The sequence below is a fragment of the Castor canadensis genome, chromosome 10 (genome assembly GCF_047511655.1).
Source record: "Castor canadensis chromosome 10, mCasCan1.hap1v2, whole genome shotgun sequence".
Taxonomy (NCBI): domain Eukaryota; kingdom Metazoa; phylum Chordata; class Mammalia; order Rodentia; family Castoridae; genus Castor; species Castor canadensis.
This window is the reverse complement of record NC_133395.1, coordinates 41,269,685-42,423,117: the sequence shown is the minus strand read 5'-3', so window position 1 is coordinate 42,423,117 and position 1,153,433 is coordinate 41,269,685. Positions and strand designations below refer to the sequence as shown.

Below are 1,153,433 nucleotides of genomic sequence, written 5' to 3'. Positions count from 1 at the left end.
TTTCACTTTGATACAAGGTTCTAATTAAGTTCTGTCCCTGGTCTGGGTGCTATTTAGTATTAACTAATTCACAGGTTTAATACTTGACTAGTAGTTTATGCATTATATAAAAGATCCCCTGGTGGTAAAATCTGTAAACAGTGGGATTTGGGGGTGGGGAGTTAACATTTGTAATGTTAGCTGTAGAGATTTGAGGCATTGGATAGGGTGGCACTAAAGGTGGAGATGGGATGCGAGGTGGGTGAATGGGGAAAGTCATGTGGGGACTGCTGTTACTGTGGTCCTTGTGTATGTTTGGGTATATATCTGTCATAGAAGAGGGTGTTTGTGCTAGGGATTGCAGGGGTTGGGGTTGTGTAAAGTTGGTATAGTAGGTTGTTCATTGGGTGATGAGTGTGAAGGAGGGAGCAGTAGTCTGGTGACAGGTTTGGGAAGAGTGGGAGGGGAAGGTGAGGGCTCGGGGAAGAAAGTGGGTGAGGGGGGCAGAATGAGTTGTTGGAGAAGGGAGCAATGGGTTTTAGCACAGGAGAAGGATGGAGAGTGAAGGAGGTAAGAGTCACGATGAGAATATGATGATGTTAAAGTTGAAAGTATAGAAAGAGAAAAGAAAAAAAATACGAGTAAAACTAAAAATAGAAAACCCACAATAATAAAACTAACAAAAACAAAAAACAAAACAAAACCAAGGAAATCAACAGGGAGAGATAAGCAAACAAGAAACAAACAAACAAAAAAACCTCCAGGTTCAGGAACAATAGAATTTCAGTCTTAGTTTAAGTTCTGGTGTTATTCCTCCAGCATCCAGTCCTGGTGTTGGCATTTAAGCAGAAGGTCTGTTGTAGTCTTACTGGGTGGTTTGTTTGTGGGTAATGTCTTGTTTTTCTGTCTTTCAGCTGCAGCTGCTTGGTCAGCTCTTCTCCAGTGAGGTATGGCAGTTTAAGTTTGCATGCTGTCCTCAGGTTCAGGAGATCAGTTCTGTAGTCTACTACTTGTCCTGCTTTGGAAGTGGCTTCTCACTGTGCTTGTATCTGGGGGTTTGTTTCTTTTCCTTGCCCTCTTTCTCTGAGGGAGGGTCAGTGTTCTGTAAGCCACCCCATGCTGTCAGCTTGTTGTTGATGGTTTGCTGCTTGTTTTTCAGTTTTGAGAAGCAGTTTGACTTTGGGCACTGCTCACTGGCTCAGGAGATGAGTTTTGTGATCGACTACTTGCCCTGCTTCAGGGAGTAGTTATCACCCATCCTCTCTTGGCCTTCATGCTTTTCCAGCATTTGTTTACTGATACTTCATGTAGATTAGTTCCTTGCCCCTTCCCCCTTCTCCAGTGCACTTTCAGCAATCCCCCACTTCTGCTGTGTGCTAGATTTCAGTTTTCTGTTTATTTTTCAGTTTGGGGTTTTTTTTGGGGGGAGTCAGTCTGCCCAGGGGGCTATGTTGGTTTATCCCAGGGGCTGCTGGGGGAATTCTCCTTGATGCTTGGTGCTCACCTATTTGATCTGCCAAATGTTTCACAGGCAGGTTTGGAGCCTGAGGCAGCAGTGATGACAATGGTGGCAGCACCAGCCCACCTATTTTCTCAGTGTAATGTGGCATGGAGAAGCTTTCTACAGGCTAGGGGGTCAGGGTGTAGAAGTTTTGATTCTGCTTGGTGCTTTATATCCACCAAGTGTGGCTCCAGCGTCTCAGCAGGGTTTTGGAGTCATGGAGCTCACGCTGCCTGGCTGTCTGGTTCTGCATTTTGGATATCCTCCTCTGAATTCATTTTAATTATGAAATTAGAATGGTAGGATAAAACACATATACTAAGCAAAATATAAAGGAAATATGATGGCTCCACATTACCAAATTAACATTTGATAGACCTAAGCAAAATATTTATTAGTCTAAAACCTAGAATTGCTTTAAGGTGACATTATGATAGACAGTGTTACTCTGATTTTAAAAAGTAAGTGTGCAGGAGAAAGAGCTTCGAATAATTGTCAAGACACTGAGGGAATGCTTTTCCCATATGTTTAAAAAATCCAGTTCCATTGATGATGAAATTCCTATGGTGAAATAGATGCACTTGGCTATTATAGATGTTAAATATTCAACTTATCTCAAGCAGTTTTGAGATTTCAAATTCATCAAGTTAATGCTTTATTGTGAAATGCTTCCTTGCAAAGGTTTTCTAGAGAAAAAGACTCAAAATTGAGTATTACATGTAAACAATTAAGAAAAAAATCCTAATATTCATGAGTTTAAGTCACAATGTTACTAGAAATTGGAAAATATTAAGAAACTGAAATTAATTAAATGTGTCTTATAACTTGTTAGCTAAGAGTATATCACTTGGAAACTTAGGAATAACCAAGGGTCAGAAATCTATGGCTTATTGATCATATCCAGCTTGTTGGTGTTTTTCATTTCCAATATGATAGTGATTTTAGTATTTTTTAAAGTGTTTAAAAATATTAAAGTTTTCACATAGTCCATATGTGGTCCATATAACTTAAAATATTTCCTATCTGCTCATTATTGAAAATGTTCGGTAATCCCTCCCTTTGACCATTATACTAGAACAGAAAAAGAATATGCTGGATCAGAGCATATTTCCTAAGAAATTAATAAAATGCCAATAAGACAAAATAACTTAAATGAAAACAATCATGGTATGAGTAGAAAGTAATAAAATGGATAGCAAACATACGGTTCCTGTCATCAAAACCAATGCTGTTTCTTTGAATGTCTCATAAAACTGACAAGCTTCTGGTAAGACTGATCAAGAGAAAAAGTGAGTAGGCACACATAAACAATGTCAAGAATAAAATAAGAGATATGATTACAGATTCTCCATTGCATTATAAGGATGCAATGAGCAAAAAGGGATGCAATCAAATACTCAGAATGTTATATATTAATGATACAATATCATGAAAAAATATGATAGTACCTTAAGACACTCATGACACTGCATATAAAAATTTTAAAGAAAATATGAGCAAATAAAACCCAGTATTGTACATGAAAAATAATACATGATAACTTAGTTGAGTTTATTCCTAGAACAGGTGGTTGGATAAATATTAGGAAAAAAATAACTAAATAGAATTCCTCATCATAACAAATGAAAGAAGAAATGAGTTATTATTTCAATACATACCAAGAAATCACTTAGTATAGTTACATTTGTGTATTTGTTATTTTAAGTAATTTTATGAAGCTAAAAGTATTAAAAGGGAACTTTTTTTATCCTGTAGAAATTAAAACTATGAACAAAAATAGACAACCTGAAACTCATACATATACTGATGTGAATTCTACTTAACATTAGAAATAAGCAGGACTGGTGGAATGGCACAAGTGGTAGAGCACCTGCCTAGCAAGCATGAGGTCCTGAGTTCACAAGAAGCCTACTCTTAGTACTCCTAACTTGTGTTCAATATGGTTCTAACATGCTTTACCAGTGAAATAAGGAAATAAACAGAAAAAGAAGGGATAAGCAGTAGAAAGAAATACACAGAAATCATTATTAATGAGTACTATAACAGCATACATAGAAAATTCATAGTATTTTTATAAATAATTATTAAATTTACAAATAAAATCAATAACTTTTCATGTATCATTGATAACAAATTAGGTAAAGACAAAATATAACGTATGAGTAAAGGTAAATAATTTTAACTTCAGTAAAAAATAGCTTTCCAAACCACTGGCTTAATACAGTAATGGTTTCATAGGAATAATTCAATCAGATATTCCTTGGGTAGTCATGCAAATTGTATTGTAGTTCCTGTCTCTTTTTTCATAATACACCGTCATCTTCTAGGACTTCCTCAGAATTCTCTGCCTAATTTCTATATTCACTCACCTAATGAGCAAAAAGGAAAGGTACAAATTGCTGTGATAGTTTAAGAACAAGCCTGGAAGTGGCATATATCACACTACAGGCATTCTGGGAATTAAATATTCCTGAGTGCCCAGAATTATATAACAGATTTCTTTCTTTTTCTTTTTTTGTTCTTTTCTGGTTCTCAGAACCTCACACTTATCAGACAAGTTCTCTACCACTTAAGCCACTTAGACAGCTGATGAAATGGATTTCTATAGATTTCTGATCATATTAAAGGTGTACACTTACAATAGTTGCGTGTGTTTCTTTGTGTGTGTGTGTGTGTGTGTGTGTGTGTGTGTGTGTGTGTGTAGAGATGGGATGACACAATCATCAGGTTATACAACTTCTTGTTTCTCGTGTAAGGATGATGCTTGTTGTGGTCCACACAGATTATCTGTCTCAATCCACCCCAGTCCCCTATGTTTTCAATACCTTGATAAACTTGGGACAAGGTCATCACAATAAACCTTCCCTTTTGTGAAGTAGTGAATAATGGATACTCAGAGTTGCCCATGTCCTAATTCCTGGAACCTGTGAGTACGTTATCATATATTGTAAACAAAATTATATATTTTTGCAATGCTGACGATTAAACCCAAGTATCACAAAAGCTAGGTAAGTGTGTGCTCTACTATGCAGATACACACCAGTCAAACTACTTAATGGGATTGAATTAATAATACTGACATGGATATACTCAATGTTACCAGAAGAAAACTTAATAAAAGGATATCAGTGGTTCAGAAAAACAGGGAAGGAGATGAGATAATGGATGCCTTGAGAGAAAAAGGATACTGAGCTTCTGGTTTTGAGAGGCCAGTAGTCAAACAATGGAAACTGCCTTTAGAAGATGGAAAAGGCAAGAAAGAAATCCTGGAAACTCTATAAGGAATGCCTGCATCTAGGAAACACCAATTTAGGTTCCCAACTTTTAATAGGATCATGAATTTGTTTGCTTTTGTGCCACAATTTGTGGTAATGTGTTACAACAGCAATAGGAAACACACACCAATTTCCGGTACCTAAGTTGAAGTGGTACTGTAAAAAAGACCTAAAAATTCAGAGAAGACTTTAGAATTCAGTACTGCATAGAAATTGCAGGAGTTTTATAAGGGCAATAATTGAACAAACTGTAAGTAGCAATACAGATATTAAACACTCCACTATCTTTAAAGGTCCTATGAAGAAACTTCCTATGTAATGGAGTAGATCCTTGTGTTTTATACAAGAGACCCAGAACTTTCTTTGAATGTTATACCAGGATAAATGCTGTCAGTTTTGACTCAGAGAAGCAGGGAAAAGATAAAATGAAGAATGCTGTTGGTCTCTGTAAACTTCAAAATCATGAGATAGACTGATAAAACGACTCACTTATGAGTCCATATTTCCATTTCATGGAAATGGAAGGATGTCTCAGAGGAGGGAGTATCTGGTCCAGAGGGTGAAGCATTTTTTAAGAAAAATATAAAATATGTTATTTGCCATGTATTTAAATATAGTAAAGTGTATACATCAAAAATAGGGAGAAATTAACAAAACTCTGCTTATAAGGAAAAGATAAAAGATTTGAGTATGATTTTTGGATGGGTATTTTTGTTATTTTTCTTTATCTGATCCAAACATATTTCAAACATAATTTGTTTGTGCTTCTGTGTGTGTAAGTGTGGCATGTCAGAGTATATTCAAGGAAAGCACAAAAGACGAATACAAATGTGTGAACTATGAATTCATTAATGTAAAAAAAGATTCAGATTTATGATCAGAATTCAACCAAAAATTACTTAACATAAAAGGGAAAAAAAAAGAGTAGACAGAAATAGGATGGGGAGAAACAAAAAAATACTGCAAATAGAACAACAAATATATACAAAAAATAAGAAAATAAAGGGGATCAAAAGGATAAATAATGATCACAGGATTTTCTTTTAATTTTGCAAAAATAAATTAAAACCCTGTACTATATTAGTAGGTTTTCTTTACAAGAACTGCAGATAACTAGAATTTACCCAAGAAATATGTTACAGTCCCAAACTAACAATTACTATATAAGGAAATACAAATATTTTCAAAGAATTATTTCTATCCATTCCACAAATAAGATACAAAAAATAATGTTTTGGATAAATTTTGTCATGGCTTGAGAAATAAGAAATGCTAATATTATTGACTAATATTCCAAATCAAGGACATAAAAGTTAATTTTCTAATTACTTTTTACAAAAGTATATTATTCCTGATAGTGTTCATATATTCACAGTTACATACACACACAACCCAGTAACTCATTTCTTTATGAATATCAACCCCAAAAATTCAAGTAAAAATTAGAAATTTAGAGTCTTTTAATACATTGCAAAGTAATATGCTATGACAAAGTAAAATAATACTTGTATGGTTCAATACCCAAAACCCTATCATGACAATTTAACACATATATAAGTTAATCATCACAAAATATTCTATACGTCTTTAGAAATAGTACTTTTTTTAATCTAAGATTATACTGAAACCCTTCAAATGTTTTCTTCCTTTTATGTACAATTTTTTCATTGTTGTGCTGGGTGAGGGTACATTGTGGCATTTACAAATGTTCTTACAATACATTAAATATATCATACACTCCTCTATCACTCTGCTTTATCCCCCTTCTCCAACCACTCCTGGAATAGTTTCAACAGGTATCTTGTTTCCATTTACATATTGTGTACACAGTATTTGCACTATATTCACCCTCCATGTACTTTCCTACCTCTCCCCCCCTCCTACTGGAACCAATCACCTCAGACAGGACCTATTCCACCCTTCTGTTCTCTTACTTTATAAATGAAAAAAATGACATTTTTTGTTTGTTTCAGGTGGCTACAAAGGGAATTTCCTTGTGCTGTTTCCATGTATGCATGTATTATAATCCAAATTGTCTCAACTCCTCTATTTTTCTTCTTTCTATCTTAGTGCCCTATTATGGTGGTTTCAAGAGGTTTAAAAATCCTATATTCATTTTTGTATGGAGAGTACATTAACCATATTCACTTTCTTAATCTCCTTTTCAGATGTTTTCATAGAACTTCATCAAATAAATAATTCCTAACATAATTTAAAACCACAGCATCATTTTAATGATAAAGCAGTTACATTCAATCAGGAATGCAAAAGGAAAAAGAAAAAAGTTAGAAGTGTAAGGCTTATCTAGTACCTGAAGATTATGTACATTTGAAACACAAGAGAATAAATAAGATCTGTAAAAAATCAAATGTACTCAGTAGTACGGCTAATTTCAAAATTATTATTTATAGCATTTATACTCAGTAAAAATTTATTTTAAACAATATACTAATTATACAATTAGTACATTTTATACTCTCAATTACTAGTTTGTACTTTATATTATCAATATTTTTAAATTTTCTATACATAAACAATAACAATACAGGAGAAAATAAAAGATGATATACACATAAAGAAGATCACGGACAAAAGCCACATTGTTATCTCAACAGATACAAAAAAAAAACCTTCAACACAATTCAACACCCTTTCATCATAAAAGCTCTGAAGAAATTAGGAACAAAAGGAACATTCATCAACATTATAAAGGTTCATTGTGACAAACTTATAGACAACATCATACTAAATAGGGAAAACTGAAAACTTTCCCCCTATAATTAGGAACAAGAAAGGGTGTCTACTTACCCACTTATGCTCATTATATTAATGGAATTCCTAGCCAGAGAAATAAGAAAGGGAAAAGAAAGAAAAGTTATTCAAATAGGAAAGGCAGAAGTCAACTATCTCTATATGAAGATGATACTATCTTATACCTAACAATCCTAAAAACCCAACCAAAAAAACTCTTACACATTATAAAAACATTCAGCAAAGTAGCACAGGATACAAAATCAATACACAAAAATCAATAGCATTTTTATATACCAACAATGAACAGACTGATAACGAAATCATGAAAACAATACCATTCACAATAGCATCGAAAATTAAAATGACTAGGAATAAATTTAATGATCAAAGTGAAAGAACTATATGATGCAAATTATGAATCAATAAAGAAAGAAATCAAAGAAGGCATTAGAAGATAGAATGACAGCCATAGCTCAGGAACTGGCTATACTACCAATTTGATGGAGATTATATTATTGAATATAACATATTATATTATTCAATATAATCTCCATCAAATTCCAAGGGTATTCTTCATAGAGATAGATGAAGCATTCTGAAGTATTTCTACAGTTTATATTAGAAGCACAAAATACCTTGAACAGCCAAAGAAATCTTGAACAAAAGAGTAATTATGGAGGTATCACAATATCTTACAGAATTGTAGCCATAAAAACAGCATAGTACTGGCACCAAAACAAACATGAAAATCAATGGAATAGATAGAAGTCACAGACACAAACCCACACAACTACAACCATTTGATTTTTGATAAAGAAGCCTAAAATATGCATTGGAGAAAAGATAGCCTCTTTAACAAATGTGTTGGGAAGACTAGATATCACCTGCAGAAGACTGAAACTAGATCCCAGTCTGTTACCCTGTACTAATATCAATTCAGAGTGGATCAAAGATCTTAATGTAAGGCACAGTAATGTCTTTTAAAATCATCTAGATCTGCCATTTGATATTTTTAAGTCCTCTGTCAACAGCTGCAACAAGTGAAAACCCAGAGGATTAACTCAGTATTTTTCCTAATATTCTGTTATATTATTGGATCTTTTGGACAATTCTGACTTACTAAAATGTCATTGTAGCAAATGTCAGGAGATTTACACTGTTACTCCTTTTTTTGTGTCATTGATGATTAGCTTTTTTTTCCTTTCCAAACTTTACCCTCAAAACTACCTAAAAAATATGTGTTTATCCTACTTGTACATTAGGTTACATTTGGGTAACATTGGCATTAGCTTCCATTCAAATAGCATATATAAATAATTAAGCTACAGAAAAAAGACATATTAATTAGTGTTGATTTATGATGGTGTAATGAATGGTCATTATTTCATTAAGAAGAAATTTATACTTTCTTCAGAAAACATTTAGGTAAAACTAATGACAGAATGAGCCTCCTTTAGGTAACTCAAACCTTGTTTAACCTTGTTATATGAATTTATATGGACGAGAAAGTCCAAAATGCCTTAAGGAAAGAATATTAAAAGAACATAATTTTAAGCTGTTAGAAATAGAACTGCTTAATTTGTATTATAATTACAATCACACACACAACATTGTGAAGAACATTATTTGAGTAAGTAAAATGTATTTGTACAATGGGAATAAGTTTATTAACAATATAGTAGTAGAGATCATTTAAATAAATACTTATCTCTGAAACCAAACTTTAAAAGATATAAAGGCTTATCACTTCTTTTTGAATTCTGCAATTGAGATACACATACACACATACCAATGAACTAAGTGTATGACTACTTCTGCATTATGTTAGAAACTTCTAAGTGTTCATGGCATCATTTATACCTAATAATGTTGACCATCCTACTGCTATGATTTTCCCTATAGCAATTCTTTAGCATATACCACATAGAAATATTATTAATAATCAATTATACTGGTACTTGTGAATAATTCTTCAAAAATAGTTTTTTTCTAATTTAGTACCTAAAGTATTCCCATGGGATAGAAATTGTATAAATCAGAATTTTAGTTTTTAGGAGTTAAAACTATCCAAAGTAGATAAATAGAACTACAAAAAAATCAAATCCAATTCTTTAAATTTCAAATCCCAATTTGTTAATGACTGTGCTATATTTCCTGTGTTAATAGAAAGCAAGATCACTATAAATAGCATTTCATAGTCTCTGTTTTTGTTTTACATGCATAGTCTCATTCTTCTTAGGCAATTGAAATAGAACCCACAGGTGTCAATCTTGATGTTACCTTGTCAGTAATTAGAAAATGTTCTTATGGAGATGATATCTGGTTTAATTGATGATAGCTGTAAAGATTACTGCACAAAATCAATTTCTGAATTTATTCTTAATATAAAAATGCTACCCATATACATTTGGATTCCTTGGTATGTATATGTTTCCAATATCAAATTTTATTTTATAAAAAATTATTCTTTTAAAAAACATTGAATCTGAAAAAAGTATGCAAGAACAAGTGTTTTTATTCATTTAGTTATCAAGAAACTTAACAGAGAATTTTGGTTTGCTTGAGAAAATACCAAGTTTGTGAAACTGCGTATTTTTGTTCTTTTGGTAAATCTCTTTGTCTTTGTCATGTTCCTTATACTTTTCCTAACAAATAAATCTTTCCTTCTTTAAGTCATTTGTTTCAGGCACTTTGTTAGAGCAATGATAAAAATGAATAATACAGAAAATGCGTATTAAAGAATTGGAGTTATTGATGTGACTAAATCTGGCCACATGGTGCTTAGTTAAGCCTTTGGAACTGGTTTGTTGGGGGAATGTGGATAACTTTAGAGATGTGGCTAGAAAACTTAAAATACTACAGAGTGTAACAGGTGATTCCTGTGGGAGCCCAGAACACCAGAATGCTCAAAGGAATGCAGGGAAGTCTAGGCTCCTGGGGTTTCAGATGGGAAGGAAGACACTTTTGGTAACTGGACTCAAGGCTATTCATGTTACATTTTGGCAAAGAATTTATCTACGTTTTGAGTGCATCCTGGTACTTTGATAGAGGCTCAATTTAAAAGCATGGATGAATTAATTTGGTAAGAATATTTCAAGACAGAATTTTAGTCTGACTTGTTTATTCCTGGCTGCTTTTAAGCAGATTCACAATGAAAATTAGAAATAAAAAGCAGGGCAGAATGATTTAAATAATGTGTAGTCTAATGTGTAGGCCAGAAAAGAAACAAGTTGTAAGTTGTGGATAGGGAGGATGTGATTGTTAGAAATGAGTGCCATTAAAAAGAAGCCAATCACTGCATTGGAGCAACAGGAAGGTGATTTGTGTCCATCCAAGGAATTGGTCAGAACATGCCCATTGCAGATTCTAGTGTGCAAAATTGTAAACTCACAAGCTCTGGATGCTGGACATGGAGTTGCAGGATTCAATGTGTGCCCTGTTCAATTTTTGTTTTCTTTGTCTGAGCTTTTCTTTCTATACTATTCTACTCCTCCAACTGAGTCTTTGAATTTGGGCATTTGAAAAATGATGGAATTGTTTAGACTATGAGGACTCATGGGATGGAATGAATGAGTGAATTTTGCATTTTGAGATGGGCATGAAACTTTTTTGGAGGGAAAGTGGTGGGATGTTATGGTTTAAGGAAATGTGTTGTGTGGATTTGTGATGGTTAATTTTGATTTTCAACCTGATTGGATTAAAAATGCCTAGGAGATTAAAAATATACTCCTGAATATATCTGTGATGATGTTTCCAGAGGTGATTAGATGATAGGGTCTGTGGGAATGTAAACTAGTACAACCACTCTGGAAAAAAATTTGGAGGCTACTTAAAAAGCTAGACATTGATCTACCATTTGATCCAGCAATACCACTCTTGGGGATATACCCAAAAGACTGTGACACAGGTTACTCCAGAGGCACCGGCACACCCATGTTTATTGCGGCACTACTCACAATAGCCAAGTTATGGAAACAGCCAAGATGCCCCACCACTGATGAATGGACTAAGAAAATTGGTATCTATACACAATGGAATTTTATGCAGCCATGAAGAAGAACAAAATGTTATCATTCGCTGGTAAATGGATGGAATTGGAGAACATAATTCTGAGTGCGGTTAGCCTGGCCCAAAAGACCAAAAATCGTATGCTCTCCCTCATATGTGGACATTAGATCAAGGGCAAACACAACAATGGGATTGAACTTTGAGCACATGATAAAAACGAGAGTACACAAGGGAGGTATGAGGATAGGTAAGACACCTAAAAAACTAGCTAGAATTTGTTGCCCTTAACACAGAGAAACTAAAGCAGATGCCTTAAAAGCAACTGAGGCCAATAGGAAAAGGGGACCAGGAACTAGAGAAAAGGTTAGATCAAAAAGAATTAACCTAGAAGGTAACACCCATGCACAGAAAATCAATGTGAGTCAATGCCCTGTATAGCTATCCTTATCTCAACCAGCAAAACCCCTTGTTCCTTCCTATTATTGCTTATACTCTCTCTACAACAAAATTAGAAATAAGGGCAAAATAGTTTCTGCTGGGTATTGAGGGGGTAGGGGGGAGAGGGAGGGGGCGGAATGGGTGGTAAGGGAGGGGGTGGGGGCAGGGGGGAGAAATGACCCAAGCCTTGTATGCACATATGAATAATAAAATTTTAAATAAAAGATGATAGGGTTCTGAACTAATAAACAGAATAATCCCTTGATGGATTTATAATATGATGTTATTATAGGGAGGTAGTAAAAAGTAGGAAGAAGGAGCTACTAAGTAAATCACTAAGGGCATGTCCTTGGAATCTACATCTTTCCCTGGTCTCTTCCTTTATGCCTTTCTTTTGTCTAATTCCTGCTCAGTAGTTTGTAAACTGTTATGTTCCACCACACCCTTCCTGCTGTAATAGGCTGACACCTCAGAAACTATCACTCAAAATATACATTTCTGTCTGATATTATATCACAGCAATGAGAAAAGTAACTAATATGATGACTATATAATTTTAATTAAAAAGTATATAGTATGTTGTAGAAGAATACATGATGAATAGGGTATGCAGGAGAACTAAAATTGTTTTCGTGTGTCATTTAAGGACAAATCATAATCCACATAAAATTCATTCTTATGGGCAGGATTAACACTACCCACAAAAGGGAAAAAAAAGAGTAACTGAGAAATAAAGAATAGTAAAGCCATGTAAGCTGAAAATTTCTGAATAAATTACTTTTGGGATCCAATTTTTGTTAAATATTTAATGTTTCTAGTCCTGCTTATACATCTGTCTTCTTGCTTTCTCTATAGAGAAAGTGGAGCAGATGGGGACAGTGAGACAATATAAAGAAAATTCTTCTTCCTGAATATGAATTCACTAAATATTTAGTATCTTGGCAGCAACAGTCATATGCCATACACAGAATGACAGTCCTATAATCTCACCATCCATACACAACAGCTGTTTTATATATTGACATTTTGTCATCCAATGTTTTTAAATATACACATTGTAAACTAGAGGCATATATGTGAATGTGTGTATGTGTGTGTACAGATGTATATTTCTATGTATGTGCTTATACAAATTTTTAAAATTAATATTGTTTTACAAATACCTTTTATATACAAAAGTCTATTGTACCAATATCCATAACATATTTAACTATGAATTGTTGAACACATCTTCAATTTCTTTGCTATTTAACTGGAAGATGAATATTAATTTTTGTATCATACCTAATAACATTCTTAATACAAATAGCTAATAATCAATTAGGGCATGAAAATAATCTGTTTTCTTACTGAAAAAAATGAAATTTTTTTCTTACTGAAATTTGGCGTACAGGCATAAGGCATGCATATGAAAACAATAGTCAAAAACTATACATCTCAGAAACCAGTATATTTTTGAATTTTTTATTTTAGTTTATGAGCTAAAATTAGCTGATGATTCAGAATATTTGTATCGATCAATCTAATAATATTTGTTAGTTATATCAGTAAATAGACAAAGTCTTAAAAGATAAAAAATAAAGTCAATTTCATAATTAAATATAAGCAATCACTAAGAGAAATAATGCATACTACAGAAGTTTCTATTTATATAATGGAATTCAGCTTCCTTAGTTATGACATGCTCCTTATTTTTAAATGTCCCATCAGGTGACATTAAAAATTATATCATAGTCCATAGAAAATAAAATGTTAAAATGGATATCAAAAACTATTATAAAATTGAATAGAAATTAAGAAGGAGGCATAGTTTAAATACAGGTACAATAATACACTTATTTGGAGCAAAACTGGAAGAATTCCTGTACCTGTTTGTTCTCCCACAGAGAAGTAAAAAGACATATCTAGAAATTTTGAACATTTGTTTATATAAATATTCATTCTAACAAGATTAGCAATTATCCATCAGGATAGGAAATAATTCAAAATTTCAGAATATGTTTATACTCTTTTGCACACATATTTCAAAGTTGCCTAATATTTCATATTATTTTACAGATATTTGAAATGCAAAAATTGCAACAGAAATAAAACATTCTTTTCAAGAGGGGGAGGGATTATTTACATTCATGTAAACTTTCTTTGTGACCCATAGTAAGCACTAAATTCCTATTACTAATAATACTTTTTAAAAGTATGTTTTTCAATAATAATTACCAGATATCATTCACTTCTTTGAACATGTGTGCTGGTTGAAACAATATTTTGAGGTATAGATCCTTCTGAAATATCTACAACACAAAATGCATACCTCCACTATTCAGAGAGGAGTCTTCTCATGTTGGGGTAAAAGTAACATACCACACATACACACACACTCACACACATACACACACACACACCCCAAGTTATTATTCTCCCTAAAATTCTTACCAGTATTCTCTTGTATTTTTCGTCAAGATGCAATAACTTGCCAGCTACTTGTAGTTGGCTGCAACCAGCTAATGAAATATTACATAGGTGTTCATCTGCATTAATAGTAATTCTGCACAAATGCATCCACAGAGCCAAGCAAAGGGAAAAAGAAATGCATGATACTCTGTGATTTCTTTTTTTTTTTCCCTTTATTGTTTTGATGGGTAGGGGTACATGATGGTATTTACATAGGTTCTTACAATGTATCAAATATATCATAAACAAGTCACTTCCTCAACCATTCTCCTTTATCCCCTCCTCCCCCGATTCCTAAAGTAGTTTCAGTAGGTATCATTTTTTGCATTTACTTACATGTGTACAAATTTTTTGTACCACATTTACCCTCCTACCCTCTTTCCCCAATACCTTCCCTCTCCTACTGTTGCCATCTCTGTGACTTCTTGACTCAAGGATCAGTTAACATGTTTTATCTTGGTGAGGAAAACTACACATGGCCCTCATTTACACAGGGTACAAGAGAGACCCCATCCATTCAAAGTAAAAATGTGACAGCATTTTAGGGAGCATTTGACTACCATCCTACTGCCTCCTTCAGAAGTCTTCTATGAGAGTCTAATTATCAGAGCTTTAAATCCATTTTTATCATAGGGGAATTTCTTCTGAAAAGTCAAATTACATCAATTTCTGAATTCAACAAATATTATTAGTTTCCTATTTTGTAGAGGCACTTTATGTAAGCACAAACATTAATAAACCGTTGTACCTTCCCTAAAGGAATTCAACATAGAACTGGGTAAAATAACACATAATTATCAAAGTAGAAATGCTCTGTATCCGTTAGCTAACCAGAGATAAGAAGCAGACCTGACCACGCAGAAGGAAGGCCACTTAATGGTCATGACCTGAAAGCATTTGTATTGGTAGAATTATTTGATATATTTTTTATAAACCCTCATAAAACACAATAACATTTCAGTTACTACCTTTTCGAATCTCCTTACTTTAGAAACATCTGTATATAAATGGTGTGCTGGGAAATATATTTTATTCTCTTTTCACAATTTGAAGTAGTTATTCATCGTTCATATGACTACTCCAGGGTTCAAGTTCTCTTAACTGAAAATGAGATTGAAAATCATTTCACAGATATTAAAGTCTGGCATCAACATTACTTTTTAAAACTTGTGATTCATTAAAACACTTCATAGCCACTGTACCCCAAATCTCTATTAGGTACTTAAGTGCCACAAAAGTACTTAACAACAAGTACTCACACAGTATTTACCAGAAGTACTCACACTGTGAAGTGCCTGTGCTCATGTAGTAGATACCAAATGTACAGTTTTCAATAACTACAACATGCACACTTAAAACAGATCCCCATTGTCAGATTTACCTAGGTACTGTCTATTTTTGAAAAAGCACTTAGCAACTATGCACATATTTTACCTGCAAAGCTGACATAATTTCTAAATCACTGAGAGAGAACTACAACAGAAAACTTAAAAAAGCAGTAAGAATGCAATAGCATATTAAAAAATTCATTTAAATATTGGACCTAATATCATGGATATCCTAGATGTACATGAGATTGTTTTCACTGATACATGGAATACTTGAACTAAGAAAAAACTACTACATTGGCACAAAAGCATTGCTAGAAGTCAATAAAAAGCATAAGATGAAACTAATTGGACTATATCTAATACATGAGAAAGGACTGATCAAACTTTGTTAAAACTTTAAAAGTCCACTTCAAAATGAGTTTGAACTTTTCATGAATTTTAGTCACATGTACTGCTAATTCTGCTATAGAGCTTTTCCAGTTCCTAAGCAAGACGATTTTACTTTTAAGCTATAATGAACTAAAATAGAAGAACTACTTAAACGATGAATCAATATGCTCCGATAGTGTTAAAAATAGTCCAGTGCTTTTTTCCAAATGTTAGCATGTATTAAAGAAGTATAGTACATTGGGCAAAAATTTTCTGCTCTGTATGTGAAGAGAAGATTCAGTTAGCCTCATTCCCCTACCATTAGGTGATAGAGGTTCACACGTGGGTAACATGAACTGCAGAAGTTATTGGTGTTTGCAGCATGTCAGTCATTTAGGGAAAGAGAAAATTGTGATTTACAATCACAGAGAATTGATATACAAAGCCTTTCTTAATTTTATGAAAATTGATGACACTGAATTCTCCAAAATATGTGTGTGGATGGAATATGAGGATGTTATTTTTAGAGTATAAACTGTTTAATACTTCCATGGTGGTCATTCTAGCCCAACATATAATGTTTTTGTCACTGCAAAACCCATAGTATCAATTTGAATATGCATTAAAATTGGAATTACAATGCTAACCACTGAAATGGTCATCTGCTTTTTATACATTTCTCAATATCATCTTCTTACATAAATGATGAAAGTATAATTTTGTAAGATTTGAAACTGAAAATGATTGGTAAATTTAGAATCTGAGGAAAAAAAACTAAGCAATTATTGCATACTACTTAAACATATATTCTTCTTTTCTCTTTGAATGCCCTTTCCAGAAACTATGCTACAGAGTCAGCCAGCTTAATATTAGATATCTCACATTTTTAGAGGTTTTACTAGTCAATTAAACTACCATTACAAATCAAAACACTATGAAAAGCAGGTTGTGGTTGTTCATGCCTGTAATCCCAGTTACTTGGGAGGCAGAGATCACAAGGACTGCAGTTCCTGACCACCTTGACAACACCAGGCCCCAACTGTAAATAAGCCAGGTGTGGTGGTATGTGCCTGTCATCCCAACTATGTGAAAGCATAAATAGGATGGTCATGGAACAGGTCACCGTTGTCAAAAACTTGAGAACTTATTAGAAAAGTAACCTTAAAAAGGCAAAAAAGAAATCAAGGAAAGGGCTAGTCTGGGTACATGGCTCAAGTAGCAGGGAGCCTACCTCGCAAGCACAACACCCTAGGTTCAAACCCAAGTACGGTCAAAAAACAAAAAAAAACTATGAAAAATAGAAAACAAAAATCTTATAAAATGCTAGATAATCTTAGACTAATAAACCCTGAATTCTACTGGGAAATCACAGATTCAACTGGGAGTATTTTGAAACATTTAATAAAAAACAAATATACAGTTATTATTGCCATAAGTAATGATTTTGAAAATGTAGTAATTCCTTAATTATGCAGGTAAAATGTATTTTAAAAACATTTGTGAAAGTCTCATTGGCTTGAATTATGTTTATTGTCCTTTACTATTGAAATCATCAAATATGACCATGCACCTTGAGAGGCACAGTCAAAAGCTGTCAAATACTAAACAAACCCTTCATCCCTTCACATTCAATGTATATTTTTCTGTTAAAAGAAGTCTTAAGTTCTTATTAATTATACAACTATTTTCTGTTCATACAATTTTTCCTCTGAAATCATTCTATAAGAAGATTCAATTAAGTTGTGTTGGTACAATTTAAGGGAGACAGCAAAGTAAATTTCACACTCAAGATCATTCATTATAGGTACAAAAATATCTCTTCTGCTTTTCTACCTCACCTTACTACTTCTCCACATGGCATTTGTCATTGTTCAGGTACATCAGACCCTTTCATATTGTCTTACTTTTGCCCATAAGGAATGCTCTGCCAAGAATAATAACCCGTTCTCAACGTCTTTCTCCCCATTCCTCAGTTTGGAAATGTCATCATCATCTTATAAGACATAAATCGAATAAAAATGTATGCACCTTTTCTCATCTATCAAGATCAATGTCCTCTGTGTTGCTTTATAGAGATTTTAGTATGTATTGCTATTATAGGATTTAACTTATTATAGGGCTATAACAATTTATATTCCTGCTTCTCTCACTAACCCAGGCATTGCTCCAACATAGACAATCTAGTATCTATTCTAGCACTCCATTAGTGCTGTGCTTAATACACAGCATGTTTGCAGCAGTGCTTTTGGAATGAAGGAATGAATTTTTCATTTATTACACATTAAGATAAATTCATCCATGTAAAGTCTTCCTTTTATTATTATTTTTAACCTTATGCCTTGTAGCAACCACAATAGCAACAAAAACAGCAGACATTTATTGAGGACTTATCTACAGTGAGACATTGGCTAATAGCTTTACATCCATTATTTATCTCATATAATGTTCACAACATTATTGTGTCCTCATTTTAGAATAAGGAAACTGAACAGAGATCATACATTTAACAAATGGTGTTGAGGAGTTAAAACCTAACCTAACTCCAGCATCTGCCTTCCTTGAAGACATACCAAAAAAAAAAAAAAAAAACCCTCTTATATGATTAATATGAGGGATAATAAAATGCTTTAGTTAGTGGCATAACTAACAAAACATTTGTTTTGTCAATCTCCTCTTAAATATGAAAATAAATGATTCCTCATCTGAAAATTACCACCACGTGCATCTCTTTACATAACACTATATTTATTAATGCCTGATTTTTGTTATAAAGAGAATCCATTATTTACTATAGTATTATTCTATCTATATACCTAATTCATGATATATAGTTCTAATTATAGTCCTAATTATCTAACTTCCTACTCTTAAATATATCTTCAATTAATGTATCTCACATTGCTTTTAAAAAATTTTTGTATTCATTTTATAAGGTGATGAGATATAAAAATGATTGATATTTTAGAATGAGTCCTTAAATAACCACAGTGACATTATTCTTTACTTTTAAACAGTACATTGGTTAATTATCATAAACTTTAATTCAAAATTCACAAAAAGAATATTCTTTGCATAAACCCAACTACCAAAAAAGTTCACCATGTCCTAAAACTCAACTTTATCTTTATAAAATGCATATATAATTTAGTCATTCCAATATTATGGCTTGAATGTATCTAAATGAATAGGAGAGACAAATTGAGATAAAAATTCAATAATTCAAACAAATTACACTATTTACCTATGATGAATGGAGATTGACTTGAATGAAGAATGAGAGAACTTTTGAGGTGAAGAATAGGCAGATTCTATATCTTGATTGTTTTCTTTCTTTTTGGGAGGCATTCTTTTCTTTTTGGGAGGCATTCCTTTGTTTTGTTTTATGTGTTTTGAGGCAAGTTCTCACTATGTTACAAAGGCTGGACAGAACTCATGATCTTCCTGCCTTGGCCTCCTGAGAGCTGAGGTTAGGTGACATGCAGTTGCCACCACACCCAGCTTGATTTGTGTCTTGGTCATATTTTATTTCTCATTCTCCTGGTACTAGACTTTCCTCACTTCACAGGTTGTTTATAGTACAACATTACTCACCCTGTATTATCTACTATGATTTGGCTAATACTTTTAGAGCCAAAATTGAATTTATCTTAGTGAATTACCTGATAGGAATACTAAAAACAAATATTACATGCATGTCATGGAAGATATAAACCAGGAATTCCCTATGGGAAAGAACAAATTGTGTTCTTATGCTTTTCAAACCATTTTCTTATATCAAGGTTATATATAGAGAGAATAGTATTTTGTTAGTTTTGATAAAACTAAAAAGCTGCTGTGATTTTTTATATGAACTATTCATAATACTAACATTATCTTGCTATGCTGCTTTGGGATATTTAGGGATGCATTTTTACCAGACAAATATGATGTAGAATATTCATGGTAGGAAAGAATCTGAAAAACCTTATGCTTTCCTCCTTCCTAGTGGGGAAAATTCTATTTTTTTAACCCAGGCATAACAGAATGCACTTATTAATTCATTAATACTCTCAGAGGCACAAGTAGACAACTATGAGGTTATTCTAGGAATAGAAGTTTTCTAAACACATTCCACCTAGCCCTAGTCCTCAAGGAAGTCAAGACTAATGAGGAAAATAATAATAATAATCCTGGAAAAGCTTGTAGCATTTTTTAAAAAACTAAGGTTAATTTACTTACCAGAAATCTTTAACAGTAACTCTTTGACTTATACCAAATAGAATTTAGACTATTATTTTTATCTCTCATTTATAATGACATTGCTCCTGCCATTAATAAAGGTACAGTTTTGTGGGGACATAAGTACAAACCAATTAACTTGTTATAACTTGATCAACTCTAAAATAGGGCTATGTGTTACATTGATTTTCTCATATACAGAATAATTTTAATGCATCATTTCCTATAAAAGATTACTGGAAAGATTGCATTTCAGCTGTTTAAACTTTATTGACTTTTTTACAGACTATTTTTCAAATATTTAAAATTATACTTCAAAAAATCTCTCATTTTACCTTTTTTTCAACAATCATCTCTCTTCCATCTCATATGACCTGAACATACTTATTTTAAATTATACTAAGATAAAATGGAATATTAACTTGTAATTCAGAATGCGATGTGCCTGGTTTCATGCTAACACTGCCTCAAATTATTTTTAAGTGCTTTTAGACTGTTAAAATGGAAAACATCCATTCTGGCATGAATTCTGTTACAACCAGGGGATGCCAAGCAGCAGTGTCCTGTGCAACAGCATGGGGTTCTACCTAACAAATCATATTTTTCTAAATTTCAGCTAAGACTAATAAGAAGGAAGTACTCTTCTTCTTGGAATCACTTATGTTGAACACCTTGTAATATTCTTACAGTTTCCTCAAATGTTGTCATCTGATTTGCAGACATGTTATTCTGTTTTGGTGTATTTGATTTGATTTGGACTGTTGTTCTTCTTTGTTTTTATTGTCCCTGAGATATATTTATTGTCTCAATCTGATATTTTCATGAATAGAATATTGTTTATTAGTTTGGAAAACAATCTAAAATTTGGTGGCTTTTATTAAGGAGCTCAAGTTCCTCAGATGTCAAATTAATGGAATGAAATCAGATATTCTACAGGACTACAATAAATGCATGAAAGAAACTGGTAACATTCTCTGGTGGATTCTCTAATGTGCTGCCTCTATGACTAAAGAACTTATTCCTCCAGCTGGTGGAATGTTACTGTCAAACAGCTGATATTCCCCTTCAGAATTATCTCACTGAACAGCATCAAAGTTACACTTGTTCCCGGGGTAATCTGTATCCAAGGACTGACTCATGTGCAGGTACAGCAACAGTCCACTTTCACCCCATGCTTCTCTTTGGAACATTACAAAGGTTCTATGCAGCTTCAGAGCTATTGTGGGTTATCTAAACTCTTCACTGAGACTGTATCATAGCCAAAGTCCACCCTCAGCCTAATCCTGCTACTTTTCTTTCCAGTATTACAGTGCTAATCTCTAGAATGCAGCATAACATTCCTTATTCTTAGTGTTGATTTATGTATGCAAACAACTTGACACAAGTCATGTCCAGAAAACTCTAATTAATGATCAATGGGCTTCAATCTTGACTAGAAAAGTCTAACTGTGTCTGTGCTCTAACATATTACTAGATAAACAAGCTCCACTATCTACCAAAAATCCCATACAATCTAATATCTGCTTGAGTATGTGAAAGAAGTCGGTCTTCTTTATTCCCTACTTATACTAATCAAACAGTGCAAAAGAGATTTACTTAGACTCCTTTGCCTAAAGCAGTAATGTAAAAGGGACCACCATTCAAATGAATGATCACCTTTAGAGCTCAAGAGAGTTGGCGTGCCTATAGTAGGAAAACTGCAGACCCACAGAATGATCTCTTTTACAATGGACGAAGTTCCCAAGTGGTTGATGCTTCTTTCTTCTCCTTCTTTTTAAAAATATTAAATTTATTCTTATGTATCTCTTTCATGTTTACTTCATAAAGAGGGGAAAGTCAGAACTAGAGTAGAATCAAGGATCATGAAAATTAATTAGGTTATTTTGTTTAGCTTCTCAATTCTTAAATATGAATTGTTTCATAGTCGACATCATATAGAATGGGGAAAAATTGAAAGCATTTCCTGTAAGACCAGGAACAAGAGAAGGGTGTATACTCTTACTGCTCCTATTCAGTATAATACTAAGAAAGTTAGCCAGAACAGTAAGGCAGGAGAAAGAAGTTAAAGGCAAACATTTAGGAAAGGAGAAACTCAAATGCAGGTGATATGAATCTATACTTAGAAAAACCTAAAGATTCCACCAAAATACTATTAGAACTGACAAATAAATTCAGTAGTAAAGGTGCAAGATACAAAATCAATATACAAAAATTAGCTTTAAAAATATCACAGTGAATACCATTAATTTATGTAGTTAATATGTGTTAGTTATAAAAAAGAAAAAGTAAATAGAGACAAAGAGTTTGATAGTATACGTAAAGTTTTAAGAAGTTTCTAGAAATTAATTTTTACAGAGACATTGTGCTACATCTTGTCAGTTTTTGTACCCAAAACTTGTGTGCTTTTATAAACTTCCCTAGAGTATTACATTCTATACTTTAGTGATGGTACACACTAATAAGTAAATAGTTACATAGTAATATGACAAGTTATAAAAAAAGAAGTGCAAATTTACCTTTTATAGGAGCAACTAAAGTCTGCAATAGTTTTCATGTTCATGTACACATGTTTCAGCTTAACATTCTATCACTCTTATCATTTACAAGTTTGGAGGTTAACCCTGACTTCATGTAACCCATGTAATTCTTGAATTACATATATTAGAACTTTCTAATTTAGGTAAATAGATGTACTGCTTAATAATGTATTTATTACACATTTAAGTGTCAAATTCAGTTTTAACAATGAAACACAAATAATATTTAGAAATACTAATAGTAAATAATCATTTTATAATTGAAGTCAGGCATAGCAAACTGAGTAGCAAATTAACACCCTTCTGATATCTATTGGAAGAACTGAAGAAGTACATTAATCAGAACTATTGCATTGCTCCTCACATTCTGGTGCTTAAGTAAAGTATTCCACAGATTACTCCAGTCACTAAATTCTAAATGAATCTAAATAACATATTGCATTAGTTTAATTTATACCTAAAGAAATAAATTAAATAAATATTAATTATAAGTCTGAAAACTGAAAATATACTTGCCTCAGACTTGTAACCAATTACAACTCAGTCCATACTTACATTGTCTACTTTGGGTCTGCTACAAATCATGCAATCCGCACTTTTTCGGAATAGAACACTGTTTTATGAAACTAGATTCTACAAATCATTTAAACCTCAGAGGGGGTGACGCAGTTCATCTTCTCAGTGACTACTGTTGTGGTTTTGTAATGAGTCAACATGACTACACTAGAACTCCTTTCCCTGTGTGTTTCTGATTAGCATGGACCACAAGAGAGATTCGTGTGCAATACGTGGAGTGTAGAAATGAAATAGCAGTCACTTTGTAGCTCAGACACATTGCTCTTCTGCTTCACTTCATTGATGAGGGTAAGCATGTGGCCTGTGAATGCTTGACCTTCCTCTGGATTTGTCTTCAGCTTCTCAGACTCTAGGACAAGTTTAGCAAAATGTCAAAGGGCACCTGCTTCTTCCACAGAACACCCATATCATTAATGTTAGAGGCAATGAGACTGCTTTGCTTGTGAGTTCCAGCTTATCCTTGCCGCTCTTCACTGTGTGGTCCTCTTCCCTTCCAATTACCTGTTAAAGTTCAGCATTACATGTGGGGAGAGTCACCCCAGAGATACTGCTCATCAGGTCACACACTTGCTTAAGGCCAAATTTCTATAAAGTGCTTGTACATCTAATCTGAGTTCACGTGTTCTCTCTCTATCTCTCTTTACACACACACACAAACACACACAACATTTTGCTTTTCTCACTGAACCTACAACTATCAGTGAAGAAATCAAGCAAAAGGGATTTGACCTACAGAAAAGAAAAAGACACTGAGGAAGAAACATCTAAAAATCCAAATATTTATTGGTTCCTTCATCCTAAAGACAATCAAAGAAATGTAGCAATACTGATACTGGTGAGGTATGCCCATTATCAAATATAATTTGATAAGTATGTGCTTTTCTAAAACAGGGGTTGTCAAATACTCTTTCACTGAATTATTTTATTTTATTGAAAATTTCCATTGTAAATTTGAAGTCACAGTACCATAATGCATATTTAGTTAGGTTATGAATCACTTTCATATAATCATATTAATCTGCAAATTAACATTATGAAGCTTATTTTTCCATTTTTGACATATAAGAAACTATCAGTAATAGACAAGAATTTTCTCTGTATCAATTTTTCTTTTTCATCACTAGTATTTATTTGCCATTATTTGGGATGGAATGATTTTTCATTGTGTATACTGTATGGTAAATCTAGACCACACTTTCCATTACATCCCATCTGTTCTCTTGTTGCAGGAGTTTGCTAGCTGAGATATGGGACTCCTGAGGCAATTAGCAGGAAGCAATGTTTTATTGTGCCAGCACAGACTCAGTGGACTCATGTCCAAAGGCTGAGCCATGAGAACAAAGGGGTCTCACCTTATATACCCTTGCAGGCAGGTTACAGAAGCAAAAAGCAAGGTCTAATCCATATATGGTTATATTTAATTTTATTGGCTGCTTTATTCTGTGCTACATGACTTTCCCCTCCCTGGTGCTACATGACCTTCATCATGTTCAGATTTGTCAGGTTTTATCTCTCTGCTATGCCATCCCTACCTCCCTGCTACTTTCTCTGGACTCAGGCCTAGTGTGTTTTCTTTTGATCCTTTTCTCTGCTACATTATTCCCCCTTTGATGTTCAGACCCACTTAGGGTCAAAAAGTATCATCTTAATTTAGGGGCTTGTATTTTCATAGCATCATTACAATTAAGTCCATTTGTCATCTTTTTCCCAAGCCCAGTGGTCTTCCCTGTTGGTCTCCCTGACAAACATAGCATAAAGTGACATTTAGTGTCTGGGCTATAGACTCAGCTAGTGAGGGGAACAAATTTTTAGCTTTGGCACTGATGGAAAATTCCTTTCTCATATCCTTATAAAAAGAGTAAAAACTTGGTGTGAGGAACTCTCAAGGGTAACAGTTACTAATTTGAGTGTATCAGACTCTATTTTTACATTAATTTTTTAATATATTTTATCTATTTTTATATTAATTACTTTTTTGTCATGTTTAAACATGGAAATTTACAGGGGTACAGGTGCCACAGGTGTAGCTAGGGGCAGCTTTCCCTGGTGAAGGAAGGCTGCATATTTTGTCCTTTGTTAAACCAGATCAGTAACCATACATGGTAATTATGCATCTTGCTCAAAACATATAGAAGAGACCAAATAAAAACCTTCCAGCATGAGACCAATCAGCAGGGGTGGTTTCTGCCAAGCTTGTGGCAAAGACTAGGGTGAGAACTGTAGCAACAGATACAGACAAGGGGTGACAGTGCATTATAGTGAAATAACTGGTGTGAAAAACAACCCATTTGTCCTGTTGAAGAGTCAACTCTCAAGCTTCTGAAATGCATAGACTAGTCAGCTTGGGTGGGGGGGAGGGTGACTAGAGCAGGCCTGTCATCCTATTGTTCTTAGCTCCCTGTTGTTTCCTGGAAAGCGAACTCCTGCCAAGGGAGGGTGCTCAGGTTTCCGAGGCTGATCCTGCACAGTGGAGCTGGATCAAGGATGCACTCCCACTTGAGAGAAGCTGGCTTGACTTGACTATGGTGGATCCAAGGAGCAATCACTGATATTTTAACTGCGGTGGGAATAATAGACAAGATAACAACAAAAGGGCCCCTCCAACAGGATTTTAATGGTTGGACACTTTACTTATTTTTTATTTAGACAGTATTTTTTTAACTGAGTAAATTACCTTGGCAACCATAAACTGTTAGATATATGTCCAAGAAAACTCATTTCTTAAAAAAGTTAAAACCACCATCTTTAAGTATTAATGGACATGTTTAGAGCCAATTAAAATAGTTATTTTGTCTCTATTTCAGCAGAAGACCCTGTCTAAAAATATGAACTTGTGTCTGGAAAGGCTTTAATGCCAGATAGCCACACATGTATAAGAACCATTTCCTTCATCCTCTCTGCCTTTGTTATTTTTGAGAGGTCTGGCACCAATGACTCCATTTGAACTTTGATGGCATTCCGTACTTTGTCTCTAAACTGCCTGTCTCTCAGCAGTCTCTACTGAAGATCTGTCTTCCATCCAAGTACTAACCAGGCCTGACCCTGTTTAGCTTCTGAGATCAGTATCACTAACTTTTTGTTACCATGCTTATCCAGATTTTGTATTGTAGAAGGCTTGATATACTTGAAAAACAATTTTTTATATACCTATTAGTGTAATTGTTTCTCTTGAAGTAAAACCTTAGATTTTTTTCATCATTTGGGGAGGCAACAGTGTCAGTGACCCCAAATAGCCCAGTCACAAACTCATATAGGGTACCAACTGTATTAGAATCACACAAGACAACAGTTGTTTAACCATGAGGTCATCTACAAAGATTTATATATAAACTGTTAGAAAATAAGAGGTATGGAAGAGGCAGAGAGATGGCTCAAACACCAGTACAGGGTTTATTGTTTAGGCAGGAGCCTTGTGGAGGGAGACCCCAGCAAGAGAGCTAGAGCCCATTGCCATACACAGGCTTGGGCTAGATATAGGGGGCTAGTGGAAAAGTACCAGGAAGGTCAATAAGGGATATTATTGCTGGGTAACCAAGAAAGGTAAGTTGTAGTTAGGTCACTGTCTGCCCAACTTTCCTTGGCATCTATCCAGGGAGATAAAGGTAACCCATCTGCAAGGGGGAGGGGGTCTCGTACTAACATGGCTGTCCTTATAGTTAACCCCAACATAAACCAACTCTTCAATGAACATGACTTAGTTACCTTAGCATTCAAAACCTTAACAAAAATCACCACAGAACACAAAATATTTGTGAGGATTAAGTGTGGAGTTAGGAAATACAGTGGCCAAGAATCATAGCTCAGATGTTGATAAGGGATCACATCCCAAATTGTTGACATTAACATATGACTCATGACATACAGCAGGATCCCACCAATGTGTAGTCAATGGAGTCCTCCTAAAATAACAGGCTCAATCTGCCCATCCCAGAGCAAAAATTCCCTCCACCTGCCATGTGAAAGGAGTAGGACTAACATCTCCATTCTGCTGAGTCCAATAGAAACTGGAGGTCTTGACTTCCAGTGTAGTGCTCCTTTTTGAGTTGTTCTTATTTTTTTAATCCTATCTGGAGAGTGCACTTTGGCTTTACATAAGTAAATTTGTCATAACCCTTATATCAGTGCAGCAGTGTTCCCTGTGCTCAGCTGCCTTCTTTTCTCTGTGCTTTATTAGACTCTTGTTGTCTTGACAAATTTGTGGGTCAACATGTTGCACCAAAAATTCCTGACAATCATCTTGATAAAACAAAAAACATTTTAAAACAAGTTTTTGTCAATGTTATCAAGAACAATACAATATTTTAAAGATAGCCTTGTTGTTATGAGCTTAGAGAATTAAGTTTGTAGTTTAACATTAGTACATTAAATTTTGATCTTACAAAACCTTTAATGTAACTCTTAGATCTTAGTTAACTTAATCACTTACATAAGTTCCATCTTTTTATGACAACTTACACTGTACCTTTATGACAACTTATTTTGTATCCCCTGGAGGAGCTTGTCTTTATCCTTTTTTTAAAGTATTTTTTATCCTTTTACTTTAAAAAATATTGTATCTTTAATCATGTTACTTGTTGAAATTAATTTATAAAAGCTTTTAAATTAGAACTTTATATTGGTATGGAAAGAAAAAAACAGAAAGCAACCTTAAAATTATTTTTTGTATAAAAACAATTTATGGAAAGCTCATTTGTTAATAGACCTATGTATTATAAGAGAGAATTAAATTCCAGATTGTATTTATGACACAATGAAACATGCGAAGGTCATTTCTTTAATTACCCAAATTCCAAGACTCTTGCTGCAGGCTGTGGCCCCCCTTTTCTTCTTCTTTTTTATTTTTTTCTCCTCTGGTCTGAGCTGGAGTGTTAACCCCTGAATGCCTGCATCTTAGAGAGACCTGATGGAAATGAGTTTGATAACCTGTTTTCTTAAAAGTAGCAGCAGAACAGAGTAATAATTTTTACATTGACTCTATAATAAGAACTGTTTTCAAGATGTTTACATATTTATGTGTAAAAGGCATAAGAAGTTTATAACACAGATCTTTAAAGTAAATACCCTGTTTTTGTTGTTAACTTGAGTATCATATTAACCTTATACCAGCAGTTTAAGAACCATTTTGAAGATGCTTACACATACGTACATACTGTGAGTACACTATTAGATAGATGCATAATCAGACCAGCCATTAACAAGGGACACATAGGCATCTCATGACTTTCTCAGTAACAGACCAAGCTTACTACTTCAACCTTTTGGAACAATTTTTTTTTTTACCAGCCACAGTCAAAGTTGTTCTTTTTCTCACCCTTTTAGGTATGTTCTCCCTGTTTATGCTCCCTAGAAGTAAAGGTGCCAGCAAATTTAACATTTCTGGCATATTTTAATAATCCTAAATTATTTTTTATTTACTTGTTATTTTTAAGACATAAAAAATCAACTGAAGGAATGTATTAAACCTTTCATCCCTTTCTGTCTCCAAATATGTTATGACATTTCTTTTTTCTTCTCTCTCTCTCCTCTCTTTTACCCTCCTCTCTCTCTTTTTCTCCCCCTCTTCTTTTTTCTTCTCTCCTCTCTCTCTTTACTTTATCCATGAAGACCTTGCCCCAATTTTATTTTCATTCTTCCACTTCTCTCTCTCTACAATCACAACCTTTCTGAAACATTCTTTTTCTTTCAAGTCAGACCAAATCTTATGTATCAGTGTAAGTCCATCCTTCATGTGTTAATTTTTGTAAGAGCTCAATTAGTGCTGAGCCTCGGTCCTCCTTCAGTATGCCCCTTTTGGGTGAAGATGTGCAAACTGGGGCATTAAAGTTACCCATCAAGACTGAAAGACTCTGATTTCTCCTCAGTCTGCCCAATACATTGCTACCTGAATTTAAATAAATAACAAAGTCTGGTTTTTGAAAACCATTCTCTTGGATTTTCCCATTCTCCTGGGTGTTATTCTTTTTTTTTTTTTTTTTTTACAATTACTCTGCAGACTTCATTAATCACAGTTTTATCTAGTGACCCTACACTAAAAACAGGCCAATCTACTTCACAAAGGATGTTAGGAGTTAATTTAACTCCATAGTCTCCATTAAATCCCTTTTTAAAGTTATTAATCGTACACTACAAGGAAGTGTTTTGACTCTGATTTCTACCTATCTCCTCTGGTTAACAGACTGCCAGACAGACACAGAGTGGGAGGGAACTCCTCACTCACTTTGCAGCTGGGCTGCATCTCAGCTCACATTTTCATATATTCTTACACAGCACACCACTTCCATACTGCTCCCTGAAACTGAGAGACATGGTTTCATCCCCAAAAAGGTGTTTAGTAGGGTGTCTCTTTGGGAGGTGATCAGTCTCCCCTTCTGCCTCCTGGGGGAGGCCTGAATTTGAACCCAGGTTCTTGCCAGTCTGCTAAGGGGTGCTTCCCTCCCTTTTCTGGTTCCTGTGCCTCACTGGGTTCTGTTGTGCCTCTTAGGCCCTCACCCCAACTTGCTGGGAGGTTGAATCCTACTCTGGATCAAGCTGCCTGTTGGTGCCTAGTGGGATCTCCTCTTGGCAGTCACGGAGGATGCACCCCAGTGACAAGAGAGGTGACAACTCACCATCTCTGCAATCCCAGATAACAAGCCCCTAAGAAATGTTACGGGAGTTTGCTACCTGAGATATGGGACTCTTGAGGCAATTATCAGGAAGCAACATTTTATTGTGCTAGCACAGACTTAGTAGACTCATGTCCAAAAGCTGAGCCCCAAGAACAAAGGGGTCTCACCTTAAATACCCTTGCAAGCAGGTCACAGAAGCAAAAAGCAAGGTTTAATCCATATATGGTTATATTTAATTTTGTTGGCTACTTTAATCTAGTGCTATGTGACCCTCCTCATGTTCAGATTTCTCAGGTTTTATCTTTCTGCTATGCCATCCCTACCTCCCTGCTACTTTCTCTGGACTCAGGCCTAGTCTGTTTTCTTTTGATCCTCCTCTTTGCTACACTCTAACTTTGCATTGAAACAACCAAAATCATCACCAATGCCTACTTGCCCTCAACAGTACTTTGAACAAAATTCTAACACTGATGTAGGAATCTGGACAATAGCAGGCTGAGGAGGGGCAGTCGACCACACATTTGCTGTGGAATTGTTTTTCCAGATGTAGAACACTCAGTTCATGGTATTGTTTTTGTTGATTAAAAAAAAGACATTTTTCCTAAATTTACTGAGATCTTCAAAAATTAATTAAAGTATGGTATTCAGTAATATTCTACAAATTAAAGGAAATAAAAAAGAATATTGAAAAGGGATTGAAAGTAAGAAACACAGAATGTTCCTGTTTAAAATTGCAAAAATACAGATAAAATGTTCAGTATAGCAAGGAAAGCCTTCATTTTCCAATCCATTGTTATAGAATTATATGAGCACATCAATTTCATTTCCAGTGTTACAAGTAAGCTAATTCTTTTCATAAGTCAACCTACACCTGAGGGCAGCTTGGCAAGGTTACAATGCAAACAACTTATCACAACCCACATTCAGATCCATCAGTATAATGTGATCAAATTTTATGTTAAAACACACAAAAAAATTGCAACTATGTTTATGAATAGTTTATTGTTAAATTATGTTTATAAAATTAACCAATGATTAATTAATATGAACAAAGATTCAAATAATCAGTATGATTATTTTCCAATGTAGCAGAAATAGCATATATAATTATTCTTGATAATCACTTTTAAAAACCACTGTGTGTGTTGTCCGAAGAGGTGAATCTAATAAAGTCTACTATTATTCAACTAACTTAAACTCCTCCTGTGTAAATTTCTTCTTTCAAGTGAGATTTTATGTGCTTTATAGAGGAGAAACAAAAGATGGTGACAAAGACTTTCAAATTTGTGACTAAAAGTTATTTTCAAACTATATTATCACTGTGAGGGTTTATCACAATTTCCATAATTGATGTTTCATATATAATACCATAACTTTTTCTATACAATACAGATAATTAGCTAGTTCTCACTTCCTGCTGATTATTTCTGTCCTCAGAGGAGCCTTATGGCATAATGGACAAAGTGTTAAGAATAATTAAGAATAATGATGGTAGCAAGTATGCTATCAAACAATGTGCACTAGAACTGATTCTTTTATGCTTTCACTTTGAAGACTATATTTAGCCTATTTAAATATATCTCCTAGGCTTTAATTTTCTTTATTTAAAAAATAAAAACATTATGAAAAATAAAAGAAGACCTTTATGTTCAAATATGGCAAAGAAATCCTGGGGTTATTCAGTAATTTTCATATTAAAGAAGGAAAAATAAATCAAGTCTCCATCTCTTTAAAATGTTAATAATCACAGCATTTCTGCTACATGATCATTTGGGTATCTTCCATATATGATATTTTGAAAGCTAATGGAATTTTTAGGATGCTATATAAAGTCAGCATAAGTAGTAGTTTTCTTATGCTTGATCCAGTAGTTCATACCTTTGTCTTTAATGATATCAAAATAAATAATTTAATTTCTGAGTTAACCTAATATGTTGCTAATCCAGTACATTTTTCAATAGTGGTTTCTCAAGGCAATTTAGCTGAGGCAAGGAAAGCAGTCTATAGTTTTCTGTTTTCATATGCAGTCCAGTTTGCAAAGTGTCACTTCCACCAAATTATATAAAAAACATTTATGCTAATACTATCATACTCTGTTGACCATGAACAAATCAGCAACTGTTTTCATTTCAGACTACTAAAGTAATTAAATATCTACAAATGCATTTCCTAATGTCATATGTATCAGATCTCAATCTCATAGCCTCTGGTATAATAACACTTTTGTACTCATTTCCCTATATTTTTAAAGATATTACAGTAGCCTCTTTGGTCCACTCATTGTCTCTGCAAGGAAATGAAAATATTTGTCTATGTTATATGTAAAAGTTATGAAATTAGATGATAAATGATTTATCTAGCATCAGACAATTGATAAATAAATGCTATTAAAAAATAGTCTTTCTTGTATTTCTGATTTCTGTTATGGTATCCAAACCCTACTATAACTTCCTTTACATCACATTTTTCTTGCATGAAAGCCTGATTGATAAAGTTCAAGTTTTCTCACTAGTTCAAATTATAAAAGGTATTTCTTAAAATGTAACTATTAAATTTTAAAAATTAAACATAAAGTGAAGCTTAAAAAGAGCATATTTAGTTCTTTTGTATACTATTCATTTCCAAAGTGCTCTATCACCTTACTTGCCAACCAAAGTCAAGTAGTGCTGAACTTCTAAAGTCAATATCCACTTTCACATTCAGATAAAAGAGCAAGACTGCATCAGGAAAATAATATGTAAGAAGGTAGCTCTTAATTGGCTTCCTAGATCCCTGAAAGATTTGTCATGAAAAGTAAACTCAAAGATATGAACTCATTGGGAGGGACTGCTGCTCTGGGATGCTCAACTCCTGCTATCATGCTGCCTGGAAAATCCTGAGGAGTGATGCTGCTGTAGGATAGCATCAACATCCCTGCAAATAAAGTCACTCTCTGTCATCCTCTAAATCTATGCCAATCTTATGTAGAGGGGAGTGAGTTTGCGGGAAAGAGAACCTGCTATCTCATTACTGTGATTATTCTCACCAATCAGGTTATTTCAAGCAGCATAAGAGAAAGGGTAGTTTTGGATTGTGTCTGATGCCACAAAACAAGTTGATAAGATTACTAAGATCCTAAGCACTTAGAATCATTCCAGGAGTCTGAGAATAATATAAATCCCTTTCTGTATATATATTTAGGAGAAAAACAAAGATACCAAAAACATAACATGTTCCCACATGATATACATGCTTATGAGCGACTATGAGGAAATTTTAGAAGACAAAAAATTTCTCTTAGATGAGAGTGCTTCCTTGATTTTGACAATTCAATTCATGAATCAAACTGAAAGCTATTCCTATTATACTAGAGTAGGTTTTTCAAATCATTGATAGTTATAAATAAGAAATGCTGAAGATGAATGCTTTCCAGTCCCCTAAAATAATATTTTAAAACAATTTATATATTTTGAATAACTCCTTTGCTTACATACAAATGTATGTGTCCACAAAAGCTAGTTTGATGCTACATATAGTAAAGTTAATAATTTACGAAGACTGTTTTGTAGTGTAATGGCTGTACTTGGCTTTTGCTACTGATTGAGGAATGGCAACTTTGATGTTCCTGTCTTAAATTAAGAGAAAAGAATCTAGTATCTGTTCTTGTTCAGTTACTTTTTGAGGGATTCTTTTTAACTGAGTTCCATGAAGCCATAATGTCTTTTAACAGGAATATTGATTGCAAAATAAATCCTACTTCCATTACCTTCATAGAGGAAGCTCAGATAGAAGTGTTTTAAAAGTTAGAGTAACATTTCTTCTTGGCTGAATATAAGTGTAGTGTTAACTCTCTAGAACACATAAAAAGGAAGGTTTTAGAGGGATTTGCTATATAAGCAAATCTTCCTCAGCCATTCAGAATAAAAGAATGTTATTGCATCTAATTTCCACTGACTGGGAGTGTGTGTATGTAGGTTTTAATTTAGAGAAACTCTCTAAACCTCTAGATTTTCTTAGTAGTTTGATAACAACTGTGTAGAACATACACTATTGCTGTTATATTGAGACCTAGGAATTGACAACTAATGGGTCTAAAGGTAACCAGCAGTGCCAATTATACAGCCCCAATGTCCAGTGTAGCTGGCAGACTTCAGCTCTGGCAGTTGAATGATTGCATACTGAGTATGCTTAGAAAAACTCAGAGGGTCTCCTTATCCAGTGGACATTATCTTTTGTTATTTATCATCACTGCAGTTGGTTATTCTCAAATTCCAAGCATGCTATTAGAATTCAGCAGCTCTGCCATTTTATATTATAATAAAGCCTACAGATAAAGCTTGAAATGTAGTTACTTTAATAGACTGTCAAGTAATAACTGAAAATTTTACTAAACAATTCAAATAATGAAAAGTTACTATGAAGCACTGCTATATGGGAAGTGATTTTTTTGATTTAGATCAAATATAAACTAGAACTAATTAAAATGTTTTCAATTCATCACCTGAGGGCTTCTATATTGCAGGCTATGTTACAATTTAAGCACATATGAAATGAGAAAAAAAATAGCAATGAAGAAATTTCTGACAGCAGAAATGACAATGCCCTGAATTTATCTAATTACACTATTAAATTGTAAACAGGTTTATTTAAAAAGTTCTCAAGATAGATCAGGACAATTTCTAATTAATCCATAAGTTTCTATTATCTTTGCTGGTGCCTGAAATGTTTACATTTCCTCTTCTATTTTCCATCATAAAGGTTTCTTCTCAAGGGAGCAAAGAGGTGTTACCTTCTAGGCTTTCCTGGAGACAACCATGGAGCAAGAGCTGTTCCATCCTATGAGTACCTGTAAAAAGGAAGAGGCAGGATGGGATGTTATAGGACTGGAAGGGATTTATTACTATTTTAACTTCTGTGAGCTTTAGCCTTATTTTTAAAATGACATTGAACTAAATATTTTTACAGATCTAAGTCTCTGTGATTACCATTGGTTTTTTATTGCCTTTTAAAGGCTCTACCTGAAAACCAGGTTATAAAATGAAATACGAAGCGTGTTAAACATTTAGAATGGCACAGTAAAGAATGTTAAATAAGCTTTATTTTCTTTTTTCATTTTCCCCAAATTTTGTATATCTCCATTGAACGCAGAAAAAAAAGGTCCCTTTTCTTCTGTTTGAAACAGATCCTGCTACTTAGCCCAAGGCTGGCCTGGAACTTGCTATGTAGCTCAGGCTGACCTCAAATTCATGATACTACGTCAGCCCCCCAATTACTGAGATTACAGGAGTAATCTCAGTAATTCTTATGATAATATGAGTAATCCTAAACATCAGGCTTCATTTTTTTAACTTTTCCTTATTGACCTGCCCTCTGGGGAACAGTAGTCACCAAGGAATGCACTTTATAATCTTTAACACTTAATAGAGATTAAAGCTGGATGGTGGAGGTTTTATAATGAGAAAAGCACTATTGAGAAACTCATGAGCAGTATGAATACATCAAAACAGGTGGCTACAAGAGACTCCAGAGAGAAATGATCTTTGTTTTTACTTCCTCCCAGAATCATAGTTTCCTGATTTTCTTTGGAATCAAATCAATCAAAATCTGTAAATCACATGAAACTCACCCTTGCTATCATTGGCTCAACAGGAAAAAAATTACCACACTTCAATAGATATTTTTGCAATCACTATATTGTATTACTTTATTACCATGCAAATAAAAAGAAAATTACTAAAATGAAGTTTGTGAAATTGCAGGAGATTTGTTTCTGGTAGTCATAGGAGTCCTGGCATTTCACTGTGTCTAGCTTAGCATTATATATAGCACTTAAAGAAAATTGCAAAACAATCTACCCTAAGGTTGTATTTTATAAGCAAAATAATTTTTGATGATTACATAATTTGTAATTCAAGCACAGTGAGTTTAAAGTTATATTATACAGTTTTTATAACAGCATAATGATTTAGCAGGGCACTGCTAAATAGTCTAGAATTTTAGTTCCAGCATTCTAATTATTGAGTAAATTTGAAGGACTCACATTGCCACCTGGTCTGTTTCCTTGTATATAAAATGAGGCAATTGGCTTAAACTATGATAATGTTTCTTTCATCTAATAATTTGCGTTTACCTCAATTTTTACTTCACTTTAGCTTCTAAATCATAGTCTTTAAATTCCTGCTATTTTAATTATCTTTGAAAGTGTTTACAAATTTACAAATGCCAGCACCTTAATTAAATCTATTTTTTTAAAGGATGTATGTTAACCAGGCATGATGAAGCAAACCTATAACCCAGCACTCAGCCCCAGTCTGAGGCACAAGAATCACAAATTTCAGAACAGCCTTAGCTACATATACATAGTAAGACCTTGTCTCTAAAAATAAGTATATTTCTGTATATGTTTGTGAGTTTGTGCAAGACATTAACTTTGAACAGAATTACTTATTGAAAGTATATATAAAAGCAAGAAAACAATGCAAATATCCATTTAAATTGATTAATTTAAAGGAAAGACTGAAGGCAATATTATCCTGACAGATTATAGCTTTGAGGGCTAAACATGAACTGACTTTTAAGTGAATGAAATGAGAAAGTAGTTTTTAAACAGGGTTAATCTACACATTGGTGTTTCTGTTGTGAGAAGTAAATGCTTATTCTAATGCATTTAAGCAAGATGTATTAATGATTGATGACTTTTTTGATCCTGTAAGGAGACGTACAAATTCTTGAATAATTAACGTGGTACTCAATACAATACAGGATATGCATCTGCTAAGAATGTTTTTGTGTCTGTGCCAGCTATTAGTACTGAAAAACCTTGCATAAGACTTGAGGGGGAGATTTGGGCCTCAAGTGATAATCTAGTAAAGTATTCAATGATCTTATTTCTAATGTTATAATGAAGGTAACTACAATCTAATAGAAATGACAATGGAAAACATTTCTTTATTACTACATGACAACCACAAATATTTGTTGAGAAATTGCTAGATTGTGGAATCATGGTGTGTTTTAAGAATAATATGAAATATAAGAAACATAAGATTGAAGAAATATTATAAGAATCCATATGACATTGAATCTGAGATTGAGAGAAAATCATGACAGTAGACCATTTTTCCACTTGTGGTGGCATACTCCTGTAATCTCAGTAATTGGGGGGCTGACGTAGTATCATGAATTTGAGGTCAGCCTGAGCTACATAGCAAGTTCCAGGCCAGCCTTGGGCTAAGTAGCAGGATCTGTTTCAAACAGAAGAAAAGGGACCTTTTTTTTCTGCGTTCAATGGAGATATACAAAATTTGGGGAAAATGAAAAAAGAAAATAAAGCTTATTTAACATTCTTTACTGTGCCATTCTAAATGTTTAACACGCTTCGTATTTCATTTTATAACCTGGTTTTCAGGTAGAGCCTTTAAAAGGCAATAAAAAACCAATGGTAATCACAGAGACTTAGATCTGTAAAAATATTTAGTTCAATGTCATTTTAAAAATAAGGCTAAAGCTCACAGAAGTTAAAATAGTAATAAATCCCTTCCAGTCCTATAACATCCCATCCTGCCTCTTCCTTTTTACAGGTACTCATAGGATGGAACAGCTCTTGCTCCATGGTTGTCTCCAGGAAAGCCTAGAAGGTAACAACTCTTTGCTCCCTTGAGAAGAAACCTTTATGATGGAAAATAGAAGAGGAAATGTAAACATTTCAGGTGTCATTCGATTTAGCTATAAATTATTTTCAAGCAAAAATGATAAAAATATTATAAAACTGCTGTGTTTGGGATCTGAAATGTTCCCCAAAAGTCACATACTAGAGGAGGAGCTGCCAGGCTATAGCACTATTGGGAAGTGGTACGAACTTTAGGAGACAAGCCTAGGGAAAGGAAGAAAGGTCACCCTAGTGACCTTACTTGATGGGAATTTGGGGATCTTGGTCCCTCTTCCTGATCTTTTTGCTTCATGACTGCTATGCACTCCTGTCATCATGATGCTCTTCCTTTCCACAGGACAAAGGCAATGGGGAATAGCAACCATGGCTTCAGTCTTTGAAACAGTGAGCCAAAATAAATCTTTCCTCCTTTAAAGTTGTTTATTTCAGATATTTTGTCATAATGGTGGAAAGCTGAATGCACAAATACTAAGGCATATGCTAGTAACAAAATGTTTTTAAACTAAGAATATAATTTTCTGCAATTTTTACACTATTATGAATATAGTCCAGCTGCATTAATGCACAGGCATTGTGCATAGCTATGCTGACCACTGTACAGTCACAATACTGTGAATGTTTCACTCTTTTGGAAACAAGAGCCTTTTGAAACTAAATCAGAGGACATTTATGGTGTCCTACTTTCTAAATAAATTTTTGACAATTCAAATGTCTTTTTAAACTTTTAAGAAAGAATTGTAAGAATCTTACAATTTGTTTTTATTTAAAAATATTTTTAGCATGAATAATTATAGGTCAGACAGGAATACATACTGATAAACAAGATAAGTACAACCACTGTCTTCTAAACATGAAGAGAACAAAGTAAATATTATAACTATAGTATTTTATATGGACAATAAAAATATACATTAAAAATAAACAAATATATAGAAATATTTTCACAGCCAAAAATAATTGAATGATAAATTAAATGGATCCATACTGAATTTTAATTTTAGTTCAATTAATTAAGGCATAATTTATATATTTACATTTGTATATTAAAATGTACTTATGGCTGGGTATATACACTCATGACTATTTAATCAACATCATAAGCACTACATTTCTTTCACCCAAAACAATTCTCTCAATTCCTTTCCAGATAATCTTTTCCTAAACTATCCACCAAGCAATATGGCTCTGATTTAAATAATAATAGATTCATTTTGCCTGTTATGAAACTTCATTTAATATAATCATATTCTCCACTTGCAACCACAAATCTAGAATTTAAATTCTGAGACTAAAACTGCTAGGGAAAATACAGTTACAAAATCAAGCTAGGTCATACATTGAAGAATGCTATGATAAGCAAGAATAGCAATTTCTCACCAGGTCTTGGTATAGTATTCCTTACCCTTCACAAACATGAGTTTATTTTTCTGTACTGTATTTGAATATTATGCTTTAATATACTTCTGAATTTTACATTTCCAATATTGTCATAGGTATAAGAACATTGACTTTAATGTATCACTTTCTATGTTTTTTAATCAGAAATATGTTTCATTCCCTAAACAACTCTTCTGTTCTTCCCTTCAAAACTTTGTAGATTTTGTAAATAACTAGGTTTTTCTTTTCTTGTTCACCAATTAATGTCAAAGTTTTGGCCCACTCATGACAGAAGTATAAGATTTATGGCATCTATTTTTATAATAACCTCATTTCTAGCTCTACTTTGTTTTTAACCTTGTTGAGTTTCTTCAGCCTAATTTTTTTAATTGTCTGATTTTATACCATATATAACTGTGAAAATATGAGCTAAATTCAGTCAATTAAATCAAGTAAGTTGAAGATCTAAATTACTTTTTTCAAATTCATCTAAACTTTTTATTATATAATAATTAGCTTAGAAAAGTCTAAGAAATTATTTTTACCTAAATTTCATCTTTTTTTGCAAAACAATGTCTTTCAAAGTAATGAACTTTGGCTGGGAAAAATCTGCTCTCTAAAACTGAGATGACAGAAAAAGAAGTCTTACAAATAAAATGAATTGGAAAGATGCGAAATACATATGTTCCTTTGTTTCTGTGCCCTGCTCAACTAGAATCCAGGTCTAAATCCTATCAGCTGTTAGTTATAGCAACTCATTCTTAGCCTATTACTCTAATTAATCTAAGCTTATTATCAGTGATTCCATCTTTTTTGCAAATAGAAAGTCAAAGAAGATACATAATCATTTAACTTTCTGAGATTAATTAGGAGAAAAAGAGGACTCTAAATATTTCTAACATAGTAAAATTCTTTGATCTATAACAATACCAAGCCTATCCCCAATTATACATTTGAAATAAAAGCTTTGAAAGCATGAAAATGTCTACTCATAATGGAAATTAATGTTGAAGCTAACCAGCTGCTTTCTCATTCATAATTAATGGATAAATTATACCATACCCATATGGCTTTTTAGTTATTCAAATAGTATTAAAATATAAAATTTGGAGCTCCTTTTCTCTTAGTAAAGATACTAAGATCTCTGACCACAAGGGAAAAACAAGTACTTAACATTCAACTATAATGTAGCTTGATCATCTAAAGACAAGAGTATGGCTGAGACATATTCTGACATAAGGTATTTTTTCAGAATGAATATATTGCTTCATAATATGAATACCAACACATGTCTTTAAATGAAACCTGTGCAAGACCACAAAAATGAAGTAAATATTGTATGCTATTGAATTTGTGTTTATTTTCAACTTCTAAACACAGAATTTGAAAACTTAGGAAATTCAACTGAATCTGTTTGTAAACGTAGAAAACAAGACCGTTTTGTATCTCCTGAAGACTGTTTCTTACCCTCTAAAGGAAATTTTCTAAGCCTAACTTAAATAAATCAATTAAATCCTCTTAATGCAGGTTGGTTAGCCTTAGAGTTTTATTTTTACAGCATTGGCCCCAAGGATAGCTTCCAGAGTGTTAAAAATACAGGTAGGCTTATGACATGGCAAATATTTGAGATACTGGCAGTGTTCTAGCAGGCTTTTCTGGCATTTTATTCCACCCAGCAGCTAACTTTAGTTTTAATGTGAAACAGATACTGAACTCTGATCTGATACCAGTTCTACTTAGCCCACTGCACACAATCACTTTAATTTATTGTTTGGAAAATGAGTGCAATCACACTGGTATTTACAAAAATGTGTTTTGCAGAGTTCTTATATTAGAATCACTCTGAAGTTGCTAAAAATGAAGAATCCTAAATTCTACTACATAAAAATATTATTGGACAGTCCAAAGAGATTACAGTTTTCATACACTGCCCAGAAATATACTTATATAACAAACAATAGCAGGGTAAGGGACATATTCGAATCAGAATTCTAGGTTCTTTTCTCCATGAGGAATGAAAAAGGACTTCTCCTTCCTAAATCATTGTATAGGTTTGGGATAGAGACAAGAGAGAGCTGAGGTGTCCCAGTAATCCTCCTGGGACTTTAGCTCTTTGGTATTGGTATCTACATATGCAAATATAAAAAGTCCACTTCCTTCTCTTCTCAAATCCACAGAATTATCAATATGTCCATTAATATTGATCTTATATGTCCTTTACTTCTGTTTCTATCACTCAAAAGAATTCCATATCTTCTCTGTAGGATGCTTAAACATCATCATATGATTTCTATTCCCTAATATATTTTTTTCTTGATAGTAGTATCAGTATCTGACAAATAATATGAAATTTACTTCTTTATTTTTAGCCATATTGTCTTCACTAGAGTTTATCTTCTAAGACAGAAGGCACTACTTGTCAATAAGTATTTTATAAATGAATAAGCTACTTAAATGTTTGCATGTATCATTACTCTTATTCATCTATGGAGGAAATGATTTTTGTTTCCTGATATGGAATGCCCTCTCCTACAACCTCACATTCCCAATTTATTAATCTGATAAATTGATCCTGATGTTTAGATATCATTAATAAAATTCCAGCAGGGATTCTAAAAGTGATCTAAATATGAAAAATAGCAATAAATTTCATAGTTAATGTTGTATTATTCATTTTAAAAAATCAGGAGCCTATCACTGAGATCTATTTGCTATTCTTTAAAAACACTCATTTGTCCTGAAACTTCACACCTTCATTTCACCCTTCATAGACATTCCTTTATCTGTTGACAGCACTCATAAATGATGCCTATCTGATGACTCATTTATTCCATATTCAAACCTGGCTCACCTATTGCCCAAATGTACTTTCTAAAATAAATATCTAATTGTATCACATAAGCACTTAATCAATTCTGTGTTTCCAGGTCACCCATTGGATAAAATCCTTAGTCATTTTTCCATAGGACACCTCCATTTTCTGGCCCTTAACTATTATTACAAATGCTTACTAGCAGCTTCCCTATTTTTGCCTTCTGCAGAAGATAAAACCATTTTTCTCTGCCTTGGCATATGGTCCCTTCCCATTAAAAACAAAAAGAAAACAAAGCTCCACTCCCTTCTTTTGTTATTCTTTCTTTTTCTTAATGACCTGCCAGTGACTACTCAACTAAATCAAGTTTGTTCTCCATGAAAATCTTTCTTTGTGTTCTCATCATTGACAGTCTTTACACTGTTCTGAAACTGTTTTTCTGTCCCCCCAGACCTTTTCACGCATGGAAAATTAGACAGTGGGCGAATACTAAATTTAAGAATAACTGAAATGGACTGGCCAGAAAACACAAAGATGGTGATCATATTTTATCTTTCAAGAATTTGAATTGCAAAATGTGAGGAGAATAAAGAAGATTTCATCAGAAAATAGCTGGAAAGATCCATGTAGGAAACCTTTGAATTAGCTCATGAAAGGTTAAGGAAGAGCAAGGTTCATAAATAATTGTCACATGACACAGTTATGAGGACGCAAAAGTTATGTGTAAACAGAAGCTATATAGCAAATAAAATGTGCATGCACAGTGGAAAGATAAATTAGCTTGAAGCAAAAGGGAAAAAAATGAACAAATTTGAGAGTCCATGTGTCACACTGCAGAAGATCATGTAATCATTAACTATTCTTTCTAGCCTTCTACAGCTACAGTTTTCAGTACTGTCATAGATCCCCAAAGAGCTTAGGTTTTCTTCTAAATTTTCTCATTGGTCTTCTATACTATAGCCACTATCTATTACCTAATTTTGCAATTTTTTTATGAGTAACTACCTTTAAAATAAATTCTTAATTACTGAAAGTAACTTAAATGAATCTCTTCCTTTTAGCCATAAAAGTTTAACTGTAATATATTTTTCCACATCATGTAAATTTTACACTGTATAAGATACACTCATTTTTTTTCTCACAAAATCTCTGATACATAATAAGCACTTTGGATTCCTCCATTTATAGAGGCCACCATCATCATCTGTCTGTCCTCAAAATTGTACTGCTTACCCCACAAATCCCCAGTTTAATCCAATCAATATAATCACATTTTAAAATCTCTTATAGTAATCACTATGAGGGAGGAGGGAAAGGGCCAAGCTACATTATGTTTGAAAAAAGATTATAAAAAACTTTCCAGACTCACATAATGAACAAATAATTCAGAACACATTTAATCTAACAGAGACAACAGTGGAAAGCACTAGAGATGGTATAAGTAGCTGACCATGAGCCAGGAGGACAATATAACTCAAGATCATCTACTATGTCTAAAAATGAGCACCCTTACAAGGGCACAAAACCTTCTCATTCTTCCAAACTCTCCCATTCAAACCCCTGAGCTGGCCCTGAAATATGATTTCTTCAGGAACCACTATTTCTTGGATCCAAAATCTGAATCAAACACATTTATTTTTATATCCTCCATTCGCTTCTCAAGCTGGAAGCTTCTCATTTTAGATTCTCAAAATACAAAATGTCTCAGATGATGGAAAGCCTATTCGTCATCTCAAGACCTTCTATCAGGATTTTTTGTGGTCCTTTATACCGCCCTCAACCCAACAGGAATGTTAGGTAATACAAAGATGATTTACTCCTTTATGGGTAATAAAGTTAACCTTAATTTTTTTTTTTTTGCAGAACTCTTGAAAGAGGTATGAGGAAAAAACACATGCAAAATTAAATTTATAGCACAGAATGCTAATGCCGTAATGAAGAATTAATCAATGTACAGTAACTGTATGAAACAAATGGCTTGAGACCATATGGTCTTATATATTTTTTTCATGCTTAAAAAGAGTATGTGAAATAAGACCATTAATGCTAAAGTCAAATTATTTGGTAGTCATCACAGATGAAGGCAAAGTGTTATTAACCAATTCTGAGCCCATCAACCACAGTGAAGTGGTTCAGCTTCACTGTCTATTGGAAAAAAGGCCTTATAAACTTTATTAGGTGACATTACATATCACATTGAAAAAAACTTCATGCATTTAAGTCTTATGACCACTTATTTTGTTTTTTCTGGAAAAGTTTAAACATCTTCAAAATGTACATTTAGAAAAATTATTAAATATTTTTTAAATATATAACATTTTATAACTGTAGGAGTAGATTGATGGTTATAAAATTTTCCTTTAGAATTAAAAACTTCTTAATTAAGAAAATAAAACTAGTAGCTCTTATGCTTACAAATGTTCCATATTCTCATGAATAAAATAATATGACATGAGGTGAATGATATGAACAGGTGAGATAAAAGAGCTTCTAAATTCAGAGAATAAAAGCACCACTAATTTTTCAGTTTGTTAAAGTAAAATTATTAGTGTAAAGTTTCCAGTGAATCATGGAAACCTAAATAAATTCAGAGTATTTATATTTTTATTTTACAGGATTATTAATTAGTATGTGAATTCCCTAGCTGTTTTTCCTTCACTTAAGAAAATTGTTAGTTGTGGTTTTAGCTGTACCCATTGTTTCACTCTTTCCTTCTTTATTTTTTAGTGCTTGAGATTGAAGCCAGGGCCTTGCACATGCTAGGCAAGGCCTCTAACAGTAAGCTACATTCCCAGCCCTGATGTTTTTGTTTTTAGTAGTGAAAGCACAAATCTCAACACTTCAACCAAAACTATTATGCCATTTAGCAAAGCTATAGCTATGTTAACAGGGCAGACATAAAAATTATTCTTCATAGGGTTTTATATGTTTAATGTAGTTTTCAGTTTAATGCAGTTTTCTGAATAATCCAGAAGATAAATGAAGTAGCTAGCTAAACCTAAAGATCAATGAAAAGAGGAAGGCCACTGAGAAAAACCTAGATTCAGTAACTTTTCGCTATGATAGGGATGTCTGTTCATATTGTATGATATTCACACTAGGGAAAATTATTTTTCTTATATGTAAAACCAAGGAATATTTTATATAAACCCTGTAGGCCACTAAAACAAAGCCTTAATTTAAAGCAGACAAAAATTTAGCAATGTTTTCTCTAGCTCCTTCTTGCATGTTCTAACTCATTGCATTCATATGAAAATTGGGGAAAACTTGTAGAATAACATTAGATTTGTCTGGAGATACAGATTTAACAATTACCTGTACTGAATTATATTCTGCAACTTACCGCATATGAAAAACGTAAGGGTAAGAAAACTCCCTACATCCAGTGGCCAGCATGTATCTTAGATTTTAGAGATAAATCTTCTTACTCAGAATAAATATGAGGTCCTGAATGACATACCTTCTGGAGGTGAAGATGTTTCTCTAATTCTAAGTAAAAGATAAATAATTCAGTCTTAGCTCTAATTCATAAAGAAATTTCACCTATTTTGGATAATACTAAACACTCAAAGCTTACAAAATTGCCTGTAACATGTTCCACATATAAAATTACAAAACATTTGTTGAATGAGTAAATACATAAGCATAAACAAATTTAAAACAAAACAAATTCAGTGCTAGTAAGGACTGTGGACATAGGCTCTCAAAAGATCCTGTTAGTAAGAGTATGAACTCATGAAGTTCTTGAAAAGAAGTATGACAATATCTCTCAAATTTGAATAACACATATTCTTTAATGGCTTGAATGATATTTCTAATTAAAAATTATTCTTATGAAGAAAAGAAAACACCCTTCAAAGAAAAAAGAAAGAGAAATGAAAGGATCCAGGACCTAGCTAGCTTTGTCTATGCTTCATGCTGATAATGTACCACAGAAATGTGGGCTTCTCAAAATCACCAGTCTGATGAATAGCATACTTAAAACCAAATACAAGGCTCTCAAGAATAATAGCAATTCCATGATATTACACATTCCCATTGTAATTTTAGTCAAATTTCTCTAGCATTATTGTTTAATTACATGATGGAATCACATTTCCAATATGTCAAAATAGTCCAAAATCAGCAATTTCATATGCTGAGCATATGTACATAAATATATATCATATATGTATATATATACACACACATAGACTCTTGATAGAAAGAAGGGAGGAGCTACCTAGACATAATATATAATACAGATATATTTATATGTGTACAGATATAGGTACAGGTATTTCTATGTAAATAGCTTCTATGTAGCTATATATATTTATATAAGGTTATACTTATACATATTTGTAAATTTATGTATATACATCATAGAAGTATTATTTCCATCTGAATTACAAAAAAATAGAGAATAAAAATGAAGCATTCTCTGTACTTCCAAAGATTTTTTCTAATATGTGAATATTGGGCAATCTGAGAAATACCAAGCTCTATATATTACATTTAGTGTCTGCCTGCTAGAATTTTCCTCTTTTCAAAGTAATGTCCTTTTCTCTGCCTTTTCCCCAAATCCTTCCTCTTTCTTAAGCAATTATGTCCTTCCTTAGAAATTTTCCTCTCCTGTCTCTCCTGCTATAACACTCATATTTCAATTTTTGTCTTTATGAGCCCAGATTTGAAGGTCAGGCACAGCGGTGCATAACTGTAATTCCAGCTAAGTGTGAGACAGAGTTGGCAGCCAATCTAGACAAAAGTTAGCATTCTGGGTGTGGTGATCTATGCTTGACATCCCACCTAGCTAGAGTCAAAAAACAGAAGGATCACAGTCCAAAGCAGGTCCAGGAAAAAATTTCAAGACCCTATCTTCTAAAAGTAAGTAACACAAAAAGGACTGGACATTTGGCTCAGTTGGTAGAACAATTGCCTAGTGAGCCCAAGGCCCTGAATTCATACCCCATTACCACCAGAAAAAAAAAAAAAATTAACCCAAATTTGAAAATATGAATCTTCATTATTTTCATATGCCATAGTTTCTTTACCACTCTTTCATACCTAAGGGAAGTGCTGTGATTTAATACAAGAAGCAACACTAAGAAATTATGTTACTGTTTTTAGGTATCTTATAACCATTGGAATGGCAAATTGGGTCACTAATGTGTTGGAAAGTTCCTCAGCTGCATTGAAAAATGTAGAAGGAGGAATTGAATTAATATGGAAAACCTTCTTCAGTTTTATACTCCTTAACTCTGCTCTGAAAATGAACCATGCTTCTTTTCTGTTTCCTCAGAGTTAGGAAAGGATGAGTAAAGGCATTTTCTGGCAAATAGCTGATTTATATTTGAAAGGCTGTAAAGAGTGTGATTTTTTTCAGGACATAGACTTCCTTAGGACATGTAATAAAGTTACTGAAAGATATATAAAAGTGAAATCTGTTCTAACAGATTTCCTAAGTAATCTTCAAGAAAAATAAAAACATATGTAAAATATATAAATAAAATGTGGCCTAAAGAATAGAAAAACATGATCTACTAATTTTTTTCTTTTAATCTATGATTTCAAGAAGAATAGAAAAGCCTAATCAAATTTATATTGAAGTTTTCTAGAAGAGTAGCCAAATATATTAAGTAGCAGTAGAAAGTCCATAGCTATAATACAAGCATACTTTCAGACTTATTATCTAAGCTCGATCATAAAAATGCAAGAATCTCAAAAACTGCACAAATTATTAAACTATAATTTGGAATACATATTCACTCATAAGTGGTAATTCCTCAGGGCAGAAAACTGCATTATTTGTAACTTAATTTCCTATAATCACCACATTGCTTCATAGAATGTTATGAAGTATGACTAATTAATGATTATAAAGCATTTTGAAAATTTCAGTGTGCTAATATTATTACTAAGTAATAATGATAATAGTAGTGTCAGATGTGTAGTACACCAATGGCCCCTTGCAAATGATCAGCGAAGTAAGTAAACATGCAATTTTGTCACTGCATGGACTATTATTTGTCCTAATTGGCTTATATTCTATAAATCTAAAGATAGACAATAGTAACTTAATAATACTAATTATTTCTGCAAGTTCAAATCTAGAAATCATACATTAGAAAATATTTTACAAACTGAACATAGGGAAGCCATTAGTTAGATTTGCATTACTATAACAATTATGTGAGATAAAAAATCATAAAAAGAAAAGGTTGACTTTGGTTCCCAGTTTTAGAGGTTCCAGTCCGTGATCAGTTGGTTCTGTTGTTTTGGGCTTCTGGTGAGGCAGCATATCATGGAGGGAAAGTTTGGTGGACTAAACTCACTTACTTCATGAACAGGAAACAAAAGAAAAGTAAGGGGGAGGATCTCATAATTCGCTTTACGATCACACGCTGTAATCACCTAAGGAGATCCCACCAGGCCTTATCTCTTAAAGGTTTTGTCACCTCCCAATAGAAGTATGTTAGAAAACCAGCCCTTAAATACATGGACCTTTGGAAGACACTTAAGATCCAAACTGAAGCAGAAAATAATTACCAAAATGTGATTTAGGTTTCGTATTCAAGCTTAGAACATTTTCAGTAGAAAAAAGTTACATGTTTGATTAGAAACGTATACCCATGCATGTATGCATTGGCTTAATCCTAATGATACCTCTATTATTGATAATATCAGAATCAAACTTGTGATTCCCTTAATATTTCTGCAATGGTTGCATCAACCTTATTATGGAATCATGTGAACTACTGATCATATAATTATAGTTAAGCATATGTATCATAATCATAATCTCTGTGTAATAAGATGAATAGATATATATTAATTCTTCTGTTAATTAACAATATATTAGCACAGGCAAAATATATACTCCCTAATATGCCAGGACACAGAAGGTTGCAATGTTTGACCACTATGTCTCCTTCTTCCTAAGATCCTCCATGTATAGCTGTAGCACTGAGCCTCTGTGTTTTAGGACCAAACTCACCATCAGATAGAAGTGGGAAATTTGATGTTGAGAGCAGAAGAAGTTTGATAGAAAATTTCTTTCCTGTTTAACCAACCATCATTTTCATTACCCTAGTCACAATACAGTTATTCTTGCTGGTTGATTCCTACTTATTCGTCTGTTTGGGATTTATTATCCAATATTTATTATCAATTGTATGTAACTCCTAATATAGTTTCTTTTATATCTCTTTGACAAAGAGCACTTCAGTGTAGAAAATCATCCCTGCTCCTGTTCGCCTTCATTCAATGTGTTGTAGTGTTCTTTCTTTTTCAGTCTATCTTGTTGCTTCTGCAATATTACTGACTTACCAAATGATGGAATTGTTTGGAAACTAATAGCCTTTTATATGTCAATAGTTGATAGATAGATAGATGATAAATAGATAGAATAAGGGAGATTAGATAAATGTTTGCAAACATGTATTATATGTATATGCCAATGTGTCTGTATTACCACTATATCTTTTTACTGTAGTCTTAATAAGGATTCTACCCTGATACCTACTACTGTTTAAACAATATAAGAAATTCAGCATTCCATAAGTGTGAATTACATAATCACTTGCTTCCAAAAAGAACACTTTGGAAAGAAGAAAAAAAGTCAAGTAAAACCTCACAGTGGAGAAAACTGGCAAACATAGACACAGAGACTGACCATGTTTAATATCAATGAAATAAGTCACACTGATTCAAGTACTGTTGATACAATGTGATGAGAATTGTACTTCCTTCTGCACTCTTCCAACCAACTAAACAAACTTCAGTTGGATCATGAGAAAAAACATCAGACAATTGCCAATTGAGGAACACTACAAAACTGACCAGTATACCTTAAAACCCTAAAGGTCATCAAAATAAGAGGTGTCTGTAAAGACTTTTAGCCAAAAATAGCCTAAAAAATATGACAACTAACTACAACGCAGTATTCTGGATATGATCCTGCCACAGAAAAAAGAAGTAGGATATCAGCAAAACTAAGAAATCTGAGAAAAAGTATGAGATTTAGTTAGTAACAATGTAACAATGTTCATTAATTGTGACAATGCATTAGTGTAAGATTTACATGACATGGGAAATTGGGTTTAGAGTACAGGGAAGTTCTCTGTTTTGTGTTCACACTTTTTGTCAAATCAAAAAGAACTTTAAAATAAAAAGGTTATTTTTAAAAGTTATATAATAGGACTCTTAAATTGGCTTAGCTTACATAGTTTCTACCTTTGAACATCTCAATTAAGGCTGAAACTAAAAACACACTGGTGACAAGCCTGGGATGTTTTTCCTATGTCCACGTCATTAAGCTCTTATACCATTAAACTCTTCCTTTAAGGAGGGAAACAAAACATAAAGAATGAAAAGAGAAACAAAGGAAAAGAAGTCTCGCTGCCAGGACTTGTGTTTGTCTCTGAGCCTGGCAGGCTTATCACTGCCAGAACTGTACAAGTGTGAAGGGCCCAGGTATACAATGATTTTAGATTCCCTTCATTCCTTCTCCCTTGTTTTCTACTTCCCACTATGGGTAGAAAGGGAAATATTTAATACCCACACCAGACCTACTATGTATCCCTAAAATAATGAATAAATTTGAAAATAACATATATATATACACTATATATATATATAAAAGTTGAAAGTTAAAATACACTTTAAAGATCTAATAGATTGTGGTTGTGGTTAGATACACTTCATATAATCTTTAACAACAGATCCACCTTTTGACATTAGGACAGTTTCATTGAAAGTCCTATGAGATGTATTGTCTCTTGCTTATAACTTCATTACCATCAAACAATGATATTTATATAAGAATGACCATATTATAGCAATTCAGATTTAGGAAGTGTATCTTGTGACCATTTCTTCTATGATGGCGTTTTGTTTCATTGTGAAATACAATCTAAAAACCTCTGGTTAATATCTTCTCCCATATTAATCCACTCTTGTCTTCATTTTGCACTTTCATCTAGTCACATTGTTTTTAAACATAGCCAAATCTTTAAATATGAACTTACAGTTATCTATTGCTGTGTAACAAATCACTGCAAATTGAGAGGTTTAAAATGACATACATTTATCACCTCATAGTTTGTATGATTAAGAATCTAGTTTCATTTTAGAGGGATCCTTTGCTACAGTCTCAAAAGGCTTTAATCAAGGTGTTTGACAGGCTGTGTTCTCATCTGGTAGTCTAATGGGGAAATATTTCATGTCCAAGTCCTTTCAAATTGTTGACAGTAGGACGTGCCTTCTTGCTGGCTCTTAATGAGAGGTTGTCCTCAACTTTGAGAAGCTGCCTATAATTTCTAGAGGCAATATCGCAAAGTATTTATGTTGAAAACAATCCTAACTTCTCCAATCATTAGTGATACATAAAATAGAAATATCTAGCTGAACAGCCAGAAAAGCACTGCTAAGAAAGTAAGAGCTATTAAACACTGACAGTTTAAAATATTTTAAGTTTATACATTGTTTTGTGTTGGTCCACAAGACATCTGAAGAAAAAGAAAGTGCAGAACACATACATATAATCAGAGATGTTAGCAGTTAAAGAAATTTGCTTGTGTGATCCAGATGGGAAAACTCAGTGACAAATGTAAAGATCTCCACTGCATCACAAAATCTTGACATCTTTTAAGTAATATAAATATCTATTTTTATAAAAGACAGATTCATTTTTAATGAAATGGTTCCTGCATATCAAAGGAGGATTGCGGTCTAGGCTAAAACCAATCTTGTTTCCTTCCATTTTTCACCACTGAAACTAATACTGTAGAGCTGAAAAAGAAAGAAACAGAAAGAATTGTGTTTGTAAGCTAACAATTTTTGAGATGAGTGCCTTTAAGAGTCCAGAATGAAGTCACTGAGCAATATTACAACCATATTTTGAAAACCTTTAAATGAGCTGTTTGCAATACTCTCATAAATGCTCTCATCTTAGCTCAACCATCCCTGTTTTGTTTTGTTTCTGCCCATGCATTTGAATGTTGCCCTAGAGGCTAAGGGATATCAGTTATAAGTACTAGAGTCAGAATGCAGCCAGTATAGATACAGATGTACAAATCCATCTTTCTCCATTTGAACAGTCTGCTAAATTCTGCAGGCAGCAGCTGACTCGGAATGGTTGTTTTTCTGTGATATATAGTGTGAAAATATTAAGGACATATTATTTTTATTCTATTGTTCTGTTTTTTTTTTCTGTCCTCTCATTCCAATGTACAATTTAGATTTAGTGAATCTGATGATTGAGTTCCCATTCTCATAAAGTGAATATCTCCAGTAATATCATGGCTCCAAGATATTTTTGTCTGATTTTCTGCAATTACACAATGACTCACAATATAGTAAAGTAATACAGCAAACAATTAACAATTTGATTTTTAGAATAAAACTATTGCCAAAGTTCTTCTACTACCAGTATTTAAGCAATAGCTTTAAAGCACAATGTAAGTAGCCATATACAATAGAAAATACTTGGAATTTGAGCACTGGGAAGGCTGAGGCAGGAGGATGGAGAACTTACGGCCAACGTGGGCTACACAGTGAGTTCAAGCCAGCTTGGGTCATATCGTGAGACCATGTCTAAAATAAATAAATAAAATAAAATATAAGTAACAAGGAGATAAAAACACAAGATGGAACATAGATCTAGAGTACAGAATGAAACTCTCTCAAACCCTTTGGCTTAAAATAAACAAAAGAACAACATGGAGTGATGTGGCTGACCTTTCCCCTTTCTCTTCTGTTTGTCCACTGATGAGGCTTCTCCATTCTAGTATCTCTTAATCATAGAGGAATAATGTAGCTGTTATAAATGAGCATATACAGTAGACTCTGGATTTATTTATTCATTTCATTATTTATTATTATTATTATTTGGTGGTCTGAGTTTGAGCTCCGGGCCTATGCTTGCTAAGCAAGCACTCTACCACTTAAAACACAACCATTAGTTTTTCAGTTATTGTTCAGCTAAAGTCTCCTATTTTTGCTCAGGGCCAGCCTCAAACTGAGATTCTCCTACCTATGCCTCTTCTGTTAGCTGATTATAGACATGTGCCACCATACTCAGCTTGTTTGTTTTCACCCAGGCTGAACTTGAGCTTTGATCTTCCTGATCTCCACTTGAGCCACCAGGTCTGGGCAAGATTCAGTTTCTAACAGAAAGCTAAAATTGTCTAATTTTCATACTCAGGTTCACCCACAATTGTTAAAGTATTCATGAAATAACTGTTTATTAACTCCTTGCTGTAACTGAGAATCTTCTAGAAATGTCCTGCTAAAGGCAGGTTGCTTCTATACTTTATTTAAAAAGCAACCTATTCATCAATGTAAAAATCTGTTTTTCTTTATGTGAGATACAGACCATTACCATTCATGAACTTGGAACTGCAACCACATTCAGAAAACAAAAACAGTCATAATTTTTCTACTAAGAAACCAACTACACAATATAAATTCACTTTCATGGCATGGATTTGGCATCTGCCATCTGTAGCACATAGGCAAATTCTCCTAATTACTGACATCTCTCCATGAAGGCCTATACTCTGTGTGTGCGTGTGTGTCTCACTTTGTTTTTCATAAGTTCCCTTGTGAGCCAATGGTAACAATTCTTCCAGGTGAGCACAACAGATGCCACAGTCTGACCTCACCAGTAAAAGATCAGTTTCTTTGTTTTTAATTGAAAGTATTTCTCGTTTGATTGTATAATATTTGTGCTGTTCAGAGCCACCAGCTCATAGACTGTGTTCTATCTTGCAACCCTTATCAGAATAATAAATTATATTCCCAGAACATGTATGGTACACCAATCAAAGTTATATAATGCATGTTAAAAATCTAAACAATGAAAACAAGGATTAGTGAGGGATACAGGGAAATCAGATACTGATAAATCATAGCAGGCAGTACTCAATCTTAGTGTGCATATGGGAGACATTTATGGGCAAATTCAATGTCAAGGTCAACTGACATGACTAAGAAAGCAAAATATGTGAGTTTGAATGATGATAAAGTACGTTTATTTCTGGCAAGGTTTCACTGAAAATACCAGGCTCCCTCTCTGTGTTTATGCTTCATTTTTAAAGGTCCTAACACCTGAGGCCATTATTTCTGTCCCCTAGACTGTGTTTCATTATATACCATTGTACACACCTCAACTCACACCAACCCTTTGACATCTAGCTATCATATTACTTCCATCTTCTTCCTACAATATTCATTGATTTCCTTCATTTCAACATCACCATTGTGCTTATGATCTTTATCTTACAAGGTTAAACTTTGCTCAGTCATTCCACAAATATTTACAAAGATTACAGCATGTCCTAGTTGTCCTTGACTTACATTTGGGATTTTTCTCTAGTTAGATATCAGCACATCAGAATAGATATTATGTGATGCAAGCTTGCTTTTTTTGGGTTATCTCCACTGTATTCTTATAGCACACAAAATAAGAATTTATTGAGAACTTCAGAATTAATGTAAAGAGGGAAATGCACATAGATAAAATGGAGATAACTATTATAGCCTCAGATATGTATTATGCATATTTGTTATATGAATAGTACACTTTTATAAAAAATCAACAGCAAATTTCTTGATGAAATTGCAAATTATGGCTTGGAATTGGGGCCGTAGTGTTTGATGAGTTAAGGAAAGGGGCAGATTTAAAAATCTGTCAAGAGTACAACTGTCGTGATTATGATTGATTGGAAACAAGCAATAAAATTATGGTAAGCATTTATACATGATTTCTAGTTTTAAGCATTAATGAATGAGCAAAAAGTAACATCATAAATCAAGTTTATTTTTATTATAAATTAGGATTTTTGTTATCCTGTATCCTCCACACTAAATTTTCTTTCAGTAACTATCACTGAGTCTGATTTCCTGTCAACTTTACTACCCACAATGGATGAACTTGTCATTTAGCAACATTTTTGTATTAATAATAGCAGCAGAAACCACATGAGCACAGAGATGCATAAGACCCAAAGAAGAACTTAGCCAGATAGTATACAGAGGAGGGAAACTGACATCTGAATGGAGTATTGAAGAACATGTAGATTGGACTTGGGTGGTAGTTGTTCTACCTAGAGAAAACCGCCTATGAATACATGTAGAAATCCAAAAGTACAGGTTACAAGTCCAGCCTCCTCTAATTGCTCCATCCTTCTGAAAGCAACTGGCAACGATCCACTACGTCTTCAGGTAAGCTGCGCTGCATATAGAAATTAATCCAATAAATATTAAATTTAAAAAATCGTCTTCAACTACCAAATTCCAAAGGTCAAGAAGATAAGTCAGATTTGGGCTTGAGGTTTAGTTGGTTTTTTGTTTTGTTTTTTTCTCTTTTTTTAACTGTGCATGGAGATAAAATCACAATAATGTCATGTCTTTTGAGAAAATATACTGTCAAGATAGGTCAGAGCAGTTGTTACAGATTATGCAGTTTCTGCAAATACAGTTTACTGCTTCCCAATGCAGTGTTTGAATAGCTATTTTTAAGTTTTAGTGGTTGTCAATTATCATAGTTACACTACATTAGCTCAATGTCTTAATAGCTTATGGTTTTATATGATTGTGATACCAGGAAGGTATTTGGAAAAGAAGAAATTTCTCAGACAGAAAAGGGGAATTCTCTACTGGAATTCCCAAGCCCACAAGTGACCCTCAGGTACTTGGAAGAACAAGGAAATACACAAAGAAGGTACATAGGGAAGCAGAGCAGCCAAGATTTATCTAGTGTATGAGGACAAAGCAAGATGCACGGCAAGAGGGAAAACCAGATAGCAGCACTTGTGACAAGCTGTTAGAAAGTGGGAGTTGAGGGATCAAAGGCAGACCTCTTTTCTAAACACTTGCTGGTGACTGTGACACTCCCTCAAAACTGTGAATTTACATGGACAATGATGACATTGATGTATACACAAAACAAGATGTCTATCTTACCGATAGATTTAATTTTGAAAGGATTTTATTTCAACAAGATAAAAAGTAAAAATTATTTCCAAAGACTAATAGCATCTTACTATATTTCTGTTTTAACATTCTTTCCATGTAAGATGAAGGTAGAGAAATGGCTATGTTTAAACTTGAGCTATAGCACCTTGAATTCTTCAAATTGTGAAGAAAGTCTTAAGATAGAAGAAAGGGGTAATCATGTTGCCTTTTCTGTTTGCAGAGCTCCTTCTGATTCTCAGATCTCAAAAAGAGATGAAATAGCCTAATCTTTGTGCCTGAGTGTTGGATTGCATAACTGAAGGTAAATTGAGAGATAATTAGGAAGATTGAAATGTAAATAAGATGTCACTCTCTTTATTTCTACTTGCAAAACTCTCTAAAGTGTAAACTGCATAGGGAAATTTCTTAAGTATGTCATTTCGTTTCTTTTACATTTCCCCATGAAGTACTCTCAATTGTCCTAGCACCGAGACTTTTAAGATGAGTTCTTGATACCAAGGAAAACTCTACACAGGTGTTAAGAAGAAAGGAGAGTACGAAAACTTTCCACTTGACATCCCCTCCCAGATTCCATGCTTATTATCTACCTTCTTATCAATGTCTTGCCAGCTAAGCAGAAAGGGGAAAGTTTGTAACCCAAGGGCCATTGATCCTACTTAGCACAATGCAAAAATGTCTCTGTAACCTTCTGAAGCAGGAAGAAGTTCTCTGGTTAACAATCCGTGCTCTGGTGCTACTTGTGCAACCAGAATCAATACAGCTGTCAGACAGAATTGTGAGAAGTTGTTTCCTTAGCACTCCTCCTGTGTTCATGTGGTCGGTTGTGTCCACTTAGGTTCATCTGTTGCTATTTTAACAACACTTGGTGGAGATCCTTTCACTGGATTGTAGAAAATTAGCTAATTGAGAGTCACCAAAACATTTACTAGAAAATTAAATTATATTCTTTATGTTGATAATTTCATTATGTATGGCAATCCTGAATTTTATTTAACTGTTATTTCTAAATCAAAGGAACTCTGCATCTTGTGTGATTGGAGTAAATCTTTCAGTACAGACTCTGCTTGTCTGTTTTATGTTATCCCATTCCTTAATTCTCTCCAATTATCATCTGATGAAATAGAAAGCGCCTCAGAAGTAGGCTGCCTGCAGGGCTGTATGGAGCATCATCCCAGCTATGCAGGTAGCATTCACTAAATCCAATGTGTATCTTTCATCAATTAAAAATGTATTCCCTAACTTTAGTTAAGTACCAACATTAATGTTCTTCCACGAGTTTTTTCTTTAGTGAGTAGTAAATCTCTCTCCAGTCTTTGACTTTACATGTTTCCACTCTGTTCCTCTGCATGCTGGAGGAAGTTTTGTGATCTTTTTTGTTTGTTTGTTTTTGGCAGTACTGGGGTTTGTACTCAGGGATTCACACTTACTAGACAGGCATTCTTCACTTGATCAATACCTCTGGTCCTTTTTGCTTTGGTTATTTTTGAGATAGGGTCTTACACTTATGCTAATCTGGGCTGTGATTCTCCTGTTTATCCTGCCAGTGAAGCTGGGTTGAAAAGTGTGAATGATCATGTCCAGCTATTGGTTTAGATGGGATCCGGCAAACCTTTTGTCTGGCCTGGCCTCTAACTCCAATCCTCCCAGTCTCAGGTAGGATTACAGGTGTGAGCCATTACAACCAGTTTATGATTATTTTTATTACATCATCCTTGTAAGCTTGCTAAGTAAACAACTGGGTAGCTTTCACTTCATTTTCTGAGGTCCCGAATAGTCCCTCTGATCTCCGCTGATCCCAGAATGTCAATAATCACTCTGCTTTGTGCCCTGAACACATCGTGAATAGGTACTTATCCTGTAGTTATCATTTTGAGTATGAATTAGAATAATGACTGTAATTTCTTTAGTGCTTCCTATATGCCAGATACTGTGATATGTACTTGACACACATTATCTAATGCAATCTGCAAAAATAAAAATGTATGAGGGAGGTACTAACATAAGCCTCGTACAGAGGGAGAAAACAAGATCAAAGAGAATTTTTATATTAAATACAGTTACAGAACTAATAAGTGACTGACACCTGTTTGACACCAGAAGCAATAACCTCAATTGCATGAGAAATGGCTTCCAGGCAACATGAAATGAGGAAAATAGACCCTTTCTCTGACCATGTTCTGATCTCTTTCAAAAATTTGCTTTTCTATTCCATTTGTAAGGAAATAAAGTCTGCTTAATAAGCAAAATATAGCCTTAAAACAAATAATTATTGTAGGGAAAAGTAAAGTGTATATTTTAGTCTATTTAACTCTGTAACACTGCCATAATAGATTTATATTTCGATGCATTTGTAGTTATGTTTCTTCAAAAAGGTGAACAACCACACTCATTTGTATTCTCCATAATTAAAAAATTGTAGAAGGCCAATACTCTTTCAAAGTTTGGACCATTTAAAGAGACATTAGAGTTACACAAATGGAAGTAAGTTGCCAGCTCTGTTATTGCCAGAATAGAATCTGATTTAGGTCTGTAGAATTAGGCTGAGTCATACATTCAATTTCAGGCAACCTTCCCTGGCAAAGTTACCCTCAAAACACGGGTCCTCAATTGGGGTGAACCCTTCATGTCCAAGGGATATTTTACATTACCTGGAGAAACTTTTGGATGTCACAAGTAAGGCAGAGAAACTTGCATCTGTAGCAGGTATTCAAAAGCTACTTTTGCTAAAAAGCACAACTTCTTGTTTGGACTTATGAATTAACTAAAAGTAGGAAAAAACTTTGGTATCTCTGTCTCTATTTTGCAAAAAGCTATTTACCTTTCAGTCACCTTGGAATCCATGAAGGAAGGACTGATCCACAGCATCTTTACAAGGAGGGATAGAGGAAACTGCCCTCAAGCAAATAAACAGCAAAGCCTCCTCAAGACAAACCACCTACCAAGCAAAAATGTCATGTGTGTCCTGACCAGGTTGCTCACCTCAAGTGATGACAATGATAACAATTTCTCCCAAGCCCCTCCCTAAACCAGGACTAAGATATGATCAACCAAGGCATGCTGTGAATAAGACTGTTTAACTATCCTTACTTCTCAATCCCCTGCCATAATTCTTTCTCTTTATACCTAAAAGCTGACATCTATACCCCAAAGATAGGCTGCAGTGCTTACTTTGCCTCTTCCAATGGTGCACCCATGCTGTGTAAGAAACCTCTTTTCACTGTCCTTTAACTTTACTCTCTATTTATTTGGTCAGTTGGGGTGAGTGGCCCAACCTGATATGTGGAACCTTAGAATTATATTATATGTGGGCCCTGAAACTCTGGCTTCACTAAGCCATGATGCTGTTAAATATTCTACAATGCATGGAACAACATACCCAATGAAGAATTATCTGGTCCAAAATGTCAATACTGCATGGTTGACAAGTTTAAGGAAGAGTTCAGAACAGAGCAGAATGTATTTTCTCTGGAGAGAGGCCAGTCCCAAAGAGAAAGAAGATAGATGATGCTAGCTACATTTACACAGTTACTGCTTCTAAATTTATCAGTTTGATAATTCACTTGTCTTGCTCTGTTGAGGAATGAGGAAGAAGATAAGAAGGCCAACCTTAGGTTACACTAATTACTGTCCTTAAACAAAAACATGAGGTGAGGGGAAAGGATGTTCTTAATGCTCATTTACATAATGTGATGTGTTCACATTTTCTAAATTGGTTCTCATAGCATAGAACCATGGTAATATGAGAGTAGATTAACTTTGTACCATACATTTATTTAATTAGTGCCCAGAAGCATAATAAACCTTTTATTTGCATTTAGGTCTATTACACAGAAAGGAGTGATCAATTGCAATGTGCTGTTTCATCTCTGCTTCCTTTTTAAGCTCTACTTGAATACACACATATGCTTTTCTTAGAGGAAAAAAGCAAAACTAATATAGTTTGCCAAAGACATATTAGCTTTATTGATTAAACAATTCAAATGGGGTTTGACTAGTTACTACAATGTCTCATATGCACTTAATTAGCCTTGTTGTTAAAATTAAGCAGGAGAAAGAGGCAGAAAAAAAAGGGCAGATAGGCATTTATTTGAATCACCACAATAATTTAGGTTCATATGCTGGAGCAAAACTAAAAGTGGATTGAAAAATAGCCATCTAAATTGAACACTTTCCTCTATATTTTGACTCTTCTTTCTACTTTTACACTCTGAAATATGTTAGCTTTCCCTCTCCTATCTTTTCTCAGCCTGAAGAGAAGATTAATCACCAGAGGTTTTAATCTATAACAAGATGGGAGGCAGGTTTTGATTCTCCATTATTTTGATGTCTATATAAGATAATCAAGAAATTAGACAGAACTATTAAGCATTCAAGTGGGAATCTGACCTCCCTGCTACCACCAGGCCCTTCACACGGAAATGTATGCTATTCTCAATGAAGTAAGAATTAATAATGTATTCCTCTTTTGAAAGCTGCAACAAAGAAATAAGGTCAAATCTCACAGCAAAGGAAATTTCTGAAAATAATGTACTAATGTTTTCTATTAATTGAACGTACACCTTATATTTATTATTTATCCTGACATTGTGCTTATGAAAGCAGTTCTGTAATTATCTCCATCTTATAGATAAAGAGTGGGTCTAATGAGAGATATGGCTTAATAGGCTAGAATCCAGACACATGTTTATCAGACTCTAGACCACATTATCTTAAACCAATGTGAAAATGACTTCTGATTAAAGAACGATCATAGTAATTGACCAATCACTACTATAATATCTTGATAGTATTTGAATACAGAAGTTTCTTGATTTATGATAGGATTATGTCTCCAAACACCCATCCTAAGTTGAAATATCATAAGTCAAAAGTGCACTTAATGTATCCACCCTACCCAGTGTCATACCTTGTAATAGCATGTCCTATAGAATATCAGCTGCTTCCCTTTATGACCTTGTGGAAGCTCTCATGGAGCTGTTCAACATCATAGACAGGATCTTGCTGCATAATGCTTCCTGGGAAAGGATTAAAATTAAAAATTTAAACAATGGTTTCCACTGAATATGTATCACTTTTGCACCATTGTGAAGATTTTAGATCTAAGTAGAACCCTCATAATTTGGGGAAAAACTAATTTTCCTCCCTTTGTTGTGTGTAGTGGCTCACACCTTTAATCCTAGCTTCTCAGGAGGTGGAGATTAGGAAGATAATGGATAGAAGTCAGCTCAGGTAAAAAGTTAGGAAGCCCCCATCTCAGTCAATAACATGGTGTGGAATTGACTTTTTATTGATAAAATTACTTCATATTTTTCTAGAACACTTTTTATACCATCCCACTGTGTTCTTTACAAAACAAAGCCAGCTATTTGCAAAAGATAGGAACTTTAAAGAAATGTTCTTTTTCCTAGATTAGCTGCTTAAAAAAAAATCAGATTAAAAAATTCACTATTTGTTGCAAGGAAGTGAACAAAGAGCAGATGAAGCTATTTTATTTGATTAAAATATTAGGTCAACCTATCATAGAGATGAAAGAATATCTCAGTGAGTTTTAATAAACATATTTTTAGGTAATGCTATTTTCAAAGAGGTAGTAATGCTGTTTATTTTTAAACACCCTTATTTTTCATTACTATAGTTTAATAAAAATCTCTCTGCTAATATATTTAATACATCATAGTTAACTTAAATAGCACATGGAATTTTAGACAGACGTTACACTATAAATATCCAGAGTATAAATATCAAAATTGTGCTTAAAAATATAGAAAAACTTTATTTTTATTTTGAGAAATTATCATATTTATGGAATGAATTATAGAGAATTTTCAACTATAAGAGAAGAGCCACATGGATTATCCAAACTATGACTTATCTCTGGAAAGATGAGTTCTAAGTACATTTGACATTAACAAGAAGTGGGCCCCACTAGATTAGGGTGACATGGAGTGGAAGTGAAGGTTTGCAAGCAGTTATACATTCCTAGTAAGAATATCTGCATTTGGGGCTGGCACAGTGGCTCAAGTGATAGAACCTCTGCCTAGAAAGCATGAGGACCTGAGTTTAAATCCTAGCACCACCTAAATAAATAAGTGTAGAATACCTGCAGTTTCTTATGGTATTAACAAACAGCAATGTTAATTTTTTTTATTTTTTAAATTATTTTTAACAAAATACTTTTTTAATAAAAATATCAAAGTAGTTATGGCATATGTCCAATATTTCTGACTTTTTAACAATTAGATTTTTACAATTATAAATAAGGAAAGGACTTAAATTTCCAAGCTTTATTTGCTTATAATGATATTATACTAGCTATTGCTATATATGAGTATGTGTTTTGAGTAGAACACATCCCTATGGTACTGGCTCAAAAGATAACTATTGTATTGTTTCATTAAAGGTTGAAGTAAGTGTTACTTTTTAAATAAAATTTATATCTACTGCGCCAGGCCACAGCCCCGTGCCAGATCCCACATGGTGGGATCCCTGCCTCTCCGGCTGTGCCAGATACACACACCACCAGGATACCCACCTCCCGGCTGCACCAGATGAAGCTCAGGGCCAGTCCCACAGCTCGCTGGGATACCTGCTCCCACCCGAGCCCACCATCCTTCAGGCCCTGCTAAACCCCAGCTATGCTTGGGGAGACTGGACCACCACCACTCAGACTCTGTGCCCATCAGGCCTTCCTGGACTCCAGCTCTATGTGGAATGACTAGAGCCCCACCCAGCTAGGACAGGCTTTCCAGAGACTGCTCCTCCAGGCCCTGCTCAGGCTGCCAGTAGAAGGCTCCCAAGTGTGGCTAAAAGACACATACAGACTGGACTGGACACTAAAGGAGTAACAACAACTAACCCTGAAATTCTGCTCCAGAATTAGTGAATTTTTTTTCTTTTTCTCCCTTCTTTAAGGGTTTAGCAGCCTGGTTTGCTGTTTGATCACCCACCATCTCTCCTACTTTTTTTCCTTTTTTCTTCTCTTCTCTCTTCCTTTTATCTTTCCTTCACATTCTCTTTTTTATCCTTCTCTAATGATTTTGTTAGTATTAATACTGTAACCCAACTAATACTAAATTACACATACTTCAGGGACAGAAATGGTACCTAGGGGAAATATGGGAAGAAGAAAAAGGGATGGAAACATTCACCCCTAAAAATAAAGTAGTACAGGATTTAGAGTGAAATACAGAAAACAGATACCCAGATCTAGACTCCAACAAAACAAAGATAAACTATACCAAGGAACCCAATGAAGAACAAAATAACATGCTGAAAGAAGAAATTATACAAGTAATTAATGAGAATTTCATAGACATGCTACTAGATATGATCAACCAAAACATACAGGAGGCACTCAAGAAATTCCAAGACAACAAAAAACTAAAGAATATGAGAAAACACAGAAATGAATAAATGAGATCACAGGAGCCCTAAACAAACAACAAACTGAAATAAAAATCACCATAAACAGAGAAATAAAGGAATTAATGGCAAAAATTGACAATATTAGAGAAGTAACCCATGATATGGAAAACCTCAGAAAAAAAAAGAATCAGAAATACGAAACAAAATGGAAGGCCATTCCAGCAGAATAGAACAAACAGAAGACAGAATCTCAGAACTTGAAGGTGAAATAGCAATTCAAGGAAAAACTGAAGAACTATTAGTTAAACAACTCAACACCTGTGAAAAGAAAATGCAACAATGCACTGACTTCATCAAAAGACCAAACCAGAGACTCATGGGCATTGAAGAAGGAGAAGAGGTGCAAGCAAAAGGAATGTGCAATATGTTCAACAAAATCATAACAGAAAACTTTCCAAATGGAGAGAAAACTATGTCCAATCAGGTACAGGAAGCCTTCAGAACACTGAACAGACCTGACCAAAACAGAACTACCCCACAACATATTATCATTAAAACAACAAATACAGAGACCAGAAAAAGAATACTGAAGGCTGTAAGAGAGAAAAAACAAATAACATACAAAGGTAAACCCATCAAAATCACAGCAAGTTTATGGGTTAGGTCTTCCAAGCACTGAATGAAAATAACTTCAATACAAGGATACTTTACCCAGCAAAACTATCATTCAAAACAGATGGAGCAATAAAAGTCTTCCATGATAAGCATAAAATAAAAGAATATATGACCACCAAGCCACCACTACAACACGATTTTCCAAGGAATTCTGCACACAGAAAATGAAAGCAAACAAACCCACGAAAGGGCAGGCAAAACCAAACCACAGGAAAAGAAGAGGCAAAAAGTAAAGAGTAACACTGATTCAGCTATACACAATCAAACCTTAATCAACAAAGTCAACTACATGACAGGAATCACCACGTACTTATCAATACTAACACTGAATGTTAATGGCCTAAATTCCCCCATCAAAAGACACTGATTGGCAAACAGGATTAAAAAGGATGATCCAACAAGCTGCTGCCTACAGGAGACCCACCTCATGGACAGAAATAAGCACTGGCTGAGAGTGAAAAGCTGGAAGAAGATTTACCAAGCCAATGGTCCCCGAAAACAGGCAGGGAGACCAATACTTATCTTGGACAAAGTAGACTTCACACCTACATTGATCAAATGAGATAAAGAAGGACACTCCATATTAAAAAAAGGGGAAATACACTAAAAGGAAATAACAATTATCAACCTTTATGCACCAAATGTCAATGCACCAAATTCATCAAACATACTCTGAAGGACCCAAAAACACACATAAACTCCAACACAGTGATAGAGGGAGACATTAATACCCACCCTATCACAATAGATTGCTCATCAAAACAAAAAAATCAATAAAGAATTCCTAGAACTGAATCACACCATAGATCAAATGGACCTAGCTGATATCTACAAAATATCGCATCCAACTTCTGCACAATACACATTCTTCTCATGTAGCCCATGGAAACTTCTCAAAAATTGATCATATCTTACGGCACAAAACAAGCCTCAGCAAATATAAGAAAATAGAAATAATCCCATGCATTCTATCTGACCACAATGCATTAAAACTAGAAATCAACAACAAAAACAGAAGTAAAAAACATGCAAACAATTGGAAACTGAGCAACACATTGCTCAATGACAAATTGGTCATTGATTAAATAAAAGAGGAAATTAAAACATTCCTGGAAGTTAATAAAAATGAAAACACAATCTACCAGAACCTATGGGACACACCAAGGCAGTCCTAAGAGGAAAGTTTATAGCCATGAGTGCATATATTAAAAGGACAGAAAGATGTCAAATCAATGACCTAATGATACATCTCAAACTCCTAGAAAAACAAGAACAAGCAAATCCCAAAACAAGTAGAAGGAGAAAAATAATAAAAATAAGAGCTGAAATCAATGAAATGGAAACCAAAAAAACCACACAAAGAATTAATGAAACAAAAAGTTGGTTCTTTGAAAAAATAAACAAGATTGACAGAACCCTGGCAAACCTGACTAAAATGAGGAGAGAAAAAAACCCAAATTAGTAGAATCAGGAATGCAAAAGGGGAGAAAACAACAAGCACCATGGAAGTCCAGGAAATCATCAGAGAGTACTTCAAGAACCTATATTCACACAACTATGAGCAACTTATCTTTGACAAAGGAGCTAAAAATATACGATGGAGAAATAGCAGCCTCTTCAACAAAAACTGCTGGGAAAACTGGTTAGCAGTCTGCAAAAAACTGAAACTAGATCCATGTATATCACCCTATACCAAGATTAACTCAAAATGGATCAAGGATCTTAATATCAGACCCCAAACTCTTAAGTTGATACAAGAAAGAATAGGAAATACTCTGGAGTTAGTAGGTATAGGTAAGAACTTTCTCAATGAAACCCCAGCAGCACAGCAACTAAGAGATAGCATAGATAAATGGGACCTCATAAAACTAAAAAGCTTCTGTTCATCAAAAGAAATGGTCTCTAAACTGAAGAGAACACCCACAGAGTGGGAGAAAATATTTGCCAATTATACATCAGACAAAGGACTGATAACCAGAATATATAGGGAACTAAAAAACTAAATTCTCCCAAAACTAATGAACCAATAAAGAAATGGGCATGTGAACTAAACAGAACTTTCTCAAAAGAAGAAATTCAAATGGCCAGAAAACACATGAAAAAATGCTCACCATCTCTAGCAATAAAGGAAATGCAAATTAAAACCACACTAAGATTCCACCTCACCCCTGTTAGAATAGCCATCATCAGCAACACCAGGAACAACAGGTGTTGGCGAGGATGCGGGGAAAAAGGAACCCTCTTACACTGTTGGTGGGAATGTAGACTAGTACAACCACTCTGGAAAAAAATTTGGAGGCTACTTAAAAAGCTGGACATCGATCTACCATTTGATCCAGCAATACCACTCTTGGGGATATACCCAAAAGACTGTTACTTCAGAGGCACCTGCACATCCATGTTTATTGCGGCACTATTCACAATAGCCAAGTTATGGAAACAGCCAAGATGCCCCAGCACAGACGAATGGATTAAGAAAATGTGGTATCTATACACAATGGAATTCTATGCAGCCATGAAGAAGAACGAAATGTTATCATTCGCTGGTAAATGGATGGAACTGGAGAACATCATTCTGAGTGAGGTTAGCCTGGCCCAAAAGACCAAAAATTGTATGTTCTCCCTCATATGTGGACATTAGATCAAGGGCAAACACAACAAGGGGATTGGACTATGAGCACATGATAAAAGCGAGAGCACACAAGGGAGGGGTGAGGATAGGTAAGACACCTAAAAAACTAGCTAGAGAAACTAAAGCAGATACCTTAAAGCAACTGAGGCCAATAGGAGAAGGGGACCAGGAACTAGAGAAAAGGTTAGATCAAAAAGAATTAACCTAGAAGGTAACACCCATGCACAGAAAATCAATGTGAGTCAATGCCCTGTATAGCTATCCTTATCTCAACCAGCAAAACCCCTTGTTCCTTCCTATTATTGCTTATACTCTCTGTACAACAAAATTAGAGATAAGGGCAAAATAGTTTCTGCTGGGTATTGAGGGGAGGGAGTGGGAGGGGGTGGAGTGGGTGGTAAGGGAGGGGGTGGGGGCAGGGGGGAGAAATGAACCAAGCCTTGTATGCACATATGAATAATAAAAGAAAAAGGAAAAAAAAAAAAAGAACCTATATTCAAATAAATTTGAAAATCTTAAAGAAATGGACAGATTTCTAGATACATATGATCATCCAAAACTGAACCAAGAGGAAATTAATCACCTGAATAGATCTATAACACAAAATGAAATTGAAGCAGCAATCAAGAGTCTCCCCAAAAAGAAAAGTCCAGAACCTGATGGATTCTCTGCTGAATTCTATCAGACCCTTAAAGAACTGATACCAACCCTCCTTAAACTGTTCCATGAAATAAAAAGGGAAGGAAAACTGCCAAAAACATTTTATGAAGCCGGTATTACACTTATCCCAAAACCAGGCAAAGTCACCTATAAAAAGGAGAACTATAGGCCAATCTCCTTAATGAACATTGATGCAAAAATCCTCAACAAAATAATGGCAAACCAAATTCAACAATACATCAAAAAGATTATTCACCACGACCAAGTAGGCTTCATCCCAGGGATGCAGGAGTGGTTCAACATACGAAAATCAATAAACGTAATAAACCACATTAACAGAAGTAAAGACAAAAACCACTTGATCATCTCAATAGATGCAGAAAAAGCCTTTGATAAGATCCAACACCAGTTCATGATAAAAGCTCTAAGAAAACTAGGATTAGAAGGAAAGTACCTCAACATTATAAAAGCTATATATGACAAACCTACAGCCAGCATTATACTTAACGGAGAAAAACTGAAATCATTCCCTCTAAAATCAGGAACCAGACAAGGATGCCCACTAGCTCCACTCCTATTCAACATAGTACTGGAATTGCTAGTCAGAGCAATTAGGCAAGAAGAAGGAATAAAAGGAATACAAATAGGTAAAGAAACTGTCAAAATATCCCTATTTGCAGATGACATGATCCTATACCTTAAAGACCCAAAAAATTCTACTCAGAAGCTTCTAGACATCATAGCTATAGCAAGGTAGCAGGATATAAAATCAACGTAGGAAAATTATTAGCATTTCTATACACTAACAATGAGCGAACAGAAAAAGAATGTATGAAAACAATTCCATTTACAATAGCCTCAAAAAAAATCAAATACCTAGGTGTAAACCTAACAAAAGATGTGAATGACCTCTACAAGGAAAACTTTAAACTTCTGAAGAAAGAGATTGAGGAAGACTATAGAAAGTGGAGAGATCTCCCATGCTCATGGATTGGTAGAATCAACATAGTAAAAATGTCAATACTCCCAAAAATAATCTACATGTTTAATGCAATTCCCATCAAAATTCCAATGACATTCATTAAAGAGATTGAAAAGCTACTGTGAAATTTATATGGAAACACAAGAGACCACCAATAGCCAAGTCAATACTCAGTCAAAAGAACAATGCTGGAGGTATCACAATACCTGACTTCAAACTATATTACAAAGCAATAATGATAAAAAGCATGGTACTGGCACAAAAACAGACATGAAGACCAGTGGAACAGAATAGAGGACCCAGATATGAAGCCAGACAACTGTAACCAACTTGTCTTTGACATAGGAGCTAAAAATATACAATGGAGAAATAGCAGCTTCTTCAACAAAAACTGCTGGGAAAACTGGTTAGCAGTCTGCAAAAAACTGAAACTAGATCCATGCATATCACCCTATACCAATGTTAACTCAAAATGGATCAAGGATCTTAATATCAGACCACAAACTCTAAAGTTGATACAAGAGAGAGTACGAAATACTCTGGAGTTAGTAGGTATAGGTAAGAATTTTCTCAACGAAACCCCAGCAGCACAGCAACTAAGAACATAGATAAATAGGACCTCATAAAACTAAAAAGCTTCTGTTCATCAAAAGAAATGGTCTCTAAACTGAAGAGAACACCCACAGAGTGGGAGAAAATGTTTGCCAGCTACACATCAGACAAAGGACTGATAACCAGAATACATAGGGAAGTTTAAAAACTAAATTCTCCCTTAACTAATGAACCAATAAAGAAATGGGCAAGAGAACTAAACAGAACTTTCTCAAAAGAAGAAATTCAAATGGCCAAAAAACACATGAAAAAATGCTCACCATCTCTAGCAATAAAGGAAATGCAAATTAAAACCACACTAAGATTCCACCTCACCCCTGTTAGAATAGCCATCATTAGCAACACCAGGAACAACAGGTGTTGGCGAGGATGCAGGGAAAAAGGAACCCTCTTACACTGTTGGTGGGAATGTAAACTAGTAAAACCACACTGGAAAAAAATTTGGAGGCTACTTAAAAAGCTAAACATTGGTCTACCATTTGATCCAGCAATACCACTCTTGGGGATATACCCAAAAGACTGTGACACAGGTTACTCCAGAGGCACCTGCACACCCATGTTTATTGCAGCACCATTCACAATAGCCAAGTTATGGAAACAGCCAAGATGCCCCAGCACAGACGAATGGATTAAGAAAATGTGGTATCTATACACAATGGAATTTTATGCAGCCATGAAGAAGAACAAAATGTTATCATTCGCTGGTAAATGGATGGAATTGGAGAACATCATTCTGAGTGAGGTTAGCCTTGCCCAAAAGACCAAAAATCGTATGTTCTCCCTCATATGTGGACATTAGATCAAGGGCAAGCACAACAAGGGAATTGGACTTTGAGCACATGATAAAAGCTTTAGCACACAAGGGAAGGGTGAGGATAGTTAAGACACCTAAACAATTAGCTAGCATTTGTTGCCCTTAACGCAGAGAAACTAAAGCATATATCTTAAAAGCAACTGACGCCAATAGGAAAAGGGGACCAGGAACTAGAGAAAAGGTTAGATCAAAAAGAATTAACCTAGAAGGTAACACACACGCACAGGAAATTAATGTGAGTCAATGCCCTGTATAGCTATCCTTATCTCAACCAGTTAAAACCTTTGTTCCTTCCTATTATTGCTTATATTCTCTCTACAACAAAATTAGAAGTAAGGGCAAAATAGTTCCTGCTGGGTATTGAGGGGGTGAGGGGGAGAGGGAGGGGGCGGCATGGGTGGTAAGGGAGGGGGTGGGGACAAGGGGGAGAAATGACCCAAGCCTTGTATGCACTTATGAATAATAAAAGAAAAAAAAACAGTGAAATGAGTTTATAAAACTAGTATTTAATAAGATAATCTACTAAAATGTCTACTTTCCTTTGAGAGTAAGTATTTTTTGCTCTTCTTGAAGCACATCCTTTTATCAGAGTCTGTGAAGCTATGTGGTTCCTTAGTTCAGAATGCTGGACCCATGAGTCTGATATTGTATTTACTGCATGAACAACTTAATTAAGTGTTGCTTTAGAAACATCACCAGAGCTTTGTTTCTGGTATTGCACACAGGCATGTACCACATTGTTTTGACACATGCATTGGGACATTTGCTTTGTAGTTAGTCATGTTTTTGGAACACTAGTAGTAAAGACTGAAGAATAATCCTATTTGGATATCAGGGAAAATGCTCTCACTTCTAAAAAAATGACTACATGAGATGGAGTGAAGAGCAAAATTTTCTTGTGAGAACATTTTCTGTGAACCTATATTCTTCCTCTTGACATTTAATGGCTCTAAGTGTTTTTCCTACTACTTTAAAGATTAATAAAATCATCTCTAAAAAGACTTTTTTTTCAGATTTCCATATTTGTCTCCCTAAATGATATATTTTATATATCTAAATAAATTTGATATTTTAAATTGAGGTTGTGATTTATAATAAGACAATCTTTTAAACAATATCTTTTTGTTATTATAAATTAGGTAGGATTTGGAGAAGGAGGATAATGTATGAACACATTTTCACAGTCTTCTGCAAAGAGGTAAACACATTTCCCTTCCTATTATGCTCTGAAAATTGAAAGGAATTAAATGCACCAGTCTCAAAACACTAAAACTTTATCTCTACTAGCATGGACATCATATTGAAGATTTAAAATTTAATTTAATTGTTCAACAAAATCCCAAAACCTTGAATAAGGGAAGCTGCTAACTAAAAAGGAAGGAGAAATTTCTTCAAAGGCAGCTTAGCCTAGAATCTAAGACAAAATGGCACAAATGATTTGTTAAGAAAAGTGCCCTACAGGAGACACAGTACTAAAGATCTAAGAGATGAAGAAAGGAAACTAATTATTTTCAAAAATTCTCTCATACTTTTTTCATCTCAGTCATAGTCTCTTCATCTCAGTCATACTCTCTATGCAAGTCTAGTAGTAAATGCCAGTGCCTAAACAAAGTCTAACAAGATTTTGTTTACCTCAAAGCTAGGTTAATGTTGGGCCTCAAGTCTTAATTAAGGCACCCAACTTTAGCAAGCTTCCAAAGCTCCTGCTAGAGAGAGACTCACATAGACAAGCCTATGTCAAGTGTTCCTTGGGATTTAGCAACTGATCAAATATCCTTAATTAAATAATTGAATCGACTCTATTCTAAAAGCCCATATTTATTAAGAACGGTATATTTACATTAAGATTTTATTATTCAATGTGTGATTGTCTGGGTAAATATGTGAGCATGTTTAATTCTCTATATGTGTGTTTATTATTGCATTGTAAAACATCTCTGTGTTTTAAATTAGTACATTCTCTCATAATTTTAAAGGTCACTATAACATTATCTAGTATGTGAATGTTTGCCTGAAAAATACTGGAGAATCAGCAGAAAGCTTATGGACAGTCTACATTCCAGGATAGCAACAACAAATCTTGCACATGTGCTAATTCTCCACCAAATCAGTTTATAAATGCAAAGCCATTCAAGTAGACTATCAGTGATGCTCTTAAAGATTTAGCCAAATAATGCTTATAATAATTCTGGATTAGTTTGGGAAAGACAAATGGATATGTATTATGTATTTAAAAGAACAGTAATAATGGGTGTGCGTTTATTGTCCACAAATAAAACATATTTTTAAAGCTCTAATTATTTAAACGCTCTATACTGGCTCCCTAAGAAAAGGAAAGGTCATTGGAGCACTTTAGGGCTGGAGTTGTGGCTCAAGTGGTAGAGTGCCTACCTAGCAAGTATGAGGCCCTGAGTTCAAAACCATCAAAAAGAAAAAAAAGATTGTAATACTTTAGAAAAATACTTCTTAAGACAAAAGTGGCAAGTGACACTTCATAGCAGTGACAAAGTGGTGATTTTATATTCACTATATAGGAAGCTCCATAATTTTTGAAAATTAAAATTGCATAGTACTCTCATGACATATTAATTAATATTATTTTATTAACAATAGCCTTACTAATATATACTTATTTTAGTGATAACGAAGTAAATAATTAACTTCAAAATGGCATTTAAGATAATATATCTTTCTGTTAATTAAAAAAACAAGTATTCAGGTACTATAAAAATTGATTTAAATTGGAAATGGAATAAGGTTTGGAAATATATATGTATATATGTGTATATGCCTGTGTATACATATATATATACATATATGAGGAAAATAAATATCTAAAACAAATAATTATGAAAAGACCTATCTTGCCTTTAAATATACAAAAGACATAAAAAGACAGGTCCCAACAGAAATAGAGCATAATTAATGTAGCATAGAGAAATTACATAAGCTATGGCTCAAAATAACTCTAAAATTGCAAAGACTGAAGCAATAGGGCTTACTTCTTGCTTATCTCACATGCAATAGGGGAAAGCAAAGGGAAATGATCCCTTGAATTAATGTCAGATGAGGGTCTGTGCTGTATCCTCTCCTTTGACAACTGGTACTCAAGGCTTAGATCTACTGCAGCTCTCATCTCCTCTCCTTTCATTGGTCAAAGCAACTCACATGACTACTCACATATGTATTCCTATCAACTGGTTCTGAGTGAATGAAACAAAGTTTAGAAATTATCCTGAAATAGATTAACAATAATCAACCCTCTCCAGGAGTATTTGACTAGGGATTAATTGTCACTAGACAAAATTCCAGGAAGAAGAATGTAATTTTCTGTTAGATCTTTGTGTTATCACACCTTAATGTTCTCTCCTTTTAAATGACCAAAGTTGTCAGGTACAGGCAGTTCAGCTGCTTGATTGACAGCTGTCAGGCCCTTCCCCACTGCCTGGCTACTGCAACAACTGCTAGGATCAAAATGGAAGCTGGTACCCTAAGTATTATAAGGATGGAGACCAGATTAGAACTGTCTAGGCTGATTGTAAACAATATTACTGAAATTCTTGAAAATCTGCTGTGGAGGTGACAATAGCTACTTCAGCTCCACCATTTCTGAAGAGATCATGGGAACTGTCAATCAATTGTTTATTCTACAATTCCTGGGACTTTCTTCATGAGAGCCACAGTTGCCTTAAACACCTCAGGGATGATCAAGGAGGCTCTGATGCAGCCAAGACAGTTGTGGATGCACCCCAACTGTCACAGTTGTCACTGAAACTTTCAGCTTCTGTTTCAGGAGACTTTCTTCCAGTGCCCTGCCATGACATGTGAACCATGACAGTTTCAAATGACCCCACCTACAGCTGCTCTGACCTTACCCACTGAAGCTAACCATCAGGTTAGGAAGAACACCCCTGACCCATGACAGCTGGAGCACGCAGGCCTAGTGTACCTTTGCAGACTGGTGCGACTGAACAGATAACTGTGGTTAGCAGAAAGGAAGTAATTTAAATAGCCTTTCTCTCACTTTTCTAGAGCAGTCCAGAAAACCTCCATTCTGTGCACCGCCTTCCTGTTCTTGCACCCTGGGACACAATAAAGCCTCATCTGGATGTTTTATTTTCTACTTCTTGTCTTTATCACAAATACAATGGGCTGAGTTGTTAACACAAACACCCTGTCAGCCCCAGGCACACCCAGCAACATGTAGAAGGCACTTGAAAAGTTCCAGATAGTTCCCCAGAGCAGAGACTGGAGGGTTGAGACTACAAAGAACTGAGATCTTAGGCTAAGGAAAATCAAGGGCTGAAAAGATCTTGGTCTGTGAAAGAGCTTAAGGTCCCTGTTGCTCGAAAAGTTGCGGAAGGCCTCTGAAAGTTACTGCATCTGTGTGCCAAGGAGTGTAGCGCAAAAAGCTAAGGGTTCCTACACCTGAGTCTGGGAGCTGCGGCACTGGCTGCTGGGTGCTGGGTCAGTGGCACTTAAAATCCAGACCTGTAACACTGAGAGCTGAAGGTCCTGACACGAGAAGATCGGAGTTGTTAACATTAAGGAAGCTGCACTTTGCCCAATCTTAATTTGCATCAGAATGGAGCTAAAGAAACTTGGACTGATCTGTAACAATTACACTGTATCTTAAATCAAATCTCATTAAAATTAGATTGAACAGAACCAAGAAAATTTCAGAAAGAAGTAAAGCAGCTATATTTTACCTTTCATTTTGATAAATTTATTATAGAAGTAGAAGCATGACAAAATTTTAAAAAATATATCTTACCAATATCCACAGTAGACTAAAATAAATTAACTGACAGGAGGCAAAAATTAGCCACTGAAGTTAGAAGTTCCTAAAGAATAAAAAGTTAGGTGACAAAATAAAATAGAAAACCTTTTTTGCTTAAATGATCTGTTTAATTTGAGCATGTAAGTCAATACTTTAATGTTTTTAAGAAATAGTATAAAATTTATTGATGAAATCATAAATATTAGGAAGAAAAGGTTCTTGCTTAGAAATGTAATTTTTCAAGACATTGCTGTAAAGATTAGTTCATAAATTATTATTTCTACTTATAATGTATCACTAATAATTTTAATATTATTAAAAGAATAGATTTTGAATCTCTTCTTTAAAGTATGGAAACTTTTAGGAGACAGCATTCACCTTTCATGTGTGTGTTTTTAATATCCACATCATTTTTTAATGGCTTCTTCTTTAAGATGACTTCAGTTTCTCAAAATATCAGGATGTCTACTTCCTACACTGGTATTTTATCTCCCTGCTAATAGGTAACACTGTCCATAGAACAGAAAAGAAAATTATAGTAAAGGAAAGAACAACTTGAAAAGTTGTTATTTGCATCTAAAATTGATGTGTGATTATGTGATATAATTTTAACTCAAATGTCATTTGCCACAGGAAGTCATATGGCCTCATCTATCTCCAATTGAGTAGGAACAATTCACCTGTTTGCCCAGAAAAGGAAAACTGAGTATCACTGAATAGTACAAATATACAAGAATGCTTTGAAACTATTTCAATAAAAATAATCTAAATCAGAAAATCATTAACATTACCAGTAGCATTCCATATACATCATACAAATAAAAACACATCCCCACACAGCTTGGTAAATTACCCATGATCATGGCAGTGTAGTGTCTTAGTTAGCCAAACTTCTTAAGCATAAATGATAAAGCTGTAAAATGCAAAGGTGTTTTATACTTTTATGATTTTTAATAAATAAAGTATAGATATATTAAATAAAGATTTAAAATATCTTTAAGAAAGAATGATCTTAAGAAAGAAGGCCCAAAATATTGTTTAAACTGGATTATTCTTTTTGAGTGATAATCTTTCATTTATATGTGAAAGTACGTGCTTTTGACATTCATTTACAAAAGATCAATGTATCCCTGTGCAAGGCATCTATACACAGTTCCATGAATTCCTTCCAATCACAGAATTCTGTGACACATTTTGTCTTTCACTTAACCTGCTCCCCCATCCATCACTACCCTGAGACCTATTCCATTAGACACAGGTATTTGGAGAACTTCACACTGGATACTCAACAACTTTCTCCTTATTTTTACAGCCTGTACTTCTGTCAACCCACTCTATTTATCTAAATTCTATGTTTCTAATAATTTTCTGATTCCTCATTGCTTCTGACTTCAGTTTACTTATGAATTCTTCTAACAATTACTTTTATTTACTCATCGCTTTTGCTGAATCACAAAGGTCCTGTGTGTCTCCTCAGGTGGAATTCCCACAATCATATGCTGATGTTTCTCCATATTATAGAGTAAGATTTCTGAGAAAAGCTCTGATTTAACCAGCTTACTCCATTATCCCTATTAAGAAGGAATGTCAATTTTAAACATCTTCATAAAAAACCATCTATTAATTGATTTCCCTTGAATCCGTTATTCACATCAGGCCCGTTATATTTTTCTGAGAAGACAAGTCATATAAAAACAAACAAAATCCTCTGCACTAAAGGAACTCTTTAGGTTCTCTACCAAGAGCAGAAATCATAATTCATGATCATCTCCAAAAAAAGAAAAAACATTTAGTCATTTGAACAAAGTAATATCTGTTAGACTTTACAGTAAATTATATATGTTGGAAATAAAGGAAATGTTCAAGAGATAGACACATATTTACATCAATAATATCATTTATAATATTCTTAGAAAAATAATCTTCAATGATTAATGTCAAAAATTCTCTAAGATGTTTATATATCTGCATTAATTCCTAATCTTTCTTAAATTTATTATCTGTTGCTCTAAGCCTGTACTCATTGTGCATATGCCTCATACTTTTCAATTGACAACCACTTTTCTTATACTCTTTACAACCTGAACGAGCTCCTCAGAGGCCATAGATTATGTTGGATCCAGGAATAAAATCCCACTGGGTAATGCTTGTTTATAAGTTCTAAAGTGTAGTTTATTAGCATATAAATTGAAAATAGCAACTTTGATCAGGTTATTTAATGAAAACCACCTTTTAGTACGAGTGAAAAACTATTTTCTTAATCCAGGTTGCTTAAAAAACAACAACAAAAACTACTTATGTGATTACTGCAAAAGGTGGCAGGAGACAGGAAATCAAAATGATGACTGAACCAATCAACCTTTGGAAAAAGTCTTATGTTCACCCTGGGAGGGTAAATAGCTGGATACATGTGTAGACAGAAACCCTTTGAATACTGCTCCTGATGTCAAGGTCTCCTGGGCAATAAAGACTTCCCTGCGATGAAGTCCATTAGGCAGCAACCTTATTAAATACAGCACATACAATTAGCTCTGGGTGACTACTTCTAGGCATCTCTTCACTGACAATGCCACAAATTTTCATTTTTCCAATAGGGAGTTATATGGCTTTGATCAAACCTTCTAACTTCAATTTCTCTGGGTTAAAAACATTCCTATGAAGCCTTTTTTTTAATTTAAAACAAAATGAACTAATATAGATGTATAAAATATTTCAGTTTTCTTGCCATATATGTCACTTTTACTCTTGTTCTAAACACTGTTAGTGAAGATTGAATTACTTCATTATGGGTTGTTGTGGAGTGCTTTAATTTTTATAATTAGATCAGGAAGAATATAACAAATTCATATTACTATGTACACCTTTAGTCATTCATTTGGGGAGTATACATTACATTAAACAGTAAATCTTAGTGTGAGTGCAAAGGATATCTTGTTCGTATTAGAATTCAAATTCTAAGAATAAAGAGTTATAAAATGCTAAAAGATAAGGAACCAGTGAGTATTGAGCAACCAAAAAATCTTCCAGAGAGAGAAATAGTACATAGTAATCTAAAGAAATTTTGTGTCTAAAAACCAATGTATATTTGGGAGAAAAACATCCACTATTAATTAAATATTAAGAAATAGTAGAGATGTGGGAGTCAAATTTTTCTTGTGTTAGGTGAGTGTACATTGTGGCATTTACAAAAGTTATTGAAATGTATCAAATATATCATACTTGAATTCACATCCTCCACCACTCTTCTTTATCCCTCCTCCCCTCATTCTTGGAATAGTTTCAATAGGTATCATTTTTGCATTTATATACATGTGTACACATAAGCAGGTATCACAAACCATGCTTCAAATGAGCACTAAAATATGAAGGTCTTAAAAACTAATCAGAAGTGCTAGTATTTTTAGGGCATTCTGCTATAAAGATCATTATTCTAGATGTTACTATTTTATTTGTTTAAACATAATGGTTGCTAAGGAGCCAGAGGCAGGGGAAATTCACAGTAAAAGAAAGTTTTTGACTTGATGATAGCAAGACTGTTGGTCTTTTCCCTTAAATCTCACTTTCTCAAGATTTAATTCATCTAAATCTTTATTACTATGTGCTTTCCATATCCTCTTGCAAAAAGTGTATTATAAAATGATCACTCAATCTAATGGATAGAGGATCAACAAATCATAAAATATTGGAGCTTACATCATACTTAGTTATGTTCCAATTATGCATAGAAGTAAAATAATGTTTATTAATTTTAAAGTATGTTCCCAGGGTCATGTTTCTCTCTATGGAAGTCACATTAAACATATTATAATATATTTAAATCCAACTACACTCTCCAGTTGGATTTTTATTCCTCAAATTGGCTGATAATTTGTGAGCTCTTTCTAAAAGTTGATTCATATTTGAAAAGACTGCCTCCCTTCCAAAATCCAATGGGAAATTTTAAGGTATTTCATTGAAGAAATATAAACCTGCTCTGTTCATAATGCATAGCTCAGGATGTACTCTGTTATAATCATGCAATTTAGCAGTTCTTTATCAATATTACACATAAGAACTATCCTCTTAGGAAATTAGCCAAAGTAAAAGTGCCAAGACTTCTTCCAGGATTCAATTCTTTTTTTTGTAGGCTGTTGACTTGAAGAAAAAAAAAAGAAAGAAAAAAGAAAAGAAAAGGGAAGGAAAGGAAAGGAGATAGGAAAGACTCAGAGCAATGCGTGTATTTCAACTTAACAATGTGTAAAATACTAAGTATCTTATGTGGTGAGTAAAGAAGTAAAAATTAAATAAATAAAATTAAAACCTCATTCTTAATCAAAGAAACCATAAAGTTGGTGGATTTTACTATGTTGTCTTCATATGTACAGAATCCTCTATTTTCATCCAGACATTTCTGAATATTTAAATAATTTTAATTTGATTATACCATATCAAATTCTTAGTTGAATAATAAATGAGAAGACAAATATACCAACCATAATCAAAATAAGCTTATATCATATGAAATCTAAAATGTGATAATGATATTCTCTAAAGGTCAAATAAAGCTCTAATATATGTGCAATCCCAACTGGGTTTATTTGCATTTCTAATCCCAAGTGGATATATTTGCTTATTTTTCCAGAGCCTTGCAACTTTGGCTAGGGATCTATCCAACATGCCCTGTGTGACCAAATTCGTAATCTACTTAATTAGTGTGATTCACAAAATGAGATGTAGAAATGGAAATGAATAGCAATAATATTTTATGTAGTTATTTTCATTTTCTATCACTGTCAAAATAATAATATATACATGGATAAACAAGCAGGAGATAAATAAATTAATAAATTTGGATTATAATACCATCATAAAAATTACTAAAATGATGAAAAATTCATTTTCTTTGTTTGGATAAATGTGGTAGTTATATTAAAATATACACTAGGGAACAGTTTCAAAGCTTTATGGTGTCTTTTATGTTGCTTCACATTCTGGTTTTGAGAGGAAAAATTGCCCTGGAGGAGAAATCCTTCAGAAAGAAGAAGAGAGGGAACACAAGGACTCAGGAAAAAAAAAGTTTGTAACTGCAGAGAATGATTAGTACAAGGAAAAGGAGGAGGAGACATCTGTTGGTGAAATGATTTTTAGAGATAATTAAGTGCATTCATCCAGAAATAACACATATTATACATCGTTTGCAGGCACACATGGCATTACTAAAAACAAGAGAGACTTTGAAAGGCCCTCAAAAATAATCAGCAGCATTGATCTGATGTCACTAGAATGTCAGCACTTACTGAGTGCCCCTCCTCAGCCTCCATAAATCCCTTTCACACTCCATATGAATGTTTACTGCATGAAATACACACTATTTACAGAGATAGGCTAACTTGAAAAGTATTGCCAGGAAAGTGCTGCTCAGTCCTCAGGTTTTTTAAGTATCTGAGATTAATATGTGATTTCAATCTTCGGGAACTTAATTGGATTTCTGAGCATCTATGATGGGCCCAGTGGAAAAAAAAATATTAGTGTTCAAAAGAAATAGATGCAGATGTTTTTAGTCACAGAATAAAGTAAATGACCAGACAGTAATTATTATTTTAGAGACAATAAAAATTAACATCAGAAACTAAGTTTAGATTTTGCTTAATTTTTGCTATTTAATCCTCCTCCATGTGGAATTTATGCTTCATATCCTGGTATCTACTGTCTTCTTGTGCACAATTTTGGGTGCATGCTGTAAAGCCCTGAATGATGAGCCTTCAAATATAGCTAAGCAAGTAAGAAAGCCAAGTTAAAAGACAGAAGAGTTTATATTGTATACAATAAAAAGAATATGTATAACATTATTCTTGGTTTTTACACCAATTTGAATTTAAAACTTTAGATTGAAGAGTAAATATATACATGAAAGTAGAAAACAATAATTCTTTCATAATAATTGAGATTAACCATACAATTAAAATGGATGGTATTCCTAGATTAAAAAAAATCATTTGATGTTTAGAGGCTTTTTAAAATATGTCCAGAATAGACTTTTGCCTTTCCTACTTCAGTTCTTCTTCCCATGCTATCATTTCACCATGTATTGAGCTCATAATACCTTGAACAGCTAATGCAATCTTGAGTAAAAAGTGCAGGGCTGGAGACATCATTCTACCTGACTTCAAAATATACCACAAAGCTATAGTACTCAAAAGGCACAGGATGCTGTAAAAATAGACACCTATGCACCACCCCCGGGAAATCAGTCCTAAGTCAGGTCCCATCCCACTGGACGGAAGGGGAGCTTGATCCACTCCCAGGAACCTCCAAGAGGAGCTCCACAGGTCTGCAGTCAGGTCCCGTCCTACTGGATGGAAGGGGAGCTTAATCCACTCCCAGGAACCTCCAAGAGGAGTTCCACAGGTCAGGCGCTTCTCCCAGAGGAGGGGAAGGAAGGTGTTTTAACTTTGGTGTGAATGTGTGTGTTTGTGTGTGTGTGTGTGTGTGTGTGTGTGTGTGTGAATTTGTTTAAAGCATGGGCAAATTTTAATTTGCTCCTGGAATTCCAGCTCATTTTATGCGTGCTTAAATTGACAGTTTTTCTGGCATGCTTAATTTTAAAACTTTTTGTGTGTGCATGTAAACATCTTAAAAATGGTTCTTAAATTGATACTATAAGGTTAATATGATATCAAGGAAAAAAAACAGGATATTTGTTTTAAAGATCTTTGTTATAAACTGCTTAGACTTTTACATTTAAATATGTAAACACCTTAAGGACGATTCTTATTGTAGAGTAAACGTAAAAGTTATTACTCTGTTCTACTGCTACCTTAAACAACAACAACAACAAAAAAAAAAACAAGCTTTCAAACTTATTTCAGTCAGGTCTCACTAGGATGCAGACACTCAGGGGTTAACACTCTGGCTTAGCTAGGAAGGAAAAAAAAGATGCTACAGTCTACAACAAAGTCTTGGAATTTAGGTAGTTAAAATGACCTTAGCCTGTTTCATTCTGTCAAAAATAAAATCTGGGATTTAATTCTCTCTTATTATATATGGGTCTATTAACAAATGAGTTTTCTATAAATTGCTTTTATACAAAAAAATAATTTCAGAGTTGCTTTCTTTCTTGTTTTTTTTTTCATGCAAATATAAGGCTCTAAGTTAAAAGATTTTATGAGTTATTTTCAACAAGTAACAAAATATATAAAAGGTATTAAGGATATGGTATTTTTCAAAATAAATAAAGGGTTAAAAAAATACTTTTAGATAAAAAAGAGGATAAAGACCAGCTCCCCAGAGGATACAAAATAAATTGTCACAAAGATACAGAGTAAATTGTCATAAAATGATACAGCTTATAGATGGTATATAACTAGTTAAAGTTAACTAAAATCCAGTTACATTAAAGGTTTTATAACTTCAAAGTTTAATGTACTGATGTTAAACTAAAATTTAATTCTCTAAGCTCATAACAACAAGGCTACCTTAAAAATATTATATTGGTCTAGATAACATTTACAAAAATTGTCTTATAATTGTTTTGTTTTGTCAAGATAACTCAAAAATTTTTGATACTCCAGGTTAATCCATAAATTTGTCAAGATAACAAGAGTTTATTAAAACACAGAGAGACAAGAGGCAGCTGAACACAGGGAGTACTGCTGCACTGATATGAGGGTTAAGACAGATTTATTTATGTAAAGCCAAAGTGCACCTTCCAGATAGGATAAAAATAAATAAATAAATAAGTAAAAACTCCAAGAGGAACACTACACTGGAAGTCAAGATCTCCAGTTTTTATTAGACATAACAGAGTGAAGATGTTAGTCCTACTCCTTCCACATGACAGGTGGAGGAAATTTTTCCCTGAGATGACCAGATTGGGGCTGTTATTTTAGGGGGGGTTCCATTGACTGCAGGTGATGGGATTCTGCTATATGTCAAGAGCCATCTGTTAATGTCAACAATCTGGGATATGATTTCTTATCAACATCTGAGCCATGGTTCTTGGCCACTATGTTTCCTAACTTCACACTTAGTCCCCATAAATATTTACCTGTGTTCTCTGGTGATTTTTGTCAGGGTTTTAACTACTAAGGTAACTGAGTCATGTTCACTTAAGAGTTGGTTTATGTTGGGGTTAACAATGAAGACAGCCATGTTAGGACTAGACCCCCCCCCCCCTTGCAGCTGGCTCACCTTTGTCATCCTGGATATATGCCAGGGACAGCTGGGCAGACAGTGACTTTCCTGGTACTTTTCCACTAGCCCCCTATGTCTAGCCCAAGCCTGTATATGGCAAGGGGCTCTTGCTGTCTTGCTGGGGTCCCCCTCCACAAGGCTCCTGCTAAATAATAAACCCTGTACCAGTGTTTCAGCTGTCTCTGTGCCTATTCCATGCCTCTTATTTTCTAACAGTTATGTAAAACTTTCTAGATGACCTCATGGTTAAACAACTGTTGTCTTAGATGATTCTAATACAGTTTGTACCCTATGCTAGTTTGTAACTGGGCTGTTTGGGTTTGCTAAAACTGTTCTTTCCCCCTACAACTGATAAAAATCTAAAGTTTTACTTCAAGAGCAACAACTAAATTAATATGTGTATTAACCTCTATAGAGTTGTGATGCTGTTGCTGGTTCCTGTGTATTAAGTATATTTGTATTTTCAAGTATATCAAGTCTTCTACAATACAAAATTTAGATAAACATGGTAACAAAAAGCTAGTGGTACTGATGTACTGTTCTGTTGGTTGCTAAATTGTCCATCAAAATTTTAACCATGGCTCTTTTAAGTTTTTGTCATTTCAGTTCTGATCCTCCTGGGACATTTATAATCAAGTCCATAAAAATGACTAATGAGTGCCCATGTGTCAACCAAGGTAACTACTTAGACATCTACTTTTGTTAGGTTTTGTTTTGTATTGTCCTTGTCTAAAAGTGCACTGCCTAAGAGCCGTTCCTTCTAAGCCTCTTTGTTGCTTAAATTTGGCCAAAAGGGTCTAGTTGGCACTGACTCCCACCTGATCTGCTCATTATTCCCTTCCAACGTGGGACTGAAACCAAAGAAACAGAATCCAGGAAAAAGCAGCCAATCAAGAAAGATCTTCAGTCTGCAGCCATACCACCCTGAATGCACCCGATCTTGTCTGATCTTGGAAGCTAAACAGGGTCAGGCCTGGTTAGTACTTGGATGGAAGACAGCTCTTCAGAAGAGACTGTTCGGAGACTAACAATTTGGAGACAAAGGGGGGAATGCCATCAAAGTTCCAATGGAGTCATTGGTGCCAGACCTCTCAAAGATAACCAAGGCCAAGAGGATTAAAGAAATGGTTCTTATGCATGTGTGGCTATCTGACATTAAAGCTTTTCCAGACACAAACTCACATTTTTAGACAGGGTCTTCTACTTAAATAGAGACAAAATAACTATTTTTACTGGATCTAAACATGTCCTTTAATACTTAAAGATGGTGTTTTTAATTTTAAAAAAAAAAGTTTTATTGGACATATATACTGACAGTATATTGTTGCCAAGGTAATTCTACTCAGTTAAAAAAAAAAAAAGGAGACATATGATATATAAAAAAATTAAAAAGAAACTACTCCAACCCAGTTGTATGCATCCCCATCTAGTAATGTTGGCAACTCTTAGGACTGTTGAAGTTACAGGAGTCACTCCCGGGACTCATCACTCCTGGATAAAAGGACAGCTGCCCCTGCAGAGCCCAACGTCTGACAGGCTCTCCATGATTCAACTAACACCCCTCAGATTAAGGTTCCAGAGAACTTCACAACAGCATGCCATCACTGTTGAGATCTCCAGCCCTGCCCCAGCCATATCCCGGAAGCTGGTTGGTCAATGCATGGCAGAAGCCTGAGGATTCATTCACCAGGACACAGATGTATCCTCTTCTCTGTCACCCATACCTTATCCTGCTGATTAGCATTGTGCAATCTGTTTACACGAGGACTGGCTGTCACTGCTCCCTAAGATTGAAATGTAAGCCAGAGATTACTGCTGGCCTTCTGTTACCTCCTCATAGTAGGAAGCCTTACTGCTGTTTGGTGTCGTCTGTAGCCCAGACTCCAGTCTCAGGCATGAGGTCTCTGATGTGTTATTGCCTTCTGACTCTGCTACATTTTGAGGTTGTCCAATTGGGAGGCTGGGATGACTGCTCAGCCTGCATAAGGCAGCCTTCCTTCCAGGGAAAACTGAGGTATGCCTTCACCTTTTATCAGTATCTGTCACCCGTGTGCAGCATATCAATCTCTGAATGCACCAGGAGAGGGATGATTTACTATAAAGAAAGCTGATAGCCTAACTGGGTTACAAAAAAAAAAAGACATTATAGGGCATATGGATTGCTGGGAGAAAGACAGGGACACCTTAAAGTCATAAAACAGTGGAGGAAATAAACCTCCTTGTGCCACCCTACCCTTCTACCCCACTCCCATATCAGTTTACTACTAAAGGAAGAGCCACAGATCTAGAGAGGCCACCCAGAGGTGATTACCTAGGTGGACCTCGGCCAATAAAAGACATTGATCTGCCACTACCATGACCCCCATTAAGGCTTCCTTCTAGGACAGGAAACCTTAACTTGGAATCTCAACTGTACAGCTACCGCCATTAGATGTACAGTTGACAGGCTATGGTGCACCAGCCTGGGATTCTTTCTTGTCTGAGGGACCCTTGCTTACCAGTACTTGCCAGCTGACTGGAAGGGCATTTGCACATTAGCATTCCTCACCCCAGATAAACATAGTGCCTAACAATCAGACACCCCCACCTTTAATGGCTCATGTGCGGTCGAAGAGAGCTACCCAATTCGTACCCTTATTAATCGGACTGGGGATAATCACTGGGAAAGGAACAGGCATAGGAGGGACTGCCTCATCAGTCGCCTACTATAATTAATTATCTGTGGACCTAACAAATGACATAGAACAAGTGGCTAGGTCTATAGTGACCATGCAGGACCAGCTAAACTCTCTACCATCAGTGATCCTCCAAAACGAGAGTGGGTTGGATTTACTCACTGCCAAGAAGAAGGGCTTTGACTTTTCTCAAACACAGAGTGTTGTTTATGTAAAGCAGATAGAAATGGTCAGAGATATGGCTCATTCCATTATCTGGCCCTCTCCTTATGCTTGTGTTGACACTTGTGTTTGTATGTGCCGTCTTAACGCTATAACTAACTTCATTAGCTCGCAATTGGAGGTGATAAAGTTGCAGCTCCTGGTAACACAATATAGGTCTTTGGGACAAAAAAAAAAAACCTTATAAGATTTCTAAAGTCTAGTGTTGATGCTTGTCCACAAGTGGAAAAAACATCAAAAGGGGGGAATGAAGAGGAAGATAGCCTTGAAACAGGGTTGTAAAACATGGTAAACTGTCAATTAAAAGCTGTAACCTTGGACAGAGCTGTAAGGAGTTGCCCATTAGAGCCATGCAAAAGTTTGGGACCAAGATGAAAGGCACCATGCAGAGATAAGCACCCATTCCTGCCTTCCTTTGTCTCCACTTGTAAATAAACTTTCCAAAGCAGGCCTCCCCCGCTGCTCTTATCTAAACCTTAGGTCTCTAACCCACTACTAGCCCTACTTTATGGGAGAACACATTCCTTGTAACCTGATACCCTGCACTGCCTTTTAAATATCCTGTGAATCCTTTGTTCAGGGCTCAGACACTGGTACACATCTGGTCCCGCTAGCGTAAAAATTAAAATCTGAGTTCTCCACTCCTCCGAGTGTTGCTTGGTTTCTCCTCTGACTATATTGCCACATCAAGAGAACTCAGAAATTAACCCATGCACTTATAGTCAACTCATTTTCAACAAAGGTGCCAAGAAGATACATTGGAAAAAGGACAGACCCTTCAATAAATGCTTCTGAGAAAACTATTATTCACACACAGAAAATACAAATTTGACCTTCATTCCTTACCATATACAAAAATCAACTCAAAATGGACCAAAGACTTAAATGTAAGGTCCCAAATTATAAAATTGCTGGGTGAAAACATAGGAATACTTTCTTATAACATTAGTAGTACCAGGAAATTTTTTGTTTTAAACCAAAAGTGCAAGCAGCAAAAGCAAAAATAAACAAATGGGAATTCATCAACCCTAAAAGCTTCTGCATAACAAAGGAAACAATCTACAAAGTGAGGAAACACTCAAGAGGATGAAAGAAAAGATTTGCAAACAATTCATCTGTCTGTCGAGGATTAACAGTCAGAATACAACTGAAGAGCAACAACAATAACAGCAATAACAAAAATAACAAAAACCCTAGTAGTCAGATTGAAAAGTGGGCAGAAGAATTGCATAGATAAAAACAAAAGATATATGAATGGCCAACAGGTATATGGAAAAGTGTTCAGCATTGCTACTACCAGGGCAGTACAAATCAAAACTATAATGATATATCACTTCACTCCATTAGAATGACTATTATCCAGGTATGTGCTCTACCACTTGAGCCATGCCTCAGCCATATCCAAAAGTCATAAAAATAAAATCCTGGTGTGGATGTGGAGAAATGAGAACTCTTACTGTTGTTGGTAATGTAAATTAGTACTGATATTATAGAAAAATAAGTATGGAGCTTTATCAAAAACTTAGAATTATTTTATGATCTAGTATATCTACTTTGTATACACCCAAATGAAAGGAAATCAGCATATCACCTGCACTAATCATCTTTGTTGCAGCATGGAATCAAACTAAAAGTCCATCTGTGTAATGGATGAACTTATAATTATATAATTCTAAATAATTTGAACAGAGGACTTTGAATGTTCTCACAACTAAAAATAAAAGAACTAGCCCCAAGGCCATTAATTTTTAATTCCTCTTTAGTTCTAATGCTTTCAGCTCCACATTGACTCCTCCTATGAAACAGAATTAGTTTTCAATGATAGAAATTAATATTGCAAAGAATGAGAAATCTCTTAGTAGGATGCTCCTGTAATTAATTAATTCATTATATCATATTAGGGATCTAGTTTTTTCCCATCTTTCCAGTCTGTTATCATTGCAATGTTGGTAAGTCTTAAAATTTCAAAATGGCTGCCATGGTTCCAGACACAAGAGGATGGCCCCTCTGAAAATATTATGTATTTGGTACTTTGTAAGAACTTTTGTAAATGCCCCAATGGACCCCTCCCCAACACAACAATAAAACGTGAAAAAAAGAGAAAATTTAGAGGGATGAAAGAAGGAATTCTCCTTCCTTTGTTACTTTTTAAGAAACAGGGCAATTTGGGGGAAAATGTGTCACAGAAGCCTATAACATTTGCTAGAATAATATCACATGGCCATTCAAATGACAAAGTAAATAAAACTATCATGAGTGGTTGGCCTTAGCTAAATCAACGTTAAACAGCACATGGGTTTGTGATAACTGAATAATATTGGGATTGTAATGTCACAAAGGACAGGTTGGTGTGCTGTTGAGTTAGCACCACAGTTCGTGGCACAAACACCTTTATTATTTATATCACATCTATTGCAATGATCACCTTCAATAATATTTATTTCTGTAAGGGCATTATGTTTAATTATAAAATAAAAGCAATGTTAAAGAAGAGACTGCATTAGGAAGCTTTTTATAAAGTCACAATTTTAATGTTGCAGTTTAATTATTATAGATATTCAATAAAACCTTTTTAAATGAATGAAAATTTTTGTAAGGTGTTATTTGTCTACCATTTGGTTCTCATTTGCAGTTTTATTCTTAGCTGTGACTAAATATATTTTCCTTGATTTGATAAATTCTCCCCCTTGACAATATTTTTGAAATGCTTGTTCCTGAGAAGAAATCCTTTAGGTGTAGGAAAAGTAAAATTACAATTTTCTCCTTATGAATATCATAAAAAGTTATTTTTAAATAGTGACTTTTACAAAATGAAATATAACAATATAAACAAAGATGGGACTTAGTTATTTCTAATAATGTAATATCTAAATAAAGTAAATCTGCAATAATTTTAAATTATCTGCTTTGACGCAAATCTTTCCTGAGTAATATAAACACCAAATGTCAGAAAAAGACTTTTGAATTTTGTCTTTTGCCATTAACCAGAGAAAGAAAATGTGTTTGGAATAAAAATGAATTTTATGTTTCATGTCAATTCTATTGCAAAGAAAATCAAACATGTGTTTAAAAACATCCAGCACTTATTCATTCTCATTTCTTTCACTCTATTCCAGAGTTATCATCGCTCTAGCTTGGACTTGTACTCTAGCTCCCTAAACTCTCTTCTAATCTAGCTAATCAAATTCTACTGTGTTTTTCTTGAACATACACATCAAGTCATGTGAGCCTCTGAGGCAGAATATTTTAATAACACATTGTCTAGAGAACTGAACATAAACTAATTGATCTATAACTACAACTCTTTATAAAATAGACCTAATCAAGTCTTATACCATTTTCTTGTTGATATCCCAGCATAACTTATATTCTAATTGTATTATTCACAGTTTCCCAAACAAAATCTACACTTGCTCTGTCAATACTCTTACTTTTTGTCAAGAAATACCTAAATGCTTTTACTCATTTGAGAAATTTTTCTTTTTTTTAGTAAAAATAACAGTAGAGTTTATTAGGAGAGAAGAACAGGGGAGAAAAGAGAGACAGAAACATTTCCTGTTCTCTATGCAGGAAATGGGAGCAAAGACTACAGTTAATACATTTGTATTAATATTTCCCATAAACCAGTCATAGCTGAAATTTGAATCCCGCCCCCACCGCCAAAAAAAAAAGGTGTTTATAAGTCCTAGATCCCAATATCTCAGAATTTGTCTTTACTTGGGAATAGGATCTTAGCAGATGTAGTTAAAATCAAAATGAGGTGATACTAGAATAGTACAGGCATTAATCCAACATGCCTTGTACCCTGAAAAGCGACACAAGGAACACAAATTCGGCTGAAATCAGAGTGATACAATTGCAAGCTCCAGAATGCTAAGAATACCTCTGCAGCTTTCAGGATGGCCCTGCTAGCAACTTGATTTGGGGCTTTTAGCTTCCATAGTCACAAAGCAGCAGCTAATATCTGCTGCTTTGTCAAGGAAACTCATAGAACTATTGAAGCCAATGAGGAGATTCTTGTTAATTTACAGGTATTTATAGAAATCCATTCCCTTTTTCTCTTTCCACTCCCCATTCTTCTGTTTCAGCAAAGTAATATAAAGTTTATCTTCCTCTGACTGTAAACAAGGTGGAAGGTAAGAATTTTATCTTACCGTTAAATATCTTATTCATTTTCAAAACATCTTTAGTGTCTTACTAATAATTGTTGCAGATGAAAAATAAATTAAAAATACTCTGAGACAATATTATGACTTCACGCCCCTCTTGAGATTTGGAAATGCTTTAGGCAAAGACCTAAAAATATTTTCAAAATGATCTTGATTTCTTAAATTTCTTCTACATATCATAGAGCAAGCAAGGTCATATGCATCCTGAAAAATCGTGAGTTTTGAGGCCTATGCAACTTAAATCATTCAAATGTAAAGACAAATATCAACATGCAGTCAATTGTATAGATGTAAGTAAGCATGCAACAATATTAAAGAACTTCTATCTAACATAAACATGTCTTCACATGTCTTCACATGTCTTCACAAAGTAAGTGGAAAACAGTCTGGCTAATTGTGTATGTGTGTGTGTATATATCTCTGTGTATATATATATATATATATATATATATATATACATATAATACTTTATTGTAATTTATACATATAAAGCATATATATGTATTTTATTCACATAAAAAAGTAGAGGAAATAAAATATTAAACTTTCATATATCTACTACTAAACTTCAGGAATTATCTCATAAGCAGCCTTTTCTGTGTATGTCCCCACAATTTCCTTTACACACTAATGGAGTATAAAAACATAATGTCTTTTATGTCCTCTTATCAATCTCTCATCCTGTACCTGGCACTTTCTCTACCTGTTAGATATCTAGATAAATATTGTGGTAGGTTAATTAGCATAGCTGTTTAAGAATATTTCTGATATTGGGATATTCTAGAATGACAGAGAATATTGAGAAAGCTTGAAAGGCAGCAACTGCTTAAGTAAGGGCATTTTGGATGTTAACTAAACTCAATATATTCTTTGTTGTGGAGACACAGTTAGTCAAAGTGTGTTGGATTTTTACTTAATCAAAATTTTACAAATAGTACTCAGTATGTATAAAATGAAAAATTCAAAGTTTTTAAAAATCTGGTACCAATTTTATTGAAAGGACATCAGAATAAGTATAGAAGAATGACATGGGTTGGTACAAGTGAGTGGTGCCAAATGAGAATGAAGAAAATGAACACAACAGGATAGCACTTTGTGTATCTACTTTGTCAGGGTCAAGGGTTTTCTTGGTTGTGGGAGAGTGTTGTGGGATTAGGGTTTCAACTCAGGGCCTCTCACTTTCTAGGCAGACACTCTTTTGAAGTATACCTCCAAATTTTTGTTGCTTTCAGTATTTTTCAGAGAAAGACTTGCATTTTATCTTGCTTAGGGAAGACTTGCTCAGGGAAGCAGCTTTGACCACAATCCTCCTACTATAGTCTCTTGCTTGACTGGGGTCACAGCAGCTTGTCAGCACGTCCAGCCTCAAATGTTGCTCTTAAACAAGAAAATTAATGCAGAATGGACAAGAGGGCTTCAGACAGATTAGTCAATTCAGGCACTGTGAAAGTGGTGAGTAATATTTTGGAAAAGAAGTAATGTATAACATTCTATACTTCCATTTCATTCATTTCAAAAATTTTTTTGTGTAACATAAAGAGCACATGACCTTCCAGCAATATTTAAAAAAAAATGGCTTTCTGGTATATTCTTACAGGAGGAAAACAAATTTTAAGTAAGTAATCAGGAAACATGTAATTTAGGTAATGAAAAGAGTAATAAAACCAAGTGAGCCAAATAAAGCATTCTGTAGTAAGTCAAGGGTCTCTATTTTACTAAGAATGGATTATAACCTTACTAATCAGTAAATTTAATCAGAGATATAAATAACAAGAGGAAGTAATAAACAACAATATTTGTAGAAATTGTATTCCAGACAGGGAGAAAATTGAGAACCAGGACCCTCAGTCAAAGTTTGCCTGCAGAAGGAACAGCAGGAGGGAGGAGAGTGTGAAAGAGTAAGTTTGAGGACCATGATAGTGTAGATTCAATAAGGTCAAGTAGACCATGAAAGAAGTTTCACTTTATTTTAAATAGTTTTTGGAAGCCTTTTCCAGAGTTTACAACAGTGGAGTGACATGAAATAATTGCAAATTTTATAAAATCACATGGGCAACTGCTAAAATATGTACCTTTAGGGAAGTGGGAGGTAGAAATAGGAATAGTCTATTGCAGCCATCCAGAGAAAGAGAAGGACACTTCAGGATAGAATAGTGAGTCAAATGACTGCATTCTGGGTATTTTGAAAAGAAAATAAATTAAGATCCTGATGAATTGGATATAGATTTGAGGGACAAAGAAATCAAGGTTGACAACTTATTTTTTGTCCTAAATAAATGACCAAAATGAGGAAGACTCAGACTGAAATAATTTTTTAAGAAAAAAACCTTTTTGCTGTATTAATATTGAAAAGCTCATCCAAATAGAATTATCACCTGATCCCTGAGGAAGAGAGGAATGGAATTCAGGGAAAAAGGCGGACTCAATGTCAGAATCTGGATTAATGAGCACATGACTTTATTTAAAGCTAATCCATAATTTTTCCTTTTAAAAGGAAAAGGGACTCACAGTTGAATATTTAGAGAAAAATTTAACACATTTTACAAATACGAGTTTTTATTTTTTACATAACAGGTATTTTGTAAACACTTTTGTGTTAGGTTAAATTTATAAGCAAAGGCTTAGTTTAGCATTATTAGTTGAAAAAACATTAGCAAATTTAGATGATTAACTAAATGAATCCTCTTAAAGGACACTCAACCCACCCCGACAATATAAGTACTTTAAGTGATTAATTTTGTCAAGTGTGAATATCAGAATCACTTAGAAGCTTATTTAAAAAGGTCCACACTTGTGTGCCCAAAATTCTGGTTCAGTGTATGTGTGTAGGACTCTGGCATATGTGTTTGGATAGACTGGAGCACACTAATTCAAATGATCAGCGCTGCTGAATTTAATCCTTCTGAATCACTTTTCTTCTTCCTTGTAACAAAGTTTAAAACTTCTACAGATAAATCATCTCATCCATTAAGGTGTTTACCCTATACAGAGACAGTCTTTTTGAAGTGATTTTGGATAATTTTGATTGTATCATTATGAATATATTTTGTAGATAAATTTGTTAGGAGAAATTTTCCTTGAATTTTAAATAAACTGACTTCTTATTGTCATTGCATAAGAAAGCTATAGTTTTTTTGTTTTTTTTTTAGTTTTTTTTTTTAATTATTTGCTGGTCTTGATTCATCATTCAGATAATTTACAAAATTCGTTGAACCCAAAGCCTTGGACGTGCTAGGCAAATTCTCTACCATTTAGCTACATCTATAACCTAGAGTTTCAATTTTTTTTTTAAAGAAGTTTGCTCTTAAGGAGCATGATGTATCAATTAATTATTTTCTAAAATTCTGCCCCTCTGGTGTTTATAACTTCATCTGAAACTCTCAGTGTCACTTGAAAAACATTTTTGTTTCAGGACACACACATGGCATACATACATTTACATATATGGTCAAAATTACTTTTTATACTTTCTGAACAGAAAGTCTCATTTTACAAACATAATACTAAAATTTTTTGTATATACTTAGGATTTTAATTTATTTTGAAGTTCTGTTCTGGATCACACAAAAGCTTTTGTACACTTGTCTCCTGGGCAAACCTGATATTGAATTCCCTGCATTGATCATCTAAAGGTTGTCTATGAAACAAATTCTGACTCTGTGATGGAGTCAGTATACAGTGAGGTTAATTTGACACTGGATCTATGGTGTCATTTTCTTGGCAAGTGTAAATTTTTTCAATGCCAAATCTATAAACATGTTAATTTGCCCAAGTTTTGGAACATGAATATATTGTTAATGAACATCTATATTTATTAAAATTCTTTTCCATATCCAAATGATTATTTCCATCATCCTGAAAAATGGAAAGACACACTAAAAAACCACTTTTGGAAAGTAAATGGTAACCTATTAAATATGTACATGCTGAAAATCAAAATGTTCTTTGTTAGAGGAAATTTAGTGGAAAGAGCCAATTGAAGCCAGTTGGAATTCTGGCTTCTGCTGCACCTATGAGACATATCAGATGGCCACAACTTTAAAGCCTAACCCTTTGTGTGGTACTATCCTCATATGAACAAAACTTCTGTAGCCGATCTAATTTTTTTCTAATTTACTTAGTTCCAATAACAAAATGATTTAGTCAAATGAATCAGTTTCAACTGCAAACTAAATAGGTGATGGATTTAAATCATTGGTGTAGTTAAATTTTTTCAAGTAAATATTAAATTGAAAAACTCTTCTCAAGTATATATAGATATTTTCTTCCTGTACTAGTCAGGGTGTTGGTTGCAACTAATAAAAGTTCAACTTTGCTTAATGGAAGAAGAAAGAAAAACAATTAGTTTTGTGTCTAAAAGGTAATGTGTTCAACAGTGGGAGACTAAAAAACCAAGGAGGGGCAAAAAAAAAAAAAATGGCTACCGGAAAATCTTTGAGATCCCTCTGTATCATTATGTCTTAACAACAGCTATTGTGATTTTATGGCTGTTTTTCTGCAGTGGTTATCAAGTTTTGAACACTACAGTGACCAAATGTAATATCTAACTAAAATTACATATTGCAAATTTGTACATTTGTAGTGGAAGACATGGCTGTTAAAATGCTTGACAATACCATGGATATTTAAATATGGGAAGAATATAATTATAAAGGTATCTGTTAGGATCTAGTCAAGAGAGAGAAAGCACACCAATTATCTGAAAAAGATGTTATCAGTGAAAAACATGCCCTATTACTAAAAGTTGTGAAAGAGAACTCCAAAGAATACATAAACACTGTGTACATAAAAGGACAACTATATCTAAGTTTGAGAGTATACAAAGAAAAATTAATCTTAGAAGAAAGTTCACTCTCAACCAAAGCTGAGATACAGGTTTGATAAAGAGGGTGTAGCTATGGTCTTCTGAATATTTGAGAAATGAACTGAGTTAGCGTAGTGCTGACAAGCAAAGGCTTGTAGTAAGGAATTGCCCACCATGCTGCTGATGGAGCTCACTGGAAAGGAATGAAACCCTGGCTCACCTAGACATCAAAGGAGCCATGTGCTAGGGTGCTGGCAAAACTGAATTGAGGGTAAAAAACCACCAAGTTGGTAGCATATTACTCCCAAGGAAGTCAGCTGCTGAGGCACCATCCAGACTCACCAGGAAACCTCCTTTGCAGTGCCAGTGACACTTGCTGAAGGTTGAACACCATTGCATCTTTCACCCAAGCTAATAAGGAAGATACTCATTCAGAACCAAGAAATACTTTGGAGGGTGAGAACCACAGTGTCTCTTTATACAAAGTGCAGACTTCTAGGAGTTCCCTTTGGTGGTGGGTCTAGAAGCAGAAAGGGGTAGTTGTGATGGATTTCAAGCAGAATGTGCATCCCGCTTTCAAGGCGTCTATCAAAGTGAGGTTGTCAAATGCTTTCAAGTAAAGTGTAGCTGTTCTCAGGCATAAGAGAAAAGACTCTTCTACTAAAAAAAGAAGCTCAGGCTGACTTGGGTATTTAACAGCTGTTCCTAGTCAATTCCAAATTCCATAAGAAACATGGTGTCACTGAGAATTTGCTCAATATTATTTAGCAATTCATGCACTTAATTTTGTTTGTTTGTTTGTTTTGAGAAATATCAACTTATGGTTAAAAGCATAAAGAGATTCTTTGGAAGCTCTCTGATTTTCAGAACATGATTTGAACTGAGGGTGAAAGACCCGAATTTATCATTTAGGGTTTTGTTATATTTTTACTCTAGTGTATGCAGCAGACTACTCTTACACCACAATCCTTATAAATTTCATCATGTCATAATGCCACTTAAGTTCCCAAGGCATTGCTTCATTTGGAACTTCACATAGACAAATGAAGGTGGTAGCTTGAATAGTTGTGATGCTACTGAACACCTTGAATTATTAGTATCTTTTTTCCCAACGGTCAGGATATCAGAACCATGCTTACCCTCATGGGTATGACCATGTTAATCTCCAACATCCATCTTTTGAGGTTTACTTACAGTAGCCACTTCTTATAACAATTTTATATCAGTCAGGATCCAGTTAGGAGACAGAAGCTATGCTATGAATTGGCACAGGGAAAATTTAAAACAAAGAATTACTGACTAAAGTTTACTAACTATTAAATAGAAGAAAATTAGAAAAATATAGATTCAGCAAATACAGGCAACAGTTTGTGTATCTATGGTTAAGACAGAATATGCAGGTAAGAAAGAAGCTCTGAAGAACCATCCCACACTCCAACTATATTAAAACTTAGACTTTGTTAAAGAAGGTGGTCCACTATAGGAACATTTGGAGAGGTACTGCCACCCAGAGCTGCTGACCAGGGAGTTGCCAAACAGGTTGCCAACTGTCCAGACATGACAAAAAGAAAACTGTCACTGGATGTAAAAGTGTCCAGAAAAACTTGAATGTCAGACAAGGAAAATGTTTAGTATGCGGATATCCTAAATGTTTTGGAATAAAAAGAGTTTATATGAAATTCAAATTTAAATGTGTGTGTGTGTCTTGTATCTTTATTGATAAGTACAACTGTCCTCCTAGGCAGTATAGGGAACTTGCTGAGAGGTATACACTGCTCAGCAAGGAAGCTACCATTGAGGTGCTGGTGAGTCTTGTGGAAGAGTTGTGTGAGAATTCAATTCGTTTTCTTCAAATTCTCACCATCAGATGCAGGAAGAATAAAACACATCAGAACCAAAAAGTAAAGCTCCTTCTACTTGGATTTCTAGACTCCTTTAAATGTCATTTAATGACAAACGTTGCATAAGGAATCAAAGAAAAAAATATTTGGATGTGATGCAGCTCCAATATCACAAGTCAGAATAAGATTAAGTGGACTCAGAGCTGAAAAACAATGAATTGATAACTGGCATGATAAGTATTCACTATACATAACTTAAAAGTGTGGTTTGATGCTTCATTTGAACTAAATTATACAAGTAATTTTAAAACTGCTTAAGTCATCAATCCTATATTTGCAAATTTAATTTTGAATCAAGTAAGCATTTTTTTCATTTCAAGGATTTTGGCACATTATTTTATGCATATGTACTATGTTTCTCAAATTTTTAGAGATTATTTTTAAATGGTGGATACAATCATTGGTTATAGTGAATGAATCCAAGTCCTATGTAGTAAATAATTTCGTTATAACTATGTAATTCATTGCTGTAGTTATACTTAAAATCTATCAAATTTTAGGGTTGATAAGCTGGTGAAATGAGCTAAACATAGTGTTTCTCTGATTATATGAGTGTATTTTTTTCCTATACTGGTGACATTTTGCAATGATGGAGATTCAGTAAACTGCTATTAGATGCATTTTTCTGGAGTAGAAAAATAGCAACTGCTAATTTTGGTTGTATATAAAGGCCTACAATTATGTTCCCTTCTACCAGTAAAGCTATTGAAGATTTCCATGGTCTGTAGTAACTTGCTTTTTTAGGGATCTGCATATCAAATACATTGTGTCTTCCTGCTATGCAGAAATATATGATTAAGATGTTTTTGTTTTTTTCCCATACAGGGTAGAAAATGAAGCACTTTAAGATGTTATTCCATTGAATATTAAGAAATGAATGAATTCTGATCTCATCATTCAAAGTTTAAGTTTAAAAAGTATTCTGAATACCCTTCAGTGTGCATGCTAAAAATAAATTATCCAGAGAACTATAGCTGAGGATGGCTTTTATCAAAAAGATAAGAGATAACAAGTATTTGTAAACCTGTGGAGAAAAGAGAACTTTTCTAGTGTTGGTGGGAATGTTAACTGATGTGGTAGTCATTACACAGTGTTTGGATTCCTTGAAAATTAAAAATTGAGCTAGCAAATAATCCAGCAATCCCCTTCTGGATACATATCTAACAGAAATGAAATCAATATGATAGAGAAAAATACCTGCACTTCATGTTCATTGCAGCATTACCCACAACAGCCAAGAAATGTAACCAACTTAAGCAATCATTACTGACTAAATGGATAAGAAAGTGTGGAACAGCAGACCTTGGCGTTTGTAGGTGTATGATTCCAAGGAGATTGCCACCAAGGAAGAACTATGAATGCTCACAATGTCAAGAGCTCAGTATGTGCTGTGTTTTTTTCCCATTACATCATCACTTTTCTGCTAGAAACATGTTGCCTTTCAACACATCAAAAATTTTTACTTTATCATTGAAATTAAGAGCATTCACTTTCTCTTGCTTTGGGGTTCGATTTGCTTATTTTGAAAGGCATATTTTCACTAAATTAAGGACAGAAAAAGGTACATCCATGAATTAAATTTTCTGCTTTTTAAATTTTCTATTTCTTTTGATTTTTAAAATTTTATTATTTTTTATTGTGCTTGTTCAAAACTGTATAAAAGATGGACTTATTGTAGATACACACAATGAAGTACTAATCAGCCATTAAAAAGAAGGAAATCCTGTCATTCAAACAGCATGGATAAACTTGGATCACATTAAGTGAAATAAACCAGACAGAGAAAAAATAAATACTGGGTAATATTGCTTATATGTGACATCTAAAGGAGTTGATCTCATAGAAGACAAAAGTAGAATGTGCACGTGAGAGGCAGCGGGTAATTGGAGGTACTGGGGTTGGAGGGGAAGATGTTTGGCAAAGGATACAAAATTTCAGTTAGGAGGAATAAGTTCAAGAAATCTATTTATACAACATGGTAGTTATAGTTAATAATATACTTTATTCTTAAAATAAAAACACTGAGAGAGTGGATGTAAAGTAGCCTTGCCAAAAAGTAACGGTATGAGATGATACATATGTTAATTATTTAAATTTAACTATTCTACAATGCATATGTACTTCAAGGCATTGTATGGGACATGGCAAACACATACAGTTTAATTGATCAATTAAAAATAAATCAATAAGTAAATCTGAACAAAAAAAGAACTACCTTATGACCCAGCAATCACTATTCTGGGTATATACTAAAAAAAAAAATGAAATTAAAACCACGTAGAGATATCCCCCTTCTCACTTTTACTGTAGCATTATTCATGATAGCCTTTGATGGATGAGTAGATAAAGAAATGGCTAGAAATTTATACATATATAGATAGCTAGATAGCAATACATGTATGATATAATGGAATGTAAATGAGAAATATTGCTAGCTGACCAAGATTCTTCTTTGTTTCCTTTTTCCCTCTTGAATAACATTGGGTCTCATCTATCATCCCATCATACAGATTAGTCTGTTTTCTCATATAACTATACTTTTAAGTTTTCTTCTTTATTTTTCACCCTTGAAGATGTACATTTCCAGAAAACCAGACATTTTTATTGTTTGTACCTAAAGTTTGTAAATGTTTTAATGTACTCATACTAACTTTTGAATGCATAGTATATCCAAGCAGATTAACATATTCCTCACCCCACATATTTGCTTCCCTCAGTAACGAGTTCATAACACTTAAACGTACTATTAGCAAACTTCTAATGTACAATAAAATGAGAACAGACTAATTTGTAGCCTAATACATAAAAGCATCTTTACAAACTCTGATCAACATCTGATATCCCCCTGTCCCATAACCATACTCCCTACTTCCATGTAAGTTACTTTTTAAGTTTCCATATATAAGTGAGATCATTTAGTAGATTTCTCTCTGTGTCTAGACAGTTATATGTAGCATAATGTCTTCCATAATCATCCATGTTCTTGCTAATGGAAAATCTCTCTTTTTTGTGGATGAATAATATTCACCACAATTTCATTATCCATTCATGTATCAATGGACACTTTGGTTTTCTCCATATTGTGGCAATAGTGAATAACAGCTTTTAATTTCATTTCCCTTGGACACATACCCAGTAAACAGACTTCTGAGTTACATGATAGTTAGTTTTTTTTGAGAAACTTCCACACTGGTTTCTATTTAATGCAGCATTTTTCATTCAGAGTTTTCATTTCCCATAATAGCTCGTATCTATTGAGTCAGAAGTATTTAAAGTATTATTTAATGCATTTCATGCATATAAATAGAAATAACAGAAGAATTAAGCTTCTCTAGGAAGCTCACAAACTTATGATTGAACAATGTGATAATTTTATAGGAGTATTTTAATCAGAAAAATATTAGAAGTGATTATTTGAGTTTAACTGAAATATTGGATTGCCATCAAAAAAAAAGAAACATTTGGTGGGTTTCATATGTTTATAATTAATTAGAGGTTATGTTCTTCACCTTAAGAATAGTTTATTTATCAGGAATTCACCCCGATTTTTCACTGAGAGACTTCAGATACATTCAAATTTTTCTCTTATTCTATTTTTTGCTATAGTTGCATATGCACTGACAAGCAGCTACTACTTTTGAGAATTTTATGAGTTAAAACTACTTTTGCAGGGATTTTAGCAGTAGTGTAATGGTTACCAAATTAAAGACAGAATTTTCTCTGTTGCCCTTGGGAGGGATTTTTTAAAATGAATTTCTCAATGTGTCTCTCTTCTATTTACATAAGTACATATGTGCATATATATGCACACGTTTTTAAAAGTATATAAATGTATTTTATTGATTGTACATATATTATATAGCTAATTTTATATGAGTATATTGGTGAATCAGTTCTATATCACACCACAATACAGTGTTTTAAAATTACAGGATTTTTTAGTTTTCCTGGGTTTATGGATCAGTCACATAAATCTGCTGTTGCAATACAAGCTTTGCTGATATTGTCTTATTTGGCTCAAGTTTCTGCCATCAACTGGTAATTCACTTGGGAAATTTTCTGTTGTTGTGATAAACTGGCTGTTACCTGGTATAGTTCACACATCTATAATCATTCATCAGTTTACATTGAGTTTTATCTCAAGGTAGTATCAGGATTCTGAAAGAAAAAAGTCCTGGAAGTTACTAGAGGTTAAGGCTAGGAACTAACACACATGACTTTTACACATTTTTTTGGCAAAATTAAGTATCAAGGATATCACAAGTGAGAAACAGGCTTTGTCCTCTGGTTGAGAAGTCACATTTGAAGGTTTATGGGATACAGAAAAGATTAAAGAATTGGTTCTGTTTTAATTAATGTGCTTTATTCAATGTGCTATAGTATTATTACATGATCAATTTTTATATCTAGATGCATTATGATGTATTGATTTGAAGAGAAACAGGGTGAATTTTATGTAACTTTTCAAATATGATCTTATAATTATTACCCACTTGATGAAAGCAGATAAGATTAACATACAGAGCTTAAGAAGCATCATGATGCAAAATCGGGATGATGGGGGAGTCAGCAAGAGGGGAAAGAGTAAAGAAAGGATGCTCAGGGGTGAAGAGATGGAAGTATGCTATAGTAGTAAAAATATCTAATTAATTTGGACAATATATGGTGTTGAGGGCTTCATTTGGACCATCTTATTTATTTTTTAAACTGATTGACTATGTCTATTATAGTACTCATTTTAACAAATGATAAGACTGTGAATTAGCAGAGTACAATAATTTTTTAAAAACCATCAGCCTATGCCAGGTGTCGGTGGCTAATATAATCATAGGTACTTGGGTGGCTGAGATCTGAAAGATCTAGGTTTGAGGCCAGCAAAACAAAATAGTTGAAGAGACCCTAGCTCCAAAATAAGCAGAGCAAAATGGACAGGATGAGTAATTCAAGTAGTAGAACATCTACTTTGCCAGCATGAATCCCTGAGTTCAAACCCCAGTTCCACCAAAAAAAACAAACAAGCAAACAAAAAAATCCACCAGCCTATAAGTGACAGAGCTGGAATTCAAACTCAGGCTTCCAGATTCTTGAAATCCTTCTGACAACACCCAGCTCTTCTGATCCTTCCTTGCTGAACTGATTGCTATATATTCACAGGAGCTGTAGCTTTCTATATTTGCTCAAATACCCACAAAAACAGTGGTTATTACAAAGAAGGAAAGGCTTCGGTCTTGTTTCTGATCTTTATTTAAACCTCTGACTCTTGTTCCTTTCCTAGCCATTAAAATTAACTTCTGCTACATAAATTATATCCATTTGCAAGGGGGAAACACCTAAAAAATAGATTTGAGTTATAAATTAAGCTTATTCAAAGTCATGGAAAAGAACATGTACAGGAATTAAGAACGTAATGTTATTTTAAAATTCAACACTGTTTCCTTCATAGCTCTTATTTTGAAATTTACATGATACTTAATGGGTTTTAGTCTGATTCTAGAACTAGTTTTAATTTTCTAACAATAGGACTTTTTTCAACTTTCCTTCCAGCTGTCAAGGGCCTCCAGTTAGTACTTGATAGCAATTTCTTTCTCTAGAATCTGTGTCCAAGCAATTTTGTGCAGTGTTTCAGGGATCCAGAACCAAAGACTGAGAAATGAATACAAAATTAAATAAGAGCTTCGTCCATGAGATCAAAGAGCAGTGCAAAGTGAGAAAGCACTGCTCCAGCAATTGCCTGAAGCCAGCTGCTGTTTTTTTATGTAGACACTGTCCAAACTATCTTTCAGATTTGGTCAGATTTCTTGTTCTAAAAAGATTACACCTTTAATATTGAAATGACTTTTTTTTTGTCTGTGTCCTCAAGACAAAGAGGAATTATAAAGGCAGTATGCAGTATGTAATTGTTGACAGGATGACCTCCAGAATGCCAATTAAACTTGGCAATTAAACCAGCAGAAGCGTGCTCTCTCTTCTGATTATATCAAGGAAACTTTGTTCTGGGATGCCCAACACAAATCATCCTGAAATGTTGTTCAAGAAAAAAAAAGTACATGTGAAAGTACATGTGATTTTATATGTATACATACACATACAGATATACAATACATACACAGACATATATACATATATAATATACATGTATATATGTCTGTGTATATGTATTTATGCATTCTTATGTATATACCTATATATATGTATAAATATATTTATATATGCATACAGAATCAATTTATCATAAAAACATTTTGTACACATTTTCACTACTCACTTCTTTTTGGACTAAATATATTTGAAGAGTGTTCACATACTTAAAGAACTTTTGGATATTTTGCATCCCCAACTGCATTTTCTCCCTGCTATGAATTTACTCAGACATGGAACAGAAAATAAAATGAGACAATACAAACACAAATACCTCTAAAGAATTCTTAAACTGAAGAGACCACCCACAGGGTGGGAGAAAATATTTCCCAGCTATACATCAGATAAAGGACTGTAACCAGAATATACAGGGTGCTAAGAAACTAAACTCTCCTAAAATCAATGAACCAATTAAAAAATGGGCAACTGAACTAAGCAGAACTTTCTCAAAAGATGAAATTCAAATGGCAAGAAAGCACATGAAAAAAAGCTCACCAAGTCTAGCCATAAAGGAAATGCAAATCAAAACCACACAAAGATTCCACCTCACCCCTGTTAGAATAGCCATCATCAAAAACACCACCAACATGTGTTGGTGAGGATGGGGGGAGAAAGGAACCCTCGTATACTGCTGGTGGGAATGCAAACTGGTGCAACCACTCTGGAAAAAATTTGGAGACTTCCTAAAAATTTGAACATAGATCTGCCATATAATCCAGCAATCCCACTCAAGGGGATATACCCAAAGGAAAGCAACACAGATTACTTCAGAGGTACCTGCACACCTATGTTTATTGCAGCACTATTTACAATAGCCAAGTTATGGAAACAACCAAGATGCCCCACTACTGATGAATGGATCAAGAAAATGTGGTGCTGGTACACAATGGAATTTCACTCAGCCATGAAGAAGAATGAAATCTTATTATTTGCAGGTAAATGGATAGAACTGGAGAACGTCATTCTGAGCGAGGTCAGCCAGGCTCAGAAGACCAAAAATCGTATGTTCTCCCTTGCATATATGGACTTTAGATCTAGGGCAAATGCAGCAATGTGGTTGGACTGGGATCACATGACAAGGGGAGAGCACATATGAGTGATATGGAAATAGGTAGAAAACCCAAAACATGAAAGCATTTCATGTCCCCACTCCAGAGGAGTTAATACAGAAACCTTAAAGCGACAGAGGTTATCATGAGAAGGGGATCAGTAACCAGTGTAAAGATCAGTTAGAGATGAATTAACATGGGTCATAACACATGTGTGCACGAAAGCAATGCTAGGAATATTTCTGAATAGCTATCCTCAACTCAACTAGGAAAGATGCTTTGTCTTCCTTATTAAGCTTGTGTCTTTTCTTCAACAAAATTAGTGATAAAGGCAGAACAAGATATGCCTGGAACTGAGGGAGGGAGAGGGGGAGAGAGGAGGGGAGGGGGTAGGGAGGACAAATGACCCAAACAATGTATGCACATGTGAATAAATGAATTAAATAAATAAAAATTAAATACTGTATTTTTTATAAGGTATAAATTTAAACTTCTCTATCACATGACATAACTGATGCTCCATGAAGAAATATCTATTCACCAAGATGACTGTGTGCTTGTAAAGTTTTACTTTTCTGCTGTTGGGAGAAATGAAAGAGGGAGAGAGTCAGCCAATTCATCAAGACCTCTTGTATGCTACATATTGTACTTGCTATTTCTTGAGCATAATTTTAGTTAAAATATTAATAGCCATCCCATTTTATTAAATTAATAAACTGCCCCTAAGAGACACAATTTGAAGTCTGTTCCTCATCACAAAGTTAATAATAAGAAACTCAAGGATTTAAACTCAGGCCTTTTTTTTTTTTTTCTGACTCCAACATCTGGAAACTTTTCTTATGATTCTTTCCAAAATTTTTCTATCAAAGTATTTATTCAAGAGCTATTATTTACACAGTCATACTCTAAAGAGAGATTTCTAAGCTGTTTCTAAAACAAGTTGATCTTTTCTAGATAAGCCACAAGTTATGTATATTGAAGGGAAGGGATGAGGATCAAACTTCAAATTATTCATGTCTTTCTATGACAAAGAATAAGGGAGGTATTAATTCTATCACAACAACTCTGTCAACTTAGTCTTTACAGATAAACTGAATAAATCTTCTTTACTGCTGATTCTCTCACACAAAAAAAAAATGGATAGGGAGTACTTAAAGTAAGATAATTATGGGAAGTTTAAGTATCTTATTAAAATCAAAAGGTTTAAAATGAGGAAATCATTTTCACCCAAATAAGGATTATAAACACATAACCCTGATATTATTTTCTCTTCTAAAATATATAAGAAATGAAAAAAAAAAGTTCTGTAACAAGATGGGAAAGTATGATTGACAAAGAAAAGACCAATTTAAAAAACCAAAAGTACAATAAATAGGCTTACCAAACAGAAAAATAATAGGAAAAAAGTTAAGTTGCCTAGGTATCCTTTAAATATCATTGATTAACATTCAAGGCCAATATATTGGCTGCTCCATACTTTTATAGGACACCTTCATCCTCCTATTTCCCTCTTGTTGTCAGTAGAAAGAAGCCAAAAAGAAGAAAGAGGCTTTGAAAATCTGAGTAATTATTTGCCTTTTAAAGGGGACCAGGACATGGAGCAGAAGAGCAATCAAGACAGGAAGAGAAGTAAACTCAAAGGAATTACTTTGTGAGAGGGCTTGGGGTGCTTGGAAGCTTACCAGCAGTTATAAGTGGTATTAAATGGAACTTAAGGTCAGAAATAGGGACAGAGATAAGAGAGAAAGCTACAAGCAAACCTAAATTAGACTTTAGAGAGTCTTATATGTCATACTGAGTTTAGAATATATGACAAAGAAAATGAGGAAAAACCGAAGTGCGAGACCATAAGTTTCAGCATAATTTACTTTGTAACAGATCACCAAATTTTAGAGACTTAAAACAATAAATGCTTATCATTTTGAAGATTTTGTCCCCTGGGACTGTTCTTGTCTGGTCTGATTTAGTTAATCCATATAGTCAGCTGTGGCTCAGCTCAAACTGAATGGCCTCAAATAAACCCACTCATATATCTCAAGGTAGGCCTGATGTCAGCTAGAGTAACAGGATAACATGGTCATATGTCTCTGAGCATTTAAGAGGCTAGCTCAAGCTTTTTCACATATTCAAAATCTCAGAGTAGCAAAAATAGAAAATCATTGATGCAAAAGCACTGCTTAAGTTGCTGCTCATATTACATTCATACTGTCTTATTAATCAAAGCAATTCACATGTGTAGAGTCAGAATCGGTGAAGGAAGGAATTACCTAACATCATGGACATAAGTCAAGGTAAAATTGTAGTCATCTATTACAAAGTATCAGAACCAGGAAGTAGAAATAACTGATTAGAAAGAATTATTGTATTATCCCCCATCCCCTGAAGTACATAATCTGTCCATAATGAGACCAAAGTGGAAGCATAGGTCTATGGATATCATACATTTATATATTTGCATATTACATAGCAAGTCAACAAATTAAATAAATTGCAGACTAGTCTACTTTGACAAATATTTATTCATGCTTACTTAGAAGATCAGCTTAAAATTTCTTGGTCTCCTTTCTGTTTCTTGCTGGAATGTAGAGACCAAGGAGAACCCATCCACATGATCCTTTGAGCTTTCTTCCAATGTCCAGCATTGTAAGAAGTTTCACACCCATGCATGTGTAAACCAATGTCCACATTTCTGAATTCCTTTTTTGTTTCCCACCATGCTGGGCCTAAGGTTTAAATAACTATAGTGTGCTTTTCCACTAGGGAATCAACATAGTGGAGAAAACTTCACCAGTACTGGAAATGGATTAAAGGCCATACAGGCAGGAAACTAGGATGCAATCTAGAAACTGAAGTGTGACCACTAATACATCAATACATCCTGGAGAGGACTTGGATATAGGTTGCAGCTGGAGAACACAAGACCAAGACAGAACCTCTTGTCCCCATCTAAAGATACTATTTTAGGTAAGAAAGTAAGAATGAATTGAGATTGTCTTTTTACATTGCTATGTACTTCTGTAAGAGCTGAATCATAATTGAAAGTCAGACAACCCTGGTCAGAGACTCACTGATGAATTTCTCTTTAAGAAACAGTTTCAGGAGCCATGTCATTGTGAAAGAGACATGAAATATTCATCATTACCCTCTTTTATTTAGACTTAAACCACTGTACTCATGCTTTTGCATAATCCACCCTATTTGTATCTCCCTCTACCTAAAAACTCTGGCACCAATGATCTATTGATTGTCAAAAACAGTAGGGTATCTCTCAGCTCTTGCCTCACTGACAATGAGACCAGTCAGTCTTTCCTATACTTCTGCAAAGTAGACACATAACCCAGGCTATCAGGTAGAAACATTTCACCCTCTTGGAGTAGTGATGTGATCCAAATTAGGCCAATCAAAATCATTTTCCAAAATCTATATAGATGCTGGAGGAAAGAAAGAAATGTCTTCTTCCCCTCTTCTACCAAGAATAAAAGATTAACCTGGAATCAACACATCAAAAAGAAAAAGAATGTAAGCAGAGAGAAAGACATTCATTCCTGATAACCTATTTTAACAACCTGGACCCAACTGTGTTGCTGATCGGAGCCAGGAAAGAACAGACCAATTCGATAGCTCTCAGATTTACACTTAGAGATCTCACCTGAGGAAAGGTTTTCATTTACAACTCTACTCCTCTGCTCCCTTGTAATAAATATTCTCCTTAAAAGTAGCTACCATTCAATGTAGCAATCACAATGAGTTATTTCTTCTTTTCCCATCTATTATGTAAGAGCAAAATGAAAGGCTAATCTCATGTGACATTCCTAATAAATAGTTTATAATGCATAAACAATTACACATAAATTATAGTCACAATTACATAAAGACAAGTAATAATAATTTCATGAGACCCATTATGCTTAAGAAATCAAATCTGTATATTTTGCTGATAAGAAATTCATAATGACTCTTTTCAATTAAAATATGTACAGATTTCACAAACCTTCCTTCTTATAAAAAGAATTTTAATTGAAAAACATAAAATAGAAAAAGATCATATTACCTGTATGTACAAAATTCTGTCCCTTAGAATTTCATATGCTAGCTGGACATAGTTGTGCATACCCATAATTTGAGTTACTGGGGAAATGGAAGCAGGAGGATAGCCAGTTTGAGGCCAGCTTGGGCAAATTTAGGGAGATCTTATTTCAAAAGAAAATAAAAGGGCTGATGGCAGTGTTGGGCACAGAGCCCAAGTGAAAGAACACAAATTTGAGGCCCTGGATTCAATCCCTAGTGTTAAAGAGTAGGCAAACAAATTCATATGCTGAAGAAGATTGATATGTTGAAGGCTTAACCCCCAGTATCTTAGAATGTGAGTATATTTAGAGATAGGGTCTTTGAGATAATTAAGTTTAAATGAGTCATTACAGTGGGCCTTGATGCAATCTGAGTGAAATCCTGTAAAGAGATAGGACACTACTGAGACCTATTAGGGATACATGCACAAGAAAAGACTATGTGAGAACATAGAACAAGACAATCATCTGTAAATCAGAGAGAGATGACTCTAATAGACTGCATACTTGCCTTCACCTTAATCTTTGCCTCTAGAAGTGTGAGAAAATAACTGTCCATTGAAGTCACCCAATCTGTGATATTTTGTTATTACAGCCCGAAAAACCTAGTACTCTGTCAAGTCCTTTTTTAGCACCAACAAAGGCATGATGATAGCAGTGACAAAACAGAAAATAATATATCTTATCCTTTGAAAAATGAAAGAAAATTATCTTATCATGCTAAAACTATTTTTGAGAAGCTGTTTTATGAATGTTGTATAAATTTAGGTTTATCCTTGGTGATACTGGTATATTTTTTCTTTTTCTTTTTCTCCTTTTATCTTTTACACTTTTTTTTTTTCAGTACTAGGGTTCAAACTCAGGGCCTCTTGCTTGCTAGGCAGGCAATCTGCAACTTTAGCCACAAATCCAGCCTTTTCTTTTGCTTTAGTTATTTTTCAGGTAAGGTAACATGATTTTGCCAGGGCCCAGCTTCAGATTGCAATCTTTCTATCTACAGCCTCTATGTAACTGAGATCATGGCATGTACCACCATGAACAGCTTATTTGTTGACATCTCAACAAATAAGTTAGCATTGGGGTCTCACTAACTTTTTTGCACAGGCTGGTCTTGAACTGTGATCCTTCTGATCTCTGCTTCCCTAGTTGCCAATATTTCAGATGTCAGTCACTGAGCATGCACCTCCTTAAGTCTGCTCCATCCTGTGTCTTGAAGAAAAACTGTTCTCAGTGTATACACTAAAAGTAGGCGGGGGAAATGATAACCATATTTAACATATCCCTGAAGTATTTAGTATTTTTATTTAGCAATGAAATTTCACAATGATTGAAGGATATGTTTTCATTCTAAAACCTATAACAAAATAGTACAAATTTTTAAAATTGCTTTGCTAAATACTTCTGTAAAGACAGCTTGACATTTGGTTTTTATAATTAAAATGGTAAGTACAAGGTTCAAAACCCTTGAAGTACCTTCTGTTTTATAAACAAGTTTGAAATTTAACAGTTGAAAAAAATGTCTTTACCTTGGGAGCCTATATTATGCCTGGCATGATTTAATTAATGTGAAATGAAAAATACATGATTCTAGTTATTGTTATTGAATAGCTTTTTCTTGGCTTATGAGATAACTCACAAAATATGTAATTATTATTCAGATTAAAAAAAGACTACATTGTTATCTATTAATATAACACAATGCTAAAGCCCTTTGTTATACTCTTCAATTCTCTCTGAATGAAAAAGTCATGATTTTTTTCTTATTATACTCTTAATAGAAAGGAACAGTATTTTATGATCATTATTATATAAGAAGACACCTGTTCTATACAAAATTTAATTCTAGTAGTCACAGATCATTTTTAAGGTACTTAGGCTACTGTGGTAGAAGGTATTATATCTTGAAGTCATTGAACACATACCAGCTGACAAGCTAAAAGAAAATTGAAAGACAATTTTCAATACGATGCTCCAACTAAATGCCAATTTAGAAACTAAATATAACTCCTGGATTCTGTTTGCACTTTGAAAATTGCATTCCGAAGTTTAATAGTGGAATGAAATTTTTTCTAACTTCTACATTCCGAAGCCTTGAGGCTTAGGCAAAGTATGTTCCAAAAGAATAGATACTGGTATTTAAAATGCAAAAAGAAAAATTCTAATGTTATATGTAGCTGTTATACTTCTTAAGTTAGAAAAAAGAAAAAACACTTGGAATACTGAATTTCCCATAAAGAGGGTAATTGGGAACAGATAAGATTACAAAATTTTGGCTTCTACTACTAGGAAAGAATGACCAGTGATTGCACAGAACCTTAGGTAATTCATTCAACACACATCTGTGGATTACCAAGACACAGCCTCCAAACTCAAAGAGCTTACAAACTATTGGAGAAGCAGGAGGAACAATGACTACCCAGTGTGGTGAGAGATAAGCAAGTGATAAATGAAAAGTACTACCACAGACAAGTTACGAGGGTGAGAGCAGGTACTTTTTGGTTTCATGCCAGCAGTGATAACATTATGACCTTCAGGGAATGAGTAGAAAGTTGGCTGCATAAGGAATCAACTCCAAAGGCACAGAGACATACATGTTATAACTTATATATTCATGAACAGAATGGCCACAGGAAGAGTCAAGTAGTCAATAAAAGAAATTACAGAGGGATATATTTGCAAAAACAGTGGGAATCCAGTAAAAAGTACTATTGAAATTATTGTTTACTCTATATCCAGGAGTTTCTTCATTCCAGCACTAATTTAAGTTATTTTTCCCAACTTTACTGTCCTATGAAATGGTAATAGTAGTATTTCCTTACCAACCATGTTACAAGTAAATTACATCATTTATGTATAAAAAGGCCAGAACACAGAAATTGGCATATACTAAGTAAGGAATTGAACCCATACCTAAGAAGCAGGTAATCCAATTTGTTCTATAGAAAGATAACCCTAAAAGCAAGCAGATAATGGTTCAGAAAGGGGAAAAATAAGAGATGGCAAGTTTTCTAGAGGCCAGCATAGTAACTCAAATTAGGGACATGAAATATCAAAAACAGGTGACTTAAAACTCAAACACTTCTCATAGTTCCAAAGGCTGCTAGAGATCAAGTTGCCAAGAATGGTCAAGTGCATGGGGAAACAGATTCCTGGATATGACTTCACATTGACTTTCTTCTTCGGTGTGTGTATGTAAAAAAAAAAAAGAATCACTTGTCTCGGCTTTTCTTATCAGTGAATTTGTAACATCCTGAAGCTTAACCCTCATGATCACATCTAAACCTAATTAATTACTTCCCAAGTGCTAGGATTCCAAGACTATCACCTTGGTAATTAGGCACTCAACATAAGAGTGTGAGAAGTGGGACATAAATATTCAGTCCATAACACCAAGGGAAAATTAAAATTGTATGCGAGAGGTACAGGAGGCGTGATGAGTTGGAAAGAGACTTGCAAACTATTTTTTTTATTTGTTTACTTATTTGTGTGTGTGTGTGTGTGTGTGTGTAGTACTGGGGTTTGAACTCAGGGCCTTCACCTGAAGCCATTTCGCCAGCCCTATTTTTGTGATGGGTTCTTTCGAGATAGGGTCTCACGAACTATTTGCCCAGGCTGGCCTTGAACCTCGATCCTCCTGATCTCTATCTCCTGGCTAGCTAGGATTACAGGTGCCTGGCCCTGCAAACTATTAAGAAATAGAAACTACACAGTCTGATGACCTGATACAGGAAATGAATGGGAACTTGGATGACTCCCAGATGTGTTAAGGTGCTATTGAATAATAAAAAATATTGGAGGAAATGAGTAATTATGAGTTCAGTTTGGTGAATGTTATTTACTGTTAGTAGTGTTAAGTGTAGGAGCAACACCTAGGCTGTGATAAAAATTAAAATTATGACTAAATTCTTCATGACTTCCTGAATTAGCATTCCCTTTAATATTCAAAAATATTTCTAGAGCCAGTCCTTCATAATATCACAAAACTTGCTAAAATTTGCTTAGGCTTAATGATGGTCATTTTAAAATTTATGTTTCCCCCAAATTTTGGTTCCAAATGCATTATTGGTACATATTTATTTCACTTCCATTAGTGACTGTTCTTTCTTTCTTATCTATTCACCTGTGGATGCCTTATCTTCACACCCACCCCCTATTTCCCAAAGCTACATCAACCAAAGTTTGTACCTTATCAACTTCTAATGACTGTTTTTAATAAGCAAAAACAATGACAACACAACTCAAAGAGAAGTCAATTGTTTTCAAAATGAATGTTTGAAATTATCTCAAACATCTTTATCTCAGGAAACTTCTTCCCTGGCTGTATTTTTCCTTTCCTATCATTAAACATTTTATTTAATTCATTCTCTTTTAAGGCTTCCTTCTGTTTCATTTTTGGTTTTATCATTCTAAGGATCTAAAATGTCTTTCTTTTTAGTAACTAAAACAATGTAGGAAGATGTTTCCTATTGTATCACCTTGTGGAACAATTATATTCTCAATCCTATCTTATTCTTGATTGGTATAACAGCAAAACTAACAACACCACTTTTTTAAACTAAAAATTTCATCAACTTTAGATTCCAAATCTGTAATAGCAAGAATTGAGAAAACATTTTGTTTGTTTTTAACTCTAGGCAATTGAAGTTCTTAGAATTGTCTTTGTTCCCTACCAACTTAGATTTTTCTTGATAGTAATGTGTATAGTATACATAAGAGAGTAAATAAGACAATGCATAGTGATCTGATAATTTAAAAATTCTCACTGATGTGTGCAGAAACAAAAGAAGTGATTCATCAGACCCTGGAACATAGGAAGAAATACTGCAGAAAAAAAAATCCAATTCCACTAATAAGATTTCTATGCCATCGACAAATAAATTGTTGACTTGAACCAAGTAAATCTTTGACTATATGAAGAGTGAGCATCTGTGAGGTCAGAGGTAATTAGATTGTAAATAGAGAAGAAAAGTAAAAGGAAACCAACATGAAAGAATCTCTGACAGACCCTGATTTTTTTTTCTTTCTATAACTTTGGACCTTTTTGGAGGAGTTCTAATGATGTGTTAAATCACAAGGAATGCATTAAACTTCTTTAACAATAGTAAAAATCCCTATAGGGCCATGAGTTTGTCACAATTGGCTGAGAAGACATCAGCTAGGATTAAAGATTGAATGTGCTGCCAACAATAGTTTGCTAAGTTAGTGCACATCAGATTGTAGGTAAGAAAAAAAGACAATGTTAGAGCTCAAGGGTTTTACATTTTGCTACATTTCAGGTAGCAATGCTGTCTGTCAGAAGAAAATGAAAGTATTAAAGCAGTTGGAGTTTTAAGAAAGTATAAATTATTGAAATAAGGGTCACAAGAGATGAAACCAATTGTTTATATGAATTGGTTTGCTGATCAGTGTTGAAGGCTCAGATAAAACAGGAATCCATAAATTCTTTACTGCCTGCAATTTGGTCCTTTGTTTTTCTTGTCATAAAGGAGTACCTTAACTGCAGCATGTAGCAAGCAAATGTTTAAAGATATGACATGGTGGAAGAAAGGAAATTAAACATTGAGAATTGATTTGGTGACAAGAATATTATCCCTAAGTAATATTCTTCCTATGGACTTAGAAAAGGTCCATAGGAATTTCAATAATACTTACTAGAATCTCTTATGATTACTTGATAAATGTTCTCACTAATGTTCCTACCAACCAATGATGCATGTGTTTGAGAGATTTATGTCTCTGTTCTATAAGATTTCTGTCTGAATCTTTAAAACTGGAACCCAGAAAATTGGGACATTTTCATCAACTGTTCTTAATCTTTCTTTATTTTTTTGCTGTCCTGGGTTTGAACTCAGGGCCTACACTTGATAGGCAGGTGCTCTTAAAACTTGAGCCACTCCATCAGCCCATTATCAACTGTTCTTGAACATCCCTGAGTTCAAGCATTTAACATATTTGGAAAAGAAGCTGATAAGGCTGAGAAAGACATTGAATTTGCAACTCTAATACCAAATTATATCATAGTGAAGCACTCTTTTACTTTTATCCATATTAAATTGATTAATCTTCAAAACATTCCTAAGAAGTTCATACTGTTATTATTATCATCCTACACATGAGGAAATGGAGATACAGTTATATTGAAGATCATGCTAAAAATTACATAGTGAGCAAATGGTACAGCTTGGACCTGAGAGATCTGGCCTAGATCTGTTTCCATGCGCTCAATGCTAATTTGGGATTTTTCTCTAATTTGGGATTACTTTATGGATGTTTCTATTTGTTATTTTCTACCTTCTGTGTTTATACCTTTGTTTTCATCTTATAGTTGAGAAAAAATTGGCTTCTCATTATCTATTGCTGTGTAACAAATCACCCTATCATAGTACCTTAAAACAATAACTGTACTTTATTTTGTTTGTGAATTTTTTTTTCTGGTCTCAGGAAATAGTCATTCTTAGATCTTTCCCATGGTTGTAGTCGGATGGGGCCTAGGACTAACCATCATCTAAATGCTTTCCTAAATCCCTCAAGTTCTAGTGTATAAAATGGGAAAACCCAAACCATTGGAAAGCCAGAATAACTGCTGCTGCTTAGGTATCTCTGTGTGTGTGTATCTTCTCCAAATAGCCCCTCTAGTACAGTTACTTCAGTACAATTAGACCACTTGTGCAATTAGACCACTTGTATTGTAACATGAAGTTTCAAAACCCAAGGGAGAAAAAGCCAGTTAGAAACTTTGTTGACTCCTAAGATAGCGTGGAGAATCCTGTAGTGTCATTCCATTCATTGTATTCTTGGGGACAAGTAACCAAATCAAGGTTCAAGGGTAAAGAGAGTTAGACTCAACGTTTCGTGAAGAGTGATAAGATAAGTAATGCTCCCACACAAAATACCACTTCCTGAACACTGGAGGTGTATGACTATTGCCTTACTTCTCAAAGGAGTTTATCTTGCAAATATGATTAAGGATCTTGAGAGAGGAAGTTCATCTGGGATAATCCAGGTAGGCTAAAGTAATCTCAGAGGTCTTCATGAAGAATCATCAGACTCAGAGAAATAAACGTGATGATGAGAGCAAAGATGAGAGAAAAAAGGCTTTTCGTCTAGAGGTTTGAAAAGGCAAATAAACAGGTCCTTAACTACAGCAAATGAGAATTCTAGAGTTCTATCTAGATTTTCAAACTATTTTGTACTTTTGGCCTCCAGAACTGTTAGATGGCACATTTCTGTTACTGTTAAACTACTATCTGTATTGTAATTTGTTACAGCAGCAATAGAAAAGTATTACAAGGAGGGTCAAAGAATTTGTGGGCCATTGTAAGATAATAGTGTCTATCATTTCCTTTGACTTGTTTAGAGACTCAAATGAATTCATTAAAAACTACATTATATAGCTACCATATGCTAGTGTTGGATTAGATGCTAATCATATAAAGACTAATTAAACATTATTTGTTTCCCAAATATGCTCACACACAGCATTCATGGAGGGACTTTGTGAAACTCTAAATATAATATATTGTGAGCCACTTCTGAAATTTAGTATGTAATTCAATCATTCCTTAATTTACTAAATCATAAATCAAAACCAATATTTCAACAGATTGGAATTACACATATCATGAGTAAATTCCAAGTGAATACAGAAGACAATTTTAAAGTTAAATGTTAATAGAATTAAAATAGATATGTGTCATGCCTTCCTTAAAGTAAGAAAAGCTGTTAGGACAAATATACTGTGGTCAATCTCTGTGCAAAAGTTGTATTAATGAACCACTAGTAAACTAAAGGATGTCCCTGGAGATCAAAGTTTAGGACAGTTCATTTTCTCACTGAAATCTTAACTGAGGCAGCTAACAAGATGCCCAACTGTGATTTGGACACATATCCAGTAAAAACTGATAGAGATTGTTAATTTATTTTGTACAGATCACTAAGCTGATTCCATCAGGTGACAACATATGGTGAATACTGATAGGAGCACAGATAAAAACTTGAAGCCTAAAAGAAAAAAAAAAAGGGTAGAAATCCTTGAACTGTCTCACCAGATAAAAGCAACGAGAAATAAGAAAACACTCAACTGAGATACATACCTTTATAGTTATGATATTTAAGTCTTGGAACACCTTTGTACACTGGGGAATTACTAAAATTCCCTAACATGTGACTAGAACACAAAAACAAGGCCATTAAAAGAAAGTTGATATGAATTAATCATTTCTTTGAGAACTACATCCACTTTAATTACTAAAGAAGGTTGACTATTCAAATGATAACTAACTTAATGTTTAGATGCTAAAGAATAGATTTTATCAGGAAAGCTTAAAGGAGTGATGTTCAATGGCCTAACTTCTGTACTGGGGGAGCCCTCTTTCCACCAGCACAGCTATTGGCAGTAAGCCAGCATCTCAAGCAGGCAGCTGGCAGGGAAGGAGTGGGCTCTGCCAGCTGGCGCTAAAAAATTAAAATTAAAATTAAGAAAAAAACCCTGAGGCGCACATGCATAGCAATCAACCCTTCAGTTTCTGGTGTTCTACCTCATTGTTAAGTCCTTAGGGAAGCCCTGAATTAAGGCAGCTCTTTATTGCCCATCCCATGATCCTGGGTTGTTCTTCTCTGGTTCTTGCTCCCTTTTTAGAACTTTTTTGCATTTGCTCATCCAAGACTCATTTCTTAAATCATAGTGTGTGCCAAGCAATGTGCTGAGGGCTGAGGATAAAGATATAAATATTAGATGCCTAGAAATATGCAAATTAAGAAGAGTTATGATGTAAAGAAGCCACACATCATGAAAGAGAAAGAGTTGACCAAATTGCTTACAATACAAAGAAGTGAGCCTGGAGTAGATAAAGGAAGGCAATGATGATATAGGAAGTGAAGAATAATTAAGGATCTCTCAGCTTGATAAGTTGGAATAACTACTTCAAAAAGGAATGAACACTAGGAAATGGAGGTAGATACAAAATGGAAGTTGAATCTTAAAATATTAGTATACTGTTAGGGAATAGTCTGAAGTGCTATAACAAAAAGACTAAACATTTTAGAAGCTTTAAATTGTCATATATTTCTCTTTTATGTTATATTTGGGCAGACTGGCTATTAAAGTGACTCTGCCATACTCAGTATGCAGCTTGTAACTTCTGGATCTGAGGAAGTTATAGCTCTTGCTATCATCTCCGTAGCTCAGGAGGAAGGAGAAAAGGGAGATATCCCTCTGTAAGGCAGTAACATTGAATTTGTTCACATCTTCACCACTCACAGAGAGCCCATGAGCCTGGAAAGTGTAGTAATTTGCTGAGCAGCCTTGTGCCAAGTTAAAATTTAAAGATTCTATTAAAAATAAAAAGGAATAATAAAAATATTGCTAGAAAACTTGCCCTGGTCAGGAATAAACAGTGAATCCATTAAAGTATAGTTCTAATTGTTAGTGCATAATTTAGTTTGGTAGCTTTGTCAGTAAATTCATTCATTTAAGATTAATATTCTCTATTGCCAGTATTAAAATATAAATCATTTAAAGAGCAAGATATATTAGTGACATTATTGTGTAAAGCACTGTAATCATAAAATTATGTTTAAGTGAATGAAAATAAAGTCCAATTTTAAAATGACAAATATGTTCATGGAAAATGGAACAGAATGAGATGAACATACATTATTAGAGCTATAGAGTAGTAAGATGATCATCTGCTTTCCTGACTAATGCATGATGTTCACTACAAAATACACCAAATACTCAGAAAACCTTTATTCTGTCAAGGAAGAAACTTCAACTAAAAATAATTTTGCTCAACCTGCATTTTATCCTATCTCTCAATCTAGCCATCAGATTTTGATCTATGTGAGCCTCAAGGTAATACATTATTGCTCCTGAAGTCATGGTATATTCCATATAGTCACATTTCATGCACAATGGCAATGGCAGTGAACTACAAAGATTTTTATCAACAGGAATACAAATGCTGTCTAAGAGCAATTTATGTTGTGCTGTATATTTTTAAAGAGTTTTAAAAAGAGAAGTTTTTAGGTCAACTCAGATATCTTTAAAGAAAACCATGTCATTTAAAGACATTATAAATGTTGGAATTGATAACCCTCCAGTGCCGAAAACAGACACACAAGAGACAGAAACTCTTGACAAGGCAATTTTCTCTTGATCAATAGGGTGCAAGTGTGTGCTCACTCCTGCTAAGCAATCATGCAGGCACAAAATGGCTGACAGTGGCTCTTCTTTATATCCCTGATGCAGTCGTACCTGCCTGTCACCTGGGATTTGTCCAGGTCAAAGATTCACAGTCTTTCCCCATTGGCTAAAAGGCTTGGGGGATGGGTTAGGGCATGCAGTTTCATGGGCAATGGAGTTGTACAGAAATCCAGAAGAAGAAGCAAGGACCCTTTAAACATGCAAGTCACCTAAGATGGCGAACTGATGAATTTTTAAGTAATCTAAGAAAGTAATAAATACTTTAATAGAAAAAATCATTTTTCTTACACAAAGAAGAGAAAAATTTAACTTTAAAGGGTTTTAAGATTTTTTTCCCCATTTTATTCATTTTTTTCTTCAATATCCATATATTTTGAATAGTGGTATTGACAATTCAAACAAAAACTTACAGGAAAAGAAATTTTTATGGATAATCTCATTTTAGATATTTAATTGCCTCATGTGCAAGGCACTTTGTTAGACAATGAGATACAAAATAGTTTGTGCCATTTCTCTTAATTTGGATAATCTTCCTAGAAAGATGAAAGAGTCAAAACAAACAGAGAGAGTGTATTGGTCAAAGGTGATAAGAAACAGTCCACAAACATTTAAGGATTAAATTTTGACCAAAGGTAGGGCTTTCTCAAGACCAACCGGAGGAATATTTCTAGCCTTTCGCCAAGTCCTGGGACCTAAGCAACTGTTTTGGACTTTGTCTTTATGTTCTGACCTCAACTGTGAGTCAGGTGCATATCAGAAGTCAGGCGCATATCAGAAGTCTGTGTGTTTGTTTTTTGTTTTGTTTCACTTTGTTTTTCAGTTGTTGTTTTCTTTTTATGCTTCTCTACCAACTGACAAATTCCTTCTAATATTCTTAGTTCAAATGTATAAAAATGGAAACTGATTTATACAAATCAATCACTGTGCCTCACTATAAACAACACCTCCAAATCCCTAGTTAAATACCTAGGTGGATTCACAAAAGTCTTAAAAGTCATCATTTAAAGCAGATAAACATTGGAGAATTAAAGAGGACTATGATAAGATTTTAATATAATAGTGTACTTGCATATTCTTTAAAATTAAAAATTGACAAAATACTTCCTGGATAAACATTGCTGTCATTCATATAATGTTTTATAACACAATTTAGTAGAAATCATCTGATCATACACTCACGTAAAAACCTATGATGTAAGCAGAGATGATATTCAAAATGGTAACTGTTTCAGTATTTACATGAGTCAAACAGAATGAATGTCAAAAATATCAGAGTAAATATTGTCACAAATAGTCAGGATAATGAACCAATACCTGCTGCCTGAACAGTTAGCCTTAGATCCAGATCCAGTCTTTATTTATTAATACCAGTTTATGGACTGAAAAAAAAAAAGAATTTCAAGAAAAGTAACATGATATGTTTGTACTAGAATGTAGGTCTTCTTACTGAAAATTCATGCAGTTTGCAGACTTCACCTCTATCTCTACCCTTGTACCTCTTTAGACTCATAACATGCCCAAGGTCACGTTTGTAACCTTTATAACTGGCAGTTATTTTTTCCTTTCTATGTTTTTTAAAGAGCTCTGTAAAATTGTGTCTCCATTTTACTTCCTGTGAAATTTGCTTTCTGCTCTCCTCTTTCCATTTTCTGTAGAACATATTCTCTGAATGTAAACCTATTTGTATCTATTCTTCATATCCTATGCATTCTATATATCCTGTATCAGCATTCAGCAAATATATATTTTTAATTTATTGCAGAGTGGAATAATTTCATCTGTGTTTGTTCATGGGCTTAAAGAAGGAAGTAGAGTGTAGTAATAGTGAGCACCAACTCAGCAACGAAACTCTTTAGGTATTAATGCAGTCTCTACAACATTTTGTCATATTACTTTGGAGAAAGTAATTATGCCTAGTTTCTGTGTCTTCTTCATAGAGAGACTGGAGATGATAAACTTGTACTTATTTTTAAAATTTTTGAAGTACAAATTCACGTAAAGGGCTTAGCACAGTATAAGACACACAATAGAGCACAATCACTCTTGGCTGTTACACAGTCTGTGATAAGACTCCTGTGTCTATTACATGTGCTGCACATGTATTCCTGGAGGGAGAAAAGTCTAAAGTGACTGAATATAGCAAAACTTGCAAACTATTCAGGAGTAATTTCCAAAATGACTCTTGTAAATCTCTTATTTATCCATAAATTTATGTCCATACAGATCTAAATTATCTCAGTATATATAAATGTGTAGTGTGCTTACAATATTCCTTAGAAGTACCATATCTAGAAATTAATTTATTCTAGACTCTCAATGTTTAGAATTCTTAGGAAAAATTGTCAAGCTTCCACCTATTCACTATTTGTTGTTGTGCACTGGTCTCCCACTTGCAACTTACTTTCTGCTGGCAATGTTTACTTTGGTCCTTAATTAGTTCTTCAATACATTTCTCCAGGAGGTCCAGAAAACCTATCATCACCTGCTTCCATTCAGTTCTACTGAATGTTCTCAGCCTCCCTCGCTCAGGTGTTAGTTGAAATAGGAGAAAGCATATGCACTGTGATAGTACTGTCCAATTTCCTTATAAATTTCTAGAATAATATATGTTTGGATAGTGTATAAATCACATGAAGGGTGGGTACCATTATTATGCTTTTATACAAAACAGATAAATAAATCTGAGAGTGTTTAAGCAGGTTTCTCAATATTGCATACATGTAAATGGTATGGAAACAGGTTATATAATCTGTTTCTCAAATCTCAGAAACTAAAACTTTAAATCTGTGCTTCTCCAGGGAATTGTAGCATGTACAGATGGAATTTTGAAAAAATGGTGTAGGACATTTTTAGTTTTACTATAAACTGGAAGATGTTGCTGTCATTTAGTGTGCAAGGGTCTGGGATGTGGGTCTAAGAATAAATTTACCAGACAAGATAAAGGAGATTTACAGGCAAGGGAAGATTTTGTTCAATACTTTTACAATAGGGAGAAAGAGATTGCAAACTCAGAACAAAAGATTGCAAACACAGTATTCTACTCTGGAAGCAAATGTTGGGAGTGATTTTTAAAATCTTTAAGCATAGTTCCTCATGTGATTAGGCCCTCTCTGTTGCTAACTGGTTCATCTAAGTTAGCTTTCCTACCCTTCCACAAAGACTAGGAAGCAGAGGCGTTATCTTTCTTGACTACCCAAGACATTCTTGGTTTGTAAAACTGGCTGGAGCTTGGAAGATTTACACCTTAAAGAGCTACAGAAGGCAATAGAAACTTTCTAGAATAGATACTTTAAGAGAAGGGAAAATCAGGGACCTAGCATCTGGAAAAATCTTCTCTAAAGTTTAGGAGAGCTGAGAAGAACGTTAAGGCCATCTTGTAAAAAGGTCTCACACCAGAAAAAAATTTACCCATCCTATCATTTTTGCATAAGGTTTTCTTAACATTGTGAGAGTTTGTCAAGTATTTCATATATGACCACAAATATTTTGGCATGGTTTCAACACAAATGCATTTTCCAGGAATGTAGTAAGCTTTGTAAAGTTAGGAAAGATTATTAATTGTGGAATATCACCATGGTTTGTCCCTCATTATACAAAATCACATCACTAATTTGTACACTGATAACAGATGTTGAGTCACCAAAGAAATACCTGTTTAAGCCTGCTTTTTGTAGCTCTTCCATTCTGGGTTATTCTAAATTCAGATGCGAGAATCTCATGTACTTCATGAGTAAATTTGTGTCTACTTATATTTTAAAGTACCTATTGTTTTACTATAAATTAAATTATCTCATAGTTTTATTTCTCCTTTAAATTACAGTTAGAGCACCTTTTGAAAATTGCTAGTGTTATTTAAAACCTTTATAAATCATATGTCCTGAACTGGGCTTGGTGGTGCAAGGCTGAGTCAGGAAGACTTTGAGTTTGAAGACAGCCTTGGCTACAAAGAAGACCTTGTCGCAAAAAATGAAATGAGAAAATTTTGTATTTCTCTTTGATTTACTTATAACAATGCCAGACACAGATCCTAAAAATTACCATATTTGTTTTATAAATGTTTGGCTGTCCTGCTTCCAGTTCCTTGAACTCTGTTCCACCTCCAGTAGGAGGTGAAAATTGATGGGAGACTTTTTTAGCTCATTAATGTGAATCCTTAGCATTCTTAGACTTTACTGTCAGCCAAAAGATTATTGCTCCTTTTTTTCCTTTATTTTTCTTCAACTAATCACTCATCAATGTGTCAAAGCTGTTTAATACCTGAAAAGTCTGACCAGAGCTCTCACTGGTGGTACTATGGCAGGTCTGCTCTGGGTTTTGGGAGGTCAGATCAAGCCCTAACAAAGAGAAAAGAAGTATGAATGTCAGTGGTAGTGATTGTTAAACAGACTGTGGAAAATGGAGAAAAGATTAAGGGAAGTTTAGATGACCTTCGTGTGCATTTAAGTCATAATGGTTCTTCTTCACAGAACACTAAGCCAGGCAGCAATTTAACAACGTGGCTGATTTCCTTACTTAGGATGGCAGCAGTTTAAGGCTAGATGTGGAGAAAAGATAAATAATCAACTAAGATTTACAACCTATATTATTCTACAATTTTTATTGCCTTGAAACCTTCTATTTTGACTGGACAACAAAAAGATAAAAATCGTATAATGTAAAGTTATATTAAAAACTTATAAAACCAAAATTTAATTGAGTGTTCTAATAACAAAGGTAGTGTTTGACCCTACATTCAATTTTCAAATCAACTTTCATCTACTCTTTTATTCAGTCAAAATCCCAGCTGTGGAACAATGGCTGTTTGCCAGGAGCGGAAGTGAGAGTATCACACAGCAGTACTGCTGCAGCTTGCAGAGGTCAACAACCATGATCACTGTTGGAAGAAAGATAAATGAAAGGCAAACTTCATTTTCCAATTAGTAAAATGCTAATGAGTTTGGAGGTTGAAGATGACATTTTCTAAGTTTAATTTTTTTTAAAGGGCATAATATTTTATGTCAGTATAAGTATTAATTAAATCTCGCTTTTGTAAGGAATACATGTTTCTTCATTAGTATAAAAGCATATATTCTAAATAATGATTTAAATATCTGTTAAATAGTTATTCTATCTCCTTGTTTATAGCTTGGGAAGAATTGTCATTCCAAAAAATAAGATTATTGTTACCTAAATAGAAATTTATTTAAACACTAATTCATTATTTAATTTGTGCTTTGAAGATAAAAACAAATTCTAGTATGATTCTTTTAAAGCAATTTAATTCCTACATGTTATTTAATTTAAATATTATATAATTTCTTATTGCATTTTTGAGGGAGAAAATTTCAGAGGTGAAATTTTTAAAAGTATTTTCTAGTTCATGCATTTTCTTCCAGAATGTTTTTGTGTTGCCACTTCTTTTCATATTTTATAAAGTCATAAGAATGTCCTTTCAAATATATGATCAATATTCTATGCTTCTTTTTTTTTTAACTTAAAACCAGAAACCAAGAGATTCAGTGAAAATTTTTTTGTTTCTGAATGACAGAGGAAGAAGAGAAATAGAGAAACAGAAGAGAATGAAATAAAATAAATACTCTTTATGAGCTACCTAAACCTAGAAGATTATTGTGGCAACAGATTCCCCACCTCCATACCTCCCCAGTATTTTTCTCCTGTGAAACTGGGCATCTATTTCTTAGTGAGGGTTTAAGGAAGGTGAAAAACATAATCACAAGATGCTCATTTTGTTCTGATATATAAAGAAATAAGGTCTGGGCATTGTTCTGTGTCAAACAGAGATGTCATTAACTATCATGTAATGGTGATCTGATTGTGTTTATAATATTTTTGACCTGAATTATTCTAGGAAGATGAAATAACATATCTTTCAATACCAAGTAGAATCAATCAAGATCTTCATTAATAGAAGGGACCAGTACATCTCTTGGAGCTGTCATTCATTTCAGACAACTGCCTACTTTAAATGGTCCAGTTTGGAGAAATGTAATGAATAATCATTTTATTTTTAATTTTTTTCCATTATTAATATTGATTGTTATGGCTTCTCAATCTTCAATAGTCACTTATTTCATTTATTTGGGATCACTAAAAACTTTGATGATTTGTACTTCATTTCACACTACTGTCTGCCCCATCTTTTTCAGTCTTGTGTGGTTGTGTGTGTATGTGTGTATGTCAGTGTGAGCACACACATTTCCTTACCTGTGGTCTTAGAACTGAGTATGGGAGCAGTACCTGATGTATCACTTTGCCAGTTTCACATATCTAATCCTGCTATAACAAGCATGAACATTTCAATTTTTCAAATTTAAAATTTTTAGAATTTTGACCTTAATCCTCTACTCACAGTTACTGGAGTGAGGATCAGTATTAATCAGTTTTCATGTTTCTCTCATTTTCCCTTGAGTTTTTACCAGAAAGAAATAGCTACAGTTCAGGAAAAATGGAATCCTTTGGTTAATAGTTGCGCTCATGCTCTTCATAATGCTTCCTGACTAGAAAATAACATAAGTGCAATTGATTTCCCCTCAGTAGGGAGAAGCTTCTACAATCTGTGCTCAAAGCCCTGCCACATGGACTTTACCATCTCAAGATTTCAGCCTTTGGGATTTAAATCATCCCATCCAAGCATCTTAGCCTTTCATGTACTAGTGCCGAGTCTGTTATAAACCTGTCACTTTGAGAAACTAGCATTATATTAACTCTAGTTGGAGTAAATAATCTTCACTTCTCTCAGCCACAAACTACCCATTTCAATAATTTCCATTCTGTAGGAAATTTCCAACCCCTCTTCCTCATGAGCTTGGATATAAGTGGTAAACTAATAGTCTAAGGAGCACAAATCAACTCAGAAATATTTTGACTTAGCCTCATGTTTATAATTTTGTGGCACAATTTATGTTTCATGCTGATTTTGAAATACAGAGTGCTCTAATCAGAACTAGGCTAGTGAATTCATGATTAAAAGAACATTATAAACTAGATGTGATAGTGCAAGCCTATAATTAAAGCACTCAGGAGGCAGAGGTAAAAGGATTGAAGTTGGAGGGCAGCCTGGACTACATAGCAAGTTCCAGCTTAGCCTGGGCTATATAACAAGATTCTATCTTGAAAAACAAAACAAACAACAAAAAATAACAACAACAAAGAAGAATACTATATTAGACTAAAAAAATCAAAATACAGTAATAGGATATTTTTTACCTCAAAGAGTTAATATGTTACGTCACAAATGAAAGTTGTCCTTTGGATGTAGTGGGCGTTTATTGGTTAAACTTGTTTGGCACATAAAAGTACTTGACTTTCTTGGGACTCTCCCATTATCATTATCTCCTAGGTGGTTCTGATATACTTAAAATATGTCTCTTGACTGCAGATGGACATGTGACCTAGACATCAGTAGTCAGAAATGCCAAATGGTAAAGGTGGTTTTGGATAATAATAAGGGAAGTAGTATTATTAAGCTGCTCTTGATACTTGAAATTGTATTCCTGGCACTACTGGGGGCAACCATAACCAAAGTTTCTCTGAGAGTAAAGACAACAAGGAAGAAAGCTCTTTGTTCAGGGACAGATGAGAATACATGATATTCTTTGAGCCCTGTTTTCAGTCATGAATGAAGCTGATCTATTCCTGAACATTTTAGAACCAATATTCAATAAATATATCTCTTTCTTCTCAGAATTTTGAGTGAGGTCTCTGTCATCTGAAATCAATGATCTTAAAGTATATACATATATTATTATCAGTGAATACTGTTGTTATTAATTTTCTTTTATATTGTCTAAGTTTTATCAATGACCTTTTAAATACACACCTTCTTATGTTACACCCCATCCAATTGACTGACCTTGTCAACATTTTGGAAACACAATTGTGGCTTATGGCAGCCTAGGATCCCAAACAAGGAGCAGACATGATTTTTCCAAGCAAAATATAACTTAATTTTAGGAGACCATTTAACCTACCATCACTAATTGGTAAGCACATTTTATAACTCAAATTTAGCTGGTGGCCTTGTTAATGATTCACACAGAATATGAAAATTCAAATAGAATACTACTAATTTTTTGAGAGCAGTATCATTCTAATTATTTAAAATGTGTATTACATTTAAACTCTATTAAATGTTGGATGTTGAAGACTGTTTTTTCACAGTCTAAATATATTTAAAACGAATTATCAGAGTAGAGAAGATAAATATCTGGTAAATTAATTTGTGTTTCAATTTTGGTTCAATCCACTACAAATTACTTAATTTAAAATGATGAGAGTGTTAAGTGAAATTACTTTTATGGATTAAGAAGAAATTGCATAACAAACAAATTGAAAAAAATTAGAGGACAGAGAGGTCACATATTAAAGCAAAATCATCCTTCTTTTTCCAATAATTTAAATTTTCACTCTTGCGGCATTTGACCAGTATTCATAAAATCCACCCCAGGACTAGAATTATTAGTGAATGGTTGGAAACTGAGGTGAGCAGGCATTTAGCAATTGTTCAGTGGTCTGTAAAATGAATTTCTGATCTCAGTCCAGTCATAAAACCTATCATCACAATTGATGCAAGTCAATGCCTTTTCTATCAGTCTCATCAGGGAAGCTTGGAGCTGCCTGAACACAGACACAGAAATGTCTCCTATAGAACCAAAATCTGTAAGTCAAAATTAAGGATTACCCGTAAGGGAGTTGCTGTCTCTGCTTGAATCATTCTGTAGCTAAGTGTAAAGCTTTAAGGATGATTCTAGTTCCTTTAGGAAGATTTACATTCTCTCTAAAGTTAGACTTGAATGGATACCATGAAAATATTGCATCCTTCATAAGAGGAAAATTAAGATAAATGCCTTATCCCAGGGCAGGAAGGTAGATTACCTGTGGTCCTGCTTAACATGACAAACACTCTGCCTTAGAAATTCTCCTGAGGATTTTTTTTTAAATGTCCAAGTAGACCTATATCATTCACTGCTTCAGCAGATTGAAATTCCACATATATTTAAACTAATTGGCTTTGTGTCTTTCTGAAATGACTCAATAATCTTCTATTTGCAAATTTTTACGTGTCCCTTAGGACTTTTTCATAAACCTTAAAACAACTTTTCTCTGTCAGTCAGTGCCACCTTTGTCTTTTGACAATTTCTAACTTCTGGTTTCTTTCATAAAGTTATGCTTTTTCTTCTGTTAGGTTTTGTTTAAGTGAAACTTGAGGGAACAATCAAAAAGACTTAAAATACACTATACTTGACACCTGGTGGCAAATTCTACAGTTCAACCAGAATTTGCCCTTGTTCTAGTTCTTAAATTTCTGAAAAATGCTGCCCCTTTGAAATCATGAATATTCTTTTATCTTATCACCCTTCTGTGATTTCAGAATTAGATAAAGCTTAGATCTCTGAATGTTTATAATCTTTTTAAAGGTCTGATCTTAGATATTGGGAAGGTGACATTTTGGAGTCAATATTCATCTGCCTAATTTTCCAGGTAAGAAATAGGTGCTATACATAACAGGATCCCAAGAACTTGGAAGATTTACATCAGGTCACCAAATGAAAATAAATATAACCTTGAATATAAATGTCTCTAAATTAAATATGAATTTCCAATTTTGAAACCTTTTTATTTTCTTTTCTCCTTATAAACCTCTGAATTTTATGAACTATGAAGGGATTGCTTACCTGAGAGGAAGTTTTGTAACTAAAAAGGAAAATATATTCTACACAAACATTGTTGAAGATTTATGCCTTTGACTTAGGCATAAATCAAAGTATCATGCACTGATTACTGGCAGTCATTATTATGAGTATATAAATTGAGTCCTTAAACTTTAACATATAAATATACCTGTTCTTTTTCTCCTGTATCCTGTTTTTTTGTATGTTTGTTTTGTATTCTGTATTGTGTTGGTTGCAAAGGTTGAGAAGAAGGCTCTGAACTATTAAGTATTTCACTCATAAAAAAACTGCTTACCTTTAAAATTCTGAAGCTGTGTATGGCACACAGTTCTGGATTGTGTGAAGTTAATTAGGCAGAGGCCAGGAAATATTTTCCCAGAAATTCCTACTTTATAAGATCCTAATTTATAACTGACCAAAAGAGACTTGGGAAGAAAAATGGAAAAAGAAAGCCTTTCTCTCAGATTGTCATTGCAATCAAATACAGTGACAAAAAGAGAGTTGGCAGAGGCCACCAGCTGGTCATTGCTTTCCTCTACTCCTCTTTCCAATTCAGGTCCTGCTGGCCAAAGCAGCCCCAGGTTTACCACCAGGTACTTGGGTGCAGCTGCAAAAAGGGGACAGTTTCTCTAGAGCCTTCAGTTCTTACAGGCTTTTTTAGAGCTTCCTCTTCATAATCTAACTTTAATTGCCAGATATATTTGCTTTTTCTGAGCCTCTTATAAGCATCACTGATCCAAGTACCCTAGATTTCAGATTTTACTGATTATAACTTGTATTTGTATTTCTTGGTATCTCAGGTGCTTACTCACAGAACAACTGCAATATAGCTTAGGAGAGTTGATTCCTCAATTGTTAATCTTTCTATCCTTTTCTCAGTTTTACTGATTACTAGACATTTAATTATTATATAGTTACTAGATTACTAGAAATTTAATTAGTATTATATTATAAGTAAGGCATAGACATATTCTCAAATTGGGGCCACCATCATCAGAGTACAGTTTATTTCTCAAGTCTAACAAAAACCTTCAATGAATAGGGAAGGGAAAGAGAAATAAGTTGTGTTTGTTATATTGTTTCAGCATACACTGAACATGTGGTAAGAAATATTTTGCTATCAGATCAAACTCCCAAGAGAAATCCCTAACTATGGGCTTTTTTTACTTCTGTCATCACTGTTATTGGAGTGCTGTTGAGCTCCTACCTGCTCTCAGTTCAGGATATTCTTAATTGGGCCAAGGCATGTACATTCCATGCCTGATATTCCATTTCCATCTGCAAACTTTCTTTCATTGAATTGGTAGAAGATTGAATCATTCACATTGTTCACAATTTTTTTATTCTTCTTGAAATTGTTTAGGATAAGAAAATAAACTTGATGAGACCTTCTAGCTGTTTATTGCACCACAAAACCTTGGTTGCTAAAAAACAAGCAACCAAATTGTTCATGATTTGAAAGTGAGAAATGCAGTCCCAGCTTAGCTAGATGGTACTGTCCTCTGTAGTGTGGGGTTTCTGAGTGGTATTCAGCTGGATCCTAAGCTGGTCTTAAGGATCCAAGATGGATTCACTCATGTACCTCGACTGTTGTCAGGAATAGTGTAAGACTGTGCCCAGTAGAGCCACTCTTTCTCTCTGGGCCCCTCCACATGGTCAATCCAATAATTTAGTCAAACTTTTATTATGGCAACTTAGAGATGTAGGAATGAGTGCTCTAAAAAATAGAAAGAGGTAAAATGTCATTTTTGACATAAGTGTTGTTCATAGTGTTCATAGTGTCTACCCAGATTCAAGAAGCAGGCACATAACTACCATTTCAAGGGTTGAAACCTCAAATATTATCTGGTTATCTTTTCTTCATCACATAACCAGAAATGGATCGATACATACAGTCATTAAACATCTTAATATGTAACTGAGCATGGTAGCTCAAACCTGTAATCCTAGCTAACCTGGAGGAGATGGGGAAGATCGTGGTTTGAGGTCAGCCCTAGCAAAGAGTTATCAAGATCCTCAGCTAACAAAAAGCTAGGCTTGATGGTTTGTGCCTGTCATCTCAGTTATCTGGAAAGTGTAAATAAGAGGATGGAAGCCCAGGCTGGCCTGGCATAAAGCAAGACCCTACTCTCAAAAATAATCAATACCAAAAAGGCTGGTGAAATGGCAAAGTACATTCCAAGCAAGCATAAAGCCCCAAGTTCAAACATCAGTACTGCCAAAAAAAGTCTTAGTGTGTTAAGGTTACTGCTCCATATACTTTATTTTTTTAAAAAAAATTGTACCCTAAGCCCTGGTGCCAATAATTAAATAAAACAGTTGATTGGATTCAGAGCAGAGGTTAGAAGACTGATCTGCTAACAAACCCATGTGGGTACTAGTTACTATTTTCTGGTATAATTGTTATTATCCACAGTGCCACATCCACAGTGAAGCACATAGCAGTTTCTGAGTAGATTCCATAAAACACACAGATACACACAAGCCTGTGAATCTCACCTTGCAGTTTGGAACCAGCATTATTTTAGAGTATGGGATATGAGTTCTAGAGTTAGACCACTTGGGTTTGATTCCAGGCTTCAGTGCAATTTCAGATAGGCACTACTCTCCTTGTTCCTCAGTTTCCTCATCTATAATATAGGCAGAAACTACCACATAGATTTGTTGTAATGGTAAAAAAGAGATGGTATATGAAATGCCAGGCACATAGTCAGTGTTTTGTAACTCCAAGGTATTGTTTCTACATTTGGGTTAAGAATATAATATAATTCTTTTCTGAGGATATTTATCATCTCACTATTTTTTGGATAAAGTTATCAGCTTGAAACTGTGGAAGAGGAGGATGTAGCAGTGATGAGCTAAAAGTAGAAGCTATAAACATGTTTTCTTAGAGACTAGAAACATTATAGAATTTTGCAGAATTATAGAGCACTTGAGTGACGCTTTGAAGGTAGAGGTAATGAATATATAGTTAATACAGGTTGTTTGATGATTTTCTAAACCAACATTCAGTTGTTTGGTCAAGAAGATTTTGGATCTCGTAAGGAATGTATGATAGAGAAGTAAGAGAGTTTAAAAGTTTTTTCAAGAAAATGATAATAAAGAGCTTTGAAATGTGGGCAGGATTAGAAGGAAAATTTGTGTGATTTTTCTAATACAACAAAGTAATTTTTGCATACCATTTGCAGAGGTATAATCATTTTGAATAATACCAAAGTCCAGTTGTATTCGTGAAAGAGAGATTAAAAAGTCTGGAGATAAAAGTCATTGAAATTGAGGTTGAACAATGCTACTGAGGAATCATGTTCAACTGTCAGTGAAGACAGAGGTTGGGCTTAAAAGCCTTAGAAGAATAAGAAATGGTGACAGGAAAGGAAAGAGATAACAGTAATGCTGAATAGAAGGATTGATTGAAGAGGCTAGTGTCATAAATCTCAAAAGACCAGTGCCCTTTCTATGAGAATGGAAAAATAGTTTTCTAAAAATTATATTTTAGGGCAAACACATTTTAATGAAGCTAATTTTCAAGATCCTGAGGTATACCAAGTGGAGTAGAATTAGCTATAGGAAAGGTATGTCTCTGAAGAATTGGAATAGTGTTTCTTAAGTCACAGATGTTGGACGAAGCATTCTATCATCATCATTACTTTATTATTAAATTAGTGCAATTAGTCTGAACAAGGACCAAAAGAAAAGATTGAGTGAGGAAACAGGGAAAGGGAGTTCAGAGGAGGAAGGCAAAACAGATGAGTGGTTTCGTGGAAGTGCTCTTTATACTGCTCAGAGACAGAGAGTAACATGACTGAGAAGTGTGGTAATCTCAGTGTTTTCAGACCTAGTTTAATTAAGACTGAATTTAATTCTAAAACAGTATTTCTCAAAACTTAACATGTATATGCATCACCTGAACATCTTATTCAACTGCTGATTTTGATTCATTGCATTCTGGGAGAGACAGTTTGTGCTTTGATTATTTTCATTCGTATTAACTGACCACCACTGGCAACAGAAAACAGGAAGAGTACTAAATGAACAAAAACCTTCAATTTTCATCTACTAGGACCCATAAAAAGCAATCAGAAGAATGAAATTTAAGTGGCTTAGACAAAATTTATTCCCAATTTAGTTGCTTAATATTTATTACAGATTTTCTCTCAATCACCTGCTACCCCAAATATGTTTAAATTATGCTTATTAAATATCTAGGCTTTTTGAATAAGTGCTCAATATTGTAGCAGGAGAGAAAAAGTAAAGCTTAGAAGGTAGGAGACTATTAAAAAAAGTTTCATTGGATGAAGCTAACTGAAGGTAATTTTTAAAAAGTAGAATACCATAAATATACATTTAATTTAATTTGTCAGTAAATATAAGGAAAATTAAACTGATATAGTCCTTATACAAAAAAAATCTGTATATTGTGGTAATGTCACTGAACTAGAAGGAGAACACTAGCAGTTTGATCATCTCAGTATATTTATCGATTATTTTTACAAATATCCTAATGAGGAAATTAAATTTAGAAACCTAATTTAAGTATTTTCTTAGATTTTTGAGGAAAATTTCTATGAAACTTAAAGAAAGTGTTTACATTGAAAAGTCAACTTCTAGTGAATGTTATTAACAATAAATCAGCAAAAAAATCCAAATTTTCTGACTCAAGAGGTCTGAAGCAACACAGAGAGGTTTCATGCAGAGTGGCAGATACAGATATAAAATGTATCCTGACTTGGAATGACTTTCAGAAATGTCCAAGAAAAGTTGAAGGAAGAAAGGATATTCATTTTGTGGCATAACTTCTCTTGGTATTTTCTCTTATCATTTCTATCAGAAGTGTCTCTTCTCTTTGCCCCCACCTCAAGATAGTATAGCAGTGCTTTACCAATATAGGTAAAAACAATTTTTACTGTAGCACAGTTTGACTCTTATGGTTTCTAAGTATTTAAGGGCATTTTAGGAACTCATCTTGAGAGGTTAGGTGAAGGTTTGGTGTGGAAACTCAAACCCTGGCAGCGTTGAACTTATGCCTAAAAGAGTAGAAAGCAATGTTTACAGAGCAGTCCCTAGAGAGTCAGAAGTAAGATCCTAAGTGACAAGCAACATCACTTCTGCACATCAGTGACAGCAAGAATTGTGGTCAGTCCTCTGCCCCAGCATAGTCCTGGTCTTCAGGGTGACTCCCAGATCTTTACATTAGTCAGTGACATTTTTATTGAATAGGTGCTCATTGAAACCCCACTCAGGAATGTAGTGAAGTCATCTAAACATTAGACACATTACTCAACTATCTGCACGGCCAGAGTCTAGGGACTAGGGATTAAACAGTGAATGGTGTAGTAAGTGTACTCTAGGACCTTAAATTAATTAAACCAATATTGGTAGGGAGAAGGCAAAAGTATAATTTCACCCCTCTTCCCATTGTATTATTAGGTTTCTATTGGTCTGTAACAAATTACTTAAATTTATTATTCTGTAGAAGTCTGACATGATGTCCTTGCTCTAAAGTCACAGTGTCATAACAGCTATGTTCTGTTTTGGATGCTGTAGGGAAGAATACAGTCCTTTGTTTTTTCAGCTTTGAGAGGGTAGGAGTATTTCGTGTTTTATAACCCCCTTCCTATATCTTCAACCTAACAATATTTCTTGTTTCTAATCAAGAATGCTTTGGTAGCCATATCTTCCTGAGCTGACTATCACTGAGAAAATCTCTCTACTTTGTGAGGGCCTATGTGATTGGCCCACAGAGATAATTCAAGCTAATTTGTTCATCTCAAGGTCTTTAATTTAATCACATCTAAAAAACTTTCTCAAATGCTAGGGATTAAGGCCAGAATATCTTTGTGGAGTTATTATTCTGCATACCACACCCATTTTACACTTTTCATCTCCTTTTTAAACTTGATAAGAATCACTTAGAGATTTCTCTGAAATTTCTTCTTAATCAACTCAGAGGCTCTTATCGCTAATGAATGGTTGCAAGCCTCAGCAACACTGCCAATTCAATTGTTAAGTGAGGTCTTCATTGCAGCCCTGTGATAAACATCTCACATAGAATTTATCTGTCTATCTATAAAAGTGTGAATTAAATATCGGCTCATTTTATCATTGTATCATGCAGCTTGGTTTAACCAGACCCCTAAGAGATTTTTAAAGTGGAAAGGACACTATCAACATGACATAAAGACACATTGATAGAAAAAGACCGGAACAATGTAGGACAACCTATGTAAATGAAGGTTATCCCAAGCAATCTATAAATATTCCTTATTTGCAGACCAGCTAAGGAATTTTAATTTAATTTTGCTTATTGCCGTGTGATCTTATAGCTGTTATAAATAGTTCTGGCTATAATATAGAGCATAGAGTGTGGAAGGGGAAGACAAAAATAAGGAAACTAGAACACAGCGTATTGGATATAGCAGTGGAAGTGATAACAAATGGTTTGATGTACATTACAAATAGAAGGTGTTGTGACTGTCCTTGAAGATGGAAGTGAGGAAGAGAACAGAATGAAGCATGATTCCTAAGATATTGACTTTCCAGAGTGCATAGATAGCAGATCCATTGTCTGAATAATTCAGGATAAAAGGGTTGGTGTCCTTCAGGGCAGGAGGGACTGTATGATGGAATTTATATTTCAGAATTATCATCATAAAAGGAATATTTAAAATCTTGTGATTGGTTGACTTTGCATCACTATAGTGTAGAGGATGGGCAAGTTTTGGAACACTTTAAATTACAGTGATCAGAAGGAACAGGAAAAGCAAGCAAAGGAGATTGGCAAATGAGCAGTGTGGGAAAATGTGAAGAGAAAATATTCAAGCAGGAAGAAGGTGTCCACAAGACTACTACTTTTTTTTTTTTTGCCTTTGCTATTTATTTATTTATTTATTTATTTATTTATTTATTTATTTTCTTTTATTATTCATATGTGCATACAAGGCTTGGGTCATTTCACCCCCTTGCCCCCACCCCCTCCCTTACCACCCACTCCACCCCCTCCCTCTCCCCCCACCCCCTCAATACCCAGCAGAAACTATTTTGCCCTTATTTCTAATTTTGTTGTAGAGAGAGTATAAGCAATAATAGGAAGGAACAAGGGTTTTTGCTGGTTGAGATAAGGATAGCTATACAGGGCATTGACTCACATTGATTTCTTGTGCGTGTGTGTTACCTTCTAGGTTAATTCTTTTTGATCTAACCTTTTCTCTAGTTCCTGGTCCCCTTTTTCATTGGCCTCAGTTGCTTTTAAGGTATCTGCTTTAGTTTCTCTGAGTTAAGGGCAACAAATGCTACCTAATTTTTTAGGTGTCTTACCTATCCTCACCTCTCCCTTATGTGCTCTCGCTTTTATCATGTGCTCAAAGTCCAATTCCCTTGTTGTGCTTGCCCTTGATCTAATGTCCACATATGAGGGAGAACATACAATTTTTGGTCTTTTGGGCCAGGCTAACCTCACTCACAATGATGTTCTCCAATTCCATCCATTTACCAGCGAATGATAACATTTCGTTCTTCTTCATGGCTGCATAAAATTCCATTGTGTATAGATACCACATTTTCTTAATCCATTCATCAGTGCTGGGGCATCTGGGCTGTTTCCATAGCTTGGCTATTGTGAATAGTGCCGCAATAAATATGGGTGTGCAGGTGTCTCTGGAGTAACCTGTGTCACAGACAAGACTACTACTGTGTCAGTTTTAATGGCACATTGAGAGCTGGTTACTGGATTTGACAATGTTAGGATTTTGTTATGTAAAAACAACCTCTTCATTACATTCATAAGGATCAAAGCCCAGTTGAATGCTGGAGATGAGTAAGAGACAATGGGATAGTGGTTAACACAATTCTGGAATTTATTTTTGATTGAAAATAAAAAATGATGATTATAAAACCTACTTCTTTTCTCAATCTTTTCCTTAGATTTCTATCATTATAGTCTACTTCCTTACATTTCATTGTAAGGTGAAATGCATTTTGGTGTGACTTCAGACCTAACCTCTCTGTCCTGAAAGTCCTCATATTAAAAATAGGGATAAAAAGAGTTGCTCATAAAAGGCCAGGGAAGTTTTAAATTGTAAAATACCTGTAAAATGCCAAGAACAGCACCAGTAGTGCTCTATTACTTTTAAAATTACCATTATTATTATTACTACACAAACTATCAAACAAGTATTTGTTTATCCTTTCTCTTTTTCATTTTATTGTTGTGCTGTATAGGGGTACAATATGTCAAATATATCATTCTTGAATTCACTCCCTCCATCATTCTTCTTTATCTCCACCTCCCCCAATTCCTGGAATAGTTTCAACAGGTATCTATTTTTTCATTTATACTCATGTGTACACAGTATTTGTACCATATTCACCCTCTTATACCTTTTACCCATCTCCTCCCCACTCACACTGGTATCATCCCCCCCAGGCAGGATCTAGTCTGCCCTTATGTTCTCAAATTTTGCAAGAGAAAGAAAAAAATGATATTTTTCTTCTTTAAAATAGCTACACAGAGATTTCCTTGTGGCATTTCCATATATATCTCCTCTATTTTTTTTCCTTATGCCTTAGTTCTTTTCTTATGGTTGTTTCAACCAGTTCAAAAATTCTATATTCATTCTTGTATAGAGTGTACATCAATCATACTCACCTTAACTTCCTTGTTTTAACCTCTTCCTCTTGTGTGTCACCTCCCCTTAGCATGATCTGTTTTTCATATTACTGCATTTGTATTAGGTGTGTAAATTCCACATACAAGAGAAAACCTGTGGCTTTTAGTCATCTGAGCCTGGCTAACTGATCTCCAGTTCCATCCATTTACCTGCAAATGACAAAATTTCCCTCTTCTTTGTGGCTGAATAGAATTCCATTGTATATAAATACCACGTTTTCTTAATCCATTCATCAATAGTGGGGCAGCTTGGCTTTTCCATAGCTTAGGTGTTGTGAATAATACTGCAATAAAAATGGGTATGCAGGTGCCTTTGTTGTAACCAGACTTACATTCCTGAGGGTATGTCCCTAAGAGTGGAATTTCTGGATTGTATGGCAGTTCTGTTTTTAGTTTTTTGAGGAGACTCCATACTGTTTTCCATAGTGGTTGTACTATTCTGCATTCCCACCAGCAGTGTATAAGGGTTTTTTATCATTTCTTTTTGTCTGTGTTCTTGCTGGTAGCCATTCTAACAGGAGTGAGGTAGAATCTTTGATTTGCATTTCCTTTATGGACAGGGATGTTAAACATTTCTTCATTTGTTCCTTACCCATTTGAATTTTTTCCTTTGAGAAAGCTCTGACCAGTTCTTTTGCCTATTTTTTCTTTGGGCCACTGAATTTTTGGAAGTTTAGTTTTTTGAGCTACTTGTATATTCTGGTTGTCAAACCCTTATCAGATGTATAGCTGGCAAAGATTTTCTCCCATACTGTGGGTGGCCTCATTAATTTAGAGACCAATTCTTTCATTGTGCAGAAGCTTTTTAATTTCATACAGTCCTACTTGTCAATTCTTTCTCTTAGTTGCTGAGCCATTTGAGTTTTATTGAGGAAGTCATTTCCTGTGCTTATCAATTCCAGTGTATTCCCTGTTCTTTCCTGCACTAGCTTCAAGTTTTCTGTTCTTATATTAAGATCCTTAATCCACTTTGAGTTGATACTTGTACCAGGTGACAGACATGGATGTAGTTTCAGTTTTCTGCATGCAGATAACCAGTTTTTCCAGCAGCATGTGTGAAAGAGGCCGTCTTTTCTCCATCATATGTTTTTGGCACTTACATGTCTACAATTTTTAAAAGCAGAAGTTAGATTCTTAAAATATTTAAGTTTACTTTTAAAACCATGCAAGAGTTTCTACTAGGTAGCTTAATCACAAGATTAGCTACAAACTAATGAAAGTCTATTGTGTCAAGTAGGTAGTTTACACACATTATCTTATTTAATACCCACTGTACTTTTTTCTATGTGATTTCTAATTATGCCTTTATTACAAATTAGTTGAACTGAAGTTTAGGGTTTCCTGAGGCTAGTGGAATAGTATGAAGTCAAAAAAACAAAATAAAAAGATTTAATTGGCTCTACAGTTCTTTGTTCACTGCACCAAAATGGATCAACTGTGTAGTAGATAGCTCTAAAATATCTACTTGCTCTTATTCTGTACAAAAACCTTCAATTACAGAAGACCTGTGGGAACATGGACCATAATCCTTATTATACTAATTGGGAGGGAGAAACTCTGATGGATCATGGTCATTTGTTCTAAACTGCGTTATTAGAAGTGCTTGAAATAGGTTTTAAATTCCCAGGTTTTCAGATAGCTGGTCAGAGCTCTTCCACTTCTACCAAATGGTTTGCTTGTAGTGTTGCTAGAAATGGAAAACTGGAAATAGGATGAGGCAAATTATTTTTTATTCCTTTTATTTTAGCATAATTACTATTACATAAAATAATATGCTGCAATCCCAAAATTTAAAAGAAAAATATTACATTGCAAACTTCAATTTAGACAAGTTATATATTAAGTTAGTTCATGAGAGCCTAAACTTCCAATCTAACTGTTTTGTATTTGATTTCTATTTAAAATATGATTCCTGTATTTCAATTTTACTCTCTTGGCAAATAACTAATTTATGTGAAAGTCTGTTTTCTTGGACTTCTGTACTGTACAGGTCATTTTTAATGCATTGTGTACTGTGATGCCAAGGAATCAGTCACTGGACCACTCTGAGATTCATTTCAATGAACAATATTTTTATTTAAGTCTTTCCGGGATAGTTGTCTTTATACAATTTTTATGAGGCAAAGTCTTCACTTGCCTCACGTTTTAACACAGTCTTCAACTTTCCCCTTCTTACTACTTGTTCCATATTCAAGATACATTACAGTAGACATATTCCAAAATAATACAGTATTCTTGATATTCTCAGTACCATTTTTGCTTTTCTGGACTTTTAATGAAATTAACAAGTGTCTCTGCGAATAAACTTCTGGGCTTTTTTTAAGTTCTGAGAAGCTGCAGTAATGGCATTACTTCATAAAAATCACATATATTTATGATTTACTTATTCTCCCCAAATAACACTTAAAATAGCCTCTATACCAACTTAAAATGACACAGTACCCTCCAAAACGAATTTCTCTGACTTCAGCCTCATTCAAATGAATGTAATAAGTATATTTCACTGGCAAACATTAGCAATTTCAGTCTGTTTTTATTTCAAAAACTTTAATAAAAGAACTAATACTATTAAGTGACTATTACATGCCAGATACACTTGTAAGTTCTTTTTTTGCTCTGATTATTTTATTAAACATTATAACAACACTATTCTTTTGTTATTATACCTTCATTTTTACATATGGAGAAACTGAGGTGTCTAAAGGCTAAGCAATTTCTCCAAAGGAGAAGAATTAAGGAAGAATTTCAAGTCAATCCAGTGATTAACAAATTACTACTTTTTGTTTTCTCAAGTGGACAATGAGCAGATCATAAACCACATTTCACATCTTGTTTTTGAAATCCCAGGAGGGAGCCATTGAATAAGATTTTGTTATTATTTCTCTTACAAAAGTGTTTTGAGGATTAAATAACATTTGCTTGACAGCATATATTTAACATGGAACACATTTTACGAATATCAGTAGAATTTAAAATAACAGATCCTTTCATCAAAGTCATTCTATAGTTTTTGAAATGTCATTATCAAGTTCAGGGTTTTGTTCTACTTGTTTTTAATCTAAGCTGATTCTGAACATTTTGAATAAAAATTGCTTGAAGGTATGTACTATAATTTGAAAATAGAATTAGTTATTTCCTTTTTATTTCCCAATGAATATCTTCATATTTCTAAAAATGTTGAGTATTGAAATAAAGGATTAAAATAAATAAGGAAAAATCAAAGCAATATAAAAAGAAGTAAATGTTGCCTAAGAAAGGAATATAGCTACCATCATTATACACTCAACTTTAGTTGTAAATTCTAAGCTTTTTTATACAGTCCAGAGTTGTACAATTTGTTTTATGTGATACAGAAAATGTTACCAGTTTTCATGAGATAAGAATAGTTTCAAAGCATTAAATTCTAAAATAAATGTATCATGTGGCATCCAGTTTGTGGATATTGAGTTATGAAATAAATATTTTTACTGTAAAGGCTATTGTGAATAAAGATTCAGTGTTCATAAAGCAGCCATTTACCTACGTGGATTGTTATGAAAAATATACTAAATGGAAGGGAAGACAAAAGTCAGCTTTTTGTGATAGGACTTTTCAACAAGGATAAACTTATCTAGTGACACTGTGCATAACATGTCCATTAACTGTACAACTTAATTCTTGCTACCATACCACAAAAAACTCAACACATATGATGACATGTGTTTTGTAGCAATACAAGATTTATAGATATTAAGGAGTATGTTTAAGGTAAATAGACAAGTGGATCCCAGTGGGGCTAGTTTCAAAAACATGCTCTTTCTAATAAATTTTTTTTTCTATCTGAAAAGTAAAAATTATTGAAATTCAAGAGATACTGAAATCAATTTGGAAGCATTAGTAAACCTGTACTATGTTGAAAGAGAGGAAAAGTACAATCTAAATGCAAAAAAGTATTTGCAAAGCTTCAACACACAACAGACTATCCCTCATTCGGGATTGTATTACTGAGGTATGATTTGACATGTATTAAGGAGGCAGATCACACATGAAGTTAACCATCCTAAGAAATCCATATTTCATCTTGAAAGTCTTGGGTATAGATTAATAAGTTTTGTAGAGAGGGAAAGAAAAGGAATTGGCAATAAGATATGTAAAATTGTGAGTGCAAGACATGAGGGAAAAAGAAGAGAAATCAGACCATGGATGACATATTGTGTACAATTTAGTAATGTGGGAGTGTGGTGAGAAATGCTGACCAAACATAGGTACATGGTAAATGCATCACTAAAAATTTTCAATGTTTAAGACCAAAAATCTAAAAGGGAACTCTAACAACCCTTTCTCCATATTTGCCTCAAAGGGATATATTACCATATTACCTTCTAATATAAGTAAGTCTCCTCTGAGGAGAAGACTTTAACACAATGCAATGTTTTCAAAAAGGGAATGGAAGCCAATCTCGCTCCCAATACAGAGAGATAAAAATCTCAAAGCTATATTTCCTATTAAAAAATCTTTGACAAAGTCAAAATGATATGTGCAAATTCCACTCAATAATCTTACAATTAGATTGTTTTTAGGTTACAAATTGAGTTGTGTACATTTAAATGGATTGCTAATCAATAATATTGTTATAAATAATTACAAAGAAATAGACAGGAATAAGATCAACAAATCTTTTAATGAGTTGTAGAGAATAATCTGAATTTGAAGATAAGTGAAGGGAGGATCCAAGATGGCAACTGTAACACAGCCACAGACCTTCTGACCTCCATGATCCAGGGACTTTGATGAGAAGCTGGAGACACACTTGACTGAAATAAAGCACCAGGGAGAGCTGAAACATCAGCACTCTGAACCCCTAGATCATGGAAGACCTCTCCACACCACCATAAACTAAACGAATTGCCAGCTCCACAGGCTAAGCCCCACCCCATAGGCCTGCAGAGCTGCTGCTCCATACACTGTGGGATTGCTGATCCTCCAGCCCTGCTCCTTTGCCCCACCAGGGCTATTATACCCCAAACTCCCAACCCCTCAGACCTGCACAATCTCTGCTGGACGAGCTCTTAAAGCTGGGGATCCGCAGACATTCACAATCTCTGCCAGGCCATGCCCTCAGGCCTACACAGGCCAACACGATCTTTGTTTCACTGGGCTGTGCCCTCCAGGCCTTCACAGGCCTGCAGAATCTCTGATCTGCTGGCCACAACCTCAAGGCGTACCATGTGGGAGATACAAACACACGTGATCTCCGTTCTTCTGGGCCACACCCCTCAGGAATGCACAGGCCTGCTCTGCTGTCCACAACCCAAGGCCTGCCGTGCTGGAGATATAAACACGCATGATCTCTGTTCAGCTGGGCAGGGCCCTCCAGGCCTGCATAAGTATGCACAATATCCACTCTGCAAGCTTGCGCTCCTAAGGCCTGCCAAACCAGGGAACCACACACGCACAATCTCCATTCTGCTGAGCCATGCCCCCCAGGCCTGTCAAAGCAGGTATCCACATCCACCTGCCACTCACAACAGGAAGTCTCCAAACCTACCTAGGAGACACACACAGACAGGTCTGGATGCCAAAGAACTAACATAACAACAAATAAGACTGCAGTCTATTCCAGAACTGGTGGGGGTTTTTGTGTTCTTTTTTATTTTCCCTTCTTTGAGGGATTTGCTGCCTGGTTTGCTGTTTGATCATCCACCATCGCTCCTATTTCTTTTTTTTCCTTTTTTTTCTCTTTTCCTCTCTTCCCTATTCCTTTTATTTTTCCACTGCTCTTTCTTTTTTATCCTTCATTCTTGGTTTTGTTAGTATTAATATTATTACCCAGGTAATACTAAATTACACATAGTCCAAGGATAGAAATGGTACCTAGTGGAAATATGGGAAGAAGAAAAAGGGAAAGAAACCATTTTCCCCTCAAAAATAAGTAGTAAAGGATTTAGAGTGAAATGAAGAAAACAGATACCGAGATCCAGACTCCAACAAAACAAAGATAAACTATACCAAGGAACCCAACGAAGACCACAAGAACATTCTAAAAGAAGAAATCTTACAAGTAATTAATGAGAATTTCATAGAGATGTTACTAGACATGGTCAACCAAAATGAAAAGGAGGCACTCAAGAAATTCTAAGATAACAAAAACAAAGAATATGAGAAAACCCAGAAACAAATAAATGAAATCATAGAAGCCCTAAAAAAATGCCAAAATGAAGCTGAGACCACCATAAACAGAGAGATAAATGAATTAAGGGTAAAAATGACAATATTAAAGAGGAAGTAACCCATGATATGGAAAACCTCAGAAAAAAAGAATTAAACAGAAATATAAAACAAAATGGAAGGCCATTCCAGCAGAATAGAACAAACAGAAGACAGAATCTCAGAACTTGAAGATAAAATGGCAATTCAAGGAAAAACTGAAGAACTATTAGTTAAACAACTCAAGACCTGTGAAAAGACAATGCAAGAAATCACTGAGCCCATCATAAGACCAAACCTGAGAATCATGGGCATTGGATAAGGAGAACAGGTGCCAGCAAAAGGAATTAGTAATATGTTCAACAAAATAATAACACAAAATTTCCCAAATCTACAGAAAACTATACCCATTCAGGTACAGCCTTCAGAACACCAAACAGACCTGACTAAAATAGAACTACCCCATAACATATTATCATTAAAACAACAAGTACAGAAACTAGAGAAAGAATATTGAAGGCTGTAAGAGAGAAAAACAAATAACATACAAAGGTAAAACCATCAAAATCACAGCAGACTTCTCAACAGAAACATTAAAAGCAAGAAGAGCATGGAGTGAGATCTTCTAAGCACTGAATGAAATAACTTCAATCGTAGGATACTCTACCCTGCAAAACTATCATTCAAAGTAGACTGAACAATAAAATTCTTCCATGATAAGCAGAAACTAAAACAATATATGATCACCAAGCCACCACTACAAAAGATTCTCCAAGGAATTCTGCACACAGAAAATGAAAGGAAACAAAACCACGAAAGGGCAGGCAATACCAAACCACAGGAGAAGAAAAGGCAAGAAAGTAAAGAGTAACACTGATTCAGCTACACACAATCAAACCCTTAATCAACAAAGACAACTGCATAACATGTATTTATTAATACCATGTATTTATTAATACTAGCACTGAATGTTAATGGACTAAATTCCCCCATTAAAGGACATTGATTAGCAAACTGGATTAAAAAGGAAGAGCTAACAATCTGCTGGGCAACTGAACTAAACAGAACTTTTTCAAAGAAGAAATTCAAATGGCCAAAAAAACACATGAAAAAATGTTCACCATCTCTGGCCATAAAGGAAATGCAAATCAAAACCACAGTAAGATTCCACCTCACCCCTGTTAGACAAGCCATCATCAAAAACACCAACAACAACATGTGTTGGCAAGGATGTGGGGAAAAAGAACCCTTGTATACTGCTGGTAGGAATGCAAAGTGGTACAACCACTCTGGAAAAAGATTTGGAGACTCCTTAAAAATCTAAACATAGACCTGCCATATGATCCAGCAATCCCACTCCTGGGGATATACCCAAAGGAATGCAACACAGGTTACTCCAGAGGCACCTGCACACCCATGTTTATTGCAGCATTATTCACAATAGCCAAGTTATGGAAACAACCAAGATGCCCCACTATTGATGAATGGATCAAGAAAATGTGGTACTTGTACACAGTGGAATTTTACTCAGCCATGAAGAAGAATGAAATCTTCCCATTTGCAGGTAAATGAATGGAACTAGAGAACATTATTCTGAGTGAGGTCAACCAAGCTCAGAAGACTAAAAATAGTATGCTCTCCCTCTTATGCAGACTTTAGATCTAGAGCAAATGCAACAATGTGGTTGGACTTGGATCACATGATAAGGGGAGAGCACATATGGGTGATATAGGAATAGGCAGAAAACCCAAAACATGAAGGTGTTTGATGTCCCCACTCCAGAGGAGCTAATACAGAAAACTTAAAGCAACAGAGGTTATCATGAGAAGGGGATCAGTAACCAGGGTAAAGATCAGTTAGAGATGAATCAACATAGGTCCTAACACATGTTCACAAAAGCAATGCTAGGAATCTTTCTGTATAGCTATCCTCAACTCAACTAGCAAAAATGCTTTGTCTTCCTTATTAGGCTTGTCTCTTTTCTTTAACAAAACTAGTGATAAAGGCAGAACAGGACCTGCCTGGAACTGAGGGGGGAAGGCAGGATAGAGTAGGGATTGGCAGAAGGTTAGACAAATGACCCAAACAATGTATGCACATGTGAATAAATGAAAAACAAAAAAAAGGTAATTGAAGAAATTCCAAACAGAGAATCATTTTGAGGTACTTTTTTGGGGAAAAAAAAAATCAACATAAGATTCATATTGCACAGAAATAAAAAAGTAAAATTGCTATAATGGTCTTTGTCTCCAAAATCATATACATTATCTCTAGTTTTACTGCTATGCATGCTAAATACTTAGGGAAAAGTAGACTTTGAAATGGATGAAAAATAAGAGTGTGGATGATAAATAAATAGAGATGTGTTAAGAAAATATGGTAAAATAGTGAAACAGCAAAATAGTATTTGTACAGATAGTCACTAAAATTTTTTACTTTTTCTGTATGCTTGCAAAGTTTCCTTTACCATGTTGAACCAAAAGCAAACCAGAACATCAAGTGATGGTGGAGATTTTGTTTTCTTGTTTGCTGTACTTCAGACTTTCTGGGACATTGTCCACTAATGGAATTAGTACATTAGATCCTAACATTGTTCAGTACTATAAGACATTCCAGCTGTCATGTCAATGGTCTGGGCATCATTTTGGTTCAGATTAGCTTCCTTCAGCATGATAAGCTCAGTGCAGATGTCATCAGACATTGCAGGTATACTTTCATGCAAAACTGTGGCTTTTGATAACAGCCATGACTATATACGGAGTAATAGCAAACCGATCTGAGAGGAGCTATCTCAGATCTCAGGAGACAAAGGATTAATCTCAAGACCATCTTTGTTAAATATCTTTAAAGATTCTCAGGTATTTTCTGGCAGAATCCAATGATATCCTAAATTCCTAATGAGTTCAGAAAGGAATCATAGAACTACTAATTTACGTATGAATATGTCTTTTTACCAAATTTGATTTCAATGCAAACTTATTTATTGAGTTGGAAGAAAGCTCATGGTTCTATTTCTTAGTAGTCTTCAGTAGACAGTGGTGTAAAGTTACCCACAAATAAAGAGATGACAAATTATGTTAGGTTCTAATGAAGGTTAAAGTGGCAATGAATGACATGTATTATGATGAGAAAGTAAGAAATTTTAACACAATGAGATGGGTATCCACAAGACACAGTGTACAGAACCAGGGAGTAATAAGATGGGAGAAACAGAATAAGTAGGAAGATCACCCAGAATAGAAGAGGAACAAAAATTTTGATTGAACATGAGATTTCTTTATATGTTTTCATCTTGAATATAAATTAGTACAACTATTGTAGAAAACAACGTGGAGGTTCCTCAAAAAATTAAAAATAGAACTACCACAGGATCCATCAATCTCACTCCTCAGAATGTCCAAATTTAATTAAGTCAATATGTGAAAGAGTCATATGAACTCCCATGTTCATTACAGCACTGTTCACAGTAACTAACAAACGGAAGCAACTGAAGTGCCCATCAACTGAGAACAGATAAAGTAAATGTGGTAAATACGCACAGCAAATGCCATTTTTTTCAGAGATTATTATATTCTAATAAATATGCCTCAAATAGAAAGAAAATACAAAATTTTATCACACATATGTGGAATCTATAAAAGCTACTATCATAAATGTTGAGAATACATGGTGGTTGCGAGGATGGAGAGAGGAGAAGGAAAGGGAAGATGGGCAAATGTTGATCATTGGGTAAGAAATTATAGTTATGAGAAAAAATTCTGGTGTTCTTCACAGTACAGTGATGATATTTAATAACAATGTGCCACATATGTCATTTTTTTAAGCTGGAGGACAAGATTTTGAACATTTGAAATATACATTAATGTTTGGAGAAAGAGCTCAAGAGGAGAAATAACAGAGAAGAATAAATGCTTTAACCACTCTCTCCCTCTCCCTAAAACACACACAAGAGCCAATATTTTTAAATAAAACAAAAAGATTAGACTGAAAATACTGGGCTTTTTAAAAAGCATAATATCCAATGGGGCATACATATTTTACTTTCTCTCATAGCTATCAAGAACAGCCTTAGGCAACTGGTTTTAATTCCAAAACAGATTTTTAGAAGAAAGCGGGCGACCACAGGAGAAATAAAATAGTAATACATAAATTTTCAAAATATTTCTATAAAATGATAAACTATGATAATTGAGAAAGCTAGCAAAATAATTAGGATGCCTTTAGAGAGATTTTTGAACAAATTAGTTAAGGAATTCTGTAAATATTTGTGATTATCCAGATGAAGAAATTGAGACACACCATATTTGAAAGTCTGCACTAAACATTACACTTCATTTTTAAATAAAGAGAAAGGAAGAATATGATAGAGTTGTAATCTTATTTGTAATGGTCATGTTAAGAAAAACTGTATTAGGCATATTAATGTGTTTGCTTCTCCTCTAATTTATGATTCCTTTCTTTCTTTAATGAGATCTGCTCTACAGCCCATAAAATAATTGTTATGGTAAACTGACTTTTTAAAATTAGCTACACACCAGTTGGTCCAGAAACCTATTCCTCTAGACCATTCATGCACAAAATACCTTTGTGTGGAACCCTTTCCAAATGTGTAATGACTGGAGCTAGTCCAGAAGTTTGCCTGCAGAGTCTCTCTGCATGCTTGTCAGTGGCAGCAGTCTTACAATTTCCTCTCCTCAGAAGTGTTACCATGAGACTCTGTCATGCGGACTTGCTCAGGCCACTTGCAGGCCAATACTGAAAATACGTTCAATGTGAACACTATTTCCCAAGAACTTGTTTTCTTTAACCTACAGAGATGCTACCTGACCCATTGTCTGCCTGTACATCACAGTGTTGGAGAGACGAGCTTTTCAAACACTCTCAGAAGAGCTGGAGGGAGATTTACATGGAATGATGCAGCCTGTCCTTAGAATCTTCAGCTCATTTCATTTTTCACGCTCTTACCAACTGTTTTCCCTGCATTACCTCTCACACTGTAATAATTGTTCCACCACAGTGGTTCCTCGTGGAAGAAGGGAGACTGTAAGGAGAGCTTGGCTCCTTCCTTGCCTCAAAGGTGGAAAGCAGAAAGATCTGTGAGACACACCAGCTCCCAAGGATGTAGACACAACAAAGTACCAATAGTGTTTCAAAGAAACTGCATCACAGTAACATGAACAGGGAAGGCTGAGGTGGAGCATGCAAGCTCATTTTCTCCTTACTAACCTTTCCTAAATCAAAGGGGCTCTCAGGGAGGAATATGTTCCAAAGCAGTTACTGATTAGCATAAATATTTTTGAAGTGTTCCAATTTGTGTTCATGGAAGCATCCTGAATATCTGGAAGAAAAAAGAAGCCTTACTTTAGAACAATTAATATCAGTATCTTTCGTAAAACTTAAAAACTCTAAGGGAAAATAAATTCTACTGAATTATATTTTTCCTCTCTTTTTTTCTTTTCTTGAGAGCATGATAGTTCATTGTGTAAAAGAAGATTATGAGTTCTTTTATGAACAATGACAAATTATTTTTATGTCTATTTTACATTACTTAAATTGAAGACATGAGTGTCAGTTTCATTAATTAATTTTCCAAATATATTTTAAAAACTTTTTAATATAGGCTTTATACTAGGTAGTAGAAACTGAGTCCTGAACAAGGTTGCTATATATTGGAAGTTCTCAGAACTCATATATTACTTTTTTTTTTTTTTTAATTTTTTTGGGAGGTGTAACTAAGGTTTGAACCTAGGGCTTCATGCTTGCAAAGCAGGTACTCTTGAGCAGCACCTCCAGTCCCATATATTACTTTTTTTCAATAAGTTCTTTATGTAGGTAGAGCTGTGAGAGTGGTAAATTTGTCACTTTATTTCATGTTAATCTAATATTTGAAATTTAATAAGTAAGATAATTTTCTGGGAACAATAAAAAATTGTGTCAGAATCTGAAATGTCTGGGAGATCAAAGTATATAGCCACAAACATATGTGATCAGCAAAATGTAATTGCACATTATATTTTCCAGTAAGTAATTGGAAAGCAATGAACTGTTTGTTTTTTCATTTTTTTCAGCTGAGACTTTTTCTTCAAAGGAACATATCAATTCATTTTGAATATTGCTCAAAGGGAAGTTATGACTGCTAAAGAGGAAGATGGGTAGTGAACAATCCATAGAGCGGAATTGCAGAGAAGACATAGAGGAGGAAATGAGATAGAGCATAAGCCAGGTCAATAGTTGGAGCCTTTTTTAAGTAGAGGAAAGTACAAACAGGTAAGAAATGGTTGAAGCAAGCAGCAACTCTCATAAATCTACCAGGCACTTTCTACTCACTTTGTGCAGTGGTGGAGAACAAGAGACTAAAACTGTCACCTAGAGCCATATATTGAAATATAATAGCTATTGGGAGAATGGGGTCAGTCACAAATGCTAAAAACCATGGATAAAATGCAGGATCATGAAAATGAAAATAAAGATGGAGATAGATACAGATACAGATATCAAATCATTGAGAATAGGTGAACTGAACAAACTTCAGGTAAAATAGCATCCTGGAAAGTGAGAGAGTATATGTGTGTGTATATGTGTAAACAGTGGGAAGGGACTCAAAAGGGGAGCTGAGATGCTAGATAACAGGCATCAGTCTGGCACCAGGTTGCATTTGTTGCAGGCAAGAAAGCTGCACATGCACAGCTATTCTGAAAAACTTTGCCAAATCTAGTCACTGGTTAGCTTCAGCTAATTTAAGATCAGAGATGATCTTTAAGAGTGAAACCATTTCTTAGGAAATGAGAAGAAAAGAAAGGAGTAAGAGATAATTAATAGTTTTATCCTGTTCCTTACCAAATGTCACAAGCAGTGCATTCTTATGCACTTTTTCCATTTTTACTGGGATATGTTCGTTGTACAGGGAGGAGTTGTGACAATTCCAAATAGCCTTATATTATACATTCATTTGATGATCGCTCCACCTCCCCCACCTCCTGCAACCCTTCCCCATCTCACTTAAAGCAATTGCATGAAGAGTACCACTCTATTTCGTATATGTGTATGAAGCCCATCAAATATATTCCCTCACCTTCATCTCCTCTTTTCCCCTTCACCTTCTCACAAATACCCCCACACACTGTATATCTATTTTAGAGTCCTGTCTTTCATTATTAATTCCAAAGTCAATCTTCAAAGGGTTTTCTTGATGTATTTCCATTGTGAATAAACTTTACATTGGTCAGTTCAACCCCTTCCATGACTCTCTCTTAGTGTCTCCCTCCCACCCCCCATTATTCAACAGCTTTCAATACATATCGCTATATCCTCTAACTGCACAGATATAATTTATTTCCATGTTGTTGACTATCATTCTCTTTTCCTTCTCCTCCTCCCTTGAGTTCCACAGAGTAGTTCCACTATTGCAAACATGTTTTACATATAAGTATGCATATGACCAATGTTTGTTTTTGTGTTTATGTTTATCTTTCAGATCTATCTTCCACATATGGGAAAAAATTTGGCCTTTGTCTATTCTGAACCTGGCTTACTTCACTTAACATGATGTCCTCCAGTTGCATCCATTGACCTTAAAAACACTCGTGATTCATTTTTCCTTATGGTTGAATAAAAGTCCATCGTACATATATATATATGTATATATATACCACATTTTCTTAATCCACCCATCAGTTGTTGGGCACCTCAGTTGTTTCATAGTTTGGCTATTGTGAACAGTGCTGTGATAAACATCAGTGTTCAAATGTCTTTATTGCATACTGACTTATATTACTTCCAGTATATGCCCACAGTGATATCACTGGATCATATGGCAATTCTGCTTTTAGTTTTTTAAGGAGTCTCCATACTGCTTTCTTTTTTTAAAATTTATTAATTAAAAAAATTTTCGCATTTACAAAAGTTCTTACAATATGTCAAATATAGCATATTTGAATTCTCCTTTATTCCCTTCTTTTCCCATTCCTGGAGTAGTTTCAGCTGGTCTCATTTTTCCATTTATATACATGTATACACAGTATTTGCATCATATTCACTCTCCTACACCTTTCATGGTTATAGTAATTTCCATTGCCACCAGCAGTGTATAAGGGATCCTGTTTCGCTGCATCCTTGCCAATATTTGTTGTTTTTTTCTTGATGACAGCCATTCTAACTGGATCATTTTGAAATGATCCAAAATTGTAGTTACAGCTTTATTGCAGCTACAGGAATGGTTAGTAATGGTGTAGGCTAGGCATAAAGGGTTAGGAAAGGCCAATCTTCCCTTTGAAACAACTGTTGAGTCCCAGGTTACCTGGATGAAAATATTAATATCCTTCATTCATCTTTTCAGGTCTTCATTTTTTACCTCAGCAAAGATGGTATGAAAGTTTATTAACAGACAGCAGGATTACGAAAATGTGAACTAAATTGTGTGCATTAGCACAGGCCTTATTTAATCAAATGCATACACACATACACAGGAATATTTCCACCTTCTTGTGAATACGTGCATTGGTACATCATTGATCACCAAATCTGGCAAAATACTGGTTTCAGAAATCACTCTTAGAGACCAGTTTCAAAGACCAACTTCACAAAACTACTGGAGCTATCTGTTCCATAAACCAATACACACTTTAGAGTCATCTCTGATTTCTGACCAAGAAAAAAAATTTTTTTTTGGCTTCATATCCTCTGAGCAAAAGGGTAGCTAGTTGCCAGTGAAGTTGTGATTGACTGCAGGTTGTGAGCAGAACTCCCAAGCAGAATTTTCTTAGCAACTGAGAAACTATTGTCTTACAGGATGACAAGGACTAGCCTTAAATGACAAAGAAACATTCAGAACAGGAAGGATCCTGTAATGTGAGTGTGTATTTGCATTTCAGTACCTCTAGAACATGAAGAGAACTTTCAGAACCTAACCCTTTGAAGAAAATTCACCTCCAGTCCACATTTTCATTTACAGCCCAAAGGCAGTTGCAGAACTGCAATCTCTGAAGAACTGCAATCAAAAGCCTACAACCTCATCTGGTTTTGACACCCATGAGATGCTAACTCCATTGCATATGGGCACAACTTTTGTCATTCCTGCAACCAATAGCTGTGGATAGAGCAAAAGAATAGGTTCTCTTGATGTACATTTAATCTCAAATGCCCAATGAGGGTATTTCAAGAACAACATTCATCTGGGAAGGATGTTTGAAATCTTCAAGCTACTGCACATCACCAGGAGTCAAAAGAAAAGGTAATTATGTTTCTAGAAGAGGTAACACCAGATCTTGACTCTTCTGTGAAGAAGACTTAGTGGTGTTGTGCCTTGTAGCTAACCAATTCAGAAAACCATTAGAATGGAAAGAAAAGATAGAAAACTTGGGATGAAATTTTTGTCCTGAAACTTCAGTGCCTGCATGAGTTTGTAGAACATAAATGAGGGGTTTATCATCAACAAAAACTCAATGTAAACAAAATTTTAATGTTCAGAGTGGATTTCTGTACGCCAAAGTCTACAAAAGCAGGTAGCAGAGAAGATTGTGATGTAAGAAGTGAAATTTGTGATAAATATCAAGAGTACCTGAGTCAAGTGTAAAGTCTGCAAATTCCAGCTCTCTATTCTTTTAAGTTAGGCAAAGAAAATTGTCTTCAAACATCTCCGCAGAAAATGATATAGAAGTATAAAAATCTCTGGACCCTGAAATAACACAATAATTTGCTTGTCTCTGAGGAGAAAAAATATGTGACAATTGAGAATAAAGATTTCATCAGAATCCAAAGAGATGTAAGGTTTACCCAGTTGTCCAGACTGTGAAGGATTTTATTCCATCTGACATTATTGGGAGGTTCAAGTGGATGATAAACCTGAATAGACTCTAATGCTTTGTAAATATCCCCTTCCCAGAAAGGAAGGGACCTTCCTCAAGGCAGAACAGATACCATTCATATATGTGATGGTGACTATCTTGCCAGACATGCTGTTCTAATCATTATTCTGCTAAAGCAGAAGACCAGATGGTCTGACATTTATCTGAACTATGAATTGGGTGAGGTTTCGTTTTACATTTTGAATGACAGGTTTCACATCAATTCCTCACTAATAAGTTTTCTGCAGTAGGAAAGCCTTATTTCTGTAGTGAAAATCAAAACCTCTTGCAATCTGTGCAGTAACAGGTTATGAAGGATAGACTGTGAGAGAGTTTCATTTTCTTCTTGTGATTTATGGCCAATAGCCAGAATGTTATATAATTGTTAGAGCATCTAGCAAGTTAAAAATATTTCTACAAATCAAGGACACAGATAATTCTATTTTTCTACTTTGTTATCCCATTTTTTGTTTTCATTTTGTTTCAAAGCAACAGAAATGTAGGAACTAACAGAGATATAGGGATTACTCTAATCTATTTCTGGAATTCTAGGATTAGAGTATGAAAAATGTACTTTCCCTGCTCTATATGTGTGTATTTAACAGAAACAACAAAAAAGACTTGACTTGTGGATCATGAAGTTCAATTAGTTATGATTAATATTTTGTTTTAAATGAAATGAAATGTGGTAAATAAAACAGAAAATATAAGTAGAGTAGACTACATGTAGTATTTCACAAAACTTTTCACTTGTACATTTGGATATGTGTGGTAAATAACAGCATTATATGTATCGTTTATTAAAGTTTAGATCAAACATGGTTGATATAACTGCTCTAGAAATGAGGATGGGGAAGTCATAATCCTACCCATTGCCATACATTGTTCTTTAGGCTACAAATTATGATATTTTTCTTTATTTAAATATTTTATAAACATTGCTTATATCTTATTTCATGTGCATGGAACATTGGGAGAAAAATATGGGAAACCTTTTTTTTTTTTCAATGTAAACTTCTCTAGGGGGAATTTAACTAATATGCTTTTGACCTTTACTTTTTTAAAACCTTAGCTTATAGACAATGTTCAAAAATTAAAAACTAGCCAAAATATTGCTGTTTCAATAGCATTCATTTTACTGGTTTTACAGTTAACCATGTTACTAAACCTTAATACTCCTAACATATAAACACTTCTTGATTACAAATTTAAAACAGCTTTAAAAAGTAGAACTCAAATGAGTCAGACATTTTTTTTCTTTATCTGCCTCTGGCAATGAAGGAATTTGCTGTATCTCAATGAGACATTTGAAATTTCCCTTATTTAAATTGTATCAACTTCAAAGCATTCAAAATACAAATCCATCTTCTTTTGGCAGTCTCAATGTCAAAGAGTTATCAAGAGAACAAAGCCCACCTTCAGCTTAATAAAATGATACATTTTACAAAAGACATTTCCATTATCTAGAGCCAAACTAACTCTATAAACAATCACCTTAATACTGAATTCAAATCACTCTATTTATAAAAAATTGTCAAAAATAAGGAATATTAAAAACTCCAAAGAGACATAAAATCAGAAGACTCAACTCACAGTTAACAATACAGCCCACAGAAATGTAAGATAAAACCACAAAAGCTGTTGCAATAATAGGAGAGAGATTGACAATCCTTCCTTTTTTCTTTTTCACATAATGAAGTATCATTGCACATACTTCACACATTTTGAGTCTTGGTTTAGAAAAAATAACTTCAAAAACTTAAATGATATCTTCTTGCAATCTAGGTAAGGGATCAATTGGATGAAAACTGATCTTATTTTTAGATTAATAATTAGTTATAATTAGTTAACGTTTAGTAAATTATATTTTTTATTTTTTGAGCCAAACTATTCACTGAGTTCATAACAGGATGGTTGGGTGATATTCCACAAATTAAATATTTTCAACCTGAATTTTCTCCTCTATGGAATGTGATAATAGTCCTATTTTATAAGGATCCATAAATTAGCAGATATGAACTACTTAATGCAGTACATGGCACATAGGAAAGACTCAACAATGATTTGATACAAGCCAGGTGTGGAGATCTGCATCTATAATCCCTGTTACATGGCAGGACAGAAAGTTCAAGGCCAGCTTGGGCAATTTAGGGAGACCCTGTATCAAGATGAAAAATTTTAAAATCTGGGGGTACAGCTCAAAGCCAAGTGCTTGCCCAGCATTCATTGTGCCCAGGGTTCAATCCTGAGTATAGAGAGGGAGGAAGGAGAGACAGAGAGTAAGAGAGAGAGAGAGAGAGATTGAGAGAAACAGTGATTTGCTACAATTACCATTTGCTTAATTTTGCCATATTCACATACTGATTTCCCTGTGAAACTGTTAGGATTAATGAGGTAACACATTTCCCTGTTTCCTCAGGGAAAAAGAGTTAGGTAAACACTAGATCCATATTTTCACAGACCACACCTTGATACATTTATTAACACTCTTATAGATGTATTATAGAATATTAATGGCATGCATTTACAATCCTAGAAGTTCAGTTTACTTATGTCCTGAAGCATAGGAGCTATGAGGAAACAATATACCCCAAAAACAAACAAAATTTTTTCAACTAAATTTGGTTTCTATATTTCTTGTGAACTTCACTTTAAACCAACATAACTACATTAAGGTCATTCTAAGCAAAAATACTTGATTTTCTTTGATAAAGCAGAAGAAAGTTACATACACAGTATCTCTCTGTTTACTTTACTACCAAAAGGAAGCCCACACACACAGTGTCAACTCAACACTCAGACACACTTGTCTCTCACCTGTTTTTCTTATTTTATGTTTTTCTATTCACTTCTTCACAGACTACACGGTTCTTAAAGAAAACAGACCACATTGAATGGTTTGCATATTATCATTGAAGGAAAAGTGAAACAAAGGGAGAGATTTGCTGGAATGAAAGAGTACAAGCTAGGAAACAGAAGTCTTATTTCCTTAACAGTTTTGTGATTGGGTAAAAGCCTTGGCTGGACTGTATAAGGAGATTCTCTAAGGTATCTATTTAAGTGAAATAGTTATGGCTCCAGGTCCTAACCTACTGTGTCTCTGTAATTGCATAAAGTGCATACCCCCGTTAATGTATATTTTCTCATTTAACATAACAGAAACCCCATAAGATCAATATATTAATCATCATCACAATGGAGGCACATAATTAGATGTTTTAAAAGGTTGAAGAATTTCTGAATGATTGGTAGTGAGTTAGAATTTGGATGTATTTCTTCTGAATTCAGAGTCTATGCCTTTTTACTATGCCAACTATCACTTACATATGCTCTTTCAGTGAATGTAAATCATATTCTATTTCCCACTAATAAATTTATAGTTTCACATTTGAAGGTTTTAGTTTGACATAGAAATAAGGGGAGCTAAGTGACTTCTATGAACATTGCTAATGTTTTCTGAATGAAAATACTCTGAATGAAATTATATGGCATAATGTCTCAGGTGAAACAACAAACAAGATTAATATTAATACTTATATTAATGCCTGAGGAGGAGAAACAAAATTTAGAAGAAGTATAAAAATGCATCAAATTTCATAGATGAAAATTATATCATATTGTTTTCATTAGTATTTTTATCTCTAATGAAGATAGAAACTTGGTGGTAAATCAGCAGGGGTTTCCTAAGCATCTATTATTTATCAAATATTATACATAGCATAGAGAATAAAAGAAAGCAAAGCTACTATTTCAAAAAGATAGAGAGATTTAAATAAAAAGTTTATAATCATCACAACTGAGGGAAAGTAAATATATTTTCTTCATGGCCTAGTTTCACTCATTTGGTCACAGGAGTATGGTTGTTCAATGTCAACACAAAGGGAGAAAGGACATTCTGGACCACTGCATTGTTGCTACTTTTTGAAATAAGCTTAATAAAATTAACTATGATTTTATTCCTGTATGTGGCTAAAATTTAAGGTAGCTCCTAACTTAAATGCAAACAATAGCTGTGAGATAAAGGTTGAAATTATTGTAGAATATAGAGAATAGCTATAATTAATCTGAATATAGAGCTTTTTTAAATACACTTCTAAACTAAGTTTTGTATTTGATAATATACATTAACTATAGTATACTTTTGATGTAGTTTAAAGGAAATTGCTCTTGAAAAATCAGAATGGAAGCAGTACCACACACGTTTCTGGTATCTCAGCTTTCAGTCTATATTCTTTTAGTCAGATTGTACTGATTTCTCAACCTCCTACTTGACAGTAAGTGAAATTACCATAGGCAAGGATTATCAGAGTATGAAAGTAAGCTATAATGATAAAGATACCGCATATTCATTACAACCACATGGCATATTCATTTTTATAGTTTCCTCCTTGGTTTGGAGAATAACCTGATTTATCCTATTAGTTTTGCTTATCTGTATTTAAAATCTATAAACTGTCAGAGTTGGAGGTATATCTATTTGGCAACGAAAATTACTTTCTGTGATTAACCAAATATTTACGCATCTATGGTTTAATACATAGAATGTTGATTGTTCACTGTTTAGGAAGTCTTGAGATAGGTAGTTGCTGGACATAAACTCAATGTGCTCAGGGCTGTGGTGAACACACTGGCAATTCCTCCCCATCTCTTGAAAAAAGGAAAGACAGCTGCAATTAAGATAAAGTAGAAAACAAAAATAACTCCTAAAGGTCCCTAGAAGCCTTTGTGTTCCATGCTCTTAGCTAGAATTTTGATACATACCTACTACTATACCAGTGACTAGTCCTATCTTTAGTGAGATTAAATAAAAATTATATTATATACATGTATGAAAATGTCATAATTAAGCACCTTATTTTTTACAATTAATACATTATATAAAAATTTTACAAAAAGAATACCTGATCCATTCCTGAACATAATCAAACTTATAAAGGAAATCTGAGAAATTGTCTTCTACAAAAATCAAGTATATTTGAGAGAAAATGTTTTAAATCATAGTAGGTGATCAAATCTAATCACTTCTTAAAATCATTTTTAAAACAAATTAATTTCAATTAAAATAGCATAAAATCTGAGTATTTAAGACTATTATAAACATCATCTATACTAAAACCAAAGAAAGTTTTTTTTCTTATTGAACCAATGTATAAGTACCCTAATATAATTTAATTAATATATTTTAGAATCATGGCTTGATTCTATTGTGTAACAAAGAATCTAAAATTTATTCACCTTGTTTGGCCTCAGTAATAAAAAGGACCGTACATTTAGTGAATTAACAAAAATAGTTATAGTTCTGTAACAAAGAAGGTGTGTTCTATGCCCAACATTGTCAAGAAGACAGCTTGTTTGAACTTATGATAATAAGACTTAAGTTTGTTAAAAGGCAGAACATTCACCTTTTTATAATTGAATGGTAACATCGAAGGATATTATGCACAGAGAAAAGTAATAGCAAATTATGACAACATTTTGGGGATGAAAAAATGTAATTTGTTGCTTTTCTTATCAGCATCGTTTAGATAAAAGCATTATAATTTAAACAAAAAATAGCTTCATATTTTATTAATCTCACTTAAATTTTTTAATACAGATTAATCAAGTGGCTATATAAAATTAATAAATCAAAGCATATTTTATTTTTGTGGTATAGATTTCTTCATAATGATTTAGCAAATATAGAATACGAAATCTAATGTAAACTACTGTAAGGTGGAATTCTCAGCTGTGTGTATACTTCATATGATTAGGTAGGCATCTGTAACCTTAACTTTGAATTACTGAGAATTTTCTTTTACATAAAATAATCTTTACCTAATAGTCCCCTATTTCTACTTTACTTTTAGAGATTTAAAACCACAAGGTGGTTAGTAATTACAGATGATCTTTGTCATACTTTTTTTTATTGTTTTATTATTCATATGTGCATACAAAGCTTGGGTCATTTCTCCCCCCTGCCCCCATCCCCTCCCTTACCACCCACTCCACCCCCTCCCTCCCCCCCCACCCCCTCAATACCCAGCATAAACTATTTTGCCCTTATCTCTAATTTTGTTGAAGAGAGAGTATAGGCAATAATAGGAAGGAACAAGTGTTCCTGGTTGAGATAAGGATAGCTATACAGGGAGTTGACTCATATTAATTTCCTGTGCATGTGTGTTACCTTCTAGGTTAATTCTTTTTGATCTAACCTTTTCTCTAGTTCCTGGTCCCCTTTCCCTATTGGCCTCAGTTGCTTTTAATGTATCTGCTTTAGTTTTTCTGCATTAAGGGCAACAAATGCTAGCTTTGTATGCAGCTGCACCTAAAAGATAAGGTTATATTTTCATAGGATGGGTGCAGCATAGGTTTGAAACATTAACTGCAATGAACATGTAAATATTCAATATCATAGAGATAAGATATAGTATTAATTTTTCAAAGAAAATAAATTGCACAAATTGAAGTTAGTTACTGCATTTTTTTCATTCCCATTCTAAAGTAGGTTTCTAGGAGAAACAATGGAAGTTATACTTGACAAAAAAAGTATGATTAATGTGGACTGGAGGAGTGGCTCAAGTGGTAGAGCACCTGCCTAGCAAGCATGAGGCCCGAGTTCAAATGCCAGTAACAGCAAGAGAGAGAGAGGAAGAGAGAAACTGATTAACGAATTAAATTTGGTGGGAATATTTTTCACCTTAGGATGTACAAAACAAGCATTAAGAGCAAGAAATAACAAATATTTCTTGCCAGATGACAAAACTAAGTCTATTGTATCAATTGGTGACTATATGAAGACAAATTGCACAGAAGAGTTTCTTAGGATTTTCTGTATACCATCAAATCAAATGCAAGGAAAGCTAGTGTCTGTTGCAGATGCTGCTTTCAATATACAATGTTCTTCCACTGGCATTTCTCCATCATTTTTTATGTTCCTACAAAGCTGATGTTAAAACAATAATGTAAGGAGGAGGAAGGGAAGGAAGATATGTGACATGATAGAAGTGAGTCATAGAAAACACCTTTCACCAATTCTATCAATAAACACTTTAAATTCAGAACAGCTGTTGGGGGCAAGGGTCATGCCTCAAGTTCTGCCTAGCAGGTGTAAGGTCCTGAATTCAAACTCCAATACTGCCAGAGAGAGAGAGAGAGAGAAGGGACAGGGAGAGAAAGAGAGTCTCACAACAGAGAAGATGGTTTGCAATCAAGACTGTGTCTTGATCCATGTTTTGTTAATAGCTTCATATGGAATCAGTAGACACTATGGCCAGAGAAAAGATTGCAATGTGTTATCCATGAATACAGGCCTGGATATTGTTACCTGCTGGTTTAAAGTGTTGTGTGCTGATGTTGAGAGTCCTTGACTTCACAGGCCAGAGCACTGGCTTGTGAGGCAGCTGATTGATGAGCCAAAGCTAGTATATGAAGTAGGATTTATTAGAGAGAAAGGAAAGGCTGCAGCTAGAACAGTACAGTGGAGCCCAGACACCAGTAGCTTGGTGCTCAGGTGAAGTCTGGGTTTTTCATGGATGTTTTAATTCTGGGTTTGGGTAAGGTTTATGTGGGTTCCTTTCATGGACCGTGGATTTGCGGGTTTTCTTAGATAAGCTGGTCTGTTTGCCCCTTATTGGGGGAGGGGAAACAGTAATGAGAGCATTTTGCTCATCAGCTCTGTGGCAGACCTATCAGACCTGGTATCTCTCCTTCAGGATTCAGGCATGCAGATTTACAACTCCTCAGGATTGCATCCGTAGTGTTCCCCTGGGGGGGATGGGATACTCACTCTTCTGCCGTAGGTCTCCAGACCCAACATATAAATTAATAGAGTAAAGAACTCTTGAGCCATCTAATAACATATATAACTAGCTACCACATGACTCTCTCCTTAAGAAAATTAATCCAGTTTTCTAACATTGAATATCTCAGCAAACATTTTGAATATAATCTACTTAGTGTGCATAAATTTTTTTGACTGTAAATTGAGTCAATCTATACTGTACATAGATCTGGTTGTTATACTTCTCAAGTTCATTAGCAGGCATAGTTTATTTTCCATTAGTATAAAAATAACATAATTCAAACCCCAAATCATATTTATTGGAAGAAAATGTGTCTTTTATTGGTTTACCTTCCTAAACTATTTCTAAGGATTTCCAGGGAATGCTTCTTAGTCCAACAAGTTTATCACAGTTTCATCTTGCCAAATCTTGTTCCACAATTCTTCCAAGATTCTCTTTGCTTTTTTCCTCCCTTTTTTTGTCTTTTTTGGTGGGACTGGGGTTTGACTCAGGGTTTCGTGCTTACAAAGCAGATTCTCTATGCTTGAGCAACAACACCTCCAGTCTACTTTGCTCTGGTTGTTTTGAAAATGGGGTCTCATGAACTATTTGCCTGGGCTGACCTCAAACAACAGTTCTACCAATTTCAACCTCCCAAGTAGCTAGGATTATGGGCCTGAGCCACCAGTGCCCACTCTTTGCTACTTATCTGATGATTACTTCTCCAATTGCTGCCATTTACCAGAAAAGGAGCAATTTTACATTAATTCCTGCAGAGTACAATTAGTACAGAGTTGTACAACACTGATAAAATTGTACTATAACATTGATAATTATAATGCAAAAAAGGAAACCATTAAAAATGGTACCAGGTAATATAGTCTTAGCATCTAGAAGTCTTTTTAGTTCCAGGACCAATCATTGTCTTGAACCATTTTGCCTGGGGTCAACTCTCCTCATCCTTGAAGTAAAATTCCCAATATCTCTTGTGGAAGTGGAAGAAAGAGAAAATCATAATGATCTCTTCAAACTCTAACTGAGTCTTAATGACATCATAACCACCCCATGTGAGGGTGTCCTTAAGACTTCGTTTAAATTGTCTCATATGTGCATGAGTCAACTGGTCAGTGAGTCAGGTTGACCTCACAAGAGTAAAGTGACAGTATTTACCAAGCACAAATCAAATGTCAAACCTGAAATTCAGAATCTGTTTATAAGTCCCATGTTTGCCATCTTGATAACTTCAATAATTTTAAAGTCCACATTACATTTTGAACAGTAGGAAAAAACTCTTGGTAAATTTAAAATAGTAGTTTATCCCCTGCATAAGCATTACTGCTTCTATGTATTGGAGCATTAAGTAAGTGCAAATTACTGTCTCTTATGGACTATCTTTTAGTATTTCAAATAAAATGCACTTTTTAAGAATGACTGATAACTCATAATTCAGTATTAATGCATAAAACTTTGAACAACTGTATTTGAGTATCTTTTTTTCACATTCACAGCTCTACCATTTTATTTTATAGTGCCATTTAGCAATTGCTGAAAAATTCTTGAGTAGTTCATACTTGAATTTGAAAATTTGAAATGTTTTTGAATTATTTATACTATAATATAAAGTTGAAGAAGGATAAATCAACAAAACGGAACTTTAAGCAGGTTTCTTTTTAACTTTAGGTGGAATAAACTAGTCCAATGTCTGCTTTATTATCATGCTAATGACGTACCCTTCCAATGGAATTATCACATTTACAAGAAACTGACTGACACTGGGTCTCTATTTTAGACTTTAATTTCTAGATTTTTTATTATCAAACTCTACATTATCTTTTATACTTTATATTTCTCTCTCTCTCATATATATATATATATATATATATATATATATCCTATATATGTTAGTATTTTACAACATCAAGTTGAATGCTGATACCTAAAGACTACTTAATCAAACCTGTATCTGATGTATATCTCTTCTTAAGAATTCTGACAAGGCAAGCACAGGTGACTGCAGAGATCAGGGTGGAAGCAGAGATAAGGAGGATAATGGTTTGAATCTAGCTCAGGCAAATAGTTCACAAGACACTATCTTAAAAATACTCAACACAAAAAAGGGCAGCCAGAGTGGCTCAAGTGGTGGAATGCCTGCCTAACAAGCTTCAAACCCTAGTACTACCAAAAGAAATTATGACAAACAATTATCAAATTTATGGGAAATATACCTTGCTACTTATAGAATCAGAAGAAATTTAGTACATATTTCACAGTACACATTTATTAAATGTCTGCACATAAGTCCACACTTAAGCAGTGCATTTTCTAATATATTATTATTCCATAGAGGTAGAGTCAGCTTCTTTTCTTTTTTTTCCATTCTCCTTTTATCATTTTTACATTTACTTACATGTGTATACATCCTTTGTCCTCCCTCCTGCCCTTCCAGGCAGAAAGTCAGTTTCTTTTCTTCAGGTGCAGATAACTGGCTTAGAACAGAAGTGCTTGCCTATGCTAAACAGGTGCTTTAATAGTTAACTATATCCTCAACTTGAGAGTTTCTACGTTCAGATAGTTCCCAGTTAGTGAGGGAAGCCAACAAATACATTGACAAGTAGATTTTAATTTGATTATCCAAGAAAAGAATGCAACACATGTGACAAAGGAAAACCCTGTCAGTTTCTCTACAGCAGTGGTTTTCTAAAGGAGTGATCACTTTTGTTTCTACCTTTGTTTGAGAACTCAAGCCTGGCAAAGGGAGTAAAGTCCAATTGGCTTCTAGCAAAAACTGTAGATGATCTACTTTTCCTCCAGACAGAAGGAAGGAAATGAAGAAAAACAAACAGGAAATAAAACCCTAAAGCACCTAGGATATCAGAGAAGAAAGCAGAACAGTTCTCTTCAATTGGTTTAATAACACCTTTAATATCTTCATAATACCTTATAAAACCTGTACAACAAGCACTGGAGTTGTCATTTAAGAACTATTAATAGCACAATGTGCACTTGTAAGGACTCAAATACTTCCCTTTGCATAGGACTCCACAATTAGATTACAGTAAATCAATTCCACAAACATTTATTGAACCTCTACTATGTCAATGACTCAGTGAACTCAATGATGAAATAACAGGCATAATGCTTATTCTCAAGGAGTTTGGAGTCTACTAATGGATTCTGACAAGTAAATAGACAATTAAAATACAGTGTAAGTGTTATGATAAGAAAAACTTTTCTAATGGAAGTCATATTTCAAGCTCTGGCCTGAAGAGTGAGAAGGCATTTGTGACTCAGAGAATGAAAAGAAAGCATGTACCAGCTGAGTGAAGAGCACATACAAAGGCTGAGAATTAAAACAAAGCATGGCAAGGAACTTAAAGGAGTTCAATTTGACTAGATCAGGGAGTGATCCATGTTTTGAAGTGTTAGGGTCCGAGAATCCTATTCCTATGAGAGACAGAGAGTCACGCGTGAATGCAATCAACAAAGCAGAGTTTATTGGCTGGCAAGCCAGGGTCAAGCTCCCACACAGACACACAGGTCCAATTGGGCAGACAAGACCCCGAGCCTCTTTGGGGAAGATCTTATGTAGGCCCTCTCTGGCCGTTACAGCAAAGCCCGCACAGTACATAGCCAATGAGTTTGTAACACCACATACATTTCCAGCTTATCCATTTAAGAGTACATTACTTCTTAGCCTATAGATTCAAAGGTCAGCATTTGCGTGAGGTTACACTTAGCAAGCAGGCAGGGCACATCTTGCAGGTACATCTGGTCGTCTTTCGCAACCCACTCACATTCCTCACATTCCATATGCCCCCATCCTGTTTATTTGGTCCTGCATCTGCATCCGGGGTGGAGGGGCCTCTTGTACTGGTTTTACTGATCTCTGCTAGGGGAATCTGCTGGGACAAAGGGCACATCTTTTCAGAAGTAGCTTGAGCAAAGGCTGACAAGTAATCAAAGGACTGGGCATGCTGGAGTTTGCAAGTTGCTTTAAGACACATTGAAAGTCAAAGAAAAGCATATCCCAGAGTGATGTGACCAGATTTCATTCTAGACAAACTGCCCTGGCTACTTGTACAGAATACATTTTTAGGAATTCAAGTCAAAACGTAGAGAAACATATGTTAGCACTTACTACTTGCCATGGTTTCTGGATCAGATGCAATTTAAACAATGCTCTGTATTTACTCAGCACCAATTAACTCCTAGACCTTTAATGCTTATTGAATAGTCTGTCACCCCATCCCACCCATCCTTTAGAATGATTCACTCTCTGATTTCACCTTAATATGCTTCATTCATCATACCAATGATGGCAGCATCCACAGCAGCTTTGGTGACCAGGTACAACCAGACCAGACATACAGAGATACTGTTTCCTACTTCACTTGTACATTGAGTCATAATTTCAAAGTGTAAGATTTTACTTCCATAAAAGCTGTATAGGGTATATAAATGGAATTGACTTTTAGCTATTTGTGTGGTATTTAATTGGTCAATTATTTATACAGATTTGGAGTATAGGAGAAACAGCTGAACAAATTTATAGATATGGGATGCTTGGAACTTGACTATTTGTTTGAATGGAATAATATACAGTGTGTAGAATGAGAGAAGACAGAATCTTGGGAAAAGGTAATAGTCAAAACATAAAAAGAGAGAAGTTCTTAAAAAATTATTAAGAAGGATTGCCCTGAGAAAATGCTTGAGGAAACCTAGCTGCATTCAACATTGCATGTTTGTGATGCTGAAGATGAATTCAGGAGCTTGCACAAGCTGGGCAAATGCTCTACCACTGACTTACACCTCCACCAAAATTTCTTGCTTCAAAAATAAAGGCATAGTATATACTAAGATGTAAAAATGCAGCTAAGAGGTTCTGGGAAGTAAAACCATAGCAAAAGTCTTAGATTCAAAAATAAATTCAAGCAAATAATTTTGAGAATTTATCAAGAAAATGTTGATGAGTGATTAGAGGTGAAAAGAAATATGACGTTGGGATATAGGCTTTCAAAGAAGATTGTAAAGCAGATGAAATAACAGGTAGAGTTGATCAATGAATGGAGTGAAAGAAAAATTTTCTATGTATTTGGTTATTATTATTTAAATTTACAGAGTCAATGTTAAACACTTATGAAAAAAAGAAGAGATTGACCTTACAGGAAAAAGAAGAGAGAATTTCTGACAACTAATAATCTGTCTACCCTCAGCCATGATTGGCCTGGAAATTTGTTAGTTTCAAGCCTTTAAAATATTCTTCAAAGGGAGAGATTTTCAAGTAACATGGTAGAATGTAGGCGTCGCTTGAAAAATTGGAAGCTTTTTGCTTGTGCTAGGCAAACATTTCTGTGGTGGTTAATAGCAAGATGTCCCTTTGAAAGGACAAAAGTGTGATTCCCTGTCCAATTAATTTATCTATCCAAAATTGACCCTATGCAATCATTTCAATTTGTGCAAGCTGAAATAGAGAATACTAATAGAATATTTATAGAATATGATGACAAACTCAATAATAAAGATTCTAAAACTGGAAGAATTTCCACAGAAGTGAAGAGAATAAGCAAGAGGATTGAGCCACATCACCACCTGTCTTGGTAAGAATTGAGGAACTTCTCATTTGATATCATTTGAACTTTTGAAGTTAGATCCCAAAGAGTAGAGACAAGTTCATTACTGAAAATCTTGGTGAACACTTAGTATATATGAACAAGACTAAAGAAAATTAGATTTGAAATGCTGTGTCTAATTACTGTGTTTTAAATTTTTTGTAATTGGAAGTGATTTAGAATTTATTATGACTACTAGTGTTACTATTACTAAATGCACTTTCAGGCACTCAGGATATTCCAGATACCTCCTGAGCTCTGTCAATGAACAATCCCATTTAATCTTCACAATAAGCCCATCAGTTCAGCATTATTATTCTCCTCATTTTACTTCATTAAAAGATGATTGTGTCAATTATATAAAATCCCAGGTTTTATACCTAATATAGGAATTTCTCAATTTAATGAGAATCTGGACTATTAACTTCCTTGAATTTTTATACTTAAGTAGGATTTATAGGCTAAATCACCTTTTTTCTCATTTCATTATTAATTTTAATAAATGTTAAAGTATTATAAGGAACTCCACTATCAATAAATATCCCTGAAGGCATCGACCATGAGCTAAATAGTTAAGCATTTCACTTTGTACCATCTGAGTTTAAATTAATTCATGAGCTCCTAGAATGCATAACCAAAGCAATCTCTTTTCTAGTAATATTTTATCTGTACAAAGTAGTTTAAATGTCATTTCACTGGGAAATGGATATTTGGGCTACATGAACTTCTTTGCTTAGAATTTTCAAATTATTATATAAGGCATAATGATTTAACACAAAAATAATTGTGTAAGTTATTAGAAGTAAATACCAAAAATACACAGTAGTATACAGAACTCTAAAGCTCTCTTCCCAGGCATTTATATATAGATATAAATATATAATACTAGTTTAATACTAGTTGTTTTATTTTCATACTGATTACTGTGTGTTCATAAAGAAGCAGGTATTTTCTATGAATTTTATCTGCAATTATTATCAAAAATAAATATCAAAATACAACATAAAAAAATTAAAATATGTCCTTCAAAAGTAACTTAATATAGTAATGGCTTATTGAATAATATTATTAAGTTACTATTAATTGAATTTTTGCATTTAATACTTTATGTCATTTGCGATTACATTTTGTAAAAAAAGAGTGTGCTATAGTCTGTGAATTATAGAGTTGACATTTAGGATATATGAAGAATGAAGTACTACTCCATGCTGTGATCTTAGCATTGTAAGCAATTTGATTCACAAGTGTTTGTCGATGAAGAGGTCCCCCTCCATTTGGACAATAAGCCAAATCATCGATGTAAGAACGGTTGATTAAAATTGATGATGCAGCAAGAGAGGGCGTTTATGCTTTGAAGCTTAACTTCCAGCTTTCTACATGATGCTTGGGGAATCCATTCTCCTCTCCATGTGAGCAGTAGCTCCCCTTGATATAAATGGGAGCTGCATTTCCATGACGAGAAGAAAATAGCCTTGCTAAAGTTAATTATCAGACTGATTTTGGTCTCATTTTAATGCCCTGTTTATTGGCAATAGAAGTCTGATGTGTGACTCACTTTGTTCCTCACCTGATTTTCTAAAGTAGGGAACAGAGGCATGTGTAAAAAGGAGGATACATAAAAGGAACAGAACATTTTTATTTAGCAACAGGGACTTTGGGTAGATTTCCCAGCAACACAGTTTAGGTGATATTCACTATAAATGTGTTATTTTACACTATGTTATTTTGTTCCAAACCCAAAAAAGCACATTTCTTAGAAATATATATAGTTTTATAAATTATGTATATATAATAAATTTTATTAATTTAATTTTATATTTTATTTAGTCATATATAATTATTTAAAAACCTAACTCAAATCATAATTTAAGTGCATCATCCATTGTGCACAATAAACTGTAATTGAAAAGAGGATATTCACTTCAATAACAAATTCTTTTATGTCTATTATCTAAAACATGGCAATTTACCATTCAGTCCCAGAATCAAATAAAATATTTATGCTTTTGATAGGATATGATTCACACCCTACAGTCATCCTAGCAGACTGTCATTACTGCTTACTAATTTTAGGGTCTCAAGCAGATTCATTTAATCTCCCAGTATCTTAGTTTTCTCATCTATAAAATGGTGAGACAGGTGATACATATCTATTATAAAAAAGGACATGAGAATTTTAAGTAAGTTAATACATTTAAATCCTTAGAACTGTGCTGCAAAGAATGAATGCTTTACAAGTGTTAGTTCTTACATTTTTTCATGAATAAGGAAATCCACATCTAAGAATATTTATGTGACATAAAAAAATAAAAGAGAGTGAACAAGTTTCCTATATACTCATGTTTCAGTCTAAAAATTGTTCAGCTAGGCAGATTTTCCTAGGAAACTATACTTTTTCTCATGATATATATGTCTGAACTCTCTGTCAGTTATTTAAAAATTGTTAAGCCCTCATGAAGCCTCAATTCAATGTAAATAAGTCTCTAATGTTAAAAAAAATTATTCTAATCTAGGTGTCATATTGTAGAACTTAAACTGATGCTTATCTATCCCACAAGCATTGGGCAGTGAAGAGTTCAACTATCTTTAAAAATATCTCCCATAGTCAGGACAGTGGTCCTTAGATCTTAAACAGAATTTCATTAGAGATGCTTTAAACAAGGATGAGGGGAGTGAGGATACAGCACTGAGGCTGGATCTGTATTTGTTTTACTTCACAGGGATATGGTTCTCCTGGTTATGGCAGACATAGAAATTGTTTTCCCCTTTGAAACTTGAAGCTGTCCTCATGCATACAGAACTTTCCATAGAGCAAAGCCAGGACTGGAGGATAATATGGATCCTGGTGATGTGAGTGGACTGCAGATCAAAGATACCATTATTACAATGGCTTCCAAAGTGTGGAATTTGTAGGAAGATTACTTAAGAAATGTGTAATTTAACATTTTAAAAATGTTAATATTATAAGTAAAGTTAAATACATTTCATATAGAATTTTATATAACATATAGTGATATTCAGGATTTCTAAAATCTAGCATTTGAATTCATTAAAAGTATTAAGATACTAATGAGACTGTAAAGAGAATTTGGAATAAATCGTAAAGATGTTACATCATCAACTGAAATTTATTATTTTATTTTTTGTTTTTCTTTGTTTCATTTTGTTTTGAGACAAGGTCTCCTTATATAGCCCAAGCAGGCCTTGAACTCATGATCCTCCTGCCTCCACATACCAAGTGCTGGGATTATAGGTGCATACCACCACAGCTGACTACAATTTTAAAATATATTTTACCTTTCTACTAGCAAATGGAGTGTTTTGATTATTTGTTTGTTTTCAATAACCTCAGAGTCAAACACATGTCCTGTTCCTGGAAATTATTCAGAATTTGTGATGAGTATACTATCTTGTACACATGTATATTCTCTTTGTCTTAATGTTTTCTTTTATTTTTCTGTTTTATGTTTTATTGAAAGAATAATTTATAAACTGATTGTGGTAGAAATGAGATGTGGTTTAATGCTTTCACCTTAGCCTCTTCTGTAAGACTGATGGCCACAAATAACATCTCTGTGGTGGAAGCGGGTGGCACTGCAGTGAGGATGTACATGATTTCAGCACAGTTGACACCCTCAAGTTATGAAACAATTGCCTGTGAAAGTAGCAGTCACATGTCACTGTCAATGGAGTGCACGGATTTCAAGAAGCATATGGGAAAAATGAATTCCATGAACTTAAGAGAGTAACATAAATGTGAAAATGAATTGTTATTTTTGAAATCATTGAGTTCCTGGAAATAAAATAATTTAAATGTTAAGTTATTGCAAAATAATCTGTAGTTCTCTTGGGGAAAACTGGCTTTTTCCAACAAGTAGATAGAAGGGAACAGAAGATGAAAAATGTGAAAAGCAATTCAGGTATTCACATACAATGACTTTGACCATTTACCCATCAACTTAACCTAAAAGGACACAAGTTTATCTTTATGATAATTAGGACCTTGTTATATATGGGAAAGCTAGGCTGTTGTCCCTACTACATATGTACAATTAGTAGAAATGAAAAGACTGGAAAATAGTGTAGCAATTCATTTATTGTCACACTCATCAAGTACATACTAAGCATCTCCTTAATGCCAGGCATAATTCAAGGCTTGGATCCTCTTCTTGAATCATTGGTAGTTAAGCCAGAGCATGACCATGTTCTTTCTAACATATTCTCTTGGTTGCTCCTCTAAACACCTAGAGACTCCTGAATTTCTGCTTTTCCCATAAAGTTTTCCTCAGAACCCAAATGTGACTTCCCCTCCCTGCCTACGGATTATATCTGACTTCTCCCACCTTACTAACAGAAACCTCAACTTGCCTCCCAGAGAAACCCACTGAATGTCATAGTCACATGTCTTGCCCTAGCTTCTCATTTTCCCTCCCACATTACTTCAAGTTTCTTTTCCTATCCTTCTCACTTCCTCGCATCTGGCCTGTTTGCTTTCGGCCTCAGCAAATCTCTTGCAGCAAAAGGAGCTTTAGACTGAACTCCTACATGGGAAACCTGCATTAAATTGAAAAGATCACATCAGCACCACAGCTTGTTTCCTTATATGCAAAATGATTGGACTGAAAAAAATTCAATATTCTCTAATATTGAGGCAGGAGAGATAGATGAAGAGATAGAGAAATTATATTATTTTAATAATACTTAAAGGGCCAGCTTCTGACATTGGAAATAGGAAGTAAAATGTTGGGGAGCCAGAGCAGCTAGCCTCCTTACATCTCCTTTGAAATGCTAAGTTACAGGAATAAGGAGACACAGAGAAGCTATCTGCTTCTGCTTTCCTCTTTGAGATGTTAACAAGCTGCAAGGACGATAATCACCAAAGGAAATGTGGAGAATAATCACCAAAGGGAAGATCTAAAGCACATCTATTGTCTCTGTGTATTGGGTGAGACAGGACCACTCTTCCCTGTTCTAACAACCATCTCAGCCACTCAGACCCATTATCTTTGACCACCACATATATTACCCCAGCTTTTGAGTACAAGATTAAGTGACAGGGGACACCATTTGGAGTTTTTCTTCCCATTTCCTGCATGAAGAATAGGAAACGTTTCTCTCTTTCTCTTTCCCCCAACCTTGTCTATACTTTATCCAGTTGTACTAAAAGAAATCCTTGTTAAAAGTTCCAAAAAAAAAAAAGAGACTTGGATCATATCCGTACACAAAAGTTTGAAAATTCAGCCATAAAAAGGAATACAGTTCTCTTACTTGTAATCACATGGGAAATTTTAAGAATATCATTCTAAGTGAACAGAATTCCAAAGCACAATATAATCCAAGGTTTTAATTTAAATAACAGTGTAATATAATTTGAAGAATCATTATAATTCAACATAGTTCTAATGTGGACCTTAAATATCTGGTATTGAATGAATCCACTAAGAATGGTATTGTATATGTTAGGGTACAAATGTTAGGGTACCTTTGAGACTTGCAGCCCACTCAGCCTGAAATTGGCCATGGCTAACATGACCCAAGCCACCACTTACTGGAACAAAGGGAGGTGGGATGGTTTCTGGGAACAGGGACTGTTTCTGGTTAATCTTGCTAGAACAGTATGTGAGTCAATGAGTTAAGGCACCTGGTGTTTATCAAATTCCTGATAAATAATCTTCAAGTAATCTTGCCCCACCACCAGGATATGGATGATATCAGAAATATGTGACCCCAGGGACCACAAAAATTGCTGTGTGACCATGACTAATGTCTAAAAAATATAAAAGCAGCCTGAACTTTGTATTCGGGGTCCTTGTTGAAACCCGCTGCATCGGGAAGATACCCGGACCCCAGCTGGCTGGAAATAAACCTCACTTTGTGGCTTACATTATCGTGAGTGTCTTTTGTTCCTCTGAGGGGTGGTCAACTTCGGACCCCAACATCTGGAGGTCCCACTGAGATCTCAGCCCCTCCCTGAGAGAAACAAATGGCCTCCGATACTGAGGTTTAATTGGGAAAGACCGCGGAAGGAGGATTGGCCACCTCCATTTGGAGGGACTTAGAGTCCCTGTCTGAATTTGGTTGAGAATTCTCATTGAGTGGAAGGAAAGGGTTACAGCCCTGGAGGCTTCACTATTGGAAGTCATGGGAGACATCCCTGATGGTCAGGAACCGCACTGGCATCCTCAGTGGATGCCGTTTGGGCAGTCTTTGGGTAAGGATCCTGAATCTGGTGTGAATGGAATTATGCCTGTGAGAGTAGTCTAGTTGACCGGCCAGTACTTGTGTATGTTAGAGAGTCCTGTGCGAATTTGTTTTTCTTCTGGAATTGTCTCTCTTATTCTTTGCTGTCTCCTCTGTCCATCTCTCCTGATCATCATGGGACAGGCTCAGGTAACTCCTAAGACCCTTCTTCTGAGTCATTTTTCAGAAATTCACTCTAAGGGACACAATTATGGCATGAAAATTAAGAAAGGTAAGTTTGACACCCTTTGCTCAGTGGAATGGCCAACCTTTAATGTAGGCTGGCCTCCTCAAGGTACCTTCTCCTTGGACACGATTAAGAAAGTCCGAGATGTCATTAATAGACCTGGTCTTCATGGCCACCCTGATCAATATCCCTACATCCTTATGTGGCTGACTTTAGTAGAAGACCCCCCTTCCTGGCTGTGGCCATTTATCCATAGGGCACCTACAGACCGGCCCGCAATACTGGCCTTGTCAGGGAACACCCCCACTCCCATTAATTCCCCTAAGAAGCCTATTCTGCAGGAAGACCCAACTCTCCATCCATCCTTGATAGACATAGATTGTGAAGTAAATCCCCCACCATATGCTGCTGCCGCGCCACTCCAGCCAGAGGCAGATGGCTCTCCTGAGCCTCCCCACTTGTCAGCTTCCCCGTCTGCACCCCCTGCCCCGGTCTCTGGACCGGCGAGGGGACTCAGGCCCCGTAGGCAGTGAGAAGAAGCCCCAGGGGAGGAGCTCGTCCACTTCCACCGGGCCCCCCATCCTCCCAGTGCGGGCCCTGGGTGGTGCTGGTCCTGATGGGGGACGCACCTATCAGTATTGGCCTTTTTCAAGTAGTGACCTGTACAACTGGAAAGCCCAGAATCCTCCTTTTTCTGAGGACATTAGAGGCCTGACTGATCTGTTCAAGTCCATTTGCATACTCACAGTCCCACATGGGATGACTGTCAGCAGCTCCTTAAGACTCTATTCACCACCGAGGAATGGGAGCGGATTCTCACTGAAGCCAGAAAGAATGTCCCCGGTGACAATGGGCAACCGACAACCCTGCCAAACCTGATTGATGATTGTTTTCCTTTAAACAGACCCGACTGGGACTATGGGACCACAGAAGGTAGGGAGCATCTCTGGGTCTACCGCCAGACTCTTATGGCAGGCTTTCAGGCGGCAGCCCGCCACCCTACCAATTTGGCTAAGGTAAAGGCAATAATGCAGGGGAAAAATGAAAGCCCGGCCACATTCCTTGAGCGTCTTTATGATGCATACAGACAGTATACCCCCCTAGACCCACTAGCGGAGGTGAATCAGTCAGCTGTGATAATGTCCTTTATAAATCAGGCTGCCCCTGATATTAGGAAGAAACTATATAAGCAGGAAGGGCTTGGGGAGATGACTACCTGGGATCTGATGAAAGTAGCTGAAAGGGTTTTTAACACCCAAGAAACCCCAGAAGAATGAGAGGATAGAATCAGGAAGGAGAATCAGGAACTACAAGAAAGGATTCAGAAGGAGGACAGGGAACACCAGAGTAAGGAAAACAAGAAACAGCAAAAAGAGATGGCTAAGATATTGCTAGCAGGAGTCTAGGGTCTGGCCGGACCGAGTTCTGGATGGACCGGCCCAACACGTCCCCTAAGAGATCGACCCAGGCTAGACCAGGGACAATGTGCCTATTGTAAGGAATATGGACACTGGAAGAAGGAATGTCCCAAACTCCAGGGTCACCCGGGACCAAATAGCAGGCCCAATAAGGACGCCCAGGTCCTGTTACCTGGAATGGACAGTGACTAGAGGGCATGGGACTCGGACCCCCTCCCCAAGTCTTGGGTAACCATATATGGTGGAGGGGAAGCCTGTGAGATGCATGGTGGACACAGGGGCCCAATATTCAGTCCTTAATAAACCTACTGAGCCACTGTCCCAGAAAATTAGCCTCGTGCAGGGAGCCACTGGATCCAAGGCATATCAATGGACTAGCAAACGTCAGGTGGATTTGGGCCAACATCAGGTGACCCATTCCTTTCTGGTCATTCCTGAGTGTCCTGCCCCCCTTCTGGGATGCGATCTGCTAACTAAGGTGAGGGCTCACATTCACTTTGAGCCGGACGGTATCAAAGTGACAGATGGACAAGGACAGCCCCTCCAAGTCTTGACCATGTCTCTCGAGGATGAACATCACTTGTTCTCCTTGTGGGACCCTCCCCCGAAACCTATTGAGTGGTCCCCTGAAATGGCTTATTGGATTCAAACCTACCCCCAGGCTTGGGCAGAAATAGCAGGTGTGGGGCTGGCGGAACATCGAGCCCCGGTAATAGTAGAGATCAAGGCTTCAGCTCAGCCCATCTGAGTCCGTCAGTATCCCATGTCTTCTGAGGCATGGAGGGGGATTGCCTCTCACATAAACCGTCTCCTGGAGGCCAGAATATTATGGCCCTGCCGTTCTGCTTGGAACACTCCACTTCTCCCCATTAAGAAACCCAGGGGAAAAGACTATGGGCCAGTCCAAGATTTAAGGGAAGTAAACAAGAGGGTCGAGGACATCCACCCCACAATCCCCAACCCCTATACCTTGCTGAGCCATTTGCCCCCCTACCATGTTTGGTATACCACTTTGGACTTGAAAGATGCTTTTTTTATCATAGCCCTGGCACCCAACAGTCAACACATTTTTGCCTTCGAATGGCATGATGAAAATACAGGAACCCCCAGACAGCTAACATGGACTAGACTTCCACAAGGTTTCAAAAACTCCCCTACTCTGTTCAATGAGGCTCTTAATCAGGATCTGGACTCATATCACCAGAGCCACAGTTCTGTCACACTTTTGCAGTATGTAGATGACTTGCTTCTGGCAGCTGCATCTGAAGCTGAGTGCTGGCAAGCCACTGGAGACCTCCTCTAGGAGCTGAGGAAGTTTGGCTATTGGGCCAGTGCAAAGAAGGCTCAAATTTGTAGACAGTCACCTACCTGGGGTATGACCTAAAAGAGGGAACCAGATGGTTAACAAATTCTATGAAAGAAACCACTCTCAGACTCCCCATCCCCACCTAGCTCAAGAAGTCCACGAGTTCACTGCCGGCTGTGGATATTGGGGTATGCTGAACTGGCAAAACCCTTATATGAGGCAACTAAGGACAAGGCCCCTTGGGCCTGGGGGCCAGATCAACAAAAGGCCTTTGAGGAGCTCAAGACTGCCCTCCTGAGAGCACTGGCCCTGGCGCTGCCAGACCCTCTAAAGCCCTTCACCCTCTTTGTAAACGAAAGAAGGAGGATAGCAAAAGGGGTACTAATGTAGCACATAGGGCTCTGGAAGAGGCCAGTTGCTTATCTATCCAAAAGGTTAGACCCAGTTGCAGCGGGCTGGCCCCCATGCCTGCGGATCATAGTGGCAGTTGCCCTAATGGTAAAGGATGCAGATAAGCTCACTTTTGGGCAACATCTGAAGGTGGTAACTCCCCATGAGTTACAGGGGGTCCTAAAGCACCCTCCAGGTAGATGGATGACCAACGTCCAACTGACTTATTACCAAGGGCTCTTGCTGGATGCTCCCCGAATCCTCTTCTCCAATCCAGACCTGGAAGCCCTTCTACATGACTGTCAGGAGATTATAGCTGAAATCACCCAAGTGTGCCCCGATCTCCAGGATTCAGCCCTACCCAACAGTAAGCTGGTATGGTATACATATGGGAGTATCTTCGTCTCAGATGGGGTGTGTTAAGGCGGGCGCAGCGGTGGTGTACCAAGGTGGGAACATAATTTGGAGTGCCCCGCTGCCCCCAGGGACCTCAGCCCAGAAGGCCAAACTGATCGCGCTGGCAGAGGCACTCGAGTGGGCTGAGGGAAAACAAGTGAGTGTTTATACCGACAGCCATTATGCTTTCGGCACCGTCCATGTACATGGCTCCATCTATCGGGAAAGGGGTTTCATTACAGTGGAAGGAAAGGAGCTACATAACCTCCGGAGATCCAGAGACTACTGACTGTGGTGCAGAAGCCCCAAGCTGTTGCAGTAGTACATGTTCCTGGTCACCAATCTGCCCAGACTCCGGAAGCTACAGGGAACTGGCCCGCGGACAAAGCAGCGCAAAATGCTGCTTTGGCCTCCATGACCCTAGCGCTGACCTTACCCGTGCCTGAGCTTTCACGCTTGCCACTGTGACCCAAGTACACCCTGGGAGACAAACAGTGGATCCAAGATCACCGATGCCCAGAGCCCAATCAGCAAGGCTGGTATCGTGATATCGAAGGGCGGCTGATTCTTCCTGAAAAGTTAGGACTGTTTCTCCTCTCCAATTTACATCGAGCCAACCATTTAGGCAAGAAGAAACTACTCGTCCTCCTTGAGTCGTCCCGCCTCCGGTTCCCGCATCAAACAGCCCAGCTTCAAAGGATTGTGGACCAATGTGCCGGGTGCCAGGCTATGAAACCCAGCAAAAAGGGACTCCTACATACAGGTACACGGGTACGGGGGAGGGTGCCAGGACAAAGCTGGGAAGTGGATTTCACTGAGGTGAAGCCAGGAAGGTATGGGTATAAGTATTTGTTGGTTCTGATAGACACCTTCTCAGGCTGGGTGGAAGCTTTTCCTACAAAATGAGAGACTGCCCAAGTTGTAGCTAAGGTTTTGCTGGAGGAAATGATACCCAGTTATGGCATCCCTGAAACTCTAGGCTCTGATAACAGACCGGCTTTCATCACTAACATCCTACAAGGTCTGGCCCAGGCAGTGGGGACTAATTGGAAACTGCATTGTGAATATAACCCCCAGAGCTCAGGGCAGGTAGAAAGAATGAATCGGACCCTGAAGGAGAACTTATCTAAATTAGTCATCGAGACTGGTGGAGACTGGGTGGCCCTCCTACCCTATGCCTTCTTCCGGGTTCAAAATTCACCATATGTACATGGATTGACACCTTTTGAAATTCTATACGGGGCTCTGCCCCCCATTATTGTCCAAACCCTACTGGACCAAGACCCCAGTATGGCCCCAAATTACTTGGCCAGCTTAAAAGCCCTAAAGGAGGTCCAACGTGAAATCTAGCCCATAGTGCGCACCTTGTATGAGACAAAGGACACATTGAACCCGGAACATGGCATCATCCCAGGGGATTGGGTATGGGTAAAGAGGCACAGAGCCCGCACTCTGGAAGAAAGATGGAAAGGCCCTTACCTGGTCATTCTGGTTACCCCCACTGCTGTTAAGGTTGACGGCATCAGGCCTTGGGTCCATCACTCCCACGTGCATCAAGCCAATCAGCAGGAACAGAAAGAGGCTAGAGAGTGGACCGCGTGGTGGCACCCAGATAACCCATTGAAGCTGAAGCTTTTGTGACCTCAGGAACATGCAGAGTCTTCAGGAGCAGCCACGGATGGGTTGGCTGGTTGCTCTGATCTTGCTCAACGCCCAGAGCAGGAGCCTCACAGAAACCAACCCTCACCAGCCCTATAAGCAAACCTGGATACTCACCGATCGGGAGACTCATACCACCCTTAACGAGACTACTTGCACTGCCCCTATAGGAACTTGGTGGCCGGAGCTTCAATTCTGCTTCAGAGACATCAATCCTGCCTACAAGTCTACTGCCCCAGAGTCAGCCTGACATTATGGTTTTTATGCTTGCCCCGGCCACAAAAAGAACAAGGACTGTGGGGGGATACAAAACTCCTTCTGTAAGTCATGGGCATGTGTCACATCCAACGATGGTGAATGGAAGTGGGGGATATCAAAACTGGACCTAGTCAAATTTGCCTTTGTAAACAGGGTACCCTGGGGGTGCAGAATTCTGTCACCTGCCCATGAATGCCAGCCCACAGATACAGATAGAATCAAGGTCACCTTCACTGACAGTGGCAAAGAAGACACCCCCGGGTGGATACAAGGCAAGATGTGGGGACTTGTGTTTTATAAATATGGTGGACATTCTGGCTCGACCGTAGTAATCAGATTAAAAGTTGAGCCCATGGGGCCACCATCCAAAACAGTAGGCCCCAATAAAGTACTCAAGCCGCCCTATGTAGAGCCACCTCTCTGACCTCGCACAACCCCAGTCTCTACCCGGCCTCACACGAAGGCTAGTATTAAAACTCCAGGACCATTAGGCACCGGCCCTCCCTTGGTGAAGCCCAGTCTCATGAACAGATCCACAGACCCCCTCTGGAATTTGGTAAATGCTGCATTCCTAACATTGAACCACACCAACCCTAATATGACTACCTCCTGCTGGCTGTGCTATGATGTGAGGCCCCCATTCTATGAGGCAATAGGGCTAAATGTCACCTGCAATATCTCGAATAGTGAAAACCCCACTCAATGTTCCTGGGGAGACCGTAAGAGAGGTCTGACCATACAACAAGTGAGCAGCCAAGGAACCTGCTTAGGAAAGGTGCCAGTGGAAAAACAAGACCTATGTGCTGTTGTAAAAAACAACCTCACCTGGGGCGATGGTATTAAGTGGGTAATTCCAAAAGGCAATGTATGGTGGATATGCTCACAGTCCGGGCTCACCCCTTGCCTATCAACTAATGTGTTTAATGGCTCTAAAGAATTCTGTGTCCTAGTGGCTGTGCTGCCCTGCATCATCTATCATTCTGAGGAGAGCCTATATTCATACTGGAATACAGGAACAGGTGAGAGAAAGAAGAGAGAGCCTATTTCTGCATTAACCATTGCTACCCTACTTAGCCTAGGGGTGGCTGGGGCAGGAACTGGCATAGCCTCCCTGGCTATTCAACATAAAGGGATGTCCTCGCTGCGCATGGCCATAGATGAGAATATAGAGAGGATAGAAGCCTCCATTAGTCACCTAGAAAAATCCCTTACCTCCCTGTCTGAGGTAGTGCTTCAGAACCGATGGGGCCTAGACTTATTGTTCCTTCAGCAGGGGGGAATATGTGCTGCCTTAGGGAGGAATGTTGTTTTTATGCTGACCATTCAGGGGTAGTTAGGGAGTCTATGTCTAAAGTGAGGGAAGGACTGGCAAAAAGGAAATGGGAAAGGGAAGCCCAAGAAAATTGGTTCAAAGCTTGGTTCAATAGGTCCCCCTGGTTCACTACCTTGGTCTCTACCCTGGTGGGCCCTCTGGTCATACTACTGCTTATCTTAACCTTTGGTCCTTGTATTCTGAATAAGCTAGTGACCTTCATGAAAAATCGAATTAGTACAGTCCAACTAATGGTCCTGAGGCAGCAATACGAACAATTACCTAGCCCTGAGGATGTTTACGCTCGTCGCCCAGATGAGCATGATTCCTCATTATGAACAACTAAAGGGGGGAATGTTAGGGTACAAACGTTAGGGTACAAATGTTAGGGTACCTTTGAGGCTTGCAGCCCACTCAGCCTGAAATCAGCCATGGCTAACATGACCCAAGCCACCACTTACTGGAACTAAGGGAGGTGGGATGGTTTCTGGGAATAGGGACTGTTTCTGGTTAATCTTGCTAGAACGGTATGTGAGTCAATGAGTTAAGACACCTGGTATTTACCAAATTCCTGATAAATAATCTTCAAGTAATCTTACCCTACCACCAGGATGTGGGTAATATCAGAAATATGTGACCCCAGGGACCATAAAAATTGCTGTGTGACCGTGACTAATGCCTAAAAAATACGAAAGCAGCCTGAACTTTGTATTCGGGGTCCTTGTTGAAACCCGCTGCATCAGGCAGATACCCAGACCCCAGCTGGCTGGAAATAAACCTCGCCTTGTGTGGCTTACATTATCGTGAGTGTCTTTTGTTCCTCTGAGGGGTAGTCAACTTCAGACCCCAAAATACATATGTTATAAGAACACAACCATAGGGCATTAAAAAGGAAAAAAATTAAAACTAAAATGAAAGACTATTTAAGACATATTTTATCATAAAGCTTTAAGAACAATGTAATTTCTAAGATAATAAAAACATGGACAGAACTTATTCCAATATGGCCCACCATTTAAGACTTTTAAGAAATAAAAAAATAAAATGCACATATAAAAGCTGAAATTATAGTCTTTTTCAATGTCTGAAAATTGATTATGGTGGCATGAGGATAATAGAAAATCAGTATCTTTGGAATACTCATTAATTTATACTTTCAGTAACCTAAATATAAATGAAATAGTATCATGATAACCATATTTTAGTGCTAAGAGATCAGTTTTACTTTTTATGAACATTGAAAAGTTTAGTTGATATCTACGAAAATTTAGTAGTGAAATTTAGTTGTGAAAGAGAAAGAACAGTGCTTAGAGAATTTATTATCCAATCACTGTGCCTTTAAGATTATAGAAGTGCTCTAAAGCTTTCTCTCTCTCAAAGGAACCAATGAAGGATATTCCTTTAGGGAAGGAAGGTCAACTCTATTTAAAACAAAAGCAGAACAATGAAGGATTTTTAGACTCACAACACCACTCCTCCTTTTCATAGTTTGGTTCCTCCTTATACAAAGTAACATGCTGGCATCCACATTAGAATTGAGATTGACAAGGCATCCCTTTCATCTGCACTGCCAAAACTCCTCACTAATAACAATTAGCCATTCCTGGCTTCTGTACAACAGTTAAATAAATACTGGAATAGCTCTAAGCTTCAGCTGCATTTCTAGCTTTAGCTAGGGAAAGATTGGATTCTGCATGAGATTTGCTAAATAGCATCAATGCAGCAAAATGACTACTTAATTGTCCATTAATGAATGACCAGCATTTATATATATTTTATGTTAGGATGTATGTAGAAATGATTATTAAATAGGTCATATTCAGCCTTAGAGAATTTATTTCTATATCTGCCTCAGAAAACTGTTATTATATGGAATCATATTTGGTAATTATTCTGAATATAATTAATTTCTAAATTTCTCACAGGTATATGCTCCTAGGTAAATTATGATTCTTAATATTCAATGTCTACACAAAAAAGAAACATGGAAGATGTTGGCAATAACGGCCCTGATAAGTTTCAGTTCTTACTGCACCCTTAAGCTTCTGTTTTCCAGAGTCACGGTCCTGCCTCCCAGGGTCACAGTCCTGCCTCAAGTCTAGCTTGAATCCTCCTTCTGCACCAACCTCCAATCAGCATGAACCATAAGATACTAACCAATCAGATCATGCTGAGTCCCACTGAGGGGTATTTAAGCCCCTGTCCCTCTCTTTCTCTCTCTCTTGGCTCTCTCTGCTCTCTCCCTCTCCCACCCAGCAATAAAGAATCTCTTGGCCAGCTCACTCCTCTCCACGTGGTCATTTTGGGGCCCACATTTCCTTACATTATGTGCCATGACTTGGGGTGGGTTTCCCTACTAATCCTGGTGGGACCCTGATTCCGACTTGGCCCACGACTACCCTGAGAACATGACTGGCCAGGACTCATCCTCCTGATCGCCTTCACTCACCTCCAAGCTCCCTCTGCGGTCTCTCCCTTTGGTGTCTCTGGGTTTTAGAACACTTCCCATGCTTTGGGCTATCTCTGGGCAGCTCAGATGGTAGAGGAATCCCCTTCTCCACAGGGTTTGGATTTTACAGGGTCCGGGACCCTACAAAACCTAGGCCTAGGTAATCCAAGCTGCCGGCCTCTGTCCTGCAAATCACCTGAGCTCAGTGATGGCTGGGTCATGTGCACTTTGCGTTTTCTCGGATATTTGTGCTGCACGAGGACTCTCCACAGTACATAATATCTTCCTCTCCCATTCCGGGACTGGGTCCCTCATAATGGGTGCCTCTACGTCTTCTCTGCTGTCTGACTCCCCATTGAGATGCCTTCTCAATAATTTAGACAACTTGGGTTTGACCCCAGATATAAAACCAAAAATTTGATCCACTTTTGCACTCAAGTCTGGCCCGCTTATCCTTTAGACAACCAAAATCACTGGCCCCTTTTCAGGTCTTTAAATCCCAACCTTTTTCAGGACATATAACTACTGTGAGCGATTGGGATGATGGGGAGAGATTCCATTATGTCCAAGCCTTTTCATACCTCCGTCTAAATCCAGTTCTCTGACTTCAAATCCTCCCTCTGTACTTTCTGTTCCCCTGGACAGATTCTATCAGCCTGTAAAACAGTTTCTAAATCAGCCAATTCCTCTCCAAACCTCCTCCTTCCCCATGTAAACAGACCGTACCTATCTCCTCCTATCTTCCTGAAAAACTTTCCCTGTCATGGAGTTAGGCAAGCCACTCCTTGCCAATTCTGACCTCAAGGCGATTCCAGCTCTGAGAGAATTCATGCTTTATTCGGTGACCTGAGAATGGAGGTTTCATTTTGCTGAAAGCCTGCCAGAACCAATCAATGCCAGCAACCTGGAGGCACAGGTGATGGCTAATCCCTCAGGCGTGTGTCATGCCTCCAGGCTCTGCTTCCCCTCCCTTACCTAAGATGTCAGCACACCTTTTCTGCCTCCTCCATGGTCTCACCATGTGTCCTCTGTCCCTGTCTGCCTTCCCCTCCCTGGGCTTACTGGGACCCTGCCTCCCATGAAAAACCTGTAGCATGGTACCTTATGACTTAAGTTATTCTAACTAGTTTGCCAGGCCTCTCAGTCTAACGTAACTTTAAATCAGCCACTTTACAAAAGCACTTACAAAAACCTGCAGCTGCTACGCTTAAGCTCTAACTTCGCCCCCTCAACAGGAGGAGGGAAAGCAAACAGGTGCACCTGTGCACAGGATGCTGGCTCCTGGACACAGCAAAAAAGCCTGCCATAGCTAGGAAAATCCATAGAGAGGACCCAGCAAATCCTGGGCCGCCAGCCACACATGGTGATGACTGCAGCCCGCCGCCACTTCCCCTAGAATAAACGCGCGCAGAGTACACAGGAAGGGGGGAGGGGCGACAGGCCACAGGATCAGGCCTAGGCAGTCAGGGTCATTTGTCCCAGGTGTGTGTGGAGGGAGTGGCGCCTTGCACAAGTACTGCTCCGAGCCCCACCTCACACCTCAGGGCATCAGGCCCTTAGAAGTCAATTGTTAGCTCAAGGTTATAGTTCCAGAAATAACAAAATAGACATTACTGTGGTCTCTAAATTTCTCATTTAGAATTTTCTATACCTTTGGCCTCAGCATAAATTTTTACCTCCAAATATTAACACTAGTTGTCCCATATGGCACTGTTATTGGCCTGAAATGCCCTCTGAATGCCCTTCTCCAACTTTACAAATGATTTATTTCTTTGTTAAAAAGATAGGCTTTATTAAAGAGGCTGCCTGCTTTTAGCTAAAAGACAGGATCTTAACATATTGTTCTTTCTAGATGGGACCTGCATCTTCCAGTCTTTGGCTGGTAGATGTTGGAAGCTTTGTACTGAGGCCTTGGGTGACTAAGAGAAGTGGCCTTCACAGGGTTGCTTAAACTACAATACCATACTACAATTAGACCTTTTCTATAAAAGTAAAAAAAAAAAAAAAGTAAACTGAGGTCCCCTATACAAATTTCTCTCATTAGAAAAGCAATGGGTTCTGGCCCAGGCCACTCAGGTTGGAAATGATTATATGGCTCAAGCAGTAGAGTGCCGTTTTACAAGCATAAAGTCTTGAGTTCAAGCCCAGTACAGCCAAAGTAAGAAGTAATAATAATAATATTTGGGGCTGAGGAAGTAGCTCAGTGGGAGAATGTCTGCCCAGTATGTGCAAAGCCCTGGGTTCAATTCCCCAGCATTACTAAAAAAAAATAAAATAAAAAATGGTAAAGAAGGAAAGTGGCATTAATGTCACTTCAGCCATCTCATAGTAGAAAACATAGTTTAACTTAGCACAGGTCCCTCATTCTTCAAGCGAGGAAACTGAGGCCCAGAACAATTCAGAGATTTGCTCTACAGAGTGTCAGGTGTCAATGTAAAATAACAACTTTACAGCAACAACCTATCAGAAAGCATACCACAGTGGACTCAGAGTCACAGGTGAGAAAGGTTCTCCTCAAAGATAAATTTCTAACAGTCAGTCCCAGATATTTGTAAAAACTCAGACTGTGGCTGAAGGGAAAAGTCACTGAACCAAATAATACAGCTAGCCATGTCTGTATTTATGGCTACGTCTGTATGTCCAGGACCTTACTAACAGGAGAGAAAAAGATAAGAGACACCATGGCCTCATTGCTGCTCTCAGAGAGGGCCCCACCCGACTGGGGCCTGTATTCTGAACTTGCTACTGTGGTGGGCAGGAGGGGCACTTCTGCAGAGAATGCTTAAAGGGGGACAGCCTGGGAGACAGCCCCGCCCCCAACCGGGACCCTGCCCTCTGCAAGGGTAACCACTGGAGGTCTAAGTGCCCCTGTCACCAGATGGAAGACGAGGTGCCACCTTCTGTGGATTGATGGATCCAAGCCTCCTGTCCACACTCCACTTCTTGGCATCAATGTTGAGGAGCCATAATGGCAGGAAAACAAAAGGTCATTTTCCTCCTAGACAGTGGAGCCCATTTCTCTGTTTTACCTTTTTCTCCTGGTCCCCAGGCCAATGACAAAAGTTATCATTCTGGGCAAATCTGGCTAGCCCCTAGAGCACTAGGGGAATAGGGGAATAAGAAGGGATTTTGCAAAGAAGGGTGTATCCTAAAAATTGTTTCAAATAAGAGGGATAAAAACAAACTATCCTCCAAATTATGAGGATAGTTGGCTGATACCCACCATGTGGAGGTCAGAGGATTGGCTCGAGACTCTTTATGACCTATGGCTACAAGGGACCTTCATCAACTTCAGGGAGGAGGAAATTTTCACCTTTGGAGCCTGGGTGTACACCATTATGAGACTCACTACCCCAACGCCATTTGCCAACTAACCCTCCCTTCCCCTATGCTGCCCCTTGCCAGCTCGAAGAAGCCAGAGTGAACACAATGCCCCTCTTCCTTAACAAACAGAGAAAGGAGGAATGTTGGCAATAATGGCGCTGATAGGTTTCAATTCTTACTGCACCTTTAAGCTTCTGTTTTCCAGGGTCATGGTCCTGTCTCCCAGGGTCACAGTCCAGCCTCAAGTCTAGCTTGAACCCTCCTTCTGCCCCAACCTCCAATCAGCATGAACCATAAGATACTAACCAATCAGATCATGCTGAGTCCCACTGAGGGGTATTTAAGCCCCTGTCCCTCTCTTTCTCTCTCTCTTGGCTCTCTCTGCTGTCTCCCTCTCCCACCCAGCAATAAAGAATCTCTTGGCCAGCTCACTCCTCTCCATGTGGTCATTTTGGGGCCCACATTTCCTTACAGAAGATCTTTAATATATACTCATTGTGATTTTATTGTTTATTTACTTGAAAAGTAAATCTTCAGTTTGATTTGTGATTTTTATTGCTTCTAAAATGTCACAGAGCTGAATTCCTTGATAAGAGATGACTTTCTTGCATTTATTGGAGGAAATATTGTTTCTGGATGAAGGAGAGGATTTCCTTTTCCATCTTCTAGTTTATTCATAGAGAAAAGAGGGTGTTTGTAGTCTATTCTTCATGGGAAGGAAAATATAAAGAAAAACTGTTTTTGTTGCTTTCCCTCTTCTTCTAGGTAGAGTGACTTACTTTATCAAGCAAAAAAAATTGAAGGAAGTGACTATGTAGTCACAGATCCTATTTGTTTCTTTAAAGTGCTGTCTTTTCAGGATTCATTCAGTCTGTGTTCTGGTGAAGGAAAAAAAAGATCAATCAGGTAGATAGGGCTAGTTTATCAAGTGGTGAAGTTAGGATCTCTCACCCAAGAAGTGACTCAAGCAAATGTCTACCTGTACTCCTGCAACACTTTTTCTTTTTATGGTTATGCTTGGTGGGGGTACATTATGGCATTTACAAAAGTTCTTACAATATATCAAATATATGATATTTGAATTTACCTCCTCATCATCCTCCTTTAACCACCCTTCCCAAAATTCCTGGAATAATTTCAACAGATATCATTTTTCCATTTATATACATGTATACATAGTATTAGCATCAAATTCACCCTCCTACACCTGTAACTCTTGATTCTTGATTTCACAACTCTTCAGAAAGGTCTAGTGGAAGAGTCAAAGCCCAGTGTGAGTAAACTTTGATCAGATGCTTCCTGGTGAGTACAAACACATATTATATAATTGCATGTGTCTAATTATAGCTTCATAGACTTCTTTGCCTGCTTCCTAATATGAAAGAACTTTACATGAAATTTTTGTCCCCATGTTTAAGGCCACAATCCCAAATGGTCTTCTACTTTAGGCAATAATGAAATAAGTGAGAATTTATTTCAAGAAATCTACTTTAGGAGACAAAGAGTCAAGAAGATAACGTCACTCACTGATGAGTGCTGCCTGCCCAGTTTCTAACTTGGGATTTCACCTTGATGAAACTTACGTGAATCTTGACTAGAAGATGAATTAATTTTCTCCAATAATTGACCAAGAAAATGATCTAGCAGTCATGAGAGAACTTTAACTTTTAACTTGGAACCATAATTTCAGAATATAGTTCTCAAACCCCAGCAAATCTTCCTTAATTTATATATATAAGTTAAGTTTTATCATTATATATTCGTCTAACAATTAGAGTATAAAATAATCATTTTGGATGTTGTCCAAGAATTAACACATTACAATCAGGAATTCAGAACATTTATTGCAAGAGCTGAATAATTGTAAATAATGTAGAACTGGCAAAGCAGTAACAAGGATAATTGTTTAGATATTTATTCTGTCAAAGTCATCAAACACCCCTCACAAACCAACAAAAATGTACTTCAATAAGCAATGCACCCCTACCCAGTATTTTCCATTATACTGTGGAAAAATGTGAACTGCTATTTACAAAGTAATTTTATTTTTGGTAAGAACAAATTAACTATCAGATTAGCAAACTTTTTTAAAATTTTTAATTTTTTATTTTTAAAGTGATGGTGAATCGTGGCATTAAGATAACTTTCACTTCTTTCAATAAAGACATTTTGTTGCATGCTATTTATTTGTTTAAATCATCTGTCATGCCTTAACAAAAACCTCCTAAGAATGTTCAAATTTGGATTCGTTTGCACGTGCAACTGAGATCTTATTAACATTAGCTGTCACTCTGTTGGTTTGACCTAAGTGACAAAATGCTGGTACCTGCCAGGCATTGACCAACTATGATAACAAACAGTTAAACAGCAATAATTAGAAATTTATCCCTTTATTTCCCCCAACTACCCTACCTGGAGAATGTTCTGTTACATCATGAAGGCACAACACATTAAATATTTTGTGGCTATGGTCTAATAACACTTGTGTTACAACAGTATTGCATATGAGGATCAACACAAACTCTGCCATTTCAACAAAGTTGTAGACACACATTTGCCCAATTGAAGCTATTTTTGAATATTGATTTTTCTTTAATATTTGCTAATTTTGATACATTAGTTTTGCATGAGTGACAAGTACAGGATATTATATCACTTTTGATGGATAATACTTTTCCATTATCACTTAATGGTACTAATTAAGTGATTTTTGCTTTTACCTACTTTAAAAATAAGGATATGAAAAAATAGGTTCTGAATTTCCAAGCATTTGCAGTTTTCTTTTTCTTCATATAAAGTTTTCATTTTTCTTTCATCTTTACTTTTTTATGGAATTCCAACACCATAAGTTATCATATAAGATTTCAGAACCCTTTTTAAACACAAGTGTTTAAGATCCCTTGAACAATGTGTGTCAAGACAGACAACTAACGCAGAAACACCTCACTAAAGGAAACAAGAAAAATAAGAACAAAGAGGTAAATTGAAATAAAGGAAAGAAGTAATCATAAATACAGAATTATGCTACAACATTTTAGGTGAATGCTATAAGTACACAAAGGTTGTTAATAATAATTTGCTTATATTTACAAATACTTTAACACTGATTGACTTACAAGTGTCCACTAATGTTGTTAACAGCACAATAGGTTTAATGCTTATCTTTTTAAGTTTTGTTTGAGATATAATGTCAAGTATAGCGGTCCCAGCATAAGTCATTGACAAAAAGAGCACAATTTTCTAACTGGATATGTTTGTCAGTCATTCTAATCCATGGAACTTTCTTACTCTCCAAATGCATATTCTATTATTCATAGCAGCAGTCCAGGGTCAAAAGAAAATGCAATAATAAAAATAAATTGCACAATGGAGAGATCTCTGGAGAGTTTACTCAATTCTAGTAAACAAGATCACATGGCTAGTAGAACTATCTTCTTTTTTATGTTGCAAAATAGTGAATCCTCCATGGTGCTAACACAAAGTTATGGATATCCCTGCTATAAGGGGCATAGTTGTAGAGATCTATTGAATACATAAAGCTCTGACACACATGATATTAGCATGTCTATTTAAAATTATTAGGTCCCACATAGCCTTATCTTAGAGTTGGTGCTCCTTAGGACTCTCAATAGCACCTCCTGCTTGCTTATATGACTTCAGATTTGCCAGAGGAATGTCTGTCATGTGGCTGCCATTGTTGAAATGGCCTTCATTGCTGCCATACTGCTTACGGTCATTGAAGTGGTTCCTGCTGCTGTCTTCTTTCCAGGCTCTTGTCAGGGTGTGCCCATTCACAAGCTTGTCTTTCTTGACCCATTCTTTCTGGGGTGCAAAGGTTGAGAGAGGAGATTTTGGGTGTTGATATGGACCCAAGCCAGGAGGCATCCAGCAATTATCAGAGTGACCCAAGACCAAGCACTCTTGAGTGCACATCTCTGTAGCTTCAGCTAATCCTCGAGGACCCAGAGGTCCATCTGTAGAAGACAAAAGACAGATAAAAAGTGGTTAGAATTCTCACTTAAAATGATCTCTTTAGAGAAAGAATACATTGTTGATGTCATTTTTTCATAAAGTTATAATATTCCTCTCTGTTATTTTAAGATTAATGTGAAAGCAAAAAAATTCCTTTTTAAAAATAAAAAATTTATCTTTTTTTCCTTCAGTCTTTGTTTATATATAGAATATGTAGATGGATGTATGGATAGATAAATATGAAGATAGGTTGACATATGGATAAATAGACAAAAGAATATATGTGGGTTAGCAAATATAACCATATTTCATAAATTCTTCTATAGCTTGTGAATCATTAGTTGAAGTTTAAATTTATGAAGTTATAGAAAGCAAAATTAGAATATGTAAATGTTGGAACTGCTCATAAAATAAAAAGCAAACCCATTATTTGAAAAATAACATTATTTAAAATAAATACTTGGATTCTTCAAGATGGTGACTGAGACAGAGCCAAAGACCTTGTGAGCTCCTGAACCAGAGACCCTGGAGAGATGCTAGAGACACCTTGGCTGAGGTAAAGCACCAGAGAGAGCCAAAAATATGGCAGTCTAAACCCTTAGATCGTGGAAGGCTTCTCTGTGTCACAATCTAATAAAAAAACAGCTGGCCTTCCAACTCCCCACCCCATAGGCCTACAGAACTGTTGCTCCACTCCACCAGGCTCTCTGCCCTTTGGGCTGTGCTCTGCGCTGGATCAACATACCACCACCACAAGATCCCTGCCCTTCAAACCATGCCAGGCCCTAGCCCTGCACCAGATCCACACCCCACCAAGCCCCTGCCTCTTGGGTTGTGCCAGATCCACACCCTGCCAGAAGCCCTGCCCCTCAAGCCCCAAGCACCTCAGGCTCTGTTAGGCCCCAGACCTGCATGGCATGAACAGAACCATGCCCCACTGGCATCCCCACCTCTCAGGGCCAGGCACCAGCTTGGCATGAGACAACAGCCTCCCCCAGCCCACTAGGATCCCCACCACTTGGGGAGAGCCAGGACCCAGCTCTACAGACTTTCCAGATACCCACTCCATAAGGATCCCTCTCAGGCCACCAGGAGAGGGCTCCAAATGTGCCTAAGAGACACACAGACAGGACTGGATGCTAAAAGAGTAACAGAACAACTAAGAATGCCTGCAATTCTACTGCTCCACAACTGGTGATTATTATTTTTTTTTTCTCCTTTCTTTAAGAGTTTGGCTGCCTTGTTTGCTATTTGATCACCCACCATCTCTCCCATTTTTCTTTTCTTTCTTTCTTTTTTCCTCTCTGCTCTCTTCCTTCTATCTTTCCTTCTCTTTCTCTTTTTTATCCTTATATCTTGTGTTGTTAGTGTTATATCTTGTGTTGTGTTAGTATTAATATTGCAACACAGCTAAAACTAAATAACACATAGTCCAGGGACAGAAATGGTACCTTGTGGAAATATGGGAAGAAGAAAAAGGGATAGAAAACATTCTCGCCCCCAAAATGAAGTAGTACAGGATTTAGAACAAAAGGAAGAAAATGGATACCCAGATCCAGACTCCAACAAAACAAAGATAAACTATACCAAGGAACCCAACGAAGACCACAAGAACAACCTTAAAGAAGAAATCTGCAAGTAATTAATGAGAATTTCACAGATTGTTACTAGACATGGTCAACCAAAACATACAGGAGGCACTCAAGAAATTCCAAGACAACAAAAACAAAGAATATGAGAAAACCTGGAAACAAATAAATGAAATCATAGAAGCCCTAAATAAACACTAAACTGAAACTGAGACCACCATAAACAGAGAGATAAATGAATTTTATTCATTTTTAAGGACAAAAATTGACAATATTAAGGAGAAAGTAACCCACAATATGGAAAACATAAGAAAAAAGAATGAACAAGAAATACAAAACAAAATGAAAGGCCATTCCAGCAGAATAGAACAAACAGAAGACAGAATCTCACAACTTGAAGATGAAATGGAAATTCAAGGAAAAACTGAAGAACTTTTAGTTAAACATCTCAAGACCTGTGAAAAGAAAATGCAAGAACTCACAGACTCCATCAAAAAACCAACCTGAGAATCATAGGCATTGAAGAAGGAGATGAGGTGCAAGCAAAAGGAATGCATAATATATTCAACAAAATAATAACAGAAAATTTCCCAAATCTAGAGAAAACTATGCCCATTCAGGTACAGAAAGCCTCCAGAACACCAAACAGACCTGACCAAAGTAGAACTATCTCACAAAATATTATCATTAAAACAACAAATACAGCAACCAAAGAAAGAATATTGAAGACTGTAAGAGAGAAAAAACAAATAACATACAAAGGTAAACCCATCAAAATCACAGCAGACTTCTCAACAGAAACATTAAAAGCAAGAAGAGCATGGGGTGAGATCTTCCGGGCACCAAATGAAAATAACTTCAACCCCAGGATACTCTACCCAGCAAAACTATCATTCAAAATAGATGGAGCAATAAAGGTCTTCCATGATAAGCAGAAACTAAAACAATATGTGAACACAAAGCTACAACTACAAAAGATCCTTCAAGGGATTCTGCACACAGAAAATGAAAGCAAACAAAACCATGAAAGTAAACAGTAACATACAATCAAACCGTTAATCAACAAAGACAACTGCATGACAGGGATCACCAGGTATTTATCAATACTAACACTGAATGTTAATGGACTAAATTCCACCATCAAAAGACACTGATTGGCAAACTGGATTAAAAAGGAACAAACAATAATCTGCTGCCTACAGGAGACCCACCTCATCGACAGATAAAAGCACTGGCTGAAAGTGAAAGGCTGGAAGAATATTTACCAAGCCAATGGGACACAGCAAAAGCAGTCCTAAGGAGAAAGTTTATAGCCATGAGTGCATACATTAAAAGGACAGAAAGATCTCAAATCAATGACCTAATACTACAGCTGAAACTCCTAGAAAAACAAAAACAAGGAAATCCCAAAACAAGCAGAAGGAAAGAAATAATTAAAATAAGGGTAGAAATCAATGAAATAGAAACAAACAAACAAAAAAAATTACAAAGAATCAATGAAACAAAAAGCTGGTTGTTTGAAAAAATAAGTTAAGATTGACAGAACCCTGGCAAACCTCACTAAAATGAGAGAAAAAACCCAAACTAGTGAAATCAGAAATGCAAAAGGGGAGATAACAACAAACACCACAGGAATCCAGGAAATCCTCAGAGACTATTTTGAGAGACTACACTCTAACAAATTTGAAAATCTTGAAGAAATAGAGAGACTTCTAGAAACTTAAAACCACCCAAAACTAAACCAGGAAGATGTTAATCACCTGAATAGATCTATAACACAGAAAGAAATTGAAGCAACAATAAGGAGTCTCCCAAAAAAGAAAACTCCAGGACTTGATGGATTCAGTGCTGAATTCTATGAACATTTAAAGAAGAACTAATACTAACTCTCCTTAAACTGTTCCACAAAATTGAAAAGGAAAGAACACTGCCTAACTCTTTTTATGAAGCCAATATAACTCTCATGCCAAAACCAGACAAAGACCCCTCCAAAAAGGAGAACTGCAAGCCAATTTCCTTAATGAATCTCAACACAAAAATCCTTAATAACATAATGGCAAACTGAATCTAGCAACACATCAGAAGGATCATAACCCATGACCAAGTTGGATTCATTCCAGGGATACAAGGGTTATTCCACATACGAAAATCTATAAATGTAATACAGCACATCAATAGAAGCAAGGACAAAAACCACTTGATCATCTCAATAGATGCAGAAAAAGCCTTCAACAAGATCCAACACCACTTCGTGATAAAAGCTCTAAGAAAACTAAGAATAGAAGAAATGTACCTTAGCATTGTAAAGTCTATATATGACAAACCTACAGCCAACATCATACTTAATGGTGAAAAACTGAAACCATTCCCTCTAAAATCAGGAATGAGACAAGGGTGCCCACCATTCCCACTCCTATTCAACATAGTACTAAAATTTCTAGCCAGAGCAATTAGGCAAGAAGAAGAAATAAAAGGAATACAAATAGGTAAAGAAACTGTCAAAATAGCCTTATTTGCAGAGGATATGATCCTATACCTTAAAGACCCAAAAAACTCTATCCAAAACCTCTTAGACACCAGGAACAGCTACAGTAAGGTGGCAGATACAATATCAACTTACAAAAATCTTTAGCTTTTTTATACACCAACAACGAACAAACTGAGAAGGAATAAATGGAAACAATCCTATTCACAATAGCACCCAAAAAAATCAAACATCTAGGGGTAAATTTAGCAAAGGATGTGAATGATCTCTGCAAGGAGAATTACAAACCACTGAAGAAAGAGATAGAGGAAGATTACAGACGATTGAAAGATCTCCTGTGCTAATGGATTGGAAGAATCAAAATAGTAAAAATGGCTATACTACTGAAAGAAATCTACATGTTTAAAGTAATTCCCATCAAAATCCCAATGACTTTCATCACAGAGATTGAAAAATCTACCCTAAAGTTCATTTGGAAACACAAGAGACTGTGAATAGCCAAGGGAATATGCAGAAAAAAAGAGCAATGCTGGAGATATCACAATACCTGACTTCAAACTATATTAAAAGCAACAGCAATAAAAAAACAGCAAGGTACTGGCACAACAGACATGAAGACCAGTGGAACAGAATAGAGGACCCAGATATGAATCCACACAACTATACCCACCTCATTTTTGAGAAAGTTTCCAAAAACATACAACGGAGAAAAGACAACCTCTTTAACAAATGTTGCTGTGAAAAGTGGTTAACCATCTGCAAGAAGCTGAAACTAGATCCTTGTCTATCACCCTGTACTAGTATGAACTCAAAATGGTTGAAGGATCTAAATATAAGACCTGAAACTCTGAAGTTACTACAAGAAGGAGCAGGAACACCCTGGAAATAATAGGTATAGGCAAAGACTTCCTCAATAGAACCCCAGCAGCCCAGCAACCAAGAGAAAGGATGGACAAATGGAACTTCATAAAATTAAAAAGCTACTGTACAACAAAATAAATCATCTCTAAACTGAAGAGGCCACCCACAGAGTAGGAGAAAATATTTGCCAGCTGCATATCAGACAAGGCACTGATAACCAGAATATACAGGGAACTTAAGAAGCTAAACTCTCCCAAAATCAATGAACCAATTAAAAAATGGGCAACTGAACTAAACAGAACTTTCTCAAAAGAAGAAATTCGTATCACAAAAAAGCACATGAAAAATGTACACCACCTCTAGCCATAAAGGAAATGCAAATCAAAACCACACTAAGATTCCTTCTCACCCCTGTTAGAATAGCCATCATCAAAAACACCACCAACAACATGTGTTGGTGAGGATGTGGGGAAAAAGGAACCCTCATACACTGCTGGAAACATACTGCTTTTTTTGGGTGGAGGGTGGGCCTGTGGTTTGAACTCAGGGCTTCATACTTGCAAAGCAGGCACTCTACTGCTTGAGCCACACCTCCAGGCCAACACTGCTGGTGGGAATGTAAGCTGATGCAACCACTGTGGAAAAAATTTTGGAAACTTCTTAAAAAATCTAAACATAGACCTGCCATATGATCCAGCAATCCCACTCCTGGGGATATACCCAAAGTGACGCAACACAGGTTACTCCAGAGGCACCTGCACACCCATGTTTATTGCAGAGCTATTCACAATAGCCAAGTTATGGAAACAACCAAGATGCCCCACTACTGATGAATGGATCAAGAAAATATGGCAAATGTACACAATGGAATTTTACTCAGCCATGAAGAGGAATGAAATCTTATCATTTGCAGGTAAATAGGTGGAACTGGAGAACATCATTCTGAGCGAGGTCAGCCAGGTTCAGAAGACCAAAAATCATATGTTTTCCCTCATATGTAGACTTTAGATCTAGGGCAAATGCAGTAATATGGTTGAACTTGGACCACAAGACAAGGGGAGCACACATGTGGGAGATATAGGAATAGACAGAAAACCCAAAACAAGAAAGCACTTGAAGTCCCCACTCCAGAGGAAGTAATACAGAAACCTTAAAATGACAGGTTATAATGAGCAAGGGATCAGGAACCAACGTAAATATCAGTTAGAGTTGAATCAACATGGATCGTAACACATGGGTACATGAAAACAATAGTAGGAATCTCTGTGCTATCTTTAACTCAACTAGCAAAAATGCTTTGTCTTCCTTATTATGCTTATGTCTTTTCTTCAACAAAATCAGGGATAAGGGCAGAACAGGACCTGCCTGAAACTGAGGGGAGGAGGGGAAGAAGGGGAGTGGAGGGGGTCTTGGTGGAGAAATGACCCAAACAATGTATACATATGTGAATAAATGAATAATTTTTTTAAAAAAGAGATTTATAAAAATTAAAAAAAATATATAGCAAATACCGATGTCACTGAAAAAATAAAATAAAATAAATACTCCATTATGTAAAATATTGTTTTTTCCTGTGTTGGCACTTAATGTTCTTGCCTGTTGAAGTCAAATCAAAATCTTTTTGAAAACATTTTTAAATTAAATATTTATTTTATAAAACATGTTTCTCAAACTATAACATATAAACATCAACTTGATCAACTGCAAACATTCTTAAATATTAGACAGTAAAAAAGCCATTTTCACACAAAAGTTAAGTTTGATTCCTTCAAACTTAACTCATTTCTAGATTGATAAGTACAAAACTGAAGCTAAGCTGGGTGTGATGTTGCAAGCCTGTTGTCCCAGTTGCTCAGGAGGCTGAAATGCGAGGATCAGTTGTGCCTGGAAGTTTAATACAAGCTTGGGTGATATAAGTGAGACCCATCTCAAAACAAGAAGAGTACACAAACACCTGAAATTAGGTTGCTAAATATTACAATTTCTGACATTTGGGGAAAAAGTGCCATAGTATTTATCTTTTTTTTTTTCACCAGCAGGCTATCTGGAACATACATTTTAATCAGGATAGTACAAGTAGACAGTCTTGATTGTGAAAAGAAGAAATCAGCTCTTTTCTGAAAAATAATAACCAAATGGCTAAGAAATAAGTTGGACATTGTTGTTGTTGTTTGTTTCCCCTCTTGATTAAATAGTCAAGTGATAAGTGATAGCTTAGAAATTAGAAATTGATTTTATGAATGAAGTTCAATGGATATGCGAGAATTCCTGAGGCATAAAGCATTTTCAAAAGCCTAGCGTCATCAGGAAAAAAAAATAATATAGACCAAAACATACATGCAAGTTTTCCTAGACAACAATCAAAATAACTAGCAAATAATTGCATGTAAGTCTTTGCTAAAATCCATGTTAACAAAACTAGTATTTTAAGTGCCTAATAATTATGGGTTGTTTACATTTATGTCTATTTGATTTACTAATATCCTAATTATTGCTTGCATCTGATAAAGTACCTGCTGAGACAGGCGACAGTTGATAGCAAAGACTGAGGAAGCAAACCACAGGCAACATCACAATAGAACCAGACATGAAAAATATGTGGATAAAATTCACTGTTTCTTAGAAACTCAAATGTGAGTCATTTTTTAGATTTAAAAGTCTACTCTTAAAAATAACCTTAAAATTCCTTCCCATCTGACCTGTAGTCCCAGCACGTCAAAAGCAAACACTTTAATATTGTTTAAAAACACATTCATTACTTTAAACTATTTCTCTCTCCAATCTCCAGTGATTACTGACTTCTTTGAATATTTAATTTAAAATTCTCCATGAGCCATTTTTTGCCCTCTATCATCCCACCACACTTTAAAAGTTCAAACTAATTTTTCACTTTTAGGTTGACTCTGGTGTACTTACTGAATCTGCTTCTGCAAAGCTAACACATTTTGCTCAAGCCAATCCATGCTCCTTGCCTTTGGATCACAGGCTTTGGAGGAGACTTTTTGCCCAGCCTGTTTTCATTTAATTACTGACTCAGTCAAGGGTCAGATTCTCTTCCACAAACCTTAAGCAAGCTTCCATAACTGCACTAATCCATATGTCATAGACCCCTTGAAGATTCTCACCATTCTTATTGAAGAATAACAAATTCTTTAAACCAAGATCCTTTAGTTTTTGCCTTAATTCCATTTTGGTGTTTGGGGAGAGGTTCTGTACATTTTAAGTTTTTAGTTTTGTTTTCTCTCAAGGAGGTTGAAAACATATTGATGGAAAAGAAAATGGCTTTTCAGTCTTCCAACTCCTCATAGTGCTAAGCAACAGTGATGATCTATGAGCAATGTTAATTGTTAATTAAAATTTTATGGGGTTGAAAATGTTCTGAGAATTATTTAAGAAATCCCTCACTTAAAAACAGACCTTAAGTAATTATGTAACTGGTAACTCCTGAGATTCCATATGCCAGGTCCTGCCACCCACCCCTAAATGCCCAATAAAGAGGCATGGTGAAGACAGAGAAAGGTGGTATATTACACAGCTCCGGATATGTCATGGGAAGAGGCAGAGTAAGCACTCAGCTCATCTTCAGCCATCTTCCAGGCACAGACATGAGCTATAGGTTTAAGTAGACAAAAGAACTGGGACAGGGGACAAAGTTATGTAATGTTCAACTGTCACAGTCACAGGTGTGTTCAGGTTGACCATTATCACATTCCAAGGGTTCCCAGAGGGGTTCTGGAGATGTTATCACTTATCACTTGAGGAGAGCAATCTGGTTTTATGAGATGATTACTTCTGCTCCAGGATGCAAACTCATCATTATAGGCAATTGTCCTCATTTGGAGGGTGACAGCTCCAGGTGGCTCCAGTTCATTGTCATAAAGATATTAGTTTTGTCCTTTTTGGAATCCAAGGTGATTGTAAAGTGACTGTAAAGAGACTGGCTTAGAGCAAAGCCAGATCCCAAATGGAGGCAGAAGTGCCAAGCTTTTCCTGGTTTCAGTTAATTTGTGGGCTCAAGTAAGGTGTCAGTGCTTTTCATCAAAAGCAACTTGAACACCTCTTAAAATTATAAGTTGCTCATTTCACAAACCTCACACTCAAAACTCCTCAACAGCAAATTCTTTTGCTCAGCAATACTTTGTGACACTTAATAAATGAATTATTTAACTTCTGCTAAAATATTCACCCCTGTCTGATGATCAGCAATTTGATGTGTAACATATCTTGAAACCTTATAAAACAACTCTTGATCTTTGTTTTTCCAGCATCATTTTATAAGTTTTTCTTATTAAAATTTCCAAAAGAAAAAAATGATATGAACTACCTCAGAAACATCAACAGAATCAGGTATTTTTTGAACTCATTAAAAAAAAAGAATACACAAGATTATTTTTACATTAGGCTTATACAATATACTGTGTCTATAAGAATATATGGACCTTAAGTTTCAGCTGAGTGATACATTTTAACAGAGTATAATATTTTTTCTCTCTTAGAATCAATAACATGTAATTATTCCACAAAAAATTATTGCACATACACTATGACAATGTGACAAGCACCAAGAATATAGCAGTTAACAAAATAGATGCCAACACTGTACTCATGGGACTGCGATCTGTCCTGCCAATAACTGCCTTGAGTTCAGTAAACAGAGAACGGAGGGAAAGGTGTCCTTGTGAAGAAGTAGGGGGAGTTACCTGAATTGTGAGCATTTTCTCTTTACAAAATAACACAAAGACTTTGTTCTAGCTAATTTCATTTCTCCCACTTCTTTGAAGTCCTTCTTAAAGGTAATTGATGTATTAAAATATTTGAGTGAAAACAGACAAAATATATAACTTGCAAACATTTTTCTTTCCTTTAAATATTACTAATTGTTCTTCATGTTGTACTTACCAGAATTCAGTCTTATAAGTGAATTTGAAGGATTTTTATACTCTTTAAAAAATTTATGTAAGTTTTACAGATTCTTAAGCCAATTTTTGAATACCTTATTGTTACACAAAATTTAAAGTTCCATCTTCAGGTCTGACACAAAATGGTACTTGGATAAGATAGGCAGTAATTTTTGCAACAGCATCAGGTAAGAGAAAAATTCCAGGCAAAGTCATGAGAAGGAAGGAACCCAGAAATAGAAGAAAAAAAAAAAAAAGCCAGAGCTCTTGGGGGTTATAATGAAGAGGGATGAGGGGTTAGCTAAGTTTTTAGGACTCTCTGGACAAAAGATAACTGAAACAGCTTCTCAAGTAGTAGGTTGTTGGGCTATCTCAAATTACCTAGTAGCTTCTTCCCAGCACTCCTCAGGGGAATTCGGGCAGATGCTTGGTGTTGCATTAGTGTGAGAGCTCTAGTAGAGAAGAGGGAGTATATGGACTTAATTGCTTTTTGGGGGGAAACTGACAGGTAATGGCTAGGACCTCATAACTAGCGTAAGAGAGCATGGAAACAATCAATCAAATAAAAACAAACAAAATACTATACAGATCAATTGGCTTATGTACTTTATAGTGTGATCTGCCTTGCCAGAAAATATAATTTGTTTCATAGAAAGTTTTTATTTTGGGTATGACATCAAATAGAGAAAATTTTACTGTTTATTTTGGGCCTATGTATAATTCCCAGTAGTTATTGTAATAGTTGGAGGAAAAGTGGAACAAAACAAAACAGAAAGCACAAGGAATCATACATATAGCACTAAGCTGGATTCGTAGTGCATGTTTTGAAATTTTATGTCCATGTGAATGCTGCTTTAGGTGTATGTGTGCATGCAGGCTCATGGGTGTGTATGTTTTCCCTCTGTCTCAGTTTTTTTCTTTAATTTTGTAGTATCTTAGTTTTACTACACAGGAAATAGTTGTTTATAGCACTGATTAGGATTTTAAACTGATATAAATATTTTCTATAATTATTACACTATAATCATTCCTTCCTCTTAAAAATACAACAAGAAAGATCCAAGATGGAGACTAGGGCACAGAAACAGACAGTGTAAGCTGTGAGACTATAAAACCTCAATGAGAGGTGAGACACTGCAGCCACACTTGGCAGAATAAAAGCAGCAAGGAGGAGGGATCCAAGATGGCAACTAGAGTGCAGAAGTAGACAGCGTGAGCTCCATAAATCAAAAATCTTGCTGAAACGCTGGAGCCACCCTTCACAGAAAAAAAGCACCAAGAAGAATCGAAACTTCAACACCCTGAATCCCCAACCTAAAGCTTCTCCACACCACATTACAGTGATAGAACAGGAGGGCTCCTGTGCCACCAAACACCAGCTCCAAACCTGCATGGGAGACATCTGGAAGACCAACAGGTGAGCAAAAAAATGTCATATGGTATTCCCACAACCATCTCTGGGATTAACCAGCATAGCCTCCTGGACAGACTGAAAGAAAAAGAAAAAAAAATCAAAAACTGAATAATAAACAGGTAACTGAAAAGGAACATGGAGCAGAGGGAGCGGGGTGCTGTAAGTGCACCAGAGAAGGGTAGAGGAGCAAGAAGCTGATCTCTAATAGAACTTTCAGTAAACAAAGGCTGGAAAGGCATAAGGGCCAAAGTGGGCAGGTGATAAGCTGCAGTCAGAAATAGGGCAGATAGCCTATTTCAAAGCTAATCTCCTGAGCCAGTGAGCAACCTGCAAAGTCAAATGATGATGCAAAATTGAAAACAATCAGCAAACCAGCAGAACAAGCTGACAGCAGAGAGCAGGTGACAGATCTCAGATGTTGCCCCAGAGAAAGGGGGACAGGTAAAGAAACAAGCACCCAATAAGCCAACACAGTGAAAACCCAACAAAAAAAACCAGGATGGTTAGTGGGTTACAAAGCTGATCTCTGGAACCTGAGAACAAGACACACCTTACTGAGGGAGGAGCTGACTAAGCAGCTGCCGATTAAAGATGGGAAAAAAACCCCAACCATCTGGCTAGACTAAGACAGAGCTTCTGCTTAAATACCAACACTAGGACTGGATGCTGAAGGAATATGACTAAGACTGAAATTCTACAGTTCATGAAACTAGAATTTTTTTATGTGTTTGTTTTGTTCCCTGTTTGTTTGTTCACTTCTCCCTGTTGATTTCTTTTGTTTTCTTTCTTTCTTAGTTTTGTTAGTTTTACTATTGTGAGTTAGCTAATACTAAATTATACACATACCAGGGACAGAAACTGCACACATACACTAACCTAATACCCAACACACCCACAAAACAAAATTAAACCAAGGGAAAGAAAACAGGTGACTGAAGCCACCAATAGCCTATCAAGAGCATAGTTACACAGTACCACATAGAGAGATGAAAAGACGAAAAAGGGATGGAAACCATTATCCCCCAAAAATAAATTAATACAGTATTCATAGGAAAATGAAAAAAAATGGATACCCAGTTCCATACTGCAAAAAAAACATAGACTATGCCAAGGAACCCAAGAAAGCTCAAAAGAACATTCTGAAAGAAGAAATCCTGCAAGTAATCACTGAGAAGTTCATGGAGATGTTAGTAGACATGGTCAACCAAAATGTACAAGAGGCAATCAAGAATTTCCAAGACAACAAAAACAAAGAATATGAGAAGACACAAAAACAAATAAATGAATTCATAGGAGCCCTAAATAAACAAGAAAGTGAAACAGAAAACACTATCAATACAGAGATAAACTAATTAAAGACAAAAATTGATAATATTAAAGAGGAAGTGACCCATGATATGGAAAAAATCAGAAAAAAGAATGAAACAGAAATAGAAAACACAGTGCAAGGCCACTCCAGCAACCTAGAAGAAGCAGAAAACAGAATCTCAGAACTTGAAGATGAAATGGAAAATAAAGGAAAAACTGAAGAGGTATTAGTCAAACAACTCAAGACTTGTGAAAAGAATATGAGAGAACTCACCAACTCCATCAAAAGACTAAACCTGAGAATCATGGGCATTGAAGAAGGAGAAGAGGTGAAAGCAAAAGGAATTAGTAATATGTTCAACAAAATAATTACAGAGAATTTCCTAAATCTAAAGAAAACTATGCCTACTCAGGTACAGGAAGCCTCCAGGACACCAAACAGACTTGCCCAAAATAGAACTACCCACAACATATTATCATTAAGACAACAAGAACAAATAATAGAGAAAGAATATTGAAGTCTGTAAGAGAGAAAAAACAAATAGCATAAAAAGGTAAACCCATTAAAATCATAGATTTCTCAATGGAAAACTTAAAAGCAAGAAGAGCAAAGAATGAGGTATTCCAGGCACTGAATGAAAATAAATTCACCCTAGGATACTCTACCCACCAAAACTATCATTCAAAATAGATGGAACTTTAGAAGGTAACACACATGCACAGGAAAGCAATGCAAGTCAACTCCCTGTATAGCTATCCTTATCTCAACTAGCAAAAACCCTTGGTCCTTCCTATTATTGCTTATGCTCTCTCTTCAACAAAATTAGAGATAAGGGCAAAATAGTTTCTGCCTGGTAGCAAGGGGGTGGGGGGGAGAGGGAGGGAGCAGGGTAGTTAAGGGAGGGGGCTGGTGGAAGGGGGGAGAAATGACCCAAACATTGTATGCACATATGAATAAAAGTACAAAACAATCACAAAAAAGAAATGTTCAAATAAACAAAACAAAAAAATAAGAAAAAATAAAATTAAAAAATGAAAAAGAAAGAACTAGTAGTCCTCCTCTGTAACTTTTATTCATTCATAATCATTTTACAAACAAAATTAGTTTGTCTTTCTGTACAAACATTAGCCCACTTTGATCACAATGTCCAAGCTGTTCAGGTGATTCCTGTGCAAGCATGTATATATTTACATATTCATATGTAATACATATGGACAAAACCACATTTATCTGTATAAGCTATACGTATGCACTGAAGTGGGAATCAGCAAGTATTTTTATTATTCCCTTTCCTGACTCTGTGTGCCCATGAATGTGGGAGGACCTGTTTCACAGGGATATTCCCAACAACAGAAAAGGTTTGATTTGGAGAACCATCAGAAATACCTTACCCCTCATTTTCAAAACTGTGATTCATCCTGTATATCATGTTGGTGCAAAGGGTCTATAAACATGAATGACAGTAAATGAACACATGACTATTACCATCAAAAAAAAAATAGATGGAGCAATAAAAGTCTTTCATGATAAGCAGAAACTAAAACAATGTATGACCACCAAGCCACCACTACAAAAGATTTTTCAAGGATTTCTGCACACAGAAAGTGAAAGAAAACAAAACCATGAAAGGGCAGGCAATACCAAACCACAGGAGAAGAAAAGAGAAGGAAGTAGAGAGTAACAATGATTTAGCTGCACACAATCAAACCCTTAAAAAACAAATACAACTAAATGACAGGAATCACCACATACTATATACCAACAACGAACAAACTGAGAAGGAATATATGGAAACAGTTCCATTCACAATAGCCTCAAAAAAATCAAATACCTAGGAGTAAATTTAACAAAAGATGAACTCTACAAGGAATCCAGAAGAAAGAGATTGAAGAAGACTACAGAAAATGGAAAGATCACAGGTGCTCATGGATCAGTACAATCAACATAGCAAAAATGGGTATACTACTAAAGCAATGTACATGTTTAATGCAATTCCCATCAAAATCCCAATGACTTTCATCACAGAGATTGAAAAATCTACCCTAAAGTTCGTTTGGAAACACAAGAGACTGCGAATAGCCAAGGCAATACTGAGCAAAAAAGAGCAATGCTGGAGGTATCACAATACCCGAATTCAAAGTATATTACAAAGCAATAGCAATAAAAACAGCATGGTACTGGCATAAAAACAGACATGAAGCCCAGTGGAACAGAATAGAAGATCCAGATATGAATCTACACAAGTATGCCCACCTTATTTTTGACAAAGGTGCCAAAAACATACAATGGAGAAAAGACAACCTCTTCAACAAATGTTGCTGTGAAAAGTGGTTAACCATCTGTAAGGAACTGAAACTAGATCCATGTCTATCACCCTGTACTAGTATCAACTCAAAATGGATCAAGGACCTAAATATCAGACCTGAAACTCTGAAGTTACTACAGGAAGGAGCAGGAAACACTCTGGAAGTAATAGGTATAGGCAAGGAGTTCCTCAATAGAACCCCAGCAGCCCAGCAACTAAGAGAAAGGATGGCCAAATGGGACTTCATAAAATTAAAAAGCTTCTGCACAACAAAAGAAATGGTCCCTAAACTGAAGAGACCACCCACAGAGTGGGAGAAAATGTTTGTCAGCTACAAATCAGACAAGGGACTGATAACCAGAATATACAGGGAGCTCAAAAAACTAAATTTTCCCAAAATCAATGAACCAATAAAGAAATGGGCAATTGAACTAAACAGAACTTTTTCAAGAGAAGAAAGTCAAATGGCTAAACACATGAAAAAATGCTCACCATCTCTGGCCATAAAGGAAATGCAAATCAAAACCACACTAAGATTCCACCTCATCCCTTCCAGAATAGCCATAATCAAAACCACCACCACCAACAGGTGTTGGCGAGGATGTGGGGAGAAAGGAACCCTCGTACACTGCTTGTGGGAATGCAAGCTGGTGCAACCACTCTGGAAAAAAATTTCGAGACTTCTTAAAAATCTAAACATAGACCTGCCATATGATCGAGGAATCCCACTCTTGGGGATATACCCAAAGGAATGCCGCACAGGTTACTCCAGAGGCACCTGCACACCCATGTATTGCAGCACTATTCACAATAGCCAAGTTATGGAAACAGCCAAGATGCCCCACTACTGACAAATGGATTAAGAAAATGTTGTGTTTATACACAATGGAATTTACCCAGCCATGAAGTGGAATGAAATCTTATCATTTGCAAGTAAATGGATGGAACTGGAGAACATCATCCTGAGCAAGGTTAGCTAGGCTCAGAAGAACAAAAATCATTTGTTCTCCCTCATATGCGGACTTTAGATCTAGTGCAAAGACAGTAATGTTGTTGAACTTGGGTCACACACTAAGGGGAGAGCATATATAAGGGGTGAATGGGGATAGGTAGGAAACCCAAAACTTGAAAGTGTCTGATGTCCCCACTGCAGAGGAGCTAATACAGTAACCTTAAAGCGACAGAGGTCAGTATGGGAATGTGACTGAGAAGTAGTGAAGAGGTCAGGTAGAGATGAATCAATTTGGGTTTTAATACAGTTGTGCATGGAAACAATGCTAGAAAGCTCTCTGTATAGCTATCCTCATCTCAACTTGCAAAAACGCTTTGACTTTATTGTTTTTGCTTATGCCTTCTATTCAACAAAATTGGAGAAAAAGGAAGCGCAGGTTCTGCCTGGAAGTTAGGGAGGATAGAGGGGAGAGGTAGGGAGGGGAATGGGGAGGGGGGAGTAATGGCCCAATGTATGTACATATGAATATATGAATAAAGAGAAAAAAATACAGCAACTGACATCTTCCTTAATAATTTTTAACAATGAAATATTTATTGGTCTTTTAAACTCTTTTAATATTGATTGTTCTTTTCCATAGTCTTCAACCTGAGTTTAGTTAGCTTTCTTGGATTTATGAGTATAAAGATGCAAGTGCTGATATAGCTGTACAAGCATCTGTCTCTGCCTTTAAATTTTTAAAACAAAAACAAAAGCACTTAAAAAGGAGCTTCTTGAAATTTGTCTCAGTTATTATTTAAATTGATAAGCTGGGATTCTTGAGTGGTGAGGGTCCTTTTCTGTGCTTAGATTGAAATCAAAGGCAGAAACTCAAAAGCAAGAATCAGAGAAGTTTTATTTGCAGAGATGTGAAAGGAAAGGCTGCATGGTGGGCGTGCAGCCTGACTGGAAACCAGTAGTCCCCCAGTTGAGTTGGACATCAGGTTTTATAGTTTTTTATTGTCAGTGGGAAGAGCATATTTCAGCAAGAATAGGTGTTTCTTGGTAAGGAGAAGGGACATTTCTCCCTGGCTAATCACCATCTTTGGGGAAAATGTGGACCTCCCACAGTCTGACTTTCAGTATCAGATCTCAAAGTTTTTCTTTTTTCATCTTTGCACAAGTCACCTTCTCCCTAAAAGCAAAGAGTTTCCAAAAGTTGAAGCATTAATAGCTGTTAGAAAACTGCCTGTGTTGCTGATTTTTAAAGACACTGTTTTCAAAATGAAACAATACAAGTCCATACTTAATTCTGCTATACTTAAGTGGAAGGAACTCGAGTGGTCTTTGATCTCACTTCATTATGCTCAGAAGCAGAACTGGTTACTTCTTTGAATAACTTACTTCTGTAATTAACAAGTAGCCCCTGGCTTATGGGCCAGCAGTTTTTCAAACTGGTTATATAAAACCTTTAACTGCAATGTTTGAACCTAATAACAATAAAAAATCATGAGATCTTCTTCACTCCAGCTTAAATTTCATACTATATAAAGCTTAGACTTTTCTGTGAATGAATTTTCCTCAGAATTTTTTACTGTTAGGTAAAATACATCTAAACAGACTGCCAAAATTGAATTGTAAAATAGATAAATCATTTTCATATGGGTTTGGATCAAATTCATCACATCTCACTGAATTTTTCATTATGTTCAATTTTTATAATAGCAAAATTCCTTTTTAATGCAATACACATCTGATTGTCATATTTCAGTGTCTTTTGTGGTAGAGCGTACATAACTACCTTTATGAAATATATTTGTTCCTAAGTTCCAGTTTTGCTGTATTTCCCCAAGACTTGATATTAGCTTGAATATATAGACTTGTGCATCACTAAACTCCTTAGAATGAAAGATACATCAACTGATTTGGATATGTAAAACTGTTTCCCTAAAGTTTAGGCACACTGATGTTCCAAAGAAATTTCCATTTTATGTAAACCTTTATCCTATACTTTTCCTTTGCACTTGCTGTTATTAACATGCTGAGAAAAATCTTAATTTTTGTACTTGCTCCTTACTGCAATCCTTCCTATAATAAAATTTCAGGGAAACAAATATTCTCACCCACTTATTTCAAGTTAACTTTAGTAGCTCTAGAAGACTAATGCAGCAAAATTTAGTATTTTTTACTACCTAGTTTGCACTCTGTTTCTTTCTTTTCTTTTTTTTTTTTTTGAAAAAATGCATGACAGCTTAAAGATTTTTTTTGTGGATTACATCAAATGAAAAGCTAAAGGTAAAGGCTTATGTAATTCTGGGAGAAACCAAAAGAAATGTCAGAAACAAATTTACTTCAGAGACACCCTAGTATCCAGTATTTCAACATCATGTACTGATTTATTGAGTTGCTATGAAAATCAAATCAGTTAATTTGATTACAACTAAACATGATAAAAAAAAAAAAGTCATTTCAAAAAAGGAGAGAAACTGAGGAATTGTCCAGAATTGCTCTCATTCCCTTTGGAAAGTTCATTTCTACTTCAGACAACTTTACCCCAACAGTACTTTCAAATCATGCCACATGGGAATCAATAGTCACATAGTTTTTATTTTGCTCTTGTAGAAAAACAAGAGGTTGTGAATGTCATTGTCATTTTGACTCAGAGTTTATATGGAATAGCATAGCATTGTTATGAGATGGGTTAAACTGAAACTCAGATACGGCAAATTTGAATCTATACTTGGCACTTCATATCTAAGCATTAAACCAACTTTAGAATTAAAAAAAATACATTTTGAAAAATATTGTGTCTGGCCAGGCTTGTTGACCCATGCCTGTAATCTCAACTTCTAGGGATGCAGAGGCAGGAAGATTGTGTGTCTGTGGTCAGTTTGGGCAAAGTTAGCAAGACCCTATTTCAAAAACAAAATGGGTTTGGGTTATAACTCAAGTTGTACTACAATTTCTTAGCAAGCCAAAACATACTGAGTTCAATCCTAAATAATGTACACACACAGAGTAATAAAATAAGTGAATAAATTCAAAAAAAGTGTTTATTATGAGCATTTCAGAGATTTTTTTTCTTGTTATTATTCCCTAAATGAAACAGTAATACAAATATTTGCACGGCCTTTGCACTGTATTAGATATTATAAATGTTATACTTTGGATTTAGATTGTCCCCCAAAAGCTCCCGTGTTAAAGGCTTAGGTATCAGCCAGTGACTTTACTGGTAGCTGGTAGAACCTTTAGGATGTTGGGCTACTGGAATGAAGTTAGATCATGGGAGTGTGCCTTTGAAGGAACAATGGGACCCTTCCTAGCTCTCGCTCTGTTCTTCTGGCTGCCATGAGGTGGGCAGCCCCCGCTCCCACGTACCATGCATTTCCAAAAGAATATTATGCCGTCAGAGGCCCAAAGCAACCTGGCCAACCAACTATGAGCTGAAACCTAAGAAATTGTGAGCTAAAATAACTTCTCCTTTTAAGTTGTTCATCTCAGGTATTTGTCGGAGTGACAGAAAGCTTACCAACAAAACAAGCAATCTATGGATGATTTAAGATACATGGGAGGATGTACATAATTTATACACAAATGTACCCATTTTATATAAGGAATTTGTGCATGCACAGATGTTTGCATTGGGTAGGGCTTTCCTGGAATAATTTTTCTGCAGATACTGAGGCACAGCTGTACTTTTGAGAAATGTTTCCCATTCATTCATTCCTTCACTCAGTAATTTTTGATTCAATTCATCTTCAAATCAAAATGTTGTATAGAATATCTAAAATCAAACCAGTCCTTAAATCTCAAGTCATAAGAAAAAAACCTCACAACCCAAGAAAATGGAGAATCTGACTTTACTCCTGGTAGAACAACAAATTAGTATGGATTTTGAGAAAGTAATTTTAGATTTGCTAGCTTCAAGACATTTATCTGTAAATTAAGAGAGGAAGACTGAGTTTTCATGCATGAGCTCTACACATTCTTTTTATTCCTTAAATATCACTGTGGTTTGTCATCCATATAACCAGATATCTAGCTCTTCAAAGTTATTCTTTTTTTCACTAATGAAAAGTCTAAGACAGGACAAAAAAATTATAAATCTATTGTTCTGTTAGATTACTCCTCTACTATAATGCATTTAGGTTTTGGAATGTGAAATTATATTTAGAATATCTAAACATATTTCTAAATCTAAGTAAAGTGACCAGTTTTATCAATGCTTTATCTTGTAGCTTATGTTTAAGCACAGCATTGTGAATAAGTCTATAGTCACCTTGAGAAATAAACACAAAAACCCATACCAGCAGGATTTAACAAAACCTGCAGTTAACAAGTAAACAAGGATTAAATGTTTTACACGTTCCTCACACAGATTTTTTTCCTTGGTCACAGATGAAAAGTCAACATTTGCAGATGGAGACAGTCCAAATACAATAACACATGGCCACCCCAAGAAGCAGGTTCTCTGCCAGAGAGGATATTGCTATTTGGACAGATTTTTTAGCTCACAAGGAATGATGAGTATTTTCTTATACATATTCTCTCATAAGCATTGCATTAATATCAGTAAACTTTTTTCTTCTCTGCTGAAGCTAAGCGCTGAAGACAAAAGTTTCCCTGATAATTTCATGTATTCACCATTTATTTGCCACTAATATTTTACATTGCAATCAATTGAATGACAACAGCCTAATGAGACAGACTATTTAACCTGACTTTCAAATTTTGACCAAATTGCTTGATTTGAACTACTTATTTACATTATTGCAGATGATAGTCACTTCCCTCTGTGATTCACCATTTTTGTTAATGGCAGTTGATGTCTTTCATTTAAAAAAATCATCCATATGTTTGAATTACTCTCCATTTCTTGCAAATCAATTTGTTTCTCAGAAAAATATATGTAAATCTTATTTTCTCTGAAACACCTTTTAAAGAACTCATCTAAGTTGTGAAATAATGAAACAATTAATTCTTTAGAGATTGATTTCCAGCTGAAGTTCAAGTTAAAAATGGCAAAACAACTAACTTATATAATTTTTCTGTTCCCTCACAGAAGTTGTTTGTCTAAATTCCAGCCACTGGTACACAATGTTACGAAGTGATTTCCCTTTACACAGTGTCCTCTGCTTGCCATATTTCTTGTATATTCAATCAGATTGGGGGTGGGGCCTGCTGAAGTTCATTTTCATGCCCATTTTTTTCTGATGATTTTCACCTGGGGAGTTTATCACAACAGTCTTGTTTCTCTCCTAGTCTCTGGGCTTCAGGCTGTACCTCTTAGTCTTCAGAGGGCATACTTCCAGGTGATATCAGCGTATCAGGTAAATTAGGTGAAATTCTTCATTAGATTATAAATGATTTGAAGATATTATAATTTCTATGCTTTAAAAGATGTCGGAAGTATTTTTTTTAATGGCATGAAACAGCAATTATGATTCATGTGATCTGTAGGTATATGCATGCATATGTTTATACTCTTACTATCACTATGAATTAAAATATCATAGCTCAGTGCTTCTCAAGTGTTAATATGCATAAGAGTTACTTAGGGAGATCATTAGCATGCAGATATGTGTCAGTAAGTATGGAGTAGGTCCTGAGTTCCTGTGTTTTATGGAAATTCCTTAAATAATGCTGCTGCTGAAGGTCAAGCATCACACTTTGAAAGCCAAGGACATTGAGGATATATGTCTTTCCTTTCTGTCCTTTCCCAATATTACAAACAACTAAAATTCTCAGCCTTTGTCAGGTATCAGAGTTAATTGGCAGGCTTTTAAATATTAAGATTGCTTGGTCCCATACAGGTTTCCAATTCAGTATGTTTTGAGATGGTGCCCAAGAATTTTCAATCTCTAGGACTTCCACACTGATTCCTCCAACCTATCCTGTGTCTCACTGATTCATTCTCCTCTGATGGCTCCACAGCCTTCTCAGGATAACTGAGTGTTGGAATGCTCAGTTCTCCAGGTGCACTCTTCCTAATTGATCCTTCACAATTACAATGCCTTATACATCATATACATGCTGATGATTCCCCAATGTATATGCCAAGCTCTTTTTCTTTCTCCAAGGCACCTTTGTCAGTAGATCTGACTCCTTACATACACCTCACCATCATTTGATTTCTAATTGGCATTTCCAAATTACATAAATCATATGCCTTTTTATCCATCCTCCAAACCTGCTAGTCTCCCTGAATTTATTATTCTTGTATATGACACCCTAATCACCTAGTTGTTGGATTCAGATTAAAAAAAGTGAATCACCCTTAAAGTCTGTTAGACAGAAATATAAATATGCCTTCTCTCAATATCCCCCCAACTCCCTGAGATTATTAATATGATATCAAACTAGTAATTATGGTGAATTATATGGAAAAGGTTTTTTTTGTTTTTTTTTTACCAGTGTAATAAATTTATTTGTCAGTTGATTTTTAGTTGACAAGAGATTATAGGTAGGCCCAATCTAGCTTTAAAGATGAAGGGACCAAATGGAAAGAGTCTGAGAGCAGCTTCTAACAGCACAGAACCACCTCCACTCTTCAGTCAGAAAGAGATGTCAGTCCTATAACCACAAGAAACTGGATTCTACCAACAAAATGAAGGGCAGAAAGCAAATTCTTCCTTACAGCCTACAGATCAGAGTCTGTCCCAGTTGAAACCTTGATTTCTGCTGTGGCAGCCCCTATGTATGACAGGCCTACCTGGACTCCTATGATAATAAATGCGTATAAACTGAGATTATAAATTTATTTTATGAAAAGCTGCTAAACTAGTGGTAATTTGTTCCTAAGTAATAGAACATTTATGTAACAGTTGTCTTTTTCTCAAATCACATAGCCACTCACCTAGAAGGAAATCCTTTAGTCTACCAACTGTCTTGCAAATTAAGCAGCCCTAACTATTCTCATTTCTTCACTCTTAACTAGAAGCAGCACATGCATATTAGTTTTCTTCTGGGCTTTTAAAAATTAACATAACTAAGTGCGTTAAACAACATGCATTTATTCACCCATAGTCAAGAATCTGGAATTAGTTTCCCTGGGGAAAAGTCAAGGTATTGACAGGGCTAGTTTCTTCCAGAAAATTCTGAGGGGAATATCAGTTTTCTTTTTTCCTTCCTTCCTTCCTTCCTTCCTTTCTTCCTTCCTTTCTTTTCCTTTCCTCTCTCTCTCTCTCAATCTCTTTCTCTCTCACTTACAAAGACCATTGTGATTACACTGGAATATCCAGCATAACCTCCTCATCTTAAAGTGAAATCCTGAACCACATCTTCATTTGGAATGTCACAAGGGTATTAACAAAGGTAAAATACCTGCATTCAAAAAACACAAATTCTACCTTACTTTGGAGGTGAAGCAACAGAACTTCCAGAGTCAAACATAACTAGGATGCTTCCTATATTCCATCTAACCAATGATTTATGCAAGACAGTTCATGATCCTTTTATCAACATAGCTCTTTAGATGTCTCCAGAAATCCTATTCACAGGATATATAACACACATTTGTTTAAAACCCAAGGACACCAATGTGATTATTAGCAATTATTCTGGGACAGACCTCTAATTAGATGAAGATAACTACAGGACTTAGGCCATTGGTACAGATGCATTCAAGAAAAAGAAAAGTATATAGAGAAAATTAAGTTGATTAACAAACATATTAAAAGCTTAAAAAAACCTTAGACACTCTATAAATATAATATATTGTTATGATAAAGGATTTAATTACTTTTCATAAACATTAGGGAAAAATGATTTTAAAAGAGGCTAATATGCCATATTATAATACCTATAGAATATAAGTATAAAACTTCTTAAACTCAATTGTACATAAAGAAAACTACCCTAAAAATGATGAAAATAAGATATGATATTTTAAAAGAATTTCTGAAGGGAATTGTTAAAAAATGCCATTAAAAATAAAATGTTATATCTAAAAAGCATTTCCTTAGGGAATAGTTAAAAATGCCATTATTCTATTATTGCAAATGACCTATACAAAAAAGTAGAAAGAAATCCTGCCCTCTCATATGAATCATAGGATTGCCTATTCCAATCTAAAATGTATAATTATTTCTTGAGACACCTTGCAGATTCAGAGAAATTGCTTCATTAATACAGTTCTTTGGGCTGAGTATGGTGATAATGTTGGTAATCCCAGCTACTCCAAAGATAGAGCTGGGAGGATTGAAATTTGAGGCTGGCCTTGACTAAAAATTAGCAAGACTCCATATTAACAAACAAATTGAAGTTGGAAGTTCACACCTATAATTCTAAGCTATTTGGATGCTGTTTATAAGAGGACACATTTCCAGGCCAACCAGAACAAAAAATGCAGACACAATCTGAAAGATAGCTAAAGGAAAAAAAGTCTGGGGTTGTATCTCATGTGGTAGAGCCCCTGCCTAGCAAGTTTAAGGCCCTGCATTCAATCCCCAGTATCACCAAGAAAAAAAATAAGCCTTTGAAAGATAAATTGATCCTTGTAATAAATAATACTACATGTACATTTTGTAACATCTATGCAAATTTGGCTAAGATTTTCTATAATATTTTCTATTCTGCTTATTACAAACCATTGACTGCCTTTTTTTTTTTTGATGGAAGAGCTGTTATGCCTCTTTAGCAGCTTACTATTTTATTGGTAGTTTGACCATTAATTCCAAATATTCAATTGATATTATATTGTGATATTTATCATAGAAAATAAAACTTTCATATAATAAGACATAATGCTTATTTCTCCAAGACAAAAATTTAATGCAACCTTACTGTGCTTTAACATTTAATTAAAAATCTTATAAATCTCTCAAGAAGATGAAATTTGTATTCAGTCTTACGAAAACCTGTATTATTCTCAGAATGAAGTATCTTAGTAAATGTAGGAAAACAAAGTGGAAAGGGAGACTTATATTAAGTTTTACAACTGAGAGTAAATTACATGGTAAGCACATTTTGACCTTGTCTTCTGAATGGCTGTCTATTTGCTTCTTCTTGGTTATTTTAGCGACTTCTTCAGAGGAGGTATAATTAATCACATTTGCTTCCTAACTAAACCTGTTCTCCCATTTGCAATTGAATATATTTTATCATTTTCCAATCTGTCTTATTAAAATGACCCATCCCTTGGGCATAATTAGTGATTGACTACTCTGATTATTTCATTAATATTACAATGCTATTGACCAAAATGATATGTGTTATGCTTTGGAAGAATAGCTACCCTTCAATGAAAGTCTTATAGAGATATTTAAACTCAAATACATTGATGCTTGAAGAAGGTGAATGTAATTTTTGAGATAGACAAAACTTTGAGGCATCCCTGAAATAACCAAGTGAAAATATTACTCTCCATGAGTTGACATAGTCTAGGTAATTTACAGTGTCCTTGAGTGAAAGAGATGACACTCAAAGGGATTAACTGAAAGGAGTTCGATGAAGGGACCGTTTACCAAGCGTGTACCTTGGAAATTGAACTATTAAGGAGTGGTGAGGGAGGCAAGGACCTGTCAAAGTAAGCTGGTGTCACAATCACTGGACCTGACAGTGCAAGGGTGAATGAGATGTGCCTACATCCTCCACCGAGCTAAAGAATCTATTCAGGAATCCAGAGAATAAAGAAGCAATTTAACTTATAATATAAAAGACACCCATGATGCCAAACTCATTCTACCCCCTCTTCTGTCTTTCCCAGCCTCTAATGTCACTATTCTGGAGTTGCAGAGCTCCAAACATATTGTAATGATAAGATAGAAATGCTAATAACCCTGATTTGATCAGCACACATTGTATACATGTATTCTAATATTACACTGTACCCAATAAAAATGCACACATAAATAGTAATAATTAACTTTTAAAAAGATAAGAAAAATGTGATAATGTTTTTGTTTTTGATATTTAGGAAGTTAGATTTAAAATTGTTAATAGCCTTGTGTGTGGAGGGGCATGGGGAATTGAACCTAGGAACTCTCTATCACTTACCAGTACCACCAACCTAACAAGCTTAAACACAAGTTGAAAATCCTTTATAATCATCCAACAGTAATCCAATCCAAACAGGCATTAGTTGTTCAGAAGCAATAATGTTTATTAAATACAGATAGAATGAACACAAATTATTAATATAATAAGCTAGAACAAAAAATCATCTGAAAATTCAGTATATATTTTTGAATTGATGAAAGTATGCTAGTAAAAAGGAATGAAAAATCTCATTGTCTTTTTAAATATTTTATTAAAACTTCTTGAAATGCCATGTTCAAATGTTCAACAAACATCACATTTGTTGTTTCCATAAAACTTTAGAAAATAACTTAATTGGGCTTATATTCACTGAAAGTAAAGTCATTTACTAAATTTAAAAGTCACACTTGTCTATATCTGTTTGACTTTAATGCAGCAAAGCATCATTAAAGCTCTTGATTCCATTTGTGAACTCTTGCATTATACTCAATGCCTTAGTCTACCACATCGATAACAACACAAGATAGCTGGCTCTTTCTAAATGTTATCAATAGTGCTTAGGATGTCAGTTTGTTTCTCTTTAATAGAAATGAACTCTAAAGTGAACCTTTATTTTTTAATCTAGATGACAGTCAAAGGTTCTGAGATCTGTGAACCTTTGGCAAGATTTATAAAGTTAAGCTGTTGTCTAGAACAATGGGCATGGCTTTGGTTCAAAATTAATCACTAGGAGTAGTTTTTATCTGACTCAAATACGCCAAAATGTTCTGTCAGTATGGAATGTAATGAGAACTCTGACATCATATATCATGACCATGTTATAACTGATAAATTACTTGGGGACATATTACTTGGAGAGAGAGAGTAGCCGCTTATCTATCCATAAATTAGCTATCTTAGAACTACCCTGTTGACAGTAGCATTACTTCAGTTCATATAATTATATTATGCAGGTATTAATCATAATCTCCAAGCCTCATTTTACTAAAATATGACACAGTTGATAGAAGATGAAATTATGTTATTGGATTGAATAGATGACTTAAGATCATCAGACATGGCTTGAGTATTCTCCCTTTAAACACTACAGAACAAAGTTTCTTTCCCTTTCAGAACCTTGTTCACTAAATGAAAAGCATGGCTTCTTGTTAATTACTGTAATATCCACTAAAATGTATTCTCCTACGAACTGGATATGCTGCACATACCTTAGAATACTAGACATATATCTGGCATTGCTGGACAAGTTTTCCTGAAGCAAATGGGAAGTATATACCAATTACAACCTGTTAATTATCTATACCATAGGTTGAACAAAGTCAAAGTCGTGAGGTAGGAAAAATATCCAAGATTTCCCTCAAAAGCTGGATGATATTTTGCCATTAGGTTGTTCTACATGTTTAATGTTTTTTTTTTTTTTTTTTAATCTGCTTTTTTGCATGGCTGCTTACTTTTGAATCCCAAAAGTGATCAGTCAATACATGAAATTCAAACCTATTTTCACTTGTTTGATTAAAATGGTCACTATTTGTTTAACAAAAACAAAAGAAAATAAACATAACCCATGTTCTCTATAATAGTTTGGGACAAAAGTTGAGCAAACCCTTGTGTTTTCTGAAGTCCTATGAAATTTGAAATTACTTTTTAGTGTTTCCTCTCCTAGGCTGCCTGAAATTTCCTCATTGTAGCTCAGTATGGAGAAGGAAGGTACAACAGGGCCTTTGTACTTAACTACAGTAGCAACAGACTAGACAGCTTAGCCCCATGATGTGTCTGTCTCACCAACTTTACTAAATTTAAATCACGAGTGAGAGTGGAAAATTTATCCAAATTACATTAACAGGACCATATATTATATATTGGGGCAGCATGGAAGATGTGATTACGATTATTAATTGGGACTGATATCAAATCAGTATTTTTGCTATTTTCCCGAAAAGCATACTAGATATTTGTTTTGTTGTGTTTTTAAAATTTCTTTCTACGAGAAAACATTCTGAGATCAGAATATTGAAGTTCCGAACAAAATATACCAAATGAAAAAAGAGAAACACAGCCACCTAACCCTCTTTGGTTATTTCAGTGGCAGACGTAAAGCAACCTAGGATCATTTTGCCTGGGAGGATCAATATTGGTTGTAAAAATGGCCACAGCTCAGTCTGTCACACATTGACACTGCATAAATGCTTAAACATGTTAATCAAGAATCTGACAGAGTTAAGTTGAATTTGAGTGGCAGCACTTAGAGAGCTTTAGAGAGTGGAAAGCAGGCTGGATTCGAGGTGGGCTGGCAATCTATGCCTCTTTATGATTTACCACCTTGCATAGACACTTCTCTTTTCAAGCCATCTGTTTCCTTCATATCATTAGAGAACAAGGTACAGGCCATGTTTCCTGTTTATTTAGCAGTATTCTTGCTGGTGAGCATGACAGAGTCCTTATTAAGTCAGGAACTTGTATTTTCACAGAGAAAAAGTGGTGATGTGAACATTGGAAATTATATAGTCCAGGAACCAATAACACAAAATTTTCTGAAGTAGATCCAATGATTTCATAATTAGCAGTTACTGGACATTTTAGTTTCATTGCTACATGCATATGTTTATTCTAAGCTTTGTTACCTTTACTAGACATGTGAAAAATTCCTGGGTATTTCATATGCAGATAGATTACAAAAACCTGTGTGCTAGGAAAGCTTTCTGGCTTTTAATTCTTCCAATCATCCTTAGGAGAAAAATTCCTTCACTATGAGTTGTGATTCATTATGAATTGCCATTTTTAAATGGAAAGCAAAAATATAGTTTTAACCGAACTATTAAGTAAGATCAGGAGAAAAAGAATAACTGCATTTCCAAGCGTTAACATATTCAGCGTTTCCCTTTCTTGACAAGAATAGCAGTGCAGATGTTAATTATGATATATAGAATGACTTGTCAAGACACTTAAAATCCTTGGTCTTTGTGCCCTCTGGTCCTCTGTTGGGTTTGATGACTAGCTTATGTAGAAAAGTAAGGAAATGGATCTTTAAAAATCTTTTGAAATACATTTCCAGAATATTTGATTTTGCTTCAAAAATGAACTTTGGGAAGGAACTATAATAACATTTTCTTTAAGGGGAGATTTGCAGTTGCACTTAAAACAGATACTTCCACTCTGCCTTGGTGAATTGAGTTAAGAAATAATGCCAGAACAGTGAGTCACTTATAAGCAATAGCAGCCAATGGAAATGTGTGTGTGTACCACCCACTCCCCCCTCCCAAAGAACACCAGCAATAAGATTAAAAATAAAACATTGTATTGCTGAAGAAGAGAATTGCTTAGTTTCCTGCTGAGGGGTTGAAGAGATTTATTTCTTTGGCTTCTCTCTTGTAATTTGAAATATTATTTCCAAAGCACAGATTTTATGGGAAGTATGAAGGATTCTTTTATGATAAGCTTATTTTTTATTTTTGTCTTTTTATTGATTTTGTTTTTTTTTTTTTTGGAACTTATTCTTTTAAACCTATGGTGGTATCACACATTGAATAGGCTTTAAAGTGAATGCTTAAGGTGAAACTCAGGTATATTCAAAATTGCCCTTGAAATTCACTCAGCATGTCAAGATGCTCACATTCTACATGTGAGACTCTGAAAGAAGATGCATTCATGTGCCCACAGCAATTTATTCAGGGACATTGCTCATTATCCCTGAGAGGAGGTCTGCAGGATCACCTGGACTGTTTTTACTGCCTCTCTCCTCTGTCTCACAATCTTAGTCCAGCAAATATAGCTGGAGTTCTACCACTGAAGTGTACATATATATCATGATTCAACCTCTCTGTCTGGAATAGTAGTTAACCTGTGGCCGCCATTATGCCCTAGCTTTGCCTTCCTCTCTTTTTTATTTTCTTCTAAAGAAGGATGGTAAAGGAGGCACAACAGACAGCAATGGGTAAAGTACTGCAAAATACGATGGCAAACTCTGAAAGACCATGGGAAACCTGTGAGACTTGGTTGTCCTTTTGTCATCTGAGAGAATACCACTGGGGCTCTGATAGGAACCAACCCACTCTACCATGCTATCTGTCATGTTATCTACTTCACAATGGGGAAAAGGTAGCTATGTAGATGAATATTGTAAATACGACAAGTTGTGTTAGAACTACCTAAGAGAGACATTAAAGAGCATTTCACTAGGAAAGATGGTTCAGGGAGATAAAAAGCCTTGTCAAAGGTTACACACCTGTTTAGAACATCTAGGCCAGGATTTAGAGCTTCTAAATTGAAAACACAAGCTGCATGCTGCTGCATCTCTGTTGCTGACAGAGGACATTAATTTTAAATTAATACAGGGAGATAAAATAAGCATTCTCAGAATAAAATGAAATCTATGTGTCAAGTGTAATGGCCTCAAGTGCAACTGCAGCCATTGGTCATTCTATGTAATGGAAACACTTGTAAAGGTAAAGTAATAGACAATGTAAGAAGGGCACAGAAATGCTCACTGAAAAGCAAACTATTATAGAAAGTTAATTTTCCTAAGCAGGCAGAATAATCAAAATAACTTTACTAACACAGAAATATGTTATCTGGAAAATGGAATTATCCATAAACTTAGATTAATATAATTTACCAAGGGCCTGACAAGGCAGGATTACTCCAGTAGAACATTGTATCAATATTTTCTCATGCTAAAATGAGAAAATACTTGTCCGGAGTAGTGATTCACCCTGCAATCCCAGTTACTTGGAAGGTAGAGATAGGATAATCTTAGTTTGAAGAAAATGCTGACAAAAATTAGTGAGACCCCTTATCTCAACAAGTAAGAGAAGCTAGCTGTGGTGGTACATATCTGTTATCCCATCTATATTGGAGAGGTAGGTAGGAGGATCCAGGTCTGAAGCCCATGCAGAGGGAGGGGAGGAAGCATAAGATCTTATCTGAAAAATAACTAAAAGAAAGAGGGCTGGAAGTATGGCTCAAGTGGAACAAGGCTTGCCTAGCAAGTGCAAGGTACTGAGTCCAAACCCCAGTGCTGCCAAAAAATACACAAATTAAATTAAATAAGAATATCTAAATATATGCAAGCATAGAGCATTAGGAACTCTTACTACCATTCTGGGAACTAGACATCACTATCAACCATTAGAATAAGTTATAAATACTGTACCCTTTCATATCTTATAGGAATGGAATTTATTAATATGATAGAAATAACTTTTCATTGGAAATCTGCTATATTGCTTAAATCCTGCACAATAGGGCATGTAAATTAGCTCTGTAAGACAAACTTGATGTGTATTTTTATAACGTGTCCCCAAATTATTTTAAATTTTACATAAAAATTGTCACTGCATTTCAGCATTTGATATTGTGGTGTTTGTTGAGGAGAAATAATTATTCAGAAAGCTATTCTACTCACATTAGAAAAATAAGTTCTAGTTTTCCGATAACAGATTTTTTTCCCACTCCATGGGAGAAATTTAAAGTACACTAAGCAGGTCTGCGGGACTTGTGTTGAATTGTCTTTCGGTTATGAGATGAAGAAAAAAAGTTACCTGAAGCCATAATTATTTTAAGGACAGAAATAACATTTATGTTGAGTTAAGCTATGTCAGTATTACACAATCAGAGCTGACAAGGTTAACTTTCTGATTTTTTTTTATTCTTTTGAGTAAGCCAGTCTTCAGAGAGATAAACGGCTGTCTTCCTTTTCAGTATTCCAGAATTTACTTAGAGAAATGGCACTTAACTGTGATCATTGTGTACCTACATTTACACACAGTATGTGTTTCCTGTAGGTCCGCTGTGCCTGTTATATATGTTTATACAACCATGGGAGGTCGTTCTGATCTTATTCACAATTATTAACATTAATGCTTCTGGTTGCTACTAATGAATACAAGTATTTTTAAAGGATACCAAGGAGAAAAAGTCACAAAATTGTATTATCAATGTGATCTTGTGTCCATGGAGTTGGAGTGAATTAGAATGAAATAGCACTGAAGCAGAGGTTCCTTACAATCATAATGAAGCAAAATTGGCAGATCATCCCCTCCTCCAATTCAGAAAACTGACAGAAACGGTGGCTTATTTTTCTCTTGTAATGTATCTCAGGTACATTATTCCTTTCATTACTCTATGAAGCCTCTGTCCAGCTTCTGGTTCTTACACATCTTGAAAACTCCAATAGCCTTGTTTTTGCAAGCTCCTGCTTCTCACACTTATAGCTATTTTTTCTAAATACCAAGAATACAAGAAAAGTATATTCATCCTTTTCCACCTTGATTATATCTTTGCATGGTTCAAACAGAACATGAATGGATAAAACTTAAGTAAGTATTGATTGTTTTTAATTTACACATATGTAACCCCACAGTGTTCTTTTGATGTGGATTCTCCAGTTATCCATCTTTCCCAATTATGAATCATTTCAGATTAACAGTCATTTCTTCTTCATTATGTTATAAACATGGACATTGATAAAAAGGCATTTTCTTAGATGCATAACACATTTTAAATAATGATCACTATACTTCTGTCACTGAACTTATTGACAAAAACACATTGGGATTTTATTCATTTAGAAACTTTATAGATCAAGAATAAATGTACTAGATGTAAGTAAAAATAAGCTATTAAATTTACAAAACAGCAAGTCTCCTCTCCTCTGTTCAACTTAAGCTCAGTGCTTTAGTTTTCAATCTGTCATTTCTCTCACAAACAAACACAATACCTTCACACTGGAACTCTTGTCTCATATGTATGTTTTTTTTCTTTTATTTTTTCTCTAAAACAGACACTTTTATCTTCCCTAATATAATTTTCTCTCCAAAGATTAGTACTCTCTTCCGTATGAAATGTCTTAGAAATATCCTTAACAGCTTCCTTCACCAAACTTTGATATAATCACACCAACTCACAGTTCTAACAAGGCAATGTGTGCTAGTTTGCTTTAGATGCTAAGCAAAAACTTCCATATCAACCCTTTTGGCAGACTGACAAGTTAATTTTGGTGTCAGAGATATTTTTGTTGTTTTGGTTAACACAAATCCTTCATGCTATAATTTTTTTAAAAGGAATTTATTTGTTTTATTATTATTATTACTTTTTCTTTTCTGTTATTCATATGTGCATACAATGTTTGGGTCCCCCCTTCCCCCTGTCCCCTCCTTTACCCTCTACCCCCTCCTTCCCCAGACCCCCTTGCTACCAGGCAGAAACTATTCTGCCCTTATCTCTAATTTTGTTGAAGAGAGAGTATAAGCAATAATAGGAGGGGCCAAAGGTTTATGCTAGTTGAGATAAGGATAGCTATACAGGGAATTGACTTGTTGCTTTCCTGTGCATATGTGTTACCTTTTAAATTAATTCTTCTTGAGCTAACTTTTTCTCTAGTTCCTGGTTCCCTTCTCCTATTGCTTTATGCCATATCTTTAAGCTATAATGTTGTATCATATTTTTGGTTGAAAGTCAAGTAACAGACTACTATTTCTTAAATACTGTCTCTTAAATTTTCTTTCACTTCCTTTGACTTTGGGGAGCTCAGCTCCATGAAAAGGAGAATGTAAGAGCGCTTGCTACAGAACATTGAAAAGTCGAAGAAATTGTTTTATCTTGAAATACATACTTATCAACCCTTCCCATTTTGCTAACGCATAATATGTCACTCTTTAAAATTATTAGCATAGAGGTAACACAAAATTGAATAACGTAAATATGTGAAGTTTGTCCTTATAGTGGGGGGGAGCAGGGGCATGGTGTATGCTAAAGGGATCTGTACTTATTTCTGAGCACCAAAGGTCAAACACCTGTGCAGTCATAGGAAATGGACATTGAGGGCCTTATCTAGCTTCTCTTCACATCCAAAATTATGAAAACAATACATGATTAATTATAAGGCTAATATGAGCATCAAAAATCAACTAGATAATGTATTAGCTGACAATTGTGTATGATCACTTTAAAAATCCAAATGTTTATACTCTATCTTCTCCAGCTGTGAAATTAAGAATGAACTTCATTTAATATTATTCTTAACTATATCTGTAATCTCACCAAAACTGTATGTTTCCTTAAACCTTGGGACTTATTTGGCATCATCTAACATCTAATTATGAAACTTTTAGTTACTTATTAAAGATCAATGTTGAAAACAACTAAAATAACACTGCCTTATCAAAGATCCAGTAGGTATCAAAAATGGAGGTAGGATATTTTATAATTAGTGGTTTCATAAAAGTCATTAGTCAGCCTTTAATCTTATCAAAGATTTTAATCTAATCACTTTTATCAAAACCAGAAATATTTTACTACTCCAAAATAATTTTTACAGCATTGAAAAAATGATTTACCAAATATCATTTATTAGCCTTCTACCCTATTTTTTAAATATAGAAATGATGCTAAGGATATTTTTTCAGATATAAACAATATAATCTTTGGTCTATGATTCAAAAGCCTCATGTCATTTAAACTCATGAGCACATTGTCAGTATCAGAAAAAAAATATGAAAATAAGAAGTATCTTAGAAATATGGTATGGTCAATTATGGTAAATGAGTCAATAGTTAAGGAAGGAAACGGGTCTATTATTTTTTAATTACTTTATTTTATTTTTCACATCAAATGCAGAAAATTCACCAGGTGGTATTGAGACGGAGCCCCACTGTTTATCAGAAGCATCCTGGCTGCTTTCTTTTCCATTGAGTGTTGCACTATGTGATAGTTGACGTCTGTATGTCTGAAGAAGAGTGGAGTGGTTTATATTCTTTCCAACTGATTCATGTTAACTGAGAATGGGTTTTCTGCCTGGATTGAGGATAGTCACCAGGTGTGACGAGTATGACTGACAGCAGCAGCACAAATAAGCACTTTGGTGTTTCAATATGATTTCTACAGTCAAGATGTAATTTTTTTCCCCTTAGACAAAGATATTGAATTGATCTTCAAAGAAATATCAAAGCACATTTTTTTGGAAACTATCCCTAAAAGTTGAACATTCATTTTTTAAACTAAATTCTACCTTCAAGAAGAAATTCTTAAACCTTTTTTGGTCCCTAACTATAAAAAGATTAGTTGATATTTTAATATCGATTTTCAGTTAACCATCCCAAGATGTCATATCCTAATGACAATGCTTTCATTTTTCTTCCCATTCTTAAAAGAATAAGCTTAAAAATAATTTTTGAAGGCAGTCTGTATTTTCAGTTTATGTTAACTATAGATATTTAGGAATTTACAAAGTTATTGCAGAAGATAAGAGAACAGTAAGTAACATCATAAGGCATACATCACAAAGCCAAGATAGATTTTATTGCAAATGAAACCTATGCAATTCCAGTACTTTTAGAATTGTAACTTTGAGTCAAAGCCCTAAGTCACAGTTGCTTATGTGACTGCATGATTGGCAGACTTAACAATCATTCTGAGTTTTACTGAGATGTGTAAAAACTAGATGAAACAGTTTGAAAAAAAGTTACTATCTACTGACTCTGGGCGCTGCTCAGTCACTGAAGGTGCAGATTCAATTCAAGTACATAATTTCAACTAATTATGTCACCTTCCTTGAAGCAATCCCCCATTTTTCAGTCTGTGTTTTTTACACTACTTCTTCCTTGAGAGAGTATAGCACACTAAAGAGAATTTCCTCAGTTGATAAAGGACACCATAATTCATGATGCTCTCTAACAACTTTCCCTGTGGCTAACACAAAGAATGGACTTTTAAAAAAATGTTCACTGTCACTTTTTTCTCACCTCTTAACAGAGTAGTATGTGTCTGTGTGTGGGCACGTGTGTGTTGTGGAGGTGGTATAGGGATGTAAACATACATGGTTAGGCTGATTACAGAATATTAAAACAGAGATCTTTACAAAATCAAAGAGAAAACACGTAAACATGAATTTTCTTTTCGGAGCTTAGCCAAGATCTACTGAAGCAAAACAGGTACTTCTTACTATATGAAAGTACTGCCTTTCTAGAAAAAAAATGCATAACTTTGCAAAATTTACAATGAAAAACATCTGCTAGCTGTTCTGAATATAAACGTTTTATTAAACACTTAAACTGCATCTTTTCAGTGCTAATTAAATGAATTTAACCCAATTAGAGGATTAAAAACACTTTGTAAGTACTCGATAGCAGGGCCATCTGAGAAACATTGCACTCCATCACTTCATTCTCTCACACACTGCTTGTACATGATATGAATCATGTAGAAGCCTGCTCAGTACTTATGTTGATAGGTTCTCTCAGTTTTGCTTTACTCTTTAAAATTCTCTAGTCCAATAGCTTGGCAAGGGAAAGTTATTCAGGATGCTTGCTAATTCACCAAGTACTTGCTCAGAGGGTACTATTTTTCTGAATTGAAAAATAGAAGTGTGGAGATCTTCTATTTCCTGCTGATACAGTGACATATTTAGAAGTTGTCTGTACAAGTGTCTGCCTCAGCATGTCCTGAAGCAAAATTCAGCATCCACCAGAAGCTCTTGCCCATGGTGGATATTTACCATATTTTAGACACTCATCTTATCTATCCAAACTTACTGTGCTTCAGTTATAGCCCACTGGACAAATTTGTTGCCAGTCCTTTATTTGTTTTTCTTTCCTACTCTCTGCTAAGACAAAAGGAAGAACGTGATGCTGGAAAAGAAGAAAAAAAAGGAAGACAAAGCCTGGCCTTAAAGGAAAAGATCAAAGACAAAATAACTTCCAAAAAAATTATTTAAAATTCTTCTAGTGTTGTACAGTATAGATCTTAAAGGCTTTCAAGGTTTATTTTTTACTTCAGAAAAAAAAAAGTTCACATAATAACACAATTCTGTATAAAACAAATGCCTGTAGTATGTTATATATGTTCAAGCATAAATGGCCTATATTCATCATATCCACCTTTAGCATAAGATAGTTACTGAACTAGCTACTAGATTTTAAGTGAAGAGCATACTGTTAGAAAAAATTAGACACAAATCTGAAGGCCATGTAGTTTGTTGAAAATAAATAAATGTTGTAGTATATTATATTCATGTAAGATAATGTCTCATAAATGCACTTCTCTGTTTTAAGAGAAATTATTACTGGAAGGATCCTGATTAGGCATAGGTTGGATCACTCTCAGCAAATAATTAATGGGCATGAAATTTAAATTGTGCTATGAAAAGAAATTTGTGTATATGTGTATGTGCTTCATGGAACATACTCAGTTATTAAAAAGAAGAGTTTATACTGTATGCAAAGTGTAGGGTAAATAACACCTTATGATTTCCAGATAACTCAAGAGAGTTTTCAAATTAGAGACATATCTGATTGTCACTGGGAAAAGTCCAGCCTTGGCAAATCCATTAATGAAAGGGATAAAGCTCAGCCAACACGTACTGAAATACTATTATGGGAGCTCTTTGGCCCCAAACTACATGAATGCCAGAGGAAAAGTAAATGATTTTAACAAATCTCTTCATTTGGTTTAATATTTGCTGGAATCTCTCACTGGGCATGACTATTGCACTAAGAAACTGCCATGCAAGTGCAAGTGATCCTAAGGATTTGCAGAAATAAATTTTGAAAATAGCATAAAATGCTTTAAAATGTTTTATGGCTTAATGAAAAACTCTTTTAAACTGGTGACCAACCCAAATGAGTTGGCAGAAAGTTTATTATTCGGCAAATCCTTATTGATCCCCTGTTGTTTCAGACAGTCTGCTAGGTACAGAGGACACTGCTAGAAACAAGACAGCATATCCCCATGTGGGTTATAGTTTAGTGGCAATAAAAGAGTAAACAAGCCAGGCTTTCACTGTGTAGGAACTTTGGAACAGCAAGCTTCTTGCAAGAAAGATAACGAACTTCACTTGAAGCACTATGTATTTATTTGATTTCTATGGGTTTCCCCCACTCACCCCCTGAGGGTAAGATTTTAATGGCATAATGAAAATGGAGACGTGGAGGAGGGAAGATTCTGTGTTGCATCCTTGGCACTGCAGCAAAATAAGCAAACACTTAAGGTAATTGCAGATTGTTATAAGTGCTATAAGGTAAAGGAAGGGTGTGCAGTCAGGGAGGATAACAGAGAATCAAAGTTGCCAGCAGGTGTTTTCTAAAAAGCAAAGAGAAGGCTGCACTCAGTGGTTCCACTAAGAAGAGGATTCAAAAGCTCTACATGCTCCTTGGATCACCTAGGAAAGAAGTACCTTCCAAATTTCTGAGGCATTTCCAAGTGCTAAATAACTTTCCACTATGAAGTGGTGCCACTCTGCTCACTCAAGGGATCCAGAAGTAAAAAGAACTAAGGTGTGTGGGAAGGACAGTATACCATGTTAGAATGAGGCCTTTTGTCAACTCTTCACCAGTCACTGCAGTGACTTGTTCATGACAATTTTCATTTTGTCAAAAGAGAATGCCCCCAGGCCTTTTTTATTAATACAACCTATCAAGTTTTGTTACAATTATTGAATCAACAGAGCTCACTCATTGTTTACTCATTTATCATTTTATGCTAATTTACTTGTTCAACAAATACTAATTGTATAGATCCCAGTCCCAGGTTCTGGGGAAGCACAAACCATCAAGAAACCCAAATCTCAGGGTTGAAGAACACAAATCAATAGTCAACATGACAAATCCTATGATAAAGAATGCGTATGTGTTATAAGCCAAAGAGGGCTGTCCTCTGAAGGGAGGGGTAGTCAGAAGAAGCTTCCTGGGAGACAAGGCTCCTGGGATCACCTTATGGGAAGGATCTTGGGCAAGAGGAGCTATGTATGCCCCTTAGCATGACTCTTAAATAAGGTTTATGCATCACTATATGTGAAAATATATGTACTTATTAGCTCTGCTCTTTTGCATACTGAAGAGGGGTGTGTTTGTCACCATTCATTGAGATGACAACCTTATTTCCATGCAGTTTACTCTCTTAGCATTTATAGAGTTGTTTCCCTTCTTATGTTGATGCTGACAGATGCTTGGTTTATATTTAACCTAAAGATGGCATTTACAATCACAAACACTGTGAAAAAATTAGAAACATAAGATACCCATTTCAAGGAAGATTTTCTTACTTGTAAATGCTTCTATATAATATTAATAATGAAAGATAAGACTGTGAAATAGATGCAGTGTGTAAGGGGGTATTTGTGTGAGGGGTAAGGGTGAATGAAGGAGATTAAGGTGAGGGTACATGGTGGATGGACTTCATATAATTACATGACATAGAACAAAGAAATCTCTTGCAATTTCTTTAAGCCAGGTGGGGAGAGGGTTGAGGGGGAGAGTAGGGAAGATCTGATCAATTTACAGTATAAGCCTACTTGGACTTGTCATAATGAATCCCCCCTTACAACAAGTATATCATAATAAAAAAGTAACAAATGCAAGGTAAAATAAAAAGCAAAAATCAGAAGCTGGTATTTTAGTTAGGAGAAATAAGTATATATCATGTATAGATACTGAAGAGCAAAAATAGAGTAATAGTCACAGAAGAATTGTCAAGAAATAAGATGGAGATTTTATTTTTAACATGTCCCAAATGTTAACTACAGAAGGCATGTGAAATCTGAAACTCCTTTTGTTTCCTTACATCACTGAGATAGACATGATGGAGTAGGAGTCCATAGTGAAGATAAAAGCAGCAGGGGTGCCATGCTACATCCACATAGCCACAAGCAGGTCTTTCCCCTCTGTCCTTAAAGTAAACAGTGGGGACCCCAAGGATCAGCTACTTCTGTGAAGAAGAGAAATTGTTCTGGACAAAGACTTAAAAATGGAATGACCTAAGCACAGAGAGCTTTACTTCTAATTTTCTTCTTTCTCTTTCTCTCTCTTTTGTGTCAAAATTTAAGGCTTAAAACTTGAAAGAGAAAACAAAATGAGCATTGTTCATTAAAATTTTTATTTATTTATTTATTTTTCCTGTGCTAGGGATTATACCTAGTGAGTCCCACTATGCTGAACAAGTGCTCTGCCATTGAGCTGTTCTCCAAGTCACAGTAAAAGGTTTAGAAGAATTATTTTCTTTAATTAGATTAAGCACTGAGGAAACGTTTGTTAAACAGTGATGGCCGGGGTCCATGTAATATTTATTGATGGTTTGTTAATAATAGGATGATTTATATTTAATTCTGAATAAAAGTATATTCAATCTAATTTCATATTTCAACTTGGTAACTAAACTCTGAAGCAGGTATTTTGTCAAATAACCAGCATAAAGTCACTATGAAGGTATTTTGTAGATAGGATTAACATTTAAATCAGTAGACTTCAAATAAAGTGGATTATCTCTGTAATGTAGGTGTGACTCATGATTAATTGAAATCCTTAAGAGAAAATAGATGGAGGTCCCTCATGTAAATGGAAATTCTGTCTCCAGACTGCAGCAGCAACAGTGCCCTCCAGCCTATTCTCTTCTTAGGCAGCCTTTGGACCTGTCATCCTCCACAATTGTGGGAGACATCACCCCAAAGAAGATTTCTCTTTCTCTCTCCCCAAGTATATATATGTCCATATTATTGATTTTTTATAAAAAGTACATAGTACACCTTCATAATCAGTATGTCTTCAATTATTTTTAAAATTACTGAATTAGATTATACTACACAAGTCTTTTTCCTTATGATTTATTTTTATGTTCATTTAGGGAAATGATTGTGACTTGATATAAAACCCTATTATTCTTAACACGACTTTTTTCTTCTAATTTCTGTTTTACAGAGAACAGATAATGACAGAGCTCCTCATATTTGAACCTGTAATTATGTACTAAAAGGATTACCCTATCATCCTAGCAACTAGCTAAATAACAACTTAGTGTTTCTCAGCACACTTATATTCATTAAGTTCATATTACTGAGTTTCATAGCACAAACTATGCATTTATCCACCTATCTATCTAATTGATGATGAAAGAGGATAAAAAAGAGTCTTGTCCAAAGCTTCATAAAAAATAGCTGGCATAGTTAGAACTGAAATTCATTTTGGTGGGTTTCAGGACCTCATATGCTTGTTTGGGGAAATTTATTTTCTTTTTTTTTTTTATGGTTTGTTGTTGTCTTGCTTTGTTTTTATCATATCACCGTAGCCTAAGTAAAAAACACACACTATGGAAGTTCTTACTATTTGCTTCAGGCAGCTATCACATTTTAGTGTGGCAGAACATATGAAAGAGAGCATTGCATAGTCACTAATACAATGAGCACACTCCTTTCTATTTACATCAAAGCACTAAATTTCTGGATTTTGTTTTTCTTTCCCATTTGAGAAGTTTTTCATCTCCTTGTATTATTTAACACAGGACCTTGTCTGACCTTCTGTACATGCTTAATTTACTTAACATTATCTGTTCCTAGCTTGTCACCTTGCTTAGATAATAACATTGGTTACAATTAAAATGAACAGCAACATAAAACAAATAAAATAATAAGTATAAAATGTGAACAGTTTTAAGTATGCATGAACTAGACATCATTTCAAGTATCTATATGCATTATGTTATTGAACTATAGTAAGAATTAATAAGCTTGTGAGGTGGGATATTTTATTCTCATTTTAATAGAAACTCAGAGACATTAGTTTGCACAAAAGAACAGAGCTAGTAAGTGGCCATGGCAGTATTTAAACCAAGGGATGTCTAATTCCAAAACTTAAACTTTTAGTAAAAGTGGTGGGCTGGATGAAATATTCTGACTGTGAAATGTGGTTTTGACCTTACAACCTCTTGTTTTGCCAGCTTTTTCCTAATGGTTTTTAATAACAAGAACTTTACCTTTCATAAGGCAGTAAAGTATTAGTATTAATTACAAGGGTCTTCCATGTATTTGAAAACAAGGCTTCTGAAGGACTATACTGCCAATTTTTGATGTAGAAGAGCAATGGGGCAATGATGTAGCTTTAGGCAGAATACACACTGGAAATCCTATGAGAATAGATTGTCTGAATCCATCCCTGTACAGCCTTTAGATTGTGGTCCTTCTGAAGATAAGCACTCATGTGTGGTAATGGGTCCACAATGGAGAGACTTCTTCCAAACAAAGGCAGATATGAAAGGCCCCGGCTAAGGCTTCTATGGAATCCATTCCCTACACACAGGGGTGAGAGGACTATTCGGGACCATATTAGCTTTGTAAATTTAAAGTGCATTTTATACATGTGTGAAACAATTTCTACTATAGTCCAACATCATATTCAAGAACTTCAATTTATAGGATTTTTTTGGGTTCAATCTCTATAGTACTGAACTAAGAGAGAACGCGTTTGGATTGCTAAAAGTGGGGTGAGATTTGGTGATAAATGCAAAACCATAGTAAAGACCTATGTTATTTTTTTTATCCTCACAGGAAAATCAATAGATTGTATTTGTTAGTTGTTTTGTTAACTTCAGCCCAGAATATTTTCTCTTGGATCTCATAAGGATAATTTTCTCCATAACTCCAAATACTCTAGAACTCTTGGCCAATGAATATAGTTTGACAATTTTAAATTGTATGAAAAGTATCTCAAATTTAAAAATAAAACAAAAAGTACAATAAATAACAAGTCTCATTTGCAACTATGTTTCTCCCACTTTGGGAATGTTCCTTTCCCTAAAGTAAACCTTCAAGAGCACTTGAATAGAAGTAAAAATAACATACAAAGTAAAGGTGAAATGATTACACATAAGAAATCCTAAGAACACCATAATATTAAGCATTATTTGGTATATTTCTCATAATGAAACAAAAAAAATCAATTAATTAAAACATACCAAAAATGGCAAGAGGTCAAAATTCGGCTCAATCATAATTATGATTTTCCATTCAATTTACATATACTTATAAACTTAAGATTGCCCTGAAAATTATTTCCTGATCTTTAATTCAGTCTTTGAAGAGAAATCCAAACATGAGAAAGTATCACTACTCTTGGAAGAATTAAAGTGCCTGATACAGATGAATTTTCCATCCTGCAGGGTCCTGAGTGATTGAAGTCTGAGGCTAGCAAGTCTGACATTTAGAATGACCACATCCTATTTTATAATTTGGGTTCATGCCAAGTCTCATGCTGATAGATTATAATCCTGTAATTATATGTTAAGTTATCTAGAGTTGCAAAATATAGGATAATCAACTACAAATATACCACAATGACTTACATTTCTGAGTCTAGGTCAAACATTTCTCAGGTAACTTAGGGATATCTGAAGTTTCACAAGGTGAGGTTCTAGTTATAGTAAGCCTTTTGTTTTATATAAGTGCAAAAAGTAAATAAAAAGGCAGTGAGCTCTCAAGTAGTTTGAGAAATATTCCTTTAAAATGAAAAGTAATTTAATTAAATAAATCTATTGGATGACTTCTGGTAGGAAATCTATGCTCTTGATTTCAAAGCACTTTTAGAAATATGAAGAGTTAGATAATGTATACAACGAGAGTGCACAAAGGCAATGTCCACGTGCTGCATGATTTTCTTTTCTCCATTGGATTCAGATGCGCATTATTCCAGACAAACTGTATATTTTACATCTCAGCCTTGGGAGACCTTGGGTGTATTAATTAAGTGCCAAAATTTCAATTTCCAACTCTGTAAAATTTGGGGTATAAATGTCTACCCTGCAAAATTGTTGCAAAGCTTATTAAAACACATATATGTAATAGCATGGCACCCAGAATACAGTAGGTGCCGAATTCATATTTCCATGCTATCATTCTTTTTTTTTTCTGCCTCCCTGACAATTTTCCTCCTTATGCCACTTAGTCTGTGGATAAAATTATGACATTCCTTATTAAATTCTATGCAGTTAAGCATAGATCTGACATGTTAAAGACATTTGTCACAGTATCACTAGTGTGTATTAACTTCAACATTTTTAAAAATGAAGGATTTCACTGATCCCAATGTGCCAAGAAATGGAAGCAACAGAATCAAATGAATATTCTGGGTGTGATAAAGTCAGTCAGTCTATTCTGAAGTATTTTAATGTTTGATTTTATATTTATGTAGGCTAATTTATAAACTTAATTAACAATATTCTTAAATAGGAAAATAGCTTTTGTAGGTCATTATACTCAATGGCATATGAGTGCTTTGTCTTCTCAGCATAATTTATTGTGAAAGGTGTGTGTAGGGGTTTCTCTGTGTTAGAAATTCTATCTGCCCTCTAGCTAAGTTTGCTTCAGTGGAAATGAGATCCTGACCACTGGGCTGATAGATGTACACATAACTGACTTGTTCAATTCTAATTTAATTCTAGAAATCTATCTCCTTTATGACTTTAATTTTTCTGACATGAAAACATTGTCTCTTTTTAGGCCTCCATTGCTCCTGCAGAACAGAAGTATCCCTTGGTGAAGGCAAAAAAAAAAAAAAAAAAAAAAAAAAGCAGTAAAGAAGCAGCAATAAACAATCTCACAAAACCAATTTTCATATTGGCAGAAAAACATGAAAACTTCAAATAGCCATAACTTGAAACAGTGGCAGATACTTGGCAGCCTGGGACTCGGGATTATTAATGAAAACTTTCAGCACAAACATGCACATCTTTTAGTTTCAGAAGACTTGAGTTTTTCGCATACACAGGAGTGTAAAAGCATAATAGACCAGAAGAGAGAAAACATGATTTCTATTCTCAGCATGAACAGGGTTATAGCTTTTGTGATCACAGGTGAGCTGAAACAGGCCATTTCAAATTCATCTATAGGGATGAGAACAATGAAAGAATAAGATGGTCTTTAGGAACTCTTTCAACACGACTTTCATTAACCAGTCTTACAGATGACCACTATTCTCTGGCACTTGGGAAGAATTATTAATTAGCATTTTTATAAAAGAAATATTTGTACTGGCTTCTCACATCACAGATATTTTGTTGAAAATTATTAATATATCTAAAGTAGAATGAGGAGACACTCATAATTGTGTTATAAGCAAATCCACTGTCACAACTATTTTTCTAGATATACATTGCTTTATTTTATATGAAGAAGCAAGCAAGCTATATCCATTCATTTTTCTTATAATTTTAATATTATGGAACATTATAACAGTGATTATAGTGATATTTGACTGAATCAAATATCAAAATGGAGAAAAAATACCCACTACTCCAGCAACATGGAGCTTTTTCCAGTACACTTCTTTGGTTTCCTTTATCCCTTTTATCATATAAAATATCCTTTATTCGTTTTTTCTTCCTTTAGGCACATTATTTTAATTCTCTTTGAAACTGACTCTCTAAATAGCTAGTAAAAAATCTAGTTTCTTAAGCTTAGCAATGTATTGATAGCAGGCTCTTCCTTTGCTATCCCTATATACCTGTCATTAAAGGAAAAGGTGAGAAGTGATAAGCTTTCTTAAACCAGAGCTTCTCCACTGTTTTCTTCAATTAAAAACTCTAAAATAATTATAAATATCCAGTCACATAAGTGAATAAATGATGCAACATCATATTATTTTCAAATATTTCAAATTAAAATCTATAGACATGAAATCAAAATTCACTTGGGGAACTATAGCTTCTGTTTTAAAAGTCCTGGGGATCTTTTCTTTTTTGTCTTCAACTAGTTTGATCCTAGCAAATTTTTGCAGCTAGGAGAAATATAGAATTGGGAGACATGAAAGATCCTGCATTTTTTCTTGAGGGGATAGCTTTCATAGTGACATTTTTCTGCTATTCAGCTTGTTTTTATGCCCCAAACCAATGGACTTCATATAAATCTAAACGATATGAAATGCTGTCAGAGTAAGACCTAGATTCTTAGTCACAAAGGAAACTTAGCTCTGTTCACATCTTAGCCATTGTTCATAAAATGACAAATTAACAGTGACAGCTGAACTTTCTCTTGAAGATGTTCTTCAATAAGGACCTGCCAAATATATGCCAGTTCATACCTGGCATTCTTAAAATTTCTTGAAATGAGTTTATCTTTAATTTAGGCTTTCTTTCTGAATTGTAGTTATGCCTCACATAACAACGTTTTGGTCAAGGATGGACCCTATGTACATGAGTGGTCCCATAACATTCCTGTCATCTAGGGGTGTTACAGCTATCTTAGTTTCTCTGCATACATTCTGTGATAATTATGCAATGACGGAATTGCCAAACATTGTATTTTTAGAGATGTCCCCATGGTTAAACAACATGTGATTGCATTACAGTGGTATTTCTTTACATAAAAACTCTAGTCACACATAATCCAATATTCCCTACTACAAACAGTTGAGATGACCTGATCAAGATCACCTGTAAGGCTAGCCAACTTAGTATGAGTAGTTAAAAAGATATATTTTTTTAAAATACGAATTGCTAGAGATTATTTTATTCCCAGGTTTTCTGCATGTATTAATGCTAAAGTTCAAACACTAATTTTTTGCAGGATTTTACTTTCATTTCAAGGGAAATAGTTTAACATAGAAAGCTTTTTCTTGTGGCACTGAGTGGGGTTTGAACTCAGGGCCTCACACTTGCTAGGCTGGTTCTCTACCACTTGAGCCACCACCCCAGCCCAAAAGCTTTTTCTTGATTGAAGTTTTCTTTCCATAACAGCAGACACAAAACCTATATTCCCATTATAAAGTTCAAGTAATTTGAAATATTTAAGAATTAGAGTGCATAGTCAAACACATTCATAGATGACAATGATTTGCTTCAAAAGAAGAAAATTACTTAACTTTTTAACAGCGTTCTGAATTTTTGCTATACAGTGTGGTATAAGTAGCTGTAACAATGACATCACTGGGGAAATGATGAGAACTGTTTTCTGAGTCTAACTTCAGATCTCTTGAATAAGAATCTGCATTTTAACAAGCCAGCAAATGATTCCCGTGAACGTTAGAGCTTAAAAACCATGGACCTAATTACTGACACTGTTGATTTTTTTTGGTGCACAAGTGACCCGGAGAAAAACAAACATCTTATATGTCTGCATGTTCTGTGGTACAAGGCGTAGGATTGCACTGAGTTGGCCTGCCAGAACCTGTGTACACTAACAGGTCCAGGATTTTTTTTTATAGCCATGGCCATAAATCTCTAGAATGAGGGCACGGTCAGGGCAGAACAGAGGCGGAATGGAGGAGAGCTTGTGGCTCCACGGCACTCAAGGGACACATAAATATGCACACTTGAAGACTGTGTTTACATACGGTTTGCTAGCAGCTGTATGAGCTGCAAGCTGTAACAGGGCAAGTGCCCACCACAGTTAAATTGAAGTCTCAGTAAAACTGAAAATGGAAATGTTTGCATTGGGCAGGACTGCAGCCACATTAATAATGTCTTCATCAAGTTCATTATTTTTCAAAAGAAAAGTTTTATTAAAACTGTCAACTCATACTTCACTGGAGTTAAAACTTATCTGAACATAGAGACTTTTTTTTTTAAGTATTATGGAGCCATTTCCATCTCAAAGTTGGCTCAATATTGCTTAAGGACAGACCTCATCTTTAAAAGAACCTGATGTTCTGATTCACAATTTTAAGTACAAATATTGTTACTATTATATTTTTAAACATACTAGAAAGTTAAGGAAATACGACAATTCCCACTTTAAATAATTTCAACTGAAATGAATTTTACAGCTTTATTGATGGACTACTAGAGTTATCAAAATAACATTTGTAAAGGTTTTTACTACATTGTGGACATGAACATCCAGACTTAATTCATTCTTCACAACAAGACATGTACTATTATTAGTCTCCTTTTACAGATAAAGAAAATTAGTGACAGAAAGATTAAAGAAGTTGGCTGATGTCACACCAATAGTAAGTGTGAGAGTGAGGACTCAAACACTTTTAGTTCATTTTCCAAGTCCACTTACCAAGAATTTATACTACTGTTTCTGGTGTGTTATGCTTTATGGGCAGGAATGCCTTTTCATAATCACTTTCCAAATAAGCAAGCAATAAATAAATAAGTAAAATGATAAGTAAACAAAAAACATCTTTACTGGAATCTGTAATTGCACTGACCAGTGACAAGTATTTAATTCCATTTTTAAAAATAATGTCTACAATGAAGGTGGTTGCCAGGAAAGGGTAAACTTGTGAGAATGCTAGAGGACAGGTGTATTAATTTTCTACAGCTACCATAACAAATTGCCCCAAGTCCAGTGCTTTCCATTATCCATTTATTAGCATGCAGTCCTATCAGTCAGAAGTCTAGGTTCACAGTGACTCAGCTGTGTGTCAGCTGCTCAGTCTTACAAAGCCAAATTCAACCCGTGGGCAGCATACCATACCTCCCTTGAGGATGTGGGGATGAATCCTGTGAGGAGAACCTTCACGGTGTTAACTGACTTTAGTGTGTGTTGTTGGTATAAGCTCCCTGTTCCTTGCTGGCTGTGAGCTGGAAGATACATCAGTATCTTAAAATCATCTGCTTTCCTCAACTTACTGTTCCCTCCATCTTCAAACCAGCAAGAACATGGCAGTCTCTCTGCCACATTGAATCTGACTCGTACCTGTATCTTTTTCTCCAGCTGGAGAAACTTATCTGCTTTTAATGACTCGTGTAACTAGAATGGATCTACTTGCATAGCCCAGGGAAACCTCCACATGTCCATAACTAAATTAGATCCATAACCTAATTGCAAAGTCTCTATCATAGTGTATAGTAACAGATCAGCCATCCCAGGGTTTAGAAAATGAGCATCATTGCCTACACTACTACATTAGGTTCAGAAGAGGTAGAGAATCATACCTCTGAGTTTTCTGAGAGAAACTCAGAAAACCCAGACTGGAGGACCAAAAATAAACTATAAACTTTGAAGTCAGCTACATCATGTCTAATATAAAGTCCACCTCTCCCACATCTTTCTTTCTTTTAAGTAGGAGAATGTCTAACATCAAGGTGTTCCTCAAAGACGAATTGTCCAACTGTAATTTGACCATGCCATGCCATTTAGCTAAAATATCTGATACAAAATGTCAGTATGCTCATTAACTTTATTCAAAATATAAAATGGGTGAAAAATAAAATCTTTCCATTTAACCTAGTAGCAGTCCAAAAATGCACTTATATATTAACACAACCAAGTGAATGCTTATGTAAGCTTTGCTAGTATAGTCAAAGAAAGTGAATGGTATTAAAACAAAATAAGCCAAATGTGCAACCAAATAAACCATATTCAGGTCTCAAGTCAACTAGTGAGTATGTATCACTATTTGCGAAAATGGAAAAATCCTATAAAAGGGGCAAAAATAATTTTAGAATTCTGCCCTTTACCTCTTTACTTCTTCAAACTAGCAATAACATGAAATGGTATTAATTTTATATCTTTATTTTTTAGATGCTAAATATTGTGATTACTAGTTCTCTAAATACAGTAGGCCCACTGTTGCTGTTATTAGTGTTTCTTAAGAGTCCCATCTGTAAATACGGGCAGCTTAAACCAAAACACACATGCATGTTTCCAAAGAAGAAGACTGACATGGGACTGCTGACACATGAATGGGATGCTTTGTCTAACTGACACAAAAATGCAAATGAATTGCAGAGAAAGAAAACTAAGGAATTCAAAGGCTTTCTTGATTGCCTTCTTTAAAATGCCAAGAACTTAAGCTGGCCTTTCTTATCTTACACTACATGCATGTGACACTTTAGGAGGTCTTTCTTATTGTACTATAATTCAGGGATTGTTCCAGCTCTGTGCTCCATGCTTTTTTCCAAAGGGCAGCCTGAGATGTATAATTCGGGTAATGAACAGCTGCATAATTTAAGGGTTGAGCTACTAGGGCACTATTCCTTATTTGTGTTGCCAAGATGTTCCAGGCCTATTTAGGAATACAATTTTTTGACTGCTTTATTTCTCTCAGATAATATATGCTGGGGTTTGGTTGTGTTCCAGAAAGAGAATTTTATCAGCAGAAGTACCAGAGCAAGCTTTTCTCTCATTTTACTCCAAAGGGCAAAAGAACTAAGCTATAATGAGGTAATTTTTTTCAGCCATGCACACACTGTGTTCTGTCAGGCAGGGTTGTTGAAACCAAGTCCTGTCCCTTTCCAAAGTATGATGGACTCAATCACTGAACCATCAAAGACAGTTCCACAACACATCACTCTCACGCAAGGTCAATCTCCTGAATGTTCAAAAGGACCAGGCAAAGAGGCCATTCAAGATGAAGACTGCATGCTGATTAATCAGTTGCTTTTTTATTCTGTCTTGGCAAGTATTTCCTGTTTGTAAATAAAAGGTTTACCCTGAATTTCCTGTAAACTAAGGTGCATAAAGCTGATTTGGACCTCATTCACAGAGGAAGAAATCTGTCTTGGAAGCCAGGGAGATGTGCAATGTCCTCTGTCATTAATACCTTTTCAGGTGTCTTGAAACAGACCATCAGTATAAGCTAATCACATTCCATCATGACAAAACAGAACAGGAAAAATTAAAAAACATAGTTTCCATCTCTTTAACTACAACACTCTGTTTGAGGAAAGATCCCAGTGAACAATTTGCAAATGCATTAGAGTGTATACCACACAGCAGAAAGCTGGTAGGGGAAGAACTGCCAATAAAACAGGGTATCTTTTTTCAAGAAATAAATTAGTGTACTCTTTCACTCATCAGATGGTAAATAGCTAATGAAAAAGAGATGTGACAGACCACAAGGACTAGGAATTGTCTGCAAACTGGCAGGCACAGTGATTTGCTGATGACCCAAATTATTTTCAGGCAGTTTGGCACATCTCTATTTGTCACACTTACACAACCAAGCCAAATGCATTTAATTAATATGGAGCATTTTCCTTTCCTTGAAGTAGGAACAAAACAGCGAGCATTTCTTGATTGCTCTCAAACACCCCAAACGGCAAGAATTATAAGCCTCTTGTCATCATTCATCTTTGGTTATCTTCCATGAAGATCATCAAACCACTAACAACATTCCTTCTTGCTGAGATATTGTGCCTACAAAAACATCTCCATGCATACAGGATGTGTGCACATGAGGAAAGCTTAGAAATGTGGTTGCTGAAATACTCTTTGCATTAAAGTTTGAAAACAAGGTAAAGTCATTATTTTATGAGAGGTGAGCACTGGTATGTCAACACTAAGGTTTGTCACTACTACATAACTCATGCATCATAATGGTGCAATTACAGCAATGTCCAATTTATGGCCTATGGTTGGAGGAGCAACCTTGGTTTTAAGGAAAGTACTTACAGAAATGCAGGAAGTAGAAAGGTTTTCTAAATCCTCTTTGTTAATGTGATAGAGAGCATGACCTATATGATCTACATGATTCAGAAAGCACTGTTTAGGGGCCTTTGGCATTTGCTTCAAGTCACAGCTCTTTTCTTAGTTAGTTCTATGTCAGATAACCCTGTAGCTATATTTTCTGCAATTGTAAACTAAAATAAAATATCCCAGGTGGATGCCAATGGTCCCTACCCACTCTAGAAATGGATGAATCACAAACACTCTAAGCAATGTTTTTATTAATTTTAAACAAATGCATAGCAGTCAGAAAGATTCATAAAAAGTCAAAAGCAATTGTGAAAATAAAAATGCTAATTTTCATCCAAATAAAATCTTTCTATTGTGTTAAGTTTGGGATTAAGGTGTACATTAACTCCTGAGGGGCTTTGTGTCAAAAGAACGCATTTTTATAACTAAACATGTACTATGTATTACAATTATAAGTTACAGCCAACTATATAAATTTTATACACCAATATAAAATATACCTAGCATAGAAAATGCAAGAACGTCTCTGAAGAAAAATATATTAAAGTTCTGTTTCAATTGCATACCAAGTGCATTTTAATGTATTCATGTTTCTTAACATATGTAATACACAAATAGAATGCAATAGTATATTTCATTTACATATTAGAATTTTAATAGTTTTAGATGAAAAAAATATTTTTAAAGTTACAATTCCCTTATCATTCAGTGTACTTAAAATGTATGACAGTTTCAGGCCTTTGGCTATTGAACAGACTACAAGTTAACAAAATGAAAACAAATGTCAGAATAGGAATAAATGATTATATCATTCATAATTGCACCACTCCCCAAAAGCTTGGCTTATGGAATTATCTACAGGCAAAATTCATCTTGTCTTCCTTCTGTGTTTATGAACAATAGTTTTCTTCATTCTAATTGAGACCCACAATACCTTAGTCACTTCCTATTCCCTAGTTTATTAACCCATCTCTTGCCCCACTGCCCCTTGCCCAGCCTTTACCCTCTTGTAATCCATTTTTGATGGTCTTGAAAGGACCTTACACGACCATCACTGATGACCTTCGACTTTGCCCACCTGGCTAATTCTCCACTCTGCAAAAGCCTCACCCCATGTGCTTTCTTTGCTTCTCCTCTGAGCTGCCAGCTATTGCTGGAGCAACTCTGAAACTGGTGTTGACAGGCTCTTCTACTAATCTGTGCTGTTCAACCTCAACTTGACCCAGACTGTTGTTCAACAATTCCTTTAATCATTGCTTATTGACTCATGGGACACTTCAACCTGGTTGCTTTTCTCATGCCTCAGTCCAGGCCTAAACACCACATCTTCAGCAAATGTCACTACCTGATATTTAACTAAAAATACTAAAGCCCTGATATTCTTTATCACTTCTCAACTATGCTTATTTCTTTATTATTCCCTCAGAGGAAGAATATATCCCCTGTTTCTTTTCTGAACTTTAGCCTGTTTTACTTTACCCCATTTTTGTCGCAATCCTGAGGTCCTACTTGCTTGCCACAGCACACTCAACATTTCCACCATACAGACATACTTCTATTCAGTTTGCCCTGTCTGCAAGCTCTTACCACTGTAGAAATGTTCAATAACCATCCTTTATTGAAAATAATAAATAAAATGTAATAATAAAAAAATACTGTACACTAACCTAGTGTTCGATCTCTCAAGTACTTATAGAGTGACAATTTTTTTGTCACTTTCTTTTTTTCTACTAATGATTAATAACCTAATGCCTAATCAATTCTACTTCCATATCATCCTTTAAATCTTTGCAATCAGGCTCCCTTCTATGACTGAAATCATTTTTCTCAAGGTCATATTTGATTTCTACATCAACAATTATATTTTGTTTCCTGACAGCTGTGTCCTTCCTCTTTGAAGAACTCATGTACCATGTCATACACCAGCTTTCTCTTCTCTTGTTTAGTGGGAGTTTCAGCCTGGGATTTAAGCTGTGTGTACACATATGACTCAGCTATAAAGCAGATGCCAAAGGTAGTTGCCAAACATATCTGTACATTAGAACTGTCTAGAAAATAGATTCCTAGTCTAATATCAGATCTTTTCCTCAGAAGTTCCAAGATGCAATTCTGAGAAAGTTTTACAAGTATAGGGATTAGGAGGTCTACAAGTATCAGATTAATCTAGTGAGAAAAAGCATCTCTTTGTCTGTCAACCAGGTGGCAGTGTTTGCTAGAAGAGGGATGCTTGCACATACAAGGCTCTCAATAAATATTTGTTGGGTAACTGAATTCATGAACGAATGCCTTAGTTGTTGGAAAAAAGGGATAATTTACAGGATAAGCCTATATTTTTCACATTTTTTGTCTTGTGTTTCAGTTTGTATCAAATCATCGATGACAAGTTATCATGGTTAAATATTTGTTATGCCTAGCACAAATGGTTATGACCAATGCATACAATGTGAGAGACAGTTTCCTCCTACTTTGTATCAGATGATAGCATTGCACTTTGGAGGAGGCAGAAAATATGTCATAGCATTGGCACATAGGGAGCTCTTTGCACAGCAGCAGTGCTTACAGCCCTGGCAGGTTTCCTAGCATTTGATGTGCCAGGGGTATCAACTGCCAGAATCTTCAATAGCAGCTGATGAGAACACCAGTGGCTTCTGAAGCAGCAGGAGACAGTGTTGCTGATAATAGTCCCCAATACCAGTGCTCCTATCTTTACCTGGCTTCCTGAGTAGTGGAAGCTTTGCCAAGTGGATAAACAGAAGAAGGTAACAGAAGGAAAACTTAGACACCACTACAAGCTGAATGAATGGAGCCCATGGAAGTTGAACGTCTTACAAGGTCGAGAGGGTTAGTGCTAGGGAATGTTTGCTCCTTATACTAATACGATTATATTTTGGCTACTCATTTTTACAGTCAAAAGACATTCTTAGTTTAAAACTACTACACATTCCTGGTTCTTTTCACAATGTCCAATTTGTATCTCTCTCTCTTTTTGCCTATTTTCTTTATTGTACCCTTAAATATTAGGCATTCTCAAGATATTTCCACAGGTCACTTCCCACTGTAAATGCTCATTGATATTATCTACTCCCATAGCTTTGATGTTATATTCTCTATTCATATGATCATCTTTAGATTCCAGCCCTGATTAGTCACCAGATTCCAGACCCATGTTTGCAGCAAAAAGTATCACAATTCATGTCTCATTCTATGAATTCCAGCCCTAAAGTAAACTCATTAGCATCTGTCAGAAACCTTTTCTTTCAGTGAATGTTAAAAGCAGCATTATTTTCCCAATCATGCAGGCTGGAAAACTTCAATAAATTCCCTTTCTCTACACCACAACATTGGACATAGGTGGTAATTTCTTCCTTTCTGAAATACTGTACTTTCTTCATTTGACTTGGAGAAAACACTGTTTGGGGTTTTTTTGTAACATCATGGTCCAGTTTTCTGTTCTTTGTCCTGAGACTGCTATTATAACTACATTCATTGCAGAGATAATCTCATAATCTCAGCTCTTCTTTTTCTGTTTCTCAGTCAATGAAAAATCAATTCTGGTGTCTCAGGACAAAAGTCTTGTAGTTATTTTATATGACTATCATTTATTCCTCTCTCTATTCAATTCTGTAAATATTGAATATTCTGTAAATCCTTAAAATAAATCCAAAATCTGACATTTCTCATCACTTCCATTTCTTGCCCAAATTTTCATCATTTCGTACCTGAATTATTCCACTAATCTAGTCTGCCTGCTTCATGTTTTCTACACCTATGCCTCAAATACAGAGTGAATCTTTCAGTATTTTCCAGGAATCATTCTTTGCTTCACAACTCTCCTATAACTTCAGTTTCACTTTAATCATTAGATCATGAATAATATATATGCTACTCAACAGATCTAGAAAATTTTATAGATCAAAATGTGATTCTCCTTCTTACTGAACATAATTGCCAGTCTTCTTTTCCAGGTACATTGTTCTAAAGAATATGATACCAGATGGACAAAACCAAGTTGATGGACTGTGTAGCTCATAAAGTAAAATTTCTGATATTAATAATGACGTTATCAGCACTAATTATTTATTAAGCTCATGCTCTATGCCAGACACCTTACTAATCCTTTTCAGGTATTCTTTTACTGAATCCACTGCACAACCTCATAATTTAGGTATCAAATTTATTATTTTTGATGAGTCAATTTTTATAGATGAGCCCATCTAGGTTAGGTGTATTGTGAGTAAGTTCACTTAAAGACGCTAGAAGAAAATGATGTCATGATAGGAGCTAATAATGGAAAGATTTGACTCATTTATTTATATCTTTTATACCAGTAGTCTCCTAATGCTAAAAATATCCAAAACAACAAAGCATGAGGCTACTTTTTTCCTTTAAAAGAAATTGGTTATTTATAGTGTATCTAAAGTAGGCAATTGGTGAATGGAAAGGCATATGTTTGATTTATCTTTAAAGAAAAAATACATTTTCTTTAACCAGGTCAATATTTATGAAACTTTGGAAAATGGTAACAACATTTCAAATATTTTGGATTGACAACTAGGTTCAAACACTAAGTTAAGTTAGGTTGCCTCATTTAATTCTCACAAAAATATTTTTCTAGATTGTACATAGGAAGAAACTGCCTTCTAAAGTGATTAATTGACGTGCCCAAGGTCATAAGGCCAAACAGGTAAAGATACTATTTCAAGTTATATCCCAATTTTGGTTCATTGCAAGTGACCACTCTAACAAAACTTAAAATAGAAAACAACTTCATCTGGCACTTTCCTTTTCTATGTTGCATTTTCATTTTTTCTTTTAAACTTGTATTAGCTATATAATGAAACAGTCTTAATAGAATTTCTTAAATTCAATCACAAAGTAATTGATATTCAAACCAGAAATATTCCCTCTATCTCTTTGTAAATCATCTAATTCAGGTTTCTTTGACATTTTCTGTGCTTCTGCATCCTCTTAATCTTTTGTACACTCTATATAATCTATTCCTCACTCATACTTCCCTAAGGGATACTACCACAGACTGGTGACTCAAGCAACACAAATTCATCTCTCACATTTCAGGAAGCTGAGATTTCCAAGATCAAGGAGCCAACAGGGTAATTTTAATTCTGTGACCTGTTTTTATGTCTTGCAGGTGATACAATCTTCCTCTTTGCTCACAGAATCTGCTCTTTGTGCTCCAAAGGAAATGGATGACAAGTGAGTATTCTGAGATCTCTTTTTAAAAGGACTCTAATGAGATCAGTTGCACTACCCTTAAGCCCTCATTTAACCTAATTACTTCCTTATAGGCCCCTTCTCCAAATATAGCCACACTGAAAGTTGTGAGACCATACAAATATTCAGTACATAATACTGACTCATCTTGTCACTGGTCCTGTACAATATGGGTTATAAACAATAACTGAAAATGTTTTCAGGAGATTGCAGTTCCAAAATAAAAGTGCTAGTTGACACTTATTGTCGTAAACATCTGGCAACTTACAGACAGATCACAGCTCTGTGAAACACTAAAATGAATTCTTCCATTCTGACCTATCCATTAAATGATAAACATGACCTAATGCAGTTATGATCAATACAAATGTACATAGTGGCTGTAAAACAGCCTCTCTAACTAGGGAGTATAATCCTCCATTTTACAGATTTGAAGAACCGATCAATTAAATGCTGGATAAGGTCAAATAGAATTGATCCATGATTCAGTGAAATCCCATCCTTTACCTTCCCCTCTTTTGATTTTTCTTGTGATCTAAATATGGTTTCTTTAAAGTACATTTTTCCAGCACTTACATACTAGTAGAAAGATAGTGGTCCACAAAAAACATAATGATTCACTGGCACTGAAATCAATAGTGTTATAAAATCTTGAAGGCAGAAAAAGGTTGAAAAATAAAAATATTAATACCTAGACTTCAAGAGTATACTTTAAAAAGTTGAATTTAAGAGATGCTCATTGGTAATGAGAGATAGTATATACATCCATGTGGACAAACAACTTCCACAGTGTATCTATGAGTGTTGAAATAAAACAGCACAAAGATACTGTTAATGTTTTTTCTGTCACTTTTCATTCAACTGTGACTTTTAACATAGTTCTGGATTACTTCTTTAAAAATATAATTGGTATTCATAGGGAAAATTGAATATAACTGTATTTTACTATTTATTCTATATCCCTTTTCATTACCTATATATCTGATAACCATTAAATTTTAATCAACAATCTAAAGTAAATTCAATCCTATGGTCACTTAATACACTGATCTTTTTCATCTTTGTACAAACATAATACAATGTTTTCTGTATGTAAAACCAGGCATTTCTTGTCTCTGAATTTCAGCCTCAAATACTTATGTACATTCTTTTATTTGGAAGATAGAACTATTATTTGCTGCTGTATTTTTATCTAACTGTCTCTAGGAACTAGAAAATAGAGAATTGTAAATATCGCACGCTTGGAAAAATTCCATTTGGCACAATCCTGTCACTAGGTGGCTAAATATTGTGAATGGAAACAATTGGCAAGGAAGGAAATTTTCTTGTCAAAATCTAGTAGCTACCTGTTAAGTGAAAAGACCAAAACCTTACTTTTCCATAGTTTTCATGTTACTTTAAGGACAAGAATACTCCTACCACTCTCTTACACTTTATTTTGGACCTTAATGCATTATGAACTTGTTTTAAGAGGGTTTTATTTTAGTTTTTGTTTTGAATGTTACCCAAAGACAATCTGTAAAATATAAAGTTAAGTATAAAGTTCCCTCTGATTTTCCTAGAGTTTTATTCTGCATTTGTAAGTCTATTTGACATATTTAAGGAAAAGAAATATTACTTCAATTATTTTAAAGGCAAAAATAAAACAGAATGCTATTTAACATTGCAATCCATTAAATAAGGTTGTAACAGTGGATCTATCTGAGGGGACTAGGGAGTTGGGAGAGAGAAAAAAAATGTTAGACAGGAAAAAACATTGAAACATCCCATCTATATAATATAACATAATGCACTATAAGTATTTGCAAAATAGGAGGGCATAGTGTTAGAGTAAGAGTAAGGAATGAGGGTGCTAATCTGATCAAAGCACATGTGTACATCCCTAAAATGCCACGGTGAAATGCCTATGGACAATTGATATACATTTTAAAAAAACAATGAAGGACAGGAGGGTGAAACAGGTCTTTCTGGGGGCAGGAACCAGTGCGAAGAGGCGACATGAGGGAAGGGTGAATGAGAGTGAATATGGTGGATGTATTTTGTATTCACATATGAAAATAGAACAATGATAGCTGCTGCAATTTGTCTAAGAAGGGGAAAGGGGAGGAGGGAGAAAATTGGAGGGAGTAAATCTAAGATATGTTGTAAGCTTATATGTAAATATCACAATGTGTTCCCCTGTACAACTATAATGTTAATAAAAAAAGAAAATCAGTTTTTCATCTTTTGTGTTTCAGAGAGGAAAGTGACTTATTTTTTTCTATTTGCTTGTTTTATTTTGTTTTTAATCAGAAAAATGTTGTCTAAAAAGTAACTTTTAAATCTAATTTCCCCTCTCAGTTGCAAAGTGTTCTGAAAAATTGTCACATATCTTTTTTTATAAGTATAATTAAAGTAGGCAATAGTAGAAAGTAACAAATATTTTAAGATAGAAGAAAAATAATGGAAAAGTTCTATAGCAGCAAAAATCGATTTTAAAAACTTACACATAAAACAAGATGAAATGTGGAAAAGATTTCACTTTTGATAAGACTGATTTAGCTCTGTAATAAATATTCTTCTTCTTCTTCCCACCACACTTAGAGGACATGGTTCCCCTCTCTACATATTTATGGCATATAAGAGTGTATCTAGAATTTTCATGTAAGGTTAATTCACTCAATTTTTGCCTAGAGAGACCAAAAAGACATTATTATCATAAATTTTCCAATTAGATATTAATTCACTGTATCCAATAACTCTTACTCTTAAAACTCTATTATGCAGAGAAATGAATAAATGTATATTCTAGTTGTGTAAGTCTGGGTGAAAAGGGAACTGACAACCTGCATTTCTGACAAACTCCTGGTGATGTTATTGCTCTCTGTCCATGGGCTACAAAGAATGACAAGGCAAGAACACAAGTGGAACGTGTTACCAGTCTAGTAGCATAAAGTTATGTCATGTTTAACTACACATATGTGGTTTTTCACATTGGTAACCACTTCAAGACAAGTGGTTACTGTTTAGCTTTTGTTGTTTTAATGCCCAGCCTTGATTTAGAAGCAAGTACATTTGATCTTCTTTATTCATGGATTCTGTATTTGTAAATTCACCCACTTGCTAAAATTTTTCTTCCAGTACAATCAATAACTACTCTTTTTTGGTCTGTCATGAACACCCACGTGCACAGAACAGAAAATATAAGATGTCTGATGTCCACGTTCACAGTTTAAGTTCAACAAAGGTGCTTTCTGTCTTTGTGCTTCAGCTCTTTCACTTTAAACAGTGTCCTCTTCTTGGGTTACTTGGTGCTAGTTTTTGTTCGGGTTTTGTTTTTTGCATATTTGTGTTTTTTGTTGGTGATTTTGTTGCTTAAAATGGCTCCCAAGCATAGGGTTAAAATGCTATCTAGTGTTGTTAACAATAGGAAGTCTGGGGAGTGCCTTACTGACAACAAGCAGGCATGTGTTAGAGGAGCTCTGTTCAGGCTTGAGTTATGGTGCAATTGGCCTCCACTTCAATGTTAATGAATCAACAGTATATATTAAATAAGGTGCCTTTAAATACAAACATGCATAAAACAAGGTTATATATTGATTGTTTGGTAAAAATAATGTGACCAGAGGCTCATAGGATTCTAACCTTGTGTTTCCCCAAGGAGCAATGATTTAGTATTGGCTAATTCAGTGTTCCTGGTGACTTTATAGAACATAACTACTGAAAATAATGAGAATTAACTATATTTCCTGCACTATTCTTAGGACCAAATGTCAATGGAAACACAGACTCCAGATTGATGACAATTCTGACTAATAATATACCCTTTCGGGTGTCTACACCAAATAACTAAAAAATCTGATATTTTCAAAATTTTTAAGCAGTAAAAAATTACATTATTAAATGAAAAAATGTAAAAATAACATATTGTGGGCAAAGTAAAATCTTATTAGAATAAATGTACTATATGCATTAAAAATAAAAATAAATACTAACAAAAATCAGTTTATTATCATAATACAAGTTAAAGTATTAGAGTTATGCTATGTAATACTGATTTGAAAATAGAATATATTTAGTGAATACTTTTAAAGTTGCAGCCTTAAAACCATAAAAAAACATTTGAAACTGAAATATCAATTAAATTTTTATAGAATTCCTGAAGCACTTTCATAGAAACCATGTATTTGAAAAGTTAGCTTGAAAATCACTCTTTCAAATGAATCTGCCTCTTTGGGAATTTGACAAAGCATCAATTTCTTGAATTTTCTTCCTTTCTTAACTTCTGTATTTGATAAAACAAAATTTTTTGTCTTCAAATTTGTTCTAGGTACCCTTCATACAGTTTCATACCTCTCAATCTACAATTATAATGCCCTTTTTTTGTCTTTCCCACTAATATGTTCTGTTTTCATTGTCAATCTTTTTCACTCCAAAAAATAGGAAGATTTGAAAACCGTTTTAAGGATAGTAAGGTTGCTCAGTTCTCCACGAAAGGCAAGTGAGACAAACTGAGATAGCAGAAAGAATGCACTGGAATTGTAATAATTACACAGGGTCCAGTTAGAGAAAACTGGGGACAATTTCCTAAAAGAAACAGATACTATAGTAGTAAGTGAGCCAAACTGCTTCTGCATTGAACAAATATATGCTAAGCAACTGCTAGGTGACATAAAGCTTTTTGCATGAACAAGCCATGTGTCCTATTTAATTGTCCACATTCCCTCAATGGCAGCACTGTCATTATGTACTATTTACACTCCTGGAGACTGATGTACAGTTTTGGATAATCTTCACAAGATCACAAGGTTAGTGTATCATAGAGATGGAACACAAGACTGGCAGTGTATTCTATGTTCCATCTGCACTCTTCCAGCACAGTGTGTAGGAAGAAAAAAAAGTGATTTAGAAACACGTGTAAGTTACATTCGTCCTCACTACAGAACTTTGTGCCTTCAGATGAGAAGTATAAGCTATGAATAACCCAAGAATGAGCACAATTTCAGAAGAATCAAGACAGATAAATAAACTTACAATTTCCACCTTAACTATCATAAGGCAGTTGCATGGAAATGGAACTTTAAGATATTAGAATTTCAAAACTTTTTTTTTCTTTTTTTTTTAATACAGTAAAGAGTGCAAACGCAATCTCCCACTACTACAAATTATACAGTCAAATTTCCCACATTTTGGGAGATCGCAGGGGTCAGCACATTGAGAATGCAATGAATAAGCCTAGCCTTGGGAAAACCACCTTCATGATAGTATCTGCCAGGTAAGAATCAAACCTCAAATATTGTACATTCACTTTTAAAACTCTTCCTAGAAAGTAGATCATAAACATAAGGGCATATTTATCTGCATGTATTAAAATTCTTAGCTGCTGAATTATATATTAAGATTTAACATGATTAAGTTCTCTCATATGTCTGTTTCTAACGCTCTGTCACCATGAAGAATAGCAATTATCTCATGATCAATGCTTATTAAATCACTGAGGACATGCTTTGATTAAAATCTATTTCTATGGTCTCCTAACAATTTATCCACAACCAGGAAAACAAAATTTTTATAGGTAGGAACAACTTTAGCATGGGACACACATCCATATTTATATAGTACAAACACACTTGAAATATATTATATACTTTTAAGGTATTTTAATATCGCCAACAGTTTTATCAATGCAGAAAGCTCACAAGATTTCTAAAATTTTATTGTCATAGTAAATTGTGTAACTAGAATAAAAATGTTAATTAGCAATATACTCAGAGCAATGCAACATGAGTTATAATTCTAATTAAAATTAAAATTTGATACAGTGCAAGAAATGTAATTAAGTTACTTAGCAAAATTCAGTTTAAGTTTATGATCATAGAATAATGCTTTGACATAGTTTTATCTTTAATCTAATATGCAGGAAATTATTCATAATTTTAATTTAAGCAAAACTAATTGAAGTAAAATATCAGTTTTAGCAAATGTTGAAAGAATGATCACTTTTATTTTACTATGGCACCTTTGAGACAATTTAATTTTTTTGTTTTGCATTTTGTGGTCCTTTCTCTAGAAAGAAACTACTTAAAATATTAGAATTAGTTTACTAGCTATCTTATAGCTACTGTTACATAGAAGTAACAACAAAAAATCCTCATTATATTGAAGTGTAGATACAAACTATTAATATCTTATGTGGTGGAAAAATGTACTTCAACAATTTAAAAATAAGTTAAAGTAATTAACTTCACTCTTCTGTACTATATAATTTAAACTTTCATTTTAAAAATAGTACTAAATACATACAGAAAACTATCTTTCAGGATGTGAATTATGTTTATGAATGTTGATTGACATTAAATTTGTTATTGTATAGTATTGAAAATAGCTAATTGGCACCTGGATTTTTTTTTTTTTTTACTATTTCAAATGTTTTTATTAGTGTAAGTTACTCATAGAAAAGGGTTTTATGTGGTATTTACATATGTGCATATAATTCTTTTTTTTGGTACTGGGGCTTGAACTCAGGGTGTTGCACTTACTAGCACTACAGGTGGCACCTGGATTTTAATATTAATGTACAAATTGATTGTGCAGGAGAATAACTGTACAAATCTGTCTCTTCTACACAAAGTAGGTGTATTCCAAAATCTCCAATCTAATCATTAGTTCAGTGTGTGTGTGTGCGTGTTTTGTGTGTTTGTTTGCCTATGTTATTTTTCATAAAAGGAGAAATTGCTTCTCGCAAGGTGGTATATAGATAGAAGGTCTTAAAGTTTTAACAAGATACCGCATTCGTTTTCAAACTATATTGCTTCTTCGCTTCTTTTTTGACTACTTTCCAGTATAATTTGGCCTAAGGAATTTTATAGGAGTAAAATAAATTATTTAAGGTAAATAGTTCCTTCAGAACATAGAGTGATAAAATTCCGTAGTTTTGTTATAAAATTCACTTGCTTTTTAATTCCTTTAAGTTTTAACTCAATAGTGCAGGAAAAACATTATACTCCATCTTGCAGCATTTTCTTTTTCCATCTGAAAGACATTTGAGCCATGCTGAAGGTTTCTTAGTTTGATGCAATGTCAGCACTCCACAAGAGCTGTTTGTATACTTCATTAGCTATAACATAGTTAAAATGTAGCACCTGCAATAAATCAAAGTATTGGAAGATTTCATTAAAACTTGTGACAGTTACAGAATTTGGTGGGTGTTGGTTGTTTTTTCTTTTCCAGAATTCTAGGGTCATCACTCATAATAGTGAAAAGTATAGCATAAAGGGGGAAAGATTCAGAATGTTCCTAAAAATAAAATAGAAAGCCCTCAGGAGCCCTTTCAGAACAACAATAAAAAGTATTGCTAGCTGTAAAATTTGTAAGCAGGTTCCATCCTGTCGGCACAGAAACAATGAAGATGAATTACATCCTAGCAGAAACATTGAGACAGTCTAGTAACAGTGGCAAATCTACTACAGTTAGGACAAAGCAAAACTATTTCTTCTGTGTCATGAGTTGAAGTTGTCAGAACAGGAAAATTTGAAAGAAATGGAAACCAAAGACCATCTTTAGCAATTATCTCTAAGCTAATCCATTCTATTTGATCACTTGGGTACCGTTTGGGGCATCCAGTTTTCAGAATCTCTATATTACCTCTGAGTCCCAAGAACACAAGTATATATTTACATGTGCTAAAAGTATAAGTAAATATATCTTGGAAACATGTCAGATGAATATGAGTTCAGGGAATGGCAGCTATTTATATAACTTACATATCTTTAGGTATGATAGAAGAACAAGTTTGTGTTTGGTTAGTCTAGGGAAAGGTGCTTTTTCATTATTAAAGACATGTGGTCTACATGGGAGATGCTGTCAGCTAGTATGAAATGCTGGGAGGGTGGCATGCAATCCTGCAAAGCAAGTCTACTACATAGTCCCCTTTGCACAAGAACTAAGAGGCCTGTTTTGCATATGCCCTTGTTTTATGCCCTGGATATTAGTGTGATATCTGAAAAGGCGTGCTACTAAAATGAGAAATGTATCAATAGGGATTGTTTTGCAAAAGTTGACATCCACCTTGATAGCAAGTTGTAAGTTTAATGACAAAGTTCCATATTCTAAACCAAGGTCACCCTACGCTAAATGAAACTCACAATAGCAGCAGAAGTGGGAAAAGGGTTTATTAAGCCTTAACTGTGATTCTGAAAGCATGTTTGGTGAGCACCATGCTTATCCTCTACTAAAACAGCTTGACTTTTAACTTAATTTAAAACTCTATAGATTTTTTTTTCCTTATGTGTTTGTGAATGTTAGAGACATAAAATAGTTCGAACAATTATTTACTGTCTTTATTTAACAATATTTAAAAGTTACTTTTCTTTTACACTGATATTCAAATTTTCTATCCATAACCAATGAATGTGACTTGAATCAATTGTACATTAAAAAAATGAATATTAGGTTAGCTGAAAATCACTGAAATTTGACATAATTCATGCTCCAGTCTCAATGATTGATTGCATCAAGCTGTGGTGGAATTTGAGATGAATTGAAATAAATGTTAAATGGAGGTTCTTTTTAACCTCATAAGTACCTTTCTAGTGTATCAAAATTTTGAGTTTGGGGGAGCAACTAACAGGAACTAAATAAGAAGCTATTACCTCATACTAGACACGGTATTTGTTTGAGTACCTAATTATCTCTTATGCCCTTGCTTCATCCAGCTGAGCTAATTTTTGATGGAAAACCATTGAGAACAATGGGTCACGGAAAGCAAATGAAGTGAGGTGACCACCGTGTTTCCTCAAGTGCTCTCATATACCCCAGTGCGGGACGGCTGATGAGGTAATCTGCATAATAGCATAGCCCTAGTGTGCTTCTGTTAGGTCAATGGGGCATTGACTATACACAACAGTGCCACTGGCATCTATTAGGCAGACTGCATCTGCAGACCCTCAGTGACTTTACTCACCCGACAGGAAGAGTTGTGCACTAATCTCATAATTATACCTCTTTACTCCTTCACTGAGCTAAAATTTTGTCTTTTGGCAGTACAATACGTATCATTCCAAGTAAAATTCTAATTAAGCAACTTTAAATGTACTTCCCTAATTATTTGTGTATGTTTGCTATATGGATTAAATGTGTGTAAATAATTATTAATTCAGATCAATGAATTTTAATGCAAATGTATCCAGAACAACACAAAGACAGTATTCACATGGAGCTAGTAATATGTGAAAATACCATTTAATTAGGTAGTAATAAAAACATTAATCTTTTTAGTTTTCCTTGTCTGAACAGAATTCTCTTTCTTTCTTTTTAAAGGTGTTACTCATTTATTACATCCAGTGTGAATAATCATAGTAAAGATGATTCAAATTCAAATTTGAATTCCTGGAATAATTTTAAAGCATGTAGTTTAGGAGACTTTCTATACACAAGAAAGGAAAAAATAAAAATATCCAGTACGTAAAGTTATAAATCTGTTGATTACCAGGATGTACATTTTAAATTAAAATAATTTAAATGTTAAATGACTTAAGGTGCTGCATTTTTTAAAAGGCCCAGCATATTAACAAAGTGTAGGTTTATGTGAAGTGATACCTCATGTAGTGTTTGAGCAATTATCCACAATTCCTCAGTGAGCTGGCTAATGAGACACAAACTCTTAAAAGATACTATTTTTATATTTAGAAGAAATGCCTTCTTAAATTTCTAGTATCACCTTAAATGAATAAAATCTTCATCAAATTAGAGAAATTTTAATTTTAAGTTATCTCTGGTTAAGGTTTTCAGTTTACCTTCTTTTTTATCCTGACATTGTTTGGGAAAAATATCACATTTCTATTAGAATTGCTAAATGTCATAGGAAAACAATTTAAATGCAATCAGTATTTCCTGCATTAGTTTTTCATAAATTAATCAGCAAAGTTTTCAGGTAGATAAAGTACATTTGTGTTTTAACAGTAATTTAATAACTCTTATGTGAGTTTAAACTCAATTACTAATTTAAAGCAAGCTATTTGTCCAATGATATGTATATATAGTGAAAATCTATGAGTTAACATTATTTAATTTAGTATATTCTGTGTGAGAGCTACATGTCAAGAATACCCAGTTTAAGTACTAGCCAAATTTGGACTCTGCCATCAAGGAGCTATTCTTAAATTCGTTGTCATGAGAAAATCACATCACAGGTATCTGACTGGGATTTTGGGAGTGAAACTCATCACTGAAAACGTGTCCTGATGAAAACCCTATCCATTTTGAAGGACTCTATTCATAGACATGTCCTTTGAAACATTTGTTTATTTATTTTATTGCAATACTAGGATTTGAACTCAGGGTTTACACCTTGAGCCACTCCATCAGCCCTTTTTTTGTGAAGGGTTTTCTTGAGACAGAGTCTTGAAAACTATTTGCTTAGGCAGGTTTCGCACCACCATCCTCCTGATCTCTGCCTCCTGAGTAGTTAGGATTACAGGTTTGAGCCACTGGCACCCAACTGGAACATTTATTTTTACGTGATAATTTGATCACTATCTTAGAAGAGCCTAGATCTGAGGGATGTGTGTAGGTATTGTCTCCTTCCTCTGTCTCTGTTTCTCTGTTCCTGCCTATATGTGACTTTGGTCATAGTTATGCCTAAAGTGTGTGTGTGTCTGTGTCATCTTGAAAGCTGACCAACATTAAACAATTGTACACAGTGTATAATAAAAAGGCTTCTACATCATGTTGCAATTATAGCCTTTGTGAGCAACAATGAGTAACATCTTACACAAGTCACATACTTTATCTAGCTTATATCTGCCTTCATTTAGAAAGAAAAATATTTGGGAAAACATCTTACTTTTTGGTGACTCTTTGGATGACTAAACTGAACATCTTTTAGATTTATTTCACTTATTCTAATAGAATTTTTTATTTTTCATGATTGGTTAACAAAAAATATAGTATCTACTTTTTGATATTTTAAGTCCTTTAGAAAAATAAAGAGGGGTGGAGGAATGAAGATAAACATATCTAGTAGAAGATTTTTAGCTTAAGTATTTTGCCAGAAATCATGTAAGAGCTATTATATATCAGGTTCAATGGAAATAAAAATATGGTGAATCATGAAATTATGACAAGGAAATTTATAACCCAAAAGTTTGACATTAAAATAATATTTTCCAGGATTTGCCATAAAAGGTACACACTGAAAATTTAAGGGGAAGCTTTGTAGAACAGTATTTCAAATCTTTTTAGCTAATTTTATAGATTCAATACCAGTCTAAAGAAAAATTCTATCAGCAAGATATGTAACACCCAGATGGCAGAGATCAATTTCTACTGAATTTCATATGAGAAAATGTCGTTCAGTGCCTATATTTGTACATGTGAACATCTTCTGTTCATGCATAATGCAGTCATTTTCCCGTGTCAGTGTGGAGCTTCCATGAACACACATTGGCGTCATAATGTTAGGCTTACTAACTCTTGAAGTTTGTAAAGAAACAAAGTTTGTTTTCCTATTTCTTGTATACTTTTGTGCTTGGTTTATTTAAGCATATATTCATATAGTGGCTAGATGATAAGTTATTCTTAATTCCATTGTCTGCAAATATCCGATATATTTAACTATAGAGTTGGACAGAAATTGTGGCCCTAAACCTTCAACCATGGTCTACTACATAGTCAACCAAAAGTCTCAGTAAGTCTTTCTCTCTTGGAACTTTGATACTGACTGTAATTAGTAAAGTTTTAAATGTTTTTATAGAAAAAGATTCATTGAGGCAACTGTCTGAAACAGGATCTTACCCACCTGACAATAAGTTTATTTTTTAAAATTCTTCCTTACAGAAGCATATGTGGAAATGATTAGGAATATCTCCTTTCTATCCACTGCATTAAATTGCCTAATTTTCTGACAGCTTACATGTCTTACATTACCAGTGTACATAGAAAATGAAATGAAATAGAGAATGAAACCCCATTGCAGAATAAGGAAGGAAGAAAAAAAGATCTTTCTATTAAAAAAAAAAGCCTTGGAGAGAAAAAAATCACTAGATACTGCTGCATCCTTCAAATATGTTAGGCACAAATTGATTTTCTTGCATTTTCTGCAAAGTAGAAGCAAAGATTATGCTGAAAACAGGAGCAGACATAATTGTACAACTGCCAGTGTGAATGGAAGACTTGGTCAAATTGGGACTCTTACACTAACAAATGCAAAACTGGAGAAAGGCTCAAGAGATGTTTCTCACAAACCCTTCTATTCCTTAATTCTGTGCCTCTGCATTTCAAAACTGTGGTGCATGATTTCTCATAAAAGGGAAGAATGCAATGGAACTTAATTTCTTTTCTTTTATCTGCACAAGCTGGGGTTAAGATTCTGCTCCCTCTAACATTTGTTCAATAACTTCTTTCCTACATGCTATTTTCTGGCTTATCCCATGGTAGAAGTGAAGCCCCTACAGCAGACAGGTTGCAGAATGACAAGATTCCCTCTTGGAGAAATGTCACTTAATGGCTCTTGTAGTCCAAGTGATGTGCCACCTCTGGAGAACATGGTCGTTTGACAGTTATTTCTGAGTCATCTTGGTGTGTTTGAAACAGTTGGTACTCTCCCTTAGACACTTATCAACATGTGCAGATGATGTTTTAACTGGCACATTGTCACCAGCTACCTCAAATCAGGAAAAGCTGAGTAACTGTGAAAAATGTGACTCCAATTCTAACAGGAATTAGAGTACTAGCAATAGAAACACACCCCTTTAGATTTCATGTTATTTTTGTTCTTTTAAATGTGTGACTACTGTTTTAACTGACACTGTTATATAATCCATTTATATATTTGCTTGGAAATACTTTAAAAGAAATGGATTTGTAAAGCTGGAAAGTAGAAAAAAATCATCAAGTGGTATTGTTTAGATATGTGGATCAGAAGTGGAAATAATTTGTAATGCCTCTCAATTAGAAAATTACCTGTGACTTTTGTACTTGTAGTAAAATTTCTTCTTTGAATTCTCAATGCCTAAAATGTTTCTTAATAAATAATAAAGTTCCAGTAAATGTTTATTGAAAATGACTTAATTAATTATCAAATAAATTAATATCTATATAAATCATATACTCATTTAGATATTTTTATGGCTTGCATTTGAAATGTTCTCCAAAGCTTCATGTTTTAAAGATCTGGTTTCCAATGCAAGCAAAGTCCAGAGACTTTGAGAGATTGGATTATGAGGGCTTTGACCTTGTCAATGGTTTAAGATCTTGATAGATTCATAATTTGATGGGTTACTGGGAGGTGATGGAATTTGGGACTACCTTTGGGTGCTGTGTCTTGTTCTTGTTCCCTTTCTCTTACTTCTCTGCTTCCACTCAGTCCTAAGGAGGGCAGCATTGCTTGACCACATGCTTTCTGCCATGACGCTCTGCCTTATCACAGTCTAGAAACAATGAAGCCAGGTAAACATGGACCAAAACCTTTGAAACCATGACCTAAGATACATTTTTCCTCTTTTATGTCAGCTTTCTCAAGTATTTTGCCACAGCAATTGAAAACTGACAAACAAGGGTGTAATGGGAAGATTATCATAAAATTTGCAAATCTGAAAAGTATCACTTTGTGATTATAAGTTTTTAAATCACCTAAAATGTACATGTAGGAAAAATTTCTCTCTATCATATTGTATTAATATAAATAGTCACCAAATCAAAATGTGGGAATAAAGCAATAGTAAAGAAAGTTTATTTTTTCTTTCTTGGGTATCAAAATGAACCTGGGTAATGTATAAGGTTTCTTTTTTTTTTTTATTGGCACATAAAAGTTGTACAGAGTTTTGGTTTCTTATTAATTGGTATGGTCGTATTTAAAATCTATGAATAACTAAGAGAGGAACCTGAAGGGTCTGGTACAAAGTAATGATAAAGAAATGAAAATATTAATTGCCCTGATTTGATCAGTAAATTTATGTACATGTATCAAAGAAAATATCATGCTGTATCTTGTAAATCTGTACAAAGTTTATGTGTTAATCAAAAATTTAAGATGTTTAAAAAAGATGAAAATGTTACCACCCCATTTTGGTCATTACACACTACAAATGTAACAAATTATCACACTGTACCACCATATATTTGTACAATTAAAACAATAAATTTAAAAAATCCTACCACACTTGTCATTTTTGTTTCAATTTTGACCTTTCCAGAATTAAAAAGTTTATTTCCTAATCATAATATTCTTTCATTACATTCTGGTACCACCAATGGCAACAGAGTATTTCCATAAAATTTGCATATTATCTAAATTTATTGATTAAAATAGTCTTCTCAAGAATCTTTGCTATTTTTCTTTCCCATTATAACATGTTCTAACTCTTCCTAAATCAGACTCCATATTCTCCTTAAAAACACCAATACTAGTTCATTTCTAGCTCTTTTTAAATCTCCAGATAACATTTATATTTATAAAATTAGTCATGAGCTCTTAGACATACAGTAAGCATTCAAAAAATATTAGCTGATAAAATAATGAACTAGTGAAAAAATAGTGAAATCTCAATGAATAATTAATTTCATTGTATTTCAAAGTACTGAAATAATATTTGTAATTATAATTAAATTAGGTGGGTTCACCTGAATTATTTTAAAGTATATGGTAGAAAGAGCACAACACACAACCCATCCATCATTCTAATTTACCTCAAGTATTACATGCCCAGTAAGTCCAAGCAGTTCTCATCAACTGTGCTTAACAGAGAACATCACTAATCATAATACCATTTTCTTTTTTTGTATGATTTGGCGGTACCACACTTTGAACTCAAGGCATCATGCTTGGTAGGCAGGTGTTCTACCACTTGAGCCACAACACCCATCTACTCTTTTCCACTTCTGATATTACATGTAATGTATAAAGAACTAATTTTTTGCATTTCTGTATGCAAATGCAGTTTTTAAAATTTATTTCACTTATTGGTACAAGTTATTTTCTTCAGTATCAGTCATTCTTATGTCCACTCAAACCAAACCAACATTAAACATTCTCATTTAGATTTATTTTCACTTTCAAGAACATTTTCTTTCTCTAACATTTTCTCAAATCATTTCTAAAAATATCAAAAATATGGAATCATTAAAAATATCACTTTCAAATAAAAGTGCATTCAGACTGAAAAATAAAATAGAGCTTGAGTTTTCATTAACTTAGAGTAGAGGCTACAATATATAAAATTTAAGAAATAATTCATTTAATTATACATACATTTCTTTATTAGCAAAAATATTGCTTTCAGTTCTTGATATTTTCTTGGCATTGCAGCTGTAGTTTCCATCTTAAAATTCAAGTTCTACTTTCCAGCGCAACAGTCTAAAAAGCTTTTCTTTTTCCTTTTTTTTGTAGCACTGGCATTTGAATTCAGGGCCTCACAGTTGCTCATCAGGCACTCTAAAACTTTAGCCACTCTGCCAGCCCCTAAAATGCACTCTTGACAGATTAATTGCAATATCACATCAAGACTGAAAAGTTCTGGTTTCAAAGTGGCCAGCTAAAGGGTAAAGCTTTCATGCGAACTTGTTGAACTAAATAAAATGGCAAGCATGGGGAAATGTAACGTATGATAGAGTCCCAAGTGTTTAGAGGACAGATACTAGTAGATACTGGGAAAGTAAGAGAATTGACCATTCAAGGTTTTTGCCTTGGTCAGGTGTTTGTATTACATCATGATGATAAGGAAAAGCCACTGAATTATTTTTGAAGAGAATGTAATAAAATATGTTTTAGAAGATTTTCTGGGAACTCTGTAAAGCCTAGAAAAGATGGAATAATTACCTTCGATAAATAAAACAAGAAATGAAATCTATTTATACACAGCTTCTTTGGAATTCTTAAAAAAATCATAAAATTCAAAATCTCTGCTCATTATAATCAAGGTGTCAAGGTATAAATACATTTATGAAATACAAGTTGAACATTTAAATCAGGACACACTGAGTCATTTAAATGACAAATGAAATATTTGAAGGAAATTAATTGAAAGTGTACAAAACTAAATTTAAAAATGGAAACAATAAACTATAAGAATAACAAATTTAATAACAAATTTATTTTAATAATTTAAGATAGTGATCATTTTTAAATGTACTTAATTAAAACAACAAAATGAGTTAAAGTTTTCATGTAAAATTTTTTTCATGTAACTTGAAAGTCTATAGGTTTATGTTAATTTCATGAATGTATATACCTGGAATTATTTTCCAGCATATTCAGGGCAATTTTAAAAATGTGTCCAAATTGGCGAACATATTACTAATGAAAATATTAAGATAGTCTTCCTCTTTGCTTCAACAAGTGTTGGTTAATTTATTATAGTGTTCAAATAACTAAAGTCAGTAATACCTGTATTTTGATATTGCACAAGAGTGACATAAATCTTCCTGATAAATTTCAGAAACAATGTTAAAAAAAATTACATATTCTGAATTTAAGTTCAATGAAATCTGTAAAATATATATGACTAGGTAGCAAATGTTATATTAAATAAATAGCCACATATTTATGGGATTAGCATTCTTATTTTGTTTTTCTTGTGAAATAAAATTAGGAAAGTTCAAAAATATTTTCCTTTAGCTTGGGTGTGTTTACAAGTATATTTGGTAGTCTTTACAAGTGACTGCATCTGCAAAGCATAAATGTGTCTTAATTACAGGTTTTTTAAGGGTGAACATCTGTGCCCTTTTCCGCAGCTATGTAGATACTGGGGTGATTATTTGAGAAGACGGTGTGGTTAAATTTGTACAGAGTACTTGCTAATTCACTTTATTTAGTATAAATCAGGAATATTTAAAGGTTTATCTGTACCACTTTGACGTACCATCTCATACTTTCATAATTTTGTTTTCTATAATTACTTTACAAAATAAAATTAGAATCTGATTGGTTTTTCTTCTTTAATCCAATTTTGAGTTGAGAAGAAGAATGTGAGATGATCTGTATTTCTCTTTTCTTTATGAAATGACGGGTTTTGTTGCTGTTGTTTTGTTTTTTTTGTTTTTGAGCAATGAGTTCCCTACATTCTCATATGCTTGATAATCTCTTTGACATTAAAATAACACACTGCCTTGGAAAGTATAATGTCACATATATTTTGGAAAATATTTATTTCATGTCATGTTCATTATTCTATAAATAATTCTAAAATGTGTCAAAGAAGACAGTAATCCTTTTTAGTCATAAGATATGAATCTAAGCATCCTAAAAGTAACCAAATTTAAAAATAGCAGTGAATCTTCTTGAATCAGCAAACAAGCATGGTGCATGGTGGTGGCAGGCTGAGAATGACCCAGCAAGAAATTTCTTTCATTGAAAGACTAATATTGAAATTTGTTTACAGAATTGTTTAAAAATCATGTGATCCATTAGAGATGACATTTTGTCAAAAACTCAGAAATGAACTTTCTCTAAAGAGCAGTGGTGATACCTTCTCTGAGAATCTGTATCACATACTGGGCCAGGATTCCTGTGGTGAGAAATGCAGTAGTGGACAAGTTGGAAGGTTTTGCTAAGTACCTGGTGGTTGATACCATATTATCTAGCTGGGTTTCTCAGTGTTACTCATTGGTAGGGCACATGCATAGCATCCAAGGCGCTGAATTTGATCCCCAGCACTCAAAATATTATTCCTCTTAATTTGGTAAAGTTATAAACTGGTTTATTTCTGACTCTACGCCCTTGGCCTTCTATTTTCCAGAGCATTTACTTTTGAAAACTTGCAATTGAAAATCTTTTCTTTGATTCTTTGAGATGTAAATCTTCTATTACCAAGTACGTTTTTCTTAAGGAACTAGCAGCCATGTTTTTCAAATATAATCATCAAGAAAAATAGGTCCCCTATCTTTCGGGTTGTGTGGGAGAGAGGAGTTTCCTAAATAACATTTAGCAAGCACAGATGGCCTAATTACATAAACCATTCTCCTCCTGAAGTTCTCCAGTATTTTCTTTTGGTTTACTCCCTTTTGTTTCAGCAGAGTGAGTGCAATAATGATGAATAAAATCTTCATTGCTATTTTTGACTAAGGTATGCTGTAACTTTTATACCTTTTATTATTTCTTTAAACTAAAAAATTAGAATCATGTAATTCAACTGCATTTTGAACTCCTTGTCATCATTAAACTCACAAAATAATATTTTCTGTATGTATTAGAAAGTTATAGCACTGTTCTCCACACAGAATTAGTTGTTTTAAAGCTTAATGCATATTCTATTTTTATTTATAACATCATCATTTCTGCTGGCAAGATTCTTTTTAAAAAATAACCTTATGAATTCAAAAGTTACACAGATGGTTAAAAGGTTTGCTATATTTGAAAAAATCTTTCATGAATCAAATTTTTCCAAATCCTTTCCATGGCATTAATTTTAAAACAGGTTCTACAATGAATAAATTCAATTAATAAGGGGAGAATGAACAAATTAGGTCAGTCTCTTGTCAGTTAATGTGTCTTTACAACATTATATGAATATTTTATCAATGCTTAGAAATCACATATTCTTACCTTTCAAACATATATACAATTTAGCAGAATATTTACTTGACATTCTCTACTTTCTGGCTTTAAAGAAAAAGGTATATCTATATTTCAAGGGAGAGATCTATTTTTTCAATTAATTAAAGTGTTGACTTTTTTTGGAGGGATGGCTATTCAGATATATTTTGTAATGGCCTTAGGGCAAAATTCAAGTGTGTTCAAAATAATATGTGCTCTTGAACCTATTAACTACAGTAAAACTTTTTAGATTTTTTTCCTTTAATTTTTTAAATACTCTTGAAATAAAAGAGATGTAACTTGAAGAATTAGAATAAAGTAGCTCTTAAATTAATTATACACTGATGTAAGTTTTAGCTTTCAAGCTAAAAAACAAAAAATAACTGCAAACATGATGCCAACTGCTAAATTAATTGCCATTACTAACAATTTTTCTTCAAAGACATATTTCAGAAGCCAAACTTTTTGATTTATTTGTTTGTTTCTTCTCTTGTAAAAGACATTTGGTATTCAGACTCCAGTATGTGCCCCATTTTAACACCTTTCCTCTAGTTTCTCTCTTTTTAGCAAATATAAATCTATTACAGCCTTTAAAAATCCTTCATTAATTTGTTTGTTGATTGATTCCCCAAAAACATATGTATCGATTACTAATGTGGAAAGTGTTACATTATATACTCAAGAAAATGAAAAGATAAAAACACATGTGCAATCTGCCCTCAAATTGTGGTTTGAATGCAAAACCTTATATGAAATTTAAGATTTAAAATAACTATTGTACAAGATAGAAAGTGGTAAGTGCCATACAATAGAAATGAGTAACATACTCTTAGGGTCCTGATTTTAGAGAAGTTGAATAAAATCCACGGAATCATGGATGGTTTCAGAATTTTAACTGGGGCCTGAAGAATATGAAGGATTTAGTTGAGAAACAAAGAATGCTTAAAATATCCAGGAAGCCAGGCTCACACCTGTAATCCTCGCAATCAGAAGGCAGAGATAGGTAAGATCCCAGTTCCAAAACCAGTCTAAGCAAATACCCTATCTTGAAATACTCAACACAAAAAAGGGCTAGCAGTGTAGCTCAAGTGGTAGAGTACCTGCCTAGCAAGTGGGCGGCCCTGAGTTCAAACTCCAGTACAAACAAAAAAGAAACAAAAAAAATTCAGATAGCAAGTTTCCTATAGATGGAGGCAAAAAATCAGAAAAACTGTGAAGGAAATATGTCTTGTAAGCAATTCAAACAGGGTAGAGGCCAGGCATGGTAAAGAAAAATAATCTAGGCTAGATTGGTGAAGAAGATAAAATTATAATAAATCTTGATCATTAAATTACTAAGCACTTTTGATTTTATACCCTCTCGAACAAATGAGGATGCACTTCAATAGCAAGTAAAAGAATGACAGCATCAGAGTTATAGTGAAAAAACAAGATTCCTGGCAGGAATTAAAAAACATATTGGAGGGGGGAACTATCCATTGGCAAGACAAGTTCCTAAGGACTTACTTCTGACAGTTTGGTATGGAGTAATTTGTTCTGTAAGCATGATTACATGCTGGAGATGTAGAAGGTATAAAACATGATTACTGATTTGATGTTAAAAGTAAGGCAGAGAGCAGACAAAAACATCAGGTGATTCTAATTTAGACAGGTATTTATGATGCCATGTAAGAAAGATTGCTGGCAAAAGTGCTAGGTCAAAGTGTTTGATGACAATTTTTAAAAAATCAAGTGAATAAATAAACAAATAACAGAATTGTCATCCAATCTAGCACTATCAATTCTGAGTACATACTCGAGAGACTTGAGAGCAGAGTCTTGTAGCGCTGTCAATTCTACACCCATATTCATAGCAGCATTATTTGTAGTATACAAAAGGCGGAAAAAGTCACATGTCTAGTAGTGGTTGATTAGATAAATGTTGCCTGCATTACAATGGAATTATTCATATGCAATACTATGATAGAACTTTGAGGACATTAGGTTAAGCAAAAGAAACCAGTCACAAAATAACAAATATTACATGGCTCGCTTACATGATGTGTCAAGAATACTCAAACTCATAGAAACAGAAAATAGAATGTTGGCTGCCTATAGATACGGCAAGTGATGACTGGGGGGATTGATATTTAATGGGTTTTAGAGTTTCAGTTTTAAAAAATATGAAAATTCTGGAGATTGGTCAACAATGTGAGCATAATTAAAATTATTGAACCATGTACTTAAATGGCTGAGATGGTAAATTTCATGTTATATGTGCTTTATGGCTAATAATTTATGACTAAAGGAACAGGAAGGAAGCATATGGCTGCACATATATTTATTCAGAACCACATCTTCAACAAAGCACATAGTAGACAGAAAATGTCAAACAGAAATGACCTTTAAAAATGACCAGTATCTACCTATGATCAACATAAACAAGACAGAAAAACCTGCTGTATGAAAGAGTAGGTTGTAGTATTTATCAGATGGATAAAATTAATTATTTGTCCTGCCAAACAAAGGTTTTCAGAGCCCTTCTGTATAGGTACAAGCACAGTACAAAGGAGGGTTAACTTCCAGTTATGGCTTCTGATGCTTTATATTTGGATAATCTTAGAAAACTCACTTAATGAGCCAATTTAAATAAACAATTCATAAATAAGAATGCTACTTATCTCATAGGATTATCAAGAATTTCAAATAATGAATTTATTAGTGCTGTGCATACACAAAAGGTAAATATTATTATCCGCTGATCTCCTTGATGAGTTCTGTATAAACTAGGATAATAATTTCTAGGTTAAATGCTGCATAGCAGATTGCCAGACATTGTCAAAAGCAGGTAGAGGACATTTTTAGCCACCAGTGTCATAAGGGCCATTGTGATCACTGCTGGGAAGAAACTAAATAATTTAGACTGAAAAGTTTAGACTCCTTTATCAAATTTGCATATTTACATGAACATAATTTACTTAAAAATCAGCATTTATTTTCTTTTTGCTATGCATTGTTAAGTATTGATCTTTTAGGTAAATCCTCTGCATAGCTTTAGAGGGGAAAGAATAGGAAGAGAACAGGGGGTACATGTGAATTTGACAGAATTCAAAAAGGATCTAGGAAAAATGAGCATCAAGAAGAAAATAAAAATGAAGGAATATTACTACTTTTAGAAATTTGACTAGGGAATTCTTGTTCATTTGGATTGCAAGAAGCTGGGAGGACATGGAATAGCAGTTTGCATCACTGAGCTTGGCACTTTTTACACATTATTTTATTCAAGTCTCATGACAATTCAAAGCTATAGACTTTTATTCTCATTTGTTAGATGAGGACACTAAGTAATTTGTCCCAAAACACATAAGTAGTAAATGGGGGACAGGTTTCCAGTCAATGCTCTCAGGCTCCTTTACCCGAGCATTTTCCATGGCACCATTTGATCAAACTATCATCTCTCAAAATGCACACAGGTGTACAATCAAAAAGATTGTAACTCTCAAAGGTATTTCTTCTTCTAAGTTTAAACTGTCTCTAACTGGAGACAGAGTGTATCCTTTTGCTGAGCAACTTACATTGGTATGTCTTTGATGAAGACGGACTGGTCAGAGTAGTTTAGAAGCAAAAGAATGCTCAGCAAACATCACCCTTAATGTTTACATTGAGGGCAATTAAACTAGGAAATATGAAGGACTTCATCCAAAGGAACTCAATTACTTGATACTCTTTCCCATTACTATGCTGCCAATCCTACAAAGTATAATTTAAGATAAAAATGTTGAAGTTGCTAAATATTACTTATGAAAGATTCTTAACTACACTGCTTAATCATGATTAACTATTAAAACTTCTAAGCTCTTACTAAAAGATAATAGTGAGCGGGGGAGGTGGTCCAAACAATGTATACACATGTGAATAAATGTAAAAATGATAAAAAAAAGATAACAGAAATGTCATTGTTAGCAGTGTTGTTATTTAATCAAAGTTGTCAGATGGAGTTAGACTAGTTTTTTTGTAATTCCATATTGTTATTCAGGTGCCTACTGATAAGATATTCTTAAATCTGTCACAGAATTTATTGGAAGCAATACCACACTATTTATTGAATCAGTAAAACTCAGATTTGCTCAACAACTTTGATGCTTTTTAATTCCCATCCTTGCAGTGAATTAGATGTTTTCATACAAAGTCCATGATCTTTTAACTAAATCATAAGGCCAGGATATAATTGTGTTTTGGTCAATATAAGTAGAAAATGTGCACTACATTTGCCGTTTCATGACAAATAATATACCCCCATTTTAATTTGATTTTAATAAAAAACACCAGGATAAGTAACAGAAATGTGCTTTTTCAATATTTAGTGCCTCTGACTTCTAAGGTTTTAAAGTTCATCTTGCAACATTTTCTTATTGACTTGTAAGGTGAATACAGTCATACTGAAAAACACTTGTTAAATTGTAGGCAAAGTTAAGAAAGTACAGGTGACAAATTCAGAATTGTTCACTACAGCAGGGATAAATATTACTTAGGGTGAAATGTGAAGTGACTAAATTCAATATTTACAATTCAAATACTTTATATCTGAGTAAGGAATGTATCCCTACTCAACTAGTCCATCATTCCACAGTATAAATTGAGCCCCCCTTAGGGTCACAGTGCTGTATGAGATACTTAAAAATAAAATCATTGTTTAGTTCTCCTCTGTGAGTATTGTGCAGCTAATGAGTAACAGATGTTCAACTTACAAACAAAACCCAAACATAAATAAATGCAGCTCATCCTCCTAACTGACTTCCTATCATGTTAGACAATTTGAAGTTTACAGAAAATTAAGATCACTCATGCATCAGTGTAGAAAAAAGTCCATGCTCAAAATTTACCAACACCAAAAATAGAGAAAATCTAACAGGGTCGAGTTAGAAAATCTAGCACATTAGCACATATCTTAGTATAGGACAATCACACATCACCCCTGACTTCAGCCAACTCACCAGATAAAACAAGGGTATCCACTGTAGGCTAAACTCCAAAGACTGAAGCTAAAATTCTTAAGCCTTTCATATTCTGAATGCTGAAAATAAGCAAGCTATTATCCAGGTCATGAATTCCTGTACCTTAGTTCTCAACAATGAGTTGCCTATTTAACAAGAATAACTTTTGATTGTTGTCAAATTCAAACTTAACATTGTAATTTTTCTTTTTAAATCATATTAAATAATTGTTTCATTTATTGTGATCTTTTTATAGTTATTATCTTGTTTTCATAAAATTTATAGATTGCAATTTTATTATATATACATCATTAACATTGATGTGTAAAATAGAAATTTTTTTTCATGAAAACTACATGGATTTTTCTTGAAAGGCAAAATGAAAGCAAGTTAGCTGAATAAAAACAAAAGTATTTTTAAATTTTATGTGAGCAATACATTTGGAAGTTGAGCAGAAATGTCATGAAAATCCAGAAGAATTCTATCAAATCTTTCCTAACGTGTCCTTTAAGTTCTAGATTGACTTAAAAGATGGAAAAAAATAGATCAATTATGAATCAAAATAGATCAATCAGTATCATTAGGGAAGAAAAAAAGCTTCACTAAAGAAACTACTAGCAAAGGATGGGCCTGACATTGCATAAAAATTATTGCCAAATGGCTACACATTTACATGCTTTATATTACACAGGTTTTGTTATTCTTATGTTAGGCAACATTTAAATAATTAACTAACTAGCTGGGTCAATAGCATCAGTTATGAGGTCTTCCGTTAAACTTAATTGCAAATAATAATAAAATAATGCAAAATGGTTATGCTAACTCCACCACTAGAAATCAGTTTAACATAGGAGACCAGCACTGAATGCAAGAGGTACAGACAGGATATAGTGCTTTGCAAAGTCATACTGTCATGTGATCACCAGGATTCAGAATAAAGTATAAATGAGCATGAATTGTTAGTTTTCCATGCACATGGATGGAAGTGGGGCAATCATGTCATATTTGTGGGAGACCCACCCAGTACGATGCACTGTGTAATAAGCATGTTTTATACCGTGATTTTGAATTCTCAAAAAGATCAGAACCACTTAGGCAGCTTAAAATTTGATTATGCAATTTACGGTGAACTGATAAGGTTCTTGTCATTGATCATCTCATATTTACCTATCCATCATTCATTCACCTAAACTTTTCTTGTCTTGTTTTCTCTTTTCTATTCCTGGTGATTTTTTATTTTTCTGCATCTTTCAGTGTATTCACTATCACAAATGAGGTTTTTAAAAGTTGATGTTTTAGTAATAGCTCCAATTCCATTACAGTCTGAATCTAAAGGTACAATTCTGTTCATTATTGTGGTTGATTAAATCTATTCGGAAAACATTTTTCAAAGATATTTAAATTATGGAGAAAAAGTTTAAAGTCATCCAAAGAGAGACCCTAGGTTACATTTTCAATTCCTCTTTCGTACAAACTGTGTGCTTAAATGAAAATAGATCTAATCACATGAACTGTGCTGGAATTATTTTCATTCAAAATTTCAAAGATGTAGTAATATTTTACACCATCTTGCCTGAGCCCCAGTTTCTGTGAGAAGTAATCTATCCTGAGTTTTACAGTTGTTAGCTCCTTAACTGGAGATGGAGAAGTGCTTGCTGGTACCTGGAGATAGGCTCTTTATAAAATAGTACTTCTGAGATAGGGACAATAAGTCATCTTTATGTATGTGTGTGTTTTCTTTACTATAACTACTAACACTGATCCCATCAGAAAATGCCATTCAGTCATTGGGAGGAGAGCATTTTTTCAAAGCTAAATGACAAACTAGAAAATAGCTAAAGAGCTATGATTCTACAATGATTTTTCGAACTTTTTCCAATACACTTGAGACTTCTTGAGGTTAGTGCTATTTGGTACCCTTATTTATTGCTCATAAATGAATATTTATTAAATGTTATTGAAGAAAGTTATAAGAATACTATTATATCTGTAGCACTTGGGTCTTGAAATAACTGTATATCCATTAACCAGTTCAGTGTTTACAAATGAAAGGATTAGGTCTAGATTTTGTCTTATTCATCATTAGGAATAATATGCATGGTTTTTAGAAATTTAGCAAATAAGAAAAATAGTGTAGGTCATTTAGTTCTGTGAACGTGCAGTTTGCTGCCAATTTAGGAAAACAACAGAAACTCATCTGGCAAGTCACCTTCAAACTGTCAATAGATGGCCATTGCTTCTTAAGGGAAACCAGACACTTGGAATTTTCCACTGTATAGGCAATCCCTACCTAATTGTTTAGCAGGAAGTATCCCAACAGTCTATGCAACAGATGTGACTACTTCACTTAACACTAGCAGATGAAGAAAATAAGGGCAGAAGAGTCATATGCTAATAGTGAAGATGCACAGAGAAACTGCTGCCTGAGCATAGATGACACAGCTCTCTCTGGCCATCTGTCCCACCATGTGTGCTTCACATCACAAGAGGAAGTGCGAAGGGGTGGACAGCTGAGTGCAACTTAGAAAGATGGCTTTTAGAGTTCAAAATATGATGGTTTTCAACAGCCATCTAACACTAGAGGATAAGAGTTTTTATTAATATGTTACTAATATGAGTTAGACTAAAGCCTTTAAGCATTATATATTTTTAAAACTATAAATTAAAGCCACATAATACTTTATTTTTTTCTCATAATATTCTGATATTCTTTCTTGAGTGGCAGGAGAAGATATACAGGGAAGTTGAGAAGCAGGAATTGCACATGGACATTTCTGTGCATGCGGCCATTCTGCATATATGGATGGAACAAAGGTTGTCAGACTTCTGATATCAGCAAAGATCAAGCGAAGGCTTATAAAGTTCTAAGCATGGAAGTATGGTATATAGTGCTAGATTACCCTACCATTTGGGTTAAAACAGGTCAGAACTCAGCATCATATTTTACATTTCAGGCATCATATAAACTAGTCCTTAATGTAAAGCTTTAAAATGATAAGATGTGAAGAATTTTGCTCCTGGCACACATGACTTGATTAAACCCTGGTGGAATGATTGAGGAAAGTATTACTTCATTGATAAATAAGGTAGCAACACAGTGTGCAGGATGGGGTGACCAATGCGGCCAGGAAGGACTGTCATAAGCCATGGAAGAACTGAAAGTTATCCCTGGTGATTAGAGAACTCAGTACAGGGGTAGGGCACAATTCACTTTCTTCTGTACCACAAGAAGAAACACGAGAAGAGGAAGAGGTGGCACAAAAAATGGGCAAGCACATGTTCTTCTTGAAGAAATAGAATGTGATGAATAAATAATATAAACTATTGCCTCTGAATTACATTTGTGAATATAATTCACAAATTTATATTTGTGAATATAAATATGAATAAACTTGATGCTGTCAGTCAGCTTTCCAGAATTATTTTTTTTAAAAGTAGCAACTACTTTTAGTTATTTGATGTTAAAATATTCTAAATACCTAGTTGGGGAAAGTGGTCTGTGGACTAAAATAAGCAAATAAAAACCAAAATTCAAATTTTCCAGGTAAAGAAAGAAAAAGATTATTTAAGTAGGATTACACTTAAAATATATAAACACCTAGTGAAATAAAAAGATCATTAAAATATAGTTGAAATCAGGAATTAATATATTGCCTATATAAAAATACCTAATTTCTTTCAGGACAAACTGGCTCTTTGATCATAAGCAACTTGGTAGCAGCCATAAAGGTTTTAATCTTTAGCAATATATTGGGCTTCTTTAATTAATAATCATATGATAAGTCACTTTCTAATACTGGGATAATAAGACAGTCAAATTAGATAAAATGATAACATTGGATCTAGAATTTCAAGACATAACTTTAAAAATCTTGTTTATTCTCCTATGGAATCTGAAAATGTTACATATCCTTTTCCTGATTCACAGATTTCAGTAACCACTCTGAAACAACTCTAAGCAATATTAGGAACCTACACAGTGACAAGACAACATAAACCTTCTGGCATACCACACTAGAATAAAGTATGCTAGATAGCATGTGTAACAGTACAGAAGATAGAAGACAGATTTTGGTGACTTAAAGAGAGAAAAATCACATTTCCTCTGTGGTCTGAAAGACATGATGTAATCTTTCCTCTTGTGGGACCCAGAAATTTGACTCTCATTTAAGTTGAGAAAGAAATATTTATGTCAAACACCAGTCAGAGAAATACCAAAGTGATTAGTGTTCACAATGCTAGCAAAACTACTTACACCATCTCTACCCTTGCTAAAAGAAGGTAGCTTTCTATCTTTAAAGAGTTTGAAAATGTTTTTTAAGAAATAGGGGTGAAATTATTTTTCTTTCCCAAGAGCATAATCTTGGTGATAGCCTTTCTCTTAGGATTATTTTCATTCCTGGACTCAGTAACTTTAACTTTCAAAAGTCTTTAACTTTCATCTATGAAGAGACAGACTTACATTTTATAATTTACAAAGAACTAGAATCGGCTATGGAGAGGAATAGAGCTTCTGCATTTGAAAATAAATACTTTACTGGGCAAGTATTTAGGAATCCATTCATTCATTTTATATTGTTATATTTTATTTTATTAACATTCATTACTGCTTTCAAATAATAAGAAAAAAGTTAGGTGTATAAAACCTACCAAAAGTCTTTGCTGTAGCTTCCATATGTCTTATAAATAATATTCTTCCTATCAGATTGTGTAAGGTTTAATTTTAGAACTAAAACTAAATGATATTACTTTTATGATTTAAAATATTTTCGCTCAAAAACTACAACAACGAAAAGCATCCTACATCAGAAGTGTAGTAAAGGGCACTGGATGGTCATCTCAGAAAATTTAAACATATGGGTTAGGGCACAGCTTAAATGGCAAAGTGCCTTCTTCATAGATGTGAGGCCCTGAGTTCAAGTTCCAGAACTTCCAAAATGAATAAATAAAGGAAAAAACAAAAAATGAAGATAAGCATAAAACTTGTGAATTAAACTAATTTAATATAAGCTTCACTTCAAACATTAAGTCACATAAAAGAGTGAAAATTCTGAGCTGGGTCTGCTCATGTGATCTAAATTATGAAAAAGTCTTTTCATTCTTTCATTTCCCCTTGAAAAACTGTACAAAGCTCCCTGTAAGCATCTTACCTATCAGGAATTTTAAAAATCTCACCCAAACCCTACTTTAACTGCAGTAAATTAGACAGGAGTTTTTAAGTTGTCTCTAAATGGCTGTAATTAAACCCTCACTTAGAGCTTTGCCATCTATTCCAAGGGCAAACTCAATGTGATAAAGGATGCATAAAAGTGGAATTATTAAAAGGAAAAAGAAAAAAAAAGAATAAAAGAAAACCTGGGACTTGGCATAGATTCTTGTATAAAGGGTTGAGGTTAGACATTCCGATAATTTCTTCTAAAAAGAAGTTGTTATATGAAGATCTAAAAGAGTAGGTGAATAGAAGAAAAATAGTGCAACCTTTCTTTTTACAGCTATGATTAAAAGTGAACTCTTACCCAGGAAACTTATTAATTAATTGTTAAAATTTTCATATTCTAAGTTCACTGTGAAAACAAATGTACTTCTTTAAAATGACCCTAATTCAAATCCAATGTGTACTGATAGGTCAAATTCTTTGAAGTGAATCTAATTAGCAAGAATAGGCCACATAGCCCATGGGTAAAGAAAGATAACTGATGAGACCCAGAAATGGAAATGATATTAATGTCAAGGAAGGCAGGATTGGTAGATACTGATACAATACAGTTGCTGAGTTGAGCAGGACTAAAAAAAAAGAATCTGTCCTATTTGAGATAAGGAAGAATTACCAATCAGTGTTTTCTAGCAACTAAAAAAAATAAAAAGTACATTCCTGTGGTGTCAATTATGATGAGCTGGAACATTGTTTTTGAACTTACTTGTATATTGCATCTTTTTAGGATAAAAATTATTTTTAGAGATCAAGTGAACAATTATAAGGCAACTGCAGTTCAAGAGTAAGTGAGGATTTTTGGGTTTTCTATCACTAAATGACAATCTTCAACTGTGATCTAAGGATAATAAAATATGAGTAATTATTTTGAATATAGAGGAGAGTGTACCTTGCATTTGAAAAACACAGTATAGCTCACATTAAATGTCATCATGCATTTATTTCTGATGATCAACAAAACAGTGTGAGTAGGCAGAAAATTACATTGTGAACATTTATTTGATAAGAAAAATGAGATCTAATGAGTAAAAATAAAAATGAAATGCTTCAATATGCTTGCTTCACTAACATGAAAATTCAAAAGACCTTTTGACTCCTGTTTCATTCATTTTCCCCCCACAAGGTTGATTTAAAAACATTGTATCTCATTGCCTCTTTTCTAAGAAAATATGAATCTTTGGTGTTCATGTTTCATTTGAAATGCTCAGGAAACATTGTATCTCCTCAGTAACAATGCAATGTAATTTTTAAGGATGGCAAACATGAAAGTAAACTTGATAATTGGTTTAAGTTGTTTTCCAAGAACTTTGAATGCTACCTAGTACTTCAACTACAGTTCTAGGGCAGAAAATCTAGTCATTTGACCTCCAATTATTAGCAAAAATGACAAAAAGGCAGTGTCACTGTGCATTTTTTAAAATATGAAGACAATAAAATATACATTTTGAGCTTGGGTTTCATTTATGAGCCAAAATCAGTCTTTTCAGGTTCTAAAAATTACTAACAATTTCACTAATTTTCCAAATTTTCATGTTCTCTTATGTAACATACTAGATTGATGTTAGGTATAAGCACTATAAAAGTTTTCTAAGCATTTTTTTCATGTGTTTTTTGGCCATTTGAATTTCTTCTTTTGAGAAAGTTCTGTTTAGTTCACTTGCCCATTTCTTTATTGGTTCATTAGTTTTGGGAGAATTTAGTTTTTTAAGTTCCCTATATATTCTGGTTATCAGTCCTTTGTCTAATGTATAGTTGGCAAATATTTTCTCCCACTCTGTGGGTGTTCTCTTCAGTTTAGAGACCATTTCTTTTGATGAACAGAAGCTTTTTAGCTTTATGAGGTCCCATTTACCTATGCTATCTCTTAGTTGCTGTGCTGCTGGGGTTTCATTGAGAAAGTTCTTACCTATACCTACTAACTCCAGAGTATTTCCTACTCTTTCCTGTATCAACTTAAGAGTTTGGGGTCTGACATTAAGATCCTTGATCCATTTTGAGTTAATCTTGGTATAGGGTGATATACATGGATCTAGTTTCAGTTATTTGCAGACTGCTAACCAGTTTTCCCAGCAGATTTTGTTGAAGAGGCTGCTATTTCTCCATCGTATATTTTTAGCTCCTTTGTCAAAGACAAGTTGGTTATAGTTGTGTGGCTTCATATCTGGGTCCTCTATTCTGTTCCATTGGTCTTCATGTCTGTTTTTATGCCAGTACTATACTGTTTTTATTGTTATTGCTTTGTAATATAGTTTGAAGTCAGGTATTGTGATACCTCCTGCATTGTTCTTTTGACTGAGTATTGCCTTGGCTATTCGTGGCCTCTTGTGTTTCCATATAAATTTAACAGTAGATTTTTCAATCTCTTTAATGAATGTCATTGGAATTTTGATGGGAATTGCATTAAACATGTAGATTACTTTTGGGAGTATCGACATTTTTACTATGTTGATTCTACCAATCCATGAGCATGGGAGATCTCTCCACTTTCTATAGTCTTCCTCAATCTCTTTCTTCAGAAGTGTATAGTTTTCCTTGTAGAGGTCTTTCACATCTTTTGTTAGGTTTACACCTAGGTATTTGATTTTTTTTGAGGCTATTGTACATGGAATTGTTTTTCTACATTCTTTTTCTGTTTGCTCATTGTTAGTGTATAGAAATGCTAATGATTTTTCTATGTTGATTTTATATCCTGCTACCTTGCAAAAATACTAAAATTCCTTAGTAAGCAAATCGAATGGTAAGACAAAATAATATTTCAAGACTGTAATGTTTATTGAAATGTGTTGATTTTTTATGTTAATATGTGATTAGTACCTTTTTTTTTTTTTTTTTTTGCAATACTGGAGTTTGAACTCAGGACCTACAACATAAGCCACACCACCAGCCCTTTTTTGTGATAGGTTTTTTTTGTTTGTTTGTTTTTGAGATAGGGTCTTGTGAACCATTTTTTCCCAGGCTAGCTTCAAACTGCTATCCTCCTAATCTCTGCCTCCTGAGTAGCATTGATTACAAGCATGAGCCACTGGTACCCAGCTAGCTACTATTATTAAAAAGAGCTGCTTGGTTTTTTTTCCCCTTAAACATGTTCCTGAGAATTTAGATTTCATACAAAATACAAATGAAATCATTATATTTAGCTAGAAATATCTCTTGCAAAACATGTATGGCTATTAAAAAAATTACGAACATATAACGCATCATACATAAAAGATTTCCTACTTGTGTATTTGAACCATGGACATTAAATCATTTGGTTGTGGTTTTTAACATATATTTTGTTTATGTTTTTATCTTGAACATACACTTTTACATATTGTTAAAAGTTGAATGCATCTAATGTTATAATTCTGCAGAAATTTGATTATATTTTTCAAAGAGTAACCTTAGCTTTAAGAAGCTAAATAGTCAAAATTTACAACCATTGTAAATTTATATTGGGATGATACAATGGTGAGTATTACACTGTTTTGTTGTCTTATCTCTTTTTATTATATATATTTGTTCTGTAAAATATGGTTTTGAAATGCATATATTTAATAGTTATTGCATCAAATTATATATTCATCATATCACATGTTACTCTTTTGTGTATGTGTACATGTGTGGTAAGAGTACAAAAAAATACTGACTTTGCAAATTTCCAGTATATAACACATAACTATAGTTCTCAACTTGTAACTTAGATTTTTTGACTTGTTCCTACTACATATCTCCAACTTTATATCTTTTGTCTTACGTTCCCCATTTTCTCTCCCTCCCCCCTGCCAGTCAGTGCTAATAAACATTTTATTGTGTATGAATTCAACATTTTTTCTTAAGCTTCCATGTGTAAATGATACCATGCATTATTATTCTATTTCTGGCTTATTTCACTTAGAATTAGTAAAGTGCATCTTTGGTGTCATAGTAGATGACAGGATTTCCTTCATTCTTAAAGGCCAGTAATATTACATTGTTTTAAACTGATTTTAGTATCCTGTTTTTAAATTTCATGAAATTAAATATCAATTGTCTACATGGTAGGGTGAAAAAAAGAGGGTTTAAATATATTTTGTGGGAAAGGAACATGAAAAATATCTACATGGGGATTTTAGAAATGTTTAAAAAGCTGATAAATATAAATTGAATCCATTTAGCAATTTTTCCTCATGCTTCCTTCCACTAAAAGAAAAGGGCTTCTAAGCATTAATTCAACCATTGTCCCATGCCAACAGCTCCTTTTTTCCCATTCCAACTTAGGGAATTGCCAGGGGAAGTTTAGCTAATCTAATAAGGTATTTGCCGGTATAATACAACTAATCAGATTTATGATGTTTTCAACAGCCTCTCTGATATCTTTGTGGGTGTTTTTTTCATTATTCTTACTCATAATTTAAATTTACACTTTGTGTTGAAGCAGTTACGGATTTTTAGAGTAAGATTAAAGGGAGCAGTTAGATATCATTGTAATAAGAGTTAAATTTGGGCCACTTACATACTTACATTTTAAATCTAACAGTGGTATCAAATATTGTCTTTCTGGTGGGATTTAATAGAAACCAAAGTCAGGTTTAAACTCTGGGGAATAATATGTCAATCTTGAGAGAAATCATAGAACATGAAAATTGTTGGTGGACAGACTTTTCAGTGTGTCTAATGTAGCAAATGAAAGATGTTATACTGCGTTTTCTGTTTTGTTCTTAAAAACATGTCTGATAAAGAAAGTGAATAAAAGGTGTCTTTTAACTAGAGTCAAAAAATGTTGGTAATACACCAGCTTAATGGTCCATAAGATTCTTTTCTTGCACATATACAAGTTCTATGTTTTGCAGTGATGTTGCATAGTATCCATTAGTCCAAAACAGCACTCTAGCTGCACTGTTCAAGGGATAATATTCCATTATGCTTTTTCTCTTAACATTATAATTCACTATTTTATGAACCTAACATTAAAATCTGTCTCTATACAATACAGTGTGAAATGAATTCTCCTCTCCATTACTGAAGATTAGATTTTTGTTTTATTTCTGAAAGACTTTAGCTGTTTTTTTTCTTATCCCTACTCCACTCCACCACATAGAGACTCAGACAGATGTATAGCAAATATGCATTAGTTGTTTTGGAAAAAATGAATAAATTGGGTGAATGTTTATGAGATCAAAGAATACATACTTAATAAATATTACTTTAGATATAATGATTTATTTCTTGGTACTCACAAAGCATAGCCTTACTAATAGTGGAAAAATTATGTGTAGTTATTTATTAATCATAATAATCCATTTTAATTATACTATACTTTCTACTTTGCAAATACATTCCAAAAATTTTGTTTTCATAAAATTATCCTAGTAGTGATAAGTGAAAGTAAAGAACTACTTAATTCTGAATCAAAGACAAAATAAAGTAGTCTGCAACATCATATGCAATGTTATATGTCAGCATCAATGATTTTTATTACCATTAACTAATTTGAAACAAAATACTGGGGACCTGACAAATAGGGAAAAATAAAAAGGTTTTAGTAAATGTCAATTTTGCTACATGATATCACAATTTCCCAGTTAGTCAATTTATGTAATAATAGCAAGATAGTTGTAATTATAACAATTCTTAAATGCTATACCAAGAAAAGCTATAACTCACCAATTTAATGACCTTTGAGACACAAAAAATGATGTCTGTAATTATTACTTACTATTGGAAAAAAATCAACTGCTATTTTGAATTCTAAGAATAATATGCTATGTTTGAGAAGTTTCTGCTAGTGTGAAAATTCTCATAAAATTAGAAAGAACTTGGAGCTTCTTCTGAGCTCCCTGAATATGTTTAGAGACAAATTCTCCTTTAATAATTTTTTATGATTTTGACAGGGAACTTCTCAAACATCATGTTCTGGTCTATTTAAACCTACATCTCTGAGCCTACTATGTGCTTGGTCCACTGTTATATCAATTATTTGATAAATAAATAATTCCATGAATTAAATAGGTACAAATATTGCTTTCCCCTAAGCACTGTTTAAAATTCAGTCTGTTCTTATCTGAATTTCAGTAAATTTTCCTGGAATCTATCTCTAGAGAGAAAGGGATTATTGACAGCATATTTTCTTCTTTTTCTCTTTTATTTATTTTTTAAACTTTTTTATTGTTTTTGCTGGGAGTACATTGTGGCATTTACAAAAGTTATTTTAATTAGCATACTAGTAGAGAATTTCATTAATTTATAGTTGCCTCGATTTTTAATCCTCGACCACTCAAAGTAAAGGTATTTTTCCTTTAAACAATTGTGCAACAGAATGAACTCTTCCATACAAAAAAATGGTGGAAATATCATTTATATTTATGGAACTGTGACTGCTTACACTCATAAGAATGATATTCCCTACTCACTAGAAATAGAATTAGTCTATGTTGAATAATGATTTTTACCTTCTATGAACTGATTTTATTTTTTCCATTTATTGAATTAATATAGATTTCCCAGTGACTGTTACCAATGTTTGATGATAGCCAATGAAGTATTTATGATTTTACCAGGCAATTTTTTCTTCTACTCCTTTCCCCACCACTTCACAGGATATTTTTCATTAATGTTTAATGGATATATGAGGTAGCTTAGAAGCATTACAGGTTTTCCTTCTGACCTTGAGATGTTTATATGGTTTACATAATTTTTTTCATGAATTAAAAGAAAACTTTTCATGGATTTTGATCAAAGAGAGGTAATTTAATATTTGCAAAAGTTATAAAAGTTCATTATAATCTTATGAAGAAACATTTCCATTTTACATGACACTGTTATGTTTGCTGAATGTCTTAGGTACTTGTGACTCGTACATAGATATTGTGAATACTTATTTCAAAACTGATAACCAGAGAATATTTTCAAGTACATGTGATCATGCAGGACCCTTGAAAAAAAAAGCCATTCTTCATAAATATGTGAAGATAGAGCACCTCAGTTACCAGAACTAATATACATACTCAAATTACATTTCCAAGAAATGAATAATAACCACATAAATACTCTATATTGCATTAATGATATTAGTTTATTTTCTTAAAGCATTCAAGACCAGTGTTTCTATTTAAATTGTTAATACACATATCTCATTTCTCTTGTCTATGTGTTTTCTTTAGTCATTCTTCCTTACTTTTTGGGAAGGGGCTCTGTATTGGAGTTTTGAACTCAAGGCTTTGCACTTGCTAGGCAGGCACTCTCCTTACTGAACCATGCCACCAGCTGCTTTTGCTCTGGTTATTTTGGAGATAGGGTCTCACTTTTTGCCCAGGCCTACTGGGGCCATGATCCTACTATTTTACTCTTCCTCAGCTGGGATGATAGGCTATGACACCATGCCAAGTTTTTTTCTGTTGAGATGAAGGTCTCATCACCCTATATGCCTGGGCTGTCTTGGAACTGGAATTCTCCTTATGCAGCTTCCTTTGTTGTTTGGAATGACAGGAACACAACACTGCATCCAGCTATTAACTGAGATGGGGCCTTGACAACTCTTTGTCAGGGCTGGACCAGAAATCCTCCCCATTTCAGCCTCTTACATAGCTAGGATTACAGGTGCAATGCCTAGCTTCCTCACATTTTTAAAACATGCATTTGTCAAGTCACTATAGTCACAGAAATTTCTACATGAAGAAAACTTTATTTTATGAATAAAATAATTGGCTTAAAATTATCCATTTGGAAAGTTAGCATCTAGCCATTGTCCTTATAATATCTTTTGATTATGTTCTTTTTGTTTGTTTGTATTTTTTGTGGGGTTGAGGGTTGGAAAGAACCCAGGGCCTTGAACATTGTAGCTAAGCACTACATCACTGAGTTACACATATGGCCCTATGATAGCTTTTAAAGTATCATTATGAGATCCATTCATCAATTTGAATTCCCAAACACTCAACTTCCTTCATTTTCCGTACTGTTTCAAGATGTAAAAGATCTTTAAAAAACTGAGATCTGTTCCTTCAATTGGATGTAGATGGGAGTTGGTTCATGAAAAGTGATTTCTAAAATCATATGAACAAATAACATCTGCCATTATGCATAGGTCAGTTAAGAATAATGGTAACTATTTTAAACTATAATAATTCTTTAAAAATTATTTAATTCTGGAGGAACTTAAGAGAAAGAATTTTAAACAAATGACTTCGAAATTTATGTATAATCTATAATAGCATATCAATTTACTTCAACTGCATTTTTTTGTACATGAAAACAGGATCCACAAAGAGGCTTTAAAAGTTGGTATTTATGTGTATCTTATGTGGCTTCAAGTTGGCCAGTAAAGGGACTTCAATTTCCTTGACTAGTTAAAGGGGTCTAAATGTAATATCAGATAAACAGAGACATATTGATCTGTTTTTGCTTCCTAGAAGCTAATCTTCCAGTTTCATACAGACTCAAAAAAGAAGTCAATGACTTTAGTCATGAAAGTTTTGCTATTCTAGATAGCTATTTTTATCTCAACTAAAAATGCATTTTCTAAGACCATCATTAGAATTTTGTACAGAAATACTCATCTATTTCAACTTAAATGTTATCTCCTTAATGTCTGTTTTGGAAGAAAATGCTGCCACCCACACACTCACAGAATTATTTTTCTTCCTAGACTTTTTATAATCAAGAAGATTGAGAGAAACAGAGAGATAAAGCAAGACAGAAATACCTTACAAGTATACATCTTTAAATGTGTTTTTTTATATCATTCTCCATTTAAAAAGAAACAGCTTTGCTAATATTCAATCACTGTTTAAAATGCACATAGTTTGTTTTGCAAATACTGACCCAAAAGAGAATGCATCCTCCATGGGTACGGGGGTAATTTATTTACCTCTCAGATGCTGTGGATGGATGACAAACATGGTAGACTGAGTTAGCTTTAATCTGAGAAACCAGCTTGGGCTACTTGGTTGGTCTCATGGTACTCCATCTTTTTGTTTCGCTTTCACCTTAAAAAGTCAACATGTGACTTCACAATTACATAACATCCTCATATCTCTTGAATAATTAACAATTCCTAGGAAAAGAACAGCCACAAACAAATGGGACACCCTACCTAGTGCTTGTCTAAAGCCTGGGCAAGACCATCCCACAAACAGCATTGCTTTAGATATCCTGGCTGTCTCATGCCAGGAAATAGTCCATATGATAAGAATAGAAGCTGTGATCATGGAGAAGTAACACTAGCTGTGCAAGTCATCAGTCTGTCCATACCTCCACTTATGTAATGCCTTAGATGCATTTGTTTTGGTTTTTTTCTTTCATGACTCCATATATTGCTATGTAATGTATTATTCATCTCTAATAAGTTGTAGTATAGTATACTAAATTAGCATTTCTAGCTCTATAATGTCTATCCCAACCCAGCATCTTACCAATAGGCAAAGATCAAATCAGAAAACAACTGCTTTTTGTTTGTTTGTTTGTTTGCAGTCACAGATGACAGCTTTGTTTTGCTTGCATATTCACTCATTGTAAAGCAGCATGTAAAATGTCATGACTTGGATACCATCCCTTACTTTAAGAATCATCTGTAGCTCATCAATTCCTTTTTATGTTATTTCAGTCTAATGCTATGATATAAAATAAACCACTGCCAGTGAGATGGCAAATAATAATAATAATAACATTCACTAGCAACCAACAATTTCATGAGGAGAAATTACGTGCTGCCGGAAGTGATCAGAACCTATTTAAAGTTTAAGCCCTGCAAATGTACTATCTGCTGACAAGCTGTGCAACTATGAGTATATTCTTCATGTCAGTGTCTCCAAAGTTCCTAATGAGAGATGCATAATGTAACAGGAGGTTCCAAACACTGTTGAACTCCACAAATGCTGTGTCTGTTTTGTCATTTTCTTCAGTGAAAAGGTAAGTTTTTAAGGCCCCCATGTGTCAACAAGTATATCTAATAGAGTCTTGAGCTTCAGTGATTTAATAAAAGAGGAACTTGCCGACGAATTTAGGAAACTCACATTATATATTCAGGTTAAATTCACAAATGCAGTGTTGCATGACAAGAAGTCTATGCTCATTTCTTGGTATCATGAATTACAATTTTTTTCCAGAATTCAGAGAACCAAACCTAAACCTTCATAAATGAATGAACAACTTGAAGGTAGCTTATACTGTAGAAATCTTAGAGAAAGAATTTATCATGTATTCAGTCTAAAGGGCTCAGTTTATGACTGTCATGAAAGTGATCCATGCCCAGTATGTCTTGATATTAAGTCAGGTTGCTCAAAATAAATCCTACATACAATTTGTAGTAAAACTAACTTCAATCTCTCTGTCTGCACACACACAAACACATAAGTATTTTTACAAATTCCTATGATGACGTCTGTAAGAAAGTAATACATTAACAGACACACTTTCAACATTCTTAAAACACACTGTTTCAAACATGCTGCTAAAAGCTAGGAATTAGAGATAAATTTTGATATGTAAAGAATAAGAAATACTGTACTGTGTTTTATGTACCAGTAACCTGGGTACTACATGATACAGGCCAGGAATCACATATAAATTTGTCAAATAAAGCTGAATTCAAATGCTAAGATTAAGATGGATTTATGCCTGTAATCCTAGCTACTTGGGAGGCTAAGTTCAGGAGGAATGAAGTAAATAGTTTTGGAAACCCTATCTTCAAAATAGCAGAGCTAATCGCTCAAGTAATAGAGTGCCTGCTTCATAGGCCCCTGATTTTCAGACAGAAAGTCCTGAGTTCAAATCTCAGTCCACTAAAAAATTTAAAATAAATAAATAATGAAATAATAAGATTAAGAACTCCCTGGCTCCCTACATTTGATCCCCAGCATTCAAAAAAGTAAAACAAACTGAATTCACTAGAGAAAAAAATAAGTGTTTTTCCAAGGTAGATTAATTTACTTTAGCTAATAATTTATGGAAACCATTTGTTAAGCCAATTTAGACATTGAAGATGAAAATACTGAATATATTTAACATTTCTCTTAATAGAAGAAAAATATTGCAGTACAAAAGAATTGCTATGCACAGAATTTTCAAAAACTATCTTGCATAACTTTCAAAATATTTATTATATTATTTCTTGCAAATTTTATGTGGTTGGATATAATTCCGAATGCATCCAGTATAGTAAATCCTAAACATATTTCATTACTCACTGAACTAAAAGGGTAATTGTCCCATGGTACTGTTTTCCAACCAGAATTAATACTTTATTCCTTCAGTTATTCTTTCCATTTAAAATGGTGTTGTTTTCCACTGTTCCTAGAAACTAAAGTCTCCAGACTACAAAGTGAGGCAAAGATGGGTCAGTGGATTCAATACACTTTCCTTTAAAATTGCACTTTAATTTCTTATACAGATAAAATTAGCCAGTGATAATTTGGATTAAACTACATCAAAAATGCTCTCAGTGTAGCATCTTTTTCTTTCTTATTTATCCCAGCTAAAAGCAGGTTATCTCTTTAAGCAGCACACTGCTCTTATTTTCATAGATTAGAGTAATAAAGTAGAGTAGAGTAAAAAAAAATAGTTTTTTCTAAAATAAAAAATTTAAAAAGTCACTTGAAAAGGAATGATTCTTTTATTCCTGTGCAAACAGTGTTATTATATGGATAGATCTTTAAATCTTGCATATTGATTTGAATGAAAGTTAAAACCCTGCTCAATATCATTACTTTTATGGTGTTCTGAATATTAATCTGAATTCTTATGTGACCTTATGTAGAACTCTGGACTTGATACTTCAAAATTTTCACTTGCTCTTAGTCTTAAAATGATATAATTCCTCTTTGTTGATGTTAAAATCCTGAATCTAAGAAATGTGCATTCTTTTAAAAACAAGTTTGCATACTGATAATAGAAAAGTCTGAAAACAGCATTTCATGTGTGCAAATAACCATTTGCCCACTCAGACAAGAAATGATTTATGTTGTAAGAATAGGTATGAAAAACTTGGTGTTATGTTTTGAGAACTCTGGCACAACAGTTGGTCGAGATTGCTGACACTAGGGACCCAACAATATTGAACTAATGCACACTATGGGATGGCTGAAAGAAATGCTGGGAGGAATCTAAAGTTGATTTTGGCAACAGCCATTCATGAACACATAACACATAATTAATGCTGAATAAATATTAATCAAGTGAGAAAATAATTTTAAAGATACATTGTGCAGGAAAATCCCATAAATAACTAAAATAGACTTTAAATGTTCTAGAATTATAAAGTTGTGGGTTGATATAGTAGGAAAAGTAGGATCAAGGTTAACTGAAGACAATGTCATGTAAGCTGAATTGTCATTAAAATGAAGAATGTCCTAGATAACACATTACTGATGGCAGTGCTGAGGTTACTTATTTATGGCTCATTACTCATGCTTAGCACCTTTTGGACACTTAGGAAATACTCAAATAAATGAGAAAGGAAGGGCTGAAGTAACAAATGTGTTAAGTCTGTAATTTGTTAGGACTGAATTTGTGTAATGGTAAGACATTTAATATTACACTGTGGCTGATGACAGTAATAGATGTTGTGAAATTGAAGAAGAAAATACTCTTCCACTCTCCACCATCATGGAAGATGGTTCAGTAGGATGGAATCTGGTGGCAGTTGGTCAAGTTAGAAAACTAGCATGGCTATTTCGACAAATAATGAGAAACTTATAACCAAGTGAATGAGTCCTCTCAGATTCAGGGGTCACTGGCCTAAATGATAAGCTGTAAAGTCTCCTCTTCATAACTTTCTGTGAATAGGATTTTCTTTGGTGAATTATAAAGGCAGTTATTTTAGTTTAAGACATATTGATACCCAGATATTTTCTATAGAAAGAATTTAGTATTTGCTTGTATTATGGACTACTTATGTACTAATCTACTAGTGGAAGAGCAGAAAAGAGAAGAAAGCCTGACAAAATTTTGGACAAGTAAGTAATTCCATGTTTTGTGGCCCTTTTCTTTATAATTAGGCACAAATAATCAATTACACAACAATCTACAATGTGGCTAGATGTAGTGATGCATATGTGTAATCTCAGCTTCTTGGGAGGCAAAAGCCGGAGGACAGCAATTTTAAAGCCAATCTGGGCAAAGTTAGGGAGACTTTATATTAAAAACAAAATAAAAACAAAGTTGACAAGAGTCTGGTTAAAGGAACAGAGTATTTTCCTAGCATACGCACAGCCCTTGGTTCAATCCTCAGTAACAACAATGCCAAAAACAACAACCTACGATGTCACTATGTGTCCATAAAAGAATTAAAGATACTTATTTTTGGAAATGAGAATCTCCAAACAATGAAAAAAGGAGTGAGAATTTTCAAACTTTCCCCTCGTTTAAAAATATCTTAAGGAGCCATTATCTTTACAATGTCAACCACTCTCTAATTTGACATTTTAAATGGAAAATGTTATAATTATTATATAACTTCTAGAAATGAGCCAGAAAGAGAGTGGAATAGTTGATGTCATTCCCATAACGAGCATATGCTACTTTTAAGATGAATAAAAGTACAATTATGTGCAGTAGAAGTCATAATCTAGTTAATAAATACAGTGGCGTGACAACCAGAAAATAAAGAGACTATTTTATACTGAATGCAAACACATTGTTACAATTTACATCAATGATAAGATTACAACTACATTCTGCTGGTCTCCTAATAAAAGAGAAACTCCACAAGTGGCAGGGCTCAGGGAATATCCTCACAAAAAATATTGGTCATAAACTATGTTTCCTTGTTTGCACAATTCTTAGTCTTGGGAAAGAGAAACATATATTCCTCTGCATATATGAAAACAACTTCAAACAACAATGAAAAGTTCAATAAAAACTCTAAATTTCAGTGATGAATCTCAAGGGGTATAAGAAGGATACCTCTTTAATCTATCCATTTAATACACAATTCATGAGGTTTCTCAAAGACTATTGATGTATTCAAGAATCTCATGCTTCCATATGAACAAATAAATATCTGTGGGAATTTTGAAATAACTAGGACTGAGTTCATAAAGCACCCAAAGAACATACTCATGTAAATAACATGACAAAGGCACAGTAACTTCTCTCGATTAAGTGACGAACTGACTTAATATATGCCTGTTTCATTCTAGAGACATGAATAAAGACTCATTTTACATAGACTGTCAAATGCCATTCAATATATCTCAAAAATGATTTCAAATGTTGCAAATACCAGCATTGGTCCTTAAAACCAACATTTATTTAACTTATTCTTATTCATAAAAATAAATGGACAAATGAGAGAGAGATGGGCCAGGAGACAGTTCTGTTTCAATGGAACATAAGACTTGCAATGACAGCCTCACAAAAATTCTTCACCTTGCTACATACTAAATTCATAGATTTGGACAGTGGTATCTTCATTAACCTTTATTCATATGATTGTTAAGCAATAAATAATGAATATGAACAGTCAATCATGGGGCCAGGTACATACAAGCTTTCAGTTGAGTAGGAGATTGTAAATTTTTAACTTGGAAATCAAAAAAGGGAAGTTAGTGGTTTAGCACTGAGTATAAAAAAATAAAGAGAGAAAAATTAACACAATTGTTGAACAAAAAAAAGGTAAGTCACTCTTAGAGAATATGTTTTGTTATCATTCTATGACAAGCTGAAGCATACCATTCTTGCTTTAAAATGTAAATGTAACTGTAATTGGAGGCTCATATAAATGTGCATCCTTCGTTTGAATTATATTAAAAGCAAAATTGTTTGGTTCAATAATTTCTATATTCTGTCTCAATGCATGCTTTTGGAATCATGAACATGCTCTGAAATCAGGCTGGGCATATATTCTATAAGATGCTAGTAGACAATATTACAGTATTGCATCATCACTGACTGTAATATATTCAAGGAATATTCAGTCCTGTTTCTAAACACAATAATAACAAACCAAAAAATTGTTTTAAAAATGTTTTATTTTAAATGTCTGTAAAATTTTGATCTGTATTATTTCTTATTATCATGCACTGATCAAATAGTTCTGAACTAACTAATGAACTAACTTTTTTTCTCTGAACAACTTACTTTTCTCCATGTCAGAGGAAGATATGAGAACAACTTCTCATCTAAATATATTATAACAAAATTTATTACTTTGTAATACCTGTTTTTGCTCCCAGCAACCTTTACAATTATTGTTGCCGTGTGAAATAATGAAGATTTCTGAAAAAGGTGAGATATATTCTAATTATAGAATTAATAGTGGCGATATACTTAGTTTCACATAGTCCTATTCATAACTGAAAAATACCTTGGCTTAAAATATTTATTTTATAAAGCAGAACAAAGAGATTCCAAAATGTCGTGTGATTTGTCCAATGTTATAATACTTTATGGCAGGCAAAGGTAGGCCTGGAAGAAATGAGGCCACCAGATATTCCATACTATACTTTATGGAAAATCAGGAGTAAGAAGAAAACAACAAAGAAGAAGATATCCTTGAGGAGTCGGAGGTATAGCTCAGTTGTTCAGCACAAGTGTGCTAAACATTCAGTCCTCACCACCCAACAATAACAAAATTACTTTTCAGATTAGATAATATAGAGAAATTAACAGCAATATTTTCAGTTAAGAATGCAGATTTTTTTGGTTGATATTTTTTGGGCTATGATAAATGTCTTCATTGAGTATATCTAAAAATTCTGCTGTTGCAGTGATTATGATTTCATTTTGTAAATAATGTGCTCCTGAGTTATGTTAACATCAGTGAAAAGAATAAAAGACCTTGGAGAATTAGATGCATTTTAATTAATTTAGGTCTTGATTTGACTACTTAAAACTTCTATATCCCCATTAGATTTTTCTTAGTTTTGCTTTTGTTGATTCTCACAAATACGCTCAATTGGGGTTTCTCATTAAATGTGAAAAACTTAATAGGTAACATTAAAGTAAATTTTTAATTGACTTGGAAAATTAACACAGATAATTCTAAATATGTAAAAATAACACTTTAGTACCTACCTAGAAAATTTCAAAATTAACACCAGTGTGTTATCTATGTACATTATCAGGGTATAGCTAATATGTATTGAAATACATAAGGGTAATTTTTTACTTCAAATGAAAATGTGATTTTCATCCACTGAACACAACAGAACTTACAAGAAGAAAACAAAACAAATAATAAAGGTGATGCATAGTGTTTAGATAGCATGAATCTAGACAAAATAATTTTAATTGCATGCTGTGAGATTTGTTGATTATGCTGCCAATGGGTAAGGCAAGACTGAATCCCACTGTTCATTAAGACTGTAGCTTTGAACTGAACTGTGGAGAGGGAAACACTTTGTAGCTGGAATTGGACATATCTATAACTGAATCCTGGTTCATGCAAATAGTGGACCCTGGGTAAGTTATTATGCTTTCTGGAACCTTAGTTTTTTCTTCTTTTCCTTCTTTTCTAAAAAGTAGAATAATAATGTGTATCCTGTGCAACTATCATGGGTTCTAAATTAGAATGTGTTTGAAGGCTCCTGGAGAGATCTGGCTCCATGAGTGTTTAATTATTTTTCTTTTCTGAATAATCAGCTGAGGTCTCTTCCTAAAGTCTTACACTGATCTAAACTGAGCATGTCCATAAACTCACCCAATGTGGGACTGTGCCATTTCCTGTGCTAGAAAAGAACTTCTAAAATGTGTATATTAAGCCTGGGGTCAGACTGGATCTTTCTATCTCTTGCCAGAAGCTTATTTTTGATGTTCAAGTGGTTTAGACAGGAGTGAAGATTTCCTTCTCTCTTCTTTTGACAGTGCTTAAAATAGGAAGCTGAGAAAAGAGATTTGGTGATGCTACTGATACTTGTTTGGAATTAGAATGGGAAACTCAGAGTAAGTAAATATGAAAACACATCTGACTCTTCTCCTAAGGTGAGGTGTGTATGTGAACCTACAGAATATTTTCACATTTTATTCTGAGGCATGCTAATAGAAACATTTAAAATTTAAACAGCCAAAACAGAATTGTCATTCTCCTTATATATTTACTCCAAAGAATGGATTTTTTTAAAGAAAGAATAAAGCAAAAAAAGCAAAAAATAAAACCAAGTTAGGTTCTTTAGGAAAATGCCACCCACAGCAAATTTTAAGCACATATTTGTTCAGACACATACAAGTCTATAATTTTTGTAGCAAAGTGAGGGAAAAAGTGAGCACCAGGGTCTGGGTTTTGATAAATTGTTTTATATCTTATTTTCTTACTTCCCATTCCATTTAAAAGAAGAAAGGTAGGATTTGGAAGGCAAAGCTATCCCAGTGCGGTCTAACAGCGTTGTTAATCCCAATGGACTCTGTGCTCCCGCACATTCATCCACTTCAGGCTAGCAATAGAGACATTCTTGCCTCTCACTGCAAAAAGTTGGATTTAGAGGAAACAATATTCTTCTTTCATGTTTCTGGTATGAAATCTATATACTTTATTTCTAATAATCTACTAAATGTAATATTCTCTTAAGATATAGCTCTGCTGATCAATGGTAGGATGAAAACCATTCATATTTATGAGCATCATTCCTCAGAAAGGAATTGTTATTATGTGTAGAAGAGAAAATAGTGTATATACCTTTGAAATGTTAATAAAAGGCAATGCAAAAGTAATGTCACACCTTTATAATAAATCTCAAACCACAAAAATAAGTGATCATCAGTTATCCATACTTAGCAGTTGCTCTGCAATTCTGAATTTCCCAATAGAAATGTGTACTATATCCACATAACTTTACAAATTTTCATTTTCTGCAAGAAATAGGAGTATCAGACACAGCTTAGTTACTATTATTGGGTTTCTACCTCCACTCTAGGCAAAGTCATAGAATATCTCTTTTATAGGTAGGCTGAAGTGGGACTATGTAGCTACTGAAGAATTTGGCAAATTAATTAAATACAAAGTAAATTTTTATGGCAAAATTAAGTCTTAACAATGATTATACAACAAATATATTTAAAGAAATGTGTTAAGATTTTAACTGCTCAACTTTCCAGGGTCATTTCTACAGAAAAAAAAATGATCTAGTGAAACCCAAGACTCTGTACTTTATTTGCAATTCATTGGGATTTTAAGTAATTAAGAGTCCACCAGGGATTAACAAAACATGGTTATCTATCATAACACTGTAAAGAATCTTGCCTCACTGGACAGCATACAAGAAAGTAACAAAAGACAAAATTGGCTTGGCTTCCTGACACCATCCTAAATGTTCAGGGAAATCATAACCTTGTGAATATTCTTTGTTGTACTTGTGTGCTGATATAACTGTGGACAAATGTCATACCAATTTAATCTTAGCACTATTTATATCTTGAAACATACCCATGTAAAAGTGGAGAAATGCATTGCAGTTGTTTTCTAACAGTGCAAAGTAAGGGAGGTTGAATGTAGTGGAAATAGTGTATACTCATGTATGAAAATGGAAAAATGAGACATGTTGAAACTATTCCAGGAATGGGGGAGGGGGACTAAAGGAAAATGATGGAGGGGGTGAATTCACTATAATATATTGTAAGAACTTTTGTAAATGTCACAGTTTATCCATAGTACAACAATAATACAATAAAAAAGAAGAGGAAGTATAATTCATGAAATAAAACACAGTCTAGATTATTGAAATCACTTTAGACTTTTCATGTCACTTGTAACTTCCAATTCACTGTTTCATTTGCCTTGCTCTGACCAGCTCTCTTACTTTGCCTTCTAGATTGAAACAGTGCTCTCTCTTCCAGTGTGTCTAGTCTTCTCCCAACTACTGAAATTGGGCTCTTAGTTCTCTCAGTTTGTGGGTTCCCTGTGCAAGCCATTCTTTTAAAATCATTACTTGGAACAAAAGCTGTTGGTTTCCCAGTCAACAGAAATGACTCCCTCCCTTCTGAATAATATTTTTCTGAATTCTAAAGTATTCAGCCCAGATGACTGAGAAATACACATTCGTTTTTCAATACATAATTTTCAACCTGAAATTCACTTTCTGGACTTTGGGTTAGGAAATAGTCATGTGTCCATGTGACTTCTGGGCATGTAGAAATTAGGATAGGTTGGTTGAAAGATGCTGAGGAAGTCATCAATCCTAGAGGGATGTTGACACTGGGGGAGACAATGCATGCTGGGAACAGGAGTATATGGGAAATCTCTGTATCTGCCATTTCAAGTTTTATAGAACCTAAAATTTCTTGAAAAATGTAAAGCCTTGTTTAAATTGTTAAAGAATGTAAATGAATAGTTCTGCTTTGACATTATTACAGCCATATTGCAGCCAAGAGGCAACAAGATTAAAAAATGGAACAGAATAGTAGAATAAAATCAGTTCAGCCTCTGATAACATAATTAAACTTCATTAAACCAAGTAAATAAGAAACATCTTTATGCCTCAGAGAGATCTGATTTCTTATTTGTATATATTTCTGTAATAAGAGAAGTAGTAAATTCAAAAGCTTGAATGAGAAATGTTTATTAACCAGAATATCCATGATATTATAATCATTATGCATTACTTTTGGTTACATAAAGGCAATGTCAATATTACTTACATTAAAGATTTATATTCATCCTCCTAATTTAAGTATTTGAAACCATAATGATCACAATCTGATGGTCAATTGACTTGGATCTTTGATTTATTAAATAGTCTTAATAATGGAGCAGAGATGTCACTATAAATTTTAGTATAAAAATGAATTCTTATTAATTCTGACAGGCCATAAAATATGTAATATGTTACATTTATCTCTTGTGGAAACTTCTGTTTCTCAGCATTTTCAACAAAAATAATGTTGATTCTTATCATGCAAAATGCACTCCACATAATAGTAAACAACAGAAAAGTAAAAGTTATTTTACACATGGATACAATAATGACAGAGACAATAAGCAAATGTCAATCTGTATTATGCTTTTAAATGTTTTAAATTCCCTTTCCAATTATTATACTCTGTAAATTTTATCAAAAGTTGATGGAAATTAACTAAAATCATTACAGGAAATTATTGTTATTGTTATATTTACATATGTGTATATATATATATATATATATATATATATATATATATATATAACAAATGTTATATATACATATATATAAAATGTCTTTAATGAAATAAATACAACTATCTTTTTCTTTAATACTGCTTTAAAACAAAGACTGTGCACAAGCACAAGGACTTCTATAGGCCCCACAGATGTATTAGATAAAGAAAAAAAAAACAGGTGGAGAAGTACTGGTAACTTGTGAGAGAAAATAACAGAAAGTGAGAATATAACCATTTGTAATCATTTAAGATGTACAATTATAATTTCACAATGATGAATAAATATGTGCATGACTTTAAACAGATATATTTTACAGTTATTTCTCAGATTTGGTAAAAAACAATACCCATGTCTGGACTATACCAATGGTTCACAAATATTTTAGTCTTAGGAGATACTTGTACTATAAATATGATACCAGTGACCCTACAAAGCTTTTGTTTATGCTTGTTGTATCTATCAACATCTACCATATTAGATATTAATCAAATAGTTTAAAAACAGAAGAATATAAGGCACACGTCACATTAATGATAAAAGAAATGAAGCCATCACCCATGATGTAGCCTTAGGAAATCACCATTCATACACGAGGGAAGAAAAACAAAAGAAAGAAAAGGTAAAGAACATTTTAGTATTAGTTTGAAAAGTTTTGACTTCCAGCCTCCCAGGAGTTCCCAGACTTTACTTTGAAAATTATTGGGCTATCATAATAGGAAGAATTACTTAGAACACAATGAATTAGACCAAGTTTGCTTGGATGTACATAATATGCAGTTTTTTTGGCAAGTATAAAAAGAGAATTGATTAGTGAAAAAAATGAAAGAAGCAGATATTTTACCAAAATGGCTACAACATGGGAAATTTTTTTCTAATTTGGTTTAAAGCTGGCAATGCTTTTGGGTCAATGAACTATCATGAAAACTGTAAGATGATTCAGTTATCTAAAGGTAGAATATAAGATAAGATTTAAGACTTACCTTGAAGTCAATTTTTATCTCTTAGAAAGTAAGCATAAATGGAGGTGGTGCTTCATTCTGACTTAATTTTGATACATAAAGAAAAACTGATGCTTCTTTATGTATAAGTGATAGGAATCCTCAGAAGACATGAGATACTCATATTTAAATGATAAAGAAAAGAAGCTATAGTCAGGCAGAAATTTGGATGAGCAGAGACCAACATTTCCATGACTGGTAACATGGTTTTATTGCCAGAATTTCTTTGAAGTAGGGATAATAAGAAATAGGGGAAGTGCCTAAAAATGAAATGTACTGACATAATTTAAAGCTAATAATAATGAAGTGGCATAAATCTCTTGTAAGACAAATTGGTTCACAAGAATATATGATTTTAGAACTTTGAGTAAATTTTAAAAAATTAAAAAAGAACAAAACAAATAGCAAATAAATAATGAAAAAGAATAAAGCAGGTGATCCAAAATGGTACTTAGGGTAGGGAATCTGAAATCCTAAGCTCCATGACACCAGAAACCTCCATGAGACAGACATTGGAGCTATATGTGGATAATTCTGATTGCTTCTAGCCAAAAGAATAACCACCATCACTTTAGGTGCACATAAAATTCAAAGAATGACCCTTAATTCAGCCTTTAATTTCACCTAACAGTCGCAAAAATCCCACATGGCACTGCCAGAAAGACATGTCCAGTCATGGTAAAAAAAACCAAAAACCAAAAAACAAAAACCTGGCCATTTCTCCTTTTTATTTTTTAAATTTTTTTCTCTTTTTTTTTTCCCCAAGAAGCAGAAGATAGAATATAAATCAAAATCAAACTCTGTGACATCCTGGACCCCTAGCTCATGGAAAGCCTCCCATGCTTTGCCACACTGAAAAAAGCAACTCCTTTTCTCCCCTCCAGAAGAAACTGTAGAATGAACAAATGAGCACCACACACCATGTGTGACTCCCCTACCCAACCTGGGAAAATAGTCCAGCACAGCCCCTGGGCAGAATGAGCTCCTCCCCCACCCCCAGCAAAACTCTAAAATATAAACAGCAAACTGTGATCTAAAACTGACTCTGGACATGGGGTTGGAATGCTGAATGTGACCTGAACAATAGAGATGGGGCAAGGAGCTGAGTTCTGAGTGCTGAACTCAGTGAAATGTGGGAATAGCAAAGGCTGAAAGCAGGGGCAGCATGACAATTCAAACTCTCAGAGGAGTCACTAGTACCCAGCAGAGATCAGGAGAGCATAAGGCTTACAGCAGGAATGGGGTGACAGCCAAATTTCCAGAGGAACCACTAGAACCCAAGAGAGGTCAGGAAAAGCACAAAGTCTGAGAGCCAAGGAGGGGCGACAGACCAATCTCCCAAAGCAGGGCTGATGGTGAATCCCGGAGCTGATCTCTGGGATAGAGGCCAGCATTCAAAACTGAATTGCCTCACTTTGCTTGAAGAGGAGTTGACCAAACAGAGCTGCAGTTGAAGGGCAACACAGCTACTGCTTGGTGAAAACAACAGCTCTGACCACCCTGCATGAGCTGGAATTATTACCTCACTTCACAACTCCAACTAATCTTGAGTATAGAAAGACGAAATAATACTCACAAGTCAGTCACTGACCACATCAGAGCACCTGCTTGTATGCCAATACCTGGATTGGACAGCAAAGACATAACTCCAGAATTTTTACCAAACGACTGAACTTTTTATGCTTCCTAAACCCAATGTTTTTTATTATGTTTCTTTTGGTTTTCCCCTTGCATTATTAACTGCACCATCACTATTCTCTTATTGCTATTCATACTCTCTTCAGTTTCCTTTCTTCTCCTGTGCTATAATCCATTATTCTACTTCTCAAGTACTCTTTCTGCCCCTTTTCATCCTCTCTTTTCACCACCTTCACCACCCCCTCCTACCCTCCCCCAATCTATCACGACACTACCCTTCTCTCCTACACATTTACCACCCACTAATTAGCCAACTATACCAACCGTACATAACCCCAGCCCCTAAGCAACCTCTACTAAAAAAACAAATACACACAAACACACACAAGGGCCACAAAACCCAGCAGCCCCATACCTCTTCCTCTACCTACCCACTCCTTTTCCCACCCCCCACTCTAGTGCCACCTTTACCAATTCCCCAAAATCTATAACTAGCCTAGCAACCATTACCCCACCCCCAGTGCCCACTGTTTATAGATATTATCATCAAGGGATTTTCTATATAATATGTAAACAACTGGTCTGGCATTGAATCTGTGAATTTATTATTGTAAATTACACCTCCAGGCCAGGGACAAAAAGGGCACATCAACCTAATTAACAACCAAATCAGTCAAACACAGAAATTAAATCAGGGAAAAAAAACAGGCAATCAAAACCACCAAATAGCTTATCAAGAACATACTTGCACAGCACTATGTAGCAATGAGAAGAAGAAAGGATGGAAACTGCTCTCCTTAAAAAAATAATTCAATACAGAATTCAGTGGGAAATGAACAAAACGGATGCCCAGTTCTGGAACTCAACAAAACAATAATAAATGTCACTAAGAAGCCCAGTGACATCCACATAAAAACCCTCAAACCAGAAATCCTGGAAGAGATCACTGAGAAGTTCATGGAGAAGATACTAGACATGGTTAACCAGAACTTACAAAATGCACTCAAGAAATTTCAAGACACCAAAGATAAAGAATATGAGAAGACACAGAAACAAATAAATGAACTCAAGAGATGACCTCAACAAACACCAAAGTGAAACAAAGAGCAATATAAAATGAGAGATATCTGAATTAAAGATGACAACCCAAAATATAAAAAAAGGAGTTGAGCAAAGATATAGAAAACCTCAGAAAAAAGAATCAAACAGAAATTGTGCAAATAAAAAGTCCCTTTAGTCAAACAGAAAACAGCAGACTAGAACAAGTAGAAGACAGAATCTCAGAGCTCAAAGACAAAATAGAAGAAATCTCAGTCACACATCTCAAGACCTGAGAAAGGAATATGCAAGAACTCAGGGACTCCATCAAAAGATCAAACCTGAGATTCGTGGGCATTGAAGAAGGAGAAGAGGTGCAAGCTAAGGGGACACACAATATATTCAATAAAATAATAACAGAAAGTTTCACCCATTCAGGTACAGGATGTTTCCTGGACACCAAACAGGCATGACAAAAATAGAACCACCCCATGACGTATCAGAAAGATCAGAAAGATCTTTCACCATGACCAAGTTGGCTTCATCTCAGGGATGGTTTAACATATGCAAATCTATAAATGTAATATAGCACATTCACAGAAGCAAAGACACAAAGCACTTGATCATCTCAATAGATGCAGAAAAAGTGTTTGATAACATTTGACACCACTTCATGATAAAAGCTCTAAGAAAACAAGGAATAGAAGGAATGTATGTCAACATTATAAAGGCTATATATCACAAATCTATAGCCAACATCATACTTAATGGGGAAAAACTTAAATTATTTTCCCTAAAGTCAGGAATGAGACAAGGATGCCCACTCTCCCCACTCTGATTCAACACAATCCTGGAATTCCTAGCCTGAGTAATAAAGCAAGAAGAAGAAATAATAGGAATACAAATAGGTCAAGAAATAGTCAAACTATCTCTGTTTCCAGACAACATGATCCTATACCTCAAAGACCCAAAAACTCTAGCCAAAAACTCCTGGACACCATAAATAGCAAGATACAAAATCAACTTAGAAAATAAGAAGACTTTATATACACCAACAATGAACAAATTTAGAAAGAACATCAGAAAACAGTTCCATTTACAACAGCTTCAAAAAAAATCAAATACCTAGGAATAAACTTAACAAAGGATGTGAATGACCTCTACAAGGAGAACTAAACTGAAGAAAGAGATCAAGGAAGACTACAGAAGGTGGAAAGATCTCCCATGCTCATGGATTAGAAGAATCAACATAGTAAAAATGGTTATACTACCAAAGACAATCTACATGTTCAACGCAATTCTCATCAAAAATCCCAGTGGCATTCATCACAGAGATTAAAAATCTATCCTAAAGTTCATTTAGAAACACAAAAGACCATGAATAGCCAAGGCAATACTGAACAAAAAGAGCAATGCTGCAGGTATCACAATACCCAACTTCAAACTGTACTACAGAGCCATAGCAATAAAAACAGCATGGTACTGGCACGAAAACAGATATGAAGACTAGTAGAACAGAATAGAGGACTCAGATATGAATCCACACAGCTATGCCCACCTTATTTTTGACAAAGGCATTAAAAACATATGATGGAGAAAAGACTGTCTCTTCAACAAATGTTCATGGGAAAAGTGGCTATCTGTCTGCAGAAACTAGATCCCTGCCTGTCACCCTGTACTAGTATCAACTTGAAGTGGATTAAGGACCTTAATGTCAGAACCAAAACCTTCCAGTTAGTACACAAAAGAGTAAGGAATACTCTGGAAGTAATAAGTATAGGCAAGGACTTCCTCAGTAGAACTCCAACAGCTCAGCAACTAAGAGAAAGGATGGACAAATGGGACTACAGAAAATTAAAAATCTTCTGCACAACAAAAGAAATGGTTTCTAAATTGAAGAGACCACCCACAGAGTGGGTAAAAATATTTGCTAGCTATACATCAGACAAAGGACTGATAACCAGAATATACAGTGAGTTCAAAAAAACTAAACTCCCCAAAAATTAATGAAGCAAAAATAGTGGGCAACTGAACTTAACAGAACTGTTCCAAAAGAAGTCCAAATGGCAAAAAAAAAAAAAAAAAACACATGAAGACATGCTTACCATCCCTGGCCATAAAGCAAATGCAAATCAAAACCACACTAAGGTTCCACCTCACTCCTGTTAGAATAGCTCTCATCAAGAACACAACCAACAACAAACGTTGGTGAGGATGCAGGGAAAAAGGAACATTCATACACTGCTGGTGGAAATGTAAGCTAGTATAACCACTTTTGAGAACAGTATTGAAGCTTCTTAAAAAAATAAGCATAGATCTGCCATATTATCTAGCTATACCACTCCCAGGTATAAACCCAAAAGGATGTGACTCAGGTTACTACAAAGGCACCTGCATATCCATGTTTATTGCAGCACTATTTACAATAGCCAAGGTATGGAAACAGCCAAGATGCCCTACAACTAATGAATGGATTAAGAAAATGTGGCATTTATACACAACGGAATTTTACTCAGCCACAAAGAAGAATGATTCACAAGTCAATGATGGAACTGGAGAACATCATCTTAATCAAAGTTAATCAGGCTCAGATGGACAAAATTCACATGTTCTCCCTCATATGCAAATTATAGACTTAAAATAAATGCACAAATACTCTTGGACATGGGTCACATACTAAGGGGAAATCATGCATGGGAGGAATAGGGAAAGGGAAGGAAACCTAAAACTTGGATGTGGGTGATGTGACCACTGTAGAGGAATGAATATAGTAATCTTAAACTGTCAGAGGCCACTATGGGCAGGGGACCAGGGAGTAGCAAAGATTTCTGCCAGAGATGAACCAATGTGGGTTGCAATACACAAGTGAATGAAGAAATGCTAGGATTCTCTCTGTATATCTATCTTTACCCCAAACTAGGAAAAACGCTATGTCTTTCTTATTATCTCTTATTTTTCTTTTCAACAAAATCAATGAACAAGAGGGTGGAACAGGTTCTGTCTGGAAATGGTATGTGTGGACCTAAGCAATGTATACACATGTATGTAAATATAAAAATGATGAAATAAAAGAAAGAGGAAAAAAGAAAAAAGCAAACACGACAGGTGAGAGAAAAAGAAGAAAAGACAATAAATGAAATTATGGTACAGTACATGATACTGAAATATATAATGTAATTATAACCACTATGATTTTCCCATCTATTTTATGTAATTGGGGGGATGAAAACAATCCTTTCATATTTTTACTTGAATCTTCAGTGACCTTTTATTTTTCCTTTGTGCTATGAGTTAGCTTCAGTTTCTGTCGTGTTAAGATACATATTCTTCAGTTATGAATTTTATGTACTTTTAAGGTAAATTATAGATAATTCCTGCTTATACTAATATTGTAAAATCAGATTTTTAGTCCATTCTTTCATTTTTTAAAGTTGTCATGCAATTTAAATGTAATAGCCATATGATAAAATTGTTTTTAAAGCAATCAGCCATATTAGCTTTCCTCCTAGACACCTGGTAAGGATGGGAAACCTATTCAGTGAATTCACTCACCATAAATACATCTAAAAACTCACTAAAATCTGAGCAAGTCAAAAAAGCTACTTATTGTCATATTCTGTTTTTGCTCTATTTTCCCCTTTCTCTGGGATAAATCACTGTGCCAAATACTGTACCTATGATCTTCTCATTTCTCTTTATTATTCTCTTATAAAAGATTACGCATAGCAGTTTCCAAGATGTTGGTTGCAATAAGATACTAATGAAATAACTGGTGATTGTCCTGATGGCAGAATTTTCATTACCATTTACGAATGCACCTTCCTTTGCAGAGATACTTAATTATGCTTGAACAAACCATTTTATACAGCACTTTTCCTCCCAAATACATAGGTTGCGTTATAGGCATTGAACAGAGGATTTGAAGGAAAATATAAAATGTTTTTATCCATAGATGGCCTGAACATAAAATAGATTACATAAACATCATAAGGAGAAGGTGCCAGTTATTTATTTCCCTTCGGTCTGAAGGAGCAAGGAGAGGTGGAAGTTGTTATTATACAGGCATACAGGGTGACTAAGCATGGACTGAAGGCTACATTAATAATAAGAGTGACTTTACTCTGACCTTAGGAGGAAAATATTTATGTGCCTATACATAAAGGTAACGAGTATTTCTCCCTTTGATGATCAATATGGTCCTAATCTAGCACATTGGCATACTACAAGTAGGATGTCTGTATATTTTATTCTCTTTGGGATGGAGCTAGTTTACAACTGTTAACCCAGAGTAATTATTATCAGTGGATTTTTTTACTGGCCAAAATATCCTCATTGGGAAGTTATATTTTATGGAGATTTTATGAACAGGTTTGGAACAGAATGAGTTTTGATTTTATGATAGTTATTTTAACAATAGTTAGCCCAAGTCTGCTCCATGGTTATGTTGCCACACTGCTGTTTTTGAGAGTACGTTAACTGACTGTCTTGCTGCTTTCAGAATGCAGGCTTGGGATAGGAAAAGGTATAATTTCTCAACTAGGAAGAAAGAAAAATGACCTCTTCCAATAGTACAAGCCTTGGATTGAGTATTGGATTAATGAAGTAGAAACACATGGGCTATGGCATCAGATGAATGTGGTTCCTCTTTGTTCTGACAAGTAGCAGCTGCAATACTTGGGTTAATTTTAATTAGACTCTTGCCTTAAGCCCCATATTCTTCAGATATGAAACAAGATGCCTACATACAACTTACAGGATTGCTAGAGCATTTGATGACACTTGAACTAAACCCTGAAAAGAGGACCTGGTATTTTTATTTACCACTGAATCACTGACCATTTAATCAATGAATTACAAAGATAAAAAAACAAAACCAAAACAAATAGATAGCATAACCATAGAAATTAAGCCTTAATGATGGTAAAATATTGGCCTGTTTTATCTAAAAGTGCCAAGAAGATTTAGATTCTACTATCATATTTTCATCTTACATTGCCATTTTGTCACAAATATATAGAAAATATTTCTAGCTAGAAAAAGTTTCTATTTTCCATGATTCAGCAAAACTATATATAGAGGTTTACAAAAAAGCACCCAAGAGGCAACTAAAGAAAGCAATGCCTTACTCAGAGTTTATGTGCTCATCTGGGAAACAGGGCACAGATCTCACTTATAGCCCAAAAGACACACTTAGAAAACATTAGAGTGTAAACCCTTTCCACTGGAGCAATGTCCTTCTACTAAACGACTTTCATCATTTCTCCTCAGAGGTGGGAAACTTCTCAAGTGCTAGTAATACTAACAAAGCAATGAAAAAGGTAGCTATAAATATACTCAAGCAGAAATATATGTGAATAAGAAGAAAACAGCCCAGGAAGAGGCTTAGGAATTCTTTATGACAGAATCTTTCTTCTAATCTGTGCTCACTCTTGCATGCTAAATACTGTGTTCAATAAAAGAGACCTGTTTAGACTCACTAATAGGAAGACCTTTATTATTCTATGTTTATTCTACATCACAGTGGCAGAGGGGAGCCAATTGTGTGACCTGCCCTTAGTCAGCATTCATCTCATCCTAGCCATCCTAGATTTTGTTCTTTAACGTTGTTTCTGAGGTTGTTATTTCTCATGTAGATAAAACTTAATTTGAAACATTCCAATGCAGCACATCTTAACATCTCACAGAATCACTTACAACATTGAAGGGAAGATTTTTTTTCCCATTTTCTCTCATTACAAAATATGAATAACCCAAAAAATCACTAATTTTTAATATTAGGGCTTAGTATGCTTAACATTTAACATGAAGAAGTGTATTTCTCAGATCTCTGTTTAAAATAAAAAAAAGAATGCTTTTTTTTGCCATTGAGGCAAAAACAATCCTTAGAGGCTCTCTTAACACACTTAAATTATATGTACTTACTTAATGAAATCTTATCCAAGTAGTCTATCACATTTCAGTATTTTGAATATTGTTAAAGAATATAAAGTCAGGCTTAGTAAACCACAGTGGATTGCATAATAGAGATAGACAATTCAAATTTTAAACAAAGTTCAAATGAAATGTCCGTAAATCAAACCAAAACTTTACCGGCAAGAGTCATTTCTGAAGGTCAAAGAGGCAGCAAGGACTAGGTTCTGAGCATTTCACTATTTTCTTATAGAGACTACAGAATTTGATATATTGGTAAATGTTGCATAAAATAACAATTCTTTTTCTAGATTCACATTGGCATACATGGGCTTAATAAATTTACAACATGAAATAATGAGAAAACATGTGGAAGTACTTTTGGTTTATATTCTATAATAATCTGAAAAAATAAAAATAGCTATGACCTTTTAATTTGTTTTACTTTCATTAAATAATAGAATCTAACATACACATTTAGATAGCTCTTTGTGAACGTCTAATTGCTTTGAGTCTTGAATATACACAATACATGTATTTTTCTCTTCTTTCCTCTCTCAACTTTTCTTCTCCTCTCCCTTTTTCTCCTCTTTCTACTTTTTCTCTTTTTTCCAAATAGTAATTATGACGGTCATGCATACTAAACAATTGAATAGTTTAGTATTCAGGAAAAGAGGACCCTGAAACAATATATTCACCACTGAATCATTGAATTAATAAAGGTACAAAGCCAAAACCAAAACAAACAAGTAGCTAGTATAACCACAGAAGTTAAGCACTAGTTATGGTGAAATATTGGTCATCATCGAATAGGTTTAACATGAATGACATTAAGTAGTACACATTTTCTTGCTTCAAAATTACTATTTCTGTTTCACTTGATAAGTTTTAGCTTTTGGGTTTTCTGTGGGGGAAAAAAAGACTTCTGTACTGATATATAAGGGTGAAAATCTTCCCAAATTTCCAAAGTTATAGAAATATATTTAAGAGATACTGTGAAGTATAGCAGACAGTATAGAAATTCTCTATATGAAAGGATCAGGCAAAATAATGGAAAAAGAAAGGAATAGAATGGGAGGGAAAGAGGAGATTAAAATGTGGATGAGTGTATGTGTGACTAGATCTGGTAAAAGCAGAGAGATTTAATGCTGGAATACCACATAGACTTTGATAAATGAAGATGTGGAGTCAGGCATCCAGGGAAATATCCATAAATATAAGAAAATAAAAGCAAGATTTAAAAAAATTTATATTTTAATGGAAAATACCTTTAATACGATATTCCCTATGAATTCCTCAATCATATGAAACATGATTTTAGTATCTGTAAGTATTTCAAACTCTAGCTTCATATATTAGATTTTACTATTGTGCCAATTATTTCACTTTTTCTCATTAAAGCATATCTCACAATGGCAAGTTAGCAGACTCTACACGTCCAGGAATTCTCTTCTACACTGGATTCATCATGAACATTACAAAGTTTTCGATGAGTTCTATATCTCAATGTTATCACAAATTCTTAGCTTCATATTACCTCTTTTTTCCTAGCTATTCCTTTAATTTATAAGTAGCACCCAATTTATATAGGCATCCTGAACATGGAAATCCACTGAATTAAGAAATCCAGTTATTGTAATAACATTTAAGTCTAGACATAGTCTCCCAAATGATCCACATATTTAGTATTGTCATGTTTTTTAGTGGTGAGTCACAAATTTGAGATGGAAAACAGAAGCATATATAGCAAGCACTTAGCAACCTTGGTACCTAATGTTAGTCACTCCCACAGGTTTCAGTAAAGCTCTCCCTGCCCCAAATCCCAACTAAACACATATGCTTACACTATATTCTGAAAACTTAAACCTGGCAATCCTATTTTAAGTTCCCAGCAGTCACCTAACAGCAGTGAGAAGCAGCAGTAGAAAAGAATGAGCTTTGTCTGCCTTTCCCCTCTCCTGAGCAGATGGTTGGCTAAAACTTGTTTCACCTGGGAAATCAATTTTAGATTTTTAACTTGGCTTTCAAGTAATAAACTATGACTGCCAAGGAAAATAAAAGTAGCCTTTAAATTTATTGTCATATATAATAATAATATAGCAAATATGAAAATGAGAATTGTATTTCTGAAGTCTTTTTTTAAAGAAAGAAGCATTTTGGTATCAGTTTTAGAAATGACATATTTAGGAGGGCTACAATGTAAAATGTGGTTATGCACAAAAGGATAACCTAACATTCAGAAACCAATCCTATGGCATGTTCATGTTTTGACATAGTATAGAATAGGAAATTATACAACTAATGAATGATTAGATATAATCCTACCCATAATACTAAATATTCCTGAGTGGCACCTAGAAAATACATTTTTTGCCAATGTCACTTTCTGGTTATTTTGATTAATTATGTTGACCATTTTTAGGCGAAGTTGTTACAGTTTAAAATGGATGATTGCTCATATTCCAGAAAGTGGAAGATAAAATATTTGCAAATTCTCCAGCTACTGCAGTCTTACTTAAACTTCTTGCTGAGAAGGTTAGCTCCTGTAGGACAGAAATGTTGCTGCATATGAGGAAGAAAAGAAAGAAGTGAGAAATCTGTTATCACTCGCGGAAGTAAGTGCATTCTGAAAGGATTATGAGTTGGATTCACACAATTCTTCTCAGCCAACAAGCTTAGTGTCAGCTATCCTATTAGAAGATAAAATCCTGATTACTATTCTCCTAAGAAAAATGAAAGACTTTTAGTCTTCTTCCTTTTTTTCCTGTTTCTCTGTTAGCACTGATTTTGAAAACATCTGACTAAGAAACAGACTATAGTAGAAGTAAGACAGGTTAAAACTTATGAAGTTCCAAAAAGCAATGAAATATCTAACTACTGACAGTGTTCTTCAAGCAAATTTAATATTTGCTTCTGTTATTTCTTGAAGTGATAATTTTAAAAGAAATGGTGCTCATCAATATTAGATTTCGTGTTTTTCCCCCTTTGGATTTTGTTTCATGACTGCAGAGTTCTACGTGATGGGTGACATCTCATATCATTAGACATTTTTTTTAAATGAGATGAATTGGATAATCACTGCTCTGTGCTGTGGTTAAAGAAATGTCTTTGGAGTAGAACATTGCTCTTCGTGTCTATAATCTCAGCTATGCAGGAAAAAGAGGTGCAAGGGCAGCCAAGGCAAAAGAAAGCTAGACCATATCTCAAAAAACAAGCCCGGTATGGTGGCTAATTTCAATGACCCCTGCTACACGGGAGCCATAGGTAGGAGGAGGCTCATGGTCTGAGGGCAGCCCAGGGCAAAAACCACAAGACCCTATATGAAAACTAAAACTAAAAGTAAAAGGATTTGCTCAAGTGGTAGAGTACTTGCCTGGCAGGCAAAAGGCCCTGAATTCAAACCCTGTAGTACCTAAATAAATAGAAAATGCCTTTTATCTTCTATCTTTGCCTTAAAAGTTACAGAACATTTCCTAACCATCAGACTACCATAATTTTGAAGAACTGGCTGATATGCTTGAATTTGGTCAATGAAAATGAATAGATAAATAGATCTCTTGAAATAAGTTCATTGATGTCAGTGAGGAATGCAAATTCAGTATGTCATTTATAAGAAATGGATTTGTTTTGTGAAATGTTTACAAGCTTTACCACAGGTTAACTTTCACAGAATGTTTTTATTGCAATATTATTCTAAACAGTTACTTATAAATATTGGGATAGGTACCAGAGTCCACTATTATTCACTAGAATAGGGGCAGCTCCCATAGAAACAGAAACAGCAGAACAATCACCCTAGAGAACATTTTTGAAACGGTTATTTCTTTCTTCAAAACCACAAAGTAATTCTGTGATCTACACAGAGAATATAAGAATATATATACATCTAATAATTCAATTCTCTGCTGCTTAGCTCTTCATGGGAGAATACACATATAGAACATCCAAGCCCAGTTTGTTAGAATATATTAACAATAGGAAAATTTCCATTTAAAATTCAGAGTTATAGTTATATGAAGAGAGACATTGCCTAATAGACTTTCCTTACTGATCCTAGTATCTCAAAACTTGCAGTCACATTTGGTATTTTAGTCACTTCCCTTTGGCCCCTCCCTATTTTTATCCTTTGTTAATTGAGTAAAATAATCGGGTGTAAAGTCAAGTGGACTGGTCTGGCTGTAGTAAATTGTCCTAGATACCTAAAGCATTTCAGAGAAAAGGTGAAGGCACTTACCTGAGCTAAACAAACATGCACAGGAAATAGGTTCATTATTTGCTGCACCTATGCACAAAAGGATATTTTCAGCAAGGTCTGAAGAGATTTGGATTAACAAGCCTTGTTACTGTTAACAAGCATCATGTGCCTAATTCCAAGTACATTGTTCTGCAAGTTGACACCTACATGCTTGATTTAAACTGTTACAAAAAGTCTGAGGAGGAAAAAAATGCAAGTGGTTCTAACTCATTCCCTCTCTTTCCATATTTTACTATCTTTCAATATGCCCACTGTCCTTATAATCCCTATAATACAGTTTCTTCATTTTAAATGAATTTGTACTTAAATAATTGTACAAATATATAAAAATCATTAAATCATTATGATTTTAATAGCTTTACCATTAACTCATGTATTTTCCATAAGTCTGTATACATCTATATGCTACAAATTTAACATAAAAACAACAGAAAAGGAAGATATTCACTTAAAGTTAAATTGCCTATTCCAAAAATCCTCAGACTTTTGATTCTTTTTTGATCAGATTAAGCTGCAGTAAGTTCAATTAAAAAATGAAATAGATTTGTCTGTCTAAACTAGCTACTCTCCTATGACATGGGGCAGACCAGCAAGAAGCAAAGGGTTTCTAAACAGTGTGACCCCAGTAGATCCTGATGTAGCTTCAGAGGCTCACTATAGTCTCTTTGTTGCATACCTTAAAATGTCTGTGTGTGCATGTGTGTGTTTGTGTGTGTGTGTTTCTTCCCTATATAAAATGCTTGTCTAGACTAATGGGTTAAAAAAAAGAGCCATTTTTCATACAAGTATCTGAAAATTCAAAGAAATGATACTTTTCTATCTTAAAAGATTTTAAAAAATCAAAGATTTTAGGTACTTCATTTATTTTCCTAGCACTTTGAATTTCACTCTGTAATTTGGAACAGATTTGGTCAACTTACTATCATGTGTCAGTGTTTTTCAACTGCAATAAAAAAAAACAAATGGACTGGATTTTCTACAAAATTGTGGAGATGCTGACTTCACTATAAAATGTATTTACTGTGGCATATAGTTTGCACAGTTCCTACAGAATAGTGTCTGATCTCAAATTTACATGAAACTCTTGAGTCTGCTTCAGATTCCACATATCAATAAACTCCCTTTTGGAAAGAAAGGATGGTGGCTCTCTACAACTACTTCCTTTCTTTTTAGAGGATACGGAGAATGAAAAAAGCTGCCAAGGGGTATGGATTATTTTATGACCGATTCCAAAGTGGATTCTATTTTAAGTTTTCTAAAACATAAAATCTATTTGCTTTGTGTAGTTGAGTTCGATATGGCCTTTGAAAATTGTTAGCCAAGAGTGTTGGATGAGAAAAGATAGATAGATGAGGAGACAGGGAAATTATATTATTTTAATAAATATTAAAAGGGCTAGACTCAACATGGAAACTAGCAAATAAAAACTAGAAAGCTAGAGCAACTAGCCACCCCTCCTTATCTCCTTTTACATGTATAATATAAAAGAAAAAGGGCTGTTTACAATACAGGGCTATCAGCATTAGCCATGGGTAGAGGGACAAAAGAATAAAAGACATGTTTAGCAAATGGAAGTCTTAAAGCACACTTTTTGTCCCTGTGATATGAGTAGGCTTGGATGATGCCTCGCTGTTTAAACCCCCATCTTAGCCCCCCAGATCCAGTATCTTAATGAACACATGTATTTGAGCAAGTGGGCTATGCCCCTGTTAGCTAAAATTTGTATAGCTAGGACAGAAGGTCCCCTGGAAAACTCCATTTTCACTTCCCAGCAACTTTAAAGGGCAGAAAGAAAAAAAAAAAGCAAGAAAGACCAATATGAAACACTAGATGGAATAGCAGGAATTTCAAACCTCCACAATTTAAAGGGTACAACCAATTAGAACGTTATGGCCACAGCCAACCAGAATGCTGCTTTCTGCACACTTCATTCACATCAAGATGGGACAATACCCAAGAGCAGACAGGTTAAAACCAGTAGACCCTGTCACTTCACTGTCAGCTTGTTGTGATCCCTCCCTATCCCAGGTGGGAGCTGTGTCCTTTCTTTTAATAAACTTCTTCCCTGTAAGCTCATCCTCCATTGTCTGAGGACTGTACTCTTTTCATTCGTGAGACAAAGAATTTGGTGTGAAACAGGAATCCTCTGCCACTGTGCTAAAAAAAGCTGTGACTTAGCCAGTGCGGCAGACCCTGATCTCAGAAGATTTATCCTCCAACTCAGAAATTATAAGACTACTAGATGAGAACCATAATTCTGAGTCTTTATTCCCATTTCTTGCATGGGAAGCAGGACATGTTTCTCCCCCCCCATCACTTCTATCCTGTTACACTAAATTCCTTTCTTTATAAACTTTATTCTTACTTTCATGCCTATTTCCTGAATTCTCTTGCTGGATGAAGAACCAAGGTATTCAACAGCGCTAAACTTTCTGGTAACAAAAAAATAACTAATGAAGTCCAGGAATTAAATAAGTTTAATGGCTTAGGGTTCTTATAAGATGCTATTAAGTACTGCTGAAAATATGTAACATATTTTATTTCTGAGCGATAAGACTTCCCCATGTGCTTAAATTACTGGCATTGTTCTTCTCACTATGACTTGTGGTTAGCTTTGGAAATGTAGTATTTCACTACAAAAACTATTGTGTCATACTTTTAATTTTGCACCCCCAGAAAATAAACAGATTTGAATTTCAAAATACTAAAAATACCTTTGATGCATGAACAAAGCCAAATGGCTATCTATTTGCCCTTATGAATGAACAGACTTACAAATATAGGACAAAAAAAAAACACCTAAAAGCATAAACATAATGTACTGTTAAAGGAACTAAAATAGCTCAGTTAGATGCCCCTTACTTCTCAGCTATCTAATGGTATTACTGTAAAGGGAGTTCTAAGCATGAGGATTCCTCTAGGAAATTCCATGCTGAGAGTGAGGATGGACCACCTACAGGAGCCCAGAAGTCAAAAGAAAAACTAATTATTTATACATATTTTGTAGCATTTGTTTCATCTTTTCTGTAAGTTGGGGCAGTATTATAGGCAAGAGGAAGACAAACAGAATTTTTCTCCCAATAGTTTTAGCCAAAACTTTAAATATGGCTTCAGTAACATTAATAGATGAAAACTGATTTTAAAAATATAAATGAAAGAAATTGATGAGATTGCAATGGAGGCAAATGTAATGCCTGGGTTTAAATTTTTTAAAAAGGTCTGATAAATAATTTTCAGCCAGTCATTTAAATATAAATCCTAGAATTTGGAATTGAAGTATCCTTAAATATTAAACCAAATTCAGTCATCCTCCAACATTCTCTTCTCCTCTAATTCACTTCCTATATTTTTCTTATGGAAATAAATAGCTGTGCTATGAATTAAAAGCCCAGGAGTGTGCTTGTAGTGGAGCAGTGTCAGCAAAAATGTCTCCCTATAATCCATCTGTTCCAGAAAACATTTAAGATTCATTGACCACCTACTCTACATTTACACATTTCTAATTCTTTCTACATTATAATAAATGTCATCTTTTCATGGATAGAACCCAGTACATATCAATTCCCAACACCTAGGAACAAATTCTACTACAATTGGCTAAGTACATCCCAATAACATAACAATTGTCAAAGTTGTTTTGCTACAGAATACTCTATTTTTTGCTGAACTGCTCTCCTACATTCCCTTTCTCTATCTGTCTTCTGTCTTCTTGGGAAACCACTCCTTTTTCCATGAAGAATGAAAGACATATTACATAAAAGACAGATAGATAAGAATATGAAGAAAACAAAGCAGAGACATGTAGAAAAGAGATGTAAAATATTAGAAAAAACAAAGAGAAGTGAAAGAAGCATCATTCTATTACCTCACCTTATGCCTCTAAAAGACAATGTAAAAATAGCATTAAAAATATAAGATTATTACATTAATACTAAAAGGTTGTAAATTATTCAAAATCACAGAATATATCCCCATTTTTAGAAAAATAAAAAAAAAATTAAGAATAAACTTCTAGTATGTCAGCTCTTCAAAATATTTCATGATTACTGTTGAGAATTTTTATTGGTTTCCCTTCAAATCTTAAGACTACAGCAAAAACGTCAACAGATGTGAAGCAAAAGGAATGCCTCATTACTAAATTCTAAGTGTTGTTGCTTCAGTGAATCCCAAGCTGTTTAAATTGAAATGCTATTTTGGGAATGGGAGCTGTAGAAGAAGGGATTTTTGTTTTGTTTAGCATTTCTGGACACTGAAAGAAGTATGACTGTATTCTAACCTTCAGTGTTAGGAGTCAAAGTTGAAAGGAGGCAATATATGGATACCATTAGTAACTCATGTGTTCCAGATAGAGTATATTACCAGTTCATGGACAAAAGCTATGGAGGAAAAAGGAAGAAATTAATCTTAGAAAGGAATTACATTGCTACTCAGGCTTTGGCTAAGATCAAGAGTAAAAGAAATCACAAAAATTCTTACAAATTCTGCTTCAGATAATGTCCAGGACCTTAAGAGTCTATTAAATGGTCAGAAAACCTCAAGATGCAATATCATATAGATCTTCTTCCAAATAGCTAATTAAATATTTTTATAAATGTCTAAAATTTGAATAATTAATTCCTTAAAGGAAAGTATTATTTTCAAAAATCAATTACAATGCATATTGTTCTGAATCTGTTTTAGTTTATCCAATTTGGCAAGCAAGGCTTTTCAGAAGAAAGTGATCATGGCGGTGCACTTAGTGTATGTTCAGACATACAAGAAGTCCAAAGGCAGTGTGACCCAGATCACAAAAGTAACGTGCATTAACAAAGTTGCAGGGTTTATACTTAGAATTATGTTTGCAACAATGAGGTGAATAGTCCAGATATTTTTGCCTTGGTCAGAAGCCATTGGGATAACTTTGCTCAGTTATGAGTACCAAAGTGAGAACACTGAGAAGTTGGGAGACAAATTTTGTTATTCTGGCATCAGAAATATGAGGTACACATCAAATGTTAGAATGTGGAAGAAGCATGATTCTGAGTAGGGTAAATGGATGATGATGATAAGATGAAATTTTATTCAAATTTTGTAAAAAAACAAAATTTTAATCTGAGAGATCCTAAGAGTAAACAGATTGTTTCAGAAGGAATAAATTCATTCAAACATGACCTGGAAGAGGTAAAGAAAGAATATAAAAATCAGGTCATCTGCCTCATGGTATCCTTGAACTTTAAGACTTGCTCTATATGAGCAAAATACAAGAAAATGTAGATTTAGGCAATATTTGGAACTATATCAACCAGTCTTTAGTTTCTTTGTATTATACTTAAAAGTAAAGGTTTAGCTTCTTGAAAACTTTATTAGTGATACTTGTAAATTATATATTAAAGCAACACCTTCAATCACAGTTCATTTGGTAGCAAAAGGAATGTTTATAGCAAGAATGTATGTAGTGTCAGTGTGGTAAAAAAAGAATGATAATATTTAGTGTACATTAACTGTTATATACAATTTAAATGAAAAATTAAAACTCTAAAGTTCTGTTATGTTCACCATTTTATGGCATTTGTTGTTAGATGCAAAGGAATTGCAAATATTGTGCTTTATATCTTATTTGATATATTATGCTGTCAAATAATAATACTTGATTTCTCTTCCTAAAGAGCTTTGTGAAAGATATTACAGAGAAAGACCATTAAGTTTTGACAAGCTTGACCAGAGCCAACTTTTTAATTACAATGTCTTCTGAAGTTTCAACCTTAAATGAGGCAACAGTTATATAATCTGGAGAGATTTGGTCATCTCCCATTATGCTGAATATTTAACTCAGTTTCCCATGGCTTACTAAAAGCAAGAATATAGCCAATAGAATTTCATTTAAAATTTTTTTTCAATCTCATCAGAGATCCTTGTATTCTCTGTGTGTGTGTGTGTGTGTGTGTGTGTGTGTGTGTATGTGTGTATACACATGTCAGGAATGGGGATCCACCCCAAAGATTGTAGAAGTTTTGTTATTTTCAGAAAATGGAAAAAAATGTCTGTGACTGGGTTTTTTCCTTGCAGTTCTCTTTTGAAATCTCCAAAGTAAGTTAAATTTTAAGAATTAAGGAGGCAATGTATTTTCAGGTCACCAGTACTATCTATCACAACATTCTACATTGCACATGTCCAGGTCAAACTTTTGAAGAAACAGTTTTTAAAAAGAGTCTTTCCAATCAAAAGGATTGGTACTTACCAAAAACATAATGAATGTGAATATCTGTGCATGGTTTATCAGAGATTAAAACCTATTTTAAGAAAAGGCTGGTAAAGGTGCTCTATGCTGAAGGGACATTGGGTGACTCCTAAAGCTCATTAAGAATTCTAATCTATATCACATCTCATCAGCAACAAGGAATGAAGACATCCATTCATTTAAAATACAATCAATAAAAGATAAGTTGAAGTCTAATAAATTATAAACATGTCCATCATGACATAGTGTTTCAGTGGCAGAGGCTGATAAGGACATGATAAACAATAAAAAAAAAAAAAACAGAGAGCGGGTAGAAAGATCCTTTAGTAAATACTGGTCACAGAGTAAGTGATCAGTCTGGCCACATGGACCCATTAGTCTGTTCACTGGGTGTTTAGGATGATTATTCTTTCTATCAAACTCATCACAGAAATGAAATAAAAGCCAATTTTCAACAGAGAATCAGAACCCAAGCATGTCAATGTAGCATGATGAGAGCAGAAGTCTTAGTTCTACTAATCACTTACAATCAAGGAAGATATACAGTACCTTCCAAACTGAAACCACAATACGAGAGAGAACCTCTGTAGAAGTGTTAAGGTCTTAAATATTCTTTATTGGTGTATCTACTTAAATGCATTTTATTTTCCATAGTTTTATGTGACCTTTGACCAATGAAAATTTGCTCTTTTTGCTATTATTTCTAAACAGAGGGAAAATGAGAAGATTATGCACATAAGTCCTATTATTCACAGAAAATATGTGGAAACTAATAAACTTATAAAACTGTAACTGGAAATTTATAGTACCAACTTTATAAAATAGAACTCCAACTGACTGAATTCAGATAATCTGAAATTCATTAAAGGCTAAAATAATGCTAAGTAATATTATGTATTTTTCTATCATCTTAGTAAAATGTTACCACATTTAAAGAAATCACATGTATTTTAATATGAATTATCCCTTTAATATTTATTAAAATGTGTATGTATTTTTAATAATACAGGTGGAATTAAACATCAAAAAATTCTGAACATTACCTATAACTGGAGCTTTTACTCATAGCATCTGGTATTAAAAATAACTACTATCTAGTATATGTGATAAATTCTGATCTCATATGTTAAGTTTGAAATCAAGAATATATGTGTTGTCATTTTTATGTTATATTAGCAAGTGGCAAAAACAAAAAGGTAAGAAGATTGTTTACACTTTTAGCATCAGAAAATTTGACACTGTTCCTTTGAAAGACTAATTAAATATTTTCTACATAACTAAAACAACACTGAGAGTGTCTCAGGATACTAAATTTTTAAATTTATAAAAATAAATATGGTCAGAATAATTTAAGCCATGAACTTATGAGGAATAATTATCTAATACAACTGCTAAATATTTCAATGTGATTACCACATTGAATTATTACAATCACAGTTAAATATGATCTATGAGATTTTGGATTACCTACAGTACGTCTTGACTTCATATTCATCGACATAATGAGCAGAAACCTTTTAGTCACTTGTCTTATTGATATTATGCACATAAATATGTATATCCATTTCTTTTCATTCTTTGCATTTATTCTCACATAAATGCATGTCCTCTCAAATCTAGGTTTACTAAGACATGTGTTTTGTATTAGTTCAAGAAATGAAAGCTTCTCTTGTGACAACTGTAAGTTGGAAATCAGAAGCCAAGATTTGAGTAACTGTTCCATTTCGATTTGAATTTCTTCCTTATAGGATGGTCTCCTTTCTTCAACATGGGTTTTCAGGAGAGAAAAATATGTTGTTCAGCTCCTGGTCACCTTTATTTTCTAACATGTCACTCATTAAGGATTAAATAAGGTCTGAAGTACTCTGGTGAAGTATACTCAGAGAATTGCTTCAATAAAATTTTGACTCTTTGCTTCATATCTTATTCACAGTAAATTTTGTCATCACAAAAGGTGGTCAATATTTCATGTCAGTAATGATGAAAGAATATTAACTGAGCTTAATAAAATGCCAATATTTGTAAATGATTTAAGTATAAATTTAACATTGTGTATTTTGACATAATCAAATAGTATTAAGTAAGCTTGCAAACTAAAGCTTTGATATTTTCTTCTGTATTATATTTTTAAAAAACTTTTATTTAAAGAAATGGACTAGCAATTAATGGATGTTGCTACAAATAACATTTTGGGCAGCAATCAATAGTCTTCTTTGTGGCATTCTGGAAAATTCAAAACAAGTTTTGCACACAATCTAATAGAAAAGTGGTTTCTACAAATATCTTTTTCTTTCTTTAAAGTACTTGATTTAGTTCTATACTACACAATGTAAAAAAGGTAGAAAATACATGACATTCAATGGGTATAAAAATGTCAGGAAAATTCTTTCAATTAAATAAAGACTATAATGGATAGGTTACCAAAAGTTAGAGAACTAATATGCTTTTTTGCAAAACCTCTATACAAATGATTGCTAAGACTTGTGCAGTCACCTCAACTTATAGCCCAAAGGACTAGATTAAGGTTCTGGCAAAAGTTTATACACAAAAAATATAATAATAGCATTCTGAACTCCCTCAGGACAGACATTAGAACTGTGCCATCATTTAATAGGTCACCCTTAATCTGCATGTATAGTGACATGCATCTTACCATTTCAAAGAAAGCTACTTATTCTCTGCCTCCTTAGGTATAAAGCAGAAAAAACAATGTAGGGTTTTTTTTCTTTTTTAATAAAGATTGAATGAGTGTGTGTATGTGTGTGTTTGTATCTTTACATGTATACACTCATGTAATGCAACTGAATAAATGGTGAGTGGTTGAGTGTATGGGATTTTTAGGGTTAAGAGTTTAGATCATTCTCAGATATTTTTCTTTACTTTTCTTACATTGGACAATTAAATTTGCTCCTGGTTTATCAATCACTTAAATGAAAGAGAATGGAATATTAGTTCAAACCAAACAGTAAGTGCATATTAAACCTTTTAAAATGATATGCCATGACATAAAAAAAGTTATGTTTGGTAAAACTAATATAACTCTATAAATAACCAAGTGATGGACTATTTAGTGGATTAATGGGCATATTTTCTTGGTGTACAACAGTATCTCAATTTAAAAGCAGGTATTGAAGAGAAGGAAGAGAATTTTTGCTTCATTTTAACAAGTATATTATTCAATTAATTCTAGTACATGCAGTATTACAATAGCAAGCTGATATAAGAAAGAGTACAGACTGTTTCCTATTTGCTTTGTGTCAAAATACACTTGTACAGTAAATTCACTGTGATGCTGACTACTGCAATTTAACAAAATATAAGACTATCTCAGACTGTAGGTAAACAAAGCGCTTAAAGAATAATGCATCTGAGAAAAGCAAGAGAGATTAATAAGAACGAACACAAAAGAATCCAGTGCATAGGAAAAGCAAGCCAATGTCATTTCCTGAAGAACAAGCAATACGAATAGGGAGGGAAAAACTCATGTAAATGATGACTACCTGAACAACAAAAACCTCTGGTGGGAGTTTAGTTTTTTCATTTGTCATTACCTCTTTAAGTATTTATATTTTGCATCTGCAGTGAGTAAGAAGAAAACACAAAGATGTTTCCTAATACAGAACATTTTTGCTAGAATAAATATGTTAGTAAATGAAGTTTGGAAAAAAAGCAAGAAAGAAAAAACTGAGTTTGAAAATTATACACAGAAGAGCTCCTTGAGAGGAATCAGAACCTGGACTATAAATATCTTCAAGGTAACCATGACATTAAGGGAAGGACATCATTCATAATGTCATAAGATAGGACATAGAACAATAGCCTGCAGCTAAAAGAAAAACAAAACAAAACAAAAATCTTTGGTTGGTTATTTTAAAAGTTCTTAAGACTGCAGTCAACTGGTTTGAATCGCTAACAACCAAGGACACAGCAGTGATTACAGTTGACAGTCAAGGACAGTTTCTTCAAGATAGGTGAGAATGGTAACTTAGGGTTTGGGTGATTCTCGGTATTATAGACTCCATTAATGAGAGCATACCTTCATTGAATTGGTCCTTTCACCCACAGAGTAAGTGTATCAGGGGATAAGATCCTAGGAATGCTACCTTACACATACATGGACTCAGAACTGACACCTCAGTCATTTTATATTTTATTTCAGTCAAAATTCATTCTGTTTTAAAAATAGTTTCCCCTCCTCTATTTATAAAAGCAGTACTTGCTTAACAAACATTCATATAAGTAAAGATTTTCCCCTTTATTCAATCACAAAAAGACAGCTACTAGAAACATTCTGGGTTATATTTACCTATATTTTTACTAATGAATGATACACTCATACATTACTCAAAACTGGGATCATGTTTCACATTACATTCAACTTAAGCTATTTCACTTAATATGTTAAGGGTATGTTTCCACATCAATAAAGTAACAAATTTTGTTAGGAATAAGGAGAAACTATGCTAAAAGTAGAGCAAGAATGATCACTCTTAACTCTGCTATTTGCCTCAGAGCTGCAAATATTGGCTCTGGGTACTGTGTGATGAAGAGTAGAGAATGCATTTTTAAAATGTTGCTTAAAACTTCCAGTGAAGCCATAACAGAGCATTTTCAAATTTTTCCCCATTCAGCAAGCACATATTGAGTGTGTTGGCCTTGTGTCAGTAGATGAAGAATACCAATACAGTGGCAGGGTCCTGCCATCAAGGCTTTGTCCCTGCCTCCTCACCTTCCTCTTGACTCTGGTATAGCAGCAAACATGTTTTATTCTTCTTTATCACTGGCATATAGCAGAGTTTTGGCATGTTGCTGAGTAAACTGAATTAAAGGAGACAACCACATAAGCAATTGTTTGAAATGTGGTTTTGTGATGAGTACTACAAGGGGGACTGACTCAAACTGCAGCAGAGACTGTAGTGTAGGTATAAAAGAGCCTGGTCTACCAAACTTGGAGAAATATTTGAATTGTTAATTCCTGAGTCAAAAGGAGATTGCATGCAGCAACTTGTATATTCACAAATTAATGTGAGTCAACTCCCTGTATAGTTATTCTTATCTCAACCAGCAAAAGCCCTTGTTCCTTCCTATTATTGCTTAAACTCTCTCTACAACAAAATTAGAAATAAGGTCAAAATAGTTTCTGCTGGGTATTGAGGGGGTTGGGGGGAGAGGGAGGGGTCAGCGTGGGTGGTAAGGGAGGGAGTGGGGGCAGGGGGAAGAAATGACCCAAGCCTTGTATGCACATATGAATAATAAAATAATTAAAAAAAAAAATCTGCAGTTTAGCTATGAGGCTTATCGAGGATATCCATCCATTTGCTAACAATCTTTGAACACTCTTTTTCAATAAAATTGAGTTCCCATGCATCTTGAAAATGCTCCCTTTTCAAGCAATGTTATGATAGGTCTTAGGGAATAGGCAGTGATTTTCAGGGTAGGTCTGTGTCTATAATATTTCAAAATATCTATTACTATATACTTTATTCAAAGATGTAAAAGTTGAATTTTTATTCATTATTGAGATATTAAAATATATTTAACACTTCATACGTGTGAGGAAAAATATAGCTATTTCCTGTATATAAGCTTAACCAATTAGAATATTCGATTCTATGAGTTAACTATTAATATCTCAGTTTTACAAGGTAAGAAATTGGCATACAAAAACATCAAATAAATTAAATAAGTCAGAAAAGCCAGTAAATGGCAAAGTTGACAGTGAAACTCTTATTCCCCACTGTTCCCTGATCTTATTTAAAGTGTCACTGTTTATGTTGGCTTAACAACAATATAGTCAATGAGAGGATATGAATCAACTCTTACATTAATGTACTTTAAGGCTCTTGCTACATTTCTACCCACGTGCCAGTTTTCTCCTACATACTGCATACCAGAAACATAAAAGTTTAACAATATGTGTTGACATAATCTTTATTGGAATCAAAGTATACCTAAAAGGTATTCATTCAAGTGTCTTATATTTCAAAATCAAGACACCAACAGATATATTTAGTGATTATTTTAAAAGCACTGACACTATGGGAAAAGGCTCTAAAAGCAAAGCTTTGTAAGACCATGATGATTATATTTTGATGACTTCTAAGACTCATAAAGGTTTGTGTTTTGTCATAGATCTCTGGCAAAAGACAAGTGGAATGACTAGACCATATATATAGTCAGTGAGCAGACTTCTAACTTGTTGGTTTTGTTTATTAACAACACTGTTGATTGTATTCAATTTGGTACTTTAAAGCAGATTCTTGGAAGATGCTTAAAATGGAAGTATTATTTTATTGGCTGTGTTTTCAATGACTTGGTGCTATCAATTCTTCTTGTGTGCAAAGTTCTCTTTCCATCTAACCAAAAGTAGGTTTATGTAAGCATGTAATTGCCGGTTATTTTAAATAAGAATATGTTATAAAATACAGTAAAGCACATTTATTATCCAAATTTTGTATTTAGATAAACTTTAGCTACAAAAACCCCCTCTAATTAAGTGGAATATATAATTATGGTGGGCCGAAAATACACAATTAATAAAACAATCTAACAGGTTCAGTAAAAGAATATGAGAGACCAAGGTTGTCTAAAGCCACCTTGGGAAATTTGTAGCAATACTATGTATGAGTCTTGAGAGAATTTCCCTGAGGCAAATACAGTATGGAACCTTCAAAGTAATAATTACTTATCCACATATTTCTTACCATAAATATGATAGTGTGCTATCTTAAATAAAATTCATTTTATTTTTCAATATAGAATATTTTAAAAGATTTAAAAAATTAGCATTTCATCATGAAAAGTTAGTGAAAAGAGATCTGTTTATGTATCAGGGTGTAGCAGGAAGAAACAATGCACCTTATTGAAGACATGACTAGTGAGTGATTGTGGTAGGAAACCTATGATTTTTCATCAGACCTTACAGAAAATCAGGAAAGAGGGAAAAAAGAACATTCTGGGTAAAGGAAATAAAGTGAGAAGAGAAGAAATCATAAAGAAGAAATTTCTAGACAGGCTCTGAGAACAAGAAATGATCAATACCAGTTAGTCTAAGTAGTTATTTACTAAATAGCATCCCACTGGTCTTTAGGAGCTCAAGTGGGTCCCAATGTGCTTCAGTTGCTCCCAAGGCATAGGTTGTGCACACACTAGGAAAACGTGTCTCAAAGTCCTCAGGGAATGATCAACTTACTACAAGAAAGTAAGTTCTGAACTGCAAAATCTTATGTAGTGTAAATTATATAAATGAAAGTCTCAGGTCTAGAGGAATATTAAAACACTGTTGTTCTTATTAATCTGTGAAATGAAAGGGATGTTTAAGCAGGTAACTGTCATTTGAAATGGAAGAGAAAACAACATATATTTTGATCAACATACTTATTAAATGTCAATTAGAAGTTACGTCAACAACATTATATCAGGCTAACTTGCAAAATCACACTTGCCAAATTTTAATTAAAAGAATAAATATTAATTAGTGATTTACTTTTGGTGCCTTTGGAGTTTTCAAAATTTTATACTTATGATTACTAACCAATTAATCTTCTCTTACAATTTCATTTGTTTTATTTTAATCTAGGTAACTTTAATATATAAAAAAACCTTCACAAAAATTATCTTAATTAAATTGTAATTGACAAGTAATGAAAAATCTTCCTCATTTTTCAAGCTATTTATCTTGAAACCATAGAATAATATCTTCATGCTAATATGAGGATTTTATGTGCTACAGAAATAGATTTGTTCTAACATCCATTTAGACACATGAAAAATTTGATAACTTGTATCATTTAGGTTTAAAGTAGCTAATAAACTAAGCTACAACCTATTACAATTTTTAAATTTTTACTATCTGATATACATTATTATGCCAGGTATTGAATACATAGCTTAAACATTGGTTCCATTCAAGTTTCATTCATTTATTTTACATAAAAGATATTATATTGTTTGTAAGTACTCTCAAATTAGAAGCCTCCCATTGGAAATATAGCATTAAACTCAATGCTGTGCTAATCAAATATGCATTTTTTCTCTTATAAAATTTGAATAAAGAGTGCTAATTAGACTTTCACAAGTGGGTTTTTATTTCAAAGATGTTAAATGACCTTTTATTTAGATCATTTTGCTCAAAACCAATAGTGCAAACAGATATTACTCATGGTCAAGATGCAATAATTAATTTTCTTGACCTAAAAATTAAATACAGTAAGACTGTTAGAGTCTTACTTATTGTATCCACAATGCTCCTTTACAGTGGATATGAAATTTATATTATATATTAAAATACACAGATCGAAAATATCAAATTATCAAGAGTTCTGTAAGTGATGGTTGAAAATTTAAGAATTCTGTCAAAATCTATAAGGAAGTCATCTTGATCAGAGGTGATGCCAGTTCATGTTTTTTGGTTTTTTTTCATGATCTTCACTTGAATCACTCCAATTCTCTTAAGAAATATCTAGGACATGTGAGCATCCATAATCACAAGGATTTTAGTCAGAAAATTCAGGATTCAGGTAATTTTTGTCCTCACCTTCAGCAAAATCTCAGCCATTGGAAGGCAAATTCAAATGAAGTGCCAATTAAGCTTAATCAAAGAGGATATGAATTTCTTGGGTTGAAATTATGAAATTGCATATTCATTTGTTTATGTTCTGGCCTTAAAATAAAGCACGTTAAAGTAAAGCATTCCCTAGCTTTTCAGGGCTGTGGAATGCAGTATTTGGCATGTAATAGGTGACCAATAATTGTCGAGCACATAAGAGTATAACTAAGTCCACGAAACTGGAATTGCAATAATAGAAATTGTCATTAAATATTTTAAAACCATGAACCTAGAATATATGAAGATTTTAAAATAGCACACACATATACTGAAAATAATTTTTAAACACTTTTAAATAACTATGTGTAAGGTATTTTCTAAAAATTAACTATAGTAAATGTGCTCATTCACTCATAGAAAACATTTGTGGAAATTTCTATGGCATCCAAGCCATAATGCTAGAAGTGTGTGAGTCACTCTCGGTGACTTTGAAATGAGAATGATATTATTTGATAATGTTGTAAAAGTGTTATGTTCCAATGGAGCATGAAAATATATTCTGGGAAGATCCAAAGAAAGAAAAGCCTGACTGTCTAGCAATCAGTAGAAGCTGCAGTGGAAATATGGTTTAACGTAATGATGAAAGGATAAATCAGAGAAATCACAAGTCAGGAAAAGTCCTTCCAAGGAGACCAAATTAGTTCAAAGAAATTCATTGTATGACTTGGGAAAATACTAATGTTTCAATACATTGTGATGCAATGTATAGTGGAGGGAATGAAAGAAACCATGCCTGGAAGTGTGGATGGTAAACTAATTCAGTATTTGAAATTGAAGAATTAAATGAGACTATGAGTTCTTGTGTTTTTGGCAAGCACCTATGTCTATATCTAGTTCCTTTTAAGTAGAAAGTTATTTTGAAAAAAGTAAAATACGATCTATGACTCCTTAATATCATGTCAATTGTGACTATTCATGCTTTTTCTAGAGCATATAAATCAGTTATTAAACGGAAACCACTAGGGTTTATCAAAGCTGGTAATTCATATAAAAGTCTTATCATAATATGTGCATTGGTATCATACTAATTGCTTTCTTATCACATGAACCAATTTGTTATAAGAAAGACACCAATATGCTAAAGCAATGATAATATTTTAAGATGTATTAATAACTCATGTAAGATGAACTAATCTCATATTCGCTCACATGCTAAATCTTTAATATATATAGCAAAGCAACTTTCATAATCACATTCATTAACATTCAATTCATTAAGAGAAGGAAGGACTAGAGATATTACATATTTTCTGAGACTAATAAAATGTGAGCTTTAATGGTGAGCTACAAAAGTTTTCTGTGTTAATTACTGACAGATATTCATAAACAACTAAACTGCTAAGACAGGAAATCTATTAGGATCCCAGCGTTGCAGACACATCCATGCTTGAAGATTTTAATGGGACACAGGTTCTTGTAAGAGGAAATGGTTTTCTCTAGTCCTTCATATCTTTAGTTCCATAGTGGAGCTCTGAGTGCCAGGATCCTCCCTTACTGTTCATTACCTTGACTCATGGATTTTGCAAGGTTACAATGTTATAAAAGTAAAGAAATCATTTAAAAACTATTTTGATATAAAAATCATTATCTAGTAATCATGCAACATAATTTACTGTATTTTCTTACATTTGTCTTATGATTTAATAGTGTTTTTTAATGTAAATTATATAGGTAGAGTCACTTATATGGTCTGAATATTTGTCCCCTGCAAAACTCATGTTGAAATTTGATTACTCTTTGGTGTTGTAAGGAGGTGGCACCTGTGGATAGTTATTGGACCATAAGGGCTCCATCTTCATGTTTGGTATTTATGCCAACAGAAAGGATGAATTTAGCCCCCTTTCACCTCTTTCCATTCCACCTTCAGTCATTTGACAACACAAAAGAAGGTCCTTGCCAGATGTTTGCACATTGATCTTGAACATCACTGTCTCCAGAACTGGGAGATATACTATAAATTACAAGTATTTATTAATAGCAGCATGAACTGGACTGAGAGTGTCATCATAATTTTGTAGGGTTGGAGATTCCTAAGGATTTCAGCCTGTGTTTAATTCCAAAAAAGCAATTCTTGTTTCCCCAACTTTGTTTTTTGATTGTTCAATTCTACTTCCTATGTCACTTTTTCTGAATACAGTGAAGCATACCAACTTTATCAACTTTATTTCTGTAGCAGTCTTTATATATTGAATTAACATTGGAAAACTAGAGTATGTCTTAATATGAAGCAAATTGTCACAGTTAGAATAAAGATAATACAGGCCTAAACTCTATCCCTTTAATTTGCCTAAAGTTATACATAACAGAATTCCAATCTCTTTTGAAGTCAAAGAAAAAGTTTTAGAGAGGCATCTTAGAAAGTTTCACTTAATTGTGATAGGACTTTATGTTTCCTTCAGAATCAATATGAACTCAGAAACTACAAACTTTGTGACTTGCAAAAAAAATCATAATTTTTTAAAACCAAGTTCAGCTGAAAGCAGAACTAAGAAATTCTGTTTAGTGTATGGTAAAGGATCAGGGTCCCTTTACATTTGTCTTCTGTCATCCAGGAGAATTGGTTTCGGGCTTCACATGTATACAAAAATCCACAAATGCACAAGTCTCTTATATAAAGTAGTATAGTATTTGCATGTAACCTATGCACATCTTCCAATATACTTTAGATTACTTGTAAAATCTAGTACAAGGTAAGTGCTATGTAAATAGTTGTTATGCTGTATTATTTAGAGAATATTACCATGAAAAACAGTTTTTATATGTTCAGTGCAGAGACACTTATTTTTCAAATATTTTTTATGTGCAGTTGTCTGAAAGTATAGATGTTAAACCTGCTGCTACAGAGGGAGACTTACTCACTTTACCCCTTGATGAGAAAAGATGGAATCTAAGATGCAGGTCTAAGCTTTGTGGATAATTCTTGTGGTTTCAAATTGTTGAAAACAAGGAGAGAAAACGAAGGTAGCTTTTGAAATGTCAAGAAACATTTTGAAGCTGGGTATGATACTGCATGCCTATAATCCCAAATCTGGGACAGCTGAAAGAGGAGGATTGTGAGTTCAAGGCCAGCATGGCTATATAGGAAGACCTTGCCTGTCTCAAAAATAAATGAATAAATAACATTTGAAAATTTGGGATTTTATTACATAAATAAAAACTTCGGTGGTTAAAATGATGTTCAGCAATATTAGCCATTCAGGAAATAATAATAAAATCATGATGAAATGGTTTGAATGCTAAGAGAAATAGCTAAAATGTAGTGGAAAGCAAATAGTGATTATTGGTGAGGATGTGACACACCCAGAATCCCTTATACTGTGTATGGAAGCAAAAACTGGCATAACATCTTTGGAGTGGTGCCTGGCTAAGAAGTATCTGCTAAAATTGCAAAAAAAGGAAAAACATGTCATATGCACCACAATCCCACTTCTATGTATATACCTAAAATAATTCCATACATATGTTCACTAAAATACCTATCCAAAAGGGAACAGGGAGGGAGACCTTGGGGATTTCTGGAGACTCTGGATGTTCCTTTCTTAATCTGAATGCAGTTAGTATGATTGCTTTCACTTTGTGAATGCTCACTTGGTATGAATACTTTAAAAAAAAAACTATATTATAATTACCAAAAAGTTTGCTTTTACTTTAAAGTGTTCTGGAAGTTTGATGACATTGCCGGCAAAATATTTTATCTGGACAAATTGGGAATTCCCACAATGCTTCACACATATTAAGGTACTTGCAAAGGAAGGAATACTAATTGACAAGCAATTGCTGGTTCTTATTTAATAGTAAATAATTTGAGGGAAAACTAGCAGTAACTGGTTATTCACAGAACAACTTCTCTCTTTCTTCTGTGCATTCAAGAAGAGAATATTTCTCCTTCCTTGGAGGATATCCAGTATGTGATTATTGGCCACATAATTGTGTGTGGCCAGAGATTGCATGAATGAGTGTTATGTGTTACCTGTAAGCCCAAGTCATAAAGGCCCACACTGAACTTTTTTACTTCTCTTCCCTTGCCTGACAAATTCAAAGGCTCAGGGGTAGAACCTTAAACATCAAATATGTAGCAGCTGAAAATCTCAAATCTGATTCAAGATGGACAATAGTAGATAAAAAAATTAATTGGATTATATTCAGCAATGACAGTTTGAGTTGTAACAGTAACAAACTGATCCAATACTAGCACTGAAGCCAATTCAGTAATGTTGAAATACTTCACCCCAAATATCAACATGATTTCAATATAGACAATCTCACAAAACCTAAATGGATCTTATGGATATCCAAGATCATGAAGAAACATTTATGCAGATAAATTTGTACAAAGATTGTGATTCAGAATAGGATGAAAAAATCATTCCCTCCTGGATTTTAAGTATGTAATTGTCCTTCATCTTTGGTAATATCCCTGTTTTTGATTCTTGGTCAAATCTTATACCTTCAAATCAGGGATCACCTTAATTGTTTTCCCTTAAATCAGCTGAGTTTTTATCTGAAATAGCATGAGGACATCAATGGTTAATAGCATTGTGGTGTACATCTCTAAGACTAGATTTTAGGTTCTCTTGCAACATTAAACAAAAACAAAAACTAGCAAGATAACTGACATGTTAATTGGGTTAACTGTGATAATCATTTCACCATATGTATGTATACAAATGCATTACATGCATTAACTATGAACCAGTGAAGACACAAGCATGCTAGTGCTTGCCATGCAGTAGAACACTTAATAAATGATGGCTGTCACCGTTCTTATTATTGGTAATTTTATTGTTATTGACAGATCCTAGGTAGGTCTTTCCTTTAAAACAAAAGCTTGTTGTTCATGTTATTGTTTTATGTAATTTATTTACAGCTTTAAGCCACAAGGCATTTTATAAATTATAAAAATGTTTGTACCCACATTCCTTCTCATTTCTCGCTATACACCCCAATGTGGTCAACTGCTTTCATGAGGATCAAATTGGTTTTGTTTTCCTAAAATAGTGGACACAACTCTTGTGTAAGATAAGTTAGTCAAGGATTAGAAGAAACAATTTTTAACATTTAGTTCCTCAATTAATTTCAGTTTATGTTAATGGGAATCCATACCTTAGCCTTAATTTCTCAAATACACAGCTTAAAGTTTACCTTAAACTAACATGCATCACTAAATGGGTAAATTGCCTAGTCATATTGAGAAAAAATAATGTGTCCTTTAACCTATGATACAATTGATAAAGATATCTGTACAGTGAACAAATGATAGGAAGATTTCTCTCCTCAGGAGGAGAGTTCTGTTGGTATACAAACTGAAAGTATGCACTTTCATGTGCCAATCCAGCCACAACTGAATGGGGACATTTTGCAAGTGACTCTCAAAAGAATGTCTCAGTCATTCCTTCACGTTTTTTTTTTCTAACCAGGAGGTATGTAGATTGACACTGAAGTCATTGCCACCATTATTTATAGGAGAAAATGTGTAGCTATTGCCAAAAGAAATTAGGCCATTGCTTAATTTGTTATTAATTTCCCATGCTTGATGTCTGAAAGTGCCTTTTCAATTTTTGGGTGGAATTAAATACAGTGCTATAACAAATATTAAAAATAGTACATCTACTGATAATGATTTTTATAAGTGTTTTGATTTTATCATGCATATGATTCTGTAATTTCTTCAATCCGATTTATCTAAAAGAGATATCATTAGCTAAATTTATACATGATAAAATAAGTTCAGAAAGGTATGAAGTCAAGTCTAAAGGCACATGGCTACTGAATGCAAAGAGCTGGAACTCAGATACACAGAGCTTTCTTTAAGCTTGGTAATCAACTCTGCTGCATTTCATCTTCCTTTTGTGAGACTCACAGATATTTCTAACAATAGTATTTTCTTTTTTTCTGCAAGAAAACTCATACATATTTATTCTTATTTTCAATGCCTCCTTTCTTCTGTTTTTCTTATTTGTCCACATCCTGCTCTACAGAGTCGTTTATAGAAACTTTGTTTCTCTTGTTTTCATAATATGGTTTCATGGAAACATACATACTCTGCATTACATATATCAGCCACACAGCCACGAGATCAACCACAAGCATAATTAACTTTAAAATGACTCAACTTCCTTCAACAATGATCATTCTGTCTTTATTGAGTTTTAATGTCTTTTATTTTAATCAAACAATATCCCTTCACAGGATATACACCAAGAAATGAGTTTTCCTAAATGAAATTGCTTTTTTATTGCCATTCTACCATACACTCCATTTACATCTCTAGAACATTAAAACTACTTGTTGGATGTTCACCAGCAAGTAAAGTGTATTATCTGGAAACGGGCATGGGCAGACAAGTTGCATTAACAAGTCTGAATACCGCCAGTGTTTTCAAAAGTTATTCACTGAAACTGTAGATAAATTTTGTATTCTCAAAGCAAGAGAAAATGATGAGACCAGTACTGGGATTTTGCTTGTAAGTTTTCTATGTGTTAAAGAAAGGGAGGAAAATTATTAGGAAAACCACTTGAACATATATTGAAATGGAAAATTATGTTGTGTTCTTAGGGAACAAGCTTGCAAAACAAGATACATACTAAATGAAGTAGTCTATTGATTCATCTTAAATAATTTTTTAAAGATATTTCAAAAACGTGCATAAAAAGTTTTAATGTCAGTGATAGATTTTGAAATTCTTAAATGTGAAGAGAAAGCAACTAAATTATCTTACCATAATAACTTTAGGAAAAAAAGACTCATTAAGCTGATACTTTTATATTTATGTTTCATTATTCTATATTTTTATTCAATTTACTCTGACTCTTATTTTTATAAATTGAGAAAGGAAAAGAATAATAATTGATGAATAATGAGAAATATTTAAGATATCTGTAAAACAGAGTAAAAACAGTACATGTTTTATGACTTCTCAGTACTACATTTCTTCTCTACTGTATAGTTTCCGGGTTTCTCTGTTATAAATCTTAAAACCATTTCTTTATACACTCTGAGATTACATCTCACTGCCAGGTTATGTATGCAAATAGCAAATTGGAAACCCATTATTCCAGAAGAATAAGCTCTTTGAGTTCTTAATCTAACCTGAATGACTTTTTGATAAATTTACCTGGTTGTATAGACATCATAACTTTATATATAATGTTTGGAACCACATAAAGGGATGGGGGAAGATCTACTTTTGTTAATAAAAGCATTCTTGGGCAATGCACAAATCATGACTATCAAAAACTGGCTGCTGCATAAGTCAATTGACTTTGAATCTATCATGAGTACTTTGAAGAGTGCATTATTTACACATCATAATATTATTTCTTTTTCAATTTTGATATTAAATTCTGATCCCCCCACACACCCCCAAAAAAACAGAAAAGGAAAGAAAAACACATATTAAAGGCATAATTTACCTTCCCAACTAACTTTATGAAGTTAACAGAAAGTGGAAATGGTAGCTCTTAATTCCAGGCATAGCTACAGGATATTTCCTTTTTCAGTTTACACAGCTGCAAAAACCAACACATTTCATCAGGACCAGCCAAAAATCATGGCACATATGCCAACTAAAGCCTTGACTCTTTATGAATGCCAAGACAAGAAAAAAACAAGGGGCTCACTACACATTGGAAAACTAAAACAGATAGAAAATATATTAAGTAACATATAAAGTAAGGGTGTCCATGAAATAATTCAGAAAATATTGGCTTGTTTTTATCTTATCATCCTTAAATAAATAGGTTTTTTTTAATAAATAGGTTAACACAAAGACATATACTTCATGAATACTTTAAAACAAATTTTCATTTATTCGTAGGCCAAGAAGCTGCAAAAAGAATTTAGTTGGCATTGACAGTATGCTTTAACAGTTAACAAGGGTCCAGTTTTTTAAATTCTGAAATAATCTTTAGTGCAAAGTGACATTGTTCAAGATTTTAAATTAACATTGCTCTGAATAGATTAGTCCCTATGTTGCTGTTTATCTTGTTTGATTTTCTGAATTCTCAATATAATATCAAAAACTAGTCTATTGAAAAGGAATTTTTAAAATATTTGTGATTAATAAGCACAAAATTCTAACACGACTAATACTGATGATTTTCATGTATTTCTTAATTCCTGAAACTTTAACTGGAAGTTTGAAAAACAACTCTACAAGGATTGTCATTCTATGATGATTGTTCTAGTTAAAGATTTGATTTCAGTGGCTGGCATGTCGCCCTGCTTAGCACGTACAAAGTACTGGCCTCCTTCTCTAATGTGCATGTATACGGACACAGGCACACACACACACAGACACACAGACACACACACACACACACACACACACACACACACAGTTTGTCTTCAGTCCTTAGTTTTAAGCAATAGCTTTAATAAATACAGAAATAAGAAGGAAAGACCTTTGAACCACAGTATCTTTTCCATCACAAATAGTTGGCTACCACCTCCCACATCTCACAGTAATACATATGCAAAGGCAAAAAATAAGCGTTCAATGTGACCATCTGATTTCTTGGAACTTACTACAGATGTTGTTCAACAAATTTCAAGTTCCTTGCATATTCTTTTTTTCTTATTTAAAGTTCAATTTGACCAGGCAATGACTTGGTTAAGTCAGCTTTAGGAATTATTTTCCTCTTCTACAAATTCACCTGTTTATCTCTAATCCCTGGGTAGTGCAAGGCTGATCCTATAATCTGTTAATATCTGATTTGCTGAGAGCAAGTTGTGCCCCACAGAGACTAAGCCATTCTTGCTCTCCAGCACATTAAGAATTAATATTTACCCTTACTGGACCTTTCAGCTTCCACAAGAAACTTTAACAAAAGCTGTGCAAATCCCTACCCAACATATACTAGGAGGATTAATTATAATTCCTTTTGATCAGAATTACTTGGTTGGCCAGCAATGGTTTCCATGGTAATCAGGTGGTAGACAAGACTGAGACTGATTTCATCAGTTGTAAGACATCATTAGAATTATCCTACATGTCTAATTATAACTTACCAAGACTGACTTCTACGTACTGTGGCTCAGAGGCGCAGGAAATGAAGTTATGAGTTTAAACTGCTAGCAAGCTTTCACAAGGAAATTATTTTGCTTTCTCCTAATAAGACTTTTTTTCCTGCCACAAATGTCACAGTTTAGAGAGAAGATGTTTTGAAATGATTTTGTGAGAACTGTAGTCAAGTGTGGTATATCTATAATGAGAATTTCACTGAAAACTTATTGTACAAACAGATGAAACAAAAAAATCTTAATAGTGGAGATCTTAAACTTCAGAAAATATCAGCATATTAGAAAAAATTATATTACTCAACAATTGGCATAATCATTTCACAATGTATATGTATAACAAAATAGTATCTTCTGCAACTTTAAATACATTCAATTTCCATTTGCCAATTGTATGTCAATTGAGTGGAGAGAAGATTGTTTCACTTACAAAGAAAAGACTATGAGTGTCTTCTTTATCCTCTTAAGATTCTTAACCTGGTTTTTAAATAGGATGGTTTACTTTATTGCAGAAATTTACTTGAAAACTGATATTAGACCATGTTTGTGTATATATTTATACATATGGCTTTAATAGCTGTCTATATAAGTAGATATAAATGTATGTGCATGTGTACATATAAATGTTCATATACGAAGGAAAACATGTATGTATGTTTTTCTTTCTATTTCGTGTTTATTGCAAAGATTTGGTAAGTTCTCTAATGCCAAATTCTAAGCATGGCTGCCCACAAAAAGTAATAACGTAATAAATCAGATAATAAACACTCTTGAGATTTTATATTGCTTTGTTCTTCTGAACAATTATAGAAAAAACATTTATCCAATAGTGAAAAACTGAATTATGCCACAAAAAAACGAATATCTATTAAGAGATAAACTCTCAGAGTGCATATGTGGTGTGTATATATGTGTCTGGGTGTTGGACTTGCGTGCATGTGTTGCAGATGATTCATCTTAATCTAACTAAATATTGAAATAGGAAGCCTATTAGTAGAGTTTTATTCCATTGTCTAGCTTATATCTTTCAAAACAAAGGTAATGAACATTGATAAATTTGTCTGTTCAGCACATAATCTTTATATTAAAGGCAAAACTCATACTTGGAAATCAAAGTAAGGAGTGGAAGACATCTAGAAATTATGTTGTAAAATAAGTACTATCGATTTGCCAGTTTATTCCAATATATAGGTCTTTAATTAAAAATAAGAATTATAGAAATTTCTGAAAAATATGTATAATAACAAGGACCATAAATGAAGTACAGCTAGAAGAAGTTAGAATTAACAAAAGATTGGAAGCCAAATTTTATAAGACACATTAAAACATCCATGTAACATTCAACTTCTGACACAGTCCTTGGCTAGTAATGGTGGCAGATACCTATAATCCTAAGTACTTGAGAGATAGATTGTGAGGATTGTGGTTTGAGGCCAGCCTGGGCAAGAAAGTTACTGAGATCCCCCTTCTCCACTAATAAGCTGGGAATGATGGCATGTACCTGTAATTCCAGCTACAACGGAGGTGTGGATAGGAGGATCACGGTCCCAGGCTGGATCAGGCAAAGAATGCAAGACTCTATCAGAAACTAAAGGAAAAAGGGCAGAGAGCCTGGCTCAAATAATAATGCGCCTGCCTAACAAGCGCCAAGTCCTCAGTTCAAATCCAAAAAAAAAAAAAGAAAAGGAAAGAATGATGCATGCTATGTATGACAAGAATGTTACCAGCTCTGTGTGTTAGAAGCTGAGGCAGAAAAATAAATTTCATTGTGATCTTGGCCAATATATGATTTCTTCATTGAAGATCAAGAAATCATATGTTCTTACTTATGATAAGCTATTTCTGTTGTCTCTCCTAGTCAGAAATCTTCAAATTGTCAATCAGCTAATTGTTAGAACATTTTTATCTAATAAAGCCATAGACTATAGGAAATAAAATTATTTAATTTTTATTCTAACATTCTGACAAAATAATTTTTAAATACACGTAATGACATATGTATAAATCAATAACACATTCTATAAATAAAGCAGTTGGGGATAAAAATCCAAAATGCCTAAAATAGACTTTAGACTTCAAAATCGTAATGTCAATATTTCTTTACTAAATTTTAGATTATTAATAAGATTATGACTATAAAATTAATAAAAAGCTTTTCTTCTTATTCAGGAACAAGTATTTTCAATAAAAATTAGGGTTATAAAAGTTATACTCACCTACTTATACATATGTACTTAATTTTATGAAGAATTATTTTCCTGAGTCTTACAAAATTGTTAAAGAGGCTCTAATATATTTTTTAAGTTGCAAGATAAATTTCATTCATCAACTAGAGCCTTCATTTCATGGCAGTTTTTCATACAATTCTGTTTGAACATGTGTACTCAGAGGGATCTCACTTTTAGGTTGAGATACTTGCAAATAACATTAGGTGCGTAAACTCTACTGTGTTCATAATAAACTGCTCATGAGAACTGTAACTGGAAATACTTGACACATTCTGTTCTGTGTTGAGGAATCTGCCCATGTTAATGTAGTTTTGTCCAAGAACTTACTTACATCTTTTTAAAAGTTTTTGCAAATAAAAGCTAATTGCATTCCTGGCTCCTTAATGTTTTAATATTTGTGCCCAATTACAACTGAATGTCATGATCAGGATTGAGTTACTTTTTATTAGTTTGCCACTTGCTGCATTTCTTTAAAATATACATGGATTATAAATTTAAGTGAAAGTAAAACAAAAAACATGGTCAGCTAGGAAAATACTAATCAATTTACTAGAATTTCTTGAATTAATAATAGTTGAAATAAAGTGAATGAAAGTTCTTTTATGATTTATGAAAGCTGGAGCATCAACAAATTTTTATTTTGCAAAGACAACTTAAAGCACAATTAGATCCTGATCTTAAATTCAGGCCAACGTACATTCAAGTACTGAAAAATTATTATGTAGTGACATTGTTATTTAAATTGTTAAATGGTCTATCAGGTATGGGTACTACAAAAATATCTTACCATTTTTAATAATGGGAATCTCATCAGAGTCATTCATTTATACTTTAATCATTTAGATATCATGCTATAATTAATTCTTAATGAGCAATACTCAGCTGAATAGATTCCTTTCTTTTCTTTCCTAAGCCAGTAGAAAACAAAGAGGTAGCAGAAAGTTTAGGTATTGGCTCATTAGAAAGAAATGGCTCAGTCCCAAACAGACCCAAACTCAAGCTCTAGAAAATGCTGTGTTTGAGATGTGAAGGTCTATATTTTGCAGTATTTTTGGATGACCTAATGTTGGAAATTCTCATAGCTTTGTGAGAAGCCATTATTAGAAGTATATTTTTTAATGGGTCAGACAGAACCACAGTACTCCAAACACATCCCCAGAAAATTGCTGCTCGATGTGTGCAGTGAATGTGTTTGTCCAGTCTATGTGGAAATGTGAGGTTGCCTGAATGAATTCCACATTTCCCACTGTAAGGGTCAGGCCTTAATTGGAGTCCTGTGTTAGTTTCTTTCATGATATGACAGAAAAGACACTGCAACAGTTTAATGTAAAGATCTGTAAAACTGTAGCTAGGCTAATCCTAGGATTAAAGAGACTGAGTTATGAAGACAGGTTAAATTCTTACTGTGGAAAGAAAATCTTTGAAATTCTATATACAGACCTGTCTTGGTAATATGGATAAAATCCCATGCAGTTTTGGTAATAACACATCAAAGAAAGTAAGGCAGAGACGTAATTGTGGGCTCACAAAAGCAAATTAGACCATATATTAAAAGTATATTAATGAAAGGAAAACACTCACAAAAACAGCTGAGGAGAAAATCTATTTGCTTACAAGAGAACTAAAGCATTTGCTGCCTACTATTTTTAAGTTTCAGATAAGATTTTTTATAGTCATATAGAAGAAATGTTTCATGAAATTAAAAAAAAAGTTAAATATGCTGAAAGTATTTTTGAAATCATAAAACAATCCTAGCTGCACAACTGGTTATCATGGAAACTTAGCCAAATTTTGGTACTTTTGTTTAGTGCAATTCATTCTTTATTTCAATTAACACTTCAATCTTCAGCAGAAATGAGAAGCCTTTGACAAAGACAAATGCAGTAGGACAGACGGTCCTCCAACTGCAGCTCAGCAAGAGACAGGGGATAACATCATATGCTCCTCTTAGTAAGTTTGCACAGTCTTCTATAAAACACCGGCTAGAACTGAAAAAGAAAAACAATTCAAGCGATTTCTTCAGGTATTTTTTATTAAATACACAGTCAGCCACTAATATTTCCACATGTAAAAGACGTACTACAGAATGATTCAAACCGAAAAATTAAGGACGAACTTGAAAAACAAAGCAACAGTGATGTTGGATATCATTTCACAATTGAATTTGCCATGTAATAAGATACAATTTCAAAGTAATTACTTTATCTTCCTTGTGTTTCTCGTTATTTTGTTTTCCTGTTTGAATTCTTCTCTTTTCTTTTTCTACTATATTTAGTTAAGAATTCAGATTCAGTCTATAGCCATACTATCTTTAACATGCCCAATCTCATCTGATCTGGAAGCTAAACAGGGTCAGGCCCGGTTAGTACTTGGATGGGAGACCACCTGGGAATACCAGGTACTGTAGGCTCCTCTTCAAGAACGCAGATTCATTTCGAAAGAAAACATTACTATGATTTGCTTTTGATTTTTGGTCTGGCAATCTTGGCTTTAGAACTATGGACTTCTTAACTGAACTCTAACGTGTTTCAGTGTCTTCTGAGGATACAGACTATAGCCACTTTTTATTATTTGTTTATTTCTTACTTATTTTTGTGTATGTGGTGTTAGGGACCATACACAGTTCCTTGTGCATGTTAAGCAAGCACTCTGCCACTGAGCTATATCCTCAGTCCTTCATCTCCTATTTTGATGATCGGGTTTATAATTTTATGATTTTACAACAGACCAAAAGGGACAAGCACTCAGTACAAACTATACTTTCAATTTCAATTTTTTCCCATGCTAGCTATATGAAGTATAATATTCTTTCCCGATTTTGGGCAAAGGCAGCAAGCTGCAGCTTGCCATGGTGAGTCACAAGATCATGAGGGTGAATAGTCAATACTATAGAGTAGGTCCACTGAAGATATTAATACTGCCATGCCAAACCTGACTGAGTGTTTAGAAAATCATCTCTTATAAATGTATTTAAGTTTGAATAGAAAGCTTAAGGATATCTGTACATATTTATAAATAAACAAGATAAAAACCAAGTTTTCCAAATAAGTGAAATAATCAAAACATTTACATTTGTCTATGATTCCTTTGTAACATTTTATCAAGCTCCTATACTCCAATAGTACATTAAGGTAAGTATAATATTATAATTGCTTTACCAATGATATTACTCACGTGTGTATAGTTCTACTTGAGTTAGAAAAAAGTTTTCCTATACATACAAAATAAATTGATTTGTATATAAATGACTTTTGTTAGTCCTAGATTGTAAAAAAACTGAATAGTCCATCAGTTATTCTTTACAAATGTTACTTCATTTACACAATAGACAGGAATATTGCTCTGGAAATTGCCATCATAAAATATGAAGAAAGCAATGGGATGCTTCCAATATGGAGGTTTTATTTTAAGGAATGAAGAAATATTAAATATGCAGAAAACCAAACTAGATCCTAGAATTTTTCAATAGTTATCATTTTTTTATTTTTCAAATATTGAACTAAATCTAAATTATGTACAACTAGCTAATCACACAATAAACAAACTGATATTTTGCAACAGTTCAACAAAATGTAGTAGCACCTTTCATGTCTATGCTATCATACAATATGCTATAAGAATTAAAGATCATTAAGAGACCCTGCCTTGAGCCTTTTATTCTTATGAATTTGAGAAAATAAATGTCAAAATAATGGTAATAATAATATAGTATCTAGAGAAATATGACCAAATAGCAACTGAAAGTGAGATGATGGAAAGCACTTTGTCCTTGATTAATGGAGTCTGAAGAAGCTTTCAAAGAAATTAAATTGGTCTGTTAAAATTGCATAGAAGAATCTATAATATTTTAATAGGAAGAGGGCAGGGTCCAAAAGAGGTGAAAAGAGCAAGAATTTGAACATAAAAGACCATGTTTGAGTAATACGAAGTAGTGACCAATGGTGTTTCAACCAAAGTTATCACTGTCAGTGTCATTAAACAGTAATCTTTATTGTATGTAATTCTTTTGACAAAATTTGTGATAGTTTAGGAATACAATGGTTATTAAAATTCCCTCAAAAATAAGATTCCTTATGCTAGGTCTACGCTGTACAAAACCAATGAAATAAATTACTTCTGCAGAATAGAATTTAAGGAATATAAATCTAATTTAGACAACAACCCCCTACTTCCAATATTTTTCTGAACTAACTCTGCAAAACATGCTTTGATATAATTTACCTAATCTGTTTATTGTGAAATAATAGGTAGGTTCTATTATTTCAAGCTGTAATTTCCAAACCAGCTGTTATGATGACATTTTAAAATAAATCTAAGCATAAGAACAACTTAGATTCATTTTAATATAGTCTTCTCTTTTACATTACTATTTACTTAATATTTTGAGATATTTTTAGTTATCTTAAAAAAATACTTATAATAATTATTTATATGAATAATATTAGTAATTTTTGTACTAATATAATACAATTTCTATTCAATATACTAGGGTATCCAAAAAATTGTTTACAAATGAAGGATCAAAAGTTTAGAAAGAGTAAGTCAATTCCCAAAAGCCACAAACTTAGGGAGTTTAGCTTTGGCTTATGCGAGGCTAAAGACCATGTGTATTGATATCTAGTTATCTTATAACTACAGTGTTAAAAAAAAACACATAAAAATTTAAAGTACTTTGTTAACATATGGAAAATTCATCCAGAATTGTAAGTTGGAGATCTTGTGTTATTCTCTTTTCACTAAACTGTTCAGCAACTAAGAATGAATTTGCATATGACTAGTGCTCAAAGTAATAATAAAAAACTAGTTTACAATAATTTGTTGAAAATATTACAATATTGCCTTCAGTATATTTGTTTCTTTAAGCATGGACAAAGGTCTAACCTGTCACGGGCCCCTAAATTCTGAAATATTCCTATAAATCCTGCTGATTCTTGTGTGTTTTGGTAATCCTTTGAAGTATGTGACCATGTCAATGTAACATGTAGTAGATAAACTATGTGTTCACTTTATCCATTAATATATGGTATAAAATCATTTCATAGTATAGCTGAGAACAATACTTTAAAGGACGGACTTGCAGGTAAACTGTGAAAAAGAAAAAAAAATGTTTTCTAAGGTGGGAATAAAGACATCTAAATGCTCTAATAAAGTGTACCATATCTGCCCTTTGTAAAGAACCTCACTACTACTCAACAAACATGAACCACTTTAGACAGGGCATTTCCCTCACAGTTAATTGCCACTCCTCACTGGCATTCTGTCTTATGTGACTTGACCAAGCTAACCTTTTCATGTAGAATATGTTTAGACAGCCAGCCCATCAATCAGCCAATCAGGCAACCAACCACCTTGTTAGGAATAGGTGCATTGCACAGTGTGAGTCATTAAAAAAAAGACAAAACAAACATTTATCTCTCCTTAGAACACTTTTAGTCAAATTGGCCAGAGAAATTATCTAACCGCCTGGTAGTGTATATTAACAGGTAGAAAATGTGTTATGGGAGAATTTGAATGGACTTTTAACCCAGCCTGTAAGAGTCAGTGAAAGGAGGTGAGATGATTTTCTGCATCTATTAAAGTGATCATGGGATTTTTATGAGGTGATATATTACATGTATTGATATGTTTATTTTGATCCACTCTTATATCTATGGATTAAATCCCACATAATCATGGTAAATGACCTTTATTGATATGCTAGTATATTCAGTTTGTTAATATTTTGCTTAGAATTTTTGCATCTATGTTCATCAGGAATATTGGCATGTAGTTTACTTTTGTAGTTGTTATGTCATTATCTAGTTTTGATAACAGCCTAAAACTGGCCTCATAAAGTTATTTTGAATGGGTTCCTTCCTTTACAATTCTTTGGAACAGTTTGAGAAGAAGTGGCATTAATTCTTTAAAGATTTGATAGAATTTCAGCAATGAAGTCCTTTGGACTAGGACTTTACTTGGTTGGTAGGCTTTTTAGTACTGATTTAATCTGACTACTCATGTCTATTTAGTGTTCTGTCTCCATGGTTCAATTTTGGTAGTTCTAAGTGTTCAGAAATGTATCTATGTAAATTTTCTAATTTGTTGGCATATAGTTGTTCATAATAATCCCTAACGATACTTTGTATTTGCATAGTATCAGTTGCAATGTCTCCTTCTCATTTTTGATTTTATTCATTTGAGCCTTTTCTCATTTTTCTTTCTTAGTCTAGCTAATGCTTTTCTGATTAAGTTAATTTTTTTTAAAAAATCAACTCCTTATTTTATTAATATTTTCTAGTTTTTATCTCTCATTTATTTCTGCTCTGACCTTTTTTTTTCAAATCATCAATGCTTCATGATAAAAACTCTAAACAAAGTAAGTATAGAAGGATATTATCTGAACATATCAAATGCACACCTAACACCATATTGAATGAGAAAGAGCTGGATACATTTCTTCTAAAATCAATAAGATGAGGCTATCCACTCTTAGGACTCTTATTCAGCCTGATACTGGAATTTTTAGCTAAAGAAACAACAAGAAAAGAAATAAAATGCATACAAATAGGAAAAGAGGATGTCAAATTATCCAAGTTTATATATAATATAATACTAGATACAGAAAAAGCTACAGATTCTACCAAAAGATTGTTAGAACTGATGAATGAATTCAGGATACAAAATCAACATGCAAAAATTATAGAATTTTATATACCATATATTTTTATATTCTGAGAAAGAAATCATGGAAACAATCCCATCCATAATAACTATAGAAATATTTAAATACCATTTACAATATGTATAAAATAACTAAACAAAATAGTTAAGAAATTTAAGCAAGGAAGTGGAAGATGTTTACAATTAAAATTTTAAAACATTGATGAAAGAAATTGAAGACTCACAAATACATACTCCTACCCCCCAAAAACAGAAAGATCTCCCACATTCTGGATTGGAAGAATTAATATGTACCTGACTTCTAAGGCAATTTATAGATGCAAAGCAATCCCCATGAAAATATCAATGTCTTTCTTCACAAAATCAGAAAGAGTCCTTACATTTTTATAGAAGAACAAAAACCATGAATAGACAAAGTTGAGGGCATCATAATACTGATTAACACGATTTAAATAGCAGGTTACTGGCATTAAAACAGACTGTAAGCCAATGGAACAGAAGAGATCTAGAAATAAACCCCTATAATGATTGTCAACCAATTCTCAAAGGACAGCCTTTTCAATAAATGTTGCTATGAAAACTGGATATTCATACAAAGAAGACTGATACTTTGTCCTTAACTCTCATCTTGTAAAAAAATCAACTCAAAATGCATAAAATATATGCATTATGACTGGAAACTATAAATTTATTACAGAAAACATAAGGGAAACATTTCAAGAATTTGGTACAGTCAATGATTTTCTGGATACGACAACAAAAGAACAGAAATCAAAGCAAAAGTTTACAAGTGGTATTGCATAAAACAAACAAAAAGAAATTCTGTAAAGCTAAGGAAAGAACCTACAGAATAGGAGAAAATATTTGGCAACTTGAAATCTGACATAGAATTAATATCCAGAATAGATAAGCATCTCGAAAAACTAAATAATTCAATTTAAAAATGGGCAAATGATCTGAATAGATACTTCACAAAACAACAAATATAAATTACAATCAATGTATGAAGGGGAAAGGAGGGTAGATAAAAGGAGGTTTCATTTGATCATTGAATCTTGCATGCGTATATAAAATTATCATACTGAACTACATTAACATACAATTAATATGTGTTAATAAAAATTTTAAAAAGTAGGTGATAACTCAGGTAAATCTCAAAATGTTCTTTACTTTTATCTCTGCCAATAGAAAATCCTATCTTCAAATATGTATATCTGCCTCTACTCCTTTCAAAGATAAACTCAAATTTAAGTTTCTAAATGAAGCTGTCTTCAACAAAATGAGGTGATCTGGAGAGCTATTTTTCCCACTAGCAGTTCAATGCATTTTTAAACATTGTGATAGCCTATATGATAATACTCTCTCATATTTCATTTTTGCAAGTCTCCAGCACTATGATCAATCCCCATGAAATCACTAGCTTCTTTAAAGGCAGACTCTGGTTCTTCCTCTTTGTTCCTCCCAGTGCATATTATAATGATGAATTACTTTTAACTGTGCTAACATAAACACTCTTGAAGTTAATTAAATCAGTGTCTCTTCATGGTAATCCTCCAATCATTGTGGACACCCATGGGGACATTTGTGGAAATGTCATTTTGGAAACTCCCGGCAGCCATGTTTCTGCAGTGGTAGAAGACCCAAGCTGGGCTAATCAAGTTCCTTCTGAGAATTTGAAATTAGGACATTAGTGGATTCTACATTGGTCAAAGCTGTTTTTTATAGCATTACTTTTCCTGAATTACTACTGAGGTACATATCCATTATCCAAATTTTTTAAAAATAATAAATGTCTTAATTAAAATTCATCTCTTGGTCATATTCAGACCAAAAAGAATGAAGAATGTTTAAAAAAGCAGAAAATACATTTTTCTTTAGAATAATAGTTAAGATTTTAAAGCATAATTAATAACATTTTATATATAAATATAATGCTTGAAACCCCTTCTAAGACTTCTTTTTTAATGCTACCCTCTTTCATTTTGTTAATTCTTTTGGACAAGATTAGGTTAATAATTGCTATGCAAGCCAAAATATTCCCACTGCTGTGGAAATAAAATCGCCAAATAAAGATTTGGTTTTTTAAAGGTCTTTTAAAACATTTTTATTAGCATATAGTAACTATATGGAGGCTTTCTAGTGACATTTCCATATGGGCTGACAAAGTACCTAGGTAAGATTCATGCCCCCCACCATTCTCTATCATCTTCCCTCTCTTATTTTTAAAACAGTTTTGACAGGTTTCATTGTTCTATTTTCATACAAATACATGAAATATATATTTCATATATATAGACCATATTCTCCCTCCTTCACTTTCTCCATTCACTCTCCCTCCTCCGACTAGTAAAACGCCCTAAACAAGACCTCTTTTATATTAAAGATATTTTTTAATGCAGCAAGTTTATGAGAAGTTATAAAAATCTCTAACTTTTAATGCTACCTAGTGTTAATATCCAAGCAAATAAAACATGAGGAGTCATAATAACTTAAAAAATAAGCCAGGTGCCAGGGGTCATGCCTGTAATCCTATCTACTCAGGAGGCAGGATCAGGAGGACCACTCTTTGAAGTCAGCCTGGGCAAATAGTTCCTGAGACCCTATCTCAAGAAACCCTTCACGAACACAAGGGCTGATGGAGTGGCTCAAGATGTAGGCCTTGAGTTCAAGCCCCAGTACCATAATAAATAAATAAATAAATTAATTAATTAATTAAAACAAAAAAGTAACAAATTTGAATTTCCCACTATAGAATTTTGAAGAACATTCACAAATGCTCACATCATACAAATCATATTACATAAATGAAAAGGTCCTCTGTTTTCTTTCTATGATTTCTACAAGGATGTTGGATGTGCAAAGGTGGCATGACTGGCCAGGGAACCAACCTTCCGTACTTGCCAGTGCAAGTTCATGGAAAAGAGCTGGGGGTTGTGGGGAGGCAGTTCTTCTCTTCATTCCGTAAAGATTCATCACATGTAGTCATGGAGGGTTTGAAGGGAAGGTCAGCTTATCCCTTTTCTTGAGGGAAGAGAAATGATGTAAAGGTCATTCTTCTTTCTTCATAGAAAACAACCTTTGCAAACCACATTTAGGATGATCCAAGTTTTGGGCATTTTAAGAATATAAAGTAATCCTAAAACCATATTAGTTGATTTTCTTGAATATATAGTTGTAAAAATTAACAGGTGTCTATATTACTGTGAATCAATTTCAGAAACAATGAGAATCATTTTGTATGTAGGCAAGTATTTTAGAATAAAATTTATTTGATTTTCTTAGCTTTAAAATAATTCTTCAAAGGTATTTGCTAAACTTCTTTCCATATATTTTTGAATTTATCCAAAAAAGCAAAGATATTACCATCACTCAGCTAATTCAAGCAAAAGTTTACTAATTCAATTATAAAATAATATACTATACTTTTGCTTATGTTTACCTTCAGCTCACTTTACTCTAGACTAAAATATCATTTTTGTTTTGACATTGATTCATATTGGCCATGAACTCTTTGCCTGTTCATTCATGTGCTGCTTGTCCTTATTTTACAAGAGTTACATCCCACTGACTTACGGAAAGTTGAAGGTATCATGAGTTGTCTGGGGGTGAAGCTCAGTGGTAAGATCTTGTGTTTATCCCAAGTACCCCTCCAAATTTATATAAATAATAAGCTGAAAATGCATTTAATTACTTAGTCTACCAAATTTCATGACTCAGCAACATAGTACACTGTACAGTATCTCTTGTTTACCCATCGTCTTGTAGCTACAAGGGACTACTGCTCCTTGCTGAGTCCTAGTATTGAAAAAGAATACGAATATGACTTATCACTAATTTGAGAAAATTTTAAAATTCAAAATTTGAAATATGACATCCATTGTTTTCATGTTGCTTTCACAACATAGCAAATTTGAAAAATTATTAAGTCCTTCTTTCCCTTCTGTTTTAGTGTCTATACATTTATTTAAGTTCTTCTATTGACAGGACAGTTTTGCTAAAGATTAATAATAATGTCACTGAACCAGATCCTATTTTGCCCACTGTTCAGTATACTAATCACTGAAATGACTAGTTTTTTTAAGAGGAAGAGTTTGTTCATGATGTTCCCATCTATGGAAACAGGAGAGCAAGTCTCTAACTCTCCTTCCTGATAGGGTTTGGGATATTTATGGACTGAGCCATGGAGGTTGGGAAGTAATCTGTTCTCTATACATATATAATCAAATGTCATAAGCTGTTAGTATCATGACCCAAATTTCAGAGATGTAATGATCTATACTTCTAAAATTGATTATTTTTAAATTCAAACAAAAGCAGAAACTAAGAACAGGTAAGATGTATAAATGGGTTCAGGAACTAAGCATAGGTGTTTTGATATTGTTCACTAGGAAGAGAGTATAAAAGACTTGAAAAGCAATATTATACCTCTTTAGTAGTTGAAATAAAGGAAAAATATGAACAAAACTAAGTTTCATTTCCCTATAAGAACACTACAGAATTCCACCTTTTTCAGTCTCTTAACTTTATAAATTGCTAATAAAATAGTCAAACCTATGCATTTTAGATTTTTGTCTCTCCTTTTCTTCCAATTCTGAGCAACTAATTCCTTATTGTGCAGTTTAAATACCAGTAGAATTAGGAAAAAAATCTTTTGTTTGGTAAGGAATTTCTTGAGTACACAGAAAGCTACATGACAGATGTGTTCTATCATCAGCTTTGTCAAATGTTATCATTGTTGCCATACTTGATTTGGATATTATTTGAAGAAATAAACCCAGAACTGTGTACCTTTTCCTAATCTTGTGCCTTACACCACTTCCCAGCAGTAATTACTGTCTTGAATTTAATTAAGAGTATGCTGATACATGCTTGTAATTTTTATTACATGGTCATAAACAATTTTAGCTTTTAAACTTTTTATGAATGATGTCATGCTTAAGAATACTTCCTTTTTCTAAAATATATAATTTGTTATTTTGATATATTTCCTTATTAACATGTAAGACTTCAATATGTTCATTTTCATTATTACATAGATCTACTGAACACATCTGCAAGCTGTCGACAACTCAAATATTTCTCAAATATTGCTTTTTAAGTCCAAGTAGTTAGAGTATTTCTATTTTAAAAATAAAATTGTTTGCCTTTATACTCAATTAAGAAAAAACACAAATATGAAAAGCAATGTTTTATCAAAAATGAAATAGCTTCCCTCATGTACTTAGTATTTTTATTATTTTTGCTGGAGGTACTGAAGTTTGAACTTGGGGCTTCATGCTTGCTAGGCATGCACATCTCTTGCCCCTGTGTGCTTAATTGTTATAGGGTGTCATATTTATGCTAGTGATCCCTAAGTATGTTAAAATTGCCTAGAAATTTTTTTTTCTGATTTCAATGCCTGTATCACACAGCATAATAATTTAGTTGAATGTTGTGAGAGTCAGGTATTATTTTTAAAAGATCCTCAGGTTGTTGCAACTTATAGCAAAACTGACAAACACTGAGCTATGATGAGCCATTTTTATTTAAAGTATTGAGTTTTCAATGCCTTTCTTATAACTGCAAGAATAATGGTGTAAATCAAATCAACTCCCTCTAGGAAATTCTCCCTAACAAAAAGATGGCAAACATTTTGGGCTCAATTTCTATATACATGTTACTACTATAACTAACTACACTGTCCACTTGATTCTATTACAAAATCTTGATCAAGATAGATCTTGTTACTATCCTGAAGGCAAGTAGTGACATTCAAAAGGGACAAACCTGTTACGAACTAAAATTTTGACCTTCCTGAATATTCTCATGAGAAAATGCACCATAAGATTACTGTAATAAAGTGGACCTAATCACTTAGTTTAAAAATTAATTAACACTAATGCAAATTATGACAGCTATATATTGTGGTATTAAACCTGTCCCTTAGATGACATTCTGCAGGAGATGGCACAATTTTTGTGACAGAAAATTCCAAAGCAAATGAGTGACAAATATTTCATAGCCATTAAATGAAATAAAAATAACATGTTTTTTGATTTTTTTTTTTTTCTTTTGGTCGTGGTGATGGTGATGGTGATAGGGTAACTCTAGAAGGAAAAAAACATTCCACTCTGGTTCTTGTAAATAATAATTTGTAAATCATTGCTGTTTGTTTATAGTTGAAACTACAGGGACAACTTTGAGAAGCTTGTCTTTCAGGTGGAAAACATTAAGCCTTCTATAAATTGTTGCCTGTGGAGAGCTGGACCCAGAGGAAAGGAATTCAACCTGCTGAGTCACAGAAGCATTCATATTCATCACGCCTTTCAGCTTCAGGGTTGTTTATAGTGTAGGAGGGTCCACTTCCTAACCACAGCTGTCACCTAGTGCAACAGTGCAGACAAAAGTAGATTGACAGTATTTGTAACATTGGGTATGTTCTCTCCATGGAAAATATACCAGGTAGATGTCCATTTCTATCTGCAAGGTGGAAGCTAATGATTGCAATGACTTTTGCATTAAAAAAAAATAACTTGTTTTTCAGTTTGAGTTGATAGATTGAAAGCATATACATCAAAGTGAATTTCTGCAGTGCTTAAGAGAGATGACAACTACAAAAAAAAAATGTGAGAAGTTTGACTAAGAGTTGCACTAGAAACTGGGTTTGAAGATTACTGTTCCAGTTTCCAACTGCTTTTGTGCCAATTTACCTTACTTTCCTAACAAACAGGACAATGAAGTGTATTATCACTATTGTGCTTAAAACCACACATTAATGTTTGGTGATTTAGCATCTAATAAAAACCTACATATTGCATCAGATTCTAGGTTCAATATAGTTAGTTCTGGGCTTGCTTTTAAATCCTATAAAGTTTATATGGATTATGTAAATCACACATAGCCCAGGAAAATACAGTGAGGAGGTGTGCAACTGTTTTTCTCATTTAAAATATGATTACCTAAACCCCCATATCCATTTTACAGCTAGTTTGTTTATTTAAAGAGCATCTGTGTCCTAGATAAAAGGAGTGAAGAGAAAACAAGAAAAGTAACATGAAAATTCAATAGTGTTGTTTTAATTTCTTTATCATATACTATTTAGTTTTTTAGGCTTTGTGATAGATAAATGACTTCCAGCTTGAAATATAAAATATCAACACTGTGGATATTGTTTAAAATATACAGTGGAAATTCGCATGACAGAAAACTAATATCACTATCAATCAAAGTATATTAAATTATAGACAAATAATAGGACAGATGAAGAGAGAGGAAAGCAGTTTTATCATTTATAAACATATGAAAAAAACCTAAATGCAGAACTGCTCTCTTTTTCATTTGAAAAACTGTATCAGCCTTCATTTACTTTAACAACACACAGGACACCATGGGGTAGTGCACTCTATACACAATATGGCTTACTGTAGGAATTAGCTACATGATAATGTTAGAATATAAGCAATGGTGGAGATAAATGGTAAAAATTCTGAAATCTGCCAACTTAGGTGAAACTCAGACATAAAAAATGGAAGTATAAGTAACAGATAGGAACAACTTACAAAAAGCCTGAAACTTTTCTCACAGAGACTGCAAAGATGGAATGGATGTTTTACCAATGCTAGTATAAAATAGTTAAATTTAAACCATCTTCCTGTTTTAAATGTATTGAAATAAAGATACCGAGAGTTGTAAGTGACTTTTTCCAAGGTCACATAGATGATTCGGTGAGAGAGACAAGTATTGCTGTGAGTGACAGAGACAGGAGGAGCTGTAGACTCAGAACTGTCTCACTCAACACCTGCAGAATTCCCTAAACTCCTCCAGCATGTAGACTCTTCACTGGTGACACCCCATCCTAATCATTATAGAATCTCAACAGAGGTGGCAATACTGGAAGCTTCTACCTACATTCTGGTTGTTTCTTCACTTTTTAAAAATAATACTGATATGATTAGTGACATTTCTGGAAAGAGCACTGCAAGAGGAATTGGCCAAAGGTTTTTCATAACTGTTCAAACAAATTATTACAAGCTGGAAACAGGAAGGCTAATGCTGGTCAACAAATGAAACTGTCCATCCTCTCCTCCTTTCCTTTACTAAGTACAGCCTCAGGAGATTGCCTTCAAAATGCTAAAATAAATTAATCGGAGTCAGTTCCCAAGATATCACTAGCATATTAAGCCTTCTTAAGAGATTATGCCTGACTCATATATTCCTTTAGTGATTCATTCATGTAGAATAGGAGACTACAAATCACATTTGTTACATTTTAGAAAATTCCCTTTGCATACTTTCAGTTATATCAAAACTAAATAAATCATCTTTAGCCAAAAATACTTTTTAATCTTCAAGTTCTTCTGGGATACTGTACGTTTCTATTCTTCTCAGACTTCACTGAATTAAAATTACTGCTTTGTGTTGAATGCAGAAAATTGTTAAGAAGTAGTATTGATCTTGAAAAAATTAGCTCAGCATAATAATGTTTTTAGTATAATAGCTTACATTTTTAATTCATTTATCTTCTCCTCCTCCATTAAAAAACTGAGTGTCCATATAATTAGGCCTGCCAAAAAAATGCTATTATATTTTATGTAGATTGTAATTTTGTATAACTTGGAAAAAATATGTATGATTAAATACATGTGTGTATGAATATACACAAAATGTGAGCATTGCAATTTTACAAGTTTATTCTTTTATGTGAATATAGTCCTTTAGTTTTCATTTTTGAGAAATATATTGTGCCTTTTTCTTTTTTAATTTTTAAATTTTAACTAGCATAAATTAATTTACAAATGTGTTTTATTGTGATATTTACAACATGTGTGTGATGCGCTTTGATCAAATTCATCTCTATTACTCTGTCTTAACACCCCTTGTGTCTTGAGAACTAACAATTTGCTTGCTGCTTTAGAAACAACAGTTGCACCGAGCTGTATGTGGTTGCCAAGTAAATTGTGAAGTAAAGTATGAATATAAAACTGCTAACTTTTCTTGTGTTATTAAATAAGTAAAACTGCTAACTTTTCTTGTGTTATAAATTACATTAATATATTGGATTATGAAGTAGAACAAGTTATTGTACAAGTGAGTAAATGCTAATGGCAAAATGTATATGAACTCAGAGGCCTTATCTTAGCATTTTTAATCCTCTTTTAGTAACTTGTACTTAGGGAGTGCATGGTGCAGTGAGGTACTGAAGCCAGTTTGTACCAGTTTGCAAGGGCTGATTGCCAAGTATCCACTAATTTTGCAGACAATGGCTAATGTGAAATCAGCCACAGTGGGAGCATTTACACCATGGAAATTGGCAAGCCTCCCCTAACACACTACTCTTAGTATGTAGGAGTATCTTCCTGTGCAGAGTGCTACAGGCAGTAAACCATAATAGCTATGATCTAGACTCAATTCTCAACATACTTACTTGAAACCATAGGATTAGGGAGACAAGTAAAGGCTAAAACTGAAAAGAGTTAGAGTTAAAGCTAATTTTGACAGTTTAAACCTTTATAGTGTGAAAATGGAAGGTCTATTATTAGAAAAAAAAAGAAATCAGGAATGAATATTCATTTGGAAAGTTTGATTGAATCAAGAGTTATTTGCATAGGGATGAAATTAAACAGAAACTTAAAGAAAGCTAAATATTGGAATTCAAATTATCCATGATCACATCTTTATCTCTGACAATGTTTCCCAAATTGTGTTCATATTAGAAATGCAAACATTATCAAAGGTTGTGTCATGACTTAAGATATTGTGGCTTGGCTGGGCACAGTATCTCATGCCTGTAATTCCAGCAACTCAGGAGTTGGAGATCAGGAGGACAGAGGTCGGAGGTCAGCCCATCTCAACAAACAAACCAAACATGGTAGCAAATACCCACTATGTCAGAGATGTAGGTAGGAGGATCATGGTCTGAGGCCAGAAACCGATCCAAAAAATACATGAAATGAAAAAGAGCTAGGAACATGGCTCAAGTGGTACATTACTTACCTGGCAAGGATGAGGCCTTGAGTTCAATTTTAATAACACACACACACACACACACACATACACACACAAAGAAACAACAAAACAAGTTGACTTAATTGATTTGGATAGACTATTTTAAAGATCCCCAAGAGACTCTAGCACAAAGACTAGTTTGAGAAATGCTGGTGTAGCATTTGAACATTGTAAAACATTTTAATGCTTCCCATTCCTGATTCAGAGAGAAAGGAATACATGACAAGTGTTTAGGGCTGTGCAAGACAGTGCCTGAAAGAATTTTTCATTATATGTGGCTGATGGAAAAAGACATTCTGATTTTTTTCTGTCTAAGAACAGTTCAGTAAAGTCAATTTAGTTGTTTTCTACTACCTAAAGCAGAAAATATACTCATTATTCTTGAAATGAACTAAGTTATGATAATGCTACTCAAGTAAAGTGTCTTACACACATATACGTATATTTACACACTATAACATATATTTATATGTACATGTGTATACAACTCATACTTATATTTGTTAATTGTGGTGAAAGAAGCAGCTTAATCACATCCTAAGTGATCATTTGTAAGGAAGAAACCTCCCAAGGCACATGCTCTCCCATTGGGGGAATGCATTAAGATTATAAACAATCAGCTTGATTCTCTCCTTTGCATTCCAGTGGATAAAAATGCTCTCTCTCAGGACTCAAAGGTCCCCAGTTCTTCTGAGTAGCAGACATGATATGATTCCAGGTGGTTTTTAAAAAATAGAATTGGAACATGTTACATTTAATTTGACTGATACGCTTTCTTCACTGCCACAATATTTATGCTGTGCATCAAATAAAAAACAAGGAGAGTCAGAAAAGGAGAGAAGAGAAAGAGAGAGAGAGAGAAAGGGACAACAAAAATAGATTCTGATTCAGAATGGTCTGTGCTTCCACATATTTTACCAGGCTTCCAGATAAATCTGATATTCTGTGATTTGCTACTCTGTGGGCCCCAATTTGAGTAATAAAGCAATAAATACCTGGAATAAAAGTTAGTTGAGTCCATTTGTTTCATTCCCTACCTTTGCATCTTTCTCGGCTCCATGGAAATACAGCTTTTAACATAGCAATATCACATACACAGTAGGGCATCTTCTCTTCCTCCTCAAACTGTTCTGCCCTCCTCAAAAGTGCAATTAGTCATTGTTAGCAAGGGATGTTTTACTTGGGCATTGGCGTGAACAAGCCATGAATCTACATGTGATTCTGTACTATTTATTAACATCTGAGAAGTTGTCTAGGGAACAAACAGGCAAAACGATCCATCAGCATTAACAACTTAAATTTAACCGATGCCAGAATTAGAGTATGTCTCCTTTACAGTATGCACCTGAAATGGATCAATGCCATTGCTTCTGCTCAAATATTTATTTTGCAAATATGAATTCAAAATCTCTTCTCATTAAGTGTATTTGCACACACCAGTAAGCAGGTTCAAATGGTTAAGTCAGGGAAGGCCTCAGTATATAATGCAAATCAGCCCATTAAGACAAATGCAGCCACTGTCTTATGAAGCAAAGTGAATGATAAAAAAAAGGTGCTCCTGCCATAACTGCATAGTGTGATCAGTGGCATTCACCTTCCTTTCTCAGTGTAACTGGAACGCCTATCAAAACCAGAAAACGGAAGGCTTCAGAAGCATTATGTAGCTAAAAAAGGAGACAATTTTACCCATTAGTAATAAATGTACCTGCTGAGCAGAACACAGCTATCCCTGAAATGGTTCCACGATTCTCTTTTGCTTGGCTCTGCCTGCTAGGAGAGGACCAATGTGCTAAAGAGCATTTTGTAAAAGCAAAGAGTTTATATAATTGACTTTGCTGGAATTAGAAGACAGAGTACAGTGTGATCAACCTGAAGCAGCCCAAGTCTATGATGAAGGAAAATTGCATGATTTAATAGCCAGATATAGAGACTGTGCAGTTAAAGAAGTAATCAAAGACTCGGACATGCTTAAAGGAACAAATCTGTGAGCTCCCCATTTACTCCTAAGAGAGAACTGCAAGTGGACTATTTGCAGGAAAGTACTTGGCCATAGCTTCCTAAGTTTGATTAGTACTCTTAGAAAAGGAAGACTTTAGAAAGAGAAAAGTGAGAACATCTTAATGTTGAGGAGTCTTCTGGAAATTCGATCCTGTTGTTCAAAGTTCTAACTTCTATTTCTTTTGAAACAGTTGCCAAAGATACAATTTGCAATTTTTTTATCCTCTTCTTTTCAGTCTCAGCAAACTTTTCCTTCACTAGGGTAACTATCTTTTCTATCTAATACATATTTTCCATGGAAAGGGAACAACAAAGCCATATTTAGGGTGAAAACAAATTAACCTTTCTTAACTAACTGATAGAAAGTGAAATCCCAGCAGTAGCCATTTATATATCTGTACCATCTTGGAGGAAATGTGACTTGAATGATTTAATAACAAGAAGAAACACTGATTTACACTGGCACATCCACAGTACTCAACCTGTGAAAACCAAATGTATTGGGACCATAACCTAGGAGGATCTTAAAAAAAATCTTGATGTCCCTAGAAGTCAAGTGAGGAAACACATTTTATAAGAGGTGAAAATATATAATACATCTAATGTAGATAAAGAAATGTTTATGCATTAGAGATCATTTAAATCTTGTCATGGCCTAACTGTAACAGTGTTTATAATGATTCAGAATAAGTATTTGAGCTTTGGATTACAACTAAATTGCCAGTTAAACACATCTAAAAATAATTTTAGTATAATATCAGTATGTGTGACAACTCAGTAAGATTTATATACCTCAAAATAATTATACTATTAAGGTAGGCAGAATGCTATCTAGTTTTATTCACATAGGAAACTTTTCATACTTTGATTATCTTAAACTAATTAAAACATTTTAGAAAAAAAGAAGCCTTAAACCTAAGAAAATAATAGTATTTGACTTTTTTGTAAAGCCCTTACAATCTGGTTAATATGGAAAACTGCTGTTAAGTCCAATGTCAATGTTTTTCAAGAAGCACCAAGTTCATCAAAAGAAATAAAGAATTAACACAAATATATAGAATCTATATTCTGAAGTAACTACTTTTTCTAATGTTGGTAGATTCTTCTTTTTTTTTTTCTCACAGTCATGCCCAATTTTTATTCCATAATAAAATTATAGGAGTTAATAGAAATTTACTTCTATAAATTTTGCTTTTTTAATTTTCTCTCTCTTTTTTCTCCTCCTTCCTCATTCCTCCTTAGCCCCCAACTACAGACAAGTAATAATGAAAAAATGCTCATATTTACTTTGTCCTATCTAGTGATGGCTTCCTACTTCCAGTTCAACAAATCAGACTGAGTTCTTTCTCCTTCATGTCTCCCACTTCCTTCATTTCATCAATGCCTCTGCTTATGCCATGAATCCATTATCTTGGTTCATTTGAGCAAGCCAGTAAAGAAGACTCTTTTTTCTTTCCCTTGCTCTCCAAATACACATTGAATCTTCATTTCCTTAAGAGTCTAAGATCTAAATATTCCTGAGATTATACTTGTGCTTTCTATTTTCTTTCTGTTGCCTTAGCAAAGTGTCCCAAATTAGGACAGGTAAATTTGCTTCCAAAAACTCCCTCTCCCTTAGAGTGAGTTCATTCTCCATGTCACTTCAAAGGTGATCTTTCAAAAAACATACCTGGTCACAGTACTTTTTCTTTAATGTCATCCTATTACCTGCAAATATGAGTCTCAAACTTTAAATTTTGAGAAGATAATATTTTAATGTATGTCTCAGGTGTTCTTAAAACAGGGGGTTAGGAAACACATGTTAGAAAAACTGTTTTAGACCCAGAGGTCTAACAGTACATAATAGTCCTGTAAATTATTCACAATTTTGTTTAAATATGTTACTGAGATGACTTAAAAAACCAACACATTACACAAAGGGGCTCTCTCTCCCTCTAACTCACCCTCTCATTCACTCAGCACTTTTTACTGACTGTTTCAGTCATTGCAGAGGGGTTGATGGCAAAACAGTTTAATAACCTGAAAAATTTCCTAATATTATGCAGAAGTAGATATGTGGTATTTCAAAAGGAAATTAGCATAAAATAGAGTAAAATACCAAGAAAATATAGCCATGCAATTCACAAAGGAGGTAATGCTTAAGCTCATTTTTTCTCTTAAGTGTTTATGTATATTTTAATTTGAACACATAAAAAAGCAATTCAAGCAGCATGAACAGATACACTAAACAGAAAGAAAAGTTGATTTTTCCTCACCCCACCCTGCAGATTCATGAGTTTCCTACATAAAGTCAGTCACTGCTGCTGACTTCTGGTGGATTCTTAGAGAGATCTTCCACATAGAAATAAGTACTCAACTTTACTCACTAGGAGTACATTTTTTCTCTGCTCAGACCTCCAATCCCCTCTCAACCTCACCTGTGGATGAAGACTTTGTTATCTGCTTCATTGAAAAAGCATAGACGCCCTGACATCTGTGTTCATCTCCTTAGACTTCCCTCTTGTTCCTATGATTTACTTGGCTGTTTCTTCATCTAAGAGAATAGAGCTCATTCTTTGTAAGTCAAAAACATAATTCTAACAATTATACTCTTGAATAGACTATATCAGTCAGCACATTAAAACTAAACAAAACAAAACAAACGTCTATTTTGATTCCAATTTTACTCACTCAGTTATTCTATTTCTTGGTTTTTATTTATTTATTTTTGCATCATAAGTTGTGACCATTTCTTTTTTTTTCTTTTATTGTTTTGCTGGGAGTACATTATGGCATTCACAAAAGTTCTTGCAATTTATCAAATATATCATACTTGAATTCACCTCCTCTATCATTCTCCTTCATTACTGACCCCCCATACCTGGAATAGTTTTAACAGGTGTCATTTTTCCATTTACATACATGTGTACACAGTATTTGTACTACAGTCACCCTGCCCCAGGGAGGACCTGTTCTGCACTTATGTTCTCAGTTTTTGTAAAAAAAAAGAAAGAAAGAAAAAAAAGACATTTTTGTTTAAGATAACTCTACATTCCTTTTCTTGTGACTTTTCCATATATATATATATATATATATATATATATATATATAATAACCTGAATTGGTTCATCTCCTCTATTTTTCTCCTTCCTACCATAGTCCCCTTCTTATGGTGATTTCAACAGGTTTAAAAATTCTATATTCATTCTTGTATAGGAAGTACATCAACTGTATTCACCTTCTTAACTTCCCTCCTCTACCCTCCCTTTCTTGTATGTGATCTCCCCTTAGGATGACCTGGTTTTTATAAAGTTGCTTGTATTTGTATTTAGTCTGTATTCCACATGTGAAACAAAACATGTGGCCTTTGGCTTTCTGAACTTGGCTAACTGCCCTTAAGATGATGTTCTCCAGTTTCTTTCACGTACCTACAAACGAGTTTCATTCTTCTTTATGGCTGAATCAAATTCTGGCCACAAAGGAATGTAAATCAAAACAACATTAAGATTCCACCTCACTCTTGTTAGAATGATTACCAGCAAGAAGACAAACAAAAACAAATGTTGGTGAGAATGCGGGGAAAAAGAAACCCTCATACACTGTTGTTGAGAATGTAAATTAGTATAACCACTATGGAAAGCAGTATGGAGGATCCCCAAAACACTGAAAGTAGAACTGCCATATGATCCAGCAATTCCACTCCTAGGAATATACCAGAAGGAATGTAAGACTAGTTACAATAAAAGAACCTGCACACCCATGTTTATTGCAGCATTATTCATACTAGCTAAGCTGTGGAAGCAGTCAAGATGCATTAAGAAAATCTTAGCAAAAAAATTCTTCAGAGTAAGTTTTATTTCTTTCTCTAATTTATCTGTTTCTATTCAATTGAGAACCTATTCCAGGAAGATTCTTGCTTTCTATTCTTCACTGAAACCTCTCTTGTCTACAACAATAATGATCTTCCTGTTGTTCAATTCAATAGTCAGATCAGAGTCTTATTCATACTTTAACTGTTTTTTTCTTTTGAAATCTCAATTTTTATTGCTATCCTGTTCCTTCCAGATTTTTTTATCCAACTTCCCTGTCCACATTTCTAACTGAATATCTATTGGGCTTGTTAAATTTAAAATATCCAGAACTTGTCTATGACTTCTTCCACAAGTATTAACCTGTCTACACTCTACTATATCTCATCCTGGGAAATGATACCATTATTATAAGAACATAAGTCAAGAAAGGATGCTTCTAAAAGATTGATTTATGAATTAACATACAGGTGTGGTTTTTGTATATGTATGTGTTTCCTAAAAATAATCTGGTTCATTGATTTAAGAAGAGAAAAGTTAAAAGCCTTCAGTTCATTCTTGACTTATTTTGTTTTTCTCACAGATCCCCTCCAACCTGTGAATAAACTGCCTACCTTAAAAATCAGTTGAGAAGCAGTCTAGTTCCCAATACCTCACTGGCACGAGCCTGATCGAATCTCCCATTGCCTCACATGCTCCTCTACTGGCCTAGTCTAATCTCAACACAGAATTCAGATTAAGCACTTTAAAATATGGGACAGATAATTCTCATTTCTTTGAGTCAGATAATACTGAAATTGTTAGCATTGCCCAATTTTGTTAATCCTTTCTCATACTCTAATTTTTCAAAGGAATATTCATCATGATTTATTCATAATGACAATATATACTCTGTTCCAAATGTGATGATAGCAATCACCAATTAAATGTCTCCCAAACACCAAACATATAACCAGTCACATATATTTTGGACTTGTTTATTCATGAAGAAAACATGGATGAAAACCTAGTCTTCTGTTCAATGGCTATATACTTCATCTTTACACGTGCTAACTAGTAGGAAGGACATACAGATATACACTTGGTGTTCATGTCAAAAACTACCTCACAATGGCAATGAGTTAACAAAACTGAGTATACCCATTCTATGGAGAAATTTTGTAAGCTTTCTATGTACTTTCTGAAGAGGCTTAAATATCTGAAGTTACAAGGAGGTCTACCAAGACCTGATTGCTATGTACCCAAGGAAATGTGATTAAGGATAAAATTGGTCAAAATATATAAAAAAGTATTATTATAGGAACATAATTCAAGAAGGGATGCTTCTAAAAGATTCATTTATGCTTTCACACATAAGTATGATTTTTTCATAGATTTGTATGTGTGTTCTAAAAAGAATTTGGTTCAAAATCAAAATATTGCAGTTGTAAGAATAATATCTTTCTCATCCCCATTCTCATTGTAAGCCCATTTTATACCTAGTTTATAAAAATCCACTTACAAATTCTTTTCATATTGCTTCAAAGCTGCTTGTAAATTAAATAATTGATATGCTATTATAGTTGACAGTTTAATTTCCTTTAATGAGGATAGTAACATACCTGTTTGCACAAAGAAGAAACATTTTGCTATAACAAAGTCACATATGTCATCTTATCAGATACCGTCTTAAATATATATAGTGTATCAATACTGACTTAACGTAAGTAATAATTGTAGGAAGGAAGGAAGGAAAGAAGGGAGGTAAGGAGGGATAGAGCTAGGGAGAGACAAGGAGCCAGAGAAGGAGAGAGGGGAGAAAATAATTGCTCAAATTATAATCAAATACTTCAAATTGGGTTTATTTTCTCTTTTATCCTACAAGCTATCCATCACCAAGCAGTTACTGATATTATTCCTTCTACACCACTACTTATTTTTATTATGTTTTATTTTTTAAATTATAAAATATTCCCTAAAGGTATGATGATAGGACATTGAAAATATATAAATCCTTGTATTTAGATCACCTATTCATGAAGCTATGCATTAGGCTCCTCATTCCCTAATGGCTTACTTGCTCTCTCTCTTTCATTTCACCCCTTCTTTTTTTATCCTTCTATCATGGACATTTTATCAGCTGTGTCTGTATCTGATAAAGAAAGCCACAGAATTTCATGGGCAGGGGCCACTTTAATCGTCCTTCAAGCTAATGGCAGAGCGGGGTGATACTGTGAATTACACTTTCTGCCTGTCTTGCTAGACTTCATTCCTTTCTACAGTGGTATCTAGTGAATTCCTGAACCATAATGCCAGCTCTATCTTTCTCTCCTTTTCCTTTCTGTTTTTATTTCCTTCTGGGTGTTGTTGTTGTTTGTTTGTTTGTTTCACAGAGAAGCTTCTTCTTGATTGGTGATTGAGCAAATATTAATCGATACCTCTATATTAGTGTAATTGCTTCCTTGATTAAAAAGATATGACATTACGTTCCTTGCTAGTTTCAGTTGCATCATCTGTAGGTATGAATACATAAGCATCTGAGAAAGAGAAAATAATTAAAAAAAAAAATCCAAACGGGAACAGTCTGACTTGGTACTTCTAAACCCAGAATGACATGACCTTCAGTTGAGTTTTATGCATACCCAACACATACCTTGTCATATTTATAGCATATTGGACTCCCTATAAAATGTACAGACTGTTATAAGGTGCATTAACTCAGTGCTCCAAGTACATTATTATCACTAGTCACTAACATACTCTAGAAATCTGAAAGTGTTAATGCATCTTTGAAAAGCACAATATTCCTGGAGAGAACTGGCAACTTATAAGAATCTGGGTCAATTTAACTGTGAAGGAAAGCTCAACTAAACAGGGCCTCACTCAAAGGCATTTACAAACACTTCCCAATTCTCTATGATGAGGTACTAAAAAATTAAAATATGAAATGTTATAGAAATCTAGAGAAAAAGCTGTAGGGGATGTATGTGGCTTTGCACAGACATGGGTCTTGAAATACAAAATGTTTTGGAAGGTAATGTAGGAGCGGACACATAATGGGCTCAATCCTGACATTTTGCAGAGGGAACTTGGATTAGTATTTTGTCTCAGTCTAAACATTTACAGCTACAAAATGGAGGCATATAATATCTGTGGAAAGATTATTTTTTAATCAAATGTACAGAGGTATGCAAAATGCAGTGATTGGTCAATAATAGGCACACAACAAAAGACAGCCTTTATTAATGTTTAACTGCTATTCTCTGAGATGAAGAAATTAGTTCTACTGGGCACCCAAGAGAAATGGTTCCTTATCTTGTAAAACAGAACCATAGAACCCTTGCCTAGAGCCTTTAAAAAAAATTGCTGCTTGCACATAAAATCAATTTGTGTTTTCTACTTCATATTTTTAGCTGAGGTTTTAAAAAGACTGATCAGTTTGTACGTGCTTTTTTTTGGAGGCAGTGAGAAAAGGTGATTGTTAAATCGTTACCTTGACAACAAAGAAAACCAATTGTGAAATAAGCAAAAAAGACATCCCTAGCAGTTACTCAGCTTCCACAAGTTTAGCTAAAAGCAGTCAATTCAATTTAATTGATCTTATAGAGAGACTGTGTTTTTTTTTTCTTTCAAATTATTGCTACACAGATTTACTAAAGGAATTGTCAAAAACAAAAGTTGGGCATAATTTTAATTCCATTTTGACAGATCCCAATTTCCTCAGACTGTGAATGGATGTGTGATTCTGCCATATGACTGAAATACTGACATACAGTACTTGTAATTTATTAAAATCCCTAACATATATGATTAATTCTATTTGCCTGACACTATTTCAAATAGCTTACTCATTATTAATGTATTTATTCTTGATAACAACATTAAAAATTTCTATTATCCTCTTTTACATTTGAGAAAACTGAGTCAAAAAGAGTAAAGAACTTGCCCAAATTTACATAGCAACTAACAGGCAAAGTTAAAATTTGAGTCATGGCAATTTAGATCCAAATAAGCCTCCTTCTAAATATCATCATAAGCAGCTTAGCATTTTCAGAGGACTATGTAAAATGACAGAAGAGAAAGGGTACTGATGTAACAATTTAATTCATTAAAAATGTTACCTTTGTGGCTGATTGAATGGCTCCGGTGGAAGTGCTTGCCCAGCAAAAGCCAGCCCTGAGTTCAAATCCAAGTACTGCCAAAAATGCTTTATATGTATGGTACTAGCACAAAGAAGCCCACAAAATATTGTTTTTTAAGGAGGCGGAAGAAAGAGGTGTGTTAAGGGAATATAATAGAGGGAGTGAATTTGTTCAAAATACACTGTAAAAATATATGGCATTTTCACATGAAACCTCCTTGTATTATTAATGAATTCTCAATTTAACAAAAAAAAAATGAAGTCACATTTCTCAGAAAAACATGCATATATTATAATAGTATTGTTTTCTTGATTGTTCTACTTTAAGTAACCAACTGGGGACATTGTTGGCTATGTTTAATGTAAATTTTCTACTTTGTTGATTTGCATGTAATATTCATATATCTTTATAGGATATGATACGATGTTGCAATTCATGTGCACAATGGGTAGCGATCTGCTCAAGGTAATTTGTAGATACCTCACTTTAAACCTTTATCATTTCTTTATTGATAAAATTCTCTTTATTAATAGTACTCTCATAATTACTTTAAGACATATGATGCATTATTGTTAATCACATTTATCCTGCTCTCCTGCTCTTTCATAGTACATGAGAACTTATTTTTCTTAGCAATAGCTTTCTTTTTTTTGTCCTTTCTCCTCTCTCCTACACTCTCCAATTTCATATGACTATTGTCTTGTTCTAAATTTCTATGCAATAAAAAACATTGGTTCTACTTATAGATGCAATCATGCAGTATTTGTTTCCCTTTGCTTAACTTATTTCACTTTGTCTTCTGTGTCTGTCCATCTTTCAAATGAAAAACTTTCGTGCTTTCTTATGGCTAAGTATTACTCCATTGTGCATATTTATTTTTGTTTATCTGTTGATACACATTTAGTCTGATTTCATATCCTAACTGTTGTCAACAGTGCACAATAAACATGAGACTGAACATATCTTTTCAACGTGTTGATTTCATTTCCTTTGCTTATAAACACAATAGTGAGACTGATGGATCCTACAGCAGTTCTACTTTTAGTTTCCAAGGAACACCACACTGTTTTCCATAATAACTGCACTGACTTACACTCCCACTAACAGTGCACAATATTTCCTCTTTCTCCACATTCTCTGCACCTGTTACTTTTTGGTTTTTGTATTTTTGATAATTGCCATTGTAGATGGGATGAGGTGCTAACTCATTGTGATTATCATTTGCATTTCTCCAATGAACTGAGTATATGTCTTAATGAAATGAGTGTATGCCTTAATATTGACAATAATTCTACATCATTCATCTTTAAAAATACTTTTCCAGTTAAGAAAATCTTCCAGATGTGTTTTATACTAAAAACATTCATATCAGTCTTATTATTCAAATCTTTTCAAGTTTAGAACTTAGTAGAGGAGAGAGAGAATATGAGAGCGAGTCATTTGTACAATGCTATTTTAACTATCTAATTGTCTGATTCACATTTGCTATACTGAGGATTGAATCCAGGACCTCACACATGCTTTGTTTGTTTGTTTGTTTTTGAGACTGGGTCTTACTAACTTTGCTAGAGCTGGCATCAAACTTTTGAAACTCCTGCCTTGCCTCCCAGGTAGCTGGGATTAAAGATGTGGCCTCCTAGACCAGCTGCATTACATTTTCAAAGAATTATCATAGGTGTTGCTAATACATTATAGTACCCAGCCGTTTCTTAAGCTATGAAATATCAGTGTATTATTTTTATTATAGTCATTATAGTTATATTTATAGCCTAGTTATATTTATTGTACTTAAGCACTACAAATACAGAAACTTCATAGTATATTATGTACACTTTAAGTTTTGGGGGGATTTTTTATTTGTAATAAGTATCCTAACATTTTATTTGTAACAAGTGCCCCAGGATCTTCAACCGAAAGTAGTCATTTCACATACAATTTGGGATATTAATCTATGGAACTTTTAAAATTTTTCTTTACACTTCACAAAATGTAAGTAGTACAGAAGAAATAAATTTTAAATTAACATCTTTGTGGCAAATTTTTATAATCTTGGTCAAGATTTATTTTAAAAGCCAAATCAGGCACATACAATAATCAGAAATATAACATTCAGGAAACAAAAATTGAAGTATGGTTATTTGACAATTTTACTTTGAGTAATATGTCTAACATAATCACGAATGATAACTGAAATTTTATTTCATTGATACATATACACACATGCACATACACAAACCCTTTAATAACACATATTAGAATTACTGAAATGAGTATCACTAACAGATGCATACTGAATCTAAACTTATATATCCCTATGAAAATTCTATCAATAACTTCTGAGTAATGCACTTATTAGGATTCATGTTACAATGTAACTAGACATTTGCTGCACACAATGAGATAAATGACCTAAGATGAGCCCTCTAAAATCATTTTGTATGTGTCATTAGCAATTCAATTCACATTCTTACCTATACAAAGTATCTAAAACCACTTAACAGCTTCCTGAAGAGAGTCCTAGCTCAAGTTATTAATATCTTTATTTAAATGTACATCTTGGAGGATCCAAGATGGTGAATGGGACACAGCCTTGGATTGCATGAGCTCCGTGAACCAGGGACTTTGCTGATATGCTGAGACCATACTAAGAATCAATGAAACAAAAAGCTAGTTCTTTGAAAAAGTAAATAAGATTGACAGAGCCCTGGCAAACCTGACTAAAATGAAATAAAAAACTCAAATCAGTAAAATCAGAAATGCAAAAGGGGAGAGAACAACAAACACCACAGAAATCCAGGAAATCATCAGAGACTACTTTGAGAACCTATACTCTAATAAATTTGAAAATTTTGAAGATATGGACAGATTTCTAGAAACTTACAACCACCCAAAACTGAACCAAGAGGATATAATCACCTGAATAGATCTATAACACAAAATGAAATTGAAGCAGCCATCAAGAGGCTCCCCAAAAAGAAAAGTCCAGGACCTGTTGGATTCTCTGCTGAATTCTATCAGACATTTAAAGAAGAACTAATACCTACTCTCCTTAAACTGTTCCATGAAATAGAAAGGGAAGGAACACTGCCTAACTCATTTTATGAAGCCAACATTATTCTCATTCCAAAACTAGACAAAGACACCTCCAAAAAGGAGAACTATAGGCCAGTTTCCTTAATGAATATCTATGCAAAAATCCTCAATAAAGTAATGGCAAACTGAATCCAACAACACATCAGAAAGATCATTCACCATGACAAAGTCGGCTTCATTCCAGGGATGCAGGGGTGGTTCAACATATGCAAATCCATAAATGTAATACAGTACATCAATAGAAGCAAAGACAAAAACCACTTGATCATCTCAATAGGTGCAGACAAAGCCTTCGACAAGATCCAACACCACTTCATGATAAAAGCTCTAAGAAAACTAGGAATAGAAGGAATGTACCTCAACATTGTAAAGGGTATATATGACAAACTTACAGCCAACATCATAATTAACGGTGAAAAACTGAAACCATTTCCCCTAAAATCAGGAACGAGACAAGGGTCCCCACTATCCCCACTCCTTTTCAACATAGTATTGGAATTTCTAGCCAGAGCAATTAGGCAAGAAGAAAAAATAAAAGGAATACAAATAGGTAAAGAAACTGTCAAAATATCCTTATTTCAGATGATATGTTCCTATACCTTAAAGACCCACAAAACTCTACCCAAAACTCTTAGAACCATAAACAGCTATAGCAAGGTGACAGGATACAAATCAACTTACAAACATCATTGGCTTTTCTATACACCAACAATGAACAAACTGAGAAGGAATTCATGGAAACAATTCCACTTACAATAGCCTCAAAAAAAAAAAAAATCAAATACCTAGGAGTTAACTTAACAAAAGATGTAAATGATCTCTACAAGGAAAATTACAAACCCCTAAAGAGAGAGATCGAGGAAGACTACAGAAGATGGAAAGATCTCTCATGTTCATGGATTGGAGGAACCAACATAGTAAAAATGGCTATACTACCAAAAGCAACCTAAATGTTTAATGTAATTACCATCAAAATCCCAATGACTTTAATCACAGAGATTGAAAAATCTACCCTAAAGTTCATTTGGAAACACAAGAGACCGTGAATAGCCAAGAAATACTCAGCAAAATGAGCAATGCTGGAGGTATCACAATACCCGCCTTATATTACAAAGCAATAGCAATGAAATCACCAGGGTACTGGCACAAAAACATATTACAAAGCAATAGCAATGAAAACACCAGGGTACTGGCACAAAAAAAGATATAAGGACCAGTGGAACAGAATAGAGGACCCGGATATGAATCCACACAACTATACCCACCTTATGTTTTACAAAGGGGCCAAAAACATACAATGGAGAAAAGACAGCCTCTTCAACAAATGCTGCTGGAAAAAGTGGTTATCCATCCACAAGAAACTGAAACTAGATCCATATCTATCACCCTGTACTAGTATCAATTTAATATCAGACCTGAAACTGATGTTCATACAGGAAGGAGCAGGAAACACTCTGGAAGTAATAGATATAGGCAAGGACTTCCTCAATAGAAACCCAGCAGCCCAGCAACTAAGAGAAAGGATGGACCAATGGGACTTCATAAAATTAAAAACGTTCTATACAACAAAAGAAATGGTCTCTAAACTGAAGAGACCACCCACAGAGTAGGAGAAAATATTTGCCAGCTATACATCAGACAAGGAACTGATAAACAGAATATATAAGGATCTTAGGAAACTAAACTCTCCTAAAATCAATGAACTAATTAAAAAATGGGCAACAGAACTAAACAGAACTTTCTCAAAAGAAGAAATTTAAGAGGCCAAAAAACACATGAAAAAATGCTCACCATCTTTAGCCATAAAGGAAATGCAATGAAAACCACACTAAAATTTCACCTCACCCCTGTTAGACAAGCCATCATCAAAACACCGCCAACAACATGTGTTGGCAAGGATGTGGGGAAAAAGGAACCCTCACACACTGCTGGTAGGAATGCAAGCTGATGCAACCACTCTGGAAAAAAATTTGGAAACTTTTTAAAAATCTAAACATAGACCTGCCATATGATCCAGCAATCCCACTCCTGGGGATATACCCAAAGGAATGCAACACAGGTTACTCCAGAGGCACCTGCACACCCATGTTTATTGCAGCGTTATTCACAATAGCCAAGTTATGGAAACAACCAAGATGCCCCACTATTGATGAATGAATCAAGAAAATGTGGTACTTTTACACAGTGGAATTTACTCACCCATGAAGAAGAATGAAATCTTATCATTTGCAGGTAAATGGATGGAACTGAAGAACAACATTCTGAGTGAGGTCAGCCAGACTCAGAAGACCAAAAATTCTATGTTCTTCTTCATATGAAGACTTTAGATCTAGGGCAAATGCAGCAATGTGGTTGGACTTGGATCACATGACAAGGGGAGAGCACATACAGGAGATATAGGAATAGGCAGAAAAGCCAAAACATAAAAGCATTTGATGTCCCCACTCCAGAAGAACTAATACAGAAACCTTAAAGCAACAGAGGTTATCATGAGAAGGGGATCAGTAACCAGTGTAAAGATCAGTTAGAGAGGAATTAACATGGATCATAACACGTGTACACAAAAGCAATGTTAGGAATATTTCTGTATAGCTATCCTCAACTCAACTAGCAAAAACGCTTTTATCTTCCTTATTAGGCTTGTGTATTTTCTTCAACAAAATTAGTGATAAGGGCAGAACAGGACCTGCCTGGAACTGAGTGGGGGAGGAGGGGAGAAGGAAGAGGAGGGGGGCGGGGAGAGAAATGACCCAAACAATGTATGCATATGTGAATAAATGAAAAATTAAAAAAAAAGAAAGAAAGAAGGAAGAAAAAAGAAGAAAGGGAGGGAGGGAGAGAGAGAGGGAGGGAGGGAGGGAGGAAGGAATCTTGTCTTTTCCTAAAATAGTAGTGTTTCAGAGCTCAAGGACATTATAGCTGAACACTTCTCTCTTATAGATGAAGCTCAGTGAGGTAATTGCCTTTTGAAGATCACACAGGTTGTTAATGGTAGACCTGGAACTGAATGTGGGTCTTTGCGACTCCATCAATTTACCTCCTCCCCTCCACCTATGACCACGAAAATGTAGTGTGGTTTCACAGAGAAGGATGAAACTGCCTACTATCCAAAGTTGTCAAATACTTCTAGTCTCCAGATAAGAAGTGAAGCAATAATCATGTTTATGCTTCAAAATAAATAAATAAATAAATAAATACATAAAATATAAACAATTTTTTAAAAATGTGTATCTTGACTTTTCCTTAGGGACTAGTAAAGCTTATTTTGCAATGCTGTGAATAGAAAAGCAAATTTTGGTTCTGGTAATATTCACAAAAGAAACATACCTGGCTCTGTTTCATCTGTGGATATGTAGGTCTCATATGTTTTTATATTTTCACAATTACCAATCATTGTTATGAAGGGTTGTATTAATAAATGACTCAAAATTCTTAAGTCTTTAATTTTGATATTCACATATAAGCAAAAAACATTTGCAGTCCATCAAAAGCTTCAGAAGGGGCTGGGTTTGGTGGCTCAGGTGGTGGAGACTGGGAGCATCCTGGTTTGTGGACAACTCCAGGCAGACAAAGAGAGAGTCCCCACCTCAATATGGTGGCATGCACCTGTCATCCCAGCTATGTGGGTAGCATAAATAGGAAAGGTCCATACTGGGTCTCGACAAAAATGCAAGATGCTGTCTCAAAAACAACCAAAGCAAAAAAGACCAGAGGCATGGATCAAGTGAAACAGTACATGCCAAGCAAGCACGATGTGTAGAGTTCAAACCTCAAATCATCATTAAAAAAAAAATAAAAGAAAAGCACTCTATTGCTTAAGCCACCCCTCTACCCCAAGCCAGTAAGGATCTTGATTCTCCTATTTTAAACTTTGAGATATTGCTGGGATGATAGATGTGCTATATTATGCTCAGCTTTTTTTTTGGTTCAGGTTGGCCTAGAACTGTGAGCATACCAAACAGCTAGGATTACAGGTATGAGACATCAGTGATACCCTTTCCATTCTTTAACTTTGTTTTACAACAGCATTTAAGGAAATTGAATGTGACAACAATTGTATTCAACATATGAATGCAAACCTGAGTATAGATAACCTATGGATAATTTTATCATAAGAACTATATTTATTCAACCCACTGGTTTACAGTTCATCCATGTCTTATTTTAACTTATCTGTCTGATTGGCCAAACCACAGGGTAAATCTAGAAATATAACTTCCCAACATACAGTAGGTAAAGTCTGTTCCCAGAGCATGAGGTGGCTCTTATTTCATGGAGTTCATACAGTTGCCATCTACTTTGAAGGAGTAATTTCAATGGATAAAATAAACCACAGAAAAACTAGTAGAGTCATTGTTTCCACACAACATACTGATCCAGAGCAGTATACAATAGACCAAATTGTAGCTAATAATTCCAAGTATGGTAAGTATTTAGTAAATATTTCCAGAGTTGGAATTTTGCAAGTTATATGTCATCAGTATTTTAAAGGCTTTACTGTACATATAAGAAAATAGCTATGCTAAAATATCACAAAATTATAATGTAAATATAATATAAATATAATATACAAATACCAATATAAACATATTGAAAATGCTTAATGAGTAGGATTTTTATTTGGATCACTTATTATAATTTTCAAACATAAAATCACTAATATACAAACATTGTATTTTAATAGATTTAGATATTTGTGATCGGAAGAAAATAGATTTGCTCTGTCATAGCTCATATCATTGTACGTTATTGAAACATCATGTGTTTCTTAGATTGAGAGTCACCACAATCAGCCCTCTATCTTTTTAATCCAAATTTGAAATTTTCTTAAATTTTAGATGCTAAAGTTTCTGCCCTTAGTGCTAATGAATTCCTAGGGGGAGTTGAAGACATTACCAAAGGTCTCCTTGAATGAGTTTTATTGTCATCCAAAGAAGAATTGAGACTGTCTACATCCACAAGATCTTTTCTATGAGTTAATGTCATCTTGGGAGTCTAATGCCATAGCAGAGAGTAAAAAATATAACCAATCATATGTATGATGTGTGAAGACTTCCAAGAGGATCGAAGTGATGAGTGCTATAACATTTCTAAGAAAAAGAAATCACTGAATATAAAATGATGCTTTTTTCACTGCACAGTTACTATATGCTTATAGCATAGAGAAAAGCATTTGTTGTTAGTTGTAGAGACTATCTAGATACAAGATTAGCAAATATGTGCTGCTTTTGTGAAAAAAGACCATATGTATGAAGCACACTTGCTGGCACATAGTAGATGCACAAAATATGTTAATTATCTTCTTACAACCCTGCTGTCACTATGACTTGAAAATAGCTTGGCAGAAAAAGTATGCTTCCTTATAAGGATTTTAGCATGGTATTTTATTACATATTATTTATTTCATTAACCTATAATTTCTATATTCTCCTATGTAAGTGCCATAGTTTAATATATAAGAATTTATCTAGGTTGTGAATGTAGCTCACTGGTAGAGTGCTTGCCTAGCATGCTCAATGCCCTGGGTTTGATTCCCAGCACTGCAAGAAAACAACAAAAAAAGGATTTTTCCATTCTGAGATCAATCATTTGGAATTAACATAGTTTTCTGCAGCTTTTCCCATTTTCATGCATGAATATATTCCTTTTCCAGTTGCCTTTCCCCTTTCTCATTTTCAGTGTATTTTACTTTTTTTTCAAAAGTCTACACAATGCAGATGAAGGAGAATGCAGTAAATATATTTTGTGACCAATTCTACTTAGTAATGTGCCCTCAAACCGATCTCCTGTCAACAGAGAATAACACAGAGATGACCAAAGAAACTGTAGTCTTATGCCCAGAGAGTCAGATTTAAGACCTACTTTTCACTAATGAGTTGGAAACATTTGTTCAACTTTGAGTATTCCCACAAAGTATTTGTAGCCAAATGGTCTTTAGCTATCTCTTTTCTCTCTGTGTCCAATTCTCTTCTCTAACTAAGCCACTGTCTCTGACTTACCTCCTGTCCTTCATCTTTCATTGCACTGGAGTTAACTCTGCTTTTCCAACATTTTAGGTTAATGTTGTTTCTTCTGTTCTCAACCCTCAGCCAACTCTAGTGTGTTCCTTTTATGGTGAGAATGGTTCTCTTTCTTTATTTAAAGGTCCTTAAATGACTTTTTAAGAGACAAATCCCCTAGAATCTTACCTGACGTTGCTTATCATACCCAAATATCTTTATAGAGGTAACCAATTCACTGTTCATATTTTCCTGATATATTCTTATAGTTTGTTTTGTTTATGTTCATTATAGTAAAACTATAAGTGTACGAACTATGTTATAGTAAAACTACAAACTACAAAACTGTCAGCACTTATATAAAAGCCCCTTTTCTTAATTGAAAATTTATAATTTTCAAAAAAATTCATTATAATATTATTTAGCATTAGTATTTTACATATTATTAAGATTTATTGCATTAAAATAGATAAAATATAATTTTTATATAGTTTATAATTGTAAGAATAATTTTCTGTATGTGAAATGTTCTAATCTTATTATGTCTGATGATTTGCAATCTAATTAACTATAACTATATTAAACTAGTACTATGTTAAGTACAAAAGTTAATGCAGAGAGATAAATAAAACTCCTCAAAACCTCAGATAGGTTATACTTCTAATTTATTCAAAATTTTTCATGCTAGCTGTTGCACAATGAATATATGTTAATCCTTTAAAGCCCTGCAAAGTGGATGCTTACCTCTTTTCCGTATCACCTGAGAAGGCAAACATCTTAGTATGAATTGATAACATTGTTTTATCTTCAAAACCCAGGAGTTTCCTCAGGAGGCTAATCCTCAAAATATTGTCAAAGAAGGAAGGCATAATGTTACTTCATGATGCTGATGTTATTTCAACCTCAGTTTATCACATAATAGCTTTACAAAACATTACTTCTTAAGACTTAAAGATCCTTAGGCCATATCTACTTATAAGTAGATGAAATATTGGTTTATATATTTCATTTTTCTTAACTTCACAATGATACAAATTTTACAGTGAAAAATCCCATAGTCCTTTTACTTAAATAATTAAATAAATCCATTTTACTTATTTTAGTCATTAGGAAGAATGCCTAATAGCATTTTGACATAAGAAAACGTAGTAGTGTGTGCTTATCTCTGTGCGTGTCTATGTATCTATGTCTATGTTGTGGGGTACATGTGTGTGTCTATGTGTGTGTGTGTGTGTGTGTGTGTGTATCTGTGTGTGTATGTCTGTGTGTGTGTCTGTGTGTGTCTGTGTGTCTGTGTCTGTGTGTGTGTATGTCTGCATGTGTGTGTTTGTGTGTGTGTGTGTGTGTATGTGTGTGAAATAAGACAGTATGTGCCGGGTCCCAGAGACTTACACCTGCAATCCTATCTACTCTAGAGGCAGAGATAAAGAGTATGGTGGTTTGAACCTATAACATAAATAGTTCAAGGGACCATATCTCAAAAACATTAAAAAAATGGTGGAATGGCTCAAGTGGTAGAGTGGTTGGCTAAGTAACCATAAAGCCATAAGTTCAAACCCCAGAACCACCAAAAAAAAAAGACAGTATGACAAGACTATGTATTTCATTAGGAAGGGTTTGCTCAAGAACTTATATTCATAGTCACACACCTGAAAAAAATCTAGAGGCCACTTATTTGTAAACTATATGCCTCAACTTATTCTCCAAGCCTTAGTTTGTTACCTATAAAACAGTCTAGTAATAATAATACTTCATTAAGAGGATTACTGTGGGGACAAATTCAAATACTTAACACAATGGATTTCGTGAATATCAATCTCATTATTAGCTATATTATAATCTGATTTCCATGGTATTTTATGCTTACCTGAATTTTATGAGATAGCTACACAACAGAAATCTTGGGTTTCAAATGTTTCAAACTATTGGCTTTCTGGCAATTGGCAAATGTTTTATTTCTCTGAGCCTTTGAAAAACAGTGATAATTGTGATATGTCTATCCAAGGATATTTGTGAAGAATAAAAGATTAATGTGTAAAATAGTCATAATGCCTGACATGTAATATAAAATTATAATCAGTATATGCAAACCATATGAATCTACATTCCATAGGACTTATATATAGACATACATATATATTTGTATATGTCTTTATAATTAGCTTCAAGAAAAGAAGAGGTGATAAAAATCGTACTCTATTCATTCTCTTAAATTTCAAAATCTTGGCTTATTTTACATAAACTCATCATTCTCTCTAGGATGACCATACATGATTATGAGACTCTACAAAGGGGTTATTATGAATAACTATATTGTCATTTAAAATATCTGTGTTGTTAAATCCACTTAAATAGCACAGCACAATGTTGAATTATTCAAAGTTAATTGTAGATCTAATTACAAATATTCTATCTCTGAAAAAGTAATTGACAATCATAACCTACCTCCTCTGACTCTATTAAATTAAACAAAATCTAAAATCTCTACTTCTTTACAAAGTTTGAAAAATATCCAAAGCAAAAATCATTAACAAAGACACTTCTGGAAATATTGAATAAATGTCACAGGTCATTAAAAGGAACACACAGAGACACACAATTAATAATTAAACACAAATTCAAAATTCTTAACCCATGTGCTAGCCATAAACTATGAATTATTGACAACTTTCACCTATTTGTATTTGAAAGGGCAGGTTTATTAGTTTGGAATGTTGTAGGGTACAAGCAATAGGAAGGATTGAGTTCTAACTATAGCCTAAAAATGGAAACATTAATATCCCACATAATAAGATGGCTGCAGATAGGAAATACAATGATGGAGCATCAGCTCAGGATGTCCTGTAGTCTCCTTCTACTTTTCTCTGACATTCTTGGAAGTTGGTCTTTTAGTTTAGTGATTGTCATCTTTGCCTAGAAACCACATCTGAAAACAGCCATGGCTGTCCTCTGTATCAGGAAAGCAGCCTTTCTCAGACACACAGGCCCCCTTTCCAGTATACCTGCACTCATTCTTCAGGTGGTTACTTTTAGCACACTTAGTTGTAGGAACTCTTACAAATTCAGTGTCTGGCAAAATAAAGCTAAGTTTTCATGATGGATTTAGCTGAATGAATCACCATTTGTCACATGATGCTGGGCATGCTGCCATCTCAAGTCTAGTCAGGTTCTGAGGGCAAGGAAGAGAGGCATGTTGTGGGATGCATAATGGTTAGAAAACTCCAAAGGTCTGTTAAAAATATAGTTATGTTTCAGCACCACAGCACTTTTATTGCTATGACATGATTTACTTTTGTGTTAACTTTTCTTCTACTTTTAATCTCCCATATATTGGATTAATTCTGAGCATTTTCTATTATGTTTGGACTAAGCATCATTTTTACTTCTGAACAAAGACAAACTATAAACTCCAGCCCCTATTACTGAGAGAAGCAATGTAAAATAAGGTTGAAAATTCTTTTCATGTTGTTAACAAAGTGAATGGTTCTGTGATAACTTTTTTCTAAAGATATCCAGCTCTGTTACTTCGCCTGTGGTGCTGCATTCCTCCTATACATACTGGGTCCCATTGTGCATCCTAGAATTTGTGGACACGTCAGAGGGTTTGTTTTGGGGAACAGGTAAACAATATGATGGATGATGACTCATGCTGAAGAGTGTATAATGTATTTTAGAAGTCATTAGTTCATCTTAAGTACACAGAAGATACATGCTGTTGCATCTGTACATTTGCTGTCAAGGTGCTCATTAGCTTCTCTTATTGGAGAAACTACAGGGAATTGTCTCGTTCTGCTTTATCTGCACTTTTGTCACTTTTGTCCTATGTAAAACAAGTATATGCCAACATAGGAATTTCGGATTTGAATATACTATAGCCAAACAAGGGATATTTTTGTTATTACTTTCATTTATAGAAATAACTGAAGCAGCGAGGCTAGAAAGTCACATTTATCACTAGGGTACCTTCACCAACACAACAAACTTTTCAAATGTGATGAGAAGGAAGGTTACCATCAGCCTAGAGGCGACAAAAAGTGAATGTGAAAAGTGGAAAAATTCTTATCACAAGTAGATGCCAATACTCATATACACATACACAAGCAGAGGAAAAACTCATCTTTTCCCTAAAAATCCCTCTGTTGTAAAAGTAAATAGGAAACAGCAACATGAGGTACTGTTTTCCACCTAACGTTCTCTTTATAATGTACCCCACATTGGAGATGGAAAAATAAATTCTAGAAGAGAGTGTTTCTGGGCAGTCTTTGGGATCACATATGTAATTGGAATAGGCTTTATGATTAAACTATAATTATCTCCTAGCTTTTTTGCCATCAATATTTGTTGCCATCAGTATTACAGATAACTATGTGGAATAGTTATTCAACACCAGAAAATTTTTATTTTATACCACACATACAGTTATGTACAATGAGAGAACACCAGCTTCATGTCCCAGGAAGAGTGAGGGATATGACTTTGGATTCAGACTCTGCCCTGGGAATGTCACTTAATTCCTCTGAGGTTTTGTTTCCTTATCTCAGAACAAAGGTAATTATGTTAATATCTCACTCACTTGTAAAAATCAAATAGAATAAAACATGTACTAGTGCTTTGTATAATGAGATAAACTCTACAGATATTTGTTGCATATTGAATAAAAGATGTCTGGATATACACATGTAACATTTAAAGATCTGCTCTGGTATTAAAAATAAAATGTACCTGCAATTTGGGTTATTTATGTGTTCACAAAATCAATTTTGAAACACTGATCTCTGTCACTATGTTATCCCATTCCGCTAGAAAGTGAAATAGAAAGACAGGTGATAAATTCAAAGGTATTCACTCCTGACAGTTAAATAGCATTCTTGAGAACATGAAACATTGCTTCGGAAAAATTTGAAACTACTTTTGTTTTCTGTATTTTTTTAAATAAAATGATATGACATAAAAACGTCTGAAGATGATAGAATTACTTTATTAATTTTAATTCTGTGAATAATTTCTTCTTATACTAATATCTACAAAATCTATGTTAAAAGCTTATATATTATTATTTAAAATTTATAATTATTCTTGTCAAATAATGTCTAGTCTTGAGATTATGAGCCACTAAATGTTCAAAATAATATGCTGTGCTATTCAAAACAAATTAGTAAACTTCTCCATTCAGCAAAAGTTTCCTATGTGTCTGTCCTGTGCATAGGTTAGTCAGTGATGTCTGAAGTATTATTTACCAAAATTAAGTAGGATTTGGTACTCCGTACTTGAGAATTGATAATAGCTGATGGAGAAATAGTGAAGGAAGTAGAGAATGAATATATGTACGCCTATATATATATATGAAAAAGTATACACATACAAACTATACATATCTGGTATAGAAAAAGTACTGTAGATCACAGAATTATTCAAAATTTATTTTACTTGATAAAATCTTTACTCTTAAAATTTTTAGTGACAAAAATAATATTATATACAACACTAGTCCAGTTTTAAATAACAAAATTTCTCAACTAATGAGCATCTTAAAAGAAGACTATAAAGAGTTTGAATTTCAGAACTTATTTGGAATTAGACACCTGATATACATGTTCCCATAAATTTAACAATTGCCTATTTTTAATGTTCCTCATTTAGGGATAACCACACTAAATGTTCTATTGTTTGTTCCAAAGATTGACAAGACAACTTGGCTAGTAAGGTTGATACTTGCAATATTTGATTGGACAAACAAAACTAATAATGTACTGCTGACTTTCACCCAGTAGTGCAATTTCAGAGTGAGCCAAAGACTGCGTACATCCGTCACTCGCACTTCATTAAGAAATTCTTCCAAACCATTAATGGCGTACATAAAAGCTTTTCATAAGATTAATGGATTTAACAATTAATTACACTGACTATATCTGTATTATATATTTTAAATTTAACATATTATGATTTAACATATCATAATGTGTTTTAATAGCAATAAATAAAATTAATATTAAATATACACATTATCAAAAACTTTGACAAATACTTTCTTATTTTACCAGATGCAATATTGGAGATTTCTTTTGTGGATCAAGTTGTACTTGAAATATTTAGTCAATAGTTACATGTTGTCAATATTTATGAAATAAGCATATAATTGATATTAGTGTATAAACTACAGTGAACATATATAATCATACAGCAATAATTCCTCAAAGTTTTTCCTTTAATTTTATAATATATACATTTATAATTCCCGTTTATATAGAAATGCTTAGTTATATAGCTATTGAGGTGTATATATATATATATATATATCACTAAATTTCTTACTTTTGGACAATTCTAATTGTGCCTATAAGTTAAATAAAGTGCTGCATATTTATAGAATTGACAAACTAACATTTTTTCATGATTTGCTAAGTTGGAATTCATTTCATAAAATATTTAGGAAAGTATGCAAAGTGAAATGGCTTGTTTTGTGAATATTCAAAAATAGTCTACCACTATAAAAAATAAGCTACTGTTTCAAATCTATGTCAAAGATAGTTTTATTGGGTGAATTCTAGGACTATACTATTTTCCTCTATTACCAAATCCAGTTTTTGTCTCTCTCAACGTAAATTGATGGATTACCTTGATGCCAATGACGATTTACGACTAATGGAGAAAACATGACTAGATAAACATATATGCCAGGATAAGCGATTCCCTTATAATAGTCAGAAACTTCCTCAGACATGGAAGATCTTGGTTAGCAGAAAGCTGTGTTGCAGAGTTTATCATGAAAGCTGAGTCCTCGAGTGGATGAGACAATGGAGGAGAGGCACAGCTGCCCCTGTGCACAGCAACAGCATCCAACATGTTTCATGACTGAGAACTGATTATTTGTTTGAAAACCATTGAGATTTGGGGGATGATTTATACTTAACCAAACTGCTGACACTAGGGAACTCCAACAACTATTCCTGAGGTAGAAGGAGCCAACATTGAGCAATAAACATCAAGCTAACATAGCTCAATATCTGGAGAGAAATAAATTTAGAGAAATACAAAGCTAGACCCAAAGATATAGGATTGCTTAAGGGGAGTGATGGCCTTTACTGGTCCAAATGCAATTCCAGGGATAATTCAGGTGCTAAAAAAACCTGATTTCCTAATGAACAATTCAGTGCATGAATTGAGGAAGTGATGGTCACAATTGAAGAACAAATGAATTTCCTTGAATGCCAAATGCAAGATCTATTACAAAGCACAAATAAAACATTTTTTAAAACAGTGATAAATCATGAGGAAAAATTATGGGACATTTAGAAATAGTTATATGACACAAATATAAAAACTCAGAAGATGAGATGTAAACATCAATGTTCAACATAGCTAATAACAGTAAAAGAAAAGACATATCCAAAACTTCTGCAATAAAATTAATATGATATTGGTAGAGAAAAAAATTATGTAAATAAAATAGAGCATGTATACATATCTATGGAGATGAAAATTTATGTATTCATACATATGTGAGAATTTGACATTAGTGATAGCTCAATTTTGTAAGAAAGATCAATTACTTAATAAAAGTTTCTGGCATAAAAAGTGCGGGTAATCCATCTTGAAAATAAAATTGAGTCCTTGCATTGCATTACATAAAATATATTTCCGATGGATTAAGCAATTAAATGAAACAAAACAGCCAATAAAAAGAGTTTTATTAATTAGTTCCTACAGGCAAGCACACCAGAATATATACAAAATATAAAATATAAACTACATAGACTAAATTATGTGTGCATATACACACAAGCAGATGCATCTTAGATGCAAATTTTGTCTGTGTACTAAATAGTACTATAATTTTAAAAAACTTACAAAATTTTTAATCTATAGAATTGTCTTGTAAATTAACATTTTTGAAACTAAATTTTTATGCCACTTAACTTAATATTGCCTTTTGTAGTCTTTTTAATTAGCCACATATTTCTTCACTTGGTGATGGTGTTGCTGATATTTATTTACTAAAGTAGCATTCTTCTGAGTGGGGATTTGGCCTTTTATTATTATTTCCTAAGACTTCCAGAATATTTTTACTAATATGCAATTACATATTCACTGTCTATTTATATATTTGTCTCCTGTATTCTAAATCCCATAAAGAAATTTCAATCTATGGCCAATTTGAGGAATAATTTTGGTGATCCCATTGAACACACACAGAAAATCAGTGAAGAATCTTCATCAATTATTTATTAATATTTTTACATTCAATTTCTGTTATAAGAACACAAAGAGCTACAGCCTTCACACTTTCTCAAACAGGAAAACTACTTCAATTGCAAACCTCTCTGTAACAGAATAAGCTAGAGAGTGATTCCTCCCATTCTTCTTGATTCCTCTAAACACAGACTGAGTACTGAGCAGAAGTATTTTGAATCTTATATTCTCCTTCCAGAATTCTTAAGGAGACTATTCTTATATAGTGGATAACCCAGGGTTATCGTTAAGAGATAGAAAAACCTGTCCTTTGCAGAAGGATGTCAGTACCATTAAGACCTCCTGAGATCTTTGGAGATTTTTCTTTTTATCAAAAGTCCTGAGAAGGTTTTGTTTCCTTTAAGTGAATGTTTTCTCTGTAAGTTTTCTGGGTGGTGAACACTGTCATGCTGAGAGAGTGTATTTGGTGCTGCTTTCAATGTGTCAGCCTATAACTCTCTTTTTAATTTGCAACCAAACTAATAAATGATAACTAGATAAATTAGGTGTCAAGAATATGAGAGGATCATGGTTGTATAATTAATGGGACTTAGCAGAAGGTTTTTTAAAATTTCTTACATCTATTCTATCTATTGTGGTTTGCACTTTGTTTTTTCTCTTTGTTTTGCTTTGTCAACTTGTGATGTTAAAGTTTTTTAATAGATGGAAGTAGTCATCTAGTAGATTGTTTTAAAGAATGCTGTTGTCACTGTGTAAATCCATAATTTGCATAACTATTGCTTAATTGATAAACCAAAGCATATAAAATTCAGAAAACTTTTCCTGTTGCAAAAAATGAAAGCAAAGCAAAAACAAAATAAAACTATGAATAAAGCTAGAGCAATTATCTTCCTAGCATCTACTCTAAGTAAGCTTTGTCTCATAGGAAAAAGTTAAATCTGAATAAAGTTACTGTTTTGGTCAGAACCTTCTGCAACTATTCTTTTCCCAGCATGTACAGACAAGCTGCCCCTGCTTCAAGCTACCCTGTAGAAAACCATAGCTTGTCTTAGAGTTAGCCTACAGATTTTTTTAGTTAATTAAGTCCTCAGTTGATATAAATGAAATAGTCTTTCACTTTGGGATATTAATTTTACAGGCTTCTTAGCTTCTCCTCAACATTTATTTTAAACTTAAAGTGAACCTCATTAAATGCTTTTACTTGTTTCTTACAAGCCAGACACTTCCTTTGCCTTTTGTTTATATTTCTGTTTAATGAAAGGAAACATGGATAGGACTCAGGCAAATAGATTGTGTTTGATTAGTCCATGGTTTTTTTTTTTTAAACAGTAGTTGAGAATAATTTGGCTTTGAATACAATAGGCAAACTTAATGAGAACCTGGCTTTTGCTGAAATTCTTAGGTAAATTTTGCAGTCTAGAACTAAATAGGTTTTGGCAAAAGAAATGTGGGGAAGTGTGTAGTGTGTGTGTGTGTGTGTGTGTGTGTGTGCATGGGTGTGTGTTCAGCGAGTGAATATTGAGTGAGAACCTGCTAAAATTCAGTAGATAATGCAATTACTGATTATAAATGAATGAAGTTACTTGTTGGTTTCTAAATTCCACACTTGGAAAGGGAATGTATTATCTCCTTTTTAGTTGCTGTACTTTAAATAGAATAGGACACTAGGAAAATATGGTTTCCTCTTGAGGAACTGGCATATTTTGGATTATTTGTCTTAACACCTAAGTACTTAGGGGCTTAACTCATATACAGTATCATGCAAATACTTTTTTTTAATCACCTTATGGCTTTCGTCAGTTAGTTTTATCATAAGATATTTGCTTCACTTGTATTGCTATTTTTTCTCATAATGTAAAAAGTAAATTGTTATCATGGCATCTTTAGAACAATTGTTGATAACATACCAGCATCCATTTCCTTCTCCTTCCTTCCTATGGACATATGTTCTGTAATTGACACCTTTCCTCGAGGCTCAGGTTCTATGAGTTGTGCTGATCCCACATTATGAACACATGTACTAATAGGTCAGAAAACCCATAACTAAGCTATACGTGCATGGCATTTTTCTGGCCACAAAGTTCCATTCTCAAAAGGACATGTGTGACTTAATTTTGGTCAATAAATGAGGGAGAAGATTCATGTGAGGGTGTCCTAAGAAACATGTTCCCTTTAAAAAGAGGTTCAAAGGAGAAACTTTCCAGAAGAGACACTTCCTGTGTGTTAGCTATTGTGATACTGCCTTCTCATGATATTTAGTATAAGTTATCTTGATTTGTAGCCATATGCATTCATGATTATATTCCTCTATAATATAAGAAAGTCCTTGGATCTACAAGCCTTTTATCTACAGCCCGTTTCTCTAGCCACATATCTCTATACCATTCAGATTTCTTCAAATCAATAAAGAGAATGCATTAAAGGTTCCTGAAGATAGAGAGATATGTTGAACCTTCTGTACTTAGCATTAAATAGCTCATGTATATACATATATATATTATATATATAAAATATTTGTTTTAGAAATGGGCTAAGTAAAATAATGACGAGTAGATATGGGTGGATGTTTTGCACGTAGTGTTAGAGGAAAACATGATGCTGGGTTAGTAACACTGCAAGCTGTCAGAGACGATAGATGGTTTTGAGGGTCATGCTATAAATAACTACCAGGTGCCACTCAGAGCTGGTGGAAGCCTCATTCTGCATGACAGTCATTGATCTGCGTGACTCAGTAACAACCTTTTGTGACACCACTTGAGGAGAAAAGGTTATGCTGCACACTTAAGCTTTGAATAATAAGGTCATGATCAAATTAAATGAATTTCTCTGGTGAATACATGAAATATACACAAATTAATACAACAAATTAGATACATTGTTACAAAGAAAAGGTGAGCATGCCAGAGCTAAGGGTGATTCTGGACTCAGTCTTTCTGAATGTTTTATTAATGAAGTGAAAATCCTGCCTCATTAAAAATATCCTAAGAATGAAATTTCACCATCTCTTTGATGACTCTAGACTGCAACTTAGACAAGAATATTACAGAATAAATAAACTAAATAATAGATATGTTTCCTAAGTGACTACAGACTTATTATAGCATATTCCAGAGAAAAGTGAAATATTCAGACAAAAATTAGATGAAGGAATATTTATCATTAATATTTTTGCAAACTTAAGTAAATCTAATATTTAATTTGGAGGAAAAGCTCAATTGTGTTTTATGTTAGTCTGGCAAATTTATTCCTTTAAGGCTCATATTCTAGATAGTAAGTCCTCCTTTATGACACAAAGCAACAAATTAAGCTAAAACTTCTAGAGCTACTGGATACTGTTCTCATCACAATAACCATGCCATTACAATTATGCTTGTATTAATGAATGTAGCACATATGTATACATTATATGATATGTAGGAGCAAATGATAAAAATCTAGATGATTTCACTCTTCTATTTAAAAATTGTTTTTTTTGTGGCAAAGGGGTTTGAACTCAAGGCCTCACGCTTGCTAGGCAGGCATACTACCATTTAAGCTATGCCTCCAGTACTTTTCATTTCAGTTCTTTTTCAGATAAGATCTTGTATTTTTTGACTGGCTAGCATGGACTGCTGTCCTACTTATGCCTCCTGGGTAGTTGAGATGACAGACACCTACCACGACACCCAGCTTTTTTGTTGAGATGGGGTGTTTTGCTAACATTTTGCCAGGGCTAGCCTGGAACTATGATCCTCCTGATCTCCACCTCCTGAGTAGCTGGTATTATAAGAATGAGTCACAGTACCTGGCCCATTTCAAACATTGTTAACATCAAAATTATGTACTTATTTGTCCAACAATATTTATTAATTTCCTGCCCTGTGCTTGGCACTGATATAGGCAAAGCTTAGAAAATTACCTTATTTATTAAAGAATAACTTACTGTGTCAGGATACCTGCTTTTCATATATTCACACCAAGATATGTGCATATGCTCAATGCGCTCAATGCTTGTGATACCATGTGTCACAGGATTAGTGATGCAGTGCAGCAATGGCATGACCACTTAGAATAATTGCTTTAATTTCAGTTTTATCAGGCATGAATGAAAATGACTTCGTGTTAGTTTATCACTGAGGGAGGGCATTATAATAGACGAAAAGAAATGGAATAGAATGTTCTACAGAGATGTACAGCATTACTAGAAACTTAAACTGGCTGGCTAAAGAACAAGATAAGTAAGTTATGCATCCAGTGAATTTTCTGTTTAGAAACTTGCATGTGTTTAAAGAGGCAGATCTTGAGAAAATAATAAACTGTCAGGTTTCAGGGCATGAAGTTATATTAACTGATATAACTGACAATATACTGAGAGATTCCATCATAGCATGGAATACTAGGAATAGACGATAGTTACACAGACAAATAGTGAAATACACATATAGTGGAGATGGTTTTTTGACTTTGTAAATAAATAATTAAATACTTTACAAAGCTTTCAGGACCTTTCCTTAACTTGAGGGAATAAATATATCATGACTGCATATCCGAGTTACATGACTTGAGTGGGGGCATGTACGTTTGTCTTTGTACCTATGTATCTATTTATGCATCTTTTCATCTTTCTCTTATCTATCTCTCTCTCTCAATCATCATTCCCATCATTCGTCCTCTTCCAACAGTTGGAGCCTAAACCAGAAACTCTGGCATTTGCAGACTTTAAGAGGCATACACATTAAAAACTTTATAACGAGAAACTGTTAAAATTTAAGGCATGTTCAGGCTGTGATACATTCTGCATTCCACAGGAGAACTGACCTGGTTTCATCAAAATATCCATCACATGAAAAAATTTAAATGAGTTGGCCAGGATGATTTATGACAGATCTAAAAATGTATCTTTCATATTTAATCAAAGACAATGTCTAAATCTTGTTAGAAAACAAAATATAACTATATAGTCTTCTTGAGAAAATTGTGAACATTAAATATGAGTGAAAGTGTGGTCAATGGAACCCCATTATAGGACTGAGGGAGCAATGGAAAAAAGGAAAGAGAAAAATAGAAACGAAGGAAGGAAGGTGTGAAAAATGAAGTAAATTTTATTTTTTATAATCATTGAATTTAGCAGCTATATATATATATATAGGAAGATTCATTATACAATTTTCTCTATAGTTATGACTAGAAATTTTCGTAATTAAGGGAAAGCAAAAACAAGAAATGAGTTTTGTGCAACAATTAGAGATTATTGTTTCTTCCCCATTAGTGTTCTGACTTCCAGTTCTAGTTTGGGCCTAGAAAACTGTATTTCAAAATTACTCCAGGTGCTTTACATGCAGGTGTTCAGCAGATGACACTTTGAGAAACACAAGAGAGAAAATATATTTGTTCATTCTTGGATAAATCATCTGAGATCTAGCACTAAACACTGGTAAGTACTTTCAGCTGTCATCCTATTCAGTGGCGCCTCCTTCAAGGCCAGATGGTAACTGAAAGGGAGTTAGCCTTCCTCAGGTTGGTATTGAGGTAACTCTTCTGTTCAACATGTGCTTTGGAAACAGTAGGCATTCAATCAATGTTTGTTTGCTGAAAAATCTCTTGGTCCATTGGAGCTTAGTCTAAAACCTTCCTTCTTGAAATACAGCATTCTAAAAAGACAGAGGCATTTAATTTGGCTCTGGCTGGAAAGCACACTACTGATACTTTCCTCTCTGTTGGCTGCATTCCTATCTCCCAGTCCCAAACTGTGTGTGTCACTCAAAGCTTAGCCCTCGATCTCATCAGGAGTCATTACACACAAATTCTTCCAAGTAATTAACAGTACAAACTCTGCAATCAGATTGATTGAGTCCAAATCCTGGCTCTGCCATATACTGAATATTCTTGGGGAAAATTACTCATCTTCTGTGTGACTCAGTTTCTTCTTCTATTATACATGAGTAATTATAATAACCATTGACTTGCTGAGATAATTATATGGTTTATTTGTTTAAACTGTATAAGATTGTGCTTGACTCCCAGCAAATGCATGTAAAAGTTGAGCCTTGTCATTGTAGCTACCTTTCTTGCTGTTTACACTCAAATGCCTATCCACAGTACTACTTTCATTCATTCCTACCACTAAGAAAATAGCTAACGTAGTTTCCCATACTGAATATATTAAAAAATAGCTCTTTATTTCCTATGCAAACTAGGTCATGTTTTTTAAAACTGACACTTTTTCAAGTGAACTAAATAAAATTTAGGTATCCTGTACTCTATTTCACTCTTGGTTCATGATATCTAAACTATCCTTTTGCCTTCTATATTGTGTTCCCCAAGTTTGTTTTTCCATTTCTATCTCTCCAAGTGCCCAAGCACATTTCCTTGTAGATAATAATTTTATTAAAGTCTCATTCTTTCATCCTTTAAAGATTTCTTGCATTTCCTACTCATTGCTGACACAAAGCTACCAGTATATGCTATTATTTCAACCATGACATACATTTATAACCCTCTTAGTGCTATGAATTCTAAAATAAATTGGTTAAATAAATAAATATTCAGTCAGTTATCTAATGTAAACATTTGTCTTATGATGGCCTATACAGATTTATACAAGTTAGTTATGAGGCAAACGATATGGAGCATAATGTCAATAATTCCTCAGTGAGTTACAATTACATACTTGTAGCAACAATTAACTACTTGTCCCTTATTTAATAGTGAACATGGCCTCATATCACAAGCAATTAAGTTCTTAATAGTGCAATTAGTGGCAAGACCAAATGCAAGCCAAAAAATGAGGTTTTTATTTTAAAATTCCAAAGCAATGGGGAATTATTTATCTAGTATAGTCTTTGAAGTCTCTTAGATCCATTTCATTATTGACTGCGATCAGTTGTCTCACAATGCCACATAATTCAATTATTATTGTTCATTTCTCCCCTCTTGACACATGAAAAATCGCAAATTTGCCTTTTGTTTCAACAATTTTACATTGGCAATTGATGTCTTTTATTCACATCAGAAGCATACTAAGAAAAGAGTGGTGCTCATAAATCACCTGTTTTTCATGCACTATGCTTTTTTTTTGCATTACACTAAATCCTACTCTCTTTGCCTCATTGCATATAATTTCAACTGTATTTCACATTTGTTCAAAAGTCACATGGATAATATAAATCTGATTTTATACTAAACAATGAACTATCTATCTTTTCTTTTTCAAACTATCATGTTACAATGAGAAAGATATTAGAGTTTATGTTTCAAAAGCCACATGAGCAATTTCACATTAACAACGAGAAATAAGAGAACAAAAGAAATTAGACATTTTCGACATTGGTGATGATTAGAGGGGTGGTAATTCAAGTCCTCAGACTTGTAAGCAGGTGTTCCATACCAGGCACTAATTTGTTCCCCATGAGATTATAGCAGCTGAGAAAGTTTACACAGAGGAGAAAAACTACATATGCACTTTCCTGTTTTTGACACCCTTCTCTCTCCAAATTGCAACCTCATATTCTCAATATAATGTCCTTTTCCAAACTGAAAATGCACAGACAAGAACACAACAACTATCCGTTGACTACTAACCTACTCACGTGCTCAACATCCTTGTGAGCCAAAACATATTTCATATGTTTTCAAAATTGTCATCTTTTTATAATAACAACATAAAATATTCCCAATGACACAACTATTCACATTTTCATATTTCAAAGAAATATCTCCACAGTATCAAATAAATTTTCCATGTTCCAAACACATGAAAAGTAAGAACAAATTTAATGCTAGGATATTATCCTACTGAATGCAGGAAAAGATAACAACTAAAAAAAAGTAGAAAAACATTTGTAATTTTGCCTTTATAAAAATTACTTCTTACATTTGAGCCTTGGGTTTGGATCTTAAGTTCCTTGGCAGCTGCACTGAAAGTTGTTCTCCATCAATAGAATCAAAATAAGAGACCAGAGCAATTTTTAGATTTAAACATCTAGGATATCATTCTCAAATGTCAATGGCAAGAGTTCACTTAAAGAACAACAAACAGCATTAAGTGTAGAAGGCACACTTTACTTTCCACCATTGTTTACTTTTATTCTGATGGATATGTCAGACCCAAATGCCTAACAGCAAATGTGAAAGAGAAAATAGATGCTTATTAGTTTAGGGATAACAAAATCTTAATACCATTCATATTTTGACTTATTATTATATTTACTGTACTTAAAACATACTACTACTATGAATTTAAAGAAAGGCCCTATTTAGTGGAACTAAAAGAAAGTAATATTTAAATGATTTGTTTTATTAATTCTTTGTTTTATACTTAATCATTGAAGCAGACTTTTTCTTTATTTAATGCAAGAAAGGTCAACATGTGAAAAAAATCAGTTTATAAACTTGATATATTTGAATATTGATGAAAAAATGCACATAAATTAGCACATAAATTTTAAATGTGTTCCTTAAAAGTATGGTAAAATGTAAAGAACACTGTTGTTTCATCTAACTAGCTAAGTGACCTGAGTACGTCTTGTCCTTGCTAGAACTCATAATTGCCAAGTATACTGTAGGCAGTATCGTTGAGGTACATGTAAAAAATCTCCCAAAGATATTTTCAAGCAGGTAGCCCTTGGAAATGGGTGATGAATCAGTTCCCTTGAAACTTATTGAGCATAATAGTACCAATGAAAATATGTTGTTTATATGAATACTATAGTGACCAATAAAGGGTAGTAGGCTAAGATCTCCTTGTCTTCTACTTCCATTAGAGTGTGCAAGATTGATAAACTATTGAATGGGTGACATAAAAGAAAGTAATTACATTGCTACTATAATTGTTTCTTAGGAGCTGTTAATATAGCTCAGTGGTCTCAAGACTTGTATAACATGTGCAAAGTTTTGAGTTTGCTCCTCAGTTTCATACACAAAAAATTGCCTTTTCTGACTTTAATTTCTGAGCATGTCTCAAGTTTTCTGTCATATGATCTAGCAACTCCACTCTAGGTTATATATCCAAACAAAGGAAATGAAATCAGTATACATCCATAAGAAGGTGAATCACCAGGAACTTTAAAGTTTAGTATAAAATATCTTAAGTGCCAAATGTATGAACTGCTAAAAATAAAAATCACTTTTAATATGAAAATGTTTAAAGGCACATTTTATTAATATTCCATTTGGAATTAATGGCATTTTTGAAATTAATACCTATGCAATTTACTTGTCCAGGTTTTCCTCTGCCCTTCTATGAGAGGCTTTCTCTTCCACTAGGATACTCCTCGAGATCAAAGTTTACATACTATTTTCTTCCTCAGGAATGAAGCAAGTATTTCAGCAGATCATGAGACATCATTAACCATTTTGCTGTCAAATACTCTCTTGTGTCATAAAGAATTTCATTAAATGACATAAGGGGAAAGAAAAAAGTGAGTTTTAACAAATTTTCTTCTGTGTTCATGGTGAGCTTTATTAACTCTCTCCCATCTTATTTTCTTCCAGCAACTGTGAGGCATCTCTTCTTCATCCAAATGGTTCTATCGCAATGGAGGGTTTCTATACTTAAGCAAATTTCACTTAGTATTAATGAGTCACTTTCTCAAAAGTGACAAAAATCATACCAGTATCTCCAAACATATTAAAAATTAAGATAAATGAAAGTATCAGTAGCTTAATTAATATAATAAGGGTGAGAACCACTACCTTCTTTGCAATTGTTTCTAGCAGTTTTGGAGATAGGTTTCACTTTTTGCTAAGGCTAGCCTGTATCAAAATCCGCCGGTTTTCAATTCTTGTCATTGGGATAAAAGACATGCACCACTGCAGCAGCCTATGGTGGCAGCGGCTGCACACAAGTGGCTATGAGAGAGTTTGCAATGTGCACAGTGCCTAAATTTAATCAAATATAAATTTAAAAGCTAAAGCAAGGTAAAATATCCTTTACAGAAACAGACTTTATTGTTTTAGTACAACTTAATTTTACATTAACTGTCACATCAAATTGGTATTATTGTAGTTCGGTTAATTTTTTTAACATGCCTACTTGAAAATTTTCAATTATATACTTAGTGTACAAACTTTTATTGAACAAGGCTATTCTATACAATGGCTACTTTTAAAAACATTGCCTAGAGTCTATGATGAAAATATTTTTAGATTTTTTTTCTTCTTTTTATTTTCTTGTCATTATGTTTTGTTTTGTTTTTATTGTGCTAGTTGGAGGTACATTGTGGCATTTACAAGTGTTCTTACAATATGTTAAATATATCATATTTGAATTTACCACCTCCACCTTTCTCCTATATTCCACCCTCCCACCATTCCTGGACTAGTTTCCAGAGGTATCATATTTCCATTTGCATACATATGTACACAGTATTTACACTACATTTAACCTCTATGCCCTTCTCCCACCTCCTCCTCCTTCCACTAGTACAAACTACCAACCACCCCTCCCAGGGAAGACCTTCTACTCTTCTGTTCTCTGTTTTTGTAAATGAAAAAAAAAATGACATTATTGTTTGTTTAAGATAGCTGTACAGGGAGTTTCATTATGACATCACCATATGTATATATTATAAACTGAATTGGTTCATCGCCTCTGTTTTACTTCTTTTTACCTTAACTTCCTTTTTATGTGTCTTCAATAGAGTTAAAAATTCTGTATTCATTCTTGAATAGAGTGCATATATTTTAGTTAAATTTTTTGATAGATTAAAAAAAACAGAAGTGATTCAATATGTTTTAAATATTTAAATAGTCTCCTGAAGTGAACAATGTTGTCAAAACTGACACAACTTTCCCTAGCATCACAAAAGCGTGTAAAAAACATGAGTGCATATGTTTATGCAGAAAGAACACATAGCTTGCTGTGCACTGGGTGCTGACACCTGCACTTAGCTAGTTGGGAGGCAGACAGCTGAAGGACAGTGCTCTGAGGACAACCCAGGAAGGGAGTTCCTGAGCCCCATCTCAACCAATAGCTGCAGCAGTGGTGCATGCCTGTTACCCAGTGATGCCAGGAGTTAAAAGTAGAAGGAGAGCAATCCAAGCCAGGCAAAAAGTGAAGCCGTATCTCCAAAATAACCAGAGCAAAGGGAGCTGCCAGTGTGCCTGAAGCAGCACAGTGCTTAGCAAGCAATCATGACACCCCGAGTTCAATCCCTGCTACTGCTAAATAAGAAGGCATAGTCAAATATGGGCTCATGTAAAACAAAACATTGTCGAATCACTGGTAAGGTGAAAGTTCCACTTATAAAATGATCTTTTGAAAAGCAGTCAATTCCTTCCACAAACATGCTTACAATCCCTGATTTGGAATTGCATTGAATCTTATTGTAAATTTAGCTTCAGAAATGTATGCTTGTTATCTAATATCACAGAACTTTTAAGTAATGCAATATTTGCAAGGTTTTCAGGATAAATACCCTTACCTGAATGAGAACCACTGAGATATTGCTGTTGTCTTGTTTGCTTACTTTTTAATAAATCCGTCTTGGAGAGTGAAGAGGCAATTCAGGCAATGTTCAGATTGCTCATCAAGACAGTTTGATTTGGAAATATGATCCGCATTTTACCAAATACACATGATTCTCTTCTGATGTAAGTATATATGATATTATTGAAATATTACTTTAAGAAAATTCTAGTGTGATAGTTTCCTCTCTTAATTGACACAATGTCTTTAGGAGAAGGAATATGATAAGATATTTTGGAGTTTTGATAAAGATAATTAGATACATCAATAATGTCTGGGGAATTTAAGCAAGTAACTTGATTTAGTTAAGCTTCATTTTCCTCATCTTGACAAAGGGGATAAAAATATGTATTCTTTCTTATTATAAGAGCTAGAAGACAGTAAAGTGAACTAGTCTTTAAAGCATTGTTCAATGGCTGATTCAAATCTCAATGTTTGCAAGTTCTGTTAATGATCCTTTCTTTTCAACCCCTTCACTCAGATTGCAAACATTTGTTGACCATTCATTATGTTAAAATTATAGTGGCCTTTGTCATATGAAGAGACACAAGATATCAACACATCTGCAAAAATCTCCTAAATTAGAGCTGGATCTGTAGTTCAGTGGTAGAGAGCTTGCCTAGCTGTGTGTTGCCCTGGGTTTGATTCCCAGCATTGAAAAGAAAGAAAAACAAAAACTATCAAGTTAAAAGAAAACACAGATTGCTTGCAGAGTGGCTCAAGTGATAAGAATGTGTGCGTTCTCCTAGCAGGAGTGAGGTCCTGAGTTTAAACCTCAGTGCCACCAAAACAAAAGAAGACATAGATAAAGATAAGATTGGGAGTCAGAAGTTTCAAAAAAGAAGCTTAAACTTATTGTTGCAGTCCAGATGACCCAGAATTTGAAATGGATCCCAAGTACAAATCCAAGTTCATTCCATGTCATCTGCTCCCTAGTTTATACTTCAGACGATTGTCCCTGAACACTGACATTGCTTCTTTCCTCCCTTTCAAGCTGAGCTCTTTTACTTGCTGTATAGATTTCTCTTTTAAGTTATAGGTAACTACCAGCATGCAAAAGTAATGCATGTAAGCCAAAACACTGAGGAAATACCCATTCCCACAATTTTCTTCTCCTAGATAGTTTTTACAACTTCATCAATAGCTGCTAATTGCTTCAGCATAAATTTAAAGTTCTTATTAGAGAAAGCATGACCCTTAAAAATTCCATTCCAGGTTTATCTTCAGAAATTCCATCATCACATCCATTACCATTCCTTCAACATCATATTATGTATAATTTCCTGGCATACTGCATTTTGAGATTGATACACTTCTGCTAATGATATTTTATATATCTATAGACTATCCTTCCTACCTTTCTTAGCCTGAAATAATTCTACTCATCATTCAAAGCTTATTTCTGTTTTTATCTCCCACACTATGCATTCAGTAGAGTACAGCCTGTACTTTCACATAATTCTTGTACATATGTAAAGTCAATCCCCTAACTATTTTCTTATAGTAACTTTTTAACACTTCTTATTTTTCTTTTTCTAGATTATGCATTTCTGGAGGGTAGTCCTCATGCTTCATTGTCTTTCCTATTCTTGGCAAGTAGAAATTCACTATAAATCTTTGTGAAGAGAACAAATAATGCCAGAAGGTATTTGGTGGAAGGGAGGCATCCAATTTTCACATTGTTTTTTGTGGGCCTGTAAGTTTGTATGTAGACAGAATTAAATCATCCTGTAAAACAATCCTGGAAAAATTCTATGACCATAATTCCCTAATTCAAAATTTAAAAAGCTGAAAATTACTGCTATTTCATCTTCTTTCCTCCCACCCTGGAAGATGGACAGAGTAACAGTTTATTTCAGTATTCCCTAGAAAGAGAAATACATGTCAGAAATAAGAAAATGCTTGTGGATATAAGGAAGATCAATTTATAAATAACATTAATAGAAAAGATCAAATCCTCACAGTCATTATTCTTTAATTCAGTCAGTAAAGACACTGCGTGGTCAGCAATCAATTGTGCGGTCACTGATCGGGTTATAGGCCATACTATTCTAATGGACAGAGACCATGTCTGTCTTAAATCCTGATTATACCATTATGGTGCCACACAATGAGAAAGCTTAATAAATGCTTAATGATTATAAGATAGCATCTATTGCATTTGAAGCTATTGGAATTTAAAATAAAAATGTGAATTAGTTCTAGAGGCTAATGTAAAAAAGTGTTCTGCAAAATCTTCTTTGCTTTAATAAATAATAGCCAAGAGGAAGAAATACTTTTTCAATAGTTTTAAATGTCTATGCCTTGCTTTATAACACCAGATTAAATGCATTGAAAATACATTGTTGTATAGGAAAACCTAGAAGATTGTAACAAATGATGGACAAGTTCTCATTCTTAGGCATTGCCTATAGCTAGAGACTTGCATATTTTTATTGTTATGATGGTATTGATTGTTAAGTCAACAGAAAGCTATCACAAGGGATTGCAAATTTCTATACCAATACTCTGTTCTGTAACATTAAAATGTCATTACTGAATCACCAACTTTTCCCCTGCCGTAATATTATTCTCTGTTGATTGCCTGCCTGAGCTGAAATTTGAAACTGTCACCCTCAGACTTGCAAAAGTGATTCAACTTCACTTATAAGGAAAGTGAAATTAAATATTCATTCACAGGCTGCATTTCAAGTTCAAACTGTCTGAAGCTCCTTAAGGCAAAATGTATTTAAGTTGAAACACATTTTTTCATCATTTTTATGCAGCAAAAATTCAGAATGTGTATCAAGGTGGAAAAATCACAAAATAATGAATTATTTTGCATGTTCTACGGAAGGAGGATTGGGCTTTCCTTCTTTCTGAGACCCCCACTACTGCTTCTGGCCTACCCCATTTATCTCCTTTGTCAGGAAACCCACATGTGTATGTATGTGGCTGTTGTTTATTATTTGATGTTTTCTGTATGTGTCATGTTCTGGTATTAACCAAGTTGTAAAACATCTAAGGTTTCAATGAAAGCATATTGATGTTGTCTCCCCCAGAAATGGAATATTGCCTACTGATAACTTCATAGTCTAAATAAGGTCGACCTTCCTCTGCCTTTTCTTACTTGTATGTTGTTTCATAAGCCCTTTTACCTTTCTAACTCAGTCTGTTCATAAGGTTGTCATAAAGATCAAATGAATTATTGAATATATATATCTAAGAGTTCCTTGAATAAATATTGTTCTAAATTAGTGTTACCTATTACATGTAGCTTTGAATTTGCATTTGAAAAAGACTCGATGTTAGGAATCCAAAACAGATTTTTAGAGACCAGGAACTATGGGAGGAGGGAATGGGGAATAGATGCTTAATGGATATGGACTGTTATTTAGAGTGATGAAAATGTTTTGGAATTAGTTCAAGGTGGTGTTTATATGGTACTGCTAAGGTAATAAATGCCCCTAAATTTTTGAATTGATTTAAAGCAAATTTTATGTTATATGAATTTCACTTTATTAAGTAAAATGTATAATCTAATAAATGAGCTAATCAGATAACACATATTTGATTCTTCACTTTTGTGTTTGATGATAGTAATCACAAAATGAAATGTGGGCAAGTATGTGCATACAAAGAACTTTGTAGCAAACTAATCAACTTTCCCAAGCACTTTGACCATCATTAGAAAGTGTATTTTGATACTCCAGAGATATTCACAAAAATTCTCAACCAAATAAATTTGCTCAGTGCCATCCATCATATCAGTCTACTGGGTTATCATTTTATTTATTTCTACTATCTTGCACAGTATGGCAAGATTAGTAGCAGATGTACTGACATCCAGTCTATTTTGTGACAATGTGCTTCTGCTTGCAATGAAGAATTGGGAAGCTAGTTTCCTTTGGGAAACTTGGAAAAATAGTAAAATATAATCGTTATCGAGAGTAAGACAAAGCCCCATCCTCCTCCATTTGCTCTAAGTTTCTCGTCTTCATAAGTACACTAGTGATCTGAGAAAGACTCCTCAGTATATTGTGAAAATTGAATAAGATAGTGAACATAATGATGTTTTAATTATGTTGGGCACATAGTAAGTACTTATATATTTACCTTTTGAAAAGGATTATAACACAATACTAGGTGTAAAGTAGGTTTTATGTTGTAGGAAACAATATCATGATTCTCAACTAGATTACATATATCTATATATGCTATGAATGAAGTCTGACCACATCTACCAGCTCCCAACACCCAGCTGCACTAAACTTTAGACAGGTTTCTTCCCGACTCTAGGCATCTGATCAGTCTTTTCTTTGATCACGTACTTTAGAGAACTTGAAATTATGAATTCTTTCTCTGACTCTTTGAAATGTATGTAAATCTTCTTCCAGCCTGTTGTCTTTCTCAAGGACCCAGGGACATCTCTTTAAAATGTAGGAGATAATACCCCCTTTACACAGTGCTTTCTTAGAAGAGTGGCACTTAGCAAACACCAATGACCTAATCAAAGAAGAAAAATTGTGAAGACAAAAATAACACAATAACTAAATGAGCTTCACGCAATCCATTTATCAAACTCCCTTCATCAACGCCCGTGCTTCTGTTGGCATCCTCAATCCTTAAACTCCTCTCACCTTTGGTTTGGCATCACAGTCTACTTCTCTATTACAATAGTTTTACATTAGGCTTTCCTTGCCTAATTTTTCCAGTGCAAATTTTGTTTTGATAATTCACACAGAGTACATTGATATCTTTGTGAAGATTCTATTTTATATTAAGATTTAGAAAGGAAAATAAATGTAACTGGAAAGTGAAAACAATTTTTATGAAGAAAATGCATGGAAATATGAGGTATAATTAAATTTTCATATGTACTTTCAAAGTAGAGAAGAAATCTTGAATGCATTTCCAAATACATTGACTAAAATGCCAACCCACAATGATTTCTAATGTCCATTCTTTTCTTCTTGAACGTAATTAAGCAGAAAATTTTGAAAAGCACAATCTCAAAGCATATTTCAGATTTATAAATTGAGGAGTCTGACTTAACACTTACACTGAGTCGTAAGTTATGGATATACATTATTATTGCTATAATTTTTAAAAAGATTTGCTTAATCAGTTTAGCAAGTGGTTATCATCTTAATGTGCTTCATTTTTAAAATAAATTAGATACTGTACAATGATTTATCAACTTTGGTTTTAAATTTGTAAGCCTCAAACCCTGAATTGTGTACTTTGACTTGAAAAACACTTTTAACATCTTCTTCTTATAGAGTGGTTATGTTTGAATTTTTTAGGGGATAAACTATAGGTCAAACTAGACCTTTAAGATGAACTCTAAAATATTTTTTTACAGAAGTGGTATTAAAATTTAGTTAGCTGTAAACAACTAGATAAAATTTGGAAGCCAAGAGACTTAGTGTGGTGAAGCGTCCTCTGCTCATTAAAGAAAAATACTCTTTCCATAAACATGCAGGATAAATGGTGTCAATGAGGCTTGAAATTGTGATAAGCTTTGAATGTTCCAGTGCTCCTCAGCATTAATATCCAGAAAGACAATGATATTAAATCTGTCACGTTAAAAATCTCAAGTATTTATGAAACACAATAATCATAAAATTAAGCCTTCCTTTGTATGAATGTAAAAATGTTTACATTAGTTTTGCATTGTAGTTCTTGTTTTTCATTTTAGGATAGCCTTATATTTAATTTCATTGTCTCTAAATCCCTGTGAACTTGGATTCGAATTTTTGCTTATTCATTTATTAGCCTGCCTGCCTGGGGCATGTTACTTAACCTCCTTGACTGATAATCGCCTCATCTCCAAAATGCAGATTAAAAAAATCACACAAACCCAGCAGGGTTGATATGAGAATTAAATTGTAGGATAATTAATGCAAAGTCTTAACAAAGTGCCTGGCTTGTTGTAAATGTTCAATAAATGATGACGCTGATGATGATGGTGGTGTTAGTTGTGGTGGTGGTGGTGGTGGCGGGGTTGGTGGTGGATGTGGTGGTTTTGATTGATCAGTACATCATAGCTGATAGGTTTTATCAGTTTAATGATTTTTTTAAAAATTCTATACTCTATTTTGAAAAGAAATGCACAGATAGGTTTGTCAGTACGTTAATGGAGCTTAACTTTTAATGATTCTTATTTATATTTATCCATCCTGATTAATGTTTGCTTCCTTAAATAATGTTCATATAAACAAAGATATATTCTTTTCTTAAAGAAAGTCCTGCAGCGTTTATGACATTTTGGTTTATATTTAATCTTCTCTCTTTTCCTAGTGAATCTTTAGAGAAATATAAAAAATAAGTAAACACAATTAATCCATATATGCATACATTTATATATGCATACATTAAGAATTACATGAATATAACAATTTGTAACAAGAGATTTACCAATTTATCCTTGATAAATCTATCATTGATAGATTATGTCAATTACATATAAATGATTATATTTATAAAATATATGACTTTTAAATAACTTTATATAAATTTTCCTTTGACTAAAAAATTAGAAGGAACAAAATGTTAGTTGTGGCAGAATATATCCTGATAGTTATAAGGAAGTATCCTTTCAAGGAAAGAAATTAAGTTTTTTTTCCTTCCTATAGTGCGAGGTGTTTCACACTCCAATATTTCCACAGACACTTTGAGCCAGGACTTTGCTATGAAAGTCTACCCCCATCACTTTTAATTGTCCCTGGATTATTTTGAAGATTTAATGAACTCACACAGTCTATAAAAATAAGAAAAAGTACAAGATTATATTGGATATTTTTAAAGTTATAGAAAGTTCCCTGAAATTTAAGCTGTATGGAACTATTAACTGTAGCAAAATGCACATCCTTATATGTACACCATATAAACACACTAATCTATTTTCTGTTTGCTTATCAAATAATGGATATTATTCTCTGTCAGTTAGAACAATGTTGTATGCCAGCATAAATAAAATACCCCTTTTCTTGCATGCTAATATTATTTTCCTCAGTAGCAAATGAAAACTTTTACAAAATGCCTTCCTTTAAAAACTATAATCTATTTTAAAACACATAAAACACAGCCTCATGCTATATTGTGTCTAAGATATTTTAATGTTTTCCTTTACTTTTTTTTCAAATCACCTGACCCTAACTGTTGTCATATTTTACATAATATCCTCTGCTAGCTGTGTTTTTCATGCCCTTGTTCTCTACTTAAAACAAGAGAAGACAAAAACTACACGCCCATCAATCAAAAACAACATAGTCAGCACCAAGTCCAATAATGAAAACCATGATTTCATAAATCTTCTTGTACAGGTTGGGTTCATCTTTAAAGAAAAAAGTCTTATCGGGTGCAGCTGAATATTCTCATGGTCTTATATTCATCAGTGTTTAATGAAAACAATAGAATGGTTGTCAGAATACAAATGTGTAACCTTTCTTAACTTAAAAAAAAAATGCCTAACTATGCCCTGACTATGCCCTTGGAATAAGTTGTAGTCAGGGTATTTTTCCCTTAAAAAGTCCAACCATGTCTTTCTGTAACACTTTGGCAATGAGATAACTTTTTTTTCCTTCTTACTCCCTTTTCAGATATGTGTGTTTAATTCAATCAAGTGGAGATTAAATTTAAGAACTCAGTTTCAGAAAGCTATTTCTTGGCAGTGACTAATATTAACTGAAAAAAGAGGTTTGACGTGGCAGTTTTGTTTTAGCTGAATCAACAACTCTTCATTAAATTCCGTTCTGTGACTCCAATCCCCTTTGCATGTATTAGGAAGTAAAATAAGTTGTTTGCAATCATTGGATGTATTCAGCAGGAATGGAGATTTATTTTTTTTAAATATAGACTCTATATTTACAAACTAGGTTAACTAGGTCTGAGTAAAATGAAGTTTGATTAGGCATACACAGTACAATATACTTAATCAAAGTTCCCAGATTGATTTTGCTAAGACATATCTCAAGTTCCTGATGTAATCCAATGGAATCTAGTTTTTGGATTTGAATTAGTCATAAGTATTGTGACATTCACCTTGATCCAAAGACTTAGACATGGTTTGTATATTATAAAATTCATTCAAACTGGAATTGAGATATGGTGCTATGGCATGTCCTTATACTTGAAGAGAGAATGGCAGTGTGCCAAAAGCATGAATCATTTGAGTTTAGAAATTAATGAATGGTAAGATGTAGTACATTCAGTAAGAAGAAAAACATGTAAAGTGATTTGCTGAGTGTAGGTATAAGATGCCTTAAGCAAAAATTTACATTAATTTTTTAAAGTGGGTTATATAGAATTTTGAAAATCAATGTCAAAGGAAGTGCTTAGAAGTGCTTATGTGGAAGACATGAGAAAACCTTTTGATTTAGTAAAGCTCCAATTGTCTTATTTAGTAAGCATTCTGGATACCTCTTTTCTAAAGAGGTTGCTATTTATAGCATTTTATATTCTTACCAGTCTTCTCATGGCTACATAATGTGAAAACAAGGAATGGCTACACTACATCATTCACACTATCCACTATATGTAATTATCTGGTCTACTGGTCTACTGTAGTGTATTTCTGTAATGAATTAAAGACAAACCCATAAGAGTCCACTCCATGCACAGACATTTGTTACAGCTTAAATTCAGGGCCCACAATAGGAAAAGGGGACCAGGAACTAGAGAAAAGGTTAGATTAAAAAGAATTAACCTAGAAGGTAACACCCACGCACAGGAAATCAATGTGAGTCAATGCCCTGTATAGCTATCCTTATCTCAACCAGCAAAACCCCTTGTTCCTTCCTATTATTGCTTATACTCTCTCTACAACAAAATTAGAGATAAGGGCAAAATAGTTTCTTCTGGGTATTGAGGGGGGGAGCGGGAGGGGGTGGAGTGGGTGGTAAGGGAGGGGGTGGAGTGGGAGGTAAGGGAGGGGGTGGGGGCAGGGGGGAGAAATAAACAAGCCTTGTATGCACATATGAATAATAAAAGAAAAATGAAAAAAAAAACTTCAGGGCCCAAATGTCTACTTATTTCCATTCTGTTTTATAAGTATTGTGACTTCACCATCTTTAAACCATATTAGTTCCCTGATTATACCTGGAATTCTGCAAATGCTGTGAGAGCATTTCTAGTCTCAAGCCTTATTCTTTATTATCCCCACTTTAAAATAAATAACAATTACTGAATGAATAAGGAAGATTCAGAAGGAATTGTGAAGAATTTCCATCAAGATACTGCATTATGCCCAATTGGAAAGGCACATCTATGTTAAGCAAATCATATTAATCTAGATGGTCTCACATACACATAAGATATGATATTTAAATAAGAAATCAAAACATTTCATGCAAAGGGAATGGCTTTAGTACATTGCATATTTATAAAGGAACATCTTTCTCACATGCCACTGTTTTTGCCCTTGTTGAAAATGAAATATTTTTCTGCTTCTTCTAAATACTATTTGAAATACTTCCATTTTGAAAGAAAATTATGTCATATCTAACATTATGTTATTATTTCAAATAACCATGAAATCAATGTTAAAACTTAACATTCAATAGTTCAATTGGATAGATAGTACAGTTCCACAGGTAAGTATACATTAGAATGGAGATGTAGTTCAGTGGTAGATCACTTGCAAAACCTCTACAAGGTCTTAGGTTTGGTCTCCAGCATCATACACGCACAAACACACATACACACTAACTTTATAAAGTATGTGTGTACAGAATGTATATGATACATGACACAGGGTAAATATTTGACAAATGTGTTAAGTAAACATGTATAGTAGCTCAAGATGTTTAATAATTACTAGTATTTCCAGTAAAGGAAACTACTAAATATTCTAATGCTGTCAACAATAATCTGCATTTTTGTTATTTTATCTTGCTCTGAAAAGACAGAAAAGTCAAAATGGTATTCTAAACCTTTGATATTTGCACTCTGATATGCACTTATTAAATTTTTATAAAAGGATTCAAATATGTACCAAATTAGAAAAAGTTCTGAAATAAAATGTTTTGTAGAGTAGTAAGACATTATAATGTGATTTATCATTTTCCATATACTCTTTGGGGAATTAGTATTTTGATTAATGGATCCAATTATTGTTTATATACTTTCCACTATCCTGCCTTCAGGCATGTTGCTACATAAGAAATATAAAAATCTGCCATCCTCTCAAAAGTTATCCAATCTGAACTCTCTCCATGTATAAGATGTTACAATCCCAAGGTGACTAAAGAGCCTGAAATCCACATTTGATGACACAATAACATCCTAAATTATATAAGCTGGATTTTTTTCTAGATTTGCAGATAGAAATTTTAGGTCATTGGAAAATATTGGCCAAAGCCATGATGACTAGCTTTACATAGTAAGCTTTCCTTTTTTGTTTGACTGATCAGTGGCCCTCCTATTAAAACAGAAGACATGATCAAATTTATCCTTCTCATCAAAACTTTTAGTCCCTTTCTGTTTACTTAAGGATCTCACTTCTATTAAACTCTTAATTCATCTATAATCAGTACCACATGGTTTAGAATTACATTAAATGCTATTTACTGTAACAGAACTTCAAAAACTGCTGCCAGCAAACAGACTGAACACTACCCACTGATTTAGTATTGTCTTTGGCTTCTTTCTGGGTACAAGGGCAAGATTGCATAGATACCACAGAGACCTCAAGTGGCCAGAAAGCCCCAAAACATTCATCATCTAGCCCTTTGCAGATCAAGTTTTCCAACCCCTGGAGGTATATATAATAATAACATGAAAGAAAATATAATGTAGTCATATATCTCCAGCATTCTTTACCTTAGGAAAGCTTATTTTTCTTATTAAAATTCAAATACTAAAAATTAAAGATAATTTTTAAAAACTGATAGTTTGTTATCTCTCACTGCTCAGGGGACATATTGGACACCCGTTACTTAATTGATTTGTTACATCATTACAGAGTGGGAAATACAATTTTAAATAAAAATGTTTTCTCAAAGCTTGATTTCCTTATCTAGTGAGTTCACTAAAGCACCAAACATCTGAGCTTCATAACTGTGGATAAGATAGGTTTGAGGACAAGTAACAATAAGATTTTATTTCCAATGCAGAGGGTATTCTGAAACATCTCCAGAATTGAAAAACAAAAATATGCTAACAGATAACATCTCTGATTTCTTCAAGTCCTTTCTTCAAGAAATTTCTCCAGAATTTCACACTAAAGAAGAAAGTGTGTCTCCTAATGAATTTTCCTTTACTAGAATTTGACATCACCCAATCCATTGCCTTTCCCTGTTAAACTTGAACTTCAAAAAACCAAAAACTAAGAGCTAAGCCCAATTTGAGAAACTAATCTTTTTTTTTTAATTTTTATTGTTTTATTATTCATATGTGCATACAATGCTTGGGTCATTTCTCCTCCCAGCCCCTACCCCCTCCCTTACCACCCACTTTGCCCCCCCCCACCCTCGATACCTGGCAGAAACTATTTTGCCCTTATCTCTAATTTTGTTGAAGAGAGAGTAGAAGCAATAATAGGAAGGAACAAGGGTTTTTGCTAGTTGAGATAAAGATAGCTATACAGGGAGTTGACTCGCATTAATTTCCTGTGCATGTGTGTTACCTTCTAGGTTAATTCTTTTTGATCTAACCTTTTCTCTAGTTCCTGGTCCCCTTCTCCTATTGGCCTCAGTTGCTTTTAAGGTATCTGCTTTAGTTTCTTTGCATTGAGGGCAACAAATGCTAGCTAGTTTTTTAGGTGTTTTACCTATCCTCATACCTCCCTTGTGAGCTCTCGCTTTTATCATGTGCTCAAAGTCCAATCCCCTTGTTGTGTTTGCCCTTGATCTAATGTCCGCATATGAGGGAGAACATATGATTTTTGGTCTTTTGGGCCAGGCTAACCTCACTCAGAATGATGTTCTCCAATTCCATCCATTTACCAGCAAATGATAACATTTCATTCTTCTTCATGGCTGCATAAAATTCCATTGTGCATAGTTACCACATTTTCTTGATCCATTCGTCAGTAGTGGGGCATCTTGGCTGTTTCCATAACTTGGCTATTGTGAATGGTGCTGCAATGAACATGGGTGTGCAGGTGCCTCTGGAGTAACCTGTGTCACAGTCTTTTGGATATATCCCCAAGAGTGTTTTTGCTGGATCAAATGGTAGATCAATGTTCAGCTTTTTAAGTAGCCTCCAAATTTTTTCCAGAGTGGTTGTACTAGTTTACATTCCCACCAACAGTGTAAGAGGATTCCTTTTTACCCGCATCCTTGCCAACACCTGTTGTTAGTGGTGTTGCTAATGATGGCTATTCTAACAGGGGTGGGGTGGAATCTTAGTGTGGTTTTAACTTGCATTTCCTTTATGGCTAGAGATGGTCAGCAGTTTTTCACATGTTTTTTGGCCATTTGAATTTCTTCTTTTGAGAAAGATCTGTTTAGTTCACTTGCCCATTTCTTTATTGGTTCATTAGTTTTGGGAGAATTTAGTTTTTTAAGTTCCCTATATATTCCGGTTATCAGTCCTTTGTCTGATGTGAAGCTGGCAAATATTTTCTCCCACTCTGTGGGTGTTCTCTTCAGTTTAGAGACCATTTCTTTTGATGAGCAGAAGCTTTTTAGTTTTATGAGGTCCCATTTATCTATGCTATCTCTTAGTTGCTGTGCTGCTGGGGTTCCATTGAGAAAGTTCTTACCTATACTTACTAACTCCAGAGTATTACTTACTCTTTCCTGTATCAACTTTAGAGTTTGGTGTCTGATATTAAGATCCTTGATCCATTTTGAGTTAATATTGGTATAGGGTGATATACATGGATCTAGTTTCAGTTTTTTGCAGACTGCTAACCAGTTTTCCCAGCAGTTTTTGTTGAAGAGGCTGCGTTTTCTCCATCATATATTTTTAGCTCCTTTGTCAAAGACAAGTTGGTTATAGTTGTGTGGCTTCATATCTGGGTCCTCTATTCTGTTCCACTGGTCTTCATGTCTGTTTTTGTGCCAGTACCATGCTGTTTTTATTGTTCTTGCTTTGTAATATAGTTTGAAGTCAGGTATCGTGATACCTCCAGCATTGTTCTTTTGACTGAGTATTGCCTTGGCTCTTTGTGGCCTCTTGTGTTTCCATACATATTTAATGGTAGATTTTTCAGTCTCTTTAATGAATGTCATTGGAATTTGATGGGAATTGCATTAAACATGTAGATTATTTTGGGGAGTATAGACACTTTTACTATGTAATTCTACCAATCCATGAGCATGGGAGATCTCTCCACTTTCTATAGTCTTCCTCAATCTCTTTCTTCAGAAGTTTATAGTTTTCCTTGTAGAGGTCATTCACATCTTTTGTTAGGTTTACACCTAGGTATTTGATTTTTTTTGAGGCTATTGTAAATGGAATTGTTTTCATATATTCTTTTTCAGTTTGTTCATTATTAGTGTATAGAAATGCTGAGTTTTCTATGTTGATTTTATGTCCTGCTACCTTGCTGTAGCTATTGATGATGTCTAGAAGCTTCTGAGTAGAGTTTTTTGGGTCTTTAAGGTATAGGATCATGTCATCTGCAAATAAGGATATTTTGACAATCTCTTTGCCTATTTGTGTTCCTTTTATTCTTTCTTCTTGCCTAATTGCTCTGGCCAGGAATTCCAGTACTATGTTGAATAGGAGTGGAGATAGTGGGCATCCTTGTCTGGTTCCTGATTTTAGAGGGAATGGTTTCAGTTTTTCTTCGTTAAGTATAATGCTGGCTGTAGGTTTGTCATATATAGCTTTTATAATGTTGAGGTACTTTCCTTCTATTCCTAGTTTTCTTAGAGCTTTTATCATGAAATGGTGTTGGATCTTATCAAAGGCTTTTTCTGCATCTATTGAGATAATCAAGTGGTTTTTGTCTTTGCTTCTGTTAATGTGGTTTATTATGTTTATTGATTTTCGTATGTTGAACCACCCCTGCATTCCTAGGATGAAGCCTACTTGGTCGGAGTGAATAATCTTTTTGATGTGTTGTTGAATTCGGTTTGCCATTATTTTTGTTGAAGATTTTTGCATCAATGCTCATTAAGGAGATTGGTGTTCTCCTTTTTGGAGGTGTCTTTGCCTGGTTTTGGGATAAGTGTAATACTGGCTTCATAAAATCTGTTAGGCAGTTTTCCTTCCCTTTCTATTTCATGGAACAGTTTAAGGAGAGTTGGTATTAGTTCTTCTTTAAATGTCTGATAGAATTCAGCAGAGAATCCATCAGGTCCTGGACTTTTCTTTTTGGGGAGACTCTTGATTGCTGCTTCAATTTCATTTTGTGTTATAGATCTATTCAGGTGATTAATTTCCCCTTGGTTCAGTTATGGATGATCATATGTATCTAGAAATCTGTCCATTTCTTTAAGATTTTCAAATTTATTTGAATATAGGTTCTCAAAGTAGTCTCTGATGATTTCCTGGACTTCCATGGTGTTTGTTGTTATCTTCCCTTTTGCATTCCTGATTCTACTAATTTGGGTTTTTTCTCTCCTCATTTTAGTCAGGTTTGCCAGGGGTCTGTTGATCTTGTTTATTTTTTCAAAGAACCAACTTTTTGTTTCATTAATTCTTTGTATGGTTTTTTTGGTTTCTATTTCATTGATTTCAGCTCTTATTTTTATTATTTCTCTTCTATTTGTTTTGGGATTTGCTTGTTCTTGTTTTTCTATGAGTTTGAGATGTATCATTAGGTCATTGTTTTGGGATCTTTCAGTCTTTTTAATATATGCACTCATGGCTATAAATTTTCCTCTCAGGACTGCCTTTGCTGTGTCCCGTAGGTTCCGATAGGTTGTGTTTTCATTTTCATTGACTTCCAGGAACTTTTTAATTTCCTTTTTTATTTCATCAATGACCCATTGTTCATTAAGTAATGAATTATTTAGTTTCCAGCTGTTTGCAAGATTTTTGTCTTTACTTTTGTTGTTGAGTTCTAGTTTTATTGCATTGTGATCAGATAGTATGCATGGTATAATTTCTATTTTCTTATATTTTCTGAGGCTTGCTTTGTGCCCTAAGATATGATCTGTTTTGGAGAAGTTTCCATAGGCTGCTGAGAAGAATGTATATTGTGTAGAAGTTGGCTGAAATGTTCTGTAAACATCAAGTATGCCCATTTGATCTATTGTGTATTTTAGATCTTGGATTTCTTTTTGATTTTTTGTTTGGATGACCTATCTTTTAATGATAATGGGGTGTTAAAGTCTCCCACAACCATTGTGTTGGAGTTAATATATGTTTTTAGGTCTTTTGAGTAACTAATCTCAAATTGCCCTTCCTGTTATACACACCACATTTTATCAAACAATTCTTTTTCTTCCTTATAATTATTTTACAAATTTAAAATTTTTATGTTACAATAACATCTTTTTTGAATAATGCATTACAGAATAATGATTCAGGAATGAATAAATGAACAAAAGAATAAATATGTTCCACATTACAGTACTCATTATTCTCAAAAAGATGAATGATGTGTACTACATATGACCATTTTCCTAAATCATCAGAGCAAGTCAAAATAGAACAATACATTTAAATTTCTTTTGCAAATTTAGAAAAAAAATCTGATTCTTGACCCCATCTTGTAAGTCATCTCTCCCAAATAAAAGTTGAATTTAAATCATATTATAGAAACACACTTTTCTATGTGCAAGTTTCAGTAGAAATTAAAAGGGAACACTTTGGAAGCTTCAAAAGTCATCTTAAAGAAGATACTTACTCTGAGAGTAAATACATAAGGTGCTCAAGTTATATAAATTTAGGGGAAATGTGAATTTTCTTTGAATATACGTGGGGGGATGAAAATAAATTTTTTGACTTGTTATATTCTCAAACCCTTGGAATTTTGCATTGTTATTGGAGATAAGAGTAAGAATTTGCAAAAGAATTCAGTGGAAAGGTTAGTTAATTTTGATAAGGAATTTTTAAGCTTTTAAGGTAGAAGAGACCAAAACCCTATCCATGAATTGAAGCCAGGACAAATTAAATTATTGGAATGTAGTAATCTTAAGAAATGCATAAGAAAATAGATCCCTAAAGTAAAACTGCTCTAATAAAAGAATTCTAGCCTGGTGATCTGCATACACTATAACATTATCTCAGAGTTCCTAAATAGAGGAAAGGCCTGTTTCAGGACAAAGTTTGTGTTTGAAATTTGGGAGTCTCTGTGGAACTAACCATGAGGAGAAATCATGTACTTTGGAAAGTTGATGGAATACAAGAGCTCTGTGTACTTAGATTTCTGCCCTCAGTGCTTTGGTATTCTATTCTAAAAAATGGTGGTAATACTAATGCATTTCCCTTAGGTGTCTGTAAGGATTAAATAAATTAATAGACATAATTCCCTTAAAAAGGTATTTAGTAAGACATATGTTAGAGTGTGCTTATTATTACAGCTAGCCAATACTTTGGACCATTTTTGTCAAGGTAAATTCACTATTATTTAGATTTTATACATAACTGGTGATTGAAAATGAGCAAACACTTTGGGATAATCAAACCGACCATCAAGAGAGAAGAAGTGAGAAGAACAACACTGTTTTATAATCTCAGGCTTGCTTTTAATTAACCATATGTCCTTGGGTAAACCACTTAGAGCTTCTGAAGCTCAATTTCCATTTTTGAAAAATATATGAGTGAGTCCAGAGAATCCCTAAGGTCCTTTAGGCCATAAGATTTTATAAGTCTATGTGTCCTCTTTATGAGTGAGTATCATACATTCAGACTTTTGCTAGATACCATGAGAGGTATAGACAAAACACAAGCCAGTTCCCTTCCCTATAAGATATTACAATCCCAAGTTGACTAAAGAACCTGCAATCCACATTTGATGACACAATAACACATTCAATTATATAAGTTGTGTTTTTTTTTCTAGGTTTGCAAGTGGAAATAGTTTTAAGTCATTGGAAAATATTGGCCAAAGCCATAATGACTAGCTATAAAGAGTTAGCTTTCCTTTTTGTTTGACTGGTCAGTGGCAATCCTATTAAAACAGAGTCTATACTTCCACATTTTACTGACAAGGGATTACTCTAAATAAAACTTTTTTGACTGACATGTATTTCCTGTTACTCAGAATGTCCTTTGATGCCAAGGTAGCAGTCCAAATAGGTTCAGGACAAAAAGCAAGGAAGCATTGTGCTCTCCTGACCATTTAGCAATGACAAGAGAGAGCATTGTGCCTGAGAATGCTCTGTGTGCTTCAGGGATGTTTGCAGCTAAAGTCCTATTCGTGTCCTTATGTGCCCTCAGCACTATTATTTATTTTTAGCATCTTTTTCTTTTAACTTCTTAAGCCAATAAGTACTATGTAATAAAATGTCATTGTCAGTAGACTAATGTACATGTAATCATTCCATTTACTTTGAACTTCATAATTGTCCTAAAATTCCTTAAGTCTTTTATTCTGTCAGTAGAAAAAGTAGGAATCTGAACTTGAACTAAATGCATTTAATTTTTTCCAAGATAATATGTGGGAGATATTATTGTGTGGGAATTTCCATATTGTGTATTACTGCAGTTTTCACCAGACCTCAGTCAACATGTAGGTTCAAAGCCACATGAAAACCTGTGATGCAAAGAAGTCTCCCAGGGAACACACATCCTTGTTTTAATGTTCTTTGTGTTTAGAATTGATCTACTGGTTATATGATTATTTAGCTGACCTTTTCCAATAGCAGAATCTTCAAATCCTATGCATTTCCAGGATGAATTTTGAACTCGTGACTTTATTTACTCTTCAAGTCTAATAAAATGCACAACAAAAGCATTGTGGACCTTAAATGGGATATTTACTTCACAGTAATTGAGCTATGATGACTTGTAGTTAAGCATCCTATGTCTTAATTCATACCCAGTTTTTAAAGGGCATGTTTCCATGACATCAGGAAACCCCTGTCTTACAGGGTAGAGGAGAATGAAAAGCTTCATGATTAATGACACTACCTAAATACTGGCACAAGCTGGCTAGTTCTTGTAAGGAAGGCGTGTTTAACTGCATTCTGCCCAACACAACAGCTCATTAAGCAATATTTTCCCCATTAATGTTTAGTATTAAACACTGAATGAAAACTAAATATCATACGGAAAAACAAATTGAAAACAGCACAGTAGGGTTTAGGATAAGCAGCCAACAGCCTCCCCTTCATTTGGAAGACAGCTTGCATACCTATTCCAAAGATTAATGAGCAATCAGTTCTAAATTAAACCAAGACCTGCATTTGAATTTCTTTCTCTGTTGAAAGCACAGCTATGAGTTACACTAACTGAGATAAAATACAGTATTAGCCTTTCCATGTGTTGTGTAATGTGGTTAGAAACATGAAAGATTGTTTCTGAAACATTTCCTTCACACTTTTTTTTTATCATTTATTTTCCTGCACCATTTGAAAGGAAATGGGCCATGGTGAGGTCAGCAGTTTCTGCCACATGATGCAGAATCTTGCTCTCTGTCAGTCACTCAAGAAACAGTCACCTCTTTGAAGATGGAATAAGAAAACTACTTTCATGAACATCACAGATTCTATCATAGGTGGTTAACACAGAATTTCAATTTTATAAAAACTGTCAAAAGAAACTACCTTTCTGTAAGTGCAGTGATACTGTTATAGTAAGAGAAAATATGGAATAGACCACATATTGTCAAGATTTCAGGACACTGATAAAACCATTGGAATAAGCTATATTGATATACATATATATATATATAGTTGACATGTGAATGAATCCTCAAAATGCAAAATTGTTCCAAGAGATATTCAGTCAGTGGTGGGGATTGCTTTAGAAAAATAAGAGGGAATGTTAAGTGTTCTGACCAAGAAAACAATAATTCTATGTGCCAATTCATATGTTAATTAGGTATATTTAGTGATTCTACAATGTATATACACTTTTGGACATCATTTTATATATGAGAAAAACATACAATTTAATCTGTAACTTAAAAAGAAAAAAAGAAAAAATGATATAGAAAACAACAATTCACAAAACAAGCATGTTATTTTGGGATCCTTAACCTGACTCTCTCTAACCTAAACATATCTGTGAAAGGACTTAGGTATATGCATACATTTTTCACATATTATTTTGCCTGTGTCTGCACACACATATATTTTTCTGGAACGGTTTCCATAGTTTTTCTTTAAATTCTGAAACTAAAATCTGATCATAAACTTTTAAGAATTAAAGAATCGTTGCATAAAGCATTGCGTTTTATACCTCTAACTATTACCTAAGGAACTTTTGAACATATCCAGATCAGACAAAGCTGAATTGAATCACATTATCTAGGGGCAGGATCACAATATGTATTTTTTAAATACCTCAGATGTTAAGATAATAAATGATGAGCAATAAAAGTATGTGATACAGACCAAATAATTATATAATCCTGTGGAAAAGGGGAGACTGATGTAACTCAAGTTCTGCTGAAAGAGGCTCAACTATATTTTAAGTTAAATATCCCACAGTCTTTAGGACTAAGGACGTAAAGTAACTACAAAATTGAATAAGGAAGACAATCATACCAATTTTTTAGAAACAGAGCAATCACATAACCTATGTACAGTTGTAGGACTGTGAATAGGCTCCTAATAAGATGTTTGGGTCCAAATCCCTGAACTTGTGAATGTGACCTCATTAAAAAAAAAGTCTTTGCTGATGTAATTTTAAAGAACTAGAGATGAGATCATTATGGTTTATTTGAGTGAGACTTAAATCCAGTGATAAGTGTCTTTACAAAAGATAAGCAGAATGTAACCCCACCCAATACAACCATTAAAAAAGATTAAAAAAAAAAAAAGTAAGATAAACATCAGAGACCCAGGGGAAAAAGAGAAAGCTATGTGACCATGGAGGCAGATATCAGAGTGGTGCAGCCAGAAGCCAAGGAACACATACTTTCAACAGAAGCTTCATGGAACAAAGAACAGAATATTCTCTCAGAGCCTCTGAGGGAGAGCAGGACCTGATTTCTGGCTACCAGAAATAGATCATCAGCTTTGTGGTAATTATTTAAAAGAGGTACAAGGTAGTAAGGCAACATCATATTCTTATGTCGCTACTAGTAGACACCATAATATAATATCACCATAGTACACTAAAATTACAGTGTAAGCATAGAGTACACTGTGTTTCTCTTAGTATGTTTCTTCAAAATGACCTCAAAGCAAGGCTGGTTTAAGGTGGAGTTATAGCAATTTGTTGACGAATCATCAGCCATCTTGAAAGTTAGCTCATTCTCCCATTTGCCTTTCTAACACCTTTCCATGAGATGCCCATCATCATTGTCCTCCTCTGTCTTTGTCATCATGATTATGATAACTTATAATACTTAGCACTTATACTCTGCTACCCTATTATGTAAAAATACTCTTTTTTGGTCTGTAGAGCGTCCTGTAAAGTAGGCATGACTGTCACAACCATTTTACAGGTGAAAAGCTTAAAAATAGAGCTTGAATAAGTTGCCCATGGTTGAAGAAAGAAAGAGAGATGATATGGAAGAAATAAACTGCCAAATGGTGACAGTGTTACAAATAATGACAAAAATTGATTTGTTCACCAAGCATTTTCTTTTTTTAAAGACAACGGTTCTTTCCCCAAAGTGAGACTCAAATGCACTTAATCTGAATTGTATAAAATAATATTAATAATAATGATATTATTATTTGTACAATTATTCAATAGAAAGAAATGCTCACACAGGCTGTTGTATGGAGTGGAGTAATGGAGTGAGGGAAGAGATAAAATGAGGGGTCACAAAACACTAAATAAGGATGCTTTAAAAAACGTTATTACCATTACCACTTAAGACACAATTGGATCAAATGGTGACACTGGTAGAATCATTCACAGAACCTGGACTTCTCTGTAGGCACAGGATAAAAACATGCATGTAAATAAGAAAAAATAATTTGTTATACGTTTAAAGTTTGAAATATATGCAAACATAATTTATATAACAGAGGAGTCAGAAAGTTTTAAATTTACATATTTGTATATATATGCACATATATATATAACTATAAATTATAAGTTCAGTCTCTACCAGTGAAGCTTCCATTGATACTCAGGTAATCAAGGTCAGAATACCTCATTATGAAATGATGATAAATAATGATTAATGTGCCTGGGTATTTAGGCCTCAAAATGAAGAAGTGAGGGAAAGAAAGTAAATAAGTAGTGGGATGGAGTTTAATGAGTTCATGGTTTTTGCTGTCAAGGAGTTGTCAAACTCCTTTTTCATAATCATTTATAAGAATTATTTAGTTAAAATTAAATAATTGAAAGTCATAAAGAAAATTGAAAATATGTATGACAAATTCTCATACTTTAATAATCATTTAAAAGATTATCTTTTTACTACATATAAATTCCGCTTCTGTCACAAATATCAGAATTTTTTCTCATTACTCTTCCTTTTGTATCTATCTTTACTTCACCAAAGAAGTTTGGCATTATATCTTTGTGAATTTCTCTAGGTAATTCTAGAAGAAATAATTAGCATTCTTTTTGTTCAAGAAATTCTAGAAACAAAAACAAAAATAGACAAATGGGATTATATTAAATTAAAAAGTGTGTGGCTAAGGAAGCAAGAGAATAAGAAGACAACCTACAGAGAGGGTGACAATTTGCCAATTATTCATATGACAAATAATTAATATTCAGAATGTATAAGGCACTAAAATATTAGCAACAAGACACAAATAATGCATTTGAAAATGAGCAAATGATCTGAATAGACACCTCCCAAAAGTAGAAATACAAATTGCAAACAAACATATGAAAAAATGCTCAAAATCATTAACCATTAGGAAAATAATAAACCCAAACTATTAATGAGATATCATCTCACCCCAGCTGGAATGACAATTTTCAAAACACAAACATAAACATATTTTGGAATGTATGTGGAGAAAAAGGAACTCTCATACATTGTTAGTGAGAATATAAATTAGTACAGCCATTATGGAGAACAGTATGAAGTTCCCCCCAAAACTAAAAATAGATCTATCATATGATCTAGCTATCCCACTCTATTCTCAAAAGACATGAAATCAATAAACCAAAAAGACAACTGCATGCTCATTTCATTGTGACACTATTCATAATACCAAGCTACAGAATCAACTTAGATGTCCGTCAAAGGACCAGTGGATAAAGAAAATGTGGTATATACACGCATACACTAAATACACTACTGAGTATTATCCAGCCACAAAGTAGGATAGAATTCTGTCATCTGAAGCAAAGCGGATGGAACTTTAATGAAATAAGCCAGACACAGAATGACAAATATTATATTGTTTCTCTCACCTTTAAAGCAGAGCTGAATGTAGAAGAGTGATTATAGATGATGGGACGAGTGGTATATAAAGAGAGGTTGGAATAGATCAGGCCACCCTGTATGCATGTACTGATATATCACACTGAATCCCATTAATGTTCAACATGTAAATTATACATGTTCAGCAAAAATACAATATTTCTAAAAAGAAATTCTGAAGAAAGTATTGGAAAAAATTAATTAATTTAAAAAATTGCAAAATGTACTTTGTTCCCTCTTCTTTTCTCCTAAAGGGGAATGTTAGCATTGATGTAATAATTTAGACTTATAAAATAGCATAGAGATAGCTGAAAAAATAGAGTTAGTATTGAAAACCCAAGTTATTAGAACACCCTTTCCCCTTAAATATTAATTCAGCCTTCATTGGAAATGGAAAATACTAAAATGATTATATCAACTTTCTAGTAAAATAAACAGAAGCCAGTAGACTATAATTTATAAGGATATATTTTAGAAAATAAAAAGTAGAGACTCTTCCTTCACAAAATACATAGCTCTATTTTTAAAACAAAATATAGAGAGAACACTAATATCTTCAGACAAAGTGATATCTTACTCCTGTGTTATATCTTACAATGTTCAGAGGAAATAGCTATTAAACATCTTGAATGATTGTGAGTTTGCAGTGTGTGTGTGTGTGTTCATATGCATGCCTGAGAAGAAAAAATTCTCAGAATCTCACAGGTTAGTGTCATTATTACTTGTGTTTCTAACCTGAGCTGAATTCTCCTCAGAATTATTGAACACTGTACTTTCTTGTAACTCTTATTTCCCTTCTCCACAATGGCTATTTTAATACATGCTAGTCTCTTTTACCCTGATCTCTTTAAATGTCCCTCCAACTTTTCAAAGGGCATACCAGTTCTTGGAAAGAGATCATCAGTAGGGAATTTGCTCCATTTGCCATCACTTTGCAATCCTCCTGAATTCCTCACTTTCCCTTTCTGCTTTCTTGTGTTTAAATGAACATTGACTAATCTCCTGTCAATAGCGTCCCTCCACGTGTGTCCTGCATCCAATATTCTTTTCCCTTCATGAAACTAAATACTATCAGTTATGGCTCTTTTTTTTCAGATTTCAATGTTCCCTTCTTTCTGGCACTTTCCTATCAGCATTTACACTTGTCCAGTCCTTTTTTTTCTGCATTTTTAAGACAATGCAAAACAAAACAAAGGAAAACCTTTCTTCAGCCTTACTCACACATTCTTGCTTTAAGCCAAACTTCATGAAAACATTGAATGTCTCTGATTGTTTACCTCTCTCTCAAGCTGTTATAACTTGGCTTCTGTCCATAATATACAATACATTTCCCCTCATGTGTTTTATTTGCTTCCTCCTTCAAAGATGCTTTAAAATCAGTATGCCCAAAATAGGGCTTGTCTCCTCACTCAGAGTCCCTGGCTTTCACCTTGTGGTCTAAGCTAAATCTATATGTGTAAGTCTTGATTTACTCTTGTCCCTCACTCCATACACCTTAATCCTTTGGTGTTAGTGTAGAAACAACATTTAAATCTTTCCATTTATTTGAATTTCCACATACAGCTTTTCCTTTCCAAGGTACCTTCTGTACTATTTAATTAGGGATTGGTCCAATTCTGTCACTAGGAGTTATGACATGATATCTGGCTATATGCTTAGGGCTGAGTACCAGGCTTGGACATAATTGGTGCTCAGCAAAAAAGTAAATGATAGTTTTGTCTGCAAAGACAATTCTCTGTTTCTATCAGGAAAGGAGAAGGCTTCAAATAACTGGAGTCTTTGTACTTCAAGTCTTTAGAAAAGGAATGATGCTATTTATTTTAATTATGAACTGAGTGAACACAAAGGAAGAACACCTGAGATTTGAGTTATAAATGCTGTGATCCTGTGGTGTTAATAAAAGATGAAGATAAGAGTACTGTGTCTTGTACAAATATTTTGATTAATCATTTTGGCAGAATGAAGATTCCCTAGAAAAGAAAAACCCATATAGCTCAAAGTTCAGAAAATTCACTGAGCTAGAATGCCTAAAACTCATGACATAACTTAAATTTCATGAATTTATGTTGCTAATGCAATACTTTGACTTCTCTCTTTCATTCTTTCTTTCTCTCTCTCTCTCTCTCTCTCTCTCTGTCTGTCTCACACACATACACACATACACACACATTCACAAATTAACATTTCCTTCTAGGTTACAAATGCTTGTTCATTCACTGTAATGTGTTCATTTATTTTATGAATACACTGTATCAAGAGTGACCATACAAAACACTTGAAACCCTGGTTTTGTTCTATAAGAGTAAAAACACTTGGAACATAATAATATTAAATTTAGCATCAATAGAATAAAAGCATCTAAAAGTAACCTAAATTTAATTATTGTTTAAAAGAAGATCTCTGTGGATAACAATGCTTTTTATTTTGGATTCCTTATAAATGATAAATCTACATGATTATCTTTGGTGCAAGCAAAGAGTCATAGAGGTATGGTAAGTTTATCCTTAAATTCATGCAATTGCCATAGTGATGTAAAAGGCCATTCTATGCTTGGTTGAGCTAAATGTGAGCAGGCAGGCCATGAAGTAGCTCTGAGATTTTAGTAAGAATGTCCTTGGGATACCCTCAGCCTTAGGCTTTTATTGGGACACTGAAACTAACTAGCGCTAATCCTCTCTAAAAATCTTTCAGAAAATTATTAATTTATGGGGTGCTCTTTGGAGAAAAAATACTAATTATGTAGAACTTGTGGCTCTACTTTTATCCACCTGTCTATGTTGTAATCATTCCCAGTTTACTGTAATAAAATTACTTATACTCTTACTATAAGCAATATTATATGTTACTTTTTACTATAAGGGTGAAATATAGTTGGACACTTTTTTTATTCAAGTAGTCTAAAGAAAACAAAGGAAGAAGAAGCAAAATTTCCAACCAACAATATTTACACACCATTTTTCTTTCAATTAAAAGATAGAATGGTCTCATCTCTTTTTGAATTCAATACTATATAAGAGAAACAAATTTTCCCTAGTACTCTGACCTATGGGCGATTGGCTTCTCTTTCTCTGAACTTATCCCTGATCCTCCTTTTTAATTTATATGCATCGGGTGATTCTATTAAGATGCTTATTTGAACATATTTCTGACACCAAATCAAGGTAGAAAGTTCAGTCTTCTCCACTTTCTAATTTTTCACAATGGACAGAAGGCTATGCTGATGAGAGTCTAAATGGTTGAAACTATATAAGGAAAACTGCTTACCTTTGTCTTTTAAGTATACTTTGATTGGGTGTCCCAAAATGTGCAAGGAAATTGAAGTGAATTATATAATTCAAAATAGCTAAAAGAAAGGATTTTGAATGTCCTTATTATAAGTAATGGTGGAAATTTGAAATGATGTAAAAACTAAATACCCTAAGTTGATGAATACACAATGTAATAATGTATGGAAATATCTCACTGTACTCCACAGAGATGTGCAGCTATGCTCCATCAATAAAAGAGTTTTAAAAGAAAATATGAAAGAACGGGTTATTAAGGAAAAATTATCAGACACTAATCAGGCTTGCATTGCTCAAGTGTATATAGACAACCATAAATGTTTCTGAATAAATATTCAAATAAATAAAATTAATTCGTGGGTGATCTATTATATAATAGTCAATGCAATGAAAGGCCAGAAGATGTTATTACAGAAAAAATCAATTTTACAAATAACAAATAATATGTTATTAAAAGAAAGGATAATAATCTAGAAGGAAAAGCTTTAATTTCTCCTCCTTTCATTTCAATATACCTCAGATGACTAGAATTAGAAATATAGAGGCAAAGATGGCAAAGGAAGTGAAAGTGTGGTCCCTTTGGAGCTAGCTTGATAATTTCTGACAGACCCACCCCTGCTTTGTTATATTGGGCAATGAAAACTCTCAGCAGTTCCCTTCACAGGGGAGTCTTCCATTACTGACTTGGCATTCCTCCTCAGCAATACAAGGTCACTCAATTATCCTCTCTTCAGAAGCCAGCGCCACAGAAGGAAACTACTCTACTGAGGAAGCTCCTAGTGGTTGTGCAATTGTACAAACAGAAACAAAGTGCTGGCATCTTGCTGAAATGTGTTTTCCCAAACAACTAAAGTGTAATTTTCAGCTGTACGATATCAACTACTAAACTACACATAAAATGTGAGTACCTAGTCAAAAGGAAACAATCTTTCTTTATTCTAAGCTAGTGATACTTTTCGTATTACTTTGTGAAATATCGTTTATTTAAATCAGAGTAACCTATCCACGAACAGGGAAAATTTATTTAGAAAAGTGTTACCTTAGCACAGCAATTGCTGACAAAATTCTCCAAAAAGGATAGGCAGGGGAACTACGGCAAGTGTCTCCCTTTTCATTTTAAATAGCAAAACTATACTGATTTGCACAATTTATAACAGCAATGAAAGGCTTACTGCATTTTTCTTGACTGACATATCATTCTACTACTTACTTAAATTTGTAAGGCAGAATTTGTTGTTAAAAAAATGACCTTTCATTATTTATTTTTTAAACAGTGGAAACTTTATTTAGAAAACCACTTTTAAACTTTGAGTAGCACCCTTCTTATACTTCTGTAATAGTCTTCAGGGGATGCACTGCTTCCACAGGGAACAGCGTATCTCCTTTAATCTTCTCTAACTGCTGTTGACCTATCTCTGCCATTGCTTTCCAAGTACATAATAAATCAAGTGCATTTTACATGAAAAATGAAGTAATTACTCAGTGAATCCAATGGCTAATTGCACATAAAGCCCTCTGGGAAATACAGGACAAATCAGTGTCAGATTTCAAAAGGCAGAAGGAAAGTTGAAATTAATAATTCTAAAATAGTGACAGGTTGAAAAGGACTTCAAATGCACCATTTCTTCAGACACAAACTGGTTCCACACTTAAGGGAATTGGAAAATTCTAGCCTTACACCATTCTTTACACTAATAATAGTACTGCAGCAGAGAAAATACAACCTGCTGCACTAAAGTGAACTATCTGGGGAGAAAAAAAAACCTGTTTTTTTATTGCTATTTTAGTAAAGTTTTGTGAACAACGAAAAGGTTTGTGTCTCTTTTTCTTTCTCTTTGTGTATCACTGGAATCATATTTGCTTCAAAAACTGATAAGTATACTATTTATGTAGATGTAATGAAATCTTATTCTGTCTAGAATGTTGAATTAAACTATGTTGGAACTGAACATTATGAAATTTCTTTCTTATTATTTGAAGACACTTTGAAGGTTTTGTTTTCCTATTTGCAAAAATATCTGGTGAATCAAAATGGTTTGTTTTGTCCCTTTCCTTTTATTTCTCTTTTATGGAGTAGTAGTATATACCTGTAACATAAAAAAATGTAATAAATATCACAGTTGAAGAACAAGGTTTAAGGCAAAAGTTGCTCATACAGATCAATACCACATGAACAGAAGATAATACTGCACACTGGAAAGAAGTTATATCACCACACTGTGAAGCAAAGAAAGGCTTAACTTGTTGCAGGGAAAAACAAAAAAACACTCCACCTTTTCCAGGAATTTAGTGATCAACAAATTTTATGATGGACTGCAGTCACAAATATACACAAGACATAGCATATTGTAAGCACACATACACACATAGCCCTTTGCATATGTAACTAAGTTATATTAACATTTTACCTTGTAAATCACTGGGACTAGATTTTTATTAAACAATAACTTTCCTGCATACAGTTTCAAAATAAAGGGAGATTTTAATTTCTTTTTAAGTTTACCTTACCTTCTTCTGTTATGACCCAGGGTTTTGAAGGTCTTTTTGTCTACAGAAAGGAATTATTAATTCTGTCAAAGCAGGAGAAGATACGTGTTTGTGGTAAGGATTCCCAGTGACCAACCTTTCAGACTTCATTATTTTTAGACAGTGTATGGCTTATCTCCTGAAAATATCTCAAATGAGATGAAAACTTAATGCCAACCTAGCAATGTTGTACTTCTCTCTCACTGCTGTGCTTTCAGTGTTAGACATCAATTTGTTGAGGTAAATTATTTCCATAATTATAGCTCTACTTTTGAGATTCTTATCTCTGTACCATCTGTTATGTTACGTGTCTTTGTGGTGTTTCTTTTTTCTTAAGCAAACTCTAAGTTTAAGGAAAATGAAAAAATGCCTCCCATTCTTCATTGATCTAGTTTTCACAGTAAGTACTATTTTGAAATTGAGTGACTCTTCTTATACCTTAGTAATGCCTGTTTCCACATATCTGCTGATCCAATGGAAACAGACGTATGATTAATATCAACAACACATTTTTCCCTCTTCTTTCCACAAGAAAGATGTCTTGCCTGGTTAAACAGCATGCAATTCAGACTACGCTAAAATTCTGAGGGGTTTCTTTGGGAGAATAACACTCTCTGACATACACTGCAAATACCTTTTTCAACGTATTCTCAAACTGTTCTGTGAAACTCACTCACTTTTGCCACTGATTTCCTCCTATTTCCTTAGGCCTGGCAATGATGCTACATGTAATGGAGAATCTAAGGTTATTTTCTCTTTGCTTTTTTTTTTTTAACTCTAATGTTTTGCTCCATGTTTATTACTATGATAGTGCTTGAGTGCCTTAAGCAAAAGTATTTTAAAACTAACTTCAAATGATTAAAAACTTATTGGAGGTAAAAAAAAAAAAAGAAAGAAAACAAAACTGTTTTGCTTTAAACACTTTTTTCAACTTTGATTTCTTTTGTCCTCTGCTTTCTTGCTAATGTTGGTTTTATCAGACTTGAGGGTGTGATAAGACCGCTGGTATGAAGAACAAAAGACAAATAAGAACCTGCAGATAATAGATAGCTCTACTTTTGCATTTATTTTGAGACTAGGAGGATGTGCCATTTTATTGCTATCAAGTGCAAGAAAACAACAGTCTTTATACACACTTAATCTCAATGAATTCCCATCATGTACTCATTAAAGTTATATATGGAAAGCTGACTAAAAACCATTGTTTTAAATCTGGCAGTGGGAAAACACTGTTACTAACATCAAGGCGTTATGTTAAAATAAAAGGACAGAATATTATGAAAGTCCCAGGAGCAATCATCTTGTTTTTATACAGATAATTTCAACTCACTTGAAATTATTTACTATTAAGAATCTACACTAAAAAATGAAAAATCTCACATAAATTTTGATTATGCTTTCAACTATGCTTCAAACTGTCTGACAGTATATTTCCAATTTCTAAATATGCAAAATATAGGAGAGTTCTGGGGAAACAAAGGAAAATTCATGATTTGAAGTTTTAAATGATAGTCATTTTAAATGTTATCTATACATTTCTAATGGTTGTATTCTCTACATCCTAAAATATATTTGTGTTTACCTTATAAGATGGAACTCCTTAAACCAAATGTATTTATTATTCTTAAACATTCTCAGTACCTCAGTACACAAGCTGTCCTGAAGAGGATTTGAAAACATTTTTAAGTAGGTCCCGGAACAGCCCCTGTAATCTTAGTTACTCAGGAGGTGGAGATGGGAGGATCATAGTTCAAGGCAAGGCCAGCCTGGGCAAGAAGTTTGCTAGACCTTTCTTAACCATATCTCAGCTACATGGGAGGCATAAATGGGAGAACCATAGTCCAAGCTGGCCTAGGAAGAAAAGCTAAATCTTAATTAAAAAATATCTATGCAAACAGGACTGGGCTGGGTCTTAAGTGGTAGTGCACCTGCCTGGCCCTGAGTTCAAAATCATGTGCCATTGAAACTTTGAAACAACTCCAGGAAGTAGCAGGAAATACACTGGAACATATAGGTATAGGGAATGACATCATAAGTAGAACTCAAAAAGCTCAGCATCTAAGAGAAAGAATGAACAAATCTAAGAGAAAGAATGAACAAATGGGACTGCATCAAACTAAAGGCTTCTGCACAGTAAAAGAAACAGTCACTAGTTTCAAGAAATAACCCACAGCATGGGAGAAAATTTTTGCCAGATTCTCATGCGATAAAGAATTAATATCCAGAATCTACAAGAAACTAAAAAAAACTCAACACCCAAAGAATCAACATTCCAATGGAGCACTAGGCACATGAATTAAATAGGGAATTCTCAAAGGAAGAAGTAAAAATGGCCAGTAAACACATGAAGAAGTGATCAACTTCCCTGATTATAAAGAGATGCAAATCAAAACAAGACCTAGATTTAATCTCACTCCAGTTATAATGGCTATATATCCAAGGTCAGTAACATCAACAAATGCTACCAAGGAGGTGGCAAAACAGGGACACTTATTCACTGCTGGTGGGAACATAAATTAGTACAACCACTGTGGAAAGCACTATAGAGATTCCTCAAAAAGCTAAAGATAGAGCTGCCATGTGATCCAGTGTTACCACTCCTGGGTGTCTACCCAAAATCAGGATACAACAGTCACCTGTACATGATATTCATCGCAACACTATTCACAATAGCAAGCTTTGGAAACAAGGTGCCCTACAACTATGAATGGATCAAGAAAATGTGGTATATATACACAGTGGAGTATTACTCCACCATAAGGAATAATGACATGTAGTTTAAGGTAAATGGATGCAATTGGAGAACATCATTTTAAGTGAAATCAGCCAAGGCTCAGACAAAGGCTGCATGCTTTCTCTCATATGTGGAAGATAGACCCAAAAAACAAACATAAAACCAAACATAATTATATATAAACTCAGATGCAGAACATGTTTGTAATAGTGGAACAACTCTATGGAACTTAGGGAAAGGAAAGCAGAATGATAGGACATCAATAATATTGTAAAACATAAGATCTGTAAAGGTAGAAGATATAAGGATGTGTATTAAAAGCTGTTGAAAAATGAGGGTGGGAGGTGAAGGGGTAATGGAGACTAACGGCAAGGGTTGAATGGACCAAAGTAAAGAACACCCACAGTGGGCATACATTGAGAAACCCCTTTGAACATCAACTTAAATATTAATAATGAAAGATAAGACTGTAAAATAAGTACAGTGCATGTGTGGCAGGGTACTAGTGGGAGGGGGAGGGTGAATGAAGATTAGGGTGAGGGTGTATGGTTGTTGGACTTCATATACCTATATGAAATAGAACAAAGAAACCTTTTGTGATTGCTTTAAGTGGGAGGTGGAGGAGATTGAGAGGGAGAGACGATGGGGGCAATGTAAATAATGTACACTATAAGTCTAATTGGAGTTGTCACTGTGAAACCCCCATATAATGAAAACATCCTAATAAAAATTTATAAAAAATAATGAAATAATAAATAAAATAACCAGTATATCAGTGTGTTTTAATATTTAAGATAATTAACACATTTTACATGAGCTGTAAATAGGCAAAATTATGTTTAAAAAGATTTTATGGGAATGAGCTGGAATTAAAATTTATGTTAAGAGTTCATAAATGTTTGATTGATTTTATTTTCTAATTGCTCACTTCTGTGTCATGATAGCTCTTCTCCTTGCTTTTCTCTTTCCTTTCTGTTTGTGATTAGTATTGGGTTATTATAGCATTTTTCACTGAGTATTATATTAAGTGATAATATTAGAACTCATTATAGATGTTAGAATGTGGCTTATCCAAGAATAAGATGCAGTAGTTTAAAGATATGATGACTAAAAGTATCTACGAAGTAAAAAGGTTACCTTATTGTTTCAACACCACCTCTTTGTGTGAGTGAGGAAGTCATTTGTGTGTTCATATTTCAGGAGAAGTCTGGCAGTTCAGTGCTTCTGGGATTCAGAGCTTCTGGGCTCGTGTTATTTCTGGCAGAGAAGCATAAAACTAGGACCTTCACTTGAAGTGATGGTGAAAGGGCACCAGCTGTTCCCAGATAATAATGGGATGTTCCACAGTATTACTCTGTTCCTTTGGAGAATTTTAACTCCCTTCCTATTTTCTCATAATTAAACAATTGTGTTCCTTTTTATACTTCATGGCTTATACTCTTTTAGTTAAATATTAAGGATATATGAGAATAAATAGAAAACACGAAACTATCTGGGTACTAACCATAAATTAACAATCAAACTACCTTTACTTTTAGGTTTGCTAGTTTTTTTGAGGGAAGAATTTAAAAAACTCAGTGTTCCCTGCATCCTTAAATTTTTTTAAAACTAGATCCTAATATATCAATCAAATAAGTCTGTGGTTTCAACCATTAAAATTAATCAACTTAATGGTTGAAATCAACAAATAGAAAGAATGTGATTGTTGTGTAAAAGAAACAAAAGTTTGTTAAAAGAAAAAAAAACTTAAGAAAGCCTTATGATGAGTCTACCTTATGATTTTTGTCTACCTCTACATATACTAAAAAATCTTAAAAATGCACAAAAAACTAGTGCCAGAAAAAGTGGTAAAACCTTTGATTTCTACTGACATACATTTTCAATGTTTGACTTGTTTCCCCCATTTTATTTTTTCCCAAAAGGATATGTACTTTTTTAATAAAATAAAATGTTTTTTAAATAAATATTTTGAAAACTGAGACAAAACAAAAAAAATTATACTGGTTTGATAATTCAATTGAAGATGTAATAGATAGCTATTGAGTTGAATTGTTATAAACTATTTTTATCATTATGTATGATAAAACTCATTTTGGTTTTCTTCAACTTTACTACTCATAACACTTCTAAAATCTATTTTCTTTAAAATAGATTGTAGAGCACTCCACTTACTGATTAAAAAAACCTTCTTTTAAGCCTTATTTTTTATTTTACTGAATTTATATGAATTAAATGTCATTACTTATCCATTACATTATTAAACCACAATATATCTTAATTTGTTTGTGTTATTAATTTAAAAAAACATAAGCTCAGAAGTCAAACAAGAGTTTTCCCGGTTAGCAAACTACTTAATTAATTGTACAACCTAATACCATTTTTAATTAAATAGCAATCAAAATTGAAAGTCACAGAAAAAACAAAAACTAAGAATGCTCTCACTTTATTTCTTCAAATCTAATTTTAATGTGATTGGCTGGTTTGATAGCTTTGTGAGAATCACCTCACCTGATTATGGAGGGTCCAACATTAGCCCATTTGAAAATATAACTGAAGTTAATATTATGAATTGTTCATCATGGCAACATATGCACTTGGTTTTATTCTATTTTTCTTACTTTTGCTTTTTCAAAATGCTATTTTCATTAAATCATATTGTGATTTTAGTGGCAAAGAGTGAAACAGATAAATTCACAAATGAAAATTCAGCCGAGCTAACTCTATGATATCATTTTGATACAATTTTGTGACTTCAAAGAAAGTAGATATACTCTAGAACTAAAAGTAGAGGCAATCATTTGTGTGAAAGTCAAGCGAATGGAGAAGGCTAGTTTTCTAAAGATTCATAGTTTCTCCTTTCCTTATTTTTTTTACCATATTGTGGTAGAGTCAGTCTGCTATATCAAAGGACCATAGATTGAGCAGATCTTTAAACAACAGAAAAGCTTTGACCAGAGTTCCAAAGACTGGGAGTCTGTATTAGGGGGACAACATGGTCAGGTTCTGATAAGGCACTTTTCTAGTTTGCAAACTGCCAACTTCTTTTTCTGTCCTCACTTGGCAAAAAGAGGGCTCAGAAGGTAACAGATGGAAAGTACCCCCTTGACTATCCAGAATGCTTCCAGTGGGCCCAAGACTCAACCCTTGGAAACCCTCTTCTCTTGTGTTCATCCAGCTAAAATAATGCTCAAGAAAGGCCCTAATTGATATTGCTTGGGTAATGTGCACCTCTGTCCTCTCACAGCTGCATGATGGCACCCCTGGGTGCCCCCATTTATAACTACAGTGTTGGAACAGGTATATAATGAAGAACTTCCATAGTTACCAGAAGAAAGAAACTTTTAAAGAACATAACAAACTTGTACACTCTCAAGTATTTTTGAAATACATTAGCTATATTAGCAATAAAGAGCCTTGAAAGGAGGGAATCAATTATCAAATGGTATCCTAAAGGCCACCCGCATGTAGGTGCACACACATACACACACACACACACACACACACACAGATAACTTTACACACAGATACCTTTATGTTCCTTTAAGTTTAGAAAGCAGTTTTTCAAGTTGAATTTCATTAATTATATTCTCCATCTCATATGCTTCTGGAAAAGCACTACTTCTATATTACAGACAATCAATTCTACCAACTTTCTAGTTGACTGATTCAAGGTCTCTCACCTCAGGAAGTAAGGCAACTGAAGCTGAAATTAGGTCTTCTAATTGATAACCATGTGGTTTTTCTTTAGTACCAGGCAAGTCCAAATGCAATGGAGAAAATAGTCATCATAATAACTAGGAATTACCTTAATTTTTTGACATAATTTCTTTTAACATGAAAATAAAATGCTGGGTTTTTAGAAAATTTCTGTTTTATTCTTATTTTATGACAATTTTTAAATGTTTTCTGTATAATTTTCAGTCCTCACATATCTGTAATAAAAAGCTAAGACATTATTTTTAGTATGGTTTTTGCCACTGAGAACAAGTAAAAAAAGTCTGTACTTCCATAAGTTTTGTAGATAATTCAAGAACAAATCATAGGTAATAACTTGGGGAAAACAGAAAAATGTTACTGAACTGTGCAAAAGTTTCCAATGAATAAATATAACTCATGAAAATTTGTTATACATAAGTATAATACCTTTAAAGGGATGCATGCTCAGTGAGTTATGCATCTGTTCTTTTTTATCTTCATAGAATATGCCAAACTAGTTATAAGTTGATGTTGAAATCAGTGGGCATCTAAAAGGAAATAAAAATGTATTTTATCAGTGGATAAAAGTACAAAATTTCTTGGAGAATTGTATCCAACTTGTGAGTTTCATATAATTAAGTCAATTAATTTTAAAATCTAAAAGCTCTCAAAAGTTTGGTACAACAAGAAATTATTAAAATTGTAAATGTCCTTGAGTTGGCATATATAGATCTCAACACTATTGTCTGAAGAACATGTATTAATTTTAGAAAGTTCAGGGTTGACTGAATATATAGAGATCAAACATGTGTTTTGTGGGAACGTCAAGAGTGTGCACAGATACTTCTGGCTATCTGTCTGGATGAGAACCACTGGTTGCACAGTGCGCACTGATCACGAGCAGCTTGGTGTTGAGCACTCCTGCGTTTTCAGGGCTCATTAGTCAGCTAATGATGCATCATGCCCACTGAGTACTGAAGACTGTCCCTTTTGGTACATGTAAAGTTTAAGTTGGAGTAAACCTAAAACCTAACTAGATTGTTCATATTAACTAATTCATGTGTATTTTAAATAATTAGTATACATAGTTCAATATAAAATAAATAGGTAAGACAGTTGAGGTCAATTGGTATTTTGTATAGCTTCAAAGAATGACTAAGACAATGACATTTAAACAGGAAACTTCAAAGAAATACAGGAATTTGGTATGAAGTTACCTGCACAAAGAATACTGCAGTCAGAATTTGCTTTGCATGTTTGAAGAATAAAAAGAAGCCTGTCGTGCTTCAACAGAGGGAAATGAGGGAGATGTATGCAAGATGAGGTCAAGGAGAGAGACATGGGCCAAATTACATAGAGTTTTGTACACTATTGAAAAGTCTTTAGTATTTACTCTATAAAGATTAACACAGAAGTCATTCAAACAGTTGTTTTAATTAAAATAAATCCTTTATCCAGGGCACATTTGGTCACTGTATAACATAAAGTAGTCACTGAATAGAAAGCCTTCTAGCCTTGGGTAGTTCTGTGACCAAAGTGAAGCAAAATGTTTGTTACAAGTTCATCTTAAAATCTATCCAGTAAAAATTTTCATTAAATACCAAAAAGATCCTCTGTGTATTACATTGAGAATTGTTCCTTAGCAATTGTTTCCTTAGCAAAGAAAAGCCAATTTGCTTTTCTTTATATCTTTATATGTTATTTGCTAGGGATATTGGAAAATCAAAAATACAGTACAAGAATACAAGAAGGTAAAAATTATTTTTCTTTATACATCTCATTACAGTTACCTTGATTGTCTAGTTCAGTGAAAAACACACCCTTAAAATGTCTATTATGCTAATGATGCTCAGACAATACAAATGTTTTACTTATATTTTCACTAATTAGTGCTTTGTGCTGTTGCTTTTTGCATAATTTTCATAGATACAGAAGGAAAGGTGATGGAGTTACAATTAAAATATGTATATTGAAAGCAATTAGGAGTGTGGAAGACATTACCTGGAGCTAATGATTTAATTCTTTCAATAACATTTATATACAAACATTCAACAAACATATTCCACAACTAAAAAGTTCAAGGGAATTATTTTTACCAGACTGGAGCTTTTGCTGCATTGCATTTCCTAACCTTTCAATAGTCACATCTCATGATGTCTTAGTCAGGGTTCTCCAAAGAAACAGAACCAATAGAAGATATATTGTGTAAAGGCTGGATAGTCCAAATTCTGCAGAACACACAGGTGGTAGAGAAACCCAAGGAAGAGCTGCAATTCAATTTCAAAAGCTGTCTAGTGGCAGAATTCCCTCTACACTGGGGGGAGGTCAATTTTTTCTAATAAGAGCTTTAACTAATTGGATGAGACCCACTTTATTTAGGGTGATCTGTTTATTCAAAGACTGTTCAGTTAAGTGATAATCTCCCTTTACAAATACTTGCACAAAAATCTCTAAAATAATGACTGACAAAATATCTGGGAACAGTGACGTAACAAAGATGACCCATAACATCAACTATCACACATGGAATGAAATCCACCACAGATTTGAGGTAGAATATGATCCTTTCTAGGGAAGAGGCTTCCTTCAAGAAACTACTGAACAAAACATAATTCTTCAGTAAAACATAATTTCAATACAGAATCTTATTATTCAAAAACACTTAAATAAAATAAAATCAAAACTTTTAAATAAGCTATAAATACATATTTTATGCATTATATTTAAATGTTTACTGTGTTATTTATTAAAGATTTAAAAATTAAAGTCCTTCATGTTTTCATCTAAATTTTTCAAAGTAGCTTAAATCACTACCTCCACTTCTTTTGAAACATTCACTCAACTTCTTAATACAGTATGTTGGCACTACATTCATTGAAGTCACAATTTACCATTTACTGCCCAGAGACATTTGCCAGTTTTCTAGATTTTATAACTTCCTTCTGCCCATCCACTCCATGTTATCTTCACACATACATTGATACACGATCTTCTCAATCTGCTTCATGGGCTCTTTATTTTCAGATCATCCCAGGATTTTTCAGCTTCCTTCTTTCTACACAAACTCAAGGGAGTATCATCAAATCATTGATGTTTCCAATGATTTGGGGGAAAAAAATTGCCTCCTAAAAACCCTCAAATATCTCACAGAGTGAAATCCATGGACTTTACGTGGTATCCAAGGCCTTTTGGCACAGAAGCTCAACTTACCTCTCTTCTGCTTTGCATGGCATGATGGCCACTACATCTTGCCTGCTTGAAAACTGATTTATTTCTGTTTTGTTTTTCTCACTACTTGCTTCACACTCCCTCATTCTTGGCATGTGTCCCATCCTCATAAGTAAGACTTAGTCAAAATGTCTCCTACTTAAGAAACTTCCTAACAACCATAAAATAAAAGAAAGAAAAAATTGAGACACATCCCAACCATAAACTTGTACCCTTTTTTTTACAGTTACAAGACACACCATATGAAATTATGACCTTGAAAATCTAAGGACAAATGTTCTCCAAATAAAAAAAAAGTTTATAGGATAGAGTATTTAAGCATCCTATAATAAGAAGGACCTATTTCTTTCAAATTTTACACAAAGGCACCATTTTTCTAGAGTTGATCCATTGAATTCTAAGAATTAAAAATAGACTGTATAGGGCCAGGCATAGTGGCTGATGCTATAATCCCAGATACTCTGGAGACAGAAGTAGGAGGATTATGGTTTATAGGCCAGCTAAGCAAAATCATGATACTCTATCTGAAAAACAAATTAAAGCAAAATGTCCTGCATGCATGACTAAAGTGGCAGAGCATTTGCTTAGTAATCTCAAGGTCTTAAATTCAAACTTCAGTACTATCAAAAAAGTAACTATTTTATATAAGAATATAATGAATATAAATTACTCTATTTAAATGAGGAAATTATTTTTAAAATCTAGTGTAACACAGTATTTAATATTGAATTAAATATGAAATGGTTTCTTAGAGAATGGAAGTTAGAGATGACAAGAATTATAGAATTGATTGGGAATTTAGCTTTATCAATTCAAATTCATCATTTCATTCATTGGTGGGAAAATTAAGACTTTAATCTGCCCTAACTTTAAGAGATCCTAAATGCTCTGAGTTTCATTAAGGATTGTTCATACTCAGTGAGCATTACGCAATTGATTTCCAGACCAACAAACTCAGAATCTTTATACAGCTTTAAATAGGTTTTTTTTTGACAAAAATTCTTTGACCACAGTTCTTCATCCTACTCTGAAATCATATTTTTTTTGGCTGTTGATTTGGTGCAACATGTTTTTATGACCTGTACTTAGATGTGATTGTGGCTTGCTTTGAACCACAGAATGTAGAGTAACTAAAAGTTTGCCAGTTGCGAACTCAGGATCCAGGAGGCTTTTTTGACTGCCACTGACCACTAGAACTCTGTCAATGCCACGTGAACAAGCCTAAGGTGCCTCTGGGATGATGACAGACACGTGACCTAGAAGTTCTGTTGTCTCAGCCCAGAGAGAACTAACAACAGGACATAGTGAGGCCTTCTTAGGCCAGTGATCCTCTACTTAATCCACTATGAATGAGACCTGAGCATCAGCAACAAACTCAATCATGCTGCAACATTCAGAAGAGCTCAACCTAAATGGCTGACCTACAGAACATGAAGGTAAAGTAGGGAGTGTTGCTTTAACCCATACAGCTTTGGGTTTTTTGTTCTGTTTACACAGTTATGTATAACTGATAAACATCTTTAAACAAGAAAGTTCCACATTTACTATTACGTTTTTCTTTCCTGCTTAAAAACTTCTTTTTTAAAAAGAGATACTGAAAATGGATGTCAAAATTTAGAAATTCAATAACATTGCAGAATAGCCATGTAAATAGAACTCTTTAATAGCATATTAAATTTTTGGAAAAAAACCATTTATTCACATACACATATTCATAAGGAACTATTGTAAAACTAATTTGTAGGTTCTTACAAATGCTTAACATTGTAGTGTTGGTTTTCAAACTTAGTAATTTTAGTAGGAAATTAAATTTGATCTGAACCACATATCAAATTGTCAGTTCTATTCACATAAATCAAATGTAATTTGTGCTGCTTGAACAAAATAATCAGAAAATTAGTTACTAAGCTTTTTTTTACATGGCAACTAAAGTTTAAAGTTCCATTTAACACTCTCAAGGATAATTTTATATTAGATGCCACTCAGGACATAATTAAAATTTCATGTACACTTATGCTGACAGTTGTCAGAAAATGCCTTGAGAACTATCCATACTTTTGTTTCTGTGTAAGAGTAATTAATACTCATTCTCACAAGGGTACCTAATGTACAAAAGTAAGTGAAAATTCCCTTTGGGCAGATTTCAATTGTGTCATACCTTAGATACACAATAAACCATTAGTGGTAATTAAAATACATTTTGTATCAGCAAGATGCCAAGGGATCATTAAAAGTCATGACTTTGTTCTTATTTATTTGTGTTATTGTTTTTATTTAATTAGGTGAGTCATGGGTTGCAGCATGGCTCTAAATTGAACATTATACCTTCAAAGACTATCTTTGATAGCTTTAGTTGCACATCTGTATTGTAGTGGGAGTAGTTTTTGCATGGTACATGCCAGGTCAGTAGATTCTCTTGGAAATACAATAGATTTGGATACAATAGATTTGGATGGAATTTCTGACAATAATCAATAGAATTCAATTCATTTTTAAATATGGTGGAGAATCTTTTTCCTCTCTATAGCATAAAGACATCTGGCTTTCCTTCTGCCTTTTCTACTTTGTAGGACTCTGAAGAGAAGAACCCAAATGGGACATTCTTGTATACAGAGACAGCTGCCCAATATTTCCTTAGATTAACATGGATCATTTAGAATTTCTCTGTGGAAACACCATTGCTCCTATCTAAGGTAATATAATGTAGAGAAAGTCCCAGTTGTCAAGAGCAATGAGAATGTATGCATTTCCTGGAGTACCCATAAAAGGATCAACAGAAACTGATTCTGTCATAGTTCTAGAGGCTCTAAGTCCAAAATCAAGGGGTCAGCATGGCTATACTCCCTCTGCAGGCTACAGAAAAGGATTCTTCCTTGCCTCTTCAGAGTCTGGTGCTTGACTTCTGGTAGTATAACTTTTCTTGATTTTTATTTTTTAATTATTATTGTTGCACTTGGCATACAGTGTGACATTTAAAAAGTTTTTACAATATATCAAAGTTAAATTTACTCCTTCTATCAGGAGGGTGAATATGGTAGAAATATTCTGTACACATGTATGTAAATGGAAAAATGAGACTATTCCAGATGATGGTAGTATAATTTTTGTCTCTATCTCATTCTTTATGTGAGCAACTTCCCTGTGTGTTTCAGGATTTTCACATGATATTCTCCTCTGTTTGTCTCTCTATGACTTATAAGATCATCAGTCATTGGATTTAGGGCTTACCCTATCTCAGTACAACTTTCTTAACCAACTATATCTGCAAAGACGCTGTCTGTCAATAGGGCAGCGTCTTTCTGAGAATCTAAGTGGACATGAATGTGGGAGGGGAAAGTTCAATTCATCACAGAGTAAGTACTCAATGACAAGCAAATACTGAAAGAACTAGAGACATGTACACCTGCAGCTTGTTGAACCAGAGAAGTTAATTGGTGTTATCTCATCTCTAAATTGATGAGGTTGAAATGTATGTGACCCACCACTTTTCAGTTCTTACAATATTTGTTTGCATTTTAAAAGCCTGCATAATACAGGCAAAAAGAGTTAAGTACTAATAAATCTTTAGGAAATAGATGAAAAACTTTGAAGGAGGTATGTTAAAATTTTGGGTAGGTTTAGACTAATACTCATCTTCAGCATAAAGATACCATTAATATCTTCCTCGTGTAAGATATTCTGTGAAATAGCAAACAGACTATTTTCACAAATGACAGAAGGATATAAAGTTAACTTAGTTTCAACCTGCCGATTTTACAAAGAAGTGGTTTGATGGTGAGATGTCTATGTCAACCTGCCTAGGGAATAGCACCCAGTTATGTAGTCAAACTGGTCCAGGTATTATTGGAAGAGTTATTATAGATGTGGCTGACATCTGTAATTAACTTTAAATGAAGAAGTTGGCCTTCATAAAATGAGCAGGACCCATCCAGACAGTTAAGTACATTAAGAACAAAAATTGAAGTTTCCAGGAGAAGAGTAAGTTCTGTCTCAAGCCTGCAACATCAAATCCTGGTTATGTTTTCAGTATGATGAATTTGCCTCATAAATTTTGCATATGCCAGTCCCAACAAAGTGACCCAATTCATTAAAATAAATCTCTTTATGCAGTGCATCTGTGTGTCTATTTAAATATGTAAATTTATATTTTTTCATATCTATACTATTGGTTCTGGTACCTCTGGAAATTCCTACCAATAAAATAAGTGACATAGTCATCATGATAAAGCAAATTTACGGTATTAATAATTTTAAAATTAACATGTGTGTAGAAAGTGAAATAGTCAGAAAATGCAACTTTCAACTTAGAAGGGCTATATGCAAATATAAATGCAATTGAGTATTAAGTAGAATATCTTTGCTTTCCAATAATTTTATGTATTTCCCTTTTTATTCTGTTCTAAATACTCACTAGTGTAATGGTATTAAGTAACTGAAAATCAATTGCATTTTAGACTCTGAAAGTCTCTTGTGAGGAGAAGGAAATAATTAGTAGCATAAGTGATTTGTATCTCAAATTTTGTCAACTGGTATGTAAGTAAAGTGATTAGGCAACTCAGTTTAATCTGATCAGGGTAAATTCTTCTCAGTCAGTTGGAGAAAGGGGTATTTTCCCTACAAATTGATAAAATGCACTATAAATTGGTAAAGAAGGAAAACAGAAAAAAAGTGAATTAAATATGCTAAAAAAGATACTCTTAAAACCATTTCCTTTAAATCATATACAAGATAAACAAAAAGTAACAATGAAACTCAGCAGTGCTTTGCCTCAACATCTTATTCTCTGACTGAACCTGATCAAGACCCAAATTATCCTTGAATCACACTCTGAGAGCAACTCTGAGAATGAGACAAGGGACACAGAGCCAACTTGGAGCTCCTAGATCCCTCTCTCCCCCAACACCCCAGAGCTCCTGTCTGATGGGCAGTCTTACTTTCCATCGGTTGAATATATCTGTGCTTGCCAGCATAATGCCTGGATTCCATGATTTAGACACCAAATTAATAATGTATGACTGCCATATGATTTTCTTCCTATTTGGATATAGACACCCTTTATACTTATGTTTACAGAGGTTTTGATGCCTTGTTCTAAATAACAGGAAACTCCTATGACCAAAGTGAGTACACTATGATAAAGGGACATGCCTAATCCTTACATAAACTTAAGAACTTAACATATTTGATTAACTTTAGTAAGTCTGCTTTTAGACACATGCACATACACACACACTCACAAACCCATTTTGGCAGTTCAGTTCCATTTAGGCAGATCCAATTAATATTCCCTACCAACACTTGTTTTGTACCTTAAGGTTATATGATTACATTGAATATCATGATAATAATAATAATTTTAATTTTTTTGGTTTGCATGCTAATTTTTATTAAGTTTGCTTTATTGTGACTAAGAATGAAGATGAAAAGAGCAATGGCTATTTCCACAAAGTAATCATGATATCTGCTTTCCCTTAAATGAATCAGAATGGAATGTTCTTATATTGATTGGTATACCTGTAGGTTGTCATTCTCTGGATTAAATAGATGCAAAATTAAAACATATCAAATTATTCACCAAAAATCAGGCTTATTTATTCATTCATTTACTTTTTTTTTTTTTTAGATAAGGGCCTCCTATGTACACTGGGCTGGCTATGAGTTATTCCTGTCTCAGTCTTCTGAGTGTTGGGATTAAAAGTGTGTACCACCAGGCCCAGGAAGGCTTTGTGTTTTTAATTTTTAATTTTTTTATTGTTATTCTGGGTGGAGATATATTGTGGTATTAATTTTAAAAATTTACAATATATCATACTTGAATTCATCCCCTCTATCATTCTCCTTTATCTTCCCCCAATCCGGGAATAGTTTCAACAGGCATAATGTTTCCATTTGCATACATGTGTACACAGTATTTGCAGTTCTTTAAATGAAATTATGGTATACATATTTGGCTTCTATAGCTGATGATATTCAGCTTTTAAAATTTTACAAAATATATACTTAAAAATCATATAATAACAATACCTTCAACCTAGCTATTCACATCACCAAGTTCACAAAAATGAAGTTCTGCTGATAATTTTTAAAGTAAACACTTTTTGCAAAGTAGGAAGCAATTAAAAAAATTCACCTATACTTTATAGCATGGTAAGCCATTTATGCTTTGTGTGGGATTCTACAGAGCCAAGAGTGCCTCAGGAGCATTTATTCTTCATTTGGGGTCATTATACACCCTTGTGGGCAACATAACAAAGCAAAATAGTATTGTTATTTTCTCCTTATATATGATTTTTTTCTTTCTTTTTTCAAATCAAGTGCACAGAGCAAGTGTTGTGAGATTAATGTTAATTAAATTGACTTTTTAGTGACTGTTGTCATCCTATCCCCTTGAACTACAAAGAGATGCTTGTATAGGCACACAGATGATTACCTTCTGCACTAATTCTAGTATTGACCAGAATCTCCTCGCATCCTGTTTATATTTATTTTTAGGACATAATCTTTTTTTCACAATTCTGATAAAAGATAGATGTATCCATGCACATAGCTCTAGTAAATGTATATAAAAATGAGTTCCATATTGCTATTATTCATTAATAATTTGTGAATGTAAAATGTCACTGGATATTTAATTTATTCAGACTAGCCAAGGTATGGTAGCATTCCAACAATGGGATGAAGGCTTAAATAAAATGTGGTCTATATATACATGACAGAATACTATTCAGCCATAAAATATAATGAAATACTGCCACTGTAGCAATGTAGGTGAGCCTGGAAAACATGCTAAATGAAATTAGGCAGGTACAGAAAGATGAATGCTACTTGAGCTCACACATATATGGAATCTAAAGAATTTGATCTCATGGAAGTTGAGTGGTACAATGGTCGCCAGGGACTGGGGAGGGTGGTATGGAACTAAGGAAAAGAAAAGAATTGTCAATGCATCAAAGTTGCAGTTTGAAAGATGGCATAATTCTGGTATTTGTCACACATAGAGTGACTGCAATTCATAATATTGTTTGAATGATCAAAATAGCTACAAAAGAGGATACTGAATGTTTTCACTACAAAAAACAAAGAAATCATAAATGTTTGAGGCAATGTATATGGTAAATATTCTGCATTGGTTGTTTCACATTGTATAACCCATTGCACCCCATATGTATATACAATTGTTATGTGTCATTTGAAAACAAAATAGAAAAGCTTAAATTCCTTTAAATTATTGAAATTCCCATTCACATAGCGTGAGAGTACCAAGCATGTAGTATAGAATAAACATTTTAATTTCATCCAATGGATATGGTTATGTAAATAAACTTCAGGAGCTACAAGAATTTTTAATAATAAAATAATGACCTTGGAACCCTATAAATTGTTTTCTTAAGTTTTATCATTTTATTTTTTATTGTGCTGCCTGGGAGTACATTTACAAATGTTCTTATAATATGTCAAATATATCATACTTTATTCACCCCCTTCACCATTCTCCTTTATCTCCCTCTGCCCCCATTCCTGGAACAGTTTCAACAGGTCTCATTTTTCCATTTACATACATGTGTACACAATATTTGCACCTCGTCACCCTCTCACGTCTTTTCCACACCACCTTCCTCCTCCCACTGGTACTAACCCCCCTGCCCCAGGCAGGACCTGTTCTGCCCTCTTGTTCTCTGATTTTTTGCATAGGAAAAAAAATGACATTTTTATTTGTTTCAGATAGTTACACAGGGAGTTTCCTGTGACTTTTCCATGTATATTTATTATAACCTGAATTGGGAATCCTATAAATTGTGAAGCTTTATATTGCATTGTGTATGTGTGTTTCAATGCCTGTTCTCACCATCTTTTTGTTGAGAACAATGTGGTTTCTTCATTGTGCAATGACTGCTGTGTACCAAAACTTAACATTGGAAACAGGCATTTTAAACTTCCCAATTTTAGAGCCTTATAATTCAAACCATTATTTGCTGTTTAAATTTCTATTAAAACTATAAAAGCTAGGTTCTTTTCCTTTTTTGGATTTTACTATATATCCTTTTCTGAGATTTCTGAAGCTTTTATTCTTGGATTTGTATTTGTTGTGACAATGGTACCTATTGTGAGGTCCAGTTTAAATGTTTAAATGTCTGCCATTTGAGCAAGTAGATTTTGATCTTCATAGAATGTGACTTTTTCATGTATACATCTAATCATTTATGATACTTATGAATAACACTAATGTTCACCCTTATTTTTAAGAAATATTCTCCCAAAGCAAACAAAATTGAAAGAAACTCAAGATTCAAATTTGATCAATATTATCATTGATGTATTTCCATTTTCAAATATATGATCAAAAATCAGTAATAAATTTTTAAATGCCCTTTTATTTTGGTTGTTAATTCATATTACCTTAACTGAGATAGCTCTCAGACTCTTCTCAGCATTGTAATTCATCTTATTCTATCACCAACACACTCTTTTCCTCTGCCATATATTTTCTAGATAACTTTGAAATTTTGTGATGTATACTCTAACATATCATGTGTATGAAAGCCATGTGTACATATATAGATAAGCCAAATACATATGAGCCAAATATATGCTCATACATGTGTACACAAAGTGAGTTAGATGGCAGAGAATGAGTTGTGTGATTTATATGAGGTAATTTTCTGCCAATAAATGAGACACTTTACATATCCTACATAAAAATAATACATATTTGAAATGCCTTTGAAATTTGTAGATACACTTTTTAAAAAACTGATTACTGATGAATTCATTAACATTATCTCAGACAATTGTGGAAAAAATTATAAAATGAAGATTGAAATAGACAATAAGTACTATTTTAGATGTAGCAAACAAATTTGTGTTTGTTAAATTATGCTAGTTATTCTATAGACATTACCTTACTTCTTATAACGAAGTTACTCAGTAGATTTTACAATTATCACTAATTTACACAGGTACAAACTTTGCCACATCAAGCTGCATTATATGCATGTATGGAAATATGACAATGAAACTTTATACAATTAATATGTGCTTGTAATTTAAAAAGTCTTAGACAAAGAACTCCTCATTTCTGCCCACTTTCAAGGAACCATAATTGGCAGAGGTAGCTTTTGGAAACAATGTGATTCTAGAAGTTGTGTTCAATACTCTGTGGAACCTTTCAGATAGTTGAAGCTTTAACTACTCTAATGGTAGGATTTTTGTTTTATTTCCAAAATTACTTGAATTAAAAGATAAATCCTTATAAAATGTATTAAAATATTTAGTTTTTCCATTATTCCATTAATACTTATATTTAATTTTGTGACTGTTTATAATCTTTTTTTTTTTGTGGGACTGAGGGTTGAAATCAGGGCTCTACACTTGCTACCCCTTGAGTCTTGAGGGCTACCACTCTAGCCCTTTTTTTCTCTGGTTATTTTAGAAATAGAATCTCACCTCCCATTTTTGCTTTCCCCTCACCCTTGCCCCAGGGCAGCCTGAACTGTCATCTTCCTATTTATGCTTTATGCTTGCCCTCACTGGGATAAAAGGAGTGCCTCACCATGCCAAGCTTTTTCTATTGAGATGGAGTCTCACAAATTTTTGTTTTTTGTTTTTTTAGGTTTTTGTCTCTCAGTTGTCCTGGAACCATGAAATTCATGATCTCAGCCTCTCATTGTGCAACAGTGTGCCAAGCCATTGGTTGAGATGGAGACTCATGAACATTTTTTGCCTGTCCTGACCTCAAACCACTATCATCCCAATCTCAGCTTCCCAAGTAGCTATGATAATAGGCATGAAACAGCAACATCTGGTAAAACTTTATAAAAATACTTCATTTGTTCCTTTGGTATTTTATTTAAAAAATTATAGGGCTCGGCATGGTGATTCCTTCATAATCCCAGCTATGAAAGAATGCAGAGATGGGAGGATGGAGGATGGAGGCAAGTCCAAGCAAAATGCATTGAGACACTATCTTATAAACACAAACTGGGCATGGTGATACATATCTGCAATCCCAGCTGAGCAAAAGGTAATGTTAAAAGGATCATAGGCCCAGACTCACCCCAAACAAAAAGCACACAACACTATCTGAAAAATTAACCAAAGCAAAAAAGAGCTGGAAACCTAGCTGAAATATGGAGCACTTACCTAGCAAGAATAAGGCCTGAGTTCAATCTCCAGTACTATCAAGAAAAAAAAAATTATAGTACAAGCACATTGATATTTATAAATGTTCTGAGAAATAAATGAAGGGTAAAGACTGGAAAACTTCTGGTTTTCCTTCAACATCTCCTCCTTCTGTTCTATAGAAATGTACATCTTGGCTGTGGCCCCTATGATATATTTTTTAGTTTTCCTTGAGTTAAATACTGGGTAATGAATTGTAAACAGAAGTATCTGTGGGACTATTTTCTGTCCTCTGCTTCACTTGCTCTACCATCCTCACACTTGGTTTATTTGAGATCATCTTGGATATTTAATGAGAGGCAATGCATAGTGAAGCAAAAAGTACAAAAAAGCCTGTCACCTGACAGGAGGATGATCCTTAACAATCCTGAAAATTGGGTGACAGCAAAATAACCTTCCTTTCATTCATGGCACAGGTTATTTTGAGTTTTCTTCATGGTTCAATCTCATTTCAACAAACATGAAATTGTTGGAGGGAAGAGGGATGATGGTGACTAAGTAGCCTGGCATTTTTATCAAAGAACAGTCATTCTTCACCTTTTAAGTGATTCATGAATACACTTGAGAGACATGGTATACTGAATGTTTATGGCATTACAAATGATACTTTAGACTAATATCCTTGATTTCTCTACTACAACTTGTTTGATTAGCCCTTTGACATTACTTGCAATTGAAGGAAAGTAAAAGTAATTCATGACATTTTCAGAAATGTGGCTAATCTACTTTCACAAGCTTGTCAGCTAGGATTTCAAGCTCAGGGTCACTGCAGTTAATTTTTTTTCTTAAGTTCTCATTTTCTAAGGGAATCTGACCTTTTCTGCTAGCAAGTACTTCATTTAATTTGGCCATGAGTGTCTTTACCTTGATGAGATATGTAATTCACATGATATGACCTTGGAACTCACATCCCAAACCAAACACTAAACTACACTGTTATTTTTTACAAGGAGAGACTTGAAGCACAATGCATGTCCCTGCAGAAGAAATATTCATAGCACTTTTCACCAGGTGAGGAAAGGGCACCTGAAATAACCTGCCCTTCCACTCTTCCTAGGCTTTCTCTTCCCTATTAGAAAGAGTTACAAAGAAGGTGGCAACTTGAGGGAAAACTGAAAGGAAAAACGTGACAGGAAATGAAGGACTTCTAGAAACGTCAAATTTAAGCCACACTCAGTGACAGCTAATCTTTTTTTTAATTCTCCATGCACTCTATCTTAAACTGATAGTGTCAATATGAACAATGAAGTTCTAATTATATTGAAGTTCCTTAGCAGAGTTTGGAAATAATCATTGGTTAACTTTAACTCCAAGCTTCTGATCAACTATGGATGTAAATTTATAGTTGATAAATTTTCTTGTATTACAAATAATGTGGGACAATTCTTCAGTATAAAAGTGAAACAAAAACATGTATTATACAATTTCAGGACCCATAACACACATTTGCTTAATTTAGTTTTTTAAATAATGGAATAAATGCATATTAAGTGAGGATTTTACCTAACATGAGAAGTATGCAATTTTATATTATCTATCACTGAATATTAAAAGTAAAAACAAACTCGTTTAACAGCAGATTGAACACAAAATATTAATGCAGCCTGTCTTGTAGCTATTGGTCTCCAATGAAGTTCTTTCCATCCCACCAAAGATGAGTCTCCAGGTGCCGTGTATATCATGGCAATTTGGTCTTGCTCACTTTCCACTCTAGTTCTGTGTGAGGCAGATGTTCACCTGCTTTTTGTGTTCACATACTCCATGGCAACAAAATGAAACAATATTATATATAGTACCTCATCATCACATGGGATGAAATTTAATGATATTGATGCCTGGATTTGAAATCATTATCTCGTCTCAACCATTGTTGCTCTGATGTTTAGCTCTATGAAGAGTTTCACAGTCAATCTTCCTCTGAGTTATTTTCTTTTGGCTGCCTAGGCTCCATGTTTGCCTGCTTAAATGTCTACCTCCTGTGCACATTCTACAAACTATGACACCTCTATCTTGAGCACTGAAAGTTTTTGAATTGTCGGTATAGATATGCTTAAAATGAGACCAAAATTTGGATTCTGTCATTCCCTGTCAGGTGTCAATAGAGCATAATCCAAATAACTCTGAAATAATTACTGAGTCCAATGTCATAGCTTAATGCCTGTTCCAGTTATTCATGTATTATTGAGACAGACAAGAGTATCATCATATGCTGACAATCTACTACATGTTAGGGAGTAGATATATTCAAATTAATAAGATATTGATCATATCCTTTGGGTAAAATCATATCTATGAAAATCAGCAAAATATGTTCAATATACTGATGATTGGTCCTATTGGACCAACAGTAATTTCTAAGCTAAACAAAGATAGATAAGTGTACTGGTCAAAAAGATGTTCAATTCTAAAATACAATGACTGGACTAATTTGAAAGAAGGCTGAAGAAGAAACCAACATAACATAGCATTCTTTTGACATCCTGTATCCCCAATATAGTCTAGTGCACAGTGGAAATTCATTAAGTATTTGTGGAATGGATTATTGACTAAGTGAATTAATGATTATTTTTATGGGGAATTAAACTGTTGGATAAGTTGAACAGTTAATGTATAAATGTATGAGTATAGACGTGTGACTTAAATATATATGCCACCTACACTAAATTGTAACATGAAAATGTATTTGTAAAGTGGTTTTACTCATTACTTCAATCGGCAAAAGCTCTCACAAATAGAGAACATGTTTGTAGAAATTAAAAAGTTGTTTATTTTGTTGAGATTGTATGCATTGGTATAAAATCTGCTATCAAAAGAAATGTGATTTAAGTGAATGACTATACAAACAAGTATTAAATCATTTGGAAATTTCTGAACGTATCAAGAGGTGTTTCTTATCAATGCCAAGTATCTCTATACATATAAGCAATTTCATTTTCTCTGCATTTTTTTTGAAGTTCCTATTGTTGCACATTTTTATCATATAAATCCAAAAAAACTACCTAATCTAGGTTTTGTAAACTTATTTTATAAGTAATGAGTAATAATTAGGAGTTACTATAATTACTCTACTCCACTCACTTAGAGTTTATCTGACTTTTGTGAGGTTTTCTGAGTTCTTCTCTTTTTTTAAGTGCTGAAATTATCTTTAGTTCTAAATTGCTTCTTACATCAAAGCTCCTGACATGTATAAGCTATGTCAAAGGACATTTCAAACAAAGAAATGACTAGCCCAAAACAGAATGGGGAAAACAAAGTACTGTTTATAAATGCTGTTATGTACTTTAGGACCTTAGTAATCCTTCTAAAGAAGCTGAGCCAATTACTAATCAATAGTAATTACTTTTTCTAACCACCTGAAAAGTACTCTTGAACCCCTAAGTGTAAGCTTTTAAAAAGCCTTATTTTTTAGTCATTAACTATATAGTTGTAACTGGGGTTTTGAAATTTATAATATATTTTCTGTTTTAAATTAAAAGTAGCACATTTTCAGTAAGCAAAGATGAAATAAGATTTTTTTCTGATAAGGTAATTTTGAAAATCATAATTTTTTAAAGGATTAAACTTCAAAAATGTTATTGAATATAGGCATACAGATATTCAGTAGATAGCTAGATTTATAAATTTGTTTATATATTTCTTCTGAATTCAAATGAATTGATAATTATACTGAATGTAATTTATATCTTAAAAACAATACCTGACAAATTAATTGGCCATTGAATTTTTTTGTAGTTTAAAGATAAATTACTTAATTGTGAAGTTTTATTAAATGGATACAGAATGTCATTTTTACCAAATAGACAACCTTAAAAAATATTAAAAGGAGGAGGAGAAAGATGGTGGATTGTTGACATCCCTGTACCTCAGTGGCAACTACCTACTCTGAAGAAGGATGATCAGGGGACCCCAAAAGGCAACCAAGGGGTCCCATAATCAGTGAGAAACAAAGCCTTTTCTGAATACACATGTAGAGAAGCAATTAAACACAGGAAGAATGGGAAGAACAACTCTCAGCTCAACACTGTTGATCCCCAGGCCCTGAAAAGTTTCCATGTGGCTACAGTCTCCATTACTGGGCACCAGTTCCACGATAAGTCCTGTTTCCCACTACACACAGGAACTCGGAGCTCTAGGTTCCCCACTATTACACGACCTGCTACCTTCACCCTGAAATGACAGGGAAACCAGCTCCCATGTATAAGCAGGACCCAGAGCTCCTGATGATCCTTGGGTAACAGAAGACACAAGCTGACAGTCTTGGTTGCCCTGTGCTGGCAACAGTGCCACTGTACTGCACTCCCTGAGATCCATGCAGCAATCAGGCCCAAGAACTCCCACTGTCCACAGGCTTGGAGCCCCCATGCCTGCAGTGCTACTATTCTGCCCATCTGGAGCCCACACCCCAGCAAGCAGGACCCTGAACTCCTGCTGCTGAAGGCTTGGTTCCCCTGTGCCTGCAACAGCTGCTGTGGCTCCTGGAAGCCTATGCCCCAAACCAAGTAGACCATAGGGCCTCTGCTGCCTGTGGACAACATATAATTCAAGCCTACTGGCTTTGCTGCCATACATCAGTACCCTCAACTTGTTACTCAGTGCCAGGAACCGGCTGCCACACACACAAGTAACACCAAGCTCCACACTTTGCTATTTTGCTTCACCAGAAGGCTTCCCTTCCCACAGAGCATGGAGACCCAGGGTTAACCACCAAGCCTTCCTGTGGAAGAGCCCCCACTACTCTGTGTAAGAGCAGGAACCCCACTACTCCATTGAGTTATGGTAATCTGCCATTCTGAGGGGGCCAGGATACTTGCTTCCCTAAGGCACAAAAAGGTCCAGAGCTTCCCACTGTGCCTGATCATGGCAGAGCCCCTGCTTACCCATTAAAGACAAAAATGCTAGATTCCCCACTGAGGGGAGGAAAGTTATAACTTACTACTCAGTGAGTGGTACCAGAAGCCCTGCCTTAAGAAGTGCACAGGGGCCCAATGCTCCCCACTGTGTCTGAAAAGTGGAGAGCCCCTGCTGCCCCATCAAAGAGTGAGAATACCAATTTCCCCACTGAGGGGAGGAAAGCTGTAACCTGCTACTTTGTGGACAGCAGTAGAAAACTTGCTTCTCCAAAGTGCACAGAGGCCCAGCACTTCACCTCACCTACAGGAGAGTCCATTCTCCCCTGTCTAAGAGTTGAAAACCCACCTCCCCCACTGAGTGGCTACTTGCTACTCTGATGCTTCCACGAGGCCAATCTACCAAGGCGCACAGTGGCCCAGCACTCCCCACTGTCCCTGACAGTGGGAAAGCCTTCAGCCCCCCATTAAAGAGTGAGAATGCCAGATTTCCCACAGTGGGGAGGAAAGCTATAACTTGCTACTCTGCAGGTGACACCAGAAGGCCTGCTTCCCCAAGATGCTTCACTACCTGTAAGACAGTCTCATACTTCCTGTCCAAGAGCTGGAATCCTAGCTCTTCCACTGATTGGAAGTCCATTACTCTGTAGGTCCTAGGAGGCCTGCCTTCCACAATGCTCAGAGATTCAGCAATCTCCACTGTGACTGTAAGAAATTCTCCATGCCCTCATCAAAGAGTGAGAACTCCAGCCTCCTTGCTGAGGGGAGAAAAGAGGTAATCTACATCACAACAAGAACCCTACAAGAAGTAACATTTCCTGAATATCCCTCTCTGAGGAACACATTGAGAAAAAACTCAATACCCAAGGAATTAAAACCTTAACCAAAAACAACTCCAGATGTGTAAATCTCAATGTGTAATAAAACAGTAAGACAACCACTATCCCTCAAAAGCCAATGCCACCATTCAGGGTCTAAATACCTGCATAGATGAAGAGATATCAAATAATGAATTCCAAAAATCAGTAGTTAAGAAAAGATTAATGACCTCAAAGAAGAAACCCAAAAGCTAACATTTTACTTCAAAGAAGACATTTAATAAACAATTAAATGAGCTCAAAGAGAAGACAAACAAACAGATGAATGAAAATTAAGAAGACTATCCAGGATATGAAAGACAAAATCAATAAAAATATGGAAACCCTGAAAAAATAATTCAAAATAAACAACTCAATATCCCAAATCAAAGAACAGAGTGGAGCATGTGGAAAATAGAGTATCAGGAACCAAAGACAAAGTAGAGGAATTAGACCAAACAGTAAAAGATCATGAAAGAATGCTAAGAAAATACAAATGGAACATGCAAGATATCTGGGACACCATGAAAAAAACAAACCTATGAATTGTGGGTGTAGAATAAGGAGAGGAGATACAAAATAAAGGCATTAACAAGCTATTCAATAGAAAAATAGCTAAAAAATTCCCTAACCTTGAGAAACAGAGAGTCACCCAGGTACAGGAAGCTTACAGAATACCAAACTGTCAGGACCAAAAAAGAAACACCCCCAGACACATCATAACAAAAACACTCAGCACAAAGAACAAAGAAAGAATTTTGAAAGCTGCAAAAGAAAAATGACAAGTCACATATAAAGGCAAACCCAACAGAATAACAGCAGGTTTGTCAACTCAAATTCTAAATGCAAGAAGGTCATGGAAAGACATAATTCAGGCCCTGAAAGAAAACAAGTGTCAACCTAGACTAGTCTACCCAGCAAAACTATCCTTCCTAATTAAATGAGAAATTAAAACCATCCACAACAAGGAAAAATAAAAAGAATTCATTACTCCCAAGCCAGCACTACAGAAGATATTTAAAGGACTTTTATATAGAGAAGAATGAACTAGAGGAAGACAGGAATACTCAAGAAAGAGTAAACCCTCTTGAGCAAGCAGACCAGTAAACAAGGAATAGGTAAAACAAAACAACAGGGAAGTAAAAAATGGCTGGACACAACAGGCAACTTTCAATATTAGCAATGAATGTAAATGGTCTCAATGCCCCAATCAAAAGACATAGTATAGCTAACTGGGTTAAAAAAAAAAAAAAAAAAAAACAAGGCCTAACCATGTGTTGCTTACAAGAGACTCATCTTATAAACATTGGCTTAAAGTCAAAGGGTATAAAAATGTTTTCCAAACAAACAAATGGACCCCATAAATAGGCAGGAGTTGCTATATTCATATCCAGCAAAGTAGAGTTCATAATAAGTCAATCAGAAGAGACAATGAAGGTCACTTCATATTAATTAAAAGAACAATTCATCAAGAGGAACTATCAATCCTTATTGTATATGCACCAAACACAAGGGCACCCATATACACTAAAAAATACTACAATGGCCTAAGAGCACAGATATATCCTAACACAGTGGTAGTGAGAGACCTGAATACCACACTGTCACCAGTAGATAGGTCATCCAGGCAAAAGACCAACAAAGAAAATTCAGAGCTATTCCAAACATTAGACCAGACAGACATGGTTGATATCTACAGAGTATTTCATCCAACAAGCAGGCAATACGCATTCTTTTCTGCAGCTCATTGAACTTTCATATTCGGGACACAAAGCAAGTTTCAACACATTTAAGAAAATTGAAATAACCCCTGGAATCATATCAGATCACAATGAAATAAAAGTACATGTTAACAACAAAAGAAACTCCACAAAATATTCAAACACATGGAAACTGAACAACACACTGCTGAAAAACTGACTGAAGAAATAAAGGAAAAAATCAAAAAGTTCCTAGAATCCAATGAAAATGAAAGTACAACCTACAAGAATCTGTGGGACACAGCAAAGGTTATGCTACAGGGAACAATTATAGCTATAAGTGTCTATATTAAAAAAACAGAGCCCTCCCAAATAAACGACCTAATGATCCACCTTAAGCCCTAGAAAAATAAGAACAAACCCAACCCTAAGACAACAGACAGATTGAAATAATAAAGATCAAGGCCATGATCAATGATATCGAAATGAAACAAACTATACAATTAGTCAATGAAACAAAAAGTTCTTTGAAAAAATTAACAAGATCAACAAACCCTTAGCCAACATGACAAAATAGAGGAGGGAAAAGCCTCAAATTAACAAAATAAGAGGTAGGAAAGGGAACATAACAAAAAATATTAACAAAATCCAGAGAATCATTAAACAGGACTTTGAAAACTTATATTCAAGTAAACCAGAAAATCAAGATGAAATGGATAAACTGCTAGATGCATATAACCAAACAAAATTGAACCAAGAAGCTATTAACCACCTAAGTAGTCCTATTACAGGCAATGAAATTGAAGCAGTAATAAAAAGCCTCCCTACCAAAAAAAGCCCAGGACCTAATGAATTCATGGCAGAATTTTACCAAACCTTCAAAACAGAACTAACACCAATACTCCTCAGACTTTTCCAGGAAAGGGACACTGCCCAACTTATTCTATGAAGCCAGCATTATACTCATTCTAAAACCCTATAAAACTGTAACTAGAAAAGGAAATTATAACCAATATCATTAATGAATAAACATACAAAGATTCTCAATAATACTGGCAAACAGAATTCAACAACATGTCAAAAAGATCATACACCATGACCAAGTTTATTCCAGGAATGCAAGGAAGACTCAACATATGTAAATGTATTATGCATAAACATAGTGCAGTAAATAAACAGAAGCAAGGACAAAAATCACATGATCCTCTCAATACATGCAGAAAAAGCCTTTGACAAAATCCAAAACCCTTTCATTATAAAAGCTTTGAAGAAACTAGCAATAGAAGGAATGTTCCTCAACATAATAAGGCTATATATGACAAACCTAGAGCCCACATCATTCTAAATGGAGAACAACTGAATGGTCTCCTTAAAGTCTGGAACAAGACTGAGCTGTTCACTTTCTCATTCCTATTCAATATAGTTTTGGAATTTCTAGCCAGAGCAATAAGACAAGAGTAAGAAATAAAAGAGATTCAAACAGGGAAGGAAGAAGTCAAGCTATCCCTATTTGTAAATGACATGATCCTATACCTAAGAGACCACAAAAACTCTATCAAAAAACTACTAGAAATGATAAACTCTTTCAGCAAAGTAGCAGGATACAAAATTATCATATAAAAATCAGTAGTTTTTCTATATACCAACAGCATACAAATTCAGAAAGAATTCCAGGAAATAATCCCATTTACAATAGCCTCAAAAATAGTAAAATATATTGGAATAAATTTAACAAAAGAAACCAAAGACCTTTTTAATGAAAACTATAAACCACTGAAGAGAAAAATCAAAGAAGACATCAGAAGATGGCAACAACTTCCATGCTTGTGGATTGGTAGAATAAACATTGTAAAAATGGCCATATTACCAAAAGCAATCAACATGTTCCAACACAATCCCTATCAAAATTCCAATAATATTCTGCACAGAAATAAAAAAAATCATGAAATACATATGGAAACACAAAAGACCTCGAATATCCAAAGCAATTCTGAATGAAAAGTCCAATGCTTGAGGCAACTACCCAACCTAAAACTATAGTATGGAGTCATAACAAAAAAAAAAAAACAGCATGGTAATGGCACAAAAACAGACAGGAAGACCAATGGATCATGATCATTATAGAAGATCCAGACACAAACCTATGCATGTATAGCCAACTAATCTTTGACAAAGGAGCCCAAAACACAATGGAGAAAAGAAGCCTCTTCAACAAATGCTGCAGAGAAAACTGAGCATCTGCATGCAGAAGACTGAAACTAGATTTCTGTCTTTCACCCTGTACCAAAATTAACTCAAAGTGGATCAACATCCTTAATATAAGGCCTGAAACTTTGAAAGAACTCTAGGAACCACTACAAAATATACTGGAACATATAGGCATAGGGAATGACTTCCTAAACAGAATTCAAAAGGTTCAGCATCTTAGGGAAACAATGAATAAATCGGACTGCATCAAACAAAGAGCTTCTGCACAGCAAAGGAAACAGTCACCATACTAACGAGACAGTCTACAGTATGGGAGAAAGTCTTTGCCAACTACTCACCCAAAAGAGGACAAATATCCAGAATCTACAGAGAATGCAAAAACTCAACCTCCAAAGAATCAGCACCTCAATGAAGAAAGGGGCACATGAACTAAACACAGAATTATCAAAGGAAGAAGTACAAATGGCCAGTAAATACATGACAAAGTGTTCAATTTCTCTGGTTATAAAAGAGATGCAGATAGAATGGCCATAATCAATGGTAATAACAACAACAAATGCTGGCGAGGATGTGGCAAAACAGGAACCCTTATACACTGCTGGTGGGAATACAAATTAGTACAAACAATTATGAAAAGCAGTATGGAGATTCCTAAAAAAAACTAAAGATAAAACTGTCACATGTTTCAGTGATACCACTCCTGGGCATCTATCCAAAGAAATGTAAGACAGGATACAGTAGAGACACCTGTACACACCGATGTTCATCAGAGCACTATTCTCAATTGCCAAGCTTTGGAAACAACCCAGGTGCCCTAAAACTGATGAATGGATCAAGAAATTGTGGTATATATACACAAAGGAGTATTATTAGTCACAAGGAATAATGGCATGGGGTTTGAAGGTAAATGGATGCAATTGGAAGACATCATGTTAAGTGAAGTAAGCCAGGCTTAGAAACACAAAAGAAGCATGTTTTCTCTAATACGTGGAAGATAGATCCAAAGATAAACACATGTACAAAAACAAGCATATCATGTATAAATTCAGATGTAGACCATGGTTTGTAATAGTGGAATTACTTTATGGAACTCAGAGAAAGAAGGAAAGGAAAAGAAAATGATAGAGCATCTGCAATATCGTGTAATATAAGATGTGAAGGTAGAAGATATAGGGATATGTACTGAAAGCTGTTGAAAATGGGGGGTGGAGGTAAAGAGGTAAGGGAGAGTAATGGAAGGTGTTGGCTGACCAAAGTAAAGTACATCCATGGTGTGCATTCATTGATACACCCTTTACATATCAACTTAAATATTAATGAAAACCAGAACTTTAAAATAGGTACACTGTGTGTGTGTATGTGTGTGTGTGTGTGTGTGTGTGTGTGTTAGTAGTGGAAGGGGACAGGGTGAATGAAGGAGATTAAGGTGAGGGTATATGATAGATGGATTTCATATACCATATGAAAAGAACTAAGAAACCTCTTCCAATTGCTTTAAGTGAAGTGGGGAGGGGCTGAGAGGGAGAGACGATAGAACCAATGTAAATAATGTACAATAAAATTCTAGTTGAAATTGTCACTACGAACCCCCCTCACAATGAATATATCCTAATAAAAATTTATTCTAAAAAAGAATATTTAGAGTGTCCTGGAGGAAAAAAACTAAAAATTAATGAAAAATCAGGGAGAAAACATAAAAAATTATTCGCAAGTTAAAAATAAATAGGTTTAAAGTAAATGGTGTCCTTAGAAAAAACATGAGGTGTATAACATACATATTTTTCTATGTCCATTTGAAAAGTGCTTCTTGATTTGAATTCTGTTCTAAACATGATGTTGAAGATAAAAGAGAAACCTCATGGAATCAAAAAGCACTTTTCTTAAGACTTTTTTTACTTTCATAAATTCACTAATACAATTAATGAACTACTTAGTCATTTATACTAGAAACCTACATAGTAATTTTACTCATCCTTGTTCCTTTTATCCTTCAAACGTTGACCATAATAAAGAAATGATCTGCAAAGTATATTTTTTATTTTCGAATACCTTTGTTACTTTCCTACTTCAAATTTGCTTTATTCTTTTTAATCTCTAAAAGAAGTTTTATATGCCTACTAAAATTCTGAAGTTACTATATTATTGAATATTTTTAATAATCAAATGACCTTGAAGCTTGTCATTATAAATCAAAGTTGGTCATTAATCGGTTGGTCATTTATGGCCAGACCTATGGCACATTCTATTATTTAGCCTCTGTCATGTAAAACAATACATGAGTTAAATGAAATTTGTTTCAGACTCTTCAGTATAGTCTACCATTGCTCAACTTTAAATATGATGAAAATCAATTCCAAATTTATGTACCATGTTCTACAAAATCAACTTCATAGCACTATACTCCCAAACCATACCATGAAATTTTATAAGTTATGAATAAAAATTTGATATGTGTGCTTGCTTTTTTTCAGATGAGAGTATAAAATATGAGTATTAGGAACAACTGTCTACAACAATATAAATAGTTTACCACTCAAGTATTAAGGCAGAAAAAGTATTTCTCTGTGCGTAAACAGGTGACTCCTTCAGGAACATGCAACTAAAAAGAAAAAGAATGAATGACCATGTCTAATAAAAAGCTAATAGAATATTTTGTGAGGATTACTTTATCACAATAATCATTAGTCTATGTGTTGTAAGTAGTGTTGTAACATACTGACCAAATTATACAAGTAAATTATTTCTGTAAACTTGCCTGACCTGCATAATTTAATCATGAAAGAATTTAAACTAAAACAGAAAGTAAAATCCTAAGTGAAGACATTATGTTTTATGACTTAGATATATATTGTGGCAAATATTCAAACTACGGATGCACAAAAGAAAGAAATATAATTCCACAATGCTTCCCTGAGACAAAAGAGCATATCATTTCATAACAAAAAGGCCAGCCATGAAGTTGGTAGAACAAAGCCAAGGACCTAAGTGTGTGACAGGTAAAACTAGATAGGAAGCTCTGTTTTGTTATTTAAAATCAATACTTAAGAGCATTTCCGGCTCCACAAAGATAAAGGAGTTATCAGAGCTAATGGCTGATGTGAGTGCCTAGCACTGTTTTAACAGATTACAGGTCGATTTTAATTTTGTTTTATAAATTGCAAAAGAGCCCATCAATAAGATTATGGACAAGAGACACCCAAATACTGCTGAGGAAGTAGTTCAGCCTTTCATGTTCATATGGATTACAGAACATCTAAATGGAAGAATGGTATTCCCACAGACCTGGAAAATAAGTGTATTTTTGTTTGTGAATAAACCGTGCAAAAAATCTTACTGACCTAATTATGCTATAACAGCAGCTGATAATTGTGCATCAGAAAGTGTTAGTTAGCTGTGTAGAGTCTCCTTGGTTAATCTAAAGAGGTCACATTGCAAATTTTTAAAATACTAAGTTAATGACTAAAAAAACTATATATTCACTGAGATCCTAGGCTATTTTGCAAAATTACACTTCAGAATTATTTTTCAATAAAGATATTTCTTTCACAGAAAATAAGAAAGCTTTAGAGAAACACATAATTCTCATCTGCTGATACACATTGAAATCATTACTACACAATTATTTAATGATCTGTATCACCTTCCTTTGACTGTCAGGGGAACAAACATTGACCTCTGCTCCAGTTGTAATGCAATTTTCCTACAAATTTAGCAAACAGTTTTAAAAGTAAAGGGAGAAATCTAAAGGAAAAATCCTAGCCTATTAGCATATGATAAACATGGCTCCGTTTAGAGTTCGATAAGAATAAAAGTTAAGGATGGGGCAGTTTGAAGCAGAAGGCATGCTAAGAAAGCACTTGACCCTGGTAAATATAAAGACAGGTGAGGAGTACACATCAAGACAGTGACAGAAATGCATACAAAGGTGAACATCAAAAGTAAGATCACATCATGGGCAAAGTCAGAAGTGAGCAATATTAAGCCAGCTACGGCAATATATATTTCATTTTATCAGATTGCACAATGATTTCATTAAGAAGTCCACTTAATAAAACAGACTCTGCTTTTAAAAATCATTTTACATACTGTTACACAAATTTTCACTATGAAAAAAGTCTTTTATGGCATGAAAATTTTAGCATCAACAATGTTCTGTCCTGCAGCTGCCTTTAAGGCGTGAAAGGAGGTAATACCACATTTGACTCCTATCTAACTTCTCTGAAGTCATTTCAGAGAGCCTCTGGTGAGATCCCATTCTCTGCAAAGTGTAAAGAAAGATACTTCACAAGGGGCGAGTTAAAGAGTTGCTGAGGAAGAAAATGCCCCCAAAGTCCTCTTTGGCACACAGAGAAACTTTAAAAAACCTTTCTTCCCTCCTTGAAACTTTCAGAAAATGCCCTAGTCCATAGTCAGTTCCTCTGGAGCAATTGCGGAGTCAGCGCCTCAAGCAGAGAGGGCAGGCGCTAACAGCAAAAGAACTCAGTGATGCAAAGTATGGGCTTAGTCTGGAAAATGCTGTATTCCCTTTAGACCACTCTGGATGCAGTCAGCCAGAAGTGAAAATTTGGTTCTCAAAACTCCTTAGGGCAAAGGTTTAAATGGCTTATTTTATAAGTAGTTCCTGGGATTGTTTTTAATTGTAATTAAGGGAACTAAAATTCTGTAAACCAAATGGAAGACCTTGCCAATGAAGGGAGACATAATTACCTGGTAGTAGTTGAGAGTTCTTAATTTGTCCTTCAGTGACAGAGCTGACAAGCACAGAGTTTTGAAGATTTGATTAGTGGGGTCAGTAAGAATCATCAAAAGCCTGACTGGAAACTTTCCATTGACTTTCTCTTATTCAATGACTTTGAAACCTGCTACTTTCATTAGCAATATTCATCTTTGATCATAACCAAAAGAGAGTGTTCAGGAGAGTTAAGAATCAAAGTCTAACTCTTCTATTGATGAACTTCTACTTTATCAGACCTATTTAATATGTTTGCTTCTCCTATATGTAATATTGGTGACTTAGGAAACAAATCGGCTGCTTACAATTCATGTTTCATGAATTCCTCTTTGAAAATTAAGAAATTAAGAAATTTTGTCTCTGATATATCACTGGAGGTCTGAGTGCTTAGATTACGACCACATTTTATTGTATATGCTTTGTCATATAATCCTATGACTCTCTTAAGAAAACATGAAATTAGATTCCTTAGATGTTACGTAATTATTTGGTATAAATATTTGAAAAGAGTGGGCAGTAATAAATACTAGCTAGTATTACTTCACCATACTACTTTTTTCAGTTTCTTTAACATACACAGTTAAGGACCATAATATTCTCATGCATTGGAGAGCAACAGAAATTAAAAATTGGAATAGCAAGTTTCTCATTCTGAAAATAATTGTTTCTCAGTGCAGGGAAGGTGGTGTTATACATGCAGTGTTTTCTCTGGGCATGCAGTGCTTTCACATAAGCACCAGCCCTTCCCTCAGAACACTTCCTAATCCTGAAAGAGTCCTCATAGTCACATTGTCCCCATGCTGGAGATATCACTTAGTATGGGAATATCTTTTCCTATTTCAGACTACGGGTACTCCTCTGCCTTGCATAATCTCATGTATCAGTGATGAGAGAGACTGCCACAGTTTTGTGTTCTTCAAACAGAAAGAGTTGATTGAGGGAAGGGTCTCTCCATAGCAGCACAAAGTGGAATGCATGCAGCTATATCGCCCATGTGCCTGTAGCGTGAATCATCTGGCCATGGGGTACCAACACATTGCAAGGAACAGGATTGCTATAGGTAATTACTGTGTGACTTGAACCTGGCATTTGTGTTTTATTTCATGAAACTTTGAATCATGCACTGGTCTCTTCCCCAGGTGGCATTTGTCTGTTTTCTAACCTTGGACACCACATGGCTAACCCAATGAATAATGACATTATTAGCTTCTGTTGTCACACCAGGAAACTATGTGAATTAATATGAACAACTAATGAAGTTGACTGCAAGATACTCTTGGATTGACTCATTGAAAGAAGAAATTGAACTCACAACATCTGTGCTCTTGGGCCATCATTAAAATACATTAAAATACATACATATATAAAATGGTAGAAAGACAGCCACTCTTTTTTTATTATTGTTATTGTTGTGCTGGTGAGTAGGGTTACACTGGAGTATTTACAAAGGTTCTTACAATGTATCAATTTTATCATACTTTAATTCACCTCCTCCCCTGCTCTCTTTCATTCCACCTTCCCTGATTCCTGGATTAAATTCAACAGGTATCATTTTTGCATTTACTTACATGTGTATACATTGTTTGCACCATATTTATCCTCCTACCTCTCCCCTACCACCACCACCTAAGAACCTGTTCCGCCCTCCTGTTCTTTGACTTTGTAGGAACAACAAAAAAAAGATAAGAGAAACATGGCGTTTTTGCTAGTTTGAAATAAATATAGCAGGAGATGCCTTTTGTTGTTTCCATGCATAGTGTATTACAACCCAAATTGGTTCATCTCTTCTAGGCCTTCTCACTACTCCCTAGTCCTATTCCTGTACTGGCCTTGGTCACTTTAAGATTTCTATATTCATTCCTGTAGAGTGAGCACATCAACCACATTCAAGTTTTGGTTTCCTTCCCTTGCCTTATCCCTCCCATGCATGGTCTCCTCTTAATGTGACCCATAAAATATATTTTAGACTTAAGGCCCTCTTACCTAGCATCTACTTTTATTTATTTCTTTTTCATTATTCATATGTACATACAATGTTTGGGTCATTTCTCCCCTCTACTCCCCGACCCCTTCTCTACCCCCCTACTCCCTCGCTTCCAGGCAGAACCTGTTCTGCCCTATTCTCTAATTTGGTAGAAGAGAGAGTATAAACAATAATAAGAAAGACTAAGCATTTTTGCTAGTTGAGATAAGGATAACTATACAAGGAGATTCCTAGCATTGCTTCCATGTACAAATGTGTTAAACTCTAAGTTGATTCTTCTTGAACTAACCTTCTCTCTATTGTCCCCTTCTCCTATTGACCTCAGTTGCTTTAAAGTTTCTGCATTAGTTCCTTTGCATTGAGGACATCAAATACTATCATTTTTTAGGGGTTTCATACCTATCTTCATACCTTCCATGTGCTCTCACCTTATCATGTGACCAATGTCCAATCACATTGCTATATTTGCTCTAGATCTATAGTCTGCAAATGAGGGAAAACATAAGATTTTTGGTCTTCTGAGCCTGGCTAACCTCGCTCAGAATGATGTTCTCCAGTTCTATCCATTTACTTGTGAATGATAAGATTTCATTCTTCTTCATATTTGAGTAGATTTCCATTGTACTCGCTCAGAATGATGTTCTCCAGTTCTATCCATTTACTTGTGAATGATAAGATTTCATTCTTCTTCATATTTGAGTAGATTTCCATTGTACATAAATACCACATTTTATTAATAATCAGTACTGGGGCATCTTGACTGTTTCCATAACTTGGCTATTGTGAATAGCACTGCAATAAACATGGGTATGCAAGTACCTCTGTCACATTCCTTTGGGTATATCCCCAGGAGTGAGATTGCTGGAGATCATATGGAAGATCTATGTTTAGATTTTTAAGAAGCCTCCAAATTTTTTTCCAGAGTGGCTGTACTAGTTTGCATTCCCACCAACAGTATACGAGGGTTCCTTTTTTGCCACATCCTCACCAATACCTGTTGTTGGTGATGTTTTAGTGACGGCTATTCTAACAGGGGTGAGGTGGAAACTTAGTGTGGTTTTGATTTACATTTCCTTTATGGCTAGAGATGGTGAGCCTTTTTTCATGTGTTTTTTGATAACATCTACTTTTTAAAAACACTAGTAGTTCTACCACTTCCCAGATATTTCTCCACTTTACCTGTGGAAAAGCCATTCAACAGCAGTCAGGGAATTTATAGTCTAAGAAATGCATAAATCATATGATGCACTAAATATAAAATACATAAAAGGTAAAAAGAAAGAAATATTCAAAATCATGATAAAATCTAAATCTATTATCACTGATGATATCATCATTCCTGATGTATTTTTCCGAACCCAATGTAGGCTGCTATGTTTTACACATCATTAAACCTTTAAAAAACAAAAACTTCTACTTTTAGACACAAATGAATCTCAGTAAAGCACAAGTATCCAGAGCAAAGCTGTATCCTTTGAATAAATAGATGAAGAAATATGAAAATGAATCACAAAGATTCATAGAGAAATGCTAAATTTGAGAGCATAACAGAAAACTAGGTATCATTTCACACCTAAACTCAACTCATTAATACTTGAGAAATAATATATGTATATTTATAGTTACATGCTTTGGTTGCACTAATGAGAGGTCACATATGAGAGATGAAGATAAAATAGGAAGTTAAGAGGGTGAATATGGTTGATGTACTTCCTATACAAGAATGAATATAGAATTTTTAAATCTGTTGAAATAACCATAAGAAGATGACTAAGGTAAGAAGGAGAAAAATAGAGGAGATGAACCAATTCAGATTATAATATACATATATATATATGTGTATATGTGGAAAAGTCACAAGAAAACAAATGTAGAGCTATCTTAAACAAATAAAAATGTCCTTTTTTTTTCTTTTTACAAAAGCAGAGAATAGGAGGACAGAACAGGTCCTGTCTGGGGGTTGGTGCCAGTGGGAGGGAGGAGGATGTGGGGAAAGTGTGAAGGAGGGTGAATATGGAGCAAATATGTATACACATGTATGTAAATGGAAAACTGAGACCTGTTGAAACTATTCCAGGAATGGGGAAGGGATGAAGAAGAATGACGGAGGGGATGAATTTAACTATGTTATATTTAATATATTATAGGATCTTTTATATGCCACAACAATTATAAAAGCAAACCTGATACTTTAAACTAAAAAAAAAAGTTACATATCAATATGTTTGTCCATGTATAAGCATGTAGTAATACTATAAACAAAATTCAGTTTCACATATCCTCTAGAAGAGTTATGCTTTTAGCTAAATTCATTGATTTTTGTGAAGTTCATTTATGATTCATGGATTTGTTGGACTGGTTTTAAGCTTGAAGAGTTAGATATCAGAGGTTGGCATCTCCTACTGATTTGGATGACTGTTATCGTCCTCTGCTTTTTCTTATCCAAAGTAAAACACTTGATTCTTTGTACCTCTCCCCTGGTAAACTTGTCCCTTCCCATTTCTATTTTTCAATTCTCTTAACACCATCATGGTCTGTCAAGTTGTGATGCTAAAACCCTAAGAGTCATCCTTGAGTCCTCTTTTTTTTCTTCCTTCTCCATAGACAAATTAATTCAATCTGTCAGCAAAACATGTAGGTGTTGCCTTCTAAATAGATCCTGAAAATCCACTTGGTCTCTATTTATTCACTCTTAATACTTTAGCAAAAACACCATCTCCTTGTTGGGCAATTGTTATAAACTCTAGACTATTCTCCGTACTTCTACAATGGCTTTCATTAAAATCTATTCACTACATTCTCATTACAAATGAGAGCTGTCTTTCCCCTGCTTTAAACTTCATAACGGCCTCACTTTGTGCTTAAAATAATACCAGATGTCCTTATTTTTAGAACAAGGTGGTGCATGATCTGACCATAGTTCCTGGCAAGCTCAGCTATCGGTGTGATACCCACCCTTGGTTTCTTCCTCACTTTCTTCATGAGTGGAGCCCATTGAATCCTCAGGGAAGCTACCTGGTCAAATTTGATAATGTTCTTTGACAAAACCATTCTCCCAAATTTAATGTTTTTCTGTTTTCAAATATTGGCTTATGTGTTACCTTTTAGAGTGATTCCTTATTCAGGCATTCCAAATTAGCACCCGTTCCTTTCCTTTCTAAAATCACATTACCTGTTTTATTTTCATCGGAACACTTTTCATATCTGAAATATTACTATTATTTATATAGTTCATTTTTTCATTCATTAGTTCTGCACTCCTTTACCACAATCTTTTGAAAAAGCTACCATCTATTTTCACTCACTGGTCCCCAGGGGATAAAATGCATTTGGTACATAGTCCATGCTAAAGAAACAATTGTGGGATGAAAGAAACAGCTTTGTTGCTGGTAATCAACACTTGGATATGATCTTAAAAGCAACAATGACATCGACACCTCATCTCATTATTTTTATGACAAATTTTGATGCAAAATATTTTTATGCAAATATTTTAATTTTGTTTCTATAAAATATGGCAGAAAAACTGATAAAAGAGAAATTAAAGTGTGACCATATGTAATATAATGCACCAAAATCATCAGTCTTTTGAAAAATGCAAGACCATTTTGAAATATGGAGTATTTGAATTTACCTTTCTAAAATTAGTGCATTTGTCATAAAATGTTCTGTCTTGTTGTTGAAGTTCCAACACACTTGACTTTTTTTCTGATGCACAATCAATAGGGACTTATCTCCCACAAGTGATTTTTCTACATCTTTCATCTATCTCAGAAATGCAAATAGGAAATTAAACTCATGGAGATGCCTCATACACATAATGCAAGTTTTTCTTTTCTTTTTACATCTGTTTAATACCCTAAAGACTTTTTCCTTTGGCTTATAAATCAATGGAAGGGTTGTATTTGTGCACATAGATGTAACCTCTTCTCTTTGATGGACATGATGTGGAGAATATTTTCTCTTAGGAAGCTATACAAATATAATACAATATCATAAAATTCCTTCATATTCTTTTAACTCTTTAACAATACATGCATATTCTGGATATCATGTCATGTTTGATTGTTCCTAAAATGCTCTACAAATCATTTTATTGGTGTATTTCTATACCTTTAAATTGTATCCTAACACTGTTTCCAATGCTTACATGCAATGTTCTCACACTTGTATTGAGAACATAACAACGCACAAATAAATAAGCAGTGATAACTTAAGGGCAGAAGAATATTTACTTGTTTTGTGGCAAACATTATTTTCTCATTTTTATGAACAGATATCTCCTGAAGATTTGCAGATCTGATAATGACAAGTTGTGTAAAAAGCTTAGAAAATTCAGTAAAACAAATTCCTGAAATGAACCTTGTCAGTGGGGTTTGCAGAATCTGGAGAGAATGGCAGACGCTGACAGAGCAGCTGCTCATGCTAGAACAGAGAAAGCTTGAAATTTATCTCTATCTTCGCCTTCACACTATGCTGTGCGTCTCTCTAGTTAGTGATCTCATCTCAGGCAATTCCATCTTTCAACATTTTCATACTTCATCACTGATAATTTTTTAGTGTGAAAATGTTATTTTATAAAAGAACACATGTGAGTTGATGAAACCAATGGTCATATTCAGGTTGTTTATGACAATATGGAGTTATTTACATTCACCTGTATTTATATACATTCCTTGTAGAACATTGATCTGTCTATTCAAAGATAAATGTATAGTGGCAATTTATTCATTATTTTAACATTTGGCCTCATATTTCTGCTTCAGCAAAAAAGCTGAAGAAGAACCTAAGATTTTAAAAAATGCTGACAAATCGAAGCAAAAAGTAGATGTTTCCTGCTCTGCCTAAGATTTATGTGCTTGTTGTTTTACTCCAAAAAGGAGGAGGGAGTGAGAATAACAGAGAAGAGATTTTGTAGGAGAATCAGAAGAGAATGTGAGGATCCTGCAACAGGTTAGGACTGGGCCTGAGAGAAGTTCAAGGTGGCAGAGCACCTGAAATAACTTTCGATAATATGAGATTTGAATATTCAATTGGAATTTATTTGATTTTTATTCTGCTTTTCACATTTTCCATCACTTTAGAGTAAATTTTTTAAAGTCTACCACGTTGAAAAAGAGTTTGTAGGTTGGTGTTTATTTGCTTAAGACAAAACCTAATGGTGCTTCAATTTGGATAACTATGGACAACTAGATAAAGAAGGTGGCTTCTGGAAGAAGAAACTTATGACTGCAAGGCTTCCATAAATATCCATAAAATATAGAAAGAGATTCCAATTTCCACAAGATAACAAGGAGGATAATCCATTTTTACCTCCAAATAAAGAAGTAAGTTGCCCTTAAAATTTTTTTATGGAAGTGATTTGTTAATAATGAAATAGCAGTAAAGTCTGAATAGATTTCCTCTCTCTCTCTTCACAGAAAACAACAGAATGTATACAATGAAGCTCAAAGAATGTAAAATGACCTTATGTTTTACATGCATTTCTTTTAATAACACACAACATTGCTTGTCAGGATACAATAGCTGATATGTCACAGTGATTTGGCACTTTATTAGTTGCTCTGGAGTGGAATTGTCTTTGAAATCTTAGAAATCAAATTAAAGGTCAGTTTTAATGGTCAATTAGGTCATAATTTTAGCATCTAGTTATAATTTTTTTCAGATAGCATGTTATAAAGAAATCATACTCTAATTTTGATGAATCCACTTAATTATATATCAGAAGTAAAAGACAGTGTTGTAAATGTTCATGAATTCTGTTTTGACAGCTCACAGTCAAACAAGTATAATGCAATTAGAAAGCTGTGGAAAGGCATGATAAAATCACAGAAATTCCTCTGGAATTATATGCGAAATATTGGTGCAACAAAAGTGTTTTATGATAGAAGAAAATAAAGTTCAATTATTTATGGGAATTTCAGCCAGTCTGAGAATAGTGTTTTTCAATTTAGTGCTGTGCATTTAATGTCAACACTGTTCAGAAAATGCATGAGGAGTTTTTCTGTGAAGAGCTCCATGCCAGGTGCTGCTCAGGCCATGATGGAATTTATGTCTGTGTTTCTTTCTCAAACATTTCACTTTCTAGTCAGAGTGAGGACTTTGCATACATGACAGTACCAGACTAGATCTGAATAAAAATTGTACAGTATGCATATGGTGTTTTAAAAAGGTTGTTGAAAAAAAAAAAGGTTGTTGGACATTGTTTTTTAATCAGTTTCCTTTTCCGTGGATACTTGTCTTCTTTCTCCCTTCTCATCCATTACATAAGAATGTCAGTCTCTGACTAATCTTCAATTATTATTTCTATGTCTTTCTTTTTTATGGCATGGAATAAATCCATCCTTCCACTAATAAATCAATAGTCTTGACCTCAACAAATGATATTTTAATGCAAATGTGTGATCCTACCAGAGAAATGCAGAGACTTCTTAGGCCCTCATGCTTCTTTCTTTTGCATAATGAGCCAGGAGGATGTTTGGAGCAATATTCAGTGAAACAATTTACCACCAGGAGCAACAATTCAACAGAAAGTTCTTTTTATAATTGTTTAAAGTTCTATTTTAAAGTGCACACCAAATTTAATTGGCAATACAGTCATTTTATCTCTTATACAAAAATTATGCAAACAGTAAATAATTATTTTTGTGAACAGAAAATTTATAGTTTTTACAGCATTTCTGCTGTAAAATTTCAATCTTAACATATAAACCATACACATTCCAATTCAGAACTACATTTTAGTTAAAAATTATATTTTGCTGGCTTATAATTCCACTTAAGAATTTCTTTATGAACAAATTTACTGTCTGTTATGGTTGTTACTGAATGAATATATTTTTCTCCCTGAAATTCATATTTTCAAGCCATAACCTTCAGTGCATCTACACTTGAGGTAGAAGTAGGGCCTGTGAGGTTGTGATAATGGTTAAAAGAAATCATATAGGTAGAGCCCTAATCCAGCAGTTCTGTTTCCTCTGGAAAAATCAGAAGACACTACACCACTGTCTTTCTTCATCATGTAAGGGCACAACAAGAAAGAGGCCATTTCTATTTATGAGGAATGCTGTGAGCATATAGGGGTTTATTAAAGAAGAGATGAGATGATAAATATTAATGGATATCAACACCAAATGCAGGTGAGGAGGTAAGACACAGAATAACTCACATATTATAGTGGGAATATAAAATGTTTGAGCCTCACAGGAACTAATATCACAGTGCTACCAAATCAAACTGGCAGTTACCAAATCAACTTCACTCTTGGTCATTTAACCTGTAGAAGCTGAAATTTATTTCAACACAAAGTGGTGTAAGTAAATATTCAACAAAGCTTTGTTCTTAATAGGTAAAAACTGTAAAGAATCCAAGTGTCCTTCTATAAGTGAATGAGTCAAACAGTTGATATTGTCATGGGATGCAATGAAGCAAGAAACAGAAACAAACTTTTTGTTTCTTTTCTTAATACTGGAGTTTAACCTCAGGGCCTCATACTTTTTTAGGAAGGAGCTCCATCACTTGAGTCATACCTTAGTCCTTTATGTTTTAGTTGTTTTTCTGTTGGGATCTTACATTTTTACTGCAATTAAATGTTTGTGCCTGCTGCATACCTGGGATTATAGAAAGTACCTCCACAGAGTTTTATTGGTAGAAATGGGGTCTATCTAACATTTTTTCTTCAGGCTGGCCTTCAACTGCAATCATGCCTATATCAGCCTCCTGTGTAGCCAGGATTACAGAAGTGAACAATGTCTTGATCAGGAATGAACTTTGATACATCCAATTAATTGGGCCAATGTCTAGGAAATTATGCTCAATGTAAAATGCTAATAAGAAAGATTACTGCATAATTTTATTTATATAACATTTTTGAAATGCCAAAATTCAGTAAACGAAGAACAGATCAGTGGTTACCAAGAAACCGCTTGAAGTAGGGAATGGAGAGGACAGTGGGAAGCAGGTATGTGTGGTTTTGAATGGTGAGCAAGAGAGATGATGTTGTGGGAACTGTTCAGTATCTTGACTCTTATTGCTGATGCATAAACTTACAAAGGATGTAATGCTACATAGAACTAAATGCATAGCTCACAATACCAGTTAGAAGGGTGAAATCTGAATAAGACATGAAGATTGAATCACTGTCCATATTCCTGTATTGCTATTGCAGTGTAGTTTCACAAAATGTTGCCATTGGGTAAACTGTGAAAAGTGAACTTTCTGGATTCTTTCTTAAAACTTCATATGAATCATTGGTTATCCTGGTGAACATTACAATTAACAAATAAGATGTATAGTGAACATGAACTGAGGACAGATAAAATTTTTAGAAAAGAAAAAAAGCTCAGCACAATGTGATTAAATTTAAGTAACAGATTCCAAATTCAGAGTTGTAGATGTTAAAGACAACAGAATTCAAATATGACTATAACTGATCTTTAAAACACCCTTTTCAAAAAAGGTATTTATTTTACCTGACAATTAGAAAACACATCCAAATAATGGTTCTCTGAAATCTGAGGAAATTTTAATTAATGTCTAGAAGATATATACATGTACTTTTCCCCACTACTGGGTGTGGAAGTCAAGCTCTTGCACTTGCTCTGCAGTCTCTATGCTGCTAAGCTATACCCCAGGTTCTAGAGAATATATTTCATTATAATTTCAGAGCTTATGTGACTGAATATTACATACCCAAAAATAAAAAGGGAAGGTAAAATCTCCAGAATATTTAAATATCTATATTAATGAATTATTCATTAATGGAAATATATCATTTTAATATAAGAATTAATCTTTTAAATATTAATACTATTATTTTTTGGAAAAACAGATACAAAATCTTACCATTGGTTCAAAGGAGCAAAAACTTTTGCTCTGTCAAAAAATATTAAATTGGGCCTAATAAAAATTAATTGTTTCTTATGAAACAATATTCATTGTGATGTGATAAGTTTCCCTACACAAGCAGCAATTTACATATTGTATCTGACACTCTGATTTAATTCTGGTCTTTCCAGGCATCTATTATGAGTTGTTATGGCTTATCTGAAACAATGTTGCAATAAACTTGGAAGTCTCTGTACGAGCACAGAACACATGTAATTTAAAAATGATGACCCTGGATTGGTATTTTTAAATCTATCAGAATGATTTGCTCACCAAACTCTATATAGAAAATTACAGTGGACATAGATTGAATGTTATGGCAAATGTTAGGCAGTATCGAAGACTGACTAGTTCTATTTAGGTGAAAAATAGCATCTAAATGACAATGGTATTCCCTTTTATTTTTAACCTTGTTGGCATGAGAAATAATTGTCCTCTTCTGCCCTCCATATCAGTTGTACTTCAGGCAATCATCATCATTATTACTTGGCAGTTCAAATAGTAAATGATTGCTGGCTTATATAATCATTCTTATTACTCATTTTGCATAAAAGGTTTTCTGAGATAGAACACTAACTATTGAATATGCAATTACAAACGAGAAATAATGAATGGATAAACAATTCTTCTGAGGTCATAGAAAAGTCAAATGTAAAGGTATAAAAATAGCATTTTTTCCCAGTCTCACAAAATAACATTGTGTTCTTGGTTGTCTTGGCTGGGTCTTGGGTAGAAATATTTCATTGTGTATGCCTTCATTAATAGGAATATCTTATTACATATAAAAATCTATAATTTGCTGTTATTTCTCCTCAGCAAATTGATGGTGACATTAACTAAATATATTTGCTTGTCCAGATAATATATTAAATCAGGAAAAGCAAAAGAATAACATTTAGAGTCAAAAGACATGATTACTACTTCAGCTTTGTACTAAATATTTAAACTTTGGCAAATCTCTTAATATCTCTCAGTTCTTCTTTTATCAATCAGAACCTAATTCAACTATCACCTCCTACTTTTCATTTTATATGACCATCCTAAATACAGTTCTTCATCAATGTATGTAAGTTTCTTGAAGAAAATCACTATATCTTGTTCATGTTTTTAATTACTTGATTTTAGAATAGACACTGTTTGAGACACTTTGTCAAGACAGCCTATGTGCGCCAACATATACAGGAGTTCTCTGGTCAATTTTTTGTGTCCTTTTCATGGCCAGGTTTTTCAACTAATTTTTTTTCTCCTCAAATCTGGTCTGCCACTTTCCTAAAATCTCATTTATTTTCTTCCTTTTCTTTACTGAGCTAATCTTTCCCCTATAACCTAGTATTTACTATTTAAGAAAGAGTAAGTTTTTAGATGAGAATAGTAATGTTAATGACAAACCAGGTACCAACACATTTTATTTCCATATGATTCTTTTAAATGAAGTGACAATTAATTAATCTTGTATCTTCTGTATTACACTCCCTCCAGCCTTCTGAATTCTTTCCTGCCAAGTCAATCTCTTTTCTATGTCTTTAAGCTCCCAGACTCACAACTATTTATAGTAGATTATATCATATTTACCTTCAGAAATTATTTCTTTAAGCAAATGTATCTAATTATCATTTTACTGATCTCCCTTTGCACCCAAAATGGTTGACATTATTCCTAACAGAGAGTTTTTATCCAGTCATTCTCACTCATCAACAAACCCTGATGTGGATTCTTCTCTGACTGCTTCCTTGAAGCTGTACTTGTTAACTTCACAAATGATTCAATAGAGGCTAAGTTACTTAGGAAATAAAATAAGGAGAGGCTTAGCAACAAGAGATACTGTTTTTTTTTTTTTTTTTGGGTAAGGAAATACTTATATTTGCATTTTCAGCATTACTGCTTTCCTGGTTTACGAAACAGACAAACTGCCTTTCCATTACTCACAATTATATTTCATACCTTTAATGGTTCTACTTCAGTAAATGGCACTGAAACCTATCCAATTGCTTGAGTCAGAAATTTCAGTGTCTTTATTGATATCTTCGCTAAATTCTCATCACATTCCGTCCCATCGACATTTACTTAAAATTTGTCAGTAGCTCTCACCTCTTTTGGAATAATACTGAAGTCTTAGAAGGTCCACAAGACCCTGTAAGATCTCTCTTTTCCTATGCTTTTCTTTTGAAATGTATGAACCAAACACATTGCTTTCACTTAGTTTTTAAAAACACAACTTACTTTTAATTCCATCTAGATTTTTCAATTCTTGGTTCTCACTATAGGATATCCTTTTCATCCATCCACAGCATTTTTCTTTTTAATACTTTACATCTTAACTAAGATGTCATTTACCCAAACATTCTCTGATCATCTCCATTCAGTAATATGTTTTTTGTTTATTTGTTTTTCGGTGCTGGTGATCAAACCTGGAGCTTTGCACATGCTAGTCCATCACTCTAGCACTTAGATACATACATAGCTCTTGTTTTTTTATGACAATATCTAATTATGTAACACAAGCTGGCTTTGAACACACTGTGTAGCCCAGGCTGGCCACAAACTTGTGATCTTCTTGGCTCAATTTCCTGTGTGCTGGTATTACAGACATATACCACCACACTAACTCATTATTCTTTTATTTTTTCTCAGAATATCTTGTAATTTTTTTCTTTATAGAATTTATTAAAGTTTTTATAAACAAGTTATATGTACCTGCAGTTTTCTCACTTATTTAGACAAGTCCTCAGGGAGAATAGCTATATTTTTATGTCTAATACTTAGCATAAAGATGTAGATAAGTAGCTACTCAATGAATACATTAATAATATGCTTTGAACTAAAATTTGCACATGAATATAATACCAAAATATCATTAGATTAAAATATGTAAGCTAAATAATTTTCATTAGTTTTAATTTAAATAAAAAGAAAGGAATTACAATGAAACATGATAATAGCTGAAAAAATTAAAGACAAAATTCTAAAATCCACATCAAGTAGCCATACTTTATCTACAATCAACATGAGGTTAAAAAGCAATTTATTAATCTAAATTAGCTATTAAACTATAAATACTATTGCTTCAAGAATTTTATTAAGATTTCAAAATTAATATATAATCCAAAACTGTTTATTATAAAGGAATTCTACAGCTCTATGTGATTAGTTATTATATTTTATTACATATACTTTATACACACAGAGCTCTGTGTACATATAGTTCCTTTTATATTGCCCATAATCATAGCAGTCAAATTTAAGGTCATACATTCAAACCTTTATAGCTATTGCAAAACCTCAGGAGGAATTGTCTTTAAGATTGTTAAAGATAACATTCACAGTTAAGAGTCCTAACCTTGGTAGATCATTAAATAAGAAACTATTAATGAGACATTCCCTTCCTCTAGCCAATGCTTCTTTTTTATTCAGCATGACAGCATCCACACCATAACTGCAAAGTAATCCGTTTTGTTTTGGAATCATAATTACATATTGACAAGTTAAACTGTGAGACCTAAATCAGGGGGATTTAAGCTATTATGGGAGCATTCTTGTGGGGGAAAATCTAAAGGGACATCAATTATTTTGGCACAATGTTGCTCCTTTTCAATTTTCCATTCTTGTGTGGTATGAAATCCTAGGAGAAAAGAAGATAGAAAAAAAAAAAAAACACTAGATGTTGTATTTTCTATGGGATTAAGAAATAGCTTCTATGGGCAATTAAAATTAAAATGGCATATTTCATTAACAAATGTATTCAGGGAAAAGATTTTCAATCAGTATAACTTATGTTTTCTTTTCCTCCATGTAAATTTACATTAAAAACAGTGATGTCTATAACTACCTATTGCTACTGTTACACTGATTTTGTCTGTGAATCAGTCTACTAACAAGTAAATGGACAGTAAAGCAAACATATGAATTTTATCTTGTATGTAATGTGCAAATTAAGATAGAACATAAGATACTGACATTGACAGAAAACTTGATATGATCTGTCATCTATTTCAGAGATTTGTCATTGTTCCAGGCTTGTAGCCTTGAAATATACTGCATAGGATGTATAGTTCACATCTATATTTCTATTACTTTTGAATCCCCAAAGAAATTGAAATGGAAGCTGTTAGGTTCACTGATAGGGGGATTGCTTTCATACTTTCTTAAGTTCTGTAGTTCCACTTGAGTTGAAGAGCATTAGTTATTGGTCAAAAGAGGGTTTTCAGAGTTTTGGATTTTAGCACTTTGTTGAGTGAGGATTCTGATGCTCAGCAAACTTGGGTAAAACCTTGAAAGTGACAGATGCATGAAAAGTTGAAAAATAGGACACATAACTGTAAGCTCAGCTGATAAACTTCTGCCAGAGACACTATTTCTTAAAGTGCTGATGCCCTAGGAATGGTGGGAAACCAGTGATCACAAATTACTAGTGAGCTCCTTTTATCATAACCAGTGATTAGATTGAGAACAAAAGTCATATTTGTTTCTGTGCATGTGTGCATCTTGTTTCTATCAAGGAATAAAAAAATTATCTAAAAGTTTGATATTTTAAATAGTTTTCCTAATGTATTGGGAAGATACATAGTGCATGTATCTTCATGCACCATGAAGATAATTACAAAAAAAAAAAGAACAAATATTACTGAAAGCCTTTCGGAGAACTTGTTAGAATGTTCTTTACATGAAGGGGAAAAAAAATCACTCAGACTTACATCATCTTCCCATCTGAAGCATTGTTTATCAACTAGGGAGATGCTTTTGCAGTCCAACTTCTTAATGTCAAGAACTGACTTGGATCAGATGTTGTTAGCTGTCGACTTTAGATGAACTATTTAAGAAAAATGACATATATTTTTTCATCTTTAAAGTTAGGATAATAATTCCTTGCTCCATACGGTGGTGGAAAGACACAAAAGCATGTCATGAGCCTACTGTTATGCCTGGATAAGCACTCAACATGTCTACATTGAGTGCTAGAGTTTGACTCTTGGAAATAGAACAACTAGAAAGCATGCTTATGTTAGCAACTTCTAAAACAGTGCTCTCAAATGTTTTAATTGGAGACTAACAAATTTTATAAGAAAAATCTAAATCCCAATGGAGAGTTCTACACTGAATGCCCCAATAGTGCATAAGTTAAGTAGAAAATAGTGAAAGTAAGACTTTGAATGTTTCTTGAACATAACATTTTCTGTATTTAGTCTTCTACACAAACAATTCTAAAAACAATAATGATTGTAACACATTGACTCATAATATGGAGTAACACAATCAATTCAGTCATCATTGAGGGAAAGCCTTGAGTTAATGCTGCTCTCTGCCACTGCCATCTATTCTCTTCCAATGAGTTTCCAATCCTTTGCCAGCTTTTTAAATCTTTGTAGATCTGAATGCTGTTTTCCTGTCTCTGTGAGAAAAGGTAACTTATAATCCTATTTTTGAGACAGTTCATATAAGCTATGTTTTCCTAAGGAGACTTAATTAGTAATTAGCCAGGAGGGGCTGGGACCTCTGGAATAAACTTATGTCCATTTTTTAAATAACCACATATTGAATGAAGTCCCTTCCTTCTATAGGTACATGGTTTCTTAATTGCTTTGTCTGTAGTTTTTGGCATGCATAATAAATAGGGAACTCTTCTCCTGAAATTGATGTTCCTATTACTTTCATTCTGCAGTCGCCATTAACTACTACTAAAATATAAACATATAAATCAAAATAAGTGTTCCATAATGGAGATCATAAAATCTACTGCATAAAATGACTTCATATAAATATACTGAACTGTATCAGCTGCCAAAGTGCTAGACTTTAAACTAAAAAAATATTACAACAGGAAAAAGCAATGTTAAATCATCACCAAAATACTGCCACATTAACTTGTTGAAGGTCAAAAACATGAATGGGAAAATGACTGTTATGAGAAAAACATTCTAATGGTAGAAAATGGATTATCTATGCAGAAATTCTTGCCATGAACTTAGATATTTGGTATCATGTTATGGTGAGGAAGAGAGAAAGTAAGAGGAAAATATCAATCAAAATCATTGTCACAATAAAAAAATTTAAGAAACAAAAATACTTGTCATTTAGATTGCACTTATATCTTTATACCAATATAATAAAAAGGGTCAAAATACATTGACTATAGAACAATGTAAACTAGAATAGTAGGCTCTCAAATATTTGAGAGAAAAATAAAGGGCAAAAAGGTAAAAAGAAAGAACAGTGGCAAAGGCAGAATTCATTTTTAGATATATCTGATAAACTTGTGTTTCTTTAGTATTAAATTAGAAAAATAATCTTCAAAAAACTCTCACTGGAACACATCATGTCAGCTGATACTGGGGATAATATCAAAAGTCCAGGGTCAAAATTAGATCTAAACAAGAAAAATATATAAGGATGTTTAGATATCTTTCTTTAAACTGTATCTTTGATTTTTCAAGTTTCTAGGATCAATAGAATTTACACACCTCAAAATATAGTGAGTCAAGCCCAATATAAACTATATCAGTCATTATTAGACTAAATAAACTTTTTATTCATAGTGAATAAATAGTTTCTAATAGTATCTGTATATCAATCTTTATATTTCCCTCATCATAGGTAAATTTTAATCAAATATTCTCTACAATTATATATCAACTAAAAATATTTTTGCCAAAATACTGTTTTCTCATTTTTCTAAAAATTATTGGCATTCATAGTTGTATTTCTTATGAGATTATTTTCTTATTAAGTTGCTGTAGTCCTGAGATCCAGTGTTCTATTCGTTGCTCTATCTTTAGTACCTATCATTCTATCTGGCACCTAGAAAATACTCAGTAAATGCTTGTTAAACAAGTGTATGTCTATTATTGCAATAATGTATGTGTAGAAAAGGTCATTAACCTTGCATGAAGTGCTGAATATTGCCAAATATAAAGGCATATTGGGAGTGCTATAAGTGGACAGTGTTTGCTAATGGGTGTGGATTTCTTTCTGGAGTAATAAAAATGTTCTAAAACTGACAATGTTGATGATTGCATAATTTTATGAATATACTAAAATCAATGAAATGTGCTTCTTATGGTACACATGCTATATGTTGATTGTTAAAATACAGCTGTCAACAAGTTTCATAATTACCATGTGGGCTTTGGCAATTTTTCTCCCACATATTTTAACTGATATTGAAAATAATTGAGAAGAATTTGAACAGGAGAAGAATATACAAGTGGAAATGAAAGAGGTTTTCAGAGGTATGAGTTTTCTTAATGCTGAACTTGGCAATGGTTCTTGACCACATTGGTTGTCAGTGACTCCTAAAGGCTGCAGCATCTACAATCCTAATTGCTAAAGATATTCTTTCATCTAAAATGCTCTAATTCATCCAACAAACCCTTTGTTTCTGCCTTTTAAAATGCTGTCAGAGCTATTAAAGTTTACCATAAGATGAGAATGTCTCACATTTATTGCAAACAGGAACCATGAAATTGAAATATTTGAATTCCAGAGAGCAAAACTTCTTAAGTAGAGTATGTCTGGAAAATGGCTTAGGTTTCCAGAAAAAATTTTAAAAAGCAAATCAACGTTTTCAAACTTTATTGTCACTAGCAAAGCAATATCATTCCATGAATGGACTAAACGAAGCATCAAAATACCATATCAATAAACCAGGCCATATTGTGGTAAGTGAAGGGATCCAGCAATACTGGGTGGTGAATAATAAGGAAAATAGTATCAAACGCACCATCTCTTGTGGATTGTCTGTATCAAAGAAGATGCACAGCGAAAGTGAATTCCCTGAAGTACAATTTTATCAAAGATGCTTTTAATTATAGCATTTATCACTGCTCCTCACAAGAACAAACTTACAATGGGAGGAGGCATGCAGATAAAAGATGTGTAAAACTCAAAAATAAAAACAAACTCAAAAAACAAAAACCTCAAACTCAAAAAAAAAAGTTGTCTTCATGAATCAGAATCACTTATTTCTGTAAGATTTCACAAAAGATTTAAAAGTCATCCACAGAAATTGAATTACAGTCTATGTGTGCCCAAGAAGTGAAGTGTGCCAGGTGCTGCTATGAAAACCAAGTCAATGTGGATTCCTGTTTCTTCTTCAGTCTCTTTGTGGTTTAATGCCTAGCACTTGAAGCTGTGCCTCAGAAATCTGCATAATAATACAAAACTTATGCTATCCACCAGTCATCCTATTTAGGTCCTGAAAAACGTACTTCATCTCATCTGCATAATGACTATTCATATGGATATGGAACACAGGATCAGCTAATCCATTTCTCTTCATGTGTTCTTTCAGTCAGTCTCAAATTTAAATCTTCCTCTGGAAAGCCAATAGAGGCCTATACTCCCTGAAGTTATCCTGGGTCATGTCTTGAGACCAAAAGACATATCATTCCACACCTATCTCAATAAGATAGAAAAGCACTCTTTGTCGGAAACTCTATCTCCTGATCTTCTATTGCAGTTCCCCTGCAAGCCAATATCCAATAAAACCACAGGCCTGCACAAACAACTTTGGAACATTCTATACTCCTCAATCTTCCTGTCTTTATTCCTGCCTCTGCCTTGGTTTTAAAAATGCAGCACACTTTCGCACTCTCACCCCCGGAGATTGCCAGATGCCCTTCTGCTCACTAATAAAGCGTGATTCAACTCCTTTGAGGTCTTTGCTCTTCTGTGTCCTTTTTACCAGTCCTTTCCTAACACTTATTTCTGAAAAGAAGGACACACATTGTGTTTTGCTCCCTCTTTCCTTTTTGAGAATACGTTCTATTGTGGAATTTTGAGGTTAATTCTTGATGTTACAGGATACACGTAGACAGTGAAACAGTTACTGCAGTGAAGTAGATTAACATAATTGCCAACTCACGGTTAACTTTTCTGTGTGATCAAAGCATCATAAATCTATCTGTTTAACAAAAATTCTTAAAACAACATAATTTTAAAAATATGGAATGTTTCATGAATTTTTGTGGCATCCTTGCACAGAGGCCAGGCTTATTTCTGTATCATTCCAATTAGGTATATGTGGTGCTGATGCAAACATTTTGCTATCCTTTTTCTGTTTTTAAAATAATTTTGGCTTACCTTTGTAAATTCCTCATTTGTATATTTCATATTGAAAGAAAAAGATAATATCTTTAATTGCTCCTATGAAAAGAACAGTTAGAATCGGTTAAAACAATGGTAAGTCATTTAAATAATCATCTTGATATTTTCCTTAACTTCAAGAAGCTATTCCTTTCATATTAGGGATAAAATATTAACAAGTTGACTGATAATTGCTATTTTCAGAAAAACTGTTTTTTTAACTTTTCTTAATCCAAATTTCCATTCCTTTGTTGACATCCTTTATTCAATGGAGTTATTTAAATTTATTTTTCATAATAATAAGGGTACTAGTAAGTCTAGTGAATTACCAAAGTAACATTCTCTGGTGAAGTAAACAGTAATTAGTCATAAAGAGAAAACCAGGAAATCATAAACTGCTTGTCTTTTTTTTTCATGTTTAGAACTAGTGGGATCCATTATAAAATCTAATTTTTAGTAGCAGAAGCAAGATCTTGATTTTGTTCAATATTCTTCATAAGACAGGAAACTTCCACAAATCCTTGTTAGTATTTCCTTGTATTTCCCCAAGCTCATCTTCTGCTCAAAACACAAATCTTCTATTTACTCTCTGATCAATATGTAACTAAATCTCATCAGATAAACAAAAGTCAATTTTTTTTCTTGTTTTATCACCAATACCCAGCTTACTGCTCTGTACATCTTCAATTACCCTTGCTTGGTTGTCTTATTTTTTTGTAAATCCAACTTTCTTTCTTCAAGTATCATTTTGTCCTCATAATATCCATATGTGAGTTTAATGACATTCTTAAAATTGCACACAAAGTTGGGAAGTGTGTGTGTATTTTTCATATAGTACTTCATTTTGATATGACCATTTTTATAATGTAATTAAAAAATGGATATTCTTTCCAGAAAAATGAACACATACATGCATTTATTAAAACAAATAAATGCTTAGAGACCACCAGCCTATAACACCTCGTACATTTTATTTTACTTGATAATACTTTCTTATGTCTGACTAGCTATTCAATATTTGCAATAAAGCCCTTCAAAAGAGCAATTCAGTGATCGCCAAATAGAGGAGTCCAGTACTGGGATACTACTCCTCAAAGAAGATCCAAAACAACAAATGAATAGCTATAGTTTAAAGTGAATTGATAAGAGAGAACATTGGAATTCAGCAAGGGAAACTTGGGAACACTGTAGACATGGAGACCTTGGATGGCAATATAGAGACAGAAACAAAGAAAGTACACTGACTAGCACAGCCCCACATCAACAATTATGGGGGCTTCCCACTGTGAGGGGTAGAGTAGATTAGAAAGTCTCCGTGGATCCCATCACTGCAGATGCTGGCAGTAGTAGCTACAGGGGAGTTTTACAGTTGTCACAGGCTTGTTGCCAAGTTAATATCTGTCTGCTGTACACAGAGTAGCTTTCATCTGAGAAAGAACTTACGAAGTCTCATACTCACACTACAGAAGCAAGACTGATGGCTTGATCCAGAGCAGTTATAGCTGTAGCACTCAATTCAACCAAGAGCCCTGGTCTACTGGGGACAAGTGGAGGGTTTCTACAATCTGACTTCTGACAACTGTGGCCCACTCTCTCTAACCACTTCCCCTGCTTACTTTCACCGCATTGGCCCATGCAATACTATTCAGCCTGAAAACATGAGTTCCACACCCCTACTCCTGCCCTTGCCACTTTCAGCCACTGAGACTGAGAAAGCATAGTGAAAGTCATCATTACTTCTATCAATTATAGCTACAGAAACTACAGGAAGTCTACAGCATGTCATCCAACTGAAAAAAAAGTCAATATAGACTACCAAACTGATACCTTAAGACATATCTTAGAACTGGGTGTGATGTTGCATGCCTGTAATCCCAAGTACTTGGGAGGCACCGGCAAGACAATGGAAGAGTCCAGAACAACCCTGGCAAAGTTAGTGAGATTTTATCTCAAAAGCAAAGCAATAAACCAAAAAAAGGATGAGGGAGTATTTGAAGTTGAATGGTACTTGAGCACTGAGTTCAATACCCAGTACCACACACAAAAAAAAGACATATTTTCCAAACAAAGGTTTTTACTATGAAAACGAATTTATCCCCATTTAAACATTACATGATCTTATAGGTAGAAACACCTACTATCCAACAAAAACAGTTGGAAATAAAAAATAAATTTTGTAAGATGCTTAATTCACAGTTAAAAAACCCCTCTATATAACTCAATTTTAAAATGCACAAATGATCTGAATCGGGTTTTCTCAAAAGAAAATATACAAAAGTCTAACAAATACGCTCAATGTCACTAGAGCTCAATATCACTAATCATCAGGTAACGTTAAGTCAAAAGAATGTTGGGATATCACCTCACCCACGTTAGAATGGTTATTACCCACAGGGCAAGAGCTAGCAAGTGCTTGAAAGAATAACTCTAAAATACTGCTGGTGGGATATAAATTAGTGCAATCATTATTGGAAATGGTATGGAGCTTCCTCAAAAAAACTGAAACTTAAAGTATCAGATGACTCAACCATCCCACTACTGTGTGTATGTTCAAAGGAAATGACATTATTTTATCAAATAGATACCTCCACAACTACATTTATTACAGCACTAATCATAATAGCCAAAACATGGAATCAATCAAGATATCCATCCATCAGTGAATTTATATAAGTGGTATATGCACATTTAAACAATATTTAGCCACAAAAGTAATGAAGTCCTATCATTTGTGACAACATGGATGGAACTGGAAAGGACAACTACTGGATGTTCTCACTAATTTGGAAATCTAGAGAAGTACATAAAATAGAATTAAGGAAAAGAATAGAGGCACTAAAAGTTAGGAAGGGGAGGGAGGAGGAAAAATCATGGTGAATAAGAAATACCAAAATACAGCAAGGTAAAGAGATAGTCTGGTATTCATGGCACAGTAAGGCCACTGCAATACATAACAATTAACTCCACATTTCAAAATAGCTAGAGAAGAGTTTGAGGCTTCCCAGCACATATAAATGAAAATATTTAAGGAGATGGGAATGCTAATTACCCTGATCTGTTCATTTTATATTTTATACATGTACAAAATTATAGTATGTCCCTCATAAACATGTGCAATTACTTTATTTTAATTAAAAATAAGTTTTAAAAAATCTTCAAGTCATTTATCATTTCATGCTCTATTTCATCATTTTATTTGTCTAGCAATGAACTATGTCATTCAGAAAACACTCCATGGAAAAACTCTATGAAAGCTATCTCCCCTATAAAGCAAACATACTCTTTTCATAAAAAAGTTGATTTCTTCAAACAAGAAATTCCCTGTTAACAAGTCCAGCTGTGGAAATGATGATCAGCAGAACTACTGTTCTCATGTTATTCAGCTGCCATTCGTTACATACAAGTGATGTAGACCGTGTGAGTTAATGTCAAAATTTAAAGAGCTAAGATCTAATTTGGCCCTTCCTGTTTCCTGAGCTCATGTGTTAAGAATTAATCCACACCTTAAAATAAGAATCCTTTTAAAAGCATTGTAGACTCTCTGGTTATTTGGGAACCACAGTCAAAGAGTTGCTGTGTTTGACTTTGGTCAGTTTTTGTAAGAATCTCAAAAATGCCCGACCAATTTTTTAAATTAAAAAAATTTTTTCTTAGCACATAACAGTTGTACATGGAGATCAGTGTGATATTTACATATGTGCCTACAAATCTTAATTATATTCACTCCTTCCATTGTTCTGATGTCTGGCTAATTTTAGAGTTCATTAAATGGTATCCTATGATTCCCAACTATTGGTTGGAGTAGAAATTTCTAATCAAGGAAAAGGGATAATGTTAAACATTTTGTCTTGTCAGATCACATTAGGACACATGGAGTTGGAGTGCAATATCACAAAGTAATTCTAAAAAAAATATGCTAAAGAGGGTAAATTTTGAGTAAAAAAATGATGACGATTACTAGATATTTATAAATACCCAAAACTTCAAGATTATTTTCAAATGTTACTGCCCCAAACAACCTAGTTATTTCCATTTGCTTATTAGTTTCCTAAGGTTTCAAAAATATTCACTAAAGTAGAGCCATGAGCTATCTATCTTCAGTTACTAAAGGCTCACAGAACTTATTATGCTCTTCTAGTATTTATTTAAACCCCCATTCCTCATGTCTCTGGATCACCTCTAAATTTAGGGAAAAATGTCCTGAATATTTTTCAGAAAATATTTCATCACTTTAAAAGTTGTCCCCCAAATTATCATTGATGGTGATTTAAACATTATTTAGCTCCAAATACACATGGAATAGTAGTTGATAAAGGAAGAATGAAATATAATCATTTAGTACAGAAGATAATCCTTGATGTATAGTCAGCTTTATAAGTGCTAAAGTTGATAGTGCTGTTCTTAAAAATTGGAAGGGTTTTGGTCTAACTAGAAATAAGCTAACGAGAAAAGAGAATGTGGTGTTTAAATTAAAGATAAATAAAATAATATGTAAGGAAAAGTGATAAGGTTATCCCAGTTAAAGGAAAGCATTCATTCAAAGTATCATGATCAGGAAAGCACTTGAACTTGAGAATAAGAGGCTGGGGTAGAATTGACAATTTTGGAATATGAAGGGACTTGTTAGAAAAGTTTGTCAATTACTCTCTAAGAATGAATTGCTAATCAGGTAGTCTTAAGAAAGGAGTAACAAATAAAAATATTGACAACATTAGCAAGATATCTCTGCAACTATTTATTTTTTAATTGCATGGATAAATTATTTTCCTGGAGAGGGTATCATCCATTTCTTATTTGAGATGCATAAGGAAAGTAAAACATCCTTGTACTGCATAGGTTTTACTACCTGTAAGTACTTAAATTAGGTAGTCTTTCAACATCAATAGTAGCTTTACTATCTCTTATAAAAATACCAAGTGCAACCAATTAAAATTAATTTAAATGTGTACCTCTCTTTCTGTATACAGAACAGATTTCTATTACTTATTCCTCAGAAAACTTCCTGAATAAACGAGATACATTCAGGTTCCTTCTTGTCTTGCCGATCTAATTTTCGAAATAACATATTGCCTTGGAGAATATTTTATTTGTACAATTAAAAACATAAAAAGGTATTTCAGAAATCAGATTACTTAAAATATTACCATTCTTTATTACTTTATCTTAAAAAATAGTTGCATTGCCATGAAAAGTGGTGACACCGACACCAGGTAGAGGCCTTGGTGAAGACCTCGCTTGTGCTGTCAGAGGACCTCAGAAGTCGCTTGTGATGCCACTGCTTTTTTTTTCCTTTAAAGGAGTAACAATTATATTGAACTCTATTGTGGTCTGTAGAGGTGTCTTGGAACATGAATATGTGACCTACAAATTCAGTTTCAATTTTGACCTAAGACAGGGAAAGTAAAAGGGATCCTCTGTTTCTTTTATGGTCAAACTCTTCATTTCAAGCTAAGGCCATTAAATGGGTGATTTATCTTAGGACAACTGTATTAGGTTAGCACACTGTACCTCTGTGACAGAAGCTTGTTCATTCCAAACAACATCAAACACAAATCTCTTATTTAAAAATTGTATTGATTGGACAGGAGCAAGAAAAAGCAATCACTGCTAAGTGTCAGTGCATACTCTTGTTAAATATCTGATAGATAATGCCCTGACAACTTTATTTAGATACCCCAATACATTGAAGAAGAAATAAACATCAATGAACTTAAAGGAGGAAAAGTACCAGAGCTTAGGCAAATTAATAACAACACATTTTAAACAATTAAAAATATGAAAAGCCAATGTAATAACACGTAATAGTTACACACACACAAACTGACATTATTAAAGTTCTGAGATTAAATTTTAAGATTGCTTTTTTTAATTGACTGTAATTTCAACTCCACCCAATGATTTTTGGAAAGAAGTAATTTTTATAAGGAAAAAAAGGTATTTCTGAAGAAAGCATATCTAAATGTACATTGGTTTGCTTTTGATGAAAGATCCACTGGGGTCTGTACTCAGCTGGAATGAATGGCCTGGTAGGGTCTCTGCCTCCAGAAGAACAGCCCAGTCTTCTTGCTATGGAAGTCTCAGAATTCCAACCAACAAAACCAAACAAGTTCTGTACAAACACCTGCCAAACCTTTGCTTATACCACCCTTGATGACACCCCATTGGCCCAAGTAAGTGGCATGGCACTCAGAGATTCTTTAGTTGGTGAAATATACCCCAGTTCCTGATGACAAGAGCTGTGTGTGGCAATAAAAAAGAATTAACAAGAAATTATTATACAATATGCTCATATTAGAAATTTCATGTGGAAATAAATTCAAAGTTCCTGGTTAATATGATCTGTAACTTTTAAAATTAGATTGAAATAAAACATCATGTTAAGGCATTAGCATGTTTTTCTGTTTTTAAGGCAAACCGGTTTCATTGACTATATTGTGTTATTTTTAATTACCTGAACAGATTAAGATAATTTAAATAAAACACTGAAAATAAATTCAGTGTATAATTGTTCCGAATATGGTATAAATCAAGAACAATTAGAATTCAATCAAATGTACAAACTTATCAAAGAGAACATCACATTACAGTTAAAATATCTTGAATATTATCTTTCTGGGTATCATCTTTTGAGCTATTCTTTAAAGAAAATTCCAAAGCTCTTTGTTAGCACTACAGAGGTAAACCCACCTCAGTTCCTGTGAAATTTATGTCACTGCTGTTATCACTACATGCTTCCAGCTGGGAGAACATCCATGTCTTCTTTCAGAACTCTGAATCCCAGGGAATATCTTTAAATTGGCAGATGGATGGTCTAGTGCTGCGTGAGAAAGTAGCTGCATGGAAAGTCAGCATTTTGTGAGTGAAAGCAGTGTTCAGGTTTCTAATACAACACTGAGAGATGAACTTTCTGAATCAGATCCTGATTGTTTAATCCAGGAAAGAAGGCTTCAGCCTACAGCAGACATTAACTTGCAATAACAAACATTTTGCAGATTACAAACTCATGCAAACTAACTTTCATTAGAACTGATTGAAAAAAAGCACAATGAAATCCACCAAAGACTGTTAAAAAGTATGGATGAGGAGAAAGGGTGGTTAAGAAAGAGTAAAATACATGGGGTGAGTTTGATCAAAATACATTATATACATGTTGTAAAATCACAATGGAAACTCTTTGTACCATTAATTTATGCTAATAAAAATTGCAAAGAACTAACTTTCACACCCAACAAAATACTGCCAAAATAATAAAGAATGCCAAACAGTTGGAGTCTAATAATTCTTGAGATTTTGCATGTTTAGTGGCCCTCATGTTTTGGGTTGACAGCCATTGGCTGATCCTCTCACCTCTAAGATATCTCCCCAGCTTCCCAATCCCCCTTTTCTTGCTAGTTGATATTCTGACACTCTGGGCAAGACAAGGGAAAAACTGTCCATAATCTCTTCACTTTTCTTTACAATAACTTTATAAAAAATCATTTCTTGCTTGACAGAATTTCCCTATGGCATTGGGCCACCTTCCCATAGCCATCTATAATTTTTCTTCTGCTTGAAACAATCTCCCACATGCCACTCCTGTTAATGACTGAGATACCCCTGATGGTGCTTAACATTTAATAGTGCCAGAGCTTCACATTTGCCCAAACAACCTTTTCCATTTACCTTACCTCAAAGGCCTTCTAATTTTTCTTCAGAGACAGAAATCCTTTAAGCCCATTGTATCCTTAGGCTACAAATTTACTGAGATTTAGGTTTCCAATAAGAGCGTTGAGATGAATGCCACCATCTCATTTATGAATCAATTTTTGCCCATCGGCTTTTTACTGTTATTACTTTTTATTTTATTTTGCACTCAAAGGAGAAAACTTTATATATATATATATATATATATATATATACATATACACATATATATGTATATACAAATATATATATACACACATATGTATATATACACATATGTATATTTATATATGTACATGATGCTTATGTTTATTTAATCTGGAAAATCTAAATAAAATTTTTTTTTTCACAAAATTTTTCTGAATAAATTTCTTTCACTAAAGTCTGTCATACATTATCATTCATTTCTACGTCCACTGGAGGAAGACATCTATAGTAAAATTTTTCCTGAAGATTATATTTAAAACTGATTAAAGAAGATTTTTTTCCCTTTGAATATGATTCATTGATATCAATACAGCCGGTGTTATAATACATTTTGTGTAACTATGTAGTTTGTGGTTCTAATGTAGACACTACCATGATATGCAGAAATAATGGAGGAAAAAATACTATTTTTTCCAAAGAAATTATAACTGTATGAGAATTCTTTTTTTTTTTTTAAAGTACCCATAATGTTGCAGGGGAAAAAGTTAACTTTTAAAATCCCTTAACAATTGATACTTACGAGAGATTTCCCATTTTCCTTTTTGCTTCTATTTTTTATAAATGTATGTATTCTAGTAAATGTTCACTTTTACCTAAATCAAGAACAGTAGTTTTAGTGGCTGACTATATTTTTTCCTGATTACAAATAAATAATATTAAATTAAAAATAAAGAAAAAGAGGTGAATGTGTTCTGTTCTTTAAACTCAATTCATTGAAAAGTTACAGACTGTACACATTTTAAATAAAGTATTCCTGTATTCCTGAGCTAACATAACTTTTCACTTATATTTGCATATTAGTGAGAGCCAGTGTACTTGAAATAAAGTAATGAACTCTGAAAAGCTCTGTTAATTTATCAAAATTTTAGAGTGCTATCAGAAGGTTATTAAACTGTTAATTTTAAAAGAGCTCTATGGAAGAGTCATGTAACATGTTATCATTTGAAAAGAGGAGCTCTGTGGACAGTGGATGTCTAGAACACAAAACTCCCTAGGGTTTCCTAGGGAGGTGATAGTCATGGAGATGTGGAGGTTGAGGTGGTTCCTATGAGGGTAACAAGCTGAATTTTGGGTCTCTTCTGTCTTCAATTTTAATAGGTGATTTATGTTAAGAATTACTGCACGTGACTGAAAAGTTTTATAATTTAAGAATCAAAGAGTTTAAGAATTCATATTATAGAAAACTGAATAATTTTATATGTGTAGAGATTATATAACCACAGAAATTTTACATAGTCATCTAATAAGCAAGAATCAAATATATTATGCCAAACAAGAACTGATTGTCATGCATTACAGGACAAATTTAAAACAGAGTTTTATTGATTTTGTCTGTAAAAAACTACTTAGTCCACTGGGGAAAACAGAGAGAACACTAAAAGAAAATATAAATTCTCAGGTATTTCCTAAATAAATTTGTTTTATGTTGTCTTAGGCGTTCCTATTATAAACTCATTATGAGTTTATAATATTCAAACCAACCAATATACCAATCAATATTAATTACATTTGTATTCCATAGTGATTATTTAATTAACCTGAAATAATGTTCATATTTAAAGCTTAGAAAAGAAATTCTTGAATCTATAAAAAGCTCTTAATATGATTAAAACTCCAACTAATACTCTAGAGACATTAAACATGATAAACATGAGATAAAGTTTTTTCAAGGTTATCTAAATTCATGTTAAACCATAAATGGATGGCTATTCAACCAAGTGAAAGTGAAACTCAGAGTGTAAGTAATACAACTCTGGAAACAACAAATCCACACCGTTTAGCAGGGAATAAGAACTCTTTAAGGAAATCTAAAGCAAATCCAAATTCATCATTTACTGAAAATAATTGAAAAGTAAGTCATTTGATATTTTAACATAAAAACATTTTTTTGTTTTTTGAGACAAGGTCTTACTATATAGCCCAGGCTACCCTCAAACTCAAGAAACTTCTGTCTCAGACTCTCAAGAAACTTCTGTCTCAGACTCCTGAATGCTGAGATTATATTCATATCACAACATGTCTGGCAAGGTTTCTTATTAGAGGCATACAAATTAACCTCAATGTTTGTATTGGGTGTGTCCAACTATGATTTAAAAAATATAAAACTATACTGATTGCTGGCACGCTTTATTTGTTGTTAAAATAATATGTACTTCAGCTGGTTTTTATTATTTAATATTAAAGGTTAGTTTTAGTCTGAGATAACCAAGGAAAAATTTATTTTTAATATTTTTTCAGTTAAAAAATGCTATGTGAATTTTGTGGTTATGTTTGCACAAGAGCTATATGTCATATTCTCTCTCTCTCTCTCTCTCTCTCTCTCTCTCTCTTTCTCTCTCTCTCTTGATTCCAAATCAATTTTAATGTTCAACTCACTTTGGTGTTTAAAATAAAATAAAGCAACTGTGATACATTAGTTTACTAAGAATCTCATATACATGTGCAGTATACTTGACCTAAACTAAATTTCTAGATTTTTCAAATATTGCCTTTACCTTAAGATTAGGCACATTAAACAAAGCAGTAGTATGGAAAATTAAAACATTTATAGTCAAAATTTATCCACAGGTGATTACTATCTCAAAAGAAAAACTAAGAATAAATTCTCAATTTTGGAATTTTGTCAAGTAGTTTGATCTAGTGCAACACAGAATGAAACCAAATTAAACAAAAATCAATTAGCATGTAACAAGAAATGATCAGTTATGATTTAAGCTTCAAGGGAAGAAGAGTAGACTCAGACAGAATAACAATTGGACTAGAATATATTTTAACTTGTAATTATCTAACAACAATACATTTTGAACAGGTTATATGATTTAAAATATTGAAATAGTACAATATTCTTATGCTTTAGTTGTTTTAATGCAAAGTAATGTGGAAGGCGGTACCCATTCCAGAATAATCCACGATGATAAAATAATTTAGAATATTAAAGAATTCCATAATATTATAAGTATTAAATAGTAATATTGCAAAGGAACAAATCTGTGCTTATGACAATTTTGATAGTTATTTGCTGAAAATATGACAATGGAAAGAGAAAAGTAAAAATATCTGTTGCTTATGTAAGATGAGCTGTTCAATGAACTGTATATCACCCAGGGATTTTTTTGGCGCATAAATCTGATGCGAGACTCTCTGCAGTAGTTCTTCTCAGTACATGGAGTACAAATAAGAACAATTAGACAGATCCTTAATTTTTTTTTCCTGAAAGTGATTGCATTAAACTTACCAGTAAAGAAAGGTGAGATTCAACCAACCATAGAATACTTTATGTTCAACAAGATACCAAAAATTAGAGCACAACTTCAGCTAAGTAAAATGCTATGCATGAAACATGACCAATCTCACATTCTTCTTCACTCAGAGATCAGTGAACTTAAAAAGAGAAAGAGAGCTTTGAGACAGGGCAAAGGAAGAATTTACAATATTCTATGTAAGGCTCTCCTGTCTCAGTATTTAGTTGTTAACTAATGGGCCAAACTTGTCAGAATGCAGAGTATTGAAATGTAATATCTTTTTTCTTTTATTTATTAGCATATTATAGTTGTATCAAGGATACATTGTAACATTTACAAATATGCTTACAGTATGTCTTAGATTCAGTCATCCCATTTTTTCCTTTGTCTCCCCCACCCAACTTCTTACAATAGTTCTAATAGGTTTCATTGCTGCATTTTCATTCATGAATACACAACACTTTCACCATTTCTCCCTCTCTCACCCTTTCCTATACGCTCCCCTCTCGATGGTACTAATCCAGGACAGGACTTGTTTTACCTTCCTATCCTTCATTTTCTTTAAAAAAGACATTTTTTGTGTACTTACAGTGGTTATAGAGGGAGTTTTATTTTGTGAGATTTATATATATATATATATATTATACTCCAAATTAGCTCATCCCTTCTATTTTTCTCCTTTCTGTTTTAGTTCCCTTCTTATCATGATTTCAACAGTTTTGAATATTCCATTCTGGCATAGAGAGCTGGTACAGAAAATACAGAGAGGTGAATCCATGTATGATGTATTTGATGCAGTGTAAGAACCTGTGTAAATGCTACATTGTACCACCACTAAGCACAACAACAAAGGGGAAAAAACACAAAAGAAGAAAATACATCAAATATTCACCTTCTTTACTTTCTTCATTTACCCTTCCCTCTTATTATTTCCCGCCCCTTAGTATGACCTGTTTTACATTCTTGTCTTCCATTGCTTAGGTGTCTGTTCCTTGTTCAGTGGGATTTTTTCCTTGGTATTTTGCTTGTAAATGTATTGTGCTTAAAGTACTCTAATCCCCTCCATAGCACTTCCTCACACTTTTTCACTTACCTGGTGTTGTTCATTTTCAGTTTTACTGTGTCCACATAGAGGTGATACATTTCATTATTGCTATCTATCTCTCCTTCTTTTCTTCCTCCTTTAGTCTCCTCTACGAGACCCTCTTGTGGGTACATGTATTGTACATATGTATTTGTATATATGATATTGCTTGCAGTTGTATTGGGCCTGTGTTCCATATACAAGAGAGAACATGAAGACTTTGACTTTCTGAACCTGCCTAACTTCACCTAAGATGATTATCTCCAGTTCCATCCATTTACCTGCAAATGACAAATATCTTTCATCTTTATGGTTGAATAAAATTCCATTGTATATGAAAACTGTTATGAAAGCTGTTAGGTCCCTGGAATTCTTGGGGTGGGCAGAAGGTCCAGAGGCTGGCACCAAAACCAGACCTCCTGATTTATGACCGCTTGTTTCTCCCTGCCTGATTGTTTCTTGGCTTGCAAAATAACTCAGGAACTTCCAGTTACTCAACAGCCAGGTATGTTGACCTGTTCCATCTGGTGGTCACAGATCAGACCAGAAACTCTCTCCCTCCCACATGCCTTGGGCCCTCCTATAAAGCATACCACTCATTTCACCCAAGCTGCTGCTCCCTGGCCTCAGTGGGGGCTGCCCGGTGGTCTGGATTTCTAGTAAATCTTTCTTTTCTGCACATGGCATGGTCTTTATTCAGCATTACCTTACATCTGGTGCCAAAACCCGTGAAAGGTTAACAGGACGCTCTGGCCTGGGGCTATTCCCTTGGCTTTCATGTCCTGCTCTCTCCCTAACCCAGACTGCTGAATTGACCCCATGTGCCTCCAGACTGTGGATTTCAGACCTTACTGCCTTTCAGGCTTTCCCATCCATCGTTAGCCTTTCTCTTCCACTGCTCTCCACCTGACCTACTCTTCTCCTCAGACTGGGTAAGTGTCACTCTCCTTGGGGCTGCCTGCTCTCTCTCTCTCTGGTCTTGGACATCACAGGCTCCATGCCAGGCATGCCTCCTACCCCTGCTTGGGGTGCCCAACACTTAGCATGGGGACACCTGGCTAACCAGTTGGGCACTCTCTGTCAGACGGAAACCCAGGCCGGGGACGCCTGCCCTTGGGAACCCATTCGGGTGACACTCCCACTCTCCTTTCCTCTCTCTTTCTCTCTTGCTCTCTCTCCCTGTTTTCCTTTCCTCCACCTAGGGTGAGAGCTCAACAGCCCCTCCAGCTTACTATGACCAAACGGCAACTGGACAATTCTGCTCTCTTTGCCTGAGTCACATAAGGGAGGGTAGATCTTGACCTAGGTCTATATTGGCCTGAAGGGTAAACTCACCAAGGCACCTGTCTCTCTCTCCCTCTCTCTCTCTCTCTCTCTCTCTCTCTCTCTTTCACTTTCCTTCTACATTATGGGGACCTCCCACTCTACATTAGATGCCGTCCACCAGGATGCCTTCTCCATAGCCACCCCTTGGTCTCCAAGACAATATAAAACCTAAGTGACTAATTTTCACACACTTCTAGATCTTAACAATTTCTGCCATTGCAACTGCAAGTGATCTGAGATTCCATTCATGCAAGCTTTCCTTTCTGCTCTCAACCCTCCCTGCTCCAATCTTGTAACACTGTTCAAATCCTCCTTGCCAGCAACAACCCCCCCCTCAAAATCTGTGTCTCTCCCTCCTGCTGAACCCCCTTCAAAAGACTCTTCTCTTACTTGTTACCTCATGGACTCTGTCTGCCCACCACCCAACTCCTCCTGCCAGTCCTCTGCATCAATCTCTTCTCCCACCCCATCCTCCCATGACTCAGACCCCCCTTCTTCCACCCGTGCTGGCTCTCCCAAACATCTGCCACCTTATTACCCTTCTCCAATAGTTACAATTGACCCTGAGCCATCAGCTCCTCAGGGACCAACACTGCCAGCCTTGCCCTCAGCCTCTGCTACACCCTTACCCTTCTTCTCCCCACCTGCATGCCACACTTGCTCCCATACCTCCTCCCATGCATGCCCAGCCCATCTATATGCTCACCTGCCTCCTTGCGGGGCTACAGATTTCTTCTCATAGGGCAGTCAATTTTGACAGACTTAGAGAAATTATCCAGCATCCAGGTGAAAACCCCACTGACTTTTTGGGATGCCTGACAGAAACCCTAACCCGCTATACTTTATCTTAACTCTCATTTATCTTAACTCTGGGAGGTGACAGGAGCTGACAGCATTATCAGAGTTCATGTGCCCTTTTCCATGACTGATCTTGCTCTCAAATTAAAAAAAGACTGGGCTCCTTCTCTAATGACTCAGCCTCCTATATTAAAAAATTTAAATACCTAATCCAAGCATATGATATGATTTTGCATGAGACCCATCTTCCAAGGATGGAATAATTATTCTCAACTCTCATTTTATTTCCCAATCCTTCCCTGATATTTAAAAAAAAAAATACTCAAACAGGCAGAGGGTGGTCCTTAACCCCTATCCCCCAGGAGATCTTGTGAAAATGGCATTTAAGGTATTTAATAACTGAGATGAGGCTTGAGACCAATGAAAGGCACAGCTCTTGGTGGCTGCCCTGAGGCCACCTCCTCTAACTTTGAGATGAGCCAGACAAGAACGTATGCCTACAGGGGCCTGCTTCAAGTGCAACCAGTAGGACACTGGGCAAAACACTGCCCTTCACCTCGCCCGCTGCCAGGACCCTGTCCACAATGTGGCCAGTGTGGACACTGGAAGCACAACTGCCCCTCTTTGTCTCTGCAAAGTATGTCAGTCTCCCATTCCCACTCTCAACAGAGTGAAGGCCTCACAGAGCACTTGGGCTTGGCATCAGAAGACTGATGTGGCCCTGGGACCTCAGCCCCCTTCAAGATCACCATGGAGGAGCCCAGGGTAACCATCCAAGTAGCATGTGGGCCTCAATCACCCACTTGGTGCTACCTGACTTCTCAGGTAAGCTTTATCCTTCACAGATCTCTCTGGTGGGGGTGGGTGGTCTCCTCCACCAACCAGAAAAAGGAAAGACAGTTTTATTTAAATTTAAAATTCTTATAAAAGTTAATTTTAAAATACAAGTTACAAAGTAAATAACTGGAAAGGATATAGATAGGTATTGAATGTATTTTTGAGAAGTTGAAGGAAAAAGGAATGGTTTTTTGGATGAGAAAGGATTTTGTAAAGAAGGGTTTGTCCTAAAGATTGTTTCAAGCATGGAGAGGAGGGATAAGGACAAGCCATCAAAGGATTTAGTATGTTGCATGAAGGTCTGAGTAAGTTTTAAAAGTGTCTAATAAAAGCTTCAGTGTGTGATAAAGTTAAAGTTGACTATAATCTCAGAGTTGTCTAAAAGATTTTTAGGTCATGTCAAACAAATCAAATTCTCTATGTCTATAAAATAACAAGGTTATCTTAATATTGCTCTGCTCTGAGTAACATCTACAAAAAACTGTTATAGGGAAAGATTTTATCAAAGTAATTACTTGTATTTTCTGCTGATCTTGTCAAGCTTTAAGTACTACTAAATCAGAGTTTATTTACGTATTCACTTATGCAAAGGTCTCTTAAATGACCACCTTATAACTGTGCTCTGTCTCTATACTTTATCTACATATGATACAAACTTTTACAGAGTTAAAAGTGTCAGTTTATGTAATATAATGAGCTGAAGCTCTTTTTTATCCCAAAGTGTTAACATTTAACCTGCATCCTGACAGTCAGCCTCTATTCACCTTTAAAGGTCCCACAAATGCTTCATAGCAACTAACCTGGTCAGTTTTGCCACAAGAATTTAAAGATAGCCCTCATCTTTGTGGACAGGCCCTAACCAGAGACTCATTAGATTGGCACTACTCAGAGGCCACCCTTCTTTGATGCAGAGCCACAGACCCCCTTATCTGCAGGGCAGCTAAGTCATTTTTAAAACCTTCTGGTCTCTGGGGATACAAAGTCTCTAAGTAGAAGGCTCAATTATGTCACATCACCTACCTAGGTGTGGTCTTAAAGGGACAGGCTTCCTGAAGCCCTTTATTCTTGGGTACTCTTGTGTACTGATGGGCTCCATGTGGCTATGTCTCTCCTGCAAACTCTCTCCCTCTTCCACTCCTGCATAAGTTCTTAGTCCTCACCTGGCTCTCAATCTGCTTTCCCTTCACAGCCCAGAAATCCTCCTCCTGTGACCCATGCATGCGCATTGCATGGGCAGGAAGTATTGTTACTAAGACTTTACTGTTCCACACTTACTATTCCTGTGCAGGCTCTGTTATTGGGTCTTGCACTCACAATCACACCATCTATCAAGTGTGCTCCCATGAACAACCCCACTTATCACCCTGTGGAACAATGGTTAGAACTCAGGAGTGGCCACCTCGCTGGGAACATTGTTACTCACACCCAAGTGACCAATCCTGAAAAACCAGTGTCATTACTGTTTGATGCATGTGTGGCCATAGACAAAGTATGTGGAGGTACAGGTCATGGCTGTGGGGGCCTGGGTTGGGAAAGGACCTATACATCAAATGAAAAATATATGTGCCAGGCAGAGAACTCTTGGCCATGTAATAATGAGGGTTATCATTTTTGCCCTTATTGGAGTTGTGTTTCATGGGCTGCATGGCACAGGGCTACACACATAGCCCTCCTTCAAAAGGGCTCTACTACCCCCAACTGCAGTCAAGGCACGTGTAACCCTATAAATTTCACTGTATTTAAGCCATCTGATTGGACACAGGGACAGATAATTAGCATAAGGACAGATGGCCAAGGCTTTGACCCCAGGACTCTGTTACACCTTAAGTTAACAACTGTTACCCATGACATTTCTTCATACCAGATCCTCCATTCCTTTTATGAGGAAATGACAGATAAATTCTTCATTTCTGTTACAACTAAAAACTTGTTCCTCACACTGGCTGAATCTATAGCCCAGACATTAAACATCACTTCGTGCTATGTGTGCGGGGGAGCCGACATGGGAGACCACTGACCCTGGGAGGCAAGGGAGTTAGACCCAGGGGGCCTGTCAATGAAAGTGCCTTCCCATGACACAGGACAGGTGTGTAGCTCCTTAAAACTTCCATTATTGGGATTTATTGTATCTCTTGCCAAGGAAAACAATTCTCCACCCTAGTGGGAGACGTAACTTGTCTAGGACAGAAGTTTTACAACGGCACAACCCAAGAGACTCATTGGTGGGGTACTCCACACCATACAGAACCCCAGCCTCACCCACTGGCCAACTTTTCTAATCTCAAAACAGCATGAATAATACTTCCCTGCTTTTTTCCCTTGGTTATATGATCTACTAGGTCCATTATAGAGGCTATTACAGAAAGGTGGAAATACAAACCCTTGAACCAGGAGTCTGCTCCTTAACCCTAGATGCCTCCAAGATCATTCAGGAACTCAGCAGACAGACTTCCCACGAGATGCTACTACAACCTTCTCCCAACAATTGGCCTTGTCTGAAGATGAAGCCTGGGAAAAACCATCAGCCTCTGCTCCTGGAGTCCTCACAAATTTCCAAATTCCAACTGAACCCTCTTTAACGATGCCCCCCTCAGCACAAAGCAGCTAGATTTATTGGCACCCACAATACCAACAAAAGGCTGGAATGTTAGCTTCCTGGCATTCTTGTGGGGGGGCAGAAGGTCCTGAGGCTAGCACCGAAACCAGACCTCCTGATTTATGACTCTTGTTTCTCCCTGCCTGATTGTTTCTCGGCTTGTAAAATAACTCAGGAACTTCCAGTTACTCAACTAGACAGGCATGTTGACCTGTTCCATCTGGTGATCACAGATAATCAGACCAGAAACTTTCTCCCTACCCCATGGCTTGGCCCCTGCTATAAAGCACACCACTCATTTCACCCAAGCTGCTGCTCCCTGACCTCAGGGGGAGGCAGCCCTGTGGTCTAGATCTTAATAAATCTTTCTTTTCCACACTTGGCATGGTCTTTATTTGGTACTACCTTACAAAGACCACATTTTCTTAATCCGTTCATTAGTTATGGGACATCTTGGCTGTTTCCATAGTTTGGCTATTGTGAATAATGCCAAAATAAACACGAGTGTGCAGATATCTTTATTGTAACCTGACTTACATCCTTTGGGCATATTTTTAGTTTTTTGAGGAGCCTCCTTACTGTTTTCTATAGTGGTGGTACTAATTTACATTCCCACCAACCATGTATAAGGTTTCCTTTTCTCACACATCCTTGCCAGCATTTGTTGTTGCTTCTGCTCTTAATGATCACCATTCTAACAGGAGTCATGTTGAATCTTAATTTTGTTTTGATTTGTATTTCCTTTATAGCCAGGGACATTGAGCATTTTTTCATCTGTTTTTATTTATTTATTTATTTTTTAGCCATTTGTACTTAAGTACAATGTGACTGCCCTGATAATGCTGCTGGAAATAGGGATTCACTAAATTTTGGCTAGTTTAGAGGTAAATTATTTTCTGAAATCAGAATACTATAAACTAAGATGTGTTATATGAGGAAAAAGAGACAATATTTCAATAGCATTATCAGGATAAGCACACTGAACTTAGTGAGTCACAGTACTTGACCAGAAAAACCTCCAAACATGATCTCTTGAAAAATTATGCAGAAAGAAATGTAATATATAAGAACTGTCAAACATGACTTCAATTCCTTAATTTAAGAAAAATCAATAGCAGTTGCAGAAAATATTAAGTACCTATAATAAAGATAACCAAAATTTTGGTTAGAATCAAGGTACTGTAGATTAAATGAAGAATCATAGCTTTGATGGTAGTAAAATAAATGGAAATTAAAAATGAGAAGCTTAGCTCTCCTTGTGGAAACTAAGGGAAGTGTTAACCCTCACTTCCTTTTTGTTAGACCATTTCTTTTAAAAATACTTAAAATACTAAGACTTTGTATTCTTCCTCTCTAAAATATATATTATGTATAACACAATATAAATGTATATGTACATAATATTCTTGAAATCTTGATAGGACTTCCTCAACTTTATAACTCTGGCATGTCCTTCTCAAGAACTTGGAAACCATCTATTTGAAAAGTAAACATTAAAGAAAATAGCTTTCTTATTTCTCAGTTTCGGTTGGCAGATTTTCCCAAGTTGCAAAATTACTTCCTGTTCGAAAGATATGAGAACTTTAGAGATGAATCAACATGGGTTGTAACACATGTGTACATGAAAGCAATGATAGGAATATTTCTGTATAGCTATTCTTAACTCAACTAGCAAAAAATGCTTTGTCTTCCTTATTATGCTTATGTCTTTTCTTCAATAAAATTAGAGATAAGGGCAGAACAGGTTCTGCCTGGAAGCAGGGGAGGGGGAAAGAGGAGAGAGGGTGAGGAGGGGGGTAGGGGAGAGAAATGACCAAAACAATATATGCACATGTGAATAAATGAATAATTTTTTAAAAGGCATGAAAATTTGTTTTCTAGATGAATCCATTTCACTAACATAGACAGTCACTCCAATAACCAGGTGAAGTTGCCTTGAACTATATTTGAGAAATGAGGCTGTCAAATCCTCATACTTGAGGAGTAATTATTGTGTATCTGGAAAACATGAATGCAATATATTGTATCTTCTTGGCTATCTAAGCTAATGAAATACTTCTCTGTCTTTCCTGTCCTTTAGTGGATTGCCTATGATGCACATTGTATTCTGGCATGATACCTATTTGATACAAAAGGCAAATAAGAAAGCAACAAACAAACAAACATAAGACCAGCTTTTCTTTAATATTTTTGTAAGGAGGATTTCTGGAGTGAGAGATTTTAAGTATAATCCTTCAACAATGAAAAAACAACCTAGAACAGGATTTTTGTGCAAGAGAAACTATGCTAACCTTTAATTCTAGTGGCAGTAGTTATTGATAATTACATATTTACAATGCAGGATTGACCAGGATAATTTTCCAAAAATTTTTAAGATTCTTCTGTTATCAGTGAGGATCACTGTAAATGACTACAAAGACTGTAATCATTCAATGTAAATGTAAAATTTAGTGTAATTCCTCTAGCAGAATAGGATAAAAATTGCAATAAATTTGATGGTATATTAAATTACAAGTCACAAATTGTGGTAATAAATAGTCTGTGTTTATAGTTAAAAAATAGTCATTTTTTTAACCAATAATGTCACATAACAATGAAATGTGGCAATTAATTACAAACAAAAATAATACATTGTGCATACACATGTGAATAAAAGAATAATAATAAAAAAACATTGTGTTCTTGTGTTGTAAAAACAGTTACATTGTTTTGATCAAATATTGAAACTTAGAAATGTAAATTTTAATCTTTTCTTCTGTTAAGATTCCTTTTATTTAATACACATGAAGACATGATTAATATTGCATACTGACTCATCCAGACAAGGAAAAATTGCTATATCAAGCTTTTGTTAAACTTACCTACACTGTCTCATTTCCCACCAAATGATTCCTTAGTGGATAAATTAAGAAATTAAACATTGCAAATTTTTTCCATGAAAATTCTTGAATTTTTAAAATGGATACGAGCAATTAAAATGAGATGGTTGCATGTGTGCATGCAGGTACATATGTATTAACAAAAGTGCATGTATATAGACGTACATATTTCCACATACTGATATGTATATATGTAAATTGGGGACAGTTACACTTAATTATTTCAGGTTTACACAACACATATTGTTAGATATTTGTTATTTCTTTATGCAATATTCTATGAGATGATTTAATTAAATGAACAAGTCAAATGCTTTAAAAGATGTGGCAATAAAGTTCACCATCACTGAATTGGTGTATTGTCTTTATCAAAATGAGCTATCTGATTGAAATTAGCAGAAATATGTAAAATCTAAGTAGTGGGACTCTTATATGTAATATTTAATAGTCCATTCCCTTACACCAAAAAGAAAAATGTGACTTGATTCACTTGTCTTCAGTAATCTTTTGTAAAATAATAAAAATTGAAGCATGAGCAGTTTGTACTATAGCTAACCATGATTATACCAAAAAGAGATTATTTTTTTCCTGTTTCTATTTTTAGTTATCATTATAGTAACAGGAAAAATAATGTAGAAAATATACAAAAACAATGAACAAGTTGAGAGAACATTGTTTAAATATTGTAATGGCTTGTATTCAAAATTATGTTCAAAAATTTAATACACTTTTTTTTTAAACTAAGTAGAATTTCTGAGCTAGAAAGGTTAAAAATGGTTCTGGGAACAACCATGTTAAATATCGTCTTAGGACTTTGATTTATGCAATAAGTTCAGTTTAATAATGAGCAAAACTGCTAATCAGTGCCCATAGATATTAGGTAATAAATTCAACACAGCCAAATGGGTATTTGCAGCGTAGCAACTACTGACTTAATGATTTAATTAATCTAAACATGCAAAATTTTGTACTTGCTTAAATTTGTTTAGCACATGACACATTAATGGAGATTAAACAACTGGGGGTCTATTCATAAATTTAAAATGTGTTTTAGGAGAAAAATGAAAATTACCAAATCTTTTACAAATGCCTCATAAGAACCCCATCAGGACCATGAGAGAATGAGCTCATACATTTGGTCTTGTAATTATTTACCTTACATTGCTAAATTGAAGTTGCCTTGATTAGTACAGTATATCTATAAAACTGCTCCAAAGGAAAGTGATAATCAAAGTAGCATATAATTAGAAGAGTACTAGCTTTCCTTAGAGCTGCCCTTGTAACAATTACTTTAAGTGAACAATTTAAAATCATGTAATTTATTTTTTCATTTTGTAAGCCAAAACTTAGAGCTGTTTCTTTGCAAAATTACCTTTGAACATTTAAAAATATTTTATTTTTAAGATATTATAATATACAGAATATATATGTATGCTATTTTCATTTGGTATTATTTTCAGTAACTCTCTCTAATTTAAATAACCTCCATTCATTACATAATACAATTATCATATTAATTGTATGAGCATCCATCCCTTAAAAATAAAAGCTTTATTTTATTGCTATGGAAATTCAATACATTTTTATTTTAAATGAGTTTATACTTTAATTTGGAAAAAGAAATATCATAAATTCCTATTTGGGAATACTTAAATTTCTGGGGTTTTTTGTTTTTGTTTTTGTTTTTAGGCAGTACTGTGGTTTGAACTCAGGGCTTCACACTTACAAGGCAGGCACTCTATCACTTGAGCCATTCTGCCAACCCTGGGAATACTTTAAAATCGTTAAAGATTTAAGATTATGCTCAGTGGGTTATTTATAGAACATTTGCTAAATATAAGAAGTTATTGCATAGAATAGTAATGGTTTATGTTTACAACTGCTTGTGCTTACTGAAAAACATTAAAAAGCATCAAAATCATTACTTAACAATTTTAAACTTTGATTTTTATTTTAGTTTTTTGAAAGATCTCAAATTGTACTATATTTAATAAGGAGGAGAAATGCTAGAAACAGATTTTCTTTGAGAAATTTTTTTTCTGATTGAATTTTGTCTGTGATAAAATTTTTCTAAGATTTTATTAAAGAAGGATTTCACACTGGATATTTCAGTTTCAGCATGTAACAAAGACAAGCCTCTTGACTGACATAATTTTGTTCTTCAAGTGCTTGATATTATCTCAGTTTCAGAACCTTTAGGTTTTAGAGCATATCTCTTTGATACTTTCTTCTCACTCCCATGTAGATTCTTAATAAAACTATTAATGAATGGATGAAATATACATTTAAGAAATGGAACTAAATACCCTTGTTGCATCTAACTACTTTTGATGAGTTTATTAGACCAATAGACCAAAATCAAACTATTATTGACTGAAAATCAAACTATTGTACTATACTGTAAGGTCTTCTAGAATGATTTGAATTTCACACTGTTCCATGTTCAACATCAAATGTAAAAATTCATAATCAGAACCATGGAATTAACTGTGAGACAATTCAAAAAAAAAAGAAATTTTTGTACCACAGAATCTATTGGGAAACTGTCTACCATTTGGTATTTCCTGAGTTTTCAGATCAGCTTTTTCTGGAAAACAGAAAAAAAATTTGTTTTGCTGGTATTATTTCTAATTCCTATTTTTCTTATTTCTAATAAGCTGAAAAAAAAAGATGAATACAAACTAAAAGTACATTTCAAACAAGTCTGTATTTTTCTATTTTTCTTCTCACTATGTGTGTAAATGCACGTTTTCATTGCGTACTGAGAACTGGGCTAGTTACATACTCTGCAAGTAGAGAACAGACAGCCTCTGAAATACTGTGGTGCAACTTTGATGTTTTGCCCAGCTCTAGGCTAATGTAAGTGTTCTGAGCTCTTTTTTTTTTTTTTTCTGTAGTGGGGTTTGAACTCAGGGCCTGCACCTTTAGCAACTCCTCCAGCACCCCTCCTTTTTTTTGGGGATGGGTTTTTTTAAGACAGGGTCTCATGAAATATTTGCCTGAGCTGGCTTTGAACCAAGATCCTCCTGATCTCTGCCTCCTGAGTAGCCAGGATTACAACCATGAGCCACTGGTGCCCAGCTTTGAGCATGTTTAATTTAGGCCAGGCTAAGCTTTTTAAATAAGTAAGGTATATTAAATGCATCTTTAACTTAGCACTTTCAACTTATATTGGGTAAACTCCCAGCATAATCCCATCATATGATATAATCCCATCATAAATTGAAGAATATATGTATTATGTTGACATTTTTGTTTTATGCTTTATACTTTATGAAGAGTAATTATGGATATTAGTATAGTCATTAATATTAGAATTCATACCTAAACTCTTTATTATGTGCTCAAGAAAATGAATGTTTAATAATATTTTAGGTAAACTAATTTTAGATTAAGAAAAGAAACATAAAAAAAGCTTAAGGTTAAGCGTTCTCAAGTAAATTAAAGTGTTTCCTAGGACTGATGTATAATTTTAGTCTTACTGCATCACGTAGAAGAAAAAATGAAAAAAGAACAATTATGATATAAAATTAGATTTCTTAAAGTACACACTGTCTTTAGATTTGTTGAATTACCTTGTTGAATGTATTTGTTGTATACTCATGACACTTTCCTAGAAATGTATGATCAAATGTGCATATTGTATATGAATATGCAAGTTATACATTGATATCCTTGTCCAGAAATATTTGAACTATAATTAATGTATCTTTATTACCAAAAACAGGACCCCTTTAATCACTTTTATTTTTCATGTGTAAATTACAATGATTATTCATAATTATAAGGTTTGAAAAAAGGGTGGCATGTTTCTGATAACCCAATCAAGTTTTGAAGAGATTTACAGTTCTTTGCCTACATTATTCTCCATAGTAAGACTTTGTTATCTAATTACATAGTCCAAAATCAACAGAGAAATATGTAATATTATCAAGAAAACCATCAGTAAAATAACATAAGTTCATAGTAAACATTCTTGTTCAACTAAACATTCTCTTATTTGACTTATTTTCCTTGGTAAAATCTTTTTAATTATACATAGATATAACTATGGGCTTCCCTTCTATTCATGATTAATATTTTGACTTCTTTGATGAATACACATATATTTTCATTATTCATATTTTAGGTAGTCAAATTTACATTCCAAAATATGGTTCCCCAATGTGAATATTCAACTGTGGTCCTCAATTGTAGATTTTCCTCCCTTTACACTTTGTTATCTTAGGCTTTCTTTCATTCACTTTGTCAGCAACTCTCTGTGCAGCTCAGCATTATTCACTGTGCTTTAAACGGGGAGATACATTTTCAGGTTGAAATCTATTTTTCCAATGCACCTGCCTGTACACATCATATTCTATACTTCATATATTCTTTGCAGAATGGAAATACTCTAAAACTATTTAAATGTGTATGTAGATGGACAAAGAGTTCATGATAATAAAAGGACAATTTTCTGTTCAAGGTAAATAATTTCTCCACTATCAAAATATGAAAGTAAATTATACATTTATTGCCACCTAAAATCAGTATATTTCTCCTATTTAATATAAATCATAACAAGACCAGAAGAGTAACTACAGTTTTTCTAAAATGATATCCAAAGCTGTAAACACAGTGCATAAAAATAACTTAAAAGTTATTAACAAGGCTTTTTTCCATATATATATATATATATATTAGAGATATAGCAAAAGTATAAAAAATAAAGAATATATCTTCAATCATATCATTTAATGGAGACCTTCTACTAACAATATTTTTGGATATTTTTTCCAGGTTGTAGGTTATTTTATGATATTTTCTAAATATTTAATCAAATATTTGCCACAATAATATACATAACAAAAGTGACCCAAATTTTGCTATCCTAACACACTGGTTTTTTTTGGAGAAGACACACATTGGTACTAACAGCAATCAACAACTAGAATATGAGTAATTCTGGTATTCAGAGGGCTCCGTATGTATGTAATCCTATGATGTTTTTCAGTATCAAATAACAAAGATTAGGAATAAAACTTCTGAAAGGAAAGACACAAATGAAGAGGACAAAGGAAAAAAACAGGAAGGAGCAAAGGAAAATAATAGGGAATAATGTATGATTTTTACAAGCAAGTCCAAAAAATATTGAATTGCAGGTTTAATAATAAAGCCTCATTTATATTTAAAAGTTATTGTCTACTTGGCACTTGGTGTTTGTTTTGAACAGCTTTCAGCTAAACAATAAATGAAGAGTCCACATGACAGACTATTCTGCAAAACTGGCACTCTGATTATTTATTTAAGAATTTTATTTATTTATCAGTTTTACCAGGTGAGCAAACATGTTTTCCATACATTATCTTAATAGAGTTGATGAAAGACAATGTGATACAATAACACTTTTGGCTGTGAAGACCATTTCTTTTCTTCTGTAATTCTGTGTTGAATAGTAAGGATTCATACACCATATGCTGGGGACCTGGCTCCAACAGCAACATTTGGCTGAGCTCATTTTTGTATGATTCATTTTTCGCGATAACAGGGACATTCTTCTCCTCAAGGGTCTGCCAAGATTTGTAGGATCTGAAATGCAGTTTGGGGCAAGTGCAATGGAAATTAAAGGGACCACCCCCAGCTTTTAAGCAGCTATTTAAGCTGCAAGCAGCTCTTTCATCTATCAATGGTCTCTGGAACCAGAATTTACAGAAGAACAAGGTTCTCACCCACTCACTTATTTTTTCCACACAAAATCAGAATTAGGAGGACAGAATTACTGAGAACAAAGGTGTGGTTCACTGGTTCACTACCTTGAGTACAGAGAGTTATTGCAACATATTTTGTGCTTCTATCAGTAGTAAGAAACATATATATATTTCTTCCCTTAGTATGTACAGAATTTATACTAACACTGTAGTGACACATTTTCTAGGTAGGCCATCTTGCACAAAGATGCCTTATTAATTTTTGATATAAAGCTTAGATATTAATACCAAAATCATTTAAACAAGCTGGGAGTGGTGGTGAGTGCCTATAATCACAACACTCAGGGGGCTAACGCATGAAGATTGTGAGTTCAAGGTTAGCATGATCTACATAACAGGACCCCATCGCAAAAAATAAATAAATACATAAACATTGCTTAAGAAACAGTTAAGGAAGAAATCCAAGTTATTATATTATTGTTACTTACCACCATCACTTAAGTTCAAAGAAATATACTAAAACAATCATGATTATTTTGTTTTGTGATTTGGAAAATAAAATTCCTTAATTAATACTTATTCTGAGATTATACCTCCTACACCTTTTGTCCAAATTTGGCTGTCTTAAATATCTTAACTAAAAAACTCTTTGCTAAAATAAAAATAATAAGATTAAAAATCAGCTGAAGATGTAGTTTAGTGGTAGAATATTTGCCTAGCATGTGCAAGTCCCAGGGTTCAATCACCAACACTGCCAAAAATAAAAAATTAGACAGTCTTGAGGTGATTAACTAGTCAAATGCTGAATTCAAGAACCTATCTCACATCAGCATCATGACCTCCAGACAACTAATAATGAATTCAAGCATAAGTTTTTACATGTGAAAATGATAATTCACAAGGTTGTGATGAGGACAAAATGATTTCAGCAAAGAAAACTTACCACATGCCTAGTGAATGCTCAGTAATTGGGCATATTATTAAGTTGAAACTGTGATGCAAAGTATGTAGTATCCTCTGCTTTTTATTGAACAATTGGTAGTAATCACATTTTAAGAAGGTAAAACATTATAGGGTTCTTATGACAAGAGCTACTCATAGTAAAGACAAATAAAATCTCAGGCAAAAAATATGATAATTTCTCAGTTGGTATTAATTTCTGTGCTACTGTAATTAATTACCCCACATAAAAACTCTGGATTAATATTTTATAGACCGATATGTCGGTATTCTGATAGCACCAATGAGTTAGTTTCAAAAGTTGTGTTACTGAATTGATTATCGGAAAATAAGTCTAAGTATAAATATCTGCCATGTAGATTGTTGACAATGATAAAGTAGCAAACTTTTCAAATGAATATATACCTAAGTCATAATAAGAGCAACTGAAGAAGATTTTTAGTAATGGAGGTAATCAATTGTGTGACTATTTCATAATTTATCTAATTATTTTATACCACTATAAATTTTTTATATAATCATCTTTTTCATAGAAAATAAAGAAAAGATTATAGAAACATAGTATATTTAAAAACACTTCTTCAGACATACTCCAACATTAGAAGAGTTAGTAAAACTTTGAATGTGTGCAAATGAATACATGGAAAATTTGTTGATTACATGAATTGATCAATGACTAATGCAAAGAAAAGACATGCATCTTTAAAATGGGCCACAAGATATTTCATAATCATATTTAAGCTATTTTAAGAAATAATTGAGTTATACATAGAAAAAGAAAGACTAATATTTCAATAAAACTATAAGTTAGATGTCTATGATAGTGACTATAAAAGTTTATACAGTATCATGGGTTTAAATTACATTTTTGATTTGTTGTATAATTTCCATTGACTGAGATAAATGTTCTAAAGTCCAAAACTTTTAGGAGAACATACTGAATTTTTTTTAATTACAAAGCCTCAAATATTTACAATTATATACATTTCTTCTGAATAAACTATTGAAGGAAAATATCCCATGAATTTTAATATTGACCAAATAGCTTTGCTTTTGTGGTACAGAGAGGCATGGTAGCAAACATTTTGTTTCCGATGCTCAGAATGAGACGACAAGTCACATCATTCACTCAAACCTCCAATTCCCCAAACTAATAGTGCTAGAAAAGAGGCAAAGGGAATGTACAGAGTTTGAACCTCACCCTAAAGGCTAATAGAAGATAGTTCTGTCAAACTCCTTCAAGCAGGAGATGCCCTGAGCACCACTCAGCCTCCAAATCAAACCTAGGGACTCTTTAGGCGTCTGCTTCCTCTGACCTCCACATCACCACAAGACACAAAAAGGAAGTAATGTTCCTGGAATTGCTTGGAAATAGATTTAAAAGGTTTTGTGGATCAAAATCAGCATCTTGAATTGTGAAAGGAAGAAAAATCTCTCAGTGCAGAGAACAGCAAGAATGATCCTTACATAAAGCATTCTTGTATTGTAGCAAGATTAGCAAACAGACCTCTTGAGTTCTCCTTTATTCTTCATTTTCTTAGAATGGGCATCAGTAATGCTGCTAAGTGTGACGATGAACTATACAGGGTAGGCATACTCCAGCATGTGATCCGCACATGGACAAAGGAACACTCGTTTATAGCTGCTTATATAACTCAGTGAAAAGGATACTGGAAATATCACCTATTAGATTTTCTATCAACAAATCTGGAATGTCTGCTTGCAGTTAATTTGGGAGCAAATAAATAAGCCATTCAGAGACATATGGGAAATAGAAAAACATGCTTTAAATAAGATACAAAATTTGACTTTTATATCAATAGCACTTTGAGTGCAATGTAATATAAATTATTACAAGTGTAATATTTCCTTTTGTTAAAATGTTTGGTAACATAAAAGTTAATGTTTTATTTTGTGGTTATCTCTTTATAGTAATTTTATTTCACTACAGGTTATCATTACTCTAACTAAAATGTCTAGTACTATAACTTGAACCAATAATTTATGAATTTCTATTATGTGAAGATAAACATAACAGAAAACCATAGCACGGTATTAGTTTTGAAAACTATGAAAATTTAGACCTTCTGCATACATTTGGCAGAACTTCGATTAACTGACCATTTGAGAGTTGTAAAACTATTCAGTATCACCTAAACTATTTTAGCAATGAATACTGTATATGATTTTACATTTAAAAATTATACTTAGCATGTTTTAAGAAAAGGTAGATAAAAGTCTCTTAATAGTCAAAATAGACTTCATATTCATGAAATAAAAACTGCTGGCATCTCATTCATGAAATATTCCACAGGCCTTTCTTCATTTATTTATTCAAATCACCTCTTCAGCTTTCAAGTCAAATTTGATTAGAAACATGATTCTAGAAAGGCTATGTCTGAGGACACTGATATCAGTAAGGAGAGTTTGCATTTCTTATTACTAATTGGCAGTAATGCTGATAATTCTGAGTTCTCATTATCTGCAGATTTTACTTCACTTGTATTATTAACATGTCTAACATCATCTTTTTAAGATATGTGTAATATTGCCTTAATGATACAGAGATTAAGAGAGAGGCAAAGGGCAACAGGCAGAGAAGAGAGGGAGACTGAGCTTTCACAACACAACTAGAAATTACAGAGCCAGTGTCAACCTCTATTTGCCTGTTTCAGAAGCACATGTTTCTAGGGTCCTAACAAACCATAAAATACTTTCATACTCCAAACACTTTTTGAACAATAAATGAACTAAAGTGCCTAAAAGCTTTCTGATTGTGCTAGCAAGACATAAAATTGACAGAATATAGGCCAATTTCTCTTCACTTTTTATTATGCTGCTTGTCGCTATGTCAAGATTTTACTGTCTGTGGAGTATTGGTATTTCTGGTTCAAAATACCTGAACTTCTTATTTTAAATCATAATCTTCTACTGCACAATAGTTATGACTTAGGGGAGATTACTGAAGAGTTACTGTTAGATATTCTATAGCTATTTCTTAAGCAGCTTAAATCAGAACTCAACATCCTCTTTTGAATGAAGACCCTCTTTGACTTAATTTAAAAATATATTTCCCTTAAGAAAAAGAGGGCATTGAGAAAGATTCCAGTGAGGCACCACTCCTTCAACAGAATGGTACCATTTCTAAGCCTGGGCTTGTTGCTTTGCGGGGCCTCTGCATCTATTTTTGGACCCTAGATATGGTTTGATAATTGTTATACTATGCCAAGTCAAAGTCTGCATCTTGCAATGCATAAAAGACAATGTACTACCTTCCTTAACTAAGGCAATTTATTTTTAAATTCATGGAAAATTTTAAAAGCTTTTCAAGTTTTCTCATGTTATTCCTAATGGGAAAGGGTTTTTCAGTTGAATGCTCAGCCATGATAAAATACCTGTTCATGTTAAAACATAAAAAACATGGAAAAAATTCAAGGAAACCAATGCCTGCACTTTAGGTAGTTCATGGCTTAATTTGTTCCCTTCCTATGAGCACTTAAATAGAAATTGTTATTTTATTTTTAATCATGCAGTTAATTTGCAGAGATCAACTGGCAGATTCACACAAAGTATCATATATTTCCTCTTGTAAATATGAATTTGAATTAGGTTATTTTTGATTGCAAAGAAATAAAGATGTTACTGAACAATTAATAAGAATAAATCTGTAAAAGTCAAAAATTCAAATGAAGATTAAGAGTCCAGACGATTATAAGATTTTTATTCATACATCTTATATTTAGCCGAAAGCACAATACTATTCCTATTTGTAGAAGCTTTGGTCAATTGTAAAGAAATAGCAAATTCTAGATGGCCAATTAGATGAGAATTTCAGATACAAAATGGATAATGTTTTAGCTTAAGTATTTCCACAGTATTGCAATGCTTGGAATATTCAAAACTTTTTTTTTTTTTTACTAAATCTATGGTAACTCTTCAAAAAACTGCTACTGGTGCATCATATATAATTTTTTTAAAAACAAACTTGTCTACACAAATAAAATAAAATGCAGAAACTCAAGATACACAACCAAAGTAATGTCTATCTTTTCTCAACCAGCTAGCAAGAAATGTATCTTTCCTTATCTGTTGCTTATGAGGACAAAATTGAAACTCAAAAGTGTGCTTAGATAACTTTCAAGTTTGACTTTATATTTTACAATAATACCTAACATGATTGAAGACTTTACTAGGAATTTACAAGTATTCTAAGGGACTTATATTAAGTGATTGCAAACATACAAATCTGTGAGGTAAATAGCCTTGCACGAATGTTCATGTTATAGATGAGGCAGCTGGAACAGAATGACCAAGGTCAAGCAGCAGGCAAACAGAAGAGACATGATTTTTACTGTCTGTCTCTATAGCAGTTAACCACTATTCATACTTCCCCTCAGTCCCTTGATATGTCTTTAAAATGTATTTTGGTATTCTAGATGATTGTATTTGCTAGGATATACAACCTAAAACTTAAAGTTCCAGAAAGAAATTTAATCTCAATTGGTCTCTCTCTTTTTCCTACCCTCATATTAGGTTGCTATACGTACCCATGTAATTGTCTAAATTTTAAAAACCATACATTTGATCCAGAAAGAAATAATGTAAAAGTAGATGAATACATTAGGAATCCTCAAATACAATGTACCAAGAAGACCATCAAAAAAATAGGCAAAATAATAAGTCAATAACATTAGTGAGAAACTATGTTTCAGTAAGCAGTAAAAGACCAACACCAATGTCACCAATCTATGCTGGAGCAAAGGATTTATAATATTGAATATGTGAACAAACTCCACTTCCAAATGTTGAAGAACAATTATATTTTGGGCATGCAAACAAAGGTAGTACATATTGTAAATTTGCCAGTTAAAAAACAGGACAGCCAGTTAGATGAGAATTTCAGATAAAAAATGTGTACTATTTTAGCTTAAGTATTTCCACATATTGCAAAGGATACAACAATATTATAATATGTGGAACATAATCTCACATTTCATTGTTCATCTGAAATTCAAACTTAACTTGTCATTTATATTTTATCTTCCAACCTTATTCTAATGTTATTAAAATTGGGGCATCCATGTATTTGTCATACTAATCTGAATAATTCTTAGTCTGACTGAATTCATGGTCAAAAATAGCATTAAAATAAATTTGGAATATTTTAGAAAAAGCAGATAGCGTCTCTTCAAAAGTTTAGAATATTTTTAAACCTTTAGATAATATAATTTATTTATGAGTATAAATAAGTTATTGATTAATTTCTATTTTTCTTGTGATATAACTTTATGTTGAAGTTCTAAGAACTTTATTTTATGCTCCTATGACTTAATGAAATTAGTAAGCCCTTTATTTTTACACATAGCTACTGCTTTGCATATGTATCTACCATTTTTGGCAGTTTCAAATTATTATTAACACAAATGTTCAAAGAACTTTTCTCCATTTAGGAGGATTACGCATTGAGGGTTAAGAAGAATTCCATTCTTCTTTATTGATTCTTAAGAACTGAATCAAATGATAGCGCCTATGGAAATGAGTATCCATACAGCACACAAATGAAAGCTGACATTATACATACTTTATACCAGGAGGAATATTTATGTAACTATAATATTAAACACATGACATCTGTGACCTCAAATGAAGTTTAAATACAATATATTACTATTAACTTTTATATTTTTATGGTATATGAATATTCAGGTTTTTTGTGGAATAAAAGTCATACTTAAAATTGATAGATCTTATACTTTCCAGAAGAGAAAGATTTTGTCCTTGCTCATTTTACATGAATCTTCTAACTACATCAAAATTATGACATTGTTCCCTTTTATACTGAATACTTAGAATTCATATAATGAGCATAATTATTTCAAGAAAACCAGTGAAGCTTCTGGGGTATAAATCTGTTTTAATATGTAATTTATTCTTTAATAGTCTGTGATGTTTTGGAGCCACCTATCAAATATGGTATTTTTAAAATTCACATGGAACGAATGTAAAGATTCAGAACTTGAAACTAACACAATTCTAAAATTTTCTTTCTTTTTCTAATTTATAACCATAATTTTGCAATTCAAATTTCACCATGGTTCTTTTTCAATTTAAAAGTTGTGGTAAATAATTGCGATTTTGTTTCTTCTATACACTTTCACTATCTATTGATAATGACAAATAAATGTGGTAATGTGTAGGCTGAGTTTTATATTATGTGCCAGCAACTCTGTGGTTCTCAGGGTGCATATTATTCAATACACAGTCAGTGTTCTGAATCACAGTACTACATTACTTCAAAAATTCCACCATGACTATGTACAGAGCTCAAATATCTCCTAGGAGCTTTCCAAGTATTCCCTGACGACAGTACTGTCTGAATTTTGCATTCTTTGCTACTACCCTGCTGCCATGATTTCTTTCTTGGATTCCTTTTCCCTCTTCCAATTATCACATTTAATCCCTGCTACCTTTATTAAAGACTGTGGAATCCTCAGTAAAGTCCTCAGTTGAGATTTGTTCAGGCTTCTGACTTATAGAAACAGACAAATGGATATATTATATTTATATAAATTTCTAATATACAATAGATAGAAGAGTAAAGACATGAGTAGATGTATATTTAGTTTATAACCTTGATGATTCTAATCTAGAAAATATTCTGCCCTCTGCAGGTTTGAGATGAAAATAACAATAGACAAAATTTTAATTTAGATTTAGAAAAATATATTCAATAAAGCAAGGAATTAAAAGTCTCATTGAATTTTAAAGTAATTAAATTACGTTTTCATATTGCTGAGAATTTAGAACCTTGCTTCTCCATTAAATTCAAATCAAAGTAGGACAGATTACCTTGTTTCTACATTATTCTCTGAAATGATTACAAAAACATCATGGTGAAAGAAAATACAACAGATTACAGATTCTTTGAATCTGCATGTTTTTCACAAGCCTGGAGGCTTGTGGAGAAGGCTTATTTCTACTTATACAGAAAGAAGAGCAATAGCTCAGAAAAAGTGTTCAATAAACCAGCGAAAAAAAATCAAACTCATGTTCAAATTCTTAAGGTACATTATGATTAACGATTTCTTCAGTATTTATTAGCAGAATTCCTTAGAATTGAGATTAGATAAAATAATTTTATGCCCTAGAACCACTCTCAAGTTTTGGATCAAATGGAAATAAAGCTCTGTGTGTAGCAAAAAAAACAAAAAAAGATAATTTTACTTTTCTGAACTTTTACGAAGTCTTTTATTTTATTAACTTAGTACTAGTTCCTCAAAATGACAGCCTGCCTCTTATACCCAATCTTTTAGACTACAAATTTTTCTGAGCTGGGGCATCCTGTGTCTTTAGGACTAATAGGAAGAATATGCTTTATGTAAATTTGTACTTGATATATAAAAATACATACATTAAAACCTTTTTTTTCACCCTTGTTTTCAGATGCTTTTCCTGAATGTTATATGAGGTGAAAATGTAATTTTAAATGCATTATTAAAATTGTGAAAAATATAGACAATTAAATTTTAAAAATTAATACCTAAAACTGGAAACAACTATTGTTAACATAATGCATTGTTTCTAGATTTTGTTTGTTTGATTAGTTTTATTTTGGTAGAATACATTTAATGTGTTTGTATTTTTACATGTTTGTAAAATGTTGATTTATTAATTTAGTCAAAAAATATGGTTGGCCCACTGTAAAAAAGGTACTGTTATGTATAGAGAATAGAAAAATGACCAAATAGACCTTAGAGATTAATAGTGGGGGGAAAATATTGATGAAATAAACATACATATCTTACTTAAGGAAATGATAAGTGACGATTGTTCCAGTGGAAAGAGAACTGACAAAAGAATCAAAAGATATAAGTATTATTTTTGTCTTACAAACTTCATGACTTTAGGCAAATCAGTTCCCTTTTTATCCCTCTGTATCAAACAATGTTACACTGAAAGATTTGCAGGGTCTTACTAAGGTCTAATTTTTCTTAACCTAATACCAAAAACGAACAAGAAAAAACAAAATGAAATGAACATCTAAAAGTGCAAAGTAGTTTTCTCACAAGTTGTTCAGTCAATGAGTAAATTACTCACCCATCTTAGTTTTAATATTTCATTTCTCAAATTTCCTATTAAAAATCAAGTTAGTGCTCCAAAATTTAAAACACAATGCCAGTGATTAATGTTTTGAATAATACAATATGAGAAAACATGTATTCAGTGAAGGTGACTCTCTGCATAGCAAAAACATAAGCAGTGGAATCATACATTCCTAAATTCATTTCCCAGCTCAGCTACTTGCTAAGTAGTTTTAGACAAATAACTTAAATTTTCTGAGTTTCAGTTTACTTGTAATGCTATCTGATTTACAGTACCAGTTTAGGTACTGTAGGTATCAAAACCATTCACTAGAATTCTGGGATCACAAATTGACTGCAATAAATATTGACCAAAAATATCATCAAATCTCAAAATTGTGTATAGTGAGATATGATTGAGAAGTTACTTCAGGTAAATTCAGAGGTGTATGGCAGACAGTTCTAATATGAAGTTAATAAACGCTGCAATTTTGCGCATGGCTAAGCAACAGAAAATCCTTAAAAATAACATTTAAAGACATGCAAAATTTTATATCTATAGCTCTATTCGTGTTTCTCAATGGGACAAGATTAAGACTCAATTATAACATAGTGGTAATAACCTATGTCTGATCTGATCATGTAATTGTTTTTGTCTCCATTTATATTAGTGCAATTCTTTTCTCTACATATATTTTAACAAAAAAACATCTTCAATTGACATTCCCCTTGCAATTTTTTTTAAATTAATGGTTTGTGATCATGTTAATGCGTTAACTTCTTAAGGAAATATGATTTGCTGCTATTTGGGAATACAATAAATCTTTGCCTGAAATAAAAGGCAAAAAGTAGTGTAATAAAAACTGCATATGTGCATCAATTATGGGACAGTTGCTCAGAATTTGGATGTGTCTAGAACATAGAGACACCATCTATGTGGTTGGCAAGGGGATATTAGACTTGCCTTCCTAAACTCCTCAAACTGCCCTACAAATGAAACAGTGCTAAAGTTTGTGGTTAATGATTTTATTACTAAATTCTAGAGGTAAGTTTTGAAAGACTTTATTTTACTTAAAAGGTCTTTAATGGAGGCAATTTTCAATTTCTGTTCTAGTCTAACAAATACATATGTAATTACTTAAAATATTTGCTTAATTGCATCTTTACCATTTGAAACATACTTAAGTGCATAAAATATATTCACTATATACACAACATCTGCTTTTACTTTTGCAATGAAACCATGCTTCTAGATTATGACAATAGAGAAAGAAAGAAGAAATAAAATGTGATAGCATGTATTTCATATATTGATTCTTATTTTTCTGCCAGTTTCCCACTATATTTAAACTTTGTATTTTAGAAAATTTAAAGCATGTAAAAAAATAGCACAGTGTAATAACCACCTAAGTATCACCAAATCTCAATAACTACTAATGTTTCACATATTAATATAAACCCACCATATAATTTTAATGATTACTATTATTTTGCTGGAAGAGTATGAAAACATATCCTAAATATCATCCTGTTTCGTCCATAAATTTTTCATGACCTATCGCTGCAAATGAAGACTGTCTTTTAACAAAACTTAAATTTCATTATCACTTTTAACAAAATCCATAATACATTACAAATACTATTTAAAACCCATTCCATATTTACATATCTACAATTATCTTAAAATTACTTTTTTTTTTCATTTTTCTTTTATTATTCATATGTGCATACAAGGCTTGGTTCATTTCTCCCCCCCTGCCCCCACCCCCTCCCTTACCACCCACTCCGCCCCCTCCCTCTTCCCCCCCCCAATACCCAGCAGAAACTATTTTGCCCTTATTTCTAATTTTGTTGTAGAGAGAGTATAAGCAATAATAGGAAGGAACAAGGGTTTTTGCTGGTTGAGATAAGGATAGCTATACAGGGCATTGACTCACATTGATTTCCTGTGCGTGGGTGTTACCTTCTAGGTTAATTCTTTTTGATCTAACCTTTTCTCTAGTACCTGTTCCCCTTTTCCTATTGGCCTCAGTTGCTTTAAGGTATCTGCTTAATTTCTCTGCGTTAAGGGCAACACATGCTAGCTAGTTTTTTAGGTGTCTTACCTATCCTCACCCCTCCCTTGTGTGCTCTTGCTTTTATCATGTGCTCATAGTCCAATTCCCTTGTTGTGTTTGCCCTTGATCTAATGTTCACATATGAGGGAGAACATACGATTTTTGGTCTTTTGGGCCAGGCTAACCTCACTCAGAATGATGTTCTCCAATTCCATCTATTTACCAGCGAATGATAACATTTCGTTCTTCTTCATGGCTGCATAAAATCCCATTGTGTATAGATACCACATTTTCTTAATCCATTCGTCAGTGGTGGGGCATCTTGGCTGTTTCCATAACTTGGCTATTGTGAATAGTGCCGCAATAAACATGGATGTGCAGGTGCCTCTGGAGTAACCGTCTTTTGGATATATCCCCAAGAGTGATATTGCTGGATCAAATGGTAGATCGATGTCCAGCTTTTTAAGTAGCCTCCAAATTTTTTTCCAGAGTGGTTGTACTAGTCTACATTCCCACCAGCAGTGTAAGAGGGTTCCTTTTTCCCCGCATCCTCACCAACACCTGTTGTTGGTGGTGTTGCTGATGATGGCTATTCTAACAGAGGTGAGGTGGAATCTTAGCGTGGTTTTAATTTGCATTTCCTTTATTGCTAGAGATGGTGAGCATTTTTTCATGTGTTTTCTGGCCATTTGAATTTCTTCTTTTGAGAAAGTTCTGTTTAGTTCACGTGCCCATTTCTTTATCAGTTCATTAGTTTTGGGAGAATTTAGTTTTTTAAGTTCCCTGTATATTCTGGTTATCAGTCCTTTGTCTGATGTATATTTAAAATTACTTTGTTTACAATACTGATAAAAGAAAACCAAATTTTTGATCATCATGAGAGGTTTCGATGGCCTTAACACATTCTATGAGTTGATATTCAAATCAAATATTTGTGAATACACTCAGTATTTACATTTCCAGTAAACACTAATTTCACATTGATATATACCAAATAGAATGAATTTCTTTGTCATGTTCCCTTTTTAAAAACATTTTGGTAACTAGAAATCCATGTCATGTATCATTTTTATACCCATGCACAGTACAAGTTAATAAAATGCTATATAATTGTTTTAGCAATAAATATAAATACAATTTTACATAATGATTTAGGAATATAATTTTGACATATTAATATATTTTCTGCTTATACATATCCCTTAATCTATACCATCATATTCAAACAGATATTGACTTTCATTGCTTAGATGAAAATGAAACAGGATAATGAAGGTTGAAAAAGCATTCAATTATTTAGCAAAGTCCTAAGCTTATCATGAGATTATTTTCTGACTGCTACTGAGACAAATACTACAACATCAACAGCAAGAAGTGGAGGAATTTTGTCTTGGAGTGAACATATCAAGCAAAACAATGGACATCTCCAACCTTAGACATTAAAAATATTTACTCATCCTGGATGAGTAAAATAAAACAAGAGGAAAGGGATGGAAACAGAGAGGAAAGATTCTATATCACGCTGATTGGATAGAACTAATGAAACATAGATGATTCAGAAAAGGAAGTTCTAGAGTCCATGGCAGAGTCAAAGGAAGCAAGACTATTTCAAAACAATGATCCTCCTTATGCATGTAGGCATCACAACCTTGGCAAGATAGAATCAGAATATTCATATGAAGGCCCTAAGGGCTAGAACAAAGCAGTCTCACTTGAGATTTGTGGACCTGATGAGACAATGGACATAAGCACACAGATGACCAGAATGGGCCAGTTCCTTTAGGGATGACACTGAATTGAGGGAAGGGATAACACTGAAATTTCTGCCAACCCAATGTAATCAGAATTAAAAAAAAATGAAAGCTTAATTTTTAGCTCATGTAAATTAGTGACATAAGAGTCATATCTAGTACACTAAAGATTACACTAGGAGCCTTTACAAACCCCATCAATTATTGCTTAATTTGCAAACTTCATGTATATTTGGCATTGCAGATTGTGTTAGTAATTTTTGTACTATGTACAAAATATGTGAGATAGTTAATGTATAAAGGAAAAACTATTGATTTTTGGATCATGGTTGCATTGTTTCATTCCATGGTTGGTTGGCATCATTGCATTTGGGCCTATGACACCGCACAACATGGTAGAGCAAAAATTCTCAATTTGTGGAAGCTGGGAAGGGAAAGAGAGAGAGACATCAGCCAGGGTCCCATATCATTTTCAAGGGTATTTCCTCAATGACCTGAAGACTTCCCACTAGACACTACTTCTTAAAGAATTCATCTCTCCCAACAGTATTACATTGAGAAACTATCTTTAACATATGGGCCTTTGGAGGACATTTCAGATCCAAACTACAGCACATGGAAAGACTTTCATCATTTATTTTTTTTAAATCAAGAGTTAGATATAATATAAAACTTACAATGCCACGAACTCAAAGATGAAATATTGGAAATGAAGAATATTATATATCAATGTATCTGTGTGTAGTGTAGAGCAAGTACAAAAGTAAGAACTTGTTAAAGTTCAAAGTTTCTAAGAACTGCACTGCATGAATTCATTTATATTAATTTCTTCCAGAAATGCATAGTGAAAACAGTTATTATTAAAATTAGTGTTCTTTTTAAATATGTTTTAAAACAGTCATTATACTTATAAAACAGAATCCTTACAAGTATAATACTTATTACTTGGTAACTCTTCAGATAATAACATTTATGCTTTTTCTTTCACTTGCTATAAAATCATGGCTGTTCAAAAATTATTAGAGACATAAGACAGAAAATTACACTGAAGACAAAGTAACAGTTGAGATCTAATATCAAGATGATTCCTGTTAATGATTACTGTTTCAATTCTACTGCATCCCACTTCACAGATTTCTCAAGTTTAATTACAAAACTGTGTCAGCAAAATTTATAGATACTACATCATAATACTTTCCTAATAGGAACTTGTGTTTAGCATTAATCTTTTTATATTTTCAGTCTATTGTAATTAATTCTTCTTTAGACAATTATAAAGGAGGCTACAGTTTTGAGACCTATTAAGCTTGAAAGGAGCTGTTAGCTAGTAATGTACGTCAGCCTGCTCATTTCTCTATTTCATCTCTTTCCTTGCACCCCAATGATGAAGGACTATGTTTCTACCAAGAAGAGGCTTAACATTTAATTAACCATTATTCTCCTGACATTATTAAAGTCACTAAGTTGGGTTGAATGTTGAAGTATGTAATGTTGTGCCATCCCTTAGAGCTCTTTTCCAATCAGTAGAATGGTAAAAATTCTGCGGACTTCTAAAAGAATGCTTGAAAGTAGATTTTTTTCTAACATTAGGACCTCTTCTATATTCTTCAGTTTGGCAGCTGGCCCAGTGCTATTGCTCAGGAGTAAGAAGTAGTCTTTGTGTGAGTAGCCAGACACATTGGATAAAGTTCTAGCCAAGGACAGTTTAGCTTAACTACACATTAAGGGCTCAGAAAAAATGTTTTTCTTTCTCTTTTTCTATCATTGGAAAATGCAAATGTAGTCTTTTTTATGTGTAGGCTTAAGAGAAAGGAGGGAATACTAATAAAAATTATAGTCTAAAAAGCAAATTGTCTGTTCATTTGGATCAGACAAGTTCACCAACCATCAATGTGCAAATTTTATCTCATTCTTCTTTATTTTTGTATTCCCTGAATACATATTTCCTTTAGTAGCATCAGAAGAAATGACCGGTGAACTTTTCTGGGGTCTGCTTAAAGTATTCAAAGTAACAGTAACACTCTTGACAAATAAATAAATGGAAATAAAATGAAGATTAGTATTATCACATAATTATTTTTAGTAATAACTTTTCCATAAAACCTTTATATATTTCCCTTGCATTTAAGTTATATACCATAAGCCATGTTTTTTGTTAATATATATATTTAAATTAGCATTTGTACTTAAACATAAGATTTACAGTCCTTTAAACAAATCTTTAGTAATATGTTATTTCTTGTAAGAGTTAACAGAGAAAGACTAACTTGTGCATGTAGACTGCTGCTATGGTATACATAACATGATTTTGTTATTTTTTTTTGTAAAAAGATATTAGTTGTTCCTAGGTAAACAAAGACACATGGCAAATAAATACATAACCATTAATTTGTACCTTTAGTTAACAGATCCTAAAATATTGCCTTTGGTTTCTAGTTGAATATTTTTTAATTCTTAATTCCATTAATTAATATTAAATTACCCAAATGTTAGTCAACTTCTAAAACCTACTTATTAAGCTTACTATACTCTGTCATTCCACATATGGTTCTAAAACGTTTCATCATTATTGCTAAAAAGAAAATGATGAAACAATGTCTCAGGCAAGTGTAAATTCCCCATGTATAATTGCACATATTATTACTACTTTAAAAATACTTCTCTAAAATAGCTTTGCTAAGTTTAAAGACAAGTCCCAGAACAATTTGTAGCATATTTAAAATGTGAGTCATTTTGTTTTGATTGTCATCCAGGCCCAAAGACAACAGAATTCAACCATTCTCACATACTTGTAGAAGAGGCTATCAAAACTAGTTTTGAGACTTTTAGCATAAGGCCAATAGAAAATGTTTTAAAATTGGACAGGAGGGAGCTGCAGACAAGGAAAACAGAGACAGGATTTGTAGTTTCACCTATGCCAACTTCTCCACACAAGTTTAGGAAAGTTTGGCTCAATGGAATCACTTAGATTAACTGCTGCTTAGATTGATTAATGTCAAGAAATCTATACAGAATAAACAGGTCTTCAGCTTTCCCAAATTCAACAAGATGAAAGTTTGTTTCTTTGAGTATGGTTCACCCTGGAAATGTTAGATCAAAAGAAGCACTTATGTTTTCCATATGTCCAAATTATAGGATGGGAAATAGCAAGAACCAAAGCTGGCATGTGCTGTACTTAGATCCTTCTAAATGGCTGACAATATGGAAAGGGACAGTTCAAAATTGTAGAAGTCAGAGAAAACCAGATAACCAGAATGGAGCTAGTTAAGAAAGTTCTTTTGTGCATTTTGTCTCCACTTGATATTCTCACTTCAATCACAGAAATGCCAGAGGCACTTTAATGTCTAAAGCAGTAGGAGTCAGATAGCTAGAAAATTAAGAAAATTCACTATAACTTCATTTCTCACTCTAGCCAACCAACATGAAGCAGATTCAAAATGAATTTAAAAAAGAAACAATGTTTTTGTTCTTTTTGTAGTTTGGCTTTCTTCTTGGGATTAATACACCAGGTTTAGTTTCACACCAAAATTGAGAGAAATGTAGAGAGATTTCACATAGACTCCTCCCCCGGCCCTCAAAAAAGCATAGACTTCTCCACTATTAACATAGCTCATCACAGAAAAACTTAAAGAAAAAGAAATTATAGTAATTACTATGGAATGGACATTACATTTTTAATTGTCTTTTTAAAAATAAAAGTGCATTAGTCAGTTTTCCATTTACTTTTTTATTTTTGATAAAAGCATGACCAAAAAATGTTGTAGCCTTGCAAGATTTTCTCCACAGACAAAGGGTGAAGTCTCTCTAGGCTGAATTTGAATAGAGAATGATTCCTGAATTGGGGTGGGGAGGCCCTGGATAATAAAGTTTTAAGCCTACAGCCCGCTCAACATATTGGTGAAAAACAGGTCATTCAAAACTTAAGTAGATGCAAAAAAGAAAGAAAAAAAACAAACAAACAATATAGTTTTCTCCCCTCTTCACACTGATTTTAATCTCTATTAATCTTTTAATTCCTATAAAAGTATTCATAAGATTCTTCAGAAAATAGCATTCCCCAAGACACAAATTCTTGTGTGTCCCCAAGGCACACATATTCTTATTGCTCATTGATGATATTCTATTCAACTATATCTTATCAATTTTAAACAAGGTGCTTTCCTATTGCATCATCTTTGCTATCAGGGTTCAATGATATTTGTAATCACCTTTTCTATTTTCATGGCTTATTAAATAAAAATGCATCTTACAACTTAACAGCCAATATATTAAGCACATTACACTTGAACTATTTCAAAGAATATAACAACAATAAATCCAGCAAAAACAACCAAATGTTCCCTTACTTGTACCCCAGTATTACTCTTTAAAGCTCAAGTGCACAACTGAACCAAACAACCACAAGCTTTGCAAGTTTTGAAGACTCACCAGAGTTGGGGTCAGAGTTGCCATCTGCTTCGGTCCTCTTGTCCGGAGAGGCCTGGTCGTAGAATTCGTCCTGTGGCTGAACCAGAGGAAGAGGATGTGAGATCAGGGTTCCACTACCCACCGGCTCGTGGTCTCCCAGACCACTGTCACTGCAGCTTTCCTGGGAGCCGTCGGGGAGGTGAAAGGTAACACGACGCTGCGACTACAAAGAAGACCACAGGACATGAGATTAACACTCACTCCTCCCGAACGAAGTGTTCATGCGCAGCGGACGACATAATCAAAAGTCGTCCACAAAGGAAACAGTGTAAAATCAAAATACAAGAGACTAGGAGCAACGCTAAGAACAAGCATGCGTTATTTACCATTTATAAGCAAGGTACAACTGGCAAAATACCAAAGAGAATTTCACTCTTGTGTAATTCATGATCATAAAATTAATGGAAAGTCTTTGAAAAGTATAACGAGAAAGGCAAAAAGGAATACTGATACTAGTAATCCAATTATACAAGAAACAACCTAAGTAAGAAGAAATAGTAAATGTATTTCTTTTATAGATCTGAATAAATATTTAGGTAATGCAACATTGCAATTCTTGTGAATGACCAGACACTTTGCTTACTAGATGTTTTTACTGTCAATTTTTTCAATTAATGCATTTGGTGTGCTATTTCCTGCTATTTTTAAAGGACAAGTTCTATTTTTTTGGTGATGCTAAACCAATATTGGACCAATTAATTAAAATTATTATTTCAATTTACCAAGTTACAATTGATAAACATGAAAAGAGACTACTTAAAACATAAGGAGAGATTAAATTAGTAAGTCATTAGTGACCACTGGCCCAGATATTTCTAACAGTGTTTGCTTTCAGACTATTTCAGTTGAAAGGTGTTTAGACTATCAATTTGGCTTGTATTTGTACAGTATCATTGTTAGAAAGGAGCTGAAGTTTGTTACTTCGATGCATGTTAGTATTTTAATAAACTAAAACTGTACACTTCAGCACAGAACTCAATTTAGTTCTCTTGGTAAATGTTCTTTTACTGATGCAATTCATGAAATATGAGAATATTTACAGCTATGTGGGATGGAAACTTAGGCCTTAGGGAATTACATGACAGTAGTAAATTTATGCTGTAGTACTAAACTTTGTGTTCATTCTGTTTAACAGCCAAAAGATCTTCCAATATCATGCCACATGTGACCACTTTTATACAATTATAATGACATTGTTACTATATAAGCAAAATATATAAAATATAAATGTGTAATATATAATGTAACCATTTTTAGCACCTAATATTTGTGTGATCCAAGAGACAGTTTACAGATTGTATCTTATTCAAAGAAAGAGCAATACAGTCCGAAGCCAAATGTCATAGATATACTGCATGTCTATAAATGTGCTTTTATAGACTGAATGATAGAAGAGAGTCTGTTTTCTATGAGTCACTGGTTCAAATCTTGCTCACCGTCATAATGAAGAAGAGCTGATACTACTTTATTGCTGTTCAACGACCTGTGTGAAATGACTTGATAGTTCAGTACGTTTGTAATGAACTGATACCAACATCACATAAACTTTAATTATAAATGGTACTAATTGTGTCTATTTTAGCACATTTCATCTTGGTGCACAACTCTTTTAGCAACACTGTTACTCTCTCATGTGCCTAGGTGAGTGCTATAGAAAAGGTTAGCTGACCTTGAATATTAAGATTAGAAATGTAATTCTTGTATAAGGAAGGTCATGATACCATTTTTATTTTTTGCAATGTCTCCTCTTTCATGTAAATTTCATGCTCTAGGGAGAACCACTGCCTTTCAGTTTATATTTCACTATGCCCTATATTCTTTGTTATAAAGTTAGCATTTAAGGACAATGATCAAATTGTCTAATAGAAGTGACTATCAAACACAGCTCTTAAAATAATAGCCCAACTTAAAAGTCCATACATTTTAAAGTGTTGTCAGTGTTTATCTCTGGAGGAATCTCTTAGTTATCTTTCAAATGTGTAAGGAAGAAGCAAAGCATAAAAGAAAACTAACGAAAAAGATGATTCTGTAACTTTATAAAGCATTTCTAAAAGCTTCATAAACCATTAAGAAGTACACACTTCATAATATATGTATTTCATAATAGAATAGAAACATTGTGACCTTTTATAAACATAACTAATGTTGCATTAATTACTTTTGGTCCTAAGCAATGTCTATATGTTCAATACCAGTCATACCTTAATTCAGCAGTTTTACAGTGTGGATATTCTGCATTATGGGTACTATGACTACACTGAGAATAAGAAGTGAAAAACTTCTAAAACTTGCAAAGACAGCTTATTAGACTCCATCTTACATATATTATACTCTGATATTTCTTTAACACTTTATAAATGAAAATAAGAAAAAAATGTAAATTTAGTGTAATTTATTTGTAATGAGACACTGTAAAGTAGAGTGATATAATGTTTAAACTAGTATGGCTTATGGAAATATTTCTTAATTAATTTGACGTAAAGATGTTTAAGACTTAATTGGAAGAATTGTGCACAATTTATCAGTCTGCTGAGAGGTGGCAGTGGTGATGTATATGAACTAAGAATCTGTACATGGATGTTACGGTATGAGGCAAGTTGATCGAGCAAATCCATCTTTAATTTATCATCATAATGATGGATGTAAGTAGAAGAATGAAATATCAAGACAGAGCCAAGGAGAGGATCTGAGTAAATTGAAATATAGACCAACTAGGAACAGAAACGTGTCAGTGAACAGAAGTTGTATTTGTCCTTAAGGGCTCATCAGTATTGGTTCAGATTGAGTTGATGAGAACCAGGTGAGAAGCCAGAATGAGACCTCCTGGCTTGGAGCTCTGGCTCCACAGAGATGGCCCAATTCACACTATTTGATCTCTTTGAATGAGTTACTGGCTTTGAAAAAGTGAACAAACTAAGACCTTGACCATAAGAGTGTTATAAGGATCAAAATATATTAAAAAATATTTCTTGTATATAATAGTAGATATATTGTATATAAATACTCCTTAAATTTAACACATCTTTTTAAGTCTGTGTCTTATCAATGTTTGGCTAGTTTTAAAGATATGACTTCTTTACCCCTGGGAGGGTAATTGTTTTAGAAGAGAAACTCATTAGGCATGGAATTTTGGCATGTCTAGCAATGTACCTATGTCAGCTAAGGGTCTACTCTGAGGTGATGCTCCTCTTAGGTGGGTGTGAGGGGTAGGGAAGACAGTGTAATTACATGGTCTCTCCTCCGAAAAATTGAAAGTTTGCCAATTATCTTTTCAGAGAACCTAAAATTGTGTGTGTATTTGGAGAGAGGAAAGAAAGAGAAGGTTTTATTTATTGCCTACAAGAATGTTGTTTCTTGGCTTTATCCTCATGGAAATATGCCTAATCTGGGTTATAAATGTTGTCAAACCTTGCCTGGCTGAATTGGAACAACACATGCTATCATGAGACTTCTTCAGAATTTCGAGAGCCTGGGCACTTACATTTTGTTTTCCTAAATCTATTTCTTACCCATCAAATTTTCTCCCATGGGAAACAGTATTTTTATTATTGTTATTGGCTCTGGTAAATGGTTGAATGTCACATTTGTTTACCTGATTTATCACTGATAAGTTAGCTTCAGATCCCTGGCTGCCATGAGAAAAAATAAGGTGGAAAAAGTCACTACCAAGACTGCTCTACATTATTTTCTGTCAGAGCTGCTCATATGAATTCTGACAGTTTTCAAAGGTATGACATCTCTAGCCATGCCTCCAGATCTTTTTGCTCTGGTTATTTTGGAGATAGGGTGTTGCTTTTTGCTCAGGCCAGCCTGAACAGTGATCACCTATTTTATGCTTCCTGCCATAGCTGGGTGACAAGAACATGGCACCCAGCAATTGGCTGATATGGAGTCTCACTATTTGGCTGGGCTGGCTTCCAACTGTGATCCTCCTGATCTCATCTCCCAAGTAGTTAGTATTATAGGCATGAGCACTGGTGCCAAGCTTTTAGTTTGTATTTGAGCCCTAACTTTGCCAGGGATAGCACTGCAATCCTCCAGACTCTGCCTTTTGAGTATCTGGGATTACAGGCATGGATCATCACATATAAATTTTTTTTTTTCATTTTTTACAGTTCAATACAAAGGTAGAAGAGAGAAAGTTCACTATGCCTAGGGAAGACAGGACTACAGTGGGTACACTTCTTCAAGAGTCATTGAAGGAATGAGTCATCCAAGAAATCTCAATAATTACTTGAATGTTTCTCCTGTGTATTTCTTACTGGTATAATAGAGCATTTATCAACGAATGACTCACATTCAAGTGTACAATTTTATTTTCATAATCCAGAGGAATTCCCATGTGTGAAAATTTAGTGGTAAGTTTCACCATTTCTTTAGATAAAATACTGAAATTTAGAAAAAGAGAAATATGCTTAGTTAATATTCAATAGATTATGTGATATGAAAGTATTATGCAATACATATAATTATATTAATTAGTATATTGCTGTGGAGAATAATTTTAATTAATTGCAAAGTGTAAAAATCAGGTTAAATTGTGTTTAATGTTTATATTTGTGTGAATATGCATAAATTGATTTCTGTCATGCATGTTCCATTGGATTAAAATAGCATTGTTGGATCATGGAATCATGGTATCTCAATTTTATCATTTTGACTACAGCAAAAGTTCTATGCATTATCTTTGTAGTAATAAAACATATTCTAAGTTTTATTTCCCTTTATAATTTATAGTAACTTAGAGTATAATTGAAGAGTTTAGGAAATCTGACACATGGCTTTCTATAAACAGACTTTCACTTGAGCTTAGGAACACAAACAATCTTCCAGCCCTTTCTCTGCTATTCTAGTTGGCAATCATTACTTCTTAGCACACATTTTAGTCACTGTAGTTGAAGAACTTTGCCTTATAACACAACAGCATGAATTTAGCACTAAGCTAATTATTATAAATTCAACAAACACGTTCTCTAATTAATGACTGAGGTTGGAAGTAACTTTCTTCAGCAAAGTATAAATTGATATTATAGAAATAAAAAAAGCACTTTGCAATATTTAAGTGTGATTTTGTTAATATAAAATTCTTTAAATACCTTTTCAACAAGGCTGTTAGTCCTAATTAGAATATAGTCCTATTAAGTAAGTTTAGGAAATAACATGTCATATACAGATCTGCTAATCTATCTATCGTCTATCTATCTATCTATCTATCTATCTGTCTGTCTGTGTAAGTCAACATACACATACATGCACACATATCATCCAGATGAATATAAGACAGAACTGTGTTAAAATTCCATATAAGAACTTGTTTTAGATTAATCTCAGCATTATTCCAGAGTATAGTTTTCTTTATTTAAAATATTTTCATACATATGTATATACACATTTATACTTATATACTCAAAGTGGCAGAAGAAATCCTCCCAAAGGGTTAAAAATATTAAGACTAGAAGTTAACAAATGAAAATAATTCTTATAATATTAATTAGAACTTAAAAAAATTACAGAGATTCTTGTAGTGTCAATTTAGGAGTAAATGGTGTGATTTTCAAGTGTAATTCTTCATTCAGATGTGAAAGTTAAGAATGAAAGTGGTAAATATGAAATATGGTTTCTGAATTTATGGTTTAAGAAAACTACTATTGCCTATAGCTAAAAATGTGTACATTATCAAGGGAATGGAGTAGTTTTGAAGGGTAAACTTATAAAGAACTTTGTGAGTGGTGATAAATGAAATACTTTGAACATGGGATTCTTTTATAATGAACCTTTTTATTATTTGTAAGTGGCAAATTGAGTTAATTTCCTATGCACTTTATTAGAAGTACTTATGTTAAAATGATTCCACTAATGTGCAATTTACATCTTTTTTAAATCTGAAAGTTATTTAGGGTTTTAATATTATATTTAAGTCCATTACAGCTCTTCTGATGAGAAATTAAGATAAAGTAACCTGTCATTATAGGTTCCAACAAGGAACCAAATTAAAACCCACATTTTTCTGATTTCCAACATAGAGCCATTAGCACTACTCATTCATTTATCAACTAAACAAGTTATTAAGCATGTAGTATATGCTAGATGCTATTCTGGCAGCTAATAACATAATGGTGAAAAAGGACAGAAGCCTCATTGTGCAATTTTCTCAAGAAAGATTATTTTCCAAAAAGCAGAGTTCCGTAATTTAAGCTACTTTCTGTCAGTTCTGAGTACATTTTTGGCCAGCAGCTGTGTCACCTTTTTAGAATGTGATCCCTTTCTAATTCTTGCAAATTTAGGCAAAATCAGTTCACAAATATGTGTCTTTATCTGAATTTATCAGGAATAATCCAGGCAGAAAAAATTTAGCAGAAAAGGGAAATATATTCTGTGTTTATGACCAACCAATCCATAGATCTGTTACCAGCCATAAATTTAAATTCATTGTCCATTTATGAAAATAAACAGAGAAGCGTAAGAGAGACTATTAGAGTAGGCTACTTTTGATGCAAACACAGAGTAATTGTTAACTATGCACATGTATCCTTAAGCAAAGTTTTTCATCAAGGTAGTTAGAGAACTGTTAGAAACCTTAAGTAAGGATTATGAAATCAAAACTAGTAAGTTTTTGTGTGTACTTGACATCTTATGATCTTGCAATGAATATTTTCTGAGTAAAGATGAGCTACATAGAATTGACATACGAAATTTAAAGGGGGAAAAGTAGCCGTGAAGTATTGTTGTCCATCCTGCAAAGTGCTATCCTACAGGGAAAGTTCTCTATCTCCCAGGAAGGAATTTTCAGAGTGCTGTCTTCTTTTAGAATTAGCAAGATGAAACATAACAACATTCTATCACATTCCACCAACTATCAGCCTTTTCTTCCTTTTCCAATGCTCACATTTTGGAATATTCGGAGACAAAGATAAAGATCTATCTTGTGTTTGAGAAAGGTGTACTGTGACAACTTCAGTAGACATGGGTGATGAATGTAAAGAGTTCAGCAACTTTAAAATAAGTTATTCAAGTCCTAGCTTTACCTATGCTATGTAAAGAAGGACTTGGGTACAGAAGGTAACTGGTCATTAAAGCCAAGTGGTAGTCTCAGAGAGACCTGGTGTTCATCTACACTACTTACTGTTTCCTGAACCAGTTTGCTACCTGCTGTGAGGCAATATTTAATTTGAGAAAAGTGCAACTAGCTTTTGTTCTAACTCACTACATCATTGCATATTTCATCTGGGAGCCTTTGTAAAAATGTGTGTGAGTAACCCACATTGATTTAAACTTGGCCTGTTTATTTTAATTTGTAAACCCCTTATATTTTTTCCTGGGCTTTGTAAAAGTGCTTTGAAAGCCTCTTAAGACTCTTTATGGTGGGAGTCATGTTAAAGACATATGGTGACACGTTTACTATAATTTTATTTTTAAATCCTTTTGATTTCAGTATGGTGTGTGAAAGTTAGGTAGAATTTCTGTTCAACAAAATAACATCTTTAAGAAACTTCAGAGAATAGTATATTCTTTGAACTCTTTTTAGATGTAGCCTCAATGTTTGAATTTAAATATGTGAAACAAACATAAAATCATAATCTTTTTTCTACATCTTTTTCCCTTGTGGGATATGAGAGAAAAGGAAAATGTTCTGAGTCAATTTCTCTCTTGGATTTAGGAACATCATCCCACCCTTAGGCTCCTGTGGGGTCAAAACAAGCAGAGAGGATTAAAAATTGTCTTCATTGTTGGTTATTCTGCTTCTTATATTCTTATATAGTTCCTGCTATCTGAAATGTCCTCAACCTATTTCTCATAGTTAAATGTTGCCAGTAGGAATGCAGTACTTTATCTGAGCATACAAAATATAAAATGACTACATTAAACAGGAGCAGCTGTTCCTGAATCTACAAGCAGAATTTTTGCATGTATAAATTATATGTACGGAAATGGAAGGAACAACTCAGCAAGAGTCCTTTCCAGCTTGGTTTTCTAGTAAAAACAAATCCATGTGACAAAGTAAGTTACCCTTATCATATTTACAAAATCAGCATACAGGATAGCTATATCAATTTAATTAGAAATTATACTAAATTATCACAGTTATTGGCATTGAGTAAATAGATACATGTGTCATTGGCATAGCATATATTCTTAAAATGGGACCTGTCTTTGGCTAATGATAAGCTACTAAAAAATAAGTACCAGTCCTGTCGATACTGATAACAGAAATGGAGTTTAATTTGGAGTCTAGCATTCAAGAATTGGTCTCAACTAATTTTGGTAGAACTAGCAAAGAAGTAATGGAAATCTCTCTAACATTTCCCTTACTAGTAATTATAAATACAAAATAAAACTTGTAAATCCAAAGTAGACCCCAGTTTTTAAGTGGTAGCTTTTAAGACATGACTCCAATTTTATAAGATCATTAACCTCAGACCATGGCCACCTGACTCAGAAACAAGTTTATACAAGGAGACATACATACAGAAACACTTTAATTTTCTTACATGTGTTGCTGAACAAGTCCAAGGTCATAATTACTTAGTAAGAATGAAAACTAGTAATTTAAGCCTTTAGAAGACAGAACATGTTATTCCAAGTTAGAGAATGAAAAATAAGTAGAGAAGTAGAAGAGCATGCTCTTGCTAAAGCCTCCAAGAAATACCTTATGGTACATAGGTTATTCAAAAGTCCTCAGATGGATTATTAATTTGCACCTGAAATGTGATGTAATCGGTCTGAATTGATTTTGTGTTGCACACTACAGTTTGATTTTGTTTATCTAAATTTTTTGCCATATTTTTAATTCAGTTATTCATATGTGCATACATTATTTGGGCCATTTCTCCTCCCTGTCCCTTCCCCCCTTCCTCCCCACCCCCAACTTCCAGGCAGAATCTGTTCTGCCCTTATCTCTAATTTTGTTGAAGAGAAAGTATAAGCATTAATAAGGATGAAGCATTTTTGGTAGCTGAGATAAGGATAGCTATACAGAGAGATTCCAAGCATTGCTTCCATGTACAAATGTGTAACAACCTAAGTTGATTCATCTCTAACTGACCTTTTCACTAGTTCCTGATCCCCTTCTCATATTGACCTCTGTCACTTTAAGGTTTCTGTATAAGTTCCTCTGCAGTGCGGACATCAAATACTATCATGTTTTCGGTTTCCTACCTATCCCCATACCTCCTGTGTGTGCTCTCCCGTTATCATGTGATGCAAGTCCAACTACATTGCTATGTTTGCCCTAGATCTAAAGTCTGCATATGAGGGAAAACATGATTTTTGGTCTTCTGAGCCTGGCTAACCTCACTCAGAATGATGTTCTCCAGTTCCATCCATTTACTTAAGAATGATAGGATTTCGTTCTTCTTCATGGCTGAGTAAAATTCCATTGTGTATAAATACCACATTTTCTTAATCCATTCGTCAGTAGTGGGGCATCTTGGTTGTTTCCATAACTTGGCTATTGTGAATAGTGCTGCAATAAACATGGGTGTGCAGGTGCCTCTGGAGTAACCTGTGTCACATTCCTCTGGGTATATCCCCAGGAGTGGGATTGCTGGATCATATGGCAGAGCTATGTTTAGATTTTTAAGAAGCCTCCAAATATTTTTCCAGAGTGGTTGCACTAGCTTGCATTCCCACCAGCACATCCTTACCAACACCTGTTGTTAGTGGTGTTTTTAATGATGGCCATTCTAACAGGGGTGAAGTGGAATCTTAGTGTGGTTTTGATCTGCATTTCCTTTAGAGTTAGAGATCATGAGCATTTTTTCACGTTTTTTTTTGCCATTTGAATTTCTCATTTTTGTAGCATAAAAAAGACTACCGAAACTCTTTTTAGAAATAATGGAGGAGTAAACATTTCTTTGAAGTAGTCCTAGCATATATAATGTATGTCTGTCACTATTCAACCATGGATTATGATTAATTTTAAATCATCAGTCACATCTCCTTCAGCAAAAAAGGAAAATGGCAATGGGAATGAGGCCTCTCAAGCATACATTTCTAGTATATGGTCCAGTAAACAGTCATTAATTAGTGCAGGATTTGCTAAAACAGTGTGTTAAAGAACTTCATTGTCATTGTCAGGTTAAGTTTCATGGTGACTAGGTTCATGGAGATGTAGACAGTTGGACAGAGTGTCTAAAACATAGGTGAAGGTCTAAATTACACATAAAGGATATGGAAATGTGTGCATACAAGTTCAGTACATGACCACAACACTGTTCCACATGAAGTGCATTCTTTTCTCCTTCATATATTATAAATGCTCTAGAGAGGTTTTCCAGAACTAGACAGGGAAGGGAAGCAGAGTAAATATAGGAGGGACTGCCTTTGGCCACACAGATGAATGAAATAAAAAGCATCCTTAGAATTTTGTCTGAAAACTTAGATGCATTAAGAAATGATATGAAAGGGCTAAATGAAAAAAATTATATATAGATAGATAGATCTAGATATCTATAGATAGTCTATCTCTTTGTTTTGCTCCAAACATAGATACAGATATATATTGAGAGAGACAGAGATAGACATGGAACAACTTCCACTGTAAACTACGTATATAATAACCACCAATCTTCTTGGAAGCAGGGGTTGGCAAGGGGTGGGGGGTGAAGGGGGAGGTGGCAAAAGCAATGTATACACATGTAAGCAAATGTAAAAATGACAAAATAAAAGGAGAAAGAAAAAAATTACTTCGTTCAAAAAATGCTTATGTCATGAAGGATCAGCATTTGCTAACTGGAATTATTTTAGTTTTTTCAAAAGACATCAATGAAGATATTGTTTCCATTTGAAACTCTGTGATTAGGAACATGTAATATTCAAAGTCATACTTCCTTATTTCTTTGGAAAAATTGAGATTTCTCAAAATAATGATATTACACAAGTACACATTTGATTGTGAATGTATATGTATATCAACAATTACTACAAAACTTACACAAAAATACCAGTATAAACAGGTATGCTACACCTGTTCGAGAACATGAAATTTTCCTATTCTCAGAAAGTGAAATTGTTGAGCATATCCATTATCAGTAATAAGATCCTTTTTTATTACTTTTGAATTGAATTCTGAAATTTAATTATTGAATTAATGTAGGAAAATTCAGATCCCACAAAAAAACAGTCTCTTTACGGACATGTTCAGTGTTACATAAAATAAACTGACTAGGTAACAAAAAATTACTTCTTTAAAAATATTTCAATGAGTGTAGAATTAATCTTATACAATTGTGATTATAAAATAGGAGCAATTTTTAATTGATAGAAATTTTATATAGCATGTATTTTATTATTCTAAACATCATGTACTTAATGATATAAATGCCACCACAGAAATACCACTTAATTGGAAAAGATATTGGAATTTCTGGTTTTGATGTGCTTTGAGAGTCTTCATAATATTATTTTTGACAGCTTTAAAGTACCAACACTTAGCCTTTAATGAACTGATTTCATTTTTTGGAAAAGCTAAAATACAATTTTAGTCTTTAACAATAACAATTTTCAAAGAGGGACAGATTATAAAGTAATATACCATGTTTTATTAGTAGCTTAAAAATTGTATGTGAGGATCATTACAAAAATGGTTGTTCCAAAATATTTTGAGAAACAACAATATTAAGTGTAGCTATGAACAAGAGGAAATTTGAAGGACAACACTCATTTAAATGCATAATTTCTGTTCCTTAAATAATGTTCAGTCTCAATCTCTTTCTGTGCAGGAATGTTCTTTTTGGATCATAAATTTGGTAGTAATAGTGAAGGCAGTATGGTATGAGAGAGTGAGATGAATGGTGATCGAGTTCATATGGAGTTTTGAAATACAAAAATCTAAGAAAAAGTCTATGAAATAGGTTTCCAACATACATACTAAGCAGTAACATTTGATTATGAAAATAATACCAAAATATAGTAAGCATTAATCAGTAGAATGTAACACATTCATATCATGATAAACTAAAGGAAAATATTTTTTAAACCTCTGCTGCTTTGAAAGATGTAATATATAACTACCTCTCTACTCAGCTAGAATCAGAGACCTTGTAATGATTTTAAGAAAAAAGAGAAACTAACCCAGTTGGAATAAACATGAGCAAGTTATTCTATCTCTTTTCTCCTGGGTAGACGAGTCTTTGTTCCAAAAGTCTAAGTAGCTGGACTTTATTTCAAAAAGAAAAAAAATCCAGCTATTATTTCAGACAGTCACTGTGACTTTGAGCCTGATATTTGAAACAAAAATGTCTCTTACATCTCAGTAATAATTGCTACTTGCCCTGTGGCTTTTTAGTCTTTTCTTTGAAAACATTACTGAGCCACCATTCTCAGTTATTTGTGTACTGGGGATAATTTGTTTTCCCTGAATACAAATACAAAATTTAAACATATGTCAAGAGCTTCTACATAGAAGTGCATCTTTAAATTTAGTTAGTATCTATAAAAAATGAGTTATACACAGAAATGTGAAGTTTTGGTAGAATAAATACAGTCTTAAATAGTATATTCCAATGTGGACACAGCAATGCAGAAAGTAAGGTTTCAAAAGCCTTAGCGATGTGTTTTTGAAGATAAGAAAGTAAACACTAGTGAGTCCACTTGACTCTAACTTCTAGCAAGTGTGCATAGAAATGCCTTCATATTTTTGTCTAAGAACGAAAAGGGAAAGATAGTTTCAGAATGCAAAATGTACAAAATTATACCAACTTAGTATATGGTTTAATTTAGCCTATTGGTTATAATTTAATCACATGAAGTACCCTTTGATTCGAAACAAATATTTTTCCTGATTTTATATTTAGGGCCTTGAAAAGCAGAAATACATATACATATATTATATGTATATTATATATATATATATATATATATATATATATATATACTATATACCTTATTTATACATACATATCTATACACACAACATATATATAATTTATATGGTGATAATTTAAAATAAGATAGCACTGTTCTGTAATGTGTTGAATCATTTCTATTTCACGTGTGTGTATGTGTATGTTCTGTGCTGATGATATAAATAATTATGTATTCTCATTTTTATACTTATCTCTGTTTGGGACATCTTAAATCATACAGGAAAGTTCTATATTTATTCAATTATTTGTACTTCAAAAATGATTTTGTTATGCACAGACTTGTGCTTATGTCTATGTTTTTTTTATTTTCTAAAAATATTGAAACAATATAAACTTAAAAGATTTTTCCTGAAGTAGACATTTAATTTCTATTTATAATGACTTAAAGCAATCTTAATGTTTCTAGAGATATTTCAGAGAGTCAACTTCATGAAGATGAAATGAAATGCTCCTCACATAAGAAAATAGTTTTGATCTAGTCTATGTCCTACTCTGGCAGATGGAAGAAGATAGATGATGGCACATTGGGAATTAAGGATTCATCTTTCCTGGGATAGATCATAGCGCTTACTATCTCAAGATGGCATCTTATCTTAGGCTTCACAGACTGCTAAAGCTCACCCAGAATGCAGTTCTGACATCTTGTTTTATCAATAACTTTTCACAGATATGAAAATCTAGTAGACTTTCATCAAATCCACAGTTTGGGTGATAACTGATCAAACATGTCAGTTAACCAATAATAGCTCCTGAGAAACGTTGACAGAAAAAGAGTTTTGTAGAATGAAGATATGATCTTATGATTCACCCCCCATCCACATAAAATCTTTCCTAATGTTTGCAGGGTATTAGTACTAGAAGAAAAAGTACAATCATAGAGCTTCTAGTGAAAGAAGAAATTGAAAATTAACATGAGACAATCTATTTTAGCAACAAATCTGAAAATATTCTCAGCTATTCACTAATTTCACTACCAGGTTCTAAACTGTACTCAAGAAACTTATATATTACCAAAATAAAATAATAGGAAAACTAAATTATCAGTCTTCACTGAACCAACAGCTGAATAATTTGTAAATATGGTGAATATATGCCAAGAGGAAACGGGTTTATGCTAAAACAGTCACATGCCACTTAACAACTTAATGACACAGTCTAAGAATGTGTTCTGATGAAGTTTCATCATTGTAAGAACACCATTCACTGTATTTACACAAATCTAGACACTATAACCTACTGAACCCATGAACTCTATGGTATTGTCTACTTCTCCTAGCCTATTAGCCAGTACAGCATGATAATGTCCTGAATACTGTAGGCAATTGGAACACAATGCTCCTTCTTGCATATCCAAATGTAGAAAAGCTACCATAAAAGTATAGTGCAAAAAATAAAACTGGTACACCTATATAGGACACTTGCCATGAATGGGGATTATAAAAATGGATGTTGCTGTGGGTAAGTCAGGGAACGGGTCGTGGGTGAATGTGAAGGCCCAGGAATTTTGTACACTTCTACAGATTTTAAAAATATTGCAGAGTTTGTCTATACTAAACTTATAAATTTTTTTCTGTAACAATATTTATTATTAAGTAGCTTAGCTTAGTGTAACTTTCTTCATTTCATATTTTTTTAACTTTTTGATTCTTACAATGACACTTAGTTTAAAACACAAACATATTCTACAACTGTACCAAAGTATTTTCTTTATATCTTTAAAATATTTTTTATATATTTTTTTTTCCTTTCACACAATTTTGTTTAAAACTAAGACACCAGGGATGTACACCAGCCTAAGCCTACACACTGTAAGGATCATCGACATCACTGTGCTTCACCTGCAGACCTTGTCCCTCTTGAGTCTTCCAGGCAGCAGCATGCATGGAGCTCATCTCCTTGATAACAATGTCTTCTTCTGGAATCACTCCTGAAGGACCTGCCAAAGACTCTTTTTGAGGGTGTGACACTTTGTAGAAATATCTCTGTGGGGTTTACTTGGTTTGTTTCCTTCTTTCATAACAGATTTGCTTATAAACAGATAAGGCACCATAAATATCATGCTCAACTCTAAAACCCTTTCAGAGTTTGGGCCCATGCTTCCACACTTTTTAAAAAGATCATTGAGGCTGCAAAAGACTTTCCAAACCTTTTCCAAACCTTTCACTGTGTTAGGAGGCAGAGATCAGGATAACAGTTTGAAACCAGCCCTGAGCAAATAGTTCTAGTGACTCTATATTGAAAATACCCAGCACTAAATAGGACTGGTAGAATAACTCAAGTGGTAGAGCATTGGCCTAGTAAGCTATGAGGACCTGACCTGAGTTAAAACTCCAGTGTCACCAAAAACAGAAGAAATAAAAGCCTTTTACTGTGAATTATCCTGGGGGTTGTTTTTTTGTTCTGTAGCTTCCTTTTCTTTTATCTCTTTCTTGTCTTTACATTTGTTAGGTGAGAGGAAATTTGAGCTCCATTACAGTTGTATAAGACTACCTTCCTATATGCAGTAGGTTGTTGATTGAAATATCATTATATTAATGACTGATTTGTAAATGTGGAGGGCATGCGGTAAGATAGAAGGATTTGAGGTAAGTCAAATTCTCTAAAGATCTTCATTTGGCTATTCAAAAAGCTTTACACCATCTGCTTTCTATCAAAAGTTCTGTTAGACACTGAAGAAAAGACTTTGTTGATTAAAAGTGGCACAGCCTCTCTACTCAAAAGGGTTACAATCTAGTATGTAAAATGAACAAATGAAATAGGTGATATGAAGGAGAAATTCAAGGTACAATAGAAATAAATGGTAGCAATAGAAGGATCCAACGTACTCAGAGAAGTTTTCAAATAAAGGATATGGCAGGCCATGCATGACCACTGGGCTTATATTACAAGACTACAATTCATTGGGCCATTAGCTTATAATTCTATGAAAAAATATGAAATAAAAGTTCTCCAGTAGCAGCCTTTGTCATCTTTGTTTCCGTTCCTCTGTGGAAGGTAAATTTTGTGTCCCCCAAATAAAGCTAACAATGACATTACTGAAGGATATGCCAAAGTTCCAGAGGATCTCTTGAATTTCTTGCATCTGTTTAAATAAGCATAAACATGGATGCAATGACATTTGCCTTTTCAAGATTTATTTGCTCACAATAATGCTGAGTACTTAATAATGGTACTTGGATATACTGTTCATTGTTTCTTTTAGACAGCTGGTACTTTCAGCCTATTTTTCTGAATTATTATCAAAATCATACATGAAGAAAATTGTGACCAATCTCAGCAAGAAATAGAAATTCCACAAAGGCAGGCACTATTACAACACAGTACATTATGGCTCTCAAAGTATGTGTTGAATGAAAACATAAAACACTCTATGTAATCATAAAACTTTCTTTTCGATAATGCAGTATCAAAATGAATTAGTTTTACTTAATTTTCTTTTAAACATGAAAAGCAAATATTGTTCAGATAATACTACTGAAAATACATTGAAGTTGACACATGAAAGAAAGGGACAAACAGATATGCTTGACATTTTTTATTTTAAATATGTATGTATATATATATATATATATATACATACATATGTATACATACATATATATATTATACATACATATGTATACATACATATATATATATTATATTATATATATATATAAGCTGAAAATGGGCTCAGTGTTGACTGTACCAAAGGAACTTTTTCAATCAATTTAATTGTAAAGGCCATTCAAATGTTGCATTTTTTCCTACAAAGTCTTCACTGGGAACCACAGGGACTCTACCATTAATGACCCTAGTATTGTAACAGAAAATACAGAATTACAGTCTGATTTTAAGCAGTGAAAAACATCAGTTATGTTCATTGAGTATGGCTTGACAAATAATGAAATTCATTTTCCTGCTCATGGGTAAAATAAGACAAAAATAGCTGTACAGAATAAGAATTAGAAAGAAGGTATCTTCCAAAGGTTTTTTTGTTGTTTATTTTCACATGGGAAGACATTTAAAGTGTTAAGAATTTTACTACTTACAAGACTCCTTCCAATGCAGTGAGACATTGGAAAGGCAATTTTTGGTAGAATTTTTTGGTACAATCTTTTTAATGTACTTTCTCCATATAATGTCTATCCCTCAAAATATTTAGTTTAAATATGTTTTAAAATTTTTAATATATAATGAAATGAACAGTCTATTAATTGGTTTATCATGTGAATATGTATTTGAGAAAAAACATTAAATAAGGCATAAGTTCTCAGAAACAGCAATTCTAAAAATAAAAATTCTAATATTATTATACTAGTTATGTCTTACATGAACGTTTTCCATAGATGAATAATTTGTTACAATAATAACATATAAATCCATTTTGACACAGCAGGAATGATGACTTTTGCTAGAATAAAAAACATTCTAAAATGTATTTACTTCTAATTGTGCTTAATTTCATATTACAATGATTAATCAGACTGAATGTCTTGATTTTCTGCTGTTTTAACTGCAAGAAATGATCTCTTCTGTTTTTATCCTATTATGAGGATCATTACAAAAATGGGAAACAATTAACACTGGGTTTAATGCCTGAGTGCTATAGAGCTGAAGTAATTGCACTCAAGGTCTGCTAACTTTTTAATCAGGCATTTGGTTGCAAGCTGCTCGCAATTGATTCTGAGAGAACTAACACTGTCTAAGGAAGAAAGCAGGTGTGCCAGAAAAGCAAGCATGTTGGCAAAACAAATGAAAGATTTTAAAGGGAAACGAAAAGAAACGAAAAAAAAGTAAACCCAATGCAAAACGCTTGTCAGCAGTCCCTCTGCTGGGCTGCCCTGTTATTGAACAAAGGCAATTGTGCACACAGCACAGTACAGGAAGCCCCACTGACCTACTGCTTTCAAAGAGTGATTCTGCAGCTTAACAGTGAGGAGCTTTGTCCATCCTATGTTAGTGAATTGAGTTAATTAACAGAGAAGACTTAAAATGTCCATATTCAGCAGTTAAGACACAATCAGAGGTTTAGAGAATTACATTCTAATTTAAAAAGTTCCTTCTTTTTTGCAGGTAGGCTACTGTTTGGAAAAATTTGATTTGGTACTTTGCTCTCTCTTAAAAAACAAAACAAAACAAAACAAAACAAAAAAACCTACAGTTTTTCCCCAAAAGCTATTATTTTCTTTTTTCTTCTTCTTCCTTTAAGAAGTATACTGTCATTCTCCTACTGTGAAAATGAAATGATTTCTAGGCACATGGCACACATTTAAAGGTACATGCAGTGCCCAAGATCACTGGCCAGATGATTTTCTAAACTCCCTTTTTTGCAACCTCTTGAAATGAATGCTCTAAGAGTTAATGCTCATGGAAAGGTGCTTTAACCTCATAGGACAATATTCTGACAAGAAGTGAAGCAATGTTTATGAAATTATAAGTTTGAAATTTTTAAATGATGGTTAGGAACACTTTTAATATCTCTTTATTCAGAAAGAGGAAAATAAATAACAGATTTAACTATTTGCCTGGTGAATTCCAAATAGGTGTTGCTTTCTTAAATCCTCAAAGGGAGACAAGAGCACTTGAACATTTAAAGAAGTGTGTAAAGCAGATCTGACCCCTGGAGCAGAAGAACAAGTCAGATTGAGAGGAACAAGAATAAAAAAACATCAGCTATGAGTTTCCTCAAGCAAAGCTCTATGTGCATTTTAATTGTACTTGTTTGCTTGGGCCACCAGGCAATCTATATTAGAATTCATTAGGATGCCTTAGGTTCCAGAGTAAGGTAGGGAGAGATCAATGCATCTAAAATGTTACAGATAATTACAGAAGTTTCCATACCAGCTTCAAGCAAGTTATGGAGGTCTCAGCTCCTCTATGGGCATTACTTTTGTTTTCAGTGAGCTTTCCCTTAGTTTCTCCTTGTGTAACAGCTCTCCCTGAGCCATTACAGCATCTGTTGTGTCTAGGTGAAGGGCTAATACAAATGAAAGGAAGGCACCTGGCATCTGGCCATCTGCATGCAAAGTCATTTAATCGTATGGGACTTGCTCATTGCTAGAATCCTCAGCATTTCAGAAAGGATGCCAAGTGGAAAAGAACAAAGAAACCAGCCAGATGAAGTCCCCTGGTGGCCCAAGGTACATCACAGGATGGGTTTTGTTAGATTAACATCAATGCACATGTGACTAGGAAAAAAATTTCCTTCCCTTGCAGCATTTCATAGCAATTTGAAATTTAGTACTGAAGTAGTCCTTGGGAATCCAATAGGTTTATCTGATGATGTATACACATGTGTACAGGTGTGGTGTGTAGGTATGTCTAAATGAATTATATTCCAAGAACCTATAGAAATAGATGTCATAATAACTCGTCTGGTCAAGTAGTAGAAGGAAAGATATCACAAACTTCAGGGCATGATTTTGAGTGCAAAGTATTACTACTTACATGGATTACCTGTCTATTGTGGTGTTTATTATAAACTTAATGATTAATTCACAGAGTCTCCACAAGATAGAATTTATTAGAAAAGACCTCTTTTGCAAAATTTTCAATGCATTGTATATGTGAGTGTTTGTGTTCCTTGTTTGAGCTTTCTTATGTAATTTATAGACATATTTGTATTGGGAAACAACCTCTTTGCATAGATTTTTTAAATGATATCAATATCACTCAATGTATTAAAAAATAAAAGTTTCCACACTGAAATATGAGTACCAGTAGAACAAACAGTATTAGTTTCAGATATATTTGATTGTCAGTATTTTTTATGTCTATTCTGATTTTCCAGATTGAAGTGAAACGTATTTTTTAGCTTAACAGGTACATTTAGTAGTTAAAGGTTGTTTATTTATTCATTCCAGACCACTGCTTATACTATATAGAATAAGCAATTCTTAAGGATAATGTTTACTCACAATCATTTTTTGGTTAATTTGTTTTTTATGCCCATGTCCTTCCTCAATACATATATAAATGTATGTATAATATATATATATATATATATATATATATATATATAGTAATCAATAGTTTAATCTGTTCTCTATACCATTAACATGAGTTATCTCATGTTAATTTTAAATTTAATTTCAAATTTAATTTAATTTTATATTTAAAATGCCAGAGTAATACATCCATTGAACTTAACTTAAACACCTCTTTGTTTATTCACAATGTTTTCTTAAAAAATATGTGTATGCATTTTAGATTCAGGATGTGTCGTACAATCAACATGCTAAAAAAGATTTTTGTGTAATTTAACTGTCAGCATTAGTTTCTTAATGATATCTTAATAACTCTATATGTTGCAATCTCTGACTTCACTGATCTGGTAAAATACTATGTTGACATCCAAGAAGAGAGAAAGATTGAAACTAACATTTTTCTGAACATGTATTGTTTTCTGCTCACTATATCAAGTTTTTATACTTAATGTAATAATCATCAAACTCTGAGTTAAGAATTTGTATCTTCTTTGTGCAAAGGAGGAAATACACTTAAAAAGTTTCAGTAACTAATCCCAAGTTGCAATTTGTTGTATCAAAGCTCTTGCTTGTCCTTATTTGCATGTACCCTCTCTAAAATGAAACAAAACAAGTAAGTTAAGAGAGTGAATATGGTTGATGTACTCTCTATACAAGAATGACTATAGAATTTTTAAAGCAGTTGAAACCACCATAAAAAAAGGGACTAAAGCAGAAAGAAGAAAAATAGAGGAACTGAACCAAATTGGGCTATAATACATATAAACATGGACGTGTCACAAGGAAACTCCCTGTGTAGCTATCTTAAACAATCAAAAATGTCATCATTTTTTATTTCTGTAGAGCTATCCTTAATTCAAGTAGCAAAAATGCATTATTTTCCTTATTATACCTGTGTCTTTTCTTCAACAAAATTAGTGATAAAGGCAGAACAGGACCTGATTGGAACTGAGGGGGGGGGAGGTAGGTAGAGGGTGAGGAGGCGGGAGAGGGGAGAAATGACCCAAACAATGTATGCACATGTGAATAAATTACTAATTAAAAAAAAAAAACCCATCATTTTTTTCTCTTCTTTTCTTAAACAAATTTGGAGAACAAGAAGTTGGAACAAGTCCTGCCTGGGGGGTGGTACCAGTGAGAAGGGGGAGGAGGTGGGGAAATTGTGAAGGAAGGTGAATATGGTACAAATACTATGTACACATGTATGTAAGTGAAAAAAATGATACCTGTTGAAACTATTCCAGGAATGGGGGAGGGGTGTATGGAGGACAGCAGTGGAGGGGGTGCATTCAAGTACCACGTATTTGGTATATTATAAGAACTTTCATAAATGCCACAGTGTAACCCCACCCAGCACAACAATTAAAAAAATAGCCATTATATTAATGATAAAAAATTAAGAAAACCCAAAACCAAAATGTCACCAATAATGGAAAAATTTATAAAAATTTTTAAAAGTATATTAAATGACCAATGTAATGATAATCTGGGTGCTTTTCCATTAGTTTATAAGTGCTAATTGACCAAGTCATGTTTGTTTTACTGCTAAATATATCCCTAGTACTAGAAAAATGATCAATAAGTATTGATTAATTCATAGAATTTCAGTCTCAAAGGCTTATTTTGTGCGTGTGGTGGTCATCCTAAAAGAGGTGAAACATCATCAGACCTGTCAGACTCAATAATAGATCTCTATACATTTTACACCTTGGGGAGGTGGACCACTAAGTTAGAATGACTTTTGGAAAAATAGCTATGCTAAAACAAGCTAAGAAACACTTGAAAGCAGCTGCAGTTTATTGTGGTTCATTCCTCCATTTACAGTACATGTTTTTGTGTTTGGAAGCAGAGGAAAAGAGCTTTGGTTAATCTTTAGCAGGTTTTAATTTTCTTCTCCAATTTCAAAGCATATGCATCCCGCTGTATTTTTCCCTAAAAGACTTTTTAAACATTTCTATTGTTGTGTCTGCCCTTGTCCCTCCTCCTGCCCTGAGCTCTTCTTAGTTTCAATCTTCTGTTCTCAACTTAATTCCAACCACTGAATTAGTAAATGTGTGGTGTGAGTTTTGTTACAAAGGTGAGTGAACTGATTTAGAGAGAGAGAGAGAGAGAGAGAGAGAGGGAGAGAGAGAGAGAGAGAGAGAGAGAGAGAGAGAGAGAGTGTGTGTGTGTTTTCTTTTTTTTGTTGTTGTAATTTTTTTTTTTATTGTTGTGCTGGGTATGGGTGCATTGTAGCAATTACCAAGGTTCTTACAATGTATCAAATATATTATACTCAAATTCCTCTGTTCTACTGCTCTCCCACATCCCCTCTCCCCTGATTCCTGGAAGCTTTCAACAGGTATCATTTTTGCATTTACTTACATTTATATACATCCTTTGTACCATATTCATCTTCCTACTCCTTTCCTTGCCCTCCTCCCCCTCCTACAGGTGTCAATTGCACCCCCCCAAAACCTGTTCTGCCTTCCTGTTCCAATTTTGTTTTTGATTCATTTATTCACATCTGCGTACATTATTTGAGTCATTTCTCCCCTTGCCTCCCTCCCCGACCTTCTCCCCCTCCTCACTTCCAGGCAGAACCTGTTCTGCCCTTAGCTCTAATTTTGTTGAAGAGAAGACATAAGCATAATAAGTAAGACAAAGCGTTTTTGCTAGTTGAGTTAAGGATAGCTATATAGAAATATTCCCAGCATTGCTTTTGTGTTATAACCCAAGTTGATTCATCTCTAACTGATCTTTACACTGATCTTTAAAAGAAAAAAACATAAGATGAGAAATAAGATGTTTTTGCTAGTTTGAGACAAATATAGCTACACAGGGAGTTTCCTTGTGTTGTTTTCATGCATGTATGTATTACAATCCCAATAGGTTCATCTCTTCCAGTTCTCTTCACTCCTCCCTAGTGAGTTTGTTTTAGTTTTGTTTTATCTAGGACTAGTAAATTGACAAGTGGCCCAAAAGATTAGAGTGTAACAAGTAACTGCAGAGTTGATGATGACATTATTTAAGGTGCCACTGCTTTGACAGAGCAGAAACAAAACTACTAACAGCTGGTGGATGCTAAGTTACACTATGTGAAGAGAACTATTTAAATCTTTCAGTTCTCTCTCTCTCTCTCTCTCTCTCTCTCTCTCTCTCTCCTCTTTCTCTCTAATCTCTAACTTTTCTTTATGAGTTGAAAAATGATCACACATCATTAAACAAACAAGTGAATCATAACTTGTATGAAAGAAAAATATTGGAGGAAGACAAACCTTCCATCTTAGTAAGATTTCCTTGGAAAAATGACACAAATTATTTTGTTTCAATGCTTCAACACACACTCTTTTCCACATGCAGAAGAAGTATTATCTTGGCTACTCGTAGAACATGAGTTGAGGACTTTATTTCTTCATCTCTATCCACCCTGATTTTCCTTTTTTTAATCATCATTTAGATAGAGGGCATGAAACTATGAGATGAGGCATGTTCAGATATGGTTGTTAATTTATCTAAATTTAGAGGCTAATTACTCACATATCTAACTTCAAATGCCCAATATATTTTCCTGAAAAACCTCTTTTAGGCAAAACTAATTTTTTGGCATATATTTGTTATGGTTCAGCTGTTCTCCACAAAAGAATATAATGGAAACTTGATTCTCAATCCAAGAGTGTTGGGAGAAGAGGCCTAAGAAGAGGGCCCATTACCATGAACGGATTAATGTGGATTATAAAAGGACTTGAGGCTGTAAATTAGATCAATTGAGGTCTCTTGAACTTTCTTGTCCTTCTGCCTTCTACCATGTGATGACACAGTAAGAAAGCTCTTGTCAGAAGCAGACTTTCTCTGTCTCCTGAACTGTAAAAAAAAATCTTTGCTTATAAATTACCCAGTCTCATATATTCTGTTGTATCAGCTCAAAATGGACTAAGACAATATTTTCTCTTAATTTTCAATGTCTAACTGATGCAGGAGTTTTAAGTTGCACAGTACACAGTACAAATACCTCTTTTTTTCTTTTTGCTGGACTGGCAATTGAACTCAGAGCCTACACCTTGAGCCACTCCACCAGCATTTTGTTGTGATGGGTTTTTTCAAGATAGGGGCTCACGAATTTTTTGCCCAGGCTGGTTTTGAACCACTATCCTCTTGATCTCTTCCTCCTGAGTAGCTATGATTACAGGTGTGAGCCACAAGTGCTGGCTTTGAATCACTATCCTCTTGATCTCTGCCTCCTGAGTAGCTAGGACTACAGGTATGAGCCATGGGTGCCTGGCTAACAGTACAAATATCTTAAGGATGTTTTGTATAAATACTCATAACAATTTATTATTTATAATATACTATTAGTAAATTATAAATGAATGAAATACGAAAGATAAGGAACAAAAGAATAAATTACTTCTTGAAAATGGAAGGATGTTAGTAAAAATCTAAAAATGTAACAAATTGATATTTTTATACAAAATATTAAAAATTCAATTTCATGTATTAATTTACGATTTTCTTAAAGATTGTAATTTGGTGACATGACAGTTTAACTATAGTTACAATTATGTTTAAATATTTAAAGATGAAGGATCTTATTTCTTAAAGAAAGTTAACTGAGTATTTTCTTTACTGGAACTAAAGAATTGAGATAATTCTGAAAATTGACACTTTAATATGAGTTCTAGTGTCAGGAAGATGAGTGTCCTTCACTTTGATCTTTACTTCCAGGAACTAAAGTTAAGTGACACTTCTCATTACCCCTCACCAGCTCTTCCATAAAGCTTTCCTCCTTTTCACAAGCCTGAGTGAGAACCCTTTGTTTGCTGAGTAATAGTTTGTTCTGAGTGTTCAGCTCCAGGATCATTTGCTAATTGAAATTGCTTTCCCACTGACAGATCCCCTGAGGTTTGCCCTGTTTATCTGGGTTAGACCATGAAAGCATAGTTGAACCAAACCTAGACCATAATTTGTTGCTAATTCAAATGAATATATCAGAAATAAAATGATAAAATTGGCTCACAATTTTATCTATGTACAGATACAATTAGGTTTTCCATAATCCAAATAAAAGTATGTACAGATATGTAATCTGACACTGGAAGACAAGCTTATATATGGAATGATAGAACTATATGTCCAGCTTCCAAATACACTATTGATAAAGGAGAAAGGGTGGAGTTTGAGCAAACTTAATTTTCTGGTTGATTTATATTTTTAACCACATATATCTAAAGTTATAATAGCACAGTCCTATAGCCCTAGTTAACATGTACATTCTTTAGAACCCAAATCAACCTTAAAATAGCTCAGGCTCAGTGTCCTACAAAACATTAGTGCTATGACATATTCAGGGTCACATTTCCACTACTGTTTTGTTGTGACATGATAATACAATATGTGGTGTGTTTGGTGCATGTGTATGTGTGTTTTGGGCAGTGGGGACTGGAAAGATTCAGTAAATTCATTTCAATGCAGCTAGGAACATTGAGAGTAAATATGAAGTATATGAAAGATCAGAATCTAAGGAACTAATAAATGATTCAATGCAATATAAATAATGACACTTAAATATCAAGCAACCAATTCTTCTAATGTATATCAATTTTCTGATGTGTCATATTGAGCATCAAGCATAGAGAAGGACATACAACAGACATGTTTGAGGTGGGAGATGGGACAGGATGGAGCAGAGAAAGGACCAATGTATGAAGAAAGAAATTGGTAACACTAAAGGCACAGGAAAATAAGTGAAGAGAAGGAAATAAGACCTACATACTTCAAAGCTGAAATGTTTAGGTATGTTATTCAGAATCAACAAGAAAATGATGAGAAAGTGAATTAGTGGTTAAGACAGCTAGTTCTGAATTGAAACACTTCTATGTTAGATTTCAGGTGTTCGTGTTTCTTCTTTCTCTTTTTTCTCTTTTTTTTTTCATTTTTACTAGGATATACTAGTTGTACAGGGGGTATTCATTGTGACAATTCCTAATAGCCTCACACTGCACATCACTTATGTCACCTCCACCCCCCTCTCCATCAAACTTATAGCAACTGCAAAAGATTTCATTGTTCTATTTTTATATGTATATGGAGCCCATTGATGTATTCCCTTGCCTTCATCTCCTCCACTGATCCTTCTTCTTCCACAAGTATACCCCACACACTGTACAAATTTTACAGTCCTGTCTTTCATTATTAGTTCCAAAGTAAATGTTCAAAGAAGAAACTTTCATTTTACTTTGTATAACCAAGCAATATAGAAAGTTCTCTTATAGCATAAGTAGCAATGTTGTATATGTAATGTTAGGTAACAATACATTATTATATTTTTTAACCTTTTTTCCCAAACAAATTAGTCTTTTAAGATAATTTTAATATTATAGCTTATGTGATAAGAACTAAACCAAACAAAACTACCAAAAAAATTGTCCTCTTCCTGAATAGGTTGTAGTGCTTTATGGCAGTCTTAAGATATTTCATACATTTTGGTAGGTTATTAAATTATTTTACTTAGAAGATTGATGTTGTAGACATTCAAAATAAAGGTATGTGTTTATCCAATGCAAAAAACATGAAAAAAAGGAAAAGAGAAAATAAATTTCTTTTACCATTTCTGTTATTCTACAACTCTGAAGGGAGCAGGATCCTTCTTAATGTCAGGAAAAAGAAATCTGGCCAGACCTGACACCATAGGATAAAAAGGCCACTGAATTAGCACTGTCTGAGAAGACCTTGGATAAACAGAGAACATATCATTATCTTTGGTAGTGAGTGACAAAAAGAGTTCTGAAAATTTTGAAAAATAAAGATGAAAGTAACTGTGCAAGTACCTTCGCTAGTATGATAATCTATGTTCTAAAATAATGTTAATTACCTTTTCAAACATGAGTGTAAGTCTATATGTGTTAATCCGCATATACCTTGGCACCACTTCCTTGCAGATTACTACTACATCTCTGGATCTATGAAGCAAATTCAAAGAGAAATTCTAGGCATGAGACATTAGTTAATTCTTACGTTTTTATTCCCAATAGCCTGTCTCTGTCAAATATAAGTTTCATTCTGGTTTACTTTATAATTCATAATTTCCTGTTATAAATTAGAGATGTGTGCATGCCGTGATGATTCTGTATAATCCTTTCTAGAAAGAGCCTGATCTAAAATGAGGCATATGTTAAATCTCCTTCCATGAAGCCAGACTCTCGTCTTACTCTACACCCCACAGTGCTCATTCGAGTGAGGAGTCATCTTTGAAGGCAATTGGAGCTTCTTGCTTGGCTGAGCACTATGGGGCTTGGAGCAAGATAAAAAAGAACTACAGACTTTCAGCTATAATTCTGCTAGCAGGACACACTGAAACCATCCAGCCAGACAACCGTGGGATAGGTTCACTGGCCCTTTAGCCACATAAAACTATAACACCTTTATATACTCACTGGCCAACCATAATTTCCATTAAAAAGAAAAATGTTTCACATCATGTGGAAGATTTATATTAATATTGTTGACATTCCCTTCTGAATAATTTGTTGACATATACACGTAACTATGCCATTTATAGTCTGTAATTTTATCTGTTTTGGGATAAGAGAAATAAAACACCCATTTTATTGGCTTAGCATTAAAATAACTTATAGAAATATCACCAAGTCAAGAGAACATAACTAATGCTTTGTTATGACTTTCAGAAATGCTATAAGTTGAATATGAAACCTCTTCTCTCCTAATCAGCTCAGCAATTTTCACATTCATTCCCAAATAGCTATTTGTTTTTCAAAATAACCATTCAAACACATCGTCCAATACTACTGAATATGAATAAGAGTTAAAACACTGTTCAACTGACTTGGATACATCATCAGGTTTAAGAACATTGGACTGGATAACATTCTAACTCCTACAAACTTCTAAGAAATTCAGTCCTTTTGATTATGATCTATATTTCACATAATAAATAATATACCTTCAGAGGCAAACGTAGTATAAATATTTTGGTCTTGTACATGTCCACTCTATGCAATGTATCGCCTACTCACCATATCTTCTATATTAGCTCCTTTTACTACATTTTTTAGGCACTTATTTAGCCTTTTACCTGGATATTTTTATCACTTCCTCCTACAGTTGCTGTTCCGCTCCCGGTTTCTCTCCACTACAATTAAAAAAACTAAGTCATAGGTAAAACACACAGTGTTTGGCACCTCTCTGTGTAATACATTGTAACTAATTCATATAAGCTTTGACACTTTCTGTGGAAAAATCTTAACCTAGTGGTAAATTTCAACGTCCTACTTAAGTGTATATACAAATAATGCCCTCCTATCACAATAGAAAGCTAACTATTTCCCTGATGATAATCCATATTTCACCAGTTCTGTACTTTTTCCCCATTTTTGCATCCTGTTAGTTACCTTTAATATTGCTCAGTATTCTTAGTTCATTCTTCACTATTTCTGAGTTCATTAAGGTCCATGTCAAATTCTAGTTATATAAAGAAGACTTCTTTGAAGTCCCCAATATGCTTCATTTCCATTGTTTGTAAGCTCCTTTTGCTCTGTTTTTCTTGTTATTTTTAAATATATTTCCAAATCACATTGGATAGTCTATTACTTATGTGATTATCATATGTCCAGAACTGTCATCTGTACATGATTTCCCAATGCATATGTTCAATATAATTTTAAATTGAGTTATTGAAATATATTTAGTAAGTCAAACACTTCCACCATTCACAGCAGGGTGAATATTAGCAGGATTGATTTACTTATGGCCTTGACAGATACTGCATTACGGTCAAAAATTATTCTCCACTAAGTTTGAGTGACGAAATGCTGTTTCAAAACCATCCACTAAAGAAATATGCAGACAGAACTTAAATAGCATCAAATAGTACAGCTGATTTTTCCCCCAGACTTATTTCTGAGATCTTGGGCCTAGAACTTAGACTCCAAAGGATGAAACGAAGGAGGTTATGGCTGAATTAGAAACCTGCGCCAAGTGTACAAATACTGATACAAATGAAGCCAAAGCTAGGAACTGAGCACCCAGCTGTGTGTGTGAGTGCAGAAGCTGTGACCAGAAGCCAGGCTGAGTGAAAACCAAGGACTGGTAGTCATGGCAACGAGGGCACATCCAGAAGTCAAAGCCAGAAAACAGAGCAGGTCAGATGCAGAACAGGCTGTTGGTCAGAGTAGAGGTGACAGCCAGAGAACCAGACTAGGAGGAAGCCAGGGAACACTCCATGGTGCACAGGCAACAAGGAAATTCTGGTGCCCAGTCCAGATGGAATTCTGCTGGATATCTAGTCACAGTTCCAGCTGGCCCAAAGTCTCATTCACTGCTCATGCACAGATTCCTCCAACTGGCTTCTTATGTTCTATGGTTTTCTATCTTTTGGATGCTCTCAGAGCAGCTTCATAAAACTATTTTGCCAGAAGCTCTGTAAGGTGACCTCATTTGTACAAAATGTCAGAAGTAAGTTAAAAGATGGGTTTTTCTTTTTAAATGACCTAGACTGATCCAGTATGTCTTTTGGTATCCTAATGAATCATGCTAGCCCAACAGATTCCACAATAAGCTTACAGAAGAATTTTTCTGTAACTTGCCAGATGTTCTACAGAAAACAAACATTTCTTTATTATTAATGGTTATCTATGTTTATATTAGAATGTATTATGAAAGTGAGCTATCTTCACAATCCATTAATTACTTCCTAGAAATGGCTGACATTTACTGATGTTCTCTATGACTTCTTATATTTGAGGTACAGAGAAAATATATTTGAATATACAAAATATGTTACATCTTATTTTTGAAAATAAAAACCTAAAAAAAGACACTTAGACATACCTGTGAATCAAAACAAGATGGAGTCATGTTATAAAAGAAGTAAGCCATTATGCTAGCTTTAACTCAAACTACAAATAATTTATTTAGTAACACCAAAGGCAGCTGATAGAACATTTAATCTAAAATGTTCAGCAGAGTAAGCTGAGAAATAAAAGGAAGAGAAAAAATCAGGTGAAATAGATCTAACAGTGAACATAAAATTCTGGTGCCTGGTTGATAATTGTGGGAAAAATAATGAAAAGACTGGAAGGAGGGAGGGTAAAGGAAAGGCAGGAAGTTAGTTATATTGCAATCCTATGAATGCTTTTTGTAAAGCACTCACAAATGTGGTTGTGTAGTATTTATGAGTCTTGTTATTCCTAAACATTTGGATATTTTCAAAACATACACAGTAATGTAATTATACTGGAATAAAATTTTATAAAGGGATGTTTGTACTGATCTCAATTTTTTCTTTGTTTTGTCCTCAGTACATTTTGAAAATTAATTAAAAGCTCTTATATAAAATGTAAATGAATATATACATATTAAGGCTTACAGAAACTATAACGTACTACACCAAGGGTCATGTACCCAGACGAGTTTATTCATCATCCATTAAGAACTTCAAATTTATAGAGTTTTACTATAAAATAGACTTTATACTTTCTTGTGAATTATAAAATTTGTAGAGGTTGTCTATATCTACAAATGAGTGTCTGAACTTGTTCTATTTTCCTGTAGAGGACTCCATTACATTCCTCAAAATACTAAATTTATTCCTGACCAATAGAATACATAGTTACTATTATGTACAGTGTTATAATGCATATTATTAAACCTCATTAATATAATTTGAGTGCAAGCCATATTTAGCTTCACAACTAAATAAATCTGAATCAGTACCTGTCTATACAGCATTAACTAAGAGTTGTGGGTATGTGATTATAAAGCATAGTTTTAAATTAACATAGCCTAAGCTTATTCGAAAGATTTATAACCAGTAGCAAATAAAAAGAATGATATATTTTTTGTACATCTAATTTTACAGTGGAATAAGCACGATGAATAAATCCACTCAATGAGTTGAAAAGATACGACTTTCAGAAGACTGGGAATTAAGTTACTTTTTTATTTTCCTGTCTCTGTAGATTCTAGTTTTAATTCCTAGCAGCCTTCTTTGAGTATGGCAAATTAGAGTTAGTATTGTTCCCTGAAAATCTAAGTGATGAGGGTAAAACTAAAATATAGGCCACTGTTTCTTATAATTAGTGTCACAATATTTTTTTTGGCATACATAACTTTTGTTGACTTTCAACAAAAGTGATATGCAGAAAAAGATATTTTTGAGTTTTTCTAATTTCTCTTTCTCACTAATTTCTCTTATACTCCAAGAGCCTAAATGCCATCGTATTTCCTTTCATTTGTCAATCCCATATACATAGTGGCATTTACAAAATGCTGTCCAGTAAAGGTCTCAGAGCCCTACAAGACTGACATTTTTCTCTACTATTATTATCCAAATTCTATTCATAAATAAATTCACTCACTCTTCATTCATTCACTATGGAAATTAGCAAACTAACTCACTCAGTTGTTTGATTTAAGCAATTCAGAGCCAGATAGGAATTTCTCAGTGAAATATAGATGGCAATATGGAGCAGTGATGCAGCTAGTGCTCCAGGTATTTCTAGAGTACCTGGCTTTTATAGACCAAAATTTGGGGAGCAACTTATAATTGAAACTTATAATTCTTTCCATGATGAATACCTCTTCTACGTGTGTCTGTGTGTCTCTCTCTCTTTCACTTGTTTGCTTTCTTTCTTTCTCCTTTGTATAGGTACATGTTGACAGTCTAGCATGGGTAAGTTAATTTGCTGTTAAAGAATAAACAATTTGTATTCTTAGGTGATTTCTTCCAATCGGTAGTATTTAATGGGTTTTATTATTTGATAGTAGCATTATGGACTCACATTTGTTTTTAACAATTTCTGTACCACTGCCTTCAGATAACTGACTTGATAGCGTTTTTTCATACTCTCTAGGGAAATATTTCACCTATGTATGAGAGGTCTATTGACTCACATCTTGCATTTGGTTTTGGATTGAATTTTACCTCATTGAATCTGTTTCAGTGGTTCTAAGTCCCACAGTAAGCAAAAGGACTGTTTTTGTACCATTATGCCTTAAAGCTACTTCATGAACTTTGTAGCTATTTTTTAACTATATAGTTAAAATTTAAGTAGCAATTGACCTGAAATACAAAGAAAATTTAAAGACAGTATTGCATAGCTTTCCATTTTTTTTTTCCATATCTATTTGTTCTTTAAAAAACATCCTGCAGTAAGTTGTCCCCCTCTGAGAACAAGAATGGAAACTCTGGTTGTTTTCTCTGAAATGAACCAGTTTCTCAGCCATTGTGTTTTATGTCTGAATTGTCTAACTTAAATTGCAAGTCCTTAGGGCAGAAGGTGGCCTTCTATCTTTCTTTCTTTTAACAGCACCAACTATCCTGTCACTGTTCTACAGAACAATAAATAATGAAGCAAATTGAAGATGTGTGAATGGTACCAGGTTGACAGAAATGGAGCCAATGTTCTCAGAGGTTTTACAGCAGTGATTCTTAACAATCAGTCACATCTCTTCAGCATAAGAAAGCAGAAGTAAAGACAAGAGCAAGAAGACAGCAGGAGTTTAAGAAGACATTTATTTGAGATTAATTAGGTGTTACTTAAGCTGACACACCTGAATGAAATGAAGGGAAATAAGGATCAACTTTTAACCATCAAGGATTTTGAATATTTCCATTTTCATCAATATATTTTATCAGCATCTGATTAATTCCAAAACCACTCCCACACAAAAGTTGGTTTTGAATATGTGATTTGTACATGAGAAAAGTAAACATAGGATGTGGTAGCTCTCCTTTAATTTAACAAAGACCAGAGATAATCAATGTACAAGGATTATTTTGGCTCACAGATTCAAAGGTTTCTGTCCATGGTCAATTGGCCTGTTTCTTTTGGATCAAAACATCATTGTAGGAAGTGTGGATTAGAGGAATACTTCTCATCTCACATTGGCAAAAGAAAGAGAAAGAAGAAGGGGCCAGGAAACCAGGATCCTTTCTGGGAAATGCCCCTTCATGACCTCACTTCTGAAATGTTCTCAACACATCCCTATCATGCCATAGGCTGGCAAACAAACCTTTACACATGGTTCTTTTCAGGGAAATTTATCCAAACTATAGCATTAGGAGAATGTATTAATTCAAAAGTTTTTTATGTTTGTTTGGTTGGGTTTTTTTCTTTCTTTCTTTCATTTTTTTTTTTTTTGGCATACTTTGCTTTCCTTGTGAAAAGGACAAAAAGAATTTTATGGGCCTCAACCTCAACAAAAGGACACTTCCTTGATAACATATCTAAATCAGCTGTGACTCTCGAGCTTCTCCCAAAAGACGATCTCCCACTATCTGGCATTGTTTTCTGTATCTAACTTATGTCCATCTAACATTAGGAATTTGTTTAAAAAATCTGTAACATTATTCAAATATAAGTTCTAAGAGGGAAATGATTCTGTCTTCTTTAACCAATACTTAGTAGAATGCTGCATTATATTAGCTATCAATAAGTATTGCTTGAAAAATAACATAATTGGACCTTTGAAATAAAATTAGTGGTTTAAGCAACTGTCAATTTGTTATATCTGTAAAACATTAGCAATAGCACTAAGATTAGTAAAATATTTCTAATAAAAATGTGTTACACAGTTGGTGTTCAATAAATATTTATTGAAGGAATAAAGAATTAAGACTTTAAATAAAAGCTATATGAGCATCATCCTCTCAACTATGAGCAGGGATTCAAAATTTTAGAGCAGTTATCTTTTAAAATATTGACTCATACCCAAGCTTGTGATATGATTTGTGTATCGTACAACAGATGCTAGGTACTAAAGTGAGATTGAAAAGTAAGAGAAGATGAAAATTGTAAGACACTAACAAATAAAAAGGTATATTCTACTTAATATTCCACCCAATATTCTACATAATTGTAGATGATAAAAATAAGATCAGGCAGTAAGGTGGACCCTTACTTAATATTATTGTGTCTTTATAAAAAAAAAATTGGGATGCAGAGACAAACACACATGTAGACCTGCACTGAGGGAAGATGATATGAATCCATAGGAAGAATGCTGTCTTCAAACCCAGGAATGCCTGAAGGTACTAAAAGCTAGGAGAAAGGCATGGAATGGGTGATCTCTCACAGCTTTTGAAAGGAACCCACCTTGTAAACCCAGTGATTTCTGACTGCCAACTCCAGAACCATGGGAAATAAATTTGTATTGTTTAAGATGCCCATATTTGGTACATTCTTATAGAAGCCATAGCACACTAACTCATGCTCAACCTCAGTGGTTGAAGTCACTATTCAGGACAAATATCTAAGTATTTATATTTACTAACATTTAATTCAACTGTTTATTTATCTAGATGATTACAGATGTAATTAATTTGTCCTTCATATGTCATTCTATTTCTGAAAAATTAATGACATAATTCTGTTATTTCAACATATTTACAGAATTGCAATAAGGCCTAATGTTTGCAGAAACTATTTTAATTTGCAAGGTATAGAAAACTAAATATTACTGTGTTTATTAACATAAAAATGGGGAATTAAATTATAACTTTTTATAATTTATAACTGCAATTATAAGATATTTTCTTACTATCAAACCAGTAATTAAATAAGAGGAATACTGGGCAAGTGGAGTGGTTCAAGCTGAAGAGCACCTGTGTAGTAAGCATTAGCCCTGAGTTAAGATTCCAGTGCCAAAAAAAAAACAAAACAAAACAATTACAGATAATATAACAACCTAATTCTTTTGTTAATAAAATTTTGTTATTATTGTTGTACTGGGTATACAATGTGACATTTATATAACTGCTTACAATATGTTTTAGTTAAATTCACCCCATCCATAATTATTCTTTATCCATCCTTCCCCATTTCTTAGAATAGTTTCAACAGCTCTCATTTTTCCATTTTCAGACAGGAGTACATAATATTTCAACCATATTCGCCCTCTTTTCCTTATATTCTCTCCCCCTCCCACTGCATCAACCCCATACAGGTCTTGTTTTATCTTCCTATTCTCCATTTTTGAAAAAATACATTTTTGTTTGTTTAAGATATCTATACAGAGTTTCATTATGACATTTCCATGTATGTATATGTATGTATGTATAATATCACAAATTTGTTTATCTCCATTTTTCTCTTTCTACCTTAGTCTACATCTTATGGTGATTTCAACAGGTTTAAAATTCTATATTCATTCTTGCATAGAGAGTACATCAACCATATTCACCTTCTTTTACCCTCCCCTTCCTGTTATTGCCTTCTGTTAGCATGAGCTATTTTTCATTCTTGGCATTCATTGTTTATGTGTCTTTTCATTTTTTTTGCCTTGGTTTTATGCCTGTACATGCACTGTGTTTACATCAATGTAACCCTCTTCCACTGTATTTACCCTTTAATCCTATTTACCCTTTAATCCTATCTTGTGTTATTTACAGTTTTCAGCATGTTCCCTTGTGTCTTGTTCCTACACAGATGTGATGTATTTCATTATTATCCCCATATTTCTTTCCTTCTTCTTCTCCTCCCTTGGATTCTTTTAATAGTACCACTTTTGAATACATTTTATATATTTCTATGTGTATTCAACATAGCTTGTATTTGTATTAGGTCTATATTCCACATAAGAGAGAAAACATGGCCTTTGCTTTCTGAACCTGGCTAACTTCACTTAAGATGATGTCCCACTGACCTAATTTTATGAGAGTTATTTGCAAATCTTTACTTCTGTCCATAATATATCAATATTCTAAAATAGATGTGGTCTCATAAAATAATCAATTGTCACTACATTTTGCATTAACTTTAAGAACACATTTTGTTTGAACCTAGTATGAACTAAAAATAACTAATTCACCCACAATTGATATTAACAGCATTTATGTTTGTAGAAATGATATCCATTTTACATATTATTGAATAAAAAGTTAATTGAATGTAGATGGAAGACGATTGCTCAGCTTAATACTAATATAAATGACTGCTGAGAGGAAATTATTATGAACTTGTGTTATTCTCTGGAATTATACAGCCTGCAAAAATCTCTCATTTGTAGTTTCTTTCTATGTATTGTAAAAGTGAACTTAGGAAGCTTTCAGTAAATAGCAGAGTCACCAAAAGAATACAATTAACTCTAAGAATTAGAACAAAGAGATAAGTATTTTCCTTATCTATCTCACCATAACTGCTGATATATGAGTTCAAGTTAATTTTGTGTTAGAATAAGTGTTTATCTGTAATATAATTCAGTTTAATTTAATTAATATTCATTTGATTTTTTTAAACTACTCTAAACATTACAGAAAAAAACCTCAATAAACAAATATCCTGTTATGAAGACAAGAAAACAAAGATTGAGTTAAGTGAAAAATGTGGCTAATTTATCCTTCCAAAGGAGTAAGTGGAGCTAACATTAAACATTATTATGTTTTCTAACAACATATTCCTGTATATTTAATTTTAAATCAAGCCTTGATAATCTTGTAATTTAACCCTCAGGATTTACATTTCTATTTATTACTCCAATCTTATTTTTGTTAAGTTTGCTTAGGGTGAACTAGATAGAGATTTTGTGAGAATCAGATGTTTTAAACTCCTGATGTTCAGATTCCTTATACAAATAAAGTGAAGATGTGAAGATAAAAACCTACATGCATTTTGGAGTTCATTAGTTTCCATTCTAGAAGTGAAAGAATAAAGTTCAATAAAAATAATTGGCACATAGCTGTATTTTTCTTTTACTTTTTTTTCTTTTTACGGGACTGAAGATTGTCCCTTTGCCTCTGGTTTGATCCTAAAAGTCTCTTTTTTGTGTGTGAATCATTAATGTCACCAGCATTCAATTTTGGATACTGTTTTTAGAGAAGTAAATGAATGTAAATATGTTTAACTTTCAAAGTTGAAATGTAATATACTGTGCTGAAAATTCTTTTACAAATTACTGCATGTTTCTGGTTATAAATACTGTTGTGTCCCTTTAATGTAGCAGGGGTGAGGATCAGAAGAAAACAAACTAGGCCTGAGTTCTGGTAAAGTAGCAGGGGGGAAGGGATGGCATAGCAGAAAGATAAAACCTAATGAGTTCAAAGGTGAAGAAGGTCACATAGCACTAGGGTAGGGAAACTAGAAAAAAATGTTCTTAGTAAACTGTGAGACCTAAGATTTCCATTCAGTGTTGAAGTACCAACTTGGCTTCTTCTTGTGTAAAATGAATATAAAAGATAGAAAAAAACAAAAGAATGCTGTTAGAAGAAGCCAGGAAGGGCACTGAATAACTTGGCTGAAGTAGCCTATAGAATTGTATGTAACCATACAGGGTTAATTCTTGTTTTTTTTATTTTATTGCCTCTATAACCTGCTTGAAAGGGTATATAAGATGAGACCCCTGTGTTCTTGGGGCTCAGCCTTTGGACACGAGTCCACTGGATCTGTTCTGGCACAATAAAACGTTGCTTCCTGCTAAACTGCCTCAATGTCCCGTATCTCAGCTAGCAACTTCTGGCCACACCTCCACAGTAGGGGTGTCCTAACATGTTCACTTTAGATATGGATCTGTAGTCATGATCTAGATTTAGGTCCAGAATCAAATATTTAATTCATGAACTTCGAGTACCTCATGTGTCAAAGGAACCTCTGACAACCTTTGTACTGAGCTTCAGGTGCCTTCCCTCTAAAGTGATCTTTATGATGTCTACTTTGTGTGCTGATGAGTGGCATAAAGCATCTGCACAGAAGCTGTGACTCAAAATTAGCATATGCTTCCTTTCTTGACCCTTTCTTCATCTTTTTCATCATGGTAAGAATTAGTTCCATAATTCCTGGTCTTTTATTATAAATACCAGAAAATCTTGCTCTTTTGCAAGTTACTTAAGCATCATGTCAGCTTTCTTCTTTGCAGAAGTAGATGTTTGCCTTCTTGGATCTCTTTCCCATACTTTTTATTTCTACTTTTATTATTTTAGTCTTTATCCCAGCATCACATAAAGTAATTTACATCATATGACAACTTAAAACTGCATCTAGACAATTTCAACACCCACAAATAAGTGCTGTTTTGTAGCTCTATATTTTGTTAAGGGGCATCTATCATTTGCCAGTCTGTGTGCTATTTATTTTACATATTTGGTCTCAATCTTCACAGCATAACAGTCACAATTTTGGTCCTTTCATTTCATGCCAGATAGTGTGGCATCCTAAGTGAACTCACACTTTAGCACTAATACCTTTAGAAAATACTGAGAAACTATTTGCCTCACATTTTAACATGATTCATTGAATAAGTTATCTTTTGGAAAAGCATTATAATCATTACACTGAAGTAAGATCATTTTGCATAAATGTAGTAATGAAATTCTATTCAATTGGACTAAGCTTATACATCAGTTGTTTTTAATCAGTACCAAGGGAATGTTTGAAATCTTGCAAATATATCAAAAGAAAATTAAATATGCCTACTCAATAATAGTGCTGATAACTATTAGGTAATAAAACATGCCTAAAGCTTGGAATGTTGTGGGTAGGGGAGAAATTTGCTTAACATGCCAGTTGCGATGACAGCTATACAGAGAGATTCCTAGCATTGTTTTCACCTATAAATGTGTTCCAACCCAGGTTGATTCATCTCTAACTGATCTTTATACTTGTTCCTGATCCCTTTCTCTTGTTGACCTCTGTCACTTTAAGGAAAAACGCTATGTCTTTCTTATTATTGCTTATTTCTACTCTTCAATAGAACTGAAGAAAAGTGCAGAACAGGTTCTGCCTGGAAGTGAGGGGGGGAGGGAGGAGAAAGTGGGGGTGGGGGCAGAAGGGAGAAATGACCCAAACAATGTATGCACATGTGAATAAATGAATAATAAAATAAAATATGCCTTAAAAAATAGATTCCATGCCATGTTGTTGGTGAAGCAAGGAAATTCACTTAGGTGTGTAACCACAAAGAAGGGTCTTATCATACACTGTCAATCCTCTAAAATAAGTAATTATTATTGAAATTCAGGTTCATAATATGTAGCTATCATCTATCAACCAATCTTACCTATAACTATGGACAAAGTATATAGTTCTGTATTTAAGCCCACATAGATGGTCCTCAGTACATTTCTCCTACTTGTTAGAGCCATAAAATGTAGATCCTAGAGGTAAACAAGCATTGTTTTCTGAAAAGTATTCATTGCAGTTAGAAAACCTAATATAATTTAGATATCTGTTCTCCTTCATACTATAAGGATTTTAACATCTACATTACATGTCAATATTGATTAATTTTTCAAATACTCAAAGTAGGTATGTATATTAAAGTTCTTTTAGATCAAACTCAAGAAGATACAGATAGTGATCACAGGAATGTCTTAAAGGTTAATGGATTGACAATGGTTAGAAAATCATTAAAAGTTATACAGCATCAGGGTACCTGTCATCTTAACTTCTTTATAAAGCAATTTAGAGAACCATAAACACAATGCCCAGACAGCAATTTTAAGGTAATAGAATTTTTATAAATGCTGTCTAATCAATGTGAAATTTCATTTGAAGTAACTTGAAATGAGTAGAAATGTATGTCTAGGTTTACTTATAAAAAGCCACTTGTCAACAGTGTTTTTATTATTTTTAAAGTTATATAAATGAGAACTGTGCATTTTTAAAGTTCTAGGATACTAAGTACTGAAGGACAGTCTGCAGGAGGTCAAGGAGACACTTCTCCCTAGGTGTTTTCCTAGGAAACACCTGTTTGCATCTGAAAGGCATCTCTGCCTTCAGGCAAGGCAAAAATAGGCTACAAAACCCCACTCCCCACCCTGGCCCACGGGATAACCGGTTTCCAGGACTCCCTGCATTCTCCAATATGCAGTCTTTCTCTTCTCTTCTCTACAAATAAAATCTTTCCGACCTCTGCTGTTGGAGTCCACCTGTTTTTTCATCCTCAGATTGGGCTCAAGAACCCTGAGCACCTGAAATTAATACATGTGTCATCTATGCATCATATTTGGTGAGGCATGAAGGGACCAGTCATCACCTGAGGTCAGTATAGGTTGAGCCAAACAGGGAAAGACTGCCTAGGAATGTGACAGTAAGTGTCCAGCACTCCAGTGGAATCTATTTTCCAGGACAGACCCCCCCACACCACAGCCTAGCTATGGTGGAACTCTCAGGCCGATCCTCTCTCTCTGTCTTGTTAAGGAGGGTTTCTCTCTTGGGAAACTGAGGAAAAGCTCTGAGCCCACTACAGCTGTACAGCAGGCAATCTGAGGAACTCTGGACGCCAGGTGGGGGATTATGCCACACTGCCAATGCTACATGGGCAGAACCTGACTTCAGTACACCAGAGCTTTTTCTTTTTTCCTCTCCTTAAATGCTAACTCTCTCTTTCAAGATCTGATCAGCTTAAGAGGAGGTCCAAAAACAGCCGATGGAAAGGAAAGTATGTCTTCAAGCCACAAAAGGTGTTCTGGCTGGGGCACTCCCTTGTGTCACCCAAAGGCTGGAGACACAACTTCCTGAACCCCCCTGAGGCTCCAAAGGCAGCTATGTCTAGGACCCCTTCAGCCATGTCTGTGGCAAACAGACAATCAGATCTCTTACTCTTCCTTCAAGAGGTCACCTCTTGCTTCCAGTGCTCCAGTACTGCCTTTGGGCTGGATCGACCTGGACAGCAGTGGTAACCAATAATCCCTCATGCATTCAGCCTAGAAACTCTCTTTTCCCCGAACTCTCACCCTTTCCTTCCCCTTTCCCAGTCAGTTCAGGATGAGTGCCCCCTTTCCCCTTTGCTCTAAACAGCAGTGAGTTTCTTTCTTCAAGCAGTTTGGAAAAATCCCTACAGCCACCAGAAAGTGACAGTCTTCAATTTAGGCTTAACTGTTTTTGTCAAACATCAGGTTAACTGGTTAAACAGGTTCTGCAGCCTGCCCTCAGGGAAAGAAAAAACAAAACAGTTAAAAGGTAAAAATCTGAGGTCTCTGTTTTTGCCCCTTACCAGAGCAAAAGCCTCCAGAATGCTCTTGCTCTTTCTCTTTTCATAGAAAGCATATATGCCTCACAGGATATATAGGGGGACAAAAGTTTACATTCATCAGGAGTCCCCATCCATACTTCTACAGGGGTCCTTCTTCTGGCCATGCAAGCCCCCTTGGTTACTTTGATAGAGTTTATTTTTTTAATTATAAGCGTTCAGCTGGGAGAGGAAAACTAGGCCTACCTGGGTCACAGGGCAAACAGGCAAGTCAAAATAGATGAGAGATTTGTCAAAGATCATCTCAGGGGGATGGGTGCAACTGAGGTATCTGTAAATCCTCCATGGCTTTACCTACAAGCAGCAGTGGAATGAGGAAGGGAGAGCAGGACGCCCTCTCCCACTAGAGTTTCTCCTTATCTGGGGATGCCTAGATAAAAGGAGAAACCTCTGTTAAGGTGACCAATTTTCCCTTGTTTCACTTTTTTAGATGGGGAATCAAGTCTCAAGGATCCAGGAAGGATCCCCCCTTGCCTGCTTATTAAAACATAGGAAAGATTTTGATCCAGAAAGCCTTCAGCAAAAGCAACTCAAGTTTTACTGTACCCAGGTTTGGCCATAGTATCCTCTGGGAGATGAGGAAAGATGGCCAGAAGGAGGGAGCATTAATTATAATACCATTGTTCAATTAGATATGTTCTGTAAAAAGGAGGGAAAGTGGGCTGAAGTTACGTATATTCAACTGCTCTTCTTTCTAAGAGACCACCCAGAATGGCTAAACAAATTCAGGCTAGATACCCAGACCATGGTAACCCTTTGTAAAAAGCCCCCAAACTCCCTTGAAGCAAAAAACCCATCTAATGTTCCATCAGCTCCCCCTCTTCCCCCTTACCCAGATACCTCACACACTAGATGCTGTCCCACAGGACTCTACCCCCTCCAGTTAATTCCTGGAGGGAATAGGGCTCATGTTCCTTTTAGAGTGAGTGAACTTAAGGAAATAGAAAAGGATTTAGGAAATTACACAGAAAACCCAGATCAGTACATCCAGGCATTTAGAGAAGTCAGCCAACTTTGAACTGAGCTGGAAAGATGTAATGCTATTGCTATCTCAGACCCTCACTTCTCTGGAGAAACAGCAGGTACTAGATCAGGCAGTCACAGCTGGAGATGATTATCACTTAGATAAAAAGCAGCCCTACAGCCCTGTCTGGGACTGGGCCCTCACAGGAGGAGGAGGGGGAGGAAGAAGAAAGACAAAGGCACTGGATACCTGAAAGAGAACCACGATTCCCAATTCCAACAGGAGATCAAGCAGTGCCTAGGTATGACCCTCAGTGGGACCCTGAAAATGACAAGGATGAATGGAGTTGTAACCATTTCATCCACTGCATTCTTGAGGGTCTAAGGAGAGCCATGGTACAACCTTTTAATTACTCCCAAGACACAGCTGTACAGCAAGGACCCTTAGAAACCTCAGTAGCTTTCCTACAGGGACTTAAGGATGCTTTACAAAAGCACACCGACATTATACCAGAGTCACAGGAAGAGGAAATCATCCTAAAAGATAAATTTCTAACACAGTCAGCACCAGATATCCGTAAAAAACATCAGAAGTTGGTGGCTGAAGGGAACAGAGATCTGGACCAATTGCTCCGTGTAGCCACATCTGTATACTATAACAGTGACTTAGAAAAAGAAAGGAAGGACCTGGAAAGGGAAAAGAGAAAAGATAAGCAGTAGGAGGCTCTAATCGCAGTGCTCAGAGAGGCTCCCCTGGGGCAAAGTTCAAACCCAAGGACATGCCTTCAATGTAGACAGGCAGGCCATTTTAGGAGAGAGTGCCCCCAGAGAAAGCTACCTCTGGGACCTGCCCCATTTGTCGGGGAAAACATTGGAAGTCACACTGTCTCCAGTTCTCAGGGGAACTGAGGCCAGAGCTTCCCACTCAATGAGGGTCCCTGGGCCTCCCATACAAGCTCCTGTGACCACCATAAAAGCAGGGGAGCCCTGGGTTTTACTCATGATTAAAAAGCACAAAGTCAGCCTCCTTATCAATACTGGAGTCAGTATCTCAGCTATTCCTTTCTCTCCTGGACCCAGGTGTCTAAGAAAATTATTGTTTGAGGCATATCAGGCCAGCCTCTAGAGAGTTATTTCACTCAGCCTTTAGACTACTCCTGGGGAGATTTCCATTTCTGTCACTCCTTTTTAATTGTCCCAGAAACCCCTACTCCTCTTCTAGGGCAAGACCTTCTATCTAAATTGGGAGTACAGCTCCTTTTACCCTCAGGAGAGTACTTTTGCTTGCCCCTAATACAGGAACAAGTGGACCCCACAGTGTGGACGGATGGACACACTGTGGGACAGGCACAAATAGCTGCCCCAGTCCTAATCCATCTCAAGGACCCCTCTTGGTTTCCCCATCAAAAACAATATCCTTTAAAGCCAGAAGTTAAGGAGGGGCTAATTCCCATAATCAAAGATTTAAAGAGACAGGGACTGCTAATAGAATGCTTCAGCCCATATAATACTCTTATTCTCAGTGTCAGGAAGGGACCTAACAAATGCAGGCTAGTCCAGAATCTCTGCCCGATCAACAAAGCAGTAGTGCCTCTCCACATTTTTAGCCCAAACAACTCTAGGTGCCACTTACTACTCTGTCCTGGATTTAAAGGATACTTTCTTTTGCATTTCCTTACACCCTAAAAGTCAACCTATCTTTGCCTTTGAGGACCCCACAAGACAGTCTGGACTGGTCTCTTGGAGTGTCCTCCCCCAGGGATTCAGAGACAGCCCCCACCTCTTTGGGTTAGCTCTAACCCAAGACTTGGCAGAGTGACAATATCCACAAGCTACTCTGCTACAATATGTAGATGACCTCCTGCTCTGTGGACCAAATGAGCCTATCATTTCATGAGCCACTGAGTCCTTACTAAACTTCTTAGCAGATAGAGGTTAGAAAATCTCCAAAGAAAAAGCCCAATTGTGTCAGTCTGGGGTTACATATTTAGGTCTTGTCCTGGAGAAAGAAATGAGTTTTCTAGGAGAAGATAGAATCCATCCAGTCCTGACATTTTCTCTACCTAAAATTCTAAAGCAATTGAGGGTCTTTTGGGGGGGGGGGTCACAGGATACTGTAGAATTTGGATCCTGTGATGTGCAGATCTAGCCAGTCTCTTATATCAAATACTTAAGGATGAACAGAAGGATATCCAGGCCTTTATTGAATGGGATGGCAATGCAGAAAATGTATTCCACAGGTTAAAGAAGGCTCTTATGACAGCTCCTGCTGTGGATCTCCCAGTACAAGACAAGTTTCAATTATATGTCTATGAAAAGGGAGGACAGGCCTTGGGCATGGTGACTCAGCACTGGGACATCACTCCCCAGCCAGAAGGCTACTTGAACAAAGAGTTAGATCAGGTACCCAAGGGATGGCCAGGATGTCTTAGAGCAATGCCCGCAGTAAGCCTTCTAGTGCCTGAAGCTCAGAAACTTATCCTAAACCATCCCCTAATGGTGTATTCCCCACACAACCTAGGGGGCATTTAAACTCAAAAGGTGAACTTTGGCTATCTGACAGCCATCTATTTAAATATCAGACCCAGCTTCTGGGAGGGACAAAAATAACTTTAAGGATCTGTCAGAGCCTAAATCCTGCATTCCTTCTACCAGAGGCAGAGGGAAACCCTGAAAACTTGTGTGAGGAGGTACTTATGGAAAATTATGCTGTCTGACCTGACTTAACTGATCGGCCCTTAAAAAACCCAGATCTAGAATTATACACTAATGGCAGTTCCTTTGTCAAGAATGGTGTCAGACATGCAGGATTTGTAGTTGTGACAAAATTTGGCATACTCAAATCAGGTTCTCTTCCTCCTAATATAAGTGCTCAATTGGCAGAATTAGTGGCTCTAACAGAAGCCCTAAGACTGTCAAAACAACAGAGAGTACACATCTATACAGATTCTAAGTATACCTTCCTGATCCTGCATGCTCAGGCAGCCATTTGGAAGAAAAGAGAAACACTAACTATAATAGGAACAGCTTCCCATAGGGATAAAAGGGAGGTTACTTTAATAGTTTTAGGGATAACAGCATTGATTGCAGCCCTTGCTGGAATCAGCTATGGGGTAATTGCTAATCATGTAACTTCAAAAAACCTAACCAAAGTGGTAGAGGACACCTCAGACCAGGTAGGCCTTGCTATTAAGGACATGCAAAGATCTTTGTCGTCCCTTGCCTGTATGGTAACGGACCACCACCTGGCCCTAGATTTTCTTTTGGCCAAACAAGGTGGAGTATGTGCCATTGCCAATACCTCCTGTTGCACATATATAAACACTTCAGGCATTGTAGAGGAACGTACAGATTACATTCTCCAACAGGCTAAGTGGCTCTGGGAGCAATCTTTTGAAACTCAGGTTTCTACTCAGGTATGGGAACAAATAAAATCCTGGCTCCCCTCCAGGGCTTGGTTCCTACCCTTTCTGGGGCCTATAGTTGCCATTATTCTCTGGCTTGTGTTTGGGCCTTGCATTTTAAACTTACTTGTCAAGTTTGTTTCTTCTCGCCTAGAATCCATCTAACTACAAATGTCTCTGATGGAGATGAAAATGACCTACTACCTTGGTCCCCTTGACAACCCCTCTCATGGTCAGCCCTGATGCTGCGGGCCTCTTCATCGCCCCCTGTCATCAGGAAGTAGTTACTGAACAGACTTCGTTGTCCCTATTCCTAACAGCAGTTAGGCTGGTCACTGAGAGGGGGGACTTGAAGGACAGACTACAGGAGGTCAAGGAGACACTTCTCCTCCCTAGGAAATGCCTGTTTGCATCTGAAAGGCATCTCTGCTCTCAGGCAGTGCAAAAATAGGCTATAAACTCCCCACACTGGCCCACGGGGATCACCGGTTTCTGGGTTCCTTGCATTCTCCAATATGCTGTCTTTCTTTTCTCTTCTCTACAAATAAAATCTTTCCGACCTCTGCTGTTAGAGTCTGCCTGTGCTTTCATCCTCAGAGAGGGCTCAAGAACCCGGGCACCTGAAATTCCTACGCATGTCATCCATGCATCAGTACCTGGTTTAAACAGACATAAAACTGTCTAGAAGTTTTCTTGAAAACACATAGGCACAATATTGGATAAATATTTTAAAATATGTATCGTATTTCAGTAATAATCTGGTTTACTTTAAAATTGCTACTCTGAATTTCAATATTTTTTTAAGAAAGAAATTTAAATTTTACCTAAAAATTGGCAATGGTAATTACATTCTTCACTGTAGTTCAATAATCATGAAGAGTCCAGTGAACAAATGTTTATAATATTCTGTTGCATCTAAAATTTTGAAAATTTTATTACTATTTATACAGTTCATTTGCCATAGTTCTTAGTTTTCTTCCTGCCTATTTTTGGCATCACTGTTTAAATGTCGACCTTGGTTTACTTTCTTGGTTCCCTTTCTTTTTCATGAATTTTATTTAAAAAATTTTAATTTTAAAATTATAGTAAATATTGCAGATAATGGCTGTCATGGCAAGGCATGTGCTCTATGTATGTGGATGAGTGAAATTAATGGAAGGAGTTTTAGATGTAGAACATAGCATTTGGATCTTTTATCCAATATTATAAGATTAGTACACTCTTGAAATTTTAGCACTGACTTAAAGCAAATGAGCCAAAATTAAACACAAAATCTTTGATGCATTACAGAAATCACTGTGATTCATAAAACAATATATATACATATATAACCAATTTTGTAGATGTAGAAGCCAAGTTTCTAGTGACTGAATAACTTAATAATAGCATAATCAATATTTATTCAACAAATATTGTGGACTAGGTGTTGTTCTAAAAGTGTCCTAGAAATTTAATGATTTATGTGCAAAGTCACATAACTATTAATCAGCAAAGACAAAATTTGAAACTTAATGTAAAAAGTGAATGCTGTACACATTATAATCATGAAGGTTATTCCTTTCCTAAGTGGAAGTGATATTCCATACAAGTATGGAAATTTGCTTATGAAGAAAGCAGCCCAAGTAATTAGATTAGGAATCAGAACATGGGGTTATTTAACTACATTTACCACTCAGGTGCTTGAGGTGTTCTACTAATTATTAACCTGAAACATAGATATATAAATTTGAAAATCAAAATAATTACAAATATGCATGTATACACATGGAAAGAGATTGTCTAGGATCTGCACATTATATGAATCCCTATAATTGCTGTATAAATGTCAGAGTCCTAATAAAAATACAAACAAAATTTAGTAGTTTCTAATCTGGATCCTAATTAATTGAATAATGTTCTAGATTACTGGTAATGTGATCTGTGACAGATACTGAGGGCTGTCCACAGCAAGGTGCAGAATTGGGACCCTGGGGTCTGCTTGCTGGATGCACACCTTTCCACAAGTGAGCAGTAGTGCTTTCCAACATAAAGTTATTTTAAAACCCAATTTGTTTATTTCACTAGTGATTCTCCTCCAGTTTTATAACTTACTTAGATATTACAATATAATCTGAAAATGGGATGAAATATGCATGTAAGAAAAAGCAATATTAGATTTATGGAGATTAACTTGAGTGATGACAAATTCTGTTGAGATTGGTGGGAGAAAATGTAAAAAAACAGAGAAATATCAGAAAAAAATCTCTTGGAATTCTATATTCAGACTCCAACAATCAAAATTAAAATTTATAATACAAAACTAAAATTCCTAACCAATACACTGATTTGATGGTCTATTGAACACAGAGGGAACAGGCTCCAATGAGCACTCAAAGAAGGGCCTTTGCCTACTCTCAAAAGCAGGGTGGCTGGGTGTACATTCCAAGTTAAAATAAAATACTGAGGAACAAATTCATTATATTTAACCTATGCACTAGCACCACGTAGATGCACAATTATGTTATGTTCATAAACACATATTACATGTCAGTTCAAACAATGCTCAATGCTCATTTGCTCTTCCAATGTTCTCAATCATGGAAATGCATTTATTGTGGATTTCTTGGCCATTTTGTATATACAAATCATATTCTGGGAAAAAAATTTATGTTTAAAATTTTTCAATATGGGCTAGGCATGGTGGTTCACATCTGTAATCCCACCTAACTGGGAAGTAGATATCAGGAGTATTGCCTTTTGAGGCCAACCTGATTCCAAAGTTAGTGAGATCCCATTCCAACCACAGTCCAGGCATGGTGGTATATGGCTATGATCACAGCAACATGGGAGGACAACAGTCTGAGGCCAGCCTCGGGCAAAAAGTTAAGATCTTACCTGAAAAATGACTAGAACAAAGAAGGGCTGGGATGTGGCTCATGTGGTTGAACACCTGCCTAGAAAGTGTAAGGGCCTGAGTTCAAATCCCAGTACTGCCAAAACAGCAGCAAAACTTTTAGATGTAGTTTTTTAAAAATAATACTTTAAAATTGTAGTTATTTGGAAGATATTATTCACTGTGCCATGATACAATTATGTACATAATTATGATGTCATGTTTGAAACCTTAGAAAGCTTGAACTCAATTGCGTTTTGCACAGTGTAATATCATTTACATTCACAAGCACACACACACACACACACACACACACACACACACACACACGAGTAAAGCCACTGCCTCCAATAATGGGCAGTTTAAAGGTTTTAGGCTGAAGATTATGATATCCTCTGAACTCTATATAACTGTCTTATATGTGTTTAATTTTTTTTGTTCCAAATTATTATTATATTTCTCAGAAAGATAAAGAGAAGAAAAGGTTTAGATTAGAATTAAGGTATCTGAAACATTCATTTTTGTATGAATATAGCAATGTTAATGTTACAGTAATTTAATTTGAAAAGAAAATCCCCAATAGATTATTTAAATATGTTATCTAGGAATATGGAGACATAATGGCTTTCAGTGATATAATATGCATAGATTTCTTTCCAATGTTGAAAAAGAACAATTTCTGTAATTTTTATATGCAAATGCTTTTGAAAATTAGCTCACCTGATACATGGCAATGTCTTGAATGCATCTAATTAGATGATCTTTTGAAAATTCTGTTTGAATAAAGGCAGATGATTCATGGGATAAATCATCAAATTAAATTGCTTTTTTAACACCTTCTGTAATACTAATAAAGTATTCCAATAACCTAGTTTTGGTTTTCTTTTTTTTTCTTTTTTTTCTTTCTTCTGCTAAGGATCAGTACATGTGGTTCGGAATTTAAGCCCACAATTTTAATTCTTGGATTTCTTTGGTTAATATTTTTATAGAATCAACTATGACCAAGGAACTTTGGGAGCTGACATCAGCATTTGTGACACATGCTGTCACCATGGAGCATTTCAGTTTTATACTGCATCATCTTGGACTTCTGTGAAATTAATCCGAGTCAGAAAGCAACCCAAAAAAGCATAGATATTTAGATGCTGATTCAGTGTTTTCTCTTTGTAATTAATGACCATTCTATTTATTGGTAATTTAGAAAGTTTCTTTTCATTGAGGAGAGACAGAGATTAATGATATCTTGGCAGTTTAGAATGCAGTCAATCCATCACTAATTTTGTTCCCTATAATACTTAGAGTACAGTTTATTTTCTAGATGACCTGAATAATTTTATTTGCATTAGTACATATAACTTTTTAAGTACTGTAAATGTAAAGGCAACACGCGTGTCCATTCACTCTGTATTAGTGTTTTATTTTTTAAGAGTTAGTTACTTCACAATATTTCAGGGTAAGCTTTAATTTTTTTCTGGTCTTTCATTCATGGGTCACTGCTATAAAATAAAATAGCACAGTCATTACAATTTCTTATCTTGAATAATGACATTACAATAGTTCTGTAGGTTTGAAAATAAACCCAGGGGCTACTATCAATGAGCAATAGTATAAAACACATATTAACATAATAAATCTCCTAAAGTACAAACTCAAAAGAAAACAAAAAGCTATCCAATTCAAGAAAATATGAATTTAAATATAATGTCACTCGATATTAAAAAAGAAATATCAGCAAAAAGTAGAAGCCAGCAGCAAAATTAACATACCAAAAATAAATACTGTACATACATACTTAATAACTCTTCATTAATACAATTAAAAATTGATTTTAGAAAGACTTTTCTCATACTTTTAGGCCTTCATTGCAGTGTATTCTTATATTTTTTTGTGAATTGTTTGCATCTCATAAAAGCTCTAGTTATTAAATTCTTACATTTTGTTTCTATAGAAAAGATTTCAAATTAAAGCTCTGGGGAGTTGTGAAAAAATAAAAGACAATGATGGTATAATGACATCATTTCATGAATTGCATATCACTGTTAATTAAATGGCTTAAATATTTAACTCCATTTAAACTGAAAGTTAAAAATGATAGGTATTCAAAAGATAATTTTGATATAGCTCACAATGGGCCTTCAGTTCCCCATCACTAACTCCACTATAGCATAGTTGGAAGTAGGTCTTGGGAAAGCAGCTCAATTTTATTCAAATACACCTATCCTTATTAGGGCCTAATTCTTCCAACATCAACAGCTTCTGTATTCACCAAAGAAATGTGAAGCAGATGTCAAATGCCTTATATAAAAACTCCAAGCAATAGTGTAACCTCCCAACATATTCTACTTGTATATTTGGTTAAATAAACTAATTCTCTATTCCTTTGCTTTTCTCCAATTTCCAGACAGGATATATCCAAGCAAGATTTCTAGCTTTCAGTTTTCATTTTAGACAAAACTATTGTATGATTGCAAGAGTAGTCATTAGTACTTAGAAGGAAACCTGTTGTTAGACATTTAGAACAATGCAAATCTTGTTTCTGTTTACATCGGAAGAATAACTTGACCTAATGTATTCTTCCAATCACACAAACCTGATCAAATAAATCACCACTCTATTTCTTACAATTATTCAGTAATTTTCCTTTTCTTTTGGGAAATACTCCAAAAATGTGTACTATGATTTATCAATCCTCCTTTTTGCTGTAAGCTGCCTCTTCACTCTCACCACTTCCCCTGGCCTCATGGTAAAACTCAGCTCCTCTGCATCCCATTTGATTATTTCAGCATGTTATACTGCTACTGATTTCTGAGCCTTTGGACATACCTGGAACGCTCTCTTCGGCACCTTTACCTATCTACCTTCCCTTGCTCATCTAAGATTCGTTTTCTAAAATTTCTTTTATTCATATGTGCATACAATGTTTGGGTAATTTATTCCTCCCTTCCCGCACCCCCTCTCTTTCTCTCCCTCTTCCTACCTACCCCCTCGCTACCAGGCAGAAACTATTTTGTACTTACCTCTAATTTTGTTGTAGAGAGAGTATAAGCAAGCAATAATAGGAAGGACCAAGGGTTTTTGCTAATTGAGATAAGGATAGGTATACATGGAGTTTTTTTTTCTCCTTTTTTTTATTGTTTTATTATTCATATGTGCATACAAGGCTTGGGTCATTTCTTCCCCCTGCCCCCACCCCCTCCCTTACCACCCACTCCTCCCTCTCCCTCTCCCCCCCACCCCTCAATACCCGGCAGAAACTATTTTGCCCTTATCTCTAATTTTGTTGAAGAGAGAGTATAAGCAATAATAGGAAGGAACAAGGGTTTTTGCTGGTTGAGATAAGGATGGCTATACAGGGAGTTGACTCACATTAATTTCCTGTGCGTGTGTGTTAATATCTAGGTTCTTTTAAAAAGCACTTTCCAAGGGCTCCTTACTGAATGCCACCATAGCCCTGTACTTTCTTTTACATCATCTCAGTTAGTAATAGTTTGATATCCACTTCCATCTAGCTTCTATCCCTCATTAAAGCACATATACTATTATGTTCCAGAGGAAGTACAATGCCAGACACACAGTAGGCACTTTACAGTTATCTGGAGATTTGTATTAATATTAAGGATATGCCTATCAGATATGCATACCAGTATACACACACCTATACACACACACACATATGCACAGTATAGTTTTGCAACTTGGTTTTATTTTCATTTTAGTTTCCATAATGCTCAGTTTTTCAATTCCTATCTTTGTGTTATTACAGTGACTAAAGCAAGTTATCTGTGATTCAAACTCCCTCTATCTATACCAGTGTTTCTCAGTTGTCTTTTGCCCCATTTTTCAGTAATGAATCCTTTTAGTTTTATTTTTTTCCTAATCATTCTTGCCCCATGAAATTTTATGTGTACACATATACTGCATTGCTATTTATGTATTGAGATCCCTTGGAGTACCCAAAATGGTCTAAGATGTTCGTGTGCTTGAGAAAGGAATTTCATCCCGTGGGAGAACATTGCCTGTTCTGAGAATTTATGATCTATTTCTATGTCTACATCTGCATGTACACTTATCCATTGATTTAAATATCCATCTGTCTATCCACCATCTATTTAAATATCCACCTATCACCTGTTCTTTTTATATAGAGAAAAAAGAATGAGAGAGCAGAGATAGAGTGACAGGGAATGTCCAATCAAGTTTCCTTTGATGTGTTGCTTACCTTATGTTAGCAGAGTATTTTCCTCTTTCAGGCTCTGTTTCAAAGTTTGGATCTGCCCAAAGGCTTTACACAAACAGAGCCTTCTCTTTTCTGATTGTTGTGTTGGTCTCCTGGCTATTGCACACTTTACTGAGAGTTAACAAAACATTAATTTGTATGGAAATATTAAAGTCAAAGTGTACTGTAATTTTAGATTTTCATATTTTATATTTGCCATAGTTATAATTTTATTCATGTCAGTTTCCAAATGAAATGTTTTATGTGTTCCCAACTGAAATTAATTTTCTTTACCTAATTACTTTCAAAGCTGCATCAGAATCGAGGCTTTGAAAGCTACTGGTGGCACTAGGATCTATTCAGTCTCCACAAGCACTTTGAAAAATAACTCTGTATGGGCAAATATCTCAGGTGCAGGGAAAACCATGGCCTTACATGAACAGCTGCACAGAGAATGGGATTGTAGCCCTATTTTTTGCTTTCTCTGGCTTTTATTACTCCACAGAGTGGGTAGAAACAAATGGCAGAAGTTTACCTGGAACATTTTAAAGTGCCTCTAGGGACCACTGCCTTGTTAAATCTACTAAAGGTGGCAGTTGTCATTTAAATACAATGTTACAACCTGTTATGACACACAAGGTGGGTAGCTAGTATAGCCCACAATGGAGGAAGCGTCAATGATGATGGCAAGTCTACAAGTCACTTCCCATTTGTTTGATTTCTTTTCTTTTGTCCAGCAGGCCCTTGAAAACTATCTGCCTAACACCAGTATAGTCCAGACACACTGTCAATTTACATTGTTTAGCTGACAAGTCATGCTTGTCACCATTCATTAGTTGTTACCCTCAATGGAGTTCTCTAATACCACATTGGCTTAAAAAACAAACAGGCATTAGTTACAGAAAAATTGAGAAAAATTTCCAAATGTTCCCAATGCCCTTCCTCCCCAGTAAACACTCATCCTCCTCAGGGACCATACTATCTCATTTTGCTCCTGCAGCTGCCCTCTGCTCCAGTCCCGTGGATGCACTTGCAGCCTCTGGCTGTCTTGATAGTAACAGCTGGCACTCACTATGTTGGCGTACACTGTGTTTTAGGGCTTCACTTCATTTATCCTCACACCCACTGTGTGATATAGGAGTTACCATTCTGTTTGAGCAAATGAGTAAGCAAACTAAGAGGGGAAAGATTCTTGAGTGACAATAAATAGATGGGAAATGGTAGATCAAAGGTTTAGAATTTAAGGGAATGCATTCAAAGCCAACCCTGAATTGCCTCCCCTTGCTCACTATAAGGTTACATCTGAGTCACAAAACTCAGCACCATATGATTCATTTATCAAATAAAAACTTATTGATATGATTTTTTGTGTTGCTATTTAACTTTTCAAGATTCTAAGCTTTATCATCCCTAAACATACCATAAAATTATAGAGAGAGGGACTGTTTCTTATATGTCTAGTGCTTTTTCTTTTTACTATTCCTAGTACAATGTTCTGCCCATAGTTTGAAATGATAAAAATAGTAAAATCATTTGATTTAGTCACGGCATGGAACTGTTTGGAGTTATCAAACATCCCCAAAACATAAATGACAGCTTAATCTTGTCAATTACTAGATTCCTATAGGTTAGATAATTAAGAGTATATTTTAATTACAGTTGTGCTCATTGGTTGTTCTGGAAAATTAGTCACTTCTGTGTTAACCTACTGTTTACTATAACCTTACTTATTAATGCATGAACAAAACACTTGGAATTCTTTGTGCAAATTGTAGAATTGCTTGAAAAGCTCCTAACTAATCTATGTCAAACTTAGAAGTGCAGACATACAGAAATACAAGTAGGAGAAACAACAAAAGAGTTCCTAGTTCTCTAGCTGGTAATCAATAGCTACTGACATAGTAAATTCAATTGTTTTAGCTCTCAGATACACAAAATTGTTATTGTGTTTGCACCTAAAAGTCAGTTTATTATTTTCCTTGCATGTACTAAATATATACATTTATTACATATAGTGTATATGTAATATTATATATCTACCATATGTAAATATATGCCCTATATGCATATATAAAATATATAGGTGTATGTGAAATTTGATGGTATATCAAAATATCCAATAGAATTGTGACCATACAATGATGGAAAACCAGATCTTACATTCTTACTTGGCAACCTAGAATCCAAATTAGACACGTCATAGGCTTCAACTTGTAAGATATAGTTGTCAAGCTGCTTCTAAGTGTTTGTAATCCTTGACAAGTAATTCCATTCTTCCAGTTCTTAGCTTTTAGCTCCTATTCTTTTTTTTTGGTGTGACTGGGTTTTGAACTCAGGGCTTTGTGCTTGCAAAACAGATGTTCTACACCTTGAGTCACACCTCCAGTCCATTTCACATTCTCTAAATTTAGTTAGAATGCATCATACCATACACACATATATATTAAATGTTTACATCATAAATGATTAATGTTATGTCATATTATTTGATTATGATTATTATCACTATATACTGCCATTTTCAAAGTAGTTTTGGTGAATTATTTTGAAGAACTAAAATACAATATTACAAATTATTGACCTAAAATGTACACAGTCAATCTTTAGTACCTGTTAGTTGGTGACATTTATTCTTTCATTATATAATTTTGTCATTTATTAGTATTTTCTGGGAACTATTGTAATGAAATTATTTCTTGCAGTGAGAGTCATTTAAGTTAAACATTTACAACTCCTCATACAAAATTATACCAGGAATTGAGTTATAAATTTTGTCTATGAAATACTGCTTTGCTTGTAGAGTTTATATTATTATTTGTGATTGGGTATAAAAATTTGGACTGGTAGTAAGCATGATCCTAGCTAAAAAATATGTAAAGAAGAAAAAGGATTCTTATGCTTTGTCTCAAATAATTTTCATATGTAAGCATAAATCTATTTAAAATCATACCATTGACTTAAGAAATAATTCATCTACATGTAATATCTAAGAGAAATGAAAAGCATTAGTTTTAGTATATTTATGAAAACTTAATGTATACTTTTTATTCGCAGAGATTTACCTTATTTTAAAAATTCATTTTACATTTACTTTTGTAAAACTTGTAGTCATCTACATTAACAGTCAAAATTAAACAACTATGAGGTGATTGGTTTATTTCATACCTTAAGGGCTTGCCATAAATTCAGTGTTTACTGGAAGAGGTCTGTCAAACATGGTCAACTCATATGCTCAATAAGATGGCTGCAGTTAGGATATTGATTTAACTCTCATTTCTCAATATGCTCAAAAAGTCATTGGATGAAATAGATAATAAGTATTCTCTAGGAAATATATGTTGATCTCTCCTCTTTTTTTTTTTTTTTTTTTTGGTGGTATTTCAACTCAGGACCGCATTATTGTAAGGCAAGTGTTTTATCACTTGGGCCATGAAACCCAGGCATGCATTGATATTCTCCACTGCTTCTGTGTGAATAAGAACACCCATTTCTTACTTCTTATCACTTTATTACGTTTGCTAATATGAATAATTTGCAGGTTAATAGTTGTCTAGTAAGCAGCAGAACCAGGGTTTGAACAGAGGCGTTCTTGTTCTCAAACCCTTATTCTTTCTTTCAAAGCAACATTCCCAGGCAGGGGGCAGGACCAACAAAATGAACATCATTCAGTTTAGAAAAAATTCTCAGCAATACAGATTGTCAAAGCTTTAATTATAATTTCCATACTTAAATCTGAGGAGACTAAATACAGGGAAATGAAAAATTTATAAAAGCCTACTCAGAAGAAAACGTCTGGGTCCTAATTTTGCTCAGAAAAAAGACATGTAAATTTCTCACATATAGTATGATCAGCTACAGATTGTACAACTGCAAAGTAAACATCTCATGACCCATGAAACATAGGGTTGTTATAGGAGAAATACTTATTCTTGTGAAGTAATCATAAGATTCAACATGCAAACTGAACAATGTGCTTGATTTAAGCTCAGTAATACTACAAAGAGAATAGAAAATAACACCCATGATTTACTTTCAGAGTTTTTTGAGATAAGGGTCATTTTTGTCCAGTACATGAAGTAGCTACTATTTAAAATTCTGCTTCATTGACATCTATTGCTTCTTTACTTTTCTGTTTTTTAACTTATTCTTTTTTTAACAGATCCTACAAAGATACATGTCCTGTAACCATCTTCTTTCCTCATATCTTTACATGTTCTCAGACTTTGCACCTACCCTACACTCAACTGTCATTCTGTGGAGAGCTCTGCCAATATCTACTTTTGACTTCTTTTCTGGATATACATGAAATTTCCATCTACCTGTTAGAGATTCATACCTATACATTCTATTGACTTTTAGAACGTTAGTGTACATTACTTGTCCAACAATACACTTTGAATGAGTTAATAGATATGCAAATTCAAATAGTGTCACACACATTTTACCCCTTGCTCCATAATTTTTGTCACTTAATTTCCATCCAGGAATTTATAAACTTAATTGTTCAATGAAGATTCAAAGCGCCAGAGTCTCTCCTTTGACTTACACTCAAGTGATTTGACTTTTGTGCTTTCTGTTGGCTCAAAATCTTTGTTCTGAAACAAAATTTATATTGTGTAATTTAGTGTTGTTCTTTTTGGCTTGAGAAGTTTGGCCCCTGAAAATTTTTTCCACTCAATAGTTTCTCTTCATCTAGATTTCTCAACATGTTAACAAAATTCTAAGTCTCTCTTTCAAAGCCACTTTATTATGAAGTCTTTTCCAATACCTGCATCTATCAACTATTTTATTCATTTTCTTCTCTTAAGAAACTTATTGTAGTCAGCCTTCTTTTACAAGTATTTGAGTCCTTGTTCTGTATTCCTTACTTAATGGGTTTTCCATTACAAATGTCCTTGTCTTCATCCCTTCACCATTGCTCTTTGGGCTACTTTAGGCATCTGTATGTAGGGCTCTTTTGTAAAAGAGTTTTTCTTCTTTTTAAAGAGAATTTAAACATAAGTGTGTGGAAATTGTGGAATATATGTGCAGACAGCTCAGAAAAGCTCACAATGAAATGTTTTTGCAAGAATTATCCTGTACAATGTAGTTTGTATCCAATGCTTTACCAACAATGTAATGTTTTCTAATTTAGCTCAGTTTCCTGTTGTTACAGAACACACAATGATCAATAACAGCAAATATAGTCACTTTACACTTATGTAACACTTGCATACTTTTAAGCATTTTTAAAATATTACCTCATTTTACCCTTCCAACAGTCCTGTTGTCATATATATTCATTGTATCTACAAGAATTTTTGCAATACACTTTTAGTGTGCTCTTTTAGAAGTCTATTAATTACATGGAAAAATATCTTACCTATAGTTGCTATATGGGAAAGAAAATCTTCGGTAATTTAAAAATTAAGACCAATTAAAGACCAGTAATTTTGATCAATAGGCATTCTCAAGTATAGTAATTATGCTATGAAATAAATGTAAATACATATCAATATATGTAGCCACTAGTAAATGCTATCTTTATGAATTCTACAAGCATTTATAAATATTCAGGTTTGATTTCAATTTACAGTGTGATCCCCATCTTCTCAGGGAATCTAGTACCCTTAAAAGTTACTTTATAAAAGACTATACAGCCCTCTAGTGTTCCAAAGGTAGAGACCCCCTAGTACAGATATATTCAAGCATGGGTAACCTCCCTCCACTGCCAAACTCTTTACTGTGGAGTCACTGCTGACAATACTACCTCTAGGAGTATAGATTATTTAAAGTCTAAAATTACAGTGTTGGCAGTGGGAGCTGAACTGTTCTCACTCATGTCACTAGGGAAAGAGTGCTGAGTATGTGGCAGCTTAGAAACTGCTATCATTGGGGGGAAAATGTCCATATAAATCAGTTTTTTGAGGAAAAAAGGCAAAAATTAATTTGCTGTGTACTTATTTAAATAGCTGACTGAAGAGTTTATTATGCTTGATTGCAGGCTTCAGCAATATTTATTGCTTCCTTTTCTTTCTCTCTTTCTATCCCCATGAATTTCCTTTGACAGAGCCTACAGCTACCTCTCAGAAAAAATATAAAACCTGACATTGCTAAAAAAATTAACGTCAAAAAGGAGTCTTCCGGTGTTGCCTTTCAAATCAAGTTTTAATAGACAACTGCAGGCGGAGAGCACATGCTATATAATCTTATCACTAAGCAAGATTCACAAGCTGTCCCTGGTCTGCAGATGGAGCTGTTGACAAAACAGTACAATGCACTTGGGAAAGAGCAGGGGACAAACCTGAGCTTTACTGAATCTTTTCTTTCTTCATTTCTTTCTTTTTTCTTTCCTCCCTTCCTTCTTCCCTTCCTCCCTCTCTTCCTCCCTTCCTCTCTCCCTCCCACTCTCCCTCCTTCATTCCTTCCTCCCTTTCTTTCTTTTTCTTTCCTTCTTTCTTTGCTCTCCATTCAGTTTTTTTGTAAAGAATATGCCTCAAGTTAAATTCTAAGTATTATCTCTTCAGTTAAAAGAAATTTATCCTTTGAAAAAAAGATACAGTTACAGAATTATCTTGGTGATAGATTTAGACAATATAAGAACGACATAAATTAAAGTATGTGTGTGTGTGTGTCTGTGTGCGTGTGTGTGTGTGTGGGAATGGGAATGTGATTCATGCACATGGATGAATTATATAAAGAATAATACAGAACCAAACTCTATGCTTGTCCCTTCTAAATGAAGGTGACACTCCAATACATTTAATATATCTAGTACATTTAATACATTTTATATTAAAATAACACTTTTAAATTGAATATACTAATTTTTATTGTACCATATAATCTAGTATCACACTATAGCCAGTAGGTGACATGTCACCTAAGAAGACCTAAGTATGCAATACACAAATATAAAATTGCCTAATTTTAAAAGCTGGAAGAAGACTTTGTGATAATCTACACAAGGCTTCGTAGATTTTTAGACTGGGAAGAGACTTCAGTGTTTATTCATTTGTTATTTCAATAAGTACAGTGTAACTTACATAAATGTTTTCATTTGCTGAGTGTTAAGATAAAAGAATCACCTCAGCTACCTTCTGCTTTCCAGAAGCTTACAGTGAGGTATATAACAGACACATCAAGGACTTTAGAACAGAGTAAAAGGTGCCCTAAACAAAAGGAAAGGATCTAACTACAGCTATGGGTGCTATGTCAGAAAAGGCAATTTTAAAAGTCATTTTAGCTGAAGTTTTAAGGTCATTTAATGGAAATTTCTTCTTTTTTCAAAAGTCAAAATCAAGTTGACAAAATATTGCTGCCAGTAGATGTTAAAATCAGGGTCAGAAATTAGCTTTTCTGATTTTCTTCCTCAAAGTCCACCTACAACAAAACACATTTCTGGGTCCTGTGTATATCAGTAACAGCTTAGAATGAAATTAAACCATCCCAGTGGATAGTCTAACTTGATCCTGGATGGCAAGCAAGACCTGTGTTCTCAACTAAATCTCAGGAACTATATGAGCAGTTCCTTGGATATTAGTTTCTGAGATAGTGAACTAAGGTTTTATATTTTAAAAATATTTTTATAAGGTTTAAATAACAGCTACTACATACATTTAAATCATTTTCAAGTGCTGTATACTTTTATTGACATAACTACTATAACAGAACCTGAATTCCTATCATTATGGAGTGCCTAAAGTATTCTAAAAATAGCATCTGGTCTTGTATATTGTGAAAATATCCATCCTCTTCCATTTTGTTGATACAGAGCTAAAGTTAAATTTATAAATATTACCTCATTGTTTCCTGATTACTATAACTTTTTATGTGCTGAGCAACAGTAAAAAACAAGCATAGATGCTTCTGCATCTCAAAATTGCTATAATATCTGTCTTGATCTCTCAGAAGAAAAGTAAACTTAATAACAATAATCATCATTGGGAAAATAAACCCATATATTTTATGCTCATTGAAATTAGAACTCTTTAGAAGAAAACAAGAATGAGAGAAATAAAACACTCATTACACATGTAAAAATGTGCTGAATGCCACAAAATATTAAAAAGTGATAATTACATGTTTTCAAGTTTCATATTATAATCATATTTGAAATCATGGTAAGAAGTACCTTTATTTCTTACTCCCAAATCAACACTTATGAACTTTAGCTTTAGTTTTAGATTTTTCAAAATAAACTAAGGTGTCTCAGTGGGGAGTGGAGGAGGATTCTGTGCAACCAGTATAAATTTTGGCAGTATTTGGTGCAGATAAAAAATAAAGTCTTAAAAATCCACTGTCATTCATAAACATCTGAGTAGCTTATTTTGAGCCATGTAGTATTGTGCTTCTAAATTATATTTACAATATTACATATATATATATATATGTATATAAAGCAGTAGCAAGTAAACTAGGTAATATTCATGCTACATCAAAGTTTACTTTATATAAGTCTTCCTATGGCCTGAGGTAATTTTACCAATCTGTAATTCACCGTATAAGTTACAAATTTGCGCTAGGCTCTGGTGCTTCATGCCTATAATTTCAGTTACTCCGAAGGCAGAGAGAAGGGGGATCATGTTTCAAAACCAGCTCTGGGCAAATAGTTTGTGAGATTATACCTCAAAAATACCCAACACAAAATGGGAGGGTAGAGTGGCTCAAGTGGCAGAGTGCCCACCTGGTAAGTATGAGGCTCGGAATTCAAAACTCAGTACCATAAACAGTTACAAATTTTTGTGATATTGTTAGCCTTGAAAGTAACTTAAAACTATCACTTTAATATCAATGCATAACATTTTAGAATTTCAGAGGAAAAACAATTTCATGACATTAATGTATACACTATTAGAAAATAAAGAAGTATTCCTTCATTTTTTGTATGTACTTGGTTTTAATTTTTTTCACAAAATTCAGTGTATTAGAAACATTATATTCAGTTTTGAAAACAATTATAAAACCTAGTGTTCTTTATCTGCAATAAGACACTCAAAAAGGAGTCCTGAGATGAAATAATATAATCATGTTTACCACTATTGACTAAAATTCATATAGTAGGTAAGATGATAGAAAATAATATCCTCAAAGTACATTTGTTTTGTAAGCTATTTGTATATAATTCTAACATATATTTATGTTCTCAAAGCATTTGAGAACATAAAGACAAACCCATACTAAGGCATAACCCTCTATTTAGCTAAAACACCACATATCAATTTAAGATATCATGGATATTATCTTACACAAACACCTATAATTACAACACAATTACAATATAATTTAGATATTTGAACTACATCTTGAATTCTCTACTTTTTGTTGAAAAATATTCAAATCATGGTATCATATAGAAATATATTAACAAGAGGTACTACTGTATACTGATATATTATCAGACAGTCATCAACATGACACTGTATGAGTTGTACCACTTAACAATATAAAGAAGGAAACTAAGATTTAAGAGAAATATACAAATATGCCTATAATACAAGATATTAGTTATGAGCCAATGAGTGCAATTACTTGTGCTACCATACACATGTAATATAAAAACGCCGAAGAAATCATCTCTGTGATGGGCTCATTTAAGGTTTAGATGAGGTTCAGGTTCAGGTTACTATATACTACTTAAGGTGTATTTATCCAGATGGAAGGAGGCAAGAGTCATAATACAGTTTCTACTAATCATGTCATCTTGTCAATATGTTGTCATACTTAAACATATTAATTTCCTCATCTGAAATTGGACTAACAACATTCTTTTGCTTATATTACAGAACTATGCTATTATACTTGCTTTCACTCCCTTGGAATAGCTTTAAGATTGTAAATTATCATTCAAATTTGTATTGATTATAAATTATTTCTTAAGTTTTTTTCTTACTGTATCATTCAATAAGTTTTTACATTATATTAAGTAAAAGACATTTCATTTAAACTTCTTACAAAATTCACAGACAAGAACAGAAATTAAAAAGGATTTTGTAAGAAGCTATAAATCATTGTGACTTGAACATAATAATTACCAATTAATACTTGATGATAAAATAATTTATTAAATAGTCACAAGTTAGGATTTTAATAAATATACTATTTTTAAATGAAAAACTGATAGAATGTTTGCTGAAATTGCTCTCAAATGTACAATTTGCAATTGATTAGATGCTCAAATTGCATAGAATTTAGTCAGCTGTTTTCCCATTAGCAAATAAAATTGTTTTAGCAGGCTTTAAATTTTTCCCAGTTGTATACAAAATGAGAGAAATTGTGTCCTCCAAGACAGAAATATGCAATACATCTACATGATAAAAGACAAGTATGTTATGTGGTGGTTCTGTTAATTAATCTTCATATCAGTAACATGAAGTGGAAGTGGTATTTAGGAAATTGAGCGTCCATCTGTAAAACGTGTTTACATGCCAAATGGCAGTGCTCCAGTTAACAGTTTGAGAAGAGAGAGTAGAATACACTGTCATGTCTCCAGCCACACATTACCTCAAAACATTAAGGTTAAAACACACAGCAAATTAAAAAGAAATGAAAGTTGATTTTGTAGGTGGCATTTGACAGTCCCGCTGGTTAAAGTGCAGGATATTCCCATAGGCATATCCCAACTGAGAAATCAAGTTAAATGTCCTGTTGTTTTCAAAATGCTTTTATGCCATCACTTGAAAATATTATATAAATGCAAAAAATGATCTATGGGTGACACTGCAACTCAAAGCTGAAAAGATCTTCTGAATTTCTACAATGGATGTCTGTAATAAAATCTTGTATGTAATATAATTTCAAAAACTGCATTACCAAAAGTATAAACACCTTGTTAATAGTGGCTGTGCACAGCATTAGCCTAAGGGGTTGTCAGATAATCAACCTAAACTAAAATATCAGAAAACAACTGAGCGGGTTGCAGGTAAGTTATTTATAAGGTCAGTTAAGGGAAAACCATTATCACATAACTGAAGTTGCATTTACTCCTCTAGAGAGTATTTTGGCTTATATTGATTGCATCAGGGACACCCTCAGGTAGTGTTAGGCATTAATTTGTGGCTACTCACACAAATGCATCAGTAGGCTAAAAATATGGCCCATATAGGGAAAAAAAATCACTGTAAAAATTTGTGGTTGCTACATATTAATTAATTATTTTAAACAAATATTTTAGGAGGTATTTGAGTTAAAGTTCAATAGCCAAATTGGAAAAAATATGTCATAGATTTTATGATTATTTTAACAGCTGTTTGTCATTCATTTTTGCATATTTAACGCTTTGGATAATGTCAAGTGCATTGTAGGTACTCGTATTTGTTGAATTAAATATGTAAGTATTTTTAAAGGTTATATTCAATGTTTATATAAATAATCACTATTTGTGTTGTATTAAAACCACTTTAAGTTTGGGGGCCAAAATATGCCAGTTGCAGTTTATGCTGCTAAGTCTTATAATTAAGTTTTATAGCATAACCCATTTTTAATCTAGCTTCTTCAAGTACTATATTCAATGAAATCTGAGACTAATGTCTAACTACCATATCCCCAAGACTGGGAGATTTAAAATGATTCTCAAAGACAATGATTCATGTGACGTGACCTTTTGGGTACATATAACATCGTCATGCTTACTCTTTGACACTATTAGCTTTGGATGTTATCCTGGATATTAAGCTAGTGTATTTTAAGCTAAGCCTATTCTTATAGTCTTTTTAGGATAAAGAGGCTGAAATATGCAAATGCATTTATTTTTTGCTAGCTGGCCTCCTCCTAGATTCTACTAGTATGGGACACTAGCAGCCTGGAAGGCAGAAGATAGTGTTCCTTCTGTTTACCTACTGCTGGCGTGGTTCATGCAGGAGGGTTCTATGAAGGCCAAATTCATGCCTTCGAGGGAACAGAATTTGTACTCTTGAAGGCATCACCCAAGTGATAGGACTTCATTCAGATTTTGGCAATTGGTTCCAGTTTCTTTCTGGATGCTAACTTCTTCCTATACTCCCAGACTCAATATATCTTACAAAATGCACTACTGATGCCTCTTGTATAGCATTCTAAGTCACTAGGGCCCTCACCGAAGCTACTCAAAGCTCTCCCAAACTACCTTTGGGAGATCAACAATAGGCAGGTAGGCCCTTTCCTCTGAGATCTTCACAGGGTACTTCCTCTAAGCTTTTATGTTCTCATAACCTCTTTTGCTACCCAGCCCTACTGATGATGACTGTTTCAAGCAGTTCTTGCTTCTGTTCCCTAAGAGTAGTTGCTTTGTCACTGAATCTTCCAATACCTCTGTAGCCATATACCTATGTTTAGCACTCCCTATTAAAATAGACAATGTGATTTCTAACTTCCTAACTGGATCTTGACTGACACTAGTACTTTTTTAAGTTTTAGCTTCATAAAAATATTTCTTAATTAATTCCCTTTAATGTAAATACAAGAAAACACGCACCTATTAATGTTCTTTACTGAGCTTGAATGTGAGATTAAATGTAGCTCATGTAAAATTAGCTGAATCATCAGATGGTTATATTTCTTATCATATTGTTATGGCCACTATAATACTCTTCCAAGTGACTAAATAATCAGTAGTATGATGTACAATCTGAGACTAAATATATAAAGTAATTAGTACAGAATTTTCTTCACATTATCATATCTTATAATTGAATTTATCACAGCTCAGAAAATACGAACATGATAGAGAACCACAAAAAGATTTACCTAGTCATCTACCTTGGATTTTGAGAATCTTTATTTTATTGAAAAATACATAAACTCATGAATTATGTTTGATGATTTGAAAGCAGAACATTATGTGCTGATTAAAATTCATTGGTAATTAGCATTATGCTACAGGTGATATGTGAACCTGGTAGGTTTTATAAGGATCATTTTTCTGCGACTGTTCAACACTGAAGAAAGAAAGGCAGAAATAATTTTCAGTTGTACTAAATCAATAATCACTGAAACTTCATTATGTTACAACAACTCAATATTTCAGTAGTCACTGATATTCTCTTATGATAATTATTCAATCTCAGTTATGAGGAAAATTAATCTGTGCTTTTTGTTTGTACAACCACATCTATTTCAGAGAAGATGGAAAAGATAACGATCTTTGGATAATTTCTCTATTTATATAACTGGCAGGCAAAACAAATATTCTCCAACTTTGTGTGAAGAAAACATTACACCTGTTCACTTACTAAGTCTTCTACAACATGAATTTATATGCTAGTTTATTTCATCCAAACCATCCCTCTAGTTGGGCAATATAATTGACTTTTTAACAGCAAAACTGGATTGCTCTGGGAAGATGTTTTGATTAATAATACACTATGTAACTATGCCTTCATGCAGTGAAACATTTGTAGTCTCATTATTTTATCTTAAATTAGTAGACAAAATGGCCTAACAGAAGGCTCAATTTTTGATATTGCAGGAGGAATTTTACTGTCATCCAGGCAGGTAGGACCTGTATGGCTAAGAGATGACAGCTATCCTGAGTTACCTGGTAGATGACCAAGACTCCAGTGATTTACAGGCTGAATTGAAAGTGTAATAAGAATTCAAAGTTGGAAGCTGGCATATTTGGTAACTTTCATTATATCAAAATTCTTTTACTGTCAATTTTTTTTATTTGTAAAATGATATTTGAACCAGGGATGTTGATGTGTTAGTGATGATTTAATAACCACCACAGGAGTTTTTCTTTGGCTCCGGCATATATTAGCCAGATGACTTTGGAGGACTTATCTAATCTTCCTGATACTAGTTTCTTCATCAATGAAACACATTGTAGATTCAGTGTAACCAAACTACAAAGTTCCATGTACATACAGAACTTCTACCATGTCAACTCTCTTCTGGCTCTAAAATTGTATGACTATTAGAACTTTAAAATTATTTCTTTTAGATAGTTTCTCTTCTCATCATTAAACATTTCCTTCAAGATTTTGAAAGCCTCTGATGTGTTTATCTTTTAGAATATGCTCATTTAATGAGAGAAAATTAGATATTTTAAAGACATGTTCTTGGAAATGACAAATAATTCAATACTTTTAAGAAACTCATATTAGTAGTTATCCTGCATGATTTCACAAATTGTTTCTTGAAATTTACCGCCTATTATAACTGATCAGTACTATTTTTCTCACAAACCCACTTTTGATGAGAAACAATTCCTATTTTTAAAAGAGTTTTTAATATGACAGAAAATAACAATTATTTAATGATACCAAATATGCTACAAATCACTAAACGCACCCTGGCAACTGGCACGTTGGGATCTGGTGGATTGAATGGCAATCCTGAAAGTGTTGACTGTGCCCTCTCCTCAGAACATGTAAATGGGAGCTTTAGAAAATGTGTCATTGCAGATGTTACTAAATTAATTATCTTTGGATGAGGCCAACCTGGACTATATGAGTGGGCTCTAAATCCAATGACAAGTGTCTTTATCAGAGACCTATAAAAGAGACACACACAGGGAGAAAAGGAATGGAAGTAGAGATTGTTATAATGTCACCACAATCCAAAGAACACCAAGCTTTGCTATAGCTACCAGAAGCTGAAAGAAAGAGACATGGGACAGATTTTCCCTTCTAATGCCTCTTGAGGGAGTTAGGTAGTACAGACACCTTGGTTTTGACCTTCTGTCCTTGGAATTGTGAGAAGACTTTTCTATTATTTAAGATACACACCTTGTAGAAATTTGTTATGGCAGCAACAGAAAGTTAATATAAAAGACAACTACAATTTTAAACTACGGATGCTCACTCTTCTCTAAAATAAGATTTTAAATATTTAAGCAAATTTCCACCATAATGCCAATACTGAGAAGTCATGTTAGGCACATAATTTTCTTTGAAGGAACCATGCTATACAGTTTGTCTATTGGTACCTAACAAAAACACCATACAGTGTTGTCTATAACTATTCTAGACATGTTAATTTAGAGATCTTAGAAATATATATAACAAAGCCGGTGTCCCTTTTCCAGTGCAGTGAGGGCCTGTAGATTGTAGTGTAGCTAGCTAGTTAACATGCACCTTCTGTAGCAGACCCTGGCACCTGTATTGCAGAGACTAATCAAAGTGCTCCTTCATGGGGTGAAAGAATTGCTATTTGTAATGCAATAATTAGACTGGGTAGAAAGGCCTGTAAAGTAAATCAATCCACTCTGCTCTCCAGATCTCACTACATTTTCTTGGTAGATTGTTAACATAATGAGGCAGAAGCTGACAAGAGGTGCTGTGGAAAAGACTGGTGTCATTCCATTCCCTTCTTTCTTCAATTTTACGAGACTTCTTAGGACAGAGTTGCATTTAAAGCTAATGTGAACCATTGATAAAACATGAGACTCTGAGCTTTTCAGAGGTTATAGGAAGGATGAGCTGGAATGCAGCAGTAGTCTGAAGTCCCTACACATGACTTAGGTGTTGTTTTTCTGAATGCTCTCAAAAGACCACAGGAATTCCCAGTAAGTAATTACAGTTGAGCGAAAAACAGGAACACTTGAAGACCAGCTTGAAAATACTGGCTTGATTAATCTGAAGTTCAACAAAAGGAAACAAATTAACTGTTCTTTATAATCAAGATGAGACTTTCAAAAGCCAAGTTATTTGTCCTGTGAAATGTGTTGAATTGACAAAATGTGCTACCCTGCCCCAACAATGAAGCTGTTTTCTTACATACACCAAGGGTCTCATGCAGAAGAACAGAGATGCATTTAAAATGGAAATCATTACTGGGCATTAATGAATAGTTTTCCATCCTTTCCTATACTCTGAAATTCTCTATGAAATTTCATATATATATATATATATATATATATATATATAGTGTTTTTCCTTTTGTATTAGTATAGCAAATTAAATGAGGGCCCTTTTTTCTCTACTTATATATTTAAAATTTTTCGTAGTATTGTGTTTGTTAAGTTAGATTTTCTCTGGAATACACAAATAAGAAGCAGAAATTAGATACAATTACGTTCATAACCTGCATCAAAGTGACATATTTATGAAAAGCTTCATATATTTTGCAAGAAGAATAGCATCAGACAATGAGTCAGTCTATTCTGGATAGATTGTCCTCGGGAACTCTTTTCACCCAAATTTTTGAGTCATTTCTACCATGAAAAATAGTGTACCTGTACATATATATATATATTCATGAGTATATATGCACATATACCTGTGTACATACACATATACAAACACATAGTCATACATTTGGCCAAGGTACAGGATCCGCAGAATTTAAGATTAATTAAGCAGACATTAAGAAACTACAAAATACCTAATTACCATGATTGTCTTTTTCTTTGAGTTGACTACTTATTTTGGTTCAGAATAAGTCTGTATTTCTTTAAGAGCAGGTTTACAAGTTTACAGCAACTGAATTTGGTATTGCTTATTGTTATTGCTATTGTTTTGGTTCTGTGTTTTCTTGCCAGTTGTAAGTTAATTTTATAGATTTTAATAAACTTAATTTTGTTCCTCTGATACTCTGTTATAACATAATAGTAATTAATAATAATAATAATAAATGTAGTAAACTAAATAAAAAAAAGTTCATTAATATTACCTAACTATATACTTGATATTGTGCATTGACCATATTTTTAATTTAATCCAAGCGATGTCTTTTCTTGTAATGACAGTGTTGTTATTTCCTTTTTTCAGATAAAGAAACTAAAGCCTATCAAAATGAAAGAATTTCACAAAGTCAACAGTCTGGGAAAAACCACATACCTAGTTGTGTGCTACCAAGAGGGGGCATTCTTCTGTCTATTCCTCCCCTTAAACTTACTGTGTTTCATTTTCAAATAGCGACATGGGCTACACAGACTTATATAAAATTTAATAATAGAAAGTTCAATTATTATGATATTCTTGAACAATAAATTTATTTAAAAAATGAGTTCTCTTAGCAAAAATATTCTCCAAAACGGAAATGTGGAAATTTTGAAGCACTCAAGAGATTAAAACTAATTTTAGTACTAAAACTTATATCACTAAATATATTTAGAAGAAAACTTACAAAATAAGTCTTTTGGAACTCAGGTTTTTTTGTTACAGAAAATGTATGTAATGTGGAATCTAAAAGCCAGACATAAACAAGAGCAGCTTGTAAGATGGTGGTTGACAGGGACCGGAAGAAGGCAATCAGGGCATATATCCACATGTATATATATATATGGATATATAAATTTGTATGTATTTTTAGAATTTTGAAATAAAGGATGAAATTACACATGGAATATAACTTGAAATAGAGTTATAATCATTGCTTCTAAAATGCCCTGAAACAATTGATATAGATTGCCCAGGATTTTAAATTTCATACATTTTCCATAATATGTAGTATCATTGATTATTTTTGTTTAATATCCTATTGAATCCCTACATTTGAGCCAATAACTTCTTTTTAAGAATTGTCTTTCCTTCTTACTAGCTCATGTAAGCAAGACCACAAATATCTCTCTGACTTTCACTCTACATTAATGTGATGGATTTTATTCTCTTTGCTTATATGATTAATTGTGCACAGACTAAGACTTTGATAACTGCTCTAATGAACAACATTTACATGCTAGGATAGACTGAGCTTTGTGCTAATTCATTTCTCTGATGTTTTTGCTTACCTTTGGATCCAAAATGTAGAAAGGATTAAGGAAACATTTACTTGCTCAAGAGAGTCTATATAGAGATGATGGAAATTAATCAAAATTAAGAAAAACTTCTGTTCAGTAAAATCTTTGTGGCCTTCCATTCTCATTCTTTCAGTCCATAAAGAATGAAGAGTGATCAAGGTATTTGTAGGATCCGATTTTTCTTTCTTTTAGCAACACTGACAAAAATGTATCCTTACTATTAGGGTATTGTGATGCAAAGTTAGAGTCAATTCTTCAACAGATTTACATTTGTATACTGAGGCATGTAACACACACAAACAAACTTTGACTAGTTATGAACCTTAATTGAAAAAGCTTGTTCTTGAAATGAAATTTAATATGTTCAATTATGATTGAAAAGAGTTATTGTACATTTAAGAAAAAATATACTTTCAATTTTGTTACATGCCTTCACTTCAGTGAAAGCAGAAATCGATGTCATGTAAGTGATAGTTCAGTTGCCTGAGGCTGAGCTGATATGGGCCATAAAACTAGATATTTCTTAGGGCTGTTTTCTTTCTGTAACATTTCTGCCTTACAGAAATCATTCATGTTTTATTAAGAATCTAAATAAAAGCAGATTTAGTTGGACTTATATTTTCTTAAATATAAAATGAAAAAGATGACAATAAGGTAAGCCTCTGGCACTTGAGAAAAACAAAGTAAATGAAAAAGATTTGGTAGGGAAAGAGAGGTGAGGAAGATTTCCAATTCATTTATAAATTACAGTAAGTTATTGTAATGTAATAATACAGGACAATGACAATGGAAGTGATATCATGAAAGAAGAGACTAGTAAATGTAGCATTCAGCCAAGAGAATGTACTCACATTTCCATTATAGTAGATAGGTTATATGGAAACCTCTTCTTGGGAAGTGATTCTCTAGGTGCGCATTTGGAAAAGGCAGGTGGTATGATGCACCAAATTTGCTCACTTTTGTTTGATTTAGTGTCTGACAATAAACTTTTCTTCATTTGGTTAAATATTACGTTGGTTTTGAAATGTGAGTACACTGAAATAATTTTCTTATGCTGAATACGTTCTTATCTTGTGACTTGTACCAATTTGTGTTTATGAATGCTTAAATATAAAATATTAGTTAAATTTGCAGTGGACTTGTCATTTACCATCCAATAAAACCTAAGACTAGAAAACAGATACCTTTTCTAATATTGCAAGTGTTAGTCCGGAAATGGTTACAAAGGGTTAAATTTAGAGAGATGGTTTATGCTATAAAGATTTTATGAAAGGGATACTTTGATTTTGGTTCTTTTTACTCATAAAAATAAATAAGTTTCCTTGGGATCCTTTTACATTGCCGTAATATTGTACATAGCTCATGTATATGTCAGGGCATTATTTTCTAAAATGAAGAACAAAGGCAAAATACATAGTGTACAAACTGCTGCTATTGTAATAATGTTTATAGGGGACATGGGAAAGATTTTTCTCCATGCCAGCATTAATCAAATTGAGCTGTTAACACATTTCTCTAAGCTCAACTGTATGTTGATTCAACATGCTTATTGCTTATGTTGACTTCCTCCTAAATTATACAGTTAACTCAAGGAAAACAACAAATTGCTGAATCCCCTATCACACCTAAATAAAGTTTATCCCATCTATTTCAGTAAGAAAAGCTTGAAAGTGCCTAAGAATTTGTGTAATGTATGGCATTTACCATGGATATGTTTCTGTTTCTCACATATTTTCAAACTTTGCAAGAAAACAAACCTCTTGTTTGTGAAAATATATTGCACAAGTAAATAATGTAGTTTTCACTTCCTTGCCCCCAACATACAGAAATATAAGATTTACAAGAGAAGAACATTTCTCTAGTAATAGAGAAAAGAATATATCATAAAACTAGATGACAAATTAAAACTTACCTGGGGATTTAAATCAATATACCATATAAATAATCACAAACATAAGAGGATTAGAGGAAACAATATAATCTGTTATAAATATATTCAGTTGTTCATTATCCAAAGGAAAAGTCCTTCATCTCATTGCTACTTTCCCTTGCCCCATAGGCATTTGATTTTAGACAATTTCCTTTGAAGTTATTCATCAGCTATTGATCATATCTCAAGTGTCTGTAATGAAATACTTCCATCGGAGAATATAAAGCACGCTAGAGTCCAAAAGATGGCTAACATATGTAAATAAGGAGTCATTAGTTATAGTTAGGCTAAAACAGGAAGATTAAAATATGTGGTTGAATGGGAGAGATACTCTTAAGAGGAAATAATTTAATTTAGAAATGCTTCAGAATCCATAAGTTAGAGCAAGGCCATGGACCTTACTAACATCATCCCTGTCAGCTTCAAGAACACTCCTACCTATAATGGATTTTGTTGACAAGAATATAAAGATAATAGGCTAGAGTCAAATAGGCTGACTTCACTGTTTCTACGAAGTGACTTAACCCTGGTTCAAACCATGCTCTGCCACTTACTGCCTGTGAAATTTTGGACAAGTTCCTTAACCTTTCTGAAACCTTTTTTCTTCTCCATAAGAAAATGAACAAGCACTTCTGTTAGTACAGATAGCACCAACATAGATGTGTGAAATAATCAGCAAAATACCTGCTATTTATTACATGCTTAAACATATGAATTGTTAGAAGTTGCAGTAGAGGTAGTAGCAGTAATATTTAGCAGTTTAATAAATGTAAGAAGTCAAGAAATAGAGAAAATACTTTAGAGATTAGAAAAAGATAAGAAGTGGTGACTACGAAGTTAAGGATGAAGACTATAATAGATAAGAAACCAGCTATTGGTCTTAGTTATTTGTTTTTGGTCAGTAAAATTAGGAAAACAGAACTGAAGTAAAAAGAGTTAAAAAAAACAAACAAACAAGTAATTTATTTGCTGGGTCAAGGGCTAAAGAGTCAGTTATCAAATGCACATTAGTACTTCCCATCAACACAGGAATATCAACCATAGGAAAACATCCAGCATTCAGCTGGGCAACGGCTATTCTCATACTTCAGTGCTGCATGGGATTCTGTCCATGGGTGCTGGTCTCAGTGTCCCAGGCCATTAGGAAGTTATGCATAATCACAAGGCTGGGCTCAACATTTGCAGCCAAAGGTAAGGAAAAAATCACAAAAGTAATCTTCCTAATAAGTCTAGGCTGATGTTCCTTTAAAGTTCTTATTCCAACAAATATTTCAATTTTAATATCATCCACCTACCCACACATGAAATACATCATTGAATTAAAATGCTTGCACTTATGCTCCATGCCTGTGGCTCTTGCCTATAAGCCTAGCTCCCGGGGAGGTTGAGATTCGGAGAATTGAGGTTTGAGGCCACCTTGAGTTTATTCATGAGACCCTATCTCAATCAGGCTAAATGTAGTGTTGCTTGCACACCTGTCATCCCCAGGTATGCAAGAGTCTAAGATTGGGAGGATTCTGTTTTTAGACCAGTCTGTGCCAAAAAGTTTGTGAACCTTCATCTAAATGGAAAAAAAAAAAAAAAACTGGGCGTGGCTTGAGCCTGTTATTCTAGCTACTGCAGAAAGTCTAAAATAGGAGGATCGTGGTCCAGGCTGGTCAAAAAGTGAAGCCCTATTTCCAAAATAACCAGAACACAAATGGTTGGAGTCATGGCTCCAGCAGTAGAGCACCTGTGTAGCAAGAACCAAGCCCTAAGTTAAATCCTCAATACAGAACTTTACTATACTACTTGGACTTCAACCAAAATGTGTCTGGAAACTAAAGAGTTGCCATTTAAGACAGACTCAGGTTGATAATTTTAATTTCTTTCATCATTTTGAAAAGTACCAAAGAGCTTTGGCTAGGCTGCTTAATGTAAATAATGTGCTCTGGTCTCATTTCACTGTTGAAGTAGGAACTGCAATAATGATGAAGCACTTAGGAAAAACAAGTGATGAATACAAAAAAGCAGCTCATAAAGTCAGCTATTAAGCTGCAGTAACCCTCAAGTGCTGGCAATTTAAAATGAACTTGTCTTAACTTAGGCAGCACTTAATTCACCCTACACTTGCAGAGAAATTCTCATCGCTTTTATTCATTCATGCTGATCAACGCAGGGATAAATAAGATTACATAGGCTCTTTTATTAAACTCAGATAATAAACATTAATTAATTAACTCATCAGTAGAAATAACCCATAGAGATTATCAAGATCATAACGATGACAAATTAGCAGTAATGGAAAAGAAACATGTTCCTCTCTCTGCTCAGGTCACTCACATATTTTTTGTGTACAGGGGGGATGTTTGCCAGGATTTTATCTAATCATTATTAATTAACATTTATATTGAATGCTTCCTGAACATATCACCCTGTATCAAATTACCAACCAATGTAACACTTAAATATTTAGATCTAATATGATCCCCTTGTTATGCCATACATAGTACATTTTGTTCATTTTAGAAAAATATTCTGCTTGTTTATCTTCACACTAACTTCTTGATACCAATTTTCACACCAATTCATTGTATAATTTTCTTTGCCTTTTTGATTCTGCATTTTAATGTTTATTTTCAAGGAAATAGTCAAATTAAACACAAAGAGTCACTTTTAATTCCCATTTTTAGCTGAGAAGTGTACTTCATGATCTAGATCCAAAATATTTCCACTGGGGAATGTATCTCGTTTTATCTGGTTTAGTTTGAAAGTCTGCATGAAAACAAGAATTGCAGGAATTTTTTTTTCCTTTTGACACTATTTTCACCGATGCAGCATTTTATTCAGAAATATTTGTATAATTTTGTGGAAAACTGCAGACTGACAGGCAGATGTCTCTAAATGATAATAAGTCAATATTCTTATTTTGGTACCTAAGAAGAAGCTGAAAATATACACTATAAAGGAGTCATTTTCAACATCAGAAATGCACAGAAATGTGGAATATACATGGCTTTCTCACTATAAGTATGGGATTCAAATAATGTATATTGTGTATTGTAATTGGAGAATCAAATTTGCAAGTAAATCACAGGACCTATAGTTCAAAAGAGACATGTGTGCCAAACAGTTCATGATTCAAAAATAACATCCAAGAGCAAAATCTATGACATTTAGCTACTGTTTTGATAGAGATCATTCATTCTGCCCCCAGAGGTTTGATTTAGGAAGATGATTACACCACTCATAAACTGTCAGAGTAGTTATGGTATTCTCTGATATATCTTTGGGAAACACACAATCTCTAAGTAAGCCCTTGGTTCTGGGACAAGATCAGAATTGAAATTGAAAGCTTTAGCCATCAGACAGTCTTTAGGCTTTTTCATTTATAGTACACAGTGAGATGTGCTGGTGGAAAATATGACTTGACAATTGATTGGCTGCACAACTTCCTGGAAGTTTTCTAACTTAGTGCAAAAATAGCATAATATTTTCTATAATGCTATTATTAACATTTACAGATGTAGGGAACTGTGGCACTATGAAGGACACTAAGAGATGTTCAAACTGATTACTATACTCTAAAATAAATTGTGTCTATAAATATATTTTGCACTGGTATTTTAAAATACACTTCCTAGCCTCAATAATAACTGAACATAATAGTATAAAGGAAAATTATTAAGTGTTCAAAAACATTTACTTGCTTCTGTTTCCAGTTTTAGTTTACCAAGGGTAAGCTATATGGTACAGTGTGGACCTTCACAGTCATCTAATCATGCTTTCTAAATCTCATTTTAAACCCCATTCTCTAGATAAGCATATGAGTTAAACAGGTATTAATAAACAGGGACATGACTTAGTGAGCTTCCAACAGGTTGCTTTATAAACAAAACAAATGCCAATTCTCTCTTCTGGTGCCTGAGAATTTCATTATCAAATACATTATTTTGAGTCTATAGCCTTTGACTAATTATATTAAAATAGATACGTTTGTAATGGGAATATTATGTTTAAAAAATCAAGCTTACACCTGTAGCTACTCAAGAGGCAGAGATTAGGAGGATCATGGTTCGGAGACAGTCTAGGCAAATAGTTTTCAAGACCCTATATTGAAAATACTCAAGACAAAAAAAGTTCTGGAGGATTGGCTCAAGTGGTAGAACACCTGCCTGAGTTCATATCCCACTACCGTCAAAACCAAAAAATCTTTGTCTATTAATCATTTAGTTAAAATCATGTCTCTTAGAAATTTAATTTGCCTTTCAGCAAAGACTTCCAGAATTGTCAATAAAAAAAGCAAGTTTTAATAGGAGAGTGAAGAATGTGGAGCAGGAAGTATACACTTTGAAGACCCTAGGGTGCAAATTTGAGATCTCTCTTCATTGAAAGAGATGTATACATTTTAGGAGATGGATAAAGCAGACAATATAAAAGAATGTCAAAGAAAAGTGTCATTATGATTATTATATTTTCTACACCCAATTTGACCAAACATTAGGATTGAGAAGGTCAAGCAATCACATATACAAAATCTGTCAGCAAAGAAATTTATTTAAATAAATAAAATTTATACACACTGTGATTGTAAAATATTGAAGTGTTTTTTGTATTTTTACACTTGGGGATTAAAAATTACCCAATGGACTGTATAATCCATGAAGGTCAGTTTAATAGAAGGATTAATCATTACTTGAAGACTTTATATACATTCTTTATACAGTCTGGCATGAGACTCGAGAACTGAAAGTTGTTCAAGTTGACATGTAACTCAAGCTGGGATAAGTTTTACTTTTCATATTGAAATTTTTTATATAGCTTTTTTTGCATATTTTCTGCAATGTTTTTATCTGTTATTTATTACTATGGTGCAGCAATTGGCTTGATTTTTATTTTATTTTATGCTTAAGAAGAAAGCAGAATATATTGGATTATTTTGGTACCATAAACAATAATACCTAATCTTTAAACTTTTAAAAGAGAAAAGCATACATTATGACTAAACAACAATGCTTTTTGCCATGTATGAAATTAGCTTTTTACTGTAAAAGTATGTTTTCCAAATGGGCAACATTTATGCCCTTTCTGAAACATCAAAAGCACATTGTTTTTGGATTTCAGGAACTATACATTTAACATAGTTCTGAGTAGCTGTAAAAGCATCAATGTAAGTATTGTTATAAAAAACATCATCACAAATCTATGGCTCATAAAAAGCAGGCTTATGATCTTGCATTTCTATAGGTCAGAAGTTAGACACAGGGTTCACTGGGCTGATATCAAGATGTTGCAGGGCTACAAAATTCCATTGATGCTCATGGGGAGAATCCATTTCCTTATCTCTCCATTTCTCAAAGACGATCTGCATTCTTTGTTCCTTTACTCCTGGGTCTTAACCTCCAAAGTGAAGTGTGCAAGGATGGAGTTTTCCAGATTTATATCCCCACTAATTCTCTCATTCTACCTCTGTCTTCCACTTTTAAGGACCTTGTGATTACACCTGGCCTGCACTGATAATGCAAAATAATCTCCCCACCTCAATTTCTTTAATTTTTCACTTCTCAAAGTCAATTTTCCAGGTAAAATGGCAAATTCACTGGGTATTGTGATTAGACCATAGAGGGAGAGAACATTATCTGCCATGCAACCAAAACTTTTAGTCACAGTAAATTGAAAATTATCAATCAATACGGAATTTATTCAAAATTTTAACATATACATGCAATACTATGCAGTAGCTGTAAAGAACAAGGAAATACCTGTATAATGACATAGAACTACAAGTACAATGTGCATTAAGTGTAAAAATCAAGATCCTCTCAAGAATATTTGTTGAGACCATTGGCTGCAAGAATTCAGACACATGATTTTTTTCCACATCTGTATAGTGACTTTGTATAGAGAAAATCTATCTGTATTGAGACAGAAGAAAATTGCAGTTAAATTAACCTGACAAACAGTAACCAAAGTACTGTAGCATATTTTATCAATGGTCGCATAGAATCTGTTATGTTGAGAACGTATTTTTCAGCCTTATTCTGGAGCATCATCAAGGACCAAAAGTAAAGAATAATTTAAGTAGCTTTTCGTTTGAAAAAGAAACTGCTATTTGTTTATGTTTTACACATGGAGGATTAAAAACACAAGACTAGTAGATACTGGTCTAGATCAGTAATTTTGGGAATAATAGAAATCAGAATTAGCATTACTATCAAAATATGTTCATTTTTACCACAGATTGCTTACCCTTCTTGTAAGCCGTGGTCATATTAACAGAGTTGATTACAGGCTTAGCCTGGAGCTGCGCAGCGTCCGCTGTGCGCTCTGTTTCTGGAAACATCTGCTACGATACTTTCACTTGATTTTTTAGCCCTTGTTCGCTTCTGCTCTAGACAACAGCATCCTGCTGAGATTTGATTCAAAATCACAAACAGCAACTTTATTTTTATTTTATGTCTCTGTTTCACAGTTCCCAGGTTTTTGACGTTACGTGATCCCTTTCCAGATCATGAAATTCTCTTTCTGTCTTTCATTATGGTCCTCCTTCATGGGTTATAGAGCAAGAACACTGCTAAAATCCTCACTTGCAAATCTGAGTTCTTAACAACTACATAGAGAGCTATCAGAAAAATGTAAATTCGAATGATATTTTATGTTTTTACTGTGATTCTCTGCTAATTTAATATAATTAAGGGCATTATTTTGCACACTTTAGTATTTCCAAGAATACATCCTTTTAGTTTTATTATAGGGTTTGATCATATTGTCAAAATTATATGTTATAATGCATTGGTCAGTTTATGTTGAATGAAAATGGGCTATTACACAAAACTGATATTCAAGAGAAATAGAAACAAACAAACAAACAAAAAACCCAAATATTATTCATTTGCCACTCAGCTTAAAAATGACAAGATCATTTTAACAATGTCTGTTAAAACTCAATCCTGAATTTAGACTTTTGATTATCCAGAAAAATAACTCACACAAAAATTTGGTGATTCTCCTTAAATTAAGCCCAAGAGTGAATTTTATATGGCTTCAAGGACATGAAAGTCTAACACATGTGGACGTGGACACAGAAGAATTTTTTATTACAATTTTAAAATAAGATTTTCTTTTGAAAGGAAAATTGGCACTGCTGAGCTTTGAAGACAGAAATTATTTGGATAACATTTTTGATTGTTTTACATTGGAAATCTTACTTTCAGATGACTATCCAAATATTTTTCCTATTGTTAATTCTGAATGTATTGCCGTGGAACTATTCAAGTTGTACACATGAACCTATAACTTTCTGGTACATTAAAGCAATATATACTTTTTTCCTTCGTGCTGATTTTTCTGAAAAAAACTAAGATAGTATACATTACATTATTCACATGTACAGCAAATGTCAAAATTCAGCCCTCAGTGATGAACTTAAATAAATGTACTTGAGATTTGATAAGTGCTTGTAAAAGTAGGATTATTACAATGAACATTTAGATTATTTAACAACTTGAGCTCATACTTTGTTTGCCAATACCTCTAATCTGTGGCCTATGGTTGTTTCCAGTGATTGTGTTAGCTATCCAGTGTTAGCATGCTTTTACATGGCACATTTACTTTTGAGAATATGATGGAGGAACCATATGGGTGCTCTTGAAAACTCTGACTGTAGGATGAGTGCCTATGACTTCAGAAAGGTGGTATAGACATTAAAAACAGTGACCTTATTAAGATGTTCTTGTTCTCAAAAATGAAACAAAGCATCCCTTGCCTATTTCTCAGTGATATACTCTAAAAGAAGTGTTTTGTTTACTCACATCTGTATGCATTGTTTGGGCCAACTTCCCTACCCTCCCGCCCAGCAGAAGCTGTTCCACCCTCTTGTTCTCCGATTTTGTTGAAGAGAAAACATAAGTGATAATAAGAACGACATAAAATTTTTGCTAGTTTGGGATAAAGACAGCTATACAAAGAGATTCCTAGTATTGCTTCCATGCACATGTATATTGCAACCCACACTGGCTCATCTCTACCAGTCTCTTCACTACTTTCTGGTCACCATCCCATAGTGTCCTCTGCCAATTTAAGATTATTTTATTCACTCCTTTGCAGTGAGCACATCAACTTCATTTTTTAAGACTATAATCCAGTTCTTCTCCAGTCACAAGGCAGTTGTGAGAAGCATGGGGAAAAGTGTGCATGTCTCCTTTTACCTAGGTAACACCTATGTTTCATTCATGTCTATGTTCAGTCTTCCTCTCCTCCCAAGGACTTTTTCCCGGTCCTCCACTTTTGTTCTTGTTCTCTTATTTTTCTGTCTGAGAAATTATCCCATCCAATTTTAAGCTATTGTCTAGGAAACAGGAAAGAAATTAAACATATCATTATATAAATAAACAAATATGAGGGAGACAAATTAAAAACCACAGTGTATGCTACCTTGGCATCTGTACTGCTTCATACAACATTTAAGATCTTCTGAATGAATAAATGGTACATTTGTGAGCTTCTAAAATTAAGGTCAAAGGTCACATGAGTTATTCTATGTGAATTTAAAATAAAATTGGAGTTTACCGGTTGTTGTTTTTTGTCATTACTTTTCCTTTCATTGATGTTAATAGCTTTGGTTTGATTACCATAGTCAACTAATGGTGACAGTCAAGTTGAAGTAGAGTAAATTAATCTGTATTTGATAAGCAATCCCTGGCATTTGTTTAAACATTCATATCTCACCACTTATGGTTTATGCAATGGTATATAGAGTAAATTCTGCTCAGTATCATTTACTACCTAATTATTTCTTGTGAGTAACTGATCAGAGAGTTTAGTTATCATTACTTATCCTATAATTTATTCTAAATGTGATTAAATTTATTCAAATTTTGAAGGTTATTGCAGGATCTATCTATTTATCTAGTCTGGCTTACTTAGGTATTAGTATCCTCTACTTCTTTTTTTAAATCACACCATCAGTGAAATTGAGATTTTTATTAATGGACATGTATGGAAATTGTAATATAAATATAATATTACCTTTTAATGTGACTTGAGTTAGGTAATTAAGAAGTTTCCAGTCACATAAAAGACATTCATTTTACTTTGAAGTGAGTTTTCCTTGAAAGTTGAATAACATCATCTTTTCTTACAAGCCAAGAAACTAGTACATATTCAAATATTTGAAGTAATTTAATTCTAATGTTTCATTAGAAACATTATTTCTTCATATTTCAGCATGATATTTAAGGGGCACAGCCAAAGAAACATAGATCAGCCATCCAGAATTGATTTTGTCCAAAAGCAGCTAGAAAAAGTGAGATTAAGTAAATATGTATATATCTTATAGGATCACCAAATGAAAGTATAAAAAATTAATACCTTTGAGCTAAGAATAAACATGTGTGTGTTGTTCTTATCATATCAAGCACACTTGTAACTTTTGCTGCAGTGAGGTACCTTGAATTTCAACCTTTACAATATCTATGTAGCCAAAATTCTAAATTATTATATAGCATCTGCTATGTATAATTTCTGTCATCATGAATATATTTTTCTTTCAAATCCCCAATGCAACATTACTTTACCAAAGTAATCAATGTCTCTTCAAAGTCACAGGTTTTATTGGTGTTTCACTAATAATTAATTATTATGGGCTTATGGGATTTCACAGAAATATGACTTAAAAATGAGGTGATTAATAAGAAGGACATGCAATAATGAGATAGTTGTGTGCTTGAAAATAAGGGAATGAATAATTTAGTAGTCAACACATTGTATTTATAGTATGCATGAGCCACATATTGTTTATAATTGGGTTTCAACTCTATAAATTAAATCCATAATTTACATGGCTCTGTAAAACGTTTTAGGACAGTTACTATACATATAAAACTCATCATTGTGCATATCTTTGTGCATAATCTGCTGTTTCCACATCAGTGTACTTCTCCATAATAAAAAGTCTAGCCTTCATTTGATTCCTCTGAGTATAGAGGTGTCAACAAATAACACACAGGCAAATAAATGTAACAATAAATAGATAATAAAAAACAATAGTTCAATATGGATGTGCATTAGTGTTTGCACTTGAGAGGTAATTTAACTTAAAGAAAAGCTCTGTTTCACATTTATTCTTTGTCTCCTTTCAAAATCTTCTGCTTGCATAGATGTATTTGCATGAAGAAGCAATTGGAACTTTTATGAAATGTTTTATTTCATAAAGCAAAATTGTGGATTCTTTCTTTCTAAAATATTTACGGAAATAGTTTCAAGAATTAGAGCCACTATGAATTGTATTAAATAGGATTCATAATAATAAATCTTTTCCATGGGTGGGTAAATGGGGAGTGAGGATATATATGGTGAATATATTTGGTATCCACATATAAAAATAGAAGAATGAAACTTGTTGAAATTGTTTTAAGGGGGGAGGAGAATGATAGAGGGGGAAAATCCAAATAATATATTTAAAACACATATGTAAATATCACAATGTACTCCCCTGTACAACTTTTATGTGCTAATAAAATCATAAATGAGAAAGAAAAAAGAAACAAGTAGTATTCATAAATAAAATTTCTTGATATTATCAGAGGAAATTAAGAAGGCAGCCAGGAAGCATAAGAACAGATGTCTCTGATATCTAATTGTTTCTTCCTTTCAAATTTCATGACCTCTTTATTTAGAGAAATCATTTGTTTTTTCCTGGAATGCTAGTGAAATCTCTACTGATATAAAAAAAAGTGCTACAGAAAAACAACAACAACAACAACAACTGTGTGCTTGATGAAAGCTGAAGTTCTGGGTTATTTAGTCAATATATGTGTCGTCTACCAAATACTTTCAGGGAGATAATTGAGTAATGTTCTGGCTCGGATAAATTAAAATATGTAAGAGCCAGCCTGTTTTTTTTTTAATTTAAAATAAGAAATACAGAAGAAAACAGAGTGGATAGTTCATTATGTCTATTCATTCTTTACCTGTGAACAGAGAATGGGATTTGGGTTTGGGAGTAAGTATAGAGGGCTGGGGTAAAGATCAATTCAGTGTTGACTTTAGAAATAAGAAATGCCTTGTTGTTAAGATTCTAAAATGGTCAGACAGACTCACCACATCATTACAAGCTGTTTTACATAGAAACCTGACATCTTCAAATCTGCTCTCTATGGTTCTTCTCTGCAACATTGCTAAATGGGCAATACTAATATTTAACTCAGGGACTCCTTTGAATATAACGTTTCTTGGCTGAACTGAACCATCTTTTTCTTATTGACATGTTCTTTTTTCAGTTATGCTCATCTATTCAATCAGTCATACTCAGTGGTAGAATTACCCTGAAGCTAAGAAGCTTAAGCTCTTTACTCGAATAGGTCTCTTCCAAAGTCTGGGGAGAAGCCAGAACAAAGTGTCTGCATGATAATATAATTTTATGAAATTTTCAGAAGTAACATATTTCCTTTTGGAAAGACTTCAAGGTTATATGAATTCCAGGTTCCAGGTAACCTAAATTGTTTATTTATGGTGTATGTGAAAGTCCTAGCCCAGGAAACATGCTGTAATATCTTGGTGATTTTTCAGGAATAAATTCTGATTTTAGATCTTACTATGTATAAGGTTACCTTACATTCTTTATTTAAAAAAATTTCTTTGGAGACATTTCAAAATGTTTCTCAGTTATTTATGCCATATCACAACTTTAAAAATAAATTTAAACTACAAACCTCAGTACAGGATAGATATAACATATAAATGCAACTTCAAGAGTTTTATCAGTCACAACATATATACTGTCTGCTGTTTAACGTTCCCCAATTTTGCAGTCCACCTTTAAAATCTCTGTTAGAAAAGGGAAAAAGTTCTGGGATCTGCTTAAAGTCAATCTTCCATCTAAAATCTATCTCAAAGATTCTTTTTTGTGTTATTTTCTGAGTAAGCACATACATTGCTCTATTAGCAATATCTACTCTTGCCAGATCTGATTCTCAGAAGAGAAGTTCCTATGTGCCATATCTGGGCAAACTGATGCCCAATATAATTTATAAGTAAGTAGTTTATTTATTTACAAGGACCCATGCTTCTGAAATTCAGCAAGGTAGATATTATCTTTCTGTTCAAAACAGTGATTAAAATAATCAGGTTCAATTTAACGCATGCCGTTGTTATTAATAGTTTAATTTTATTAACTACATGTTGTCTTTTACATTGAAAATCTCTACTATGTAAGGTTGAATGATGGTAATGTGGTAGGTAGAATGGAAAATACTGTTTTTTCTCACCATTATGCCTTTTTAATCGATGCTCAGGGTCAGAACACAACAAATAAATGTAATTATAGTCTATAGATGAGTAAATTAGCACTCATATGTTGTATTAGTCAGCTTTCTGTCACTACAATGAAAAACCTGAGAAAATTAACTTAGAAGAAAAAAAGTTTTAGTTAACTAACAGTTCTGGAGGTTCGAGCCCATGATTAGGTAGACCCATTGCTTGGTCCACTGGTGGGAATGCCACATGACATTGGTAAAGAAAACTATTCACCTCATAGTCAGGGAGGAAGAAGAGAAAAAGAAAGATTCTGAGGTCTTACTATCCCCTTCAAAAACATGCCCAGTTGATCTAAGGACCTTGCACTAGTTCCCATCTCCCAAAGTTTCTCCCACCTCTCAATAGCTCCCCCTGGGTACCACATGGAACTTTGGGGGACACTTATCCAAACCATAGCATATACATAGCAAAATTTAAAAGTAAATGTGAGGACTAGACTACCTAGTCAGGAAATTTACCCTAAGACCTATTAAAACTAAAAGGGAAGGAATTAAATGTAACACTTTAAGATTTATAAAGAAATTTTACATATGTTTTGTTAGTTATATATCATGGCATCTTCTTCTGTGAAAGTTTTACGTGTGTGCAAATTGAGCTTCAGGAATGTTACATCATTTCAAAATGCGTGAGCTATCTCACCCTTCTAAAGGGAGATTTAAACCTAGGTCTCCAGATAGAGCTGAACTTAATTCCATAATCCATATATCATACTGCTAGCAAAATGATACCATGTTTATGTGTATGTTTCAAACTGTTACTAATACAATCAAAAGACTACAAAATGTTTTTCACCTGTCTCAAAACTGCTAAATGGTTAAAGGTGAAAGGAAGCATTAAAAACCATAGACAAAAGACAATTTCTAAAAAGCCTATGATTAAGTTGCCAAATGGACTACAAGCAGATGGAACAATCCACATTGTTTTGATGATTGAAACTTCACAATGAGACAAAAGCACCAATAGAAATGTTGGTGTACAAAATTCACATTAGGTTTAAGCATGTTCTGTGGTGACAGAAGAAACAAATTTAAGTGTGGCTTATAAGAGAAAAACTTCATTGTTTTGATAAGTTCATTTATATCTTTTCAGATCCTTAGTAATAACTAGCAGAAAACATGGGGCAGGTTTCTTAGAACCACAAGTACAGGGCTATTTCAGGTTCCAACCTGGAGAATACCCCAAATTGCAAAACTCTGGGTAGGCAACAAAGAATTCTCTTGAACGATTTCCCACTTGCAACTTTGCTTTTATGTAAATTTACAAAATTTAGTTAATCACTCTAACTTATTTATCTTCACACAGGTACCCATTTATAATGCATATTTCAAAACTAAATTTTGAAGATATAGTAGAAGGAAGAGTAGTTTAATAGTTTTCAATTTGGTTCTGAAATTGCCATACCTGGACTTTAACTCCAGCTCTGCTACTCTGTCTGAGCCCTTAGGAGAATGAAAGCTTGACTGGGTAGAAGCAACATGAAATGTTGCTAACACTAACATTCCTATAAATCAGTCTCCTCATTTTCTTTAAATACCAACTTTATGGATAAAATACCATTAAGATCAATGTATATATCCAAACTTTATGACAAAACTTTATCTTCATGATGGTAACATGAAATGATTAGGTCTAGAGGACTCTGTACTCATGAATGAGATTAGTGCTTGAGGGGAGCTGACTGGCTCCTCAGTCATGTGAGGATGCAGGAGCAAACTGCCATCTTTAGAGCACAGGGCAAGTCCTTAATAGACACTAAATCTGCTGGTCCTTTGATCTATGATTTCTCAGCCTTCAGAAATATGACAAATGCATTTATATTGCTTATATATTACTCATTCTATTTTGCTATATCCTAAAAAGACTAAAACAAATTTGAACAAGAAACATAAGTGTTCAAGGTAAGGTGATGATAATAGAGACAAACACTAATATTATTTGTGTTGGAACAAATAATTTGAAGGAGATTCTAGACCTTTCTCTAAACAGTTGTTGTAAAGTTGGTCAGCATCAGAATGTAATTAGCATAATAGCTTAAAAATGATTCCAGAGCTTTTTCTTAGCAACCATAGTAAAGTTGTGCAGGCAGGATATAATTAACACATAGGGGGACAAGAATTGATGAAAACACCAATGGTTTAAGTAAAATCAAGCATGACAGTTCAGGTCTGGTGGAGTGGTTCAAGAGGTAAGAGCACCTGCATAGCAAGTGTGAAGCTCTGAGTTCAAACCCCAGTATCGACAACAAAAAAGGCAAAGCATGGCAATACAACAGAAAAAAGAGTCATATGTGGACCAAAGTTGTAACTGAATACTCCTCCTCTTACTACTCTCAGGAGTACACCCAATTGCTGTATCTGAGTTTTTAGGAGAACTAAGGCATTACCAGGAAGAAACAATATTAAATTTTGTTAAATACTTTTAATTTAGGATCATTTCCTACATTTCATTTGGAAACATTTATAGTACACAGTTTAAAGTAAACAGAAGAAAACATTAATTTAAAGGTACAGCACAATTATTTTTTTAAATGGAGAACACATATTTTTTCTTCCAAGACCCACTAGAATTCTAATTAAATGTCATATATACTACAAAAGTTTCTGCTATAAAATCCAAATTTGAGATATTAGGGGACAGACCTGGCAGTACACCAGAATATTAAAAACATACTTTGTAGAATGGTTTTTCAGTTTCAATCCCAATCCTAAACAATAACAACAAATACAGATCATTATGTACAATCAGAATAGCAATAAACCCTGATAAAGAACAAAGCATGAGAGAGAAATTATTATAATTAAAGAATATAATAGTATATGATTCTACATTCCTGGCCCCAAACACAAATTGAATTGTATATAAGCAGGAAAAATATTGTATGTTGGAATGATTAATAATTAATTAGGCCAAAATATCAGTGCCCCTACACTGATTGCTAGTTATCACATTGTAATAATCACTGTCATACATGTAAAAAATTATCTGTGTAAATGGTGCCCACTGTTTTGTGCTTGTAACCACTAGTATTAATTTAATACAAAAATTATTGGTCCACAACAGTTCAAGTGCTTTTAATGAAGTGCCTATAAGCCTGTCCTGCTGTTTACTGGCTGTGTTGGTGATATTTTTACTAATTTGGGAATAGTTACACACGATATGGAAAACAACACAATGAAATTATGTGTCCTGAAGTGAGGTCTTCAGAAAATCCAGTCCCATAAATAAGGAAGGAAAGGGACTGAGTTGAAGAAACCTAGAAAATTTAGCTTCTTGAACATCCCCACATATTACATTTTATGATGTACATTTGTCATATTAAGGTCTCTGTGAAATCCTGCAGCAAAGATACCTACTTATCTTTGTTTAATCCAGTGCTTTCTATGTCACCTATTAACATTCGTGGAATGTTCAATATGCTTTTGGAGATGCTAACCTAGATTATAAAAGATTTCTGAGTATATGCATATCAGATCTTAGCTATTGCAGTGTCCTATCACATGTGATAATGTTTATGTTCCCTCACAACCATCCTGATTCAGATATAAAAAACATCTGAAATTAGAAAGCAATTTATATTTTCAAGACATTCTCACTACATTTTACCTAGCAATATTCTCCTGAAGTACTAAGAACTTCTCTCATTCTGCAATCAGGAATCTTCACACCTCTGCTAGGTGGTTCGTGGCTACTATCATACATACCAGGTCAGTAAGTAAATTCTTAATTTTCTAAAAATATTGAAGCCTCTATCTTTCCTGTGCCCTTCTACAGTGTTCTTTTGCAGCGCTGCTCTAATTCTATCCCAAGTACTAGAAATACTTTTTATCTCTCTGAACATCCGAAGATACCAATCTCCAATTTATAGCTTTAGTGTGGTTTTTAATCATTTTTTGCAGGAATAAATTTATGACTACAGACCCCAAAGGGACATCCAAGTCTGTTTCATCCTATTGGTTGTCATTTATCTTCAGCCATTTTCCAAATGCACTTGCTCTAAGGAAGACTTACTACCCTTCCCACTTTCTGCAGCACTTATGATGACCTAGATAATCATGGATATTTGCCAGTACTCTCCTCTATATATGAATGGCCTTGTGATATTAAGGGGTAAATGCTGCTTGATTCCTTTGTTATCTTTCTTCTAAAAGCTGAGACTACCTATCAGACTTGTGAGGATATCAAATTAGAATGTGTTCCACAGTAATTAAATCATTAGAATAGGATTGCACTTATGTTTTATTCTTGGCAATATACTAACTAGCACTTATTGGGCATCTCATTCTAATGTAGTAGGTAAAATTATGCCCATTTTATATGTGAAAGAATTAAATCTTAAAAGAGATTGAGCATGTTATTGAGGTTAAACAATTAGAAAATGTTGGAGACAGACATCCCTGGAAGCCATGGTTAACTACATATGTCACCCTTTCCTCCACATTAATTATAAAGTCGACTCAATTGATTTAGGCAGGTTAAACACAGCTCTTTCCCCTGAAAATCTCTGTGGAAAATATTCCTATCTGTGTTTGCTAATATCTTGAATATGTGATTAGTTGGGATAGCCATTTTCTTCTTTGAGAAGATAGACTAATAGGAAGGAGAAGAGTAAAACCAATATGGTGGTAGACAGTAAAAGCCCCTAGTTCTGACACATAAGTTTCTAATGTCAACTCCCATGCTGCAAGAAGTCCTCACATCTTCTCATAGTAAAAACACCTACCGTTTTATGTGGGGCTTAATTAAGTCAACATTGCTTTTAAATTGGTTAAAAATCAGTAAGATTCTAAGTGTGCCTGATTCTTTCTTTTCTCTATATCACATGGCCTTCCCTTCATGTCTCCTTTGCTTGCTTCTTATTTAAAAACAGAAAAAGAAGTTAAAGGGCTCTTTATAGATCCCTAAAAGGGGACATTTTCATTATGGAAAAAAATCATTGTTGAAGAATTGTACAATCATTTCTAATTTGGTGTTCAGAAGAGAGTGGCAAAAAACAGGCGAAGCATTAGATTTCACAAATTCAGGGAAGCAGTGTAGAAGTTATAATAAAGGATTTGCATGTGTTTAAGACAACTATAAGTGAGTGTTATTTCAGTGCTCTCTTTAAAAATTCATTTGAAAATACAGTGAAGTAGTTAGTCAATGTACTGACTGTGGCTTAAGGTAAGGAGTTCACTTGGAAGCAGATGGCCTGAAGAAGGATGGGGAAGGCAAAAATCATAAATCATAACAGAAGGAGACAAAGAGGACAAGGAAGCAAGTCAAAATGGGTAAAAGAAGCTGGGTAACAAAAGACCAAGCAGAAGAAAAAGAGAAGGGGGTAAAAGGAAGGGCACAGTAATAAAGGAAAGGAGAGGTTGCCAACGAGGTGTGACATGCCCAGAATTCTAATGAAAAGCTGCAGTACTGAGGAGCAAAGAGCCAAGGAGCAATGGTAAAAGGCCACACAACAGTTGGACAGTTTTAAAAGTAGCATTGTGCCAGAGGGCTTGTAGGGATCCTCACTCCAAGGAGAGACCTTTAAAATGTAAACTACATGGCTTTCCTTAATTGGAAGTTATTCTTTAAAAGAAGTCTACAAGATTTAGAGAAGAAATAACGTGACAACAGAATGCAAAGAAAGAAGAAAAGCGAAAAAAGCCGAAAGTGGGGAAAATTACAATAGTGGCAAAGCTAATCAATTATGAAGTTGACTATGCCCAGAATTTTTTTTTCCCTCAAGAAAAAGTCCTGCTTCTTTCCAAATGACCTTGACTGCTAGCTTAGGCATTTCTCCACAAGAATCTAATACTCAGGAACTATACACAACTCATTTTATTGTTGTTTACTTCAAGTGTTATTTAAACAAGCTAAAAATATTTAGGTGAACTGTGTCTTTATAGAGACAAGTTAAACTTGAACCTGAAACACCTTGGACAATAAACAAAAGCCCAGAATGTGGCTTTGAAATTGCTATTAGTAGTCATGAAACCACTTTTTTTTCACTTATTCATTGTAGCTATAAATAATTCTATACACATTGTTGATATCTAATATAAATCTTTCCTTAAACCTCCATCTCTCTCTTTACCTACTTGTTTACTTCACTCCCATGGCCATCTTATCTATCGAGAAATAATGAAGATACCAAGAGACAAAGGCAAATGATGATCCCACTCTGACCCACATACTATAGGAAGCCAAACTGCAACCTGCAGCAATTATCTTGTAAAGGTCAGAACTTTTACAATAAATGCTTATTTTGCAACCTCCTCCCAATCCCTTTCACTATCCAACTCCATAGAAAACAGAGAAAGACAAATACTCTTAATAACCTACTTAGCTCTCTTCAGACTAAGAAGACTCACTTCTAGACAGCCAATCCTTAGCTTCTCTAAGTCAGTAACCTTTAATCAGCATATTTGAGGTCTCCCCATCCCACCTTTTCCTCCCCTACTATAAAGCTTTTCTACTCCTCTGTGTGCCACATGGACTGCCAAGAACAAGTGATGGGATGGTGGATGATGTTATTGATATAATAAACTCTGAATTAACAGCCTCTCTTTGTTTTCATTGGGGTGTTCTTTGTATATTTCAAGAAGTGCTTGGAGTTAAAACACCATATAGATGCTAAGGGCATGATTCCCAATATTATACTTCTAGCACAGAATTCTTTTCTGGATTTCTGGCTCCCCCCACTACATCCATACTCAGAGACTTTATGGGTCTCTTATCCTTAATATGTGCAAAAATATTCCCTCAACTCCCTAAATGTTCCTACAGGGTCCTACATAGTGATGCTGACCATAATTACTAGTTTTAGTGAGACACAAATAATGCCAAGTGATCTTTCTTTCCAAAGCAGTTGTGAAATTTGGGATTCACAAACATTCTACCTTTTAGAAAGGTGTCATGTGTTCTGCTTCTTGATCCTTACACAAATTGACAAAGTCACATGATTCTAATTTCTCAGTTCTGTTCCTTTCCTGGTGACTTCCAAATGAAGAATATCTTCAGATTATCCAAAAACCAGGGATACACTTGTCTGATTCTAGAAATAAAACCCTTTTTATAGTAGTCTTTTATTCAAATACCATTTTCTTATGGGGCCCCTGACATCATTTTCTCTCCCTTCTTACTGATTATTTTTGACAGTAGTTTTTGCTCATTTGCCACCTATTTATCTTGCACTCTGTTTCTCAGTTCTCTCTGTGGGTTCTTGATCTTCTTTTATATGGTCCTGAGATGTTAGTTGTTGTTGAAGATTTCACATGTCACACAATCTCTTGGTTGCTGTCCAAAGTGCTTCTTATTGTTATCACAACAATTTAGTTTTAAAAAATTACCATTTATTCATTGATGATGTATGTTTCCATCATTAATCTATAGAATTTATGAGCACTTTTTTCCAAGACATTTTCATGAATTGCAGCTTACTTTTATTCCCCAGGTTAGTAATCTTCAAACCTTTTCCTTAGCTTCAGTAGGAAGTCTGAACTTCTTAAAATATTAAACAACACTTCTGATGATTGTTTCAGACTTTTTTTTCATCGTCCTACTGTAATTTCTAACTGCTGCACTCTTTACTTCCTGCCCCATTAAACAAGTTGCTATTTGCTCTAGTTATCAATGTACGTTATTGTTGCTGCCTCTCCCTAGGAACCCCGTTTCCAGCATCTTTTAAGCTAATTTTGCCTTGCAGAGTACAATTCTGTTTCCAAAGTTGAATTCAGAAGTAACTCCTCCATGAACGCTTTCATGAAATTTCTTTGGTTTTCGACTTCTCATGGACTGATGCTCATGTGTCCTAATCAAGATTTCAGCATGTATTACAGGTGCCACAGTAAGCCAGACCCTTCTAATTGTCTGACTTACCAATTAGACTGTGCAATGCTTAACAACAGAAAACACGAGGCTTGTACAATAGTAAAATAAAAGTTTAATAGGTGATGGTCACACCATTATTTTACATTCATTTAATTTTTTGACTTGAATATGTCACCATATTCATTGTTGCTCCATTGTACTACTTCCATAGAGCTTTTCTGCATATTCAACAAAGTTCAGATAATTTGAATATTTAATTTCTTTGTGAATAGCTCATGCATTCTTTTTTTCTTTTTTTTTGCAGTATTGAGGTTTGAACTCAGGAGCTCCCACTTGCAAGGCAGGCACTCTATCACTACAGCCACTTTACCAATCCTTTTTATTGCTAAATATTTTCAAAACAAGCTCTCTAGAATGATTTTCCCTGGCAGGTTTTGAACTACAGTCTTCTTCATCTCTGCCTCCCAAGTAGTTAGGAATTCAGGCATGAGCCACTGATGCCCAGCTTTTCATTTTTTCACATCTTGAGAAATCTTTCTTTTTTTCCTTCTATATCCACTTTACTTTTAAATCTGCAGATGTCGAAAAACCTTCCCATTATTTAAAAATATTTGATACTCTTATCTTTTAGTAGCACATTTATAAGCATTTTAATGCAAATCAGTTACTGTTTTAGAATTCTACTGCATAAATTTCTGCAAGAAAACTTTGTCAACAATCAGTGACATGTTTTGATTTTTCTTTTACTCTAGTGAATGCATAGTTTACAAACCTTAGCACAAGCATCACTTCCTGAAGGAATAATGCCATGCCTTTGCTTGGACCTGGATTCCCTTAAATAATCTCCCAAGTTACCAGGCACCAGTCACCACAGTCACAATCTCACAGTTTAGTGCTATTAACTTCTAAGTTCCATGAAGGAAGGGGTATGTCTGTAGTATGTCAGCCCAGTGTAACCTGAACTCACATGGTGATTAACAAGGGCACTCAGTATTTATTTCTTTTTCAAAAGGATGAATAAATATAATTCCATAGGGGAGAATTTAAGAAAAATCTTCAGGTTTAGAAGAGAATCTTTCAAAGAGAATAACAGGTTATTTCTCAGGACTATGGAAAAACTAGAGGTAACAATTAGACAATTAAATTAGTCATTTAATTTATTTTCAATGGAAAGGTTAAAATATTGAAATAACCTGCTAAAGAACCTTATGGAATTTCTTAAGTACAAGCATCATGCTTACATATAGGATTTCTATTGAAGATAGACAGTTTGTATACTATTTGTGTCTAAGTATGGTTTAGGGAAAATAGAGATGACATTTTAGCCTTTAGATTTTAAATTCCTTTTATTTTATTCATGATTAAAGAGTTCTTGAGCCTTATGCTCAGTTATTATATCATTAGCCTAATAAAATAAAACTTTCTGTTCCTATGCAGTAAAAATAAATGTTATCTATACAGTATTAAGTTCATAAATGTTTTCCTCAAGCCACAGCATGATAGATTATAGTCCCCGTGAACATTCAATATGAGCTCTTGCATGGAAAGGAAAAGGAAATTCAGTTTGAACTGAATTGAGATAAACATATCTCATAAGTGAATCAAGTTTCAATAATTCACAAGCACTAAAATCCAAAGTAAGTCACAGGAGATATATTATAAATGCCATACCTCGAATCAAAACTAGTATTATCAAAATATTAGATTGTATGTCCCATTTTTCAACAAATTTCTCTTCCACACCTTTCTTTAAAATACAATTTGAAATATTCTGTATCAGTATTAAACAAAATTGCATATACTATATCATTATGAAAAGAGTCTGCTATATTTCCTAAAATATTTGATCCTGCTGTATTATTTTTTTCAGGACCTAAAGAATATTACCATGTGCAGAAAACTATAAGCAATACTTCATTTCATTTACTTTGAAAAGTAAAAACATACATTAAAATATTGGTCATATCTTTTCTTTCATATATCCAAGATTTAGACAATAATGTTTAAAAAGTTCAACATAATATTATTGTCTGTGATGCAATATAAAATTTAACACATATGTTTACCTCATCTAAATATTATCTACAACTATCCATTTGGGCCTGGTTGACTTTGGAAAATAATGCAAAGTTATTAAGTTATTGCCTGCTATTTGCAATAAGAGAAAAATTTATTATCACCTGAAAGGAAACTATTTAATATTTTCCTTTGGAAAATATTTTTAAAAGTCATTAAGGTCATATCTCCACATCCTAAATATCTATCAAATACTTTCATTGCTTTGTTACCTTTTCTTACCTAAGTAAGAACTGATATGTCACTTCTAAATTACCTTCGTCTGCAAAGTATGTTAATATAGGAGAGAGTCACCAAGCTTAGATCAAGATTATTTTAAAACTTACATTTACATTTGCAGATGAAAAATATATGAAAAGTATCCTCAAAATTTTCAAATTTATCTAAAACTTCAAAATCTTCCAAAATTACTATTTATGAGAGAAAATTCATGATAAGTACTAATCTTTGGTGTATTACCTATTTAGTTCTTGCATGTCACTTCAAACAAACTTGGACATGCATGCACAGAGATGTGTGTACATATGTACAAGTGTGATCATACTTAAAATTTAGGCAAATATATTTATATTTTTCTAAATTAGTTGTGTTAATAACCACAAGTGGTGGTTAGTTAGACCATTGAGAAAGCAAATAAAGCCTAAAAGCCATGATGTAGACCCTAATGGGTATATAGATTTCAGACCTGATTCAGAGGCTTTGAATCTGACCTTGAATATCTCTATATATAATTTCATAAACTTAGTCATCAATGAGTGTTTCATTTACATAAACTCTTCAAGATATTTCCATCTCTTACAATGTCCCTTTAACTATGACATCAATAGGATAGAAGTTTAGAACTAGTTCTATTAGTTATAGCCAAGAATTCTTCCTATCACATTTTTAAATTTTAAAAAGTGCTACTCAATCACCTTTAGTTAATAATTTAGATCACCTTCCTCCTCACTAATCATTTTTGATGGATAAGTTTATTAATCCTGTTACTAAAACCACAGAAAGTATAAACCTAGGGAATGAGTTCCAAGAACTCATTTTCTAATTTGGCAGGTATAAACTCATGTATAAGCTAAATTAACAACCGAGTTAGATGGCTCAACCTCTATAAAGATGGCAATAAATTTCTCTTGAAAAATTTAAATAGATGTTTAATATTCTAAACTTTATAGGTATATATATTTTAAGATTAATGATATTTGTGTACAGAGAAAATGGTATAAAAATAGCCTTTTTATACAGCATTAACAATTAAAGTTCATAAAACTGCTAATCCAACTTTCAGGTATCTTTAGAATTGGTTATTGGAGTATCATCTTTATCATAAAAGCAACATTTTTTATATTCTTACTTTTGAGGGTGGTATATTACACACATATGTAATATATATTCTTACATTATAAGCAACTTTTAAGGTTCTTATAAAATAACAATGCAACAAAAACAAAACATCTCTACTTATTGTAATTGAAGCAATGTACCAGGGCAGTAAAGCAGCTCTTCCCTAAGGGAGATCAGGCTTTTCCTTCAGCTTCAAGGTCATAATCTGTGTTATACCTGATAGATTATCTTTCTTGTGGGCAGGGTCTGGCCTCATGGATCTTAGAGTGAGTTTTCTCACATCTGGTAGTCTTAGGGTGTGGGACTAGTCAGGATAGAGAGAATAACCATGTGATTTAGGTCATGTGATATTAGTTGACCTAGTGACCCAGGTGGGCAATCATTTAATCCATCAGGCATTTCTGTTTAATGAAGCTCCAATAAAATGTCTGCACAGAGAGTTTGGGAATTAGGATGAGCTTACTAGTTGGCAATACTCTTTCCATATTGTTAAACATTTATTCCAGTAGGTTAGTACAACTAGACAATATGGATGCCTTGGATTTTGAACCTTCTCAGATTCATTCATTTATGTGCATTTTTTTCTTTGTCTGTTTTCAGTGTGTTTTTTTGCACTATAATAAACTATGATTGTGATTTTTTTCATTGAGTTCTCTTAATGTTCCTCATAAATCTTGTACTTGAATATGGTTTTGTGAAGTCCTCAAACTTGCAATTGGTGTCAGAAGGCAGTTTTGGGGAATATGCCTTCACACTTTGCAATTTTGTTAATTCTGGGTAACACATAGCTGCCAATGTTCTAGCATACTATTTTTTTTTATTATAAACATCAATATTATTTAATATCTAACTCTGTTCACTTGCATAATTTGAATAATATCTGGAATGTTTATTTAGTAAAAGAGATAGCTCTACACATTGAGTGCTAACAATATGATAGGTACTACATATGTATTACATGCTTGGGTATTAAATCAGCTTGTGAAAATGATATCTGTTTTCATAGATGAAAAGCAATTAGTAACTTTTCTAAGCTTTAGCATTTGCTATGTTGTAAAGTCAAAATTCAAAACCAGGTATATTAGAAATCCCTTTCTCAGAATTACTACCAAATGAAGCCTCTCTTTGTTAACATAGCGCCCAATCCTATTTTAAGGCTGATTTGAATAAGGCTGAAATATCTTAAGGCTAAAGCAGTATGTAAATTTTGATTAACACAATTATCTAAAATAAAAGGAATAGCTTGTTTAGTTACATAAATATACTAATATAGTCATGGGCACTTTTCATGAGCCCGACATGTCAAATAGTTGTTCATTGCACAATTACATCTACAACAGATTGTGCTATTGACTTCTTGAAGTTTCAAATGAGTATAAACTAATTAGGGCAGCTGAGAAATCTCAGGCATATTCTATTACCTTCATTTGACACAATATGCTGCCAAGATGCTCCAAAATTTAATGTGAACTTTAACTATCAAATGCTTTCAAAATCTTGTGCAACTAAATCTCATTCTGTTAAAATGGAGAAAGATCGAAAATTAATTTAAAAGAAGAAATTATGCAATATCATAAAATTATTTCATAAACTAAAGATTGATACACTTTGTGCACAAATAACTAGAAGGATAAACTACACCACATGCATTTACAAACACTTAGATGTGCATATAAATGTATATGCATAGAAATATCTAGGACTCAGGCAAAGTAAGCTTAATAGAATCACAATCTTTGAGTATAAGTATATATAGGAAATATGCTAGGTGTGAGGGAAGCTATGGTAGAAAAATAATGAATTTAGAGTCAGAAGTTCATGAGATTAAATTTGATACTTGTTACTCTGTCAATTTGCTCTTGTTTTCTCATGTAGCAATTTAAGTTTCAAAGAGAAAGAATACATATGAAAATATTTAGTACATATGCTGGAACATGGTAATTATTGAATAAAATTAGTTGAGCATATTTTAATTAAATTCATATATCAAACATTTCCTATCTATGAAATATATCATATTATGAAGTTTAATATATTTATAACATTATTTTCTTATGCCCAAAATTTGAGATTTATTATGGACTGATTATAGCCCCTCAAAGTTCACATGTTGAAGTCCCTAACTCACCTAACATTTCAGAGTGTGGCTGCATTTGAATAAATGGTCTTCAAGTACGTGATTAAGTATAAATGATGCTGCAAAACCAGGCTTTACTATAAACAAATATCTTCCCCAAAATCATGCAACTTGAACACACAAGAGACAAAAGGATTGAATAAGCACAGAAGAAAGACCATGTGAGAACACAGGAAAGGTGATCATCTCCAACCCAAGGAGAAAGTCCTCAGGAGACTTTCTATCTGAACTTCTTGCCTCAAGAACTATGAGAGGATGCATTTCAGATGTTTATCTCAGACAATTTTGTTTTCCATTTTATTCTTGTGATACTTTGTTATCCTAGCAAATTAATTTTAATCAAGATTTTTTCAGACATTGAAAACTAGACAATGCATTTTTCAACAGTATCAGCACGCATCTTGTAACACAAATTTATGAGTCTATTCCTTACATCTGGAAGACGCTTAGGGCAGTCAGACTTCTGTGTATGCTCATGCAGTTCCCGTTTCTGAAATACACATCACCTTTATGCTCACCTGAATTCAATTTATCCTGCAAAAACCAGTCCTAATGATTCCATCTCCCAGATATTTTTACCCAGATCTGACCCTTAACTAACTTTCATTCTCTAATAACTTTTTAGAATGACTTGTCTTATAAAGCACTGCACAATATAAATTCTTGAGGGGGGAAAACAGTGAACCTGTATTTTATTTGTATTTTATACAAGACACAGGAAAGTGCTTTGCATAGTGAAATAAGCAGAAAATGATGTAGATTCAATAGGTAATTTAAATAAAATGTTAATAAAGCAAGAGTTATAATGACTTTTATTTTGTATTCATTCATCAAAAACTGAATTGTTTTAGAATTGGAACACTGAGACATTAGTGAACACAGATCCACGTTTTTCCTTTATTTCTATTTTACATCTAAAAATGTGTAATTGGTCACATTTTGGTTTTGTCTGTTTTTCTATTATGGAAATAAGCATAATGATTCAAGATAGTAAGTTTAGCTTGCAAAAAGTTGTCATAGGATCCTTACTTATAAATCAGAGGTTCTTGAAGCTTTCTTTCTCATTTATCTACTTCAGAACCTAATTAATAAGTACAGATGTTATATCCCCAAATTGAGCTCACAAAGATTTGCAATCAATTTGAAAAGTTCACACTCTGCCAAACTGTTGTCTATGAATACCATCTTAAACACTCCTGCCTTAGATTGTTGAATAGGCTATTGTGGAGAGCTCTAGTTGTTTGTAGGAAAAGGTCATATGGGAATGAGCATGGTTCTATTTGAAGAAATTATTCTAAGTGCTTATAAATAACCTATGGGTCTAGCATTCCAGACTGTTTTAGTGATGCTGAAATAATTTGAAAGAACACACAGAAATTTGCAATAGCCATACTAGGTTATTAAGTTAAATAATCCAGTAGATTATTTTACTATTTCATTGCCTTAAACAGATTACCATTTTGTTTTACTTTTATTTAACTAAATTAAAAGCTGTTGAGAGATTGGTCGAGGGGTAAAAACTTTCAGGTAGACAAAAGGAATAAGTACAAATGGTCTATGATATAATATGGTGAATACAGATATCAAAGTATATTGTGTACTTGAAAATTGCTAAGAGTATAGATATTTTTAAATATGGTCACCACAAATATATATGTGATGTAATGGATATGTTAATTAACCTGATTTAGCAATTCTACTATTTATGGATATTTTAAAGCATTATGTTATAATAATAAACATACAGAATTTGTCAATTAAGAAATAAAAAAGAAAAAAATGACTAGTTTAAAATTAATTTTAAGAAACTTCTCTAAAGAAACAAAAAGAAAATCATGAGATGCAACTTAAAGACTTGTAGTACAATGGCTGTTCTTAGAGTGGCCTAAAGTCTATCTGGAAAAACAGACATGTCCACACAAACAAAAGAAGAGGGGAAAATAACATACAAGAAAAGTAATAAATGGCCAGAGGTGTCAAAACTAAATTTGGTATTATTCATGTGTCATTTGAAATACTCTACCAAGACTATGGCTCTAAGTAGAGAGCTCTGCACATTTGGGTAATGGAATTCTGACCTTTGTCTACAAACCTCCTAAACCATAAGCCTGTCTAGAGATAGACTTTAATTTCTGGGGCATATATTTATTATTTTTGTAATAGTCAGTTCATATTTCCTATGAGAATGGGGCTTTATGACTATCAAAACAAAATTGGACTGATGGGAAAATTTGTATGCTAATTATGAAGTTAGAAATTTATAAACTAAGATCATAGACTAACACTATGTTGATGGATGATAAAGCAAGACTTTCAAGAAAAGAGACATCAGTGATATAAATGAATTGCTATTTTTCTAAGAAGCTAAAAATCAAACAAAAAAATAACTAACCTCTTATGTTAAATATTATATTTGCATTAGCTTTTCAACATCCTCACACCCAAAATATATTCACACAACAAAATACACCCCCAGTACATGCTTAATGATACTTAAAGTCAAGGGAATCATTATTTTATTATGTACACTAAGCAAATACAATATAATATTGCAAATGTACATTGTATTGTCCCTCCATCACCCTTATTATACTCAACACACATAAAAAAGTCAGGGATAAGAAAATCATACTATACTCAGTATGTTATTCTTCAAGATATAGACAGAGTTTTCAACTGAAAAGAAATATAGATTCTAGTCCTCACTGGACCCTATATTATTGACTTCCATAAATCTGACATCTCAAATTTATATTAGTTCTGCCATTTACTAGCTATTTCTTCACCTCCAGGAATAAAATGAGATCATGTTTAAGTACATCAGAGAAAAAAGTTTTGGATTTTTTTCTCTCTTTGCTTTATATTGCATTTTCACATTCAAATATATCAAATAATCACAAATTTATGGTCAGATTGTCTATATTCAAATTCTGTCTCCATGGATTATTAGTTACATGAACTTATACAATTTACTTTTTCTCTTTGTGCTTTAGTGTCTTCATCTGGTAAATGGGAATAATAGTACCAAACTCATAAGGATGTTGTGAGAACTGCCTATGTTAAAACATTTTCAGCAATCAGAACACTACTCTTACTTAGTTAGGATTAAATGTTGTCATTCACAATGATGTCTTATTCTTTAAATTTTTTATTAATTTTTTTCAAGTATCATACACAAATCATAAATATCATAAAAAGTCATAAATATCAAAAAAGCTCTCTCTCGTTCTCTCTTTCTTTCTCTCTCTTTCTCTCTCTCTCTCACACACACACACAAGTTCAAACATGCAATTTCATTCTTGAGTTTAATTCATCAATGCTTCTAAAGCAAACAAGAGCATCATCTCAAATGTGACCAGAATAATATGTTTTATTCAACAAATCACAAATTGCTCTTGAGCAGAAGGCTTCCTAATTTGACTTGAGAGATCAACCAAGCAGGAGTGAGCTGGTTCCAACACCTCAGTACAATGCTAATGATTTTTTCATGGTGAATTAATAGGATTGAAATGTTTGTGATTTCAGCAGCTGTTGGGAACAGTGGGAGACCTTCCACCAACACACTGACAGCCTTGTGCTACTCACATGACTGTGTTCAGATAAAACAGGAATGCTAACTGTCTGTGTAGAATATGCTAATCTTAAATTAATAATAATTATTTCCACCAAGGGAAGCTATTGAACATCTCTCCCATCCCATGGAGAATGTATATATGTATTTTTAATGTGTTTATTAAAGAGTAATTTGTTGTGGACATAAAATAATATTTATGTTTTAAAATGGGTGAGTGGCTAGTATTTAACTCTCTGATTAATTACCACAGCAAGATATAACTAGGATTTTCCAATATGGAGAACATTTTTACATTGTTCAAACACATTACTACTCCCCTTTGATCCTTTCACTGGCTCCCAATAGCCTCCTGTTTAAAATTCAGATGTTTTATCTAACCCTATATTTAACTTTTCTCCTGTCATTAATGCTACTGATCCATTTCTGTTCATTTTCCTCAAATACACTGACATTATCATTTAAAAATTTTTTTTCTCATTTCATTCTTTCTCCATCACATGTCATCACATACCCTTTAACTTTTCTGTTGTTTTGATAGCTTTAGATTGCAAAGTGTAATGGGAAGGTTAATTTTTAGTGCACTTTGCTAATACCACCTAAAAAGAGTGCTGTGTAAATAAGAATAATAAAAGAATGTTCAGGCATAAAAATGTGTTTTAACTAAAATAAATTCTAGGAATAATGATTACTTAGAAGAACAAATATAAGAATATCTCAGAATATAACTTAATTTAAAATTAGTTAAAATGTTTTTGATCTATGCATATATCTAAAGCATGGACAAATATTTGATAAATAAAAGTCCTATCTAAATATCAAGACATGCATCATGATACACAAATAGAATGAAGAAATGAATAAAGAAATCAGAGTCAAAAGCTAATCTAATGTCATTTGTAGCAAAATGTTTCTAAAAAATAAACACAAAAATTCCACTAATGATCTTTTAAAATATCTTTCAGCAAAATGCATACAATTACATATTATCTGATTTGTACAGAAAACAACTAGAATCTTTTTTCGAAAAGTTAATTTGTAATCTATTACTCTTATGTTAGAGAAATTTATATCAAATTTCCTTAAGAATAAATTACAGTATTTTCACATCTGAAGGAAAAATTGAAATTAAATGTGCATAACATGAACCAGGTTAAATTTTTTTGACCACCACGATGGAAAAAAAATGTTTTGGACATGAAATATTAGAAGTGGTAAGTAGAATGTTTTATATAGTATTTTGGGGGAGAGTACTAAATATGGTCACCCATTTCTTTCAACATTGATAATTTGTTGAGTTCTTGTTAAATTTCTCACAATTATCAAAATTTAAACAAGCTTATAAAGATTCTATGAAGAAGTATGTGTTTATGCTGAAAAAAATATGATTAAATATGTTAACTATATGTCATGACTCTAACTCTTGAATTATGACTAGTGTGAGTATATCGCTCCAAACCCATGCCAGAGAGTCACAGGGAGATGATCCATAAGTGTTAAATATATAGTATGAGAATGTATTAAATTGGACATGCAACTTCTGCCAAAAAAATAGGAACGTCATTACTCAATAATGTTTTTCTCCAAACAATGTAAGAACATGCGTACATATAAATATAAACATGTGCATTTATATATAATCTAAAAATAAAATACCCTAAATGTATGTTTGCCAGGCACTCGTCTAAGATTGACTCTCATTCAAAAACACATACATTAAAGCACACATATGTACATGTATATACTGTTTCTGCATTGCTATGGAATCCTTATAATTTCTGTCTCATAAAAAGATAAGGATAATTACTAATTGTGGTATCTAACCTCTAAAACTGCATTGTCAGACCTTATTCACCATGTACTAATTAGAAAGAGACTATTAGCTTCAATGCTGTGAACTTTTCAATGTGGTTCATGATACAGGGCTGTATAACCAATTAAAAGAAAAATATTTAAGAAGGTAAAGAAACCATTAAGGGAATTCATTAGACCTTCATATTTTGGGTTCAGTGGTACTGAAATGTACATTCAAGCACAAAAACTTGAACTGATGATAGATCCCAAAGCATATTATAAATTTGAGAGCTAAGGAAAGCTTAGCTTCCTTGTATGTACATATGTATATTCAGTAATATGCGTCAACAAGGCTGTAATAACTCAAATAGCTGTTAATAATGATAGCAACACAGCAATTAGTAGTAACTGGATATAAGGTGAATGTTTTTAAGAATTATTTTTTGTTATTATTGGGACAGCATTAATGAGGTAAATTCTACTTCAGTATAATTTGGCTGTTTTATGCAGTTATCAGACTCACTTTGAAAGTGGTAAGTGCACAGTGGTTAAAATTAGCAACCAAAAATGGAGGTAACCAAAAAGGGAAGTTCAGGACTCTTCTGATCCTGAATCCCTCCAGATCGTTCGATGTCAAGTAAGATAATTCTCTAAAAGTGGCCATGTGTTTTCAAATGCACCAGTTCATTTTCTTAGGCCTTAATTATTCTCTGTAGCTATGCTTTAAAATTTTGTCTATATTGTCTCTATTTCATTACAAAGGGATGTGGTATGTCAGCAAAGAGGACTCCACATGCAGCTCACTAAAGGTTACTCATGGTGATTTGGGAAATGATAACAGTACTATAATTATGCAGTTATTTATGAGATTATAGTCATTATAGTCATTATTATAGAAACATGCTAATTCTTAAGATTATACAGATAGATTATAATTGGCTGATTACTTATACCTAAACAACACAAAGAGTTTCAAGTTCTGAATCCCCTGTGTCTGTCAATAAAATGATGCAGGGACAGAGCAATGCAGCGATGTCCACAGTGCATAACAGCGATCTTGCCTAATTAAAGTTCTACCAGTATTGTAGACAAGCATCATGTATGATGATAGGATTATCAAAACCCATCCGCACCTTCCTGCACATACCCCAGAAGCAGCAACAACAAGTACTATATCATAATCAAAAAGCATTTATAAGGTGCTTACCATGTGCCAAGCAATTATTATTTTATTCTCAGAGCAACTTTATGACTCCAGTATTACAATTTGATATTGTACATTAGAAAACTGTTGCTTAGTGCCCAAGGAACATAGCCATATTAGAAAGGAATGGTACCATAAGAATTGTTTTATTCCAAAAATCAGTTATCTTAACTACTGTAAAATATTTTATTAGCCATTTCTACCAGAAGTTCAAAAATAGAATTTAGAAGGAGTTCCTAACATAATTTAAAGTAAAAAACAAAATGCCTAAAATCAAGGGAAGTGTTATACTAAAAGAAGGACATGTATTTCTACTTGCTATATATGTCTAGCTCATAATACAACCTACTAGTTTGAGCTCTAACTCAGGATTAGAATGAACTAAGAGGCAAAATCTACTGAGACAAAATCACAGGGATTTGATGATGGCTCATCCCTTGCATCCCAGCTCTGGATTCTACAAAAAAAAAATAAATAAATAACTGAAAGAAGACACTTTCAAGAATAAGTACAAAAACTGTTTAGGTTCAATGAAAAGTATATTTTTAATCTCTCTCTCTCTCTCTCTCACACACACAAAAACACACATATTAACATAAATTAAATGTAAAATATCACATGGCTTTTCTAAAAAATGAGTACTATTCAATCTTAAAGAGGAAAGACATCATTATTATTGAAAAAGACAATGATGTATATTCTTTAATAGAAAAGATTCATATTTGAAATGAGTTAATTGCCAAATAATAAGAAAGTGCATTAAATATTCAAACCACATATACTTAAATAATATATATGAAATAATAAAACAATTTTACAAAAAGTAGTTTTCCATCAGTAATAATCATGTAAAGACCTGGCAAACTTGATTATACCTTTGCTTTGGAATGATGGCTCAAATGGTAGAAAAGCAAAATTATAAAAACAGAAAAAGAAGAATCCTGATGGTTCAGGTGAGAGACAATGTTTTCCTTAAATAAAGAACTGGCATCAGGAATGGAGAAAAATAGAATGATGAGGTTTTTAAGAAGCAAATAGGCAAATCTAAGTGCCTGAAGGAATGTGGAAGTTGAACCAAAGGGGGAAATTAGAGAGACCTTTAAGAGTAATCTGGTAAATCTTGTTAGGTGATATGAATCGGAAATGCACTAGATAATTTGTGGGGCCAAGTGAAAAATAAAAGTTTAGGGCCCTTTGTACAAAACTATTAAGAATTTAAAGATGGCAACAACCCAGCATTAAAACAAGTACTGGGTCCTACTGTATACATGACCTATGGGACTGCTTGGGCTACACATCAATGAAGCCAGTACAGAAGATACTTCACTAATTTACTGGACCGGGAAGCAGGGAAGTATAGTCAACTAATATTTTAAGTAACTGTTATATTAGAAAACAAAAAGGAGAAAGACGGAGTGAATATCATTCAGAGCCTTCTCCCTGTCATCATTTGAGCTTCTTCCACCTGTTTCTATTCTGCCTTTGTTAAAAACTTTGCTTCTTACACAAGAACAGGAACTATAGTACTTCCTCAGGAAGGCCAGCAAAGCCCTGTCATTTTGTTGAGTCCACTGGATCTATGCTCAATGCTTTAGCCACAGAAAATATGTTGGAGTGGTAGGGGGACAAAGGGGAGGGAGACGTATAGGAAAGTGTGAGGATGTTAGGGTCCTGACTTCTTCTTTAGACTTGATTTCCCTAATACTTTCTGTGCTGTGATAGAACTGAGATTTTGCTTCTCCCCAATCATACAGTGTGGGGTGGGGGACTCATGGCCTACTGGAGACAGAGTGAAAGCAATCTCCTCATTCTGATCTCATCTGTGTTCTGCATTGGGAATGGCATTCTCTGGCAGAGGTTATACAAGATGGGTGGGAGCCTACCTGAGACACACACTCTTTCTTTTTGTGAGTCCAATGAGAAAGTCAAAACACATTCCTTTTTCAATCAAGGGAGGTCCTACTGTCCTCTTGGGAAAGAGATAGCTTTTAAAACATGGGACTTGACTCTTGTGGATGCAGGCTAAGGAAGCTAAGATAGTGAGAACCTGAGACTTGACTATTGGAATCACAGTGGGAACTTTCTGGCTTGAGGATGTAACTCTCTTAAACTGAGATTAGGAGAATAAAAGAAGGTATTCCTCTTTTCCTATTAATGAACATGTTTGGGGAGTTGACAAAGGCTCTTGCTAACTCTGTAAAAAGTATCTAAAATTGAAACTGAAATTTCTGCTTGTTTCTCCAAAATCGCTGAAACTGCTTTTTTGTTGTAACAACTGAAAGCCAATTCCCAAATATCAAAATTATATCTTAAAGAAGAATAACAAAAGATAACGCATAAAAGCATAAATGAGAATGCCACATGAAAGACTAAATTTAACTACTATAAAAATATGACAAATATAATCAGTTTAAATTAACCTGTTAAAATAAAAGTGTTCAATTCTGTTTTTTAATCTAAAAATATTTTGCCTAAAATAAACACAAATGGTTTAGAAAGAAAATTTTAGAGTAAGTATAAAAATAAAATAAATGTGGCTATAACCATAATATTGAGAAAAGAGAAGCAGGAGTGATTATGTTCACATTAAATCTAATATTTAAATCTTTTGAAGTTAGATGATTTTTTTCTACTTACACTTATAACTATAATTTGTAACATTTGTTGGCTATTGGTATATCGTGAGTATACATTCATAAAGATAGATTTCTAAGACATGGAATATCAGAAACACATTTAATTCTATATAAAACAATGATTTATAAAAAAGAGCTATCAATGGACATTCTCATCTTTTACTGTATCTCTTTGATAAGGTCTCCTCTCTGCTTTCCAACATTTCCATCCTCTTCAGAGATGCTAGTTTTCCTTGGCATCTATATTTCATAATAACATAGGAACATTGCAAAGTTCTGAAGTAGAGCAAATAGATTACAATTCTTCAAAAATATTTTATTTTTTCTTTTATAGTTACATGAAAAGAAATAACATTTTGCTCCTGGATCAATTCTTCTATCTCCTTTTTCTTTTTTGGATCTCCCATTGACTTCAAAGAGAAACCGTTCTCTGGGAGAATTGAGCCAGGTTTCTAATTTGTAAATCTAAGCCCTTTAATGTCAAGAGATAAAACAACAATTCATTTTTTAAGAAATAAACAAAAAGAACCATCAAAAACAATAGCAACTTTGAACCTCCCACTCTGTTAACACCTCTTTGCCTTACTCTAAGAACAAGAATTTCATTAAATTAATGTATCAATAAGGTATGATTTGTATAATCCTTTTTATGTTAATAAATACATCTCAGCAGAACAATGTGGTGATCTCTCAAAAACAGACAACTAAACTAAAATGTTAATTATTCAAAAGCAGCAGTGTTCAATAGAACTTTTATCCCTTCATTGTGGACATGGTTGCCTGCACTGTCTAATGTGGCACTCACATCCTGTCCTTATTTAACAGAGGAAATGTAGCAAGACAAACTATTCTTTTAATTTTGCTCAATTTTTAATAGTTAAAATTTAAATTTAGATAGCCACATGTGTCTGTTGACCTCCATACTGGACAGCACAGTTATAGTAGGGCTCTTACAACAGGCAGTCTGCTAGACAGTTACAGCAGTAAGCAATGCTGACATTGAACTTGCATGGTTTAGTACATGTGACAACAAACAAATAAAGGGTCAAAAGACACATTTCAATGAAAACTTAGTAGCAAACACAATTAATTAAAATCAATAGATGATTTGATTTAGTTGGAGACAAAGGAAAGACCACATGGTAGATACAAGATCTTTGTCAAAAACTGAATGATAGGAAGCTGCAACTTCAAAAATAGCTCAAGAAAACTCCAATGGTAACTGGAGTGCAGCAAAAATCAAATACTAAACATGTTGGCTTTTTCATGGAATTTACAGTAACATGTGGCTGAAGTAGGTGAGCAAGAAGGAGAAAGAAACATGTCAAAATAGAAGAGTTAAGATGTGTCTAATACATGTCAAGTCATGAGTATTATTGAAAGTGTTTAATATTTTTAAATTATAAAGTATTATATAATGGGAGACAAACATATTTGTAAATTAAAATTTTTACTTTTATTATGTAGAATGAATTAGAAACAGGAGGTCTGGGGAAAAATGTAGGAAGGTGATGCAGCTATTTAGTTTGATATGGTACTGGTATTTGACGTAAAAAAAAGTAGAAGCTTCTAGGGTACACATACACAAAAGATGGATTAGATTTGGAGGCAAAGAAAAAAACCAGTCAGGGCTCAGGTTTAAGCAGGTAGGTGATGAACCTCAATGAGATAGACAAAACTGAAAAAAGAACTATTTAAATTGGTTTGGTCATATCATCAAATATGTTAGTTTTTTAAAAAAATTTTTAAATTTAATTTTCTTTTTTGGAGGTACTGATGTTTGAACTCAGGGCACTGCACTTGAAAAGCAGTTGGTCTTTCACTTCAGCCACAGCTGCAGTCCTAAATATGTTAATTTTTATAGCATTTGATATACTCAGATTGAGCTGTCAATTAGACAATCGGAGACAGAATGAGGATCACAAGAAAGTTTCAGATTAAGATATGAATTTTGGAGTCTTCAAAAATGAGACAGTAATTTCTTTCATTATGATTCAAATGCATAGGTTAATTTAGGGAAATTCTTTAGAGCTCCCTTTTTCCTATAAATTCAGCCTAATCTGAAATAAATTATATTTTGTGATTCTTCTTCACTTATTAATACATTTTTCTTTTGTTGATACATTTTTCTCACTGTTTCATAACTGTATTCCCAAAACACTAGAGTAGATGCTCTATATAAATTTTTAATTTTCAATTTAAGATTAAAATTAATAAGGTAATCAGAGGATCCTGACTAGAGGGATAGGATAAGCAGAATGTGCTCTCAACTGGACTCTCCTCTTTAGCTCTCTGTTATCTATTTTCTCACTCTCAGCCCTCTATAAAAAAGTTAAAGTACATTGACCCAAAACTCAACATTACTGAATCCTTGTAGATTAATGCTAATTAGTATGACAAAAGGCACAAAATACTTTATAATCTGCTTAAACATAAGATATTCAGACAAAACTGTTCAAGAAACATATGGGGGCAAACACTGTGAGCCCCAATTTCATTGTAATAACACTAATGTTGACTCTTTATATTTTCCTGTTAGTTTCTTTTAATTTCTGGTAACACAGTTTATGTATGTCTTTCTGAACCTATTTTACTTATTCAAATAGATTCTTTACTTTTTCTTCAGTCTTTTTTGCTGTAAGTGGCCTATGTGTATGTGGATTATAGAAAATGGGAAGCTGTGGAGTGATTTCCAGAGCTTTTGAGAAATACTTTATAAGAAATTCAGAAACATATCAAGATATACTCAATCTACACATGCATTAGCAATTCTGAATTCCTGAAAATTCCAAAGAAAAACTATTTCTCAGTGAAACATAAATCAACCAATTTTATTATTATTATTAATTTTATAATTAAATGGAAATGTCCCTTTTTTGTATTAGACAATACAATTAAACATTTAGCTAATCTTAATACAAAATTATATCTCATGCTTAGCCCCAAACTCCTCAAATGTATAGGAGATGCAGATTAAGAAATAAATTTATACACATATTTATAAAAAAGCAACATAAAACATAATATTGAAGGGCAAACCAAAACCTTCCACAACAAGGAAAAACAAAAGGAATTTGCAACCACCAAGACACTACAGAAGATACTTAAGGGAGTTTTACATCTAGAAGAAGAAACTGGAGTGAGACAGGTAGACATAAGAAAGAAAAAAAACTCATTGAGCAAGCAGACCAATAAACAAGGAATAGGTAAAACTAAACAACAGGGAAACAAAAATGACTAGAAACAAGAGGCACCTCTCAGTATTAACACTGAATGTAAAAGGTTTCAATGCCCCAATCTAGCAAATTGGATTAAAAAAAACAAGACCCAACCATATGTTGCTTACAAGAGACTCATCTAACTAAAAAAAATAAATAAATAAAATAAACAAAGTCAAAGGGTAGAAAAAATTTTCCAAGCAAATGGACCCCACAAATAAGCAGAAATAGCTATACTCATATCTGACAAAATAGAATTCAGACTAAAATTGGTCAAAAGAGACAATGAAGGTCATTTCATATTAATGAAAGGAACAATTCATTAAGAAGAAATATTAGGGATGTGAGGGCGATCTGGCTGCGACATCTGTCACCCCATTGATCGCCAGGGTTGATTCGGCTGATCTGGCTGGCTAGGCGGGTGTCCCCTTCCTCCCTCACCGCTCCATGTGCGTCCCTCCCGAAGCTGCGCGCTCGGTCGAAGAGGACGACCATCCCCGATAGAGGAGGACCGTTCTTCGGTCAAGGGTATACGAGTAGCTGCGCTCCCCTGCTAGAACCTCCAAACAAGCTCTCAAGAAGAAATATTAGTCCTTAACATATATGCACCAAACACAGGGGCACAGATAGATGTTAACACAGGGAGACCTGCTACCCCACTGTCACTGAAAGATAGGTCATCCAGACAAAAGATCAACAAAGAAAGTTCAGAGCTACTCTACACATTAGACCAGATAGAAATGGTTGACATCTACAGAGTATTTCACTCAATGACTAAGCAATACACATTCTTTTTCTGCAGTTTAGGGAACTTTCTCCAAAATAGATAAAATTTTAGGGCACAAATCAAGTCTCAACAAAGTCAAGAAAATTGAAATAACTCCCTGAATCATAGCAGATTACAACAGAATAAAACTAGGCCTCAACAACAAACGAAACCACAGAAAATATTAAAACACTTGGAGGAAGACTGAACAACACGAACAACACAGTGCTGAAAAACCAATGGGTGACCAAAGAAATAAGGAAATAAATCAAATATTTCCTTGATGCCAATGAAAATAAAAAATGCAACCTATCAGAATCTGTGGAACACAGCAAAGGCTGTGCTAAGGAAAGAGTTTATAGGTATAAGTGCCTACATTAAAAAAAAAAAAGACCTCTCAAATAAACAATCCAATGGTGCATCTTAAGCTTCAAGAAAAACAAGAACAAACCATACCCAAAACAAGCAGATGGAAAGAATAAAGATCAGGGCAGAGATTAATGAAATCAAAACCAAATAAACTATACAAAGAATCAATGAAACAAAAAGTTGGTTCTTTGAAAAGATAAACAAGATTGACAAACTGTTAGCCAACATGATAAAATGGAGGATGAAGAACATCCAAATTAATAAAATTAGAGATTAAAAAAAGGGAAAAAACCACAAATACCAATGAAATGCAGAGAATCATTAGAGAGTACTTTGTAAAGTTATATTCAAGCAAACTGGAAAATCTAGATGAAATGGATAAATTCGTAGATGCATACAACCAATCAAAATTGAACCAAGAAGCTATTAGCCACCTAAATAGTCCTACTACATTCAATGAAATTGAAGCAGTAATAGAGCCTCCCAAGGAAAAAGAGCCCAGTACGTGATGGACTCACAGACAAATTTTACCAAACCTTTCAGGAAGAACTAATATATCAATACTCCTCAAACTTTTCCAGGAAATAGAAAGGAAAGGGACACTACCAAAGTCATTCTACAAAGCCAGCATTACACTCATTTCAATACCCAATAAAGATGTAACCAGAAAAGAGAATTATAGACCAATATCTTTAATGAATATAGTTGCAAAGATTCTCAGCAAAATACTGGCAAACAGAATTCAACAACACGTCAAAAGATCATATACAATGACCGAGTTGGTTTCATTCCAGGCATGCAAGGATGGCTCAACATATGTAAATCCATAAACATAATACAGCACATAAACAGAAGCAAGGAAAAAAATAACATGATCCTCTCAATAGATGCAGAAAAAGCTTTTGATGAAATCCAAAACCCTTTCATGAAAAAAGCTCTGAAGAAGCTAGGAATAGAAGGAATGTTCCTCAACATAATAATGGCTATATACAACAAACCTAGAGCCAACATCATTCTAAATGGAGAACAGCTGAAACCATTCATCTTAGTCAGGAGCAAGTCAGAGCTGTTAAATTTCTCCATTCCTATTCAATATGCTTTTGGAATTCCTAGCCAGAACAATAAAACAAGAGCAAGAAATAAAAGGGATTCAAATAAGGAAGGAAGAAGTCAAACTATCCCTACTTTGCAGATGGCATGAACCTATACCTATACCTAGACTCCAAAAAAATCTAATAAAAACTAATAGTAATCATAAACTCTTTCAGCAAAGTATCAGTATACAAAATTAACATACAGAAATCAGTAACTTTTCTATATACTAACAATGCACAGACTCAGAAGGAAATCAGAGAAGTAATTCCATTTATAATAGCTTCAAAAACAATAAAATACATCAGAATAAAATTTAACAAAAGAAACCAAAGACCTTTTTAATGAAAACTATAAACCACAGAAGAGAGAAATCGAAGACATCAGATGTAAAGACCTTCCATGCTCATGGTTTGGTAGAATCAACCCTGTAAAAATGGCAACACTAGCAATAGCAATCTACATGTTCAACACAATCCCTATCAAAATTCCAATGACATTCTGCACTGAAGTGGAAAAAAACAATCATGAAATGCATATGGAAACACAAAGACCTTAAATAGCTCAAGCAATTCTGAGGAAAAAGTCCAATGCTGGAGGCACCTCCCTGACTTAAAAATATACTACAGAGCTGTAACAATAAAAACAGCATGATATTGGCAAAAACAAAAACAAAAAACAGACAAGAAGACCAGTGAATCAGAATAGAAGATCCAGACATAAACTCATCCACCTATAGCCAACTGATATTTGATAACAGAGCCCAAAACACATGATGCAGAAAATCCAGCCGTATGATCCACGGTTAGTGCTCCTAGGCATCTACCCAAAAGAATGTAAAACAAGATGTACTAGAGATACCTGTACACTGATGTTCATCACAGCACTATTCACAGAATATAGCCAAGCTCTGGAAACAGACAAGATGCCCTACAACTGATGAATTGCTCATGAAATTGTTGTATATATATACAATGGAGTATTACTCAGCCACAAGGAATGATGACATGGGGTTTAATGGTAAGTGGATGCAATTGGATGACACCATGTTAAGTGAAGTTAGCCAGGATCTGAAACACAAAAGATGTATGTTTTCTCTCATATGTGGAAGATAGGTCCAAAGATAAACTGTACACAAAAACATGTATGATCTTATATAAACTCAGATGTAGAACATGTTTGTAACAGTGGAATTACTCTATGGAACTCTGGGAAAGAGAGAAAAAAAATAGAATGATACAGCATCAGTAATATCACATACCATAATATGTGAAGGTAGAGGACATAGGATGTGTATTTAAAACTGTTGAAAAATAGAGGGTGGGAGGTAAAGGGGAAAGGGAGAGTACTTGAAGGGATTGAACAGACCAAAGTAATACCCACAGTGGGCATGAGTTGAGACATTCCTTTGAATGTCAACTCAAATATTAATATGAAAACCAGAACTATAAAATAGGCACAGTGTGTGTTTCAGGGGGTACTAGTGTGAGGGGAGAAGATGAATGAAGGAGATTAAGGTGATGGTATATGGTTGATGGTCTTCACATACCTATATGAAACAGAACTAGAAAACCTCTTGCAAATGCTTTAAGTGGGGTGGGGAGGGAATTCAGGGAAAGAAACTATAGGGGCATTGTAAATAAAACTGACTGAAATTGTCACTGTGAATCTCCCCCTAATGAATATATCCTAATAAAAATTTAGAATAAAAAAGAAATAAATTACACACATACACACACATATATATTTATAAAAACCAATATATTATATAATATTGATGTCCAAAGGTGGGTTGAAAATTTATAACAAATAAATATACTGCTAAAGTTTAGTTTTATTTGAAGAAAGCTTATTGGTGAGAACTATACGAATTTTGTCATTATGGAATGAATTAGAGATAAATCATTTATCTCAATGTACTTAGCTTGTAATGTACTCTGGAGATATTTATTTTTTGTTTCCTTTATGCAAAGCTAACATTCAAATAATTCTCAAAACCAGAAAGTTAAAAATTTAAAATAATTTTAATTCAAAGAACCAAAACTTTGTTGATCCCTGAGCGGAATCATAAAAGATCTTGTTTATTATAATTATAGGAGTCAAGTAAACTTAATTTAATCCTCACATGATTCTTATGAGATTGATATCATTTTCTTTCTCCAGAGAAGAAATCAAATATCTACAGATGAGAATTAAGTTGCCCATATCACCCAGTTAATGCATTATACTTATTTTTTTAAAAAACAAAACCAGCAATTGCACTATTCTTTTGAGGTTTGAACTGATTTATTTATTTCTAAACCTGCTAGGAGAGTGACTGGCATAGGGTAGGTACCCAGTGTATGTATGCTTGCTCAATTGAAATGAAGCTGTGGAGCTATGAATAAAAGTAAATATCATTTGACATTAAACTCATCTTTCTACTCTGTTCTGTAACACTTTGCTGAATCAAGGGATAGGCAGTGGAATTTCTGAAATTTCTAGCATTGGCATTTAAAGAAAAGATAAAAATGAACTGAAATTTGGAGTGTAAGTGGTTGGGGGATGGAAATGCAGGAACCAAAAAACAAAAAACAGTCAATTTTGAAAACCAATAATAAATGCTGTGGATTTGGAACACTGTCTATGAAAACAAGAATCTGAAAAACAATGAAGAAGCGCAAAGGAAAAATTCTTGGGTGTGAACATGACACAGGCACAGAAATTCCCCAGGACACATTTAAGTCCCAAACTCATATGTCCAGATGGCTGTGGACTAGGAGGCTTCTGCACTTCAGAGTGGATTTCTTCACATGTCAAAATACCTTGAGTCCTTTAAAGCTCTCAATATGGTGTCTTATTATTAATAAGCACCCAGTAACTGTAGTTGTGTCTTGATTAATATCAAGGACCTGCTAAGGGCCCATAGAAACAGTCACATTACTCAAGAGAGTCAAAGACATGACTATCATTTGAAATAGTTTAAAATTATATTTCAATCTACAAGCATAATGAAGTGTCTGCTGAGGATAAAGGAATATATTTAATGCTGAAGAAAATACTTTAGAATCAGAATTGCTATATTTTAAAAATTATGAAAATGATACAATTATAAATTTAAAATTATAGATGTAGTGAATGTGAACATGATTATATAGCCTAGTATATTAGAGCAATGAAAACAATCAAGAAATATTGAATAAGATAAGATTAAGAAAGAAATGGGTATTGTATGAAGTATGAGTTAACTCATTAAATGGATTTCCATATAAATCGATGTTTTGAATATATAAACAGTTTTAAGAATTGAGTTAATGACAAATCATTGTACATTATTAAAGATCACAAGGAGATATTGGCAAGTGGATCCATATCATTTGATGTTGATATTCCTGAGGTCAAAAAGTTTGTTATCTTGTAGCATGATCTTTGATGCAATACTAGTCTGGTTCTTTAACTGCATATCATGGAAGTTCTAATTTTTTTCTAGACCCATGTCTATACCTTATATTTTAAAAAGTATTCTTGTTTCTGTAGCAAATGGATTGTGGTGCTTACTGTGAACAAAGTTTTGTTGTCTATTTTACAAGTACAAAATTATAGCTGGGAATGTTTGACCTTCTACAGGCAATATTTTGCAGTACTTCATTCAGCTATGTTTAGTTATGTGGTTGATTTCTGGGCCCAAAATAATTTTTTATTAGTGCAAATTCATTGTACAACAGGGTTTCATTGTGATATTTCCATACATATACATGGTCACATGTTTGTGTACATGGTCAAATTCACCTTCTCAATTGCTCTTTTTTACCCCTCCCTCCTTTAGCCTTATTTAGAACTTTTTAATAAGTTTCATTATGCTATTTTCACACATATGAGTCATTTCTGCCATACTCATCTCCATTGCCTTCTCCTTATAGTCCCTCCTGCCATTGTTCCCCCAACCAAATAGTCCCCATTTTACAATCATGTCTTTTTCTTCTTCTTATTATTATTTAGATCTAGATTCTGCATATGAATGAAAAGATGCAATATTTGTCTTTTTAGAGCTTGCCTGATCTTGCTCAACGGGATCATTTCCAGTTTCATCCATTTTCCTGCAAGTAATATAATGCCATTCTTGTTTACAGGTGAATAATACTCCATCATGTATTTGTACCACAATTTCTTTATCCACTCATCAGTTGTTGGATACCTATTGTGAATAGTGCTACAAGAAACAAGGGTGTGAAATATATCTGTTGTATGGAATCCTTACACACTGTTGATGGGAAATGGAAATTTCCATAGTCTGGAAATCAGTATGAAGACTCCACATAAAAATCTTCTGCATAACAAAAGAAATGGTCTCTAAACTGAAAAGACCACCCACAGAGTGGGAGAAAATATTTGCTAGTAATCCATCAGACAAGGGACTGATAAGCAGAATATATAGGGAACTTAAGAAATTAACTCTTCTAAAATCAATGAACCAATTAAGAAATGGGCAACTGAACTAAACAGAACTTTTTCAAAAGAAGAAATTCAAATGGCCAAGAAACACATGAAAAAATGCTCATCATCTCTGGCCATAAAGGAAATGCAAATCAAAACCACACTAAGATTCCACTTCACCCCTGTTAGAATAGCCAAAATCAAAACACCACCAACAACATGTGTTGGTAAGGATGTGGGGAAAAAGGAACCCTCGTACACTGTTGGTGGGAATGCAAGCTGGTGCAACCAGTATGGAAAAAATATGGAGGCTTCTTAAAAATCTAAACATAAACCTGCCATATGATCCAGCAATCCCACTCCTGGGGATACACCCAAAGGAATGCAACATAGGTTACTGCACACCCATGTTTATTGCAGAGCTATTCACAATAGCCAAGTTATGGAAAAAACCAAGATGTCCCACCACTAATGAATGGATCAAGAAAATGTGGTACTTGTACACAATGGAATTTTACTCATTATGAAGAAAAATGAAATCTTATCATTTGCAGGTAAATGGATGGAATTGGAGAACATCATTCTGTGTGAGGTCAGCCAGGCTCAGAATACCAAAAATCGTATGTTCTCCCTCATATGTGGACTTTAGATCTAGGGCAAATGCAGCAATGTTGTTGGACTTGGATCACAAGACAAGGGGGGAGCACATATGGGAGTTATAGGAATAGGTAGAAAACCCAAAACATGAAAGTATTTGATGTCCCCACTCCAGAGGAACTAATACAGAAACCTTAAAACAACAGGTTATCATGAGCAGGAGACCAGGAACCAATGGAAAGATGAGTTGGAGTTGAATCAACATAGGTTGATTCGACCTATGGTTCATATTTCTGAAACTTCAGGTTTAGGTTTATTCAAATTACCTTTATTCTTCCATCCATTTTCTTATTCAGTCAAATTTTATGTCTTCACTAAACATTGAAAACTTGCTGGAACCTAAATGATGAAAAGCAAACTGGAGAGTTTTCTTTTCAGAATTGAAACATAGCACATATTACATAGAGTTGTTACAATTTGAATGTAGAATGTCCCTTAAAGGCTGATGTGAGAAGGTTTAGTCTCCACCTCATGGCAATATTGAGAAGTGGTGGATACTTTAGAAGGTAGGGCCTAGCAGAAGGAAGTTAAGTCATTAGGGGCATGCTCTTGACAGGTATGTTGGAATCTGAGTCTCTCTCTCTGTTTTCGCTTCTCATGTTCACCATGAGGTGAACAAGCTTCCTTCATTCCTTCAACATGTATGCTTGCCATGATGTACTATGCTGACCTAGGGTAAAAACAATAAGGTCAACATTTGTTAGACTGCACTTCATGAAACTGTGAGTCAAAATATAACTTCCCTCCAAGTTGATTATCTCAGGAATTTTGTCACAGTAACAGAAAGCTGACTAACACAAGTATCAAACTTATGTAACATATATGGAAGAATATTAACTCACTCATCAAAACAAGGAAAAATTCTGACTGTTATAGAAAGATAATTTCCAGTAGTAATTATTCAGCATTTTCATATGCACCAGATATCATTAAGCATGTCAATATCAATTAATCCAAAATGCTTTTGTGTAGATGAAATAGTAAAGAAATATTTAAAATAAGGTTTTACCAAATTCTGAGACAATGAATAATAAAAAATTTTATACATTTCTATTAATTTACCAACTGAAATAATGAAAGACTTAGTGTAAATTTCTTGATGCATTCACCAATGGATTAAAATATAAGTGTGAGTAATTAGCTCTTAAATACATATACCATTATTACATGTTATTGGCCTAGACATACTAAAGATAAGTAGCATGTAAAATAAATACTGCTTCTAAGGTGTTTATCTTAAAATTTATTTCTGTGACACTGTGAAACAGATCATGGAAAGTCTTTGAGTTAAGTCTATATCATAAGTATCCAAACTCATTAGCATAGAACTCTCAATTAATGAAAAGATATTGAATAGATACATACTTTGAATCAGTTTAAATGTAAATTCAGAGATCAGCATTGAAAGTATATATATGGTGAATTATTTTCAAATTAATATGCTTACATTTTTCTATGCTATTTCATAAGACTAAAAAGAGAAAGTGCTCCATCTCCTTGACTTACAAATGGAGTCATGTCCTAATAAATCCATGGAACGTCAAAAATGTATAATTTGAGCATTCCCTCAAACATGATGATTTATGATGCTAAACATCATAAATTAGCAACACAGAGCACTGTAGTGTATTAGTTGTTTATCCTTATTGCTGCATGGCCAACTGGTAGATGCTACTCACTCCTGTCCAACATTGCAGGAGAGAGTGTACCACAATATATTGCTAGCCAGGGGGGAAAGATCAGAATTTAAAGTCTAATTTATTGTTTCTATTTAACATAGTTTGTTTTAGGGTTGTCTGTACATACTACAATAGATAACAGAGATCAGAGTCTTATTAAAAGCAAGACAATTCCTAGTAGAGGGAAGATATTGCCAACATTGATTACAGAGTGGAAGATGTATGGAATAGGCCAGGGACCCAGTCTCTGCTTCCAAGATTCTTGGTCAAATGTTGCCTAGACCACTAATTCTGTTTAATATTACATCTCAGTAATTTAGTCTCTTCAGTAGTTAAAGTTAAGCAATTGCATGTCAGGTTTTCCACATAATATTTCTGAGGAAGTGGAATATGGGGAAGATTTATATATTGAATATAAATGTATAATACTTCATTACACACAAACACACACATGCACATGTGTGTACCCAAAACAGACATCTTTGCATCTCATTACGTTTTTATTACAGAGAAAATTTTACTTGAGTTAAAGATAAAATGAATTAAAGAAAGATCCAAGTAAGGAGGAATTGTGACTCAAACTGGAGTTAACTTACTTTAGTTCATTTATGTTAGATCCATTAACATTTATGTGTAAAACTTTCTATATAAATTTATATAAGATGATGTAATTCTAAACCTTGAAACAACCACAGATAATTTAGTTATCCTTCTATCAAGCTAAAGATCACATAGTTTGTAGGAAGTAAAAGAAATTCTCATCATAATCTATGATTTTATAATTTAACTTAAAATATCTGGTTTTCAAGACAGAAAATCAAAAATAGTTAATAAAATAACAATATTATCATTATTTATTTTATCATTTTTACATTTACTCACTTAAGTTACATTGTTATCATTCTATGTCTACTAAAAGTAAATGCAGAAGGATTCAAAAATGGCATACAGAGAGCTCAAAAAATTAAACTCCCCCCAAATCAGTGAACCGATAAAGAAGTAGGCAACTGAACTAAACAGAACTTTTTCAAAGGAAGAAATCCAAATGGGCAAAAAACACATGCAAAAATGCTCACCATCCCTGGTCATAAAGGAAATGTAAATCAAAGCAACACTGAGATTCTACCCTACCCCTGTTAGAATGGCTAGCATCAAGAACACCACCAACCACAAATGTTGGTGAGGATGCGGGGAAAAAGGAATCCTCATACACTGCTGGTGGGAATGTAAGCTAATATAACCACTTTGGAAAACAATATGGAGACTTCTTAAAAAACTAAACATAGATCTGCCATATGATCCAGCAATACCACTCCTAGGGATATATCTAAAGGAATGTGGCTCAAGTTATTACAAAAGCACCTGCACACTCATGTTTATTGTAGTACTATTTACAATAGCCAAGTTATGGAAACAGCCAAGATGCCTCAAAATTGATGAATGGCTCGAGAAAATGTGGTATTTATACACAGTGGTATTTTACTCAGTCACAAAGAATGAAATTTTGTCATTTGCAAGTAAACAGATGGAACAAGAGAACATTATCTTAAGTAAAGTTTGCCAGTCTCAGAAAGCCAAAAATCTCATGTTCTGTCTCATATGCAGATTATAGACCCTAAACAAATGCAGTAATATTATTGTACATGGGTCACACACTAAGCAGAGAACACACATGGGAGAAATAGGGAAAGGAAACCTAAAAGTTAAATGTGGTCGATGTGCTCTCTGTAGAGAAGCGAGTAAAGTAATCTTAAACTGGCGGAGGCCACTATGGTAATGGGACCAGGAAGTACCTAAGAGGTCTAGAAACGAACCAATGTAGGTGTGGGTTGCAATTCACAAGTGCATGGAAGCAATGCTAGGAATCTCTCTGTATTGCTATCTTTACAGCTTTGACTAATCATTAGTAGATGTGCAGATTGATTAAAGAAACCCTGATTTATTGATATTGTTTATATATATGCATAAAAGTTGTCACCAGAACTCTGAAACAGTATAAAAATACAAGATTAAAAGAGAAAATATTTTTCAACAGTAGCATAAAAATCTTAATGCTCATTGAGTATTTAGTACAGAGAGAAAAACATACATTTATACTTTAATAAAAAACTTACTGTTCATATAAGTTTTATGTGAACTCCAACTTAATCAATATTTATAGAAACAATTCTAGAGGTAATCCAACTATATGAGGCCTTATTCATGCTTATTAATGCTTTTGAAATGGGCTACAATATGAAAAACAAGTTGCTTTTTTAAAAAGGTATGCCCAGTATTAGATAAACAGTTGAGGTTTATACTGTATGTGATGCTCTTCATAGGTATTCATAGCAAACAGTTCTAAGTTAGTATTTCAGATTGCCTGTATTATAAAGTAATATAAGTAATAGCAAGGTATGTGCAGTAGTAAAGGAGCATAGTTTCAGAATTATTTATTTTAAAATATTGTATTTCAAAGGTACTTTATAGCAGCTTCACAGGTTCTCATTAGTAAAGTCATTCTTACTACCACTCAGATGTGTTTCCCTGAACGGGAAAAAATAAGTGGAGTTATAGCTGTCTTACAAAGACTGTGCATAGGTGAAGTACATCCATTTGGGTGTATCACAGAGGGAAAAATGGACCAAGACCAGGCATCTACAAGGTAAGTATAGAAACAATGAAGCATTTTTTGAGAATACAAGAAAAGAAAAAGAGAAGAGATGAGAGAAGACAAGAAGAGAAAGAAGAGAGGAGAGGAGAGGAAGAGAGGAGAGGAAAGGAGACACAGGGAAAAGGGGTAGAGAAAAGTGAAAGGGAGAAGAAAAAAGAGGAGAGTGGAAGAAAATTGGAGTTAATGAAAGCACAGTGGGGGGTTACACATAACAGCCAGTCTGAGTATAGATACTGGAGACTGTGATGAGACTGGACACCAGTAATCACTGACAGTTCTTGAGTCAGTAATGAATATCAATTTTCCAGACTTGGTCCTGCCAAAGCAGAAGAGTAGATAGCAAATAGCTCTCTGGAAGAACTGGTGCAAAAATATAGGCTATAACTAATCATTTCAAACATAACTAAGCATTAGAGGGAAAAGTAACTTAATCCAAGATTCCACCCTGGAAATATAAGACTAAATATAAGTCTTATATTTAAGGATTAAATATAATCCTCACAGATGTTTCAACTTAAAGTATGTGGATAATTCTAAGGTGGTTAGAACTGCATCAGTCTATAAATGTATTAGAAAGTACTTGATATTTGAAAGAGAAGGAAAATATGAATAAGGAGGAGGCAGAGTTGAGGAGGAAAAGTAAAATGGAAAAAGGAAAAGGCAAAAATACTAAAAACAGTATGTCAGTCAGTTGTGATTAGCATTCAATATTGTTCCTTGTGTGTCTGGGAAATTCAGTTATTCCAATGGGTCACCCATGGCACTGTATGTTCACTAAATAAAACAAGTCCAAACATAAATTGGTATTTTAGTTTCCTTAAGAATACATGTAGCAGCTGAGATCAGCTATTGTTAACATGGTTTTACAGTATCACATAGTGGTTTCATTCAATAAGGTTTCTTTTTTTCAACATATAATATAGTTGTAATTTAATGTTGTAGTAGGGTTCTTCTTGCAAAATAAGTGCGACAACACTGCTTTCAAGCATGTTAAGCTATCATCACCTAATGGTTTGAGTGGAGATACTTAAAATCCCTTTACAAAAACTGAGCCCTGTGTCTGATCAAGAGTCTCAAACTTAATCCAAGTAGAAATCTATGCGAATAAAAATTGTATCAAACTTGAGAAGGTTTGACTGATTAGGCACCAGAAAAAAAAGAAGTCACCAAAAAAGACAGTAACGGTGATATCTAAGCACTGTCCTAGGAGATGATATCCCATAAGAGCAAAGAAAAGGTTTTATCTAGAAATTGCAGATGATTTAAATTTAAGAATTTTTTATGCTTAATTCCTTTAAACAAATCCCATTATTAGAATTTCTGGATCACAAAGCAACATCCTGGCAAATTTACTTTTCACTTACTGTCCCATATGAGAACAATTGTGAGTCAAGACAATCTGAGTGGCTCTTGATTTAATTCAGGTGTTTTTCATTTAATATTCATAGCTAAGAACTCTGATGTGAATACATTTTTGTTTATGTCACCTAGACACTAAAAGAGATACCCACTGCAACAGCAATATAACTACTGATACTTTTGAACTTCTACTAATGTGCATAGTAGGTACACTATAGACAAGAGCCATGTCAAACCGCTTGACAATAAAAGGCCAGATTCTCTGCAACTTTGTTCTACCCCTCCTCAATAGACTATGGAATTGAGGATAAAATGAATTCTGCTGAACTCCACTCAATATACCTTTTCCCTCTGAAGTACTAACATTCATAGTAGTCAATCTTTTCTATGGAACAAGCTACAAAATAGATATTAAAATTAATCACTTTTTCTTTTCTCCCCTTTTCTTCCAAAACGTACTTATTGAAAGTCTTGTAAATACTCAAATCAATACAAAGAGAGCTGGAACTGCAAAGATTCCAGAGCTTGAGTCCTAGTCGACTCAGTCGAGTGTAGAGCACAGACTTGAAAAGTAAAAGTAACATGTAACTGTTACTGCAAAGAAGAGGAACCAGGAATTTCTAGACCCAAATCTTAGAGCTGGGCACTCCTCACATCTGTAATTCAAGCTACTTAAGAAGCTGAGACTGGGAGGATCACAGTTCAAGGACAGTCTGGGAAAACAGTTCATGAGACTCCATCTCCAAAATAACCAGAGTAAAATAGGCTGGAGGCGTGGCTTCTGCTTCACAAGGACAAAGCCCTGAGATCAAAATCCCAGTCCCACGTACACACAAAAAATATATATAAAGAGTCAAATCTCAGTTTGTCATTCCAAATAAATGGGCTGTCAAGAAAGACCTATGACAAATTGTGCATCTAAACTTTTATATCTATAAGTGTTTTTGTGTATTTGTGACTTTTATTAATATGACACCCTGTAAACATATGACTATTAAATATGTAAATTCCTTGATAGAAATAGTACATAAAATCAAAAGCATAAAGCATGAAGGCAAGTGAACTACATTTATATTTCATGTGGTTGTCCAGGTTTTCTGAGCAGAAATTTAAATGTATATGTATTTACATAAAGCTAAACACATACAACAAAACTTTTGAGGTAATTCAGTCCTCATGAAGTCTTGCTTCCTGAATTCCTGTCGTATCCATGAATTGAAAAATGAAATGCTTTTCTTCCCTCTGTTTCAGGAAAATGCTCTCTGTGGCAATGACGAGGGTATCACGATATGACAAAAAAAAATTCTATTCCTGTAAAGTTGCATAAATTCTGACTTTAATGAGAAAGTTCTATTCACATATAAAACAATATCTTTAACAGCTTAGAAAGTTGGCTGCAAAGAGTGACAAAATTTTGGATTTTAATATATAACTTCAAAGAGTTTTCTTGATGAACTTGAAAAATAATGCACAAATGTACTAGCTATGAGGAAGCAAACATAAAAGAAACCCTTGCTGACATGGCAACCTTTTATCCTTGTTGCTTTATCACTAGCCTAGAGGAGATTTAACAGGCAAAATGTCACTTTAGATCAAATGTCTTTCTTCTACAGCTCATTTTATTATATCTTAATTTAAAACAAATTAATGTCAGTTTAGGTAATAAAATTAACTGGTAAATCAGATAGAAAAAATTTAATTCCATGCTGATTTTCACATTCAGGGACATAATACAAAAGATCAATGGGATTTGAGAAAAATGTTAAACTTAAATATATAAGATATGTCTCATCTCACTTTGTACATATTTACACTTAATTTTCATAGAGAAAGACTGACATTTATATCTCCACTCAGAAGCAGTTGCCAGTTAAAAATATATTCTTTATTAAGTCTTAACCAGTCGTCAAATAAACATGCACTTCTCAAAGTAGTGTTCCCACCCTGCAGGGTTCCAGTAAAGGAAGTACTAAAGTAAAATATTAAAAAAAAGAAAGATTGCTCTTTGAGAGAAAGAGATCTAATTAAAAGGAGGCCCTAACAACTCTATGGATTAATTGGAAGCCAACTGAGATAATTGGACTTATGGGAGTATGATTACACCCATCAGAACCTGCTTTTTTCACAAGTATAGGTTAAGAGCTTGATGCTTTAATTGGGTGTAGCACTGCAATGAAAGTAGGGATCATATAGAAAAATTAATATTTGGGAAGTCAGTCTTCTAAAGTTCTCTGGCATTGTTAATTGCTCTACGCATTTTTTTTCAAATATGCAATTTCTAGGTCTCTTGGAGCCACTTTGATAATAGTGTGGTTACAATTCTATCAACCCAAATATACTTATGCTATTAAAAGTTGACCTAGGGACCACATGTAACTGCCTTGCAATTAGAAATTCAACAGGATCACATCACTCTGTGATTGAAGCTAAAATGGGTTGCTGTTTTTGATGTTCTCAAATGTTCATTGCAACAAACACTGGCTTTCAATTAGATGATCTTCCAGGAAGTAGAACCACAGAATTGTAGAGCTGCAGGGACCTTCACTGATCATTCCTGTGGTCACATTCTCAACTCTGCCATTGAAAGATCTGCATAATGACAGATGTTTGAAAAGTCTTAAAGCTATGTTTTATCTTAAGAAAAAAAGGAACTCATTTGGTAAGCAAAGTTCAGGAGAAATTGCCCTTTGAAAATAAATGAAACTAGTAGCTATTTGCATATATCTCAATACTTGTGATTCTACAGTATTTTAAAAGCAAATCTCTGTTTAGGAATAAATAGAGTTGGAAAACAGAATAACCACATTTACATTGGGAATAGGTTTGCAGGTACCTTTTAACAGTGAACAGATATTCAATTTTGTTAGGGAAACAGGTAGAAATATTCAGTCATTACTATCAGACACAAACAGCACTACTCATGTATCTTGAGCAGGCAAATACCTTGAAGTGTAGGTTTGGTAGCATGTAGTATCTGTATGTTTTAGTACTATGAGCAAAAGGATTAGATCAAGCCACCACCATCTCTTAAAAAAATAATCCTTGACAAAGATATTTCTCCTTTTATACTTGCTTTGGGTAACAAACGCTAACACCTATAGAGAGCTTCAACAAGGGCTTCCTGTACTATGATTTCTTGTTGGGTTCAGCCAGTATGACATTAGCAGCAGCTAATTGCATGGTATGAAGAGATACAAGTTTAGGTAATTACACTCAGGGGTAAGTCATCATTGAGTTGTACTTTCAGTCACTTTCCCTCTAACAAAGGCAGTTGTTCATGTCAGACCACCTTTGCCATTCTGGCCAGCTCCGCTCTGTTTAGCCTTGCAAGCATAAAATCCACAATTCATACATTCAAGACTATTCTGAACACAAAACCCAAATAATCCTTTCAAAAATATAAATATGGTCATTGATAAGTCCTAAATTCATAACCTAAACTGTAAACCACAGAAGGTCCTGGTTAATCCAGTTCACACCTAGTTCAGAAGAATTAATTCCTACTGATCATTCAGTCTCAAATGAGACATTCTACTTAGTTGGTACCCCATTGTGTTTCTGTACTTTTCATAATACTTATCTTCATTTTAATAATTTGTATGATTTCCTTTTGACTTACAGAAGGACAAAGTCACTTCGTTCGTTCCTTCCTTCCTTCTGCCTTAGTCTTTGCCATCCAGCATTTTGTCTTGTCCATCTGGACTTTTTTTTATTAAATATTTAGCAAGAGTTCACCATGGTTACTGTCTTCCTGGATATTATATTTTGACAAGGAAGGCACCTATTAAACCATTAATTGCAATAGTAATAATTTAACTATACTGAAGATAAGTGCTAGGAGGACAGATTTTTAAAGACATATACCATCTTACCTGTACTAACATCAGAACCCCAAACAGAAACTAACAGATAATAGTCCCAATGTAAGGGAAAGAGGCAGTATAGAATTTTGATAAGAAACACGATTGTGCAGTCAGTTTTAATTAGATTCAAGTTTTGGACTTTGATTTGCTACCTACAGTCACTAAGCAAATTGATTAACCTCCCCAATTCTTAGTTTCTCATTTATTAATGGGACTTACCAATTTTCTCCATGAAATTATCTTAAGTATTAAATGAGAAAAAGTTACATAAATCTTTGCAAAGAAAACCTGATAGACATGTTGAGTTGACATTATGATAGCATTTCTAGGAAGGCAAAATGTCTTGGATTAGTTATAGATTTGTAAGATAAAAGACAACAGGATAAAAATAATTCCCTTTTTTAGTGTAAGAAAACAAACATAATTTAAATTAACCATAATTAAAATATCACAAAAATATGAGACAACTGAATTCTAAGTACAAGAAATAAAGTAGCCAATTTTCTGGCATAAGGAATTTGAAAAAATCAGTTTCAGAAATATAGCTTTATGAACAAGAAGCCACCTGGCAAATGCAATAAACTAGTTTTATTAATGCAGTATGTTTCATGCATAAATCTGATCAGATTTGTTCAAGGAATCATCCTGTGGGTCTCAAGACACCTGCAGTAGGAAAAAAAAAATCATGTTTCTATACATTCTTAAAACTCCCACCTGGCGTGCTTCCTCTGAAGCTAATTTACAATAAAAAGTTATATCATACCTTGTTATCAATGGCAGAACTTGTTTATAGGCAAGTGCTTAATTTCCTAGATATTCTTAATGCATTTATTAAATTACTTTGGGATGTTTGGTAAACCGTAACCTAAAGAAAACTGAGTACTATTCATAAACTCTATTACTGAACTGTTTGAATTACCTATGTGAAAATTATATAAATTATAAACATTGTCTTTTCATTTTGAGTATTTTGTGTTATGATCATCATGGAGTTGCTTTTGTTTTAAAGAGATATTTCTAAATGTCACAGAAGGACAACAAAAGTGTTGAAAGAATATTTTTACTAAAATAAGAAGAATGACAAAACTTGGGCTGGCAGAGTAGCTCAAGTACTAGCCTGCCTAGCAAGTGTGAGGCCTTGAGTTCAAATACCACAACAAAAATGACAAAAAGTATAACCATGAAACCCAAAAATAAATCTTATAAATTGGGAATGCTATATTTTAATTATTCATTCTTAAATATCACATATGTAAGTTTTTCTCACAGCATTACAAAGCATCCAAATGTCATAGGACTCTCAATATTTATACCTAGAATATTCAACTTGGTTTTATTTCTCAGTCTCATATATCTCCATTCCTTTTGGTTGGTGGGAAATAAGCATGAAAAAAAAAAAAAAAGCTTAACGAAAATAGTTCAGTCCTCTAAATTCAGTTGATTACAAAGGATTCCAGCCAATCTCTTAAGTTTAGCTTGATTAGACATGAAACTGAATACATTAAGCAAAATGTATAACTTGTAGAATTTCACTTCTTACGGTAATATGAAATATCTGTTAAGGCACATGACTGGTTTTAAGTCAGCCTGCTCGTTTATAATCCATGTATCGCTGTTTCCATCCATAGCATGAGATAAAAGGAGAACCGAGTCAGCACTTTGTAACAGAATTTTCTTCAGCAATATAAAGTTTCTGTATCCATGCTATTTAGTGTGATATCCAGCTCTATGTGGCTACTGAGCATTTGAAAAGTTTCCAGCATACTAAGAACTGCATTCTTAAATTTGACTTAATTTTAATTTATTTAAATTTAAATACCAACATGTGGCTAGTGGTTACTGTGTTGAACAGTGAAGAATGTTTTAAATAATTGTCTATGCACCTATTCCTGCAATTTTTTTCTATTAATTTTTGCATTGAGAAATAAGATAATTGCATCCAAACATATTCATAATAGTCTGTTTCAAGTTTCAGAATAAGACTCTTACTGAGTCTCTTTAGTTATATTCAGAAGAGACTGAAGGTCACAGGAGACAGACTTGCTATTATGAGAGCCAGTGTCTAACTCACCGGATCTTTACCTGGTGGAATAAAAAAAACATCTTGCAAACCTAACGTGCTTGCACTGTCCCTACATGAAGCACCGTCTGCTTCTGTGATAAGAGGAAGAAAGCAGCTCCCAAACAGATGGTTAATCATGGTGCTGGAGAAAGAAGGAGGGAATGATGGAGTCACTTTATTTTCCTGTTCATCTACTAGATTTTTACTCTGGGCAAAACTGTATCAGCAAATTTTAAAAGATATAACATATTTCCAGAGGATATATGATGGACAAATGGAGCTAGTTGTGTCAAACTGTGGTTATATTTGCATCCACTTGTTCTATAAAAGAAGCTTATGTATTTATTGTGCTTCATCAAGGCACCAACACTTGAGTATTGTGCAGCCCTAGAGTTCTCATATCATTCCCTGGAGGTGACTTACAATACCCCAAATGACGTATTGTTATTATCACCTGTGAATTAAGGTGGACTACATAGAACTAAAATCAGTACTCAGTGGGCACTAACTCTACTGTGTATAATTAGAATTATCCATATCCTTCTAACTTTCAGCCAGTACTCATATTTACTCACCTTCAATCAGACAGCTTTGTTTTATGTACTCAAGTTTGGCTACTTGGCTCCCTGGGGATTTTTTTTTTTTTTCCAATTTACTATCCACTAGCTTGTTGCTTTTCCTCACTTGATTTAATTTGGATATTATTTTCTAAGAATATGACATTAAGATCCTGTATAATGATCAGATTCTATCTGCATGATGATTAAGCTCCTATTTTTTATGTTGATTGCTGCTAATGCTTTACAAAAGGAAGAGTCTTTCACCTGAGCAGCTTTGATTTATAGATTATGAACGAACACAGTGTTTCATTTATAAATGACATAATATTTGTTTGCTTTTTAAAAAAGGATCAGTTTTGAAGAATAACAAGTAGAATAAAGAGATTTATCAGTGTCTCTGGAAGCAAGGCATGCATGTAGCAAAATTAAATAACTACATTTTCTCTAAATGTCTAATGTTGCTTTCAGATTTGGGTAAAATGTATATGTAATTTATTGTCCATAATGGGACCATTTTGAGAGTGAAACAGTCAATAGGTATAGACAGAAGCTGTTCCCAATAAACTAAGGCATTGAAATTAACCAAGACCCTGAAATTAAGTATGCTTGTATATGATATGGAAGTTCCTCCTCAGGTGGATGTGAATCCTGAGGAATACAGTAATCTTTGCCTTTCTTGAACTGGGGAATGAACTCCCCTATATTACAAGGGAGTCCACTAGTCAATATAAATATGTCTCCATCTACCGTGATGAAGCTCCCTGATGTTCATTTTGTTCTATCAACCTTTCATGTTTAAAAGTATTATCAGAGAGCTCCCTACTCAGCCTCCTTGATTTTGGTAATTCATCTGCTAATCTCTTCCTCCCTGGGTATATTCATAATTCTGCCTTACATTGACAGTAAACATTTTTATATTTCCATTTCCTTAAGCAACATTTCAATTTAGAAAGCTTGCACACGGTTGCAAACATCTTCTGTTTAATTTATTTGTTTGCTTATTTATTTATCTATTCTTTTTTTATTTATTGGACATAGGTTCTACTTATAAAGGATAGCTGACCTAGAACTCATAATCCCCTGCCTTAACCTCCTAGGCTCTGCACCACCACACCCAGCCTCAATTTTGTTTTGGAAATTGTTTTTCCTAACGCATAGTTTTACATTTCACTAGAAGCAACATCTAATTCCTGCTGTGTTGAACATGATCCTAGGAGGTTAGGCAGGGAACTGAAGAGTGTAGACACTGCTTGCAACCCAGATTTGCATCCAGCATATACAAATCTGACCACATGATCTCACAGTTTAAATTCTTGAAACCTACCTGAGTTTTTACTCTCTAGTGAGAACCCTTCGTACAGATCCAATGTTGAGTTTTCTCTCTTCCTATGATCTTCACTCAGCAGCTATTTCTTCAGTGACATTCAAGACCACTCTATGCAAAATTGATTCCTTCTATTCTCCAGCCAATATTATTGTCTTTCAATTCTCTGTAACATTTCTGAGCCAGGGATGCAATATATAGTATATATTTGTACATATCTATGTATATAAAATATGCATAATAAACACTTATTATGTTCTGTGTATTATAGTGGAAGCTCCTAAGGATGTGCGTATACACATACACACATTTTTCTTTGGTCACAATAGAATGTATTTCCTAAGACAGGAAAAGATTTTTATTTCGCTTGGTACTTTATTTCCAATGCCTAGACTCTTTAGAACATTTTTATTCATTTATTACTTACTTTTCCCTGATACATGCAGTTTAAAAACTTATAGAACCTTAACTAGAGTATGGTCATGAATCAGTAATTGTGGAGTTCCAATTCAGATCAAAGTTGAGTAGATAGACTTACTCATCATATGAATCTAGCCAATAGCAAGTACCCTAGAACTGTGTGGAGTTTCTTACAGATATGTCTTTTACTATAAGGAATCATGAAAAGTGTCTCCTATTTCTAACTGGGCTGTTACCACATTTAAGTAATATATGATTTTATTTAAAGTAGAACTGGATTAAAACTAACACTTAAGCAAAAAGTGATGTTTAGTCTGTTAGCTCCATGCATGTAAGTGGCTTCACATTCTTGTCTTAAAGGCAACAACTTTCCTAGGACTCACCTCTTTCAGGACAAAATCAAAACATGGATTTAATCCAACTTTTAATCAGCTGTACAGATGGGTTTATTTCACGAATTCACCATGCTGCACAGATGGAAATTCCTGAATGCCTGACAAAGTGTTAAAACTGTTACTGATATTACAAAGAAATACAAATCAGCATAGGAAATTGTAATTAGTAGGGACTTGATCTCAGAAGATTTTATTAGCTCAGCACTTATATTTTGTCATTGGCATCAAAAAAAAACATTTGGGAGAAAAAAAATTTAAAGTTCACGTTAGGTTCACATTATCTTCGGTTTTATGAAATAATTTTTGGCCACGTATCAAATTAGTGCTTATGTAATATGCTAACATGGCAGAACATATGAATTTGATGGATTTTGAAGTGTTTGGGGATTTGAAATTTCAATATTCCGTAGTATCTGAAAACTAATGACAAAGCAATGCTTCAATTGTGAAACAGGCACATCAGCTCTGAAATTATTAGTTATATATTAAGATATTTTGATAAAGTGAATCACAAAATAATTGGTTTAGGATAAAATGGCTAGAGTCAGGGTTGAAGCTATCAGTAGCCTTTAGGTGTTCTCTGAAAATTGTCCCCAAACACTTGTGGTTAATTATTGTCAGTCTATTTACTTTACAAGACTATTATAGAGATAAACTATTTTAATTTTTTTTTGGAGGTACTAGGTTTTGAACTCAGGGTCTATGTGCTTTGCTAGGCAGGTGCTCTACCACTTGAGCCAAGCATAGAGTCCTTTTGCTTTAGTTCTTTTTTGAATAAGGTCTCACATTTTTTTTTGCCTATGATCATCCTGTTTACAGTTCCTGTGTAGTCAAGGTGACATGTGTGTACCACCACACCTACCTTTTGATTGGCTCATGTGGGGGTCTAGCAAACTTTTTGCCTAGGCTAGCCTCAAATTGCCATCCTCCTGATGTCTACCTGCTGAGTAGCTGGGATTATAGATGTGAGCCACCACAACTGTCCTGGTTTTAATTCTTTTGTTTAAGTAAATCTCTATATGCTAAACTTCTAGGATTCAGAATTTGGAATTTCTTTTTCTTTTCAGTTTTTTAACACGAACTTGTCATATTCATAATATTTCCTTGTGAGTCCTTCCTTCTTTCCTGCCACCCTTATTTTGCCTCTTCTACTAACTGCAAATAATGTAAAGAATTTACATTCATTTTATTTATAAAATTAAAAGTTCCTAAATCCTACAAGTTAAGATTATGAAAAATTGTAAGTATATAAGCATGCTTAAGATAAATTTCTTTGTTAAAAACCTCAGACCTAAGTTACAGTCTATTTTAGGAGTGATGGCTCTCAGCTATCCAGATAATTTATTTTTACATGTGATATAAATCATAGGTCTCTCTAGAATTATCCAAATTGTAATTATCCACACATGTGCCTATGGAACACCTGAAATATAACTAGTCCAAATTGAGATGTACTCTAAGCATAAAATATGTATTAAACTTCAAAAGAAATCTAAAATATCTCATTAGTATTTTCATATTTACTAAAATAGTACTTCAGATATATACAGTTAAATACGTCACTAACATTAATTAGTGAATAAATAAAAATTACTCTTCTCATTCCCTTTTGCTTTTGTTAATATGGCTTCCTGAAATTTTTAAATTATATATGTGACTTACCTTCGCAGGTCACATTATAATTCTATTAGACAGCAATGCTTTAGAATTTATTCAGAAAGAATATCCCAAATAGTGGAGTATGTCTTATAAGAAGTAATTACACTTAATTTCAGCCAGATAAATAAGCTTTCTTTTCTGTCATATAGTAATGGATATTATTAATATTTATAAATTAATGACCCACTATACAGCTATGGCTCATTTAACATAAATTAATCTAAACAATTGCATGGGAACATTTTTTGTTTTGTTCTTCCCGTTGCAAGAATGCAAACTTTCACTAAAATATCAAAGCAGTTCTAGGATAAGAATAAAAGCAGCTCTGAGGACTGTTCAGGTGGCTGAAGGGAGAAATACATGGCCTTAGTTGCCCATGGGTTTTCTTTTTTTCTGCTTGCTACCTCCACTTTTTTCTGTAGTACCCATCTCCACACCTTGCTCTATTTTATTACTTTTGCCTCTCAGCTTTTGCCTATTACCTGGTCCCAGAGAGCTATCTGCAGACTCTTTTTGCATGTGATTTTTTTTAAGGCTTTTGTTACCAGTTTTTCATCGTATTCCTTTTTATTTCATAGTTCACATGGATTCTGATTTTCTGCTCTTCTTGTCTTGACCTGCCAAAGCTCCGACAAGACTGGCTACATGTTGCATGCTGTGTCCATGAAGAAAAAAAGGATGCCAGGTAACAAATTGCAGACACCTAGGTTGTACCTTAGCCCTGGATGTGAACAGGACAGTTCCTATTAAGGGTGTCATCATGTGAAGGCATGGATATAATTAAATTGTCATGGACAATAAAAGAAATGAAACAAACCTACTTGAAAATATAGATAGTACCTCTTACCAAAATCATAAACTTTCATTTTTAACAATAATATACATAGCTAATAATAGTTATTATTTTAACTCACTCCAGTATATTTTAAAAGCACATAGAAAAGAGAAAAACTCCAGATATATTATGTAATAAAGAAGCAAAAAGAGTAATCACACTGTTATACCTCCTAGCAATGTGTAATGTTGGCATGTGACATTGTGTGCTCTTTCCTCCACATATTAGCATCTTCTTAATCTTGTAGTTTGACTCACTCTAAATACAGAAATACTGAAATATCTTTAATATTATTCAACTGTGTGCTAGAACACACATTTGTTCCATTTAAATTCATAGTTAAGGATTATTTTAGCAGTGGGTATGATTTAATTTTACCTAAATCTTGAAATATTGACAGAATAAATTTCAAATTCCTAACTGATAAAATGAGATTACATCATGGAGAGGAACTTAATAAACTGGGTAGATTAAGCATAAATTTCATTAAGGAAGAGGTGGACAGATCACATTCACTAATAGTAAAACTTTAATTACCCAGCAGAGGCTGCTGGTTGTCTAGCCCCACAGGCATTCTTCGCTTCCTCCTTAGGAATATAGTCTATACAGTTTAGTTCAGAATATTGACACAGACATAAAACACCAAACCTTCCAGTGCCTTTTGCATCTGGACATTACCAAATGCCTAAATTTGGGCCCATGTGTTATGAGTGGAAATGCGCAAGATATCCCTGATGTTTCTTTGAAAAGGACTGGTTTCACCTTTTTTCCTTCTTTTATCTTTCTATCTGAAAGGAAGGAATAAAATCTTGAGTTATAAAAATCTTCTAATACTTGTAGTGGCCTTGCAAACAGAAGCCATGTGCTTGCATGTTGAAGCAACTCTCTAGGCATACCACATAGAAATCCAGAAAAACTGGACCACCCATCTCTAGACTTAATTTATCTTCTGACAAATGAACTTTAATATATTTTAAGTGAGTCTTATTTTATATTTATTTCATGAAGTGGATTCTAATTCTGATTGACACTTTAGTTCTAATGCTAAAGTCATGTTCTTATTTCAACTCATGCAGACATTTCCCCCAAAGAATTGTAAATATAAAGCTACTCTATAGGTGTCTCCCTCAATGTTGTATTTAAGCAAAGGAATGAACAAGGAAATCCTTAACATTCAGTTGAGCACACACTTCACCAATCTAAAAGAATTTAGAATGCAAATAGTATTTTTACATAAACATGTCAGCTGAAACATATTCCTGAAGAAAAAACATCTTATTGCTGTTTCCCAAAGAAAAACTAATCATTCATCATTGCCCCGCCCATACTTTCCTAAACTATAGGGTATCTCTAATGAAAATCAGTTAATAATTTCATCTAAGTTTTGAAGGATTTTTCCCTATATTTCCTTTTTGTCTCATTTTTGAAACTCTTCTTCAGTATTTTGGTTATCAATAAAAATGATAAATCTAACATGTAAAAAATATTTATAATAATATTTTTAGTTAAAACATGGAACACCAACCACATTTTTGCACTGCCTTTATTTGTTTAATATGATAACAGCTTCATTAGCCAGGTAAATATAATCCAAAAGTGAATAACATTCCTTCTTGAGTTATACCATGCTTTATATGCCCATTGAGCTTTCATTGAGTGTTACAGGTATATCTGATACTTTACTAGAAAAAGTCATAATAACCAGTAAATAAATCCATGTCTGAACAATTCATTATGCCTGTAAAAAAACTGCTGAGTGGAAATTTGAGTCAGAAGAACTGACTATTGTTAATACTAGTGATGTGCAACTTCAAATTGATCTCTTGGAAGACTGTATCTTTTTATAATCTCCTTCACCTTTGCCCAAATAAGTCACTAATTACATTTATTTTACTGACAATAATTTTGCTTTAACTTATATCCATTTGATTAATAAATGTCTTTCTTTAATATGAAAGTATTAGAGTTACCCTAGGAGCATATACCTGAAAGATGATTTATCTAGTAAGGGAAGAATAGTGACACTTTTTAAAATGTCTGCTTCAGATAATTTAATTCTACTGATAAATCACAGGATATCAACAACATTAGTGTGAAATTTCTGCATGTATATCATTCTGATCTATCTCCTAATATTCTGTAATTCAATAGAAAGCTATTGACAAAATTAGAGTATTAATTCACTATCTCCCCATGTTTCTTAATAGTGGGGTATCACTCAACAGTTCACGTAGGGGTTATCCTGTATCTTGACTTGCACTAGATGATTGCTGTTGAGGTTTGTGTTTTCTACCAAATAAAAAAAGTAGTAATAATTTGCTACTTGCTACTGTCATCTATCTAAGGAGAGAGAACTACAATCTTTGGGGTTTTGAAATAATACCAATATACTAAATCCATATTTGGGGTTTATTTTAGTTGTTACTGAGGAATGCTTTTAAAACTATAACCCATTGCTTTTCAAATTTAGCTGCCCTTCAGAATCACCTGAAGAGGATTTTTCTCTCCTCACCAACTAGTTGGAGACCCAGTGTTACCAATCCCTACTCTTATGTAAAATATATGCTTTCTCCTTTAGCATAGTAATAAAGTTTTGGGTTGAAAGCATTTCAGAATAATTAATCTACATGGAAAAATAGGGATTCCTTTAGGTATAAGTGTACAGAAGTTGGTACTATACAATCTTTTTAAAAAATTTTTTTCTAATTTGGCATATGTTTGTAGTCATCAAAGAACAGCATGGGCAAAAGACACCAAGATTTAAGGTAGATTTCTGTTGAACCATATTGCTATTTAGCAAGCTTAGGCAAGTTGCATGATTGATGTTACTGTCCTCGTACTAACCTGCTATGTGAAATAATAACATAGGTGTCTTAGGGATCTGATGGCCAACAAGCACAGTATTTGCAAATTCACTTAGCATGATTGTTGGCACATTCAGCATCTCCCTATTGTTCTGAGACTACTCTTTAGAACTGCTGCTTGCTCACTGAATTGCACTCTAGATTTCAAGCTGAAAATTGGATTTAGTATCTCCCTAGATACAAGAAAAACAGTGTTCTTTCTTTTTCTGAGCTCTAAGACAGTATCTTAAAGATTCAAGGGAAAAACCAAAATAAATAAAACAACCCCAGCAAACTAAACTCATCCAATGGCAATCCTCACAGCAGTGTCATTGTATGAAATCCATGACCCGTCCCTGTCCTTTGCCCTTTCAAGTCTTCTTTCTTTGCTGCCAATGAATGACTCTCACACAGTTTCTTAGAGGTATCACCTCCAGTCTGAATAGAATATCCAGATTCCTCTGGTTCTCTAATAATGCACTGGTTTTTAAAGTCTTCTTGCTCTGCTTCTTCTCCTTTCCTGTTCTCAGAATGCAACAATCCTAACTCATCAAACAACAATTTCAACACAAACACTTCTTGTTTTTGGTGCTCTCTGTGTGTCAGTGTCTGAAACAAGACATTAGTAGATGCAGTTCTATTTAATCTTCAGGAAAACATGGTGGATTATGCATAATTCAGACCCTAAGGAACTGGATCACCTTCCACCCAGTGAAATCTGGCAAAGCCAAGATGTGTGTAAATGTGTATTTGACTCCATAGCCAGCGCCCCTCCACCTCACGGCAATCTCCTCAGAGGTTTACCATTTTTATTAGCCAAGCCATTAACACTGGAAGAATTTCTATTTCAAATCCTGCTATCCTGGGGGCATACTGAAATGATCCTTTTCTTGGCAAACAGGCAAACTTAAAATTTCACTTCCCGAGCATCTCTACACAGTATGGCATGAATCTCTCTACAGTGAATTTTTAAAAATTTTTTCATTTACAAAGGTTTTTTGTGCAGAATCTAGCCTCTACTTAGAGAGCAACCAAAACTATTCTCAGTGTTCAAAGTACATTACACGTTTACTGTTTCCATTAGAAAAGCAAAATGTAAGATCGCAACTTCTTCTCAGCAGGCTGTGTCCCTCTTCCATGCTTCATTGCTCTAACAATTATCATCTTCTATATACAATATAATCTACTTGTTTATTTTGTTAATTGTCTGGTTTCCCTCACAAAATGCATGCTCCATGAGGACGGCTTTTCTTGCAGTTGTTGCTTTTTGAGGCAGTGTATCACTCACTATGTGGCCCAGAGTCTACTGGCAGTAGAATGACTGGCCTCAAAGTTATGATCCTTCTGCTTCCTCCTCCTAAATGCTGGAATTAAAGATATGTTTCACCATACCCAGCTATGAGGACAAAACTTTTTCAGTGGTATTTGCTGCCATATTCTCAAATTTAGACTAATGGCTGGCATATAATATATGCTTAAAAATATTTATTAAATAATGTTTAGCTACAATCAAGAGAAGACAGGTCTATTTTTCTCTGAATGTACCTATTCATTTGGTTAAAGCAGAAAAATAGTTACTAAAAGTGTTGTCAGGCATGTTAATTTCCAGACACCTATCTGGAAGTAGGATGGTAAGTTGTATGGTTTTTAGTGGGAAAAGCTCAATTGCTTTAAACTGTCTTTCTCAATTACTCTTTCCACAACAAATAAGAATTGCATTGAAGCCACATGAAGACCCCATGGCATGCCAGACCTTATTCATTCATTGATTCATTCATTCATTTAGCTAATCTGATATGTGTGGAATGTATTACCATGAAAACCAATAAACAGGATATTTCATACAATTTTGAACCGTTATGCTTCATATTGTTTTGAAATTTTCCCCCAATAGATTATTGTCTTTTCCTACTGATTCATAGGGATCATTACATATTTTGGATTATAATAATTCATAATCTATATAATGGTAAAATCTTCAACTTGTCATTCATTGTTTGGTAACTTCTTATAACAGGTTCTCATTTCTTACAATTGAATTTATTAATCATTTTATGCATACTTGATATTTTTATTCTTTTATTCTCTCCTTATAGGAGAGTCCTGTTATATGTCGATATACTTCTATATTGTCTCCTTCAAATCTATTAATTTTGCTTATATATTTTGTCTTTTAGTTTATCTTGGATTGATTTTTGTGTATAGTGTGAGACAGGGGACAATTTTATTCAAATAAATAAATCTCCAACCAATATTTATTGAAAATTCTATCCTTCTCCAAAGATACAAAATACCACTTCCCTTGTATACACCAAACATCTCCATTTGTTTTCAAGTGCTGGTTTCAGGTTTAGTAGTCACATATACAATGTTCCTGCACAAGGCCAGAAATTCTTAGCCATATGTCTAATCTATCAAATCCTATACAAGGTTTTAAAAAGAAATCTCATCTTGCTTAGAAAACCAGTCACCTAAACTGTTTTAAAATTGTGTTTTTTCTTAACAGTCAATGTAGGCTGTCTGTAGGAGTTAAATTTCAATAAATAATCACTAAATATAATATAGGAAAGCTGATACTCAAATGCAAGACAATTTCTAAGTAGAAAATTTACTCTTGTTATGCCAATTCTCCAGCTTCAACCCTTTAGCAAGGCAAAGCCATTGTGTGAGGTAAGCTATGATCTCACACCATGTACTGGATTTAGTACAAGAGTGGTGGAGTGACTTCACTTAATGATTGTTGCTCTGCCAATCTGTATTAATGAGAGAGTTATCCTCTGCACATCCACACATAGAAAAATTAACACATTTTCAGCAAATACAGAAAATCAAGGATGGTGAATCGTAAAAATAACAGAGGATTTAATGTTTAACAATTATTTTATATTTTGAATTTATGATGAAATATTCACTATAGTATAACTAAGAGGGTGTTTTATAAAAATAATTAAGTACATCTTTAAAAAACTCATTACTATGCTATGCTGATAAACTCTTCAGTAAAATAATTTAATTTATTGGAAATGTTAGAATGACTAACTGCAGAGCTGTAAAGATTTTTAGATTCATATGCACATGTAGAATAACACTTGTTATAATAGTTTTCTAAGCACAAATAAACTGCACTCCCTAACTCCTGTTCTATCATGTGGACTTTTCTACAATATAAATATTATAGTGTATCAATTACCACCCAAACATATTGAATTATGCACCAAAAAAATCTTTGTTGTACTGACCCAAAGTCAATAGATACTTATTCCAAGACTCTTAAAGACCTGGGTTATGAATTTTACAATGGAAATCAATAATATCCTATTTAGAATGCTTACTTTGCTCCATGAGAGTGCTTTGCAAATTTCAGTTCACAAAACTCCAAGGGGCTATTAAGTCACAGTCATGTGGTTTTATATAATGCAGTCATTGGAAATACTTCTCTTGTTGGTCAGTCTATCACCTTCAAGATTTATTTCAGGGTCACATGAAGAATTCCACAATAGTAAGGAACTGTGAGAATTAATGCACACCATTAGATAAATTATTTCTACACATATTAGTTGAATATCATACGGAACATATGCTTTTATTGATCATAGATCACATATATGCATTTTAACTCTATAAAGTTAGGAGAAAATAAGCTATATATACATTATGAATCATTATAAAACACAAGTATGTGAAAATTTTTTGTATTTCTATAGGTTGAATTTGAAAAAAATGACAACTAAAATTTTTATAGGTGTATGATTGGTATTTTTATGTGTGTGTATTTAGAATTTTCATTGAAAGTAAATGGAAAAACAATTCAAATACCAATTTCAAGCACTTTGGATGTGGTATAGTGGGTTGATATCTCAAAATAGTGGGTTGATATCTAACACGTGAAACAAACATGAAAAATAATTTAGTTTCAAGAGTGAATCAAAGAAGGAAGAATATTTCCTCTTTATCTTATTGGATTCCATTATTATAGGATCCCTTTTAAAATAAAACAAGTTAACAGAAAGATTAAAATTATCTTTTGCTATGAATTTAAAATTTTAAAAATACTGGGTATGCTATATAGTATCTTATAATGTTTTGTCATATGATCATCAGGGTACCTACAACCTGGGCCTAAATGTAGTCTACAAAAATCCACCATGTACCAGAGACTTAAGTGTAAAGAATTTGGGCTTTCACTGTTACCCTGACTATGTGAATGCCAGGAGCCTTCTGTGTTCATTCATCAAATGCTAGTTTTACTGCAAGAGGGTGGGATGAATTGATTTTGCTCTGAATAGATTAAAAGAAGACAGCATGTAGAATAAGAAAGCTTGAAAAGAACTTCATATTACTTTAGGATGACTCAGTGTTTTTACAGGTGAAATGATGTAAGACCCAAGGTGTAATTAATTCTAAATATCATTACTAAGTTGGCTCTAGTAGTATCATTCCACTCACATCACCACTGAACTGAAATTACCCAAATAGCCCCATGTTGTGTTTCAACATTTATAATGTTTTTATTTATTCATTACCAGTGCCAGAACATTTAATAGGGTTATTATAAAATAGTTCATTGTTCTATCACATTTATCACTCTTGCTAGAAAAATATATGACTATAACATTTAAATACAAAGGGAAGAAAATGAGGGTATGAGTCAGTTATCAGAACCTGTTTTCTTTTAGGAAGAATTGTGCTGAAATCATTGGCTTCCAAAAAATGCTGTTATACTGAAGCAAGTAGATTAAATGTTATTAGCTTTAATACCTTTTAAAACAAGTAATCTATTGAAGTGATAATGGAATTTAAAGTAAGTAGGTTTGTTAAATTGGAGTTTACACTATGTGTCTTCCCTGTTGGCCATAAGAACATCTTAAAACTGATGTCACTAATTGCAATTATAATAAATGGGTTGCATATATGTACATATATGTGATTAACTTCACATTACACCTAAAGCAAATATAAAAGTGAAAATTTTCACTGTTATACTTAATTCTATCACAGAACACTCTGTTATTTTGTCTTACAAATGAAAACATAAAAGAGAACTTTTGCATAAATGCATGAGCACATAGAAATCAGAAACTTATACTGTAGTGATGATCTATTAAGTTACTAGTAGATGACAGAAATCTAGATTCATTAGGAGGAAGGGAGGAAGAAAGGAAGGAATGAAGTAAGGAAGGAAAAAAGAGGGAGGAAGAGATGGAGGAAAGGAGGGAGAGAAGCAACAGATCCAACAGTAATTTGTCCATATGGATGCACCCCCTTTGGATTTTCAGTTACTTAAGTTTGGGGAATTTGCTCCACTGTTACACATGGTTAGAGGCAGAGTTTTGATACTTCTTTGTCTTTGTACTTCAGTGCCGGAAGGGGTTAGCATCTTGTCACTGAAGCAACACAGCCTGCACATTTACAGGTGTCACTCGCTCTACCATCTGCTCCTTAGGATAACAGCCACCATTATCACCCAGCCTCCGCCTGAGGCTTTAACAATCTCTGTGGATTAAAGTTCAGGTCTACAAGGACGAATGGCTGGCAGTAATGTTGCCCGCTCAACTTTGCCTGACCTAAACTCTCCTGCTGTCAATACGGCACTGCAGCCTGTTAACTTGCTTTCATCCTATGTGGATACTGCACGGTGCAGCTCTCGGTTAAGCAATGAAACCATATGAAAGACTGCGCTCTTGCTAGCATTTTTGATCCATTTTCCACTTGCAATTTGCTAAACTACCGAAAGCTATATCTATAGTACTTCTAATAAATAAATTTAAAGTGAATGAATCCCAATTAAATTTCTGCTGTAAAGTCATTAATTAACTACATCTGCCAATAGAACTAAAATTAAACGTACACACAGCAATAAATTGAAGTAAGAAATAAAAAGTAGTATATTGTATTAAATACTCACCAATAGAGGGTAAACAAGTTTCTTTGATATATGAGTTACATTTCCTTTGTGATCTCAAATACACATAAATATGTAGTAGAGTCATTTTGTAAATATTATTGCTAACACCTTTATAAAATAATTTTACAATACTTTTAACCAAATAAGTCTAATCAACATATGACTGGAGAAAAATATCAAAAGGTGATATGTTCCTATTCTTTCATTATGCTACTCTCTTTTTTTTCCCCCTTTGGCAGCACTGAGGTTTGAACTCAGGACCTCGCACTCATGGATACTCTTACCCATTGAGCCACCTAGCCAGCCAAATATGCTACGTCTATTGATAAGATTTCCTGATTAAGAGTGTTGTTTTTATGGCTTTTTTAATTTTTTATGGCTATTATGGTTTCTACAGCAAACATTCTTCCACATACATATGACAGCCAAAGGAAGTGGGTTCTGTTTACTCATTGCCAATCAAGCTAATAAAAAATGTTTGTAGCAATGGTAAAACATGATAATGATGTCAATTTAAAGCAGCTCATTATAGAAGGAATGTTTGCACTCATTTTGCTCAACAACTGCACTTTTACTGTGGCTAAAAAACAGCATCTCTTTGTTACTACAAACATTGAATTCTGTTATATCCTTTCTGCTTTTCCCCACTGATTTGTTTGTGTGCCTGCTCATTGCTTTTGGAAGAATTTTGCTCTTCTCTCCTCTGGGAAGCAGTAAATGCTGCCCGGTAATGGACTAGGAAGTCTGTCTGCATGCTCCCTCTTCCATCTTATAAGCAATATTAACAAATTAATCAGCTATTTATTCAACAAAACAACATTTTAGGATTTGGCTTCAATTTAATAGTTCCATGAAAATGCACATGGTTTTAGGGAAAGGCATTTTCTCCCAGTTATAGTTTCTATTGCTTTCTGGGGCACTATTGGTTTTCATCTGTAGGAAGCTAGCCTTTATGTGTTATGCCCAGTCCTGATCTATTTGCAGATGTGTGAAGGAATCTTGTTTCCTCAGTCAGCTCTCCTTGTGAGTGATATTACATTACTTTACAGTGCATATAGGGTCTATATAAAAAATGCTACAGCTCTTTGATAGTAAAATATATAAGCCTACCATGGAAAAACTTGTCAATGAAATTCGATCATTATTGTAGTGATATTGATCATAATCAATTGGTCTCTTTTATTCAATCATTCAAGCATTACTCCAGTCTATTGCAGGTAGTGGGAGCTTCCTCAAACCAGTTCACTTCATGCTTCAAAAAATTAAATGAGTATAACCATTTTTATTTCCAGATGACCTTGGGAAAAGGTAAACACAATTCAATGTTTTCCATAAGAAGTATGCATATGTAATAAGCTAAACAAAAAATTAGTAGTATCCAGAACATATTTTTGCTCTAGGGAAGTAATTAATTTCAATAAATATTTATCAAGCTTCTATCACTGTAAAAGTGATGAATAAAATAGTTCTTGATTTCAAGAAGCACAAAGTCTAGAAGACAGATATATAAACATGAAATCATACTGTATTTGTGTTAGTAACATCGAAAAAGTTGGAGAAAATGTAGTGCTATTGAAGAAGGAAATGATTAGCACACTGCAACTAAGACAAAGCTAGATAAGCCTTTGAATAGGCATTAAAATTTAACTTTTGTGTCAAAGCAAGATTTTGAAGGGTGGGTCTGGGCAGCAGAGAATAAAATTTTGTGCAAAGAATATAACAGGTGAAAAAAGTATAAAGCTGTGAATTAATTCAACTGACTAATGGAATTTCAAGAATGTCAGCATAGCTTTCATAAGTTGAGAAAGAGAGAGAGGTAGACAAAGACATGATCAAGGAGGTAGTTCTGTACCATGGAAAATAAAAGACTATCTTAGGTTACTGGGAACTGTTGATTGGGAGTTACCGTCCAAAATAAATACTACTTTTATTTTCCTTGTATTCTGGGATATTAGCTATGAATTCAGCTTAAAAGCTTATTCAATCTACCCACATTTGGATTTCACAGGAAAATTAGGGGTGGGGACAATTTAAAATGTGATAATGGTATATAATTTTTAAACTTGAACCTAGCACTTAACCATAGTGGCATGGCTCTTTTCATTATTAATCTTCAAATCCTTGAAGTTTATTGAATAATGATAGAATAGAGCCTAAAGTCTTAGGCTTCTAGATAAATTATCTACTTAAATCTTAATTTCTAAAATAGCTAATTATCTATATAAATCTTAATCTCTAAGTAAATCATCTATGAAAAATCTTAATTTTTAAAACAGTTTTGAATACATAATAATTGGAGACAAATCACAAAGTCAGTGTATATGCTATGGTGAATAAAACACTTAGGCTATAGTTACAAAACCTACATTGAACCATTACCATATAAAGATTTATCTTTAATTTGTATGAAATATAATTCCCTACATGAAGATGATTACACTTAAAGAGCATGCATATTACTTAAATACTAAACACATAAGTTTTTCTTTTAATATGATGAGTCATCACTGTATTTAGACAAGAACAGCAGATCTCACGAGGGTCATTAATGGCTCTTCCTGTCTAAGGTGAAACCTTTTTTACTCTAGTCTCATCTACCAGTCTTATCTATTCACCACATTTACAAGCAGTAACAATTTGGAAAGGGTTAAGGAAAGAGAAAGAGATTAAAGGAAGAAGAGCACAAGAGGAAAAGAAAGGAGAAAGAGGAGGGAGATAATGAAAAAAAGAAAAGGGAGGGAGAAGGAAGCATTTTGGTAGTTAAACAGAACCAAGTCTCTGCCTATTTTTATAAAATGTGGCTAATATATTAGACATTCTCTTCACTCTTTACTCACATAAGTTCAATCAAATGAAATTTCTAACCACTTAAGTATGACTTAACCATAACCTTCTACTAATTTTTGAGGATTAAATGTCCTGAAAAATTTGATTAAATAACTAAAAATATCTTTTCATAGCCAATGACTCTCTGAAATCAAATGTTCCCACAAAAGAGTGCCATCTCCTCTTTCCTTCATCTTGCTTTTCTTATGGATTATAAACATTTCTGTTAGCAGGTAGAAGTGTGCACAAATATTGAACCTAGACAAAATTCTAATATCCTAGAGATAACAGTCTAGGGTCTTCCATGAAGATTACAAGAGAGTGGCTGTCTTAGCATCTGTCTAAAGGTGGACATATTTAAATGACCTCTTTGAAATTGAAGCACTATAGAGGATAGTTTTGCCTAACAAAATTCTACTCTGGGCCTCAGGATTGCTACATGCATTTCACTTTATCACCACAATTTAACCTTACCCTACACCATTCCCCACCTCCCCCCACCCTACCATCAACCACTTTGCACTTCTTTCTTTTCCTTAGCACCATTTGAAAATGTATTATATATAGATGGGTTGCTCATCATTTGTCATTTGCATCCTAATATAAACACCAAGACTTCAAGCAAGGCTTTGTTTGACTGTCTACTGACCAATGAATCTTAAATGCCTATAATACACACATCACAGATGCTCAAGAATATACATGCAGATCAGATGAATAAATGAAAGGTACTATGGTAATCTAAACTTTTTTGAATACTGTTTGTCAGCAAGATTCAACCCCTGAATATTAATTTTGTTTACCTGCCTTGGTACATTTGTATCTAGCCACAAAATATCAGAAAAAAATCAAACTTTGACTTTAAATCACAATATGGTGAAACTGCACTGTTTACAAACATATTTCACAATCTTGCTATTTTTCATTTATGTTACTTAAAATAGGGATAAATTTGCTGTTTAATTTCTAGGGTCATTATGAATGTTAAATGAGCTAACACATGCCAATCACTTATAACAGTGCCTGGCACATCTTTAAGTACACAATAAATGTTACTGCTTACCTTTATTATTATTATTCAGTTTATTTCAAGCCATTGTGAATTTGGAATCTTATTTCTCAAAAAATGTATTCTATTTAACTGAAAGTTCTAGGAGGGGGAAATATATTTGTATGTTTCCCAAGAGCCTCACAATTTGTCTGGAAAACAACAGACCTTCAACAAATACTACTGGACTAAATTCATGAACATAGCTAAAAATAAACCTTTTAAAAGTGAAAGTAAAAATAATAAAATTAGCTTTCTTTTGAATAGTGAAGTCTGTTTGCATTATAATGTGTTTGGATACGGAAATTATGTGTAAAATATAAGTAGGAACCAGCAGAAAATAGTGACCTTAATTTCCTTTTCCCTGTGTGTTCTAGAACAAAAGTATAGACATTGTCAAGGTCACAGAATCAAATGCTCATTGAGACTGATTAATAAAATTATACTTACTGATATTTGCACTGTAACAAATTTCCATCTTAAAGCAAAATGAAGTTTACATATTGCTGTAGGCATTATTCAAATTAGAACATCATTGAATATTAATGAATTACTCTTTGTGGCCAATTGTTATGCAAATTACCAGAGTGTCAGAATTTATCATTTTATTTAGCTGAAGATTAAGAGGGGAATTGCTTTTAAAAGCAAGCAGAACTCTCTATAGACTAATACTTGAATACAAGTAAAAAAAAATGTTATATGATTCTTGAAAGTGCAAAGTGAACATGCCAGTTTTGGGTTATGTTTTGAAAACTATTAACTTAATGCATATGTTCTTCAAACATATACATCTCCAAAAATGATATACCTTAGACTTCAAAAGGTTATAGCTATGTCTTCAAAAACAAATATGTATCTTCAAAAAGAGCATATCAAACCAAAAGTGCTGCTGTGGATTTTTTAAAATCTTCAGAATTTTTTAAAAATCCATATAGCCTCTTCCTATACAAATTATACAACCTCACTGTAATCATTTTAGAAAATTTAGTTATTTAACTATTTTGAATCCCTAATTTTCATAACATATTGATTTAATTTCATGAGATAATTTTTTAACAAAGGTTTCTTTGAGTAAGTCTGAGAGTGAATATAGCATAATGCAAATTCAATTTCTAAATAGGTCAACTATGCATAGAATTCATTAATTAGCTTTTTCTCCCCTGTTGAAGCTATTTATTATTTGTTTGAACCTGCTGTTAGATATTAATTCCTGTTAATATTAATCAACATTTCAAAATAAAATTTTAATAATGGATTTAAATATTAAAAGATCACACAGACACGGACTTTTCTTTTGACAACTTTGCAAAGAGTGAGTTGCTTTTAACTTACTCATAATGTACTGTGAACTAGGATAGCACACTTGAAGTTGCTGAATCATATAAATTACTGAGAAGAATAATTAATTTACTTAATAATGTGTTCAAATTTCTTTACTAAAAATGTTAAGATTTTCACTTATTTCATCTTGGGAATATTAAGAAATCAATTTCATATTTTGTACTGCCTACTTCTCATAGACAATTGAGAACTTTATTCAATTGTAAAAAACATAGCCTCTGCAATTGTTTTCATTGGTTACATATCTGAAGTAAAGAATGTTCACTTCAATAGAGTATTATAATGATTAAAAGTTGAAAAGTTAGAAAGTTTTCTCTCACAAGAGCCATGAAACAAACAATTGAGAAAAACAAAACTAAGCATCTTAACATGTTGATACATAGAATCTTATTATTCCCCTTTCATTTTATTGTTTTTCTAATTATTTCAAAGTACAAGATGATTCACTAATTAAATAGGGTGACAGTGGGGTTAACAGCATTCAAACAATACTAACTGATTATAATAAGGGATCATTTTTCTTTCCAGATTCAACCTGGTGTTTATAGAATCTAAAGGGTGTTTTTAGCAGTAAAATAATAAATTAGAGAAGAAGTTAATAATTTAATGACACACATTTAGAATTCCAATTATTCAAGTAACATTTATAGGTTTACAAGTGGATTGAATCTGAGTACAGAGTAGAGAAAAGATTGAATTTTCTTCCTATGCAACAGATGGATATAATTAATTATGATGTCAGCCTCTCTCTGGAGAAGGTGTCCTGTCCCTAGAGGTACACAACTTATGTATGCAGTTTCCAGCCCGATGCTATAAACAAGCATTCATTTTTCTGCTCTCTGCTTTCTATAATCATGCAATACCTCACTCAAAAAATGGCCTGATTAAAAAGCTTTAAAATTCAAGAATAGCAAGTACATTGCTACTGGGGCAGTCTATGAAGTAATAACTAGGTCAAAAGGTAACAATTAAGAGCTAAAGGATACAAGTTTCCATTTCTATTTTCAGACATAAAATTTCATAATATTGGAGAGAGCAAATTCTCCATGATTCTCACTGTATATTTAGGGTCTATTATGAACATCCAGTAGAAACCACCTGCCTGAATAACCCCCTTTCCCCAGAGCTCCTACAGCAACTCTCTGAAATGACAAAACCATTTGCTCACAGAAGTATTCCTTTTTCTTTGGCCCTCTTCAATACCAGGGCATAGGTTTTTATTTTATTTTCCTTTCCTCTCCATTACTCCTGGGTGTTTTGAATTTCATTACAATAATGATTCATTTCATATGCATATTGCAAACAGGTTTAGAGACTGCTCATTGCAAAAATGTGTGGATAATGTTACCGATAATTCGACCCATGAGAAGGAACTGTTGTATGTATTCCTCTGGTTAGTAAAGTATCTTAAATTGTATTTGGAAATATGTGTGGCAAAACTATGCTATCTTGTGGAATAATCTTCAAAATATGAAGGTCCTTTCCAACTGACGGAGACAGACATGCTGTTAAGTGATCTGTGTGATTTGCTTGGTGTAATAACCAGTTGTCTCTGGCTCACTGGATGCCAGGGGCTACTTGAACAACTCAGCCTTGAGCTTGACAGGGACTGCTGAGTGACCACAACATGATTTTGCTATAAGCAGCCATCTGCCTGGTTAAAATCAATGAAATCCTGCTGTATTAACTGCATTTGGATATGTGACTCCACTGGTATCAGTGAGGGCCCTTTCTATCTAATTTATTTATATGCACTTAATTTTTCCTTTTTCTCCCCCTAGCAGAATGTCATGCTTTGCTACATTGCATTTTGAGCAAACACTCAAATAATTCGGCTGTAAAACCATTCTCTGGGTTAGGAACCTTTTCAATGTCTTCTTTTACTAAAGTCTAATAAAAATAAGATGATAAGAAAGTATTTCCATGTAATGAGTAGAGGAGACTGTAGATCAACAGAGGGAAGAGATATGATTCGTGACATTCTGCATGATTTATAAGTTATAAACTTTTAATAATAAAATTTAATTATTTTAATAAAAACTTGGGGTTGGGATAAAGATAGAAATTGCAAAAAGTAGATGGTTTTGTAAGCACTGCAGGTCAATTGTCAATTGTTTCTTATCTCTTCTTATCAGAATTGCAAGAGAAGTAGTACTGTTAAACAAACAGATTCATTCCTAAAAATAAATAAACAGAAAGCCTCCTTAGCCCAATTACTGCTCAAAGAATATGCTGCTAATGAATTTGGATTGTCCTTATAAGAGTCAAGTTAGTTCATATAGGCCATATATGTTTCCTATGTGAAAATTATGATTCCATTTTCTGCAAAGTTTGGGATATATAATAGACACATCACAAGGGAAAGTTTAAGAAGAGTTGTGAAGACCAGAAGTTCAACTATGGAAATCCTGCAGTGATTTTCTAAGCTTCTTAAAGGTGGGATGGCAACATATGTACTTGACTAATTTCGAACAGTGTTGAGAATGTAGGGGAGTGCTGTTCATCATCACATCAAACTTTGAGCACAATCTTGGGCAAACTGGGATATATGGTCAACCTACATACTGGAAATTTTTTCAATTTAACAACCACAGGAATTCCATGGAAGGGGTACTTTGGTAGGAATAGAAGAACATATCTTATCACCCATATTGTCTTAGCAGATATCTAACAGGTGTTTTAATTCATTGTTTACTTCTGTTCCTTTTAATGATCCATCAGATGCTACTATGAAGCGCTCACTGTTCAATGCTATACCAAGTCAATAATTCTAAGTTTGAAAAATTTTATTTTGCAGTATTTCCTAAAGTGCACATATTATAGAAATCCTATAGGATATGTAGCAAATATCTGAAGAACATTTTTATATCCAAATTGCCAAACAAGGGAATAAATTCTGCAGTCAAACTTATTCAGGATACTTAGTAGCACAGGTGCAAAGGCAACAATTTATGGCTTTAGCACATTCTAGGAATTCATAGACAACTCTGGTCCTGCAGAGAATTTCAAGAAACATGAAACTTGTGAACTAAGTAAAAATAAATTATACTAATATATAAAATTAAAAATATGGATTTTATTCCTAGGGAGAGGGGAGTGGTGATGCACTTTAATCCCCTTATGTTACACAGGATGGACATCAGGTTCACTGAAGTTAAATAGTAGCTACAAAATCACCCAGGAGATTCCTGCTGGGACTAGAGCCTAACTTTCTGTCCATTTGGCATTTTTTTAAAAGAAAAAGTAATAGGTGTTTTGATATAGATAGAAATATTCTATCCCTCCATATTTTCTTCATAGATAATAGTATTGCATTTTTTTCTTATTTGTTTTGCTACAGTATTTTTTTCCACTCGGATACAATGCAATTGCATTTGAGGTTTGGCAGACTGCCCTTTTGGCTTAGCAGTGTTGATAAAAGGTTGCCAAATACCACAGTAGTTCATATTTATTTTCTGTTTTATGACATTTTTCCCCAAAACCTACTGTTCTTTTCCTCAGCAAACCATCAATCAATTCTAGAAAAAACATGACTTCTTCAATGAGTTGCCAAATGTGGCTCTAGCTGTAGATAGCATGTCTTTTATGCACACCAAATATATTTTTAATAGGTCAAATCCAGGGAGAAAATATCAAATTTTAGAATTCTGTTTGTGTGTGTGAATAGACCTATATGTCTCTATACACATAACAAATAAAAGCATACATAAACATGTAAGTATATTTAAGAAGGTATAAACATTCTAGACAAAGCTATCTATTTTAAATTTTAGTTTAAATCCTAGGTACAATTTGATTTAAATTTTCCTTCATAACCCTCGTTATTATGGGTGGTTCAGTGTTATCAGACAACCAACAGTCTGGAACTCTAGCAATAAATAAAAAGTAACCCCAAGTGGTATAATACTGTTGACTAACTCAAGGCTTAAAAGATATTTGGAGTTTATATAACAACCTCTTGCTAAAATCTTAAGCTCCAATGTCAGTATCTAACATAAATCAGACTATTAGTTACTGTTCTAGAACAGGTCTATCTACAGAACCCTTTGCTTAGTATAATCTTGGCTAGGTATGATCATCTTTGTCAGTGTTATGGAAGTGAAGTGCTAGTTGTCAACTATATGCCCAGTTCCTACAACCCACATATCTTATTCACATAATTAAGTAACTAGCACAATGTTTCTGCACTTTTAGTGTGACTTTGCTGTGTATGAACTCTTGCCCTATAATTAATCTTAAGTAAAGAATGTTCTCTCTTGGGTCTGTATTTAAAATTGGAATAATATATTCCTTATCATGCTGCATTTAATGAGATAAGTAGCTACAATGCTTAGCCCAGTGCCTAAATCAGTCAATCCATTTAATTTATCAGTTAATCCATTTAATTTTAAAATACAGGAAACTAATACATACCCAACATGATGGAATTGCTGTGCATTTTGCAAAAGGTAAATGGGTCATTTGTAACCATTTATGATTAAAAATTATTCTTAATTCTATCATCACACTTTCTCCTGTACTTCAAATATGTAAATAATTAAGTTTTTAAATTATCATAGGAGATGCTTTATTTTTACTTTTCCTTACTAATATGTTTTTAATACTATGAAATTAGACCATCTTCAACCATTCTTCTCTTATAATGAAAAATAAACATACAAATATACAGTAACTTCCAGGATAATTTTATGTCATAAGCTTAGGTTATAATTTTATTATTAACAAAATTATTCCCTTGTTTAGCCAAAAATATTCTATTTTAGCCTATAAATTTCTATCCATATATATTGTGTCATTGTTTGAAAATTGAAATGAGTATCAAATAGCTGTTTGCTTAGAGATTTGGCCAGCACTCTTATATCTACTTTTTAAAAATGCTTTAAATTGACACATTAGAAAATCATCATCCTCTGTTGTATGAGATTAAACAACAATAAATTTGGAATGGTGATAGTTAAGAAGTTGAGGCTAAGATCAGAAAAGTCCCTAACCCATTTCTGATCTTCAACAAGTGTACAAAGTTTCTTAACTTCTCTGGTTCAATTTCCTATTCTGGAATGGAAGTAATTGATTTTTAATGAGCTTTAAATAATCAAGGTATCATAGCTGTTTACAAAATGTATAGACTAGAAATACTAAATAAATACTTGTGAATATGATTAATGTAACTTTCCAATGCTTTGAAAGACATTTAGACAAGAGGATGTATTACCGTCCATAAATAATATGCTTTAGTCCCTGAGAATTTTTAATTCTTTGGGTTTTATGAAGTAAAATACAGTCTTACTAAGCATGAATCAAACTTATTATGTTCAGGTTGTAAAGGATTTGTGAATGTTGCTAAAATATTTAATAATCAAACAAAAGACAGGCATTATGTCTATTCTAATTGGTTCCCATTTTCTAGATGCATCTTGGGATGGCTAAGTGACAAAGAATAACATGAATGTGGTAGGACCAGACTGGTTTAGAAAGTTTAAATTATTTCTGTACCAGAGCAGACCAGGAGATAAGTTTTCTCTATTTAAGAGTATTCTGAGATACTCCAATTCATCTCCAGACATTGATACAAAATAGCAAAACATATGTAGGAAGATCACGGCTACCATATAGAAAATTAATTATGAAGGTATATATTTTTTGAGCTTTCATATCTAAAAACTACTCCATTTTATAGTCATATTAATTTTACAGAAAAGATTAAAACATAGTGTTTAAGACTAGAGATTCACTTGGGAAGTAGAGAGCATGAATACAGAATTATTTTTGTTTAAGGTATCTGCTGTCATATTTTTAGAAAACAATAAATCAGAAGTAAACAACATGGTAGGTTAAAGAGATGTGTAAGCCCAGCGGATCCACCAAATTTAAATTCAGTTACTACTAGTTATGAGGGACAATAATTAACTTCTCATAGTCTCAGGTCCTTCCTTGTTTAAAAATCAGCTTAAATACAGAGTTTTTAGAAATATAATAATTGTAAAGTACTGGACAGGAGTAGCTGCTCAGTCAGTGGTAGATTTTATTATTGTATATGCCACATTATTCAGAAAAATATGAGCACTTATGTGTATGACGACACCTAAACTTCTGACATGAATAAATTTATTTATACTTATCTTTTGAAACAATGTATGTTATGCTGGGTGCATTGGTGTATGCCTGTATTCCCAGCTGAGGCAAGAGGTGGATCACTTGTTAGGGCCACTCTGGACAATGTTGTGAGACCTCATCACTGCAGATAAAAGCAAAAACACTTGTACGGTACACTGAAAAATCTATATCTAAAGAAGTTCTAAAGAATCTAACCTGTAGAGAGAAAAATATTTTCAAGTAGCAACTATTATTTTGGTGATAAAGTTCAGGCTTTTTCACCAAAAAAAATGAGTATTAAGATGAAAAAGGTACAAATGCTTTTTCATGATATTCCAAATAACTCTGTAAGACATAGATTGCTATATTCTGCTACAGATGAGGCAACTGGACAAATATTGAGCAAGTATATAATTATTTTCATCTAATATACATATGTTTTTTATTTTATCATACTTACCATTAGTTATCATCTGAACACTGATAATGAAAAGTGTCTTCCAATGACACCTTTAAGAAATTATAATTTCAAGGAGCGTTATTTTAGCACAAGTATATTTGGGTCAAAATGAAAAGATTTTGCCTCAAATTTCTTTACAAATACCAGTTTTGTTTAGTTCAGTAAAGAAACTAAAAATTATTAAGTCACTGAACATATAGGATATTATGAATTCTGACTTCAGTTATTAACTCACAGCCTCTTGGGTCTTACATCCACCAGAGACGAAGCAAGTGGAATGAAACATTCCTGCTATTTTACAATACTAATTGACACAAGTACCAAAATCATTGTATTAAAGAATCTGGTAATGAGGCCCTGTGGTCCTACTTTAAGCACCTTACTGTGTACCAAGTATATTATTTTAGAGATTTTGTAATCATGAGGGGAATAGGTAATAAAGATATTTTACAGAATGCAATCATGTAGTTTCATAATAATGCTATTTTAAAATATTTCACCAGCCTCTAATACCTACTACTTAAAAATGACTTAGCGCAATGGTGGTCAAGCTCCAGACCCACCTGCCCAGCCTTCCTCTCTGTGTTCCTGTGTCTCTGTCACAGCCCCAAATATCTACACAAAACTAGACTTAAGTCATAAAGCATAATGAAAGCTTCTTAAATTTGATTATGGATTAAGCTTCTCCTTTTAGTATTTTCTTATGAGAAGAACTTCTCAGATAAATATACTTTTTTTCATTTTTAAACTGGATGGACAGATCTGGCAAAATAAATAAGGTGACAAAATGTAAAATGTGGAGCAAAAATTCCTAACTTTACTAAATGATAAATTTTGTAAGAATGGACAATTTTGAACAAGGAATCTAAAGAAAAATAGTATAAAACCCATGAAAGCCTATAAAGCTTAGTTGACTCCCAACAAAATCCTGATGGATTAGGAGTATTCTAATAGTTAAGATACATATTACCGACACAGATAAATCACTATGTCAAGCACTCAAATTAATAAACTCTGATGATACTGAGTAAGAAATTACTTGTCTATAAAATGTATCTGATTTTTCTAGGAGTAACTCATTTTCTATTCTGATTTCATTGCCGAAGGCATTGATGGAGCCTGGGGGGATTTAAAACAGTACAGGCAAGAAAGAGCGCAACTGATTACCATAAAATATAACAGTGCAGATCATTACAGCTAAGTATGAAATGCAAACAGATGAAAAAGAGACCAATGATAGGATTAGGTGCTGATAGTTTAGTTATAGACTCTAAAATCATATTTGAGGAAATAATTAAGAACAGGTTTATCAGTTGTATCATTTTTCCTCTAGATTTAACCTTATTTGCTCCCATAAAGGTCAAGTGGTAAACACTCCCTGGTGTTTATAGTTTCTATAGCAATCATCACAGACACCAGCTTTTCTTTCACACACGATCCCAATTCCACGGCAAACTGTGTTTCACTAGTCAATCTGTAGAAACCTAAATGGGGATAGATCTTCAGAAAACCAAACAATTCTCCCTCCTGCAGACAATCAATGTAATTCTTCACACCCTCAGATGCGGGTTGTTCATCTAGCGCTGTTCACTTTCCCATTTTCTGACAAGGGCATTGATGAATGGAGTCAGTGATGGTTGTAGAGATTGATTTTTCATAAGCATCAACTTTTTCACTTGTCAATAGTGAGGAGGTCTTTACCATGGCTTGATGTGTGCTTCTAATGGAATAGAGACAGCTACCTCAAAGCATTCTGACTTTCAGAATTCCTAAAGCAATTCCCATGGAAATAAAAACCAGTTATCAGATTTGAGTGTAAGCAAAACAGGCATGCATTTAAGAAAAGTTTTGCAGAGTTGATGCTCAAATCTTTGTTGACTGTGTAAATTAATAGAGGTGGAAGAAAGGGAAGAAACATGACAGATAAGTTTTAGCTATCATGTTTAAATAAAAACCTGAAAAAAGTGAATATTTTTAAATCATTGATTTCATGGTGCTCTTTTGGTAGTACTGAATATAATTTCCTGATTATTTCATTATTTAATAAATAAAGTAGATTTTTGTTACCTATCCTGTACTACTTGACAAATTATCCTTTTATTGTGCTTAAAAAAACAAAAAGGATGAGTACTCTATTATACACAGTATACTGACAACAATAGCCCAGACTAAAGAAATGGTCTAAATAAAAAAAATAATTAGAGGCCAAGTGACAAAATAGTGGATGTTACTAGCTAACAGTCTTAAAATATCAGCAAAAAGGAATATAACAAGTGTCAAGTTACCTGTAGTAAAGTCCTCATTAGCATAACTCAGTAACATTAAGGTACAAATGTAGCAGCAAGGTAAAGCATACAAATGTCATCTGTGGTTAGCTTATACATGTGCACAGGGAAAAAATGGACACTAAGGTTACTAACTTCTAAAAAGTCAGCATGTAGCATTTAGTGGATAAACTTAAGTTCCTTTTTAGTTAATTTTTTTTAAGTATGTAATATTTAGAAAATTGTACCTCCAACTAAATGGGCTTGTTAGAAATTACCCAATAACTTCTCTCGGACTAACTGCAAAAAATTACCACAGGCATTTAAGCCCTAACAAATGAGCTTCTTTGAAGCTCATTTTTTCTTTTCCTTTATAAGTTTCTTGAACAAAAATCTATTAGGCTGTTATTAATGAATGTTGAAGTGAAGGAGAGAAATTTACAACATCTACAATGCTGTATTCTAAAGTATCTTATAAATTCATGTAAATGGTACTTATTAAATGTTTATGCTGTTGCTGTAAAGTGTTATAATTTCATAGAAATAAATAATTATCAAATTGGATAATAATATAAGCCTTTTTGTCACCTACATCTGGAGGAAGCCTGGTTTCATGTACAGAAAGAAACTACGTACGTTTATATCTCTGGTTAAGAATACAAAATGTCCATTAGTGGGATCTCAATGAAATAGCCACTTATAAATGCATTAGTTCTAAAAACTGAATTTTTTATTCATATTTTTATTGTTGTGCTGGGTGGGATATGTTGTGGCATTTACAAATGTTCCTAAAATACACAGCCATTATCTTGTGCTGGTCCTCTGAATGACATAACATAACTATTATGCAGTGCAGCTACATTCCATGACTTCATTTCCATGTGTAAGAAGCACCACAAGTAATTCTTTTCCCTTTCAAAAGCTTCCCACACCAAAAAGCCCAAATCTAAAGAATCAAGCCAAAGCCCAAGCCAAAGTCCAAAACATTTCCTTTATTGCTAGAGATGGTGAGCATTTTTTCATGTGTTTTTTGGCCATTTGAATTTCTTCTTTTGAGAAAGTTCTGTTTAGTTCACTTGCCCATTTCTTCATTGGTTCATTAGTTTTGGGAGAATTTAGTTTTTTAGGTTCCCTATATGTTCTGGTTATCAGTCCTTTGTCTGATGTATAGGTGGCAAATATTTTCTCCCACTCTATGGGTGTTCTCTTCAGTTTAGAGACCATTTCTTTTGATGAACAGAAGCTTTTTAGCTTTATGAGGTCCCATTTATCTATGCTATCTCTTAGTTGCTGTGCTGCTGGGGTTTCATTGAGAAAGTTCTTACCTATACCTACTATCTCCAGAGTATTTCCTACTCTTTCCTGTATCAACTTTAGAGTTTGTGGTCTGATATTAAGATCCTTGATCCATTTTGAGTTAATCTTGGTATAGGGTGCTATACATGGATCTAGTTTCAGTTTTTTGCAGACTGCTAACCAGTTTTCCCAGCAGTTTTTGTTGAAGAGGCTGCTATTTCTCCATTGTATATTTTTAGCTCCTTTGTCAAAGACAAGTTGATTATAGTTGTGTGGCTTCATATCTGGGTCCTCTATTCTGTTCCACTGGTCTTCATGTCTGTTTTTGTGCCAGTACCATGCTATTTTTATTGTTATTGCTTTGTAATATAGTTTGAAGTCGGGTATTGTGATACCTCCTGCATTGTTCTTTTGACTGAGTATTGCCTTGGCTATTCGTGGCCTCTTGTGTTTCCATGTAAATTTCACAGTAGATTTTTCAATCTCTTTAATGAATGTCATTGGAATTTTGATGGGAATTGCATTAAACATGTAGATTACTTTTGGGAGTATCGACATTTTTACTATGTTGATTCTACAAGTCCATGAGCATGGGAGATCTCTCCACTTTCTATAGTCTTCCTCAATCTCTTTCTTCAGAAGTGTATAGTTTTCCTTGTAGAGGTCTTTCACATCTTTTGTTAGAATAGCCATCATCAGCAACACCACCAACAACAGGTGTTGGCAAGGATGTGGGGAGAAAGGAACCCTCTTACACTGTTGGTGGGAATGTAAACTAGTACAACCACTCTGGAAAAAATCTGGAGGCTACTTAGAAAGCTAGACATCGATCTACCATTTGATCCAGCAATACCACTCTTGGGGATATACCCAAAAGACTGTGACACAGGTTACTCCAGAGGCACCTGCACACCCATGTTTATTGCAGTGCTATTCACAATAGCCAAGTTATGGAAACAGCCAAGATGCCCCAGCACTGACGAATGGATTAAGAAAATGTGGTATCTGGGGTTGGGGATTTAGCTCAGTGGAAGAGCGCTTGCCTGGCAAGTGTAAGGCCCTGAGTTCGGTCCCCAGCACCGAAAAAAAAAAAAAAGGAAAAAATAGAAAAAAAAAAAGCAAAACAAAAAACAAAAAACAAAAAAAGACAAAAAAAAAAAAAAAAAAAAAAAAAGAAAATGTGGTATCTATACCCAATGGAATTTTATGCAGCCATGAAGAAGAACAAAATGTTATCATTCGCTGGTAAATGGATGGAATTGGAGAACATCATTCTGAGTGAGGTTAGCCTGGCCCAAAAGACCAAAAATCCTATGTTCTCCCTCATATGTGGACATTAGATCAAGGGCAAACACAACAAGGGGATTGGACTTTGAGCACATGATAAAAGCGAGAGCACACAAGGGAGGGATGACGATAGGTAAGACACCTAAAAAATTAGCTAGCATTTGTTGCCCTTAATGCAGAGAAACTAAAGCATATACCTTAAAAGCAACTGAGGCCAATAGGAAAAGGGGACCAGGAACTAGAGAAAAGGTTAGATCAAAAAGAATTAACCTAGAAGGTAACACCCATGCACAGGAAATCAATGTGAGTCAATGCCCTGTATAGCTATCCTTATCTCAACCAGCAAAAACCCTTGTTCCTTCCTATTATTGCTTATACTCTCTCTACAACAAAATTAGAAATAAGGGCAAAATAGTTTCTGCTGGGTATTGAGGGGGTGGGGGGGAAGGGAGGGGGCAGAGTGAGTGGTAAGGGAGGGGGTGGGAGCAGGGGGGAGAAATGACCCAAGCCTTGTATGCACATATGAATAATAAAAGAAAAGAAAAAAAAAAAACAAAGTCCAAAACACCCAAACCCAAAATGCCCAAGGCAAAAAGCAAAAAACCTGCAGCCCTCCTTCAGTGGGCCTTTTGGTAATATTTTCATTTTAGGACGTATTTTTATTATCCAGGTTTGAAATCTTGCCTCACTTCAATATGTTGTCCTGGTGAGGAGCAGAATCTTCATAAATCCAGGTATTGGACTGTGACATTTTCCCTAAACATGGGCAGATGCACTAAGTTGGGCAATTAAAAACACATGTTTAAATTAAAATATGCTCCAAATAGGTACATTCTAAATTTCCTTTTGTATTTTTATTGGTGTTTTAGATGGTTATTTGATGTGGTTTACTTGTTAACTTCAAAATAGATTGATAAGGTTTTTAAAGTGAGAGTTACTTCAATCTAATTTTAATCAATTTTTAAAACATAAAACCTCAATTTATGCTGAAAAAACATAGAAAACTAGTAACTCTAAACTGTATGTGTGACACAGTATCAGCAGAAAAGGACTGGAAAAAGTTAAGTTTGAGAATATAGAAAAGACACTAATTAATTGTTCATTGTTTTCCCCTTCCATGTTGCAAATGCTGTTAAAGCCAGAAAAAAAGCAGAAGATGAATTTGTGTCTCCTATCAAAAGAGGGTGATGATTTATGACAAATGAAAATCTGAAAGATTTCAAGTAAACTTGAAATAGATGTCAACAGGCATGATTACAACAAAATAGCCTATGCAGAAGGAGTTCATTAAGGCAACCCAAAACTAACAAATGTGTCTTAACACATCAGTCCCTTCAACTGAGCATAAGAAAGATGAAGTGCTTGGCTATGGAGTTCAAATGTTGAATAAGTAAAAAATAAAGCAACCTGAACCATGGGGTTGCCAAATTCTATTGGGTACCCAAATCTAAATGGAGGTTCCCACTTGAGCATTGATTTATTAATTTATCCCCTCCTAAAATTTTCAAACTGTTTCTTTCCAAAGTAACTGACAAGAAAGAAAAACAAACCTTTAGAAGACATTTTGTTTGATTCTTTCTTTATTAAACTGAAGAAACCATGAAAAGACTTTTAAAAAGGCTCAGAATTCTATTGCTCACCTATTCTGGCGTCAGGAGTAGATAAATAAAATGACTTTTACTACAAGAAATATGGCATTTTTTTAATTATTGGAAATTATTCAATTAAATAAAAAACATTTCCCATTAGATTTTCAGGTAGTTCCTAAAAGTGAGTTAATTAGAAAAAATAACTGTCGTATCTTTTTTCTCTTTGCTTTAGTTTATTGGAAAATATAAGCATAATATTCAATAGAAAAGACAATTAAAGTCACTTTAAAAAAAAGGGAGAGAATGGTTACCTGTTACTGGTTATTTAAAAAGTAATTCAAGGGGAGTAATTTTTGAGATAATTAGGAAGGTTATGAAAAATAAGCAAATTTTAATATTTAACTTTAGATTAAAATGCTTATCTGCTTTTTCAATGACAATAAATTCAATATTTAAAATCATCATGATCCACATGTATACTGCACACTATATAGATATGATTATAAGACAAAAGGAAAATTTCTACTCTTAGCAGGATTATTTTTGTTAGTATCTCTGACTTTCTGTTTTGTACTTAAGTCCTTGAGTATTAAAAAATGCCCTTCTCTGATAAAATTATTCTGTTCATAAACTATGGATACTAAGCTATGATTATAGTGTAAATTCAAATTGAACTATATGTTTTTAGTTAGCTATTCTTTGCAAACCACTTGTATCTCTAGTGACCTTGAATTCTCTGTGATGCAGTTATAAGTTAAAAGTGGAAATGTTCATCTCCATTTTTATGTACAGCTGAAAGCTGTATTTTATACTAGATAAGTAAGTACAATCATGTTTTCCCACTCAAATCTTTCTTAGACCTCTAGATTAGGAAAAAAAATGAAGATACTTCAGGGGATCAGAAAGTAATAGGCAACAAGAGGAAAATTGAATCACAGAAATAGAGTAGCTATTCCTTTTTGAACTTTACAGAGTAATAGGGTTTATATAAACATAAGCTAAACGGACCATTTTATATCCCTCTGAGACTTTCTGGGAAGCCAAACTCATAAGAGTCATACTTCACTAGCAACGGCACAACATATCTTAGACCAAGTCCTTACTCAGTTTTCATAGAAAAAAGTCAGTATTTTAAATGGCATCCTTAAACAAGTAAGCCAGACCATTATTTTCTGGAGGAAATAAATTTGAAGTGTTAAATGATACAGAAACTTTTTTAGTAAGTCATCCTAATATGATAGCAGTTCTAAAAATTCTGTGTCCAGAACCTCAAATTAAAACTGAAAACTTTTGCTAATATTTCCTTGTGTGAAATTGATATACTTATGTGAGGATTCTTGTGATTCATTCAATTCACAATGTACCTTAATACCATAACTGTGTATAATTAGCAGCAGTTCTGGAAGATTTAACTAAAAACATGTTAATTTTGCCGGGAGACAGTTCTTTTACCCTACACACTTATTTTTCACAAATTTCATTAAGTTTGTCCATGTGATTTTATGTCAACCAACCGACTTCTCTTCGTAAAAAAGCAGTCTACATGAACAATGCTTTTGTAAACTCCTGAAAGTTGTTTCCTTTGTTATTGAATTTTCTTCCTCAACCTATGTAAATATTTTTATATCAGTATCATTCTGCACAATTCAGTGTCCCTTGGCTTTTCATTTATCAAGCATTACTAACTATATAGCATGAGTCCTTCAGTAAACACACACACATTTAAAACACACATTTGCAAATATAGAGAAATAATAAAATTTTCTATTTGAATACATATATGGATAAGATTTATTTATTTGTTGTATTTATTTTTTTCTTGGCACATAGATCTCAAGTGTTTAGCTTGTTCTATATTTATCTATAATTATAAGGGAATGAACCTCTCTGATTTAGTTACTTAAAACTTAAATTGAACATGTTTTATAAATTAACAATATCTAAAAATATAGAAAATGAATCACATCAAGAAAATCATACTTTCAATTCATAACATGATTCAGTTATATTTATAAATAAAAGTCTCCATTACATAGTACTAACACTCTACTGAACAACATATTAGTCTGAATTTATGATACTGTGGATTTTTTAAATCATTAACTTGAGTCTTCATTACTAATCTAAAAGGATATGTTCTATAACCGAATTCCTAATCTAGATGTATAAGAGGTATCATACATGAACCATATAGCAATTAACAAGGAATTTGAGTATAAAATTATACTTTGTGCAGGGCTCAGTGGTCCGTGTCTGTATTCTCAGCTTCCCTAGGAGGCAGATATAGGAAGATCATGGATCAAAGCCAGACTGGACAGAAAAGTTAACAAGACCCTATCTAAAAGAAAAAGCTGGGCATGTTCTTTTAGACTAGTGTGCACCTATGATCATAGCTATACAGCAGGCATAGGTTGGAGGATGAGGATCTGAATCTGATCAATTGCAAAACATAAAACCCTATCTGCAAAAATAACTAAAGCAAAAAGATTGGGGGTGTGGCACAAGAGCTACAGCATTTGCCTACTGAGCACAAGGCCCTGTGTTCAAACCCAGTACTGCCAAAGACAAGCAAACGAAACAAAACAAGTGAACAAAAGTTGTGCTGTGAACATTTATTAAATATTTCAAACAGTTTATTCAAGTTTGAAGATTGGATGAAATAGTTATCTATTTATTCAGTAAAAGTACATGTAAAACTTAAAATATATCAAAACTTCTTGAGAAATAGAAATGTAGTTTGTTTCATATTCTCCATCAGATTAGAAATTTAATGCTAATAAAATTGTTAATATTAAGGAACTTGAGATTACTTTTTCTGTTGAACATAAATAATGGTTATACCTTAAATGTATGTTTGAATATTTTTAGTTTTCTATTAATTATTTTAATCCTTGAGTTTGAATACAGGGCCTACTCTTTGCTAGGCAAGCACTCTACCACTTGTGCCATTCCCTGGAATTTTTGCTGTGGTTATTTTTGAGATAAGGCCTCACTTTTTGTCCAGGTCAGCCTGGACCACGATTTTCCTATTTTAACTTTCCTCCATAGCTGGATGACCTATGATGCCACCACGTCCCACTTTTCAAGTAGAGAGGATTATCTTGGACTCTTTTGCTGCACTAGCCTGGAGCCACAATCTTCCAGATCTCAACCTCAAAGTAACTAGGATTACCATATTCAGCTTTAGATCTATTTTAAAAATACTTTCTTAGCTAATATGTCTTTAAGAAAATATATAAATTTATTCCTATTGACTTGCCAAAGGTGGGTGGAGTAACATTTACGTTCTGACTTCAGAAGCATAAAATTATATGTATATGGTTAAAATGTAAAAATTAATCCCAAGAAACAAATATAGGATCATCAGCAAAATTAAGTTTATGCAATACAGCATGGTCCAGAAATATCCATGTCAAAATTTGAAATCTATTTAAAGATTATATCCTCATAAGAGAGTAGAGTTTTGTAGCTGGTTGCAAGTTTCAAGTTCTCTAGTTATCATACCCTATAAATTAAAAATTAGGTTAAGTTATAGAAAAATTAAATATTTCAATAAATTTATTATACTTATATTTGCTAAACACAATGGCAAACCATTCTTTAAAATGTTTTTTTCCATCCTCAAATATGGATTAATTCTACATTTACTAACATCTCCTAGTAATATGAAAAAGAATATGGTTCCAGTATGCTCTCATTCCACCTAGGCTGCTGCCACGTGATCAGATGGAACAAACCAAATATCTTTTCTCCCTTCTGATGGTTGTATGTTTTCCTTACCACACCATATTGGGTTAGTGTGTAGGACTAGTTTTGTGTGAATCATAATTTAATGCTAAAGTATAATGCTACCAAAAGTTTTAAAAAGCAAAATACAAATTTGTTATCATATCTGTTTAACTTAATGAAAATTGTTAAGGATTTGGTTAAAAAGTAGACGTGTTTCAAAACAAAATCAACACGAAGAATTTAGTTTTTTTCACACCTTGAAGCAACTACTCCCCATGAATGCAGTGATTCAAGATTTTGGTTGATGACAAACAGCTTGATACAATAAATGGTGTCAAAAAAATAAAAACCCCTCAAAATATGTGGCAATTCTTATTTTTAAAAAACTTGCAAGTTTTGCATATTAATCTCAATCGATCATTTGGTGAGTCATTAATGTTTATCTTCAAAGAAACAGAGGAAAAAATCAAGCATGGTATGTATAAAATTACATTTTTTACTTAAACCTAAAGACCTTATCAAGATTTCAATAAAATTATCCAACAAATAATGATAGCTAACATATAAACATTTTTAGCATGATAGAAAGGCAGGTTGCATATTAAGGGCCATATCACGTAACATATTCAAGGATTTACATAATTCATTCTCTGAGCTTGGATTCACCACATTTCTGGAATGGATTACAAATTGGCACAACATCAGGAAAGAATAAAAGAATTTCCAACACCTCTTAAGCATATCATTGTCTAGGATTCCCTAAAAAATGCAAATGATGTCTTTTCTAGTTTTGGTTCTTCTTTTTTAGTGTACGTAAATGTGTATAAATAAGCCTTGGTTAAAATTTAATTTTATTTTTTAAAAATGTGATATTAATATATGTGAATTTTGAGTTCAGACAAATCTCAAATTCTCACTTTTGCCACTAATGGCTCTGCTACCTTACACAGTTTAATATATGTAAATAGGTTTACTTACCTGCATGATGCTAGTTAACTCAGTATATATTTTTAAAAATTACTATGTTCTTGCAAGTACAGTCAATGAAAAAAATGAAGACACTGTCCTTATTGTGATAGAGGCACTAAGATAATTAAAATAAAGTAAAATATCAGAGTGATATGGACTGTGAAGAAAATAATAAAAAACTAAACAGTGAAAGGGAAGAAGGAAGATTTTTAAGTTGCAGACTGAGATGTCTTTGAGGAATTGTCTTTGAGCAGAGATATAAATAATGAGAATAAGCAGTATTATCGGCAGATTGAATAAAACAGAAAATATCAGGAGCTGTAAAAAGGTGGATTCATCTAAGAAAGCAGCATTGGACTCAGCAGAACGAAGGCTGGTAAACTGAATAATGACATTTAGGTTTTCATCCCTCGAACATGTGAATGTTACCATATTTGACAAAAGGGACTGTGCAGATGCTACCATGTAAAGAATCCTGAAATGAAGAAATTATCCTGGATTATAAGGGTGGAGCATACTTGTAATCACAAGTATCTTTGTAGCATGGAGACAGAGAGAAATTTGACTGTCGAAGATGGAAATGACAGTTTGGAGTAATGTAAGTAAGAGTCAGTGTCTAAGGATACAGGAAGCAAGAAAAGGCAAATTAGGAGACATTGTCCTGGATCCTGTGGAATGTAAAAGCCTTGAGGAGACTTTCATCTCAGCCCAGAGAAACTGACTTCAAACTTCTAGTCTTCTGAACTCTGGGATATATTTGTGTTGTTGCATGCCACTAAATTCACGGTAATTTCTTACATTGGGAATTGGAGATTTAATTACAGGGAAATGACAAAGAATGAGTTCAGTGATATAGCAGTGACTAGATCATGTGGGACACTATAGAAGAATAATAGCAAAACAAGGACTCTCGGAAACTTCTACTGATATTCTAAGCATCAATGGTGAATCAAGTTGGGAGGTAGTGGTGGTTGAAGTGAGGAAAAATTTCAAGTCTAGGCAGTTTTCCAGGCAGATTTAGAGAACTTTCTGGTGATTACAACATATGTAAGTGAAGAAAAAAGTAATGCAGAAACCTAGAGCAAGTGTGTAATTGTGCACCATCCATGACAGCTGGCTAAGCTTACAGACAAGTTGTGAGGGCTCAGAGCAAGGAATCAAGAGTTCATACACACTTAGCATGTGCATTCAAATGCCCTTCGTATGTAACATCTGAGGAAAACGCTGCCAGACAAAGATAAAAGAAAAAAGTCCAAAACACCGAAGGTAGTAATAACTAATGTATAGGGATAATGTAAGGATATATAAACATTAGCATTAAGCTGGCAAAGTGACTCAAGTGGTAGAGTGCCTGCCTAGCAAGCCGAGCAAATGTGAGGCCCAAGTTCAAACCCCAGTACAATATAAATATATAGATATTTGCATATATATATATATATATATATATATATATATATATATATACAAAAAGCAGATTTTATCCTAAAAGCAAATAATGTCTGAATTCTATACATTTAATCATTTCAGGAGAGCAAATAAGAATGATATTACCAAAATGAGACTTCTAAAATATACCAAGAACAATAGTATTTCCGACAATAGAGCCAAACACTGTTTACTCCCATCTATCAAACGTATACACATAGGTATATAGATACATACATATATTTATATTTGTTATTCAATTGACTTTTTAAGGTAAAACCACAGGCATATATAAACAATACTGAATATCATAAATCATCTAAGAAAAACACTGTTTTTACAAGTCTATCAGACAGTGCACAATGCATTAGAGCAGTAGAACAAAGCTAAACTAATTTAAATGCCCATAAATCATTGACATGTCTTAGTAAAAATTAATATGGTATATTAAGAAAAAGATGAGGAGCATAGGGAGCATAGGGAGTTGTAGAATAACAAAAACATTTTAAGAGGAAATTTGAAAATAGCTTATAAACTAATATGCGTAGCAACTGTTTCTTAAATTTTGCTCTAGACCCTATATCAATAATAAGAATAAGAGTAAGAATATGATGTAATAATCCAGAAAAGGAAAATTCATGTTCTTCTACCATACATGCATATATATACTACATATATGTAGTTAAAAGTAGTCCTCTTACCATGCCCACATTTAATATGAATGTCTGTCAGTATTAGCTGCTATAAACAGCCATACAATGGAATTGATCATGGCATTAACAAAAGTGATAGGAAAATGTCCAAAAACCAAAGGATGTTTACTCTCTAGAAAAGACAAAAATATGGTGACAGAAATAGATCAGTGGATACGATGGACTGGACTAGAATTGGAAGAGGTTAAATACAAAGGAGCAGGAGCAAGACACAATTATAAGGAATGAAAGACATTTTGCATAGTCTGATTATTAGTGGTAGTTACACAACTATATCCATTGCAAACATATTAAACATATACAAGAACAGTGAATTTTGCTTTACATAAATTATGTGTCAATTAACCCAATTTTAGAAAAAGAAGTGAAATAAAAAGATACCCTTTGGAGAATGTTGAAAAACTGTAGATTTTGCTCTAAAATTCTAGGTTCTATAATTTATTTTAAAATCACAAGTTTTTAGCCTATTTTTAGCTTATCAAATCTTTATTCAGAAATTCAAAGTTCATATTCAAAACATCTCATTTGCTTTGAACCCTAAGACTAACAAATAAAAATCATATAAAGAGAAATTGTTCCAACTTTTTATTGCTCTTGGCTTTGAGTTTGTTGAGAGAAAAGAAAACCAAAGTAACTACAAATCAGTCCATCCAAGTGATAAATATTACAGAGGCATCAAAAAAACTTAATGTAAATAAAGCCAGAACAAATACTTGTACCTAGAGAGAAGAACATGTAACATGAACTTTGCTTTTCAGTGACTAACAACATGTACTTAAGATGTAATTTTAACAATAGAGGTGGGATGCTACATGTGAAGAGAAACGAAGGCTTGCTGGTAAGCACAGGTCTTACAGCTTCATAATTGCTCAAAGTCTGATGGCTTGAAAAGCTAAAGGCTACTTTATCTGCAGCAATTTGGCAGTTTTGTCAGTGGTCATTAATTCACCTTCATTACTGAATGCTCCAAAAGAGCAGAAGGGCACCCTAAATTTATTTTATAAATTAGCTTCATTTTAGAGTTTTTAAAGTTAAATAATAAATATATATAGTAATTAAATGCAATTATAAACAAAAGACACAAAATTAACATATACATATTCATTAGCAATTATCACAAATACATAAATATAGGTATTATTTATATTTGTATTATATAAAAAGATCAAGACATTAAGTAATGAATCAGGATCCAGGATAGATTTAAATTTAGTCCTGGTACCCAAATTGTACATGTCCACATAGTCAAATCATTATCTATAGATTATCAATCTATGAACTTCAAAATATATGAATTTTAAATACTTCAATCTACCCCTCTCTGATAAATACACAAACTATCTTAAACAAACAAATAAGCAATTGATTATTTTTTCACAATTGCACCAATGTCTTCAAACTTTTTGGGTGGGTCTGAAAAGAGAAGGGGAGAATGAATTAAAGGTAATTAGCATGTACATATGTGTGTGTGTACACACATACACATTAGAGATAGATGATATTTCATTTTGTTAAGTTTCAACTTTTTAAATTGTATTTTCCACAAATTTTGTGCCTGGGGCACAAGTACTAAAGTAGAAAACACATAAAATAGAAACAGCTGCAGCTATTAAATAAGTAAGTTTCTTTAGGGTAAGTCAGCACCTAAAGATATGAGTTTATACCATGGGTCCTGACAGACTCTGGGAGCAAAAAGGGAATATGAGTTACACAGACTCAGGCTCTCTACGGATGGATGCACTCTACAAATGAGGGTATTAATTCTAAGACTGCATTGTCTGTTTCTGTCTCACAGATCTTTAACTTATGATAGTTTGTTGGCCCAAAATGTGCGCTGTTATTCCTATTGGCTGGTGTGCAACATTTTGCATATTAAAAATACAACTATGACCTCTTTTTGTTTCAAGCTAAAATGCTCTTTAAAATGGTGTGGCTTTTGAACACCAATCTTTCCTAGAAATTAAGCTGCATGAAGCAGTCATTGTTTTCTCTGTGCTTTGTATTCTGAGTTTTTACACGGGAATTCCGAAATGATTACAAGCTGTGACAAGCATCCTAATTCTTGCTCCCGACTTGTGTTTGTAAGCTGGCAAGAGGAAATGATCCTGAGAGAGGAAGATAGAATAGATAGAAACACAAAAATAAAACCTGAATGTCAGAGTGGTGTCATATCTAGCTGAGGACATTTAAACAGCAGAACAGCCTAATCTTCAGTTAACCTCTATTTGATTTTCATAAATAGAATTTCATTTGAGCCACCAAATTGAAACTGAGACAGAGAAATGAGTCTGTGTATTAAGATGTGTCCAAATCAATTGTTGTCATGATGAGTTACTGGCTTTCAACCTCAGATTTACAATGTGAGTCACCATATTAGTATACTGGGGTTACAATTTGTAGGGGGAGAAAAAACAAGTATGGATTTAATCTCAACTAGGAACATGGCCCTGAGCATCTGGGACAACATGGCTAAGAGAGTTAGATACATGACATGCAAGCAGTATAATGGAATTTCAGTGGGAAAACAATACTCAAAAGTGTCCACATAATTGTTTATGTGCAACCTTGTACTTTAAGGCATGTAGCATAATAGGAAAAAGAGTTCAAAGTCCTGTCTTTCCACAGTTAGATGTGTTTATTGAGTCTAGCCCAGAACATAGGAATCCACTACAATTTTCAAAATTCAAGGATGACTGTAATTGATCAAATACTTAAAAGTTATCTTTGACATAATAACTATATGCCAAGGGAGAAAAGCTGGCTCAGAGAAAAAAAATCCAATTCCATACTTAAAAAATTCTTTAAAGATTAGAAATGAAAATTTTATCGTCTGGTTATTTAAAAGAAAAACTAGAACTTGAGCAAATTTAAGGCATATAACACTTACAGATTTGAGTTTCGTGTATTCAAAGTAATTAGCAACCGAACCAACTAGAATACCACTCTATTCCAATTCTGGAGGCCACTTCCTGCCTTGTTTATACTGATCCTCTCATCCTCTCTCCATCCTTTATTCATATTTATGTAGATGTAAATTCAGATTATTTTTAATCTGAAATTCCAATTCTTCTATAATATTTATCATGACCCTCTCTTCATCCATGGTGAAGGAAATCATAATCTCATTTTCCTCACATCCTCTGTGCCTCTTGGGTATTTTTTTTTTCTTTTAATAGCTGTGTGTCTACTTTTTCTATTTAGGGAATATAACATTGGGGGTGGGCACTATGTGTTATCTTTTTACTCTTCTCACTGTCTAGATTATTTTAACTTGTGTACATGATTAACACCAGACATTTAAATTGGTAGATAAATAAATCTACCTATTTCTATCTCTAGTTTGATTAACTTAAAAGTTTTATATAAAAATGAAGTCACAATGTATAAGCGAAGTAACATCAAATAATGTTTTTGGAGTAGAAATTTAGGAGCATATAACTATTGTCTTTTAGATCAAAGGTACAAGCAGGAAGAGGACACCATTTTCATTCATTTGCAATTTCAACAAATTCTTCTTTGTACATTGTAGGGAAATGCGAGTAACAAATGATCAATGATAGAAATGACTTTTCCATGTGTTTTGCTATTTGAAAAGCAGACAATGAGTTGACAAATGCTTAAATTCAATAAACCTGCAACCAAACCATCCCTATGGAAAGAAAAACAGCAGCTTTTCTAGAGCAAAACAAATTCAAATCTTGTAAATCCACTCCCATGCAATAATATGACCCCTTTAGACATACATAGTTTTTACCTGCTGTATTCCCTTAAAATTTGTGTGACAATTTGTTGTCCTGGATATAATTTTTACATGCGTAATAATCTTTCTAAATCCTTATGTTCTTCTAGATGCAAATATATTGTAAAACTGAACCACAAATTACAATTTAAAAATATTTATAAATTTTGAAGAAGCCCCCCCAAACACTGGGATCTTCTCATATCCTTAGATATTTTTCTTTATAATAAGTAAAAATTATAGTACAATTCTGTTGTTTTCTGTAAGATGCTAAGTCTTGAACATTGGGAGATCTAAGCATTAACCTTGAGCTAGAACACTTTATGGAAAGAAATATAGCAAAGGGTTAGTCAAAATGCATCACCCTATTTAAATGCTACTAATATTTAAATACATCTGTAAGTGAAGCTTCCTACTGTTCCATTTAACACTTCAGCAAAAGGTAAATGAACTGTGGAGGGCTTTGTGCCTCTCTTCTTAACTTGGATGCTATATTTAATAGAACACCCTTTTAAATTACAGCAGCAGCTCCTTGCAAGATGAGGTCAGAAAATATCTGTTTAGTTAGCTAAGTTTTAACCCAAAAAGTAATAAATGAAATAACTGTGGGCAGAATAAAAGCTTCATAATTGTTTCAGAAGAGCACTGACATATGTAGTGTTAGCTGGGCTTGGTTCTGGGAAAGGTGTGGTTGGACCTGAGGACTGACAATCAAAGTGACACAGTCACTGAAGACAGTCGCCAGCTAAGTCTTTTTCCAATGGGAAACAATCTCCTCTGGCAGCTTTTGAAGTCTGCTTTTGTAGGAAATTGCCTTTTGGAGCATATAAAGCTAATTCATAGTGGTTCCCAGAGCTCCTACACACTCGGCTGGAGCTCCCCCCATGGACCAGGCTGCCTTGTTGACATAATCAGGCTCTGAGCTTCGCAAAGCTCCAGCTGTTTTTGTGGAGCCAGTCAGATTAGGTTGAAAGCCTCTAAATCTTCCAAAGTGTCCCTGGGAAGGAAATATAAAATGGTGATGGTGATATGGCAAGACCTAGGGAACACAGCAAAGTCATGACATTTGTTCTTGGCTCTGTCATTGTGATTCAATAACACAGATTTTGTTAGTAGTTTTTGCAGAGGTCATGACATAAAAATGATGGATGTTCTGTAGTTTTATTTTTTTCCCAATGAACCTGTGTTATATGCTGAGTTAACTTTTCTTTTGACTTATTGTGCTACAAAAATATGTTCTTCTCCTAAACATCCAGCCATCACAAGTGTTCTGTTTTTATACTGAAAAAACTGTAAATATTCAAATTCACAAATTTAAAATCAATTTAAGTTATTTTTGCATAGAAAATAAGAGGAAAAACTCATATATTACAGAATTGATGGGGTACTGCCCTTAGTTTGGCTACTTCTAGTCCATTTAATACATATTTATTAAAGGTGATTTTCAAGGACAATAAAAAAGTTATTTACTCAAATTAGAAAAAAACAAGGAGGAACAAAAAAGCTTGACTCTAACACTAGGAATTTAATTTGAGATAAAAGTTCAAAATCAAAAGCAAGTCAATTTAAAATATAAAAGAACCAGAATTCCTTTTTCCAGGTGTGAGAAATACTGAGGTTTGAGCATGAAAGTAATGTTAAGTGAATTGGAACATCAGAAGCAAAACATCAGCGGTGCACAGAATACATAGGAATAAAAGAAAACATTTATTCACATGGGGAAACAAAATTGAAAGAAACTGTGTGTTTGTTTGAATTTGATATTGTCCAAAGTAGTGAACACTAAAGTTCAAAATAAAAAGCCATTTCTTTTATAACCTTAGCCCCTCTTGGTTCCACATTTCTTAGGGAAAAAAATAGAATGGAAATCTGACATGAGATCTTCTCCCCACAATAGTCCAGAATGAATTTGAAGACTGAAGTATCATCAGTGATTTTATGTTATGCAAATTTTGCAAGCTGTCCTTTCATCACATCCTTTCATATTTAAATGACATTTTCATATAAGGTCTGAAATTCACATACTAAATCTTTTGTTGGGAGTGTCTTCCTGGTCTTTAGTCCTTTCTGCCTTTCAAATGTCTTGACCTTCTTTTTCTAACCACTTTTTTTTTTATTAAGATATATTCGTTGTATAGGGGGATTCATTGTGACAATTCCAAACAGGCTTATCTTGTACATTGGTTGGATCACCCCCATCTGGACCCAATCCCTACCCCACATAAAGTTTCATTGTTTTGTTTCATATAATCAACTATATTCCCTCACTTCATCTCCTTCATTCAGTCTCACCACACTGTACCAATTTTATAGTCCTGTCTTTTGTATTAATTTCTAAGTCAAGGTTCACAGGGGTTTCTCGATGTATTCCCCACCATGAGTATACTTTACTTTGGTCCACTCGATTTCTTCCATTACACTCCCTTACCCCTTCCCTCTTAACCCCCTTTTTGTAACAGCTTTCAATACATATCCTTATATCCTCTATCGTCACAGATGTTATATGATTTACAATATTGTTGATGCTCTATCATTCTCTTTTCATTCCCCTCCTTCCGTGAGTTCCATAGAGTAGTTCCACTATTACAAATACGTTCTACATCTGTCGTGACCTTCTTATTAATCCCATTCAGTAGTTTCTCCTTTCTGGTGAAGTAGTATCTTCACTTCAACTGTGCACTTACATACACAGAAGTTAACTCCTTCTCTGTGCATCCACACAGCACTTATTTCCCTAAATCACAATTTTTGCATGTTTATCTCTCTTATCCAGGAAAACCTGAGCTTTTGAGATCAGCAACACCAATTTTTCTGCCCTTACTAGATTTTCTTTATTAGTGTCTAGAACAGTTTCTGGCTGTTTATAGATTGTTGGTAAATGCATCTGAATGAACCTATCCTTGAATTTCTTTGTTTCTGACTTTCCATTTGTTCTGATTTGTAGGTAAAAGCAAGTCTCTAAGTTATATTATCTTGACTTGAATTCTAAATTCCTGAGGGACTATCTCGAAGATCTTTCTGGGACTCAACACTTTGCTAATAAAAAGTGTACCCTATAGTTAGCAAAAGGGGTAAATGTGTTCATGTTGAGAGTCTGCTTACAAAAGTATATAGCAGAATGTAAGAAGAACCTAAATTAGACCAAGTGTGATGACTCATGCTTATAATCCAAGCTATCAGGAAGGCAGAAATCAGGATTATCAGTTTGAGACCAGCCCAAGCAAAAAGTTAGCCTGACCCCAGCATGACCTCAACTCAACCAAAAATCTTGATATGGTGGCATACTTCTCTAATCCCATATGTGGGAGGATCACAGTCCAGGACTGCCCCAGCAAAAAAAAAAAAAAAAAAAAAAAAAAAAAAAACTGCCCCTATTTCTAAAAATAACTAAAGCAAAAAGATCTGGTAGTTAAAATGGTATAGTGCCTGCCAAGCAAACTCCAGTACCAGTAAAAAAAAAAAAAGACTCGGTACTGACAAACATAATTCTCATCATTGCCTGTCATCATCAGTACAAGGGACAAGCTGTGAGGGTTCCATGGTGTATGTTGACATTGTTAAGCCATAGGTCATGCCACAACTCTGAAGGTCAACTGTCTCAGTTTATATTCCTGAGATATTGTCAGTTGATACTTAACAATTGTTAAAATTTTCTGTCTTAATTCCAAAATCTATGTGAACCGAGTTCTCCCGTGGGTCTGCCTTTATTTTGTCCTTAATAATTCGGTACCCAGCAATTCAGATATGCTGTCTACTTTTCTAAATGCTTTACAAGGATTAACTCAGTCAGTCCTTAAGAACTAGGGTATGCTTCATTTTGCAGAGGACAAAAGTGAGGCATAGAGCATCTCCCTGACACGCAATGAGGTAGGAATGCATGAGGGAGCCAGAGAAGCCTGGCTCCACTGATCGTGCTCAGAGTCATTGTACTCCTCCACCTCCCTTGTGAAATGTCCTTCCCCAGACATCTTTCACTGTCAAGCTTGTTCTGTCTCCATATCCTTTGCTCCCTCTTTGGTTCCTATCTGCTTCTCTTCTGCAAATCAATTAACAAAAACTGAAGAGAAAAAAGAAATCCTTTCTTAAAAGTATATGAAAATCACATATAAAGCAGTGCATAATTCTTTATGCTTAAATGGCTTTCTCTTTAAACAGCAATCCTCTAAGTCATCTTTGTGTAGCTATGAGGTTGGGAAATATTTTTAACAAATAGATTTCAACAAGATAAAAGCATTTCCCAGGCAAGAGATGTAGCCACACAACAAGACTGACAAACACACCTCCGTGACTATTAACACCAAAAGCTTCTTCCTGACCCATTTTATTTAGAATGCCAGGAAATGTGATAGTATTAGAAAGCTATTACAAATGAAATGGAATACTGACTTTTCATTGAAACACAAAGCAAAAAATTAAACATCAAAAATTAAAGTTAGGTCAGGCACCAGTGACTCACGCCTGAAATCCTAGCTACTTAGGAGATCAGGAGGATGTCAGTTCATCAAATAGTTGATGAGATCTTATCTTGAAAATATCCAATATTCACTAGAAAAGGACTAGTGAAGTGGCTCTAGTGGTAGAGAGCATGCTTAGCAAGTGTGAAAATTTGAGTTCAAACCCCAGTATCACCAAAAAAAAAAAAAAAATTAAAGTTAAGCCAGGCATGATTATGCCTGTCCATAATACCAGCTACTCAAGAGGCAGAAGCAGGCAGAGGACGGGGCTATGGGGGGAGCATGCCTCAAGTGGTAGAATGCTTGATTAGCAAGCACAAGGCCCTGGGTTCAATGCCTTTAACAAAAGCAAACAAACAAAAAAATTAAAGTTAGCTTAGCATAGTAGTACAATCCTGTGATCTCAGCACTTAGGAGTGGAGCCAGGAGGACCTCCAATATAGCTTGAGCTACATAGGGAGACCCATTCTCAAATAAACAGGATTGGGGATATAGCTCAGTGTTGCTTAGTAGATTTAAGGTCCTGGGTTTGATTCCAGGGACTGAAAAAAAAAAAAACAACTTGATAATTTTAAAATGAAGTTAATCCACTATATCAGATTTTCCAGTTTTTTACTTATCACCATGACATCCAGGATCCTAAATAGATATTTGTGCATAAAACACTTATTTTATTCCATATTGTGCTTTTCTGATCTTTCAGTCTTCTGTAAACCTTGGCAACTCACAAGTCTTATTAGAAAGGCATTTCCTTACAGGCCTTCTTCTTTCAGCCATTTGAGAAATGTAGGCGGGTAAAAATAAACTCAACAGTGCCATGCTCTTTAAATTTGATATCTGAGGAGTAGTTTTACTTAATCTAATCTCTGAAAATATTTGCAGCTTGAAAGTGCTTACGTTTTCCACAGATTTATTTTGAAAAATATGTTCTGAATTTACCATAAGTAAAAACATACTTTGTGTATATTCAAATATACTTTAAGAACCATGTTAAATTTTGTCAGCTTTTTAATAGAGGGAACTTACTTTAATATTAATAGCTAAACAGTACTTGATATATTTTATACTGTTTTGTTCCAGCTCATTAAAATTAAACCAATATTAACACAATTCTTCATGCTACTCTGAAAAACTGCAGCACATAAAACCCATGTGAATGTTTATATTTTAATACTACAATTGAATTAAAATGTATGTGTTTATAGACATGCGTTATTGCAAATATAGGTAAATATAAGTGTCATGCTTCTTTCTTTTGTTACTTAAAGGGAAAATATGATGTACTAGAATTATTTAGAGCAACTCATTTGTCTCTTCTGTCTATAATATATGATGCAGTAATCTGTAGAAACAGACATTTATTCAAAAAGGAGAAATGATCACTTTAAAAAGAATGTCACTTATTTAAATTATTCAGAACAAAAAAGGCACCACAAACACATTCTGAAGTAGTGCATAGAAAGTTCCTCAAATGATTATTCAATCTGCACTTTTGCAAACTGCACAGTATAATGATGAATTTTTAATCAGTCTCCTAATATATTTTATATAAACATTATTTATTCCAAAGGATGGAGACTATTAAAAATTCTTGACATAATAGTAGAAATTTCTCAACATTTTGCTGAGAAATGTTTAAAAATACCCTCTTATAGAATGTTATAGAATGTTTAAATGTAACTTATTAATGTGCAGTAATCATTTTTTTATTATTTGTGTGCAACTACATTTGTCTCTTTCTTGGACTGCAGAGTCCTACCTACCTTTAAGTAATTACTTCACAGTGCATCTAAATAAGCCATGAAATTTCTAAGATACTATATCCCAAATTTCATTATCCCTAAAACCTGTTATTTTTTTTTTCTTTTTCGCTATTTTTCTTCTTTTACTAATGTTAAAACAGTTTCTAGTCAGTTAGGCCTCAGATACATGGGCTTTGCTTTTCTTTTTCTGTCTTTTATGTTTCAGAGACTAGGGCAACAAGTCATGACACTTATACCTCTGAAATGTGTTCCCATGAAATAGGGACTACCTGGGAATGGCCAGGGTGCTCTGTCATTGTCTTTTCCCTTCTGATATTTTACTCTGATGTTTTTTTTCTGGTAGTAATGGAATTGAACTCAGGACAATCCACATGTTAGGCAAGTGCTCTGACACTTGAGCCACACTTCTAGTCCTTTTGCTTTTGGTGTGTTTTTTAGACAGGGTCTCATATTTGCCCAGGCAGGTCTTGGACTCTGATCCTTCTGCCTTTTACCTTCTGTGTAGATGGATTAAAGGCTTGTACCACCAGGCCTCTTACTTGGACACTTTTAACAGTCTTCATTTATTTATTTATTTGCAGTGCTGGGTGTCAACCTGAGGCTTTGTACATGCTAGGTAACTCTCTACTGCTTAGCTATACCCCCAGCCTTTTAACAGGTTTGACCTTATCTCTTGGCCACTAGTCTTCAATCTTCATATGTATTCACTATCATATCAACAAGCATTTTCCAAAAATACTTCTCTGATACTTTCTGTTATTCAATCCTCAGACTTTGTTAGCTAATTAGCCCTTTATTTCTTCGTGGGGACTCAGAGCTCTGATTTGAATCTTAAAACCTTTCATTGCTATGCTAACACCTTCAAACACTTGCTAATTATTTTTTCTCTCAACTCTAGTCCTCATATTTTCAGAGAGTGGTTGAGGTTCTAATAAAAGCTGAAAAGAATATCTGAACTCAGAAGTTGCCATTCATTATACTTTCTGATTCATAACAACCCAAACATTTTCTTCCATCTTTGACCCTCTGGATCAAATTTCATTAGATATTTTCCTAAAAAGTATTAATACCATGCACTCTGCATTCAGGCATCTCATTCTACCTGGAAGGGGTGTTGGTCACCCTGTGTTATGCTCAATTCACCTGGTCTTTGTCTCTTTCCACATCAGTCAAGCCACAGAAGACTCAACAACCTAAACAAAATTCTATCAAGCACTATTTTTGAATGTAAAATGTGTCTTATGATATGGAATCAAATATTCAAAGGTCCTTTATATCATATTGTAAAGATAATATTTTTAAACAAATGCTATGATTGCAAATGTAATTATATTGGTGTTTCATTTCGCATTTGTAATTGTTTAATATATACACATATAATACATATATGTATGTATTTTACATATAGTAAAATAATTCAAACGTTCATTGATTTATACATAAAGATAACATATTCATATAAGGTTAATTATTTAATTGAAACTGGTAGCTAACATGCAGAGAACACTGCTTTGTTAACTAAACTACCATATTCCACATAGTTTTTACTACAGAGACTAAGTCATATAAGGCTAAAGAAGAATTACCATATATCAAATGAATATTATGATTTTTATATTGACTTGTGCAGCAACAAAGCACTTGTATAGAGGAGAAAACTATAAAATGCTGAGAGAATGTAGTTGTGATATAGGAATGGATCTGATTTCACTCTAGCAGGGCAGTTTTTCCATATGCTACTTTGAGGGTTTCTGTTGTACATCTGTTGCATGACAAACATAAAATGGTTGGGTTCACTATCAATTACAGGCTGGAACAAGTAAGATTTCAATTACAACAGGAGAGCAAAACAGCTGGGAAATCCCTAAGGGGAGGTACAAGAACCAAGGGGGTGAAGCAGGCATTACAATGGTACATTGCACACTACTAATTAGAGAGAAATGAAGTCAAGTTAAAAGAAAATATGCCCCTAATGCTCAGTTTCATAGAGACCACTTGGGTACCGACAATGGTACCTTGGTGACTTGTCTCAGTCTGAATCCTCATGTAATTGTTGCCTTTTGAACTGCTTAAATAAAAACTGTACGATAAAAATATCTTATTACTTATAAAAATAAGTTATTTTTGAGATAACTTTTTAAAAATTGAAGGTGATTAAATTTAGGTATTTAAATCATACCAAATATTTTAAAAGGCGGAGTATCTTTAAGATGTTGAAAGTAAAAAAAAAATAAGTACTAGAAGAAAAGATTTATGGTAACTACTTTTACAAAAGTGTGCAGTTCCCTAAATAAGGAATACATAAATATAGGCATATATTAAAGTCTTTTTGACAAACATCTTATAGTTAGGAAAAATCAAGGATCTTTTGCTATGTATATTGCATGACAATTATGCAACTTTCCCCATATGCTTTTTCATCAAATGTTTAATTAAATGAACTATAAGTAGTACAAATTAAAACATCACAATATGCTATTGAAAATAAAGTATTTTTCTCACATAGAATCTAGTAATATAGTTAAGAATTAGCCAGAAGTTATAAAATATTAGAGCTATTCAAACAACAAATTTTCTGTGTAGTTTTCATAATCAATATATTTTGTAACAATAAAAAACACAATAGTAACAATAATTTAAAAACCCATGGCATATTTGGAATGCCTCGTTTATAACCAACTCTATCCACTTACCTTGAAAGCTAATATATTTGGATTTAAGAAAATTATGGTTCAAATAGTGTGTATAAATACGTGTAAAGGGAAAAATGAAACCTGTGGAAACTATTCCAGGAATGCAGGGAAGGGTGATAAAGGAGAATGATGGAGGGGGTGAATTCAAGCATGATGTATTTGGTATATTGTAGGGAATTTTGAAAATGCTACAATGCATCCCCAGAACAACAATAAGAAAAGAAAATTATAATGACAAAATTTTTCATTGCTTTGGCAATCATAATGGAACTCCTGTGTTTATCTTGTACTTCACATATACCTATTAAATTTGAAGGGCTGAATAAATATCTGAAGTTTTATCCGGAGTCCCCTCAAAATAGCTCTATTTATTATTTTATTTTTTCTCATAGGAAGATACGAAATTTCTCATGGGAAGATACGAAATTATTGAATTAATTTAGATAAGGTATGATTGGCGCTAAATTAAGACAGTATTGGAAAAGCTCTCTAAAAAGAGTTTAGAGATATTGGAGAACAATCCTGGAGAGGATTAGAGAAAGAAGAACCTAATGTGTATCTTAGATTCTGAGCTTGAGACATAGAAGCCAAAAAGGGTAGATGGGGCCAGGTGTGGTAGATCACAGTTGCAATTCCAGCAACTTGGGAGGCAGAGGCCAGTCTTAGCAAAAGTGAAAAATCCTATCTTAAAAACAAACCAAAGCATAAAGGGGCCTGAGGGTGGCTCAAGTGGTGGAGCACTGCCTAAAAAGCAGGAAGACCTGAGTTCAAGTATCACTACAGCTAAAAGTAAAGAAGCAAAGATGTTAGGAATATTAGCATGAACTTGTACAACACACACTGTGGTTAGTAAACTGTAGCTTTAACTTCATAGTTTAACATTATGTTTGCCTTAATTTTTACACACTTTGTCTGATAGTTTTTGAAAAACAGTAAATTCTCAGATACTCACCATCATTTCTAAAGGCTGTGTTTACTATAAAACCATTTTAAATGCCTTATTATTAAAGCATTATGCCAAGAAAGGAGAATTTGTTTTCCTTAGTTATTCTCCCAGTGTCTACTGAGTGAATTAATTCTGAAGGGAATGGATGGCAATTTCTGTTCTGTCTTCTCCTATTCGATCTTTTCAGGCTTTATAGGATACTTCCAAATGGATTGGCATGTGCCCCATTGGGGATTTGACCTGTTATAGACCCTAAAGTAGCGTGTGATTTTCCTCAAATTTTAAAAGAAAAAGGGTATGTCATCTCTTTCCTGAGCTGAGTGTGCATATAACTTCTTCTAGCAACCAAGATAATAACAAAATAAGACCAACCTATTACATATTTGTACTTTAGTAACAATATCATAACGTTTATGAAATAAAATAATTGCCTGCTAATGTTTAGGAAATTAGAATAAAATGTTATAAGTATGAAACAAAGAGGGACAGGAACACATTTGATCATCGTAAAGGATCCAATTTTCTTTGCAGACTGACTGGTGTGGGATGACTCCCTAACTCAGATTTACAGAAAGGAATCAGTTAGTGTCTCAAAATTAAATTCAGAAACATGTCCAGCCTCTATGGAAACTGTAGAAGGACTCTGCATAACAGGCAACAACAATATTGCAGCTGCTGAGATAGTGTGAGGAGCCAAGTGCCACTTCACTCTTGATCTATGTTAAGTTGACTGAAGGAAGGAAATCAATTACTATTGGCAGTGAACTTCAGGGAGATCTAGGTTCAAGATGCCAGCTACATGCAGGTGTGTGCCCTCAGCAAAGATAATTCTGACTAAGCCTTCATTAAGTAAGAGTGCTACTGCATTCATTGCTTTGAGATTTAAGTGATTGTGGTTTTTCTTGTAGACAGAGACAGATGGAAAAATCCAAATATTATAAACCTTCTAACCTCTTCAACAGAAATGTCTGCTTTAAGTGGATGAATCTTTTCTAGAAGACCAAATCTATTAGCAGAGTATTCACACACACACACACACACACACACACACACGCACACACACACACACACTCACAGATACACATACACTGCAATATTTCCTGCTGAACACACTACAGTCTACACATATTAAAATCTGAAAGATGGACCTCTATGGTGGGACTTGCCTATAACCTTAGCTACTCAGGAGTAGAGGTACCAGGATCAAGGTTCAAAGCCAGCACAGACAAAGTTAGCTCCACCTCTTGAAAAAAAAAAAAAAAGCACAACATCTAAGAGCAAAAGACTTGGAGGTATGGCTCAAGGGAGAGTGCTTACCTAGGTACTCAGGGAGGACCTGAGTTCAATCCACAGTGCCAAAAAAAAAAAAGAAAAGAAAAAAAAATCTCAAAGTCCACATTGATTAAAGGGATTGAAAATGTGGTTTTGCTTTCAACTTGAAAGCTACTTTATTTCTTTTAGGAAATGTGCCACAAATTTGGTGTGGACTAACTTCTTCCTAACTGTCAATCAATGAATCTGAGGCCAGGGACAAAAGTCCATTGCAAATAGCACCTTCTAACCACTTGGTCACTAATACATGTCAGGGACAGGCAAGTGGCTGATGTTCACAGAGAGACAGGGTGACTAACAGGTGACTCATTTTTACAGGGAGATAGACAGGGTGAATACCACTTGTTATAGGCAAAATTCTGGTCAACACTTCACTGAGGCTGAATGAGCCGGGCGTGCCCCATGGCTGCAATGCAGAGCCCATCGGTTGAAGACCCCAGAGGAAGAAGATTAAGAGCTGGTGTTTGAAGCTTCTGCTTGGGTCTTACTTTAGCATACATCCAAACAACAAGTTAATAAACGTGCTGTAGAAAAATGCATCATTTACCTAACTTACTTTATTAGTGCCTAGTCCATGGCAGAAATAACAAACTTGACTCTAACATTAGCAGTAGTCTACTTTCTAATTTGTATTTTCAAGAATATCTGAGAGACTGGACAAATGGAATTAGAGAAAGAGTGCTGTGTGAAAAATCTGTCACTAACTCTAAGGTAGATTTCATTCTAGTTAATTTATACATAAAAAAAAAAACCTCTCTGTCTTCTCATACAACTCATATAACTACTTAATTTTGCATTTAATCATGTTTTTTAAATTTCTGACATTCAACATTATATACAAGTAATGTTTCCAGTTTGAGTCATATGTTAAAGCAGTGAGACAAAAGAAAATATTCCCAATATCATAAATGTAATAAAATTTCCTATTAGATCCAAGACACATAAACAGCAAGCTAATCACAAGCATCTTGTCTACAGGATTTCTTTGTAGAACAGAGAATATCTAAAAATCTTATGTCAAAGGTTTTTGTGATTGGGAGACAGGTACCTTGTTCTGTCACATATATCTGCACTTCTGAAAAATAAGTTTAATTCAAAAAAGAAAAAGGAAATCTGTGAAGCATTTGTCATATTTTTATAGAGTCATAGGTAGCATTTTCATAGATTTTTTTAAATCTAGTACACTTACATGATAAAATGTTAAGATAAAGCCCAAAAGTCATGGGCATCCTTTGACCATTATAGAATAATTTCCCCTAAAGGAAAAAGTTTAGTTCTAAAACTCAATATGTACTTTAAATATCCCTTATAGCATTGTGTTTATCTTAGTAATGATAATTACTACACTGATAAAGCATCAGCTTTCATTGTGTCAGTACACTTGAACATATGTACACAGTTAGGAGCCTTTCAGGACACCTATTAAGCTGGTAAGCATGTATTTAGATACTTAACATAGAGAGGCTACTATAGTGATAGCTGATAAAGCCATCCATGCATTTACAGAGTTTAAAGTATAGATTATCAGCAGGATGGACCACAGTACTTGATCTGGAGCCATTAAAGCAAAAAAAAAAAAAAATGCAAGCACATGTAAATAATGTAGAGATTGGGAAGCCTTCTCCACCCACCAAAATATTCAGACCAAAAACAGGGAAAAAAACTCTATCTTGTATAGAAAAAGTGAATAAAAGTCTTCTAGGAGATACATCTAGAGTATTGGTCATATGTTTAGAAAATGATTTGTAAAGAATTGAAAAAAAGTATGACTAAATATTTAAGACCTTTTAACAATCAAAATTAATTTTATTTTCTTTGTACATATAAAGACATCTCAAATGTGAATAACTCATGGTTAACATATTACAATATGTGAAATACTAACAATATTCCAATCTAGCTGAATGAGGCATTACAGAAATGCCTTTTTCATTTACTAGCATTTGAAGTACATGTTTTTATTGCCCTATTAAATACTAGTATAAGAAAATAATTTGATCACCTACAGTAATGTGGATATTGCTGTGCACATTATTTTTGTAAAGATGTTTCATATTTTTAGAGCTGTGAGAATTGTTACATTCTGTTTACTTGGTTTGCTTTCCTCTTGTCTAAAAAACATTTATACAGAATTATTTTCATACAAATAAATCTACATTTAAATCACTCAGAAATTTTCTATAACAAAATGGATTCCATAATATTTACTTTCATTTTCAAACATTATTACAGGCCATTTCATGAAATACACTTACTAATTTCATGCTACAGATTTTTATAAAGTTTTTCTATATGTCTGTGTTTAACTTAATTATTTGTGTATTGTGTGTGTGTGTGTGTGTGTGTGTGAATGTTATGTGCTTGTGTTTTTGGTTTGATTGTTCCAATGTCTCTGATATCTTACCCAGAGTTTATAAGGTACCCAAATCTCTTGTAAGAATTTTGGCATATCTCTAAAATTCAGTGCTTCTAAAGTTAGTAGTATTTCAATAAAAAGGTATACTGCTTTTATCACAATGTTAACCTGCTATTTTGTTGTGTTATAAATCTATATTAAAATTACTAAGCTTAGTAAAAATAAGCTACAGTTAATATTATGAAACATTTATAATTTAAAAACAATTTGCTTTATAAACTCTGTAGATTAATTTTCCAATTCTGCCTTTGCCTCCAAGACAAGGCAGGATAGCATCAAGTGGCCACCACATTTTATTATTTTCTTATATTACCAAAGAGGGAAAAATGCCATTTTAGCTTTTGTTAAAACATCATTAATCAAACACTTGTGCTTGAAAAGCAGTAACAGCAGATGTTGGGAAGCACAATTTAGTTATTTTAAAGTGAGAGTATTAATAAATATTCTGTCACTGTACTCTAAATGTAAATAGTGCTCTATAGCCTGCACCCTTTCATAAGTATGAAATTAAGGTAACTTCACATACTTTGATGATAAGACTTCTAGAATACAGAGAGAATTAACTTTTTTCTTTTTTATTAATGGCTTATAGTAACTTTGCTATTGAATGCTCTTACCCATATGATCTTTAAGCATGCCATTCCAATACATTAGCATTTAATCAGACATTTATAGCTACTTTCACCATCTGTTCAAGTTACAGTAATTGGATGACTATACCATGATTTATATTACTTAATTTTTCTATGGTAATTTTCTATTAGTATATTATGATTTGTTTAATATTACTATCATCACTACTACTAAGAATACATAGTGCAGTGACATTTTTCTGTTTAGTTTGTATCACTGAGTACTTAATATTGCAATGTACAGCAGTGATACACTATCATTGTTACAACATAGCTTTCAAGAAGACAGCTCTCTTTGGTGTACATTAGATTTGATAAATAATCTTGTAAGTGGTTTGTATATATGTCAGTTTTCTAGGAGGTTCATATGATAAAATCTTTACAGAAGATGTCATGTATATGTAGATTGATGGTGATGATAGATAGATAAAAAGAAAGACAGAGATTAAAAGTCTTACCTAGTCATATCTTTCAGGCATGAGTGGGATGAAAAAGCTATACCACTTAAAGGTAATGGATTCTAAGAATCAGTAACTCTCTAGCTTCAGAGAAGAGCATGTATTTGAGTCTTTGGAGGAGGCAAAGAAGCAGGAAGCAGAGACATGCAATTATGACTGGGTCTCACTGACAAGGAGAAATGAGTTTAGAAGAGGTTTCTGGTAGCACAAGGAACTGGCTGGTTATTCTGCTTTTAACATCCCTGAGGCTTCAACAGACAAAGCTAACAGAAAATGCTGAAGTCTGCTACTGACTATGGTGCTGCCCTATTAACATGAGAAGAACTCCAGAGCAGACTAGTTAGATGCCAGGGAGAAGCTATATTTTTCTTCAACATTGAGCCACTCTTCAGGGAACAAAGGGTCAGTCCCTCACAGTCACTTAAATATCCTAGAAGATAGTGGGTGGGGGGGCAGTGAAAAGGAAAGTTGTTTTTCAATTTTCCACATACCAAAGATACCAATAATTTTGTGCCACTGAAAATGGTAGTAGAATTTTGAATTTGATGTTCAGAAATCCTGCCTGCATGTGAATATTAGAGGAAACCAGTAGAGAAACCTAGAATTTTTTTTCATTAGTAAGGTATCTTATAAACTTAAAACAGCAACATACTAAGAATAAGACATTAAGAGGAAGGGATGATTATTATTTCCTTTTTTCTGGAAGTTATTTAAAATGAACTACAACAAATTATTTAAAAAATCTGTCCAGGCTTAATTTTAAAAAGATACCAAAATTTATCCTTGCCTTTTATGTAAAATTATATTCCAATGACTACTCCCCATATTTAATATTTTTTGCATTTACAGTGATTACAAATTCTGATTCAATTACACATTGAGCTGAAATGTTAGAAAATTTTAGTTCAAACAGAGGTCAACCTTTGCAGGAAATTGTATTTGAAAATATGCCAGCTGATCTTTCAGATATCTTCTGTGGAGCCCTGGTCTCTCTTCAAGTTATATCACAGTGTTGAATGCTTTGAAACAGTGTGTCTACACACAAGCCAGTCTTTTCTGAGCTGAAATTTTGGACCTCCTTGAGAAAATTCTGTCTCAGTCAACTTGCATATTTTCAAAGAAATGTCAAATTAAACCAACAGAAATCTAGTTTAGTTTCTTCTAACAACTTTTGAATATGAGGAACTGTACCTACTTTCAAAGAACTTAAAAATACAAAGTGTAACAAAGGACAGGAAAGCATTTGAGAAACTCTTCTGAAGTACATGTTACCCTGAGACAACTTTCCTTTGAAATTTGCCACAAAATCATTGGTATCTAGAAATATTTCATCTTATTAAGGAAAAAAACCCACTTTCCTATGAATGTATTGCAAATTTCTGACTGTATCTTAAAGATTCACAAACCCTTGAATATAGAAATATGAATAAATTCATTTTCAATGTTATTGTCTTATTTGACTTGGGCTGCCATAACAACATATATCTTTCTTTTCATAAGCACAAGAGAGAGGGACCAGGACTCCCACAAATACCAAAACCTGCAACTACTCAAATCCCATTTACAAAATTGTATAAGATAGCACATTATTTGCAATTAATATCACCCATTAACTTTAAATCATCTCCAGGTTACTTAAAATACAAACACAATGTAAATTCTTTATAAATAGATTGGAATGCATTGCTTGAAGAATTGTAAATCTATATGTGATCTATACAAAAATAATTTTCTAATTATTTTAGAGAGGAGGAAATAGTAGGGAAAACTGTTAAAAGCTTATTATTTTTCATTATTAGCTCTTAACTAACCCAACAATTATTTATAGATTTTGAGCTTTAGGGACAATAAGTAAAACCCTGTGAAATTATCTTCAAAGAGAGATATGAGAAGAACTGGACAAAGGTATCGAACGGGTGATTGTGAAAAGGTAGCTTATCTGTTAGTATTCTTAGTAACAGTGACAAAAGATGTAGGTTAGGCCCAAAGCAGCTCTGGCTTTAAAAGCATTCCCTGGTAAAAAGGATGCTGAAACAGCTAAGAATTCCTTCATGTTCCCATTCTTTATCCTTAAGTAATTTCCTCTCCCCAACCTTCCAATATCAATTTGTTTACTACTTTTCAATAGATCTAGCCTTAAATGTTCTGGAGTCCCTTCCTTTTCTGTTCTTGGACCTCCAGTAATGCCTTCTATTTAGAGGTGACCCCCACTACCACTTCACACATTCATCAAGTCAACGTGAGTCTCCTGCATCAGCAATGAATAATTTTGAAATTCTAACCTTCAACTGTGTTTTGCCCATGAAATACTGTTACAGATAGTGGTTCCAAAAGTACTTACTGTTGTTCTTCTCAGTTTCACTACAGAATGCATGGGTTGGAGGGACTGATTTAGTATAGATACTACCTAGTACATTTATGTTCACATACCAAACTTCCAAATGACCCACTTACAAATGAACCTTGAGAACATGACTAGTCTATGAGTCACTATAAAGGGAATGTATATCGAGAAAAAAATGGCAAATTATTTAGATGGCCAAAAAATGAGGAGAATACAGCTCATAAAATGTAAAAAAAAAAAAAAAAGTAGGGGAAACACTATTTTATATTCCAAAGACATTTTCAAAAGTAAGAAGCAAAGCCTTGAACAGAAAAGTCAAAGATCAAAGGAGTACTAACAGCTATGAAGGCTGCCTTATTGTGAATAATTGAATATTGTATTGCTTACAATGAGAGGTGTATCACAGTGGTTAAGAACATTTAGTCTTTGGACTCTGTTATACATTCTTTTGAACACTTATGAGTGGAGCTCTTCCTGTGTGAACTTAGCTTTATTTTGTTAAGACTTTATTTCCTTGTTTATGAAAGAACAGTGCAGTTATGATTGTTAAAAGAATATAAAGTACTCACTCTTGTGCCTGGCAAAAAATTTATTCAACATATGCTAATTGTTATTATATTAAATTATTATTAAAAATCACATTTTCACTATTGTTATTCTAAATATATAAATTCAGATTATTTTATAGGTATATTCAATCTTCTTTATTCATGGATTCCACATTTGTGAATTTGCCTACTTGCTAAAATGTATTCATGAACCCAAAATAAATACTCACTATGTTTTTCTAGTCATTTATAGACATTTACAATGTCTGAAAAGTGTGTCACCTGATGTGCACATTCCTAGCTGAGTTTGAACTTGGGAATGATCTGTGTTCCTGTGTCAGCTCTCATATTGTAATAAGCATCTTTTTTTATCCTATTCAGTGTTAGGTTTTAGCACTTTTTTGTGCTTTTGTTGATTTTATGTTTAAAATAGACCCCAAACATGATGCTGATATACCATTTAATGTTACTCAGTACGAAATATTTGTAACATGTATTGCAAAGAAATGTGTTAGATCAGTTTTGTTTAGGTGTGACTTACACTATTGATGGTCACACGCTCAATGGAACAAAACAATAGAATCCATGAAAGAAAATATCTTCAAACAGAAGCACACACAAAATAACACATGAAAATATACTGATTTATATATGAAAATGTTATGACAAGAAGCTCACAGGAACCCACCCTTGCATTTCCCCTAGAAACAATGGTCCAGAATTCATCAGTGTTCAAAGAGACTTCATATGATATTACCGTGTATGACAAGAACTGTATATAACATTTTCTAAACGGAAATCCAAAGAAGTTTGAAATTTTAGGTAATAATAAATTCCTCTTTCTACTCTATCATGGTGGACAAAATGAAAATAAATTATAAGAGGTATAAAAGTGGACTGATGTTGTGCTATCAATACTAATTAGAAGAAGACTAGTTTGTACTTTGGGACCAGGTTATTTTGAATCTATTTAATTCTACATTAGTGTGGATTTAGACCATAAAAACAAACCCATACTTCTCATTCACCACAAAATAATAACATGCAGCACAATGGGAAATTAGTCTCAAAATACAGACCTTTGCCTTATAACTAGTATTTCAAAATGAATAATGGATTAGGAATTGCTGTGTTGTCACGATGTCTTGATTGATTGTTTCCCTAATACGCACTGAGTGCTGACAAAGTGCAAATCTCCCAATCTGTTGTGATGGGACCACAGCTATCAAAGCATACAATTATGCTTTGTAGCCTTCACTCATTGCTTAATTTCTCTAGACTTTTTGGTCAAAGAAATATAAACAGCTTTTATATTAACAAAGGATGACAATAATAGTTAGGATTTATTTAGCTATTATTCCATACATTAAGTTAAACAGTCTCTCTCTCTTTTTCTCTCTCTTTCTATTATATATATATATATGCACACACACATACAGAGCAGTTCCATTTATATGCAGCATTGTTATTCTTAATATCTGAAGTTACTGTAAAAAAAGGAGAGAAATGTTTAGAAAGTTAAATAATTCATACAAAGTAAGTAAATGGCTGAGATGGGAATTCAAATTCATAGATAATGTTCACATCTACTGATCTTTCTACTCTCTTAATAGGGTATTACAATTTATGGGTATAATATATGCATAAACATAAATCACACATGTACACATACCTACTTCAGCAAAAGGAGGACAATTGGTATCATGGATGAAATCTATTGAAAAGATGAAACATTAGAAATTCTATAAATTACTCTAGAAACTAAATAATGAGATGAAATTATAAAGTATAAAAATGTGATGATAATCCTTCATAAATTTCTTTTTAAAGAAAGGTAAATGGGGAAAGGTGAATCATTTGAATAAATGATAAACATGGATTTTTACATTAATAAACACTTTGCAATTCAAGAATAGAGATTTTTCTAATTTCAACACTTTGACCTGTCACAAAAGCTAAATAATCAATTTATGAACTTCTATAATAGGTATAAAAAGAAACCAAAAAAGCGCTAGGATTTTGATAATTTCTAGCACACTGGATCAGGCTTGGCAGATGATACATTAGTTTAAATTAAAGGCCTTATCACCACTTTCAAGATTATAAAAGAAGAGTAAAATACACCACACATCAGAGGAAATGTAAGAAAGTTGGAACTATCTCTTTTTAACTTACAAAAGTAATGGAATCTTAAATGTGTGTAAGACATCTTGTCTTACAGAATAAATATGAAACAGGGTAATAATTAGTTTCTCTGATCACGTGAAGATATGTTGCCAGCTACAATCAATAACTTCTGAAAATAAGAGTTTTCTGCCTAGAAAGTATTTTCTGAAACATGTCACAACAACAATCAAAGGATTATGTTTTTCTCAGGTTGCTCTAAAGTCAGAATATACATGTTGTCGCACTGTCCTTAATCTGGCACCTCCTTTAAAATTTTCATGATGGGTCTATCTCTTTCTCAGCACTGCTTCCACAGGCCCACACATTAGTAGCTAATCCAAGCCTGAGATGGAATTCTGGGAGATTAGTTTCCATTGTAAATATGGAGAGTCAGTAAATACCTTAGCAATTTCATATACACTGAAATTTATGCCAACGACATAATATTAGTCATCTCTTTCTCTAACCACTTAGGCTCCCATATAAATGGCATTTCTGCAAGCATCCCCTGATAACCAAATGCATACACTTTTAGCTTGATTGGGGCAGGGTTTACTTTGAGGAGGGATATATACAATTGAACATTTATTCCTTTTTTATAACTGTATACAGCTTTTTCTATTAAAACCTACGTAACTAAACATAAGGAAGCAGGCATTCCTATGTAAACATTTAGTGTCTTTAGCCTTCCACTATTTCACTTTAAAATAATCCTATAGTATTTCAGTCTACTTAATATTTCAAGGTTCTATAGCTCAAGAGTTTCATTATACTCTTTAAGTCCTCCAGCATAGATGTTAAATTCTTCACATTTGCCTTAGATTGTAAAGTCTCCAACACTTTATGGTAAAGTCTTTGAAGCGGGCAGGTATTATGGACGACACGTGTTTTAGTAAATTTACAATATATGTTTAACTTTTCATGTTGAAAGGTCTTTTTTGCCTTAGGGCAAATAAAAATTTTTCCATTGGGATGGCTACATTACTGAAAGCCCTGAGAAACTAAATGAGCAGTCAAGATTCTTTTCTATTTTATTGATTTGCAGTAGGTGTGTAAGCAAGTGAGGGTAGAAAAGATAAGGAAAAGTATGCCATGAAACTACAAAGCACTTACTGAAAAAAGAAGCTGCTCTAATTATACCTTGAAGCAAACTATGCTGTTAAAACCAGAAACTTCTAGGAGTAACTGGAGAATGACTACAGATCATTATCTATGTTGTTTTAGTAATATCCTAATACTAAATCTACATTATGTGTAAGAAGGTTACACAAATTCTTTCATCACTTTGGCTTGTGTATTCATATCTTTTTTCTTTTGTCTTCTTTTTTTTTCTTCAACTTATAACCATCTGACTTGAAGTAGAAAAATGATTTCAGACAAGATAGTAGTATTAGATGGGGAAAAATATATGCAGCAAGTAAGAACAGTTGGTAGATCATTTTGTCTTGTTGCTTCTTTGGAAATTTAATCCACACATTGAAAGTACAGATGTTTTCTCCAAACTCAAAGACACAATGATATTACCAGCATTTTCATAACAGTAGCCACAAAGCCTCACATAAGGTAAAAAGAAAACAAATAAACAAAAAATAAGGCCCTCAGTTATTAACCTGAGTATCCCTTGCCTTACATCTAATAAGCAAAGAAGCATTACACTATCAAAATCCTGGAGTGACTGGAATGCAGGAAATGTGTAGAACATGTCTCAAATTAGTTGATATTTCTTTACAATACTATTTTTACTAATTTGAATAGTACAATTAAATTATTAAAACCATGCATGTCTCGTCCCAAAATTTAAACATAGCAATCTTATTCAGTTTTCATTTAAATTTTTTCTTTTGTGTCCTAGAGATTAAATTTTGGAGAAAAAAATTGGAAGAAATACCCAAAATAAGCACTCTATAAACCTTAAAAAAATATTGGATAGTTCCTTTCAAACACTTGCTAGTTCATTTTTGTATTTTTTTCTTATCAACTTTGCTTAACTACGTTGTTCTTCTATGATATAGATGAAATGTCTGGATTTCTTAGCAATGGCCTTATATTGGCCTTTCCTAATCTGTCTTTGCCTCACACATGCGTAATACCTACTGGGTTCTGTCACATTATATTAAGCCTACAAACATCAGCACATATTTGCTCTTTGTGTTTAAATGCATTTTTCTTCTTACTCCTTTTTCAGTATTTAACAATCAGATCAAATTTCAACATACCATTGAAATCTTCTCTAGACAGAGTTTGCAGTCTTTCTGGATGTTTCCAGAGCTCTGTATTGTCTTCTATTTTATAATTCTCACATGCTGTAATTATTTGTTTACATGTCTGCCTCCTTGATTAGGCAACAACTCCTCTCGCCTCTATTGATTTTTGTCTCACAGTGCTTAGGAGAATGTCTGGTTCAAAAAAGACACATCATATCTCATCAGGCCTTTCCCATTCCCACTCCCACTTCCTCTATTATCAATTTTATTATGTCTACATAATCACTGCATAGCTTTATTTAATATTTTATCATAATTACTGGTGCAAATGAGCTTTGGGAAGTCTACTACTCAGTGTTCTGAATATCAGATACCTTGGAAAAAATCTTTTAAAACAAAAACATTCTTTTATGGATCAATGTTACCTTCCTGAATTTGTAGGCTTGACAAAACAAAATTTGTATGAAGAACAAGGAAAGGGTGTCATGCTAGTTTATGTCTTTAAAAGTAGAAAATACAAATCCAGCTGTTTCTTATCCATATCATCAATTAGACATCCAAAGTTTAGCTACATTTAATTTAAGAAGACAAACTTCTACTTTCAGGACACTCAGAACTCACTTCTACTACTGTGAACATTTCTTTTTTGGTGTAGTGAACAGTTTGAGTCATTGTTTCTTTGGCTGGCATTTCTTCATATTAATTTCTGTTAATGTTTGCTTTTGAACAAGTAAGGCTTTTGAAATGCCAATACTAAAAGAACACTTAGCTTACAACACACTTTAAGGGTAAAATACAGGTTAGGTAGGGTAACCAGGATTATGCAATCTCTTATAAGAACTATCTTTGTGTTTTATATTCAGTGTTTAATTGTTATCAGAAGCAGAAAGTCTGCATATGTTTTCAGGCTCAAGCACAAATCATTTGAGCTCAAGTTTAGTGAAGAAATTTGGTGATTAATTCAGCATATAATACTGTTTCTGGTGAAATAAAATAAAGCAATGAACGTATACAGAGTAATTTCTTCTTGTATTAATACTAGCCTGATTGTGATAGCATTTTAAAATTGGTAAGCTCAAAATTATTTTGAGAAAATTCAGTATAAGAGCAAATATTGAGGCTAAGGATAAAATTCAGTGATATAACAGGTGCCTAACAGGCAAGAGGCCCAAGATTCAACCCCTAAAACAGCAGAATACAAAAAAAACAAAGCAAATCCTGAAAACAATCTATAAAATGCATGAAGAGGTTTCCTGATAGGATATATTGTAAAGTCATAGTCACATAATGGATGATTACTTTATAAGCCTTTCACTTTAAGGAAATACATCCCTATAATAAAAATGTTGACTTTGTTATAACATAAAGAATCACATAGCTATTTGAATATAATGGGTTTTCACATTTTAAGAATTTACAGATATCCATAACCTGAATTTTTTATAGCCTGCTGTATTTTAGATTCTCAATCTATTTTAGTACAAGGTATATTGGATTACAAAGATGAATATATGGAAATCAAGCTGTGTGCCATTCATTTAATGTTATGTGAATGTAAGGAAAGAAATAGATTCAAGTTTCCCAGAGTAAACAATTTCCATTTTCAAACAATGCCAAAGGCTAAGCCAATCTTATAATACCTGTCTTAAATGGGATTGTTGTCTGGTAAGGGATTAAAGGAATCTTTTTGCTCCCAACCTTCAGTTATACGAATGAATCTGCTTTCCTTATGAACTCACTCTACCCAAAGATATATGACGATTCAGAGGAGCCCCTAGTGGAAAGCCACTTCTGTGACTTACAGAGTTGGGGAAAGCTACTATCTTCTTCCCTGGCTCCAGCTTGCTGGTGCGCATACATGACACTAGGCTGTAGCCCAAGTCTTACAAAAAACTGACATGAGCAATGTGGGAAGCTCCTGTCAGTGCCACCGTACTTGATCTGAAAAGACACGGAAAAATTCAAATTCCAAAGCTGTCAGCCTGCAAACTTTCAGCAGAGAGAAAAGCCTCACTTCAAGAATGTAAACAAGGACAGTGAAGGTCTTGCTATCTAAAGATATCAGCATGCAAGAAGCACTCTGGCAGCTAGAATGCACTGAGGCAGTGGCAAACCCCTGTGCCCCGTTGTGAGGCTGAGCCTACCTTGGAGACTTATGGCACTGTCTTCTTCCTGCTAAGTACTTTACCTGTGATAGCAATGGTAGATTCTTCAAAAGAGTGAAACAGAGGCCTGTCTCTTTAGAAGCAACAGCAGTCTCTCTGAAAAAAGCGGTTTGGCATTTCCAGGGGAAAGGTCATTTCTTTACACCTCTGAAGAGGATAGATAACAATAATAGGAAGAATATCAGGCATGAAAAGCTACATTTTCCTAGACCTCTAAAGGAAATCATGACACAGCTGTGAAGCTGGTAGTATGAGCCAATGCACTAATTTATAACACTTCAGTGCATTGACTTTCCTCTTCTGTGAACTGGAATCCCAGCTGAGAAAAGAAATGTTTACAGAGACTTGCTGAATTTTATTTACAGATCTAGTGGGCTCCTTCTATGTTGCAAAGAAGAGATACCTTTAGCATTAGTGAGAAATGGGGTGGTGTGAAAATCACCCAAATGTACTTGAAAGATGGCACTCTTGTGACCTAAAGAAGGATAATATCACGTTAAGTGCTGCTTTTCGAGTTCATCCAGCATAAATATCACTGCCAAGGCAATCACATGGAGGGCCCTTGGGATCTGGGGTGATAAATCAGAACTTGGATGGAAGCCTCCCAAATTACCCTGATTGCACTGTCTAAGGAACAACTGACGGAACCCTCTATTTAGAAACATTTCCCCATCAGAAAACAGAGAAATATTTTGTCACGCATTATCCAGAAGAGTTGCATTGTTACAGACATTCCTATTCAATTATTTATATATCATCTTTCTGGTAAATCTTATCTGTTTCTCTCTCCTTTCGAAATGTCACGAATTTTACTCTCACTGGCACTGATGTTAACATTTGAAGGGGGAAAGGTTGTACTTAAGTTAATAGATTTCATATTTAATAATGTAGTCAATAAAATCGGCCCACTTAATCAGTCCAAGGCTATTCCACTCTGGACACTGAGTGCCTCCAATGGGCCATGTTGTTTCCACTATTTTCAATTCTTAGAAAAATAGGTTATTGTCTAGAGCTTCCTATATCTATAAGTAAATCAAATTATCCTGCTTTTAAATAATTGAAATTGTGCAGATATGGTGCTTTACACAATATCATTATTAACAAAACTCATAGAACAAAGAAAGAAATTGTAAGATTTGAAGGATTAAAGTACTTGTGGAGAAAAAAAATCATACATATTTTCCTCTTTTCCTTTCTCTCTTGCAATCCTCGTTTTATAAGAGACTACACAAATGAGAGAAAAATAGAATTCTGTAAAAAATTATGTACTCCAATACTATCATCTATTGTTTATTCTGTACTCAACTTTATAGCCAGATGACATCACTAGTCATAGAGATATTACTGTAAATAGCATTAGCAGCATGACTCCATTTCTTTTATATTAGATTTGTGGCATTTAAATATGCTCTCAAATCTTAATTATTAACACCCTAAAATTTTTAGAGAAAGGGATTGTGCTTGTCCAACCAACTTTTTCATGTGTGGTGAGTGTTCTAATAGTGCAAAAGAGAAAAAGAAACATTTCTTTCAATAAAAGGAAACATTGCTGAAAAGCTCTCATTGAAGACAGGAAGGCCTCTGCTCAGTGGCAAATGTTTTGGATGAATAGGTGTAACGTTGCAAAACATACTAGCAATTTTTAGAATAATTTTTTTCTGTTCAGTGAACATGTATCCTCCTGTTATAGAGAAACAAGGATTTAAAGTCACTGCATCATTACCTAACAGGGAAAGCCAATATTATTCTGGCTTTTGGAAATCCTGCACCCAGGTGTCTATTAAATAAATATAAATCTCTGATTTAGCATTTTTAGGTGTTTTTACATTTGCTAGCTTTTGATTACAATAGTATAAATAAAATGTGTGGCTTATCCTTTTTCATTAATTGTTTTGAATTATCTAAAATGTAAATGACTAAGAAAATGAAACCCATTTTAAAATTTCCAGTTAACTATTCACAATAGCCAAGTTATGGAAACAGCCAAGATGCCCCAGCACTGACGAATGGATTAAGAAAATGTGGTATCTATACACAATGGAATTCTATGCAGCCATGAAGAAGAACGAAATGTTATCATTCGCTGGTAAATGGATGGAATTGGAGAACATCATTCTGAGTGAGGTTAGCCTGGCCCAAAAGACCAAAAATCGTATGTTCTCCCTCATATGTGGACATTAGATCAAGGGCAAACACAACAATGGGACTGGACTTTGAGCACATGATAAAAGCGAGAGCACACAAGGGAGGGGTGAGGATAGGTAAGACACCTAAAAAACTAGCTAGCATTTGTTGCCCTTAACGCAGAGAAACTAAAGCAGATACCTTAAAGCAACTGAGGCCAATAGGAAAAGGGGAACAGGTACTAGAAAAAAGGTTAGATCAAAAAGAATTAACCTAGAAGGTAACACCCACGCACAGGAAATCAATGCGAGTCAACTCCCTGTATAGCTATCCTTATCTCAACCAGCAAAACCCCTTGTTCCTTCCTATTATTGCTTATACTCTCTCTACAACAAAATTAGAGATAAGGGCAAAATAGTTTCTGCTGGGTATTGAGGGGGGGGAGCGGGAGGGGGTGGAGTGGGTGGTAAGGGAGGGGGTGGGGGCAGGGGGGAGAAATGAACCAAGCCTTGTATGCACATATGAATAATAAAAGAAAAATGAAAAATAAAATAAAATAAAATAAAATTTCCAGTTAGTTAGGGGTTCCATTCTCAAAAAATCTACTAAGATGCCCCAAACCAGATTTATTCATTCATACTCAGAGTATTCTCCCTGCTTGTAACTTTCATTTCTTATTCTACATTCCAAATCTTCCCACAAGTTTCTTCCCAAATACTTGTATACCCATTAAAGTAAATTTTAGTAAAAAAGATGGAATGATTTGATATGGGAAATTATTACTGCAGCATACATCATGAGCTAGCTGTCTAGATTTGTGAAAGGAAACTCATCATTGTTTTTTCAGAATTTTCAGTGAATACACATTTGTCACATTATATATATTTTTTCTTCTTCATATATATTTTTTCTTCTTCAAGCATACCTCAGGGGAAAGAATGAGTATTGATGAGAACATTTTGAGCAATAATTATTAAAGAGAAACTAAATACTGAAAAATCATTATGTATTTGTAGTCATTAGAGAAAATACAGCTTTTGTTTATCTGTAGAAGTTTAACACAAGAAACTGGTATACACAGTATTTCACTTTTCATAATTGTGAGATTTTAAAGGTAACATTTTCAAAGACACACTATTCTGGTTCTATGAAAGCTGTTGATATTACTCAAATATCTAAATATTTCAACTCAAAAACTAATTAACTTGTCCTGTAGGACTGGTGTTAAGATTTTAAAAACAAACAAAACAAACTCTTAAAAAGTCTACTTAAGATTCTAATTCTGGCTGTGTTCTTTCTGGTTATAAAAATTTCAGGAAGATGTTTAATCTCTTCAGGCTTTAGTTTATTTTTTTTTTGATCAGTAAAATGGTGATAATAATAGTAACCTTAGAATTTGATTATGAGGATTAACTGAGACAATGTGGAGAAAATGCACTTAGTTATATATGTTCTAGCAAATAATAAGTGAATATGAGGGCAAATCCCAGAAAATCAGTTTAATGAGTTTAATTGTCTATCTGAAGCATAATTAAATACATTATGAAACTCACTTATTAGAATAGCACTAATTTTTTATAGCCTATTATATGAACTACATGACATAGAAATTTTCTAGGGAAATTTTGGCACTATGGAACATTATAATACAAAAATATTTTATAGGATTACAGGAAATTGTAATATAGGCTTTAATATATTTAATTGTTTTTGATTCAAATATTTTGTAATGTATTTGACTTCTTGGTAATAAATGGCAATATTTTGAGGTTTTTCATTCTAGGAGCCATTCAGTTCCTGAATTTCAATCCATACCCTTCTTATTTCCTGAGAAAGAGTAAGTATAAAGAGAAAGAAATAGATAATAGTTGCCCTAGAAACAAGAACAACTTTATTCCAAAATCTCTGTAGGTCCTGTTTGTTGTTATTGTTGTTATGTCATAATGTAAATTGTTCAATAAAATATGCAATAATGGATGATTTCCTCTCACTGTCTCCACCATATCACTCTATTATATCACCACTAAAGCAAATTTTGAAATATGTTTGAAAATTTTGGATATTTTTTTCATTCATATTTCACTGTACCCAAAATATGTGAACAGACACATCTTCTATAGAGTTAACTCTGCCTACTTTTTCCTGTTCCCCAAATATCTTATGCAATTCTCTCTGTCTCAGTAATCACTTGGCTCCCTAGGCATTTTGCAGGTGTCTGGCCTGCAGTTCTTATTCGTTTGCATTTCAGAAGTTAAATGGGGCAATATTATTCAGAACTAATGGTGTTTTATATTATTAGTCCTTTAAAAATGTTCAAATAAACTAAAAAACCGACCAATTATCTGCAATGTACAAAGAACAGTTAGAATTTGATGACAAATAAAAGGGAAATACATATGCCAAGGTTTTCAAAGCAAGTCCTTTTTATTGAATTTTCTAAATATTATTAATGTTAAAAGTGTGTGCCCTTTAAATCTTCATTCATTTATGACTTCTCATAAAAATTTCAATCTTTTCCTAAAAAAGTACTGATTAGAGAGTTTGGAAACATGGCAAATAACTTTAAAATGAACTTTAAAATATGATTAAGATAACTTATTCTAAAGCACATTATAGGCATGTTAAAATCCACTATGTCCATCACTATAGTTAATGGGCATTTCAGGTATATGAATGTGTTTAGCTCATATATTAAGAACTCTTAATATATTCATAGATCATTCAATCCCCAAATACTGTACTTTATTGTTATTGTATATAGTCAAATAGTTCTTCACAATTTTGAAAATTACTTCACATGCTGGCATTAAAAGTTGCAATTGTTCTTATTACCAAAAATGATTCTATAATTTACTGGTGTCAGTAAAATCTAGGGAAAAAGTATATCTTTTGATCCTTATCACCTTTTCTTTTATAGGGTCAGTTTTAGAATCATTAGACAATAAAAAATGACAATTTTCAATATCAAAATATCTTCCCTGTGGCTTATGGATACCTGATGAATTTTACAGGAAGAGATGTGGGCTGTGTTGGGTGAAACCATTTCTTTCTCAATATGATAATTTTAAAGCCTCATTCCAATGAGAAAAAGCCATGTGCATTATTCTTCCTTGATGAAGGTAAACTCTTAAATTTTGGTAGTTTTACACAACTGATATGTAGTGACATTAAGTACTTAACAGTTTTGAAAATGCACCCTTTGACCCTTTGAGATGTATGTCTTTGTGTTTTCAAGAAATTGTTTAAATTGGAAATGTATGTGGCCTATGGAGAATTAAAGGCTTTCACTAAATGTTGTTTCATAAGTTTGCTAAAAGTCTTTACATAGAAGTGGCCCTTTCATCGTACTCTTGCATGTCTAAATTTTAAAAAATGTCAAAGATTATGAGATGTGTGCAAAGCAGCTCTGCAAAACTAGAAAGAAAGGGAAACAAAGATGCAAAAGAAGTAAAGGCAAGAATAAATATGTGCATGAAGTTTCCATTGAAATAGAATCTCCTTAAGCATTTCCTACAGATATCACACTTTGGGGAAATATAAAATCTTGAGGGAAAGAAAAGAAAGCCTTTGTGACATGTATGTGGATACTATCATGTCATAGTCGAGAACTACACTAAATTTCTGATATTTTTGAAATCTAGCAAATCTAGAGCAAAACACATTAATTTTAAGACAAAGAATTTTAATACTGGAAACCCAAATGCTAGCTCTGGAAGTTTTTTTCTATTTATAGTACTGACACAATCAGTTTCTTGTTTTGCATTTTTGATATTCATTGTTTAGCAAGACTGGATTGCTATCTGATTTGCTTTTTAAACTTTGGACTCATACAGAAAGAATGAGCAAACCAAAAGGTAAGCGATCATTTTCTTGTTAGTGGTTATCTCAGTCCTGGCGGATCCACTGCCAAGTAAGGATTGCTCAGGATGGGTCTTCATTTAAGTTAAAATGCAATTAAACTATTTCCCAATTTCTATGGAGGCACATGCCTAATGATTATTAATGTTTTCTCTGGTGATGTTTATGTATGCATAACCAGGGAACGATTTGTCTCAATTAGAGAGACTTAGTCTGTAGAATGATTTGGGGGTATCTAAAATATTTAAACTATCTAATTGCTTATCTCCAAGTATTATTTCCTTCCTTTTTGGAGATTGCTAATTGCCAAGCTGAGTTACTGAATAGCGTATAGTATTTTGATATGAATTATAAAATGTAAAAGACAAAGCAAAAGTTTGTAAATATGATGAGACTAGCTACAAATAAAAATCTTAGAAATGGAATATGATGAACAATTGAAAGTTGAAGGTAAATAACTTATCAAACCATACTACTGAAAAATATACCAACAGGTTATTAACAGAGGATGAATATCAACCTTTTATCCTTCTTTGATGACTTGGGTTTTGCTGCTGCCAAAAGTAATCCTTTCAAAAATCATATGGAATGTAAATAATTTTGTTGGGCTCAAGTACCAAATACGGAATGTTGACATTAGCTTTTTCTGACTCTACCAAGTATCATGTATGCTAAGCTACCACTAACCTACATCCCCAGCTCTGTTGCAAACTTTAAAAAAAAATCAGTTTTATTCTTCTTTCATTTTTAATTTTCTCTTAAAATTCAAGTATAAGTATAAAATGTTTGCTGTTCTTTTTGCAGATTGACTCACAAATAAATGTAGATTTCAATTTGCATGATTCAGATTCAATAGAAACTTCCTATATAGTATATATTCACTTATAAATGTAATTGGTAGATTCGTAACATTTATTTTTAAATAATAAACTGGATAAAATTAAAATTTCCCTCTAAACAGGTTTCCTAGGCTGATTTACTGTCATAATAAAAAGCCAAAATGTAATGAGTGATTCAAATTTCACTGATATAATATGACATCTGACAGTTAATAATGGGTTCCTGAAACTGCTGCTGAAATATAATATGCAGCACAATTTAGCATGGCTAAATTCAATACTTGCCTATGAAGATAACAGAACAATTGGGCAAATTAGGTGTTTTACCATAACAAAATACTATAATTAGTTTTATAATTACATTTATTTACATGATAAGTTTCAATACTGACTCATTTTCAAATCATCAATTTTCATAAAAGATAATATACAAAGTAATAGAATATTAAAATCATTCATAATTATTATTTATAGTTTTCATGTTCTCTTCCAATATATGTACACAAACATAACAGCATATTTCCTTTTACATATTTTTGATAAATATTTGAGAAATACTAAATGTATGCAATACAATACTAAGAAATTTGGGAACAGAGATATATTGAGTGCTGATAGAAGTGCATTATTTCTCTGTCATGATGTGTGGAAAGAATGTCACTGACAGGAGCCTTGAGTAAATAAAGGCCCAAGATGTATGCTGTCCATGTGAAATATGTTTGTGAAGTAAAATTATTGCAAATCACAGAGATTAAGAGTCATGATATGAACATAGAGCAGAATTAGTTAAATTCTCCTTGGCGAATCCCATCCTTTGTTGCAGTTACTGGTGTCTTATAGAAGGTGGTACATTTGAAGAGTTTAACAATTTAAGAGTGGTTACAAAAATGAGAAGATTTAATAGGTCCTTGACTTACAGAGCCTTGATTATCATCACATGACTAACATTGACCGAAAGCCTACTATGGGACAAATGCCGCCTTCATTGTTTTATTTTTAACTTCTCAGGAAGGAAACAAAAGTTAGAAATTGTGAAAGATGAGACTTGAACACAGATTTCTTAGTCTAAAAAACATTGAACGTTTCCATAGTTTTCTTGTCTGCATTCTCATCTAGATTGACCACATTCTGAACTCTAACTAAAATACTTTGAATAATAACATTAATGCAAAAAAGTGTAGATTTGTTCTGCATAGCTACATGTTCAGTTTTTTACACAAGAAATTTAAAAAATTTGACTTACATTGTTCAAGTATTTTTTTCACTTTAATTTGAAAATCTTGTACACACAACCCACCTCATATACACAAAGACACACAAATATATCCACATTTCTTGTCACCATCACCCTACTTTGTTCAATGTTTCCTATTATCTACAAGACTGATGATAAACTAAGGACTGAAAAGTATTTTTGAATGGGAGGAAGAAAGAGAAGGGAAGATAAGATTGGGTCCATTGATACAATTCTCTTTTATTCCTTTTCACACATAGAAGGAATCGAGTAGAGAGGATAGGAACAAAAAATGATTATGATACAATACTTCTGTCTATCATTCTGTCTCTCATTGCTCCATAACTGGATTTTTGTGGTAGTTTTCTAATTCATTTTTCTGAATTGGGATATAATAAACCTTAATCCCTGTGCCCATATTGCCATCAGAGTGGTCTTCTATCATACATGTATGCCCATGTTTTGTTGTCTTAAGTTTTTATTATGTATACTGGTAAAATGAGACCCACATTGATCTGCCCTCATAAAACTTTCCAGATACTTTTTCAGATAGTATGAGTCAAGCCTACTCAACCTATTTTATTTTCTCCCTCTATATTTCTTAATCCCTTTATCTGAAATATTCTCCTCCTCCCTTCACTGAATCTGTTTAATATTTGAAGATGCAAAGAATACACATAGGTGCCCCAAACTCCCATTCAAAGCTTCCCAACAGTACAGTTTTTTTTATAGAGATAATAATTCTGTTTTCTGAGGAAATGGTATTTATATTGCTTTTGACCAAGATTCCCTCCTTTATACAATCCATTCTAGCCATGGATCCTTAACATTTTGGTGCCCAAAATTGACTACAAATCTCTACGTAGCAAGTAATGAGCTCAATATGCATGTGGGTAGTCATATGATTAAATTCTTTAATATAGACCCTCAACATTTCTCATTGTGGTGTAAGGGAACATTAGCAGTTTTAGTAATGATGTAAATCTACTGGATTATGATAGATTATAATCGGTGCTCCAAATCTTATCACTTTTTTTCACTGAAAAGCTTACTTAAGTACATCTTCTATTTATATTTCTCTTTAGCGTAAACTCATATATGGAATATTACATATAAAACTGTTTTTTATCTTTGTTAGTCTAATCACTTCAAGATTTTCTTCATCCTGATTCTTTCACGTACTTTGCAGATTTTATTTCATACTGTATGCAGACATGATAATCACACTTCACAGAAGTCAGTGATGAAAATAAAACTGAACTTAAAACAAGGACAGCCCTGTTATTCCATAGTGACACATAAAACTCTTCGCACTTTACATAATTAACATATAGTAATAATTGTGTCATAAGGTTATGAGAAGTGACTGAGACTATCTATGGAGTACTTGGATTAGGACAGATGCTAGAAAAGTATAAGTGATATGATTGGTTTAAAGCTAAAACACTAAATAACATTCCTTTAGCTAGCTGAGACTCATTTCATCTGGAGGCTTGCAAACTTTCTATAAATTTGGTAAAATATTTCAAAGTTTTGAATTTTTCCTTTTCTGTGAGAATTCTAGACCTGAAGAGGCAGGTAATAGATTGTGCAGAAACATCCATGTTTGTTGGTGTGTGTGTGTTTGTGTGTATGTGTGTGTGTGTATGAGAGATAGAGAGAGAGAGAAAGAGAGAGAGAAATTTATGACAATTTGGTATATTTTAGAGAACTGATGTTTCATAAATACATGTAATATAAAAAAAATAGCTAACATCTATTGTACCACCTACAGGGGCAGTATCAACATCTCCCCTAAAGGAGTTAGACTTGATTATTACATTTTTTTTTCAAATAGGATGCCAGTGGCATTAGAACAGCAAGATGACTTTGATAATTCAAGTACCATAATTCAAACACATGGCTCATGAATGAGGGATTACATTATCACAACCCACTGTGTAAAAATCTGGTTACAGAACTCTGTGTGTGAGTGTGAAAAATTAATTTCATATTTGATATAGATCCACATGCATCTTTTAACAAATTATTCGGAATTTTCATGCATATGCCATGTTTGTCTTCCTGTGCACTGTGGTAGGAAATTGTAACCCTGCTGCTCAATAAACAGCAACACGTGTAAGGTCTCACTGAGTACACGGGATGCTGGATACACAAAGCACACAAGGCACAGGGTAAGAGGTTGTTTTATGCATTTTCTTCTTTTTCTACATGAGCGAGTTTGGGCAGTTTCCATTCCAGTATCTATTTCAGTGAAGAGAACAGCACTATGCATTTTTAAATGTCAACCAGGAAAAAGTTCCCACTTACTATAAGAATCACGTTTTACCCTGTCTTTTCTATATAATCCTATATGTTTTTCTAGATTCTGAAAAGTAAACTGACCCTAATTTATTTAAAGTTTACTGCTAACAAATTATAGCCATTTGTAGATCCTAAGGGGCCAATGAACCCTTCATACGTTTTGCATTGGAATTTATAGGTTAATACAGTTAGTAGAATAAGTTGGGGGACTTGGAATATATATTTCTATTCTCCCTAAATATTAGGGTGTAAATATATGTTATATGTCAGCAATGTGCCAGGCCCTAAATGTCTATCTTCCTCTTGAAAGGCAGCCAATTCTAATATGGCTATTTGTTATAAAAGGTTGGGTTTGGATTTTAAATTTAGGTATTGCTAACCACTAAAACAATTCAAGGCATTAAATGTCTTCATTGTAAACTCTGTTTTCCTGTCTTGTCATCACCTGAATGATAATGTACTGATAAATGCCTAGTGTGAGCTATCACAATGTTCAGTACTTGAGGAAGTAATTCACTAAAATATTGCAAGAACTTATTAAGACCATGGACCATAACTTACTAAAATTTTTATTGTGAATTAAAGTGAATACCATGCATCAAGAATCAGAGAATTAAAAAATGAAAAAGTACACAGTTATTGAATTATTGTGTATCTATGTTTCTCAATATAAGAATGCAAGCATAAATTCAGAACAGATACTCAGTTATTGCTGATTAAGAATGGAAGTACAGCATCACTAATAACCTTCCCTCAGTAGAAGTGAGAGGAAAGAAGGCATGAAACACCAAGTCTCATATTGTTAATTTAAATCTGATTTCTTGACTCTAAATTTTGATACGTTTCTCAGCCCTTTAGTACATCAACAAAGACACTAATAGACTTAATTTTAAAAATAATGAACTTTGAGGAATATCAGTTCCTCCAATGTTGGATATTATTTTTTTGTTTAGTTATGGTCATTATAGAGGGTTTTAGGTTAACTGTAGTGTTGGTAGTTTAATTAGTAGTTAAGTTAAAAGTGAATATTGAATAAAGATATTACTGAGTCAGACAAATTATTTTTGAAGTCACTAGAAAACAATTTCTAAACATCAAAGTGTTTCAAACATCAGCAAGCAAACCAAAATCTTAAAAATAACGATACTTTCACAAATAGTATTTTCATTCATGCGATATTTTAAATTTTCTTAGTGCTATATATCTTTGAAAAACTGCCCTGCAATTCAGAAAGTTCTCATCAACTTATAATGGGTCTCTCTTCTATACTGTAATAGTTTTATAATCTATATACAAAAATAATAATATCTCACAAATTCAAATGAGTAGCTTAAGTAAGACAATGTATATGAAACTTCCTAACAATGCCTCATGTTTAATTAATCTTAGCCAAATTTAGAACTAAATACTGCATCAATTCGAAGACAGGAAAGTCAGATGTATGTCCTTTTGAACATTAGATATACATTTCTATTTGAAATAAAAAGATACCATTCTATGTCACACTTGGGTAATAACAGAATAATAAAAAGGTAAGTCTGATTATCCTCAGATTACTTTCTCTCCTAAAAGCTTTGCTTTTCACCTGAACATTTTAAACTTCCCAAAGTGATTTTTAAGATCAATGAGAGCCCTGAATCAAAAGTGGCCAAAAAACTAGAGAATATGAGTTTACCTAAACTCTGAAGTCACCAGCTTTGGCTAACAGGTTTTCAGGGGGTTGCTTTGGGAAAAAATGTGCTGCATGTGGCTCATTCCAAGCTTCAGAGATTTGTGAAAGCAATCAGATCATTTTTACTCCAGTTTCCCCCTCTAGGCCTCTTATAGTTAGTTTTATGCTTAAATCAATACCTTTGTCAAGAAACACATCTTCATTGGACTGCACCTTTCAAATACATGATGTTTGATGTTCATGCAAGAAAAAAAGTATTCTTCAACTCTTTAGAACCTACATTTTTCTTTTTTCTGGTGGGTGGCTCTTATGAATTAAAATACCTTATCTGGCAGTGTATTCTTCTGAACTTGGTAGAGAATAAAGCACACTCCCATGTTTCAGTGACTCCCACCAGCTCTTTTACCTTAATGGGTGCTTAAATTAACTTTTAACTTGCTAAACACAGATCAAAAATTAAAGAAGGCAAAACTTTTAATCTTATACTCTCTTTTCCTTGATCAGCATATGACACAAGTCTTCAATCTAAAAGATTTTTAAAATCTTCAGAAATATCATCATAAAGAGGCTAAATGTAAGAATAGTGGTACTCATTTTCATATTTGGGCCTTGAAAAACCCAATTTTACCTTCATTGGATGTGGTGTTGAGTATGATGGTGGAGAGGAAAAATTAAATCTAAATTTCATTGTCTGAAGACCTGAACATGGAATGGCAAATTTTGCAATATTAAAAAAAGTATAAGGAAAATCTATTTGTAAGCAAAGATATTTGAAGAGAAAGAAAATCTTAGGGAATTTGAGGATGAATTTTGGTAGGCTTACAGTATAGTAAAGCAGAGATCAGTAGCTAAAGAACAGAATACAGGACAAACAAGAATATAGGAAGAAGTGCTTCAGGGTTTTTCTGTTTTCTTTTCTAGTAGATGTCCATTTTCAATTGGACAGGACATCACATGTACAGAAAACAAGTAAGTGAGGACAATTAAACCCAAGACTACAATACATTGTCATTTGGAGTAGCATGGAGGAGGCATCACTATAGAAACAGTAGAGCTGTTATTTGTGAAATCTATGTTTCTCCCATGGAGAAGAAGACAGTCGTTTTTAGAAAACAGAAGCTTAGATTTACTGTGAGCTAATTTTAAAAATGTAGCAAAGAGTGATTTATTCTAAGTCAAGTGAAAAATATACATATAGTGCACAATTATTAATTATGTTTCTTCTATTTTGAATTTTGTCATATTGAATAGCAGGAATTCACACTATCTAAACCACATGGAGGCATTCTCCAGGGTGGTATAAAAACAAGCATGTACAAATCTTAAGCTAATTTTACAGCTGGCTACATAATTGCTTTGGCAACAGTCATAGACCAGCCTCCACTCTGAAATGTATTCTAGCATTGAAAATAAATGGTTAAGAAACAATATGCATAGAAATGATGGAGGTCGGCAGAATGAACATGCTTGGTTTTCTTGTAATCCCCAGTGGTTTGCTATCAATTATCATTTCCCCCCTTTGTGAAACACATACATATACACATACCTACAGATGGCATGGTAACTTTGGAGAAAAAAAAACCCCAAAAAATGAATACATTTCCAAATATAAAATAGCAATTTAAGATTACTTATGTATAAGTAGTATGCATTTGAAAGAAGTCCACTTTGCCACCCTACTCATTTTAAAAAAACACCCTCAAATAAAAGATCCCTGAGAAAAGATGGCTCTTTCATTTTGCCTAGACTTAGAGAAGGGAGGCAAACATGGAAGAAAATCTTAAAGTTACATTTGTGAGACAACACATTAAAAGTCCAATTGAATAAAAACTTATTCAAATTAGTTTTACAATAGCTTGTACAATTCCTAATACTATAAAATTAAGCAGAACAGGAAATGAAATAAGACATCCTCTAGAACTTACTGACGCATTTAGATAATTTAAGTTGCTTGGCTTGAAGATGTAAAAATCAAAAGCAGTTTACTACAAATGAATGCAAACAAATTCTGTAACCAAAAGACAAACAGAAGGAATATGAGCAAATCCAAAAAGTCCTCCAGGATACAAGACAAAAAAGGAGATGGTATTAATAAAGGAAATAGCTGCAAAGCATTCCACTCAATGTATAGCTGCGCTGAATAGAACAAATAAGAGGTTGGCTTCATTGTGCTACTGTAGTACTAAAGAATAAGTCAAAGTAAGTACAATAATGATACAATGCTGCTTGGATTCCACAATACTTACTATACGACTAGTAGTTTGTTAGGAAGCTATGGCAAAGGCATTACTTTTAATGTCCATGAGACACCAAACATAGAAGCCCCTGTGTATAATTGTCTTATGAAGTTCAAACATCAGATACAATATCATGTGACAGCAACAGCTAGAAGTAGAGGACAATTGATGAGGGATGAGATAAGTGTCTTACTAATAGGATGATATCCCTTTGGTAATTAAAAACTGTCAGTCATGAGCAAAAAGATTTTAAAACTTCATTGGGCAACAGAAAGATAGCAGCAAAGCAAATAATGATGTTGTTAAACTGAAAAATTACATACATCTACAGCAAAATATCTGACTTCATTCAAGTATCTTTTCCAGGTTATATCATGTTTCATTATTTCATAATTCTGATAGGAATAATCTTAATTGACTCAAGGTGATTGCCTTTTTTAGGTATAGACAGGAAAAAATGCATTCTAATTTGGAACATGAGCAGAGGTAACTCATGGGATATTTTATTGACATGATATCTAAAAAGCATGTAGTAGGCCTAAGGTTTATGGGATGCATTTGGATTTTTCCCTTAACTTGTCAAAATAAATTATAAAACTTAATGAATTCCTAATGTCTATAAAATCCTGACAATAATGAGTGTGATATTGTGTTGAGAATTGTAGATTCTCGGGTCATAATTCAAACCCCAGCATTGACCAATGTGTTACCTTGAACAAATATTTATACCCTTTTACCTCTCAGTAGTTTCCTCTGGAAAAAAAAAATGGGGGGGCAAAATTCTTTGACACTTAAATGAGACAATTTATGTAAATTTTTCAGAGAACCCTGACAATAATAGGTTGCTACTATTGGTCATTACTTAGGAGATCACCTATCAATGAAGGGCAGCTAACTGAAGCATTTGTAGAATATCGTCATGTACATCTTTGATTTGAGATTTAGGAAAGTGTTTTACATTAAAATGTACCAAACAATATGTGATTTTGAAAAATACTAATTGAAAGTATTTTACAAAAGTCTAACAATGGTAGACATCTAAATATGGGTTTTTATACAGTGCATGGGAAAATAATATATATTTTCTAGCAGTTTAGTCCTAAAGTGCCAGAATTATTTCCCAATGCTACCTATAAATAAATGTGTTCTTCATTCATAAGCATAGAAATGGGACAAAAATGATATAACTGCAAATGTGGAATATGGAGAAGGAAATAATTCTATATTACAGATCAGCAAAGCAGGACCACTATATAGGTTTACCTAAGTTAATGGTACACAACACTTTATAATACAAGATTGGTATTTAGGATCCAAGATGGTGATGGAGACAGAGCCATCCTGTGGAGAAGCTGGAGACACAGCTGACTGAAGTAAAGCTCCAGGGACAGCCAAAAACACAGCACTCTAAAGACTTAGATCGTGGAGGGCTTCACCATACCACAAGCTAGTAAAAGAACAGCCGGCCTGCCAAATCCCCGCCCCATAGGTCTGCAGAGCCGCTGCTCCTTTCTGCTGGGCTCTCTGCCCCTCGGGCTGCTCCAGGCCACAGCCCTGTGCCAGACCCACACATGGCGGGATACCCGTCCTTCAGTCACTCCAGCCTCCAGCCCCAGACCCATATCTGCCCCTTGGCCATGCTACCCGATCCATGACCACCAGGATCTCCTCTACCAGTCCACGCCAGACCCCAGCCTGGTCTCACAGCTTACCAGGATACCCGCCCGTCCCCACAAGCCCACTGCCCGGCAGGCCCTGCTGAGTGCCAGCCATGCGTGGGATGACCAGAACCCACCCCACCCATCAGGCCCTGTCTGGCTCCAGCTCTGTGTGGAACAACTGGAGTCCTACCCTACTGGGACAGGCATCATCCTGGTGTGAGACAGCTGCACCCACCAGCCTGCCAGGAACCCCACTCCCTGTGTGGAACTTGCCCCAGCTCTACAGACTTCCCAGATAACCAGTCCACCAGGCTCCCACTCAGCCGCCACTAGAGGGCTCAAAGCATGCCTAAGAGACACTCACAGACTGGACTGGACACTAAAGAACTAAAAACAACTAAGCTGGCAATCCTACTGTTCCAGAACTGGTGACTTTTTTTTTCTCCCTTCTTTAAGGGCTTGCCAACCTGGTTTGCTGTTTGATCACTCACCATCGCTCCCATTTCTTTTTCCTTTATTTCTTTCCTTTTTTTCTCTCTTCTCTTTCTTTTATCTTTCCTTCTCCTTCTCTTTTTTAACCTTTTCTAACGATTTTGTTATTATTAATATTGTAACCCAGCTAATACCAAATTACCCATTGTCCAGGGACAGAAATGGTACCTAGTGGAAGTATGGGAAGAAGAAAAAGGCATGGAAACCATTCTTCCCCCAAAAATAAAGTAGTACAGGATTTAGAACAAAATGAAGAAAATGGATACCCAGACCCAGACTCCAACAAAACAAAGATAAATTATACCAAGGAACCCAATGAAGAACAGAAGACCATTCTGAAAGATTAAATTCTACAAGTAATTAATGAGAATTTCATAGAGATGCTACTAGACATGGTAGCATGTCTAAAATCAGAAACGAGACAAGGGTGCCCACTATCCCCACTCCTATTCAACATAGTACTGGAATTCCTAGCCAGAGCAATTAGGCAAGAAGAAGAAATAAAAGGAATACAAATAGGTAAAGAAACTGTCAAAATATCCTCATTTGCAGATGATATGATCCTATATCTTAGAGACCCAAAAAGCTCCACCCAAAAACTCTTAGACACCATAAACAGCTACAGTAAGGTGGTAGGATACAAAATCAACCTACAAAAATCATTAGCTTTTCTATACACCAACAACAAACAAACTGAGAAGGAATATATGGAAACAATTCCATTCATAAGAGCCCCCCCAAAAAAATCAAATACCTAGGAGTAAATTTAACAAAAGATGTGAATGACCTCTACAAGGAGAATTACAAACTCCTGAAGATAGAGATCGAGGAAGATTACAGAAAATGGAAAGATCTCCCATGCTCATGGATCAGTAGAATCAACATAGTAAAAATGGCTATACTACCGAAATGTTTAATGCAATTCCCATCAAAATCCCAATGACTTTCACTGCAGAGATAGAAAAATCTACTCTAAAGTTCATTTGGAAACACAAGAGACAGCAAATAGCAAAGGCAATACTCAGCAAAAAGAGCAATGCTGGAGATATCACAATACTCGACTTCAAACTATATTACAAAGCAATAGCAATAAAAACAGCATGGTACTGGCATAAAAACAGACATGAAGACCAGTGGAACAGAATAGAAGATCCAGATATGAATCCACACAACTATACCCACCTCATTTTTGACAAAGGTGCCAAAAATATACAATGGAGAAAAGATAGCGTCTTCAACAAATGTTGCTGGGGAAAGTGGTTGTCACTTTCAAACTTTCAGTTGAGTGGTATCAACTCAATATGGATCAAGGACCTAAATATCAGACCCAAAACTCTGAAGTTACTAAAGGAAGGAGCAGGAAAGTCTCTGGAACAAATAGGTATAGGCAAGGTCTGCCTCAATAGAACCCCAGCAGCCCAGCAACTAAGAAAAAGGATGGACAAATGGAACATCATATAATTAAAAAGCTTCTGCACAACAAAAGAAATGGTCTCTAAACTGAAGAGACTACCCATAGAGTAGGAGAAAATATTTGTCAGCTATACATCAAACAAAAGACTGATAACCAGAATATACAGGGAATTTAAGAAACAAAACTCTCTTAAAATCAATGAACCAATTAAAATATGGGCAACTGAAATTAATAGAACTTTCTCAAAAGAAGAAATTCAAATGGCCAAAAAACACAAGAAAAAATGCTCATCATCTCTAGCCATAAAGGAAATGCAAATCAAAACCACACTAAGATTCCATCTCACCCCTGTTAGAGTTGCCATCATCAGAAACATCACGAACAACATGTGTTGGCTAGGATGTGGGGAAAAAGGAACCCTCATACACTGCTGATGGGAATGCAAGCTGGTACAACACTCTGGAAAAAAATTTGGAGACTCCTTAAAAATCTAAACATAGACCTGGCATATGATCCAGCAATCCCTCTCCTGGGGATATACCCAAGGAAATACAACACAGGTTACTCCAGAGGCACCTGCACACCCATGTTTATTGCAGCACTATTCACAATAGCCAAGTTATGGAAACAACCAAGATGCCCCACTACTGATGAATGGATCAAGAAAATGTGGTACTTGTACACAATGGAATTCTATTCAGCCATGAAGAAGAATGAAATATTAACATTTGCAGGTAAATGGATGGAACTAGAGAACATCATTCTGAGTGAGGTCAGCCAAACTCAGAAGACCAAAAATCATATGTTCTCCCTCATATGCGGACTTTAGATCTAGGGCAAATGCAGCAACGTGGTTGGACTTGTATCACATGATAAGGGGAGAGCACTTTTAGGTGATATAGAAGTAGGTAGAAAACCCAAAACATGAAAGCATTTGATGTCCTCACTCCAGAGGAGCTAATACAGAAACCTTAAAGTAACAGAGGCTATCATGAGATGGCGATCAGTAACCAGGGTAAAGATCAGTTAGAGATGAATCAACATGGGTCATAACATGTGTACATGAAAACAATGCTAGGAATATTTCTGTATAGCTATCCTCAACTCAACTAGCAAAAATGCTTTGTCTTCCTTATTATGCTTGTCTCTTTTCTTCAACAAAACTAGTGATAAAGGCAGAACAGGACCTGCCTGGAACTGAGAGGGGAAGGGGGAAGGGGGAAGAGTGTGGGGGAGAGAGGCAAGGGGGAGAAATGACCCAAACAATGTATGCACATGTGAATAAAAGAATTAACATAAAATAAAATACAAGATTTGTTCTTAATTTAGTTATTACATTTTATGTACAAAATGTTAAATCATTATATAATGCAATCCATACCTTAAAGCAGATGTCTACAACATAACTTACTGTAAATAAAGTGTTTGGGCTAGAAAGGCAAGTCACCAAATTGAAAAACAAGTAGTTTTCTATTTGCAAGGAATATTGGTTCTCAGAAATTCTCTCGATTGCAATATAAGCATTTGTGAAACTAACATTTGCCTCATGTGCCACTGAGACAGTCTGGTTAACATTTGAAAAAGTCTAAAAATATTTTACTCTTTTCTAAATTGAAACCGTTGTCTGTCATATGTGCCTTCTACTTCCTGAGTGTACTTCTACTCCATCAACAGTATGTCAGATTCCTGTCTCTTCCTCTAAAATGCCAGTCAAATGAGGTAACACCCTTGATGTCATGCCACAGTATTGCTCATGCTTTCTTTCTCTCTTCCCAAAATTCCCCATTCATCAAGATCTGGCTACATTTTCACTTCATTTATTAAGATGGGCAGACTGTATTTCTCTTTCTGTACTGTAAATGATCATATTTATATTTAATTCTATACTAGATAGCATTTAATTTCCCTCAAGATGTCATGCATGTAGGCATAACTTCCCCAGTCAGATTAGCACAGGATATATATTTAATTTTATATTCTATGAAAGTATATTCAACAAGCAGGTACTCAAAGGCAATTTGCTCACTCATTTAAACCCTTTTATCACGACGCAAATTAATGGAAAAGAAGTCCACTTTAAAGGAATACTTTTACCAACAAAATACCTCAGTACATAAGATCTGTCTACCACCACCATGTTAATGAGAGATGAATAACATAGACCTCATGAAGTCCTCCAAGTTTCTTCCTTCTTATGATAATTCACAGTTCACAAATTTACAACTTCACACAATCTAGAGAATGACTTTCAAATGTCTTGTCATGACATTCAATGTCCTTCAGTATCGAGATAAGATTAAATACTTTTTCTTGATTTTTCATATGTAATTTTCAACGCCATATTCCGTATGTTCATTTGAGTCAGGTCTCCTTATTCTCCCAGGAAACTCGTGGTCAGCTTTGATCCACACTGATCCTTTTTTCTGGAATACCCTTTATGAACACCCACTTATGGATGCCTTTAAGCCTAAGGTCAAATGTCACCTGCTCCACAAGTGTTCAGTTATTTCCAGCAGTGGGAACACTCTTAACTCCTTTGTAGGACTTGAACATAACTATAAGTTACATAATAAGTTAGGGCTTATTTCAACTCATCTGCTATATGTTTTTGGTATGGTAGATAAATAGTCACATTTAAAATCGACACTAATGCGCACGTACGTGTGTGTATGTGTTGTGTATTTGTTTGAAGGACTATGTCCCAGTTTCAGATATGTAATGAATTTTGTCTACCTCCACCTCCATTTTTCTAAAAAGACACTGAATTTTTTGACTGAGGATATTCCAACCCAGCTTTTCCTATAGCATGTTCATTGGATGACTAGTTACATTAGTTGCCCCTTGGAATAATGGTTTTAAGCACAATTAACATTCATGTAATGATTCACCTTCTGGGAGAACCTAGCTTTGTTACACTGGAGTTTTCTGTTTGTTTTGCTGCTGTTCCTTTTCTGCAAGATGCGATCTCATTGGGCAGCATTTGGGAAGTACTTATTCCGGATTCTGCAGCTGCTCAGAAGATCCTGTGCATAACTACGTTCTTATTGCTTATTTTCCTCATTTCCAACCTGCTGCTTTCTATAGCTATAGGGTTTTTGTTCCTAATTACTCCAACAACTGAATTCCTAATCAGACTGAACAGATATTTGGGTACTGGGGGATGTAATCAGGGCCTTGTGAACGATAGACAAGTGTTGTACCACCTAAGCTCTCTGGTTTTATTTTTAGTTTTTGAGGTAGGGTCTTGCTGATTTTGACCCAGCTGCCCTTAAGCTCGAGATCCTCCCAATAATTGGGATTGTAGTTATGTATTATCATACCTGGCTCCAACAGATCTTAAGTATCACCCACAATGGGTCCTTCAACTTGGACTCTATCATAATTTACTTGCTTTCCTCCTGGTCCCACAGAATCTGTAATATAGTGTCACATCATTCTTAACTTATTCCTGTCTGTGATTTTTTCATTTCTGTGAAGGTAATATCTTGCATTCACAGGTGATCAGAAGTGTTTGAAGTATTAAAAGAATCCTATGAATTGCTGATTTCCATGGATTTTTGTTGGTGGCAGTGAATGTTCATTTTGAGGGGGAGAAAGTAAGAAAGGTAGACTAAGAAAACATCCCAGCTGGGCACCAGTGACTCACACCTGCAATCCTAGCTACTCAGGAGTCAGAGATCAGGACAATTGAGGCTTGAAGCCAGCTTGGGGAAAAAATTTCAAGAGATCCTATCTTAAAAAATCCCTTTACAAAAAAAAGGGGGGGGGGCTGGTAGAGTGGCTCAAGGTATAGGCCCTGATTTCAATCCACAGTACTACCATAAAAAAAAAAATCCCCAAAACTCATTTGACATGCACTCATAACAATGTTTTTGAGTTAGTATATTGCTAGTTAACCAGACTGTCTGTAAATTAATGCTTTTGTAGACCAAGATTATAAAGCTTTGGGGTTTTGAAATAGAAGGAAGGCCACCTATGGTAAATATATGAAGGAAATGAAATCAGAATAACAAAAGGATACCTGTGTGCACAGCTTATTGTGTGCATGGCTAAGATATTGACTCAGCCTATGTGTCCATCAAATGTTGATAAAGAAAATGTGGAATATTATTCAGTCATAAAGAAGAATGAAATCCTATCTTGCACTAAAATGAGTGAAATCAAAGAGCAATATATCAAGGAAAATAAGAAAAAAACAAGTTCTACATGTTCTCTCTCAAATGTGGAAGTCAAACCATAGTTAACAAATATAGAAAAGTATCTATTAGAGGTTGGGGGGAGAGAGGGAAGTTGGATAAAAGGAGTTGGATGTGATTAATGTACGCTGTATGTATGTGTTAAAACATCACACTGAACTTCATTACTATGTATAATTAATATACATTCAAAATGTCAATTACAAAATAGAAGGAAGGCCTTTGAAAAAAGAGGGATATGTCACACAAACATAACTGATAAATGTTTGGCTTCTCTGTTTTCTCTTCTTTCTCATCTCTTAAAACATTGCTCCATAAAGGGGGAAAATGCTTTATGATAAGTTTCTTAAATTCTTAAGTACCACGCTATTTCTCTCAAAGATATTTTTAAAACATGTATATTGTTATAATCTGCACCAAAATGTTATTGCTGATATTAATTTATATCAGCGATAACATTGGTGAAAAGTCATTTCTCCTGATAGTGCATGCTCTGTATGACAATGTCTGAATGTGCACATGTTCTAACTTCACTTTTGCTACCCCCTATGCCTAGGCTGTACCACTCTCACAATGTTCTTTGCTAAAGGGCTCTCTTCTATCTTAGTGACTCTCCTGCTATTCTAGGATGCTCTGCTAAAATCTCACCTCTTCCCTGAGTCATTCTTTAATATATCACAAAAATCAATCTCATCTTCACTCCTGTTCCACCTTACATAATCTTGTATATTACAACATGGATGTGTTTGTAGGATCTTTCTCAACATCTAGAAAATGTAGGCCTAGAAGTTAAGGACTCCATAATTATGTATCTCCAGAGTGCCTAGGAAAATATCTGTGTTTCGTAGATAAACAATGTACTTATATATGTATGTTAAATAGGATGTTGAAAGAATGTGCTTAGCTGGCTACTCTGAATGAGTCATGATGTTACAAAATAACAAGTATATTACAGGACATTTTCATGATGTTTTCATTTAAGTTCAAGATTTATCCATTACTGGATATATTTTCAAAAATAAAACCTTCTTGAATTATCATTTAATGATGGGAAATCAGTGAAAAAGAGAGGGATGAATTATGCATTGCCAAACCAGCTACTATTCCAATTCACTAGCTGAGGACACTGAACACTAAGATGCTTTTAGTTTTATAAGAGCCTTTTAGTCCTTTAATTGGTACTTAATTTCTCCTCTGTATTTATTTTGAAGCATATAGAAATAAAAATTGAAATAAATTGGAGGAATTATAATAACATTGGTGGTAAATGGAAATTTCTGCTGGGCTGTGAATACCTTGAATTCAGAAATAATTTATAATTTATTCTCATAAAACTCTTTGCTTTATATAAAACATTTCTATTTAAGGACATCTCTGCTGGATTTTTTTCCCCATTTCTTCCATATGTTCCATGCCCTACCCTTATAGCATCATCTTTGAGTAATTTTTTTAAATGCCATTTAATTTTCTTCTTAGTGAAGTCCCTCAGCAGAAAAAATTTTACCATGGATCAATTCCTAACACTAAGTTTCAATGTTTAGGAAAAATACAGGTACAATTAGCAAATCTGGCCTTCTTACCATTTCTGTTCTGTTGATTCATTTGATTCATTGGACCATTAAACTTATAAGAGGGATTTCTGTTGTTAGGTCTGTGTTTTTTTAAATGGCAAAGTTGTCACGGAGTCCAATCTGTGTCCTGTATTTTTCAGAGCATACCTGAGCGATTTGCAAAAGGTTTATCTTACTCAGAGGGCTAATAAAAGAAGAGGTGGGAAACGGGTGACTGGAATATCCCTTCTTTACCTATCTCCGGTCTTGTGCACAGAATATCTTCAGAATTAGATTGAGAAAAAGGCCAGTGAGCATGTTTCCAGGACCACATAGGTGCTCCTCAGTGTCTGCAGCTGCAACATCCATGTTGAGCCTGCTGGAACTTGATTGCAAGTGGCTCTGAAAAGCCACTGAGGAGTTTGTGTTAGCCAGAGGCCACGAAAGCTGCCATCCCCAGCTGACTGATTCTCTGTTCAAACTGGGCATAATTCCAGTTTGAACAGAGAATCTGTTTTCTTCTCTCCGGTTTCAAAGGGCACATTTCTGTTTGCTCCTTCATATGCAAGGGTAAACTGGGAACAAAAATATTCATTTATAAAGGAAATAATAATGTTAATTATTGTAAGCAAGTGCTAATAAATATCTACATTGTACTGATATGGGAGTGTATAGATGCAAAGACCCATATACTAGATACTAGTCTCTTTTTATGAAAATGCACATTTGTCAGAAATTATTTAACATTTGAGTGCTGAATACTTTAAATATAAAACTGACAGTGAGCTATCTGGATGCTCTGCAATTCATACATTCTGAGATACATATGTCCCTGTCATCCTTTACTGAATATAGTCTTCAGTAACCAAATGCTCCCTTCTGTCTTATATTTTTCCTATTGTGTTCTGTCCCTGGTTACCTCTACCCCACCTACCACCAAATATAGTAACACACACACACACACACACATACACACACACACACTAACTGTACTAATTCCTTAAGTTATTCCAGACATTCTTGCAGCAATGCATTTTTTTTCCTCTAAATTTGAAATGTTGGCACCCCAGCATCAAGTTCACATCCTAAACCATGCCTTCTATTAGTGGATGTCTGGGCACTCTCCCAGTAAAGCTGAGCAGATTCAGTATCATTAGTGGGATGATGGTATTTCAGTCCTTTTCCTTTCATTCCACTTTAGTTTACTATCAGTGCCACTGAGCTTAATGAACCAAAACGCCTGCTTATGCATTAAAATCAGGGAAGAGTATTCTGTCCCAGAAAAAAAACATGCTATGTTCTATTTTCTAGAGAAGACATTTTTTAGCAAACATTAAGTAGGAATGGAAGCATGCAAATACTTGTGTAACACACAAAGATGTCAGCAAAGGCCTTTTTGAAATTATAAGTAACGAAAATACACATTTGCAAGTGTATAGCGCCCTCATCAGTAGCGTGGACTCATAGCGTGAATCATTAAAAGTACCATCAGTACTAGCCGCTGCAACACTTAAGTGCTAATTCAATTCATACTAATACACTATTAATATATTCTTAGAATTGAATATTATGTCAGAGTTGTGTACAGCATTTTACCTAGACCTTTCATGCACATCTTTGCTTCATACCCAACCATGGTATTGTAAATAAATGAGGCACTGATTTAGAAGTGAAATCATACCCATATTGCTAAAACTACTGAAAAGCTTAACTGCAAAATATGAATGCCATTTTTCTACATAATAGAATATCTTTTAAAAAAATCTATTTTTACATTCCCACAAGTCATCATTTTTAGTGTTCTCACCCATGTTTTGTGTGTTTTGAGAAGTCACTCTAATACAGCAAATCACTGTGGCATAGTTTTATTGCACCAGTTTGCCAGCACTGTTGTTTGCTAATTCATTTTCTCACTTGCATCTCCTGAAGAGGAAGATGGGAGGCCAGTCACTCAAAATTGTCAGTTTTATAAAATACATATTCACCTAACTTAGTTCTGCTGTACAGTCAGAAAATGGACACTGGAATTATAGAGAGGAGATTTTTGAAGAGAAAGTCAAGCTTTAAAAAAGTAAGCATTACTGACAGCAGCTAAGGCAAAGGGATTAGAAGGCAGGGTTCAGAGAGGGTGGAGAAGAGGAAAAATAAACTGAAATTATCTTGCAATTTTGCTTCATTCTTTTGGTAAACATTTTTTTATGTGCCTTTATTCACTAGAAATGCACTGCACAGAGTTTGTGAATTTTCCCAACATTTAAAACCTTTTAAAAGCAGCTAAGGCTCCTCCTTATGGAAGCTGTGATTTTCCTACAATAATTTTCTATAATTGTGCCAAAGAACTAAAAATAAAAATGACATGAGAAGTTTTGCCACAGTGAGAATCACAAGCTCATTTGTAGAACTGAGTCATCATCTTGGAGTTTCAGGAAGATATATCCAGGTTAGGAAATTCACTGTTCTGATTGCCTTCCTCCAGCCTACACTGGTTGAGATATAAAGTCTCTGGTATGGTTATCAATAATTGCTAAGAACTCTGGCCATAATGGAGTAGATAGCTATAATGTACTATCATATTGAGAAAGTAAAGCCTGGTAAGAAGTGTAACAGGCTGAGGTTTATTGAGAAAGTCCTGATTACTGTGCAGGCTTAGTACCTCTGATCCTGGGCTAAGGCTACAAAGCAGTTATACAATTTATCAGGTTTATTTAGACTAAACATATATCTAGCTGTCTTCATTTTATCTCACTTCATCATCCAGCAGGGCATAATTTCTTTGGTTTATCACAAAACTTCTTCCTGTGCCCTCCTTTAAGTCATTTATCACACTTCTCAAGGTCACGTGGGGACCTCATAGGAGAAGTATTTCTCCTATGTGTTGACTGATTGGTTCTGTGACATTCATGCCTGTAAATTCTGGTAAATGAACCTTTTGTATTCTCAACTAAGTAACTGAAGAAGGGAAGAAAGAGACTTGTGAATCCTGTTAATAAGATACATAAATAAAGCATGTTTTTCCCTGGAGATCTTGGTTCCTTGCCTCCTGAGTCCCTTGTCCATGTTGAAAATGAGGACTTTGCCCTGTGACCACTATTACAAGAAGAGTAGGCACTCTAGTTGTGTAATTAAATAAAGCATTCATCAGTATAGGAGTCAACATACAGAGACTTTCTTTTCTCTTCCTGCCACTGTACTGCTGCACTCTGAGAAAGAGTCACATTCTATAATGCAAAGTTCACTCCTGCTGAGATGCTTTTACCTAACTATGTATACCAGTTGTGGGTGAAAAAAAGAGGGCAATTGCTCCAATTCTGTGAAGTAGTAGGGATAGCAGGTTTGAGAATAGCATTTGGATATATATATATACACATATATATATATTTATTGAGTTTAATAAAATATACTCTCTGGTAATGGCTCATGCTTTTCTTAACAATTCACAAAAAGATATGCAAGGACATATATATATATATCAACTATATTCTCTTTTTGGTATTTCTAATCATAGACCTGATATTTTGAAATAATTAGGCTTATGAATTATCATGTCAGTAATGAAATATGTTATATGTTCCATACATAGAAGAGAAAAGGATATATTCATAATGGGTTATAGTCTCACTTTTTCCTTTCTCCACCGCATACAATTATATAGGTTTCATTCTACATTAATGATGTCATTTTCCCCCATTGCCTGTTTTTAAATGACAGGTTTATTGAATTATGATTTGGATACTGTAAAATTCACCATTTTAGCAGTGGAGTTCTGAATTCTGAAAAACACAAAGTCATAGATCCTGACTAAGACACCATGAACATGGTCTGCTCAGCTTCTATAAACTTTCTGAAGTTTGAAGCAATTCTTTCCTTGACTCTAGGCTCCACACCTTCCTTTATTTTTATAGAAAATGATCTAGAGAAACTGCAATTGCAAATTCTTTCTTCCTTTGCTTGAGATGTAGCTTTCTTCTTCTTCTTTTTTTTTTTTTTCCTGCTCATTTCACAACCCAGACTGATCTTTCTCAAGTATCTGGAAGCCATCCCTTTGAAATGCACTCATCAAGAAAGATCATGCCCCCATCTCCTAGATTAGTGACAGGGCAAGAACCTAATTTTGATAAAAGCCAATTAGCATCACCTTTCTGCAATTAGCCAACTCTAATGTTCTTATCACATTGAGCAGCCAGGAGACTAATGTCGTTCAGGTTCGGTATGCTTCTACCAGTTCAAGCAAGAACTTAACAACTCCTGCCTTTTGTTTTAATGGAGGAATTCCACTCCTCTCATCCATTGCAACAATCTTAGTAAAGTCTCCCTTGCCTGTTGAACTGTTACAGTGAAACTGTTCTTTGGCAGATCACCATTACAATGAAGTAACAGAAAAGCTTTATCACCACCCATGCCCAAATTTCCCCTGTGCACTTTTGTGGTTGGCATGTTACTTCAAGTCCAACTCCTGGCAACCATTGATATTTCTGTTCCTATGGCTTTGCTTTATGCAGAATGTCATAGAAGTGAATCCATTTCTGTAGATTCATAGAAACCTAGCCTTTTGTGTTTGTGCATTTGGTTTTGTTTTTTCACTTAGCACAATACTTTTGAGATTCATTCATGTCCTTGGAGGTATCCATCAGTGGTTCCTTTATTTAAGTGCTGCATAGTATTATGTGATATACTAATATAATTTATTTTTCCAATCCATATTAGAATTTATGTTTGGATCTCCTTATTGTATCAGTATTTGCCTTAAGATAGCCCTCATTGTATTTGCTTTTTAGATAAATTTTGAACCAAGATTAGACTCAGCTGAATAGGTTTTGTTTTCTCCTTCTCAGGATGCACTGAAATTTCTCATGGTCTCAGTTGCAAGACTTTTTATATAATTCAGCCAATAGGTAAATAAACAAACCAGTGAACACTTTAAAAACAATAATAAAAATCTTGTAAAATTGTAGAAAAAATGTATGCTTGCAAATTGCTCAAAATTAAATATGAGATTTGCTAAAATTTTCTAATAGACATTTGTTTTCCATAGATGTTTTGTCCTAAATATCTATGAAGTCAAAATTGAATAATGTAGCCAGAAAGTGCAGCTTAAGCTTCTAGGCAAAAAGTATAGAAATAATTATATACCAATAGAACAGCAGTAGTAGAATATGAGTACAATTTCAAAAGGTACTAACATCTTCTTTGAAGAACATTTAAAAAATTCCTATTTCTATTGTGAATTAAATTCTCGTACATAGCACATAAACATGTGAACATTCATTTTCGAAGTAAATCCTGCATTCATTGTATTTTTTTCTGGGGCTTTTGTTTGCTTGCTTGTTTAATTGTTTTGGTCTCCTAAAACTATAACTGCCACTGAGCAGAATTAGAGGGTATGAGTCCTAAGAATCAGAGGACTTTCATCTTCTGCTGCTACAAAATACATTTAAATTGGGAAGGATATCAGGGAAGACAGAGGGCAAAGGAGGAATAATGGGGTGGATATGTTCAGTGTATGTTATGTACATATTGAAATTGTCACAATGAAACCCGTTACTCTGTATAATTAGTATGTTCTAATAATGATTTTTAAAGTTTGTTATGGCATTCCTGTCACTGTTATTTCAATGTGAAAATTGAAAATTTAAATATGTGAGATATCACTTAGCAAAACTAAAATATAATAAAAGTATCACATTTTTTTTGTTAGTCTTGTATGACCCTATTAATCTAAACAACTAATTGTTAATATCAGTGGCTGATCTGAATTTACTTACCTAAGTATTTGGTAATTTACTTGTATGTAGTATACTTTTGACCACATGAAATGTTTCATTTTGTGTGTTTAAATTTAAAAAATGTCAATTACACGCAAGATTCAAACATTTGTACATTATCTGACACAGAAACTAAAGTTGCCTGCCATCCAAAAATTTAGCTCTCTGTGTGGGTAGTTTTTACTACACAGAATTGTTTATGCAATAATTCTGACATATTACTCTGTTTGGGCTTTATTATTGTGAGGAGAGGAGAGGAACTAGAAAAAATTAATTTTATTTTGATTCTACTTTTAAAATATTGAAAAAAATGGAAAATTTAAGATATAAGACTTGTGACAAGACATGGAATTGTCTTAAAATAAAACAAACAAAAAAGGATAAGCATTATAACAGATAATTCTGAAGAGTACACAATTTCAGTCACAGTTAAAAAAAAAAGCTTTGGTTTCTGCTTTTTTAAAGAATAGTCATTTAAAGATATGTTACATTTATATTAGTCATAATTATATATGAAAAACAATGTACAACCGGAGATTTTAAAAAAAATACTTTTGCCAGGTGTGGTGGTGCACAGCTGTAATCCCAGTACTGTGGAAACGAAGGCAGGAGGATCATGAGTTTGGGGCCAACCTAGGCTATGTAGTGAGATTCTTTTTAAAAAATAAAAACAAAAATAAATAAATCACTTTTATTTTTCTCCTAACAAATGTGGGAACAATTAACACATATATATCTGAAACACACCTTTGATAGCATTTCCTTTTTATTGTATTTTCCAGTATGTATTTTGTTTAAAGATGGAGGGCTTACTGTACTTAAATTTCGAGTCTGATATAACATTAGAAAATCTGTTTGACTTATGGTATCATTCGTAGTCTAGGCCAGGAGTTCCCAAAATTCCAAAATAAGTCCTATGCAGAAAGTGTTTTTTGAATATGATTATCTTGCCAAATAACTTTATAAGAGTGCTCATGCCTATAATCATAGGTACTCAAGAGGCAGAGATTAGGAGGATGGTGGTTCAGAGCCAGCCTGGTCAAATAGTGCTCAAGACCCTATCTCAAAAAAATCCTTCACAAAAAAAGAGCTGATGGAGTGGTTCAAGGTGTAGGCCCTGAGTTCAAACCCAGTATTAAAAAAAAAGTGAGTTCAACAAAGGTAAATAGATATAAATTTATTTTAAGTATGTGAAATACACTTATATGTAAATACAAAACAATTGTGAATCATCAACAGGGGGCAATGATAGCAGACTTTATTTTTTTTTAGTTCTATTTTTCCTGTGCTGAGGATTGATCTCAAGGTTGTCCCCAGTCCCTGAAAGCAGAATTTATAATCTCAGTCATTCTACTCAAAGGATCCATAAAACATAGGTCAGCAAATTCTGACCCTCGATTGGAATTTAGCATAACAGGAGGGGTAAAGTGATGAAGCAGAATGATATTATATTGCACTGAAAGTCACAAGGCAAGTGTCAGTTCTGGGCCTGCTGTCACTTTTGTCAGAACATGGCCTATGTGTGTTTGAACCTCCTCATGCATTGAGTGACTATGTGCTGGTCACTTCTCCAAGTCTTCCTTAATTCTACTGTAAGCAAGTTGCCCTAGGTTGTTTTATCCCAAGGCTTTGTTACTTCACATATAATCAACCTGTTTTCTGAATATCTGATAAATGATAAGTAGTAAGTATAAGCTCATTTTTTTTTTACCAGTGGCTCTCAAACTTTGAACATTGACCCACAATGAAGAACACATATGTTGAAACACACATGAACCAAAAAACAAGTATTCTTACAATAAGAGTTAAGTGAAATAACACTTAGCTATGCTATATGTACTGCAGTATAATATTTTTACTCTTTTCCATTTTTTCACTTATCCTCTTTATCTTCTTATTTTATCTTACTCATTCTATTTTATACAAGTAGTTTTATTTTTTTATTCCATTAAAAAAAACAACATAAATCTCATCCTGATTCTCAGATCACAAAACACTAATTTAACTGCATGACCTCTGATAGCAATGAAAACTTGAAAAGTCTGTTTTCAGCCCTTCTGCCCACTTTCATACTAAAGCCTCTGAATTCAAAAATTTTTCAAAAAGTCCAAATCAGACTACATCCCTGATCTGCTGAATGGGAATGTCCTGGTGTTTTTATTCTGGAATCTCTCTTTAAGTACAACATTCCTTAGAAAATGGATGATCTTCTGGGTTTCTTCTAATTTCAAAATTGAAGAAATAAATAATATTTAAAGAGAAGTTTACTTAAATTACTCTTTAAGATTTAATCTGTATCAATAGATACAACACAAACCTACATTCTAATGCAAATTCACTATTCATCTGAACTTCTGTAGAAAAAAAAAGTAAGTCCACATAATTATTCCTCAACAAGTAGAGTGAATCCATTGAGCCTCATCCATTTGTACATAAGTTTTAACATTTTAAATTCAAAATTATTTAAAGTAAAACTAAAATCAGGTCCAGGTTGATATTTTATTATTTATATGATATCCGTTTGATGTTTGTATACTTTTAACAATGGGTACCTTGAACTTCTATTAGATTTCTAGATCATTTAAATAGTGATTAAACAGGGCTATTACAATCCACAATCATCAGAAAATGGAAAAGAATGTCATTCATTGTTACTTTAATGTAAGTATACTTTTCTAAAAAGTGATGTTATATCTGTTTTTTTTCTATATCTATAATCTTCTCATATAAGTGTGTATGATGTTTACTACTCTTTGTGTTCCCAGAATCCTGAGTCATTCAGCACCCTGAAATATTATTTATGGCCATATACCCTACAGGCTTTCAAATATAAGGCTTTCTGGCAGGTTTCCCTATTAATATCCATGAACATATGCAACACCTTCTGACAACTCCACACATCTGTGTTAATTCCTTAAGCAAGTGCTTGAACTACATTAATTACAAGTACTTGCAACTGAATTGCTTTAAAAAGTACTTGTAAAGCAGCCATATCTTTCTCTCATTCCCACAGTCTGGTACTATTTATTGTCATTTCATGTGTGGTTTCCATGCTCATCCAACAGATACTGATTTATCCCTTTTTCATTCTGCCTTTTGGTTGTTTTGTTGTATCTTCAGGATCTTCAGTGAGAGGCACTATGACTGTCACTTGTTTGAAAGGCTCTCTCCTACTCTTTGTTCACTCCATTCTTTCCATGAACAGCTGTATTGCAGCTGTCATTCTGAGTGGTAGCGATGTCTTTGGCTGATAGGCCTGTGCCTGTGGCACACTGAGTGACTTCAAACAACTAATTAGGAGGAGCTGGGCCACCGCAAGGTTTGGTGCTGTCCATCAAGACTGCGACCACTGCTGACACCATCAGCAAATCTGTCAAATGTGGATCTTCCTGTGAACACAACCAAGTGCACTTGTTCTGTGGTAAAGAAAGAATTGGCAGAATGTGTTTGATACACAGTTTAAAAAAAAAAAAAGGTGATGGCCAATCTTTACATCGTGTTAAGTAATTGAAAAAATTTCTGAACTCGTGGAAACTTTGACTGACTTATTTATATCTGTTTCTAGAATACAGGAAATCCAACTGAAAACTTCTGTGTGAATGTCCAAAAGATCAACTTATAATGCCACTCATATTACTTAACTGTAATTAGTCTCGGAAAAACATTGCTGATTTACACTCCCTCTTAAAAATGGGCTGTTAATTATCATGTATAAAATCAGATATGAATACTTACACAGACATGCAACTATATACCAGATTTAGAGTATATTTAAAACTATTATATAATTTCTTTAAAAATCCAAATGTTTGTAGAAATGCATGTATAAATATGTATTTTTAATAATATGTGTAAATATCTGCATTTGCAATTGAGTGTTTAGAAGTTTTAAATTCAACTGTATTGAATACACATTTAAATGCAAGAGAAATATTCAAGTCATTGTTTTAATAACTAAATATGTGTATAGATATTACATTAACTGAGAATGTGAGGTTTGATATGTGCTAAAGGTTTTCATTGTGAGCCAGACTGAAGTCTTATAATGAGAGCAAGGAAAATGGTCTGAATCAAGGGAAAAAAAAAAATCAGTGGAATTTTTTCAAACCTCTGGTCCTCCTTGTCTCCTCATACCTGGCCTTCACTCATGCTGTCTGTTTACGAAAAGTTCTCATTTTTTTTCTACCATCGCATACTGTATCATTACTGAACTTTCACCACATAGACTCTTTTAAGTCATATTAACATTATATTTTTCATCTACTATGTTAAATGGTTCCTACTGTCTTTGGGTATCTGAAAGATCTCTCGTTTTAGCACTGCTTACCCTCTATGGAACATTGATAGGATTGCTCTGTCTTAGACTGCAATATCTAAGACATAACAAATTGTGTTTGCTTGCTTAGTATGGTGTAGTAGCACTTACAACATTGCCTCTAGTATCCTTTCTGGATAGTTAAGGAAGGAAGGAAGGAAATGATAATTTATGAATCATGATTGTTCACAGCATGATTATGGAAAATGACAAAAAAGTAAAGGATGGGTAATTTGTTTCCCTACAAAGAATAATCTTAATATCATGTTTGTCAGCAAAAAGCAGAAGAGGGACTCTGTAGCTCCAAAACCCTGTTTACCTTATTTAAAGAACACATCTATAGCCTCATTTAAAAAATTAAACCCATCCACATCAGATAGCAAATACTATAGTGTTGATAAAATATGTTTATTTTTATATTTGTTTACAATATTCTTAAAATTAATATATCTTAAATTTTTTTAAACATTTTCAATAGTGTGAAAGAAAACAATATTCATGATTCAGGAAAAATTTACTGCATGTGAGTAGTTATACATGAGTATATAAAGTGTTTGTATACTAGCATATCACAAATTCTTTTCATTATTGGTAATTTGTTTCAAATTATATATTATATATTCTTACTTAACAGCTAATAGGGCTTAACAAAATTTTTTAATGAATTTAGTGAAAATTTTTCTCTTTACATTATGAATTGCATTTGAAAGATTTATAACAAGTGATGTTTTCAAGGAGTCATGATGAAAATCCCTAAATGCTATCTAGAATGGAAGTCAGCAATTGTCCCATGATTTACTAGTATTTATTTACCATGCCAATCTTTTTAAAAACAGGACCTTTAAGTTTTTTCAGTTGGACATGCAAGAATCTAACTTCAACATCTCTCCAGTCCACAATGTGCATTATTTGTCATTTGGCCAAGACACAACTTTGAATCCTACACAATAAAGGAATATGTCTGCATCTGCTGAGTGAACCACACTGTCATCTAACACCCTTTCCCTACTAGCTGTTACCTATGAAGTCATTAACAGTGAGTGACTGAGATGTAACATATCATTTCTTACTTTTTCTCAATTCATTGCATCTCTATATGTTATTGAGAATTTAAATATTTTGCTATATCAGGAATTTCTTCCAAAATATATATGTCGTACTATATGTGTACAGTGTATGTGGGGGATGACATTGGGTATATATTTTAATACTTAGAGGTTTTAGAAAAGTCTGTTCTTACAAAGAAAGTAAAAATCACCTGGCCTACAAATTAATGTAGTTTATTACTAAAAAATATATCAATTATAAATAACTTTATTGCTCCCAAATATTATAGCATATAAAAACTGCAATTGCTGCTAAGTGATTTACTTACTATTTTAATTAAAAAGATGATATGAACTGTATTTAAGGACTAAACACATTTATCAAAGCTAGATATACCAGTTAATATGACTATATGTTACTCAAAGATAAAAAATTCAAATATATGGTATATTATTCACAATATTAGAAAAATAAGGAAATGTAGGTATGTAGTATAATATTTATATACTAAATGCTGTCCAGTATATACTAAATCCTGTTTAGTATATACTAAATTCTGGTTAGTATATAATTTTTAGATAAGAAACAATAGGACAAAACAAAGTAAGACTAATGAAATGAGTGTTTTGGTTTTCTATCTTTCCTTTTTATGAGAAAGTAGCAGACAATATTAGTATTTTGCTTTGACTCAATATGCTACTACTTATATGTTTTTATGTGGGTTTTTTCTGACAGTACTGGTGATTAAACTCAGGTACTCATGCTTGCTAGCCAGATGTTCTACCATGACTCCACCTGAGCCGTGCCAGTAATCCTGCTAGGATTTAAACAGTACAGTTCTATACTGTGTTACATACACTGAACTCTAAGGTGTGCCCTTGGCTGGTGAAGTAGACTTCAGTTTCACCTCTAAGCTTATATTTGATAAGTAGAAAATTATACTGAACTTTAATACTATTGTCTTGATTAGGGTTATGAATATAAAATACATGACATATAGCAATAGTTAAATGCATCTTGGTTCTCTTCCCACACACTCCTCTTATTCACCTTGTAACATTTTTATCCTATTAAATATTTCCATCACAATATTTGACACAATTGGTAATTTCATGAAACCAATGCTGATTTAACTTGTAGAATTTGTAAATCCAGCAAAACCTGTTTTATAAATTTATATGAAAGTTCAAATATTTCTCCTATCAAAATTGTTTTCTCAATTTTGCTGTGGAGATTTAAGCAGTGGCCCATCCTGGGATATCTTAATAAACCATCTGCACCTATAAATTTCACACTCATGATAACTGCCACATTTCCAAGGTCTGGCAGCTAAAATTCACACTTATTTAAAAACCTTTCCACCAATCTCCCTAAATCTTAAAGCTAAGATTTCCATCTGACATTGATTTTTGGATTTTATTCCTACAAGGGAAGCCTTATCTCAAAAATTCATAAACTGAACACTATGTCATTTTGTAAAAATTCTTCAGCTCAAGCATCAAAAACAGTGACAGGGAACAGTTACTCATACTGAGATGCAGTCTTGTGTGAATTCCAATAACTATGAGACATTTTCCTACAGATTGAAGAATATAGACACTGAAAGCCCTGTCTGTATCTTGTGCTGTTTCATGAGTAAAGGCAAAGAGGTTTAGTAGAAGAGAAATTAAATAAAATTTATAGATCAAAGGTATTGAGTAAAATGGTATGCATTTAGGGGATTAAAAACAATGCACACTCTCATTTTTTTTCTTTCTATTTTAACTGCCATGGTGCTCTGTCTTCCCAATGACAGTAGGTATGCAAGGAAGGAAAACTCCAACACGACAATTTAAAATCCTTACCTTCCATGAAGCTTCATTTAAGAGAGAATTTCAAGCATGAATTGTTTTCTTTGACGCTTTCTGGGACACTCCCATTGCACGCAGTTTGAAGGTAGAGTCATTACTTCACTCCAAGATCAGAAACCTTAAGAACTCATTCTCCTGTTACAAAAAGCTCACAGTCCTCAGGATGAGACAATGTAATTGCTTAGTAATGTGAATATGTAAGTTTTGTGCTCCATGACACCAAACAGCCTGTGAGGTTTGGTTAGTTTGTTCTTATTTAGATAATGTCACATCAAACTTGTCCTTTCAGTTTATGAACACATTTGGCTGTGGCTATTTTTAAAACCTTCTAATTACAGTGTGAATTTCAACAAAATACAAAACTTTCCTTTGTCTCAATTTCCCTATGTGTAAAAATCAGAATGATAATCATACCTAACAAAAGGAGTTTTTGTCAGGAACAAATAAACATTATTTCAACCTGCATGAAAATTTTCCCTTCTCTAAAATATCTCAAGGAAATCATAAATAAGCATTTATCAGAGTTTAATTGGCTATATTTCCTCTAGTGGTACATAAAATTGTTAGCATGCTTTATATTCAGTGATAGTTTAGAACAATTATTATAATGCCTGTAAAGTGCTTAGAGTAGTTTGTAGTATAGATTATCGCAATAGATTATATTAACATTTCTTCATAAGTAAGCAATAATTGTTATGTCTAAGTTAAAAGTTATAGGTTAAGAATGACACATTAAAAATATTAAAAATTTCCTAGTCACATCAGCCTTGGTTTTATTTGTATCTAATATCATAATATATATGTAATAGCTTAATTAACATTACTTGACCCAGAATATGACTTTACCAAGACAGTTTCATGTAGTTAAATATATATAAATATAAATAAACAATTAAATATTTTCCTATGTTAAACACATCACTCCCTTTTTTAGATTGTTAATAAATAAAAAGAGAAATGCAAATTCTTAAAACAATGAAATTAAGAAAATACATAAATTTACTAAATTTGGTAAATTATTCAATATAAAAAATAACATATTCCAGATACTAACTTTATAATTTATAAATAATTTTAATTATTAATTCTCAAAAATGATTAAAAGTAGATTAATTACTTTAAAGGAATTGAGTAGTAAAACTAAAGTTTTGTAATTAATCTCTAGATAATAAGCATTGATAAAGAAATCTTATCTCTCAAAATGCCTTCTAGAACCCTAAAACTAGCAGTCTTTTCTCATCTTCAAGGTTTATGTTATAAGAAATATCAGAGATTCACTCTCCATATGTAATAAAATACATTTAGGAATTAATTGTACTACTAGATCCATGTCTATCACCCTCTACTAGTATCAACTCAAAATGAATCAAGGACCTTAATATCAGTTCCAAAACTCTGAAGTTAGTACAGGAAGGAGCAGGAAACACTCTGGAACTAACAGGTATAGGCAAGGACTTCCTCAACAAAACCCCAGCAACTCAGCAGCTAAGAGAAAGAATGAACAAATGGAACTTCATAGAATTAAAAAGCTTCTGCACAACAAAAGAAATGGTCTCTAAACTGAAGAGACCATCCACAGAGTGGGAGAAAATATTTGCTAGCTATACAATCAGGCAAAGGACTGATAACCAGAATATACAGGGAACTTAAGAAACTAAACTCTCTCAAAATCAATGAACCAATTAAGAAAAGGGCAATTGAACTAAATAGAACTTTCTCAAAAGAAGAAATTCAAATGGCCAAAAAACACATGAAAAAATGCTCACCATCTCTAGCCATAAAGGAAATGCAAATCAAAACCACCCTAAGATTCCACCTCACCCCTGTTAGAATAGCCATCATCAAAAACACCACCAACAACATGTGTTGGAGAGGATGTGGGGAAAAATGAACCCTCATATACTGCTGGTAGGAATGAAAGCTGGTACAACCACTCTGGAAAATAATTTGGAGGCTTCTTAAAAATCTAAACATAGATCTGCCATGTGATCCAGCAATCCCACTCCTGCGGATATACCCAAAGGAATGTGACACAGGTTACTCCAAAGGCACTTGCACACCCATGTTTATTGCAGCACTATTCACAGTAGCCAAGTTATGGAAACAGCCAAGATTCCCCACTACTAATGAATGGATCAAGAAAATGTGGTACTTGTACACAATGGAATTTTACTTAGCCATGAAGAAGAATGAAATCTTATCATTTGCAGGTAAATGGATGGAACTGAAGAACATCATTCTGAGCGAGGTCAGCCAGGCTGAGAAGACCAAAAATCATATGTTCTCCCTCTATGCGGTCTTTAGATCTAGGGAAAATACAGCAATGTTGTTGGACTTGGGTTACATGGCAAGGGGAGAACACATACGGGAGGTATGGGGATAGGTAGAAAACCCAAAACATGAAAACATTTGATGTCTCCACTCCAGAGGACCTAATACAGAAAGTGACAGAGGTCAATATGAGAAGGGGATTCAGGAACCAGTATAAAGATCAGTTAGAGATGAATCAATCTGGGTTGTATACATTTGTACATGAAAGCAATGCTAGGAATCTCTATGTATAGCTGTCCTTATCTCAACTAGCAAAAATGCTATGTCTTTCTTATTATTGCTTATTTCTACTCTTCAAAGGAACTGGAGAAAAGCTCAGAACAGGTTCTGCCTGGAAGCAAGGGAGGAAGGGGGAAGAGGGTGGAGGAGGGGGACAGGGAGAGAAATGACTCAAACAATGTAAGCACATGTGAATAAATGAATAAAAAAATTTTTTGAATAACCCCTAAAAAAAAAAGAATTAGTTTTACTATATTTTGATAAAATAAATTTAAACTGACCAAGGACAAAATGTAAATGATGGAAGAATATTCAGGACCTGCCTGGGGGGATTTGGTACCAGTGAGAGGGGAAAAGAAGGTGAGGAAATGGTAAAGGAGTACAAATATTGTACAAATACTGGGCACACATGTATGTACATGGAAAAATGAACCTGTTGAAAGTGTTCCAAGAATGGGGGGAGGGGGAATAAAGGAGAATGATGGAAGGGGGAATTCAAGTATGATGTATTTGATATATTTTAAGAACTTTTGTAAATGCCACAATGTAACCCCACCCAGCACAACAATAATTTAAAACAGTTCCTAGCGTACAACACAAGCTATGAAAGTACAAATTGTTGATGTCATTACCATAATTCAGTATCATAGACTACCAGAAAGTGATAGGACTTTATAGATGAACTGATTTAAAACTACTGAGATCACTGTGCGACTGGATCATGATGTTTAAATGAGAATTTATAGAATAAACATTTCTAAAAATAACTTGGGCATATTTTTGCTTCTTGATGTACCAAAGTCGATTTTTTTTCACAGTTCTGGAAAATTACACTAATAATATAAATTGATGTTACTCTATGTGCCATTTTTTCTTGTCCAAGTAGCCTAGGACTCTAGTCATATAAATTCTGTACAAACTGTTCTCTTATGAATTGTGAAAATTGTATCCCATTTAAATGGTTTACAAAAATAAGAAAATCTTCAACAATTCCCCCATCCTACTATCTTTGGTAGTCAAAGAATATTTCTGGGGAATATGGATTCTTTAGTTAATAAATACGCATGAAATGTTATAAAATCAAATATAATTTTCAAAAACTTGAAATCCACTTGTTTTTAGATGACTTTCACAAAATTTTGGATAGGGTCCTATGACTTACACGAATCTTTACTTAAGAATTAACCCTTTTTTTCTGCTACAGAGTGAGGACTATTTGTATTTTGTATTACTGATGAATAGTGGAAGGAAGTTCATTGTTCTAGATGCTGGAAACATATAGCAATGATATGAATCAAAGACTTAAGCAACTGTAGTTTTTGTAAATTTCAAGTAATTTAAGCTTTGCAGAAAAAGGAAGAAAATAGAGGAATCATAACAAAAAGAACACCCATTGAAGTTTGGAAGAATGCTTTTGAATATTTAGAACCAAACAAGGAAAAAGAAGAAAATATAAAGAGATGATGAGAGAGCTAGTGCCATTGGCTCACCCCTATAAGCCTAACTACTTGGAAGGCTGGGATGGGGAGAGGATGAAGATTACAGTTCCAGACCAGCCTAGGCAAAAAATTCATTTGATCCCCATGTCAACAGAAAAAAAGTTGGGGTGAGATGTCACATGACCATCATCCCAGCTACAGTGGAGGATCAAGGTCAAGACTTGCTTGGGCAAAAAGTGAGACCCTATCTCCAAAACAGCCAGAACTAAAAATGGCTGGGGTATGGCTTACATGGTAGAAGAACTTCCTAACAAACACCAATCCCTGAGTCCAAACCTTACTAATGCCAAAAAAAAAAAAAAAAAAAAATGTGGAGACTGAAATTGCCCAAAATGTCACTTTTTAACCAATTAAATTCCTATTACTCAAAGCAGTTTCTTGAATCTTCATTACTGCTGGGGCTTTTGAGAATGATAGATTCCTTGCCATGGAAAAGACAAAGTCTATTGCAAAAAATGCTTCCTTAATTTTAAGGAAGTGATTAAATAAATCCTAAATTCCCTGAAAAAATGGAATACAAATACATGCATAAATACACATAAATATACAGATTATCTATCATTTGCAACACACATGTAAACATACAGACTATTTTCTACATATTATAACTAGAAAACAGGTGAAATAGTAAACATGTTATAATATTAAAGTAGAAAAACATGATTTCTTAAAAATATGTATTTTCTTCCATGGCACAACACTGTGAGCATATATAACACATTGAAATGTACACTTAAAATGGGTAATATTGTAAATTTTATGTTGTGTTTTTTTAATCACAGTTAAAAACTAATGGATGATAACAAACTTCTTGATCCAGACATAGTGTGATAGTTGGTATTGTAATATCCCTCCCAACATAACAGAAAAAGAAAAAAATGTAAATTTTCTTATGAATGAAGCCATGTTAAGAAAAAGCAAATTTTTATTTTTAGTTCAAACATGAAGAAAAATAGAAAAGATTAATGAAAATTCCAGTTTAACTAATTCATATGAAGTAAGACTATCTTCAGTATCTTCCTTCAGTAGGGATGAAAATCACTCGATCAACAAATAAATGTGCAATTCCTCCACCTCCATTAATCAAAATGAACCAATCAAAACATTTAACTCCAAAAAAAGTCATCACTCATTACTTTCTCCAAAATTAGGTAGAAATCAACTCTTTTCATCCAATGTCATTAATGTTATATTTAATAGTTAGGTCATTATTCAAGAGGACAAGATAATCATTGCCTTTTTCTTCTAAGCTTGCTTACTTAAAGCTACTTTAAAGCACCAGTATAAAATGTGAGCATAAAAGAGGTCAACAAAGAAGATGTTTATAGTAGTTAACATAGCATATTTATAGTCACGAGGAAAAGGAAAATCACTCTTACTAATGTGGTGTCTATAGAGATAAGGCATACCTCGTAATGGCTTTCTTCATTCTCCTGAATGTAGAAACCCGCAGAGCTGGGACATTTCTGAGGAGTGACAGGAGTATTGTCACTTTTGCTGTGTGAGTTACACTGAAAGAGATTACCAAATAATTGTGACAAACTACTCCACGTTTAGAGTGTCTATCGAGAGATAAGGCTGTTTGCTATGGGCCTAATGATGGAATGCTATTTGAGTTAACAAGGTACTTCACTCATAGATAACATGCTCTAATGTTAAGCCATTATGAAGAGTTACAAATAATATTCAGGATAAAGAAATTGACAAAATGTTTTCCCTAAAACTGAAGGAATGTAAGATTGAATAATTTCATTTTCCCCCTTCTTTTGTAAGCAATATTTGTTTATTACATTTATGACTTTAGTAGCTAAAACTTATATGGTGCTGTTTTATGTGAGGACATGATATCACTATTATCTTCATTTAGAGATGAGAAGACAAACGCATATTTGTGATTCTACCAAGCTTTCTGGGAACATTTCCCATATCTTCCTCTACCACCATGAAAGACCTACTTTCATAAATGATATGTTGGAAATAGGTACAAATTATAAACTAAAAGTTTACTGTCTCAAAAATATTAGTTCACTATTCTATTCAAAATTGTACTTACTTTTAGAAAAAATTAACTAAAATAATTATTTTGGAAATGGATACAATTGCTGACACTAAGATATTAAATTATAGGTTGACTTTTCTCTATGAAAATAGTACAATGACTGTTTTCTATATTTCTCACAAGAGTTTCTCATGTGAAAATAAGTTATTAATCACTTCTTATTTCCTTGTTTCCTAAATCTCTTCTAAGTCTAAGGTGAAGAATATGTATAAAGACTGCTGTTTGACCATTTGTTAAACACGGCTTTACAGTTTCTAAGATTTCTACTTTAATAAACAGAAAATATAGTGCATCCAGGGAACTGTCATCATTTATATCTGCTCATTATTCTTTTATAAAACTGTAACATGTACACCCATTTTTATGACATGAGTAGGGAAGAAACTATTTTTCAAACTAATGTGTTATATTTTATCCTTCACTAATGAAATGCTACTTTGCTCATTTCAAAGAAAAATCTGTTAGACATTTACTGTCAGAGACATTTTTTAAAATCAAATGACTTAGAGTTTGCTATGTTGAATTCATTGCATTTTAATTTCAAGACCACCATTTTGCATGTTTAAATATATTTTGAAAGACTGATTTCCCCTTTTGCAGATATTATCTCCTTTATTTTTGTTTAAGAGAAATACTTATGTGACATCTAGAAAGGCATGACTTTAAACCCAAATACTCATATCATACACCTTTTAGTATGAAAATGCTTTATGCCTTTCTTCTCTACAAACAATTCTATTTCAGCTTTGTGTAAAACTTCTCTAGTGTAGAAATTTAACATGACTAATTTGCCAAATTTTGATCCATCCCTTAACTTCTGCTTACAACCTAAGTACATTTTATGTGCAGTTGGTAAAATACTTGTTTTTCCAGGATTAATGCTTTGAATGTGCCTAGTTAGGTCTGAACAACTTCGTCATTATATATGAAGATCTTTCTTTGATATTTCTCCTCCCTATCTTCCTTAGCTTTATAAAAAAAAATTAGATCTTAAAACAGTTATTTTCATCTGTGATGTTCCCAGACATTTTAATCAGTCATTCCTGTTCCTAGCCTCTCCTCATATCTATTCATGTTGATTAATCTTTTTAAGACATCTCATGTATTATGCAGTTTTTCTCCAAAAAAAAATTCTCTTAATTCCTGTGGCCCAGCAGTTGTCTTACCCTGGTCCTGTATTAGAATCACCTGGGGAATCTTTATTAAAAATGTCAGTAACTGAGCCCCACTTCCCATGAGTTAAATTAGAGCTGACACAATTTTTTTAAATACTTAGAGAATTCTAATATGTAGCCAGAGTTTAGAATCCATGGGTTAAGGTTCAAAGTTCTTTGTCTTGCCCCCCAGACACTAAGCTGATTTTGGACTCACTTTTCTTTCAATCTGATATCTTTCCCCTCAATGTTCTTCTTCCTTTTTTATTTAACCTGTTATATTTCAGGTTATTATTTTGCATGAATATATCATAATACCTCTGAACCTGAAGAAAAGGTCTATATCTATATTATGCTTTATGCCATCATGTACAAGAATCTATGTGTTATCACAAGAATTTCTGGAGATAGGGTAGGAAATATAATTCTTTTTAGTGATGGGGAAGAAAGAGGTTAAGAGATATCTGATGCATTTGCACAAGGATTTGCCCAATGAAAGCACATCTAATTGACAAGACTCAGGCTGTTTTGATTCTACCATCTTTTCCTTAATGAGTTCATCTACATGCTCATTCACTCACCCATTCTATTCTGTTTGTTTGTTCCTTTGTTGGATAATGAGTCATTAGTTTTGTGCAAGCTGTATTAGGATTTTACTGGTTCATCAAGATATGGCATTTAATATCTATAATACTCTCATTCTAGCACTAAAATCATACACAGAAGCAAGTAACAACCATGATATATAAAAGTGTATGGATAAATTACTAAAGGACAATGAAAAGAAAATGATTAGAGTCCTAGGTTTGATACTTTGGCAGAATTTTGAGAGATAGGCTGATGAGAGAATGATGGTTAGTATATGAAAGACGGAAGGAATTACACATGCAAAGCCTCTAAGACATGAATTCTCCTGAGTGACCAGTAGTTTGATACTAGTTTAAGCATGGAGCTTGTGAAGATTGATTTGAGGTTAGACAGAAATCATTAATACATTAAATCCAACAGCAGAAACAATGCTATAACAAAGTTACAGAATTGGATTTAATATGAGGGATAACTACTCAGGATAGGGTCTTCACTAACAGTGACAGTACCAAAGGAGAGACTTAGTCATCAATCCTTCTCTCCTAGTATTTTCCCCAAAGGAAATATTGAACATGAGCAAATGAGTTCATTTGCAGTATGACTAAAGCACAGATGTAAGTCCTCCCAATCTAACAAGCTTTTATCCCTAAGTCTCTCCTGTGTTTAATTCTGGCACAGTGTCTACTTGTAGAGCAGTGAATGGCATCAAAGGAAGATTTCAACTCTCTGTTACTTCCTCACTTTTTAGAAATTTTGAGTAGTGTGATATAAACTGCCTCTAGAAATTGCAAATCTATGAATCAGAGCAAAAACAGAGAATTGCAATTAATTTTGAGATCTAATATCACAAAATAGACAGTAAACAATTCTTAGGTGAAAAATAACTTTATCAGTATAAATCTTGCCTAACAAATTTCTACCTCAGGGAGAGTTGCAGCCTGAAACAGAAAGACTTATTCTAAAACATCTAAAGATTTCTCCCACAAAAACATTATATTCTTTGCCAAATTTAATATGAATGACTATGTAATGTTTAAGATGGATTTGAGAAATCAGATTTAATATTGCAAGGTACTATGTAAATCAAAGTTGAGAGGTGTAGGGCTCAATAACAACAATCATATTAAATGGAAATCACTGTAACTACATTTGTTTTGTACTCTAAAACCCACTTGATGTTTTCCATTATGTATGATTGATACTCTATATTTTGATATGTGGATAAATCTTGCCTCCTTGAAATACCCATTGTGCTTCCAGGGAAAATGGTTATTCACTACCTATAGAATACCCACTCAAACTTGCCACATATACAGGTAGTTTAGCTCTTTCATTTTGACACAAATTCCTAAGAAAGCACTTCGTACCCATAATATCAAGAGGAAAAAATCAACAGCAGCAAAGCAACAAAAGGTTTATTAAAAAAAAACACATAAATAACACTCAGCTATCTTCTTTGCAAAAATGAGGGTTCTTTATTTTTTTTACCTAACTGTAGTTCAGCAGGAATGTGCACTATTATTCTGTTACTCCTCCTACCAGTTTACAAAACCAAGGTTGTTTGCTAAAAATCAATGCCATTGTTATAAAATTCTTGCAATCATTATAGAGCAGTAGCCTTGTATTTTTCTGCTATAGGTTTCATTAAATAACAATTTCAGCTGTTACAAACTCCCACTAAATATGTCATTCCTACCCATTGTAATAAACTAAGGTTTCTTTTCATGAAGACCTATGAAACATTCTTAAAAGTTTTGATCTAAAATTCTAACACTTATTAAGAAATTTGCATTTTTAAAAATAATCTACATTAAGAATAGTCTATACTTTGTGTCTTCAACTTCTCTTCATGCATTCCTTTGCAGAACCCACTTGCATTGGATTTTTGCCACCTCCATTCCACTGAAATTGCTCTATCATAATCACCCACGATTTTCACATTAGTAATTCAGGAGTCAATTCTCACTCTTACTTCACAGTAAACCACTCCCTCTTCTCGGTGCATTTATGTTACGAGCCTTCTAGGACACCACCCACTCATGGTTTCTGTTTCTCTTGTCTTCTTTCTGGGATCATTTTCTGTGTATGTTGCTGTTAATGCTGAAATGACTAGAGCACATGATGAGAATACTTCTTCAAAAAGTATTTTCTCCATTGCTGTTGATCAGTATGACAATTAAGCCACACTGACCCTGACCTACTTTCTCAAGCAGACACATGAACAATTCACAAGCAAAGAAAGAACTCTCTAAACATTATCAACCAACATTCCTAAACATTTACAGACACATTTTATTATAAGTGTTCCTAAAAACTGATTAAACTCATATTTTAAGAGTCATGTAAGTTCTTATTATTTCTGAAAATTTGGTATACTAATATAATGCCCTGAATCTTAGCTTGTCTCAAATCAGGGAACTTGAGCCTATATGTACAGCCTTTTCTGTAATATTTGCAAGATTTTCTCCTTTGGGTCATTTTTCTGTCATCTTTAACCATGGTTAGAAAACAAAGTAAAAGTACTCATTGAACTTCATTTAATGCATAGATATTCAGCCTAGGTAATGCATACTTTGATTTCAAATGAGAATACAGTGTAATAAATTGTAAAGCATATGTTGTATAGATATGAAACCAAATAATAGAAATGTAGATTGTTACAATGCATGCCAATTTTAAGGCAGAGATCACCTTGTGAGGTAAGAAAAAAGGCAGAGCACAAAAAAGGTATAAAGGGAATGGCAACACTATCTGCACTATAATTGTTTGCCTTATTCCTTAAAAAATGATGTTTTAATTTGAGTCAGAAAATATGCAAAATTTTAGCATATTCTAATTTTTGGGTGTAGAGGCAGGCATTTTTATTATTTTTATTTTTTTGATTTTTTTCAAACACCTGGCAATGATTAAGTTCATAAAAATGTAATTAGTGTGTTTTACATCGGTTCCATCCCCTTTCACAAGATTATTGGCAGTGGTTTTTGAAAGGGATTTATAACTCTAAAATCTTGAAAATATGCCTCTTGAGAAGTAAAGAAGATACAGGTATGTTAAGTCCCTTCTGATTTGGTTCTGAATCAATCCTCTGTTATTTGAAGGAAATATTTTTCTAAAGCCAGGTGGGGAGCCTGGGGTTCTTTCTTATTCTAAGGTACTAAGCTTAAAGACCTTTATTTCCATTAAATGTAGTTTTGCCTTCTTCATTTCATTAGAGGGCATGTTCCTCATGTGGATAGCTTATCTGCACTATTGAGCACTGAAGCATTAGTAGGTCTTTAGTAAATATTTTGAAGTAAAATAACTTCAAAAATAAATGCAAAATGTACAAGACTTATAATAATTTGTATTCATCTACTTTGTTTTGACGTCTAACTTTCTGGTTGATAATTTATTTGCAGACTTTTTTTCTTCTAATATTTTTGTCCCCACTAAATGAATTCACTGCAAAATTATCATTCCCATGATCTACAATTTGTATCATAAATGCTATTACAAAAATAAGGAACATGGATACCACTGATTGAGGGTACTCATATTAGGAACATTACCAACAGCACTGGCTTCTGTCATCATACTTTGTTCCTCCCAACTGGATGACTCATGGCAGGAAGTAATTTCATCACAGTGATATGTTAACCAAGGGAGGGAATTTTAATTTACCCACAGCATAAAGGAACAAATTAAATCCTGTTCAATTAACACATTTCCCTGAATAGTGGACTTTGCAAATACCACCTTTTTTTTTTCTTCATCTAAAACAGCAGACTCCCTTTCTTACCTATACAAATTGACTGGGATATGCTTCAAAACTATCAGAACCCACCAATAACTCCCCTCACTTCCTCTAGGTAAATGCCTTTCCAACTTTCTCACTGCTTCCATTCCAGATCTTCTCTCAGTCTAGACACATCTTTTTTCTCTCTTCTTGGTGTTTCAGAGGTTGCTCCTCTTTTTTTTCTCCCTCAAAAATATGTCTTTGCTTCGCTGTTCCGTTCTAAATCCAGGTTTGCAAAGAGACTAGCCAGATGGAGGTTGTCACTACTGCTCAATGAACAATGAGAAGTTAACTCTTGCAAGTCGGATTTATGAGAAAACAAAGGTTGATTTTATATAGTTTGTTAGCATAGGCCATTAAGTAAACCATTTGGCTTCCCTTAATTATAGTTCCCTGTGATCAAGTGTGAAAATGACATGCAAAAAGATATATTTCTTATTGTGTACTTTGGTGTTGCAAGTGAGTCGCTTTTAAACTATTAGTGTAATATTTACCTCAATGTACACAGTTTAATATAATCAGTAAACCAATGTCTTTCAGAAGAGTAAAGACACAAGGAATACTTTATGTACGGGAAAAAATCTTAACACATCTAAGTAAAGAGAAGATTGGGGGAAAAAAAATCTAAGAATGTGAAGTTAAACTTTGAAGAAATTCAGTAAGTAGTTTAAATTGGACTTCTCTAGGAAACATAATTTTCATTGCTTAGGAATTCCCCACTATTTCAAATCTAACAGTCTCTGTCAGAGGCTAGCTGATATTTTTCAAATGAGTTAATAAAATGCAAAGATGCCAGGCAGCAAGCAGCATAACCATGAAATAGCTTTCTCTCAATGTGTTATGATATATGTGGTATTTAGAGTAACTTCTTGTCATACATATATTGCTTACTATAAAGTTTTAGCAACTCTGTGTATGGTCGGTTTTCTGATAGTGTGGGTTTTGCTGATTTTTCCACTTAAAGAACTTTCAAAACTTTTCTTAAGGGACTATTGGCAAACGCTGAAATAGAAACAGTAAGAAAAATGTGTAAAGTCTACTGAAATTACCTGGCATTTATAGAAACAGTGGTAGATGATTCATTTTAAAAATCCTATTGGTTTTATCCACATATGGAAAAATGTCTTTCACATTAATAAACGGTTTTCACTAATTTCTGTTTGATTTCTCTTTTGGTAAAAAATAACTGGATGGCTCCTGGTCCTGGTCCTAGCTTTCATGTATAAATGTGCTACAACCCAAGTTGATTCATCTCTAACTGATCTTTACGCTGGTTCCTGATCCCCTTCTCATGTTGACCTCTGACACTTTAAGGTTTCTGTATTAATTCTTCTGGAGTGGGGTCATCAAACGCTTTCATGTTTTGAGTTTTCTACCTATTCCTATATCTCCCATATGTGCTCTCCCCTTGCCATGTAACCCGAGTCCAATCACATTGCTGCATTTGCCCTAGATGTAAATTCCGCATATGAGGAAGAACACATGATTTTTGGTCTTCTGAGCCTGGCTAACCTCGCTCAGAATGATGTTCTCCAGTTCCATCCATTTACTTTCAAATGATGTTTTCATTCTTCTTCATGGCTGAGTAAAATTCCATTCTGCATAAATACCACACTTCCTTGATCCGTTTGTCAGTAGTGGGGCATCTTAGCTATTTCCATAACTTGGCTATTGTGAATAGCGTTGCAATAAACATGGGTGTGCAGGTGCCTCTGGAGTAACATGTGTTGCATTCCTCGAGGTATATCCTCAGGATTGGGATTGTGGATCATATGACAGATCTATGTTTAAATTTTTAAGAAGTCTCCAAATTTTTATCCAGAGTGGTTGCAACAGCTTGCATTCCCACCAGCAGTGTACGAGGGCTCCTTTTTCCCTACATCCTCACCAAAACACATTTTTTTTTTTTTAATTTTAAACAGCCAAAGAGCAGTCTTGCCCCTTTTCCCTAATGGCTGTTAAGGTTTCTTCTTCAGAGGGAGGGATAAGACAGAAGGAAGAGCCCTGGAAACTTCCATTAAAACCTCCTTGTGACCTTAAAGAGTGAAAAAAGGAAAAGCAAGAGGGATAGTGAAAGTATCAGGAACGACAATCAGAACTTTGTAGGAACAGCTAAGGAAAATGCTGCTTTCTGCACAACTAATTACCATAGAGATTGAGGAACACCTTGGAGAGAAAGAATAAAAACTTTAGATCATGTCATTTCCCTGCCACCCTTCTTGGGATCCCTCCACCACCAACTGTGGGGGCTCTACTCTCTCACTTTACATTTTTCTATCTCAATAAAATCTCCCACTTTTAAATAATGCAGAAGTAGAGACAGCTGCAGATAGACATAGGGACAGCAAAAAATACCAAAAGTAAGCAATCATTCAGTATTTGAGAAACCTACATTAAACAGAATTTGCCTCCTTTCTCAGCATAATATTGAATGAAAGTGACGAGTGACTGATAAACAGTTTTGCATTCTTGTAGTTTTTAGTAATCCATTTAAAAATTAAACAATAGCACTCTATGTCAAAGATACTCAGCAGGTTCCCTCTAAATATGCAATAAGAGAATAGATTTCTGTGAACTGATTATCAGTTATACCAAAGAGTGTTCAAGGCAGAGGTGCTGGGGTGATGGGTGTGGAAGAGTGAACACAGTTTCGCTAAATAAATAACTAAATCAATTATTCAATAAATAAATACAGGAACAAGGCCATATATTTTCCCATATCCAGCTGTAAATTCCTTCATAAGCAATAACTACCAGTCTTTTTAATTTAATATAGAAAAACTGGATGCAATTTCAGGTCATTACTCACCTTGGAAGAACAATGAAAAACCACCCTTATGAGGGTTACAAATTATAGCTGGTTCTGTGAAAACTATGGCAATTTTCTTTAAATGGTTCATGGAGTCTATAGTACAGTTTTATGCAATTCTTTTGGCCCTTGTGCTATGGGCATACATTGAAATAAAATTTCCTTAAGAAGAATACTTCAAACACTAGTGCTCTATACTTTGCAATTTTTCTTTGGTGCCCCAACTCTTATATTACTACCTCACTATAAAGCTATTTCATAAGAGCAATAATGCACTGAAAGTTTCTTCGTTACAAAAGGTTACATGTTACATTGCTTTACTAAAATCTTTTAATACCAGTTGACTTTGCACATGGGAACTTAATTCCCCATTTTAAATAAAAGAATGTAGGCAAGGCAGAGCTTTGGAGCTTACCAATTAAAGAGATAACTTCTGTACAAATATATTACAAAGAATTAACAGAACTTTTTAGTACCAAGATTAATCAGGTTTGTATTGAAGGCAATTGTTGCAGACTTTATTTGACTGTTTATTGTCATAAAAATCCCTGAGACTTTTTACTTTTATTTATCATTAAACTGTATTTACACCTGGCAGAAAAACTACAACTGACATTTCCCCAATACCAAAAAATTAGACTTATTTATCTATTTTAATTTTACTTTATCATTTTTACATTTACTTACATGTCTATACATTATTTTGGCTACCTCCCCTCAAGTGGCACAAGTGGTAAGAGTGTCTGCATAGTAAGTGTGAGGCCCTGAATTCAAACCTCAGTACTGATAAAATAAATTAGATTTAATAATAAATTTTTTTTAAAATTCCAAATATAATAAAAAAGGTCCTGTTTTAGAAATGTTCGCTTGGAATTTGAGGGTGAACTTTTTCTGTTATGTTTCAGAATTGAAAGATTTCAGAGAAAGAAACATAATTGCATTTGCTCATTTCCACTGGTGCGTTTAATTTTCATTGAAAGTAATTAATGCTTAAGAGTGGACAAGTTAATGCAGTTTTCGAACTGGTTAAAATTTCTGTGGAGTACTAAAAAAAGTGTCAATACATAGTGGTAAAACTAACTTATTAGAAAACAGTTACAGTAGTTTATAATATGTTCTATGAACCAGCATGAAAATGCATGTACAACCCTAAAATGAAACTGAGTTCTGAAATATAATGATGGATTGTCAATGCAGTGAATACTCTTCTCTCTGCAGGGGCAATGGTTGGTGAGTTGCATTTTTATTAGCACACACACACTCCCCACACGTAGGTATACATATGTTTTGTAGGCGACTGCATATGTTTATACAGAGAAAGTATTTATTATACAGAATTAGCTTCATTAACAATAAATTCATTATAGTATTTTAATGAAATATTTTATTTTTAAGTATGTAAATAAGATATGTATTATATGAATACAAATTTTATTTATAAATTTATAAATGGACAGTAAAATCTCATATGCTATACTAAGATAACATATGCAACATCTATCAGAAATGCAGCCTGGATTTTGGGGTTGAACTATTTCTGAAAAATATTCTCACTGAAAATTACGATTGAAGTTTCTGTGGTAAAGAGAGACATTTTAAAATCTGAATTGAAGTACAATATTATTTACTGAAAAAATATTTCCCAAAAATAAGCTTTTAAAATAATATTAACCTTGACTATCTTTATGCTGGTGTTTAGAATAAACAGTCTGCAAGTTAATCTTCAGGCAAAATATCAAGTCATAAGTTTGGAGATTCAAATCTAGAGTGCTTTAAATTGAGTTACAATTCCAGGTTGTACCAGTTATTTGAATACTGTCTTTTCAAGGTTAAGTTTAAAATATGTTCAGTGGTGTATTATGCTCCTTTTACTTTAAGTTTCTGAAACTGACCCTGGAGCTTGAACCTATATTAGTAATTGTATACATCGAAGGGAACAGAAGATAGTATGCAGTGGGTTTTTAAATGCACACTGAGAACTAATAAGCTTTATCATTTCCATACATTGTTTCAAAATATATGTTTTTGACCTTAATATTTTGATTTTTATTTCATTTATGCTAATTGTATAGTATCTAAATTAAATGCTTTAGAGTAAAAATGATGCTGCAGAATATTCTGGAAGATGCCAACTGGCACTTGGGAAATTAGCTACAAAGCTGAGTTCTACATCCATTTGACAGCCAAAGTTTCCCAGTGTATAAAACATGTTTAAACTAGGTTTTCCTCTACTTCTCCAAGTTTAAAAGGTGGTATATATTTAACATGTTATTATATGTGTCATGCAGAAACCTAAGGGACTTAAGTGCATTTGTTTAATATCATTTTCTGACTTTAGACTTCTATACCATGGTATAAACAATCTAGCTAATAAAAGGAATGAAAAACACCTGAATCTTTGCTATTGCTTCAATCATAACTGTTTTAAATTATCCTGATGATAGGTTTCAAAATGTGTATTAAACTAAGTCTAGTAAAGCTAAAATATGATTTTAAGTCTCGTTTTCCATTTATATATTTCATTCACAAAGAAAAAAATACCACAATGAAAGCTCTGATATCTCCTGTGTTTGCAGAAAAAGACTTGGTGCTTCAAATGTCTTTTGAACTATTTCAGACTAAAGAGGACCAAATTAAATAAACTAATTGCAGTGATGTTGGATGGGGGGGGTCTTTTGCCACTTTCGCAAGTCTGGGATTTAACTGTGAATGCATAAAAGGCTAGAGTGTTTTTTAAAATTTTCTTAAATTAATGTTTTGTGTATTTTAAGGATCAAAATGGAGGTACATGAGATATATGCTCCTTTTCAAGGTCTTAAAAAGCTTTTTTCTTATAGACTTGGACAAAGATTACCTGAAGGAATATACTTTAACAAACAAAGAAATAGCTGTTGATGTAGTCACTGCTCATAGAGTCTTTTGAAATACTTTCTTCATCTCCCAACTCCAAACTAAAATAACTTTCGTAAAATCACTCTACTGTTTATCTTTTAATCCTCAGGTCATATAAAACACTAACACTTCTCTGATTCATCTTCAATCAATTGTTCCCCTGGTGAAAAGAGGTATGAAAATAAACCAGAAATGGATTTTAGAGACAAATACAGAAAAATCTAATTTTAAAATGTGTATACATAAACACACAAAATGATGTAAAGTGTACAAAGATTCTTCCAAATGCATGTATTCATTCATCCATCCATCATTCAAATACTTTGTAATGACTTGGCTAAAGAATATAAGCAAAAATAATCATTGCCTTTATTGAACTGATAACAATATAAATGTGGTCATTTTAATGAACTCCCTGTATCTCCCAAATGTATTAAGCAGCATAAGTAAATGTCATTTTAGAAAGCTCATAATAGTGGGGGGAGAGGAATAAAATCTAAAAACATTAGGGGCAAATTGTGGCATCTTTATTGTTTATTTTGCTTACTGTTCTTTAGAAGAGTATAGAATAACTTTTGCTGAAGAATAACATTTTAACACTTTTTTTCTTACAATGATATTAAAACAAATATATGTTACTACAACTAAGAAAGGATTAATTTTAAATTCATAAGAGTTTTTATGACAGAAAGGTGGGCTCAATATTTCAGTTATTAAATAATATATAAAGAACATATTATAAAACATTTCCCTTAATGTTTAAAATACTAATAGCAATCTACTTCCAAATGAGGACAATACATAATTCAAAGAAAATAATTTTAGGAAAAGAAAATATGTGTATCTATATTGTCTCAACTTAAAATTCCATGGCAATGTAGCATGTCTCTTACGAATCTTGAAGTATCACTCCATTACAATTTCAAGCTCTATATAAAACAGTATTTTTCAGCCTTGCATGATTAAGATGTGTGAAGTCTGAGTGGAGTTTTTCCTTTTTCACTTCCCTTCAATGAAAGAAAAGATTTTGCTATACATGGAATATTTCTTTTCTTTTCCTTTCTTTCCTTTTTTTGTGGGGGGGGAAATGGGGAAGGGCTTAATGGGTTTGAACTCAAGGCTTTGTGCTTCCTAGGCAGGTACTCTACCACATAAGCCACACTTCCTGTCCTTATTCTCTATTTATTTTTCAGATATGTTCTCTTATTTTTGCCTTGGACAGTGGTCCTTCTATTGATGCCTCCCATGTAGCTGGGATTGCAGACATATACCACAATAAGTAGCCCTTCACACATTATCTTTTTCTCAACACTTGATTATCAAGATATGTAAGATAAGCAAATAATTAGTTCATCAATACTAATTTTGCTTATTTCTTATTTCTATGACAAGAGAGTGTTTAGATTACCTCTGTAATCGAATATCCTCTGTACTGATCCAAACATCCATAGGCAGATTGAAAAACAAAATATGATTTTTCCCAGAATATAGAGGGTAGGAATTGGTGGGGTGTTTATGTATGTACAGAGAAGTAGAAGAAAGCAAATTGGGTAATAAAGATGGTTTCTTCTGAGGTTCAACATGAAAAGAAACAGGGAATCAGAATAAATTTGATTCATATTCCTGACACTGAGTGTAGTAGCTCTGAGTCCTTTTTTGCCTCTCTTCCAGATCTAGCTCTTTTAAAGTTGTATTAGAGCTCTTTTTCTTTTCCATCTGTGACACTAAAATCTTTTTAGACTTGGAATATGGCTTTTAAATTTTGCTTGCTAGCAAAGATTTGTAGACTCATGGAATATTAAAGTTGAAAGGGATGTTAGAGACTTCTTCACATATACTACTGATAGAGAAATTAAAGTACAGAGACTGATTGAAGATGAAATATTTAGAGATCAATAGATGTTGTATTGTATTTTACTTAGATGGCATCAGTAAAAGCTATCTTGTTTTTTTAAATAACTGAAGCAAAGACAAATTGAGACCTCGTCTCAATCTCATATTTTCACTTACAGGTTTCCAGAGTTTAAAGGGTTCTCTAACTGCCATGAATAAAGATAATACCTAAGACCTTTCAAAAGACTAGACTGAGGCTCTAGCTCTGTCATTCCAGATGGCTACTCACATTAATGAAGGAACATTGTTCCTACAAGGGACTTTTTCAGTCCCTTTTATTAAAATTCTACAACTTTAGAGATTACTTCTAATAAAATATTTTTAATATCATATTATTGTTGTACTGGGATACAAAGTATTGTGACATTTACGAAAGTGTCTACAATATATCTTAGTCAAATTCACCCCATCCATCATTCTCCTTTATTCCCTCCTCCCATTCTTAAAATAGTTTCAACAGATCTCATTTTTCCATTTTCACGAATGAGTACACAATATTTCCACCATATTCATTCTCCTACATCCTTTCCTTACATCCTCCCACTTCCCACTGGTACCAACTCCCAGCAGGACCTGTTTTACCTTTCTGTCCTCTGGTTTTGAAAAAAGATATTTTGTTTATTTAAGATAACTATACAGGGAATTTTATTATGACATCTTCATGTATATCTGTGTCATATCCCAAATTGGTTCATCCCCTTCATTTTTCTCCTGTCTACTCTAGTAAACTTTTAACCAAATCTTAAGAAATCATCTGCTTAACTCAACATCCAAATGTACTGATAGAATGAACACTTCCTCAATTCAACTCAAAATGTTTCATGCTTAGAATCTGTGAAGTTCAAAAGGTCAATCATTTTTCGAAACATTAGCTAAAAAACGAGGGTCTGAGGAACTTCAAAATGAAAACTCTGAAAAACATGCATTTGAATATAGCCAAGAGTTTAGGTCAACATGTAGCATCTATAGATGTAATGTATCCCTACACGTTACACCATGCACACTTTCATGCTAGTGGTTGATTGTGAGCAAGGCTGGAATAAGCTTAACTAACTTGTGTTTTGTGTCTTTAAGCTAATTGACATTGTACATATCTTCTCAATATGCATAACATTCTTCCCATTCTTATTCCCTGGTGAGCTCTCTAAAGCATGGGGAAGTATAGAAATTTGTTTACACAGTCTTATTAAAATAAATAGTTAAACACAACAAAAGAAGCTTGCTTAAGGAAGAAACCCCCTCTCCCATACACACATACACCTAATAAAGGGTATATTCAACAAATATTTACAAACTTTTAAACAAGCTATGGAAAGTACACACAAAAGATAACAAAACCTTATTTTCTGCTGCTCATTAAATTGAAACTACTTGCAGATAAAGTTTTCCTTATGAATAAAGTCTGTACCTACTTTCCCTTTCTTCAATTGCCTTCTTCATGTATTGAATGCAAACTAATAAACATACACTCCACTTGTTGAAAGCTTTATCCACTCATTTGATGGTTTATGTTGATGTCAAGTTAGACAAGGCAAGGATTTTTGCTCAATTTATTCTTCATGTATAAACAAGAATACACTTTAAAATGAATTGCCATGAAACTAAGCCTTTGAGAATACATTGTCTGTAAAAGTGGGGCACAGTTGCGTTGCATATATTTTGTTGATGCATGATTTAAGGGCTAAAATTGTCCTTTCAAGTTTTCCTGTTTTTGAAAAGACTGAGACAAATGATTCACCATATTCTAGAAACATTTTATATTTTTAAAACCTTTTTTGAAACACAATCACTAATGAGTTATTTGATTACCATAATCAGACACATTAATCACTGCAGTCTTGATGAAAATTCAGATATTATCTCAAGAGGGCTCTGGTCAAATAAATGTGTTGCCATGATAATTGCTGTTATAGTAGTTATTCATTGTGAGTCAGTGTAAAATAGGGTTATGGAAAAGAAGTAACAAATACTTGGTAGGAAAATACCTTATGAACAACAAGTATATGTAACAGAATGTAACAGAAGATTCTTTTAATTCCGTTTAAGTGTATAAAAGACACATATACACTACCTTAATAAAATGCCTAAAATAATAGTCCATTTTATTTATATGAATAATTATGCAAAATTAAAATATAGAGCACTCATATTATCATTGTGTATATGATAAACTACTAAAGACAGATCTATCTGCTATACCAAAACATCGTGGAGACATATCAACATACAGGAAACAAGCACCTCTCTCACACACTCTCCCTTGGAGAACTAAGAAGATTGTGCATTTCAAATGGTCAGGAAAACAAAAAAAGGGATGACCATACCATATGTTATCAACTGTTTATAGCTATGAAAAAAGATGAGTGGCTCCTGACCACTACTGTAATGGAAATGTAAAGTAGAAGGGACAGAAGACAATTTCATTTAGTGATGGAAAATGAAATTGAAGGGGGTTATGGAAGGACCAAAGGAGGCTTGTACAACTTGTGAGGGGATAGTATAGAGAAAGTAAGTAGATGTTTCCAAAAATTTATAGGTACCAAGTAGATAGGTGCAGGAGAAGAAAGACAGAGACACAGCCACACAAAGAGAGGAGACTCATTTTTCTTTTCCACTTAAGATTTGAACTCAAGTTGTCTTCATTTTCTGTCCTTAGATTCCAGGATGTCTCTATTTTATTTATTTATTTTTCTTTTATTATTCATATGTGCATACAAGGCTTGGTTCATTTCTCCCCCCTGCACCCGCCCCCTCCCTTACCACCCACTCCGCCCCCTCCCGCTCCCCCCCCCTCAATACCCAGCAGAAACTATTTTGCCCTTATCTCTAATTTTGTTGTAGAGAGAGTATAAGCAATAATAGGAAGGAACAAGGGGTTTTGCTGGTTGAGATAAGGATAGCTATACAGGGCATTGACTCACATTGATTTCCTGTGCGTGGGTGTTACCTGCTAGGTTAATTCTTTTTGATCTAACCTTTTCTCTAGTACCTGTTCCCCTTTTCCTATTGGCCTCAGTTGCTTTAAGGTATCTGCTTTTAGTTTCTCTGCGTTAAGGGCAACAAATGCTAGCTAGTTTTTTAGGTGTCTTACCTATCCTCACCCCTCCCTTGTGTGCTCTCGCTTTTATCATGTTCTCATAGTCCAATGCCCTTGTTGTGTTTGCCCTTGATCTAATGTCCACATATGAGGGAGAACATACGATTTTTGGTTTTTTGAGCCAGGAAAATCCTTAGATTCCAGGATGTCTCTATTTTAATTTAGATTGTAGTTTTGTTTGTTATAACCAAAAGTGTATTCATCACCAACTTTTATAGCTATATACATTAAATATTACTGAAAGTATCCTTTTAAACTCTTTGTGGACTTTTAGCAAATTTTTTTAATGCTAGGGATTGAAACCAGGACCATGCACATGCTGTATCACTGACCTGTACCCCTGACCCAAGTTCTTTTGTTACTTTTTTTTGACAGTAAGGATAAGAAAAGGAAAGGCAAACAGATCTTCAAACTCAGTGTAACCAAGGCAGAAAGTCAATGAATGTCTTAATTTGCCACTTTAATAAGTTTTCAAATCACTTTTGTAATAATTTTTCAATAACTTTCTCATATTGAAAAACAATAGGCATGGAAGAAGACTATGATCCCAGGGATCAAGTGAATGGCCTAGTTTTTCTGTTCTACCATGAAAATACAAATAAAAACTCGCTACATATCAGATGCATTTATATTTAAATAATGATAAAACTTTGTCAGCTATCTCTTAAAAGTTCTATGAAGATGGTTTTTGATCATTGTAAAATGAATTTGCCTGTACTTAACCTGACTCACTGGTATTGTGCACCCCCTCTTTTCCACATATTTTTCTCAGTGTGTACTTTGTAAAGAGTATTCTGCATCTTCCCTTTCCTTGTTCCTTGGTTCCTTATTATGCTGCAGATTTGTTAACTCTTCGAAAATTACTTTTGGAAAGCAATCACTTTTTCATCTTTATCAATGCTGGTTGCTCATTCCTCTCAATGTCTGTCACCTCAGCAACCATGGCTGTATCTTTCCCATTGGAAGCAGTCTTCATCTTGGTGTTCCTCTAGTCTATGTTCTCTGCTTATCTTCTTGCTATTTATAACTCCTTTGGGGGAATTTTGTACAATTGCATAGCTCTAATTGTCTCCTATACAACTATAAGGGATAAGAAAATTTACTGCTTCAGAACCAACTTATCTTTTATTTCATCCTCATGTGAAATGTTTCATTTACTAAATGTTCCATTTTAGGATTCCTTCAGACATCTTGTCCAAAGCTCAAGTGATTAGCTTATACCTTCCTTACTTGATCTTTTCTTTTGTAATCACAGCAACCATAACTCCTTTAGCATTCACTTCTCTGTTTGAAAACTGTGTTTATTTTTGTATCTTTTTCCCCATTAATGTCCCTGTGTGGTCCACAGTATGACAGGTAGTCAATTTTCAAAACTGCTTTCAAATGCATTTAGCATCGACAGTATCAAACTCTGCTGTGAAATCACACCTTACATTGGCATTCATAAAGCTGCATAGATTTCCCATGGCTAACTGAAAATTTTAAATATTTGAGATTATTTTAGTTAGATATTTTACATGAAGCATAGTCTTTACAGTGGTTTGTGGGGAAAAAAACACATACCCATTACAAAAATATGGGCAAAGTAATACAACACCAGGCCCAAAATGTCTATGCAGAGGATGACCTCTTCTCCTGCCTGCCAGGGAAGGTGGCTAGGAGGCTCATTTGAGATAATCAGATAAAAGAATTTGAAGGTATAGGGACTATTACTCTGTTAATTAATATCAAATTTTAAAATTACACATAATGTGTTCTTTATATTCCTTATTATGTTTTAAAACTAGTATGGCACTTCACTTTTCAAAATAAAACTTTGAGGAATGTTTTTCACCCTGTTACACTTCTAAACATATCTGTATAATTGATAATCTATCTACTCCTAGAATGGCCTGAATAACAGCTGTTTGTGACCCTTACAATACTACACCAAAAATTAACATTGGCACATTATTATTTACAAGGATATATTCTTGATACCTAAGCATTTTTTGCATTTGCTTGAAGAGACTTGACTTGTAAAACAAACATATTTTAAGGTGTGTACTTTTAACTTGTACTCATGAGTGGTAGGAATATGTAGGGTTTTATCTCTTGCATTTTTCAAACAATAATGCAGAACAAAAATAAAATGAGTGACTCCAATATGCATTTGGTTTCCTGGTAAATAAAGGAAAAAATTAACTGCGTTATGAATCTCATTAATCCTTAGTACTTTTATCACGACTTTCTGAAAATTCCCCAGATACAGTACTAATCCCTTTGAAAGGGAGACAGTCAATTTCCAGTGTATTTTGCATGTCCCTAAACAAGACTTGAATGATGGATTTCACTGTCGGAATGAGGTAGTTTACCTCAGCACATAATATCTTATATTAATAACCTTCCCCACAGGAGTGAATGACCTTCTATAAATACAATCCCTCCACTCAATCAAAAAATTAAAGCCTATAACCACCTCATAATTCATCATCTTTTTTACAGGCAATTGTAGGAGCAAAAACAAACACAAATCCCCAGTGCTCAACCCATGTAATGTAAAATTATTCAGCCTTCTCCACTTATATAACATAGATATATTGAAAATTATGTAGCATTTTGTGCTCCAAATCAATTCTACTGAGTGAATTCCTGTTTCCAGTGAACCATAATTTTCAGAGTAAAAAAACACAATTCTTTTCCAAAATCGAAGGCATACTAAAACAATAACCTGCTGAATGTTTGTATATTTTCATCAGTTTTTCAAAAATGCCTCAATGCCTCTGAAATTATGGTGATGCCTGATTATAGGGTTATTCTTGGAATTTGCAAAGCTACCATTTACATAAAACTGTCTTGAGTGATCTCAGAATTTAGCAATGGTGGGGGTCTTCTTTTTTTTGCGTGAAGATGTATAGTATTTGTGCTGAATTTTACTATGCATAGAAGTCTCCCAAATATATATGTAATAAGTTGATATAAGTTCCCAGTTTCCTCTTGAAAAGATATTCACATGCAAAATATAATCTTAGTTCAGAGAGTAATGTTAGAGAATCCTCTGGTAAAGTAGAAAATTTCAGACAAAAGAATTTAGATAATTGGTATATCCCCAAAGTGAACAAATTAGGAATATTGAATAGCATTTCAAAATTCAATATTCTTAACTGTCTTTAATTATAGTAACTATAGAAGTAGAAATTGTATTTACATAAAAAAATGGGATTTTTTTAAGGTAGAAAAACCAAACAGTTTCAGAATAGCTCTTTGTATAAGACGGGTCACTCAGTTATTTTGATCAGGTTCTACTGCTTTATATTATTAAGGAAACCAGTGTGAAGAACTAAATTCATTACATATTGTCCTCTTACATTAGATAAGTAATCTCTATTTTAACAAGAATATATAAAGTCAAAGCCAATTACTTAAGTCCTAAAATCTAAAATTTGTAATATGAACACACACACATATGTCATGACTATATGCTTTCCATAAAGGAGGAGCAACGCACACATTCAATAATCTCTCACTGGGAGAATTGAAAAAAATAAACACATAACATTTATCTTCCAAAATATCACACCCTGAGGAGACCATGTGCTCCCCCTTTGGGTGGTTATGTGGATGTTTCATATTTAGAGTTCAAGGGGACTAAGTAAAGGGAGTAATTAGCAAAACTTCTGGGCAAATCTCAAAAGTCACCCTAAGAACAATTAAAATTATTCTGAAATGTTTTCATGTTATTGACAGAAGTTTTTCCATAGCAAATTAATTTTAGGATAGCTAAGGTCAAAATGTAGCAAAACGAATACCACTGTGGAGAGTACAATAAATGTTTATATAAAACTTGTCCACTACAAACTATACCTATTGAGATGAATCACTTCTTAGGTTAACTTGTCTCATGTATAAGTGATACTAATGTTTGTTTTCTTTTGTAGAGAGGAACCATGTTATCTTTTCAAGTTAATTCACTCAAGTAATAGAAAATGTCTCTAAATTAATTCAATAGTCAATTTTTTGATTGCCTATGCACTTATTAAATGATGATACACGAATTAAATGTTTTATGTGTTATCAAAATTGTCAATTAATGTTTTACAAAAATGTTTGATTACATCTGAGATGCATATGTAACTCTAATGAGTGTCATATTTGGAATTTTTAAAGGAAGGTTAGGTATTTATTCAACGTCACAAGAACTACTTATTTGCCCTCTTTTTGCATAGACTTTTCCTCCCCTAACCCATGAAAGAGGGAAAATAGCACACTAGAGTCACTTCCAAATGAGCATGAAAACTTATTCAAGGAGAGACAGTAGACATTTTCTTTTCTTTTTGTGGTGGTTATGGAATGTGAACTTATGGCTTGCTAGGCAGGCCTTCACCACTTGAGTCCCTCTGTCAGCCCTGTTTTGTGTCAGATATTTTTGAGATAGAGTCTTGCAAACTATTTGCCCAGGCTGGCTTCAAACTGCAATCCTGATCTCTGTCTCCCCAGTAGCTAGGATTATAGCCATGAGCCACTGGCTCCTAGTGCTAGTAGACATTTTCTATCTTTAATTTTTATGTTTCTATAGGAGATGTATAGGAGGATGGTGATAGGAGAAACTAACCCAGAAACTCACCTAGAAGTAACTTCCTTATCTTCATATATGCCCTGGGCTTTTGGCTTGAATAATTTTGTTGGTGAACAAACATTGGCACTGCCTCATGCTTGGAAAATTCTGAATGCAATTGTCTGTCAATGATATGGTGATTTATAATATAATCTGTTCTTATGGTTACTATTGCAGACAACATTAATTTGTTACTTTGTATTAGATATGAGGAATTTGGTCCTAGTCATTTTTTACAGTTTAGCATTTCTTTAGGTAATAGAGCCAACCAAAATGCATATCCCTTCCATTCTTATTTGGAAAAGAATAATGATGCCAAAACTAGCTATTATTAAAATGGTCATATTTTTATAACTCAACGATTCCTTTTTCTTATAAATAATTTTAATATGTTGTTATTTATCAACCAAGAGGATTAGAACTGTGCTCTTTGTTATCTTTTATTTATATTGTATATATTATTTGATTATATACTATCACTATAGTATGAAAGAGACAGGACCATTCCTGCTTTAGTCAGAAACTGAGAATAAACCAACATTAACACTGCATGATTAAATTAACTAAAAAATACAGCAAATTTTGTAAAAATAAATATCTGGTAAGCAGATAATCAAATAATTTTATGTCAACTATCTGAATGTCAGTATGTGGCATAATTTCTACAATTTCTTCAGATTCACAGAATTTATGTTATGCTACACCTGGTTCATAAACATAAGTAGTTGCATAATTGGCACATATATGATTGCTAATTATATGTACCAAATCTTTACTATAGAGAATAAATGAAATGAGAAAAATGTAGCAAATCTTTTAGTTGTAAACATAATTATATATAAACCCTGGTTAATAACAGAAATATTTCATTGAATTTTATATTCAAATATATTTTATTTTATAAATTAAATCATAAAGACTTCATTTTAGCCAACACAATTAACGTATGTAGTTCTATATTATGGAGACTATTTTAATATCCAAGTTTAACTAAAAAGCCTATAATCATAGATAACAAGGATTACTATGTGCCAGGCATAATAAGTAATTTATACATATTCTTCATTTTAATCTTCATCACTGCCCCAATTTAATCCACAGAATGAATATGCTTATTTTAATAGCTAAGGAAACTGAGACATAGAGTGATTATGTAATTTGTTCAATGTCACAAAACTGACTTCTTAAAGCACTTGGATGTGAATTTCCTGGCACAGTTAAATGTCCATGTGTTGGCAGTTATACTATGTCATACTACTTTACTAATGAGGGTGGAGAAATTTCTAGGAATCACTAAAAATTTATTAATGCATCTACAAAATTATTTCAATTTTACTATTTGTAACATTTCACTAAAATGTTATTCACTTGATTCTTAAATATAGTACATAAAATACCAATGAGATTTCACAAATTTATGTTTAAAATATGTCAACAGACATACAGTCCTCCTCCTGCTTTGTATGTTCCCTAGAGTGGGCTTGCAGTGTGAAGTCAGACTTCAAAAGGATATGCTCCTTTTGGTGCAAAATTAAAGCAGGAAGTGCGAAGGCTGCTCTTCTTAAATTTTGTCTTATCCTAGAATATCGGACCATGCCTTCTCATTCCTTTATCAATGCTAGTTTTCAACTAAAACTAATTTTTTTTTATTCTGGAAACTTCTGTGGACAATATCTCAAATTTCACCATCAGTCCACAGGTAAACCAAGTAGTTGTCGCTTTGTCACCATGTGCTCATCATTTAAAAATCCTCTTGTTATTTCTAAATTTCTCTTTTGGTCATCACCAAATCAAATTGCTAGTGTTACATTCTGAGATATATCTGTATCTTGTCTCAGTGCCCTCAAATACAGAAAAGAGAGATTTATGAACAAAAAATTATTAGCCCTTCCAGGTATACTTCTTTGAGTATAATAAAATAAAAAATATAATAAAATTACAATGTTTCAAATATGTTACATAGTTAAGCACAATCCTCATGTGAAAAGAAAATATAAAAAATACAGTTTCCGTACTTTGTACATATTTATTATCAATTCTCTTTGTAAATTATTTCTGAATACTGATAAGAATTTTCATATTGAGTAATGCTACCTAAAGTGAGATCTTACCAATATTCAAATGTAGTGAATTTCTCCATTTAATGAACATCCATAATAAATTTCACAGTGTACTAATAAAAATATCAAATCAATTATAGTCTGGAAATGAGTATAATCAATTACACAAATTTCAAAATTATCTTATTAATAATTATATGAACAAATATGCAGATATTGACATACATCAAGTATACACATTTGAAGAAAAACCAAATATTTATAGATATGTTTAATATTAAAGAAATTTCATTGCTCAGAGAATGTTTAGAATTTCAATGTGCCTGGTATATTTATAATATTTCAGCATGTAGGACTTGGATTATTAGAAGGCAATATCCCACAGGGCCAACTGCTGTGCTGGGACATAGAATGTAAGCCTTTAACACTTTACAAAACCCCCGAAAGTAGCATTAATACATAAATGAATGGCAAACTGTAAACATGAATTTTTGTAAAAAGAATTAAGATCTCAGCAACTGATCTCAAATTGTCAAGTTGGAAATGGGAAGAACATAAGACATACAATTAAAAGATACAAAAATAAAGTTTAAATTTACCTTCCAGAGAATTCCATCCTTAATTCTTTATTCTTATATTCTTTAAAATGGGCTAGAAAAATATGATAATGGTGATAGATGAATGTTGATTCAGAGAGTTTAAAATATGATTTTGAAATGTTCTTTTAAAAAATAAAATTATAAGCTTGGGTCATAGCCAAAGTGGTAGAGTACATGTCTTGCCTAGTTTATCAGAGGCTCCTGTGTTCAATCCTTAGTACTTCAAATAATGAAAAAAAATAAAAGAAAGACAGAAAGAGAGAGAGAGAGAGAATTGGGGAAGGAAGGAAGGAAGAAAGGAAGGAAGGAAAGAAGGAATGGGAGGGAGAAATAAAATGGCACTCAATTGTGAAAATAGCTCCTAAAAGTCTTCATTTCCATTTGTGTCTCTACTGAATCTACAATTTGAGTGTCATAGAAACATTACATATTTTCCCCAATATATATTAATTTAATAGCTTAACTCTTTTGCATGAATTGTCTTTAGAGTCCTTCAATGCATGGATCTGATCTAAGTGAACCAGAGTCTAAAAGTTGATTTTTTCTTTGTATAAATGTCTTAGCTTATTCTCTGCTCATTTCTGGGTTTGAGGTTGGCACATTTATATAGTATTCAATTATTATTTGTTGATCCTCTACTTAACCTTGTTAATTTGATTTCATACATTCTCACCTTATTACATATTCAATGTCTGTTTTGTTAATAGCATATTTTGTTACTTCTTAAATTATTTATATTCCCTTTATCAAAACATTTGTAACATACAAATGCATTATAATACAATAAGATGTAATGGAATAAATAGGTAGTAGAATAAAAATACTTTCCTAACAAATTTATATGATGCTTCCTAAAATGAATATTTGCCTGTGGATACGATGATTTCATCATAATTCACTCATTGCAGGGCTTCATTTATTTATTATCTACATATAATCATCTGAATAAAACAGCAATGAAAATAGTAGTACTTGAATTACTTGTTATCTTTCCAAAGATATTTTGTTTTCCAAATCATATTTTCCCAGGGAAATGTCACTAACCAAGACAATAAGTTGAAAAAGAAAATCATTCTCCTCACATGGCTTAGCATTGCCCTTGGCACCCTTGCTCTGTTTGAGCAGTGTGGGGAGAGGTGTTCCTTAACTATTTTCTCCTGTTACTTTATTCATCTACCATGCAGTATCTGTGAATCAAAGAAAATAGAAAGAAAAAAATCAGTAATTTTTATATCAGACCTTTATTCTTTAGATAAACTAAAATATCTTTGATATAATGAACCAAAGTACCCATATAGTATCTCAGAATAACTGTTTGAAGCTGGAAAACCCTGTGTTACAGCATTCCACTGACCAGTGGCACCACTCACACACACACCATTTTGACACTCAGACTGTGTCACTGAGCTCTCAATCTGACTTCCTTATTTTCTTCTAATTAATATCACATCACCTTAATTGGATTTTCTATTTGTAAGCTTCATGGGTTAAGATTTGTATTGCTATGTTAATTAGCTTTAGGTACCAGGGATGATCTCTATAACCAAGAACTAGAATTGCCATTCTAAGATTTCACTATAATACCATATAGAAGTGTTTAAAAGATCATGTTATAATACTGTTTTAGCACAAACACAGTTGGTTACACAGCACAGGTACTCAGATCAGCATTATAAACAGGTTCCAGTGTGATTCCACCATCCTTTGTCATGTATTGATGTGTGCTATACAATTTGTTGTGCTAAGTGCTTGGGGTGGAGGCCCTGCTTTGAACAAGCTTGTGCCCTTTCAAGAATGATGGGCACAAAGAGAAGCAGTAAAGCATAACATAGTTTCTAAAGAGAACTTTAAACAAAGGAACAACAAAGTTTTAGGGAGTGGACTGGAAAATGTGTTTGTGTAGGATTGTTAAAGCTTGCTAATTAATAAGAGATTTCCAAGTGTCACTATTTTCTCTTAATTGTCAGATGGTCATTTTTCCAATGAAAATAATAAAGTCTTCATTTGGTAAAATTCTGTTGATGCTTTTACCACAAATAACTGTTTTTGAATTTTCTATGAATGATTCCATAGAGGAAAAATTTCAGAAAGTCTAGTGCCTAGTATATTCATTTCCTAGGGCTGCTATAACGAATTTATTTTGTCACAGTTTTGGAAGCTGATAGCCTGGTATCAAGTTGCTATTAAAGTAGGTTTATTCTGAGGCATCTTTCCTTGGTTTACAGATAACTCTATTCTTCCTTTTTTTTCACATGGCTCCTTCTCCATAAATGTGTATCCTAATCTCTTCTTCTTATAAGTACATCATTGATGTCAAATTGGAACCTACCTTAATGGCCACATTTTAAAGTTATTACCTTGCTAAATACCCTATCTCCAAATACACTCACATTATAACTTACTGGTGATTAGTATTTTAACATACAAATTGTATTGGAACACATTTCAGCCTATTAGACTTAGTCAATGCACATCTGTTAACTAGAAAAAATATAAATAAGTAGCCACAGTAATCATAATCAATCAAGTATGTTAATAAGAAGTCTTTTTTTGGAATTTGTATTTCTCTAAGTAAACCCCTCCAACAATGCATGCAAGCCTGAGAGAATGTTAGAAACATTTGTAATATTTATTTTCTCCACATATAATCAAATGAAAGAATATTAGACTGGAAATCATAATCCATGATCCATGGGTTCCATCCCAGTTTGCTATTCACTTGCTGCATAGACTAGGCAGGTTAGGTTTAGATGATTCAGTTTTCTCAACTTTAAAATAACTCTTGGATGAGAACTGTTCTGAAATTTCTCCAAGTTAAAGGGTAGATGACTGGCTTCTTTACTGATAATGTGGTAATGTGGTAGAATCCTGATGACAATGAAAATGATAATAATCAATGCCATGTATTTAGCAGAAAGTTAGGACACTATTGTGTCTGACTTATGTTTAGAATTTCATTTTCTTGTGACTATATACGAGGTGGATTGCAGGATTTCCTTTTCTGATATAGGAAACGGGACCTTAGAGTACAGATTAAATCATGCAGCATCATGTCACTGTAGTCTGAATGTTTGTGTTCCCCAAAATTAATGTATTGCAAAGTAATCTCCAGTGCAATTTTATTAAAGTCTGGGCCATTAGGAGGTGATTAAGTTCATGAGCCTTTGTGAAAGGGATGAGAGCCCTCATTAAGGAGGGCTGAGGAGGCTTGTATCCTCCTCTTCCAATGTGAAGACACAGCAAGAAGCTTCCATCTCTGAAGCAGAAAATAAGCCCTTGCTAGGGCTGTGTCTTGGACTCCACAGTGTCCACCATTGTGAGAAATAAATTTCTACTGTTTTTAAGTTACACAATCTAGGGAAATAGGAGTCTGAGCAGTATATGACACATATAACCTGGAAAGAACTGCCTTTGTGTTTTCACAGTTCACTAACATCTCATATCAGGGTAAATTATGACTATTGTTACAGTAATGATCAGTACAGTTAACAAAAACGAAATCATTTTACTTCATTTTCAACATTATAAATATATTTTGAACAGAATATAATTTTAATACTGAATATTAAATTATAAGAAAAGATGTGTTAAGTGTATTTTCCTAAACCTTACTTACTAAATCCTAAATATTACTTTTCATTTTTCCTTCTTGAAATTATCAAAATAATTTAAAACCCATGGCAAAAAGAATATAGTTATAACATATGTTAATCCACTTCCATAGATTGAATTTTTATTCATTTAAAAAAATTACAGTTAATAAGCTGGGTATGATGGGATACACCTGCAATCCCAGAACTCAGGAGGCTGAGCCAGGAGGATGAACCCAGGCAATCAAGAGCATCCAGGGCAATGTAGAGAGAACCTTGCTTAGAAAAAGAAAAAAATGAAACATTACAGATATTAGGTTTCTTATTGCATTATGATATTGTTCTGTGTCTGTGTGCCTTATAATTTATAACTTATTAAATCTTACCTGTATTATCTGAATAGCTAACCTGAATATCTCATATTAATTTAGCCTCTCCATTTCAGTTTTGATCTGAAAATTTAAAACCTTGAAGACATCCATATTTTGGGATAGCTTAACTTTTGTCCTATAGCATATCAATTTGCACATGCATATATACAAACACATTCATTCATTTGATAAAATACAACAGTGCACTTTTTGAAATGTGTGTTGTATACTTTTGGCATAATCTAGTCTTTATAATGAGGAAATATGAAAATGCACTTAGAGATACAATCAGATAGGAATTTTCACATTAAACATACCATGCAAAATTCTTTGTAATTCATGGCAGTAAAATAAATGAAATAGTTAAAGAGGTATTGTGCTCTTCCAAGCTCCTAAGTAATGTATAAAGTATTCCTAGTGACAAAGTGAGACAAATATTCTCACATTAGTAATTGTAATTATTTAGTTAATATTAGAGTTTTGTCTCTGCTTTCTGATTATCCATATTAATAAGAAACTGCCATTCACCTCAAAAAACACATAAGATGAATTATATTCCTTTTTATCTGAGTTATATTCCTCTGGCATGATCAAGTTTTGCCCAGACTTTGAGAGCACCATTTCAAGCCAATGGCATTAGGTACCTTTATTTTACATAAAGGTAATGCTATTTAGTATTCTGTTCTCATTCCAAGGCTGTAGTAATTCAGGACTGTAGCACCATTTGTGACATTGAAGATCAATTTGAGTAGTTTTCACAAAATGACCAAAATTTATTTCCTCCATTGTTCATGTTATAAAATATACTGTAGAAGAGTAATTTTGAACTAGTACTTTCCCTTGTCCTGTCAGTGACAGGAGCACTAAAATGTCAACTAAAGATTATTTACAAGTGGAAAATGAGAGCTGGGAGGACACTGCTTGGTTTCCTGTTTCAGAGATTGATTTGCATTTCTTATAACCTTTAATCTACAACTACAGGACATTTCATGTAAAAGCCATTGGAAATGTATGAGCATGAAAATTTGGCAAAGTCATTTTCATAAGATTACTTCATCTGACTATTCATATAATCAGGAATTATGAACAATTTTTTCTCTTGGCATTTATCTATTAATGGTAATGATCATTAATTCCTTTGCAAGAAGTTGGAGCAAAGTGTGTTTTGTACATAATAATGATAGCTTATAGTTGGAAAAAAATCAAGCAAGGTCATACTGATAAAAATGGCATTTTTTGCTTTATTGTATTTTTCGAGCCTTCCCCTCCTCCCAAAAATGAAAATGAAAAGGCATACTGAAAACCAAGCAAGTTTCCTTTTCATGACAATGACCTCCATATAAGAAGCACACATCCACGTGGTAAGAGAAAATGTGATTAAACTGTCTACTAGAAGCCTTTTAAGATCCTCATAAAAATTGGATGTGCAGGAAATACTTGAACAATGCATTAAGTGTCAGTGCACACTGAATGTGCTCAGGGTTTTAAAATTTTCAAAAGGGAAACCTCTTTTTTCTGTCCACATCAACTAATGTTTTTCACCTTCATTTTGTTGACTGCAGCTCAGCTCACCTAACTACTATCCACATCCTCCTCTCTTCAAAAAAAGGATCAGCTTAAAGCCCTGTAAAAACTACATTATTTATGAATAGAGTGTTATGTATTTTTATTTATGAATTCAATTCCACTAATAAATGCTACTATGTCATTTTCTTCTTTGTTAATTTAATATTCAAGAGTGATCAAAGCACTGTAGTAAAATATAAAAAATTGTAAAAACAGTCTCAGAATACATTAGAGACAGTTTAAAAGTAAGAATAAAACAAAGTCAGCTTTAATAAACTGATTCTGGTCCACTCACCACATTCAATGGTTTGAAAATATCTTGTTGAGGAGTTTCCAGAAAAAAAAAATCATGTGGTTAGTCAAAGGGATTATGGTATATCCATAGGGAAGCATAAAAGAAGTTGACAGATGTAGCAGGGAAACTGTAACCTACGTAATTTGATTATTAAGTTAAGGGTGTGATAGAAGGGTGGAACACACAGACTCACACTGGCCAACACACACACGCACACACACATACAAGGGACTCAACAATAAAAATAAAGCTACTCAGTGGATTTCTAATCAGTTGAATATACAGTACTTAAGCAAGTAGCATGACTTTTCTTCTCTGCACATATAACACGAGAATGGAGATATGTCCTGGGTCAAGTCCTTGATAAAGAGTGTCAACAACCATTGATTGATTCCATCCAGCTAATTATACTATGATTTTATGCTATATATAGCAATTCTTATGAAGATTTTCCAGAAGTGACAAAATATGGTTATCAACATGCGTGTTTCCCAAATAATTGATTACATCACATAATTCAATAGAGTGACTGAAAGAATTTATATTTGTAGTGACTAAGAATGGATGAGGTAATGTAGTGCATATATATAATGCTGTGTGAATTTGCCTGCTTCCTTTTATTTATTATATTGCTAAGAATTAAGTGAGTGAGGGGGGAAATTAGTAATATTACAGACACAAGTATTAGTACCTGCTATTACAACAGGAAAAGGATTGGAGAATCTGTCTTTCTAGATACCTGACAGAATAATTCATGAACTATTGTTCTTGAAAGAGTACCAGAGCACTTTTGACTTGTAGGATGAAGAAGCCTTGAGTAAAAATCTTGGCTCTGCCACTTGCTAGGTGTTTAATATTAAAGTACATTCACTTAGCATTTCTACGTCTCAGTTTCTTCCTCCAAATAATATCAGAGTCAGCTAAAAACATCCTTCTAGCTGTATTTCAACCCTAAATCATTTTCAAGAAATGAACTTTTGAAATCCTTCATAGTTCTTTAATTCCAAAGTGAATTTTAATATATTTCTTCTATAATTGTAAAATCAGATGACTATTCAATCTCACACCAGCTGAGCAAAATAAAAATGAGAAATAAAAATATTTTCTCTAGAAAAAATAGTTTCTACAGTAACATATTTTAATTAAATATCCTTTTAATTCTTTCTCTTAAAAATAAAGACCACATTATTGACTTTGGTAAATTTAAGGAAAAAAAATCTTTCACTTTTTTCCAGGTTGATATGTGTGAATATCCTAATATATGCACATATATGTACATGTATATCTTAGAATAAGCTTGTGAGACTCTTTTATGTTACATAGTATAAATTCAGAATATTAAAATCATAGTGGTATAACTAAGGGGAAATTATGTCCACAAAACATTTCTGAAATCCCCATCAATGTGCAAACATTTAGGGAACCCTTTTTTTAGAAAAATAGTTTTATATCACTATAGTACCATACATATAAGATGTGTTACTAGATAAATAATTAAAATAACTAAATGTACTCAGTTTTTAAGAAACATATTATTTGGGCAATGTAAGAGACATTTTTTAATACAAAATTTTAAAATGATCTTGAACATTCGTTATATTCTCTCATTCAGACAATTGCCATCTTACTCCATACTACTGTAAACTAACACAGTGTTTTTGCTTTTCCATGTCCTTTGCCTTATGTCTTTAGATATGTGTGGATTCCTATTTTATGTCTTTGTCAGAAGGAAAATGCCTTCCTCTTTAGACTTTTTATTAATAATCTGTGATCTAAAATTCCTTTTATCTATGACATCAATATATTTGTATCACTGTCACAGGAGAGAATATTAATCACTTCAAGAAAAGAAATTTCTTGGTTTCTCAGGAGAATGAGGTAAGTAACTATTTTGTAAAACTCAACAGGAAAGATTAAGATGAATTGTCAACAGTATGTATTATCAGGTTGTAGTTGGTATTTTTTCATAATCCAAGTAATACTGTCAAATTTAGCATCCACTGAGAAAAACATTTCAAGACTTGGTATTGCTACAAAGTAAAGTAGATTTATTAGACCTCAGTATCTAAATTTGGAATAAGAATGTCCTAGTTGGTTCATAGATTAGATTTATAAAATTACTGTACTGTACCCAGAACAAGAGATATTTTCAGTTTTTGTTTTCCTGTCGAGACAAAATGTTCAGTTCTCCTGTTTAGATCTTCAGCAATTTGAATATAAGGCAAACAAGACAACAAAAATGTGTCAATCAAATCTTAAAATCCTGTGAAGTGTCTTGGATTTTGTAAATATTAGCTAGAAAACTTGTATTAATTTGCCCCAACTCTAATTAAACAGCTCAAAACATGACATTTGTTTTCATATGAAACACTTCCCAGTCAATAATTTTACAAAAATATAAGGGAGGCACAAAAAATTGGAGTAAAAGAAACATTTTTTTCTAATTGAAGAGAAGAGAAAGATTTACTTACATGTACATTCCAGTGCTAATGTAACCAAATTTAAAGTTTCAGAATGCATATATGCTAATCATGTTGACAAACAATGTACCTGCTGCTTGCCTGCCCATTTCCTGCCTTGGAAACAAAATTCCTCCAGTTATGTGTTGCCAGAGATTTCAACTTGGAGTACTGACTAGGTGAATGACTTGATAATATGACATTGTATCTGTTTCCCAATGTTGTAAAAATATGGTTCATTCATTACAGCTCAGGATAAATGTTATCAACCTTAATAAATGATAGTCATTTCACCCTTCCAAGATAGAGAAGCCACAGCTGTAACTCTTAAAAATTATTGCTGGCTTGATTAGAGAGGTTCTCAAGTACTACAAAAATGTAGTCACTTATCATTGGGAAAAATAAAAGACAAAAGTGTCAACAGGGCTTCTTTAGCTAAATTTGTCATAATTATAAAGTTAAGACTTAAATGCAATACTTTCCTTAATATGGCAAATCAGAATAAAGAAATGACATTGAAAATGCCAGAGAATTAGAATATTGTTGTTGGGGCCAGCTTGGCTATTTTCCTGGTATTTACTGAGTCTGATATTCACCTTGGTTTCCCAACTTTTGAGTCTACAAGCAGCCTTCTGCTAGCTCTGCAACACTGCAGCCATCTGTTAGCCTTGCAAAGTTTCTGGCAACTGTAACCACATACTAAAAGAGGGAGGGGGATAGCAGTAAAGGGCAAACTCTAAGTATTTAACTAAGCCCCCGACACAAAATGGGGGCTCAGGGATTTATGAAATTATCTCCCCTGAGTCTGCTAGCATAATAAACTCCCTGCTTCCTGTAAAAATGACTTTGTTTTCCTTGTCTTTCCCACAACATTTCAATGTTTGCAAAATGAAATAACTTACTAAATTAACAGTGATGCTTGACCTACGGGCTTCTGCAAAGCTGGCATAGTGGCTCTTTTATCATACATGTTATCTTTTAAGAAATATTTTTATTAAAATAGATAAATGTACAGGAAATTTTGTTGTGATATTTCCACACACATATTGTATCCCAGTTTGGTTCATCCCATCCATTATTCTCCCTGTTCCCCCACTCCCTTTCTTAAAATGACTTAGACAGGTTTCAATATTTATATTCATACGTGAATAGAAAATACATTAACCCTATTCACTCTTCTTCATTGTCTTTATTTACCAATACCCTCCAGCAAGTGCGCTCACCTTAGCATGACCTATTTTACATTCCTGTCCTTCACTGTTTGTCTGTTTACTGTTCAGAGAGGTTTTGACTTGGTGATTTTTTTTTTGTATTGAGGAGCTTTACTGAATTGAAGAACACAAAGTAAATGTAATAGACCATATAAACAACTGCAGAAGCAACAAATCGAAAGACAATCTTGACATATGATGGTTGTTTAGTGTTTACAATGTGCTCTTCAGTAATTCCTATCTTCATGAAGAAACCACCATTATTGATGTTATCCTTTAAAAGAAAGGAAAGGGAAACTAACTTCCTTTTCATTTTTCATCCCTTTCCCCTTCTCTTTCACTTAAAGCCCATCACCATGACATCATTAAAAGACACAGAGAAAGGGTAGGAGATTCTTTTTTTCTAAATTAAGACAACCATTATACACTTTTCTTTTGAGGTGAGTAATCTAAATGCTATGAGAGCATCTATCTTATCTAAGTGTAAATATCACATGTGCAAATCACTTTAATTTGAATTGAATTCACACACCTACCACAGGAAAATAATTACAATAGAATTATATAATTGCATTTACATTATTCAACTTAATTTAGAAGTATACATCAAAATATTTCTTTATATTGAGATATAAGATCATAATATTATATAAAAGTGGGAGATTTATCCATTCAAGTAGCATGTGATGATTTATTACCTGTAAGATAATACATTTTTCCTGTGTTTGTGTTTATTTTACATATTTAAATCTGCATATTTTAACCATGAGTCATTATAACTTAGAACAATCTGTACCACATAAGATTCTTTGGAAAACAAATGAAAGGTTAATAATCATCTGAAATACACTAATTAAATAATTTTAAATAAATATTCAATTTATAAGCTGAATTGCATATTGTTCTTGGCATACATTTAATAGTATAATATAAATAAAAAGAATCTCATATTATTTTAATAGTAATATTAAAAACGTTTGCAAAGAATACTGGAACAATTAAAAGTGGTTATATCTAGCCAGGTGTGGTGATGAATATCTGCATTTCCAGCTAATTGAGAAGGTTGAGGCAGGAGGATCAAGAGTTGGACGACAGCCTGCACAAAGTTAGTGAGACCCAATCTCAAAAACAAAGCACAAACAAGAGCTGGAGGTGAAACTCAGGTGGGAGAGTATTTGCATAGCAATCATGAAGACCTGGATTTAACTCCCTGTGCAAAGACTTTATTTATATCAAAATAAGTAGAAATGAGAACACAAGAAGTTAAAATTAAGAATAAAAATGGGCTTCTAGAAAACCACAGAAACTTCATGCACAGGTGATATTTAATACATAAGTAATGTGCATTTTTAGGTCTGTGAATCAGCATCTTTGGAAATGAGAGAGGCTATGTACTGTATTACAACACTTTATCAACTTAATGTACAATTTCTTTATATGTTTCATAGATTGCTTAAAAAGATCCTTTGTTGAATTCAGTAGATTTGAAAAATGACCACATTTTAGTTTTTGTGTTTTTCTTTTGTTCAATGCTGGGATCAAACCCAGGGCTTCATGCATGCTAAGGAAGTGCTCTGCCTACCATTGAGCTACACCTTCAGCCCCAAAATGATTGTTTTTGGATAAGTGCTATAAATATTTGGCAGAAATAAAGAATGTTCATGCCTATAAGGAAGGCTAAAATGGACAACCAAATGAGTATAATTTGACCTATGTTCTAGCCTTGGCAAAACTTAAATGCTTTGTATAAAATGTTTTACTCCATTTTTCTTTTAATTCTAATCTAATTTTCAATTCACTGTCTTTTATACTCCATTGCAAACTTGTTCAATCTAGAACTACTTATATATACGTCTCCTAACACTATTTTAGCAGTTATTATGACAGAAGAGACATTTCATCCACTGAGTTTCTAATCAGAATCACCTTTGTGCTAAAATGAGTAGTCAAAAAATATTATACCATGTGTTACTAATTCTTTCATACAGACAGTAATTACTTTCTATGTTTATATAAAGCAATATCAGGGAATGAGAAAACAGATGTTAAAAATTATTTTCTCAGATTTTTAGTTTTTCTAGGACTTTATTCATTACTATCATTAGGGTGTAGTTTAAGTGGATTTGTGTAATCTTTAGCTCATGTTTAACTAATGAAGAGAATGAGAAATGTAATAAATGGATATGAAATCTTTATGTTAAACTCCTGAGTAACAAAACTTTTCTATAGAAACATCCACAGTAAGTTTATTTTTGAGGAGATGTTAATTAGAATAGCCATGATAAAAAATTCAATAGTACATTGTGCAACAGGACAAATAAATAAAAGAAGTAAAGGTGTCCAATAAAGGACAAATAGCAAGCAACAGTATTTTTTCTGAGTAATTAAATTCTTTTATATTTTATTTTTCTCACATTAAAATCAGAAGATAATAATGTTTACATGGTACTGGGGAGTTATTTTTCTACTTTGATTTATTTTACTTTTTAGAACCAGAAACTTTTTGGGAACAAACTGACCAGATGATGGTAAAAAAAATTTCACTCATAGTTCATACATCTGAAGGGAAAATGTACAGATGCTATATTTTACTTACCAGTGATTACAGCACTCTAAAATTTAAAATAAATTAAAAGTTTACTTTTAAGAATTCCTGACTAAAAAAATTGTCATTTACCATGTTTGTGATATAGACGTATATACTACAGTGAATTTCCTATACTTTATGTGCATGGGTAGAATATTTCCAAGAGATAGAAGGTAGTAAGTTTCAGATATGTACTGTAATTTCTATACCAATCAATAAAAACAACAAAATGAAATGTTATGGCTAATAATGTAACAATGAATAAAATAATGAATCACAAATATACTCTTTGTAAAAACATATTGAAAGAGGGAAAAGGGAAAAATGAAAATGAGACGAATAAATATGTAGCAGATGATAGGTTTAAATTTAATGCTATAAATAATCATGTTAGATACAAGTAGCATCAAACTCCTCAAAAAAGGTAGAAATTTCCATACTGGATTAAAAAGCAATACCTAGCTCATATACTGCCTATAAGAAGTGGCTTTAAAAATAAAGCCATGGTGATATGAGAATTCAAAGACAGAAAACATATATTATGCTAGTGTTATTCAAAAGAAAGCTAGTGTTCAAATGTGTGACACGCAAAGAACCTTTCAGAACAACTACAAAAAAAGACATTTCCAGGAACAAAGAGGGTTATTTCATAATTATATTTTGATTAAGAGAACATAATAGTCCTTAACATTTACATATCAACTAACAGAACTTCAAAAATACACGAAGCAAAAATTAATAGAACAAAAAGTTAAATGGAAATCAGTAAGGTTATAGACTTCTTTAAGCACATAATCAATAACTAAGTGCATTTGACAACAAGGAGCACATTACTTACAATACCTTAATTCATATTCTTCTCAAACAAACCTGATTCATGTACAAAGACAGGGAGACCATACTCTTAGGCATAAATCTTTTTTTTTTTTTTAAGTCAACTCACAGAAAGTACGCTTTTTTTTTTCTGGTGGGACTAGGGTTTGAACTCAGGGCTTCATGCTTTCAATGCAGGCCTTCTGACACTTGAGCCACACCTCCAGTTCAAGTATGCTCTTTGATAAGAGTAGTCAAAATTATGAAGTAATAAGGAAAGAGCTCTGAAATCTTCAAAACTTTATAAACTAAATCTTAACATAACCCATGGGTCAAAGAAAAAACAATGGGAAAATTAAAAATTATTTTTGATTGAAAGAAAATGTAACTACATCATACGGAAATATGTGGAATGTCATGGATCAGAAACTTGTAGTCACTTTTCTCAGAGAAAATCTCTGTTAAAAATTCTTAAAGTTCTCAAAATAACCCTCTTTAATAAAACAGTCCTAAATAATAAGTTAGAAGAAAAACAAAGTAAAAATTAAGCAAAAGAAAGGTAATACACAGATAAAGTAAATAAAATGACTAGATATTAGAAAAACAATAGAAAAAAGGTAACCAATATTAGATTCTTTGATAAATACATGAACGCATATAGTAGTTTAGATGGATAACAGTGCAAAACATAGAGCCAGATTAATCAAGAAAAAATAACTTGCAGTTTCAGAAATGGAAAATGATACTACAGAATCTTCAGAAACTACCTGATAATCATGAAACAAGATGAAAAGCATAATGCTTTTAAACTCATCAAACTTTAAAAAGCATTCCAGTCTACAGATACTCCCTCAATAAATGGAAAGCGGAAGGACACCTCTTAATTTATAAATTAATCTCATTCCAAAACTAGAAAAAATATTGGAACTCAGAAGCTCATATATCCTTCATTGCCATAAATTCAAATCTTTCAGACAAAATTATACCAAATGGAATCCAGTATTGAAGTTAACAGGTTTGTGGATGACCATGATGGTTATTTTTAAATATCATCTACTCTGTGCCACGGGTACCCAGATAGTTAATTAAACATCATCTTGAGTTCTTTTGAATGAGATTAACATTTCAATGGCTAGAGCAAAAAAAGGAGATTGTTCGTCCTAATGTGTCTGGGCTTAATCCAATTATACCTGAATTGTACAAAAAGACTGCCCTGCCTTAAGTGGAGGGTCTTTTAACTGGGACATCAGGATTTTTCAGCCTTCAGACTCAAACTGAAACATCAACATTTCCTGAGTCACTATGCTGCCAGCCTCCTGGCAGGTCTACACCATCAGTTTTCCTGGGTCTCCAACTTCCTGACTTACCCTGCATATCTTGAAATTTGCTATTCTCCATGAGTTCATGAATAAATACTAAAAACCTTTTTCTAAATGTATATACACATCCTCCAGTTCTGTTGCTTGAGAGAACTCTGATACAATGGAGTCTAATTACATGAATGCAAGTAAGGTGAGTTAAACATTTTCAATCAGTCAACTTAATTTACCTTTTAATAAGATGCATATACAGTATACAGACTAATGTATGTGCATCTATCATGTATATTACAATATATTATGTATACAATCTAGAAACATAAGACCTTGAACAGTATGGGTACAGGAGGAGGAAAGTACAGATATAAATTGCTTTGACTATCACTAGCATGGCTAAGATAGAAATGTGACTTGATGAGACTAGTGAATTGACTGAGTCCTTGCCTTCCTAAGCACAAACTTCAGAACATTGGGTTTATCCCTTGAAAATTCAATAACTCATTTTTCTGAAAGGAAGATTGGAATAATAATGGTTCTCTTTCTATATCTTGGGCATATTGTGATAATATAATGAATAATAACTATTAAATCATTTTGAAACTTATCAAGCAATTTATTTTGTGCAAGATGTATGATAATTATAGTAGCTATTATGAATAACTCAAGAGTAGCTAAAACCCCACTACTTTTCAACAAAGGTGCCATCATATTTCTTATACAAAATACATGTTAAACAATGCTAATTTTTCTCATAAATCTTTTTTTCATTAATGCAGCTATATCTTTAATTTAAAATTACATGAAAAATTTATAGATTAAATTTTAGTATAAAAATATAAAATGTCAAAAACATTTGTTATAAGTAGAGTGAAATGCATGTTGGGAATAAGTGGACTCATTCCTTTGTATCTGTGGGCAATTGGCTCCAAGATCCTGTAGATTCCAAAATATGCAGATGTTCACAAACCTTACAGAAAATGATGCAACATTTGCATGTCAACTGTACATGACCTCTACGTACTTTAAATCATCTCTAGATTATTTATAATCCTTAATATAACATAAGTGTGATAAAAGCAGTTGTCAAATTATATTGTTTAGATAATACTGACAAGAATAAAAACTTTGTTTATATTGAGAACAGTAATAAATTTAAAAATATTTTTCAAAAACATCTGTGGATATGTAGAGCCAACTGTGCTCATTGATCAGTATATTTAAATCATATTTCAAGCATATAAATGGCAAAGAATAGTATGCTGTTGTATTTATAGGCAGATATTATTTTCAATCTGTTACCTTAAGAGTATTTTGCACTGTAGGATATAACACTATGAGAGTATTTACAGATTTTATAGCAAAAATAATTGTCACTTCTTCTATTTCTGACCTCTTGCAAAAATTCTAGAACTTTTCAGATGAGATTTTAATAGAATTTTAGTAGTCCAAATGGACTATTATGTAGTCCATTCAAGAGAAAAGGAACCCTAATATACTGTTGATGGGACTGCAAATTAGTGCAACCATATGAAAATAAGTATGGAGGCTCCTGAAAAAACTAAAAATAGAACTGCCATATGATCCTGCTATACTACTCCTGGTTATATACCCAAGGAATCAAAATCTGCATAACAATGGAAACACCTGAACACCATGTTTACCATTACACTATTCACAACACCCAATCAGCCTAGGTGCCCATCAAGAGATTAATGTATTAAGAAAAGGTGGCATATATACACAACAGAATATTATGTAGCCATAAAAAATGAAATAAATTGTGCCATTTGCACGAAAACAGAGAGAACTGGAGATCATCATGCTAAGTGAAATAAAAGACAAATTTTGCCTGTTTTCTCTTATATGCAGAATCTAGATTGAAAAATAAACCATAGAAGATATGAAGGTAAAAGGGGGATGATTTGGGGGAGGACAAGCTGGGGAGGGAAAAGAGAGTGATATGGTTGTACACCAAAATAAGAAAAGCCAGTGTCTCAGAGCACTCATCTAAAATTCCATGAAGTCCTCAAATAAAATCAAGCTACAGCCAGGAAAAAAAAAGGAATATCTCCAAAGTTGTGATATTTTTATACAACATATGTTTTGCACAAAATATATGATCAATAAATGTGCTGTGTTTTTATTACAATCTCTCTTCCTTAATGAAGAAAGTCTTAATTTTAAAACAATGAGAAATGTAATTTACCAGTCATATTTTAACATAAGGATCTAAAATGCTAATCAAGTATCAGCCACTAGGTGTACTTTAATGCATATGATTCATGTGTGTCAGCTGTAAGCTGGTCCTGTCATGAAGGATCTTCTTGAGGGGCACCTTGTTGGTATGACAGCAGAACTCTGCACAAAGCTGGAACAGTCAAGGCTAGGCAACACTTAGGAAGTTTTCCACCTGCATATACCCATCTCTCACACTCCATAAGAAGAGATAGAGTACTCATTCTGTGCTAGAGTACTTTGACATACTGTGTCTTAACTTTGAAAACAGTACTGATGACAAATTATAATCCCCATTTACAGTTGAGGAAACCAAGAGAACACATATGGGAAACTTTAGTATGAATTTTACTGATGAAGGATGAACTTTATTCTAAAAATGAAATGATGACCATGCAGTCTCTCCAAAAAATTACCTCTCTGTATGAGTGATTTAACAAAAACACAGATTGTGCAGTAGAAACACAATATAATTATCATGGGAAAAGTAAAGTAGGGCACTGAGGAGTTGAAAGCAAAACAACTTGCTACAATTTATTTTTGTTTTTGCTGGTAGCAGATGGGGATGTGGGTAGGAAAAAAAGTCATGATGATGAATTTAAAAGAAAATTAGAATTTTGAACCAGAAATTGAAATAGCAAGAGTACATATCCAGAGCTGGTAATGTAGATTATTTTAAGGGAAGAATAAATCATTCATTTTTGTTAGTAATTTCGTTACGTTGAAGGTAACCATTTGGGACAAGATTAGAAAGGTAGCTTGGGGGTGAAACAATACAGGTCATACATGCCCAGACTAATGAGCTCATGCTTTGTTTGGGAAGCAATGAGGTTAAAGGGCTGACATAATTAGCAGTACTCTTTAACAAGGTGATTCGGTCTTCAGTGAGTTGGATGGATTGAACAGGAAGCAGTGGAGGAGGACGGGAAATGAAGTAGATATTAGAACTGTGTAACCTAGAGGGAAATAGAGAGGAATTAAAAATGGTAGAAAATGATGTGAGCATATTAAAGAACTAGATACTGTAATAGATGTGGGTTTGTGGGGGCTAAGGCAGTTTTCAAGGACAACTTCATAAGTTGAAGTTGTATGAGTCAGAAAATTATGGTAATATGACTTAAATTGGTTCAACATTTATACTTAGAAATACTGGCAGGTTTTTCAGAGTCCTCAAAGTACATAAATATGGCTATTTATTTGGACTTTAAAAATAGATTCATTCCATGCTGGTGTATTTCCTAACATATAGAAGGAATTTGATTGCTAGTGATAAATGATTGACCAGTAAACCAAAATAATATTTAAAGGCTTTTAAAAAAATTCAGTTGCTATGAATTATTCTACTTGTCTTTCCTTTATTATTTCTCAAAGCTACTTATGCTTGCTCTTGGAATGTAACTTGGAATACAGAATTTGTAATTATACACACTTTATCTTTGAGCTCCTAATTTATATGGCTGTTTCTTGTTGCTGCTTTCTACATCCTTGTAAAGTGACGCAGAATAAAAAAATATATAACACTAAAAAGCTTACCTTTAATTGTAAGCTTCATGATACAAAGGCATTATCAGAGTGATAGGAATAATGAATAAAGCAAAGCAGAAAATATGTAAATGCTCAGAGAATTTCATACAAATATTTAAAAGAGTAGCAAGTGCTAACAGTTTGTCAAAAAGCAATGTCGTACTCAGCAAATACTAGGATATTAATAAATTTACCAAGTGAAGACCAAGTTTTTTTAGCATGTTCGTTCAACTCTTTTCACAAGAAGAATGTGTTTGAAAGCCTCCTCTAATTGTTTTCCATTTTTAATGCATTATCATCACATTTAATTACTAAGCCTTTTGGAAAATTATTCAGCTTTTTAGGTTTGAAAGTACCCAGTAGGGTGTCTATTTTTGCATAGAAAATTACTATGTGAGAACACCCAATTTAATCTAGCATATATACTAAATCAATGCTTAAAAGAAAAAAAAAACTTCCTCTTGATCTTTTCTATTCTTTTGGTTGATAAAACAAGTATGCATACTAGTTTGGCTAAATATGCTATAAAGAGAGTGCAGGTGAAATGACAAAAGCTTTCTGGGTGCTTCATTATGCGTTCTATATATGAGGATGCTAATATATGAGGACTCCAGCATTTATCCAAAATGGTATTTCCCTTTTAGGTGTGCATCATAACACAGTGAAGGAAAGATGGCATTTTCAGACAAGTCTTTCATCCTGTGACAGCTAACTTATTCTCTTCCAAATATGCTAAAACAACAGATTTTCATTTTGTTCAAGGACTTACATCATCATTAAAACGCATTTTAGAATTTGTTCCAGTCATCAAAAATGAGGAACTAGGAGAGAAAATAAACATTGAGGTACCAATGTCACACCATCTCTAAGACAGGATTTAAACCTTTGAAAAAGCATGTGCAATTGCAGAGAACCTTCTCACTGTAAACAGTAAAGCCAAGGTCTTACAAATAAGTGGAGTAGGCAGCTTATGGGATGTGATTAGAGGGGCAAGCCAGATGCTCCTATCTAAAAATATCTCTCCTGCCTGTTACCTTTAGAATTCATTCCTTTGCATCTTAGAGACTTTTTTTGTTTTGCTTTGATTGGCAAGTGACCCCCATTAAAATGTAAATACTCCTGGGAGATGCTAGCCTTAATCTTTTATCAACTATCATCTTAGCAGACTAGTTGAAATGAAACAAGAAATAGAATAGATATTTGGAAAACATGATTAGAGAAATAAGATAAAAGGGATACTAGCAGGAGAGAGGAGATCCTGAAACAGGAGCTTCTTTATTTCACTATTTTACCTTGCACCAGTTCTGAGTAAATGGGTGATACATATGGAAAAAAAACACAAAAAACTTTCAGACACAAAATTAAAATGTTACTGAAGCAACTTTTAGCAATTTTAATTTTCAGAAAATTCCAGCAGTTAGAAGGTATGTGTAAGTACTTTTAGATGTCTATGGGAATATGCATTATCTCAGTAAACAAGATTATCTCATTAAATGGAAAGTAATACTTCCTATCAAAGAATTTCTGTAAGTGATGAGTATAGTGACAAAAAATAGCTGTTAAAATAAAATCATATTTAGTTACAATAAGAAAATGGCTGTGTATGATCCAATTCAATCTACAAAATTTCCTCAGAAGTTAGTGGCTTTGTTTCCTGCTGTGATTTCATCCAGCAATGCAAAAAAATCCGATAGACTTGAATCCAGATTATGTCACTGAATAGCTGTGAGATTTGCAGCTGTGAGATTTATTCAATTTATAGAAAATGTTAATTTTTTCATCTACAAAGTCATTCTTAAGCTATGCCATGTAGAAATCACTTGAAATTTAAAATAATTTGTGTAAAATATCAAGGATAGTGAAATATTGTATAAAGTGTATGTATTTATAATTTTTTTATTCTTACAACTATTAGTTAAATGAAAATATTAACTTTTGTCTCTTTGTGTATTAAATCACTGTCAGTAGTCAATTAAATAAAATATTTCTAAATGTTTAATAATCTTAGATGCAGATTAAAAAAATAATAAAACAGGTAACAATAGGTACCTTTATACAGAAAATATCAGCTCAAATCTACTAAGACCTTGACAAAGCAAATAAACACTGAAGACAGGTGATCATGTGGACTTTTTTTTAAATGATTAAAGCCATGTGAAGAGCTTAAAATTTTCTACATAACAACAAACAACTCTGCTTCCGCAAGCTATCCATCCATCTGTCATATGGCATAGGACAGGTTTTCCCTTTGTGTATTTATTTTTTCTCATTACTCAGGACAGCAGTTGAATGTGAATTTGCTATCAGATACACTTAACCCTTGGCTTGTAAGCAAGGAAAATATTGAATTTTATCATGTAATTTATTTTGCTCAATAATTATTAGGTGAAACATTTTCCATTGTGCCCTGAAAGCCACAGTGCATGGTGCAATAAGCACTTAACTTACTCTCGTCTCGAGTCCTCTATTACATAAAAATAGATTATTGAGAAATGTTCAATAATCATGCAGGATTGGTGTTTAAGTATTCATTTATTCCCCTCTTTTTTCATTTTTTAGTGCACAAGAAATATATAGTGTTTGTTTTTGGTAATAGTAAATGGTAATACAAATGTGGTGATGAAAGAGATACATCCAAGTGTGAAGAGAAGGAAAGTCTCCCAGAGTTCTCTGGAAGATGAGGAAAATGGAATCTCCTCTCTGAGCCACAGGGAGTGTTCTTTCACATCAGAAAAAGAGAATGCTGACTTAACTGGATTCATAACTTCAAATGAGAAATAAGCAGCGGTCACAAATGAAATTGTTGCCAAAGATCCTATGTTCAAAATATAAGCAAACTGAGCCATCATTGTAAAATGCTGGAGGAGTGAGCTAGAGAGAAGAGTGAAGATGAGTGTATCTGAGCAAAATGTTCTCTCTGTGCCATCACTTCCTAATGGAGATGGTATCTATAATGACACAGATGTCAAAACAACAAAGATAGACTTTTCAACAACAACAAAAAAAATGATGATGATATCTAGATTTTTCTCATTGAATTAGAGCATTTGTTTAAGCAGAGGGCAAGTTGAAGGTTTCAGGATCCTGATAACAACCTTAATTTCCTAATTCCTTTTTATATGTAGATACAGTTTGTACTTCTAAGTGCCTGCAGGGATCTAGCCTTTTAGTGGAAAATTTCAAAGAAGGTGAATTTGTATGTTAATCCCCTCCCCATAAAATAAACATGGAGTGTGTTGTAATTATTTCTTTCATCTGTTGGTAGAGATGAGTTTAAGTAAGGTAGGGGTGAGCATCTGTGCTAAAGTAAACAAGCTGACTTTACCAAAAGCCTGGTAACTCAAGTCTGCACATTGTTTTTCTCAATTTTGTTGGGTCTTGGTTTATATTCCTATAGATGAACATCTTATAACGTTATGCACAGGCTAGTTTCTCCTTCATGAACTAGTAGGGTGCTGACAGTGCACTGTAGGGAATAAATGCTTCTCCAGCAAAAGCACAATGCATAGTGGAAGGCACCTTGGGCAGTAATTGATACAAATCCTGCTTCCCTGTACTTATTGAGTGATGTCCAACCTCCTGCATCCACAGCAACACTGCTCTAATTATTCAAGCTGACATCCCCACAACAGTGTTATTTGATAGCCTCACAGATGTGTTTAAAAAATTAGGGTAATTTAATGATTGTTCCAAATACATAAAAGAAGCTAGCCTGTCATAGGTGCTCTAGGAATAAAATGTTTCTTGTTTTTCTAATTCACCTCATGAAGAATAAGCTCCTACTCACAACAGATGGAAATAGTTTTCTTAGAGGCTAAACAATAGTGTGCAGCCAAAGAATTGCAAAGTATTATGGTCACAGATTTAAAGGATATCAGTTATATACTGTAACCTACATTACACACTGGCTATTTAGTATCACAAGTCACCAGATTTATGATTTTTAAGAAAAAATGTTAAAAGCAGAATGTGTATTAACAAAAATACACATATAAACACATGCTGTAGGCACTAGTCTGTATGAAGTTTTAGTTGTAAAGAATAATCACTCATATGTGAGAATATATTTTTAAAAACCATCTACCTAAAAATGCTAACATTGAACCCATATGCCAGAATATTGTATTTATTTATATATGCTCTCATTCCTGCATTCCTATTGCCTGTAATAGGTGGTACACAGTCCATGTTCAAAATGTACTTGTTGAGTGAATGAAGAACAACCACAGCTTCTTTTAACCACAAAATTATTTACTGCAATATTTACTTTTATCTCCTGTACATATACATGTAAACTTTTTTTCCAAAAACTTTTGGAAAATGCTCCTTTTTATGGAACTTATTGCAAAAATATTACACAAACCATTTCTAATGAATATCTTTACTTTTTTCATTTTTTTCCTCTCCTTTCTTCATCAATAAGTCTACCCTATAAGCTGTTTCTATTAATAATGTTGGCCTAAATCCTGGCTGGTCATTTGTCACTTCAACTCCCAACAAACCCAATGTTTACTATGTGTTTGAAATAGCTTTCTTCACAGTAATTGTTCCTAGTACACCTAGCATATATATTTTCTCCTTGGGTTCCAAATTCTACTTGGTGAGCTTACATTAAATAGAGGATAAAGGAATTGAATCATAGAAGAACAAGAAAAACACACTGTTTCCTGCAGTTACTGGAAGATATAATAGTCATCTTTTCTTCACCTTTCCCCTTTGCTTCCACCTGGAATGTAGTAGTTCTGCAGTTCAGCAAACCAACTAAAATTTCTGGAAGGAAGCCTCACAATAGGGAGCTAAATTTGACCAGGGTACAGTATCAAGTATAGAAACCTTTAATTAGAACCAACAGTCTAGATTAGTGGGGTTGGGCAGTAATATGTACTAAGTACTGGAAGCTGTTGGAAGCTTGAAATCACAGAATTATCTACTTTTCTTAATGTTCCCCATCTGTTGTCCATGCCTTATGACAAGTATAAATCACCTCTTTCCTCTCTCTCTCTGTATATACGTGATGTCATATTTGTCTATGTGTATATACCATACATGTATATGCCATATTTCTATACTTATATATACATGTGTATATCATATTTATACTTAAAGAATTGTATATGTACCTAATTTTACATGGGCATAGTCCACACGTATAATCTCACAACAACATGGAAAGATAAAAACTGTTTTTCCCCACATTATCTATAAAACCAGAATTAAAACTTTTGCACAAACTACCCTGACATGGTGATCCATTCCTAGTACAAGTGTTCTAAACTTGATGAATTTGCTTCTACAAATATCCAGCCTAAATATTGGATAGGCTCGTGTTGACAAACAGTTGTTTCTGGGGTGTTGCGAAAGCGACATTAACTAGAATGATCCCCAATATATCAGGGGTTCTGGAGGGAACCAGCAAAAAGAAGATAGAATCCTCTGATGGTCTCTTGGATAAAAGCTGCAAGATATAGGCTCCTACAGGTCTCAGCTCATGGACCACTCACGCTCTGGCCACAAACTGCAGAAACAAAATAACACACCATTCCTCTCACGGGACTCTTCCCATCCTCTTCCTAAAGTCATTCTTCCTTAATTCAAAGATCTTAAGTCAAAACTCTTATTACTACCTTTTTTTTTTGATTTTTTTTTTGCCTTTATTGTTGTGCTGAGTGGGGGTACACTGTGGCATTTATAAATGTCTTCATCCCCTGTCCCCCAATTTAGGGAGTAGTTTCAACAGGTATCATTTTTGCATTTACATACATGTGTATACATATCCTTGCTCCATAGTATATCATGGGCTATCAATGTTCTGATTATTTCTAACTTGCTTACCAGTTTGAAATGATATGACAAATTAGAATACAGAGAAGTTAATGGCTGTCTAGTAGAGCTTTTAAACCAATCAGTCAGTCAAATGTTTGTTACCCAGTTCTATGTTAGAATTTTCAATGATAGTAAATGGATCTTCTAATGTGTCAGTTCATTAATTAGAACACAATTTTTTTAGAATATTAATTAATAATAAGTGTATTAATAAATAAAAATCAGCCAAGATATGGCTCTCCCCAATTGATTTTGGAGCCAGAAAGATTCACGATCCCAATTTTTTAAAGGTTTTTCAAGCATTCAATATGCTTAAGTAAAAGGCAATTCTGTTCTTCATTAGAGAACAAAGGAGTCATAGTATACGTTATACTCATCTCTAAGCTCATGTTACCAGCCCTGTTTAAGGAAGTCATGCCTTCAGGAACATGAAACAATTTCTATTTGGCATGCTTCAAGACTGAACCAAAAAAAAAAACAAAGTACTTTAGCAGAGATTAAGAACCAGTTTAACAATTAGTCAGTTTAATATAATTACCAGTAACAAGTTGACTTTGTTATGATTGCTCAATGAGTTGTCCCTATTGCCTGCATCAGTGACTGGCAGTGAAAAGATGCTGAAATGGTATTTGCTCACTAAAAGAATCATCCTGATATATCCATAGCTATGACTTGAAAATAAAATTTGGAGGAGAATTTTAATGTCCAAATACTGCTGTTTCTTAAATAACTTGGAAAGAGAGATAATAAGTTAGATGGCCCCAAGGTGAGTTTAATAACTGAGACAATGTCTTGAATTAAATTTCTAAAGATTTGATGTAATAGTTAAAAAAAAGCAGTAGTTGCAATTTAAATAGCACAAGTAGCAATTTGACTGCTATATCCCGATATATTTATATACTCAGGCCAAGAAAACAGGTACTATTTTTAATTGAGAAGCAATTTTATACCAATTTATGAGGAATCTGAAATCTTGACTTCCAAGTTGCTATCTCTTTAGACTGAACTTTCTGTTTCCACAAAGGCTACTGATAGGGTTACTTTTGATTCACCCTAATATTTATCTCTCTATATATATACTTGAAGTGTAGCATCCAGAATTTAATGTAACAATGCTTTGCAGCTAGATACAGCATATGGTGAAGTTTTTATCTCCCTCATTTTGGAAGCCGTATCTTGACTAAAGTAGCTTAAAATTGCATTTGCACTTTGGCACTCACATCAGACTATTGACTAATATTGAGACTTCCCGCAACTAAAATCCCAACATCTTTCTGACATGTGCTGATAAGCTGCATAATCCTCCAGCCATACTTGTGCAGGTAGCCTCAACAAAAAATTTTCCCCTTACTTTTGTCCAGCTTACAAGACAGCCTTCTAACAAAATACTACTCCTCCAAGTTTCACATTATCTGCAAATGGGATGTCTACTGGGAATCTATGACCTTATTGGAGTTTTTGATAGAAAAAGGAAATGAAGACATATCTTTGGTATGTCATGAAGTGAGAAACAGAGCCTCTCCTAAAAGAACAATGGTCAGCAGTGCTAAAATACTTCAGAAGAGTTGCTATATAGACTAAATTGTGCTTCCCACCTCCCAGCAAAAAATTCATGTTACAGTCCAAACTCCAATATGATAATTAGAGATATGACCTTTCGGAGATAATTAGGGTTAGATTAGATCATGAAGGTGGAACCTCATGGTGGACTAATTTCAATAAGAGAGGAAACAGCAGAGTGTTTGCTTACTCTCTCTATCTGCTTTGTGTTGACACAATGAGCAGGCATCCATCCATCTACAAGCTAGGAAGAGAGACCTCATCAGAACCAACAAGGCTGGTACCCTCATCTGTATACCTGTTCTCTAGAACTATGAGAAAATAAATCTCATAACTTGAATCACTTGAGTTATTTATTTTGTATTTGGTGCACACCAACGAATATAAAAGTAAAGTAATAAGAGGGTTATTAATAAGGTGTTATTGTACCTTTCATGATGGGTTAAGATGATAACATGTGTAAGAATAAGACAGAGAAAACATTTGGTATATATCAATTCCCTGGAGATTTTTTTCTCCAAAATCTAGGAGAAATATGACTAATGTTCAGTGATAAGCGACCCCTCCTATTTGAAGGCAGAAGAGATGAAATCAGTGAAAACACTAAAACTGAACTTGATGGAGTGGGATCATATGGTTGTGTTGGGGCACAGAAAAATGATACCCATAGGATGGTAGTTAGGGGTACTGGAGTGATTTGAAGTAGAGGACATTGGAAAGCTTCAGAAGTCACCATAGGGCCAAAGTGTGTCTAACATGTTCCTGCTTTCCTGTCTCTCTCCACTAATTCTCTCCACTAGCAAGTGATAGAACCTAAAATTCCTCTTCCAAGATGGGTAATAGAAACTAGAGCTCCTTTGCCTCAAAGCCATGCATAAAAATCTAGGATTATGACTCTAACCTTTACCTGCCTTTCTGTCTCAGGGTCAGCCACAGATAAATTCTCTGACCTACATTTGTCAGATTGTAGGTCCAAAGACTCTTGTTCCAGAGGACCCCTGCCTTCTAGATAAAAAGAACAAATGTTATAACTGAAAGGCCTAGAATCTGAGCAGTCAGACTCTGCTAAGTTTCCCCATTCAGTATATAATTATTAGATCCTTTTTGTCCAATCACTTTTCTGCATGGCCATTCCTACTTCATTTTTCCTAAACAAAAAAATAGATTTCTTCCACTGTGTGTCTGGGTCTTCATTGTGAAGGCTCCCGTGACACGAAAACTGTGATTAAGTAAATTTGTTATGCTTTCCTTTTGCTAACTTGTCTTTTCTTATAGGCGTCCTGTGCATGACACTTATGATGGGGAGAAGAGGTAGTTATTAATTTCTTCCTACCCTATAATTGAAAGAGAGCAAGTTATTCACATAAATGCTGATGGGGAAGAGAATAATCCTGGGGATTCGAGGTGGAGTGTTTGTCGAGTTAGAATTATAAAAGGTAGGCTGAGATGAAAAATATAGAATCCTGTGACCAATTTCATAGACTGGAAATAATAAGATCAAAGGAAGTATTTCACTGGATGACAAAATATATTTATAAAAGAGCATTGTTATTGTTTTTCTTTCTTTTTTATTGTTGTGTTGGGTGGGGGTACATTGTGGCATTTACAAATATTCTTATGTTAAGTATATCATACTTGAATTTGCGCTCTCCATTATTCCCCTCCCCCCATCATTCCTGGAATAGTTTCAACAGGTATCATTTTTCCATTTACATTCATGTGCACTATATTCACTATGCTACACCCTTTCCTCATCTTCTCCCCTCCCACTGGCACCTTGGAGAAACTGGTAGAGTGGAACATTGTCATGGAAGAATAAATTGTTCACTATTTTCATGGCATGCCTTAAATTCTATGAGCTGGAGATAGAGTGAAGAAAGATGAAGAATCAGTAACACTGATTCAAGTAGCTTTAATTTTACAAACATATACTAGCTAGCAGTATTTAAGGACTCATGTTTGTTTTCTCATATATTACACTACTAAAATATATCACCATTCATTTTTTTCTCCTTACAAGTACAACAAGGACAGGCTAGTCATCGATTTTTTTTTAAATTTTGTTCTTTCATTTTTTTTCTGAAATGAGCTAGATCTTCTGAGAGCATTTCTATATTAGGCACAGAGCTTTGCTGCTGTTTTGAGGGAATTTCAACACAAACAGGAACACTACAAATTTCCATTGAAGTGTCACTCAGTTGAGTACCCACGCTAGGAAGGAGGTGGTTCTTTCTGCAGAGATTCATCATGCTGTGTTTTATACTTAGACTTTTTTCTCAGCAATGAAACTATTTAAGTTTCCTATCTTATTTGCCTGACTATAGTTCTTCTTTGAAAAATTGCTGTTTTTTCTGCACTAAATTCTACCTTTTTCTTTTCTTCCACTTTTAGTACCTAACTACTGAATGATCACTTACAAATTTTCCAATTAGTGTCAAATGAGTACATATGCTACAATAAGAACATATACAGGTTAATATACTTTCAGTTAATAGGTTTATATCCTTAAGGATGCAGAAATTTCAGGAATTATCCATAAGAAATATTTTGAGGATCATGATATAAATGACGATTTGAATCCACAGTACTCTTCCCATAATATGGAATCCATAGAAGAGATGGCATCTGGAACCTTCAAACTCTTAAATGGATGCTCTGGAGGATAACATAAGGGAACTACGAATTTAAAGCTAAAAAGAGAACAAAATTTATATCACTCCTTTCTGCTAAGGTGATTCTGACAACTATAAACTTTCAATAAAGGCATTCTCTTATGTTCTAATGATATTTGGCTAATTCTAAACTGTCAATAACAAAATATCACTTAAGAAGCTGAGTTTTAAGAAACATTCTTTGACCTAGTCACTAGAATTTAACTAGCAAGCTGAGTTAGTCTTTTTTAAGTCACTGAGCTTCAATCAATGAACTAGAAGTCAACATACTTTTCTGACACATTTGAAACCCTGTGTCAAAGTTTTGCATGATTTTGAACTCATTTAACTTACTGAGAATATTTTTATCATTTCCTTAGTCACTCAATATTCTGAAACAGTTAACCCTTGAACAACATAGGAGTTAAAAGGGCAATCTCTTGCATAGTAAAAAATCCACTATATATATATATATATGTATATATATAGTACATATATACACATATATATAGTATATATACACATATATATGTGTATATATATACATAAATGTATGTATATATATATATATAGTATATATACGGTGGATTATATGTATACACATACACACCTACATGGGGATATGTGTTTGTGTATGATGTATATGAATGTGATGTAAATGAATATAATGTATGTTTATATATTTCAGCAGAATCTTGTTTTGTAGCTCAGGTTGGCCTTAAACTTGCTAAGTAGACCAAGCTGATCTCAAACTAACGATCCTCCTGCCTCATTCTCCAAGTTCTGTGATTATAGGTCTGAACCTTGGCTCTACTACAACATTTAAAAAAAAAATTAAGGATTTTGTTAAGAGGATTTTACTTTATAGACTTTTAAAAATTTAAGTTACAAAGTTTTATTACAAATTGAAAATGAGTTAAAAATTGCAATATTTGCAGACATGAAATAATTTAAAAACCTTTAAATATATATAGGAAAAAAACAGACTTTTAAAAATAGGGACATCTTTTAGTAAAAATAATAAAAATTCAAACCTGTATAGATACTTCTAGGCAAAAATGGAAACCTGTAAGGTCTTGAGTGTAAATCTTTTGTTCATCTCTTATTGGTGGAATATCTTAATCATTTTGTGTTGGATGACTGGATGAAGGTAGAGACAGCAAGGACATATTTGCTCACCCTACACCCTCAGCCTTAGAAATGAGTTTTCAGCAGTGGAACCAGTTGCCTTTTGCTTTGCCACCTGGCAGTTAGGGCTTTCTGAGTGATTGAACTTGCAGTTGATCCTGTGCTGATCTTGGGACTCTTTCCTCAATTTTCCTTATCTTCTTCGCTGTCATCCTCTGTAGGTTGTCTTTGATAAGGAGAACACCACAGAAATAGTAGTCTAAAACACCAGTACATATTCTATCTCACTTACCTACCTTAGTCTCTTGAATCCTGGTTTTTAGCATACGCTATCAGTTCCCCCACGCAACAGGTTTGGAATTCTGTGGTAGAAGTCCATAGAAACTCCTCATGTAATATAAAATATGCAAACCTCTGCCTGTGTTGTTAGGCCTGACATTCTGAGTTTTATTCAACCCCTTGTTCTTTTTCCCACTTTTCTATTCTGTAATCTTTGCTGGTAATTGTGGTACCCTATGTTATGGATAGCATCCATAATGGCTATGATTTGCAGCATATTTTCTACCCTGAACTAGAACTCTACATAAGCCTGTAACATTGGCTATCTCTGCACCTTTTTCTCCATCCACAACACCAAACACACTCTGTCCATTTCCTGTCCCATGAAGGTACTTCTTGAGATTATTCCTCTCTATTGTAGTCTGGTATATAAACATATCTTCTTTGTCATCATTCCTACTGATGAAATCATATCTGTTTCTTACACTGAACCAATTTACTGCTCCCTGAACATTCATTGTGATGACCTTCCTGATCCTCTTGGCAAGCAATGCCAGGCTTCCTGAGCCACCACTCTCTGAGCCACTGTTCCTGTTGCCAGGCTTAGTGTAGGTGATGTTGAGGGTAGGGGAGCTACAGGTGGCTGCTGGGTCTGTCATGGTTGTGGTGATGGTGACTGGAGCTGGCTGAAGCCACTTTAGCTCCTCCAGAGGCATAATGATAACTTCATTTATAGTGTTGGTGTGAAAACTACTTAGGGTTCTCTCGGAGCCTTCTTTGTACCTGGATCAAACTTAGGCTATAATTTTTGACTCCCCCCAAACTAACTACGAATAGTCTGCTGTTGACTAAAGTCCTTATCGATGATACAAACAGTTTAGTAAAATTTTTTGTTCCTTATACATGTTATATATGATGAAAAATTAGCAAAAACATCAGGTATGACTTTTTACTACAATGCACAACTTACTAGAGAAAAGAACTGCTCACATGAAGACTATATTCATGTATCAGTGGGCTTTAACAGATACTCAAAACACTTGAACTTAGTGCAACAACAACAGGAAGTAGTTATGACATTACTGCAGTAGTATGGCATGTGTGATTCTTAATTTTATTTAGTGACATTTAACAGCATATGTTTACATTTTTCTGTACAATCAATGGTGCCTTGTATCAGTTATGTAGTCTGTAAGAGTTTGTATATTAAAGCTTCAATAATTTTTAAATTTTTATAATAAATTCACTTCTAGTTTATGGTAGAAAATGATAAAAACAGATTTTTATCTACATACATTTTATTAATCAATGACATATTTATCTGATTTTGCTATTTCTATGGTATTCAGTTCTGAGTTTCTTGAAATTATGATAATTCTCAAAAAAAAGAAATATGAGTATATGTGAATCTTTGCAGTTCAAACCCATGTTGTTCCAGGACCAACACAGAGAATATCAGAGTATCAGTTGACACAGAGAATAAAATACAAAATGACAGAAAATTATCCAAAGGCATTGTTTATAAATTGACATATTTCATGCAATATAGATCAATCTTTATGAACTGAAATTAAATCACTTTAGGTCAGCTCTTGTTCACTTAAAAATATATTTACTTATAAATAGTGCATTGGGTCCTCAGTCAAAATTAGTTGTCAGTTCTTTAAACATCTCAGGGAAACATTTGAAAAGAAAATAATCACAAATGAAATGTTTTAACTTTAAAAAGTGATATATAATTAAATATTTCCAGGTAATGGCATATCATTGAACCCCATGTGAATCAGAATACTTTGTCTACTACCATTTAAGCTATACATAAAGATTTGCTCTACCTACTTTCTTTCCTGCAGTATTTTTTAAATTCTGTAAGGAATTTGATAGGAATTCAATCATTCCAGTGAATTTCAAAGGACTACACTGTATTCATGGAAAACAAGTTCCTCTCCTGTTAATTAAACTCTGCCTAAAAAATAATGAAGGTCACTCTCACATTATTATTTACTTCTTTAGATTTTTCATGAAGTAGTATTTAAGATTATGAAAAATTTTTCTTTAGAAGCCACAGCATTCTAGCCATTAATGTTACAATTACTAATTTACCAGAATTTAGAACTGGACATTAAGAAAATAGTTTTAACGCATTGTACAGAATGAAAAAATATCTTTCAAAAGGAAATCAGATCACACAATTCAAATTATATTAGTAAAATTCAATTAACTTGCAAAATTTCAAAAACTGTTGTTATTTTTGTTATTAAAAATTACACACATTTAACTATGTTTAACATTATTACTATGAAAGTTTAGCCAATATATATTATCAACTGGCAAAATAATCAAAACATTCCACAGTTGATGTGTTGCCTCCTTTGAGGCAGTTTAAACATACCAAATAAAGACAGACAAAAAGAATTGAGTGGTTTAGTAAACATACACATACAAATCAGAGAACTTGTGGTGATAGCACACTTCACCAATGACAGATAAAAAACTTAATGCCACTTTGACCTAGAGCTGGTACATTCCCTGGCTTTGGTCTACTGGGCTATTCTCAAATTCTCTACTTAAGCTTTTTTTACTTAAAATGTATTCAGTAAGGCAATTTGGACCTACTGTGTGCTTTTTATGCAAAGCTCAATCTGTTTACATCTTAGTCTATAAGGTAAATCATCTATAACATGCTGTCCTGAGCAAAACATTTTAATAAAATATCCTTTGGAATACTAACATACCTTTAGTATAAGGATTTTTCCCTTTAATCTCTTGAATTCTTTTTTGGCAAAATTTCTGTCCTGTTTCAGAAAGATAGACAAATGTCATTGTAACAAAATTTCTTCAATTATCTGGAACAAGTCTCTATACATACTCTTTTGAGGTGAAAGTGCATGCTCAAGGTTAATTAATATAGTGACTTCTTCGAATGTGATCTATTGGACACATGGAAAGTCAAGTTCATTACTTAAATGTAAATGCCTGTGTATGCCTAACAACAATCAATGAAAGTCTAAAATTATTTAATAGATATTTTCTCAACTGCTAGACATAATGTACTAAACAATGATAGTAAACAAATTTCTGCACTTTTTGGAATAAACACATTGAAATATTTCTTTTTAATAATGAGAGAAAATTAGGCATTTCCAATCTAGCACATATTGTAAAGTCTTCTTAAATACAGAAAGGAAATAATGCACACCATAAAATAAACTCATTCTGACGCTATGCAATGCATAACATGAAAAACTCCACATACCAATTATTGGACATACTTAATTCCAAAATGTACTTGAACCTATATGCTGATACAGGAAAGTGCTGTCACTTAAAACCTGCTTTAACCATTCCCACCACTTCAGCCCTTTATTGAACTATTTTAGAAGCTTATTCTTTAAAAAGCATACTGGAAATAATCTCATGATGTCAAAAAAACCTACAATGGCCATCTTGACATCTGTTCTCTCTTCCTTTCTCCAGGCATTTCCCTTCCCCCAGGCTTTTCCCTTGATTTATCAAATTTCCTTTTTTCCTCACTAGCATTTCTGTGCCACTTTTTCTAACTATTCCATATGCTTAGGAAATCTTCCAAATTACACTCTTCCAGCTATTGCAGCCTCCTCCATATACCCCAAAAAGCAACCAGCTCAAACATTCCAACCATGACCTTTTGCAAATTACTATTTCTCATATTTAGATGAAAATGTCTTATTTCTTTTCGCCCTCAGGGACATTATGCCTGAAATTATGAATTCATTATTAATCGATTGCAGAAAGTTCCATAATTTATTTATGATATTAATGACTAACTCATTATGCCCTAATAACTTGATAAAGGTGAGAACATTATTACCATAATAAAGAATAAGTTCTGATTATTTTTATTGTCAGCTACAGCTGTTACATTAAAGAGAAAATAAAAATCTGTGAAAATAGATGCATATTTTTATCTAAAATGTATTTTAGAAGTATGTATACCTAAAGAAACAAACTAGTATCAAATATAACCGGAAGCCAAAAATTTAAGGTCAAAGAGCACTTTCCTCTTTTAAGAATTCATATCTGCAATTAAATACACACACACTTTTGGGTAAGTCCTTGGGTTACCTAGCTTGGTTTTCCTATTTAGTAAATAGGGATATAGTATCATTGCTCTGCTGGTCCCACTGTTTTTAAGTTGTTTCAAGGGTCAGATGCATAACATAAAAATACTTTTATAGCACATGAAAGAGTTAATCAAAAAAGAAACAAGTGGTGCAACAAGAAGTGTGTTTAATTAAGACAATTCCAAGCTTTAAAATAGCCAAAGCCAAATAAAAGTATGTACATCAATTCTTCAGTATGCTACTCTTTACGGTGGCTATAATTAACAGTGGGGATTATCAATCATGAGGCTTTCCTTAGGAAGATAGAGACATTCAGGCAATATGAAGGCATTTTCTAGAAAGAGTATAAGCAAGAATAAAATCAGTTTTATCATAGAGTAATAGATAAATTGAAATGTTTCTTAATTTTTTAATTGATTTAACTTGCTTTGAGTGTATTACTTTAAGATGACTTCAAAGGGAGATAAAAGCTATTTACAGTAATGTTAAGGTCTGGTTCTCTTGCTGAGAGTTGTGAGGGCATGACAGAATTCATAGGTACAGTGGCACATTCTGTAGAATATCCAGAAGTGAACTCCATAGGAAAGAAGTGAAAGAATGTGACACAAAGTGTGAACAAAAGGAGAATACTGAAAAAGTCTTCTGCAAAGAGCTGTTGATAACTATTATTTTGGTGCGACTGGGGTTTGAACTCAGGGCTTGACACTTGCAAAGTAGATACTTTACTACTTGAGCAATATTTCCAGTTCAAGTCAGTAACTTAGAATCAGGAAATGTGAGCTGATAAAATGAAATTGCATGAAGCCCAATGTAACTAAAAATGGTTTGTAACTTGAAGCTCAAATATATGAATAAATAAAAATATCAAATGTAAACTTCAATGCCTAAGACACCAATATGAAAGACAGGGAACAAGGAAGAAGGATTACATCAAGACAGCTCCTGCCTGACAATAGAAAAATGTGGCTTAATGTCATGGATAATCTATGTTCTGTCAACAAGAGAGCTCAAGTTATATTGGAGGAAAAACATCACCTGCAATAGTAAGATGTCTCTAAATCCTCATTATCATAAAAAATAGCTTCTTTAGTCATATGTGTATGTGCTTATTAAATGATAGATGCAATTATTTGTAGTGAAATCAAATAATCTAGTTGGTTAAAAACGGAAGCCAATATTATTACCACTCACCACATGCTGGCTACATAAATTCAAACTAAAAAATTGAATAAAATTTAAATTAGTTCTTTAAAATGCACAAGAAGTGCATGGTTGTTGCATTGGTCCACAGACATATAGTATATTTCCATAATTGCAGAAAGTTATCTAGGCATTGCTGTTTTAATGTAATATAATTTTCTCCAATATTGATACATATTTGCATATTTCATAAGTGACAAAAATTATAGATATTTCTAATACCTAACATGCAACATGAAAACAAATAATAGAAATACAAACAAAATGCAACTTTTTAAATAAAAATTACATGTAAGTATTAAATCAAACAAAACATTTTCACATGAAGGGTTTAATTTAGTATTTTATTTCTAAATGTTAAAACTTACAATAGAATTTAACATTTGCGGAATAAATGGAAGACTTGGAATAGATTGGATGCCCTTTCCTGCATTGTATACCATATTGCTATTTTTAGATATGCCATTTACTGGTCTCTGTTTATCATTTTTGTAACACTGGTGCCTAGAATGCTCTCAGTACATGTTTGTAGATTGAAGAAGCTTCTCATCGAGTTCTAACAGAAGATCATTCAGCATCTGCTTCAACACTTACATTGGCAAGAAATTTACCACCTCATAAGGCAAAGCATTCCATTTTTAACAGTTCAGTTTAGAAAGAAGTTACTTCATTACAGAAAATCCAAATTTACCTGCTTATATAACATCCATTAATCTTATGTTCTGTCAGATAAAATTTAAAAGCAGTTTATTTCTCTTTTCCATACTAAAACCTTTGAAAATGTTGCTGGTGACTGTAACTCTTAACCTACCAATTGTTCAATATTTCCAAAAGCTTCTTTGTCTCTCTTCTAATTTTACAGTATCCCACAAAATGCAATGTTCAAAACATTGTATCTTCCAGCTATTCTGATCTGTGCGGAGAACTGCAGAATTCCTTCCCATTGCTTTGTATGGTACACTTCTAATAATGATGCCCAAGATCCCATTAGCTTTTCTTGGCATCCACCTCACCGGATGACTCATAGTCCACTTAGAATCAACTAAGAGTTCCTGAGTTCTCAGAATGAGACGTTGTCAAATTATGACTCGTTTGTCCTTGGTTCTTTTAGTTGGTTTCTTGTATCTGAGTGGAAGATTTTATTTCATGCTGATGGTTCAGATACATTGTTTTCATCAATCAAGATTTTTAAACTCTGATTCTGCACAGAATTATTTAATACATTAGCTACCAATTGAAATTTGTGTTTCATGCAAATATGATAAGCATAACACATTCCTATACCCAAATAATTGATTAAAAAATAGTTCAAGGACAAATGGCCAAGTGCAATACCATAAACATCTCTCTAAGATGATAGCACATATTATTATTTTTGACAACTTATTACATTTTAGGAACCATAGATATTATGATCTTTAACTCTTTTAACAATGAATTAAATATATTATTCCTTATGTACAAGAAAAATACTGAATATGTGAATGACTTAATAACACTTAAAGAAACATTGAGAGAGCTGGAATTCCAAATGGCACCTTTGCACTCCAAAGCCTGGCTGCTATCAAATGACACAAAGACTCCCTTCAAGTGTACTGGATCCTCCTAGCTTAACACTTCAAACATAGTTATCTATTCTGTGCCTGGAAATATAGTAAAGATTGTCAGAACTTATACTGTCAATGTTAATTTATTTCTATAGCCTTCCAGTCAGATGCCAATCAGTTTTTTTCAAAACTAACAGTAAACTTTTTTTGTTACTCTTCTTTTTATAAATACTTGTTATTCTAAATATTTACAACATACCTAATTTTGAATCCCATAATTTACTATGAAGCCATATTCCATCCACTACTCTTTAATTTTTAAAATTCATCAGTTAACCATTTCTTAAATATTCAGATCTCCCCAAAGGTGAATGTTATATGTAGACTGTTTTAATTTCACTTTCTGACCAGTTGATACACTGAGAAGCCCGCAGAGTAGTAATTATTGCAGTCTAGAAGCTGAGGCTATGATCACAGTATAACCCTGTCAGGTAAAAGAATACTGTACTCTTGAATTTCAGTAATATGATTGGAAAATTTCAATTTGACTTTCTTGCTCAGGGCTTTTCTGCATGAAACAAGTTGATAAACATGAAGTAAATATGATACCTTTCAAATCATCTTTCAAAAAAAGTATTGATTGGTTTACCTTATGGAATTTGTTGCCAAAATTTTCAGAAATATTTGTACATTAATTTAAAGCAACTAAAACAAATTTTTATCAAACCTTTTCTTTCACAGATACACACAGAATAAACTATAGAAGTTATTCTTTCAGTTAATAGATTTTCTTCATATGAATAAATCTGAAAATTGGCATATACACGTTTGGGATATAATCAATTACATTTAATTTTTCAAAATTAAAGTTCATAGCAACATGCTTCTTGGTAAAACCATAGGTCATAAAATAATTATGTTAATAATAACTATATTTTAGTCCCTGTTAGTGTGTCAAAGTCTGTACAAGTAAGTATGCTATTTAGATATTTTTCTAAATGCAATTTTGCCTTTTACCTTTGTGCAATTATAAATTGCACAAATTCTTCTTTCTGAAAGAAGAAGAAACAGAAAAGCAAACCTGCCTTAGATATTATTGTAGAGGCAAACTAGATTATCTCACACCTAAGGAAGTTGTTTCAGGTTGATGCTTTTTAAAACTTTGATTAGAGTTTCAAGAAAATCCAGCTGTATAATACTAGGGATAGTGTGATGACTATTACTATCACATAATTTTCACTGCAGAAAACCTAAAAATTAATTTGTTGGTATGTGTGGTATAATGTGGGCTTACTTGCTTTCTGAGAATAACAAGCATATGAATCATTTCTTTGGCAGCCCTTAAGAAAAAATTAAGGAATTACAAAAAAAATCTCATCCCTATGTCTCACACACAACTTACTTTCTTCTCCTTCTCACTGTTGGTCCATTCCAGCTTATGAGACAGAGCCTATGATCTCCAGAGTGTAATAGGAGTACTCATGGCAATGAGGTTTACATTATTCTCCACCTTACTCTCCTCCATTATGATTACAAGTCTCCAAGGGTGTCTGTTTGTTTAAAAGAAAAAGAAAGAAAGAAAACACTGCCCTATATCGAATTCTTCTGTCTAGCCTCTAATGATCAGTGTCAGAATTGCTGCCTACTTAATCTAATTGTTTGACCATCTTAACTATGCAGATCACTATGCAACTGTGTCAGTTATATATATCGATCAAAGGGGACCTAGCTGTCCAGATCTGTACTTATGCATGAGCTCAGTTTTCTAATCACAGCAGTGCATATCTGAAGAGTATTTGGACAAATCATATGTGTGTTTTCAGAATCTGCCACCTTTTAAATGGCAGTATAACACTGTGGAATTGTCATCTAACAGTTTTTTTCATGATGCACAGTTCTTCTGTTCAGAGAATTGTCAGAATACTTTCACAGATTACAGTAACATATATCACAAAGGATACACGGTTGTGTTATTCATATGTGTAATCACCCATGGACTGACTAGAAATAACAATGGTCTTATTATGCAAACAGCAGTACATAATATGCAAATGAGTATAAACAAAACCAAACAGAAACCTCCAGAATAATGTTTACTGATGTGTCCTTAAAAATCTCTTTCATAAAACCACACTTTGCTTGTCTTCTCAAAAACATTAAATAAGATTAAAGATAAATGAGTGGAAAAGTTTATGCTTTCTCTCTTGCATTTCTGAAAGGAACCACAATATAATCTTATTCTGGTTATTTGATTTATATTTTCCCCAGGCCATTACTGCCTCCTGGCATCATTATATGCTTGTGTAAGGTTTATATGGTGTCTCTTTTAATTGCTTAAACTAATCTATTCAATGACTGCAAATCTAATGCACACGGGAACAGGCAACCCATAAATTCCACCCTTCAGATCCGTCCTTGAACATGTGTTTGTCCTGATGAAGAGCAGAAACAAAGCAAGAATAATAAAGTAAGAGAAAGTATTTCCAAATAATACATACATAAAAGCTCTTAGAAGACCAAAGATATTTTAGTTAAAAGAAATAAAACTAAACAGTTTCTTGCTCTTTCACATTTTCACAAGCAATCATTCCACTTATACTGCAGTGAAAATTTTGAGCTATTGTTAAATAGTAGTGTACTATACTAAAAGATAAAATTAAGCCATGAGATATGATCTTAATACTATTAATGTTATCATAAGTTTTATTTTAGGTATATCATTCTCATTAACACAATTATTCTTAATGCTAAGAAAGAAAATTAAATTGGGCTATTATACCTATTTATATCCTAATCTTATTCTACTCTACCTTGATTATGGAGACTTCCACCTGAGTGTGTGGCTAGTACAAAAGTACACATACATACACCACAAACACATTCACAGACTCACATCAAATACTAGAAATTAAATAAATGCTCTAACTCTCAGAAGTATAGTCAATGTTCACATCGTGATTCACTGTCTAATTTATTTTCCACAAGAATGTTTTGACACAATTCTAACCTTTATTATAATGACAGAGAAATTCTAAAACTGATTTTGGCAACAAAAATGTCATTACCAACTTGAATCACTTGTAATTCTAATCCAAACTTGAGCTTTATGTCTCTTACCAGTACTTGTTCTGCCACCTTTAAAGTAGTAAAACAAGACAAAGAAATAAAACTAAGTGAGAAGACTGGTCACTTTCTTCTTGACCATACCATATTTATAAAAATTCAGCTAATACCAGGTAAACAGCCAAATAGTTTCATAGGATTTCATTTCTTTCCTTATTTTTATTTTCATTTAGTATCTCCATCTCCTTTTTAGTCAATACTACATACAATTGGACATAATAGCATTTTAAAATTGCAACTTTTGAATTCTGGTCCTCATCCAGTGAATTTAAGTATTATTGAGGCAATTGGCTGTCTGAGGAGCTCCAAGTTTTGTTCTTGTGCCCTTCCCAGGGCATAGTCCATGTTTCCAACCATTCAGCACTAGCTAACCTCTTTTTCTAATTACCAACATTCTCTACTAAAAGCTACATGGCTTTTTGAAATATTGTTTTAGTCCTTTAGGTATCTGGAGTTTCACTTTTATTTTTTATTCTTTTTCATAATCTTAGTTGATATAAGCAAGAGCAAAAGCAAACTACCAATTAACAAAACACCACACTATGACTGTTTAATTAAAAGTAGAGCTCATTAGACTGAGTTATGTTCCAGTCAGCTACAAAAGGAAAGCAACTATACTTAGGAGCAATAAGGCAGAGTGGTAGAAGAGGAAGAGGATAGACTGATATCAGAAATATTCAAAGCAAATGAAAGAGGTGGTAGGATGTTTGTCTATGCCAGTAGTTTTAATACACTTCGATTGTGTAATTCAATCAGTGCTAAAAATAAAATACGAAGACGAGTCTGCTATATATTACTGTTAACTTTTAATTATATCCATGTATTTTAATTTTTAGCCAGTCTATCAAGATATAATACAAACCTATAGTTAAATTTGTCATTAAATAAGAGAGGGATAACATAACATCTGATTTTAAATATCGTTTACACTTTAATTTTTGGTATTATTTTTTACCAGAACAGAGAGTTCACTAGTTAGTTTTCTAAAAAAGTGTAATATTTCCTGATGCTTGATTACACTATGTTCAATTATGCATTCTGACCATTTGAAAGTGGGTACTTGCATTTGGTGAGTATTAGTCAAATCATTACAGAAAATAGAACTATTATTTTATAAAGCAGATTTATGAAATCTGGAACATGAAACGTTATAATGAAAGTTACTGTGAGATTAAGGATGCCATTATCCATCCATGTTTTAATTCTACTCTTCTCTCTCCCAAAGCTTTCTGTTTGCTTTGTGGATATCTTTGTGTTTACCTTACAAAGTGGCATATTGTGAGGAGCAGACTATGAGAAGCCTATGAGTACTGGACAAAGCAAGGCAAGATGCAGTTTAATTGCTTTTACCTTTAGGCCAAGATAGGCACAGCCCAGGTCACGAAACAGAAAAACAGAACAGGTGCATCTCCTAAGCTTTCACTCAGAGAAGCAGGAACACAGGTTTCTCCTGTTCCAATGCCATGTCCCTTCCCAAGAGCCTCTGTCCACCCTGTTTGCCACTGTTTATAAAAGGCCCGTTGAAGGGGGGCTGCAGGCCTTTTGCTTTTTGTCTTGGGCTTTTTGGGTTTGGGTTTTGGGGGGCTTTGGCTTGGCTTGATACTTTTGCTTTGGGCTTTTTGGTGTGCGAAGCTTTTGAAAGGGAAAAGAATTACTGAAGGGAAAAGAATTACTAAAGGAAAATTGCTAAAGGGAAAAGTGTGGCTAAAGAAGAATTGATAGAAAGCCTGCATAGAGAACTTTAACATAGGCCTTATAAAGCTAACCAAAGAAAGAACTTTAACATAGGCTTTAGAAGCTAAAGAAAAGCCAAAGAGAACATGGGACAGTGCAATATAGAGACTTTGCAAGTCTGAGCACTGAGGCTTTTAGAAAGCTAAAGAGACAATGCTAAAGAAAAGCTGCAAGGCTGGGGGCAAAAGACTTTAAGAGTAATTAGGCTAAAGATACACTAACGCAAACTTGGGACAGTTGGAGCCTCTGGAAATAGGTTTTAAGCAAGGTTGTAAAGAAGACTTTAGAAGCAAGGTTTTAAAGAACTACAAGGAGTAAGGCCTTAAAGAATAAAGATAGAGAAAAGAAACAATGAGTGTTGGCTTCTCCACCCAAGCATCCAACACACCTGACCCCACTTTCTGTTTGTCTGTCTATCCTGTGTCTTTTCTGAATCTCCAATAGCCACCAGTTAAGTCCTGTTAGGTGCAGTAATAATCAGAAGTGAGACAGAAAGCTTGCTCCAACAAAGGAGGGAGTAAGAAAACAGCACCCCCTCCAGCATATGACCATAATGATCCTGATAATGGGTGTGAGTATTGACCTATATATTAAATACAAAAGGTCAAATTTTATGTCTTTAGGAAAAACATGAATTGAGATACTAGTATTTTTCTAGCACTAAAGGCATCATCTCAACTTTCTCCCCACTTTGGAGGCTACCAAGGTAAAGGAGCTGCTGCAAAGGCTTATAGGACATAAGTCTCCATTGGTTTCCCTAATCTAACCCATTGTCTTTCTCCCTGTCTAGGTACAGCCATTCTTGGAGTCACTTCAATGTCTATGTTGTTCAGCTTTCAGCTTTAAAAATAGGCATACGATGAATCGGCCTTAACTCCATCTGAACAGAAATTAGATTACACAAGAAACATGGAAAAAGGGAAGGCTGGTGGAGCATGCCTGTCATCCAGCACTCAGGAGTTAGTTAGGTTTTAGTAGTTGAGTAAATTATTTAGTAGTTGAGCAAACTTTGTGCCTAACTTCCTAAAACACATTGTCGTGCTAAAATATCATTCCAGTTGCAAACAACTGAACTTAACCACAGATTTTAGAAACAAAACATTTGTAAGTGACAAATTGCACATACAAGGTTTTTCAGGTCTTATGCCAATTAGGATTGGAAAGCAGAACCACAGTGGAATTTTACATTGTGAAGTTTAATTATGAGCAACTGAACATGCAGTACAATGTGAACTCTTCACCTTTTTTGCAGCAGTGTTATGACATAAGCTGGTTTAAAAAAGACAGTTTTAACCACATAGTAGTTAAATGACTTTTGATATGACACTAATAAAAACCTGTCTGATTTTAGGGATGGTTAGGCTTTCAGTGCATTGTTTATTTTGAGACTATTAATCATGGTACTAACTAATAAAAGAAAATTGTGGGTTTAATATTTCCATTAAAAAGTCTATATCTTCACTCTGAGCTAGCACGATGAATGACTACAAAGCATATCTGCTTATGTTAGTGGAGTTGACAGTGAAGAGCACAGTGCAAAAGTGTGTACGTACACAAATTTGTGTATACAAAAGCAAAAACGATACCTGCTGAAACTATTCCAGGAATCCAAGGACTAGGGAATAATGATAGCAGGGAAGGGAGTACAATCAAGTGTAACATATTTGATATATTGTAAGAACCTTTGTAAATGCCACAATGTGTCCCCACCCAGCACAACAATAAAGGGAAAAAAAGAAGAGAGATGGGTAGGACATATTACAGAAAGCAGAAATACATATTATATCAATTTAGTAAATTATAACATTCAGAAATATTTTTAACACTATATGGTTTTATCAGTTAGAGAGATACCATTAAAATATGATTTACTTGGGAGGGAGAAACAATCCATTCTAATGTCAAATTATCTCAATGGGGTTTTTTTGTTATAGTAAGAATTCATAATAATGAATAATGGCTGCCATTGACTCAATGTTACTGTATGTTATACATGTGTGTTAGGCACTGCCTATTTTAAGTGCTTTATATGTATGGAGTTTTTTAATCTGAAAACTATCCCACTAGCAAAAAAGTATCATTATTTCCATTTTATATTAGGGAAACAATAGTGCAGACGTGTTAAGTAACTTTCCCAAGTGCACTCAGCTAATGAAATGAAACTAATAACAAAGCAGGCTTTTAACCAATTTGCTGATGTGGGGCAAATACTGTTCAGGATTTTGAAAATCACTTCTGAAAAGTACAAAAATTCTAGTCAATGCTGAACAATTTTCCTTGGAACAATGATAAAGAGATGTAGGTTGATAAGGAGACAAAGAAATTGAAGAATCACTCAGCAGTCATTTATGTACTCATTAAAGTTCTCATTTACCAACCTTTATCAAGTGTACACTAAGTGTCAGGAACTGAAAAAAAAACAAAAACTAGGTGACAGGAATACAAAATAATGTTCTTAACCTTGGGGAGATCTCAGTAGAATAGAGGGAATAGGTATAATTGCAATGAAATATGGTAAGAGGCAATATATTTATGTAACAAGCGCCATGATATCATCCCCTTCCAAAATTAACTTTACAATGAATGAAAAGTAATATATTTCTAAGTAAAACTGTGTGGAAGAGCCATTCAGTAATCAGTGTGATATAATTAATTACATGAAGAAATCTTATAAGAGGTAGATGCTTGCTACTTTTGAAAAAAAGATAAGGAGCTCAGATAGGTAGAGAGAAATGAGGCCTTGAGAAAATGTGTTTTTCTAAATGATAGGGCATGTACAAAATGAGACAGGGAATAGTCTTTGGTTCTTTTAGGAAAAGCATACAAAGTGACTGTTGCCTACTGTCCACTGCAGTCGATATAATAGGTATTCCTCCATCCCTAAATCCCCTCATTGGCAAATTGCTTTTCATTTACAAGCATTTATTAAGTTTTGAATGTTTGAATGCTATAATTGCTAAGAAGATATGTATAAAAGAGATCGTAATCACTTATCAAGTAGTCACACCAAGATCACATAAACTAGAGATATATTTAATGTTACATTGGGCACCACATATGGGTAGGATCTGAAAAGGACTCTATGAGAGCTCTTCAGCCTAACCTCTTTTATTCAATGGGATCTTTTATTTCTTGATTTTTTTCCAGTAAAATAATTCTTTGAGATACAAATGACTTTTCATGAATAACCTCCACAAATCACATACCTTATTCCCATACGTACTGTATTTTATTGGAGGAAGCAATCAAGTAAGCTCAAGAATGCTTAAGACCAGCATGGACAACAGGAGTCAATATTTGAGCAAGGCAGACAGTGCAGACTGGTCAAGCCTCCTAAGCTGGAAGTCAGAGAAGGTAGGAAAACCAAACAAAAACTGTTTTTGGTTTTCTTTTATATGACCTATATCAAGTGTAAGATATTATATTTTATCTGTAATGAACAGAAAAATAGCAGATGTGACCCTTTCATTGTACAATTCTTAAGGATAAAGACAAAAATCATGAAACTAGGTATGTCTTTTGGAAATTTGAATCTAAATTATTCATTGTGTTTTCAATTTAAACATTTTTTCCTGAATCTGAAAAGTAGACATCCTCTATCCTTCAAATGATTCAAGCTCATAATTTCTCATGTGTAAATGACTTTTCTTATTCAGTAAATGACTTTTCTGATTCATTGGGAACCCATAATAAGTTGGGGTGCATCATTTCTTACATTTTTCTTGTCATTTTATTTTCTAGATGACACTTAACAAATGCTATTATATTGTTCAATGGTACATTTTATTCTCTTTTGAATACGTGTTATGTACATGCTAGACTTGGGGGATCTTGTCTAATTTTCATCAGAAGAAGAATAATCTGGCTTGCTGGGTTTTTAGAATAAAGTGATGACAGGGTCAATGCCAATTTTGCAAGCATTGCAGCCTGAATCATAGACTCTACAATAAACGGCAGCATATGGCTGGAGAGTCATAGCAGCAGGATAAGGTGGTAGTGCCCAGATCCCAGCTGAAGGCACATAAAGAAAGTTTTGATGCCCATATTCATATCCCTCCTTCTAATCAACAGCAAAAAGGATCACTACTTAAGATTCTGTTGTCTTAAAGGCTTTATTAAGTTATTGCCCAAGGTAGGGAAGGGATATTATTGTCTACATATGCTTGCCAGAATCACACAGCTTTTCTATTCTAGCTTGCCTAGCAGGTGTCTCTTTAAGTACTTATTCTAAATGGAACACAACTGGGAGACATCAAAAAGGGCACTGTTGACAACTGTTATAGCAGGTTCCAGCTTGAATGGTAACTGAGCAGAAGGTCTCTCTCCAAAGCACTTCAGATTATCCTAATAGTAGCATCATTTCCACTAGTAACCCAGCTTCTATCAGAAAGGAGTGCTGGGAAATAGTGCTTCTGGTGAAATCTGATTTCCTTGCTATAGAAATGCCAAATGACGCCAGACTTCCTATAGAAAATAGCAATCATGGAATTAAAAGAATCATGATTTGAAAAGCAAATTCATAATATTTGAGAGAAGCATATAACCTAAAAAATATGGTAATAATATTAAGTGAGAGTATGCTGAATTAGCATTTTTGTTCAGACTTTGTGTATTCTTTAAAATACTGCAAAGCACTTTCATAAGGAGAAAAACCCTAAAACTTCAGATTTTTCATTAAACCAGCATATGAAAGATTAGTTTATCAAATGTTGAAATGATGTTATAAATGTATACTGCAGGTCATTTTTATTTATGTTATTTTTGTCTTGGTTTATTATTCTTTGTTTGGGGGCTATTTTTGTCATTGCTGTTGTCATTGAACAGGCGAAACGGAAGTATTTTCAGAGGCTAAACTGGAAAAGTCCATTTAAATGATTGCTTTCAGATTTATCCTGTCAGTTTTTTTGGAATAAAGTAACTGCAAATCAAACAGGGAGGGGGAAAAAACAATGATTTCCTTCTTTCTCAGTACTACACATCTGTACAATAAAAGCTATTGAAATATCTGCATCATTATAAGCATAAATAACTACTATCAATAAGCATGCGACATTATGTTACTAAAAGGTACATTTCACATAAATATTTGTGTTTATAATATAAAAATTTTACAGACATTCACATGTATTCTTATTTTAGCATTTCTGTATTATCTATACGTTTATCCAGTTTTCTTGCATAGAGGTTATGAGTTATAGATTAGACACTCATGTGTTGATTGCTTTTCTCTCATTTTAAGTCACTAATTTTCCACTGTAAGAAAAGATATGTAGAACATATAAGGGTCAAAACTGTAAAGAATATGCACATTTTCATTTATAAGCAAGAATACAAAAATATTTTATTCTGATTGTGAACATCCCTAAGTTGCTCTTTCCCCATTGCCATAACTGACAACACATGAACAATAGAGGCAAGTCATAATTATTGAGTTATATAAAGTATTTTTTTCAGAGGAAATAATTTGCAGTCCTATACAAAAATAAAACCTCAAAACTTAGTTCACTGTCTTTAAGTATTTTAACTTTCAATGTGTGCAAATATGGATGCTAGGCAAATTTTCTTTCTTTTTTTTTTCTTTTTCTTTTATTATTCATATGTGCATACAAGGCTTGGTTCATTTCTCTCCCCTGCCCCCACCCCCTCCCTTACCACCCACCGGCAAATTTTCTTATACAGTTATGCACCATAACAGTCAATGATGAACTAAATATATGATATTGGTCCCATAAGATTATATCACTTAGTAAGGTCATACCTATCTAGCTTATACAAGTACACTCTATGATATATATTTGCATAACAAATTTGCTAACACATTTATCAGAATGAATCCCTGTCATTAAGTGACACATGACCAAAACTAGGAAGCTTCTTTACTTTTGTTACTCATGCCCTTGTATGGATACCAATGAAAAACCAAGTCCTTGTATCACATTTCATTCAAATCATGAGACACTTTTATGTACTCATTTTACACAACTGCCTACAATACACTTGAATTTTCATCCTTTTCTATCTCTCCTGCCCCTCTCCTCCCTGTCTTTCTGCAAACTTTGCTCACTATATTATCTGCTAGTTTTTTTTCTATTAATCCTCTGCCTGCTTCTTTTTCTTTCTTGGGTCATTTTTCTCTATTTAACAACTGACTGCTGAAACTATTTATGGCTCATCTCTGTGTATTTGTTTTCATGGCGTGGCACTACATTAACTTGTGAAATCCATCTATCTATCTATCATCTATGTCAGTTATCTATCATCATCTACCTATCTATATCTATCTACCTGCTGTTTGTCTATCCATCATCTTAATTTCTGATTTTTCAGTCAACTTGCTCCATATCTTATTTCTCCATCTGAATAAGTGACAGCTCTGTTTAGTCAGTTGCTCATGTTCCCAAACTGGGGGCACTACTTCCCTCTTCCCAAACCATCTAACCATCAAAATGTGATCTTCATCATAACATACATCGATAAACACTCTCATACACACACACACACACACACACACACACACCCCTCCATCTCCATATACCAAATTCAAGTCTATTTCCCATAAGGCACCCAAAGTGATCTTATAAGATAAATAGTATTTTCAGCAATATATTCCTACAGTTTCTAACCACTTTAATCTCTACCCTATCTTCTGGAAATATGTACCTATCCTCCAATTCTTAATTTGAATATCACTTCCTTAAAGATTCTTCCTGATTAAAGTAAACTAGGTCCCTTAATCCTTTTTCATACCCCTGATTTTTGCATTACAATTCTTATCAAAAGTTGTAATCAAATTCTTTTATGGCCACTTATTTAAAACCACATCAATCACAAATTTCAAGAATCATAACAGTTGTGTTTATGCCTTTTTATTACTTTATGTCCAACCCTTTGCTTATTACTTGGCACGCAGTAGGTACTTACTAAATATTTGTCAAATACATCTTTTAGCAAAACCCTTTAAGTAGTAAAGAGCATTAAGGTGAGCTTCAGTATAAATCTACAAGAAAATAAACAAAAAAAGCATAAAAACACACATGCTGGTTCCAAGCTGTTTTATAAGCTATATTTGTTCCATCATAGTTAGTCTTTGTACAATGCTTATTAAAGTAAGCTCCATGTGTTTTGCTATAAATAGCCTATTTTAAACCTGTTATATTCTATGTGTTATATCTTTTAAAAGAATATATAAAGAACTCCCTATAAAGACATTTCCAAAATATAGTAAAATAAGAAAATCATAAAAAGGCAAACATAAAGGTGGGTCCTGGTTTCTTATGCTTATATCTTAGCTACTTAGGAGGGTGAGACCAGAAAGATCACTGCTGGAGGCAAGCCTGGGAAAAAACTTCATGAAACCCCATCTCAACTAATAGCTGGGTTAGTGATATATATATTTATCTTTCCAACTACTTGGGAGACTGAGATCTGGAGGATCATGATTCCAGGACAGCCTGGGAAAAAAGGTTCACAAGACCCCATCTTAATAGAATAAAGCTGAGTGTAGTGTCATGTGTCTGTCATCCCAGATATGAGGAGAGGCATAAAATAGGATGCTCATTGTTCAGACCAGCAACAGGCATATAGAGCTAATCAGAACTGAAAGGGATTACACGGTAGAGTGCCGGCCTAGCAAGTGCAAAGCCCTGAGTTCCAACTTCAGTATTACAAAATCAAACAAAAAGGCAAATATAGGTTATTTTAAGTAATGTTGAGCAAGATACAATTTTTGTTATGATTATACTCATCTAAAGCTTGATACAACAAAGTTATTGAACTACTGAATTTCATTAAATATTTTGGTGATTATATTATTTCTAACAATAAGGAAAAATTTCCTATTTTGCTAACTTATAAATAGAATTTTTGCTATTTTGTAAAGTTAAACACTTTATATTTTACTAAACCTAATATATGTCCATCTGTATCCTGTTTTTCTTCATACTGCTAATTGTAACTTTGTTAAATATATGGAAATAAATTGAAACATAACAGTTGAAAATTGACATAGATCATTGTTCTATAATTCCTGACACAGGTAAGCTTTATAGCTGAAAATTAGTTTAACTAACTTAATTACTAGTAACAAAAATAAGTAAAATAATCAATCCCTTTTATCAGCTTCTGGAAGATTCCTGAAGATATCTACCATTGTCACCAAAACTTCCTCCCCAGGAGTCCTGAATTTTCTTGGTCACATCTTGCTCATTAGTTGTCTCCGTTCTAAATTCATTTTTTCAGGACTCTTTTTGTACCCACCTAATCTACATTTGAAACTATACCATGGCTTCTAGCAACGTATTTTGCTTTATTTTGTCTCTACAGTAGGATGTGACATCAAGGAAGGAAAATTTTTTTTCCTGTTTGTGCACAATGTTTATGGTTTATATATTGAATATGGTGGGGTTCACTAAATGATTCCTGGATTAATTAATAAACCTGGTAACTTTAGTTTTTTGAAATTCTAAAGCCATTAATTACGAAGGCTTGAAACACAATCTTGCAGATTAATTCAATAAAATATAACTATTAGAATTTTATTTGTAAAACTTCTATGAAAAAATATAGTTGTAGTAATCTTGTGTTAAGTATAATGCATTATAAATATTATATGTTTACATCATTAATAATATCAAATAATGAAGTAAACATTCCTGATGGCACATATATGAAACAATTACCGCATTCTTTATTGAATATTAAACATTCTATGAATATCTTTATTTGTTGAAAATATGAAAACTCACAATCATTAAAACTTTAATGTGTAAAACATTTTTGTAGAAAAGGAAAATAAGATATAACTATCACTGTTAGTTTTACTTAATGGTAGGGCAACATTGAAGGATAGTAATTGAAGCAGTTTTATAACTACAATATACGAATCCTTGAAGAAAATTATATCACATTTTAGTCACAAACAACAAAAAATATTTCCCAGTGCTAGTACCATTATAAATGTACTGATGTTTGTTTCTCATTCCTTTAATGAGATACTTTATAGGATGTGGCATTTTTATACATCAGACATCATCAAAGTTTAGAAAAGATGACTCCACAGATGGTTTCAAAGGTGGGCACTGCCTGTTTTCCAATCTGTATAATCATATTTCTTGTAAAGTGGTCTTTTTTTTTGTTTGTTTTGCTTTGTTTTGTTTTTGGTGTTTTTCTTACCGTTATTTGAATTCAGGGCCACATGCTTGTTAGACAGGCATTTTACCACTTCAGTAATCCTCCCAGCTCTAAAGTGATCATTTAGGGACACAACTTCAGCCATCTCACAAGGGTCTCCCTTGACACCAACAGTTTCAGGGTGAGCCAAGGAACAAATTAGTCCAATGAAAGGGAAGCCTAAGATTGTGATAAAGGGTTCCATGCAGCATTCTGTATGTGAGCTCAAGAACTTTTGTAGCATTTGGGCTTCTATGAGAGAAGTCATTCAGAAGATACATCTTAAAGCAAAGATTAACCAAGAATATGGAAGAGAAATGAAGTAGAATCCCATACATCATGATTGAATCCTGTATCTTGGCCTTTCAAATATGAGGATAAACATTTTTTTTAATTTTTGATTGTTTATTTATGAAAATGTGAGTTGGGATTTGCTGCAGACAGCCAAGAGGGCACTTTGACTTCCTCTGGATTTTTCACACACATGAAAATTTAAAAGTTGCTGCAGAACTTTAAATCATTTTGCATGAGAATCCTGCCAGAGTTAATAACAGGATCATGTCACAGACAGAGATACACTCAAAGTATTACATTATTCCTTCACATAAATATGTTTTCATTAAAATCATGATAAGTAACAGAAGGAAAAGAACACTCAATTATTTTTAACGGACTGATTTTTTATTCCTACGAGATCATTCTTTTCCTTAAATCCTAAAGATTTTGATCAAAGTTGTTATTATCTTTAAGGGAAAAAAAACATCAAAATTTTAAAATGACACTTCTAGAATTCAATTTTCAGATCACTTAAAATGGCAGAATACTTTCTTCCTTTTCTCTATTTAGCAAGTTGGATTAGAAAAAATGAAATAAATATATAAATACAAATAAGGTTCATTTCCAATTCATGAAAAAAATCAAGAGCATGAGATTTCATGTTTATGAGAAAACTTATGAAAAAATGAAAGAAAAAATAGAAAGGTAATTAGGCAAATATAAATAGTCTTGGATTAGTCACTGCTTTAGTTTATCCTTCTTTTGAGAAGGTAATTGAGAACTGATTGCATTCTCTGAATTACTAGAGATGCAGCAGATGGCTCTTAAAATATTCTCAAATTAAAACATGAGTTTACTGTGTGCTCTAGTAACAGAAATCATAAAAATTTACTTCATACATTCACTCTTGTTTTCACTCATGTAATCCAATGCAGATAAATATGATATTGCATTGAAAAGTTACATTTACAAAAGTTCTCATCCTGAGCACAATTTTCTAATAAAACCACATTAACCAAGACACAAGTGCTCACAATTGTAGATATCCTTCTGTAATTTATATAACATTTTTATATATTCATAATGTAAAAATATTCAAACAAAGTAAAAACATTCAAAATTTCATGACATATAAATTCAGTTATAACTTGATCAAGTCCTAAACTAGGATTGAGGAAACCATTTTAATATCTCAGATTCTGTTTGTAACACTAAGGACAATAAAATCTGGAGTAATATTTGCCATCTACTAGGGTTGCTTAAAAAACTATTTAAATCACACAGTAAAATATTTATGGAAATTGTCATGTGCTGTTAAGATTTGAGTTTTCAAATATCGTTTCTCCCCTCTTAATGTTGCAGCAGCAGAGTCACATGTGCCTAAGGAAAATACTGCCTGAGAGCCCCAGAGATAATATTTCAAGAACCTTCCCTGCCATTCTTTGACCTAGGACAAACTATTGCAACCATCAGTCTTTGGTTTCCTCATAAAAAGGATAACAGAAAATTCCTCAATCTGATGAATGCTAAGATTTTTCAATTCTAGAATGAAACCAGATATTGGATGGGCTCAAGAAAATAAATAATTGAAATACAGTCTATCTACATACAACAATTACAAATGGAATCATTTAACTATAATTAAAATTTGCCATTTAAATGTTTACTATTAAATGCCAGGTTCAAGTGGCTTATACCTGTAATCCTACCTACTTGGGAAGCTGAGATCAGAAGGATCGTGGCTGAAGGCCAACTTAGGCAAATAGTTCTGAGATCCCATTTCTAAAAGTAATCAGAACAAAATGGTCTGAATGTGTGGCTCAAGTGTTAGAGTGCCTGCTTTGCAAGAACAAAGCACTGAGTTCAAACTCCACTTCCACTGGGGAAAAGGTAAGTTTCCTGCTAAATAATTTTAAACATATTTTTGGTTTAGTAACATAAAATGTATAAATAATCTTGTAAATAGGATACTTATATATTTCTTTATAGTTTTAATGATAATTAAGATTTTAATAATTTCCCATACTATTTACAAAGGTTGGTTCTAAAATATCTTCTATATATGAGGATACTCCACCTTTGTCTTCCTGTATTGTCTATCTGACCATTCTTTCAAATGGTTAAGAAAACTATTGCCCTCGGTTATTTGCAGCTGTTATTTCTGTCTAAATAATCTCTCCTATTATAGGGGATAAGGAGGCAATGGTAAGGGAGAATAATAGATGAAGTTAATCTGATTAAAATACGATGCATTAACAAGTAAAATACATATTGAAAGCCCTTTGAACAATGCATATAAACTTAAAAAATGAAGGATGGAAATGTAAGACACCTGTTAAGGGATGGGTACTAGTGCGAGGGGGTAGGTGAATGGAGAGATTAAAAGAGGATGAATATGGTCAATATACTTTATACATTTGTATGAATATAGAATAGTGAAACCTGTTGAAATCATTTCAAGAAGAGAGGAGGGGGATAAAGGAGAATGATGGTGGGGATGAACCTAAATAAGTTACTTTGTAAGCATATCTAGAAATGATACCCTTCTAAAAATAATATATGCTAAAATATTTTAAAGATCTCTCCTAATTATTGCTTCTCTGGATCATTCTGATCACAGTCAACTCTCATAGTCATAACTGACTGGGTATATTTATTACTATCTATAGGTAGATGATGATGATAGATAGGTAGATAGACAGATAGATAGACAAAAAGATAAATAATCTTTTCTGTCTCATTTGTTACAATGCCAACAGTAACCCCAGGGAATAAGACTTATCTTTACTGAATATATAATAATGAACATTTGTACATTTATAGCTAGAAAATTTGAATAATTATCAAATATTACTACCAAGTTCATTTGTTCTCCATGAAATAGTTATGATTATGCTACATATTTAAGTTGGTTTCAGAATGTGACCTATGGTCAAGTACTTGTCATGTACAGTGTATTATGTATGTTGTTATATACATATATATATTTTTTTCTCTTAAAGCTTAGCTGAAATTTTGGGTGTTAACAAGCCTAGAGTTGTATTTTTCTTCAATGATGGACTATGTCAGAGTTCATAGGCTGTAAGTCTCTTGGTTTTTACTAGGAATTAACATAGCTTAGTTTTGTGGCAGATACAACATTTATTTATTCATTGAACATTGCTCAGCTGTTGTATTGTTCATGCTCCAAACTGCAGAGTGGCTCACTGACAATAGCTTATCATCTCTCAACTACAAGCAGATGTGCAGAAAGATTATCATTCTTCCTAGCCATAAATCTTTATCTGCTCAATAGTCACTATATCCAATCTTGTAGCTTTGTATGTGATCTAAAACTTCAAAACTTCATACATTGTCTTTTTATTATATATATAGTAAGGTTTCTTCACTGCATTAGCCAAAAAGGAAACATAAGCATTTCCTGCATTTTATTCTTTGGCATCCTTATGAATAAATAATCATGGCAAAACAAATGCAAAAGAATAATCTGCCTTACTTTGAGGGCACAGAATTCTGTATAACCTTGTATTACCTTTAAAATATGAAGTTGGGAATTAAATCCAAGTGCTACATAGGCCATTTATAGAATTGAGGTGGAGAGGAATGACATTTAGCTGGTTCTTTTTTCCTGAGAATCTAAATTAACTAACCATGTTATTAAAATTACCATAGTGGGACTTCAACAGAAACTCTCCCTTGACTTTTCATGTGTACTAAAACCTTAATGATTGGGATGACTAAAAATATGTAGCCATGATCCCCGCATTATGGTGCCCATCTGTAATCATGGCACTTGGAAGGCTGAGGCAGAAGGTTTGAGAAATCAAGGCCAGTATGAGCTACAAGTGAGACCCTATATCAAATATATGTATAAGGGTGTTATATATGTAGTAGGATATTTTCAAATGGACTGAACCTTAACAAATATTCTGTTCCATAAGACAACGTACTGAATTCTCAATAATATCTCAAGTGCTCAAAATATACTTGAAAATAAACACATAAAAAATAAAACAGAAAGAAATCTGCAGAACATAGAAAAAATATGATTCCATTATTGTGATATCCATGTATGCATAGTAGATAGACTGATATCATATACCTTATACATGAGATACATAGTATAGGTAGGAAAATTGAGGAAACATCTGAAGCCAAATTGTTAATGGAGGCACTTCCCCAAATGGTATTAGAGAGGTAAGACATTATGATTTTTAATTTCTATACTTCAGTCTTACTTAAATGTATTACAGTTAATTAGTATTGCTTTTGTTATTTAAGCAGTAAAATTTTAAAGTCATTTGGACTTATATATTGGAAGTTTCCATTTTATTCATTTAAAGTATGTTTTATAATATGTATACTTTGGGTCTCTTGAAAACATTTGAAATAAATCTACCTTAAGGATTCCGAGGCTAAACTATGGTATTTTTTCTGTAGCATCCATGTGAAATGGCTACAAAGCCCAGCTTCCAGGCCTGTTTATAAACTCTAAGAGGACCCTGGTGTGATCAGTGGCATCATTACATTACTGCTTAATAGCAGATACTGTTGATACATTAATTGCTTTATTGACTATTTTAAAAGTTTATGACCTCAACTCCATTCCAATTTGACCTTGTTTTGCACTCTTCTAGTGAATTGCTGCATTCAACAATCTACATAATGTGTATTACACTAATAAATATACAAAATGAAAAAATGTCAGATGATACGTACCTCATTATTTTTTTAATCTGCTAAATCATTGTTAGGCAAAACTTATATTGCAAAGAACTGCACAATCACAAAACCGTGAGGCTACAGCTTCCTGATTGGAAATGATGCTACAAATTGTTTTTTGTAGTTTTCTTCTAAATAATAATTACCAGGTAAAAGACTGGATAGCCTACTCATGACAAGAAGAAAGGGAAGTATCTCTAAAGCTTTAGATAGATACTTTATTTTAAAATTGCAAATTAATTTTAGAATGTGCTCCCAATACAATAAATATCTGTTCAAACATATTTAAAGTGAGAATTCTGTTTCTCATATCTGAATAAGGTACCTTACTTCCCAAGAAAAGGAAGCTAATTGGGAGATGCATATATGTTAAAAGAAACTATAGAAATTAGGTTATTTATAAAATAAAAATAAAATTCTACACTTCATAGACAATCTTTTAGCATGCAGTGTGATGTTTATACAATGAAACCTCACATACAGTGGGGTTGCCAGTTTTCCTTCCCTACTCTGCCCTCAAAATTTTAAGAAAAAGAAACTTAAAACAGTTCCTTACACAAATATTCCTTCACTAGATACCAGCTGTGAAGTCTGTGAATTTTGTGTTCAAAAAGAAGTAGAATATGGTGCAATAATCCATGACAGAAAGGACAGCAGACTTTTGAGATATTTGTTAAATTTTCATTTTTGAAATGTACTGTTCTATATAATACTGAGTGCTTAAAAATAGTTTAGAAAGTGGAATATATACAATATTTCCCATACAAAATGTAAATGAAGGAATTTTGCAAGAATAGAAATGAAAGAAAGGGAAAAGAATTATAACAAATTATTCAGAACTTTGTTGCTAATCATGATTTTTGAGGAGATGATGGGGAGTCATTCAGTTCAAATAAATAATGTGCTAATATATCAAAGGAATTCTCCTTTGCAGTAAACTTGTGGGGAGCACAACAAGCATGCTGAGAAACAATGAAAATACTAAGAGGATTAGGTGTGTTCTAGAAAAGGAATTTGGGGGAGCAGGAATGAAACATCTACACTTGTTTCTCAACCACAGTGAATAAATATTGGTGGACATATTTAGTATGGTACAAATCATGGACTGAGTGATCTCAGCTGAAAAGTTGTAGACCAACAGAATGTGGAATGCTTTAAAAATCATGTAACTATTTTGTGGATATCACTTATTAAATTAGCTATAAGTGTTTTTTCATATTTTGCCCACCAACATCCCAAAGGAGTTTATGGTATCAGACAGTCACATTGCTTTTAGGGACAGACAAGTTCCTTAATGAAGAGATTGCATCCATTAAACATATTACAATTTAATTTCATTTTTCCAATCCTTCGCTTCCCATGATCTTACAAATTCATTCGAGATACAGAATAAAATTCATTTCTTAACTAATTTTTATCAAGTAATGAATGCCACTTCCTGAATATAGAAATAGCACTTTATGAAATTACTCCATGCCCCTAAGTCTTTTTTTACTCAACCTCTTTACCAGAAAGACTTTCATCTCAGCTTTCACTCTAAATCACTTTATTCATGAATAATGAACTAACAATCCTGTATACTTGTGAATTATTTTAGATACCTAAATTATTGTTAAAATTTACATTCTCACTTCATGTGACAGAGTGTCTAATTGACTATGCACTTGGTATAGCAGCCACTTCCTCAGACTCTCACAGAATATTAAAGAACAGAGGGCGGCATTAGCACAATGGGAAGGTAAAAAATTGAGCAAGAAGAGCTATTTCTTTAGTCTGGCCTCATTTCTACCTGCAATGTAGAACAATGCAAAATTACTATTCTACTAGAAACCTAGGTTGTTGTCTTAGAAGATTCAAATAAAACACTCTGAAGTGGCACATTTCAAAGACTGATGAAAAATAAAATTTCCAGTCCAGAGCATTTTAATAAATGTATAAGTAATTTTATAGATAAAACAGATACTAATTATTTTATATGGGTATGGGTACAAAAAGTTTGCTGGTATATGTTTTAAGCTTTGATTTTTTGTTCTCTAATTAAAGTTTTAAACTCCTTAGCAAATCATGATAATAGTCCAATGAAGAGCTCCATTCACATATAGTTTAAAGTGGATGGGGTTTAAAATAATAATCTTGTATGTTTCTATGTCTTCAGGAGAAGATAGGATAAATTTCTACAGCTCAGAATATTTTAAACAATATTTTAAGCAACAAACACAAAACATCAACTATGCCTAGACTGATGAAAACTCAATTAACATTACTTATTAACAGAGTTTGTCATCTCACTCTTTCTTTCTTTCAAAAGAACATAATATTTGTGATAGCTAAACAAATGTGAGAACCAAAAGACAGCATCATCAAGAACAAATTTAGTGGCAAACAAAATTGATAGCAATTTCTCACTTACATTCAATCAGAATTCACATGTCAGAGGGGGGAAGATATCTCCACACTGAATTTCTAAAGAAATACTAAGTTTTATGTTTATGTACATTTTGGTTTTCATCTTTTGCCAGGTAACTGATACAGTTCCATCTTCCATTTCCTACACATTCTAACTTTGATGAAAATTTTTCATTTTTCTTTTACAACAGAAAAACACTTTTTCTTTTCACCAGTGAGTTTATGATAAGACAATGGGATCTGGGCGTTATCTGTTCAGTGTGTTAGCTTTTCTTGTCTAATGTTAATTTTTCTTCCCAGAAGACTCATCTGAGTAGGTTTGCAATATTAGTATTCCTTTTTTCAGGGTGTCTCTGACTCTAGTTTGCTAGTTATATATCTCATCTGGACCAGAGTTCATAATATATTTTCTTCTCTTTTTTTTCTGTGAGACAGTGACCTGAATCTATTTAATACCCATAATTTATTTGTATACATATGAGAGTATCAAGATGGCGCTCCAACACATAAATAGGTACAAACTTAATTTTGTAAGACCAGTCTATTAAGTATCAAAATAAGGAGAAAAAAGCATATGAGGCAATTTTTCCCATTGTGGTAGACAAGGGCAAAGTTAGTGATCCTTGTGAACTATTTGATCATATATGTCAAAAGCTAGAGTGTATGATTAATGATGTCTTACCAGAATTAACTGTCTCCTGTATATGTTAACTAAAGGGTACATATTCCTAGGAAGAAAAAATGTAAGAACAAGAGATATAGAAATAAAATACTTTATTTAGTTTCAATTATCTTAAAATATAATTTTGATTTAGTTCTTTTTAATAAGAATGCTTTTTTAATTTCAGTTTTCTTCAAATTGATTTATTCATTGCCATTTCAACTGCTTTTTAATTTCATTAACATTTTCACCTGAACTCAAGTCTGTGAAATAATGTTAAGTGAACATCAATAATGAGTTTGACATGAAAACAAATAAAAAATAAAAACCTCAAACAAAACACAAAATAAATTGCTAATTTCAGAAGTTGAATAAAGCATACTTTCATGAAAGAAATGAAATATTTCTTTAAGGAAAAATAATTGCATTTCCATTAAGTATATTATGTCTTACTAGCATAAATCTAAATGGGAACAAAAGGAAGGACAATGTAAAAACTCTCTGATTAGTAAGAGCAGCCTCATGCCTTAATAATTCAGAAGGTAGAAAAGACAGATGGTTATGCTAAAGAATTTTTTTAAAATTTACTGTATTTCCTTCCAATTGGTATAGTTTTAAAATCTACACTTAATACAGTAAATGATTTTGTTTAATGCTATGATTAAAAACAGTGTTATGAACTCCAGACACTTAGAGAAATATATTAAGATAATTATCAGTAACCTCTACATGAATGTTTTGCAGCTCTTGGTCTAGCAGTGAGCAGATTGTAACCTGAGAATTCAGGAGACAGGAGAAAAATACCCCTATTGTAAGCAAATGCTTCTGTCATCTGATAGAGTCATTCACCATATATTGTCTGAGTACTTCTGTGTTTTACCTCTTTTGCAAGCAGTGAGAGTACAAAGGAGGAAAGTTACTGTCACTGACTTGGGACAGGCAAGGGTTCTATTTTGACATGGGGAAACTGCACCCTCCCGTAGAGTGAGTCAACTTGAAATCTACACAAAACCTTCAGAAATGTGCTTGTTTTTCTTGGCATATATCAACCTGACCCCAACAATGGCCTTCTTTGTGACTCTTTTTACCTCTTTGTGACATTAATTTATTTATTCTTTAATATATGTTACTAAACTCTTGTTGAAAGATGAGCTCTTTTAATTGCAGAGCTTTTATTAATTCCTGTTTCCACTTCAGAGCCCCCTGACATCCTTAGATGATGGGAGTGGGTGATACAAAAACACTGGCTAATTAATGACTAACCCCAGATATAAAACCTTGGATGAGTCTGGATTAGTCATACCAGCAGTCTGAATTGATAAAACTACCTGCTTCAGAAGACAAAAAAAAAAAAAAAAAAAAAAAATCTGAATGGAGGAAATAGCCACTGAGTTTCATTATTAAGAATTTTTTTAGGCCAAAGTATTTCATTATTCTTGCCTATCAATTGTCTTTACAAGCATGTAAATTAGAGCTGCAGAATAAAAGGCTCTAATCACTTAAAGCCTTGACTCATAATAAAGATCCTGAATGGAATACATTCAAAATGTAAAATAGCAAGCAGCAAGGAAAGAAACATATCTGGACACTAAAAGAGCGAAACTCTTCAATCTATAGTTGAGACACTATTTTAGAAGAGTAGATAAACTCTAGAGGGAGCAACAAATAGTTTGAGTAGCTTCTCATGAAATAGAAGTGTTGATAATATGAGTTTTGTTTAGTTATTATTTAATAGTGATTGTACAAAGAATTTCCCACAAAAATGTTTCTGTCACATATCACATAGTAGCCATTTATGAAATATTTGTTGCAGAAAGGGAACAGAATAAATAGGAAAATGACTAGTCAAGAAATAGCTTTGTTTATTTTTCTGAATTTATAGTAGACACTTAGTAAGGAAAAATATGACAGCATCAATCACTCTATCTTTCTAATACTAAATATTTGCTTCCGGTTTCTCAGGCTTAATTTCATGTAATTCCGGTTTCTCAGGCTTAACAGTCTTTGTTAAGTATAATCAGAGACATGACTATGATGTAGAAGTAATAATTTCAGAAAGAAAAATTGTTCGTGTCATGATCAAAGAAAAAGTAGGTAACTTCTCTGTTTTTTATCTAAAGTGTTTCATTTCTTTGAAATATCAGAGTGAAAAGATTGAATTAGCAGGCCTTCAAGCAAGCAGAGCAGCTACTAGGGAAAGAAATTCTCAAAGCTGTGGCTACTATCATTCTGTCCTTCCTTCTTATATGTTTCCTTAAAATGAAAGAAACACATAGGTAGGGAGAGAGGAATTAATGAGTTTATAAACTGTAAGAATCTGATGTGCAAAACAATTTTTGATTATACTTAGTATAAATTATGTGTGTAATATTTTCAATGACCTAAGATAAAAACAGGAATCTATTAATTCAATTATATTAAATCCCTTTAGAAGCTAATGACCAATTTGATTCACTGATTGATTGAGTTATTGATTGACTATAGTGCTTGAACTAGCCAATGTCCAGTTGGTCAAACTGAAACCCTATTAGCTGTTTAAACTGATAATTTAATACTGGGAATTGTTAGGTTTTGGTGGCTTAAATACACAAATAAAAAGTGAGAACAGAGAAGCAAAAGAGGAAAGTAAAAGAAAAAAGATAGTGATATAACACAGCTATGAAAAATTATAGAACACCTATACAGTTTAGCAAACAGAGGAAAGAGTTTTGGGATTATAAGAATCCAGGAGCATGGCAGAATGCTTCGTAGAACTGTGACTCAGATATCTGAGAAGGATACAACCTAGTTACTCCTGACTGTGCCAAAGGGGGTTGGATCTGACTGATTCCGAGAAAATAAACCACCACTACAACCAGCAAATGTCTGCTGCTAGGACATTTGCTGGGCGACAGTGAAAGGAAAAGCATAAAAGACAAAGTAACAATTCCCTGCCCCACCAAATTCAGTTTCCTGTAGGGCGTTCTATTGGCAAAATGAACAGGAGGCCACATGGTTCAGAGGAAGTACATTTCACAGAGACCCAGTTTAGGATCACGAAGCTGGTGGATTTGAAGTTGACAAATAAACGCCTCTTAACCAGGAATGAAGTTTAATCACAGGACTTAAGATGTGATGACTGATAAGATTCATTTCATTCTCAATTATGACATTATTCTGTGGCAAAACTTGAGCTTAGGTTCTGACTCCAGAAATAGCACTGAGCCTGTTCAGATATAGATGGTAGAGGACTTCTGAGAGCAAGAACAAAGAAGAAAATGTTCAAAGTGCAACTTTGTCATCTGTTCACCCTTTTTTGAATCTTCTTTTAAAAGAATTGCTTCCTTGGTGATGCAGTGACATTGTGTACAAAATTGTACTGACTTTTTACCCTACTCTACACTGTGTATAAATATAGGGTAAAACCACAGAGGACCTGGCTATATTTGGTATGCCCTATCTATCACAGGATGGTTAATTTGTGCATTCATCTTTTAAAACTAATAATGAATTCCTAAAACCTTTTAAATGGGCTTAAGTTTTGTAATCCATTTATTGAACATGCCTGCAATGAAAAATTAATTATTAAACAAGAGCCTTGGGAAGACATCAGCAGCCTTGTCACCCACGTACTAGATTGATAACATGTCAGTTTGCAGACCAGGGAGGGCACTGACAACTCTCAAATTTAAACCTGGAAGGGTAATGGTAAGCATGTCATGGCATAAGTCACATTTTTAATTTATTTTTTATTAAATGTTAGATAGAATAAATTCATCCATGCCTCTCAAACACAGCCAGATTAAATGAGCTGGCACTCTTTCAAATGTAAAGGCTGGTTACAGCTTCTCAAGGGCATCAGAAACGCTGATGCATAAGACAACGGTAAATACAAAAGGCAAAAGAGGTAGACAGTGATATATTCACAAGCACCATGGGCGAAGTGAGGTTTTGCAAAATGCTGAGGCTAACAAAACAAGGGCAGCACGTTCTCCAAATGGTAAATGCACCTGAAGTCAGAGGCTGTGCTTGAGTGCTGGTACATAAAGAAGTGTCTACATGAAGGGGGAGAAAAAAAACCTAAAATATCAGCCTTCTGTGTGAAAAACATAACCATTTTCAAATTCTATACTTGGGGTTGGGCTAGGAAGTTAGGAAAATTGTTTAATATTTATGTCACTTCTACCTTTTAATTTTGAAAAGTTAAGATGGTTTTCTGTGACCATAAAGAAGAAAAGAATGCGTGTTATATTGCGTATTCCTGTAGCAAACACTACAGCTTCTTGAATCCTTCTTCCTAACAGAACTCAGTTTCACTAAATAGAATGACTAGAAAATAGTTTATATTACTATTATCGAAAAATTGCCTGTACACTAAATTCAAAATTTAAAGATAGATGAACAAAATGACGACTTACTAAGGCCCATTGGACCACAATATTTGAAAAAAAGATAAAGAACATTCACAGTGTATTACATTCCAGTATATTACCCTCATTCATTTATTTTCAATAATTATTTCCCACTCACTGAGCTAATATGCTAAATGCTATGGAAGATAAAAACATGTTACCAATGTTGTCTGGCCTTTTAGAGCTTTTGGTGTAATAGGAAAATACAACAAAGGAAAATGCTCTGTCTCTGAGTGGCTTGGAAGTCAAGAGATTCCACAGAGTGTATTTTGTTCAGGGCATTTAATTGAATGTTATCATTTTCTTTGAAGTTGGCGTATACTGTTGAATCATCACAGATCCCCGTCTTTGTGGAGTTGAATGTCACATTCCTGCCCTTGTGGAGTTTACATAATACTAGACAGAAACAAATTATGTATATCCAATAGACATAAGTACACTATATGGTATGTTAAAACTTTAGTGCCAAGGGAAGAAAAAAAAAGAAAAAGCCAAGGAATTTATGAGATTTTGTGTGCCCATGTTGGGAATGAGTGATTATAATTTTAATTAGTGTGGGTGAGGGTAGTCCTCATTGAGTAAGTGACATTTGAACAAAGACTTGAAAATTTTTAATAAGCAATGATTGTGGGATATACTGTATGAAGGAAGGAAACTGCATAAAAATTATAATTCATGTTTATGACAAAATTGACACAGAGTAAGCATGCAATAGTATTTAGTAAATATGTGTACAATAAAACATTTTGTACATTAAATTACTGAATACACTTGTCTAAATGTACATAGTTCCTTTGGGCTGGAAAATATTCTGTTTTAGACTTATAGTAAAAAAAAAGCTAAAACCTAAGGCTTACTCTAAATTCTAAACCTAAAACTTTACTGTAAATTTAAAGGTACAGGATTTTATAGAAAACTCTTAAGTATAAAAGCATTTAAGTTTCAACTAAGCAGAAAAAAGCTGGACAAGTTGAAGGTAGAATAACAGCCTTAAAGGGATAGCTGAGTTTGATTATATATGAAAAAAAATTGGAAGTGATTAATAGACTCTTAAATATTGTTTTTAAGAGATAATAGAAACTGAATGTAGAATGATGATATTGAAACCTAAAAATTACCTAAAAAAAGGAAACTTATCCATTCATTGAATATCTTATTTAAGAGGAAAGGAATCAAGGAAAAAAGAGAGGAAAGGAAGAGAGGAAGGAAGGAAGGAAGGAAGGAAGGAAGAACAGAAGGAAGGAAAGATTGATTCTAGGCCAGGCTATATACTACAGTAGAGCTATAGTAAGGATGAAACCAGACAGATTTTATTTTTATAGCACAAATAAAGCAATCACAGATACATGTTTAAAATTGCAACTACTGGTACTACACACGGAAAGAGTAAAATGATTTGGATATTTTGACTTGAAGAATTATATAGATTGTACAGCCAGAGGCAGCTTAAAAATATGCAGGAACTAATCTTATTTCAAGAATAGGAACGGTAATAGTGTCCGCAGGTAGAATAGAATACTCCAAGGCCCAAAGGAAGAATCAAGGATTTTAGAAATGGGCATGAAACGGACATTAAAGATTGTTCATTTAAGGTGTTACAGTAACTAAGGAAAGTTAATGATGTTAACTGATAGATTCGTTCCTTTGTGGGGACTAAATGAATGGGTTTTAACCCATTAATACCACATACCCCAAACGCTAGTAATTCTAAAGTATTTATTTATTGCTCTGTCCACTTTCCTGAGTTTCAAACAGCCACACTCGTAGTTGCCTATTTTGATTTAAATTTGCATATATATTCTACCTTGATCAATACAGTCCCAAATTAAGCTTATACTTCTACCACACTCCTCAAATTATCTTTTCTTTTTACTGATTTGATGAAAGAAACCAACTTTTCACTTTAACAATTGCCAAAGGAAAACAAAACAAAACACAAATTCTAATTCCTGTGGCTAGTTATTTTGTATGTCATTTGAGTGCTAAACTCAATTAATTCAGCCTAAGATGTTGGGTAAGTTTGAGACATAGGTTTCAATCAGCAGAAAAGAGAAGAAAAGATGTTAATAGTGGAGGAGACTGAAGAAAAAGATTTTTAAAAAACTAAATTGAGATGAGCAATCCACTTAGAGTTCTAAGGATTACAAATTTCTTTTACATTCTCTGAACCTTTGGACTAAGCAAATTTAACTGCTAAAGGAATAAGTAACTTGACATAATTTCCATTCTGCAATCATGTTTCTGGTAAAATAAATTTCACAAGGAATAGAATCAATATCTCTGCACAGAAAGAAACTAAGAACATTCTTATTTTTTTATCCACACTAAAAGTAGATTTCAGTCTTAATTCAAAAACAATTGATTTTATTCATAGTATTGTTCAATAATTTTAAGCTAAGAAACAAACATCAAAATATTTTCTTAAAGTTGTAAATATTAATTTCCTGATAATTTTAAGGTGGCAAAATCATTTATATAAAATCTTTCTTGGTATTATTGACTTATACTTATTGAGTACTTAGTATGAGTCTGTCAGTTTTCTAAGCACTTACCATGCTTTATTCATTTACAATGTGACAAATGTCATTACAAAATGGCAGTTGTGACAGCAATTACAACTATTCACATTTTGCCAAAGATTAAACTAAAACTTAGAAAGTCAAACTATCATGTGGAATTAACATAGCTAATAAATTGAACACATCATTGGTCTGTCTGATTCAAATGCTTATTTCTAGCTATAGAGCTGATAAACTTATTTTTATAATCACCTTAAATAATGTTGGGAGATTTGATGTCTGAGCAAAGAATCAAATATAGTTATTGTCTTTCTATTGATCAGCATAATTAGATGAAACAGCAAAATAATTTCACAAAGTGTGTACAATATTTTAAAATTGTGCCACAAAATCTTAAGAATTATGCCACTGGGTATAAAAAGCAAAAAAGGGGAGCTAGGTTCTGCTGCTGAGAATCCAAGCTTTTTCTTGTTCCATTCTCATTGCTTATAAAACAAGAGTAGAGAGAAATCCCAAAATGGGAAAAGCAGCAGCTTGTTCCCTGGCTGGCATGGTCTGAGAATGCTCTTGGTACAGCATTCTAAGTACCTAGGAGAGAATGTCAGTCCCCTTGGTTTAATTAGAACCAGTGTTGTTCGGCTGTGACTGAAAGACAGCTAGAAGGCAACATGGGATCTAAGAACAGACGTGTTGTGTACTCCTAGAGGGGCATTGGAGACAGGAGGGTCCTCAGTGTAACAGTGAATCTCAGCTACTTCTCTGGAGGAGAGAACCTTCCAGAGACAACCCTTCACCATCCGAAAACTTACATGCATTTGAAATATTAAGCTTTGTGTGTGAAACTTTTTATTTTCCTAATCTCAATTTCTCTCAGGATAGGTGACTATATGGCAGAAAACCTGTAAAAATTTAGTCATTCTCAGAAAAATCGTTTTCACCTTATTTTTGATGCTTCAGTGTTCCTTTGCAAAATACAGGTTCCTGTTATATAATTTGTAAAATAAATATGTACATGAAATAATTCTAAAATAGTATGCTTCTTATTCCCAGAAATAGTCACAACCAAACTAGTTAGTGCAAAAAAATAAGCTGGATTTCCTTACTGAATATCTTTATCTTCACAATTCTTTGAAAGAAAAATTAAAAAAAAACCATTTGTATGTGAAAATACATTATTACTTTCTGAAATATAGGCAGCATAGTAATCATGAAGAAAAAATAATTATTAAGTATATAATTTTTATGTCAATAAACACAGCATAAAACTTTTATCCTAGGAATTTTTAAGTTGCTAATAATAAATTCATATACTATTGAAAACTTTTCTAATTTAATACAAATGAAAATAAATAAAGTTCTCAAATTTTATATTAAAACATTTACTTTCTAAGTATATACATAAAACTATACATTTTACTGAGAATAATAAATATGTCCAAGTCAGATTTTTAAAATTTTTGGAGTCAGCGCTAAAGTTCTCAATTGTGTTCTGAGGAGAATTTTACAATTAAGCAAGACCATTTAAAATCCTGTCTTTGCAGTTCATGTTTTTCCCTTTTTAACTAGAAGTTTTTAGAGACTACTGAGTATTTGTATTTTATTTCCAAATAAGACTTAGTGATATGCTAAATCTCAATGTTCAGACATCAACTTTCACTGAAACAGTTATCCTTCCTAAGAAACTGTTTAATCTTCTAGGAACTTGTTTTTCTATGTAGTTACGTTCTGATTCTACTTTTGATGACCAGGTTTATTCAGACAGTTTTGGCTCCCCTTATAATACTCTGACTGCTGTGGAAAGTGATGTATTGATCTGAGCAGGTCTTTCATTTTCACCCATATACATGTGGCCCTTTTTATAAGTCCTTTTTGTACATTTTTTATTTTAAATGTGATAATCACATCTAGATAAAAATGACCTTGATATAGTACACATCCATTTATGCCACACATATTGGCTTTGACTGGGCTTAGTTTCCAAAGTCTCCTAGTCAACTAATTGACGTGCTTCATTTATGGAGCTTCCTGCAAGTGTACTCATATACATATGGCAGGTATGTAAGACTGAGAAACCCACTGTATGTTTCAAATGTATTTCTGAAAGTATGTAGATTAGTAGACAGATGATGATATAGACAGAAAGATAGACGGATAGATGGATTTGGGAATATACTTAGAAACATCACATCCAATTACTTAAATGAAGCTTAAAAGAGAACCAATATAGTTTGAAGCAGGAACTTTCATTACTTCATACACTGCCAAAGAGTCTGTCCTAGTTGCAAAATTAGTCATGATATACTCAAGATATTTCACTCTCTGATCTATCCATTACAACTACAAAATTAAATAACACTTTACAGGCACTATTTTAATGATTGCTTCTCATTATTAGAGAATAGCACAAGAATAAAGTGCCTTTATTTAAAAAAATAGTCTCATTGAAAGGTATAATATCTGTCACAAGTTCTCCATTCTGCTAGTCTCTAGGGAAGGCAGATGGATGTGCTTGTTCCCACATTCATGGAGATCTAGCAGACTTGACCAAGCCACTGATAAATCTTCTCTATAGTCCCATTAGCTTTGATGAAGTTCTTTGAGGACCTAAGAGGAGAAAAATGCCTATGAGAAATGTTCCTCTTCTGCACTGTGGTGTTATCAGGGTCCTGACTTATTCCATAGAAGGAAGTAGGTCACAAAGGAAAAAATTAACTTTTTTTCATATATGTATATGTATATATGCACATATATGTATATATGTATAAAACAGAAATTTAATAAATGGCATAAAAATAAATTTGACATATATATATATTTATATGGTTAGGGGCCACAATATTGGTTGAAAAACTTTTTGTAATGCCATGCATTTATTAAATTCTTGCAAAATAGTCACATAAAATATTGACTCCTTAAATTTTATATGAGGAATTTATAATTTGGATTTTTCTATGAGCATTTTATTGCATAAACATTTTAAAACAAGTGCATTTGATTATTTTTGACAGTCTGCTCTAGGCTATAAAACCTCAGTGTTGAAATTCAGGTCCTCTCACTTAGTAACTCACTTGTGACTTTGGAGTTGTTTCTGTAATTATTTATTTTCCAATTTCCTTAGCATAAAGTTGAGGGAAAAATAGTAAAAAATTCATAAAATTGGGGTGATGATAAAATGTGAAATTCTATTTAAGGCTCTTGTTATTCCTAATAAATAATAAGAGATAAATGCATAGTTAACCTTTTATTACTAATAGCACTATACAACCAACCATCAAATCAGTTTTCTTTAAATATAGATATCAACATATAAGGAGGAAGATTATTTTGATGTGGTGGACCTATCAGTCAGTATTTTTTTCCAAGTTATTTGTGATAATATTTTTTCTCCCACATGAAAGAAGATCTCCTTCAGAAAGAGGTGAACATAGAAGGAAGTGAGCATACACTTGTGTAGCAAGTGTTTACTATACAAAACCTTATTGGGAGATTATAGGAAATATTGAAAAACTGAGGCATCAGAACCAGACAATTTTTGTAGGTAGGAATAGTCATTTGCCTTCCCCATTGATGAAGTAGGAGACTCTTAACCTTCAAACTAAGATCACCTTGAAAAAAGGAAAAAAAACCAGAACTATCTGTGAGAGTTGCTCATGACTATACTTCTAGCTACTCAGGAGGCAGAGATGAGGAATATCACAGGCAAACAGACCCTATGTCAAAAAAAAAAAAAAAAGCATCACAAAAAAGGGGTGGTGGAGTGACTCATGGTGTAGACCCTGAGTTCAAACTCCAATACCAGTAAATAAATAAATAAATAAATAAAATAGCTAGTAGGTAGATAAAGTTGATTGGTGAAGTTTTATATTTTTTAAATTTGGATTTGCTTTAAATTGTTTCTTTTTATTATGAAGTTTTGAATAAGTGTGCTCGGTTAGCAGTTTCCTACACAAAACAAATTTTTTCACAATTTTTCTTATATAATTTGTAATCTCATTTGTTTCATAACAGTACACCCTACACACTCATACAAAGCATATAATAAAAGATTAAGTCCATTTACAGTCTTCTTCAAGCATTCCATTAGGCTCCCTGGGGTTGACACACCCTATCCAATAGATTTAATTCTTTCTGTGCCATCAAACTCTTCCTCAAGACTTTGTTCCTCCTATAGATGCAATCATGTTAAACCCTGACAATGTCTGTAGATACATTTAGGTATAGTTTCCACAGATAATATACACAGTTCTCATTTCCACACCCTGTTCCTGAATTTGGCTAGGTGATGATTGCATTCTTTCAGTGAATTCAAAGAACATGATTTCAACATCCATTACAGGATATTTCTGTTTATATTACAGGTATTTAGTCCTGCCCTATAATTATAATGTCCTAAGTCAGAGGTTGGATGATACATTTAAAAAACTATAATATAAATCATTATATCATGGGGTTAAAATTGGTTCCAACAAGGACAAATTTTATAACAATAACTTTAGTTAAATTCCTAAGATAATGGTGCTTATTTGAAACATGGAAGATGGGGAATCAAGGGTATAAAAGTACATAAAACCAGAATAAACATGGAAAGAGTGTCTCTGGTAGTCTAGGTCATTGGTTCTGAGTATTGTCTGAAATAATCAAAATAACCTGGGAGCTTATTAAAAATGCTGATTCCCAAGTTTCAACCTCTAAAGATTTGGTTGATGAGATTTTGAAATAAGTATTCTTAGCCATTGCTAAGAATATTTCTACACTAGTGCTTGGACCATAAATTGATACTCAAAAACCTAAAAAAATGAGGGAAGAGTAGTTTAGAGATATGCTTAAAAAATTTTTACCTGTATAAGTTGAATTAAACTAATTTATTCTTAAAAGAATTCCAAGATGGTGGCTAGAGGGAGAAAGCAGAAAGCATGCCTCCTATAGTGAAATCTTGGAGAGATGCTGGAGACACACCTTGCAGGCAAAACCACCGAGAAGAGGCAAAACTTTGAACACCTCCATGCCTCCAGCCAGCACAGAGAATCTCCACTTCACTTTAAACAGAGAAACCAGGTGGGCCCCCAGGCCGCCAGATGCCCATGTCCAGATGGCTTGGGAAGATGCGGACAAGGTGAGCTAAGTGGTACCGTGGTACTTCCACAGACAATTCTGGGCCAGAACAGCATAGCCTCCTGGACAGACTGAGCTCCACCCAGGGAAAAAAGAGAAACTGAGTAATAAGCAATAAGAACAATAAAGATACGTTGCAAAGAGGGTGGGGCACACTGAGCACTGAAGAGCAGGGGAGGAGAATCCTTCCCGAAACTGTATATGCTCCGGCGGGAGCGGGGGCACGCGCCCAGCAACCAGGAGTGGGAAAGATTGTGAGAGTGGCAGAGGAAGGAAAACTCCACAGGAGAGTGGGGTAGACCCACCTCCCATGTGAGCTGTAAACAAACACACCGGCTGGCAGGAGCAGCAGCACCACCCAGCAATCAGGAGTGGGAAAGCTTGTAAAATTGGCGGTGGGAGGAAAACTCCACAGGAGAGGGGAGAAGACCCAGTTCCCACGTGAGCTGTAAATAAAAACACAGGCCTGAGAAAGAGGGTGCAGTGTCACCTCCCCCAGTGTGCTTGGAAAGGGGAAAGCTTGTAGCAGAGGCTCCCACACAGGAGAACTCTGAGCAAACAAAGCCTGCAGGACCAGGTGAGTGTTAAGCTCACCCAAGAGATCTGCATAAATAAAGCCTCCAGCAATAGCAGGCTGACAGCAGTGGGCAGGTGAGCCACAGCTGAAGATAACCATTCACAGAACTGTCTCCAGATTCCTTTTTTTTCTCTTTCCCTACCTTTGATGAGAAAACATCTGAACTACACCTGCATGCTGAAAAATTTACTGAAACTGTATTGCATTTGAACTTGGGACACTTTGTGGGTTTTTCTTTTTGTTTTTTTTTCTTTGTGAAGTTTTGTTCTACCTTATGTGTCCCCTTTGATGAGACAACTACAGAACAACATCTGAGGCACCATCTCCAGGATTGGAGGCTGAGACAGACATCAAAATTATTAAGACTGAAATTTCATTGCATTTGAACTTGGAGAGTTTTTTTTTTAATTTTCTAGTTTTCATTTTGTTTTATTTTATTTATATACACATAATTTTTTTTCTTTCAATACTTATTTTTATTTCTATTCTGATCTTTATTCTTTTTATTTTTTTATTTCAAAATCCTCTCTCTGTCTCTCTAATGCCTGTTCAGCTTACTGTCGATTAGTACACTAATGCTCCCTGTTTATATCTTTGAAACTTTTTTGTTTGATTCTTTATTTTGTTTTTTCCTACTTGTCTGTTTATTTGTTTTTCCTTTTTTCTTTAACTTCTTTGCTTTCCATCTCCTCTCACCCTTCCATTCTTAATATCACCATTGTTATTATTACAAGCTAGAAAATACTTAATCACACACAGTACAAGGACAGTAACAACACCAAGGGCAATGATGGGAAGACAGAAAAAACAGGGAAACAAGTTTCCCCACAGCAAAAAATTACTACAGCAACCAGAGGGAAAAGAAGAAAACAGATACTCAGATCAAGACTCCAACAAAATGAAGATAAACTATGCCAAAGAACCCAATGAAGCCCACAAGAATAATTTAAAAGAAGACATACTACAGGTACTCAATGAGAATTTTGTAGAGATGATACTGGATATGGTCAACCAAAATGTATAGGAGATACTCAAGAAATTCCAAGACAACAAAAATAGAGAATTTGAAAAAGCAAAAGAAGAAATAAGGGAAACCATAGAAGCACTGTATAAACACCAAAGTGAAACAGAGAACACGATGAATAAACAGATAAATGAACTCAGGACAAAAATAGACAACATTAAAGAGGAAACCAACCAGGATATGAAAAACCTCAGAAAAAAGAATGAAACAGAACTGCAAAACAAAATGGAAGGCCAATCCAGAAGACAGAATCTCAGAATTTGAAGATGAAATGGTAATTAAAGGAAAAATTGAAGAACTATTAATTAAACAACTCAAGACCTGTGAAAAGAAAATGCAAGAACTCACTGACTCCATCAAAAGACCAAACTTGAGAATCATGGGCATCGAAGGAGAAGAGGTGCAAGCAAAGGCAATGTGTAATATATTCAACAAAATAATAACAGAAAATTTCCCAAATCTAGAGAAAGATATTCCCATACAGATGCAAGAGGCCTCCAGGACACCAAACAGACCAGATCAAAATAGAACTACCCCACGACATATCATCATTAAAACAAAAAGTTCAGAAACTAGGGAAAGGATATTGAAGGCTGTAAGAAAGAAAAAACAAATAACATACAAAGGTAAATCCATCAAAATCACAGCAGACTTCTCAACAGAAACATTAAAAGCAAGAAGAACATGGAGTGAGATCTTCTGGGCACTGAATGAAAATAACTTCAACCCCAGGATACTCTACCCAGCAAAACTACCATTCAAAATAGATGGAGCATAAAAGTCTTCCATGATAAGCAGAAACTAAAATAATATGTGACCACAATGCCACCACTACAAAAGATTCTTCAAGGGACTCTGCACACAGAAAGTGAAATCCAACTTAACCATGAAAAGACAGGCAGCTATCCTTATCGCAACCAGCAAAAAACATTTGTTCCTTCCTATTATTGCTTTTATTCTCTCTTCAACAAAATTAGAGATAAAGGCAAAATAGTTTCTGCTGGGTATTGAGGGGGTGGGGGGGAGAGGGAGGGGGTGGAGTGGGTGGTAAGGGAAGGAGTGGGGGCATGGGGGAGAAATGACCCAAGCCTTGTATGCACATATGAATAATAAAACAATAATAAAAAAAAAAGACAGGCAGCACCAAACCACAGGAAAAGAAAAAGCAAGAAAGTAGAGAGTAACCTCAACTTAGGTACATACAATTAAACCTTCAAACAACCAAAACAACTAAATGACAGGAATCACCACATACCTATCAGTACTAAGACTTAATGTTAATGGACTTAATTCACCCATCAAAAGGCACCACCTGACGAAATGGATTAAAAAGGAAGATCCAACAATTTGTTGCTTACAGGTGACCCATCTCACCGAGAGAAATAAGCATAGACTTAGGATGAAAGGCTGGAAGAAGATTTTCCAAGCCAATGGCCCCAGAAAACAGGCAGGAGTAGCAATACTTATTTCTGAAAAAGTAGTCTTCAAACCTACATTGATCAAACAAGATAAAGAAGGACACTCCATACTAATAAAGGGGAAATAGACCAAAAGGAAATAATAATAATCAACCTGTATGCACCCAATGTCAATGCAACCAATTTCATCAAACATACTCTGAAAGACCTAAAAGCATATATTAACCACAACACAGTGGTTGTGGGAGACTTTAACACCCCATTATCATCAATGGATAGGCCATCCAAACAAAAAAATCAATAAAGAAATCCAAGAGCTAAAATATACAATAGATTAAATGGACCTACTTGATGTCTACAGAGCATTTCATCTAACTTCTACACAATATACATTCTTCTCAGCAGCCCATGAAACCTTCTCCAAAATAGATCATATCCTAGGGCACAAAGCAAGTCTCAGCAAATATAAGAAAATAGAAATTATACCAGGCATACTATCTGATCACAAAGCAGTAAAACTAGAACTCAACAACAAAAGTAAAGACAAAAAACAAGCAAACAGCTGGAAACTAAATAATGCATTATTAATGAACAATGGGTCATTGATGAAATAAAAGAGGAAATTAAAAAGTTCCAGGAAGTCAATGAAAATGAAAACACAACCTACCAGAACCTATGGGACACAGCAAAGGCAGTCCTGAGAAGAAAGTTTACAGTCATGAGTGCATATATTAAAAAAACTGAAAGATCCCAAATCAATGACCTAACGATGCATCTCAAACTCCTAGAAAAACAAGAATATCAAATCCCAAAAAAAAAGGAGAGAAATAATAAAAACAAGTGCTGAAATCAATGAAATAGACACCAAAAACACCATACGAAGAATTAATGAAACAAAAAGTTGGTTCTTTGAAAAAATAAGCAATATTGATAGACTCCTGGCAAACCTGACTAAAATGAGGAGAGAAAAAACCCAAATGAGTAGAATCAGGAATGCAGAAGGGGAGATAAAAACAAACACTATGGAAGTCCAGGAAATCATCAAGACTACTTTGAGAACCTATATTCAAATAAATTTGAAAATCTTAAAGAAATGGACAGATTTCTAGATACATATGATCATCCAAAACTGAACCAAGAGGATATTAATCACCTGAAGAGATCTATAACACAAAATAAAATTGAAGCAGCAATCAAGAGTCTCCCCCCCAAAAAAGTCCATGACCTGATGAATTCTCTGCTGAATTCTATCAGACCTTTAAAGAAGAACTGATACCAACCCTCCTTAAACTGTTCCACGAAATAGAAAGGGAAGGAAAACTGCCTAACACACTTTATGAAACTAGTATTACACTTATCCCAAAACCAGGCAAAGACACCTCCAAAAAGGAGAACTATAGGCCAATCTCCTTAACTAACATTGATACAAAAATCCTCAACAAAATAATGGCAAACCAAATTCAACAACACAGCAAAAAGATTATTCACCACGACCAAGTAGGCTTCATCCAAGGGATGCAGGGGTGGTTCAACATACGAAAATCAATAAACGTAAAAACCACATTAACAGAAGCAAAGACAAAAACCACTTGATCATCTCAATAGATGCAGAAAAAGCCTTTGATAAGATCCAACATCATTTCGTGATGAAAGCTCTAAGAAAACTAGGAATAGAAGGAAAGTACCTCAACATTATAAAAGCTATATATGACTAACCTACAGCCGGCATTATACTTAACGGAGAAATACTGAAACCATTCCCTCTAAAATTAGGAACTAGACAAGGATGCCCACTAGCTCCACTCCTATTGAACACAGTACTGGAATTCCTAGCCAGAGCAATTAGGCAAGAAGAAGAAATAAAAGGAATACAAATAGGTAAAGAAACTGTCAAAATATCCCTATTTGCAGATGACATGATCCTATGCCTTAAAGACCCAAAAAACTCTACTCAGAAGCTTCTAAACATCATTAATAGCTACAGCAAGGTAGCAGGATATAAAATCAACATGGAAAAATCATTAGCATATCTATACACTAATAATGAGCAAACTGAAAAAGAATGTATGAAAACAATTCCATGTACAATAGCCTCAAAAAAAATCAAATACCTAGGTGTAAACCTAACAAAAGATAGGAATGACCTCTACAAGGAAAACTATAAACTTCTGAAGAAAGAGATTGAGGAAGACTATAGGAAGTGGAGAGATCTCCCATGTTCATGGATTGGTAGAATCAACATAGTAAAAATGTCTATACTCCCAAAATAATCTATATGTTTAATGCAATTCCCATCAAAATTCCAATGACATTCATTAAAGAGATTGAAAAATCTACTGTGAAATTTATATGGAAACACAAGAGGCCACGAATAGCCAAGGCAATACTCAGTCAAAAGAACAATGCTGGAGGTATCACGATACCTGACTTCAAACTATATTACAAAGCAAGAACAATAAAAACAGCATGGTACTGGCACAAAAACAGACATGAAGACCAGTGGAACAGAATAGGGGACCCAGATATGAAGCCACACAACTACAACCAACTTGTCTTTGACAAAGGAGCTAAAAATATATGATGGAGAAAATGCAGCCTCTTCAACAAAAACTGCTGGGAAAACTGGTTAGCAGTCTGCAAAAAACTGAAACTAGATCCATGTATAGCACCCTATAGCAATATTAACTCAAAATTGATCAAGGATCTTAATATCAGACACCAAACTCTAAAGTTGATACAGGAAAGAGTAAGTAATACTCTGGAGTTAGTAAGTATAGGTAAGAACTTTGCCCAGCAGCACAGCAACTAAGAGATAGCATAGATAAATGGGACTTCATAAAACTAAAAAGCTTCTGCTCATCAAAAGAAATGGTCTCTAAACTGAAGAGAACACCCACAGAGTGGGAGAAAATATTTGCCAGCTACACATCAGACAAAGGACTGATAACCAGAATATATAGGGAACTTAAAAAGCTAAATTCTCCCAAAACTAATGAACCAATAAAGAAATGGGCAAGTGAACTAAACAGAACTTTCTCAAAAGAAGAAATTCAAATGGCCAAAAAACACGTGAAAAAATGCTGACCATCTCTAGCCATAAAGGAAATGCAAGTTAAAACCACACTAAGATTCCACCTCACCCCTGTTAGAATAGCCATCATCAGCAACACCACCACCAACAGGTGTTGGAGAGGATGCGGGGAAAAAGGAACCCTCTTACCCTGTTGGTGGGAATGTAAACTAGTACAACCACTGTGGAAAAAAATTTGGAGTCTACTTAAAAAGCTAAACACTGATCTACCATTTGACCCAACAATACCACTCTTGGGATTATATCCAAATGACTGTGACACAGGTTACTCCAGAGGCACCTGCATACCCATGTTTATTACAGCACTATTCACAATAGCCAAGTTATGGAAACAGCCAAGATGCCCCACCACTGACGAATGGATTAAGAAAATGTGGTATCTATACACAATGGAATTTTATGCAGCCATGAAGAAGAACGAAATGTTATCATTCACTGGTAAATGGATGGAATTGGAGAACATCATTCTGAGTGAGGTTAGACTGGCCCAAAAGACCAAAAATTGTATGTTCTCCCTCATATGTGTGGACATTAGATCAAGGGCAAACACAACAAATGGATTGGACTTTGAGAACATGATATAAACGGGAGCACACAAGGGAGGGGTGAGGATAGGTAAGACACCTAAAAAATTAGCTAGCATTTGTTGCCCTCAATGCAGAGAAACTAAAGCAGATACCTTAAAAGCAACTGAGGCCAATAGGAAAAGGGGACCAGGAACTACAGGAAAGCTTAGATCAAAAAGAATTAACCTAGAAGGTAACACACACTTACCGGCAATTAATGTGAGTCAATTCCCTGTATAGGTATCCTTATCTCAACCAGCAAAAACACTTGTTCCTTCCTATTATTGCTTATACTGTCTCTTCAACAAAATTAGAGACAAGGGCAAAATAGTTTCTGCTGGGTATTGAGGGGGTGGGGAGGAGAGGGAGGGGGCAGAGTGGGTGGTAAGGGTGGAGGTAGGGGCAGGGGGGAGAAATGTCCCAAGCATTGTATGCACATATGAATAATAAAACAATAAAAAAAATTTTTACCTTTATAAATTGAGTTAAACTAATTTATTCTAAAAAGTTGGGAGCATTTATGTGGATATTATTTTCATTCATTTAGTGCTAGTATATTATAAATGTTACAATATATAATAGTATATTTTATTTTTATATATTTAACTAAATAATACATATTAATAAGGTACAATAATGATTCATTTCTAATAATGACATTATAATAACATAACTAATTTAAATTTTTTCAAATAGATGATATAAAATTGAATTTCAAAGGAAAACTACAAAATTTCCAGGGGAAAATGCATTTTCTTCTTTCTAATATTTTATCATTTTTACATTTATTTACATGTGTATAAATCATTTGTGCCACCTCACCTCAACCCTTCCAGGCAGAACCTGTTCTTTCCTCTTCTCTGATTTTGTTGAAGACAAAGCATGCGAGATAATAAGAAAGATACAGCATTTTTGCTAGTTTGAGATGAAGATAACCATACAGAGAGATTCCTAGCAATCCTTCCATGCACTTGTGTATTGCAACCCACATTGCTTCATCTCTGCCAGACCTCTTGCTACTTCCTGGTCACCTTCCCATAGTGGCTGCTGCCAGTTTAAGATTACATTATTCACTCCTCTACAGTGAGCACATCAATCACATTCAAGTTTTAGTTTTCCTTCCCTTTCCCTATTCCTCCTGTGCACATTCTCCCCTTAATGTGTGACCCATATCCAATAATATTAATGCATTTGTTTTAGTTCTATAATCTGCATTTAAGGGAGAACATGTGATTTTTGGCCTTCTGAGTCTGGCTAACTTCACTTAAGATGATGTTCTCCAGTCCCATCCATTTACTTCTGAATAACAAAATTTCATTCTTCTTTGTGGTTGAGTAAAATTCCTTTGTGTATAAATACGACATTTTCTTAATCCATTCATCAGTTGTGGGGCATCATGGCTGTTTCCATAGCTTGGCTATTGTGAATAGTGCTGTAATAATCATGGATGTGCAGGTGCCTTTGTAATAACTTGAGTCTCATTCCTTTGCGTATATCCCTAGGAGTGGTATTGGTGGATCATATGGTAGATGTATGTTTGGTTTTTCAAGAAGCCTTCATATTGTTTTCCAAAGTGGTTGTGCTAGTTTGCATTCCCAACAGCAGTGTATGAGGGCTCCTGTTTCCCCACATCCTTGCAAAATTTGTCATTGGTGATGTTCTTGATGTGAGACATTCTAACAGGAATGTGGTAGAATCTTAGTGTGGCTTTGATTTTCATTTCCTTTATGGCCAGGGATGGTGAGCATTTTTTCATGAATTTTTTGGCCATTTAGACTTTCTTTGAAAAAGTTCCATTTAGCTCAGTTGCCCACTTCTTGATTGGTTCATTAATTTGGGGGGGAGTTTAGTTTTTTGAGTTCTTTTTTCTGGTTGTCAGCCCTTTGTTTGATGTATAGCTAGCAAATATTTTCTCCCACACTTTGGGTGGTCTCTTCAGTTTAGAGACCATTTCCTTTGTTGTGCAGAAGCTTTTTCATTTCTTGTAGTCCCATTTGTCCATCCTTTCTCTTAGTTGCTGGGCTGCTGGAGTTTTACTGAGGAAGTCCTTGCATATGCCTATTGTTTCCAGGGTATTCCTTACTGTTTCATGTACTAACTGCAGGCTTCCAAGTCTGATATTAAGGTCCTTAAACCACTTTGAGTTGATACTAATACAGGGTGACAGGCATAGATCTAGTTTCAGTTTTCTGCAGGCAGATAACCACTTTTCCCAGTAACATTTGTTGAAAAGCCTGTCTTTTTCCCATCGTATATATTTGATCCTTTGTCAAAAATAAGGTGGGCATAGCTATGTGGTTTTATATCTGGTTCCTCTATTCTGTTCCACTGGTCTTAAAATCTGTTTTTGTGCCAGTTCCATGCCATTTTCTTCGCGATGGCTCTGTAGTAAAGTTTGAAGTCAGGTATTGTGATACCTCCAGCATTGCTCCTTTTGCTCAGTGTTGCCTTGGTTATTCCTCATCTTTTGTGTCTCCAAATGAACTTTAGGGTCGATTTTTCAGTCTCTATGATGAATATCTTTGAGATTTTGATGGAAATTGTATTGAACATGTATATTGCTTTTGATAGTATAGTCATTTTTACTATGTTGATTCTGCCAATCCATGTGCATGGGAGATCTTTCCATTCTCTGTAGTTTCCTTTGATCTCTTTCTTCAGGAGTTTGTAGTTCTCCTTATAGAGGTCATTTACACCCTTTGCTAACTTTATTCTTAGGTATTTGATTTTTTTGATGCTCTTGTAAATGGAACTATTTTCCTATATTCTTTCTCACTTTTTTCATTGATGGTGTAAGTTCATTGATTGTTGTAAGTTGATTTTGTATTCCTCTACATTGTTGAAGTGAATTATGGTGTCTAGGAGTTTTTAGGTGGAGTTTTTTGGGTCTTTGAGGCATAGGAACACATCTGCAAATAGAGGTACTTTGACTATTTCTTTACCTATTTATATTCCTTTTATTTCTTCTTCTTGCCTTATTGCTCTGTGAATTTCAGGACTCTGTTGAATAGGAGTGAGGAGAGTGAGCATCCTGGTCTCAATTCCTGACCTTAGGGAAAATGTTTTCAGTTTTTCCCCATTAAGTATGATGGTAGCTATAAGTTTGTCATATATAGCCTTTATAATGTTGAGGTACATTCCTTCTATTTCCAGTTTTCTTAGGGCTTTTATCGTGAAGCAGTGTTGAATCTTATCAAATGCTTTTTCTGTATCTGTTGAGATGATCAAGTGGTTTTTTTTTCTATTAATGTGTTTTATTATATTTATGGATCTGTATGTGTTGAACCATCCCTGCATCCCTGGGATGAAGCCAACTTGGTCATGGTGAATGATCTTTATGATATGTTGTTGGATTTGGTTTGCCATTATTTTATTGGAGATTTTTGCATCGGTGTTCATTAAGGAGATTGGCTGGTAGTTCTCCTTTGTGGATGTGTGCTTGTTCAGTTTGGGGATGAGTGTAATGCTGGCTACATAGAATGAGTTAGGCAGTGTTCTTTCTCTTTCTATTTTGGGGAAAAGTTTAAGGAGTCTTGGTATTAGTTTTTCTTTGAAAGTCTGGTAGAATTCAGCTGAGAATCCAGCAGGTCCTGGACTTTTATTTGTTGGGAGACTATTTATTGCTGCTTCAATTTCATTACATGTTGTAGATCTGTTTACGTGGTTAATGTCCTCTTGGTTCAGTTTTGGAAGCACATTAGTATATAGAAATTTGCTCATTTCTTCAAGATTTTGTTGGGATACAGGTTCTCAAAGTAGTCTCTGATGATTCTCTGGATTTCCTTAGTGTTTCTTGTTATCCTTTTTCATTTCTGATTTTACTAATTTGGGTCTTTTCCCTATTCATTTTAGTCAGATTTGCCAAGGGCTTATCAATCTTGTTTATTTTTTCAAAGAACAAGCTCTTTGTTTCATTGATTCTTTATATTTTTTGTCTCTAGTTCAGTAATTTTGGCCCTTATTTTTTATTATTTCTCTTCTTCTGCTTGTTTCACATTTTGCTTATTTCTGTTTTTCTACAAGTTTGAGAAGTAGCATTAGGTAGTTTATTTGAGATCTTTCTGTCCTATTAATATATGCACTCGTGGCTGTAAACTTTCCTCTTAAGATTGCTTTTGCTGTCCCCCTAGGTTCTTGTAGATTGTGTTTTCATTTTCATTAGCTTCCAGGAACCTTCTGATTTCCTCTCTTATTTCTTTTATGACCCACTGATGTTGAGTGATATGTTATTCTGCCTCCAATTATATATAAGTTGAAGATGAAAATAAAAATTAAAACAATTATTATACAGTGAGATTATGAGTGGTTTAAAATATTTGATTTTTAATTTGTAAATTTAGCTAGTCACCTAAACATGTTTTCTTAAAATCATCTTAAAAATTTTAAATTTCTGTAAAGAGACAATCATTAACATAACTGAAAATTCTTTTGAGTCTAGACCTGGAGGCAGGGCTCAAGTGGTACAGGGTCTGATTGTAAAGCTTGAAGGCCTGAGTTCAAACCCTAACATGGAAAAAAAAATTCTTTGAGTCTATTATTTGTGGCTTAATTGAAAACAATCAATATTTTCTTCTTCGTTTTTCTGCACAGATGGAATAAGGATGTAGAGGAGGAATAAATAATTTCCATCCACTCATTTAGGAAGAAGTTGCTTCCAATGTACTTTGTGCAGACTGAGCAGTATAATTTGAGTAAAAACCCTCACATACATTCCAGTGATACTCTCTTCTATTCTGCATTTTGCAAGTTCTGATCAGCAGCAACTTGTGTAATCAATGGCAGGACCTATGCATCTGTGAATCATTGTACCCATGGCTAACATTTTTACTCAGTTTTCTTTTCTTACATGCATAATAGCCAATTTGAGAATAGCAGAGGGGAAGGGAGAATCATGAGTATATTAACTTTGTATAATTAAAGATAGAATGAAATTATATCACTGCTTTGAGAACAACTGGTAAAATGCTTCTAGCCTTCTGTGATTATACCAGAAGGGAAGACGTCTATATTCATATTCACATCCATCACAAACTTTATATATAGGTATGTTTATACATACCTATATATATGTACCACAAAAGCACAAACAAAATAGACATTATTAAACTTAGAATAATTCCTGATTAGTATTGGGTATAGTAGTATAGACTTTGGAATAAGCAAATGAAACAAAGTCCTAATAACCAGGAACAAAATAATGAAAAGCTCCTAAGAACTCTTAGTTCTGTTTACGTTCATTGTAGCAGTTAAAATTGCTAGAGTCTATTCAGAGTTACTGGGAAGTAAAAACCACCATAACCAACAGTGGAATTTCTTTTAAGTACTAGAAACCCACTGAGAAAAAAACTATATCACATTTCTTTTCTGTGTCAACAATTGAGCAAAGAAAAAAATCAACTGGTGCACAATCTGTAAAATTGTTGGTTTATTTTTGTGAGGTGAGAATGGTGTGTAATTACATATTTTTTGTATTGTATTGTTATTCAGAATGTATGCTAAATGTACTACCAATCCTTGCATCTAACCCAAGTCACCTTTACCCTGTTGGCTACTGTGTGCTTTTTGCTTAAATATCTTATTGATGTAGAAGTCAGATTTTTCAAAACAGAATTTTCTGTGTCTCTTTCCATATACCAATCCCATTTTCTTTTTTAATCAAGTCACCTTTCCTTAACTTCACTGCTGCTGTTCAAAGCATCCTGGAAACCTGAACTCAGTCTTAAACCCTGTCCTGCAATCCAGCATGTGGTAATCATATCTATTTAATTGCCTTTTCTTCTATATTTTCATATATTCATTATATACACATTAATGTAACTATATCATATCTCATCTTCTTGTAATTTAACCTACAATAATATTCAGCAATTAGCCTAAACCCTTTTAATTCAGTGTGCTCTTACCTACTTGTCTTTGGCGTAGACAGCTCATGAGTTATCTTCCAACCCACTGATTATCAAACTTTAATTTGTATCTTAATCAATAGTTTGGGAGTTAGGTTCCAGAATTTGACTTTCTAGCAAGCTCCTTTATGAGGTTGAGGCTTCTGGTTATGGAACCAAACTTTGAAAAACACTATTCAAACACACAGTTCTCAACTCCTCTTCCATAGTTTCAGAGCCACTCTACTCATTTCATTATATTTAGTACATTATTTCTCTTGCTAGATAGAAGTGGATTCATAAGAAAGTAACACATAAGTTTCAAGGCCTCACATTTCACAGGCCTCTTAGTAGGTCTTGTAATTAATATACATCTACTTGCTTAAAAAGAACCCAAAATTGCATATACGTCAGGTCACACAAAACCTGTTAAGTATATAGAGTTTGTAATTGATTTATGAGCATATTAAAATCCTTTTCATTTGTGTGATATGTCTGATCTGATCCCTTTACTACCCTTTAGTAGGTATTTTAGTCCTCATCCTGCACTTAGTTGTCCTGTATGGTAGATCCTCTCATACTTTACTATCAAGATGTTTTTATTGACTGGATTAATCCAGCTCCTTTTTATTGACTGTTATCTGCCTTGCATTGCCATTAGTTTTTCATATGTGTTTATTTCCTTAAAGAGACTGAATAGAAAATGCTTTTGGATGCTACTGTGCCAGGATATACATCTATGAATAAATTAAATAATGTTGAAAATGTGAAGAACAAATAAGTCAGGTGACTTAAAATAACTGTTATAATAGCACCTAATGTTTATTGAAGATGTACTAACTGATAGGCACTATGCTCAAGGTTTTATACACATCATTACATCCTAAACTCACATTTTCCATAAAATTAATTACTATCATTATTGTGATAGTTGTCATTTTAATGCAAAACTGAAGCTTAGGGTTAATAAATTCTTCTAAGTCCCTTAGCTAATATAGATTTCATACCCCAAACTGCAGGACTCTAAACTTTTTATATTTAATTGCCTAAATTAGAAGGTATAATCCATTATGTTCAACACAGTGGGTGTGGGGAAGCCTTCAATCATTTTCCATATTTCCATCACCTATAGAATCCTGTGAGGTGGGAAGCTAACTTCATACACTTACGCACAACTGCATAAGGTGTAATAGCACCAAAGCAGTTCTAAACAGAACAGGTATGCTTAGAAATCAAGAGAATGACATTAAATAATACTAGAAATGTCTTCTTAGAGCTTTCAGACTGTTAAAATTCTAGTTCACTGATTGTGAAGATGGCTATTATTTTGATGAATATCCTATTAGCTTAACATCCCCAATTATTAATACATTATTCTAGTCTACCTGTAATATTCTCTTCCTGATTTGTGTATCCATTGCTAAATTTTTAACAGCTTTTGACTCAAGCAGCAATTTCTTATCCCCAATGACAGAAATACACATCAAGACATATTAACATTTCTACTGGACTTTATCAATTTATAGTCAAGTAAAAAGAAGCAGGTTAAAATCAAGTGTAGTATTATTTGACTGCCATTCTTCTGACCCTAAAAGATTAGATATTTAGGTCTTATTCTTGGCCTGTTACCCTTCTATGGGTTTGAAATAATTTCAGACATTGTTGTATTTAGTATAGTAATCATATGACTTAGAAGGTGAATGATACAACTCCCTACATCAATATCAATCTGAAGACAAAGGAAAGTAAGACATATATATAAAATGTGGGCAAAGCCATACAACTTTTGACTCTGTTTAATATAATGCCACGTTTTTCCTTCATATGTCACTTCTATTGCTCCTCTTAACCATGATGTTATTTGCACTAACTCTATGATTTAAAAAAAATGTCAAGTGTTTACTAATGGGGATATAATTCACAATACTTACTACGAACCATATTCAATGTTCACACTACATTTGAGGAAACAGAAAAAAATGCATCTATACTTTGCATTTATAGTCTAAAGTCTAATAAAATAAAAATGCATTTAAAAATATTTAGCCACAAACTTATCATTTCCCAAGTGACTTTTATTGTCTTCAATCATTAGGGATGAACTAAATAATTACAACTTTTCTAAAATTAACATTGTAATTTTTTAATCTTGTGACATTCAAGTTTTCTTAAAATGTTTTTCATTAGATATCTGTTAAAATAATTATTTAGCAATGACTCTCTTCCTAAGAAGTGTTATTTATAGGCCAGAATCTTTACAGAGCACCACCTCATCTCAGTCATGGAGGCAACTAAACATCACTAGAATACTCTAATAAGACCTGAGAATTTCATTTTTAATTAGGGAAGCCTCTGAAAGACCAATCAAATTAAATATAACAGTAACAACAGATTAAATAACTTATTTAGAGTCATGCATGATGCTTAGAGAACTGAAAATTATTGGCTACTTTTCATGAAGTTATCCTGCAAAAATATTTTCCTCCCGATAGAAGTGCTTATATTTACGTATGTTGTTCCTTGGAAACATGACTAGTATCAACAACTCTGTACTCTGAATTATCTGAATGCCTTTGTTCATATTCATTATAATTTTCTCAACAAAAACAGCTTGACACCTTTTGTTTATAATTTTATAAAGAGAGCATGTTTTATTTCAATTACCAATTAAACCATGAAACTAAGGATAAATACAGGACCTTGTTTTGAGTATTCTATATACAGCATTAGTTTGATTTTTTTCCCCTTCCTCCCTCCCTCCCTCCCTCCCTCCCTCCCTTCCTTCCTTCTTTCCTTTCTTTTTATTCTTTCTTTCCATTGCAAACCTGAAGTCACTATATTGCCTACATAGTTTTTTATTTAAAACATTACATTTGAAATAATTGACTCAAAAGAATTCTTGAGTAGTGATTTTGTTTTTTTCTTAATGGTAGTGAAGTTTGAACTGAGGGCCTCATGCTTGCTAGGCAGGCACTCTACCACTTGAGCCACTAAGTAGTGATTTCATTGTAATTTGTCCAATAGAGTATTAAGCTGTGACACAGTAAATTAAGTTAGCCCTCTTAGAAAGTTATATAATATTACTCAGTACAAATATTACCAATTGGATATTGAAAGCTATCATCAATTAGCAACTCATGTATAGCATGTGTTAGACCGTCTGGCTCCTATTTAGGTTTCAATATTTCTCCTCTCTATTCTAATAGTACTTTTAGTAATAATTGTTTTATTCATGACTATGAGATTTAGAGAGTTAGGCTCTAATCACTTTGGTAAAACTATGCTTAAATATTTAGTAGAGAGAGAAAAAAACAGAATAAGAATAAACCTGGTCATTTGGTTTTCTAGAATTAGTTACATTTTTTTCAAGGTACAACAAGCAAGTTATTACCAACAGTATTTAATTACTTTTTCTAATTTATCACTGATGCAAGAAGGAAAGGAAAAAGCAAAACAAACCATGGCACCTCAAGATTTCTCCTGCTGAATGAACACTGATAAGAAAATTCTGAATCATTGTTTCACTCAGTTAAAACTATTCATGGACTAATGCACAGGAAGACTAAAATACATTGAATGGTTAGTGAATCACATTGTTTCCATCTCACCTACAGCAGAGAAAGCGTCTGATTGATGCAGTTCCTTTCACTGAAATTGGGTTCTTCCTATACTTCCCTCCTCTAAGTCAAATGGTTAATACTAACATACTCCATAAACAGACAAATATTTTCTTTTTAGTGTAAAAATACTAAAGCATCATGCTGTAGAGAAAATTCTAAAATGTTATTTTATTATGAAAGACCAAGAAGGTCAATTTTAGAGGATCTAGATGCGACCCGACTACCATTAGACATCAGGGCAAAGAGAGCATGCTTAGCAGACCTGAAGAGATAATTAGGCCCAATTACAAGATGAGGTCACTGATTTCATTTAAGACTCAGAAAATGTGTCAAAACCATGTGTGTGTTTTCTGTGTGTGTGTACCACAAAAATTGTGGCATAACAAAATTTTAGGTGTGAGCACATAAGCATTCATTTTATTAATCAGGTTTCTGACATTAGAAAAATGGTACAGGTTTAGTGTAAAATTGTAGAATGCCTAGATGAAGGTATTGGGAAAACGTAAATCATACCACTCTTGGGGATATACCCAAAAGACTGTGACACAGGTTACTCCAGAGGCACCTGCACACCCATGTTTATTGCAGCACTATTCACAATAGCCAAGTTATAGAAACAGCCAAGATGCCCCATCACTGACGAATGGATTAAGAAAATGTGGTATCTATACACAATGGAATTTTATGCAGCCATGAAGAAGAACGAAATGTTATCATTCGCTGGTAAATGGATGGAATTGGAGAACATGATTCTGAGTGAGGTTGGCCTGGCCCAAAAGACCAAAAATCGTATGTTCTCCCTCATATGTGGACTTTAGATCAAGGGCAAACACAACAATGGGATTGGACTTTGAGCACATGATAAAAGCTTTAGCACAAAAGGGAGAGGTGAGGATAGGTAAGACACCTAAAAAATTAGCTAGCATTTGTTGCCCTTAACGCAGAGAAACTAAAGCAGATACCTTAAAAGCAACTGAGGCCAATAGGAGAAGGGGACCAGGAACTAGAGAAAAGGTTAGATCAAAAAGAATTAACCTAGAAGGTAACACCCACGCACAGGAAATCAATGTGAGTCAATACCCTGTATAGCTATCCTTATCTCAACCAGCAAAAACCCTTGTCCCATCCTGTTATTGCTTATACTCTCTCTACAACAAAATTAGAAATAAGGGCAAAATAGTTTCTGCTGGGTATTGAGGGGGTGGGGGGGAGAGGGAGGGGGTGGAGTGGGTGGTAAGGGATGAGGTGGGGGCAGGGGGGAGAAATGAACCAAGCCTTGTATGCACATATGAATAATAAAAGAAAAAAAAGTTCCCAGCGTTCTTAAAAAAAAAACCAAAACGTAAATCACTCATGAAATCATCTCTCAGAAATAACTAGTGCAATATGTTATTGTACTTTTTCCAGAACATTTTCTGACTATATACTTTTAAAAAAAATCTCACATATACATATCCATATACATATAGACCCAGACTTACAAACACATATTTCTCCCTCCTAAAATATAAAATCATACTTTTGCATCCTATTTTTATTAGTTAAATTTATAACATGACTATTTTCTCCCATATAATTGTTATTAAAAGTCACAGCTCTAAGTTAGGCATGTAGCATATATGTAACCACAAATCTATCTGTGATAAACGTTGTAGTATATATAATTCTTTCTCCACATCTCTTATTTTTTCAGTCATATAAACTCCTGGAAGGAAATAATTTTTATATACTGTAATTTTAACAAAAGACTTTATTTAAATATATCATCAAAAACATGTACTGACCACATAACCTATGATATTTGCCTAAAGTTACTTAGCCTGCTCACTGCTCATTCCTCAGATGTTTGACACCCTATCCCTTAATTGTTCTTGAATGTCACTTAAACACAAGGAAAAAAGAATCAGAGGTTAGATATGTAGAAATTATATGATAGGTGTAAAAAGTGTGGAGAAAAACAGGTTTAAGATATAACATTTAACAGTAGAAAAAGCTAAGCCAGCAAAGAGAGGAAATGACCTGAGGGTGGGCATAGATTCTACTGAGGAAATTGCTACCATCATGAGTCAAGCATTGTCTGGTCATAATTGTGCTGTCATGCTAATGCTTAGTCTGCTTCCCAATGCTCTAGTCATCAAATCATTTTGAGCCCCATTTATTTATCTTCAGAAACATTTGCTTTCTCTATACTTGAGGTCTTATAACCCAAATGGAAATGTCAGTTTTCATGTACAAATTTGAAAACAGTCAGAGGTATATACCCCTTTCCTCTTCCTTAAATCAAGGTAGTTTATTCACCCCCAATAAAAAAAGGATCACTTTCAATAAAGTTACACTAATGCTAACTTTCAACATATGCTTCTTGCTAGAAAACTGCTCTCAGACAGGTGTACTGAGTCTGGCTGATATTAAGATTATGCTATGGTGATGCCCTTCCTATAAACAAAGAATTAGCAGTTTGTAGAGGTAGGAACTTCCACAGGTGGTGATGCAGTGTTCAGTGCTGAACTCTCTCTTACATTTCCTTACACAGTGTCCTTTCTATGTTGACTGGGTCCTCTAGAACTTTTGGTCACTTACTAATAAAAAGTATCTACCCTCAATCTTTTCCTGAGAACATTTATTCTGTGGCTGTACCCAGCTGAACTCTGAATTTCCCTTGATAATATCTCAGCTGTTATCTCAGTGCTACCAAATACTCTTAATCACATTTAAGGTGTTTTCCTCCTCGTTCTCTTTAACAAGATTTTGGGCCTCAGTGACACTAAGGAATTTCCCACCTTCCCACACGCATATAAATGCACAATCAACCCTTTGCCAGGTGACCTGTTTCTGTACTAACACTGGCCAACTTCATTTCGGTCTCATGAGAAGTGCCTCAAATAATTAGTTTCGGATTGTGTTTTTGATCTCATATCTCTCCTACTTCTCAGAGTTTTACTCTAGTAACATAATAGTCTCTCTTCTCACTTGTATAGTCCCCTTTACTGTTCTGTGGTTGTTAGTGTGTGTGCATATGTATGTGTGTATGTTTGAGAGAATGTATTTTAGCACATTTAACCTCTCTCTCTTTCTCTCTCCCTCTCTTTCTTTCTCTCTCAAAGTTGGTTCCTCACTATGTTACCCAGGTTGTCCTTAAACTAGTTATGTATCCCAGACTAGCTTCAGTACTAGAATTTCCTGCCTCAGCCTCCAGTGGGCTGGGATTATAGATGTGTACCACTATGCCTAGTCCAAAGAGCTTACAAAACCCATTACTGTTCAAGAAATTGTTCCATCTTTCCTTCCCTTTGTTACCAAATTCCTTACATTAATTGTCTAGACTTGTCTTATTTAACATAACCCTTGCTTTTGATGCCACAGTGAATTTGTAATTATCAATACCAAAGATCAATTCCCGGTCTTCCAAAAAGTGTTTTGGTTCCAATCAAATTTTCACTTCAATAAAGCATTTAATATTAAGAATCATTTTGCTTGTTGAGATTTTCTTCTAAAATCTGTATAATATTGTTTACTTTTGGCTCTTTATTTATCATCTTTTTCTGCTATCTACTTGTACAACATTTTGTGGATACCTTAAATATTACTTGTATTTGGCACTTGCTATCTTATAAATTCTCTTTTCCTACTCTCACTAAATAAACACTCTGGGTTCCATGACTGGATTGTTATCTAAAAGAATGTGATTATCAAATTTGGATGCATGCTAAAAATATAGCCTGACCTTTAAATGAGAATAAGAATATGTGATACCGAAGAATTATTTTAAAATGTCACTTGTGAGTTATTGCTTCTCTCCATTTATCCTTGCTTCTGTTTTGTACTTCTGATATTTGTTCAATGGTTCCACCACTCATCCAGTCACTCAACTTAGACATCATCAAGTTGTATTTGGCTTATTCTTCTTTGTCACTGTTTTATAACTTACATTTATTCTATTTTTCTTACCACTCACTACCAAAATTATCTTTTAAGTACAAAGAATAAATTAAATATATTCATCAGGTTTGTGAAGCTTAAAAACTTTGATTGTTGTATTAACAGATTCAGTATATCACTACTACTCACATCCTTTACAATTTTGCCCCAAACTCCTTTTCTGATCTTTGTTCCAGCATAGTTGTCCTTCTTATTCTATCCAAATAGAATTACTCTCTGTTTCATCTGTAATCCTATGGCTCATTGTTCAAGGCAGTAGTTAGATATCTCAAATTCTTCTGCTTTATTAAGTTATCTGCATGTCTGTTCCTACAGTTAGATTGGAAATTCATGAAAGAATTATTCACCTCAATAACTCTGACACCAGCAAAATTCCTGGTAAATATTCAGAGCTCAATGAGTATTTTAACAATTAATATCATTGGGAGGTACTACATGTATAACTTTTCTTGTAAAGAGATTGACTTAATAGCCAAAAAATGCTTTAGTACATGTTTACATTGTTCAAATTTAAAGCATGCCTTTTCTAAAGAATTTCAAGAATTGTCTTGTGTCTTGTGATATTAAATGAAAAGTCTGAATATTTCTCCCTGGTTTAGATAAAGAAAATAAGACTAATAGAAGTTACCTTACTTATCATCGTCAAAAAACCAGTGGGTGATACAGTAGGGATTAAAAACACTCACTGTAAATTTCCATTCATTAACATATTCACTCTATGAAGCATTCATTCAATAGTAACTTCCCATCTCTTTATGAGGACAAATGAGATAATGTCTGTAAAACAATTTGAATTACTCAGGGAAAAGCAAGCTATATAATTTAAGAGATGAATTTGATAAATTGGATTTACAAATAAGTGCATTGACTCAAAACCTCTATGCAGAGGAAGTAATTGTGTCATCTTCCCCATCATCTTACCAATTTACTTCAATACTCACAATCACACAAATCTCCTATAGAGTTCAGCAAATGAGCTTCTTGAAAATGAGTTTTGGTCTCAATCCAGTAAATTTTGTTTGTACTTTCTCTCCAATAATTCACTGACCCATTACATCACCGTCTACATCAGAATATAAGTACATTTTACTTGTTCCATAGCTAATATTTTTGCAATGGTCTCATATAACAATATTGATTTGATATAAAAGCATTTGCTCTTTATTATTATTATATTTATGTGTAGGTTTTAACATGAGAATTCACCATATAAGCCTTCAAGAATGTACTCACTGCACTGCAGTCTTTTTCAATAATAGCACCTACTACATAGGACCCAAGGGCACCCATTAAGTGCTCAATGATATTTTCTACTAGGCATTTTTTGTCCTCTGAGAGCATTTCTAGCACTCTCAGAAGGCCAATACAATCAATGTGCAACCTCCAATAGTTCTGAACTTAACAATGTGGATGCTATTGAAATAGCCTCTGTGTGTGAAAAAGAAGCTGTTGATACATGGGCAAATGTGAATCTTACACAGGCCAGACAAAACTGGCCATATCCTGCCTTCACTGTTTAGAAAATAAAATGATTTCATTTGGGCAGAAGTGTGATCTGTTGAACAGAAATAGAGTAGAATTCAATTTGATTTCATGAGTAAACTCTGCTCCAAGAAAAGTAGTTCTGTATAAACCAAAAATGCAATTTATACTACACAATACATTTTAGATTTCTGAATGTTCAGTTTGATTCTAAATGAAGTTTCACTTTAAATAAATTATACCACTCTTCTGAGAATCTAAATAAAATTTGCTTTCTAAGCAATTTAGACATTGATATTCCCTTACAGTTTAAAGTACCCCTCTTTACAAGAATAAGGCAGATGGGTACCAGCAGATGGACACCATGAGGGAGAAGGAGAGGTGCCCACCTGTTACTGTGCATGTGCCCATGATTCCAGGTTTACTGGTAAAATCTATTTTTAAATTTGTCTCTCAATTATGAAGAAAAAATAAGGCAAATCATATTTAAACATTTTTATTATTTTAGAATTTTTATAACATAAATGTATCCCAAATATGAAATAATTACTATTTTTAACAGTTTCTTAAAAAAAACAAGAGTGTCAAAATCTACAGGAATTTATTAAAATCATTGTTATGGATGGCCTATGAGTACCACATTGCCCCTTTATCCAATGTTTTCCTTTCCATGGTTTCAGTTGCCTATAGTCAACTAGAGTCTGAAAAAGAGTATGGTAAAATCAGATATTTTGAGAGAGAGACCACATTCATGTAACATGTATTAGACAGCATTGTTATTGTTATTCTATTTTAATTTCTTACTGTCCCTAACTTAGATTAATCTTTATTATGGGTATGTATGCATAAGGAAGACCCATACATACCAATAGTATACACAGAGTTTTGGACCCTCTATAGTTTCAGGCAGTCATTGGGCTCTGAATTGTCCTATAAGGATGAAAGGAGCATTACAACTCTAATAAAAATGAATTTATCAGCATGTCAAATTGAGACAAAAGTGTTCAAAGTTTTAGCTACACTTAATAAAAATCTACCAATCCAATAATGTGAAATAGATACTCCACAAACTACATATTAAATTTAAAACTAATCATGTAGATGTGGGAAAATAAAAGCATTTTAGATCCAAAGATATACAACTGAGCTTAAAAACAAATATTTGGACACAAGCGCATTTATATGCTCTCTCTGACTTAGTAGTCTTCCAACTCTTTATTGTTTCTTTTATTATGTTTTGGTTTTACAAATTTTTATTGAAAAGAAATAATTTACCTATCAGTAACATGCAATACATTCTTTTGCACACCATCTTGTAATAGCTGAAATGGCCCAAAATATATCCAGAAAATGTTTACTAATTGTTAATTATATGCAAATTATGTTTGAAATAAGGGAAGTAATGTTTGGTAAATAACAACATCAGGGCTCTTAATAAACTTGCATATAGTTAGCAAAGAGTCATAAATGAGCCAAAATAATTAAAAATGAAATATGCACATAATTTTTCAAAAGAAAGGAAATTAGATCACTTAACATGACAATAGAAGGGACAGCTAAATAATGACTTAATAAATAAATTGAAATTACCCAAAAGTAACAAACACAAACTATGAATTGTGTTGTCTCAATAATGGCAAATATATGTCCACTCTCTTGGCTTCTCTGATTAGGGATAAATTTCTAAACGTTATGTTTTGAGTCATACCCAGGTTTAGCTGCAGTGAGTTTCCTGATTGAGTAGTATTCTATCCAGGGATAAGTGGTAGGTGTGATGGCACACTCTGTGTGTGTTTACCATCCACCTCTTAAATCCTTCACTTCTGTAATCAGGATGCACATACTAATGGTCTTGTTTCCTAAATACCTTCAGCTCTCTTGCTTCACTCATTCTTTCATTACAATGCTGGCTATTAAATTCTCACTGTCCCTTTTGGAGAGCAGGAAGATGGAGCAGGTCTTGTCTGGGGTGGTTGCTATCAGTAGGGGGGAGGAAGATGTGGGAAAGCTTGTAGGAGGATGAATATACTGCAAATACTGTGTACACATGTATGTAAATGGAAAAAGGAGAACTTTTGAAACTATTCCAGGAAATGGAGAAGGGGAGAATAAAGGAGAATGATGGCAGGGGTGAATTCAAATATAGTATATTTGAAATATTGTATAAACTTTTGTAAATGCCACAATGTACTCTCAGCACAATTTAAAAAAATTAGTAACTAGGAAAAACATCAACATATCAAAATACATTTAGAAAATGTCAGGAAGAGAATGAAATTCAAGCCACAAAATGTGGAAATGTATTTGAATATGTTCCTATCCAAAATATTCATATTTGAACACGTATAGGTTAGAGAAAGAATTCACATAATGTGCATATTAAAACTCTTATATGCATTGTATGGGGGTAGGAGGAACAAAAGAGAATGATGGAGGAGGTGAATTCAAGTATGTTATATCATAGGAACTTTTATAAATGTCACAATGTATTCCCAGTACAACAATAATAAAAAAAAGAAAAACAAATAAAATTTCTCTGCCTTTAAACTCAATAATGCATTATTCATAGCACTGATGATTAATGTTCTTTCTGAAATTTAAATATGACCATGTCACCCTCTTCCCCAATTTAAAACCATTCTACAATTCATTTGACAAATGAAAGCATTACTGATCTTGTGGCTGCATGTATTTAGTCTCATAACTATCATTACTACCTGCCCTGCCTGTTTTCTCACATGTCACTCAGCTACTGTGTTCCTTATTGTATTCCCAGGGCCTGAACAGTGCCTTTTCTTTAGTAAGTGCTCAGTAAAGAACTAAGGAAAGAAAAGAATAACTTCAACCTAGGGTATACAGGGGAAATTTTACAGTAGACAGCAGTGGAGATTAGCTTGAAGGCAGAGAGGAAGCTTCAAAGAACTCCCAGACATGACAGAAGGAAACTTCAGAGACAGAGTTCCAGGAATACTCTGACAGTGATTCAACTATTTTTACTGTATGGCAGTTAAATGGAACAGAGGAGTGTCTGGATAAATCTGCATATCATATCATATCACATCATATCATATCATGATTTGCAATATTGGATGCACTCACATTTACTCAAATACTAAAATTTCTTTAGGTATAGAAAATTTTATTATCTTTGAGACACAAAACTTTTTTTTATAAATTTTCTATAAATGAGCCTTTTGGTTTTTCCATTACATTGCACGTTTCACTAGTGAATATGTATCAATTTATCTTGTATAAATGTTTTTTAGTTTTTGTGTGTTTTTATCTATGTTTTTTTATCTGAAATTCAACAGTCCTTAGCAAGTAGACACATCTGTGGAAAAGGACACAAGAAATGAAAATAAGTAAAAAAAAAAAAAGTCAAAAGCACTTATTTGGTTGTATGATACTCACTTACCCCAGTTTGACTATATTATATCATATGTGACTAACATGAACACATCCATCCACTTGCCTGCTCCCACCAAAAGCCATTGACAAATTGTAGTTTCAGAGAAGCTGGAATACATAGAAATCAAAATTATTTTGGATTCAATTCTCATGTAAAGCTTTGCTAAATTCATAGCAGCCCAAGCAATATCCATTTCTGTCTGGGTTACTAAATAAGAAAAAAATATGGATCAAGAAAGGTTGAACTCTTTAAAAAGTATTCCCAAAATGGCAAACAAAATGTAGATGTCCTTCTTTTCTCCAAATGATTGGAAGCAAAAAAAAAAAAAAAGAGAGAATTTGGGAACAGACTGATAATCAAGAAAGCAGACAGAAAAGTCAAAAGAGTAAAATAAGTAGTTTGGCATGTTTATTTTATAAACTATCAAAATTCCCACAGGGAAAAAAGCCCATAGCTTTTAGGCGATAAACAAATTTATGACAAGAGGTCAAATAAATCAATCTAGTCTGTTGTGATATAGCAGATGTATAACTGTGGAGATACAATAATCATCAAAGCAGCAATAACAGTGTGTTTGGTTTAATCTGGGTGAATGTATCTCTCAACTGTTAACCTGAAACACATGGTGCAATGTACACTTTTATTTAATAATTTGAACCTAATTTGAATATGTGAAATCTCTATTAGTAGTTAAAAGACATTGAAAATATATATGAGAAAAGTGAAGTAAAAGAAGAACAGTCAAAGAAAATGTACTATTAAACACAAATTTCTTTGTTACATAACTATCCACAAATTATAACATAGAATTTCTAACATCTTTTTCTTTCTCTATGGGAAATTTTAAAAAGTATTCATTTTACACAACTTCACTCTCCATTTACAATTCTTGTCATTTAGTATAGAACTCATTCTACTTTATCCAGTACAGACTTAATCACTTCACACTCAAGAAATGAAGTGACAACTGCTCATGTTACATTGTTACACTGAACAACTGCTAGCAGAGAGAGAACAATTTGCTCTACATGGAAGCTTTCTTTAGAAGATTAAGTGGAATGCTGCAAGATCCATTTAGCTACACCTCTCTCACCAAAGTACCTGAGCAATAGGCATTCAAAAAATATTTAATAAATGAATAGAGCAAGGAAAAAGAAATCATTAAATACGTGAATGAATACTTACATGATAAGTATTATAGTTTTATTTTATTCAAGTACCCATAAACATTTTTGATAAAAGTATCATTGAAATTAATTACATATTTTTCCTCTTTTACCTCTGTGTTTAAGTTTATATGCATCTATGAATGTGCTAAGAGTGTGGAGGTAGCATTTTTATAAATAATCAGTGTCATTTTTATCTATAAATTGATTCTTGTCATACACATATATAATATATGTAATATGCATACATATTCATACACATACATGTACATGAATATGTTATATACATAATGTTATGTGGCATATACCACATATAAATGTGCTATATACATATATGTTATATGTGCTATTTATGTATATAACATTTATATACAAATGTCATGTGTGTTATATGCATATATAAATTATAATGAATGCATTACTTGGACTTTTAAAATATTCATTATATGTTAGAAAACATATCTATAGAGCAATTAATTTCTGTACATTTGAGACTAAAAATGGAAGATTTCTAAATTTCATAAGAATTTTCTACCTCCTAACTGTTGAGGTGGACAGGGACACGGTATTTAAAAAGGGACTGAAAATTGAAACTTCAGTATACAAGGTTATTACACTCCAAATCTTACTCCTGAAACCTGAAAAGTGTGAAAAATTCCTTCACTTTTCTTTTCAGATAGGAGCTACGTATGACTTTTATAAATATGCATTTTTTAACTTAGTTGGGGACACTGGGCATTCTAAATAACCAAAACATAATTTCTTTACTTTCTCAACGAGAAAGTATCTTGCATGTCTTGAATTCACTTGCATTTAATAAAGATGAATCTTTGTAGCAGCTGTTTTTAAAACAAAGGAGACAATTTCCTGTGATATTGTCTAAATGTAAATATTGTGGTGTTTTTTCCAATAGAGACAGAAAAGACCATTGCTTGATGATCAGACATCAAAGTCTCCTAACTTTCGTTAAGACTGAAGGAATGGGTGTTCAATTATAGTCAAAAGGTAAACTGTTTAAGATTGGCAGTGCAGGAGTCTTGGATTCTGAGCTTGACAGGTTCTGTAGGTGTGCAGACTTTTGCCTATTGATACACATTGAATCTGAAAATAACAATTTATTCACTAAATCAAACCAATCACTGCAATGCATTTTTCTCTTTCAGCTTTTATTCCCAGCCAACCACTTTTAACCACTTTGAAACTTTTGTTTTACAGTAACATTTCTTTTTCAGCCAGGGTTTTAGGGAAGCTATCATGGCAAGCCTTTTAAACTTTTTAGCTTTGAGCCCTTCTTTTAGAAGACCATTTGTTTATAGTTATACTACTCATTCTAGGCAAAAATGATCAATACCCGTTCCAAATTAATGTTCCAATCCCCACACTTCTTTTATTCTTCTCTATCGCCTATCATTTACCTTTTTTAGCCATAGAAAAAAATTACATTAGCATCCTTTGTAACACAATTTCAAAATTTCAAACACATACCAGAAATTCTATAGTAAAACTGCCTCTTACATATGCTAACACAATCAACTTCAGGAAATAGGAAAGCACATAAAATGGAGATTTTTTTTCATTGAAGTGAATCATTTTAACAGCTATATGAACTGACACCTGATAGTCAAGAATTTGAAACAAGTAAATAAAAGATAGCTTGCCTGAAGGGAAGCAAACAGAGCAAAGAGAGTTGAATTTGTATCAAAGACTGGACAAGCATAAATGCACACTGCTGAAGTTTTGAACCAACACCTATTCCTTGTATTTAAGCACCCTTACAAAGCTCATGGATGGAAAGACTCTCAATGGCAATCCACAGGTTGTTGCCATGGCTACAAGCTTCTAGTGCGGGTTGGGGATGAAAGCAATCTAAAAAATGTAGTTGGGACACACTGAAAAGCATACAAGTTTTACTGGAAAGAATGAATAATTTAAGCAAAGACAGAGTCTATCAGAAAGAATATATACAAATATAATTGATTATTTTACATCAACAATATACCATACTGTCTTTTAAGAATGACCCACATTATAAGCATTCATGGGGAGGAGAAAAAAAGAAGGAAGGAAAAGGTGCAAAAGAAAGATGAGGAGAAGTAATAGAAGCAGCTCTGGCTGCCATAATTGCTTTTCATGCCTCAGCACTTCAGAAAAGTGAAACCTGTGTGCAACTGCACACCTATGTATTAGTGTAAATCCTTTATCAAGGAACCAGCAAAAGTTGATTTGTGTACTTTTACCTTAAGTTGTTGCACTCTAAAGAGACCATGAGAAAACCTTTGCTCATTCAGATCAAGAGATATAGACTTTTATAATCTGTTGAAAATTGACACGGCAATGATGGACTAAAAACTAATGCAGATAATAAAGCAAAAAAAGAATTGTTTCAGAACAGAGTAGCAACAGTAATTCATTAGCCACTGGTTGTAGTTTTTGTGTTGATGGGTATAACACTCTATGTGTAAAGATGTACTATGACTTTTAATCCCTGTTAAATTTTCAGGAATTCTGTAAGCCAGTTATTAAAGGTAGCCATTAAGAAAAATAATGTATGTAAACTTATAATGTAATAAGTTTTACTACTTTTACTGTGTATATCCCTCCTGAGCTCCACATTCAGTGATACCACATCCACAGAGTGTAGTTGGCAAAGGTGAAGTACTTTCATTTAAAAAAATTGCAGTCACTATATATTGAGGACTTTATTTATGGTTTTTTTGACTAGCTAGACTTAAGTCTGTGATACAGCAAATATTAATAACACAGAATAAATTTGCAAATGTCACAATTGTAACTATTACATTGAAAATAGCAGAAATAATTTAATGAAATTCTCTTTTTAAATTTGAAAATTATCCTTGATGAATGAGTAAATTTCTTAAATATGTGTTCATTGTTTATTTCAGTTTTACTTATTCACACAAAAGAAGATCATATCCAACATATATGGCAGAAGAATAGTCAGTTGTCATTAATAAAAATGTTTTGTAAAAACCAGACAGTTGTATGGAATTTACCATGAAGCATATGCTATTATTTGTAAATTCTGAGTTATGCATTTTCATATCAGTAAATTGTAGAACAAATGTGTTGTGTGCATGTGTTATGTTAGAGAAGATTAAGTCTTTGTAGTTTGATAATCTAATTTTTTGTCCCTTCTAAATGGATGGAGAAAAAAATTTAGTATGTTTTCATTTATTTTGCCTGTGAAAAGAAGACCATCTGTTACAGGTCCTTATTAAAATATTGTCCAACTGTAATGAAACACCAAAACGAGTCTTTTCTGAAATAATCTATGAGATATCCCAGAAAAATTAGTAATGTGATAACTTTCTCTTCATTGAGTGTTCAAAATTGCTATAAGTATTGAGGAAGCCCCTTTATTTTATCTTTCTTTTCTCTCCAGACTGCAGAGGCACAATCAGAAGTATGTAATTATGACCATGCCACTGGCATCAACAATGAGCTTACCCTCTTGGAAAAGAATGGCTTTGGATCATGAACTTAATATTGTTTTACTTAATTTCCATTTGTTGAATATCCAATATGTGCTAAATTAAAAGCCATTTGATTTCCAAAACAATAGATTTAAAATTACTGAGGAGGAAGAAGGAGTGGTTACAAAGACTTGAATAAAATTTTGCTGATGATAAATGTCTAATAATTTGATTGCAATAATTTCACAAATAGATACACATGGGAAAACTTATCAACTATATTTTATATATGTGCCTTTTATACTTCTAATAAATCCATTTCTTCTAAAATGAAGAAAGATAAGTAAAATTGTATAGACATACATATATACTTAATTATTTGTGTTTTCACTGTATAGTTAAATTTGGGCCTACTCATTTTTTTGTGAATATGTTCTTTTACAAAGTGTAAATTTTCTTTTATGATAAGCACATATTCTACATTTTAAAGCAGAAAAGCAATATATGTATATGTGTGTAAAGAATTTGTTTTTAAAGTGTGTACATTTAGAGAATGTTTAGCTGTCAGATTAGCTAATTCAATGTTCTTGAGACTGCATTTTAACTTTATTTTTTCTCTTTGGCATGAATAGTGTCTGAGCCATAAGCTTCTTTGTAGTAATAAGATCAATCAGACATCCTACCTCATGTTATCCCTCCCCAAACATACCTCCTCTTATTAGAAAAAAACGCCACGTATAAGTGTGATATATGACCTCACAATATGGTAAAGTCACTCCATCTTCACAGATATTAAAACTGACCATGACATTGTCACAGCATCAGGAATAACTAACATTTACTGAGAACTGAAACCAGACATTGCTGTAAGTGTTTGCATGTATTAACTCTATTAATCTTTACAATAATCATATGATGTAGGCAGGATTGTCATTCCCATTTTATAGATAAGGAGAATGAGATACAGAGAGGTAAATTATTCACCGAAGTTTTCAGAGCTAGTTCAGAGGTGAAGTCAGAATTTGATCTAGTCTTTCTGGCCCAGATTCCATAATTTCAGCCAGTATACCATATGATCTCAAACACTCACCAACTACATTTACTAACATCAATCACTCTCTTGTACCTTCCAGAAAGTATGGGACCACTTTCCTGAGGAAAGAAAGGAAACTGCTCTAAGACAAGAAAAGGTGCTTGCTTAATTTCACCTGAAGTACTGCATGACCTGAAAACACCTGCAACTGAGAACAAACTGATTCTCAAAGGAAAATTATCCTCAAGTACAGTAGTGCTGAAAGTTCAATGGTCATGACATTTAGTTTCCCAGTTTATTGAAAATGCATTTTCTAAGGACTTATCTCCCAGATTAAGGGTCACTGGATGAAGTCCAGGAATTGTTGTCAAACTTTATTATCACCACCTCCAAGCACACCTAATGGAGGTGGTTCCCAGAATACACCATGTAAATGTTGCTCTGGGGAAGAGCCAATTCAAGTTATGGATGACAAGATGAGGATCACATGAGATCCCAAAATCTGGACCATAGACGAAAAATGCAAAAGCAAGAACTTTGATATCTTTTAAAATAACACACATATATAACTTAAAACTATTGCTACCAAATGGTAATAAAATATGTTAGATCATGAACCTGAGAGTAAAAGAAACAGAATAACTGAAGCTCAGATTTCCTGCTTCGCCAGCTGCACATCTTGGGAAATTGAGTATTTTTAAATGAGAAGCTATATGCCTACAATCCTCTTGTATAATTAGACTAAATATACTTATTTATTACAACACTAAACCAGAAGAGTGGGCACACACATATTCTCTCTGCCTTGGGATGCACACAAATCTAAGCAGGGTGCAGTCATATTGTCACTATGAAATGAACAAGTGAAAGAGCCTGGGTCCCTGAGAGCATCAAAGGTGCTGTTATGATTTGAATATGAGCCCACAGGCTCATGAGTTGAACTCTTGGTTCCCAGGAGGTGGTGTTATTTTGGGAGGTTCTGGAAACTTTAGGAGGTGAGGCCTTGCTGGAGGAAGTAGGTTACTGGTGTCATTCATGACTTTGAAGATTATATTGGTCCACAGTCCCTTAAGTCCCTTGCCTGCTCTCTGGCTTCCTGTCCACCATGAGGTGAAGAACCTCCTCCATCACACCCTCCAGTTGCTATGATGTTCTCCCCAGCACATGGGGAGCATTTTCATTCTAAATACACTTTTTGTTCTAAATGTTTTGCTAATATACATTTCTGTACTATGCTGGAAAATGTTATTTAAATATTATACCTTCTTATAGCATAGTGACACTTTAGAATAAAAGACACCTTAACTTTGATGGATTATTCACAAATTTATTCTCAAGAAGTAGACATATTTTGGCATTTTCAAATAGTTTTATTCTTTATTAACTTGGTGTAGAGTACTAGAGTTTGAATTGTATCAGAAAGATAATTCTAATAAAATGTTGGTTTGAAACCAAGTTAGTTTCTAAAAATAGCCTGTGTGAATGCTATAATTTTAAAAAAAATCTCTTAACATATTTCCCCTAAATTTCTTGATTTATTCAATAAATATTTGGATTTAGGCACTGGTTATGCAAAAAAGAACAAGGTTTTAAAAATGATCTGCTGTCAAAGAACTCATCTAAGACAGATAAAAAGAGATTTTGATAAAATGCTCTTAGAATATTTTTTCTCATTAGAAAGGAAGGTCAGTAACAGGGGAGAGTGGTGTCCTCCTGCAAATTGTTCTTGCATGAGATTTGTATGTGAAAAGCTATGTAAACTTAGAAGCACAAGAAATAAAAGAACACCAATGCATTCCTTGCAATTACTCACTCTTTCTAACTTTCTAGTTCTTTAAAATAGCCTATAATTTCTCATGCAGGTCCTCTCCCCAATCATGGAGAATTATTCATCTTGTTTTAGAAATTTGCTGCTTCTTTTTTCTCTTTTAAAAAGAGCTCTTCAGTGGTTAACCTCTTCATTCAAAAGCTAATATCCTTGTGGTCCCTAGAAAGCAGCTTCCTTTACTGGCATAATTCCCTGGATATGTTTTAAGAGCCTTGACTAAGTGTTTTGCCTTTTAGTTTGCAGTATGCTTTTGAATGATCAATATACATTATGGAACTATGCTTACTCATCATTTTTTCCAATCAAGAAAACACACCAAAATGCTGGTGAGAATATTTAAATATGAATAATAATTCTCACTTAATGTAGCCTCTCATCACTCTGTTTTTCTGCTCCCAAACTTAAAGATTTTTTTTCTTTTTTATACTTTCCAGGTAAATCTCTCAATGTAATGAAGGATATTTAAAAATAAGTCAGACTCCTTTATCATCCTGTCAAAACTATTGTAAAAATTAACAGAAGCTTCAGAAAAGCACAGCATTGCAGTGTTTAAATAGTCACATTTAAATGTAATCAGAACTACATTTTATCATTAATGAGTACATGAAGAAATGTCCCAGGCATCCCCTGAACCTGGAACTATAATGTAAATTGATGGGAAAACACTTTCAATGGGCACAAACAAGCAGTGTGAAAGACAGTAATTGTAATAGCAACTCAGAACAATTAAAAGACTCAGCACCTTTTCCTAGAGTAACCTCAACTGAAGCAGAGACCACAGGGTAATTTCTTGTCCTGTCTTTCCTCAAAAGAACTCTTGAACTTTTCTTTTCTTATCCCATTACTCATTGCAATAATTTCAGTCTTAAATGACCCCCAAAGAACCACGTGTTAAAGACTTGATTCCCAGAGTGGCACTATTGGGAGAAGGTTGGAGGCCTTGTGTGAGGTCTATTGGTCAATGAAGGTGTACCTTTGTAGGGAATAGTGGGTCTGGGCCTCAACAGATCTCTCTGGCTTCTCAGCTAGAATAAGGTAAGTAGTTTTACTCCCACATGTTCCCATCCCATCATGATGCTCTGCCTTGCCTCAGGTCAAAAGTAAAAAAAAAAAACAAAAAGTGACAGAGTCAAATGAGCATGCATTAAAACCTCCTAACTGTGAGACAAAGTAACCTTTTTCTCTTTATAAGTTCATTATCTCAGATATTTGCCTTAGTAATGGAAAGCTATCATATAGCTCTGCCTTGAAGTTTGTACCCTCACTCTGTATAGTGAAGTTTGCTTTATCCTTCTCCGATTGTTGACTAAACATGTTAACTAATGACTTAGAAGACTAAATTTTTCATTTTTTTTACAATAAAATAGAAACTAGAAGGTATATAAGAAGATTTAAAAAACAAAATTCCCACCTAGGCACTGGTGGTTCGCACCTGGAATCCTTGGTACTCAGGAGGCTGATATTAGGAGAATCTCAGTGAGAAGCAGCCCTGCCTGGCAAATAGATTATGAGAACTTATCTTGAAAATACACAACACCAAAAAGAGATGGTGGAATGGCTCAAGTGGTAAAGCATCTGCCTAGCCCTGAGTTCAAACACCAGTACTGTCAAAAGAAAAACAAAACACCTAATTCCCGGAGTCAGTTTGCTTATTTAGTATTTTAAACAAGTCATTCACACTATTTTCTTGCTATTCCTAGCAACACTTAGACTTGAAATTCAGAATAACTAGCCTTATAATTATGTGCTAAGGTTCTAAAACTGACATTTTGAAAGAAAAATACAGGAAGAATCCCTGCTTCAAAGTAACTTCGTATTCAAAGCATGAATGAGTGAAAAAATTGACTCATTTACAGAAAGATTTGAGATAGCTATAATGTTGCCTTGCTTTTTCCCAGGCATAAATGACTTTGAAAGCAGGTGTTAAGAAAGGATCCAATAATGGAACCATAATCTACAATTGCAAACATCCATAATTTTTGTAATAAGCAAACAGACAAGAAAACAAGTCCTTTCTCAAAATTAAAATATAAGTATGTAGAATGAAGTTAAAAATTATCTATATTTTCTACAATTTTCAGTAATAATTTCTTCAAAAAATCTTCAATCACTGCCTAACTATAATTCAAATGACACCTCATTCCAAATTTCCATTAGTCTATGTTTATAATATAATTCACAGTATATTGGACTTTGTATTGTTTAGGTATTCTGTTCAAGCTTTCTGTTATTTATGTCTGAAACATTTGCATGTCTGATGCACTTTTCAATAAACAAAGCATGTTTATTGTGTATGTAATTCATTATTGCAGTGGTAAGATAAATTGTCTTTGAAAACCATGCCTCTTTTACAAAAGGCACACACTTTTGCTCTTTCACTAAGATTTCGTCTGAGGTTGTAGAAATTTGTTAGTTATAAGTAAAGGGAAAAATAACTTTTCCCCAGAGGTTCAAATAATGGGTGTGTATATCTGCGGAGATGACAAGTGTACTTGCAACAGTAAGAATTTTTTACGAAGCCGGATGTTTTTGTATGTTATTATCACAATATTAAATGAGACTTATTGTGAGACTACTTGGACAAATGTCTACTCTTTTCACTTTGACCTGAAGCTGTGAAGCATGAGTATCATTAGCTATGTTACATGAAGGGCACGGTATTTACAATAGTTGCTAATATCATAACAAAGCTGATGCTGCTGCATTCAAGTCACTGAGTTACAATTTGAAAAGCTTGCTTTCGCAGCACAGTACCACTGTTTTTTGCAGCAATCAGAGTCAGTTCTTATTTGCAGAACTACCATTCTGGTTTTTATACTTTGCGAAATCTGAATCACTGATTTCTAATATTGGCCTGTGTTTTCAGTCTGCTTGCTAAGTTTTCCTCTAAATTGCATACTCTTAACTTTTGTGATGAGTAGTTAAATAAAATTAGAAGGTCTGAGGAAATACTTAGACTATAACTAGACTCACTTCCCTGACTTTCGGTCTACTTTCTCAGCTATGCCTTGTACATAGATGCATAAATAAAGGGGCCACAATGAAATTAGAATTTCCCCATCTCTCTTACTGTGACTGAATCACAACAAATGACTTGGGGAAGGATGATGAAATTTTTTCCATCATTAGAGCTGTGGGTCACTTCAGTAAGCCGTCAGTGTCCACATTAGTAATCAATAGCACCAAATAAGCAAGTAAAAAGTAAAATGAAGGGAGAGAAGTAGAAAAAAAACCCACATTGTTCAGGAAGAGTTTTAGCAAAGTTAGAGATTGAGTTCATTTTTCATAGATGAGATACTAAGAGACAAAAGTAAAGAAGAACAGCACTGATAAAAGAATATTTTGTTTAAAGATCAACAGACCCCTGGCAAACCTGACTGAAATGAGGAAAGAAAAAACCCAAATTAGTAGAATCAGGAATGCTAAAGGGGAGATAAAACAAACACCATGGAACTCCAGGAAATCATCAGAGACTACTTCAAGAAACTATATTCAAATAAATTCAAAAATATTAAAGAAATGGACAGATTTCTAGATACATATAATCATCCAAAACTGAACCAAGAGGATATTAATCACCTCAATAGATCTATGACACAAAATGAAATTGAAGCAGCAATGAAGAGTTTCCCCAAAAAGAAAAGTACAGACCCTGATGGATTCTCTGCTGAATTCTGTCAGACCTTTAAAGAAGAACTGATACCAACCCTTCTTAAACTGTTCCATGAAATAGGAAGGGAAGGAAAACTACCTAACACATTTTATGAAGCCAGTATTACACTTATCCCAAAACCAGGCAAAGACACCTCCAAAAAGGAGACCTATAGGCCAATCTCCTTAACTAACATTGATACAAAAATCCTCAACAAAATAATGGCAAACCAAATTCAACAACACATCAAAAAGATTATTCACCACGACCAAGTAGGCTTCATCCTAGGGATGCAGGGGTGGTTCAACATACGAAAATCAATAAACGTAAAAACCACATTAACAGAAGCAAAGACAAAAACCACTTGATCATCTCAATAGATGCAGAAAAAGCCTTTGATAAGATCCAACATCATTTCGTGATAAAAGCTCTAAGAAAACTAGGAATAGAAGGAAAGTACCTCAACATTATAAAAGCTATATATGACTAACCTACAGCCGGCATTATACTTAACGGAGAAATACTGAAACCATTCCCTCTAAAATTAGGAACTAGATAAGGATTCCCACTATCTCCACTCCTAATGAACACAGTACTGGAATTCCTAGCCAGAGCAATTAGGCAAGAAGAAGAAATAAAAGGAATACAAATAGGTAAAGAAACTGTCAAAATATCCCTATTTGCAGACGACATGATCCTATGCCTTAAAGACCCAAAAAACTCTACTCAGAAGCTTCTAAACATCATTAATAGCTACAGCAAGGTAGCAGGATATAAAATCAACATGGAAAAATCATCAGCATTTCTATACACTAATAATGAGCAAACTGAAAAAGAATGTATGAAAACAATTCCATGTACAATAGCCTCAAAAAAAATCAAATACCTAGGTGTAAACCTAACAAAAGATGTGAAAGACCTCTACAAGGAAAACTATAAACTTCTGAAGAAAGAGATTGAGGAAGACTATAGAAAGTGGAGAGATCTCCCATGCTCATGGATTGGTAGAATTACATAGTAAAAATGTCTATACTCCCAAAAGTAATCTACATGTTTAATGCAATTCCCATCAAAATTCCAATGACATTCATTAAAGAGATTGAAAAATCTGTGAAATTTATATGGAAACACAAGAGGCTACAGATAGCCAAGGCAATACTCAGTCAAAAGAACAATGCTGGAGGTATCATGATACCTGACTTCAAACTATATTACAAAGCAAGAACAATAAAAACAGCATGGTACTGGCACATAAAAAGACATGAAGACTGGTGGAACCGAATAGAGGACCCAGATATGAAGCCACACAACTATAATCAACTTGTCTTTGACAAAGGCACTAAAAATATACAATGGAGAAAAAGCAGCCTCTTCAACAAAAACTGCTGGGAAAACTGGTTAGCAGTCTGTAAAAAACTGAAACTAGATCCATGTATATCACCCTATACCAAGATTAACTCAAAATGGATCAAGGATCTTAATATCAGACCACAAATCTAAGGTTGATTCAGGAAAGAGTAGGAAATACTCTGGAGTAAGTAGGTATAGGTAAGAACTTTCTCAACAAAACCCCAGCAGCACAGCAACTAAGAGATAACATAGATAAATGGGACTTCATAAAACTAAAAGCTTCTGTTCATCAAAAGAAATGGTCTCTGAACTGAAGAGAACACCCACAGAGTGGGAGAAAATATTTGCCAGCTACACATCAGACAAAGGACTGATAACCAGAATATATAGGGAACTTAAAAAGCTAAATTCTCCCAAAACTAATGAACCAATAAAGAAATGGGCAAGTGAACTAAACAGAACTTTCTCAAAAGAAGACATTCAAATGGACAAAAAACACATGAAAAAATGCTCACCATCTCTAGCAATAAAGGAAATGCAAATTAAAATCATGCTAAGATTCCACCTCACCCCTGTTAGAATAGCCATCATCAGCAACACCACCACCAACAGGTGTTGGCGAGGATGCGGGGAAAAAAGGAACCCTCTTACACTGTTGGTGGGAATGTAGACTAGTACAACCGCTGTGGAAAAAAATTTGGAGTCTACTTAAAAAGCTAAACATTGATCTACCATTTGATCCAGCAATACCACTCTTGGGGATATGCCCAAAAGACTGTGACACAGGTTACTCCAGAGGCATCTGGACACCCATGTTTATTGTGGCGCTATTCACAATAGCCAAGTTATGGAAAGAGCCGAGGTGCCCCACCACTGACAAATGGATTAAGAAAATGTGATATCTATACACAATGGAATTTTATGCAGCCATGAATAAGAACAAAATGTTATCATTCTCTGGTAAACGGATGGAATTGGAGAACATCATTCTGAGTGAGGTTAGCCTGGCCCAAAAGACCAAAAATCATATGTTCTTCCTCATATGCCGACATTAGATCAAGGGCAAACACAACAAGGGGATTGGACTTTGAGTACATGATTTCTGTCATATGACATTATTAAATATCTTTATTTCTGTGAAGAGTTGGTAAAATCTTTACCCCTGTGGCTCATGCCTATAATCTTAGCTACTTGGGAGGCTGAGGTTGGGAAGATCACAGTTTGAGGCTAGCCCAGGCAAACAGTTCTTATGACCCTGTCTCCAAAATAACCAGGACAAAATGGACTGGAGGTGTGCGTCAAGTGATAAAGCCCGTGTGAAGCATGAAATCCTGAGTTCAAATCTCAGACCCACTTAAAAAAAAAAAAAGGTTGGTGGAATATTTAGTATACCAGAAATCACCTTAGATAATCTCAAGAAGCAAGATATTCAATATCCTTTAAATACTGGACATTCATTTCAACTAAGTAATGATAAACATGCAAACAAAACATTTAATAACTGAAGACAGCAAGGAGGGGGAAGAAATTTAGTTTCTGAAATAATTTTATAAGAAAATCACCATTGGAACTTAGGACTTTTGAAAATAGCAATGATTTACATTTTATAAATAAGCAGTGATATCATCCTATATGCATGTTATATATAATGTGAAATATAAACAATAGCATATATATGAAATAATCTAAGGCCAATTGTTTAAATTTTCAAGATATTGACCTTAGCATTTCCATTCATAGGAAGGACCTTTTATAGTTTGAAGTAGATTTTGCTGACAATTTTCTAGCACATTCAGTTTAAGATAGAAGAAATAAACAAAAATCAAGGTACACTGTATAAATGGATCTACATTCCTTCTTTTTTACCCTAGGCAATCCTAGGACCAAATCTGAAGGAACAAGATAGCTGATAACTTTTTCAAATTAAACCATGACATTATTTAGTCTAATATTTAGTCTAAATATTTTTCATTTTGAATATTTTATCCATTTCTTAAAATTTAGACTGTTCAATTTTTTAACTATTTGAAATATCATTAATACCCATTTAGGAATATTTAGACAATGAGCACATCTATTCAGGCCAAACCTAGTAAATAATAGCTTATTCCTGCAGAATTTTGTGATCACTTCATGAACATCATAGAACTGAAATATTGCATTTTCATATTGGTGAGTAGATGTGTACACTTATGCATATATTTGCACATACATCTGTACACGCACCCTTCTATTATATAATGCTTGAAAAAGAAAATGTGGTTTCAATAATTATCAAATAGTTATCAGCTTTTTCATGGTATGTATAAGCATCTAAGCAGAAAAATTTACATTGTTGTTTAATATATATTTTTTTATTTTTTGACTGGGATATAATAGATGATACAAAGGCAAGAAAGACTGTCTTATCCCAAATTTCCAAATAAGGTACAGGGTATGTATTTCTTATCAAAATGCCTTATTAAGTCTGACTTTTGTATGAATGTGAAACATGTAGTATAATACAGCATAAATACCTATATTTATTATCCTTATTTCAAATTTTTCTACTGTATTTTACTCAGACTTGCTATATGACTGAATTATGTTTATAAAAGTGACATACAGTGTTCCATTTCTGTAATAATTCAATACTTATAATGATTCATCACAACCTAATCATTCTCTTAACTTGTAAATCTCATAAAATTAAACTCAGCAATTACAATTCAATAAAAGCAAACAGTTTAATGAAATAAATATACAAGGTATAATTTTATTAAATTTAAACTATATATTAAAATTCTATAATTACAATTGAAATATATGCTTAATTTTGACTTGTTTGGGAAAAATGATAAGGTAATAAGGATTAGACACCTCAGATAAAATTGAACATCGATTAATTAACTTTTCTTGGAATCCAGGAAGCTCTATCACCCGATTCCACAACAAACCAAATGGCTGTAATGAAAAGAGAAATCAGAGCAAAGCCACCACTACTTCAAAAACACCAGTTAACGCTTGCTTAGAAACAATGAGAAATTATCTATAAAGAACACTACATAATCCAGCACCTGTCTTTCGTTGGTTTTCTTATCCCCTAAAATGTTATCTGACCACACTTTAATTTTAACCTTGAAAACTTATAGGTATAAATCAGTGAAACTGTTCAAAACAATAAAATGTTAAAATATGACAACACAGAGTAATTCCTATAAATTTTCAAAACTCTGATAGGTTTTCGTTTTTCCAAACGATTACTCATGCCATTGCCCGAAATTGGAACAGCATATGAGCATTCTAGGAGAGTCACAGTTTGTTCTAAATCAAAAAGAAAAACATAAACTACTCACAATGAAATGCAGTCAGACACAACTGCAGAGAGGGATATTTTGTTGGGGAAGAATAGGCATTTGAAGAGAGTGCTTTAGGTATTGTGGGATTTTTTTTTCCCCACTGTTTTATATTTTATCTGCTTTCATAAGCTAGAGTACACTCTCCAAATCAAGTTTCAGCCATTCAAATCTTTATTCCTACATCAAACTCTAAACACACTAATCTCTCAGCTCTTTGATAAGTCAACACTGCAATCAATAGCCTGCTGCCTTCAGCGTCAGGTCTCAGTGGCATCCTTTGATTAATATCAGCTTTCTAGGAGAAACATGAAAATCATATCATGTGCAATTGGATCAAGCTGTCATGCAATTTTGGGAAACTGAGACATTCAAGGGAAATGTAAAAATGAACTGTCATAGATAAATGTCAATTTCAGGTTTTTTGACATTTTGTTATATTTAAATTACCAGCGATGTTATTTTGGTTTCTTCCTGCTCTAAACATGTTGGTTTTCCCTTTCACGAGATTCTGATAAAATATGTGACCATCCCTTGCCAACATTTCCAATTCCTCTTCTGTGCAGGCAGCAGGGTTTATATGATAAAATTTTAATGATCATGTACCCGCACAACAAAGTGAAACAAGAGCACATTTTTCTGAGCCTGTGCAGTTGGGAGGACACATTGGGTGGGATTCTCTAAGCAAAAAGCTTCCTGGTCTGAAAAGCCAGTGTAGTAGAGATGGAAGCTGCTCCTGAGAAGCGCCATTATCATGCCGCAGTTGTCCAGATGAAATGGAGATTTATGAATCACTGCCAAGGAAACTATATTACGGGCTGTAAATTAAAACTGGGGTTTAACGTATACCCAGCACTATGCCGGAGGATCGAGTTTCCAGATTACCCCACAGAGTTATTTAAAAGCAGCTTTGGAATGCCCTTCAATTCCTGATTATATCCCTTTTAACTTTCCACAAAATCCTCCTCTGTGCTCTGGTTACAGTTTCAGGAGGTGGGGGTGTCTGAATCTATTCAGGACAATTTTGGATTTTCACTTAAGTTGTTTTTAATTCCAGGTTAAGTAGTGTTAGAACTGACTTTGTCACTGTTAAATTATGCAGTAATGTTACCTGCTTACCTTAGACTGAAATAGTTTATGCAGTTGGCTTTTCGACTTACATACAAACCCTCAGTCATAAATCCCATATAGTTTTTCAACTCTAACATTGTTAAAAGTTCTTTGTGGCTTCCTTATTCATGGTTATAGCCATCTTTGAAAACCATTATGATCCAAAATGAGAAAGAGGATAACCAAAATATTATGAAGCTTTGTTTCTTGATTGACACATGCCATCTTACTTCTGTAGAAAGTTTTATTTAAGCACACACTACTATTCTTGTTATGTTGCTTAAATCTGGCACTAGAAGAATACTTTCTACAAGAAGTACTGTATGTTTCACATGACAGGATTATTTTGAAAGTTCCTCTTTGTCACTAAGAATACTGCCCTAGAGCATAGGAATGAGAGATGGAAACTCTGAGGCATCATGGTTCAGGATCATCTCATTTTATAAATGAAAATTTATTGCTGCTTTACTTCATTATCGCATGATATGAAATCAATTGCTCTTTCTAATAAAGAACACCAATCGAGAATGAGGAGGTGCTCAGCAGTCATAAACATATAAATTAATGAGAGAAATGTCTTCCTGAGCAATTATATCCAACTGTCATTCTATAAAATGAATTTTCATAATAAAAATACTGAAAAGATAATGGAAATAGAAATGGAAAGATGAAGGGGCATGCTAGGAGAAAGACTGTATTAGAATATAGTTGTATGGGTGTCCAATAAAGAAAATAATTCCTAGAAGTTTAACACTAAGTTATAAATTACAGTTCATATGCAAAAGATGAAAACAGCTGCTTGACCAGAAACAGAAATTACAAATGCTTAAAATATGTTCCTCATTTCATTTGGAACCAAGAATTTACCTAGAATCTAAGGAAATAAACTTTGATGTTGGCTGCCAGTAAAAGAAGTTATTTTGAAGCTTTATATTATAAAATGAATTAAATTCATCTTAAATTGAATGTTTTTGGACTGGAAGTACTAATGATATTGATAATATGAAAAGTTGAAAATTTCAAAGTTTCTTTTAGAGATATTTTAAGATTATTGGAAACCTGAGAGATTAAGAGTAAAGTGACTACAAACATAATTACCATAAACAATTATAATTCAAGTATGTATGTGTGTGCATTTGTGTGTGTATATGTGTTCATAAAATAATGAGTTAGCCCAAAAAAAACTGCATGCCCCAAATCTTATTTTATCAGATTTGTACTAAAACTATAGTGCATACTAAGTTACAACTATAAGATTTAAAACCAACTAGCTAAATTACTAAATTATCCATTTTTCTTTATGTTACTTGTGATATTGTGATATAATATATAACATGTGTTCAGTGGGCTGGTGGAGTGGCTCAAATAGTAAGAGCGCCTGGCTAGCAAGCATGAGGCCTTGAGCTCAAACCCCAGTGCAACCAAAATAAATAAATAAATAAATTTAAATAAATAAATAAAATATATATTCAATATTTTTCCCTAGTTCCTGACACTAAGCCATAAACTCTTACAATTTTGTGGGTGGTAGGGGTGAAGGAACATCTTTTCCTAAATATTTGGTCTTTGCCCTGATATAGAACTCTTACATTCCAGGAATTTCACTATTGAGTCATGGCTTCAAGATATGGGCTATTCTCCAGGAATATAAAAACTTGATGAGAAGCTTAGATCTTCCAGCCTTAGTCTCAGCCTCCAGGGAAGGGAGAGATGACACACTTAGAATTAATAACCAATTATGCTTACATGATGAAATCTTCATTAAAAAAAACATATACCTGATGTTCAAGGGAACAGAAATTCCTGTGCTTGAGAACATTCTGGAACTTTACTTATGTAGTTCTTCTTCTGGCTATTTACTTGTATCCTTATAATAAATCAGTAATAATAACTAAAAGATTTCCCTGGATCTAGGAACTATTTTAATGTATTATTGAACTCCCCGCTTTTAGCCAACTAAGTCAGAAGTGTGGGTACCCTATCCCCAGGTGTTTTTGACTTGTGCCAGCAATGAGGGCAGTCTATAGGACTAAGCACCACATCTGTGAGGCCTGTGATTATTCTTGGTGTTAGTGTAAGACTCAAATCAAAGTATAAGTCACTCAGTTGGTATCTATCCAGAAAGCAGAATTGGTCAGTATAGGGGAAAGAAAATATAGTAACAACAAGAAAAGCAAGCAATTGTTCTTAGAAGTGTTATAAAAATAGTAGTACTTAAACTGTAATAACACATTAATATAACTCACTTAAAGAAGTAAATATACAGATCTTAAAAAATCCCAGAGTCATTTCAATAAGCAGTCATTGTATTCAGTTTTAGTGATGAAATGCTTATATTCCCTCTAAAATTGACATGTTGAAATATAACCCCACAGTGTGATGATGTTAGAAGGTAGGGCCGTTGGAAGTATGGTGGAGCCCTCATGAAAGAGATTGGTGCCCTTATGAAAGGGACCCCAGAGAGCTCTTTTGTTCTCTTTCTGTTCTGTAAGGATACAAAGAGAGGTCAACTGTCTACAACCTGCAAGAGGACCCTCACTAAAACCTGATCATGCTGGTACCCTGTTCTCAGACTTCTAGCCTTCAGAAATATTGGAATAATTTTCCATTTTTTAAGCCACCTAATCTAAGGTACTTCATTATTGCAGCCCAACTGAATAAGGCACTTAGTTTAAAAACTGAAATACAGAATGGAGTGGAGAAGTGTAGTCCAAAGATGTTGAATGTAAGAGATATTTAATAAGTTTTGCTGGAAAACCCTTGTTCCTTCCTATTATTGCTTATACTCTCTCTACAACAAAATTAGAAATAAGGGCAAAATAGTTTCTGCTGGGTATTGAGAGGGTGGAGGGGAGAGGAAGGGGGCAGAGTGGGTGGTAAGGGAGGGGGTGGGGGCAGGGGGAAGAAATGACCCAAGCAGTGTATGCACATATGAATAATAAAAGAAAAAAAAATAAGTTTTGCTGGTAAAATATTTGTAATTTTAGAAAACAATAAAGATTTACCTGTAAAAATAAATCAAATTATAGTTTGATTAAATACTACAAGTGATAAAATATTTTATTTAGAAGGAAAACTTTTTTTCAAGACTTAATAAATTTAATAAACTATATTCACAATGGAATCATTCCCTCCATTATAAATGGTAGCTTTGAAAGCATATAGAAATGTTCATATACATTATATTTTACGTGAAAATGAGACTCCATCACTACACTTTGTATATGCATAAAGCATACTCCAAATAAACATGATAGTTTTTATTAGAATAATACATGGAGTAGCCATTTTACCTCTCTGGTATCTATTTCCCCTTGAAAAAGTTCTCCTTCTTAACAGTCAGTCTGAGAATGTCACCTGGGGCTGACCGCAAACACATCTCTCCTTGCTCCAAGGTTGGGCAGTGACACAGACCTGATCATTCATATTATTTGATTTATGAACCACACTAATTAATTATGACTTGAGCATTTGATATGAGCCAAGTAATGAAATTCTATTTTAAGATTCTTATTGGAACAATTGACAAAGATATTAACTGTATTAGTCAGGGTTTTTCAAAGAAACAGAACCAAAAGAATGTGTGTGTGTGTGTGTGTGTGTGTGTGTGTGTGTGTGTATAACACTAAAATGGGAGATTTATTACAATGGCTTACAGAAGGAAAGACTAGATAGTTCTGCAATGTCTGTATGCAGTGTGTAGCACAAGGGAAAACCAGTAGTTGCTTAGTTCAAGAAGCCAGAAGCCTCAGAATAAAAGGGGCCAATGATGTAGCCCTACTCTGAAGCTGAAGGCCTGGAAGTTCCCTGGAGAGATGCTGCTGCAGGTCACATTCACTGGCTGAAGAATTTGGAGCCCAATGTAAGATGGCAGCAGCAAAAAATGTATGCACTCAAGAAGGGTCAAGCACTGGAGGCTGAACTTTCCACTTCACCTGCTAGTTGTCCATCCGGGCCCCAATTTTCTTGGGTGGTGCCATTTACATTCAAGACAGATTTCACCTCATCAGTTCTCCAACTCATATACCAATCATCTCTGCAAATCCCCTCATAAGACACACCCAGAACTATCTTACACTAGTTTTGTAGATGTTTCCTAATCTACTCAGGTTAATAACCAAGATTAAACATCAAAGTACCTAATACTTATGGCAGTGCTAGGCCCTGGTTTAGACATTTTAAATATATTAACTAACATTATCTAATAACCTCATCTGTAATGAGATAAAGTATAGCAGGTAGGGTGTAGAAATGAACCCACCTTGAAATCAATCCCAAATAAAGGGGAACCTTATCTAGAGCTGGAAAAGGGAAGCATGCCTGGGCCCGATGACATACTTTGTGCTCATAATTTCAACACCTTCTCTGCCTAAGGTACACTATAGAAGATCATCCTCTGAGGTTATACTTCTCTTAGTTTACAGTGTCTCCTTAAATCAAACAGAACAATAACAATTAAGTACAATGTAATTAATATTTACTTTTGGCTAAAAATGTGATTCCAATTGTGCTTTCCTGATTAGTGATTTAAATCCTTATTTGCAATAAATCTAAGCTGTTGTTACAGAGTGTATTCCAGGGCAGAAAAACAATGCAAAGCAACAAAGTAAAGTTTCAAGTATCTAAGGTTAACACAAAATAAAACATTAAAACAAGCATGAATTTTGGCCGTTAACTCTCTGAACTTTTTCTTTTTAATAAATTGGGTTGACGTCACTTACAAACAGCTTTTAGACTTTACATTAGCCATTCTTTTTCTCACTATTCACTCGAAAACAAACAATGCTTGTCTACTATGTACCAGGCACAATGAGAATACCAGAAATACAATGATAAATGGTGCTTAGCTCCAAGAGATCAGATTGTAGTGGAAAAATACACAAGAAAATAAACTATTTGGAATTTGTCTGTGAGCTGCTCCAATAGAGGTATGGAATGACACTGTGGGAACTCAGTAGAGAAAAACTAAATGTTTCTAAGGAATGCATATAAAAGGTAATCCCTGGCAATCCTGGGGAAAGAAGAGTCGGACATATTATAAATTAGAAGACATGTATAGTAGTTGAATTTGAAAAACTGTTAAGTCGTGAGAAAATAAGTTACATTTAGAGAATTTTTAAAAATTCAGTATAATTTGGACATGGAATTCATATACCAATACACTAGGCAATATATAAAAAGGAAAAGAAAAAAAATTAAATATCATGCAGAAGACTTGGGACTTTATTCTCAAGGAAGAGGAAAATGCTTACAAATTTTAAGCAGAAAAATGATATGCCAAAATTTTATTTTAGAAAGCTTCTCCTGGAAGCAATTTAGAGATTGGATTCTCGGGGAAAGAGATGTGAAGCTGAGAGAGTGACTGGCATCTTTTACAACAATCCATGTAAAAAATGATGGATACTTGAAGCAAGCCAGTTGAAGTAGGTACAGAAGGATTCTGAGAATTTAAGGATTTTGTGAACTTATATATATATATGTATATATGTGTATATATATATATATATATATATATATATATGTAAGTTTCAATCAATAAGACTCGTGATCAATAAGATGTGGGAAGGGAAGAAAAAGAAAAATACAAGGTTTATTTCACTGTGACAAAGTGGATGGTGTGCCAAATGCAGTGTTTAAATACAGAAAGTAGATTACCAGAAATAAAATAATAATAGGACCAAGGACTGGGGATGCAGTTGTCATAAAGTACCTACTTAGCATGCATGAATCCCAACGTTAGATTCCTGGCACCAAATAAATAAATAAAATTATAGAATTTATAGGGTATGAGATAAAAATATGCAATAGTTGAAACTGTAGATTCAAATAATAGGGGAAGTAGAATGTCCAAGCTGGTTTAATAAAAGAGAAAAAGGGATTCAAATGTGTGGAAAAGTCTGGGCTCATTCTAATAAGAATGCAAACTCAGAGATTGATTCTTAGTGATTGTAAACAGCCATAAATAACCAGTTTCTTTATTATTCTGTGCTCTGAAGTTGTTTCTTCATAAATTTGCTTCCATCTGTGGTCATGAGATTGCAACCGTTATAATAGCTATTATGTATTTGTGTACTTTTGTTTACTTTCTGTAGGAGAGCAGTGCTGGTTTTTCTATACTTTCTTTGAAATGCATGAAAACTATAAAATAGCTACCACATAACTGCTATCAAATTAGCTCAAACTGATTTATCCCTACCCTCCCAAATCTAGGGAAAGAGGAATGAGATTAGCAAAATAGATCCTTTGAGTAACATTACAGTACTCAATAGGGAAGAGACATCTAGAGTTCTAAAACAGTCAAAGTTCTATTGGGAATGAGGAGTAGAGGCAGAAAACCAAAATCTTGACATAGCTCAAGAATTTGGGACAATTTTTGAAATTTCTTTATGCTAAAGATTTTTTTAATGTGAAGAAAAATGTAGGAAAGCAAGAACATCGTAAAATGAAAAGTTTAAATAACCTTTGCCTCAGAAAATAGTAGGAAATACAACCTGATTCAATGACTGTGGCCAAGAGGAAGAGATCAAAATTCATATCCCATTTCATTCAGCTATCAAGATGACACCCCAAAGGCCAATTCCACATGGAATTCTTAGAAGTATTCCTTGCATTTCTTACATGTATGAAAGTGTGTGTTTGGGCACAATATATGCACAGAAATGTACAAAGCACAATAACTCACTCATCTCTTTACTCCCATGAGAATTATGCCCTAAGTCTGCTCCAGGCCATGCCTTTTAAAACAAATGTGATTCTTTCAATAGAGTATCATAAATGCAATAACAGATGTTAAAGTATACCCTGGGATCTTCCAAAGGCTGCTGACTCTACACAACCATTTCAAAGATAGGAAAAGACTGTGACTGAATCTTGCTGTACATTAATAATTCAAGAATATGAGCAAATTCATGAAGGTGGTGGGGAGTCCCTCAGGGCATTGATGTCAGTTTGCATCAGGACTTCAGAAGAGAAGGGAGAAAATTCTCTGAAGGAAATGAGAAGGAGATATCGGAGAAGAAGACATTTTGGGACATGACCTCTTAAGTCTTTAGCACACTCGCTAAAAATACAAATAGTGGATTTTTTTTTTTTAATTAAAACTCTGGGAAGCACAAGCTGATATCCACCCCTCCATGAACTGAAGTTGAATTTTTGCACACAAAGAGGGCGGAAGTGGAGCAGAGAAATGGAAATGTCAGCCTTTGGGAATTCACCAAATATGAGAAAATTGAGGCATGCACAGAATATAGGGAATTAGAGAAATAGGGTAAATTTACTCAGATTTTAAAGAGTTAGGGGCAGCTTCACCACACGACTGGGTAGCATAACACTAAGAACAGAACTGTTTGCCCAGCATCTTATCATTTAATGGAATGATAATGAACTATAATGCTAGAGGAATATGCTCTCTTAGCTGAGTATTTGAGTTTTCTACAACATGACTCAAAATTTCCTTTCCTATTTTATTCTTCACAATAACATAAAATCTATGTTCAGTTTAATTTAGATAGTATGTTGTGCAATTTCCTAGCGGACTTTTTTCTTTCCCTGCTTTCCCTGCTTTCTTTCCCTGTGATGCTTTAAATATTTGTTCCCAGCTAAATGTGTCTAACCAATTATATTTTGTCCCTTAGAAGAAGTTACTAAAAAACTTTCTCTCTCTCTCTCTTTCTCTTTCTCTCTGTCCCTCTCTCTTCTCTCTCCCACCTCTTTCTCTCTCCCACCTCTGCTTTTCATCACTTACTTTCTTATTCGATAATACAGTAGTATTGTCCAAAAAGTAAATAACAGAGAAGGCTATTCTATTACATACAAAACAAATCAAACAAAACAACAAAAAACATGTTTCCCTGGCCTCCAAGGCCACTAAATCCTAGATATTTAAATATGCTTTTAGCCACGAGCTGGAAAATCCATCAAATTTTAGCTTGGTTATTAAATTTTACATTGTTCTTAACAAGCCTATTACTAAAATTTAAGTGAATATGATGGAATGCTTCAATGTTGACTGCAAAAAGAATCAACCATTGGCCTCATTTTCTCTGCCTACAGCCATTAACCATCAAACATTGGTAATTGGTGTCATTTGTTTATTTTTTGTATTTGTCTTTGTTTTTATGTTCTCTTTATTCTTTATTTACATTTACCTATTTGTTTCCTTCTCCTCCTCCTGATACTGAATTGTTTTAATGGTCAAAAAGAAAAGAAAAAAAGAGTGTTTTTTTCTTTGTTTGGACATTTTTTAGTCCTTGAAAAGGTTTTATTTAAAAAAAAATTTTATTATCATACTATTGTACTGAGGGTACATTGTGGCATTTATAAAAGTGCTTATCTTAGTTGAATTCACTCCTTCATTCTCCTTTATCCCTCCTCCTCCCATTCTTACAATACCTTCAACAGGTCTCATTTTTCCATTTTCATACATGAGTACATAATTGTACTCATGTACAAATATAAATTCAAAACACTTCAAACATAGTTTATACTGGTAGGAGACCTTCATCCCAACTGATTATAATTCTATCATTGGCTGGTTGCCCATGCTATTATTCATGCTATTACAATATGTTAAGAACAAAATCCCTTGAGAATATAATTATTATAAGATACTGTACCCCCTTAGCTATGTGGGCCTCACTAGCAGTACTAAAAATGTTGCCAAGATTACACTCTAACAATTAGCCCTTAGTGTAGGTTGCTAATGGATTTTTATACTCAGCTTTGAGAGAGATATATAAGACTACTTTAGAAAATAACTCTTAAAAGATATTTTTGTATTAACAAATAACAACAGACTAACAAATCTTGCTTAATCAAACAATTTCTTCTGTTTGATAAAATTAAGCTTAATGGGTATGACAGAAACAAATGCAGAAACAAAAAGGCATAGATTTTTCTAAAGACTAAAAGTCAAGTTCACAATGATCAATGTAAAGGTTGCTATTTTGGTAAGCACTATGGCTTTGGTAAATGTTTAGCATGCCGTGGAACTGAGAATTTCTGATTTTTTTCAATTTTTTTTTTTATTTAGGAACATTCTATTGAGGGAATTCATTTTGTTCACTGTGTATAAGTGAGTCATTTTTGAGTTATATTTACAAAATTGAAATAAGCAGTCTATGATAAAAGAGGAAATGTGTATTCAAAAAAACATACCATAATATATTAAAACAAAAATGTAAAAAACAAAAGAAATTCTCCTTGTCCTGATGAAGAGAAAAACATGATCTTATTGCTACTTTACAGAATAAAATCCCAATCAACTGAAAAAGTCAGCTCAGCCCAGCTTTACAAATCCTAAGACCTGAAATATCAGTAAGACATCGTCTCTGTTAAATAGGAGAGTTAAGCTATGAATAGATAAAATCAATATGATCTAGTCAATACTGTGATACAATATCTCAAATAGAGCAATGCAATTATGACTGCATAGTAACTGCAAGTTGTTTATGCACTATAATATGTATATAAAATTGAATGGAATACTAGAATAGAATTGTCCCTGGCAAGTGATGGCTTCTTGTTTACACATCTAATGACAAAATCACCTAGAATTCAGATTTCTTGGCACCCACTCTCATGCTTTTTGTGAAGGGCCATGGTGCTCAGAATCCCCACAGAGATGAAATCTTGGAGGCAAACAGAAAACTACATCTGATGAAGAGCACTTGTCATTCTTTTCCTTCCCCAACCTCTACCCAAGTAAAAAGAAAATATTTTTATAAATAGTCAAATTGCATATATCTAATTATAGCTTTAACCAAAATGACATCTGCATTAAAAGAGTAGCTTTTTCTTTTTGATTTCTTATATATAAATAAATCACACAACACTTTAAAGGTTAAGTTATACAAAATATACAGTTATGTACAAAGGATTCTCCCTCCTTTTGTTCATTGGAAATTGACATCCAGAAGATCTCTATGAGTGTTCTATTTCTTTCTAATCCTGCTGCCTATCAATTTCAACTCACAATTTCACCATGAGACATTCTTGAATGCAGTTTCACAGATAAATTCAGGGAAGAGTGAGTGTAATATCTTAGTAAAATTAAATGTATTAGTGAGAATGTACATTAAAATTCCAAGTAAAACAGGGTCTAACAGCATGCCACCGAACTGTTGAGATTTAATATATTCCTCCTTACACCAAAAGCCAACTCTCTTGATTTTAAAAATATCTTGCATAGTGAAATGGGAATGCTAAAGACAAACTGGAAGGTTAATTTAAGGACCTAATGGATTACTACTTTAAGATATTTCATCTAAAGCACTGTAGAACTTGTTACCAGATTCTCTGCTAATGAAAATATAGTACAATTAAAAAAAGATTTCTTTAAAAAATCTGTTTAGAGGAATTAATTACTTGAGAAAAGGCTGTTTCTGGTGTTGTGCGTCTTTGTAGTGATAGAAAAATAATGTTCGTGATACTTCTGTCATTGCAACCCACTGCCTTATCCCTCCCTGATCATCAACCTCAAAAACCTGTGGTTCCAAACATGTCATGAAATTGATTGATCTCTAAAACCTGCAAAATTACTTAACAAGTAATTTATTTCAAAAGGATCCAAACACTTGCTCATCTTATAGCCTAACACGAAAGGTCCTTATTCATATCCTAGTGCCTGAAAATGGCATGGAAACCAGTGTTTAATAGCTTGACTGGGTGTATTTTTCCCCATCCACAAATCCATCCATCTCCCACGTGGTTCACAAGCACTGCATTTTTCTAGGAGAGTACAGTAAATTTTATATATGTGTCGTAAGTGACTGAAGAAAAGCCCTTGACCATACGCTCAGGACCTAAAATGACACTGTTAGTTGCCAAGAGGAATAAGACTGCGTTGCTCTAAGTATTGCATACTGCCTGGGCCTTCTGTTTGTTTTTCATATGGTTGTTCAATGACTCAGGGCATTTACTCCCACATAGATATTCTCAGCCTCACAGGGAAAGAGACCAAGAGAAAGAAATCAATTCAGACTGCATGGGAAAACAAAAATAACCATAAATGGACTGCAGCGGGGGAGGGGGAGGGGAGGTTCAACAAATATGTGCTGAATGGAGTTTTGCTGGACCTGGTAACTGAAGTTATTTGGTTTCACTGGAAAGCTCAGTATAACCTGACCCTTTCCCATTCAATTGTGGTAAGTTTATAAGCAGAGCTTCTGTTTATTCACAGGTGCTTCCTGCTTAATATCTCTCTCACAAATTTGGCACACAGTAAGAGTTTATAACATTTCTCTAGACTGCATCTTCATTTTGGGGCACTTCTGTTATACTGGCTAGCAAACGCAAGAGCTGTTACCACTTGAGTTGAATGCCAAACTGTTCAAAAGTATTGCCTTTCTGAAATACTATTATGTTTATGTTGCTGAAATACTTAAAGCCTTAGAAGACATTTTAGTCACTCTAAAAAGGTAAATTACGTTTTAGATGTGAGTGTATTGTAATCAGATATTTCTAATAGTCTGAAATTGAAAATAGTTTACATTTAACTTTTAGCCTTCCTTCCTTAACCAGTACTTCTTTTTATAATGGAACGTGACTTTTGAGAATACTCTGCTCTTTGTGCTTATTAAAACACAAATGAAAAAATGTCATGTTTGAACAACATGGAACTAATTATTTCATGGGCCCATCACATTGCTTTAAAAAGAATTTTAAGCATATGATTTATATTGACTAATTGTTTGATGGTCATGGATGAAGGGATGGTATTGCTAACAGTTGGAATGTGCAAATAGTAGAAAGTCACCAAATCAACCACTATATATGTTCATATTTGGACATCAATAACAATAGAGGTAAAACTTACTCCAAGCATTGTGGAAAAGCAATCAAGTTCTTCATCCTAGGAGTGATCAGAGCTGTCCCAAGGGGCAGTTATTATAGCTCTCTCCAGACTGTTGATGGAGTATAAGCCCAGGAGGTACATGTATATATATCAAGAACTTATTAACACCTTTTGCAGGAATCTGTGCCTGAGGATGACTATAAAGCCATGTGCTCTTTCTAAAGCAAGGCAGCAAGTACTTGCTGATAGCTTATGAAGCATCCCCATTTTTTTTTTCAGGGTTAACTTTTCAAACAAAGCAACTACCAATTTAGGAAATTCTTGTACATTAGCAATTTAAGAAATTTAAACTAAGTCTGTAGGAAAATGATATCCTCAGGAAAGACACAAAGTGTATAAACAAATACTCTTTTTCTGTCATGTTCTGAAGAATTGCATGCAGCTAAAAATTCTACAGATAGACAACAAGACTGGATATCCAACAGTTACTTTTGTTCTGCTTCTTGCCTTCAGAGAACAATGACTTCAGAATGAACAATAGTAAATTCAGAGAGAGTCACAGAGAATGAAAATGTTCTCTAGTTGACCTTAAATGTTTGTCACAAGATTTCCTGCAGTTTCTTCTGAATCCCAGGCTGATACTATGTGGGGTGCACAGTATGGCATAAAATAATGAAATATCTTGCTTTTAAAAATGAAAATACATCATTTCCTTCACTAGAGAATTGCTCTTTGCAGGTAAATCTCACATAGCAATATTGGTTGCAAGAGATACCCCCACGATCCAGTAGCATTTATTCTAAAGTGGTCCTTAAGTACGTCTAAGCAATTCATTGTTCTTTCTATCTAATCTCCACACAATCCTGAGCAGACAGGGAAAAAAATATTTAACAGAATGAAAATTGGTAGTCCCACCCATTCAATTCCTACCATATTGGTACTTCAATTTACATTTGCAAATATTTCACTCTGCTAGGAATGACTCTCTTTCAATGTGATATCCACTGGGTATTTATAAGAAGTACTAATAATTATGTTCTTGGCAAGCTAAGGAAAATTAATTGTAAGCAAGAATGAGAAAAGAGAACAGAATCCAGTTATAGTAAAGTTATCACAAGCTTACTCATCTATAAGCAGTAGGCAGTTACATATTGTTACTGTACAAATTTTAGAAGTACAAAGCACTTCTAAAATATGCTATCATTTGGCTCAAACCTATTGGAAGCTTAGGATGGGTACTTTAATGATTGGAACAATGACTCTGTCTAGCATAAGATACAAAACTAATGAAACTGGCAAGTTGTCTTCTTTAAGCAAGCAAATTCTCTGCTCTAAAAATCATGTCTGTCTGACAAGCAGGAGGGTATGTCTCATAGCACATCCTAGAGCATTTACTTTCCTTAGATTTCCGTATTTCATATTGCTTTTTTTCCCCTAGATACAAAATAACAAGTATTGATTCAATATCACCCTGCTGTCTATTTTAATTGAAATCTTCAGCATATACAAACATGTCAAGAGTTAGTAATAAAAAACACAACTAAAAGCTCAACAAGCAATAGCTATACATCTTTGGGGCTAGAAATCTTGTTTCTTCCCTTGGGTTTTGAATTGTATTAATGGTCACAAATAAAGATATATTAGCACTATGATCCAGGCTCTGCTAAAGAATATTTAAGGATTCTTTAAATATAATCACCTCCAAAATATTTTCTCAGTGTGAGAGCACCTACTATTACAGCATTTGTGTTAAATCATTTGATGTGCAGAAAATACTTGCAAAATGCAAACACATGATTAAAGGAAATGAAAACATTGAGTGCTATGGTTTAAACCCCTAGTGTTCATGTGTTGAAAGTTGGTTTCTAATCTGGTAATGTTAAGAGGTATTGGGGCCTTATGAGGCGTGATGTAGAGGGGGTTATTAGGTTATTGGGAGTGCTTCTTTTGGAAAGGATTAAAGTAGTTCTTATGAGACCCAGGTTAGTTCTTTCAAGAGTATTGTAATAAAAAAATTTTAAAAAGCAAGCCTGATCTCTTCCTGGCCTCTGAGTTTCTTACTCCCCACGTGATCTTTATCTCTCACCTTCCATGCACTCTTACCCTTGTGATGCCATCTGCCATTGGCATGGTCCAGAGGATCCTAATCAGAGGACAAATCAATGGTGTCACTTAATCTTGAAGTTTCAGGCTCCAAAACTGTGGGCTAAATAAACTTCTTTTCTGTATAAAATATCCATCCCTGACCATTTTGTTATAGCAGTGAAAATGGACTAAGAAAATTGGTACCAAGTAGTCATATAGTTGCTATGACTATAATAGGTAAAAGTTGGAAGAGTTAGATGCATAAGCTAGAGAAATACTTTGAAGAGAACAATATAGATGCCACTGGTGGAAACTCTAGAAAATAGGAGATAAGGGAATCATCTTAGATAGAAGCAAGGATTCTTCCAATGAGTGTACTGCAAGGAGCTTGGCTTCATTGTGTTCACAGCTTTATGGAAGCAGAAATTTAAGAATGATGGACTAGTGCTTTTTATTAGAGGAAACATCTTTTTTAAAATACTCAGCCTCAAGCATTTTGTTAGAACAATGGAAATTGGTATAATACAGATACTATCCCTGTGTCACCATCTTTTGGGAAGATGAGTTTGTGTGATCTGAAATAAGGATTTCTTCTGCTTTTTTATCCTAAGTTCAAAAAAGTAAAAGAAACATGAAAAGATAAAAGCAATACACAAATCTGTCAGCAAATAGCGAAGACTCAAAATTCTCAAAACAGACAGCTAAAAAGAGGCTTAAGGGAAGCTGGTCAGGTTTCAACTCTCTCTCTTTGTGTGCGTGTGTTTATTGTGTGTTTGTTAAGCTGTCATATTACTTGCAAAGTCACATTTTCATAGGTAGGATGAACAGATTATATAACTAGACTATTGGAAAGTTGAAAATTTTTATCTTGATAAACATTCAGTTAATAATAGCTATCATTCACGCTGTTATTTAAGTATTCCAAGAAGTGTTAGATATTACATTATATTATATTATTACAACTGATCATAGCCATGAAAGACTAATATTATTATCAACATTTCAGAAATGAAGGAAACAAAAGTCAGAAAAATTCAGTGACATACATGAAGTCACTCAACTAAAAGAGAGTTATGGTTGAAATTAGACTCCCTCTTGACTTAAAATTCAATTTCCCAAGTAATAATTTGGTGCTGTTATGTACTGAGAAATATCAATGAAAAACAAGAATGATGAAAGTAAACAAACAGGAAGTACAATAAATTCAGCCACAAGACCAGTAAGAAGAGGTTGCAGGGACTTCTGAGAAAATGACATTGAGGTGAGAGTACAAGTTAGCCTTTTAAAAGGGGGTTAGGAAAAGGAAAGGGAAGATGGTTTCAGGTTGGGGAAATGCTTGCCCTCAGGTTGAGAGGTTAATGGGCTTCAAGAACTTTAGAAAAGTGAGGTCTGTAAGGGTCAGGTCTCAAATCACCTTGTAAGCCTGGTTAAGAATTTGGGAGGTTATCTGAAGGATAAGTAAAAATCCATGGACAATTTTATATGAAGGATCATATTTGCATTAAAAAAGATTACTCAACTAAAGGCAAAATTATAAGTTGGGTCAGAGTGCATACAAGAAGGATGGGTAATAAGGATGTGCACCCATTCAGATGAAAGATCCTGGAGAATATGTGCGTGTGTAGGGAGGTGAAATGTGAGGAAGTGAGATGATCAAATATATTGTATAGAAATGATATGAAAGCGTACAAATTCATGAGATATATATTAGAAAGAACCAAGCTCCATGACTTCTTTGATGGAGGAAGTACAAGGTGGGAGATCAGAGAGTATTTCAAAATTTTTGGTTTGAGAAGGTAATTATGCTTTCTACTGTGACAAGCTGCACAGGCAGAGCAGAGAACTGTCTTGTTTTAGACAGGATGAATTTGATGTGCTGCAGATGTCCATATGGCACTGTCCATATGGATATGACAAGTAGGCAGTTCTATCATAGCTTGGAAAGGACTAGTGGAAATGTGTCCTACAGTCTGATAAAAGGTGAAGAGGTCAAGTGCTAAAGAGTGTCTTGTGTCAGTAAAGCTAATGGGACCAGGAGAGAATCCAAGAGAAAGTAAATAAAGATGATCTCAGTAGAACTTATATTAAGTGCAATTTATAAGTGAGCAAAAATGAGAATTTCAATTTCCATGTCAGTTACCCAATCCATTTTGCAAAATATGGAAAAGGAATTTGTGGCAGTTCTTTGTCCAAAAATATGTGCCAAATAAATGCCACACATATGTCTAGAACTTCTCTTTTGCTCTATCCTCCAGGAATGCCAGAATGGAAGGGAGGAGCATAAGGATAACGAAGCCACAAATAGTACAGAGGAATGAGGACATAGGACAAGAAACGGCAAAGTGTTTTAGAATAATGGAAATAAAGTGTGGCATTCTGGGATGGGAAGTTTCAGTGAACAGCACAAGAAAACATAAAGATCTTTGGAAGGGGGTAGAGACTAAAATATACTTAAAAGACTTCAAGATTCTCTATAATGAGAAAGAGAGAGAGAGACAGAGAATCTTTATTTTCCAGACCAAAAGTTATCTCAAAAAAAGTGACTTTAGGTTGAATTCAACTCCTTCCATTTGTGTATACCAAAGCAAACAAACAAGACAATACAAAACACCTTTTTGAGTCACTGGTCGAATAATACAATTGTGATTTGCCTTTACAGCCAAGTTGTCATAAACTCTTAATCAAGACTTAACTCTATTCCAGGTATTATTCTAAACAATATACAATTATCAATGAATTCAAAAATCATAAAAACACTGTGAGCTAGATATTGTTATAATACTCCTTTCACTGGAAGAAAACTCTTTATTCTGAGAGGCAAAATATTGTGATATTTCTATACAGTTATCAATGGAAGACAACACCATTGATTCCTGCTCCCCATAATTCAACAAACTCACATTCAGGGAAAAATCAAGAAAACCAATTATACCAGATAAACTGGTAAAATAAATAAGGGTAAAACAGAGGGAAATTATCAAAACATTGAAGTAAAATTATTTTTCTGACCTTACACTTCAAAGATTTCTAAAATCTCTTCAAAATATCAATGATTCATATTGATTAAAAATGTTAATTTTACCAATAAAATAATTCATTAAAATTTACGTTAAACTTGTATTATTTCTATTTTCATATATTTTAATTTGAAAATAAAGCATAAGTATATTCTATTTTATACATATATATATATATAAACTCAGACAAAGGACAAATATTTTTGCTTATTTTATCTTGGAATATGTGACCAAATACACTGTTTCAAAAATTTTAAATTCACTGCCATTGATTCTCCTGCATGTCCTGCTTTTGTCTGGAAATAATTTATTTAAAATTCCCAAGAGACATAACAACAATCTGAAAAGTCAGATAAGTTAATATCAGTAAGTTTCAGAGTTGTTTTAGCTATCCTTTTCTAATGTACAATACAATGGAAATACGCAATTTTTTGAGTTATTATGTTATTATACAACACCTCCAAGAGAAACCACTGAAATGTTTTAAAGTTAAGAAACTTGTTATAAGTAAGTAGAAATAATAAGACCAAATTCATACTGAGAAAAGTCACAATCCTTAATCAGCAGTATTTATGCCCATGCATGAGTCATGTTATCCAGTACTCTGACATGTATACAGTAGATGCATATTTTAGGCAAATTAGTGAGTGAATAGATTTAATTGGGCAACCATAGCATAACATATCTTTATTTACTGGACAATAGTGGACTACATAGTCCTAAAAGTATTTTAAGGGATTAAATTTTTGTAGAAACTCCTATTTGCATTGGTCCTTTGGTGAAATTCCATTTCCCTCTGGTAGATTACATTTTATCATTTCCACTTATAAGTCATTGCTCTATTTTGCATCTGAAATTTCCTCTGAAGGCCCATGTGCTAAATGTTTGGTAATAGTGACTTTTAGGGCCCAGTATGAGGTTTGAGGTCAGTTGGGTTGAGCCTTAGGTAGCCTGGGACTGTGATCTCTTCCCTCCTGCTTCGGCATTCACATCCTGGCCATGATGTGGATGGCTTCATCACATACTCTAGACCTGATGTGCTGCCTTGCCATAGGCCAAAAGGAAAGGAAGTCAGTCAATCAAAACCTCCAAAACACTTACTCGAATAAACTTTTTCTCATTTTAAGTTGATTATCTTAGCTATTTTGTCACAGAAAGCTGACACACTGAACTACTTTGATCCTACCTATTTTCCCCTCTAGAGGAAAATATTGCATTCACTTACTTGTTCTTCTCTACTATAAGATTTTTGATAATGTTAGAGTACATTTATCAAAATATTAAATATGAAATTAATTGTTGCTATAGCACACAGAGGTCAAAATAAATTCTGAGCAGTTCTATTTTATAAATTCCAAAGTAGTTTTTTCTAAAACTTATGGCACACTGTTAAATTTGAAGATAAATATGTATGGATCTAAACATATAGTGTGGGTATAATTAGTATTTATCCAACCTACACTCACTGGGTGTTTTTAAATGCATGGTGCATTCCCCAAGAATTTTAACTTAGATTCAAATGGAATTATGCATTCTAGATGTCCCTTGGAGGGGGAGGTCATATTCTAAGAAACACAATATCTAAATACAAACAATGAAATGATTATAAAGTAAACAAGTAGAATGTTTTAAAGCTGATATGTAAAAATGCACAGATTTGCTAACGTGGAATCTTTATGAATGAGTGCAATTTTAAAAGGACATGTATCAGATATTAATATATTTCATATGTTACATCTTATCAATTTTCATACAATGATTAATGTACTAAATGAGGTAAGGTTTGCAATTTACTTATCTAGGAGACAAGTATTTGTTTGTTCAGAATAATGGGTGGCATATAAAAAACAGCACTGAAGCCCTAATTAATAAAAATGGTCTTATTTCTGGATCAAATAACTACATCTATTTTATTTAGCTAGCTGACCAGATATGATCTATCTGTGTATATTCATGTCTATTTTTGTATCTGTTTATTTGATTTCCTGCTCCCTATAAAATGCATAGTAAATTATTAATCATATTAACTAAAAGACAAGACAGAGGCTCAATAATATAGATGATAAAGAAGCTTTCTTGATAGAAGGGTATGTCTAAAGATTTACTTAAGTAAGACTTCTAGTCTCCTTAGAGTGTTTTTGCTCTTCCTGTGGGACAAACCTGATCTGGAGTCACAAAAACCTAAGTTTAAATCATGGCTCTTTAATAATGTGTAAACCTTGACTTATTAACCTCTCAATCCATTCATTTCCTCTTTTGTTAAGTGAGGATAAAATGACATTAGTGAAAATTATTTATAAAACACTTGGCATATTAGCATAGGGCCTGCTACTTAGTGTAAGTGGATGTTCTTTCAGCAGCATCATAGTCATTGTCATCACCATCACTATTTACCACACTATCACAGAAACAGGATGGATAGATTCAAGGTTTGAAGGAAGCACTGATATTACCTATACAATTGTATATTCAATGAATAAGGAATTTTGGAATAAAAAAATAAGCAACTCTTTTTTCTGTAACTACATCACTACCTATTTGTCATGTATGCTCAGACTCATGACTTCGTAGGTACTTAATTAAAAGGATACATCATAATTATGAATTGGGTATTCTCATATTTTTAACATTTTCGATGAAAGGTTAGTGTATTTGATGACTAATGGTTTTTAAACTCAGGACACATCTAATTCAATAGATTTCCTTGGGGATGAGAACCTATGTAGCTTAACAAAAATGAGCCATGAATTTTGACCTGTGTGTTCCAGGTTGACATATATGATTCAAACAATTTTTGCCTTATAGCCTAGCTGAATAAAATTAACTACAGCCTGGTTCTAGGTAACAGGAGCTCAGGGGAGGTGGTAAACCTGACTGCACACACAGGGAAGCATGGTCTTTAGTCTAGGTGACTGTACAGCTCATGGAGATGGTTACTTAGAAACAATCAAACGTGTGGAAGGATAACATACTATTGTTACAGCTCTCCTAGAATTCAATGTCCTTGATATACTATATGTCAACTTTTCTGTGGGGAAGGGAGACTAGGCATAACACAGACTTTAATCACAAAACAATACTGGTACTATTATCCACCATTTATTGAAAACAATTACGTCTCAAGCAACTTCAAAGGAGAAGATTTCAAATAAATATCATAGAAGCTCTGTGTTAGTATGTTCCCTGTATATATAAGAAAACTGAAGATAAGCAAGGTTAAATAGCTTTTATAATGTCTTTTTTTATAGTTGTTGAAACAACTATGATATGAAAATTACAGTTATTTTCAATATGTATGTATTATATAATTTAACTACATGTGTCATGTTTAATTATCATATCTTATTTCATTTATAAAATGGACTGTGATGTTTGGCAAGATAGTGCTTTCTTGCAATCCTAGCATTAGGGAGGCTGAGGCAGGAGGATTTTGAATTCAAAGCCAGTCTGAGCTACACACCAAGACCTTCTCTCATAAAATAAAAACTTAAGAAACAAAATGGACTGTGCTAACAATAATGACTTGTATCATTAAACAGCACCATTAGCCCATAATTCTCATGATATAGAAGTCATTGAGCAATTACTGGGCATCACCAGTTGCTTCCTAAATAAGTGTTTCTCTCTACTTTACTAAATAAACACCATTTGGGAACATAATTAGTAAAACCACTAAGAAAAACAGTATGGAGGCTCCTCAAAAAACTAAAAATAAAACTGCCATATTATCCAGAAATACCACTCTTAGGGGATATACCCTAAGGAATGTATGTCAGGTTACAACAAAGGCACCTGCACACCCATGTTTATTGCAGTGCTATTCACAATAGCTAAGCTATGGAAACAGCAAAGAGGCCCCACTACTGATGAAAGGATTAAGAAAATGTGGTATTTATATACAATGGAATTTTATTTAGCCATAAAAAGAATGAAATTTTGTTGTCTGCAGTTAGATGGATGGGAGAGGAGAATATCATCCTAAGTGAAGTTATCCAGGCTCAGAAAACCAAAGGCTGTATGTTTTCTCTCATATGTGGAATATAGACTGAATACAAATACAGTGATATTATGAATAACAAGTTATGTTAATGGGAGGTCACATAAGAGAGTGGGAGGGTAAAAGAAGTAAGTTAAGAAGGTGAATATGGTTGATGTAATTCCTATACAAGAATAAATATCAAATTTTTAGACCTGTTGAAATCACCATAAAAGGAGACTAAGGTAGAAAGGAGAAAAATGGAGGTGATTAACTAATTCAGGTTATAATGCATATGATGGAAATGTCACAGTGAAACACCATGTATAGCAATCTTAAACAAACAAAAATGCCAAATGCCATTCCTTTTTTTTTACAAAATCAGAGAACAGGAAGACAAAACAGGTCCTGTGAAAAGGTAGGTGAGGAGAGAATATAAGGAAAGGAGGCCAGAGGGTGAATTCTGTCTGTGCACATGTAAGAAAATGGAAAAATGAGACCTGTTGAAACTATTCCAGGAATGAGGGGAGGGTGACAAAGGAGCATGATGGAGGTGGTAAATTCAGCTATGACATACTGTGAGAAATTTTGCAAATATTACAAAGTACCCCCAGGACAGCAATAATAAAAGTATAAAAAACAAACAAATTAAAATTTAAAAGTAAATAAATAAACACTATTATCAATATATATTGCCTCCTAAAGTTAAGTACTCTTGGTACTCAGTATCCAATACAGCAAATTACATTTAAAAAATATTGTCAATAGATGATACATTTCAAAGTGTTTGGCTGTGTGTTCATTCTGTATGTAATGATTACTACCCATGCCAATATTTTTTTTTAAATTTCAAATATTTTATCTCTTTAAAAATACGTTTCAGGCAATGTTGTGCCACATCACTACATGACAACTGGCAAGTGTTTAGAGGCAGAAACATCCTTTTCCATTTGACAGGTATCTTTCAAGAAATTATAGATGGGCCCTACATACATACTCCTGTTCTTCCTAGTGCCCGTTTGCAAATTTGTGTTCACAAACTTTGCAGAAAACTATGCTATAAGGATCCATAAGGATCAGGATAAGATCTGGCTCAGCGTCTATGCAAGCAGGAAGTGCTCAGTAGGTATTTGCCCAAGAAATGGATACATATATGACAAAAACCTAGACGGAGACACAGTTGTCTTTTTAATTAACCTCTTTGTCATAGATTCAAACCAATGTTTTTATCCATTGGCAACTGATCTAGGGAAATAACTGAGAGATGAAATTCACAGCATGACGACTCTTAGAATAATCAAAATATTCATCTTACAGGTCATAGATTATCAGCACCATAGTTGGCCACCAAGAGCTGAAGTGTATTTAAAGTACAACTGTTAACTAGACATTTTCTGTGTTTGAGTTTTCATGCATTCCAGAATTAAATGAAGCTTACACTTTGATATCCTTTTGATAATCTTTTGTAAATTATGTTCTCAGAAACAATAGACTAAACAAGATAATGTTTCTTTGTCTAAAGAGATGGGGAGGAAAATTGGGAAAGATCAGATGCAATAAAAATAAACTGAATTCAGAGAGCCCTAGTTCTAAATACTATCAATGACTACTATTTTGACTGTTATCAAATTCTTCAATGACTCTAAAATTTTGTTTCCTCTTCTTCAATGATAATGATGACACTTAGTTTTTATATTAGCTCTTAGTATAATACTATAATCACCCAATAAAAGTCAGTCATTATACCTAGCACATAATAAATTCAGCAATAACATTCAGTGTCCTTCTTTTCCTTTTCTCTGTCTTGCCTAAAATTTCATGTTGTTATTATTTTCTGTTAGTGTTAGATTTCAAACTTTGTAATTACAGATGTACAAATAAAAATTTAAAAATTGAATTTTTTTACCTACTCCCAATTTATGTACAATTTAAATAACATGCCAAAACATTCAATTGATAGGGAAACATATTAGTGTAAATCTTTTATTTTGTGTTATCAAATATTTTATTTTAAAGACATCATTATAAAACAATGTTTTCTATATGTTTGGAAGAGGAATTTTTATAACCTTCAGAATTATCTCCTAGTATATAAATGGAGCTTATTTGTTCATTATAGACATATTTCTGTGTGTCTATGTGTATAAGCATGTACACTTGCATGTGAACTGTACATCACACAAGAAAAAGTTCTAACCATTTAAACAAGAACCACAAATCCGGTATCTCTGCCTCTCTGCAGGATATGATTGAATGCTTCTTATCTTACTATGCTGACCTTACATTCTCTTGTGCCAAGTGTGCAAATCCCAGCTGTGAATTTAAACCCAATCTCATTTTAAGTTTCTATTGTACTCTGCACGATACTCATTTTTCCTTGCATTGCCCTCGTCAGGGCCATGGTCCAGTCTAGGACACTGCCACTGATAAACCAGACTCTGTAATTGAACTTGTAGCTACACATACTTTTCCTTCCACCACAGAAGTATCACTATAAATGAAAGCAAACAGACTTTTATGTTTGAAGTATGTGGGTACACAAAAGTGGCAGTAACAGCATGCCTATGATTAATGTTAAATGGAATTGCTGTGTAACTGGCTCACCCGTGACCCCCACACAGTAACAAATAATTGTATTAATAGTTTTCTACACATTAGCACACCTTTAGAAAGGACTTTAAGCAGGAGATGAAGGTATCATAGGGCACAGAGATGCCCATATTCTGAAGTTAACCAGATACAAGCATATGATAGCCTTCAAACACGTAATAACATTTTAATCATTGTAAACACATGTCGTCTAATTGTTGCTAGGGGTATTTTATAATGTAAGAGTCTTTCAGTATTTATCAAATAAAAACTGCTTAAAGAGGTTTTTACCAGATAACCACAGAGTAAATGAGGTGGTTCCAATATCACTTAACTTCATTGATGCCTCCTGCTTTGTCTTCTTATACAGCTGTTCCCCAGGAAGTCTGAGCTTTCCCTTGGCCACTCAAACAGCCTGAGCCAAAAGTTCAGAGATAAATTCATCCTCTCCATCCTGTTCTTTTCATCTTTATTTAAAACATCAAGCATTTTTGTGTTGTTGTCTACTTTTCCTGCTACCTAGAAACTCTTTCATTCATTTCTGCAATCTACATCATCTGTGTACTGGGTGATGGCAATTTTTTTCTAGGTGTTCTGTTTCCACAGAGAGATAAGAAAATAAAATGGCAAAAAATAAAAATTTGGTGTCAACTAGCTTTGAGTGGTATAAAGAATAATATGGAAGTTTGTGTATTACATAACTTGTAATTTGAGATGAGGCAGTCAAGGAGGGCCTCTGACATTTGAGCAGACACCATCTGAGTGTATTCATATGGTAATCTTGGGAAGAAAGTACAAGCACTTGGTGGTCTAAATATCCCTTCAAGAAGACAATGAATCTACCAAACATTTGCCTAATCAAACAGAATGACACAGGAAGCTTAGCAGTGCAAAAAATTCTATTGTTGAATTGTTTTTCTAATTAACATTTTTCAACTTCATAGGAATTACTATTGAAGCTTCTCAGACATCTTTACTACCTGGAGAGCATAACAACACTAGCAATATGTGTCCACTTATGGATGTCTTTTGTGTTTTTATTGGTTGTTTTGTTTTGTTTTTCTTCTAGGGGAAGGCTTACCCTTTAACTTCATATTCAAAAACACAGCAATCACAGCTGTTCATTGAATATGAGCTGTGTAGGGAGGAGTATGGTTCTGAAGTCAGAAACCTGGATATGGATTTCAGTTGTGCTGTCCATTAACTGTGTGACTCAGGACAGGTTACTCATATCACTTGTGCTTTGCTATCAGCAGTCATAAATGGAGGCCAAAATTTCAACAGATTGCTGGAAGGATTTCATGAGGTCAGACACACAAAGTGTCTGGGCCCTGTTTGGTACACCACAGATGCAAGGACCGTCATCAGAAGTGAGTATGTTCCTGCTTTATTCTATATAAATTTTACAATAGCCAGATGCTTTATGCATTATTACTCCTATTTTACCCAGGATGAAATGGAAGTCCTGAAAACCTAGGTAATTTCCCCAAGCTCTCTTACGTCTTTGAAATTAAGAGATAAGTTTCAAATGTAGGACTTTTGTATCCATGTAAACTTGGAGATTTTTAGTTTGCTTTTGTTTTCCTTTCTGCTATGGCATGTCAGAATGAATCCTTTTGATTCTTTTTCTTACCTGTCTGTCATATCTAATCATCCTCTAAGACTTGTGTATTGTTTTTGCTTTGTTTTGAAATGATTCTTTTATTCATCCCTTCATTTCCATTTCTCACTGTGAGCATCAAAATTCTGACAATTATCACCATGTAATAGAAATATGAGGGCATTCAAATCAACCTCTTAGTTTCCATTTCCTCCTCTCTCTCCAAATTAGTATCTATAAATCACTCTGAGAGCAACATTCACAGATTCAGTACCAAATGGAACATCAAAAGTAATAGAGGCCTGTTCCATCCACTCCTGATTAAGTATTCAGGTGACTAGATGTTCCCTGCACAAGCCCTCATGGATCAGAGTCTAGTCATTCACCACATATGTCTTGCTGTATGAGGTACTGCATATGTGACTATTGTTCCATAAGTTTATAATGAGCTAAAGAACATTCCTATCACTTAGTGACAGTGTAGCCATTCCAATGACATAATAGGACACATTAGTACTATTTTTTTGGTAAAATTTATATTGCCAGTTGTAAAAATGTATGTATATAAAGTACATAATATTTCATAATGGTAGTGAAAACCTATGTTACTGGTTTATGTTTTTATTACTGTTTCAGAGAGTATTCCTTCTGCTTCTAGAACAGTAAACTATAGGACCCTCAGGCAGTTCCCTCAGGAGGGATTCCAGAAGAAGATGTTGTCACCATAACAGGTGACAGGTACTGGCTTTCTACTGTCCCTGAAGACTTCCCAGTTAGATGTATGTGAAGGTGGGAAGACTATATTAATGATTCTAGGCCTAGGATAGTATATATCCTAGGATAGTATATGTGTTTATATCTTAGTTTTTTTTTTTAAGATTTTTTTAATATACAAAAACATTTTTATTAGACATAGATTAAAGCATGTTTGGACTTTAAGCTAAGTGTTACTAAAAAGCCAAAAGTGAAAAACTTTAAAAAGTATAGGTATAACCTGGTGCTGGTGGCTCACGCCTGTAATCCTAGCTACTTGGGAGGCTAACATCAGGAGGATCATTGTTCCAGGCCAACCTAAGCAAAAAATGAAATTGTGAGACCTCATCTCGACTTAAGAAACTGGGCATGGTAGTATGCATCTGTTATTCCAGCAATGGTGGGAAGCAAAAAACAGGACACTTATGGTCCAGACCAGGGTGGGCAAAAAAGCAAGACTTATCTCCAAAATAAACTTATCTCCAGATCAAAAAGGGCTGGAGGTGTGGCTCAAATACTAGAGCTCCTTCTAGCAAGCACAAAGCTTGAGTTCAAGCTCTAGTACCATCAAAAATAAATGAATGAATGAATAAGTTCATGTAATGAAAAGTTATGATAAGCTAAGATTGATAAAGACTACATATGTTTAATGTAGCCTAAATTCATTTTGTCTAAATTCTACATCAGTGTGCAGTAATGCCCTATTGTTTTTACATTCACTCCTGTCTCACTGTGATTCACCCAAAGCAACTTTCAGTCTACAAGTTCCACTGATAGTAAGCACACTGTGCAAATGCACCACATTTTCTCTTTCATGCTATATTTTTTACTGTATCATTTGTATGTTTACACAAGTAATAGATACCATCCTGTCACAATTACCTACAGTATTCTACAAAGTAAAATGCTGCTAGGGTTTGTGTCAGAAGAGCCATAGGCTACAGAGCTCAAGGGAGTAGTAAGCTATGCCATCTAGGATTGATAAGTATAAGTATACTCTATGATGTTCATATGACAACAAAATTGCCTAATGGTGCATTTTTCAAATTAAGTGACAAATGCCTGTATTTGAACCCCTGTGATACATTCTCTTTAGAGTCTTCCTTTAAGATCATTAAAACTAGAACTCCTCTGCATAAAATCTCTGGTGAGGAAGTAAGAGCATCTTGTTTGTCAAATGAGAACTGGTTTGTCCTATTTTTATTAATCATTATTAAAGAACCAAATAAAGCTACATTTTATCTATCTGGCAAATTAAGCGACTTTTAACATTTTAATTACTGTTTCTGTACTCTTATAGAGTTAGTTTATGTCAGATGAAATATAAAAAATGTGATATATGTTTTGTTTAATAGCCATATAAACAGAAATGAAAGCTAAACCTTCCCCTTTAAACAAATGCCTTTTATTCCCCTAGCTCTTTCACTGTTTCCATTACCCAAGGTTAAGCAATTCCGAGATACTTCTCCATCACACACTGGGCTTCTTTCAATCACAGCACTTATCAGCAGGTATTATTTTTTCTGTTCATTTGACTGTCTCAACTGAACTGCAAGGTCTTTGTGAACAGGAACAATGTTTTAATCATATCTCCCCACATATATCTAGCATATTTATAAAATAGTTGCTATATTCAACTGCAATGAAGCTGTGATTTGAAAATTGGGAAAGAGCATATTTGAAATGACATTTTGACTGATGAAGGAAGCATTGTTTTTATGTGTGTCTTATACATATTTACATACAGATAGGTATCATTTATGTTTTCCTGTATAATTTCAAGACTTTTAGTGTTTTAGAGTGTTTCTTGTAAAATTATTTGAAAGGCAAATCTTTAACTTTATCATTCCCATCATGTCTTTTACCTCTCAACAAACTGAAGAAAAAAGGGCACTTTTTTGGCAGTGCATTATAGACATGCTCTTAGTGGGTTTACAGATAGAGACAGACAACCTCCCTACTGCCTTACACTCTAACATTTTTAGGTAATTATCTGAAACAGACCTTGTAAGGGCAAAATTCACTTCCTTGAATTTGTCTTTTGGGCAGAATCCAAAAGCAAAAGGACCAAAATAAGGAAATCAATTCCTGCCAAGGAGGCCCTGAAAAGCTTCAGCTAAATGAACTGATGTAATCTCAGTCCAGGACTCGCAGGCAGTAACAACAGGGGAATTCTCATTACTCCTGAATCTGAAGGAGGGAGAAGGAGACAGAGTGAAGCACTCTAGCAGTTCAGCTGCTGGAAGTCAAAGATTACTGATAAGCCATGGAACGAAGAAGTGCTCCCTTGATTCAGCTTAGGTGATGTGTCTTACACTGTTTCACTGGACCCCAACTGACAGGAAATCAAGGTACTACTATCAATCTTATTTGCCCCACGCACATAGTGAAACACAGACAAGAAATTGGAAAGATTAGATAGATAGATTAAAAAATGGAAAAAACAAAAAACAAAAAGCCCAGCACATTTAAGCTTGCGCCCTGTGTCCCAAATCGCTCAATACATTTCAGGAAAAATTCCAGTGTTTATCTGAATGAGCACAAGCATGCTACTGAGTCATCTGACAAAAGAAAGGCCTTCTCTGCAGTTCCTAAGCATGGTAAGGGAAAAATCTGCAGAGGATGCAAGATTTCTTTCACAGAGTTAAACATCTAGATAACATAAAAGGCAAGCACATCTCCTGCTATTCCCCTGTCTGACATATTGCACATTGTATATTGTTAGCTCACAATTGCAGAGGCAGATATGGGTGAAGAGGAAGGCCTTGATAATCATCAGGACATATGAACAATTATGTGCTCTGTCCAACATCTGGAGCACACACCTTAAAGAATTATTCCCTTTTGTAAACTTGCAAAACTGTAAACAGATATGCTTCAAACAACAATCTAATGCATTTTAAATTCCTCTGAAATGAAAAGCACTGGGAGTGAATTTGTGTCCTAAGACAACTGAGGAAAAATTAGAAAAACATGCTTAATTGAATTGGTGATATGGATTAAGTCTGTTCTAATATGTTTCAGAACATCCTGACATACAGTATTACCTTTCCTTTAAAAGAGAAGAGATGCAACCCAGGAAGCATGAGGTATAGCTTTCTATTCAAGACAAGAATTTGCTGTTAAAAAGTGGCAAGTAATGTAAAATTGTGTTCATATTAGTATACTCTACTGATGTAAAGGTATGTGAACCAGGACGGACTCGATTGTGCTGTAGGAAACAACCTCAAATTCCTAATGATTTAAACCAAAAGATTTTCATTATACATATTAGAAGTCCATCACGGGCCAGCTGGAGGCTCTATTTTGTGTTGTACTCACTTTGGGACCTGAGGTGATGGATCAAGTGTTACCTGCAACATTGCTCGTTGCCATGGCATAGAGAAGTATAAAGTTCTGGACAATCTTCCACAAGCAATTACATGCTTCAGCCCAGCAGTAATAAACCTCCCTTCCACCCACAATTCATTGTGTACTATTCATAAGGGACCTTGGAACCACAAGGGAGCCAGGAAACATAAATAGCAAAAGCACCAGCTACCATTTATTAAGGGCCAACTTATTGCTAAGCTTAGGGAGGTGCTTTACCTACTTTACATACATTTAATGCACAAAGTGTCTCTTGCAGGTATATATTATTATGGTTCCATTTAGCTGACTAAATGAACCTGAGGCTCATGGAATTAAAGATTTATAAAGCTAAAAACCTACTACTCACTGACTACAGCTGCCCTCCAACTTTCCTCTGCACCATATTGCTAATGTACCCATTTATATCACATACTTTTTAATTCTTAATTTTAAAAAACAGTAATCAAGTGTTTGCTGCATATGCAAAAACATTTGGATTTAGTTTTGTACTATGACATAACAAAATGTCTAGGAAGCAAATTAATGTCATAGAACTAAAAGATGGTTTTAATGGTTCATTTGTAGAAAAGTTGAGAACAACCTTATGTGTGTATGCACATACACACATATGCACACACACAAAGTACATATTCTTGGTATATATTACAACACAAAAATGTACAATAAGTAGATTGTAGAGCTATAGAAATATGGTGAATTGATGCGATATTCATATAGAACTCAGCCTATAGGAAAAATATGCACAGAACAGGAAAATTTTGCATAAATTATTCAACAGAAAAAATAAATATGATACTCCGCCCTCTGAATTCCCCCTGGACTTCTTTTCTTTGCTTGGATAGTTCTCCTGGCCTCGATGTTAACCTCAGAAAATCTTCCTATCTGGTCCTAACTGTTAAAAGTGCAAGAGACCTCTGCTGAGCAGCATCTTCTAAATTGCCAAATGCTCCAACTCCTTGATATTGGAAAACCATGAACTGGAAAATTATAGGAGATTGGTTTCCATAGACCCTTGTTTACAACTGTAGCTTGTAAGTAGACAGCTCCAACTTGTCTATGGCAAGTGGTTTTTCTGAAAATCTCTAGATGAGAACAAAACAACCTGTGCAGAAAAATTTAAAACCTATTTATTCCTAAATTGCTTGTTTTGCAATCAGCTTTGGTATCAGTATAAAAGCCTAAGATTTTTTTTTGATTTAATATAAATATCAGAGCAGAAGAAATTACTTAAATGGTAATAGAATAACAAGGAATAACTGTTTTTAAAAACCCTAATAATCAGTTAGTGCTTTTATCATATCCAATGAGTTAAATGTCTCTGAACTGAAGTCTTTTCATCATAATGTACCAAATTAAATATCTGTTCCTTGTAGAATATGATTCTGCTAAACTAGATTAAAATCAAATCATAAGAAAAATCAATTTTACTTACAACAATCCTAGCCTACTGAGACTCCAGTCCAGTAATCACAATAAATATCTCTTGTCTACATATTTTTCCAGTTTTAGACTTTTCTAAAAGATGTAATTTCTTGAATATGCAAAACTTTTTAATGTTTTTCAGTAAAATAACTCTAAAGATAAGCAAATGGCACACATTTCAACAATCCCTTAGGATATTTAGAGGGAAAAACAACTGCGTTTTTGTGTATAAATGTATATATACTTGTGTAAAGAGATTGATGATAGACAGGTCAATAAATGGATAGTAGATGGAAAAATAGATGGGTGGATATTGACGTATATGTATGTATATATAATGGAATCTGAATGAACCTGAGCGATTACTTGATTTAAAAGAAAAGGATAAATATTTAAGCTGTCTTAGAGGAATGATGCTGACATGGGATCTTGGGATTTCTTCTCAGGTGAAACTCTGAAGATTTGATATCTTGACTGAAAATTGAAGTGAAGCATGCTACATCATGTTAATCATTCACTCAATCCTTCTCTTATTGTAATCCCTTTCAATGGTGACAGATCAAAGTGAAAAGAAAATAGGTAAGTCTTCTCCCCCACTCCATCTGCCACAAATGCACATTTTCTTAAAGTTTAGCTTTATTCACTTGCCAAAAGATTCATTTGATTAGTCTGATCTTAAAATAATATGTGAAAACAAATAGCGTTCTTTCAATTAAAGCTATAATCACATTTTTACAATTGTCCAAAATTATATTCTCGTTTCAGATATGATTGAACTTTGACTGCAATAAAACTGAATGAGATAGAATTGAATTTGGAAATGGCTTAAAATATCCACATACACGTTACTACCAAAAACTCTACAATGCTATGGTTTAGAAAATCTACTCACACAACTTTAGCCCAACATTAATTTTGAACTTCAAAAATTCCACTGATAAATATTTTCAACCACCCCTGCTTTAAAAATGAGGTAACTTTGGGGGTTTTTTGCTGTGTTTTGAGGCACTGGGGTTTGAACTTGGGGCCTCAGACTTGCTAGGCAAGCACTCTCACTGCTTGAGTCACTCCTCCAGCAGAAATGAGGCAATTGTAACACAGATAATTGACATGAAAATTATACAGCCTCCTGGGTGCAAGAAAGCAGAGCTCTTTCACTTGATATGAAAAATGAGACTATTGCTATTGTTATTCCTTTGGTTATAGTTTGATTTTAGATTTGAAAAAGTTAAAGCTGTGCTTCTAAGTACATGTCCATTAGAATATTTAGCCATCAGGCTATGAAGTAAAAGTCAGTACATTTTGAAACACTGAAATTTAAAATCATGGTTTGAGAAAAGGTCAGTCCTCTACATTGCTTATATAATATAAACTGACAAACTGTCTAGAGAACTTTCTAGGTATACAGATCACATATTATAATGTAGTTCCTTTCTCAAGCATCTCTACCTCAAGAAATTTATTTTTTAAAAACTAAAATGTGCATGTTTACCTTCCAACTTCATTATTTGGCAGTCATTAAAAAGAAACTTCAGTCCATAAATTTGAGTTTGTCAGTTTTAAAAACCAAACAAAATGTATATTTCCACTTAAACCACAAATGCAGAAAACTTCTTTTAATTTTGTATTTTGGTCTGAAATAAATACAATTCTTGAAGGAAGTCTTTTATTTAAAAATCTCTTGTATTGTTAATATATAGGGAATTTATCAATGCTTCTCTTGGTGAAGGAAAAGATTTGATTAACATAATCATATCATACGTGTATGTAATAATTTCCCCTGTATAACCTATGCTAATGCATCCAATTTCACTGCAATTTGTTTAAGGCTGTATAACACTGTCCTAACAGGATTATAAGATATACATTTACAATGTTGTTTCAAAATTATATTCTCAGTAAACCCAACATGTCCTTATTAAATGCATAGCATTGTTGCTGGTTGGTGACATTGAACTCAGCTGCTGTTTTTGATAAATGGCTAAAACTAGGAAGCTACCTGGGGCACTCAGGCCTACTGAAGTTATTGACTGATTTTCTTCCTTCTTTCTCAGTCAAGGATGCTAGATGAAATCTTTTCATTACTACATCTACCCATTCTATTTTGCACAATACTTCAAACGAATTGTGGGGGTGGTTGCCCTCGTTAATGAACCAAAAAAAAAAAATTGGAAACCTATGTTTTATAGAAAGACTGTTGGACATCCAATAAAAGTATATATCAAAAGAAGCCACATATATCATTTTAAATATCTTAATCATAATGTAAAAGGAAAAAGAAGTAGGAAAACTAACAAGAGTGCTTTAGGACAAGAAGGAACCACATATACATACTTAGAAAATTTGAAGTTATGCATTTTTGTATTTAATTATAATACCTCTAAGGGTTAGATATAATTATCTACATTTTGCTTATGAGTAAAAGGAAATTCAGAAAAATTAAGTAGCCTATGCCTGTTTTAATTAGTAACTAGTGGAAAGTCAACATTAGAACAGTTGTTTGAATGAAAACTTCAAATTCATTTATGAATAGCATATTGCTTGTAGTTTAGAATCATGCAGCAAAGAAAAAAAAGGAAACAGAAAAAAAAAACTTACTTTCAAACATTTTCCAAAGTGGCATATTCAACTTACCAAGATCTACATATGCAAAGAATATCCAACAACTTTCAACAGTGAAATTATCCTTCTATGTGAAAATCTTACAGGGATATGTAAATCATAGTAAGGGCTAATCCCAAGAGATTTGCTGATGTCTTACTACTTGTCATTCTGTCCAAACTACAAAATTCAAAATAGTGAAAATTTTCATTACATCTCGTTAGAAAAGTCTATGAAAAAAAATTTAGCTCCACAAAAAGCTTTCTTCCTTAAATATTTGTAGTTTTCTGAAATTATAAGTTTGGCATGTTTTAACAATAAAATTTGTACAAAAATGAATGCTAAGCAAAACGAGTTATTCATAGTTTATTCTCCTTTTTTCTAAAATAAAATATATTTAACCTACATTTAAATCATTCTGTATATTAGTACAGTTTGACCATATCTAATTTGAAAATGTACCTTTCTAGTATAGATATTACTATATAAGATTTGAATTTTGAAGCATATTGGATTATGCATTTTCAGATGAAGGACGCTCATTGACTGAGCCTATGCAAATAGTCCCAAGAATCTAACCTCCTAAAATAGAAACATATCAAGTCCTACGCATTTCAGATTAAAAAAATCCAACTTGTAATCATTTTCTAATGAACTTCTAGAAAGATTATAAGTATGCTTTCTCAAATAAAATGATTTTCTTCAAAAAAAGATTGCATCCTAAATGATAGCAGTATCATTTTCCATCTCCCAAATTACTCTGAAGCCTCAACAAAACGGAAGTTGAATGTAGGGTTAGTCCTTATTTTCTAAATTGCTTTTAATTTGTAGAGAAAATAACACCCAACAAAAAAACTTTGAAATACTATTCAGCTTTACAATTATTTTTTTTTTCTTTTTTTTTTTTTTTTTCATTTTTCTTTTATTATTCATATGTGCATACAAGGCTTGGTTCATTTCTCCCCCCTGACCCCACCCCCTCCCTTACCACCCACTCCACCCCCTCCCGCTCCCCCCCTCAATACCCAGCAGAAACTATTTTGCCCTTATCTCTAATTTTGTTGTAGAGAGAGTATAAGCAATAATAGGAAGGAACAAGGGGTTTTGCTGGTTGAGATAAGGATAGCTATACAGGGCATTGACTCACATTGATTTCCTGTGCGTGGGTGTTACCTTCTAGGTTAATTGTTTTTAATCTAACCTTTTCTCTAGTTCCTGGTCTCCTTTTCCTATTGGTCTCAGTTGCTTTAAGGTATCTGCTTTAGTTTCTCTGCATTAAGGGCAACAAATGCTAGCTAGTTTTTTAGGTGTCTTACCTATCCTCACCCCTCCCTTGTGTGCTCTCGCTTTTATCATGTGCTCATAGTCCAATCCCCTTGTTGTGTTTGCCCTTGATCTAATGTCCACATATGAGGGAGAACATACGATTTTTGGTCTTTTGAGCCAGGCTAACCTCACTCAGAATGATGTTCTCCAATTCCATCCATTTACCAGCGAATGATAACATTTCGTTCTTCTTCATGGCTGCATAAAATTCCATTGTGTATAGGTACCACATTTTCTTAATCCATTCGAAACCCCAGCAGCACAGCAACTAAGAGATAGCATAGATAAATGGGACCTCATAAAACTAAAAAGCTTCTGTTCATCAAAAGAAATGGTCTCTAAACTGAAGAGAACACCCACAGAGTGGGAGAAAATATTTGCCAACTATACATCAGACAAAGGACTGATAACCAGAATATACAGGGAACTTAAAAAACTAAATTCTCCCAAAACTAATGAACCAATAAAGAAATGGGCAGGTGAACTAAACAGAACTTTCTCAAAAGAAGAAATTCAAATGGCCAGAAAACACATGAAAAAATGCTCACCATCTCTAGCAATAAAGGAAATGCAAATTAAAACCACACTAAGATTCCACCTCACCCCTGTTAGAATAGCCATCATCAGCAACACCACCAACAACAGGTGTTGGCGAGGATGCGGGGGAAAAAGGAACCCTCTTACACTGTTGGTGGGAATGTAGACTAGTACAACCACTCTGGAAAAAAAATTGGAGGCTACTTAAAAAGCTGGACATCGATCTACCATTTGATCCAGCAATACCACTCTTGGGGATATACCCAAAAGACTGTTACTCCAGAGGCACCTGCACATCCATGTTTATTGCGGCACTATTCACAATAGCCAAGTTATGGAATCAGCTTTACAATTATTTTAAGCATTATTGTCAAATATTTTGTAATTATTTACTAATCAGAACAAAATCAAAAGCCATAGGGTGATAGGATTGTATCCTGCCTGAAAGGGATAAGGCCTGTTTCAAGCCTATTTAAGTCTCTCTTACTTCCCAGTCCATGCTGAAAATGAGCTGTTTAATCTTATCTAGTGCTTTTCACACATCTTTATAGACCATGTCCTTTCTCTCTTTGACTTTGTTTCTTTCAGACCACAAAATGTCTTTATGATTAAAAAAGTCATTGCATTTATGTGCTGTGAGATAATTTCCTCCAATTATATTGTTGCCTTTTTAGTCTCATGGAGGCTAAGAATAAACACCATTAATGGGAACAGATTTAAGCTAATTAATTGATGAAGAATCTGTGGTGCTAACTGCTCTGCTTCACAGAAAAATCCTAGAATTTGTCAAAAGTGGGTTACATGGCACCTTGATAAGAATATGTTTGGAATGTAATGACACTCATCCTGAGTGTCACATCAGGGGAAAGAATAAGAACTTCTGACTAAGTTCATTAAGTTTCCATCCATTCCTTGACATTCTGTGATCCAGTAGGCTTCAGACTAATTGGCAGGTTCTTTATGTTTATCAGACCTGTCACTAAGATAGGCAGATTAAATTATTGTATTTTTAACACAAAAAATATGCATTCTAAATAAAATAGAATAGAAGTTCTTCATGGCTCACAAACTGCTACTTTGTTTCATCAGATGAATTTAGCCCTTGACTGTGTGCATTTATCAAAAACAAAATAAGACAAAATCTTGAAAGACACCATTTATAAGATCTAAACACCACTTTTTAAAAAATATTGTCAAATGTAACTGCTGTGAAGGAAAAAAGACACTCATTTCACCTTCTAGATTCAAATTATTATAAAAAACAAAGTTTCTTTATGTGTGTCAACAGATACCAGATTTCTGAAATCAGTAACACTAGATTTATAGAAAAAGTAGACAACCTTTCATTATTAAGTGCAAGAAATATTAACACCTTACAGTTTGCATGAAAGTGGCCTTTACTATTTTTAAACTTTCCTCTTCATGCTCACAATTGTTTCAGTAATCTACCTGCTGTGCTTGTTTATAGAGATTACATCAAATAAGCAAAACAAGTGCTTTCTATTGAAACTTTTCTACTTCATCTAACCATTGCAATTGCCATGCCAGCAATTAAATTATACAGAGGACATGAAACATCATTATTTTCAGGCTAAATGTATATCTCCTCTGTAAATTATGCATCTTAATAGCTCTCCTTTTCATAAACAACATTGTAACCTGTAATAGGTATTTCTAATTATTTGTTCAACTTAGTTCTTGAATGTAAAATTCTACCAATTACATACAAATTGGTTCTCTGTACAGTTTTTCCAATGCATACTGAAATCACAGTTTGCATATAGGCTAGTTAACATGCAGATTTCTTGTCCCACGCCTTATGGAGATTTTAATTCAGTAGGTCTGGTGCAGTTACCTACATTTTTATCAAGCTCTTGTACTCTAGATAGCCTGGCATATATTTTGACAAAAACAAAATGGGTAATAACATGAACACCCAGGTTTACATATTCATTCCTACTAAATTTCCCAGACAAAAGGAATTTTCTTCAGAGATTTTTTTTTTTAAGGAAAATCAGTTTCTACCTACCTACTCCCTCCATCTCCTGGCAGAATACAAGAAACTGGAAGAGCCAATCCATGGAATAGCAGATTTAATAGTTACCACTGGTAGTGATATTTTAGTATGCCAAATGAACAGTTACTACCCTCCAAATCAGAAAAGAAAAGTAAGGATTAGTCTCATGTAATGTAATAAAAAGCCAATGGATGTCTCTGTGTAATATAATTTTGACTTATATAGAGAAAATTTTAAACATTTAAAACTGATTAATAACATCTACCCTTGGCAAAAACTTGATGATACAAATTTATACAATGTTGAAAATAATTGTTCATATATGAAAACTAAACTAATACATTATTTGCCATCAAAATGTAATATTTTTTCCTACAGAAATAAAATAAATTTATCAAAATCATATCAGAACAAATTGACAAAAACTGTTCAATAATAAGAGAATATTTGAGAAAAAGTGTATTTCAAAATCCTCACATGTCTTAGAAAAAGTATAAAAGTTAATCTGATTGATATCCTATTGAAAGCCTTAGCGCTTTATATAGGGCTTATCTCAGATGATTGACAAATATCCCTGTGAGGTGTGACTATTGATCTTTAGATTACTATTGTGGGGACTTAGGACATGATGCCCCAAATCATGGCACTTCAGCAGAGTGAGTACTTTAGCCACAGAAAACCATAGAACATAAAAAGGTCATTGTCTCCAACTCCTACCTTTCTCCTTCATGGTCAGAAAAAGATTTATTCTGGCTGGGCCTGGTGGGTCATGTCTTTAGTCCCAGGACTTGGGAGACTGAAGCAGGAAGATCATAAGTTTAAGGCCAGTATTTGCTAGCTACATTAAAAAAAAAAAAGAAACATCTCACTCCAGAAAAGTCCTACACTATACACCTAGAGAAAAAAATATGTAAGTGGAATCTGAATAAATATATGTAGAATTTGAATCTAAATCTCACACAGTTTATGACCATTTTGTCATAACTTTTTGTCTTCCAATCACTCTTCTGTATGATTATCCATAAAAATACAGTTTTCTCAGTTTCTTTGGATCTTCATTTATGAAAGATATGGTATCATATAAAACATTGTTCAAATAGTTAGGTTTTTCTTTTCCTAATCTGTCTTTGTTGTAAAGGTGTCACCCATGAAGTTTGTAATGTATGAGGAAATAATAATACACTTTTCTCTGCTATGCTGTCCACATACAGATACCAATCCTAAATTTCTGCATACTCTATCCCAAGGGGTAGAAAGGGAACATCTTATATAATACTCTTCCATAAAACTGTGGTGGCACTATGATAAATATTCCCAAACTTCTATAAGCAGTATGTGTTTCCTGATGTAGTGAGTAAACATTAAATCTAGAAACAAATGGATTATATAATAAATATGTGTTACTGAGAGAAATATCCAAACAATGTATACAAGATGAATCTCAGGGGCCATTTTTGTACTTCCAACAAAAGAAAAGTTGAATAATGTTGAAAAGCATGCAGAAATGAATTGCATATTTTCTGGAAGACAACCATGTTTCTTATTCAAACACATTTAAAGAGCTTGAAGCCTTCCTTATACTTCTGAGTTTCACTACAGTTTTGTAGTATCGCCTTCCTGATGCAAGTCTAGGCCTAAGTCCTTAATGTCAGCTTATTGGGGTGAAATTCTCTATGTATCTCTCTATATAGACTTACTGTGTCAACTCAGAATTCATACTTTAAAATCCTAATGTCCATGGTATTAGGAGGAGAAGCTTTAGGGGTAATGAGGAAAGCTCTCATAAATGGAATTAGTGCCCTTATAAAACAACTAGGAGAGCTCCCTCACCTCACCTCTCCCACCATGCCCTCATGCAATGACAGCATAAGACAGATGTCTATGAATCAGGAAGTGAGAGCCTCACCATGCCTTTAATCTGTTAACATAGACTTCCCAACTGTGAGAACTATGAAAAATAAAGTTTTGTTTGTAAAGCTACTCAATCTTTTGTTTTTGTTGTAGCAGTTGGAGGGGTTTAAGATACTTTTTCTCCAGTTTCCTGTATCTCTGCTTCTGTTAGTGTCTGTCTCTCTCTCTAATATATATGTTAATATATATATGTTATTATATATATATATTCCTATAATAGCAGGGATTTTAGAGTAAAATTCAATACAAAGAGGCTATTTATTTCCAGAAATATCATTTAGGAAGTAGATTCATTTATAATGTTGTCTAGGGGAATAAAACTCAATGCAAGTGCTGTAGAGTAGTTTTAGTCAACTGTAAATATCTGAAAAGGATATATTGAAGGATGTAGCCTATTGTGCCTTTAATGTGTGATTTATAATCTCAGTAAAAAGGAATTATGCAAACATACAGAATTACTAGATTGTTTGAATTCAAAAATGAGCATAAAATATTGTTATAGGGTGACTACAGTTCTGAAATGTATGAGTTTATTTTTACATGAGTTTATGTATTAATTTTTTAAAAATTTTTCAATGCTGGGAATTAAACCAAGGGCTTCAAGAATGATATGCAATTGCTGTGCCACTGAGCTATACCTCCAGCCCTTATTTTTGCAAAAAAAAGTGTAGAAAAACTTTTGGCACCAGGAGTTCTTCCCTTGGGGAATGGATTGGTTGTCATAGGTATTTCTACTTGCAACCCCTCAGTGTATTAGTGTGATATGGATAGCCACTGAGCTATACCTCCAGCCCTTATTTTTGCAAAAGAAGTGTAGAAAAACTTGTGGCACCAGGAGTTCTTCCCTTGGGGAATGGATTGGTTGTCATAGGTATTTCTACTTGCAACCCCTCAGTGTATTAGTGTGATATGGATAAGGAAAAAAATACAACTTCTTGTTTAAAATAAGATTTACAGATGTGGAATGCCAATGATGAAACTATTTCAGGACACCAAGGAACATATTCCACCCCATCTATCAATGTTTAATGTTCATTTCTTCCTTTTGAAATATTTTGCTTTGTTCTAAATGTGTCAGTTATCCTGAATCTAGTACAATTGTTTTCTTTGGGGAACAAGATTATTGTTCTTGTAGGTACATAAAAAAGAAGGTTATTTAGGTCAGTTATGAAAGAGGAAGTGATAGAAGAAGAAAGGAACTGGGAATATTCTGATTTGAAATAAACATAAGGTAAAAGAAACAAATAAATGTAGCTTTTTATTAATGCTCACTAGGTAGCATACAAGAGAATTCTAGGTCATTCCTTTTAATTTCAGCTTTTATTGTATAATATTTATGCTAACTTGATTAATAGTTTTAAAGGAAAAAAATGTGACTTTTAATACTTGAATTTTATAAGGGAGAGCAGTGGAAAAACTAAGATTTCAAAATTGTTTTTCCATTCATGACTCTCCCTTGTAAGGACTTGTTCTTACTGGAATCATTATTGCTTCCTTTCTTAATTATGATAGACACTTTCAAAATGGCTTTGAAAATTTCTTCATCTATTTTTATAACAAGTTAAAATTCTATCACACCATATTTCTATGCCCTTTGTTCAATATTTTAAAACATAACCCAATAATGCTCTGCTTTAGGTAGAAAAAAAATCACCTGCAGCAACAGTCATTGGTTTTCATCTTAAGAAAAGTAAACATTTCATTTGATTATTGTAGTTAAGATTGCCTAAAATGTGTTTTTTCCATTTATTAAGAAGACAATGATCAAATGGCAATAGTTGTAATAACAAATAAAAAATACTGGTACACGATAATCTGTCAAAATTTAAGATAGCTACTACTTTGTAGAAGAATGGGAAACCCTGTTAAGGAAAATTTTGAAAAGAATTGATGAAAATATTTTAAGATATTGTAAGGTAGTGAAATGAATATATTGTAAATTTTTGTGGTGCTATGTACTGAAACCAGAGCTTCATCAATGAAAAGCACATGCTTTACTACTGAGCTCTAACACTACAAACTTAACTTTCATACAAAAACTTTAATTAAATTTAAAAGAAAAGACAAAATTAAAATATAGTTACCATTTAAACTGCTCCACTTATAACATCTATTCTTCTACCCATTTCAAAAAAAGAAATGATGACTATGATTGGTAAATTATTGTATAGGGAGAAAATAAAACATGCTGGGAATCTTCTATGTGCCAGACACTGCCCTGTATACTTTACTTCATTATTTCAGTTATACATCTCTCATAGATGGCAATAAATATAAATCTGCACTTGGGAGAAATTCACATATGGAGATTTAACATAGTAGAACATTTAAATTTGTGATAATGGATAAGGTTCACTAAATTTATGAGAGGGTATGCCTTTTTAATATGTGCATAACTATAAACATGCATCATTAATTGGTAAATCAAATAGCTGTATAATGAAGCAGAAGAAGAAGTCTCATTCTGTGGAAAGAGCTACTTAGCTAAGGAGAACACAGAAATTTAAATCAGCAAGAACCACAGAACATTAGGTGTCATGGCAGGAGATACAGAGAGGATTATGGGAACACAAAGAGGTCATAGCAAATCTGGGATCTGGGTGCACAATCAGGAAAGACTTCTCAGACAAAGTGTTACTTAAACCAGTAACTACACCATGAGGAAGGGAAATGACAGTTGTGACAGATGAATCAGCATCTGCAACGTCCTCTTTAGTTTCTATTAAAACTATTAATAGAGTGATCATAAAATTTCATGAAACAAACTTTTTTTGAAGACTACTGGCTATTTATTCAAGAGAGATCAGTAGCTCTACTCAATGTATGTGCAATATAGACTTCAATTTTCTTATTCTAAGTAACAGGATATGTTTATTATCATCCTTCCAAACACTGAGAAGGAAAAACACATGATAACAAGGTAGCAGTTTTTAATATCTTATTATGTCTGATTACTATGTCTAAAATATGAACACTTCCTACTGCATTCATTACTCAGACCCTTTTCCTGATACCTCAAGAGCCTCACAAGAGGATGTCCTATTTCCTACATTCTATTCACCAGTTACCAAAATGAAGATTGAAGTCAGAGCTTATCATTCATCTGTTCAACAACCAAACTTCAATTGGGCACTGTCCTCAAAGGTACCTGATGCATGTCCCTAACCAATAGCACTCATGGATCTCTGGAATTGTTTCCAACTGCCATCCCCGCCACTCTCTTTTTTCTAAACTCTATGACCCTGTTGATGTATGGATCATGTTGGAATTCAGAAATGCTACTACTACCTCAGTCTTTGTCTTTATTGGATTTTTGTTACCCTCCCTCAGATACTCACAAGCCTGCTTCCTCAGTTGTTTCTCTTTCTTCTCAATCATTTCCATGAGGTGACCCTACTCATTCTATTTAAAAGAGCAAATACCCATCCCCTATCATGTTGGCATTCCTTGTTCCTCTGCACACTAAGCTCCATTTTTCTCATAATGCTATCAGAACATGATATAATTTTTACTTTTTAAAATCTCATCACATTCAAATGTGAACCCCATTAAAAAGGGAATTTTGCACTTTAAAAAAAATTTTTGTTTCACTTGTGTTAGACATACCATTAATGTATAAAATAATGTGGCATATGATGGAATAAATGAATGGATGGCATGAACATTGTTTAAGAATTTGGAGTTAAACTTTGAATCAGTTATCTTTCCCATTCTTTCTTCTTACCTATTATCTTTTAAAAATTTTTAAATTTAATTGTTAACCTGTTCCCCTGATACTGCATTTTAGTCCCTGTTATTAACATTTAAGTCATTTTTCAGATACTAAATGGGTTTGTGCATTCAACTGCTCCCTTTTAAGTATCTCCATCTGTATATGGACTTGGATATAACCTCAAATAATAATTCTTACCAAATGATACTTCCATGTAAAATTCTAAAACTTTTTTATGTCATACATTTAGGTAACATTCACATTCTGAATGATACTTCATACCACTCTCTATGTAGTCCCATCTCCTTCCTTATGTTATATTTTACATGTTACCACCAAATGAAACTATTTGGCATTTTTGCAGACAGATGAGATGTCGATGGACATCAGACACTCAAATCATCAAACTTGCTTTAGGAACCATAATTAATCCCAAACTTCATAGTTGGCTACCCACCAAAACTGAAGCCATGATTTTCCTAGGCTGTGTGCAACCACAGGTTGAGAGTGGTTGGGGAATTATTGCTGACACAGTGGCTTTTAGCTGCCCCATCAGCCTGGCAAAGTTTTTTTCCTTAGACCTCCATTGAGTCTAAGGACTCAATGAGGAGCTTCCTATTCAATTCTTCCTTGTCCACATTTTCTTTCACACATATATGACCTGCATTGTGGCCAAGAAGGCACCCCCTATTGCAATCTCTCATTTATCCTTCAGTAAATGTCTTTCAAGCCTTCTCTGACTTCAGAACCTGCTTCTGTTGGAGGATTTGAATTGACACATAGTTCCTTAAAAAGTTTCATGTTTTTCATCTTGTCTTTGTTCTTCCTTCCACACCCTCCCTTTCTACCTATCTAGATATTGCCAATTAAGTGGCAATCTCAAATCCCAAATGTGTCTGAGATATATCCCCTCTGTAATATTTCCAACCTGTAAACTTTTATAAAAAACCCCTTTTGGGATTGGACTATGAGCACATGATAAAAGCGAGAGCACACAAGGGAGGGGTGAGGATAGGTAAGACACCTAAAAAACTAGCTAGCATTTGTTGCCCTTAATGCAGAGAAACTAAAGCAGATACCTTAAAGCAACTGAGGCCAATAGGAAAAGGGGACCAGGAACTAGAGAAAAGGTTAGATCAAAAAGAATTAACCTAGAAGGTAACACCCACGCACAGGAAATCAATGTGAGTCAATGCCCTGTATAGCTATCCTTATCTCAACCAGCAAAACCCCTTGTTCCTTCCTATTATTGCTTATACTCTCTCTACAACAAAATTAGAGATAAGGGCAAAATAGTTTCTGCTGGGTATTGAGGGGGGGAGCGGGAGGGGGTGGAGTGGGTGGTAAGGGAGGGGGTGGGGTCAGGGGGGAGAAATGAACCAAGCCTTGTATGCACATATGAATAATAAAAGAAAAATGAAAAAAAAAAACCCCTTTTATTATAGTTCCTCCTGTACAATATTTCATCTTCCTGCTGGACTTTAAGCCTCTTGATGGCAAGAACCTTGTCTTATTTATCTTTACAAGGTATAAACACAGAAATCTGAAAATTCTAGAAATTCAATATGCATTTAGTAAATTAGGTTGCTGACTGTCTTTTATTAAAGAGGTAAGGATGATATATCAAAATAAAGTAGTATTTATGATCTAGAGCCCTCCTTCCAATTTATACCTAAATCTTTCATAGCATTCCAATAAATCAGAAAGCAATTCTCTATTATGGTCCTGCAGTGGCCAGCCTGGAACTGGTCCACAAATAAAGAAGCTAAGAAAATGTCACTTTATAGTACTGGAAAATATCCAACACTCATGGGTGGTTAAATAAGTAAACATGTAATTAGTATAGTTACCATAGCTCTAACTTATGTTAGATAAACAGAGAGAGGATGGCTTGAAATGGAGGGTTTCTGAAGAATAAAGAGAGAGAGAGAGACAGATAAAGAGGGAGAGAGAGAGACTCCAATGCATTTAGGTTACATTCCATCATATACAACAGCATATAAACAAACTATAATAGAACTTTTCCAGGCATTCGTGGCTTATGTCTATAAATTCTACCTATTCAGGACTCAGTGATCAGGAGGATTCCAGTTAGAGGCCAGTTAAGGAAATAGCTCATAAAACCCTATCATGAAAATATCCTAAACAAAATAAGGCTAGTGGAGTGACTTAAGTGGTGGAGCACCTGCTTAGCAAGTGTGAGGCCTTGATTTCAAATCCTAGTATTGTCAAAAAAGTCAGAATCTTGTTTTATCATTTGAAAATATAACAATTTATTTGAAATAAAATGAAAGTTTCTAAATTTTTTTTTCAGTGGAAAAGAAATACTATTTTGGTAAGCAAATATAATTTATAGTGATTTAAAACATAGTTCTATCATTCACAAAATATGATTAAAGCTCTGAAAACTTTAACAAATTACCCATTAAAAAATGGTAAACATTTTTTTCTTCTATATGTATTTCATATGAACTTTAGAACACCAACTTTTGAATTGTAGTGTGAAATGTGTAAAAAGTCTGTCTAAATCAATATTTTTAAAAATTACTAATCTCAAGGACACGTGCAGTGCTATCAACATTCTTGGCCTGGTAACCGATGTTGAAAGGACGCTATACAACACTTCTATTAGCAACTTGTTAATCTATATTTTAATGCAGTGTTGGTGTTTAGTTAAGTGTTGTGGCATGATAACTATGGCTACTTGGTGTGTTAAGATGCATAAGCAAATTTGAGTCAATGAAAGAATTTTGGACTTCAGAAGAAATGAGACATTCTATTATAGAAGGTATATATAGTAAGTCTTTGATTAGGAACCCATTAAAACTTTGCCAAACAACTTCAAGGTGAGGTGTTCTTATATTAAGCACCTCCAAAGATAATTTGAATGAAGAAAGGAAAGTGTGTAAGAGGGTGAATATGGTACAAATACTGTGTACACATGTTTGTAAATGGAAAAAAAAGACCTGTTGAAACTACTCCAAGAATGCAGGGAGGGAGGGATAAAGAACAATAATGGAGGCAGATAAGTCAAGTATGATGTATTTGTTATATGGTAAGAACTTTTGGAAATGCTACAATGTAACTCGGTACAACAATAAAAAAAAAAGACATAGCCATATCTAATTTTCCTATAGTTTAAGCAATGTTCAAGTCATTATGTTCGTAATAGTGGAAGGAACTGACTCAAAGATAAGACAATGAGGTAGAAGACATTGGTAATCACAAGTAACAAATTTTCACGTATGATGGTAAAACTTCAAGCAATGCTGTGCATTTTGTTCCTTTCTTTTCTTTTGGTATATATTTAAGCACTACTCATGTGCTTCATGACTGTCTTATAGAACAGGCTATTTCTATTATTTATATGGCTAATTGTGGGGTATATTCAATGCCTATAAGTATTTTCCATATTCACTGCCTTGTAATGAAAATCTCTGTTTTAAATGGTAAAATCATATCTTATCTTTAGTAGTACATTTATTATTACTCTATAAAATATAAGATATCTACCTTATTTTAATTGTTTTCTGGACACTGACTAGCAGGCCGCATTAGAAATTTAACTACTTTCCTTTATCATATTTTTCTTAATTTTCGATTTCAGTTTCAATTTTAAATTTATCTTTCATAAAACACTTTATTGAGGTCTGATTATCATTTCAAAATCCTGCATATTTTTAACAAATACAAATAAACAATTCAATGAGTTTGGTTTAAAGTATATACTTACACAACCACCTCAATCCATCACCACAATCCATGCCATAAACATATTCATAACCTCCACAAGTTTCCAACTACTTGCTTACTTAGTAGTTTTTATGTTTGTAATTAGAATCCTTAAGATTCACACTCTTGGCAAACTTTTAATTAAACCACACAGTATTATTAACAATAAGCTCTATGCCTTACTGTAGAGCTCTAGGACTTAATCACCTTTCATGACTGAAATTTGTACCCTATGATCAATAACTCATCATATCTCAGTCCTTGGCAAAAACTATTCTACTTTCTGCTTTTGAATTACACTCTTGTACATTATACATATAAATCATATTGTATAGCATTTTTTGTCCTTGTCCAGCTTACTCAAGATTCAATCCAGTTATTAAACCTGGCAAGGGCTCCTTCTTTGCTTAATTTGTTATATTCCATATAAGTATATGGAAACCATCATTTGCTTTATGTATTCAACCATCTATGGACATTTAAGGTGCTTCTATGACTTTCTAGCATCTCACAAGACATCATTTAGGTCTTACACATTCCCCTTCTTTTCTTAATATTACTGAGTTGTGGCTTAATTTTTAAATTGATACTATATTAATTACTTTATTTCTTTTTATGCTGTTACCTCCTATGCTAGATTTTCATCATTTCTTTGACAACCAATTGGGGGTATAATGGATATATGCATGGAAATATCACAAAGAAACTCCCTGTGTAGCTATTTTTATCTCAAACTAGCAAAAATGTCATGTTTTTCTTTTTATCTTTTCACTTTTTTTTTTCTGTAAAATCTGAGAGCAGGAAGGAAGAACATATCCAGCCCAGCGGGTATGACTGGCACCAGGGGAGGGCGGAAGGTGTGGGAAAAGGTGACAGGAGAGCGAACACTGTGCAAACAATATATACAGATGCATGTAAGTGCAAAAATGATACCTGTTGAAACTTCCATGAATCTGGGCAGGGGGAATAAAAGAAAGTGGTGGAAGGGGTGAATTCAAGTATGTTGTACTTGATACATTGTAAGAACCTTTGTAAATGCCACAATGTACCTCTACTCAGCACAAAAATAAAGAGAAAAATTAAAATAAAAATCACTTGAGAAAAATTCCAAGTATAGGTTTATACACACCAATGGTATTTATTATTATCCCCATGACTTCAAGTTGTTATAAAAATATTTGTTCTCCTATATAATTGTTAAATAGATGGAAATTTTTTACTTTGCTCTGTTTAAACAAAAATTAACAACAAACTTAAGAAACTCTGTTTTTTCTAACATTGGTTTCTATTTGTTCTTTATGAAAGAATAAACAAGTTCAAAAAATGCCAGAATAACTGAAGAATTCCAATCTACCAAATGATTATTCAAATTAGATTATGAAGGTTAAATAAAATTAATGAAAATGATACTGTGACCTTCTTAACCCCTGAAATAAGTTTTCATTTTTTAGCTGGATAACAGTAAAGAAAACTCTTCAAATCCATTGTTAATCTCTATGTATTGAAGATATATTCTGCATCTCATTTAACCAGAATATACAGATTAATAACTTATGCATTATTAATATGTGCTTTTTATCTCTATTGAGTTCTATTTTACAGAGTTTTGCATAATTAATGTGGTATTTTAATCATGGTACAATAACAAAAGTAATTCTGGAAACATAACTGGGTTAGGTACATTTGGTAATGTCTACTGGGAAGCATTCTTCTGTCAGCCTTATATAAGTTATTAGAGAGAACAACAAAAATGTATGTGATTGGCTTTAATAAGAAACAGGGTCTATATATTAATTTAAAATATCAACCTGCAAATTTGAAAAGGAGAGATGCTTAAAATAATCTATCAGAAAATTATTGGAAAATAATCAGCTTTTAGGCTTCACATTATAAGTATCCTTATGAGATTTCATGAGTTGAGTATTTTTAACTTTTTTCCTTTTCCTATCAAACATGTTGCTCATCTACTAATATGGAAAAAAAGTGATGAGGAAATGGTTAGCAGAAAACTGAGCAGAGAACACAAAGAACTCCTTGTGTGGAGTGTGTCAGAATATACATCATGACATGTTTTTACAACGCACTGTGAGAGCTGTGTCCAAAACACCAGATAAACCTATTCTGGATACAACCTTTTTATTATTATTATTATTTCTTTTATTCATATGTGCATACAATGTTTGGGTCATTTCTCCCCCCTTCCCTCTGCCATCTTCCTTTCCTCCATTCCCTCCCTCTCCCTCCCTACCCCATCGCTACCAGGCAGAAACTATTTTGCCCTTATCTCTAATTTTGTTGAAGAGAGAGTATAAGCAATAATAGGAAGGACCAAAGGTTTTTGCTGGTTGAGATAAGGATAGCTATACAGGGAGTTGACTCACATTGCTTTCATGTACATGTGTGTTATATTCTAAATTAATTCTTCTCAAACTAACCTTTTCTGTAGTTCCTGGTCCCCTTCTCCTATTGACCTCTGTTGCTTTAAAGTTTCTGCATTAGTTCCTTTGCATTGAGGACATCAAATGCTATCTTGTTTTTTTTGGGGGGCGGGGGTGGATTCTTGCCTATCTTTATACCTCCCTTGTGTGCTCTTGCCTCATCATGTGATCAAAGCCCAATCTCCTTGCTGTGTTGGCCCTTGATCTAAAGTCCACATATGAGGGAGAACATATGATTTTGGTCTTCTGGACCTGGCTAACCTTGCTCAGGATGATGAATACAACCTTTATGAGATCACAGTATACACATGACATGAACCATTTATTACCACATCCTGGGAACATTCATTCCAATTAGCTTAATCATGCACTTTGAAGGAGAAATTTTGTCTCTTTTAAATTTCTAGTCCAGGAAATTTTCCTTTAAATATAGGACATGGATAAGGTACAGAGTGTGTGTGTGTGTGTGTGTGTGTGTGTGTGTGTGTGTGTGTGTGTGTAGCGGGTATTGGTGGGAGAGGAGGATGAGGAAAGAGGTTAAGGTGACAGTATATGGTAGATGGACTTCATATACCTATATGAAATAGAACTAAGAACCTCTTATAGTTGTCACTATGAATCCCCCCCTATATAATGAATATATTCCAATACAATTTTTTTTAAAAGCTTATGGACATGTCCTTTGTCCCACTTGTTCCTGGTATTTGTTGTCATTTAATTTTACACTAGGAGTATTTTTTACCGATTATAAGCTACAAGTCTTATTAACACACACCCTAACTATCAGAGGTCAATAAATAGAAAGTTTACCATCCATGTATTCCTTTAAGGGGAAAGTCAATTGTATGCCTGGAACTCTATACCAAAAATTTAAAGTGGCTTCCTGGAAGAAACATTTCCAGGACAGCAACAATCAAAATGGTGGCCTATGAATATTGTCCTGAAACTCATAAGGAGGTATATAATATCTCCAAGAGGCAGTTCTTTATGTCCGTATAGAACATTATTAAAGCAACAAAACAATACATAATGAGAAAAACTGAAAGACAAATACTACTTTCTATAGAAAGTAATAGACTTACTATGGACCAGCTATTTTCAAATATATGCAAAATACCACTACGTGTACTGTAGAGTGAAAGGATTTTTGAAGGAAGTGCTATAGAATGAATTACTTTTGGTCACTTATAAACAATGTTGACCAAAAAAGCATTGGAAATATAAGTGCACAACAGGGAAGATAAAAGGATCAGATTCTAACAATTGGAAACTATGCTATAAAGAGAAGTATTTCTCAAATAGACAGAGACAGATGAGAGAATGTCCTTATTTGATTTAAAAAATATCTTCACTTAGCTTTTATGTTCTATTTCTGTGGTCAACACAAAATATCCCAACAAATAATTTCATCCCTTGCTTGAATGAACTTGACTTTGCACAAATAATGAGTTTGTCCAAATGACCAGTAGAGGATAGATGGATCTCTAAATATAAATTAGGATATTCTTATTAGCACAGTTAACAAGAATGAATTCCCTACAAACACATCATATCTAGGTGAATGGTAATGTTTGTTTTCAGAATATGAAAAAAAGCATCCTTGACCCAAACAGATTCTTTAGGCAATCTCATAGAATGCAGCTTAATATAACCTATAGTTTTTGTCCTAGTTATATAAATAAGGGAAATATTAATACTACAGTTAGGAAAATTCTATAAAGGTTCAAGTTTGTTTCAAAATAAACAGTTATATCTCCTATAGACTGTCAATGCTTTGCCTCTTAATAAAGAATCTAAAAGGATTTTATTCTTTATATATAAAGTATCTTATTCACAAAACTCAAGAACAAATTATCCATTCTGCATATCCAATTGTATAAGTCTGACATGTATGAATTTTAGTTACTGTGGTTAATTAAATAACATCAGTCTCCCAAGAATAAGATTCAGATTTTAGCTACTACCCTGTTTTAACTGTGGGTGATGTGATGTGTGGACAATTACACCGTACAAAGTTTGCTCCTATCTAATCAGTTCACAAATCTCCACATAAACATCAGAGACCAATCCTGGCAATTCTTTCAAAGTGCACAGACAGCAAAGCACACGATCCTGTTGTTTTCTATCTCCTGTTGATAAACTCAGGTGATATTTTATACAAATGGATAACTGAAAGAAGTAATTGGACAATAAAAATAAAAGTACAGCAAAGAAACAAAAAGTGTTAATAGCAGAAGTAAAATGTGGATGGAACATAACTGTGTTCTATGAGAAATAGTTGAGTGTAGGTATGTTGACACACAGCTACTCAAAGACTTGGAACTGCAGCCCAGGAACTAGCAAAGGCAGTTATCAATAAAAATAAACAGAGTAGCTGTGATGAAAAAGATGGTGATGTCGTAGACGGAGTGACACCATTAAAAATTGTCACAATAGAGGAACTCAGAAATACTTAGAAACATTGAAACTGCAAATGATAACATATTTAAAATGGATCCAATATTAGAAAAGAATATGACTATCCACTAAGGACTGTGAAAAACACAGGTTCCATATTATTACTTAAACAATGAGAAGAAAAAGGTGAAGCCTGTTTAAATTTCCCTTGCTAAGTTTTTTTTTTTTTTTTTAACAAAGATATAAAACTTTAATATTCAGGGCTGGATGTGGTGACTCAGCCCTGTAATCTCAGCTTCTTGGGAGGCAAGAGTCAGAGATGGGCAGCATCATGGTTGGAGGCCAGACCTGGCAAAAAGTTAGGGAGACATCATCTCAACAAAAAGAATTAACCTAGAAGGTAACACACATGCACAGGAAATTAATGTGAGTCAACTCCCTGTATAGCTATCCTTATCTCAACTAGCAAAAACCCTTGTTCCTTCCTATTATGGCTTATACTCTCTCTACAACAAAATTAGAAATAAGGGCAAAATAGTTTCTGCTGGGTATTGAGGGGGTGGGGGGGAGACGGAGGGGGCGGAGTGGGTGGTAAGGGAGGGGGTGGGGACAGGGAGGAGAAATGACCCAAGCCTTGTATGCACATATGAATAAAAAAAAAAAAAAAAAAAAACTAAAAAAAAAAAAAACCAATAAAAAACAAAAAAATGGGAAAAGTGGCTCACACCTTTTATCCCAATTATACCTGGAGGTTTAAGCAGTAGGATCCGGTCCAGGCTGGTCCAAGGCAAAAATATGAGAAGCTATCTAAAAAATAACTAAAGCAAAAGTAGCTGGGGGTGTGGCTCAAGCAGTAGAGCTTGCCTGCTGGGAATGCACCAGCCCAAAATTCAATCCCCATGACAGCCAAAAAAGTAAATGAATAATCTTAATCTTCAATAACACACTACACAAATACTTAATTTACTATTTGTTCATTTCCTGGTACATTTATTATGATAAGAAGAGAATTTCAATATTTTGGAAAAATTTTGCACAGTATTAGTTAAGGTCCTTGATTAGTATACAAAACCAGGATTATGTGCATTTCTGTTCCCTCAAGAAATCCTGTGTGCTGGAATTCTGCAGTAGGCTTCTGAGTTGTAGACCTTAGGAAAGTATTTGATATGCTCCATAAGAGCAAAGATGAAAAGACATAAGTATAAATCTTCTTAGTACCAATTTTACAAATATGTCACAAACCCCATCTTATTCTAATCTATCGAGAGAAAGGTTTATACTTTCTAATCTTCCTTAAGAAATAAATTTTAATATATAATTCAACCATTACGTTTTACAGATAAACGGTAAAAGCAAGTTCTGAGTGTAAAAATATTTTAAATGCTCATCTCTTCGTCTCTATGAACTGAAGCAAGGTTCAGAGCTGTAAAACATTCTCCCTCTAAGCTTTGTTCTTCTCAATTGGAAAATATTGGCTGTCCATGCCCTATTCTCCCAAAACACACACTTTACTTATACAACACAAGCCAACATATTTTTTCTTCTGGTTACTTTTGGATCATAGTAAGAATCATAGACATTTTCATCAGTGATGCCAAGAGAACTGGGAATACGTTAGTTTACTTTTTGCTTCCTCTGTTGCCTAGTTGGCTGCTTCTGTAGCAACAGAACAAAAAGAGGATCATGCATGAAATACAGCTATTATTTATGAGAGAATGGCTGGTTTTAAAACAAGATAGATGTTTAGTATTCTGAGGATATTCCCCCACCAGATTGTAACACTTCTGAAGAAGGTTAAACTGCGAGCCAAGACTGTCAAAATTTTCTCTTGATATAGCACCAAAATAGCCTGATCAGCCTAAAAAGCTGCTGAGCCTCACTATTAGGAATTGCTGCCACTTTGCACTGTAAAAAATAGGAGATTTGGTCTTTCATAGGCTTTTTTAGGTCTCCCAGACTTACTGTCTGAAGAATGAGAATTTCTGCTTGAAAGGCTTGATGTGACATTTATCTCTAGTTTGTGAATGAAGTGAATGAAGTAATAGTGTTGTTTAATGCATTACATTAACCCATGTCTCTGGGACCTTGCATCATTTTAGGTCACAGTTTACCTTCCTCCAACTGGGGACACTAGGAAGTTTATAGGATATTCTAAATCACCACTAGTCTGCAGGTCATTGTTCACTCACCATGTTTTATCAATCATCTACTATGTGCCAGTGATTCATTTTGCATGTAGAAATCATTAGTGACAAAACAGATTTTTTATTTCTCTTTCCTAAATTTGTCCTTATAAGGTTGATATAAAATAACAGCTTAGACTTTTGGCAAAGTCATAAGAAAATCCTAACAATGAGCTAAGTATCTTAACTAATGAAGTTTCAAGCTCTGACAGACTGATCAATTCCCTTGGCCCTAAAGAGAAGGAATCATCATTATTCCTTGGGAGACCTTAGGAAGACTTGAGAAAATAGTGTAATTGTTTCTTCATCCAACAGGAAGAAAACGTGTTTAATGGATCGAGGCAGAATATAGCAGCAGAGTTAAGAGGACTTGAAATAAAAACCAGGCACTCTATCCACTTCACAATCTGTTGCATCATCCAACAAGTGTTTAAAAAGTATTACTGAGAAACTTAAGGATACAATGTTATTTTAATTCCAAAGAAAACAATACTACCTAGAAGTTAATAGTTGTAGTGTCTCTGGCCCTTGAATTAGTACAACCATATTTAATTTGTAGCCTGGAAAAAGGCAAGAAGATGTTGCTATGAGAATAAAAAAAACATTACTTGAGTGATGAAGAGTTTACTCTTTTTAAAGACATTTACATGAATGCATTGTATCATATTTTACATTTTCATGTATATTCAATGCCTTTATTCAAAATGTTTTCACCCAGAGAAGTTTTAAGATGTTTCAGACCTTAAAACTTGGGTTACATATCCCAAATAATAATTAATTAATAATATCTGCAACATTTTATGATATTCAATACTCAATATTCAACATTCAGAGGGAGAATATTTAACCAGAAGAAGAAATACCATGTGTGAGGATGCATAGAGTTTTTTAATATCACTTTTTCATTGCATTGTATATATGTAATTGTAAAAATGTAATTGCCTACTTACATAAAACATATTTTATTTAGATTATTAATGATTAATACATTTGCTATTTATGGATAAAACTCAAGAAATGTATCTCCAGTGATCTTTTTTTTTTTTTTTTTGCTGAGAGAACAATGATACATCTGAGGCAGTAAAAGCCATTGCTGAATGAATTCAAAGACTTCTTCCAAGTTCATTCATTTCATTTTTATTGAATGTGTATCTTTCTTTCTTTCTTTTTTTTATATAAACCATACATATGCATTGTATGAAGCCATGAATTTTTGAAGGATAATCAGATTTGGATTCTGCCTTCAAGCAATATAGAGTTTCATGAAAATTTTGCAGTTTTTTAAATGAAAAGTTATAGTAGAATAAAACCAGTTGCTGAAATATAACTGTTTAGCTGTATATTATGAAGAAAAGTACTTTAAGTACACAAAGGAGGCCATTTTTAAAAGAACTTCTTCAGTCAATATTCTCCATAACATTTGCTTCTGTTTGAACATCATTTTTGTCCCTTTTCAGATGTTCATAGAGCTACCCTTGGGCAGACCTCCACAAATTTTCTATTAGGTTTCATTTCTTTCTACTTCTTGTCCCTGGAATCAGCTTTTACTGCAATCATAACTACAATTAGTCACATCTACTATGTGGCAGGTAACACCCCAAATACACAGGATTTCCCTTTGCTATTTTTCTCAATTTTCAACTACTCTCCTATCCCAAAATAAGGAAATAACATCTGTTAAGCCTATAGAATACTGTTTATCCCTTTGCATTAGATATAACCTCAAATCATTAGAATGGTTTTCAGGATTTCAGGAAGCCAAAATATACATTTAATAAGTGTCTGTTGAATGAAGTAGCTAAATGCTAATAGATGAAGAGCTCAGTTAGTTGAAAATGTTTTAGAATAGGCTTTCTCAAATTTTAATATGTACATGAGTCACTTGCAGAAACTTTTAAAAATGAAGACTCTGACTCATTATGTCTGTAATAAATGCCTGATAGTTTTTAAGTTTCCAGGCAATGTGAATGTTGCTGTTCTCTATAGAATATACTTTGACTGGCAACACTTTAGGATACTATTGCAAAATTTTGTTACCAAATGCATGTGTTCAGTCCATAATGATTTGGATTAAAAAGCTATTGGAAGGTGTGATCCTTTATTGAGTTTTAAAATAATGATGGTACTTAGTTCTTCATTTAGTGCTAATTAGATGATTGCTGTATGGCAAACACTACTATAAGTTAGTAATTTATAAATTTATCAGAGGATAAATAAAAGGTGTCATAAAATATCAAATGGGAAAATATTAGTGGTTAAACCATGATCAGCTATAAAAGCAAGGTTGTGCAAAATGAAATGTTGGAGAATAACAATGAAGAAAATTGTTAAGTTTGTGAGAAAATCTGAGAGAAAGAAGGTATAGTATTCCCTTGAGAATAAATCTCACACATAAACTTGAACCCAACCATATTTTAAATGCTCACGTTTTTTAACTAACATTCTGAAACAAGGTACTATATTATAGGCAAAAAAGTTATCATAGGCATTTTTTAAATGACTTGATCTAGGTCACATGGATAGTAACAGGCATTACCATAGTCATATTAAATCTTATTCCAGACTCTTTACCAAAATTATTTTTAACATTAGAGACTCTGCAAGTCTAAAAGTGTGCTATTGTATTTTAGAACTTCATTGAACTTTTCCAGAAACCTTCATATTCTTTTTGGCAGCGGATATGAAATGACTCAGTTTCAGCTTCTTTCTCCTTTCATTGCTTCTTAAAATGTTTCACTTTGTTTCTACTCCAATGAATTTGTAAATTCATAACATGTTTGAACTCAAGTATTAATTTAAATGAATTCTATATCCCTTTGGAGCAGTGGAATTTAAGCTCACATATGTTCCTTATTTAAACGACTTCAATATTACAAATTTACATAAAATGAAATCCAAAATAATATCTATGTTTTATCTACACAAAATTCTGCATGAAAAATGCAAGAGACAAGCTAATATGGTATAGATTTTGCAAACATTAATCCAATCATAAATTACAAAAGATAAAGTTTACAAAACTCCAACTACAAATATTTCCATGTTTTGTTGAATATGTGGATTGCCACAATGTGTAGGACTTGCTGCCAATGTTGTTCTATTACTGTTATATACAGATTTTAGCTTACATGCACAAGAATCTGGTATCTACTGAGAACAGCTCATACATCTTGCAGTAATTGACTTGTTGATCTATGTTGAAGTTATCAGAGTTTAAATAAACCTATTATCACTAGGGTTTTAACTTTAAGGTAACAAAAGTCACTTTTTTCATTTACATAATTATTCTTAGGTTATCTTTCAGAGCTTAAAATTTCTTAATATCTACATCAAGGCTGTATTATGTGTCTAGTTTATGATACCTTCATATAAACCCTAGCCAATCTTCTAACACTGGCAGATATTTTTATTACTATTATTTTCTTTATATGGCTTTTGAGTATAAATTAATAATATTCAATTGGTAGCAAAGTCAAAATTTCAATAATATGGTTTATTAATTTCTTTGTTAAGCCTGTACTGAATTATAAGGAAAATTACTCAACAATGTATGTGGGTACATGTGTAACTATTAGAACCCCAGCAAAAACTAAAAAAGATCACCTGAGAGCTCCTTTTAAAGTCTCATACAGATTTTCACTATTGCCACTGTCATAACTTTTTCCCCACAGTTTATTCCACTGACTGAGGAGACATTTTCAGTGCTAATGCTGCTCTAGCCCTCCTTGATGGTGGCATACCTTGTCTGCTAAAGTTGTCATCTCAACAGTACTAAGCCCTATGTTACTTCATTTTATTTCCCATAAAAAGCACAACGAGAAATATCCTAGAAGCCAGAGATTTTACTCTGCAACAGTAATTTTGAGTTTTATAATGTCGCTAGGTTTCTTACAGGAAAGTAATCATGTGTGCAATGTGAATCAGTTTCTCATTTTGGTTTGAGTGTTGAGGTACCACCTGCCATCAGATTCACTTACAGATGAGAACTGCAGCTATTTACTGATTCAGATTAATAGGCCACTAGATAAAGGAAAGAAAAATCTTTAGTAAATTCTCAGTTAAGCAGTTGACATTATCAGCTACCACATTGATTACATATGAGTTAAAAACATTTAGCAACCCCAAAGATAAATCCCAATTGTAAGCATTTGGAACTCAAAGAAAATAGTTATAAGGAAAGTTTAATTTTATTAGTTAATGAAAGATATAATTTAATTATTTACGTTTTCTTTAGATTCTCAACTATAAACTGAGGTCTCTGAACCAAACAAAAACACCTTTGAGTAAGACATCAAAAAAAAAAAAATTCCCTCCCCCTCTTTTCTTCCCTTCTTCCTCCTTCATTCCTTCACAACTTCCTTCCTTCCTTCCTTCCTTCACTCCTTTCTTCCTTCCTTTCTCTCTCTCTCTCCTTTTTTTTCTTTTCTTCCTTAATTCTTTTACCTGCATAATTACCATTAATAAAACAGGCATGCTATTTTCTTTTCTTTTCCTTTTTATTTTTGGAATAATGTTAAAGTGGTTCTTTGTGATTCTTCTAGCCAATGTTCAAATATTGTAAAATTTTCAATACCATTCTTGGAAAGTACAACCATATTACCATACTGTCTGTAGAACTAAAAGTACCTTATATTCTTCAGTGGACTTAACTATTTTCTTAGCCCCAGAATCTAAACAAAATCTCAGACTAAAATCAAGAAACCAAAATACTTTAAGAACTGGACAGAAACCTATTGTTAAAAATCAAGTTTTCTCCCTTAGTTGATGGAAAAACTATGAAACATTTGGCTCTTCTTCTGACACATGTTTTTTATTTAAAGCTTAAAAGTTTGTTCTTCCAAATGGCAAATATTTGTTCAAATTGTTTTCTTTATTTTTGCCACCTTCACTGAAGCATGAATAGCACGGAAGTAGGTATTAGTCTTTGACCTGTGTTTGATTCAATTGAGTGTTACTTGCATTTCAATTACTCAGACAGCATGGAATACAGCTGTGTCCAAGAAGGATTTCAGAGTTTCTTAACAACGTCTATAGAACACAATTGATTGGATCTTAACTATTATAGTTTGGATCTGAATTGATCAGTTTTCTTGGTTATTATTCCTAAAGGCATGAATTAGTTGAGAGTATTACTAAAATCAGAAAATATTTTAAGATTTTTTTAAAGTTCATATAATCAAAATTCTAAGCGTCTAGGCACATGTTCATCTATATGAAGTGTATAAATTAGAGGGTTATTAAAACTCTAGTTTAAATTCAAGAGTATAATTTAGAGTTTATAAATTAGTGTATATTAGAGAGTTTTAAAACAATGCAGATAAAACTGCTCAGGATGACTACCTGTCTATTAATTCAGAGGAGACAATGCATTTGACAGCAATGAACCTATCAGGTTAACCACTAAGTCAATACCTCTGACTAAATTATACCTCTGTCGCTTACACTGTTGTGATTTTAGATGCATTATTAGCTTTCTGCTCTTCAGGTGCCACTAATGGGCTCCTTGTTGTAAGGATTAAATGAGATAATGTATACAAAATGCCTATCATAGTACTTGTCACCTATTGAGTCTGCCACAAGCAATCAATTAGTTCCCTTGCCAATAAATGAATCTAAAACAAGGTTCAGGCAAAACCTTGTTTATCATAAACAGTTGGGTTTGTGATATAACAACACAAGGTCAAAATAACTTCAGTTTCAATCTTTACACTCCAACAAAAAGCCTCTATTAAATAGAAATGAAAGACAAATGTAATTCCTCTGTGCCAAAGCTAAAGCTGTAGTTACTCAAGCCTAGGAAGAAACAAAATGCTCATTTTTACAATTATTTATATGCTAGTGGTAAAAAGAAACTTCATAATAGCTGATATTTTCTCTTTTTGTCAAAACATAGTTAATTTCTTACAGAAACATATTTTTTAAGAAACCAGAAGACTTTAACCTATTTTGGAGAAAAATTACGTAATGTCTGCCTAGGCAAGCCATTGATAAACAATACAGAATAAGTTGTGTGCATGTGTTTGGAGTTATGCTGCTTATGTTATACCTTACCACCACACAGTATTGCTGTCACTGTTTTAACTAAATTATCATACAGCATTACTGCTTGTTTGCTGTGGCAAACAAAGCCACAACTGGTAAAATTCTACCAAATCATTTGAAAAGCATTCGATTTCCTAGATTCAGAAGAATTTGTGTTTCAGAATTTACTTAAAATATTTATTCCATTTAAAGCCTCTGTCCCTAGAATATATTCTCATTGTGCCAACAAAGAGATGAAAAACTAAATTTTCTCCAAATAATTTGCCAATAGAAGGATGTAGTTCTCAGAAACACAATAAAAATCCTCAGCCACTCAAGGAATGGGATCCTGATTGACATTGGGTTGGCCAAAGGACAACATTCAAATGCTGTTCCCATTTCCTTAACTGTTCTTATCAGAGCCTCTCTTTTGCACTAAGGATTACGACAGTGTAAAATAGAGCAACTGTATTTCAGGTAGTAGTCCTGTAGATTTTGTGCTACTGTATTGTTTCTTTGCTTCTGTTCCCTTTATTTTTTCATAGCAAATGTAAAGTATATACAGAACCCAGGTGCATCATGGTAATAGTGGGGGACAGTGTTCATATGCTGAGCTAGGGACTATATGGGAACTCAGCATAAATTCTTCTCAACTTTTTTGTGAACCTACAATTGTTCTAAAAATAAAGCCTATTAAGAATATGTGAAGCAAAGATGATATAACATCGTTTTCTTATATTTGCTTTCATTTTCTAATACTTGACTGGTGTAATTTTTTAAATATCTTAAGAAGGTTTTAAAATTGAAATACCTTCATATTCTAAATGCAATGTTAACTAAAAGTTATCCCATTAATTCTTCCTCTCATTTAACCTGGTGAAAGTTATGGTCAATTTGAGCATTTTAACTACATTACAAAATAATTGAACTCCATGCATAGGCCCGAACCAGTTTGAAAATAAACCATCAAATAACAGGCAAATTATAGCAACGGGAACAGGATAAAATGGAAAATACATTTTTCTTGTTAAGATGTTTACCATGAGAAAAAAGAGACTCATTATAGCTAAATTAGGAAGTTGGATTTTTATGGTAGGAGTTGCTGGAAAGTTTCCATAACATATCATTAAACGAACTTTCTCTCATAACCATTTGATCTATGCTTTTCAGTAAAGGAGAAAAGGAAATTTCATTTCAATATTAACATTATAGAGACCACACTAAGGCAAATTTGTGGTTGCAAATATTTTTAAGTTTTTGATATAATGAAAAACTATACATCCAAAAATGAAAGAAACAAGGAAAAACAATGAAGAATTAATATGTTTATTGTTGTGGGGCACATTATCACAGAAAGACTTCAGAATTATATATATATGTATATATATATATAAATTAATTAATCTGAAATAATCTTTTTACATAGTTGATAAGTGTTATCCACGTTTATGAATAAAAGCTTAAAAATAACACTAAGGAGATAAAGCAGCTCTTCAAAATACATTTTCTCAGATTGGATCAAAGGCATACACAAACATAATCACATATGTATAAAAATAAGTGATTAATTTCTGACCTGTAATCATACTACTAAAAAACTAAAGTTAGTTTCTAACTTAGATTTAAAACAAGCAAGCAGCAGAAACAGCTAAAGACACAGAATGAACAATTGTCTCTAACAATTAAATGATGTTATAGAACTGTGCAAGAAATAAATACTAAATGCAGAGTGCCAAAATACTTGTAACATCCCTGAATCATGAAATTATATGAGCAGTCACATCTGTTAAGGGACTAAATGGCCTTTGAGGCATTGCCCTCTGTGCTAATCTATACACACAGAATTTAAAAAGGATTTGGAAAATCCTGTTTCTGATTAAATTTATTTAATATGTTTAAGCTTTATAGTTTGCATGGTCACCATATACCAACAAGTGCTCAAATACAGGAACTTAAAGGAATAATACAAATGAGAGTGAGAATGAGTTTAAAAATGTTTCCAATATCTTTGTTAGGAAATCCAAATAAGTAGGGTTGAATATTTCAGTAAAAGGAAATGCACCAATATAAATGATACAGTAAACAGTCCAAAGCAACACAACAAAAGAGCCAATTCCTGATTACAAGTTGGATGGATTGGACAGACTAGTTCTTCAAGTTATTTCTAGAAGGGAGATAAGTAATAAAAACACAAAGAATTATTGCTAAATACTATTTCAGGTAATTCTTTATAAACGAAATTACCAGAAATTGGATCCCTTATATCTAGAACTTTTCATTAACATCTGTGAATTCATATTTTTAAGATTGTCTTATTGGAACCATTTTAGTAAACTAAGTGACACCAAAATCATCAATGAGTAGAACCAGTTTGCATAAATCTACAAATGGTATCAGTACTGTACTTGTCATTAGTCAAACTTTTCAGTTGATGCCCCAGTTTTCCATTTTTTTTTTTTTTTGTCACAGAAAGGACTAAGAACTGGAATAATAGGTGTAAATGACCAGATCTAAATGACCAATTCCAACACCCTTCTACAAACACTATGTGCCAAATAAGTCATGTGCCCAACATGAAACCAATATTAAAAGTCAAAAGTCAATGTATTGTTAAAATTTAATCTCCTCTTAATTTGAAAAAAAATCAAATCAATTTCAATGACTTTCAATATCAATGCCATTATTATCTACCCTTTTATATTCAACTTAAAGCAATGTACAACAATCGGTCAACCTGACAACTGATCAAGAATAGCCTAAATGGAATAGTATAAAAAGATGACTTTTATAAATATTCAGAAATGGAGATTATTGTGTTTGCAAGCACAATTCATCTGACTAGACTGCACAGTGGGGAGAGCGAACTCATCTACAATGCTTTACACGAAGCAGAGACACTCAGGTGAAGGGCCCCGTGGAGAACACAACAGGACTAAGTAGAACTCTATATGAGGGGCTGACACCACAGACTGGATCACATAGTGCTCAGTAGCTGCAAAGGGACAGTGAGTGAGGAGCCTCTGAGGATAATAACTTCGAAATACCTTTCAACCCTTCATCTAGCTTCTTCCGCTAGCAGAGGTTAAAAGTAAGCTTGACACCTTGTTCTATTGCTTGCACTTACCCTCAGGTAATAAAAGAGACAATGAAATATAATAATGGGTCCCTGTGCTCCATGGCACCGTATAACATCTGTTTCACATCTCTAGTAGTTCAAACATACTCTTCTTAGTGATTTTAAATCACTGAACTATATTTAAAAGAAAGTAAAAGAAAACATTAGAGTAGACATGTCACTAAGTCTGTTTTTTGCCCTTGCTTCTGAAGTGGGTGACATCTTCCTTAACACCCCTTCTTTGCAGTCTCTAATGAAACTAGCATTGCTTTAAGATTTTAGGCCAGCCTCCTGCCTTATAACATATTAATTGATTTAATTATTCTTCTATTGACTTTTAAAGTCCTCATGCTTTTAATTAAGAAATACAGTAAACATATGAATAAAAATAATAATGAGCTTATTTACTGAATACTCAGTATATACTAGGAACTAGGCAATGGTCTTATAAGAATTATTTAGTCTAGCTCTGAAATAGCAAAAACTCCTAAACATATGTAAATTGCTGCCTACTAACACATGGAAAATGTTTATATCTTGAAGAATTCTAACTATTAATGTAAAGCCTACTGAAAGAAGGAAACATTTCTGTCATGCATCACATGTATATGAGAACTATTAACAATTATTGCTAAAACCTAAATATAAAAGTGAAAAGAAGTAATCACTACAATTTCTACCTTACCCAAGCTTTACCAAAAGTTCTTCTAGAAAGACCTTTAATTGCTCTTTTATCAGAGATTTTTTTTTGTCTTTCTTTCCTTGTCATTTTGCTTATCATCTTCTAATATCAGAAAACACTGAGACCAAAACATTGCTTGGTTGCTTGCAGATTGCTTTAAGCTATTCATTACTCCTCAGCCTGTTTACTTGAGTTTGAACATCTGTACTTCAGGCTGTTATGGGATATTGATGGAAAAAGACCTCTAAAAAAGTAGCACGAAGTACAGAAAGAGAGCTCAGAAGAAAATAGCCCAGAAGGAAATGCAATTACTTAAAAAATGGGTACATTGCTCTGGAAGGCAAAGTGAATCATGAGTGGAATCCCTGACTGACCCCTGAAGGGTGTCCACGGATGCCCAGCCGTGTCCATTAGGCTGGAAACAATCGACCTTCTGCAGAATGCAGGACCATGGATGTCAATTGTCTTGTCAGCTCCCACAGTAATGCTGTTTCTTGTCCTTACCCCTTGCCACTTCCATCCAGCAGTGGAGGCTCCTCATAAAACAAAATGCAAAGAAAAATTTCTACATTTTCATTTATGCTTTCAGATAAAGGCATCAGATGTAAGTAAGACTGCATTTTTGATGTGTACTTCCACTCAAACATCATTCATTGATTCAGCTTCTGTATAACTGGGAGAAATTGAAATTGTGGGACTATATTTTATGTGAAAATAACAAATTCACTGAGATTTTATATTCCAGCATTTCAAGATCCAATATAATAGACTTTTTTGGAGGATTTCTTTAAAAACTAGCAAGTAGGTGGCTTAGCTTCCAGTGAAGTAGGATATGAATTCTTTACCCATTTAGCACCTATTCAAATACGTGTGAGTTGATGTATGTGTGTGTACACAGTGTAAGTTTCTATTACATACCTTTATGTGTACCCACAGAACTGAGAGTGTTAACCAATATAGAGTAGTGTAACTCTAAAATATGGCAAGGTTTTTGTTTGTGTTTTATATTGATACACACTCACACATGCTAACAAGTATTTCTGCATGTATCATTCAGTGAGCATGCAACTAGGTTATTCAAACTGAATAACCTAGTAATTTTTAAGTCTATGTATATGTTACAACGTCTTTAGGGTTATTTGGGTTTTTTTTGGTTTTTTTTTTTTTTTTTTGTGGTGCTGGGAATTCAACTTTAGGCCTTGCTCATGCTGGACAAGCTTGAGCCATGAGCTCTGTTACAGCTTTAATTATGACATGTTTTTCTTTGCAGTGGCAGAGAAATCAGGTAATTAATGATAATTAACATCTATTAAATAGTCTTCTAATGCTATATGAAAAGGAATGAATGCCTCCATGAAATCAGACCTTTATAAAATACCCATGCTGCTTAGTAATTGAAAATCTCTGAATCACCACAATTTCTTAGCTTCACAACTAAGTCTTTGTGAAAATGGTTTTCTTTATAGTAGCAATAGTGTTTATGTGAGTTTTAATTAGATTTCTCTATCACAAGAAGTCAAGGTTCCCTTTTTAAAAGTCATTCTTCTAAATTAAAAATTCAGAAAATTGCAAGTCCTTCAGAGCTCCAGTTAAAATGTATCAAACATGAGGAAGACAGGACTGGTGCAGTGACTCACGTGGTAGAGAACCTGCCTTAGTAAGCATGAGGCCCTGAGTTCAAACCCCATTTCTGTTAAAAAGAAAAGATAGAGCATGAGAGAGAGTGAGTGAAAATGTAAGGAAGATGAAGGAATTTGCATGGTACAACTATCAAACTGCTAGAATTGGATCCTAGTTTCTTTGATTCTTTGTAGTTTTTTAATAAAAATATTTATAGGCTTTGTATTCAAGTAGAGCAAAGTCTTCACTAGTACTTTAGTCACCTTGCAATTGTGAGAACTTTCTGAGTTCCAATGAACTCATACATAAGAAAAGAAAATTCCACTGAAAAGTCATAATGTATTCTAAACATATATTTCTGAACAATATTAGTGTTGTCAACACAATTCTCAAATATTTGTATTTTATATATAAAATAAAAAAGTAATTCTAATTGAAGAAAATACTTTCAATAGAAAGTGAAAGCCCAAATTTTCATCTTTACTTATGTTGCAAGAATCCTAAAGGTACCCAAAAATATAGCCATTTGTTTTTAGTCCTTCAGGGTGCAAAGGGGACATGACAGGGAGACTAAAATATGAAAGATCAAATTGTCTGAAATGACTAAGATATTCTAAAATGAGAGGTAATGACTAGCCCTGGACTACTTCATATAAAATTTTGTTTTACAAATCCACTGCAATACTGAAATAATTATTGACAGATAAAACATGACAAAACAAAACTAGAAACAGAGATTAGTGAATAAATTAATTTAACTCATATTCATAATGAGAACAGGCTTTAATATACACATGAAAAACATGTGAAAGACAATAGTGTCATATTTCTATCTCTCATCATATTAACATTTGACACTCCTGTTGAGGCAAAAATGCCTTAATAGCTATGTACTATTATAAAATGTACAAGAAAACATATTGGTAAAAATTTTTACAAAATACTTTTATAAGCATTATGACAAAAGAAACAATAACAAAGGAAAAGATATAGTTCTACTACACAAATAATTTAGGTACTTATAATAATGTAACACGAATTAAGTAAAAAAGAACTGGTGAGATGTCACAATATATGATCAGGTGTTGTACATATAATAAATTGAGATCTTTAAAACAATAAAAATGCAACAATACTATAGGGGAAATAATAAAGACCATGAATAAAATATGCATAAATTTAAAACATCAAATGCCAACAAATACATGAGGAGGGTTGGAAAAATAGACACATCATTCTTACCTGTTGGAAAATTAAATCCCTCTGACTGCAGGCAAGTATATTGAGAGGAATGAAAAAGCTTTAAAATCTGCCTACCTTATGATTTGGTAGTTACATTTTTAAGATTTTTTTTTACAAGTAATTATCAGAGGTGCACTCAAAAATGTATATATCATACAAAACTAAAAGAGGGTGACAACTTAACTATGCAGCCTTAGGAAAAGATTAGAAACATTCAGCACAATTTCATACTTGTCAATAACATTAGGAATTCATGTAAAATTTTGTCAACTGGCAGAATGACAAAAATTTTCATTTTTTCATGTCCAATATTTTCCTAATCTACTGCTTATAAACATGTTGCCCAGAGAGTAAGAGAATTTGTTAATAAATTAGGTTAATACAGAAGTGATGCATGATGGACAAGAAATGGGACAATTTAGCCTGCACCCTTAGAATGCATGGGGACTTTGTCGCCTGACCAAGGAATTTCCATGCCAGTAAATGAGCTGTAGGGAGCCATTGAGGTTCTCTGAGCAGGGAATTCACACAGTCAATTTGGTGATTATGTGCTGTTCTAAGGGAACAACTTGTGTCTGTCTAGTCACAAAGAGACCAAATGGATCAAATTACAGAATTTGTGCTGCAGTGAGAGTTTAGTGGTCTTGACAATGCACCACTTGAAATTTCAAAATAACCTAATGTATTTCACAAATAAATAGATCATATATATGATATTCAAAATGAAGCCTTGATACCAACTTCTATATGATGCAAGAATATTCTCAGTTTTGTGCTCCTCTCTGTTATCTTTTGAAAATAATGGGCACAGAGTTCATGAGATTCATATGAAGAACCAATCTATGGCACCACATCCACAATCTGGGTCCTGGAGTTTTAAGTTTATTCGTGCTGGTTTTTTAGGCAATATTTACCTGTGAGAATACTAAGAAGTGTGGACATCTCTATTACTTCTAACCCAGTGAGTCTCTGCATCGGACTGTTGGAAACTCAAATGTTTCAGAAGCTATGACAAAACCAATGAATTCATGCAGACTTTTAAAGGACCCTTGGGTATTTGGAGCATTGTTACACATCAGCTATAACAGTGGTAGGTGCTTCTCTGACATTACACACCTTCATTCTACTCCTCTTTAGCCATTTCCCTTCCCAATTATTACAACATAGATTTTGCTGTATGTTTATAAACTTATTTCAAACTTGTTTAACACAATACTTTAGAAATTATCCCTTTAATGGCTAAACATAAATCACATAATTTTATATAATGAAATGGTTTTAACCACTTGTTAAGAGAATTACTAGTCTCACCTTTAAATCAGTTCCATCTCATTGACATAAAACCCATCTCCTCATCCCTGAAATATGTTTTGATGTCTTTCCTTTAAAAAATCATCTTGTCTTTGCATTCAAATCTACTCTATTCACTGACACGCTACCTCTACTTTATAGTCCCATATGTTGTTACTAAAAGTATTTCAAAATTGAAACTTCTTGGTCTTGGAGTTTCTGTTTCAAACATTAAATATTCTATGTCCCTAGGTGGGTAACATATAGATTTAGAAATATGATGTGAAATTGCCTGTACTTTTTCTCAGAAGACAAAAATATACAGGAGATTGTACAATTTTATTGTTCTAACAATAAAATTAGATGAAAGAAAAGCTTTTCATTGTGAGTAATTTAGTAAATTCAAATGGAGTACTATTGAGCAAAGGGACTCTAAACTTTGGAAATCAAAAGACAAGAAGTAGAACACTTTATTCTACTCTTTAAACACCATACTATATGACTACAGATTTTGAGAACCATACTCCAGATTACTGTAAAAGAATGGATCATTTACAGGAAAAGTACAAAAATAAATAATTCTGTGTACCCAGAGATGAAGTGAGTTCATGAATTAGCTATTACAAAATGTCTATGTGTGAAATAAATTTTACTTTTAAAAATTCAGTTTTGAAACTGGTGGGAGATAGGAATAAAGGAGAATGATGGACAGGGAGAATTCAAGTACAAATGTTCTTACAATTTGTAAATGTCACAAAATACCCTCACCAAACACAACAGTCAAAACCAAAATAAATAAATAAAAATTCAATTTTTAAGGAAGGTAGCATTTTTAATGGTGTGCATTCATAAATGGTCTGCCCTTTAAATTAAAAGAAGTTTCCTTAGAGAATGAGTGACAGTTGGAATGAGTCAAATTTTCTTGAAAATGATTGATAAAATGTAATTTTTGTTTCTTGTTTCTCTTCTTTCCTTTATCTTTTTCTTTCTTTCCTGATATTCAGCTTTGATTTTATTCTTGACCATAAAATATATACATATCTGAAAATAATATTGAGTTCTAAAGCTTATATTTTAGCAATTGTTTAAATGTACTAATGGGACATGAAGCGTATGTTTAGAATATCAGAAACATAGTAATGTTCTATAATATTTAAACTAATAATATCAGAAATATATGTATACGAATATATATATACATATATATTAGTTTATCCTATAGGGAAATATATCTAAAATTTACTGACATATATGTGTATATATATGTATATATGTATATACATATGTATGTATATATATATATCTATATATACACATCTGTATACATATTTTAGTGTGTAGTATATGGGAAGAACTTTTCATGGAATTCAAACAGTAATCACTTAACTAATAAGATAGAGATGTTATTGACTCTCATTCAACATTTCAAATATTTTCATTAGCAAAAGTAAGATAATGCTGTTATAATTAAAGGTGATTAAGTATACAAAGTGTCTTCTATGAGTAAGGAAATCAACAACTGCACCTTTGCTTATTTCAGATTTATTGTAAGAATTAAATATTGTAAGGATGATTTATGAAAAACTCTAAGGGCTTTGACTATATGTGTTTGCTAGTTGTTCATCTAACATAGACCTTACATGCCTGTCCTTTGGTAGATGTGTATAAGCGTTTTCTGTTAAAAGAGTAAGTTTTCTATATAAAATACAAAGTAAATGTAAAAGATTTTCAAGTTTATCTTGAAGCATTAACTATATTTCTGGAATTGCTCTGCATTTAATATTACAAAGAACTATATTATCTTCTGCTGGGTAGCAAGGGTTAAGGGGGGGTTAAGGGAGGGAGTGGGGGGAAGGGGGAAAAATGACCCAAACATTGTATGCACATATGAATGAAATATAAATTAAAAAATAAAATAAAATAAAAAAAGAAAAGCAGCAGCAGGTTTATCATTGGTTATTATTTCACCTTTTATAATGAAAGTTAATTTGACCAAAATATAATCCTAGTTTTAATATGATATATTAAGGCTAATGTACTCCTGATTCAGGATGCATTATCATTTAAAATTAAAATACGTAAATGGTATACAGATCATTAACTAGCAGACTGATACTACAGCTATATGAAGCTGAAGATCATACTTACTAAGGAGTGGTTGATGTGTTATATCATGGCAACAAATGAGAAACAGGAAGATGCATTCGAAAACCCACCCATGCCTAAGTGATAAAGGACTTGTTTTGCCATTCTCAAGGTAGAAAAATACCACCTAAGGAGACTTAAAGTTTTTAGAGAAGCACTAACCTCCACTTGTGCTATTAGTATCAAATAGCACATACCCAATCCAAACATATTTTACAAAAATAAAGAATAATCCATAAGTATGTAGGAGTGACTGATCAAATTCACACTTTTTTTATATAAAAATAAATCTGCAGTTTTAATGAAGCTAAGTATTATACTAAATAACTGGGATGTGGTAAAATTGAGAATTTTAATACATTTGAATAAGCATACATTTAACTTTACTCCAGTGAATGCATATTTCAGGAAATATGCACAAATTTTCATTTTAATAATGCTATAAAGAATAATAGTACAGAATGGACCCATAAAGCAAAACTATTAATTAGGCCACCAACACATTTTAATAGAATTTTAACAGTTTGACTCAGGTTCATGATTGCTATGTCATATTCAGCCAATTTTAATTAAAATCATGTTGTACACTTGAAATGATGTCAGTGATCTTAGCATAGTGTCTAGAAAACATCTCCATGAGCTAAAAGTAATGTGTAAATTTAAATGGGTTTTCTTTTAACAAGATATAAACCACTGCAAATCCACACAAATCTGCACACATAAAAGAGGTGATGAAGATTTACAATGTTTCATAAGGAAAAAATGAAGGGGATTCCTAACCTGTATTGGATTCTCTTCTATTACCACTTTTTTTTTTCTCCCTATATCTTTCTTTTCCTCATGTTAGGCTTATAACAAAAGATTATTTTACCAGCTAAGATCTTGATTAATTTTGAAATTGTATATTGCCAATTATGTTTAGGTAATTGTGTGTTATGAAAATGATCAAATTCATTTTCCTAAGTAAGGCAGTAATGTAACCTAATCTGTAGTTTGGCATATTTCATTTTTCAAATGCATCTGTCTTCTATTGGTGTGCTTATAGTCTCTGTCCAAATCTGAACATCTTCCCTAATTCATAAGCACACAAAAACCTTTCCTACTGATTTTTTAAAAGGTTTCACTAAAATTTGTGCCTAATGCTTTCTAATATGCAATCAATAGTTATGCTAAGTATTTAAATAAATGTCTCTAGAAAATACTAATATTTAGCATCCTAATGACATAAGAATTATTTAAAAGTACTTTTCTGAGTAAGGCTAAATTGACTATAAAGATGTTTTAGAAATAGTAAAATATTTTATGTCAGATCAAAATAGTTCTTTGGACTAATAAAATAGCTGGCTCAAATATATGAAATATTTCTCTACTTGGCCTTTGGACAAGCTATTTTATATCTTAATTCTTTGTTTCTTTTTTAATTTACAAGTTAAAAAAATCAAAGCAATACAGGTAAAACAGGTCCTGACTCGGGATTGGTACCAGTGGAAAGGGAGAGGATTCAAGGAAAGGGTGTAGGAGGGTGAATATGGTGGAAATATTACATATTCATGTTGAAAATGGAAAAATGAGACCTGTTGATAGTATTCTCAGTATAAGGGAGTGGGGATAAAGGAGAACGATGGAGAGGTGAATTCAACTATATCATATCATAATTTATATTATACTCAGCTATATTATATTAACATATAATATATAATAAATATATATAAATAACCTATATTATTCATATATATTATAATAACTTTTATAGATGTCACAATGTACCCCCAGTACAACAATAATATAATAAAAAGCAAAGCATTTGCGATGAATAGCTAGCAAAAGGAAAATATGCCTATTGTAATTAAACATTACAACTCAGCACTTGCTGCATATATAACAGACTGTGTTCTGCATTTCTGTAATATTTTAAAGAAGTAGATGGACCCTAGATTTCAAAGACTTAATTTAGCTGAGGCATCTTATACACAGATGAAGGAATTCAATGATAAATTGACCAATAAGCCAATGTTTAAGTTAATACACATTTTGAGTCACTGTATTATAGTGCAAAAGTGTTCATTTACAGAAAATTAAAATAGGGACATCATCATTTGAAAGTCACACGTGTTGTTTTGCAGATAATAAGCTATGTGGGCCCCTGAAATGTAAGCCTGTAATGATGCCTTTCAATCAGGTAAACAGATTAATGATTTCCAAAATAGTCAATGAGAAAATGTCCCACCCATCACTTTTATAAAGGAGCTAAGACTCGTAATGTAGAATAATTGTTACATTTCCACTGAAAAGCAAAATTTAAATATAAATATGTGACTACATGTTAGCTTGTAAAGCCTTTAAAACAGCAATTCCAAGAAAACTTGACATTATTGAACAGACTGAGGCATCTGTGTATCTTCAGTCATAGGATTCTACTTACTGACAATAACTGAAGGCCACCCATGCACCAGGCATTGTGCACATAATTATAATCTTACAACAATACTGCAAGGTTGGTGTGATCCTTATTTTACTATAAAGAAAAATAAGCTTATTTCAACTGTGTCACATATTCACCCAGAAATGGCTGAGCCCTGCTTCATATATGTCTGTTTATCTCTCCTACTCTAGGCTGATGCCTATTTTTATAGCATGTGCTCATAAGCTAATTTCTTATCCTATTACATGACTTCATTTTCTTGGTAGTAGTACCATTCTCTGAAATTGCAGAATTTATTCATTCACACATTTATAGTCTTATCTACTACAAGTAAAATTGCACGAAGCCAATGCCTTCTGTAACTCTAATATGTAGAATATAATTACTACTTGATGCAAATTGGTTGTCTAATGTCAGAATAAGCATACAGCTTGAATTGACTGAATCTCATAGCCTTTTCTTTATATCACAGACAGTTCTTCCAGATGGCTCATTGGAATAATATTTCATTAACCAAAGTGAGCTAAAATTCTAGTTCTGTGTGCAAACACACATACACATATTTATAGCATACATACATGCCACATTTTCAAGTTTCTTTACATAAAGTAAGCATAACCAGTAAAATTAAGTGTAAAACTTGGGATACAAAGTAAGATATGTGAGGTGTCTAGTAACATGTATGTAGAAGTAAGATATAATAATTATTATGCTGACATAGGAATAGATCACAATTTTATGCATCATTGTTTTTGACAAGTGATCCCAAGGCTATACAAATCTTTACATGAACAAAATAACAAGCATATTTTTTTTCAGGAAGAAAAACAAAGAGCCAAAAGGGCAAAAGCTATGTTATGTTCTATAGGTATGTTCTAATGCAAGAGCTAAATAAGAAACATCAGCCAAGCAGTGATCTATCATAAAAGATTACTAAATTCCTAGCATGACACCAAATACTTTAGGTTTGGGAAAATTTAAAATCCACTATCATACTACTCATTTTTAATTATTCATTAAAAATAACAAGATGTTCATTTCTCTCTAAAGGTGTTTTTGCTGTTTTTAATAAAGGCAAGTATAAATGCACATTATCTGTAATTTCTACCTTCTTTGAGACAATTAAACATTCCATTTAAACAATTTGTGAGAATTAAACATTTCCTCAACTGTCATTTATTTATAATAAAGTCATTAATTTTATGTAACTAATGGTGTTATTGCCCTTAACCTGGAAATAAACTTTAGGAACTTCAATGTAGTGTGCAGACTTTGAGTTTATCCATCCATTAGCTATGTGATGCCTCTGTCTTCTTCACATTATCAGCAAGCACATTAGTTTTATACATATTTTGGCAGTGCAATTTCTCATCAGAATAATACTGCCAATTAGATTATATCTGTGTCAATGTCTGCACTTAAGTTGTAACCATCTTAGCAGAGAGCCAGGCTCTCTGTTCAGTAATCCTCACGATTCGCTTTACATAATTATTATGAACATTGTTCCCAGAATCATCATTTTCTTCTTATCTAATGTTAACCTGCCCTGAGCACTTACTGCGTGTTAGGCAGGGTGTTTCTAGCACTTTATATGTATTTATACTCACAGTAGGTGTGCCAAACCGTTATTCCAACTGTCATCTAATTTGTGAGTAAACACTGGCCAAGGACACATAGATACTCTGTAGCAGAACTATATTTAAATCTATGTGTTATATTTAAATCCATGTGTTGCTACTTTTGACAGCAAAGCTCTTATCCACAGCAGGTACAACCTCAGCATCACAACTCTTTCAGGAAAGGGGTTCTTATTTGCCCTTAATCTTCTGTGTCCAATAGAGTGTATAAACCAATTTATCTTCTATAAATTTTCTAAACTTTATAAAACTGATAACATATTTTTTGTCATTTAATTAAAATGCAAAGATTGTGTAAGTCATCTTGAGGATGGACTCATGTCTCTATTTGAACTTCCTTTCCTTGTGTGTTGAGCCCAATTTCACTGCAGTGTTTAATTTTTCAGTTAAAATTATATCAGTGCCCTTAGTGTGATTTTCTTTCCTATTCCTAGACTCTAGCTCCTTATTAATATTTTGCCTTCAGGTGGAAACATTACTGAAATTAATTTGGAATTCACAATGTAATTCTGAATAAAATATAGAACCCAGATATAGGGAAGTAGATTAAAAAGTCTGTGATCTTAATTAGATAAATATAACTTTATCCAAGCAAAACCAACATATATTTGTAACTGTTTGTTTTGCTTTTTTCTCTAGAAAAAGCAAAAAGAAGATGTCTTCTGAATTCCTAATGCTGTGACTTTGAATATTGGGTATCTTATAATTACAACTACAAAAATGCCAGCTGTAAATAATGAACTTCAAAAAGCGACAAGGATATAAATGTTGTCCCTTCCATCATAAATTCTTACTTTTGTTCCATATGGCATCAGAAAGACTTTCATAAGTTCATGCCTTGCCAAGTCACATTTTCTTCTACTTTTTTTTTTAACTTTCTTTTATTCTTATGTGCATACAATGTTTGGGTCATTTCTTCTCCCTTCCCCAGCCCCCTCGCTTGCAGGCTGAAACTGTTCTGTCCTTATTTCTGATTTTGTTGAAGAGAAAGTATAAGCAATAATAGGAAGGAACAAGGGTTTTTGCTGGTTGAGATAAGGATAGCTATACAGGGAGTTGACATGATTTCCTGTGCATGTGTGTTACCTTCTAAATTAATTCTTCTCTAACTAACCTTTTTTCTAGTTCCTGGTCCCCTTCTCCTATTGGCCTCTGTCACTTTAAAGTTTCTGCATAGTTCCTTTGCATTGAGGACATCAAATGCTATCTTGTTTATTTATTTTTTGGGGGGGTTTCTTGCCTATCCTCATACCTCCCTTGTGTGCTCTCACCTCATCATGTGATCAAAGTCCAATCCCCTTGTTGTGTTTGCCCTTGATCTAAAGTCTGCATATGAGGGAGAACATATGATTTTTGGTCTTCTGGGTCTGACTAACCTTGCTCAGGATAATGTTCTCCAGTTCCATCCATTTACCTGCAAATGATAAGATTTCATCCTTCTTCATGGCTGAGTAGTATTCCATTGTGTATAAATACCACATTTTCTTAATCCATTCATTGATAGTGGGGCATCTTGGCTGTTTCCATAACTTGGCTATTGTGAATAGTGCTGCAATAAACATGGGTGTTCAGGTGCCTCTGGAGTAACCTGTGTCACATTCCTTTGTGTATATCCCCAAGAGTGGGATTGCTGGATCATATGGCAGATCTATGTTTAAATTTTTAAGAAGCCTCCAAATTTTTTTCCAGAGTGGTTGTACTAGTTTGCATTCCCACCAACAGTGTAAGAGGGTTCCTTTTTCCCCCACATCCTCGCCAACACCTGTTGTTAGTGGTGTTGCTAATGATGGCTATTCTAACAGGGGTGAGGTGGAATCTTAGTGTGGTTTTCATTTGCATTTCCTTTATTGCTAGAGATGGTGAGCATTTTTTCATGTGCTTTTTGGCCATTTGAATTTCTTCTTTTGAGAAAGTTCTGTTTAGTTCACTTGCCCATTTCTTTATTGGTTCATTAATTTTGGGCGAGTTTAGTTTTTTGAGTTCCCTATATATTCTGGTTATCAGTCCTTTGTCTGATGTGTAGCTGGCAAATATTTTCTCTTACTCTGTGGGTGTTCTCTTCAGTTTAGAGACCATTCACCATACCTGCCACAACTTTACCCATCAAATGCCTGGATCTCACTGAGAAACATAGTTACCAAGGTGGGCATTAACATGTATAGTTTTACTGGATAGAGCTAATTAAAGTCAAGGTGTTGAGTTTAGCATGTCAATAAATAATGCTTCATACAATGTAAACTCAGTTTTATTTATTTACTTTTAGGAACCTAAGTTAAGGATATAGCATGCCTTCAATATAACTCAGGAGATATATCTGGTTGTCTGCTTGATGTCAGTGTTAAAAAAAGCAAATAAAGTTGATTGACTCTTAATTTGTTATTCCATGGACTATAGTAAAGTGTAATTTGTTAATCTTTTATTATTTTTTTTCCTAAGTAGCATTTTAAAGACATTTTTTCTTAATTGCTAGCTCCAAGAAATTTTAATATCACATGTGAAATATATATCTATTTATGTAATATATGTATGCATACATTTTATACATAAAAAGTATAAGATTTTCTTCATCCGTTTCCCTCCCTAGGAACCAATTTCATACCTCACAGGCACTATATCTATCCAATGATAAAGTATGTAGCCGATAAAGCTCAAAATTAAGTGTGAATATGTCTTCTACAATAGAAATTTTTATGCACTTGCCTTCAGAGTTTGTTACAGAAAGAATTTTAAATAAAAAGACATGAATTAATAAAAATGGAAGAACATTCTTGTAAACTAACTTTAAAGCAATAAATTGTCCAGTTATTCTGCAAGACAAAATATTGATAAATATAAGTTTCCAAACAGTGTTTCAAATTAACTCAAGAACTATGCAATATCCCTTCCTGAAGTTTACTAACCTCATAATCTAAAATCTTTAAATAGAGAGGAGAGAAGCAAAGAGCAAGTCAATAATATATGTGTCTATGTGTTAGAAAATATTGTGGTAGATAGACTCAAAATGGCTTGGGATATATTTTGCTACTTTAGATCTGGTAAGAGTGTATTATGTAGAGTTTGTCTGAATTTTGAGTACACATTATATTTAAAAAGTTGTGAAAGAATTTGAAGTGGAATTGGCACCAGATTCACCAATCTTGATTACTTCCTCATTATCAATATCTCATTGTTTTTGTTCAGGATTTTTTTTTCTACAGCTCCATACAAATAAAATCTGAATTATAGAAAAAAAGATAATACATAGCACAGATCAATTTTATCTGGTTTGGATTAACCACATCCTAATCTCCATGGTTACCAACCCAAGGCTACAGAATGTTTCAATTATATGTAAAGGATGTTCTGCAACCTTAATCTCTCCCTATTGATTTGGAGTATTAGCAGTTAACATTATTTATTACTAATAATTGGATTTTCTATTTACATTCAGTTTTGCCTGGTGTGGAGTTTCACATTAATGCTGGTCACACAGCAGGGATGTTCCTATGTGAACAGTATACCTCCCACCATGAGTGGGTTTTGGACTTCCTAGCAGAGATATTTTGCTTGTGAGACAATACATGTATTCAGCAACTCACCTAGATGTGGGAAGATCAAAGTGCCTGATGTCTCTGAACATGTTTTATTGAAAGTCTTTCCTCTGCAGTTACTCTTCACTTTTTTTCCTTTAATAAAAGTATCCCATGAGAATAAAGTAATTCTCATGAATCTTGAGCATTAATCACTGAAGATGATTAAACCATATTTAAAAAGTTAATAATAAACAATTTCTTTTCCTAAAAATGCAAATAGTGTCCAATGGAATATGATTGATTAGCCCCTTAAAGATATTGATTTGTTTTGACAATTTTGCATCTTTTATAAATTTACCCTGCCATTTCTTATCTGACATGTATGGCTTTTTGAGATTTCCTTTGGATCAAATGTAATAACTTAGTGACTTCCTCATTAATTGATAAATTAAATTTCTAGGATGATTTTAACTTATGGTTTGATGAGAATAATACCATATATTTATCATTTATCTATTTGTTTTTGAAAGATGCTGTCACCACTCTATGATACAGACTCCATTACTGAAATCCTTAAATTTTCCATTTCCTCAGCTGAAAAGGAGTTTGTAAACCACAGCTTTCTAAGTTTTTTCTTTTTTTAATCATGTAAAGAAACTGGGGATACTGTCAGCTCCTATATCATGTGCTTTTGAGAAGAGCCAATTAGAAGATACATATAGTCATCTTAGATTGACAAATGGTTGAAGCGAAAAATTAGAAATATTTGGAGTAGCAATAAGAGTGGTGGCATATTTGAGCTGCTATCCTTGCCTTCTTTCATCATTATTTTTGACTAGCATACTGGTTGTTTTCTTCTTGTTGCCTTATTTCAAAATATTTTAAGTTGCTGACCTCTTGGGAGAAGTGATACAATCTGGCAAACCATGTAAACTATTTTGTCTGTAGCTTTCTCTTACGATGCCTTATATTAAAAGATTAATTTGTTTCTTTTGCTATGTAAAAACTCAAGAAAAGTCCCAAATTTAGATGTTTTAATATGATAAAAATATAAACCTGAGAATATGGAAAACAGCAATACAGAATTACAAGAAATTAGTTGCGTTATCTTTATTTCATTCATATTTATTTCATTGCCTCTCAAATTTTTTTTTAAAAATTATTTTTCCAGAAATAAGATCCTGAAAAAGTTCAATATAACTTCTGAAAATCAACTGTGGAAGATGCCCCATTTTAAGGGGATTTGGTAGATAAATAAATAAGGGAGTGGATTGAGCCAGGTTGGGTCCCAGATGGAACATGGAAGTAAAGCAGAAGCTCACAGAGATGTTCAAACCATTATCAAAGGAAGACAAACCAATCAATACGGTCCACAAAAAGGGAGACAGCCAGTCAAAAGTGGCTTAACTCAAGGTATAAAACTTATTTTCAATCCTGTCTCAGGGTTGCTTCTTTGCATAGCTGCCCACCATCCTAACCCCTTTCACTGGCATCCTAATAAGTCTTTGCTTCCTCCTATTCTCTGTCTCAGTAGATCGTTTTACCAACACACAGCTTCCCAACTCTAAGACACCAATTTCTGATTTTCCCAACTTCTTCTAAATATTTATCTGGTCAGAAAGGAAAAGGAGTAAAAAGATTAGAAAGGCAGTTGAACTATCTTTTAAATGAATTGTTAATATTTGAATAGGGTAAGTTATTGATAAATCCAATCCTCTTGGGCATTAGGCTTACTTGCCTACTACAACTGGGTGAGTAGTCACTGTTATTTTCTCACTAATGTCAACTGACTGAAATAAGGCTAATTATATTGACAAAAATCAAACTGGTAACTCATTTGATCTACTCACCAAAATATATAAGAAGACACTATTGAAACAGTTATGCTTAGGTTGAGGAAAGTAAGAGGTTAACTAAAACTTCCATGCTCTGTTGAACTTAATATGCATACTTTCCCCAAAGCAACAACAAATGCACCTCAGAAATGCAATCAAGGCATCAAACCCATTCTAGCAAATTTATTGTGCCAGCCCATTATTAATGTTGCCTCTCAGAGAATTTCCATGTTCACAGGAGCTGGGCCAAATTTTCTTCACATTATATTATCATACATTTACATTTTCCATTTAAAAGGAAGAAAGAAAGAAATGCAAAGTAGAGGAAGAAGAGTTTTAAGAACAGATTCTTAGAACAGAACCCATCAAAGAAAAAGAAGGAAAGAAAGAAAAAAAGTGTTCTGATAAATTTGCAAAGATTTGCACTGACACTATTTGGTAGTAAATTTGACAGGTTATATATAAGTGAGTTGTCTCTGTTGAGGAGCAAATCTGTGGATCCATTTTTCTATATTCTTTTCCATGCTAATCACTAAAAACGCTGGTGATAGGGTTCAGCTGAATTGAGCCATTGAAGGTTAGAGTAGGGAATTAATTGTGTTCTCTTGCATCTTTTCCTCCTGCCAAAGAAAAGCACTATTGTTCTCCTTCCCTTTCAGCCTGAAGGATCTCTGCCAACTTCATTGAGAAAGTCAAACTGCATATCCAAGTGGAAGTAAGAGGAGGGTTCACATCCAGCTTTGTTCTTGAGGGGGAGGGGGAAAGAAGGAGTTCTAAACATAAACATAACTGAACATTAGTTTTTAAGTTTATGTTGAGAACAGTTTAATTAAAAATGAGAAATATGAAAGTTAGAGAAAGAAAGGGAAAAAAAAGTACAAATTATAACCTGAATAAAAGATACCCTGGATGCTATTTATAATATTGTCTGTGTACATATGCCATGAAATTTTACTTGTTAAATGCATCAAGGGTTTTGAACCATAGTGAGCAATTTTATCTGAAGTAATAATATAAATGTCCACTTTCACAGATGAGTGGATACATTGGATTTTTTTAAAGCACTTTCTTTAATGTGACCTAATTAAGGGTGTAAATTAAAAAGGATTTTAAGTCATAAAAATGTCAAATCTCAAATGAAACTCATTTGAGGATTTGAAAATAATCCATATAAAATGCAAAAACTCTTCTATGACCCTTGAGAAAAGCGTGTGCTACCATAATATTCAAGAGGGATGTATGGAAGTTAGCTGTATGATCAGGGTTCGAATAGACAAAATTTTAAAGAAAGTATATTATTCAACAAATGAAAAATGATGTTAAATTTTCAACATTGAGATTGCCTGAACTAAATAAAATTTTGCAGTCAAACTGTCAGTGTTCACATGGACAATGTAAAAAGAATCAATTCAATGTAAAAATACAACTACTTTTTTCTTCAGGAAAAAAGATTGCATGCTGCAGAAAAGTTTGCTGTACATACTGGATACCGGGATATACCTATCCAAACCAGATAGAAGTTTGTGTTCAGTAGGCTAAATGACTTCCTAGCTCATGGTAGTTTTAATAAGACTTGGGAGAAGTACCCTATCCTACTATTCACTGTTTAGTGTGATTCCCTTTTCTTATACTTCCTGTGATAATGGCAAATTGTCTTTTTCTTTTATTTATTTTGGTTTTATAGAAATCCAAGCAAGTAACCCTCCAAAAATCTCTAAAAATATAGAATATGTATAATCTCACAGTTTTATTTGATAATAAATCCAATAATAAGGCATAATTGCCATATGGCAGCATGAATTTTGTCTGTCTGTGCTTCATTAAAGTGAGCTCCCAGCATTTCTTCTTTGTCTGTGTAAGAGCTGTTATAATTGTGACTTCCTACAAGCCAAACGTGTGAAACATCTACATACATCTTTCAATTAACTTTCTGAGTGGCCAGAGCCTTTTGCAAAGCAAGAAGCCAGAGAGTATGATAGTTTTCAATTGAAGATTGGCTTGAACTCAGGATCAAAATTTAATCAAGCTCCTAAATATTTATGTCTATGACACAGCAGCACCTTCACACTACAACCTATTTATCCTAAATACCTTTTCCTAACAAGTAATTTTCTGGATGTCAGCACAATTTACTGAGGTCAGTATCCAAATGTAAAACAGTAACTTATTTAAATTAGTTTATTTGCTCCAAAAAAAACCCAAAAAACTATGTGACCTGGCACACATCATATGATTATTAATTTAGTTGTGCTCGGGACTTAAAACATCTTCTTTGCAGTAGCAGGTGGTTTATAACACTGAATTAAAGCACAAACTATCCAAGATAATGTTTGGAATATATCAACTAGAAACAGAATCAGAATGTCCTTTCAGTTAAGCTGTAGTAGATGGAAAAATAAAAAGGCTTCGATCCTAAAATCCACATCAATTTAAAGCACTACAATATCTAGAATTTGTTTGCTTTCTTTTTTGTCATTTTGGGTTTGTTTGTTGATTTTGTTGTTTCTAGTATTAATGCTGTTATCATCATCCTTTCTTTTTTTTCTTTTGGTGAGACTAGAGTTTGAACTCAGGGCTTTGAACTTGCAAAGCAGGTGCTCTACCACTTCAGCAACAGCTCCAGTTCATTTTGCTCTGATTAGCTTGGAAGTGAGAGCTCATGAACTATTTTCCCAGACTAGCTTCAATCTTGAGCCTCCTGATCTCAGCCTCTCAAGTAGCTAGAATCACAGTCATGAGCCACTGGTGCCTGCCATCATGATCATTTTGAATAGCCTGGATCTTTACTTAGGATAAATATACACCATCCTTATGCATTATCTATATGCAATCAGCAAAGAAAACTTATAATTGTAAAGATCAATATATCCTCCTCACTCTCAAAATCAACATTGCATTATTAAATTATGAAGCATGTATTTCCATATCAATTTTTCTTTCTTTTAAAAATTAAATGTGAATACAAAATATCTTGCAGTTTGTTAGATTAATAGGCATTGTCCAATGTGAGAGATAAATGCAGACTTTCTACTCTTTCATAAACAAACATAGGAAAAAATCATGGAAGAAAATTTAAAGTCAAGTAGGTATTAGAAAGCTATGTGATCACGCAAAGTGGGTGACTAACAGGGAGAAATGACACAAATTCATTTGTTTCTTCAGGTCTCTGTAGCATCCACTAGAGCAAGAAATTGTTTGGTCAAATGATGCAATCAACCCTAAATGAAGGAAAGCCACACATTTTAGAAATGCTTAACCAACAATTTGTAATGGTATTTAAATAAGTAGGATATGGCATGGAGGAATGAACCAGAGAGACATCTTTAGAACCCCAGGGAATGGACTAAGAATAGTTAGGAGCACACTGAGCCAGGTAGTAATGACACTGTAAGCTTGGTACACGGGTTTTAATCAGTCTAGAGGCCTTTATGTCCTGTTGACAGATCTTCCTCTGTCTATGTTTTCTTCAGAAAAGATAAAATAAATGCAAGGAACAATGAACATGAGTTGATCTTTTCTAAACTTTGTAACTTCATATGTCATTTTTTAAATAATATCATACCATCTCTAAGAACAGAAAACATATCAAAATATCTGAAGAATTGAGGACAGAAATTTCTATTTTTCCCAAGCTTATCCATGATGTAGTATGTGAATTAAAAACATGACTTCAAAATTATACTGCATGTTGTGTCTGTAAATTAAGAGATAAATATCCCAAAGAAGACTATTGGTATATCTAAACAGGGTAATTAAAACTAGGAATGGTGGCACATATCTGTTTCTAGCACTTGGGAACCTAGGAAGGAGGATTGCAAGTTGGAAGTCAGACTGGGGCTGTGTAGTGAAACTCTGTCTCAAAAAAGACCCAAACAATGTATGCACATGCGAATAAATGAACAACAAAAAAAAGCATTTATTTTTATATTTTGTGCTTATAATTCATAATGAAATGTTCACTGTAAATTTTTCTTCATATACATGCTATTCCTACAGACGCAGGTATGTCGATCACGCATGTGAATCTGCATAAAACTCATGGTTGACTCCGGGAATTGGGGGTTACAAATGAGTGCTTATTTGTAAAATTTTTATTAGCATATATTAAAGGGTTTCATTGTGATATTTCCATACATGAACATAATGTACTTTGATCAAATTTACCTGCTTCTTTTTTCTGCTCTGAACAACTCTGCATAATCTATCCAGTTCTTCTTCCTTTGCTTCTTTTGGTTTCCCTCCTTTAAACTTTGCTTTGCTGTCTTAAAGACCTCTTTCTTTGTAATTATCTCTAATCCTTCCCCTTCACAAGAGGCTCAATTGGGATCTCATTGCTTACATAATGCTTCACACAAAGCTCAACTACATTCTAACAGTTATTGAACCATAGCAATACCACCTCCACTATGACAAAGATTGGGACTTATTGACAATTTGAATTTTCAATGTCACATATTTGGTTGTCTGTTAATATATGCTGAAATAAGTGATAATACCTCTTCTCATTCATGTAATATCTTACAGTATTTAAATTACTTTCTCATATGTTAATAATGAAAAAGATTTTTCACTAAAAATATCTAAAAAATCTTAGTTTTGAGGAAATCATTTAGACCACTGCATAAGAAATGGAAATAGAGGTATTATTCCATTAAGAAGGAATATTTCATTGTTAACAAAATATATCTGCATAATAATCTATCAACCACTAACTTCCTATCACATATTCAGCAAGATTCTGAAGATATAAATTCATGATAAAGTTAGTCCCCCAAACGAGTACTTTGATAGAACAGATATATCTATATACAACTATATAAAAAATCAACTTCATCATTTTCATGGTATCATGTTATATAAAATTTTATGATTAAAATTAGAGAATCTGTATGAAATATAAAACTTACATTGTAAGTTTTGCAAATGTGATTTATTTTGACTATAAATGTAGTCTGGGACATGCACATTCCTATTCTTGCTTCTCTGGAAAATACAACTATTTATCCCATAAGCAGACAGTGAACATGAGCTGTCATTTAAAAATGTGTTGGACCTACAGGCCTCATGAGTTACTGTTCTAGGTTTGGGAAAGTCTGTGTTCTGCCAGAGAATTACAACATATTGCTGCCTGGAGCAACGTTAACTCTTAATGTCTTTGTTGTGGCATCTTAAGCTTTTTTTCCTCCATTACAGAAAAATTATTTTTCTTTGCCCTTTTCCACATTCTTTTGTGGAAAGACACTTTCCATCTTTTCCCATATTTTTATAAAAGACACTTCTCCATCTTTTTATAAGACCTATTGTCAGCAATCTCAAGAGAAAGTCACTTACATGTCATCCCCTTTAGAATTTTTGGTTAGAACAGTACTTGTACAATAGCAATCAGTAGAATCATCTCAATGCAAGATTATATGACTATAGATTTACCTGTAAGAAAAGTCATTTTGTGGTGAAGTGAAAAGTGATTTGCATTTGATAGTGCAATGGGTTTTACACTATCTGGGTTGTACCATTAAATGTTATTAAATAATGAAATGCAATCTTACAGAAGTTATGTAACTACTCTGGTCTTCAATTTCCTTAGATGTGTAGATTTTTCATTTGTTTCTTCTGTTTTTAAAAGTGTATGTTTTGTTATGATGACTACATGACAGAAACATTGCATTACAGAAGAACACGCATGTAGCATAAGGTGATCCCTGCACTATTCCTAGCAATAATCTCATGAAACATGCATCATATCCATTTTGCAGATGAGAAAGTTGAGACTCAGTGTGAACTATTCAGGTTAGTGTGTCTTCACCATACCAATTTCCTGGGGTAGTTTGGGCAAATATTGTCTTTCATATGTAGAGAAGTTCACTGATGAAGTTAATTTATACTTTTGGAGAAATACTTGCTTCACTATTTTGTTAGTGACACAACACTGAAAAGATGTGGATCCAATCAAAATAAGTATGCATTTTTCCTGTGTGTTTTAATCTTTTTCAATCCTTTGGTCACTCTTACATTGATATATTAACATAATCACTTTTAAATTTTATTTATTTCTTCCTTTGACCTTGGAGAAAAAAATTTACTCGCTTTCCTAAAGGTGTTGTACCGTGTCTACCCACCTTGATATTGTTAATATACAACAGTTAAGTTTTCAGGAGCAGAAACTAAGTACAAAAATTCTTCTGCAGATTTCCACATTTAAGTGGACATAAAGGACAACCTATTTCCTCTAAGCAATGCTGAGAGACACAACCCCTCAAAGCCCCTCTCTTTTCTGTACCTGGCCTCTTCGTAGTTAGAGTTACCCATGCTCCAACACAGCCACTCCAACCATTCACATGTTTAAGGCAAAGAAAGACGGCTTCCATCCTTTGTAATTGTAGACTTGGCTGAAAGTCTCTGTTTTCTATGTTTTTATCTTTTCCATTTTAAGCCCTATCTTAAGCTTCATTTTGGTTTTCTTTTATTTAGATATGTATCGTACTAGAATAATGTCAAGATAGCCATAAATTTGGCTAGTATGATTATTAAATTGAAAAAGCATGATTAGAAGAGTTTGTGCCTACAATTAAATTTAATCTGTCATCTCATTCTTGTTTAATTGAAAAAAATAAGCTATTGAAAAATGATTTCTAAATGTTAAGAAGAAATTGTGTTTCCAAGAAATGATTGATGAAACCCTTAGATATTGGTTGATACTTTTCCTTCATAAAACACATTGACATTGTAGATAATAATCTATATTATTTATTTGTCTATTATATTACTGCTCAAAATTATTTCAGATTAATCAGTGAGATACTCAGTCCTAAAGATTCTTCACTAACAGAATTTTAATTCTCAAAATACTTTTCTTCTGACAAGGAAAAGAAAATATTAACATAAATGCATACTATCATGCCTATCCATGACTGAATATGAGTTTTACACTGCACTTTACATAATTATTATGAATTATAACTTTGTCTTTATAAAAATATGAAATAATAAGGAAGCTCTGGTTTCAAAAGAGTAATATGTGTGCCTCTTTAAAAACTAAATAGTATGTAGGCAGTTTAATCTGTCATACGCCGTAATGCTGTTAACTGAGGACACAGAAGCTCAAACTGAGTTTTAATTATGCGCAGGTATTTGCAATTCATGACAAAAGTGATGAAAACTTGAAACTCAACTTCATAAATGCCAGTGAGAATAGTTAGAAAAGTAGCCATACATATTCATTTGAAGAATTTTATGTACACTTAATGAATACCCAACATGTATACAAAAGTGTTTATATGTGTGAGGAGAAATAGGTGTAAATAAATAACCTTTCTCTTTCCTTAAGCAGCTTGCACTCTTGTGGAGTAAGTTAAAAATTAATTCTGTGTCTAGGTGGAAGTCCTGTGGGGCATCTTAATCAGTTCATTGTTGCAAACAATAAACATATTGTTGGCTACCCAGTATTAATTTATGGCAAACCCAAAGCACTCTTCAAACATTATGCTTTATTAAATTTAATAACCTCACACCTACTAGGACATCATTCTACCTTTTTGTGGAATTATTTGTTGATGTAGATCACTGACCTCACAAGGCAATAATTTTCTTCTGTACTTATTAAGTTATTGGAGGGGGAAGAGGAGAAAGGAGAAAGGAAAAAGGATCTTTTAAAATACACAATGAATTAGAATAAGTGGTGTACATTACAGCTTCTTTGGAGCATGTGTATTAGTGGTGCCAAATGAAAAGTAGTACCACTTGTTAGGAACATCTAAGTGTTTCCTTTAACCTTTGTTCTTAGTCCTTTTCCTTTACACCCATACCATGTGTGGTTATGAGGGACATGGAGTAATACAAGGGCTCTGTGACTTCACCTTGCCCTGAGAGAGGAGGAAACAAAATCATGGCAGGGAAAGAAGATTCTCCATCCCATTTATTGCAGAAATACTAAACTACAGAAATCAACAAGGCATAATTAATTGGCAGTGGCATACATGAAAACAGGAGGTGAGTAAAAAACAGGAATTTTTTATACCTATGTTTCTAAATGTCAATTTAGAAATGCACTTTTAAAAAATGTAATTTAAAGATCAGTTGTTTAAAAATGGAAACAATACATGATGATTTGATATTTAGGATAGTTCACAAAGATTGGTTTAGCTAATTATTAATTAACTAACAATTAATTAGGGCATTAATGTTCCTGTATCTGGGCAGTAGGAAGGCAAGCATAGCCAAGACAAGAATAGACAAGTTTCCTCTTTTTCATAACAAGGAACAGGGATGACATTGGGCAAAATTTTAAAAAGTTGAAATTTAACATTGGTCCTCCCACATATCGTTAGTGTCCTCAGCTATTTTAGTTATGATATTTCATTTCCATGTTAGTGAAGATTTCCATGTCTTCAAGGTAAGGAGCATAGAATTATATAATCATAATATATAAATAGCAAATGCTCCATAATGAACACACAGACATTTGTATCTTAAAAAGATATACCTTAATTAAGTTTATTTGGAGACAAAATAAATATAGACAATTCCAGATGGTTCTTCAGTTTGGACTCACCCTTTCTCTTGGTTCTTGGTAGCTTTATAATAGGCTGACTCAGCTACCCTGGTGACCTCACCAGGAAGAGCAGTCTGACGCTGTGTTCTGTGAATGCATTCCTGGCAAAGACTACTTTGTGGACTTGAAATCTTTGCATAGTTATCCAGGTGTTTCTGTCCTTTGGTTCCTAATTGCATTGCAAGTGTGGGGGACTTATTCGTGGAGTATATTCCATGATGGGATTTTTTGAGATGGGGAAATTGATAAAAGATTCTTTCCTTGATAACCCAGCATGCTGAATATTTATGAGTGTGTGTCTTTGTGTGTGTGTGTGTGTGTGTGTGTGTGTGTTTGTGCCTTGTTTGTACTACAACACAATGAAGTCTTGTGTGGTGAGAAGGAGGGTTTTGGGCATATAATGTCACTCCAGTCATCTCCTCAGTCAGCTTCCCTGTGCATTGCAGCATTAAATATATATTTCCTTCATGTCAAGTTATACCCTATTATTTGTACTAGTGTACATACCAAAAGAGCTCATGTCACCTGTAGCAAAAGAGTCAATACCTGAGATCGGAACAGTTCTTTGCCCACAAGAATAATTTGCAAAAACACTGATATTGTAAGAGGTGCTTAAACTGCTTTTGTTGAAAAGTACTGCCTCTTTACATAGCCCCATAAATTAGCTAAAATAAAGGAGAAGAGCTATTTCTTTCTCCATTTTGTACCTATTATTTTTTGCTCTGGGTCATTCTCTCCTGCAACCACTTTGGAATCAGTGGATCAGTAACATCTTTAGACAAGGGACTCAAACTATCACTAAGGGACTGCGGAGGCTTGCAGGACAGACCACCCCTTCGAATGAGGACAGTCACCTATAAAGATGAGGGTGCAACCAGAATAGGAATAATTACGTCTTGGGAACCATGTTTCTCCTCTCAAGTGATCACAGCAATAAGAACTTCTCTGGATTGAAGAACAAGGACTGCGATGATAACCAACCAGGCCACAGCTGTGACTGAGACTAACTCTGCATACCTTTTGTACGCTGTCCCTAATTTGTCTATATAAAGCTAAAACTCATGTCTATAACCCAAAGAAAGCTGAAGATGGGCAAAAGTTTACAACAAACAGTGCACACTAGGGGTGGAATGCCAGAGGGGAAGACTAGAGGATGACAATAATCCCACTGAGTGAGATGGCAAAAAATAAAGTTAGCAAATAAATAACCTTAGGAGGCCTTTGGGTGGCCCAACTGCCATTACTTTGATTAACCTTACGTGTTTCATGGTGTGTCCTAAGCAGTGTAATAAATCTCCTTTCTCTATTGTTTACCATGTCTCTTTATTTGGTGTATAGGTGCGAGTACCTGAAGCTGACATATGGAAGTCCAGGAGTTTGGGCCACAGGTTCAAAATTGATTTCAATATGTCTACCATTTTGTTAATGAAGAAAATTGTTTTGTTGTTGTTTTTGTGTTTTTTTTGTTTTAAGAGATGAAATAAATGTTTGGGGATCTTTTTTAGTAGCACTTTATGCCAAGTAGGAGGGTATTGCACAGGTATTCTCATCAAAGTAATTAGGCTGTTAGCTAGGCTCTGCAGGTGGCAGTTAATATGATCCATTAGTTAAATTGTGGCCCCAAAGGCTTGTGAGAATCAGAACTGCAACAGCGTGAATTCCCAAGTCCCAAGAACCTATCCGTTTAGGATGTACCTCATCTATAGTGAGAGGGAACACTGTAATACTAGATCGACATCATGTGGAGATGAATGAGCCTATTTTGGAAGAAAACACTGGTGTAAAGCCATTCAGTGTTCAGAGAAGCACATTTGGATATGTTGGAATTTTTCAACAATCTGCAGACATGCCAATCAAAGATAACACAATGCATGTATCTCTGAGTGACACTTCAAGCTGCATTCATAAGCAACCTGCCTCATTCAAAGTCAATGAAGAGACAGGATTTACAAGCCCATGCTGAAAAGTTATTGAAATGTGACTGACATCTCAAAGAAATGGTGTGAGAGGGTTTGCATGACCTGGTGCTGAATCACAGCAGGGTTAATCAAAGTTAAGGCAGTTGGGTCCCCCAAAGACCTCCTAAGGTTATTTATTTGCTTATTTTATTTTTTCCCATCTCACTCAGTAGGATTATTATCACTCTCTAGTCTTCCCCTGTAGCATTTCACCCCTTGCGTGCATTGTTTGTTGTACACTTTTGCTTCCCTTAATGTGAAGAAGAGAAGAAGTAGAGTCTGTTACTAGTGTGGCTTCTGTTGGTAAATGACAGTGTTACATCTGCTTCTATTGCTTGAATTCCCCTGAGTGATGTTGAGATTCCACCATTATGTTAGACTATGAGATGCCTCCTGGGAGAGGAGAATGGAGCTGTGAGTCTATGATCCTGTCCAAAGAATTTCCAGAAGTACATGTGCTTAATGATTTACTGAAAATCTACCAAAGGGGATAGTAGAAATAAGTTTGAGCTTAGTCGATCTAATCATTTTGTTTCATCCCAACGGCAGACGTATTTTCCTGCTGTGTGATACAACTGCTTGACTACTGGAATTCCCTCCCCACTCTCACCCACCTTTTGTTTTTAAACTTGATTCCACCTCAGAAAAGAAGTCAATCTTTTAAGAATATTTTATTCTTAATATAATGCTAGTAATATTTTTAGCATTAGCATTAATAATAGTTATAAGAAATTCTGTTATATTTCTAACTTATGCTGAATGTTTCTATGGGTTTTCCTCCATTTCATTGTAAAGTACCAAAGATGCATTGTTACTGACTGAGAAGAGTTAACAAAGTTGCCTAACAAAAAAAGGGGGTGGGCAGAGTAAAGAAAAACTTCTTTGTGATGAATAGGCAGATGTTATAATTATGTTCACCAAAATTAAGATTATGTTTCAAAACGTGCAAGCAATTTTGAGCTATGTGTGTTTATATATATATATGTTTATATATATATATATATATATATATATATATATATATATATATATTAGACTATAACAACGTATGATAGAAGTTATATGTATGAAAAATATATGTGTATGTGTTTCTGGTTTTCTTTCAATTTTACATTTTGGGTCCAGTATTTCCTGTTTTATTTTTTATTCTGTGAGTTTGTCAGGCTATAGGTCTGAGTCACTTGTTTAAATATTATATTCTTCAATCACATGATTGTCTACTAAATGCACATCTGTTCTTTCTTACAGTCCATATATATATATGGTCTCTCTCTCTCTCTCTCTACCTTCTCAAGATCTAGAAAAGAAATTTGTTTTCCTATCCTATGAGATAGTTTTACTACAAACAAACAGGTCTACTATAAAATAAGTGAATAATTACCAGGTCTGATAATATTAAATAAATTATTCTGGATTCGATCCACAATTCACATTAAAGTCTTTCACAATAATATAAGAGAAAATATAAAAGAGAAAAATGACTATATTCCTTGTTATTAATTATTTTTAAAATTTAAAAAGTAATGAGTGTTGGACTTGGGAAAGATCACCTTGGAAAGAAAGTATATCAAACATGATAGCAATGGACTTTTCTTTTATGAAGAATAATGGTTTAATGTTTAATTAATCTTATCCATTTCTGCATTTATGGGAAGGCAGAGAAGAGTCTGCTTTATAATGTAGAAAATTAAATATTAAAACCTTGGTGCCTACCAGACTTACATTTTCTTATTATGAATGAGCATTTTCACTTTCTGCACACACAAAGAAAGAAACAGGAGATAGATGTAGTCACTTAGCTCTTCGGTAAAGGATATTTCAAGGCATCTCTGACACTACATTGCTGCTAGAAACAAATACAGCAAGGATGACTAAGTGTTTAATATCAAAACAGAAAATGTGAAAGTATAAGTTGATTACAATATAAAATATACATTCTTAATTTTAAATGTAGGCAAGTAGTTCTTTAATCTTTTTATTTTTATATACAAATATCTAAAATTTATTTTACATATCCAAAACCATATGTACATGGCTTAAAAGTTATAATACGTTTCATATTCTCATATGCCTTTTTGAGGAAGGAAACTTAAGTAAGATGTTAACTAATATAATAAAATGGTACGAGTCAAAATACAGAAAGGACAAATGAGAACAAAAAAAGCATGACCAAGTATTTTGATGTTTAATTCAAATTGATGACTACTTCCTAGTTGTTTGGGACAGGCAATATATTTTCAAATGAAATATGAAATTTAGACTTACATTTTAAACTATAATTGGACCTTTAGTCTCCAGTGTGTTGTTCTTACTGATCACAAAGCAGGGGGTATAGAATGAGTGAAGGCTTATAGAAAAGTTCCATCCCTTTTGAGATGGATATAAAAATAATTCCTCTCCACTGATGAGGGGAGATAGCTTTCTTCTCTATGACTGGTGTATTGTCCTAGATAAATAGAAATGATTGATCAAAGGAAAATGAGGAAAAATTTACAAATATCTTTCTTCAACTCAAAGAGTTAACACGTGTTTTCAGATTGTAAATTATCCTAATTTTTATGTGCGCATTTCTGAACTTTTGACGTCATGATTTCTAAATGTGCAATTTGTTGTTCTAAGAGAAAACCAGGTTAGAAAATTTCATTTTCACAATGTTTCAACATTACATGTTTCAATATCGCTTTATAGAAAATATTAATAAAAATTATGTGAAGATATAGAAAACAATTTGAGAAAGCTCAGAAAAATATAGTGAAGTATATTAAGTCCTAAGAAACTAAGCACACGTCTTAATTTTATTTTCATACAACTTTCAGTTTCTACCTGCATGACTAACTTCAGCTAAAGCAGGCAGCAAACTGTGGACTTCAGGATGTTGTCAGGGACAAGTGCTTCTGAAACAGGGATTATTTTTATGATAAATATATGATTCCAGTTCCAAAAGATGTTGTCATGGCCTGCATATCTTGTCTGAGCATATTCTGAACATGGACAACCTTTCAATAAGAATTCAAACCTGCCCAACCATCCGACAACATATTTGACTGCATAATTTCTGTATCAGGATAGTCAAGTGCTTACCTACAACTTCTGCTATTATCAGAAGGCATGCACTTTCTTTTCACAAGGTTTATCCTCTTTTGTTTTAATGTTACAATAGATACAACGGTGGAAGTTTCTACTGGTAAGGTTTAGGAAAGTAAAGGAAATCAGAAAATTAGAGTAGATTTTTTTCAACCATGGAAACAAGGAAAGGAAGGATGGATATAACTTCAGCTTCAAGTTCAGTACAAACATCTTCCATTGAGATGATGGGGGTTGTGGCTCAAGCAGTACAGCATCTTCCTGATAAGGAAAAGCCCTAAGTTCAGCCCCCCAGTAATGCCTCCCCTAAGAAATAGAAAAAAAAATTTCCAATGTGTTTAAATCAGTTACGTGTCAAATAGAACACAATGGCAAACAGCAAAAATGCAAAATAATTCTCACATACTGTAATAGTGAGCCAAAATCAACAAGATAGCTCAACTATGACAAGTATGGAGCACAGCATTAAAAAAATGAGTGTATTTTAAATATATGAGTATATATATGGTTGAGAAAGTACAAGTCAAAAATATTAATGTATCCTAAGGTCAATAACATTAAAAAATCCAATACAAAGTATGTCAGACAGAAGGAAAATTCTCCTAATCCTTTTTTCTAGTTAAAACACTGCATTGCTTAGTGCTCAGACCCAGTTGCATCCAGGAAGCATACCCTGACAACTTTATGTATTTACTGAATTCCTTCAATACTCATTTTATATACCAGAGTTTAAAATTATATTTTGTAAGATATTTCAGTGCACCTTAAAAGGAAAATTCACAGACTGGGTATCAAAGTCATGAGAAACAAGACTTCGAAAGTTTTCTGCAGAAGCCAGACTACGCATAAGCCTTCCACTGCCTATGTAAAATCTGCAAATAAGATTTCCAAAGAAGAAATATAGGATATCAAAAAATAAAATACAAAATAAATTTGGAATGTGACATCTGGATATAGCTACAATAAAAGAAGGAAATAATAAAAACTACTTCAAAATTTTGATAGTTCCTAAGTTGGAGGAAAGATGTTCAATCTATTTTTGTTACAGAGGATAGAAATAGGGACACCAGATAAAAATAACAGAGAAGTAGAATTTAGCTTTATTTATAACTAAATCCTCATAGTAAAATAGGGTTCTTTTAAAATATATAAGTTTCATGTATCTCAATGTATTTGCAGAGAATCTGAATGAGACTGCAAGGAATTCTGAATTGGAATTTTTACATTACTTAAGATTGGATTGCATAATGATAGGTCTCCTTCACCTTAACTATTCCGCAATTTCAAATATAAATTCTATGTCATAACATTAGAGAAAATGACAACCTCTTTTCATTAGATTAGTGCTTTATATAACCTTGGTCTATATCAAAGGGAGATAAAAGATTTGCCTAAGAGGAGAATTGGAACCAACCCAGGTCCCTGGCAAGCAGTTTGTATTTTATCTAAATGCCTGCATTTCTGCTTCTTGTGTTGCTCACCTAGAAATGAAAGGTTATAAAAAGCCATTGCTAGGAAAATATCTTAATAGTTAAGTTTTTACCTTTTGTGCAATAAATTAATCAAAAGCAGTGCTTGAGAGAGTGACTGTTTTATGTACTATTGTAGTTTAGAAATATGTGGAAGTCTTATGTCTTCTAAAAAATGCCCACAGTGAGAGTGGAATGAGAAAGACTTCCACCTAAAGATATCATAATCAAATATTTCCATAAGACATAACTGAACATTTATTAAAGTCAATATCCAAGACTTCCACTCAAAACTTTGTATCAATAGCATTTTTATAATTTAAATTTATATCCAATAACTGAATTTGATGTTGACCAGTTTAACTTCCATAAAAATAAGTTTTTCAAGTTTTTTGTCATAAATATGAAAGCCAATTTTGACAGAAATAATATTTAATTTAGAAAACAAGAGCCTTGATAGTTATAACCCATTGTTTTCCCATTTTTAGCATATCAAAGACCAGTATTTAGAAGAATTTAAATTCAAATCACTCCTTGAGGTTCTTGGATTTAGGTCATTTCCTTAAGATAAAAACACTAACTTGTAATAAATGACATAAATCACTCTTTATTACAGAATTAGCTGTTTTAATAATCCAGAATAAGCCATTCTTTTGGCACTTTAAATCACCATGGTTCACGTGTATGGTCACTCCAAGGGGACCGTGAATCACTTGCTGTTCATGCAGGGCTAAGAAGACCCAAACGACCAGTCACTGAAATTTTGTTCCCACAGCCAGTTTTCTTTTGTCGCATTTTCCTCTAAACCTATGGATTTTTCTTCATTGACTTTTTTTTTTTTTCATTCTTTCAATTCAAAAGCACATTAGTAAGGAATAAGTGGCTGTGCTGTGGGTGGTTTGATGCTACAGTATGTCTGAAAATACTGTCAAACATGATCAAGTACAAGCCTTAGCAACTCCCATGGGAGCAGACCAAGCCATCTGTAAATATATTCCAGGAGCTGAGTAAGGTGGCATTCACACATACTTTATTTATTTATTTGTTTATTTATGGGACTGGAGTTTGAACTCATGGCTTCATGCTTGGAAGCATGTGTCACTTGAGCCTCACCTCTGTCCATTTTGCTCTGAGATAAGGTCTCCTGAACTATTTGCATGGGCTGGTCTTGAACGTCTGTCCTGATCTCAGGCTCCAAAGTAGCTAAGATTACCAGTTTGAGCCTCTGGCAACAGGCTTTAAACTTTCAGTGAATGACTGTAGAAAGGTGAAAAAAATAATGTTTTGGTTGATTTTTCTACCCCAGAAAAGTAAAGAAGTTACACTTAAGAAGTAGCAATGAAAACTTTTAGGCCCCAGTATAATATGCCTAGGTACATACAGATCATTTCTGGGTAGGGAAGACTGTTAATAATAATGGATTTCATTGATTCTATTATGTCATTAATTATACAATGTCCTGGAATTTTGCATGCCATTAAAATTTTATCAGTCTTAAGATATCATTGACTGTAAGTTGTAGCACAACTTCAAAAACGCGAAAATGTCTGTTGCTAATTGTTAAAATGAATGATTAACAATTTTTCAGTTTTTATTTTGTTTTCTACTTAATAAGTCTCTGACTTAGGAAATGGTAAGGGCACTTGGAGGATGTCATCATCAGCTCAAACTGTACCTTTTACTTCAGAGCTCAGCTTGAAAAGAAAAATAATGTAGAGTACAGGTTATATGTTCTATACCTCCTTCCATTTTCTTCACATGGATCTCATTTTGTAAATAGAATTTCTTTTTATTTTTCCTTCTTCAGTCTTTCTCACATTGGTTCACCTAAAATTTACAGTTGTCTGAAATTATATCTTATAATTCACCAGACAAGGTAGTTTTACAATAAGAAAACCAATAAACAGTGTTTAAGAAATCCTAATAATTAATGATATACAAACAACATTGTTCTATGGGGAAGTTGTGGAATAAGAATGGAGGATTTAGAAATGTATGTAGTATATTTATCAGAAGTCAATTTAAAGCCAAAAAAAAAAAAAAAACTTGGAGAACAATATAAGTGGGAGAAATTGTGGTACATTTGCAAAGTAGAGAGGTGTTCTCATTTTTTTTCTATCAGATTTTTCTTTTTTAGATATCTTCTTAGATGGTGAGAAAATCAAAGACCTGGTGGTCAAATGAAAGGAATCATTGTTTACACTTGTTTGGTAACATTTCCTGCTTCTAGAAAGCAAGAAAGGGCCTCTGTGAAATGTCTGCTATGGCACTTCCTCAACCACAATTACTTTCTCTCTACACTTCTGCATATTCTTAAACTTTTAAGTATAAGCAAATGATGGGAAATGAATGAGTCCTTCACCACAGTGCCTAGTCCTCTGCATGTGTGCCTTTGTTCCAGATGACATCATTATCTAGACCTATGATTGGTCCTTTGAGTTTGCTGCATCACATAATACTAAAGTAAGAAAATTTAAGAAGACAAAATGAATTTGTACCTTGAAAATTCAATATCTTATTTATAAATGGACCCACTAGAAATAAATGCTAGCTAAATGATCTACATAAATGCTATAGTTTCAGATGTATATTACTATCAAATCTCTTAAAATAGAGGCTAAAACTGCAGTGAAATCAAGCACTTGTACCTTAATTTTGTGTTTGCAAATGTTACATAATAATAATAACAGAGAACATTAAAATACCTGCTGATCTATTTTCTGTTTTCTAATTTTGCACTTCTATGAATAAAAGTCTATAAGATGACATGAAAATTAGTTATATCCATTTATCTTGCAGTGTTATTGTATAACAATGTAAGAATCTAAGGCTTCTGATGCAATCACTTTAGTCAGTAAATATTTTATCACTGCCTATGAAAAGCTAGGCCAAGTTGTGTTCAGACAGTAATGTAAGGAAGACAAGTAGTTGGAAATCTGTTTAAATCAAATCTTGTCTATTGAAATTCAAGCCATAAACTCACTGAAAACATCAGAGTATCTATCACTATTTCCTCAGTCTGCTTTGTCAAGTGTAATTTTGTAGGTCAAAACTTTGGGGTGAGTCTCTTGCCTCCATTATGAGGATGAAAATATAGCATGAATTATCTTTGGTGATAAAGAATGGTTACTAAAATAGAGATGACTCAACTTTTGCATAGTGAAGCTATGTTGTAATGGAAATTGGCTTTCAACTGCTGTGACATGTAATTTTATAATACTTTTTAGAACGTTTAACCTATCTGCACTTTTTTCAGTTCTGTGTGCAATACTGAGAGGTAGTGCTATTGTTACCAAGTCTGCTAAAGCAACTTCTGTGCTATTTATACACAGGAATGAAAGGGAATTCTTTCTTCACTGGTGGTCTCTTCCAGCTCCTAAAAAAGCTGCTTGGCCTAAAAATGTCATCAACAACAGGGATTATTTGATTTGGTTTGTCCATAATCAATTACATGGCTTTTACTAAAAAGCACAACTCAAAAATGTCCAAGAAGTAGAGAAAATATACTCAGCTTCAAATAAAAAATTTCTAAAATTTTTTGAAGCTGAAAGGAATGCCCATAAACAATCTGACACTAGTCTTATTTTCAGTAGTTATGCATAAATCATGTAGTTAAAAAAAAAGAAAATGTTCTATGACACACAAAAAGAAACATATTTCTTACCTAAACTGGTATTTATAAGAATTTTTTAGCAGGCTGGGAAGAAGTCCATTTTAGCTAAATAGAAAATGTATGAACTTCTTTTCCATATAAAGTTACTTTAAGTCCCATCTTTACAATTTGAGAGATTCTCAGCAACATTCTCACCCTCACTGATCCTCAGTCCACACCCCTATAAAAAGGCCATATTCTACAGGCCAATTTCCACTGAGTTGTGGGAGCTGAAATATTTGAACTAAATACACTCTGTCTGACACTCAATGCGTGTGTCCATTATTCATGCGAATTATGTAAGCTGCATGAAATATTTAAAATATGGTGATTCTTTTTTGTTTGTTCATGCATAATGGTGCCACCTGTTGACCTAAATTTACTTCTTAACTTATTTTTAATATAATATACGATTGAAAATGACCCGTACACACCTGAGTAACTAAATACTTTGATCAAGCCACACAAAATTCTCCTATGAAATAAAGTAGAACAGTTATGCTTTCTAGCAAAATAATATGAAGCAATTATCAACATGTGTGTATTTTTGTGTGATTGAGGAAATGGGATTTCCCTGGTGAGAATGCAAAGTACAAAGGTGATACCTGCATCGGGAGGAAACTGACACTCCCTACAATTCTCAGGGACAAAACTCTGGTCAGTGCAATCACAAGTGCATCTTCTTCTGCCCTGACATCTGCCATGTCCCATTTTGCATAAGCCACGGTGGATTCTGTCAAATCACCCAAGTAATAACATAACCATCTGAAACATTAACGGAAGACTTTCTTTTGACATCAGCTGTCACACTATGTGTGAATCAAATTTGCCTCATTAAAATAATTTGGGTTTTGTTCTGACTGCTTAATGTTGCCATTTGATTCTGTGAGAAGCCTTATTGACTCTTCATTGCTATTAACAAGTCTTAATCGCGCAAAGATTCAGCACAGTTGGATATTGCAATCAGAGCAAATTCCCCATTTGATTCCAGCACAGAAGTTACCCATGAAACTAACAGAGTGGTAATACAAAATTCTCTGACTTCATCTACCTTTCTCCCAATTCACTGTGAATAAAACAAAATTATGTAGGGACTTAGTTGTAAGCTATTATTTCTTGAACTTATGACACCATTAATTTGCACTATCAATTAAGATTTGAACATATTTTAAATATATTACTACTACTTTAAAATTAGAAACATCCCAAGAATTAGCAGTTTCACATTTCAAAGTATATGCCTTGTACATCTGGTTATCCAACCCAGTAGAGAGGCAATCCTTGTAATAGGTTCAGGTTGCACCATACCAAGGCATCTGCTCTGCAGCACCCAATCCAATTCTGCACATGAACTCTTGAAATAAAGTAATTCTGTTTCCATTAACTCCAAAGTAGTTTCCATAAGCTTATATTTAGTCACACATGATAAGCACTTAATAATTAAGCCAACTGAAACATTTTAGGTAGTCTTTTTGTTGTTCAGGAATTCTTTTTTGTGACAGGATTGGATTTTTCATGATCAACACACCCACCCTTCCTAAGGTAATTCTATCAGTTGCTACTGGAAATGTTTTTCCTAACCATTCCCCATGGTCTTATATTTTAAAACAATAATATTTCTGGGGTTTACGGAGGGGTTAAATCATAAAAGAACATGCTTTCTTAGTATCAATGGCTGCTGATTTATGACAAGAGCACTTTTAGTCAATTATTGTCTGAAAGACTAAATGTACCACCTGGGGTCCGGAATTTAGTCATATAAAGTGTCTGGCTCACCTTGCCAGAATTGGTCATTAATTATGATGACCACAGGTAGCAATCCATATATATCTTAGCTTTTTCTGGAAAATGTGCAGCATGAAAGCTATTAGAGCTAAAATAAAAGTAAAGTCACTGGTGGAAGAATAAGAAAGAAAATATGCATTGGAAATTTAAGATGCTTTAAAGTAACTAATTCAATCTGGTTGATTTAGAAATCAGAAAATGTGAGAAAATAATAGTGTGAAACGTTCTTTTCGTACTTAGCTGGTTCAAGACTGAAAAAATTAAACAAGACCTCTTTCTCTGGGATGTGGAACAGTTCAGGTGGTGTCAAACCTTAAGGCATTTTATAATGTCATTCAGTAAGTTTAAAAATGGTAGTAAGTCTTGGTTTCAACATGCAAAGACTCTAATTTATTAATGTGGAGTAGAACCTACAGTTAGTGCTATTTAATACCCCCATGCAATCCCAATGTGTCTTCTCCATTGATCTCTTTATTTCATGATCTGCTTATCATAATAGAAGAGAAATGCTTCCTCTTACTATAATAAGAAAGTTTTCTTATTTTAAGAAAGTCATGCTCTGGACCTTACGTACCTTACGTAACCTTGGGCACTGCAAAGCTTAGTCAAGTATGAAGTGGACACTGCATATGTGCAGGATGTGCAGGACATGAAATATGTTCTAAGGTTACTTTTATCAACCTAACTTTTCTCTTTTGCATTTTTCATCAGATGCTTTATGAATCATGGGAAATTATTTTGTAGCAAATGTGGAAAATTAAAAAGGTAAGAAGAAAATGAGAAAATAAAAATATATGATTAATTTTAACTAGAGTCCTAAAACTCATTAGAATAGCATTGTCCATTTTGTTTCTTAAAATGGACAAAAATAAAAAGGAAAAGCAATAGGAATGGTTAGCTAATTTTTATTCCTGGGAAAAGGAAAAATGAGAGTGGAAATGTAGAAACATGGACAATTAGTATTGGGAGAAGCAGGGGAGGAAAAGAGTGGTACATCAGCTTTGATTTACCAAGGGTAACAGAATCCTGTGTCTCAGCAAAGAGACGGTGCAATGTTCATGTTTCCTTGCAACATCATACAGAGTTCATTCTGCATCAGTAGTTTTTTGTTTAGTCAATACTTTCAGTGGCTATAAAAATTCTTCTGTAGCATTTATAAACACAGGATTTGACATTTTGTATGAAATAATTTTAAATGACTACCTGAATACTTTTAGTTTTAAAATATGGCAGTATTAATGATGGCTTTTTTGTTGCTATCAACAGAATGAATTTGCCGATTGAAAGCCTGGGAAGACAGATACTTGCAAATATCAGAACATGTTTATTTTGATCCAGAATTTGAACAATTATTCCCATTTCATCTGATTGCATAGGTACTATAACTTTTAAGAAAAACAGAATTTAATTATTTTAGGGTCCAATAAATCAATACGTTTTAATAAAATTTTATCTGGTTCCATTTATCACCATTAGTTGCCGTATTGATACAATATGGAAATAATAATGCTCTATACCAAAGACCCAGATAGGCACTTTACCTAGACAGTCCTTCATCAAAGACCTGGAGTAAAGTGCTCAAACCGATTCTATGCCAACAACTGGTATTGGTATTTGGACAATTTATAGTTCATCTCTGTTTTGTGATTTTAAAACAGCAGTTTTAGTACTCTCACTCACAGGAGGAGATATTTGAACTTTCAATGAAAATCAAAGTGATAGCTTAGTTCATTGCTCTACTCCTGGCAATTAAAGGTTTTTGTCACAAAGTATGTGCTCAAGAAAATATTACAGAAGGAATAAAGTTAACCTTTTGAGAGTGTACAGTGAGATTAAAGGTAAACTTTAAATATTAGGAAAATAAATTAGCACAAATAAATACTAGGGGGGTTAGTATTGATTTGGTTTCTGAAATGGAAATCTTTGCAAAACATTGAAATACACTGGTAAATTATATGGAGCAAATGAAATGTGTAAATGTACATTGACAAATTAGCCTTATTTCCCTTAAAATATGTACTAAGTATAGCAAAATCAGATTGTTTCATCAAGCACATCATTTGTACCTTGGAAAACAATAGGATTAGATTAGAATAATTTAAATAACTCATTTTTCATAGTTTTACTCAATACTTTCCCACAAATATTCCAAATTGAGTTTCACCACAATTTTACATCGTAGACAGAGGATATAGTATTTAAAACTTAGAATTAAAGAAACTTTGTGGGCTGAGTTGGATAAGCTCCAGGTTGTGGTATTTTGTATAGTATTCCTTCTGTTAGATATTGGAGAAATGGTTCTTGCACCTCTGATTTTACAATGAGGATGAGTATAAGGCAATTTGCTTCAAATGTCAGGTTACTCATTTCTACAATCATTTATTTTTATTCATAAACTGAATAGTAACATTCACTCATACTAGACAGTTACCTTCAAATGATCCAAAAAGAAATTAAAGCATTGTATTTAAACTTTTTAAAATTGCAAAAGTTCTCTGAGTAAATGTTCCTCTTTGTTGGGCTTAGAATTATAGGAAAGTCTCAAAAATATTAAAAGAAAGTCAAGAGCACTCTGTGACCCAGGCAGACAGCAGGCCAGTCTCTAGGAAAATAAGGAAGGAGATGAGAAATATCCTATATAAATACATTCTCCTCAGTCACAGAGGGCTCTATCCAAATTCCTATGTAAAATTCATTCTCATTTAAAGTTTATTGGCTGTGACATGCATTAAGAAGGTTATGAATCAACAACTAAAAAGGAAATGCTTCCTTACAGATAATGAGGCTCAAGCATTGTGCATCTGTACATTTTGGGAGAAAAAACACAGCTAGGGAGCCCACTTCCCTTAAGAAATCTGGTCTTTGGTATCCCTGCAAGACAATGTTATCTATCACAGAGGTACTTCTATATTCTAAAAAAAGGCAAAAAGGGGCATTTGGGAAGCTTTTTAAAATAAAAATATATAAAGAGAAATGCATTTTCAATTATTTAGAACAAGAATTCCATTCCTGATATTGATACATAATTTCAGAGGAAATTTTTAATTTGCTTAAATTATAATGGGCTTATTTCCCAGAGAACAATAAAGGAAAAAAATGTTTACAAATGAAAGAGGAAGAAGATGCTACAACTTTGTAAAATTTGTGTGTAACCATCTCCTAAGAACAATAATCTTGTTTTCCATCTCAACAGTAGTTGAGTAAGAGAAAAGTAGTGCTGTATATAATAGGTTATTAGGGATGCTGTTTTTACCATAGTAAAGAAAAAAAAGTCAAAATAATATTTATTAATTCTAAACCACCTCAGTCAATTAGCAAAACATTCATACATTTTATAAAATATAATGGTAGGAAATATCTATAGTTCGGGGAATAAGTACCTGTGTTAAATATGTAAAACATTAGATATTGTTATGCACCAATCTGACATTGAAACAGTGAAAATTTCAAGGATCCTAGATCACAGCAGGAATGACTTTTATAAGTCAGTGCTAAAAATACTAATAGAATGTCCAGAGGTTACCTTTGTATACCAGATCCAGTGTTTCTTATGACTCATTCTAATAACTTTTTAAAGCCATTGATAGAAGGTGAGTATGAACTGCATTAGTGAGAAAAACATGCACACAGTATACACAAATGTTTTGGATTTCCCTATATACTCTGTACAAAATAAAAATCAGGATGAAATGCAAAAGGCTGTCTCAGCAATCACATTCTTTTGAATTAAAACTTCTCATATTTATCAATGATTAAATCCCAACCATCATTTTGATCCCCTTTGTTCCTACTTTAATGTGCTCACAAACCAAATTCTATAAACTCTTCCATTTTATATTCATGTATTGAATTAGGAGGTGAGGATGTGTTCAGATTTTCAGATTCCCTATCATCTTTGGTATTTGACATAAAAATAACAAGGAAATTAAAGTTCTTTTAAATCAGACATACATTTTCTCTATATTTGGTTTTTAGGGAAAAATAAATCTAGCTGAGGGAGGCTCAGTTGGTATAGCACTTGCCTCGCCTAGCATGTATGAGAACCTGGGTTCAATCATCAGAATCAAAAAAAAAAAAAGGAGGAGGTATCGATTACATATCACAATACAATGCAGAAATGATAGTCAAAAAATACTCAATATAATGTCTGCCCAAAGCAATCTTTGAATGATTGTCTAAATATTAGTATCAGGAAAAAAAATTGAATTCTTCAAAAGCTCATAGTTTTGTCTGAACAAGGTGCTTGTAAATGAAATATCTCTGTATTAATATGCTTTGGTTTCTTTCAAGTGTTCTGAATTCATTATTTTTACCTTTTCAAGTTTTCCTTCCTTTCTTATACATGAAAGGAATAGTGAGGGATTTTCTGCACCTAATTTAGTAACAATGAAGCTTAAGTGGCTTAATTAAGATGAAGAATGATTCTCAAAACTAGAGATTATTGATGCCTAAAAGAAAAGCATATCTTATCCCATTAAATTACTACCTTTCATGTCATATAGACTCTACAACGAACACCTTTTTGAAGCCTGAGTCATACATTGAGATATACATGCTACAACTTTTCAAGTCTACTAATAAGTAGCAGGAGTCTCTCATGGATTAAGACTGAGAGAGGCGTTTATGCAAAGTATTCCATGTTAAAAGGAAAATGACTCATGGGTGGTTATAGCACTACTTTATAGGACATAAAATATACTAGTATAATGAATAAAAACTCTTCCTAAAGTGTTTAGAAAGTCACTCCAATGCCATTCCTCCAACTTCAAAAGAGATAATATATCTATCAATAAAATGACACCAAAATCATATTTTATAAGGATTTTATATTAACACTTGCTTTTGAAAGATGACATTATAGGGTTTTAATATCTATAATCAGAAAGTCTTTTGCTCTTAACTTGCAAGGCAATAAGTGTAAGAATTAATTTTGTCTGCTATAAAACTAGCTTGACTTTAATCTTTAGATTTAATAGTCTCTTTTCGCTGAATGTTTTAGGTAAGTAATTGAGGAAATAGTCCACGTTTCATTTCAGTCAACATAAAATGACATTGAAATGTCTTCAGATGTTTCCAGGAAATTCGTGTTAAACTGTCTCTGTTACATTTGATATTGATTCAGAGCAGAAATCCTTGTATTTAGTATAGTCCTTGCTAAGATTCTACTTAATAAAGCTACATGCTCAGACTTGCTTTAAAAATTAAGAAATTCTAAAACTAAACATATATTAAACAAATGAAATTAACATGTGAACACATAATGATTTGTATAATGGAGAAATGTCACACACAGAATTTATTTTCTTTCTTCTAACTGAAAGATATCGGTATAGTTTTGAAGCCAGCATGGAAAAAAACAAACCAACCAAACAAAAGAGCTTGGTTGTGCTTGCTTTCCTCCAATGGCATCTTGATTCAGAGTTTCTACTGTTATTGTTGTCAATGGAGATCTTGAAAAATCATCTGCTCGGTAAATTTTGTAATGTGAACAAAAAATATAGATGAAACATCAGAAACAAGCAAATGACCCTATCCAAAATAGATCATTCCAGGAATCTTTGAGGCTGTGCACATTTAGAAGCGGCAGTGGTTACATTAAGGACTTATGAAGGGGTTCCAATTTTTGAAATGCTTTCAATGCTTGTGGATAACTGGCAACTTCTCCATTTTTTATTAAAAGTACTCTGCCAGAAAAGCCTACTTCAGTCAAAACAAACTTCCACTTAAGGGCAGTATTTTTTTTTTAAAGCATTTTCATAAAGTAAATAGTGAAGCTGTTCTTTCTTCTTTTTCTCCCCCTTCCTCTTTTCTCTTTTTTTTTTTTTTTGTAAGTGAGATCCCAGTTTGTCAAGGAACAACTGTGATTCTGGCTCTCTTTTTAAGGTTCAGTTATTCATTCATGGCTCTGAATTTTGTTATGTAGGTGCCCAGAGGCAAGTGGAAGCTTTGTTATACATACCAAGTACATAAACACTGTAGGAAAAATGCTCTAATGGACCGTTTCTCGGCTTCCTCCTTTAGCCTACAGCATTTTATCTATTCTGGAAGTATTATGGTTCATCCGAAGAGGCTTCTGAAGCCATTGTTTTTAGGTTTTGCAATCTTTTCTTATTAACTTTCTTATTTTCAACAGCTGAAAATAGGATGCTAGGATGATTAAAGTTTCTTTTGGAACTTCATGTTTTAAATGAGAGATGAGCAGTTTTTTCCAAAAAGAAATGGCTTTATCTTTGCAATTATTTGAATCAACATATAGTACTTTTTTTAAATACGAGAGTCTGGGGCAGGGCAGAAGGAAAGAATGAGAAGTTCACATCCCAAGTCTATACCAGTGAGTAGCTATCTATTAGGAAAGCAAGAGAATGATATTTGGTTCCATCTGGGTACACAGTCAGGGCCACTTTTCAGCTCCCTGATCAGTCATCTGGCACTGTCCTGACAGAGAGTCTCCCTTTGCCTTACTTTTAAGTGACCTCTTTGACTAGCGTTCAGAGCTGTGTAAAGAGGTTTGAAGAGGGTGCCATATCCAGTCTTCTTTCTAATCAAAAGAAATAATAACGGAGATTGAGCAATTTGAGGAGGAAATCTGGGGACTATCCTACAACTACTAACTTTTTGATCCTCAAATCATGTCCTTCTATCTCATGGACACATTTACAATGTGCATTGTTCATTTTTTCCTCTCACTGCACATTGGAAGAATGCCTGTGCAGAGGAGCTAATAAGAAACAGCTGAGATCTGGGCCTGGTTGTCTTTTTGTTTGAGGTCTTGTGATCTCACTGCCAAAGCTTTCTCTCCTTCCTCTCCTCCCACCCTCTACACCAGTAAATGAGTGAGCATTATATGCAAGATAAAACTACCATATCCTTAAACAAATGTCCTTTTCAAAAGTGTAATATAAAGCAGACCTAGAAAGTCTGCTGCTGTAATGATTTCATGTTTTGCTGATCCTGGTCTTTTCTCTGAAAGGCTTTTTAGTGGTCCCCAGTGAAACGTTGAGATCAGCATTTAAATGTGTGTCTATCTTTTTAACATACTTTAAGTCTTCAGAAGTCACTAAGTCTCAGTAGCTTTGAGAATTTCTAAATATATCTTGGATGTTAAAGATAACTTCCATGTCTTTTTTTTTCCCTGCAAAATTACATTAATTGAAATTTGTATTTTCTCTTCCCTTTGTGATTTGATGGAATCATATGACTGAATAAGATTTGTTCAAGACCATTTCTTTGAGTGAAGCAGCTCTTGCAAGACTATTAGGGACCAATTATAGGAAGTCTTATATTCTTGGGATTTTTACAGCTGATGTATACTCATTCCTCTTCCAGGTAACAGAAGCATGCACATGTGCAGGGAAGCATAAGAAAGAAAAAAACAGAAAAGAGTAATTATGTTGTTCCTTGTTATATGCAATAACCAGCATTTGGTTAGAACACCCGTGCGGGTTTTAATTTTAAATGACAAGATTAAGGCAAAGGAAGCCAACATTCTCTTTAAAATTACAACTTTTCTGAATCAATCAACATATTCATTTACATTTAAAACAGTGTTTTTTAACTTGTTATGTTTTTGTAACATGTCCTTTGAAGTCCTTCTCCACATTCTTTACACATGCCACAAAGATATTTTTATTTACCGTCCAAAGACTGAGAAAAAGTTGATCAAAGCTTGGAGGTTTCTTGTTCTCAAAGGTTCAGGTCTACATGTTAAATCACAAATCTATAGCCATAAAAACGTTTCCAGGATGAACATAATAAATAGACAAGTTACTTTGACCTTCAAAAGCAAGTGTTATAGGACAGGCACAGGAGCACATGCTTGTAGTTTCAGCTACGTAAGCTGAGGAAGGAGGATCCTTTGAGCCCAGGTGTTCAAGGCCAGCTGGGGGAGCAGAGCCAGACTTTGTCCAGCTCGAGAAAATTATATAGATATAGATATCGATATATAGATAGCACATTTTTGCTTCCTACAGTATAAAACTATTACATGATTGCATGACCTTGTCATTTGAAGGTAACTTTACATGTGTGACAAAATTCTGTATCTTAATTAAGCACAGTGCCCAGCACACTGTTAAGACTTAATAAATTTATGTAATTTGGTTATCAGTGTTATCATGTTTGTAGGAAAGAAAAGAAACAAACTGTCAAAACCATCCACTTTCCTACAAACAAAGTAATGTTAAAGGAAAATCACACCATGAACTTTTATTTGTTGTGTATGATTATTTGTTACACAAAGATCACAAAAGAACTGCAGTTTTTATTTCCATGCAAAGAAAAGCATTTTAAAGGTTTTTTTCTTCTTATTGAAAAAAAATATATTACTAACGTTGAAGCTAGGTAATGACAGTAGTAATAAAATGCATTTGTAGTGTTTGTGTCTTTAAAACTGTGATTTTCCAGAATAGTTTTATATAAATTAACGTATTTAATCCTCATTACTCTTATATAGTATATATCCCCACTTTTCATATGAAGAAACTAAGACTAAAGCTTAGAACTTCTTTGTGGCAGAAATATCTGATATTCATTTTAAAGCCCAAAGCCTGAAAGTAAATGGCTTCTCCAGTCATACAGAGGAAGGAATATTTGTAGTCTGTATTTTAAAGATAAAACATAATTTGAGTTTTAATCAAAATAAAAAGCCTAAGGCATAGCTTTCAATAATAACAGAGAAAAATTCAGTATGAATAGAAATTATTAAACCATACTTTAACTATTTTGCCAGGTAAAACAATGGCAAACTAATATATCTTGAACTAATGTTAATCACAAATATCATTGGCTTTCAAATTCATTTCCATGAGCCCAAGACTTCCCTCTACTCTTTCCCCTGGTTTTGCATGGATTTGCAAGTATAAATTTTTTGTCATAGGATTCTTAAACACAATGCATCAAAAAAGTGGTTGTTACTATGTTTAGAGTGAGAATGATGATTCATAATTAAATAGAGACCATTTACAACTAATGCATACTAATGCAACAACTGCATACTTGTTTTTAATTTTCAGACAAAACCACTGGAAAACAGAGTTAACAGTACTTGCCCTTTGTAACCACAAGCATTCAGTGGTGTTTATTCACCTCATAGAACTTCAGGAAGTCCATATCGTTCCACTGCACTGCTACTTACAAGCAGAGTTGCTAATTAAACCTTTTTAATCCAATTCACCAGCTGCAACCAGATTAACCTATTTATCCAGCTTTAATTGTGCATCTACCCTATACAAGACTTTCCAATTGTCTCTCACTGTCCAGTGACTAAATAAAACTTAATCTATGTATTCATTCAACATGTCCCATGTGATAATTTCCTTATATTACCTTTTCCTCTGTGCTTACATGTTTTAATACACAAAAATCCTACATCGTTCCCAAAGACAAGTGGAAAGATAACCCTTTCCTTGAGGCTTTGTTTGGTCTTTCTGTTCAAAACCAATGCTTTCATGGATACTTGTATCCTGGTTTGTATCTTCAAAATATCTTGATATTGGACCATTCATCATTGTGTTTTTTCTCTCACTAGACTTCAGACTTCTAGAAGAGAGAGAATCTTTTTACCCTCTTTTTAGTTTCCCATTTCTTCCTCTTGAGAGGTATTAATATTTAGCCTACTGAGGGACATGACTTCTTTCCTTACCTTCTTTGTCATTTTTCTTTATGAGTTTCTTGGTGTGGGTATATGGACCTGAGGATCCAAAGGGAAGAAGAATTAGCTTCTGTTGGTATACAGATGCCTGCATCTTCTTTACTTGCTTGAAAGAAATGGTCATAATTATGAGTTAGAAAGGGAAATCAAGAGGAACTATTTCCTTGTGAAACTCTTATAATATAAGATATGGAAGACCCCATATGACCTAAGGGCTTCATTTTGTACAGCAACTATCATGGGGACTTTTTCTTTTCTTACAGCTGAAAAACGTTTTGCTCAATAGTGAAATGAATAATAAAAAGTTGTGTTTTTTAATTAATTAAAAATGAGGCACATAACTGTAAAAAGTAGGAAAGTATCACTATGGTCAGGAATGTTATGCTTTTAAAGACTTGGAAAAGCCTCAGGAAATAGCAACCACAGAAGAGCTGTAGGGAACATCACTCAACTCTAGGCCCACCATTTTTAAGGGATAATAGTTAGGCTCCTATGTCTTCATTCTTCTTAGAGTTAGTTCTTTTGTTGCAGGACCGAGTGACCTAAAAGATTCTTAAGGATACTTTTCATCTCTTAAAAACACTCCTCCCAACTTACATGAGAGAAATTGGAATGATATTTCACAAATTTCCCCCAATTTTATTTTCTTATGAAGAACTCACAAGATCTTTCTGTGTTGTATTTGTTCTAAGAAATGTAAATTTGCATTAAATAAAAGCTGCGTTTTGGAAGTAAGAACATCCATAGCCCTGTGTGTTTTACTGTTGATAGGACACGGAACTCTGCCAAGCAGGGAACTAATGAATTAGAGTCTGGCACTCCTCCATGCCTGATACAATTTAGTTCAAATTTATGAAATCTACTGCTTCCAGAAATGCACTTGTGCTTAAGGCCTCACTGCACTTTTCAGAGTAAAAAAAAAAAGTGATTTTACTTTATTAATAAAGAAAAATTATGAACAGCATATTTTCAGACTAAATCTCTGCACATTTCTTAAAGTGTGTAGTATAACAGACCTAAACATCTCAAGAAAATGTCTGTAGCTACAAAATGTTTGATGTCTTTGTGAAAAGGAAGGAATACCAGTTCTGTGTTCTAAAGCATGTGGAGTTGATATATCCTTAAAACAAAACAGTGACATTTTCTTCTCAAACATGAAAAAGGAATCATAATGTTCTTTGAAAACTCACATTTTTGGGGCAGAAGGTGAATCTCTTTAAAAATTAAACTCAATAAATGAGAATGAGGAAGATGAGAGAGTTTTACATTTTCAACATCTGGGGAAAATAACTTTAGGCTGATGACTAGAGGAATGAGGAAGCAATGTCTTCTTTTTCAAATGCATATAAAACGATGTCTCTTCCTATGTAAGTCAATACTGCTCCACCTCCAAGTAATGCTTGCATAGTCACCCATACTATCTTGTCACTTCCACCTGGATCTGCACTTTCTCACTTGTAACATTAAGAGTGAGCCTTCCTCTTTCCTTTCCCCTTGGACTGGACCAGTGGCCTATGACTCAGTCTAGCTTCCTCCCTTTTAATTTCCTTTCTGACAGAATTAGTGTACCCACTACTACACACACACACACACACACACACACACACACATGAAATATGCTATGCACTTCTTACAACAAATGACTTGGCTAAATATATTGTCTGTCAGATCATGAGCATCTCACCTATAAAACTTGTGTGATTTTTGAACTTTGTGTCCTTTAAAACTACTTTATACATTAAGAGTCTTCCATATAGGTTGATGGATTGAGCATGTTTTGGAGAAGTGCATTTATTAAAAAATCTTTTGCCTATATGGCAGCTTCTTCTACGTTTCTTTTCTGCAGTGGCTGCAGGTTTACCATTTGTAGAAATAATACATTTACAGTCTAATAGGCACTGATGAAAAATTTATTTCACCCTGAAATAACTGAATTGCCAAAGGAAATAATTTTGTATGAATGACAAAAGCAATACCAGTCTCATTTGGCCTTGTGACCTTAGAATTAAAAACACACACAATGAATATCCACACATACTTTCACACCTTGCTCAAGGCATGTGTTGTTTTATACAACTAATTTAAAGAGAATTAGTGCAGTTAATTTAAAATAAATGTAAGGGAGAAAAGAATAAAAATAAATAGAAATTTAAAGTGGAAAAATGGCCTCCTGACTTAAGAAATAAGAGACAAATGTGCAAGATAACCAATCACTAGTTTAGAATAGGCAAGAAATAGGTACAGTGTTATCTTGCTAACTTATGTCGTGTTTCTATAATCATTTCTTTTTATCTAATTTTCCTCACACTTTTATTGTATATCTTCTGTCAAACAGGTTTTGTTTTCTATATAGATGCTTTTCAATTTTTAGTTTGCCATCCCACCCCAGTTTATCAGATATTTCACAATTTATTCACAAACTTGCCTTTATAAACTCACATGAGTTATTTTTCGGAAGCAAACTGAAAATCTGTTTGGAATTGAATGTGATAGGCCTGCAGGCTTAAGTTGTTCCAGTATCATTCCCAAATCGTCCAGGTTTGTTAGAGATAGTTCAAATATGTTCTAAGGCATTGGTTTAGTGGTTACTTGATATTGCTGTATCAGGGGCTAGAGTATTATATAAGCATAGGAAGATTTCCAAATGAGAATTAGAGGTGTAGAAAATAAAATTTGCTTATGGAGAAATTGGATCATAACCTTAAGTACTAATTACCAAACTCATGGAAAAAAATAGTCCTGTATTTCATATAACAATGGAACACATGTCAATGCAAAATATGTTCCACTAGGTAATTTTTTAAAAAGTCATCCTCTTTTTTAAGTCCCAGAGGCAGTTTCCTTTTTCCCTCTGTATTTGGTGAGGAGTTACTCACTGTGGACAGAAGCCAGATGCCCTAAAGAAAACATCCAGAATACTAAGAACTGAACAAAGAGGAGGGAACTATTTGACTCACTCAGAAATAACCAACACAAGAAAGCAGTTTCATGGGAATAATAGTTTCCCATGAAGAAATATCAGTCTCATTTGGCTTATGCATAAGTGAATGAATTCTATTCATACTACAAACCTCAGCATACATCCTAAGCCAACTAACAAGCCCATGCCTGCTCAGAACTTCTGGCTGGCTCTTTTTCCTGCCCTCAACATTCACCTCCCACACCTCCCCAGGTCTCAGCTTATAAATTGCACCTGTAGTGATGTCAGCCTCTATCTTGCCTGTCATGGGCCAACACATTTCTTCAGAGTATTTAATATTTTCTGTTTAATGAGTAGGTTATCCTATTTTATCTCTCCACTTTCTAAAATAAGTAGCTCATCATTAATTTTATCCCCTGGATCCCTGACTCCTTTGTCAATGCCTGGCATATATTGAATAAATATTCATTGATTGAACAAATGAATAAACACTTTTATTCTTCAGCATTATTATGTTTTAACAGCATCCAAGCTATTGTATTCTTTATTTTTCACCATGATCCAACAGTTTGTGTACATTTCACCTAGGTCACTCAGGATTTGTGTAATTTTAAAATGTCGTGTCCTAAAGGCAAACAGCTAGGTTTTTCTTTCTTTCATTTTTGAAACCTTTATGCCGTTAAGATTAACTGCTGAAATGAATTATTTAAATGACTGGATTTCAGTTATATGATTGGCAAGCTCAGTAGTGAGATCATTTCTCTTTCACACAGTAGTTTTAAGTCTTTAGCTTTCTAAAATTCTGAGATGGCAGATGTATTATTATAGGACTGGCCTACACTGTGGGTGAACTCTACTGAATCCCAAACTCATTCAAGATTATGCAAAAGTGAATGTCTATCACTCCAAATAATTTCTTTTATTAAATAGGAAATAGAAAATAAAACATTCCATGCAGGTTAATGTGAATAAATGAAATAGAAATATATTTGAATGAATGGAATACAAATATTATTATTAATGTTTTGGTAGTTTAGCTCAAAATATTTATGACATACATCTCCTTGATGACTACAGAGCGTTTACTAAAAGAAAACCTAAAGTCTAACATATAAACAGATGCAGATTTTAGGGGAGTTTGAAACTTTACTTTGAAATCTTCACCGGGTATCATCATTTCTTCATCGCCAGCATAATTCTCTCAGTCTGGGCTCTGGCAGGGAAATAAAACAACTCTCCCTGCAACCTGGGGGTTGACATTAATTAAAACCAGAAAATCATAAAGCATCTGTGATGAGTTTAGATGCCAAATAAAATGGAGCGATTTTAAAAGTAAACTTCTTACAAAGGTAACTGAATGTTAGAATCTTACATTTTAAAAACACAATTATTTAAAGATCTTTAGCACCTGTAAGCTCTTATAATTTACACAATTGTAATCACTAGACCTTTTAATATTCCTGAGGGCTAAGTGCCAAGACTATAGATACTAATGCTTCTTTTTGGCCCAAAGAAAGCAAATATATATCTTCTCATTATACTTGGTATGACAGTCTAATACACCAAAATGTCTATTTGGTTCTATATTTCCATGGCGTGAAGATTATGTAACTTGCAAATTTAGGACAGAAAATGCATTAACTTTTATCTTCAGTATGTTTTTACCCCAATGGAGGAAAGGCCCCAAAGTCTGGACTGAGTGTTTGAATGACTGCATCCCCTAAAATTTATTTGCTGGATCCTAAATCCCCAATGTATGGTATTTAGAGTTTGAACCTTTGAGAGACAATTAGGTTATGAGATGGAGGTACTCTTGAAAGGAATTAGTTCTCTCCTCACCTCCTAAAAAAGAAAGAATAGAGAATCAATACCTGACTCTCCCTCTTCTTCTTTCTTTCTTTTGTTCCCCTTCCTCTTTCCTTCACTCTGTGTGTTTGTGCATCCCTTCCTCCCTTTCTCCTTTCTTCTCTGCAAGTCAGTATACAACAGGAAAAATGACTGTTTATAACAGATAGGGTGTCCTCACTAGACACCTGATTTGTTATTGTTCTTAGATATCCCAGATTCTAGAACTATGAAGAATAAAGTGTTGTTGTTTAAGTCACCTAGTCTTTGCTATTCTACTACAGTAATCCCAAATGACTAACAGTTCTGAAATGGTTTTTTTTTTCTGCATCTTTATTCTTTATAAAATAAAATAATTGGGACATGACTTCTTTCTCATTGAAAGTATTTAATTTTATGAATACTGAGTGATTTACAAGATCCATAAGCCACACTAGTATAGTTGAAGAACACTGTGCATTGGACAATTAGCATGACACTGACCCAGTTACACTATTTTTTATCTTCAAATGAACTAGGAAAAGGAGATGTTATCATTCCTATTGTATGAATGAAAAAAACTGAAGATAAACAAAATTCCATGACTTCTGCAAGATCATACAATTGGAGGTCATCGGAAGGAAGGGAGAGATTTGAATGGGAAGAATCCTTGAGAGGAGGGCTTATATTATCCACTACCCTGATTTGACTGGGATTGGGGCTATAAAACAGAAGTCTCTCTTGTAGTCAAGGACAGTCCTGGTCAAACCAAGAGAGTGGTGCCACATTGTGCAGATTCATATAAATCATCCTGAGTAGTATAGGATTGATTCTAAGGGAAAAGGTTTACTGCTGAATGTGTTAATTCAGGAGTGAAATGAGTCGAAGCCATTATGTTGTGATTTATCTGGAACTCTCTTGGCACACTTGGCCTCACTATACTTCTTGAAATGAAATAGAATTTATAGAAAGAAAATCAATAACCAGACATGATAGCAGTGACTATAATCTCAGCTCCTTGGGAAGCTGAGGCAAGAGGACTGCTTGAACATGGTAGGTGAAGGCCAGCCTGAGCAACAGAGAGTGAACATGTTTCAATAATTAATTACATAATTAAATTGAAATAGAAAAAATAGGGTGAGTTCTTGAACATTAATGGGGTCAGAGAAACCAGAGCTCATGAAGTGGAAGTAAAACTTTTTGAAAATAATGTATTATTTGAAAATTTCAATTTGTTCAAACATTTTCATTAACATCTTTAAGAAAACTAGAAAATTATCACTACATGGATAGGTGGTAAATTGTTTTTTGTCCTAACAAATGGTAATATACTTTTTGGCAAATTGGTTCATTCAGTAATAGACTATAAGAATAAAGTTCAATCAGAGGGGAAAATGAACCTAACATTGGAAAAAATGTAGCAATTAGTACAAAGAAAACCAATACTATGATACAGAATAAACTACTCAGCCAGAATATTTTCTGTATTAAAGAAAAGGACCGTTTGCTTTTTCTCTTCTTTATTGTTTCCTATTTTTTACACGGTCACTGGAACTGACTTTGTTTTCTTTATGACTATGCAAATGAACACTTTTTTGTTGTTGTTGGAGGTAGTAGGACTTGAACTCAAGAATATGCACTTGCTCTGTGATTTCACTCACATCCCTAACTCTTTTTGCTTTAGGTATTTTTTAAATGTGGTCTTGCTTTATACCTGATGAGCATGCACTTCCTAAATATGCTTTCTATGTAGCTGGGATGACAGGCATGCACCACTATGCCAGGTTTTTCTTGGTTGAGATGGGGTCTTGTGAACTTTTTAACTGAGCTGATTTTGAACCATGATCTACTGATCTCTACCTCTCATGAACAAACTTTTTAAGGACTTGTTTCCTACTTCTTCCATTCTCAAAGTACTCCTACCCAGAGATACTCTGAAGAGACTCCTCAAATGTGTATCTCTGCCATCTGGGAAATTCTGACTCCTCTGAACTTTTGTGATTCATTTCTTTTCAGCCTTGTAGATTTCATACAAAAAAGTATTCACTCACAAAGAAAACATGCAACAATAAATAATACTCCAAGAGTTCTATCAGTTTCCTTTCTTGCAATTGAAAATTGTTCTCATGACTCAGTTTTGATTAAAAATTAAGTCTTATGTAGTCCTTTTCTTAAGATTTGTGATTTAAATACCATGATTCACAACAACACTCAAGTTCTGGCACACTTCTTTTCATTGTGTTTTAATTTGATGTAATCTAGCATTTCATTTGAATCAGTGACTGTAGTTTGATGCACAAACATCAATTGGGAGAACTCTTAAGGGAGACCACTTCTGCTCACAAGAACTTCCGAGAATAAGTTGTCCTCTGGAGTCTACATTGGATTCTTTTCTGAACATTCATGCAGCGCTAAGTACAGTTGAATTCTCACACCTTCTGAGTTAATGTGGCTAGGGGATAGTTTGTGGAGCAGTGAAACATTTTTCCTAGTCACTTAGATATTTTAAGCAACTCTGAAAACCAAGTACCATAGGAGAATTTATTTGAAATTTCAGATAATCCATCTGCAACAACCGTGGTAAATGAGGTAGGTAGAGAGATTCTTGGGAAGAATATATTTCTGGGGTGCTTTTTATCACACTTCCAGATCACAGTACAATTAATGGAATAAAATGATTGAACAATCTGAGTATCTAGAGGAAACCATTTTCAATTCCCTTCCTGATTGCAGAACAAGTCAGAATTGTTAGACAATTTTCTTTAATTTCACTTTGACTATAAATTTCTGTTCAAGCACAAAGAAAATCTCAGAGAAACAAAGCATATGCAAACAGACAATCCTCACAGTTAATGAAATGCCTCTGTGAGGACTGCAATCAATAACAGTATAATCTATGTTTATAAATAAGAGTATGGCCTCAGAAGAGTGTAGGGCAGTAATGAATTATTCAGGAGGCTGGCTTTGCTGCTGTTCAGCTCCTTCCCTGCTTACAGCTCTTCAATGACACTAACACCTGGCTTAGTGCCCTCTGACCAGCTTTCTCTGAATACCTAAATATCTTTCTTCCTTCAAGCTCTGGATATAATTTATCAGAGGCCATTGCTCATCAGTTTACCTGAGGATAAGTTCCAAAGAAAGCCACTGAACCTCAAGAGGAGTAAATCACTTTCCGTGGGTCACAGACCCAAATGCAGAGCTGTTGACTGAGGCATTTGCCATTGGCAGTGCATAAATGACCAAGACCTAATAGACACTTGAATTCTTAAGGATTGTGAGTTGGGAGAGGAAAATTCGTAGTTAATAAGGGCGAATAATAGAAAGGAGACTATTTCCCTGTTCTAAATGTCTGTAATTTGTGCCTCTTCTCATTAGTTTCACAATGAGAAATGTTATAATAATAGCAACAATATAATCCCTCTGAGGATTATAAAGAGTTTTACCCCTCTCTGGACTTACTAAAGTGATAACTGTGACATTCAATGTGCAATCAACAGTGCTTGGGAATTAGAGAGGACCAAAACTTATTAGCTGGCCTAATCCACAGGCTAAGTATTTTGTTCAAGTCAGACTTCTTAAATGACCTTAGGAATACAATTTTTGCCAGATCTTCTGGGAAGCAATTATAAAGCCAATAATTTTTAGCATTATTAATATTTTATATTCAGACTAAATTTTCCTTGGCTTTATTCCTTCCATTTATTAATACTTTTTGGCCTAGATAGCTATCCTAAATAATGTACATGTGCAGAAAACTAACATTTGTAGATTGTAACATTTGATGAGCTTGGAAGACAGGTCAGCCTCTATCTTATATTGAACTACAGTTCTAATTTCTTTTAAAATAAAAATGTTTTGAAATACACATTAAATTTCAAAGCTTCTGGTTCTTTGAAGATTTATCTCTAGAACATCAGTTTTAACATTTTGATTGATTACAGTGGACACGATGTATTCTGCTTGGAATTGTGGTATAAATTAATTTTATGTAAGTTCATCTTTTATGCCTCATACCAAATACAGAAGGCTGTATTGACTTCCCCTTGCTGAACTCACAGAATAGCTATCAAAGACCCTCTCTATCTGATCACCAGAAGAAATTCTTCACAGAAGGACAGAAGATTTTGACCTAGTTCCTGGCCCGCAGGAGTCTGCATCAGAAAATAAAATTGGTCATAATTCAATGTCTTCTTGCAAAGCTCCTGAGAGAGTGGAGAAGATGAGGTGCTTCAGAGTCTTTAACATTTTTCTGCACATCAGAGGGAAAGGAAAACTGATTGGGATCCCCCAGATGATACTATTTCAGTAATAGTGTATTTAGGAAAAATGACTGTTAAGTACACAACTGCCTGTCAAATATGCAACTGCCTACTCTGAACTTAAAAAATTTAATAATTTAGTCCTTTGATTTTAAGCCACTAAAAGAGAGTCTCTTAAGTATATCATTAAATCTAATAGACAACTTTAGAAAAGTAAATGATAAAATATGGATAAAATCTTATATGTACTTGCACAGTCCTTTGTTTGCTACCAATTTTTCGACACTTATATCATGATGTTGAGTAGCCAAAACAATTAATGAGCTCCCATAAACAGTAACACTTTTAAGTTTGGTTTATAAAATTAATCCTGGTTTTCATATGTCTGGTTACTGTAGCAACTCCATGTGCATGAATGAGAATCAAAAAGAATTAAATATAAAAAAGAATATTCACTACCTGATAAAGTGTGAAAGACCATTTCTTTCAATTAAAATTGCACTTATTGTCATAAGCATATTAGCACTTAGTGAAGATGAGCCAAAATAACACTCTGGTATAATATATATTAAAGAAAGTGTCTATGAACCCATATTTGGAAAACATAGGATCTTAAGCTTCTTTCTGATGATATATCAAGCATTTTGAATTCATTTGTCAAACATAGTTAGTACAATAATTATTAATATTTGCTCTAATTATACTATCTTGAGTTTGCTTCACTCTTATTATGTCCTAAGCACTTAAAATTCCATAATTGGGATTGTATCAAACTAAACACCTTCTGTACAGCAAAGAAGCAATCAACAGAGTAACAAACAACCTACAGAATGGAAGAAAGCATTTGCAAACCATACATTTGACAATAGCTTAATATTCAGAATATTAAAAGAACTCAAACAACTCAGCAAAAACACCCAAATAGTCTGATTGGACAATGGACAATAGACCTAAGGAGATATTTTTCAAAAGAAAACATACAAAATGCCCAACAGGTGTATGAAAAAAGGCTCAACATCACTAATCATCAGGGAAAAGCAAATCAAAACCACATAGACATATGACTTCACTCCAGTTTAAATGGCTATTATTAAAAACAAAAAGATAAGTTCTCACAAGGCTGTGGAGAAAAGAGAAACATACACTATCGGTGGGAACATAATTAATGCACACAGAAAACAGTATGGAGCTTCATTAAAAGATTAAAAGTAGAACTAACAGATGATCCAGCAATCCCACTACTGGGTATGTATCCAAAGGAAATACAATCAGAATGTAGATGTGACTTCTGCACTCCTCTATTTATTGCAGTCCTATTCACAACTATGAAATGAAAGCAAACTATGTATCCACAGACTGGAGAATGGATAAAGAAAGCATGATAAGAAAGCCTGATATATTACACAATAGAATATAAGGCAGCCATAGAAACAATGAAATCCTGGCACAGAAAGACAAACACTGCATGATCTCACTTATACATGGAATATAAAAAATTAATCCCAGAGAAGTATAGAGAAAAATAGTGGTTACAGAGACTGGTAAGAGGGATGGAAGGATGAGGAAAACTAAGTCAACTGATAATAAGTTATAGTTAGATTGGAGAAGTAAGTTCTGGTGCTCTTTTGCAAAATAGGGTGACAACAAATAACAATAATGTAGGGTTCATTTCAAAAAAGCTAGAAGAAAGAATTTTGAATGTTTTCACCACAAAGAAACAATAAATGTTTGAGGAAATAGAACTACCCTGATTTGAACATTACAAAATGTATACATGTGTCAAAACATCATATGATACTCCACAAATATGCACTGTGTTTGTATGTCAGTTAAACAGATAAATTTAAAAATAAAATTCCGCAGTAAGTTTGCCATAACAATGTCACATCAAGAACATTAAACTCCCTAACTTCAAGTCATTTTAATATCTCATTTTATCTTGTACTAAGACATTCAGATAGTAATTACAATTTCTGGTTTTAGTTATTCATATGCCAAAAAAGGAGACCAAAATATTTTTTTTAAATTCTGTCAGGTAAGTGAATTTAAATACTGCATGTTTTATAAAGAAATATAGTCACTTATAAATTTATAGAATTGTGCAAAATGTACAGTTCTTTAAATAATGATGTGGCTTACTTTTTTTTTCCCACGGTCAGGAAAAATACCAGTAAACACAAATTTAATTTGTTTATTGGCAGTGAGACAATGCATTCTCAACACCAGAAAAAGCATGGAAGAAGTAAAGAATAAAAAAATTCTTTCTATTTTTGAAGGGATATATGGCATGATTTTTCCTTTACCTTATTGTAAATGTACCTGAAAGTTTAAACAAGTTTGTTTTTTTAAAAGTTTCTTAATATATTCTAATGAGTTTTAATGTCTCGTGCTCAATGCCAAATGCATGTGCACATGATGAAATTGTAATGCATCTCTAAGTAGGATTTTTGTTGTTGTTCTGCCCGCCCCTATAAATAGTTTTATGTTTGACATTTCTAATGCTTTTAAGTAACTCAGATAATTCAGGTAATTAAAAAACATACATATAACATACTTAGTATGCAAAAACGCAAAAGTTAGCAGAAGGAATACAATGTAACACCCGAGTCTATAATGTACCAGTCAACTACCATAGCTTTCCAGGCTGTCTGTGTTCTACACTGTTCACCTTCCCATCACTGCATGGGCAGAGCTTATCCTTACTTGTGGCCCTGGAGCAATTGTAGTTTACATGTGTACCTTGTTTCTGTTTTATGTTTTTACTACTCAGACCTTCCTTGATCTTGTTTTTATACAGGAACTTCTGTACCCTCCCCACTTCAATCACTTCTTACTCTTTTAGTATGTTTGGTATTCTTATATACCTATAGGTAAATCATACCTATATCATTAGATATCAATTATCATACAAATTAATTAATTTGCCTGTTGACTACCTGTCTCTGTGAAAGTTCAAGCTGTTTATCTTCGTGACTATGCTTGGGGCCTGAAGCAGCCCTAATGATGTCCATATACTTGACAATGGGTGTTGAAAGGCACTATATGGAGGAATAGATTCATAACGACTTCAATCACTTAAAACTTCTACCACTCAGAAATAGCAACTTAATTATTTTGATATTGTTTTCTTTTTTCTTTGTTTTTTCATTAGTGAATTGTGATGAAGAGTTTGAGCTAGAAAATTATAAAATGAATATGGTTATACATAATAAAACGTGATAATTTTAAAATTAATTTACTTTTTTTTGTGCTGGGTGGAGGTACATTGTGTCATTTACCAAAGTTCTTACAATATATCAAATATATCATACTTGAATTCACTCCTTCCACAATTTTACTTTATGCCTTCTCCCCCCATTCCTGGAATAGTTTCAACAGGTATCATTTTTATTACATTTATAAAGTCAAATATTGTTTTGTAACCTGAATTTTTAAATATACCATATGTTATCAAAAATTTCAACATGGCATTGAATTCTAAAGCTGAATGCTATGGTTGTAGAACATACCATTACATACTTTACAATAGTAATAGTGAATAATTTGTTAGTGCTCACTGCATTATGTTATGTGATAAAAATCTTATAATAATTATTTCCTTTGTGTTCTCAGTAACATTTTATAATGGTCAATACTTCCCAGGGATGAAATAGGTGAAGTGAAGTTGTACCCAGTAAAAAGAGAATACTTCTTATCTGTTTTTGTGTCCTGCTGGGGAGATAGGGGAATAAGTTATTCTAATATTTTCATAGTTGAACAGGCATTAATTACCTTTTTATTTTTAAAAAATAATTTTATTTCATAGTGATATAAAAAGGTTTGGGATACATTCACATTTTCATCTTCAGTGGTGTAATAAATCAAATTTAAATGACTGATTTATTGATTTATGATTACTTATTAACTGCCAATCACATTCTATAAATTAGAAGCTAGATAATTACCCATTTTTCAGGCTTGATAGATTTATTAGAAGTATTGAGTTAACATTTAAATCAATATGATTATTAGGCTCTAATTCTGTTTTCTTGAGTTAGACTGGGGGAAGCCCATGGGCTGCGAAGTGGATCCATGTGGAGTTTTCTAGCAATGCAGCCTGTGTTGATCACTCCATATAAAACAACTGTCATATCCACTGCAACTCACTGGCCTCTTACACTGCTTTATTCCCTTTAATAACTTCATGAGCTCTTTTATGTACAATATATTGTTAGATGTCTTTCTTTTCTACTATATATGGCTAAGTATCTATTTAGTTTAGTGATAAATATCGAACCGCTAATACGTAACCTACATGTGTCCAAGAAACAACAGTCAGTGGACTAAATTCATGAAATGACTTTGAATGGAAGTCTGTTTTCACATGGTATAACCTTAAACAAATCATTTAATCTCTTTGAAAATTCAATTTCATGTCATAAAAAGTGTGATACTTGAATATATATCTAAACTATGACAACTTAGAGACTTTATATAAGTTATTTAGTTATTACATTGGTTTAACTTAGTAACACAATATAATTGAAGGTTTCTGTCAAATGAAAATTTTTTCTATTTTACCAGATTCATATATAAGCCTTGATCAATAAGAATTTAAAGGGTTTTAAATTGATTGCATTGTGATTGTTTTGTTGTACCTTTTTTATTCTGTGTTGTATTATTAGGATAGTAATAAGAGAAATAAAGATTATCTTTTCTATGTAGATAAAATGATAGAATAAAATTGCCTACAATGAATGGACAAAGTCTATGTGCGTTGTGCCTGCAGTTGTCTTTACTATTATTATCTGGAAAATATTTTTTCCTTTTGAAAACTAATGTTGGAAGGGGGCTTTTCATAGCATTAATACTCACATAAGTTTAGAGTACACACTGAGAAGCAAGGTACTTAACAGTGCCATTTGTGATTATATAACTTATTTCTGGCTTCTTATCCAGCAATATACCCTACCTCATTCTGTCTCACAGTCATATTAGAATTCAGTGATTTATTAAATCACTGATCCAACCTTAGAATAAAATATTTAGGCTATTTTACTTTATTTTAAGGCAGGTTATGTGTATCATTAGTGAAATGGTTAATAGCAGAAAGAACCTAGGGCCAGGATAATACACAGCTTTTAATCTGCTTCCATTACAAAGTGACTATGTGGCTGCTATGTTCCAGAAATTAAGTGTTCTTCCAAAGCAGAGGAAAGGCTTGGTCCCTAGATTATAGGATTATTTAGGAGATTCTGGAAGTTTTAGCAGATAGGGTTCAGCTGAAGGAAATAGGTCACCTCTGTTCATCTGTCTCTCTGTGTTTCCTGTCTGCCATGAGGTGAGTAGCTTCTGTTACATGCTCTCACTTACATCATATTCTACCTTCAGAATCAATAGAACTAAGTGACCATGGGCAAACCTCTGAAACTGTGAAATTATTTACAAAAGTAAACAATCCCTCCCTTTAAATTGTTTTTGTCAGCATTTTGTCACAGCAAATCAAATCTAACTAAGGCAATGACTCTCAGCAATTACTTAAACATTTTGGGAGCTCAGTTTGTCCTTAATTAAAATGGGGAGGATACTGCTCATAATTATTTCAGAGTGTGAAGATTCAAGATGTTAATATAAAAACTAGTATGGTCAGTGTCTGCCTTTGATAAGGGCTATATAACTCTTTAGCACGGAAAGTCAAATTTACTGTTTCATAAGAAGAGAAGGCACTCTTCATCAATCTTTCACTTAACCATAGAAAGGGTTTTGATGTGGTCTTCTGACTCATTTGCTTTAAGTCAATATCTTTTTCTTTACAAGTGTTGACATTCCCTTGTGGCAGAAAAATCAACATTTTGAGTCAGTTGCTTTAAGTAAGAGATGGAGGCCCAGCTTTGGCATGTATCCATTTGGAATTTGTTTTCATTAATTTTTTTTTAAATGCTGGAGATCTTAGCCTCATTATATCTAAATATTCATTTTCCCTTTTTATTCATGATTCCGTCAGGATAGTGATTAATGTGCTAAGAGCACACAAGACAGATCAGCTATCTGGAGTTATTATCATAATCCAGTGTGCCATCAATTAGTCCATCAGGACTAATGTATAAAGGGATGTAGAATTTTTAGATATATTCAGAAACCAAGCTTCCTCGAATACATCCAAGGAACATGGAAAAGAGAAACAGCTGTTTTCAGGAACTCATGGTCACAACCTTACTATTTCAAGAAGAATCAAATTATTCACTTAACAGTAATAGATAACAAAGGCTCATATTAAAAATGACAAATACAAACCTGAGTGAGAAGAAAACATGCTGGTAACAATAATAATGTTGTAGACGTCTCTAGAAAATCATTTATTATCCAAGAGCTCATGGAAATCCACATTCACCTTTGTGACAAGTTGTGAGAAATGCTTTATTTTGTACATTTTTTCTAATGGAAGATATATTTTTTGAAATGATTTCAATATATAATCCCTCTACTAAGCTTCAGCATCATATCACTGTGTTATACTGTGGTAATTCAGGAACACTGATGCAATAGTTTGATACAGAATATTCATAATCATGGAGAAATTAATAGGGAAGAAGAGAAAATGTGGAGAGAGAAATAGCTTTGTAGCAACAACACAAAAAAGAACTTTAGTGACTCTGAGGAATAACAAGAATACATAAGAAAAGTATCCCCCAAAGACTACCATCATTTAAGTTTCATTTAAGTACTAACTCAATCTTTATTTATTTATTTTTTTCATTTTTCTTTTATTATTCATATGTGCATACAAGGATTGGTTCATTTCTCCCCCCTGCCCCCACCCCCTCCCTTACCACCCACTCCGCCCCCTCCCTCTCCCCCCCAATACACAGCAGAAACTATTTTGCCCTTATTTCTAATTTTGTTGTAGAGAGAGTATAAGCAATAATAGGAAGGAACAAGGGTTTTTGCTGGTTGAGATAAGGATAGCTATACAGGACATTGACTCACATTGATTTCCTGTGCGTGGGTGTTACCTTCTAGGTTAATTCTTTTTGATCTAACCTTTTCTCTAGTATCTGTTCCCCTTTTCCTATTGGCCTCAGTTGCTTTAAGGTATCTGCTTTAGTTTCTCTGCGTTAAGGGCAACAAATGCCATCTAGTTTTTTAGGTGTCTTACCTATCCTCATCCCTCCCTTGTGTGCTCTCGCTTTTATCATGTGCTCATAGTCCAATCCCCTTGTTGTGTTTGCCCTTGATCTAATGTCCACATATGAGGGAGAACATACGATTTTTGGTCTTTTGGGCCAGGCTAACCTCACTCAGAATGATGTTCTCCAATTCCATCCATTTACCAGCGAATGATAACATTTCGTTCTTCTTCATGGCTGCATAAAATTCCATTGTGTATAGAAACCACATTTTCTTAATCCATTCGTCAGGGGTGGGACATCTTGGCTGTTTCCATAACTTGGCTATTGTGAATAGTGCCGCAATAAAGATGGATGTGCAGGTGCCTTTGGAGTAACAGTCTTTTGGGTATATCCCCAAGAGTGGTATTGCTGGAACAAATGGTAGATCGATGTCCAGCTTTTTAAGTAGCCTCCAAATTTTTTTCCAGAATGGTTGTACTAGTCTACATTCCCACCAACAGTGTAAGAGGGTTCCTTTTTCCCCCGCATCCTCGCCAACACCTGTTGGTGGTGGTGTTGCTGATGATGGCTATTCTAACTGGGGTGAGGTCGAATCTTAGTGTGGTTTTAATTTGCATTTCCTTTATTGCTAGAGATGGTGAGCATTTTTTCATGTGTTTTCTGGCCATTTGAATTTCTTCTTTTGAGAAAGTTCTATTTAGTTCACATGCCCATTTCTTTATTGGTTCATTAGTTTTGGGAGAATTTAGTTTTTTAAGTTCCCTGTATATTCTGGTTATCAGTCCTTTGTCTGATGTATAGTTGGCAAATATTTTCTCCCACTCTGTGGGTGTTCTCTTCAGTTTAGAGACCATTTCTTTTGATGAACAGAAGCTTTTTAGTTTTATGCTAACTCAATCTTTAAACATTAGAAATATGTAATTTAAAGATCTCTGCTTTCTCTGAATCCTTACAAATCCCTTTGATTCACTTTTATAGCTTCTATTATAATTCTGGAATCATTTTAACATTCACAAAGATGAGCAACAGTTCACTAGAGGTTTAATAAATGTTTGTAGAGCAAAAATAAAACAATATTTTTGCATAACCTTCCCAATCCTCATATATTCATAAGAAACTGAAAAATTCTTTAGGTTTTAAGACACTGTCCTGTGCATGTTGGTGACACAGGTGGTCCAGAGTATCATAGCATCATTATAGAAGATCTTTCTTTTTGTAGCACTAGGTTTTGAACTCAGTACCTCATGTTTGCTAAGCAGGCTGCAAATACGAAGCAAGAACTATACAATTATCAAAAATTCACCTTTTAAGGAAATCAATGCTGTAGTGTTCTAAAATATGTGCAAATTAATGTATATATTCCACTGCTTATTAAGTTAATTATATTTCAATTTAATGTTTCATTAACAAAATTAAGAATTTAAGCGTTGATGTGGTCCAATTCTCTGCCATAGAAAAATCCTTCTATTTATATTGTAAAAGGAAGCTCTGGGATATATTTAAGTCACAAAATTAAAATCTTCTTTTAGCTAGAATCTTTATAGTAGATTCTGATGTAATAAATTAAAGATATTATTCTAAGCTAAACAATGCTTTGATTTTTTTTCTGTAGCTATTGAAATTACTATGTCAATGTTAAATAATATAAAACTTTAACAACCTCAGTCTACTGAAAAAAATCCAATAAAATGTTCATGTATTTTCTTAATAAGGTATTTAAGAGCAACACTGCTTTATTAAATTAACAAAACTTCTTTCACTAACAGAGATCCTGAGTAAGTAAATTAATCTCAGAGTCTTTATTTTCTTTTTCTGTATTTTTTGTCCAATTAGCTCATTGCTGAAAGTCCCACATGGGCCTTTGTTCTTTTTCTGCTCTATCTCACTGACTTCATGAAGTCATAATGCTTGCAATTCACCCTTCTCCTAAATCCCAGTAATAGTTTAAGTGTATCTCTATTTAGAGTACACTATTATAATCATGTTCCTTTTTTACATTACTTACTGCACAGTTGGCATCTACCTCTTTAAAGGTTAGTATCTATTCTAGACAATAAATTCTTTAAGGACAACAAGTGTCTTATGTTATTCACAGGTATCAGTGCTGTAAAAATGTAAAGCACATATTTACCATTATTTATGCTCTTTTGCCATGTTCTCTTTGGTATTTGAATTTAAGGCTTCACTGAGAAAATTTAAAACTTGCATGCATTCCAATGTGCAACCTTAAAGAAAGTAATGCATATAACAACAACAGACAATGTCTGCTTGTGAATAGAGACAATAAGTATTTTGCTAACACAGAGGAATACATTTCATATCAAGTTGCAATGGATGTTTCCTAAAGTTTTCTTAAAAACTAAGTAAATTATGTGATTCAAGGAATAGTTCTATAATAAATATTGAGACTGGCTGTCTAGAAAATATGACAAAAATATCAGGTGAGAAAAATCATTTGGTTTGTGAGCTCTCAGGATATTCTATGAGAGTGTGCAACTTAATCATCAAACCTTTGCAATATAACATTATAGTGATGTAGTATAATAGCAATGGAAATGCATATTGGAATATACTTACCAAAAAATAAGAATTGAGAAACATGGGGATGATTGAAAAATTGCATGTAATCAAGATTTGGAGAAAAAAAAATCACATTATCACTGGAACCATCAAAGGTTTGACAACTGCTGGGTCAAATACCTTATCTCTCCTTTGTTAAATTCATAATACAGCATAATAAAATCCATAAACTGGTTCCATTTTTATAATTTTTATTTTTCCTTGTACATATATATGTACATTCATATATATTTATATGTTTTGGTGTTACTGTGGTTTGAAATTGGGCCTTGAGCTCTCCAGGAAGGTGCTCCTTCCACTTGAGTTAAACCCCAGTCTTTTGTTACGTATTTCTTGACTTGGGTCTCACATTTATGTTCTGGCCTGTCTGGATCATGATCTCATTTTTAAGCTTCCCATATAGCTAGGATGTCAGGTGCCAGTCACTATGTCCACTTGTTATAGAATGAGGTTAAATCTTGTGAACTTTTTGCCTGGTCTGGCCTCAAACTTATTCTCCCAACCCCTGCCTCCTTGGTAGTTAGGATTACAAATGTGAACCACTGCATCCAGTACCAAGAAATATTTTTAAATAATTGTATGTGCTCAAACTCAATTTTTAAAGCACAAATTGAACATAAGGCATCCACATCCAGTATAATCATGAATGTTATGTATAACAGTTGGAGTGGGAGTTTATAATGAGGGGGGGGGCCTGATGGCATCTTCTTACTAGGAGCACGTGTATTCAGGAGGTAAATTTTCTTCAGTCATTAACCTCCAAACTCTGAAAACATCAAACTCATTTGCTTTTGTCTCATCTTGATATATATTTTCCATATATCAAAAATTCAAAGGGGGAAACTTAGCCATGCCATTGAGTAATCTCATTCACACTGTCAACTCCTAGATCGAGCAAAATTATGCTTGTAGTGTTGTCTTTCTGATTATGTTACTTTTATTATGCATATCTATGAGTACTTTTTATAGTGTAGTGCATAGAAAGTAGACATCTGAGAAATTATCTCTCAAGATTTAAATCCTGCTTTAGTGACTTACTGGTTCTATGATCTTGGATATCTTTATTAGAAGCCACCAAACCTTAGTTTTTTCTTCTATAAAGTGGTGAAAATAATATTTTTCTGCCAACTGTGAAATTGTAGAAGTAAATGAAATAACATACATAAACTTCCTAATATCATGACAAGCATATTTTAAGTTCTTCATAAGGGAGAGTAAGTACATTTATTTCGCCAAAGGGCTTCTCTGCTATAGGTATCATCAGCATTTCATTGGCTGCTCTCAAAGTTTTCAACACACTAAGGAAGCATAATATAATAGAGATGCCTGGTCAAAAGTTAAGAGCACTACTTAAAAGATTTATCATACTAGATAAGATTTTAGAACCTCAGCTCCTTATCTGCAAAATGGGGCTAATACGATTAGTACACAACTTGTTGGTGCATGTGTGTTAACCTGTTTGACAAAAGCATACTCAATAAACATCAGCTTCTTTTCCAATTGCTATGTAGGGTCTATTTCAGTCACCTTTACTGTCCTTTAAGTGTCAATATGTCCCCGATAAGAGCATGATTGTTCTCTTGCCTCCTCTGATGGAATTATTGCAGCAGTAACTAACTTGCTAAGCCCAGATGTTAGGAACTAAGTTGACCTTGGGCAGTCAGGGTTGGGTGCCTGAAAGAAGTAGCTAGCTAAAGTCACCAGAAAACAGTAGTAAGGTAAGAGAGCAAGGACAACAGGATGTGGACCCACACAGCACTCCCTCTAAGTGTGTCACCAGGATAAGGGCTCAGGTATAAAATGGGATAAGAGCAATTAAAGTCTAACAGTCTCAGAGGGAGGGAAAAAAAATTTGTAAAGACAGTGTAAGAAATCACAACTAGGACCAACCTATCAGAAAGCTGTTTCTAGGGGTTTGCAAACCCTACACTAAGAACTCGATTAAAAACCCTTAGATTTTGCAGTTGCCACAGCAGTCTTTCTAACCCCACTCATGTGGGTACTCAGTCTTTCTGTACTTAAATTTTTCCTTCCTTGCTACTCATCCATTGTCTGGGATTGTCATTCTTCAACCAATCCTGGACAAGAACCCAACAAAGTTAACCCATGTGGCATCATACTTGGTCTTTTCTGGTATCACAGACAGAGCCCCAGCATCATTCTAAACATATTTCTCTGGGTAGCATATGCTAATTCATTTGTGCTTGGAGAAAATGTGTAACATCTATGTGCTTCCTACTGAAGATGTACAAATTCAAATGACTTCATTGAACAGGCATTACAAATTTTAAAAATGATGCTAAAAAGGGAGTAAGACAAAGAGTGACAGTGGAGGACTACCTTCAAGTGATGGAAATAGTAGGCAATGGTAGGAATCATTCAATCTGAGGAAGCCTAAAATTTCCGAAGTGGTAGCAGAGCCTCAACTCTAGAATGTTTTTGTGGCCATTCAGGAATGGGTTTGTGTTGAAAGATCACACAACCTTTCAATGAAAATAAATGAATATTTATTTCTTAAATATTGGCAATTAATTTATAATTAAAACACTGCAGGAAACAGATAAAATAGTCAGAAACTCAGAATTTACAAGCCGGATTAATAAAGTCTGAAAAGCAGAGAGTCACTATAACCCTCTGGAACTCTGTTCCTTCCATTTCAGGAAATACAAAATAACAAAAAATTATTTAAGTATAGATTACAGAAATGGAAATTGAGGCCATTGTGGTTGCCTCATAAGATAGACAAAAAGTGGAGAAGGGGGGAAGAGGATTGGTTATCCACATTAAAAATTATTCCCCCTGCACTGATCTTGAATAAACAGAACTTTCAGTTTGTTGTGTAAAAATAACTAGGAGCACACAGTGAGGAATTTTATCATCTGCAAAATATTAGTATTGAATCCACCTTCCTGGGAGAAATATTAAAGCAGAAAATGTAGGGGTGAATAGCTTAGACTCTTGAAAGGCATTTCCTTTAAGATCAGAAAATTATATATATTTTTCCAACTACAACCTTGACTCACAATACAGAGACTTGTGGCTCATCTGTCAGTACTTAGCTCCATTTTCTCCTCTGCGGTCTCACTGCAGGAGTTTCACAAGATGGAAAATTCACTTAGGCTACCTGCTCTAGATAAAAGTCTGGAATGGTGAACTCAAATCCCAAGAGCCTCTAGTACATACTTCAGTTCGACAGAGAAAAATTTTAACTCTCTTGAAGGAAAATGACCCTGGAAAATAGGTTAGCAAGGCAGCAGGGAGTGTATGCCTCAATATGTTTTGACTTTTGTATTCTAAGTTCTCTTTACAGGCAGAAAATGATGTTTTATGCCTCCAGCTAAAAGGCAAAAATAAAACAATCCCACCACCCTCTTATTAAACCATAACCCTCTTCTGAGAGGCATTGTCTGGAAAGTTGCATGCATGAATTATTTGAGCTTAAAAATTATTTTGTACAAAACCTAAAGCTAACTCTTTATAATAAGTTAGATGAAGACTTAGCTTCTCAAAAACATTTGTTAATCTGGACAATTTGTAGACATTAAATTTTATAATTAATACGTTCATATTATTTTGTTTCTTAGAATCAAGCAAAGCATCTTTCCTATCCTTGTGAACATGTGGGCTGCATAATCAAACATTGATTAAAGCAACAAAAACATTTAGTTTGAGGGGAAGCAAATTTGTGAGAAAATAATTTTGGGGGAAATTTGTATATCTCAAGTATACACAACTCCAAGTATACATAAAACTACAGCTTGTGTACTTGTATTTAAAATATTAATTTTGAAATATATGTCTGATAGCAGATAGCAAGAGTACACTCAGAATTTTTTTTGCAGTATGGAGGTTTGAACTCAAGGCCTCTTGCTTTCTAAGCAGGTGCTCTACCACTTACTTGAGCCACTCTACCAGTGAGCAGATGAATAGAAAATAGATAAGAGATAGATAAATAGAAATAGAGACAGACATATAGAGGAAGACAGGGAAGGAATGAAGGAATGTATTGTTTAATAAAATGGTTAAGTTTGAAAGTTTAGTCAAGAATTGTCTGATATTTATATGATGGAATGTGAACATTTTTGATTATAAACACTTGACAATAAATGTATCTGTTCATTGAACTAATAACAAAACTCATTATTTCAGTAAGTATGAATGAAGTGGGGGAGACAATTTGGAAGAAAACCCTAAAGAATTAGATATAAGACTAATGCTTCCATCCTTGATTTCTTAATTCCAACTTAAACCGCCTTTAATTTATTTTAATGTCAAATTTATTTATCTAATTAGTCACTGTAAATTTATAAATTAAAGTCTCTTTTGTATCAGAAAAATACTTATTCATTGATCTAAATAAAATAAATGATCTTTGATAAGGAGACATGATATACCCATCTATGGGTAGAAGCAAACATCCTTTGTTAAATTCGCCTCCATATGTGTGAAATAAACCTCTAAGGTTGGAAAGGAAGGTGCTCATGCTTCAAAGATTCATAATCTTCCTCTAGAGAAAATGTCTTTTAATACTTACAAGTAATTATTGCTATTGTTGAAAAATAATTCTCATAGTCCCAGAGATGAAGAGATAATGGTTGGTTTCTTATGTATAAATCACTCTGTCATGGGAAATAATTGACACGTTCCCTCCACTGATCCTCTCACACATGAACTAGCTATACAAAGGAACACTGGATTTAGGGTTTGAGCAAACAGGAATATGAAAAGATCAAAAAAGAAAAATCCCAATAAGCCCCAGATACACACATAGAGTGATGTTTGCATAAGGTGCGATCTGGCTTCCTATTTGCTCTCCTATTTGCACCCCTGTCCCCACCTCACACTTGCTTAATGTACCACCCATTCTTGTGACCTTCTCTATTCAGGATTCAGAGAGGAACTTAGATGAGTGAAAGAAGACTTCATAAACATATTTTCATTTGGGATGAGAAAGATAATAGAAACATCATCATTGTTCAAATTGGATATAAACTGAATAAAATATGTATTTTAAACTCAAAATTCATTCATACCTCCAATTCCATGTCTTCACTAATTGTAAACAGAATTATTATAGTACTTACTTCTATAAAATGTCAGCACTCACTAGTTTTTAAAAATGCATGAAAATACAAATATGAAAACACATCAAATGTTCAAAGAACAGAACCAGACTGTTTAAATAACACAGTTCAAGGAAGTCTTCTTTTGTAGCTTTTAAAAAAAAAATCTGGTCTGTTTGTTCGCAGCAAGAAGATGTTTCCAGCTGATGTGTTTGATTGAACTAGCTGATAAGTTTTATTGCTCTCATGTAGACAATGAAACAAAAGTCTAATGGGGGAAATTGCTTGGAGTCTAACTAGGAAACAAAGTTAGCCTCTGGCTAGTGAATGTATCTAGCTGAGAAGACTAGTTTCAATCCCTTATAAAATCTAAAATGTGAAGCAGGAAAGAAAGACAGAAGATGGATATTTCATTAAGACAGATGAATTAAAAAAGAGCTGTGATGCAAAGGAAGTTAATAAGGGAAGCAGAAGTAGTAAAGAGGTCAGGTAGACATGAATCAATTCAGGTTGCAATACACTTATGCATGGAAGCAATAATAGGAATCTCTATATAGCTATCCATATCTCAACTAGCAAATGTGGTTTGTCTTCCTTATTTTGCTTATGTCTTTTCTTCAACAAAATTGGAGAAAACGACAGAACAGGTTCTGCCTGGAAGTGAGGGGGGTTGAGAGAGAGGGAGAGGGTGGGGACAGAGGGGAGAAATGACCAAACAATGTATGCACATATGAATATATGAATAAAGAGAAAAATAATTGGTGTTACAATTATTACCAGCATAAAGCAAATTGCTCAGGGTCCCATAAATCTTTTCGGGTTCAGTTCCCCATGCTTAACCAGATGATCTGCCTGGTTCTTTTCACGTTCATTTTGCCTCACTCTCTTCATTTGTTTCATTTTCATCTAAAAGGTCCTTTCAGACCCAGATATGAAGCCACACAACTATAACCAACTTGTCTTTGACAAAGGAGCTATAAATATAAGATGGAGAAATAGCAGCCTCTTCAACAAAAACTGCTGGGAAAACTGGTTAGCAGTCTGCAAAAAACTGAAACTAGATCCATGTATATCACCCTATACCAAGATTAACTCAAAATGGATCAAGAATCTTAATATCAGACCACAAACTCTAAAGTTGATACAGAAAAGAGTAGGAAATACTTTGGAGTTAGTAGGTATAGGTAAGAACTTTCTCAACGAAACCCCAGCAGCACAGCAACTAAGAGATAGCATACATAAATGGGACCTCATAAAGCTAAAAAGCTTCTGTTCATCAAAAGAAATGGTCTCTAAACTGAAGAGAACACCCACAGAGTGGGAGAAAATATTTGCCACCTATACATCAGACAAAGGACTGATAACTAGAATGTATAGGGAACTTAAAAAACTAAATTCTCCCAAAACTAATGAACCAATAAAGAAATGGGCAAGTGAACTAAACAGAACTTTCTCAAAAGAAGAAATTCAAATGGCCAAAAAACACATGAAAAAATGCTCACCATGCCTAGCAATAAAGGAAATGCAAATTAAAACCACGCTAAGATTCCACCTCACCCCTGTTAGAATAGCCATCATCAGCAACACCACCAACAACAGGTGTTGGATAGGATGCGGGGAAAAAGGAACCCTCTTACACACACTGTTGGTGGGAATGTAAACTAGTACAACCACTCTGGAAAAAAATTTGGAGGCTACTTAAAAAGCTAGACATTGATCTACCATTTGATCCAGCAATACCACTCTTGGGGATATACCCAAAAGACTGTGACACAGGTTACTCCAGAGGCACCTGCACACCCATGTTTATTGCGGCACTATTCACAATAGCCAAGTTATGGAAACAGCCAAGATGCCCCACCACTGACGAGTGGATTAAGAAAATGTGGTATCTATACACAATGGAATTTTATGCAGCCATGAAGAAGAACGAAATGTTATCATTCGCTAGTAAATGGATGGAATTGGAGAACATCATTCTGAGTGAGGTTAGCCTGGCCCAAAAGACCAAAAATCCTATGTTCTCCCTCATATGTGGACATTAGATCAAGGGCAAACACAACAAGGGGATTGGACTTTGAGCACATGATAAAAGCGAGAGCACACAGGGAGGGGTGAGGATAGGTAAGACACCTAAAGAATTAGCTAGCATTTGTTGCCCTTAACGCAGAGAAACTAAAGCAGATACCTTAAAAGCAACTGAGGCCAATAGGAAAAGGGGACCAGGAACTAGAGAAAAGATTAGATCAAAAAGAATTAACCTAGAAGGTAACACCCACGCACAGGAAATCAATGCGAGTCAACTCCCTGTATAGCTATCCTTATCTCAACCAGCAAAAACCCTTGTTCCTTCCTATTATTGCTTATACTCTCTCTACAACAAAATTAGAGATAAGGGCAAAATAGTTTCTGCTGGGTATTGAGGGGGTGAGGGGGGAGAGGGAGGGGGCAGAGTGAGTGGTAAGGGAGGGGGTGGGGGCAGGGGGGAGAAATGACCCAAGCATTGTATGCACATATGAATAATAAAAGAAAATAAATAAATAAATAAAAGATCCTTTCAGTTCAATGTTATGGTTTTTGACTAAAATCATTTTATTAAAACATTGTTATTACAGCTTCCCTTGAATAGTTCCCAGAAATAAAATAAATGAAAACAAGTCTTTATTAGTACCAAAAAGCATATTTAGAAATGCTTCATGTATAGTACTCCCTAGCTTCACTTTTTCTACAGTACTAATATTTCTACACAAAATGAAAATAATATATATCCAACAGAGCATTAAGAAATAATAGATTATTGCCCCACTGAATCTAGACCTTTCCATCCAAATATCCACATAGTACTTTCATAGGACTTTTCTTTTTTTTTACTTTTCACTGACTTAGGCATTCCTTTTTTAAAGTCATTTGAGGATATTTTTATCAAACGTTTTTATCTACTTTATTTTTATCTATCTGATGTAATAAAGATATTATCCTTGTGATCATATTTCCACAAACTAAAATACATATACACTGTACAAATTTTCTATCAGATAGGAAAGTATGATTATTGAGTTACTTTGGCTACTATGTGATCTCTGTTAGTCATAATTTTTTTATCTCAGAAAATGGGGCAGCACCCATACTGTTTTCATAGGTTGTTGTAAAATTAATCTGCCTATTATAAGTAATATTATCTCCTGCTCATGGTAAACAATACATACAAGTGACATTAAGTCACTGATACTGATCTACAACTTTCAGGATTTAGGTTGGCCTTAAAATGAACATATAATATTGTTAGGAAATAACACTTTCTCTCTTTAAATAAAATTTGCTGCCACATGTCACCCTCCACCCCCTGCTGCCAAAGCTTCTGTATCTTGAACTTCTTTCAGAATTTATATCCTTGAAGAAATCATCATCTCCATTCACTCTACTTCTTCACACTCACTTTCTGGTCAATAATTCAACTATATATTCTACCTATAATTCAATCTATATTCTACTATTTGGTTGAAATTTGTCTCACAGAGTTTTCTCACCAAATCCAGTTAATTTTTAGCTCTTACTTACTTAACATCTTGGAAATATTTGGTACTTTGGCCCTCACTCCTGTCGTTCATCTCTCTGATAACACTCCAACTGTATTTCACCCACTAAATCATTCTCTGCCCATTGTCGAATATACAAACCTGCAATCTTGCTTCAGTATAATGCTGTTGGAATATTAGTATTTATGTTGGTGTTTCTCTCCTTCCTCTTCTTCTCCTCTCTTTTATTCTTTCTTGCAAGCAAAGCTTCAAATATTTGTTACTAATTACCATTGCTAGTCTCCAATTTTTTGCTTCAAACATTGACACGTTTTATTATAGTGGAACTTTCGACATGGATATATCCGAGGTGCCTCATTCTCAACAAGTCTAAAATTCAATCCATGATTTCTAATCTCCACTTCTAAAACCAGTCATTTGCATATGTCTCTTAGCTCAGTAAAGGGAAGAAAAATCCATCAAATAACCCAAGTTTGCCATGGAGAACATCTTTGTATTATTCTCCTCCCTGGAACACGACATAAAATCACACAACAAATACTGTTCACTTTTGTCCTTAAAGTATCTTCCTTTCTCTTTGTCTCAGTACCATTATTTTAGTTCACATGAAACTACGTAAATGCTTTTTGTTTTAAATTAGGATATATTCCTTATATAGGAGACATTCATAGCGACAATTCCAAATAAGCTTATACTGTACATTGGTTACAAAACCTTCCACTGTCTCTTCCCCCACATCCTCCTTGCATCACTTAAAGCAATTGCAAGAGGTTTCTTTGTTCTATATAAGTACATGAAGTCCATCAACCTATACCCTCATTTTCATCTCCTTCATTTTGCTACCATCTCCTATTTATCTCTCTCTACACTTGAGATATCTTGCTAAGATCACTGTGATGAGGGAAAAAAGTATCATGGAAGTTAACAGTTAAAGGAAATTATGTTAGAATTTCATTTTCACAATTGTAGCTGTATGATTTTTAGAGAAATCACTTATTTTTGTGTGTCTCAGAGTGTCTCAATTTGTTCAACTGTAAAATGAAGAGAATAAGGAATAAATCAGATATTGCTTGTGAAGCACTCAGCACACAATAATTATTCATTCTAAAAATTAAATAACCATTTCTATTATTATTTTGCATTTGATTATGTCAACTTTTCACATTAAAATGTAGCATTCAAACAACATAGAATAATGGCTACATTTCCTTTGCTTATAATTGGTCTCTTCATAATAAAACACATAAATACTCCATTCATTTGAATGTATGCAGTAGTCATATTTAATTTTTATAAAGCAATTCTTAAGTGGCAGTATCATACATTTCAGATTTTTGCACTTGCTACTGCATTTTCTTGAAACCCTTTCTTCCTTTACCTTTACAAATTTAATCCTATAGGATTCAAAACTTTTAGAATTCATCTAAAACATGACACTAAATAATAGATAACATTTGTTTTATGCTGACTTTGTACCAGACATTGAGAAAAGGTTTACACAAATAATATAATTTTTTAATTCACCAAAAGAACCCAAAAGGGAGAAAGACTTTTTACCCTAGCTAAATATCCTTTTAGTACCCTGTACTTAGCAGAAATAGCACGATTCAGAGGTTTGCTTAATTTTCTCCCTAGTTTTCTTGTGAAGTTCATGAAGACATGAACTTGTGTTTTTATGATAATAAACCCAATTAAACATAGGCATGTATGAATTGCTCCATACACACTTGTTAAGTGATGAAAATATAAGTGAATATATTACTTTTTCCCAGACACTCTGTTGTACTTGCTTACTTAACCACTATGAGTTTGGCGGTAAAATTGGTTTTACAGTTGAGTAAATTAAACTTTAAAGAGGTCACCTGGCACTAGGGGTGTGGCTCAACTGGTAGAGCATTTGCCTGGCAAGTTCAAGGCCCTGAGTTTAAACCCCAGTGCTGCCAAAAAAAGGAGAAATTGTCACCTGGTTGTTGTCCAATGCCCATACTCACTTTCAGAAGTGCTAGACCAAAAAGTCCATGTAGAAATTTTATTTTTTCTATTAGAACATCTTCATAACTAATACTTGTAATGGGATCATTCAGGATTAAGTAAGTGAAGGTGCTATCCTAAAAACATCCGTGCCTATGATTGATCCATAGCAATCTATCCATAGGCCATGGTCCAAATCCTATTCAGCATACAGCTGCTAAATTAGTGTGAAGTCAGTTTTAACATAAGTAGATTATAAGTCAAATCAAGACTACAGAGAATATATCCTATCAAACTAGGTTAAACAAAAACAGATATCTAATGCTAAACACTGTTTATTTAATTCATAATAATTATTGGTATTAAATCTAGTTTTCATGCCTGTCATATTCTATTAGGCTTGAAGTTAACAATGCTATGCATTTTTAAAAATCATCCTTTATAAAGTAAACATTAAAGAGCTCACCTATACCAAAAGTTATCATTTTGAAAAAAATGATAAGAATTAAGCTAGGCAACACCATTTATGCCCAGTTTCTTCGATGTGCCCTCATTACTCTGCTTGGGAATCTATTTCTATCATCTTCTTTAAAACTATTTCAAAGTCAAGGCTAAGGAAAAATGATAAGGAAAGGAGACCAAAAAGGCAAATATTGATTGTAATATAGACAACTCTGGCTTGCAAGGACATTCACAATATGCAGTACAGGTACCCAAGGAAACTCCAAACTCAAATTTATACATTATTGCCTCTACTTCTGGTAAATTAATCACCTAGTCTAGCACTTCTTTTAACTAATCATACTACCTATAAATATTATTTCTTATAATATTTTCTATAATAGTTGATTGCCATAGAAGATTAGAAGAAAGAGCAAATGACTAGCTAGGTGTAGTACATTGAGATTCTTTTTAACAAACTATAACTTCCTGGCATATCACTTTCATTTCCTTGATTATGGATAATTTCTGCTTTTTTATTTCCAATGAAGAATAAAAGATGAATCAGCTACAAGGCTTGAAGTCTACTGACTTTAACTTACAACCTCTTTGTATGATACGTAACTAGCACCACTTATCAGGAACATTTTTAATAATCATACAATTTTATAAGTATTTTGATTCAAAGCTTTTATTATTTCTAAATTTACTAATGAAGCTGACTACTAGGGTCCTGTATGACTCACAGAATGACATGGTTCTGCTATTATTACAGGATGCCTACAACTCCAAGAGTCATTTATATTAAATCAACACATCACATTATTTATGTCTTCAAGTTTCCTAATTCACTTTTTGTTATTGATTTTTAGATGTTGCTTCTGACCTATGAGACTCAGTGTGGCTTCTACTCATTTAAAATAGCTATTCAGAATTCCCTGGTTGGTCTTCATGAGCCAAGCTGACTTTGTAAGCTGTCCTAAGTCTTGTGTCATTGCCATTACCCCCCAGGCTTTTCCATCTATTGCTCCTTCTACCTTCAGAATTAATAGATTGGGGAGATTAGGTCAATTGGCATTTCTGAGGCAAGTCTGAATTAATTTTCTTTGGCTTGTCTTGTTGAATTTCACACTCCCTGAACATTTCTCACTGATAAGCAGATTATGATGCTGGCTCATGTTCAGGCATAGCAACTCTAAATGTTGTATTGTTACCTTTTAGCACCATCATCACAATAAGCACTATAATTTATAAAGTTAAATCTCCTCATTTTAAAATCTGTGTCAAGAGGCTAATATAACTGTGATTTTAATTACCAAAAATCAATCTCAAATTAATTTGAAATTTAACAGTGGAAGATGTGTAGAGACCCTGAGACAATCAGTTTGGCCTTTACCTTGGGTGCTATTCTCTATAAAGGATATTAACTTAATGCAGGTTTTCTAGACCAGTGGCTTTCAAGCTGGGGTCTGTGAAAAGCTTAAGTCAAAAGAGGAATTCCTGGGGATTTATTATTGAAATTTAAGTCATGGTAAATCAAACTTGCAAGCAGTGTAGATTTTTTTTTCCCCAACTTCTTACTGAAAGCAGCTTCATAGAGAGGATAATAATAAAAAGCGCTGGGTTTCAGTGTTTAGGAAATCCCTGATGTCATTCTGCAGAGCAATTTCATAAGATAAGAAATTCATACAATGAGAAATTTGTGAGTAAGAGAGGAATTGGCAGAAGAAGCATATAGACAGACTGTTTTCAAATATGTCTGGGAAAGTTATCTGAAGACAACTAGAAGGCACAGAAGCTTAAACAATTTGGATGGTTGATCATTCAAATCTATAGGTAATCTGATAATGGAGGCAGTGCAAAGTGAATATTTTGTGCAAGTATCCTAAAAGTGGTGAGAATTCAATGGGTGCCAGCTCCATAAATGAGATTATACTCTAAGTATAAACTCAGGGTAAAGTAGCTAATCCTGGAAAGAAGAGTGGGGGGTGATACAATTGAGTTGTAACGTCACCAAAAGTATATAGTAGTGACTGATAATATACTCAGGACATGAAAGATCTACCACAAAATGGACCTTGAACCATTTTTCTCAAGACACAAAAAATAAGTATCTTCTTGTGGTTAACTCTTTGACTTCTAACATCCCCACACATGCTCAGTAACATTTTGCCAGCTAATCCTTTCCTTTCTCAAAAGCCCCTAGTTTGTCTCTCACAATACTGACTTCTACTCTGTGTACTTAGCAGCTCCCCTCCTCTTACCTCTGAAATGTGGGTCCCTTTTATCATTTGCTTCCAACACTGATATCTAGCTTCAGGGCTTTCAACAATTCAATGATGGATCCAAATATACATCTTCAAATACAAATTCCTTCTTTCTTAGCACTCATAAACTAAAATATGTCCATAATATTTCTGTTTAGATATCTAATAGACATTTTACACTCTTATTATTTTAAAGGGCATTTTAACCCTCAATTTCTTAGAAGAGGACAGTTAGTCCCTAAATACACCCCAGACCAGATTCCCTAGTTCCCCTTTAATTCAGGTGAAAAAAACTAAAGAGCTAAGCGGTTAGGCACAATTTTCCCTTTCTCTCCTATCCCCACATCTAATCTGTCCTCAAATCCTAACAACTCTTCCACATGTGTAGAACATATTTCAGCTACCACCATTGTCTACCACCTTTACGGCTCTGCTTTCATCCAGACTATCATTATATCTGTCTTTCTTTTTAATTCCTTTTTCACTAGTCAGTTCTGTATGTGGAAATTGGAATAATCTTTTAAAATCATAGGCCAGACCAAGTTACTCACTACTAAAAACTTTGAGACACTTTTCTTCCCATCCAAAATGTGTTCCAAATCTGAACACATTAGAATGCATTTACTGATTAGAACTTTGAGGAATGGATCTCTGTCAACTCTTCAGCTCATCAACATTCCTCAACACACTGACAGTCAATGCTCACCTCCCAGATTAAGAAATCATCTGTTGAAAGATGAAGAAAAAGTGTCTATTAACCCTTCCTGAAAAGGTTAGGAAAAAATGAAATTTATTTTGGGTCTTACTTCTACATTAATTCTATTTTGGGTCATCCTTCTACATTACGTCTCTCCAAACTGTCCGCAGAATATTATGCTGTACATTAGTTAAAAGTCTCTCACTACTATCCTTAACATCCTTGTTGGAAGATGTGTAGCAAGAATCTAAACTCTAAAATTATCATCCTTTCAATTTCCTGACAAAGGAAAGTAAACAAGAATGCCTCCATTTCCTCAGTGCAATTTTCTTTTTTTTTCTTTTATTCATATGTGCATACAATGTTTGGGTCATTTCTCCCCTTTCCCCCACCTCCTCCCTCTCCCTTACCTACCCCGCCCCCTTCCCTCTCCCCCCTTACCCCCTGGCTACCAGGCAGAAACTATTTTCTTACATAGATGTTGGGGGAGAAAATTCAAATTCAATTAATTTATAGTTTTGAATGATTGTTATATGACTATTAATTGTATTATAGCCATTATCAAGAACAAATAACAGTAACAATAATAAGTATTAGTATTATTAGCTTAACCTTTAAGCAGATTTGAACGTTCCTATAAGACACTGAAAGAACCAAGGATTTTCAAAGAGGCTAAAATTTTTCCCTGATGCAGCAAGCAAGCAAGTAACAGATATCAAATGTATTTCTCCCATCTCTAATCTTAGATTTCTAACCATTAAGACAAATACAGAGTTACACATGTACAGTAGAATTTTGAGCACTATAGGTAAATTTATTTTTTTTAAAGTCTGCTACTAAACTGGCTCCTTTACAAGTTCTTGTATCTACCACCTGTTTCCCCTTCTTAATCCACCCATCACCCCAAATTATCTCAGTTACTGTTTCTACTGTTTCTCTTAGATCTTTGGCATATGACTAAAGATGAGTGCCTCAGAGAAGTCTGGATGAAGTCAATCACTTAATTACAATCGCATTTATGCACTTTATTTTTCAAAAGTTGAAAGTGAAAAAAAAGAGATAAGGTGATGGACACAAGGGATTTAAACAAGGTAGAAATAATTTGTTTAAGAAATTATGCAAAAAAATAAGTAGTGTTTTAGTGGTTAGAAAGTAAGATTTAAAACTGATTATCAATATCTTTTCATGTGTAATTGAGAATAATTCTGTGGTGTCTTGATGACTTTCTCCTTAGAAGAGAAAACTAGTACCCTAAATACTGCATTTCCCCTTTCCTAAACTACCTGATAATTTGTGTGACTAAACCTTCTATTTCATATCCAACAGTGGTAGAGGGAGTGATTATCTTACACCTGCCTGAGTAGGGAAAATTTACTTTTAGGTGGTTGGTATCTGAAACAACCTATCAAGTGACACAGAGAACAGCACAATAAAAGTCATACAGCTTCTTTAAAAACAAGAATTATGAAGATAAAGCTAAAATGTGATAATGAGTCAACATTCTTTTCATGTTATAGATTTTGTGCTAATTCAGAAAACTTGAAGATCTTTGTCCAATGTTATCGGGTCTCCATTGAGAGCTCTCTGTCCATTTGTAGTGATACAGATATTAAAAATGAAGGTGTGGGTAGAGAGAATTAATAAATTAAAAATGATAGTTTTATTTTATAAAATGTCTTGCATTATCTGATAAAGTAATTTTATGACCTTGACAAAAAAGTCTTGAATCCTAAACATGGTAGTATTCTCTACTTTCCATTCATTTATACTGACTTTCGTGACCTGTCAAAAAGTTATTCATCAAAAACTCATCTGAATGCATGACTTTTTGTACTGTTTAGTGACTACAATGACACATTCCACAAATTGTCCATGCTGCATAACTTTTTAAAAATTTTATTGGGATGCACTCGTTATACAGGGAGTATTCATAGTGACAATTATTAGACTTACATTGTGTATTACTTACATTATCCCCTCGTCTCTCCCCCTCAACCCACTCCCTGCCCCACTTAAAACAATTGTGAGAGGTTTCTTTGTTCTATTTCATATAAGTAGCTGACCATATACCTTCACCTTAATCTTCTTCATTCATCCTCCCCCCTCCCAATCGTACAACCCCTGCACACTGCTTTTACACACATTTTACAGTCCTGGTTTTCATTATTAATTAAATAATTAAAGGGGTTTCTTAATGTATGCCCACCGTGGGTGTGCTTTACTTTGGTTTGTTAAACCCCTTCCATTACTCTCCCTCACACCTTCACCTCCCACCTCCCATTTTTCAACAGCTTTCAATACATAACTTATGGCATGTATCCTTTAATGACTTTTATGATAGACAACTCATCTACTTCTTATGTCCAATATCCTTGAATAAACATAACATTAATTTTGTGACCTACTAGAGAGTCTGGCAATTAAAATAGATACATTGTTTATAGTTCATTTAAAAAAAAAAAGTAAAAAAATCTGACTAAGGATGTAGTTCAGTGGCAGAGTATTAGATTAGCAGGTATAATGAGGTCTTGGGCTCAGTTCCCAAACCCCAAACAAACAAACAAAAAAAATGGCCATCACTACCAAGAATAATTTTTGTTATATTTGCATGTTAAATTTTCTTTATCTGTGTTAGTGCAATATAAATTGCTACTCTCATTGCTTAATTGTAAGTATTTCTTAATTTATTTATATAATGAGGAAGTAGTGAAAAGCATCAATATACAACATGTAAGATAACTAAAAAAGTGATATATTTTTCTTTGAAAATAGCTAAAATATATTAATATTGACCTTATGTTGTAACAAGTACCTACTTATAATCAACCTTGGGAAATATGGGGATTTATATGTGGGAGCAGGAAATATCTACTGTAACATAATTGCATATTAAAGGTGCTAAATCTCAAATTTTAATATGTATTCTAACACCTGGAAAGCTTGTCAAAATACAGATTCTGGTGAAAGGGCATGCTTTATTTTGTGTAATAAATGTCATTAAATTTCTTAAAAATTATATGTTATTCTGAAAATTCCTATTTAATTCTATGTATTTTACTATGACAATCCATTTGCTGCTATGTGACTGAAGATGTATGGCCCAGAAAATAATTTTCTAATTAAAGCAAATGTATATTAAATGCATAGGGTTCATAGTTAATAATGAGGTTTATTTTACACAAATCGAAGTAGCATTCTTTTATAATTTTTTTCAGGGATTAAAATTTGTTGAGTGTGGAACACTTCAAACTAAGAAGCATTAGCTTTCTAACAGGAAGAAATGTTTCATAAGTAAAGTATAAGATATGGCTAGAATTAGAACTAGTTGATGAGGAAGATTGTAAGATATGTTGAGTGCAGGGGTAGATGTGATATGATAAATCAGGATTATAATCTCCCCTGTAAAATTATTAATGTTTACACATGTAACATAACTGATCACAATATATAAAATAAGTACATGTTACACCTAATGTGCTTTATCATAAGCCAATAAATCCTCACAAGTGATGGTAACATAATTTGGAGTAAATTAATACAATCAATCCTTTGAAATATTTAATTTGCTCAAGTTCTCACCTACTACTTTATAGCCTTTTAAATACATCATATTGAGGCCATGTATTCTAAGTCTTCTAAAAAACTTTCTTGGCATCATGGGTAACTTCTTACCACTAATATTCTTCAACTAGTTGGAATTATCTTTAATAAACATTTAAGATTTTTTAAAAGCTTCCTATTCATCTTTCTATTCATCTTCAGGTAGGAAAATTTCATGGGCTTTATAAGGCTTGGCTATTATGGGCTGTATGAAAGACACTATTGTAAAGCAAAAACTGGAATATTAAGATCATGTTAATAGGACATGTTATAATTAAAACAGATGAGATCATAGACAATTTGACCAAGTATTGTTTGTTTCAGTGTATATGGACCCAAACAAGTTTAACATTTTTCTTCTAAACTTCTCAATACAAGTGCTGTAAGCATCTGTCTTTCTTTGTATTGTGTTTTATATCTCACCTATCTCCCACAGGCATCAAAGCTCAACATGATGGTCATACTGTTCCAGGCAGCCCCAAAACACAAACAAAAGAACAAACACACCCCCACGACTTAAAACCTAGAGCCAAGGGAGCTCTCCGGGTTACAGGAGGCCTCTCTGATCCTCCCAGTAAATATAAAAAGCCTCTTTCTTCAGTAACTGAAAACAGTCAAAACTGCCTTTCCTCTAGTCTGTTGAGTCTCTTGGGATAGAGGAAAGGCAGAGTACAGAAATGTGCACCAAAGTGTCCAAGGCGAGATTTGATTTACACAGTATGGCTTGCCATAACCTGTGAGGATTAGATAATGGGTTTCCTTAGATACAGATTCTATTTCCAGCAGAAGACTTTCTAAGATCTTTAAATGGTACAGCTATAAAATTCTGCTTTTCTGAAATACAACTGGTTAAATAGGGCACTTATGGAACTACATTGTATATTTTATGCTATTTGATGACTAAATGCTTATAGTGACAAATGTGATCATATCATATATTCATGCCTACTGATTATAATAAAATTTAGAAATAACATTCTGTTTTAAATTTTTTCATATATAGCCACAACACACAGATTTTAAAGCTCATGTTCTTCAGAAGAATAAATTTCTAGAGTAAAATCTAATTTCAAAAAATTTTTAAAAATGTATAGCTATAAACCAGTTTATTTATTATGGTTTACAAGTAAATTTGAATTTGAAACATAAATATAAAAAAACTTGTTATTTTTATCCTGCAAATTTCTATACCTCTATGTGAGAATTCTGACTTTGCTGAGCGATAAGACATGTTTTGGGGTCAGCAATCTAATACTGGCTTCTTAAAGGGACATATTATAATAAAATATATTTTCTATCATATTCAGGCCTTCAAATATTAATTATCAAAATTTGACAAAATCTTTATTGAATCTGAAAATGTAAAGAAAATACAAAATTTCTCTTTTATATTTAGAGTTTATTTTGATAATGTTATTTATGAAATAAATAATTTTGATTTAAAGTATTTTAATTAGAGGAGGTATTATTCCTCATGAAATGATGAAGCTAAGATAAATATCGTTATTTTATTTACATAAATTTCATGCTACTAGATAAACTTGTTATTTATATAGAAAGAAAAGCATCTCCTTTTCATTTAATGAAATATTTGGAATCACATTCAAAAGGATAAAAAAATAGTGATTTTCCCCCAGAAACCCCTTAGATTTTGCTGATGAATAAGAGTCTGAGAATAAGTTTTACTTTTCACTGTTATAATATCTATATCTATAACTGTATGGGAATAATTCCATGAAAATAGCAAAAGATGTAAGTCTTAATTCAAGAAGTAAACATTGGCCTTTTAGATTTTGGATTTTGGTACTCACTAAGCATTGTTTATTTTGCACCTGTTTTATGTCAGTCATTGTAGTGCCATCCATAGGACATAGACATATGGGAATGTTAACTGGCTAAGATGTGGCCAGTATTACTAAGGAATTGCTTTCTTATATTATTTATCTTCAATTAATTTAGGTTTAAGTCATCACATGTGATATTGTTTACTTCATTTCTATGCCACAAGTAGCAAATATAGGCAGCAGCAATGCAGTTTTGCTCTAAATGATTTGCCTAACAAAATTTAAATCTAAATAGTATAAAACATACACTATTAAAACATATGTACAATAGGATAGAAGGTAATAACCAATTATAAGGATAAGTGGAATAAGCCATGCACAGAGAGATAAGTACTACGTTCCTATGTGGAATCTAAACAAGCTGATTTCATAGAAGTAGAGAGCAATGTGGTTAGCAGCTGCTGGGGGGAAGGGGGAGGTTGATTAATGTTACTAAGCCATAGTTGACTAGGAGAAAGCAGCTCTAGGCTTCTACTGAATAGTAGGGTGACTACAGATAACAAAAATGTACTATGTATTTCCAAAAGCCAGGAGAAAAGATTTTGAATGTAGTCACCATAAAGGTATAATAAATGCTTGAGGATATAGATATATTTAATTTGATTTCAAGACTACATAATGTATACATGTATGAAAACACCATATGGTACTATATTAATATATAAAATTTTTATGAATATGAATCAGATAAAATTAAATTAAATTTACATTTTTAAAAACAAAGGGTAAAGGGTATTGAGGTAGTGGTACTGAAAAGAGACCAACTAAAGTGAGGGAGAAAACCATGATATCTGAGCAAAGACTATTCCAGGCAAAAGGAAATTTATCAAGTGGAAAAGGAGTTACTAAACTTATGCTTCACAGAAAAGGTAATTTGGCATCAAGAAAAATATGCTGCTTTAATTTTCTTAGATTAATAGAAGTGCTGAGTCTGGTTTTTAAACAACTTAACTATTCTTTACATAACATTATTAAAATTAATGCAGGTGTAGATACTGAAATTCTTGAAGTTAGGATTGATCAGTTAGTTGAAAGCTTACTTGCCATTCTCATTTTATAAGGCTTACTATATGCAAACAGTTTTGGGGAGCTCCACATAGAATGTCGAATAGACAAAGAATTTTGGAGATTCTACTCTAAGTTCCTGATTTAGTGACTCAGAGACACTAGTCCTTTGACACCCAGCTCTATAATGCCGCTCTGTCACTAATGATTAAAGCATTAGATGGGTAGGTAGATTGATTGATGGATAGATAGATATAGATAGGAAATAAACAAATCGTCAACAGTATCAGTGTTTTCTAAGTTAATGAATACATGAATAGTTATTTGACTAATTTTTCTTTTCTCAAATTTGCAAATATTAGACTTCATTATTGTAAATTCATGTAGACTTGGACTGCTTCAATTAAGAGAAAATATGTATGTTGTGTTCATAATTCAATGTATAGCAAAAATTGATCAATTAATGTGCATTTTGAGAAGGGTAAGCTAGTAAATCAAGCAAACTAGTTTTCAAGATAGAGTCATGGATTTCCACTTTGTAAATACTATTTGATTATTATCCAGTTAAAAATCTTTTAATCTTAATTAGTAACTAAATTATAGAATTATAGTAACTAAATTGAGAAGTGCTGAAATACATTAAATAATACAAATATGACAAAGGTTCTTTGTAATGTGAATTGTTTCACTATTTATAGCTCAAGTATTTCTGAAATTTTGGGGTCTTTCTTTCTTTGTCTTTTTTTTCTGTGTGTGCTGGGATCGAGCCCAGGGCCTTGTGCATGCTAGGCAAACGCTCTACCACCAACGCATATTCCAATCCTATTTCTGGAATTTTAAATAACGGATTTTTCAACATAATAAATTCTCCCTCTTCCCATTTTCCAGGTACAAATTGCTTTCTTAGTGTTCAATGTCTCTTAGGTTCTTGATTCTACCAATTAATATCTAAAAGTGTCAAATGAAAGATTATCTCCTATTGAAACTTCTTATGGATAAAGACAATGGGGAAAAAGCACAATGGGTAATATCTACTTTCCATCTTACCAAAAAAGAAAAAAAAAAACACTAAGAAATGATTGCCCAAGATGTTCTCAAGGCACTGGCTTTGGCCTAAATCTACTTATTTTGTGCTCTCTTAAGACTGAATTTCTCAAAGTAATAAAATACAGTTTTAAAGCTTGAATATTCACTAATATTTTGATCAATGCACTAAAAAAAACCCCTACTTTTTAAGGAAAACAGTTCACTTTCTAAGCAATTAAACTTGCACTATGGGCAAAATCCTAATTCCACAAGTAATTCAAATCTATATTACCATATTGTTATAAAACTAATATACCTGTTTAGTATATTTCCTGGTTTAGAATGAAAATTCCTTGAAAAATATACAACTGTTGAAAATATAAATTCTTGAAAAATGGAGAGGATGCTTTGTTCAATTTGTTGAATCCAAATTCTAGAATATAATATGTTTTTGTTAACTATTGATGAACATTTAAGTAAATTTGAAGAATTTATCTCTATAACCATTACTTTGTTTAGATCCCTCTCCTATTCACTGTCTGAAATAGTTTTCTAAGTATAAATATTTCAGTACTTTTTAAAAGGTCATATATAATTTCACACAAAGTTAGGAACACATCTTTACATTTCAATTTGAAAATACCAGAAACAACAGAAATACTTGAAAAATTATCATGTGTTCACTGTAATTTAGTGCCAGATGCTGCTTCATGTGTGTCTCTAGCCTACTTTCCTATAGAAACATCTGTCAAGTCAAATCACTAGCATCCACCAGGACTTGCCTTTTACTAACCCTATCTCAGGCTACTCTGAAGAGTACTCTCCCTCTCTCTTCATTCTGCTAAAACTATACTAATCTTCCTTCAAGAAATTGTATGAAAGAAAGAAACTGAACTAAATTAGAAATGAGGACTACTTGCTGGAATTGAAGCATTTTGGTATGATATTAGCAAGCCATTTTACGAACCTGATTTCTTTCCAAAAATTTGGAGCAAGTTAATATGTAAATTATCTTGATTAGTCATCCATAAACATATATTAAAATAATAGTGTACATGAAAAATATATATAATTTTAATATGTCATTTAATTATTTTAAAAATTGGAACAAGTCAATCTGTAACTAAAAGGATTGCTAGAAGGCTTAACAAGGAAATTAACACAGTTTTAGTACACATTAAAAATATTATACACACTCTTCTTCTATTCTGTGTTCCATCCTTCAACTTTTGTCAACATTAAGATGTAGGAAAAAGTTTGTGGAATGGAACTTTCCAAAATCATGTTTTATGTTTTCACTTTTGTTTTTCTGTGACCAAAAATGAGGAAAATAATATTCTACATCTTTAGAGTGAGACTTTTCACACTCATGTTTTGATTTTTTTGTTGGTGCTTGTGGTGTTTTGTGAATAACTGGGCAAGTGAGTGCTAAAATACTCAGAAAAACTAGAAGTCCAACTAACATGTTCTTATTGGCTTGAACTTTAATTGACAGACTATTTTTTAGGTTTAGGTCTCTGATCAATCAGCAGAAAAAAATAGTTTATGTTTCTGTAACACTTTGGTTTTATAGAGATAGATTATTATAGTTTTTCCTACTATATGAATCAATATGAAAAAGTTTAAAAACTGTTGGATAGAAGTCTATCAAAGGAAAACCAATTTTAAACTAGCAAAAATAATATGTTTTTCTTATTATCTCTTATGTTTTCTCTTCAATATAGTCAGAGAAGAAGAGGGCAGAACAGGTTCTGCCCAGAAGCAGGTGGTGGGGAAGAGGTGGCACAAACAATGTATACACATGCAAGTAAATGTAAAAACGATAAAATAAAAGGAGAAAAGAAAAAAAAAGGATTAAAGTGAGAAGAAAACTTTAGGTGATTTATCAATATTACTTATCAAACATAATATTTAATAAGTGCTAGGGACTACTCTAAGTTATTTACAAATATAAACTTATTGATTATTGCACTCATAGACACTATAGGCATTCTAACATATTGAGTATTTCTGTTTTACAAATTTTAAGACACTCAGGAAATCCTGTCCTAATTAAAACAGTGGACAAAGCAAAAACTCAATCATGATCATGTGGCAAAATGAGTTCTGTAACTCCTCTGTCATCCCTATTATTGTTTTGTACTTGATTCTTTACAGAGTGGTGAATCTTTAGAAAATTATTCCTCTTATTATTGACCCTATGTGGTCATCTGGTATTATCTGTTCAATATTTTCTCTGAAAATAAAGTTGATTTTATATTTGCTCACAATTTGCAATGGGAATTAAATTTACTTCTAAAACTCAGAAATGACCTCTTAAGGTTAAATACAAATAAAATTTAGAACATATACTATGCTATATTATAAGTCTCTTTGGTACTCATTTATAAAACTTTATTTCTTATTTCATTAGATTTATTGTGCTTTAAAATTATAGCTATGGGTTTGTAAAAATGTTTATGAAGAATTGGAATCAGCAAGCATTTGTTTCTACTCTTTTAATTTACGGTGGGAGACTGAAAAGTTTTATGAATTTGTAACATTTTTTGATCTGAGGGCATAGTACATGCAAAATATAGAAGGCAATAAAGAGAAAAAAATCAAATAATATAAGAGAGATATCGTTAATGCAAAACAAAGGATGTTTACCAAAATGGAAGCTGTATTATCAGAAAGACTTTTGTTATAATAACAATGGATTTTTACGTTCCAAGGGACAATTGTTGGCTGGTTTGGTAGTGAAACCTGGATCAATTTTGTCAACTGAGAAATCTCCCTAAGAGGACATCATCAGAGCCACATCCAAAACATGTATGCAGAAATACACTTGCTGTAATCTGACTGGATGGTTTAGTAATAACTGACCATTGTTTGTTTCCGTACATTTTGAGAACTACAAAAGAAACTTATTAATCTATTATTTAATGGATATTAGAGGATGTAATTACCAGTTTGTGGGCAATAATGTGAATTTGTTACCCTTGTAATTATTTATTTTGCCAGAGCTCTTTGAACAAATTTGGGATCTGTGTTGGCTAGAAAGACTGCAGATGAAAATAACTTTTGCTTATATTCATAGGAATATGGGAGGCATTAATATATTTGTACAATATTAATAATTATAATCAGAAACGTGTACTCATTTAAAAGTAGGACAATATATGCTTCATGAAAAGCAAGAACAAGATACTGTGCTAGCATGACTCCATAAGTATGAAATGTCCAGAAAAGTCAGTTCTACAAAGAGACTGTAAATTAGTGGCCAGGGTTGGGAAAAGAGATTAGCAGTGAATGGGCATAGGGATCTCACTGGATGGTGAATATGATCTAAAACTAATTTATAGCGATGGTTGCTCAACTTGGTAAATTTATAGAAAGTTATGGAATGGTATAGTTTAAGTATGCATTATAGAATATATAACACATTACAATTAAATTGTAAAATAAATAAAAAAGTATCAGCACCTTTTATAGGAAAAGTGGCACTGAAGTGCTTTCCCACTTAATCTGTGAAAGTTTGTTATGAAGTATAAAGAAGATCTTTGGATGTATCTCTTAGTGTCTCTCAAGTTTCTTTACCAGTAAAATGAGAGTAAGAATAACATTTCCCTTATCAGGCTCTCTGAAGTGCTAGAAATAATCCACAAATGAAAGAACATGTAGAGTATCTTCAGTGGATAATAACTAATAGATGCAGTAGTTGTGATACTGATATATGAGTTAGCCAAAAACTAAAAAAGAGTCAATCATTTGAAAAGAAAAAAGAAACTCATCCCAAAGGAAGGGATTGTAGAGAATGAGACTGAGGGCATGAAAATAAATTTGCATTGATCAGAAATCTCATCCATGATAATTTACCCCAGTTGTGAGAGAAATTTCTCTTGTAGTTCAATTGTAGGCAAAAATTCACAGGATATCAAAACAAAACAAACAAAAATTTACCAACTCACCATGTTTGAAAAGTCTTTCTTTTATCAAAATTTAGAGAAAATTCACTGAAAATGTGCTTAGTGAAGTATCTCTGCATATATGATGAATACTATTGAAATGTTATCAATAAAGTTGTATATATATTTTCAAAAATTCTAGGTAACCAAATCTTGATGTTTGCTTATATAAACCTTTCACTTCATTGTGTTTAAAACAGAAATTTTGTCTGTTTTTCAAATCAATCTTAAATCTTGGGATGGGTGTTATGAGATTTATAAATAAAAAATTCTAACTGAGCCAAATATGAGTTGTGTGACCTTGAAAAGAGTTCAAACATTGAGCTTTAATTTTCACAGATACTGGAAATAGAAGCTGAATTTACAGTTTTGTGGTGTTTGAACACTCTTTTATGTAAAATTAATTTATCAAGTTATAAAAGATATACAATAATATTTATTTGACCTTTGTAAGATGAAAGAGAATGCCAGGCAAAGTCTGATTGGAAATGTGAGGATGAACAGGAAATTATACCTTTGTCATGTCAGACCAGAGGGACTATCTGTGCTACCTTAGAATAGTGAAGGGATAATGGGCAAAATATAAAAAGAAATCAAATTTAACAAATAGCACTGCATATTCCAAAGGGGCTTAAAATTTAAAGCTGTCATATCTGTTTGGCTAATGCTGTCTGACTGCTTATACGCATGTCACACAATGTTAATGATGTATGTGATGAAGAGACATTTGATTGATTTGATCAATGTATTTATTCCTATTGCAAAATCTATCTTTAATGTGTCACCTCATTTTTATTTTACTGTACAAGATAAGGAAGCAAAGCAATTTCAAGGACTTAGCCATTATTGTGGGAGAACCTGGCAGAAAAGAAAGTTCATCTTCTGAAAATAGCTGGTTCTATGAAGAGAACATTAAATTCCTTTTATTTGACATACTCTAAGACATTTTCAAAGCATATTTATTAAATGTTACATTGAGAGTCAAGTGACTTATTATTTAGCTATTAGGCAGGGCCACAGATGCCTGGAAGATTTTAATAGTTAGGCTACATAAGGTCAATATTTAAAAAATAGATATATAAATTTTTCTGGAAACTGAGTCTATAATTTTTAAATGATAATCAAAAGAGTCTAGAATGCAAAATTTTTAAGAATTGCTGATTTTCAAGTGTATTATTTTAAGTAGTGAATGTAGCTCTGTAATAATGATAACTGCATTATATTTATATATATAAGGCTATAGCATATTTCCAAACTGATTAAAATATGAAATCACCAAAATGCACAATATTACATGTATACATTTAATAAATGTACTTAATAACAGCCTTTTTAATTAACACTTTGGATTCATAAATAAATTAGTCCTAAAACCCTATGCAAGATGTGAGCTAATACGACAAATAAAGAACTACATGGTTATATCAAAACAGAGCAAAACAAATGTTTTCTATTTTTTTTAAATTTAGCAATAAAGTATCAGTTTAATAAGTATATATTTACAATCAAAATGGCAAACAGAATAGTTGACTTAATTTTTCTGGAACACCAGTACTGTTCACTTAATTTAAATATCACATACAAATTTATTTTCATTATTGTATAGGGAGGGTAACTTGTTTTATTTTGCAGACATGTCAAAAGGAAATTAAGTGTAAAATTAACCCTACTATTCATCCTATCCTATGAAAAAACTATATTAATTTTTATTTGAAAAAATCTATGAATTATAATTGTTGCTACACATTTTATAAAATCTACTATAAGGAATCTCTTGTCATTTGTTTACTCACAATGTATTTATTGAGTCTGTTACAAGCTATCAATTTTGTAAGGTCTTTTTAAAATTTGCAGCATATTGTTAAACCCTATTTTGTATATACAACTTCCAAATTTATCCCCACCTCCGCCAAAAATGTTACCTTGCAAATCTGTACAGAAGGCTGTAAATGCAGCATGCATAACCAATAAAATTATACGTGAAGATCCACACGGCAAAACACACACACCATAATATAGATGATCAATAAACACTCATTAAGGAAATGAAGTGTGGAATTACCCTTCATAGTGTTTTAATGGGATCAAAAGGAAAGTTAAAATAATAATACATTTAAACTAACTTGAGAATTCTGAATTTATTTGAGAACTTAGTGGTGTTTGTGCTCTACAAAATAAAATATATTTAAATAGCAAATGTGGATATAGTAAAAATACAACCTCATCCTATGATATTTAAGTTAATAAAAATATTAAAATGATAATAATTCCAAAAACTATCTGTATTAAAATTATTAAAACAGAAAACTAATACATTATTCAAATAATGTTAAAGGTATTTTTACATTAACATATATCTTAAAATCTGATTTTATAATAGATGACTAGCTGATCACATTGAATTAATATAATTTTCAGGTTTGCACAGTATATAGTAATGTTTCAATCATTTTCAATCTATATGAATGCATGTACACTAAATATAGTCTGTTCCCATAAATGTATATATTAATAATGTGTTTAGATCTGAGTATTTAAAAGTATGAACATATGCCCATATTTCTAAGATTACGTATTTCTAGTAGAAATACCATTAAATTATAAATATAGACAAAATTAGGTGATATTAACTATCAAAATATACTGTTGTACTGGCATGAATCAATCCTTCTCCTCTAATTCTTCCTATTTAAAAATTACCTGCTTTCTCTAAAAGGTGACTAATAATGCATATTTAGTACTTCCAGTTAATATCAAATGCATCTTCAAAATGAAATTAAGTAGTGAAAATGATTTGGATAATGTCTTGTGTTAACATCTCACGACAAAGTAGGCAGTATTTATGATTGAATTGTGGGCAAAACCTTTGTAAATAACTATATCACATGAACAAATGTTAAGAGGAAAAGAATGGATAGACTGTAGGATACAGTTAAAATAGGATTCAATTTGAAAGAACTAATCAAAAAGGAAAACATAAAATTACTTCTCAGTAGAAAAGCATCATGTTCTCCCTAGCCCTTTCATCATTTAACAATTCACTTTCCCAGTTCTTGTTAGTCTTTGCATTCTTCGATATGCAAATTTGTTTTACGAATTTTTTCGAAAGTAAAAATCATTCTATTTTGTGTGTAGCATCAGAACCTCAAGGATAAATGACAATATTTTATTTCATTAGATTTGTTGATTGTACTTGATAAATCTCTCTTTATATGGGAAAAAATCAGCAAAAAGCAGAACAAAACGAGAACCAAGGGTAGAATGGACAAAATATCTCTAGAATAAATACAACTTTAAGAGCAACAGCATTTTGGAACAAACATTCCACATCTGTAATCTGTAAATTTTCATCTCTGCTGTTACAATGAACATTATTACATGAAACTATTTCATGTAAAAGACTGTCATTGTTTTTAATGGCATCAATGATTTTGTTTAAAACAAGTTTATAAATAAAATAATCTGGAAATTGGAAGGTTGTTTGCTATGTAAATGTAATTCTACTTCCCACTTCTCATAGGGAATCAAAATACAATATACTTAGCAAGTACAAACACAGCCCTATAGAGTACTATAGGAGGTGCACATGTTCCTCTGTGGTGGTAACCAAATGACTGTATGCCAAAAGTCTTCCTGGGGTGACCTTAAATACTGTGGTGACCATTGATGGTATGAGACTTGTCGTCAGCTCAGAAATCCGAACTTTCTTAGAAACACAAGTCACTCTTTCAGTATGCCAACCTGAATCAAAGACGTATAATTGTATTTACCATATTTGAATGTTTAGTTTTATCTATTAGTAGGGAATGCCAAACATTATAAGCTTTCGTTCATAAATACCTATTTAATTTCTGTAAATTGAGCATGCAGATGTTTAACAGAACTGCATATGTTTTCTTTACATTTCCTCCTTGTAACTGTTTCTCTGCAGTCTAACACATTCAGCTAAAGTGCAAAGTGCTCAACATTCCAATACTGGAAAGTGGACATAATGAGTAACTAAGGATTTGGGGGTGGAAGCCCAGCTGGTGTCACTTAGCCAAGGTTCAACATGTGTGAGTGATTTATCACATAAGTGGACATCCTACCAATTAAATGGGATAGTTAGTCACCAAACCACATGTTTAACTCATCATTTTATCAATGAGATTAAGTTCCAGGATTCCATGGAACAAGACCAAAGCACAATTTCAAAATAATGTTCAAAAAGAAATTCAACACAAAGTCTCAACATCGTACAAAACAATTTCTGCAACTTTATTGTGAATTTTAAAGTACATTTAGTGAAGGATGTTATCCTTAATATAATTAATTAGAAATAAATTGGAAAGAAATGTACATAGTACTTTGTAAAGCAAGAATAAGTACAGACTTTTGCAGCCACAATATATACAATTATATGAGTGCAATAAGCTTCTAAATACATTAGGTATATATCTTTTTAAATAAATAGTAGAATAGTTGATTTGACATATGTGAGCGTCATACTGATTACACCAAAACTGTTATACAAAATATAGTGAAAAAATGAGTGTCACACATTTTGATATACAACTTTTAAAATAATTTATATAGTATTAACTCAAATTATAGTGTACAGAGTCCATTTGAATGAGGATAAGTTTTAATTGTGTTTTTAACACTGCTCAGCAAATATAGATATAAAGATGCATCCCTATAAATTACTAAATTTCCATTCAACTTAAATGAGTATCACAGGGAAGAATTCTACCAATTACAACAATAATAATTTTGAACGATAAATATCCATCTGACACATTTCAACATTGTTTTGATTATTTTTAATGTTCTAAGATGTATCACTTAATTCTTCAGCCCAATTGTTTGTGTGTAATAACATTTGAAATCAATATAGAAAAAAATTTCTACATTGAACTACTTATCACCTCTGGAATATACTTATTTTAAGTAATACCTTTAGTTATCAGTTTTTAATTGGGATAACGTCCCCTAAATGCTTCAAAAATAATACTTTGTGTAGTGCCTCGCTAAGAATTTTAAGAATTTATTTCACAAAGTACCAATAGAATATACTGCATTGTAAATGTTACCTATAGGCTAATAGTATTTGTAGGAAAATGGAATGTCAAGTGTTTTACATCTATTATTTATACAGTATAGCACAATAAAGGACATACATAAGCCACATTTAATTATTTTAACATATTGTTACACCTGGCAATTTACTTGGAGCATAAAAAATGTGGCTACTTTTCAGAAGTAAAATCAAATACAAATGATCATCTTTCTTTTTTTTAAATTTAAAACAATTGCTTTATTTTCTATGAAATTCTTTAAAACATACAAGAACAAAGGAAAAGAAAACAAACACACATAGCTATCTTGGAGTGGTGCAGTTGGGAGATGGCCCACTCAGTGATAATTCTCTAAAAGTTATTTAGGCAATAATAATTGAAAAGATACACCTTGCATTTATGCAATGGCACATGTGGCTAGATAGCTATGTCTACAAAATATGCCAGGTAATATCTGAACACAATTATAGAATGACTAGGTACACAATATTATAATTTTTGTCTTTTACATCCAGACCACAAAAGTAATATAAAAAAGTTATGTTGCATTTTTACATTTTAAGATATTAGGATATTACTATATTTAAAAGTATATCTAAAATCAAGCAAGACAGATTAAATTCTACACCTTCCTAGTACCACCAGTCAACCACTGTTCGAATTGAGATGCGTCATGTGTCAAGTCCCCAGTCAGTGTCTACAACTCAACAAGTTGCCTTTTGTTGGCCAGAATAAAAAACATCTGCATTTTCTGCAAGAAGTCAATCTGTATTAGGAAGGCTATGTATGACACACACAAATGTAGATTCTATCTACTCTGTAAGGGCCATGAACCCCTAAGATATGTTTCTCCTTATCATGCCATCAAAGCTATTAATATTCAGTTATGACTTATGTATGAAAATGGAAAAATGAGACCTGTTGAAACTATTCTAACAGGGAAAGGAGGATAAAAAGGAGAATAATGGAAGGGGTGAATTTAACTAAGATATATTGGAAGCACTTTTGTAAGTGTCATAATGTACCCCCAGTATAGCAATAATGTGATAATAAAAAATTTGGAAAACATACTTAGTTATGAGAAGAAATGAACTGACTTATTCGTGAGGGTGTTCCTTTTGTCCATATTTCCATTGTGTGTGTTTGTGTGTGTTTGTGTGTGTGTGTGTGTGTGCATATGCCTGTTTTGGTGGTAGGGTGGGTGTGTTGTCTATGTCCAGGATTTAAAAGAAAGGATTAAATATAATTCAAGTAACATGTGATTGTCAAAGAATACGTTATTCCTTGCACTGTGAAATGAACAGGCATTAATTAGCAATGTACTTTAAGACCTTGACAGTAGCAAAGCAATGGTTCATTTAACTATAAAATATGTACAAATTCCCACAAAATTAAGACATGTCTATCTTAATTTAGAAAGGTCACTTTCTTGTAATGTCAGAATTAAATAATAAGAATTTAATTATCTAATTTATTCAAGTAAATAAACATAAATATGGTTTATTTAGATATTTTTAAATTTGGTGACAAATTTAACAAAGGCTTAAAGATAATTATTTCATTTTGTCAGCATCTTTAACTTTATCACTATAGTTAACAGAACTTACAATTTTGTCTTAATACCAATATGTCAAAAGAGGAATTTATGACAACCTAAACATATAGCATAATTACAATTTTTTGTGTTTTCTCTCTTTTCCAAATGATTGCATTATATTTAGAATAATCCTGATCCTTTGGCTTTAAAATATTTTTCCAAGAGATTTCTTTAAATCATGCTTTTAAAAATGCTGTAAATTATTAGATTGCCATTGCCTAAATAAGCTGGGCCTGTAAAAGTAATACCAAATAAGTCATTTTAGTATTGCTGTTGTCCCATTTTGCTAATCCCAGTGTAGTATTCAAATACATTTTATGGCTAGAATATAGAATGAAGTCTACATCTTATACTACACAGACAGACACCTTAAAAAAATCACAATGTCAAAAATATAAACAATAGTACTTTCATAAGAAACCTACACAAAATATGGGTTATGATTTATCAGATTAAAATCTAGGATCAATATTTTATTATACTACAACTACAGAAATACTTTGGTATAAATACAATGAAAAGTTCTCAGATAATTTGAAAAAATACAAGTCTTTGGTCATAGAAAGTAATGCCATAATTCGAAACATGATAGGTGATCTTTGCAAGAGACAAAACAAAGACAAAAACAAAAACAACAACAAAAATCCCCAACATTTCAAATTAGAAGGTGCCTTTAATATATTGATGTTAAAAATTTTTTATTAAAATTTTAGAATAGTTTGGAAAATATTTTCTTTTTAGTGACATTTCATAAAGCAAAAGGTATATGATCTTATATGAGATTTTTTTGTGTGTATATTCTTTTTTTCAACTAAATTGATTTTTTATTATGTTCATGGAGTAAGCACTCATTTTCTGTACATGAGTTTTTTTAAGAAATAAAATTAGTTAACATTAAATGGATATAATATAATACTGCACTCAGTATTGCATCATTCAGTTAAATCACTGCTTGATATTTATGAAAAATGGTTCGTGTATTTAATGAGAAAAATGTCAGTTTTACATCGCTGTTTTGCACTTCCCTTTGCATCCACTTTCTAGAAATTCTAAGGGTACGAAGGCTAAGAATTGGTGCCATTTACATTTTCTATAGCATGACTGCAGAAAACCATTCCAAAATTTTTACTCCATTTCCATTAATGTTGTCCAGTTCCATTACTCATCTCATGCCATTCCTCAACTGCCTAGAATTGCTGTGCACTAATCTGTAATTGTGGTGGTAGAAAACAAAACACATGCTGGAAATCTTCTGTATTAAAGGCTGAAGTTTCCAATGCCCATTAAATTTGGCTCTTGTAATGTCCATTTGGATGGTGTTTGCCTGACCATCACAATGATAACCAATAGAAATAATGTCACTACAATTTATCACTAATATCCAGAATCTCAGTGCAAAATTAATTTAGTTTTTCACAAAGCATCATATATTCAGTACCTAAAGGAAAATTCTAAGTATATTTTAAGTAATCTAGACAATGAAATAAAAACATCACATTAAATAGCTATACTCATGTCTATATGACAGAGTTTGGGTTTCCATACCCCATCTAGGAATTCTATCAGAAATGTGTGATCTACAGTGGAATCAAAACTGTTTGGCACACTTTCACCAAAGTATGCTATAATGAGATTAGTTAGTGTTTGCTTTTATGTTTTGTCTAATTAAGCATGAGTTCCTTTTTTTTAAAAAAGGGCATCATATTAACATATACCTCTCTAAACTTGACTCATGTAACAAATATACAAATTCCTTACATCCCCACCACAAATTGATTTCTATTTTTGTTTGTTTCACTGAGCTCAACTAGTCATGTCTGTCATATCTAGAAATTGTGCTTTTCTGTCTATTAATATTTATCAATTGTCATCAAAGATAGCATCAAAATAGCTCTCAAACCAGGTTTTATAGGAAAAAATGAGTCATAAAAATGTAAGCGATTTAAGGCTCAAAACTATACTTGTTTAGAATTAATTATAAGTCAGACTTCTTTTCTTACAGCAACAAACTTTGTAAATGGGAAGAGCTTTACTTAGTTTTTAGGAATGTGAGAGAATTTCTGTTTTAAATAAGAAATTTCATGATTCACATGCAATGCACACACAAAGAACAAAAGGTAAGTAAGTTATCCCAAGAATGTATTTCCTCTGTCAGTTAGAATAGGGAAAGCTGTGCATCTATAAGTCTCATTTTTATCTTCAAATTTATTTCATATTAAAACATTAACATTCTCACCTAGACACTGTATTAAATGCATCCATTATAGCAAACCACAATAAAGAAATTTAACTGTTCTGTTCTGCTAAATTGGCACTCTCCTGATCCCAGGCTTAAGGGAATCTTGAAAGTGAACATGTGATTTTAAAAATTTTACCACATATTGTTAAGCATCCACTAAGAGAGTATATTTACATAAATGTACAAAATAACTGGATAGTTTTTTTTAAGTTTGTGAGTAATAAAACTGGAAAACCTACCCTTGGAAAAGGCTATAATTTTATAAACACTAATAAAATCATACATTATATGCATGTTTCCAAATTGTCATGAGAATTTCTTTGCCTAGTGCACATAGGGTGATCTTAGCTGGCAAATTTGTGCAGAGGTGGATGGTAGTTGATATGTCTGGACCATTCAGGAAAAGGATTGGAATAAAGAATTAAAACAAAAAAGAAGGACAGGAAGGAAGGACAGAAAAAATAGAGAAAAAGAAAGGAAAAAAGGAAGGAATGAAGAAAGGAAGGAAGGAAGAAAGAAAAAGAAAGTCAGATCTATTTGTTATCATTAGTTTGACTTCCTGCTATTCTGGACCTCTTCTTCTCTGATATGAAGAGTAGTTTAAAACAAAAACAAACACAAATGCTGCTCTGTTTTGAGATGAGTAAAATGCTTTAAATCAATTGCTAAAACCCACTGTTTGTGAAAAATATCTAGAATTCTACTGCTTAAAATATACAAATGCTATGTACTGTTTGAATGTTCATTGTAAACTGTAAGGAATCTCCCATGCCTCAGGTATGTTGTGCTATTATGCTAACATAATACACAGAGTTTAAAAAAAGAACTTAAATGAAACTTCAACTATCTTTTTTCTCACATAGAATTTATTTTTAGAGCAATTCACTTTCTGATACACCACAGTAATAGTTTTTAAATAAAAGTGAAATGATAGAGTCAAAATTGTTCAATACTTAAGAGCAAAATCTCTGGTATCAGATGAGTAGGGGTGGAATCTTGGACTATTCTTTACTTCCTAGAACTGTGACCCAAAACAAACTATTTAGCTGTAACCTTGTAAAAGGGGAAAATTATAATAGCACCTATATCAAAGTAGTTAGTTGTATTTTAAGACTTCATACATGTAAAGTGCTGAGAAGAATGCCAGGTACATTGTGAATACTCAGTAAATATCAACTATTATGCTCTTGTGTTTGAAATCTTGTTTCACAGCATAGCAAACTGATTTTATATAAATAGAAAAGATAATAATGCCAAACAGAATATTGTGATCTTCTTTTTAGAGAATCCAAACTACCTTCCATGTCTGCTGTGAAATGGTTTCTGCTTTGCTGAAATTATTATAGTTTATTTTAGCCAGTTTGCTTACATGTATAAAAGTATGTTCATATATTTGGTAATAATGGCTAATCATGTTAAAGTATCCCAAAATTACTTTTAAGTTCATTAATTTTGATACCATTATTCATTATTTTAACAAATAATGAATAAATTATTTATTTATTCAATATAAATTCATTATTTTAAGGTTAATCTTTCCCTTAAGTAGGGTACACTAACTCTATTATGATTATCTAATGTCAATTTTGTTCATATTCCTCATGAACTTATTTATTTTATTAGGCAAAACATTGGAAGGCACAGTCTACAGAATTTCATTAATCTACAAGCATCTAATTCTAAATCAGATCCTAGTGACATCATCACTTCATACTTTTACAATAGAAAACTGATTTGATTAATCAAGTGTTTGTGATTTGCTGTATTGTTCCCAGATTGGCTCACTCTGACAAATTCTCTATAAACTCACAGGATTTTAAATTTTTATCTGCCCAGCTTTTCACCTTGCCAGAGACAGATTACATTTCATTAAGTGAATTGCAGCCCAAAATAGAAAAGTGTGCCTTATGCAAAAATCCTGGGGTAAACATTTGACACAAATCTATGCATTACTCTTAAATTCTTTATAATTTGCTATCACATACATTAGCAATATTAAAATGTTGAGGATTTTATTTTTATTCACCTCCAGATGACCATATAATCAAGGAATTAACATATGGAAAGCATAGTATGTCCATGTGCTCTCTCTCCCAAAACATATTTACTTCATTTAGTATTAATGATATTTATGTCATCTTTACTTGTATGGGCAAAGTCTGAGTAACAAATTGACAATATTATCCACAAAATTAGATACTGTGAAGTACTTGATTAAGAAATAATTAAGTTGACATAGGCACTGATTAAGCACTCCAAAAAGATTTCTTGTATTTTCTTTGCTACTATGATGACATTATCTATATCAATAGCAAAGACAAAGAATTGGCTGAAAAACATAGGAATGTTTGCCACTTGTCATGTTCGAATATGACAAAAATTCATAAAGACTTAGTAACTAAGGACAGGTTTTCTCATGACTTACATCTTTGATATTAACAGCTGAAGGATGACATATAGAGAAAAAAGGGATAGAGATATGAATCTGCATTTGAACACACCATGTTCATTACCACTAAGTGTGATAACAACACTGCCACCCATCTTTCTTTTTCATATGTTGAATTTGGTTATTATAGATAAGAGAATGCTCACACGATTTCTAAACCAACTTTATTTAAATATTACTTTAAATAAACTAGATTGCATGAGTTTTATATTTCCTTTCCACCTCTCAGTTTTGGCTTAACATGTTCTCCTTTAGTAGGGGAACATTTCTATCGTATCCTATAAAATATGTGAGGTCACCTGAAAGTCAATACAATGCATTATAAGAGGTGAACTGAATGAAGCTCCAAACTGAAGTTTTGCAACTTATGCATTATTTAAATGCCTCACTTTAGTATAACGTGTTTTAGATATGTCTTTGACATGCTTGGAAGACTGTACCATGAAAAGAACATGTTTCCTGAATTCATGTTCTTTGAATGATTTGTTTGCCATGTCTACATTTTGTTCCTTGTTCAATATGGAAATGTCTAGAACATTTTCAGGAATATAGTTGGTGCTACACATACATGAAATGAATATTAGAAGAAGCTGTTTAATATGATAAACAAAAAAACTGTCTTGTGGCCAAAATGTAGCATTTCTGGAACTATACCCCCTCCATCATGACAACTTCCGAAACTGTCAAAGTTACACCTAAAACCATTCATTCACAGGGTAAAAAACAAAAAGTCTTTACTATATATCCACCAAAACACCAAGAATTATGCTTTCCTAAAGTTTTATAAAGTGAAAAAGGACAATACAGAGGTAATGATAAATGCAAGCAAATTGAGTCATTTCCAAAATCACTGATATATTAGAGGAGTAAAGATTTCTAAGAAGCTGTCCAGGTCAGAGTCATCCTGTGCATCCTTGTTTCTGTAGTATTCTGAAGAGAAAGTGTAGGGTCTTTTATGGCAAACACAATTTATGTCCATGTACCAAATTTCACTTGCAGGTGGTGTATTTGGGGACTATTTCAGTTAATCTGCAATTCAATTCTTTTAATTCCAAATATGATTTTCCTTAAATAATAGACTGGCAATTGTTGTTATTCTGATTATTTCTATAATTTCACTGTATTTTTGTCACTTAATGAACAATCTACCTAAAACATTAATGAACATTGGTTCAACAAGATTTTCCTAAGATTTGTACTGATATATGAATATTTACTATATATACTATAATATATATAATATACACTATAATATAGATAATATATACTAATATATCATTGGTCAAAATTATAATTGCTTCATATTTTTTCTTAAATTTCACCAATATTACACAAAAACAGTGTGCTAAAGAATGAAATTCATCTAACTTATTATAGAAAAACATAACAATAGCAATATTACTGATGAAAATATGATAGTTACATTTAAGGTTGATAGTTTCCCAATCGATATTTGTAAATATCAATAACCTGTTGGAGATTTTGCAGTTTTGGTCTGTGATTCTAATTAAGGGGGGGAAATAATTTTTAAGCTTAGAAGGAAAATATTAAGCAGAAATCTGAAAGAGGATAAAGGAAATGCTCTCTAATCGACATCGATGCAGGAGTGATAACATACATGATTTCATAAACAATAGGAATATTGCCTCTTTTTCATTGTCAGGAGACACTGAACCCTGAGACTAACTTTACAATTGATTTTCTTGAGCCCTTGTTAACATTCATTTGAACTGTATGAAACACACATCAACTGATGATAGGAAGAATTAGGCCAGATGGATGTTGGGTGGCAAGAGGAAACCTGCCAAGCAGTGATGTTTCTCTAAGTGATTCATAAAAGCTATAGTTCAATTTTTAATAATAGACATGAAAAATTTTAGGCATTCAATTATCCAATTTTCAGAGGATAAAACCAAATTCTCAAGATACTAAGTTGAATTTTAGCAAGGTAAATGTGTTTTGAATGGGTATTTTTGTAGCCCAAATGAGAAAATATATATAGCAAAGCTTGAAAATGTAAAAATACGGTATTGATTTTTATAACCACTATTGATTTATTTTCTTTGAAAATGCAGTGCACAGTCACTTATAAAAAGTGTAATAAGCAAGTGATTACAACTGCAAAAGCCCCAATTTAGTATCACTATGAGTAATGATGTGACTGCCACATGTCTGATTTTTGGATACCATAGACGGCACAACATTCATGTGGTTTCCATGCAAATTTCTTTCTCTTACTAAGCTTACTCTTCTATCCTGTTGCCTAGTTATAAGTTAATTTACCAAACTGTTGATAGTTTCATATTAGTGAAAAGTGTTACATGCATTTATACATGATTGCTCATATCAATTCATTTATAATTTCCAAATAATGTTCATATTTTAATTAATATATTTAATTAGCAAGTGCTATTTCACATTTTATTCCCAAGCTCTACATATTTTAGCAGGTTTCAATTTTGTAGTTCATTTAATTATAGTAATTACTTGGTGATAGTTGCCTAAGCAGCCACCGAACAGTTGGAAAGATCCTTTTAGAGTTAGGCACCAGCTTGATGGTTAGCACAGAAGTCTAATTGCAATTAAAATAGTACATCTTCTGGCAGTAAAGATTTTATCTTAAAATATGTTTGCACAAGAATGTGCAGGTGAGGCTTTATATGTATTAGTTTCATAAATAATTATAAACAAGGATTTTCTCTTAAATGATTGAGATTTTGGTATAATATGTCTTTATAAATACCCACCAATAGGTACATTAGTGTTTTAGAAATAAATGAGTTAAAATTACATAATCTGTCTTGACTAACAATCATATAAAACCCAAATGTAATATTTTCTTCTAGAATGAAATAAAACCAAATTTTCAGAGTATGATTTTGAATTTAAGAAAGAAGACACATAAAATGAAGGTCTCCATTTCTAACATTTATGTCATTGCACTGATTTCCTGAAATATTGTGATAAATATTCATAAGAAATTGGACTTGCCAAAATCATAGCCATCTGGAGGCAAAAGCCAACTAAGCCAAACATTTATTTCCACCAGAGTTTAACATCTATGTTCCTTGTCTATGTTAAACTTATGTCATTTCAAAGGGTGAAGACTGAAACACTCTTTTTCAAAATATCATGGTTCAAAATATCCCTTTCAAAACAGATCCCTTCACAAAGTGAAACTCCATTTTTAGAACCATTGTTTCTTTTGACTTGGGTAATTACTCAACATTATCAATGTGGGTGACATGTTTTCCAAGTAAATTTTAATACAGCAAATAAGCTAATCTCATATAGTTAAAACATGAAGTTTTACTTGAAACTATGTTTTAGTCACAACTTTGCCTATAGAAAGACTAATTTTTAAAGATGAAATCGTGCATTTCTTTGTAGATTAACCAAAGGATAAATTTAAACCTGGCATTCCTATAATTAAAGTAACAAATCTTAGAATTTTATTACCCCCTTGAAAGAGTAAGTCTCCAAGGGTAAGAGAGAGAGAAAAAAAATTTAAAATATATTTCAGGGAAATATGACATCAATTTAAAAGAGAGAGATGATGCATATATTTTTTAAGTAAGGAAAATTTAAGAGCAAAAGCATTATGTTTAAAATCTGCTGGAGTATTTTAAGTAAAGACAATATCATTATATTAAATTTCTATTGTCTAACACCATACCCAGATCATATTGGTTATTAGATAAGTCTTAAGTAACATAATGAATTGAAATAGAAAAAGATAGTGGTTCATATCACAGGTCTTTGGCGGCAGAAAATTTCATAGTTCTTTATCAGACTATTTAAAAATAATGCTTATTTAAAACTATTGGATACAAATCTAAAATAAGCTATAATATCCATGAAGGAAAATACAATTCAGTATTTTCAGTAGTTCAGTAGTGATAAGGGTACATCCAAATATGTACTTAGCAGTCAAAACAAGCTTTTCACACTGCTGAATGAGCAAACCAAGTAAATCTTGTTCGTTCAAGTAGGGGAAGAAGTGAGTACAGGACAGGAATACAACTTTCTTCATGGAAAGTATTTTGTCATCATCTGAACTGTCATGTACAGAGACTTCCTGGAACTCTCCATTATAAGAGCTAATACTGGATGTCAATGACATAGACAAAGAAAATTGGACCATCTTAATTGACATTTATCTATATATAGCAAATGCAGAACTACACAATATACAGCTTGATGCCATGATGAATGCTGTATATTTGAAACAAAACAATGAAAGCAAATCTTAATTTTTAGCATTTGTGATTTGGGTAACAATGTTGTTTTGCTTGATTATTTCCATATTTGTCCACACAGCAAGACTGAGTGTAATTTATTGAACTTCTACTATATGTTATGCTATAGCCCTGAATTGGTTCCATGAAGTCTTGCACCTAAGATAATGTCTACGATTTGTGACTGCTTGTTCATTATTCTAATTGTATAAAATGGAAACTGTATGTTAGTGTAAAACAGGGAGCCTAAAAGAATTCATGCATCTTTGCCATGAATTTGTGAAGCACAAAGAGTAAGTGTTCTTGTCAGTTTGCTTTGTTTTAAAGTTCTATTTTCTCACTTAGTCTTTTTCTAATATGAAAATAGAACTAAATCAAAAGGCCAATCCAAACTTAATTGACATTACTGAGCAGGTAGTAAAATCCAAAAATGTGTTATAGTCTCTATACAAGAATGAATATAAATATCAGAAACCTGCAGAACCACCATGAGAAAGGGACATGGTAGAATGTAGATAATTAAAGGAGATAAACCAATTGGGCTATAACGCATATATACATGGAATTATCACAAGGAAACTCCCTGTGTAGTTATCTTTATCTTGAATTAGCAAAAATGTTATGTTTTTCTTTTTCTCTTTTCTCTTCTGCAAAATCAGAGAAGAGAAGGCAGAACAGGTCCTGTGGTGTGGGGTGGAGACATGTTGGCACCAGTGGGAGCAGGCAGATGGCAGGGAAAGGGGATAAGAGAGTGAATATCATGCAAAAAATGTGTACACATGTATGTAAATGCAAAAATGATAAGGAACAGTGGAAGAGGTGAATTTAAGTATGAGATAGTCAATAGACTCTAAGAACCTTTGTAAATACCACAATGTACCCCCATCCAGCACAACAATAAAAAAATTAAAAATAATTTAACAAATTTGTTTTTTGCAGTCTAAGTCACTATGAATCCAATTGAAATTTAACTTCTTATTTGGTTGATAAAGTTAATTGGATTAGTTATAAATATCCACTGCATGTTGCTTTAAGTTCAAATCAGCAATTTTATCTTGATAATTTCTGCTTTTCCAACAAGAGGAAATGATGTTGGCCCCAATACATTAAAAAGGTATTTTTCAGGTAAAACCCTATTATTTTATGTTTTTATTTGTTTGGTCTCATTAATGTTCACATCACCCACATACTTAAATGTTACAAACTTTCATCTTCAGACACTACAAATTTACTTGTGAATAAATGTATACTTTTAAAAATAAGCAAAAAGCGTCAAAATGGTTGGATTTTATGCTCCTAGAATCAGTTTGACAAATCCCATATATATGATCCATATACTTCAAGGCATTTTAAGCAGTTTGATTACACAGTAGATGCCATTACTTCAACAGGATGCTTTCTACTCTATGGAATAATTGGAAGCAAGAACCAGCAGGTTTCAAATGACTCCAGCTGTGTTAAGTACTGACTGTGCAACAGATTCACTCTCTTACATGTTGTTTTGTAATAGGCGTGATGGATAAGGTAAAAATCCCCAGATGAGTGGAGTTCCTGTGGGTAATCGACGGAGAACTAAATTAAAAACTAATACTAAAAAATGGAATAATTTTAAAACACATGTGACTGAAATAGGTAAAACACTCAAAATGAGAGATGAAGCAATTACAAATATGAAACAATTGGAACTAAGTTCAAAACAAAATATTCTATATTTTGTACTCAGATGTTACAAAATCAGCATTTCAGAACTCTTAGCCATCTGTGCTATAAATACTATGATACAGTGTTCTAAAACAAAACCAGATAAATTAAACTGACTTACTTATGAAAATAGGCTTCTAGAAACCACTAAAAAGAAAAGAACACTCATTAAGTGAATGTGTGCACCTATATCAGTGGAAGATGATATCCTTGGACACAAAAAGTAAAAACCATTTTTTTAAGTATCTGTGTACCGTAGCCAGACATATGCATGTGTCCATTCACTTCCTAGCATGAAAACATCATGGATTAGGCATGATTACACTCATTTACAGAAAAAAAAATCAAAGACTGGCAATCATCTAACTGATGTCATACAGTGTTTACATAGCAGTTCATCAGGTAATTTTTGTGGCTCTAGATATCAAATTATATCTCAGTCTCTTTCTTCTTCTTGAAAAAGGAATCAAATAGTCCAATAATCTCAAAGGTGCATTTGAATCTTGGGAATCTAAAACGATTTCATGAGTTCTGTCAGAGACCAAATTTATCTTTCTAAAGTTAAGATCATACTTAGACACTGTATTAATCTTTATTCAATTAATATTTTGCTTCATTTTATAGAATTTATACTGGATTCTAGTATACCAACTGTCTGGATGGCTGAAAAGTGTAATGAGGGAACTTTAATATGTTGCTTTTTTTTTCTTCAAACAGGTATCTCTATCAAATGGATATAAAAGTAAACCCACTGGAGCCACTCAATAATTTAAGTACTCAAAGACTGAAATAGAAGTTTGAGGATGAGAAGGATTATAGAAAAAAGGAAGCTAATCCTTTTTTATTTAGCTCATCTCTCCCCTTTCCATCATAGCCTAAAAAAAAGGGATGATGGGCAGACATGATAGTGTATGAGAAACAAAGAGGAAAAGTGGAAATCACAGATACCACTAAGTGAGGAAAAAGCATATGTTGAATAAGAATGGTGTCTTCATGTGGTTATTTTAGAGATTAAATCAGTAGAAAATTATGCACACAGAAAGTTTGACTCCAATATCAACTGATCTTTCAGGTTAGATGAACATTTTCTGAAAGTGTACTAAGTTCATTTCTCTCAGCACCATTGTAGCTACATGTTGGAAATCCAAAGGTAAGTTAGACACAGTCTCACTTTGAAGGATTTCCTTACTTCTAAATAACTATCCTACAAATATCAATATACTAGTTTAGGTTGTCTTAGTTACCATTTGAGACTGAAAGATCATAGGAAACCAGGACCATGTTTTCAACAATCCTGACTATTCGCCTGGGGTTGAACCCTGCATCAGCTGCAGAGGGCACGCAGCCTTGCCAATAACAGATGGTCCAGCAGGAATAGTTTAAACCCCAAGGAGTGTTGTTCCCTGTATTATCCAGAAGTCAATAACCCTTAGCTAACACAGAATTTAATTGTCTAAAATAGAGACTTTAGGTGTCAAAACGCTTTTGCTTAATTATTACCATGTTTAAAAATCAATGAATGAATTCAACATATTTTGCTGCCACTGCTTGGCAGAAGATCATGCTGTCAAAACCACGAATGAAAATGAGTGCATGTCACACTAAAATGCCCTAGATTATGTCTGTTTTTCTATACTATAATGCAATTTTCATACCTTTTTTAATTTGAGGCAAAAAAAGTAGCAACTTATTTTCACATAAAGTTTGAATGAGTTGGATTGAAGCATCAAGTTATATAACTAAAAATCTAATAATACTTTTTTAACTTTGGAAATCACATCAATAAAGAAAAATGTAATTTTAAGAACAATAAAAGAAAAACATATCTGAAACTACAAGTCCCATAAGTAGGGATTTGTTTGCTACTTGTAGCAAGAAAGACCATATTGTGGGTTTATCTGATACTCTACAGATGTCTTGAAGCTCTATATGTGTATATATATGTAATGGAAATATTTGCAGAAATAATTGATACCATTTAAAATGTAAACATCTACTGAGAAACTAAGAAACCAGATGTATATTAAATAACATGAATGAATATCGTTCCCCTAGTGAATGATAAGAAATAGAGTAAAGACAAGTTGCCTGTCCAGGTGTCTTCACAGCTGACACAGAGAGCAAAGGCTATTGTGATTCTAGACTTCCAAATGTGCAAATAGGTTCAATGGCATGAATATATGACACAGGAGGGCATCAGCTCGCAACTAAGAACTCACTTCGTTTTGTCTTCATTTGTCACTTGCACCTTCTACAAAGTTTCCTGCAGAAACCTACATAGCTGTGTATTTGAAAGTCCTCAGCATGCAGTTACTATCACACAGAGGCACAGATTGGTTGCATCCTTCAAATCCAAAAGAGTACCAATATTTTTTCTTATAAAAAAACTAATGTATGAAATACTGTCAAGCAGAAGACATTTTCTTCCTCTAAAAGATGCAGCTTCATTTCATAAACCCTTATATATTTCCATTCTTTTCTATATGGAGATTTGTTTAATGAGGAAAAAAACCTCATTCTCTGAATTGTGGTTGCAGTTGTCTTGTACCAAAAACAAAACAAAAGAACAGTTTTGCTTTCAAAATCAATCATTTGCAATGACTCTTAGCCAGCCACTATGCCAACAACTGTGGGAAACACATGGTTATATACTTTTCTAGTAGGCAAAATACAGGATTTGTAAAATCATTTAAATTTTAAACAATGCATGATTATTTCCACCAATTTATTTCTACCTGGGCTAGTCAAAGACATTGAGCATTAAAAAACTTCAAGATAGTTACTGAACACTCTCCTGAGGGTACATGTATTGAAACTCATGTATGACTGCAACAAAATGATGTGTTACAAATACACACTATTTACAAATGAAGCAGAGGGGAATTCTAAAAATAACTGAGGAGTGACTCCATAGCAATTCCTATGAGGAGAAAAGAACTCGGTACACAGCCCTCTTCACATGGTACTGTTATCTTAAAGATACCTAGGGTTTTGATCTGATTTACTTTCAGAGGAGAGTCTGCACACACAATTGATAGTTCCTTCTCAAGAAACGTGAAACCCAGATCACGGGCAACAGAGATAGCACAAGTTAAGAACAAGCAGGCCCACATCATGTAGCTTTCATAATTAGAACCATCAAAGCCCAAATCTACCCATTGTAAAGTACAAATTTGAGATTTTTACTCTTTGAGATTCATCCTACATTTCTGCATTTGGGAAAAATAGGCAAGACTAATTCCCTAGGCTATAAATCACTCTAATGTGGAGGGAAATGTGTTAGCTAGTTGTATTACAAAGCCTTTACTTCATATTTAATAAGCACCTGCAATACCAGCATTATACAAAGCTCTCTACTTTGCAAATCTTTAAAACCCCACTTAATTTTCAGCACTGATTTCCTGCAATCTAAGAGCTTATGAAGGGTTCACTGTGTTCATGCAGATCTATGCGAAATGTGCCAGAGCGTCCCTGTCTGTGATGGCATTCATTTGGAGGTGAATCCCAAATTTCTATCACTGGCATGCTTATTTCTGACTAAAATAAATATTCTCAGGATGAAAGCTGAAGATTAGGAGTACAAAAAAAAAAGGAGGCAAAGAAACTAGAGCTGGAAGAGATATATGCAAATATCAGCTCAATGACAATTCTTCATGTCATTCACAATAGAAGCTTAAAGATCCAAACACTCTGCAACCCATTAGTTCCTCAATGTACTGAAAGGGGTTAGAGAGTTTCTTAATCACCTGCTACCAGACTGAGAAAGGCTTAGAGATTGGATATGAGCAAAGCAGTGTAATGCTAAACTACAGATAGTCACAGACAAACTGTGGAACAGTGTTAAATACAAGATATTATACAAATAAGATAAAATTGAGCAAAGTTCCATTCTTTCCTACATTACAAATAAATGAAAATTTATACAAACTAATAAGAGGTAAAGTTTTGAGTAATGTAGTCCTATCAATAACAGATAAGTAAATTCATATATTTTCCCAAGCTACTATAATGATTAGTATAACAATGACTTGAAAGTGTCAATCAAACATGCCTCAGTGACCTCCCCTGTGTTTACATCTTACCCACTTCTAGTAATAGGTGGTTCCAAGTCCATTTTTAACTATAATATATGTTTAAGGTCCTGTAGCCGATCTAAATGCTCAAGATCAAAAGAAGATATTACACATGTGTAGCAAAAGCTTCCTAATGAATAACTCTGAGTTCTGAATTCCTTAAAGATATGTGTTATTCCTCAAAAAGTTCACTAATTCTGTCACTGTTCTGGTCTGTAAGAGACAAACTGCCTATAAAACAAGAATATGCTTGAAAGAGGTTAAATATAGTTTTTTCTCCTAGTTTATTCTTGTCATTACTATTTACTATTAAAGAAGGACAGTAGTTTAACTTAAAATTTCAAATTTTAATGAATCTTGGCTTAGGGAACAAGGAATATAAATCAAAAGCAAAATGTCAATCTTGATAATATATCATTCAAGTTCTATGTTTCTGCTGATTGACAGCCCAATAGGTTTTATCAAACAAATGCAAAAAGCATGTGTTCCTTTCCAAATGAAATGTTTGACAGATTTAACAGTTTTCTGAAATACCAAGAGATGAAATCTTAAACAGCAGAGTATATATCCGTATCTGCATAAGCGATCATATTTCTACATTACATTTGTATTTATTCCCACCTTGTGATAGACATGTGTATATGTGGGTGCTGTTTATTACAAAGGCCACAAGGATTAGTATTAATATTTTAAAAAGCCTGACTTCTGTGTCTCCATTAAACTTCAGAGCAACTGTCTTCCTGCTTTTTGTTCTCAAACTCTCACTACTGCTTGCCTGATGACTAGAGTCATATTTTAACAAACTGGACATATATTTTAGCACTCTAATATGTACAAATTGTGGAAAGAATGTTAAATGGGAAATTGGGTGTAAAGATAGCCAAAACTTTTAAAATTCACATTATATAATTCTTAATTATTTTCCAATGAAGTTAAATAGATATTAGCTGATTTACTAATATAAACAGGAATTTAATTTATAGATTCATGAAGAGAAATAATCCCCATTCATGAAAAACACCAAAGCTAACTTTATTTTTAAAATATTTTTTGGCAGTACTGGGGTTTGAACTCAGTGCCTATACCTTGAGCCACCCCACCAGCCCTTTGTTATGATGGGTTCTGGAACTATTTGTCTGGGCTGACTTAGAACCACCATCCTCCTAATCTTTGCCTCCTGGGTAGCTAGGATTGCAGGTGTGAGCCACCAGTGCCCAACTCAAGACTATCTTTAGAAAAAGCTTACAATGACTATTTTAAGTTTTAAAAGTATTAAAAACAGTCCACTAGATTTGGAGTTTTTTTGTTCTATCTTGTTTTTAACTCTACACCAACTAAGGATTCACTTCTAGCAAAGTCACACTGAGAAGTAACAAATCATACCACAGAGACATTTGACCTGGCTTGGACACCCTGTAAACACTCAGACAGGACAGGTGGATCAACAAAAACACTGTGGCACTTGGCATTTAGTGGACTACTGAATTCCCTCAACCAAAAACTAAATTAGAAATTAAAGAATCCAAATAATAAAAATAATTATGAAAACAGAGACTACAGAAAATATGATTAAAAGGCATTGTTACCATACCTCATACTCTAGTGTAAAATAATGTCTGGTGAAAAATAGTATACTAAGAAGTTGTATCTAATATTTTGGGCATATTTTACAAATATCTTATGTAAATCAACATGGAAATTAAACTTGGAAATTCAATATCAGTCACAGTTGGTTATGAAGAAATCTGATTCCAGGTTTTCTATTTTGCATATTTTAATTTCTGTTATAAGGACAAGAGAAATGATGATTTGTAATTATTTAAATAATGAGAATACACACATACCAAAACAATAAAACATATTATTGCAAGTACAAAATTTCCAAGGTAATTTTTTCTTTTTCTTTGGCATGCTAAGGACTAAATCCAGGGCCTCACACATGCTGAGGAAGAGCTCTACCACTAAGCTATCTTCCTCAGTTCTGCAAGGTAAATTTAGTGATGCCACACTTGTTCTATCACACTATGAAGTTAAGTCACCTAAACTAAGGGAAACATTAAAATATATTGTTTCTACTTCAACAATTGCAACAAACTTTAGCAAAGAAGAGAACAGAATATTTAACTATAGAAGAATTTTCTAGGTTAAGAAATATTCAGGAATTAGCACAAATATTGATCTTTAACAGAATGGCAACTTTTCATTTCTAGTCTCCTTAAGGTCATTAGGAATGAATGCCAGAATGTGTCTCGAATTTTATAGGCTTGAAGCATCAAAACAAAACAAAAGAAAAAGTCATCAAATATTTGCCTTAAAAATCCAAGAGAGCAGGTAGTCAGTTTGAATGAATTGCCAATTGTTATCTCAAAAAACCTGAATCAATATCCTGGATATCTTCTATCTCCTTGGTTTATGGTGATAAGGCACACAGCCAAGGAGAATGAATAGAAATAAAAACTGCAAATTATACTATTGTTAAAATAATTTGCATTTTGGGGAACAATTTTTCGACATGCCACCATGCTTAGCCATCACTATTGACAGACTCTAAAATTCAGTAGTTGAAAACATGGTAAAGTTTTCCCCAGCCTCACGTTAGTTACCATTTGCTCCCTTCACTTCAGTTGCATTCTTTTTCTTCTGACTGTTCTAAATATCACTTCTGTGACTGCCTTGTGCATTTTACATGACATAATAACATTTCAGTAGTGATTGTAGTAGATTACAAAAAATGAAAAGTAATCATAAATATAATATAGTGTTTCTAAATGGCTTGGAATCAAAGCTATTCCCATTACAACTATAAAAGCACACATACACACTTGAGTACAACATGCCATATACTTTTCAATGTATAAATTCTTCAATTTATACACAAATATGTATATAGGCAAATACTCTAGGTTTTAAAAACTTAAAGTTGGAATGTTTAAGCTCTAAAATGAGCATTTCATTTAGAAAATTAAACATGACTGTTTTCCCAGAAAGAAACTCCAGTAACTCTGCAGATTGTTTTATTACTTGTAGACCTTGTCAAATGTAAATAGATCACTGTTTCGGTTTTTTTTTTAAGCATTTTTATTTATTACCACCCCTCTCCTGAAAAAAAAGCACAGTGGGGCCATGAAAATTAATTCCCCAAATGCTGTTGACAGCATTGGGAAACAGCAATAAGCTGTTTACTGTAAAGCCTCCAGCTACAATAAAACGGCTGTCAGTAAATGGGTTGAGAGTTGAGCTGTGCAAAACTAGGTCCACTGGATATGGTAATAGGAAAGGAAAAGAAGCCAGCATTTTCTGTTCCAATATGCTAAAGCAAGATTCTTAATGTGTGGTCCCTACCCTAGCAGGATCAATAATACCTAGGAAATTGTTAGGAAAGTAAATTTCTAGATCTGACCCAGCATTATTAAATTAGAACTATGCTGGACCAGACACTTAGATTTATGTGTTAAGAGAGTTCCAGGTGATTCTGATGCATCTGACAATTTGAAGACATACTGTATTTTAAAATCATATCTACCAATAATACTTTTCTTTCTCTTTTTAGGCAAATACTCCAAAGAACTTTGTCATTAAAGCCTTGTTGAAATTTATTATATTATCAGCTTCTTAAACTTGCAGCAGTGAACTTTGCTTTTTTTCCTTAATAAATACATTCTAAGACATAATATGTTTAAAAATGTAAATTTTCTATCTCTGAGTGCTAAGGGCACTTATAAAAATTTGTAAAAATTAATTAGTGGAAAATTCAGTGATATATTTGTTATACTCAAGAAAATTAAGATCTTAGTAAGGTAGAGTGAATGAGGAATGTGAACTACAATTGAATATACAACTGTTTTGTTTATTCTTTGCATGTAAAGCAAGGGAAACTAGCAGGAGGGAACAAGTCAGACAAAGTAGAAATCACTGTCCTACAAGCCAGTCTGTGATGCAGAACTCAGACAAGTTTACCTTGTATAGATAATACAAATTGTTGAATTTTAAGTCTGGCAACCCTTAACCCAAAATTCTTTCATTTTATAAACACAACACTTAGTACCATGAAGAGAAGAGGGGTCAGAGTTTCTACAAGATACACTTCTCCACAATATCCCCCCAAAAGAAAAACTTCATTTTCCAAAATTCATCAGGTTTAGTCCACTGACTAAAAATTTCCACAAACTATACATTACTTTATAAATTCTTTTGAAAGCTGTCATACATGCTGTTTTGAAGATATATACCTTTAGGAGCCTGTTTTGTATAAAAGTCACTAAAGTAAAGGAGATAACCAAGAAAAAAAAAAAACATTTACTTTTCTTAGTGTAGTGAGAACACTTTCAGATAGCTAGTTTTCACATAGATCAGTGAAAACAAGGTAGTATATAATTTATGTCTCTCATTCATACAAAATAGGCTTCTTCTTCCAAAATTGCTCCTGTTTCTCTGTGTCTCATCATCACCTCTTACTAACTTCTAATATTCCTTTGCTCTAACATCACTATTTTTTCTTTTTCAGTATGGACTCTTTTAAAAGGTGTTTTTAGAAAAGCCATTTCAGTAGCTCTTTAGCATATTAGTGAATTATAGCTACATCAGTATTCTTGTCGGAGACTAGCAATGTGACACATGGTCAGAAAGAATGTCTAAATTGCACTCTATTTCCAGTTAGAGAATTACTCAGCATCCCATTTGAAAGATTACATCATACAACAAATATCTTTATGACAGATTCAGCCTCAACAAAAGGACTTTTCCATGCTTTGCTCAAATGCACTTAACATTTATGTCACTGCACTATATATATGTTCAACTACTGGGAAGAAGTTATAAAAAGTTGGCCTGTACCCAATTCTAATACCCATTACACAGATATAAAAAGAAAGATGTTGTGGGAAGTGTCTGAGTACATTTGTTTGGAAAAGAATTTTCACACTTTAGTGAAAAGTTTCAAATCACATTAGTTTCTTCACGATATTAGGTAAACTATAAAATGTTATACGTATAATATGAATAACCTTCACAATAAAAGTGAATAATAGCTACAGATTTTCTTTTTTATTCATTAAAATACCAACATTTTAATTGCCCATTCAGTTTCATCAGTTACTTTTCTTATCACAATTAACTATTTAACAACTTTAAAAAGTCTTTACTAAGCCTGGATAGGTTTTAAATTTTCAAACATCATCTTATTTTCAAATTCTGGTAAAGTTGACATGAAAATAAGTCCTCCTTCCAACTTTAACTTATATCTAATAACCCTCTAGGCTCCTCCAGGACTTTCATACTGATTTACCTTAGTTTAAGTCATTCCATCCTGTGTATTTAAGTTCTAAACATATGTGCTTCTAAAAAAATGCTCCATTTAATATTCCAAATGGAGATTTTTACTTGTATAATCACAGGTACTTTACTTAATATACTTGGAAGAGCTCTGCAACTCATTGTCAAAATTATGTTTATAATACGTTATTGCCATGAAGTCCTAAAGTTATCCCACAGTAATAAATAGATGATAAGGGGAAAACAGTTTCTCCAAGATGCCCTACTCAACAACACCTCCAGAAAAGTGACTGGAGACTATTGTGTAAGTGAATTTTTTGTTCCCTGAAGGCTGTATGTTCTTGATTTTGAACAAATGTGGATGGGCCATCACTAGAGATAGACTCCCTACCAACAAGGATAGAACTTGGATTGCAAAATCCTAAAAAGTTGGTGTGGAGAGAACTAATCACAGAAGAGCAAGAAAATGAATTTAAATGCTAGTAGAGCAACTATCATTAAGTAAAAGGTATCTTTGGTCATATTACCAGCTTGACCCTTCCCTCCCCCGCCCTTTTCCTTGCTACTGCAGGATTGGCACCTGGCCAGCACAACCGACATGATACCCTAGTGCCACCTACAGGCTATTATCAGCATTCAACTTTTGTGGCAACAGACAAGCACCAGTGAAATAAATTAGACAGCGCTGCATTTAAATCTTTATTAACAAGGAATTATTAGACCTAAGAAAAACTAATTCTGGATTTGGTTGAAATATGAGTTTCTCAGCCTCTTAATCCCTCTTCATATGGCATATTTCACAGTTTAAAATGAGTTATGACAGATCACTTATGCATTACTAAGATGAGAGAATATTTACAATGGATTCATTCTTTTCTCAATAAATCAGTTATATTAGGGAGAAAGCATTCCTTTTTTTTTCTTTTTTTTTTGAAAGAGTATTTGGCCATTGCAGACACTGAAAATCTTTCTACTGAAGACCCAATACTATATTACAATAAAATAACTTGAAATCAAAGAGACTTCCTATATGGCTTAGTTGCAACCTATCAACAATCATGTGCTTCACAGCTGATGTACATTTAATATTCTACTACCTTGTTTAGAGACTAAAAAAAATTAACCCCTTTATCAACCACAGCTCCAACAAAATTGGCATCAGACCTTCAAATGTCATTTAAAACTTGAGATTTGAAGGTGACTTTAGACCAAAAAGTAATGTGAAAATCTTGTAGGAGTCATTTTGGAAACCCCAGTAGCAGAATTTGGCATATCAGGATGGGTTTTTCTTCTTCAGCAAACATTATCTTGGGACATTTTGAAATAATTTCCTCTTTTCATCTTTTGCCATTTGAAGGAAACTGGGAGGTTAAATAAATCTCAGAACTCAGAAATTTCAAAGCTGCTCTAAAAATTCTTGACTAAGCCCCAGAGGGATAGAAAAGGGGTCAAGTTTTTTTTTCCTCTTTATAACTAAGCTAAAGTTAGACCAAAACAATAGACACACTGGCACATTAATACTGGTTGACTGGGCACTTGTATGCAGTACTTATAGACCAGTAAAAGTGCTCGTTTACCTGTCTGGTGTGTAAGGGGCCCTTTGTCTTGAAGCCTCCTTGGGAGCTGCACTCTGAGGCACTGAAGTGGTCTGAACTAGTGGAAGAGCGTTTGGAAAGGGTGTCACAGCCCCCAACAAAGGTGTTGTCCAAAGGGAGCTCCTGAATCACATGGTGCTTTTTCACGGAAACTGGAGTGTCCGGTTTGAGATGAAAAGCAGGCTGTGGAGAGGCAGATTTGTAGTGCTTGGCCAGGTCAGGGCTGTTAGGCTTGAAGGTTGTAGGAGGTGCTGGGCCCCAGTCAAATCTTCCTATACTTTGCTCCTCCAACTCAGCTGGCAGGCTTATTGTCCCATTGATAGGTTCATGAACTGCATCGTCAGGTTTGGACTCTTCAATAGTAACAAAGTTCAAAAGAGAGCTCTTGGGAGACTTTCTTTTCTTCCTTTTCTTCTTCTTATTTTGTTTGTTCTCCTGGTTTGGGGACATCCATTCGGCACCTTGCTTGCTCCTCTGAGCTGCTTTGAATCTTGATGCATGGCGACAGCGCACCAGAACAGTGACGAAGATCACAACTATGACCACCATGGCACCTGCAACGATGGCAATCATGATGGTGAGATAGTCCTCATTTTGATAAGGTTGGCTACTGTCCCCTATGTTCCTGTCCAACGGAGTCTCCATAGTCCTGCGGATCAAGTCATAGATATAGGAGGCATTTCCAGCAGTATCATTCACATAAAGAAACACAAGCACAAGTGTGTGCAAAGACTTAGGGTACCCCAAGTCACTTATATTGACCACCAAACGATGCAAGCCCACATCAGTGGGTGCCGGCTTTTCTTCCAGAGTGATGTTACCTGTTACTGGATCAATCCGAAATAAGCCTTTATTATTTCCACTCACAATTGTGTACTTAAGTTCTGCGTTCATTCCCGTGTCGATATCCACTGCAAAAACTTCTGCAACTACAGAACCAGGAATGGCTGAGAGGGGCACCAACTTAAAGGAAGTATTAGATGGTGGAGAAATGACAACTGGACTGTTGTCATTGACATCCATGACATTGATAGTTACTTTTGCAGTGGAGGAACGAGGTGGTTGTCCTCCATCAGTGGCCTTGACATCAAAAGTGTAGGAACTCTGCTGCTCTCTATCAAAAGAGACATTTGACTTTATGACTCCAGAATAAGGATCCAACACAAAATTATCATTGTCATTTAAGATGGAAAGAGTAACAGCTTTATTCTCTCCCGCATCTGCATCTGTCACTGTGATTACCCCCACAGTACTATACTTTGGCAGATTCTCAGACACAAAAAATTGAAAATGATTATGAGTAAACTTAGGACTATTATCATTCTCATCAAGAACAGTAACTATCACAGCCGCTTGGCTTTGGAGGGGAGGGGTACCATTGTCCCTGGCAGTTACTGTAAAAATGAATCGTTCTTGTTCTTCTCTGTCAAAGACTCGGGAGGCTGTCAAAACTCCTGTCTTTCGGTCCAGATCAAAGAAGGAGGCATTCGGTCCAAGCTGATAAACAATGTCTGCATTTTTCCCACTGTCTTCATCTGTGGCACTAATAGTTGTTAAGTATAACCCACGTCGGTTGTTTTCAGAAACTGACAGCTCAATTACAGGCTGGTTGAAAATTGGTGGGTTGTCATTTTCATCCTCAAGTTTAACCCTTACTAGGGCAGTCTGATTCAAACTGGGCTTTCCAGAATCAGAGGCAACAATTTTAAAGCTGAATTCTTTGGTGCCCTCATAATCCAACAAAGAAGAGGTCTCTAGCAAATACTGGTTGTCATATACTGCCTTCAAATGAAATGGGACCTCTCTTTCAATAAAACAAATCACTTTGCCATTCACATCTGTGTCCTTATCTGAAACTGTAATTAGAGCAATCTTTGTATTGACAGGGTCTTTTTCAGATAAATACACTGTGCCATTGATGGGGCTTATGATGTACCTGAGGTCTATGTTAGGAGGGTTATCATTTACATCAGTGACGTTGATAGTAACCGTTGCTCGAGCAGGAGTGGAGCTGCCATCACTAGCCAGCACTGTCACTTTGTGAATGGCTGTCTCCTCTCTATCCAAGGACCTCTGAACTGTAATCAGCCCAGTAGTATTATTTAAAGCAAAGAGTCTTTTGGTTGCAGGGGCGACCTGGGCACCAAAAATATATCGGATTTCAGCATTGCTGCCTATATCTGCATCAGTAGCATGGAGCTGAATTACAGAGGTACCTACAGGAGCATTCTCTGGAATATGCACCTCCACTTGAGCTTCTTTAAACACTGGTCTGTTGTCATTTACATCACTTACTGTGACCTGCAGTATGGCCGTGCTGGATTTCTGTGGAGTGCCTCCATCCTCCACCTTGATTTTCATCACATAGGTGTCTTTCTGTTCTCTATCCAAGTTTTGCTGAACAATCAATTGCGGCCACTTCTCTCCCTCTGGAGTTTCCACGATATCCAGTCCAAAAGCACTCTGCCCATTTAGCAATTCATAATGCTGTACACCATTGAAGCCTGTGTCAGGATCTGTTGCTGATGGAATTGGAAAACGGCTGTTGATCAAAGTGTTTTCTGGAATGGAAATATTGATGACAGGAGATGGAAACATGGGGGCATTGTCATTGGTATCCTTGACAATTATCTTTATTTTGATCAGCCTGAAAAAGTCATTGGGGAGGATCACCACCTCAAGTTCAAAGAAGCACTCATTCTCCTCAGCGTAGGAAGCTCCAGCACAGAGTTTTTCTCTGTCTATTCTATTAGAGGTTGTGAAAATTTCCCCAGTGCTGCTGGATACTTTCACCAAAGGGGCATCCCCAGCTTTAGAAACCAGTCTGTAGACAAGGCTGGCACTGGTCCCTGTGGCAGCATTGATGTGAGAAATGTTCAGATCCTTTGGTATGTTTCCTATGGGCACATTTTCAGGCAATTCCTCTCTAATAGTGTAAATAAGTTCTTGAGCTATTGCAGAATCCAGCCTTAAACAGGCAATCAGAGCAGCCAACAGGTAAAAATCCCTCAGGTCCATGATAATGTATTTATTTTCTTTTCCTGGATTTTAGAGTTAAAAGGGTTCCACTGAGGAATGAGGCACGAATTGCAAGAGGAAGTATGCATGGACTGGAGGATGCGTTACATCTCATCACTTATTTGGAGACAGCCACTGTCAACACAATCGTACAGACAATATTATTCTTCAGTAAATAAAAGCAGTCACAAAATATCGCACCACATTTTTCCATTGCATATTAGTAAACATGGCAGTTTGCTCTGCCACTGTTTGCAAGTTAACTCTGTGTTTAAAAATGCTGAATATTCCCTGCTTGTTGCATTTTCCCAGAGAAAATGAAATTGTCTACTTTTGAATTAAAGACAGCAGTTATTTTCACCAGTATTTCCCCTGTGCCATGTTTTAGAATACTGTTTAATTCAAAACATGCATTCTTGCTTTCCTCTTCCCCTCCCCCTGTCTTACCCACCTCCTGGCCTCTAACCCGCCTCTCTCAGTTGTTTTAGGTACAAGTGAAAAACCATAAGTATTTAGCTATGGTTTCAGCTAATTGCACTGTCACATGTCAAATACGATGTGTTTTTTCTCTGCTACACTGTCTTTTTCTTTCCTCTCAGTTTTCCAACTGCCTTCTCTAATTCAATCTTACAGGGAAGGGAGCATCCGGACATGCTGCTGCAGCATCAGAAGCAATAGTCACCGGCCACTACATCTCCTTACTGCTTAAAACCACAATGCCAAGACTGCAAATTTCTTACCCAGAGCCCGCTTTCCTTTCTCCATATTGCCAAATTATCCCCTTTAGGATTAATAAACACATTACAACTTTTAAAATGGACAATAATATACAATTCCTTGTCCTAGAGGTGGAAGAGACTGCTGAGACATAAGTGAAACGCAGTTAACATTCCCATATTACACGACAATATTTTCTACTCAACATAAAAGAGAAAAAGAATGCAGTTTCTTAACCCTGATATCTGGTTAAAACATGAGTAACATTTGCCACACATAAATACTGCAACCCAACAATGCACGTGAAAGGGCTTCTGCTCAGTTGTCCCCCAACTGCAATTGACACGGGGGCAAGGCTCCAGGCAGCCACCTACTTGAGTAGGACTGGTCAGTACCTAGGCTCTAATCTTATCTGCATTAGGCAGCACAGCAGCTGATGCCCGCGATTAGTTCCGGCAGAGTGATGCAGGTAGGGATGCAGATACAGCCGAGTAGGTGAGCTCTGCCCCAACTGTCTACCCAATTACAAACATCCCTCGTCTACACTGACGACACATCTAAACACCGAATTTACAATGGTGCATGCGAAACTTTACACTTACGTTAGTTGCCTCAACCTTTCCCCTTTCCCGGAATGCTGCAGTTAAGGATTTGCTCTGCCACATAGAAAGCCATGCATCTGCTAGCACCAGTTTGGGAAGAATTCAGAAGCAGCAAAACGTTTCCTCTTTGTAAAATGTGTGGCTTCGGGCTGGCAAATTAGCAACTCCCGAGAACAAATTTACAGATTTGTCGTTAGTCATTCTCTCCACATTTCGTCTCTATTTCCCACTGGGTCTGGGTTCTTCTGGTATTTAACACACACAACATCCAGTTGCACTTCAGCTCAGGAGTATTTTCCACAGCATCAAGCACACCATTTCCATCTGATGTCAAGATCGCTTAAGTCTCTAACTTCTTGTAGGAAAGAAACGTCAGAGTTGGGGTGATGCTGATTCTCTGGCTGCTTTCCCGGGTGACACTTGCCCGACAAATTCCTAATCGGTTATTTCTTTCGTGCTTCAGAGAGTCTAAGGGGCTCCTTCCAGTCTCACATGCTCTCCCTCTTTGCCTTCTCCTCTGGCCCCCTCTCCTTCTCCCTCTCCTCTCTCTGAACTGAATTTCTTGATATAACTCTCAATAAGCCCAAAGGGAGGGCGTGACGGCTTAGGCCCCGCCCCCGGCCTCTCATTGGTCCGCATCTTGCGGTGCGGGAAGCCGCAGCCCGCGCTAGGGAGGGGGCTCGGAACAAGGCGCTGACTGTCTCCCTGCCTTCCCTCCGCTGCTCCCCCTCGGCAGCCGCGAAAACCCGGAGATGTGATCCTGGCCCCAGGAGAGCCGGGTTCCAGGACGTGTACTGAGCATGCCCGGCAGGGTCGGGCGGAGAAGAAGGCGCGGGTGCTCCGGGGCTCTTGCGGGGCTGAGAACCGCCGAGCTTGGCGATCCGGCTGGCATAGGCGGCTCAGAAGCCCGTGGTGATGCACGGCCACAGATCCCGGGAACCTGGATCACCGCCGCGTGCTGATGCGGGTCACTGAGGCGACTTTCTGGGTGCACATTTAGCACTTGCGTTTGCTAAGTGGAGGGGTCAAAAATGCACGATGGGAGAGACGCACAGCCACCCCGTCTCTTATGGGCACCACAGGCCGGCAGATCCCGGAGCGCATTAAACCAACACGCAGGGTGCTGCAGGTAGAGGCATTTGCTGGCAGGGACCTCGGAAAGAAGGGCGAAGAAGGCGAATAGCTAAAGGTGGGCCAGCGGATATTTGAATGTCGAAAAAGACTGGAAAAAATTAATCAACGCACTTCATACATGCTTAGTGTAGGAAACTGCCTGGGGAGAAGGGAAGTTGCAGGTTCTGGGGTCCCGCGGGCTGCCCAGGCCCGCGCGCGGTGCGTGCGAAGTCCTCTCTGGGGAGCCGGAGGAGCTGCGGTGGTCCCTGCCCTCTCCGCTCCCGCCGCGCTGGGGACCCGAGCGCACCAGCCCGCGGCTGCTGCAAAGCCCGCTCTCAGCTCACCTAACTGCAAACTTTGCTTCCCAGAGGCTGGAAGGAGTCCGAGCAGCAGCTGTTTCCCAAGCTGTGAACACCTCCTTTCCCCTATGCGCTTTCTGCTGAAATGCCTCTTTTCCCTGCAATTCATTTCTGTGATTCCAGCTCTGCAGTATGTCCTCACGCGTTTCTCACTTTCCTATGAGAGCTGGATGGAGTGACTCCTGAATGGATTAGCCTTTTTTCATTAATATTGGCCCCCAAACCACTATCTATGTTTGACTGATCTTTTAAAATCAGTAAGCCAAGAAGGTTTGCATAATTGGTTGTACCTACAGCGCCAGATACATGAGTAAAGTTTAAGGTATTATCCTTACAGTTCACTTGGAACAACAGAAGAAGTGTTTTTCTGAAGGACTTACAAAGGTTGTCTGAAAAGGTGGTAATGCATGGTTAACCTTTTCTAACTCATAGGAGGAATAAAGGGCCTTTATTTCAAGTGGGTATGAAAGGCTCTTCACATACCTATTCACTGTGATGTCATGCTAGAGAATTGTTTATGAATATACAGTTTTTAACTTATATGAACATTTATGGTTAGATGTTTAAGTTAAAAGAAAAAAGTGAGATCACTAATCAAACCTATCAAACTACGTATTGTAAAAGTAATTCATTATTTAACTTATTTGATATTACAATTTTCCCACATAAAATTGTGATCCCCACATTTTTAATTCAGACTTTTCCTCGTGAGGACGGGAGGATAGTCACAGTAAAACTGCAGTGTCTAGAAGCTCACTGTAAAGTTCATTAATCCCTTGTATATAAAATACAAAAAAACCCCTTACAGGCAATAGGTTGGTAGTGTTTTTATGTAGCCAAATAACTGTTATAGTAATATTTGGTATGATTACAATACACATTTAAAAATAAAATAGACCACTTAAGTTTCCAAATGTCAACACAAAAATATTAAATCATACAATAATGTGAGTGAATTTAAAGGATGATTCTCTTATTTTACATAAGTGAATGATCATTTTGCTATTTACAAAAACCACAATTAAAGCTAATATATTGTTCCAATTGTTGCCTATATCATGCTCTGATCTATTTACAAATAAATGAACCATCATTCTGATACACTTAAGATAAACATAGCCACACAGCCACTTTCCAGTTCATTCCATGAACACCACAGTTATATTCTAATTATACCGTAGTCATTTCAAAGTCACATAGTGGCAACATATAGCTTAGCAATAATTGACATCATTATTAAGGAGAATTGTTTCTGTTTGGAAAGGGATAGCTTTCTTTGCTGGCAGAGCCCACTAGTACCCCTATGCTTATAAATGAAGTCTTAATATGAACACAGGGGGAAGGTTAGGGAAGGGAAAAAAATCACACTATTAAATTTGTGATCATTAAATTTCAATTAAAGGAAACCACAGGTCAAAGCCCCAGAATGAGATATTTCTAGATCCTTTCCAAAGGAGACCGAATACAACATAGAAATTGAGTTACTATTTCAGAGCATTCTGTCTTGTGTTTATTTGAGATATCTAAATTATCTAAAACTTTTCAGTTTTATCATTTAATGTTAGAATACTGGAGACATTTGCTCTATTATATTCTAGCTGTTAAACTCCATAGTAAGAGCTATTATTAGATGTTTTTATTAATATTCCAAGAAGCAAATTAATATAAAGGGTCATATTCCTAACCCTTTGCCATTTTAACTTGAGGTTTCTACCCAAAACACTACATAAACTGTTGTCATAATGAGAACTATTCACAATATTCTGTTCTTATACTATTTTTTGCAAGTTGTACCTGTAAAATTATGAATTAGCAAAAGGGTGCTAATTTTAGTTTTTGTTAGAGAAAATCTATTTGCTGTAACTGCACTTTATCATATTTTCTTTAGTGAAATAAAAAAAGTATATTAGATACTCAATTATTTGACTTCCGACGTAGATTTTCCAAAATATATATTAGACTTCCAATTAGATCTCCTAAGTTAAACCTTAGCCATCATTGTCATGCATGTTTTCTACAGCAAGTATTATGATGCTGCTATCTTTCTTGTATCTGCTTAGTACTTTAGGAATTATACCATCTAGGCAACAGTAAAACTGCCTCAGTGTTCTCTCCTGACTATACAGATCATGGGATACTTGCGAAGCTAAATCATCTGTTCAACTAAGTGAAGACTAAAACATTATTTCATATTTATACAAAAACAGATGTTGAATTAGTGTAATTATTTTATATTCCACAAATTTAACATTGTCCTATTTATATATTAAACAATAATTTCCATGTAATGACATTTAATAACCTGAATTTTATTAAGCAGTTCAGCTTGTTAATTGGATACTCATCTGTGAGTTCCTAGTTAGCACTCAGCATTTAAAAACTTTATTTTGCACAGAGATGGTTAAAGCCTTTTTCTATGTTATATTGTATATGAAAGACATAACCTGTTGTATTTAGAATGATCAAATGTCTTCCTCAAGGACTTTCAAGACTAATATTTCCAACTCTAGCAAACTAGTTCTATATTCCAATCAAAGTTAAAAATAAAATAAAAAATACTTTTGTGTCCTATATGTCTGAAATTCCTTTAATCCAGATGTTTTATTGTGTCTAACAGACATTAATCAATCAATCACAGGTGCTCTTATGTCACAGCAGGTATTATTGTCCCCATTTCACAAAAGAGACTAGACTACTGTACCACACTTCTAGGGGTTTGTGGATTGTGTTAAAAATGCTAAGAGTTATGTGTATTATCACCTCTCAGAAAATGACAATGCAGAATTTTAACACCACATAAAGAAATGAACACCTTTTAAGGCTGTGCAAACTGGCAAACCGTATGTAGTAAGCTCCTTGAATAATTCTTTTGCATCACTACTTATTATTAGCTCTTTCCTATTAATATGTTCCTTTTCTTAATTCTTTTTACTTTTTTTTTTAAAGGGAAACCTAGTCCAGGGCAATCAAATCACAAAGGAAAGCAGGTGACAACCTTCATTCTCTTTGAAAGACTGAACTAAATTTATACCAATTTGCTATGTTTTTATGACTGACAACAATTATAGACATCAGATTTGTACCTCTACCAGTTATTACAATATAAACTGACATTTTCCAGCATCACTATTTTATCATTATTACTATATAAAGAAAATATTGAATTCTCAAGTTATAGTATTGCTTATTTAAGATTTTAGGTTATATATAGACATAGCTTTCATAACAAATGTATTCTCCATCAACAGTATGGCTCAAGCAATTGTGCAGGAAAACATGAAAAATGATTTTATGTTGTTAAAAATAAGCTTTTATAAAATGTGTAAGCTTAAATCATTTTATTAAAGTTATGTAACTTCAATTGAAATATAATACGAGAAACATTTTTTCCTTGTTTGTATTACATTTAGTTTTGTAGGTAAAACTGTAAGATTAAAAAACTAAGTATTATGTATCTAATTCTTATGTATATAAATGATAAATGTTCAATGACATTGAAAAATAATCACATTGTTTGGAAGAATTTCTATTTACATGTAAAAATAGAGACAGAAAAACAGAAATGATGAGACAGAATTTCAGCTCAACAGCACTTGCCAAGACATAATTAAGAAAAAAATTAATGCATTAAGACTTTTAACAACTTAAGTACATTACAATTTTTAAACTCTCTTTCATTACATTCTCATTAATAAACATATACTGTTGAAAGCAGAACATTGTGATACCTGAAACAGCAACTCTTTGGGAACTTTCCTTCTCTATCCCCCACCTTCCTCATTCTTTTAATGTTTTTCATTTTCATTTTTAAAAATAAACTCACTTGATTTTCTTCTAGAAGCTCAATTTGTTACATAATGTGCACAGAAATACACTAAGTAATATAGGACACAATAGATAAACCTCATTTTCTTTTATAGTCTCTTCTTAGGAACCAGATTTCAAACACAGTTGCCCTCTGATTGAAGTAGGAGATTTGATGGAGACCATGTACATTGTTGATTTTGCAGCCCTGGTCTACCTCCATATCACTGATAACATCAATATAATGGAGCTGGAGAGTCCCCAGCTTTCATGATATACTGCTACTGTTTGTCTGTAATTTAAGTCAGTAACATTCTGCTTGTGTGTATATGTATTTATATACATATGCTTTAAAAATGTTTAAAAGAAAATTGTATTCTGTAGTATATACTAATGTAAGCCTGTCAGAGATCTTAAACTGCCCAGTATGGCATCATTCCTCTGCATGTGAATTCACTGTTCTCTGAACCCAGATGGGTGACACATTTTGAAGTGATTAGGAGTCTATGGCCATACCACCTTGAATACATCCAGTCTCATCTGAAGGGCTTTAGGAAAGGCAATGAAATTTCTTGGCTGTATGGAATGGGGTTGGTTGGCTTTGAAGTGATCAAGGGACCATGGGTATAAGTCCATGACAGAATTTGGGTAGCACACAAAGTCCCTAGGTTTATAAACACCCAGCATCACAAAAATAAATAAATAAAAATAAAGCAAACCAAGATATGGCATATGAGATACTTACTGAAGAAATAGCGTAAGAAACCTATGTGGAGAGCTGGAGATGCAGCTCTGTGGTAGAGCCCTTGCCTAGCCACAAGGCTGTGGCGTCAATTCCCAATGTCTCACACACACATACACACACAGACACACACACACACACACACAGAGTAGAGTTTATAAAGAAGCTAATTAAGAGAAATTTTAGTAGGAAAATATCCCTTGTACAGTAGAAGACAAACAAATATCCCTTACAATTATTTTGAAAATAATTGTAATAATCCCTTATGATTATTTTATAAATTCTTCATGTCTCATAAATATTCATACATTGTTTTGCTATGGAGAATAAATGAGCACCCATGTATTGTATCTATGTCCTAATTGCAAGTGTATTTGTTAAATTTCCAAAAATCACAAGTATACCAGTAGAGTGTTTTTAATGGCTATGCTAAAAGAAAGTGAAGGGATTGGTTTCGAATAATGTTTGTCCCTCTCTGTGAAAGAAGCTGGTTGTTCAGAATATTACACCTGATAAATAGATTGTAGAGATCAGGTGATACTTCAGGTAAATACCATAATTTCTAGGAAAAAATGGAAGCAAGAATTACATGACACGATAACACAAAGTATAAATTCAATAATATAAATTTATTAGTTTATTCAAAAACCTATTTTAAAAGTCCTACTGTATTATTATCAAATAATAAACTTGAAACCCTCAAGCATTGAAAAAGTCAGCACAAATATCTATAATATCTCAAGCATAATTTAGCTGACTCCTCTCACTCATTTGTAATTATTATTTTTTTTTGCATTGCAGGCTTACTATGCTGAGAGTCTCTCTACTTTGCTAATAGCCATCACTCTATCTCTTGTGCATGTATTAAAAATTTGCTTTTTACATTTATGTCAATAGTTTGCTTACCAGCAAATTCTTAATATGCATAAATAAATGTTCTAGTAACTCAGTACATTTTAAATCTTAATATTGCTCCAGATTGTTTCCTGATTTTGTATTGTATGAATATTACACTAAGATTTTCTTCGACATGATTTCAGTGACAATCTGGGGGCAATTAATTTGATTTAAATTTCTCAAACTTTAATGTGAATAAAAAACACTTAGAAATCTTATTAAATGAAAATGAAGGTCTGATGTATTAGATCTTGGTGGGAAGTCCTACTGCATTTCTAAGAATTTTCCTTAGGATATTGATGCTATGAACCTGTAGACCACACATTAGCAGGGAAATAAAAGGCATCTTAAATGCAAAATATCATAGCTCACAGTTGAAAAAAGAAGCAAAAGTAGAATTTTGGAAAAGGAATTACACTTATTTTACCATGCAGATTGCTTTTGTTATTTTCTTTTTCCTTTTTAAAATTTATTCATTGTTGTGCTGGGTAGGGGTATATTGTGGCATTTACAAAAGTTCTTACAATACATCAAATATTTCATACTTGGATTCATCCCCTCCACCATTCTCCTCTATCCTCCCCCTCTCCCAATTCCTGGAATAGTTTGAATAGGTATCATTTTTCCATCCACATACATGTGTACACAGTATTTGCACTATATTCACCATCCCACACCTTTTTCCTACAGCCTTTCCTTTCCCCTTGCAGGACCTGTTCTGCCTAATCTTGTAAAAGGGGACAAATGGCATTTTTGCTTGTTTAAGATAGCTACCCAGAGAGTTTCCTTGTGACACTTCGACGTATAGGTGTATTATAACCTGAATTGGTTCAGAGTCAGAGTCTCCCTATTTACTCCAGGCTGGCCTGGAACTCACAATCCTCTTTCTTCAAGGACTGCAAACATGATCTACTCATGTATGCAGCATTTACATATCAGTTTGATTTAGGTTGTTTGATTCCTCACAGAGATTAGATATCTAGAGTTATATTTGAGTTTTACTTTTGGCTGGGAGTGAGAATGAAGGACTGCTCTCAGGAGAAGGCAGAACTGTGTAGAAGTTGGGTCTTAGGACACTTGCTGAACCATGTGAGCACAGTAGGTCACTGATGGGTATGGTAGGTGTCAAAAAGAGGTAATAAAATACAAGGGTGGACAGCTGTGTGGTATCTCCAAGGCTCACAAGAGTTCCTCCTTCTCTGGAAATGTCTCTTCTTCTATTTTACCCACATTTTTTATAAACAAAGCAGCTGTCTTCACACAGTGTGATCCATTCCATCATGACATTTACATTTATGAAGACTTTGAACTAACAATAACCAATTATCCCATAGACCAAGGAAGCTGGTTCTATAGAGATATTCTAGGATCAGGCTACTCATATTGTGAACCGCACATGATGCATATTCTGAAGTGATGAAAAGCAGTTTTTTTATGTACATCAGAATACCAAAGAAGGTTCGGGGAAAAAGAACAAGAACAATGACGACAATGCTCACGAAGGTGTCATTCAACATGAGTGAAATCTGGCTCTACTTCCAAAAATTCTAACTAATATAAGAGCTAATCCCAGCCACTTGAAAAATTTACATGACCTATTGCTGGCTACTTTATTGACAAAAGAACTAAAATCTGAGCTGAAAAACTTATTTATCTTTCTGTAATTGCAAGGGAGTTTAAGTAAAAAAGAAAAGTCAAATGTTTATATCAATGATTTTAAATAAGAGTGATTTTGCCCTTCTGGGAACACATGGCAATAACTGGTGCCATTTGGATTGCCACAAATGAAGGATGGAAGGTGGATTGTCACTAGCATGGAGTGAGTAGAGGCCAGGAATGATGGTAGATATTCTATAAATTGTGCAATAACCTTTCTCTCTCCCAACAGTCGCAAGTACACACACTCACACATACACCACACACACCACACACACCACACACACCACACACACACACCACACACACACATCACACACCACACACACCACACACACACACACACATACACCACACACATACACACATACACATACACACACACACCACACACCACACACACATACACACATATACCACACACACCACACACACATACACACATACACACACTCACCACACACACACACATATACCACATATACACACACACACCACACACACACACACACACATGCCACACCACACACACCACACACACCACACACACACCACACACACACACACACCACACACCACACACCACACACACACCACACACCACACACACACCACACACACCACACACACATACACACACACACCACACACACCACACACAATCACACACCACACACACACCACACACACCACACATACACACACACACCACACACACACCACACACACCACACACACATACACACACACATGCATACACCACACATACACACACACACACCACACACACACACACATACACACACACACACACACCACACCACACACACCACACACATACACACACCACACACACACACACACACACACACACACACAAGAATCTGGCTGAAATTAGCAATGGTGCTGTGGTTGAGGATCCCTGCTTTAGATGAATAGCACTTGTATTTTCATATTTTACTTATTTAAGCAAATTTGTATCTAATTTTGCATCTAAAATGTCAAATCAAAGGTTAAATTATCACTGGAGTTTATTTGTACATACCTACAGGAATTGTACAAAATGTTATAAATTATGTTTAGGAACTAGTTATTTATTTATTTACTTATTTATTTACAGCTTTTTTTTTCATTTTTCTTTTATTATTCATATGTGCATACAAGGCTTGGGTCATTTCTCCCCCCTTCCCCCACCCCCTCCCTTACCACCCACTCTGCCCCCTCCCTCTCCCCCCCACCCCCTCAATACCCAGCAGAAACTATTTTGCCCTTATTTCTAATTTTGTTGTAGAGAGAGTATAAGCCACAATAGGAAGGAACAAGGGTTTTTGCTGGTTGAGATAAGGATAGCTATACAGGGCGTTGACTCACATTGATTTCCTGTGCGTGGGTGTTACCTTCTAGGTTAATTCTTTTTGATCTAACATTTTCTCTAGTACCTGTTCCCCTTTTCCTGTTGGCCTCAGTTGCTTTTAAGGTATCTGCTTTAGTTTGTCTGCGTTAAGGGCAACAAATGCTATCTAGTTTTTTAGGTGTCTTACCTATCCTCACCCCTCCCTTGTGTGCACTTGCTTTATCATGTGATCAAAGTCCAATCCCCTTGTTGTGTTTGCCCTTGATCTAATGTCCACATATGAGGGAGAACATACGATTTTTGGTTTTTTGAGACAGGCTAACCTCACTCAGAATGATGATGAACTAGTTATTTAAACTAACAGTAGTAAGTCTTGCTTCCAGCCCTCAGTGACAAGTGTTCTGTATTAATGGAGGGGACAAGAAACCTGCCAATCAACCACCTGGCTCTAAACCTTTTCATTTCTGTCCATCCTCATTTTCAAAATGTATATGAAGCATTTTATTACTTTTATGCTGATGTGCAATACAGTCAGTATAAAAGCTAAATTAATATCATATTTCCATTATTCAATAGTAAAAAAGAATTTAACCTACTCACAATTTTTCTGACAAAATATCACTGACTTAGATTTGGCTATACATCTGTGACAAATTTTCAATATTTATCAGGGTGAAAAATTAAAACAATTACTTTGAATAGAAGATGAAAATCTCCCTTGGTTATAACACTATAAATTCTCTTAAAGCATATATAAGTCTATTCAAATCTGTGATAATATACCAGTTTAAAAAAGAATGTAATTCATGTAGTTAAGATTTCTTTGATCCTCGTTACCTTAGTATCAGTAAATTGCTATTTTTCCAAAGGATACATATCACATGTATTTATTCTAAAGTTTTTGGGTCAACTTAATCATTCCTGGAAACCTGCAAATTAAATTGCAATAACAGCCTAATAAATGAGCAAAAAGTTGCTGAATTAGGTTAAACATTCATTCAAAGCAAAGCAAAAATACTAAAAGGCACATTGAGTACAAGAAAAAATCATTTTAGCTATATATTATTCAGCTCAATTGAGTGTCATTTGAAGAGTTAAAGTAGTTCCAAACTAATTTCTAACTGTGGTAAATGCTGCCATCTAGAGTACTTTTTCTGTAATGCATATCAAAATGAGAATGCCTAAAAGAGGGAAAGGAACTGTAAATTTTATTCTATAAATTGCATGATTCTGAGAAAAAGTCTATATTTCATGATGTTAGCTTAGTGGAAATATTAATCCATTAATCAGTTTTTGCTATAATTTTAAGTATCAGTATTAATACATTGCCAAGTATTTACTTGAATGAAATTATTTTATTAACCATGTTTTAAGTCGTTACAATTTTTTATATAGCAATTAAATTTTCATTCCAGTGGTGAGGTTGAACCTTTAGCATCCTGTGTTACCATTATACCACTGAGCTACTTGTGTGTTCCTAATTTAGATATTTTGAATAAATTATTAGCTTAGAAATATAGTCAGATTGTTGCAAAAGTAAATGACTATTAATAGCTAAAAAAGTCATCAATATAATAATGTCGGTATATAACTGTATACTTTTGATAAATATTTCATTCAGAAAGGGAATAAAATTTTCTGTACTAATGATTTTCTTTCTTTCCTCTTGTGTGTTTTAATGAGAACGTTTTTTCAGTTTTGTTTCATTAGCTTACACAATGTGCTGATTTCTAAGGTCTACTTCATGGGGAGTTACTTGTTAGTCAATGGTGGCTAAGATATTGCAGCGTGTGTAGGAACCAGAAAGGTAGAAAGACTACGGACCTGGCTATGTGCCCTACTTAAGTACAAATGACTAGTACTTATAAAATTTCTATTGCCAAAAATGAATGAATCCTAAATTACATTTTCTATAACAATTTTAAAGGTACTGAGAGTATCCATTGTCAAGCTAAGCGACTATTAAATGCACACTTTTATAGCTAAACATACAAATATTGCATTAATAATTTATTTACATGTTCTCTAAATTTTAGATCGATTATTAGTGAAACTTCTGAAACCATCCTTTTTTAATCAATTGTACCCAATGTTATTTATATTACCATTCTGGGGGTGGGGAGGATGACTAGGATTCTATTGTAATTGCTTATTTCAGACTGGCCTTCACTGAAAGCATTAAAGATTTTAAGTTGAATTCTGTGATTAGAAAATAAAGCACAAATTTCAAATCTAGTTAAATAAATCAGATATATGGTATTAAAAAGTAATCCTGCCAAGTGGCACACAACTGCAGAGATACCTATTGAAAGACAAAATACATAGCAAGTTAGAATAAAAGTAATTTTTCTTTTCACATTTAAAGTTTTAATTATGATAAATATCCATAAGCATTTGATATAATTGTAGTCCATTATAATTTTGTATTTATCCGAGTGAAGTGATAAGGTTGATGGTATTGACAGAATGCTTACTAGCATAATCATCATCATATTGCATCCATTGGTCCAGTCATAAATCATCAGTAAGGAGAAAGAAAGGGATTGAATTAATATCAATGAACATAAGCATAACTCTGCCCAGTGGAGACTTTAATTCTTTGGTATTATTTCTTAATATGTATTTATATAATCTATATGTTTATCATTGTCAGAATTATATATGGAAGAGCATAGTATATACAGAGAAATGGGAAAAAATAAAATTTGTGGACCCATTCTACAAACTTTGGACCCTTGCCTCCCTTCATTAGTATATTGAAGTCCAAACCCCCAAAGTTGATATTATTAAGAGGTAGGACTTTTGGGAGAGAAGATTAATGCCTTCATAATAAAGGTCCCAGAGAATGCCCTTACTGTATCATGTGAGGTTATAGCAAAAAGATCCCTGTCTATGAGCCAGTGAATTTTCACCAAACACCAAACAGAATTAGCCAGTGTCTTGGTTTTTGACTTCCCAGTCTCCAGAAGTACAAGAAATAAATGTCTGTTGCTTCTTAGTCACCCTGTCTGTGGTAGTTCATTAAAGCAATCCAAGCATTCTAACCAATGTTGGTAGTAATTCTCAATTTCATTTGAGAACATAATCATTTAACTTTTAAGTTTGCTACAGATATTTCTCATATTGTATGATATTTAATTCAGAATTCTTTTAAAGAAATCATCTTACCCTTTTAATCAGGTAAATTTCTATATTCTAAACAAATGAACAAATTTAAAAGGTAACAATGCATTGTGGACAGCTGAGTCACAACTTGAAGCATCATCTGCTTATAATGATGTCTGCTGTCGACATTTTTCAGAAGTTTCAGGATTTCCTTCAAATCTAAGACATATGTGACATTGCCATACAGCAGTTAGTAGCCTATATGCCATGTGCATTTCTGTTGCCATATAGAATTATAAACTTAGTAAAATTCAGTTGTCCATAGTACAATAAATATATGTATTGTTCAGTTTCTAGCATTGTATTAACGTTGCTGAGCTCTAAATCACTCATAATGAAAAGTTTATTTTACTCCAAAAATATCTTTTATAAGTCTTTGAAAAAGAGCTCAAGAAATTATGTATTTCTTAAAAATATGAAAAATTTTATTCAAATATGCTTATTACCATGACTTTGAAGTGGAAATACTTCATAGGGAATTCCCAAGTCTCAATCTATTCTTAATTTATCACTCACATTGAATACTTAATTACATGGATAGCACTATTTTCTGATTTTGACCATTTTACTGATTTTGTTTTAGTACTATTTTCACTGCTTTTATATTTTAAAATATGTTAACTGTATTATAATTCTGGTATCTGTATGACTACACTATATTCCTTTGCAAATTTCATCCAAAATTTATTTAATCTGCCTATCTATATTCAAATCCCTAATAAAAAGCATTAAAAAGTTGACAATTAGTATTTTTCCCAAATAACTTAAGCAATGGATCTGTTAACATTTTTAACAAATCCATATGAATAACATAATTATCTAATTTAGTACTGTATGAAAAGAATTGCTGCCTTTTCACATTCTGATTTAGTCCTACTTTGAATTTAATCTTATTTTAATGTTCTTCTTTCCCCCATGAAAGTGAAGTATTTACATATAGAAAAATTTTTTTTAAAGTTTTCAAATTTTTTCAAAACTTTCAAATATCTCTATAAAGTATAATAAAGTATAAAAAATATGCAAACTCCTTATGGCAAAAGAAAATGTAAACAACAGGTTATAGAGAGAATGTTTCTATGTGCCATTTTCTGTATGATCCCACTTCACCTGCCAACACAATGGTATATGACAATACAGAGCGCTCAGGCTCCTCCCTACCCCCCCACACCGCATGCAATTGGGCATATTGATACTTGGAACTTTAATAGTGATTTTTGTATGGAAATACTTTTATCAATATTGGTGGAAACATTGGTAACAATTTTTAAAATCAGTTTTACTATAATAAGTCTGGAAAAATAACAAAAAAAGAAATTTAACTATTCTCCTATACTTCTTTTTTTTTCTAAACAACAATGGTCTCTTGACCATTACAATCCATGTATCTTTGTTCCTTTTGTCTCCCTAGAGGACTGGAATATAGAAATGAGACTGTGGGGTCAAAGTTAATGTATGTGACACACTGATAAATTTTTCTACATTGGCTTTCTGATAGATACCAATTTTAAGATACATCAACAAAATGTAGGCAGATTCTTGCTAACATTGAGTATGATCAACCTAATTAATTGTTACCTATCTGGTGAGCAACAATGATAAATTATTTTAAACCATTATTAATTCGATCATCAGCAAATTTGATCAGTAGCTATACTGTTTGCATTTCCTTTGACAGTTGCCTTGACATGCCATTTTGTTTTCAAATTGTTTATATTTTTTTCCAAAGGCTAGTAATGCATTTTGAATAATAAAACTACCAGTAGTAAAATTATTTTGTTTCTTGCTTGCCTTTCAACTTTATGTTTTTATAATTGAATTAATATAATCAAATTTGGTTTTTGCTCTATTCCACCTCTGAATTTCACATCATAGTTTTAAGAGTTTCATCCATCCCAAGATCATTGTAAAAATATTTATTAAGTAAGTACTTAAGGGCTTTCAAATCTTTTACTTAATTTTCTTCCATTTCTTATTAAAAGCTGTATCCATATAGCAATAATAAAAGCCACATTTTAAAGCTGCACAAAGTTTTATCAAGGAATGAATATTTTTGATGGATTTTTACCAGAAATAATATAAATTATCAGGACAATTTAAACAAAACATATTGCAATCAATTACTTACTTATTTACTATCTTACTTATTTATAAAATGAACATATTAGGCATTTACATAATCAGTTCAAAGTTCAATTTCATCACAGCAGTCTTTCCCCCTTAAGATTTATGTTTTCCCTGAAATGCTTTTTTCCCTTTATTTTTAAACACTTCTATGGCAAGGAGCCCTCTTCTCTTCATCTAGAAAACCTCTTCTCTTCATCTAGAAAACCTTTAGCCTTCTCCAGGTGTCATATTTTTCTCTTTTGTGGCATGCATCCTCTTATCTTTCTGTCCTGTTCTATCTCACCGAACACCTTGTATGCATATTTATCTCTCTATATAATAGGCATTTTTTGACCCAAAGAACTGAATCCTCAAAGTCATAGAGACTATTTTGTACTTTTCTGTTACTCAGACTTTTGTCCCTATGACAAGTACCTGAAAAAAATTAGTCAAGGAAAGGATTTATTATAGCTCATGTTTTCAGAGGTTTAGATCTAAGGCCAATTGACTCCATTGCTGTGGGCTTGTGGTGAGACTGAAATATTATGGTGGAAGGAGATATTGAAGGAAAGTTGCTTATTTCATGGCATCCAGGAGGCAGAGCAAGACAGGAAGGGACCAGGGCAAAGTAAGTCTTTCTATGACATGGCGCCATCTACCTACTTTCTCTCATTATGCTCCACTTCCTGCTTTCTACCACTTCCAATAATGCCATATTACAGATCCATCCAACGGATCAATCCAGTGATTAGGTCAAAGCCCTCAGGACCAATCACTTCCCAAAGCCCATCATCTGCTAAGCCTTTAACACATGAATCTTCAGGGAACATTTCAGATTCAAACCATAATAAAAACTTTCTTCTTTCCTTTTTGGATGCTCTATCACTCCTGTTTAAGTCCTGGGTGGAAATTGTGTGGTTGATAAATGATTCTGTGAATAAAGAAAATACTTCCAGATATTGCCACAACAAATATGACCACTTACATAGAGAGAAAATGGGACTAAGGGTCAGGACTTAATTACTCATTTACAGTATGCTTTTGACCTCAGCTTCAAAACTCTACCTATTTCAAACTCTACACAAAACCCACAATAATCATTGTTTCTATCCTAATTTCCTCTTCCCACGCCTTTGTAGGAAAGGGTAAAATGACAAGGACCTAGAGTGATATAAGATTTTATAAGACTGGTGATCTCAAAAGTATCAGAGCTATAGTCACTTCATTTTTCCATTTTCAATCTTGAAATTGACATCATTTCCCCATTTTAACTTCTAGTAATTTCTTCCTACAAAGTCAATAAAGATATTTAGACACACTGTCAGGGAAGCTATTAAAAGACAGTTGATGTTGTCGTATTCCTAGCAAAATTATTAAATAAATAATGGTTTATTTGAAAAGTGATTCAAAGATGCTAGCACTTAAGTATGTTGAAAGTAGTTAACCTTTATCTCAAGATAAAATGTAATGTTTTTTCTTTTATCTTTTCTTTTTTTTCCTACAAAATCAGAGAACAGCTCTGCCCAGGGGAGAGGGCTGGCACCAGCGGGAGGGGGGAGGTGTTGGGGAAAGGAGGTTGAATATGATACGATAAAATGTGTACATGTAAAAAGAAAGAGGTTAACTTAATGTCATACTTCATATTTTGAATATGAGGATATGGGTCATATTTGATCTCCATTATCCAATTTGTTTAAATAAACCTAATTACAGGTTTTTAAAAAATTCTTAATGTTGTACCCTTTTCTACAAGGATACAAATGATCAAGGACAAAAACTTGTTGAGCAAATAGCACCAATAATGGGCAGAGTGTATACAAATGCTATCCTCTGAGATCACATTTTAGTTGAATCTTTTCATTGAAACCTTTCCTGATATGCTTCCCCATTCTTTTCACTCCTGACAAGAATTAATATTAACCATAATGACAATGATTTTTGCATCCCTAGTAAGAAAGGGGCTCTCTACTAACTACTTCACATATGACATCTTCTGGATGTCTCTTTACAGCACTAGCATCTTCCTTTTGCACATCAACGATTAGATTTATAACCATGAAGTGACATGACAAGTTCGTGCAACCTGCTGGTGAAAGAGTCTAGATTAAAAACTTTTTCATTCTCACTTCAAAACCTGAGCTACTTCTTTTTGAAAAAGGCTGGCTTTTAATGTACAACAATCAACTCAATATATTATATTTAATTTATATGTCAGTTCTTCACTAAAGTTTCGGCCTCCAAAAGTAGTTATTTTATTTTTAAGAAAATGTTTAAAATTGTTAGAACTGTGCCTAAGATACATACTTATTACTCAATAAAGTTTGTCAAAAGAAAACAACTGTATAAATTAAGATAGTACATAAAAGGGAAAGTTCCAGTTCTAATTATAGATAACTTAATTTAATAATTTAAATGATAATTTCTAACTTACTTTGCATTTTCACATATATCTTCATGACTCATTTTTTTGTTTTTGGCAGAAGTAGGGTTTGAACTCAGGACCTTGATCCATCAAACCTAGCCCTTTCTTTCTCAGTTATTTTTCAGAGAATGTCCCATGGTTTGACCTGGGCCAGACTGAGCACATGATCCTCCTACCTCCATGTCCAAAGTAGAAGGAAATACAGGTGTGTGCTACCATGCCCATCTCATGACTCCCTTGTTTCTCATTATGTTTTTCAGTCTGCTATTCAAATACAATGTCTTATAATGAGATAACATAAATAAATTAAAAATGTGTTGATACCTATTTTGTTTTGCCTAATGACATAATCCAGTAAATATTTAATAATTAGGTAGTGATATTTCTGCCTCACTTTTGTGGCTCTCATCCGTGTAAATTATTTTAATTTCACCAGTATTATTTTTAGTGCCAGTCAACTTATTTTATGAATCTTGAATTTTAAATGTAAAAGTAAGTATACTATTCCAAGATGTTGTAAGAAAACCTCTGAATAAGGAAGACTCTTTTGCAAATATTTACATTTTTAACATAACATATATATTAGTTGGAAATATAAGTTAGCATGCAAAACTTGGTAATTTAAAGTATCTAAACTTTCTTGCCTTTAGGCTTTCTTCAAATGTGAGACATTTCAATTCAAAAGTACATATTTTTAGAAGCAACTCATCATCATCCTAGAAAATACAGCAGATACTTTGTATATTTAAAGTAGAAAATTTCAAACTATTCTTGCCTTGAATAACCTTTGTAAAAATAAATGATTTTTAGTGTCTTTGTCAAGTAGTCACAAGTGAAAAGTTTTATTTCTTTTCTTAAAAAATGCAAAGTTCATTCACCTTAGAATTTTTATTCTAGGACTCTGTCCATTATTGTAAGGGATATCATAGGCATCTGCTTTAGAAGATCACAAAAGATCAAACTGCATCTAGTTTCTATTCCATTATAGAGTCTTATATCTAGTTTCTAGGGAAAATGGTAAATTATAGAAAAATCCTGAAACAATTCTCGGTGAAGGCAAAGAACCAAAACATTTGCAATGAGCATTAATTGCTATGGAACAATAGAAGTAAGAAGAAATATGACAATTCTTTTTTGGCAAAGCAAATACAACCCAGCTCTGGATTTCACAAAGGTCAGTGATAAACATTCATGAGTACATATTGGGTTATACCCCAATCTGGATATATCCCAATCTCCCAGGAAATTGGAAGGAAATATTTAGGTTGGGAAAGAAGATACACCTGGTGATCATCCATTATTTTAAACATTCTATTGACACCACATAGAATATATATCCACATAGAATACAGATATACATACATATGCATATATATATATAATTATATATTATTATATATATATAATATATATTATTATATATATATAATTATATATAATTATATATATATATATATATATATAATTGGTGACAAAACACTTAAAAGCCAGGATTTTAAGGAAGTATTAGAGGTGACTAAATAGGCAAATACCAAGAATTTGGAGGAAAAAATGTCAGTGCAGTATGAATATATAATGGCATGCAATTAATGGGTGATTCCTTTAAGAACAGAAATTGACTTTATTCCTGCGGGGGACTGTGGTGTTAGTCTCATTTGAATATTTATTTCTATTTGGTAGAATGCAGTAAGAGGTAAACATTTATGGAATCATTTATTAAGGAGAAAAGTAGAACTGTAAGTGCAAGTAAATTGAGTTAAATATTGGCATCTTGTTTTGGAATCTTGTTGCTCATTTACCCTTTTTAGTAACAAGGGACCAATAACACCAAACCATTAAAACTTTTTGAAATAAAACACAATGCTAAAAAAATGGAGCTATTAAAATAAAACAATTGCTTGTGCATAAAATTGGAATTAAAGTGAATACACATAGAATTTAAATTAATGGAAAACTGTGAATAAGAAAATTTGTAAAATTGCATTTGAGACCATAATCATTTACTTATCTGAATACATCATTTCCAATTCTGGATTTAGAAATAATAAAATTTCTAATGTGAGAGTAAACCTGATGTATTTATAATGTCATTAAATCTTCTGCAGAATGAAAATGACACATGAGGACCAAAAGGTAAACATTATCAGGACAGTTTACATGAATGGGGCAAGAGGAAGCATATGAACTGTACAATAGATAAATATAAAAACCTGAACTAGATATTACTCTATGTGTAATTTGATTCTTTACAAATCAGTCATATCTTAACATAAAAGTATCATTGTACATTTGCCTTAAATGTATCATCACAGTGTGTTTGAACAGTGAAACTCCTAAATGAGGAATGTTGGGTACAAATAGAAATGATTCTATACCTTTATAAAACAATGATACCTCCAGACCTAAAATGCTATGTGTATGTCTAGTAACTGCACTTCAGGTAAAAAATGTCTATATTGAGAAAAATAACAGTACAATAAAATTATTAAGGCAGTAATGTCCAATTGGTTAACAGATGATACTATACACAGCCATTAAGTCATTGTCTACACAGCCATAACTTCTGGACTTTGATTATGCATCAGAATTACCTGTGTCCCTTTTTGAATATTTGGAAGATATTCCACACTAGAAACTTAATAAATCAGAATATGTTGGGATTTGCCCTAAATGTCTGTATTTAGTAATGTCCTTACATAAAATAATCAAAGTTAGAACATAAACTGCTAACCTATTACTTACTAGTACTGTTTTTTTTTTTAAACTTGAACAAGTGGAATGAGAATATCATAATTACCATCTTTGTCTATCTCTCCCTTATCTTCATAGGAAAGTATCAAAGTAACTACACCAAAACAAGTCCTGCCAAGTGTGTATGTTGTGTGTGATGCTGGGGATTAAATTCAGAGTCTTGAGTATGCCACCTCTGAGTTACATCTCTAACCCATCAAAATACTGTATTTAGGCCATGTACTTACTATACCTTGTATATGATATAATTCCTAGGTTAGAGATAGGAGAAGGAGGATCTAGTTCAAACTGTCTCAAGTCACAGAACTAGTTAATATGTGTTTTCTCAGTGTCCGGCTTTATCTCTTCTTTCCATACACTGATACCAAGGCTTCAAAAAAACAAGCTATCTTCTCATCACAAAAGCTTGAAGTTGAATGAATTAGAGAGGCAAAAATGCTTCATATAATTAGAGATTTAAAAAAAAAACAGAACTCTTCAAACTGGAGAAATAAAAGTAGTCAAGAAGTGATACTACACAATCCATAAATTCAAAAATATTATGAGAGGATAGACATGAATATTTTCAGCAATCTCAGAACATTTGAAGAGGCTGTCCCCAGAAACTCACAGAAGATACTTTTTCAAACTAATAAAAGATACTTCTACTTTACACAGTTCGTTTTAAACTTGAAACTTTAAAACTCTGAAAATGGTCAATATGGAAGACATAAATAAACCTCAAGAAGGTAGGGAAAATTCCATAGCTGGTAAATCTGTAACAAATTGAAGGAAAACTAAGACTTGAAGGTTGATATGACTAAGATGTGCTTTTTGTTAATATTTTAGTAAAGACCAGTTTCTTTGAAGCTCCTGAGTTCCTCAAACTCTATCTCTTATCAGAGTATTTTTTTAAACTTAGGTTTATCGTGGTTACCATTGAACTAGAAAAGCTGAACCAATTTGCCATGGTTTCATATGAATAATAATTTATTTCTATTGGTGTGGGCATATTCTTAATAATTAGCCAAAGTGATATGTAAACTATTAAAATCCACATTTGACTTAAAAAAAATAAGGATACGCATATTTTAGTTCACACTGAGTTTCCAGGTAATAAACTGAGTTTTACTCAGTGATCTTATTCTTGGGTAGTTTTGCATATGACAGAACATTTGAAAAGTTCCAGCGATATTCTGATCGTGATAACTGGGTAAGGATGCAATTGTTCTCTGGTGAAAGCTAGTGAGCAAAGGCCCAGGGCCGATCCTCTAATTCAGGTAACAGCACCAAGACAAAGAATGATCCAGCCCCAAAGATAGCAGGATATTCTAAGACATCTTTGAAGATTTACCACCCTCACCCAGGGTACACAGCCTGGATAAGTTGCTGAACTGTGCATATTTCACTTCTGTGATTGTAACATGGCATGGTTAACTTAAAAATAGGAATATACTCACATAAGCATTGTTACTGGGAGTTTCAGTTAAGGTTCTGAGTCCTTCATTATCACAAATGAAAATTTCAAGCAAGATGTGAAACATTGAAAGTAATAGAAAATTATATTAAGACAAGGAAGAATACCCTCCCATAGAGGAGAGCAGGCTCTCTCAGAGAACAGATCAATGACACACTTTTTGTATTCCAGCTTTAGTGGGGTATAAGGGGAAGATTTTAGACTGTTAAATAGGTTCAGTGTGTGTGTGTGAGTTCTTATAGCAGGAGGGAAGGAGATTAAGGTGAAGAAATATGATTGACGGGCTTCATATACTTTATGAAATGAAACAAAGAAATCGCTTGCAATTGCTTTAAGTGAAGTGGGGAGGGGTTGAGGGGGAGAGAGGATGAGCTGATCTAACCAATGTACAATATAAGCCTAATTGGAATTGTCTCTATGAATCTCCCCCAGTATAACAAATATATCCCCAAAAATATTTATAATAAAAGGCATTCTTAACCTGAGAATGTTCTCTTAATTATAACTTACTTCAATCTCCTAATTTCCTACCATATTCTAGCAATTGTATTTTAGCATAAACCAAACACAGTCCTTTCATGATGTGTTTTAGCCTTCTGGTTTTGTCCCTATCTGCCTGCTCCAACCTTGGAACAATCTTTTGGTTTTAGTATAAAACCTTATTAACATTAACAATGCTTTCTTACCCCAAAATGTGCTCCTTTCCAAGCTTTTTTGGTATCACCTCATCTCAAACTTATGGTTCCTTTTTACCTTTTTCTTTTTTTAACCCAAACTATATTTATGACAGAATAAAAACAAATAGAGATAACCTGTCCACACATGGCTTCAGATTTTATCCAAAGGTTCTTGTCACTTGGATCTTTTGTCTTTTCTTTCTTTATTTATTCATATGTGCATACATTGTTTTAGCCCCCTTCTGCTGTCTCTTCCCCCACCCCCTTGTTTCCAAGCAGAACATGTTCTGCCCTCTTCTCCAATTTTGTTGAAGAATAGACAAACAATAATAAGAAAGTCAAAGCATTTTTGCTACCTGAGATAAGGATAGTTATACAGAGATATTCCTAGCATTCCTTCAATGCACAAGTGTATTACAACCTGAATTGCTTCATCTCTACCAAACCTCTTCACTACTTCAAGGTCACCTTCCCGTAGTGACCTCTGTCATTTTAGGGTTACTGTATTAGCTCCTCTGTAGTGGGCACATCAAACACTTTCAAGTTTTGGGTTTCCTACCTTTCCCTATTCCTCCTGTATGTGTCTTCCACTTAGCATGTGACCCAAGTCTAATAATATTACTGCATTTGTTTTATATCTAAAGTCCGTATATGAGGGAGAACATACAATTGTTGGCTTTCTGATCCTTGCCAACTTCGCTTAAGATGATGTTCTCCAGTTCCATCCATGTACTTGTGAATGGTAAGATTTCATTCTTCCTCATGGCTGAATAAAATTCCACTGTGTATAAATACCATATTTTCTTAATCCATTGGTCAGTAGTGGGACATCTTGGCTATTTTCATAACTTGGCTATTGTGAAGAGCTCTGGAATAAATATGGGCATGCAGATGCCTCTGGAGTAACCTGAGTTACATTCCTTTGTGTATATTCCTAGGAGTGGGATTGCTGGATCATATGGCAGATCTATGTATAGTTTTTTAAGAAGTCTCCATATTGTTTTCCAGAGTGGTTGTACTAGCTAGTATTCTCACCAGCAGTGCATGAGGGTTCCTTTTTCCCCACATTCTCTCCAACATTTGCTGTTGGTGGTGTTTTTGATGATAGCTTATTTGAACAGGGGTGAAGTGGAATCTTAGTGTGGTTTTGATTTGCATTCCTTTTTGACCAGAGATGGTGAGCATTTTTTCATGTGTTTTTTGTCCATTTAAATGTCTTCTTTTGAGAAAGTTCTGTTTAGTTCAGTTGCCCATTTCTTTATTGGTTCATTGGTTTTCAGGGTGTTTAGTTTTTTGAGCTCCTGCATATTTTGGTTATCAGTCCTTTGTCTGATGTATAGCTGGCAAATATTTTCTCCCACTCTGTGTGTGTGTTCTCTTCAGTTTAGAGATCATTTCTTTTATTGTGCAGAAGCTTTTTAATTTTATGTAATCTCATTTGTCCATCCTTTCTCTTTGTTGCTGAGCTGCTGGGGTACTATTGAGGAAGTCCTTGCCTATGCCTACTGCTTCCCGAGTATTCCCTGCTCTTTCCTGTACTAACTTCAGAGTTTAAGGCTTGATATTTAGGTCTTTGATTCATTTTGAGTTGATACTAGTACAGGGTGATGAACATGGACCTAGTTTCAGTTTTCTGCAGGCTGCTAACTACTTTTCCCAGCAACTTGGATCTTTAAAAAAGTTCCTTTTCATATTTTCCCCATTATTCTTAAATGAGTCTCAGAGTTACATTTTAGCTAGGGATGTCTAAGAAAACAAAAGTTCCAAATGACTTTGAACAGCAAAACTATCTTAGTACAAGCAAGAAGAAGGTACAAGGGAGAAACAATACAGAGAACCTGAAATCTTTACATGTTGACACTGTAGTTACACTTTAGGGTATGAAAGGAAATTGATGAGTAATTATTTGGTCTTCCCAGACACAACAAAGTAGAGTAGCAAATCTCCACTTGCTGTGTTTTGCAATATAATAGTTCAGGATGAGAAAATAAAATTGAAAAGAGAGTTCCTCTTCCCCTTCTCATGTCCATAAGGAATCCGGCTTACAGAATCAGAGAAAAATAAAGTCACCTGCTCCTGAGGAGGGGTCTTCTCTAGACTGCTGGGTTGGCTTTGTCACTGGATTTGGGTCACCAGGTCCAGGGGCCAGAAAACTGGGTTATATGTCATTAACTTCTTTCATGTTGGGCAGGAAAGTTTGGTCTTGGATGGTCAGACTGGGGCTGTTATTTAGCAAGGTTTTGAGGGCTGTGGTTTAGCAAGATCCTGCTGTTTGTCACAAGCCATTTGTTACCTTAAGCAGTTCAGGATGTGATTCTTTATCAAGATCCAAGTCATCATTCCCAGTCATCAGGTTTCCAACTTCTCGCCTGGTCAGAGTTTTCTCGTGATGGTCATAGAAGAGGAAATTAGAGATGCAAACATAAAAGGGATTCAATAGAAGGATTTAAGAGCCATGGGTCAAGGATAGGAGAGAGGATTCTAGAAACCAAGAGCCATTCCTGGATGACATTCTGGGAGTAAATAAGGACATTTCCTGTTCCCCAACTACAAGAAATGAATTATGCCAATAACAGAAATGGACTTGACAGAAAACCTTCAGCCTCCAGATGAGAACCCAGTCCAAGAATCATAGGTTTCTGATCTATAGAACTGTGAGATAACAGAAGGATGTTCTCATAAAGTTTGTAATTTCTTATGCAGCAGTAGCAAACAAATATTGGACATTTCCTTTTTGTCAAGGTTGAGTAAAATTCACCTCCCAAATTGATATAAAAGGGTGTTACTAAAAGTTGTTTATTCTGTTGCTTTGTTTTTTGTTTTTAGTGGCACTGGGTTTGTACTGAGGGCCTTTTGCTTTGCCCAGGCAAGTGTGCTACCACTTGAACCATACCCCCAGGCTTTATTGTTTGTTACATTTTCAGATAGACTCTTTTGCTTTTTACCTGGGCAAGACTTAGTCTATGATTCTCCTACCTCTGCCTACTGCATAACTGGGTTAACAGGCTTGTACCACCATGTCCATTTTGTCTGTTGAGAATGTGGTCTTTCTAACTTTTTGTACTGGGCTGACCTTAAAACAGTCCTCCCAGTCTCTGCCTCTCAAGTAGCTAGGATTGTGGGCATGTACCAACATGCCAGCTTAAGCTTGATTTTAAACAAACAAAAACATGCTTTTTTATGGAAAAAAGCTTTTATTTTTAACTTAAATCATAGATATTTCTTTATGATAGGATGTCTTGGAAAATTGAGTATATAAATTATATTATAAAACTATAGGAGAAAAATTAATTATGCAGTAATTCCAAAGGTCTTTTAATAAAGATATGCTGTTCTTAGAAATTAGATCAATACCTTTAATCTCAAGTTTCCTTAGAATCAAATGTACAAATTAATAAACTAAAAAAAATTTATTTTCCTAATTTTAAATTAAATCAGATGAACTAAAAAATATGGGTAAGATCTTGTAATTTACACTGTCTCTATTTTAACAATACACTTCATGATCACTTATCACAAAGGTTTAGAATAGTATATAGCATATCTGAATATTTTAATCTACACTGGTGGGGTAGGTACATTTCAATTATTTGTGTAGAGAAGCACTCGGGCTGAGAGAAATGCATGCTGTCATTCCATCTTGTTCTATTTCCACTAGGTATACTTCGACTTCATTTAAAAGCAGCCATCTAGATATTTAGAGGAGGTAAGGTGTGTTGTAGATGTGTACTCGCTTTACATACAAGTTTCTAAAAATCCTCACCCATGTTTGCTACTTGTTTGGACATTTGCGTGTCTACACTAACAATTGCTACAAACCACTGGGCACCATTTCTTTCTTCTTTTTATTTCTTGGCTCTGTATCTTCTGTTTGTATTTTGCAGTAATTAATCCATTGCAGTCCAGTGTCCATCCTTGTGTATGGCTTTAGTGTGAGAAATAGCCATTCTTTAAAACACAGCATTGCGGATACTTAACCTGCCGCTGTTGATCAGATTAAAGCTATGGGAAGACTTATTTTAAAGTACAACAATAACCCTATCAAAAACTTAAGGGACAGCAGCCATATTTTTACTAAAGTTGTTTTGGCATTTCTTCAAATATCTTTTAGTTGAATAGATTCTGTACTCACAGTATAAAATAGTTATGTTCTTAACAATATTACTGTCATCTGTACATTGTCTAAAATATAGCTAATTTACTTTAAACATTATTTTGAGTGATTATTTTCAGCTTATATCATTGCATATCCTTGATAAAAACCATTTAGGAGTTTTTCAAAACCTGTAACTAAATTTTTAAAAAATTTAATTTCTGTTTTATTATAAATTAATAAGACAAGGGGATTTTTTTGTGATAATTTCATGCATGCATACAGTATATCTTGAACAAATTCACCCCATCCATTATATTTCTATTCCCATTCTCCTTCTTCCTTCCTCTTTTCAAAGTCTTTGGGGATTTCATTATGCATACTTCCATCCTCCTCACCCTTCATCATCCTTTACCCTACTCCTGATATACATTAATGTCCATAAAAGGTTTTTTTTTAAATATCCACTTAACACAGAGAACAACTTCAAAAATTAAGGTGGTGAATTAAATAGACTAGAAATAATTTTTACTGTATAGGTTATTTGCTGGTGATTATCTTCAAATAATATGATACAGCCTGGTATGTAAATACTAAATTTCTCATACTTAAGTGAGGATTATTGATTTCTAGTTGGCATTAAAAAATCCATTGCATAAATCCAACTGGCCTTTATGAATGGATCTCCCATTAGCTCCCTATGCAGATGGTATAGTGTGCAATATACCATACAAATAAATTCCTTGCTATTGTGTATTCTTGATGGTCTCAAACATTTACATGGATTATTCCATCCATAATGACTATAATTGAGGATGTCCTACATTGTCTTATCAGAGAAGACATCCCCAAAATCTATATTATGTAGCCCAACAAGTTTTAATTTCTTGTTAACACTTTTTTTGTCTGTATTATATATATTGTCTGTTTTTTTGCCATTCTTTTTCATTATTTATTATTGTTGTTCTAGGGGTACTTTGTGAAATTTACGAAAGTTTTTACAATATATCATAGTTGAATTCACCCTCTCCATCATTGAAGGTCACTGTGGGGCCAAGGATAGAGGCACAGGTGCAGTGGTAGTACTTTGTGTCACATTCTCTAAGATACAGGTTGATGTAAACTACAAATTATTTAATGTCTTTACATTTGCTCAGCAATGTAATGGGAATAAGAATATCTTCCTTTGAAATTCTGTCAAAAGAATTAAATACAGAAAGCATCTCTCTGAGATCTCTAAGAGAGCATTCTCACCCCCTTTTCACCTTTCCCCTCCCCTGTAAGAAACAAACTGCCCCTCCTTTTGCCTGCTAACTTTTAAATGTTTGAGGTCCCACAATGATGTGTTTTTATCCTTCCGTTTGCTTAAGCACCTCTAGATGTTTCCAGTATACTTTTAACATCACTGTCAAAATGGTGAGAACTCATGATCATTTCATACTGGAATAGCAGTCTAAGTACTCTCTGAAGTCCCAGATTTGTAGTTCATTTGAAATAGAAATAAAGTATTAAACATTATCTTTAAGTCATAATGAGGTATAAATGTGTAACTAATTTTGGCTATAACTTTTTCCTCTTACAAACCTTAATTTTAAAATGAATTTTTATAAAGTGAAAAACTTTTTTTTCAACAAGCATGGGTCCTGGTGGATAGCAGTTGCTCAGTGAATATGAATAATGCCTGATTTCCAGCCACAGAGAAATTGTACAAGTTCAGAAAAGTTAAATATACTTTATGAAAAATAAAAATTAGTATTGGCTTTTGGAAAGAGGTTTTTTTCAGAATATCACAACAGTAATATTTCAGAGTCTTTAAAGTACTAAGGGCATATATAGCTTGGGGAAATTTCATAACTTCTGGATTTTTAATACTTTTTACATTAAGTATGCTACGAAGTCATACTTCTACAAATGTTAGTTTCTATAGTTTATTGAAGTGTGTCTCATGGAAAGCACATTTGGATTCCATTCATGATTCTATGGACAGCTACATAATTCCAAAAAGCCTCACTTATAAAGTGCAAAAAAAAAATAAAACTATGCAATTTTGCATGTGGGAAAGTAGGAGGTGTTTTATTAGGGATTGATTGAACCCAGGACTTAGCACATACTAAGCAAGTTCTTTACCACTTGAGCCATTTACCCAGCTCCAAAATATATAAATACTTTAAGATGCAAAGTATAGGCAAATGTTGCCATAGTGTTGTTTCTATGAATTAATTTTTTCCACAGTTATTATTGATAGAATTGTTTTAATACTAGTGGACTTCATCTGAATGAGAGTGAATATATTTTGACAAAGAAACTATTTTATCTAGAAAGATAAGAAAAATGTCTTACCTACATGGGTATATATGTATATATGTGTTTATACATACATCATCACTCAAATATGTTGGTACATATATACATGTATACAGATAAATACAAAACAATAATATTCAGCAACAAAATGGATTAAGTCATATCATTTACTGCAATCTGGATGAGCCTGGAGGACATAATGTTAACTGAAATAAGTCAGACACAGAAAAACAAATACCCCATGATTTCACTCACTCACATATGGAATCTAAAGAAGCTGAACTTGCAGAAGTAGAAAGTAGAAAAGAATTTACCAGAGGCTGGGGAGGATAGAGGGAGAGAAAGCAGGGAGAAATTGGTCAACTGGTGAAAGTTACAGTTAGACAACTGAAATAATTGCAGGATTTGGTTCCACAGAAGGTTGATGCGTTTAAGAATACTATATTACTTCAAAATATCTAGATGAAAGGATTTTGAATGTTCTCACCACAAATAAATGATAAATGTATGAAGTAATAGTTATGCTAAATACTTTGATTTGATTATTATACAATGGGTACATATATTGCAATATCACACTGTACACCACAAATATGTATAATCATTGTCAACTTATAAAAGTATGCTTGGAGGAAAGTTTAATCTACTACAAACATTTCAAAGTATTTTAGGATGAGATATGTATTTTAAGAAAATATTCATATCTGAAATATGAAATTCTTATGAATTCTTTGTATCCTGATAGTCTATGCATCAACCAATTTTTCACCAGATTTTCAACCATAAAAAGCTGTAAATTTAAGAAAAATGAGAGTGTTAGTTTAAGACAAATACATTGCAAAAGTGTGAATAAGAAAGAAATGCGTTGTTTCAGCATAGGCAGGTATTCCTTTTAATTTATGGAACTGTTTGTCCCGCTTGTAAAATTCTATATTTTATGGAATAGAGAATTACTGCTGCTGTAAGATGTAACAAAATGGCTAAATGCCTGAGGAAAATATAATGAGGACATTTGGGTTGAGAATATAATAATATCCGAAGCTTTCACCAGGAAGTTAGAAAAAGCTGTCCTAGCTGTTTTGTAATAAATTGGGGCAGAATGTTGATTTAATAATACACCTGACTATCTGAATCTTGCCACACATAAATACAATCTTTTGAAATGTAGCCAAATTCTCTATGTGTAATAATAATTGAAACTATTACTGAAAATCTATGAACTTTTTCCACTCTGGAAAATCGTATCCACTTGTTTAATTTGGGCTAATTTAATATCCCAATGACTTTCACTTTCTACTTGAAATTAAAGGAACAGAGGGAGATTAATGTAGGGAATGAACCAAATCAAGGTACAATATATGCCTATATGGAAATATCACAGCAAAATCTCTTGTATAACTATCATATACTAATAAAAACATTTTAATAAAAAATCTTTCAAGATCACATATTGTATGATTCCATTTGTATGAAATGTTCACAAAAGGCAACTCTATGGAGAAATAAACAGATCAGCAGGTTTGTACAGTTGAGAGGGCAAATGAGATTAACTGAAAAATGTAACAAGAAAATATTTGGGATGATGAAAATGTGATAAAACTAGATTGTATTGGTGGTTATATCATTCCACACATTAAACAAAATTCACTGGATTTTATACTTACAATGAGTGCATGTCAGTTATAAAATAATGCCTCAATAAAATCATAAATGTTTTTTAAAAAGAAAACAAAAGACCAGCATGTAAAGTAAAGCTGTACACTGTAGAGTGCTAGCTGTCCAATCTGTGTTCCTTCTACCTTAAAAAAAAAAAAAGAAACCTAATAGAAACCCAATTCTGATTGTTTAGAAAGGTACCCAGCTAAACACTTGATTCCCCGGGGTGCTTCCCATCCTGGTGTGGTATAAGAGGCATACAGAACAACATCAGGCAGAGTTCCTGGGACAGCTGTTTATTCTTGGATTAAAAGAGACAGATTTAGCTGCCATTTCTCTTTCACTCTACCCCCTTCCATTTTATCTTTTGCAGTGCTTTTCTGATGCTTCAGAGTGAAGAAGCTGTGCTGCAATTGAGGATAAAAGTCACATTTCAAAGATTGGAGGCCCCATAGGTGGATGGTGGCTGAAGCATTGAGACATATTAGGGCCACTGCCCGAGTCCTGGATTTCTTGTTATGTGAAAAAAAAGAATCACTTTTTAAATGCCTGTTATATCTTTTTATGTTATACATACTAAGTTAAGGGGAGGAAATGAAGGGAAGAGCAAGAAGTGGAGAGAGGACAGTAAATCCATGTTACTTAGTCTAAATGAAAGATTTTAAAGTAGGCAAATAATTATGAACCAAATATTCATGCTCCAAAAATGACTTCAACTGTGCTGGCTGTGACATCTGCAGTCTAGACAGGAAGTAGAAGAGTAAAGCTGAATCAGCTCTTTTGAAAGAAGTCTTCTTGGAATCCTGATTTAACAATCTGTACTTGGACAGATTGTCACACAAGTCCATTGCTCTCAATAAGGAGGCTTGAAAACTGTGTCTATTTGCCCTGGTCCATCAGTACTTTAACAAATTCATGTTTCTGTTAGGAGGGAGAAAGGGGGAAATACGTTGAGTTGAAAATTCTCACTTTGTCATTGACCTACATTAATCACTGAAATAAGAAGGGAATTCTTTTTTCTTTTATGACTTTTCCTTGGAGAAATTGGACCAACTGCTTACTTTCAGTCAGGGGGACATTTTTCAAAATTCATTTCACACTTTAGACTGTAATCTCAGATTAGCCAGAATCGAACTCCAATCTCAGTTGCAGACTGGATTAGCAACCATTAATTCTTGAAGGGGAAGGTGATCCATTTGTCACCCTAAAATCCTGTGTTAGTACAGATGCACTTGTACGTCTTCTCCTTCCACTCTGAGGTACTCAGATTCTCAGGATTTTGGATTATTCTCTTTGGGGTAAGTCTCAGTTCTACGTCTTCACATTATATATTTTTATCCCTTCATTTCTTTTTAAAACACAGGTGTTTGTTTACTAGGTTACTTTTAAAATAGGTCTACAAATTCTGACATTCCTCTCAGGGAACAGATGCACGAGCAAAATAAATGTTGTGTTATTCACTGAGTTTGGGGGATTTTTCGTTTGTGCAGCCATACAAACTATAAGAGCAGAGGCTGTTACTGTTCCCTCAGTGTTCAGAACACCATCCTAATTGTTTCTTCCTCCTTCGTTCACAGTGAAGATTTTATCTTCTTAGAAGCATTTACTTTGGAAAATGAAAATTTATATTTAGGAAGGACATGCAGCCTTGAATTTTTGTTCAGAAAAATTTGCTCGAAAGCTCAAAAATCAACAGTATGATATAGTAGAACACATCTTATCTGGACTTAGTGTGTTTTCTTTGTGACAAGGGCATGACTCTTCAGCTCTTGGTTCAATTTCAATAATGATTATTGTCCTTTAATTTCTCTTGACCTCCTGAATTAGTTTTTTTCAACTCTACTCGAGAAAGTGCTTATTTGTCTAAGACTTTGATTTGATATGTCTTATGACATTCATATGTATCTTTTACAGTAACCATATATCCTTTCAATTGTGTCTTCTGTGGTATTTCTACTCAATTTAACTTTACCAAATAATTAGATGGAAACATTTGAAGTATTTGACATTTCATTCTTCTCAATCGAAAAACTTTTAAATCAACTGTTTACTTCTTATGTCTTCTTCCTACATTTTAAATAAATTCACTCTGACATTTATATTCTCCTCAGAGTTTAAGAGGTATTCCATTTCTTTATCCCATTGCAAAAATCAAATGTTTTCAACCACATGCTATGTATGCATCAGACATTCTATTTTTAAAATAAGGTTATAAAAGCATAGAAAGTTTAGGTTGGAAATTAGGATAATAACTTCAGGTTTTGGGAATTTTAAGGCCTACTGGTAGGAAGGAGTTGCTGAAGCAGAGTGGCAAAGGAGAATTTTTTTTTTAAAAGTTAGACTTCATAGATTGATAGATGATAGTTGACCAATCAGATAAGCACATTTTTCAGCTTTAGGACAGGATACAGGATGTTCACAACAGTGTTTGTTTAGTTTAATTCCTGAGTGAATGGGAGCAAATGACTCATCAAAATACACAAATGAGGAAAGGAGAATGAAGAGCTGAATTTGAAGGAAGGACAGTTTTGAGGGCACAAAATATAAATCAAACTCTGCAAAGCATGATTAGAATATATAACGTCTCAGCCGCTTGGCTTCAGGGTCACTAATGTGAGGTGAGAGAAGGGCCAGTTTCCTCTAGTGGAGATTGCAGAAAAAGTTGTAATTTCTGTAAGAAATCCAGGTGTCAGTTGAGGAAGGAAGTAAATAGAAATTTCCATAAATAGACTGTAAATGCAATGAACCTATTTTGAAATGCAATGCTGTTAGGTTACAGGAGGTAGACTGTATAGATGCTTTCTATTAGTAAGAGAATGAAAGAAATGTCAGTGGCTCTGACAGGGGGCACGGAGGATGTGATATGGGAGTATTTGGAATTCCCATGTGTCAAAATCTTACTAGGGAATGTATGATTGGGATCAAAGTGGAAAAAGATTCATGTGTCTGGTCCTGCTTCCTATATTCAGAGCTGGCCAGCATTGCTGCTTCTACTACTCTTTGAGTCTAAAATCCCATCAACTGTTGAGAAAAGGCGTACTAGAAAGTTATAATACCCTCGAGACCTCTGTTTATTATTGAGTATAAAGGTAGTATCTGCCATTCCAAGCTTCATGCTTATCAATACATTGTCAGGACTGAGAGTAAAAGCTACAATAAACTATCAGATAAAAATGTACTGAGTTTGAGAATGAATTCAGGCCTTAGGAATTTTTTTGCCACCAATTATAGAATGCAGATATTTCAAGTCACCTGGAATTAAGACTACCACTTGTTAGGCTGTATTGGTTGGCATTCCTTCTCTTGGCTTTGAAAGACAGGGATGAGTTTTCCCCTACACTTTCTGGGAAAAGCAATGTCAGAATCGAGATTTAATATGAAGTTATCAGACAATGACCTCTCTTTCTGGTGATCCTTGTACCTTGATATCCTCTTCAGCAGGCTCTGTGGCTATTACACTGTACTTTTTCAACATTAATATTCTCATTTTATTCTTTAAATTACCCACTAAAAGCGATGTAAAAGTTATTTTCAGTACATTTTCATTTAAGGATAATGATCACTAATGACTACAAAGCTGAGATTTCCTCAGCTCAGAGAGCCTGAATATAGCTAAAGAAGATTTGCAGGGTTGGACATTAATGATAAATATTGGAGGTTAGCTCTCTTATTCCTTCTACTCCTTATGGAGTATAAGATATTTAGATGGCTAAGTAGTAATGAAATTTAAAATGAAACATTCTAAATAGTTTTATGTCAGCTATTGGTTATAAACATACCATTCTTGTATCACATCATATGAAAGTTTTGTCTGCATTGCTTGTAATTGCAACTTAAATGTTGGACACTGCCCTAAATTTTCTTTGTAATGTCACAGTGTCTCCATATGTCTAAGCACCCAAACCACAATTAACATAGTCTCTTCAAGTCTATAATAACTACAAAATAAATCATAATTTCTTTGTTGACTATTCTACTTTTAATTATTTATTCTTGACTTAAATATATCAAGTTTCATAGTGCTGCTTTGAAATTTACCCATTCAAAATAGTTCTTTTGAATATGTTTCTTTAGTAGTTCTGGAAGAGCTTTTTTTTTTTTTTTCAATTTTTCTTCTTTTCAGTTCCTTTAATGGTGGAACTTCTTTGTGGCTCAATAAAATTCCACTGTGAATAAATACCACATTTTCTTGATCCATTTTTCGGTTGGGAGCATCTTGGCTGTTTCCATAGCTTGGCTATTGTGAACAGTGCTGTAATAAACATGGGTGTGCAGGTGCCTTGGTAGCAATCTGAGTCAAATTCCTTTGGGTACCTCCCCAGGAGTGGTATTGCTGAAACATATGACAGATCTACGTCTAGTTTTTTAAAAGCCTCCATATTGTTTTCCAAAGTGGTTGTACTAGCTTACATTCCCACCAGCAGTGTCTGAGGGTTCCTTTTTCCCTACATCATCATCAACATTTGTTGTTGGTTGCGTTCTTAATGCTATCTATTCTAACACGAAAGAGGTTGAATCTTAGTATTTCTTTTATGGCCAGGGATGGTGAGCATTTTTTCATGTGTTTCTTGGCTAATTGGACTTCTTCCTTTGAAAAAGTTCTGTTTAGTACAGTTGCCCACTTCTTTATTAATTCATTGGTTTTCAGGGAGTTTAGTTTTTTGAGCTCCCTGTACATTCTGTTTAACAGTCCCTTGTCTGCAGTATAGCTAGCAAAGATTATTTCCCATTCTGTGGGTGGTCTCTTCAATTTACAGCCCATTTCTTTCATTGTGCAGAAACTTTTTAATTTCATGTAGTCCCATTTGTCCATCCTTTCTCTTAGTTGCTGAGCTGCTTGAGTTCTACTGAGGAGGTCCTTGCCTATGCCTACTTCTTCCAGTGCATTCCCTGCTCTTTCCTGCACTAATTTCAAGGTTTCAAAGGTCCTTGATCCACTTTGTGTTGATACCGGTACAGGGTGACAGACATGGATGTAGTTTCAGCTTTCTGCAGGCATATAGCCACTTTTCTCAGCAACATTTGTTGAAGAGTTTTTTCTCCATTATATGCTTTTAGCAACTTTGTCAAAAATTAGGTGAGCATAGCTTCATGGATTCATATCCATGTCCTGTACTCTGTTCCACTGGTCTTTATATCTGTTTTTGTGCCATACCATGATGTTTTTATTGCTCTCCCCCCTCCCCCCTCTCTTCCAGGCAGAACCTGTTCTGTGTTTTTCTCCAGTTCCGTTGAAGAGTAGAAATAAACAATAATAAGAAAGACATAGCGTTTTTGCTAGTTGAGATAAGGACAGTCATACCTAGAAATTCCTAGCATTGCTTTCATGTACAAATATGTTACAAACCATGTTGTTGATTCATCTCTAACTGATCTTTACACTGGTTCCTGATCCCCTTCTCATGTTGACCTCTGTCACTTTAAAGTTTCTCTGTTAGTTCCTCTGGAGTGGGGACATCAAATGCCTTCATGTTTTGGGTTTTCTACCTATCCCTGTACCTCCCATATGTGTTCTCTCCTTGTCATGTGACCCAAGTCCAACAACATTGCTGTATTTGCCCTAGATCTAAAGACCACATATGAGGGAGAACATACAATTTTGGTTTTCTGAGTCTGGCTAACCTCACTCAGAATTATGGTCTCCAGTTCCATCCATTTACTTGCAAATGATAAGATTTCATTCTTCTTCATGGCCGAGTAGTATTTCATTGTGTATAAATACTACATTTTCTTGATCCATTTGTCAGTAATGGGGCATCTTGGTTGTTTCCATAACTTGGCTATTGTGAATAGTGCTGCAATAAACACAGGTGTGCAGGTGCCTTTGGGGTAACCTGAGTTGCATTCCTTCAGGTATATCCCCAGGAGTGGGATTGCTGGATCATATGGCAGATCTATGTTTAGATTTTTAAGAAGCCTCCAAATTTTTTTCCAGAGTGGTTGCACCAGCTTTGATTCTCACCAGCAGTGTATGAGGCTTCCTTTTTCCCCGCATCCTTGCAAACACATGTTGATGTGATGTTTTAGATGATGGCTATTCTAACAGGGGTAAGGTGGAATCTTAGTGTGGTTTTGATTGCATTTCCTTTATGGCTAGAGATGGTGAGCATTTTTTCATGTGTTTCTTGGCCATTTGAATTTCGTCTTTTGAGAAAGATCTATTTAGTTCATTTGTCCATTTCTTAATTGGATCATTGATTTTGGGAGAGTTTAGTTTCTTAAGTTCCGTGTATATTTGGTGATCAGTCCTTTGTTTGATGTATAGCTAGCAAATATTTTCTCCCACTATGTTATAAACTGATTTTGTATCCTGCTACTTTGCTAAAGCTGCTTATGATATCTAGGAGTTTTGGGGTTGAGTTTTCAGGTCTTTAAGGTATAAGATCATGTCATTTGCAAATAGGGATACTTTGACAGTTTCTTTATCTATCTGTATTCCTTTTATTTCTTCTTCTTACCTAAGTGCTCTGGCTAGGAATTTCAGGAAAATGTTGAATAAGAGTGGGGAGAGTGACCACCCTTGTCTCATTCCTGACGGGAAATGGTGTCAGTTTTTCCCCACTAAGTATGATGTTGGCTATAGGCTTGTTATATATAGCCTTTAAAATGTTGAGGCACATTCCTTCTATTTCTAGTTTCCTTTGGTTTTTTTTATTATGAAGTGGTGTTGAATCTTTGTGAAGGCTTTTTCTGTGTTTATTGAGATGATCAGGTGGTTTTTGTCTTTGCTTCTATTAATGTGCTATATTACATTTAATGATTTGTATATGTTGAAACATCCCTGCATCCCAAGTTGATCATAGTGAATTATATTTCTGATATGTTGTTCAATTTGGTTTGCCATTACTTTATTGAGGATTTTTGCATCAGTGTTCATTATGGAGATTGGCCTGTAGTTCTCCTGTTCAGATCCCAATCTCGTCTGTTTTTGGGATAGTGTAATACTGGCTTCATGGAACAAGTTAGGCAGTGTTCTGTGGTGACAGGTTGGAGAAGTCAGGGACAGAGTGGATGAGAAGGGGCAGGAAGTGTAATTAGGATGGAGAACAATGTATTATAGCACAAGAAAATGAGGGAAAGTGAAGGGGGTAAGAATAAGGATAAGGAAACAGTGATGTTAATGTTAATAGTCAGAAAAAAAAACCAGGTGCAGCAATAACAAAAAGTTCAGTCTCCTTGGTGAAAGTTTTGGACTTATTCCTTTGGCATCGAATCCTGGAATTGGCACTTGGTATTCTGAACTTTATGGGGAAGGGTGCTGCTTGTCTTGTCAGACAGCTTGGGGTGGAGACCGCTGGAGGGTTTTTTCTTTTTCTTTTTCTTTTTTTTTTCTGCTTTCCTTGGTCTTATGGGCCATCCATCGCAAGGGGGACCCCTGACATGGTCTCACCAGGTGACTGGCTTGTGAGCAGTATTTGGTTCCTTTTGTCCACAGGGCAGGTTGTAATTTGGGCCTGAGGTAACTCACTGCCAGTTTGTGCAAGGTGGTCAGATCTACTGTTTTTCAATCCCCATGAAGCTTTATAGGAGCTACAGCACTAATAGTAGCCCATGGTCTAACCTCATCAGTCCTATTCTGCCTAGCAAACACAAACTACGAACGAGTACATAGTCGAACCATACTACTAACTCGAGGCCTACAAACAATACTCCCACTAATAGCTCTATGATGACTTACAGCAAGCTTAACCAACCTTGCACTGGGCAGCTATGTTGCCCTACAACTTCAATTCTGGCTGGTCAGCTTCTACCTGGCAAGGTGGGACAATTTGGTTTTGAGTACAACCCTCAGCAGTTGCACCATGGTCCCTCTTTGGGAGTTTGGCTTGTTGCCCCACCCCTGCTCTCAGCCTTTGTTACTTTTCCTGTCTTTGTTCACTGAGGATTTGGCTCCTTGCCCCATCCCTATTCTCTGGGGCAAATTCAGCATTCTACTGCACCTCTGTTGGTGGTGTTAGATTACAATTCACTGTTTATGTTTTTCTGGGTTTTTTTTGGGAGGGGGAGTTCAATCTGCCTAGGGGCTGTGCTGAATTTTGTTCCCACAGCATGGATAGTGGAGTTGTGTCTGGTGTGTGCTGCTCACCTGTTGGGTCTGCAGATTTACCCAGGCAGTTTTGAAACTGGCTGGCGTTGCTTTTCTCAGGCAGATGCTTCCTGGGAGTGGGCTCAGCATGGTGGGGCATAGGGAGGCTTTCCACAGGTTAGGGATCCAGGATGTTGCAGAATTCCATTCAGGTTGATGCTCTACCTTCTGCTTATTGAACGAGGAAGTAAAAAGGGAGAAATGGCCTGGGGCTTTTTTTCCCCAGGGAAGACGCATCCTGTTAGCTGTGCCACACTAGAATTTTCTGGCTGTTTGGTGCAATTAGAGCCTGTTTTATGAGTCAGTCCTTGAATTTTATGTGCACTTAATGTGCTGGCAGTTATTATTTTGGCTAGAAGCAATTAGAATTATCCAAGTGTAGCTCTCAAATCTCAAGGTAGTTTCTAGAGTCACAGAGCTCGGGAATTCTGACTCCCTACCCTAATGGCCATCTTGGATCCCTCACATCCTTCAACATTCTTGGCTCATACCTAGACCTAGATTAGAGCTTTGAATGACTTTCCAAGCATTCATTTGCTCCCCAATCAAAGCTTTCTATTTCTCTTATAGTGGTGGCTTTTTAAGAAGAAGTATACTGTGTCTTACAATTCTAGTACTTCTAGTTTCACTTCAAAATAGGTCATTTCTAACTTTGTTGCCTGGTGGAAGCTTTGCTCCATCCCTTAATCCTATAAAGTTGGGATTTACCTTCGATGGCTATCTGAACTCTGGATATTGAACTTGCTATCCTTGTCATAGAATACCTACTGTTTGCTACTGTCTAAAATCAGATTTATCTCAAATTATTTGGCCTCTCTTTCAAGTGTATTTTAATATCCTTTTACTAGTGATTTTTAAAGATATCTCATTTTCACAGGGACTTTCATTAATTAATTAATCTGCATAAATTATTGGTTCTAATTGGACAATTTGTGCTGTCAGCCTGAAACGTCAAGAAGATGCCCATGTCTATATTGTTTACCTTCCATAAGTTTAACAGTCATTTTACACTGAGTATTTCTTGAAAAAGCTTATTCAAGAGTTTGTTTTTCATGAAAATCCAAACAAACAAAATGTCCCAGGAAACAAGAAACCACTGTGAAAACTGGGCTTTTACCTACATTCCATAGTTCTCAAAACACTAGCTATTTTTGAGTACAAAGTGGTCTAACCTTGCTTAAGTAGAAGTGAAAGTACACTCATACATGCTATCTTACTTCCTTGTCTAAAGTGGATATTGCAAACATGAATGAAAGTACACCACTACACATTGTGCTCATATATATGTATTTAAAATGCACACACCCATTTGAAATGTGATTTAATAAGCTCGTCTTATCTACTGTGTTGTCATAGAGTACATTATTCTTGTCTTGTAGTGAACACCAACTACACAAGTTTGCTTGTGCCAAGTAGCATTCTAGTATGATATGATGATTATCATAGTTAATAATGACAGACCCAACACACAATAGTGAAGTACATTTATGTGAAGGGAAAATGAAAGTTTGTTTAGAATAAGATAGGGAAGAAAATAATTTGAGAAAACTCATTTGCTTGACAGCACTTTCCAAAGGAATTACTATTGACTATTCTCTTAACTCTTTCACAGAGTGAGCCTTAATCTTACTGAATAATTCAATTATGTGATGTGCTCAAATTTCTGATTTTCCTAAAGCCTCTCCTTCATCATACATCACTAAAAGGGGACATTTTTATTCCATATATCCTCAGTTTTATAGCCACTCCCAACCCCAAGTCCCAAGGTAGCCCAACACATAGAATTTTCTTTGGATAAATGTGTGTTTTTACTATATGCTTTAATTATAGAATGTCTAGTATGGTGAAATAGACTACATACAACATTATAGTTCATTAACATAAAATGTCTTAAATAAAGCTTATCAGTATTATCATCCAAAGGTTTTTCCTTCGCATATTAATAGCAGCACTATTCACAATAGCCGAGTTATGGAAACAACCAAGATGCCCCACTACTGATGACTGGATCAAGAAAACGTGGTACTTGTACACATGGAATTTTACTCAGCCACGAAGAAGAATGAAATCTTATCATTTACTGATAAATGGATGGAACTGGAGAACATCATTCTGAGTGAGGTCAGCCAGGCTCAGAAGACCAAAAATCATATGTTCTCCCTCATATGCGGACATTAGATCTAGGGCAAATGCATCAATGTGGTTGGACTTGGATCATAAGACAAGGGGAGAGCACATACCGGAGATATAGGAATAGGTAGAAAAACCAAAACATGAAAGTGTTTGATGTCCCCACTTCAGAGGAACTAGCACAGAAACCTTAAAGAAACACAGGTCAACATGAGAATAGGATCAGGAACCAACGTAAAGATCAGTTAGAGTTGAATCAACATGTGTCGTAACACATGGGTACACGAAAGCAATAGTAGGAATCTCTCTGTATAGCTATCTTTAACTCAACTAGCAAAAATGCTTTGTCTTCCTTAATATGCTTATGTCTTTTCTTCAACAAAATCAGTGATAAGGCATAACAAGATCTGCCTGGAACTGAGTGGGGAGAGGGCAGATGGGTGGAGGAGGGAGGCAGGGTGGAGAAATGACCCAAACAATGTTTGCACATGTGAAAAAATGAACAAAAAAATAAATTAATTAAAAAAATAGTTGAGATTCTCTTTTTTTGGTAGTGTATTTGATTTGTTCTTTTCATGAAAGCATAAAAGTTGAATCTATTTATGTTAAAAGAAAAAGATGGCAAACAAGGGAAATTATTTTATGCATCAACTCATGTTTGGCAGCTACAGAAGCCAGTTAATTAAAATGTGTTCTTCCTTTTTCCTGCCCACTGTAACAACTTACATATTTCACATTGTTTTCAATTACATGCTTTAGATACTGTTGAATTGGTATACAATATTGGTATATATTCTAAATTGAACATCAGTTTTTTTCCACTGACTCACATAATTTTCAAACCTTTTCTTACTTGAGTGCCAAATATTTTTATTTCATGAAATTAAACATAAATATCCACCCATATTGTCTTCCCCTTCCTTTTCTCATTTCTTTTATGTTGGTCCTCTTTTTCATCTCTTTTGAGATTGTTTACTTTTTCTTTATTTTCCAAATATCTTTTGATTCCTTATATTTATGTTATTAGGTACATTTGAAATTAAGACAAATATATGAATCACCTACAAAAATCAATTGTATTTCTACACACTAACAAATTTTCCAAAGAAAAGAAATTTTAAAAATCTCTTTTATATTAGCACCCAAAGGAATAAAACACTTAGGAATAAACTTACCTAGGATGTGAAATATATGTGTATGGAAAAACTGCAAAATAAAAATGAATGAAATTGAACAAATGTAAAGGTATCTTGTGTCCATGGAGAGAAAGAATGAATATTGTTCAAGAGTCAGCAGTATCAAAAATGATCTACAGATTCATTGGAATCCTTATAAAAATCCTAATAGTAATTGTTTACAGAAGTAAAAAAAATTTTAATACTCAGGTGGAACCACAAATGATTACAAATAGCCAAAGTAATTTTATACATGAAAAACAATGACAGAGGCTTTGAATTTATTTATTTTTCTATTGATGTATTGAGTGGGGGTACATTGTGGCATTTACAAAAGTCCTTACAATATATCAAATATATCATACTTGAATTCACTCCCTCCAACATTCTCTTTTATCTCCCTCTCCCCCATTCCTGGAATAGTTTCAACAGGTATCATTTTTACATTTACATATATGTGGCATATTTTTGGACCATATTCACACTTGTACCCCCTTTCCCCACCAGCTCTTGCCTCTCACTGGTACCACTCCTCCCACCCTCCAGAGAAGGACCCGTTCTCTCCCTCCAGTTCTCTGATTTCAATTTCTGATTTCAAATTATTTTAAAAAGTTAAAGTAGTCCAAATAATTTTTAGCATGAAAACAGACATACAGACTGATAGAACAGAATAGAGGCCTCAGAAATAATCTTATGCATATGGCTAACTGATCTTCAACAAGAGAGAGAAAAATACAAAATGGGGAAAAGATAATCTGTTTAGCAAATGGTAGTGGAAAAGCCGAATATCCCAAAGCAAAATAATGGAATTGGACCTCTATCTTAAATTATTTACATAAAGATATACCAACTAGATAAAAGAAAAATATAACAAAACCAAAACTACAAATCTACTAGTAAAACAAGGAAAAAACTGTTTGACATTGTCTTTGCCAACAAATTTTTGGATTTGACATGACAATCACAAGTAATAAAAGTGAGATTATACCACACTAAAAAGCTTCTGCACAGCAAATGAAACAATCAGCCACATGAAATGACAACCTATAAAATGAAGAAATATTTGTAAGCTATTTGTCTCATAAAGGGTTAGCATCCACAATATCTAAGGAACTACAAAAACTGAAACATAGAAAATATAAAACCTTTATCCAAAGAATATATACAAATGACCAAATGATTTATGAAATGGTGCATAATCTCATTAATCATCTCAGAAATGCAAATCAAAGCCACAGAGACGTATCATCTTATATTTGTTATGATACTTATTATCAAACAAATAAATACAAAAAACTAGAGACAAAGAATGTTTGTGAGAATATAGAGAAAAGGGAAAACTTGTACACTTGTATGTATGGTGTAGTTATTATGCTGGATAGTTTGTCAAAGAAACTGAAATAAAAATCTAGAAGGGATATTTTCACTCTCGTATTCATTAGATCATTATTCACAGTACTCAAGATATGAAAGCAATCTAAATGTTCATTGATGGGTAAGAAAATGTGATGTGTAAAAAAAAACAGCTAATGCAATAATTCTTAGCTTCAGGAAGGAAGTTACTTTATTTATAATTACATGGATAAAATAGAAAGACATGATGCTAAGTGAAATAATCAAGGCATAGGAGGACAAATAGTATATGTTTCCACTTTCATGATAAATCTAAAAATAGTCAAACACAGAAGAAGAATACAGAATGGTGGTGGATGTTTTAATCAAAGAGTACAAAATATCAGTTACATAAGTGACTACATTATAGAAATTGTAAAAGTATCAGCTATAGTTCACAATAATTAAAAGTTTGTTCAGGGGGATAGGTCTTATATTAAGTGATCATATCACAAACACAATAAAAATAAGAAAAAAGGAGAAAATTTTCACAGTTGATGTATAGGCTTATGACACAGATTGTGATAATGGATTCAAAGGTATTTACTTAGCTCCAGACTCATCATAGTGTATACCTTAGGTACGTACAGCTTTTTGTATGTCAAAAATGCCTCAATAATGTGGCTTAAAAAAAGAATGAGAAATACAAACTTGGGAACCCTTAATTTGATAAGAAAGCAAAAAAGTATATATCTTAATAGATCAATGGCAATTAATTTACAAATTAATGATTTAGTAATGTTCTCTTCTTATAACTGTCACTATAGCCGGAATGATAAGAAAAAGGAATATATATGAATCTATTGCGTAAGTACAACTCTTTTTAAAAGCATGTGGTGAGTTGATATTCAAAGAGGTATCCCAATGTATGCTTCTTGGGTGTCCTTTACTTTGGTTTATTTAATCCCTTTGAATACTCTCCCTTACCCCTTTATCTCCCACCATCATTTTTCAACATCGTTCAAAACACATCCTGTACCTTCACATCTTGTGGTATGTAATATTACTGTTGCTCTATCATTCTCTTTTCCTTTCTCACTTTCCCCAAGTTCCATAGAGTAGTTACACTGTTACAAACATGTTCTTCAACTGAGTTTTTATATGATCATCCTTGTTTTTCTGTATGTTTATCTTTGGATCTGTCTTCCACATATGAGAGAAAACATGCATCTTTTATGTTTCTGATCCTGGCTAACTTCACTTAACATGATGTCCTCCAATTGCACCCATTTACCTTCCACCCCATGTCAATATTTCTTATGGCAGAGTAATACTCCATTGTGTGTATATATATCACAATTTCATGATCCATTCATCACTTGTAGGGCATCTGGGTTTTTTCCAGAGCTAAACTATTGTGAATAGTGCTGATATGAACATTGGTGTGCAGGTGTCTTTATTGTATCCTATTTTACATTCTTTTGAGTAGATGACCAGGAGTGATGTCACTAGATTGTATGGCAGTTCTATCTCTACTTTTTTGAGGAATCTCTGTACTGTTTTCCATAGTGGTTGTACTAATTTGTATTCCTACCAGCAGTGCTTAAGGGTTCTTGTTTTGCCACATCTTCACCAGCATTTGTTGTTATCACCCTTGATTCTGTCCATTCTAACTGGGGTGAGGTGAAATCTAAGCATTGTTTTGATTTGCATCTCTTTTATAACTAGGAAAATTGAACACTTCTTCAAATATTTACTGGTCATTTGAACCTCTTCCTTTGAGAATTCCCTGTTTAATTCATGTGCCCATTTTTCACTGGGGTGCTGATTCTTTAGGGGTTGAGTTTTTTTATATTAATTATGAAAACCAAGACTGTAAAATAGGAACAGTGTGTGTTAGTGGGGATACTGGTGGGAGGGGTGGAGGTTGAAGGAAGCAGATAAAGGTGATAATATATTGTAGATGGACATCATATACCTATATGAAACATTACTAGAAAGCTTTCAGTTGTTTAAAGTGGGGTGGGGAGGGAGCTAAGGGGGAGAGACTATAGGGGCAATGTAACTAATGTACAATATAAGTCTAATTGGAATTGTCACTAAGAAATCCCTGTATCAAAAATATATCCTAATAAAAATTTATTTTAAAGAAGAGGACAAAAAAGCACATGGTGAGGGATAAAAAAAACTCACATGGCTGAAAGACTAGAACGTACTCCACATAAGCACAATAAACATAACAATGTCAAAAAAAATAATAAACAGAGGATAAAAACACTCCTATCCCTCATACCTAATGAAACAGCAAGCAAAAAATCAAAGAGTTAAAATGCATTAATCAAACTAAGGAAACAATTAAAAATTCATGCTAGATAAGTTTGACAACTTTACAACAGAAAGAAGAGTGGCTAAATATCTGAATATTACTCTCATCTTGCAGAGGTATGTTGAAATGTAATAGACTGCTGTTGAGTGTAGAACAAATCACTGTTTGTCCATGATCTATAGTCTTCCTTCTTTAATACAATAGTAGAAGCCTAGGTTTCAGCTTGGAGTGTAAGCACAGAGGAGATAAGCTGTATGTTCTGATATTCTTTCAGGTAGGTATACTGGACAGTGACATAGTTTTGACTAATGTAGAATAAACTGGTGTGTGCAATTGTAGATAGGTGTCTTTTAAGGAAGGATACATAATCATCCCCTCCTATTTCCTCATTTCTCTTTGGTGAGACTAGTGTCTGAAGGTGGAGTATTCTTGAATTACAAGGTAGAGTTTGAGTAACAAATAATACATACATAAAAATAAGAAAGAAAATAGAAAGGATAGACTCAGGTTTAAGGATAGAATCTTGAGCTGTAGTGCAATTCTGTACTACCCATTGGATTTAATAATAAAGAATTTAAGCTTCTAACATTTTAGGTACCATCATTTGGATAGTACACAACTGAGAAAATTCCATTCTTGATGTAGAGGACATAAATTAGTGAAACATTCTTTTCTTATTTTACTTCTCACTTGCCTTTTCCTCAAGTCAATTCACCAACCAAGCAAGGTTGTTAAAGAGAGGCTTTTTCTCAGCCTATTGAAAGTCAAAGAGAAGCAGTGGTTTAGCGCTACAGACTCAAATTTATCCTCAATGATGACTTGCCAAGATGGTGGCCTAGACGAAATTAGATTTATTATCAATTGTTTTCTCCAACATACATGTAAGTGACAACATAGTCACTGTGAAAACCACCACATCTCTGAATTGACTTGGAAATAATAAGAAGAGGTAATTTATTAGCAGTCTCAAACTCCAGAAAAGGGTAAGTGATATAAAGGAGAAAGAAGGATCTTCCATTTCAAAATTCAGAAAGAAGGGAGACTTTTTTTGGTGAAGATAGCTGAGACAACATAGCACGCAACTCTGGTTTAGGAGTTGTCTGTACCATCTCATTTGGGAGAATGCTACTACCATTTAGTTATTCCCTGCTGGAAGGAAAGCATCAGAGATCTCACAATATATCATCATCGTGTCATTAGGGAATGCACTGTCTTAGACAAGACATCTTAGAGATGCTGGCAGTTAGAAATTTACCAGAGGAAGACACAAAGATGGTCTGAAAAATGTAGTCTGTGAGTGGCTGTCTTTCATGTGTAAAAGGATTCAGATCATCCTCATTTCTCCTCTCTAGGTAGATGCAGGGATCAAATGAAAGAAGTTGGAGAAAAAAAAAAGATGTACAGACCTATAAAGTGCCAAAACATTACAGTATTTTCATTATGCTCTTTCATCATCTATTCCCTTGATTTGGGGAACTGTTTCAAGTTCTCACCATTTTGGTGTCTTCAAAATTTTTGCCTTCTTCAAATTAATTCTTTCCATGAATCCTTTCAGGTTTTAAACCTAGACTCACTGAAATAGTGTGACTATTTAGATTGTTTTATAATCAAGAAAGTGACCTTTTAGAGACTATATAACACTATGATGCCAGCATTTCCTTGTTTGTATCTGATTGCTTTCTCAGTATCAAAATTTCTAATTACCAAAATCAACTTGTCATTAAAATAGCTTTCTCTCTGTTAGGTCTTATTCACTCTATTTCCTATTATCTGTCCTAGATCTTTCATGAACTTATTTATTTTTCCATTAACAGATTACTATCTATATATCTCAACCTTTGTTTTTATTTCCTTTGATCAGTTTTACTACTTGTATCTCACTGTATTAGATAACAACTATAATCTTCTCAGGTCATTTCAAAGTTCCCTTTCTGCTCACTTCAGATGATGTATTTCTTTTAAGGTGGGTATCCTTGAAAAGTTTTTGACTGGGATTTCAAAAGAAAATGGTGAGGCAAGAATAGTCTTGACACATGAGGTGGGTTGCAGACTCAAAAAAGTTATTTTAAGTTAAAATGATATAAATCAAACCTGATTTTCCTAAGGAAATAATGGTAAACTATTTCTGACAGGGAGGAATAGCAATAAATTTTTTAAAGAAACATCCATAAATTTTAAATTTAATACATTATGAACTGTTCTTTTAAATCTGAATGATAAATCTTTTCAAATGTATTAGTGGAACAAGTTTACCAATCATATAGTTTTACTTAATATATAAACTAGTATTGACTTTGTAGTTATATTTTCCTATAGTCTAAATTATACTGATAATTTTGGACACACTTATTGTGAAAGAAGGAAGAGCAGGGATTTTTCTTTTTGCTATGTCAAAGTGTTTTGAAATGCTTTTCAGAAGTAATTATGATGGACATGTTTGAGGAGACTATTTTTCCTAAAGCCCTCTATAAAAGCCTGCAGAGAACTAAAAGAATTCTTAGACTTTACAACAGAGTAACTCCTTTGGAAAGCAAATCAAACTGTAGATTAAAATGAAATTACTTGTGTGGTCCTATGTGTTGATGAATTGGAAAATCCATGTTTAACTAAATGAGTTTGATAAATGCAAAATTCTAGAACCAGTCAACTCACCTACTTTCACTGGAGACACAAGTACAAAGAGAACCTGGAAGTGGTTTCAGATATAAGTAGTCATAGTGAGTTTTTTCCTCTAATAATCATGCTATTCTTTTAGTTCACTGAAGTCTATATTTTTACTAAAAGACTTTGTGTAAAAATAAAATTAATTGATTATACTAGTTCCCTGACAAATGACAGGTGTGCAGTTGTTATTTATTGAATAAAAATAAATTAATGATTTTGGAGAGCAAAACAAATATTTGTAGCGTCTCAAAGAAAAGCCTGACATGGTAACCTGACTAAATTCATCTCTTCTTCCTGCCTGTACTTAATCAGAAAATTTCTGTGTATTGAGTCATCACATCACATCACCAGCACCAATCAAATACTCCAACTGTAGATTTGCTCACAGTTTATACCTGTGAAGTTGGATGCACCATAAATATTCTGAAGAGCTTTCTCTTAAATCACCCTACAAGTTCCTTATAGGAGTTATGGTAATATAAAATGTTCTACCTTCATCATATTTATAGTAATGAGTCCTTTAATTGACTTCCCTACAGCAGAACTCTCTTCCTTTTGAATTAAAGTAAGAGTAAAGATGGGGATATTAAACTCTATTAATAGTTTAAGATGTAATAAATGGCTCAACCAGAAATAGCTGACTCAGAGACAGATGAAGATATTTTAATTTCTCTACAATTCGTATGCAAGGACTGATTCCCCCAGTACAGAACTGGGGAACTGTTGGTGAATGAATGAATTACTTCAAGGCTCAAAGCAGAAACTGTTGGAAAGGCGTTTACATTCTTTAACAAACTTTCTTGGTAGTTCTTGTGGATGCTAAATTTTGACAGCCATTGTCTCCCAGTTTCTCCTATTAGTTAAAAAATCCTTAATTAATTAGCATTAAGGATTATCTTAAGCATGTTGCACTAAGTATATTCATATTAATAACCTACTAAAGAGAGTCCTAAGTGTGACAATAAAACCAGTAGCTATAGGAGTCATATTCATAATAACATTTTTACATAAATTCAGGGAAAACAGGATTAATATTTGTAGAAAAATCATAAAAATGACCCTAATATTTGCCAGCAGAAGGTACAGTTTCACCTGTGTTGCATTCCCTTTTAGTGAACTCCCAGTCAGACATAGGTACTATGAAAGATATTCTTCATATTTCCATCCTAGTAAATATTCAGAGCAGCACTACCTGACAGGTACTTGTGTTTCTATTTTAACGAAAGAGCAGAAGTTAAAAGGCGAGGCAAACAATCTAAAATCACATCAATCTGGCCCTTTGCTTCAGAGAGTTTGCATTTCATTTTAGAGAAAGAGACTCCCTAAGAGAGAGCAGAAGGAGGACAAACAGAAGCACCTACTCACCTCACAGAGAAAATAAATGCCTGAGGCTGCTGGTAGTCCAAGAAGTTTTGTTCCTTGAGTTAAACTTCCTTTTATTCCTGCAAATGTAAATTTTGGGACCTTGGCCTTCTGCCAATTCACCCAACTTTCCCTTCCTTTCCTCTATTCCTGATAGCAGCTTAGGAACTTACCCTTGGAAGTTTCTGATTGGTAAAGGTTTAGAAGGTTGGAAGTCGCCTTAGAAGACACTACTCAGGTGTGGGGAGAAAGTTAGGTGATCCTGCTCCCTCAAACTGATCACTCAGAGCTGGGTCTGTAAACCATTTATTGATTTCTTCAGCATTCAGAATCCTTCCACATTTTATGTCTGTCTTTTGCCTCAGGAGTTTACCCTATCTATTCCCTCTAGTGCCCATATTCTGTAGCTTGTTTTTTTAATTTGAAATAATTTGCTTCTTAATGTGTGTTTGCGCCATTTTCCTTCATCTTCCAGTGGTATTACCACTTTATGTATTTTAAGAATGTCTGTCATGGTCTTCAAGCCAAACAGTTTTCAAATGTAAGAGAGCATGAGGAGAAAGTATCTGACTTCCTGAAACACAGCTGACATTCCTTAAGTAACTGTTAAATGAGTGAAATAACAAACATACCATGTTTTACACACAAAACCCACATGCTCATATGGTTGGTGGATTTGTTCTCTGTTCCTTCCTATTTTCCCTTCTTGCTATTTTAGTTTTGTGTTAAACTCATAACATTTTTCCCAGTTACTTTGGATATACTAATTTTTTGAGACACGTTCTTGCTATCCTGTGTAGCCCAGTCTGGCCTGGAACTCATGATCTTTTTTCAAAGGCATTCCAAGTGTGGGACTACAGATATAAGCTACCATATCAGTCTCTAATTAAATATTTTTAATATCCTCCTTTTAAATTAAATACTTTTTCTGGGAACTGGTTTTTGTTTGGTTGATCTTGATCTTTCATTGACCTGTGTTCTTTATATGTCTATCAGATAATCTTTGGTTGTTCATTTACTTGAATAATTAAGCTCTGAGAAGGTGGTATTGGTTTCTTCTTTTGATGTGTGAACAGGATAATTTTTCAGCTTCCCTGGCTGGGACATTTGTGGTGACCCCAAGGACTGGGGGAGAAAGCTGTATTTGACTGGCTCTCTTCACTTTAGGGTAAATAGAAGCACAGTCAGGTGGGGGCTCATAAATCCACAAAAAGAGAGAGCTTTACTCTGAGACTCCAATATTACATGAGAAACTTTTGCTCTCAGTTTACTACTGTTTCATTTTCCTTAGAGAACAGCCATTTGTCCTTTAGTCAGAAATTAAACTCTTGTGTGTGTGCACATTGAAGTGCACTTCTGTGTGTACATGTGTGTGTGTGTAAGTGTGTATGCATGTACACATGCACAATGGTGGGTATGCATAGAATACGGTTGTTCCTTTTCTAGATCTTCAATTAATTTTTTTGGTTTTTTAGCTCTGCTTCTTATTCTGGCCATCCATACTAGGTGCAGACTTCTAGCTTAGTGTCTCTCCAGAATTTTGAAGGATAGAGAAACTCTCATTTCTGCTGTAGTTCCTACATAGTTGTACTTCTCCAGTTTAATTTTTTTTGTAAGGGATATGAGAGATTGGACCAAGGGCCTCTGGCATGCTGGGCAAATACTCTACCACTGAGCTATATCTTTATACTCTCTACTGTAATATTTGAATTAGTTTTTAATATCTGATTTATTAAGAAGTGCTATTAAATTTGTAATTGGCTAGGTTGTTTTAGCTTTTTATTTTTAATTTCCACTTTTATTATAATGGACTCAAGGAATTTGACATTTGTGAGTGTGAACTATGTCACTATACTAATCTTTGGGGTTTTTTTCAGTTTGGTTTTGGTACTAAGGACATAAGCATCATGGTGGAGTTTTTTCCTGCTCACCACTGAATTCTCTTTGTATGTATGAACAATTCTCCAAATGAATCCTTGGGTGTGGTAGTAACCTCTAATGACAAAAGCTGGAGGGCAAAGCTCACTTTTGAATACAGAATCCAGATGTTCTTGTTCTTGGTGAAGGATGCTAAAGGGGTTCCACGAGACTTTGATCTATAATTTCTGCCTACTCTTCAACAGGCTTTACCTGTTTTCATCTTCTGCCCATGGGGTTTTGTGAACACCTTTCAGTTTAAATGCAGTTATGAGTAAACTATAGGAAAGCACTTAATGCCAAGATTACTCTCATTTGGAGATCTTATTGGTTGCTAAAGATGGTTTTCCTCTACAGTTTTTAGATTAATCAACAGTCTTACATTTAATTGCTTCTTTGGACTGGATGCTCTCTCTTGGACTGCACACTTGACTTGCCAAATGACCCTAAGAATATGTCAGATAATTCACACACAGATGTGGATGTGTGTGTGTGTGTTTGTGTGTGTGTGTGTGTGTGTGCATGCAAACATGCATGAACAATCACATGTTCTCATGAAACCCTGATGACTCTGAAGTTCAATCTGGTGATCTGTTGGGAGCATGATCAAGCCCACTTATTTCTGTTTGTCCATTTTTTTGATAGCTATATTCAAATACTGTATGAAAATAATAGACTTTTTCATTAATCTAATCTCATTTGATTCTTTAATTTAAAAAAATCAATCAGTGTTTTTTTCTAGTTTTTTTTACTGAAGTCACTGATTCTGGCCTCTTATTAAATTCTTCACATTGGTAATTTCTTGATACTTTTTATTAAACCTAAAGAAAGGAAATGTACATGTATGGGTTCAATTTGATGTCATGAAATAAATATGTTAGTATATTTGTTTTCTCTTTCTTTCATTTTATTATTTTCACATTTACTTGTGTACATTGTTTGCCCCTCTCCTGCTTCCAGGAAGAATTTGTTCAGCCCTCTTGTTCTCTGATTTTGTTGAAGAGAAAATATAAGAGATAATAAGAAAGACAGCATTTTTGCTAATTTGAGGTTAGCAAAAGAGAGATTCCTAGCATTGCTTCCATGCACTTGTGTACTGAAACCCACATTGGTTCATCTCTACCAGACCTCTTCACTACTTCCTAGTCCCTTTCCCACAGTGACCTCGGCCAGTTTAAGATTGCTCCTCCATAGGGAACACATCAGCCACATTCAAGTTTTAGGTTTCCTTCCCTTTCCCTATTCCTCCCATGCACATTCTCTTCTTAGTATGTGACCCATGTCCAATAATATTTGTTCATTTTTTTTTTAATTAAGTATCCCTGGTGCTTTCACTAGCATGAAACTTTTTGGCTTCGTATCTTATGATCTTCTTGGAAGTGTGGTTTCATGAAGTAGTTTAATTACTGGCCTGAGGAGTAAATGCAATTACTTATTAACATTGTTTTTAAAAAATAATTTTAAGATTTTCTAATTTTTTTCCTTTATTGTTCTGTTGGGTGGGAGTACATTGTGACATTTACAAAGGTTTTTACAGTGTATTAAATACATCATATATCAGTTCATCACCTCTACATGTTCTCCTTTATCCGTCCTTTCTGAGATTCTGGAATAGTTTCAATAGGTATCATTTTTGAATTTATACATATGTACACATTTTTGCACAATATTCATCCTCCTACTGCTACTGCCTTTCTCCAACACATTCCCCATTTGTTTTAACATGCTGACACAAAGTTGTATTTGGAAATCTGATTAAGCAACAATACAATAGACACAACGCAAATCTCTGGAGTTGAAGGATAAATTTCTTGTGTACATTTGTAATATCTTAAGAAATTCACCTATTGGGTATCCATCCACCTAACCTCAGACATTGAAAAATGATATGTCCTTTGGATCACAAGGACAATTCTCAGTGAGGCGCAGTATCTCCATTCAGAGCAAGTTTTCTAGCTTTTCCTGACCTAATAGATAGAGAACATGTGCCTTTCCATGAAGACACTTTTTTGGAGTATGTTTTTCTTACTACTTCCCCATGGTTACCTCTTATACTCAAATTCTATTTGACTTAATCATGAAATCAAATAAGAACTCATTTAAACGTCAATTTAATCAAACTATTTCTCTCTATTTCTAGAGATCTGTACCCTATTCCTTCACTTGTTGCTCAGGAGACATGCAGTAAGTAACAAACAACTTCCAAGCTCTTAGACTATTAATAGAAATTCCAAATTCCTCAATATAAATAACTAGCATTTAGAGCAAAAGCAATCTTTTCTTCTTTATTGCATTTTATAGAAGATACATGAAAAGCCAAAGTCAAACAGAAAAAGAAAAACCAAAAACCAAATACCTAGCATGCTTTAATAGAGGGAGCAAGACTTATGCCCTGCCTGAATAGAAGTGTTAGCCAAGAGACAGAAGACTTCTCCAGTTGCATTATGGATATCAGCCAAGTTTGCAGGGAGGTAGACAGTGTGTCAGTATAATTTTGACCTGAAGCCAAAAGGATGAACCTGGGGCTAGATAGGAAAAAATTCCTGACTACCCTAGAGATCCAGAGAGAGGCCCAAGACAGTAACTTGGGCCAGAAGCTGGTAATAGGAAAGACTAACTAGACCTCTATAACCTTCAAGGTCTAGAGGTCTGTAGACTAAAGAAATATAATGACAGCTGTGCAGTGAGTCTGTGTTTTGAAAACTCCACTGCTTAGTATTTTAAAGAGAAATACATTGAACATAAAACTGCTTGCAATAAAGAAAAGGTTAGATAACAGTGCTTTTTATTTCATTGAGAGCTTTGAGGCAATTCAGTATGATATTCCTGAAATTTTAACTCAATTCAACTAAGAGTTCAAGGCCAGTGTCTCCTTTTGTGCTCAAAGTTTCACTTCCTCCAACTTCAGTGATCTTGTTTCATCATTTCTATTTTCGATTACATTATGGGAATTTAACACATTTCTATAATATGCAGTGATCAAATCAGGGTAATAAGCCTTTCTGTTTCTTCAGTCATTAATAAATTTTATATATTGGAGATTTCATACTCTTCTACTCATTTTGACATATATCATAGTTTGTTTTGACCATTAGTTACCCCTACTTTGCTTAAGAAGAACCAGAAGTAATCTACCCCCCAACTGTGTTTTGGTGTTCCTTACTATTTCTGACTTCATCCTTCAATCTCTTTCTTTTCCATTCTGTTCTTTTACAAGCCTGACTGACTATTTTCACAAATGAGTGAGAACATGTGGTGTTTGTCTTTCTGTGTATGCTGTTTCACTTAATTCAATGACTTCACTTTCCATCCATGTCACTGCAAATGACAGTGTTTCATTCTTTTTGTGATTGGATAGTTTTCCATTGTGCAAATATACCGTATTTCCTTTATCTGTTCATTCACTCAAAGCCATCTGGGTTAATTACATATTTTAACTTTTATGAATGTAGAATAATAAGCATAGGAGTCCAAGAACATTTTTGGTATAATGATGTCATCTAATTTGGATGTACCCAGTAATGGAATTTCTAGATAATATAGTAACTGTATTTATAGTTTGGGGGAACACTATAGCTTTCCCATAATTGCTATGTTAATTACATTTCCACTAACTCTGTGGAAAAGTTTCTGTTTCTCTCCATCTTTGCTTGATTTACTTTTTTTTTTTTTGTCTTTTTGATGATAGCCAATCTTACTGGGATAAGATGATATCTCATTGTGGTTTTGATTTGCATTTCTCTGGTAACTAGTGAAATTGAGCACTTTTCATATACAAGTGGACTCTTGGTATTTTTTTTAAATTTTGAATACTGCGAATTTTGTTAACCCACTTCTTAGTTGGCTTTGGAGGGCATATGGCTGTGAACACAGGCTTCCACTCTCTACAACTTGAGCAATATCTCTAGCCCTTTTGCTCTGTCTTTTTTTTCAAGATTAGATCTCACTTTTTACCCAGTTTGGTCTGCACCACAATCTTCCTATTTTATGCTTCTCTCAGTAGTGGATGATAGGTGTATACCACTATGCTTAGCTATTGTTTCAGATTGGGTCTCCCTAACTTTTCTGCCCATTCTGGCCTGGAATTGTGGGTCTCCCCATTTCAGCCTCATGAGCAAATAAGATTGTAGGCTTGAATCACTGGCAACTGGTACATTGCTCCTGATGTTCAGCCTTTTGGCTTCCCTAAACATTATGGATATTCTCATGGGATAAATAGTTTCTCCCATTATGTTTTCTCTTCATTTTGTTGATTATTTCTTTTGATATGCAATGTGATGTAATCCCATGTGTTTATTTTTACTTTGGTTGTACCTTTGGGGTCCAGTCTAAAACATCATTCATTGCCTGCAGTAACATCTTGAAATATTTTCCCTGTTTGTTCTTTTACTAATTGAATAGTTTCAGATTTGATATTAGGTCTTTGATCCATTTAAAGTTGATTTTTGTGTAGCGTGAGGGGAAGAGATTTAGTTTCATTTTGATACATATTTATATCCAATTTTGCCAGCACCATTCATTGAAGAGACTGCTTTATCTCCACTGTATGTTCTTGGTGCTTTACTCAAAAATTAGTTGGCTGTATGAACATGGGTTAATTTCTGGGTTCTCTATGTATGTGTTGTATTCCAGTACCATGGTATTGTACTTGCTGTAGCTTTGTAGTATGCTTCGGAGTTAGGTATTGTGATGCTTCCAGCATCTTTTATTCAGTTACTTATTTGTTTATTTTTGGCTCAGGGTCACTTTGGCTTTCTTGAACTTCTGTGGCTCCATATGAATTTTAAGATTTTTCTATTTCTGTGAATTTAGAAATGATATTTTGATGAAAAGTAGATAAATGTATAGATCGTTTTGTGTAGCATATTCACCTTAACAATATTGGTTCTTGCAACTCCTTGGTTCTTATTTTATCCTTCTTATTCCTTCCATGTTAATCTTCAACCACTTTCCTAAGTAACTATTTCTTTTACCCCTAATCCTATTAAGTAAATTTATTCTCTATCTTTAAAATAATATTCAATTCTACATTCTCCTTACTTTCACCTTCCATTTGTAACCAAGCCTCATGTAAATTGTTTTTTAATTTCTCAATAATTTAATTTAATCCAACTCACACTTCAGCTCATTAGAGTCTGACTTAGGTCCTGATGTTGTAAGAATATTGCCCTTTTACCAGTCAGGAAAGAATCCTTTGTGATTAAATTGGATAATATTGTCCTTGTTTTTATTTAGTCCACTAAGCATTTGATACTATTACTTGTATATGCATTCAGATATGTCATTCTCTAGAAAGAACCTCACAAAACATTTGTCTTCTTTAAAGACTCAGTCAGCTGCCACATATGGACAACAGAAAAGGGTGAGAAAAGATGTCTGAGACAGTGCAAGAAAAAATGTGAGTGCACCTTTTGTTGGGATATTTTCCTCCTTTTAGTGATACGTTCAGACTGTAGATCTTAGAGCAAAAAAAATGAGTCAATGAATATATTATTGTATCTCATTTCAACCTGTAAAGTAGCTTGAAAATTTCTAGAAGGAAGCAGCACATGAATATACAAAGCCCTTACTCATTTAATTTACAAAAGTGTGACATAATACTTGAAGGCCAAGTCTTCCCATTAACCTTGGGAAAACATTGGTAATGTCAGTTCTTGTAGCATTTAACATGGATTAGAATCACTTTCAATCAAGAATGGGTATATAGTGACACTGCCAAGTGTATAAGTATATAAATTTATAGATTAATAAAAATAACGAAGGATTGCAAATACACATTTTAAAATTATGAGGTGACTCTAAAAGGGGAAAAAACTCAAATAATATTGGGGAAATTAGAACTATTTATTATTTATGGAATAGTTTATGAAATGATGAGGCTAGAGAATTAGGACCACAGAAATTGTAAAAATTTTGAACACCATATTTTGGATTTGTTATTTTGTTATGTAAGCATTTTTGAAAATCCACAAAATGCATTTTTCAAAATAATAGCTTTTAAAAACATATTCTAAAATGGTATTCATCTTCATCTCTACTTTCTATTACTTCTTCCTTTTGAATAAATACATATAAACATCCACAAGCATAAAATCTTCCTAAAATGGGCATGGATAATTATCTTGGCTTTGCATATTTGGTAGAGAAGAGAGAATAGGACACTTCTTTCCTATGAGATGCAAATCAGAAAATATATGTGATTTAATGGCTGATTAGCATCATTTATTTTTATATTTGTTGCATTTTGTTATTTTAAATAGCATTCCATTTGCCAAGATTTGGCTCCAAAATGTAAGTTATTTAACAGATATCATTAGGTTGCTAAGCATTAACACTTAATTATCATATTAATAAACAGTTATTACTCTCTCCTAAGCTAAGCCTTGCCTCTTCCACATTAGTATGCATGTACTGCTCTTAGGCAACTTAATTGTCCTTAAAGGAAATCATTACAATTTAAATGAAATTGGGAGCTACTGGTTAGGGAAGGCTGTAGGGCATGCACAATACATACTAAACAAGGAACTGTAATTTCCTCAAATCACATTTTTTTCAGTAATTTCACATCACAGCATTATATCTATTTGGTTTAGGGGAAAACAGCTTATTTTTTGCCTTGCAATTTTACAAGGACACCATTTAGCCAAGGACACGCAAGACTCTGAAATGGTAGCAAAGGAACCTGAGGAAATCAAGTAATTTCTTTACGGCTGGTGAACTGTTGTCAGCATTTGCAGCACAGTCAATGAAGCAATAAAGTGTAGCATGGTGGGCAGCCATCAACCACCATGTCTGCCTCCAGGATGGAGGCAGCAGGAGACCAAAGACTTTATTGAGACAGCTGTTGCCTCTCCCTATGTGTGATTTTGTTTGTTCACTTCACAGCACCACATTTCATGCTGTCCTAAAAATGGGGAATAGGGTTATTCTCCTGTGTCCTCTTACCCCTTTCTCCCAATCAAAAGTATGTTTTTCTTTTCTGTCCTCAATCATAAAATGACTAGGATAGTGAGTAGAGTTAAATATTCTGCTATTGAAATGCAAAGAGTTTAAGTATCCCAGGACTCTAATTTTTGAAAGATAATTAATCAATATTTTACACAACCTTAAATAGCTCTTCATTTTAGTGACTGCCTCATAATGAAAACAAAGATTTTATTCATGTGAGTATTTAGCAATTTCAGATTAATTAGTTAGCAACTGAGAGTTAACCTTATTACTGCCTAACTTTGTGGCACTATCTGAGGACTGACACTAAAACAAATGAAATCTCTGCCTCTTCAGAAATATATAAACAATAAAACAGGAATTTAAAATACTGAAATGAACCTTGTTCCAGTGGCTCACGCCTGTAATCCTAATGACTTGTGAGGCTGAGATTGAAAGTTTCACAATTCAAGGCTATCCCAGGCAAATAGTTACAGTGAGCTATCTCCAAAATAACCAGAGCAGAATGGATGCAAACTATAGAGCTCCTGCTCTGCAAGTGTGAAGCCCTGAGTTTAAACCCTAGCCTCACCAAGCAAATAATAAATAAATAAACAAAATGGTGAAATTAAATCCCCAAGTCTGCCAGCTGGTAAGAAGTCTGAAACTAGGCACACACAAAGCTCATTGTAAATGTTATTTTTCATTGACATAAACCGAATATCTCCATTCTTCGCATAAAAAACAAAAAGCAAAAACTGAGGCCAGAAGGACTCTTTGGCTTTCCATTATCTCACAGTTATCAAGTAACTGTAAGGTGTGGATCTCAAACCTTTCTCTCTCTGATGCACATATTCGGCCTTAAATGACTTACTACAATCCCCTGAAGCACTTTTATTATTACCACAGACTTGCCTGTGACATCTAGAACCTTCTACTAATACAGGAGGAGAAAACTGATTTATTAATCATTGTAAAAAAATTTATGGAGATTTCTTCCTAATAGACATTTCAAGTAACTACATTTTCCTCTGGTTTTCCATTAATAGTAATGATTTCTGAGTAAAGCTTATTTTATTGCATCTCATCACAGAGTATTCTTTCTTATTAATAGGAAAAAATTAATGAAATTAGTAGGCAGAAATGAGAAATGAACATTGGCAAAATGTATATTATATATTATACTATAAAGATTTTATAAATATTTTTTAAATGTTTCTTTTTCCAGGAGTCACTGTGGTAGGAATAATTGTTGTAGCTTACTGAGTTTTTAGATTGGTGATGGGAAGCATTCCTTATATCTTCTCTCTCCAGGAATGTAAACTTGGGTCTGATGTTTAGCCTAATAAAACTTTAAGATTTCTTACTTATAAAATAAGAGTAACAACTTATCCCACATAGACTTTAAACATTTAAGGTATCAAAACAGATATTCATGAATCTTCTTATTCTACAAAGCAGTGAATAAGCAGCAATTTCTTCTTGTTGAGGTAGAAAAAATGGGCTCTAGATTCATATATACTTAAAGAAATTATATGTTAATTCCAGGTATATAGAATGCCTGAAGAAAATGAAATCACTGGCTACCAATAAGCCAGATAAAATGACAGTGATCTAAAAGTAAAAAGCAAAATATAATATAAAAATATAATTTGTAAAATATTCAGAATATATACTTATACTTTATAATTTGTTATCAAGCCCAATCTATATATATTTGCTAATTCCCACTTTCTGTCTCTGTTGTATCATCAGTAGAGGACCATAAGCAACAGCAAATTCCTCTGCTTTTTACTCAGTCTCTAAAAATTGAGTGAGGTATGTCTCACCTCTCTTAGGCTCAAGACTAGTCTCAATTATTTTTACTTTTGTGGGAGTTACAGTGTCTATTAGTTTGGTGACAAATTTTGTATTGGCCTTTTCTCCATTTTTGTTGTACAGTCATTTCTATTTACCAATCTCTAGCTGAGATCCTGTACACTAATAACAGATTATTACACAAGATTTAACAAAAGCCAAATTTTCAAGGGAACTTGAGCTGAAATAACTGAGTAGAACAGGCCCTGGAATGTTGACCTGAGGATGAAAGTTTGAAGTAGGTTTTACTCTGAATGAAAGAGTGTGGTGCTAAATGTGTGGTGCTAGTAACTATTTGCCTTAAGTGGTATGATATTATAGTGGTATTGAGTGGTATTATAGGTATAAGAAAATGGTAAGTGCACTTCATCAGTAAAAGTGTAATTATAATTGACATTTAATGATGTAGTACAATTTTTTAAGGCAGTAGAGACCTTGTTAAAAAATTGTCAACTTAAGGTAGATTATCAAATGCAAAGAGTCTCGATGTCCATAAATTTTTTTATTACTGGGAATCAAAGCAAGGGCTTTGCATGACAGGCAAGTCCTCTACTATTGAGCTACATAACCAGCTATCTATGGTAGATTTTAAGAATTGAATCTTCTGTAGTTACAGGATAGATTCTGCTGAAAATCAGACTAAAAATCTGATTGTAGGAATGAACCATAGAAAAAAAGATTAAATGTGCAGCCTCAAAATTTTTCTTATGACCTGAGTAAACATTAAGACAGGGAAATAGTCACAGAAGATGATAATAAATCCAGGTACTGATGATTAATGACGTTTTAGGGCTCCCAAAATCTAGGGAATTCCAAAATATTCTGCTTTAAATTAAAGTTGGTTCTCATATCACTATGTAGCCCAAGAAAGAGCCAATGGGCTTGATAAGCCTCCTTGCCTGATGGGTAGGACACTTTATATTAAGTGAGAAAATAGCTCAAAATCATTGATCAGGAGATTCTGAACAATATCAGCTTTAAATAAAGTTTAAAGGGACAGTCTTCTGTGCAGGTTGCTTGCTGTGGTTGTCACTTTGCACTTGGATTCAATTATGCCCCAGGGATCTTTTATAGATGAGAATGATTTGTTGGGTCTCTGGATATAAGATAATCATATAGAATATTGGAGGAAATTATGTATGCCAGGTCAGATACTTACCCTCTATTTGAAAAGTACAGGGTTTTATTGTTGCTATCATTGTGTTGTTATGTTTTTGTTTTGTTTCATTTGCAGGGCTGGGGATTGAATCTAAGGGTTTGAGCATGCTAGGCAGATTGCTCTACTACTGAACTATACCCACCACCCCAACTGAAAAGTAAAATTTTGTCTGCACATGCCAACAGCTGCTTTTACCTTAGCATCTGATTCTTTCTGAGAATTAACCAAAAAACAACCAAGAATTATGTAACCAGAACTTTCTACAGTGAAGTGCTATTTTGAATTTAGTCATAAGGTTAGGCAGGTGGTACAGAAATGAATATTCGATGGAAGTGACACATTTAGGAGTAGGCAGAAACAGATCCACAAGCAAAAGTAAATTAAATGAACAGATGGCCCAGACTCCCTCATCACTTACTTCTGTTTATTCAATGTTTATCCTTCAACTCACAACTATGTCCTTATGGAGGCTAACTTCTGACCAATTGACAGAGTAAGAAAACACCTGAGGCTCACAGATGGAGCACCACAATATGCTGGCAATATCAGTAAAAAAGGATGCTTCCACAATATACCACTACTCAAATACTGTGTTGAAAGTCATTAAGAAAATCAAATCATGTCAGAGGGCAAATCTATGAAGAAAAGACTCACTCATTGACCTTTCATGAAATGATATATCATTCATGTATGGATAAACACAAAATTCTGTGTAATTATTAATGATCAGGAAGAAACAAGAACTAAACACTGAGAAGAGGAGATCTAGAGAAAAGTTATAAGAATGAACTTACAGGGAAGTTACAAATTATATACATTCTTGTGTCTCATTTTAATGCCCACTAATAACCTTCAATAACACAGTAGGCTCTCCATAAACAGGTGAACAGGTTAACCCACTTTGCGCATGCTAGCAAATCTCTTTCCTTATCCATCCAATTACCTGGGTGATGGCCACATGAAAATAATAACTACGGTGCCATTGCTGGAAGTTATGTATTGGTTTAAAATTATTGGTTGCCTTTTACAAAAGCTGAATTAGTTACTGCAGAATATTCCAAACTCAAAGTCCAGTGTTTAATTTTCAATATAACATTATTACCCAGGGAAGACATCCGTGACAGGCACCTTACACTTTGAAAGGAACAGAGATTCTTTTCACGAAAATCAATAAACATGCTGGTTATGAATTTGCTATCCCTTTTTTCTGTCATCTTCACCATTTGCTGACTTCTAGGATGCCTGATCCAATAGCACAATATCCCACAAACCATTGCCTTTAATTAAGAAAGCCATAAAATGGGAATGACTTAGAGGTTACATGACTGTGGAATTTTCTGATCATGTTTTGCATGTTTTCTATTTATCCAAAAATGATTATTTCCATATGATGATATAATGGCCTATTGAAATCTCTGTGAGGGTATCAACTTGGAGTCAACATAGTAAGATGTTTGGGGTACTCTTCTGGTCAGCTACTGCTGCACAGCAAATCACCCTAAGAGCAAGTGATTTAAACAAATCATTTTCTTTCTTTCCTATTGATTGACAAAGTTCAGCTGGAGCACCATCATTAGGAGTCTTTAGTGGAACATGGTTGGATAATTGGGAATGAGACTGAGGCTGTACTTGGGGCTGTACAAGGATGAATAGGGCTGACGGTTCACTCATATGACCGACAGTTAAAGTCAAGAGTACACACATGACTGATAGCTGGATCATCTATATATGAGCTATTCATACAGTGAGCTATATGAAGGTTTAAATAAGCACCATGATCATAAATACTGGAAATAACAGATCTTATATAAAAGTCTGTATTCAATATGGATGAGTTTTCTAGAGTAAATAAATAGGATAATCAATTAAAAACACTTATAGCAGATACTCAACACAGTATATATAAGTTGTTCTTTTTTGTTTTATTCACTTTGTTGGTGAACCCAGGACCTCATGCTTGCTAGGCAAGCATTTTATCACTTTAGTCATGCAGCTAGTCCTTTTGATTTTAGTTTGTTTTTCAGACAGGGTATTTCATCAATCTGGACTCAGACTGAGCTCCTCCTACTTCCACTTCCCGAGTTGCTGGAATTATAGGTGTATACTACAATGCCTGACTCTAGGGTGTTTTTAAAGAAATACTCTTTTTCTTGGGTTAATATTATTATTTGATGATTGACCAAGATACAATAGCATCATAATGTTTATGAAAATAGTTCACAATATGAGGGATTCCTATAGTGAAAAAAGTCAAAATCAACCAAAGAAATACTTAGAGAAAGTAAGGAATTCTAAATAAGTGAAACAAAATAAAATATTCATTGTTAAGAGATGTAATATTGTTAAAGCATGGATTTAATTTAAAGAATACTTGTAAAATCAACATAGCTTCCATCAAAATCCCAACAGATCTTTTTGGGGAAATGTATATGAAAATGAAAAAAGTCTAGAAAGCAAATAATATTGGCTAAAGAATAAAGAAATAAGCACTTCTGAAAGAGTCATGCTACCTTATTTCAATATCTACTGTAAAAGTTCAGTATTGAAAACAATCTGGTATTGTCTTATGATAGAAAACTAGATGGAATAGAATGGCACATTGATTGTTCGACTAAATTGGATTTCAACAAAGGTGCCAAAGAAATTCAGGGGAGGAAAGGAAAGAATTTTTTAAAAATGTTGCTGAAACAATTTGATGAATATATTAACAAATGAATCTTGATATATGCTTCATACCATACATAACCATTGAAGTTTCATTATATGCATATACATAAAAGGTAAAACTATAACACTTTAGAAAAAAACACAAAGGAGGATATCTTTATGACTATAGAGGAGACAGTGATTTCTTATACAAGACCTGAAAAGCAAAAAAGAATCATAAACTGAATTTCATCAAAATACTTCTGCTCATTCATTACAAAAAGGCAAGTGTACATTAGTATCATTAGTTATTAAGGAATTATACATTAAAACCATAATAAGAACATTTTACACCCATTAGAATGGCTTAAACCAAAAAGTACGAGACATAGTAGTAGATGGCAAGAATGTGGAGAAACTGGAATTCTCATGTATTTTCCACAGGATTGTTTTGAGAGTAAGTCTTTGGTATTACAGTAGATATACACACAATGTATTACATATAGTTCATGTTGGCATTTTACTAGCTAGAGTAAGTATGGAAACTTAACCTACCATTTGCTTTTTTTACCTCATATTTGTACTATGATTATCATAAGTTTCTCCTTTACATGTACTTAGAATCACATTTAGAACTTTTGGTTAAACCACCACATAAAATTCATGAAACTGAAGAGAAAAGGACCGGTACTTTGTCTTGCTCTGTTTTTGCTTTCTGTTATTTCTTTTTTCCTCATGTTCCAAGATTTCTTGTCTTGTCATTTGTGTTGAGAGAACTTTCTTAGTCAATATTTTAGGGTAAACATGGTAACAAATTTTCTGATTTTTTTCCTTCCTCTGAAAATGTCTTTATTTTTCCTTCATTCTTGAAGGGTATTTTTCTCTGGATCTGAAATTCTGACATACATTTCTTTCCTCTAGCCCTTCATTTTGTGCCACTTATGGACTACATGATTTATGGTAAAAAATCTGCTGCTGTTCTAGTTGTTTTATTCCTTTAGATAAACAGAAGTATTGTTTTGCTGGCTACTTTCAGTATTTTTCCTTTATCTTTTATTTTCAAAGTTTGTTCAATATGTGTCTTCCTGTGGATTTCCTTGGATTATATTTGTATTATGTGCTTCATTTAGCTTCTTGCATCTCTAGGTTTATAGGGTGTGTGTGTGTGTGTGTGTGTGTGTGTGTGTGTATGAGAGAGAGAGAGTGAGAGAGAGAAAGAGAGAGAGAGAGAGAGAATTTGAGTTTTCAGTTTTTATTTCTTCAGATTTCTATTTTTACTTTAGCCTTCCTGCCCTTTTCTTCACCTTTTAGCATGCTAATGACAGGAATATTGGATTGTGTGTTAGAGTCTTTCAGATCCATGAGGATTTTTTTTAAAATTCATTATCTTTCTATTTTTGATATTGTTGTATAATTTTTATTATTTTATGTTTAAGTTCATTGGTTTTTCTCTATATTTCTCATTGTGCTCTTGAGTCCATCCATTGTGGATTATTTTCTTTAACTCTTATGTTGTATTTTTTTTTTTTATTTTAAAATTTCCGCTTGACTCTTCCAAGCAGAGAAGTGGAATGGGACCTCATTACTTTCAGAAGGAGGTAGATGTTATACACTGAAAAAACTGAGAACTCTTCCAACTTGTCCTTCTCTGATACCACCGTGTTTGAAAGCTTTGTTAAATCCTGGCTCGGGTGAAATTCTAGGGTCCTAATTAAGCCCTGGGCCACATTATTTTTCCTCCTGTGGTATTTGACTGGACCAGAACAATTAATGTCTAATGTTCTGTGTCTTGCTGTGCTGCATCTTTTTTGTTCCTCTGGCCAATTAGAGCAATCTTCAGGTGGGACTTACCTGCACTCATTGGCATTCTGAGCTGCTGGGTAGTTCACTTTCAAGTCTTAGGTATATGATACAAAACTAAAATTTAAGACCTTTCTACCTTGTTGTTCCTTGGGTCCCTGGGTTTCTGGTGGGTGAATCTATCCTTTTCTATTTCATTTTCTGAGTCTCCTTATACTTTTTAAAAATAAGTAGTATTCTGGATTTTTCATTTTACTTACAGGGAGAAATAAACCATATACATCTACTTCATCTCTTTAGAAGTTAGAATCTCAAATATTTTTTGACTGAAGGATCCATGGATATTTCTCAAGTTTCTTGAGAGTCTAGAACTTACAAAATTATGTTTTGAAAAAGGAGTTTTTTTTATAGGTAGAAAGTCCTTTTTGAGTATATGAAATACCATCATGATTAAAGATTAAATGTCAAAATAGAGTTTGGCAAGTTCTAGAAGTACAGACATTTGAACTTTATTACCCATCAAATCTAAACAATATGACTTATTTAAATTTATTTCACATTTTGAATTTTTCTTTTGCTTTGGAAATCACATGCCTATATTTATTTATCTGGGAATCAAATGAGTTACTTAAAAAATCATAAAGAAATCCAAAACCATTAAACAATGGCCCTTTTGGGAATTAGGCCCAAGGCTACTTTGAAAAGTAGTACTACCTTAAACATTTGGGCACTGGTAAAAGGTTGGGAAGTATTTCATAATTTCATACTCATATTTGTATGAGTAGATCCATTATTTCACAAGGATAGGGATTGCATACCCAATAAAATTATATCATCTTCAAAATATAAGTTATCCAGTTAGTTAAGCCATAAGATAAGATTAAGAGTTTTAGATGGATAGAAAGTGTTTTTAAGATTAGTTTATGTTCAAATCATCCTTCAAAAATTGAGAATGACATACTCTGATGTATTTAATCTTCTCTTACTTCTCTTTCTTATGATCACAAAGTTAAAAATTAGCAAATTCTATCATAGCTCATATTCTTGCCTTTCTTGTTCAACATCAGAAATATAGGTGCTCAGTTCATGTGCTTTCTATTACACTCATTTTCCAGCTATTCTCTACCTTACCCTTTCCAACACTTTGCATCCTCTTCACTATTTACTGTATCTTTCTTCCACTTCCTCACATAAGAATTTCCATTCATGTTCCTAGAACTCACTAAAAACGCCATCTCACAAACAACTAGAACTTTACTATCTACTAATCTTTCTGCTACATGAACTTGCAAAGCTCAGCCCTTAGTCATTCACACTGTCCATTGCCTTCTACTTCTTCTCTTAGAATAATATTGTGCATTGTCTCTAACCTCAGCTGTATATTGTAAACTGTTTAAAGCATGTGTTGTATTTATTTTTACTCAATTCCTAACCCAAGGACATGGGCATCGTAGGTCCTCAAGAAATGGCACCTGATGGATTTCTTTCACTAAATCTTATTTATCGAAGCAATACTATTGTAAGTTTGTCACATTTAATATTGCATCCTTTATTGGAGAAAATGATCTATGCAAATGGTGAAAGAAACTGGGTGAAAGGATTGTGATTAGGAAGAATACATTTGCTTCTAACATCATCAAAGAAAATTATCAAAGACAAATCAAAACATACTGCAGATGAACTCAAAAAGGCAGGTGTAAGGTCAGAGGAGATCCATTGAAATGTATTTACTAGAAATAAATACCTAATTCCTGATTTAAAAAATCCAGGGATGCATTGTATCTTTGTAACAAATAAAGGGAAATGCAAAGAGGTAATGTTAGCAGAATCAAATGTCAGGTCTACTTGAAGCTCATAGATACCAAAATGTACAGATGAAACTTGGTAAAATGGAATTAGGTTTAACAAGATAATCTGGTCCATGTTTCTGATATTAACCATCACTCACAGAACAGGTAGGATTAAATTTAACAATGAACTCTAGGTAAGTTTAGCACTAATGCCTTAATTTCCAAACCTCTTTGTTGAGCAAATGTGGCTAAAAGTTATAAGGTTTTAGAAGTAAAATACAAAACATAAGAAATAAACAGAAACAGGTTCAGTTTGCATAGAGATTAGGACCTAGATACATAATTTTTATTATAATACCAATTTTCACCAAAGAGAAACTCAATTATTTGTAAAATTTGTTTAGCTCCATCCGAAGAATGTACTTAAGAGAATAAAAAGTATGTATACACTCAAGTATACAGATCAACCATGGTTAATATATACTGAAAAAGAAAAAAAAAACTGCACATTTCTTAATTGTGAGTTTATTTAATAAACATTTCTATGATGGCATCTAATATAATAGTAGGAATTTTAGTGTAAGTGACCTTTACATAATACTAATAATTGGTTTTCGTTGTCCACACTTTACTTATTACTTTCACTTCTCTTGCTGCCTCTGTCAATCAAGAAATTCACAAGGTAGTTCCAGCCTTCCTGGCATTTTGGTTCCCTGACTTGAAGCACATTACACTTCCAATTAAGTCTCTGTGTTATTTTAGTATTTTGCTTGTTTGGCTCAATATCTCTCTTCCTTTCAGGTTAAATGTTGTAAACAGAAAGCAAGTACAATAGCTGCCCAATCAAATTATAGAAAGAATGCTGAAAAGGTCAAAACAGCAAAACATACTATGATAATAATGTAAAATGTATTAAAATTTTGGCCTTCGTTTGACTCTAGAAAAAAGTGAAATGGCAGGATAGAAATGGCAGGGTCTATTGAGAGTGAAGCCTTATCTTCCAAATGTCAGGAGTTTATCACTTTTGTTTGCTCCCTATCTTTGGGAACATCTCTGCCCTGGTTTAAAGGTAAAATCCTGTGCCCACTGGCAACCTCCATCGACTTCTTCCCTCCTCTTTTCTCATTAAGCAGATGAAGAAGGAGGCTAACTCTTTTCTTGTGAAACCTTCATAGACCTCATGTTTCTTTCTACACTTGCAGTTATAAGCATTCTTTTTTTTAGAGGTATCATTTTATTTATTTATTTATTTATTTTTATTCCTTTATTCACATGTGCATACATTGTTTGGGTCATTTTTCCCCCTTGCCCCCCACCCCGATCCTCTCTCCTCCACCCTCTTCACTTCCAGGCAGAACTTGTTTTACCCTTATCTCTAATTTTGTTGAAGAGAAGACATAAGCAATAATAAGAACGACAAAGCGTTTTTTCTAGTTGAGTTAAGGGTAATTATACAGAGAGATTCCTAGCATTGCTTCCATGCACAAATGTGTTACAACCCAAGTTGATTCATTCTTATTAGGCTAACCAATGCATTTCTTATTTGGAATCTAGTGGTGCATGAGGTATTGGTTTCATCATGTGCTACTTAATTGAAAACCCATACTTACAAACAAAAACAGAGACAAGCAAATCATTCCTATCACATTCTAGGTTAAAATGAATTTGGAAGGAAGTGATGAGGAAATTTATTTTTATTCCTATCAGGTACTAGCTTGTAGATACACATATAAAGTACCTTGATAAAGAGGTATGGGAAGATACAGTGAAATGATTAAAGTCACATATTTTTCTCATGCTTATTTTTCATTTGATGCTATAGTCACAAGTGAAAGGGTAAAGGATAACTTCTCTTTTAGGGAAAATTCTACATTGATGTGAGTTTGAATCATGTATAGGGAACATGTAGTATTTACCTTGATTTGACTCAATTAATTATAGAATTCTGCATTTATATATGTGTTAACTAAATGAAAAGCCTTACTCTTGGTGAATTTTTTTCCTCAGGAACTGACTTTGAGATGGAACTTATGGCATAGCATGTTTGTTAAGGAGAGCCATTTAAATGAACTTTGGAAGCAGATAAAGAAAAGCTGGAACAAAGAGAGAGAAGTCACACTTAAATTTAGCCATTGTGGAACCTCTGAGTGAGTGACTATGAACTTTCAAAGTTGTCTTCAATTTTGGGGAATAAGTCACGTCTTTATATTTCCACATGGATTAGTCATTGTTTATTGGCTCCTCTGGGATAGGGCTTTCCTTAGCCAAAGTGTCTCTTTGCAAATGAGGCAATGCCCGGAAGGACTGCTAGCTGAATTATGTCTGCTGACAGCACTTCAAGAAACTGGCTCAATGGGTACTTCACTGAAGACAGATCTGTCTGAAGTGTTCTCTGCAGCTGTGTGTGGATAAGTGACTAAGGTTTTCTGACAGAGCGTGAGCAGCAGAAATGATTTGGGCAACATTTGAGTCTCCTGCTCAAAAAGAAGCTGGCTGCCCTCAATGTGATTGTTCCATTTCCATATACTGAATCATTGCTTGAAAATGATACCTTATGGAAAAAAACTGGCATTAGTATCTTAGAAGAAAGAGCAACAAAATAGAAGGAATTTAGCTGCCTAAATTTATACTTCACAAAGTTACACTGCCTTAAAGGGTGGATCACATCTTATTTGCATGCGTGGGAAAATAAGAAAAATACACAGCTTTAATAATTACAGTGTATTATGCTAAACGTCTTTAATAATGTACATTTATATCTTTATATCTTTCTATGGACTGCCACATGATAGAAATAATCAGAAAGCTTCATATTGCTTCATTCCAAATTCATGTTTAGTAGATAGCTCATATTTAAATTACAGTGTCTTATTGTCTACTTATAATGAAGCTAGTGCTTAGAACAAAGGAGGTGATGTAGAAAACTCAAATTCTGAGGCACTGGCATTGCTATTAGAATGTGAAAAGGATGATCATGCTTGTTCTGGCTGGAAAGGTGTCATGTTAGGACATGACAAAACACTTGGAGAGCTGTCACCTGTGATAACTCCAATAGTAGACCATATGCTTACTAAGCATGTAGTTTTACTAAAATTTGTTAGGAAAAAATAAAGTAATGATGTGTTTTGGCTGCTCTTTGCTGTTTTAGCAAAATTGCTAGAAAAAAATGATCTGAGATTAGGCAAGACATGATAATTTTTGCAGTCCTATGTAGGAGAGAAAATATAGTACTGCTAAGAGAGGCAATCTCTGTCTACAATCAGCAATCATATTGACAGAGAGACTGATAATCTGGGCTCTAAAAGCATTAAAATACCAACATTTTTTGATCCAAATATGAGAAAATGAGATTTTGACTTGTTGCCTATCCTTAAGGCCTCCACATTAAACTTTATAGACAGATTAAAGAGGTAGTCCATGGTAAGCTGCAATAGAGAGTGATGTTTTTCACCCATATGTATTAGTAGAGGCTATCTTCAATTTAGCTGCCTTTGTATCACTGGAAACTAGGAAGGTATAGCCCAGTACCAGTAAATAAAATAAAAGAATTGGAAGCATGTCTAGAGAAAATCTTTTGGTATGGTTTTTTAGCAAAAACTGAAAGAAAATGAGATTAAGAAAAACTGCTGTTTTTTGAGATATTTTATTATTACCTAGGAAACCAAACAAAAGGTCATATGATTACCCTCTTTTAATTTTTTAAGTGAAAACCAAAAACCTTTTCTTAGATGAGACAGTAAACATTAAGAAATTCAAAATATCTTCATGGAAATAGAAGAATTCAACCCCATCTGTCCTGTGTTTGGACTTGTCGTGAACTCATGATTTGTCTATTGTTTAGAGCATACTACACTTGATGTATGCACCAAAACACACTCCAAATGTTCTTTGTAGATGGAATTCATGAATATGTGAATATGTTACTCACAACTTAGCAGCCAATGACTAAACTTGCATATTGCAGTCTATTTCTCTCCCCTCTGTAATTTTCTGAAAATCCAGGGATACCATTCAGATTGTTCTCCTTTCATCACTTTGGTACCGATTTCCCCAAGGGCTTTCTGTACCTAACAGGTTCTATTCATCAAAATTTAGAGACTTCTCTGTAATCATAGAAGAGGCTAATACATTATGATATAGGACTGAGACAACTATTAATAAAGTCCAAATGATGTCCAGTTTTTTGTATTCACTAGTAGATGTAATGACACTTTAAATTTACCTATTCAAGGTATGTAAATAAAAACAGTAAGAAAGAATTAGCAGTAAGGTTTTATTTTTACTTACTTGCACCAATGTCTTAGAGTGGTACAGATCATTAAATTTTGATTGGCTTTGGGGCACAAATTTCATTTTATTTATCTACTTTCATTTACATAATTTCAAACTTCACTTTACAAAAACTAAGCTAGTTACTAGTTACTTTTTGGAGAAATCAAGAGTTTTAACTCTGTTGACTGTATGTTGATTTGATTTGACCTTTTTCTCTTAACTTATGATGATATTCATCAATATTTTAATTAAATAAACAATTCTTAAAGTATAGTTAATAATAATATTAATAAAAGTCAATTATAATAAGAAATGCTACTTGAAGATGGAGATATAAACTGTAGTTGTGTGTATTTGATTTCCTCTTGGCCTTTTTCCACACACAAGAACACTGACAGTTGCCAATAAAGTATTCATGCATACCTTATTCTACCCCATTGGTTCTTCATCCTTTAAAAAACTGTTAGAATTATTTCACAGAACTATGCCAAAGTATCAATTCAAACAATATTTTAAAAATCAAGTTTCATTACCAAATGGATTTTTAACAAATCCAATTTACTGTAGTTCTTTTTAAACTGACATGCAAACATGCACATTTTCTCGGAACCTCAGAATTGTTGGGTAATTTCTTATTTGAAATAGACAGCAAATATATCAAAATGTCCATTTAAACAACTTGAAAATAATTTAAAAATTTTAAGTATTTCCATATTTTCTTCCACTTCTTTTATGTTAGCTTTGGATAAAGAGGTTATATAATATGAGTACATATTGTATTCTATCTACCTATTTCTACTTCATTAATGTGTAATTTGAAATTAGTATGATATTAAGAGTTCATTACTTGCTCTTCCTCATTCAGCAGTTCAATATCATATGCTCTTTTTACCCACAGTCAGAATAACTTTGTTTCTTAACTATATTTAATCTGCTATTAAAGCTAACAACTAGTGTGATAAGGACATTTTTATAATCTCCCCATGAATTTTTGCTCATGCAACTGTCTCAAAGGAATCATTATAAGAGGCAGAATTCTGTTCCATGCGGGCCTTGCTGTGGAGACAGCAAGGCTGTATTAGAACGTCTTTATTTGTCACTTACTTCCCTCATTGCATGCCAAACAGCACTTTAGGAATTTTTGAATTGTGGCATCATTTGGCACATCAAAGTAATAAGCTTGGGTTTCTAATAGCATACATCCTGTGATGTACTTCTGCTACACAAGTCCCTCTACACAGAGTTACCTTAAAGTGGCTCATTATTTACAGTCTGTGTAAGAAAAGTATTTCCAGTGGACAAGGAAAAAAGTCCCCTTCAGAGCAAAAATTGTCTAATGCCTCCCAGGTGTGTAAGAAAGGTGAAAAACTACAGCTCATCTGATGTACTGTTCATGACTTAGTAGGCTTATTAGTTCCCCGAACGAAGACTCATCTGCCCTGCATTTCCGTGGTTTAATTTAATGGACAGATTCTCCAATAAAGGTAGATGGAAATAAATGCATTAGACAGCTCATGCAAGGAGCAAAAGGAAAAGGATTTAACCATCAGGGTTTTTATATCTCTGAAATGATATGTTGTTTAAAACAATCTCAATTTCTCTGGCTTAAGTTTATTATTCTTTTATCTGATTCTTACTGCCATCTGCTTCATGTGCAAGTGCAAATTATAAGCAAGAAAAAGCAGAGCTAATTTTCTGTGTCAGCTTAACAAACAAAAGCTGTGCGATATGGATAGCTATCATTAAAGGTACTGCTCGTAAAATATTGATCTGAAGTAGGCTATTTTTTCAGTGCCTAGATATGAGATTGTAATTAGGATCATTTGATGAAGGGTGACTGTTAATCTGTAGTGTGGAAGCTATATTGATTGTGGAAAATGACTTTTTAAAACACCAAATATTTTCTACACCCTTCTAATGAATTGATTTGTTGAATTATTTCAGAGTATATGTTTTCTTAACCGAAACATAATGATTAACAAAGTCAAATCTTATTGTATTAAAATAGTTTCACTTTAGCTGTTTGATATAAAATAAAGGTATCATGGTGGTAGAAATATTAAATCTAGTAGAGCAAATGTGCTCTAAAGAGTGGCAGATAGGACTCATTCTCATTGTCAGTTGATTGTTGACTTCCCACATGTCTGAGGAAAGTTACAACGTTTTATTTTTCATTGTTCTTAATTGAAAAGAGAAAAACACATTTTTTAAAATTCAGTACATAAAAGAAGATTATTGTATTAACACTGATCTAAGTGTAAAATGGTGAAGAACGTTTCATTTAATAATAAAGTATAAAATTAATGTTTAAAATGCTTTAACATTTTACAATGTTGTAATGTTTTTGTTGTTTGGCTTCAGTACATTAAAATCATCATTGTATACATTTTAAAACTACACATAAGTACTTTATTAAATTGTTTTTTATTAGTTATAGTAAAGATATGTGTCCATATTTAATGTCCACATATGTAAATATTTCCCTTCAGAGTCAGTTATTTCTTGGATGAAAGTGCAGTTTACTCTTCCCTGTGTAGTTTTATATGAAGCAAATTCCCTACTCATATTACATATTTATAGAAGAAATGGAAAATTATATGAATGAGACCACTGGCTCTTTATACTATCTTGGGCATTAATTCTTTATACTTAAGACTGGAAAGACTCTATTATGTCCTGCTGATGTTCTGCTTAAAAAACCCAAGCAAAATACTGGGGTGGACATCTTCTGAGGTGGCTCCCAATCACAATTGCTTTCTGGTAGTCAAACTTTTATAATGCTCTCTTCTGATAGACTCTTTTCTGAGGAATACAATACAGCAGTCTTGTGCTATCTCTTTCAAGCCTAGGCTATGAAAAGATAGTATCTTTTATGTTGGATATTGTCTCTTAGATCATTAACCATGCAAGAAGCCTCTTCCATGTAATGAGGCTGATTTGTGGTGAGGAACCAATTCTTGCTACCAGTGCCTTAACATAAGACTATAGCCCTTTGCAGCAGTTCAATTTCATCTTATTGCAACTGTCAGCCAGAAGACTAAATTAAGCTGTGACTGTGATACTGACTCATGGAAACTTTGAGAAAATAAATGTTCATTGTTTTAATCTACTGAATTTGAAGTAATTTATTATGTGTTATTTAGGTTTTTGTCACTGTAACAAAATACCTGAGAGAAACAATCTAAAAAGATGAGGATATATTTTGGCTTACAGTTTCAGAGGTTTCAATCCATGGCCAGCTGGCTCCTTGCTGTGGGACAGAGATAGCTGAAACATCTTGTGGAAGGGTATGGCAGAAGAAAACTGCCCATCTCATGGCAGTGGGGAAGCAAAGAGAGACAGGGATCCAAGAATAAAACACACCTTTCAGAGTTCATCCCAATAACCTACTTCCTCCAAGTTGTCCAAACTTCTCCTAATAGTCCATTTAGCAACAACCTTATCAAAGGATTAATCCATTGATATTCAGCTGTCAGTAACACCACCTAATGGGGACCAAGCCATCAACACTTGAACCTTCTGGGGACATTTCATATCCAAACTATTAGCACAGAAGTTCTGGTAAGCTCTGAATGTTTTCCACTTAGTTTTGTGTAGGAACAGAGCTCAGTTATGCATGTAGATGATACTATATACTTAGATCATAATAATTACAATGGCAAAGTCTTACGCCAATACAAATCATTTAGAAAAAATATTTGCTGTGAGACAACTGTAGAATTCTGTCTTGTGAAAGAAGTAGGCAGAAGGTCGGACATTATGCTACTGTCATGATGGTGTTTATTTCAGAATAACACAAATAGATTCTAAAGCAAGTTCCTTATATGGTTTCATTTTTGATCAGTAATCTGTTATTAAATATTTTCTTTAGCTGTGTTTGCATTTTTTGTTACCTATTGTTGAGTACTTTAGTTCTATACATTAATAACATATTTAATTGTACACTTATATATGATTCTTAAAATAATAACTTAAAAATCAACTCAGAAAAACAGCTAATGAATAATAATTTTATTTGAAAAATATAAAAATCATGCAATATATAAAAATATAGCTTTCTTATCTGTATTTTAGGACATGTAAATGCTGTATATTGGTAAGTTTAAAACTGAGATTCATATACCCATTACACTAGATATGGCAAGGATTGATTTGTGACACAGAACTGAAAATCCCTTATAAAATCAGCTGCCATCATAATACTCTGATATAGTAATTGAACATATTTTAATGATAGGTATGATCTCTATGAATGTAGTGGATGAAGCTGAATCCTGGTATTCACTTCCAAACTATTTGGGTGTATAAAAGGTAGTGTTAATATCTAATTTTAGAGGAAATTTGTACTGTCCATGAATGCCTTATACCACTTTCTCAGCCATTTCATCAACAGCTTGCTAGACTGCATCCAGTTCCATCTGGAAGTGTCACTTGCTACAAAATAAACCTGCTCCCTGGATGACAGCAGGATACCTAAGCATCTGCTGTTTAATAAGCTACAGCAGAACATCCACCAAAAGCACAAGAAGGGGCAATATTTCAAGGAAATGATGAAATCATTTAATATTAGCTCTTGAATACACCTTAGGGAATCATCTAATCCATCATTTCCAAGGTGCATTACATGGGATACTGATACTGCAGAATGACAATAGGAATTCCATGTTTAAAAAATAAAAAGTTCCACAATCATCAACAACACTTTTGAAATTCTATGATTAAAAAAGACATCAGAAATTATATTAAATGCTATTACCAACTTTATCATTTTAAAAGAGGATATAAGACATGAAAATGAATACATTAGGAAATATGACATGACATAGAAAACTAACAAAAATATCAAGACACAAGTAGGGGTAGGACAGTGAGAAGAGTCTTGGGTTCTGCCTTCATAGAATAATTGAAAAATTACATTATTTTTGGCCAGTTTTCAAATATATAGCACTAATTTGGTTCTATGTTTCTTCTGAAATGTAATTGCCACTTCTTATCTACATCCTTCATATCTTTTCCTACTGATTTTTACACCTCTTAAATAAAAAATCAAATTTGGACAGATGTTAGGATAAATCCTTAACACAAATCAGGATGTAGGAAAATTGTGATTGGGCTGATATTTATAAAATCACAGCCATGTACTTTGTTCTCTAAATCGCAATGCAGAAATGATTTTCAAGTTCAGAGATACAAATCCATTCTCTTCTTCTTAGTGCCTTTTCTTTTTTTATTATTTTAATTAGTCAACAAGAAAGTACAAGTTTTGATATTTGTATACCATTATATTGTTCACTTAAATCTTTGAAAATCCAGACAACAAAGAAATGATGCACTTTCTTTTATTATTGTGCTGGGTATGGGTACATTGTACCATTTACAAAGGTTCTTACAATGTATCAAATATATCATACTTGAATTCTCCCCCTCCACTGCTCTCCCCTCTCCCCTTATTCCTGGAAGTTTCCACAGCTATCATTTCTGCATTTACATACTTGTGTATACATTGTTTTCACTATGTTCACCCTCTTACCCTTTTCCCGCCGCCTACCCCCTCCTACAGGTGCCAACTTTTCACCCCATAACCTGTTCTGTTCTACTGTTCTCTGATTTTGTAGAAGAAAAACCATAAAAGATAAAAGGAGAAACATGGAGTTTTTGCTAATTGTCTTTTCTTAAATTACAAAGTATTATAAGCTTCTGTAAAGATACAGAAAGAGAGATCACAAATATTGTGCATTAGCCACATGGTATATATTATTATCCTAATGTTTGAAATTTTTCATTCAGATTCTTTCTGAGAAGTAAAACATTAAAAATAGAATTAATCTTCTGTTTGCATTTATCACCTGCTTCCATTTTTCTTCTCTTTTCCTGAGAATTCAGGGCCAGATGTGTTAATTGTCTGTGCTAAAATTAATACAAAATAATCACTATTTTGCTGGATTTTTTCCCAAGTTCTCCTAATCACCTAAAAATTTCATTTAAAAAAAAGTTCTTCTCTGATTCATGCAGTGTAGTTTAGATTCTATCTTTATTGAACATCTTTGACGTTGAAATTTCTTCTTTCTCCGTATAAAGTGGTATAATCTGTTGAACAATAATTAGGAATTCTCATGCCACATTTTAGGACAATACATTTGTGTAGCTCAAAATTTTACTATAAGTATCTTCTAGTCTTGTAAAACAGCAACAACCAAGATTCTCAGACAGAAAAGGAAATCTTCAAAGTTGCAGAAATTGACATGACAATGTTCCAAAAAAGACTCAATATAACATGGTTTAGGAAAGTAGAAGTTGTGTGGAGCAATAAACTAAGTGATTGGTGCTGAGACAGTGAATCTGCATAGAAGTACTGTCCATCTCCTAGGAGACGAAAGCTTCCTGATTTTATAATAAGGGAGAAATGAAGAGCACTGACGTTTAATGAGGACAACAGTTAGGGAGAAATTCTCGCTAATGAGAAATTGATTGAAAAAGAAACAGAGCGAGTTAAACATGGTGGGTTGAACACATGATTCTATCTACACATTTTCTGGAAACTCTGTCAATATATCAATTAAGAATTTTTAAAAAATCATCAATTCATAAGCACCAAGAAAAAGAGTTAAGGAGATAAAAGATGATGTATATGCATATATATATATATGTATATCAACAAAATTTTTGAACTCAGAATTTGAACGAAAATCAGCAGAACTCTCAGCTGACTCTTAAGCTTACAAAAGAATTGGAAGATTCTTGGTCATGGAAAATCTCGGAAATATAAGTGGATTATTCGAACAGGTGTTATTGTGGTTAGAATATGCAAACTGTTCAAAAGTTTGCATTATAAACAACTGTTATATTGTCTGTTCTGCCCAGAAAGGAAACACTGATGAGTACTTTTTCTTAAGGAAGTTGAAACAGAGGACTTTGCAAGGTACATCTGAATACATAATTGACGGAATAAAAACAGAATTGAGTGAAAGTCCACATTCTGAGCCAGGCACCACTGGCCTCCTTCTTGAACGAGTTTCAAGATTGTGGCAACCACTTGACACTGAATTTTTCTCTAAGGATTGAAAAGATAAAAACTCAGGAGAAAGATTTTGCATTCTCGATGAGGTGGATGGACCCCTATATCAACAGCAGTTTGTAACCTCAATATGTGGTATTACTTAAGCCTCTTTCTAAAATAGTGTCTGAGAGCAACAGAATGTGAGACACCTAGGGAGAATTTTTAATATGAGAAAAAGAAAT

General features: G+C 33.8%; 1 protein-coding gene, 1 long non-coding RNA gene and 3 pseudogenes across 20 annotated transcripts; 1 reads left to right on the top strand and 4 right to left on the bottom strand.

Annotated features, from left to right (window-relative positions):
* Window positions 1–186,260: 186,260 nt before the first annotated feature.
* On the bottom strand, window positions 186,261–1,074,790 carry Pcdh9 (protocadherin 9). Of its 19 annotated transcripts, none has more exons than XM_074043252.1 (7): window positions 1,074,200–1,074,790; window positions 1,069,845–1,073,015; window positions 808,283–808,342; window positions 752,026–752,127; window positions 514,331–514,532; window positions 307,069–307,116; window positions 186,261–188,411 (listed from the first exon to the last, which is right to left on the bottom strand). In XM_074043252.1, the coding sequence occupies exons 2-7, from the start codon at window positions 1,072,878–1,072,880 to the stop codon at window positions 188,038–188,040; spliced, it is 3,822 nt and encodes a 1,273-aa protein (XP_073899353.1). In that variant the 5' UTR covers window positions 1,072,881–1,073,015; window positions 1,074,200–1,074,790; the 3' UTR covers window positions 186,261–188,037. The 19 variants fall into 19 exon arrangements, with proteins under 19 accessions (XP_073899353.1, XP_073899358.1, XP_073899354.1 ...); XM_074043257.1 differs by having other exon boundaries at window positions 514,331–514,406; window positions 1,074,200–1,074,788; XM_074043253.1 differs by lacking the exon at window positions 307,069–307,116 and having other exon boundaries at window positions 1,074,200–1,074,788.
* Window positions 249,640–249,793, bottom strand: LOC141413056 (U1 spliceosomal RNA; annotated as a pseudogene).
* LOC141413030 (5S ribosomal RNA) lies at window positions 335,453–335,570 on the top strand (annotated as a pseudogene).
* On the bottom strand, window positions 379,098–394,847 carry LOC141411451 (uncharacterized). The gene is made up of 2 exons (XR_012436205.1): window positions 384,846–394,847; window positions 379,098–382,623 (listed from the first exon to the last, which is right to left on the bottom strand). It is a non-coding gene; the product is annotated as an uncharacterized lncRNA (long non-coding RNA).
* LOC141413150 (U6 spliceosomal RNA) lies at window positions 470,568–470,668 on the bottom strand (annotated as a pseudogene).
* Window positions 1,074,791–1,153,433: the final 78,643 nt, after the last annotated feature.

Excerpts from the sequence above, each read along its gene's own strand:
- Pcdh9 (XM_074043252.1), bottom strand. The coding sequence starts at position 1,072,880 with ATGGACCTGAGGGATTTTTACCTGTTGGCTGCTCTGATTGCCTGTTTA. Across the intron at positions 808,343-1,069,844 it reads GCCCCTTACACACCAGACAG|GACAGAAATTTTGCCAAAAA; the intron begins GTAAACGAGCAC and ends TTTCTGAAACAG. Across the intron at positions 514,533-752,025 it reads ATGAAGAAAGCCATTACGAG|TCGCAGCGTCGTGTTACCTT; the intron begins GTATGCCTTATC and ends TCTTCTTTGTAG.